Genomic DNA, 1,099,160 nt, shown 5'->3' with positions numbered 1-1,099,160 from the left:
CTCTGATAGGGCCGGAATTCGATAACGAATTCGACTGGTTGCCGGCGCTGGCCGAAGCCATTTCGGCGATGACGACGCTGCAAGAACTAGACGTCCAGTGGCGTAGCACGAGCCGTTACTGCAAGCAGTTCGCCACGGTCGTCTTGCGCAACCGCTCACTCCGATGTTTGACGCTGGGGCTTGACACGGTGGACAACATAATGGACGAGCAGCAGCGGGACGAAGACGCAGAGGCCGCCGACGATCGATCCTGGACCTCGTCGGTGAAGGAAAACGACTCGCTGCAGAAGTTGGACGTCGACGTCTTGTGGTCCACCACCGAAAACTGCTGTCTCTTACTTGAAGCCCTCGCGAACAAGCAGTGCCTTCAAAGCGTCACGCTGCGTAATCTTCCGGACGTTGACAGGCTGGAAGAAGTCTGCAGTGCGATAAGGAAGAGCGGACTGGTCCACAATGTCAGCATCGCGGACTATTACGTTGACTACGTGGATACGCCAACGCTTTCTGACTTTCCTGAGGTGACAGGTGTCCATGTATATCTGCCGCACTTCGAAGATGCAGTCCATGTGCCGCGCTTCTTCCATCGCCTTCTTCCTTGCAACGACATCTCATCACTTCGCGTGACTGTGGATTTCTTGGACGACATTGTTTACGCATCACTGGCCAGTTACATAAAAGGCGCGTCAGCGCTCAAGGAAATCTGGCTGGACATCGATGTTGACATCGTCGATGACTGGGACGATGAGCCTCTGGCTCAGTCTATCTCCGACATGTGCACGGCACTCTGTTCGAATCTAAGCCTCACCAAGATAACCTTGGAGTGGTCGGTAAATTTACGTGACGAGGACTGTCAAGCGCTCGCTGGCACTGTCTTCGGCAACCGACGCCTTCACGAGCTCGCCCTCCTAATCGCAGCAGATGACAAAGCAGCCATCCTGCGTCATCTATTGCCACGATTTCACCAAAACTACAGCCTGCTTCGCCTAGAAATTCCCTTCTGCTTGAAACCTTACCCCAACACCTTCGCAGTCCAGGACATCGTTCGACGCAACTGCAGCCTCGTTGAGCGAGCGACCAGGTTCGTGTTGGGAGACCAGAATCCCTACTGCGCATGCGCCGTGGAACTCGTTTCGGAGCACCCGAAGCTCGTGGACAACGTTCGACGCAGGGCGGCACTGAGCAACGAGGCCGCAGCCGTGGCCTCGATCCGAAAAGGCCTGCGGAGTCTACGCCTCGCCGACGTGCACGAGTTCATGCGGTTGGTCGGCGTCGTGCAGAGACGAGTCGTGTGCCACGCACGAGAGGACGGCGTCACGCAGTTCGACAAACTGAACCACGAGTGCTGGCTGCACATTCGCCGGTACCTGACTTTAGCGGATGTGGTGAAACCCTGACGCACGCGTTCATCTCCGTACCACGCATAGTACTGGTGTAATGTCATTCCATTATCATCTTCCTAGAGCGCCCTCCAGACTACCCCTACTCCGGGGAAAGCTTTTAGAATCATGAAAGTGTATGACGTTCAAGGCGTTGCATCCACTGCGGCTTGGTCTCGCGCTATGCACTAGTGCCACGCGCAATCTTCTACTTTGTTCACCGGCCGAACTCACGCGGAACCGTTATGGTACTCGCTGACCACTCTGGCCAGCGTAGCGAACAGCTGTCCTCCATGAAGCCTGAACTGAGTGATTCACGTGCGGTATATAGCGTGCAAGTGACGGCATGAAATGGTTAGTTAGGTTATATGGATAAGTCTTAACCCGTTCCATCGGGCTCTATCAGTGACTAGTGCTATATCTTGTTCAAAAAGTGCAGGTGAATCAAATGGACGTATAATCTACTGTAGGTCAGATGCATGCACGTTAGTCCACTGCTGCACGGTAAACCTATACGCGCGTGAAGAATCTGGTCTCGCGATACACTGGTGTCTTCGTGTGCGTGCTTACTCACTGACTTGAAGCAATCGACGGACGAGGTGATACATCCAGTACTTCTGTTGAATACTGAAACATGGACCTGCCTTAGCTAAACTGCACACGCTACTTCTAAGGGCGTAGGTGGCCAAGTTTCCAGTGTAGAGTGCACCTGACGATAACTAAAGCGCTTCGTCTGTACCTAGCGGTGCGGGCTCTCGTTTTTTACTTTTTATTCAGTTTTATTTCGAACGGATAGATGTAACCGACATATAGACTGCTTGCGAAGTTTGACTTGCATGGTGTAGCACTCGGTGTAATTATCACAGCTTATCCTTCACCTCTGCTGCCCGGACATTTATTCGTCCGACGATTGTAAACCGTGCGGAGCCAGAGCGACGCTGCAGCACATGCCGTGGGCATGCACCGGTAGGGACCAGCAGGAGTTCCCCGACGAACGGGGGCGACGTGGCAGTCTCGAACCGAGGGGCGCGTTGGGAGGCCGCCCTGCACGGCCACGACCTCGCCGATCAACTGTGCGCCGTCCAGCACGCCGAGGAAGCCTCCCGTGTCCAAGGACTCGAGGCCGTCACCTCGGCTGAGGTGCTTATGGTCCCACCCCACCCAAATCGCCGGATATTTAGAATAAAGTGTTCAGTCACTCGCTGCTCGACCATATCCATGGACTAGAAGGGTCGGTGGCTGTTTGTCAATCAGCGCCCGCGTCATTGCCTCTTGTCTATTTATTCCACTGTCCCTTCTCGTAGCGCAATGACTCCAGTGCTTGACGCATCACGCCTGACGTCTAGCATTGTTTTCTCATGAATTAATTCTTCGTCTTCATAAAAAATGGCTGGAGTGTTACGAGCAACGTTTTGAAAAAAGTTTCATATCTTTGTGTATGAATCTAAAAAGACTTGGCAGAGCTGCTTTTATATGGTGATGACGTTACACTCATTCAAAGGCCACCACTGCCTCAAGATAATGTTAATGCAGTTTCGCTAGTTGACAGCTTAACGAGGCTTTCGAGCTTGTCATATTTGTTGCCCAGTGCATGGCAGTGCTTTGAAAGCGTAAATAAAGACGTTTGTTGCAGCCGCAAGTTGGATTCTGTTTTACATGTCCGCATCTGTCCGCCGTCGCAGTAAGCGATCAATAAACACACTTGCCTAGCGCGCTCCAAGAGTTTGCTCTGGGCTGAACGAGCGATGTCTAGAGGGCATCTTTCGATAACGCCGATTTCGAGACACCTTAGATGCAAGCATGCACAACCACACTGTATGATAGCGCATCATTACACTCGGATTAGTCTGAGATAGCCAGCGGACCCTTACAAAAATGGTTGTTGCATTTCTGGTTACGTTTTGATATGTTTTTGATGATGCTTCAGTGTTACCATAAGCTTAGCAGTTAATGACTTTCAACAAGAAGTCGGAAGCAGTCACTCAGTACAGAATACACATCACGATTTTTTGGCAGGCAAACCTACAGAGATTTCATGATTTACTTCCGCGCGAGGCACAGCGATGCCACGCAAGAAACATTCCACTCTTTCAAGATGGAATGGCAGCGAAACCTGACGACAGCCAAAGCTCTCAAACGAAAAGCAGAGCTTTCGCTGCCATTCCATCTTTACATATTGAAATGGTTTTTCATTTTCTGCATTGCAAGTCTGGCATCGTTGCTCGTTCGGAGGTGCCTGGGCTCGCGATTGTCGCTTTCACTCTGCATCGCGGAAACTTTCTTCGTCGGTGGTTGTTTCGCGCCGGCGCCGTTTGCATTCTCGTTTCTGTTCACTCCGGCGCTCCTCGTACGCATGTTGTTCTTCTGGTGTACGAACTATACGTGTCCACCCCATCGATAGCGCAGCTGTTTTTTGTACCGATACCTCTCATGCTTAATACTGCGATAACTTAGACGTAACACTATTGTTCACGGCGTTCGTTCTAATCTGTTCCGCATATTCACATTTGCGCCGCCGCACTGCACCCGTATGAGTTTCTTAAAAATCGCTGTCCGTTTCTGTTGCCCGACGCCGAAAAAACTGCGGAAGGTAAGTCATATACAGCTTCTACTGTAAAAAAATTGCGCAACCCGTCTCAAAGAATATCGACGTTAATGTGATTAGCACAAAGCCAAAAAAAAAACCAGTAGCTTAGCTCGGCTATGCCAGGATATACGTAGCGAAAGCTAAGGCATAGCAAGGTTAGCCTTGGTTAATATTGATTGCAAGTCCAGGTTAGTCTGGTTGTCTAGCCAGTCGTTCGGCGCGCTGTTCGTTGGGCGATTCCTTTCCTTATCTCGTTCCGATGTCGATTCCAGGCCTCCTCCTGCTTATCAGAATTGTCGCCGTCCATACTGCCGTCTCAACTGTGGTTGCGTCGCACGCCACCTCTCATTTTCAATCCTCCGACATGTTATCAGGCACGCGACGCAGCTGGCGAAGCGAGCGGAGGCGAGCGCAACGACGAGGAACGCGTTATGACGTCATATGCCTCCTCGGAGCACCGCCACGGCGACATCGCAAGTTCGAGGCCAGTAAAGCTATCGCTTTAAAAATATGGAGACCGCTTAAGCTTCGCATTTAAGAGTGGAACGCGACAGTATTCAAAGATCCCTCACTGCTTCTCACGCTTTCCGGCGACTGCAGCTTATGTAACCGTAATCGCATAGCGGCCTCTTTTGCATGGGCCGCGATGCGGCGGAGGCGAGCGCCAGCTCGAAGTCTTTCAAGTAGGGTGCCTCGATGCATTTCTAGTGATAGAATGGCGTCAGCACTAACCAACTTTAATGTGTCCCAAAGTTGGTAATGAAGCATTACTGGAGGTTTTCATATAAAGTATGACACTGCTGCCACGCAAGTGCAGCAGAACAAGTGACTTTACATTATGCCCCTTTATTTTCAAGAATGTAAGATGCAGCTTAAACAAGTGTAGCAATTCAGCCTAAGCACACACTGAGTGCACATAATGCATTGCAGTCCACTCATTCTGTTCAGAAACTCACAATATTCGAGCACCATGCCTGTAAATAGTTCTACATTTTCTGAGTCGGAATGGACTATTGTTTTGTTATACTAGGGGGTCAGAATTAGCACGCCATAACATGCATGTCGGCTATAGCAGTGCACTTAAAAAGCATGTCTGTCTGACATAGTGCAACAAATGTACCATTCTATTTCCGTTGTTTCACAGGCCATGAGTAAGTTCCACTGCACGTGCATCTTATGTGCCAGTAGACTTGCACTGGTACGAAAATACATGGATCGATGTGCAGAAAATACGTATACCTTTTCCACGACCGAATACAGCCAATAGCTAGCATTATCACCTCAGGTAAGCCGCACTCTAAACGGTTGCAAATAGTATTAATGGCACCAGAACTGAGTGGAAGTGTGCGGAGAGGGCATATTAAGCAAGGTAAAGCAGCATGCAGAAACGCTGTTTCCTGTCTCCACACAGACATAACCTTGCATAACTGCTCAGATGATTAATTAAGGAAGCAGTAAAAAAATACAGCTTATTTCATAAATACAGATGTGCTTCAGTACAGTTGCTACGAATGACTTATAGAGCAGGTCTTTAGTAAGTGCAACTTATTCATAGATCATTTAGAAATCTTAATTATCAACGCACCAAAAAATTAGAAATTGTCCTTAAAGTGGTAATTAATATGTTTAGAAAATGGGTACCGGCGCAAATGAGCTTTTTTGGAGAGCATCACAAAATGTAGTAGAATTTATTGTTAAGTAAAGCAAACAGTGCAGAGAAAGAACAGGCTAATACTTGAACAGAATCCAAAATTTAAAAGGCAGCAAGAGCATGTTCACAATGCTCTCTTGAATGTATCTTTCCAGTACCCAATATGGTAAAACACTTAATTTGCCTAAATCATGGCTTCGAAAACTATACCATTGTCACATCATACACACACACACAAAACCGATTTGAGGTGCTTTCAAATGTTGCGAATTGAAATTGCAACTGCGCTGTGGCTGGCCTACCACAAAGGGCTGTTGTGGATCCTGCAGCTATGTTTCTGCTATTGCCATGTTTCTGGTTAGCCATTTCTGCGAACCGGAGAGGCTTGATTTTCCACCCTGGAATGCTTTGTTGCAATCATTTACGAACAACTGGGACTCCCGTGCAGAAAGTTGGTGGATGAGATCACAGCTACAGATGTTCCTCCTTCGTTCCACCTCACGCAAAGATGCAGCTGCTTACACAGGGATTGGCGGGCTCAATGGTGTCTAGTATTCTGCATGAGTTAAAACAAGACATAAACGTGTAAAGCAAATTGTGCACGAAAATTATTACTCAGTTTTGAAGTCAATTAATGCATCTATAGTAGGATACAACTTAAAAAAACGGCAGTTGGCAACAAACGCACACTGGCCGCGCGGGGCTGTGTTACTCCACTAGCCAATCACAGAAGCAAACAAGGTCTATGTCATATGACGTTTTCAATATGGCATCGTACTTGATAGCTCCGGTCAGTCTGCTGTTCTTGAATAGTCTTTTCATCGGCGGAAGCCATGAGGTGTGTAACAGACATGCACAAAGTGCATGTAGTCTGAGTATCTCACTCTTACAAATCCATGGTAAAGCTCATTTCACTGCTCAGTCCCTTTTACTCATGAAACTTAGACGCCAACTGAAGTGAAACTCGACAGTAAATAGTTGCAGTGAAGCAGGCGTTTTATTTCAGTTCACTAAATAATTAGGCTTTCACCGTTCCACTTAACAGACGAGTGAAAACGTATAAAATTATGCACTTATAAGGTGTACAATCAGGAAGATGTACAATCAGTGCATTTTACCAGTGCTGACGGGCAGAGACTTGGAGGCTGACAAATCAGCTTGAGAACAAGTTAAGCACTGCTGAAAGAGCGGTGGAGCGAAGATTGCTAGGCATACGTTAAGACACAGAAAGAGAGCGCTTTGGATCAGAGAGCAAACGCGTATAGCCGATATTCTAATTGACATTAAGAGAAAAGAAATGGAGCTCGGCAGGTCATTTAATGCGCCAGTTAGATAACCGGATAATCGGACTTCCTCAATTTGTCGCGCGCCCATCGACATTTCCACCGGTAATGATTCCGATGGCTGGATTGGCGTAAAAAAGGTGCAATAAATGCTCTTGTGGTTGTCCGCGCTACTATGTTGTCACTCGTGTGAGACCCCACAATCTCCATGAACTGGCTCCGATGTACGGCGGGTGCTTCTAGTGCGCTATATACCAGGTTGGGAGCCTACATACAAACGCTGGTTTAGGGTGGCGACAACACCAAAATTTAATCAGCTATTTGCCACCAAATTTGGCGAGCGGGAATTTTGGTCCACAATATCGGTAGAAGTTGCGCTATGGTTGCGGCGCATTGCTGTATTTTTTTTTTTACTGTTGCGCTGACATGTACCCATGTGGGCACGCGATTTATTAAATTTCCTTCAATTAGGTGTAGAGCAATGAGCGCAGGAAACCTTCGTACACCTTCAATATATATGTCGGTTTTCGTTTTATTTTACCACATAAGATGTATTCCTTATCAATGATATGTTGCCAGAACACATAGAAAAGCAACAATCATAGAGAACGGTGGCGTGCTCTGAGTAAACTTCTCACGTGCTGCGCTCGCATACGCTATATTTTCTCCGGCGGCTCAGGCCAAACTTTATTGAAAAAAAAATTATCTCTGATTCTGACTGTAGCGGACAACGTGGGCTCTCTAATCTTTCGTCATTTTGTGGCCAGCATTGTACATCTTCTTGTAAACATTCACCCCAAAATATGTTGACGGCTGCAACTACTCTGACAAAGGCTGATCACCATGCACCCTGAAACAAGACTTGCATGTAGGTTGCTCAATACGATGCACATGGCGATGACCTACAATGGGAGGCCACCGTCAGCAGATCCACTCGTTGAAAGGTGTCAGAACTACTCCAGACTCGTCGGACATGTTATTTCAAAGCGTTGCATCATATGGCGGGTCGGTCGAAAAAGTATACTTGTGAGGCCATAAAACTGCTTTGTGTACTTGGACAGTGTTGCCAGCACAAGTTACGGATTCTGCAGTTGCCAGTATGATGAGAGACGACTAATTGGGAGACAGTGTTGGACGCGAAACAGTCACGCCTGTCTAGACAAAAAAAAAAAAAGGACGATTCAGACAGCCCAACTTATAGCATGCATTAAGACAAGCCAGTAGAGAAGCTGTTGCGAAATCCAAAAAATGAATTTCCTAGCAAAGTAACTATAATATGTACCGTTTTCCCGCACTAGATAGTTTACCTTCCCACATTTACTGCGTCTCGCCATTATTTGATTTGGTCCCCGCCAGTCGTAAAGTGAACTACGGGAGCCCGCCGTTATATCTGCTGGAAAGAAAGTCGCCAGATCGAGAATGCGTTTTTATCTATCTTTATCTTTTTATCTATTCACCTGCATGCCATATTTAGTAGACGTTCCTCGCTCTCCTTCGCTAGGCTGTCAAGAGAGAGAGAGATAACAAAGAGAGGAAAGCCAGGGAGGTCAACCAGACGAGCGGCCGGTGTGCTACCCTACACTGGGGGAAGGGAAAGAGGGAACAGACAGAGGAAAGCGGGATAGAGGGAACACTGTCTGTGCAGTGCAGAGCGTGGCAGTATATTTTTAAGCTAAACCACAGCCTCAGTGCGAATATAATGATGCACATGAGCCATGATGCTTACTCAAGAGTTGCAAGTACTGAATTGAGAGCATCCAGCACTTGCATTGCACTTCGCGCTCACGGAGTATGCAGGTTATTTAGGTGCATTCGAAAAGTATTCATCAGAGACCGGAGCATCATAACCACTTGCCGGTCTTCTTCGGGCAATTTGTCAGGAACCCGTGCTGTGCACTCTATCCGTGCGCAGCTCTATCACTTCACGTGACTCCGGCTCCGGCTGTGGCACCGGCTGCAGCATCGCCTCCGGCTGTGGCATCGTCTCCGTCTGTGGCATCGGCTGTGCCACCGACTGTGGCATCAGCTGTGGTATCAGCTGTGGCTTCAGTTGTGAATTCCACTGTTGATCTGGCTTTGGGTGTTGCTTTAGTAATGAGGACCAAGTTGTATTCTTCTCCGCCATGACTTTGTCAGATTTAGACTGAATTGCCCCAGGCCTAGGGGGCAGAGGAGGAGGTGTTGTCGGATGGGGCGTACGCTTCACAGAGGCATCAGCGTTCTTTGAAGTCCGATGGCGTCGTGGGCGTCGCTTTCTAACGGCCACAATAGCTTCCCGACGAGACGAATGGTCTCTCGCCATCTGCTTCAAGATCGCCTTTCCCTTCTTCATTCTGGGGCAGTCCTTCGAGGAAGCATCATGGGACCCAAGGCAATTGGTGCATTTGAGAACCGCGGCTGCACAACAGTCTGCAGCGTGGGGCTCACTGCAGCGTGCGCAAACTCTCTTGTTTTCGCACACGGCGCTCACTTGTCCCAGCCTCATAAATTGCGGCATTGCAGTGGCCTTTGGATTAATGGTCGCACAGGGCGTCTAAAGTTGCCCACCTTGACGTGCGAAGGCAGATTTTCGCCCTTGAATATAATTTTCACACAGCGGGATGTGCCGAGGTGATCCACATGTGTTATGGCGACGCCATCAACGGCAGGCTTCACTAGAATCGGCAAGTCAGCGCTGGAGATGGAGACGTCCACGTCGTAGATGACACCAGTAGTGGAACCACTGTTCAGGGGGATGTACTAGCGGAGTTTAACGCCACCTAGTTCTGTAACTTGAGTCAAATTTGTCAGCGCAGTCTCATGTATGACGCCGATAGGCAGCATATTTTTCGTGTGTTGACTCTAACGTCTGTTATCTGATTTGGCGCCACCGCTTCAAGTTACAACGATACGGACTGTCTGTTGCGTCGCCTCAGGTTGTCGGCAGCGAGTGCTGGTACGAATAGAATCGTACTGACTGCGGTATTCTGAGTTGATCTTACCGTTGGCGTGCTCGAAGACATGGATGCCCTGGTGGTAAGTCTTCGTTTCGCCTTGCGGCTCCGCACAAGCTCGAAGGCGTCATCAGAGAAGTCCTCACTGCTGAGCGAGTAAACGCTGGCGTCATCGCCGTCGGTGTCGCTCTGGAGGCCGGTCCTGCTTCCTAGACGCAGCCGCCGCTGAAGTCGCCATTCCCGGCAGAGGCACGCGGACGTCAACTTGCATCCGCGCCACGAACCATGCCGGCTCTCTAAAGATGTACGCAGAAATAACGAGAGAACCGCTAGGCTGTCAACGTGACAATTTACGATGGTAGGCTTACTTCGCCGGCCGTCAGCGAGAACAAGCCCGTGCTAAAGTTGAAACGTATACGGCACCACAAAAGCCTCTGACACCCTCAGGGCGTCGATTGTTTTTGCGGTTTATTTAGGCGTGCATTGCCTGAGATGAAGACGCTAAAGGCAGATTAACTCCGCCAGACAATGATCCCGCCACCCCTCCATTGCTCAGCAACAGTGGCTAAGCAGGGCTTTTCCTTTAATGCGTAATCGCATTATTTCTCTGCCTATATACCCAACGACGAAACGCCTCCGTCCGTCACGTATGCATATATACCAAATAAGGAAACCCCTCCGTCCGTCACGTATTAGACAACCGCTTTCAAGATGGCGCCCGAAACAGCGAGCGAATCGACCTTCGTGCTGCCTCGCGTTTGAGCGCCAACTAAGCGGCGACAGAACACAGCGCACATGAAGCTATCAGCACTCTGCGAACTGTGTACCCGTCGCAGATCGCTTTCAAGACTACAGGGCCGGTACGGCGACGCCATATACGCAGCCACCGCCGGAGTATACGGTTGACAATGGTTCGCATCGAGAGGAGCAAGCGTCGTCAGCCACGTTTACGTACGAGGTGGTGAGCCGAACGTGACAATAGTACGTCGCGTACTATACAGTACGCATTGGCCAGTGCTCATCTTCCACGAACCAGCGGCCTCATCCAAGAGCACCGTCATGTCACACGAATGAACATATCGCTACTATACGCGCCTCTTATTCGTAAGTCTCCTGCTGGTCTCGGTTAGCATTTCAATTTTGCGTGCGCGATTCTCCGTTTCACGATTCTTTCGCGCTGTTCATGCCAAACACAGCAGCATACGACGAAGAAACATCAAGGGATTGGTAGCAAAATGCACCCGAATAATTTAGACAAGTGACGAGAAACAGAAGCAAGTTTCTAATGTTTATGAAAAAGAACCCAAAACAATAGATCTGTCCTTCGCCATTATTTTCGTTTTCCGGTACGTGTGTTTCGTTCACCATCAATCAGTGCAGCAACTGATTTGTAATGCATAACGTCGGTGATTATCGACAGGATATAGAGCGAAACGCTGCTACTCTTCAGACGGGTGCCACAGGTCAAACCCGGTGAATCGCACACAAACGTCACGGACCAGCTTAACCGCCCGCGTCTCAGCCTTGTGCTGCTGGAAGCAAAGGTCGAGGGTTCGAGTTGCACGTCCTGCGGCACTATTCGAACCGCTGCGGAGCACGCAGATGCTCGCGTTCCTCGCTTTTGCTACCTAGTCAAAATTGAACGGATCATAAAAATCACGCCCAAGTTTTACATAACGTGCTAACAAAAGCCCTTGCTTCATTTCGTGACGTCAAACAGGTAGACCCTGGTGAACTAACCGTCGCTGACAATCTCTCTAGAGATGTACACTGAGACTTCACAATTTCCCAGGCTATGTACCTACTCCAGCAGCGTCCTGTGCCGATGATAAAACGAAGATTCATAGTGCACTATATATATATATATATATATATATATATATATATATATATATATATATATATATATATATATATATATATATATATATATATATATATATATATAGACTTACGCAAAAAAGAAAGAAAGAAACAGTTGCAATGCTACGACGCTTCGAAGAGCCTCCCACGGTGTTCTTCTATTCCTGCGTCATGGACTCACCTCCGATAAGTCCAAGCGCTTTCGTTTCTTTTTTTTTTTCTAGCTTAATTATTCCAACAAACAAGGGACTAAAATAAATGTTCGAGAACAGCCGTTATTCCACGAGTCGTACAATCTATGGGGGTTATTCTGCAATCTAGTACTAAGGTGAAACAAATTACAAATGATCCACCAGTAAGAAAAACTATTTCTGAATAATCGCTCATTTAAATGCTTGCCATCAAGCTAAGCTGTTCCATCTTCATTACATCCTTGTTCAGGCAGCGCCACATCTACGGGACCTTCCTACTCCAAAAACTTACATAGTCAAATAAGTGCAGAGCTGCCTTCTCATCAGCAACATTACGATTCGCTTATTACGGCTCAGATTTGGTATTTCTCCATTGTTTGCCCTGCGCCGAGGCAATCGGAGACGACTTAAGCTGCAATGCAGGTGCCTATGCGCAACGATGTCAATTACGTTCCTGCGTCGGCTAGATTTAAAAACACGCTTAAAATACGACGTGCACAGGACACGCATTCTGGCGTAGATACGGCAAATCGGCAACACATATATCGCAGATTACCAGGAGCTCTCGAATAGAATGCCACGTCTGTTATCATATTAGCGGCAGGCCTCGGGACCTGCCTCCTAAATTTGGCCTCACTACAAACGTTCGCATGCATTATCGCATTTTGCGCGGTTCAGTATATCGCGATACGCGCAGACGCCTCAAGGGTCGGCAAATATAAAAAGCCACGATTTCAAGCAGCTGCACCGCATTTACTAGAAAAATACGCTCAGCAGGAGCGCACGTTGGATTTCCACATGGCGAGGACATCGGCAGTTCTCCCGCTATCCTTGCTTTCACTGAAGTGCGACAACATTGACGCCGAGACAGTTATATTTACCTGCACGCGGGGCCAGACCCGCTTCTGTCACCTACACCAGCACCTGAGAGCCTTCAACAAGGTACTGTGGAACCTGCGCCTTCAGCTCAGAGAAGATCCACGGAGCCAGCTCGGGGACGTCAGCGTCGTGACGGTGTCGGGCGTTTGCGAGGAGTACCCGCATTGCACAAAATGCCAAAGCGACCAGGAAGCAGACGTCGCCCTCCTGTGCTGCCTGTTCAGAGTGCACCGATGCATCGTCTCTGCGGAGTTGAACTACGCCGTGGCGAACGCCGGCACGCTCGCCGAAGCCTTGGAATCTTCGCCGAGTTTGGATAGCCTCACCGTTTTCGGTGTCACGAGCGATCAGCCAAAGGGATTCGAGGTAATGCCCGCCAAAGCCTGCTCTCTGAAAGGCAGAGGAGTTCTCCGCTTCCCTCAAGGCTACGTGCACTTCTTGAATAGCATGAAGGTCCCCATCCGCTTGCTGGCACAATGGGGTACCCGCCTCACGTCGCTTAACGTAGCGGAGCTGCACATGAGCCCGTTCACGTCGAGGAAGCTCGTCGAAGCTCTCATTACGAACCACACCATCACGGACCTCGCCGTCGCAGACTGCGTCTTCGCTTCCGGTCCGCTTTACGAGTCGTCGCAGTCGTTCGTGGATTATCTGCTGAAAGAAAACGCAACGCTCAGGAAGCTAACTCTGAGAGGGCTGGACACCAGTAACGAAGTCGTCTGGTTGCAGTCGCTGGCCGAAGCCATCGCTGCAATGACGACGCTGCAAGAACTAGACGCCCAGTGGCTTGGCAAGAGCCGTTACTGCAAGCGGTTCGCCACGGTCGTCTCGCGCAACCGCTTATTCCGCTGTTTGACGCTGCGGCTTGACGCGGTGGACAACATAATGGACGAGCAGCAGCGGGACGAAGACGTAGAGGCCGCCGACGATCGATCCTGGATCTCGTCGGTGAAGGAAAACGACTCGCTGCAGAAGTTGGACCTCGACGTCTCGTGGTCCACCACCGAAAACTGCTGTCTCTTACTCGAAGCTCTCGCGAACAGGCAGTGCCTTCAAAGCGTGACGCTGCGTAATCTTCCGGACGTTGACAGGCTGCAAGAAGTCTGCAGTGCGATAAGGAAGAGCGGACTGGTCCACAATGTCAGCATCGCGGACTATCACGTTGAGTACATGGATACGCCAACGCTTTCTGACTTTCCTGAGGTGACAGGTGTCACTGTATATCTACCGCACTCCGAAGACGCAGCCGCTGTGCAGCGTTTCTTCGATCGCCTTCTGGCTTCCAACAACATCTCATCACTTCGCGTGTATGCAGATTTCTTAGACGAAATCGTTTACGCATCACTGGCCACTTACATAAAAGGCGCGTCCGTGCTCAAGGAAATCTCGCTGGACATCGATGTTGACATCGACGATGACTGGGACGATGAGCCTCTGGCTCAGTCTATCTCCGACATGTGCACGGCACTCAGTTCGAATCTAAGCCTCACCAAGATATCCTTGGAGTGGTCGGTAAATTTACGTGACGAGGACTGTCAAGCGCTCGCTGGCGCCGTCTTGGGCAACCGACGCCTTCACGAGCTCACCCTCAAACTAGCAGCAGATGATAACCGAGCAGCCATCCTGCGCCATCTCTTGCCAGGATTTCACAAAAACTACAGCCTGCTTCACCTCGAAATTCCATTCTGCCTAAAACCTTACGACAGCACGTTCGCAGTCCAGGACATCGTCCGACGCAACTGCAGCCTCGTTGAGCGAGCGACCAGGTTCGTGTTGGGAGACCAGGATCCCTACTGCGCATGCGCCGTGGAACTCGTCTCGGAGCACCCGAAGCTCGTGGACAACGTTCGACGCAGGGCGGCACTGAGCGACGAGGCGGCAGCCGTGGCCTTGATCCGAAAAGGCCTGCGGAGTCTACGCCTCGCCGACGTGCACGAATTCATGCGGTTGGTCGGCGTCGTGCAGAGACGAGTCGTGTGCCACCCACGAGAAGACGGCGTCAAACAGTTCGACAAACTGAACCACGAGTGCTGGCTGCACATTCGCCGGTACCTGATTGTGGCAGATGTTGTGAAAGCCTTACGCACGCGTTAACCTCGTCCAACTAACTGACACGTACGGTACTGGTGCAACGTCATTCCACTATCTTCTTGCAAGAACGTTCTCCCAGACAACCCCTACTCCGGGGATGGCTTTTACAATGGTGAAAGTGTGTGACGAAGAACGTCCTCACAGACAACCCCTACTCTAGGGATGGCTTTTACAATGGTGAAAGTGTGTGACGAAGAACGTCCTCAGACTGAACCACGAAGACTGAACCACGAAGACTGAACCACGAAGACTGAACCACGAGTGCTGGCTGCACATTCGCCGGTACCTGATTGTGGCCGATGTGTTGAAACCCTGACGCGCCCGTTAACCTCGTCCAACTACGTGACACGTACGGTACTGGTGCAACGTCATTCCACTATCTTCTTGTACGAACGTTTTCCCAGACAACCCCTACTCTAGGGATGACTTTTACAATGGTGAAAGTGTGTGACGTTCAAGGCGATGCATCCACTGCCCCTCGATCTCGCGGTATACCACGGACGGTACGCGCAGTCTTCTAGTTTGTTCATCGACCGAACTCATGCGGAACCGGCATGCTACATGCTGCACGAACGCTGCCGTGTATTTCTGGCGAGCGCAGCGAATGACTGTGAACTCGTCCTTTGCGAAGGCTGAACTGGATGATTCACGTGCGGTAGCATGCAGGTGCCGTCGTGTTGAACTGGTGAAACGAATGGATGGATAATGATGAACCCATTAAATTGGGCGGCAGCCCGGGACAGCTAGCCGTGACTAGTGCTATATATTGTTCAGAAAGTGCATGTGAATCGGACGGACCTCTAATCTGCTGTAGGTGAAGATGCATGCACGTCAGTCCAGTGCTTCTCAGTAAACCTACATGCACTTGAAGTATGAAGTCTAACGATAAACTGGCGTCTTCTCGTGGGTGCGCCGACGACGTTACTGGCAGCAAGCGACGGACGAGCTTACACAGCCGCTTTTTCTGTTCAATGCTGGAACATGGATCTGCCTTAGCTAAACGAGACACGCTACTTCGAAAGCCATATGTGACCGTTTTTCCAGTACAGAGTTCACCTGACTATATACCTGAAGCACTTCGTACTGTACCTAGCGGTGCGGGCTTCCGCGTTTTACTTGTATCCACTTGAAGTTCGATCCTAGATGCAGCCCACATGCCTGCGTATGAGACACAGTTCGTGGAGCAGGTGAGCGCGAGGTGAAACTTTCGCCAATAATCTTTTTTTTTTTCGTCAGTCACCATCTACGTCATTGTACATCGTCTGATTTTATTCTCTCCCTTCTCTCCGTGCCACGTCTGAAGTTCTCTAGGCATCACGCCCAACGTCAAGCATTTTTTTTTTCATCGAGAATTAAGAAATTATTCGTCGTGGTGCGAAATGGCTACAGCATTATTAGCAACGTTCCGAATGCCTCACATATCTTTGAGTATCATTAAAAAACGTAGCATGGCTGCTTTTATACGGTCGTGGCTTTGCACACCTTCCTCAAAGGCCACGGCTGTCTCACACAATGTCATTGCAGAAAGTTTCGCAAGTTGGTAACGTGACGAGGCTTTAGAACTTGTCATATATGTTGCCCAGGGCATGGAGTGCTTTCAAGGCGTAAATAAAGATGTTTGTTGCTGCCGCAATTTTGGTTCTGTTTTGATTCTCTGTTCGCCATTGCAGTAGGCAGCCAATGGCGTTGGGCTGTTAAGCACGACGTCGCGGGGTCGAATCCCGGCCACGGCGCCCGTATTTTGATGGGGCCTGAATGTGAAAACACCCGTGTACTCCGATTTAGGTGCACGTTAAAGAACCCCAAGTGGTCCAAATTTCCCGAGTCCGCCACTACGGCGTACCTCATAATGAGGAAGTGGTTTTGGCAAGGAAAACCCCAAAATTTAATTTAAGCAGTCATCACACTTGCCTAGCGCGCTCCAAATATTTTCTTTGTGCTGAACGGGCGATGTCTAGAGGACAACTTTCGATAACGCCGATTTGGAGACAGTGTACAGAGGCATGAACCGACACACTGATAGGATATTGTCACATGGTAGTGAGGTTAAGGAACACAGTAGGAATACTGTGAAAGACAAAACTTACTTTTTATTGGGCGAACCTGCGACCACAAGAACAGGCTGTACTTATAGCACAACGATAGCGGCGAACACGGTCGGCGATCGTCGAAAATCTGATCAACGGGTCAAGCGCGTCAGCTTATATACATCAGTCGTCAAACGTTCCAGACTAATCGCTGGGACTAGCGTGTCTTCCACTATTCCCGTCGCGCAAACATGCAATCAGATTACACAAGGTTCGGCGACAGACCGCGGATGGAACCATCGATAACATTCCAGAAATTTCGTACACATGCAGGCGCGTCCTGCGATGCGTGATAACATTTGTTAAGCGGTGAAACCTGGTCACCCGAGAAAGATAAACATGTACAGGGGTCAATATCATTATTATGCCGAGAGTAGTCTGAGCCTGAGATAGCCGGTGGACGCTTTAAGATTGTCCTTGAATTTCTGGTTGCATGTTGATATGTTTTCGATGATGAATGACACTGTTATCATAAGCATAACATCTAATGGCTTTCAACATCAAGTCGCCAACAGCCACTAAGTACAGAATGCAAATAACTATTTTTGCAGACCAACGTATGTAGATTTTAGCTTATATACCAATTATGTAAACACTAAAGCGTCGATATTCTACCGCGACAGCGTTAATGAGCCCGCGCCGCAGAAATTCCAGCGTGAGCGACAAACGCTGCGTTGGCAAAACGATTTTCGAACGACGTGTATCCAGGCCTTCCACACGACGCAAGGAATTTACTTAAGGAATTGAATTTCTCAAACAAAAATACGTAGAAAATGGTAAACTACCACTTGCGCACAAGCTACAGACATGATAGATCTCTGATTGTAATTTGGTTATTCGAGAAAACATAATTCTGTAGCGCGAAAACTCAAGGAAAACCCTTCATACACACAAACCGGCCGCTGCGTTCACAGACCGCCTGCGGCGCCCGCCATATTGCGCGCGCCGGCGCCATCTATGTCTTGGGGGCCACGGAGCGACGCGCCCGGTTACAAGATGGCGCTCGCCTCCGCCGCATCACGGCCCACGCAAGAGGCCGTGGTTCCACCACAAAGCTCACCTTCGTGAATAGCGTTCGCGGCAAGCGTTTGCAGGTAAACATTACGGTTACATACGCTCCAGTTGCCGGGAAGCGTGATAAGCAGTCGCGGATCTTTGAATGCAATCCCGTTCCACTCTTAAAGACGAAGCTTAAGCGTCCTCCAAATTTTTTTGCTGTCTTCCCTCACTTCTCGCTGTCATCATGGTTCAACTCAGCTCAATCGTGGTTCCAACTTCACCGTGTACCTTTTGGAAATATGCTTATATGACTTGAGCTGAAGTTTGCATGGTGATAATGGTGCTTACGCCTCATCGACTGAAGCCATAAAACGTAGCTTCAAACGCCATGGAATGCTGCTAGTATGTTTTGAACACGTAAATATGTTCGAGTGACAACGGTCACTTGTGCGTTATCATAATCGAAAATCATTGGCTGCTTTTCTTCTCTCTCATGGAAGAACTGTTACTCGTTTTTACAACCAAAATGTTGTTGCGGCTCAGGGTGGCGTTGACGGCAGGGAGTCCACCAAGCCCATCTACTGCTACGTCAGGTTGTAAGAAATGAGAAGGAAAACTGTTTATCTGGCTTAGTTTCGCGGCTCCAGTGCGAAAGCCGACTTCATGCAGGAGCAAGTTAAACGTCCAAGTTGACATATGGACATTCTGTCCTGAATCTCGAAAGTCTCCGCCTTTCATCCCGTCATTTTCCCTAGGCGAGTCGACTTGGGAATCTGAAGACTGTCCAGCAGCAAATCACACTCCTCGACTTTGTGGCGGCACGTACCACGCCCATGCTCGCAATAACCCGCAGTAACTCCGTCTCCGAACAGACTGGTTTGGAATATGTGGCAAGAAAGCAACCCGCGTCTATCAGGTCGTCGACGTTGTGCCCCTCCTTTTCATCCCTCGCTCAGGCTGCCAGGTAGAGGACGGGGGGAGAGCCTTTTGTGGGACCCGTCAAGTGCTGCTGCGTTGACGTCTGGATAGGCGCTGATGGATTGGTGGTTGCTTGACTCGTAGCAAACATCCAATTAACACCTTTGTGGTTTTGGGACGTACATATACGTCGTATTTCGCCCCCCCACCCCCTCCCAAGGTGACGAAAAAGGACTCCCGGTCCAAGCAACCACAGAGACCCAGGCAGTGTCACTTTGCATTGTGATGTAGGAGAAGATGATCCCGGAAGGAGCGCCATTACACCACGTGATGTGCTTGAAGAGCTCGGGTAAATACCAGATGCCCCGACGCAGCGTGACGAAAATGAATTCTCCACACGTGAGGTAAGGGGTAGAAATTTGATTCACAATGTTTGTCTAAGTTTCGTTCTAGAGAACCTGTATAACATCGGAAACATCACACATGAGCTCAGACCTCTTTCTAAACCTATCCATTTGTTCGTTCAGACTTCAGTGCAGAAAGCTAAAACCAGTCGTGGCGTACCAGCATCGTTCGTTGTGCTAAGCTGCTCATTTGTCAGTCGTGCTTCTGTGGCATCTCTAAAGCGCCGTGACATCTCTGTCCCTCAAAGTGAGCTCTGTGACAAGGGCACCAGTACAGCAAATGTGAACAAGTTCTCCCCGAAGGCATTCTGTGGCTTCGAATCTCTCACCTGGAGAGAAAAATGGTTAAATGCTCAATGACCTGAGTGAAGTCTCAGCCACCCGCTTTTCCATTCTTCTTGGAATGCTAGCTCAGGTGTGGTCCATTCCTGCCCTGTATCATATCTGTCATGCATCTTACAGTTTGGGTCGGATCTTGTCCTTAGCAAATGTTTAGAAAGGTTGCCACGTTGACTGTTTGGTGGTGTTTAAATACAATGTACAAGTTTACAAAATCTGAGATTGCATGAGGCTCGTGTGGAAACCAGGATATTGTCAAAGCCCATCACACTTTCGAATTGAATCTACGCTTAACGCAGATGAAGGCTCCTCGAGAAAGACACATCACCTTTGGAAGCTGTCTTTTCCTTTTCCTCATGATGGGAAGCATGGCCTTCCGTTTCCTGCCATTCAAAACCATCGAAATCTTGGCCAATCGTCCTCAGTGGGCACGCGCCATGGAAGGAAATCCAATCCAATCCCATCTATTTCCCGCTCTCGGCACTCTCTTCAGTGTGCACCAAACCATTTCTTCCCGTGCGCTATAGGTGTACTTGCTACATGCCAAAACACAAGGTTGGTTTGTCCAGTTTCGGCGACAAGTCGCACAAGTAACAATGCCCCTCTCATACAGGGAAAAGTACCCCACATGCAGGGTAATTATAGATTGCACGCAGATGAGCACAGAAATGCCACCCGAAGTCGGCGACCAAGTGAACTGCTGGAGCAGTTACAAGAGCAAATTTACACTTCAGTTCCTTTCTTGCATAGCACCGTGTGGCTTCATTTCATTCGTTTCAGAGGTGTTTGGTGGTCGTGCTAGTGACGCATATTCTCGGGCAAACTATGGCCTGCTCGAACTTTTAGAAGACGACTTGGTTATCGCTGACATCGGCTTCTCCCTCATTCGCTCCGACCTTCATTCTCGCAGGTTAGCCTAGAAATGCCTCCTTTTACTCACACGAAGGAGCAATTCACCGCTTCGGCAGTGGCGCGGACACAAAAAGTAGCTTGTCACCGAATTCACGTTGAACGATGTATTCAAACAATCCAGGTCTTTAAACATCCGGACTGAAAGGCTAGCGCAAGAACTTCGAAGCGGTACTGACAAGATTGAATCACTCTTTTGCATAATTGCGGACATGCATAAGCCAATATTCAAAGGTCAAGAATTAATATTCAATGAAGAGTGTCATGGCTGCCCTAGAAACAGCCATGTTCAGTAGTGTTGATGCGATATTAAATTTTAGAGGCTGCTAAATATTTTGTTTGTATACAGATGGGCTTAAAACCATTTGTTCTGGACATTTATCTTTTTCATTCGATCATCATTTATACGTTTTGCTGGTGGAAATATTGTGTATATGTAGGTGCAAAGCATGATCTCCGTTGTCGAATGTTAGTGCCTTTCATGTGTGTCACCTGCCGGACCCGATGGATCGGACCACAACTGTTACGGACCAACTTCCCCGCCGGTGACTCAGTGTTCTGCTGCTGAAAGCAAGGACGAGGGTTCGAGCTGCACGTACGTTGGCGCCATTTGGATCGGTGCGGAGCACGGAGATGATCGTGTGCCCGGGTATATTTTGGAAGCCAAAATTATGCCCAAGTTCTACACAGCATGCTAACAGACCTCCTGCGCCACTTCGTGATGTTCAACAAGTTGGCCCTGGTCAACGAACCCTCGCTAACAATCTCTCTAAATACACTGAGGCTTCACGATTTCCCACGCTGTCTACTGCGGCAGAGTCGTGGGCCGACGATTGTACAATGCATACTACACTGTAAATGCGCTTATGTAAAAACAAATAAAAAAATCTCAGTGCCCTTCCATTCTGTGAAGGACGACCAACGAAGCTGTGTATGTGCGCCCTTTGTTGGCGAACTGCACCTTCGCAGCGGGTCGGTCTGGCATTGCATATCTTCTGGATAGACCCAGGCATGGGGAGTGCTTAACGCCTGCTTCACCTCCGCCGTGGCTCGGGCCGGTATTGCACTATCTTCGGGACCACCTACGTATGGCGTGTGATTACCACCTGCTTCACCTCCGCCGCGGGTAGAGCCGGAATCGCACTATCTTGACGATCGGTCCACGTATGGCGGAGTGCTTAACACCTACTTCACCTCCGCCGCGGGTTGCTTGGCGGAGTGCTTAAAGGGAAGCCGATGAGTTTTACAGAAAAAATGAGTGAAGAGCTGTACGTAATGGTTTTCAACCCTCCGAACTCGAATATCGCATCGAAATTGAGCGAAAGAAAGCGCAAACAGACTTTATTTCGACGAAAAGTGCAGCAGAAGACTCGGGGCAGTTCGCGCGCCTCGTTTCCGCATGCGATTGGTCGGGCGCCTCGTGACGTCAACAATGCTGTTCCTTTCGACCAACCGCTGCCGCCACACATGAAGCACGGTGCAAGGTGGTTTGGCGCTGTGGTATGGTGAGACGCTAATGGCAAATTTCGAGTGCTTGCGTTTCTCTGAGTAGTTAGGTGTTGCTCTCTACATCTACGTAGCCAGCCTCTCCAAGAAGCGAAAGATGCTATTAGAAAGCAGTGCTTTCGACGCGAACGAAAGCGAAGTGTTAGCATCTCCTCGCGTTAGAAATGTTCTTTGTGAGTGTTTTTTGCGAAGCTACATTCAGCGATCCAGTGAGTTCGTTTCCGGGCAAACAAGTGCACAGTTATGTTCCTGCATGCCTCCTCGTGGAACGTAGGCAGGGATGCGACAGTCGGCATTTGTGTGCTGCCCCAAGGCTGTCGGCAATATACAAAGACGGTTTACATGCGCAAAAAGTTTTCCGGCTCTTGTAGCACGTGTAGTGGCCTTCATCAGCGCGCCATCCGCACGCTACTCGTAACTGGAGCCGTAAAGGCGGCGAATTCCGTCGGCTACGTGAGACAGCCGGTTTCTCTCTGTGCGCGAAGGGGAGCGCAGCGTCCTAGCGTGCGCCGACTTTCAGACACATGCAAACTTTACACTTGCAGTGCGTTATGTGGTAGCTGCATGTAGGCTGTTTCACAACACACGTGCGAATGGAAAATTAACGGCGGTTTGCGACGAAACCTGCGCCAAGGGTGGCAGCATAACATGCACCTTCCGTTCAGCGTGCTAACACGAAAGAGCTAGCAGCAAATAAAAATCCAGGTTTTGACAAGTTCGTATATTCATAACGTTTCCCAAGATTGGTTACCATCCCTCCGCCAGCACCCGTCCCGCCTTGGTGCGTTCGTTGCCCCGACCTTTTCGCGCTGCTTTTAGAAAGCCTGCTAGCAGAAAGCCGTACTCTCACTCATTCACGCATTATTGATAAACTCTGGTAGTAATCGTCGTCACGGAAGTGAGAGGAAGCACGGAAGCACAGCACTGTTGTTCTTGAGCGCCTAAAATTCTTTCGATTCACAGCAGCCTCCCACTTGGCGGCAAGCTTCTTGTCTTGCGGGAAGCAATGGAACATCGTCGCGGCCGCTGGTGTTCGTGCAACCGTAGACTGCACAGAACGCCGGCATGATCGGCCCACCACTTCAATTGATGCTGCGCTCGTCAACTACCACTCTACATACGCACAAACAAAGGAGTGCAGGGTCGAGCGAGAGAGAAAAAGCTCTAGCTTCCCACACTCGTAGCATCAAGTGCTGCAAGCTCGCGTAACCAGCTTACTTGGTAGAGAAACTCCTCTTCAGCTGCCGTCGTCGTCGCTTTTCCTCTTACGTCTGATATGGGACGCCATGGAGGTTTGCACTTGGAGAATAGACTTTATGCACACCATATACACATCTACAGCTATATTTACAGTGAGTCTGACGTATCAACTCGACAATGCTGATAGTGCATAACACCGATCGTACGTCAAGGCCTTTCGGTTACACTGGGACCGGCGCCTTAACTTGGCAAAGCCGAAAGTGCAGAGCACCTTTCCTGCACCCAGAACCTCCGTGAGAGGTCTGGAGCCAGGTTTTAACCCTTCCGTTGCTCCTCCAGAATCCCGAACACGGGTCGAGCGAAGCAGATTAGGACGGCACGCACGCAGAAACGAGCGCGGTCAGGCACAGTCGCGGAGACTGCGAAGGAACGGAACACCAGTGCTGACGTCACTACGCCTCGGTATCTGGCTCTCCGCTCGCATCGTCAGCGTCAGCAACAGCGCGCGGCGCTCAACGGGGGGCGGAGCGACAGCGCAATTTTAAAAGGCGATTACGTCGCTCCTGAGTGAAAAATCCCGCCCAAAATTTTACCTGCATGGTTTATAAGGTTGCCGCAACCCTATATGGGCGTCGTATTGAATTCGACAGACCCTTCAGCTTCCCTTTAACGCCTGCTTCAGCTCCGCCGCGGGTCGGCCCGGCATTGCATTATCTTCGGGACAGGCAGAGGTATGGCGGTAACACCTGCGCCACCGCCGACGCGAGTCGAGCCGAGATTGCACAAGCTACAGGATCGGCCCACGTATCGAAAGATTTTTGCTTACCACAACGACTCGAGAATTTCCTTGGACGGTAGAGGTACACAGCTTCGCTGTCAAAGAAAGAAAGAAAAAAAGAAAGAAAATAAGAAAAAAGAGAGAAAGAAAAAGAAAGGAATAATTGCAATGCCGCGGTCCTTCACAGAGCCTCACAAGGTCTTCAGTTCGTGCATCGTGGATTCACCTCCGATAAGTCCAAGCGCTTTCGTTTCTCTTTCTCTCTAGCACAATTCACTTAAGGGACTCAAATGCTCGAAAACAGCCGTTATTCCGTGAGTCACACACTCGATGCCCGTTATTCTGCGTTCTAGTACCAAACTGAAACAACTAACAAATACTCCGTCAGTAAGAACAGCAACTATTTCTGAATAATCGTTCATTTAAACGTTTCCCATCGAACTAAACTGTTCAGTCTTCATTACATCCTTGTTTAGACAGCGCCAGATATCTACAGAACCTTCCTATACTGCTGAAAGTTATTTCGTCAAATATACCTGTAGCTGCCTCCTCCTCAACGGCATTTCGATTCGCCCACAGCTGGTCATATTCGGTTTTTTTACAATATTCGCCCTGCGCCGAGGCAATGGGAGGCAGCTTGTTGCGATAGAGGCCCGTATGCGCAGCGATGTGAATCGTGTTTCTGCGTCAGGCAGCTTTAAAAACACTTAAAATACGTCGTATACACAGAGTACGCGTGCTAGCGTAGATACGGCAAACCGGCCACACGTATTTCTCAGATTATGAAGAGGTCTAGAAAAAAATGCCACGTCTGTTATCACATTATCACTGGCCTCGTTACCCGCCTCCTAAGTTTGGCCGCACTACGAAGGTTCGCACGCATTATTGCATTAAGCGCGGTTCACTATCGCGTTACGCGCAGACGCCTCAAGGGTCGGCAAATATAAATAGCCACGATTTCAAGCAGCTGCACCGCATTTACTAGAAAAATACGCTCAGCAGGAGCGCACGTTGGATTTCCACATGGCGAGGACATCGGCAGTTCTCCCGCTATCCTTGCTTTCACTGAAGTGCGACAACATTGACGCCGAGACAGTTATATTTACCTGCACGCGGGGCCAGACCCGCTTCTGTCACCTACACCAGCACCTGAGAGCCTTCAACAAGGTACTGTGGAACCTGCGCCTTCAGCTCAGAGAAGATCCACGGAGACAGCTCGGGGACGTCAGCGTCGTGACGGTGTCGGGCGTTTGCGAGGAGTACCCGCATTGCACAAAATGCCAAAGCGACCAGGAAGCAGACGTCGCCCTCCTGTGCTGCCTGTTCAGAGTGCACCGATGCATCGTCTCTGCAGAGTTGAACTACGCCGTGGCGAACGCCGGCACGCTCGCCGAAGCCTTGGAATCTTCGCCGAGTTTGGATAGCCTCGCCGTTTTCGGTGTCACGAGCGATCAGCCAAAAGGATTCGAGGTGTTGCCCGCCGAAGCCAGCTCTCTGAAAGGCAGAAGAGTTCTCCGCTTCCCTCAAGGCTACGTGCACTTCTTGAATAGCATGAAGGTCCCCATCCGCTTGCTGGCACAGTGGGGTACCCGCCTCACGTCGCTTAACGTAGCGGAGCTGCACATGAGCCCGTTCACGTCGAGGAAGCTCGTCGAAGCTCTCATTACGAACCACACCATCACGGACCTCGCCGTCGCAGACTGCGTCTTCGCTTCCGGTCCGCTGTACGAGTCGTCGCAGTCGTTCGTGGATTATCTGCTGAAAGAAAACGCAACGCTCAGGAAGCTAACTCTGAGAGGGCTGGACACCAGTAACGAAGTCGTCTGGTTGCAGTCGCTGGCCGAAGCCATCGCTGCAATGACGACGCTGCAAGAACTAGACGCCCAGTGGCTTGGCAAGAGCCGTTACTGCAAGCGGTTCGCCACGGTCGTCTCACGCAACCGCTTACTCCGCTGTTTGACGCTGCGGCTTGACGCGGTGGACAACATAATGGACGAGCAGCAGCGGGACGAAGACGCAGAGGCCGCCGACGATCGATCCTGGATCTCGTCGGTGAAGGAAAACGACTCGCTGCAGAAGTTGGACCTCGACGTCTCGTGGTCCACCACCGAAAGTTGCTGTCTCTTACTTGAAGCTCTCGCGAACAAGCAGTGCCTTGAAAGCGTCACGCTGCGTAATCTTCCGGACGTCGACAGGCTTGAAGAAGTCTGCAGTGCGATAAGGAAGAGCGGACTGGTCCACAAGTGCAGCATTGCGGACTATCACGTTGAGCACATAGATACGCCAACGCTTTCCGACTTTCCTGAAGTGACAGCCGTCACTGTATATCTACCGCACTCCGAAGACGCAGCCGCTGTGCAGCGTTTCTTCCATCGCCTTGTGGCTTCCAACTACATCTCATCACTTCGCGTGTCTGTAGATTTCTTGGACGAAATTGTTTACGCATCACTGGCCACTTACATAAAAGGCGCGTCCGTGCTCAAGGAAATCTCGCTGGACATCGATGTTGACATCGACGATGACTGGGACGATGAGCCTCTGGCTCAGTCTATCTCCGACATGTGCACTGCACTCAGTTCGAATCTAAGCCTCACCAAGATAACCTTGGAGTGGTCGGTAAATTTACGTGACGAGGACTGTCAAGCGCTCGCTGGCGCCGTCTTCGGCAACCGACGCCTTCACGAGCTCACCCTCAAACTAGCAGCAGATGATAACAGAGCAGCCATCCTGCGCCATCTCTCGCCACGATTTCACCAAAACTACAGCCTGCTTCACCTCGAAATTCCATTCTGCCTAAAACCTTACGACAGCACGTTCGCAGTCCAGGACATCGTCCGACGCAACTGCAGCCTCATTGAGCGAGCGACCAGGTTCGTGTTGGGAGACAAGGATCCCTACTGCGCATGCGCCGTGGAACTCGTTTCGGAGCACCCGAAGCTCGTGGACAACGTTCGACGCAGGGCGGCACTGAGCGACGAGGCTACAGCCGTGGCCTCGATCCGAAAAGGCCTGCGGAGTCTACGCCTCGCCGACGTGCACGAATTCATGCGGTTGGTCGGCGTCGTGCAGAGACGAGTCGTGTGCCACGCACGAGAGGACGGCGTCACGCAGTTCGACAGACTGAACCACGAGTGCTGGCTGCACATTCGCCGATACCTGATTGTGGCAGATGTGGTGAAACCCTGACGCGCGCGTTAACCTCGTCTAACTAACTGACACGTACGGTACTGGTATAACGTCATTCCACTATCTTCTTGCAAGAACGTTCTCCCAGCCAACCCCTACTCTAGGGATGGCTTTTACAATCGTGAAAGTGTATGACGTTCAAGGCGATGCATCCACTGCCGCTCTTTCTCGCTGTATACCACGAGCGGCACGCGCAACCTTCTAGTTTGTTCATCGACCGAACTCATGCGGAACCGGCATGCTACGCGCTACATAAAGGCTGCCGTGTATTTCTTGCGGGCGGAGCGAATGACTGTGAACTCGTCCTTTGCGAAGGCTGAACTGAATGATTCACGTGCGGTAGCATGCAGGTGCCGTCGTGTTGAACTGGTGAAACGAATAGATGGATAAAGCTGAACCCATTAAATTGGGCGCCGGCTTGCGACAGCTAGCCGTGGCTAGTGCTATATTTTGTTCAGAAAGTGTATGTGAATCGGACGGACCTATAAGCTACTGTAGGTCAAGATGCATGCACGTCAACGCAGTGCTTCACTGTAAACATACGTGCACTTGAAGTATGTGGTCTGATTTACTGGCGTCTTCTCGTGGGTGCGCACCGACTAAGTTACACGCAGCAAGCGATGGACGAGCTTATACAGCCAGTGCTTCTAGTCACTGCTGAAACGTGGACTCGGCTTATAGGTAAATGACGCACGCTACTTCCAAGGCCATATGTGACCGTGTTTCCAGTACAGCCTGCAATAGCTGAAGCGCTTCGTACTGTACCTAGCTAGCGGTGCGGACTCTCGTCTTTTACTTGTATCCACATTTGTTCCGATTGTACAGTGCTCACAGAATGAAACGCGTCAATTTAGGGCTAAGTAATGCGCATACTTTCGTTTCAACCAGCTGCAGTTCGTGTCACATCGACGTAATTGTGGCACGTACACTTACATCGGAGTCCTCTTCACCTTTGGTGACCAAATTCCTAGCGACGTGACATAGTCCTCTCGCGTACTTTTCACATATGTAGGGTTCTACTAAATGCTCCGTGTCCTATTTCATTCCGTGAGCACTGTACATGTAACCGACATGCCTGCGTATAAGACAGTTCGTGAATCAGGTGTACGGGAGGTGAAACTTTCACCAATGTGTTTTTTTTTTTTTGTCGTCAGTCAGCATCGACGTCATTGTCCATCGTCTGCTTTTCGTCTGCTCTGCCTTCTCACCGTGCCATGTCTCAAGTGCTCTACGCATGACGCCCAACATGAAGCATTTTTGTCCTCGAGAATTAAGAAATTCTTCGTCTTGGTGCGAAATAGCTGGAGCATTATGGACAACGTGTTGAATATCTCTCATATTTTTGAGTATCATCATAAAAAAATTTGGCATAGCTGCTTTTATACGGTCGTGACTTTCCACACCTTCATCAAAGGCCACGGCTGTCTCACACAATGTTATTGGAGAAAGTTTCGCTAGTTGATAACGTGATCGGGCTTTCATACTTGTCATATATGTTGCCCAGGGCATGAAGTGCTTTAAAAGCGTAAATAAAGACGTTTGTTGCTGCCGCCATTTTGATTCTCTGTCAATTCATGTCCGTCTCACTCCGCCGTCGCAGTAAGCAGCCAATTGTGTTGGGCTACTAAGCACGACGTCGCGGGATCGAATCCCGTCCGCGGCGCCCGTATTTCGATGGGGCCGGAATGCGAAAACACCCGTGTACTCAGATTTAGTTGCGCGTTAAAGAAACCCAGGTGGTCCTAATTTCCGGAGTCCGCCACTACGGCGTGCCTCATAATCAGGAAGTGGTTTTTGCACCTAAAACCCCATAATTTAATTTAGGCAGTCAACATACTTGCCTAGCGCGCTCCAAGTGTTTTCTTTGTGCTGAAAGGGCGATGTCTAGAGGACAACTTTTGATAACGCCGATTTGGAGACAGCGTACAGAGGCATGAACCGACACACTAATAGGATATCATCATTATGCCGAGAGTAGTCAGAGTCTGAGATAGCCGGTGGACGCTTAAAAATTCTTGAATTTCTGGTTGTATGTTGCCATGTTTTCGATGGTGAACCAGTGTCATCATAAGCTTAACACCTAATGGCTTTTACCATCAAGTCGCCAACAGCCACTAAGTATAGAATGCAAATCACTACTTTTGCAGACAAACGTATGCAGATTTTCAGCGTGTATACCTATTATATAAGCTCTACGGCTCACGAAAACGGTTATACAGAGATTGAGAACGATGCAACGACCTATGGAAAGAAGAATGATGGGTGTAACGTTAAGGGATAAGAAAAGGCAAGATTGGGTGAGGGAACAAACGCGAATTAATGATATCTTAGTTCAAATCAAGAAAAAGAAATGAGCATGGGCAGCACATGTAATGAGGAGGGAAGATAACCGATGGTCATTATAAGGGTTACGGACTGGATTCCAAGGGAAAGGAAGCGTAGCAGTGGGCGGCAGAAAGTAAGGTGGGCGGATGAGATTAAGAAGTTTGCAGGCACGACATGGCCACAATTATTACATGACCGGGGTAGTTGGAGAAACATGGGAGAGGCCCTTGCCCTGCAGTGGGCGTAACCAGGCTGATGGTGATGATGATATAAACGCGAAAGCGTTAAGGAGGCCGCTTCGCAGAGATTCCAGCGTCGGTGTCAGACGTCATATTGGCAACATGATTTTCGCACGACATATACCCAGGCCTTCCATATGACGCAAGAAATTGACTGAACTAATTTAATTTCTCGACTAAAATACGTAGAAAATAGTAAACTACGACTTGCGCACAAGCTACAAACATGATAGATCTCTCATTGTACTTTGATTATTCGAGAAAACATAATTGCGTAACGCGAAAACTCAAGGAAAACCCTTCATACACACAGACAGGCCGCTGCGTTCACAGACCGTCTGCGGCGACCGCCATGTTGCGCGCGCCGGTGCGATGTGTCTTGGGGGCCACGGAGCGGCGCGCCCGGTTACAAGATGGCGCTCGCCTCCGCCGCATCACGGACCACGCAAGAGGCCGTGGTTCCACCACAAAGCTCGCCTTCGTGAATAGCGTTCGCGGCAAGCGTTTGGAGGTAAACATTACGGTTACGTACGCTCCAGTTGCCGGGAAGCGTGATAAGCAGTCGCGGATCTTCGAATGCAATCGCGTTCCACTCTTAAAGGCGAAGCTTAAGCGTCCTCCAAATTTTTTTGCTGTCTTCCCTCACTTCTCGCTGTCATCATGGTTCAACTCGGCTCAATCGTGGTTCCAGATTGGCCGTGTAACTTTTGGAGATATGCTTATATGACTGGTGCTGGAGTCTGCATGGTGATAATGGTGCTTACGCCCCATCGACTGAAGCCACAAAACGTAGCTTCAAACGCCATGGAATGCTGCTAGTATGATTTGAACGCGTAAATATGTTCGAGTGACAAAGGTCACTTATGCGTTATCATAATCGAGAATGATTGGCTGCTTTTCTTCTCGCTCATGCAAGAACTGCAACTCGTTTTTACAACAACCAAAATGTTGTTGCGGCTTAGGGTGGCGTTGACGGCAGGGAATCCACAAAGCCCAACTACTGCTACGTCAGGTTGTAAGAAATGAAGGAAAACTGTTTACCTGGCTTAGCTAACCTGGCTTAGTTACACCGCTCCAGTACGGAAGCCGACTTCATGCAGGAGAGAGTTAAACGTCCAAGTTGACAACAGGACATTCTGTGCTCACTCTCGAAAAGCCTCCGCCTTTAATCCCGTCATTTTCTCTAGGCGAGTCGACTTGGGAATCTAAAGACTGTCCAGCAGCAAATCACACTTCTCGAGCATGGGCGACACCACGCCCATGCTCGCAATAAACCGCAGTAACTCCGCCTCCGAAGAGACTGGTTTGGAATATGTGACAAGAAAGCAACCTGCACCTCTCAGGTCGTCGACGTTGTTCCCCTCCTTTTCATCCCTCGCTCAGGCTGCCAGGTAAAGGACGGGGGGAGAGCCTTTTGTGGGTCCCGTCAAGTGTTGCTGCGTTCACGTCTGGATAGGCGCTGATGGATTGATGGTTGCTTGACTCGTAGCAAACATCCAGTGAACGCCTTTGTGGTGTTGAGACGTAAATATGTCATATTTCTCCCCTTGCTTCCTCTCAAGGTGGAGAAAAAGGACTCCCGGTCCAAGAAACCAGACTGACCCAGGCAGTGTCAATTTGCATGGTGATGTAGGTGAAGATGATCCCGGAAGCAGCGCCATTTCACCACTTGATGAGGGTGAAGTGCTTGGGTCAATACCAGATGCCCCGACGCAGCGTGACAAAAATGAATTGCCCACGCGTGAGGTAAGGGGTAGAAATTTTATTCACACTGTGTGTCTCAATGTTTCGACCTAGAGAATGTGTATAACATCGGAAACATCACACATCAGCTCAGACCTCTTTCTAAACCTAGCCATTTGTTTTTTCTGGTTTCAGCACAGACATATAAAAGCAGTCGTGGCGTGCCAGGATCGTTCGCTGTGCTAAGCTGCTTATTTGACAGTCGCGCTTCTGTGGCATCTGTACAGTGCCCTGACATACCTGTCCCTCAAGAAGACGAGTTCTTGATCAACTGCTAGTCCTGCTTCGCTCTGGTTTTTTCGGTTAAATTTGTGCGTACCGACGCCCCCGAGGCGGGTACGATATCAGAAGCAATGACGGACGTTCCGCCTCCTCTGCCGCCAAGGTTGGGGGCTGGCCATCAAGTTGCAAGTCGGTCTGCTGCGCTCGACCACCTCAACGCGACTCTGCCAAGGTCATCGAGCTGCTCAGACATCGAGGACATGGATTCTGACGGCGGATATACCGAGGTCACAAATCGTCGGTTGAAGAGGAAACTTCGTAGGACATCAAGCGTGAGTGAGCTTAACTACAATAAGCCGCCCACACAGCAAGCGTACACAATCGCCTACATCCCCGTCGCTGCTACAGGCAACGTCAATTCCCTCAATAGGCAAACTCTCACTGCCTATCTCGAGAGACTGGCTCCAGGGAAAATCAGAGAGGTCCGAATTAATCCCAGAAGAAACATACTTACTGTTGATGTGACTACACGAACCATCCTCGACACTTTGAAAGCTGTAACTGAGCTAGGCAATATACTTGTCCGCTCATTCATCGTACATGGAGGCAGCACCACCGCCGGTGTTATCTACGATGTCGATACAGATATTGATAATGACGATCTCCAAACGCTAATCTCCTCAACTGTCCATATCATAGACATACACCGTTTTGGACGGTCGAGGTGCATAAAACTCATTTTTGAGGGAGCGATCTCACCAACACATGTAAAAGTGGGCTATGTGCGACATCCTGTCCGTCCATACATCCCTAGGACCTTGCAGTGCCGTAAATGCCAGAAAATCGGGCATGTGAGTGCTGTGTGCGTTAACAAGATGACATGTCCCCGCTGTGGTGGTGACCACGATCAGTTGACGTGTGCTGGCTCTGACTTGAAGTGCCCTAACTGCGATGGGCCGCACGAGGACAGTCGAAGGACTGTCCTAAATTAAAGACTGAAATGTCCGTGCTAAGGAAAATGGTACGAGATAGATCTACGCACAGAGAAGCGGCTACCAAGGTCCACCGCCGCCAGAGGCGCTCACGTAATCGCAGAAGGAGATCAGCATCGACAACAGGACAACCTGTACTCCAGGAAAAGTCGTCGCGCGCTCCTGCTACTCCTCAAACGTCAGAGCCACCTTTAACCACGTCTACTCTTCTGAACACCAAGGACACTACTATATGGCCTTCCCTGCCATCTCGGAGTCCAGAAGTGCAGCCGGAACGCCAGCGTGAACATGAACCTTCATCGTCGGATGGGCAAATCAAGGCAATGCTTGCACAGTTGATTCGTTCCTTGCGAATGCTGCTCATCGGAGTTAAGACGCCCGTTGCCAAGGCTGCGGTGCAAATTCTCGACGCACTAGAACCAGTGCTTGCTGCTGTATAAAAGTTAGTAAACGCCATGGCATCATCAACTTCAAGGTTGTCGCTACAGGAAAGGATAAGCGGTTCCGTAATATTCCAGTGGAACGCACGAGGTCTACGGGGTCGCCTGGAAGATTTTAAACAGAGAGTGCTCAAGCATCGGTTTCCAGTTATCGTAATATGCGAGCCGAATATGACATCGCCATTTAGACTCTCTGGATATGAACAATTCGCGTCTGGGACAAGTGGAAATACTAGTAAAGTTTTACTATGTGTGCGCTGTGACCTCACGTATTCGCTAAACCAAGTTCCGGTGCATAGCAGCAACGAGTACGTCTCTATAACACTGAAGCTAAAGCGCCGGATAATCTCGATAATCGGTGGCTATATTTCTCCCAGGGGAAGATTTGACTCTGGACATCTGAAACTTGTTCTTGACTCTTGCCAAGGACCTCATATTATTGTAGGTGATTTCAACGCGCACCACCATCTTTGGGGTAGTAGGATCACAAATCTTCGAGGAAGACAACTTCTTAACTTCACAAGCAGCAACGATCTTGACATCCTGAACGATGGCTCACCAACATTTCTTCGTGGCACAACGTACAGCAGTTGCCTCGATTTAGCTATCGCTTCACGCTGCCTTTCGTCTTCTGCTGCCTGGTGCACAGATGCTGAAACGTATGGCAGTGATCACCTACCTACGTATGTACAACTGAGATGGTTTACAAGACTTCCAAGTTCTCATACGCGACGCACTGACTGGGATGCTTTTCAGAACAAGCTAGAAGAATCCTGCAACTGTGCCATTTCACCGAAAGAGATTGAAGAGCGCATTATAGCAGCAATGCACGCAACAACACGCATCATCCAAACATCAAATTCAAGAACATCCGTTGACGTTATATATGAAGAGCTGCGGGCAGTCCGACGTCGCGCCGAGAGGAAATACAGGCGAACTAAATTGATATCAGACTTGAGAACGGCACGCCGTATGCAAAAGAAAATTCAAAGATACTTGGACAAGCTCGACAGACAACGTTGGAGGTCCTTTTGCACCAGCCTGGACCCACGAAAACCGTTGTCCACAATATGGCATGTTGTACGAGCACTACCATCTCCTCCACAACAGCTACGTCCCTTCCGAGCTTTGGCTATCATCCAGACGCGCAGTGAGAAGGAAATCGCGGAAGATTTCTGCATACACCTCTCTGGATCTACAACATCGATAGCTTCAGTTCTCAGGTGTGCTCCTCCAACAATGGACGATCGCCTCGACCTCCCGTTCACGCTGCAAGAGCTACGTGCAGCGATTTCCTCTTCAAGACACTCAAGTGCGCCTGGTCCTGATGGCATTACCTATTCTACCTTGCGCCATCTAGGCCCTCGAGCGACTGAAGAGCTCTTGGCTTTATACAATCTCTCTTGGTCCTCGGGAACTGCGCCTGCACACTGGAAGACAAGCAAAATCGTGGCATTATTGAAACCAGGCAAGACACCCCATGCTATGCTTTCCTACAGACCTGTCGCGCTTGCCAGTTGCATAGGTAAAACCATGGTACGCATGGTTTTGACGCGCCTGGAGTGGTTTTTGGAGAAACGTAATATATATCCAGACGCAATGACAGGTTTCCGAAAGGGTAGGTAGTCAATCGACAGCGTCATTGACCTAGTAACAACTGTTGAACATCAGAAACGTCGCCGTCGATTAACGGCTGCTGTCTTTCTAGATATCAAGGGTGCTTTTGACAACGTTCTACATGATGCAATTTTAAATGCCCTAGAAGAATGTGGCGTCGGGGGACGTATGCATCAGTGGATAGCCAGCTATCTTCAAGAGAGAACGATATTCATGACAACTCCAGACGGTGAAACAAAGAACCACCCCGTCTATCGTGGAGTGCCTCAAGGAGGTGTATTGAGCCCAACCTTATTTAATATCGTTCTCATTGGACTGGTCAAAGAACATGCAGGCACAGTCTCGGTCTCTGTGTACGCAGACGACATCTGTATATGGACCACGAGCTTAACGCGCTTGCAAGTGCAAACGAAGCTGCAGCGCGCGGTGTTGAAAACGTCGACATACCTAAACCGTCGCGGACTGCAGCTCTCACCGGAAAAAAGTGTGTCCATGGCATTTACACGGAAGTCAATGGCCTGATACCCCGTTATGATTGATGGAAAGATTATACCTTCAGTAACACACTACAAGTTTCTCGGAGTCATCATCGACCGTGACTTATCTTGGTCGAAGCACCTCTCCGGATTAAGGAAAAAGCTAGACAGCTTTACTCAGATCATTCGACATGTGTCTGGAAAATCATGGGGCCCATCCAAGTCATCTCTTCTGCAGCTCTACCAGGCACTTTTTGTTGGCTACTTCCGCTACAGTGCGCCTGTACTTTCTCGGATTTGTACAACTGCTGTACGCACACTTGAAAGTGCTCAGGCTCGCGCACTGAGAATTTGCCTTGGACTACCACGATGTGCGTCTACTTGGGGCACGATTGCAGAGGCACGTGCGTGCCCAGCTCGAGTTTATCTGCAACATGAGCCATTGCGAGTGCATCTAAGGCTACTGACCAGACACAGGAATCATCCACTCACGAACGTCACAAGCGTACGGTCTGTGTCTGCCTACTCAGAAGCCGTGTTGTCGCAGCAAGACTTATTGCCGTCGGACTTCCAACCATATGACATACCCCAAGTTCCACTCTGGACGATGGCAAAGCCAACGGTGAGACTCTCAATCCCTGGACTAACGAAGAAGTCGAAGATGCCGCTTGCAGGGCTCAAGCATTTCGCGCTATCATACATTGCTTACATGTATAGATATTACGAACATGTTTTTACAGATGGTTCTGTGACACAGACCTCTTCCGCGGCGGCCTACACGGTGCCAGGAATGGGAATCGCACAGCGATTCAAGATAGGACACAGGACGTCGTCTACAGCAGCTGAGTTGACCGGAGTTCGAGAAGCAGTTCGCAGCATATTGCAACAGGGTCTCGAGAATTGGACAGTGTTCTGTGACTCAAAACCAGCACTGCAACTCATCAGCAATTATATGAGTGAGAGAACGGCATATAGTCCTCTGGTTCATGACATCATGTCTCTGCTTGCTGAGGCGTCACACTCCGGGCATACCATCGTGCTGCAGTGGATTCCTGGCCATTGTGGAATAGCTGGAAACGAACAGGCTGACGCGGAAGCAAAAAAGGCGCACACTGACGGAACTATTATAAAAATTCATTTTTCCCAGTATGACATTAACGCCTTGCTCCATACCTCCCTTAAAAGTTCTACGGCACGACATTGGGAACACCCCGAACATCGACAAGAGCGCCTTCATAGACTTGACGCTGGCTTACAATTCCGGCTTCCACTTCGGTTGCGGAGAAGCCAGGAAACACTCATTCATCGACTACGGCTGGGTGTTGCATACACCCACCGATACCTTCACAAGATTGGACAAGCACGGGACCCTGAATGTAGCGTCTGCCACACTCTCGAGACAATAGCTCACGTACTTTGTGTGTGCCCTCAATATGCGATCGAACGCAGAAAACTCAAATCAATAGTTGACAGCTTGGACTCCCCTCCCTTTTCAGAAGAAAAGCTTTTGGGCGCTTGGAGGAGTGTTCACTGTGCCCAACGTGCCATAAAATCACTTTTGAATTTTTTAAGTGAAACTGGTCTAGACGATCGCCTTTAGAGGCTGTGAGAGGTGCAGTCAATACGAAATGTGTTTGCGCAATAACTTTTTGGGACAATATTACTTTTTGTATGGACAAGATTACCGTTACGTGTATGCGCGTTCACTGCGCACTCGCATATTGGATAACGTGTATATAGTATCTCATTGTACCATAACATAATCACCCGCCACCTACCTTTCCCTGTATTTCCCACTTCCCCTTTCCCCAGTGAGGAGTAGCAGGCTAGAGACACGCTCTCCAGGCCGACCTCTCCTCCTTTCTGTTCATTAAAATCTACTCCTCCTCCTCCTGTCCCTCAAAGTGAACTCTGTCACAAGGGCACCATGCAGTACAGTAAATGCGAATAGGTTCTCCCCGAAGACATTCTGTGGCTTCGAATCTCTCTCACCTGGAGAGAAAAATGGTTAAACCCTCAAGGACCTGAGTGAAGTCTGAGCCACCCGCTTTTCCATATTTCTTGGAATGCTAGCTCAGGTGTGGTCCGTTCCTGCCCTGTATCATATCTGTCGTTCACCTTGCGGTTTGGGTCGGATCTTGTCCTTAGCAAATGTTTAGAAAGGCTGCCATGTTGACTGTTTGGTGGTGTTTAAATACAATGTACAAGTTTACAAAATCTGAGATTGCATGAGGCTCGTGTGGAAACCAGGATATTGTCAAAGCCCATCACACTTTCGAATTGAATCTACGCCTAATGCAGATGAAGGCTCCTCGAGAAAGACACATGACCTTTGGAAGCTGTCTCTTCCTATTCCTCATGAAGAGGAAGCATGGCCTTACATTTCTTGTGATTCAAAACCATCGAAATCTTGGCCAATCCTCCTCAGTGGGTACGCGCCATCGAAGGAAATCCAATCCAATCCCATCTATTTCCTGCTCTCGGCACCCTCTTCAGTGTGCACCAAACCACTTCTTCCCGTGTGTTATATGTGTACTTGCTACACGCCAAAACACAAGGTTGGTTTGTCCAGTTTCCGCGACAAGTCACACAAGTAACAATGCCCCTCTCATTTAGGGAAAAGTACCCCACATGCAGGATAATTATAGATTGCAAGCAGATGAGCATAGAAATGCCATACGAAGTCGGCGACTAAGTGAACTGCTGGAGCAGTTAACGAGCGAATTTACACTTCAGTTTCTTGCATAGCACCGTGTGGCTTCATTACATTCGTTTTAGAGGTGTTTGGTGGTCCTGCTAGTGACGCATATTCTCGAGCAAACTGTGGCTTGCTCGAACTTTTAGAAGAAGACGACTTGATTATTGCTGACATAGGCTTTCCCCACATTCGCTCCGACCTTCATTCTTGGCAGGTTAGCCTAGAAATGCCTCCTTTTGCTCACACGAAGGAGCAATTCACTGCTTCGGAAGTAGCGCAGCCACAAAAGGTAGCTTCTCACAGAATTCACGTTGAACGATGTATTCAAAGAATCCAGGTCTTTAAACATCCAGACTGAAAGGCTAGCGCAAGAACCTAGAAGCGGTACTGACAAGATTGAATCACTCTTTTGCATAATTGCGGACATGCATAGGCCAATATTCAAAGGTCAAGAATTATTATTCAATGAAGAGTGTCATGGCTGACCTATAAACAGCCATGTTCAGTAGTTTTGATGCGATATTAAATTTCAGAGGCTGCTAAATATTTTGTTTGTATACAGATGGGCTTAGAACCATTTGTTCTGGACATTTACCTTTTTCATTCGATCATCATTTCTACGTTCTGCTGATGGAAATATTGTGTATGTGTAGATGCAAAGCATGATCTCTGTTGTCAAATGTTAGTGCCTTTCATGTGTGCCACCTGCCGAACCCGATGGATCGGACCACAACTGTTACGGACCAAATTCCTCGCCGGTGACTCAGTGTTCCGCTGCTCAAAGCAAGGACGAGGGTTCGAGCTGCACGTACGTTGGCGCCATTTGGAGTGGTGTGGAGCACGGAGATGATCGTGTGCCCGGGTATACTTTGGTAGCCAAAATTATGGACAAGTTCTACAAAGCATGCTAACAGACCTCCTGCGTCACTTCGTGATGTTCAACAGGTTGGCCCCTGGTCAACGAACCCTCGCTAACAATCTCTCTAAATACACTGAGGCTTCACTATTTCCCACGCTGTCTACTGCGGCAGAGTCGTGGGCCGACGATAGTACAATGCATACTACACTATAAATGCGCTTACGTAAAAAGAAATGAAAAAATCTCAGTGCCCTTCCATTCTGTGAAGGACGACCAACGAAGCTGTGTATGTGCGCCCTTTATTGGCGAACTGCACTTTCGCCGTGGGTGGGTCCGGCATTGCACTATCTTCTGGATCGACCCAGGTATGGGGAGTGCTTAACGCCTGCTTCACCTCCGCCGTGGTTCCGCCCGGTATTGCACTATCTTCAGGACCACCTACGTATGGGGTGTGATTACGACCTGCTTCACCTCCGCCGCGGGTTGAGCCGGCATTGCACCATCTTCAGGATCGGTCCACGTATGGCGGAGTGCTTAACGCCTACTTCACCTCCGCCGCGGGTTGAGCCGGCATTGCACCATCTTCAGGATCGGTCCACGTATGGCGGAGTGCTTAACGCCTACTTTACCTCCACCGCGGGTTGAGCCGGCATTGCACCATCTTCAGGATCGGTCCACGTATGGCGGAGTGCTTAACGCCTGCTTCACCTCCACCGTGGCTCGGGCCGGTATTGCACTATCTTCGGGACCACCTACGTGTGGGGTGTGATTACCACCTCCTTCATCTCCGCCGCGGGTTGAGCCGGCATTGCACCATCTTCGGGATCGGTCCACGTATGGCGGAGTGCTTGACGCCTACTTCACCTCCGCCGCGGGTTGAGCCGGCATTGCACCATCTTCAGGATCGGTCCACGTATGGCGGAGTGCTTGACGCCTACTTCACCTCCGCCGCGGGTTGAGCCGGCATTGCACCATCTTCAGGATCGGTCCACGTATGGCGGAGTGCTTAACGCCTACTTTACCTCCACCGCGGGTTGAGCCGGCATTGCACCATCTTCAGGATCGGTCCACGTATGGCGGAGTGCTTAACGCCTACTTCACCTCCGCCGCGGGTTGAGCCGGCATTGCACCATCTTCAGGATCGGTCCACGTATGGCGGAGTGCTTAACGCCTACTTCACCTCCGCCGCGGGTTGAGCCGGCATTGCACCATCTTCAGGATCGGTCCACGTATGGCGGAGTGCTTAACGCCTACTTTACCTCCACCGCGGGTTGAGCCGGCATTGCACCATCTTCAGGATCGGTCCACGTATGGCGGAGTGCTTAACGCCTACTTCACCTCCGCCGCGGGTTGAGCCGGCATTGCACCATCTTCAGGATCGGTCCACGTATGGCGGAGTGCTTAACGCCTACTTCACCTCCGCCGCGGGTTGAGCCGGCATTGCACCATCTTCAGGATCGGTCCACGTATGGCGGAGTGCTTAACGCCTACTTTACCTCCACCGCGGGTTGAGCCGGCATTGCACCATCTTCAGGATCGGTCCACGTATGGCGGAGTGCTTAACGCCTGCTTCACCTCCACCGTGGCTCGGGCCGGTATTGCACTATCTTCGGGACCACCTACGTGTGGGGTGTGATTACCACCTCCTTCATCTCCGCCGCGGGTTGAGCCGGCATTGCACCATCTTCGGGATCGGTCCACGTATGGCGGAGTGCTTGACGCCTACTTCACCTCCGCCGCGGGTTGAGCCGGCATTGCACCATCTTCAGGATCGGTCCACGTATGGCGGAGTGCTTGACGCCTACTTCACCTCCGCCGCGGGTTGAGCCGGCATTGCACCATCTTCAGGATCGGTCCACGTATGGCGGAGTGCTTAACGCCTACTTTACCTCCACCGCGGGTTGAGCCGGCATTGCACCATCTTCAGGATCGGTCCACGTATGGCGGAGTGCTTAACGCCTACTTCACCTCCGCCGCGGGTTGAGCAGGCATTGCACCATCTTCAGGATCGGTCCACGTATGGCGGAGTGCTTAACGCCTACTTCACCTCCGCCGCGGGTTGAGCCGGCATTGCACCATCTTCAGGATCGGTCCACGTATGGCGGAGTGCTTAACGCCTACTTTACCTCCACCGCGGGTTGAGCCGGCATTGCACCATCTTCAGGATCGGTCCACGTATGGCGGAGTGCTTAACGCCTACTTCACCTCCGCCGCGGGTTGAGCCGGCATTGCACCATCTTCAGGATCGGTCCACGTATGGCAGAGTGCTTAACGCCTGCTTCACCTCCACCGTGGCTCGGGCCGGTATTGCACTATCTTCGGGACCACCTACGTGTGGGGTGTGATTACCACCTCCTTCATCTCCGCCGCGGGTTGAGCCGGCATTGCACCATCTTCGGGATCGGTCCACGTATGGCGGAGTGCTTGACGCCTACTTCACCTCCGCCGCGGGTTGAGCCGGCATGGCACCATCTTCAGGATCGGTCCACGTATGGCGGAGTGCTTGACGCCTACTTCACCTCCGCCGCGGGTTGAGCCGGCATTGCACCATCTTCAGGATCGGTCCACGTATGGCGGAGTGCTTAACGCCTACTTTACCTCCACCGCGGGTTGAGCCGGCATTGCACCATCTTCAGGATCGGTCCACGTATGGCGGAGTGCTTAACGCCTACTTCACCTCCACCGCGGGTTGAGCCGGCATTGCACCATCTTCAGGATCGGTCCACGTATGGCGGAGTGCTTAACGCCTACTTTACCTCCACCGCGGGTTGAGCCGGCATTGCACCATCTTCAGGATCGGTCCACGTATGGCGGAGTGCTTAACGCCTACTTCACCTCCGCCGCGGGTTGAGCCGGCACTGCACCATCTTCAGGATCGGTCCACGTATGGCGGAGTGCTTAACGCCTACTTCACCTCCGCCGTGGGTTGAGCCGGCATTGCACCATCTTCAGGATCGGTCCACGTATGGCGGAGTGCTTAACGCCTACTTCACCTCCACCGCGGGTTGAGCCGGCATTGCACCATCTTCAGGATCGGTCCACGTATGGCGGAGTGGTTAACGCCTGCTTCACCTCCACCGTGGCTCGGGCCGGTATTGCACTATCTTCGGGACCACCTACATGTGGGGTGTGATTACCACCTCCTTCATCTCCGCCGCGGGTTGAGCCGGCATTGCACATCTTCGGGATCAGTCCACGTATGGCGGAGTGCTTGACGCCTACTTCACCTCCGCCGCGGGTTGAGCCGGGATTGCACCATCTTCAGGATCGGTCCACGTATGGCGGAGTGCTTGACGCCTACTTCACCTCCGCCGCGGGTTGAGCCGGCATTGCACCATCTTCAGGATCGGTCCACGTATGGCGGAGTGCTTAACGCCTGCTTCACCTCCACCGTGGCTCGGGCCGGTATTGCACTATCTTCGGGACCACCTACGTGTGGGGTGTGATTACCACCTCCTTCATCTCCGCCGCGGGTTGAGCCGGCATTGCACCATCTTCGGGATCGGTCCACGTATGGCGGAGTGCTTGACGCCTACTTCACCTCCGCCGCGGGTTGAGCCGGGATTGCACCATCTTTAGGATCGGTCCACGTATGGCGGAGTGCTTGACGCTTACTTCACCTCCGCCGCGGGTTGAGCCGGCATTGCACCATCTTCAGGATCGGTCCACGTATGGCGGAGTGCTTAACGCCTGCTTCACCTCCACCGTGGCTCGGGCCGGTATTGCACTATCTTCGGGACCACCTACGTGTGGGGTGTGATTACCACCTTCTTCACCTCCGCCGCGGGTTGAGCCGGCATTGCACTATCTTGAGGATCGGTCCACGTATGGCTGAGTGCTCAACGCCTGCGTCACGTCCGCCGCGGGTCGAGCTGGCACTGCACTATCTTCGTGATCGGCCCTCGTATGGGCAGTGTTTAACGCCTATTCCACATCCGCCCCGGGTTGAGCCGGCATTGCACCATCTTGAGTATCGGCCAACGTATGGCGGAGTGCTTAAAGGGAAGCCGAAGAGTTTTACAGAAAAAAAATTACCGACGATTACGTTACTTCCTAATGCGAAATTTGAGCGCAGCAAATAAGCTGTTTCACCTTTTCGATAGATTGAGGCAAAGAAATCGAGCAACACATGTATGCGCTATCACAGAATTTTTTTTTATTTTTCACACGTATTCCTTTAACAAAGACTCCACTAACAGTTCTTGACAGTCATGAAGGAAGCTTTGTGGTCGGAGAAATATACTGATATATGTTCGACTTGGTACACCAATGCTTGATTCTCAAAGACGAGATCTATACAAGTGCCTCGCGAGGTTGTCACAGCCGTGGGACGCGTTACGAGCGAGAGGAACGGGATGTTCTCCCGCATAAGTGTTAGGAAATTGCTGTTTGTCTTTATGTCAACATTAAAGTCCCCCACTACTAACATCGGTGTGGATCGATGGACGGTTAATGCGAGCTGCAGGAGGTGCACGACGTCTTTCGTGAGTGCGGTAGGGGCGAAGTAGGCAGCTACTACCAGCAAGCCGTTGGGCAACTTTGCGGCGCACAGTTCGCCAACTTCAAAGTTCGAGCCGGCGCTTTGACAACCGGAAACTCGCAGGAAGAGGTGGGAAGGGGGCGGCGTGTACACCCAGCGGCAAACGATGGGGGCAGAAGCGCGTGCAGCAAGCGGACAACACGATAAAGGGAGGAGGGAAGAGATAGCAGCGACTGACTGATGCCGCTGACGCCGATAGTGAGTCAACCCCAGCTGCGGAGTTGGTTTCAGGAACAACGCCGCCGATGCCGACACAAACAATATGATACCCTCGCTTCCGCAGCGCTAAGAACCAGGGGGGGGGACCCTTTCCTCCTCTTTCTGCATGGCGGCGACGGCGTTCTATGCAGTCACGTTATCTTCACTCTCTAGCGGCGTCAGCGGCATCCAGCGGTATAAGTCGGTCGCTGCTAGCGCTGGGGGGATGAAAGGGGGGCGGAGCTGGTTACGAGGCCGACGACGACGACGACGACGACGACGCGAAACCCAGGAACGGACGCCAAAGAGCTGCGCTCTAAAATGGGTGAAGAGCTGTACGTAATGGTTTTCAACCCTCCGAATTCGAATATCGCATCAAAATTGAGCGAAAGAAAGCGCAAACAGACTTTATTTCGACGAAAAGTGCAGCGGAAGACTCGGGGCAGTTCGCGCGCCTCGTTTCCGCGTGTGATTGGTCAGGCGCTTCGTGACGTCAACAATGCTGTTCCTTTGGACCGACCGCTGCCGCCACACATGCATCACGGTGCAAGGTGGTTTGGCGCTGTGGTATGGTGAGACGGTAATGGTTAATTTCGAGAGCTTGCGTTTCTCTGAGGAGTTCGGTGTTGCTCTCTACATCTACGTAGCCGGCCTCTCCAAGAAGCAAAAGATGCTGGTAGAAAGCAGTGCTTTCGACGCGAACGAAAGCGAAGTGTTAGCATCTCCTCGTGTTAGAAATGATCTTTGCGAGTGTTTTATTGCGAAGCTACATTCAGCGATCCAGTGAGTTCGTTTCGGGGCAAACAACTGGACAGTTATGTTCCTGCGTACCTCCTCCTGGAACGTAGGCAGAAATGCGATAGTCGGCATTTGTGTGCTGCCCCAAAGCTGTCGGCAATATACACAGACGGTTTACATGCGGGAAAAGTTTTCCAGCTCTTGTAGCACGTGTAGTGGCCTTCATCAGCGCGCCATCAGGACGCTACTCGTAACTGGAACCGTAAAGGCGGCGAATTCCGTCGGCTACGTGAGACAGCCGGTTTCTCTCTGTGCGCGAGGTGGAGCGCAGCGTCCTATAGCGTGCGCCGACTTTCAAACACATGCAAACTTTACACTTGCAGTGCGTTATGTGGTAGCTGCATGTAGGCTGTTTCACAACACACGTGCGAATGGAAAATTAACGGCGGTTTGCGACGAAACCTGCGCCAAGGGTGGCAGCATAACATGCACCTTCCCTTCAGCGTGCTAACACGAAAGAGCTAGCAGCAAATCAAAATCCATGTTTTGACGAGTTCGTATATTCATAACGTCTCCCAAGATTAGTTACCATCCCTCCGCCAGCACCCGTCCCGCCTTGGTGCGTTCGTTGCCCCTACCTTTTCGCGCTGCGTTTAGAAAGCCTGCTAGCAGAAAGCCGTACTCTCACTCACTCACGCATTATTGATAAACTCTGGTAGTAGTCGTCGTCACGGAAGTGAGAGGAAGCACGGAAGCACAGCACTGTTGTTCTTGAGCGCTTAAAATTCTTTCGATTCGCAGCAGCCTCCCACTTAGCGGCAAGCTTCTTGTCTTGCGGGAAGCAATGGAACATCGTCGCGGCCGCTGGTGTTCGTGCAACCGTAGACTGCACAGAACGCCGGCATGATCGGCCCACCACTTCAATTGATGCTGCGCTCGATCGTCAACTACCACTCTACATACGCACAAACAAAGGAATGCAGGGTCGAGCGAGAGAGAAAAAGCTCTACCTTGCTACACTTGTAGCATCAAGTGCTGCAAGCTGGCGTAACCAGCTTACTTGGTAGAGAAACTCCTCTTCAGCTGCCGTCATCGTCGCTTTTCCTCTTACGTCAGAGATGGGACGCCATAGACGTTTGCACTTGGAGAATAGACTTTATGTACACCATATACACATCTACAGATACAGTGACTCTGACGTATCAACTCGACAATGCTGATAGTGCATAACACCGATTACGTCAAGGCCTTTCGGTTACCCTGGTTCCGGCGCAAAACCGGAACCAGTGTAACTTGGCAAAGCCGAAAGTGCAGAGCACCTTTCCTGCACCCGGAACCTCCGTTAGAGGTTTGGAGCCAGGTTTTAACCCTTCCGCTGCTCCTCCAGAATCCCGAACACGGGTCGAGCGAAGCAGATTAGGACGGCACGCACGCAGAAACGAGCGCGGTCAGGCACGGTCGCGGAGACTGCGAAGGAACGGAACACCAGTGCTGACGTCACTACGCCTCGGTATCTGGCTCTCCGCTCGCATCGTCAGCAACAGCGCGCGGCGCTCAACGGGGGGCGGGGCGACAGCGCAATTTTAAAAGGCGATTACGTTGCTCCTGAATGAAAAATCCCACCCAAAATTTTACCCGCACGGTTTATAAGGTTGCCGCAACCCTATATGGGCGTCGTATTGAATTCGACAGACCCTTTAGCTTCCCTTTAACGCCTGCTTCAGCTCCGCCGCGGGTCGGCCCGGCATTGCATTATCTTCGGGACAGGCAGATGTATGGCGGAGTGCTTAACACCTGCGCCACCGCCACCGTGAGTCGAGCCGACATTGCACAAGCTACGGGATCGGCCCACGTATCGAAAGATTTTTGCTTACCACAACGACTCGAGAATTTCCTTGGACGGTAGAGGTACACAGCTTCGCTGTCAAAAAAAGAAAGAAGAAAAGAAAGAACATAAGAAAAGAGAGAGAAAGAAAAAGAAAGGAATAATTGCAATGCCGCGGTCCTTCACAGAGCCTCACAAGGTCTTCAGTTCGTGCATCGTGGACTCACCTCCGATAAGTCCAAGCGCTTTCGTTTCTTTTTCTCTCTAGCACAATTCACTTAAGGGACTCAAATGCTCGAAAACAGCCGTTATTCCGTGAGTCACACACTCGATGCCCGTTATTCTGCGTTCTAGTACCAAACTGAAACAATTAACAAATACTCCGTCAGTAAGAACAGCAACTATTTCTGAATAATCGTTCATGTAAACGTTTCCCATCAAACTAAACTGTTCAGTCTTCATTACATCCTTGTTTAGACAGCGCCAGATATCTACAGAACCTTCCTATACTGCTGAAAGTTACTTCGTCAAATATACGTGCAGCTGCCTTCTCCTCAACGGCATTTCGATTCGCCCACAGCTGGTCATATTCGGTTTTTCTACAATATTCGCCCTGCGCCGAGGCAATGGGAGGCAGCTTGTTGCGATAGAGGCGCGTATGCGCGGCGATGTGAATCATGTTTCTGCGTCGGGCAGCTTCAGAAACACTTAAAGGGACACTAAAGTGAAAAATGATTTCTTCTGCATCAGTAAATTACCTTTCTACAACACCAAAAACGCCGCTCTTACAACGATAAGACTTTTGGTAAGCCAGAAAAAGCGCAAGAACGAAATACGGGTGGCGACGCCTACTTGAGTTCCCGCACCTGGGGGCTGTGACGTCTTGGATTTTGATGGCGTCTTCTAGGGCCTACTAATTATATATAGCGGTACAGATTGACTACACTGTGTTCTAAAGGAACCAGATATTAAACATGGCAACTTTCCGGAACCTTTACTCCGCCAACGCGGCCCAAATGCGTAAACATACTTTGGAATCCCTGACGTCACGCTGACGTACCGGCGCTGGGGTTTCGGCGCGAAATTCAAATACTGATACTTGGACCTTCATTTTCTCATCTAATATTCAAACTATCGTTTTGAAATGACTGCCTGCAGAGTTCTGAAACAATGCTTCATTAATCTAAACTGATTTATCGTTTCCCTTTAGTGTCCCTTTAAAATACGTCGTAACACAGAGCACCCGTGCTAGCGTAGATACGGAAAACCGGCCACACGTATTTCGCAGATTATGAAGAGGTCTAGAAAAAAATGCCACGTCTGTTATCACATTATCAGCTGGCCTCGTGACCCGCCTCCTAAGTTTGGCCGCACTACAAAGGTTCGCACACATTATCGCATTATGCGCGGTTCACTATCGCGTTACGCGCAGACGCCTCAAGGGTCGGCAAATATAAAAAGCCACGATTTCAAGCAGCTGCACCGCATTTACTAGGAAAATACGCTCAGCAGGAGCGCACGTTGGATTTCCATATGGCGAGGACATCGGCAGTTCTCCCGCTATCCTTGCTTTCTCTGAAGTGCGACAACGTTGACGCCGAGACAGTTATATTTACCTGCACGCGGGGCCAGACCCGCTTCTGTCACCTACAGCAGCACCTCAGACTCTTCAACAAGGTACTGTGGAACCTGGGCCTCCAGCTCAGAGAAGACGCACGGAGACAGCTCGGGGACGTCAGCGTCGCGACGGTGTCGGGCGTTTGCAAGATGTTCCCGCATTGCACAAAATGCCACAGCGACCAGGAAGCAGCCATCGCCCTCTTGCGCTGCCTGTTCAGAGCGCACCGATGCATCGTCTCTGCGGAGTTGAACTACGCCGTGGCGAACGCCGGCACGCTCGCCGAAGCCTTGGAAACTTCGCCGAGTTTGGAGAGCCTTGCCGTCTTCGGTGTCGCGAGCGATCAGCCAGAATTATTCCACGAGTTCGCCGCCAAAGCCTACTCTCTGGATTGCAGCGGAGTATTCCGGTTCCCTCAAGGCTACGCGCACTCCTTGGACAGCATGAAGATCCCCTTCCACTTAATGGCACAACGGGATGCCCGACTCACGTCGCTAGACGTAGCGGAGCTGCACATGAGCCCGTTCACGTCAAAGAAGCTCGTCGAAGCTCTCATTACGAACCACAGCATCACGGACGTCGCCGTAGGACAGTGCGTCTTCGCTTCCGGTCCGTTGTACGAGTCGTCGCAGTCGTTCGTGGATTATCTGCTGAAAGAAAACGCAACGCTCAGGAAGCTAACTCTGAGAGGGCTGGACACCAGTAACGAAGTCGTCTGGTTGCAGTCGCTGGCCGAAGCCATCGCTGCAATGACGACGCTGCAAGAACTAGACGCCCAGTGGCTTGGCAAGAGCCGTTACTGCAAGCGGTTCGCCACGGTCGTCTCGCGCAACCGCTTACTCCGCTGTTTGACGCTGCGGCTTGACGCGGTGGACAACATAATGGACGAGCAGCAGCGGGACGAAGACGCAGAGGCCGCCGATGATCGATCCTGGATCTCGTCGGTGAAGGAAAACGACTCGCTGCAGAAGTTGGACCTCGACGTCTCGTGGTCCACCACCGAAAACTGCTGTCTCTTACTTGAAGCTCTCGCGGACAGGCAGTGCCTTCAAAGCGTGACGCTGCGTAATCTTCCAGATGTTGACAGGCTGGAAGAAGTCTGCACTGCGATAAGGAAGAGCGGACTGGTCCACAATGTCAGCATCGCGGACTATCACGTTGAGTACATGGATACGCCAACGTTTTCTGACTTTCCTGAGGTGACAGGTGTCACTGTATATCTGCCGCACTCCGAAGACGCAGCCGCTGTGCAGCGTTTCTTCCATCGCCTTGTGGCTTCCAACGACATCTCATCACTTCGCGTGTATGTAGATTTCTTAGACGAAATTGTTTACGCATCACTGGCCACCTACATAAAAGGCGCTTCCGTGCTCAAGGAAATCTCGCTGGACATCGATGTTGACATCGACGATGACTGGGACGATGAGCCTCTGTCTCAGTCTATCTCCGACATGTGCACGGCACTACGTTCGAATCTAAGCCTCACCAAGATATCCTTGGAGTGGTCGGTAAATTTACGTGACGAGGACTGTCAAGCGCTCGCTGGCGCCGTCTTCGGCAACCGACGCCTTCACGAGCTCACCCTCAAACTAGCATCAGATGATAACAGAGCAGCCATCCTGCGCCATCTCTCGCCACGATTTCACAAAAACTACAGCCTGCTTCACCTCGAAATTCCCTTCTGCTTGAAACCTTACCTCAACACCTTCGCAGTCCAGGACATCGTTCGACGCAACTGCAGCCTCGTTGAGCGAGCGACCAGGTTCGTGTTGGGAGACCAGGATCCCTACTGCGCATGCGCCGTGGAACTCGTCTCGGAGCACCCGAAGCTCGTGGACAACGTTCGACGCAGGGCGGCACTGAGCGACGAGGCGGCAGCCGTGGCCTTGATCCGAAAAGGCCTGCGGAGTCTACGCCTCGCCGACGTGCACGAATTCATGCGGTTGATCGGCGTCGTGCAGAGACGAGTCGTGTGCCACGCACGAGAGGACGGCGTCACGCAGTTCGACAGACTGAACCACGAGTGCTGGCTGCACATTCGCCGGTACCTGATTGTGGCAGATGTGGTGAAAGCCTGACGCACGCGTTAACCTCGTCCAACTAACTGACACGTACGGTACTGGTGCAACGTCATTCCACTATCTTCTTGCAAGAACGTTCTCCCAGACAACCCCTACTCCGGGGATGGCTTTTACAATGGTGAAAGTGTGTGACGAAGAACGTCCTCACAGACAACCCCTACTCTAGGGATGGCTTTTACAATGGTGAAAGTGTGTGACGAAGAACGTCCTCACAGACAACCCCTACTCCAGGGATGGCTTTTACAATGGTGAAAGTGTGTGACGAAGAACGTCCTCAGACTGAACCACGAAGACTGAACCACGAAGACTGAACCACGAAGACTGAACCACGAAGACTGAACCACGAAGACTGAACCACGAAGACTGAACCACGAAGACTGAACCACGAAGACTGAACCACGAAGACTGAACCACGAAGACTGAACCACGAAGACTGAACCACGAAGACTGAACCACGAAGACTGAACCACGAAGACTGAACCACGAGTTCTGGCTGCACATTCGCCGGTACCTGATTGTGGCAGATGTGTTGAAACCCTGACGCGCCCGTTAACCTCGTCCAACTACGTGACACGTACGGTACTGGTGCAATGTCATTCCACTATCTTCTTGTACGAACGTTTTCCCAGACAACCCCTACTCTAGGGATGACTTTTACAATGGTGAAAGTGTGTGAGGTTCAAGGCGATGCATCCACTGCCCCTCGATCTCGCGGTATACCACGGACGGTACGCGCAGTCTTCTAGTTTGTTCATCGACCGAACTCATTTGTCTACCCAATTCTTCTTTCTTTCACCATCATTGTAAGTTTTCTTTCCAGCCAGGACAATGCTGTTGATTTTATGCTGACTACTGTAACCGGATAACAACTCTGCTATATGTATTTTTTTTTCCTTTGTTATCTGTATTTCCTGTATTTTCTTTTCTTTTTCGTGTGTGTGAAAAAAAAAAAGGGAAAGAAAAACAACCACTGTATTGCTGTCAAAGTGGGGGCCCGTGGCCTTGTCAAGCTGTCCAACGGCAGCTTTTACTACGGGTCCCCGCCATCATCTGTACCATGGTGGCAAAATAAAATTTGAATTTGAATTGAATTGAATTGAACCGGCATGCTACACGCTGCACGAACGCTGCCGTGTATTTCTGGCGAGCGCAGCGAATGACTGTGAACTCGTCCTTTGCGAAGGCTGAACTGGATGATTCACGTGCGGTAGCATGCAGGTGCCGTCGTGTTGAACTGGTGAAACGAATGGATGGATAATGATGAAACCATTAAATTGGGCGGCAGCCCGGGACAGCTAGCCGTGACTAGTGCTATAAATTGTTCAGAAAGTGCATGTGAATCGGGCGGACCTCTAATCTGCTGTAGGTGAAGATGCATGCACGTCAGTCCAGTGCTTCTCAGTAAACCTACATGCACTTGAAGTATGAAGTCTAACGATAAACTGGCGTCTTCTCGTGGGTGCGCCGACGACGTTACTGGCAGCAAGCGACGGACGAGCTTACACAGCCGCTTTTTCTGTTCAATGCTGGAACATGGATCTGCGTTAGCTAAACGAGACACGCTACTTCGAAAGCCATATGTGACCGTGTTTCCAGTACAGAGTTCACCTGACTATATACCTGAAGCACTTCGTCCTGTACCTAGCGGTGCGGGCTTCCGCCTTTTACTTGTATCCACTTTTATTTCGATCCTAGATGCAGCCCACATGCCTGCGTATGAAACACAGTTCGTGAAGCAGGTGTACGCGAGGTGAAATTTTCGCCAATAATCTTTTTTTTTTCGTCAGTCACCATCTACGTCATTGTACATCGTCTGATTTTATTCTCTCCCTTCTCACCGTGCCACGTCTGAAGTTCTCTAGGCATCACGCCCAACGTCAAGCATTTTTTTTTCATCGAGAATTAAGAAATTATTCGTCGTGGTGCGAAATGGCTAGAGCATTATGAGCAACGTTCCGAATGCCTCTCATATCTATGAGCATCATAAAAAAACGTAGCATAGCTGCTTTTACACGGTCGTGGCTTTCCACACCTTCCTCAAAGGCCACGGCTGTCTCACACAATGTTATTGCAGAAAGTTTCGCAAGTTGGTAACGTGACGAGGCTTTAGAACTTGTCATGTATGTTTGCCCAGGGCATGGAGTACTTTAAAAGCGTAAATAAAGACGTTTGCTGCTGCCGCCATTTTGATTCTCTGTTTTACATGTCCGTCTCCATCCGCCGTCGCAGTAAGCAGCCAATGGCGTTGGGCTGCTAAGCACGACGTCGCGGGATCGAATCCCGGTCACAGCGCCCCTATTTCGATGGGGCCGGAATGCGAAAACACCCGTGTACTCAGATTTAGGTGCACGTTGAAGAACCCCAGGTGGTCCAAGTTGCTGGAGTCCGCCACTACGGCGTGCCTCACAATGAGGAAGTGGTTTTGGCACGTAAAACCCCATAATTTAATTTAAGCAGTGAACACACTTGCCTAACGCGCTCCAAGTATTTTCTTTGTGCTGAACGGGCAATGTCTAGAGGACGACATTCGATAACGCCGATGTCGAGGCAGCGTAAAGAGGCATGAACCGACACACTGCTAGGATATTGTCACGTGGAAGTGACGTTAAAGAACACAGTAGCAATACTGTGAAAGACAAAACTAACTTTTCTTGGGCGAACCTGCGACCACAAGAACAGGCTGTACTTGTAGCACAACGATAGCGGCGAACACGGTCGGCGATCGTCGAAAATCTGATCAACGGGTCAAGCGCGTCGGCTTATATACATCAGTCGTCAAACGTTCCAGACTAATCGCTGGGACCCGCGTGTCTTCCACTATTCCCGTCGCGCAAACATGCAATCAGATTACACAAGGTTCGGTGACAGACAGCGGATGGAACCATCGATAACATTCCAGAAATTTCGGACACATGCAGGCGCGTCCTGCGCTGCGTGATAACATTTGTTACGCGGTGAAACCTGGTCACCCGAGAGAGATAAAGATGTACACGTGTCAATATCATTATTATGCCGAGAGTAGTCCGAGTCTGAGATAGCCGGTGGACGCTTAAAGATTGTCCTTGAATTTCTACCCGCCGTGGTTGCTCAGCGGCTATGGTGTTGGGCTGCTGAGCACGAGGTCGCGGGATCGAATCCCGGCCACGGCGGCCGCATTTCGATGGGGGCGAAATGCGAAAACACCCGTGTGCTTAGATTTAGGTGCACGTTAAAGAACCCCAGGTGGTCGAAATTTCCGGAGTCTTCCACTACGGCGTGCCTCATAATCAGAATGTGGTTTTGGCACGTAAAACCCCAAATATTATTGTTATTATTGAATTTCTGGTTGCATGCATGTTGATATGTTTTCGATGATGAATGACACTGTTATCATAAGCATGACACCTAATGGCTTTCAACATCAAGTCGCCAACAGCCACTAAGTATAGAATGCAAATCACTATTTTTGCAGACTAAGGAATGTAGATATTAGCTTTAATACCAATTATGTAAACTCTAAAGCGTCGATATACTTTACCGCGATAGCGTTAACGAGCCCGCGTCGCAGAAATTCCAGCGTGGCCGTCAGACGTCGCATTGGCAAAATGATTTTCGAACGACGTGTATCCAGGCCTTCCACATGACGCAAGGAATTGAATTTCTCAAACTAAAATACGTACAAAATAGTAAACTACCACTTGCGCACAAGCTACAGACATGATAGATCTCTGATTGTAATTTAATTATTCGAGAAAACATAATTCTGTAGCGCGAAAACTCAAGGAAAACCCTTCATACACACAGACCGGCCGCTGCGTTCACAGACCGTCTGCGGAGCCCGCCATATTGCGCGCGCCGGCGCCATCTGTGTCTTGGGGGCCACGGAGCGACGCGCCCGGTTACAAGATGGCGCTCGCCTCCGCCGCACCACGGCCCACGCAAGAAGCCGTGGTTCCACCACAAAGCTCGCCTTCGTGAATAGCGTTCGCGGCAAGCGTTTGGAGGTAAACATTACGGTTACGTACGCTCCAGTTGCCGGGAAGCGTGATAAGCAGTCGCGGATCTTTGAATGCAATCGCTTTCCACTCTTCAAAGCGAAGCTTAAGCGTCCTCCAAATTTTTTTGCTGTCTTCTCTCACTTCTCGCTGTCATCATCGTTCAACTCAGCTCAATCGTGGTTCCAGATTCGCCGTGTCACTTTCGGAGATATGCTTATATGACTTGAGCGGAAGTTTGCATGGTGATAATGGTGCTTACGCCTCATCGACTGAAGCCTTAAACGTAGCTTCAAACACCATGGAATGCTGCTAGTATGTTTTGAACACGTAACTATGTTAGAGTGACAACAGTCACTTACGCGTTATCATAATCGAGAATGACTGGCAGCTTTTCTTCTCGCTCATGCAAGAACTGTTACTTGATTTTACAACAAGCAAAATGTTGTTGTGGCTTAGGGTGGCGTTGACGGCAGGGAATCCAACAAGCCCATCTACTGCTACGCCAGGTTGTAGGAAATGAAGGAAAACGGTTTACCTGGCTTAGTTACACGGCTCCAGTACGGAAGCCGACTTCATGTGGGAGCAAGTTCAACATCCAAGTTGACATCAGGACATTGTGTTCTCACTCTCGAAAAGTCTCCGCCTTTAATCCCGCCATTTTCCCCAGGCGAGTCGACTTGGGAATCTGAAGACTGTCCAGCAGCAAATCGCACTCCTCGACATTGTGGCGACACCACGCCCATGCTCGCAATAACCCGCACTACCTCCGCCTCCGAAGAGACTGGTTTGGAATATGTGGCAAGAAAGCAACCTGCGCCAACAGGTCATCGACGTTGTTCCCCTTCTTTTCATCCCTCGCTCAGGCTGCCAGGTAAAGGACGGGGGGAGAGCCTTTTGTGGGAACCGTCAAGTGTTGCTGCGTTGACGTCTGGATAGGCGCTGATGGATTGCTGGTTGCTTGACTCGTAGCAAACATCCAATTAACGCCTTTGTGGTGTTGAGACGTAATTATACGTCATATTTCGCCCCCTGCCCCCTCCCAAGGTGGAGAAAAAGGACTCCCGGTCCAAGCAACCACACAGACCCAGGCAGTGTCACTTTGCATGGTGATGCAGGCGAAGATGATCCCGGAAGCAGCGCCACTTCACCACGTGATGTGCTTGAAGAGCTCGGGTAAATACCAGATGCCCCGACGCAGCGTGACGAAAATGAATTCTCCACACGTGAGGTAAGGGGTAGATATTCACACTGTCTGTCTCAAAGGCTCGCCTTAAAGAATGTTTATAACATCGGAAACATCACACATCAGCTCAGACCTCTCTCTAAACCTATCCATTTGTTCCTTCTGGTTTCAGCACAGACATATAAAAGCAGTCGTGGCGTATCGTTCGTTGTGCTAAGCTGCTTATTTGACAGTCGCGCTTCTGTGGCATCTGTACAGTGCCCTGACATCCCTGTCCCTCAAAGTGAGCTCTGTGACAAGGGCACCATGCAGTACAGTAAATGCGAACAGGTTCTGCCCGAAGGCATTTTTGTGGCTTCGAATCTCTCTCACCTGGAGAGAAAAATGGTTGGTGAAAATGGTGAAAAGCGGGTCGGTCTGGTATTGCACTATATTCTGGATAGACCCAGGTACGGGGAGTGCTTAACGCCTGCTTCACCTTCGCCGTGGTTCGGACCGGTATTGCACTATCTTCGGGACCACCTACGTATGGGGTGTGATTACCACCTGCTTCACCTCCGCCGCGGGTTGAGCCGGCATTGCACCATCTTCAGGATCGGTCTACGTATGGCGGAGTGCTTAACGCCTACTTCACCTCCGTCGTGGATCGACATGGCAGTGCACTATCTTCGTGATCGGCCCATGTATGGGCAGTGCTTAACGCCTACTTTACCTTCGCCGCGGGTGGAGCCGGCATTGCATCTTCGGGATTGGCCCACGTATGGCGGAGTGCTTAAAGGGAAGTCGAAGAGTTTTAAAGAAAAAATGAGTGAAGAGCTGTACGTAATGGTTTTCAACCCTCTGAATTCGAATATCGCATCGAAATTGAGCGAAAGAAAGCGCAAACAGACTTTATTTCGACGAAAAGAGCAGCAGAAGACTCGGGGCAGTTCGCGCGCCTCGTTTCCGCATGTGATTGGTCAGACGCCTCGTGACGTCAACAATGCTGTTGCTTTGGACCGACCGCTACCGCCAACATGAAGCCACGGTGCAAGGTGGTTTGGCGCTGTGGTATGGTGAGACGGTAATGGCAAATTTTGAGAGCTTGCGTTTCTCTGAGGAGTTCGGTGTTGCTCTCTACATCTACGTAGCCGGCCTCTCCAAGAAGCAAAAGATGCTGGTAGAAAGCAGTGCTTTCGACGCGAACGAAAGCGAAGTGTTAGCATCTCATCGTGTTAGAAATGTTCTTTGTCAGTGTTTTTTGCGAAGCTATATTCAGCTGTCGGCAATATACACAAACGGTTTACATGCGGGAGACGTTTTCCGGCTCTTGTAGCACGTGTAGTGGCCTTCATCAGCGCGCCATCAGCCCGCTACTCGTAACTGGAGCCGTAAAGGCGGCGAATTCCGTCGGCTACCTGAGACAGCCGGTTTCTCTCTGTGCGCGAGGGGGAGCGCAGCGTCCTATCGTGCGCCGACTTTCAAACACATGCAAACTTTACACTTGCAGTGCGTTATATGGTAGCTGCATGTAGGCTGTTTCACAACACACGTGCGAATGGGAAATTACCGGCGGTTTGCGACGAAACCTGCGCCAAGGGTGGGAGCATAACATGCACCTTCCGTTCAGCGTGCTAACACGAACGAGCTAGCAGCAAATAAAAATCCAGGTTTTGACGAGTTCGTATATTCACAACGTCTCCCGAGATTAGTTATCATCCCTCCGCCAGCACCCGTCCCTCCTTGGTGCGTTCGTTGCCCCGACCTTTTCGCGCTGCGTTAAGAAAGCCTGCTAGCAGAAAGCCGTACTCTCACTCATTCACGCATTATTGACAAAATCTGGTAGTAGTCGTCGTCACGGAAGTGAGAGGAAGCACGGAAGCACAGCACTGTTGTTCTTGAGCGCCTAAAATTCTTTCGATTCACAGCAGCCTCCCACTTAGCGGCAAGCTTCTTGTCTTGCGGGAAGCAATGGAACATCGTCGCGGCCGCTGGTGTTCGTGCAACCGTAGACTGCACAGAACGCCGGCATGATCGGCCCACCACTTCAATTGATGCTGCGCTCGTCAACTACCACTCTACATACGCACAAACAAAGGAATGCAGGGTCGAGCGAGAGAGAAAAAGTTCTAGCTTCCTACACTCGTAGCATCAAGTGCTGCGAGCTGGTGTAACCAGCTTACTTGTTAGAGAAACTCCTCTTCAGCTGCCGTCGTCGTCGCTTTTCCTCTTAGGTCAGAGATGGGACGCCATAGACATTTGCACTTGGAGAATAGACTTTATGTACACCATATACACATCTACAGCTATATTTACAGTGAGTCTGACGTATCAACTCGACAATGCTGATAGTGCATAACACCGATCGTACGTCAAGGCCTTTCGGTTACACTGGTTCCGGCGCATTACCTCGGCAAAGCCGAAAGTGCAGAGCACTTTCCTGCACCCAGAACCTCCGTTAGAAGTCTGGAGCCAGGTTTTAACCCTTCCGCTGCTCCTCCCGAATCCCGAACACGGGTGGAGCGAAGCAGATTAGGATGGCACGCACGCAGAAACGAGCGCGGTCAGGCACGGTCGCGGAGACTGCGAAGGAACGGAACACCAGTGCTGACGTCACTACGCCTCGGTATCTGGCTCTCCGCTCGCATCGTCAGCGTCAGCAACAGCGCGCGGCCCTCGACGGGGGGCGGAGCGACAGCGCAATTTTAAAAGGCGATTACGTCGCTCCTGAGTGAAAAATCCCGCCCAAAAGTTTACCTGCATGGTTTATAAGAAGGAAGGCCAGAGCGGTGGCGCTCCTACGCCGCGCAACAGAACTCCCTGGCGGCAGCTGCTTCGTTGACGCGGCCCAGTATGGCAACAACGACAATTTCACGGTAGTGTCAATCAACCACAGGGGTTCGACCGTTAACGCGGCTTCGGTACGAAGCACGTCGTCGCGTGCGGCGGAGCAAGTGGCCATTGCCTTTGCCCTCCTGGATGACGGACATGCCAATATCTTCAGCGACTCCAGGGCAGCCATCCGCGCCTTCAGCGTTGGCGCCGTGTGTCAGGAAGCCCGTCGCATCCTCGACGGCAAAAGCATCACCACCCACACTCTTACGTGGTTCCCCGCTCACATGGGATCTATCACGGGAGGCCCCACAAACCTCAACGAGCTGGCCCACTCCAAGGAGCGAGGTCTCACTTTCCGCGACCATGGAGAACTCCAACGCCGGCCCGCAGCGGTGGAGAATAGAGATCAACCGACCACATATAACGAAATTGCGCAGCACTTTTATCTCGGCAGGAGAGAGTTTCCCCTTCCACACAAGAAGTTAAATAGAGCGCAGGCATTGACCCTCAGATTACTGCAAACAGGCTCATATCCCAGCCCGGCTTTATTCCACAAAATTTATCCCGACACCTATGCCACTAGTTCTTGCAGGCATTGCAATGACATCGCTAGCCTAGATCATATGCTCTGGCGTTGCCCCTCGTTACGAGTCACAGAAGAAATCAATGAAGACAATTGGCTCTCCGCTATCAAGAGCCCTGATGCCGGGGTGCAACTATGGGCTGTCCTGAGGGCCCACGATGCGGCGGTCGGGCAAGGCCTGACTGTCCCAACGTGGGAGCGGCCCGCAGCGCGCTGAGTCGGGTACCTCAGGACCTTATTAAAGTTTCGCATCCATCCATCCATCCATGGTTTATAAGGTTGCCGCAACCCTATATGGGCGTCGTATTGAATTCGACAGACCCTTCAGCTTCCGTTTAACGCCTGCTTCAGCTCCGCCGCGGTTCGGCCCGGCATTGCATTATCTTCGGGACAGGCAGATGTATGGCGGAGTGCTTAACACCTGCGCCACCGCCGCCGCGGGTCGAGCCGACATTGCGCAAGCTACAGGATCGGCCCACGTATCGAAAGATTTTTGCTTACCACAACGTTCCGAGAATTTCCTTGGACGGTAGAGGTACACAGCTTCGCTGTCAAAGAAAGAAAGAAAAAAGAAAGAAAATAAGAAAAGAGAGAGAAAGAAAAAGAAAGGAATAACTGCAATGCCGCGGTCCTTCACAGAGCCTCACAAGGTCTTCAGTTCGTGCATCGTGGACTCACCTCCGATAAGTCCAAGCGTTTTCGTTTCTTTTTCTTTCTAGCACAATTCACTTAAGGGACTCAAATGCTGGAAAACAGCCGTTATTCCGCGAGTCATACACTCGATGCCCGTTATTCTGCGTTCTAGTACCAAACTGAAACAACTAACAATTACTCCGTCAGTAAGAACAGCAACTATTTCTGAATAATCGTTCATTTAAACGTTTCCCATCAAACTAAACTGTTCAGTCTTCATTACATCCTTGTTTAGACGGCGCCAGATATCTACAGAACCTTCCTATATACTGCTGAAAGTTATTTCGTCAGATATACGTGTAGCTGCCTTCTCCTCAACGGCATTTCGATTCGCCCACAGCTGGTCATATTCGGTTTTTCCACAATATTCGCCCTGCGCCGAGGCAATGGGAGGCAGCTTGTTGCGATAGAGGCGCGTATGCGCAGCGATCTGAATCATGTTTCTGCGTCAGGCAGCTTCAGAAACACTTAAAGGGACACTAAAGTGAAAAATGATTTCTTCTGCATCAGTAAATTACCTTTCTACAACACCAAAAACGCCGCTCTTACAACGATAAGACTTTTGGTAAGCCAGAAAAAGCGCAAGAACGAAATACGGGTGGCGACGCCTACTTGAGTTCCCGCACCTGGGGGCTGTGACGTCTTGGATTTTGATGGCGTCTTCTAGGGCCTACTAATTATATATAGCGGTACAGATTGACTACACTGTGTTCTAAAGGAACCAGATATTAAACATGGCAAGTTTCCGGAACCTTTACTCCGCCAACGCGGCCCAAATGCGTAAACATACTTTGGAATCCCTGACGTCACACTGACGTACCGGCGCTGGGGTTTTGGCGCGAAATTCAAATACTGATACTTGGACCTTCATTTTCTCATCTAATATTCAAACTATCGTTTTGAAATGACTGCCTGCAGACTTCTGAAACAATGCTTCATTAATCTAAACTGATTTATCGTTCCCCTTTAGTGTCCCTTTAAAATACGTCGTAACACAGAGCACCCGTGCTAGCGTAGATAGGGAAAACCGGCCACAAGTATTTCGCAGATTATGAAGAGGTCTAGAAAAAAATGGCACGTCTGTTATCACATTATCAGCTGGCCTCGTGACCCGCCTCCTAAGTTTGGTCTCACTACGAAGGTTCGCACGCATTATTGCATTATGCGCGGTTCACTACCGCGTTACGCGCAGACGCCTCAAGGGTCGGCAAATATAAAAAGCCACGATTTCAAGCGGCTGCACCGCATTTACTAGTAAAATACGCTCGGCAGGAGCGCGCGTTGGATTTCCATATGGCGAGGACATCGGCAGTTCTCCCGCTATCCTTGCTTTCACTGAAGTGCGACAACGTTGGCGCCGAGACAGTTATATTTACCTGCACGCGGGGCCAGACCCGCTTCTGTCACCTACAGCAGCACCTCAGACTCTTCAACAAGGTACTGTGGAACCTGGGCCTTCAGCTCAGAGAAGATCCACGGAGACAGCTCGGGGACGTCAGCGTCGCGACGGTGTCGGGCGTTTGCAAGATGTTCCCGCATTGCAGAAAATGCCAAAGCGACCAGGAAGCAGCCATCGCCCTCTTGCGCTGCCTGTTCAGAGCGCACCGATGCATCGTCTCTGCGGAGTTGAACTACGCCGTGGCGAACGCTGGCACGCTCGCCGAAGCCTTGGAAACTTCGCCGAGTTTGGAGAGCCTTGCCGTCTTCGGTGTCGCGAGCGATCAGCCAGAATTATTCCACGAGTTCGCCGCCAAAGCCTACTCTCTGGATTGCAGCGGAGTATCCCGGTTCCCTCAAGGCTACGCGCACTCCTTGGACAGCATGAAGATCCCCTTCCACCTAATGGCACAACGGGATGCCCGACTCACGTCCCTAGACGTGGCGGGGCTGCACATGAGCCCGTTCACGTCAAGGAAGCTCGTCGAAGCTCTCATTACGAACCACACCATCACGGACGTCGCCGTAGGAAAGTGCGTATTCGCTTACGGTCCGTGCGACGGGTCGTCGCAGTCATTCGAAGATTATCTGTTGAAACAAAACGCAACGCTCAGGAAGCTCACTCTGAGAGGGCCGCAATTCAATAACGAATTCGTCTGGTTGCCGGCGCTGGCCGAAGCCATTTCGGCGATGACGACGCTGCAAGAACTAGACGCCCAGTGGCTGGGCAGGAGCCGTTACTGCAAGCGGTTCGCCACGGTTGTCTCACGCAACCGCTTACTGCGCTGTTTAACGCTGCGACTTGACGCGATGTACAACATATCAAACGAGCAGCAGCGGGACGAAGACGTAGAGGCCGCCGACGATCGATCCTGGATCTCGTGGGTGAAGGAAAACGACTCGCTGCAGAAGTTGGACCTCGACGTCTCGTGGTCCACCACTGAAAACTGCTGTCTCTTACTTGAAGCTCTCGCGAACAAGCAGTGCCTTCAAAGCGTGACGCTGCGTAATCTTCCGGATGTTGACAGGCTTGAAGAAGTCTGCAGCGCGATACGTAAGTGCGGACTGGTGCACAATGTCAGCATCGCAGACTATTACGTTGAGTACATGGATACGCCAACGCTTTCTGACTTTCCTGAGGTGACAGGTGTCACTGTATATCTGCCGCACTTCAATGACGACGCCGCTGTGCAGCGTTTCTTCCATCGCCTTGTGGCTTCCAACTACATCTCATCACTTCGCGTGACTGTAGTTTTCTTGGACAAAATGTGTTACGGAGCACTGGCCACTTACATAAAAAGTGCGTCTGCGCTCAAGAAAATCCGGCTGGACATCGATGTTGACATCGATGATTACATTGACGAGTGGGACGATGAGAATCTGGCTCAGTCAATCTCCGACATGTGCACGGCACTCTGCTCGAATCTAAGCCTTACCAAGATAACCTTGGAGTGGTCGGTAGATTTACGTGACGAGGACTGTCAAGCGCTCGCTGGCGCCGTCTTCGGCAACCGACGCCTTCAAGAGGTCACCCTCAAACTAGCAGCAGACGATAACAGAGCAGCCATCCTGCGCCATCTCTTGCCACGATTTCACCAAAACTACAGCCTGCTTCGCCTCGAAATTCCATTCTGCCTAAAACCTTACCCCAACAGCTTCGCAGTCCAGGACATCGTTCGACGCAACTGCAGCCTCGTTGAGCGAGCGACCAGGTTCGTGTTGGGGGACCAGGATCCCTACTGCGCATGCGCCGTGGAGCTCGTTTCGGAGCACCCGAAGCTCGTGGACAACGTTCGACGCAGGGCGGCACTGAGCGACGAGGCCGCAGCCGTGGCCTCGATCCGAAAAGCCCTGCGGAGTCTACGCCTCGCCGACGTGCACGAATTCATGCGGTTGGTCGGCGTCGTGCAGAGACGAGTCGTGTGCCACGCACGAGAGGACGGCGTCACGCAGTTTGACAGACTGAACCACGAGTGCTGGCTGCACATTCGCCGATACCTGATTGTGGCAGATGTGGTGAAACCCTGACGCGCGCGTTAACCTCGTCCAACTACGTGACACGTACGGTACTGGTACAACTTCATTCCACTATCTTCGTGTACGGACGTCCTCCCAGACAACCCCTACTCTAGGGATGGCTTTTACAATCGTGAAAGTGTACGACATTAGAGGCGATGCATCCACTGTCGCTCAGTCTCACGGTATACCACGAGCAGCACGCGCAACCTTCTAGTTTGTTCACCGACCGAACTCATGCGGAACCGGCAGCTGTCCTCAACGAACACTGAACTGAGCGATTCACGTGCGGTAGCGTGCGGGTGCCGGCATGTCGAAGTGGTTAATTAGGTTATATGGATAATGCTGAACCGTTCCATCGGGCTCTAGCAGTGACTAGTGCTATATCTTGTTCAAAAAGTGCAGGTGAATCAAATGGACGTATAATCTACTGTAGGTCAAGATGCATGCACGTTAGTCCACTGCTGCACGGTAAACCTATACGCGCGTGAAGAATCTGGTCTAGCGATACACTGGTGTCTTCTTGTGCGTGCGTACTCACTGACTTGAAGCAAGCGACGGACGAGCTTATACATCCAGTACTTCTGTTGAATGCTGAAACATGGACCTGCCTTAGCTAAACTGCACACGCTACTTGTAAGGGCGTAGGTGGCCGAGTTGCCACTGTAGAGTGCACCTAACGATTACTAAAGCGGTTCGTCTGCACCTAGCGGTGCGGGCTCTCGTCTTTTACTTTTTATTCACTTTTATTTCGAACGGATAGATGTAACCGACATATAGACTACTTGCGAAGTTTGACTTGCATGGTGTAGCACTCGGTGTAATTATCACAGCTTATCCTTCACCTCTGCTGCCCGGACATTTATTCGTCCGACGATTGTAAGCCGTGCGGAGCCAGAGCGACGCTGCAGCACATGCTGTGGGCATGCACCGGTAGGGACCAGCAGGAGTGCCCCACGAACGGGGGCGACGTGGCAGTCTCGAACCGAGGGGCGCGTTGGGAGGCCGCCCTGCACAGCCACGACCTCGGTGATCAACTGTGCGCCGTCCAGCACGCCGAGAAAGCCTCCCGTGTCCAAGGACTCGAGGCCGTCACCTCGGCTGAGGTGCTTATGGTCCCACCCCACCCAAATCGCCGGACATTTAGAATAAAGTGTTCGGTCACTCGCTGCTCGACCATATTCATGGACTTGAAGGGCCGGTGGCTGTTTGTCAATCAGCGTCCGCGTCATTGCCCATTGTCTGCTTTTATTCCACTGTCACTTGTCGTCGTGCAATGACTCCAGTGCTTGAAGCATCACGCCCGACGTCTAGCATTGTTTTCTCAAGAATTAATTCTTCGTCTTCATAAAAAATGGCTGGAGTGTTACGAGCAACGTTTTGAAAAAGTTTCATATCTTTGTGTATTAATCTAAAAAAAACTTGGCAGAGCTGCTTTTACGTGGTGATGACGTTACACTCATTCAAAGGCAACCACTGTCTCACGACAATGTTAATGCAGTTTCTCTAGTTCACAACTTGACGAGGCTTTCGAACTTGTCATATTTGTTGCCCAGGGCCTGGCAGTGCTTTACAAGCGTAAATAAAGACGTTTGTTGCAGCCGCAAGTTTGATTCTGTTTCACATGTCCGCGTCTTCCCGCCGTCGCAGTAAGCGTTGAACTAACACTTGCCTAGCGCGCTCCTAGAGTGCTTTGGGCTGAACGGGCGATGTTTAGAGGGCATCTTTCGATAACGCCGATTTCGAGACACCTTACACGCAAGCATGCACCACCACAATGTATGAGAGCATAACATCATACTCAGGTCAGTCTGAGATAGCCAGCGAACCCTTACAAAAATGGTTGTTGCATTTCTGGTTACGTCTTGATATGTTTTCGATGAAGCGTCAGTGTTACCATAAGATTAACAGCTAACGACTTTCAACATCAAGTCGGCAGCAGTCACTTAGTACAGAATACACATCACGATTTTTTGGCAGGGAAACCTACGCAGATTTCATAATTTACTTCCGCGCAAGGCGCAGCGATGTCACGCAAGAAACATTCCACTCTTTCAAGATAGAATGGCAGCGAAACCTGACGACAGCCAAAGCTCTCAAACGAGAAGCAGTCCTTTCGCTGCCATTCCATCTTTACATATTGGAATGCTTTTCATTTTCTGCATTGCAAGTCGGGCGTCGTTGCTCGTTCGGAGGTGCCTGGGCTCGCGATTGTCGCTTTCACTCTGCATCGCCGAAACTTTCTTCGTCGGTGGTTGTTTCGCGCCGGCGCCGTTTACATTCTCGTTTCTGTTCCGGCCCTCCGGCGCTCCTCGTACGCATGTTGTTATTCGGGTGTACAAACTATACGTGTCCACCCAATCGATAGCGCAGCTGTTTTTTGTACCGATACCTCTCATGCTTAACACTGCGACAACTTAGACGTCACACTATTGTTCACGGCGACCGTTCTAATCTGTTCCGCATATTGACATTTGCGCCACCGCACCGCACCCGTGTGGATTTCTTAAATATCGCTGTCCGTTTCTGTTGCCGGACGCCGAAAAAACTACTCAAGGTTAGTCATATACAGCTTTCACTGCAAAACAATTGCGCAACCCATCTCAAAGAATATCGACGTTGATGTGATTAGCACCAAGGCAAGAAAATTGGCAGTGTCTTAGCTCGGCCATGCCGGGATATACGTAGCGAAAGCTAAGGCACAGCAGGGTTACTATTAGTTAATATTGATTGCAAGTCCAGGTTAGTCTGGTTGTCTAGCTATGTTGCAGCGTTTAGCCAGTCGTTCGGCGCGCAGTTCCTCCGTTTTCTGGGCGATTCGTTTCCTCTTCATCTCGTTCCGATGTCGATTCCAGGCCTCCTCCTGCTTATCTGAATTGTCGCCGTCCATACTGCCGTCTCAACCATGGTTGCGTCGCACGCCACCTCTCATTTTCAATCCTCCGACATGTTATCAGGCACGCGACGCAGCTGGCGAAGCGAGCGGAGGCGAGCGCAACGACGAGGAACGCGGGGTGACGTCATATGACTCCTCGGAGCATAGCCACGGCGAAATCGCAAGTTCGAGGCCAGTAAAGCTATCGCTTTAAGAATTTGGAGAATGCTTAAGCTTCGCCTTTAAGAGTGGAACGCGATTCGCAACCTTCACGTACGGTAGCGCCGTCATGCGGCGGCGGCCGGAAATAATCGAAAGATTATACTCGCCGCTGTCTGCCGCCCGTTCGCGTAGCGTATTCGTGTTGTCTACGCTTTTCCATCACTTTGGTTGATGTTTTAACGCGTTCAAAGCTCCCGCGGGATCCTGAAGGACACTTAACATGCTCAGAATGAGCAAACATAGATGTAACCATATTTGCTGCGTTCCGCAATGGGTGCCGAGCGGTAGTTATGCGGTAGGTGATGTGAGCCTTCACTCATTCCCACCGGCTGCGTCCATGAGGAAGAAAATGATTTTATGCGAAGCATATTAAGCTGCGAATCAGCAAAGCTTGCACAGAAGCGATGAAGGTTTGTAGTGCGAACTTCATGCCGGAGGACTTTTTTTTTTGGAATACGACAGATGAGCGACGATTCCGAGCACTTGAAATCGCGAATAGACGCACCTCCATAAAGACGCAGGCACGGCACTATATTACGTGCAGGGAAAGAAATAATGCACAATCTTGACTTAAATGTGTTGTAGGATGATTGGTGCTTGCGTTCTTGCCACTAATGCCCTTGCGGCTGCGTTGGAGCGCAAACATTCTCCGTGAAGCCTTGTACCTGCTTCAAAATTTCTTGTTCTCGTGCATGCATTCGTGCTCTGCAACGCTTGCTTGACATTCCACTATTTTCGAACAGAGAGACGAGTTTCTCATTTGTGCATCGCAGCAAAGTGACGCAGGCGTAGAGGGACCTGGAATTCGTACCTCGTCTGCCATTTCGATGCGCGGTTGCAACGTGTGCACAGGCGCGCATGACTACACTCGTAAAGTAACAAATCCTAGTCCAACTAACGTTAAACTACTGTGCAATGTTTGCGTAGTGAACCCTCAGCTGATCTGCGAACATATTATTTTGTAAAGATAACTAGAAGAATGAAGCGAGCGTTACCACGGACCAGTAAATATCGGTAATGTATCGCTTGATCTGTATATAGGCAAGACGCAGTAGGACTCACGCAGGCTGTAAAGCTACCGCAAGACTGTAGCTTGCACAGCACGCATAAAGCGCAATAACTAAATTACAAGGGTGGACTGTTATCGTATTAGCTCGCAAAAGCGGTCAGATATGGTTGTCTGCTTATTTCTCGAGTTCTACATCCAGCTTTGTGAACACAAGCAGGGATAACTAGACAAGAAATTTTCGCACACAAAACGCTGCTTTAGGGCTACTTTTCACGCCGTCGATGTAAAGGACTTCGGTCGCGCAACACCAGGAAGGTTTTTTTTCTCGACACGGCGGCTTATTCAAGCGGTCAAAGCAGCAACTTGCAGAGAGCACCAAACCGTATAAAAGCTCATGGTACCCGTTCAACGAGGTAAAATTAATAGAATAGTAAATAGAAAGCGCGGTCACTTCTCTTAATAACACCGTCGCGGTAAAACTGAAACCACAGCTCGTGTAGTTTGCTTCGAAGTCGCGAAGTTTGGATGCAAAGGCCTTGAACAGTCACGGACGTCGACGTGCACGCTTTTATGCCGCAGCACACAAGATGACCAGCGTTTAGGACTTCCTCGCCTTCAAGCAGGCTTCGAATCCTGTGCTCTGCTCGCCCAATATGAGCCATTACGCAGGCTAAGGATAGCGGGCGTGTAAATTGAAGATAAATTTCAACATGATGACGCGAAACAACATGTCACTGAGGAAGACGACCGCAGCACTGCATCGACTGCTCTAGTTCTTAATCTCTCAGACAGCCATGTTGGATTTAAGGTGGCGCCCCCTATAGGCCGTGAAAGTTGCGAATAGCATTCAAAGATCCCTCACTGCTTCTCACACTTCCCGGCAACAGTTTGTGTAACCGCAATGTTTACCGGGAAACGCTCCCGGCGAACGCTATGCACGAAGGCGGGCCTGGGCGGGCTTTCTGGTCGAAACGCGGCCTCTTTTGCATGGGCCGCTATGCGGCGGAGGCGAGCGCCAGCTGGAAGTCTTTCAAGTAGGGTGTGTGTGTGTGAAAACATTTATTGGAATGAGGTCCGGAGGCTCGACTTCTTAAGTCAAGGCACCGTTCCCACGTTGGCACTGTCAGGCCAAGCCTTTCAGCGACATCATGGGCCCTCTGGACGGCCCATAGTTGGTCCTGAAACAATGTGCTTTGAATCCTTTTCTCCCACTGTTTCCATTCTTCAATGAGGTTGGGGAGAGTCGCGGGGCACCCCGCCAGCATATGTCTGATTCCAATGATGCCATTACAATCGTTGCCGTCCATCCTAATCTCCCTCTCTGGATATATTTACTCTCTGGATATGTACGGTGTGGGATATGTACACGTTTGCAATAAGCGCAGTGAGACTGCCTGAGCCCTGTTCAGTTTTGAAAGTGGCAATGGGAATTGCCTGCGTCCTAAATAGCTAGTGTTTAGTAATGTCATTGTATGTTATTAAATGATCTCTAGATTCCCTGGCTTGATGGTGAACAGCTAGGTTGTGACTGTCACGGTTAGCAAGTCCTCGTGCCAAGTCATGAGCAACCTCATTGAGGTTTATCCGAGTCTCGTCCACTTTTCCCATATGCGCAGGAAACCATCGAATTTCAGTCCTCATTCTCCATTGTAGTACTCAGGTGAAACAACTTACAAATGACCCGCCAGTAAGAACAACCATCTCCCAATAATCGCTCATTTAACTGCTTGCCATCAAGCTAAGCTGTTCAATCTTCATTACATCCTTGTTCAGACAGCGCCACATCTACGGGACCTTCCTAGTGCTAAAAGTTACTTAGTCAAATAAATGCAGAGCTGCCTTCTCATCAGCAACATTACGATTCGCATATTACGGGTCACATTTGCTTTTCCTCCAATGTTTGCCCTGCGCCGAGGCAATCGGAGACGACTTAAGCTGCAATGCAGGCGCCTATGCGCAACGATGTCAATTACGTTTCTGCGTCGGGTAGATTTAAAAACACGCTTAAAATACGACGTGCACAGGGCACGAATTCTGGCGTAGATACGGCAAATCGGCAACACATATATCGCAGATTACCAGGAGCTCTCGAATAGAATGCCACGTCTGTTATCACATTATCAGCTGGCCTCGTGACCCGCCTCCTAAGTTTGGTCGCACTACGAAGGTTCGCACGCATTATTGTATTATGCGCGGTTCACTATCGCGTTACGCGCAGGCGCCTCAAGGGTCAGCAAATATAAATAGCCACGATTTCAAGCAGCTGCACCGCATTTACTAGCAAAATACGCTCAGCAGGAGCGCACGTTGGATTTCCATATGGCGAGGACATCGGCAGTTCTCCCGCTATCCTTGCTTTCACTGAAGTGCGACAACGTTGACGCCGAGGCAGTTATATTTACCTGCACGCGGGGCCAGACCCGCTTCTGTCACCTACAGCAGCACCTCAGACTCTTCAACAAGGTACTGTGGAACCTGGGCCTCCAGCTCAGAGAAGACGCACGGAGACAGCTCGGGGACGTCAGCGTCGCGACGGTGTCGGGCGTTTGCAAGATGTTCCCGCATTGCACAAAATGCCACAGCGACCAGGAAGCAGCCATCGCCCTCTTGCGCTGCCTGTTCAGAGCGCACCGATGCATCGTCTCTGCGGAGTTGAACTACGCCGTGGCGAACGCCGGCACGCTCGCCGAAGCCTTGGAAACTTCGCCGAGTTTGGAGAGCCTTGCCGTCTTCGGTGTCGCGAGCGATCAGCCAGAATTATTCCACGAGTTCGCCGCCAAAGCCTACTCTCTGGATTGCAGCGGAGTATTCCGGTTCCCTCAAGGCTACGCGCACTCCTTGGACAGCATGAAGATCCCCTTCCACTTAATGGCACAACGGGATGCCCGACTCACGTCGCTAGACGTAGCGGAGCTGCAAATGAGCCCATTCACGTCGAGGAAGCTCGTCAAAGCTCTCATTACGAACCACACCATCACGGACGTCGCCGTAGGACAGTGCGTCTTCGCTTCCGGTCCGTGCGACGGGTCGTCGCAGTCTTTCGCAGATTATCTGTTGAAACAAAACGCTACGCTCAGGAAGCTCACTCTGAGAGGGCCGCACTTCAATAACGAATTCGTCTGGTTGCAGGCGCTAGCCGAAGCCATCGCTGCAATGACGACGCTGCAAGAACTATACGCCCAGTGGCTTGGCAAGAGCCGTTACTGCAAGCGGTTCGCCACGGTCGTCTCGCGCAACCGCTTACTCCGCTGTTTGACGCTGCGGCTTGACGCGATGTACAACATATCAAACGAGCAGCAGCGGGACGAAGACGTAGAGGCCGCCGACGATCGATCCTGGATCTCGGCGGTGAAGGAAAATCACTCGCTGCAGAAGTTGGACCTCGACGTCTCGTGGTCCACCACCGAAAACTGCTGTCTCTTACTTGAAGCTCTCGCGAACAGGCAGTGCCTTCAAAGCGTGACGCTGCGCGATCTTCCGGACGTTGACAGGCTGGAAGAAGTCTGCAGCGCGATAAGGAAGAGCGCACTGGTCCACAAGTGCAGCATCGCGGACTATTACGTTGAGCACATAGATACGCCAACGCTTTCCGACTTTCCTGAGTTGAAAGCCATCACAGTATATCTACCGCACTCCGAAGACGCGGCCGCTGTGCAGCGTTTCTTCCATCGCCTTGTGGCTTCCAACTACATCTCATCACTTCTCGTGACTGTAGATTTCTTGGACAAAATGTGTTACGGAACGCTGGCCACTTATATAAAAAGTGCGTCCGCGCTTAAGGAAATCCGGCTGGACATCGATGTTGACATCGATGATTACATTGACGACTGGGACGATGAGCCTCTGGCTCAGTCTATCTCCGACATGTGCACTGCCCTCAGTTCGAATCTAAGCCTCACCAAGATATCCTTGGAGTGGTCGGTAAATTTACGTGACGAGGACTGTCAAGCGCTCGCTGGCGCCGTCTTCGGCAACCGACGCCTTCACGAGCTCACCCTCAAACTAGCAGCAGATGATAACAGAGCAGCCATCCTGCGCCATCTCTTGCCACGATTTCACAAAAACTACAGCCTGCTTCACCTCGAAATTCCATTCTGCCTAAAACCTTACGACAGCACGTTCGCAGTCCAGGACATCGTCCGACGCAACTGCAGCCTCGTTGAGCGAGCGACCATGTTCGTGTTGCGAGACCAGGATCCCTACTGCGCATGCGCCGTGGAACTCGTTTCGGAGCACCCGAAGCTCGTGGACAACGTTCGACGCAGGGCTGCACTGAGCGACGAGGCTGCAGCCGTGGCCTTGATCCGAAAAGGCCTGCGGAGTCTACGCCTCGCCGACGTGCACGAGTTCATGCGGTTGGTCGGCGTCGTGCAGAGACGAGTCGTGTGCCACGCACGAGAGGACGGCGTCACGCAGTTCGACAGACTGAACCACGAGTGCTGGCTGCACATTCGGCGGTTCCTGATTGTAGCAGATGTGTTGAAACTCTGACGCGCGCGTTAACCTCGTCCAACTAACTGACACGTACGGTACTGGTACAACGTTATTCCACTATCTTCTTGTACGAACGTCCTCCCAGACAACCCCTACTCTAGGGTGGCCTTTACAATCGTGAAAGTGTACGACATTCAAGGCGATGCATCCACTGCCGCTCAGTCTCACGGTATACCACGAGCAGCACGCGCAACCTTCTAGTTTGTTCATCGACCGAACTCATGCGGAACCGGCATGCTACGCGCTACATAAAGGCTGCCGTGTATTTCTAGCGGGCGGAGCGAATGACTGTGAACTCGTCCTTTGCGAAGGCTGAACTGAATGATTCACGTGCGGTAGCATGCAGGTGCCGTCGTGTTGAACTCGTGAAACGAATGAATGGATGGATAAAGATGAACCCATTAAATTGGGCGGCGGCCCGGGACAGCTAGCCGTGACTAGTGCTATATATTGTTCAGAAAGTGCATGTGAATCGGACGGACCTCCAATGTACTGTAGGTGAAGATGCATGCACGTCAGTCCAGTGCTTCTCAGTAAACCTACATGCTCTTGAAGTATGAAGTCTAACGATAAACTGGCGTCTTCTCGTGGGTGCGCCGACGACGTTACTGGCAGCAAGCGACGGACGAGCTTACACAGCCGCTTTTTCTGTTCAATGCTGAAACATGGATCTGCCTTAGCTAAACGGGACCCGCTATTTCGAAGGCTATATGTGACCGTGTTTCCAGTACAGAGTTCACCTGACTATACCAGAAGCACTTCGTCCTGTACCTAGCGGTGCGGGCTTCCGCGTTTTACTTGTATCCACTTTTATTTCGATCGTCCATCTAACCGACATGCCTGCGTATGAGACACACCTCGTGAAGCAGGTGTACGCGAGGTGAAACTTTCGCCAGTAATCTTTTTTTTTTCGTCAGTCACCATCTACGTCATTGTACATCGTCTGATTTTATTCTCTCCCTTCTCACCGTGCCACGTCTGAAGTTCTCTAGGCATCACGCCCAACGTCAAGCATTTTTTTTTCATCGAGAATTAAGAAATTATTCGTCGTGGTGCGAAATGGCTAGAGCATTATGAGCAACGTTCCGAATGCCTCTCATATCTATGAGCATCATAAAAAAAACGTAGCATAGCTGCTTTTATACGGTCGTGGCTTTCCACACCTTGCTCAAAGGCCACGGCTGTCTCACACAATGTTATTGCAGAAAGTTTCGCAAGTTGGTAACGTGACGAGACTTTAGAACTTGTCATATATGTTGCCCAGGGCATGGAGTGCTTTCAAGGCGTAAATAAAGACGTTTGTTGCTGCCGCAATTTTAGTTCTGTTTTGATTCACCGTTCGCCGTTGCAGTAAGCAGCCAGTGGCGTTGGGCTGCTAAGCATGACGTCGCGGGATCGAATCCCGGCGACGGCACCCGTATTTCGATGGGGGCGAAATGCGAGAACACCCGTAGTACTCAGATTTCGGTGCACGTTGAAGAACCCCAGGTGGACCAAATTGCTGGAGTCCGCCACTACGGCGCGGCTCATAATCAGGAAGTGGTTTTGGCACGTAAAACCCCATAATTTAATTTAAGCAGTGAACACACTTGCCTAGCGCGCTCCAAGTATTTTCTTTGTGCTGAACGGGCAATGTCTAGAAGACAACTTTCGATAACGCCGATTTCGAGACAGTGTACAGAGGCATGAACCGACACACTGCTAGGATATTGTCCCGTGGTATAGTGACGTTAGCAATACTGTGAAAGACAAAACTAACCTTTATTGGGCGAACCTGTGACCACAAAAACAGGCGACACTTACAGCACAACGATAGCGGCGAACGCGGTCGGCGATCGTCGAAAATCTGATCAACGGGTCAAGCGCGTCGCGGCTTATATACATCAGTCGTCAAACGCTCCAGACTAATCGCTGGGACCCGCGTGTCTTCCACTATTCCCGTCGCGCAAACATGCAATCAGATTACACAAGGTTCGGTGACAGACAGCGGATGGAACCATCGATAACATTCCAGAAATTTCGTACACATGCAGGCGCGTCCTGCGATGCGTGATAACATTTATTAAGCGGTGAAACCTGGTCACCCGAGAAAGATAAAGATGTACACGTGTCAATATAATTATTATGCCGAGAGTAGTCCGAGTCTGAGATAGCCGGTGGACGCTTAAAAATTGTCCTTGAATTTCTCGTTGCATGTTGACAAGTTTCCGATGATGAATGACACTGTTATCATAACCTTAACACCTAATGGCTTTCAACATCAAGTCGCCAACAGCCACTAAGTACAGAATGCAAATAACTATTTTTGCAGACCAACGTATGTAGATTTTAGCTTATATACCAATTATGTAAACTCTAAAGCGTCGATATTTTACCGCGATAGCGTTAATGAGCCCGCGTCGCAGAAATTCCAGCGTGGGCGTCAGACGCTGCATTGGCAAAACGATTTTCGAACGACGTGTATCCAGGCCTTCCACATGACGCAAGGAATTTACTTAAGCAATTGAATTTCTCAAACTAAAATACGTAGAAAATAGTAAACTACCACTTGCGCACAAGCTACAGACATGATAGATCTCTCATTGTACTTTGATTATTCGAGAAAACATAATTGCGTAACGCGAAAACTCAAGGAAAACCCTTCACACACACAAACCGGCCGCTGCGTTCACAGACCGCCTGCGACACCCGCCATATTGCGCGTGCCGGCGCCATCTGTGTCTTGGGGGCCACGGAGCGGCGCGCCCGGTTACAAGATGGCGCTCGCCTCCGCCGCATCGCGGCCCACGAAAGAGGCCGTGGTTCCACCACAAAGCTCGCCTTCGTGAACAGCGTTCGCGCCAAGTGTTTGCAGGTAAACATTACGGTTACGTGCGCTCCAGTTGCCGGGAAGCGTGATAAGCAGTCGCGGATCTTTGTATGCAATCGCGTTCCACTCTTAAAGGCGAAGCTTAAGCGTCCTCCAAATTTTTTTGCTCTCTTCCCTCACTTCTCGCTGTCATCATGGTTCAACTCAGCTCAATCGTGGTTCCAGCTTCACCGTGTACCTTTTGACAATATGCTTATATGACTTGAGCTGAAGTTTGCATGGTGACAATGGTGCTTACGCCTCATCGACTGAAGCCACAAAACGTAGCTTCAAACGCCATGGAATGCTGCTTGTATGTTTTGAACGCGTAAGTATGTTCGAGTGACAACAGTCACTTATGCGTTATCATAATAGAGAATGATTGGCTGCTTTTCTTCTCGATCATGCAAGAACTGTTACTCGCTTTTAAAACAACCAAAATGTTGTTGCGGCTCAGGGTGGCGTTGACGGCAGGGAATCCACCAAGCCCATCTACTGCTACGTCAGGTTGTAAGAAATGAGAAGGAAAACTGTTTATCTGGCTTAGTTTCGCGGCTCCAGTGCGAAAGCCGACTTCATGCAGGAGCAAGTTAAACGTCCAAGTTGACATCAGGACATTCTGTCTTGAATCTCGAAAGTCTCCGCCTTTCATCCCGTCATTCTCCCTTGGCGAGTCGACTTGGGAATCTGAAGACTGTCCAGCAGCAAATCATACTCCTCGACTTTGTGGCGGCACGTACCACGCCCATGCTCGCAATAACCCGCAGTAACTCCGTCTCCGAAGAGACTGGTTTGGAATATGTGGCAAGAAAGCAACCTGCGCCTATCAGGTCGTCTACGTTGTTCCCGTCCGTTTCATCCCTCCCTCAGGCTGCCAGGTAGAGGACGGGGGGAGAGCCTTTTGTGGGACCCGTCAAGTGCTGCTGCGTTGACGTCTGGATAGGCGCTGATGGATTGGTGGTTGCTTGACTCGTAGCAAACATCCAGTTAACGCCATTGTGGTGTTGGGACGTACACATAAGTCATATTTCGCCCCCCACCCCCTCCCGAGGTGAAGAAAAAGGACTCCCAGTCCAAGCAACCACACAGACCCAGGCAGTGTCACTTTGCATGGTGATGTAGGCGAAGATGATCCCGGAAGCAGCGCCATTACACCATGTGATGTGCTTGAAGAGCTCAGGTCAATACCAGATGCCCCGACGCAGCGTGACGAAAATGAATTCTCCACACGTGAGGTAAGGGGTAGAAATTTATTCACACTGTGTGTCTCAAAGTTTCACCGTAGAGAATGTGTACATCTGAAACATCACACATCAGCTAAGACCTCTTTCTAAACCTAGCCGTTTGTTCCTTCTGGTTTCAGCACAGACTTATAAAAGCAGTCGTGGCGTACCAGGATCGTTCGTTGTGCTAAGCTGCTTATTTGACAGTCGCGCTTCTGTGGCATCTGTACAGTGCCCTGACATCCCTGTCCCTCAAAGTGAACTCTGTGACAAGGGCACCATGCAGTACAGGAAATGAGAACAGGTTCTGCCCGAAGGCATTCTGTGGCTTCGAATCTCTCTCACCTGGAGAGAAAAATGGTTTAACCCTGAAGGACCTGAGTGAAGTCTGAGCCACCCGCTTTTCCATACTTCTTGGAATGCTAGCTCAGGTGTGGTCCGTTCCTGCCCTGTATCATATCTGTCGTTCACCTTGCAGTTTGGGTCTGATCTTGTCCTTTGCAAATGTTTAGAAAGGTTGCCATGTTCACTGTTTGGTGGTGTTTAAATACAATGTACAAGTTTTCAGAATCTGAGATTGCAAGAAGCTGGTGTGGAAACTTCAAGATATTCTCAAAGCCCATCACACTTTCGAATTGAATCTACGCCTAATGCAGATGAAGGCTCCTCGACAAAGACACATCACCTTTGGAAGCTCTCTTCCTTTTCCTCATGAAGAGGAAGCATGGCCTTACATTTCCTGCCATTCAAAACCATCGAAATCTTGGCCAATCCCCCTCAGTGGGTACGCGCCATGGAAGGAAATCCAATCCAATCCCATCTATTTCCTGCTCTCGGCAACCTCTTCAGTGTGCACCAAACCACTTCTTCCCGTGTGTTATATGTGCACTTGCTACATGCCAAAACACAAGGTTGGTTTGTCCAGTTTCTGCGACAAGTCGCACAAGTAACAATGCCCCTCTCATTTAGGGAAAAGTACCCCCCATGCAGGGTAATTATAGATTGCACGCAGATGAGCACAGAAATGCCACCCGAAGTCGGCGACCAAGTGAACTGCTAGAGCAGTTACATGAGCAAATTTACACCTGTTTCTTTGTTGCATAGCACCGTGTGGCTTCATTTCATTCGTTTCAGAGGTGTTTGGTGGTCATGCTAGTGACGCATATTCTCGGGCAAACTATGGCCTGCTCGAACTTTTAGAAGAAGACGACTTCGTTATGGCTGACATAGGCTTCCCCCACATTCTTTCCGACCTTCATTCTTGGCAGGTTAGCCTGGAAATGCCTCCTTTTGCTTACACGAAGGAGCAATTCACCGCTTCGGAAGTGGCGCGAACACAATAAGTAGCTTCTCACCGAATTCACGTTGAACGATGTATTCAAAGAATCCAGGTCTTTAAACATCCGGACTGAAAGGCTAGCGCAAGAACCTAGAAGCCGTACTGACAAGATTGAATCACTGTTTTGCATAATTGCGGACATGCATAAGCCAATATACAAAGGTCAAGAATTACTCAATGAAGAGTTTCATGGCTGACCTAGAAACAGCTATGTTCAGTACTTTTGATGCGATATTGAATTGTAGAGGCTGCTAAATATTTTGTTTGTATACAGATGGGCTTAGAACCATTTGTTCTGGACATTTATCTTTTTCATTCGATCATCAATTCTACGTTCTGCTGATGGAAAAATTGTGTATGTGTAGGTGCAAAGTATGATCTCTGTTGTCAATGTTAGTGCCTTTCATGTGTGCCACCTGCCGAACCCGATGGATCGGACCACAACTGTTACGGACCAACTTCCCCGCCGGTGACTCAGTGTTCTGCTGCTCAAAGCAAGGACGAGGGTTCGAGCTTCACGTACGTTGGCCCCATATGGACCGGTGCGGAGCACGGAGATGATCGTGTGCCCGGGTATACTTTGGTAGCCAAAATTACGCCCAAGTTCTACACAGCATGCTAACAGACCTCCTGCGTCACTTCGTGATGTTCAACAGGTTGGCCCTGGTCAACGAACCCTCGCTGACAATCTCTCTAAATACACTGGGGCTTCACAATTTCCCACGCTGCCTACTGCGGCAGAGTCGTGGGCCGACGATAGTACAATGCATACTAGACTGTAAATGCGCTTACGTAAAAAGAAATAAAACGTCTCAGTGCCCTTCAATTCTGTGAAGGACGACCAACGAAGCTGTGTATGTGCGCCCTTTATTGGCGAACTGCACCTTCGCAGCGGGTCGGTCTGGCATTGCACTATCTTCTGGACAGACCCAGGTATGGGGAGTGCTTAACGCCTGCTTCGCCTCCGCCGTGGTTCGGGCCGGTATTGCACTATCTTCGGGACCACCTACGTATGGGGTGCGATTACCACCTGCTTCATCTCCGCCGCGGGTGGAGCCGGCATTGCACCATCTTCAGGTTCGGTCCACGTATGGCGGAGTGCTTAACGCCTACTTCACCTCCGCAGCGGATCGAGCTGGCACTGCACTATCTTCGTGATCGGCCCATGTATGGGCAGTGCTTAACGCCTACTTCAGATCCGCCGCGGATCGAGCTGGCACTGCACTATCTTCAGGTTCGGTCCACGTATGGGCAGTGCTTAGAGCCTACTTCACCTCCGCCGCGGATCGAGCTGGCACTGCACTATCTTCGTGATCGGCCCACATATGGGCAGTGCTTAACGCCTACTTGAGATCCGCCGCGGATCGAGCTGGCATTGCACTATCTTCAGGTTCGGTCCACGTATGGGCAGTGCTTAGCGCCTACTTCACCTCCGCCGCGGATCGAGCTGGCACTGCACTATCTTCGTGATCGGCCCACGTATGGGCAGTGCTTAACGCCTACTTCAGATCCGCCGCGGATCGAGCTGGCACTGCACTATCTTCAGGTTCGGTCCACGTATGGGCAGTGCTTAGCGCCTACTTCACCTCCGCCGCGGATCGAGCTGGCACTGCACTATCTTCGTGATCGGCCCACGTATGGGCAGTGCTTAACGCCTACTTCAGATCCGCCGCGGATCGAGCTGGCATTGCACTATCTTCAGGTTCGGTCCACGTATGGGCAGTGCTTAGCGCCTACTTCACCTCCGCCGCGGATCGAGCTGGCACTGCACTATCTTCGTGATCGGCCCATGTATGGGCAGTGCTTAACGCCTATTTCAGATCCGCCGCGGATCGAGCTGGCACTGCACTATCTTCAGGTTCGGTCCACGTATGGGCAGTGCTTAGCGCCTACTTCACCTCCGCCGCGGATCGAGCTGGCACTGCACTATCTTCGTGATCGGCCCACATATGGGCAGTGCTTAACGCCTACTTCAGATCCGCCGCGGATCGAGCTGGCACTGCACTATCTTCAGGTTCGGTCCACGTATGGGCAGTACTTAGCGCCTACTTCACCTCCGCCGCGGATCGAGCTGGCACTGCACTAACTTCGTGATCGGCCCACGTATGGGCAGTGCTTAACGCCTACTTCAGATCCGCCGCGGATCGAGCTGGCACTGCACTATCTTCAGGTTCGGTCCACGTATGGGCAGTGCTTAGCGCCTACTTCACCTCCGCCGCGGTTCGAGCTGGCACTGCACTATCTTCGTGATCGGCCCATGTATGGGCAGTGCTTAACGCCTACTTCAGATCCGCCGCGGATCGAGCTGGCACTGCACTATCTTCAGGTTCGGTCCACGTATGGGCAGTGCTTAGCGCCTACTTCACATCCGCCGCGGGTTGAGCCGGCATTGCACCATCTTCAGGATCGGCCCACGTATGGCGGAGTGCTTAACGCCTCCTTCACCTCCGCCGCGGATCGAGCTGGCACTGCACTATCTTCGTGATCGGCCCATGTATGGGCAGTGCTTAACGCCTACTTCAGATCCGCCGCGGATCGAGCTGGCACTGCACTATCTACAGGTTCGGTCCACGTATGGGCAGTGCTTAGCGCCTACTTCACATCCGCCGCGGGTTGAGCCGGCATTGCACCAACTTCAGGTTCGGTCCACGTATGGCGGAGTGCTTAACGCCTACTTCAGATCCGCCGCGGATCGAGCTGGCACTGCACTATCTACAGGTTTGGTCCACGTATGGGCAGTGCTTAGCGCCTACTTCACATCCGCCGCGGGTTGAGCCGGCATTGCACCATCTTCAGGATCGGTCCACGTATGGCGGAGTGCTTAACGCCTCCTTCACCTCCGCCGCGGATCGAGCTGGCACTGCACTATCTTCGTGATCGGCCCACGTATGAGCAGTGCTTAACGCCTACTTCACCTCCGCCGCGGGTTGAGCCGGCATTGCACCAACTTCAGGTTCGGTCCACGTATGGCGGAGTGCTTAACGCCTACTTCAGATCCGCCGCGGATCGAGCTGGCACTGCACTATCTACAGGTTTGGTCCACGTATGGGCAGTGCTTAGCGCCTACTTCACATCCGCCATCGGGTTGAGCCGGCATTGCACCATCTTCAGGATCGGTCCACGTATGGCGGAGTGCTTAACGCCTCCTTCACCTCCGCCGCGGATCGAGCTGGCACTGCACTATCTTCGTGGCCGGCCCATGTATGGGCAGTGCTTAACGCCTACTTCACCTCCGCCGCGGGTTGAGCCGGCATTGCACCATCTTCAGGTTGGGTCCACGTATGGCGGAGTGCTTAACGCCTACTTCACCTCCACCGCGGATCGAGCTGGCACTGCACTATCTTCGTGATCGGCCCATGTATGGGCAGTGCTTAACGCCTACTTCACCTCCGCCGCGGGTTGAGCCGGCATTGCACCATGTTCAGGATCGGTCCACGTATGGCGGAGTACTTAACGCCTCCTTCACCTCCGCCGCGGATCGAGCTGGCACTGCACTATCTTCGTGATCGGCCCACATATGGGCAGTGCTTAACGCCTACTTCACCTCCGCCGCGGGTGGAGCCGGCATTGCACTATCTTCGGGATAGGCCCACGTATGGCGGAGTGCTTAAAGGGAAGCCGAAGAGTTTTACAGAAAAAATGAGTGAAGAGCTGTACGTAATGGTTTTCAACCCTCTGAATTCGAATATCGCATCGAAATTGAGCGAAAGAAAGCGCAAACAGACTTTATTTCGACGAAAAGAGCAGCAGAAGACTCGGGGCAGTTCGCGCGCCTCGTTTCCGCATGTGATTGGTCAGGCGCCTCGTGACGTCAACAATGCTGTTCCTTTCGACCAACCGCTGCCGCCACACATGAAGCACGGTGGAAGGTGGTTTGGCGCTGTGGTATGGTGAGACGGTAATGGTAAATTTCGAGAGCTTGCGTTTCTCTGAGTAGTTAGGTGTTGCTCTCTACATCTACGTAGCCGGCCTCTCCAAGAAGCAAAAGATGCTATTAGAAAGCAGTGCTTCCGGCGCGAACGAAAGCTAAGTGTTAGCATCTCCTCGTGTTAGAAATGTTCTTTGTGAGTGTTTTTTGCGAAGCTCCATCCAGCGATCCAGTGAGTTCGTTTGCGGGCATACACTGGACAGTTATGTTCCTCCATGCCTCCTCGTGGAACGTAAGCAGGGATGCGATCGTCGGCATTTGTGTGCTGCCCCAAAGCTGTCGGCAATATACACAGACGGTTTACATGCGGGAAAAGTTTTCCGGCTCTTGTAGCACGTGTAGTGGACTTCATCAGCGCGCCATCCGCACGCTACTCGTAACTGGAGCCGTAAAGGCGGCGAATTCCGTCGGCTACGTGAGACAGCCGGTTTCTCTCTGTGCCCGAGGGGGAGCGCAGCGTCCTAGCGTGCGCCGACTTTCAAACACATGCAAACTTTACACTTGATGCGTTATAGGGTAGCTGCATGTAGGCTGTTTGACAACACACGGGCGAATGGAAAATTAACGGCGGTTTGCGACGAAACCTGTGCCAAGGGTGGGAGCATAACATGCACCTTCCGTTCAGCGTGCTAACACGAAAGAGCTAGCAGCAAATCAAAATCAAGGTTTTGACGAGTTCGTATATTCATAACGTCTCCCAAGATTAGTTACCATCCCTCCGCCAGCACCCGTCCCGCCTTGGTGCGTTCGTTGCCCCGACCTTTTCGCGCTGCGTTTAGAAAGCCTGCTAGCAGAAAGCCGTACTCTCACTCATTCACGCATTATTGACAAAATCTGGTAGTAGTCATCGTCACGGAAGTGAGAGGAAGCACGGAAGCACAGCACTGTTGTTCTTGAGCGCCTAAAATTCTTTCGATTCACAGCAGCCTCCCACTTAGCCGCAAGCTTCTTGTCTTGCGGGAAGCAATGGAACATCGTCGCGGCCGCTGGTGTTCGTGCAACCGTAGACTGCAGAGAACGCCGGCATGATCGGCCCACCACTTCAATTGATGCTGCGCTCGTCAACTACCACTCTACATACGCACAAACAAAGGAATGCAGGGTCGAGCGAGAGAGAAAAAGTTCTACCTTCCTACACTCGTAGCATCAAGTGCTGCAAGCTGGCGTAACCAGCTTACTTGGTAGAGAAACTCCTCTTCAGCTGCCGTTGTCGTCGCTTTTCCTCTTACGTCAGAGATGGGACGCCATATACGTTTGCACTTGGAGAATAGACTTTATGTACACCATATACACATCTACAGCTATATTTACAGTGAGTCTGACGTATCAACTCGACAATGCTGATAGTGCATAACACTGATCATACGTCAAGGCCTTTCGGTTACACTGGTTCCGGCACCTTCACTTGGCAAAGCCGAAAGTGCAGAGCACCTTTCCTGCACCCGGAACCTCCGTTAGAGCTCTGGAGCCAGGTTTTAACCCTTCCACTGCTCCTCCCGAATCCAAAACACGGGTCGAGCGAAGAAGATTAGGACGGCACGCACGCAGAAACGAGCGCGGTCAGGCACGGTCGCGGACACTGCGAAGGAACGGAACACCAGTGCTGACGTCACTACGCCTCGGTATCTGGCTCTCCGCTCGCATCGTCAGCGTCAGCAACAGCGCGCGACGCTCAACGGGGGGGCGGAGCGACAGCGCAATGTGAAAAGGCGATTACGTCGCTCCTGAGTGAAAAATCGCGCCCAAAATTTTACCTGCATAGTTTATAAGGTTGCCGCAACCCTATATGGGCGTCGTACTGAATTCGACGGACCCTTCAGCTTCCCTTTAACGCCTGCTTCAGCTCCACCGCGGTTCGGCCCGGCATTGCATTATCTTCGGGACAGGCAGATGTATGGCGGAGTGCTTAACACCTGCGCCACCGCCGACGCGAGTCGAGCCGACATTGCACAAGCTACAGGATCGGCCCACGTATCGAAAGATTTTTGCTTACCACAACGACTCGAGAATTTCCTTGGACGGTAGAGGTACACAGCTTCGCTGTCAAAGAAAGAAAGAAAAAAAGAAAGAAAATAAGAAAAGAGAGAGAAAGAAAAAGAAAGGAATAATTGCAATGCCGCGGTCCTTCACAGAGCCTCACAAGGTCTTCAGTTCGTGCATCGCGGACTCACCTCCGATAAGTCCAAGCGCTTTCGTTTCTTTTTCTCTCTAGCACAATTCACGTAAGGGAATCAGATTCTGGAAAACAGCCGTTATTCCGCGAGTCATACACTCGATGCCCGTTATTCTCCGTTGTAGTACCAAACTGAAACAATTAACAAATACTCCGTCAGTAAGAACCGCAACTATTTCAGAATAATCGTTCATGTAAACGTTTCCCATCAAACTAAACTGTTCAGTCTTCATTATATCCTTGTTTAGACAGCGCCAGATATCTACAGAACCTTCCTATACTGCTGAAAGTTGTTTCGTCAAATATACGTGTAGCTTCCTTCTCCTCAACGGCATTTCGATTCGCCCACAGCTGGTCATGTTCGGTTTTTCCACAATATTCGCCCTGCGCCGAGGCAATGTGAGGCAGCTTGTTGCGATAGAGGTGCGTATGCGCAGCGATGTGAATCATGTTTCTGCGTCAGGCAGCTTCAGAAACACTTAAAGGGACACTAAAGTGAAAAATGATTTCTTCTGCATCAGCAAATTACCTTTCTACAACACCAAAAACGCCGCTCTTACAACGATAAGACTTTTGGTAAGCCAGAAAAAGCGCAAGAACGAAATACGGGTGGCGACGCCTACTTGAGTTCCCGCACCTGGGGGCTGTGACGTCTTGGATTTTGATGGCGTCTTCTAGGGCCTACTAATTATATATAGCGGTACAGATTGACTACATTGTGTTCTAAAGGAACCAGATATTAAACATGGCAAGTTTCCGGAACCTTTACTCCGCCAACGCGGCCCAAATGCGAAAACATACTTTGGAATCCCTGACGTCACGCTGACGTACCGGCGCTGGGGTTTCGGCGCGAAATTCAAATACTGATACTTGGACCTTCATTTTCTCATCTAATATTCAAACTATCGTTTTGAAATGACTGCCTGCAGACTTCTGAAACAATGCTTCATTAATATAAACTGATTTCGCAGATTATGAAGAGGTCTAGAAAAAAATGCCACGTCTGTTATCACATTATCAGCCGGCCTCGTGACCCGCCTCCTAAGTTTGGCCGCACTACGGAGGTTCGCACGCATTATCGCATTATGCGCGGTTCAGTATCGCGTTCCGCGCAGACGCCTGAAGGGTCGGCAAATATAAAAAGCCACGATTTCAAGCAGCTGCACCGCATTTACTAGGAAAATACGCTCAGCAGGAGCGCACGTTGGATTTCCATATGGCGAGGACATCGGCAGTTCTCCCGCTATCCTTGCTTTCTCTGAAGTGCGACAACGTTGACGCCGAGACAGTTATATTTACCTGCACGCGGGGCCAGACCCGCTTCTGTCACCTACAGCAGCACCTCAGACTCTTCAACAAGGTACTGTGGAACCTGGGGCTTCAGCTCAGAGAAGATGCACGGAGCCAGCTCGGGGACGTCAGCGTCGCGACGGTGTCGGGCGTTTGCAAGATGTTCCCGCATTGCACAAAATGCCACAGCGACCAGGAAGCAGCCATCACCCTCTTGCGCTGCCTGTTCAGAGCGCACCGATGCATCGTCTCTGCGGAGTTGAACTACGCCGTGGCGAACGCTGGCACGCTCGCCGAAGCCTTGGAAACTTCGCCGAGTTTGGAGAGCCTTGCCGTCTTCGGTGTCGCGAGCGATCAGCCAGAATTATTCCACGAGTTCGCCGCCAAAGCCTACTCTCTGGATTGCAGCGGAGTATCCCGGTTCCCTCAAGGCTACGCGCACTCCTTGGACAGCATGAAGATCCCCTTCCACTTAATGGCACAACGGGATGCCCGACTCACGTCGCTAGACGTAGCGGAGCTGCAAATGAGCCCGTTTACGTCAAAGAAGCTCGTCAAAGCTCTCATTACGAACCACACCATCACGGACGTCGCCGTAGGACAGTGCGTCTTCGCTTCCGGTCCGTGCGACGGGTCGTCGCAGTCTTTCGAAGATTATCTGTTGAAACAAAACGCTACGCTCAGGAAGCTCACTCTGAGAGGGCCGCAATTCAATAACGAATACGTCTGGTTGCAGGCGCTAGCCGAAGCCATCGCTGCGATGACGACGCTGCAAGAACTATACGCCCAGTGGCTTGGCAAGGGCCGTTACTGCAAGCGGTTCGCCACGGTCGTCTCGCGCAACCGCTTACTGCGCTGTTTAACGCTGCGACTTGACGCGATGTACAACGTATTAGACGAGCAGCAGCGGGACGAAGACGTAGAGGCCGCCGACGATCGACCCTGGATCTCGGCGGTGAAGGAAAACGACTCGCTGCAGAAGTTGGACCTCGACGTCTCGTGGTCCACCACCGAAAACTGCTGTCTCTTACTTGAAGCTCTCGCGAACAAGCAGTGCCTTCAAAGCGTGACGCTGCGCGATCTTCCGGACGTTGACAGGCTGGAAGAAGTCTGCAGCGCGATAAGGAAGAGCGGACTGGTCCACAATGTCAGCATCGCGGACTATTACGTTGACCACATAGATACGCCAACGCTTTCCGACTTTCCTGAGGTGACAGCCGTCACTGTATATCTACCGCACTCCGAAGACGCAGCCGCTGTGCAGCGTTTCTTCCATCGCCTTGTGGCTTCCAACTACATCTCATCACTTCACGTGACTGTAGATTTCTTGGACAAAATATGTTACGGAACGCTGGCCACTTACATAAAAAGTGCGTCCGCGCTCAAGGAAATCCGGCTGGACATCGATGTTGACATCGATGATTACATTGACGAGTGGGACGATGAGAATCTGGCTCAGTCTATCTCCGACATGTGCACGGCACTCAGTTCGAATCTAAGCCTTACCAAGATAACCTTGGAGTGGTCGGTAGATTTACGTGACAAGGACTGTCAAGTGCTCGCTGGCACCGTCTTCGCCAACCGACGCCTTCACGAGCTCACCCTCAAACTCGATGCAGACGATTACAGAGCAGCCTTCCTGCGCCATCTCTTGCCACGATTTCACCAAAACTACAGCCTGCTTCGCCTCGAAATTCCCTTCTGCTTGAAACCTTACCCCAACAGCTTCGCAGTCCAGGACATCGTTCGACGCAACTGCAGCCTCGTTGAGCGAGCGACCAGGTTCGTGTTGGGAGACCAGGATCCCTACTGCGCATGCGCCGTGGAGCTCGTTTCGGAGCACCCGAAGCTCGTGGACAATGTTCGACGCAGGGCGGCACTGAGCGACGAGGCCGCAGCCGTGGCCTCGATCCGAAAAGGCCTGCGGAGTCTACGCCTCGCCGACGTGCACGAATTCATGCGTTTGGTCGGCGTCGTGCAGAGACGAGTCGTGTGCCACGCACGAGAGGACGGCGTCACGCAGTTCGACAGACTGAACCACGAGTGCTGGCTGCACATTCGCCGGTACCTGATTGTGGCAGATGTGTTGAAACCCTGACGCGCCCGTTAACCTCGTCCAACTACGTGACACGTACGGTACTGGTACAACGTCATTCCACTATCTTCTTGTACGAACGTCCTCCCAGACAACCCCTACTCTAGGGATGGCTTTTACAATCGTGAAAGTGTACGACATTCAAGGCGATGCATCCACTGCCGCTCAGTCTCACGGTATACCACGAGCAGCACGCGCAACCTTCTAGTTTGTTCACCGACCGAACTCATGCGGAACCGGCAGCTGTCCTCAACGAACACTGAACTGAGTGATTCACGTGCGGGTGCCGGCATGTCGAAGTGGTTAATTAGGTTATATGGATAATGTTGAACCGTTCCATCGGGCTCTAGCAGTGACTAGTGCTATATCTTGTTCAAAAAGTGCAGGTGAATCAAATGGACGTATAATCTACTGTAGGTCAAGATGCATGCACGTTAGTCCACTGCTGCACGGTAAACCTATACGCGCGTGAAGAATCTGGTCTAGCGAGACACTGGTGTCTTCGTGTGCGTGCATACTGACTGACTTGAAGCAAGCGACGGACGAGCTTATACATCCAGCACTTCTGTTGAATGCTGAAACATGGACCTGCCTTAGCTAAACTGCAAACGCTACTTCTAAGGGCGTAGGTAGCCGAGTTTTCAGTGTAGAGTGCACCTAACGACTGCTAAAGCGGTTAGTCTGTAGCTAGCGGTGCGGGCTCTCGTCTTTTACTTTTTATTCACTTTTATTTCGAACGGATAGATGTAACCGACATACAGACTACTTGCGAAGTTTGACTTGCATGGTGTAGCACTCGGTGTAATTATCACAGCTTATCCTTCACCTCTGCTGCTCGGACATTTATTCGTCCGACGATTGTAAACCGTGCGGAGCCAGAGCGACGCTGCAGCACATGCTGTGGCCGGGCATGCACCGGTAGGGAGCAGCAGGAGTTCCCCACGAACGGGGGCGACGTGGCAGTCTCGAACCGAGGGGCGCGTTGGGAGGCCGCCCTGCACAGCCACGACCTCGGTGATCAACTGTGCGCCATCCAGCACGCAGAGGAAGCCTCCCGTGTCCAAGGACTCGAGGCCGTCACCTCGGCTGAGGTGCTTATGGCCCCACCCCACCCAAATCGCCGGAAATTTAGAATGAAGTTTTCACTGACTCGCTGCTCGACCATATTCACGGACTAGAAGGGCCGGTGAATGTCAATCAGCGCCCGCGTCATTGCCCCTTGTCTATTTATTCCACTGTCCCTTCTCGTAGCGCAATGACTCCAGTGCTTGACGCATCACGCCCGACGTCTAGCATTTTTTCTCAAGAATTAATTCTTTGTCTTCATACGAAATGGCCGGAGTGTTAGGAGCAACGTTTTGAAAAAGTTTCATATCTTTGTGTATTAATCTAAAAAAACTTGGCAGAGCTGCTTTTACATGGTGATGACGTTACTCATTCAAAGGCCACCACTGTCTCACGACAATGTTAATGCAGTTTCGCTACTTTACAACTTGACGAGGCTTTCGAACTTGTCATATTTGTTGCCCAGGGCATGGAAATGCTTTAAAAGCGTAAATAAAGACGTTTGTTGCAGCCGCAAGTTTGATTCTCTGTTTTACATGTCCGCGTCTTTCCGCCGTCGCAGTAAGCGATGAACCGTAAGCTGAACGGGCGATGTCTAGAGGGCATCTTTCGATAACGCCGATTTTGAGACATCACCTTACATGCAAGCATGCACCACCACATTGTATGATAGCACAGCATAATACTCAGATTAGTCTGAGATAGCCAGCAGACCCTTACAAAAATGGTTGTTGAGTTTCTGGTTACGTCTTGATATGTTTTCGTTGAAGCGTCAGTGTTACCATAAGATTAACAGCTAACGACTTTCAACATCAAGTCGGCAGCAGTCAGTCAGTGCAGAATACACATCACGATTTTTTGGCAGGAAAACCTACGCAGATTTCATGATTTACTTCCGCGCGAGGCGCAGCGACGCCACGCAAGAAACATTCCACTCTTTCAAGATGGAATGGCAGCGAAACCTGACGACAGCCAAAGCTCTCAAACGAAAAGCAGTGCTTTCGCTGCCATTCCATCTTTACATATTGGAATGGTTTTTCATTTTCTGCATTGCAGTATAGTGGCTCAATAATTAACCGCCTGGAATAGACAACGAGCTCGTCCATCACTACACTTTTTTTTTCTTCGACTGAAAGGATCGCGAGGCGTGAAATTTCCGCGCAGCATTCGTAGAGCGTCAACACAGGCCGCACCGCAAACATCTCTCCAAGCAACTGGTCCAGAAGTTACAGCCACTAAGTCTGCGGAGACTTGCAGTGTGCTCGGCCTGATGGCCAAGAGCGGTGCCCCATAGCTGCCGTGTCTTGAATGCCTGTGCAGTGCTTAGCGATCTTTGGTGAAACTTATTTCTATGCAATTCTCAGACAATCGCGGCAAATTTTCGCCGTCGACGTGATGTCCCGCATAAAGTCAAAGTGCAATAAGAATGAGCGCACGGCGCGCCGTATTGTTGCTACGGGTGCGAGGATAAGCTTTCGAGGATGGGAAGGAAGGAAGGAAATCAACTTTATTCAGGTCCTGCAGGCCACGAGAGCTTTGGGCTCTCATGGAGTGGGCGTCTCCCACGACGGAACCGGGAGGTTGAGGTTCCTGGCGGCGTCGTGGACCTGCTGGACGGCCCAGAGTTGGAGAGCGAGTTCTTCACTCCGGATTGCCTCTTCGAACTTGCGCTTGTCCTGGTCGTAGTTTACGTGAGCTTGCGAGCACGGCCAGAGTAAATGATGTACGTTAAGGGACGTATTGCAATTGGTGCAATGAGACTTGTCGTAGAGCTCAGGCATGTAATGGTGTAATCTGCTTTGAGTGGGGTATGTGTCTGTTTGTAGCACTCTGAGTGTAACCCCTTGAGCTCGAGTGAGCGTGCGGTGTGGCGTGCTATACTGTCTGCGTTGTAGGTAGTAGTGTTTAGTGATTTCATTGTATGTAGTGGGCGCGTCCTTATTCTCCGAGTGGTTGGGTGAAGCCGCGCGGATGGGCCTAGGGCCGAGTGACGCGCGCCGAGCGTTGGAGGTCACGTGATAAAGCGCGCGCACGCTCATCTAACAGAGGCAGAGAGCCAACAGTGCATGCACGTCTCCTCCCAAGCTCGGTAACAGTTGAGCCAAAATAACACCTCCTAGACAGCACAAGGCCGGTGCACTTCAATTCGTGACGTCATGCTACCTCGCCTCTGACTGCCAGAGAATCTAATGGGGACGCTCGCGAGCAAGCCGAGGTGATTTCGACGTCACCGTTTTCGTCACGCCCGACTTGGCAGTCGTAATAGCGGAGCACGCTATGTTGATCCGGTTGTGCTAGACGCGGATTCAGTCATCTTAAGATTGCTAATTGTCCTTGGAGTGTAATAGTACGCGTAATGCTTTAAAGCGTGCGCTTTGCTTTTTGATTGAATTGCGTGAACAATGTTCATAGACCGGGCACGTGTCGAGAAATGCGCTTACCTCTGCAACCCAGATTGGGGGGGGGGGGTGGTCGAGTGTACCGATGATCCACAAGCTTAAGAAGCATCTTTGTCTCGTAGTGATGTACGCTCAACTGACACGTGTCCCCTGGTGTTACTTTCCCCACAAGGTTCCCGTGACTCCTTTCATATGGCTTCTCCGCGTAGCTAAGCACCGCCGCCGGGGGGCGGTGGCGTTGCAGGTTAGTGTAGAGAGATGGCACGACTGCTGCTCCGCTAACGCCACCGAACGGTGGGGTTATTCGGGTGCAAATGGGATGAACCTGTTCCTCTTTGGCTAGGGGTCGGCCAGTTGTGTGGTTGTTCCGCGCCCTCGCCGGCTGTTTGTGGGACCGTCCTGAGAAAGGCTCACGTGCCTTGTTTTGCTTCTTCACCTGTCTGCAATCGTCATTCCACCACGGAACGCATCGTTTACATGAACGATCATTTGTTCGAGAAACATATTTTTCTGCTGCGCCGATAATAAAAGCTGTAAAATAATGTACTGCGTCGTCTATAGTGAAATCATTGACAAAACCTAGAGTTAAGTAAGTTGATTCATTAAATTGCTCCCAATCAGCCGTTTCTAGTTTCCATCGAGGCGTTTGTGGTGAACGGTCATATTGCTCTGCTAGCTTGAGTAATATAAGAAAATGGTCACTCCATAGTGAATTTTTTGATTACCTCCCATTTCAAGTAAAGAATTAATGAAGCGGAGTCAAAAGCCAGATCAATAGATGAGTACGAGTTAGGCGTGAAGTTAAAATATGTAGGTTCTTTCTTATTAAAGACGCATGCACCAGAGCTTACCAGAAAATTTTCGATGAGTCGCCCACGAGTGTCGCACCGGGCGTCTCCCCATAGACTGCTGTGGGCATTCGAATTACTTGCGATCATGTATGGTTTAGGAAGCTGATCCACTAGGCAATACAATTCCGTTTTTTTAGCTGTTGATTAGGTGGAATGTACAACGAGCAGATTGTAACTAACTTGTTAAAAATGATTGCTTGTGCGGCGACTGCCTCAAGACGCGTCTGAAGTTCAAGTAAGCGACATGCTGCACTCTTACCAACTACGATGGCTACACCACAGGACGAAGCATCAGCATCGTCACGATCTTTCCAAAAAATGTATTGTCGGAGAAAGTTTGTTTCTGCGGGCTTCATATGCGTCGCTTGAGCACACAGCACTTTCGGATTGTAGCTATGGAGGAGCTCTCTGATATCGTCAAGGTTATGGAGAAGTCCTCTCACGTTCCATTGTAGTGTCTGTGTTTGCATTATGAGAGAAGTGTTTTTGCTGTGTGTTGTAGACACAAGATTTAGGTCACGGGGCCTTCTACAGGTGCCATGACACGGAATTTGTCTTTTCTGGAGCGGTCCACAGAATCGCGTCGCTCCTTAGGCGCTGAATGCGCCGGCACGGTCGGTGTTACGTCCATCGCTTCCAGCGAGGCGCTGGACACGCGCTCTTTCATGCCTTGCATTTGACGAGGGGGCTTAGTGTCAATGGAAGACACCCTCGAGGCCACCAGCCCGGAGGTCGATGACCCCTTCTGGCACGGCAGAGCAGCGATGGCTGCAGCCGCCCAGGGGACCGGTGGCGCCATTAGAGACATTTAGCCTGTCCGCTATTCCGGCAAACGGGATCTGTTTTGGCGGATTGCCGGATTTGCGGGGGCGTAAATGTGAGCGGCCAGAGCAGTTCAGCCGCCTAGTGGCGTAGAGTTCAACCAGGCAAACACAGAGCTAAAACTGCAGTAACCCACTATGTCCTGCTTCGCTGCTGGTGCAAATGTTTGGCAGCGGCGTAACTGTGAACACGATCACGACGCTCTCGAAAATTTGCACCAGCGGCTAAGCAGAATATAGTAATTATCTTTGTTTTGTGGTTAAGCTTTGCGCCACCAGCTGGCGCCACCAATCTGGCCGCTCAGGTTTACGCCCTAAACCAGCAAACCAACCGCGCTTGCCGGAATACCGGACGCACTAAAATTCTATACTCCCGGCTCACTCGGTGCGGCCCGGACAGGCGCCGGGAGTCGTTGTGGCGCTGCCCCCCTGACGCGCCACTTCGGCAAAGCAGACTTTAGGAAGGTAGGACACCCACCTGCGTGCTTACTTGAATGAGATGTGTTCTTTTACTTTCATTGTGAGAATTTTTTTTCCATGATGGGCACGACCGTGAGTACGCGGCGTCCTCCATGTCACAGTTCACACAGTGGAGAGAGTTTTACACGATTCAGCGGATTGCTCGTGAGCAGTGCATTTTGCGCAAGTTTGGCGGCCGCGGCATGTTCTGTGAGCTGTGGCCAAATCGCTGGACTTTAAAACATCTCAGAGGGTTTGGAACATATGGTCTGACCCGGGTCTTCGAAACATATCCTGTCTCAATACTCTCATGGAGCACACTTGAACGAAAGAAAAGAATTCGATGTTTTGTTTTAATCTCTTTTCCATCGCGCCTTAGCATAATTCTCTTAACATTGATTACGTTTTGATCGCTCCATCCGTCTAATAGATCAACGTCCGTAAGCGCCATCACATCATAATCACAAACTACACCACGGGTGGTGCTCATCGTGTGGTTCGGAGTCACTGTCACTGGGACATCTCCAAATGATACAGGCTTATGCAGCTTCTCGTGTTGGTTCTTCTCGCGGAGTTCCAAAAGGAGATTGCCGCTAGCCATCTTTGATGTTTTATAGCCTGGTCCAAGCGCCTGAGTTAGGGATTTCGAAACGACAAAAGTTGAGATTGTTCGTGCTTGTTTTTCTTGTTTTTCATAGTGGATGACATGCAATCGCGGGAAGGTTAATTTTTGGCGTCCGAAAAATTCAAAGATTTCTTCGGTGCGAACAATCTTCAGGGAGCGATCAGGTAGTAGAGGGAAGGAACTAGCCATAAGTGAGAGGGTATTTTTCGGAAACAGCACCAGCCACCCACCATGGAGCCATACAGGGGGAACGGTGAAGGGCCTGTAGAAACAGGGCCTACAAACGCCAGCTGCACGCTACCACTGTAACCAATTATGATATAACCTAGGTTGGCTACCCACACAAGGTTAACCCTTGCTGCCAGGAAGATCGGAAGTAATAAAGGAATGAGTAGGAGACAGGAAAGATGTAAAGGCTAGAGAGAAAGACAAAAATTGGAGTCCTATGAGGATAGGAAATGGCAACCACCCATTTCCCCCGGTTGGGTCAGTCCGGGCGTGCCGTCTACGTGAAGCCGAGGCCAAACAGGTGTGTTGCCTCCACCGAGGGGCCGTAAAGGTCCAAACACCCGGCATGGGCTCAACCCGCAGGATCCCCTTTTCCCCGGACACGGCTGAGCCGCCCACGGTTAGACGCGGGAGGGGCCAACCCTCACGTGCTCTGGTACCGTGGTGTTGCAAATCACCAAACGCCCGCTGAAAAGCCGAAGTAATCGGACACGATTGAAGCTGCAATGCAGGCGCGCATGCGCGTTGACGTTAATCATGTTTCTGCGCCTGGCAGCTTTAAAAACGCTCAAGATACGTCGTGTGCACAGAGCAGGCGTTCTAGCGTAGATACGGCATACCGGCAGCACATATATCGCAGATTACGAAGAGCTGTCGAGAAGAATGCCACGTCTGTTATCATACTAGCGGCTAGCCTCGTGACCCGCCTCCTAAATTTGGCCGCACAACAAAGGTTCGCACACGTTATTGCACTATCCGAGGTTCACTATATCGCGTTCCGCACGGACGTGTCAAGGGTCGGCAAATATAAAAAGGCACAATTTCAAGCAGCTGCAATACCTTTACTAAAAAAGAAGATACGCTCAGCGAGAGGACACGCTGGATTTCCATATGGCGAGGACTTCGGCAGTTCTCCCGTTATCCCTGCTTTCATTGAAGTGTGAGAACGTTGAAGCCGAGATAGTTATATTTTCCTGCACGCGGGGCCAGACACGCTTCTGTCACCTACAGCGACACCTGAGAGCCTTCAACAAGGTACTGTGGAACGTGGGCCTCCAGCTCACAGAAGATGCACGGAGCCAGCTCGGGGACGTCAGCGTCGCGACGGTGTCGGGCGTTTGCAAGGTGTTCCCGTATTGCAGAACATGCCACACCAACCAGGAAGCAGCCGTCGCCCTCTTGCGCTGCCTGTTCAGAGCGCACCGATGCATCGTCTCGGCGGAGTTGAACTACGCCGTGGCCAACGCCGGCATGCTCGCCGAAGCCATGCAGTCTTCGTCGAGTTTGGAAGGCCTCACCGTCTTCGGTGTCGCGACCGATCAGCCAGAATTATTCCCCGAGTTCGCCGCCCAAGCCCGCTCCCTGGAATGCAGGGCCGTATTCCAGTTTCCGCAAGGCTACGTGCACTACTCGGACAGCATGAAGATCCCCGTCTGCTTACTGGAACAACGGGATGCCCGACTCACGTCGCTAGACGTGGTGGGGCTGCACATGAACTCGTTCACGTCAAAGAAGCTCGTCGAAGCTCTCATTACGAACCACACCATCACGAACGTCGCCGTCGGAGACTGCGTCTTCGCTTCCGGTCTGTTGTACGGGTCGTCGCCGTCGTTCGAAGATTATCTGTTGAAACAAAACGCAACGCTCAGGAAGCTCACTCTGAGAGGGCCGGAATTCGATAACGAATTCGTCTGCTTGCAGTCGCTGGCCGAAGCCATTTCGGCGATGACGACGCTGCAAGAACTAGACGTCCAGTGGCGTAGCACGAGCCGTTACTGCAAGCAGTTCGCCACGGTCGTCTCGCGCAACCGCTTACTCCGCTGTTTGACGCTGCGGCTTGACGCGGAGGACAACATAATGGACGAGCAGCAGTGGGACGAAGACATAGAGGCCGCCGACGATCGATCCTGGATCTCGTCGGTGAAGGAAAACGACTCGCTGCAGAAGTTGGACCTCGACGTCTCGTGGTCCACAACCGAAAACTGCTGTCTCTTACTTGAAGCTCTCGCGAACAGGCAGCGCCTTCAAAGCGTGACGCTGCGTAATCTTCCGGACGTTGACAGGCTGGAAGAAGTCTGCAGCGCGATAAGGAAGAGCGGACTTGTCCATAAGGTCGGCATTGTGTACTATCACGTTGAGTACATGGATACGCCAACGCTTTCAGACTTTCCTGAGGTGACAGGTGTCACTGTATATCTGCCGCACTTCGAAGACGCAGTCCATGTGCCGCGCTTCTTCCATCGCCTTCTTCCTTGCAACGACATCTCATCACTGCGCGTGTCTGTAGATTTCATGGACGACATTGTTTACGCATCACTGGCCACTTACATAAATGGCGCGTCAGCGCTCAAGGAAATCTGGCTGGACATCGATGTTGACATCGACGATGACTGGGACGATGAGCCTCTGGCTCAGTCTATCTCCGACATGTGCACGGCACTCTGTTCGAATCTAAGCCTCACCAAGATAACCTTGGAGTGGTCGGTAAATTTACGTGACGAGGACTGTGAAGCACTCGCTGGCACTGTCTTCGGCAACCGACGCCTTCACGAGCTCACCCTCAACATTGCAGCAGATAACAAAGCAGTCATCCTGCGTCATCTATTGCCACGATTTCACCAAAACTACAGCCTGCTTCGTCTCGAAATTCCCTTCTGCTTGAAACCTTACCCCAACACCTTCGCAGTCCAGGACATCGTTCGACGCAACTGCAGCCTCGTTGAGCGAGCGACCAGGTTCGTGTTGGGAGACCAGGATCTCTACTGCGCATGCGCCGTGGAGCTCGTTTCGGAGCACCCGAAGCTCGTGGACAACGTTCGACGCAGGGCGGCACTGAGCGACGAGGCCGCAGCCGTGGCCTTGATCCGAAAACGCCTGCGGAGTCTACGCCTCGCCGACGTGCACGAGTTCATGCGTTTGGTCGGCGTCGTGCAGAGACGAGTCGTGTGCCACGCCCGAGAGGACGGCGCCAAGCAGTTCGACAAACTGAACCACGAGTGCTGGCTGCACATCCGCCGGTACCTGATTGTGGCAGATGTGGTGAAACCCTGACGCACGCGTTAACCTCCGTACCACGCATAGTACTGGTGTTATGTCATTCCATTATCTTCATCCTAGAGCGCCCTCCAGACTACCCCTATACTCCGGGGAATGACTTTCATGATTTTAAAGTGTATGACGTTCAAGGCGTTGCATCCACTGCCCCTTGGTCTCGCGCTATGCACTAGCGCCACGCGCCATCTTCTACTTTGTTCGCCGGCCGAACTCATGCGGAACCGTCATCATGGTACACGCTGCCCGCTCTGGCGAGCGCAGCGAACAGTTGTCCTCCACGAAGACTGAACAAAGCGATTCACGTGCGGTAGCGTGCAGGTGACGGCATGAAATGGTTAGTTAGGTCATATGGATAAGGCTTAACCCGTTCCATCGGGCTCTAGCCGTGACTGGTGCTGTATCTTGTTCAGAAAGTGCAGGTTAATCAAGTGGACCTACATACTACTGTAGTTCAACATGCATGCACGTCAGTCCACTGCTGCATGGTAAACCTATACGCACGTGAAGAATCTGGTCTAGCAATACACTGGTATCTTAGTGTGCGTCCGCACCGACCGTCTTGAAGCAAGCGACGGAGAAGCTTATACAGCCAGTGCTTCTGTTCAATGCTGAAACGTGGACTCCCCTTAGGTAAACGGCACACCCTACTTCGAATAGCATAGGTGGCCATGTTTCCAGTGTAGAGTGCACCTGACGATAGCTAAAGCGGTTCCTGTGTACCTAGCGGTGCGGGCTTTCGTCTTTTACTTTTTATTCAGTTTTATTTCGAACGGATAGATGTAACCGCCATATAGACTGCTTGCGAAGTTTGACTTGCATGGTGTAACACTCGGTGTAATTATCACAGCTTATCCTTCACCTCTGCTGCCCGGACATTTATTCGTCCGACGATTGTAAACCGTGCGGATCCAGAGCGACGCTGCAGCACATGCTGTGGCCGGGCATGCACCGGTAGGGAGCAGCAGGAGTTCCCCACGAACGGGGTCGACGTGGCAGTCTCGAACCGAGGGGCGCGTTGGGAGGCCGCCCTGCACAGCCACGACCTCGCTGATCAACTGTGCGCCGTCCAGCACGCCGAGGAAGCCTCCAGTGTCCAAGGACTCGAGGCCGTCACCTCGGCTGAGGTGCTTATGGCCCCACCCCACCCAAATCGCCGGACATTTAGAATAAAGTTTTCACTGACTCGCTGCTCGACCATATTCACGGACTAGAAGGGCCGGTGATTGTCAATCAGCGCCCGCGTCATTGCCCCTTGTCTATTTATTCCACAGTCTCTTCTCGTAGCGCAATGACTCCAGTGCTTGACGCATCACGCCCGACGTCTAGCATTTTTTCTCAAGAATTAATTCTTTGTCTTGATGCGAAATGGCTGGAGTGTTAGGAGCAACATTTTGAAAAAGTTTCATATCTTTGTGTATTAATCTAAAAAACAATTTGGCAGAGCTCTTTTTATACGGTCATGACGTTACACTCCGTCAAAGGCCACCACTGGCTCAAGATAATGTTAATGCAGTTTCGCTAGTTGACAGCTTGACGAGGCTTTCGAGCTTGTCATATTTGTTGCCCAGTGCATGGCAGCGCTTTGAAAGCGTAAATAAAGACGTTTGTCGCAGACGCAAGTTGGATTCTGTTTTACATGTCCGCATCTGTCCGCCGTCGCAGTAAGCGATAAATAAACACACTTGCCTCGCGCGCTCCAAGAGTTTGCTCTGGGTGAACGAGCGATGTCTAGAGGGCATCTTTCGATAACGCCGATTTCGAGACACCTTAGACGCAAGCATCCACAGCCACACTGTATGATAGCGCATCATTACACTCAGATTAGTCTGAGATGGCCAGCGAACCCTTACAAAAATGGTTGTTGCATTTCTGGTTACGTCTGGATATGTTTTTGATGAAGCGTCAGTGTTACCACAAGATTAACAGCTAATGACTTTCAACATCAAGTCGGCAGCAGTCACTTAGTACAGAATGCACATCACGATTTTTTGGCAGACAAACCTACGCATATTTCATAATGTACTTCCGCGCGAGGCGCAGCGATGCCACGCAAGAAACATTCCACTCTTTCAAGATGGAATGGCAGCGAAACCTGACGACAGCCAAAGCTCTCAAACGAAAAGCAGTGCTTTCGCTGCCATTCCATCTTTACATATTGGAATGGTTTTTCATTTTCTGCATTGCAAGTCTGGCGTCGTTGCTCGTTCGGAGGTGCCTGGGCTCGCGATTGTCGCTTTCACTCTGCATCGCGGAAACTTTCTTCGTCGGTGGTTGTTTCGCGCCGGCGCCGTTTGCATTCTCGTTTCTGTTCACTCCGGCGCTCCTCGTACGCATGTTGTTCTTCGGGTGTACAAACTATACGTGTCCGCCCCAACGATAGCGCAGCTGTTTTTTGTACCGATACCTCTCATGCTTAATACTGCGATAACTTAGACGTAACACTATTGTTCACGGCGTTCGTTCTAATCTGTTCCGCATATTGACATTTGCGCCGCCGCAATGAATCCGTATGGGTTTCTTAAAAATCTCTGTCCGTTTCTGTTGCCCGACGCCGAAAAAACTGCGGAAGGTTAGTCATATACAGCTTTCACTGTAAAAAAATTGCGCAACCCATTTCAAAGACTATCGACGTTAATTTGATTAGCACGAAGCCAAAAAAATTGGCACTAGCTTAGCTCGGCTATGCCAGGATATACGTAGCGAAAGCTAAGGCATAGCATGGTTAGCCTTGCTTAATATTGATTGCAAGTCCAGGTTAGTCTGGTTGTCTAGATATATGTTGCGGCGTTTAGCCAGTCGTTCGGCGCGCTGTTCGTTGGGCGATTCGTTTCCTCTTCATCTAGTTCCGATGTCGATTCCAGGCCTCCTCTTCTTTATCAGAATTGTCGCCGTCCATACTGCCGTCTCAACTGTGGTCGCGTCACACGCCGCCTCTCATTTTCAATCCTCCGACATGTTATCAGGCACGCGACGCAGCTGGCGAAGCGAGCGGAGGCGAGCGCAACGACGAGGAACGGGATGTGACGTCATATGACTCCCCGGAGCACAGCCAGGGCGAAATCGCAAGTTCGAGGCCAATAAAGCTATCGCTTTAGAAATTTGGAGAATGCTTAGGCTTCGCCTTTAAGAGTGGAACACGATAGCATTCAAAGATCCCTTACTGCTTCTCACGCTTTCCGGCAACTGCAGCTTGTGTAACCGTAATCGCATAGCGGCCTCTTTTGCATGGGCCGCGATGCGGCGGAGGCGAGCGCCAGCTGGAAGTCTTTCAAGTAGGGTGCCTCGATGCATTTCTAGTGATAGAATGGCGTCAGCACTAACCAACTTTAATGTGTCCCAAAGTTGGTAATGAAGCATTACTGGAGGTTTTCATAGAAAGTATGACACTGCCGCCACGCATGTGCAGCAAAACAAGCGACTTTACATTATGCCCCTTTATTTTTAAGAATGTAAGGTGCAGCCTAAACAAGTGTAGCAATTCAGCCTAAGCACACACTGAGTGCACATAATGCATTGCAGTCCACTCATTTTGTTCAGACACTCACAATATTCGAGCTTCGTGCCTGTAAATAGTTCTACATTTTCCGAGTAGGAAAGGACTATTGTTTTGCTATACTAGGGGGTCAGTATTAGCATGCCATAACATGCATGCCGGCTACAGCAGTGCACTTAAAGAGGACGTCTGTCTGACAAAGTGCAACAAATGTACCATTCTATTTCCGTTGTTTCACAGGCCATGAGTAAGTTCCACTGCACGTGCATCTTATGTGCCAGTAGACTTGCACTGGTACGAAAATACATGGATCGATGTGCAGAAAATTCGTATACCTTTTCCACGACCGAATACAGCCAATAGCTAGCATTATCACCTCAGGTAAGCCGCACTCTAAACGGTTGCAAATAGTATTAATGGCACCAGAACTGAGTGGAAGTGTGCGGAGAGGGCATATTAAGCAAGGTAAGGCAGCATGCAGAAACGCTGTTTCCTGTCTCCACACAGACATAACCTTGCATAACTGCTCAGATGATTAATTAAGGAAGCAGTAAAAAATACAGCTTATTTCATAAATACAGATGTGCTTCAGTACTGTTGCTACGAATGACTTATAGAGCAGGTCTTTAGTAAGTGCAACTTATTCATAGATCATTAAGAAATCTTAATTATCAACGCACCAAAAAATTAGAAATTGTCGTTAAAGTGGTAATTAATATGTTTAGAAAATGGGTACCGGCGCAAATGAGCTTTTTTGGAGAGCATCACAAAATGTAGTAGAATTTATTGTTAAGTAAAGCAAACAGTGCAGAGAAAGAACAGGCTAATACTTGAACAGAATCCAAAATTTAAAAGGCAGCAAGAGCATGTTCACAATGCTCTCTTGAATGTATCTTTCCAGTACCCAATATGGTAAAACACTTAATTTGCCTAAATCATGGCTTCGAAAACTATACCATTGTCACATCATACACACACACACAAAACCGATTTGAGGTGCTTTCAAATGTTGCGAATTGAAATTGCAACTGCGCTGTGGCTGGCCTACCACAAAGGGCTGTTGTGGATCCTGCAGCTATGTTTCTGCTATTGCCATGTTTCTGGTTAGCCATTTCTGCGAACCGGAGAGGCTTGATTTTCCACCCTGGAATGCTTTGTTGCAATCATTTACGAACAACTGGGACTCCCGTGCAGAAAGTTGGTGGATGAGATCACAGCTACAGATGTTCCTCCTTCGTTCCACCTCACGCAAAGATGCAGCTGCTTACACAGGGATTGGCGGGCTCAATGGTGTCTAGTATTCTGCATGAGTTAAAACAAGACATAAACGTGTAAAGGAAATTGTGCACGAAAATTATTACTCAGTTTTGAAGTCAATTAATGCATCTGTAGTAGGATACAACTTAAAAAAACGGCAGTTGGCAACAAACGCACACTGGCCGCGCGGGGTTGTGTTACTCCACTAGCCAATCACAGAAGCAAACAAGGTCTACGTCACGTGACGCTTTCAAAATGGCATCGTACTTGATACCTCCGGTGAGTATGCTGTTCTTGAAGAGTCTTTTTCATCGGCGGAAGCGATTAGGTGGGCAACAGACATGCACAAAGTGCATGGAGTCTGAGTATCTCACTCTTACAAATCCATGGTAAAGCTCATTTCACTGCTCAGTCCCTTTTACTCATGAAACTTAGACGCCAACTGAAGTGAAACTCGACAGTAAATAGTTGCAGTGAAGCAGGCGTTTTATTTCAGTTCACTAAATAATTAGGCTTTCACCGTTCCACTTAACAGACGAGTGAAAACGTATAAAATTATGCACTTATAAGGTGTACAATCAGGAAGATGTACAATCAGTGCATTTTACCAGTGCTGACATATAGGGCAGAGACTTGGAGGCTGACAAATCAGCTTGAGAACAAGTTAAGCACTGCTGAAAGAGCGGTGGAGCGAAGATTGCTAATCATTACGTTAAGACACAGAAAGAGAGCGCTTTGGATCAGAGAGCAAACGCGTATAGCCGATATTCTAATTGACATTAAGAGAAAAGAAATGGAGCTCGGCAGGTCATTTAATGCGCCAGTTAGATAATCGGACTTCCTCAATTTGTCGCGCGCCCATCGACATTTCCACCGGTAATGATTCCGATGGCTGGATTGGCGTAAAAAAGGTGCAATAAATGCTCTTGTGGTTGTCCGCGCTACTATGTTGTCACTCGTGTGAGACCCCACAATCTCCATGAACTGGCTCCGATGTACGGCGGGTGCTTCTAGTGCGCTATATACCAGGTTGGGAGCCTACATACAAACGCTGGTTTAGGGTGGCGACAACACCAAAATTTAATCAGCTATTTGCCACCAAATTTGGCGAGCGGGAATTTTGGTCCACAATATCGGTAGAAGTTGCGCTATGGTTGCGGCGCATTGCTGTATTTTTTTTTTTTACTGTTGCGCTGACATGTACCCATGTGGGCACGCGATTTATTAAATTTCCTTCAATTAGGTGTAGAGCAATGAGCGCAGGAAACCTTCGTACACCTTCAATATATATGTCGGTTTTCGTTTTATTTTACCACATAAGATGTATTCCTTATCAATGATATGTTGCCAGAACACATAGAAAAGCAACAATCATAGAGAACGGTGGCGTGCTCTGAGTAAACTTGTCACGTGCTGCGCTCGCATACGCTATATTTTCTCCGGCGGCTCAGGCCAAACTTTATTGAAAAAAAAATTATCTCTGATTCTGACTGTAGCGGACAACGTGGGCTCTCTAATCTTTCGTCATTTTGTGGCCAGCATTGTACATCTTCTTGTAAACATTCACCCCAAAATATGTTGACGGCTGCAACTACTCTGACAAAGGCTGATCACCATGCACCCTGAAACAAGACTTGCATGTAGGTTGCTCAATACGATGCACATGGCGATGACCTACAATGGGAGGCCACCGTCAGCAGATCCACTCGTTGAAAGGTGTCAGAACTACTCCAGACTCGTCGGACATGTTATTTCAAAGCGTTGCATCATGTGGCGGGTCGGTCGAAAAAGTATACTTGTGAGGCCATAAAACTGCTTTGTGTACTTGGACAGTGTTGCCAGCACAAGTTACGGATTCTGCAGTTGCCAGTATGATGAGAGACGACTAATTGGGAGACAGTGTTGGACGCGAAACAGTCACGCCTGTCTAGAGAAAAAAAAAGGAGGATTCAGACAGCCCAACTTATAGCATGCATTAAGACAAGCCTGTAGAGAAGCTGTTGCGAAATCCAAAAAATGAATTTCCTAGCAAAATAACTATAGTATGTACCGTTTTCCCGCACTAGATAGTTCGCCTTCCCACATTTACTGCGTCTCGCCACCATTTGATTTGGTCCCCGCCAGTCGTAAAGTGAACTACGGGAGCCCGCCGTTATATCTGCTGGAAAGAAAGTCGCCAGATCGAGAACCCCTTTTTATATATCTATCTTTTTATCTATTCACCTGCATGTCATATTTAATAGACGTTCCTCGCTCTCCCTCGCTAGGCTGTCAAGAGAGAGAGAGAGATAACAAAGAGAGGAAAGGCAGGGAGGTCAACCAGACGAGCGGCTGGTTTGCTACCCTACACTGGGGGAAGGGAAAGAGGGAACAGACAGAGGAAAACGGGATTGAGGTAACACTGTGGCAGTATATTTTTAAGCTAAACCACAGCCTCAGTGCGAATATAATGATGCACATGAGCCATGATGCTTACTCAAGAGTTGCAAGTACTGAATTGAGAGCATCCAGCACTTGCATCGCACTTCGCGCTCACAGAGTATGCAGGTTATTTAGGAGCATTCGAAAAGTATTCATCAGAGACCGGAGCATCATAACCACTTGCCGGTCTTCTTCGGGCAATTTGTCAGGAACCCGCGCTGTGCACTCTATCCGTGCGCAGCTGTATCACTTGACGTGACCACGGCTGTGGCACCGGCTGCAGCATCGCCTCCGGCTGTGGCATCGGCTGTGGTACCAGCTGTGGCTTCGGTTGCGACTTCCACTGTTGTTCTGGCTTTGACTGTTGCTTTAGTAATGAGGACCAGGTTGTATTCTTCTCCGCCATGACTTTGTCAGATTTAGATTGAATTGCCCCAGGCATAGGGGGCAGAGGAGGAGGTGTTGTCGGATGGGGCGTACGCTTCACAGAGGCATCAGCGTTCTTTGAAGTCCGATGGCGTCGGGGGCGCCGCTTTCTAACGGCCGCAATAGCTTCCCGACGAGATGAATGGTCTCTCGCCATCGGCTGCAAGATCAACTTTTCCTTGTTCATTGTGGGGAAGTCCTTCGAGGAAGCATCATGGGACCCAAGGCAATTGGTGCACTTGAGAACCGCGGCTGCACAAGTCTGCAGCGTGGGGCTCGCTGCAGCGTGAGCAAACTGTCTTGTTCTCGCACACGGCGCTCACTTGTCCCAGCCTCATAAATTGCGGCATTGCAGTAGCCTTTGGATGAATGGTTGCACAGGGTGTCTAAGTTGCCCACCTTGACGTGCGAAGGGATGTGCCGAGGTGATCCACATGTGTTATGGCGACGCCATCAACGGCAGGCTTCACTAGAATCGGCAAGTCAGCGCTGGAGATGGAGACGTCCACGTCGCAGATGACACCAGTAGTGGAACCACTGTTCAGGGGGATGTACTAGCGGAGTTTAACGCCACCTAGTTCCGTAACTTGAGCCAAATTTCTCAGCGCAGTCTCATGTATGACGCCGATAGTCAACACATTTTTCGTGTGTTCACTCTAACGTCTGTTATCTGATTTGGCGCCACCGCTTCAAGTTACACCGATACGGACTGTCTGTTGCGTCGCCTCAGGTTGTCGGTAGCGAGTTTTGGTACAAATAGAATCGTACTGACTGCGGTATTCTGAGTTGGTCCTACCGTTGGCGTGCTCGAAGACATGGATGCCCTGGTGGTAAGTCTTCGTTTCGCCTTGCGGCTCCGCACAAGCTCGAAGGCGTCATTAGAGAAGTCCTCACTGCTGAGCGAGTAGACGCTGATGTCATTGCCGTATGTGTCGCTCTGGAGGCCGGTCCTGCTTCCTAAACGCAGCCGCCGCTGAAGTCGCCATTCCCGGCAGAGGCACGGGGACGTCAACTTGCATGCGCGCCACGAACCATGCCTGCTCTCTAAAGATGTACGCAGAAATAAGGAGAAAACCGCTAGGCTGTCCACGTGACAATTTACGATGGTAGGCTTACTTCGCCGGCCGTCAGCGAGAACAAGCCCGTGCTAAAGTTGAAACGCATACGGCACCACAAAAGCCTCTGACGCCCTCAAGGCGTCGATTGTTTTTCCCGTTTATTTAGGCGTTCATTGCCTGAGATGAAGACGCTAAAGGCAGATTAACTCCGCCAGACAGTGGTCCCGCCACCCCTCATTGCTCAGACAGTGACTAAGCAACGCTTTTTTTTATGCGTAACTGCATTTCTATGCCTATATACCCAACGAGGAAACCCCTCCGTCCATCACGTATAAGTCCACCGCTTTCAAGACGGGGCCCGAAACAGCGAGCGAATCGACCTTCGTGCTGGCTCTCGTTTGAGCGCCAACAACGCGGCGACAGAACACAGCGCACACGAAGCTATCAGCACTCGGCCAACTGTGTACCCATCGCAGATCGCTTTCAAGACTATAGGGCCGGCGCGGCGACGTCATATACGCAGCCACCGCCGGAGTATACGGTTCACAATGGTTCGCATCGAGAGGAGGAAGCGTCGTCAGCCATGCACGTTTACGTACGAGGTGGTGCGCCGAACGTGACAATAGTACGTCGCGTACTATTAGCCCCGAGAACGAACACGAGCGGCGCTGCGAGCGCCGCTTGCGTGACGTCAGGGCACGGACTCGCGCCTGTCGTCTGCTACAGTTCGGGCGTTGTCCGGGCGTTGTCCGGGCGCTTTCTGCGGTGTTTTCGTTTGTTCGCCCTCGTTCTCTCTGTTTGTATACTTATGGTGGTCGTCTCAAATATATTTTTACGACGTCTTCCTTTGCGAACATTTATTCAAAGAGCTAATTTCTTAGACAACAATGCAGCTCTCGAAGGCAGCGCTACAGTGCCAGCCGAAGCGACGCAGACCAGCCCATTGCGGGTTTTTCATACGCGGATAGACAATCGCAAGAGCATCGCCTATAGGAATCCAGTTATGATACCATACCTGCCGCGGTGCAACAAGTATGTCACAAAGCTGGCTATATATGACTTCTACAGCAGTTACGTTGATTTTATTCCGCTAAAACAGGTTTGCTCACGACGAGTAGTTCATGGTATAATATCGAATTTTTGCATTTCCTCACAGAAACGCTCGGCAGTAGCACGGGGACTTAACTAATACTGGAGCTTAGATTCTACACGCCTCACTTGCTTCTTTAACTGCTTGTCAACATTAGGCGGTTCTTCACGGGTTTATTTTTTTTAAGCGGCGGAAATTTGAAGTAAAGTTAATGAAGGCTTACAGCTATTTACAGAGTACAAATAGGAATGTACCAATATATATTCCCTTTTCCGTGCTACACGTTCAACTCACCTCTTTAGAGCGCGTTTGTTAATGATTAATAATGTATGTTATGTTCCTCTTTTTTTGTCTATGTTACCTAGTGTATATCATTTATTTATTTCAATGCCGCGCAGTGTGTTTTGCATTGTTATTGTGGAAATATTTCACTGTTCTTTCATATATTGTATAACTGCAATGTTTTACGGCCACTATATAAATGTAATTTATATGGCGCTTGATGTGTTACCCCATGCAGCCATATTGTACCTAAGGGGGTGAGGTTACCTCAAGCCGCGTCTGTGCGACTTTTTTCCCTCATCCACCTCCACTTACCACTCCTCTGTACATGTGTGTGTGTAAATGGAAATTATTAAATCAAATCAAACTCAGTTGAGAAATTTACTGGTGCTTGCTGCTTGAGGAATATACATGACGAATCTGTTTGGCGAACTGACACAGGCTGCTCGGCCCAATTTTTTTTAGTGAAGTATGCCTGCTGGACCGCATCGCTGCATCCAGAAAGAAGTCGAAGCGTCAATGATTAGTAGTATGGGAGATATTGAAGATATCGAAATTCCCCCGGTGGAGGGTCAGAAATCAAGTGAAAGTATATGCAAGGCTTGTGGTGCTTTCTTTATGAATGTTTGCGATTGGATTGGAGCAAACTTAATTTGCCTGCAAGGTTCTCTTTTATGTACCGACAAAGCGAATAGTCATCCGTTTGTATAATTGAATAACGCTGGATCGAGACATGGTGAGACAGAAGGTGCTTGAATTTTCCTTTTGTATACAGGAAATCTAAGCTGCGGTGTAGTAGCTCGAGAATACTTTAGCCATTCCGTATATGGTTTTAATTCGTGGTTGTAGTGAACTGATGGGTTTCGCGAACATAGCATGCCTCGCCATACGGACAGTCGATTGCTACCGTTACGTGATCAGGGGTGTGCCATATTGTCGATAAAGGCTACTGACGACCACTATGAAACATTTCATCATTTTCAATTGAGTGGCTCTCGATCTTAACAACGAAACTTTTCTCTCAGGTGATTGCTACTATGGTGTTTGTGAATTAACTATGTAAATACTCTACATGACGCGCCGTCGTGTTAGCAGCCATGAGCAATTCGTTTTTTTGGAGGCCTGTTTCAGAGGGGGATGAAAGTAGCAGCAAACTTTTTCATAAGAAATGCGCGCCTATTTTTTTACGCATTAATGAATGGCCATATTTGAATAGAACAACACACCAGAGTAATAGGAATCATGATGAGAGCTTCGCTGGGCAGTGTCTTTCTAAAATCAGATAACATGTTGACGCCAATTACCAAATTTTTCTTCCACGTAAAATGCAATGCCTCTCATAGCTAAATACTAAAGGAATGTTAAATGTTTAGCGAAGCATCATACACAACTTCGCGCGTTGAATTTGCAGATATTCTTTTTTTAGTCAAAATTTACCTATAGACACGGCGCATATATGCATTGCAAAACCTAGTAGACCCCTTTAACGCTACTAATCCAAGCCGCAAAGTTTCTCGACTCACACGCTTTTGAAGAAGAAACTGTGGTCAAGGTATGGCAGCTGAAAGACGCCGACGTATTCTTCCATACGTACGGCTCGGAACGAGCGCGCGCGGCAGCCGAGCAAGCCGGAGCGAGCGGCGTCCTGGCCGTGACGTCACTCGCGAGAGGGCGCCACTCCTAATTCTCGGGGCTAATACAGCACGGATCGGCCAGTGCTCATCTTCCACGAAACAGCGGCCTCATCCAAGCGCACCGTCATGTCACACGAGTGAACATATCGCTAATATACGCGCCTCTTAATCGTCGTCTCCTGCTGGTCTCGGTTAGCATTTCGATGTTGCGTGCGCGATTCTCCGTTTGTCGACTCTTTCGCGCTGTTCGTGCCAAACACAGCAGCATACGAAGAAGAAACATCAAGGGATTGGTAGCAAAATGCACCCGAATAATTTAGATAAGTGACGAGAAACTGAAACCAGTTTCTAATGCTTATGAAAAAGCACCCAAAACAATAGATCTGTCCTTCGCGATTATTTTAGTTTTCCGATACGTTTGCTTCATTCACCATCGCTCAATGCTGCAACTGATTTGTAATGCATCATGTCGGTGATTATCGACAGGATATAGAGCGAAACGCTGCTACTCTTCAGACGGGTGCCACAGGTAGAACCCGCTGGATCGGACACAAACGTCACGGACCAGCTTAACCGCCCGCGTCTCAGCGTTCTACTGCTCGAAGCAAAGGTCGAGGGTTCGAGTTGCACGTCCTGCGGCACTATTCGAACCGCTGCGGAGCACGCAGATGCTCGCGTTCCTCGCTTTTGCTACCTAGTCAAAATTGAATGGATCATGAAAATCACGCCCAAGTTTTACGTAAGGTGCTAACAAAAGCCCTTGCTTCATTTCGTGACGTCAAACAGGTTGGCCCTGGTGAACTAACCGTCGCTGACAATCTCTCTAGAGATGTACACTGAGACTTCACGATTTCACAGGCTTTATACCCACTCCAGCAGCGTCCGGTGCCGACGTTAAAACGAAGATGCATACTGCACTGTATATATCGACTTACGTAAAAAAAAGAAAGAAAGAAAAAGTTGCAATACTACGACGCTTCAAAGAGCCTCCCAGGGTATTCTTCAATTCGTGCATCATGGTCTCACCTCCACAATGTCCAAGCGCGTTCGGTTCTTTTTTTCTCGCGTAATTAATACAACAAACAAGGGACTAAAACAAATGTTTGAAAACAGCTGTTGGGAAACAATCGATGGGGGTTATTCTGCATTGTAGTACTCAGGTGAAACAACTTACAAATGACCCGCCAGTAAGAACAACCATCTGCTAATAATCGCTCATTTAACTGCTTGCCATCAAGCTAAGCTGTTCAATCTTCATTACATCCTTGTTCAGACAGCGCCACATCTACGGGACCTTCCTAGTGCTAAAAGTTACTTAGTCAAATAAATGCAGAGCTGCCTTCTCATCAGCAACATTACGATTCGCTTATTACGGGTCACATTTGCTTTTTCTCCAATGTTTGCCCTGCGCCGAGGCAATCGGAGACGATTTAAGCTGCAATGCAGGCGCCTATGCGCAACGATGTCAATTACGTTTCTGCGTCGGGTAGATTTAAAAACACGCTTAAAATACGACGTGCACAAGGCACGCATTCTGACGTAGATACGGCAAATCGGCAACACATATATCGCAGATTACCAGGAGCTCTCGAATAGAATGCCACGTCTGTTATCATATGGCAGGCCTGGTGACCCGCCTCCTAAATTTGGCCGCACTACAAAGGTTCGCACGCATTATTGCATTATGCGCGGTTCACTATCGCGTTCCACGCCAACATCTCAACGGTCGGCAATATAAAAAGCCACAATTTCAAGCAGCAGCATTGCCTTTACTAAAAGAATACGCCCAGCAGGAGCGCACATTGGATTTCCATATGGCGAGGACTTCGGCAGTTCTCCCGTTATCCTTGCTTTCATTGAAGTGTGAGAACGTTGAAGCCGAGATAGTTATATTTTCCTGCACGCGGGGCCAGACTCGCTTCTGTCACCTACAGCGACACCTGAGAGCCTTCAACAAGGTACTGTGGAACGTGGGCCTCCAGCTCACAGAAGATGCACGGAGCCAGCTCGGGGACGTCAGCGTCGCGACGGTGTCGGGCGTTTGCAAGGTGTTCCCGTATTGCACAACATGCCAAACGAACCAGGAAGCAGCCGTCGCCCTCTGGCGCTGCCTGTTCAGAGCGCACCGATGCATCGTCTCGGCAGAGTTGAACTACGCCGTGGCGAACGCCGGCATGCTCGCCGAAGCCATGCAGTCTTCGTCGAGTTTGGAGAGCCTCACCATCTTCGGTGTCGCGACCGATCAGCCAGAATTATTCCCCGAGTTCGCCGGCCAAGCCCGCTCCCTGGAATGCAGGGCCGTATTCCAGTTTCCGCAAGGCTACGTGCACTACTCCGACAGCATGAAGATCCCCGTCTGCTTACTGGAACAACGGGATGCCCGACTGACGTCGCTAGACGTAGCGGAGCTGCAAATGAGCCCGTTCACGTCGAGGAAGCTCGTCGAAGTTCTCATTACGAACCACACCATCACGAACGTCGCCGTCGGAGAGTGCGTATTCGCTTCCGGTCCGTTCGACGGTTCGTCGCAGTCGTTCCAAGATTATCTGTTGAAACAAAACGCAACGCTCAGGAAGCTCACTCTGAGAGGGCCGCAATTCAATAACGAATTCGTCTGGTTGCCGGCGCTGGCCGAAGCCATTTCGGCGATGACGACGCTGCAAGAACTAGACGCCCGGTGGCTGGGGACGAGCCGTTACTGCAGGCGGTTCGCCAGGGTCGTCTCACGCAGCCGCTTGCTGCGCTGTCTGACGCTGCGGCTTGACGCGATGGACAACATAATAAGCGGGTTGCAGCGGGACGAAGCCGCAGAGGCCGCCGTCGATCGATCCTGGATCTCGTCGGTGAAGGAAAACGACTCGCTGCAGAAGTTGGACCTCGACGTCTCGTGGTCCACCACCGAAAACTGCTGTCTCTTACTTGAAGCTCTCGCGAACAAGCAGTGCCTTCAAAGCGTGACGCTGCGTAATCTTCCGGACGTTGACAGGCTTGAAGAAGTCTGCAGCGCGATACGTAAGAGCGGATTGGTCCACAAGTTCAGCATTGCGGACTATCATGTTGAGCACATGGATACGCCAACGCTTTCCGACTTTCCTGAGGTGACAGCCGTCACTGTATATCTACCGTACCCCGAAGAGGCAGCCGCTGTGCAGCGTTTCTTCCATCGCCTTGTGGCTTCCAACTACATCTCATCACTTCGCGTGTCTGTAGATTTCTTGGACGAAATTGTTTACGCATCACTTGCTACTTACATAAAAGGCGCGTCCGTGCTCAAGGAAATCCGGCTGGACATCGATGTTGACATCGATGATTACACTGACGACGAGTGGGACGATGAGAATCTGGCTCAGTCTATCTCCGACATGTGCACGGCGCTCTGTTCGAATCTAGGCCTAACGAAGATAAGGTTGGAGTGGTCGGTACATTTACGTGACGAGGACTGTCAAGCGCTCGCTGACGTCGTCATCGGCAACCGACGCCTTCACGAGCTCACCCTCAAACTCGCAGCCAACGATAACAGAGCAGTCTTCCTGGGCCATCTCTTGCCACGATTTCGCCAAAACTACAGCCTGCTTCGCCTAGAAATTCCCTTCTGCTTGAAACCTTACGGGAACACGTTCGCAGCCCACGACATCGTTCGACGCAACTGCAGCCTGGTTGAGCGAGCGACCAGGTTCGTGTTGGGAGACCAGGATCCCTACTGCGCATGCGCCGTGGAACTCGTTTCGGAGCACCCGAAGCTCGTGGACAACGTTCGACGCAGGGCGGCACTGAGCGACGAGGCGGCAGCCGTGGCCTCGATCCGAAAAGGCCTGCGGAGTCTACGCCTCGCCGACGTGCACGAATTCATGCGGTTGGTCGGCGTCGTGCAGAGACGAGTCGTGTGCCACGCACGAGAGGACGGCGTCAAGCAGTTCGACAAACTGAACCACGAGTGCTGGCTGCACATCCGCCGGTACCTGATTGTGGCAGATGTGGTGAAACCCTGACGCACGCGTTCACCTCCGTACCACGAATAGTACTGGTGTTATGTCATTCCATTATCTTCTTCCTAGAGCGCCCTCCAGACTACCCCTATACTCCGGGGAATGCCTTTACAATCATGAAAGTGTATGACGTTCAAGGCCTTGCATCCACTGCCGCTTTGTCTCGCGCTATGCACGAGCGCCACGCGCAATCTCCTACTTTGTTCACCGGCCGAACTCATGCGCAACCGTCATGGTACACGCTGACCTCTCTGGCCAGCGCAGCGAACAGTTGTCCTCCACGAAGACTGAACTAAGCGATTCACGTGCGGTGGCGTGCAGGTGACGGCATGAAATGGTTAGTTAGGTTATATAGGTAAGGCTTAACCCGTTCCATCGGGCTCTAGCCGTGATTGGTGCTATATCTTGTTCAGAAAGTGCAGGTTAATCAAGTGGACCTACATACTACTGTAGGTCAAGATGCATGCACGTCAGTCGACTGCTGCACGGTAAACCTATGCGCGCGTGAAGAATCTGGTCTAGCGATACACTGGTGTCTTCGTGTGCGTGCGTACTCACTGACTTGAAGCAAGCGACGGACGAGCTTATACATCCAGTACTTCTGTTGAATGCTGAAACATGGACCTGCCTTAGCTAAACTGCACACGCTACTTCTAAGGGCGTAGGTGGCCGAGTTTCCAGTGTAGAGTGCACCTGACGATAGCTAAAGCGGTTCCTGTGTACCTAGCGGTGCGGGCTCTCGTCTTTTACTTTTTATTCAGTTTTATTTCGAACGGATAGATGTAACCGACTTATAGACTACTTGCGAAGTTTGACTTGCATGGTGTAACACTCGGTGTAATTATCACAGCTTATCCTTCACCTCTGCTGCCCGGACATTTATTCGTCCGACGATTGTAAAGCGTGCGGAGCCAGAGCGACGCTGCAGCACATGCTGTGGGCATGCACCGGTAGGGAGCAGCAGGAGTTCCCCACGAACGGGGGCGACGTGGCAGTCTCGAACCGAGGGACGCGTTGGGAGGCCGCCCTGCACAGCCACGACCTCGGTGATCAACTGTGCGCCGTCCAGCACGCCGAGGAAGCCTCCCGTGTCCAAGGACTCGAGGCCGTCACCTCGGCTGAGGTGCTTATGGTCCCACCCCACCCAAATCGCCGGACATTTAGAATAAAGTGTTCGGTCACTCGCTGCTCGACCATATTCATGGACTTGAAGGGCCGGTGGCTGTTTGTCAATCAGCGTCCGCGTCATTGCCCATTGTCTGCTTTTATTCCACTGTCCCTTCTCGTCGTGCAATGACTCCAGTGCTTGAAGCATCACGCCCGACGTATAGCATTGTTTTGTCAAGAATTAATTCTTCGTCTTCATAAAGAATGGCTGGAGTGTTACGAGCAACGTTTTGAAAAAGTTTGATATCTTTGTGTATTAATCTACAAAAACTTGGCAGAGCTGCTTTTACATGGTGATGACGTTACACTCATTCAAGGGCCACCACTGTCTCACGACAATGTTAATGCAGTTTCTCTAGTTGACAAATTGACGAGGCTTTCTAACTTGTCATATTTGTTGCCCAGTGCATGGCAGTGTTTTACAAGCGTAAATAAAGATGTTTGTTGCAGCCGCAAGTTGGATTCTGTTTTACATGTCCGCATCTGTCCGCCGTCGCAGTAAGCGATCAATAAACACACTTGCCTAGCGCGATCCAAGAGTTTGCTCTGGGCTGAACGAGCGATGTCTAGAGGGCATCTTTGGATAACGCCGATTTCGAGACACCTTAGATGCGAGCATGCACAACCACACTCTATGATAGCGCATCATCATACTCAGATTAGTCTGAGATAGCCAGCGGACCCTTACAAAAATGGTTGTTGAATTTCTGGTTACGTCTTGATATGTTTTCGACGAAGCGTCAGTGTTACCATAAGATTAACAGCTAACGACTTTCAACATCAAGTCGGCAGCAGTCACTCAGTACAGAACACACATCACGATTTTTTTGGCAGGAAAACCTACGCAGATTTCATGATTTACTTCCGCGCGAGGCGCAGCGATGCCACGCAAGAAACATTCCACTCTTTCAAGATGGAATGCCAGCGAAGCCTGACGACAGCCAAAGCTCTCAAACGAAAAGCAGTGCTTTCGCTGCCATTCCATCTTTACATATTGGAATGGTTTTTCATTTTCTGCATTGCACGTCTGGCGTCGTTGCTCGTCCCGGGGTGCCTGGGCTCGCGATTGTCGCTTTCACTCTGCATCGCGGAAACTTTCTTCGTCGGTGGTTGTTTCGCGCCGGCGCCGTTTACATTCTCGTTTCTGTTCACTCCGGCGCTCCTCGTACGCATGTTGTTCTTCGGTTGTACAAACTATACGTGTCCGCCCCATCGATAGCGCAGCTGTTTTTTGTACCGATACCTCTCATGCTTAATACTGCGATAACTTGGACGTAACGCTATTGTTCACGGCGTTCGTTCTAATCTGTTCCGCATATTGACATTTGCGCCGCCGCACTGCATCCGCATGGGTTTTTTAAATATCGCTGTCCGTTTATGTTGCCCGACGCCGAAAAAACTGCGGAAGGTTAGTCATATACAGCTTTCACTGTAAAAAAATTGCGCAACGCATCTCAAAAAATATCGACGTTAATGTGATTAGCACCAAGGCAAAAAAATTAGCAGTAGCTTAGCTCGGCTATGCCAGGATATACGTGGCGAAAGCTAAGGCATAGCATGGTTAGCCTTGCTTAATATTGAATGCAAGTCCAGGTTAGTCTGGTTGTCTAGCTACGTTGCGGCGTTTTGCCAGTCGTTCGGCGCGCAGTTCGTCCGTTTCCTGGGCGATTCGTTTCCTTATCTCGTTCTGATGTCGATTCCAGGCCTCCTCCTGCTTATCAGAATTGTCGCCGTCCATACTGCCGTCTCAACCATGGTTGCGTCGCACGCCACCTCTCATTTTCAATCCTCCGACATGTTATCAGGCACGCGACGCAGCTGGCGAAGCGAGCGGAGGCGAGCGCAACGACGAGGTACGCGTTGTGACGTCATATGACACCTCGGAGCATAGCCACGGCGAAATCGCAAGTTCGAGGCCAGTAAAGCTATCGCTTTAAGAATTTGGAGAATGCTTAAGCTACGCCTTTAAGAGTGGAACGCGATAGCATTCAAAGATCCCTCACTGCTTCTCACGCTTTCCGGCAACTGCAGCTTGTGTAACCGCAATGTTTACCGGGAAACGATCCCGGCGAACGCTATGCACGAAGACGGGCCTGGGGGGGCTTTCTGGTCGAAACGCGGCCTCTTTTGCATGGGCCGCTATGCGGCGGAGGCGAGCGCCAGCTGGAAGTCTTTCAAGTAGGGTGTGTGTGTGTGAAAACATTTATTGGAATGAGGTCCGGAGGCTCGACTTCTTAAGTCAAGGCGGGCCGTTCCCACGTTGGCACTGTCAGGCCAAGCCTTTCAGCGACATCATGGGCCCTCTGGACGGCCCATAGTTGGTCCTGACACAATGGGCTTTGAATCCTTTTCTCCCACTGTGTCCATTCTTCAATGAGGTTGGGGAGAGTCGCGGGGCACCCCGCCAGCATATGTCTGATTCCAATGATGCCATTACAATCGCTGCCGTCCATCCTAATCTCCCTCTCTGGATATATTTTATTAATGGTGTACGGTGTGGGATATGTACCTGTTTGCAATAAGCGCAGTGAGACTGTCTGAGCCCTGTTCAGTTTTGAATGTGGCAATGGGAATTGCCTGCGTCCTAAATAGCTAGTGTTTGGTAATGTCATTGTATGTTATTAAATGATCTCTAGATTCCCTGGCTTGATGGTGAACGGCTCGGTTGTGACTGTCACGGTTAGCAAGTCCTCGTGCCAAGTCATGAGCAACCTCATTGAAGTTTATCCGAGTCTCGTCCACTTTTCCCATATGCGCAGGAAACCATCGAATTTCAGTCCTCATAATCCCAATGTTTTCAAAAAGTTTCGCTGCAACACCAGCTACGTAGCCTTTATCAAAACACTTTATGGCGGATTTCGAATCACTGTAAATGCAGGCCCACTTATTACTCCTGATGGCTAGAGCAGTTGCCTCTTGTTCCGCCACCATGGGGTCCTTGGTAAAAATAGTGATAGCATCTTGCACCTCTCCTTGATAATTTGAGACAATGGCCGTATATGCTTCTTTACCTTTAACCCAGGCTGCATCAACTACAGCTGCCAATTGGTTCCGCTGTTCTATTTCCTGCAAGAGTGCTTTAGCTCTTGCCTTTCTCCTTTCGACATTATATTCTGGATGCATGTTTTTGGAGAGGGTTGGTTCTGATCTTGTTCCTAACGTCAGTCCTTAATTCTACTTCAGCCTCTATTGGGCTCCTTGATGCATTCAGTTCTGCACCTATTGCCTGTAATATGTTCCTGCCAGCTCGTGATTTTGTCAATTTTTCGTGTTGCGCTAGCTGTTGCGCCTCCGCGATTTCTTCCATTGTCTTGAGCACCCCTACACTCATGAGTTTGTCAGTTGCAGCGTTACTGGGTATCACTAAGGCTACTTTAACGAGCTTCCTGAGCATCACATTAAGTTTGTTAAGTTCTGCCTGCTTCCATTTGAATAATCAAGCCAAATAAGTGAAGTGACAAAGAGCAAAGGCGTGTATTAGCCGGTGCCTCGATGCATTTCTAGTGATAGAATGGCGTCAGCACTAACCAATTTTAATGCGTCCCAAAGTTGGTAATGAAACATTACTGGAGGTTTTCATACAAAGTATGACACTGCCGCCACGCATGTGCAACAGAACAAGCGACTTTACATTTTGCCCCTTTATTTTTAAGAATGTAAGATGCAGCTTAAACAAGTGTAGCAATCCAGCCTAAGCACACACTGAGTGCACATAATGCACTGCAGTCCACTCGTTTTGTTCAGACACTCACAATATTCGAGCACCATGCCTGTAGATAGTTCCACACATTCTGAGTCGAAAAAGACTTTTGTTTTGTCATACTAGGAGGTCAGAATTAGCATGCCATAACATGCATGGCTTCTATAGCAGTGCACTTAAAAAGCATGTCTGTCTGACATAGTGCAACAAATGTACCATTATGTTTCCGTTGTTTCACAGGCCATGAGAAGGTTCCACTGCACGTGCATCTTATGTGCCAGTAGACTTGCACTGGTACGAACATGCATGGATGGTTGTGCAGGAAATACATATACCTTTTCCAAGACCGAATACAGCCAATAGCTAGCATTATCACCTCAGGTAAGCTGCACTCTAAACGGTTGCAAATAGTACTAATGGCACCAGAACTGAGTGGAAGTGTGCGGAGAGGGCATATTAAGCAAGGTAAAGGAGCATGCAGAAAGGCTGTGTCCTGTCTCCACACAGACATAACCTTGCATAACTGCTCAGATGCTTAATAAGGTAGCAGTAAAAAATAATACAGCTTATTTCATAAATACCGATGTGCTTCAGTAAGGTTGCTACGAATGACTTATAGAGCAGGTCTTTAGTAAATGCAACTTATTCATAGAGAAATTAGAAATCTTAATTATCAACGCACCAAAAATTAGAAATTGTCGTTGAAGTGGTAATTAATATGTTTAGAAAATGGGTACCGGGGCAAATGAGCTTTTTTGGAGAGCATCACAAAATGTAGTAGAATTTATTTTTAAGTAAATCAAACAGTGCAGAGAAAGAACAGGCTAATACTTGAACAGAATCCTAAATTTAAAAGGCAGCAACAGCACGTTCACAATGCTCTCTTGAATGTATCTTTCCAGTACCCAATATGGTAAAATACGTAATTTGCCTAAATCATGGCTGCGAAAACTATACCATTGTCACATCATACACACACACACAAAACCGATTTGAGGTGCTTTCAAATGTTGCGAATTGAAATTGCAACTGCGCTGTGGCTGGCCTACCACAAAGAGCTGTTGTGGATCCTGCAGCCATGTTTCTGCTATTGCCATGTTTCTGGTTAGCCATTTCTACGAACCACAGAGGCTTGATTTTCCACCCTGGAATGCTTTGTTGCAATCATTTACGAACAACTGGGACTCCCGTGCAGAAAGTTGGTGGATGAGATCACAGCTACAGATGTTCCTCCTTCGTTCCACCTCACGCAAAGATGCAGCTGCTTACACAGGGATTGGCGGGCCGAATGGTTTCTAGTATTCTGCATGAGTTAAAACAAGGCATAAACGTGTAAAGCAAATTGTGCACGAAAATTATTACTCAATTTTGAAATGAATTAATTCATCTATAGTAGTATACAACTTAAAAAAACGGCAGTTGGCAACAAAGGCACACAGGCCGCGCGGGACTGTGTTACTCCACTAGCCAATCACAGAAGCAAACAAGGTCTACGTCACGTGACGCTTTCAAAATGGCATCGTACTTGATACCTCCGGTGAGTATGCTGTTCTTGAAGAGTCTTTTTCATCGGCGGAAGCGATTAGGTGTGCAACAGACATGGACAAAGTGTATGGAGTCTGAGCATTTCACTCTTAAAAATCCATGGTAAAGTTCATTTCACTGCTGAGTCCCTTTTACTCATGAAGCTGCAATGCCAACAGAAGTGAAGCTCGACAGTAAATAGTTGCAGTGAAGCAAGCGTTTTATTTCAGTTCGCTAAATAATTAGGCTTTCACCGTGCCACTTAACAGACGAGTGAAAACGTATAAAACTATGCACTTATAAGGTGTACAATCACGAAGATGTACAATCAGTGCATTTTACCAGTCCTGACATATGGGGCAGTGACTTGGAGACTGACAAATAACCTTGAGAGCATGTAAAGATCTGCGCAAGCAACGGTGGAACGAAGATTGCCAGGCATACGTTAAGGGACAGAAAGAGAGCGGTTTGGATCAGAGAGCAAACGGGTATAGCCGATATTCTAATTTACATTAAGGGAAAAGAAATGGAGCTCAGCAGGTCATTTAGTGCGCCAGTTAGATAACCGGATAATCAGACTTCCTCAATTTGTCGCGCGCCCATCGACATTTCCACCGGTAATGATTCGGATGGCTGGATTCGTGTATAAAAGGTGCAATAAATGCTCTTGTGGTTGTCTGCGCTACTAGGTTGTTGCTCGTTTGAGACCCCACAATCTGCACGAACTGGCCACGATGTACAGCGGGTGCTTCTAGTGTTCTGTATACCATGTTGGGAGCCTACATACAAACGCGGGTTTAGGGTGGCGACAACAACAAAATTTGAACAGCTATTTGCCACCAAATTTGGCGAGCGGCCATTTTGATCCAAAATATCGGTAGAAGTTGCGGTATGGTTACGGCGCAATCCTGTATTTTTTTTTTTTACTGTTGCGCTGACATGTACCCATGTGGGCACGCGATTTATTAAATTTCCTTCAATTAGGTGTAATGCAATGCGCGCAGGAATCCTGCGTACACCTTCAATATATATATGTTGGTTTTCGTTTTATTTTACCACACAAGGTTTATTCCTTATAAACTGTATGTTGCCAGAACATATAGTAAAGCAACACTTATAGAGAACGGTGGCGTGCTCTCAGGAAACCTGTCACGTGCTGCGCTCGCATTCGCTATATTTTCTCCGGCGGCTCAGCCCAAGCTTTATTAAAAAAAATTATCTCTGATTCTGACTGTAGCGGACAACGTGGACCCTCTAATCTTTCGTCATTTTGTGGCCAGCATCGTATACCTTCTTGTAAACTTTCACCCTAAAACATGTTGACGGCTGCAACTACTCTGACAAAGGCTGATCACCATGCACCCTGATAAAAGACTTGCATGTAGGTTGCTCAATACGATGCACATGGCGATGACCTACAATGGGAGGCCACCGTCAGCAGATCCACTCGTTGAAAGGTGTCAGAACTACTTCAGACTCGTCGGGCATGTTATTTCAAAGCGTTGCATCATATGGCGGGTCGGTCGAAAAATTATACTTGTGAGGCCATAAAACTGCTTTGTTTACTTGGACAGTGTTGCAAGCACAAGTTACGGATTCTGCGGTTGCCAGTATGATAAGAGACGACTAATTGGGAGACAGTGTTGGACGCGAAACGGTCACGCCGGTCTAGACAAAAAAAAAAAAGGACGATTCAGACACCCCAACTTATAGCAAGCATTAAGACAAGCCAGTGGAGAAGCTGTTGCGAAATCCAAAAAATGAATTTCCTAGCAAAATAACTATAGTACGTACCGTTTTCCCGCACTAGATAGTTCACCTTCCCACATTTACTGCGTCTCGCAGTGGCGTAGCAACAGGGGGGGCCGGGGGGCCGTGGGCCCCGGGTGCACGGGGCCAGTAGGGGGGGGGGGGGGGGGTGTCATATACGTCTGAAGACACCCGAAAATTGTCGATATCCTCGCCTTCCTCGACTACACCCGGGGGAGGGGGGGGGGGGGGTGACAGAAGAGCTAAGGGCCCCGGGTGCCAGACGACCTAGCTACGCCACTGGCGTCTCGCCATTATTTGATTTGGTCCCCGCCAGTCGTAAAGTGAACTACGGGAGCCCTCCGTTATATCTGCTGGAAAGAAAGTCGCCAGATCGATAACCCCTTTTTATCTATCTATCTTTTTATCTATTCACCTACATGTCATATTTAATAGACGTTCCTCGCTCTCCCTCGCTAGGCTGTCAAGAGAGAGAGATAGCAAAGAGAGGAAAGGCAGGGAGGTCAACCAGACGAGCGGCCGGTTTGCTACCCTACACTGGGGGAAGGGAAAGAGGGAACAGACAGAGGAAAGCGGGATAGAGGGAAAACTGTGGCAGTATATTTTTAAGCTAAACCACAGCCTCAGTGCGAATATAATGAGGCACATGAGCCATGATGCTTACTCAAGAGTTGCAAGTACTGAATTGAGAGCATCCAGCACTTGCATTGCACTTCGCGCTCACGGAGTATGCAGGTTATTTAGGAGCATTCGAAAAGTATTCATCAGAGACCGGAGCATCATAACCACTTGCCGGTGTTCTTCGGGCAATTTGTCAGGAACCCGCGCTAGCTGTGCACTCTATCCGTGCGCAGCTGTATCACTTGACGTGACTACGGCTGTGGTACCGGCTGCAGCATCGCCTCCGGCTGTGGCATCGGCTGTGGTATCAGCTGTGGCTTCGGTTGTGACTTCCACTGTTGTTCTGGCTTTGACTGTTGCTTTAGTAATGAGGACCAGGTTGTATTCTTCTCCGCCATGACTTTGTCAGATTTAGATTGAATTGCCCCAGGCCTAGGGGGCAGAGGAGGAGGTGTTGTCGGATGGGGCGTACGCTTAATAGAGGCATCAGCGTTCTTTGAAGTCCGATGGCGTCGGGGGCGTCGCTTTCTAACGGCCGCAACAACTTCCCGACGAGACGAATGGTCTCTCGCCATCTGCTTCAAGATCGCCTTTACCTTCTTCATTTTGGGGCAGTCCTACGAGGAAGCACCATGGGACCCAAGGGAATTGGTGCATTTGAGAACCGCGGCTGCACAAGTCTGCAGCGTGGGGCTCGCTGCAGCGTGAGCAAACTCTCTTGTTCTCGCACACGGCACTCACTTGTCCCAGCCTCATAAATTGCGGCATTGCAGTAGCCTTTGGATGAATGGTCGCACAGGGTGTCTAAAGTTGCCCACCTTGACGTGCGAAGGGATGTGCCGAGGTGATCCACATGTGTTATGGCGACGCCATCAATGGTAGGCTTCACTAGAATCGGCAAGTCAGCGCTGGAGATGGAGACGTCCACGTCGTAGATGACACCAGTAGTGGAACCACTGTTCAGGGGCATGTACTAGCGGAGTTTAACGCCACCTAGTTCTGTAACTTGAGCCAAATTTCTCAGCGCAGTCTCATGTATGACGCCGATAGCCAACACATTTTTCGCGTGTTGACTCTAATGTCCGTTATCTGATTTGGCGCCACCGCTTCAAGTTACAACGATACGGACTGTCTGTTGCGTCGCCTCAGGTTGTCGGCAGCGAGTGCTGGTACAAATAGAATCCTACTGACTGCGGTATTCTGAGTTGGTCTTACCGTTGGCGTGCTCGAAGACATGGATGCCCTGGTGGCAAGTCTTCGATTCGCCTTGCGGCTCCGCACAAGCTCGAAGGCGTCATCAGAGAAATCCTCACTGCTGAGCGAGTAAACGCTGGTGTCATCGCCGTCGGTGTCGCTCTGAAGGCCGGTCCGCTTCCTAGACGCAGCCACCGCTGAAGTTGCCATTCCCGGCAGAGGCACGGGGACGTCAACTTGCATCGGCGCCACGAACCATGCCGGCTCTCTAAAGATGTACGCAGAAATAACGAGAGAACCGCTAGGCTGTCAACGTGACAATTTACGATGGTAGGCTTACTTCGCCGGCCGTCAGCGAGAACAAGCCCGTGCTAAAGTTGAAACGTATACGGCACTACAAAAGCCTCTGACACCCTCAGGGCGTCGATTGTTTTTGCGGTTTATTTAGGCGTGCATTGCCTGAGATGAAGACGCTAAAGGCAGATTAACTCCGCCAGACAATAATCCCGCCACCCCTCCATTGCTCAGCAACAGTGGCTAAGCAGGGCTTTTCCTTTAATGCGTAATCGCATTATTTCTCTGCCTATATACCCAACGACGAAACGCCTCCGTCCGTCACGTATGCATATATACCAAATAAGGAAACCCCTCCGTCCGTCACGTATAAGTCCACCGCTTTCAAGATGGCGCCCGAAACAGCGAGCGAATCGACCTTCGTGCTGCCTCGCGTTTGAGCGCCAACTAAGCGGCGACAGAACACAGCGCACATGAAGCTATCAGCACTCTGCGAACTGTGTACCCGTCGCAGATCACTTTCAAGACTACAGGGCCGGTACGGCGACGCCATATACGCAGCCACCGCCGGAGTATACGGTTGACAATGGTTCGCATCGAGAGGAGCAAGCGTCGTCAGCCACGTTTACGTACGAGGTGGTGAGCCGAACGTGACAATAGTACGTCGCGTACTATACAGTACGCATTGGCCAGTGCTCATCTTCCACGAACCAGCGGCCTCATCCAAGAGCACCGTCATGTCACACGAATGAACATATCGCTACTATACGCGCCTCTTATTCGTAAGTCTCCTGCTGGTCTCGGTTAGCATTTCAATTTTGCGTGCGCGATTCTCCGTTTCACGATTCTTTCGCGCTGTTCATGTCAAACACAGCAGCATACGACGAAGAAACATCAAGGGATTGGTAGCAAAATGCACCCGAATAATTTAGACAAGTGACGAGAAACAGAAGCAAGTTTCTAATGTTTATGAAAAAGAACCCAAAACAATAGGTCTGTCCTTCGCCATTATTTTCGTTTTCCGGTACGTGTGTTTCGTTCACCATCAATCAGTGCAGCAACTGATTTGTAATGCATAACGTCGGTGATTATCGACAGGATATAGAGCGAAACGCTGCTACTCTTCAGACGGGTGCCACAGGTCAAACCCGGTGAATCGCACACAAACGTCACGGACCAGCTTAACCGCCCGCGTCTCAGCCTTGTGCTGCTGGAAGCAAAGGTCGAGGGTTCGAGTTGCACGTCCTGCGGCACTATTCGAACCGCTGCGGAGCACGCAGATGCTCGCGTTCCTCGCTTTTGCTACCTAGTCAAAATTGAACGGATCATAAAAATCACGCCCAAGTTTTACATAACGTGCTAACAAAAGCCCTTGCTTCATTTCGTGACGTCAAACAGGTAGACCCTGGTGAACTAACCGTCGCTGACAATCTCTCTAGAGATGTACACTGAGACTTCACAATTTCCCAGGCTATTTACCTACTCCAGCAGCGTCCTGTGCCGATGATAAAACGAAAATTCATAGTGCACTATATATATATATATATATATATATATATATATATATATATATATATATATATATATATATATATATATATATATATATATATATATATATATATATATAGACTTACGCAAAAAAGAAAGAAAGAAACAGTTGCAATGCTACGACGCTTCGAAGAGTTTGCCACGGTGTTCTTCTATTCCTGCGTCAGGGACTCACCTCCGATAAGTCCAAGCGCTTTCGTTTCTTTTTTTTTCTAGCGTAATTATTCCAACAAACAAGGGACTAAAATAAATGTTCGAGAACAGCCGTTATTCCACGAGTCGTACAATCTATGGGGGTTATTCTGCAATCTAGTACTAAGGTGAAACAAATTACAAATGATCCACCAGTAAGAAAAACTATTTCTGAATAATCGCTCATTTAAATACTTGCCATCAAGCTAAGCTGTTCCATCTTCATTACATCCTTGTTCAAGCAGCGCCACATCTACGGGACCTTCCTACTCCAAAAACTTACATAGTCAAAGAAGTGCAGAGCTGCCTTCTCATCAGCAACATTACGATTCGCTTATTACGGCTCAGATTTGGTATTTCTCCAATGTTTGCCCTGCGCCGAGGCAATCGGAGACGACTTAAGCTGCAATGCAGGCGCCTATGCGCAACGATGTCAATTACGTTTCTGCGTCGGGTAGATTTAAAAACGCGCTTAAAATACGACGTGCACAGGGCACGCATTCTGGCGTAGATATGGCAAATCGGCAACACATATATCGCAGATTACCAGGAGCTCTCGAATAAAATGCCACGTCTTTTATCGTATTAGCGGCAGGCCTGGTGACCCGCCTCCTAAATTTGGCCGAACTACAAAGGTTCGCACGCATTATCGCATTTTGCGCGGTTCACTATCGCGTTACGCGCAGACGCCTCAAGGGTCGGCAAATATAAAAAGCCACGATTTCAAGCAGCTGCACCGCATTTACTAGAAAAATACGCTCAGCAGGAGCGCACGTTGGATTTCCACATGGCGAGGACATCGGCAGTTCTCCCGCTATCCTTGCTTTCGCTGAAGTGCGACAACATTGACGCCGAGACAGTTATATTTACCTGCACGCGGGGCCAGACCCGCTTCTGTCACCTACACCAGCACCTGAGAGCCTTCAACAAGGTACTGTGGAACCTGCGCCTTCAGCTCAGAGAAGATCCACGGAGCCAGCTCGGGGACGTCAGCGTCGTGACGGTGTCGGGCGTTTGCGAGGAGTACCCGCATTGCACAAAATGCCAAAGCGACCAGGAAGCAGACGTCGCCCTCCTGTGCTGCCTGTTCAGAGTGCACCGATGCATCGTCTCTGCAGAGTTGAACTACGCCGTGGCGAACGCCGGCACGCTCGCCGAAGCCTTGGAATCTTCGCCGAGTTTGGATAGCCTCGCCGTTTTCGGTGTCACGAGCGATCAGCCAAAAGGATTCGAGGTGTTGCCCGCCGAAGCCTGCTCTCTGAAAGGCAGAGGAGTTCTCCGCTTCCCTCAAGGCTACGTGCACTTCTTGAATAGCATGAAGGTCCCCATCCGCTTGCTGGCACAATGGGGTACCCGCCTCACGTCGCTTAACGTAGCGGAGCTGCACATGGGCCCGTTCACGTCGAGGAAGCTCGTCGAAGCTCTCATTACGAACCACACCATCACGGACCTCGCCGTCGCAGACTGCGTCTTCGCTTCCGGTCCGCTGTACGAGTCGTCGCAGTCGTTCGTGGATTATCTGCTGAAAGAAAACGCAACGCTCAGGAAGCTAACTCTGAGAGGGCTGGACACCAGTAACGAAGTCGTCTGGTTGCAGTCGCTGGCCGAAGCCATCGCTGCAATGACGACGCTGCAAGAACTGGACGCCCAGTGGCTTGGCAAGAGCCGTTACTGCAAGCGGTTCGCCACGGTCGTCTCGCGCAACCGCTTACTCCGCTGTTTGACGCTGCGGCTTGACGCGGTGGACAACATAATGGACGAGCAGCAGCGGGACGAAGACGCAGAGGCCGCCGACGATCGATCCTGGATCTCGTCGGTGAAGGAAAACGACTCGCTGCAGAAGTTGGACCTCGACGTCTCGTGGTCCACCACCGAAAGTTGCTGTCTCTTACTTGAAGCTCTCGCGAACAAGCAGTGCCTTGAAAGCGTCACGCTGCGTAATCTTCCGGACGTTGACAGGCTGGAAGAAGTCTGCAGTGCGATAAGGAAGAGCGGACTGGTCCACAAGTGCAGCATTGCGGACTATCACGTTGAGCACATAGATACGCCAACGCTTTCCGACTTTCCTGAAGTGACAGCCGTCACTGTATATCTACCGCACTCCGAAGACGCAGCCGCTGTGCAGCGTTTCTTCCATCGCCTTGTGGCTTCCAACTACATCTCATCACTTCGCGTGTCTGTAGATTTCTTGGACGAAATTGTTTACGCATCACTGGCCACTTACATAAAAGGCGCGTCCGTGCTCAAGGAAATCTCGCTGGACATCGATGTTGACATCGACGATGACTGGGACGATGAGCCTCTGGCTCAGTCTATCTCCGACATGTGCACGGCACTCAGTTCGAATCTAAGCCTCACCAAGATAACCTTGGAGTGGTCGGTAAATTTACGTGACGAGGACTGTCAAGCGCTCGCTGGCGCCGTCTTCGGCAACCGACGCCTTCACGAGCTCACCCTCAAACTAGCAGCAGATGATAACAGAGCAGCCATCCTGCGCCATCTCTCGCCACGATTTCACCAAAACTACAGCCTGCTTCACCTCGAAATTCCATTCTGCCTAAAACCTTACGACAGCACGTTCGCAGTCCAGGACATCGTCCGACGCAACTGCAGCCTCATTGAGCGAGCGACCAGGTTCGTGTTGGGAGACAAGGATCCCTACTGCGCATGCGCCGTGGAACTCGTTTCGGAGCACCCGAAGCTCGTGGACAACGTTCGACGCAGGGCGGCACTGAGCGACGAGGCTGCAGCCGTGGCCTCGATCCGAAAAGGCCTGCGGAGTCTACGCCTCGCCGACGTGCACGAGTTCATGCGGTTGGTCGGCGTCGTGCAGAGACGAGTCGTGTGCCACGCACGAGAGGACGGCGTCACGCAGTTCGACAGACTGAACCACGAGTGCTGGCTGCACATTCGCCGGTACCTGATTGTGGCAGATGTGGTGAAAGCCTGACGCGCGCGTTAACCTCGTCCAACTAACTGACACGTACGGTACTGGTACAACGTCATTCCACTAAATTCTTGTACGAACGTCCTCCCAGACAACCCCTACTCTACGGATGGCTTTTACAATCGTGAAAGTGTACGACGTTCAAGGCGATGCATCCACTGCCGCTCTTTCTCGCTGTATACCACGAGCGGCACGCGCAACCTTCTAGTTTGTTCATCGACCGAACTCATGCGGAACCGGCATGCTACGCGCTACATAAAGGCTGCCGTGTATTTCTTGCGGGCGGAGCGAATGACTGTGAACTCGTCCTTTGCGAAGGCTGAACTGAATGATTCACGTGCGGTAGCATGCAGGTGCCGTCGTGTTGAACTGGTGAAACGAATGGATGGATAAAGCTGAACCCATTAAATTGGGCGCCGGCTTGCGACAGCTAGCCGTGGCTAGTGCTATATTTTGTTCAGAAAGTGTATGTGAATCGGACGGACCTATAAGCTACTGTAGGTCAAGATGCATGCACGTCAACGCAGTGCTTCACTGTAAACATACGTGCACTTGAAGTATGTGGTCTGATTTACTGGCGTCTTCTCGTGGGTGCGCACCGACTAAGTTACACGCAGCAAGCGATGGACGAGCTTATACAGCCAGTGCTTCTAGTCACTGCTGAAACGTGGACTCGGCTTATAGGTAAATGACGCACGCTACTTCCAAGGCCATATGTGACCGTGTTTCCAGTACAGCCTGCAATAGCTGAAGCGCTTCGTACTGTACCTAGCTAGCGGTGCGGACTCTCGTCTTTTACTTGTATCCACATTTGTTCCGATTGTACAGTGCTCACAGAATGAAACGCGTCAATTTAGGGCTAAGTAATGCGCGTACTTTCGTTTCAACCAGCTGCAGTTCGTGTCACATCGACGTAATTGTGGCGCGTACACTTACATCGGAGTCCTCTTCACCTTTGGTGACCAAATTCCTAGCGACGTGACATAGTCCTCTCGCGTACTTTTCACATATGTAGGGTTCTACTAAATGCTCCGTGTCCTATTTCATTCCGTGAGCACTGTACATGTAACCGACATGCCTGCGTATAAGACAGTTCGTGAATCAGGTGTACGCGAGGTGAAACTTTCACCAATGTGTTTTTTTTTGTCGTCAGTCAGCATCGACGTCATTGTCCATCGTCTGCTTTTCGTCTGCTCTGCCTTCTCACCGTGCCATGTCTCAAGTGCTCTACGCATGACGCCCAACATGAAGCATTTTTGTCCTCGAGAATTAAGAAATTCTTCGTCTTGGTGCGAAATAGCTGGAGCATTATGGACAACTTGTTGAATATCTCTCATATTTTTGAGTATCATCATAAAAAAATTTGGCATAGCTGCTTTTATACGGTCGTGACTTTCCACACCTTCATCAAAGGCCACGGCTGTCTCACACAATGTTATTGGAGAAAGTTTCGCTAGTTGATTACGTGATCGGGCTTTCATACTTGTCATATATGTTGCCCAGGGCACGGAGTGCTTTCAAAGCGCAAATAAAGACGTTTGTTGCTGCCACCATTTTGATTCTCTGTTAATTCATGTCCGTCTCACTCCGCCGTCGCAGTAAGCAGCCAATTGTGTTGGGCTACTAAGCACGACGTCGCGGGATCGAATCCCATCGGCGGCGCCCGTATTTCGATGGGGCCGGAATGCGAAAACACCCGTGTACTCAGATTTAGTTGCGCGTTAAAGAAACCCAGGTGGTCCTAATTTCCGGAGTCCGCCACTACGGCGTGCCTCATAATCAGGAAGTGGTTTTTGCACCTAAAACCCCATAATTTAATTTAAGCAGTCAACATACTTGCCTAGCGCGCTCCAAGTGTTTTCTTTGTGCTGAAAGGGCGATGTCTAGAGGACAACTTTTGATAACGCCGATTTGGAGACAGCGTACAGAGGCATGAACCGACACACTAATAGGATATCATCATTATGCCGAGAGTAGTCAGAGTCTGAGATAGCCGGTGGACGCTTAAAAATTCTTGAATTTCTGGTTGTATGTTGCCATGTTTTCGATGGTGAACCAGTGTCATCATAAGCTTAACACCTAATGGCTTTTACCATCAAGTCGCCAACAGCCACTAAGTATAGAATGCAAATCACTACTTTTGCAGACAAACGTATGCAGATTTTCAGCGTGTATACCTATTATATAACCTCTACGGCTCACGAAAACGGTTATACAGAGATTGAGAACGATGCAACGAGCTATGGAAAGAAGAATGATGGGTGTAACGTTAAGGGATAAGAAAAGGCAAGATTGGGTGAGGGAACAAACGCGAATTAATGATATCTTAGTTCAAATCAAGAAAAAGAAATAAGCATGGGCAGCACATGTAATGAGGAGGGAAGATAACCGATGGTCATTATAAGGGTTACGGACTGGATTCCAAGGGAAAGGAAGCGTAGCAGGGGGCGGCAGAAAGTCAGGTGGGCGGATGAGATTAAGAAGTTTGCAGGCACGACATGGCCACAATTATTACATGACCGGGGTAGTTGGAGAAATATGGGAGAGGCCCTTGCCCTGCAGTGGGCGTAACCAGGCTGATGGTGATGATGATATAAACGCGAAAGCGTTAAGGAGGCCGCGTCGCAGAGATTCCAGCGTCGGCGTCAGACGTCATATTGGCAACAAGATTATCGCACGACATATACCCAGGCCTTCCATATGACGCAAAAAATTGACTGAACTAATTTAATTTCTCAACTAAAATACGTAGAAAATAGTAAACTACCACTTGCGCACAAGCTACAGACATGATAGATCTCTCATTGTACTTTGATTATTCGAGAAAACATAATTGCGTAACGCGAAAACTCAAGGAAAACCCTTCACACACACAAACCGGCCGCTGCGTTCACAGACCGCCTGCGACACCCGCCATATTGCGCGCGCGGGCGCCATCTGTGTCTTGGGGGCCACGGAGCGGCGCGCCCGGTTACAAGATGGCGCTCGCCTCCGCCGCATCACGGCCCACGCAAGAGGCCGTGGTTGCACCACAAAGCTCGCCTTCGTGAATAGCGTTCGTGGCAAGCGTTTGGAGGTAAACATTACGGTTACGTACGCTCCAGTTGCCGGGAAGCGTGACAAGCAGTCGCGGATCTTTGAATGCAATCCCGTTCCACTCTTAAAGGCGAAGCTTAGGCGTCCTCCAAATTTTTTTGCTCTCTTCCCTCAATTCTCGCTGTCATCATGGTTCAACTCAGCTCAATCGTGGTTCCAGATTGGCCGTGTAACTTTTGGAGATATGCTTATATGACTTGAGCTGAAGTTTGCACGGTGATAATGGTGCTTACGCCTCATCGACTGAAGCCATAAAACGTAGCTTAAAACGCCATGGAATGCTGCTAGTATGTTTTGAACACGTAAATGTGTTCGAGTGACAACAGGTACTTATGCGTTATCATAATCGAGAATGATTGGCTGCTTTTCTTCTCGCTCATGCAAGAACTGTTACTCGTTTTTACAACAAGCAAATTGTTGTTGTGGCTTAGGGTGGCATTGACGGCAGGGAAGCCAACAAGCCCATCTACTGCTACGTCAGGTTGTAAGAAATGAAGGAAAACGGTTTACTTGGTTTAGTTAACCTGGCTTAGTTACACGGCTCCAGTACGGAAGCTGACTTCATGCAGGAGCAAGTTAAACGTCCAAGTTGACATCAGCACATTCTCTCCTGACTCTCGAAAAGTCTCTGCCCTTAATTCCGTCATTTTCCCCAGGCGATTCGACTTGGGAATCTGAAGACTGTCCAGCAGCAAATCACACTCCTCGACTTTGTGGCGGCACGTACCACGCCCATGCTCGCAATAACCCGCAGTAACTCCGTCTCCGAAGAGACTGGTTTGGAATACGTGGCAAGAAAGCAACCTGCGCCAACAGGTCATCGACGTTGTTCCCCTCCTTTTCATACCTCGCTCAGGCTGCCAGGTAAAGGACGGGGGGGGGGGGGAGCCTTATGTGGGACCCGTCAAGTGTTGCTGCGTTCACGTCTGGATAGGCGCTGATGGATTCGTGGTTGCTTGACTGGTAGCAAACATCCAATTAACGCCTTTGTGGTGTTGAGACGTAAATATACGTCATATTTCGCCCCCCACGCCCTCCCAAGGTGGAGAAAAAGGACTCCCGGTCCAAGCAACCACAGAGACCCAGGCAGTGTCACTTTGCATGGTGATGTAAGTGAAGAGGATACCGGAAGCAGCGCCATTACACCACGTGATGTGGTTGGAGAGCTCAGGTAAATATCAGATGCTTCGACGCAGCGTGACGAAAATGAATTCTCCACACGTGAGGTAAGGGGTAGAAATTTTATTCACAATGTTTGTCTAAGTTTCGTCCTAGAGAATCTGTATAACATCGGAAACATCACACATCAGCTCAGACCTCTTTCTAAACCTATCCATTTGTTCCTTCAGGCTTCAGTGCAGAAAGCTAAAACCAGTCGTGGCGTACCAGCATCGTTCGTTGTGCTAAGCTGCTCATTTGACAGTCGTGCTTCTGTGGCATCTCTTAAGCGCCGTGACATCCCTGTCCCTCAAAGTGAGCTCTGTGACAAGGGCACCAGTAAAGCAAATGTGAACAAGTTCTCCCCGAAGGCATTCTGTGGCTTCGAATCCCTCACCTGGGGAGAAAAATGGTTAAATCGTCAATGACCTGAGTGAAGTCTCAGCCACCCGCTTTTCCATTCTTCTTGGAAGGCTAGCTCAGGTGTGGTCCATTCCTGCCCTGTATTATATCTGTCGTGCATCTTACAGTTTGTTTCGGATCTTATCCTTAGCAAATGTTTAGGAAGGTTGCCATGTTGACTGTTTGGTGGTGTTTAAATACAATGTACAAGTTTACAAAATCTGAGATTGCATGATACTGGTGTGGAAACCAGCATATTGTCAAAGCCCATGACACTTTAGAATTCAATCTAAGCCTAATGCAGATGAAGGCTCCTCGAGAAAGACACATCAGCTTTGGAAGCTGTTTCTTCCTTTTCCTCATGAAGAGGAAGCATGGCCTTACGTTTCCTGCCATTCAAAACCATCGAAATCTTGGCCAATCCCCCTCAGTGGGTACGCGCCATCGAAGGAAATCCAATCCAACCCCATCTATTTCCTGCTCTCGGCACCCTCTTCAGCGTGCACCAAACCACTTTTTCCCGTGTGTTGTATGTGTGCTTGCTACATGCCAAAACACAAGGTTGGTTTGTCCAGTTTCCGCGACAAGTCGCACAAGTAACAATGCCCCTCTCATTTAGGGAAAAGTACCCCACATGCAAGGCAATTATAGATTGCACGCAGATGAGCGCAGAAATGCCACCCGAAGTCGGCGACCAAGACGACTGCTGCAGCATTTACAAGAGCAAATTTACACTTCAGTTTCTTTCTTGCATAGCACCATGTGGCTTCATTTCATTCGTTTCAGAGGTGTTTGGTGGTCGTGCTAGTGACGCATAATATCGGGCAAACTATGGCCTGCTCGAACTTTTAGAAGAAGACGACTTGATTATGGCTGACATAGGCTTCCCCCACATTCGCTCCGACCTTCATTCTTGGCAGGTTAGCCGAGAAATGCCTCCTTTTGCTCACACGAAGGAGCAATTCACCGCTTCGGAAGTGGTGCAGCCACAAAAAGTAGCTTCTCACCGAATTCACGTTGAACGATGTATTCAAAGAATCCAGGTCTTTAAACATCCGGACTGAAAGGCTAGCGCAAGAACCTAGAAGCGGTAGTGACAAGACTGAATCACTCTTTTGCATAATTGCGGACATGCATAAGCCAATATTCTAAGGTCAAGAATTATTCAATGAAGAGTTTCATGGCTGACATAGAAACAGCCATGTTCAGTACTTTTGATGCGATATTAAATTTTAGAGGCTGCTAAATATTTTGTTTGTATACAGATGGGCTTAGAACCATTTGTTCTGGACATGTATCTTTTTCATTCGATCATCATTTCTACGTCCTGCTGATGGAAATATTGTGCAAAGTATCATCTCTGTTGTCAATGTTAGTGCCTTTCATGTGTGCCACCTGCCGAACCCGATGGATCGGACCACAACTGTTACGGACCAACTTCCCCGATGGTGACTCAGTGTTCTGCTGCTCAAAGCAAGGACGAGGGTTCGAGCTGCACGTACGGTGGCGCCATTTGGACCGGTGCGGAGCACAGAGATGATTGTGAGCCCGGCTTCCTCTTGGTAGCCAGAATTATGCCCAAGTTCTGCCCAACATGCTAACAGAGCTCTTGCATCCCTCTGTGACGTTCAACAGGTTGACCCTGGTCAACGAACCGTCGCTGACAATCTCTCTAACTACACTGAGGCTTCACAATTTCTTCTTTCTACTCCGGCAGCATCGTGTGCCGACAAAAATACAATGCATACTACACTGTAAATGCGCGTACGTAAAAAGAAATAAAAAATCTCAGTGCCCTTCCATTCTGTGAAGGACGACCAACGAAGCTGTGTATGTGCGCCCTTTATTGGCGAACTGCACCTTCGCCGTGGGTGGGTCCGGCATTGCACTATCTTCTGGACAGACCCAGGTATGGGGAGTGCTTAACGCCTGCTTCACCTCCACCGTGGCTCGGGCCGGTATTGCACTATCTTCGGGACCACCTACGTATGGGGTGTGATTACCACCTGCTTCACCTCCGCCGCGGGTAGAGCCCGAATTGCACTATCTTGACGATCGGTCCACGTATGGCTGAGTGCTTAACGCCTGCGTCACGACCACCGCGGGTCGAGCTGGCACTGCACTATCTTCGTGATTGGCCCAGTATGGGCATTGCTTAACGCCTACTTAACCTCCGCTGTGGGTTGAGTCGGCATTGCACTAACTTCAGTATCGGTCCACGTATGGCGGAGTGCTTGACGCCTACTTCACCTCCGCCGCGAATCTCCCTGGCACTGCACTTGTATCGGACGTGTGTACTGATTATATCAGCGCGGATGCGCATCTGTGATGCGCAGTTGTACAGCGCGCTGCATTCATGTCTTTATAAGCCATGCTCTCAATAAACCTTCGTTCTTTCCTGCACTGACCATGCTGCTGTAAGCGTCGTCTCCCTTGGCACGTTACATGGTGTCAGAAGTGGGATTGGCACGTTACATGGTGTCAGAAGTGGGATTGGCACGTTACTTGGTGTCAGAAGTTGCTGCGCTGCCTGTCGACGCCTGAGGGGAACCGTTCCCGCGAAGAACGCGTTATGGACCTGCTGAAGGCACCACAGCCATTGCGGCTGACGGGTAACGTCACGGAAAACTGGAAGCGTTTCAAGCAGAAATTTGAGTTATTTCTGCAGGCAACGGCGGCAAAGGACCAACCGAAAACGGAAACATCAAAGGCAGCCATCCTGCTGAGCATGGCGGGTGACGACGCGCTGGACGTCTTCAACAACTTCCAGTTCGCGCTGGATGAAGACAAGACCGACTACAGTACAGTGGTGAGAAAATTTGATGCCTATTGCGCCGAAGTGAGCAATGAAGTGCACGAGAGATATGTATTCCGTTCAAGAAAGCAAGCGGAGGGAGAGCCATTTGAAAAATTTTTTCGTGACCTGAAAAAGCAAGCAGCGCAGTGTAATTTTGGCGTTTTGCAAGAATCCATGATAAGGGACCAGATCGTATTTGGCACGCACGATCCTAGACTACGGGAGAAAATGCTTCGTGACAGCCAACTGACTTTGCAAAAAGCAGAGCAAATGTGTAAAGCAGCGGAGACGGCAGTACAACGAAACGAAGTATGGCGTAGCGGGGAAGACAGAGTCGATGCCGTATCGAGGCGCACGGCGCCGCCCACAAAAGAGCGGAAGCAAGGAAAAGAACAATTTCACTGTCGTAAGTGCAACCGCTGGCATAAACCGAAGCAATGCCCAGCGTTTGGCAAGAGGTGTCGTTTGTGCCACAAGCTGAACCACTTTGCAAGTAGTTGCGCGTCAGCGGTAGTCAGCGAAGTCCAAAAACAGCAAGACGAGGACTTCGACATTCTCGAAATCACATCTTGTCACGAAAGGGATTGGACGGTTAAAGCCCAAGTTCGCAATCGCGAGATAAGCTTTAAAGTGGATACGGGGTCGCAGGCAAGCCTGTTTCCCATGTCAATTTACCGCCAACTGAGGGGAGCTGCAGAGTTGAAGCCAACGAATTCGGTGCTGAGGGCGTATAACGGCGGTACCATAGCGTGCTATGGAACGTCTACGCAGGAAGTAAGGCTTCGTAATACTTCTGCTACGGTCACGTTTTTTGTTGTGAAAAATGGCCGTCAGGCCATACTCGGGCTAGAAGCTAGTGAGGCTTTAGGGCTGGTCCAGCGTAAAGTAGGCGCCGTAGACAAAATTTCCTACGACGGACTTCTCAAGAAATTCAGGCATGTCTTCGAGGGCCTCGGTTGTTTGCAGCAGGCATACAGCATGGTCCTGCAACCTGAAGCGGTGCCAGTCGTGCAACCAGCTCGACGAATTCCTGTGGCACTGGAAGAGCCTCTAAAGAAGGAACTTGAAAGAATGGTGCGTGCTGGCATAATTGTCAAAGTGAACGAGCCTACCGACTGGGCCAGTCCTTTAGTTCTGGCAAAAAAGAAAGATGGCACACTACGCGTGTGCATGGACCCCAGAGCTGTTAACAAGTACATAAAGCGGCAGCATTTCCCGCTTCCTAGGCGCGAAGATTTGGAAGCACGTTTAACCAATGCCGCGTACTTCAGCTGTCTTGACGCGAACTCCGGCTATCATCAGATACCGCTTGACGAGCGCACATCTAAGATCTGCACTTTCTCTTCACCGTTTGGGAGATACCGTTTTCTGCGTCTGCCCTTCGGCATTTCGTCCGCACCGGAGGTATTCCAACAAACCATGAGTCAAGTATTCGAGGGCCTTCCTGGGGTGCTGGTATACATTGACGACATTTTAGTTTGGGGTTCCAGTAAAAAAGAACACGACGAACGGTTGACAGAAGTGCTTAAGGCTGCCAAGAAAGCAGGATTGACTTTCAACGCGCAGAAATGCAAGTTCGGTGTGAAATCAGTCAAATTCCTTGGTGACGTCATAAGCCGAACGGGCATATCGCCTGACCCAAAGCTTATCGAAAGCCTGGCGAACATGCCGACACCAACGTCAAAGACTGACGTCCAGCGGATGCTGGGAGTGCTGAACTATTTCAGCAAATTCGTGCCACGGTTGTCCGAGCGAACGACGCTTTTACGAGAGCTTATCAAGTCCCGCGCAGAGTTCCAATGGACAGAAAACCACGCGAAAGAGTGGCAAATCTTAACGCAAGTTTTGACCACCGCCCCCCTGCTTGCAATCTTTGATCCGCACCGAGAAACTAAGATAACGTGCGACGCATCAAAGGAAGGTGTCGGTGCAGCATTATTGCAAGGCTACAATGGTGAATGGCGACCGGTAGCGTATGCATCTCGTGTATTAACCCGAGCCGAGCAAAGCTATGCACAAATTGAAAAGGAGGCACTCGGAATTTGTTTTGGCTGTGAAAGGTTTCACGAGTTTGTGTACGGAAGAAAAGTGCTTATCGAAACAGACCATAAGCCGCTTATAGCGATCGCGCAAAAGGAAATCGCCGACATGCCACCGCGAGTGCAAAGATTCTTTTTGCGGCTACTAAAATACAACTTTGTCTTGCAGTACATTCCCGAGAAACAGCTGGTTCTCGCTGACATGTTGTCACGCTCAACGGCTGACCAGGGCAAAGATCAAGTTGGCACTACTTCTGGTACCACCGACGACGTGGAGATCCATGCGGTGCAGTCCTTGGGCTACATGGTCACTTCCGAAACGCAGCGGTTACTGCAGCAAGAAACGTCTCGTGACGCATACTTACAGGCCGTGAGGAAGAGCTTAACAAGCGGGCAGTCGGTGACCGGGGAACTCAAGCCTTTTGCGAAAGAGCTGTCAGTCGTTAATGGAATAGTGTTGAAGGGCTCGAAAGTTGTAATACCGAGGAGTATGAGACAAAGCATCCTGAACAGGATACATGCTGGCCACCTCGGGTTGCAAAAGTGCAAAGAGAGGGCCCGAACTCTCGTATTTTGGCCCGGTCTGAACGGCGAAATAGCTGCGCTAGTAGAAAGCTGCGCAACCTGCCGGAAGTACGCGTACAGGCAACCACATGAACCACTTTTAATGCGGCCAGTTCCAAAATGTGCTTGGTATAGGGTCGGCGTAGATATCTTTTCTTATGCTGGAGATTCGTACGTGGTTGCTTACGACGCCTTTTCAAATTTCCCCGAGGTTGAGAAACTTGACGACACAACTGCAGCAACTACGATCGCAGCCCTTAGCGCCATGTTCGCCAGGTACGGCGTACCTGTAGAAGTTTGCACGGATAACGGACCCCAGTTTTCAAGCCATGAATTTGCCAGATTTGCCAAAACATACGATTTCAAGCATGTAACCTCCAGCCCCCGTTATCCGCAGTCGAACGGCTTGGCTGAGAAAGGTGTCCAAATCGTAAAGCGCATCCTGAAAAAGACTCGAGAGGCGAGGGAGGACTTCTGGCTGGGTTTACTAGCCTATCGCTCAACACCACTGGAAGATGGGCATTCTCCGGGTGAGCTCCTGCAAAGAAGGCGACTTCGTTCTAACCTTCCTGACTTCGGTAGGGTGTCCCGGACCCCTGTGAGGAAGCGCCACCAAGTCAAGGCCGGGAGGCCTTTGCCAATACTGCACAGAGGCACGAAAGTGAGGCTTCAGGATGCGACTGCGTGGTCCCCAAAAGCGAAGGTCGTTGGTGAAACTGCTCCACGTTCCTATTTGGTACGAACGCAAGATCGACGTGTTCTGCGGCGCAACCGCCGACATCTACTTAGGACGGGTGAACCATATAGCAGTGAAAGTGATGACGACTGCGAGGAGATTCCACCATGCGAAAGTTCTGGTGCGCCGGCGCCTGCAGCACCAGCTGAACCAACAGCGCAAGCCACCGAGACGTCATCTCTAGAAACAACCGTAGGAGCAATGCTACCAGCAAGTGACGGCGATCCTTCGCCTGGCATCCAACCGACGCATGCTACTAGAAGGTCGACTCGTGTCGTCCGGCCTCCCCAGAAGCTTCATTATGATGAACATTTTAAGCAAGTGTCATAAGTTTTGGCAAATGTGTATATGTATCTAAATCTGTTTTGTTTGTTGCCCGAGGGAGGATGTATCGGACGTGTGTACTGATTATATCAGCGCGGATGCGCATCTGTGATGCGCAGTTGTACAGCGCGCTGCATTCATGTCTTTATAAGCCATGCTCTCAATAAACCTTCGTTCTTTCCTGCACTGACCATGCTGCTGTAAGCGTCGTCTCCCTTGGCACGTTACATGGTGTCAGAAGTGGGATTGGCACGTTACAGCACTATCCTCGTGATCGGCCCACGTATGGGCATTGCTTAACGCCTACTTCACATCCGCCGCGGGTTGAGCCGGCATTGCACCATCTTCAGGATCGGTCCACGTATGGGAAGTGCTTAAAGGGAAGCCGAAGAGTTTTACAGAAAAAATGAGTGAAGAGCTGTACGTAATGGTTTTCAACCCTCCGAATTCGAATATCGCATCGAAATTGGGCGAAAGAAAGCGCAAACAGACTTTATTTTGACGAAAAGTGCAGCAGAAGACTCGGGGCAGTTTGCGCGCCACGTTTCCGCATGTGATTGGTCAGGCCCCTCATGACGTCAATAATGCTGTTCCTTTGGACCGATCCCTGCCGCCACACACGAAGAACGGTGCAAGGTGGTTTGGCGCTGTGGTATGGTGAGACGCTAATGGCAAATTTCGAGAGCTTGCGTTTCTCTGAGTAGTTTGGTGTTGCTCTCTACATCTACGTAGCCAGCCTCTCCAAGAAGCGAAAGATGCTATTAGAAAGCAGTGCTTTCGACGCGAACGAAAGCGAAGTGTTAGCATCTCCTCGTGTTAGAAATGTTCTTTGTGAGTGTTTTTTGCGAAGCTACATTCAGCGATCCAGTGAGTTCGTTTCCGGGCAAACAAGTGGACAGTTATGTTCCTGCATGCCTCCTCGTGGAACGTAGGTAGGGATGCGATCGTCGGCATTTGTGTGCTGCCACAGAGCTGTCGGCAATATACACAGACGGTTTACATGCGCGAAAAGTTTTCCGGCTCTTGTAGCACGTGTAGTGGCCTTCATCAGCGCGCCATCCGCGCGCTACTCGGAACTGGAGCTGTAAAGGAGGCGAAATCCGTCGGCTACGTGAGACAGCCGGTTTCTCTCTGTGCGCGAGGGGGAACGCAGCGTCCTATCGTGCGCCGACTTTCAAACACATGCAAACTATACACTTGCAGTGCGTTATATGGTAGCTGCATGTAGGCTGTTTCACAACACACGTGCGAATGGAAAACTAACGGCGGTTTGCGACGAAACCTGCGCCAAGGGTGGCATTATAACATGCACCTTCCGTTCAGCGTGCTAACACGAAAGAGCTGGCAGCAAATCAAAATCCAGGTTTTGACGAGTTCGTATATTCATAACGTCTCCCAAGATTACTTACCATCCCTACGTCAGCACCCGTCCCGCCTTGGTGCGTTCGTTGCCCCGACCTTTTAGCGCTGCGTTTAGAAAGCCTGCTAGCAGAAAGCCGTACTCTCACTCATTCACGCATTATTGATAAACTCTGGTAGTAATTGTCGTCACAGAAGCACAGCACTGTTGTTCTTGAGCGCCTAAAATTCTTTCGATTCACAGCAGCCTCCCACTTAGCAGCAAGCTTCTTGTCTTGCGGGAAGCAATGGAACATCGTCGCGGCCGCTGGTGTTCGTGCAACCGTAGACTGCAGCTCGTAGCTGTCCTCAACGAACACTGAACTGAGTGATTCACGTGCGGTAGCGTGCGGGTGCCGGCATGTCGAAGTGGTTAATTAGGTTATATGGATAATGCTGAACCGTTCCATCGGGCTCTAGCAGTGACTAGTGCTATATCTTGTTCAAAAAGTGCAGGTGAATCAAATGGACGTATAATCTACTGTAGGTCAAGATGCATGCACGTTAGTCCACTGCTGCACGGTAAACCTATACGCGCGTGAAGAATCTGGTCTAGCGATACACTGGTGTCTTCGTGTTCGTGCGTACTCACTGACTTGAAGCAAGCGACGGACGAGCTTATACATCCAGTACTTCTGTTGAATGCTGAAACATGGACCTGCCTTAGCTAAACTGCACACGCTACTTCTAAGGGCGTAGGTGGCCGAGTTTCCAGTGTAGAGTGCACCTAACGACTGCTAAAGCGGTTCGTCTGTACCTAGCGGTGCGGGCTCTCGTCTTTTACTTTTTATTCAGTTTTATTTCGAACGGATAGATGTAACCCACATATAGACTACTTGTGAAGTTTGACTTGCATGCTGTAACACTCGGTGTAATTATCACAGCTTATCCTTCACCTCTGCTGCCCGGACATTTATTCGTCCGACGATTGTAAGCCGTGCGGAGCCAGAGCGACGCTGCAGCACATGCTGTGGCCGGGCATGCACCGGTAGGGAGCAGCAGGAGTTCCCCACGAACGGGGGCGACGTGGCAGTCTCGAACCGAGGGGCGCGTTGGGAGGCCGCCCTGCACAGCCACGACCTCGCTGATCAACTGTGGCCCGTCCAGCACGCCGAGGAAGCCTCCCGTGTCCAAGGACTCGAGGCCGTCACCTCTGCTGAGGTGCTTATGGTCCCACCCCACCCAAATCGCCGGACATTTAGAATAAAGTGTTCGGTCACTCGCTGCTCGACCATATTCATGGACTAGAAGGGCCGGTGATTGTCAATCAGCGCCCGCGTCATTGCCCCTTGTCTATTTATTCCACTGTCCCTTCTCGTCGTGCAATGACTCCAGTGCTTGAAGCATCACGCCCGACGTCTAGCATTTTTTCTCAAGAATTAATTCTTTGTCTTGATGCGAAATGGCTGGAGTGTTAGGAGCAACATTTTGAAAAAGTTTCATATCTTTGTGTATTAATCTAAAAAACAATTTGGCAGAGCTCTTTTTATACGGTCATGACGTTACACACCGTCAAAGGCCACCACTGCCTCATGATAATGGTAATGTAGTTTCGCTAGTTGACAGCTTGACGAGGCTTTCGAGCTTGTCATATTTGTTGCCCAGTGCATGGCAGTGTTTTAAAAGGGTAAATAAGGATGTTTGTTGCAGCCGTAAGTTTGATTCTCTGTTTTACATGTCCGCGTCCGTCCGCCGTCGCAGTAAGCGATGAACTAACACTTGCTTAACGCGCTCCAAAAGTTTGCTTTGGGCTGAACGAGCGATGTCTAGAGGGCATCTTTCGATAACGCCGATTTCGGGACACCTTAGATGCAAGCAGGCACAACCACACTGTATGATAGCGCATCATTATACTCAGATTAGTCTGAGATAGCCAGCAGACCCTTACAAAAATGGTTGTTGCATTTCTGGTTACGTCTTGATATGTTTTCGATGAAGCGTCAGTGTTACCATAAGATTAACAGCTAATGACTTTCAACATCAAGTCAGCAGCAGTCACTTAGTACAGAACACACATCACGATTTCTTTGGCAGGAAAACCTACGCAGATTTCACGATTTACTTCCGCGCGAGGCGCAGCGATGCCACGCAAGAAACATTCCACTCTTTCAAGATGGAATGGCAGCGAAAGCTGACGACGGTTAAAACTAAAACTCTCAAACGAAAAGCAGTGCTTTCGCTGCCATTCCATCTTTACAGAGTGGAATGGTTTTTCATTTTCTGCATTGCAAGTCTGGCGTCGTTGCTCGTTCGGAGGTGCCTGGGCTCGCGATTGTCGCTTTCACTCTGCATCGCGGGAACTTTCTTCGTCGGGGGTTGTTTCGCGCCGGCGCCGTTCATTCTCGTTTCTGTTCCCTCCGGCGCTCCTCGTACGCATGTTGTTCTTCGGGTGTACAAACTATACGTGTCCGCCCCATCGACAGCGCAGCTGTTTTTTGTACCGATACCTCTCATGCTTAATACTGCGATAACTGAGACGTAACACTATTGTTCACGACGTTCGTTCTAATCTGTTCCGCATATTGACATTTGCGCCGCCGCACTGCACCCGTATGGGTTTCTTAAAAATCGCTGTCCGTTTCTGTTGCCCGACGCCGAAAAAACTGCGGAAGGTTAGTCATATACACACTGTAAAAAAATTGCGCAAACCATCTCAAAGAATATCGACGTTAATGTGATTAGCACCAAGGCAAAAAAATTGGCAGTAGCTTAGCTCGGCTATGCCAGGATATACGTAGCGAAAGCTAAGGCATAGGATGGTTAGCCTTGGTTAATATTGATTGCAAGTCCAGGTTAGTCTGGTTGTCTAGCTATGTTGCGGCGTTTAGCCAGTCGTTCGGTGCGCTGTTCGTTGGGCGATTCGTTTCCTTATCTCGTTCCGATGTCGATTCCAGTTCTCCTCCTGCTTATCAGAATCGTCGCCGTCCATACTGCCGCCTCAACTGTGGTTGCGGCGCACGCGAGCTCCCCTTTTCAATCCTCTGACATGTTATCAGGCATGCGACGCAGCTGGCGAAGCGAGCGGAGGCGAGCGCAACGACGAGGAACGCGTTGTGACGTCATCATATGCCTCCTCGGAGCACAGCCACGGCGAAATCGCAAGTTCGAGGCCAGTAATGCTATCGCTTTAAAAATATGGAGAACGCTTAAGCTTCGCCTTTAAGAGTGGAACGCGATAGCACTCAAAAATCCCTCACTGCTTCTCACGCTTTCCGGCAACTTCAGCTTACGTAACCGTAACGTTTACCGGGAAACGATCCCGGCGAACGCTATGCACGAAGGCGGGCCTGGGCGGGCTTTCTGGTCGAAACGCGGCCTCTTGCTTGAGCGCCAGCTGGAAGTCTTTCAAGTAGGGTGCCTCGATGCATTTCTAGTGATAGAATGGCGTCAGCACTAACCAATTTTAATGTGTACCGAAGTTGGTATTGAAACATTACTGGAGGTTTTCATACAAAGTATGACACTGCAGCCACGCAAATGCAGCAGAACAAGCGACTTTACATTATGCCACTTTATTTTTAAGAATGTGAGATGCAGCTTAAACAAGTGTAGCAATCCAGCCTAAGCGCACACTGAGTGCACATAATGCATTGCAGTCCACTCATTTTGTTCAGACACTCACAATATTCGAGCACCATGCCTGTAAATAGTTCGACATTTTCCGAGTCGGAAAGGACTATTGTTTTGTTATACTAGGGGGTCAGTATTAGCATGCCATAACGTGCATGGCGGCTACAGCAGTGCACTTAAAAAGCATGTCTGTCTGACACAATGCAAAAAATGTACCATTCTATTTCCGTTGTTTCACGGGCCATGAGAAGGTTCCACTGCATGTGCATCTTATGTGCCAGTAGACTTGCACTGGTACGAAAATGCATGGATCCGTGTGCAGAGAATACATATACCTTTTCCACGACCGAATACAGCCAATAACTACCATTATCACCTCAGGTAAACTGCACTCTAAACGGTTGCAAATAGTCCTAATGGCAGCAGAACTGAGTGGAAATATGTGGAGAGCGCATATTAAGCAAGGTAAAGCAGCATGCAGAAAGGCTGCTTCCTGTCTCCACAAAGACAAAACCTTGCATAACTGTTCAGATGCTTCATTAAGGAATTGCAGTAAAAGAATACAGCTTATTTGATAAATACAAATGTACTTCAGTAAGGTTGCTACGAATGACTTATAGAGCAGGTCTTTAGTAAATGCAGCTTCTTTATAGAGAATTTAGAAATCTTAGTTATCAATGCACCAAAAATGAAAAATTGTCGTTAAAATGGTAATTCAAATGTTTACAAAATGGGTACAAGGGCGAATGATATTTTTTTGAAAGCATCACTAAATGTAGTGGAGGTTATTTTTAAATAAAGCAAACAGTGGGGAGAATGAACAGGCTAAGACTTGAACAGAATATTAAGTTTAAAAGTCAACAAAGGCACATTCGCAATGCTCTCTTGAATGTATCTTTCCAGAAATCAATGTGCTAAAAGACTTATTTTGCCTAAATCACGGCTGCAATAACTATACCATTGCCACAGCATACACACACTGAAAACCGGTGTGCGGTGCTTTGTAAAGTTACAAATTGAAATTACACCTGAAATGTGGCTGGCCTACCACAAAGAGCATGTAGAGGGTCTTGGAGCCATGTTTTGATGAGAAGGTCTAACATTTCTGTTAACTAGAAAAGCTTGATTTTTCACCCAGGCATGCTTTCTTGCAATTTTTTACAAACAAATCGGACTCCCGTGCAGAAAATTCGTAAATGGGATCGCAGCTACGGAAGTTCCTCCTTCGTTCCACCTCAGGTAAAGATGCAGCTGCTTACACAGGGATTTGCGGGCCCAATGGTTTCTAGTATTCTGCATGAGTTAAAACAAGACATAAACGTGTAAAGCAAATTCTGCACGAAAATTATTACTCTATTTTGAAATCAAATAATTCATCTATAGTAGGATACAACATAGAAAACGGCAGTTGGCAACAAAGGCACACAGGCCACGCGGGGCTGTGTTACTCCACTAGCCAATCACAGAAGCAAACAAGGTCTTCGTCATGCGACGTCAATATGGCATCGTAATTGATACCTCCGGTGAGTCTGCTGTTCTTGAAGAGTCTTTTCATCGGCGGAAGCGATTAGGTGTGCAACAAACATGGACAAAGTGTATGGAGTCTGAGCATTTCACTCTTAAAAATCCATAGTAAAGTTCATTTCACTGCCGAGTCCCTTTTACTCATGAAACTGCAATGCGAACTGAAGTGAAACTCGACAGTAAATAGTTGCAGTGAAGCAAGCGTTTTATTTCAGTTCACTAAAAAATTAGGCTTTCATCGTTACACTTAATAGGCGAGTGAAAACGTATAAAATTATGCACTTATAAGGTGTACAATCAGGAAGGTGTACAATCAGTGTATTTTACAAGTGCTGACATATGGGGCAGAGACTTGGAGATTGACAAAGAAGCTAGAGAACAAGTTAAGGACTGCGCAAAAAGCGATGGAACGAAGATTGCCAGGCATACGTTCAGAGACAGAAAGAGAGCAGATTGGATCAGAGAGCAAACGGGTATAGCCGATATTCTAATTGACATTAAGAGAAAAAATGGAGCTGGGCAGGTCATGTAATACGCCAGTTAGATAACCGGATAATCGGACTTCCTCAATTTGTCGCGCGCCCATCGACATTTCCATCGGTAATGATTCGGATGGCTGGATTGGTGTATAAAAGGTGCAATAAATGCCCTTGTGGTTGTCTGCGCTACTAGGTTGTCGCTCGTTTGAGACCGCACAATCTGCACGAACTGGCCACGATGTACGGCGGGTGCTTCTAGTGCGCTGTATACCATGTTGGGAGCCTACATACAAACGCGGGGTTAGGGTGGCGATACAGCAAAATTTAAACAGCTATTTGCCACCGACTTTGGCGAGCGGCCATTTTGATCCACAATATAGCTACAAGCTGCGGTATGGTTGAGGCGCATTCCTTTCTTTAATTTGGGGGGGAGGGCGGGGGGGGGGGCCGCTGACATGGTACCCATGTGGGCAAGCGATTTATTAAATTTCCTGAAATTAGGTACATAGAAATGCGCGCAGGAAGCCTGCATACACCTTCGATACATATATGTTGGTTTTCGTTTAATTTTAACACACAAGATTTATTCCTTATAATCTGTATGTTGCCAGAACATATAGTAAAGCAACACTTACAGAGAACGGTGGCGTGCTCTCAGCAAACCTGTCACGTGCTGCGCTCGCATTCGCTATATTTTCTCCGGCGGCTCAGCCCAAGCTTTATAGAAAAAAAAGACTATTTCTGATTCTGACTGTAGCGGACAACGTGGGCCCTCTAATCTTTCATCATTTTGTGGCCAGCATCGTATACCTTCTTGTAAACATTCACCCCAAAATATATTGACGGCTGCAACTACTCTGACAAAGGCTGATCACCATGCACCCTGAAAAAAGACTTGCATGTAGGTTGCTCAATACGATGCACATGGCGATGACCTACAATGGGAGGCCACCGTCAGCAGATCCACTCGTTGAAAGTTGTCAGAACTACTCCAGACTCGTCGGGCATGTTATTTCAAAGCGTTGCATCATATGGCGGGTCGGTCGAAAAACTATACTTGTGAGGCCATAAAACTGCTTTGTTTACTTGGACAGTGTTGCCAGCACAAGTTACGGATTCTGCAGTTGCCAGTATGATGAGAGACGACTAATTGGAGGACAGTGTTGGACGCGAAACAGTCATGCCTGTCTAGACAAAAAAAAAGGGGAGGATTCAGACAGCCCAACTTATAGCATGTATTAAGACAAGCCAGTAGAGAAGCTGTTGCGAAATCCAAAAAATGAATTTCCTAGCAAAATAACTATAGTATGTACCGTTTTCCCGCACTATATAGTTCACCTTCCCACATTTACTGCGTCTCGCCATCATTTCATTTGGTCCCCGTCAGTTGTAAAGTGAACTACGGGAGCGCGCCGTTATATCTGCTGGAAAGAAAGTCGCCAGATCGATAACCCCTTTTTATCTATCTATCTTTTTATCAATTCACCTGCATGTCATATTTAATAGACGTTCCTCGCTCTCCCTCGCTAGGCTGTCAAGAGAGAGAGAGAGAGATAGCAAAGAGAGGAAAGGCAGGGAGGTCAACCAGACGTGCGGTCGGTTCGCTACCCTACACTGGGGGAAGGGAAAGAGGGAACAGAGGAAAGCGGGATAGTGGGAACACTGTCTGTGCAGTGCAGAGCGTGGCAGTAAATTTTTAAGCTAAACCACAGCCTCAGTGCAAATATAATGATGCACATGAGCCATGATGCTTACTCAAGAGTTGCAAGAACTGAATTGAGAGCATCCAGCACTTGCATCGCACTTCACGCTCACGGAGTATGCAGGTTATTTAAGAGCATTCGAAAAGTATTCATCAGAGACCGGAGCATCATAACCACTTGCCGGTCTTCTTCGGGCAATTTGTCAGGAACCCGCGCTGTGCACTCTTTCCGTGGGCAGCTGTATCACTTGACGTGACTCCGGCTTCGACTGTGGCACCGGCTGCAGCATCGCCTGCGGCTGCGGCATCGGCTGTGGTATCAGCTCTGGCTTCGGTTGTGACTTCCACTGCTGTTCTGGCTTTGACTGTTGCTTTAGTAATGAGGACCAGGTTGTATTCTTCTCCACCATGACTTTGTCAGATTTTGATTGAATTGCCCCAGGCCTAGGGGGCAGAGGAGGAGGTGTTGTCGGATGGGGCGTACACTTCACAGAGGCATCAGCGTTCTTTGAAGTCCGATGGCGTCGGGGGCGTCGCTTTCTAACGGCCGCAACAGCTTCCCAATTTAGGCGTTCATTGCCTGAGATGAAGACGCTAAAGGCAGATTAACTCCGCCAGACAATGGTCCTTCCACCACTCCATTGCTCAGCAACAGTGACTAAGCAGGGCTTTTTTTAAATGCGTAACTGAATTTCTCTGCCTATATACCCAATGAGGAGACGCCTCCATCCATCACGTATAAGACCACCGCTTTCAATACGGGGCCCGAAACAGCGAGCGAATCGACCTTCGTGCTGGCTCTCGTTTGAGCGCGAACTCAGCGGCGACAGAACACAGCGCACACGAAGCCATGAGCACTCGGCGAACTGTGTACCCGTCGCAGGTCGCTTTCAAGACTACAGGGCCGGCGCGGCGACGCCATATACGCAGCCACCGCCGGAGTATACGGTTGACAATGGTTCGCATCGAGAGGAGGAAGCGTCGTCAGCCATGCACGTTTACGTACGAGGTGGTGCGCCGAATGTGACAATAGTACGTCGCGTACTACACAGCACGGATCGGCCAGCGCTCATCTTCCACGAAACAGCGGCCTCATCCAAGTGCACCGTCATGTCACACGAGTGAACATATCGCTGCTATACGCGCCTCTTATTCGTGGTCTCCTGCTGGTCTCGGTTACCATTTCGATGTTGCGTGCGCGATTCTCCGTTTCTCGACTCTTCCGCGCTGTTCATGCCAAACACAGCAGCATGCGACGAAGAAACATCACGGGATTGGTAGCAAAATGCACCCGAATAATTTAAACAAGTGACGAGAAACAGAAGCAAGTTTCTAATGTTCATGAAAAAGCACCCAAAACAAAAGATCTGTCCTTCGCGATTATTTTTGTTTTCCGGTACGAGTGCTTCATTCACCATCGCTCAATGCTGCAACTGATTTGTACTGCATCATGTCGGTGATTATCGACAGGATATAGAGCGAAACGCTGCTACTCTTCAGACGGGTGCTACAGGTAGAACCCGTTGGATCGGACACAAACGTCACGGACCAGCTTAACCGCCCGCGTCTGAGCGTTCTGCTGCTCGAAGCAAAGGTCGAGGGTTCGAGTTGCACGTGGTGCGGCACTATTCGAACCGCTGCGGAGCACGCAGATGCTCGCGTCCCTCGCTTTTGCTACTTAGTCAAAATTGAACGGATCATGAAAATCACGCCCAAGTTTTACATAAGGTGCTAACAAAAGCCCTTGCTTCATTTCGTGACGTCAAACAGGTTGAGCCTGGTGAACTAACCGTCGCTGACAATCTCTCTAGAGATGTACACTGAGACTTCGCGATTTCACAGGCTATATACCCACTCCAGCAGCGTCCGGTGCCGACGATAAAACGAAGATGCATACTGCACTGTATATATAGACTTACGTAAAAAAAGAAAGAAAGAAGTAGTTGCAATGCTACGACGCTTCAAAGAGCCGCCCAGGGTATTCTTCAATTCGTGCATCATGGACTCACCTCCAAAATGTGCAAGCGCGATCGGTTCTTTTTTTCTACCGTAATGAATACAACAAACACGGGACTAAAACAAATCTTCGAAAGCAGCATTATTACACTAGTCATACAATCGATGGGGGTTATTCTGCATTCTAGTACTCAGGTGAAACAACTTACAAATGACCCGCTAGTAAGAACAACTTTTTCCCAATAATCGCTCATTTAACTGCTTGCCATCAAGCTAAGCTGTTCAATCTTCATTACATCCTTGTTCAGACAGCGCCACATCTACGGGACCTTCCTAGTGCTAAAAGTTACTTAGTCGAATAAATGCAGAGCTGCCTTCTCATCAGCAACATTACGATTCGCATATTACGGGTCACATTTGCTTTTTCTCCAATGTTTGCCCTGCGCCGAGGCAATGGGAGACGACTTAAGCTGCAATGCAGGCGCCTATGCGCAACGATGTCAATTACGTTTCTGCGTCGGGTAGATTTAAAAACACGCTTAAAATACGACGCGCACAGGGCAGGCATTCTGGCGTAGATACGGCAAATCGGCAACACATATATCGCAGATTACCAGGAGCTCTCGAATAGAATGCCACGTCTGTTATCATATTAGCGGCAGGCCTCGTGACCCGCCTCCTAAATTTGGCCGCACTACAAAGGTTCGCACGCATTATCGCATTTTGAGCGGTTCACTATCGCGTTCCACGCCAACATCTCAACGGTCGGCAATATAAAAAGCCACAATTTCAAGCAGCCGCACCGCATTTACCGGTAAAATACGCTCAGCAGGAGTGCACGTTGGATTTCCATATGGCGAGGACATCGGTAGTTCTCCCGCTATCCTTGCTTTCACTGAAGTGCGACAACGTTGACGCCGAGACAGTTATATTTACCTGCACGCGGGGGCAGACCCGCTTCTGTCACCTACAGCAGCACCTGAGAGCCTTCAACAAGGTACTGTGGAACCTGCGCCTTCAGCTCAGAGAAGATCCACGGAGCCAGCTCGGGGACCTCAGCGTCGTGACGGTGTCGGGCGTTTGCGAGGAGTACCCGCATTGCACAACATGCCAAAGCGACCAGGAAGCAGACGTCGCCCTCCTGTGCTGCCTGTTCAGAGCGCACCGATGCATCGTCTCTGCAGAGTTGAACTACGCCGTGGCAAACGCCGGCACGCTCGCCGAAGCCTTGGAATCTTCGCCGAGTTTGGATAGCCTCACCGTTTTCGGTGTCACGAGCGATCAGCCAAAGGGATTCGAGGTAATGCCCGCCAAAGCCTGCTCTCTGAAAGACAGAGGAGTTCTCCGCTACCCTCAAGGCTACGTGCACTTCTTGAATAGCATGAAGGTCCCCATCCGCTTGCTGGCACAATGGGGTACCCGCCTCACGTCGCTTAACGTAGCGGAGCTGCAAATGAGCCCGTTCACGTCGAGGAAGCTCGTCGAAGCTCTCATTACGAACCACACCATCACGGACGTCGCCGTCGCAGAGTGCGTTTTCGCTTCCGGTCCGCTGTACGAGTCGTCGCAGTCGTTCGTGGATTATCTGCTGAAAGAAAACGCAACGCTCAGGAAGCTAACTCTGAGAGGGCTGGACACCAGTAACGAAGTCGTCTGGTTGCAGTCGCTGGCCGAAGCCATCGCTGCAATGACGACACTGCAAGAACTAGACGCCCAGTGGCTTGGCAAGAGCCGTTACTGCAAGCGGTTCGCCACGGTCGTCTCGCGCAACCGCTTACTCCGCTGTTTGACGCTGCGGCTTGACGCGGTGGACAACATAATGGACGAGCAGCAGCGGGACGAAGACATAGAGGCCGCCGCCGATCGATCCTGGATCTCGTCGGTGAAGGAAAACGACTCGCTGCAGAAGTTGGACCTCGACGTCTCGTGGTCCACCACCGAAAACTGCTGTCTCTTACTTGAAGCCCTCGCGAACAAGCAGTGCCTTGAAAGCGTCACGCTGCGTAATCTTCCGGATGTTGACAGGCTTGAAGAAGTCTGCAGTGCGATAAGGAAGAGCGGACTGGTCCACAAGTGCAGCATTGCGGACTATCACGTTGAGCACATAGATACGCCAACGCTTTCCGACTTTCCTGAGGTGACAGCCGTCACTGTATATCTACCGCACTCCGAAGACGCAGCCGCTGTGCAGCGTTTCTTCCATCGCCTTGTGGCTTCCAACTACATCTCATCACTTCGCGTGTCTGTAGATTTCTTGGACGAAATTGTTTACGCATCACTGGCCACTTACATAAAAGGCGCGTCCGTGCTCAAGGAAATCTCGCTGGACATCGATGTCGACATCGACGACGACTGGGACGATGAGCCTCTGGCTCAGTCTATCTCCGACATGTGCACGGCACTCAGTTCGAATCTAAGCCTCACCAAGGTAACCTTGGAGTGGTCGGTAAATTTACGTGACGAGGACTGTCAAGCGCTCGCTGGCGCCGTCTTCGGCAACCGACGCCTTCACGAGCTCACCCTCAAACTAGCATCAGATGATAACAGAGCAGCCATCCTGCGCCATCTCTCGCCACGATTTCACAAAAACTACAGCCTGCTTCACCTCGAAATTCCATTCTGCCTAAAACCTTACGACAGCACGTTCGCAGTCCAGGACATCGTCCGACGAAACTGCAGCCTCGTTGAGCGAGCGACCAGGTTCGTGTTGGGAGACCAGGATCCCTACTGCGCATGCGCCGTGGAACTCGTCTCGGAGCACCCGAAGCTCGTGGACAACGTTCGACGCAGGGCGGCACTGAGCGACGAGGCGGCAGCCGTGGCCTTGATCCGAAAAGGCCTGCGGAGTCTACGCCTCGCCGACGTGCACGAATTCATGCGGTTGATCGGCGTCGTGCAGAGACGAGTCGTGTGCCACGCCCGAGACGACGGCGTCACGCAGTTCGACAAACTGAACCACGAGTGCTGGCTGCACATTCGCCGGTACCTGATTGTGGCAGATGTGGTGAAAGCCTGACGCACGCGTTAACCTCGTCCAACTAACTGACACGTACGGTACTGGTGCAACGTCATTCCACTATCTTCTTGCAAGAACGTTCTCCCAGACAACCCCTACTCCGGGGATGGCTTTTACAATGGTGAAAGTGTGTGACGAAGAACGTCCTCACAGACAACCCCTACTCTAGGGATGGCTTTTACAATGGTGAAAGTGTGTGACGAAGAACGTCCTCACAGACAACCCCTACTCCAGGGATGGCTTTTACAATGGTGAAAGTGTGTGACGAAGACTGAACCACGAAGACTGAACCACGAAGACTGAACCACGAAGACTGAACCACGAAGACTGAACCACGAAGACTGAACCACGAAGACTGAACCACGAAGACTGAACCACGAAGACTGAACCACGAAGACTGAACCACGAAGACTGAACCACGAAGACTGAACCACGAAGACTGAACCACGAAGACTGAACCACGAAGACTGAACCACGAAGACTGAACCACGAAGACTGAACCACGAAGACTGAACCACGAAGACTGAACCACGAGTGCTGGCTGCACATTCGCCGGTACCTGATTGTGGCAGATGTGTTGAAACCCTAACGCGCCCGTTAACCTCGTCCAACTACGTGACACGTACGGTACTGGTGCAACGTCATTCCACTATCTTCTTGTACGAACGTTTTCCCAGACAACCCCTACTCTAGGGATGACTTTTACAATGGTGAAAGTGTGTGACGTTCAAGGCGATGCATCCACTGCCCCTCGATCTCGCGGTATACCACGGACGGTACGCGCAGTCTTCTAGTTTGTTCATCGACCGAACTCATGCGGAACCGGCATGCTACACGCTGCACGAACGCTGCCGTGTATTTCTGGCGAGCGCAGCGAATGACTGTGAACTCGTCCTTTGCGAAGGCTGAACTGGATGATTCACGTGCGGTAGCATGCAGGTGCCGTCGTGTTGAACTGGTGAAACGAATGGATGGATAATGATGAACCCATTAAATTGGGCGGAAGCCCGGGACAGCTAGCCGTGACTAGTGCTATATATTGTTCAGAAAGTGCATGTGAATCGGACGGACCTCTAATCTGCTGTAGGTGAAGATGCATGCACGTCAGTCCAGTGCTTCTCAGTAAACCTACATGCACTTGAAGTATGAAGTCTAACGATAAACTGGCGTCTTCTCGTGGGTGCGCCGACGACGTTACTGGCAGCAAGCGACGGACGAGCTTACACAGCCGCTTTTTCTGTTCAATGCTGGAACATGGATCTGCCTTAGCTAAACGAGACACGCTACTTCGAAAGCCATATGTGACCGTGTTTCCAGTACAGAGTTCACCTGACTATATACCTGAAGCACTTCGTCCTGTACCTAGCGGTGCGGGCTTCCGCCTTTTACTTGTATCCACTTTTATTTCGATCCTAGATGCAGCCCACATGCCTGCGTATGAGACACAGTTCGTGAAGCAGGTGTACGCGAGGTGAAATTTTCGCCAATAATCTTTTTTTTTCGTCAGTCACCATCTACGTCATTGTACATCGTCTGATTTTATTCTCTCCCTTCTCACCGTACCGCGTCTGAAGTTCTCTAGGCATCACGCCCAACGTCAAGCATTTTTTTTTCATCGAGAATTAAGAAATTATTCGTCGTGGTGCGAAATGGCTAGAGCATTATGAGCAACGTTCCGAATGCCTCTCATATCTATGAGCATCATAAAAAAACGTTGCAATAAAATCTATCCGGATACTTACACCAACGCTACCTGCCACGATTGTGGAGATATAGCCACGTTAGACCATATGCTCTGGCGGTGTGCTCGGTCACGCTCTATCATCGCTAACAGCTCGGCCAGATGGGAGGCGGTTCTCCGCAGCCCTCTTCTGGCTGACCAACTCTGGGCTGTCCAGCAGGCCCCGATGCGGCCGAGAGGCTCGGCCTTCCGGTTCCCACGTGGGAGCGGCCCGCTTCGTGAAGACTCACGATCTGCAGGACTTTAATTATTAAAGTTTTACCATACCATACCATACCATAGCTGCTTTTATACGGTCGTGGCTTTCCACACCTTCCTCAGAGGCCACGGCTGTCTCACACAATGTTATTGCAGAAAGTTTCGCAAGTTGGTAACGTGACGAGGCTTTCGAACTCGTCACATGTGTTGCCCAGGGCATGGAGTGCTTTCAAGGCGTAAATAAAGACGTTTATTGCTTCCGCAATTTTGGTTCTGTTTTGATTCACCGTTCGCCGTTGCAGTGAGCAGCCAGTGGCGTTGGGCTGCTAAGCTTGACGTCGCGGGATCGAATCCCGGTGATGGCACCCGTATTTGGATGGGGCCTGAATGCGAAAACACCCGTGTACTCAGATTGAGGAGCATGTTAATGAACCCCAGGAGGTCCAAATTTCTTGATTCCGCCACTACCGAGTGCCTCATAATGAGGAAATGATTTTGGCACGTAAAACCCCATAATTTAATTCAAGCAGTCAACAAACTTGCCTAGCGTGCTCCAGGTATTTTCTTTGTGCTGAACGGGCAATGTGTAGAGGACAACTTTCGATAACGCCGATTTCGAGGCAGTGTACAAGAGGCATGAACCGACACACTGCTAGGATATTGTCACGTGGTAGTGACGTCAAAGAACACAGTAGCAATACTGTGAAAGACAAAACTAACTTTTCTTAGGCGAACCTGCGACCACAAGAACAGGCTGTACTTATAGCACAACGATAGCGGCGAACACGGTCGGCGATCGTCGAAAATCTGATCAACGGGTCAAGCGCGTCGGCTTATATACATCAGTCGTCAAACGTTCCAGACTAATCGCTGGGACCCGCGTGTCTTCCACTATTCCCGTCGCGCAAACATGCAATCAGATTACACGAGGTTCGGCGACAGACAGCGGATGGAACCATCGATAACATTCCAGAAATTTCGTACACATGCAGGCGCGTCCTGCGATGCGTGATAACATTTGTTAAGCGGTGAAACCTGGTCACCCGAGAAAGATAAACATGCACACCGGGTCAATATCATTATTATGCCGAGAGTAGTCTGAGCCTGAGATAGCCGGTGGACGCTAAAAGATTGTTCTTGAATTTCTGGTTGCATGTTGATATGTTTTCGATGATGAATGACACTGTTATCATAAGCTTAACACCTAATGGCTTTCAACATCAAGTCGCCAACAGCCACTAAGTATAGAATGCAAATCACTATTTTTGCAGACCAAGGAAGGTAGATTTTAGCTTTAATACCAATTATGTAAACTCTAAAGCGTCGATAAACTTTACCGCGATAGCGTTAACGAGCCCGCGTCGCAGAAATTCCAGCGTGGGCGCCAGACGCTGCATTGGCAAAATGATTTTCGAACGACGTGTATCCAGGCCGTCCACATGACGCAAGGAATTTACTTAAGGAATTGAATTTCTCAAACTAAAATACGTAGAAAATAGTAAACGACCACTTGCGCACAAGCTACAGACATGATAGATCTCTCATTGTAATTTGATTATTCGAGCAAACATAATTGTGTAACGCGAAAACTCAAGGAAAACCCTTCATACACACAAACCGGCCGCTGCGTGCACAGACCGTCTGCGGCGCCCGCCATATTGCGCGCGCGGGCGCCATCTGTGTCTTGGGGGCCACGGAGCGACGCGCCCGGTTACAAGATGGCGCTCGCCTCCGCCGCATCACGGCCCACGCAAGAGGCCGTGGTTCCACCACAAAGTTCGCCTTCGTGAATAGCGTTCGCGGCAAGCGTTTGCAGGTAAACATTACGGTTACGTACGCTCCAGTTGCCGGGAAGCGTGATACGCAGTCGCGGATCTTTGAATGCAATCCCGTTCCACCCTTAAAGGCGAAGCTTAAGCGTCCTCCAAATTTTTTTGCTGTCTTCCCTCACTTCTCGCTGTCATCATGGTTCAACTCAGCTCAATCATGGCTCCAGCTTCACCGTGTACCTTTTGGAAATATGCTTATATGACTTGAGCTGAAGCTTGCATGGTGATAATGGTGCTTACGCCTCATCGACTGAAGCCATAAAACGTAGCTTAAAACGCCATGGAATGCTGCTAGTATGATTTGAACGCGTAAATATGTTCGAGTGACAACGGTCACTTATGCGTTATCATAATCGAGAATGATTGGCTGCTTTTCTTCTCGCTCATGCAAGAACTGTTACTCCTTTTTACAACCAAAATGTTGTTGCGGCTTATGGTGGCGCTGACGGCAGGGAATCCACCAAGCCCATCTACTGCTACGTCAGGTTGTAGTAAATGAAGCAAAACAGTTTAGCTGGCTTAGTTAATATAGCTTAGATAACGGCTCCAGTACGGAAGCCGACTTCACGAAAGGAGCAACTTAAACGTCCAAGTTGACATCAGGACATTCTGTCCCCACTCTCCAAAAAGTCTCCGCCTTTAATCCCGTCATTTTCCCTAGGCGAGAGAGAGAGTAAAACTTTATTAAATGTAAATAAAATAAGGCACGATGGTTGAGCCCTCGACTTGGGAATCTGAAGACTGTCCAGCAGCAAATCACACTCCTCGACTTTGTGGCGACACCACGCCCATGCTCGCAATACCCCCAGTAACTCCGTCTCCGAAGAGACTGGTTTGGAATATGTGGCAAGAAAGCAACCTGCGCCTATCAGATCGTCGACGTTGTTCCCATTTTCATCCCTCGCTCAGGCTGCCAGGTAAAGGACGGGGAGAGAGCCTTTTGTGGGACCCGTCAAATGTTGCTGCGTTGAGATCTGGATAGGAGCTGATGGATTGGTGGTTGCTTGACTCGTAGCAAGCATCCAATTAACGCCTTTGTGGTGAGACGTAAATATACGTCAAAGTTCTCCCCCCGCCCCCTCCCAAGGTGGAGAAAAAGGACTCCGGGTCCAGGCAACCACAGACCCAGTCAGCGTCACCTTGCATGGGGAAGTAGGTGAAGATGATCCCGGAAGCAGCGCCATTTCACCAAGTGATCTGCGTGAAGAACTCGGGTCAATTCCAGATACCCTGACGCAGCGTGACGGAAATGAATTCTCCACACGTGAAGTAAGGCGTAGAAATTTTATTCACACTGTGAGTCGCAAAGTTTCGCCCTAGAAGATGTGTATAACATCGGAAACATCACAGATCAGCTCAGACCTCTTTCTAAACCAATCCATTTGTTCCTTCAGGCTTCAGTGCAGAAAGCTAGAAGCAGCCCTGACGTACCAGCATCGTTCGTTGTGCTAAGCTGCTTATTTGACAGCCGAGCTTCTGTGGCATCTGTTCAGTGCCGTGTCATCCCTGTCCCTCAAAGTGAACTCTGTGATTGGAGAACCAGTACAGTAAATGTGAGCAGGTTCTCTCCGAAGGCATTCTGTGGCTTCGAATCTCTCTCACCTAGAGAGAAAAATGGTTAGGTCCTCAATGCCCTGAGTGAAGTCTCAGCCACCAGCTTTTCCATTCTTCTTGGAATGCTAGCTCAGGTGTGGTCCGTTCCTGCCCTGTATCATATCTGTCGTTCATCTTGCAGTTTGGGTCGGATCTTGTCCTTAGCAAATGTTTAGAAAGGATGCCATGTTGACTGTTTGGTGGTGTTTAAATACAATGTACAAGTTTACAAAATCTGAGATTGCATGAGGCTCGTGTGGAAACCAGGATATTGTCAAAGCCCATCACACTTTCGAATTGAATCTAGGCCTAATGCAGATGAAGGCTCCTCGAGAAAGACACATCAGCTTTGGAAGCTGTCTCTTCCTTTTCCTCGTGAAGAGGATGCATGGCTTTACATTTGGTGCCATTCAAAACCATCGAAATCTTGGCCACTCCCCCTCAGTGGGTACGCGCCATCGAAGGAAATCCAATCCAACCCCATCTATTTCCTGCTCTCGGCACTCTCTTCAGCGTGCACCAAACCACTTCTTCCCGTGTGTTATATGTGTACTTGCTACATGCCAAAACACAATGTTGGTTTGTCCAGTTTCCGCGACAAGTCGCACAAGTAACAAGGCCCCTCTCATTTAGGGAAAAGTACCCCACATGCAGGGTAATTATAGATTGCACGCAGATGAGCACAGAAATGCCACCCGAAGTCGGCGACCAAGTGAACTGCTGGAGCAGTTACAAGAGCAAATTTACACTTCAGTTTCTTGCATAGCATCGTGTGGCTTCATTTCAATCGTTTCAGAGGTGTTTGGTGGTTGTGCTAGTGACGCATATTCTCGGGCAAACTGTGGCCTGCTCGAACTTTTAGAAGAAGGCGACTTGATTATGGCTGACATAGGCTTCCCCCACATTCGCTCCGACCTTCATTCTTGGTAGGTTAGCCTAGAAATGCCTCCTTTTGCTCACACGAAGGAGCAATTCACCGCTTCGGAAGTGGCGCAGCTACAAACAGTAGCTGCTCACCGGATTCACGTTGAACGATGTATTTAAAGAATCCAGGTCTTTAAACATCCGGACTGAAAGACTAGCGCAAGAACCTAGAAGCGTTACTGACAAGATTGAATCCATCTTTTGCATAATTGAGGACATGCATAAGCCAATATTCAAAGGTCAAGAATTATTCAATGAAGAGTTTCATGGCTGACCTAGAAACAGCCATGTTCAGTACTTTTGATGCGATATTAAATTTGAGAGGCTGCTAAGTATTTTGTTTGTATACAGATGGGCTTAGAAGCATTTGTTCTGGACATTTATGTTTTTCATTCGATCATCATGTCTACGTTCTGCTGATGGAAAAATTGTGTACATGTAGGTGCAAAGCATGATCTTTGTTGTCAAATGTTAGTGCTTTTGATGTGTGCCACCTGCCGAACCCGATGGATCGGACCACAACTGTTACGGACTAACTTCCCTGCCGGTGACTCAGTGTTCTGCTGCTCAAAGCAAGGACGAGGGTTCGAGCTTCACGTACGGTGGCGCCATTTGGACCGGTGCGGAGCACAGAGATGACGGTGAGCCCGGCTTCCGCTTGGCAGCCAGAATTATGCCCAAGTTCTGCGCAACATGCTCATCCCTCTGTGACGTTCAACAGGTTGGCCCTGGTCAACGAACCGTCGCTGACAATCTCTCTAAATACACTGAGGCTTCACAATTTCCCACGCTGTCAACAGCGGCAGAGTCGTGGGCCGACGATAGTACAATGCATACTACAGTGTAAATGCGCTTACGTAAAAAGAATTAAAAAATCTCAGTGCCCTTCTATTCTGTGAAGAACGACCAACGAAGCTGTGTATGTGCGCCCTTTATTGGCGAACGGCACCTTTGCAGCGGTAAGTATGGACAGCTGGGCTAGTTGGTTATGATTAGCATTGTGAAACATAGTTCCAGCGCACTATTGAACAATGACGAGCAGAGAAAGACAACACGAACACCGGCGTTCGTGTTGTCTTTTTCTCCTCGTCCTTGTTAAATTGTGCGCTGGAACTATGTTTCCTTTGCAACGGGTCGGTCTGGCATCGCACTATCTTCTGGATAGACCCAGGTATGGGGAGTGCTTAACGCCTGCTTCACCACCGCCGTGGCTCGGGCCGGTATTGCACCATCTTCGGAACCACCTACGTATGCGGTGTGATTACCACCTGCTTAACCTCCGCCGCGCGTTGAGCCGGCATTGCACTATCTTCGGCATCAGCCCACGTATGGGGAGTGCTTAAAGGGAAGCCGAAGAGTTTTACAGAAAAAATGAGTGAAGAGCTGCACGTAATGGTTTTCAACCCTCCGAATTCGAATATCGCATCGAAATTGAGCGAAAGAAAGCGCAAACAGACTTTATTTCGACGAAAAGAGCAGCAGAAGACTCGGGGCAGTTCGCGCGCCTCGTTTCCGCATGTGATTGGTCAGGCGCCTCGTGACGTCAACAATGCTGTTCCTTTCGACCAACCGCTGCCGCCACACATGAAGCACGGTGCAAGGTGGTTTGGCGCTGTGGTATGGTGAGACGGTAATGGGAAATTTCGAGAGCTTGCGTTTCTCTGAGGAGTTCGGTGTTGCTCTCTGCATCTACGTAGCCGGCCTCTCCAAGAAGCAAAAGATGCTGGTAGAAAGCAGTGCTTTCGACGCGAACGAAAACGAAGTGTTAGCATCTCCTCGCGTTAGAAATTTTCTTTGTGAGTGTTTTTTGCGAAGCTACATTCAGCGATCCAGTGAGTTCGTTTCCGGGCAAACAACTGGACAGTTATGTTCCTGCATGCCTCCTCGTGGAATGTAAGCAGGGATGCGATAGTCGGCATTTGTGTGCTGCCTCTAAGCTGTCGGCAATATACACAGACGGTTTACATGCGGGAAAAGTTTTCTGGCTCTTGTAGCACGTGTAGTGGCCTTCATCAGCGCGCCATCCGCACGCTACTCGGAACTGGAGCCGTAAAGGCGGCGAATTCCGTCGGCTACGTGAGACAGCCGGTTTCTCTCTGTGCGCGAGGGGGAGCGCAGCGTCCTAGCGTGCGCCGACTTTCAAACACATGCAAACTTTACACTTGCAGTGCGTTATGTGGTAGCTGCATGTAGGCTGTTTCACAACACACGTGCGAATGGAAAATTAACGGCGGGTTGCGACGAAACCTGCGCCAAGGGTGGGAGCATAACATGCACCTTCCGTTCAGCGTGCTAACACGAAAGAGCTAGCAGCAAATCAAAATCCAGGTTTTGACGAGTTCGTACATTCATAACGTCTCCCAAGATTAGTTACCATCCCTCCTCCAGCACCCGTCCCGCCTTGGTGCGTTCGTTGGCCCGACCTTTTCGCGCTGCGTTTAGAAAGCCTGCTAGCAGAAAGCCGTACTCTCACTCATTCACGCATTATTGATAAACTCTGGTAGTAATCGTCGTCACGGAAGTGAGACGAAGCACGGAAGCACAGCACTGTTGTTCTTGAGCGCCTAAAATTCTTTCGATTCACAGCAGCCTCCCACTTAGCGGCAAGCCTCTTGTCTTGCGGGAAGCAATGGAACATCGTCGCGGCCGCTGGTGTTCGTGCAACCGTAGACTGCACAGAACGCCGGCATGATCGGCCCACCACTTCAATTGATGCTGCGTTGGTCAACTACCACTCTACATACGCACAAACAAAGGAATGCAGGGTCGAGCGAGAGAGAAAAAGTTCTACCTTCCTACACTCGTAGCATCAAGTGCTCCAAGCTTGCGTAACCAGCTTACTTTGGTAGAGAAACTCCTCTTCGGCTGCCGTCGTCGTCGCTTCTCCTCTTACGTCAGAGATGGGACGCCATAGACGTTTGCACTTGGAGAATAGACTTTATGTACACCATATACACATCTACAGCTATATTTACAGTGAGTCTCACGTATCAACTCGACAATGGTGATAGTGCATAACACGGATCGTACGTCAAGGCCTTTCGGTTACACTGGTTCCGGCGCCTTAACTTGGCAAAGCCGAAAGTGCAGAGCACCTTTCCTGCACGCAGAACCTTCGTTAGAGGTCTGGAGCCAGGTTTTAACCCTTCCGTTGCTCCTCCCGAATCCCGAACACGGGTGGAGCGAAGCAGATTAGGACGGCACGCACGCAGAAACGAGCGCGGTCAGGCACGGTCGCGGAGACTGCGAAGGAACGGAACACCAGTGCTGACGTCACTACGCCTCGGTATCTGGCTCTCCGGGGGAGACGACGAAGTGACTGCGAGCCAGGACGCGTCGCGTCGAAGCCCCGCAATTTGCTCAAATTAAGTGTGATTTTTGCGAAACCAGTGCCATCGCACCGCGGCATCACGTTTATGAAGATATATGCTTCACATCAAGACCATTTTCGACCCTGTGAGTTTATTTTGTGCACTACCGCAAGGACTTTTATGCCCGAAGCGGGCGCTACGTCGGCTAACCCTAACGCTGTACCCGCCGACGATTTCGTCGCTTGGACGGACGCCGGGGCTCCCACCGGCACAGAGACATCTACCCAAGCCTTGCCAACGGCACTACAATGAATTACGAAGTGATCGGCCGAGAAATCGACCCCTCGGAGGTTTCCGTCAGGAACGGGTGGTGCGACATCGCCCCACGAAGAGCGACCAAGCCTAAGTCTAACCTCAACATGGCTGCCAACGTGGCAGCCTCCGGCGCCAGAGCGAAAGCCCCTAAACCCGTGTCGGCCCGTAAAGAAATCATCAAGGCAAGTAGAATGCCCTTACTCCCGCAAAACGAGACCAAAGTAGTAATTCGCATCCGCGGCGGACTGAACATCGCCAAAACCGGACACGTGGGAATTGTGCAAGCCATTCAAGAAGCAGCCGGACTCGAACCGATGCAGTGCGACGGGGACACGATTTGCCCCAACCTCAAACAGAACATCATGGTCGTGAGTTCCCCGCTACCCGAGAACGTCAATGGATATTTGAAAATTCAGAGCGTCACCATCGCCGGGCAGACGTACGAGGCCTTCTCCTACCAGACTGCACCGGACGACACGTGCAAGGGAGTCATTCGCAACATTCCGCTCCACCACACGCAAGAAACGATAACCAGGTCCATCGTCAACCCGAGAAACCCACTCGCACTGGCGGCGAAGCGCATTAAGGAAACCGGGACGGTGATCGTAGTTTTCGAAGGACACAAAGTTCCCAACCACGTGATGTACGGATGTGCATGGGTAGAGTGCTCGCTCTACAGGAAGCAGATCGCCATATGTCAGGCTTGCGGCAAACTAGGGCACCGAGCAGACGTATGCCCCACACCGGAGAAGCAGACTTGCAGGGATTGCGGCATTCCAGACCCCGGAGAAGATCACGCTTGTGAAGAAGTCTCTTGCGCGCTGTGCGGCGAGAAACACCCCACGGCCAGCAAGGAATGCAAGAGCAGATACCAGGTCCCGTACGTGGTACGCAAACGAAGAATCGAGAACAAGCAGGCAGCCATTGCGTCCAAGAAACTTCGAGAAAAAGCGACGAGTCTCTTAAGGCAGAACGGCGCGGGTGCGGCGCAGCATCTGGACGGACATCGCGAGCCCAGAGGACGCTCCAGATCCAGAGGGAGCTCGGGATCCCGATCGGCCAGCAGAGGTCGCAGGAGCCGCTCCCGCACACCCGGGAGCCGGGGCCGCTCCACCTCGGGCGTGCGCTTCGCACCCGCGGCCGGAGCTGACAGCTGGGCCCAGCGAGTCAAGGCGACAACGGGATGCCAGGCCTCGGCAACGGCAGGGACGCTGCCCACTAACTCCGGGCCACTGAGGGACCAATCACAGGTGAGCTTGCAAGCGCGGCCAGAGAATAATGTTCACAAAGACATCTTAGAGAGAATAAAAGCACTCGAGCACGAAAACGCTCAACTCAGACGCACAATGACAGAACTGGCTAACGAGAATAGATTGCTTAAAACGCAAATTAGCTCACCAACTGCACAGACACAGGACATGCACATGGACACTTCACCCAGTCCGAATCCCTCCAGCGTAGCGGAATCAGAAACGACTAGTCAAAGCCCACCCGCGAGCACACCAGCCACCAAGAAACGCAAGGTCAAGACCACGGAATGCGACACGCCTGCCAAGGACATAGACGGTAAATTGGACAAGATCCTTAGTACCCTAGGTCAACTACAATTCGATGTCGAGTCACTAAAGAAGGGGCACGACAGACTAGTAGAGGCGGTCGATGGCCTAACGAGCAGGGTAGAAGTGATGGAGAAGGGCTTCGGTGCCAGGATCGAGGGCCTCGAAAGGACCGTCTTTACTCACTCCACGGCACCGGTCAACTCCCCTGCCTCCCCCATGGTCAGAAGGAACACTGCAACAAGCGATGTCGTCACACCCAAAATGGCGGTAAAGTCCGCAACCATAGTAGAAAGTAAAAATGGAGAAGGCAAATAAGCGAGAACCAGCCGAAAGGCACCAAGCGCAACCGAACAATCAAGGCAAGCTTCTAATCTGGCAATGGAATTGTCGCGGGTTCCGCAACAAGAAATCGGTCTTGCAACAGCACATCAGACACACTACAGAGAAGCCGGACATCATACTCATTCAAGAGACCAACACCGACACACCAACACTTCCGGGATATGAAACAATTGCCGTTCCACCAACAAAAGCCTGCAGCGGCGTAGCGACGTTTGTCAGTAACAGGCTCGCATGGGCCGAAATTGACAGAAGTAATCCGGACAGCAAATGCGAGCACTTGTTCATCGAAGTATTTCCCAAAGGCAAGAAGGCTAAGAGCATACTAGCACTGAACATGTACAGCAGCCCGAACCACAGAACGCAAAGTTTCAGAAGACTGTTGAAGAAGGCCAGGGACAAAGCCGGGGACAACCCACTGATTATTGCCGGAGATTTCAACGCCCCAAACGTAGAATGGGGCTACGGCGTCACCAGCGCCAAAGGCAGAAATCTTGCCACCGATGCGGAAGAGATGGGCCTCAACCTTATCACGTCCGCGCTCTGCCCTACCAGGATGGGCAACTCGGTCTCGAGGGACACCACCCCAGACCTCACATTCGTTCTCAACACCGAGGGGGCCACCTGGCATAATACCGGCGACGACCTCGGCAGCGACCATTACATTGTGGAAACGTCAATAGCAATCGCCTTGAAACCACTACGAAAGTGGAGATACACGGACTGGGATGCGTTTAGACAGATAAGAAAGGAACGTACCGACAAGCCCGCTACACTAGAACAGTGGACGCAAGAACTAAAGGAGGACGCCCGCAATGCGACCAAGGAAATAGAAACCGATGTCCAGACAATCGGGATGGACGCTAAGCTCGCTCACATGCTGGAAGCGAAAAGATCCATACTGCAGAGATGGCGTACCCAGAGACTCAATAGAAGACTTAGGAAAAAGATCGCATTACTGAACAAGGACATTGAGCACCACTGTGTAGTACTCTCCAACCAACAATGGGACGAAGTATGTGCAAGGGCCGATGGCAGCGTGACATATGGAAAAACTTGGAACCTACTCAAACACCTTCTTAACAAAGGTCAAACCAGGAGCTCCCAGACCAAGGCGGCTGACAAGATAGCGAAACGTGAACTCAAAAACTACAGCGAGCAGGAATTTATGGCAAGACTTGCCGAAAGATACATGCCACTCTCGAGCAGCCACGAAAACGAGGCCGAGGCATCCGGTTCCCCGTACACGGGAGCTGACAACCCCGACCTCGATGAACCCTTCACCCTGGAAGAAATCAGGACCGTCCTTCAAAACTTGAATGGCACATCGGCCCCAGGTCCGGACGGTGTTAGTAACAAGGCCCTTCGTAACTTGGACGAAGACTCCGTCCGGTTCCTAGCGGATCAAATCAATCAGGTCTGGGCTTCCGGCAGGGTCCCACCGGAATGGAAGAACGCCACCACGGTTCTCATTCCAAAGCCCAACAAGCCCTCGGGCATCGAGAACCTCAGACCCATATCACTCACGTCGTGCGTGGGTAAGGCGGCGGAACACGCCATTCAGAACAGAATCTCCAGATTCCTCGAAACCAAGGGACTATTACCACACAGCCTAATCGGATTTAGACCCGGTCTATCAACTCAAGACACCATGATTTTAATCAAGCACCAAATCATTGATGACCCCATTAGAAACGCCAAGGCCATTCTTGGGTTGGATCTAGAGAAAGCGTTCGACAACCTCTCTCACCGATACATTGTGGACACCATTTCTAAACTCAACCTCGGAGCTAGGTTCCACTCGTACGTCAAGTCATTCTTGGATAACAGGACGGCTACGCTCCGATTTGCCGACCTCTCCACGGAGACTCTCTCGCTGGGGAGCAGGGGCACTCCCCAAGGCTCGGTCATCTCCCCTATGCTTTTCAACCTTGCCATGGCGGGACTTGCTGAGAAACTAGGGCAGATCCACGGGCTCGAGCATACCATATACGCAGATGACATCACCATGTGGGTGTCCAAAGGAACCCCGGGCATGGTGCAGGACATCTTGCAAGAAGCAGTGAACGCCATAGAAGAATTTCTAATTCCCACAGGACTCAGATGCTCGCCTACTAAGTCGGAGCTGCTCGTACGCAGACCCACGCAGAAGGGCCGCAGGCCATACTCGTCAGACTTCGATTACAATCAAGAAATTACCGTACGAACCACTTCGGGACACGCCATACCGTCCGTCGATAAAATCAGAGTCCTGGGTATGATCGTAGAGACTAAAGACGTCAATGCCTCTACGGTTCAAAAGCTCATCACCAAAACCAACAACGCTATTGGGCTGATCAGAAGAATTGGCAATAGACACAGGGGCCTCAGGGAACATAATCTCATCAAACTAATACACGCGTTCGTCACCTGTCACTTCGCATACGTTGCGGCAATGCTCAATTGGACACGATCTGAAAGAGATAGACTGAATGCCCAAATCAGAAAGGTCACCAAGCAAGCCCTCGGCATTCCAACCAGCACCAGCAACGAGAAGCTGGGGCACCTGGGCATGCACAACACCCTGGAAGAAATTGCCGAAGCCCAGCAGCGCGCCCAGCTTGCTAGGCTTTCGACGACGCCTCCGGGGCGCACGATCCTAGAGAAGCTAGGCTTTGCGCAAGGAGACATAGAAAAAGACTTTGCGGACCTCCCACGGGACATCCGCGCCAAGATCATGGTCCGCCCTATACCCAGAAACGTACACCCCGAAAACAACAGGGGCAGACGACAAGCGAGAGGACAATTCCTTCTTAACCAAGCCTTGGCGAACCGTGAACGCTCAGCTTTTGTGGACGCGGCGGCATACACGGGAAACAAAGCTTTCGCAGTGGCGGTTGTGGACGGCCGTGGATCCACAAGATATGCAGCCACGGTAATTGCAAGGAAGCCTGAGCAGGCCGAACAGGTTGCGATCGCTGTTGCGCTCACCGACGACAATCTTTCTCATATCTACAGCGACTCAATAGCCGCTATCAGAGCATTCCAAAAGGGCACGGTCTGCGCACAGGCTCTCAGGATTGTTTCAAAGAAAGAGATTAAGAACCACTTCATATACTGGTTCCCGGCACACTTAGGACCAAAGATCGGCGACGTCCCCAACCTTAACGAGGCGGCACACGAGGCTGCGCGCGCGCTTACAGACCGCGCGGCTTCACCCAACCATTCGGAGAATAAGGACGCGCCCACTACATACAATGAAATCACTAAACACTACTACCTACAACGCAGACAGTATAGCACGCCACACCGCACGCTCACTCGAGCTCAAGGGGTTACACTCAGAATGCTACAGACAGACACATACCCCACTCAAAACAGATTACACCATTACATGCCTGAGCTCTACGACAAGTCTCATTGCACCAATTGCAATACATCCCTTAACGTACATCATTTACTCTGGCCGTGCTCGCAAGCTCACGTAAACTACGACCAGGACAAGCGCAAGTTTGAAGAGGCAATCCGGAGTGAAGAACTCGCTCTCCAACTCTGGGCCGTCCAGCAGGTCCACGACGCCGCCAGGAAACTCAACCTCCCGGTTCCGTCGTGGGAGACGCCCACTCCATGAGAGCCCAAAGCTCTCGTGGCCTGCAGGACCTGAATAAAGTTGATTTCCTTCCTTCCTTCTGGCTCTCCGCTCGCATCGTCAGCGTCAGCAACAGCGCGCGGCGCTCAACGGGGGGCGGAGCGTCAGCGCCATTTTAAAAGGCGATTACGTCGCTCCTGAGTGAAAAATCCCGCCCAAAAGTTTACCTGCATGGTCTATAAGGTTGCCGCAACCCTATATGGGCGTCGTATTGAATTCGACAGACCCTTCAGCTTCCCTTTAACGCCTGCTTCAGCTCCGCCGCGGTTCGGCCCGGCATTGCATTATCTTCGGGACAGGCAGAGGTATGGCGGTAGCACCTGCGCCACCGCCGACGCGAGTCGAGCCGAGATTGCACAAGCTACAGGATCGGCCCACGTATCGAAAGATTTTTGCTTACCACAACGACTCGAGAATTTCCTTGGACGGTAGAGGTACACGGCTTCGCTGTCAAAGAAAGAAAGAAAAAAAGAAAGAAAATAAGAAAAGAGAGAGAAAGAAAAAGAAAGGAATAATTGCAATGCCGCGGTCCTTCACAGAGCCTCACAAGGTCTTCAGTTCGTGCATCGTGGATTCACCTCCGATAAGTCCAAGCGCTTTCGTTTCTCTTTCTCTCTAGCACAATTCAATAATAATATTTGGGGTTTTACGTGCCAAAACCACTTTCTGATTATGAGGCACGCCGTAGTGGAGGACTCCGGAAATTTTGACCACCTGGGGTTCTTTAACGTGCACCTAAATCTAAGCACACGGGTGTTTTCGCATTTCGCCCCCATCGAAATGCGGCTGCCGTGGCCGGGATTCGATCCCGCGACCTCGTGTCTAGCACAATTCACTTAAGGGACTCAAATGCTCGAAAACAGCCGTTATTCCGTGAGTCACACACTCGATGCCCGTTATTCTGCGTTCTAGTACCAAACTGAAACAACTAACAAATACTCCGTCAGTAAGAACAGCAACTATTTCTGAATAATCGTTCATTTAAACGTTTCCCATCGAACTAAACTGTTCAGTCTTCATTACATCCTTGTTTAGACAGCGCCAGATATCTACAGAACCTTCCTATATACTGCTGAAAGTTATTTCGTCAAATATACGTGTAGCTGCCTTCTCCTCAACGGCATTTCGATTCGCCCACAGCATGGTGATATTCGGTTTTTCTACAATATTCGCCCTGCGCCGAGGCAATGGGAGGCAGCTTGTTGCGATAGAGGCGCGTATGCGTAGCGATGTGAATCATGTTTCTGCGTCAGGCAGCTTCAGAAACACTTAAAATACATCGTAACACAGAGCACGCGTGCTAGCGTAGATACGGCAAACCGGCCACACGTATTTCGCAGATTATGAAGAGGTCTAGAAAAAAATGCCACGTCTGTTATCACATTATCACTGGCCTCGTGACCCGCCTCCTAAGTTTGGCCGCACTACGAAGGTTCGCACGCATTATTGCATTATGCGCGGTTCACTATCACGTTACGCGCAGACGCCTCAAGGGTCGCCAAATATAAAAAGCCACGATTTCAAGCAGCTGCACCGCATTTACTAGTAAAATACGCTCAGCAGGAGCGCACGTTGGATTTCCATATGGCGAGGACATCGGCAGTTCTCCCGCTATCCTTGCATTCACTGAAGTGCGACAACGTTGACGCCGAGACAGTTATATTTACCTGCACGCGGGGCCAGACCCGCTTCTGTCACCTACAGCAGCACCTCAGACTCTTCAACAAGGTACTGTGGAACCTGGGCCTTCAGCTCAGAGAAGATCCACGGAGACAGCTCGGGGACGTCAGCGTCGCGACGGTGTCGGGCGTTTGCAAGATGTTCCCGCATTGCACAAAATGCCACAGCGACCAGGAAGCAGCCATCGCCCTCTTGCGCTGCCTGTTCAGAGCGCACCGATGCATCGTCTCTGCGGAGTTGAACTACGCCGTGGCGAACGCTGGCACGCTCGCCGAAGCCTTGGAAACTTCGCCGAGTTTGGAGAGCCTTGCCGTCTTCGGTGTCGCGAGCGATCAGCCAGAATTATTCCACGAGTTCGCCGCCAAAGCCTACTCTCTGGATTGCAGCGGAGTATTCCGGTTCCCTCAAGGCTACGCGCACTCCTTGGACAGCATGAAGATCCCCTTCCACTTAATAGCACAACGGGATGCCCGACTCACGTCGCTAGACGTAGCGGAGCTGCAAATGAGCCCGTTCACGTCAAAGAAGCTCGTCAAAGCTCTCATTACGAACCGCACCATCACGGACGTCGCCGTAGGACAGTGCGTCTTCGCTTCCGGTCCGTGCGACGGGTCGTCGCAGTCTTTCGAAGATTATCTGTTGAAACAAAACGCTACGCTCAGGAAGCTCACTCTGAGAGGGCCGCAATTCAATAACGAATTCGTCTGGTTGCAGGCGCTAGCCGAAGCCATCGCTGCGATGACGACGCTGCAAGAACTATACGCCCAGTGGCTTGGCAAGGGCCGTTACTGCAAGCGGTTCGCCACGGTCGTCTCGCGCAACCGCTTACTGCGCTGTTTAACGCTGCGACTTGACGCGATGTACAACGTATTAGACGAGCAGCAGCGGGACGAAGACGTAGAGGCCGCCGACGATCGATCCTGGATCTCGGCGGTGAAGGAAAATCACTCGCTGCAGAACTTAGACCTCAACGTCTCGTGGTCCACCACCGAAAACTGCTGTCTCTTACTTGAAGCTCTCGCGAACAAGCAGTGCCTTCAAAGCGTGACGCTGCGCGATCTTCCGGACGTTGACAGGCTGGAAGAAGTCTGCAGCGCGATAAGGAAGAGCGGACTGGTCCAAAAGTGCAGCATCGCGGACTATTACGTTGACCACATAGATACGCCAACGCTTTCCGACTTTCCTGAGGTGACAGCCGTCACTGTATATCTACCGCACTCCGAAGACGCAGCCGCTGTGCAGCGTTTCTTCCATCGCCTTGTGGCTTCCAACTACATCTCATCACTTCGCGTGACTGTAGATTTCTTGGACAAAATGTGTTACGGAACGCTGGCCACTTACATAAAAAGTGCGTCCGCGCTTAAGGAAATCCGGCTGGACATCGATGTTGACATCGATGATTACATTGACGAGTGGGACGATGAGAATCTGGCTCAGTCTATCTCCGACATGTGCACGGCACTCTGCTCGAATCTAAGCCTTACCAAGATAACCTTGGAGTGGTCGGTAGATTTACGTGACAAGGACTGTCAAGTGCTCGCTGGCACCGTCTTCGCCAACCGACGCCTTCACGAGCTCACCCTCAAACTCGATGCAGACGATTACAGAGCAGCCTTCCTGCGCCATCTCTTGCCACGATTTCACCAAAACTACAGCCTGGTTCGCCTCGAAATTCCATTCTGCCTAAAACCTTACCCCAACAGCTTCGCAGTCCAGGACATCGTTCGACGCAACTGCAGCCTCGTTGAGCGAGCGACCAGGTTCGTGTTGGGAGACCAGGATCCCTACTGCGCATGCGCCGTGGAGCTCGTTTCGGAGCACCCGAAGCTCGTGGACAACGTTCGACGCAGGGCGGCACTGAGCAACGAGGCCGCAGCCGTGGCCTCGATCCGAAAAGGCCTGCGGAGTCTACGCCTCGCCGACGTGCACGAATTCATGCGTTTGGTCGGCGTCGTGCAGAGACGAGTCGTGTGCCACGCACGAGAGGACGGCGTCACGCAGTTCGACAGACTGAACCACGAGTGCTGGCTGCACATTCGCCGGTACCTGATTGTGGCAGATGTGTTGAAACACTGACGCGCCCGTTAACCTCGTCCAACTGACACGTACGGTACTGGTGCAACGTCATTCCACTATCTTCTTGCAAGAACGTTCTCCCAGACAACCCCTACTCTAGGGATGGCTTTTACAATCGTGAAAGTGTACGGCATTCAAGGCGATGCATCCACTGCCGCTCAGTCTCACGGTATACCGCCAGCAGCACGCGCAACCTTCAAGTTTGTTCACCGATCGAACTCATGCGGAACCGGCAGCTGTCCTCAACGAACACTGAACTGAGTGATTCACGTGCGGTAGCGTGCGGGTGCCGGCATGTCGAAGTGGTTAATTAGGTTATATGGATAATGCTGAACCGTTCCATCGGGCTCTAGCAGTGACTAGTGCTATATCTTGTTCAAAAAGTGCAGGTGAATCAAATGGACGTATAATCTTCTGTAGGTCAGATGCATGCACGTTAGTCCAATGCTGCACGGTAAACCTATACGCGCGTGAAGAATCTGGTCTAGCGATACACTGGTGTCTTCGTGTGCGTGCGTACTCACTGACTTGAAGCAAGCGACGGACGAGCTTATACATCCAGTACTTCTGTTGAATGCTGAAACATGGACCTGCCTTAGCTAAACTGCACACGCTACTTGTAAGGGCGTAGGTGGCCGAGTTGCCAGTGTAGAGTGCCCCTAACGATTACTAAAACGGTTCGTCTGTACCTAGCGGTGCGGGCTCTCGTCTTTTACTTTTTATTCAGTTTTATTTCGAACGGATAGATGTAACCGACATATAGACTACTTGCGAAGTTTGACTTGCATGGTGTAACACTCGGTGTAATTATCACAGCTTATCCTTCACCTCTGCTGCCCGGACATTTATTCGTCCGACGATTGTAAACCGTGCGGATCCAGAGCGACGCTGCAGCACATGCTGTGGCCGGGCATGCACCGGTAGGGAGCAGCAGGAGTTCCCCACGAACGGGGTCGACGTGGCAGTCTCGAACCGAGGGGCGCGTTGGGAGGCCGCCCTGCACAGCCACGACCTCAGTGATCAACTGTGCGCCGTACAGCACGCCGAGGAAGCCTCCCGTGTCCAAGGACTCGAGGCCGTCACCTCGGCTGAGGTGCTTATGGTCCCACCCCACCCAAATCGCCGGATATTTAGAATAAAGTGTTCGGTCACTCGCTGCTCAACCATGTTCATGGACTTGAAGGGCCGGTGATTGTCAATCAGCGTCCGCGTCATTGCCCATTGTCTGCTTTTATTCCACTGTCCCTTCTCGTCGTGCAATGACTCCAGTGCTTGAAGCATCACGCCCGACGTATAGCATTGTTTTTTCAAGAATTAATTCTTTGTCTTCATAAGAAATGGCTGGAGTGTTACGAGCAACGTTTTGAAAAAGTTTCATATGTTTGTGTATTAATCTAAAAAAACTTGGCATAAAAGCTGCTTTTACATGGTGATGACGTTACACTCATTCAAAGGCCACCACTGTCTCACGACAATGTTAATGCAGTTTCTCTAGTTGACAACTTGACGAGGCTTTCGAACTTGTCATATTTCTTGCCCAGGGCGTGGCAGTGCTTTACAAGCGTAAATAAGGACGTTTGTTGCCGCCGCAAGTTTGATTCTGTTTCACATGTCCGCGTCTTCCCGCCGTCGCAGTAAGCGTTGAACTAACACTTGCCTAGCGCACTCCTAGAGTGCTTTGGGCTGAACGGGCGATGTTTAGAGGGCATCTTTCGATAACGCCGATTTCGAGACACCTTACATGCAAGCATGCACCACCACAATGTATGATAGCACAGCATTATACTCAGATTAGTCTGAGATAGCCAGCGAACCCTTACAAAAATGGTTGTTGCATTTCTGGTTACGTCTTGATATGTTTTCGATGAAGCGTCAGTGTTACCATAGGATTAACAGCTAACGACTTTCAACATCAAGTCGGCAGCAGTCACTCAGTACAGAATACACATCAAGATTTTTTGGCAGGAAAACCTACGCAGATTTCATGATTTACTTCCGCGCGAGGCGCAGCGATGCCACGCAAGAAACATTTCACTCTTTCAAGATGGAATGGCAGCGAAACCTGACGAGAACCAAAGCTCTCAAACGAAAAGCAGTGCTTTCGCTGCCATTCCATCTTTACATAGTGGAATGGTTTTTCATTTTCTGCATTGCAAGTCTGGCGTCGTTGCTCGTTCGGAGGTGCCTGGGCTCGCGATTGTCGCTTTCACTCTGCATCGCGGAAACTTTCTTCGTCGGTGGTTGTTTCGCGCCGGCGCCGTTTGCATTCTCGTTTCTGTTCCCTCCGGCGCTCCTCGTACGCATGTTGTTCTTCGGGTGTACAAACTATACGTGTCCGCCCCATCGATAGCGCAGCTGTTTTTTGTACCGATACCTCTGATGCTTAATACTGCGATAACTTAGACGTAACACTATTGTTCACGGCGACCGTTATATTCTGTTCCGCATATTGACATTTGCGCCACCGCACCCGTGTGGGTTTCTTAAATATCGCTCTCCGTTTCTGTTGCCGGACGCCGAAAAAACTACGGAAGGTTAGTCATATACAGCTTTCACTGCAAAAAAATTGCGCAACCCATCTCAGAGTATCGACGTTGATGTGATTAGCACCAAGGCAAGAAAATTGGCAGTGGCTTAGCTCGGCTATGCCAGGATATAGGTAGCGAAAGCTATGGCATGGCAGGGTTAGTCGTAGTTAATATTGATTGCAAGTCCAGGTTAGTCTCGTTGTTTAGCTATGTTGCAGCGTTTAGCCAGTCGTTCGGCGCGCTGTTTGTCTGTTTCCTGGGCGATTCGTGTCCTCTTCATCTCGTTGTGATGTCGATTCCAGGCCTCCTCCGGCTTATCAGAATTGTCGCCGCCCATACTGCCGCCTCAACTGTGGTTGCGGCGCACGCGAGCTCCCCTTTTCAATCCTCCGACATGTTATCAGGCATGCGACGCAGCTGGCGAAGCGATGGTGAGCGCAACGACGAGGAACGCGGTGCGACGTCATGTGCCTCCTCGGAGCACCGCCACGACGAAATCGCAAGTTCGAGGCCAGTAAAGCTATCGCTTTAAAAATATGGAGAACGCTTAAAGGGACCCTGAAACGATTTTGGCGATTTTCTACAAACGTACTGAGTCGTTAGAGTAGGTTCTTCTGATCATTAATTGATGCATCTAAGTGCTCTGCGTAAAGCGTGTAATTTATTATAAGGTTTTAAAAATACCCATCGCTGCCGATCGCAGCGTACTGCTCGGCGGAATTTTAAGCCGCCCCTACCCATATGATGCAAATAACCCATATTACGTCACATGGGCGAGCTATCTGATTGGCTGACCAGGGCGCGTGGTCGATAATTTTTCCAACTTTATGGTGAACAAATGATGCTCGTAATAGTTGGAATGTTAGTTACTTTGTTTTTGTAAAAAGAAAATAACTTAAAGAGAATACACAAGAATAGTTTTTTAGTACACTTCAGCACTTCCCACACACAGCAAGTGTCGTCTGCTTGTGTTACAACGTACTCCATTTTGACGAGAGCTCCGCGGTCAGAGTCGGTCTCAGTCTTTTCGCGAGCACTATGATTCGACTTTGTTGCCTTGTGGACTGCAAACCTAGCGACCTGCAAACAGCGAGTCCAGTATTAGGGCAAACGCAAGCGCAAGGGGACAGGGTCTGGCCGCTTGACTGTGCCGGGATGAGCCACGAGAAGAGCAGAAGGACAAATGTGAACGGTCTGCACGGTGCAGCCACCTGGTGGCACAGAGCTCAACCATACACAGTAGCAGCAACGAAGTGTATTCTTTGCTGCTGGTGTGTATTTTTCGCAGGAGTGTAATCATCAACACGTTGATTTATAAATGTTCAAAATGCTTTACACTTGGTTAGAGCAATATTACCGCTTTGTTTGACTGGTTAAGCGCTGCGCCAGCAAGTGTCTGGACCGTGCAGACCGATCAGGCTGCTCACGTACGTCTACCCTAAAGTTCCTTCATTAGCTTGAGTTTATGCCTCCAGTCATTTGCCGAAATGACCAGCTTGCCTGTTTTTAGCGGAATACCGGACACGTTCGGCGCTACGATAGAATGCTCGCAACGCACGCTGCTTCGATAGCTCTCGGTCGACGGCCAAGCGGCTAGCGGAGAGGTCTCGCGCGGGAGGGGGCGTGCTCCTAAACAACCGGAAGTGAGCGATGTGACGTCGCATTGTGACGCTGAACCAGTGAAGGCGGAGCTTAGCGCCGCTTGCTCGGCGAGCGAGTTGAGGAGGAAAAGCATGGCTAGGGAGGAGGGTAACTTCTAATCGCTTGCAGCTCCATTAATACGTAACGCTTCACTTAAATTGTGGTGCGAATGTTCTACTTAAGCAACGCCTCCTATAATATACAATGCCTGGAACGTGAGCCGCAAACGCGCTGCCCTGCCCTCGACTGTACTCTCCTCCTTTTGGTACGGTGGCGAGCGCCTCTTGCGGCCAGCCCTTGTAAACACGCCGGTGGCACGGCTACCGGGAGCCAGCCGGGAGCGACGTCGGCAGCCAAGCGGCTGGCGCGTCGTGAGCTTTCGGCGGCGCGGCAGTGGTTGCCATGGGGACCGGTACGGTGGCGCGCGCCGTCCTGCGGCGCATGGTCGCAACACTCGGCAGAGAGCTCCCTATGGAAAAGAGAGCGACGTTCCAGGCATATAGTTATAGGAGGCGTTGACTTAAGCTGTACCCTACGCTCCTACAAAATTTGTCCGAACCGTTTCAGGGGCCCTTTAAGCTTCGCATTTAAGAGTGGAACGCAACAGCATTCAAAGATCCCTCACTGCTTCTCACGCTTCCCGGCAACTGCAGCGTATGCAGCCGTAACGTTTACCGGGAAACGCTCGCGGCGAACGCTATGCACGAAGGCGGGCTTTCGGGTCGAAACGCGGCCTCTTTTGCATGGGCCGCGATGCGGCGGGGACGAGCGCCAGCTGGAAGTCTTTCAAGTAGGGTGCTTCGATGCCAGCGCGCCACCGTTGGCATCGAGGCACCCTACTTTCAAGGAAGCGGGCGCGCCGCTCCGTGGGCTCCGAGATATTTAGGCGCCGCCGTGCGAAAATGGAGGACGCCGTCTCCGGTCTGTGCAATGTAGAAACGCTGAAAAAGGTGTTCGACTTCTCAGGCAACAGAATAGTTTTCTCGTATATTCAAATTACAATCGGAGAGCTGCGATGTGTGCAGGTTGTGTGTAAGGCGTAGCTTACAATTTTTGCACGTAATTTAGCTTGAGCAATTCAATTAGTTCAGTGAATTCCTTGCTTCACATGGACGGTCTTGCTATGTGAGGTTCCAAAATCTTTTTGCCGATGCGTCATCCGATGCCAGACCACAGAACACCTATATAAACTCAGAGAAGGGGAACAGTACCTTCCACAGTGCAATGAAAATAAGAGTAGTGGTGGCGTTGTGAACTTAAGTATACGACCGAGAGATGGCACTGGCAAAATCAAAACTATTATCATCATTATTACGTAATGAGCAATATGGCCGCTGCGGTAGCACCTGGTGGGGCTCATCGCACTGCTCGTTTGCTGGTTTTGGGCGTTTTGTTACAGCTTTCCAGGCAGTATTTGTGTGTACTGTACCGTAACATGACACAGGTATCTTTATTACATTGCTAGGTGACGAAAATGCCTCAACTGGCAAAATAAACACTTGAAACAAGTAAGCTTACATTGTTTATTGTGAATGGTAAATGAAGCTGTACATGCTCACAGTTTTCGTACAGGTCAGATGGACTGAATGCTGTCGGTCACTAAGCTTACAACCTACAGAAACAAAAATAGCCATCTATTTAATGGAACTAAAAGCTAAAATCGAGCAAAGCTTCCTCGCGTTTGGCATGCCGGTATGGCAGGGAGAGCGATACTTCAGACGATATTTATGCTGTGCTACCCACCCACTTGTAGTTGAGTAAAGTGCTGCTTGATGTGTTTCATACTATACGTATAGTGTCTGCGTTCAACGATTTCGGGTAGATTTTTAAAAAAACATGATCGTCAAAGATGTACTGCCAGCAAGATAAGCTCTAGCTGCAATGCCCCATTGTTTCGACAAGACATTGGTGTGAGGCACAAAGTGTAGGGGGAAAGTGACATTGTGCTAATTTTACAGGACATATTTCTGCTTGATACTTATGCTACACATTTAGTGTTCAGATCCAGCAGTAAAGTGTTTGACACAAATGGAGTACTCGTAGGAAAGCAAGGATTGTAACGGAGATAACAGTTTCTACAAGGACTTCTGCAAATATTGTGTGAATAAACAAGGAAACTAAATAAACATATAAGTATGCTCACATATCCTTGGAAAATCACACTACCCTTGGCACTTATTCAACTAGCTAACCGCCGTAATGTCACCAGTGTTTCACTATTTCGTAAAATTTTTATCACACAACACTTCACTTCATACTTTGGCCCCAGTGCATTTCAATATGTGTCAATCATCACAGTAAGGTATGATTGATTCATGTTACGTGAAGTCTTTCAATCATTATCCCACGTACATCTAGGGAATGGAACTACCTTCCCTCAAACAGTGTTGCCATCACCGATAAACTTTTTCTAAGAACATTAGATAAAATTGTACAATCAAAATTATTAAATTAAACTTGTTTGCTTTAGTACTTTGTAGCAACTCCTCTCTAATGCTATATGGCCTTAAGCGTATATTAATAAAATAAACAGTAACTGCCCGAGTTTCAGTAATCATGAAGTACAACTTCCTCAAAATTGCATTGAGCATGTTTGACCATTTTAAAATTCTCTGCATTTTTATGTAACAAATTAGTGTTGTGAGTGAGCGTGTGATACTTGGTGGTAACGCCTATGAAGCCGATTTTCAAAGAGCAGGTGACAGAGTTTGTGCATTATCAAGTAGGAGCTTGCTATAATGTTTCTGTTCTGGTCGCCATGGCTATAATGACTTGAAAAGAAACAACTGGGGACTCAACATGTTACTTCTCCATTTGTCATGAACCTCTCTTAAAAGCAGGTCAGCTGGTACACAAAATTTTAGCATGCCAGCTCGGTACAATGCAAAACTGTAGGCTACTGCTTTCCTAATAGGGCTCACACCCCTCTATCTGGTAAACTTGCAAACATTTCATGGTGAGGCACATAGTTCAAGAGAACCTGTTGTCATTATGGTGACAGTTTAACTTGTTAGGCCTTGGTGTGGGCAGCTAGCAGACGAATAATCTCTCTTTTGTCTATCTTCCTGAAAAGAGAAATGATAAAGCCATGACAAACATTCAAACAAAAAATGGTGAAGCAAGAGTTAGTTCAATAAATGAACAAATCATGGTTCTAGTTTGTGTTCAGAAACATACCTTGTGAGGACTTTGGCCCTTGATGTTACTGCCACTGGTGACACATTCAGTGTTCGATTTGTACGCCCTGAGACACTTCAATAATCCAAAGGGGTGAGCAAGCGTGAGCAGCATCTTGGAAGCTGGAGTCGCAAGAAAAAGGACTCAATAAAGCGTGAGTGAGCTTGTGATCTATGTATGACTAAGAATGGTGCAGAAAACACTCCATGACAGGAAAGCACACAAACACAAACAACACTGTTTCATGTGAGAATTTCATTCATTGGTGCCTTTGTGTGGGCTGTGCTTAGTGAAAACTCGATTAGATGACAATGTTTTCTGCCAGAAACTAGGTAGTGTGTCACCAGTCATTTTATTCTGTCTGAAATGCAATTAACCTAACTGTATCACAGGAAGTACGTTTTAATATGCAGTGCATTTATCGCAGTGTATCATTTATGCAAAAACAGTCGAAGCTCTTTATTATGTATGCTCTACAATGTGTTAGGAATTTTAGGAACGTGACAGAATAACAAGAGCATTGTCTGAATTGCCTTTATAATAATTATTATTTTCCACTTTTATGAAATGACTACAGGAATCTGCTTTATCCGCATTTCACGCAAAAGAAATTCAAACTTGAAAATGCGAAGCAATGCTTTTTTACTCACTAGTGCACCCGCCGAGAGGCTGCAGGCTTAATCCACACTGATGTGTAGTTTCCAAGCAGACTGTGCTAGGTTCCAGCAGCGAATCTTCACGCTAGCTAGCACATTTTTTTTCAAGCACGTCATTAGGCGACCAGACACGGCAGATCACAAACGACAGAAGCCGTTATGCCAGTGAAATAATTTTAATTATGGGGTTTTACTTGCCAAAATCACTTGCTGATTATGAGGCACGCCGTAGTGGAGGACTCTGGAAATTTCGACCATCTGGGGTTCTTTAACGTGCACCTTGGGGTTCTTGGGGTTCACCTTTAACGTGACCACCTGGGGTTCTTTAAAGTACACGGGTGTTTTCGCATTTCGCCCCCATCGAAATGCGGCCGCCGTGGCTGGGATTCGAACCCGCAACCTCGTGCTCAGCAGCCCAACACCATAGCCACTGAGCAACCACGGCGGGTTACGCCAGTGAAACACTGCAGCTGATGAAGTTCAGTCTTTTAACAGGTTCGCTTGGTGGCGGCTATCGAATGTTGGATGCATAAACTGGCTGAAATATTATTTCTATCTAAGGAATGCTCTTCGCATTTTAAAAAAAGGAGAGAGAAAAAAATGAGGAAAAGAAGAGAGGAAGGAAATGCAGGGAGGTTAATTAGACTTTGTCCAGTTTGCTGCTCTACACGTGGGAGGGAGAGTGAAAAAGAGGAAAAAATACGGGACAGCTACAGGTGTGTAACACGAATGTTTATAAGCGTCAGCTGTGGTGTGCACCAGGCATTTTCGCTACTGATCTCGCGCTTGCCAGAACGCTTTGAATTAAGGTCTGGCTTCTTCTATGACATTACAATGTAAAATGTTTTATAGAGTTCTCATTTAATCTCTTCGCTTCTCTCCGATGCTCGAGCACTCGCCGGCTTTCTGAACATTCAGTGGCCCAGCCGAAGGCACGCTATGACGACAGCGCACAAGATGCCGATTCTGGAACGATGAAGACAGTAAAACGATGGCAGCGTGACGTTGACGGCATGGAATGAGAAAGAGTATGATGGTGACGGCGTGGCAACTGTGCGACATCCACTGTATGACGACAGCGTGACGACGACGGTGCGAATGCGACGGCAGGACGAGAATCTGATGACGAATCTGGAATGACAGCGAGGGAACCACGACGGCATATCACTACAGTATATCAACTGCATGACGACTGTATGACGCGACGACACAATGAGGCTGATGGCACTACGACCGACACCGACACAAACACGATGGAGTGATGACAGAATGTCTATGGCACGACAACGGCATGACAATGCGATGCGACGACTCTAGTATATGGCGACCGTATCACGACCATGGCGTAACGACGACTGACGAGAATCGGATGATGACGATGGCACACACCCAGCGGCACATATTCATGGGAATAGTAGACATGCACTATGTTCGAGATCGGCGCACCACGGCAGACGGCGCAAAACCGAGCAACGAGCCAGGAAAGAAAGCTCACACTTTAAAAATGTGTCGCAGATGTGTAGCAATCTGGGCAACTGATAGACCAAGGTCAGCGAAGCTGGATAAACGAGTCCTCGCACCCTTCACAAATATACTAGGGATCTGTTTGTTGCTTGTCTGATGATTATTCGACAGCGACGCGGTGGTCATACAGCGGGCTACGGGCTCTCACACAGGCTGCGCTGCTAGACCACACCGTCCACTTTCACCATCATAGCCGAAAATGACGTACTATGCTGAAAAAAAAAGAACAATCTTAGGCTGACTCCTAACATGAAGCCGGTAAGACGAGGTAAGCTACAAAATTTATCGATAAGAATAGCTAAAGAACCATGCAAATCATTAAGTTGTATATTCTAATGACGGTGCTTATTTTATAATCACTGATAATCAGATTTTAAAGCAAAAAAAAGAACCGGACTATATATGACAGACGAAAACTGGATGAAAACCAGATGAAAATGGTGGCGTCACTCCACTCAACAGCTTATCACCAAAATACCACCTATAACACACCTCCACGCACGCTGCCCTCAGTTTCTCGAGTGCTGCTTGTGTGAGCTTCCTGTTACTACATAGGAACCGAATTCCATCGCAATGGTCGCACTCATCTTATCCATCACGCTGTTCACTTTATTCGTTGAAGTCATTTAACTACACTACAGGCGATGACAATCGGGAGATTCAACTGCCTTTAACTGGCAAATTACCGAGCACTGCAAAGCAAGCTGGGGCAAAAGTAATTTGTGTACTTATAGTGTCGATATCTTGTGGCATTATAAAGTAACATTCTGTCCAAAACAAGAAAAAGACCCAGTTGTCTAGCTTTCGCCTAAGACGGGAATGCAAAAGCCCTGTAAAGCCTACTGTAATTCACCTTAATCCACCTAATTATCCTTAATCCACTTCAATCCTCCTTACTCTACCCTAATCAACCTTAATCAAGGCACTAATCAATGATCAAGCTTTGCTAATCATTTATCATCTCTTATCATGGCTGGATAGGCTCCAGTTCGCTTCTGGCCTTCCTTGGGTCACGTGATATTTGCTGTACCTAACAATGCAACCTTGAAACATAGAGATCTAAGGCTTTCGCCTTAAAAAACCAGGCCACAATGATTGTAGGAAAGAAATATTTTAGAAGGCGCTGAGTAACACTTGTTGCGTTAAACCCCAAGCAAATTCTCGCCGTCGTCATGAGCATTATTGTGGAGCTCCGCATATATTTATGTATACGTATGTATGCCCCATATACATAAATGCTGTATATGCCAAACGCCACGTAGTTCGAAGCGGGTCTTATGTTCTCAACTAAATTATTCCACAGAATTTTCAGAATGGCAGCCTGCAAAAAGATGTCATGGAACATAATATTCATGGCACATGGCTTTCATCTGAATCTTCTCAAACTAAAATAAATATTAACAGAGTAAAGCAGTATCAGTGTAGAAAGCTGAACGTTATGTCATTTTACTGGCGCAGTTGCTTTTCTAGAAAAAAAATTTAAGAAATAGTATCTAGGGGCTTTAGGAGTTCAGGCACAATGCACTTGCTATCACAATCAGTGCTCATCACCCTTCAGGCCAAAACCGCCACATTTCACAGCGGAGCTGTATACGTCTAATTTCCCATAGATTTTTCAATGAGGCACCTTCTATGAGGAGGGAAAGCAAACCAGTTGTGATGTTGTTAGGATCGTCACGTTGCAAAGCGTGTGACGCGAGGAAGATGGAGGAGACGGTGCATGATGAGCAAACACACAATTATATTAAACGGCACGTGAACACGAAAAAAAAATCTTAACCCAGAACCACACATACAAGGCCGTTCGTAAGCAAGAAACAATGCAGTCTCACGAGGTTGTGGTCAAGTCTGGAGTGCGGTGACACGCAGAGTCCTTGACGTGAAACGCCTGTTCGTCGAGTGATGACCGGCGTGGTGTTAGAGCTGACGCAGCAGCACGGGGCAGGAAAAGGTGGACGGCCCGCAGCTCCGTGGCCGCGAACAGGCCACTCTGAAGTCTCGAGCAGGCCCCAGGCGCTCGTTCCGATGACGGACGCCCGGTCACCCGAACCTCGCGCGTAGAAGCGGGTTCGAGGCTGCAGCAGGCCGTTCCGGGGTCTCGTGCAAGGCGGCGACCTGAGGCGTTCCCAGTCCCGGAGACGGACGCCCGGTCAGGTGTACCTCGCCAGGAGATGTCGGTTCCGAAGCCCCGGTGGCCCTAGTCGCGTTGGCGTTCCGAACGATCTCCGTTGTGCGAGCTCCTTCATGCGCTGCACCGCCTCCTTCCTCTTTCTTTTTCTCTTGTTGAGGACCGCCGCAATGTCGTCTGCTCTTGCGCTCGGTCCTTTTTGTGTACTTCTTCACACCAGTAAGGCATGTGCTGACAACCGGTGTAGCAGGAGGAAAGATAGGAAATGGCCGGCGAGTAATAGCGGCGATCGTGCCCAAGAGGCTGCTAGTAAGCAGCGAACTTGACACAAAGGCGGGTGTCGCAAAGCGGCAAAGTGACACAGTTACTGCGCGAGTAAATGGGACGAGCACAAGGGTCCTTACGTGAACCCAGGAAGCACGCAGCTAGCTAGTAGACGCCTACCTTCCTGCTTGGTCTAGCTAAGGCATGGCTAGTGGCCGTCTTTTGTAAGCTGTGCTCCAGAACTAGACCTCTACAAGCCAGCTGGTAGCTCAGCTAAGGCTTCCTCTGCTTATGGCCAGCAGCCACCTTCGGAAGCACTGCAGTAGCTGTGATGTAGACATTCAATGTCCAGGCTTGTTCCAGCTTTGTAGGAGATATAATTAAGTCTGCTTACTATGTTTATGATCCCAGAAGATGGAATTCTTATTTTACATGTGACTACAAAAGTGCAATAAAGGCAACAACCACAGTACAATTATGACATAGACTGTGGTCAGTGCTTTTCTTGTGCCAAGTTAATTCCCAACCAAATGAGCTGTTATAAAGCTTTTGATTTCATGTCACTGTAATATTGCACAAATATCAAATTGATAATTATTTAAAGAAGTAATACATGCAACAAAATACTTTTTGTCAATACAAAGCACCAGTACCAAAATAATTACCCCAACGTTCACAAATAAATGTATTTGTGCTTCGTGTATTGTTCTCCCACTGCTTGTAAACTGCCCCATGTAAACTGCAAGACAGCACTTTTTGCCTAAGCTCGTGCATGTATATGCATTTCTATTGATCAAATGGTATCAGCACTAACCAACTTTAATGTGTCCCAAAGTTGGTAATGAAACATTGGAGGTTTTAATACAAAGTATGACACTGCCCCCAAGCATATCGTACAGCAGGACAAGCAACATTACACATGCCTCTTTATTTTTAAGAATTTAAGATACAGCTTAAACAAGTGTAGCAGTTCAGCCTAAGCACACACTGAGTGCACACAATGCATTGCAGTCCACTCATCTTGTTCAGCCATTCTCAATCTTCGAGCACTATACCTGCATATAGTTATATATTTTCAGTCGGTAAGGACCACTTTTGTGATACTAGTGGGTCAGTGTTAGCATGCCATAACATGCATGCCGGCTATAGCCGTACACTTAAGAAGCATGTCTGTCTGACATAGTGCAACAAATGTAACATTCTATTTACGTTGTTTCACAGGCCATGAGTAGGTTCCACTGTATGTGCATCTTATGTGCCAGCAGACTTGCACTGGTACCAAAATGCATGGATCCATGTGCAGAAAATACATGTACCTTTTCCACGACCGAATACAGCCAATAATTACCATTATCACTTCAGGTAAACTGCACTCTAAACGGTTGCAAATAGTACTAATGGCAGCAGAACTGAGTGGAAGTGTGTGGAGAATGCATATTAAGCAAGGTAAAGCAGCATGCAGAAAGGCTGTTTCCTATCTCCACACAGACAAAACCTTGCATAACTGCTCAGATGCTTAACACTGTAATGCCCAAGCACAGTTGCCCACCAAGGAAAATTACAGCAATTTGCTTGCTTATTTCTTATTTGCTTATTTCTGACCTTGGAGAATACCTTCGCACTAAAAAAAACCACTCAAATGGGTTTTGACGTAAAACATAATTCAGTAATTTCTTAATTAGTCATTTGTTTTGCTGAAATGTCAACTGAAAACTTACGTCGGCATATCAACACTGCTGTAGGCTGTGTTTGTTTGCCATGCCTAAATCAGAATTGTAAGGTATCAAATCTAGCGTAGCACATACTATACATAGGGCGTTATAGGGTTAATTAGGGAGCAGTAAAGGAATCCAGTTTAATTCATAAATACACATGTGATTCAGTAAGGTTGCTTTTAATACGAATAATAGAGCAGGTCGTTAGTAAATGCAACTTCTTTACAGAGAATTTAGAAATCTTAATTATCAATGCGCCAAGAATTAAAAATTGTCATTAAAATGGTAATTCAAATGTTTACAAAATGGGTACAGTGACAAGTGAGCTTTATTTGAGAGCATCATTAAATGTAGTAGATTTTATTTTTATATAAAGCAGCAGTGCAGAGAAAGAACAGGCTAAGACTTGAACAGAATTTTAAGCTTAAAAGCAGCAAAGGCACCTTCACAATGCTCTTTTGAATGTATCTTTCCAGTAACGAATGTGCTAAAAGACGTAGTTTGCCTAAGTCATGTCTGCAAAGACTATACTATTGTCAGATCATTCACACACACAATACTGATTTGTGGTGCTTTTAAAAGTCACCAATTGAAATTACAACTGAACTGTGGCTGGCCTACCAGTTGTGGGTCCTGGAGCCATGTTTCGATTAGGAGGTTTAACATTTCTTCTGACCGGAAAGGCTTGATTTTTACCCTGGAATGTTTTGTTGCAATCTTTTACGAACTGAGACTCCTGTGCAGAAAGTTGGTGGATGAGATCACAGCTACGGAAGTTCCTCCTTCGTTCCACCTCAGGTAAAGATGCAGCTGCTTACACGGGGATTGGCGGGCTCAATGGTTTCTAGTATTCTGCATGAGTTAAAACAAGACATCAACAGCGTAAAACAAATTGTGCAGCAAAATTATTACTCTTCTTTAAAATCAATTAATGCATGTATAGTAGGATACAACTTAAAAAAAAAAGCAGCAGTTGGACACCAAGGTACACGGAGCACACAGGGTTGTGTTACTCTGCAAGAAAATCAGAGATGCAAACAAGGTCTTCGTCATGCGATGTTTTCAAAATGGCATCGTACTTGATACCACCGGTGAGTCTGCTGTTCTTCAAGAGTCTTCTCATTGGCGGAAGCGATGAGTTGTGCAAGAGACATGGACAAATTGTTTGGAGTCTGAGCATTACACTCTTCTAAAGTCCATGGTATGGTGCATTTCACTGCCGAGTCCGTTTTACTCATAAAATTTCAATCCCAACTGAAGTGAAACTTGACCATAAATAGTTGCAGCGAAGCAAGTGTTTTATTTCACTTCAATAAAGAATTAGGCTTTCACCATTCCACTTAATAGATAAGCACGAGACAGTTGGCTCAATGGTGGGGATATAAAATGCAGGAGGATTCTCTCCCATTATTCTGTCGACTGTTGAATTATCTGTTTTCACAGCATGGTCATAGCATGTGTGTCAGTTGTGTCTGGTACCATGAGACCACCACATTAAGTACTGGTGACATGAATAGACTAGCGTTTCATGTCCAAAGCCACACTACAATTTGTGCATATTTAGAGTTGTCACATTAAACGGTAATGTATTATTACTTCTGTATTATTAAGCAAGTAATAGAGGCTCCATAGCATAATTACTGAGTTCACAGCTATCCATTCCTGGTGCAAAAACAAAACAAATATTGTGGTATACTCGTAAAAAAAAACTAAGTACTCTCTCGTCAGCACAAGCTATGACATACAACCTTATCATCGTTGTTTTGATGCGAAATTCACACTAGATATTGTAAATTTCAAAAGGGATAGGTCATCTTACTTATTGACGAATATCACAACATAAAACGCCCTCTGAAGATGACAGCACTTAAACATTGCAATTTGGAAAATTAGAGTCCAGACTTACATTTATAACTAAATTAAATAGAGGTTCCCCAACAATAAATGCAAGCATAGCTCACTTCCATATAAGCCACAAAACACAGTAAGAATTATATGCAATCAACGTTATAAAATGGATCACATTTACTTTTGAGTCGTAGATGACGCTCACGCAACAGTTTTGTCAGCCGGTCTGCCACTGTTTTGATAGTGAGTGACAGCACATTAGCTCACGTTGGGTTTTCCTAGCCACCTCTGAAATTTGCGTAATTGCCCAAACAACTAAAGTTAGAATAGGAAAATAATAGCACACTGGCTATTAACAGCATGAAGCTGCACTAGCTTATGTAAAGGACAGTTTTAAGTGTGATAGCACTCTATTCAACAAACAAAATGGACCTTGTTTTAGCCTTGTTTCTTGTCATAAATTTATTGTCATTGCTTTCTCTCTGCAGCCATATTAATCCTACATTACTTCAAGCTCATATTCCATGACAACTATATGTTGCCTCAGCCAAGGTTTTCCTCTGGCAGTGAGAAAGGGACAATGTTATATGTACGAACAGCGATAGCTTACACAGAATTTCAAATGCGACCTCCAGTGAAGACAGGCGCTCTGAAAAAAAGAAAAAAAGGAATTAACATGCTCAGAACAAAAAAAAAAGAACATGATGCAGACTACATTGACTTCACACTACTCTCTGACTTCGCTGCAAGCGACACAGGTGTCTTGACAGTCACGAGTTAGTGCAGTGCACAAACCATTCAGTGAAAACAGAATAAAGGCCAACTGACAGTTATTGACAACTGACAGTACTCACGTACGGGGCAGAAACCTGGAGGCTTACGAAAAGGGTTCTACTTAAATTGAGGACGACTCAACGAGCTATGGAAAGAATGATAGGTGCAACGTTAGGGGATAAAAAAAGAGCAGATTGGATGAGGGAACAAACGCGAGTTAATGACACCTTAGTTGAAATCAAGAAAAATAAATGGGCATGGGCAGGACATGTAATGAGGAGGGAAGATTATTTTACTCAAAGATTCTTTTGAATAAATTATACTCATTCAACCAAAACAATACATGCAAAAGTAATTTAAAGTTCACCATGAAGCACACAGGCTTTTTACATTTCACACAGGTACATTGAAATTGCAAGTTTCATTTAGCTAATGAGTAAAAACAATATTTTTTTGGCACTCAAGATAGCACGCAGTGCCCGTCAGATTTGTGAACTGCTTTAAATGCTCAATTTTCATGAAATGTTGCAAATGTATGCGTATGAGCTGCTGATCATCTTGTTTTTACTCCCTTGTGGCTTCCCTTGAAACGACATCATAATGTTCTGCTCTTTACTGGCATCAGTGTACAAAAGAGCCCTCAGCTGCAGGCGGCCGTTATCTTCGGTGACCGCACTTGCTTGGTGCCTGGCGATGGTGTTATTTGATTGCCTTCATGTAGACTAGGGAGTGGACACACTTTCATGCGCTAAATGTGGGGCCATTAGCAGTTTGTTTCCCGTTTTCGAAGGTCAACCAACGGTGTCGAGGCAACTCTCATGCGATAGTTTTGTGGTCTCGCACATTTTCGTCGGTAGTAACAGCCTACAAGCATTTTTTATACGCAATCATGTTCGATTATAGTGCATGGTGACGAATATAGTGTCGCAACCGCTTATCGAGTCGGCAACGGAATTTCCCAGTTCCCGTCGTAGCCTGAAAGCCAGTGCCATATTCAAATTGCAAAGAGGCAAGGGGGGGGGGGGGGGGGATGCTGCTAACAAACTAAACAGAACTTGCAATCCGAAAAAGGCTCCGTCAACAACTACATGGACGCGACAATCCGAAACGTTAAGTGCCGTTAAAATCGTGCAAATGATTTCCAGCAAAGTAGGAACCCTTCAATCATATAATAATATCGCTTACCGAGCCGAAATAAAGCGGTGTTGTTGCGGCCGTTCTTGCAAGCACGATTTCACGTTCTCCACTCAAAAACGCGAAGCACCTTAAGCATAAAGAACCATTTAAGCAAGCGAAAGCACGAACGAACCGCCGCCGCCGCTGCCGAAAGTTTCAAAATCGACAGAAAACAGCGCGAAGTGGCACCGTTGCATGGTGGCGTCACCTTTCGCTTCTGGCGCTGCACTTGAAAAAAAAAAAAAGATGTCTAATCCTTTCTCATGCTTACATATATTTACTTTAAAACAACTTCAGTACACAGTTATGTTTTTTTTTTCTTTTAACAGAATACATTTTATTCATTACTGGCTCTTCACGTTGAATTTAAATTGCGCGCCCCCGTTTGCGGGGTGCAAGCACAGAACACCCGCAGAATGTCGAACACCCACAGAATGTCGCGCCAGATTTGAACCAGCGAAGGTGCGCGCTTCAGAACGTGCGTGGGCAATCTACGAGGAATCGGGCTCTGCGCAGTGGCGTAGCAACAGGGGGGGCCGGGGGGGCCGTGAGCACCGGGCCAGTAGGGGGGGGGGGGGTGTCATATACGTCTGAAGACACCCGAAAATTGTAGATATTCTCCCCTTCATCGACTACAACCGGGGGGGGGGGGGGGGGGGGACAGAAGAGCTAAGGGCCCCGGGTGGCAGACGACCTAGCTACGCCACTGGCTCTGCGCGCTCCACTTGTGGTGCTGACTTTGTTACAAGGGATTTTATATATGCCTTGTCAGCGCAACTATACCCGAAACTTTTGTGAAGCATTAGTGCGTACTGCCGAAGATCCCGCTGGACACAATGATTAATACACTCTTCCACCCCCGGCCCCCTCTGGGGAAAGATACTACGTGACACAACTGCATCAACGTAGATGCTACGTGCGGCGTATTCGCCCTGGCGGAAACGCGGCGGAGAGATGAATGTTCAATCACGTTTCACCCTCACTGGTGTACTTTTTCTTACTTTCCTGTTTGTTTCCTGTTCGAACAAGAATGTGGGATTTTTTTTTTTTTTTCAGGAGCACTCTCACTTGAGCGCGTGGTTTACTTGCGTAGCTTTACCTTTATTGCCCGAAAATTTGCTTGCGGGACCGCATTAGCCAGTACCAAAAGTTATCAGTAAATTACGTCACCTATCGCTTACAAGAAAACACGAACGAAATTCTGGGGAAAATTTCTGCAACAGTGTCATAAATGTTTCATTTCTGTTTTGTCCTCCACTGCGTGCAAAAAATGTTTCCACGAGTTCACAATGGGCAGTGTCATGGTGTTCCAATAGATTCAAATCCACACCCCAGTGGTGGCGCCCTCTAGATTACACATGCAGATCTCGAAGGCCATGATTTTTCTGTCTGCATGGAGCAGAGACGATTGAGGGAGCCAGATACATGTCACGTCAGATTTTAGACATCTATTAGGAAGTACAATATGAAACCAAGGCACCACCGGGAGGCGTCGTCGTAGCTCTGCAAAGCGACAGCAGAGTTTAAGCGTCGTCGGTTTTTCTCACACCATTTCTTCAGTAAGTGGTAGAGTTTCACTCGTAGTGTCAGTCCATTTGTTTTTCCGTTGCTGTAATGGCAGCCATCAATACAACGGTAATGCCAAGCGTTCCTTTTCGGCACTGGCAAAGCTGCAGCCATCGCAAACAAGGCTTCCCACGAACAGTGCAAACGTGATCCCGCAGGGCAGCAGTGGAAACGCCCACCCACATGAAGCGGATGTGCCAGAGGAGGAATCGAGCGCTGGTGTCGGTGAAGAAACTTGAGTTACAGATGTCTATACGCTGCTTGCTCTCGCAACCCAAAGCGCAAGCAAACATTCAAAGTAGAGAGAGCAATGCACATAAATAGCAGTGTTTCCACATTTATTTTCCAAAACGTCTTAAAACTTAAAATAACTGCATATATTTTTTTGCATGAGTACCACCGCTCTAGTACTTATAGCACAAAAATGAAAACTGGACCCTGGTCAAATGGCCACCCATCTGAACATACACAATTTCGCCGTAAACTTGTTTCAATGGAATCTCCGTTTAATGCTGTCCCACCAAATGCTAATGAAAGAAAAAGAAAAAAAAAGAAAACTCACTTTTCTAGCGTGACACAGAAGTAATAATAAAGTATGTTGCATACAAACAACACAAGAGGACAGGATAGCTCGGCAGTGACAAATACCCAAGAAGTCGAACAGGCCTGTCGCCACTAATAACGCACGGCAGCAAAGAAAGAACAAATGTCAAGAGGACAAAATACATCTTTTGCTGCACGCACCAACCAGTGACCGCAATAATACTATCACTGCAGAGAGTGGACTGCCCGGGCCACCTTTCCCTGAGTGAAGCTTCCCGTGGCCTGCAGTGCCACGCCAGTGAAAGTGCACTGCTTCGAATGCTTGTCGCTGCATGCAATGGCCAGGATTGCACGCAAGCGAGAACAGTGTAACAGAGCTTAAGGCACGTGCAACTCTCATCCTCGTACGAGGTGCAGACAATTTGATCTTTTGTCTGCACCAAGACGGGACATTCTTGAAGGGTAACACGAGGCAGCCCAGTGCATCGACCGGTGCACCTCAAACCCCCTAGTTGTGAACCGGGACATGTTGTGCTCCAGTGATATTTATGTTCTTCTAATCCGACCGGACTTGCATCTAGTGCCCTTCGATGTAAGAGGACACATTCAATCTTTATAGTATCATAAGGAGACAAAAAAAGAAGGTGGTAATGTGACGTCCCGCAGAAACGCTTTTTCAAGTCTTCGCAACACATTACTGCAAGTAGCATGTCAGGCAGACCTTGAATGCACAAGTAAATACTGGCATCTTAAAGTGTGCCGCATATACAAGCTGCCGTCTAAATTTGTTCAGCTGCACATGGTCATAAAAAGGTAGGCAACTTTCGGCACAGACACAACAGGCTTTACATAAGCCTACATAGATCAAAGCTCCGTGGTCACATAAGCTCTTTATGGTGCAACACACATGCATAAAAAGAAAGAAGCGAGATGAAAAGATATATGAAGTTTTTAGGAAAACAGTTAGGTATGTTGCGTCAAGAAAAAAAATATATAATTGAACAGACCAACCACTGCTGCAAAAAATACAAAAATGTATTGGGCAACAGTCAGTTTTCGAGCGTACGCTGGCGTAGAAGGTGAAAGCCTGACTGGTCGTGCCCATGAATTTCATTGCACTTTAGGAAAACGTAGGAGTGTTTTGAAGACATCACATGCACGTAACACCAAGCACAGGGAGCTGCAAGTGGACTACCGACATGAGAAACTGCAACAGAAACACACCGTTACTACTTGCATGGTAGAAAACACTCCCTTGTTCCCACTTTCACACATTATAGTAGTAGCACTCATTTAACATTACATATAACAGGAAGGAGATAGCTGCCATCAACAGCTCACGCAGGCACATACACACTGCAAACAACGAATTGCTTCGTGGGCTAGTAGAGTCACTAACATACAACATGTGCTAATGAAACTGTGGTCACAGAAAAAAAATGGAGGCACTGGTCCCTGCTCTCTGGAGGGAACTGCGATAACTTGGCACATTAAACTGCACTTGGCAAATGGACATACAGAAAACGGTGAGGAAAGAAAACTGAGTATGAGACCACCTCTTGCATGAATCCCAAAAATGGCCACAGGCCACAATCCCATAAAATTTCCTCGGAACTCATGGCAAACTTAAAGTGAGTACTTCTTACCATTTGAAGGCTGGAAGGTTGAACACCTAATCGAAAACTCCAATCTTCCTAACAGTTTCCTTGAGTATTTTTAATTAATAAGCAATACACAATGTAAAAGCACCTGTAGACATTCAACAGACATACAGAAATGCATGTCTGCTGTAAGCTTCAGGTTCGATGTTCGCAAATCACAGCTAAGAAAGTATGTTCACGGGTATCTCAACGTGAGGTGCCACTTACTTCATAGGCAGCATGTTGCATCAGGCAGGCGTTACCACCAGGCTGTTCCCCGCATCTGGCTTCCGTCTAATTTCAAGTGCACTTGATGCCCAGCATACAAGAATGCAAAACACTAGGAAGGCTACAGGAATAGAACAGGCAAACAAAAGTAGCAACATCATCTGCACTGTCTGCAAGATGCCAGAACATAACAAGGTGCCAAAAAAACCATCACGTGTTGTTATAACTCACTTTTCATGTTCACATTCTACTAAAGTGTCTACGAAACTGGCTGCACGAGCAAAACCACGCAAGAAGTTGTAACGTGCAAGCCTTGCCGGCTTCCAAATTCCTGGAGAGGGCAAATTTCCTTTTTCAAGTTTAAATTCGCCTCCTCCCACCAGCATGAACACTTCGCACAAACCCTTTGGCAGACACGATAGCTGTGCCGCAGGGCACAGTACTGAGTCACTGGTATGCAGCACAAGTTGACTCAAGAAGGTCGAGGCACTTTGCGTGTTTATTTACAATATGTACATCGGCAATTACCATTTGTACTCCCAGACGTGCCCCCAAGAAAAAGTTCACTTAAAGCTGCACTTCAGACTAGAGCAGTGAACGCACTGCCATAAAAGTGCAGCCAGGCAGGCAGCTGCACACGTGCCACGCGAAGCACCCCCGCTGCAGCGATCTATGATGCAAGTTCTGCAAGTACATGCAAGATCAAAAGGCTTGCCAAAGTTAATTGCATTTTACAGTCACACAATCTCTTACAACTTAACTGACTGCTCCCTTTATAGTTATCCATAACATTTTTTTTTTCCTAACAGTTTAGCTTGGTTGTCACTTTTCTGCAGTTTCAACGGCAAACCGAATGCGACAAGCTCACAAGAAGCTGTGCACTGAGCGCGCACTCCCATACAGCGTATCAGAATCATACAACAGACGTTAAAGTTGTCCTAGCAAAAATTCGTGAGAAATGTACTGCCCCACCCACTTATGGTAACACTTAGCCAGATGCAAGAATAGCTGACTTTACAATCTCCAACAGAACCCGCCAATAGATCACTACAGTCGCACACACACGCGGACACATAAGAGGAGGCTGGCCGGCTGCTGTGTCACTGCAGCATGAGCTGGGTGATGTTCTTCTGCAGGATGGTGTCGCGGACCGCGTTGAACACCACCTTGATGTTCTCCGTGTCCACAGCCGTGGTGAAGTGGTGGAAGAGCGGCTTGTGCTGGCTGCGGCGAGCCTGGTAAAACCAGTTCACCAGGAAGCGTTGCACGTCGCCGAGGTTGTGCGGGTCGCCGCGGAAGCTCTCGATGTAGTCAGCGATGCTGGTGGTTCCCGAAAGGAGCTTCTCGCGGAGCAAGTCCGTCTTGTTGAAAAACAGGATGATTGACACCTCGGCGAAGCACCGATTGTTCACTATGGTCTCAAAGATGCTGCGAGACTCCACCAGTCGGTTCGTGGAGCGATCCTCCAGCAACGCCTGCATGGGCAGAAAGCAGTCATCATTTGCACTTTATTTTTTTCTGGCCACAGAACTACAGACATCCCAAACTTAGCAGTTAAAGAATATTGCAGCTGAAGCCAGAAAATGCTAATACTTAGTGAAAGACAATCATAATTGTTTTATTATTCAGCATATTGACTGTTTATTTAAGCAATTTAGAAATTGTTCTGTTGACGTTGTGAACAGGCATTCTGATCATTTGTGGCAACGAGATTGATCTGCAGCAAACAAATGTTCATCATTATTCATGAAGCATTCACGTAACGGCAGAAAATATTTTGGTTCACATTATGTCAATAAGCAGATCGTGGGTGTGTCCGAGTATTGCAGCATGTACTAAAATATTAGGCTGCGAAACTGGTAGGGGACTCTATTCTGCTTTTAACGTGAAGCTTTCCTTGCGAACCCTCCCGGACTTTCCTGACTGTGGCTGCTTGCTGGGTGCTGTAAATGATGTCTTGACAAATGGCTCCAAGTTAAAAAAAATTAATTATGGGCTCAATGCTTGGATCGAACCTTAGTACTCCGGCACAGCAGCCCAATGCTCTAGCCATTAGACCACAATCACACTTCTTTCATTACATGGAAGATCACATGCAAACAGCGGTAACAGGAAAACAGAGTGCACATAACACAAAATACTTAATAATCAGGCAAGCTTAAGCATGCACCCAGGGCCAAGATAACATTAAACTATTGCAATTGGTTTTTAAAGCGAAAGCCCTAGATCTCTACATTTCAAGGTCACATTGTGAGATACAGGAAATATCATGTGATTCAAAAAAAGCCAGAAGTGAACCAAAGCATGTCCAGCCATGTATAAGAGATGATTAACGATTAACAAAGTTAAATAATCATTTATTAGTGACTAGATTAAGGTGAACTACAGTAGGCTTTACAAGGCTTTCACCTTTGCATCTGTTAAGCAATAGCTAAGGATACCTCGGACCGTTTTTAATCGAAATACACCATTAGCCCTCCATGACAGGTAAAAACGGTTTGGGTGCCATGCCCATAAGGGCAGGGCCCGAGCTATTTGGACCTATCATGGAGTGCTAATGGCGTATTTGGTATAGAAACCAATTGGAATAGGTTTACGTGATCTCAGCCTAGCATCGGCATCCAATGTGGCATCAAGAAAAGCCTCGCAGTTGAAGAAAAATTTGTCCTGGTCCGGGACTCGAACCAAGGTTCCAGTCCTGGACTAGCACCAATTTTTCTTCAACTGCGAGGCTTCTTTTTCAGGGAACCTGTATGGATTTACTTTGTAGGAATTATTATGAAGGGTGAATGTCTCATTTTCCCTTTATTATATATGTATATATAGTCTGCTCCACGCCACCATCAGTTGCACTTCACTCCTCGAAGAGGTGGCACAGGTGTTCTAAATCATGGATCTGGAATCTGAAAGAGGTGCGACGTAGTGCTCATGCACTTCTCTCCCATTTACCGCTAAATATCCACTGACTTTCTGCAACACAGATGGGGCTGCAAAAAAAATTTGAAATCTCAGCAGAATTACTTTTAAAGAGCAACAAGAAAATGGTTGCCACAGTTGTCGGGTGGCACACTATTTTTTCTTTTTTTCAGTGTATCATCATCCTCAGTCTACTTTTTATGTCCACAGCAGCATGAAGGCCTCTCCCTGCAATCTCTAATTACCCCGTCCCACACCTTTCAGCGTATAAGATGAGGTTTTTACAAAATTTCAGTCGGCGTGTCTTACATATGCACAAAACCTAAGCGCCTTGTCACAACCAATGCAACCCGCCGTGGTTGCTCAGTGGCTATGGTGTTGGGCTGCTGAGCACGAGGTCGCGGGATCGAATCCCGGCCACGGCGGCCGCATTTCGATGGGGGCGAAATGCGAAAACACCCGTGTGCTTAGATTTAGGTGCACGTTAAAGAACCCCAGGTGGTCAAAATTTCCGGAGTCCTCCACTACGGCGTGCCTCATAATCAGAAAGTGGTTTTGGCATGTAAAACCCCAAATATTATTATATTACAACCAATGCATGCATATTTTTTTCACGAGTTTTGATGGTGGCGACAGATGCCAGCTCTAAGGGTTCTCAATGCAGGCAGCACAGGTACCATAGCCCGGCTATCATGGCCTCCAATATAGGTGGCTCCACGATTAGAGGCCACACATGCTATTTTGCTGTTGTAGCGTACTTTTTTTTTTACAGATGTGAAACCCACATGACTAACACTATAAATAAGAAGGCACCACATTTTTTTTTTTCATTGTTAGGTTGTGGCACCCAACATATAGTACTGGTTAAAGAAAAACGTTACTTCGTTATTGTCAGGATCGGTCGCCTGTGCAAGAAGTCTTGGCAGTCTAGCACTAGTCGCAGTGCTTCTAACTTCCGGTCACCATTCTGCTTTTGCAAGCGTTTAAGGTGTGACGCATTATGCAGTCGTTGTCCATGTTATGATATTCGTGTGTTCGGCCCGAGCAGGGCTGTGCTACAGAGGCAATGCATGGCGCTCCAAGGTGCTTAAAACATCGCGTAGGCTGCGGCAGTAACCCAACAATGCTGCTGGCCTAAGTGGCTGAACTTTTTGACAGTTCGTCAAAGGCTGAAACCTTCGAGTGACCTGCAACAAATGTTGGTTTCCTGTGCCAGAAATGTTCGTTCCAAGTTTTATTCTACTAAAATTTGCAGCTTGTGAAAAGTTTATGGAAATTTAGTATCCTAAAATGAGCAAGTACAACATTTTGCAATGAGTCTGCAAGTGGGCATGCCACACATTTGATCATGCCGACCAAGCCAAAATAGGTGCATCTTATACACAAGTTTTCTTTTCAAAGGTCGAGAAAGGCAAGAGGTGCACCTTATAACAAGGAACACACAGTAAGTGAGAGCACACTAAGTGAGACTTTCCTATATATATGCTTAAGTGCGATCCTGCATGACAGTCGACTAAGTTGCAACTCTCATACAACATGAATGTAATGTTTGGGACATTCAGCTTTTCTCATTCTTTTTTTTTCTTCATAGTTGCTGAAAAAGCCAATCGAGTGATGCAGTGAAACCAACTTTCAATGCACAAAAATATACATATTGTTCTGAATACATATATTTCAGCAATTCATTTAATGTGGCCACTTTATCAAGCATTTGAAAAAGATTTGTATCTTGCGAACATTTCTTTGAAACTAATTCGAAAGGTATAAAGGGTTCATGGAGCAGCATGCTTCATGCTGTCTATTCCCAAATACGCCACATGGGCAGCCAATAAGATTGCTCATGCAAATGACATCACTCAACCACCCTGTGTAGAACTCGCAGAGGGCACTGAAAATGTGGGAACACTGCTGAAATCTGAGGCAATGAAGACGTCTAAAGCCTAATAGTAAATTAAACACTTCATGCGGAATCCCTAAATATGGCCCTTGATGATCAGAAGGACCTACCTTACCAACTCGGTGCATTTCTACAAGATCATCTAAACCTTTTCAGGCTTCCTTTAAGAATATTCTGAAGTGCACAGCAGCAAGACATATTTGAGAATTTTCACCTCTTTAGTGGGTTCAGTAAAGCTTACAGAACATGGACTCCTTACAAGGACTATGTAGGAACGACAGGTATGAGAACATCCGTCTAGCACACTCGGAAAATATGCTTGAGGTAAAACGCTGTGAAATATAATAAAAGAAGTTAACACTTTACGGGACGACGCATTGAAACCTAAAGCAAACAACCAGCCGTTCACAGTGAACTCGTTCTACTAAAACATTCCCGTGAGTTTCTTGAAGTGCTCACTGACCTTGGGATTACCATGCACACAGCACGGTTTTCCGAGTCACAGATGGCAACCTGCCGACACGCGACTGAATGGCTACGCATAGCATCCAAATTAGTATCTCTCTCGCTTAAGCGTCCTGTTAGTACTTAGGAGTTCAAATCTGGTCATGTTGCAGAATCGCAACACGCTAAAAGAGGTTAAAACATGTGGCACATTCTCAGAAACATAGCAAACTGAACACAATGGCGAGCCTAATAACTGAAGTTTACATTAAATTAGCTGGTGTAAGTCACATTCAACATTATGCGGTGAAGGCATGGCTGGTCTTGCCTGCCGAGTCTTCACAGTGTTAAATACAAGGGGGATCCATTTAGTTTTGTAAACGGGTCCACATCAAAGGTTCGCACCACACCAGACTGAACAATGTAAACCCTATGCGACAGTAGGTAACAGAGTCACAGCATTTTTCCTGGAAAATGCCGTTTCAATTCACTCGATCAAATTCCCGCACTCGATTTCAGCAATGCAGTCTGCATGAACGTTACAGGAAGTCATCTCTCTAACTGGTTGCCAGTCCTTCATTCCTGGTTTGAAACAGGGCCACCATGTGGATGCAGAATGCCACAGCAATTCACCAAACCAAATAGGGCCCTTTGTTGTGCCAGTCAATGCATTACAAGAATGAAACCATAACTGCAGCTGAATGATAACTGCAAATGGAGATCTAAGATCATGTTTTGTATGAATTGTTTACTTTGGTCTTATTACTTTCTCATCTGCCATGCAAAATGGCCAATCCTGGCAGAGCAACAATGTGTGAGCAGTGATAAACGATAAAAAGGAACACAGTTATAAAATCAAAAGGTTCCGGGTGCAATCTGTTTGCACCAACTCACTATAAGTAAAGCCTGACCACAAAGCTCCAAACTGTCACACATACAGGGTAGTGTACTACTGCCGTTAAAGGACCCCTGAAATGGTTCAGACAAATTTTGTAGATGCGTAGGGTACAGCTAAAGCTGATCATTCGCAAGCGAATGATCCCAAGCGAGAGCTATCGAAGCAGCATACACTGTGAGCATTCTGTCGCAGCGCCGAACGTGTCTGGTATTCCGGTAACCACAGGTGAGCTGGGCATTTCGACAGATGGCTGGAGGCATAAATTCAAGCTGATGAAGCAACATTAGCGTAGAGGTAAGTAAGCAGCCTGATCGGACTGCACGGTCCAGGGACCTGTTGGTGCAGAGCTTAACCAGCCAAACAAAGTGCTAATATTGCTCTAACCAAGTAAAAAAGATTTTAAACATTTACAAAAATGTGTCAACGATTACACTCTTGCTAAATATTTACACCAGCAGCAAAGAAGAATACATTTCATTACTGAATGAATGCCAGTCAGGTGCCAGTCTTCCACCAACACAAAGCAGTGCCAGAGGCGCTGCTTTGTCACGCCATCTCTACAAGTCCAGCAAATGAGAATTCTGCTTAAAAGTGTTGATACATATGACTATACAGTCAAACCCGACTAAATCGAACCCATTTACATTGAATTATTCTATATACCGAACAATTTCTGGTAATGGTATAGTTACGATGAGATTGCAAAAATTACAGTTACATCGAACAAAAATAGCAGCCACTCCCGATATATCGAACGTCAGGCGGCGAAAAAGTGCCTCCAGAAGTTGGCTTTCCCCCGCGGTTACTGGGAAACCCGGCGGCACGGCTCCATCCAACCGCTCTCCCTACCGTGACCGCACTGTTTGGGCTGCTCGGGCAAGCTGTCGACACCCCCCTGCAAAAAATTATCCTGGCCCGCCCACAGCGCTTGCTCAGACAGCCAATCAGACGGTCTTGTGCTCTCGTCGTGCAAGATGGCAAAAGTGCGGGTTGTGTCGCTGCTTTTCTGGTTCATTGTGTTTGTGCCTTGTGGGCCTCCTCCCGCAGTGTTGCCATGATGAAGCGGCAGAATTCGCCTTTCGTCGTGAAGCTTGAAGTCATAAACCGGGTCGAACGCGATGAGAAGTTGGATGTCCCCGCATCGTGCAAGATTCCAAGGAGCACTCTCAGCACGATTAGGGCTAAAGTGGCCGAACTCGCGATCCCGTGCCCGTGGCGCCCAACGCGTACCGTATTTACACGATTGTAAGTCGACCCCCTTTTTTAAATTTGAAAGTCTGAAGTTGGGGGGTCGACTTACAATCGAAACCAAAACATGGCGCCGCCAAAAAAAAACGATACCAACGGGAGCTACAATGTAGTTACAATTTTATGGTTCCTCTATGGCCCTACCCGTATCTTTTCGCTATCCCGCGTGTTTGTTCGCTTTTCGGAAGGGTTTTTCAACATTTTTGAGAGTTTTACAGTGCATGCAACAATGATGGGTGAGGGGGTGTCGATAGTTGATGGAAGCGCCGCTGTTCCCATTTGCGGCGCCACCCTCAGAACGGCGGCGCTTGCGGGGAGCATCGGTAGTTCATGGAAGAGCAGACAGCGCTTGCGGGTTTCTCTTTTCTGTTAAAAGGCTAGACGCGTTCCACTTGACTGCCGGCTACGTGCTACTTCTATGCTTCCCCAGTATTCATGAGTGCTCCAGGCCCACTAATCGTTCGGGACTCGTTCACAGCAGCGTTCAAGAGGGCTGCCATCCTTTACGCCGAAGAAACAAATCGCTGCGCAGCGGGCCGCAATTTCGATGTTTCTAAACGGGTGGTGCGAGAGTGGCGACTGCAGCGAAGCGAAATTTTCACCTGTGACGGCAAGTGAGAAATTTCCCACGTGCCGAAGTCTGGACGCTTTCCGGAGCTGTATGCTAAGCTCGCGGCGTACGTCGCTGAAATGCGTGATCGGTCCCTGCCAGTGAAGTGCGACGTGGTCATGAAACAAGCCCGGACCTTCGCCTTAATTTTAAGGTTCTGCTCCGCCGTGAGTACAACGAGTGGCTGGCGGCAGAAGACTGCGAAATTACGCTAACCGGACCTGTCAAAAGAGCCTCCCTGACGGCTGCGTGTGGTTAGGTGCATTTGGCGTGGGCTGCTGTTCTGCAAGATGTTTGCCAAATTTGAAATTTCGCTGGACCACGACGCGCTGTGGGACCGCAGCAACGATGACGATGGCAGCACTAGTGAAGACGAGTAGTCCAGTGACCATGTCAGCTACTAATAAATTTTCGTTATCGAATGCGCCCTCGGGTATGCATTCTTTTTTTTTTTTTCGGTCACGCGATATGGGGGGGTCGACTTACATTCGAGTCGACTTACAATCGTGTAAATACGGTACGTACGGCCGTGTACAAGTGGTTCTTCATACGTGCCGGTTTCCGCGTGCTTGGTGATGACTGTAAATTCTGATGAATGCAACGAAGCCGTTGCCGGTGTTTGAGCAAGCTGTGAGAATTTCCAGAAGCTGTTCACGAACCAATGGTGGACAAGTTTGTGAGTGCAGATGATGGTGTCACGACCACGGGAGAGCCCGAAAACAAAGACTACATCGCCGACATCGTACCGAGCACAAATGAAAATGGGCACGAGGAAAGCAACAACGGTCCTTTGCCCACATCCTCAGAAGTGATTGGTACACTCACACTAGTCCGGTACTTCTGCGCGAATCCGGAAGGTTGCGGCCTCAGCTGCTCAGACTCATTTTTACAATGGGGGGAAGTGCGTGCGCCACAGGCAGCGAAATTGCCTAAGCAGAAGAAAATGCAGGACTAACTTAAGCGAAACTAAGCTAGTTTGATCAATAAAGTGATTTTACAAACGGTATGTGCTTTTATGACATCCAACTATTTAGCAGGATTATATCGAATTATGCTCTATATCGAAATGATAGCATTTTCTTGCGAGTTCGATATAACCGGGTTCGACTGTATGAGGAAAATCCTGCAGATTTTTTAGGGGTTTGAAAGGACATGTAGGCGTGACATTTTTTAGCACTCTATTTCATTCATTTTCTAACTGTGGCTCCAAGCAGCTGATCCTGGCATTTACGAGGACACAGCTGCATTAGAGTTTACAACGAAGAAAAAGAATAATGTGAAATGAAATGGATTTCTGCAAAGCAGAGTCCAAGGCTGCCTTCTGAATGCAACTTGCAACTGCAGGCTCTGTCGAGAGTGTTGGAATAATAACATCCTTAGGCGTTCATGAAAGTATTGTCATGAACACCCTAGAATTAGGTGATCCGAGGCAAACCCTCGAATCCCCTCACTCTCCTAACTCGCTGCATAGTGACGGTCTCGAATATGGCAGTATTGATACCACGAGGCAGCTTATAACAGGTTTATTGGCCTGTCACTTGCTCCCAAGTTCACATACTATGCAACACCTGCGGATGAAAGTGTGTTCCACATGTGCAGCGATGGTTGTGAATGGTAGTGGCTAGCACTCCCAGAGCTAATTCTGTACGCACATCAGAACACCCAAGAAAGTGTACGGGAGGATAGATACCACAGTATCCCTCTTGTTAAAGCACCGCACGCATAATGTGCAATATGTGGGTTTGGCAACTTATCTTTTGATCCACTTTTATTACCTTTTACCTCATTATTTCTACATTTCAATTAACATGTTCACCTATTTCTCGAAGTCTTGATTCTTACCCATGGTGACCCACCAATGGGTCACTCGCCATATTTCTTTTGTGCGTCCTGACCCAACAGTGAGTCCGTAGGGAGTTGTGCTTTGTCAGCTTTCTCAAGGTGCAGAGAGAACGCACCATGACACGTTGCCATGACACGCTCGAAATGGCCAGCACTAAGAAGGTTTAAGATCAATGTGGTGGTTAGCAGCCTAGATAATTTTGACAGTTTCTTTTTTCTTTTCTTTTCCTCATCCCCTAACATAACTTTCCTTCCGATTTTTTTCTATATTTTTTTGTTTTTATACCAAGCGTTTCTTCAGCACTGTTACGTTTCGCCTATGACGCGCGGTGTAGCCGGCGCGAATTCAACGGACGCCGGGGCTTCGTTCAAAGCGGCGGACATTTTGGCCCATTCGGAGCGGCCGCGACGCATCCCCGCCGAGCGCGTCCCGGCATGTTTAGTGCCACGTGTCTTTGTGTGTGCGTGTGTGTGCCCACGCTTGTCAAAGCGCGGCAGCCGGGGAGAGGAGCTCCCAAGTGTGAAGCGAGGAGGACTGACCGGCGCCGGCCCGGCTGATGCGTCACTACACTCGTCTCTACATGTCTCAGTCCGTCCGTGCCTCGCTGTCACGTGGTGTCATCTCGTGACCTTCCTTCTTGCCCGCGATGCCAAGAGTATAAGAGCAGCTGCCCCCGGACGCCAGGAGAGAGGCTCCGATTTCTTCTGTTGAGTAACGTGCTCTCCCGTCTCTCTACTTCGGTCGACCTGACCGCCCGCTCTTTGCGATGCTAGAATAAACAAGTTGTTCTGTTAGCAGTCGCCTCATGCTTTGCTGGGACCTTCGGATGCTTCCAGTGTGCCCCAGGCCGCCAGGCCAACGCTACCCTTGGGGCTTGCGACCCATTTGCAACAACGGGCGCCAACGGTCCGGTTGCAACAATGGGTGTCAGCACTGAGGTTCCAACAGCTGGTGGCAGCGGTGGGATCGCGACAACGGAGGCCAGCAGCGAAGATATGCGGTTGACTGTATGCTGAGCAGCACAACGACCATCCAGGAGCAGTGCAACGAGCCCTGTGTGATGACTGGTTGCCTGCAGCGGAACGACTGCGCTGAATTCTTGGTTGCGAGGTTTGGTGAGTGCGGGACTTTCTTCTTCTGAGTTTTGCCAGGCTTTTGTTAGTGTCAGAAACAGAGCTGGTAATTGGGGTTGTCGTTGCTGCCGGGTTAGTTGCGGCAAGACAATAGTAGGCAGTAGAGAAAGCAGCATTCAGAGCAGCCATGGATTTGAAGTCGTTGCGCAAACCGAAATTGTTGGAGCTTGCAAGAGAGTTGGGTCTGGATGTCTCAGACAAACTCAGAAAACCAGAACTGCTAAGGGCTATTCTTGAGTTAGGAGCTGAGGATGACGAGCTGTCGGAATGCCTTGAGACCATTGAGGAGAGGGAGACGGCAAAAAGACAGGAGCGCGAACTTAGAGAGCAACAAGAGAAAGATGAGCGTGAACGTAAAGAACAGATAGAACGAGAGCAACAAGAGAAAGAAAAAGAGCGAGAGCAACAAGAGAAAAAAGAAGAGCGTGACCGTCAACACGCTTTAGAAATGAAGCGTCTCGAGGTAGAGATGGAATGCGCTCGTAATGGAAATCAGGCACACGGTGCAGGAGAACGAGTATTGTTTAAAATGACTGACCTGATGCGGCCGTTTAAGCTTGGAGAGGACATTGGTTTGTTCCTGGTTAACTTTGAGCGAACGTGCGAGAAGCAGGGGTTCTCTCGGGAAACGTGGCCACAGCGCTTGCTCACTTTGTTACCCGGCGAGGCGGCCGACGTAGTCGCTCGCTTGGAGAGAGAGGAGGCAGAGGATTTCGACAAAGTGAAATCGAGTCTGCTAAAAAAGTACAGGCTGTCCGCGGAGGCGTTCCGTCGGAAGTTTCGAGAAAATGAGAAAGGCAAAAGTGAGTCATATACAGAGTTTGCCTACAGGCTAATGTCAAACATGCAGGAGTGGCTCAAAGAAGAGAAAGCGTTTGGTGACCACGAGAAAGTTCTGCAGTGTTTCGGGCTAGAACAGTTTTATAGTCGGTTACCTGAGAACGTGCGCTACTGGGTCTTGGATAGGCCAGACGTTAGTACGGTGGCTAGAGCCACTGAGCTAGCCGAAGAGTTTGTGACGCGTCGGGCTCGCGGAGCTAAGGACGGTCAAAAGGGTGAATTTGGCTCCAAGTTTGAGAGGCCGAAGTTCACGCCCATGAGAGCAAAGGGGGACACACGTAGTGCGGATGCGAGTGAAAGCAGTCCGACCGAACGTAAGGAGACGGCGGCAGCCGAAGCCGAACGCAGAAAGCGGTTCGAGGCGAGGCAAGCGCGCGTGTGTTATACGTGTCAGAAGCCGGGTCACTTTTCGGCGCAGTGTCCGGAAACAAAAACAAAAGTCGTGTTTTTGTCATTATGCAGCACTGACGAGAACATGAAGCTTCTCGAGCCTTACATGCGAGACCTCCTCGTGAACGGGAAGGAGTGCCGAGTGCTTCGCGATTCCGCAGCTACGATGGATGTAGTTCACCCCTCTTACGTAGAACCCGATATGTTCACGGGCGAGTGCGCATGGATCAAACAAGCCGTGGAAGCTCATAGCGTCTGTCTGCCCGTAGCAAAAGTGCTTATTGAAGGTCCTTTCGGAGCACTTGAGACGGAGGCGGCAGTGTCATCTATGCTGCCCCCCCAGTACCCGTACCTATTTTCGAACAGGTCCGATCAACTCCTGCGCGAGAAGGGGCTTTTGTTTGGTGAGGCTAGCGTTCAGGCCTTAACCAGATCGAAGGTTCGGGAGCTCGCTGCAAAGGCGGTAGTTGCGGGGCCGACGTTGTCGAACGATGAGAAAGGGTCAGAGGCGCAGCAAGCTGATATTCAGAGCACGCCCGAACTGAATAAAATTGAGCCTGTAGCGTTAAAGGCACCAGATACTGGAGAGGAAATGCCTGACACGGGAAAGTTAGAAGAGCTATCTGAAGATTTGCTCATCGCGCCTACGTCAGACGGACTTAATAGGTTGCTAAAAGTCAGCCGGTCGGCTTTGATAGCCGAGCAAAAGAAGGATGGCAGCCTAGAAAACATACGCTGCATTGTCAAGGAAGGTATCGCCAAGAAAAATGCTCGCTTTGTGGAAAGAGGTGGGGTCCTGTACCGGAAGTATCTAGACCGCAGGGGAGTGGAGTTCGATCAGCTGATCGTGCCTCAGTGCTACCGTCAGGATCTGTTGCGCTTGTCGCATGGGGGTTCGTGGTCCGGACACCTAGGAGTTAAGAAAACTAAGGACCGTCTCTTGCAAGAGTACTATTGGCCAGGGTGTTTTCGGGACGCAGGCCACTTTGTGAAGACATGTGACACCTGTCAGCGGGTGGGCAAACCAGGGGACAAATCGAGGGCGCCGTTGAAGTTGGTACCTATCATTACGGAGCCTTTTAGACGGCTCGTTATTGATACAGTGGGACCTCTGCCGGTAACAGCCACGGGGTACAGACACATTTTGACTGTGATCTGCCCAGCGACAAAGTTCCCTGAAGCAGTGCCGCTTAAAGAACTCAGCTCAGTTGAGATAGTCAATGCACTACTGTCCATATTTGTGCGAGTTGGTTTTCCTGCGGAAATCCAATCAGATCAGGGCACAGTGTTTACTAGCGCTTTGACGACAGCCTTTCTCGAAAGGTGTGGGGTAAAGCTGTTACACAGCTCAGTGCACCACCCCCATTCGAATTCCGTTGAGAAGCTCCACTCCGTCGTGAAGCGCGTGTGGAGAGCATTGTGGTTTGAACAGCAAACTGACTGGGAGCTATTTCTGCCTGGGGTGATGTTTGCATTGAGGACCGCGCCGCATGCGGCTACAGGGTTTTCGCCAGGTGAGCTAGTGTACGGTCGCTCGCTGCGATCTCCGCTTCGCATGCTTCGAAACGGATCACTGCCCTCTCCAATGGCTGCAGACCATCTGTTCCACAAATGGCCGCCTCCTGCACTGGAGCCTCGCTTTGCAACAACATTCTTTTGAGGTGCGTTACAAAAAGGGGAGTCTCAACGGTAACGCCGATGGCTTAAGTCGAAGCCCCTAACGTGGGAATCAGCCTCAAAATTGTTTGTTATTGATGTTTTTCTTCCTGAGGCAGGATTTTTAACATATTGCTTTTGTGTAGTGTTTCAAAGTGATGATATGCTTTCTAGTGCAATTTTCCGATTTGTGGACGCGTTCTGAGTGCTGCTAGACTACTGTAAGGAACTAGGCAGTAGTATAAAAGGGGAAAGAGCCTGGCATGGCTTAGTGAGGTTTGTGCCGTGCTTGCTGACTGAGCGGCTGAGTTTCGGCGTAGTTCTAACGCTTGCTAGGAACGAGAGAAAAATGAGAACTCTCCCGAAGTCACTTTGCAGTGTCCTGTGTGAACCTGAACATGAGAACGAGGCCTTCTCGGTGCGCTGCGCTCAAAAAACGCCGAGGGACGACCGACGTCGGTTATGAGCATCATCGAGCGACATCCCTCCGGACAGCGGATGCAGTCCCCTGACCATCGGGATCTCCTTCCCCCGGCAGGGTCTGTTACGTTTCACCTATGACGCGCGGTGTAGCCGGCGCGAATTCAACGGACGCCGGGGCTTCGTTCAAAGCGGCGGACATTTTGGCCCGTTCGGAGCGGCCGCGACGCATCCCCGCCGAGCGCGTCCCGGCATGTTTAGTGCCACGTGTCTTTGTGTGTGCGTGTGTGTGTGTGTGCCCACGCTTGTCAAAGCGCGGCAGCCGGGGAGAGGAGCTCCCAAGTGTGAAGCGAGGAGGACTGACCGGCGCCGGCCCGGCTGATGCGTCACTACACTCGTCTCTACATGTCTCAGTCCGTCCGTGCCTCGCTGTCACGTGGTGTCATCTCGTGACCTTCCTTCTTGCCCGCGACGCCAAGAGTATAAGAGCAGCTGCCCCCGGACGCCAGGAGAGAGGCTCCGATTTCTTCTGTTGAGTAACGTGCTCTCCCGTCTCTCTACTTCGGTCGACCTGACCGCCCGCTCTTTGCGATGCTAGAATAAACAAGTTGTTCTGTTAGCAGTCGCCTCATGCTTTGCTGGGACCTTCGGATGCTTCCAGTGTGCCCCAGGCCGCCAGGCCAACGCTACCCTTGGGGCTTGCGACCCATTTGCAACAACGGGCGCCAACGGTCCGGTTGCAACAACGGGTGTCAGCACTGAGGTTCCAACAGCACATATTTCATGCCATATAGAAGCTACTATCATCATTGCTTTCGTCCAAATTGCTTTTGTCCAAGTCTGTGTGCCGTGCTAACTTGGCGTGGCTTCCCTACCGAGACAAAGTGACAAAACCACCGACAGATGTGTTCCACTTGCTGTCAGAAACTCGATCTACACGTTCTAAGCATTTGGCAGATCACTCCACAGATGGCATGAAGGGTGTGCAATATTTTTGTGCCTATTCTTTCTTCGTTCATGTAAAGCTGCACTGTTTTTCTGCCATACATCTTCACCAAATCACCCATATGTCATCTCTCAAATGTCATTTCTAGTACAGTTAATTACATTTTCTATATTTTTCGAGTCATGAGTGAGCACGTGCATGTGTCTCTTCTTTCTTCATCCTTGTAAAGTTGTGCTGTTTCTCAGCCACTCAATCTTTTTTGGTCAGGTTACATTGAGAGAAACAGGGTGTGTTAAATATGCAAAATGAAATGTTATTCGCCGAATGTTAATTCATATTTGATGGGAGCCGCAAAAACATGAAACTAATCGGGAGTCCGAAATATCGAATTTGCCAGAAAATAAGCGACATTATTTCACAAGCATGCAATAAGCATGTCAGCGCATTGCTATAGGTACATTCATGTGCCTGTGACCTAATCAGTCCTTATTTTGACCACTGTCATGCTGCCGCGAAAGATAGACAATATTGCAGTCAATGAATGCACCAAATTTTTGTCCCCTGGTAACATAATGGATGTCAACCAAGCTATGTTAGCTGAATAAACATGGATGACTTCACAACAGTCATTATCTAGCACTTCTCACCACCCATCCTCCACCAATCACCACCCTTATCGATCCAGACGTCAAGGATGGAGCTCGTGCCGATGATACCGGCCAACCAAGATTCGCAAAAGCAATCAAAGAAATTGGCAAGGACCTTGTCACCATTTAAAATGTAACTAAATAAACACAAGATACGTGGAATTTGTACGACAAACCGTAGGTGCAGTCTTATTAAGAACTTAGTCGCTAGGCTTGTCTTGTGCTTCGGGTGCAGCTGACTAGGCTGTGCCAGTTTCACTTTCGAGAAGGCACCGTCAACATGGCCAACGACCATACCAGTGACACATCAAGCCAAAAATATATCTTTCTGCTCAACTCGGAGGTCCAATTAGCATGCAGTTATGTAGGCAGAGTTTAATACATCGAACGGTGTACACTCTTGAGCAAAATTACAGCCTTTTGCCAGACAATAATAATCGGCATCTGTCTTGTGCGCATTTCCTTTCTTTAACGCGGCGAGCCCGGTACAACCCAGTAACGAACGGCATGCGCGTTATCAGAATGACATAGCATTTCCAACAGGAAAGTAGCGGGCGCGGTGTTTTCAAGAACGGAAACGCAAGCAAGGCAGATGAAAATTACTGTTGTGTGGCAGAGGTACACTCCAAAGGGTGTAACTTTGCCTAAGAGTGCGTCTGAATTTTTTTTCATCTTTGAGCACTGAGGCTCAGTGGCCGCACGGCAAACCTGTTTGACTAATCGAACATGTGGGAATTATCAGTCAGCACTTGTACTCGGGAGTAGCGGGGACTATGAGGCAGTGATGACTTATCCGACTTATCTCGGGAGTGACAGTACAAGATTTGAGAGAGAAGGAAATGCCCACCTGATCAAATTCGCTGGACGACACGAGGAAGAGGATGGAGGTGACACTGTCAAAACAGCGAAACCACTTTTGGCGTTGCGACCTCTGGCCACCCACATCGACGAAACGGAACGGCACCCCGTTGACGGGCACCACGAACTCTGTGATGCTCTTGGTGGCCTTCCGCGCATGCAGAATGTCCTGGTTGGTGGGTATGTACTCCTGAACACCAGAAACACACGGGAAATTCAACAGTGTCCACTTTTACAGCAAGTACCATTACTGCCTAGCAAAAATTTTAAAGAATTATTAGTGTTGGAGGACGAGTTCATTCTTGGATGCCATGGTAGCATAGACGCATAAATCACACACAGAAGCAAAGCTATTACCACGGGAGAAACAGTGAAGCATTTTATAGCCTTTGTCAGTCATGTATCAAACCCCTTCCGACAAGCAAGAATATTGTTCCCAGTAAGATGTAAAAAAATTCTCGACATACGCATGCATCTGCTGTTCCTTTTTTCTTTGTCATTGTTACAGCCCCCTTCAAAACTCGCTCAACTAAGGATAACAGCACATTGCTGAGTCTGCACTTGAGGACAGCACTTTATTTTTAAGCGGAGCTGTCTCAAGCTAGTTTCCAGTGCTTCGTGGTGAGCGTAGGCAAAAATGATGCAGTCTATTGAGCTAAAATACCTTAAGCATAAGACAAAATCGTATCAGCACACGTGTCCCAGCTGCATTTTGAGGCCAGAAGTGTTAAAATCGCTGATGGATGATGCATTGCGATCTACGCAAACAATGACAGTGCAGTCGTTGCGCCCTATACTTTACCAACGACCGGCAAGAGCCTTGCCGTGGAATGTGCCAACACGTGCACCGTACAGACTGGGGACAGAAGCATTGTTGCCACCGCATACGTTCATCCCGGAACATCAAAGAGGGACCTTGAAGACTTTATGATTGTAACATTTGGCTGGATCCTCCCGGTGAACCCCATCCCATCATCATTGTGGGCGACTTTAACGTCGATGTGTGTCGTCTAGACAGAAAGTGGTCCTTGGCATTTCTGTTAGAAAGGCTCAGCCTTCAGTGTTACACCAAGACCAATATTTACACAGCATGCCAGTGGTTGTGCATAGTCCTAACGTTCGCTAAGAACATCTCCAGTGTGGTCACAGAGCCCATGACCATCTATGATAGCGACCATAAAGCCATAATTACTGTGGTCACAAGATAAACGTAAATAGAAACAAACATAACAATGTGCATATTTGCGTTATATTGTTTTCTGCTTTTATTTTCTTTATAGTTATATGCAGCTTCACTGGTCATTCACCTTCACAGAGTGGAATGGCTCTGAATATTGAGTGGCACACTTTTTAAGCCAGAAGCTCAGTGGAATTTCGGAACCCAAATGGGTTCCTTGTTCCAAATATATCAGTTAACTTTTAATCTGGTCAGCAACTACAACACTTTCATTTTTTAACTGCCAAGCAATGTAGCAAGAAATGAAATTTGTTTATATGGTGGTGGGTGGTTTGCTACAACCATGCATGCCAAATTTCCCAAGCTGAATCTAAGTTCAAAATGAAACCACTTGTCATCGTGCCAACTTAAAAACCACCTACAAACAAGGGATGCACCGTAGCATGTGCCAGCACTGAGAACACGAGTGTCAGCATCGCCATCAGCATGGAGGACAGAGTGTGTATGTAAACCATTATTTCAAGCTTTATGGGCATCTGACTAGCATGCTTGACAGTCACCTGAAGGAAATGGAAAAGTAATACACACAAAGTGCCATGGCAATAAACCTGCACAATAGATATCCCATGTGTTAGGCTTTCAAAACATGTCATTGGCCGTCATGGCATGGTAAAGTGCCAGTGTTTAACAGAAATCTTTACCAGAAAACCCAACTGCAAGGTGAACGACCTCTTGTCTGGTACTCTACTTGTGCATACGTTTGTGCCCAGGATGTTAATGTAAATACCAACAACTTACCTTGGTAGCAATTCGGTCCAGGTGGTCGAAAAAGTAGCGAACTCCATCGCCCTGTGAAGAAGGAAAGAGTGTGAATACAGGAATGTGACAAGCTGCACAAAAAAAGCACAGTGACAACCCACTGGCAACCGTGAGTAAATGTCCGAAATTAATCACAGAAATCCTTAGCACAATTCCACATTAAAAGAAAATTAAAATAATCATTTTCATTCTGCCCATGGCCGGAGTGGAGATTCGTACCGAAAATAACACAAAGAAATTCAATAAAATTTTATTCAAGTTAAATGTAAGGTAATTATTACTTTGCCTTGCTGAGCCATACTTAACTGAAACTTCGTTCCAGCGTATCAGAAAAGCTACAGTGGCTATTCCGTTTCCCTGCTTAAATCAGTATTTTGTGATATTAAACGTCGTGTATCGAATATGAAACGTTCGGCTTCATGGGGCCACTCAGTAGTTCTGGGGTGTGGCGAAAGTTTATCGGATGGCTCACGATAGGAAAAAGAAAACTGGACGATAAGCTTACGGCTACAACGTGTTCACCGCAAGAAAAACGGTTGGCGACTGATAATCAGCCGCTTCGCGGTGCAGATTAGTACAGCAAAGTTGGAAAGTTCTTTTGTGACCCGCGTTTACTAGCTGACAATACGCGGCTGGGCTATCAATAAGTTGAGCTAGCCCACAACGCCGATCATTTCCGCAGCCAGGCAAACGCGAACGTAGTACGATCCAATCGCGCTGATTATCTCGCCCTTCCAGTCGCCCTCCGGAGAAAAGTGCTCGATGGCCGGCGCGAAAACACCAGTGCAATAAATTACACCGGCGGGCGATAGGCTAGACGTTATTGACACAGCGCGCCGCCGGGGACACCTGTCAAAACTTCCACGAAGTCTCGCGACGTCGCAGAAGACACTATACACAGTCGCACGCCCGCATCGAGCAAGGAGGTGCGGGGGGCACTGACCAGTTGGAACTCGATACGACGCTCGAAGGCGGTCCGGATTCCGGCGTCCTGCCACAGGGCCCGCACCGAGGGCGCGTACCGGCCGAAGGTCTCGGCGTCGGCCGGCTCGAGGGCCGACTCGTAGCCCAGCAAGCGCTGCGCGTGAACTTCGTTCGCGGGCCTCTGCCACGGTATGGCCAGCTTCTGTCGGGCGTCCGCCAGCACCTTCATGCCGCGAAGCACGTTCTGGAACACGACGGCCCGGTACTCGAGTAGCTGCTCGGGCTCGAAGTTGCAGTGGTGGATGATGCGCATCTGCTTGAGGAAAGTGCTCTTGCCGCTTTCACCGGCCCCCAGCAGGAGCAGCTTGACCTGGCGCCGAATCACCTGCTTGTCCTTCTGGATCATCTTGTCGATCTTGTGGCTGCGCTGCAGCGACTCCAGCTCCTCGGGCCCGTAGCGCAGCCCGTAGAGGCAGCCGCACTGCGCTAGCAACTTATCCATGACAGCGGCGGCTGGAGCGGGGTGGGGGGGGGGGGGGGGGGGGGTAGCTGTCTTGACGTGACCACAGCTGCGGCGCTTCTCAGCAGTTCCGCTTTTTGATCTCGCCGGCCGTCTTTCTCCCTCGTCGCGGAACTAGCGGGATCCACAACATGCCACACGAGCGGCTTTAGCGGTGCTCCGATGCGCGGGGAGTTCGGTGGCCGGAGCCCCGCCGTGCCAATGACACACACACGCACACAGCCAAGCCAGCCAGCGCCTATAACCCGCGGCCCAGGGAAGCCCCACACGCCTTCCTTCCTTCAACAACACACGCTTGGGCCAACCGGAAACCACGTGACGAAAAGTTTTTTTTTTCGCGTGCGTAGTTTGCATGTAGTTTGTGTGATGGCGCTAAGATCGCGCAAGAAGTGTGAATTGAATAGTGGATCCACCTATAGTGAGCCGCAACAAAATCTGTGATGCGGTACCCTTCCACTACTTACAACTGTAGCGCTGCAGTCGACTTTTCACTAGGGAGCCTTCATACACACACGCCGGGCGGCGGCGTGGGTGTACGAAGGCCCCCTACTTTTCATGTTCGAAAATTTGACGAAAATAGGTGGTGTCCAAATCCAGCGTCCACTTCCTTGGGACAACAGAAGCTAACCTCCATGCTAATCTCGAAGGCGATCATTTGGCAAACAGGATGCCGGAAACACATCGATCATAGTCTTAAGTAGCAAAATGATTTAGCGCTTACCTCTGCTTGGTTCTTGCTCAAATTTCACAGTACGATAGCATTTTATGGTCCGTACTGTTGAATAAAACACTTGCCACAGTTACTTGCCTGATTTTCAAGTGGTGGAGGGGTATGCAGATCCATGACAAATATTGGAATCTATGTGCAGCAAATCTTTTGGTGAAGCGGTTATTGTAATGCTTTGCAACTAACTGCGATGCGTACAATTTTGTTTACTTTCATGATATGCAACGTGTATTATCACGAAAGGTTTATGACTACCAAATACAAAGGTTGCAACTTAATTGTTATGCAACTTGCATTACATATATCGCTCAACTGCTATGCCGGAAAGGCGATGTAAGCATGCATGCTTGTCGATATACAGTGGCATAGCCAGGAAGTGGCACACTGAGCACGTGACCCCCCCAAGAAAAATATTCGGTTTTAATATGTGGCTTGCCAGATCCTCATCGTCCCCCTCAAGCTCAACGTGCTCGGTCAAGCGCCTGTCATTCCACCCCCTCCGCCCAAAATTTATTCCAGCCGCTTCTTGCACCAGTCAGCGTCCCCGGTCACAGTGGCGTGCCTACCCCCCCCCCCCCCAATGAAATTTCTGTGTATGCGGCCTGCCCAGCCCGTCCTCGCCCCCTCACCGTCTCCGGTTAGTGCTTGTCCTTCTGCCCGCCCCCCCCCCTCCCCCCGAAAAAGAGAATGTCTGGCTGTTGAGATAAGAGTGGTGCCGACAGGTGTATGCACAGAAAAGTAGAACACGTAACAAGCAACATTTAGAGATTCTGTGTCGCTTGTTTAATAGCAGGACATGACCGTTCTGGAAGACTGGCCAAGATATATATATATATATATATATATATATATATATATATATATATATATATATATATATATATATATATATATATATGTATATATACTGAACCTCTAAATTAAAAAAAAATAAAGTAAATCATGAAATGTGATAAATAAAATTATTTATTGCATTAACAGATCGGTGTGCTTTAGGGATGCCTGGGAGGCGCCGTCATATGTTCAGGTTTTATCAGGAAGAAATTTTGTTAATGTTGTGACGCAGAACAGAGAAGGGCATACGTGGTCAGTACACGAGGTCTGTATGAGTCACTTCAAGGGACCCTGAAACGATTTTGGCGATTTTCTACAAACGTACTGAGTCATTAGAGTAGGTTCTTCTGATCATTAATTGATGCATCTAAGTGCTCTGCGTAAAGCGTGTAATTTATTATAAGGTTTTAAAAATACACATCGCTGCCGATCGCAGCGCACTGCTCGGCGGAATTTTAAGCCGCCCCTACCCATATGATGCAAATAACCCATATTACGTCACATGGGCGAGCTATCTGATTGGCTGACCAGGGCGCGTGGTCGATAATTTTTCCAACTTTATGGTGAACAAATGATGCTCGTAATAGTTGGAATGTTAGTTACTTTGTTTTTGTAAAAAGAAAATAACTTAAAGAGAATACACAAGAATAGTTTTTTAGTACACTTCAGCACATCCGGCACACAGCGAGTGTCGTCTGCATGTGTTACAACGTACTCCATTTTGACGAGAGCTCCGCAGTCAGAGTCGGTCTCAGTCTTTTCGCGAGCACTATGATTCGACTTTGTTGCCTTGTGGACTGCAAGCCTAGCGACCTGCAAACCGCGAGTCCAGTATTAGGGCAAACGCAAGCGCAAGGGGACAGGGTCAGGCCGCTTGACTGTGCCGGGATGAGCCACGAGATGAGCAGAAGGGCAAATGTGAACGGTCTGCACGGTGCAGCCACCTGGTGGCACAGAGCTCAACCATACACAGTAGCAGCAACGAAGTGTATTCTTTGCTGCTGGTGTGTATTTTTCGCAGGAGTGTAATAATCAACACGTTGATTTATAAATGTTTAAAATGCTTTACACTTGGTTAGAGCAATATTAGCGCTTTGTTTGACTGGTTAAGCGCTGCGCCAGCAAGTGTCTGGACCGTGCAGACCGATCAGGCTGCTCACGTACGTCTACGCTAAAGTTCCTTCATCAGCTTGAGTTTATGCCTCCAGTCATTTGCCGAAATGACCAGCTTGCCTGTTTTTAGCGGAGTACCGGACACGTTCGGCGCTACGACAGAATGCTCGCAACGCAGGCTGCTTCGATAGCTCTCGGTCGACGGCCAAGCGGCTAGCGGAAAGGTCTCGCGCGGGAGGGGGCGTGCCCCTAAACAACCGGAAGTGAGCGATGTGACGTCGCATCGTGACGCTGAACCAGTGAAGGCGGAGCTTAGCGCCGCTCGCTCGGCGAGCGAGTTGAGGAGGAAAAGCATAGCTAGGGAGGAGGGTAACTTCTAATCGCTTGCAGCTCCATTAATACGTAACGCTTCACTTAAATTGTGGTGCGAATGTTCTACTTAAGCTGTACCCTACGCGCCTACAAAATTTGTCCTAACCGTTTCAGGGGCCCTTTCAGGGCTACGTTTAGATAGCGATTGGTTGATCATCGTCGTCATGTGCATCACCATCAGCCTATGTTCAAGTGAAGCTCGTATTGGTTCACAAGTGGCATCGTCGCGGTCACGCAAAAAAAGAAACCAGTTGCTCCCAGAGCAGAGCAGCTGTGGGAAAGGGCGGTTTGATAAGTTGTCAGCTGCGCCGGCGCCAGAGCATGAGTCATTCACATGGATTCCAGCTGCGCTACAAATCACAACCGCTTCGCTTCCGCCGGGGAGAAAAAGGGCAGGAAAGGGTCCTGCGTGCTCTGCGCCGGCTTCGTTTCCGTTCAGTTCAGTCTCGAAAAACGGATGGGACGGCCACACTTTGTACGTTTCCACCGAGGAACGGGCAGCCTTCGATGAGCGGCGGCGAGAGCTCGCACGTGAAGGGGCTCGCCGTCGCCGAGCCGATCTAGCCGTTAGATCCGCCTGAGCCCAGGCGATCCGACTGCAACGAGAAGATATCGAGCTGAGGGATCGGGAGGCCGAAGCAATCCGGCACCGTTACCTGCGGGTTACCTAAAGGTCAGGTGCACGTAGGAAAAGCTTCGCTTGCCCCATTTACTGGTAGGGGAAGGGTCGGTCATTTTTTAAAAATCTCCACTGCAGGACGAAGGCCTCTCACAGCTTGATCTCCAATCACCCCTGTCTTGCGCTTGGCGCACATATCTGATTGTATACATGCCATAAATGTATACGCCGAGATAGCGGCCGACCTAACAGCAGGCACGCCAGGCCCGCGAAAGTAAACCAAGAAAGCTCTGCTTTAAAAGGCGATGAGGAGGCGATGAGGCCTTCGTCTATGAGGAAGCCGAATTGTATTGCCGAATTGAGAGCTGCCTTGAGCGCATGCAACAGCTCCGCACCAGGATCTGATAGAATCATGTATGAAATGCTCAAACACTTACACAATGACACGCAGGTTACACTACTCACACTTTTCAACACCATTTGGGATGCAGGGTACCTTCCAGCTGCATGGAAGGAAGCCATTGTGATCCCTGTTTTGAAACTAGGCAAGGACCCTTCCTCAGTGGCAAGTTACCGCCCGATAGCCCTCACAAGTTGCATTTGTAAGGTGTTCGAAAAAATGATAAATCGGCGACTCATCTTTTTCCTTGAACAGAGCAAAATTGTTGACCCTTATCAGTGCGGCTTCCGAGAAGGACGCTCCACAACTGACCACCTTGTACGTGTAGAAGCAAATATCCGGGACGCATTTGTACACAAACAATTCTTCTTATCCATATTCCTCGATATGGAGAAGGCGTACGATACGACGTGGCGTTACGGAATCTTAAGAGACTTGTCAGAAATGGGCATCCACGGTAATATGCATAATATAATAGAAAGCTATCTGTCAAATCGTACCTTCCGAGTAAAAGTCGGCAATGTACTTTCACGCCCTTTTACGCAAGAAACGGGTGTACCCCAAGGAGGCGTGCTCAGCTGCACGCTCTTTATAGTGAAGATGAACACGCTTCGTGCTTCATTACCACCCGCCATCTTTTACTCTGTCTACGTGGACGACATTCAAATAGCTTTCAAATCTTGTAACCTCGCAGTCTGCGAGAGACAGGTACAGCATGGCCTGAATAAAGTCTCAGTGTGGGCAGACAAGAATGGATTTAAGATCAATCCTAACAAAAGCTCTTGCGTTCTTTTTACAAGAAAGAGAGGCCTGGTTCCGGATCCTTCCTTAGAACTGTGTGGACAACGAATACCTATCAGCAAAGAGCACAAATTTCTAGGTGTCATACTTGACTACAGACTCACTTTCGTCCCCCACATTAAATATCTAAAAGAAAAATGTCTGAAAACAATGAACATAATCAAACTTCTATCTCAGACTACATGGGGTAGTGACAGGAAGTGCTTAATGAATCTCTATAAAAGCCTCATTCGATCGCGACTAGACTATGGCGCCGTTATTTATCACTCTGCCGCCCCGAGCGCGCTAAAGATGCTAGATCCTGTTCACCATCTAGGTATCCGGTTAGCCACTGGTGCTTTCAGAACGAGCCCGATTCAAAGCTTATACGCGGAATCAAATGAATGGTCCCTCCATCTACAGAGAACTTATATCAACCTTACATATTTCCTTAAAATACAATCCAATCAACAACATCCATGTTTTAACACTGTTAACGATATGACCTGCACTACCCTTTTCCATAATCGCCCCTCTGTAAGAAAGCCTTTCTCGCTACGAGTGAGGGAGCTTAGTGAAGAAATGCACGTTCCACTCCTTGAGCTTCGCCTAATGCATCCAGCCAAGCTGCTACCTCCTTGGGAGTGGCAGCTCATACAATGTGATATATCTTTCGTGGAAGTGACAAAGTATGCTCCAGAGATTGAAATCAAGATGCATTTCCGGGAACTCCAGCACAAATACTCCTGCACGGAGTTCTACACCGACGCATCAAAGTCACACGACGGGGTGTCCTATGCAGCCGTCGGTCCATCCTTCTCGGAATCCGACGTACTGCACCCGGAAACTAGTATCTTTACGGCTGAGGCCTACGCACTGCTCTCAGCCGTAAAGCATATAAACAAATCACAACTCCCGAAATCAGTTATATATACGGACTCCCTCAGTGTTGTGAAGGCCTTGATGTCTTTCTGTAATCACAAAAATCCAGTATTTGTTGAACTCTACTCCGCACTGTGCAAAGCATATATATCTAACCAACATGTGATGATATGCTGGGTGCCTGGACATAGGGGCATCGAGGGAAACGTTCTAGCAGACCAGATGGCCACATCAATCTCATCGCATGCAGCTAACTCTACTGCTTCGGTCCCTGTCACAGACCTGAAGCCTTTCTTAAGAAGGAAACTACGAAACCACTGGCAACGCATGTGGGACGAAGAAATAAATAATAAACTGCATGTAATAAAGCCACAATTAGGTTTCTGGCCTCCTGTAACAAAATCCCGCAGGACAGATGTCCTATTCTGCCGTCTAAGAATAGGACACACTTTTGGCACACACAACTTCTTACTCACGGGAAGCGAGCCACCAACCTGTGGTAGATGCGGGGAGAGGCTGACCGTCCTCCACGTCCTACTGGAGTGTCGGGAAGCCGAACCCGAAAGAAAAAAACACTTTCTCTTAGCATACAGGCACCACATCCCCCTTCATTCTGTTATGTTACTTGGTCCAGAACCACTCTTTGACACCAACGCCGTCTTAGGTTTTTTGGAAGATGTTGTGTTTCATGTTATTAGCCCCACACGTTCGTAGCACTTCCTCTCTTCAGAGGATGCTGCTGCGATAATTATTTTGAATAAGCACATGCCTCTAAGCCCTTGTGGTTCAAGGGCTCTGGCGAGGCTGTAGTGCTGTAAGAAATTCAACGTCTCGCATATTTTAAACAATGCATCATTCTTTTACGATGGATTTTAATCTTCACAGTCTTAGTCATTATTCATCGCCATAATCTTATAGTACATAGATTTTACGCATTTACAGCGACCATTTTTAGGCCACTTTACAGCCAAGTCACATCTTCCATAATACATCATTAACACTACCACCAGTCATGGCGCTCTTTGGCCAAACCTGGCCCTTGCGCCACAAAACAACACACATCATCATGAGGAAGCAAACTACGGCCAAGGCAGCGCTATAGCACATAAACTTGTATTGCAGCCTGTCCGCAGCTGCGTAAAGCAGCCGTTCCGGGAGGGTTGGCACTATAGAATGGCTGCCGCGTGCTGGCTGCGTTTCCTACAGAGCATTTCAGAGGGGCAGGCAACACGCGAGAACCCTCCCAGAACGGCTGCTTTCCGCAGCTGCCGACAGGCTGCGACAGAAGTTTATGCCATGGGCAACCATCGCTGAAGCTTCGCGTGCCGTCAGCAGCGCCGCAACACACAGCCTAGCGAGCGGTATAGACACATCTTCCAATATAGTACATGCGGTGATTTCGCGTCAAGAAATTCACCGATCGTCTTGAGACACACTTTTCAAGGCTCCTAACACGACAGGGAAACGGTGAGCTAGAACGTAGCAGCGCATGGCCGTGGACAGAACTTGGCTGGGCGCATCGGGCTATGCACATGTTGATACAAGCGCGCGTCTCTTCTCGTTAAATATGTCGCGCCATCCTCGTAGCCTCCCTATAGCGGACGGTGTCGGCATATTTCAGTTACGCTAGAAAACTGTCGTAGCGCCTACTGGCCAGCGCCGGTTCTCCATAGCGCTCCTTGGCCACAGTTTCAAAGTAACTTCGAATTTTTTTCCTTAAATGCGAAAGTAGTTATGTGGACACTCCTGACGAATTTTAGGCATCGCCGTCAGGCTCCGTGTAAAGTCGAAGTGCGATAAGATCCACCTCGCGCGCCGTGTATGCTGTGGGGGCGAGGGAAAGTTGCGAGCGTGAGCCGTGGCTTGATGCGCGCCCAATAGACAGTTTTAGTTACACTACGTAGAGGCTTCACGTACGCAAACGTGAAAAGCCTACGTACCTTACGTGCACGCCATCTGAAACGCTTTTAGCTACACGTACGCGACGCACGCCAAGAGGGACCCCGTAGCTCCATCTATCGGGAAATGTGAACATGGCGGTAGCCAATTCAATCCTGTCGCCGTGTTTCGATGCGAGCCGTCTGCGCGCGCGCGGCCCGCTATCGCTTGTTCGTGATCTTGCGGAACTCCCGCGCGAAGCTGTCTACGTGCGCAAGAAACGCACGCAAAGAATTGAATCTCACGTACGTCCGTGAGACGCGCGCGCGCCCGCTACGTTCTACGCATGCGCACTGTTCACACGTAGAAGCTCTACTTACGCAAAGCTTCTACGTACGTGTAACTAAAACTGTCTACTCTCTAATGTTGGACGTCACGAGATAAAAGATCGTGCAAGTGGGGAGGAAGGCAGGTGGGCGCTCGTATCCTCCGCCAGCCCGACCTTGGCTGCGCATGACAGTCCGCGCGGCTGAGCGCGCGCCCAGCCGAACCCTATCTGTATTTCACGGCCTTCTTTCGTCTGTTTATTGCTACATTCACCGCACCTTTTGCTGGTTCACTTCCCTCTACTTGTAAATGTTGAATGAGTGTACTGTCTGCATCGTGAAAATCTTTGCGTTGCATTAATTATCTACCTTGTCTGACATAACGGTGCTTCTTGTTGCCTCTGCTGCCTGTATTTTTCTTTGACTTCTATACATATTTTAATGTACTCTACTCTGTACTAAGCTTTGGATTCAATTCACTGCTAAAGCCATGGTGGAAGGAAAGAAACTATAGGAGAGGGCATGAGTCCACCGACACCTCGTATTCCCTTGGAGTAAAACAACTTCTGCCATACTCGGAAAAAAATAATTGAAGTCCTGTTCATTAGATTGCGCTGTCCATGCACCTACCTTAAGCTATCATCTGCATAAATCCGGCCTGGCGTTGTCCGCCTTGTGCTCATATCGTACGTATGATGAGACGAGTGAGCACTTCTTATCGTTCCGCCATATCTAAAATAAAAAAGAAAATTCCCCGACTATACCGTTGTAGAAGAGTTGACTGTTGGGCTAGTTGGTCGTCCATATTTGAAGTAGTAACTTAGCGCGAATAAATTTTACACAGAAAAGGAGTTGCCCAGTGTGCGAGAAATGAATTATAGAAGAGTTGACTGTTGGGCTAGTTAGTCGTCCATATTTGAAGTAGTAACCGAGCGCGAATAAATTCGAATTATTCGCGCTAAGTTACTACTTCAAATATTCTATTGTGTTGGATCTTGCCGTTCTCGATATTCTGTCTTTGGGGGGCCTCCTCTCCAGGACATCGCTATAGGGATGTTGGTGCAGCTTTTGTGAAGCTTATAACCGCGATTTTTCATGGTAATTCGATTTTCAGATCTTCGTCTTATTTTACTATTCTTTTTAATAAATTCAAATTTCTCGGTAGAATTTATTTTTAGATTCTTCTAATCATTTTCCCAGCTCGTCTGACTCTTTGCCAATCCACCACAATGGGCATGAGAGACTCATAAAGCAAGCCAACCAACCTATACAAGCTTACCCTGCCTCTCCCCCCACCCCTGCTCCATTCCCTTTAACTGCCGGCTTCTTGGCTAATCACCCGTAATGGGTAAGCACCACAAAAATCGGGAGCAAGCAAGCAAATTTGTCATCTTCCTAATACCATACAAATATTGGCCAATCCCCCGCAGTGGGTATGAGCCATCGTAGAAGTAAATCCAATCCAGTCCAATTCAAACGAGCAACCAGCCATGGAACTGAACCTTAGCTTCCTGGACGAAGGCTACCACCCGGTCTGCGTGGTGATGTCCCTCATGGTCATCGCGCAAGCAATTTTGCCATCTTCCTAATACCATCGACAGCATTGGCCTAGCCCCCGCAGTGGGTACGCGCCATCGTGGAAGTAAATCCAATCCAATCCAATTCAAACGAGCAACCAGCCATGGAACTGAACCTTAGCTTCCTGGACGAGGGCTACCACCTGGTCTGCGTGGTGATTTCCCTCGTGGTCATCGCGCACACCGTCCTCGACGTGGGCGTGAACAGCGCCGACATGGTGACCAGCCTCGTTCAGGAGTGTATCATGTTCGCTTTCCACGTGGTGCGGCTCAGGTGAGCCTGCCCGTTCACACTATAGCGATTTTGGTTTCGCACAATCATCCGCGAAAGCGACAGAGAAAGCTGGGACGTATGCCATACTTCAGCGCTGGCGGCTTACTTTGCGTCCGTGTCTGTGGCCACGTCTAGACAGGCGCGTCGAAGCGTGCTAGATTGGGATGTGGGCAGACCGCTGAAGGGTAATGCCCAAGAAAAAACTTGACCTTTGCAGAAGTAATTTTACATGCATCGCCTCGACCTTCTGAGCCGCGCCACCGCGGACTAAATGCGATCCATGACAAAGGAGACGACCTCAACGCACCCAGCACTCTCCAATGAGTGTACACTGCAGTCACATATGTGCCTCTGTTTTCCCTATACATAGTTAGCACGTGACGTCACCTCTTCGCAGGTGTTACAAGTGCACGCCTACCGTAGACATGACAGAGAAGCAGAAGTCCTGTCTAAGGTGTGCGTTTGTAAAACCTGCGAATACGAACCAACTAGCCCAGATAAATTTTCTGTCAAAGGTCACCTATAGCCTGCCGTAATTGGAGTAATTGAAGTGGGTAATTGGAGATCGCAGAGAAAGGCCTTCGTCCTGCAGTCGACATAAATAGGATGATGATGATCATGATGATGGTGGTGGTTGTGATGGGGGTGGTGTGGTGATGATGATAGCTCTGCCGTTTCACCCTTTCGGTCGCCATTACGGGCTACCCCAAGCTTGGATCGCTCGTTCGTTCTCTGTGACTTAATTATACAACGCGTCCTTGAATGGCGTGTACGACAGTTTAGACGCTGATTCCAAAGAGACAAATGTAGCGACTTCTGCCCTTCGCATTTCGATAGGTTTGTGGGCCCTGCGCAGGCAAAGTGTATACGAGAGAAAAAAAAAAGGTCGAAATCTGCGACGGCATGGACCCTTGCAGGTTACGAGACAACGCGGAAGCCATTTACAAATGCGGAGTTGCTGCCGGCCACAACGCAAGTGGATGTCATTGATCAACTGGTCTTATCACCGAGTTATACGTAACCCTGGAGCAAACAACTTTAAGCTCACAACTGTACACTTCGATCGGTCAGAGTGAGCAACATTGTAACAATGCGGCTATACAAGTCGGGGCGCGTACGTCATCGTACTCGGCGAGGCGAGTCAGAAAATCTACAGATTGTTGCACACCTGGAAATGAAAATGACGGCCATAGATTATCTCGTCTTTATATTCTACGCATCCGTACAAGGCGCAGTCGATTTTCCACGCGAGAGGGAGTAAATGGGCCCAATTAAGCCCTTGTCCTACTGAGATCGTGAACTGACCAGTAAATATATGCACGTGAAGCAACCTTTCTCATCTACCCTATTTATGGAGCTCGAAGGATATAGCTGTCGATCCACCAGGAAACCCAAATCCGAGTGAATGGACGTTACCCTTAGGTTGCACGTTCGCGCAGATAATTGCATCACTAGGCGTCACAGCCGCTTTGCACGCGGCAACATGAAACCTTGCAATGAAGTCATCAAGCCAATTAACGCAACTTTGGAAAACGTGATTCCGAGCAACATATTGATACATAACAGCCGCCACAGTGTGGCTGCATTGAGGTGGGAGAGGACGACGTGTGCCCGCTTGATATAGCGTCGCCATTTTGGCCTCCGTTAGCTCCCCTGTAAATTAACTGTAAATAGCACTGGGCATCAGCTACACGTAACATTAATTTGGTGGGGGCAGGCTTTTTCCGTACCCGTCATGGAGCTTCGCAGCGGCTGCAACGGCGACAGTGCAACTTCGGCTCCTGCTGGCGGCACTTCATCTACGCAAGCGTCTCCGCCTGCAGCCCCGACCTACGTCGCCGTTTCCCCATCCTCGGAATCCTGGTGTTTTCACCGGAGTCGGCAGTCTTGATCTTGAAGACTGGCTCCGCTTATACGAACGTGTCAGCACCAGTCACGGGTGGGATCCGACTATTATGCTTGCCAACGCTCTTTTCTACCTCGACGGAGCGCCACTGGCATGGTTCCAGACTCACGAAGAGAAGATCTCGAGCTGGGATCTCTTCAAAGAGAAGCTCCGCGACCTTTTTGGCAATCCGTTCGGTCGCCAAGTCAATGCCAATAAAGCCCATGCCGCACGTGTACAGACGTCGACTGAGTCCTACGTGTCGTACATTCTCGACGTCTTGGCCCTTTGTGCCAAGGCTGACCCGAACATGTCTGAGGGCGATAAGGTTGGTCACGTCCTCAAAGGCATTGCTGACGACGCCTTCAATTTACTGGTGTTTACGAACGTCACCAGCATCGATACCATCCTCAAGGAGTGCCACCGTCTCGAGCATGCTAAAAGCCGCCGGGTATCCCAGCACATCACGCGACTTCCCAACACAGCTGCTACGTCATCTTGTGACGACCTCTTCCACCAGTCGTCGCGATTTGACAACTTGACCCGCATCATTCGTCGTGAGGTCGAAGCAGCACAACCGGCGGCCCCTTCATTCCCGTCACCTGATCATTCGCCGCTGACAATCTCCTTGATCCAGACCGTCGTCCGTCAAGAGTTGTCCAACGTCGGCCTGCAATCCATTCGTTCCGTACGCTCAGAGCCTCTCTCTCCACGCACGTCCCCACCGCGCTCTTCTTACTATTATGGGCACCGCAACCCCTCCGAATGGCGAACCGTGGACGGCGAGCCAATCTAACTGGCGACGCATCGGACGTGTCGCTTGCCACTGCCGCAGCCGCTGGACTTCTCCGACGCGCTATTCTCCTGATTAACACCCTCATCCCTCTAGCGCGTCCTTTTCCTTCGCTCCTTCTATGCTCGCCCCATCATAGGACCCTGCGACACCTTTGACACGACTCCGCTACTCCCGCTCGCCTTCTCCCTCCCGCCGTCAATCTCGTTCGCCCCGTCACGCCATGCTCCTTGTCCGACCTACTCGCCGCACCCCCGACCGGAAAACTAGACAGTGCAGCTTCTGGAGGTGAAGCTGCAAAGACCCCCCGACATTGGCTCAAAATCCTCGCTTCACCTTACCCACGCACAAGAATCTTTTGGACGTTCTCGTCGACAATGTTCCTGTGTGCGCGTTGATTGACACTGGGGTGCATGTGTCCATTATATCATGAGTGCTGCTCTTCGCCGTCGGCTCAAGAAAGTTCTGACGCCCGCCCAGAACCGATCTGTACAAATCGCCGACGGAGGGACTGTCGCTATTGTTGGCATGTGCTCTGCCCGACTCACCATTGCTGAGAGACACACCCTCGTCCTCTTCACCATCATCGGGCATTGCCCTCACGAACTCATTCTCGGTCTGGATTTCCTTGCCAATCATTCTGCCCTTATTGACTGTTCGGCCGGCTCACTTCGCCTTTACTTGCCTCTTCTTACCGACCCTGTGGACCCGCCTCCAAGCCATTTGAGCTGCATGGATTTTATTCGCCTACCGCATCACTCTGTGACACACGTCGACCTGTTGTCCTCACCAGCTGTACCTGACGGCAACTACGTGGTCGCACCAATTCCGGCCGTTATACTTACACATGGTGTTACCGTGCCGCACACAGTGCTGACAATTATTGGCAACCGCACCTGCCTTCCTCTTGTCAATTTCGCGCTAAGCGCTAAGCGGACGTGGACCGTCTTTCTTGCCGCAGGCGTCAGACGTTCCACGTCCGCCGCCAAGGTCCACGTCCGCCGCCAAGGTCTGTGAGTGGTGGCGCTGGTTAACACTCCCAGGGTTCTACTAGTACACATAAATGCCCAAGAAAGCGGATGGTGAAACGCCGCCGCGGTAGCTCAATTGGTAGAGCATCGCACGCGACATGCGAAGGTTGTGGGTTCGGTTCCCACCTGCAGCAAGTTGTTTTTTCATCCACTTTAATTTCCATTAATTTATCGCTACATTATTTCATTTATTAAGCACATGCAATTTCCTCTATGTGCTCCTTGGTGTCAGTGTTTGTTGGCTTCTCATTATATGACTAATAAAAATCGGGTCTCTTCTCGTTTATATATATATATATATATATATATATATATATATATATATATATATATATATATATATATATATATATATATATATATATATATAAACCTTCCGCAACGCGATATCGGCCGTCCGAGAACTGCCGGTGCGTCGCGAATGGTCCCCCGTGACGTCACACGCAGGCCCGTCTCCGGCGTGTTGCTCGCGGTGGCCGTCTGGCTCCTGGACATGACGTACCACCTGTGGTTCCTCCTGGTCAACGGAACGCGAGTCGTGTCCAACGTGTACTTCAAGAGCGAATCGCTGGACGCGCTGCTCTACGCCAACTTCTTCCTCTTCCACCTGCTCATGCTCAGGTGGGCCCAGCCGTCTCGCCCGAGAACCATATCCCCCTCGATATCTTCGAGATCTCGAGGGGATATATTCATTTCATTTCTTTTAAGTTGCACGTGCACATTATTTACTGTTGTTTAACTTCCTTCGAATTATTGCTTTTAATAATGTTCATTTTTTAAAGTGTAACAGTATATATTTCCGTGGCGCTAACATTAACCACCCGAATTTCAATGCGCTCTTAATGATTATGTATGTCTAAAGATCTATGCATGCCCAGGGAAGTGGATATGTACCGCGTGTTGTACTACTGCAGCTACTTACGAAAGCTTATTGTTTGCACTGCGGATGTGTGCGATGCTGATGTTGCCTGGTGGTGGCTCCCTGGCCTCGTCAAGCTGTATGTTTACAGCTTCCTTGCCAGGGTGGCCTTCAACACTGTACCTTGTACATGTTGTAAATAAACTTGACTTGACTTGACTTGACTTCAGTAATGACTTGCAACGTAGGGGGTCGCAGAGCGGCACCATTAAATCCTCCGAACCCTTACCCCACTAACGAGCTTTGGGAGAGAGCCTTGGCCAGCTCCGACCTCGAGGATCAGCAACGGGCTGATTGCGAGGGCCCAGGATGCGGCCCGAGCTCAAGGCATCCTGGAATGAGGACGCCTCTCCAAAGCTACATTCACCCAATGAAAATGTTTATTCTCTCTTGTAACGATCGCAATTAGACCAGAAGCATTATATAGGCCTTTCCGCTTTACGCATCCCACCTAATATGTTCACAGAATGTTAACTCGGTGCCACGTATGATTAGTTATCCTATATGACGCTGTTGGAAACTGCGAATAACGGCCGGCTCACGCCTTCAAGCACTTACTGAAGAATTCTTTTTGGCTGAAGACCGTGATTCCATAACACTTATTAACACCGCAAAGCTGGCTGGCCATGCATTACGTTCCTCCCATCTTTACCAAATTCGTTCTTGGTGGAACAGTTCTCTTAACAGAACAGCGGGTAAAATTCTGCGCCATTCGCATTACACACCTACAACCAGCGCGGCGGCGGGCTTGCATGCGTAATGTACTGTAAAGACTGTAATTAACCCACACACACACACATTGTACTTCGCCTACCCCCCATCACCCATAACATTCCGCTTATTTTCACCGAATGTATAGACAAGGTAAATCGTTTAATTCACCAAACACGCCGAAAAAACTGATAGGAATATCGTATAACACACGAAACAAATCGGGAGAAAATAGAGAGAAAACGAGGGTTCTATAATTACCTAGAAATCTCGCAATTCAGCCACAAATGCTGAAGCTTTTCAGCGCACGTTGCACTTAACATGTCCCACGTGCAACGTGCGCTGAAAAACTTCAGCATTTGTGGCTGAATTGCGAGATTCGATATATATATATATATATATATATATATCTGCTCTATCTAGCTCCACCTGATGTACGTGCGCGTACCAGCTGGTTAAGTTTGGATGCAGGCTTGGAGTCTCCCAAAATAATTAGGTGTGAAATTCTATCGACGCAGGGGCCTGTCTGCGGGCATTCACGGCACGGGAGACAACGTGATCGCCGACGAATCCAGCCCGCAGCAGGAGATGTCTGGAGGATGACCGACACCGCGACGACAAACAGATTACGTCCTCACTGTGGTCTCGAAGACTCTGCGAGAACGACAAGAGGCGCCATTAAAAAATTTTTGTTTTACTATATTTCTGGTCTCCGGAAACTTTTTTTTGCGTACTTTCGAGTATACCGTATATAGACATAATAGTATACCTCCGGCGAAGTACTTTCTCCCGAGAATTCTGTCAGTGAACTGTGTATCATGAGCTACAAGTGGTTAAACGTCGTCTCAAGTCGCACCGTACCCCCCTCAGCCAGACTACACACGTACCCTTGCTGGAACGCGAAGATCGCGCAAGGCACGCCTTGCGTTTGCCGCGCCTTGCAAGGAGTGACGTTTCGAACTTGTACAGGACGTTCGTCCTCTTGGCTCCATAGAGTTTCTCACTATATTACCTACTTAACTAATTACCTAAATAACTACTTTGCGGTTAATATTACAATAAACGAATTGTAGCTATATGGTATGCAAAGCGTACCGACTTACCGACTTAGAACGAATTCTGAGGATGTCAGGATCGTTTCGAGATATGCGCCATCAAAATTGCGCTGGAAATGCGCTGTTGCATTTACTTTTTATAAGAAAACGTTATGTACCGAAGCCGTCATCATTGTCGTCCTTGACGGGTCCGGTGCCCCGGTAATATGTAAACTATAACATCCCCCCCCCCTTCCCCCGCCGTTTAGGTGGAGATAAATCTCCAATATTTATTCATATGTTGTGGCCTCAAAACATGGCTTGTACCCACTAGGGGTACTAGCCACACTAGAGGTGCTTAAACGTGCACCCAACAATAGACCAAAGAGAGCCAAAAAGCAAACAACCCAAAAAATAAAACACTGGGTAAATTGAAAGCGTTACAAAATTTTGAGAGCCATAGGGCTTATTCGTAAAAAAAAATAAAGAATAAAGTGCGCTACAGTTTGTGCCCTAGCAGCGTTATCTTCCAGGCGCTTTAGGGAATGGACCCGCGGCTTGTACCTAATTGACAGGCACCAAAAGGTTTATGTGGCGTATATACTCGATGATTTTGTTTCCCCGTATCATGCCGCTCGAGTCCGAGAACTTCGAGCCGTCACTTGAGGCCACCACATCAAGAACTGCCGGACTATTCTTTACTAAAGTTTCTTCTTCTTCTTCTTCTTCCCCGTACCAGCCAGTTCTTCGCCTGTCCATGTGATCGGCCCGCGCCACGACTGAGGATCGTCATCGCCATTTCGGGGAGCATCAGACAAGCAAGGCAGGCTGGCGTGCCCACATCTGGAGAAGGCAAAGAGGACGAGGAGGATGGAGCCATGGACCTGATCCTGAGCGTCATGGACGAGGGCTACCACCTGGGTTCCGCGGTGGCGGCCCTCGTGGTCATCGTCCACACCGTCTACCTGGGCCTGGAGAGCGTGGACGAGGTGACGAGCCTCGTCCAGAAGTGTCTCCTGCTCCACTTCCACGTGGTGCGGCTCAGGTGAGCCCGCCGTTCACACTATAGCGATTGCGGTCGCGCGATTTTTGCGGACGCGCCAAGCCTTCATCCGTAAAGGGGATGGGGATACACTTGGACGGATGCGAATTCAGCGCGAGTGGTTTATTTTAGAAGAGTTGACTCTTGGGCTAGTTGGTCGTCCATATTTGACGACCAACTTGTCCGAGCGCTTGTCCTTGTCTGTCTTCCTTGTGTCTGTGGTTTTATTTGCGCTAAGCTACTACTAGCGCTTGTCCTTGTCTGTCTTCCTTCCTTGTGTCTGTGGTTTTATTTGCGCTAAGCTACTACTAAGCGCTTGTCCTTGTCTGTCTTCCTTGTGTCTGTGGTTTTATTTGCTCTAAGCTACTACTAAGCGCTTGTCCTTGTCTATCTTCCTTGTGTCTGTGGTTTTATTTGCGCTAAGCTACTACTACAAATATGGTTTATTTTTTACGCCCACTTCTGTGGGCCTGTGTAGACAGACTCGTGGAACCACGCTAGATCACAACGTTGGCACAGTGCTGAAGGATAACGCGCACACGAAATATTTCGCTTTTTTGGTCAGATTAAACGCGGCTTTTTTGTCAAAATTTACATACAAAAATTTTGAACGTCTGCACCGTTGATACACCGCGGACTAAAAAGGAGGTCCAGGATAACGCGAAGTTATCCTTCACCGCGCCCAAAACTCGCTAACGTGTGGGCAAGCATGCACGTGTCCTTCCTGTGTACGCTGAAACAGCCTTGGACCACAGTAATCTTTGCTGCAGCTTCATGGCGGCATTGACATCTCGCGCAGTTACGTGTATAACTGTCATCTTAGTAGAGGTCTTGAGGTTGAAGGCGTTTTGAAGTGCCCGATTTACTTCAGTAAGAGCACGAAAAAAACTGGCGAATTCAAATCCTCCAATGCATCTCTTCGTGCTGCGCTTGAACTTCTAAAGAAATCGCACGCGAAATCCACGCGATGCTACGAATATCCTGCAGCGACGTGTATCTAACATCTTGTAAAACACACTGTAAAAACACACTGTAAAATAATTTACACCCTAAAAAGTGAAAAGGGGTGTAAATGTGACTATAACTCACACTCTTAGGGTGTTATCTACATCACGAACACCCTAAGGGTGTGAGTTATAGACACATTTACACCTTTTTAACTTTTAGGGTGTAAATTATTTTTACAGTGCATGCGGCCGTTTTGCAGCAGTTGAAGCACTATAGTTGTGCCTATAACCGTATACTCGTACGGAGCCGTCTACTGAATGCGTTAGCCATCATGGTACTTAGTGGTAGTGGTCATGGTAGTGGCAGTGGTAGTAGTGGTCATGGTACCTTAGTGGCTATGGCGTTGCGCTGCTAAGGTCGGGGGTTCGACTCGTGCCATTGTGACCACGTTTCTATTAGGGTTAAAAACAAAAGCTCTCGTGTACTTAGGCTTCAGAGGAAGCTTTAGTTCGAGGCCAACTTCGATGCCGCCTGTTCAAGTACACGTGCGGAAGGCAGAAGTACTTTTCTTGCAAAAAAAAATATATTTCGCAGTTTCGACGGAAGGGCGAAGCTATGAATGCGATAGCAACGTGTTAGAACGACACACAAAGTGTAAATCCAGAGAAAAGACGGGGAATGCGGGAGATGGCAATTCAAGACGATGAGCAAAATGTGAACAAGGTGAATGCAGGAGCCAGGGGCGTAGCCAGGGGGGGGGGCTTATGGGGCTTCAGCCCCCCCCGAAATTTTTTCGTGCAGTCATGTGCCGCCGACCAAAACAACTCCCGGCGCCAGAAATCATGCTCGATTTTGTCTAGAATGTTCTTAATTCACGCTCGAAAAGACATTTTAGCGCGAACATTGCTAAATCGGGCTGGATTTCGGGGCAACGCCCCATGCATAGGGAGTCACATATCGTAACGCAAGGAGCCCCACCGGGCACAAAATTTCAAGGGCGTTTTGAAGGCGAGGGGGGGTCGTCTCGGCATTTCGCGGAGGCTGCGGAATCTACGAAGCGCTTGGATTTCAATTCTGAAACGTTGTGGGTGTAAGGTTCTCATAACATTTTGATGCGAAAGGTCCATTGACATTTTCAAAGTCGTGCTTTAGATTTTCGATTCCGGAACTTTTTGGGTTTAATGCTGTTGTAAACATTTGACGCCAAAGGTGCACGACTTTTCTAAAGTCGTACATCGGGCCATACAACGAGACAAGCGAAATCAACATACTATCAGACAAGTTGACAAAGCACGCAGCGAGGTCCAATGAGACAAAGCGTTCTGGTGGTTCATTTGTGCCATCAGGTCACAGAAAAGAATATAAACATTTTTTTTTTCACCTGCGCCAAAGCATCCATGTCAAGACACTAAAGCCACCATTGTAACTAAGTTCTTATTTATTTTTCGACCTAGACTTTTATTCGCGAGGATATATTGAGCCTCTTTCTCCTTTCTTTCTCATTCTTTTTTTTTTTTTTGTTCTCGCAACCCGCGGGCTGCCGATCTAGCCAGAGCGCATGCGTTTTTCTCGTGCAGCATCGATAACCGCGCGGCGCACTTGGATGCGCGTTTGTTTTTCTCTGGCCGACTGCATTTTCGCCTGGCAGAGTTTTGGACGCTTTCTGGCTAGCAGACGAGAAAAAGAAACAATGCATAGTCGCTCGCCGCCAGCACTGCGGGGACTCGATGAATTGCAACGCGTTCGCTTGAGCGCAACCACTCCGGAAAATTTTGTCTCGCCGGTGTAGGATACCGAGCCGTACGCGTATGGTTTTCTGTGGACCAAGCTTCACACGCTTTCTTCGATAATCGTTCGGTAGCCACACTAGGTGCCCAAAGTAGGCATTCGATTGTAGCCAACATGCTTTCCTTTGCGTTATACTTTTTCGCCGCCCCCCGCCCACAAAAAAAAAAGACATTATTGCGGTGCAGCGAATTTTCGCATGGTGAAAGTTCGATTTTGTTACTTCTTTTGCGAAAAGTAATGGGCGACGGGATGCTTCAGTTGCCGGATACTATTTTATTATTGCGATAGCAGCTCTATGAAGACTCCAGGCGCATTCCTGTCGTTGCCCTCATGTTCCGTATAAATAAAGGCCAAGGGCGATAACATCGTGACCGCGCGCCGCATGCTCTATGTCCGAGTGAAAGCGTGCGGGGGGGAAGGGGAGGTGGTGAGCCGACGATGGTGGCTGAGTCTTGTGTGCGCAAGGGAGAAAAGCGGGGAGGAAGCGCGCCGCCTTCCGTCGCACGCGATACATTTTGGGAGTGGAGGGAGGAGGGGGGGTGCTGTGATCTGTGAATCTGTGGTTGCGCAACCTGCTTATTTGCCTTATTTGACGCATTATATATAGTGGCTTTTTCTTAGGTACGTAGATTTATTGGAGGCTTATGCGTATATTTAAACATCTTGTTGCGAGGTTTTGTGTATATGCGCAGTTAACTTTGTTTCCAGTGACAATTTTTTGCCTTGTATCAAACTGTATCTTCACATTTGTATATTCCATCGTATCTTCGCATTTCTAATGTACGAAGGCGAGTCAAATGAAAGTGAGACAACCCGCCCGGCGCAATAATGGTTCGGTTCATTATTTTCGAGGCATGCGCGTAGCACATACGCATCTCATTTACAAGTGACATGCAGAGGTGAGGTTAAATGTTCTTTAATGCTTTCATACACGAGGTTTAACATGGTTGCATGACATTATCGACACTTCAAAAGTTGAACAGCTTGGTGTCGTGAGGTTTTTGACAAATGAAGATGTTTCCCAAAAAGAAATTATTCGCCGTATGGCTGCCGTATGCGTTGAACATTGCGTTTCATTGGCCACTAAGAAGCGTTGTAGCAAACTGTTCAAAGAAGCACATGAAAGTTACAAAGACGATCCACGGCCGGGCTAAAGCCACCGTGCAATCCCCCCCAACACAATTGAAAAGGCCGTGGTTGCTCAGTGGTTATGGTGTTCGGCTGCTGAGCACGCGGTCGCGGGATCGAATCCTGGTCAAGGCGGCTGCATTTCGATGGAGGCGAAATGCGAAAACACCCGTGTGCTTAGATTTAAGTGCACGTCAAAGAACCCCAGATGAGGGTAACAACTTTTTGTCTGCAATTGTGACCGGGGATGACATGGTGCCGCTACTACTAGCCTGATACACTACGGCAAATCTTACAGTGGAAACATTTGAATTCACCGCTCCCAAGGAAAACAAAGGCCGTCAGTTATGCCGGAAAAGTGTTGACTTCTTTTTAGATCGTTAGGGGCCACTATTGATCGAATTTTCTAAACCTGGAGAGACTCTAAATCGTTTCAGATATTGTGAAAGATCGGATCGGCTGCGTGTCGCAATTAAGAACAAACGACGTGGAAAATTGCGCATTGGGGACATCTTCCTTCACGACATTGCCCGTTCCCACGTCGCTGATGTGGTTAATACAAAACTGGCAAAGTTCAAGTGGGAAGCGCTGCAACATCCCTCATGCAGCCCAAACCTGTTGCCTTGCGTCTTCCACATTTGGTAAAATTTGAAGAAACTGCTCAAGGGAACCAGATTCGTGTCGAAAGATGACGTGTAGTCATTTACAGATTTTTGAGGCAGCAATCCAAGGAGTTTTATGATACGGGAATTACGCGACTCGTTTGTAGAACAAGTGTCTAAATACTCATGGTGACTACTTTTAAATAAAGTACCCGGTTTGTCATATATTCGAATTGGCTCACTTTCATTTGACTCGCCCTCGTATATGTTGCAGAACTCCTGCTTTTTATATGTGCTCTCTGTTGCGACTTTAATTTCGGAGCAATTACTCGCAATGAACAACCGCTGACAGTCCTGCGCAATAGATTCTTACAAAGGAAAGTGTCGTTGAGATTTTCCCCTGTTCGTTGCATATGTACAAAAATATTAACAAGGTTGTTGAATGACATATATATATATATTGATCCCTCGACTAATTTTATAAGGAGCAGGCCGAGCTGCAAAGTGAGCCCCCCCCCCGAACGAAATTTCTGGCTACGCCACTGGCAGGAGCCAACGTTTCGACAAGTGGACTTGTATTCTTCAAGGCACCTTGAAGAAGACAATTCCACTTGTCGAAACGTTGGCTCCTGCATTCACCTTGTTCACGTTTTGCTCAACACAAAGTGTAAGGCTCTTAGCTGTATACCTGGCAGTAGGAATTCAAGTAAACATTTATTGATTTAAACATTAAAATTTCCAAACGACGACAGAGCTCAAACCTGAAAATGACGCAATTTTATTGGCACGGCTGTGCACAACCTCCAGAATGGGCCCAGGAAAGAGGTTTGAAACGTAGCCGGTATGGAATGGTGGTGGTAAAGTCGCTATAAGAAAGACGTTGGCTCTAAGTATTAAACATAAATGAAATTGTCCGATGGAAGTATTCGAAGGACCCCGAGCACGACAGCTTGTTTTTACTTAGTACGCTTACGTTTACTTCCATTCGTACTGCCAGGTATACAGCTACGAGTCTTACACTTTGTGTGTCATTCTAACACGTTGCTATCGCATTCATTGCTTCGCCCTTCCGTCGAAACCTTATATTGCTGAGTCACAGAGTTGTGCATTTCATAGATTAGTTTTCTCGATATTTTGATATTTTAAGCAATCTTTTTTTTTATATTAAAAACTCGACAATATACACGAAAAAACGAGTGGTGCGTTGTTGAGAAACACGATTTCTCCATTCTCATTTATTTCGACTGAAGCGCCCTACCTCAGACTTCCTCTTACGAGAGCGTTAAGGAAACCGGAATGGTCAAAATTAATTCGGAGACCCTCCCTACGGCGTGGCCCCTGAATGTATTGTGGTTTTGGCACGCGAAAGCTCGGACATTCCTTTTACTGAATGCCGTTGAAAGGGCAGTTATAATACTTTTATACGTTGCATCCAGCCACAATAATATCGGTTTCACACGGGGCACTTTCGATCGCGATCGGGCCCAAATCGGATCGAATTTCGATTTCGAGCTCCTTCCCTCGACCCGCGCAAATGAACCAATCGCGATGGAGAAATCCCATCCCGATCGGGCTCGTTCGGGGTCGAAAGTGTTCCGTGTGACACCGGTGTTGCACTCGTGGTTCACAGGCATGGCGTTTTCACTTGCGGTAAACTGTCGCTAACACTCGCATTTTCGTCCACCTTACTTTCTGCGAGCACTAATTTTTATGACCATTCACCGCGTGATCAGACAAACGTTCGAGAACTGCCAGAGCAAATAAAAAAAAATTCCTTCATGACGTCACAGGCCGGGCTCTGGCGTGTTGCTCGAGGTGGCCGTCTGGCTCCTGGACATGGCCTTCCACATGTGGTTCCTCCTGCTGGATTGCACGCGAGTCGTTTCCAGCTTCTATTTCAACAGCAAACCACTGCATGTTCTGCACTGCGCCATCCTCTTCCTATTCCACCTGCAGATACTCAGGTGAGCGCCCGTGTGCCCGAACCATGATCTCGGAGGCCTCCGGCGGTATGCGCGCGCTGAAGATCTTCGGAGGCCATACTCTGGCAATATACCGCGTGTCCCAGCTAACGTTAGCGAAGCTGTTCAAAGGGGAAAGAAAAGATTTTAAAAAATCACGCTGCAATTAAGACTTCGATTATAAGACCGACAGCATTTGGTCGTCAGAGATAAGACAAACGAACACCATAGGTGTCAGAATCACATCTTGCACGGTGTTTTTAAATCTTCTTTCTCTTCTGATAGCTTGATTAACGTTAGGGGGGACACCCTAAGTAATTATAGTCATCTTGCAACATTGCCTGGAAGTACATGTGGCGCTTCGGTGTTGTCGCATTGTTGTAGTGCGCAAGTGGTGCGCAAGCTATTGAGCATGTGTTCCGGTGGAACGTCACGCTATCTATTCAGTAGTAGTTGTGGAAGTAGTTAGCCTGCTCATCAGCTTTTCGCCCAGTGGCCTTGTGTTTTAAGGACAACAGGTGAAAAGTAAATTAATCTTGCCGGGTGCGTACTATAGCGAAACATGACCGGAAGAATTGGTGGCGATAAGTAAGTGAAAACTTGCAACTAGGCGAATTTTCTCATTTTGAATAATGTAGCTTAGTGTAGAAAAGGAAATCCGGCAGAATCCACCTCACGATGAATTTCGAGGTCAATGCGATTAGCATCGAAGCAATGTAACGACACACCCTGCTGTCCCCATACCGAAATGCGCCGTGTATGAAGTGTGTATGCAGCTGGGTTCCTGGCTTTCCCGTGCTTCGCACTCAGCACGCTGCGCCATCTGGCGCCGCCACCGCGAAATCCGCGCGTGGCGCTTGTGTGAGAATAAATTGAGTCAATATTGTTTCAATATTGTCTCAATATATAGGTTGGGGGTCCGATTGCGCCAAGCACCGCAGAAATAATAAAGGACCTTTTTGTGATATAGGAGCGGTATATACCCAGTGGCACATACCGATTGTCAAAGTTGGTATCGGAAGTTCATTCAGGTGCGGCATATACCCGGTTGCCTAAGCTGCCATGAAAGAGGTTCATTGAAGAGTGGCGCATACCTATAGTGATTGAAGTTAGTCCATTGGTTGGTTTCGAGCCCTGTTCCCGCAGCACAGCAGCCTGAGGTCGTATCCATTAGATCATGGACTACGCAATGATCGACTCACATTGGCAGGAAAACGGTTAAAGACCCAGACACGCAGATAGGCAGAAAGATAGGCAGATGAGCAGACAGATATACAGTCCCATCAATGTGCGTGAAGTTCCCAAAGAATTCCAATGGCATGAATGCTATCGAAATATTTTGATACGCCAGAAACGTAATAAAAATGAGCTTGGTGGAAAGTGCAATCACCTAATATCGTAGATGATTCTCACTTCATCCTCAGCATCCTCAATCGCGTGAATACCGGGGGTGATATTCGGGGGCGCGATCTAATAACAGTTTGCAAAGCAAACCGTTCGCTTTGCTCGCGTAACTGGGCGGAATGGTGCTTTCGTCACCAAAATAGCACTTTTAAGGCGACAGCGTTAAGACGCTCGTGTCGCAGAAAAGCCGGTGTCGGCGGCGTTGGCCGTGAGCGGAAAATCCCGGATGGTAACTCATAAATAAAAACAACTTGCAAGATGGGCTGGGTGGGAATTGAACTAGGGTTTCCGGAGTGTGAGACGGAGACGCTACCACTCAGCCATGAGTTCGATGGTTCAAAGCAGGACAAAAGCCCCTCTAACGAATGCGGTGTTGCCTTAGAAATGTGCCGTAAAAAGTTATATCGCGCTGTATATCGGTAATTATGAGCATGCAAATTACAGAAGTCGCAGTTAAACGCGTAGCGAGGTACGTTTCTGCTACACTTCTGCGCTTGGCGCACACGCAGAGCCATCTTGCGGCAAACACAGAAGACCCCCTCCTCGCAATGTACGGCGCTGCTCCCACAGGTGCCGCGCCACTCGCCTGCTTCTCCCCTTCGTCTCGTTTGAGCGCATTGGGGCCGTGCGGGGACCGGTGCGAGGATGCCCCAAAGTTGTGCTGTGGACTTAAAAGTGTTGTATATGAAAACTATGTCTTTGTGTGACTCAAGAGCATGCCGAGCGAATGAGTGGGTGGTGCGAACGGAGTGCGATAACGCTATCGCGTTCCACTCTTGAAGGCGAAGCTTAGGCGTCCTCCAATTTTTGACCTATCACGCGAGGCGCCATGCGTTTTATAACCCTTAATAATATCGCGCCCCTGGAGACCTACGAGTTCCGCCATATTGTCTGATACACCATGTTCTCAGTTCTGATTGACCCAGAAGGCTCTGATTGGCTAAAAATGCCGCCATTAGAGAATTTGAGAACATGGCAGGATTAACCGATGTCCGGAATAGCATCTCAGGCTGCGATTCTCAACATTTTCTCCACCTTGGCACTTTAAGTCAATCGGAAAATCCCTAAATGACCTCTCAACGAAGCACAGCTGTCAAGAAAGCAAATTAGACAATATGCGACGATATTTGACAGTGTCCCGGGGTGCTTTTCTAAATAGTTAAAATCTGCGCCATGTTGTCTGCCGAATTCGCCACCTCTTCAGTTCTGACTTTCAATACTCGCCGTAGACGGCAAAGTAGACGGCTAAGCGGACAGTGGTCATCTTAAGTCACGTTCCCATTCCCACGAGTACGTCAACGCAGACAGCTTTGCAAAGACAGCATCGAAGTAAAAAACGATACAGGCTGCTTTCCTGTCCAGACAAGATGGCGGCCGAGCACGACGCTTGGGAAATCGATGGGAAGGTCGTTTGCGCATAAGAAAACGTAGACACACTTTTCTATATAGCCTTAATGTAAGTCACATCGTGTTCTTAATGGGTTCGCAGGCCCAAAGTATTAAAATACAAAAATGATGTGGGCCTTTCTCAACTCATTTTTTGACGCTGCGAGGTGGCGTCACGTCGTAGAAGCGCCTTCCAGACGCCTCGAAACAAGTTCCATCACTTGGCTTCGAAGCTGTCTCCTTAGCTGACTAGGTATCCACTGTCTCCGATGCTGGCCAGAATTGAAACACACCCAGTGGCTCACGCAGCAGTGACTTACGGCCTCTCGGATTGGCTCGAAACGGCTGCGTGACGGGATTCGACTTTGACAGCGTCTTGACAGCGTCCCGCATAGCGCCTTCCAAGAGTGCACCCGCTTCGAAATGGTGACGATCAGTTCCATATTGCCTGTATACAACTTCATCGGACAGTATAGTATACACGTGAAGTAGTAAAGGCAAGGCGCAGAAGAGCAGGACTCAGGAAGAAGACCAGGACCCAGGACTCCTGTGGTTTGTGTTCTTCTTCCTGAGTCCTGTCGTTTTATTTATTTATTTATTTATTTATTTATTTATTTATTTACAGTACACCCTGCAGCGCCGAAGCATTATAGCAGGGGAGTGGGTACAACATGAAGTGACTAGCACGAGAATATAATCACACAAAAGGGAAGTATGACAACGGTGCAATGCATCAAGATAAAAATAAGTACATGAAAAACAGTACAAAAAACAGTGGAAGAAAAGCAGTGCAAGAAAAACAGTGCAAGAAAAAAGTTCATTCATCCTGCAGTCATTAGTTTGGAAGACGATTGCAATTACAAATCATTGATTAGTCTTAAATATGCATCCCGAGGAGCACTCACAACTTCAACTGGCAACTTATTCCATTCAGAAATACTGCGGGGAAAAAAAGAAAACTTCATATAGTTCGTTTTGCAGGAAATTTCACGTATTTTGAAACTGTGGTCTCTTCTGTTTGATATATAGTGGGGTGCTTTAAGGTATTTTAGCTTGTCAATGCCTTGTGCTCTTCTTCCTGAGGGCACCGGTCCTGCCGTTTGTGTTCTTCTTCCCGAGTCCTGGTCTTCTGCGCCTTCCCTCTACAACCTCAAGCATGAACCAACTAGCCCAAGCAACAGCTTTACTATATAGTATACACGTATCCGCGTACCAACGGCCGAGCTTGGACGCAGGCGCTACTGCACGGGCATCCACGTGACGGTGGACAACGTGATCGGCGACGACGCCAACGCACCGCAGGTGCCGGCCGACGTGGTCGCCGGGGTCGCCGAGGTCCCGGCCGTCGAGGGCGCGGCCGCCGTCGCGGCGCGACGCATCGACGTGGACGCCGGCGAGTCGTCGCTGATGCCCGGCTCGCAGTCGTCGGCCACCAAGCTGACCTCGCAGTCGGCGCCCGTCGCATGCAGCCACGACGAGCTGTCGCTGGACTTCATCAGGTGCGCGCCGCGGCCTTGCCTGTAGAACGGCGCTTGCGCGCTGCACGCCGGAGTTGTGACGCTTGTGACGTCGTGGTCACAAGCGTCGCGCTGCTGCTAGAGGTTGCTGCCGAGTTTGGAGAAATTAGACGCCCGCGTTTATTCGCGGTCGTTAAAACTATATGTTATGTCGTCCAGCAAATACAGACGCTCACTGCCAATCACATTCGTCCACACACACGCACACGCACACACGTGTACACACACACACACACACACACACACACACACACACACACACACACACACACACACTTGTCTGTAAGGGAACTTACTCGGTCGCGCGTACATTCAACGGGGGTATTCTGTAAGAGTTCACCTAGTGGAATGTCCATTTCCGCGGTTGCTGAAGCGCTGATTGGCTGGGCTGCAGTACGAGCGATAAGATGGCAGGCACGCCCCCAGCCAATCTTCTTATCGCTGCTTCATATCCAGCCAATCAGCGGCGCTGCCGAAATGGACAGTCCATTAGGACAGCCCAGTCATATATCAAGGGCTGCCACGTCGAAGGGAACAGGTGACATCCGCATCACGCACTAAGTGTGCGCTAATACTTCACCACTCTCTATAGCACGTCGTCGATCAAGCGAATTTGCGCGGTAGATGACTGCCGAGGCCATCCGAAGGCATATTCATACACCCGCGTGAGTATATTCGAAGGACGCATTCAGACATCCAACCTGACTATATAGTCACACACGACACAGTCGCACGGGAATACGCCCTTGAAGGACAAGATCCCCGCTCATATGTTCGACAAGTTCCCCCCCACATAATCTATACTTCAACTGTGAATATGTTGTCGAAGAACGTATTTACCGTCAGTTTCGGCTGGAGCAAGGCACATGGTAACTGGAGATTGGACTGGGAGATGCATTCGTCCAGCACTGTATACAGCCAGGCTTGCGGCGAACCCGTAGAGCTCAAGCGCCGCATTTCACGGTTGCTTGCATAGAATAAAGGACCAACTTGTTCTTTGCAGGGCCGAGTCCGAAAGCTCGAGCCCGGCGTGCCGCTGTTTCCGCCACCAGGGGCTAGACGGCGCCTCGTCGCAGGCGGAGGACCTGCAGGCGTGCCGCCTCGGCTGCGGCTGGTCGCTGGACCGCAGTGCGCACACCGAATCGGACGGTGGACCGACCGCCAACAAGCCGCCGCCGCTGGACGCGGCCATGTTCCTCGAGGGACCGCCGGCGTCCGCGTGCTTGAGACGGCGCAAGAGTGCCGTCATCGAGCCGCAGCCGCAGCCGCAGCAAGCCAGCTAGGTGGCGCCGCGACGACGCTTCGCAAGATGGCGCCGTTGGAGCGGAATCGCACGCGCGCCGGCGCCAGCGCCCTCTACAAAATTCGGACATCTAGCCACCGCCCCGCTGTGCAAAGTTATCGCGACCGACGGTTGCTCTTTTTTTGGCTGATTCGATAAAGGCGTGCCCAAGATTTCGGCGCGCAATCGAGCACGATTCGGAAACCCAGCTGCAACATAAAACAGCGACGCTTCGACGTCGCCTCGCGTGTTCTTATGAAACGGCCGTAAGCGATTCGCGCTTGCGCCCGAGACGCTTGCATGTTCGTGATCGGAGACCGGTATCGATGGAATGTGAAGAAGATTAAATTTTAGATAAACGCGCTTTCACTTGTGAAGCGATGATTACGGGGCAGCGAAGCGGAATCGCACGTCACTTCTGTTTTTGCTTTCACGCTGCATTTGACGGGGCGTCCTTCAGTAAACGGATGGGATATTTAATACTTCACTTTCCAATAGGCGTTGTAGGTTGTGTAAGCTGATGGCATGCCGCCTGGCGCAGTGATCACGTCGAAAGAAGAATGATAACCTAGACTGAGCGATATCCGAGTACCTTACAGTCGATTCGACTATAGACGATCGCCGCTTGTCGGAAGAGAGAATCTTGAGACACCAGCCATAGAGATTCTCACTATATTGCCTAGAGGGTAATCTGGCACCACCGTCTATGGGCGTTTTCTAAAGAGCACTGTGCCGTCATGGGAAGGACGATATCTGGGTTTGCGAGGATTGTGTTGGCTGGTGTTCTACGAGGTGTTCCGTCTGAAACTTGGATACGGCTAAACAAATAATGCACTCTTAAAATAAAATCTACATAAATGGTTTTCATTCAACCAAACTCCATCTTTCAATGAAGTTTGCTCACCTAGAACGCAGACTCAAGCGAAGAAACGCACGAACAGGCGACACTGTTGCAAAGCGAGCGCGAATCTTGTCGTCTGTTCTTCAACTTCAGCGGCCCGCTGGCACTTTGTTACGTTTCATATAATTGTACACCCAATAACAAGTCCTTAGCATTAAACAAAACACGTTTTTGTGTAATAATAAAAGCTAAAACAGCTTTTTACGTGCTGTTTCAGCGGGAAACGAATCATTGGGACAGACGGAACGGTGCTAGCCAGGCGCGCCTTCGAGGCGTCCTGTCTCTCCAAGAACGATGCCAGTCCGAAGTCACAATATACCGGCATTCCCATGCATACCAGAGTGCACCAGCGCCAGACTCCCCTCTAGTTAATATAGTTAGAAACTCTACAGTTCCAGCCATTCTCAGCACGGAAGGCTTTAAACCTTTTCATCCGCTCTTTGAGAGCATGCGAACTTTGTGATGTACTTGGGTTCGTCGCTTGCTGCGTCGCGTTGAAGTGCATATATTTTGCTAATTTATTTGGCTTATAGCTATCCTGCCATCTTAAGTTTCCTTATCGCATCATAGAGCAGCCAGCATTTCTTTACACTGGCTATCATCCCTGTATTTCCCTATCTTCTTCCTCACGGCACATCTCGATACAAGTATCAATCGGACGACGCCGTCAGTTTCCCAGTAAACGGTCACCCCCCCCCCCCCCCCCCGCTCCCCAACCAAAGCATGGGCATCTACCGCTACGGAGCAGCCTGTTCGGACAGTCAACAATGCAAAAACGACCATCGTGCTTGGTGACTCAGCCATCGACGTCCTCTGTGCTAAAAAAAAAAAAAATTCTACATTCAGTCGTGCATGTAGACTCTAGAAACAAAGGGGGCACGGTCTACTCCTTCTCCGGTAGTAACTGCTTACTCACTCCACAATCTCAAGCACGGGCTCTGCACCACTTGTGGTGCACTTTTGTCCTACAACAATGCATCAGCCTTATATATGAATTTCGAAGCAAAGCTTTGCTTGCCTATACCCTCGTTGCTTTGGCGGGACTGCTGCTGCTGACTGCTGGCGACTCTGCCGCTAGGCCGGTCGCTGCCTCGGCTGATACCTTTGTGGATAAAAAGGAGTCTGATATGCTTTTCAGAGAGAGAGAGAGACTAAACTTTATACAGAAGAGCACGCAAGCGAAATGCGAAAACACCCGTGTTACCCATATTTAGGTGCACGTTAACCCCAAGAGGTCCAAATTATTCCGGAGTCCCCTACTATATACTACGGCATGCCTCATCACCAGATCGTGGTTTTGGCACGTAAAAGCCCATATTTCAATTTGATTTTAACCTGCGTAATACTCTTAGCGTTGCGTGCCCAGCGAATTTTCCTCGCACAAGCACCACACGTGTCTCAACGTGCATTGTCGTTCCCGACAACGAGCGCATTAAGTAAAGCAAATACAAAAAAAAATGTGCAAAACGATTGACGTAAGCGTTGTAAGAAGAATTTGAACCCTATAAAGGGGTTCGAACATAAAATATCTGCACCCCCTTTCGCGCTTACAGTTTAAACTGGGGAACTTTCGTATTCCCCGGTGCTGGATATACACTCTAAAAGAAGTTTACACGCTTTGGGTTGTATTTTGTCCCCAAACAATAATCGTTAATGACATCCTAGTTGAAATCAAGAAAAAGAAATGGGCGTGGGCAGGACATGTAATGAGGAGGGAAGATAACCGATGGTCATTAAGGGTTACGGACTGGATTCCAAGGGAAGGGAAGCGTATAGCAGGGGGCGGCAGAAAGTTAGGTGGGCGGATGAGATTAAGAAGTTTGCAGGGACGACATGGCCACAATTAGTACATGACCGGAGTAGTTGGAGAAGTATGGGAGAGGCCTTTGCCTTGCAGTGGGCGTAACCAGGCTGATGATGGTGATGAATAATCCTCATCTGTCTTGCACGCATTTCCTTTCTTTAACGCTGCGAGCTCGGTACTTCCTAGTCACGAAAGGCTTGCGCGTTATCTGCTTGCCACAGCATTCTCGCCAGGAAAGTAGCGAGCGCCGAGTTTTCAAGAGAGGAAGCACAAGCAAGGCAGATGACGATTATTGTTTGGGGACAATTAAGATAAGCCCCAAAGGGTGTAAACATTTTTTTAGAATGTACGCTCTCTATAGGAGATAAATGCTTGTCCCATCTTTTGATTCCGTTGCACGAGAAATGTAATCCCCGGTAAAAGGTAACTCTATACAGCATCGGTGTAAATGCACGTCTCGTAAATGCATTTACTCCCTTAAGATGGGTGTATATCCGGTACTCGATCCCCATCAGTGCAGGCTGCGTGACACGGAGTTACTATACTAGCAAAATTACCCTGAAGGACCATGTAAATTATGCAATACCTATATCAACATCCACTAATGAGGAATAGGCAGTGGGAGGCATGGCTTGCGGACGAGGGTCGGGAGAGCCAGTTGGCTCTTCTGGACCAAGCCCAGCGAGTCGCTCGTGCCAGTGGGGCCCTAGAATAGGGGCTCCAATCATCGTGCCTTATTTTATTTATATGCCGTAAAGTTTTACTCTCTCTTCCTCTCTCTCCCTCTCTCTTTATTTTGGCGAGTTAGTTCATCTTGACAGTTTTCACAAAAACGCGCTAAAGACGAAGACGAAGGAACGGAAGACGAAGTCCTGTCGTATGTGCTCCTTCGTCTTCGTCTTTAGCGCGTTTTTGTGAAAACTGTCGCGTAAATTTTGGATAGCGCACGGGGTTGTCTAATTCTTTTTGTGCGTGGTTTCACATCTCTCGTCGCGGTATTGGTTACATCTTATTTTTCAAATAATCGTGGCTTTTGACGTGCCCGAAACTTTACACGGTGGACAACGGGGGCTCCGCGTTATGAGAAACTGCCGATTTGTTTTGAACGCATGGCGTTTCTTTATGCGTGCACCTATAATGGGCGGTGCACGTACGAGTGTATCTGCATTTTTCCCCTATCGTAATGTGGTCGCAGCGACCGGGACCGAACCCGCAACCTCACGCTCAGCAGTGCAACGCGACAGCCACTGGGATAACACGGCTAGGGTTTCCTTTTCGTTTTTTTTTTAAATTTCCAAGGAATCATGTTTACTTTCTAAACGCCATGAAGGCAAGAAAATCTCTACACACACGTACAATCATTAAGAATCGTTGCAATTATGCTCTGTCTAAAATGGTCAATTTGCGGTGCTGCTAAGTCGTTCGATTAAGCTAAGGGGAACGAAGTCAATCTATCTATACATGCTATACACGTGCATTGCCACGAATCCATCACATGCGTACTTGTTTAGCTCCCGTAGACGCAAGTTCCAGGTTTACATCTAGTGATTTTTTTTTTGTACGAAACTCGATATGCCTCGTGAAACCCGCCGCACGGGTCGCGGCTATGCAATATGTGATCGATAGCCTAAGGCGAACAGGCGCGGCGGAGTTGCATGAGAAGGCAAGAATGGACCCGCACCTCTTACGAAACCCGGCCACCATTCCACTGCAGTCAACCATCGCGCCGGCCACTTAACGTCGACATACATTCTCGACGTTGCTTTGACGAGCGCCCCACTGGATCTTTCCGACTTGACGCGTACTACCACAGAAGAATTAAAAGAAGTGCCACTCGTTTGGCACACGCGAGCGATTGCAGGATCAGTAACCACTACAGTGTCAAATAGGTGACGTCGATCGAACGACAGCGTCGCCGCATCATTGTTGCCCTTGTGTGACGCACGCCAATTCACTCGCGCTGTTTATGTAAACGACGTCGGGCCACTCCGCCGCAACTGCCTGGGGCGGCGTATCGATGTAAGCCGTTCCCGTGGCCCCGATCCGGACGCACGCCCGAGAAGCAATGTCGGCCGGTTTCGTAATCGTTGCACGGCTGTAGCGATAATATGCAAACGCTGCAAAAGCGCGATGCAATCGCGCTAATCCGCGATTGCTATCGGGGTCACGTACGAACGCTTCGCTTCGTCCCTGGTAATCGAGCGGAGAGACCTTGCTGTATACCGGCAGCTCGAGATTGTATACAGGGGCGGTATGAGGAAGAGGACGACCGATGGGAATCAATGTGTCAAGGTTATCATCATTATCATCATCGTCGTCGACAGCCGCGCGCAACACCCTCGCGCCGTGGAGACCTTGGCCGAGGCCGCCAACGCCGCAGCTCCACGAACAAGGCCGCCCCAGAACCGGTGAACGTCGGAGGCGGTCGGTAACGCGTAGCTATAGCACGCACAACGTGCCATGGAGCCCATGTTCGCGCATGCCCGCTCGCTACGGCTGTGGTGGACGGCCAGTCGCTTCCCGCTGTCGCTGCTCTGGGGAAAACGTGGCCAGCTGTGCCGCCTCGAAGACCTGCCGCCGGAGCAGCGCCACAATCCGTACATCCTGACGGGATACCGCCGATGCCTCAGCCGCAACGACTGCCTCCTGAGCGTGCTGCAGTGTCACAACGAGACGGTGAACATCTGGAGCAACCTGCTGGCTCTGGCGATCCTCTTCGCGCTCCTGGTCGAGGACCACGCCGGAGGCCGCTTCGCGCGCTTGGGCGTCGGGCTCGCGCATCGGGCGCTGCTCACCGCCATGGCGCTGTCGTACGCCGCCATGCTGCTGCTGTCGGCCGTGTACCACACGTTCAACTGCACGGCCGAGGCCCGCTCCTGGTACCGGCTCGACTTCGCCGGCGTCTGTCTCAGCGTGGCCGCCTACGTCCTCGGATTCACGGCGCTCCAGTTCCGGGGCGCCTGGCGCGTCGTCCACCTAGCGGCCGCCATCTTGGCCGCCACTCCGTCGCTGGTGCTCGCGACGGCGGCTCGCTTCCGAGACCGGCGCCACGACCCTGCCAGGGTCCGAGCCATGGGCGGGTTCGCGCTGTACAGCCTGGTGCCGCTGGCCCACCACGCGGCGTACGGGGACCCGCGGCTCGTGGGCTGCACGCTGCCGGGTCACCTGACGGTGCTGGTAATACTGGCGCTGTCGCTGTTCGTCTTCGTGACGAAGCTGCCCGAGCGCCGGTGGCCGGGCTCCGTGGACCTCCTGGGCTCGAGCCATCAGATCTGGCACGTGGGCGTCGGCGTCTGCGTGCTCTTGGCGCACGAGCTCCAGTTGGTCTACGTGACGTCACCGCCTTAGCCTACGCGCTGCTTCGACGGTGTCCTCGTTCGCGTGTGTGTGAGATCGCGAATCCATTTTGTGCTTTCGTGCGCGAACTCTGCGTATACCGACGGTGCGACCGATGAAGTTTCAATTTGCTTCGAAGGCAGTGCAGATAGAAGTGATGCCACTGCCATTTCCTTCGGCAACAAATTATGTTTAGCATCGCCGCCTACCGGCACACCCGTGTCTTTCACTTCCCTTGCAACTAAATAATTGGCTTACGGCCACTTAAGGAACTCGTTTCCAGTGGAAACGAGCCTCAGTATACGGTCACTTGGACATCTGTGAAACTGGATTCTAACTATATAAGACAGCGTGTCAGTATTCAGAGCGGCTTCAAATCCGCGATTGCTTCATATGTCTATACTGTAACTGTATAATAGAAATGCTAGTTAGCTAATATTAAACTGAGGTAAACCATTATTATTATCGATCTCTGTCGCCTCTAATGCGTCGCCGAAGGGTGTACTTTATGCCGTCTCCATCTGCACTGTCTTCAAGAAAATTGGTTCAGCGCCGCCTGAGAAGTCTGTGGTACCGATTTGTGCCATTACCGACTGGAACGGCTGCAGCACCCCGGTCTCTCGTCGCAGCTACATATTCGCTGTGATATATCCCCGGCTTCAACCTCCGCATCGGATTATAGTGCGTGACGTTTTCATCGAAGTGCGATCGCCTTGAGGAAATACACTCACGAGCAACGCCGCGTGTTCCCGGAAACGATCATTCTGGAAACGTGTGGTCAGCATGCGACAATTCACTGCATGCAAGTCTTTTGGAAGTTATAAAGGTCGGAACATGCCCAAGCACGTTGTCAGTGAGACAACGATATATAAAGACATATATACGTCGACCGTTACGAAAGCCGTGCTTCTGCGGTCTTTTTTACTGACTTCTAGTTGGCTTTTGTACACTTATTTTGAGATGCAATTGAATATCATGAATCGATTTTGCAAGTATATGCGATTCCCTTTTTTTGTTCGCGGGACCATAATGTAACTGGACATTCTGCGAAACTTAAATCTAGCCAGGTAGTCACACGAACGTTGGCACCGCATTTTATTTAATTGGCTATTTTTTCCAACCTGCTGGTCGAAGTTTAGTAGATAAAAGTCGGATTGACGTGATTGTACGCAGACGTTATCGCGATTATTGTGTATTACGATCACGTGCTTCCTGCTTTCCCGCACAATGTGGCGGTGGGGGTGGGGGGTGGGGGAGGGAGGGGGTAGGTTTGCGATATTTACTAGACTGGCCGATGGCAATCGCGATTATGACAAGACCGCGCTGCGGGTAGTCCGTGCTACCATTGCAATATATTATTTGAATAGCCTGCATAGCTTATTCCAGGTTATTTGAAGTCTGTCGGATGTCGACACAAAGGCGTAATGACGCTGTGCATTAGACTTTTTTAGCGAATACTTGCGCGAACGTCTTCTATTCGAAGAGTCTCTTGCACTTTCTCGGGCCCTTACCACTGCGAGACAGCATGGTCAAGCGACCAGAGTAGTGAGAGAACTTGCACGACATGAAGCACAAGTGCATCACGTTAAAGACACAAGCACTTCAAATACGAGAGAAAAGCACTGTGGCACGTGCACATGTTATAAGACGACAATTGAAAGTCGTTGAGCTCTGAAAGAGCAAGAATGTCATCGTTGTGGTTCTTTGGAACATCTGGCGAAAAGCCCTCACTGCAAAGCTAAGACACAGTAGTGTCGCAGATGTGAAAAGACTGGCCATCTGGAAAAGGTGTGCAAGTCTCTTCGAAAGTTTGAACAAAAAATTCAGCGTGTCACGGGAGACGGCACAGATACAGCTGACGCGGACGACCCCATAAGTGTTCGTCACATCTGGAGCCCTAAGAAGGGAATTCTTGCAGTGTTGGAAATTGCAGGCGTTTCCCTGTCGTTCCTACTTGACATTGGATCATCGATTTCAGTCCTAGCCGAAGAACTTTAACGACGTCATTTTGCTACTGTACTTCCTCTGACGTCAACATCCGTCCAGCTCCTCGATTATTCTAAGTCAGCAATTCCTATAAAAGGATGTTTCATTTCCTGGTCGATACACTTCTGTTCTTCTGTACGTTGTCTCTCGAGGACCAAGCATTCTTGGTTTAGATGGTATCGCGGCTCTGAATATGAAGATTCAAGGTGTCTGCCAATGACGTAAGAAACTCCTGTACTACCTCCTGAGCGAGTGAGTAAAGACTTTAGTTAAAAACATGGTATTGACGGATGACCTTGTTGTTAGGCAGCCACGAGCCCCAGGGGCCCGGGCGGCTTCTTCAGCTCTCTCAATGACCTTGGCCTGCAGGTCAGGGTCGTGAATTACTTTCCGAGTTCGAGAACTTGTTTGAAAAGCAGTTAGGAACTGTCAAAGGTTTCACTCACAAGGTCATAGTTCGCGCGTCTGTTCAACCGGTGGCCAGCAAACTGGGACGACAACTCCTCGACATTCGTGAGCAAGTCTAGGCAGAAGTACAAAAATCAGAAGCTCAGGACATCATTGAGCGCGCCGATTCTTCAGAATGGGTCGCACCAGTTGTCGTAGCAAAAAAAAAACTATGGCTCGATTCGCATGTGCGTAGACCTGCGAGAGTCAAACAAAGCTATAGTAGTGGACACTTTTCCCATGCCACAAATTGAGGTACTTTTGAACAGCTTGACTGGTGCACAGCGACTCTCCAAGCTAGATTTAGCTTTCGCATACCATCAGTTACCACTAAGTCCAGGGAGTCGTCATCTTACGACGTTTATAACGCACGACGGACTATTTCGCTTTAAGAGGGTTTACTTCGGACTGCCATCGGCACCGTCAGCGTTTCAGAAGATGATGCATATGATCGTCAGAGGATGCAAATGCGTTTTATTTTACATTGACGACATAATCGTGTATGGACCCTCCCGAGAGCATCACTTGGTCAATTTGCGCATTATTTTGAAGCGGCTCTCTGATAGTGGCCTCACGCCAAACTATAAATGTATTTTTGAGGTCGCAGAGTGGACTTCCTATAGGCAATGTTGTCAGCGCCAAAGGGTTATTCGCACTGATGTCATCTATCGAGGCGATAACCAAGGCACCATCACCTACAAATATTGTTGTAACTCAACTGTTATGACTGCTACTGGGCGGGAACGGCATCCGGCCGGACGGCCAGGAGCATAATAACGCTCACACAAGAACGGGAGCACTGCGCCCGTTTATTCAGTGACAGCCCTTTTCTTCAGACGTTCTGAAGTCGCACCAGCGCGTGTGATGACGTCAGTCTCGCGTCACGGCAAACGTGGTTCTTCTGTCTTCGTGGTCGTTTTCACTTTGCAGCACTCTTCCCTTCTTAAGGTGAGTCCCGCTGTACGGATTTTCTTGTACGAGTCGATCTGCGAAGCACAGCTAGTTCAGCCTGTTCTGGTAGCGTCGGCACACCAGCTGGTTGATCTTGCGAAGGTTGCGCCGGAACAGGACTGTATCGAGGACGGACTTGATCCATGTGACACTGAAGCTCACCTTCTGCCATTTCAATGGCGATCATTCGGGATCCTCTTGTTTCTTTTACTGTGGCTGGCAGCCACCTTTCTCCCTCTCCGATGTTGTGAGCCCAAACAGGAGAGCCCGGGTTCAACTTGCTTTCTTGATCTCCCTGTGGATAGACAGGAAAGGTTACGGGCGGTGGAGGGCACGTGTCCAACCGAGAACGGATCTGGTATCCCAAAAATCGTTGAGATGGTGATCGTCCATCATCCTGGGGCGTTCTACGCTATAGCTAAAGAGCTGTTTAGCCAGTCACTCAGCCAAGTCATCTGACCGAACCTACCTGAGGCCATCTTTCAGCGTCCACAGAACGCGTTCAGCAAGCCCGTTCGATTGGGGTGATACGGTGCCATACGAAAGTGCCTTATGTTATTTCCTGTCAGAAACTTCGTGAAAGTCTCGGACGTGAACTGACTTCCGTTGTCTGTCCCGATGGTTCTTGGTATGCCCAGCCTGCTGAAGATTTCACGCAAGGATGTAACTGTCGACTGTGATGTGGCATCACGCACGGGAATTGCGTCAATTCATTTCGAATGTGAAGCTATGGCCACTAGGATCATGGTGTTATTCATTGGACCAGCATAACCCAAATGCACACGTGACCAATTCTCGTGCGTTGGTGGCCAGCTTACTGGTATTTTCGCCGGTGACATTGCGCTTGCTTGTATGCATGTAGTACAAATCCTACTGATTTGTGCGATAGCTCCACCGATACTGGACCACCACACGACCGTATGGGGCAATGTATTCATCGCAGGCATTCCCTGATGCGTCTCGTGCAGGAATTGCAGCATGTCACCACGAGCAGCCTCGGGAATCACGACTCTGTGACCCCAGTAAATGAGACCTTCGTAGACGGTTAGCTCACTCTTTCGTGCAAAGTATGGGTTCAACGGTGGATCGGGTACATTGTGCTCCTTTGACCAACCATGAAGCACGTAGGACTTGACATATCTAAGTACTTGATCTTTCTAGGTCAACAGTCTCATTGCTTGCGACGAAAGAGGCGTGTCATCCAGCTGCTGTAGCAAGTGCTCGTACTCGTGTAGCTTCTCTGATGTGTCCTCGGTAGTTTCTAGAGGAAGCCGACTTTTGATGTTCTGGAGCCAATGCATGCTTTGGTCCGAGGAAATGCGCCTTTCGCTTGAACTGAGGCAGCACCAAGCAAACTTGGAACAGCTGAAAACGTTGATAACATCTTGCGAAGTTCGCCTTTTTGATCCTCAGTCACCTGTGTACAAGTGATGCCTGAGGATGTGGATTAGGTGCTGTACTGCAGCAGGATAACGGAAAATCACTGCGCACTGTCGCGTTCGTCTCACGTACCATCCAGCCGCATGAACGGAAGTACTCAGTCGGTGAACGTAAGGCCCCTGCCTGCGTCTGGGCCTGCGAGCACTGGCACGTTTAACCGTGGGGCTCACCTTTCATCTTTCAGACAGATCACGCTGCTTTGGTTGTGCTCCTTTCAGCGAAAGGCATAGGTCACCGTCCGTTAAAGATTGCGCGCTGGTCATCACTGTTGCAGTGCTACAACTGCATCATGGAATACAGGAAGGGTAGCGAAAACGTCGTGGATGACGCACTCTCCCGGCTGCCCGTATAACGTTTGATCTGCCATGCACCCGACGAAGAATTTATGTCTCTTGTCCCCAGTAGTTACCATGGACGATCTTCAAGAAGCAAGTGCCGCCGATCGGGCTATCTCTCAAGTCAACCAGTTTACCTTCTTAGCGCCTTGGCCTGACAAGAAATCTCTGTCAAAAGAGCTGCTACCTTACTTTCACGTGCGATCTGAACTCTCCGCTGTTAGCGACATTTTGTGCCAGGGTGACAGGATTGTCGTGCCTACAACTTTGACCCGCCCTCTCATGGATCTGGCTCATGAATCACGACCAGGAATTAGTCGTACCAAAGCTCGTCTTAGAAAGTCGTATTGGTGGCCATGCATGGATAATAACATTGAAGATTTTGTGCGCACATGTGTAACCTGCCAGTGATGGGACAAATCAACACGTACATCTGCAGCTCCAATGCAACCCGTCACTCTTCCCGAGAAATCCTGGGAAAAAGTCGCTGTCGACATTGTGGGACCTTTCACGCAAGCTTCAGATGACTGCCGTTTTGCCATTACAATTACTGACTATTACAGGAAGTGGCCAGAAGTGCCTTTCGTACTGGATGCGACCACGTTACAGTGGGAAAATTCCTACTTGAACTTTTTGCAAAAGAAGGATATCCACGTGGTATCGTATCTAAATCATGGGCCACAATTTTCTTCAGCGAATTTCGAAGACTTTTCTCACAGAGCGCAGAATCATGCATTGCAACTCTTCTTTGTATTACTGTCAAGCTATACTGGTTTGTTTGAAAGATCTAACAAAGTATTGAAGTGATATATTCAATTCGCCCTGTTAGAACGTCCTGGTGTAAGAACAGCCATGACTGATTACCTGCAAACATATCGCTGTACGCCTCGTGCGACTACTGGTGTTGCAGCCGCTGTTCTTCTTCGTGGGCGCAAACCTCGAGCCAGACTTGACATCGTGAGATTTCCTGACAAATTTTCAGCATGGACGATTTATAGACACTACAGCATTTGCGAGAACTCATCAAGAACAAACAAATGAAATCGAAGAGCTACACCGATGAAAAACGTGTTGCCAAGGAACCCAGCTTCGTCATTTGTGATTACGTGCGGGTTAAATTACCTGCAGTTCATCTGAAGCTATCTCCACAGTTTTCTGCGCCCAAGAAGATTATTTAAAAGCGCGGACCCGCCTCTTACCTTTCGGAAGATGTGCATGTGCGGAATGCTTCCAAATTGGCGGCTGTTCACCGTGAAGCTATCAGTAGAATGAAATTTGGTACCTCTGCTGTGATGAACTGGTCACTGGCATCCGATTATTTAGCCATTGCGGCCGCAAATCATCCATTACAACCTGACACATCAAGAGCTGATAACTGTGAAAATGCACCCCTGAACCCTGAACCATGCACCTGCTACAAAGCGCGCACGAAAGAAGCTTCATTTCATTTGCCAGAATGCCAAGCGCGCGTGAGAAGCGCCCGTAACAAGAAGATACCGAACAAGCTGCAGGACAACGTTAGCCAGTGACGGACAACCATCTTTCTTTTTCTAGAGGGGATATGTTATATAAGGCATCGCTGTCTGCAGCAGCGCCGTTAGAAGGCGCGTGCTTGGAGCCACCTGAAAAGAAGGAAAAGAGGATGGAATAAATTAACGGAGAGGGACTGAGTAATGTCTCCATTAATATCGTACTGAGTACTGTTCACGATATAACAGCTACGTCACGCTGATAACGCGCAAGCCGTTCGTGACCTGGAAGTACCGGGCTCGCGAGCAAGACAGAAGACGATTGTTGTTGTCGTCTGCCTCTCGAAGGTCATCGTCATTATCATCGTCGTCGTCGACAGCCGCGCGCAACACGCTCGCGCCGTGGGGACCTTGGCCGAGGCCGCCGCCGCCTCAGCTCCACGAACAAGCCTCCCGCCCCTATCCCCCCCACCCTACCTTCCCCCCAATATCGGTGGACGTCGAGGGCGGTCTGCAGCGCGTAGCTATAGCACGCACTACGTGCCATGGAGCCCATGTTCGCGCATGCCCGCTCGCTACGGCTGTGGTGGACGGCCAGTCGCTTCCCGCTGCTCTGGGCAAACGGCAGCCAGCTGTGCCGCCTGGAAGACGTGCCGCCGGAGCAGCCCCACAATCCGTACATCCTGACGGGATACCGCCGATGCCTCAGCCGCCATGACTGCCTCCTGAGCGTGCTGCAGTGTCACAACGAGACGGTGAACATCTGGAGCAACCTGCTGGCTCTGGCGATCCTCTTCGCGCTCCTGGTCAAGGACCACGCCGGCCGCTTCGCGCGCTTGGGCGTCGGGCTCGCGCATCGGGCTCTGCTCACCGCCATGACGCTGGCGTACGCCGCCATGCTGCTGCTGTCGGCCGTGTACCACACGTTCAACTGCACGGCCGAGGCCCGCTCCTGGTACCGGCTCGACTTCGCCGGCGTCTGCCTCAGCGTGGCCGCCTACGTCCTCGGATTCACGGCGCTCCAGTTCCGGGGCGCCTGGCGCGTCGCCCACCTGGCGGCCGCCATCTTGGCCGCCGCTCCGTCGCTGGTGCTCGCGGCGGCGGCTCGCTTCCGAGACCGGCGCCACGACGCGGCCAGGGTCAGAGCCATGGGCGGGTTCGCGCTGTACAGCCTGGTGCCGCTGGCCCACCACGCGGCGTACGGGGACCCGCGGCTCGTGGCCTGCACGGTGCCGGGTCACCTGACGGTGCTGGGACTCCTGGCGTTGTCGCTGCTCATCTACGTGAAGAAGCTGCCCGAGCGCCGGTGGCCGGGCTCCGTGGACCTCCTGGGCTCGAGCCATCAGATCTGGCACGTGGGCGTCGGCGTCTGCGTGCTCTTGTCGCACGAGCTCCAGTTGGTCTACGTGACGTCACCGCCTTAGCCGACGCGTTGCTTCGACTGTGGTTTCGTGCGCGCGAAGCCATTTTGTGCTGTCGTTCGCGAACTTTGCGTCTGCGCGGTCGAAGACGTTTCAATTTGCTTCGAAGGCAGGGCAGATAAAAGCGATGACACTGCCATGTCCTTCGGCAACAATTAATATATAACATCGCAGAGCGGCTTCAAATCCGCGATTGCTATATGTCTATAGTGTAGTTATATAATAGAAAGACTATTTAAGTAATATTACACTGAGGTAATCCATTATTATTAGCGATCTATGCCGCCTCTGATAACGTGCCGCCGAAGCATGTGCTTTATATGGTCTCCTCTGCACTGTCTTCAAGAAAACTGGTTCAACTCTGCTGGAGCACTTTCTGGCGCGGATTTGCGCCACTACCAACTGGAACGGCTGCAGCACCACGGTCTCTCGTCGCTGCTATATACTCACTGTGATGTATTCACGGCTTCAACCTCCACATCGGATTATAGTGCGGGATGTTTTCGTCGAAGTGCGATCGCCTTGAGGAAATACACTCGCGAGCAGTGATGTCGACCCTAAAAGTTCATTCTTGAAACGTGTATGGTCCGCGTGCGACAATTTATTGCGTACAAGTCCTTTGGGAGTTATAAGCACGATTGCTGCGAGACACCGATATAAAGACGCATGTAAGTCGACCCTAACGAAAGCCGTAATTTTGTGGTCTTTCTTTACTGACTTCTAGTTGGCGTTTGCATACGTACTTATTTCTAGATGCAATCGAATATCACGCATGGATTTCGCAAGTATATGCGATTTTTATGCGAAGCATACTAGTCGCACAACCACGCTCTAAAGCCCCTTGATAATTTGAAAGTAGCGCCATTCTGTGAACTTTGCCGCCGCGCCGCCAACCCTCGCACATCCTCCTCGCCCGCCTCTCCACTCGGCGCTTTTCTGACCGATGATTGGCCGCTGCGGCCGGCCCCAGCCGTCGCCTTGGAAACGCGCGCGAAAGCGTCGCTTTGCTTGTGTTGTTGTTTTTCTTCAGCGCCATGGGCAGGCCGTGTTCCTCTGTCGCGGGTCGAGCTTTATTCATCTAATTCGAACTCTGCATTTCGCACCGCGTTATGCCGGGTTGCTGCGCATTTCAGTGCACAAGCCAGCGTGAAAATGGCTTCATGCTTTTCACGATTCCTCGAGGGAAGAACGACATCAGTAGCAGAAAAAAGTGGATTCACAACATCGGACGTAAGGAGTTCACTCCGACGAATCACCCCGTCCTCTGCGAGGTGCTCTGCATTGATTGGTACATACACTAGTCTGTATACTTGAAACTTCTTGCGAGCTCGTCAAGAGGCTGACAATCTTGCTTAATTCTTGCTGTACATGAGTGTTATCGCGCGGCTTTTTGTTGTACCACCTGCCCAAAACTTTGTGAGCATACAAACCAGCTGCTTCGTCAGTTATGTTATGTTGTAAAATTTTAGTTGCATCTGGTGCGCTACTCTGAATAATATTTGTTCCTTTTTCATGCATATCGTCTGGAGGCTAACACCATGCAATGTTTCATGTTACTGGGTTCGAGCTTATGCTACTTGTAACCGGCGGTTTATATGAATATTTATATTTTCCGAAGTGTGTGCTATCCTGGATGTTTTGTGCGTTTTCCGTGTAACGTTTCAAGAGTCACCTGCAATAAAAATTGCATCTGGCCAGATATGTGCTGGTGTGTCACAGCGGCGCTGTGTATTCTATGCTCCAGACCTGCACTCTGCGTCTGAAATTTGTATTGGGGTGGCGCGATGTTTTCAGTAAGTAGCTGAAAAAACTGGCAAAACCCTGCCCCCCTCTCATATCTGTGGTAACGGCTGCGGCTGGCAGCTTTTCCAGCTCTTACGAAACAGCTTTATTGGCAAATTGCAAAAGGAATGAGATCTGGGAGAGTCATTAATGCCACAGATTGGAAGAATGATGTGCAAAGGAGGACCAAAACTTCGCGCAAATAAGCTTTGAGCATCTTCTTGCCTGCTGTGGATCTTTAGAGCGTTGAAGGCCTTGGTGTGACCGCCGCGACTGTGAAAGTCTACCGCGATACCGAGGTCTAGCGGCACGTGAGGAGCGAGTCAGCAGATATGCCTTTTAAGGCTGACTTTCATTCGCCATAGGTGCAATCTTTACAATTTATATTTAGTTATGCTATCAAAATAACGTCAGATTCTTAAGCTCTGTGTTTCTAAAATAGTACGAATTGTTTCCTTGAAACCGACCCAGCCACAGAATGGCTAAATCCTTTCTTATCGTCCTTTACAGCGCTGAATATTGCATCACCACGGGCGTCTGAAGCACTAATTGAATGCATTCCATGGGCTACACTGAATAAGTCACAAAGACAGCATCACCTTCCCATCTCTTAATCTAGTCGTCCGTTGCCGTCAGCAATCATTCATAAATTTCAAGCCAACCCTTGGCTACGCTCACTTCTACAGTAGTCAATAAAAATATATCTCTCTTGAGAGTACGAAAAACTAGAAAAAATTGTTCTCTTTCAAGCAGGAATGAAATTTCTATAGCCCAGGTATTAAATGCGCGGCATATGCATTACACCGAGGCCCCAAGCCTTTTAGGACTGAACTCCTCCCCCAATGCCCCCCCCCCCCTAAAAAAATCCATAATCACGTTAAAGCAAATTTCGCATCATTTTTGCGGCCACTGCCCTGCTTCTGAAGCTTCACGCACGCAATGACGTCCAACTAAATTACCGCAATCTCTGCCTGGCTCGACTGCAAAAAGATAGTGTCATAAAAAGTACTTCCGCGAAAATGCAGCGCTAGTTAAAATTGGATTTAACGGAGCGCAACTGCGTCGAAAAATATTAAAGAATGTACAAATTTAAATTAAATACTGTGCTAATTAAAGCTCTGCCCTGTTGAAGTGACCAGTATAAAGATATCAAAGCCAATGTGGGCTATATACAGTACGCTGCGATTGTTAATTCATGCCGCAAACGCGCACGTTTAGCGCTCTCATTGTTCAAACGAGAAGGTGATAAATGTGGGTCTATAGTAGAGTCAAGCACACTGCATCCCTTTCTAGTGCTTTCGTTCAATAATAGAGCGAGAAAAAAATCCCGAAGTTAGGTGCGATCACGGGTGCCAGCTAATGCATCGGGCCGGCGAGCGCGCGATGGCCTGCGAAGCGTGCCGTGCGCAGCGCGCACAGCCGGCGGGCGAGGAGAATCGAGGAGGAAAGCGCGGGAGTGGAGGAGAGTGTCGCTACTTTCAAATTATCAAGGGGCTTTACCACGCTCTTCCTTGCTGCGCCACGCGCGGCCGCGTGGCTACCATCTGACGTCATAACAGCTGCAAAAGCGGAGGCGCTTGCCGGCGCGTGACGATGACGTCACGCGCTGGCGCAGCGCCCCTAGCGGGAGGAGCGGGAGTCACGCGGTGGCTGCGGCCGCGCGCGACCGCGCGAGTTGGGGCCCAGCTAGGGTGGCTAGAATTCTAGCCACCCTAGCCCAGCTTTTCCTCCGGCTATCGTGACGTCACGTCACGTGGGTAAATGGTGGCTGCCCGGCCGCGCCCAAGGGCTGAACTGAGTGATTGCAATATGCAACGCATAACAACTAAAATAAAGGCTAGTATGCTTCGCATCCTGGGCTTAACCTTAGCTAAGCCACAGCCATTTTTTTTACCCCAGGACCATAAAGTAACTGGCGATTCTACGAGACGTAAATCTAGCCAGGTAGTAAGCACACGAACGTTGGCAACACGTTTTTGTTTTTATAGATTATTTTTTACAACCTGCCGGTCGAAGTTTAGTAGATAATGTCAAATGGACACGATTGCACGGGAACCATTGAAATTAAATACTTGTTCTGTTTAGATGTTAGCATCGCTCGAGTTCTATATATTGCAACAGACGGTGGTGCATACGTCTGCTCCGGATCGGAACGCCGTCAGTTGCGCTTCGTTCCTCGAAGAGGCAGGACTTCTGTTGAGCGGGCCCCTGAACAACACGTTGCCATATGTGTTGAACGCGGTATAAATCATGGATCCGGGACCTAAAAGAGGTGCGACGTAGTGCCCAACGCATTTCTCTCGCGTGTATACCGCTAAATCGCCGCTGAAACTTTTTTTTTCCTCTCAGTTTTCAGCAGGTGGTCACCCAGAGGGACAACCGTTTCGCGACGTCGAAGACGAAAACAAGATATTTCGCTAACTAGAGCAGGTACGCAGTAAAAAAGCACATTGTTCAATACATTGCATTTATTCAGTTCTTTCTTTCGCCCTTGTCATTCTAGTGACATGCGTTCACTTGCTAACGACTCAAAGACCGGTGACCTTTGAACACTTCCGAGAAGTCTGAGGCAGGGCCGACGTTTAATGCGCACGTCCTTGGAGAAAGAAATGCCCCGCGCAAGATGTGACCACGTTTACACAGCGCTCTGCAATATCCAGCCACGAACGCGGTCGTGTAGGTAGTCTGGGATGATGTCCACTGCATAGGAGATGATTTGGTGTCCTCCCATCCATAGATGCGATGATGCAACGGCACAGTCTTGCTCGTACGGCCTGTGGAAAGTTTGTTGGCAGCAAGTGCTTCCGTCCCGGGCTTTTGTAATGTAAACACCACTGCTGCCCTCTAGTGCAGGTGATGATGAGTGCTTCGGAGGACGTAGATAAAATGTTGGGGAGGGGCGGTGGTTCTGGAATCCTTGTAGAAGCACTGATGAATGTTGATTACAGTGTTATTACTTTGAGCTAGAAACGTTACTGAAACTATTGCAACGCTATTGCACCGTTATTGCAACTGCAATGTATGTACCTGATGCCCAAATTTGGGAAGACTCAAGTTAGAACACGAGCGAGCGAAACGGTCCGGGGCATATGGCTCGGAGCAGACGTGCCAGTTGTGCAGACGTCACGATGCACCACCGCTGATCGTTCCGCACGGTGTGAAGTCAGCGCCGATTCCTAAACTATAACCGTGCGCTGCAGCAGCTTGGGCGGAAGCCGCGGATACGCGGTCAATCTACGCGTTCGTGGTTTCAGTAGCTACCACAAACGAGATTGCGAATGTTCGGGTCGTCAAAGCGAGTGAACTGCTACACGTAACAGCCGCGAGAAATAACTGTCGGCCGTCTTCAGCGTGCAAGAAACCGCCGTTTTGTATAGCGCCGTCCATCGCCACCGGATTGTGGGATAAGCGCTTAACCACGTTTTCGCCCTCTAGTGCAGAAGTGCAGTGACTCCAAGATCGTTGGTGCAGTACGAGTTTTTTTCCGATCACGGAGGACATGGCAGGAAAAAAAGGCTGGTTGCAGCTGGTGTTGCTGGCGGCACAAAGAGCGCGGCGATTATAATATTGGAATTTCATTCTTCAATACTGCGCAGTTAAAAAATAAGAAAACAAGAAAGCTTATCGGACTACCGTGTAAGTTGTGCCAACACTTCGAAGTCACTATCGCGGTACGCTAAACGTACTGCCCTCGGCGAAGGACTGGCTACCTGCCAAACTCCCTTGCCTTCTGAAGCAACGCGAACGCACAGCCGTCAAGAACAGGTCTTAAAACGCCCGCAGGTATACTCTTGTTGAATCTGTAACTGGACAGGACGTTCATAACCAAACAGCGAGCTTAACGCACCCTTATCTGTTATCTCGCTTACACCTTCCGAACTACTCAAGAGACGATAAAACCGAGTCTTACACAGGGGACACTTGGCAAGGACATGTCGCCACGTCGGTCATCTATAGGGGCATCTGTATAGAGCGCTGCATCAAACAGGAGATTGACCCTGACTTCAAATTAAAGGTGTCAAGAGAACGCAGCGCATCTCTCTCTCTCTCTCTCTCTCTCTCTCTCTCTCTCTCTCTCTCTCTCTCTCTCTCTCTACCCAAATAACCCATTCTTGCGCGGCTTCGCTCCGGGGCTGCGGCTCGAACACGTGACCAAACACCGCGAAAATGCCCATCGCAAAACAGCGTGCTCATACGTCACGGTTCATCGGGAAGTTAATGAAGTTGTGCCCGATACACGGGGTGTGTACTTGAGCGAGGGGGGGGGCAGGGGGGGGAGGGGTTAATTGTAGCTATATAGTGTGTCATCGGGCGTTTCGGACTGACGTGATGCGTGCGCGCGTAGTGCTGGCTTCTTCGGGTGAGGGCGGCGTCAGGCGCTCAGCGTCGCAGCAGGCGCCGACGGAGCGTCCGGCACGTACGCATCGTCCACGTCGTCCGCCTGGGAAGGAAACGCCGACCCCACGCCGCCGTCCACCGCTGCAGACCCTGCGACGCGCGGATGACCGCATCAAAGGACGACGCCGGTTATGCGCTGATCGCCGCGCAGCTCATATCTCTCTCTCTCTCGGCACTCGTTGTAAACTACGCGCGCAAAAAGAACTAACGAGAGCACACAGCGAAGAGCGGCGGCAACCGGAAGTGCCGAAGAAAATAGGCGCAAGGGAGTTCCAACAGGGAATAATGCAGTCACGTGTCCGAGAAATGTACGGGGCACAGGCAGGACACTGGCAGGGTCATCAACACAGACACTATATAAGGCGACAAAAGTACATCGAGTTAACCGCAAGGTTACAGGTCCGTATTAGAAAAAAACAAAATGAAGTGCCTGCCGGGATTTATCGCTCACGGCCAACGCCGCCGACGCCGACGACACCGGCTTTTCTGCGACGCGAGCTCCTTAACGCTGTCGCGTTAAAATCTATTTTTTTTTCTGTCAGCCGACTCGGACGTTGGCCACCTGACTGGTGAACGGGGAACGCTTCTCCATGACTTCGCGAGTCATTCGACTCGTATTCCTCAACAGAATGTTTGTTTTCTCAAACCGCACAGTTACGCACACACTTGAGCGATCTGCCGTCTTCACCTATAGGTGGGAGTAGGCGTTGTTTGTAGCCGACAGCACGTGCCCGACTTGCAGTTGTTTCTACACTCACTTTAGGTTACATGCGCAGAACGCCTACGCTCTTGCTAAGAGCTCTGGACCACCGCGCTGGGGAGTATATAGAAAGCCATACCAAAGCAGCCATGGGTTCAGGACACCGGTACCACGCTGAACACAGAGTGGCATACGTGACCAGAGCTGGTATAATGTAACGGATTCATTTTGCTCGATTCTATTACTCGTTCCTTTCTGTTCCTGTCCACCGATACGGAACCGGCCAATCCCGACGATGATGATAATGATAAGGAAGACGATCTTTAATCCCAATCCCTTTGAAATGGAACGGTGACAAATATTAGCCTAGCTTGCTTTAGCTAATTAGCTTTCTCTGCGTCTATTGCAGTGTAGCATTTTGCACATCTGCGTTATATTCTTTCACTTCATTAAATCCTCCATACCTATAATGTAAAATTACCTACGCCTGTAACGACCTCGGTTCTTTCTCATTCTTGTCCTTTTTTTTCCCCGACAATACTCTAACCCCCGTATGCAGAGATGCAACTTAAGTCGAAGCACATGCTTGACTTGGTTTAGATGACGCCTGGCGTTAACGTGCCCAAAGACGCTCACTGCGTTTCCTTCGGCGCGTTCCCGATAGGCGTCACTCGGATCAATCATATGCTTCGACATAAGTTGCATCTCTGCATACGGGGGTAAACGTCTCTTCCTTACATTGACTGCTGAGCAGTTAACGCTAGCGTTATCTTCGAATAGCATCACTTTCGAAGGTGGACGGTCTCTAAACGGTCCTGGCTGGAGGAACATCTTGACATTCCATTATAATCAGTTTGTTGCGTCGTCTTTCTGCGTATATTTGCGCCAGTATCATTTGGTCCTCGGGCAAACCATATGAGGCCTCAAAATAGCAAGTCGACTCCCTTTCCTGATAATGTGTTATCGTACTAAATTCGTGATAAATTTGGCGGCCATTGAGAACACTGACGAAGCACGAAAAAGAATAGCAATCCAATAGAACCGTTACATTTTCCCCACCCAGACTACTTACTGTTGCTCACAGGCATATGCATAGTCTTTCAAACTCTTGAACCAAGCAGCAACACTAGAATAGCCCTTTCATCGCCTCGCAGCACCACTCAAGCGTCAAACAAGTGAAATGAAGTTCATTAATTTCAGTGAGAGAGATGCATTTCCCCGTGTGTGAAATAATAATAATAATAATAATAATAATAATAATAATAATAATAATGGACTCGCCTCTCTTCCTCCTGTTGTTACAAACTCAAATTCTTGTATCAGCTAGCAAACGTGTCATCATTTGAACTGGACGCGGTTGAAGCGTGTGACAATACTTCAGACAACAATTAATCATAAGTGATCCCGTCGAGTGAATGCCCAATTGCGTGTGAGTGGTAGTGAGAAAAAGGTTCCATCAATTTAGCACACTCCCATGATGTCACACTCCGTAATGCTCAGCACAGTTTGTGGGGAGGAATGGTCGTTGCATACTCCTGTGATGCATATAATCCTGTGATGCGTACTTCTGCTTTGCGTACTCCGTGTTAGCGTACAAACGACGTGTGCCAAAGAATTCGCCAGGGCACCCGGTACGTTTCGCAACAGCGTCCGTGGAAAAACCAGCGCTATGTAATCAGTCGCGAACGCAGCTTCACAGCGAAGCAGCTGATGGGTATACAGATCACTTACCCGGCGTGAATAACAGAGACGCCTGTTCCTCGCAGTACCGTGGTCGATTGCAGGTGTAGTAGCACTTGTGTCGGTTGCACTTGTCGAGGAAACAGAGGTAGTTGCATTCGCGACCGCTTCCGCCAGGCCGTCCGGAAGGCGGGTACTCTTGAGCAGACGACAGCGCCACCACCAGGAGAATCACCATCAACAGAGCCGCTGCGGCTAGGGACATTCTGGACGCCATGTTCTTCTGCGCGAGGGAGGGAAAACATCATGGCCATGGTAGGCGTAAGCAGGCAACGTCGAGCATACACTTAGGAGTGCACGTTAGGGCTCGTTGCAATTAATCACACCGGAGAACTTGGGCGTAGCGCACCCGAAGACAGAAGTGCTCGGTCGACGAAGAGTGCTCAATCCTATAACACTGTCTGACGGTATCGTCTGGAACCCTGTGGAATTCCGCCCTGCTTGTCGTCGAATAGTTGCCATCTTTTCGGCACTCACTGGCTCGCGGGGCTGCTATATATCGTCTTCCTGATTGGCTCGACGTGTCAAAGTGACGCGGAATTTGACAGCGTTCGGAATGGCTTTCCGGATCATTATTTGTGTGAGGCGAAAATTGTCCCTCTACCGCGAGCGCTGCAAAGCTACAAGATACAAGCGTAGAATAAGAAAGAAAAGGAGAAGCACTCTTTGAAAAAAGAAAAGAAAATCGTTCTCCCCGTCATCAGCTCGTTACGTGACCAAGCCGGTCTGGTGCACACCCCAGTAGGCTGATCGCGGAGTTCTTTGCAGCCAAACGTCCGGCAGTTTGGCCCAGCCTGCAGATCTATCTTTTGCGAGACATACCGTGTTTAGCTCACTTGAGTTCTTGCTTTCTTAAAATGGCACTGAAGAATAAGACTAATGGATTAGGCTGCATTATCAAATTGCATTTCTGCAATAGCAAAACGTCCGCTTAATTACTTTGAGAAGAGGCTTTGTAAGACACTTCATTGCTTTCTTTAAAAGCCTGTACACGTGTTCAGTCAAGTGTTTATCGGTAAATAAGGACATCATTGCGGTTTAAAGCAACCACAGACTCAACGTAACAACTTTCGAGAATATTTCCGATGCTGGAATGGCCTATACATACGATTAAATTATTTCAAATCTGTGACGTCACTCTGACGCATCGGCGCTTCAGGCTTCGGCGCGAAATTCACGAGGAAGAAATGATTGGCCTTCACTTCCTCAGCTATAGAAATCGACTTTATATTGTCCAACATGTACCCTAGAAACTAGAAAGCATATTTTACCAGTTCAGACTGATTTATAGTGTTGCTCTTTAGCGCTTCTTTAGGACTATGACACCATGTCCTTCTGCTGGAACTTCAAGTACCGCGCGAGCCAGAGTCACCAGACCAAAACACCCTTCCAACGGGAACTCCCGGGTGTCGGTAAAATGTCCTATGGTCTCTTAGTGGTTGGCACATGTGAGCAGCTGCTCGAACACGTATTCTTTGTACACACGGGCGACACAGTCCGGAGATGGGAGCCGCGATACTCGGTGGGAAGGTCTGAAGACCGAGGGTCCATACAACGTGATTATTGGGCCAGCCTAAGGACAGGAGGACAGGAACCCGAAGACACAATACTAAACTAGTGGAGCGCAATATAATTACCAACCGGCGTTTATTGACAACGCGAGGCAGGAAGAAGGGCGACATAACGAAAAAAACGGTCGTAAAGGATATCACGTGACATGGTCTTGTCGTTCAGACATTCCTCATCTTTCTTAGTGAAACTGACAGAAGATGCGCTGGCGCCCTCTCCGTTCGGTTCCAGAGAGCGCGACGCATTACGCTTCCAATATTCCCATCTTCATCCTTATCCCTTCATCTTCCTATAGCTTGAAGGTTCAAAAAAAAAGGTAACCTCACATTTGCATGTGGCATGCAGTGCTCCGCCAAGTTTCCCCTGTCCTCGTCCTTGTATCCTTAAGCTGGCGCTAGAACTACGATGGAAACTCGCCAACTATGGCCTGCAGCTTCAAGCACTGGTCCACGCAAAGTCTTTCCCTTCTCTACCGGCCGACTCTCCCGTACAAAAACTTTTTGACATACTAAAGGATTCGCATTGAGTTTCTGTAGTGCTCGATGAACATTCTCGAGAGAGAAAAAAAAAAAGAACAGAAAGCTGCTGAATTTCAGTGTCAAACTTTCGCTAGGGTCCCGCCGCGCTGAAAGGGACCGCGGCATCCAGGCATGCAAGCTCACCTGTCGTTCGCTTCCCTGCTGTTGCGCTAGCTGTGACGGCTACGAAAACTCTGATGGGCGCGGCAATAAATAGCCGGGTCCTTCTACAACCTCCTCCTCCTTCTCCTCTTCGCATCTTTCTCTCTCCCGCGCTGACCAGTTGCATCGCTCAGACGGAATTTTTTTCTAAAAACGCGATGGCCGCCGAAGATGCGGAGAGGAGACGTGACAGGTCCTCCCTGGAAACAGTCGCAACCGACGCCCTGTCGCAGCGCTGGCGGAGCTTTGACGTCCTGCGGTCAGCGGACATCGGCGTGACCCCTTCCGCTATCGGGCAGAGCTTCCGGCTCCATCTCGGGGCCAGGGAAATACCGGTTCCCTCACCACGGCCGGCTTGAAGGGGGAGTTAAGGCCGCTGCCCCTGCCGTATAAGAAGGGGTTCTGTGTACGTCACGTAATACGTTCTGTTTTTTGTTGCGAAAGCTTTCTTCGCCGACGGTGATCGACCAACAGGAGCCGCAACCCCATCCCCCCCCCCCTTTCTCGCTGACGTACTATTTACGTCGACGGACGCGCACAAATTACGTATACAAGCAGAACTTTTTATTTGGCTATAGTTGATGCATGTTACTGAAGTACCAAAGCGCCAAACAGACGACACAAGAAGAGTTCGTCCATGTCTCTTTCTTTTTGTCGTCTGTTCGGCGCCTTAGTACTTCAGTTGCTTATACGTGGGTTCCCTACATACGAGCGGAGTACAGCTTTTGGCCGCTCGGCATGTTTCGTATCTCGACGGTCACGTAGCCTCCAGAGTTAGTCCTCCGTTTTCTCTCGGGGCGCATAAAAGCGCGCAAGGCCTGTTTGTTTCGTTTTGTTTTTGGGGGGAACGCTCTGGCGCAGACGTGATGAAAGCAACGTCGCCACCTCGGACCGGATTATAACGCCGGCGGAATGGATAAGTTTATTTAACCACGTTGGGTGATAGCGTCGCCAAGGGGGCTTGTAGGCGACTTGCAGGCCTGCAGGCATGACAATACTAATAGTTTGTAAAGATATACTGATGGGCGAACGAGCGATATCGCATGTACATTAGGTTTACGCGATTCTTTGCCTATGGTAATTACAGGTTATAGCTGCCGTAAAATGGTGTCGGCGTTGTCCAGCTGTCGACTGCAAAAGTAGCGGTAGAAATTTTGTCGTTTTTGTCTTTCTGCTGACTTTTTGCTGCCTTTTGTATATACGTAAATTATCTTGAGGTGCAATAGACTATCAAGAATTATGTTTTTCTTTTTTTTTTCTTCCTTTCGAAGGGGATATCGGTGTTAGCAAAATGGCGAGATTTTCGGAGTTTGATTAACTGTGTCTTCTTGGGCTGCAGGTCACCGTGCCATGAGTTAATTGACTTGCTCCGTGCCAATGAACCCCTTTGAATCCAGTCTGTAGGTCATTGATTAACTTCTTGAAGACCAATTTTCCTTCTTTTTTACAAACTTGCCGTTTTGACGACGAAGTCTATTAAACGTACGATACAGAGAGAGAGAAATAAATTATAACAAGTTTGTTTCTTCTGATCTGCTAAAAAAAATTTAAATCATGTGGTTTTAAGTGCCAAAACTGCGATCTGATTACGAGGCACGGCGTAGTGGGCGGACTCCAGAATAATTTTGACCACCTGGGGGTTCTTTAACGTTCACCTAAATCTAAGTGCACGAGTGTACTTGCATTTCGTGTAGTATAACGTTCGCCTTGAAGTAATAGAACTACCGACGCTGTCCGTACGCGTATTGACGAGAATTAAAATTATACGTGGGCTTTGGATGTCTATATGGCGTTGCATATGCGCATACTATTACCTTGTACATCTGTTTGGAGGGCAAGAGTCCGCAACGATTGCAATGGCCAGGGTGCAGTAATATTTAAACGGCAGTTTAGTCCTCGCTTTCTCTGTTAATAATACACTTTTATTTTTGTTAACGAAATGAGAATTGTACCTTAAAAGAACAGCCTACAACTCTACAAATATTCGGGGCTTACAACGTCCCGAAGCTGCACAGTGTTTATGAGGGACCATATACTAACAGATATATCGTTTTCTTATTGTCCGTTCGAACTCTCTTTTTTTTTCTAGACTGTGCTGACATACATGTGCGTGGCCTGTCACAATAAATACGCCTCAAAGTCCCTCACTGGGACGTGTCTTCGGTTCTGATGAAGGCACGACGGTGACACGACGGCGAAAAACGGGTACCGCAGCACTGGGACGATGACGGCACGATGGCTTCCTCGTCGCAGGGTACAGCCGGAGTCAAACTTTGGCTGGGAAGGGGTAGAATATTCTTCGGAAGAGGCTCCAAGTCGCCGGCGCCCAAGAAGACGACGGAGACCTCGAGACGCTAAATCCTTGACGGAACCAAATAAAATTTCTCTCTCTCTCTCTCTTTCTCTCTCTCTCTGCAGCCACTTCCGTCATGACATGACAGACTCAACGCATGTGGACAATGAACGTGACAGTCTGTAGACATGACGATGACAATCAATAGGACGCGACGCCCGAACATTGATTTGCCCACGAGGTCCATCCACTGGAAAGAGACTGTGACGCTGTGACGTAGAAAGTGACATCACGTGACTCGCGCCTTTGCTGCAGCCAACGCAACTAACTCGCTTGACTGGCATGGGCGATTGAAGCCTCGGTTGTAGGGTTGTAGACGTAATTAACGCGTTTCACTCCCAAGGCAGCAATTTATAGTCGCCCGCTCTTACAGCGTCGTTTAATTACTGCTCGGCGCCGCATTGCCGGACGTATACTCGACCGCTTCCGGTGTAAGTTTTCGCGCTCGCCCCAAAACGATCGAAGTGGTTAGCGAGATGCTTGGCCGATAAAGTCGCTGAAAACAAAGTAAGATGGTTATCTTAAAGGGACACTAAAGTGAAAGATGATTTCTTCTGCATCAGTAAAGTAATGTTCTACAACACCAAAAACGTCACCAAAAGCCAGCAAAAGCGCAAGAACGAAATACGGGTGGCGCCTGCTCAAGTTCACGCACCTGGGGGCTGTGAGGTCCTGGATTTTTATGGCATCTTCTAGGGCCTACTAATTATATATAGCGGTACAGATTGTCTACATTGTGTTCTAAAGGAACCAAATATTAAACCCGGCAAGTTTCGGGAACCTTTATTCAGCCAACGCGGCCCAAATGCGAAAACATACTTTGGAATCACTGACGTCACGCTGGCGTACCGGCGCTGGGGTTTCGGCGCGAAATTCAAATACTGATACTTGGACCTTCATTTCCTCATCTAATTATGAAACTATTTATTTTTTTGAAATGACTGCCTGCAGGGTTCTCAAACAATGCTTCATTAGTCTAAACTGATTTCTTGTTTCGCTTTAGTGTCCATTTAAGAGTCGAACAAGCGAGGCACACGGGGCTTAATTAGGGCGTGCTCGCCCACTCGATGTGACGTCAGTCAACCATGCCCTGTGCGGAGACGCGCGCGACTTGCACGTGTTCGTACACGGTGGAAGCGCGGATTGCGGAGACAAGGAAAAACATGTAAGCGGTTCGAAATTATAACAGACCGGTGATAAGTCATCGCCCCACGATATAATTCTATAGCAACAGTGATGAAAGCTGCACTCGCCGCGGCCAATGCTGTGAACCGTGCACTGTTACTACGGCAAAACGTGCGTGTTGCTACTTTTCACGGAAGATCATGCGAAGTCAATAAACAAATATATAGTCGTCACGTTGCTCGCTGTCACGCCCGTAGCTAGACGGCTGTTTGTCACCGCCCAGCGAGCGTCCTTATCAGTTGCCACCAAGACCCCTGCACGTGCGACTTTTTCTTTTTTTTGCCTCTTTTTGACTGTTTGTCAGCTTCTTGCATGTCTGATCGTGAACTTTTTTAGACGACGGGCTTCAGCTCTTGGTTTAAAATCAATCGCTCGAATGTTTCGGTTTAAGAGCTAATTAGTCTAATCTTCATAATCAGTTGTTCATATTTGCTACCGCGAGTCATACTTATGTGTACATGCCTCCGTGACGAAAGCAACCCCGAGGAAATCGCTTTGTTATTGCGCCGTTCCCCATTTCAAAAATATTTCGAACGTGTTTCCGAAACACCCCGTAGATGGCAAATCAGTTCTCCGGAATCCCACAAGAAGGAGGAAGTGTCATGAAAGATATAAAATATTAAAAAGGAAGGAAGAGATCGATACCACCGGATCCGTTACAGCTATAGGTATTGGTACAAGGTAGATAGAGAAGTCTATAGGAAGAAGAAAAGAGATTAAGGAGGCGTATGCAAAAACGGTAGAATGAAAAGAAAAAAAAACACGTATCGCATATATACCTGTATAAATCGAGCAGGCTAGGTGATAATTGATCCCCACCCCGTCTCAAAGGGGATGCCAATGCACTGTAATCGCAAGATTGTCGTCCACCCGAATGTAGGACGGAGCTATACAAAGCAAACCGATACTCGTTCCTGAGAAAGAAAGCTTCGCAGTTGAGGGAAAAAGTTCGCCCGGGTCCCCAGGCCGGAGCCAACGCATTTGAGGGGCGGTCGCTTTACCATCTGAACTAAGTAGTTTAGAAGAACTTCTTGTTGGGCGAGTTGGTACATATTAGCGAACATTGTTTAACTGCGCCAACAAACGGACCACAGAGACAGCATGGGACAAGGACTGCGCCCGTCCTTGTCCCATGCTGTCTCTGTGGTCCGTTTGTTCGCGCAGTTAAACAATGTTCGCCATCTGAACTAACCAGGATTACGTCCTGGACTACCCGGAGAGGCGTTGGTCCCGGGTTCGAATCCTCAACTGCGAAGCTTTCCTTTCTGAAAACCAGTATGGGGTTTCCCTTCGCGTAGCTTCCGTGCCGCCACATTCGAGTGGATGAGCCCGTAGATAAGGATCGGCTGCAACGTGTGGTGGCTGCCGGCGGAGTGCGTATATAGGCTATTGGCATGCGGGACTGTCAGGCAGTTGCACAGAGCCTCCAAACGGTTCCCCCAGAGGATCCAAGGTCAACGGATAGATGTGCGGCGGCGCCGCGAGCGAGCATTTTCCCACGACAGCGATCGAGCGACCACGACGAAACAGGTGGCGGACCGCACGTGAGAGAATCGCACGCGATAGACGTGCATGCGATAACGGCGGCAGCGCGAGCACTAAGATATGCGCGTCACACGGGCGCGATGTGTGTATCTACGCGACGGGGAGATAATATGCACGTGGCCCATTTTTGCAACAGTTACTTAATTAGCGAATGTTACTGTTCGGAGCCGCGAAAAGCGAAGAAGGACGGCATTCGAAACACGAAGCGCCAACAGAGAGATCACTGAGAAGGAACAACGACAGGACAAGGCCCTGTCATTGTTCTTTCTTAGACTGCTGTCTTTGTTGGTACCTCGTCTTTTGAAAGCTATGAACCAACTAGCCCCGCAACGTGTTCTGCTGCAAGAACAGTATGGAGGGGGCTATACCTAAAAAGTAACCGAACTTTGTCGAAATAAACATTTCTTTTCACTTAGTCGCCTTCAAAGCAGTCTCCTTGAGTTGCAATGCACTTGTCAATTCGTTTTCATCACAGTTCGACGAATCCTAGAAGCTCTTCACTTGTGATGCTGCCGGCGAGGGCCACCTGCGAAGACGCTTTTATGGCCCGTACATTATCCTAACTCTGCCCCTTCACTTTTTTTTTTTTGTGCCTACTCTGCATTTCCTCAGTCAAAATTCATTGGCATGCACTCCAACTAATGTCTGTGTTCTCTGATCACTCGTCGATTGTTGTTCGGCGATCTTGGTCGACCTTTTCACGAACCAAATCATCATGCAGCCCGTCGTCTGTCCGACTGGTTCAAGGGCGACCCGGACGAGGTTCGTATTCGATGCTCAATCTGCCATCACTGAATCGACAATACCAGTCGTACACTTGAGTACAGCTCAAGGCTTGTTCCTTGAAAGCTTCTTGAAATATTCTATTAGTTTCCGTGAACGTCTTCGTAGTTGTTGATGTTTTTAAACAATCTGATGAAGGTAGGTTGCTCCTTCAGGTCGCACATGATGGTTTCACCTCCCCCCCCCCCCAGACGTGTCTTGTTTAACCTTTTCTAAATAAAGTTATGCGCAGAACGACTTGCTTCTACGATGGCTTCCGTCAAGGCACTGACAGCAGATGGCTATAGCAAGGTACAACTGCAGGCGGAACATGGAATTGTGCCCATGAGAGGCGTGAAAACAACAGTTCGGTTTCTTTTGGGTCATAACCCCCCCCCCCCCTTCGCATAGTACGTGTCAACGTGTCGTCTGCTCTTTTTGTATGTGTCATGCCGGTTTGTTTACAGGCGTGCCTATTTCTTGTTTATTCAGCAGCACCGTCTACTGTGCACGTTACGGCAAGGCTAAAAGCATTGTTCCTTTATTTAAAGCGAAGCTCTCTTAGCGTTTGCCTCTCCGTGATTCGGTGCTGCTCTGTCGCACGAGCACTGGGTTTCTCGCCGAGTGAACTATAGGTCGACCCCCAAGGCAGGGCAATCCTGATAATCTCGATAGCGCTATCGCATTACAGTCGATCGCTTACAGTCGGTGTGTAGTGTGTGCGTGTGTGCATGCGCGCTAAAAGCATTGCTCCTTTATTTAAAGCGAAGCTCTCTTAGCGTTTATCTTTCCGTGATTCGGTGCTGCTCTGTCGCACGAGCACTGGGTTTCTCGCCGAGTGAACTAGGTCGACCCCCGAGGCAGGGCAATCCTGATAATCTCGATAGCGCTATTGCATTACAGTCGATGCATTTTACAGTCGCATTGCAGTCGATGTGTGTGTGGTGTGTGTGTGCGTGTCCTTTATTTAAAGCGAAGCTCACTTAGCGTTTACCTCTCCGTGATTACAGTCATTTCACACACACACACACACACGCGCGCGCACGGCGAGAAAGCATGCATGCGAGGCAACTGGTGCTGTCGCGTGGCAGAAACAGCCCCTGTCTGGCAGCCGCTATTACAGGCGTCTCGAAACGCTGCAGCGTGACGAAGAGCGCCGCCGCGGCCGTTTCGCGGGAGCGTCGCACTGCGGTGGTGCACGAGATCACATGACGACCGAAAGAAGAATCGTGAGCCTTTCTCGGCGTCAAAAGTGCACTGCCCGTCCCGCTGCAGGCAAACTCTGTTCGAAATGCGCCGCAGTGTGGTACAAAACACACAGACGCCCAACAGGAACGTGTTTGTGCGTTCAACGATCGTGCGCGCCGGCAGGTGGCAGGCGTGAACGCTGCCCGGTTAGAGTTATATATGGCTCCCCGATGGAGTAACTCTACTGCCAGGTATAGCTGGCTCCGCTGCAGGACTGATTAGGTGTCCCTCCAACTGCGACACAATTATTTTATTTATTTATTTTATTTAACAATGTCCTTACAGGCCTCGTATGAGGCATTGGGTAAGGGGGGCGTTACAATAAGATTAACAGAGTATATAGAACATATAAAAACATAATAGACATACATTATTAATTGACAGTGAAAAACTATATGCCTATCTTATACAAGTATTAAAAGCATTGGACAACATAACAAGGTCTGGAGTGTACATATTAGAAAAAAACAAACGATACAGTTACTTTAATAAACAATGAAAAATAATGTTGCCACTCTAGTACAAATACTAAACAATACTAAAGAATACAAGAATAATAAGCGAAATGAGCTCATAAACAAGAGAGCACATAACTGGAAAAAAAAGGAAAAAAGCATCGTGCACTTTATTGGTGCACTTGTCTCTTCCTCTTCATTTTCAAAGTCACTGCACAGGACTGATTAAGCCGACTCGCGAGGGTGCGCGCCCCCTCGTTTTCGAAGCCAGACGTACGTGCGCGGTCCATTTCGCGGCGAACCCGTGGGCGCTGCCATGTTTGATCACGTGGTAACGCGTCCATTGCTTGCCTCAACTGCCTCCGCGTTTACAAGGGGGTGTGTATATACGACTCGGGTGCGCAGTGTCGTAGCCAGAAAATTTCGTTCAGGGGGGCTCACGTTGCAGCTCGGCCTCCTCCTTATAGAATCTGTCGAGAAATCGAATCGATCAATAATAACTGCATTGCCATTGCTAAAGATGCTGCAAATGAATCCCTGAACGCTACGCACTATCAAGACAAGTAAAATATGCATTTTTTTCATGAAAGAGTATACTCGTATGTCCCAAAAATTGTGCCCGAAAGAACTGATATCAATGCTTCCATATTTTTGTCTACTTAATAAGTGAAGAAAATATCACGCGAACTTTGGAACTATATCAGTTCGAAACCAGTAAAGCAGTGCATGCCGCTCATACGAAAAATGTACAGGCTGTGAAATGAAAAAGTTAAGGACAGATATGTTAATGAAACTATCATTCAAGAATCCGACATTTTTGTACATATGCAACGGCCAGGGAAAAATCTCGATGACGCTGTACTTTGTCCCAGAGTATTGCGCAGGAGCAGCTGTCGCCGGTCGTGTATTGAGTAATCGCACCGAAATTATAGTCCCAACAGAGAGCACATATAAAAAGCAGGAGTTCTGAAAGACATTTGACTCGCCGAGGGCGAGACAAATGAGAGTGAGCCAATGCGAATAAATGACAAACGGGGTACTTTATTTAAAAGTAGTATCCATCAGGATTTAGACATTTGCCCTACTGACTAACGAGTCGCGTGATTTCCGAACTCCTTGGGTTGCTGCTTCAAAAAGTATGTAACTGATTTCTTTCATGTCATCGACCGATACGAATCTGGTTCCCTTGAGCTGATTTTTTTTTTTTTTTCGGATGCTCCGAAATGTGCATGCCGGAAGGTGACAGGTCGGGGCTGTGTGGCGGATGTTGCAGCGTTTCCCACTTGAACTTTGCCAGTTTTATGTTAACCACATCAGCGGCGTGGGGACGGGCATTGTCGTGAAGCAACATGACCCAATTCGTCAATTTTCCACATCGTTTGTTCTTGATAGCGACACGCCGCCGATCCGGCGTTTCACAATATCGGAGACAATTGACAGTCCCTCCGGCTTTAGAAAATTCGATCAGTAATGGCCCCTGACGATCGAAAAAAAAAATAGTAAACAACACGTTTCCGGCGGAAATGACGGCCTTTGATTTCTTTGGGGGCGGTGAATTCGAATGTTTCCACTGTAAGCTTTGCGGTCGTGTTTCAGGCTCGTAGTAGTGGCACCATGGTTCGTACCCGATCACAATTGCAGACAAGAAGTCGTCACCCTCATAGTGATACCGGATCAGATGAATCAAGGCAGCGCAGAACCTTATTCTGGTGGTAGTTCAAAATCTTGGGCATCCATTGCGCACACAAGAGCCGATGACCGAGATGTTCATGAATTATGGTGTGAACCGAACCGCGACTGATGTTCACACGCTCTGCCAGTTCATCGATGTTTATCCTCCGTTCTTGTCTCCTCAGCTCATCAACTTTTGCACTTGTGTTGGGGGTGATTGCGCTATGGCTTTGGCCCGGTCTTGGATCGTCTTTGCGACTTTCACGTCCTTTTTCAACCGTTTGCTCCAATGCTTCACAGTGGCCAATGAAATGCAATGTTCAACGTACACGGCAGCCATACGGCGGAAAATTTTCTCTTGGGAAACACGTTCAGCTGTCAAAACATTCACGGCACCCCGCTGCTCAACTTCTGAAGTGTCCATTACGTCACGCAACCATGTTCAATCCAGTGTATAAGAGCCTTAAAGAACATTTACCCTCACATCTGCGTGTCACTTTTGTAAATGAAGGATGCCTGTGTGCTCCGCGCATGCCTCGCAGATAATGAACCGAACCATTATTGCGCAGGGTGGGTAGGCTCACTTTCATTTAACTCGCCCTCGTTCATTAGAAATGCGAAGATACAATGTAAATGCTTGATAAAGCCCCCCCCCCCCCCCAAAAAAAAAAAGAAGTGTCACTGGAAAGAAAGTTCACTGCCCGCATATACAAAACCTCGCAACAAGATATTTAAATATACGAATGAGTCTCCAATACAACTACGTATCTAAGACAAAGTCACTGTATATAATGCCTCAAGCAAGGCGAATAAACATGTAGCGCAATCACAGATTCACAGAATCCTAGATCCCGCCCCCATTCCATCCGATGTATCGCGTGCGACGGAAGGCGGCGCGCTTGCTCCCTGCTTTTCTCCTTTGTGCACGCAAGACTGAGCCACAATCGTCGGCTCACTCATGCCACCCCCTCCCCCGCTACGCTACACCCGCACATACAGCGCGCGGTTACGATGTTATCATGAGGGCGATGGCGACGGTAGGAATGCGCCTAGAGTATCCATATAATTGCAATCGCAATAATATATTAAGAGTATCCGGCGAATGAAGCGTCCCGTGGCCCATTACTCTCCGCAAAAGAAGTAACAAAATCGAGCTTTCACGACGCGACACTTCTCTGCGCCGCAACGATGTCCTTTTTTTTTGTGAAGCTGCGGCACCGAAACAAAGAAACGCAAAGGAAAGCATGTTGGGCACCTAATGTGGCTACCGAAGGAATATCGGAGAAAACGTGTGACTATGGTGAGACGCTTGGTCCACATAGAACCATACGCATGCGCTAGCGAGAAAAAAAAGATTGAAGAGGCTCAATGTGGGCTCGCGAATAAAAGTCAACGTAGCCCCCCCCCCCCCCCCTTCTGGCTACGCCCCTGCCGGGGCGGCGTAGCACGAAGCTTTTGCCACAGCTTCAGTGATCATGTAAAAGCGCATCGGAAACTGATTCAGCTATGCGCAAGCGGCGCGAGCATGCGCACATGGTGCGTGTTTTAAAAGCGAGGCTAAATGTGCATTCCAAGCTATCCAAAACATTCCACTCGTGAACTGAATCAGTATCAGTGTGTTTAGCGCTATCGTTCTTTATTTGGGAAATGCTTTGAAGCAGTAGCTTGTCACGTTTCTGACTCAGTAAAGTTCCTAGGCGGCGTCACTATCTCATTCTTTTCTACTTAATCGCTCGCGGGTGAGCTCAGTTCTGATAGACTTGTTCTTGCTACGCGCAAGGCTTCAGACGTAGCCGTTTTGTACGTTGTAATACCTTGTAGCAAATATGTATTATCGTTAGTAACTCGTTTACTCTTGTGGACCGTCACGAAACATCCAGCTTCGACCATACGTGCACTATTGGTGTAGTCCGTCACTTCTCGTGCATATATGGTGCGCATATACTCAAGTGTGCGCCCATTCACTTACTGACACGTTCGCGATAGAGTGGGTCTGGGATTCCGTGTCAGCTGAGGTATAGATGTGTGTAGATACTGTGTGCTAAACGTACTACGACAGGAAGTGGCGTCATTCCCAGTGACGAGAAGTACTCACTCTTGCTGACGTTCCAGGGTTGAAGTACTTTCTCTGGAGGTTAGCGAATACAACGCTGGCGGATAGGCAAATGTCTGTATCCTCGAAAAAATCCGTACATCTCGAAGTGCCGGTAACACGTGCATGCGGACAGTTGCAGCAACGGTCCGCGAACTTGGCTGCACAAATTCATTCCGTTCCTTAATACGCCAATCACTATTTTTGCAGCCAACTATACTGCACGCGTCTTCGATCCCCATGATTTACTCCGGCATGACTGGAGCACAGTGCGTTAGCGAAAACTTGGTTGCATTTCAGACAGCTGATCGTGCAGAAGCAAGGTGGAAGTGGTAATGGATTCGTATTCGTGCGCTGAGGCGACGTGAGGTGCGCCGCCGAAAGCGCCATCTCGTTTCTCTAGAACAAACTGCTCCGCGAAAAGGGTCAGTAAGCGTTGTTATCAACACCGGGGACGGGCTGTGCTTTCTTCTTATTCGATGCTTTGGTCATCCACTCTTTTAAACAAATGCACACCCTTCGGGTTGTGTATCTTGCCACACAACGACAATCGTCATGTGCGTTGCTTGCGTTTCCTTTGTTGAAAGCGCTGCGCTCGCTACTTTCCTGTCGACAACACTTTGTCTTGCTGATAACGCGCATGCCTTTGACTTGGAAGTACCGGGCTCGCAGCGTTAAAGAAAGCAAATGCTGATAAGACAGATGACGATTTCACTAGAATAGCACCTTGGGCTTGTTGGTTTTCCATCCTGCTAGTAACAGTGGTAACAGCGCAAAAAGTAAACAAGGGACGAGACAAGAAGACACCACAAGCGCTGACTTTCAACAACGTTTATTCCGAAGGAAACACGGCTTTTTATAAACATTGCCCACACGTGTCGCAGTCACGTGATCGCACATCATGTGAAACAAGCACTTTTTTTCTTTTTATGCACTCAAGATAGCGGTTGCACGTGCAAAAGCTCAAGTTCTTTTTTTTGTCAGTAACAAGGACGGCGTGCTAACGCATTGGTCACGAAGTCTGGTAATCTCGGCTGCCTCAATTATCTCCCGGACCAGCTGGTCATTGTGTTTCTTCAGCACTTTACAGCGTCTAAATTCTGCGGCGCAATCTTTTGAGGGGCAATCCCTGATATGTATGCCAAGATTCCTGTTAGCTTGCTCGACGCTAAGTTTGTGTTCCTTCAGTCTCTCGTTTGTGCATCTAGAAGTTTGCCCTACATACCTTTTTCCACATTTCAGAGGTATTGAATACACAACGGCTTCTGTGCACTCCACAAAACGATTCTGGTGATTAGTCGTGCACCCTTCCTGGTTTATCGGCTCTTCAGCATTGACGCGTCGGCAGATTATCGTTGTGTGGCAAAAGGGTGTAATTTTCCTTAAGAGTGTATGCCTGCAACCGATCCGGTCGCATCAATCTTTTCCCTACTTTTTTTTTTTTTCACCGATAAACTAAACGTATTTTGCTTATCTCGACGACTGCTGACCATTAATGCTTCCATACAATTTAAATTCAAGCGCTTCTGCATGGAAGGTGTTGCGCGCGCAGCGCCACTAGTGGTTGTGCTTGAGACCAAATACAAGTGTCTATTATTAGAAAAAAAAGAAGGAGCTCAACTATATAATGTAATTTTTATTCACAAAATTATGTTTTTATAGCAAGTGCTTTTTTTATATATTGCACATTTTGTTGCTCGCAGTCCCGCTCAGCGGCTGTTTGCGTAGATCGCACGTGACTCACATTTTACACCTAGCTGCGGCGCAACGAGCGTTTGAAACGTTATTTCGTTACCACTTTGGTGCTGCCTGTTGTGTGGCTCGCTTGGCTCCATTACCTGTATCTCTTTCGCTCTCGACGCCGCCAGCGTCGTGGTTGAGCCCGTTGAACGTCTCTTTTTTTATTCTTTTTTCTTTGACCTTCCAGGCTATCCGAGCTGGAGGGTTTTCGGCGCAAAGTGAGCTGAAAGTGTTCCTGGCCAGGTACGTAGTTTATTGCTCTCGTACCGCACTCAAAAACTGTCGTGGCAATTTCAAACTGACCAAGCTTTTTCTTCCAGTCATGGTACTGCTGCTTGGTGTGCGTTTTGCCTGTAAATTGCATCGCTTCCCGCGGCAGCGGCTAGGGTTAGCGTTACCGTCGGCGTCTCTGTAGGCATTGGATGGGTTTTTGTATGACAGCTGAGCGCGTGCTCGTTTCAAAACCAGAAAACTTTCAAGCTTGCTCTAGTGTTTCGCTATCGGGAACAGGCGACTCCTAAGATTAGTGCTAGGAGTGTTGGGCGCGCGGCGGTTGAAACCGGCCGCGTCCGTCGGAAGTCTTTTCCGAGGCGCCTGCACGAGTTGACCGCCATGCATGTCTAATCGCTGTGTTATTTGTAACGTTTTAGTTGACGCTGACCTGCGAGGTTGAGCGAACACCTTCAAGAGGCATGTGTGCCGTGCTTGTAAGCCCTCGAATTGGCTATTTGTGCCGCTACATGCTTTTCGGACTGCGCCTCCAACGTCGTTCGCTTATTTCGGTGCTTTATAACTCGCAGGGGAACTGCCATGTCTGGAATTGCGATCGCCCGACTCTCGGAAGAGCGGAAAGCGTGGAGAAAAGACCACCCGTTTGTAAGTAATTTCATTTTCTTAACATCCCCGAGACCTGCGCTATTGGTCGTACTTGCTCGTTTTATCTATCACTCCGCTTTCTTTTTTTGGAAGAGAAGCAGCAGGTAGGGCCGGTAAAAAAGGGACAGCGCAGCATTCGGTTGTATGAACGGCAGCGAGTTCGTGCGATTTGACTGCTCAGTCGTTTTTACCGGCAAGCTGTTGTCGGCAAGGTGGCCACGGACCTTGCTTGTGGAGCGCAGGATCGCTAGTATTAAAAAAAAAAAAATGAAAGCACACACGCTACTACGGAGTCAAGGCCAATAGATCATGGTGTGAAGAGCCGGTGTAGTCTGTAGGATTGAGCCAGCACACATTCGCTCAAACGGGCACAGCTCGGTGTGTAAGCAATGCACGCCAACGTTGCTGTGTGCGTAGAATTTTCTAGAAAGACGTATAAGTGAAGTTTGCGCTGCTTGCGGTAAGCCGGAACGGCGACCTCGATATCGATGGCGATCTACTGCCGCCGTGCCGAGCAGGCCGAGCCATGTGCCGCAGACATGCTAGTACGCGCCCGGTGCCCCTTCAACGGCGTCAACGTGAAAAGCTTTTGAGTGTACCGGAGCACGCAGGGCTTGGTTTATTTGGGCGTCAGCAGTCGACCTTCCACGCGTCCACGAATGGTGCATGTGTGTTATTTCTGTTGGAGAGGCATTTGTGGCGTGCAACTTCATTCGGTTTTTTTACCCATTCCACAGGGGTTCGTTGCCCGACCGACAAAGAACTTGGACGGAACATTAAATCTGCTCAACTGGGAGTGTGCCATCCCCGGAAAACAGGGGGTGAGTATAAGTGACCTCCTGCGTTTTTGCCACTTATGCAACAGCGGTTTGTCACGTGCAACGCCTTGCAATTGTTGGGACCAGCCTTTGCAGTAGCACGTCATTCAATGAAGATGATGCTAAGGCAAGCGAGGTAAACTGGTCGGGAATCCACAACTACGTTCTGGTACAGGCAACACATGCATGAGAAAAAAGGACAGCACCAGTGTTCATCTTGTTCATTTCTCTACCTTCTTCATGCTTCATCCTGCCTTATTAGCATACTAGGCTTGTTTGACTGACGAGTGAGGAAGTGAACCGTAATTGGACATTGCCAACCCTGTAAATTAAGGTGCATTTTCCTGGTCTTATTTCCGAACTGTAATAATGTGTGAAAGATTTGCCTGTATTGATTCTGCTGCACACATAATAAACAAAACCTGTTCTATTTATGTTACGAGGGTACTTCTGTTTCAACTCTTAATTGCATTACTGGCACTCTCCTTTGATATAATCGCTGCTTTGTGCAATTCGTGCGAGGTGCGTCAATCGTTCCACGGTAGACATATCTATGGATGGTACACTTGCAATGCAGACACCCTGGGAAGGAGGCCTCTACAAGCTGCGCATGGTCTTTAAAGATGACTACCCCTCAACACCACCCAAGTGCAAGTTTGAGCCCCCTCTGTTCCACCCAAACGTGTACCCGTCGGGTACAGTGTGTCTGTCGTTGCTGGACGAGGAGAAGGACTGGAGACCCGCCATCACCATCAAACAGATCTTGTTGGGTGTTCAAGACTTGCTCAACGAGCCCAACGTCAAGGACCCAGCGCAAGCAGAGGCATACACTATCTACTGGTGAGCACTCCCACTTAGTTTTTCCACTGTTGTATGGTTGTTCGTTGCCCAGGTATGACACTCTTAGCAATTGCCTGTGCAGTATCACTTTTGTGGATCATTCATACATTCAGGGCCGCCTGCAAAAAAATTTTACTTCGGTAATTTGGTTGAGTTGTATATGCTGTTGAAGCAATTGTGGCATGGCTCTTGTGTCTAATCTTGCTAACAGCCTTGGGAGCACCTTGGGAGATGATCCGGACACCTCGTGGTTTGTGGACATGACACAGCAAGCCACGGATGCCACCCAATTTCTGAGGCCACGCATTTCATTTTCTACACGATTTCGGCCGTGCAGTAATCGCGGCGTTAAGTTTTGGTATCGGAAACTGTCTTGTGAGCTTTTCGTGATCTGTGTCTACACTAACTGAAACTATGGTCTTTTTCACATGGTCCAAAGTTTTATTGAAGTTGGCCATTAAGCCTCCAGCTGATTTCATTGCCACCTCTATTGATTGTGGCGGTTCTCAAGCAATGTGTAATTGGTATTCTACGAGGTACACAGTGCTTGCTCGTAATTACTTGTTGATAATAAGGCTCCCGATAAAATTTGCTAAATAAGTGTCTGTGAAAAAAATTTTGGCTACACCACATACTGCCAAACTGCCATGCTTTTAATTCCCACTGTCAAAGCACTGGTTTCACTTGAACACTATCTGAGGTCCGAGACATTGTCAAAAAGGTGCAATGAGCAGAGTCATCACTGCTGCGCTCATTAACAAAGTTAACATTGAACCGCTACAAACACTGCGGTGATGATACTCTAGGGTGCCACTCACGACTGCAAATTTTGGTTAAAGGGGCACTAAAGGCACATACTTAATCAAGCTTAAGTTGCAGATTAATGCTTGAGAACATCTAACGCATCACATAAACTTTAGCAAATGCGAAATTTAGCTAAATGCTGGACTCAACTTGAGACTCCCCGGGCCATTCAAGTACTAGCCCGATGACGTACACACTCCTTATTATCATTCTGGCACTATTACGTACACAATCATTTGTAATAAATCGATAATTTAATTGTGTTAAAGGACGAAAGAAAACACTACTTGGGTAGTTCATATTCGATTTTTAAAAACGGAATGCAGTGACATTACCCTTGACAACAACATGAGCAGTCAGAAGTGTTCGTTTTTGCTTGACTCTGCGTCATCTACGTTTTCGTGCTTCATTAGTTCCATTATTGCGTGGTGCTGTGCTGGTTTTGCTCAAACTCTGTATATAGTAGAGGATGCCACGTCCGTGTGATGTTACGGGATGCCCGATCAATCCACACCACTTGACGAAAAGCCGCTGCAGTGGCAAATCGAATGTTCAGTCTTGGTTTCTGCATGGCCCTGTGTTTGCATTTTGCACAAAGAAACCATAGCACCCTCTGTTGGGCACTGTCTTACTCATCGACAGCAGCAAAGGGCGGTGGTGGTGTACACAATATCACCATTCCCCGCTCAGGGGTAGGCTATTTGAATTGCACTAAAGGTATGCGGACCCTTCATATGCAAATCTATTTTAAACTAGGTATTTGCTCGGCACGAAACAAGCACTGCAAAAGTTTCTGGAATGGTATTTAACAGTGCCCGCTGTCTCAATATTTGACTTTAGTGTCTCTTTAATTCAGTTTTTAAGCTAACTGTTGGTGCTTCTTGGAGTCGCAGGTGTCAAGGTTTTCTTTGGCTTGCATGTATTAAACACTTCACATTTCCTTGCAGCCAAAATGCCCTGGAGTACGAGAAGCGCATCAGAGCACAAGCAAAACAAATGGCATCGTCAGAGTGAAAGGGGAAAAAAAACTGTGTCCTTGCTGTTCCCAACCCCAGCAACAGCCTTGATTCCACTGGCTGTCACTCGGAGAGCTTCACGATTGGGCCATCCTGCACAACCTGACTTCGCCACTGGTTCTGACTGGCATCATTTGGCGCTCTTTGTATCTTAAGTTACTGTAAATAAAGTCATTTTTTTACTATAATCATTTAACACATTGTACATTGTAGTGTGTTGTGCCTGACTCAACAAGGTGCCATGTATGGCGGTGGTAAAGTCGAACCCGGTTGCGGCGAATAGGCACTAGAACATCTTTGATACATAATTCAATATACCCAAGCACCACCTCTGTAACAAACTTTTGCAATTCATTCCGTATGGTAAGATTTGTTATGTAGTGGAGGAAAGAAGCAAGGAGGAATCCTTTCATAAAAGTGACTCGTAAGAAGCAATAATTTTGAGCTGTGCGTTTAGCAATTTCATGCAATTTCAGCAATGTGTTCCAGGATGCTCAGACGCTCCATGGAACACATCCAGCTAACCAGTGTGTCTTGGGAATGCACAAAGAGAAACGTAATTCAGAACAGAATGTGACTAAGTGGGTTGCACCTCCGCTCTGCAGTGGGTAAATCCCTCGGCCTAGGTGTCCTTAGCTGCCTTTCGTGCTCAATCTGTTCGAGCTGGTCTGTCGAGTCGGCTAAACCACACTGCTTCCCGCTGCCACGTATGGTATGGGTGCGAGCTCTGGTACACTTGTGCAAGCCATACTACGTGGCAGAGAACACGTTATGGGGGTCCTAGGGTCTCGCAGGAGTTCTGAGCGCTGCGGGTTCGAGCGTAGCAAACCACAGGGCTGTGTCGGCCATAGCACACATGCACAATGGTGCTACCGAGTGCTATGCACACAGGAAAACTGCATTGTCCAGAGTTGGCGGAAACCGTTTATTGTCTCCGGCGACTCGTTAACACTGTACAAACACCTGGTCCCGAGGTTCGTGGAAACCAAAGGGGCCAACTTGCGAGAGCTTGGGCCTCCAATAAGTTCAGCTCTGCACAGTTTGACCTCGCACTAAGCACTGCTCTTGGGCTTAGCATCCGGACAAGATCAACACAAGGTAAGCGCTCGCCATGCTAGCAAAGGCACCATACAGGAGCTCAACACAAAGGGGCCAGCGAATGAGAGGAAAGCGAAACCAACATTCCCATCGGGAGAAGCCAACAGCGGCTATCCCCGTGACGCGAGCGACCCCACTGCAAATTTTAAGTGGATCGCCACCGCCAACAACCGTCGCAAGTGGAAAGGGGGAGAGGCATAGGGATGACAGAACAGAGGAGGCATTCTGTATGAATCCACCTTGTGGACATGCCCATTTCGTCTGCTGCTGAAATGCTGATTGGTTGTGGCATCTTGTCGCTGCTGACATGCAGCCCAGCCCGGCCAATTAGAATTTTAACAGCAGACGAAATGGACATATCCACCAGGTGGACTCTTACATAATGCCTCCGCAGGTTATTGCCCACGGAACGCCGCCAGGGCATACCACAATCCCCACAACATTCATTACAGTGGGGTGCTTATAATATAGCACGGTGCAAACTCGGTGAAGATATGCATTTGTAGTTTCCGTCGCACTACACCTTCTCGCATGAGGACGTGCAATGGTGGTAGTGTTCTTGGCGACCCACGACAGTGTTGGAGGACGCACGTGTAGGTTAATGGTATTGACTCGGTATGTAACTGCTCGTTGCAAGCCTCTCTTGGCCCCCAAGTGCATATGCCTGCCGATTGCCACACAAGCACCCGTGCCCCAGAATGCATGCAATGTGGACATTGGTGCAGTTCACCCAGAATGTGGCCCTAGAAATTGTACCCCTCGAATAATTTCTGCATGCTGCCCAAGAATTCATGAGGACTATGAGTGGCATGAAGACATGAACTTTTGTTGCGGGATGTAGTGGACCCTTCTGGAACATAGTGAATGTCGATGAACGATTAATCAATGAAATGTATCCCATAAGAGGACTAATCTTCATCGATCTGCACCTTTCATTTAACTGACGTAATCGATTAGGCCTGTTCGATTGATCGTTTTCGAGAGTTTGACAGCAGTGGCGCGAAAATTTTAAAATGATACTGTAATGGCAGCACACGAGCAGCGACTGGGCGGCTGTGGTGGAGTGACTGTCAACTGTTTTTCCGAGTCCCGAGAGATGCCAAGCCGAGTGCTTCCCCTCGCTTCCCCCGCACCGCCTGAAGCTGGAGACTTGAAATGCCCTTACAATTCAAGGCATGCCATAGCAACCCAGTCGTTGATCATCGTGCCACTCCCAGTCTGCTAAAGACGTGGCAAAACATACGCGCCGGTTTGGAGCATGCATTTGACACAGCAACAAAGTTCACGTAGATTCCAGCAAATCTATAGCGTCCGCGCATCTATTCTGGCATGCTGGTTTTGTGGCCATTCAAAGGTGTCGGTTTCACCCAAACATCCCAGCCAATTGACATTCCTTCGCTCTGTAGAAAAGTGCGTGTGGTTTAATATCTTGAACTAGTAACTTTCCTTTCCCCCGTGTATAATGCAATTTCTTGCATATTTCTGTTGGACTTCACCTTTGCCATTTTTCTTATTTCTGGTTTAACTACTGTACAGGGATTCACTAGTGCCATGCATCTTATTTAATTCTGCACTAAGTGCCATTTTATAATACACAGCTACACCTCGATATAACGAACTTCAATATAACGAAGTATTTACCTTTTCACAACCTCTTCTGCATAGAACACCATGTATTTAGAACCTCAACATAGCGAAGTGTGTTTGAGGTTTCAAGATAACGAAATTTCACTGCCTCCGCAAAGGAATGCCGAGGCAATAAATGAAAAGTTTCACCGGCGCAAACGGTCAAATGATTGCATTGCACGCAGCTGCTTGTAAACACGCCTCTCAATTCGCGCCCAAAGCAACCGCCGAAGTGGAGCCCATCGTCTTCTGCATAAAGTCTAAGTGTGATAAGATGCTATCGCGCTACATGCAGTGTGTGCTTTCGGTGCAAATGAAAGTGTGCGAGGCTGAGGCAAGAAAGATGGTGCCTTCACGAGTGCTGCCTTCCCACACTAGCAAAGGGAAAGAGGGAGATGGGAGTGAGCTTGCGGTAAAGCGATCAAATGCGCGCGAGGGGGCAGAGTGGGAAGTAAGCTGGCGCGCGTCTCAGCCGTGGCTGCGCATGGCTGTAACCGCGGCTGAGTGCATACGCAGCCGCGCATCCTGCTTTAGAAGTAACCTGCCGTGTGTTCAAAGAGCAGGCGTGCCGAGACGTTGTGGCATGTAAGCTGTCTTCCCGTGCGTTTAGTATTGCAGGTTGTGTAATCCCGAGTTTCGGTGACCCGTTGGAGCGAGAGGTGAACTATTCGCTCCTCGCTGCCGCTGCTTTTCATGATAGCGTCGTCCCAGTGCGGGCGACGCTATCAGATGCAGGGGCGGAGTGCATGCGAAAGCGTGCCTGGCTTCGCTTAATTCGTACCGCCGATGTGAAGATATCGTCGACGCGGCATGAAACCGTATCATTCGTCGCCAAATTCATCAAAATGAATTGTTTCCACATTCGAATTTGCTTTCGTTTGCTCGATAATTCTGAAAATTCTGTGGACCCTTGATCAAGAATTGAGCAAGAATTGATCGGCAACTGTACTTATTTGCATAAAAGGTCGAATTTTAATACAACGAAATTTCAATGTAATGAAGCAAATTGCACATTTTACCGACTTTGTTATATCAAGCTTTAACTGTATAGTGTTTATACACTTGCTTTCCAAACTTTGTTCTACCTCTCAAACATTAAAATAGGGTCTCACAAAAGTACGAGTAGTTAACTGTGTTTCAACTTTTTAAAGGTGCCCAGCAAAATTTTGGATTCAGTTGACGAAAAACCCTGCATCTAAAGCGATTAATCAATGAATGGCTAAAATTATGAACGATTAATTGTTAATCGAATTTAAAGAATAACCGACCATCCTTATTTTGAAAACATACATGCAGATCTTTCTTCTATAGCTTATCCAAGAGCTTCCCTGTCATCGAAATAGCTTGGCCATGAGTGTAAGAAGTATTCATTGTCTCCCATCACATTACATGAAGTAAAAAGCAGAGTACTGATACACCCCATTTTAAATAATCATGCTTGCGTATAGACAGATCCTGTCCTTATCCAATGTAACATGTCTGCTGCGTCGATGCAAGCCCATATAGTATTCACATCTCTGAAGCCATCATACCATCAATTCAGGCGCAGTCAAAAACTCACTCGACGCACATTAGTTAAAACATAATGGCTGCACCTCAGCGTTCGTTGGGAGTGTCATACTCTGCCTGCACCGCAGAAATCAAGCTGCAGAATTTCTGAACTTCCTGTGAACCACCGTTAACTTTTTCGAAGTGGTGCAGGCGAATCAAATGGACCTTATGATGGAATATGGCGGCGCACTTCAAAACTAGGACGTAACACAGTGAAGAAACAGGAGCACTGCACAGCAACCGTTCGACAATTGCAGTACAGCACTACATGTTCGTTAGCACTGTGCTATGTCCTTGTTTCGAAGTGCACTGCCATATTCCATTGCGATTAACCAACTAGCCCACTAGTTCGTGTTATGGACCTTACGAATGGCCGTGAACTTTAGGTGCACTTTTTGAAACGAACGGCACTGTGCAGAAGGTACCATGCTTGCACTGCTGAACGGTGAAGCACAGCACTACTTTAACTAGTTTGCAGGTGAATTGAACGAACCTATTGTTGCCATTCAGTTTTCAAGGACGAGGCTGTTGAACCTCTGCAGCTATGTTCCAGTGAAGGTCGAATGCAAAAAATGACACCAGAGGTATTGGCCCATATGAAAAGCCTACGAGGCTGGCCAAAAAGGCAGCAAACACAATTTGTGGTAGTAGAAATGGGACAGCTTTATAGGCGACACTGCATATCAACTTCTGGTAATGGTAGCGATGAGACAAATTCTTCATCCAGAGCACCCTCTGCAGCCACAGTGGACACACTCGACTATCTTGCCCTGAAAGCAATTGGAAAAACTTGCTGTTAAAAATGCTCTCAAATATGCATGATGTAAAAGGAGCCTTTCAAGCCCTTTTTAAAGAGACCCTGAAACAATTTTGATGACTTTGCACAAACGTATTTATTGAGTTGTTAGGTTTGGCCCTTCTGATCATTAAGCGACGCATTTTAGAGCTCGGCATAAAGCGTGCAATTTATTCTAAGCTTTTAAAAATGTAAATTGCTGCCGATTCCAGCACGGCACTTCCCCCAGTTTTCAGCTGCCCTTGACCAAGTGACCCAAGGTGAACATATGATGCCAGCAGGGCGAGCTACATGACTGGCTGCCCAGGGCTCATCGTAGATAATTTTCCCAGCTTTAAGGAGAACAAATGTTGCTTGTAATAGTTGCCATATTAGTTAAATTGTTTCTATAAAAACAAAATAACAGAAAGAGAATGCACAAGGACACTTCATCACTACACTCAAGCACTTCTGGTACACAGCAAGTGTTGTCTGCTTGCATGTGAGCGGAGTGGCTCCAGCGCTGGTTGTCGGTATCCGATCGGCACCAGCATCTACGCATTTGCAGCCGTCACTTCACACCAAAGGATTAGTATATACCACAGCAGTGTGTTGCGTGTCCGGTATCCAAGTAAATGCAAGCGCACTGAGCCTGGATGGTTTATGGGATGAGCAGAGCCGCAAACGTGAACGGTCCACACGGTGCTGCCACCTGGTGGCAGCACCGTGTGGACCGCACAGACCTGAACGAAACACAGAATATATAGCAGTAACCAGGTGTATTCTACTTTGCTGCTGGTGTAAATTTTTAGCAAGAGCATAATTGTGAACACATTTTTCTATAAGTTTAAAATGTTTTACACTTGGTTACAGCAATATTAGCTCTTTGTTTGGCTGGTTAAGCTCTGCGCCACCAGGTGGCTTGACCGTGCAGATCGATCATCCCACTCATGTACGTCTACGCTAAAGCTCCTTCATCACAGCAATAGTAGTATGGAGACGCTTTAGCTTAAACAGTAAAACACGTTGTGGGGCTAGTTGGTGCATAGCTTTCAATAGAATAAGCGCCAAAAAGTGACAGCACACAAGAAGAAAAACAGACAGGACAAGGCGCCTTGTCCTGTCTGTTTTTCTTCTTGTGTGCTGTCACTTTTTCGCGCTTATTCTATTGAAAGTTAGCTTACACCTCCACCCCTCCGTCAAAACACCAAGCTCGCCTGTGATTACCAACACGCCCGGTGCTGCAATAGAATGTGCTTGCGATGCACACTGCTTTGATAGCTCTCACTTGGGATCAACTGTCAGGCAGCTGGCAGAGAGGTTGGAGAGGCTTCACGCGCTGGCTCCAAAACGACCAAAAGTAGATGACACGATGTCCCATCATGACACAAAGCCAGAGAAGGGGGAGCCTAGTCCCAATCACTCAGCAAAAGAACTGAGGAGAAAAAGCATGTCTATGGAGGAGGGTAATTTGTAATCGTTCGTAGCTCTCTTAATGAGACACTTCACCTAAATAGTGGAGCGAATGTTTTACTGTAGCTGTACCCTATGCATCTACAAAAATTTTCTGAACCACTTCAGGGACCCTTTAATATCCTCATGAGACCAACTTCCCTGTACATAATGCCTTAGATTGCCTTAATCCATTTCAACATTTACTCAGAAGTGGTTATGCAGGGTTCGTGAAGACTTCCAAGACAGAACTTTTTAAGGGTCTTTCAAGAAATATTACAGGAGTACCATGGCACACATGTCAAATTTTTATTGTACATATATTTCGCTTGTGTGCTAACATGTGCATTACAGTTTCTTTGATAATACATGCATTACATTCATAATACAGTGTAACATGGCTTAACCCTGTGTCAAGTCTCATGAAGTGCTTTGTCTATGCACCAAGGAAGGGTGCCAGCTACCTGCAGCACTCTAGTCGTATGACAAGAGCCCCGGACACGCACTGTGTCTGACCAACAGCAAAGCAACGAGTAGCACAAAGGGAACTGAAACTAACGATGGGACAAGGCGGTGAAGAAAGCAGCGTCAAACACGAAAAGAGAAGCGTAATATCAAAGAAAGCATATGGCTTATTGGCCACTTGCCAGCTCTTAACTTCATGTACTACGCAAAGCGTGTGGTTGAAACAATGTTCACTGCCATGGTCATGAGTGGTGCTGCGTGAGTGAGAGCTTGTATGTTTCCACTTCCTTCATGTTTCATCAACCCAGTGCTCTAGTTTCCCGATGATGAAATAGAATCTAGCCAAAATTATCCAACTCAATGCTTAACACTGCCAGGGCTAGGCTCTATTACACCTACACAAAGACCCAAAGTGGACAGATGGGTAGCCACCGTTCATTATATACGAAAGTTGTGGGTTTGGTTCATACCTGCGGCCAAGTCGTCTTTTTCTCAACTTTAATTTTTATTTTCCTGATTATTTGTACATTTCAATTAGAAGCATCCAGTTAATTTGTCCAGTTCTTCGCTTGGCCTCATTGTCTGTTGGCTTCATGTGGATCTAACTGTGTATGAAGTGACTCTTGGTGGTTAGTAATTCATATAAAGTGCACACAAAGACATATGACGCAGGCAGAATGACACGGCACTTAACTGCATCAGTTTGCCTCATCTGTCACCTTTGAGTGCGCTTCTGTTTGGTCATAGTTGTAGAAATTTTGCTTTACGCTTTATATTTTTCTAAGTTTCCAAGCAATCATAGTTTTTTAAACGTAGCCAGGCAATAAATCCTTATGCACATGAATAATCATTACAAATTGTTGCACTCGCAACAGAATATTTTGCAAAGTCATAAGACCGTCTGAAGCCTAACAGAGAAAGTTTAAGCAAATCCGTGTGCAATACATGGCTCGCACTAATGTCAGCTTAGCCACCGTGTTCAAGGTCCAGCACAGCTTGTTGGTGTCTTGCACGGCAGTTCTGTCGTGGTTCTGGCACAAACTCGAGCACCGTTCTGACCACTGTTCTGACCACCGTTCTGACCACTGAAGCAGGTTGCCCACGGCAGTGAATATGATACACTGACGTCATTCTAGCTGCGATAGAGGACCAGCACGGTGAGAAGCTGCATCCGTGACGTCACGTGCAAGGCATTTACACCCATCATTCCGCCACATTTTCAACTGCCGTAGACACTAGTGCTGCCAGAATTATCGCTAGTAATTTTTGCAGCAAACTCTATGGGTGGTTCGGTCACAAGTCTGTTCCGACTCGCCCAGCTTCCAGTTCTATTGTACAAAAAGCAAGGGTGTATCAGTACCTCCTCGAGCTTTGCCTTGGGGACGCGGCAGATGCAGTTGGTGCCGAAGTTGGTGTCCCTGGTCTGGATGCATCGCAGGCAGCACAGGTTCTCGTAGCCCTGCTTCTTCCACTTGGCCATTAGGTTGCGGTCAGCGAGGCCCTCCCGGATGCAGTACTCGTAAAGCTCTGCACGTACACATAATGCATGCATCATGTGAGCACTAACAAGACATTTTTTTTTACTTTTTTATAAGAAATGAAAGTGGTAGAAAGAGAAAAAAAATCTGGACTTTTACAGAGGAGCTGTTACTGCCACTACAAAAGCCCCAAGTCAAACGCAATACGTCCCATATAAATGTCGAAAATGCGACATCTGAAAATGCCTGGATTGATTGGCATCCCAGCTGAGCTAAAACAATCTGTTGATGGGCAATGGGGAAAGTAAACATTGTGGGCTCTATATCTCAGTTATAATTAAGTCCTTTTCAAAAATTCTTAGAGAAATAGTCATTGAAAGGCGTCACACACAGTCCAGCGTATTATCAGCTAAGAAGAAAAAGTGCTGCAGGGCCTTTTTAAGGTGCACCTAAATTAAGTACACTATTTTTTTTTCCATTTTGCCCCCATCGAAATGCAGCCATCACAGCTGGGAATAGGACCTGCGACCTCGTGCTCAGGAGCAGTATGCCACAGCCACTGAGGCAGGTAAAACAAGCAAACACGCTCATTTTGTGCCCTGAGGAAAAGGAAGAAGAGAGGAGACATGCAAGAACCTATGCGGTTGAAGTTGTCCGCACCTTTGCTGATGGCCTTCCGCTTGTGGAAGAGGTCAAACACGTATCGGGACTTCTGGTGGTGGATCTTGAAGATGGGCCACAGAGACTCCACCTTGCGCTTGCCTTCGTGTGACTCTGTCTCACCTGCAACCAAATGGCTTCTTAAGGCATTGGATGACAAGGCCATTTTGCAGAAGGCATGCCACGAGGTTTCGTTCTCTCTCTAATCCCTGTGAAGCAATAACGGTCACTCTCCTCTGAACAACAGCGGCTGACCAACAGAACACCCAAACCTGACCAACATTTTAACTAGGGAACTTGTGAAGTTCTTGCTCAGACAAATGAAGTGCACTAGTATAAATGTTGCCTTTAGGCTAAGAATTCTCTTGGTCTACCACTGCTGATCACTTCAAATCTCCATGTACCTGTGAGCCCATTTACTACTCTGCGCTGAAGTCATATGCTGACAAGTACTCCTCTCCAGAATTATTTGACAAGAAACATCGATTCCGGGAAACTAACTAGGTTGTGTTTCTCCGTTTTCAGAGCTTTCACAAGCAAATTCTCTCGATGAAGACACGCAAACAATGTCTTTTTTGCACGGAGCCTCAAAACGACCAACATCTACAATCAGCAAAGAATGATGCTATGCGCACTACAGAGTGTGCCCCTGCCAGAAATGTATCGGTTGATGATGATGATGTGGTGCCTTTCCCTTTGTAAAGGGTCACCATATTTACAGCGGCTTGGCAATAAAATAGAAAAGGAACAAAAAAAGGGGGGGGGGGAGGGTAGGGCAGGGGCACATTATGGAGGAGCAGCTCACTTCACATACTTCTGTGAGCTTTACCGGGATCACGTCCCCACAGTTGCGGCTCTGCATCTTTCAAGGCGCCACTTAGTTTGCTCTACCACTCCTCTGTTAACCTACCCACGATCACCGTCAGAGCCTAGTGCAATATGTACGGGAATGTCTCCTAGACGCTGGGGTTCAATTTTCTTGCACAGCATCACAATGTTCTGCATAGTTTCGTAAACACCACCACATATGCGACACATCATATCCGGCTGCTCACTGTCAATTTTCCATTGGCGTTCCAGTGTGCGCAGTGCTCCAGCTCATGCCTCGAAGAGCAGGCAGCTCGCAAGGCTATTGTCAAAAATCGACACTGTGCCAATGGTCCTTTTGTGTCAGCCACATAGGGCCATTGTGGTTTTTTTGCTGATCGCTTGTAGCCATAGCACCTCCTCCTTTTCCTTGATGCAGTCACGCACATCCTAGATATATTGTTTAATTTAGTCTGCCTGCATGGGTGCCGCAAAGAACCCATATTTCTTCTCTATGCAGTACATGCGGTTTGTCCAGTAAGTGCGCAAACATGTAGCAGTCAAGTATTCAAAGACCTGCCTGGCCAATCGCTCCTTCCGCATAAAATTCAGGTGACCATGGTAGGTCAGTTTGATTGTCGTCTCAAGTGCTTCGAAGGTAGACTACCCGAGGTCTCCGTGGACTGCTTTGTTGGCTACCGTCCCGTGTGATCCCTAAGCAATGCAGCCGACCTCCTGTGGGTGTCGCTCCAACCATCCTCTAGTTTCATGTGACGAGCAGACAGTGGCATTGCAAAAAATCAGCGCGGGCACACGTACAAGCTTCCACATGTCATGCACCATAAGGTATCGGTTCTCCGGCTCCTGCGCCGGAGAACACATTGTGCCCTCAGAGCCGTCCGTCTTACGTTGTCCTCGTGCTGTCTATACATGCCACCACCTGAGCACAGCATCACACCCAAGTATTTGTACAAAGAGGCTACTTCTAGCGCATTTCCTGACAGTGTCAGGGTTAGTGTTCCACTACCCAGCGTCACACCCGCCAGCTGGACAACAGTCATTTTCTTGAAATTGTAGCAAAGCCCCAGCTTTGTGATTTCTGATACACATATGTTCACCAGAGCTAGCATGATTCTTGGAGTTTCTGCCATCAGAATGATGTCATACGGAAAGGCAAGACCCGATGGATGTTGTGAGCATCCCCTTTGTAACAGGGCGGTGGGTTGCGCCACCAAGCTCTCGCTATTATACTGCCTAATGTCCTATCTAGGTTAAACAATAAAAAGCGAACTGCGAACTGTGCTTTTGTACGTCTCTGTCTTGCTGTTTCCATACCTTTCTTTCACAAATCCTGCAATCGCCTCTTACTAATGCCCATTGCGGACACGTTTACTTTACCACTGCTCTCGCTGAACCCAAGGGCTTCGAGGATGCCAGTGGTGCCTAAATTGACCGCTGGGTAGACGTCTTCCCATTCTAATAAAACATGCTCCATAGTTTCCCTAGTTTTACCGCAGCAAGCACATGCTTCTTCCTTCTTACATCTCGCTTTATAGGTGCGTGTTCTAAGGCTACCCGATCTCGCTTCGAAAAGTAATGAGCTTCCCTTTGAGTTATCATAAATGGTTTCTTTCCTGATTTCGTTTTTTCCTCTCAAGTAGTCACTCATGGAAGGTTTCTTTTCCATTGCCACCACCCATGAGATTATTTCAGCCTCTCCGACTTTCCACTTTACCTTCTTTGTTGCTGTGTTGCCCACCCTACAGGCCGCATACTTGCTGGTAAGCTTCCTAGTTCTTTTCCTCCACTGTGAATCAACGTTTTTCCTGTACAGATACCTGAACACTCTCCCAGCCCATTTACTTTCTTCCATATCCCTCAGCCGTCTTTCACACTCAATTTTACTGTGAGCTTTCCTCACTTCAAAACTAGTCCAGCCCATATCACCCTGCACAGCTTCATTTGTAGTCTTCCCGCGAGCGCCCAATGCGAGGTGACCCACTGACCTCTGGTTCCCGTCGAGTCCTGAATGTACCCCTGATTTAAAGCAAACAACCGCATTTCCAAAAGTAAGTCCTGGAACTCGTGTACGACGATGCAGCGCCATCTAGGGAATGGCAATTCTCGCATTGGGGAAACTTATTTATCGTGCATGTTACCATGAAGATTAAGGTTGGTGCAAGGTTATGTTAGCTTAGGTTGGGTATAATTCGGTTAAAACAAATCATTACTGAAGCTCCCGGATTGGGTCATAAAGGTCTAAGTCAGACTCGGCATCCCCAGCGAGTGTACGTTTGTACGTAAATACGGCTGAAATGACAAGCTTTCCACGGGATGTGGCAGCATCGCCTTGCGACAACAGTGCGTCGTGCACCCAGCCATTACCGGCAGGGGCGCACTCCGTAGTGCGCATTACGCAGTATAATAGCAAGAGCTTGGTGGCGCAACCCACCGCCCCGTTCCACAGGGGACGCTCATAACATCCATCCATCCATGTATAGCACCATCCATCAGCAAAAGCGACCACTACCAATTTGTACCACTACGTTTATGCATCACGCCCAGTTCGATTTTTCCTATATACAGCGACTGCGCATTACTGAAAGCTCCGTCACATGATAGGTTAATTCGCTGCTGTATATCTCACTTTCCAAAAAGGCACGAAAGAATCTATCCTTCCTTCATCAAGCGGATGTCTGGAGCCACAAAAAGGCGCAATTTCTTGCCTCTCTAACTTACCACCGAAGAATCTAACTAAACATTTCACTTCATCACTCAGTCGATAACCAGCTATGGCAAACTTTTACACCATAGCACAACCCCCCCTCCCCGCAAAAAAAAAAAAAAAAAGTTCGCCCAAAAAAAGAACAATAACACATTAACGCTCGACAGAGAACATAAGCTGCGCCCTACTCCTGCTGCAGCCTTCACAACAAAACAATACAAACAAATATCACCGTTCGCTTACATTCGCGCATTTTTTGCTCCAGTTCGTCCAGTGTGGGCTCGATCAGCTCCCAGCCTTCGGGAGGGGGCTTCTTACTTCGTCTCACCTTACCCATGTCTCACTCAGGGCACAACAGATGCGGAGTATCACACCAACTGCTTCGTCTAATCAATCACACAAGCACAACACCACTAGCAAGGCCGACCACTACATGTTAAAACACCACCATTGAGCACTACAAACGCACCGTCAACGCACAGCCACCATAACGCAGCCAGAGCAATGACATTGGCTAGAGCATTGGCTATCGGCTAGTATCGTAGTTTGGTCACGTGACAATATTAACGCATAATCATGGATGGATAAGTGGATAAATGCTATGAGCGTCTTCATTGAAATAGGGCAATCTGTCGCGCCACCAAGCCCTTGTTATTCCTAAGTAGGACCACGGGTAGAACCGGGTAGGAAATTTTTTTTTAAACATAGGTCTATGTTAAAAAAAAAGAATTCCCATCATTAATTTTCTGAACCCCTATTGGGAAATTTTGTTTTTGTACGCCTCCGTTGTTAAGCCTCCCTATACTTTTTCTACTACCAAGCTTCCAATCGCCTATTTTACTCTTATCTTATAATCCATCTTTACTTTCCCCCTGCTATTGCAGCCCAAGGGATGCCAAGGGCTTCAAGGAGGCCGGAGGGGCCCACAGAGTTTATATGCATAGAGCATAAAGCAATGGCATAAGGCACATAGTAGTGACACGGCCGCTCAATGGAACGCACGTGCGTTTCCATTGAGCGGCCGTGGTAGTGAGAAATTCTGCATAATGTTTCATTTAATATATGGTGGAGGCTGGGCAGATATCTTCACCGGTGTTCTGTGTCTTCACATTCCAATAAAACCTGCTCTATCGTTTCCCTAGCTTTACCGCAACAAGAACCTGCTACTTCCTTGTTGTGGTGTCATCATAAGTTCTTTCTTTCCTGATTTCGCTTTCTTAAGCAGAGCTTACGCTCACAGCCATCAAAAAATATAGACGGCGCCACCTCCCTACGTAAGTTCCATGCGCTTCCGATCGTCGTACCCACGACCTACTGGAACTCCAGACCTGCACAGATATCCGGCTTCTATGGGAGCAGCTTGCGCCCACTTTCGTTCAACCGACTGCCGTAGGTGGCGCTTTTATAACCTGTTCGTCTGCTACGCGGTGGGCGGTTGTGCGGCGTTGTAAGTAGTACGGCAGCTGTTGTGTTGCGACGAACTGCTTCTCTAGTTGACGATTTTTGCTAACACAGTGACAGGGATGTCACAAGGCTTTGATCGGTCACTTGGCTCCAAAAGTTGACTCCCCGAACCTAAAAAATGTGGGAGCGTGTAGTCCGCTGCTCTCTAAAATAGCGTTAAATAGCCGCCCCCACTGCCTTTTTCAAGGAGATTATTATAAAACGCATTGTGTATAGAGTTCGCAACGTACCCAACAGTTTAATTGTACACGTTGTAAAATTCGCGTCTGCGCTCTTTAGAAACTTGAAGCCACCGTAATGTTCGACGACAGAACGATTACCACTCATTTTAACTCTTAAAAGTTGTCCGTGAATGCGTCACGAGTTCAAAAAGTGAATTACGCACACAGCTTCACTGCGTACGTATCTTCAGCACCACCGTTATGCTGCCGCCGTACTACGCGGAAAAGCTAGCTTTACAGTTTGAAAAGAGTTCCGTGACACGATTTTTAAGGCCTGCACAGCAGCACGTTTTAAAGCACTGGGATCGCTTAATTTTTTGCAAGCTTTCTACTGAGCTAGACATCCAACGATATTAAAAACAAGATATGCTCACCTTCCCTTGTAACAGAATCGATCAGACTATTGCACATATCGGGTGGAGGACTTACTAGTGAATACTTTTACTATACTTTTACCAGATCATCTTCCTTTCACTACGGCACACAGTAGTAAATCCTAATGTCATCTACGACATTAGGCTGTCTGTAATCAACTAAAGAAAGCTAGATTATCCTATGAATCTTTTTAAACAATTTTTCCAGTCTCTTAAGGAGGCTAGGAAAGGGAAACTTATGCCGTTGATCTAGCATTGCAGCGGCCACCTATGCTCGTTGTTTACATTTCTTGCACCGCTCATACTCTTCTAGTTTCACTATTCAAACGCAAAGCATTCGCAAATATGTCTTCTTTTGTATATTTGTGAATTTACTCATTTACCGCCAAAACAAGCGCTTTGTGCCTGCCGAAATGGCAAGAGAAGCGCTGAACAGATCACAGAAGCAGACGACAGCGAACAGGTTATGACTAGCGCCACTCTGCTCGTACGTTCTTTCCCTAGCGGCAAAAGGGGCGAACTAGACCAGGCGTGCTGGAGGAGGGAGCTCTGTGCAGGTCTGTAGTTCAGTAGGTCGTGGTCGTACCTATGGTCGCACCATCGGCATAGGTGTTCTGTGCCACCGGTACGCGCTGGTACCACTATGGTACGGCTGTGGACGGTACAGTTTCCCTTCTCTAATGTGCTACCACAACGCATCTGGAAAAAAAGGTGAGAGTACCTTGAGGCGTTTTATTCGTTTGTTGACACTTGAAACAACCGCGTTTGGTAATTCCGGTCGTGGCGAATTCATGCGGTATGAAGTGATCTCAAAATGCCAGCTAGCGCGAAACAGTTGCCGCGGTCTCGCAGAGATCGCAGGTCCACCCCAATTGATCCACCTATCGTGCCTTCGATGGGCACTGCGGCAGGTCGTACGCGCTGCCCTTAGTTGAAAAAACAGTAGAATGTAATGTGCGACAGGCGGGTGCTTAGTCGCGATGTGTAAAAGGTGACACCTTCCGCGTGCCCAACACATGCATATGCACAGGTAGTGACAGTCTATTTTCTTCACCTAAAGCTTAGCAGCCCTTATGCGTCAACTGTGAAGTTATGCCGTGCAATATGTGCGTGGTGAGCGAACACGTAACCACACTCACTTCCCTGCTGCTGTTGCTTGCAGTCACTTTCAAAAATATACGAGTGCGCGAATCAGCTCGTCCCTCTATTGTGCACAAGGCCGTTCCTTTCGGTGTTCATATATGACGTGCGCAACTTTGCATCCGTGATCGAAATTGTGAAAACACCAAGAAGGCAGATGGCACAGGATCTGTGTCTGCCTTAATTTTTATCTGCGCTGTTTTTAGGATATCAGTTACTAACTAACTAGACCAAGTCTATACACTCGTGATGCTTATATACAGCTAAAACTTTTTTCCCGGTTGTGTGAGGAGCATACGTTTCAATTTGTGGCAGTTACGCGGTGAAGTGCCCCAGGCTCATATCCCTGGCTGTGTGTACAGCCATTTGTCTAATGTGTTTTGCTTTGCTGCTGCTGTCTTTACAGCTTCTGCTGATGTTTGTTGTGGCCATGACGTTCTAGCTGGTCTCTGCATCGTTGACAGCAAATAGCTGCAAGTGCCGATTGCCGCTGGTTGGCTCAGTTCAGAATTTGGTATGTATATCCATTTGCTCAAGGCGTGTTGTTGCTTCTATTACATGTACAGCTCCACTAAAGGAGGAGTTCAATAATGGTGGCTTGAGTGATGTATGACACCCAATCACTACCGTGCTAGACAGGTGACAAGGCTTGTTCACATATTTGAGCTATTAAGGTTTGCCATTTAAATATTCGATTAAATAACAATTAAATTATGCATTGCACTTGATGCCTGGTGCCATCACAAAAGACACAGTAGAAGAATCCAGAAAACTTGCTTCCAGCTGTCCCAAGACGATAAATCGTAGAAGAATAAATGTGCTGCAAACTTACCACTGACCATTATTAGCTGTGAGCCATTTTTCTATGGGACCACTGTTGTTCACCAACGCCACTTGCACCAGGGGCACTATCACTTGCCAGCTGCATTCTCAGCATCTGACTTAGCCATAAGACTGTGTCTATCTGCACGATGCAATGGCTACACCATGAGCGATGCGTGTGAATGGTGCGCGAAAGTTTAGTTTAAGTTTTAGTTTAGGTCTCGTACTCGGGGAATGCCAGTCAGCCGAGACAAGGGCCTAAACTGCCCCAGCCACATCAGAAATAGCTCTGCAGGCCAGCAGGTATGCTTGAATGTCTCAGTATTTGACTGAGCTGTGATCGGCAACAGTTGGTATAGTGTTGATATGGTGGTATATTCTTGTAGCATTGTCACTTGCTCTAAGCTTTATGTGTAGCAGCGTGGTACCTTCTGTACATTGGGTTCTGGCTTGGACATGTGGCTACAATGAAATCTTTTGAAGCGGATAGCTTTTACATTTGCTCTTCCACCCATTTTCATTGTTAGTTGGAGGTCTGTCACGGTTAGTCGTCGTACTTGGGGAAGAAAAAATTCGTTCACTTTATTTGCTTACACTGACAGTCATCGTCAATGGTTTCTGCACAATTTCTTTCACACAAGATCACACCTTAATTTGCTAAAGAAGGTGCCAGCAACCTTACCAACAAGAGCTTCAGGCTTGCACTCTTGTTTGATAAGAATGTGGAAACTTAAGAGGTCAAAATGCATCTTTGATATTGTTTCATCTCTTCACCCTCTGTGTAGCAACCCATTTCTCATTCTGTGTTCAAAACATGGTGTTTTTATTAATCATTTATTACACTATCTCTCTTTTATTGTAGTTAAATGCCAGAAGTCTCCCATGACCTTCTAGAAGCAGGGATTATAACAAAATTTGTCCTGCTGATATGAACACAGCATTGGCTAATATAATGTTCCCACATCATATGTGTTTCTCCCCTCTCCTCCAACCACACCAGCCATGTCATGCAAAATTTCTCTAAATTAATGCCTCTTGTCACTGTTTGTTAGGCTAATTTTATCATGACAGTTAATCTAATTGCCTTCATGAAGGTTAAGTTTTCCTCCCGTCCCATTATCTTGTCAAACCATCTTGGCCTTCCCATTTTGTAGATGGGTTGCAATGCTTGCAATCTTGGAATTTTTAAGTGCTAGCAATCCAGGATGTCGTCATTCCAGATTCTCTCGCCCATTAATTTTACACATTCATCTCAGTGTCCTCATTCAGTGTCTTACTTCTTTTTCGAATTTTAGACTTGTTAACACTCATTTGCCATGTGTACATCATTCCTCATCTTCACTTTCGGTACCTACAAGTAAATCCTTCATGCTTTCATTGTCTCCTCTCTTCGTGTGGTTGTTACTGTGTGGGAGAGGCCTTTGCCCTGCAGTGGGCGTAACCAGGCTGATGATGATGATGATGATTGCTATGCACAATGAAACAGGTGGTACTTCAATGAAGGAGTTTGAGTGCAGATAGTGCTGCGTCTCTTTGTGAAGAGATCTCCAAGGCGACCATTGTCGTGACAAATCGCGGCGTTGTGTGACGACAGCAGCTGCAGTGACAATCAGATTGAAAATGGCCCGTCTTTGACCTCGACCCCGATGTTCACACAAAATGCGCTGTCATTGATCGAGTTCCTCATTGATTTCGTGCACTCTTATGGATGGCCACCAGTGTTCATGCAGCAGCGGGATGTGATGCACACTACAGTTGTAAACATGAAACTTCCGCAAAAGCATTTGCAGATTTCTTACGATTTCAGTGCACCTAATGCTCGACAGGCTACTTAGAGGTGTAAATAAACATTTCATTTTTTTCACAGCCTACTTTCTACAATGTGTATTTTTTATTTCAAGTGCCAAATTTGTGTTTGGAGCTACAAAGCGCTATTTGACAGCTTTATTTCTTTTTTTGCAGCAGTCTAGATATAGCAATGATCGGTTGCAATGATCGCATTGATCGAAAAAAATTAATGAAACACTTTTTTGTTCTTTTTTATATTGTTGTAAGTGGACTGCATTGTAATCCCTATGGCTGAAATGAAGCCTCACATCTGCGATCATACTTATGAGGGGTGCTGGCAAGCACTCGCATGTCTAGGTTCAATGCACATACTAGTGTCATGTAAATATTATAAAATTTTTAATAGTGGCAAATAGAAGAGAAATGCATTAGGGGGCATTACTTTACACCTCTTTCAGCTCCCAAATCCACAATTTAAATCTCCATCACATTGGAAAGTGTTGTTGAGGAGGTTACTTGACACGTCCTAATGCCACTAACGGTTCTCCAAAGTAGACCAGTCAATCGCACCAGACACACACACACGTTATCCATTAATGCAAAGTGCAAGGCATTATTAGGATCTGTGTTCGAGGTCTTTGCACATCTAGCCAGCTAGGTTCAATAATAATGTGATGTCTGATGGTGTATTTGCTGTTAGGCCTAACTAGCGCTTCCTTGCCGGGTGTTGGCGGCCAGTGTTCGGTTTCGTACCGAGTCGGCGCATATTTACTTGCAGTGATTGTATGGCTCTCAAGAAATGGAGAAACCATCTGTGAAAGTGAGAATATAGGAACAAACTTTCTTCGTGGCCGTCATTTTCAGTGGCATCGCGCTTGCATCTAATGTCCGAAAAGTTGATCCAGACAACTTAGACGTCCTAAACTTAGGTTGCCGTCATGCACTGACTGGATCAAGAGAGAAGCTAGTGGTGCTGTAAGATCAGTATTCAAATAATCGCTCCACTTGTGCCCACTTTCGTTCAACCGTTGGCCGTTCGTGTCGCTTTTGTAACCTGTTTGTCTGCTACTCTATGGTTGACTGGTGCGGCATTGTAATTAGTATGGCGGCGGTTGTGACGAACTGCTTGCATAGTTGATTTTTGCGAACACAGTGACAGTGATGTCACAAGGCTTTGCTCTAAAGGTTGACTGCCAGAACCTGAAAAATGTTGGTGCGTGTAGTTTGCTGCTCTCTAAAATAGCATTAAATAGCTGCTCCTAGTGCCTTTTTCGTGCAGTAGCGAACTACACAGATTTTGCACATTAAGTCACATTGTTTATAGAGTTCGTAAGGTTCACAACAGTTTCGCTGTTTACATTGTAAGGTTCGTTTTCTGCACTTTTTAGAAACTAGAAACCACCACCGACGACAGAACGAATTACCACTCATTTTAACCCTTAAACGTTGCTCGTGAGTTCAAGACGAGAGCTACACATACAGCTTCGAATTCACTGAGTACATATCTTTCACACCACCGTTGTGCTGCCAGCGTACCATGCAGAAAAGCTAGCTTTGCAGTTTGCAAAGAGTTGTGTGACACAAGGCCTGCAGTGCAGCACGTTGTAAAGCATTGGGATCCCTTTTGCAAGCTTTCAACTCACCTAGACAACACTTAATATTAAAAGAAAAGCTGTGCTCACTTTTCCTTGAAGCAGACGACCCATTTCTTGCACACTTCAGGCGCAGGAATTACATGTGAAATGTTTTACCAGATCTTCTGCCTTTCATTACGGCGGACAGCAGTAAATCCTAATGTTATTTCTGACATTAGGTTATTCATTAGTTTATCCTATCCCACCAATACTCATATACCTTTCTTATTCAAATACAGAACATTAGGAAATTTTGTTTTCTTTCTATATTTTTGAATTTATTCAATCACCATCAATACAAGCGCTTTGTGCCTGTCGAAGTGGCAGCATGAGCGTTGGACTAAATCACGGAAGCAGACGAAAGCGAACAGGTTATGACTAGCGCCATTCTACCTGTACGTTCTGTCCCTAGAGGAAAAACAGTTGTACTAGATCAGGGGTGCTGGGCAAGGGGCATTTGTGCAGGTCTGAAGTTCAGTAGGTCGTGGTGTTGATTGGCCATGTCTTTAAATGCATATTTGTTCATTCTGAGTGCTTGGAAAACTTCAAATTCCAAATTTGAGCCAAAGAAAATATTGAATAGCATAATATTCAATCGAATACGAAAAATATTGAATAGTCACACAAGCCTAGTAGTACAGTGAAATCCTGATAATTCGAATTGAAGGATAACTAAAAAGCCCCGTTAGTACCAGCAAATTCTTAATTATTGGAATTTAGAAAAATGAGTGAGAATCCGAACTCCCAAAACCACACTAGTAAATTAATCTCTCGCCAATCAATGCACCACTTTATGGACAAACCTGAGCCAAAGGCGAAGGTTCGATTCGTCGCTAGTACTGGAAATTGAACCTGGTGTACTGAAGCAGGCCGACCTTCCCTGCCGGTTGCCTTGTTTGGATATGCATGCTGCCTTACACATCAGATGGCGAGAAACTAGACACGGTGCTGCTAACAGCCTACAAGCAAGCCCTAGGCCTGCCCCTGTCAACCTCTACCGAGAGACTACTGCAATGCTGGCTGGCCATAGCGTAGTGCAGAATGTAGAAGTGTCAGATATGGTAAATGGTAGTGTACATAGGTCAGTGAGGTCTAGGACAGTTCTCAATTTGAAAGAGGGAAAGACCATATAAGCTAAGAGGAAACAGACCAACCTAGACACACTCAGGATAAAAGCAGATGAATTCAGCCTGGTGCTCTCAGACAAATGTGCAGCTTTAGAACAGTAATATAAAGGTAACATTAAAGGTAATAAGTGAAACCATAACTAGGATGTGAAGGAGAGGAAAATACTGTCGAGGACAGCAGAAAGTTAGATGGGATGATGAAATTAAGAGAATTTGCAGGCACAACTTGAAATGGGCCAACGCAAGACAGGGGTAAATGAAGATCACTGGGAGAAGCCGCCCAGGATCATTGAAGAGCAGCACATACCCATTGTTACATGCTTAGTGACACAAATTGGGCTGAAAGTTGGTTTTCAACTCGGTTCCTTCAGCACAGCAGCCAAATGCTCTGCCCATTTGACCATAGACTGCTCAGTGCCCCAAGTTGGCGGGAAAGAGGTTAGGAGCATGCATACATACATACACTCTAAGAGAAGTTTATACCCTTTGAGTCGTGTCTTGCCACAGAACAATAAACGTCATCTGTCTTGTCCGCATTTCCTTTCTTCAGCGCTGCGAGCCTGGTACTTCCCAGTAACGAACGGCATGTGCCTTATCAGCATTACATAGCATTGCCGACAGGAAAGTAGCGGGCGCGGCATTTTCAAAAAGGAAACGCAAGCAAGGCAGATGACAATTGTTGTATGGCAGATATACACCCCAAAGGGTGTAAAGTTTCTTTTAGAGTGTACACACACACACACACACGCACGCACACACGCACGCACACATACATACATACATACATACATACATACATACTGCTAACTGGGTGGCGTTCGTGAAGTTCTTAAAAATGCTATTGCATTAAACATAAACTTTGGCAAGCAATGCAATGTGTTTTGTAGGTAACCGACGGTCTGATGGGGCTGCTGAATGAGTACCACTAGAACTGACGTGCAATCATGGACAGCAGACAATTAAGTAGTGTGAAGAAATAGAAAATCTGCAAGCATAGGATTGTATCAACTGGCCCAAGACCTGGGGCAAGCGGGGATCCCACAGAGGACATTAAGTAAGCTGATGGCGATGACCTTAGGATGTTGCATCCACTTTGCATTATTTAGACTCCGGCAATAGCTTTAAAATGTATGAGGTGAAAAAGAGTCGGGGACGCGTGCTGTTGTCGTAAACCTTACACAGGAAAAGGTTGCCTTGCTTTCGAGTATTCACTGTGGATTGTCCCTTGTTACCCTTTAGGAATACTGAACCGAAAAGGTTATGTTGTGTTCCATGGCTGCACATTGTATAGTGGTGCCCTTGCATTTATTCTAGTGTTGGATTTGCCACTTGTTATCGATGCTGTAACAGGATTCCAATCACTCCAATTATTTTCTGCAGGCCTCACAAATGAGATGAGCCTAGCTGAAAGTATCACCACCCTAACAGCTTGCCACACCCCTTCCAAGGTCATTGGTCAGGTTGAGGTTGGCACACAGTACAGCTTGCCTCTGGCTGAGAAGTCTGTTGGTTGCTGCTTCAGAGCAGGCAGCGAGTCGAGGAGCGTGCAGACTACGGAGACTGTGGATCAGTCAAGCGCCACCTCAGGTGGGCAGTGACCGGCACTTCTCGTACATTTGCTTGTTTGTGTGAGTTTGTGGTAAATAGCGAAGTCTGCCTAGCTTCGTATAACCTGCTAACGTGTGTATTACCTCCTGTTGCTGAGTACATATTAGTTGGTTCTTCATTTTTATCTGCATTCTGAGTGAACGCACAATGCAAGAATACTGCTCTACCGAACACATTGAAGCACCTTAGGTGGTAGAGCTTAATCTAGAGCCTTCTTGCGCTGGTGTTGTAGCGCTTAAGTTGCTTTAGGATAACGTTAAACGCAGTGAGTCTTTTAGTTATGCCTAAATCAGTATATTAGTGTAAAAACGTGAATATAGATAAATTCTGAAGGTAAGTCGGCCCCTGTGTTTGAGGTGAATAAAATTCAAACAATATGCCTTAATGCAGTTAACTGCAATGCATACTTTGTGTTATCAATATGCTCATTCATTGAAAGGGGCGAAAACCACATGGGAAATGTCGGCATTCTTGTTCTTGGACAGCTTTCATTGTTGACATACCACAGCACATGACTAAGCAGGGCTAGGCGTTCACAATACTGCCGTCAGGCATTGAGCAGCATGTCCTGGGCACTCGAGGTGCACGCCAGCTATCACCTCAGCTGACCTGTAGTTGTCTTCAAGTGACTGCTGGCCATGCTCTTGTTTTGATCCTCTACTGTTGATAGCAACTTCAGGTTTTTTGCTCAGTGTTTGCAGTGGCAGACAAAACCTCTTATTTACCGCCAATTTATTCCAGCAGATAGTTGGTCTTCTGCAGCACTCTTGTTACGATGTGCTAAAACCTCATCCACCTTTGCAATGCAAAAAATCAAGCATTTTCCCTACGACAAGTGAGAGACGAGTGAGCAAATTCAATTGAATCTGCTGTTATCAGTAGAACTCGTGCGTGGTGCTCACAGTGAGATCCCTCCACAGCGTCTCCACGTTCACTGTTAACAGGGTAGCCATTGCGCAACAAATCTTAACATTCTCAATATCCTGTCCTGAACAGGGTAGCCATTGCGCAACAAAGCTTAACATTCTCAATATCCTGTCCTGAACAGGGTAGCCATTGCGCAACAAAGCTTAACATTCTCAATATCCTGTCCTAGAAGCACTGGAGCTTTGACTGCCAATGTCTTCTATGTATCTGTCGTTGCTTAGTATGCAGTAAGATAGACTCTAGCTGCATAAATTATGGCTCAGCCAGACAGTCGTACCCTCAGCAGTTAGATCCAGTTCATAATGAAGGGCTATGCCTAGCAACCAGTGCCTACAGGACATCCCCTATACCCAGTTTATACTCGGATAGTAATGAGCTGTCCTTGGAGCATAGAAGAACACAACACATGCTTGCCTCATTCTCTAAGTTCGATAACATTATCACCAGCTTCGATACAAGACTACCCTTCGCTAACAAACCACATGCAACTAGGCTTCTCATACTATGGTGCGAGGAAAAATGCTGAGAATACGACGTCCCTAATGAAGCACTTTCTGTTGCTAACAGGCCAACCAGACTACCACATTGGGATGACATTACACAGTTGCTTGATTTTTTGTTAACACACATAAAGAAGCGCGATAACCCCACATGAACACATAATACACAAGTCTCGCTCAGTACAAGAAACATGCCACACTTACACAGAATTTTGCACCAACTCGTAAGAGGTGCAATATTATGAGGGAAGCAGCGTCATCAAAGGTATGTCGGAACATACTGTTAGGCTGCCATGACTTGTCTCTGTTTTCATAGCTGAATGTTATGCTCTAAGGATGGCAATGAAAACAACAAGAGTCGTTTATTTCAAGGCCAATCCATCCACTTCTGCTCGGTCCCAAGCCACATCGCGATTCCAGGAAATGAAACGGCGGATAAGTGTGCAGCTAAGGCAAAACACCAGGCTATTTTGAAAATAACAGTATCAGTTAGCAACGGGCTTCAATCTATTCGCCAAGTGCTGACCTCCAAATGGCAAAGTGAATCTAGTTTGAGAAAAAACAACAAACTGCAACTTACTTAATCACATAATTAAATAAATATACAATTCACAAATATTGTTACAGCCCGCTTTGATTTTGGGAGCTGAACCACTTGTGCCCTTCAGAAGTCCTAAACTTTTTCGAAGAACTGGTTTTATGAACATGCTTTCGAGCAATGCAGCTTTTCCACCCTCTACCATTGTTTTGTGAATGCCTTGTGCCTGGTGCACGGCCCAAGTCGCTTTTGTGCCATTAATCTCGATTTAACTAACTTTACCTGCTAGTGTGTTGATTTGCATTGCGCTTTGCAGAGGGAGAGGTTTGTTTAGACTATTCCTTGTCCATTTCAGCAATCACTTGTCACAATCCTGTGATGGTAGAGCAGAGTGCGCATCAAATAGTTTGATTGTGCGCGGCACTCCAAAACGGTAAAACATGCTTCGCAAATGGGGAACAGTACGAGCCATGTTCACGTGCCTCATGGAAACCACTTCAATCCGTTTAGTATGCGCATCACCCGCCACAAGTATAATCTGGCCTGCTGTTGGCCCTGCAAAATCAATGTGGATCAGAGGCTACCTGCCAACAGATTCTATCGCTATTGATGCAGTTGGTGTCAAAAGGCTGATTGTCAACTTAAGTATGTCTTCGTCGGCCGGTCCAGATTGTATCTCATCAAAAATGCTGAAGTGTACACAAGTTTATTCTTCACTGATATTCTCAAAGCTTTTTCAACAGTCAATGCAGATGTCTACATTGCCCTCTGATTGGAAGATAGGGAAGGTGGTCCCTGTGCAAAAATATGGTGATGTACATTCCCCCAATAATTACCGCCCCATATCATTAGCATCCATTCCAGCAAAAATCCTAGAGCATATAATATAGTCGCACCTCATTGAATTCATTGAGTGCAATTCCTTCTTCAGCATTTATAAGCATGGATTCTGTAAAGCAGTTTCGTGCGAAACACAATTGCTGTGTTTTACTAATGACTTGTTTATTAACGCGGATCATGACTTTGGTACTGATTGCATATATTTAAATTTTGCTAAAGCATTTGACTTCGTCTCACATGATCTACTTATCTTCAACCTTAATCAACTTAACATAGACCCCCAATTCACTTGCATAGATTAAGGAATTTCTCTCTAACCGTAGTCAGTATGTGACGGCTAACGACTTCTCTTCACCTAATTGTGCCGTAACATCTGGTGTCCCGCAAGGGTTCGTTTTGGGCCCTCTGCTCTTCTTGATTTATATTAAAGATCTTCCTACTTGCCTTTCTTCCTCAACTGTCCGACTGTTTGCAGATGACTGCGTGGTTTACCAGAAAATTACTAGCCATGCCGATTATCTCAACCTGCAACATGATCTAGATAGGGTATTTGAATGGTGCAGTCAATGGCTCATGACGCTTAATACAACTAAATGTAAAAGTATGCAGGTTTCTTGCCACAGCACTAATCATCGTCCACGTACTTACTGCCTCAATAATATTCCATTACCATCTGTTGACAGCTACAAATACGTAGGTGTTCACATTTCTTCTAATCTGTTGTAGAATATGCATGCCGAATATGTAGTGAATAATGCCAATCGCACGCTTGGTTATCTGCGTCGAAACTTTTTTGATGCCCCATCATCCCTGAAGTTTACACTTTACAAAACCTTGGTACGTCCTAAATTAGAGTACACATGCGCCATATGGAATCATACTCAGACTACACTCACTCAAACTCTTGAAGCCATTCAGAATCATGGAGCATATTTCATCTTATCGAATTATTCACGTCATTCCAGTGTCACATCTATGAAGAATACTCTAAACTTGCCTGATCTTTCATCTATGAGGAAAACCCTAAACTTGCCTGATCTTTCGTTGCATCGAAAGTCATCTCACCTTAGCCTTTTTCATAAAATCTATTATTATAACAACGAGATGAAAGACGTTCTGTTTCATCCACCTCATTACTTGTCTTCAAGGACCGATCATCGCTTCAAGGTGGGTCTACCTTCTTGTCGCACAAAATTGTGTAATGACTCTTTTGTTTCTAGAACAAGTGTCGCATGGAACCACCTTCCCTCCACAATCGCCAGCATAACTGATGACCACAAGTTCAAGATCGCTTTACAAGACGCCTTGTAATGTTTTTGTTTGTTTGCTGCATGCCTTGCCATTTTTCCCCCACTCCTTTCTGTAGTGCCTTTGGGCCCTGAAAGTATGCTAATTAAATAAATGTCTTGGACCAACTTATTGGCGGGGCTGCTGCCGGCATGGGTAGATTTTGCTCACAATTTTCACACTGTGCTGACACGTCCTGTATGTCCCTGTCAGTACCTGGCCACCAGAATAATGACCGTGCAACCGATTTCATGGCCGATGCGCCCTGGTGCTTTTCGCGTAGCAGCTGTAACGTCCTTCTCTGTGCCGCAGACGGTATCGCAACCCGACTTCCCAGTAGACTAGCTTATGGACCCAAAACAGCTCCAACTTCCAGTCGAAGAATGGCAGCAACGACTTCTCCATTCCTTTAGCCGTTCGCGGCCACCCATGCAATATATAAAGCGTGCGACACGGACTAACACTGGGTCCTTGGCAGTTAGCTCTTGTAATTCGTGGGTTGTACACTACCTTCATCCAGGGCCTCAAATGACAAGACGTACTCGGCTGGGTCGTCATCCAATGCTGTATCAGTCGCCACTACTGGAAGTCTGCTGAGGGCATCTGCTGTCAGCAGCTGCTTCCCAGACACATACTGCAGCTTGTACTGGTACTACATAGTTGCCCAGGAACAGTGCCCACCGTTGAATGCGAGCAGCCACCATCATAGGTGTCTGGCGATCAGGCCTCAGTAGCCCAAGCAGGGGCTGATGGTTCATGACCAGAGTAAACTGCTGACCTAAAAGATAATCCCAGAAACGAGATACGGCAAAAATAAGTGCCAACGCTTCTCGTTCCAACTGCGAATAATTCTATTCCGCCAACCTTAGCGTTCTGGAACGGAATCCAATTGGCCTATGCTCATTTCCTTCCGAATGAAACAGCACTGCTCCCATGCTGTAAAGAAACGTGTCGCATTCTAGCTTCAGCTTTTTGTTGGGGTCGGAATGGACCAACACTTGTGCATTCTTCAGGCTTTCCTTGGCTTGCTTGAACGCAGCCTAATGCGGTGGCAGCCACACCCCATGCGATTTCTTTTCCATTAGCCGGTACAACGGACAGAGAAGCGAGGACATATTTGGCAAAAATCATGCATAATATGTGAGCATGCCCAAGAGTGAACGCAACTCTGTGATAGTTTACACTTTGAGCAAAACTGATGTTCTCATGCTTTGTTAGGTCTATAAGGACGGCACTGTGTAAAGCCCAGGTCGCCAAGCAGTTTTCTCTGATAAAGAATGGTTTGATCACCCAAAAAGAAGTTATTGTATATTTTTGATGTATAGCCTGCACCAAAAATATAACGGGAAAGTTTGGGTGCGGATCATATGCAAATTTCGATTTGAGGTGCGCATGCTACCGCTTCAGGGCAATGTTCACGATTGAATGTCATCGCCTTGTTAACCCATTCTTCCTCCCCTGCATGTTGAGGCTCCCTTCTCCCCGCCTTCATGGTCGCTCGTTGTCCTTCTCTTTATGGGTTGCCAATTTGCACTCTACTAGTTGGCTGATACTGCACACGGCGCCACCAAATTAGAACTCCGATCACGATAAGCTGTGTTCAATGGCCCAGCAGCATCGCCGAACAGGAGGTTTTACATGTTGGTGGGTTATAAGTGAAAGAATATGGTATGTTCTAGCTGGCTCTTTACAATCTAAACTTAGGAAAACTTTGCCAAAGAAGGCCTTCAACCCTCACATGCTCATTGAGGATCAGAGGGCAAGCTGGGTCGAAGCTTTTTGACACTGTCCTCCAAGGGTCGTAGAAATGTGTGACAGAATTCAAACACTCCAGATTCTCACTTCATAATTTTTTACCTTTCTGGAAAATCATTAATATGGATCAGAGTCATGAAGCATTAAGATGCAGAAATATTGAGTAAATCAAAAAGGACTACTAAGCGTCATTGTTCCATTATACCTGAAATCATCCTCAAGACCTCCCAAATCAAAAAGGAAAAGAAAGCTCATAAATTTTAGTATCTGTGTTCATTTTTCACCTTTCATAATGCTACTTTTGTTTCATTTGTGCAGCATCGAGGCCTTCTATTTCTCTATCAACAGCCAACGGTGGCAATTCATGGCAGGGATGCTTCCACCAAGATAATCTCTCTGACTGTGAGGCTGATAAACTGTTTCATCTGGAAGCCCATGTCAGGGTACATACTGACGAGCATCTGTTTAAGTGCCATTTGTGCCCTTGGAGCTTCTCAAGAAAAGATGCCCTGAAGAGGCACTTGTGCATCCACACGGGTGAGCGGCCATTTCAATGTCCTTCATGCCTTCAGAGATTCTCACAAAAGTCCCAGGTCAAGCAACACATGCGTACCCACACAGGCGAGAAACCGTTTCAGTGCCCTTCATGCCCTCGAAGGTTCTTGCATAAGTCCAGCATGGAAGTCCACCTGCGCACCCACACAGGCGAGAAGCCATTTCAATGCCCTTCATGCCACCGGAACTTCTCATGCAAGTCCAACATGGAAGGCCACCTGCGCACTCACACAGGCGAGAAGCCATTTCAGTGCCCTTCATGCCACCGGAACTTCTCACGCAAGTCCAACATGAAAGAACACATGCAAACCCACACAGATGAGAGGCCATTTCAGTGCCCTTCATGCCTTCAGAGATTCTCACAAAGGACCCGCCTAAAGATACACCTGCGCGCCCACACAGGCGAGAAGCCACTTCAGTGCCCCTCATGCCTTCGGAGCTTCTCACGAAAGAGCTACCTGAAAGTCCACTCGCGCACACACACAGGTGAAAAGTAATTTCAATGCCCTTCATCCCTTCAAAGCTTCTCGCATGAGTCCACTGTGAAAAACCACCTGTGCACTCACACAGGCGAGAAGCCATGGCAGTGCTCTTCATGCTCTCAAAGCTGCTCGCATACATCCAGCATGAAGGAATACTTGTGAAAGCACACAGACGAGAAGCTGTTTCAATGCCCTTCATGCCCTCAGAACTTCTCGTGCAAGTCCAACATGAAGGAACACCTGCACACCCGAACAGGTGAGAAGCCATTTCATTGCCCTTCATGCATACAGAAATTCTCGCTGAAGAGTGCCATGAAGCAACACCTGAGTATTCATTAATTCCTGAGTATTCAGCTGTTTTCTGTGGGAGAGAATGTTCTTGTTTGAAAACTACAGAGGACCACCGAGATTGCTTCGGGTGCTGTGGTAAGGCAAAAAGGGTTTGTTTATTGAGCGGCTATGGTGCGCATGCCGCAGGGCTTCGTAGCGTGGCATCATCACCAAGGTCAGCTTCTCCCAGGTACAGCTGGCGTCTCCAAATCCGAAAATAACAAGGACAGGTTCTGGGAGTTCTCAGACACACCTGCGGAGACGACTACGGCAGTGCACATTGCTTCAGAGGCTACACCATCTGTATGAAGATGACCTGCCCGCAATCAGCAACCACCAGATCCCTATATGCCATGTTAGTTTTGTATAACCGTACCTCCCCACAAATTAAGCGAGAATAAATGTTGCGTATGTGATAGCGCCACATGCTGTCGATATTTTCAGCAAGTCAACCTTCCAGGTAGTCGCATGAACTGACTGCGATTGCTTATAAGGCTGGCATGTACGTCTTCTGGCACTTACACTTGTACTTCTGTTCTTACACCGAAATTTACACTGACTAGCCAGAGGTGCAAAATTATGAGGAAAGCAGCGTCATCGAAGGTACGTGGGAACCTACTGTTAGGCTACCACTACTTGTCTCTGTTTTCATAGCTGAATGTTATACTCTAAGGATGGCAATGGAAAAAAACTACAAGGGTAGTCGTTTATTCCAAGGCCAATCCATCCACTTCTGCTCGGTCCTAACCTACTTCGCAATTCCAGGAAATGAAAAGGCGGATGAGTGGGCAGCTAAGGCAAAACACAAGGCTGTTTCTAAAATAACAGTAACAGTTAGCAAATGGCTTCAAGCTATTTGCCAGGGCACTGACCTTCATATGGTAAAGTTAATGGAATTTGAGAGATTACAACAAAATTCAACTTAAACCTATAAAATCTGGCGTCGGTGAATCAAAAACATGTTGCCATCAAGAACACTTCATTGAAATAATTGTATAATTCGCTTCTGCGGACTATGCAATTTACAAATACCTTTACACCCCGCTTTGATTTTAGGTGATGAACCACTTGTGCCCCTTCAGAAGTCCTGAAGTTTCACGAACAAACCGGTTTTATGAACAGACAACATAACTTTTGCATCCTCTACCATTGGTTTGTGAATGCCTCGTGTCTGGTGCAGCATGGCCCAAGTCGATTTTGTGCCATTAATCCTGATTTAACTAACTTTACCTGCTAGTGTGTTGATTTGCATGGCGCTTTACAGCGGGAGAGGTTTAGATCATGGCTTGTCCGCTTGTCACATTCTTGTGATGGCAGAGCAGAGTGTGCGTCAAATAGCTTACACTTTGAGCAAAACTGAAGATGTCATACTTATTTAGGCCTATAGGGGGACGGCAATCAGTAAAGCCCAGGTCGCCAAGTAGTTTTATCTGACAAAGAATGGTTTGATCACTCAAAAAGAAGTTATCGTATATTTTTGATGTATAGCCTGCACCAAAAATATAACAGCAAAGTTTGGGTGCGGATCATATGCAAATTTCGCTTTGAGGTGTGCCTTCACCGCAGTGTAGCGCGCGCTACCGTTGAGCCACGCTACAGGGCAATGTTCATCATTGAATGTCATCGCCTTGTTAACCCATTCTTCCTCCCCTGCGTGTTGAGGCTCCCTTCTCCCCTTCTTCATGGTCGCTCATTATCGTTCTCTTTATGGGTCATCAATTTGCACTCTACCAGCTGGCTAATAGTGCACGCACTCAACGGCCCAGCAGCATCGTCAAAAGGAGGTTTTACATGTTGTTGGGTTATAAGCAGAAGAATACGGTATGTCCTAGCTAGCTTTTTACAATCTAACCTTGCGAAAACGTTGCCAAAGAAGGCCTTCAAACCTCAAATGCTCGTTGAGGATCACAGGGCAAGCTGGGTTAAAGCTTTTTGACACTGTCCTCCAAGGGTCGTAGAAATCCGTAAAAGTCTTCAAACACTCCAGATTCTCTCACTTTGTAATTTTTCACCTTTCTGAAAAATAATTTGTATGGATAGATTTCAGAGTCATCAAGCATTAAGATGCAGAAATATTGAGTAAATCAAAAAGGGCTAATAGGCGTCATTTGTTCCATTTTACCTGAAATCACCCTCAAGACTTCCCAAATCAAAAAGGAAAAGAAAGCTCAATAATTTTAGTATCTGTGTTCATTTTTCACATTTCATAATACTACTACCTTTGTTTCATTTCTGCAGCATTGAGGCCTTCTATTTCTCCATCAACAGCCAACGGTGGGAATTCACCGCAGGGATGCCTCCACCAAGATAATCTCTGTGACTGTGAGGCTAATAAACTATTTCATGTGGAAGCCCATGTCAGGGTACATACTGACGCGCATCTGTTTATGTGCCATTTGTGCCCTTGGAGCTTCTCAAGAAAAGATGCCCTGAAGAGGCACTTGTGCATCCACACGGGTGAGCGGCCATTTCAATGTCCTTCATGCCTTCAGAGATTCTCACAAAAGTCCCAGGTCAAGCAACACATGCGTACCCACACAGGCGAGAAGCCATTTCAGTGCCCTTCATGCCCTCGGAGCTTCTCACAAACACCCCGCCTGAAAGACCACCTGCGCACCCACACCGGTGAGAAGCCATTTCAATGCCCCTCATGCCTTCAGAGCTTCTCACGAAAGAGCCACATGAAAGTGCACCTGCGTATACACACAGGTGAGAAGCCATTTCAATGCCCTTCATGCCCTCAAAGCTTCTCACATAAGTCCAGCGTGAAACACCACCTGCGCACTCACACAGGCGAGAAGCCATTTCAATGCCCTTCATGCCTTCAGAGGTTCTCACGAAAGACCCACCTGAACACCCACCTGCGCACCAACACTGGTGAAAAGCCATGACAGTGCTCTTCGTGCCCTCAAAACTGCTTGCATACGTTCATGCATTCAGAAATTCTCGCTGATGACTGCCATGAAGCAACACCTGAGTATTCATTCATTCCTGAGTGTTCAACAGTTTTCTGTGGGAGACAATGTTCTTGTTTGAAACTACAGAGGACCGCCAAGATTGCTTCTGGGTTCTGTGGTGCGGCAAAAAGGGCCTGTTTATTGTGCGGCTATGGTGCGCATGCTGCAGGGCTTCGTAGCGTGGCATCATCACCAAGATCAGCTTCTCCCGGGTACAGTTGGCGTCTCCAAATCCTAAAACAAGGACAGGTTTTGGGAGTTCTCGAACACACCTGCGGGGACGACTACGGCAGTTCACATTGCTTCAGAGGCTACACCATCTGTACGAAGATGTCCTGCCCGCAATCAACAACCACCAGATCCCAACAAGCCATCTTAGTTTTGTATAACCATAGCTCTCCACAAATTAAGCGAGAATAAATGTTGCGTATGTGATAGCACCGCATGCTGTCGATATTTTCAGCGAGTCAACCTTCCAGGTAGGTGCATGAACCGACTGCGATTGCTTATAAGGCTGGCATGTATGTCTTCTGGCACTTACACTTGTACTTCTGTTCTTGCTGCATTATGTAGCAATAAACTGTTTGGTACTGTTCTACGTTCGTCAGCAGATTCCTACAATGCAATACTGACGCCATTGCCTTTCGGCACCAAAGTGCTTGGCATGGGATGCATTATTCTCATGATAGCAACGCTCTGCGTTCCTCTAAACGGTTGTAAAATGTAATGCCTTAGATTTTGTCATAATACACCAAAGCTGTTTGGAAAAATACACTAGAATGTGCATTCTAATAGGGCAAACATACCATCTACAGTCAGTGAAACATTCAGCACACTCGAATGTAGTTTCTCGCATTGTGCAAATTGTTGCAGCACGAAACGCTGACACCTGCTGAACTGGTGGGCTCCCGAGTGCCACGAGACGCTTATTGTCTTTTTTGCTGCTTCGCATGCTCGTTTGCATTCTTCGAATTCGGCCTGGGTCAGGAGCTTTGGTTGGGGCATTATTTTGCTGACTTGGCAAGAATCATTGCAGCATCAACGTCCAAGTGCAATGAGCTAGGGGTGCTAGAGCGCACCTAGATGCATTATGTTGTTTTCCGATTGCACAGTGTTTAAAAATGGTGACGGGAAACCGAAATGAAATCGAGCTGGTGGGTGATGCCGAAATATGAGGCTGCCGGAGCGAAACATGATTCTCACTTCATGTCGACTGCAGCAACGAACATCGGTGTGTTTGGGCTATCGCGTATTAAAAGCATGCATTACGCTTCCAATGACACTATGCCACAGATGGTGTCAAACGTATAGTAGGTGAAAATGCTTATCGCAGAAGGGTTGGCTGGAGTAGCTGTGAATGCAACGTGCGAAGGCTGACGAGATTCGCTGGTATCAGAATGGCAAACTAAGGGCGTGTCATCATATTAACTTGGCACGGGCAGGTGCCAGTTGTAAGTTCAGCGCCGTGTTTGTCTCCTCCTCATTCTGGTCCCGTCGTTTATGCGCTCTTTGAATTTTTATTATTACCATGCAACGCCAACTCGCCCAATCCGCTGCCCTTCTGCAGGTGAGTACTGTGGGGAAGGCTGCTGTGGCAACTGCCTGCTACTCTGAATCGCGTGTGCCTCGCACCTTTTCTTGTTCACATAAGATCTAGCGGCAGAATGCAGTTTGGTAGTTCACAGAACGCTGGTGTTGAAAGATCTAAATTTCTGGGAACGTATGAAAGGGACCTTGGAATGATTTTGACAGCTCTGTACAAATGCACTGATTTGTTAGGGTAGGTCCTTCTAATCCCTAAGTGGTACATTTAAGTGCTCCGCATTAAGTGCATAATTGATTATAAGTAGGAGTGTGCAAATAGAAACTTTTCAGACCGCATAATATAAATTGAATAATTCCAGAATCGAAATGATTGTGAATACTTTTCTGATAGTTTTTGAATAAGCAGCCATTTTCATAATTGATGTAAAACGGTATTCAGATCGTAGTAGCCATACATGCAGCATCTTTTTGTCATGACATTGTACATTGTCAAATGTTTATCAATATGCACAAATGGAGCATTAGATACAATTAAGCAGTTTCTTCGCATATACAGAACTTTCTGAAATTGAGAATGATTCCTGTAGTGTATTGCACTACATAGCTACTCAAGTCTTATACATATATTCTGCCTAGGGGATAAAAATTAGTCATTGCCTCAATTTTATGTTTGATTGAGCAGAGTTGACATTTTAAAGTATTCGAAAACTACTAGAATAATATTCGCAGCACGCCTAAATATAAGGCCTTAAAAATGTGCATTGCTATTGATCGCAGCGGCACCGGTCCTCTGACTGCCACAGTACTGCAACGCGTTCGATAGAGTCAATGTATGACAATGACCAAAATTTTGCATGTTTCAAACTCTTCTTGTTCAATTTTCCAGACTTGCTCTCTCAATCGCAAGCTAAAAACAACCGAAAACGTAAACAGCATCACCATCATTCCATTTTTCTTCAGCCTCAAACCTGCGTTGCACGCATCTCTAGTGCCAATTCAGAGTTTCCGTTTCCTGTACAGCCTCAATAGCAGGCACTCCTTGCTGCACTTTCCCGTGAGACTTCACGTTGTCACTGTTGTCGCCGTTTGTTAGTCGCATATGGTCAGTTGTACTGTTCGTATCGCCTATAGTGTACATTGTAGTTCGCTTCAGCTGCATACTGTAACGCTAGGCTCAGCCGCTTCGACAACCAGTCCTCTGCAGTGGTTTCATCGGCAGCTGTGAGTGATTGTGCTGACACTGCCTTCATCATTTGCCTCCAACTTGACAAAGGCTTCGAAACATGGAAATTATAGCACATTGACACGATGGAACAGAAGGTCACCATTATCAGGCAAGTGCAAAGTGGCGCTTCGCAATCGGACGTCACAAAAAAGTTTGAAATCTTGAAGCAGACAATATCAGACTAGGAAACATGGCGAAGATTTTAGAAGCCGCCGAGCAATCTGCTGGATCCCGACGAAAGAATGTCAGCCAAGGTGCCCACCCAAAACTTGAGGAAGCTACTCTGATGTGGCTGAAAGCCATTATTGCCAAGCAGGTGCACGTGTCCCATGATGTTTTAAATCAAAAGGCAGCAGTCCTGGCACTTCAGATGAATATTGAGGGTTTTAAATTTAGTGATGACTGGATCCAAAATGTCAATGTCCAAGATTGACAGTGGCCCGTCTTTGACACTGACCCCGATGCTTACCCAAAGTGCTCTATCATCAACCTAGTTGCTCATTGATTTCATGCATGCTAAATATAGCTGCTACTGTTTGCGCAGCAGCTGGATGCGATGCAAACCACAAGGGCAAACCCTAAACTTCCGCGAAACCAAGTGCAGATTTCTTACTATTTCACTGCACCTAATGCTTAAGATGCTGTTTAAAGGTATAAATACACATTTTATTTTTCACAACTTACTTTCTATAATGTCTATTCTTTATCTTTATTGGCAAGTTTGTGTTTGTGCAGATTTGCGAGCGCCGTGATTAAGTCCCACATGGTCGATGCCGTATATTTACGGCACTGTCTGTATGTTTAAATAAACATGCCACTTTTTCAATTCTTTGTTACCCAGCAAGTGTTGCCACTGCTTGTACGGATACAGGGAGCTATTTCTTAATGCAAAAGCATTAAATGGCTCATGAGGTGGATAACCTGGCATTGGCGGCATGACCACATGATGGTACAAAAATGCTACGAATCCTCGACCGTTGGTGGGAGCTGAACCTACAACCTTTGGTGTTCAGGCTACAAACCCTCAATCTTTGGTTTGAGTCGAATCCACGACTTTCCACTGTGGCATAATGTCTAAGCATCGCACAGTCGTTGCAATGCATTCGCTTTCATCCACGTTGGGCTAACTAAGTGCCCTTGGTATTTTTATTTATTTTTATTTTTATTTTTTAGCTTTGCAGTCTCGGCTTTCATTCCACAGCTTCCTTAGGCTGGCGTTTCAGCGACCGCTTGCGCATCTGCTTGTTGCCAGTTGCGTGGCGGTTAGTTTTGATTTTGTATTGCAGGCTGTTTCTGTTCATTGCACTAGTCAAAACAGATTTCTATCTGGTTTATAATCTCTCAAAGGCTCACTGCTATATGTTTGCTCATTTACTGCTTACAGGTAGGCACTAGTACATACAAGCGATGTCGCAGTGTACGAACGATGCTGCCATGCCTCTGTTTTCTTTACTCGAGACTTTTGAAAACTGACTGTCCCACATTTGCGATGGGATGAAGGATTACTGCAAGTTTCTGACTCGATTGGTTTTTCTGACGGGTACACAAACATGGGGTTTTTTTGCATGCGCTCATATACACAATTCGATTACACTATGGCCGTGCACGCTGGTTGCTTTACTGCATGTGAGTCGAGCAGCGATTTCATTGATGCTGACTACTGCCCAAATGCCGAATTGCAATGTATCTATTTGTGGATTTTATTTTATTATAAGTGTTTGTGCAAGTGCATCTGAACTCATGAATAAACAATGCATGCTCACCTAAAGAACATTTTTTGTCACAGTTATCACTCTAGAAAAACAATGTGGTAACTTTTTTGTAAAGTAAGTGTAAATGTGCAATAAACAAGTTAGACACAGGGGAATCGCATTTGGCCAAAAAGAAAAGGACCCCAAAAAGGTTCAAGAGGAAGGTGACTGGTGGTACATTCATTCTTTAGTGATGATTGGTGACTTTAATGTCATTAGCAATCTTATTATTGGGCAACAGTTTATTGATTATATGTTTTATACGATGAGTAATATGAAAAGTGCACATACCCAGTGGTGCTTGCCCAGTGACCCTAGTTGGTGTCAAAGTGGTTCAGCCAAGAGCAGCACGTAAACAGTGCAGCTGCGCTGCGGAGCACCTGAACAAGGTGGCGGTCAGACCTGCAAAGCAGCAGCGGGTGCTAAGAATCTCTGGATCTGGGCAGGCTGCCACTGGAAATTGAACCTGGTGTACTGAAGCAGGCCGACCTTCCCTGCCGGTTGCCTTGTTTGGCTATGAATGCTGCCTTACACATCAGATGGCAAGAAACTAGACACGGTGCTGCTAACAGCCTACAAGCAAGCCCTAGGCCTGCCCCTGTCAACCTCTACCAAGAAACTACTTCAATGCTGGGTGCCTATAGCGTAGTGCAGAATGTAGAAGTGTGAGATATGGTAAATGGTAGTGTACATAGATTAGTTAGGTCTAGGATAGTTCTCAATTTGAAGAGGGAAAGACCAAATAAGTTAAGAGGAAACAGACCAACCTAGACACACTCGGGGTAAAAGTAGATGAATTCAGGCTGGTGCTCTTGGACAAATATGCAGCTTTAGAACAGAAAAATAAAGATAATATTAAAGGTAATGAGTGAAACCTTAACTAGGGTGTAACTTGGAGAGATGGGAACAGAGCAAACAAGTGTAGCTGACGTAGTTACATTTAGGGGAAAAAGAGCTAGCCAGGCCATGGAATGCATAGGGCAGATAATCAGTGGTTTATTAGTTATGGAATGGGTGTGAAGGAAAGGAAAATACACTCGAGGACAGTAGAAAGTTAGGTGGGATGATGAAATTAAGAAATTTGCAGGCACAACTTTAAACTGGCCAGTGAAGACGGGGGTAAATGAAGATCACTGGGAGAAGCCGTCCAGGATCATTGAAGAGCAGCACATATGAAGTGCCACACACCCAGTGACCCAACTTGATGTCAAAGAGAAGAGCAGCACATACCCACTGTTACATGCTCAGTGACCCAAATTGGGCCAACAGTTGGTTTTCAACCCAGTTCCTTCAGCACAGCAGCCAGATGCTCTGCCCATTTGACGATAGACTGCTCAGTGTCCCAAGTTGGTGGGAAAGAGGTTAGGTGCATGCATCCGTCCGTCCGTCCGTCCGTCCGTCCGTCCGTCCGTCCGTCCATCCATCCATCCATCCATCCATCCATCCATCCATCCATCCATCCATCCATCCATCCATACTGCAATGTATGTATGTATGTATGTATGTATGTATGTATACATACATACTGAATTGGGGGGGAAGTTCTTAAAGAATGCTGTTGCATTAAAATGAACTTTGGCAAACATTTTAATGGGTTGGGCAGGTAAATCACAGTCTGTTGGGGATCCTGAATGGGTAACAATGGAAGTGATGTGCAAGCGTGGACAGCAGACAATTAGGTAGTGTGATGAAATAGAAAATTAGCATGCATAGGATGGTATCAGCTGGCCAAAGACCTGGGGAAATTAAGGATCCTGCAGCGGACATTAAATAGGCTGATGGTGATGACCTTAGGATCTTCCAATCGCTTTAAAATGTATAAGATGAAAAAAAAAAGTCAGAGATACGTTCTGCTGTTGTAAACCTTGCACAAAAAAAAGCTTTCCGTGCTTTTGAGTATTTAGTCTGAGTTTTTCCTTGTAGTGTAAAGACCATAGTTTGTCTTTAGGGATACTGAACCGTAAAGGTTACATTGTTTTCCATGGCTATGCATTGTAAATGCCTCTGCATTTATTCTATTGTCAGATTTACCACTTCTTCTTGATGCTGTAACGGGACTGCAATCACTCCAATTATTTTCTGCAGGTCTCACAAATGCAATGAGCCTAGCTGAGAGTATCACTGCCACAATGGCATGCCTCGCCCCTTCCAAGGTCATCGGTGAGGTTGAGGTTGGCACACAGTGCAGCTTGCCTCTGGCTGACAAATCTGTTGGGTGCTCCTTCAAAGCAGGCAGCGAGTCAAGGAGCGTGCAGACCATAGAGACTGTGGATCAGTCAAGCTCCTCTTCAGGTGGGTAGCGACCGGCACTTCTCTTACATTTGCTTGCTTGTGTGAGTTTGTGGTAAATAGCCAAGTCTGCCTAGCTTCGTATGACCTGCCCAAGTGTGTATTACCTTTTGTTGCTGACAACATATTAGTTGGTTCATCATTCTCATCTGCATTCTGAGTGGAGGCACAATGCAAAAATACTGCTCTACTGAACACATTGAAGCACCTTAGGTGATAGAGCTTAATCCAGAGCCTTCTTGCCCTAGTGTTGTAGCGCTTAAGTTGCTTTACGATAACTATAGGCCCAGTGAGTCTCTTAGTTATGCCTAAATCAGTATATTAGTGCAAAAATGTAAATATAGATCAATGTGGAATGTATGCCCCTGTGTTTGAGGTGAATAAAATTCAAACAAAATTCTATAATGCAGTTAACTGCAACACATACTTTGTATTATCAATGTGCTCATTCATTGAAAGGGGTGAAAACCACATGGGAACTGTCGGGATTCTTGTTCAGGGACAGCTTTCAGTCATGACATCCCACAGCACATGACTAAGCAGGGCTAGGCGTGCACAACACTGCCATCAGGCATTGAGAAGGATGCACTGGACACTTGAGGCGCACACCAGCTATCACTTCAGCCAACCTGTAGTTTTCTTCAGGTGACTGCTGGCCATGCTCTTGTTTCGATCCTCTCCTGTTGAAACAACTTCACGTTTTTTGCTTAGTGTTTGCAGTGGCCAGACAAGACCTCTTATGTACCGCCAATTTATCCCAGCAGATAGTTGGTCTTCTGCAGCACTCTTGTTACAGTGTGCTAAAACCTCATCCAGATATGCGATGCGAAAAATCAAGCATTTTCACAACGAGAAGTGAGAGACTAGTGAGCGAATTCAATTGAATCTGCTGTTATCAGTAGAACTCGTGCGTGGTGCTCACAGTGAAATCCCACCACAGTGTCTCCACGTTCACTGTTAACAGGGTAGCCATTGCGCAACAAAGCTTCCAGTGAAAATCGACAGTTACACTGCTTCTATTTCTAACCACTAAAACCAGACTTTGCACTGCCACAATCGCACTGTACACTTCCACCTATGTTATCACATTGTTTGCAGAAGCAGTAACGAAGTCAAATCTGGGGATGTAATTTTTATACCCCTAGCTGCATTAACACATGATTGCACAAACTTTGTAAAGTTGGCATGTTGGCCGTAGTAAAAACAAAAATGATGACGCTTACTCCATTTTGACAACTACAAACAAGGAAACTTCCTTATTTTGGTTTACAGTATACATGGCAAACACAGGAAGATTGTGCTAAAGTTATTTTGCAACAGCTGACTGAGGTGCAGCCTCTCCTTGGTAATTCAGTCGCATGCGGTTGCAGCATAAGATTTGCAAAATGGTTTACATAACGTTTATTGGCACGAAGTGGAATTCGGATCTTTTCTTTGTCACAACGTTATAGTAATACAGTCACCGATTGATTTTATTCGGACACCCGATTTTCTGTACCTGCCAGAATATTCAGACTCTGCCATGGCACCGTAACGTGCTCCATGCAGCCAGTGTATAACAACGACCAAGATTTTGCATGTTTCAAACTCTTCTCGTTCAATTTTCCTGACTTTTTCTCTAAATCGCAAGTCAGAAGCTACCGAAAACACTAAGCACATCGCCGTCATTTTGTTTTTCTGCCACTTCAAATCTTCATTGCATGCATCTCTCATGCCCATTCAGAGCTTTCGTTTCCGGTACAGCCTTGCTAGAAGGCACCACTTGCTCTAGCCGGACCTCCTGCGAGGCTTAGCGCTGTCATGTTTGTCAGATGTCATTGCTGTCGGCACTTGTCAGACGCATATGTTCAGTTGTACTGTTCCCATCACCTCTAGTGCACATTGTGGTTCTCTTCAGCTGGATACCGCTATGCTAGGCTAAGCCGCTTCAACAACCAATCGTCTTCAGTGGTGTCATCAACAGCTGCTACCGATGGCACCAACACCACTTCCTTGTCAACCTCCAACTTGACGAAGGCTTCAAAGCGAAGAAATTATAGGAGATCAACGATGGAAAAGAAGGCCACCATTATCAGACAAATGCAAAGTCACCAGTCACAAGTGGACGTCACAAAAGAATTTGAAATCGCGAAGCAGGCAATGGCAGAGTACCTAATAAACAAGGTGAAGATTTTAGAAGCCACCGGGAAATCTGCTGGATGCCGATGTAAGAATGTCAGCCAAGGTGCCTGCCCAAAAATTGAAGAAGCTATTCTGATGTGACTGAAAACCACGATCGCCAAGCAAGTGCCAGTATACGGTGACGTTTTTAGTCAAAAGGTAGAAACCTTGGTGTTTCAGGTGACGGTTTTAAATTTAGTGCTTGATATGAAATGTCATTCTCCGAGATTTACAATGGCCCATCTTTGACACCGACCCTAACTACAGGAGTCGGACCAGATGCCATTAAAGGCACCTGGTGGTCCAAATCAATCGGGAGTCCCCCACTATGGCGTGCCTCATAATCAAATCGTGTTATTTTGCACATAAAACACCAGAATTCAGAAAAATGGCATGCCGCAGGGTCCTATTTTAAGCACAACACTGTTTGTGCTGAAAATTAACTTTAGAAACAGAATTACACCCTCTTCTGTTATGCATTCTTTATACCTTGTTGATTTGCAATTTGTGTGCTACGCATCAAACATGCTAAATTAAGGACGGCAGATTCCAATGACTTTAAACAAAGTGATACGATGAGCAAATAAAGGCGTCATCCGTTCCTCTACTAAAAAAGCTGTCACTGTGGTTCATTTGCAAGAAAGCGGTTTACAACTGGACCCTGTCATGAAACTGCATGAAGCCGTACTACCAGTCAAATAGGATCACAAGTCTTTAGAGGTCTTATTTCATAAGCAGCTGAACTTCCTAGTGCACATATATAGTCTGAAGATTGAAGCAAGCAAGGCACTTAATGTTCTCAATATCCTGTCCTGGGAGCACTGGAGCTTTGACCACCAATGTTGTCTGTGTATCTGTCGATGCTTTGTATGCAGTAAAATAGATTCTGGCTGCATAACTTATGGCTCAGCCAGACAGTCATACGTCCAGCAATTAGATCCAATTCATAATCAAGGGCCATGCCTAGCAATCAGTGCCTACAGGACATCACCTATTTTCAGTTTGCAATCGGAGACTAATGAGCTGTCCTTGGAACATAGGAGAGTGCAACACATGCTTACATACATTCTCAAAGTTCGATCATCGCCATAGCACATTTGCAATAACATTATCTCCTGCTTCGATACAAGACTACACTACACGAACAAAACACGTGCAGTTATACTTCTCATACTACAGTGCAAAAAAAAATTTTGAGAATATGATGTCCCTAATGAAGCACTTTCTGTTGCTAACAGGCCAACCGTATTACCCCATTGGGGTGACTTTACACAGTTGCTTCATTTTTCATCAACACACTTAAATAAGCACGATAACCCCACACGAATACATAATACACAAGTCTGGCACAGTACAAGAAACATGCCACACTTACACCGAATTTTACACCGACTAGTCAGAGGTGCAAGGTTATGAGGGAAGCAGCATCATCGAAGGTACGTGGGAACGTACTGTTAGGCTACCACTATGTGTCTCTCTTTTCATAGCTGAATGTTATGCTCTGAAGATGGCAGCGGAAAAAACTACAAGAGTAGTAGCTTATTTGAAGGCCAATCCATCCACTTCTGCTCGGTCCCAAGCCACATCGCGATTCCAGGAAATGAAACGGCGGATGAGTGTGCAGCTAAGGCAAAACACCAGGCTATTTCGAAAATAACAGTACCATTTAGCAATGGGCTTCAAGCTATTCGCCAAACGCTGACCTTCAAATGGCGAAGTGAATGTAGTTTGAGAGAAAACAACAAACTGCAACTTAGTTAATCACATAATGAAATAAAGAAGTATACAATGTACAAATATTGTTACACCCCGCTTTGATTTTGGGAACTGAACCACTTGTGCCCCTTCAGAAGTCCTAAACTTTCTCGAAGAAACCGATTTTATGAACATGCTTTCGAGCAATGCAGCTTTTCCACCCTCTACCATTGTTTTGTGAATGCCTTGTGCCTGGTGCATGGCCCAAGTCGCTCTTGTGCCATTAATCTCGATTTAACTAACTTTACCTGCTAGTGTGTTGATTTGCATTGCGCTTTGCAGAGGGAGAGGTTTGTTGAGACTATTCCTTGTGCATTTCAGCAATCACTTGTCACCATTTTATGATGGCAGAGCAGAGTGCGCGTCAAATAGCTTACACTTTGAGCAAAACTGAAGATGTTGTTATACATAGTTAAGCCTGTACGAACGGCACAGAGTAAAGCCCAGGTCGCCAAGTAGTTTTCTGTGATAAAGAATGGTTTGATCACTCAAAAAGAAGTTATCGTACATTTTTTATGTATAGCCTGGACAAAAAATATAACAGGAAAGCTTGGGTGTGGTTCATAGGCAAATTTCGCTTTGAGGTGTGCCTTCACCGCAGTTTAGCGCACGCTATCATGAAGCCATGCTACAGGGCAATGTTCACGATTGAATGTCATCGCCTTGTTAAACCATTCTTCCTCCCTTGCATGTTGAGGCTCCCTTCTCCCCTTCTTCATAGTCGCTCGTTATTGTTCTCTTTATGAATCGTCAAATAGCACTCTACCATTTCGTTAATAGTGCACGCACTCAACGGCCCAGCAGCATAACCGAAAAGGAGGTTTTACATGTTGGTGGGTTATAAGCGGAAGAATAGGGTATGTCCTAGCTGGCTCTTTACAATCTAAACTTGCGAAAACGTTGCCAAAGAAGGCCTTCAAACCTCAAGTGCTCGTTGAGGATCAGAGGGCAAGCTGGGTTAAAGCTTTTTCACACTGTCCTCTAAGGGTCGTAGAAATCCGTGAAAGTCTTCAAACACTCCAGATTCTCTCACTTTGTAATTTTTCACCTTTCTGAAAAATAATTTGTATGGATGGACTTCAGAGTCATGAAGCATTAAGATGCAGAAATATTGAGTAAATTAAAAAGGGCTACTAAGCGTCATTTGTTCCAGTTTACCTGAAATCACCCTCAAGACCTCCCAAATCAAAAAGGAAAAGAAAGCTCATTAATTTTAGTATCTGTGTTAATTTTTCACATTTCATAATACTACTTTTGTTTCATTTGTGCAGCATCGAGGCTTCTATTTCTCCATCAACAGCCAACAGTGGCAATTCACAGCAGGGATGCCTCCACCAAGGTAATCTCTGTGACTGTGAGGCTGATAAACTGTTTCATCTGGATGCCCACGTCGGGGTACACACTGACGAGCATCTTTTTAAGTGCCATTTGTGCCCTTGGAGCTTCTCAAGAAAAGATGCCCTGAAGAGGCACTTGTGCATCCACACGGGTGAGCGGCCATTTCAGTACCCTTCATGCCTTCAGAGATTCTCACAAAAGTCCCAGGTCAAGCAACACATGCGTACCCACACAGGCGAGAAGCCATTTCAGTGCCCTTCATGCCCTCGGAGCTTCTCACAAACACCCAGCCTGAAAGACCACCTGCGCACCCACACAGGTGAGAAGCCATTTCAATGCCCCTCATGCCTTCAGAGCTTCTCACAAAAGATCCACCTCAAAGTCCACCTGCGCACGCACACTGGTGAAAAGCCATTTCAATGCCCTTCATGCCCTCAAAGCTTCTCGCATAAGTCCACCATGAAAAGCCACCTGCGCACTCACACAGGCGAGAAGCCATTTCAATGCCCTTCATGCCTTCAGAGGTTCTCACAAAAGGCCTACCTGAAAGACCACCTGCGCATCCACACAGGGGAGAAGCCATTTCAATGCCCCTCATGCCTTCAGAGCTTCTCACAAAAGAGCCACCTCAAAGTCCACCTGCGCACGCACACTGGTGAAAAGCCATTTCAATGCCCTTCATGCCCTCAAAGCTTCTCGCATAAGTCCAGCATGAAAAGCCACCTGCGCACTCACACAGGCGAGAAGCCATTTCAATGCCCTTCATGCCTTCAGAGGTTCTCACAAAAGGCCTACCTCAAAGCCCACCAGCGCACCCACACAGGTGAAAAGCCATGACATTGCTCTTGATGCCCTCAAAGCTGCTCGCATACATCCAGCATGAGGGAACACTTGCAAACCCACACAGATGAGAAGCCATTTAAATGCCCTTCATGCCCTCGGAGCTTCTCGTGCAACTCCAACATGAAGGAACAGCTGCACACCCACACTGGTAAGAAGCCATTTCATTGCCCTTCATGCATTCAGAAATTCTCGCTGAAGAGTGGCATGAAGCAACACCTGAGTATTCATTCATTCCTGAGTATTCAACAGTTTTCTGTGGGAGACTATGTTCTTGTTTCAAACTACAGAGGACCACCGAGATTGCTTCTGGGTTCTGTGGTACGGCAAAAAGGACCTGTTTATTGTGCGGCTATGGTACGCATGCCACAGGGCTTCATAGCGTGGCATCATCAACAAGATCAGCCTTTCCCGGGTACAGTTGGCGTCTCCAAATCCGAAAACAACAAGGACAGGTTCTGGGAGTTCTCAGAAACAGCTGTGGAGACAACTACAGCAGTGCACATTGCTTCAGAAGCTACACCATCTGTATGAAGATGTCCTGCCCGCAATCAGCAACCACCAGATCCCTACATGCCATCTTAGTTTTGTATAACCGTAGCTTCCCACAAGTTAAGCGAGAATAAATGTTGCGTATGTGATAGCGCCACATGCTGTTGATAGTTTCAGCAAGTCAACCTTCCAGGCAGTCGCATGAACTGACTGCGATTGCTTATAAGGCTGGCATGTATGTCTTCTGGCACTTGCATTTGTACTTCTGTTCTTGCTGCATTATGTAGCAATAAACTGTTTGCTACTGTTCTATGTTCGTTTGCAGATTCCTAAAATGCAAAAGTGATGCCATTGCCTGTGGCACCAAAGTGCTCGGCATGGGGTGCATATTTCTCATGATTGCAACACACTGTTCGTTACCTTAAATGGTTGTAAAATGTAATGCCATAGCTTTTATCATAGCACACCAAACCTTTTTGGGAAAAAAACGCTAGAAAACACATTCTAACTAGGCAAACATACTATCTGAAGTCAGTGAAACGTTCGGCAGACTCGAATGTAGTCATCTATGCATTGTGCAAATTGTTGCAGCACGAAACGCTGACACATGCTGAACTGGTGGGACCCAAGCGACATGAGATGCTTATTGTCTTTTTTGCTGCTTCGCATGCTCGTTTGCATTCTTCGAATTCTGCCTGGGTCAGGAGCTTTGGGTGGGGCATTGTTTTGGTGGGAAGATTTAATGTGCTGACTTCGCGAGAATTGTTTTGGCCTGAGCATCCAATTGCAACAAGCAGGGGTTGCTTGAGCGGACCTAGATACAATATGTTGTTTTCCGATTGCATAGTATTTAAAAGTAGTGACAGGAAAACGAAATGAAATCGAGCTGGTGGGTGGTGCCGAAATACGAGGCTGCCGGAGCAAAACGACTCTCACTTCATGCTGCCTGCAGCAGGGAACAGTGGTGTGTTCGGGTTATCGTGTATTAAAAGCATGCATTACGCTTCCAATTACACTTTGCCACAGGTGCTGTGAAACGTATATTAGAAAATGCTTATCACAGTAGGGTTGGCTGCAGTAGCTGTGAACGCAACGTGCGAAGGCTGACGAGAGTCGCTGGTATCAGAATGGAAAACTAAGCGCGTACCATCATATTCACTTGGCACGGGCAGGTGAGTGCTGTGGGGGAGGCTGCGGTGGCGACTGCCTACTACTCTGAATCGCGTGTGCCTCGCACCTTTTCTTGTTCACACAAGATCTAGCGACGGAATGCAGTTTGTTGGTTTACCGAACGCTGGTGTCGAAAGATCTAAATTTCCGGGAACGTATGAAAGGAACCTTGGAACGATTTTGACAGCTCTATACAAATGCACTGAGTTGTTAGGGTAGGTCCTTCTAATCCGTAAGTGGTACATTTAAGTGCTCCACATAAAGCGCATAATTGATTATAAGTAGGGGTGTGCAAATAGAAACATTTTAGACCGCATGAAATACGAATAGAATAATTCCAGAATCGAAATGAATATCAACACTTTTCTAATAGTTTTCGAATAAGCAGCCATTTTCATAATTGATGTAAAACGGTATTGAGGTCGTAGTAGCCATACATGTAACATCTTTCTGTCATGACATTCTACATTACCAAGTGTTTATCAACATTATCATTCCTTACCCGTTTCAGCAATCGCTTGTCACAATCTTGTGATGGCAGAGCAGAGTGCAGGTCAAATAGTTTACACTTTGAGCAAAACTGAAAATGTTGTTATACATTGTTAAGCCTATACGGACAGCACTGAGTAAAGCCCAGTTCGCCAAGTAGTTTTCTGTGATGAAGAATGGTGTGTTCACTCAAAAAAGAGTTACCCTTTTTTTTTTTTATGTGTAGCCTGCGCCAAAAATATAACAGAGAAGTTTGGGTGTGAATTATATGAAAATTTCGCTTTGAGGTGTTCTTTCACCGCAGTGCAGCGCACGCGACCATGAAGCCACACTTCAGGGCAATGTTCGCCATTTAAAGTTATCGTCTTGTTAAGCCAGCCTTCTGTCCCTGTGTGTTGAGGCTCCCTTGTCCCTTCCTTCATGGTCGCTCATTGTCCTCTTTATGGGTCGCAAATTTGCACTCTACCAGTTGGCTGATACTGCGCACGGCGCCACCAAATGAGAACTTGGATCACGATAAGCTGTGCTCAACGGCCCAGCAGCATAACCGAAAAGGAGGTTTTACATGTTGGTGGGCTATAAGCGGAAGAATACAGTATGTCCTAGCTGGCTCTTTACAATCTAAACTTAGGAAAACGTTGCCAAAGAAAGCCTTCAAACCTCAAGTGCTAGTTGAGGATCAGAGGGCAAGCTGGGTCGAAGCTTTTTGACACTGACCTCTAAGGGTTGTAGAAATCCGTCAGTCTTCAAACACTCCAGATTCTCTCACTTTGTAATTTTTTACCTTTGTGAAAAATCATTTACATGGACGGACTTCAGAGTCATGAAACATTAAGATGCAGAAATATTGAGTAAATCAAGAAAGACTACTAGGCATCATTTGTTCCAGTTTACCTGAAATCACCCTCAAGACCTCCCAAATCAAAAAGGAAAAGGAAGCTCATTAATTTTAGTATCTGTGTTCATTTTTCACATTTCATAATACTACTTTTGTTTCATTTGTGCAGCACCAAGGCCTTCTATTTCTCCATCAACAGCCAACGGTGGCAATTCACAGCAGGGATGCCTCCCCCAAGATAATCTCTGTGACTATGAGGCTGATAAACTATTTCATCTGGAAGCCCATACCAGGGTACATAGTGACGAGCATCTGTTTAAGTGCCATTTGTGCCCTTGGAGCTTCTCAAGAAAAGATGCCCTGAAGAGGCACTTGTGCATCCACACGGGTGAGCGGCCATTTCAATGTCCTTCATGCCTTCAGAGATTCTCACAAAAGTCCCAGGTCAAGCAACACATGCGTACCCACACAGGCGAGAAACCGTTTCAGTGCCCTTCATGCCCTCGAAGCTTCTCACAAACGCCCCACCTGAAGGACCACCTGCGTGTGCATACAGGTGAAAAGCCATTTCAGTGCCCTACGTGCCTTAAGACCTTCTTGCATAAGTCTAGCCTGAAAGATCATGTGCGAAACCACACAAACGAGAAGCCATTTCAATGCCCCTTATGCCTTCGGAGTTTCTCGCGCAAGTGCAACATGCAGGAACACCTGCACACACACACAGGCCAGAAGCCATTTCAGTGCCCTTCATGCCTTCAGTGCTTCTCACGAAGGACCCACCTGAAAACCCACCTGCGCACCCATACAGGTGAGAAGCCATTACAGTGCCCTTCATGCCCTCGGAGCTTCTCACAAACGACCCATCTGAAAGACCACCTGCGCACCCATACAGGTGAGAAGCCATTTCAATGCCCCTCATGCCTTCAGAGCTTCTCACGAAAGAGCCACCTGAAAGCCCACCTGCGCACACACACAGGTGAAAAGCCATTTCAATGCCCTTCATGCCCTCAAAGCTTCTCGCATAAGTCCACCCTGAAATACCACCTGCGCACCCACACAGGTGAGAAGCCATTTCAATGCCCCTCATGCCTTCAAAGGTTCTCACGAAAGACCCACCTGAAAACCCACCTGCACACCCACACAGGTGAAGAGCCATGACATTGCTCTTCATGCCCTCAAAACTGCTTGCATACGTCTAGCATACGTTCATGCATTCAGAAATTCTCGCTTGAAAGTGCCATGAAGCAACACCTGAGTAGTCATTCATTCCTCAGTATTCAACAGTTTTCTGTGGGAGACTATGTTCTCATTTGAAACTACAGAGGGCCACCGAGATTGCTTCCGGGCACTGTGGTACGGCAAAAAGGGCCTGTTTATTGTGCCGCCATGGTACACATGCCACAGGGCTTCGTAGCGTGGCATCCTCACCAAGATCAGCTTCTCCCGGGTACAGCTGGCGTTTCCAAGTCCGAAAAGAACAAGGACAGGTTCTGGGAGTTCTCAGACACACCAGCGGAGACGACTATAGCAGTGCACGTTGCTTCAGAGGCTGCACCATCCGTTCGAAGATGTCCTGCCCACAATCAGTGATCACCAGATCCCTACATGCCATCTTAGTTTTGTATAACCATAGCTGCCTACAGATTAAGCGAGAATAAATGTTGTGTATGTGATAGCGCCACATGCTGTCAATATTTTCAGCGAGTCAACCTTGCAGGTAGGCGCATGAACTGACTGCGATTGCTTATAAGGCTGGCACGTATGTCTTCTGGCACTTGCACTTGTTCTCCTGTTCTTGCTGCATTTTGTAGCAATAAAATGTTTGCTGCTGTTCTACGTTCATCTGCAGATTCCTGCGGCGCAACAGTGACGCCATTGCCGTTCGGCACCAAAGTGCTCGGCATGGGGTGCATAATTCTCATGATTGCAACACGCTGTGCGTTACCTTAAATGGTTGTAAAATCTAATTTTGTAGCTTGTATCGTAGTACACCAAAGCTTCTTGGAAAAAAATGCTAGAAAACACATTCCAACTGGGCAAACATACCATTTGATGTCAGAGAAATGCTCAGCAGACTCAAATGTAGTTATCTACGCATTGTGCAAATTGTTGCAGCTTGAAACGCTTACACATGCTGAACTGGTGGGGCCCAGAGCGACATGAGATGCGTATTGTCTGTTTTGCTGCTTTGCAAGCTCTCGTTTGCACTCTTCGAATTCAGCCTGGGTTAGCAGCTTTGGGTGGGGCATTATTTTGGTGGGAGGTTTGACATGCTGACTTGGCGAGAATCATTACAGCGTGAACGTCCACGTGCAACAAGCTGGGGGTGCTCTAGCGGACCTAGATACATTATGTTGTTTTCCGGTTGCACAGTGTATAAAAATGGTGACAGGAAACCAAAATGAAATCGAGCTGGTGGGTGATGCCAGAATACGAGGCTGCCGGAGCAAAACGACTCTCACTTGATGCTGCCTGCAGCAGGGAACAGCGGTGTGTTTGGGTTATCGCAAAATAAAAGCGTGCATTACGCTTCCAATTAAACTATGCCACAGGTGCTATGAAACGTATGGTAGGTGAGAATGCTTATCGCATTAGGGTTGGCTGGAGTAGCTGTGAATGCAACGTGCGAAGGCTGACGAGATTTGCTGGTATCAGAATGGGAAACTAAGCGCGTGTCATCATATTCACTTGGCATGGGTAGCTGAGCGCTGTGGGGGAAGCTGCCGTGGCGAGTGCCTACTACTCTGAAACATGTGTGCCTTGCACCTTTTCTTGTTCACATAAGATCTAGTGGCAGAATGCAGTTTGGCAATTTGCTGAACACTGGTGTCATTTTTATCTAAATTTTCGGGAACGTATGAAAGGGACCTTGGAACGATTTTGACAAGTGCACTGAGTTGTTGGGGTAGGTCCTTCTAATCCATAAGTACATTTAAGTGCTGCACTTAAAGTGCATAATTGATTATAAGTAGGGATGTGCAAATAGCAATCTTTTAGACCAAATCAAATACGAATTGGATAGTGCCAGAATCGAAATGAATGTCAATACTTTTCTGATAATTTTCGAATAAGCAGCCATTTTCATAATTGATGTAAAACGGTATTCAGACTGTAGTAGCCATACATGCAGCATCTTTCTGTCATGACATTGTACATTATCAAGTGTTTATCAAAAGGCACAAAGGGAGCATTAGATACAATTAAGCAGTTTGTTCGTATATGCAGGACTTTCTGAAGTTGAGAATGATTCCTGTAGTGTAGCCTGTTGCACTACATTGGTTCTCAAGTTTTATATATATTTACTGCTTAAGAGATGAAAATTATTTTTTTTCTGCTGCAGTTTTATGTTTGATTGCGCAGAGTTGACATTTTAAAGCATTCACAAACTACTAGAAAAATATTCATATTTACGAATAGTGGCTTTTTGATTCATTATTCGAAAGTGTTTAATATTCGCACATGCCTAATTGTAAGGCTTTAAAAATATACATCGCTACTGATCGCAGCTGCACCGGTCCCCTAACTCTGCCATGGTACAGCAACGCGCTCCATGGAGTCAATGTACAGTAAAACCTTGTTAATTCGAAATCCCGGATAATTAGAAGGTTTTCTGCAGTCCCGTATTTTGCAATGTAAATTTGACAGGATAATTCGAACCAGTGACAGTAATGAAAACTAGGCCAACCCGGCTAACTAGAAGATTTGGGGTGCTGTGCGGCAATTCTCAATGCCATTTCACTGCAAACCTGACAAAACGACAGCCATTTGGAGCCACATGGCGACGCCACATAGCAATCGTGATTATTTATAGATGAAGTGCCTGACCCATAGTACTGCTAGCACAAAAATCAGTCCATGGTATTCTCCACGCACCACCGAAACGCATGCCTGCGGAGGGGAAGACGTGCTTCACTGCAATGCAGCTGGCGTACCGGTTTTGTCACATGCTCTCGTCCCCCACTCCACACGCTCCTCACAGTCGCAACAGTCACAGCGTCAGCGCGTGTACCATGCTGTTGCCCACTGGCTGCCGTTCGCCCATTCTCTCTCCGCGCCTGCAGCAACGTGTGTGCGCACAACGCTGGCCTGCGCCGTTTCTTTGTGTGCGGTGGTTAGGGGTGTTGCAGCTAGCATGGTGTTCTGTTTTTTTTTTTTTTTTTTTTTTTTGTCTCAAATGTACAGAAGTGCCAGTGAGCGAAGATGTCAAAATATAAGACTTTAACGCTGCAGTAAAAGTTCTGCTTGATCCAAGAAGCAGGTAATAGGTGTTCCAAGACCAAGTTGGCTGAAAGGTAAGCGTGCCCCTCTCAACATGGTCCACAATATTGAAGAACAAGTCGAAAGTACTGGAGGCCTACAGCAAGACATATTCTCCGAAGCGGTCGCGAGTACAGGCTCCCACGTAAGATGTGCAATCAGCTTTACTTCGCACGCTGCAGAAAGCACACGCAGCCCACCTTCCCGTCAATGGAACGATACTGTGGGAGAAGGCCAACAACTTGGCTCTACAACTTGGGCACGAAAAGTTCAAATGTAGCAATGGATGGTTCAGCCGTTTCAGCCAAGTATCTGAACTTTGAAAATTATCAACAGACGTGCTACTCAGACTTGGAGAGTAAAGCTACCGCTGATACGACCATGTGCGATGACAGCGAAGACGACAATGCTACCTAGCCCTCTCGAGCGCCCGCTCTCTGGGAATTTATCGGGTCATTGAACGTTATCTGCAGTTTTGTTGAGTGCCACGGTGGAAATCCTCAAATGCTGCACAAAGTTGGCCAACTAGAAAACATGACCCTTGGAGCCTCGAACTACAGGGTGCAGCAAACCTGATTACCTTAAGTAATAAAAAAATCGGCGAATAAAGGTAGCACATTCCTGCGGCTAAATTTTTTGCCGGGGTTGATTTTTTTCTGTTCGGTTAATTAGAAAACCGCTTAATTCGAAGATTGTTTGTGGTCCCGATGACTTCGAATTAACGAGGTTTTACTATAACAATGACCAAAATTTCACATTTTTCATACTCTTCTTGTTCGATTTTTCAGACTTTTTCTCTCGATTGCAAGTTAAAAACAACCGAAAACGCGAACAGAATCACCATCATTCCATTTTTCTGCAGCCTCAAACCCGCGTTGCATGTATCTCTCATGCGAATTCAGAGGTTTTGTTTCCGGTACAGCCTCGATAGCAGGTACGGCTTGCGTGTCTCCTGTGAGGCTTCACCCTGTCATTGCTGTTGCCTTTTGTTAGTCGCATATGGTCAGTTGTATTGTTTGTATCACCTATAGTGTGAATAAAGGGAGAATGAGACATCCACCTGAACGTAGCAATTGCTACAAAGGAAACCCATACGGGTTCCTCGAAAGAAAAGCCTCATAGTTGAAGAAAAATTCGTCCTGGTCCGGGACTCTAACCCGGGACCACCGCCTTTCCGTGGCAGCCGCTCTACCATCTGAGCTAACCAGGCGGCTAGCAGATGGCAGGGCGAAGTCGAATTTGTCGACAACACGAAGCAAAGGCAAGAGATTGACGCAAGGTGGATGTCTCATTCCACCTTGCGGGTTTCCGCAGAACTACTACGTCAATCACCTATAGTGTGCATTGTAGTTCGCTTCAGCTGCTTACTGCAACGCCAGGCTGAGCTGCTTCAACAACCAATCTCTGCAGTGGCTTCATCAGCAGCTGTTACTGATTGTGCTGACACTGCCTTCATCATTTGCCTCCAACTTGACAAAGGCTTCAAAGCAAGGAAATTATAGCACATTGACACAATGGAAAAGAAGGCCGCCATTATCAGGCAAGTGCAAAGTCGCCCTTCGCAATCGGACGTCACAAAAAAGTTTGAAATCTTGAAGTAGACAATACCAGACTAGAAAACACGGCGAAGATTTTAGAAGCCGCCGAGAAATCTGCTGGATCCTGACAAAAGAATGTCGGCCAAGGTGCCCACCCACAACTTGAGGAAGCTATTCTGGTGTGGCTGAAAACCACTATCGCCAAGCAATTGCAGGTGTCCGGTGATGTTTTAAATCAAAAGGCAGCAACCCTAGTGCTTCAGATGAACATTGAGGGTTTTAAATGTAGTGATGGCTGGATCCAAAATGTTGGTGTTCAAGATAGAGAATGGCCCGTCTTTGACACAGACCCCGATGCTTATCCAAAGTGCTCTGTCATCAGTCGAGTTGCTCATTAACTTCATGCATGCTAAATTATAGCTGCTACTGTTTGCGCAGCAGCTGGGTGCGATGCAAACCCGAGTTGCAAACCTTAAACTGTGGAAGCAAATGCAGATTTCTGACTATTTCACAGCACCTAATGCTTGACATGCTGTCTAGAGGTGTAAATATACATTTTATTTTTCACAGTGTACTTTCTAAAACATCGATTTTCTTATCGCAAGTTTGGCAGCTATGTTTGGCAGCTCTTTTTTATGGCAGTCCAGATATAGCGGTGGCGGTTTGTAAAGATTGTATTTTTTGTTCTTCTTGATATTGTTATAAGTGGACTGCACTATGCATTCCTGTTGTACAAGAACTTCGCTGAAAAATTACAAACTATCAGTGCCTTGAACGAACCGTATGATGCTCCCATGACACTGCTGAAATTAGAGTATTTCCTGCCGGTAAGAAAATGGCAGCAGACCTTGACCGCACCCACTATTCATTGCTTGCCCATTTATCACAAGCATACGTAGCGTCTCTGCTGGAAATTTTTAACATGATAGGGGAAACCTCGAAAGCATGGAAAAGCAAAATAGTAGTACCGTTATTTAAAGCCGGAAAACTCCCAAAATCCTTCATCAGCTACTGACCTATCACTCTCGCTACCTGTTTGTCGAAATCCTATGAAAGTATTCTAACACCAGGCTAACATCCACATTTGATAAATAAAACCTGTTAGACAATTATCAATGCTGGTATAAAAAGGGTTTTCAAAACTGATCCCCTTGCATGTTTGATTAGAGCGTGAAATACCCAATGCCTTTCCATACAGACAACACCATCTCATAATTTTCATTGACCTGGACAAAGCCTACTATCCTACATGGATAATTGGTACATTGCAGGATTTTGCAGGCCTAGGGATTCGTGGCAAGATGCTCAGGTGTCCAGCAGACTTAATCTGCAATCAAGCATTTCAGGTGCATCTGGGCACAGTGCTTTCATGCATCTTCATCAAAGAGAATGGCGCACCGCAAGGTCTTATTCTAAGCATAACGCTGTTTGTGGCTAAAGTGAGCTCCAGAAACAGAATTATGCGATCTCCTCTAATGCATTTTTTATACATTGATGATCTCCAAGTTGTGCGCTGCCCATCAAACATGCTAACTTGCAAATGGCAGATTCAAATCACTTTAAGTAGATTGATACTATGGGCAAATAAAAACGTCTTCCATTTCTCTGCTGAAACTGTGTTGCTGTGGTTCATTTGCAAAAAAGGGGTTTACGACGAGACCCTATCTTGAAACTGCATGAAGCCGTACTGCCAGTCAAACAAGACCACAAGATTTTAGGGGTTTTATTCTATAAGAAGTATAACTTCCTAGCGCACATAAATAGTCTGAAGAATAAAGCAAGGAAGGCACTTAACATTCTCAATATCCTGTATCGTAAACAATGGGGCTCTGACCGCCAATGTCTTCTATGTCTTTGCTTAGTACACAGTAAAATAGACTCTGGTTGCATAATTTGTGGCTCAGCCATAAAGTCGTACCTCCGGCGATTACACTTAGTTCATAATCAAGGGCTATGCCTAATATCTGGTGCCTACAGGGCATCGCCTATTCCTAGTTTACTCGGAGAGTTGTGAGCTGCCCTTGGAACATAGAAGAATGCAACACATGCTTACATACATTCTCAAAGTTCGATCTTCGCCCAAGCACATTTGCAATAACGTTATCACCCGCTGTGATACACAGCTACACTATGCAAAAAAACACATGCAATTATACCTGTCATACTATGGTGCCAAATTATGTGAGAAGCAGCGTCGTCGAAGGTACGTGGGAACATACTGATAGGCTAAGCTACCACAATTTTTCTGTTTTCACAGCCAAATTTTATGCTCTAGCTGTGGATGGCAATGGAAAGAATTGTAACAGGCAAACACTCAAAAGCAGTCGTTTATACAGCCTCTGAGTGCACTAGAGGCATTTAATTTGCAATCTGAGCATGAACCGTTCATAGGCAATATTTTAAACATGTGACAAGTATGTCGAGGCCAATCCATCTGTCTGCTGGTTTCCAAGCAACATCGGGATTCCAGGAAATGAAAAGGCAGATGAGTGTACAGCTAAGGGAGAACACCAGACTACAGTGGAATGTTGATAAATGGAAATCACTTAAACAGAATCGCATTTTAAACGGAACACCGTCCTCATGGTTGGTTGGTTTTGCATTCATGCAATTGTGTTCAGCTTTGTCTATCAGCAAATGGAGCTCCTAATAAATGAAACCAACTTCCCTGATTCCTTGAGGTTCCGTTTAAAGACAGTCCACTGTATTTAGAAAATAAAGGTACCAGTTAGGGACGGGCTTCAAGCTTTAAGTGCTGACCTTCATATGGCAAAGCGAATGGAACTTGAGAGAAAACAAACCGCAACTTACTAACTCTGTCTTTGGTGAATGGAAAACATGTTGCCATCGAGAATGCTTCATCAAAGTAATTTTCTGCGCACTTCAAATATGGCACACATCTGATGCACAATTATTTATTGAAACAGGAAGAACAACCCACATGCGATAATTGCCAGGATCCATTAACAGTGAAGCACATTCTAATCATATGTCCACATATTCAAATGAAGAAGATGCTTCTACAAATCACATATTACACATAACTTTACACCCCGCCTTGATTTTGAGAGATGAATGAGCCGTGCCTCTTACAGAAGTCCTGAACGTTCTCGGAGAAACCGGTCTTATGAACAGGCTTTAGAGCAACACAGCTTTTGCAGCCTTTACCATTGTTTCTTCAACACCTTGTGTCTGGCGCAGCATGGCCTAAGTAGCTTAATTATGTGCCATTAAACTCGATTTAACTAAGTGAGGGAAATCTTGGTTTCGACTGTACCTTGTGCATTTCAGCAATCATTTGTCAGAATCTTGTAACGGCAGAGCACAAGGAGCAGAGTGCGTGTCAAATAGTTTTCACCTTGAGCAAAACTGAAGATGTCATATTTTGTTAAGCCTATAAGGACGACACTGATCGAGTGTAGCCTAGGTCGCCAAGTAGTTTTTTCAGATAAAGAATGGTATATATTAAATCACTCAAAAAGAAGCTACCATACTTTTGGCCTTACAACCCGCACCAAAAATATAACGGGAAAGTTGCTGTGCGGATTATATGCACAAACTTCACTTTGAAATTTCGCTTTGAACTATCGTGCTGCCGTGAAGCCACTTTTCAGGGCAATATTCTCCACCACTGAAAGTATAGGTAACCCAATCCTACTTCCTCCCCTGCCTGTTGAAGCTGCCTTCTCCCCTCCTTCGTGGTCACTCGTTATCCTCCTCTTTATATGGGTCGCCATCTTGCACTCTACAAGTTAGCTAATAGTGCACACGGCACCACCATGCATATTAGAACTCGGATCACGATAAGCTGCGCTCAACGGCCCAGCAGCATCGATGAAAAGGAGGGAACAGTTGCTGGCCGAAGATGCACAACGTGGACAGGTAATTTGTACCCGAGAAGAGACTGTTTCTGTAAACATTTGAGGGTTGTATGCATTTACAATGATGGAAACGCTGCACCAAGCCGTGCCAAACGGCACCGTGAAGAAAATCCTGCTATATGCCGCGCAAAATTTTCGTTTATGGCACGTATTGCACCAGGCCTGTGCCAACCCGCACCTGCTTCGAATTGGGAATACATATTTAGCGCGCGAGAGAAGGCGCCACGCATCAAGTCTCCCTTCTTCGGGATCGACTCACGCTCGCTGGCTTTCCACGACAGCTAAGCATATATACCTAAACATGTTTGCAAACGGTAGGTACCGTCAATGTATTGTAGGCACTATAGCACTATCGCGTAGGCTCCGTCCACATTCACCGCCCCCGCTTGCATTTTCTTCCTTTGTTTTCGGGGGAGGGGGGGGGCGGTACGCGGCAGTGCGGAACTTCATATTAATTTTGACTACCTGGGCTTTTTTGACATGCACCCAATGCATGTTCTTGCATTTCGCCCCCACTAAAATACGGCCCAACGAGACGGTAAGCCTATCTCACTGACCGCCGCAGTGATGACCCACGGCGCCTGCGATGTGGCCGCAGCTCGTCATAGTGCGCTTATCTTTGACAACAACATGAACTCAAATGAACTGGTTTTCTCGGTTTTGCCGATGCGAATAGCAAACGAAATGCAGTATTTGCAAGCCACCCGAGGCTGCCTCGCTGATAGGTGTTTGCTTTTCATCCGCGAGACGAATTAAATGCCGTCGGATCATTAGCTGGCGATCACGCCAGTGGTTTAGTACTAGGCGCTGCTTTACGAAAGACTCGCACATGTACATTTGAAGTAATGTTGTTCTATTAAGTACTGCTTTATCTAAAAGAAAAAAATACACCGCCCATGCACCTCGAACAGATGGTAAACCAGCGAAGCTGAAGTATGTGGCCCCGATGTTTATTGCTGGTTTAATTCTGACGGTTTATTAAACTCTCTCCCAATTTCTGGTTCCGTCTTTGTTGCACACGTTGCACACGTTTGACTTGGGTTTATAACAGTGTTTATTTGAAATGCCGCACATTGGGCTTCGCATAATCACCATCATGGAGGGGTGCAATGAGCGGTTCATTATTTGTGTTAATCCAGAGGGTCCACCAAAGTCTTTCTGAATTATGTTACGCATTTGTGTTTCGTAATGCGTTATTTATAGTGTTTATGACTAGGCTGTGTAGTGTAGTTACCAAGTGACGCACCGGGGCCACACATTTCGTTTAATTAAAGATGGGGACACATTTTAAGACGGACAAGGAGTGCTGCACGCGTGCTCTGCTGCGAGAGAGAACAGTGTCCACTATCGACGTAACTGATGGCACATCGCATCTTCTGCCGGAACGTTAATTCTGTCCCATGGTCGGACCGCGAGTGTTTCGACTAAGCTGCTGTAAAAGTATTTCTTTAATTATGTCATCATGATATTGTCTTAATCCGTCCCCTCGAGATCTGTGTCCCTTCCCTGCAGTAATACGCAGGTTTCTATGCCTACTTAACGAGAAATATATGTCCGTCACGTTACGTAACACGAATGCGATGACTCATATCCCCTAAATAATTGGCTCATGCGCCCACAGTAGAGTTTCTGTGGTCGGACCACGAGTGCTTTGCCTGGGCATATATAGCTTCGCTGTAAAACAAACGGTAACACATTTCTATGTCGCCGTGAGCGGTGATCGAAGCGATCGCCTGGGCTGGGTGATACGGGACCGGTGAGGTACCGGCCGTACGGTGAACAGTTGGCCCGCGGCTGTCGAATCTCTCCACTATGTACCAACTGCACATTTCATTTCACGCACGAAAATTCATTGTGTAGGCGTGTTCATGGCACACACACTGCAATTTACCACCGCTACAATCCAGTAACGTTGGCAATTTACGTAGCTGTGACCGCGCCGCCCGCATACGCGAACGTGTGATAGGCCAGCTACACTGCAGGTGGCTCATCAATACCTTGAGATGAAAATAAATTTATTAAATTCTTTATTGAAATGCAGAATTAACTGTGAATTAATTAGGATTAGGTTTGCACTTATCATCTTCTTAAATAACAACAATAAAATGGAACAGCAAGTTGTAGAAAAAATATATAATTCCATCTTAGCATATACATATTGAAAAAAAGTGTTAAATTATGCGGTTTTACGTGCCAAAACCACTTTCTGATTATGAGGCACGCCGTAGTGGAGGACTCCGGAAATTTCGACCACCTCGGGTTCTTTAACGTGCACCTAAATCTAAGTACACGGGTGTTTTCGCATTTCGCCCCCATCGAAATGTGGCCGCCGTGGCCGGGATTCGATCCCGCGACCTTGTGCTCCGCAGCCTAACACCATAGCCACTCAGCAACCACGGCGGGTTATACATATTGAATGCAATGTCTAGAACTTATGCAAAGCTTCCTCTCTGCACCAGAGCAGTAAGTTACTGCTCCAAAGTATTCTTTTCTTGCTCCAAACAGCACATTTTTGTGCTCCGAAAGCTGCTCCAAAAGACCAAGTGCCACTTTCATCACTACTGTTATTTCCGTGGGTTATACGTGAGTAATTTTTATGCGACAGCATTATATATGCCCCATTGGGCGAATATCCGGTGGCAGCAGCTGCGCCACTGAGCGATTGTACCAAAAATGGCTGACGGCGCAAAGAGTAAAAACACATCAAAGATGCTCGCATTGACGTCAAATTTCTCAGGGAGGTTCCTGTAAAAGAAAATTTCGTAAATTTCGGTCTGGGTGGGAATCGAATCCAGACCTCCGAGGTGCGGGACAAGCGCGCTTGCCGGCTCCACAGTTCTGGTTGACTAAACATATGTGCCTAGTGCGTGCATCATTGGGCATATGACGGTGAAGCCAATGGGGAGGAGGTGGCGTAACGTCACGAGTGCATAAAATAGAAAACATTAATGTCCAATTGAACGCCGCTGAGCAGTCCTTTGAGTTATGAACTCCTCGCGGGCAAGCGAGTGCCTTGAGACACTTGGTGCATCTTTATTTGGCCTTACTGAGGCACAGTTAGAGCGCATGCGAGAGCTTCTGTGAACGACGAGCGTGCAGAAAAAATATTTCACCAAAGGTACTATAATGCTTTAGCATTCTCACACGTAAGTAGTCTGAAGTGTCTCTGCCAATTTTTTTTAAATCTCCAAGAGGTATTGCATAATTTTTCCGGGCTATTCTGAAAGGGGGGTGCGAGTTTTACATGTTGGTGGGTTATACCTGTTATGGGTATAACCCACCTAGCTGGCACTTTACAATCTCTACTTACGAAAACGTTGCCAAGTTCGGCGTGTGGTCAAGAAGAAACCCACTGATCAAGTGTCATGAAAAATTTGTCGTGCCAATGAATCATAGATTTTGCAAATGCCAAATGTGGCCTTCAAATGTCATCTGCTTGTTGAGGATCGGAGAGTAAGCTTTGTCGAAGCTTTTTGACACTGTGCTCTAAGGGTCGCGGAAATTCATGAGTCTTCGAACACTCCAGATTCTCTCACTTCCTGATTCTTTAGCTTTCTGAAAAATTATTTATACAGGTGGACTCCTGAAAGAGTCGTGAAGAATTGATGCAGAAATATTGCGTAAATCAAAAAGGACCACTAGGCGTCATTTGTGCTATCATACCTGAAAAATCACCCTGAAAGCTCTCAAATAAATAAAGAAAAGAAATCGCGAACTTAAGTATCTGTTCCTTTTTGCATTTCATAATACTACTTTTGTTTCATTTGTGCAGCATCGAGGCCTTCTATTTCTCCATCAACAGCCAACGGTGGAATTTCCCAGCAGGGATGCCTACACCAAGATCGTATCCGTGACTATGAGGCTGATAAACTGTTTCATCTGAAAGCACGTGCCAGGGTCCATACTGGCGAGCGTCTCTTTAAGTGTCATTTGTGCCCCCGGAGCTTCTCGAGAAGAGACACTCTGAAGAGGCACTTGTGCGTCCACACGGGTGAGCGGCCATTTCAATGCCCTTCATGCCTTCAGACATTCTCACAACGGTGCAAAGTCAAGGAACACCAGCACACCCATACAGGTGAGAAGCCATTGCAATGCCCTTCATGCCCTCGGAGCTTCTCACAAACGTCCCACCTGAAAGACCACCTGCGCATCCACACAGGCGAGAAGCCATTTCAATGCCCATCATGTCCTCGGAGCTTCTCACGCAAGTGCAACATGAAGGAACACCTGCACACCCACACAGGTGATAAGCCATTTAAATGCCCTTCATGTCTTCAGAGCTTCTCACGAAAGACCCACCTCAAAGCCCACCAGCGCACCCACACAGGTGAGAAGCCATGGCGGTGCCCTTCATGCCCTCAAAGCTTCTCACATAAGTCCAGTATGAAAGCCTACCTGCGCACCCACACAGGCGAGAAGCCATTTCAGTGCCCTTCATGCCTTCAGAGATTCTCACGAAAAACCCACCTGAAAACCCACCTGTTCAACCACACAGGTGAGAAGCCATTACAGTGCCCTTCATGCCCTCAAGCCTTCTCACGTAAGTCCAGCATGAAAGACCACCTGCGCACCCACACAGGCGAGAAGCCATTTGAATGCCCTTCATGCCTTAAGAGCTTCTCACGAAAGACCCACCTGAAAGACCACCTGCACAACCATGCAGGTGAGAAGCCATGACAGTGCCCTTTATGCCTTCAAAGCTTCTCGAATCCAGCTTGAAAGACCACTTGTGCACCCACACAGGCGAGAAGCCATTTCAATGCCGTTCATGCCTTCAGGGCTTCGCACGAGAGACCTACCTGAAAACCCTCCTGTGCACCCACACGGATGAGCAGCCATGACAGTGCACTTCATGCTCTCAAAGTTTCCTTCATAAGTCCAGCATGAAGGTACAACTGTGAACCCTCACAGACGAGAAGCCATTTCGATGCCCTTCATGCCCCCGGAGATTCTCGCTCAAGTCGAGCACGAAGAAACACCTGCGCACCCATACAGCGAGAAGCCATTTCAATGCCCTTCATGCACTCAGAAATTCTTGCTGAAGGGTGCCACGAAGCAACACCCGAGCATTCATGCAGGTGACCGACAATACCGTTGTGCCCTTACCTCCATGTCCTTTGTGCGGGCTGGTTTTTTTAGCAGGCATAAGAAAACACAGCACCATGATACTATAGAGTAGATCAACAGCTATGTAATGCATTGTAATGCTTATTAATACATTACGAATGTCTGAATGATCTGCTTTCTAAGTTCTGTTATGAAATGCCGTCTGTTTCTTTGTGTAATGTTTCTTCATATACAGTTGAACCTAGATACATGGTACATGGTAATAGCAAATTATGGGATAAAAAAGATGAAATATAAATGTTGGTTTATCATGCTTTATGTGGAGCATTCTTCTGCTATAACAAAGTCAAAAATGAGGGATCTGTCATAGTATTGACTATAACGAAGCAAATATTATTAGTACATGCCCTGAAATACATATTCTGGCAGAAAAAACATTAAATACAGCCTCGCAAACCTTGGAGCGGCCGTCATGATGAAGGCGCAGAACATTGGCAGGCACACAGCTGGTGGTATCAAGGGCAAAGCCTGCACGATCAGGTTTCGGACGAGACTCGCTATTCCAGCCTTACCAGCTCTGAAGCAATTATCGTTGTGGTGAGAGATACATCTGCATTCTATGGTGAGAGATCCATCTGGATGCTATGTGCTGTTCACTTCGAGGGCTAGGCCTACAGGATGGATGTCACTGAAGAAGTTGATAGTCCCAGCCTTGCAAGCTTCAAAGTTGTCATTGCAGCTGTCGTTCGCATTGGTAGACAGGCCACAGGCTGCCGTGAGGGCTGTGCTGACCGGTTGTCTCATTCATCTTCGGGAGCATCCTGGCGTTCTGAGATATTCTGAGAGACTTTGGGCCATCCTGATGAAGGGCAAAGTCAGACAGGAGCTGAAGGAAGCGGAAGGTGCTCCCACCTCACGAAGCTGCAGATGATGCCTGCAGCTGCAGTAGGATCCGAGTCCTGGGTATCACGGCACCAAATGTAAAAAACCGAAGCATATTCCAAGGCTACACTGATCTTCCTCTTTTATTGGAACTGTGTTGGAGGGGTCTGTGTTGAAGACGTGCTGTCCCTTTTTGGAACCGGGCAGCCAAGACTTGACTGGACCCGTGCAACCAGTCAAGGCCTGTCCAACACATCGCTACAAGAGCACACTTTGCAGCTGCACCAGGCCACAGAATTCTAATACAGGATCTGTGAGCTCCCGTTTCCATGGCCGTTTCTGTGACCATTTCTGTGGTACGAACTTGCAGACAGCTGCCGTGCCAGGACACCGTCTCCTGGCGTCCTGTTCAAGGTTCCCAATTTGCCACCCCCCCCTCCCCCATTCTTTGGCCATGTGTGGACATGACATTCATGATGTCTTGGACCCTTTGATCAAGTCCGTAGCTGCTGGACCAAGTGCATTGCTGCTTCCCTCATCGTCTCACCGTGCTGCAACGGTGGACTGTATTCTTTGGCTGAACAATGTTTTTCTCATTCGCTTTGTTTTGTACTATTTTATTTGTTGCAGTCTGTTGTTAATTCACATCAGGTCAAGATGTCTTACTCTTAGCTTCTTATATTATTTAAGTCTTTACTATTTACTTTGCCTTCCATGTGTACATTAAATGTTTTGTTGAAGATATGCAAATGGCTTTATCTTCTTTTGGGCGCTCCAAGGTTTTGCTTGAGTGACCCATTCCAAATATAAAGAATTTGCATCACAGCTACTGATTTCGGGTAACCATGTGGAAAGCAGGCAAGTGCAGTGAATACATGCGTGGTTAAAAAGTCGCTCCACATTGTTAGATAGCCAGATTCTTTGGACTGCCTACCTTAGAATTGAGAAAACACGACAGTGGAAGCGAAGAAATACTTAAATTTAGTGAAAATACTAAAAGTTATTTGATTATTTATTATGTTGACTGTTTATTAAGTAAAGACTAGAAGATCTTGTTCTGTAATAATGCTGTGAATAGCCATGCAGCTCAATATAGTAGCAGCAGCAATGGGTCTGTGCCGCAGACACGCAGAAACGTTTATAAAGCTTGGTAATGAAATATTCACATAACATCTGTCGAGGACTCAGTTGCCATAAGCAATTGGTTCTATCATTGATGTTGCAGCTATGCACGTAGCTCCGCATAATCAATGAGTCCGAAAAATCAGGCCATAAAAAACACTGAATTACTCTTGTCTTTCTTCAAATTTATTTTGCCCAAACTACACGCAATTGAAAAGTGATCAAATTAATATTTGTGTCAATATGGCAAATGTAAATGAAGGGGAAAATGGCTAGACCAAGAGGAGAGCAAAGAAAATGATTGGGCTTGGTTCAAAATCTGACAGCAGCTTCAAAGCATAACTAGAAGGTTGGTCCAGGATGCTAGACAGTAGACGTATGTTCGAAAGAGTCAGCTCCATGCTTTATCGATAATACTATCTGCAATGTGTGTGTCAATAACATATGCCTCATGAAAGATGTTTATGTAAGTAAAACTCTTGCTTGGGCTAGTTGGTTCATGCTTGAATGAAAAGAGCAAGGCGCAATAGACCAGGACAGAAGAAGAACACAAACCACAGGACCGGCGCCACTCAGGACTGCCAAGCTTAGACGGCGATGAAGTTGACACACAAAATGGCAGGATCGGTGCGAAAGCTTCGTTGAAAGAAAGCGCCCAATGTAGAAAAAATATGCTCAAGTAAAACTCTTGCTTGGGCTAGTTGGTTCATCTACATGAACCGTCTACATAGTCATTGGGCAATTTTCAGAACTAGAGTATTCAGTCCCGCTCAGTTATTCGGACTTTCTGGCAGCAGTGCCACAAGTAAAACGGCAGATGAAAATTTGGCCGACGTTAAATGAATATCTCGCAAATAAATATCATGAAGATTTATTTTTTTGTGACGCCGATTATCTTTACTGTGAATATAGAGCAGCATACCTTCTCATAGCGCCTCTACAGAGTGAATTCAGGTAAGAATCCAAGCAGCGTTGCATAATTCATTTTCCTAAAGTCAGCTTCGCTGGAATACAATCGTCTTATGCTGTGAAGCATACGCAATGTACTGCGGTGAAGCACACTTGAGAGCGGAGAGGGGCCACTGTCACGGGACATGCGGGCACCTGCTATAGTCGGTAAAAGCACCGATACGCCTATTACATGTACTAGCAGTCTTTCAGAGCTACTTAAGACATGGATGTTGCTATTCGAGCTCTTGTTCCCACCACCTTGCAAGGACGTAGCTAATATTCGAGAAATAACACTTCAAAAAACACGAGCAGCATGAACTTCGGCTTGATGAACAAAATGTTACTTTCTTACTGCTATGGCCGCACTTTTCACCACTGAACATGGAACATAAATCGCCACAGAAACAGGTTTTAATGGCTGCCAGTACAGTTATTACAGGCCTTGGTATTCATACTGTGAGAGGAGATGGCAGGCGCACGTGAATGTATGTGTAAATAAGGAACACATGTCCTGTGAAAGTGTCAAGTAGAACCCAAAAGCAAAATGACATACAAGACTGAAGAACTCAAATTTGGCCTAGTCAGCACCAACTAGCATGAATTTTAGTTCTTGTGTAAATGTATTTTGGCCATAAGTGGGAAACCCTAAAGTACTAATGTTGACAATAAAACCTATAAGAAAAAAAATATTGACATAGCTTTAAAGAATGAAAATTCACAGTGTAAGCTCATCAGAAAGTACGTGCTTTGTCTTTTAGTTTAGGTTTTTTCGCAAAAATTTAAATGTGGTTTGCAATGAGAGACAGTCCTGAATGCTGACAATCTTAACAATGCTGTCACACTATAGTCACTCAATGTGGATCTAGCTTCCTTGCTTCTTTCTCCAAGCTTGGTGTCAGTGTTTTACCAAGTAAGCGTAGCGTGGGCTCTCTCATACAGCTGTATAATGGAAAACATGGACATTTACAGGACAAAGGACTCCTACCAGATAGATTTAGCAAAACGTCTCTGCACTTGCGTGATGGGGGTATTTAATAGCATGTGATTCAGATATGTTCAAGCATTAAACATGTTTATTAGTTCTTTGTACATGCACCTCTGCTCACAATGCTTCCGTCGGAAGTCACAAAACATTGCGTTAACCTGCAAGTCATCATTGCACTCACATAATTTATTATGAGGCCTTGTGGATTTGTATTTACACAGAAGGATAAAAAAATTACACAAATTGGAAATTAAAATGAAGCAGCTCCCATGTATTGTGCGAATCAATGTTATGGGAAACATTTTGCTGTTAACTGGCTACCCAGGATTGATACATTTAATGTGAAGAGGTACTAAGCAGACCAACGTGTTTCTGTAAAATTAACAACTATGTGTGTAACTACAGCAACAAAATAGCAGTGACCACAATCATGTGACACCGACAGCAAGATTTCTACTCCGGCCATTCGACGTGAGCTTACAACATGCTGTTTGTTGGCTTCTGCATATATACTGGACGAGCATACACAAGAGAAGCATGAACTGCAAAGTCATCAGTGACTATATGTTATACAACCGTACATACCTATGGCTATGTCATGTGATGTATGTTAACACGATGATGGCTTCATGGGATTCTTGAAAAGAAAGCTTCATAGTTGGAAAAAAAAATTATCCTAATCCGGGAGATTCAACCTGCGACATTGTGCTAAAGTCACGTTGATGGATGTTTTCATTTTTGTGAACCCTCCTTCACCTTGCATACTCCCACAGAAGTGATTTGCCAATACCTGAGCTTACAAGCAGGCAATTGGCTAGCATGCATGGCTTTGACAGCCTCTATGCAGTGGGGTAGCATAAAAGAGTTTATTGGCCACTTGCCTGCTTTAATGTCACATGCAATCAAAATTAATTAAATTCTGAGGTTTTACGTGCCAAACCACAATCTGATCATGGGGCATGCCATAGACCATTTTTACATTTCACCCCCATCAAAATGCAGCTGCCGTGGCTGGGACTATCCCTGCTACTAAAAGGCTTTTTCACATTTGCCAACATGGCTGTGAGTGGTGGTGGTTAACATTCCAAGGGGTAATCTTGTACGCATGTGCAAATACTCAACAAAGTTGACAGGACGGTTGCTATGGTAGCTTAATGGTAAAGCACATGCACGCATAATGCAGAAGATGTGGGTCCATCTCCAAACTGCGGCACTTCAATTTTCCTTATTATTTGTAGATTACTAGTAAGCACAATTACATTCTCCTATGTTTTCTCTGGCTTCACTGTCCATTTCTGTCATGTGGTTGTAACAAATAAAAAGTTTAGCTTGATGGATCCCCTTATATTGTCGCTTCTTTTGACTGTGGCATTGAAACAGACATTTTACCCTACTGCTCACAATATCAAAACTGTTAAACATTGCTTTGGGGCACAAATACAAACATACAAAGGAAGGACACTTACGAAGTGTCAACTACCAACTGATTTATTGATCCGAAGGATGGAACATAGGGCGCTAATTTTGTGCACACACAAGACGCGGATATTGTGGCAGTGCTTGTTTATTTACTAATGCTACAAGCTGGCCTCAAACAAGAGCACCTCTGCGGAATATAAGGTAAGTAAAATGTTACTGACACGTGCAAGTTCTTTCTAATAAAATATGCCTCTGTGAGCTCATGCACTGCACACATGAAAGTGCGGTTCACATTAGCAGGCCTTGGAAAGTTTCCTAAGATGCACACTATCAAATTTATTTGAATGAGCCCAATTAGCCCAACTGTCATCATACCATGAGACAAGGTTGTATGAAAAATCATGCCAACCATTTTGTGCATTGCGTTGTGGGGTGGTCTATAAGATACTTCTCCGTTGTGTCAAGTTCAGTGTGGGCCAAACAGGCCACTGCTTAAATGACTATTTGACGAAGCATTCAAACAATATAAATTGGATGGTGCAGTGCAAATTGCAAGGCCTGCTCACATCAGCCATACTTTCGCACATTATGATCCCGGGCAGGAGCAGCAACAAAAGAGCATGTGAACTCGTGAAGGCATATTTTATCAGGGAGATCACACTACCAACTATAAATGCGCTGCAAGGCAAGGCATAAGGGAACGAGCTGTTCTAGGAATGCGCCCAAGTGTCGCTAGTGATTGCAAGCTCGGACACCAACTGGTTCTTCCAGCACAATTAACTAGAAGAATATTCTAGCACACAATACAGTAAGCATGCATAAAGTTATGTTTTAACGAAGCGCAAGAGTTGAAGCAGCTCCAGCAGCGGGCGCAGAACTATAAACCGGTACACGCTATACTTGTTTCACAAACATCACTATCACGTGGTCACAATTGTGAGCAGCGTTTTGGCCCAGAACTTTGCATCTACCACGCACGTGTCGCCAATTATCACCTTTTCAATACGTCGAAAGACACTGAAATGGAACAGCTCCAAAAGTAGCAGTTCGTGATCAGCTACAGCAATGTTTTCTTGAATGGCCAGTGCGGCAGCCAGGCTGCTTTTCAACAGCGGAGCTATTTACGGTTGAGCTCCAGCCGTGCCCGGCGACCGCTCAAAACTCGGCGCAGCTATGCAAAGCGAAGTGGAGAGGAGGAAAGGCTAGGCGAAACATAGAGAGGCAATAGCTAGGAGAGAAGGAGATTCTTGATGGGAAGGAAAGTTTGGGACAAAGTGCAGCGCAGTAACTGTCTCTCAGCAGAGGACACCTCAACCGCGCTGCACAGGGGGTAGGGAATGAAAGTAGGGGGAGAGAAAGAGCACCAGAAAGAGCAGAGCAACAGCTAGGAGCGCGCGTGGCGGCGCAGCTGTTTGGGTGAGGAGGCGCGCGGTGGGGGATTGCCTGCGCCTATCGATTACGCAAGCCGTGACGTGCACGTGCTCTAGTTGGCGTGCGCCGGCGGCACCAGTGTCCGATCCACCCATAATTAGCATGGGCAGACCTAAGAAGGTGCTCTCTCCCGAGGAACAAGTGGAGCGACGGCGCAGCAAGCGGGAAGCCGAGCGTGAGCGGTCCAAGCGGCGTCGGGAAGATGGGGAATTCCGGGCGAGGGCTGCCGAAGCTAAAAGGCAGAGGAGGGCCTACGATCCCGAGTTGCGGGCCAGGAGACTCGCTGCGGAACGGCAGTACGATGCAACCCATCGCGAAGAGAGAAGACGGGCAGCCCAGCAGCGAAGAGATTCCGCACCTGGCTTGCGCGTCGTGGAAAGCTTTAGGCGAACACAGAGACGAGCCACGACTGGCGCCGACGGGCGATTCAAACGCGAGTTTCTCAACGTTGAGTTTGAAAGTAGTCGTGCAGTGTGTTGTTCTAATGCATGCGATCTGCATGAGAACTTTTTTAAAAGCTAACGATGCTTGAGCGAGCAAGCAAATTTTTGTATCCAGGTCACACGGAGCACTTTCGATCGCGACCGAGCATAATCGGGGACTTTCCGCGGCTTGCGCAAACAGAAATTCGATTACGATCGAGCTAAAATTCCCGCGGCAAACGTCCTCGAAAATGACGTCTAGATGCGCTCCATCTGTGTATTGAGTTCAACCCGCATCGACCCAAACTCGCTCTAAAGCGCTTTTTACAGAAGACCAATTTGTGCGCTCGAGCAGTGGCTCGAGTCACTATGTAATCTCTATGCTATAATTTAGTTTCCTTCAATGTTTGAGTGGCGCAAACGGCGCTCTGCCGCTGAGGCGCCGCGTGTGGAAAAATTGTGCGAGGGCGCTGCGAGTGAACTGAATTGGGGTGGAGACGCGCTTTGCAGAATATTCAACGCAATTTGGCAGCGGCCGCTGAGACCGATTGCGCGCATGCGCTCTCATAACAATGCTTTATTTCAACTGAAAATTTATACTGGCACATTTTTACTATGTATAGATATTTGAAGCCTAGGTTATACAACATGGCGTCTTCAATTTTGCTGTCGTTGTCATGTGCGTCGTCTGCTAGTGAGCGCGCGTTCGTTGCGCAGACGCTGACGGTCGCCCAGTTTTTCACGCAGAAAGCCCGTGCAGTAATTTTTTTTATGGTTTTACTTGCTTTGGCGCGCCTGCGACTCTTTTCGGCCGGTACAAATTGCTGTTTTAGCCAGGTCAACTGCCATATTTAGCATTAACACGTAATTTTTGCCACAGAAGCCGCCTAACTGCAAAATGTCATTTTACGCGCGCTTCTTGTTGGTGGAACATTGATCAGGGACAACGATGAAGGAAAACAACATTGTAGTGAAATAAACCAGGTTTATTAACTGCGCGGTGCGAAGAGATGCAGATGACCAATGCACTTCTAGGTAAATCTAGGGGTAGTACACAGACATATACAATTTGTCGCACATAACTTGTGCCAAAGTATTAAAAATGAAAGGCACTCCGGACGCGAGTTGAACCGATCGCACATTTTTGGCATTGAGAGTTACTGAGGCTATCAATTTTTAAAGCAGGCGCACTCCAATCTGCGCTCAGAAAAGCGCGCGCAAGCACGTAGCGAGCCGCGCCAATCTCATGCAGAAGACAGAGGATGGATGGATGGATGTTATGAGCGTCCCCTTTGGAACGGGGCGGTGGCTTGCGCCACCAAGCTCTTGCTACTATGCTGTCTAGGAGAAGGGGGAGTGTGGCGCCACTTGTGACACTACGCTCATCGTTACCTGTAATGTGAATGATGAAAAGGTTGAATCTGCCCCCGAGATTACAGATTTAAACGGTCCGTTGCAGTTGGCTTGTGCATTGAATGCCGGTAGCCGAAGGATGGTTTACGACGATGGTGTACTAGGCAGTAAGCTAATGGACGGTCGGCACTACTTGGATGTGGCTCCAGGTGAGGGAAAAGTTCCTATATCCCTATATATGCTTTTCGATCACCATGCCGAGAAATTGTTTCCCCAGATATACTTGGGCCACCCCAAGGTAATTACACCTTTGCACCCCTCTCCGTTTGCTACATCTAGTAGTGAGATGAGGAGAACAGATCGGCGGGGAGTTGAGCCAAACCACGTTCTTGACACGGCCATGAAAGACAGCTCTGCCAAGGACATTAAGCGTCAGCAGTCAGATAGGAATCCGGTTTACAAGAAGCCATTACTATAAACACTGCCGTTAAGCGTGGCGATCCCAATACGATTCAGTACAGGTAAGATCGGAAAAAAGAGATATTTGCTATGATTACACGGCTTGGGAAACCCCATGCATTCCTAACCCTTTGAGCTTAGGGAGTTCATTGGGAGAGGCCAGTCGGAGTGCTCGAAGTTGCGTGCACGAAGTGTTGTCGAGCGGGTTAGAGAGATTTAGGAGTTGACTAGCCTGGGATAAGATCGATTTGTGCAATAACGATCCTGTGACATGCGCCATATACTGCAATCGTATATTTAGTGACATTCTAAACATTCTAGAGGATAGACGGTGTTATCCCTTTAGCGCCTACGTGGTCGTTGATTACTTTAAGCGAGTTGAGTTCCAGCAAAGGGGAAGCCCCGTGTACATATAGTGCTTTGGCTTGAAAATGCTCCCAAAGAGGAATTGTCTGGCGGCATGCCTGACACGATCAACATGATTACCGCCTTGGCTATGCTAGACAATTCGTTGCTTTGTCGAGAACGTACTCAGATGCATGCTTACACTCATACTTGCTACAAGAAGGGATAGGCCAAGTGTTGCTTTGGCGCTCCATTCATGCCTAGCATTATCACTAGAGTGGTTGTGCCCTTCCCACCTGCCGAAGATCAGAACGAAAAGAAACAAATTGAGAAGTTGAAGGACAAGTACAACGAAATGCACAAGTCACTTGAGCACACTCAGTACGACAATATACATCAGTCTGGTGTGCATTTAGTGTGCAAGACGACGACTACTACATGGAGATTTTGTGAGCTGGTGTATCTAGACCATGCATTCTGTATAAACGAACACCTGCCCAAAAGTGGGTCAATCCGTTTAATGTGTGGATAGCTTTGGTTCTCGATTCCAACATGGATTTGCAGGTGATTCTCGATCATTATGCTTGTGCTACGTACGTGGTTGACTATGTTAATAAGGCTGATAGAGGCATGCCTAGCTTGCATAAGGCTCTCCACAAGATGGTTCAAGAACAGTTAGACATGCATTATCTGCAGATATATGAGGTGCTTGGGCTTAACATACTGAAGGCTGCAGAACTGTCATCTCAAGAAGCTGCTTGGTTTCTCCCAAGACAGAAAATGTCTGAAAAGAGTCGTGAAGTTGCCTATATACCGACATGCTACCCTGAAGAGAGGGTTCGCATTCGAAAGACAAACTCTGAGTTTGCCAATCTACCTCCTACTTCTACCGACGTGAGGAAGAAGAATGTCATTGAAAAGTATAAGAAGAGACCCCATAGAAATGGGGAATGTAAGCCTGGCCGAGTTTGTGAGTTCGTACACTTACAATAACCGACAGAAAACCTACGTTATGCACAGGAAAGATTCTGTCATTTGCTACAGACATTACTTTAACAACACCTGCATACGGGTTAGATGGTGCATCGCAGATCGACAGAAAATAAGCGCACTGGAAAACACGCACAACAGCCGAAAAAGACAGGACACACGCTCGTGTGTTTTCCAGTGCGCTTATTTTCCGTTGATCTACAGACATTACATGCAAGAAGATGTCATGAATTATAAATGAGAACAAGTCATGCTCTTCGTTCCATTCAGGAATGAGGCAGTTGAGATTCTGGATGGAAATGTTTTTCTTCAGACTTGTAGTGAAAAGGTGCATTTCATTGTCACTTGCAAAAGAAGTACATTTACGGAGATTGTGACAGCATGTATGAGCTTGCAAAGAGCATTGATATACGGCAGCATGGGGAATTGGTCGACACTAAAGAAGTTCGGAAGAAAACAGTACCTTACGATAGGTAACGAGGCACTGGAAGTGGTGGGGGAATACATCTACTTAGGGCAGGTAGTGACCGCGGATCCGGATCATGAGACAGAAATAATCAGAAGAATAAGAATGGGCTGGGGTGCGTTTGGCAGGCATTCTCAGATCATGAACAGCAGGTTGCCATTATCCCTCAAAAGAAAAGTGTATAGCAGCTGTGCCTTACCAGTACTCACCTACGGGGCAAAAACCTGAAGGCTTACGAAAAGGGTTCTACTTAAATTGAGGATGATGCAACGAGCTATGAAAAGAAGAATGATGGGTGTAACGTTAAGGGATAAGAAAAGAGCAGATTGGGTGAGGGAACAAACGCGAGTTAATGACATCTTAGTTGAAATCAAGAAAAATAAATGGGCATGTGCAGGACATGTAATGAGGAGGGAAGATAACCGATGGTCATGAAGGGTTACGGACTGGATTCCAAGAGAAGGGCAGCATAGCAGGGGGCGGCAGCAAGTTAGGTGGGTGGATGAGATTAAAAAGTTTGCAGGGACAACATGGCCACAATTAGCACATGACCAGGGTAGTTGGAGAAGTATGGGAGAGGCCTTTGCCCTGCAGTGGGCATAGCCAGGCTGATGGTGATGATGATGATGATGAAAGTGAAGTTAGTTCGTGTGCAGCAGTGAAGAAACGAAAAGACATTATGGATACAGACATTTATTGAAAGCACCCATACAACATACAGAACAGAATTTGTTTAAACAAAGAAAAAGCTCAAAACAAGCATGCAAACCACCAATAAAGCATTGCATACCCCCCTCAGCAAATGTAGTGGTGCTTTTGCAACAGCTTCACAAAATTAACCTTAATTAACACGAAAGGTTGTGGGTTCAACTCCCACCAAAACCTGAGGGTCTGCATGCCTTGATTAACTATCTTAATTAGTAATGGTTATGTAACTTCACCCTAATTAACACCAATGGTCATGGGTATGAGTGCCGCAATGAACTCTATCTTACATAAACCTGCCTTATCATGTTAGCTATCAAACGCCGAGCTGTACGGAGATGAGCAAGTGGCACAACGCCCCTTACACATACTTAGACAAGTACTAGAGGAGATTTTGCGTGAATTTTTCCCAGTTGTGTGAGGAGCATATGTTTCAATTAATGGTGAAGCGCCCTTGGCCCATATCCCTGGCTGTGTGTACATCTATTTGTCTAATTGTTTTACTTTGCTGCTGCTACCTTTACAGCTTCTGCTGATGTTTGTTGTGCCTGCGAAGATATAGCCTGTCTCCACATTGCTTACAACAAAGAGCCACAAGTGCCAATTGCAGCTGGTTAGCTCAGTCCAGAATTTAGTATGTATATCCATTTGCTCAAGGCATGCTGTTGCTTCTATTACTATCATGCTGCACAGGTGGCAATGCTTGTCCACATATTTAAGCTTTTAAGGTATGCTATGTAGATGTTGGAACTTCCCAGAATGTGTTAATCACATATAAAATTGTGTGGGCCAATACACTTATATTTCATTGCACTTGATGCCTGCTGTCATCATAAAAGACACAGCAGAAGAAGAATCCAGAAAACTTGTTTCCAGCTGTCCTCAGAGAATAAATCATAGAGAAAGAATTGTGTTGCGAACTACCCATGACTGTTCTGTCTGTAAGCCATTTTTCTATGGGATCAGTGTTGTTTACCAACGTCATTTACACCAGGGCCACTGTCACTTCCCAGTTAGTCATAACACTGTGTCTACCTGCAATATGCAGTGGCTCCACCATGAGCAATGCGTGTGAATGGTGCACAAAAGTTTTAGATTAGGTTAGGTCTCGTACTCTGTGAATGCCAGTCGGCCGAGATAAAGACCTAAACTGCCCCAGCCACATCAGAAATAGGTCTGCAGGACAGCAGATATGCTTAAATGTCTCTATTTGGCTGAGCAGTGATCGGCAACAGTTGGTATATTGTTGGTATGGTGGTATATTCTTGCTGCTTTGTCATTTGCTCTGGGCTTTATGTGTAGCAGTGTGGTGTACTCTGTACATTTCATTCTGGCATGGACGTGTGGCTGCAATGAAATCTTTTGAAGTTGATAGCTTTTTACTTGGTTCCTTCGCCCATTTTCATTGTTAGTTGGAGGTCTATGATGGTTGGTGGTTCGACTCGAAAATCAGAACATTCGTTCGCTCTCATTTGTTCGTTCACCGTTTGTTCGTTTGGCCTATTCACTTACATTGACAATCATTGTCTATGGTTTCTGCACAATTTCCTTCACACAAGTTCACACCCTAATTTGCTAAAGAAGGGGCCAGCAACCTTACCAACATGAGCTTAGGGCTTGCACTCTTGCTTGCTAAAAATGTGAAAACTTCACAGGTCAAAATGCATCCTTCATATAGTTTTGTCTCTCCACCCTAATTGTAGTATCCCATTTCTCATTCATTGTTCAAACATCTTGTTTTTATTAATCATTTATTAAACTATTTCTTTTTTATTATAATTAAATGCCTGAAGTTTCTCTTCACCTTTTGTAATCGGGGATTATTGTAAAATGAGACAGGCTGATATCAACACAGCATAGGCTAACATGTTCCGATGTCATATGTGTTTCTCCCCTCTCCTCCAACCATGCCAGCCACATCCTTCAAAATTTCTCTATATTACTGTGTCTTGTCAGTGTTTGTTAAGCTAATTTTTTCATGACAGTTCATGTAATTGCCTTCGTGAAGGTGAAGTTTATCCCACTGTCTTCTCAAACCGTCTTGGTCTTCCCATTTTGTACACAGATTGCAATGCTTGCAATCTTGAATTCTTGCAGTGCTTGCAATCCAGGATGTCATCATTCCACATTCTCACTAATTTTACACATTCGCCTCAACGTCCTTATTCAGTGTTTTACATCATTTTGAATTTTAGACTTGTTAACACTTATTTCCCTTTTATACATAATTCCTCATCTTCACTTTAGGTACCTCGTTGTCTCTTCTCTTCGTGTGGTTGTTACTAACAAGTACTTGAGCCCCTTGGTTCTCCCGATTCTTCTCGCTCACTGTCTGCAAAGGTATAGACTTTGGTCGCCTTGATGCCTCAAGGTCACACAGAAGAATCTCTTGCCCACTTGCCTACTTCTAAGATTACATACTACATACAGTGCAGTCCACTTATAATAATACCACATGTAATGATATGTCAGTCATAACGATGAGTCAAGTTAGAGTATACACTTTCGTATTAGGGATTTGAGGAAAATAACCCTATATAATGATATTTTATGACTGCATGTGATACAACTATAAAAGTATTGCCTTCTGAGTAGTGTTTTCAAAGCAGACTGACCTCGACATTTGCGTTGCTAAGTTCCCTATAAACAAATGACACCGAGATAGGTCAGAAAAGTTGCTTATGCAAGTTAGTGTCTGCCACCATTGACAATAGCCTGTCTTTGACCTCGACCCCGATGGTCACGCGAAATGCGCTGTCATTGATCAAATCCCTCATTGATTTCGTGCACTCCTAAGGATTTCCACAAGTGTTCGCACAGCAGCTGGATGCGATGCACACTGTAGTTGTAAGCATGAAATACCACAAAAAGCAAGTGCATATTTCTGACTATTTCAGTGAGCTAACACTCAACAGGCTGCTTAGAAGTATATAAACAAACATTTCATTTTTCACAGCCTACTTTCTACAATGTCTATCTTTTATTGCAAATGGCAAATTTGTGTTTGGAGCTGAAAAGGTATGTTTGGCAGCTTTTCTTTCTTTGCAGCAGTCGAGGTATAGCGACAATTGGTTGTAACAAATTTTTCACTCTTTTTGATATCATAAGTGGACTGCACTGTAATCGCTATGGCTGAATCGAAGCTTCACATCTGTGATCAAACCTCTGAGGGGTGCTGGCAAGCATTCGCAACTTTAGGTTCAATGCACATACTAGTGTCATGTAAATATTAGAATTTACGAATAGTGGTTTTGAATACATTGCTATGGGATATTCAGCTTAAAAAGAAATGCAGTGGCAAGTTAATGGTAAATACGAGAGAAATGCATTATGGGGCGTTACTTTGAGCTCCAAGGTCCACAATTTACATCTCCATCACATTGCAAAGTGTTGATCAGGAGCTTACTTGACAAGTCCTGACTGACGAGCGCACCGCCACTAGTGGTGCTCCGGAGTAGACCACCGTCAGTTGCACTATATATATATACACATACTTGCTATTCTAAGCTCTCTCAGCCCCTCTCCACTTCTACCACATGATTGGCTTTCCACACTTTACACATATACACATTTTTCCACTTTGACACTGCTAATGCAAACACATTAAAAACATAATATTCAACTTTGCAAACTGCAATGGTCAGTTGTTTATATTTAGCTTCGTTGCATTACAGCTCTGCTATGCGGTGAAGCATATCTGCTGTACAGTGAAGCATGCCAAATGTGGAAAGGAGCCTAGTACTCATTCACTATGTTCACTCTTTTTGCGGTGATCCTGTGTGCGCTGCCATGTTTGATCAGGTGGTGACACGTTCATTGTTTGCCTCAACTGCCTCCATTGTCTCCGCGTTTACAATGGGTGTGTATGGCGCTGGTGCCGCTTAGCAAACCTCTGTTTTGAAGATATCTTAAATAGTGACTGGGTGGATGACATGAAGCTTTGGCCACAGCTTCAGAGAACATGCAAAAGCACTTAACCTGTTTAAGCTATGTCCGAACGGCACAAGCAGCACATCTGGTCCTTGTTTTAAAAGCGAGGCTAAATATGTATTCCAGGCTATCCAAACTTTCCGCTCATGAATGTAATCAGGATTAGTGTGTTTATTTGGCAAATATGTTGAAGCAGCAGCTTGTCACATTTCTGATTTAGTAAATTTCCTTGGTGCGGTCACTATTTTATTATTTCTGCCTCGTCACTCGCGGGTGTGCTCAGTTCTGATAGATTTGTTCTTGCTATGCACAAGGCTTGAAACTAGCCATTTTGTACATTGTAATGCCTTGTGTCAAAGATTCGTTAACGCTAGTAACTCGTTTACTCTTGTGGACCGTCACGAAACAATCAGCTTCCACCATTCGTGCGCTATTGGTGTAGTCTGTCACTTATTGTGCGTGTATGGTGCACATATATTCAAGTGTGCACCCATTCAATTATTGACACATTGGCGATAGAGTGGGCCTAAGATTCCATTCCAGTTGAGGGTAGATGTGTGTAGATACTGTGCAAAACATGCTATGACAGGAAATGGTGCTACTCTCTTTGTCATCGTTTAACAAGCGGTACTCATTCTTGCCGATATTCTGGGGCTGAAGCAGTTTCTTTGAAGGTTAGCGATACAATGCTGGTGGATGAGCAAATTTCTGTATCCTTGAAGGAAGTCTTATATCTGTAGTCGAAATTGTAGAGAGAGAGAGAAGGGAAGAAGGAAAGGCAGGGAGGTTAACCAGACTGGGTCCAGTTTGCTACCCTACACGTGGGGAAGTCGAAATTGTAGACCACACAAGAAGTGATGGAGCGAAAACTGATACGCACAATGTTAAGGCACACAAAGACAGCTTGATGATTAGGCAGCAAACAGGACTACCGGATATTCAAGTTTAGGTTAACCCTTTGAGGCTGAAAGATCTAAATATCCAGCACCACGAACAAGTCCTAAACGTTCAATGCCATATATTCGTGGTGCTGTCTGTATGTTTGAAAAATGTGCAAATTTTTTAACTCTTTGTCACCCACCAAGTGGTGACAATGTGTGTAAATACAATAAATTTTTTTTTACCTCCGTAGTCTCTTGGCTTTCGTTCCACAGCTTCTTTACACTGGCATTTCAGCGACCACTTGCATGTTCCCAGTCACGCGGCAGTTAGTTTTGTTTTTTTCTCGCAGGCTGTCACGTTCATTTCACTAGTAAACATGGATGTCTATCTGGTTTCTACTCTCTCAAAGGGTCACCGCTAAATGCTCGCACGTTTATTGCTCACAGGTAGGCGCTGCTACATACAAGAGGTGCCATTGTATACAAACTATGCCGCCATGCCTCTGTTTCTTTTCTCGAGACTCATGAAAACTGATTGCCCCATGTTTGCGATGGGATGAAGGATTACTGCAAGTTTCTGACTTGCTTGGTTTTTCTGATGACCACACACACAAACATGGGGTTTTCTTGCATGTGCTCATATTCACAATTACATTACACTATGGGTGTACACGTTAGTTGGTCTGCTGTGAGCTGAGCAGTGATTCCTTTGATGCTGACTACTACCCAAGTGCCGAGTTGGAATATATTTCAGTGTATTTTATTTTATTCTTATTAATGTTTGTGCAAGCCCACCTGTACTCATGAATGAACAAAGCATGTTCACCCATGGAAAACGTTTTGTCACTGTCGTCACTCTAAAAAAAGTTGTGGCAACCTTTCTGCAAAATAGGTCAGTTTGAAGATTATAAATGTGCAACAAACAAATTCAACCCTGCGGGGTTGCATTTGGCAAAAAAACACAAAGAAGGACCCTCAAAGGGGAAGAAAATTGGTGGTGCATCCATTCTTTAGAGGTGATTGGTGACTTTAATGTCATTCGCAATCTCATGATTGGCGCAGAGTTGTTGCTTGTGTGATTTATACAATGAATGATATAAAAAGTGCACTTGCCCAGTAGCACGTACCCTGTGACCCAAGTGGTTCAGTGAAGAGCAGCAGGTACCCAGTGCAGCTGCGGAGCACCTGACAAAGACGGCGGTGAGACCTGCAAAGCAGCAGCGGGTGCTAAGGATCTCTGGATCTGGACAGGCTGCCGTTGGAAATTGAACCTGTCAACATTTAACACATGAACCCTCTATAGTGAAGCAAGCTTAGTGGCAACCTTTAAGTAGGGCATGGCCCGAGATGTCATTGGCCGTAATGAGTTTATAAAAACGTGAAGCTTATACGGAGCAGACTAATGGCCACATCCTATGCTACAGAGGTCTAGCAGATAAGAGGTAATACTATAGGGTAGGATTTCTAATTCATAAGGACACAGCAGGCAACAGTGAATAATTCTACAGTATTGAGATGCGTGTAAATAGTTTGCTATTGGTGAACGTTTTTCACAGGCCAATCTATGTTACAATGTTGTCGTATGTTGTCACTCAGCTTAAGGCACACCTTCCAGTATAGGAAGTTCCTTGAATGTTATTGCTGGTTCTAACCATTGTCTGTTCTCATCAAACCTTGTCTAATTAGATTGTATGTGCAGCCCAAATTGCATACTACCTTCTGGTAGGCATGAAGGCACCAGCAATTACGCTGGAACATTTGACGAGTCATATATAAGCACCAATGCGCTTGACTTGCATATCAGATTTCGCCGATTGTTGAGTGTGCTTGCTGCTATCATTGGTTACTTGTTTTGCTGGGCCTGGTTTGCCCAATACGCTGTCACTGTTGTTCAACATTACTTCAATGCGACTCTATTAATAAAAGGGTAGCAGTCGTAATAAAACTACATACATACATACATACATACATACATACATACATACATACATACATACATACATACATACATACATACATACATACATACATACATACATACATACATACATACATACATACATACATACATACTGCTAACTGGGTGAAGTTCTTAAAGAATGCTATTGCATTAAAGATGAACTTTGGCAAGCAATGTAATGTGTTTAGTAGGTAACTGGCGGTCTATCGGGGCTGCTGAATGGGTACCAATTCAACTGATGTGCAATCATGGACAGCAGACAATTAGGTAGTGTGAAGAAATAGAAAATTTGTAAGCATAGGATGGTATCAGCTGGCCCAAGACCTGGGGCAAGTGGGGATCCCACAGAGGACATTAAATAGTCTGATGGCGATGAACTTAGCATTTTGCAAACACTTTGCATTATTTAGACTCCGGCAATAGCTTTAAAATGTATGAGGTGAAAAAGAGTCGGGGACACATTCTGTTGTCGTAAACCTTGCACAGAAAAAGGTTGCCCTGTTTTTGAGTATTCACTGTAGATTGTCCCTTGTTACCCTTTAGGAACACTGAACCGAAAAGGTTATGTTGTGTTCCATGGCTGCGCATTGTATAGTAGTGCCCCGGCATTTATTCTAGTGTTGGATTTGCCACTTGTTATCGATGCAATAACAGGACTGCAATCACTTCAATTATTTTCTGCAGGCCTCAAAAATGCAATGAGCCTAGCTGAAAGTATCACCGCCATGATGGCTTGCCCTGGCCCTTCCAAGGCCATCGGTCAGGTTGAGGTTGGCACTCAGTGCAGCTTCCCTCTGGCTGACAAGTCTGTTGGGTGCTGCTTCAGAACAGGCAGCGAGTCAAGGAGCGTGCAGACCACAGAGGCTGTGGATCATTCAAGCTCCTCTTCAGGTGGGCAGTGACCGGCACTTCTCTTGCATTTGCTTGCTTGTGCGAGTTTCTCGTAAATAGCCAAGTCTGCCTAGCATGGTACAACTTGCTCAGGAGTGTATGACACTCTGCTATTGAGGACATATTACCTTGTTTGTGATTCTCGTCTGCATTCTGATTGGGGGCAAAATGAAAGAATACTGCTCTACTGAGAACATTGAATCACCTTACGTGGTAGAGCTTAATCCGGAGCCTTCTTTGCCTGGTGTTGTAGCCCTTACGTTGCTTTACGATAATGTCAAACCCTGTGAGTCTCTTGGTTATGCCTAAATTAGTATGTTATTGTAAAAACGTAAATATAGATCAATGTGGAATTAAAGTTGACCCCTGTGTCTGAGATCAATAAAATTCAAGGAAAATTTGTTAATGGAGTTGACTTCAAAATATGGTTCCTTTTATCAATGTGTTCATTCATTGACAGAGGCAAAAACTGCACAGAACTGTTGGTAATGTTGTTTTGAGTCATGACATCCTGCAGCACATGACTAAGCAATACTAGGCATATGAAACACTACTATCATGCAATGAGCAATGGCGTGTACTTTAGTACCTGAGGGGCACGCCAGTTATCACTTCAGCCGACCTGTAGTTGTCTTCAGGTGACTGCTGGCCATACACCCATTTCGACCCTCTCCTGCAATACCAGCTTCGGGATTTTTGTGCAGTGTTTGCAGACTGCAGTGGCTGATGAGACCTTTCCCACGCCACCATTCTATCCTAGTGGATAGTTGTTCTTTCGCAGCACTCTTGTTGCAATGGGCTAAACCTTGTCCACCTATGCCAATGCGAAAAGTCAAGCCTTTTCACTTCGAGAAGCAAGACACCAGTGAGCAAATCGAATTGCCTTTGCAATGAATTGAGTCTGCTGTTATCAGTAGAACCCGTTCACGGTGCTCACAGAGAAATTCCACCACGGCGTCACCAAGAAGAGTTCACTGTCAACAGGGCAGCTGTTGTGCAACAAAGCTTCCAGTGAAAACCAATGTTTACTCTGTTTCTATGTATTTCTATTCATAGAAACCAGACAGTGCACTGCCACAATCCTTCTGTACGCTTCCACCTAATTTACCACATTGCTTGCAAAGGCAGTGATAAAGTCAAGCCTAGAGATGTTATTTTTTGCACATTTGCACAAAGTTTTAAAAGTTGGTGAGTTGGCCACATTAACGACAGAAATGGTGACGCTTTCGCCATTTTGACAACTACAAACAAGCGCACTGACAACTACAAACAAGCGCAATAGCAGAGATCCTTCTGAATGAAACAAAAGCAGCCCGTTCCAGATTGAACGCCGGGCTGCTAAGTAGGACTCGTCCAGAAGTGCTGCTGTATATGCATCACCTATTCCACAACCTGAAAAAGGTAGCCAGCAGGCACAACATACCGATAATTTTTTTTCTGCCCCGCGCAAGCCAGCTGGGCTTTGGCCCAGAAGCTCTTCTCAAAAAAAGAATCTGGAGGTTGCAGCCAAAAGTACGTTCGGGGGTATGTGAAATGTGCAGTCGGCATTTTCAATGAGATTTCGCTACCTAGTGGAAAGTTTTATGTTGGAAAAATCGGATGTTGCGTTAATGACCGCGCAAGGGAACATGAATTTTCAAGTAAAAATAAAGGTAATGCGCATTTGCCTGTACACTGTCAAGCTTACATGTGTGTTCCAGATTTCCGAAAGATAAAGATATTGAGTAATAGCCAAGGTACCACTGCTCGGGAGCTGATGTAAGGTTTCTATATATCTCTTAGAGGGAAGGCTTGCTTAAGCGACGCAAGTATTTCTTTAATAGTTAGCGAGAAGTATTTTTGCGCGGCTTGCTCTAATCTGGTAGTGACAATGTGATTAGATGTTTTGTACATGTGCGACTAAAGACATAATGACGAGCGACAAAGAATAAAGTTAGTTGAAAGTTAGCTCTTGTCTGTGTCTCTTACTAAGTCCTTGTCTTGAATTCTGCGCAGTCCCTTTATTTCCTCACAGTGAACCGACTTGCCTAACAATAAGTCCTAGTGAATAGTTTTCATGTGACGTCACGGACGCACCTCTCACTGTGCTAGTACCCAAAGATGGCGGCCACGATGACGTCAATGCATTCTATTATCAGGCGCACATTGCTTTGCTTATTGACGGTGGCTGTTTTTCACCGGTTTATCACTGTTATCGCTTTGTTGTTCGACATAAGTTGGGCCCATCGTGCTGTCATGCTGTCACGTTTCTTGGTTACACTCCTTCTTGGCGTCCTAGTACCTAAAGATGGCGGCCGTGATGACGTCTGTGCAAACTATCTATAAGGACGACACTGGGTAAAGACCAGGTTGAAAAGTAAGTTTATCAAATGAATAATAGTGAGATCACTCAAAAAGAAGCTATCGTATTTTTGGCAGTACAACCTGAACCAAAAATAACAGTAAAGTTGGTGCTGATTATGCGCAAATTTCGCTTTGACGCGCAGCTTCATGTCAGCACAGCACATGCTGCCGTGAAGCCACACTTCAGGACAATGTTCATCGTTCAAAGTTATCTCCTAGGTAACCCCATCCTCCTTCCCCTCTTTCACATTGACGCTCCCTTCTCCCCTCTTAATGGTAGCCTGTTATCCTCCTCTTTAAGGGTTGGCAATTTGCACTGTGCCAGTCGGCTAATAGTGCACACAGCACCGCCAAATTAGAACTTGGATCCCGATAAGGCGTGCTCAGCGGCCCAGCAGCATCGCCGAAAAGGAAGGAACAGAATCGCTGGCCGAAGATACGACATGGACGGGTCGTTCATCCCCAAGAGGAGACTGTTTCTGTAAACATTTCAGGCTTGTATGCGATTATCTCCGTGGCTTATACATGCTTAATTTTTAATGCAAAAGCATTATATGCCCCATTACATGAAAATCCAGCGGTGGCAGCACCACCGAGCGGTCGTGCCAAAAGTGGCTGACGGTGCAAAGAGGAAAAACACGGGAAAATTGCTTGTACTGGTGTCAAATTTCTCAAGGAGGTTCCTGTAAACAAGGTAAATTAAGGGCTTTGAAAATAAAATTTCGGAATGGGTGGGAATCGAATCCGGGCTTCCGAGTTGTGCGACACTTTTTCCGAGAGCATGTGGCTCCACTGTTCTGGTTGACCAAAGGGGTGTCTGGTGCACGCATCATTGTACGCCTCATGTCGTACTAAAGGTGTGGCCTAGTGCATGCATCATCGGGCACGTGACGGTGCAGCCAATGGAGAGGAGGTGGCGCAGCGCCACAAGTGTATAAAATAAAAACCATTAAAGACCATTTGAACGCCGCTGAGCAGTCCTTCGAGTTATGAACTCCTCTCGGGCAAGCAAGCGTGTTGAGACGCTTAGTTTGATTTTGCCTCACCAAGGCACAGTTAGAGTGCACACGAGAGCTTGTGTGGACAAGGAACATGAGAAAAAAACCATTTCACCAGGGCAACTGTAATGCTTTCACATTCTGACATCTAAGCAGACTTGAGTATCTCTGCCGAATTTTTTTTTATGTCTCAGAGGTATTGCATATTTCAGCTCAGGGCTATTCTAAAGGGGGTTTACGTGTTGGGGGTTGTACGTGGAAAAATAGTGTATGTCCTAGCTGGCTCTTTACAATGTCAACTTACAAAAATGTTGCCAAAGTTCGGCACGTAATCAACAAGTAACCCATTGATGAAGTCTCGTACAAGAAATTTGTTGTGCCAGCAAATCCTAAGTTTTGCAAATGCCAAATATGGCCTTCAAATCTCAAGTGCTCATTGAGAATCAGAGAGCAAGGTAGGTCGAAGCTTTCGGACACTGTCCTCTGAAGGTTGCAGAAATCCATGGAAGTCTTCAAACACTACGGATTCTCGCACTTCGCAATTCTTTAGCTTTCTGAAAAATTATTTACATGCTTGGACTTAACAAATACAGTCGTGAAGCATTCAGATGCAGAAATATTGAGTAAGTCAAAGAGGACCAGTAGGTGTCATTTGTTCCGTCATACCTGAAATCACCCTCAAGACCTTCCAAATGAAAAGATGAAAGAAAGGAAAGCTCATCATTAACTGTAGTGTGTGTGTGTTTTTTTTTCGCATTTCATAATACTACTTTTGTTTCATTTGTGCAGTATCGAGGCCTTCTATTCCTCCATCAACAGCCAACGGTGACAATTCACAGCAGGGACGCCTCTCCGAAGATCATCTCTGTCACTTTGAGGCTGATAAACTGTTTCGTCTAGAAGTACATGCCAGGGTCCAGAGAGATGAGCGTCTGTTTAAGTGCCATTTGTGCCCTCGAAGCTTCTCAAGAAGAAACCGCCTGAAAAGCCATCTGTGCACCCACACAGGTGATAAGCCATGGCAGTGCCCTTCATGCCCTCAAAGCTTCTTACAAACGTCCCACCTGAAAGACCACCTTCGCACCCACACAGGCGAGAAGCCATTCCAATGCCCTTCATGCCCTCGAAGCTTCTCACGCAAGTGCAACATGAAGGAACACCTGCGCACCCATACAGGCGAGAAGCCATTTCAGTGCCCTTCATGCCTTCAGAGTTTCATACGAAAGACCCACCTGAAAGTCCACCTGCGCACCCACACAGGTGAGAAGCCATGGCAGTGCCATTCCTGCCCTGAAAGCTTCTCAAAGAAGACCACCATGAAAAACCACCTGCGCACACACACAGGCGAGAAGCCATTCCAATGCCCTTCATGCCCTCGAAGCTTCTCACGCAAAGGCCACATGAAGGTACACCTCCACACCCATACAGGTGATAAGCCATTTCAATGCCCTTCATGCCTTCGGAGCTTCTCACGAAAGGCCCACCTCGAAGGCCACCAGCACACCCACACAAGTGAGAAGCCATGGCAGTGCCCTTCATGCCCTGAAAGCTTCTCACATAAGTCCAGCATGAAAGCCCACCTGCGCACCCACACAGGCGAGAAGCCATTCCAATGCCCTTCATGCCCTCGAAGCTTCTCACGCAAGTGCAACATGAAGGAACACCTGCGCACCCATACAGGCGAGAAGCCATTTCAGTGCCCTTCATGCCTTCAGAGTTTCATACGAAAGACCCACCTGAAAGTCCACCTGCGCACCCACACAGGTGAGAAGCCATGGCAGTGTCATTCCTGCCCTCAAAGCTTCTCAAAGAAGACCACCATGAAAAACCACCTACACACACACACAGGCGAGAAGCCATTCCAATGCCCTTCATGCCCTCGAAGCTTCTCACGCAAGTGCAACATGAAGGAACACCTGCGCACCCATACAGGCGAGAAGCCATTTCAGTGCCCTTCATGCCTTCAGAGTTTCATACGAAAGACCCACCTGAAAGTCCACCTGCGCACCCACACAGGTGAGAAGCCATGGCAGTGCCATTCCTGCCCTCAAAGCTTCTCAAACAAGACCACCATGAAAAACCACCTGCGCACACACACAGGCGAGAAGCCATTCCAATGCCCTTCATGCCCTCGAAGCTTCTCACGAAAGGCCCACCTCGAAGGCCACCAGCACACCCACACAGGTGAGAAGCCATTCCAATGCCCTTCATGCCCTGAAAGCTTCTCACATAAGTCCAGCATGAAAGCCCACCTGCGCACCCACACAGGCGAGAAGCCATTTGAATGCCCTTCATGCCTTAAGAGCTTCTCACGAACGACCCACCTGAAAGACCACCTGCGCACCCACACAGGCGAGAAGCCATTTGAATGCCCTTCATGCCTTAAGAGCTTCTCACGAAAGAGCTACCTGAAAGCCCACCTGCGCACCCACACAAGCCAAAAGACATGACAGTGCCCTTTATGCCCTCAAAGCTTCTCAAACAAGTCCAGCATGAAAGAACACCTGCAAACCCACACAGACGAGAAGTGTCCTTTACTGCTTGCACGGGTAGGACGCTTGCTCGGGATTTTACGTTAATCAATGCAGAATGTAAGTCGACCCCTGTGTTTGGGGTGAATAATGTTGAAACAAAACTTTGAATGGAGTTGACTACAAAACATGCTGTTTTATAAGTATGAGACAGGCGAAACCGCTCGGGATCTCTTAAGATCATTGTTCTGGGACAGCTTTGAGCCACGACCTCCCACAGCATGTGACTAAGCAGGGCTAGGCATGCGCAACGCTGCCATCAGGCAATGAGCAGCTTGTATTGGGCACCTGAGGTGCACGCCAGCTATCACTTCAGCGACCTTTAGGCATCTTCAGGTGACTTCTGGCCATACACTCGTACTGATCATCTCCTGTCGATAGCAGCTTCAGCTTTCTTGCGCAGTATTTGCAGACTGCTGTGGCTGACGAGACCTTTCCCGTGCCGCCAATTTATCCCAGCGGATAGTTGTTCTTCCACAACACTCTCGTTACCATGTGCTGAAACCGCATCCGCCTTTGCCAATGTGAAAAGTCTAGCCTTTTCACTTTGAGAAGCGAGAACTCGTGCACTGTGCTCACAGAGAAATTCCATCACAGCGTCTTCAAGTTGACTGCCAGCAGGGTAGCCATCGTGCAACAAAGCTTCTAGTGAAAATAGGCAGTTACGCTGTTTCTATTTCTATTCACAGAAACGAAATGGTGCCGGAAATTATAGCAGATCGACGATGGAAAAAAAGGCCGCCATTATCAAGCAAATGCGAAGTGGCGGATCGTGAGCGGACGTTACAAAAGAATTTGAAATCTCGAGGCAGGCAATATCAAACTACCTAAAAAAAGCAAGGTGAAGATTTTAGAAGCCGGCGAGAAATCTGATGGATCCCGACAGAAGAATGTCCACCAAGGTGCCCACCCACAACTTGATGATGCTATTCACATGTGGCTGAAAGCCATGATCGGCAAGCAAGTGCAGGTCTCTGGCGATGCTTTAAATCAAAAGGCACAAACCCTGGCACTTCAGATGAACATTGAGTGTTTTAAATTTAGCAATGGCTGGGTCCGAGATTTACAATGGCCCATCTTTGACACCGACCCCAATGCTAACACAAAGTGCACCGTAGTCGATCGAGTCTCTCATTGATTTCATGCACACTGAAGTATAGCTGCCAGTTGTTCACGCAGCAGTTGCATGCGATACACGCCATAATTGTGAACCTGAAATTTCTGCAAAATCAAGTGCTTAATTCTTGACATGCTGTTTAGAGGTACAAATAAACATTTTATTTTTGACATCCTACTTTCTACAATGTTGATTTCTCTATCTCATTGGCAAATTTGGTTTTGGAGCTGCAAAGGTGTGTTTGGTGGCTTTCCTTTCACAGCAGTTCAGATATAGCAATGATCGGTTATAACGATCGGATTTTTCATTCTTCTTGATATCATTAGAAGTGGACTGCACTGTACATTCCTATTGTACAAGAACTTCAATGAAAAACAGAAATTACCAGCTACCATTGCCTTAAATGAACTGCATGATGCTCCGTTGGCATTGGTGGAATTAAACGGAGTACTTCCTGCTGGCAAAAAAACGGCAGCAGGTCTTGACCGCATCCACTATTCAATGCTTGCACACTTGTCACAAGCAAACGTAGAGGCTCTGCTGTAATTTTTTCACATGATGTGGAAAACAGTAGTAATGCTGAAATCATGAGAAAAGGCAATAATGGTTGCGTTCTTAAAAGCCAGAAAACTCGCAACATCCCCTAGCAGCTACTGACCTATCGCTCTCACTAGCTGTTTTTCAAAAGTCTATGAAAGTATTCTGGACATCAGGCTAATATTTACCTTTCCTATACAAAAACTGTTGGACAATAATCAATGCAGGTATAAAAATTTGGAGCACACTTGAGCTTTGCCTTTAAGAGTGGAATGTGATAGATTTCAAAGATCCCCAACTGCTTGTCATGCCTTCCGGCAACCTCGGCTTTCTTACAGAGGCGCGGAAGCGAGCACGATGGTGTTGCTGCAAGGAACCAAGGGGGCCGCTCCACTCGAAAATAAGTTTGTGATTGTGCTGCTGCATAACAGAATTAAGTTTTCTGGTATATTCAAATTGAACTCCGACGCTATCACTTTTGAAGGTGGTGTTTAGGATGTACTTTATGATTTTTCTGCTGTATTTTACTTTGAGGAGTTCAATTAGTTCACTAATGCCTCTGCACCATTTGGAGGGCCTGCATGGTTGTGGCTTGGAATGATCATTGGCCAAGCAGCGTCTTATGCTGACATTGGATTTTTTGCGACACGGGGCGCTTAATGTTATCGTGTTGTAAGGGTTGGTGAATAACTTATCCCCTTGTTGAATTAGAACATGATATACGCAATGCTTTCTACACAAACAACTGTTTTACAATTTTCTTTGACATGGAGAAAGCCTACGGTACTACATAGATATTTGGTATCTTGCAGGATTCGGCAGACCTAGGGATTTGTGGCAAGATACTGAGGTGTCCAGCAAACTTTATGTCCAATCGAACATTTCAGGTGCATTTCTATACAGTGCTGTCATGCATATTTGTCCACAAAAACGGCATGCCACAGAGTTGTATTCTAAGCACAAGACTGTTTGTGTTGAAAATGGACTTTATAAATAGAGTTATGGCATCTTCTCTAATGCATTCTTTGTACATTGATGATCTCCAACTTGCGTGCTGCCCATCAAAAATGCTAACTTGCAAACACCAGATTCGAGCGATCTTAAATAAATTCATACCATGGGCAAATAAAAGCCTCTTCCATTTCTCTACTGAAAAAGCTTTTGCTGTGGTTCATTTGCAAAAAAGGGGTTTACAACGAGTCCCTATCTTAAAACTGCACGAAGCCGTACTGCCAGACAAAGAAGGCTTATTCAGACAAAGAAGAAGGCTTATTCAGTAAGAAGCTGAGCTTCCTAGCGCACATATACAGTCTGAAGATTAAAGCAAGCAGGGCACTTAGTGTTCTCAATGTCCTTTCCCAGAAGCATGGGGGCTGTGACTGCCAATGTCTTCAATGTATTTGTTACTCCTTTGCACGCAGTAAAATAGACTGTGGCTGCATAATTTACGGCTGAGCCAGACACTCGTACCTCCGGCGATTAGATGCAGTTCGTAATCTAGGGCTACACCTAGCAACCGGTGACTACTGGACAGCGCCTATTTCCAGTTTGTACTCAGAAAGTAATGAGCCGTCCTTGGAACATAGAAGAATGCAACACATGTTTACCTGCATTCTCAAAGTTCAATGATTGCCAGAGCAGAATTGCAATTCCTGAGCATGCGCAGATGAGTTTTGTTTCTTCTTTCATTTTTCGCCTCAGTGCTACCTTCAGTTGATAGTCGGCGTTCGTGTTGGTCCACTTCTCTACTCTTGTGTCCTGTCTGCACGCCTCACTTCTATTTTGCATAATGAATAACATTATCACCTGCTGCGATACACGGCTACACTACGCGAACAAGCCGCGTGCAGTTAAACCTCTCATACTTTAGCACGAGGAAAAATGAGGGGAATGCGATGTTTCTGTGAAGAACATTCTGTTACTAAGAGGCCAGCCAGATTGCCCCATTGGAGTGACTTCATATAGTTCCTTGATATTTCGTTAACACACTTAAAAAGCGGATCACCTTTCGTGAACACATAATACACCAGTTTTGCACAGTATAAGAAACATGCAACACTTACACGGAATTTTACATCAGCGGGCCAAAGATGCGAAATTGTGCGAGAAGCAGTGTTGTCGAAGGTATGTGGGAACATAGTATTCGGCTACCACAGTTTGTCTATGTTTTCTTGCTGAATGTTAAGCAGGGTGGATAGCAACGGGAAGAAATATAACAGGCAAACACTCCGAAGCAGTCGTTTATACCGACTTCTTGAGTGCACTAAAGGCACTTAATTTGCAATCTGAGCAGGATCCCTTCATGGACAATATTTTAAACATGTCACAAGTGTGCCAAGACCAATCCATCCGCTTCTGCTGAGTCACATGCCATGTCAGGATTCCAGGAAATGAAAAGGCGGATGATTGCGCAGCTAAGGCAAAACACGAGACTACTTCAAATAGAAAGGTACCAGTTAGGGATGAACTTCAAGCTCCATAAATACTTTGTTTAGCGCAATACAACGGACACAAGAAAGGCGACAGGACAAGGTGCTACCTTTTCCTGTCGCCTTTTTTGCATCCGTTGTATTGCGCTAGACGAAGTATTTATGGATCCGCACCAACTAGCCCACCAACGCGTTGAGTTTCAAGCTATTCGCGAAGCGCTGACCTTGAAAGGGCAAAGTGAATGTAGTTTGAGAGAAAACGACAAACTGCAACTTACGTAATCACACAACGGAATAAAGAAGAAAATGCTTCTGCAAATTACACAATTTACAAATACCACTGCACCCCACTTTGATTTTGGGAGATGAACCACTTGTGCCCCTTCAGAAGTCCTGAACTTTCTCGAAGAAACCGGTTTTATAAACAGGCTTTAGAGCAACACAGCTTTTGCAGCCTCTACCATTGTTTTGTGAACGTCTTGTGGCTGGCACAGCACGGTCCAAGTCGCTTTTGTGCCATTAAACCCGATTTAACTAATTTTACCTGCTGTTGTGTTGATTTGCATTGCGGTTTGCAGAGGGAGAGGTTTGTTTAGATCATGCATTTCAGCAATCATTTGTCACAATCTTGGGATGGCAGAGCAGAGTGCGTGCCAAATAGTTTTTTCACTTTGAGCAAAACTGAAGGTGTTGTCATACTTTGTAAAAGGAACACTAAAGGCAAATATTAAGTCAAGCTAATGTGATAGATTAGCGCTTGAGAATCTCTAAGGCGTCAGTATTATTGCCAACAGAGCCTTAATAATCAAGAAACAGAGGTAAATGCAGGACATGATTGGAGACTTCCCCTGGACATTCAAGTACTTGCCCGATGAAGAAAGCACTCCTCAGTCATTCTGTCACTAATACTCGGCCACTCGTTGCAAAAAACATCCTTGCGTTCTATTACCAGACGAAATAAAAAGCTACTTGTTCAGCTCCATTTCATCTTTAGAAAGAACTCACTGAAATTACCCTCGACAACGATGCAGGCGGTCCAAAGGTTTCGTTTTCACTCGACTCCGTGCCGCCCACACTTTCGTGCTTTACGGTACTTTCGTACTGCATAGTGCTGTATTGGTTTTGCTGGCTCGCGAAACCCGCAGAAACTGCTAGTAGCAGAAAATTCACCTTCTATGTGATGTTGCGGGATGCCCGAACGGTCTACATCACTTGACCAAAAAGCAGCTGCAGCAGCAAATCCACTGCTCTGTCTTGGCTCGGTACTGCCGTTTGTTGGGCACCGTTTTACTCGCCGACGGCAGCAAAGGGTGGTGATGGCGTATGCAACATCATTACTCCCCTGGTCGGGTGGTGGGAGATTTGAACTAAGAAAAAGGTACTCGGACTCTTGAGATGCAATTTTTTCACACACTAATTCTTTTCTTGGCTCGAAACAAGTGTTGCAAGGTTTCTGGAAGGGTATTTAAACACTTCACGTTGGCTTACTACTTGCCTTCAGTGTCCCTTTAAGCCTATAAGGATGGCACTGAGTAAAGCCCTGGTCGCGAAGTTGTTTTCTCAGATAAAGAATGGTGAGATCACTCAAAAACAAGCTTTTGGGCATATAACCCACGCCAAAAATATAAAGGTAATGTTGGGGTGCAGATCTGCAAATTTCATTTTAAGGTTATACTTGGAAAAATACAGTATCCTATCTGGCTCTCTACAATCTCAACTTATGAAAACATTGTCAAAGTTAGACATGTGGTACAAAGTCTTATATGAGAAATTTGTTGTGCCAGCGAATATGGCCTTCAACCTAGAGTGCTCGTTGAGGATGAAAGAGCAAGCTGGAACGAAGCTTTCTGACTCTGTCCTCAAGTGTCGTAGAAATCTGTGAAAGTCTTCAAACACTCCAGATTCTCTCTTCGTAATTATTTAGCTTTCTGAAAAATTATTTATACAGGTGGACTCAGAAACAATCATGAAGCATTCAGCTTCTGCAATGTTGACTAAATCAAAACGGACCACTATGTGTCATTTGTTCTATCATACCTGAAATCACCCTCTAAACCTCCCAAATCAAAAAAGCTCAGCATTAACTTTAGTATCTGTGTTTTTTTGTTGCATTTCATAATACTACTTTTGTTTCATTTGTGCAGCATCGAGGACTACTTCTTCGTCAACAGCAAGTGGCGACAATTCACAGCAGGGATGCCTCCACCAAGACCATCTCTGTGACTATGAGGCTGATAAACTGTTTCATGTTGAAGCACATGCTAGGGTCCATACTGGCGAGCGTCCATTTAAGTGCCATTTGTGCCCTCAGAGCTTCTCAAAAAAAGACACCTTGAAGAGGCACTTGTGGGTTCACACGGGTGAGCGGCCATTTCAGTGTCCTTCATGCCTTCAGAGATTCTCGCAAAGGTCCAAGGTCAAGGAACACTTGCGCACTCACACGAATGAGAAGCCATTTCAATGCCCTACATGCCTTCAGAGTTTCTCACGAAATACTTACCTGAAAATCCACCAGCGCACCCACACAGGTGAGAAGCCATTTCAGTGCCCTTCATGCTTTCAGAGCTTCTCACGAAAGACCCACCTGAAAACCCACTTGCACACCCACATAGACGAGAAGCCATTTCAATGCCCCTCATGCCCTCGGAGCTTCTCGCGCAAGTCCAACATGAAGGCACACCTGCACACCCACACAGGTGAGAAGCCCTTTCAATGCCCTTCATGCCTTCAGAGCTTCTCACGAAAGCCCCACCTGAAAGCCCACCAGCGCACCCACACAGGTGAGAAGCCATGGCAGTGCCCTTCATGCCTTCAGAGCTTCTCACATAAGTCCAGCATGAAAGACCACCTACGCACCCACACGGGCGAGAAACCATTTCAGTGCCCTTCGTGCCCTCAAACTTTCTCGCATAAGTCCAGCATGAAAGACCACCTACGCACCCACACAGGAGAGAAGCCATTTCAATGCCCTTCATGCCTTCAGAGCTTTGCACGAAAGTCCCACCTGAAAACACACCTGCGCAACCACACAGGTGAGAAGCCATGACAGTGCTATTGACGTCCTCAAAGCTTCTTGCATAAGTCCAGCATGAAGCAACACCTGCACATCCACACAGGCAAGAAGCCGTTTCAGTGCTCTTCATGCACTCAGAAATTCTCACTGAAGAGTGCCTGGCACCAACACTTGAGCATTCATACAAGTGACCGACCATACCACTGTGCTGTGTGCTGCAAGTCATTTGCACGGGCCAATCACTTGAGGAGACAAGAAAACACCGCACCATGGTACTGTGGGGTAGGTTAATAGACATGGAGCATGCTGCAAGGTGTTCTGCTTCATCAGATAGCACAAGTGTCTCCATATGCTCTCAAAGGGGCCCTGGAACACTCTTTCTGGGTCACCATATTTGCTTTAGATCTTTTCTCAGCGTGTCCTAACACAAAGAGCAATATAAATGATGAACATTGACCCATACAAACCCATGTTATCGCTCATAAGATATTCATAATACTAATAAAATGAGAGTTCGTGCTACTTTAATAGCTCTCAGTTTAAGGAATGTTCCGCAAATTTAGTTAGAAGCTTTCAGGGTCTATGTTCACATGTGAGCTTCCACTGTTCTCACCAGGGTGCATTGGTAGAAGCTTCATAGGCGTTCACAGTAGTTGCGGTGGCTGATCGCCCAAGAAACCAAACTCTGCTTACACACACTGCTGTCATTTCAGCCTGTGCACACGATTGCATGCCCAATCTCTCTCATCATCTGTGGGTACAAACATATCAAAGGCAAGCTTCCTGCGATGTATTTTGCCTTACAACCCTGCCGCCTAGGCCTAATCAGTGTGCCTCGTTGGGAGTTGGCAACCAAAGTCGTGCTGTTGTGCCGAATCACTGCAACGAGTCAGTGACTGTACGGCACTTGGAAAGTGAAGAAACCGCCTAAACAACAAACGGGAAGGCACAGGTGGGTCAGGCGACACTCGAATGACAGGAGCTTGGGGTCACAGTCACCATGTTTTCGATATTGCTTGCACTCAAATCAGTGCGAGAAATAGCACAAGCTACTGTACGGCATCCGAAATTTTGATCACAATTGTACGTTAGTTCCATGGAGTTGATGGCGGTGCTGGGGGAAATTCGAATAATCCGGCAGATCTGAAAATTTAGTCTGAGACTTACTTTCCTCCATGACTTTTTATTTTGTCTGCATCATGCAAAGACCGTGGGTCCTCGGACTTTAACCTTTCAACATTCATAAATTTAAATGGATCCAAACATCGGGGTCGCATGCTTCGATTCTAAAATGAGCGTGGCACCTTGGGCTGCATATTTTGCACTTCCGCAGCCTTAGAAAAATTTTGTTTTGGTTATAGTGCGTACATTTGCTATTCTGGTGACTTTTGCTATAAGCGGTCTGCACTGTATTGTAAGGGTATAAGAATTATTATTATTCTACTATAACTATCAGAGTAACCTATCTTAACCATCTTGTGACTAAAGGGTTCGATCCGATAAAGCATGGTGCAATCGGGCAGTACTGTCTGAACATTCCAGCGACATTTCTATCATCATGGGTAGTCTACCTGGTATTGGCTGTCAAGAAATCAATGCATCAGATGTTATCACCATTATAAGGCCCATGACATTACACAACACATCTGGGCATGGTCAATGAGTAAACATAATAAAACTAACATTTTTATGCCCATCATTAGAAAAGATTTTTCATCACAAATTTCTCCTGGACATATATCTAGAACTGCTAAACATAGGGTGATATTAGGCAACAAAATCTGATCTAGAGACATTATACATCTACCATCTTGTGACTCTCGTTATGTATCAACAAATTTTTTTGGAAAAGCACATTGTGAAATGAATCATAACATTTCTTGAGCGTTATAACATAGTAACTCTCCAAAGCAACAGGGTATTTATAAATGTGAACTCATGTAGTGGAGCCGGCCACGCTGCCAAGAGAATCTGGCTTTCTTGGCTCTTAGAGCGATCATTTGTTCTTTTCAAAGATCCCTGTGTATGTGAATAAGCTGTTTGCCTGTTTTCTAGTGCTCTGTTTATGCTGTTAACAAACAACATTTCTGATCACAACAACTGTGATCACTGTTTTATAATAATGCCTGTGTAAGTGATTGTTCAACGTTCGAAAAGTATTCAATACTTGATTCAATTTGATTCCTTTGTCGCACTGTTTGGATATAAAGAAATGACTGTCTGTACGCTTTTACAAAGTATGTATGTTCAGTGTAATGCATTGTAGTGCTTAATATGACATTACAGATGTCTAAATGATTTGCTTTCTAAGTTTTGTTATAGAATGTTGTGTGTTTCTTTGTCTTTCTTTGTGTAACATTTCTTCATAACCTGGACATAACATACATGGGTATAACAAATTATGGGAGATAGAAAATTAAATATAAATATTGGTTTATCATGCTTTTTATTTGTGTGGAGTATCCTGCCGCTATAACAAATTAAAAAATGAGTGATCCATCACAGTATTGACTATAACGAAGCAAATATTTGTTAACACATGCCTGAAAGTATATATTCTGGTAGCAAAAACATCAAATACAACCTCAGAAACCGTGGAGTGGCTGTTATGATGATGGTGCAGAACACTGACAAGTGCACAGCTGGTGGTTTTAAGGGCTAGGCATTGTTATGATCGGCTTGCAGGGGCTGGCGATCTTCAGAGAAGCGCCCTGCGAACCCTTCCCAGCCCGCTGCGATGACTTGCTTTGTAAAGACAACAATGTGCCTCCTCAACAGCCGAATGGCGTCGGCATGTCTAGGCACGTTTGGCAGACCGAGTATTGTTAGTTGATTCGCTGTCGCCTTCACGGTTTGCTTGGAGCAAGAGAACTCCTGGAACAGGGTGTTTTGCGGTGCTTTCTCACGGGCCCCAGAAGTCGTCACAGTCAATGGACAGATGCGGCGGCTAGCTGCGGGGTCAGCTCAGATCAAGAGGTGCCTGCTTGGGTCAAGACCCGTCTACGAGAATCCTCTCGCCTCAGTGTGTTCAGTGAAACCAAAGTGCGGAAGTGAGTGTGTGAACCCTCCCCCTCAAAGGCGGGTCAACTATGATGACTTTAAACACTCCAACTGGACAAAGGTTGAACGGCAGTTTGCCCTCGCCTAGGGATCTAGGGAGGACAGAGCGTTTTTAAGCAGTCGTGTATGGCTGCTGTGTGTGCTTTCTCTTTCTGTCATGCTAGACTGATGAAATGTAACATTCTTGACCCTTCACGTAGATATTGTAAATAAATTTCATATTCCTCGTTCTCGATGAGAACAAGTCCCTCCCTTCAGCAACGTCCTCAGCGTGGACGAGTTGGATGACGGCATGGGCCAGCTACCACTTATGCCCAATCCCAATGCTAACTAGCTGGCAGCGGCGAGACGGACTTTGCAACGTATTGCTGTGTCTGCGGTGAGTGTTTGGTTCGTGTTTTCCTTCTAGGCTTCATTTTGTGGGTGTTCACTTGGAGGGAAGTTGGATTGTTGATTGTTAGCTAGGTTGCGTTTAACTAGGTATGTTTAGCAAGCAGGACCAAGGCAGTAAAGCAGCAATCATGGAGTTTAGGACACTGCTGAGAGACAAATTGTTGATTGTTGGTGAGTAACTGGACCTAGAGGTACACAAAGAAATGCTAAAATGAGTATTATTGAAGCTGATTTTCGAACAGGCCAATGAGGAGGACATTGAAATTGGGTTAGAACTTCTTAAGAGAGAAACGGGACAGAGAGGAACACGAGTGGAGAAAAATGCAACTTGACCTTGAAAGAAAACGCTTGGAGTTGCCTCAAGGAAGTGAAGCTCTGGAACGATCAAGTGAGGCAGAATTGTACCGCATGGACATGCTGTTAAAGCCATTTGAGGTCGGGAATGACATAGGCTTGTTCCTGGGAAATTTTGAAAGGACTTGCGAGATGAACTTTGGTCCAAGTACATGGCCACAGCAGTTGCTGTCTGTGTTACCGTGTGAGGCTGCGGAAGTAATCGCCAGACTCGGTGCACAAGATGCATATGATTATGCGAAGGTTAAGGCTAGTCTTTTTAAGAAGTGTCGCCGTTCAGCTGAAGCTTTTCGGCAAAGGTTTAGAAGCACGGGCAAGAAGGACAGCAGAGAGTATGCGGAGTTTGCATATGGCTTAAAGGCAAATGGCTGAAAAGCGCGGAAGCATACGAGAGCAGAGGCATGATTATTGAATGCATGTGTCTAGAGCAGTTTTGCAAAAGCATCCCACCATCTGTGAAGCTGTGGGTGCAAGACAGAGGAAACGTAAACACCGTGGAAAGGGCGGCTGAATTAGCTGAAGAGTACGCAACGCATAGAAAGCTGAACACCGAGGACGGAAATTGGGACATTCGAAATGGACTGCGGAAACCATTTCCTTTCAAAAAGGGTTCGCAGACTAGATGACCGGAGCCTGTAGACGTGAAGGAAAAGACCTCATTAAAGAGCGAGAAGTCAAATGGGGCACCGTACAAAAAGAGCAGAAAAGAACATTCGAATCTTTTAGACCGATCCGCTACTATAAGTGCCACAAACTCAGACATATCACTGTAAACTTTGGGAAGCCTAGCGTAGTTTTCTCCTATGTGGATGAAAAAGACAAGAATATGGAACTTTTTAAGCCCATATCTTCATGACCTGCAAGTTAATGGGAAAGCATGCTGGGTGCTGCGAGACTGCCGCCACTATGGACATTGTCCATCCGTCTTAAGTGACGGTAGATGACTTCACTTGAGAAGTAGCATGGATCAAACAGGTTGTAGAGGAACACAGCGTGTGTCTGCCCATGGCCAAAGTCAAAATCAGCGGACCGTTCCAGGAACTCGTGACCAAGGCTGCAGTTTCCAAATTCTTGTCGCTGCAGTATTCTTACATTTTTTTAAATCGCTCGGATCAGTTACTGCATGACAAAGGGCTTAAATTGGGAGAGGGCATAGTACAGGCGTTGACGCGAGGCCAAGCTCGTGAAATCGCGTCGCTTTCGGCTGAAAATCCTAAAGCTGCTCTAGTGGAAGTAGCAAAAGAGGCTCGAGGGACGAAAAAACAGTTGAGGAAACCCTGCCAGCTGATCAGCTCAAGGACAGCGTATCACTAGGGTGTCAAAGTTCACGCCTGCAGGAAGCGCCAGCTGACGCATTCGCAAGCGAGACAGGGTCGTTACTATCACCGGCCTCAAAGAACTTTGATCAGTTCTTACGTGTGGACAGAGAGTCACTGGTAGCCGAGCAAAAGAGTGATGACAGCTTAGTTAAATTGCATCACACAGCTAAAGGCATTGCTAGGCACAATGTGACGGTACAAGAGAGAGGAGGATTGTTGTATCGGCACTAAAAAGACCGAAAGGGCAGGATTCTAGATCAGTTAGTCGTACCTACTAAGTACAGGGAGGGCCTTTTGAGTCTGTCATGGAAATGGATGGAAATAGGTGGTCTGGCCACCTAGGCATGAACAAATCAAAGGAAAGATTGCTTATGGAATACTACTGGCCTGGCTGTTTCAAAGACGTAGAAAACTTTGTAAGATCATGCGACGCCTGCCACCGTTCTGGTAAACCAGGAGAGACGTGGAAAGCTCCACTGAATGTAGTGCCCTTATTAACAGAGCCTTTCAGACGACTTGTAATAGACACGGTAGGGCCTCTACCAAAGACAAGGTCGGGTTACAGATACTTGTTTACCATGCTGTGTCCGGCTACAAAGTTTCCAGAAGCAATCCCTCTGAAAGAGCTCAGCTCCACCGAAGTAGTAGACACGCTTTTAACAGTATTCACACGAGTTGGGTTTCCAGCTGAAACTCAGGTGCATCAAGGGTCAGTATTCACCAGCTCACTGACCTCCGCATTCTTACAAAATTGCGGGGTAAAGTTGACACACAGTTCCATCTGTCACCCTCAGTAAAATAGTGTAGAGAGGTGGCATTCAGTGCTTAAGCGAGTTTTGCGAGCGCTATGTTACGAGCACAAGGAGGACTGGCCACTTTGTCATCCGGCCACTTTGTTTGCTTGCGAACTGTTCTTCATGAGGCTACAGGGTTCTTGTCAGCAGAACTAGTGTATGGGAGGAGACTCCGTCCTCCACTGAGAATATTAAGGGAGATGTGGGAGGAAAGAGGGGGGAGTCCAACAGTGGTAGAACACGTTTTAAATCTGCTAGAACGGCTAAGTGCAACCCAAGAACTAGTCGAAAAGAACATGGGAGTAGCTTAAAAGAACGCCAAGTTCTATTCCGACAAGAATGCGAGGCTTCGTACGTTTAACGCCAGTGACCTCAAACCTTCAAGAAAGAACAAGCTTGAAGTTCACTGGGACGGCCGTTAAAGTGTTGCACAAGCTTTCAGATACTAACTATGCTCTGAAAATGCCTGGTCACAGGAAAGAGGTGAGGATATACCACTGCAATTTGATGAAGCTGTACGTGGAGCAGAGCGGAGTCGTTAACTTTACCATCAAAGAGCAGGATGACACTAGCACCAAGTTTAATGAGCATAAGGCGACCTCCAACTCTGGAATCAGCCTGGAAGAAGTGGTAAAACATTCGGTAAGCTCGCACACTCTTAGACCCAAGCAGCTAGATGAGCTAAGAGGACTGTTAGGGGAATATCTCGACAGATTCAACGATCGGCCAGGTAGAACCGAACTAATAACGCATGAAATAGAACTGACATCAACCGAACCCATAAGATCAAAGCCTTACAGGGTGTCTCCACGACAGAGAGAAATTATGAAGGCAGAGATACAGCGCATGCTAGAGTTGGGAGTAATTGAGCCCGCTGAGAGTGACTACACGTCACCGCTAATACTTGTACAAACCCCTGATAAGGACCCTCATCCGTGTGTTGACTACTGGAAGTTAAATGCCATCACTAGGGATCAGCTGTACCTGATACCCAACATTGAGGAAAGAATCGAAAGAGTTAGCGCTGCTAAATACATTTCAACTATAGATCTCGTGCGGGGATACTGGCAAGTTCTCCTCTCAGGAAGTGCCAGCCGCTATACCACATTTATCTCACCTGTAGGCACTTTTCGCAAAGTGGCTTTTCAAGAGGTGAATTGATCTCATGGTTGATAATTCAGGCATATGCAAGTGAGTTTGTGAAGGAATACTCAGCAATCTATGTTCTCCATGCGACCTACAACACGACATCGACTTACTTATATTGCTGACAGCACGGTATGATAGCACAACATGTAAAAGCACAGTTTTGCTTTCAAAAAATTAGGTTGGCTAATCTGGCTCGATCACAACTGAAAGTGACATATGACATCCATATTAGACTCTTGCCCTTAATTAATTTGTACTGTTTTTCAGCCTCTATATGTGTCGACACATTGGACATGTTGATTATCGCAAGTTCTTGCTCAAATCAATTGAGAGTGTCCTTATTCTCCAGGTATCCTATCCAATGGCTGTTTCCTTTGCTTGTTTTTTAAATATTTCAGCACAATCTTCCTCGCAATGTTCGTCCGCCGAGGTTAACGATGCTCCATGCGCACGACTAGCAATGTCGCTGACATGGTTTCAACTGATCGCTGTAACTGATCGGTAGAATTTGCGTACCTATAATATGTGGAGGAGCGCTCATACAAAGGATGAATGACTGAAAACTGGACTGCCAAAGAGGACTCGACCTTTGCCAAGAGCACATCTGTGTAGAATGTGCTAAAGTCTGATAGAAACTCTTCTGGGCTGTCTCTTAATTATCTGGTTAATCTTTGCCAAACAGTTCCTTCCGAGCACATGACACAATTACTTTGCTGGCAGGTAAACCATGTCTCCTCACAACTGAGATGTCGATCAGTCTTATATTCATGCAGCCCTTGACTCGACCCTTGCCATGACGCTTTTCATACGACTAGACTTCACATATGACGAGTCACTGATCCTCCGGTCAAAAGCTATTCTGTGTTGATTTTATAAGCATCCTGGCCACTGGTATATTATATATAAAGGTATATAAAGTTATGTGCAAGTGTCCCTCTACTTCAAGATTCCTTGAGAGACCTCTGCACGTCATTAATTGGGAAGCTCGCAACAACATCCCCATAGACATGTCTGTGCACTAATTTCACAATGTACAATGCTTTAGCTGTTGCTAACGAAATAAGTAAGATGTTGGAATACTTCACAATGCATTCAATGAATTGAAAGCGCAATGAAACGATACATATATATGCCACTGTGAATTCATTTCCCCATTCTGAGCTGAAATAAAAATCCTTGTTTGCTTAGTTGGAAATGGAGATGGACACGGTACAATGAACTTGCTCCTGGCAGACCTTTCTTACGCTTTATTTTTCAATAAAACTGTGAAGTTATTGAGGTACAATAATGGTGCCATGTAAGCACAACACTTATAACCCACTGAATCTACAGTAACATCTGCCCTTGTCACTCAGTGGTTCAAGCTGATCCAATGGTTGGTCTGGAACTTTGTCACCTCAGCACAGCAGCGGTATGTGCTAACCATTCGACCACGGACTGCCCAGTGATGCAGGTAGGTGCAAAAATGGTTAGATACAAACATAGATAGGTCCCGGAAATAAGAGCGTTAAGTACCTGAAAGATGCAAATGAATTAAAATACCATAGGCTTTTGTCTGTCCGACATTTCATTTGCATGGATGTGCCATGGTGCGGTAACAGTATTGTTGGCATGCATAATGCATTACCCTGTGCGGAAACAGAATTTCTTGTCCATGTTGATGCAAGTTCCTCATCAAGAGAAGTGGCCTACGAAAGTAAAGATAACACAATGAATTGTAATTAATGGGGGCCAAATGCAGACACATGGCGACACTACTTCGGTTAGGTGAATCTAGGGCAATGCTTCCCCCCAACCCTCCATGCTTCCCCAGAGACGTGCAGACTTCTCAGTGCTCGCAGTACTGAGTGTGCAGTAAGATGCTTTTTAGCCCCCTTTCCATTTTCTGTAGAGAGAGAGAGAGAGATGCAAATGAGAGAAAGGCAGGAGGTTAACCAGAGTTAAAACCTCCGGTTTGCTACTCCATTTTCTGCAAGCATTAATGAGCCCTTAGGGTAAGTCTGTATGCAGGCAGGTTGGTGGAAAAAGGCAAAAGGGATTCTGCAGCACTATGGAAAAGCTGGTGGGGTATCCCCAGGGCCAATAATTTTTGAAAACTCCTGTGCAACTGCGCACCATTTCGTGTAAGAAAGGCCTATATGCTAGCACAAATCCCCAGTGAATCTGAAGTAATCTGTCAGGCCTTCAATAATGTCGCTTATTGACATTACAAAAATGATGTCAACATAGAACAGAAGTGGTAATGTCATTTTGCTTCTGCACAACTGTTGAGAAAAAGGTTGCTCGTGGCAGAATGAGAAGATTCTAACAAAAATAAGTAGGTTCATTCACAAATGCATTAACATTTGTACATGTTGTACCCACTCCCCTGCTATAATGCTTCGGCGCTGCAGGGTGTACTGTAAATAAATAAATAAAATAAACATTCTGATGTTCTAAACATATTAAAAATATAGCTTAGCTCCAACTAAACAAGGCATCAACATAGTGGGTCTCCTTAGCCACGCAGAACTTTCCAACAATTCAAGATGTTAAGAACTCGGAAAGACAATATGCAATTAGCTTTTCTTGTGCACCTGTAAATGTCATTTAATGCACAAGGACGTTCAATTAGGCAGCAGACTACTTGGAGAACATGTCCTAGTGAGATGTACAACATTCACAATTTATTGCTAATGAGTATTTTACTGTACACATGAGTCTTTTGTAGGCACACCGAATAAACAAGTACGTACTTGTAACTTTGTTGAGTTGTTACATAAATAAAGGAATAGGGTATCACATGATCATGGCTACTGCAATATATGCTGTAAACTGTTTAACAGAAATGCCTCTGGATCCTTTGACATTGCTGGCCTCTACTATATGTTAACATAGTAAAAACTTCTTAATTAATAATGTATTTATTTCCACAATGTGTACCTACACGACTGGTACAATACTTGACTGGCATCATGGTGTTGTCAGTGTCATGTGTCGCCTCAGATCAACATTCTCAAATTGTTTCTTTATGTCTTGAAAACACAATGAGACAACCTCTCGGATTATGCTGAAACATGGTACGAATTACCTTGGCAGCTCAACATATCAGACCATACGGAAATACTCGCGTATCAGAATGCACACATATGCAGATTGTCAGTTCAAATTTTACTTAATACACGAAGGACACCTACACGACTCAACTGTGTGGAAGGTGTTATTTTTTTTAGTTTATGGGTTATAAAGAAGCTTTCAAGACAAAACAGTCACTGAAATGGTCACTTTTGCATTTTTTGGTGCCAAAGCCTCTTGGAGTACGTGGCTGTAACATGCAGAAGTGTGAAGGTCTAAGAGGCACCAAAATGGTTGTGCGGAAGCCGTCGGTGTGAATTCCTTATCACAAATGCAAAGAACACCGCTTAATGCTCCCATGTTTATTTATTCCAAGTAGGTGCAATGTTGCCCAGTATAGACATCAAAACTAGAGGCATGCAAACAGCAGTTTAAGACTGAATCGGCTAAAAATCCAATAGTCCTAGAAGTGAGCCATATAAAGAATACATTTCAAATAGTTTTAGATAAACTTAACATCCATTTTCATATTTTATGCCACACAATGCCCACAGAGACGAAGTTTACCATATTTTTGTTCCAATTTGCTCTTTGATAGTGCACAGTTAACATTTTAAATAATAGAAGGTTATTAGGAAAATATTTGTATTGATGGAATGCCTATTCAAAAGTTTTGGATATTGCCACATCTTTAATCAAACCATCACTAATTATTGGAGTTACTTATTTCAAAGATGCGTCCTGCGCACAGATTTTGGTGTTCAAGAACTCTCCCACGAAAGATCGGTACAAGTGCAAATCGAGAAGAATATTTTGAGCGCATAAAAAAAAAAGACTGGCCCATTTTCTTGCCTTCTGTTCAATAGCAACATTTCTTAAAGTGCGGGTGCTGCTATATGCTTGAGTCAAACTGCAATTTAATAATAGCATTTCTAGAGATAAATGTCACATTAGTGCTTACAGAAATGCCAATACAGCAGTTGAAAAATCTGTAGGAATGAGGCACAGGCATGCGGCACCTGACATTTGACACAAGACTTAAATTACTCATGCGTATCTGTTGTAACAAGTGCATTCAGTATTAATAATGAACTTTCAACAGCCATCACTTAAATTCTCTTGGAGCCACTAATACAATAAAATGCAAATATCACTACACTGGATGCTGTCATGGGAGCATTAAAGTACCAACAAGAACAGACAACAAATACTCATTAAACAGAGGCATTTATTTGGTGCTCTAATGAAACAGACAGGGGCCAAGTGAACTTTTTAAACAATCAATTGCTGTAAAGTAAACAAGTACCTATTTACAACAACAAAAAAGCACGAATAGAGCAACATTAGAGTCTCCAGGACAACCCATACATAGCAGAACCTAGAGGGAATGAATACGTGAGCCTAACAGAACAAGTTCATATGCAAAAAAAAAACCAAAATACTGAAAGAATTAGTCACACAGATGTAGGAAAAATTCACAAAGGTACGGCCACTTAAAAATAACATCACACATTCTAAAGCTGCTACACATGCAACACTGCAAATATACAAACAAACCTCGAAATAATGAACCTCAATTTACACAACCTGCGATGTAACAAAATATTCTGTTACCCTATCTTAACTACACTGAAAATCACGTAGCTTTTTTGGTGATTTAACGAAGTAAATTTATCTGAAAGTTTCGACTGAACAATGCTTTCCACTGTTTCAAGCATGTATATGAAACCTCTACGGCTAGTAAATCTAGTGAAAAGCTATCAAAATGTTGGCCCAGGTAAAAGTCGTCAATTGCCTGTGTCTCTCAGCATGAAACATTCGAGCAGCAAAAGACACTGCCGCACAAATGATACAATTTGGTTTCCTGAAGCGCACGCACAGGAGAACAAATGCAGGTTAGGGTGCCTCGATGTCGATGCCCCCCTCCCACTGTTCAGGGCAGTGATGGCCTTTCCCCAGAGCTACACCGCTGCCACATTGTGTCTGGCAGCTGAAGTGGTCATCGTATATGTAGGTGCATTCGTCAGTGTGGCGCTGCCATGCTTCCTGGTGTTTGTATTTTTCATGGTGCCACGCACGTATTTACTAGGTTTACTTTTTGGGCACATAACACAAGATAAAAGGTGTGCGATAGCTTTATCGCAAAAAAAAAGAAACTCCATCATGTGCAGTAGATGCACAAGTGCAACGATTAACGATGCCTATGTATTGGATTTTGCCATGACTTGGAACATAGAAAAAATTGGGCAAGAGCCTTGTTCGTGTAAGCTTTATGTCATACATTTTTTGCCTTAGTGTCAAATGGTGTCCAAGGGATTTTCTGACAGACTAGGCATTTGCCAACTAAATCATTAATCAAGGCGATGATAAGCATGCTCAAACCCAATGTGTAATTTCCAGCAATTGCTTGCACTAAGCATTTCACTGTAATGAAAAAGTTCTTGGGGAGTTTTATCACATTGCAGCTCAACATGTATTTGCACAGATAGCACTAGCCAGATGTAACAAGGAGGATGGATATGTCAGTAAAACCATTGCAGGTGTAAACTTGCCACACATAGATACATACGATACCGATACATTTTTATGTTTGCCAGAAGAGTATGTATAAGTTTAGCTTTGTTTTGTCAATTCGCTCAAATTTATGTGTATGGATTTCTGTGGAGAATGTGTTCATAACCTGCTGATAACCACATCTCATGTATTTTCAGGCTGTCTTCCTGCAGTTTTACTCAAGTGTCAGTCATATATTCTGGCAGTAAACTTTTTCCTTTGTGTCGGCAAGATGTGTCACTATGCTGCTCTTTCTCGCGTGGTTGTGCTCATATAGCGGTAGCTGCATAATGAAATGTACACTGAACATGTTTTCCAGCAAAACATTTCAGCACTAAACTTGGCTCACACACAGAAAACATTCGCAAGCCAGACACATGGGCTTAGCCATTAAGTAATCAGCCAGGGCAAAGGACTTGGAGCAGATGGCACAACGGTAAAGTCGGTCGCCTGTATGAATGCATAGCTATTGCTTCATGGCAGCACTCTTCAGCGTGAATTTCTGAGTGTAAGAAGGGCATTGAAACGGATTCTCATCTCTGTGGGTTCACAGGTGTTCCCTTCATGCTAGATTTTTGCGAGGTTTGAGGGCATCAAGGGCGCTGACGTGGCTTCTCGCCTGTGTGGGTGCACAGGTGGTCTTTCAGGCGGGCCTTTCGTGCGAAGCTCTGAAGGCAAGACGGGCACTGAAATGGCTTCTCTCCTGTGTGAGTACGTAGGTGGTCTTTAATGCTGGACTTATACGTGAAGCTTTGAGAGCATGAAGGGCAGTGAAATGGCTTCTCGCCTGTGTGGGTGCGCTGGTGGTCTTTCAGGTTAGCCTTTCGTGAGAAGCTCTGAAGGCACAAAGGGCATTGAAATGGCTTCTCACCTGTGTGGATGTGCAGGTGTTTCTTCATGTTGGACTTCTGCGAGAAGCTTTGAGGGCATTAGGGGCCTGCCATGGCTTCTCACCTGTGTGGGTGAGCATGTGTTTCTTGACCTTGGACCTTTGTGTGAATCTCTGAAGGCATGAAGGGCACTGAAATGTCTTCTCATCTGTGTGAGTTTGCAAATGTTCTTTCATGTAGGACTTGCGCGAGAAGTTCTGGGGGCATGAAGGGCATTGAAATGGCTTCTCACCTGTGTGAGTGCGCAAAGTGGTCTTCCATGCTGGACTTGCGCGAGAAGCTCAGGGGGCATGAAGGGCATTTAAATGGCTTCTCGCCTGTGTGGGTGCACAGGTGTTCTTCCATGCTGGACTTTTGCGAGAACCTTCGAGGGCATGAAGGACACTGCCATGGCTTTTCACCCGTGTGGGTGCGCAGGTGTTCCTTGACCTTGGACCGTTGTACGAATCCCCGAAGGCATAAAGGACATTTAAATGGCCGGTCACCTGTGTGGACGCACAAGTGCCTCTTCAGGTGGTGTTTTCTAAAGAAGAACTTAGGGCACAAATGGCACGTATACAGATGCGTGCCAGTATGGACCCTGGAATGAGCTTCCAGACAAAACCGTTTATCAGCCTGATAGTCACAGAGACGATCTTGGTGGAGGCATCCCTGCTGTGAATTGTCACCAGTGGCTGTTGATGGAGAAATAGGCCTTGCTGCTGCACAAATGAAACAAAAGTAGTATTATGAAATGCGACAAAGGAACATAGATACTACAGTTAATGATGAGCTTTCTTTTATTTCTCATATGGGAGGTCTTGAGGGTGATTTCAGCTACCATGGAACAAATGAAACCTAGTGGTCCTTCTTGATTTACTCAATATTTCTGCATCTGAATGCTTATGACTGTTCGAGAAGTCCACCCGTATAAATTATGTTTCAAATAGCTAAAGAATTCATAAACGAGATAATCTGCTGTGTTTGGAGGCCATATTTAACAGTTGCAAAACTTATGATTTGCTGCCACGACAAATTTTCCATGAGACTTGATCAATGGGTTTCTTCTTCACCCGCCGTGGTTGCTTAGTGGCTATGGTATTGGGCTGCTGCGGACGAGGTTGCGGGATCGAATTCTGGCCACGGCGGCCGTATTTTGGTGGGGGCAATATGCGGAAACGCCTGTGTACTTAGATATAGGTGCGCGTTAAAGAACCCCAGTTGGTTCACATTTCTGGAGTCCTCCACTACAGCGTGCCTCATAATCAGATCGTAGGTTCGACACGTAAAACCCCATAATTAAAGAAAAGGTTTCTTTCTTGACCACTTGTCTCACTTTGGCAACGTTTTTGCAAGTTGAGATTGTAAAGATCTGGCTAGGACATACCATATCTTTCTGAATATAATGTGCCGAGATGTGAAACCAGCACCCCCTTTCAAAATAGCCCAGAAAAATGTATTCAATACCTCTGGGAGATTTTAAAAATTTGGTAGAGACACTTAACACTGCTTACATCTGGGAATGTGAAAGCATAGTCCCTTTGGTGAAATGTTTTTTTCCATGCATTCGTTGTCTGCGCAAGCTCTCATGTGCGCTCTAACTGCACCTCGCTAAGGCCAAATCAAAATAGGCCAAGCATTTCAACACGCTCGCTTGCCCGCGAAGAGTTCATGACTCGAAGAACTGCTCAGAGGCATTCAATTAAACAGTAATGCTTTTTATTTTATACACTCATGATGTTACACTATTTCTACCCCATCGGCTGCACTGTCACATGCCCAATGAAGCACACACTAGACCACACCTTTAGGATGACGTGATGTGTGCAATGACAGGTGCTAGGCACATCTTTAGCCGGCCAGAACTGTGGAGTTGTTTTGCCATCGGGGAAGCGTGTTCATCCCACACCTTAGAGGCCCGAGTTCGATATCCACCCAGACCAAAATTTACAAAATTTTCTTTTCAATGCCCTTGATTTAATTGTTTACAGGAACCTCCCCGAGAAATTTGGTCACTCTGAGCATTTTCGACATGTTTTTGCCCTTTGCACTGTCGGCCATATTTGGTACAACCACTTTGTGTCACCGCTGCTACTGCCAGATTTTTGCTTTATGGGGGATATAATGCTTTCACATTAAAAATTATGTGCATATGACTCACAGAAACAGTCTTCTCTCAGGGGTAAATGACTTGCCCATGTAGCTTCTTTTTGAGTGATCTCACCATTATCTGAGAAAACTACTTGGTCACCTGGGCTTTACTCAGTGTCGTCCTTATAGGCTTAACGAAGTATGACAACATCTTCAGTTGCAGTTTTGCTCAAAGTGAAAAACTATTTGACATGCATTAAATTTTGCTCCTTGTGCTCAGCCATGACAAACTGTGACAAATGATTGCTGAAATGGACAAGTAACGGTATAAACAAACCTGATTGGTTGGTGTATGAGGTTTTATGGCGCAAAGGCTAAATATGGGCAAAGAGCGTCATATACAAGGTGATGGGTTTTAAATGAGTTGTTTATGAAATAACGAAGTGTACTGTGAACGGTGGATGTAGCATGGCTGTAAACAGGCCTACAATCAGCCACTATAATTTGCGTAAAATTTGCAAGTATTAAAACAATGACGATGACCAGAGATGTGAGCTATGACCACACGTGTTGTTACGCAGGGATGACGTAATAAAACGTGTAGGTGAACGTAGCACTGCAGCCTCACCAGGGCCCTTGAATGCAAGGGCCTGGAGACGCGTGCTATACGAGGTGTACCTAATGCAGTGGCAGCCTCCGGTAAGAGGCTGTCCTACGTAACTTTTGGACTGATAATTTGCAATGCAAGAATGTAGTTGAAAAAATTTAGAACAGATTTGGTGTCGTCTAATGGGTTTAAAGAAACTGTGCTGGGTATAATGAGATACCTTACTGGTATGCTAAGGGTAAGTGTTTCTTCCTCTCTATTTTTGCTTCCCAACATTCAACAAGGGTGTGTGTGGATGACGGCCAGGTTTTCACCACATATGCCACATATGGGAGGTTCACCACCAGTCAACAAGTTGCTAGTCGTATGTGTGCCCTGTTCTTAGTAGACATAACAAAATCGGTTTGTCATCATTGTGTTATTAATGTGGAAGTGCTTAACTGTGGTTTAATTAGATTAAGTTTATTAGAGGTTGGCCATCCCACAAGCATTGTCAATAGTGCTTTTTTTTTTCAAATGAAAGGTTTCAAATCTATGGTGGGAATAGCTATGGATGAGTTGAAATATTTTGTTGTTGTGGATGTGGCTATTACGTCAATGAGCATATTATCCTGGATACCTCTGAGCCCCGGCACCTAGCACATTATGACATGTTGATTACATGCATAAACAGTGCACAGGAGTGTATAAAGGTCAATAATTACAGGATTTTTATGCTTTTGTAGCAATACTAAAGCCTTGACAACACTTAAAGAGTCTGTAAATATAATTGCCTTTTCTAGATTGAATTCTCTGATGTGTTTCACAGCTGACAATAGCACATAGACTTCAGCCGTAAATATACTTGTTTGGCAATGCAGAATGCTGGACTCCTAAAAGGACGGACCGACTGCTGCATAAGACAAACCAGCTTGTCACTGTGATGCATCAGTGTAAAACTCCAGGCAGCACTACTTCTATCGAAGTTCAAGGATGTTCATTTGTATGTGCATCTCAGGAACATGCTCAGCGACTTCAACAAACAACGTCGCATTCCACGAGCTGCCACTGCCGCGGCGGTGACAGCTTCGCTGGAAGTAATTCTTGGTGTTCTAGAAATGGGACGCACATTTCTTCGAGATTCCTCACACGCAGCGAGAAGGGCTCCCTCGCTGTGGGCTGATTATTAGAAAGTATGTCACAGGACACATCGTTTACAGTTGTGTAAAAGACATGTTCAGGATTCGAGTTTACTTTCAGATATGTGAAGCTGGAATATAACCTCTGTAGACAGAGTGCCCACTCATTTGATTCTACAGAGGCTCTCTACAGGGCTCGTCATGAAGGCACTAGTCACAAGGCGTGTACTTAAATGGTGCATGGGGTTTAGGATTTTTAATGCACTTGACATTGCAGAATTATAGCACCACAGTCAAGGCGAGAGCAGACAAGGCTTCTGTACAAGTTCAGGGCGCATTTTTGATTATTACCCCATGTTGTGCTTGATAAATATTTAAAGGTTCATCGTCTTCAGACAGTATGCCTTCAGATATTTAAGATGTGGGATAAAGGCAAAGTCTAGAATAATTCCCAGGAATTTGTTCACTGCTCACAGATAGTTCCTCTCAATTGACTTCGAGATTTGGCACTGGTGTTACGCCTCTTTCGTTTGGAAAGAGTATGCATGTACTTTTCTGCAATTTAATCCATTATTATTCAGCCATTTAGAGAATTTGTTTAATCCAAGTTGCACCTGTCATTTGCAGATATCAATGTTACATGATTTGAAACCTACTTGGACATCATAGACATACACAGAATAAAGCATAGTGCGTGGAATGACTCTACACAGGGAATTCATTGTTACAACAAATAGTGTTCAGCTAAGCACACCCACTTGCGGCACGCCATTTGCCCGAGTGAATGTTCTAGATAAAGTACTGCCCACTTTTACATGAAATGTGCAGTTAAACAAGTAGCTTTCAAATGTGTTTAACATATTTCAACGGACCCTCATTGCACAAAGATCTCACAGAATCCCAAAGCACCATGTCATGTTGTACGCTTTCTGTAGATCTAGAAACACCGAAAGTAAAAACTGCTTATGTATAAATGCATCTTTGATGTTTTCCTCGATGCAAACAAGGTGATCTATTGTGGACCTACCTTCTCGGAAGCCACACAGAAACGGGTCCAGTATTTTGTTATTTTCTAGGAAACACATAAAGTGCTGGTTTATCTTTTTTCATACAGTTTGCACATTGGGCACTCTCGTGCATCCCCCGATGTTGTTTTCTGACTTTGCCGCATGGCTTTACGGCGGCGGTCGGTGTGGTTGCAGCTGCAGAGTAGTACAAGAGGTGGCGCGAGTGTTGTGCTGCTAATGCCCACCTAACGGCGGGGTTAGTGGGGCAAGACAGGGTGTAGGCTTTTCCTCTTTGGCTCGGGGTCCGCAAGCAGTGCGGACATTCTGTGTTTGCGCTGATCAATGCTTCTGAAAGATCGTCTCATGAGGCATGATCGTGCGCATGTCTGTGCACATGAACGACCACGAGTTGGTGTCCAGCATGGGGCGAACACACTTGCTCGCTATTGGTTCGCGGTGAGCCGGACTTCCTAGATTTGGTGCGCCCCCATTGGCATGTTCTGTGGATAGCAATTCGGCTAGCAGACAGTGTATGAGAGGTGCAATAAACGCCCTCGTGATTGCTAGCACTACTGTGTTGTTGTTCCTTTGTCCCAAGAGCATGTGTGAGACCCCACAGACAGCTTCCTAGCCCAACTGGCCTATAGTTGGTGGCTAAGGACAGGTCCTTACGTTGTGTAAGTATCAGAATGACTATGGCTTCTTTCCACGTAGACAGACTATATCTAGCCGCCCACACTAATAATTTCATACATAATACGATCGCCACCTAGTGACAAATTGTTGCAACAAGTGAGAGATACCTAAGGTTTGGATAAGCTAAATGGCCGATTGTAAGGCTCACTCGATTAATTTTTACAATTAGGGGCTGCCGCTCTGCATTCTTTGAACATCACGAAAGCTGTATAGTACAATGCACTTGAGACATATTCAAAGCATTTGCCTAGACAATCCACCTGGTCTTCCAGGCTATCACCTTGGCTACTTACTAAGGGTAGGGAGTGTGACTCCCAGCCTATTAATTTATTTACCCTAATCCAGACTTTCATTTCATTATAACACAAATTTATACTGGAGCAGTACCTTTCCCAACCCTCACTCTTTGCACGTTGATGCGTTCTCCACCATGTGAATTTGCTTGTTAAAGTTAATCAGGTGTTCAGTTGTTGGAGAGTCACGAAGCAATTCCCAGGCTATTTGCGTTTTATGTGCTTTTTGGCATTCATTGTTTCACCAAGGCAAGCAACGCTTATTAGCCAGTCCATTAGTTGTATGCATTTTTCACCGGCGTCAATGATAAAACATGTAAAATAAGCTACAGTGTTGTCATTATCAAACGCAGCAATTTGATCTCTAAGTGCGAGCTCTGAAATGAGCTCCCGATTGGCTATGTCAAATTTTCAACTGGGAAAATGTGAGATGCATCAACCTTGTTTTCCTTAACTAAAAATTATCAGGAAGTGATCACTTCTGTAGAGATTCTTTAAAACGCTCCATTCTAGGTGGGGCATGAGCATACTTGATGCTATGCTTAAATCTATGTACGAGTATGTTTTGTGGGGCAGGTTATATTATGTTGGCTTTTTCTTATTAAGCAAAGATGCACTAGATGAAAAGAGCAAGTTTTCAAATAAGCGTCCTGTTGCATCACAGTGAGAATCTCCCCAAAGAGTGTTTATGCTGACATCTCCAACAATATACGGTTCAGGAAGTTCATCAATGAAGCTCTCAAAATTGGTTTTATTAAACTGATAACCTGGAGAAATGTATACATAGCTTACGGCAATGAGTTTAAGGAAGAGCACCACCCTCACAGCAACTGCTTCAAGGGTTGTTCAATGTTGTAACTACCCTTATCTACTATTATAGCCACACCACCTGAAGAGGCAGTGGCGTCGTTGCGCTCTTCGAGAAAAATGGCATGTTGCCTGAAGAAGTTTGTGTGCGCCAAATTGAGATGAGTCTCTTAGACACACATCCTCTGACTATATTTATGAAGGAGCTCTTTGATGTCACCAAGGTTATGGATAAGTCCGCCGACGTTCCTCTGCAATATTTACGCCTCCATATTGAAAAGAAGCTTGTGCTGTGTGTTGAGGAAGTTAAATTTAGGTTACAGAACCCTTGACAGGCCCTGCGATACAGTTTTTCTTTTTTGGAGTGATCCGAGAGATCTACACTTCTTAGGTGCTGACAGTGTTGTCTGGCTGCGAGTTGTGTCCAGCGCCTCATGCAGGCTGCTAAACACCCGCTTTTGCGAGCGGTTTGTTTGCGGGAAAGGTGACGCCTACAAATAAGAAACATGAGAGGCCACCAGACCAGATGTTGATTGGCTGTCCTTGGATTGCGGAGAAGCACTAGCTGCATCCGCCGAGTTGGCGTTGCTGCCGGCTCGCTGCGAGCGGGTAGGACAGCCACTGAAAGCCATTGCGACGTCCCTTGGTGCGCCATTTCAGCTAAGCGATTCTTCGGGAGGTATGACACCTGCCTGCATGCGTCCTTAAACTAGATGTGTGTCAGGGAACCATCGTACGGTTTATGTAAGGCACTGGTAATTGGTAATTTCTGTTTTCCAGCGAAGTTCTTGTACAAAGGGAATGTGCAGTATAGTCCACCTATAACAATATAAATTAAGAACGAAAAATTTGATCGTTATAACTGATCATGACTATATCGGGACAGCCGTAAAAAAAGAAAGCTGCCACAACGTATATTTGTAGCTCGGAAAACAATTTGCCATTTGCGAGAAAAAACCAACGTTGCAAAATGTAGGCTGTGAAAAATAGAAGGTTTATTTATACCTCTAAACAGCATGCCAGGTGTTATGTGCTCTGAAATAGTCAGACATCTGCACATGCTTTTGTAGAAGCTTCAGGTTTGCAGCTGCAGTTTACACCATGTCCAGCAGCCGCGCGCACACTGGTGGCTATAATTCAGCATGCATGAAATCAATGAACGACTCGATTGACGACAGTGCACTTTGGGTGAGCAGTGGGGTCGGTGTCAAAGACACCTTGGACTCTGTCAATCTCTGACAGTGACACATTGCACTGAGCCATCACTCAATGTTCCTCAATGTTCATCTTAAGCGCCAGGGTTTCTGCGTTTTGATCTAAAACATCACCGGGCACCGGCACTTTCTTGCCGATCATGGCTTTCAGCCACATTAGAATAGCTTGAAGTTTTGGGTGAGCACCTTGGCTGACAGTCTTCCGTCACAATCCAGCAGATTCCTTGGCGGCTCCTATAATCTTCACTTTCTTTTCTAGATAGTCTGAAGTTGTCTGCTTCGAGATTTAAAATTCCTTTGCTATGTCCGCTTGTGATCGGCCCCTTTGCACTTGCCTGATAATGGTGGCCTTCTTTTCCATCAACAATCTGCTATAATTTTGCTCCTTCGAAGAGTTTCTTAAGTTGAAGGTAGACGGCAAAGGCAGTGTTACACCATTGGTAGCAGCTGCCGATGAAACCATTGCAGACAATTGGTTGTTGAAGCGGTTGAGCCTAGCTTTGCAGTATGCAGCTGAAGCAAACCACAATGTGCACTAAAGGTGATAAAACAGTACAAATGACCATATGCAATTGACAAATGCCCACAGCAACAACAGCCAACAGCAATGACAGCCGACGGCAATGACGGCGTGAAGCCTCGCGGGAGGAGCGGTTGCAGCAAGCAGTGCTTACTATCGAGGCTGTACTAGAAACGTAAGCTCTGAATTCGCATGCGAGATGTGTGCAATGCAGGTTTGAGGCTGCAGAAAAACAATATGACGGTGGTGTTGCTTGTGTTTGTGCTAGCTTTTAAGAGAGAAATACTCCGGAAAATCAAACGAGAAGAGTTTGAAACAGGCAAAATTTTGGTTGACGTTATGCACCGACTCTATGGAGCATGCTGCGGTACCATGGCAGAGTCCGAACATTCGAGCAGGTCTGGAACATCATGTGCCCGAAAAATAAGTTGGTGATTGTATTATTATTATGCTGTGACAAAGAACATATTCGAATTCCACTTAGTCCCAGTAAATATTATGTAAACCAGCTTGCAAATCTTATGCTGCAACCAAGGAGAGGCTGGGCCTTGGTCAGCTGTTGCAAAACACCTTTAGCACAATCTTCCCGTGTTTACCACGTATGCTGTGAACCAAAATAAAGAAGTTTTCTGGTTTGTAGTTGTCAACATGGAGAAAGAATCACCATTTTGGTTGTTACTGTGGCCAACACTCCAACTTTGCAAACTTTGTGCAAACATGTGTTAATACAGCGAAGGGCTCAAAAAATATAATCTCCAGGTTTGACTTCATTATTGCATTTGCAAACAATGTGATAACATAGGTGAAAGTGTACAGCAGTATTGCGGCAGTGCACCCTCTGGTTTCTGTGAACACAATTAGAAACAGTGTAAATGTCGATTTTCACTGGAAGCTTTGTTGCGCAACGGCTGCATTTATGACAATGAACATGAAGACATTGTGGTGGGATTTCTCTGTGAGCACCATGCACGAGTTGTACTGATAAATGCAGATTCAATTAATTGCAAAGACAATTCAATTTGCTCACTAGTGCCTTGCTTCTCGAAGTGAAAAGGCTTGACTTTTTGCACTGGCAAATGTGGACGAGGTTTTAAAGCACATTGTAACAAGAGTGCTGCAAAAGAACAACTGTCTACTGTGATAAATAGGTGATAGGTGATAGGAGAAATAGGTGATAGGCCACTGCAGTTTGCAGATGATGCGCAAGAAACCTGAAGCCGCTATCGAGTGGAGTGCATCAAAACAAGTGTATGACGAGCTGTCACCTGAAGACAACTATAGGTCTAGTGATAGCTGGCGCACACCTCAGGTACATGCTGCTCATTGCCTAATGACAGTGTTGTGCATGCCTAGTCCTGCTTAGTCATGTGCTGTGGGATGTCGTGACTCAAATCTGTCCCAGAACAAGAACCCCAACAGTTCCTGTGCGGATTTCACCTCTCTCAGTGAATGAGCACATTGATAAAACAAAGTAAGTGTTGTAGTTAACTGCACAGGGGGTGAGGTGTGCAGTTAAATGCACCCCCAACCCCCCTGTCTATACCAATGGTCACCAAGATTAGTCGAAAGGCCATAACATGCTTATTTCACTAATGAGTGTTATTCTACTAATGCATGTAAAATTTTTTACCTTTTTTTCAGAGCACGCTACGCATACCACGGTTTATGGATATAGGTGAACCGGTGAGCCGTTTAAATGAAAATGAAAGAAAATGAAATGCATCTCAGATCATGCTGACCCAGTTCGAATTCGAAGAGTGCAAACGAGAACTTGCGAAGCAGCAAGAAAGACAACACATGTCTCAAGCCACCCAGGCCCCGCCAGTTCAGCATGTGTCGCTGTTTTATGCTATAACAGTTTGCGCAATGCCTAGATGTCAGCAACACTTGAGCCTGCCAAATGTTTCAGTGGATGTGCCAGAGTTGCCAGATGCTGCCGAGCAAATAAGCAAATAACCACCCCAAAACAAGCCCAAAAAAAGCGGCGCGACTTTCGCTAAGAAGCCCAAAAGAAGCGGACGTTAACAAATTTTCTGATTCTTGCAAATCGTTTAATTAAAGTATCAAAAAATCGCACAAATACGAAGGGAAGGCGCACAAATCACTTTAATTATTTTCAACAGCAACAATATCCGCAAGAATGAGCGAAAACACTCATGCAGTTTTTTAACATTGTCCCCAGGGTAGTCTGCACCCTGGTCATTGCGCGTTGGCCTGTACATGAATGAAGTTACTTGTTGACTCATCCAACCTATGGTTCATTTCACGGCTCAACTACACACAGTCATCGTCGGATGTGTTCGGCTCATCAAGAAAATCCTCGGCGTCCACTTCGGAACCATACATATTTTTAGAGTTGAATAGCTGCAACATTTTTATTGTCGGTTGAAAGTCCCGGCAGCAAACACCTCGAAACTTTAGGCCATAACGTACGTGCAGGATGCCGCTCAACATTGCATTCTTCATTCTGTTTCGGTGGCGCGACTTCACCAGGTTCATGTGCGAGAACACGCGCTCGACATCGGCATTGCTAAGGGGCATGGCCAACAACGACAGAGCGAACTCTGCTATTTCCTTGAAACAACTTTCGCCGCTTGCATCCTTGAAATCTAGCACTTCTACCCAGAAAGAAGCGCCGTCCTTGTTGTTTACATTTTCCCAAGGAAGGAGGCACAGCCGTCTATACTGTGTATCCAGGAGTCCTACATCTCCCTTGAACAGTTTGAGGAGAGGCACGTCCTGAAGGGGCAGTTTTACCTGGCTCAATACGTTCTCAGGGGAGAATGATTTCATGGAATGCCATAGCTGAATATTGGGAGGAAGCCTAAGCTGCACTTGCTTTGCAGCCTCAAAAATGAAATCCCGGCATCTCAATTTAACGTCTTTTTCTTGCTCAGCGTTAAGTTTGGATGCTGCCACTTCGATGTTGAACAGCACTCCAAAGTCCACAGCAGAAAGTGGAAGGTGGGTCGCACTGTCCTCCAGGTTGACTTCCAGAAGTCTTTCTCCTGCAACTGGGATGTACAACGGGTTGAGCACTCTGCAAATCAATGACCGGAAAAGGTTCTGAAGGCAATCAACCAGTTTCAGTGGATTTCCAGTTTCAAGTTGGAACAGCTTATTGATTCTTGAGAATTCTCGCAGCAATGGGTTCAGGAACACAAGGTACAGCTTGTTGACAGGATCCCGATACATTTCGGATAGAATCTCAGCGTCATAGCAACGGTACTTGTCCTTGCAGATGGTGAAGTGAAGCTTGAGTTCCTCCCATTGTTCCAGTATACGTTTACAGCAGCCGGAGATTGACAGCCACCGCGTTCCCGACAGCTGAACCAACTTTAATGGTTCTTTGCCGTTGTTCATCAGCCTGTAAATTTTGCCGTATTCCTGAAGCCGCAGTGAACTATGCGAAAACCAACTGTACGAACGGCCAACCAGGAATTCTAGGCTCCGGGGCAGCACTTCTACTGCCTTGCTTGCACATACTTGAATCGAGTGACACACGCACTTGACTAGCATGAGGTTCTCATTTTTTCGACGCAAGTGTGTGTACACAGAATTGTTCCTCCCAACCATAACATTGCAGCCGTCGATTCCAATTCCGATACACCTTATGAAATCCAGACCAACACTGGTCAAGAAGTCTAAGAGGCCTTGTGCAATCTGTTGGGCACTTGAACCCTCGAGCGTGAACAGTCCCAGGAACGTGGACACTACTTTTTTTAATGAGGTGCTGAATTAGCGAACCACGACAGCGACCTGCTTTTCATTTGCTACGTCAGTACTTTCGTCAATCAATAATGAGTACTGCGACGCACCTATATCCTTCACGAGATCCTCAAGCAGGCAACGGGCAAGAACTTTTGTTATTAGTGCTGCACATTTTGTTCGGTGCAGCTTTACCTCGCACGCCGTGGACGACTGTAACAGCTCGCCGAGATGATCCACAGAGTTGATAGTGGCATGACACGCCGAGTAACGTGCCAGCTTGAGCTCCAATTCTGGTGTTGTCGTTGGAGGCGATGATTTGGTGAAGCCCATGGTTGTCAAACGTGCACTGGAAAGTGGCCGGGAGTTCTTCGCGTGTTTTTCTGTTGCCATGTGCTGAACGAGGTCGGCATCATGAGCGCGGATTTCACACTTGCAATACTTGCATGCAGCTTTTTTATCGTCTCCGGTGACTGGGCGTAACCAGTCCTTGAGCTGCGCTTCCTTTTCCCACTCTTTACAATATCGTTTGCCATATTTCGACCACTTCGAAGCCATTTTGCACAAAGAACACCGCCAACACACTACTACATAGACGACCACGAGTGCTGGCAAGGCGTCAAAACATTGATGAATGGATAGGGACAGTTTCGTACTTTGTGACTCCTGCTACTATCACGTATATTTAACGACAAACGCGCGCGACGGGCATTAAAATAACAATATTTGCAGGAAAAGCGCGAGTAAGCCCAAAAAAACGCGACAAGCGACTGTAAAAATTTATAAGCGACTCGGTGAAAAAAGAAGCCCACATTCACTTATATTAAGCGGAACTGGCAACCCTGCTTCACATGGTATGTTTTCCCAGTTACATTGTGTTTTCTAGTGTTTCTTTTCTTTCCCAGAAAGGTTTGGTGTACTACTATAAAAGCTTGGCATTACATTTTACAACCATTTAGGGTAAAGCAAAGCCATGGGCAAGGTGTTGTAATCATGAGAATTATTTGTCCCATGCCGAGCACTTTGGTACCAAAAGGCCATGGCATCAGTGTTGTGTTGCAGGAATCTGCAGGCGAATGTAGAGCAGTAGCAAACAGTTTATTGCTACATGGTGCAGCAAGAATGGGTGCACAAGTGCAAGTGCCACAAGAGAAACTTGCCAGCCTTATATGGAATTGCAGTCGGGTCATGTGACTACGTGTAAGCTTGACTTGCTGATGCCATTGACGGCAGGTAGCGCTATCACATACATGAAATATCTTCCAACTTAATTTGTGTGGAGCTACCGTTGTACAAAACTAAGATTACATGTAACAATCTGGTGGTCATTGATTGTGCACAGGATATCTTTGTACAGATGGCACAGCCTCTGAAGCAATGCACACTGCCGTAGTCATCTCCGCAGGCGTGTCTGAGAACTCCCAGAAAGCGTCGTTGTTCTGCTTGCACTCGGAGCCATCAGCTGTACCCAGGAGAAGCTGATATGATAGGTCACCTGTATGTATGCTCAGGTGTTGCTTCATGGCACTTTTCAGTGAGAATTTCTGAATGCAAGAAGGGCAATGAAATGGCTTCTTGCCTGTGTGGTTGTGCAGGTGTTGTGCAGGTGCAGGTGCAGGGACTTGTGCGAGAAGCTCCGAGGGCATGGAGGGCATTGAAATGGCTTTTCGTCTATGTCGGTTCGCAAGTATTCCTTTGTGCTGGACTTATATGAGAAGCTTTGAGAGCATGAAGAGCACCATCACGGTTTCTCACTTGCGTGGGTGCGCAGGTGGGTTTTCAGGTGGGTCTTTCGTGAGAAGCTTTGAAGGCATGAAGTGCATTGAAATGGCTTCCCGTCTGTGTGGCTTCGCAAATGTTTGTTCATGCTGGACTTATGCGAGAAGCTTTGAGGGCATGAAGGGCATTGAAACGGCTTCTCACCTGTGTGGGTGCGCAGGTGGACTTTCAGGTTGCTCTTTACTGCAAAGCTCTGAAGGCATGAAGGGCACTGAAATGGCTTCTCACCTGTGTGAGTGCGCAGGTGGTCTTTCAGGTTTGTCATTTGTGAGAAGCTCCGAGGGCATGAAGGGCACTGAAATGGCTTCTCTCCTGTGTGGGTGCGCAGGTGAGTTTTCAGGTCGGTCTTTCGCGAGAAACTCTGAAGACATGAAGGGCATTGAAATGGCTTCTCGCCTGTGTGGGTGCGCAGGTGTCCCCGCATGGTGGACTTGCGCGAGAAGCTCTGAGGGCATGAAGGGCATTGAAATGGCTTTTCGTTTGTGTGGTTTCGCAGGTGATCTGTCATGCTGGACTTATGCGAGAAGCTCTGAAGGCATGAAGGACACTGCCACGGCTTTTCACCTGTGTGGGTGCGCAAGTGGCTTTTCATGCTGACCTTATGTGAGAAGCTTTGAGGGCATAAAGGGCATTGAAATGGCTTCTCGCCTGTGTGGGTGCGTACGTGGCTTTTCATACTGGACTTGTGCGAGAAGCTTTGAGGGCATGAAGGGCACTGCCAAGGCTTCTCACCTGTGTGGGTGCGCAGGTGGGCTTTTAGGTTGGCTTTTCGTGTGAACGTCTGAAGGCATGAAGGACATTGAAATGGCCGCTCGCCCGTGTGGACGCACAAGTGCCTCTTTAGGTGGTCACTTTTTAAGAAGCTCTTAGGGCACAAATTGCACTTAAATGAACGCTCGCCAGTGTGGATCCTGGAATGAGGATCCAGACGAAACAGTTTACCAGCCTCACGGTCACAGAGATGATCTTGGCGGAGGCGTCCCTGCTGTGAATTGTCACCACTGGCTGTTGATGGAGAAATAGAAGGCCTCGATGCTGCACAAATGAAACAAAAGTAACATTATATAATAAAAAAAAAGAACACAGATACTAAAGTTAATGATTATCTTTCTTTTTTTTATACCTGGGCGATTTCAGGTTTGAAGGAACAAAAGACGCCTAGTGGTCCTCTTTGATTTACTCAACATTTCTGCATCTGAATGCTTCATGACTGTTTATGAAGTCTACCCGTATAGATTATGTTTCCAAAAAGTAAAAAAGATTACAAAGTGAGTGAATCTGGAGTGTTCGAAGACATTCGCGGATTTCTACAATCCTTAGAGGACAGTGCAAAAGCTCTAACCAAGCTTGCTTTCCTATCCTCAAAGAACACTGGAGATTTGCCGCTGGCACGACAAATTTGTCATATCAGACTTCATTAGTGGGTTTCTTCTTGACCACATGCCTAACTTTGGCAATGTTTTTGTAAGTTGAGATTGTAAGGTGCCAACTAGCACATGCTGTACCTTTACAGAAATAGTACTTTTGCAGAAATAGCCCATATAAATAGCCCAGAAAAAAAATATGCAATATTTCTGGGAGATGAAAAATTCGGCAGAGACACTGAAGACTGTTGACGTGTGGGAATGCAAAAGTGTTATAGTCCCTTTGTGAAATGTTTTCTTCCAAGCACACTTGTCCGCGCAAGCTCTCAACAGCACTCTCAACTGCACCTTAAAAGGCCAAATCGAAATGCGCCAAGAGTCTCAACGCAGTCGCTTGTCCACGAGGAGTTCATAACTTGAACGACTGCTCCACAGCATTTAACTGGACATTAATGCTTCTTATTTTATGCACTTAGACAAGCAACTTTCGACTACACATATTTCCACGGGCTCCCAATGCGGAAAGATCTCACAGAACCCCTGAGTGCCATGTCATGTTGTACACTTTCTAGATATATAAATACTAAAAGTAAAAACTGCTTATGTATAGACACATCTCTGACATTTGCCTAATCTTTTCCTATTGTGGGCCTACCTTCCTGGAAGCCACACTGGAAGAGATCCAGTATTTTGTTATTTTCTAGGAAACAGATTAAGCGCTAGTATATCATTTGTTTCATACAGTTTGGACAGATAGCTCTCAGCTACTAGGCGTAAAGAATTATCGCTAGAACTGTCGATGCATTTAGTGCCTTATTGTGCACATAACAATTCCAATGGATTTGCGTTAGTACAGTACAAAACCAACAGCCAAGGAAAGCATACGAAAATGAGCTGTGTTTGAAGCTTGACGAATTTGGGCACGACTTCACTTGCTATTTTGTTAGATCCTTTTGCGCTTTCTGTGAAACTTCAACATCTTTTCCCCCCCCCCAGACTGTTAGGTTTCGGGGTTTCCGGACGCTATTGGCTGTAATGACGGGAGCTACATTCTGGTTAGGTGCCCTGCTTGTAAGGTGCGATCAGTGTATGTAAACAGCCACCACTACCCATCCTTGAGTCTGCAAGGAATATGTGATAACCCGAAGAGGTTCCTTGATGCCTGCACTGGTGCACCCAGTAAAATTCACGACTCCAGGATTTTCCTGCTTTCAACCATTCCGAAAAAACTGTCAACTCTGCACTGGAAAATACCACATTCTTGGGGATGCAGCGTACCCATCTCGAGAGTTTCCGATGACTTCCATTCGCGACGATGGAAGCCTTCAAGCCTCTGACAGGGCATTTAACACCAAACTTTCATCTTCCCAAGTGCTAATTGAAAATGCATTTGGGGAGTTAAAAGGTAGGTTTCGGCAGCTACAGCGTTTGGACCTCATGACAGTAGACAATATGACAAAATTTATTCTCGCATGTTGTGTCCTCCACAACATCTGCATTGACAACAGTGACTCGCCTGATTGTATAGTTCAGGATATGCATCAGCTCTCAGGCTAATAATGATCAGAACCCTACTGCAGCTGCAGTCCGCCGTGGAACATCTAGAGAAGAGAGCCTCTTACGGACACTTGCAGAAGTTAAATGCGAAAAACGTAAGTCCAAGATGGGGCCAAGGAGGCAGCCACAAAATCTGTCATAATGCAAGCACAGTGCCCAAACATGAAACGTAAGCTTGAACCAACGCTTAAGCAGAATCTATTTTTGGCCATGTACAGGAACATTTTTGTTGTGTATGAAATAAACAGTCACGAAAAACATGTTTATCCAAAGGGCACTTCTTTATTGCTTGAAAACCAGGGCCTCGCGGATGAGCTGAAGTTTGTCTTCGTGCATCTTACGGCACTCCTGGCATTCTTGAATGCACTTGGCTCACCACTTCGCAAGCTTCTTCTCCTTTTCTTTTTCCAGTTCTTCCCCGCGAGCCGCTTGCTTGGCACTAATAGCCCGCATTTGGTAAAAAAATACTGCATCCGCTGCATACAACTAGTACTATTGCGGACTTCCCTTTTCTTGACTTCTGCTGGCCCTTTCATGCGTTCCCCACTGTCTGAACTGCTCACCAGAGTACTGGAGCTTTCAGCTGAAGTTGAGGGTGCATCAGTTGAACTGTCTGAGCTTGATGAAGTTGCCTTGTAAGTCACTCCAAGAGAGTCTCCTCGGACTTCGGGCTCCAGGCTGTCATAAATGCTTTCGATTTTTCTCATTTCATCGTCAAATGGGACAGAGCAAGGAGGAGCACTTGATATTTGTTATTATCACACGCCTTTTTCTTCTCATTCCTTACCCTTTTCATGCTATTTTCACACTGATGTGGTGTTTTGTTGCATCCAAGCACATCAGCCAGATCCAGGTAAACCTGTCTAAAAAGCATCTTCTCGTTCTTAAACTTCTTGAACGGGCCAACCTGAGGAAAGTACTCGTAATAATAATCTAACAGCAGTTTAGTTTCTCCTGGTGTCCACTCGGGTGCAGAAATATAAATAAGGCAATAGTTTACTCAAAGTATAATATGTGTCGGGCACTGCAGCCGGTAGAAGCTCACCTCCGCCACCTCTTTTCACTTGTGGCGGTGGGTCCATTACCCTCTCGCCAGCGTTTGACGCAGTGGTGGTCCCTACAAGTGAAAAATAAGTTGCAACTGTAAAAACTCTGCCGAGGTGCCTATACTGTGGTATGTGAAATGATGAGGTTTTTTTTATTCACATAAGTAAATGGCCTGCAGTTGGGATGGATGGAGCATGCTGAATGCAAAGACAAAGAGGCTTGCTTTGCATAGTCAAACAGGCATACAAAGTAATTTCAAAGCGTCAACTGGTCGAAGTAAAGAAAAACCACACAAGAAGTTTGACAGTACAGCAAAGGAGTGCCGCACCGTGACACATACATAAATTACATGCCCTGTTCTCGTCCTCACATGCCGCGACACTCCCTTTACCTGAAATGGTCCATTCAGGACGAGAAATTAAAATAAACTGGTGAAAAGTATTGTGAAATAAGGCCCCATGCCTAGTAGTTATTGGTGCTTACCATCAGGATTCTCGTCAATGCTCTCCCGCGTGGCCAAGGTGTCAATAACAACTGCAGTAAGCATAAACAAAGTCGCGAGATTGACACTACTATTTTTCACAGCTAATTTTTCGGAGACACGATGCTTACCTAGTGTAGCGGGTAGCGGTGACCCCTTTATCATGGCTATGAACATCCACTGAGCTTCATCATTCATCATCACGCAGATGGCAGACACAAAATCACCAACATGTACTGACCAAACTGGCGTAGAATAACTGCGAGTGGACAGCGCGAGCGCGCAAAATGTTGCGCGAAGCGAGTGCTGGAAAAGATTGGCCACATCATGCGTGACATCACGCGCTCCTCCTATTTGCTCTGCTCTCGGAGCAACGTTAATGTTCCATTCGGAAGACGAGATAGAGCACACGTCCCCGCTACTCCCGTGTGCTGCTCATTCCCCTTGCTCCTGTTTGCCCAATGGAAAGCACTATTAGTGCCAGTAAACATTATGTAAACCATTTTGCGAATCTTATGCTGCAACTGCATGCGCCTGAATCACCAAGGAGAGGCTTGGTCAGGTGTTGCAAAATACCTTTCACACAATCTACCTGTGTTTGCCGTGTATACGGTGAACCAAAATGAAGAAAGTTTTTTGTTTGTAGTTGTCAAAATGGAGAAAGTGTCACCATTTCTGTCGTTCCTGTGGCCAACATGCCAACTTTGAAACCTTTGTGCAAACGTGTTAATGCAGCTAGGCGTGCAAAAATAACATCTCCGGGCTTCAGTTTCTGACTGCCTTTGCAAACAATGTGATAACATAGGTGGAAGCGTACAGCAGGATTGTGGCAGCGCACTGTCTTGTTTCTGTGAACAGAATTAGAAACAGTGTAAATGTTGGTTTTGACTGGAAGCTTTGTTGCACACCGGCTACCCTGGTGAGTGAACCAGCTAATATGTCTTCAGCAGGAGAATGCTGACTTGGTTATTTACCACAAACTCGCACAATCAAGCAAACGTAAGTGCCGGTCACTGCTCACCTGAGGGGTAGCTCGACTGATCCACAGTCTCTGTAGTCTGCACACTCCTTGACTCGCTGCCTGCTCTGAAGCAGCACCCAACAGACTTGTCAGCCAGAGGGAAGCTGCACTGCGTGCCAACCTCAACCTGACCGATGGCCTCCGAAGGGGTGTGGCATACCATTTTGGCAGCGATACTTTCAGCTAGGCTCATCGCATTAGTGAGGCCTGCAGAAAATAATTGGATTTTTTGCAGTACCATTACAGCATCGAGAACAATTGGTAATGCCAACAATAGTATAAATGCAGGGGCAGTTTACAATGCATAGCGTGGAACACAACATAACCCTCTTGGTTCAGTATTCCGAATAAAAGGTAACAAGGGACAATCCACAAGGAATACTCGAAAGCAGGACAACCTTTTTCTGCGCAAGGTTTACAACAGCAGAACGTATCTCCGACTTTTTTTCATCTCTCATATTTTAAAGCTATCGATGGAGTATAACAAATGCAAAGTGATTTCAAGATCCTAAGGTCATTGCCATCAGCCTATTTAATGTCAACTGTAGGATTCCCGATTGCCCCATGTCTTGGGCCAGCTGATACTATCTTATGCTTGCAAATTTACCGTTTCATCACAACACACCGTTGTATGCTGTTCACTATTGCGTATCAGTTCTATTGCTGAAGGGAATCATGGTCACTGACCAAGTCTGATGAATAATCTGATGTTTCGGAACCACATACAGGTTCCTTGTTCACCAAGTTGGACAGGAAATCGTCATCACTTATATAGCCAGCACGTGACGTAACGAACATGCGTAAATGGCAGGCATAGTCCCTGGTGTCCGGTTCATCGTAGCTGGTGACGATTGAATGATTAGAGATTCTAGCAGCTGTCAAGATGACACATTCTTTTCTTTGGCAACAACAGTGGCATTGTCCCAGTCAATCTTATGATTATGTTCTTGTGCATGCTCGGCAATGGTGTTCGTCGTGTGACTATTATTCCTTACGTCATGTTTATGTTCCTTGAGGCATCTGGAGAACTTCCCTGTTTCACCAATATATACTTTGTGGCAATCAGCGCATGGTATCTTATACACAACTCCTGGGAATGATTCAACAGGTATCCTGTCTTTTACGTTCATTAGCGTGTTCCGGAGCTTGCTGGTTGGGATGGGCAATTCTGGAAGAAGGAATTCATAATTCAAAGGCGATTCCTTTCCGCGAACTCTACCAACATCTCGTTCTCTACTATTTCTAGAGTTGATGCCATAGTTGCCAGTCACCCAATCTCCCACCCAATTTCCGCCCACTTTTGCATTAATGTCACCCATTAATGACACAATGTGGACAGTGCTTGTCTGATGTCATGCATTCCTGCTATGTAGATGGTGACAGGGCGGCTGAAAGCTCAGTTAACTGATGCCGTTGCAATCGGTAGCGATGCACATTTTCAAAACCTTGTAATTAGGTGTGGGCAACTATTAGAAACTTTTAAATAGTTTTCAAATGCTTTACGATGTCAACTCTGCGCAACCAAAAATAAAACTGGGGCAAAACCACAATAATTTTCATGCCCGTAGGCATAAAATATGCATAATCTTGAGAACCTACATAGAGCTACAGGCTATGTTAGCTATGTTACAGGGATCATTCTCACTTTCAAAAAGTCCTGTGTATGCAAACAAACTGCTAAATTGTTTGTAATGCTATGTTTGCGAATTTTGACAAATGCTTGATAATGCACAATGGCACGACAGAGGCTAAGCTTACGACTACTACGATCTGAATACCGTTTTACATCAATTGTGAAAATGGCTGCTTATTATTTGAAGACTATGACAAAAGTATCAATATTCAATTCGATTCTGGCACTACTCAATTCGCATTTGATACAGCCTCAAAAATTGCCATTTGCGCACCCCTACTTACAATAAATTACGTGCCTTACGTGGACCACTTAAATGTATCACTTAATGATCAGAAGTATTTCCCCTAACAACTCAGTGCGTTTGTAGAATATTGTCAAAATTATTCCAGGAACCCTTTAGTACGTTCCCGGAAATTAAGCTCTTTCGCCACCAGTGTTCAGCAAATCTACAAACTGCAAATGTTTTGCAGTTGCTAGACCTTAAGTGAACAAGAAAAGGTGTGAGGCACACACAATTGAGAGCAGTAGGTGTTTGCCACAGCAACTTCCCCGGCACTACTCACCCGTCTGTGCCAAGTGAAAATGATGGAACGCACTTTCCCCATTCTGATACAAGCAAATCTCTTCGGCCGTTGCACATTGCATTCACAGCTACCGAAACCAACCCTGTTGCAGTAAGCATCTTCACCTATACGTTTTACAGCACCTGTGGCATAGTGTCGTTGGAAGCGTAACGCATGCTTTTAATAGGCGATAACAAAACACACGGTCGGTACCTTGCTGCAGGCGGCATGAAGTGAGAAGTGAGCGTCAGGTTTCGCTCTGACGGCATCGTATTCTGGCACCACTTACCAGCTTGATTTCAGTTTGGTTTCCGGTCACTATTTTTAAGCACTGTAGGTCGTAATTTATCCTAAAAATAGCACAGATAAAAAAAATTAAGGCAGGCCATAGAGTCTATGAGGCAGGCACAGTGCCGGTGCCACCTGCCTTCTTGGGGTTTTCACAATGTCGATTACGGATGCAAAGTTACGCACATGATATATGAAGAACGAAACCAGGGGCCGTCCATATAATAGACGGATGAGCTTATTTATGCACTCATATATGTTCACCTTTGAAAGTGCTCGTAAGCGGCAGCAGCAGGGAAGGGAGCTAGTTTACGTGCTCGCTCACCATGCACACATGGCATGACAGCCATACACGGAGCTATGCACGGAGGAAGGAAACCCGCGCGCTAGGAAAAAAGTGTGGCGGAAATGACGTAGTAGGTTCTCATTTTTTGCTGCTTTTTATTTTTTTTTTTTTTTTGCTGTATGGTCACGTCTTTTGGGCCACAATGGCGGCGTTGTTCTGATTTTGAGCGCTCACACGTGTTGCTCTGCTGGTAGGTTTCGTGCCGTGACAAAGGCGCTGTGTGGGCGGGTTTGCGTTAGTCATCGTGTCTTGTTGCGCTGTGTTACCTGCACCGTGCTCTGCCGGATGTTGCGCGAGCGCGCGAAACCACGCGCAGCGCGGCGTGGTTTCGCGAAAGTTGTAAACAAGAGAGGAGGGTGGCACAAAAGGCGGAGCATCGCCATGAGCAACGCCAACTTCGGGCTTCACTTTTGCTTCACAAAGAGTGACGTCAGGGCCTCTCCTAGTTTCCTTCCTCCGTGCAGCCATAGAATAACAACTGCACAGCTTACACAAAAGGTCTGCTAAGAAGATTTAAGTAAAGGAAATGCTGTCATCTGAGTGCAACAAATGGAAAGTGCTGATGCCCCAGCTGGTGTGGTCTTTATTCTATGGTGTGGTCAGCACCATAGAGTTTTTGTAGGAAACTCTATGGTCAGCACACCTTTTAAATCGGGAGACGGCACACGCCTAGAATGCACTGGGTAGTGCGCCGTGCACCAGTTCTTCTCAATGGATGAGCGTGGCGCCGCCTGCAATGAATGCCCACGATGGCCGGCAGAGGTCGCTACCATACGGGTGCGTGCTAGAGGCGCCTGTCGTCTGCTTTGCATATCAGTTTCGCAGCGGTTGCGTCGGTTTCTGTTTGCGTTTTCAGTGTTATTACAGCGTTGCGTGTTTGTTCTTGGTGTTGTCAAACAGTGAGTGCGTGGCTGCTGTGTTCGTGTGCTTGTCATTGCGAGAACTATGCGGCGGCGGTGAAAAAATGCCGAAGCTATAGAGACAGTGCAAGGAGAGAACCTGCTTTGTGCCGTTCTGTAGAGGCGGTTACCGCTTGAACAAAGGGCGTGTATCCTTGTTCACTCCACCATCTGATGCGAAGCGGTAGCAGAATTGGCAAGGATGATCAGGAGAACGGACAGAAAGCCGGCACCAACTGCTGTAGTTTGTGAAAAAATTTCGAAAACAGCTTAGTCGAGCGCGCGTTCTCTATCACCGTGAACGGCGTTGTCCACGATATTCCCCGCTATTAACCACGCCTGAAAGCCTATGCTATACCCAGGATATTTCTTGAGTATACTAAGCAAGCACCTTACTTTTCGTGAGCACCAGGGAAAGAAAAGGGAGGGGTCGAATTGGACAGATTTTAGCTGTTAGAAACTATTTTTTTTTTTTAGCTGCACCAGCAGTGGTAGGAACCAGTGCTCCTCAGGATTTGTGCAGCATGTTTCGACTTGGGCTATAATCCATCAAAGCTCTGGTTATGTTCAAAATAAACAAAACTAAAAACACATTTGTGAAAAGTGTGCCATTCCTCTCGACTCTCCCCTGATTATAAAGGTACACTCATTACAGGGATACAAAATTGGCATAATTTCTTAGACTATGAAAGATAGCAAAATATATATGACCAGAACAATATTTATATAAAAGTACATTTTACCTAAAGAGAGTCAGCTCTGTCATACAACATAACAGCTTTCTGACCTATTGAAAAAAATAAGTAATGTAATTGTTACGTACATCGACAGCACAGCTTTAATATTTTTTCTATGCACATGGTGAGCAAGCGTAATTATCCTGTCCTTCAGTATTGTTTATAGTTGGATGCTGTAGCATAAAATGTTTTTCCATAATTTGTCCTTGATTTACGTGCGTGAAGTAAATGCCAAAATAATATCTCCGAGTGGGTGTGTGATCGTTACGACTGTAAAGCTTCTTTTCATATTTACCAGGCGTTCTTTTGTAGCTGCACCAAATTTTGAGAATTAGTAAAGGCAAGGCACAGAAGACCAGGACTCAAGAAGAACACACACGACAGGACTGGCGCCACTCACAACTAAGTTCATTTCCGCAACAAGCCTGCCTTATGTAGATTAATCAAGCCGAGTCACACATGAAACTTTAGAAGTAAAATACAGCACTCTATCGACCACTCAGGAATCATATCTGGCACGAAATATCAAATGAGCAAACAAGAACCACATGTGGAGCAGCACGGGAAACAATTCATCGAGCACAGTCTTTTCCAAGCCAACGGGGAGAAAAAACGAGACATAAAAAGTACCGTCTACGCTTCACTATCAAACTATCCACAACATAACACACTGCAAACGCCTAAGGCCCAGTCAGTGATAAAACCCGCACGACTATGGCAATAATGACCAACGAATAACATGGAAAAAAACATGAATAAAGGCGTCTAAGTACAGCGTCTGCGTCAAAACTAAAATCTCTAATAGTCACTCACCTGAAAAATTGATAAAACATGTCACTGCGCAAAAAATGGACCATGTGGCAAACAATGAAATGGACAGAACTGTTGAATGATAAAGGGTGTAAAAAAGTGTCTGCATCAAAAAAAAAAAAGAACGCAACAAAACCTTTAGAGCCACTAGAAAATCGTCAACAAAATAAAAACTATTTAAATAAAAGGAAGACAGACGGAAAAACCCTAAATGAAATCACTTTAACATGAGGCCTAAATGAAACCTAAAAAAGTAGTCTCTTTGTCAATAAGCACAATGGACGGCCTACTGACACATTTGTTTCCCTCTTTCTTGATGAAATAGGCTTCCACAATTTCCCACTCGAACCTGTCTTTTCCAAACATAAAAATTTAGTTTTGTCGAACTGAGGGCAGCAATTAGTGCAGTCTCTGCAATGCTCTGCAAGGAAACTCCCTTCATTGTTGCGCGCAGATTACGACAATGTTCCATTGCATGCTCACTGAAACATCGACCTGTTTGTCCGATATAGCTGCGACCACAGCTTAGAGGGATTCGGTAGATGACACGTGTCCTGCATTCAGTGAACGTCTGATGCTGAATTGAACCAGCCGGGCGTTTCTCTCGGTTCATGGCACAAAGCTTAGACAACTTTCAAGGCGCGAAGAAGACAACCTGAACATTATGCCTGCTCGCCACTTTCTTAATGTTGTGCGATACCTTATGAAGGTACGGAATTACCGCAACAGAATTGCGTGAAACTGGCTCCCTGATAAGAGGCGGGTGCTTGCGTTTTTGGAGCATCGTTTCACAGAGAGCTGAAGTCGGATATGGCAGGAAGCCTGCCTGTTGTAGTCGTTGCACTTGAGCGGTAAAGCTACTTGACACCAAATGGATACAAGACTTAGTTAAAGCAGTTTGCAGAGAATTGGTAGCAATTGCATGCTTTACAATCTTGGAATGGGTGCTCTCAAAGGGTAGCAGGCCTTTCAAAGAACGCGGATTGTACATCCAACAGATGCCTTCTTTTGGAAACACTAGCCTGATATCCAAAAACTGGAGTTGACCACTGTTCGAAACTTCGTTGGTAATCCTGAGACCCTGACTGTGGTTCGAGAAGATAGTCATGGTTCTCTCAACAGTAGAATCTAATTCATCATCATCAACATATCTGTAACTGGACACTACATGAGGATCACGAAGATTATTACTGATCTCAGCTCCTACAACAGATAGGAAGGTATCACAAAGGACAGGAGCTACAGAAGAACCTATGCATATCCCTTTCTTCTGCACATAAAACTTTCCTTCAAGCGAAATGGCAGTTGAGTTCAGGTAGAACTCTCATAAGGAAATGAAATTGTCCGTGCTTACACCTGCAGCATTCTGGAAGCTGACTTCACCAGTTGATTGGATCTTGTCCCTGACTGCCGCTAAGAGACCTGGTGAGGGACCGAGCAGAAGAGATCTTCAATGTCGATGGAGAATGCGTTGTATTCACGAGGCGGCAAGGTGTCCAGATCTTTCAGCACTTCCAGAGAACTACGCATCAGGAAAGAGTCGTCGCTCATCACGTTTCCCAGGTGTGTCTGAAGGTGTCGGCTTACAAGACGTTGCCATGTTCCCCTTTCTGAAACAATGGTGCGCAGCGGACATCCAGGCTTGTGCGTCTTCTCGAGTCCTGGTCTTCTGCGCCTTGCCTTTACTAATTCAAGCGTGAACCAGTTAGCCCAAGCAAGAGTTTTACTTGAGCAAATTTTGAGAACTACCCTGTGGCAGCTAGCACAATCCTAAACTAAATTACTCTAAGAGGCAGACATTACTTCTACGAGAAATCAAAACGCTTAATGAATGATTCACATAAATGCAACAATTAACTTTTAAATTAATTACTCTACAGCACATATTGCAACTTGCAAATTGCAGCAGGTAAGTTTGCAAGGTGCAAGCGCTTGGAACAAACTTTTAGGACTAGACCAGTTTCGAGAGATTTTCAGGGTCCAACAAAATACAATGGTGTTTTAGTTACTTTTGTGCTTCAAAGCACAAAACAGCACTTCCTAAAAGAGGGAAGCGAAACAACCATGCATTTTTACCCAAGTTTGGCAGTGCATATTTAGAAACCGATACCATCCTTAGAATTCATTTCCAGTTCATATGCTTTGCAAGCTCACTAGCTGAAATTAGTAGATTGCAATGTGCGCTGTAAACTAATTAGTAAAAACTGTATTACAAAGATTTTGTTAATTAGTCAATTCTGCATTTGACTGTTCATGGAAGTAATGTCCACCTCGTCGAGTAATTTACTTCCAGGGTTAGAATTACGCTATCCACCACAGGTCATTTTTAAAAATTTGTTGCAGCTAAGAAAACGCCCCATATAGTTGAATACCTTTAAATAATATACCTGATCTACAGGCAACATAACAAATGCCATGAAAAAAGGTGCAGTTGTTATTTATCGATCGACCTTTATAATTAATACACCAGGGCCGCTATCTTGTACACGTTCGAAAAGCCGACGTTCGATTTCGCCTCACCCGATTGGACTAGACTGACCTAGGCCGCGATATCGGCGCAGCTTGGACAATGGCGCGAGGCGAAATTGAACGTTGGCTTTTCGACTGTGTACAAGATAGCGGCCCTGGTAGATCATTTTTTATTCTGTAATGAAACAGTTCGTGCATAATTATACCTGCTCACTGGTCCCCATAATGTTACTTTGTAGCAAAGTTTAGAATAAAATAGCCAGTTGTAAAGCAGCATTTTTATCGAGTTTTATAAAATGCGATACCTTGTGTACGATTTCTACAACTGCAACTTGGATTTACTGCACAAGTGATTGTGGCAGTTCCAACTTCTCGCTGATCCAAACACCTAAGAATTTCTATTGTATCACCCTATTCAATATAGCTCTTCAAAACTAATGCATGGCTCTCCCCATGGGAAGTCATGTCCTTCATTGTAAAATTAACTTATTTATTCTTCTTAATTATCCAGGTAATCAGTACATAAAAGCTGTCCAGGTGGGGGAAGAGGATTGACGGCTGAGCACTGTATAGGTTTCAATTGTACAGTACTGCACCAGATTATTATCTTTTTTTTTTCTCAAAGTTAGAGCAACAATAGTTGGGACACTTGGTATTGCAGGTTCTTTTGTTACGGGCAGTTTTGTTCCTAAAGTGTACAGATTTAAAGCAAATTCTCAGACATATGTGGACCTGAGAATAAGGAATGCCTGCTCTGCAATTCAGAGAATGTATTTTCTAGAAGAGAAACTAGCTTGTATAAGTGACCTAGAGGTGCAACCAGCACTCACGGATGCTGAGGCATCAAGGAATTGTATGCTCTCTTGGAAGAAGATATGCACGACGCTAATCGATAGATACAGAGTTCTGAGCAATGGGCGTCACTATTTTTAAAAGGATTGGTGCTGCAATAAATCTACTTGTGTTCAGCTTGGCATTGATGCAAATTTTTCTTGTCTGTTTTATGACACACCTGCATCAGCCTTGGATTTATGATAAGATTTCTTATGCTTAGTTTCGAATGTACAAAAATACTGAATATATGAAACCAATTTTCAATGTTGCACACACCACACACAAGCAGACTTCAGAGTGCACAACCGCGTTCAAGGATGTACTGTGGCAATCAAGTATCTGCATGGTTAGAACAGCACCAGGACAACGGCTTTCTAGTTTTTCAACAAGATTTTCTTGTAACCGAGCCATGCTAAATGATGAAAATGCATACATTCCACAAGTAATACAAGAGAAATGCTTCCCGTAGTCAAGAGTAGTAATAAGTGCAATTTAGCTACAAATCCACAGGCAGCTGTGCTCAGAAATGGGAAAGCTCATGACACTCTGCAGACATGCATAGCACATGGCAAGGAAAAAAGGCAAGCAGCTTTATTCAGTAGGTGTGTAAATTAAGAATAGTCACTTCTCAGTACTGCACTCTTCATCGAACTTCCACAATTCATCGGCAATGTCACATGGGTCTCTGCCAGTTGTGACAATATGGTGTGGTATTAACTTGCCATCTGCTTTGTAAACTGGGAGAGAAAGAGAGAGAAATAAATGGAAATAAGCATTCAAAGAGGAATTCAAAAGCCTAAGTGTCACATGTAAACTTGGTCAAGCCATACAGTATAAGGCTACCAATGCTATTTGCTACTAGTGCTAATGCTACTAATTTCTTGCATCAATCTCTTATTTCACAACACTCAGACACATTCCAAACATCAGAAAACCAATACGTTGTTAGCGGAAAATTTTTTTGTGAGTTGCAAATAAGCATGGCAAAAGGATACACTGCTGTGTAATGCCACATGGGGAAAACACAGCAAAATTGTGAATACAAAATCATGCCGGTTTCACAATAGGTGCTTGCACAATAGCTGTGAAAGCTAAAGTATGCTATTCAACTGCAGTATGCATGCAATTCAGGGCTGGCAAAAATGCATCAAAATTTTATCTTAGATGTAGGTAAAGATGTGTGCGCTTTAAATTAGTGCCTGATAAATATGCTTAGGATTGTATCTTGTTCAGAGACACCTAAATTACACCACAACCTTCAATGCAAGCACAGCTGTAATTTGCTTACAAATTACGTAATTGAATGTCCTTTTCTGTAGAGCAAATATTTTGTCCTTTAGGCATGTAAGCTTGTAATTTTTGAGAAAATCTACACAGCTCGACTTAGCAGATTATCGGATGAGATTTGCAGCTCTTGATACCACTTTACATATGTAGGCCCTCCATCCAAGTGTGCCACCCTCTGAAATTCTTGGTGAAAACCTGGTTTATCAGCCAGACACTGCTCTTCATGCACCTCTGCACACGTGCTAGTGCGAAACAATCATTGTTTCATAATGAGGTTTCAGTGTTTTCAGTTTGATCTGAATGAAACTGAAGAGATAAGAACAAGTTTGTTCCCCCAAAATTAGCTTTCAAACGAAAAGGGTCAGTGAACGCAAACTGACCAGATAGCTAAGACGGCAATCGGCACTAAGCTGCAACCCTACTTGCGCTCAGATACAATGAACCTAGCAAGGTCAAACATCAGCTTGCCATCCATGCAACTGTTGCATTTTTTCTTTGCGTTTGTTTTGACTACTGCTGTGACAAAAATGAGAAGTGGGGAGGGAGGATCGCTGGTCTCAGTCCTGCAGTCCTTGTGCTACAGCCAGCAAGGTCAATGAACTGGCAAAGTTCCCACATGGTAACAAGCACTTGTGTACATAATTTTTTTTTCTGTGTTACTAGGAGCTCTACATACTGAGTGTGTGACGTATTTAAAGAGGCCCTCAATGCTTTTTAAGCCACGGTTATTCAGTCGTGGGTAGGGCAGATGATGGTTGGTGAGCTAAATGCAACAAGCATGGCAGCAGTAGGGGTACGCAGTCCGCAGTTACTCAACTGAGAAATTTCAAAATACAAGAAAAAAATTCATGCCCTGAATTCAAGTTTTGCGTGGTTTTCTGCACCAATTTTTCTCAACTGCTGATGTAACCCCTCATTGCCAATGGTAAGAGCTCCAAGCACCTACGTAGCGGAAGTTTGCACTCCATGGTTACCTGTATGTTCTATACTCACAGACTCCAGTTACTCCGGTGTCCTCCATTGCCAGGGCAAACAACTACCTTTGCACATTCTACCCCACTCCATGTTTGCCATTACTGATTGAGGGAACTGGGAGTGCAGCTCTTTTTTACTTCATAACTGGGAAAAAAAAAAGGAGTGGCAACAACTATGCACCATGGGAAGAAACCTGCACCACAAGTAAGAAGCAAAGCTTTTGTGCTCAGAAGCCAGAACAGCCAGCGCCCCTACAGTGTTTTGTAGTTGATATTTTTTCTTATTTTCTTTACAACTGTGTCCATTTACATTAGTACTATAAAAAGTACAGCACACAAAAATAAGTTAAAATGGTTATTTATCATATTTTTGCTGCAGTGCAGTGTTTATTTGCAACTTTGTGTTTAACCAATCACGGAGGAGCGAGTGGTAATGTCAATGATACTTCTCTGACTGCCAGTCTAAGCAACCTGCAACAGAGGGACGGTGGCTCGAAAAGTGCTTAAGGGCCCCTTTAAGAACACAACTTCAAATTGTCATAGGCAGTAATTAACATTCTATCGGTCTCAGTGTTAGTCTTCCCCAGCCTCCTGTCACCTAGACAGCATAATTATTCCAGGGTATCAGCTTTCTTGTGGAACACAGGAGGTAAAGCAGCATGCTGTTCTAGTCGCCTTACACACAGACTGCAGCAACTTCGAGATAGTCACCTTTGTGAATGCCATGAAATACTTCGTTTTTAGGGTGAGACAAGAGGCCAATTATCACCTGTGACAAAAAAATAAGGGCTGCCAATGGGCAGATGCCATGCAGGCAGAGGCATTTCTACCAGAAAATCGAGGCCATGGCGAGCGAGAACCCAGAAAAGCCAATTATGGCCATTGTCGAGCAGCTTCATAACACAGCTTCAGCTGCCAAGCTTTCTGTGCAGAATATCATTAGGTGCCACTCCTAAGTAAAAGATTTGATTGCTCCCACAAGGCCTGCACATACCAAGAGTGGCTGGCTATGAACTTCTGTAGCACTGCCACCCTCAATGTGGTGTCCTCATCCTCAATACAAACATGCTACGCTGCTATGTATGCGTAGTGTCACTGAGTAGGAGACTAACAATGAGCCACGACATGCTAAAGGCTGCTATTGTGGAACTGCTGCTAAACGTCAACATGCACTACCTCACCCGAGCACGCAGGCATTATCAAAGCTGAAATTCAGTCACTTATTGAGGCCAAAGATGGTTTTATTCATCAGACCAAGAAAACAACAGTACAAGGAACATTGTAAAAATTTTGGGACAAATATTTTGATTCTTGCTCAATAATATTGTTCCTATTTCTGAAGTCATCATCCTCAAATATAATAAGAAATATAATAATAAGAAAAGGCTCATAGGCAAGCGATTGCTGGACTCCCTCCCACACCAGGTGAATGCACTACGGGCAGGGCCTGCAGCGTAGCGTCTGCTGCTAGCAAACCACGCTCGGCATGCCAGTGAACTGGAAATGTGGAAGTGCCAACATATGCCCACTAGTTAATGGGCACTCCCAGTGCTTGCGCATTAATATGCGCAAGCATTCTTTGGCGACTAGCCCAGCAAGATCTGTCTGACACATGAAAAGTGTAATGCACAAAAATGCGTAATGTGTGAAGTTATGACATTTAATCATTATAATTGTGTAAATGCACGTGATGTTGGTAGCTTTCTAAGCGATAAGGAATAATTGAAAAAATAATTGATCAGAGAGAATACCCATTGGGATACATAGGGTCCATAGAAAATGCATGGGGAAGCCTATAATAGTAGGGGTGGGCCAACTTCAATTTGGGGGTGAGCGAACTTCAAATTTGGGGGTAGCCATAGTTTCCTACAATATACTAGAGGCTTTCCTGACGCTGCAGTGATTGTCCTACCATGGCAATGATGGGAAGTATATGGATTTGTCCGACTGTCGTGCTTGTGGATTCAAATGTCTTTGTGGCTTTGTATATTATGCTATATAAATCTTATTGTCGTAAATGTCAAAGCAATCTATACTCTTCAAAGTGCAGAAGATGCCGTGAACACACACAAATGCTACTAATTGCAACGATTGAGCTTCTCAAGGTGGCCAAATCGAAACGTGCCAAGCGTCTCGAGGCACTGGCATGCCCACGATAAACTTATCAGGGCGTTTCACATCACTTGTCGATACGTGCCTCCATGGCTTAATGGTTTCAATATCCGGCTCCTGTGCTAGAGGTCCTGTGTTCGAATCGTGCCGTCGGACAATTTTAATAATGTTTAATTACTTATTACACAGTACATTGTTGAAAATGACGAGTTCACAAAGTCACAAAGCCGTCTGAAGCCAGAAGGACGAAGTTTAGGCAAATCCACGTGCTTCCCATAATTCCCATGCTGGTACAACCGCTCCCTTTGCAGGTCCCGTAGACACTAGCACTATAGTTTTCTGTAGTAATTATTGTATGAAACTCTATGGGGGTGGCCAAATGAAATTTGGAGGTGGGCCAACTTGAAATTTGGAGGCAGGCTTATGCATACTTAGACAACTCCATGAAAGGGAAAAATTGGCACTCACCCTCCAGTAGAGTTTCTGCATGTTTTGCGGTACGCAGCTCTGGCTCCTCACTTCCCCGCATAGTGCGACTAAATCACACCCGATTAGGAGCAGTTCAGGAGAGGCAAGTGCACTCAGATCAAACTTTAGCTTAGGTAATAAAATGTAATTATTTCATTCATTATCTGTTAACGTTTCGTAAATTTTATCATGACAATTGCTTAATCAAATAATTAGCCTTAACTAAAGACATACCAGGGCCATGTGTATAATTAATTATAATTAAGGTTATTTAATTAAGCCAAGCTAATCTCAAAGTACCCTTGATTATTCTTGATAGCTCCATTGATTTAACCTTAGTAACTTGATTAGTCTAATAATTTAACAAAATTTTAATTAGCCTCATTATTCTTAAATAAGGCAACGCGAAATTGTGACCATTGATCCTCAGGAAATATCTAACATAATGAATAAATATTTCCATGCTGTGTTCACCCGCACTGACAGAGTCATGGAGGCTTTTTCTTCTCCGTGCCAAGTGTCAGACTTCATATCTTTTGAAGGCATGCTTTCCTTATTGCTTAATGTTAAAGAAAAATCTTCTGGGGGGGCGGGGGGATGGCATACCAAATTCTTTTCTTCACCGTTACGCCGAGCTTGTTGCACACATCTTAACAGCTGTCTTTTTTTTATCTATAAGCACAGCAACATTACCTGATGACTGGCGTGTGGCTCGCGTCATTACAGTCCACAAGAAGAGTGATCGCCTATGCATTGAAAACTATCGTCCCATTTCGTTGACATCCACATGCTGTAAAACACTAGAACACCTCATCGCTCATTACATAACTAATTTTCTTGAAAGTAACAACTTGCTCTCTCCATTCCAGTATGACTGTCAACAGAAACTATCGACATGTACGCAACTTTTAACAACTGTTCACGAAATCGCTCTAACGCTTGATTCTTCCGGACAAGTTGATCTTATCTTCCTTGATGTCAGTAAAGGGTATGATCGCGGCCCTCATGGTAAACTTCCTGGAAAACTTACTAAGCTCGGCCTTCCTACATTTATCATAAATTGGATAAGAGCCTACCTTTCAAACCGTAGTCGGTTCGTAGACGTTAAGGGCCATGCTTCTACTGCATTACCAGTTCCGTCCGGAGTACCTCTAGGAAGCATACTTGGCCCGATTCTTTTCCTAATCTATGTTAATGATATAACTAGCACCATTCATCCACACGTTATCAGATTGTTCGCAGATGATTGTCTTGTCTTTAAAGAGATTACTTTCCAGGAGTTCAGTTAAGCACTAGCTTAGACAGACTTAATGAATGGTGCACCATCTAAATGACCCTAAATACTGACAGCACTGTCTTACTTCGTGTCACAAACAAACAGCAACCTATGGCATTTATATATTGCATAAATAGTACACAAATAAAGGAAGTCTCCGATTATGATTATAAATAAATACCTATATAAATAGGTATTAAATACCTAGACATAACGATTACAAACACATTATCGTGGTCGAAACACATTGCGAACGTTTGTGCATCTGCCTCTCGAAAGCTTGGCTTTCTGTGTCATAAACTGAAAACAGCACCTTCAAATTTATAACTTCTAGCATACAGAACTTATATACTGCCAAAAGTAAAATACGCCTCAATAGTATGGGACCCCTTATTACATCAAGGATAAGCATAAGCTTGAAATGGTTCAGAGGCGAGCAGTACGGTTCGTTTTCAACAAGTTTAGGTCCACTGATTCGCCGTCACAACTAATGACTGAAAATCATATCCCTACCTTAGCAGCACGAAGAACTGTGGCACGACTAAAATTTATTTTCACAATGTACGACAAGTCACTTGAATTTAATGGACGAACGTACATTCAACCTTACCTGTCAAGCGCATCTCGACACCGTCACGCTCACAGCTTGCTCCCTTTCCATGCAAGCACTAACCTGTTTGAAAATTCATTCTTTCCTCGTACTGTTGTTCAGTGGAATGATCTACCCTCAGAAATTTTCTCTGCTGATAGTTTTGAGTAGGCACTACTCATGTATTTTGCCCAGTAATATGGAATTTCTTTCCCTCTTTTTTTCATGTTATTTTTACTATCGCCTATGCAAGTGCATTTTGTTCTAGTGTGAATGTCAGCAGAAACCCCAACTTGTTATTTTGATATGATATTGACTATCCCAGTGCATTTTTCTGATGGTGCGTATATCGTCCCTTACAGTACAGAAAGGCCAACTTGTTCTTTTTTTCTTTTTTTGCTCTCTTCCATTTTCTGTTCCATATGCCTAGCACAAGAGCACATATTATTCTTGTCTTAAATGAGTATTTGCAGAAATACACTAACCTGCTTGGTCTGTATAGGCTGCAGTATGCACAAATAAATAAATTACCCTCAATCAATTGTCATTACACGTAACTAATTTTATCAAAATTCCTTTTATTAGTCTTTATTAACCTTAATTACATCTATATACCTCTTCAGTACTCACTATACATAGTCACAAGTCTCAGTAGTCATGCACTCTAAAAAAAGTTTACACCCTTTGGGGCTTATCTTGTCCCCAAGCAATAATCATCATCTGCCTTGCTTGCGTTTCCTCTCTTGAAAACTTGGCGCTCGCTACTTTCCTGTCGAAAATGCTGTGTCAAGCTCATAACGTGCAAGTCGTTCGTGACTAGGAAGTACCGGGCTTGCAACATTAATGAAAGAAAATGCGGGCGGGCAAGACAGATGACGATTATCGTTTGGGGACAAAATACAACCTAAAGGGTGTAAACTTATTTTAGAGAGTAAGGCTATACTCACGGACAACTTTTCTTGGCTATGAAGCGAAGGCTACGGAAACTAAGCGCGCCTCTTTCACCGCTGCTGGAAGTAGGCCTGCAGTTTTGCTTTCGTTTTCTTATGTGGGAAATAGAAAACAACGCTTTTTTTTGTTTTTTACAGCACCTAATTTGAAATGGTACGTAACATTCACCAGCCAGCTATTGGTATCTTACTGTATTTTTAGTTTGCTCTTGCGAGTTTTCGCACACCCGAGACTGTAGCACGTTTTGCACATTCATCAAAACAAAATGCCGCCCATGTCTTCTGGCGAGTGTTCGTCACTTGCTGTCCTGCTAATCAACTCCCCTGAAAGGCTGGTGGCCAACTTTAGCAACAAAAGACTGTTGAAGCACACAAAAAAGTCCAGCATCTGCGCAGAAACCAAGCGAACCCAGACGGGAATTGCAACCATCAGCATGTACAAACGAGTGAACAAGCTGACTGCTGCGCTGGCTCTACCGATGACAGTTGTTACAGGACAGTTGTTACACAGGCTACACAGGACAGTTGTTAGTTCAATGCTTGTCCTGAGTACTTACCTGTATGTTACTGACCATTTTGCACTGCCATCATAATGAATAGCTTGCAAAGGTACAAAAACACAGACTTATGCATGGAAGAGTGATCCCAATGTTCAGCTCATAAAAATGTTCTGCCCACTCAAAAGCAGTTTTGTTTGGAGGCTGCTCAGTTTTGCTTTACTGCAGATGTTACCACATAATCCTGTACGTAAGTTAGTGATACCACAGTACCTGCAGAAAGGATCCCTGATGTCGGGCAGTGTTGAAGCTCCAGGCTTAGGATTTTTGACAGAAGCTTCTCTTCTTTCCTGAGAGTAGATTAAAACAAAGTAACTCAGTTAGCAAAGCTAGCTTTGTAATGCACATACACAATGTATTCCATAAAACACACTACAATGCTAACAAGCACAATGGCTAGTAATAAAACTGTTGTGAAAAATATCTCGTGTATGGCGATTTGTATGTGGCTGCTTGATTAGAAGGAATTTGAAACAGGGACCTTGAGCTAAGTGGCACAATGCTCAGTGGCAGAGTGCCGCTGTGTATATGACAGGTTATGTACATGCACACAACAAAGAAAAAGGGCAAATTCACTGCACTGAATGGATAGATGTTATGAGCACCCCCTTTGGAATGGGGCGGTGGGTTGCGCAACCAAGCTCTTGCTATTATACTGCCTAATGTCCTACCTAGGTCAGACAATGAAAAAAAAAAACATGATGAACTCCCACAACCAAATTTTCTGATCCCCTATTGCGCATTGAGCTTTTGTACGCCTCCATTTTTTTGTCGTTTCCCTACTTTTCTTCGACCAATCCTCCAATCGCCTCTTACTTGCTTTGCTTGCACTCAAGTGCAAGCAAAGTGACCTCCACTGTTGATTTCTAGAAACTTTGCCTGTGTGTCATCTAACGGTGTGTTTTGAATATCTGGGGTTTTTTAGTTGACTTTCTGCATGCCCTCAATCCCTTCCCTCTATATATATAGGGCGTCCCAACTAACTTTAGCCAAGCTATTCAATCAAGAAAAAGGGGGGAGGGGAAACAGTGCAATATATCATTTCAAGACCTGCTGTGTTCGGTGACCTCTAACAACCAAACACCATAGGTCTTGTAGCAATTATATTTTGCATGGTGTCCTTTAAATATATATATATATATATATATATATATATATATATATAACAACAACATAACAACATTATATATATATATATATAATGTTGAACGGCTTGGCTAACATTAGGTGGGACACGATATGCATGCTGCATAAGCATGCTAGTGTAGGTCCATCCGATTTACTCCACCACTCAGTGAGCTCATTTGCACCAGTTCAGTGTCAGTTTGAAGCTCATGCAGTATTGACGTGGCACCATAAGCCATTAACTACACCTTCTGCAAGGGCACAGGATTCTGCCACGAAGCCTCCACTACGTAAAACAAACCATAGTGGTCAGGTGTTACCATGTTGCACTCGTGAAACAAGCAGCCAAGAGCAGTACCCCCTGAGCTAGTTCATAAACTGCAGACACATCAAATGAATGAAACATGTTCTCCTGGCCTACCCTTTCTTTTGGTGCTTTGGAGATTTTCTACACAGTCTTTGAACAGCTAACATGAACTAACCAATGCTCACATGAACAATAAGCCTGCAAGGGTCTCATGCTCATTTATCTAAGCGTTCCTCTGTATCTCTTGGCTGTGGTGGACAGACTACACTGTTCAGTACTACTCGGAAAATTAGTCTCGCCCAGGAAAGAATACCTTGGCCCACACCAGGCAACATAATGACATCCAATGTGCTATGGCACTACCAACCTTCGTGCATCACTCTCTGCGGTGGCTTTATCACTAGACAAAGGCTTCAGTGCATCAACTGTCGCAACGTCCGCAATCTGGAGCGCCTTCAAGCCATGGATGTTTTTCTTCATCTCCTGCTCGGCAACCAGTTTGTACTCGCTGCTTGCAGCAGTTTCAGCCTCCATTCTCCTCTTTTCAATTTCCAAGTTCATTTGCTTGATTGCCACTTTCCTGCGTTCATCTGCCTCATCCTTGAGTGATTGTTGAAGCTCTGTAGACAGAAAGAAAATTAAAAGGAAATAATAATAACAAGATGACAAACCTTGGCAACAATGCAATAGTAGGACAGAGTAAGCAATCATTCCCAGATGATCCTCAAGTTACAGGCATATGCAGTGACCACACCTGATAAAGTGCTGCTATAAATGGTGATATGACTGTTATGTTATGTTTTTATATATTTCTGTGGCTGATTGTTGTGATACTGCACTAAATCTTTAGAGCTTATCCAGGATTGCTATTTGTCGCATCTTTTTCTTCTCTGTTAGAAATACAGTAGTGAGTTGCTGAATAAAAGACTCATTGAAAATTGTGTATGGCACATCTGAACTCTCAGGCAGGAAGAACTGTCCCACAGCATTGCACCGAAGCACCTAAAAATTTGCAACCAATAAATGCATGTTTCATGAACGAATTCAGTGAAAACCTGCATGGTGGTGGTAGATTCATGAAAGGGTCAAGCAATTGAACCAGCAATCAATCATTCTAGCAATTCAGCCAACCAGGATGCTAGAAGTTGGCAGCACATGCAGGTGAATCAATCAACTTGAACAGCAGGATCATGACTAATGACCTGGACAGACTTTCAATCCCCTGGGTTAGGGTAAATGTTTAAGCGAAGCTTTCTACCAAACCCACATGGACATTACAGACCCTGGATACTGCTGCTATCTTGTCGATTAACTCGGCAGAGGACAGCACACATGTGATGAGTTGGTGTATGCATGTAGCTATCGGCACTACCGTTAGAAAGATGCCGGTCACCGGCTCTCTTCTTTATGGAATCATACAACAATAAATGCTACATAAATATTCTCCCTGTAACAAGTACATGTCTTCAAGTGATTCCCTCCTTCAATAAAGCAAATTGATTTCTCTGGCTCTTTTGTCTGTTTTCGTGGTTGCACTTACTTCACTGACATGCTCTTGCACAGCCAAGTTGCGAGGTGCAGTCATCACTGAACATTCACTTTGGGTGTTTGAGATGTTTATGCTGTCGCTGTGTTGCATTTCTCCATTGACCTGACGGTTGCAGGGAACACATCGTTGAAGTGTGGTGCATTTCTCTTGTTGAGATGCGCTATTTTGTCTTGCTGGCTCACCACAGTTTTACTTAGACTGACTCCCACAGTGCATGGGATCTGCATAATTCTTATTCAACAGTGAAGCAGTCTTTTATTAAACTCGTATGAGATAATAGTACTGTGCTATATTAGGGCGGCTGTCTAACTTCTCTTTGTTGCATGTGTGTCTAAAAAAAAGCATATACTGCCATTTTGGGTGTGGTGCATGAGCGTTACCCGCTCTCCTTCAGAATACAGCTGACACCACTAGAAAATTAAGCTGTGACCTCAAAACTGGATGTCCGAAACATGACAGCTACATTTTCATTCATGTTTCCAGCATAATTGAGGCAGAACAAAGCCAGGATTAGGAAACGCTGGGTCTTCTTCAGGCTGGAAACATGAATGCTGTCCAAGAAGCCCAGCTGAATATAGTAACTCAGGAAGGCATCTTCAAGGGGAGTATGGTAGCGCGATTCAAAGACGGGACAAGAGAAGACACAAGGGGACACACACAGATGCATTACCAACAAGCCCACATTGCAACCCTCAGGAAGGCAGTTTGAAACATTTACTCCTGAATATCCTCTCCTTTACACATTGCACTACTTAGCATTAAAGTGTCAAATTTCTCAGAATGGGAACAGATGTGGTTATCTACAAGAACTTCAGCACGTTGGAGTCAGCAGTTGAACAGTTGCTTGTCTGACATCACTAGCCAAGTGGAAAACCAAATACTTCTGCTCACGCCGTGCAACCTCTGCCCTTTCAAGGCAGTGTGTGCATTGATTACTAATTACTAGAAGCTAAAATAATGTAGTATGTAAGACATGTCCACTGTAATACATGGCTAGTGGTTATTTTTGCATTCTTCTTTCACCTCCTGCGCGTCACACTTTCCCGCTGCGTCGCACAAACATGTACAGAGAGTAGCGGCTGCGCTATGCCTGCACTCGTAGATACAGCCTTGCGGGTTGCTCATTTTTTTTCTCTTGGTATACAAAGGATATACTAGCACTCTGCAGCGGTAATTCGCACTCCCTCCAATGCGCGGAGGTCTAGGACGTTTCACTACTCCGTGCATGACCAGCAACCAGCATAACTGCAATTTGTGAACGTTCTGCGAGGGTTTTTAATTATTCTATGCCGTTTCACGAAAACTCAGTGCAGTGCACGAGGCATGTTTTTTCTCCAAAATAAACAAGTGGCGTAAACAATCCTCACCGTTATGCAGACTTGTCCATGTTTGCCTATAATGTTCCATATCTTTTTCAAACTTTGCAAAATGCTTCTATATGTAAATGCCTGCCGCGTCGCTAGTCTTCCCATTGGTTCGGAGGTTCCCGTAGTTCGGAGTAGTCGCGGAGAGACGGCGCTCGCAGCCGACCCACTTCCTGTTGCGGAGGAAGTGACGATTACTAGGCTGGCGCGCGCTCGACCAATCTTGACGAGAGACCGCGAGTCCTGCCTCCGGGATCGCAACAGACGCCACTAAAATCTCGGAGGCAGGGCTATGTAATTTAGGTTTTCAGCGAACACAGTAGCTAGCGGTCGCAGCCATAGAGTTTCATATTAACTCTATGGTCGCAGCCAACCCGGGTTAACCCAGGTGGGGTTAACAGCCTCCATTCACCAGCCTCCAAGAGCCTCCAAGAGTAGAGGGGTAGGAACCAGCTTCTTGGCTCACGCGGCAGGCATCCAGTAAAGGAAGCATTGCCTCAAATGAACGTCTCGTCTATAACTGTCATTACCCAGCTTCACGGAGTGCCCAGTTTCAAAGCGGACGCTCCTACCTTCCTTCCTTTCATCCATCTATCCATTCATCTATCCTGTTGCGGAGGAAGTGACGATTACTAGGCTGGCACGCGCTCGACCAATGGCTTGACGAGAAACCGCGGGTCCTGCCTCCGCGATCGCAACAGACGCCGCCAAAATCTCGGAGGCAGGAGAACGTGATTGAAGTTTCAAGCAGCCGCTGCAACTAGCGCTCGCAGCCGAGGTGGAGAAGAGGAAAGAAGAGAGAAGGCGAAACCAACTTCTCAGCTCACGCGGCAGGCATCTAGTAAATGAGGCGTTGCTCTTGCCTCCATCAAACAGATAAGCGCCGTCTGGTCATTTCTACCCGCTTAAAGTCTCCTTTTCCTCCACTGTCCCTAAAGCCCAATGCTTTGAGAAAGTCCACTCCGTTGCTTTGAACTGTAGGCTGAATGCCGGTTTAAGCTATCTTCTCGTGTACTAAATTTGACTGTCCGTGTACTAGGGATGAGTACATGCGCAAAACTTCACCCCCCAATCGCAGGGCCACACCATGCTGCACATTGCCCGCGGGCTGGATAATTGTGATCTTGTGCACATTGAAGCGGAGGCCCAACTTCGACATTTCGCTGGCACAGATGTCAAGAAGAGCTTGCAAATCGGGTGGATCCTCCACCATCAGTATGAGGTCGTCTGCGTAAGCCAAGCCTGGGATGCGTCTGTTTTCAATTCCCGCTGTGCTGCACTTCAGGCCGAAGCCCCCAGCTGATTGCAAGAGTGCTTTCTCTACACCTGACACGTACAACAGATATAGGATTGGCGACAAGGGCATCCGTGACGCAGACCTCTGCATAACTTTGACGTATTTCGTTTGCACGAGGCTGAACTTTGCCGCGACCGTGTTCCCCAGGTACAATTGCTGAACGGTTGGTTGACTGCAGAGCCACTGGCAAGCCCAAGGCAGACAGCCAAAAAATATAAGCGGCGCCATCTTTCGTATTCCTACGTAAGTTTCAGCTGTGTCCCATCTGTAGTGTGCTACCAACGCATCAGGAAAAAAAAAAAAAAAGGTGAGAGTACTTCCAGTTTCGCACAATTACCTGTTCTTTGACGACACTTGTGGGAACAACCGTGTCTGCGAATTCGCGCGTTATCACGTGATCTCAAAATGCGAGATAAAAAGTCCACCTATTTTGGATTTCTTGGCCAACACCTATTTGTGCGTTCGGTGAACATTGCTGCTGTTCATTTGCGCTTCCATTAGTTTAGCGGATATTGAAAAGCTTCGCCTATAAGAATGGAACGCGATAGCATTTAAGGATCCCGGACTGCTTCTCACGCTTCCTGGCAATTGCAGTTTCCGGGAAACGCTGGCGGCAAACGCTATGCACGAAGGTGAGCCTTCTGGTAGAAACGCGGCCTCTTGCGTGGGCCGATCCCGGTGGTAGTGCACAATTGCGCCAAGAAAGTTGCGTAATTTTCAGGTTTTTGTTTCGCACCTTTAAGTCTGAGAAGGTTTAACATAAAACGCATGCGTTGTCGGCGTTTTGTTTCATGTGATTTGTTTGTGGGCTGTCATTCTCAAAATTCCGAGGAACCGCTTTGTGAAGAATGTAAGACAAGGTGTGAGCAGCTTTGGTGATAGAATGGTGTGGCAATATAACCCGCATATACCACATGTCATATAGCAAGTTATAGCGTATACATACATACTTAAGTGTACATGGAAATTCTCTCTAATGGACAAAGACACCAGATTTTCTGCGACACAGGTCCCTTGACGCTGTCACATTCAAAGAGTGCCTCTGTTGGTAATGTGTAACAGGCGTATGTTTAGTCGCTATGGAGAAAAAGGTGGCAAGGGTGGCACCTCCCACGCATATGCACTCCACCTTCATGAGATGACTATAGGTTATGCATCTCTTATGCAGAGGTCATGGGATAGTTGTACTATTGTGCTCAACAGTGGTCACACACGCGACAGCATTTGTCTCCCTTTTTCATTGCTTGTGCTGCCCACACCAGCTGGGGCATCAGCACTTTCCATTCGTTGCACTCGGATAGGGACAGTCTATTTCCTTCACTTAAATCTTCTTAGCAGCTTTTATGTTTGAGCTGTGAAGTTATGTCGTATGCGTGCGTGGTGAATGAGCACGTAAACAAACTCGCTTCTCTGCTGCTGTCGCTTACGAGCACTTTCATATGCAAACATATTGTGAGAACAATATTTGCATCTCATCTGTACATATCGCCATCAACTCATCATCATATCTGTACATATAATCATCAGAGCCATGACTTCTTTGTCACCGTAGCGTGGAATCTTGGAGAATCTTGAAGTTCCTCGGAAGTGGTGGAGGTTGCTTCTCGTTCCCCAAGTCCTCTTTCCGTTTCTCACTGGAGCTCCGCTCAGGTCGTCGCATTAACTCGCTGTGTGCTGCAATGTCAAGACCCGCCTTGTACAACTGATGCCACCATCTCTGCCCAGTCTTCTTCCGTCTGGACAATCAACAACCCACAACCAACAAGCCCCAAGTATTCGCAGGCTTATGCGGTGAGGATGTCGAAGGCTGGCTCGAGAACTACCATCAAGTTGGTGACTAGATATGACCATTCTCATAGACTTCGCAACGTCCCTTACTGCCTCTCTGGCATCGCTAGAAGTTGGTTCTGACTTCCCTGACTGGACCACTTTCACGCAGAAGTTTCCTGCTATCTTTGGCACTCCTGTTATCCGCACTGAAATCGCAAACAAGAAGCTATAGGTTAGGTCTTGTAGTCAGGGAATGCCAGTCGGCCAAAACAAATGCCTAAACTATAATAATAATAATAAACTGCCCCAGCCACACCTGAAATAGCTCTGCAGGCTAGCAGATATGCTTGAATGTCTCAGTGTTTGTCCGAGGTGTGTATCAGCAACTGTTGGTCTATTGTTAGTATGGTCATATATTCTTTCAGCTTCGCCACTGGACTTTAGGTGTAGCACAGTGTGGTGTACTCTGTACATTTCATTCTTGTGTAGACGTGTGGCTGCAATGAACTTTTTTTGAAGTGGATAGCTTTTTCTTTGTCCCTTTCGGCCGTTTTCGTTGTTAGTTAGAGGTCTGTGATAATTGATGGTTGTAATTGGCTAGGAAAACATTCATTCCCTCTCTTTTGTTCTCACGTTCGCTTGTTCTCTTGTTCATTCGTTCGGCCTATTCACTTACATTGACCATCATCGCCTATGGTTTCTGCACAATTTCTTTCACACAAGTTCGCACTCTAATTTGCTGAAGAAGGGGTCAGCGACCTTACCGACAAAAGTTTAGGGCTTGCACTCTTGTTTGCTAAGGATCATCATCATCATCATCAGCCTGGTTGTGCCCACTGCAGGGCAAAGGCCTCTCCCATGCTTCTCCAACAACCCCGGTCATGTACTAATTTTGCCCATGCCATGCCTGCAAACTTCCTAATCTCATCCGCCCACCTAACTTTCTGCCGCCCCCTGCTACGCTTCCCTTCCCTTGGGATCCAGTCCGTAACCCTTAATGACCATCGGTTATCTTCCCTCCTCATTACATGTCCTGCCCATGCCCATTTCTTTTTCTTGATTTCAACTAAGATGTCATTAACTCGCGTTTGTTCCCTCACCCAATCTGCTCTTTTCTTATCCCTTAACGTTACACCTATCATTCTTCTTTCCATAGCTCGTTGTGTCGTCCTCAATTTGAGTAGAACCCTTTTCGTAAGCCTCCAGGTTTCTGCCCCGTAGGTGAGTACTGGTAAGACACTGCTATTATATACCTTTCTCTTGAGGGATAATGGCAACCTGCTGTTCATGATTTGGGAATGCCTGCCAAACGCACCCCAGCCCATTCTTATTCTTCTGATTATTTCCGTCTCATGATCCGGATCCGCCGTCACTACCTGCCCTAAGTAGATGTATTCTAAGATGTATTGCTAAGGATGTGGAAACTTTATTCTATTGGATTTACCTCTTGTTCATGGTGCTGTAACCGGACTGCAATGATTCCAATTATTTCCTGCAGGCCTCACAAATGCGATAAGCCTAGCTGAAAGTATCACTGCCAAAATGGCATGCCACGCCCCTTCCAAGGTCATCGGTCAAGTTGAAGTTGGCACGCAGTGCAGCTTGCCTCTGGCTGACAAGTCAGTTGGGTGCTCCTTCAGGGCAGGCTGTGAGTCGAGGAGTGTGCAGACAACAGAAACTGTGGATCAGTCAAGCTACACCTCAGGTGGGTTGCGACCGGCACTTCTCTTACATTTGCTTGCTTGTGTGAGTTTGCAGTAAATAGCCGAGGCTGCCTACTTGGTATGATTTGCTCAAGTGTGTATGACATTGTGCTGCTGAGGACATGTTCAGAACTTCTCTTTCCGGTACTGCCTTGATAGTAGGCACTGCTTGCTGCATCATTCCGCGACGCTTTGCGCAGTCGTTGCTGTCGGCACGTGTCAGTCGCATATCGTCAATTGTACTTTTCTTATCGCCTGTGATTCGCATTGTGGTCCATTTCAGCTTGATACCACAATGGTAGGCTCAGCCGCTTCAACAACCGATCGTCTGCCATAGTTTCATTGGCAGCTGTTACTGATGATGCCGAAACTGCCTTCGTCGTCCACCTCAAACTCGACAATGGCTTTGAAGTGAGGAAATTATAGCAGATTGACGATGGAGAAGAAGGCCACCAGGCAAGTGTAAAGTGGCCGATCACAAGCGGACATAACAAAGGAATTTGAAATCTCGAAGCAGACAATATCACACCTAAAAACAAGGTGAAGATTTTAGAAGCTGCTGAGAAATCTGCAGGATCCCAACAGAAGAATGTCAGTCAAAAAGCCCACGTAAAGCTTGACGAAGCTATTATGATGTCACTGAAAGCCATGATTGCCAAGCGAGTGCCGGTGTTCGGTGATGTATTAAATCAAAAGGCAGAAACCCTGGCACTTGAGATTAACATTGGGCTTTTAAATTTAGTGATGGCTGAGTTCAAAATGTTAAGAAGAGAAACAATTTAAAAGGCCCCTCACCAGGCCCCATAGCAAATTTTGGTTATGCGCTGGAAGTTGTTACGTGTCCTCTAGGGAGTGTTCTGCTGCAAAAAATTTTCATATCGGCTCATTAATAGCCAAGACAGAAATATTTCAGTGCCGCGAACCCATGATTTCAGGAGGTGAGCTCCACTGCCAAGCAAGACAATGTCTTCACTCGCCCCGCCTAGCCTCTGCAAGTGAAATTCCTTCCGCGTGTTGTGCAATACCGGACCTTGAGGATCATGTGGCGCATATGTCACGGGCTCCACCTTCACTCCCCCCCCCCCCTCCACACTTTTTTTCACAGCGCTGTGCACTTTCACTGACGGCGTCACGCGCGACTTTTTCTGATTGTCGGGTTTCACGCAGCGCATGATTTTGCGCACTGTGCACAAGGACACGTGACTAGCAGTATAATTCAGTCCTACATGAATGCTGAGGCAGAACAAGCGGATTGCAGAGCATGATCATGCTCTGGAACACGGTAGAAAATAGCATCATTTCAGTACCTGCGTACGTGACTGAATGACCGTCGGAACGAGCAGACGAAGCACAAGTACATCTCTCTTGCTTCGCTGCGAAGTAAACCAAGAAACATGCAGACATTCCGTTTGTGTGTTTTATTATTTCTCTAAACTTCAATTCGTCAATTCAAGCAACAGATCACACAAATGACAGATGTTGTCTTGAATAATTCTCAAGGTCACATGTCACCACTAGTGACGTCACACTGCGGACACGAGTACGTAGGCGCAGGGGCACGAACACGTCACCGTCCGGCTTGGAGCACGGTCGCCGCGAAGGGAAAACGGTGTTCAGATAGAAATTTCAGACATTTCTGCAGCGCATAGCAATGTAATTCTTTGTAAACACGATCGTTAGCGCACATAGTATGCTCTGTGCTTGTCAGCTCGAAATGGCCAAGCCTAGTGGGGGGCCCTTTAAACTTTAGGAAGATGTGCAGTAAAGGTATCGCTGTCAACGATTTGGCTGTTGAAACTTATCGCTGTGCTAGGCTTCAGTCATTGCTCCAACACTTCACACCAGAAGACACATTTACCTGCAACAAAACTGGGCTGTTTTACGAGCTGCTGCCTGAAGAAACCCTTGTGTTCACTGGGGACCCTTGCCACGGTGGCCACCACAGCAAAGAATGGCTCACTGTCTTCGTCAGCAGCAACATGCTGGGAACCGAAAGGCTCGTTATCAGTAAATCAAGTAATCCGAGTTGGTTAAGGGAGTGCGTGTTCCAGTGCTGTGCAAAGCCAACAAGAAGGTGTGGACAACATAACATCTTTTTGAAGAATGCATTTCGAAGCTGGACAGGAAGTTCGGGCACCAAGGTTGCAAAGTTCTAATACTAGTGGACAACTGCACTATGCATGGCCTTGTCAAGGACTTCGAAGCTATGCAACTGGAATTCTTGCTGCCAAACACATCACTTTTACATGGACCAAGAGATTATCCGAACTCCCATGCAGCTCTATCGGTCATGTGTGCTTAGTCTCATGGTGCTATGCGTGGACAGTGGCAAGAGCTGCAATGTTGACTTGATCTCTGCAGTCGGCACACCTTCAGACGCGTCAAGGCAATGACCGAGAACAGAATCGGGAATTGCTTCCACCACGTGGGTTTCACAATCCGACATGAAATTCCATCATCATCCAATGATAGCAATTCTAGTAAGCCTGATTAGCCCCCTTCAGCTGCTGACCTCATCGAGTATTTGCATGTGGCAGGTGCCATTCTGGCAAAAGCGATGCTGGAGTAGTTTGCCAACGCTGACAAGATCTGTGACAAAATAGTACCCCAGGTGCTGCAAGATGACTGACTCGGGCTCCGGCAGTGAGAAGCCAGTGACTGTGCTGTCTACTAATTCTGAACTAATGCGAGCCCTCATGGTGCTTTCGGCTGTTTACAGCAAGAATGTAACCTTCGCCGACGTTCAAGTTGACCTATTGGTATGGCAGTGCAGCACTCCACAGAAACATATTGACAAGTTGTTTAAACCGCCTCGGTAAATAAAGTGACTTGTTTTTGTGTGAATTCGTTTTTTTGGACTGCCCGATCTTCCAGGCGCAGTCTTGGCCCCTTTAGGCTCCGAAAAATTGGTCGGCAACTGTAAAAAAACAAAAGTGAAATGTATTGGAACTACCACGACCACTAGAGGGCTTGAGAATGCATCAAATCACGACAACAGTGAAAGGAGCAGCAAGGACAACTTGGAACCTGCGTCTTCCTGCTCCAATGTGACGCATGTGCTTGCCCCGTACCAACACTTCTGCAGGAACATGGAAGGCTTTGGCCTCGGCATCTCCGAATACTTGAACAACATGGAAAAATGGGTGCCAACAAAGATATTTCATTAGAAGGAGGATCACGACTATTTCGCAGCACAGTAAACCAAAACTAATACGAGTGTCGCACGATGCACTTTTGATCACGATCAAGCCCCTTCCAGATCAAATTTCTCTGTTGCAATTGGCTCCTTTGCTAAACCTGCGCAAGGGAGCCAATTGTGGTCATGAAGTTCTTTGTGGATTGGGCTCGAACGTGATCGAAAGTGGCCATGTAACACCTGCATTGGCCCATTTCATGAATAAGGTGCTTCTACAAATGGTGTGTTTTTATGTGGCCCAGTTCTTTGCAACACTTATTGAATTGTGCCCTATGTCAAAGTGGTCAATGTGTTTTTGTGAGTTCAATATAATTGGTTTTGAGTGTACTAGTATTAAGGATGATACATATCTCTACAAACGAGGGTTTCTTGTAGGAGTGAGAGTGGATACAAGAGATGAAGGAGTATATTTGAACCAAGACATGCTCGTTGCACCCAAAAGGAAAAATTGTACCCAAAGGGAGAAATTTGTTCAAAAAGCTATGTTATAAACATAATTAAGAAAACAAGGGTGTTCATTCTTGAGTTGAACTGAGCAGGACAAGACTGATGACTAAGGAATGAAGCTGAAGAGTCATTTAAAGAAAGCGATTCAATAGTACTAACAGTGATGTACCAAGAGTTCACTGTGCAGAGAGGAGGCTTAATTGTCCTTTGTCTTGGCATCTTACATTAAACCAATGTGACCGAAGTGAAGTATGGTAATAGAATTTCAGTGATCTCTTCCTACCATGCATGCTTGTAGCAAAGGAATTTCCTCCATGACACTGTAAATCTTGGTTATTTGCCGTGAGTGAAGAATGAGCCCGATGTTAAGATTTTGTAGGATATTTCCTATAATTTTGTGTTGCGAACAAAATGATGTGTAATTGGCTGATCCATTTATTTTTTATGCTTCTGTCAGCAGAAAGGCATCATGACTTCTCATTAACAGTCAAGCACGAGGACTTGCAGCAGAGCCTCCTCAACCATTGCGACTGTTCTGACTATGTGACTTCCAGCCTGCCCGCTCTTGTTATCCACAACCACACGGGTGAGAAACCACATGATTAACACTTCTTTCGTCGGAGCTTTTCGCACAAGAATACCTTTAAGATGCAGCACTCAAGGTTACTCGTGTGAATTGATGCATTAGTATGTGGAATCACAACACTGCAGAGCATTGCTGATATGTTCCTCACTGACCCGCACCTAGTGTTGAATTTTAATGTGGCGATCGCATAAATATAGCCGTGTATCCAGCCAGTATGTTGTCAGAAGCAACTGGCACATTGCAATAAGTGAGCTACGTGTTTCGTGTGACCGAAATTGCGCAAGCTAGGTGCTGCACAAGCAAATTGGGAGAAAGCTTGCACAAAGCAGTTCATGAAGCATCCAAAGAAGTGTGCAACAGTAAAGACCTATAAGTACCACACATAGTGGGCCCGATACACGGAGTGAAGAGCTCCTTTTATTTTGAGGACTGCACAAGGGTCTTATATGCATTGCATACTCGCCACTCCTCTTTATTCAGCTTCTCCTTAATAGAGTTGTGTTATGCGGTGAAGCATGTGCAACGTAGTCCAGTAAAGCATATCAAGAGTTGAAAGGGGCAACTGTCGTGGAACATTGAATGTGTCTCCTAGTTATACACGTGCACACTCAGTGTCCTGTCACAATGTGAGCACTGAGATGTCTAATAACTGTACTGACAGCCATGCAGAGCTGCTTCTGACATTGCTGTGGTGATTTGCAGCTTTCCTAGAGGCTGTTATGTCCTTTCTACGCGGTCCCTCGGTCCTATATGAAATATAGGATGCAGCCCCTCTATATGAAAAATCCAAATATTCGCACACTGCAAATAAAAAAAAGAAAAGAAAACTGATCATTGACTTTAGCATTTGTGTTCTTTTTTTGCATTCTATAATACTAATTTTGTTTCATCTGTACAGCTTCGAGGCCTTCTATTTCTCCGTCAACAGCCAACGGTGATGATTCACAGCAGGGTTGCCTGCACCAAGATCATCTCAGCAACCATAAGGCTGATGAACTGTTTCATCTGGAAGAACATGCCAGGGTCCACACTAGCGAGCGTCCGTTTAAGTGCAATTTGTGCCCTCACAGCTTCTCAAAAAAAGACACCCTGCAGAGACACTTGTACGTCCATACGGGTGAGCGACCATTTCAGTGTCCTTCATGCCTTCAGAGATTCTCACAAAAGTTCAAGGTCAAGGAACACCTGCGCACCCACACAAGCGAGAAGCCATTTCAGTGCCCTTCATGCCTTCAGAGCTTCTCACGAAAGACCTACCTGAAAGCCCACCTGCGCATCCACACAGGTGAGAAGCCATTTCAATGCCCTTCGTGTCTTCAGAACTTCTCGCGTAAGTCCAGCTTGAAGGAACACCTGCGAACCCACACAGACGAGAAGCCATTTCAATGCCCTTCATGCCCTCGGAGCTTCTTGCGCAAGTTCAACATGAAGAAACACCTGCACATCCACACAGGCGAGAAGCCATTTCAATGCCCTTCATGCCTTCAGAGCTTCTCACGAAAGGCCCACCTGAAATCCCACCTGCGCACCCACACACGTGAGAAGCTATGGCAGTGCCCTTCATGCCCTCAACGCTACTCACATAGATCCAGCATGAAATACCACATGCGCACCCATACAGGCGAGAAGCCATTTCAGTGCTCTTTATGCCTTCAGAGATTCCCACGGGAGATCGACCTGAAAACCCATCTGAGCACCCACACAAGCGAGGAGCTATAACAGTGCCCTTCATGCCCTCAAAGCTTCTTGCATAAGTCCAACATAAATGAATACCTGCAAACCCACGCAGGTGAGAAGCCATTTAAATGCCCTCCATGCCCTCGGAACTTCTCTCACACATCAAACATGAAGAAATGCCTGTGCACCCATGCATGTGAGAAGCCATTTCACTGCCCTTCATAAACTTGGAAATGCTTGCTGAAGAGTGCCAGGAAGCAACACCTGAACATTCATACAGGTGACCAAGCATACTGTTGCACCGTCTGCACCAGGTTCTTTGTGTAGGCAGATTACTTGAGCAGACATTAAAAAAAAAAAATACTGCACCACGATACTGCAGAGTAGGTCAACAACTATGTTGAACTAGAGTTTCAGTTAGAAATCTATAGACATGGAGCATGATCCAGGGTGTTCTGCTGCGTCAGGTAGCACAAGCCTTCCCATATGTTCTTAAAGGAACCCTGGAACGCTTTTTCTGGTTCACCATATTTGCTCTAGATCTATTCTCAGTGTACCATAAATCAAAGAGCAAAAGAAAGGATTTAAATCGACTCGCACAAATCCATGTTATCACTCATAAAGAATTCAAAATACAAGCGAAATTAGAGTTAACCTTAACCTCCATCGGAATTTTAGCTGCTCTGAATTCCACATTTCACTTTGCCATGACTTCACGTAGCGACATCAGTAGCAGCAGGGTGTTAGCAAAAGCCCACACACCACGGTTGCTGGGCCTTCTCAGCCTGTTCATGTCGTACCCACAGCCTCCAAAATCTGGCGGCTCACTGTCTAATCTGGGTGCATAATTTTCATGATTGCAACATCTTGCCCATGGCTGTGTGTTACCTCAAACGGTACTTGTACTTGTTTAAGTGGCACTTCTTTGCAGCAATTGATTGTTTAAAGAGTTTACTTGCCCCCTCTCTGTTTCATCAAAACGCCAAATAAATGTCTGTGTTTCATGAGTACTCATTGTCTGTTCTTGTTCGTATTTTAATACTTGCATGACTGCATGCAGTGTAGCGATATTAGCATTTTATTGTATTGGGGGCTTCAAGAGAAGTTATGACCATCGAAAGTTCATTATTAGCACTGAATGCACTTGTTATAACAGATACGCACGAGTAATTTAAGTCTTGACGCAACCGTCAGGTCCCCATGCCTACTTCATTCCTACATAAGCACTAATGTGACATATCTGTAGAAATATCTGTATGAAATTACAATTTGACTCAAACATATAACAACTGCACTGTATAAAACATTATTGTACAGCAGGTAACAAAATGGGTCTATGCTTTCTTTTTCAGCACTAAAAAAATTCTTCACAATTTACGTTTGTACCAGTCTCTGATGGGAGAATTCCTGAACAACGAAATCAGTGCACGTGACATAATTTTAGGATACCTAACTCATAGAATTAGCAGTGTTTTGATTAAGGGTGTGCAAATATTTAAAACCTTCGAATAGGCATTTCACAGGTACATATATTTTTCTAATAACCTTCTTATATTTAAAATGTTGACTGTGCATAATCCAACATCAAATTAGCCCAAAAATACAATAAACTTTATCTCCACGCACATAGTATGGCATAAAATATGTGAACTTCTGTACTAGAGAAGGCTGTATAGGTTGTTTGGGGAGACGACATTCCCGTCTATACAGTGATCATTTATGCTGTGTATGCAAGAAACTTTTGTTCCTAATGCCCAATGTGTGCTTTTTATAAACAATGCTTCATACTGTGCCATGCAATGACAGAAGCTTGCTAAGTTACGAATACTAGGATGTGCACATTGTTTTATAGCAATTTTGAAAATGGCTGTTAACATTACCTAAAGGTACTCAAAATGCATTTCATGTTTGATTCCCTTCTAGGACTATTTCATTTTTGGCTGATTCAATCTCAAAAATTGCCGATTGCATACCCCCAGTTTTGATCTCTATGCTGGGCAACATTGTACCTACATGGAATAAACATGGGAGCGTTAAGCAGTGTTCTTTGCATTTGTGATACGGAATTCACACTGAAGGATTCCACACAACCATTTCGGTGCCTCTTGGGCCTTCCTACTTCTGCATGTTACAGCCACCCCCCAAGAGGCACCCGTGCCAAGAAAATTTGGAGAACGCTTAAGCTTTGCCTTTAAGGGTGGAACGCGATAGCATTAAAAGATCTCCGACTGCTTCTTGTGCTTCCTGGCAACTGCAGCGTATGTAACCGTAATGTTTACCGGGAAACACTCACAGCGAACACTGTGCATGGAGGCGGCCTTTCTGGTCGAAACGTGGCCTCTTCCAGGAGCCACAATGCGGCGGAGGCGAGCATCATCTGGAAGTCTTTTGAGAAAGCGGGCGCGCTGCTTCGTGGATTCTGAGATACTTGCGTGCCAGTGTGCGCAAATGGCAGACGCCATCTCCGGTCTGCGCATTGTAGAAATGCTGGAAAATGGGTTTGTTTGAGTTTTTGCATAACACAATTATGTTTTCTCGTATATTCAAATTACAATCCAAGAGCTATCGTTTCTAGGTTGTGTGTAAGTTGTAGTTTACAATTTTTCCACATAGTTTGAGAAATTCAATTAGTTCAGTGAATTCCTTGCGTCACATGAACAGCCTGGGTATGTGTGAGTAGAAAATCTTTTTGCTGATGCGACATCTGACGCCAGGTGCTGGATGCCGACACCGGATTTTCTGCAACATGGGCTCCTTAACGCTCTCTGGTTAAGATAGTGACCGGTTCAGTGCATGTTCTATTTTCAAAGCTTCTTTGTAACTTATAAACTCAAAGAACACTTTCCACACAGTTGAGCCATGTAGGTGTCCTTCATGTAGTCAGTACAATTTGAACTGATAATCTGCATATGTGTGCATTCTTGTACGCAAGTGTTTCCGTATGGGCTGATATGTTGAGCTGCCGACGTAATTCATACCATGTTTCAGCATAATTGGAGAGGTTGTCTCATTGATTGTTTTCAAAACATAACGAAACAATTTGCGAATGTTGATCCGAGACGACACGACACTGACAACACCATGATGCCAGTCAAGTATCATACCAATCATGTACGTACACATTGTGGAAATTGAGGAAACGGATGAAGTGGTGCTGATTCTAGATGATCATCTTTTCGCCACCCAGACTTCCTACTGATCTTTCTAGCAGAATTTTTAGCTGTAATTCTAGCCCTTCATAAGCTAAATACATCAACATGTTCCACAGTGCTTGTGAAGGATTCTCCGTCTCTGTGCTCCTGCCTCACTGCTTCTGATGACTCCTAGGTTTTGAAAGCTTTGAAATTGTTAATGCCCCCTCATTTAGCTTTGATGAGGTTGGGTTGGGTGCCAGGAGATAAGGGCCTCTTTCTGAAGGAAATGGCAGATTTGTTGGCGAAAGTGTCCCTGAATAGCCCAGTCATTGAAATCCTACCGGCATCAGCTTTCATCATAGAGGCAATATTTCAGAGGCAAATGACACTGCGCGAATTTCATCCCCCTTCTTTAACAAACTCTTCAGAATTTCGGCACTTGTCACATTATTGGTAAACTCTGTCAAATGCGAGCACTTGAACTTGCAATCACTAGACTACGCTGCTGAATTACATTTCTAAATTTTTACCAACACAGAGCTGGTCTGGCTCCCTTTACCAAACTGTCCCTGTTGTGGGGAAACAACAGATCATTTTCTCATTGATTGTCAGAGGTATTATGAATTGCAAAAAAGAACATTAGAAATGCCATCCTGCCTTCTTAGATTAGGCTTAAATGTTCAAAATTTACTATCCTTTTGGGCCTCGACTTTTGGGCACAGTGACATGAAGGTTGGCAATGCCATTCAGGATTTTATTGCAAGGTCGAGGATTTCGACTATATAAACAGAACTCAAGGTTTTGTTATATTTCTACAAAACCCATTAGCTGTATTTTTGTTTCCATTTATGCCTGCATTCTATTAAATGTATAAGCTAGAATCTATATATTACCTTCCATGTACCTATTCAGTTTTGTTTACAATACTTTATGAATCTTTTTCTTATTTTTATATGGCACTACTCGGTTCTTGACCAAATCCCCAGAGTGAGTATGTGCCACTAACGTCTAAGCTCTACATCTGCCATCTTGGTCGCATTTGGACTATTGTGTAAATGTAACTTCTACATAGCCTTCTATCTGAGGTAGGTATACATATTCTACATGCATTATTGGTGGAGATAAACGTTCCCCATAGCCGCCATGGAACTTTGAAGCTGTCACAATGCGGACATTTCCGCCGTGGCTCCTGGTGACGAAACATCATCTAGGCCAGCTTTTGCACCTGTGGCTACTGACTTTGTCACAATTTCACATCGTCATATTACTGGCATGAACATTCCTGATGATTGACTGAGCTTATATGAATGTGTCAGCACGAACGGCAGGTGGGATCCGATGGTTATATACTTGAAAATGTCCTTTCCTTCGGCGCCACTCCACTGGAGTGGTTTCAAACGCATGAAGAAGAGATCACTAACTGGGATCTTTTCAAAGAGAAGCTCCGCGAACTTTTTGGTGATCTGCTTAGGCTGCAGCTCGCTGAGCAGAAGGCCACCTGCATACGGGTGTCGCCCTAACTCTACATCTCTTATATTCTCGTTGCATTGGCACTGTCACAAATCCACCCAGCACATGTCGGAGGAAAATAAAGTTGCGCATATTTTCCAAAAGATTGCTGATAACACCTTCTAGTTACTGGTATTCAACAATGTCACCGGCACCTGATTTCTAACACACCATTTTAGTATGTCGAGTGCAGCGTTGGGGTGGTATGAAGCACAGGCTCATTGCAAGAACCCAGAGTGCGGGGGGTCACTAGCCCGTTGATGCACGAGGAAGGCTTCCCGTGACGTGCCGTGATGGGAAAAGTCTCTCCACTGCTATGCTGTGTATCTTCGTTGTGACCAATGGGCCTTGGAGCATAGGGTGGTCTCCATTAGCGTTGGCCACTAGTAAGTGGCAAAGCATATGATCACTCACAAGCACCGAGGTCCACTCGAACTTGCACATGCACTTCGAGCAAATAGGATGCGAATGAAAATGACCTGTTGAACAAGTGAAGTGACTATTTGTACACTAAAGCGAACCTGTTGTAAAATGGTCGCCAAAATAATTCTGTTTCGAGAAGCTTGAGGACGTTTTGGCAAGTACGACAACAAATATCAACATGCCACATAGCAGAACAAAATTCAGATTTAAGTGCCGCAGTTCACAAGAAAACGACTACTGTATGTGCACTGCACCTGCTGGACTTTTATTCCTTTTTCCAGCTCAAACATTCTGGACTGGTCGCTTGTGAGCAGCACAAGCTTGAACTTACGAATAGCATCATCAAGCTAACCCATTGCTCTCCTGCACTTCCTTGTAACAAGCAAGAATTTAATTGGCCCTTGAGCCTACTGAAGGAAAGTAAACAAATTGAACAGATGATTACGATACTCCCTAAAGCAAAATTTGAGCGCAGTTCTATACATGTTTTAATTTCGTGATACATTGGCTGGCACAGACCATCCGTCTATGCAGCACGTTGCAAACGGAGTGAAGTGTGGCGCGACTGCCTCGCTAATCGAGAGATCCCAAGAGGTAGCACGTCGGTGACGCGCGGGCACAATTCACAGCAGCCGCCACAGACAAACCTTCACTCATGCAGCACTTTGTTACCATACAGACGATGCATGCTACTGTTGCGCCATCTCTTAAGCACCGTTGCCACAGAGCCCGTTTTGGGCACCGCACTACGGTTTTCTTCTCATGCTTTCGCCATACCCTCCTCCTCGTGCTCTGTTCACTATCGTCTTTCATTTGCCGCTGCGCTCTGCATTCGCTCTTTCATCCTTTGTTGTACTCATTCGTTTGGTTACACCGGTGTTCGCCGCAGAAACGGGCATCTAAGAACTGCACTTTAAAAGCACCTTATGCTATGCTACATGTATTGTGAGCACTGTTATGTAGTGCTGTTTCATTTTACTGTAAAAACTATGTTGCTGGTTTATACGTGTGATCTAAGAATTGCCTTATTACATTCAAATATACGTGTAGAACCATCAAGAGTCCAGACTATTATTTTACATGCCACAAGCTGCTACTCATCATATATCATATCATCAAACAAGGTAAGAAGTAGTTTTTTTTCAGAAAGGCGAGTTTAATTTTATTGGCTACAAAGGTTGACATATATATTGCAAACGTGCATGTACAGCTCAACACAAATCGCCATACATCTTGTTTATAACACTCATATGAGCAAAGAAATAACACCATAACACCACTTATTCGATTGCATTTTACATTCCTTCAGACCAAGTTATTTTCATTATGCATTTCATGCTGCAAGGATACTCCCTACACAAATTATGTATGCATACAGCATCTACACGCTTATTCGTAAAACAAATGTCGACTCTATCTCTCCCTTTATAACTGATGAAGGGCTATAGCCAGTGAAGAAATTGTGCTGCTCTTTGTAGGCTCAAATTTAAGATGGTTGCCTAACAGCATTACACGCTCATATTTTTGCACCTCAAAGAGGGAAATGGCCTATGGGCAAGGCAGGTGCATTACCTTTGCAAGTCGCAGAGCTCTACTGCACTCAGAAATTTGTAACTGTCTGCAATCTCATTCCCAGTGAACCATTGATGTCCCATAGATGTCCATAGAACATCATGTTTGAGACATTGCACACATCCCATAGATACCTATATTTCTCTGAACAACATGATACGTACCAAGCATATAGAGTACGTCCCATCCAGATCATGTTACTGTAACATTGAAACGAGATCGCAGCTGGACATAAGTGACCTCTAATAGATGTTTACTTTAGGGATGCAGGAGGTCCCAAGAACATCTAGTCGATCCTTCCTGTTCACGCTATTATGAGCTGCATGCCTGCAAGTGCCACAGCGGATGTGCTATCAAATACAAATTAAATGCGAACAGCAGACGGTGTGGCCGAAGCATAACTGAAAGCACAGTGTGCAGCGTCGGCCCGCCATCATTGTAAACATGCACGCGTGAGGTTTCGACGCGGAGTGTGGGGCTACTTGTCATAGAGCGATTACGCGGTGTATTTCGTTTGAAGCTTGTATCCTCACCCTGCCATTACAGTGCCATTCCTATCTGCAATTACTGTTAAGATGGCTAGCACTGTTGTTGCTTCTCCAGTGCAATACATTTTTGGTGCTATTCAAATTGTTAGACAGTGACAGCGTTGATAGTATAACAAAAGCAAAGCAACGCACATTAGGGAATTGGGTGCGTGCCAGCTGTGTTGTGCTACAGATGCGTTGATGGTGCTAGCCACCATAACAGCGTACTGCCAGGTGGGCATGGTGCTGCCACGGTGGAATGAGAAAACTTTCGAAGAAAATACGGGTGACGGTTTTCACAGTAGGGCGAGCAGCACTGCACATTGCGCAAGAATCACATGCCCATGCATGTGCACAATGACTGGTCAACGAAATGCGTTGTACCTTTAGTTATGCTTTGGCCACATGCTCCGATGTCCACATTTCATGTCCTCGAGTGTACATCTGCCAACGCACACTAATGCCGCAGTTACTACCAATGTTGGTAAGTAGCCAGTGACCTTGTTCGAAATGTTTTGTTAATGTGTGAATGTCAAAATATAAATTTTAACTCGTGAGGTATCTTTGTTAAGGCGAAATCCTTTAATGGCTCGTGGGTTGGAGAAAGCTACGTCCGGAGTTATGGCACAAAAATTTAATGTCATAAAAATTGGGGGGTCGGACTCTCGACCTGTGGTGAGTGTTGGACCCACGACCTTTGGTATTAATTAGGGCAAAGCAGATTAAGGCACAGTTCATTAAGATAGCACTAATTAAGGCACTCTAACCCACTGCCTTCTGTGGGAGTTGAGCCCTCAACCTTTGGTGGGCGTCAAACCCACTTTGAGATGGATAAACCAGCCAACAATTCAAGTTGAATTCCAACTGACATTGTGAAGGTTGAGAGTGGTACCCACGACCTTTGGTGTTAAGGCGAAGGTAATTAAGGTACAGTTGTATAGTTAATGCATACTAACCTGCATCCATTGGTTTTAATCATGACAAATTAATGTACAAGTTATTAAGGTCAACCTACTTAAGGCACTCGAACCCACAACCTTTTGTAGGAGAAAAGAATAGGAAGTAACTACACATTCGAATGAGAGTGGCAAATAATTTGACGAATGTCCCACGAGTGCACAGGCTTTCGCCTTCATCCTCTTTCACGTATGCTATCATACAAAATCGTAGACCTGTATTTTTATTTTGAATTACAAGTCCTACAATGGCTACGTGAAAAAGTGTTCAGTACGTAAAACATACAAGGGAGACAATGTCATACAAACATTACTTTTTATTTATACAATTGATAAAGCTTTATTACAAAAATGATTGGACCCCAGGAAAGCATATGTATGAAAATATTTATTGCAAGTTCTATTTGTATACAAACAGGTTAAAGGTGGATGTTGAAAAAAAAAGAAAGGAAAGATAGAAAGACTGAAGACCTTCTATAAAAACAAATACACATAAGTTCAACTTCACTAAAAGTACTGAGAAAAGGGTTTTAACACTCACAAAATGACTAGCAGCCACAATGCCACAATTATATTTAAATATATTAGAAGTGATCAGTAGGAGGTTATATCACCTATTAATGAATGACCAAAAGTGCATGGCCTACGTGCCAGCACCTGCTTGTGGGCCATGAGATTGAAAATGGAAAGCCAGTACTTTCTAGCTATCTTTAAAAATATATACTAAAAGAAAATCTACACAAGCAGAACACTGAGATGAAATGTTCATCTTGATAGCTTGACAATGCCAGCTTGCTCAGGCAGCCTGTACACCACGATAGTGCCAAGCATATAACGTGGCCAGATACTTAGAAATAAGCATTGCAAATGAGACACATCCCTGACACTTGAAGAATAGTTCCAGAAACGAAGTGATACAAATATCTCTGGAAATGAACCACCAAAATGTTGCTCTCAGACATTTCTATAAGCGCTTCGCAGGGTGATCAAACGTTCCACAAATAACATTCAGAAGCAGAGCTCTGAATTTCAGTATGCAACTGCTGAACTGATATCAGTGGCTATGTGAAGTCAAACGTATTGAGAGTTCAAGCTTCTTTCTTCTTTATAATCTGTCATAATTGGTCGTAATATATCAGAAAGTTAAGGATTATATATGTTTAACAGTGTACTAATAGATCTAACTAAAAAAGAAAGTGTTTATGTATGAGAAAAAGATGAGGTAACCGAAACTGAAAGTTTTGGCTTCTGACACACGGTGTCCAGCAGTGCGTGCAGAGGTCTTGCGAAACTGCTACTCATAACCCCCTCAAATGACCGTCTTGTCTCATAACCACATTGAAAAAAAATAAATGTCATCGTAACTGAAATTCTAGGCTTTAATGCTACAGTGGGATCTTTTCAGAATGAACAGATGGATATTTCGCAATTCATGAACACATTCTCCCTCTCGTAGGATCTCGAACATGCACACCGATGATGATGGGGGAAAACAAAGCAAATGTGCCTCCGCAGGGCTGCAACAAGCATCAGCACAACCTTCCTCTCCCAGTATCCCACTGTTAGGCACTAAAGACAACTTGCTTGTATTTCTGTGACATGGTGTGTTCATATAGTCGCAATGCACAATGTACGATCAATGCGCGCAAGTTTTGACTGTGCAAGAGACGTCCAAATCACAAAGACATTCAACGTTTTTTCGATGACCCTTGACTGCCATGTACTAATGGAACATATTACAGATGTGAATTAGACGTCGTTAAATGTCTGATATTTGGTCTTTTGTGGTATGTCCACTGGATACTTGTGGTTTGTTGGGGAGTAACACTAGCCATTTTCTAAGCTAGGTCATATTTTTGTATCTTAAAGGCACAGGAAACAATCTTTAGAGCCAGAAACCTGTATTGGTAGCCGTGTTTCGCCCCAGAGACGGTTCCCTCAGTGCAAGAGGTGGAGGGCATACTTGGAGGGAGAGCATAAGCCAACCGTATCAGCTCAGCACATGAAGGTCATGTTAGAGCGCACAGAAGGCGTTAATGCTCCCACACTAAATACACAGCTACAGCAGGGCCGCCGAACAAGCGTCGTCAATAAAAAAAACTAGCAGGAACCAGCATCCCAAGCATCGGAAGTTGCATGCTGCATTGATACTGTGAGGGCAAAAAGCCACCAGAATGGCTTCACGGAAAGTTCGTGGGCAAAGGCTGGCTGCATGAATTAATGCCCTCTCTCCTAGTTAATTTTCTGCGTCCAAAGGAAGCAGGAGCAAGGTTAGCTTCTCGTCCAGCTGTGGCAGCACACAGCGGCGTGTGTGGAAGAGCTCGTATGCGAGCCACATGTCCCGTCTTGGAAGTAACACACAGTGGGTGCTAAGGTAGCCAAGGAAAAGTCGAAATGGGCTGTGCCTTGGTGCGCACTGGGTTCCCGCATGCCTAGTGCTGGAGGTTGCGTAATCTCGTTTCATAGAGGGGGTGAAGCGAGAGACAGCACAAAGCGTTTACTCCCCATTGCAGGCTCTTTACATCATGCCAGCGTTGTGGAAGCAAGATTTCGTGGTCATAGAGTGAGATCTATTCATGTTTGCTTGTGGTGCGTGACACTATGCTTGTGAATTTATTAGTGCGAGAGCATTATATATCTCGTGAGGCAGAAAATCCAGCGCGATCAAGTGACGGTACCAAAAATGGCCGCCGCCGCAAAGAGTAAAAACACAAAAAAATGTGCTCGGGTTGACATCACACTTCTCCTGTAAACAGAGTATATATTAATGGCTTCAAAAAGAAACCTTGGCACATTTCGGACTGGGTGGGAATCAAACCCAGGCCTCCGGGTGCATCACGAGTACGCTTCCCTAACACCACGATGGCTCCAAGGTTCTGGCTTACTAAAGGTGTGCCTAGTCTGTGTGCAATTATTACACGTCATGTCGCAATCATGTGGCTGACTATAGGTGTGGCCTGGCATATGCATCATTGGTCATGTGACTGCACAGAGAATGGCAAGGCCACCAAGTCCTGAGTGCCTAAAATGAATGCGCAGCTTCCTGCGCATCACTTGCTTTTCAGATTTCATCGGTGTTGTCTCTACTGCGATGGACTCTGAAGCGTCTACCTCTGCGGCAGCTGTGAAATGTGAAAATGAAGATGACATAATCACGACAGACCTACCATTATACATAGAGGATCGCACAGCTTGAAATAACATTCGTCGTTCTGCAGCAAAATGGTCCAAATGTTTCCGGTCTGCAGCTAACGCACATGCAAACACACACTGAATCATCAGAAAGGACTTTAATGTATTTCAAAAACATCAATTGAAAGCATTTCATTCACCAAAGGGACTGTAATGCTCTTGCATTCCCGCACGCAAAACATTAAGTCTCCCCTCAATTTTTTAATAAGTGAACATTTACTGAAATTTATAAGGCTGATAGCACCACGAACCTGACTTCATGTAGTTGTCTAATACTTTACAATCGTTATCAATGTTTCGTATGCCTTCGGACGAAACTGTACCTGGTCTCGCACCTGAATGCCAATAAGGTCTACGAGTGTAAACACGTTGGCAGCAGGCTTCCTGCAATGCCTTACTGCCATCCACTCCGCCAGCTGCACTGATTTGGCTGCTAGGCCAAACCGCTGCCGCTTCGTCGGCAACCAGTTGTAGTTTGCAATCGGTTGACATGACGGCACCTATATTCAAAGCTGCCATGTTTATGACATCGCAGGCCCGGTTTATGACTGAAACCACCTGCAGCATCCAAAATATCAGGTACTGTCATCACTGGTGCCAGGGGTAGGTGCTGGTGCCACAAATATTGTGCAAGTCCAAAAAATTTTGGCATTTACAAAATCGGTCCGCACCTGTATTTGGTGTTTTTGCTGCCAGAATATATATTTCCAGGCATGTGCTAACAAATATCTGCTTCATTGTAGTCAATACTGTGAGGGATCCCTCATGTTTGACTCCATTACGGCAGCAGAATACTCCACACAAATAAAGCATGATAAACAGATATTTATATTTAATTCTTCATATCCCATAATTTGTTATACCTGCACACGTTACATCCACATTCTACTGTATATGAAGAAACATTACACAAAGAAACACAGCATTTTATAACAAAGCATAGAAAGCAGATCGTTCATACATCTTTAATGTAATATTAAGCATTCCAATGCATCACATTGAACCCACATATTTTGCAGAGGCGTGCGGACAGTAATTTTTGATATCAAAAGCAATCAAATTGAATCAAATAATGACTAGTTTTCCAACAATGAACAATCACTTATGCAAGGACTATAATAAACAGTGATCAGATCCTAGTTCTCATAACGTTAACTTTCTGTCAACGTTGTTTATTAAAAGCCTAAACAGCACAAGAAACAGACAAAGAGCTTGTTCACATACACAGGGCTCTTCGGAAAGCGCAAATGATCGCTGAAAGAGCAGAGAAAGCCTGACGCACTCGGCACCATAGCCTACCACTACACAAGTTCACGTTGATAAATACCTTGTTGCTTTAGAGTTACTGTACTATAATTCTAAAAAATGCTGATTCGTTTAACAGTGCGCTTTTCAAAAAAAGTTGATACACAACAAGATAGTCATAAAACAGTAGTTATATAATGTTTTCCATATCACCGAATAGGTAAATAAATCTATCTTCAACATTTCTAGATATATGTCTACAAGAAATGTATAATAAAAATCTTTTCTAATGATAGGCATAAAAATTTCATAGTTTTATGTTTACTCATTGACCATGCCTGGACGTTTTGTGTTATGTCATTGGCCTTATAATGAATTCATAACCTCCGATGCATTCATTTCTTGATATAGAAATGTTATATTCATAAGCTAGGAGCTTGGATATGCATTCGTAATAGCCAGTACCACGTAGACTACCCATGATGATGGAAATGTCGCCAGAACAGACAGACAGTGTTGTCTGATTGCACCATGCTTTATCCAGATTGATCCCTTAACTCACAAGAAGATTAAGACAGCTTACTTTGATAGTTATCATCGAATAATAATAATAATAATCCTTCTACCCTCACAACACAGCATAGACCACTTATAGCATAAGTCACCAGAATTGCAGATGTCCACACTATAACCAAAACATTTTTCTAAGGCTGCAGAAATATATTCATAATGCACAATGTCATGACAGAAAGACACTAAGCTTACGACTACTACGATCTGAATACCGTTTTACAATTCTTAAAATGCCTGCTTATTATTCAAAAACTTTGAGAAAAGTATTGATGCTCAATTTGATTCTTGCACTGTTCAATTCCTATTTGACTGGGTCTTAAACACTTCTATTTGCCCTGCACTACTTACAATAAAATACACGCTTCATGCAGAGCAGTTAAATGTACCATTTCATGACCAGAAGGACCTACCCAAACGACTCAGTGGATTTGTACTATACTGTCAAAATAGTTCCAGGGTACCTTTCACACGTTCCCAGAAATTGAGATCTTTCGCCATTAGTGTTCAGCAAAATTGACAAACTGCAAATGTTTTTTTTTATGTGAACAAGAAAAGGTTTGAGGCACACACAACCGAGAGCAGTAGGCGCTCGGCACGGACACTTCCCCTGCAGTAGTCACCCACCTGTGCCAAATGAAGATGACGGCACGCACTTAGTTTCCTATTCTGGTACTAGGAAATGTCGTCGGCTGTCACATGTTGCATTCACAGCTATTACAGTCAACCCCATTTCAATAAGCATTTTCACGTACACATTTCACAGCAGCTGTTGCATGGTGCCGTTGGAAGCACAGTGCATGCTTTGAATATGCGATAACCCAAACATTGCTGTTCCTTGTTACAGGAAGGATGAAGTGAGCGTCATGTTTCACTCTGGCAGCAATCATATTCCAGCATTACCCACCAGCTCAATTTCATTTTGGTTTCCCATCACCATTCTTAAACACTGTGCAAGTGGAAAACAACATAACCTTTCTAGGTCTGCTCGGGCGCCCCCACCATGTTGTATGTGGATGCTCATGCTGCAATGATTCTTGCAGAGTAAGCAAGTCAAATCTTCCCACAAAAAAAATGCCCTACTCAAAGGTGCTGACCCAGGCCAAATTCGAAGAGTGCAAACGAGAGCTTGCGAAGCAGCAATAAAGACTACACTTGCCTCACTCGCTCGGGCCCCCATCACTTCAGCGCGTGCCAGTATTTCATACTGACACAATTTGCACAATGCGTAGACGTCACCTGCAGTTGATTCTGCCAAATGTTTCAGTGACTTCAGATGGCATGTTTGCCTAGTTCTAAGTTAGAAAGGAATCCGCAGATGAACACAGAACAGTAGCGAACAGTTTATTGCTACTTGTTGCAGCAAGAATGGAGGTAAAAGTGCAGGTGCCAGAAGAGAAACATGCCAGCCTTATAAGCAATCATGGTTGTGCCATGTCACTACCTAGTAGCTTCAACTTACTGATGCTATTAACAGCCTGTGGTGCTATCACATACATGACATTTCCTCCCGCTTAATTTGTGGGGTGTTTCCGTTATACAAAACTAAGATGACATGCAGTGATCTGATGGTTGATGAATGTGCGCTGAATGTCTTCGTACAGGTGGCACAGCCTCTAAAGCAATGTGCGCTCCTATAGTCTTCTCTGCAGGTTTGTCTGAGAACTCCCAGAAAGTGTCCTTATTCTCTTTGCACTTGGAGACGTCAGCTGTACTCAGGAGAAGCTGATCTTGGTAACGATGCCGCACTACGAAGGCCCATGTCGTGTGCAACGTGGCGGCATAATAACCGGGTACTTCGTGCTGTACCACGGTACCTGGAAGCCATCTAGGTGGTCCTCTGCAATTTCGAACATGCTGCATTGGCTTGACTAAATAAATTGTTGGTGCTGAACTAGTTCTACTGCTGGTTTGAGAATGTCCAGTTTGGAATGAAGATGGTGGCCGAACATTAAGATGGGCGGTACTTCCTTCGAAGCAGCAGGAGATGTATTACAACAAGCCAGTAAGAAATTGTGAGGGTTGGCCAGCAGGTTTCCCATGTTTTATTCACTCTTTATTGCTGTCGTTAAGAACTGAACAAAATGGTCTGCCAAGCGATCCAACCTTGGGCGATAAGGCGCTGTTGTGACGACGTGTGCACATCTCTTCAACAACAGTCTTGAACTCTGTTGATGTAAACTGTGGTCCCTTGTCAGATACGATTGCTTTCGGGTAACTAAAGCAGCAAAACATTTGCGCAGACGATGGATAGCTCCCTTGTTGGGTGTGTTTTTCATAATGCAGACTTCTGGCCATATAGAGCGAAACATCAACTGCAACAAAGAACATGGTCTGCCTGAAAGGCCCTGTAAAATTGATGTGCACTTGCTTCCGAAGAGTTGTTGGCTACGACCATGGGTGCAACGGGGCACTGTTAGGGGCATTATGCTGTTCTTGGCAAGGTTTGCATAGCGAGATTCAAGATAAGCATCAATAGGAGGCCAGAACGTGTAGCTGCAGGCCAATGTTTTGGATCGCACTATTCCTGGATGACCGTCATGAAGTTCCTGAAGAACCAGGGTCTTCAGATTTCAAGGCACCGCCACACGCACTCCCCAAAGAAGGCAGCCTTGATATGTGGTAAGCTGCGTCCACAAAATTAGGCCATCCTGCACTTGTGAGCTCGAGTATTCTGTAAAGAATTTGGTCTTGCTAGGTTGCGCATGCAATGTCCTTGTTTGTGATCGACATCGATTGCAAGCGTAGCGAGTCGACTGCTCCTTCTGCTTTGTCAGCGTGCACCTGATAACTGGCAAGCGCGAAAAACAGATCGCCTCTAAATTTTTGTTTGCCGATAGAAACTTCAAGGAGTACGTATAGGCAGGCAAAATAACAGCCCAACATTGAAGTCATGCTGCTGCCAAGGTAGGTATGCCAGACTGACCCCAAGATGGATTGCAGCAGTTTATGATCTGTTATCAGTGTGAAACAGCGTCTGTAAAGATAGTAGCGAAACTTCTTAATGCCTAAGATGATTGATAATGATTCTTTCTCGATCTGCCCATATTTTTCCTCTGCATCAGACGTCTCGGAAGCGCAAGTAACAGGACCGATACCATCAGCAAAAATGTGCGGAAGCACGGGGCATACCCCATAATGTGATGTGTCGCAAGCAATTTAAAGCATACTTTGTGGGTCATAATGGACCAGGACGTCTGTTGATGCCAGCGCAGCTTAGATGTCATCAAAGGATCTTTGGTGGGCACTTGTCCACGCGCATGCGTGGTTGTCCCGCAGTAGCTTGTACAAAGAATTGGCCAGCATGGCTAGCCGAGGCAGGAATTTACCTTAGTAGTTTACAGCTCTGAGCAAAGAACGAAGCTGCTGCTTGTTTGCCGGTGCTTGTGCGGCTACAATGGCATTAGTCTTTTTGGTGGTGGGATGTATGCCATCTGCACTCAGTCGCCAGCTCGTGGAGGCCATGGATGTGCCATGAATAGGCCGAGCTGGCTTGGCAACTGTGGCGAGCCGACTTTTGCTAATGCCCAGCTGCTATTTGTTGACGTCACCACATGAAGTCATGGCAAAACGAAATGTGTAATTTAGAGAAGCTAAAATCCACTCGAGGTTGAGGTTAACTCTTGTTTTCCTTGTATCTTGAATATTTTATGAGTGATAACATGGGTTTGTGTCGGTTGATTTTCATCACTTCTTTTGCTCTTTATTTAAGACACATTCAGAATAGATACTAAACAAATATGGTGACCCAGAAGTAGTGTTTCAGGACCCCTTTAAGAGCATATGGGGAGACTCGTGCTATCTGATGCAGAACTCTTTGCTGTTTTCTCCATGTCTATAGATTTCTAATTCAAACTCTAGTTTGACACGGCTGTTGACCTCCTCTACAGTATCATGGTACTGTGTTTTGTCTCTGTCTGCTCAAGTAACCGGCCTGTGCAAAGGACTTGGAGCAGACGGTGCAATGGTTTGGTCGATCGCCTGTAAGGTATTGCTCCACACCACTCTTCAACAAGAATTTTAGAGTGCATGAAGGGTATTGAAAAGGCTTCCTGTCCATGTGAGTTTGCAGGTGTTCCTTCATGCTGGACTTAAGAGGAAGCTTTAGCTCGGGCCCAACTGTGATGTGGCCTATTCAAATACATGTAAAATGCAAAAACGCCTTTCCAATATAACATCCAGACCAATTTTAATGAAATTTGTTGCATTTGAGAGAGAAAGGTAAATTCTAGTGGCTGTTAGAAGCGTAATTTTCCTTAGGGGGCTGAATGTCATGAAAAGGATTTTCAAAAATATGACAGATCGAAAAAAAAAATATATGCACAGAATTTATAAATTAATAGCTCTCCATAAAAAACAGATATCGCCGTTCTATAAACGACATCCATTAGATTAGATTCATTAGATCATTCAAAGCGGACAAATTCAATATGTAAATTTATATCTTACGTGAATGTGTTACATTGTGTACAAGAGTTCTGAAAAAGCTGTATTTCCCTATTACTAAATTTTGTTATACTCATGTGTAACATAACAATTTTGTCTGCTTGAGATGTACTTTCACATAAAATTCACAGAATTACATAATTTTTCCTTGCTGAGTTCAAGATTTGTAAACTATATAGTTTGGCTTTCTGAAAATTATCGATATTTGCCAATAGATAATAAAAAATTTACGATCTAAATCAGAAATTGGAAATGAACATTTACTAGATTTTAAGTTTTTCTTTTAAATGAAACAAACCTCGTCAAATTTGGTGCAGTGGTTGCCGCGAAAAAGGAATTTTACTCTTACATATATGTAGCCAGGAGCCTCCGAGCTAAAACGTCCTCTTAACCCTTTGAGACGCTGTCTACACAATTGTGCACAGCAGGAGAGTGCCTCAATAGCAAAAGCACTAATGAAAGTAATGGTATTTAAAATGTGTTTCATACATATTGAAATGCTTATTATTGGAACTGTGCTGCAATTTTGAATAACGTGCAGAATGTTTTAGGAAAATGAGTGGGAAGGTAGATGGCTGAGTGTTTTTACTCTGTGTCAGTATGTTGTAGGTAGCGGGTTCACATCTTTCATTGTTTTTTGCAATGCCATGCACCAGGCATAAATTTCAAGTGGCTCGATAAGTGCTCTTCAAGCTTTTCACAACACAAAATAATGCATGTACTCATATTGTGTGTTCCTGTAGCGAGCTTTCGCATGGCGTAGAAATTTTGTAAACTTGACAAAACTCGCTAAACAATTGAAAATTCTTAATCTTTTCTGCAGCTGTACATTTTCTATGATTCTGAAGATGCAAGAGATGTGGTGAAAGCCACATTTCAATCAACTGGATAAAGTGGCGTCTGAAAGGGATAAGCGAGAGTCTTTGAGGGCATGAAGAGCACTGTCATGGCTTGTCAGTTTTGCGGGTACGCAGGTGGATTTTCAGGTGGGTTGTCAGGTTGGTCTTTCGTGCGAAGCTCTGAGGGCATGAAGGGCATTGAAATGGCTTGTCGCCTGTGTGGGTGCGCAAGTGGTCTTTCATACTGGACTTGCGCGAGAAGCTCCGAGAGCATGAAGGGCATTGAAATGGTTTCTCCTCTGTGTGGGTGCGCAGGTGGCCGTTCAAGCTGGTCTTATGCGAGAAGCTCTGAAGGCACGAAGGGCACTGCCATGGTTTCTCACCTGTGTGGATGCGCAGGTGGGCTTTCAGGTGGGTCTTTCGTAAAAAGCTCTGAAGGCACGAAGGGCACTGAAATGGCCTCTCGCCTGTGTGGGTGCGCAGGTGTTCTTTGACCTTGGACCTTTGAGAGAATCTCTGATGGCATGAAGGACATTGAAATGGTCGCTCGCCTGCGTGGACGCACAAGTGCCTCTTCAGGGTGTCTTTTTTTGAGAAGCTCTGAGGGCACAAATGGCACTTAAACGGACGCTCGCCAGTATGGACACTAGCATGTGCTCCCAGACGAAACAGTTTGTCCGGCTCATTGTCACAGAGATGATCTTGGCGGAGGCATCCCTGCTGTGAACTGTCACCGTTGGCTGTTGATGGAGAAATAGAAGGCCTCGATGCTGCACAAATGAAACAAAAGTAGTATTACGAAAGGAAAAATAATATATAACAGATACTAAACTTAACGATGATCTTTTTCTTTTTTTTATTTGGGAGGTCTTGAGCTTGATTTCAGGTACGATGGAACAAATGACACCAAGTGGTTTTTTATTATTTACTGAATATTTCTGCATCTGAATGCTTCACGACTCTGTGAAGTCCACCCGTACTAGTTATTTTTTTCAGTACGGTAAAGAATTATAAAATGGGAGGATTTGGAGTGTTTGAGGACTATAACGAATTTCTACAACCCTTGGAGGACAGTGTCAAAGAGCTTCGACTCAGCATGCTCTCTAATCCTCAACGAGCATTCGAGGTTTGAAGGCCATATTTGGCATTTTCAAAACTTACGATTCATTAGCATGACAAATTTCTCACATGAGACTTCATCAACAGGTTTCTTCTTGACCACATGCCGTACTCTGGCCACACTTTCTTAAGTTGAGAGAGTAAAGAGCCAGGTGGGACATACTGCATTTTTCTGGATATAACCAACCAACACATAGAACCCGCCTCCTTTTCAGGAAAGCCCAGAAAAATATATGTAATACCTCTGCAAGATTAAAAAGATTGGCAGACAATTAAGACTGCTTACGTATGGGAATGCAAAAGCATTATAGTCCCTTTGATGAAATGTTTTTCTTCCACACGTTCCTTGTCCGCACAAGCTCTCGCATGTGCCATAACTGTGCCTCCATAAGGCTAAATCAAAACGTGCAAAGGGTCTAAATGAGTTCGCTTGTTCACGTGGAGTTCATAACTCCAAGTACCACTCAGCGGTGTTCAATTGGACATTAATGCTTTGTATTTCATACACTCGTAACGTTACCTCACCATCTCGCCATTAGCTGCACCGTCATGTGCCCAATGACTCGTGAACTAGGCCACACCTTTCGTATGGCGCGACGTGTACAATGACACATGCACTAAGCCAACTAAGCCTTTAGACAACGAGAAGCGTGGAATCACTGTGCCATTGGGGAAGTATGCTCGTCTGACATCTCGGAGGTCAGTGTTCGATTCTCACTGACCAAAAATTACAAAATTTTCGTTTTGAAGCCCTTGATTTACTTTGTATACGGGAGCCTCCCTTAGAATTCGAAGTCAATCCAAGCATTTTCTGACATTTTGTTACTCTTTGCACTGTTGGCAATGTTTCGTATGATCACGCGGTGTGGCTGCTGCCGCTGGCATATTTTAGCGTAATGGGGCATACAATGCTTTCGCATAAAAAATTACGTGCATGTAACCCATCGAAATAAGTGCATACAACACTCAAATCTTTAGAAGAACAGTTGCCTCTTGGGGATAAACGATTTGTCCATGTAGCTTCTTTTTGAAATACAGAACCTTCTTTTTGAGTGATCTCACGATTCTTTATATGAGAAAACTACTTGGTGACCTGAGCTTTACTCTGTGTCATCCTTATAGGCTTAACAAAGTATGACAACATCTTCAGTTGCAGTTTTGCTCAAAGTGAGAACAATTTGACATGCAATAAATTCTGCTCCTTGAGCTCTGTCATCACAAAATTGTGGCAAATGAATGCTGAAATGGACAACAAACAGCCTAAGCAAACCTGTTTAAGTCATTGATGTATGGGGTTTTATCGCACAAGGCTCATTACTCTCAAGAGTACAAACTGGAAATAGGCAATTCCCTATAAGCACTGCTGGGTAGGTGTAGCCCTTGATCATGAACTGGATCTGATTGCCAGAGGCATGACTGTCTGGCTGAGCCATAAATTATGCAACCAGTCCATTCTACTGTGCCCTAAGGAACGATAGGTACAGGGTGTTTCAGCGAACACTTTCAAAAAATCCCAAAGGTAGGTTTTTCAAGAAAAATAATAGGAATTCTCTTAAGGAGCAAGCTTTCAAGTTCGGCGGACAGTAAATTATGAGAAACATGTAATTACATAGTTAATTACCTAAAATGACATAACGATATTTTTAATTAGCAACTTTCGGATGCTATTGCAAATGGCAAGTTTGTAGCCATGGAGATGAGGGTGCCGTATTAGTTTTTAAAGCAAAGAAAAAGTCTCTCCGTAAAGCCTTGCAGCATGCGAAAATCAAGTTTTTTTTTTCCCGCATGAAACCGAAATGCGGCGAACATTGTGTGCCGGAAATCTAGTGCAAATGCAACATCCGCTGATGACGTGTTGCGCTGACTGCGGTGCACAATTCGAAATGTCTGTGGTGATTCCCAAGGCTAGGGAGCCTCAACGCTCAGCTTAGGCCATGGCTGGCATTTTATTTTGTTGGTAGGTGCAAGAAAGAGGCCAGCCATCGCCCACTGCACGATCACATGTTCTAGGAGTTCTGGTAGGCATTACCAGCAGGTTTGCTCTTTCTTTCTTTGTTTCGACCACATCTGACGTTACTACCTGACAAGCTAGATGTGAGGAGTCACTAGATGTTCATTTATTCGTTAGGTTCATGTGCTGTTCATTTATAATGAAGGGCACTGAAATGGCTTCTCGCCTGTGTGGGTGTGCAGGTGTTGCTTGACCTTGGACCTTTGCGAAAATCTCTGAAGGCATGAAGGACAATGAAATGGTCGCTCACCTTTGTGGATGCACAAGTGCCTCTTCAGGGTATCTCTTCTTGAGAAGCTTCGAGGGCACAAGTGGCACTTGAACAGACGCTTGCCAGTATGGACATTGGCATGTGCTTCCAGACAAAACCGTTTGTCAGTCTCATAGTCACAGGTGTGATCTTGGCGGAGGCATCCCTTCTGTGAACTGTCACCGTTGGCTGTTGATGGAGAAATAGAAGGCCTCGATGCTGCACAAATGAAACAAAAGTAGTATTATGAAAGGAAAAAGAATATATAACTGATACCAAAGTTAATGATGAGTTTTTTCTTTTCTTTATGTGGGAGGTCTTGAAGTTGATTTCAGGTATGATGGAACAAATTACGCCTGGCGTTTCTTTATGATTTACTGAATATTTCTGCATCTGAATGCTTTATGACTCTGTGAAGTCCACCCGTACAAGCTATTTCTTTAAGAACGGTTAAGAATTATAATATGGGAGGATTTGGAGTGTTTGAGGAATATCACGGATTTCTGCAACCCTAGGAGGACAGTGTCAAAGAGCTTCGGCTCAGCTTGGCATTTTCAAAACTTACGATTCACTAGCATGACAAATTTCTGACAAAGTGTCAGAAATGCTATCCATAAGTGCAGCAATCCAGGAACCTTTGCGTTGCTTTACAGCCATGTTGACATGCACAGGCGAAAAACGTCGATTCAATGACTGAAATGCAAGTCATGTCACTTGGTGTGGGCGACCGAAAAGAGGGCATCCGCGTCGGTGTGTTTACGGCCAGACCGGTAAATGACGCGTATGTCAAAGTCTTGTAACCGTAGAGCCCATCATGCAAGGCGGCCAGACAGATCTTTTAAAGTCGATAACCAGCATAGAGCATGGTTATCTGTAACGACGTCGAAGGGGTGGCCGTACAGGTAGGGTTGGAATTCTCCAACCCTACCTGACAAAGGGCACAGACATGATGATGATAATATACAAATTATGAAGAAGTGCACAATAAATGCCAACATTAACTTTCACCGCATGAGAGCGGCCATCCTGGCCGCAGGCTATGGGTACAGGGAACACCGCGTGAAGGGCTTCATATTAGAAACGTGGACACCTTGGTAGAGCGGCTATAACGGTCAGTTGAGGGAGCAACAGGGGTCACACGATAATTAATGGGAGAAGTCATTTCCAGGACCATGTATGGTTCAATAAAGCGAGACTAAAACTTCTCACACAACAGTGAATTCCTATGTGTCCCTGTATAGACCGGTGCACATTGTAATAAACCAGTTGGAAGTCAGCACTCTGTTCCTTTATCTGGCCGGCTCAGCTTGTTTCTTCCTTTGTATGTTGCGCTGCAACAGTTCTAGGATGTTGTTTGCATTTTCGATAGCCTTTGAGTCGCGATTCAGAGAGAGAGCCTGGAAAATCGAACGACAACACTATGAAACATTAAAAATTTTGGTCGTTGTTACACGTTGACCCTATAGAGCGTTGTGGTACCATGGCAGAGTTCGAAAAATCAGTCAGCGAATTTATTATTTTTACGCTGTGACAAAGAACAGATACGAATTTTACTTAGTGCTAGTAAAGATTATGTAAGCCATTTTGCAAATCTTATGCTCCAACAGCATGCAACTGATTTACCAAGGAGAGGCTGGGCCTGGGTCAGGTGTTGGAAAATGCCTTTAGCACATGCTTCCTCTGTTTGCCATCTATACTGTGAATCAAAATAAGGAAGTTTTCCTGTTTGTAGTAGTCAAAATAGAGAGTCACCATTTCTGTTGTTCCTGTGGCCAACACACCAACTTTGCAAGTTTCTTAATATAGCTACGGGTGCAAAAATATCACTTCCAGGTTTGACTTCATTATTGCATTTGCAAACAATGCGACAACATAGGTGGAAGTGTACAGCAGTATTGCGGCAGTGCACCGTCCGCACAATTAGAAACAGTGTAAATGTCGATTTTAACTGGAAACTTTGATGCTCAACGGCTACCCTGTTGACAGTGAATGTGAAGACATTGTGGCGGGATTTCTCTGTGAGCACTGTGCATGAGTTCTACTGATGAACGCAGATTGAATTCATTGTAAAGGCAGTTCAGTTTCCTCACTAGTGTCTCGCTTCTCAAAGTGAAAAAGCTTGACTTTTCACATCGGCAAAGGTGGATGAGGTTTTTAGCACATTGTAACAAGAGTACTGCAAAACAGCAAATGTCCTCTGAGATAAATTTGTGGTACAGAAGAGGCCACGTCGACCACTGCAGTCTGAAAACACTGTGCAAAGAAACTGAAGCTGCCATCGAATGCAGAGGATCAAACCGACTACGCCCAGCAGTCACCAGAAAAGACCTACAGGTCGGCTGAAGTGATAGCTGGCGTGCACATAAGATGCCCAATACTTGCTGCTCATTGCCTGATGGCAGTGTTGCGCATGCCTAGTATTGCTTAGTAATGTGCTGCGGGAATGTTGTGACTTAAAGCTGTTGTTGTAGCGGGTGGCAGAGTGACGGAGACGATCCAAGAGGACATACCGCACTGTTTTATGTCAGTGACTACTATATATATAGGCTGCTTGTCTATGATGTAACCTAAAAAGAACAAATCATGTTTGATACGTCTGGCACAGTGCTTCATATCACTTGTCCCTTTCTTTTAAAACTGCAGTCTTTGCACGGGTCTTCATTGTCGGAAGGATGCGCCAAAGAACGGGGACGTAAAAAAAGCACTCGCACGGTGACAAACTATATGGACATGAGCAGCAGTTCTGCCCGGTTCTGCAAGATAGGGTCTGTTCGATGCGCCTGCACCACTGTGAACCAGTTCACGGCGGTTCACGAGAAGTTCAGAAACTGTGCAGCTCGATTCCGGAGGTGCGCACTCAGCGAAACACTTGAAACGAATGCAAAGGTGCAGATGCGGTGTAGGTGTTATGCTATGTCAGACCAATGTGCACGGAGTGCGTAAGCTTGAGAGGCCCCGAACTGCAGGTATGATCGGTTTCTGGGGTGTAAATACACACCACAGGTCTATTCGATTCAGTCAAGTTTCTGTGTACCTTCTGCACCTATTTACGGTGCACTGCACTTAGACCCTCGATTCCCCGAGGTGCAGCGGTGCATCCTGCACACCCGTGCTCGATTGAACGGGGAGCAAGGCAAGGTGCCGCCGCGGTGCAGTGCACCCTTGAACCTTGCGGCGAGTTGGTGCAGCCCGGCGCACCATGACTGGCACCCCCCGCAGCTTTTCGTTTGTGGTGCCATGCACCTTTTTCTGAATCGAACAAACCTCACAGTTGCGTAGACACATCAGAAGTGGGTAAGCAGGGTTTTAACGGTGCTTGCGCCCGTGTGCTGTGTCGTCTGCTTCGCACCTGTGTCCCTGAACCAAGTCAGCACCGACAGTGGAGCGGGTGCAGCAAAATCATGAACCAGCCTTGCACCTTTCCTGCACCTTTTGAAACGAACGTCGTGGTTCTGCGGTCGCCATTGCTGCACCGCTGGAACGAATGGCAGGGTGCAGCACCTCGCGAACTGGTCCAAGTGGTACCCAGAGTTTTCATGTGACGTCACACCAGCCACTTCCGCCGATGTCCGCCATTGCCAGGTACTGAAGCTGGGCCGTTTCTCCCCGGCTCAGAAATGGTTAGTTAACGTGCCATACATACTCTTTAGGAGCAGGAAACTTTCGATCAGCAATGTCGCTAGCAGAACCGAGAACGTGCTCGTATACGCCGTGCCGATGCTGCAGCCTGGGGACAAGCACAGGCTCATGCAGCTGAGCGCAAGCAGAAACTGCGTACTGAGCATCCGAAAGCCCTGTCAAGCTGTCGTTTAATGAACCGTCGTGATTAACCCAGTAATAGACACCGGAGCCGCACGTTTCAGCTTTGCTTGTTACGGAGTGCATGGGCGGTGTTTTTTTTTTTTTGCTAAATTGTTGAGTTCTTAAAATATAGCTACGCCATTTGCAGTTTCCTGTGCCACTGCCTTGGTCATATGCAAATCAAGCTTTGGACATATTCAAATCAACGTGTTTTTAGCCAAGAGTACTTTTCGAATGTGAAATGATGCATTTGCACCACTAGTGTCGTCACCCATTTACAACACAGTCCATCAGTCATTTGGTCACTGGGACACCACCCAACGCAATGTACTCACTCGCACACTTGAAATTTCCTAACTATCCGTGAGATCAGCATGCCTCTCAAGAAGCTGCTTTGCATCCACCCTTCCTAGCTTCACCACAAGACATTCTGTGTGTCTAATTGCATAGCATGCTTGTACTGCGGCGAAGCTAACCTTACGAAACCAAATTTCGCTACACTTTTTAGAATCTTCCCTCTCTACCAGCCACTACCAAACTCTAGTCGGTACGTCGCTTGGCAGAGGTCTTACCAGCTAATTCTCCTCTGTTTGGAATGGGGGAGACTCACATACATGAAAACAGCCAAGGAAAGCAGTTGCCCTGATGAAGGCACGCTCCCGTGTCGAAACGTTTCCACAAGCCTATTTGACCACCATTATCACCGCAACATATTTGTTTATTGCGGTGAGGCATGCCAAGAATGAAAGGTTCACATGAATCGGGAATGTAGGGTTTCAGTCAGCGACGAACGTAATGATTTTTGCGAGAGGATGATGTTTTGACAACTTTTGTTGGTTGAAGCCATACATGCCAGTTTAGCTCGTCACTATGAATATGCATTACCGCAATACAGAAGATGCCTCACTGCAGGACGCGACAGCCATAGTTAGCCAAGACCTTAGGCGACAGGTTCACCCTTGCCGCTATTAGCATATCTCTGGAAAACACAGTGTATTGCGGTGAAACATACTAGCACATTTATCAGTTTAGAATGCGCAAAGACCTTTGCTTTTCACTTTTGTGATGCACTAGGTATAATGAGGACATATTCACTGCTAAAAACATCCACATTGAAATGAAGACATGAACATTGATGTCGGCATGTGTGATGTTTTATCCTTTTGCTTTGTTGTGTATGTCATACTGCCATTATTAAATTTTCCTCTAATTTTGAAAGGTGCCAACGTGCATAACATCACATTGCAAGGAGACTGTGTAATTAGTGTTCAAAGACCAGTGTGATGGCTTTTCTGAAGAGAGGTTGAGGTTAAGCTGCAGTTAATATTTTTTTTAGAGGGGTAGTTTTTCGTGAAGAAATCGCATATCAGAAGACAGACCTGTGGTACCCCGGGTTTGAGCATGTAACGATGGAAATGATGCAGAATACATTATATTCTTTTTTTTTTGCCTGAAACCAAGAACAAGCTGAAATATGTAACATATCTTAAATAGCACCCATGAGCAACTGCAAGCTGCGCACACCTAAACTCAAAACACACAATTCTCTTGCTTCAGTCCAAGGAGGCTTTTAGCTGCTTTGTTGAAGCCTCAAGTACCTTCTCAGTGGCACAGTAATTTCTGTCTACCTTTCGCTCAAGTGTGCTCTATACATAAGAGCGATTTACACTTGCAACTGGGCAGCAGCCTAACCTTGGCAGACCAGTGGTAGGGCATATTTTATAAAACTAGGTGACGCATAGCATTACCAGTCTGAGAAGAGACCTGTTTAAATATGAGTCACCTTATATACCCTTTAATAAAAATCTAGCACAATTAGATCCTAGATTTTAAATGCTGTATAATTTGTCTTGTTCACTGCAGCTGCAGTTGGCTCCTGTCCAAATGTGAGCGCAGTTATGCATAGCTCATCGGGGAAAATGTTTATTTACATACCTTTTTTTTATCTCGCCTACAATCAAGAGTAAATGTATATAGCAAATGAATCTGCTGTGCATGAACCTAATTTGCATTTCCACGTTCAACAGCACAGTACATGTAGCTTGTGTTGGTTCATTCAAACTATGCATTATTACAGCCTTTAACTGTATATATTATGGTGTGAGAGCAGACAAATGGATATGCAAAGACAGTTGGGCATGCTAAAACAGCATCATTTTCTATGTGAAAAGGTGACATACACAAAATGAGACAGAACACATGCGCTTTCATCTTTTCTTGCACACAAAAACGCTGGAGCAATAAGGCCTTTTTCACTGTGCCATCTTTGTTCTCAAAGGTAATTCTTATTTATTGGATTACCTCTTACGCCATGTTTATTTTCTTGAGTGATTTTTTAACATTAATGTTTAAAACTTCTTTTCATTTTCATAGACTGAACATACCATGTATTCTATTGACTTCCCTGTAGAGGATACTTCCACTTGGCATGGAGTGATAAAGCAGAACAGTGTACTTTTATTAAAAGCACAGATTTTAGCAGTATAACAGCAGTTCATCAAAAACATGTCTGCTGTAAAGAAAGTGTTCCTACCCACATTCCTTGTTTAGTTATGCTTTGTATCCCTGTATTCTGCTCAGCTAAACCACTTATATTAGGAATTTATCATGATAAGTGCTCATGAGCGTTTTAAGGAACAGCATTGAACCCTTTTGTACTGGTCCACTGGTAAAATATATACATGCAGCAAAATTGAAATAGGAGGAGAAATAGCAAACACCAATGCTTCATGCGGCACTTCTCAGACTTGTATGTCACCAATTTTCGCATAAAACAATATACTCAGAGCATAGTAGCACTAGCACATCATCCTCATTCTCACAAGCCAGCGTGCAGCCCATATCTCTCTCTCTCCCCACTGAGCTTAGCTGCTGGCCATCACTTTACTTCTCCTGGAGCCCCGAATACAATAAAATGCTAAAATCACTGCATTGCATGCTGTCATGACAGTACTAAATTAACAAGAACATACAATGAACACTAAAAAAACACAGGCATTTATTTGTGCTCTGATGCCAAGTAAACTCTTAAAATGAGTACCTATTTGTGAAAAAAAGCATGAATAGAACAATATCAGATGAGCCAACACCATACATAGCAGAACCTAGAGGCAACGAATACATGAGCCTAACAGAAAAAGTTCATATGCAAAAAAATAGAACAATGCTAAAACAATTACTCACACAGATGTAGGAAAAATTCAAAAACGTAAAGCCAATAAAGATATCACACATTCTAAAGCTGCTAGATAGCAACAATGCAAATACAGACAAATCTCACTTTACAAAACCAGCGATGTAACAAAATCTTTGTTTGATTTCACCGTGACATGGTACAGAGAAAAAATTGGACAAGAACATTGTTCATGTAGGCCTTTTTGACGCACATTTTTTGCCTTAGTGCGCAGTGGTGTTCAAGAGATTTTCTAAAAGGTGCATTTGCCAACAAAATAAATAAAGTGATAAAAAGCCTGCACAAACCCAATCTGCAATTTCCAGCAACGGCTTGCACTGAGCACACCACATTTATCAGAAAGTTCTTGGGGAGTTTTATTACACAGCGGCTCATTTACTTGCACTGATAGTAGCAGCCAGATGTAACAAGGAGGATAGATATAGCAGCAAGACCACTATAGGTATAAACTTGTATCGATCCGTTTTTATATTTGTCAGAAGAGCCATGTATAAGTTTAGCTTTGTTTCCTCCATGCGGTTAAATTTCTGTGTATGGCCTTCTGTGGTGAATTTGTTCGTGACCGGCTGATGACCAGATCTCGGGTATTTTCAAGATGCCTTCCTGTAGTTTCACTCAAGTGAAAGTCATATTTTCTGGCAATAAACATTTCCTTCTTTGGTGGCCAGATGTGTCACTATGCTGCTCTGTTGGACCTCTGTTGACGCTGGCACAGCGTTGATGCCATCAAAGGATCTTTGGTGGGCACTTGTCAACGCCCACATCCGGTTGTCACACAATAGTCTGCACAAGGGATGGGCCAGCACGGACACTAGAGGAAGGAATTTACCGCAGTAGTTTACAGCTCCAAGCAAAGAACGAAGGTGCTGCTTGTTCTCTGGTGGTGGCGTGGCTACAATGGCATCTGTCTAGTCTGTTGTGAAATGTATGCCATCTGCGTTCAGTCACCAGATCGTGGAGGCCATGGGTACGCCATGAATAGGCTGAGCAGACTTGGCAACTGTGGTGTGCCGACTTTTGCCAACGCACTGCTGCTACTTGTCCATGTCATAACATGAAGTCATGGCAAAGTGGAGGTTGAGCTAAACTTGTTTTCCTTGTAAATCTTGAAATTCTTTAAGAGCGACGTGTTTGTGTGGGTCGATTTTCATTATTTCTATTGCTCTTTGTCTTATGACATGCTGACAATAGATCTAGAGTGATTATGGTGACACAAAGAAACCATTCCAGGGCCTTTTTAAGAGCACATAGGGACACTTGTCCTATATGATGCAGCAGAACACCCTGTAGCATTCTCCATATCTATAGATTTCCAAGTTCAACCCCTGTTGTGCTGTGTCCTCTTAGGTCGGCTCAAGTAATCAGCAAGTGCAAAGGAACTGGAGCAGGTGGCAGAACAGTAAGGTCAGTCACCTATATGAATGCTCATTAGTTGCTTCACGGCACTCTTCAGCGAGAATTTCATAGTGTATGAAGGGCAACGAAATGGCTCATCGCCTGCATGGGTGTGCAGTTGTTCCTTCATGTTGGACTTGCATGAGAAGCTCCGAGAGCATGAAGTGCAATGAAATGGCTTCTAGCCTACATGGGAGTTCCTTCATGCTGGACTTATGCAAGAAGCTTTGCATGCATGAGGGATACTCAAATGGCTTCTTTGCTGTGTGGGCGTGCAGGTGGTCTTTCAGGTCTGGCTTCTGTGAGAACCTCTGATGACACAGAGGGCATTGAAATGGCTTCTCATTTGTGTGGTTTTGCAGGCAGTCTTTCATGCTGGACTTATACGAGAAGCTCCATGGCAGGATATTGCCATGGCTTCTAACCTGTGTGGGTGCACAAGTGCTTTTTCATGTTGGGCTTATGCGCGAAGCTTTGAGGTCATGAAGGGTATTGAAATGGCTTCTCGCCTGTGTGGGTGAGTAGCTGGGCTTTTATACTGGACTTTTGTGAGAAACCTTGAGGGCATCAAGGGCATTGAAATGGCCTCTCGCGTGTGTGGATGCGTAGGTGGTTTTTCATGCTGGACTTAACCGAGAAACTTTGAGGGCATAAAGTGCATTGATATGGCTTCTCGCCTGTGTGCGTGCGCAGGTGGACTTGCAGGTTGGACTTTTGTGAGAAGCTCCGAGGGCATGAAGGGCACTGAAATGGCTTTTCACCAGTGTGGGTGCGCATGTGGATTTTCATTTCGTCGCTTCGCGAGAAGCTCTGAGGGCATGAAGGGCACTGAAATGGCTTCTCACCTGTGTGTCCGCGCAAGTGCTTTTTCAAGCTGCACTTATAGGAGAAGCTTTGAGGGCATAAATGGCATTGAAATGGTTTCTTGCCTGTGTGGGTGTGCAGGTGGGCTTTCATGCTGGACTTATGTGAGAACCTTTGAGGGCATGAAGGGCACTGAAATGGCTTCTCACCAGTGTGGGTGCGCATGTGGCTTTTCACTACGCTCTTTTGCGAGAAGCTTTGAGGGCATGAAGGGCATTGAAATGGCTTCTCGCCTGTGTGCGTGCGCAGGTGGGCTGTCAGGTTGCCCTTTAATGCGAAGCTGCAAGGACACGAAGGGCACTGAAATGGCTTCTCACCGGTGTGGGTGCGCATGTGGCTTTTCAGGTAGTCTCTTGTTGAGAAGCTCTTACAGCACAAATCGCACTTAAACAGACGCTCGCCAGTAGAGACCATCCCGTGTGCTTCCAGACGAAACAGTTTACCAGCCTCATAGTCACAGAAATGGTCTTGTTGGAGGCATCCCTGCTGTGAATTTTCACTGTTGGCTGCTGATGGAGAAATAGAAGGCCTGGATGCTGTACAAATGAAACAAAAGTAGTATTACAAAATGCAAAAGAGAGAACACAGATACTAAAGCTAATGATGAGCTTTATATTTTTTTCATTTGGGAGGTCTTGAGGGTGCTTTAGGAGTGGTGGAACAAATGAAGCCGAGTGGTCCTTTTTTTTATATGCTTATTATTTGTGCACCTGAATGCTTCATGACTGTTTATGAAGTACACGCATATAAATTATTTTTCAGAAAAGTAAACAAGTACTAAGTGAGAGAAGCTGGAGTGTTTGAAGACATTCACAGCTTTCTACGATCCTTAGAGGACAGCATAAAAATGTTCCCACCCAGCTTGCTCTCCTATCTCCAACAAGCACTCGAGGTTTAAAGGCCATATTTGGCATTTGGAAAACTTATGGTTCACCGGCACGACAACTTTCTCATAAGACCTCATTAATGGGTTTCATCTTGATCACATGTGTAACTTCGGTAACATCTTTGTAAGTTGAGAATGTAAAAAGCCAGCTAGCACATGCTTTATTTTTCTGCGTATAATCCGCCAGCACGTAAAACCCAGAGCTCCTTTCAGTGTCACACAGAAAAAATATAAGCAATACCTCTGGGAGATTAATAAAATTTGGCACAGGCACCAAGACGGCTTACATGCGGGAACACGTTACAGTCCCCTTGGTGAATTTTTTTCCATGCGTTCCTTGTCTGCGCAAGCTCTTACTTGTGCTCCAACTGCGCCTCAATAAGGGCACATCAAAATGCACCAAGTGTTTCAATGCTTCCTGGCGAAGAATTCATAACTTGGACTGCTCAGCACCATTAAATTTGAGATTAATGCTTATTTTATACACTCATGACGTTACGCCACCTCCTGCCCACTGACTGCACAGTCCAGTGATGCATGCATTGGCCACAGCTTTCATACAACATGACATGTGCAATGATACACACACTAAGCACACCTTCAGCCAACCAGAACCGTAGGGCCACCAAGCTGTAGGGGAAGCGTGCTCGTGCCACATTTCACAAGCCCGGGGGGGGGGGGGGCGGGGGGTGTCAGCATTCTACTACGGTGGCTCCTGCATATCACGTGGCTAGTGTGGCGACACGCACCCTATTTTGAAGGCAATCTGTGGAGGGGACAGAGGCAAGTGCTGAGTGCTGGTAGCTTTGTGTACACTGCATTTCCACTGCTTAGTTCCAGTTGAAGCGAGGCAGCATGAAAGTCAATTCGCCCACAGCTGCTAGTGCGCTTCCTCACTGCAGCATTTCATTGAGTGTGCGTAGTGATCAAGTGACAGGTGCTCATGTTTGCTTGCGCGCGTCACTCTTTCTTAATTTAGTTAGTAAGCTAATGATTAAAATTTTATACAACTGATAAAACTATTATTCTTCATATAGCTGGTTCCTAATTTGCTATTGCAATCGATGTGTCGCCTTTCGGGCAAACATACTATTTACTTTAAAGCATTTTTACTTAATAAACCAGGGCGATTCCAAAGAACCTAATGTTCAACTTTTGGTAGACCGTAATATTATTCCAATATGTTTTTATTCCAGATCCGCCATTAGCCTTCGTGATAGGTCACAATGGCTCAGGCTCCGCCCATATGAGCATTAACAGATATTGGAATAGTTTTACGCTATACCAGCCTTGGCGAAAGAGATGCCCACCCTCTGGGCTCTCTGCAGCATGCGCCTCCCTGATATCTAGTTGGTTTTCAATACCCTCAGCCTGCTTTTCGTTCTTCTGCACCTCGGCTATAGGACGAGCCGAGCCTGCCAGATAAAGGAACAGAGCGCTGATTTCCAACAGGTTTATTAGCGAGTTGCATGAAATATATACCTAGAAGAAAGCATCAGGACAAGTCATCACAATACCTCACAAAACGTCACACCAATAGAAGGCTACACCATCATGGGTCACAGCATGCGCAATTTTGTCATGCAAGGTTAAACTAATAAACAAATCTTGTTTCCTGTGGAGATAGGCACAAAGATGGCGCGCTAACGCACATGCTGCCAGCCTTTGCTATGAGATCAGCTTCAATTGTCTCCTGTGTAAGTTGTGATCGGTGCTTGTTTAGCACTTCACACTGATTAAAATTCGGTTTACATCAACAGTCGCAACAGTGAATTCCTACGTGTCCCTGTATAGCCCGGTGCACATTGTAATAAACCAGATGGAAGTCAGCACTCTGTTTCTTTATCTGGCCGGCTCAGCTTGTTTCTTCCTTTGTATGTTGCGTTGCACCAGTTCTAGGATGTTGTTTGCATTTCTGGAAGCCTTTGAGTTGCGATTTAGAGAGAGAGTCTGGAAAATCGAACGATAACGGTATGAAACATTAAAAACTTTGGTCGTTGTTACACGATGACCCTATAGAACTGTTGTGGTACCATGGCAGAGTTCTAAAACTCTGTCAGCGAATTTATTATTTTTACGCTGTGACAAAGAACAGATACGAATTTTACTTAGTGCTAGTAAAGATTATGTAAGCCATTTCGCTAATCTTATGCTCCAACAGCATGCGACTGAATTACCAAGGAGAGGCTGGGCCTGGGTCAGTTGCTGGGGAATGCCTTTAGCACATGCTTCCTCTGTTTGCCATCTATACTGTGAATCAAAATAAGGAAGTTTTCCTGTTTGTAGTAGTCTAAATAGAGAGTCATCATTTCTGTTGTTCCTGTGGCCAACACACCAACTTTGCAAGCGTCTTAATATAGCTACGGGTGCAAAAGTATCACCTCCAGGTTTGACTTGATTATTGCATTTGCAAACAATGCGATAACATAGGTGGAAGTGTAAAGCAGTATTGCGGCAGTGCACCATCCGGGTTCTGTGAACACAATTAGAAACAGTGTAAATGTCGATTTTTAACTGGAAACTTTGATGCTCAACGGCTACCCTGTTGACAGTGAATGTGAAGACATTGTGGCGGGATTTCTCTGTGAGCACTGTGCATGAGTTCTACTGATGAACGCAGATTGAATTCATTGCAAAGGCATTTCAGTTTCCTCACTAGTGTCTCGCTTCTCAAAATAAAAAAGGTTGACTTTTCGCGTCGGTAAAGGTGGACGAGGTATTAGCACAATGTAACAAGGGCACTGCAAAAGAATAACTGTCCTCCAAGATAAATTGGTGGTACAAAAGAGGCCTCGTCGACCACTACAGTCTGAAAACACTGTGCAAAAAAAAACTGAAGCTGCCTTCAACTGGAGAGGATCAAAACTACTACGCCCAGTAGTCACCAGAAAAGACCTACAGGTCGGCTGAAATGATGGCTGGCATGCACCTCAGATGCCCAGTACTTGCTGTTCATTGCCTGATGGCAGTGTTGCGCATGCCTAGTATTGCTTAGTCATGTGCTGCGGGAATGTCGTGACTCAAAGGTATCTCAGAACGAGAATCCCAACAGTTCCAGTGCAGTTTTCACCTCTCTCAGTGAATGAGTATATTGATAAAACAAAGTATGTGTTGCAGTTAACTGCATGAAAGAATTTCGTTTTAATTTTATTCACCTCAAACACAGTGGTCGACTTACATTCTGCATTGATCTATATTCATTTTTTTACACTAATATACTGGTTTAGGCATAACTAAGAGACTCACTGGATTTAATTTTATCCTAAGGCAACGTAAGAGCTATAACAACACCAAGGCAAAAGTGCTCTGGATTAAGCTCTACCCCCTAAGGTGCTTGAATGTGCTCAATAGAGCAGTATTTTTGCACTTTGCTCCCAATCAGAATGCAGACAAGAATCATAAACCAGCTAACATGTCCTCAGCAGCAGAATGTCGCACACACCTGAGCAGGTCGTACCAAGCCAGGCAGAAGTGGTTAATTACCACAAACTCACACAAGCAAGCAAATGTAAGAGAAGTGCCGGGCATGCCCACCTGAGGTGTAGCTTGACTGATCTACAGTCTCTGTAGTCTGCACACTCCTTGACTCGCTGCCTGCTCTGAAGCAGCACCCAACAGACTTGTCAGCCAGAGGGAAGGTGCACTGCGTGCCAGCTTCAAGCTGAACGATGGCCTCTGAAGGGGAGTGGTACACCATTTTGGCAGCGATACTTTCAGCTAGGCTCATCGCATTTGTGAGGCCTGCAAAAAATAATTGGCAAGCACTAACAGTTCAGTGCCACCTTTTTTTTTACATTGCTACTTAACACAGAAGTGTTGCACATTGCTAACAGTGATACTGTTTCAACTAAAGACAGTGCAAGGGAACTGCAGCAGTGCACGAATAGGTGGATCTGCAACCTCTGCAAGACTTTGGCAACTGTTGCGTGCAAGCTCGCATTCTGAGATTATCTTACACAGCACGATTTCGCAAACTTTCCCGCAAGTGTCAGCAAAAGAACAGGTAATTGTGTAAGATCGTACAAAGCTCCTAAATGTACTTTCAGCTAAAGCATCTCCATACTGCTTTAAGGCACGTTTACACCGAAGGCGGAGCGGACAAGCGGATCCGGCCAAGCGTCTGCGGATTTTCCGGTTTGCGGAAAATAAGCGGCCGCTTGGCAGGATCGCGGCCGGCCAATTTTTTCCGCGCGGACAAGTTGGCCGCTTTGGCCGCAGCCAATCAGAACCCGACACTGAGGAAGCGCTGGTGAACGAATGTAAACGAAAGTCTTTCTCTGGGTTTTTCGCTTCTGTTCTTGCAAAGCGTCAAAACGGCAAGTTGGGCCAGTTAGTTGGGATTTATAGTAAGATTTGCTATAGCGCAACACAAGACAAGGGCAAAAGGAGCTATAAAACGACGACACGGCGCCGTGTCGTCGCTTTACGCCCTCTTTTGTCTTTGTCTTGTGTTGCGCTGTAACAAATCTTGAAAAGCGAATATACAAGTGGCGAGTAAAATGCCAACGATCTCGTCTTCTTCATCTGAGCTCATCATTTTGCAGAAGTAGATAGCGGGCAAGCAAGCGCCAACCAACGTCGAAAAAAAAATATCGAAAGTGCGCGTACAAACCCAAAGTGCCGCGAGATGGCGGCACGTCCCTGAAATTGTTAAAGATATTGCGAGATGCCCCGCCTTCCCGGCGGCGCGGACAGCGAGACAACGCGGCTGGTCTGAACAGGCGCGGGCGCTCGCCACTTTGAAGATACGCTTGTCCGCTTAGGCGCTCCGCTTTCGGTGTGAGCGGGCCTTTACTCTCACCTTTTTTCCGGATGCGTTGCGGTAGCACATTGGAGAAAGGAAACTGTGCGTTTCACAATGGTGCTGGTACGACCCGAACACTCACAACTTCAAGAAAGTGCGACACAGAGCGAAAAATTCCGACCGCACGGCGTCGCTGAAGAAACAGCCATAGTAGACCAATTAAAAAGGTTCCCTCGTGAGCACATTATCTCCCGCTAGAGGCGCCGTAGTAAGCGCAATTTTAACCTACAAACTTTCTTCAAGAGTAAACAAAGCGTTTTTATTACATAACAAAACGTAGAAAATTATAATTTCTATTTATATATTGTACTTTTTTTATTAACTTCGTTGTTTTATGCCATTTTAAAGTTGATTTAAACACAAAAGAGTGTTCAGCATCATCGATCTCCACGTGACCTTTGGCCGCAATTTCAAATTTTTACCGGTCCGCTCGCGTGCACGGCAGGTACAGATTCTTTGGTTTCCACGTCGGTTGGTTATTTTATGTTGAAACCTGTTTATTGCGCTTCTATATCTCGCTTTATTTAACTTGAGGTATAAATCCGAAAGCTACGTTTTAGTCGCGATTCATGTGGAAGAAGTCTGCATCGAAATGGGAGCTGGGTCCTGCTACAACTAGGGACAGCAATACCGGTGGGTAACGCTAAACTTACACATTACTTCCCTCCCTTCCCCTCTTTTTTGTTTCTGGATTGGCGCAGCTTGCTACGTGCTTGCGCGCGCTTTTTTGAGCGCAGATTGGTGTGCGCCTGGTTACTCCACTAGGTATTTACACAATCGCTTTTCCGAGTCGCTGCTTTCCTTTTCTCTGGTTTGATTCGGCGCGGCTACGTGCAGGCGCGCATATTTGGCGTGCGCCTGCTTTCTTGCGCTGGTCTTTGAACGCATCGCTCGCTGCTCGCGCTTATATATAAGAAAACGCTGCGCCGCTGGCGTACATGACATCCCAAGGAGTCACTGTGCAATTAGTGCTGAATAACCAATGTGATCGCTTTTCCGAAGAGACGTTAAGGTTAAAAGGAAGCTTTAGTGCTTCAGTATCTCTGGTGATTTGGCAGCGGAGCTCTGCACGGTGCACTTCTTCCTTACATTTCTAATTTAGTTAGGAAGCTAATTGGCTGAGGAGTTCTATAGAGATTTATACAGTATACCAGTGGCACCCACGACGATAATGGAAGGGAAAATAGTCTAGAGGAATTCGAAATCCCAAAGGTAACGCCGGAAGAAGTAAAGAAAGCCTTGGGAGATATGCAAAGGGGGAAGGCAGCTGGGGAGGATCAGGTAACAGCAGATTTGTTGAAGTATGGTGGACAGATTGTTCTAGAGAAACTGGCCACCCTGTATACGCAATGCCTCATGACCTCGAGCGTACCAGAATCTTGGAAGAACGCTAACATAATCCTAATTCATAAGAAAGGAGATGCCAAAGACTTGAAAAATTATAGACCTATCAGCTTACTGTCCGTTGCCTACAAACTATTTACTAAGGTAATCGCAAATAGAATTAGGAATACCTTAGACTTCTGTCAAGCAAAGGACCAGGCAGGATTCCGTAAAGGCTACTCAACAATAGATCATATCCACACTATCAATCAGGTGATGGAGAAATGTGCGGAATATAACCAACCCTTATATATAGCTTTCATTGATTACGAGAAAGCGTTTGATTCTGTCGAAACCTCAGCAGTCATGGAGGCATTACGGAATCAGGGTGTAGATGAACCATATGTGAAAATACTGGAAGATATCTATAGCGGCTCCACAGCCACCGTAGTCCTCCACAAAGAAAGCAGCAACATCCCTATAAAGAAAGGCGTCAGGCAGGGAGATACGATATCTCCAATGCTATTCACAGCATGTTTACAGGAGGTATTCAGAGGCCTGGAGTGGGAAGAATTGGGGATAAAAGTTAATGGAGAGTACCTCAGTAACTTGCGATTCGCTGATGATATTGCCTTGCTTAGTAACTCAGGGGACCAATTGCAATGCATGCTCACTGACCTGGAGAGGCAAAGCAGAAGAGTGGGTCTAAAAATTAATCTGCAGAAAACTAAAGTAATGTTTAACAGTCTCGGAAGAGAACAGCAATTTACAATAGGCAGCGAGGCACTGGAAGTCGTAAGGGAATACACCTACTTGGGGCAGGTAGTGACGGCGGATCCGGATCATGAGACGGAAATAATCAGGAGAATAAGAATGGGCTGGGGTGCGTTTGGAAGGCATTCTCAGATCATGAACAGCAGGTTGCCATTATCCCTCAAGAGAAAAGTATATAATAGCTGTGTCTTACCAGTACTCACCTATGGGGCAGAAACCTGGAGGCTTACGAAAAGAGTTCTACTCAAATTGAGGACGACACCACGAGCTATGGAAAGAACAATGGTGGGTGTAACGTTTAGGGATAAGAAGAGAGCTGATTGGGTAAGGGAACAAACACGAGTTGATGACATCTTAGTTGAAATCAAGAAAAAGAAATGGGCATGGGCAGGGCATGTAATTAGGAGGGAAGATAACCAATGGTCATTAAGGTTTACGAGTTGGATTCCAAGAGAAGGGAAGCGTAGCAGGGGGCGGCAGGAAGTTAGGTGGGCGGATGAGATTAAGAAGTTTGCAGGGACAACATGGCCACAATTAGTACATGACCGGGGTTGTTGGAGAAATATGGGAGAGGCCTTTGCCCTGCAGTGGGCGTAACCAGGCTGATGATGAATTAATGATTTACAACCTTATACAACTGATAAAACTACCATCCTCACTTCGTATAGCTGCCTACTAATTTGCCATTGCAATTGATTTGTCGCCTTTCGGGCAAACCTACTTTTTTTTAAAACCATTTTTACTTAATAAACCAGGGCAATTACAAAGAACCTAATGTTCAACTTCTGGTAGAACGTATAATTCCAATCTGTTTTTATTCCAACTCTCCCATTAGCCTTCGTGATAGGTCAAAATGGCTCAGGCTTCGCCCATATGAGCATTAACAGAGATTGCAATAGTTGTAAATTATACCAGCCCTCGAGGATATGAAGCAACGTGCGAGATTCTCCCTCGACAACATTTCCAGACAGATGCTATTATCTACTTATGACTCCATTAAAGCCTTCGTCTGTCCATCTCAATGGACAGAAACCAATTTGAGCACATCATGTAAATATTCTGTGTTGTTGTCCAAAATGATATTACTCTCGTGGAGTATCCAGTAGGCCTACAACCAAATGAAAGATTGAAATAAGCAATTTTTGTTCATTGATGTTTGTTATATCACTCAAAACTGCTAAATATTGTATGAAGTCAGCATCTCCTAATCCTAGGCCAGCACTCACAACAAATTGGACGGCAGCTGGCACCAAACAATGTCACGCTACAATGCGAAAAAGTTGTCAGCTACAGATACCTCGTTTATTTTAGCTGTCAAGCCCATACCACGTAAAAATAACTCCCGAGAGTTCTACGTCACTATACCGGCATCGCTGAAGAAAATTTCGCACTGTAAAAAAGTGTGGCTTTATTCTTTCAACAAAGCTAACCTAATTTGAATGGAAATTAAAGGACGATTTCTGGAGGTAACTGCACTGGCAGAGCACCAGGTCAGCAGCTAGCATAGCATTACCAGTCTGAGGAAAGACCAGTTTAAATATGAGTCACTTTAAATACCCTTTAATAGAAATCTCTAGCACAATTAGATCCTAGATTTTAAATGTTGTGCAAGTTGTCTACTTGTTCACTGCAGTTGCTGTCAGCTCCTGTCCAAATGTGAGTGCACTTATGCATAGCTAATCAGCAAAAATTTTTATTTACATACGTTCTTTTTTATCTCGCCTACAAGCAAAAGCGAATGAATACAACTTACATTGCCACATTCAAAAGCAGAGTACATGTAGCTCGTAATGATTCATTCAAACTATGCATTATTACAGCCTTTAACTGTATATATTATGGTGTGAGAGCAGACAAATGGATTTGCAAAGACAGTTGGGCATGTTAAAAAAGCATCATTTTCTATGTGTAAAGGTGACATGCACAAAATAAAACAGAACACATGCACTTTCATCTTTTCTTGCACACAAAAAAGCTGGAGCAATAAGGCCTTTTTCACTGTGCCATCTTTGTTCTCAAAGGGAATTCTTATTTATTGGATTACCTCTTACGTCATGTTTATTTTCTTGAGTGATTGCTCACACGTTAATGTTTCAAACTTGTTTTTATTTTCACAGACTGAACATACCATGTATTGGATTGACTTCCCAGTAGAGGATACTTCCACTTGGCCTTGAGTGATAAAGCAGAACAGTGTACTTTTATTAAAAGCACAGATTTTAGCAGTATAACAGCAGCTCATCAAAAGCATCTCTGCTGTAAATAAAGTGTTCCTACCCACATTCCTCGTTTAGTTATGCTTGTATCCCTGTATTCTCCTCAGCTAAACCACTTATATTAGGAATTTACCATGATAAGCGCTCATTAGCGTTTTAAGGAACAGCACTGAACCCTTTGCACTGGTGCACTGGTAAAATATATACCTGCAACAAAATTGAAATATAAGGCGAAATAGCAAACACCAATTCTTGATGTGGCACTACTCAGACTTGTATTTCAGCAATTTTTGCATAAAACAATATACTGAGAGCATACTAGCACTAGCACATCATCTTCACTCTCACAAGCCAGCGCGTGGCCTATATATCTCCCCCCCCCCCCCCCTCCCCAGCCCACTGAGCTTAGCTGCTGGCCATCACTTCTCCTGGAACCCTGAATACAATAAAATACTAAAATCACTGCATTGCATGCTGTCATGACAGTACTAAATTAACAAGAACAGACAATGAACACTAAAAAAACACAGGCATTTATTTGTGCTCTGATGCCAAGTAAACTCTTTAAATAAGTACCTACCTGTGAAAAAAAGCACAAATACAACAATATCAGATGAGCCAACATCACACATAGGAGAACCTAGAGGCAACGAATACATGAGCCTAACAGAAAAAGTTCATTTGCAAAAAAAAAAACAATACTAAAATAATTAGTCACACAGATGTAGGAAAAATTCACGAATGTACAGCCAATAAAGATATCACACATTCTACAGCTGCTAGATAGCAATAATGCAAATACAGACAAATCTCACTTTACGAAACCAGCGATGTAACAAAATATTTGCTTGATATCACTGTGACATGGTAGAGAGAAAAAATTGGACAAGAACATTGTTCATGTAAGCCTTTTTGTCGCACATTTTTTGCCTTAGTGTGCAGTGGTGTTCAAGAGATTTTTTTAAAGGTGCATTTGCCGACTAAATAATTAAAGTGATAAGAAGCCTGCACAAACCCAATGTGCAATTTCCAGCAATGGCTTGCACTGAGGACACCACATTTATGAAAAAATTCTTGGGGAGTTTTATCACACTGTGGCTCATTTACTTGCACTGATAGTACCAGCCAGATGTAACAAGGAGGATAGATATAGCAGTAAGATCAGTGTATGTATAAAGTACCGACCCGTTTTTACATTTGTAAGAAGAGCATGTGTAAGTTAAGCTTTGTTTTCTCCATGCGCTCAAATTTCTGTGTATGGCCTTCTGTGGTGAAATTGTTCGTGACCGCCTGATGACCAGATCTCGGGTATGTTCAGGATGCCTTCCTGTAGTTTCACTCAAGTGAAAGTCATATTTTCTGGCAATAAACATTTCCTTCTTTGGTGGCCAGATCTGTCACTATGCTGCTCTGTTGGACCTCTGTTGACGCTGGCACAGCGTTGATGCCATCAAAGGATCTTTGGTGGGCACTTGTCAATGCCCACATCCGGTTGTCACACAATAGTCTGTACAAGGGATGGGCCAGCACGGACACTAGAGGCAGGAATGGCAGAGGCAGGCGGAGGCAGAGTAAAGAACGAAGGTGCTGCTTGTTTTCTGGTGGTGGCGTGGCTACAATGGCATCTGTCTAGTCTGTTGTGAAATGTATGCCATCTGCGTTCAGTCACCAGATCATAGAGGCCATGGGTACGCCATGAATAGGCTTAGCAGACTTGACAACTGCGGTTGTCAAGTCTGCTATGTCAAGTTAAGTATTGAAATGGCTTCTCGCCTGTGTGGGTGTGTAGGTGGTTTCTCATGCTGGACTTACCCGAGAAACTTTGAGGACATAAAGTGCATTGAAATGGCTTCTCGCCTGTGTGCGTGCGCAGGTGGACTTTCAGGTTGAACTTTAATGAGAAGCTCCGAGCGCATGAAGGGCACTGAAATGGCTTCTCACCAGTGTGGGTGCGCATGTGGATTTTCACTTCGCCGCTTCGCGTGAAGCTCCGAGGGCATGAAGAGCACTGAAATGGCTTCTCACCAGTGTGGGTGCGCAAGTGGCTATTCAGATCGCTGCTTCGCAAGAAGCTCCGATGGCATGAAGGGCACTGATATGGCTTCTCACCAATGTGGGTGCGCATGTGGCTTTTCACTTCGTTCTGTTGCGAGAAGCTTTGAGGGCATGAAGGGCATTGAAATGGTTTCTTGGCTGTGTGGGTGTGCAGGTGGGCTTTCATGCTGGACTTATGTGAGAACCTTTGAGGGCATGAAGGGCACTGAAATGGTTTCTCACCAGTGTGGGTGCGCATGTGGCTTGTCACTACGCTCTTTCGCGAGAAGCTTTGAGGGCATGAAGGGCATTGAAATGGCTTCTCCCCTGTGTGCCTGCGCAGGTGGACTTTCAGGTTGCCCTTTGATGCGAAACTCCGAGGGCATGAAGGGCACTGAAATGGCTTCTCACCAGTGTGGGTGCGCATGTGGCTTTTCAGGTAGTCTCTTCTTGAGAAGCTCTTACGGCACAAATCGCACTTAAACGGACGCTCGCCAGTAGAGACCCTCCCATGTACTTCCAGACGAAACAGTTTACCAGCCTCATAGTCACAGAAATGGTCTTGTTGGAGGCCTCCCTCCTGTGAATTTTCACTGTTGGCTGTTGATGGAGAAATAGAAGGCCTGGATGCTGTACAAATGAAAGAAAAGTAGTATTACGAAATGCAAAAGAGAGAACACAGATACTAAAGCTAAAGATGAGCTTTATTTTATTTTTATTTTTTTCATTTGGGAGGTCTTTAGGGTCCTTTATGGGTGGTGGAACAAATGAAGCCGAGTGGTCCTTTTTTATATACTTAATATTTGTGCATCTCAATGCTTCATGACTGTTTATGAAGTACACGCATATAAATTATTTTTCAGAAAAGTAAACAAGTACTAAGTTAGAGAAGCTGGAGTGTTAGTAGACATTAACAGATTTCTACGATCCTTAGAGGAAAGCTTAAAAAAGTTCCCACCCAGCTTGCTCTCCTATCTCCAGCAAGCACTCGAGGTTTAAAGGCCATATTTGGCATTTGCAAAACTTATGGTTCACCGGCACGACAACTTTCTCATAAGACCTCATTAATGGGTTTCTTGATCACATGTGTAACTTCGGTAACAACTTTGTAAGTTGAGATTGTAAAGAGCCAGCTAGCACATGCTTTATTTTTCTGCATATAATCCGCTAGCACGTAAAAACCACAGCGCCTTTCAGTGTCACCCAGAAAAATATAAGCAACACCTCTGGGAGATTAAGAAAATTTGGCACAGGCACCAAGACGGCTTACGTGCCGGAATACGAAAGCATTTAGTCCCCTTGGTGAATTTTTTTCGATGCGTTCCTTGTCTGCGCAACCTCTTGTGCTCCAACTGCACCACAGTAAGGCCACATCAAAATGCACCAAGTGTTTCAATGCTTCCTCGCGAGGAATTCATACCTTGAAGGACTGCTCAGCACTATTAAACTTGAGATTAATGCTTATTTTATACACTCATGACATTACGCCACCTCCTGCCCATTGACTGCACAGTCCAGTGATGCATGCATTGGCCACAGCTTTCATACAACATGACATGTGCAATGATACACACACTCAGCATACTTTTAGCCAACCAGAACCATGGGACCACCAAGCTGTAGGGGAAGCGTGCTCGTGCCAAATTTCACAAGCCCGGGGGGATGTCGGCATTCTACTACGGTGGCTCCTGTGTATCACGTGGCTAGTGTGGCGACACGCATCCTATTTTGAATGCAATCTGTGGAGGGGACAGAGGCAAGTGCTGAGTGCTGCTTTCACTGCTTAGTTTCTCACTGCTGCTGCTTAGTTTCCGTTGAAGCGAGGCAGCATGAAAGTCAATTCACCCACAGCTGCTAGTGCGCTTCCTCACTCCAGCGTTTCAACGTGTGTGTGGTGATCAAGTGAGAGGTGTTTATGTTTGCTTGCGCACGTCACACCTTCTTAATTTAGTTAGTAAGCTAACGATTAAAATTTTATACAACTGATAAAACTACTATTCTTACTTCATATAGCTGCCTCCTAATTTGCTATTGCAATCAATGTGTTGCCTTTCGGGCAAACTTACTATTTTAAAGCATTTTTACTTAATTAACCAGAGCGGTTTCAAAGAACCTAATGTTCAACTTCTGGTAGACCGTAATATTATTCCAATGTTTTTATTCCAGATCTGGCATTAGCCTTTGTGATAGGTCACAATGTGCTCAAGGCTTCGCCCATATGAGCATTAACAGAGACTGGATTAGTTTTTCGCTATACCAGCCTTGGCGAATGAGATGCCCACCCAGTGGACTCTCTGCAGCATGCGCCTCCCTAATATCTAGTTGGTTTGCAATACCCTCAGCCTACTTTTCATTCTTCTGCACCTCGGCTATAGGAAGCAACTGCGCAGTTCAGCGCGCTCAACTGTATTCCAATGCACACTGAATACTATCACTTTGGCCATTCTGACAGCTTGCCGGAAGCACTGAAAAGTTGTATTAGAAGCATGAAAATTGCGAGAGACTGTGCAGGGAGCGGAGTCGCATGGGGTGAGGAATGTGAACAGCTGTATTCTTTTACGGAGAAAGAATTTTCGGTGTTTGGGACAGTTTGGCACAGGAATTTATGTTTTTATCAAAATGGCGCAAGTGGAGTCCCACCCCTGCACACTTGATCCAAAGGTAAGAATATGTTTGGCCTGAATTTATTTTGCATCGCGCCTCGTCTTAATTTGTTTTAAGTTAACCACATTTTGTTCTTTCAGTGCTTCCAAAAGCACTTCCTCAGTGAGCTTCATCATGTTATCGTCTCAGATTACTCATCGGATGGTGTTGATGGTATGCTGAGGGGTGACCGTAACTCGGACTTGTCCAAAACAAACTAGATTACGTAGCTTTTCATACTGAAACGGTGTGAGACCGGGCTAGTTGGTATTCCACGCTGAAGTGACAAGCGGAAAAGTGGACACCGAACACTAAAAAGGCAACAAGGAGAAGTGTTTTCATACTGCTATCGTGGAGCTTCAAAAGGAAGTTGCTGCTGGCGAACTTCATAGCCTTGTAGCTTCTGCCTATAGCTTTGGTCATGCATTTACAAATGAGAAACAGTGAGATCACCCTCACGGTCTTATCTGGTTCATCACAGTGTACTACATGGTAACGCGGGAAATTCTCTCTTTGTCGGCCAAGACACTTGAAAGCTTTTGTGCACCCCAGTATTTGGGGGTGACCTGGGAGTAGGGAGAAAGAACTTTGAGAATGCAGCTAAGCATGTGCTGCATTCTTCTGTGTTCCAAGGGTGGCGCATTACTCTCAAGAGTACAAAATGGAAATAGGCGATTTCCTGTAGGCACCGGTTGGTAGGTGTAGCCCTTGATCATGAACTGGATCTCATTGCTAGAGGCATGACTGTCTGGCTGAGCCATGAATTATGCAACCAGTCCATTTTACTGTGCACTAAGGAACGACAGGTACAGGGTGTTTCAGCGAACACTTTCAAAAAATCCTAAAGGTAGGTTTTTAAGAAAAATAGGAATTCTCTTAAGGAGCAAGCTTTCAAGTTCGGCGGACAGTAAATTAATGAGAAACATGTAATTACATAGTTACCCAAAATTACATAACGATATTTTTAATTACCGTAAAAACCGGAATATAGGTCGAACTTTTTTTCAAAAAACCATCGCGAAACGTTGACCCTTGACTTATATACCGGACATTGGCAGAAAAACTGTGGAAGTCTTGCAACAATGGGCGGATGAAGTAAACAGCCGCCATCAGCAGCAGCGCGGCGTGGCGACATTGTAGCACCGTCATTTTGCGTTTGCACTGTTGCACATTTTGTTTAAAAATGAGCGGAAGTCGACGGCAATTCACCATCGCCTTCAAGAAAAAGGCGATAGAGTACGCGGAAGCTAACGGCAACCTGGCGAAAAAAAGCATTCGGTACTGGCGGAAGCAGAACTTGCAGCAACCAAAAGCTGCTGAATCCGAACTTAGGGGGAAGGAGTGTTCTGTACCGATTCTGGCCGCTGAGTGCAGCGGATGACGTATCTTCGTCAGTTTACCCATGTGTTGAAGAGCGCCCTCTCCTGGCCTCAAGCATGTATATATTGTAGCGGTTATCAAGTTCCCGCTGTTCTGTGTTTGTTGTGACGGCAATAAAAGGTTATTGCCGATACGCCTTGTCGCAATGGTGCCTCGCGATACAACCCACGCAGCAACATAACAGGTCTCTTCTTGATTACGTGCCTTACTCTGGCCACATTTTCTTAAGTTGAGAGAGAGAGTGAAGAGCCAGGTAAAACGTACTGTATTTTTCCACATAAAACCCACCGACACATATAACTAGGCCCCTTTTCAGGAAAGCCCAGAAAAATATGTGTAATACCTCTGGGAGATTAAAAAGATTCGCAGAGACACTTAAGACTGCTTAGGTGAGGGAATGCGAAAGCATTTTAGTCCCTTTCATAAAATGTTCTTTTTTTTCCACGCATTGTGAGGCCACGCATTGAAGAGGCCACGCATTGAAGAGGCCGGCATGGGTGCATTGCGAGTCTGAATGGAGAGCGCAGCATACATCCTGTGCGCATATGGCAGGCAACGACTAATAAACATTTGCAGCCATCGGAATTGTAATTTCGACGATACAGAACACCATCCTGTAACTCAGAATGAGAAGCTTGGCGGGGGATAGCGCGTGAAGGGCGTGTTGTTGAAGTGTCAGAAATGCTATCCATAAGTGCCGCAATCTTTTAAAGTCGATAACCAGCATAGAGCATGGTGATCTGTAACGACGTCGAAGGGGCAGCCGTACAGGTAGAGTTGAAATTTTCCAACCCTACCTGAAGAAGGGCACACACATTATAATATACAGATGATGAAGAAGTGCACAATAAATGCCAACATTAACTGACGGACGTTAACGGACGCTGACGCCCTTTCTCGCTCACCGGTCTCCGCTGACTGCGCTTGCCTATCCGCCCTTGAGCCCACAGTTCCATCTCATGCACTGCGCAACATGCCGTCGGAGCAGCGCAAGGATCCCTGGATCAGTGCTCTCATCAGCATCCTTTCTGATCCATCCACCTCATCACCATCACGCGCTCTTCGCCGCCAGGCTACTCACTTCTGCATTCGCGACGGCCTTCTTTATCGTCGTAATTACCTCTCTGGCGGTCGCAAGTGGCTTCTCGTGATAGCCCGCCATCTCCGTGACCTTATCTGCGACGCTTTCCACGCAGACCCTCAGTGCGCACATGCCAGCCTCTTCAAGACCTATGCTCGACTACGCATCCGATTTTATTGGCGCGGCACGTATAACTACGTCAGAAAGTTCATTCGCTCCTGCGCTCAGTGCCAACGCCGAAAATTACCTCCCGGACAAGTCTACCCGTCACAACCCCTTCCCTGCCCTCGTCGGCCTTTTGATCGTGTTGGTATAGACATCTATGGACCGCTACCCTCCACTCCAACAGGCAACCGCTGGATTATTGTTGCAGTGAATCACTTGACCCGCTATGCTGAAACAGCTGCTCTGCCAACTGCCACCGCCCGCGACGTTGCCTGGTTTCTGTTACGACATTTCATTCTTCGCCACGGTGCCCCTCGCGAACTTCTGAGCGATAGAGGCTGCGCGTTTCTTTCCGATGCTTTGAAGGCACTACTCGACGAATGCCGAATCTTCACCGCATCAGTACAGCGTGCCATCCGCAAACTAACGGCATGACCGAGCGCTTCAACCGTACTCTTGGCGATATGCTCTCCATGTACGTCGCCTCTGATCATTCAAACTGGGACCAAGTTCTCCCTTTCGTGACGTATGCGTACAATACTGCGACCCAAACAACTACTGGTTTTTCCCCTTACTTTCTCCTATACGGACGAGAACCTTCTTCTACGCTCGATACCATTCTGTCATATACACCTGACGTGACCGAAAGTACTCCGCTATCTGAAGCTGCTCGTCATGCCGAGGAATGCCGCCAGCTTGCCCACTCTTTTTCCGCCTAGGACCAGTGGCAGCAGCAATCCCGTCAATCTGCCGGCCGTTCTGCACCAACTTTTTTGCCTGGCTCTCTCGTATGGCTTCGGGTACCCGCTACTACACCCGGCCTCTCCTCAAAACTTGTCGCAAAGTACCTAGGACCCTACCGCGTTCTCGAGCAAAAGTCCTCCATCACTTACATCGTAGAGCCCCTCACGCCATTGACGGACCTACGCCATCGCGGCCGTGAACTTGTCCACGTCTCTCGCATTAAGCCGTACTACGACCCAATAGTAGCATCTTCGCCTTAAGCCGCCAGGACGGCGCCTTTTTCTGCGGAGGGCGATTGTAACGAAGAAGAATAGCCGCCTGCGCCACAGCACCATCGCTACCGGCATGAGCTCGTGGTTGCTGTCTTTCGCCGAACGCTTGTGACAGCTACCCGTTCGCGACCGTTGCTAATAAATCTCTTAGCACAACTACAGAGAATTGGTTGTTTAAGCAGCTGAGCCTATCATTGCAGAATGCATCTAAAGCAAACCACAGTGTACATTAGAGGCAATACGAATAGTACAAATCACCATATGCAACTGACAGGCGCCGACAGAAATGACAGCGTGAAGCCTTGTGGGAGGGTGCAGCAAGTGGTGCCTGCTACAGAGGTTGTAACGGAAATGGTAGTTCTGAACTGGCATGCGAGATACATGCAACACAAGTTTGAGGTGGCAGAAAAACAAAATGATGGCGATGTTGTATGCTAGGGTTGAGGATTGGGCGAGTTCGTATTGCATTCCATAACTGGTACAGCGCAACATACAAAGGAAGAAACAAGCCGAGCCGGCCAGATAAAGGAACAGAGCGCTGACTTCCAAATGGTTTATTAGCGAGTTGCATGAAATATATACCTACAAGAAAGCATCAGGACAAGTCATCACAATACCTCACAAAACGTCACACTGATAGAAGGCTACACCATTATGGGTCACAGAATGCGTAATTTCGTCATGCAAGGTTAAACTAATCAAGAAATCTTGCTTCCTGTGAAAATAGGGACAAAAATGGCGCGCTAATGCACATGCTGCCTACCCTTGCTATGAGATCAGCTTCAATTGTCTCCCACGCACGTAAGTTGTGATCGGTGCTTTTTTAGTACTTCACACTGACAAACATTCGGTTTACATCCGCAGTCGCAACAGTGAATTCCTACGTGTCCCTGTATAGCCCGGTGCACATTGCAATAAACCAGTTGGAAGTCAGCACTCTGTTCCTTTATCTGGCCAGCTCGGCTTGTTTCTTCCTTTGTATGTTGCGTTGCACCAGTTCTAGGATGTTGTTTGCATTTCTGGAAGCCTTTGAGTTGCGATTTAGAGAGAGAGTCTGGAAAATCGAACGATAATGGTATGAAACACTAAAAACTTTGGTCGTTGTTACACGATGACCCTATGGAACTGTTGTGGTACCATGGCAGAGTTCTAAAACTCAGTCAGCGAATTTATCATTTTTACGCTGTGACAAAGAACAGATACGAATTTTACGTAGTGCTAGTAAAGATTATGTAAGCCATTTCGCAAATCTTATGCTCCAACAGCATGCAATTGAATTACCAAGGAGAGGCTGGGCCTGGGTGAGGTGTTGGAAAATGCCTTTAGCACATGCTTCCTCGGTTTGCCATCTATACTGTGAATCAAAATATGGAAGTTTTCCTGTTTGTAGTAGTCAAAATAGAGAATCATCATTTCTGTTGTTCCTGTGGCCAACACGGCAACTTTGCAAGTGCCTTAATATAGCTATGGATGCAAAAATATCACCTCCAGGTTTGACTTCATTATTGCATTTGCAAACAATGCGACAACATAGGTGGAAGTGTACAGCAGTATTGCGGCAGTGCACCGCCCGGTTTCTGTGAACACAATTAGAAACAGTGTAAATGTCGATTTTAACTGGAAACTTTGATGCTCAACGGTTACCCTGTTGACAGTGAATGTGAAGACACTGTGGCAGGATTTCTCTGTGAGCACTGTGCATGAGTTCTACTGATGAACGCAGATTGAATTCATTGCAAAGGCATTTCAGTTTCCTCACTAGTGTCTCGCTTCTCAAAGTGAAAAAGCTTCACCTTTCACATCGGCAAACGTGGATGAGGTTTTTAGCACCTTGTAACAAGAGTACTGCAAAACAACAAATGTCCTCTGAGATAAACTTGTGGTACAGAAGAGGCCACATAGACCACTGGAGTCTGAAAACACTGTTAAAAAAAACTGAAGCTGCCATCGAATGCAGAGGATCAAAACGACTATGCCCAGCAGTCACCAGAAAAGACCTACACGTCGGCTGAAGTGATAGCTGGCGTGCACCTCAGATGCCCAATACTTGCTGCTCATTGCCTGATGGCAGTGTTGCGCATGCCTAGTATTGCTTGGTAATGTGCTGCGGGAATGTTGTGACTTAAAGCTGTCTCAGAACGAGAATCCCGACAGTTCCAGTGTGGTTCTCACCTCTCTCAGTGAATGAGCATATTGATAAAACAAACTATGTAGTTAACTGCATCAAAGAATTTTGTTTGAATTTAATTTACCACAAACACAGGGGTCAACTTACATTCTGCATTGGTATATATTCCCGTTTTACACTAATACACCGGCTTAGGCATAACTAAGAGACTCACACGGTTTAACATCATCGTAAGGGCTACAGCAACACCAGGCAAAAGGGCTCTGGATTAAGCTCTACCACCTAAGGTGCTTCAGTGTGCTCAATAGAGCAGTATTTTTGCGTTTTGCCCCCAATCAGAATGCAGACAAGAATCACAAACCAACTACTAGGTCCTCGGCAGCATAATGTGATATGAAGTGCTGTGTCAAACATGATTCGTTCTTTTTATGTTACGTCATAGGCAAGCAGCCTATATATCTAGATCGCTGTCGCTGAAATAAAACAGTGCGGTACGTGCTCTTGGATCGTCTCCGTCACTCTGTCACCCGCTACAACATAATGTCATACACACTTGAGCAACTCGTACCAAGTAGGCAAACTTGGCTATTTACCACAAACTCACTCAAACAAGCAAATGCAAGAGAAGTGCCGGTCACTGCCCACCTGTGGTGGCGCTTGACTGATCCACAGTCTCCGTGGTCTGCACGCTCCTCGACTCGCTGCCTGCCCTCAAGGTGCACCCAACAGACTTGTCAGCCACAGGCGAGCAGCACTGCGTGCCAACCTCAACCTGACCGATGGCCTCTGTAGGGGAGTGGCATACCATTTTGGCAGCGATACTTTCAGCTAGGCTCACCGCGTTTGTGAGGCCTGCAAAACATAATTGGAGTTACTGCAGTCCTGTTACAGCACAGAGAACGTTAGAATAAAGGTGGATAAGAAAGAGCCACACGAAACAGCATTTGCAGCACTATCAGCGCATATGTATGTGTCAGGGGCGTAGCCAGGGGGGGGGCTTATGGGGCTTCAGCCCCCCCCGACATTTTTTCGTGCTGTCCATGCACCGCCGACCAAAGCGACCCCCGGCGCCGGAAATCACTCTGAATTTTGTCTAGAATGTCTTTTTGACGCTCGAAAAGACATTTAACCGCGAAGATTGCGAACTCGGGCTGGATTTCGTGGCAACGCCCATACACCGGCAGTCACATAACGCCAAGCAGTCCCATCCGAGCACAAAGTTTCAAGGGCGCTTTGGTGGTGAGCGGGCTCGCCGCGGCATCTCACTGAGGCCACGGAATCTATGGAGCGCATGGATATCAATTGCGAAACTTTATGGGTATAAATCTCATAAGCTCTTGACGTGAAACGTGCATTGACATTTCCAAAGTTGGGCTTTAAATTTTCAATTGTGGAACTTTGTGGGTTTAATGTTGTTATAAACATTTGACGCCAAAGGTCCACTGACTTTTCTAAAGTCTTACATGGGAACATACAACGAGACAAGCCAAATCAACACACTAGCAGACGAGTTTACAAAGCACGCAGCGAGGTCCAATGAGACGATGCGTTGGGGTGGTTCATTTGTGCCGTCATGTCACATAAAAAAATATCAACGTTTTTTTTAACCTACGCCAGAACATCCATGTCAAGACACTAAAGCCAGCCAAAGTAACTACGTTCTTATTTATTTTTTCTACTTTGACTTTTATTCGCCGAGGACACATTGAGCCCCTTCAATTTTTTTTTGTTCTCGCTACCCTACCCGCGGGCTGCCAGAGCGAGCCAGAGCGCATATGTTTTTCTTGTATGGCTCCGACCACCGCGCGGTGCACTTCGGTGGGCGTTCGGTTTGCTCAGGCCGAGTGGATTTTCACCTGACAGAGTTTTGGACGCTTTCTGGCTAGCAGACGAGAAAAAAAAAACAATGGTCGCTCACCGCCATCACTGTGGGCACTCGAAGGATTGCACCGCGTTCCTTGAGCGGAACCTTTCCGGAAAGTCTTGTTTCGCCGGTGTAGGATACTGAGCAGTATGCGTATGGTTCTCAGTGGGCCAATCGTCTCATGTTTTCTTCGGTATTAATTCCGCAGCCTAATTAGTGCCCGATGTAGGCATTCGATTCTGGCCAACATAGTTTCCTATGCGTTCTTTTTTTTCATTTCGGACGTGCCTCCGCCCCACAGAAAAAAATACATTGTTGCGGCACAGCGAATTGTCGCATGGTGAAAGTTCGATTTTGATACTTCTTTTGCGGAAAGTAACGGGCGACGGGACGCTTCAGTTTCCGGATACGTTTATTATATTATTGCGAAATCAATTATATGGACACTCCAGGCGCATTCCTGCCGTGGCCGTTGCCCTCATGTTTCGTATAAAGTCCAAGGGTGATAACATCGTCACCACGCGCTGCATTCTGTATGTGCGAGTGAAAGCGTAGGAGGGGAGGTGGAATGGGTGAGCCGACGATGGTGGCCCAGTCTTATGCGCGCAAAGGAGAAAAGCGGGGAGCAAGCGCGCCGCCTTCCGTCGCGCGCAATCCATCGGGGGGAGTGGATGGAATGGGGGCGGAATCTAGGATTCTGTGAATCTATGATTGTGCAACATGTTAATTTGCCTTGTTTGACACATTACATACAGTTACTTTTTCTTACATACATAGACTCATTGGAGACTTATACGTATACTTAAATATCTTGTTGCGAGGTTTTGTGTATACATGCCGTGAACTTTGTTTCCAGTGGCACTTTTTTGTCCTTTATCAAGCCATATTTTCGCATTTGTATACCCCATTGTATCTGCATTTTAATGTACGAAGGCGAGTCAAATGAAAGTGAGCCTACCCTAACCGCAATATAATGGTTCGGTTCATACGGTTCATGCTGCGAGGCATGCGCGTAGGAGAACGGCATGTCTCATTTACAAAAGTGACACGCAGGTGTGAAGATAACTGTTCTTTAATGCTCTCATACAATGGGTTGAATATGGTTGCGTCACATAATGTACTCTTCAAAAGTTGAACAGCTCGGTGTCGCGAAGTTTTTGACAGCTAAAGGTGTTTCCAAAACAGAAATTAATCGCCGTATGGCTGCCGTTTACGTTGAACACGGCATTTCATTGACCACTGTGAAGAGTTGGAGCAAACGGTTTAAAGGACGTTGTAAAGACATTCCAAGACCGGGCCAAAACCATCGTGCAATCACCCCCCACACAATTTCAAAGGTTGATGAACTGATGAAACAAGAACGGAGGATAAGCATCGATGAACTGGCAGACCGTCTGAACATCAGTCACGGTTTGGTTCACGCCATAATTCATGAGCTTCTCGGTTATCGGCTCTTTGGTGCGCAATGGATCCCCATGATTTTGATCCATAGCGAGAAGACGGAGAAGTTTCGCGCTGCCTTGACTCATCTGATCGGATATCACAATGAGGATGACGACTTCTTGTTTGCATTTGTGATCGGGGACGAACCTTGGTGCCACTACTACGAGCCTTAAACACGACGGCAAAGCTTACAGTGGAAACATTCGAATTCACCATGCCCAAAGAACGCAAAGGCCATCATTTCCGCTGGAAAGGTGTTGTTGACTTTTTTTCGGTCGTCAGGGTCCATTACTGATAGAATTTGCTAAATCTTGAGGGGCTATCAATTGTTTCCGATATTGTGAAACGCCAGAACGGCAGTATGTCGCAATCAAGAACGAACAACGTGGAAAATTGATGAATTGGGTCATCTTGTTCCACAACAATGCCTGTCCCCACGTCGCTTATGTGGTTAATACAAAACTGGCGAAGTTCAAGTGGGAAATGCTGCAGCATCCGCCATACAGCTCAGACCTGTCACCTTGCGACTTCTCCATTTTGGGGCAACCGAAAAAACAGCGCAAGGGAACCAGATACATACTTTTTGAAGCAGCAACCCAAGGAGTTTTATAAGACGGGAATCACGCGACTCGTTAGTCAATGGGACAAATGTCTAAATTCTCATGAAGACTACTTTTAAATAAATTACCCCGTTGTTGGCTCACATTCATTTGACTTGCCCTCGTATATCTTGCAGAATTCCTGCTTTTTATACGTTCCCTCTGTTGCGACTATGATCTCGGTGCAATTACTCACGATACACGACCGGCCAGCTGCTCCTGCGTAATACATTAAAACAAATTACAGCGTCATTGAGATTTTTCACTGGCCATTGCATATATACAAGAATGTAAGTATTGCTCTTGAATGACAAAGTTGCGTTAACATATTTGTCCTCAACTTGTTCAGTTCATTGCTTTTTAATTTTTGATATCAGTGGCATGCATTGCTTTCCTGGTTTCGAACTGATATAGTTCTAAAGTTCGTGTGATATTTTCTTTACTTAAATAGACAAAAATATGGAAGCACTGATATCAGTTATTTTGGGCAAAATGTTTGGCACATACGAGTATATTCTTTTATGAAAAAATATATATTTTATTGTTTTGACTGTGCGTAGCGTTCAAGAATTCGTTTGCAGCATCTTTGGCATTGACAATGCAGTTACTATTCATGGATTTGACCCCTTGACAAATTGTTTAAGAGGAAGCTTTAGCTCGGGCCCAGTCCGACGCGGCCTATTCAAATACTTGTAAAACGCAGAAACGCTTTTCTTAGATAATCCTTCTAATCGCTTTTGTTGAAATTCATTGCATTTGAGAGAGAAAGCTAAATCCTAGTTCTGTTGGAAACACAACTTCGATTTAGGGCCTGAATTTTGTTTAAAATATTTTGAAAAATTGGAAAGTTTGAAAAAATAGAAGCACGACTTTTACAACCTAATAGCTATGCATGAAGAACAGACATTGTGGTTCTGTAAACGGCATCTATTATAACAGTCAAAGCGGACAAGTTTGCTATGGCAATTTGTATCCTACGTGAATTGGTTACGTGGTGTAGAAGGGCTCTGCATAAGCCGTATTTCCACAATACTAAATTTTTTTTTTTAGATTCATGTGTAACATATCCATTTTGTCCGCTGTAGATTTAGTATTAGATGCAATTCACAGAATTGTGATATCATTTTTCATTGTTGAGTCACGGAGTTTTAAACTTGATAGTTTCGTTTTCTGAAAATTTTTGATTTGGCCAATTTTTAATAAACAATTGACCACCTAAATGAAAAATTCAAAACCAGTAGTCACTAGAATTAAACGTTTTCTTTTAAATGCAACAAACCTCCTCAAATTTAGTGAAGTGGTTGCAGGGAAAAACGAATTCCCCTTCTACATGTATTTAAATAGGAGCACCCGAGCTAAAGCTTCCTCGACTACGCCACTGGCCCCATATATATATATATATATATATATATATATATATATATATATATATATATATATATATATATATATATATATATATGGAGTCAGTGGCGTAGCCCCCCCCGAACCAAACTTCTGGCTACGCCACTGGTATGTGTTGGCACGTAGGAGGTGCCACCTTTTTCTACATCGCTACTTAACACACGCGTGTTGCACATTGCTAACAGTGACACTCTATTGTCTCAACTAAGGACAGCGCAAAGGAACTGCAGCAGTGCTTATTGAAGGCACGAATAGGTGGATCTGCGACTTATGCGACACGGCGGCAACTGTTGCGCGCTAGCTCGCATTTTGAGACCGTCTTATACAGCACGAATTCGCAATCTTTCTGACAAGTGTCAGCAAATGAACAGGTAATCGTACAATACCATCGTACAAAACTCGTAGAAGTACTCTCACCCAAAGCACCTCCATACTGCTTTACTCTCACCTTTCTTACAGATGCGTTGCGTTAGCACATTGGAGAAAGGAAACTGTACCTTCCACAATGGTGGTGGGATAGGTGTTCTGTGGTGGTGGTACCACAGAACACCTATGGTCTGACTATGGTCTGGTCCTATGGTCTGGTCGGACAGTGTAGTATGGTCCTATGGTCTGGTCGGACAGTGCAGCCAGCTACAACAACAACAGTAACGAAGAATAAGCATGTGCTTGCAGCGGTAAAGCTAGAGCATTTTGAATTTTGAAAGAAAAGAAATAGAAGCTAAACCGTTGATAGATAAAAGTTTAGCCCATAGAGTTTCCTACAAGAAAACTCTATGGTTCAGCCAAATAAAGGAGGCTATGGTTCAGCCATAGAGCTTCATATGAGGAAAATGTGGCGCTGCGATCGTTCAACCATCATAGAATCACGGTCGTGATGAGAATGATGGGAAGTACAGGCTTCGGATTGGCATTCTGTTGACTGGCGAACTCATAGAGTCAGTATAACCAACTCTAGAGGAAAAGCTGGCCCGAAAAAGTGGGAACCGCTACGTTCCCGCTAGGGCGCCGCCCTGTTGCTACTTGTCAAGCGCAGTTACTATTGAAATCGCTGAAAACAAGTACATGGAACCTTATGCTTTGTCATTTAAGAATACATACCTCATGGCTTTATGAAGGTGATGCGTTAAGTTTACGGAAAGCGCTTGCTAAGTCCGTGTACGCATTCGTGCAATTCGACTTCGCCCTGCCATCTGCTAGCCGCCTTGTTAGCTCAGGTACAAAGATGTATTATTGCCTGTGCCTGTCTATCGTTCTATGTACCGCGTTGAAACCAGAGGAATAAATGTGCTCAAGCGAGTGAAGCGGATGCCGATACGGTCATCCGCAAAAACATTTTTCTTACATTTACACAGTGGAACGCTTCCAGTGAAGCCATGGCTAAGAGAAAGGGGAATCTTTGTGCCGTGGTCTGTAAACTGCTCAAGATGCAAGCAACCAGAGACGATTGAGCATATCTTTCTTGATTGTTCAGATGCAATGTTCTTGTGGGACATCCTACAAAGAACGTTGAAAAAGGAATTACCGATAACACCGTACGGCATCCGCTTCATGCCAACTGAGAACGCAGATATGCCATGTGACATGTTTATGGCAAAATGTTTACATAGCCTGCGGTAAACAAGAATGGATGAGCGTCATGAGAGGCTTGTTATTCATCCTGCGAGAGAGCATTTCATTGAAAGCGTGCTATATCTGCGTGAAGCTTATAAAACAAGAGCAGAAACACCCGAATGGATGCATATATTGGATGACCTAGCGGCAATCAAGTGTTTTTAACTATTCGCAAGGGCCCAAGACGGTCATTGCTTTCACCATTATGAAGTGTATCTGTTTATGCCGTATGTGTACGTCGAAGACCGGCAATAAAGAAAAAAAAAAAGCCTGGTTAGCTTAGATGGTAGAGCGACTGCCCCGGAAAGGCGGTGGTTCCGGGTTCGTGTCCCGGACCGACCAGGACAAATTTTTCTTCAACTCTGAGGCTTTTCTTTCGAGGAACTCGTATGGGTTTACTTTGTAGCAATCGCTAGGAATGGGTGGATGTCTGATTTTCCCTTTATTAATGCAATAAAGGGTGACGCGAATTTCGGTTTCGGATCTGTTTCTTGAGATGCGTAGTAGTTTCGCACAGTTTCACATGCGATCGCGCGTCAACATCTAACGCGAGTAGACAGCTTCTGTCATGCATCAAAATCGCTTGAGAAGCGTCACAGTAGAGCATTTTTTTTAATGCGAAACGGTGTTTTTATTTGCAGGTTTCCCTACAGTAGGAAATTGCTGGGCAGGCGGACCAGCGCACCGGAATCGTACTGGCGAATTCGACAAGCAAGTTATAGAATCTGTTTAATTGTTGCACTTCGAACAACTGTGCCCAATTATGCTTCTACAAAGGCCACAGCAGAAAAACCGCCTGATGCTGAGTATTTCTGTGCCACGAAGCAATCAATTAAGAGGAGAGTGCCTAATACGGACAAAATCGAGTGCATGAACGTAAGCGTTTTATTAACTGTGCAATATTTTCAACACTTCTTTGCCTGCCATTTCATGGCGCATATTATTTCTGGTCACGCAGAGAATCTATTTGCATGATCGACTCCGGGCTTGTGGCACTGTTCACTGGCACTTGATGCTGAGTCTTTCACATATGTATCGATTAACTGCAGATATGCACATCAGATCCTTGCGAGCATTTTCAAAATTCAATTATTTTAGACACCAGGCACATATATGCAATACTGACATAATATAAAATACCCTAGCTGGGACACATTTTTGTTGAGTGTACCCGCAGGTAAAACAGGTAGATCATGTGGACAGCTCATTTTCCTTAAATCAGTGTGTACAAGGGGTATGCAAAAATAACTTTTTTTCTCGCGCACCGATTATTTTGCTGTATAAGCAAGAGAACCCACCACGTTAGTGTAACATATGTTGTACATTACACTAATATGTGCTTTGATTTACCAAGTGAGATTAGTTACACTTTTATGGCTCATTCAGTCAAATCACACTGAAAGCTGGATTCATCACTCTTCTATTGGATATTGCACATTTTTAATGAAACATGTTCCCCTGTTATGCAGATATGCAATGGCAAGCCCTTTTGTGTGCTCCAAAGGCAAAATTTAGGCTCTACATTAAAGAAGACGTTTCTAGTCAGAAATAACAAACAAGAATGGTGAATAGATAGTATCAGAAGCCCAAGGTAGAAAAATTATTAGAAGTGCTGAATGATTTTAAGGAAAGAATGGTATTTGAAAATGCAAGACTCTTTAGTGGACGTCAAGCAAGTCCATATAGGTAGAATACTCTGCAAAATTATGCGAGCGATGGGATGGCAAACAATGGGTCAGAAAATTAATTTTTCTGCAAAACAAAAGCTGATGACTGTCATTACATAAGTCACTTTAGCATCATGAGACTGCTGCTTGATAAATTCAGAAACAAACAAAAAGAGACACGAAAAAATTTAAAAACAAACAATTTATTGATGCTCTCTCCACACTGGAATACATAAAAAGAAACGGATCACATCTAACGTGGACATCTCAGACGCCTTGTGAAACACTAAAGGAAAAATTCAGTTTCGAGCTATGGCACTTGCCCCATAGATGTGCAGGGCCTTGCACCAATAGCGATAGTTACCCCTGCATTTAGAAATTGAAAGCATTCATGCAGACAAGGATGATTCTTTATATTCTTGGCTACCACTTCAAATGCTTCCACCCAGTGTTACAATGCTGCACACAGCCATACTAAGGATCTCGCAGCAACACCTACAGGTAAAAAGCAAAAGCAGTCAAAGCGCTGGTGTATTCTGGACACCCGTGTTACAAAACTTTTAGGCAGGAAGAGTGCAAGAAGCAGACATAAGAACTGCATTTATTTCCATAATTCCCCATTTGAATTACCTCTTCTTTCTGCTTAGACAATGCCTACGCCTAGCCACAGCAGCTCCTTCATGCAGACTCCGCAAGCCAAGAGGCCGTGGAGGCAAATGCAGGTAAGAGGCAGAAAGCAATAGCACCGGTATTGACATTAATCTAATTTCGTTCTTTTTTTTTTACATTTAGGACGCCAGCACACCTAGAACAGCCACCTTGACTGCAGGTGTGTCGCCCTAGCCACCAAAGAAACTTTTGAGGGAAAGTGACAGGCAATGTCAACAGCCACTTCTCCATGTAAACGATACTCTTTCTCTCAGATGACACCTACGCCTCGCCACGCCAGCTCATCTGTGCAGACTCCCCCAACAATGATGCCGCAGAGGCACGTGCATGTCAGAGGCAAGAAGCAGTGGCACTGGTGTCGATATTCACCCAATTTCTTTCTTTTTCTTACATTGAGGAAGCCAGCACACCTCGAACAGCCACCTCGACTGCGGGTGTGTCATCAGATTCCTGTTGTGCATATGTTCATAATAAACATCAGTAAACTTGAACTTGATAATAAACTTGAAGGCAAATGAGACATCGGTGCATTACCTTTTTGAACATTTAGTGTACACATACAATATATGTTATACCTTGCAATGCTACAGAGCGTATTTTGAAGCTTCCCTCTGCATTTTGCACTTTCAATACATATGTATTGTGTGGCCCTCAATGCAGTTAATGTTGTAGCAGCTGCTTTGTCTGTGTATTGCACATTGGATTAAGCTTGTGATATCCACATGTGCAACAGGCCGATACTTCTCTCACATATACCAAATAAGGCTCTGTGTAGTTCTCAGTGTTACAATAAAAAATAAAATTAAACAATCCCTTCGTGCAATTGTGTTTGTTACAGCGATTCCTATGACGTTTATTGACAAGTTGAGAACTTGAACTGGTACATCCGTCATGGGAAGGAATTGTATGTATACATATAGCGAAAAAAGGGGGTATGTGTGTGTGATGATGTTTTGACAAGTTCTGTTGGTTAAAGCAATACATGCCAGTTTAGCTCTTGTCACTATCAATATGCATTACCGCAATACAGAGGATGCCTCGCTATAGCACACGTCCTCCGTAGTTAGCCGAGACCCTAGGTGACAGGTTCACCCTTGCCGCCTTTAGCTTATCTCTGGAAAACACAGTGTATTGCGGTGAAACATACTACAGCACATTTATCAGTTTAGAATGCAAATACCTTTGCCTTCTGCTTTTGTGATACACTAGGTATAATGAGGACATATTCACTACTAAAAACATCCATACTGAAATGAAGAACACTGATGTCAGCATGTGTGATGTTTTATCCTTTTCTTTTGTTGTGTACGTCATACTGCCATTATTAAATTTTCCTCTAATTTGAAAGGTGCCGACGTGCATAACATCACATTGCAAGGAGTCTGTGTAATTAGTGTTCAAAGACCAGTGTGATGGCTTTTCTGAAGAGAGGTTGGGGTTAAGCTGCTGTTAATATTTTTTTTAGAAGGGTAGTTTTCCATGAAGAAATCGCATATCAGAAAACAGACCTGTGGTATGCTGGGTTTGAGCATGTAATGGTGGAAATGATGCAGAATACATTATTATATTTTTTTTTTGCCTGAAACCAAGAACTAGCTGAAATATGTGAAATATCTTAAATAGCATCCATGAGCAACTGCAAGCTGCGCACACCTAGACTCGAAACACAATTCTCTTGCTTCAGTCCAAGGAGGTTTTTGCTGCTTTGTTGAAACCTCAAGTACATTCTCAGTGGCACAGTAATTTCTGTCTACCTTTCGCTCAAGTGTGCCCTATACATAAGAGCGATTTATACTTGCAACTGGGCAGCAGCCTTACCTTGGCAAACCAGTGGGAGGACATATTTTCTAAAACTATGTGACGCATAGCATTACGAGTCTGAGCAGAGAAGTGTGAATACAATAAAATGCTAAAATCACTGCATTACATGCTGTCACGACAGTACTAAATTAACAAGAACAGACAATGAACACTCAAAAAACACAGGCATTTATTTGTGCTCTGATGCCAAGTAAACTCTTTAAATAAGTACTTATTTGTGAAAAAAAGCACAAATAGAACAATATCAGATGAGCCAACATCACACAAAGGAGAATCTAGAGGCAACAAATATATGAGCCTAACAGAAAAAGTTCGTTTGCAAAAAAAAAAAACAATACTAAAAGAATTAGTCGCACAGATGTAGGAAAAATTCACAAATGTACAGCCAATAAAGATATCGCACATTCTACAGCTGCTAGATAGCAACAATGCAAATACAGACAAATCTCGCTTTACAAAACCAGCGATGTAACAAAACATTTGCTTGATTTCACTGTGACATGGTAGAGAGAAAAAATTGGACAAGAACATTGTTCATGTAAGCCTTTTTGTCGCACATTTTTTGTCTTAGTGTGCAGTGGTGTTCAAGAGATTTTCTAAAAGGTGCATTTGCCGACCAAATAATTAAAGTGATAAGACAAACCCAATGTGCAATTTTCAGCAATGGCTTGCACTGAGCACACCACATTTATCAAAAAGTTCTTGGGGAGTTTTATCACACTGTGGGTGATTTACTTGCACTGATAGTACCAGCCAGATGTAGCAAGGAGGATAGATATAGCAGTAAGATCACTGTAGGTATAAACTTGTACCGATCCGTTTTTATATTTGTCAGAAGAGCATGCGTAAGTTTAGCTTTGTTTTCTCCATGCGCTCAAATTTCTGTGTATGGCCTTCTGTGGTGAATTTGTTCGTGACCAGCTGATGACCAGATCTCGGGTATTTTCAGGATGCCTTCCCGTGTTTCACTCAAGTGAAAGTCACATTTTCTGTCAATAAACATTTCCTTCTTTGGTGGCCAGATGTGTCACTATGCTGCTCTGTTGGACCTCTGTTGACACTGGCACAGCGTTGATGCCATCAAAGGATCTTTGGTGGGTACTTGTCAATGCCCACATCCGGTTGTCACACAATACGGTCTGTACAAGGGATGGGCCAGCACGTACACTAGAGGCAGGAATGGCAGAGGCAGAGTAAAGAACGAAGGTGCTGCTTGTGTTCAGGTGGTGGCGTGGTTACAATGGCATCTGTCTAGTCTGTTGTGAAATGTATGCCATCTGCGTTCAGTCACTAGATCATAGAGGCCATGGGTACGCCATGAATAGGCTGAGCAGACTTCACAACTGTGGTGTGCCGACTTTTGCCAACGCACTGCTGCTACTTGTCCATGTCATAACATGAAGTCATGGCAAAGTGGAGGTTGAGCTAAACTTGTTTTCTTTGTAAATCTTGCAATTCTTTAAGAGCGACGTGTTTGTGTGGGTCGATATTAATTATTTCTTTTGCTCTTTGTCTTATGACATGCTGACAATAGATCTAGAGCGAATATGGTGACACAAAGAAACCATTGTAGGGCCTTTTTAAGAGCACATAGGGACACTTGTCCTATATGATGCAGCAGAACACCCTGTAGCATTCTCCATATCTATAGATTCCTAAGTTCAACGCCTCTTGTGCTGTGTCCTCTTATGTCTGCTCAAGTAATCAGCAAGTGCAAAGGAACTGGAGCAGATGGCAGAACAGTAAGGTCAGTCACCTATATGAATGCTCATTTGTTGCTTCACGGCACTCTTCAGCGAGAATTTCATAGTGTATGAAGGGCAACGAAATGGCTCATCGCCTGCATGGGTGTGCAGTTGTTCCTTCATTTTGGACTTGCATGAGAAGCACCGAGAACATGAAGGGCAATGAAATGGCTTCTCGCCTGCATGGGAGTTCCTTCATGCTGGACTTATGCGAGAAGCTTTGAGGGCATGAAGGATACTCAAATGGCTTCTCTCCTGTGTGGGTGTGCAGGTGGTCTTTCAGGTCAGGCTTTTGCGAGAACCTCTGAAGACACAGAGGGCACTGAAATGGCTTCTCCTTTGTGTGGTTTTGCAGGCAGTCTTTCATGCTGGACTTATACGAGAAGCTCCATGGCAGGACACTGCCATGGCTTCTAACGTGTGTGGGTGCGCAAGTGCTTTTTCAAGTAGGGCTTAAGCGCGAAGCTCAGAGGGCATGAAGGGCATTGAAATGGCTTCTCGCCTGTGTGAATGCGCAGGTGTGATGTCATGCTGCACTTATGTGAGAAACTTTGAGGGCATGAAGGACATTGAAATGGCTTCTCACCAGTGTGGGTGCGCATGTGGATTTTCACTTCGCCGCTTCGCGTGAAGCTCCGAGGGCATGAAGTGCATTGAAATGGCTTCTCGCCCGTGTGGGTGCGTAGGTGGACTTTCATGTCATGCCTATCTGCGAATCTCCGAGGGCATGAAGTGCACTGAAATGGCTTCTCACCAGTGTGGATGCGCATGTGGCTTTTCACTTCGGTCTTTCGCGAGAAGCTGTGAAGGCATGAAGGGCACTGAAATGGCTTCTCGCCTGTGTGCGTGCGCAGGTGGACTTTCAGGTTAGGCTTTTGTGCGAAGCTCCGAGGGCATGAAGGGCATTGAAATGGCTTCTCGCCTGTGTGGGTACGTAGGTGGACTTTCATGTGACTCTTTTTTGAGAAGCTCCGAGGGCATGAAGTGCACTGAAATGGCTGCTCACCAGTGTGGGTGCGTATGTGGATTTTCACTTCGCTCCTTTGAGAGAAACTCCAAGGGCATGAAGGGCACTGAAATGGCTTCTCACCAGTGTGGGTGCGCAAGTGGTTTTTCATGCTGGACTTATGTGAGAAGCTTTGAGGGCATGAAGGGCATTGAAATGGCTTCTCGCCTGTGTGGGTGCGTAGGTGGTCTTTCATGCTGGACTTATATGAGAAGGTCCGAAGGCATACAGGGCATTGAAATGGCTTCTCGCCTGTGTGCTTGCGCAGGTGGACTTTCAGGTTGCCCTTTTGTGCGAAGCTCCGAGGGCATGAAGGGCACTGAAATGGCTTCTCACCCATGTGGATGCGCATGTGGCTTTTCAGGAGGCCTCTTTTTGAGAAGCTCTTACAGCACAAATCGCACTTAAACAGACGCTCGCCAGTAGAGACCCTCCCATGTGCTTCCAGACGAAACAGTTTACCAGCCTCATTGTCACAGAAATGGTCTTGTTGGAGGCGTCCCTGCTGTGAATTTTCACTGTTGGCTGTTGATGGAGAAATAGAAGGCCCGGATGCTGTACAAATGAAACAAAAGTAGTATTACGACAAGCAAAAGAGAGAACACAGATACCAAAGCTAATGATGAGCTTTCTTTCTTTTTTTAATTTGGGAGGTCTTGAGGGTGCTTTAGGAGTGGTGGAACAAATGAAACCTAGTGGTCCTTATTTATATACACAATATTTGTGTATCTGAATGCTTCAGGACTGTTTATGAAGTACACACATATAAATTATTTTTCAGAAAGGTAAAGAAGTATTAAGTGAGAGAAGCTGGAGTGTTTGAAGACATTCACAGATTTCTACGATCCTTAGAGGACAGCATCAAAAAGTGATAACCCAGCTTGCTCTCCTATCTCCAACAAGCACTCGAGGTTTAAAGGCCATATTTGGCATTTGCAAAACTTATGGCTCAACAACACACCTTTTTAATAAGACTTCATTAATGGGTTTCTTCTTAATCACATGTGTAACTTTGCTAACATCTTTGTAAGTTGAGATTGTAAAGAGCCAGCTAGCACATGCTTTATTTTTCTGCGTATAATCCGCCAGCACGCAAAACCCAGAGCTCCTTTCAGTGTCACCCAGAAAAAATATAAGCAATACCTCTGGGAGATTAAAAAATTTGGCAAAGCCACTCAAGACCGCTTATCTGTGGGAATACGAAAGCATTACAGTCCCCTTGGCGAATTTTTTTCCATGCATTCCTTGTCTGCGCAAGCTCTTGTGCTCTAACTGCGCTTCAGTAAGGCCACATCAAAATGCACCAAGTGTTTCAATGCTTCCTCGCGAGGAATTCATAACTTGAAGGACTGCTCAGCACCATTAAATTTGAGATTATAGCTTATTTTATACACTCATCAGATTACGCCACCTCCTGCCCACTGACTGCACAGTCCAGTGATGCATGCATTGGCCACAGCTTTCATACAACATGACATGCGCAATGATACACGCACTAAGCACACTTCTAGCCAGCCAACCAAAACTGTGGGGCCACCAAGGTGTAGGGGAAGCGTGCTCGTGCCAAAATTCGTAAGCCCGGGGGGGGGAGGCATTCTACTACTGTGGCTCCTGCGTATCACACGGCTAGTGTGGCGACACGCACCCTATTTTGAAGGCAATCTATGGTGGGGACAGAGACATGTGCTGACTGCTGATAGCTTCGTGTACACTGCATTTTCACTGCTTAGTTTCCGTTGAAGCAAGGCAGCATGAAAGTCAATTCGCCCACAGCTGCTAGTGCGCTTCCTCACTCCAGCGTTTCAATGAGTGTGCGTGGTGACCGAGTGAGAGGTGTTCATGTTTGCTTGCTCGCATCACACCTTCTTAATTTAGTTAGTACGCTAATGATTAAAATTTTATACAACTGATAAAACTACTATTCTTCATATAACTGCCTCCTAATTTGCTATTGCAATCGATGTGTCGCCTTTCGGGCAAACCTACTATGTTTTTTAAAGCATTTTTACTTAATAAACCAGCACGATTCCAAAGAACCTAATGTTCAACTTCTGGTAGACCGTAATATTATTCCAATATGTTGTTATTCCAGATCCGCCATTAGCGTTTGTGATAGGTCACAATGGCTCAGGCTCCGCCCATATGAGCATTAACAGAGATTGGAATAGTTTTACGCTATACCAGCCTTGGCGAAAGAGATGCCCACCCTCTGGACTCTCTGCAGCATGCGCCTCCCTAATATCTAGTTGATTTTCAATACCCTCAGCCTACTTCTCGTTCTTCTGCACTTTGGCTATAGGACGCACTGCGCAATTCAGCGCGCTCAACTGTATTCCAATGCACACTGAATACTATCACTTTGGCCATTCTGACAGCTTGCCGGAAGCACTGAAAAGTCGTAATAGAAGCGCGAAAATTGCGAGAAACTGTGCAGGCAGCGGAGTCGCATAGGGTGAGGAATGTGAACAGCTGTACTCTTTTAAGGAGAACGAACTTTCCGTGTTTGACACAGTTTGGCTCAGGAATTTGTTTGTATCAAAATGGTGCAAGTGGAGTCCCACCCCTGCACACTAGATTCAAAGGTAAGAATATGTTTTGTCTAAATTTATTTTGCGTCGCGCCTCGTCTTAATTTGTTTGAAGTTAACCACGTATGTTCTTTCAGTCCTTCCAAAATCACTTCCTCAGTGAGCTCCATCATGTTATCGCCTGAGATTACTCCTCGTACGATGTTGATGATATGCTGAGGGGTGACTGTAACTCGGACTTGTCCAAAAGAAACTAGACTACGTAGCTTTTCATACTGGAACAGGGTGTGAGACCGGGCTAGTTGGTATTCCACGCTGAAGTGACAAGCGGAAGAGTGGACACCGAACCCTAAAAAGGCGACAACGACAAGTGTTTTCATACTGCTATCGTGGAGCTCCAAAAGGAAGTTGCTGCTGGCCAACTTCGTAGCCTTGTAGCCTCTGCCTATAGCCTTGGTCATACATTTACAAATGAGAAACAGTGAGATCACCCTCATGGTCTTATCTGGTTCATCACAGTGTACTACATGGTAGCGCGGGAAATTCTCTTTTGTTGGCCAAGAAACTTGAATACTTTTGTGCACCCCAGTATTTGGGGGTGACCTGGGAGTAGGGAGAAAGAACTTTGAGAATGCAGCTAAGCATGTGCTGCATTCTTCTGTGTTCCAAAGGTGGCTCATTACTCTCAACAGTACAAACTGGAAATAGGCGATTCCCTATAAGCACCTGTTGGTAGGTGTAGCCCTTGATCATGAACTGGATCTGATCGCCGGAGGTATGAAAGTGTGGCTATTACGCAACCACAGTCTATTTTACTGCGTGCTAAGGAGCGACAGATTCATAGAAGACATTAGCAGTCAAAGCCCCCATGCTTCTGCGAAAGGACATTGAGAACCAGTCCATTTTACTGTGCACTAAGGAACGACAGATACAGGGTGTTTCAGCGAACACATTAAAAAAATCCTAAAGGTAAGTTCTTCAAGAAAAATAGGAATTCTCTTAAGGAGCAAGCTTTCAAGTTCAGCGGACAATAAATTATGAGAAACATGCAATTGTATAGTTAATAACCTAAAATTATATAACGATATCTTTAATTAGCGACTTTCTGCAGTTATTGCCAATGGCAAGTTTGTAGCCACGGGGACGAGGGTGCCGTATTAGCTTTTAAAGCAAAGAAAAAGTCGCTCCCTAACGCCCTGCAGCGTGCGAAAATCAAGTATTTTTTTCCCGCATGAAACCGAAACGCGGCGAACATTGTGTGTCGGAAATCTAGTGCAAATGCAACATCCGCTGATGACGTGTTACGGTGACTGCAGTGCCCAATTCGAAATGTCTGTGGTGATTCCCAAGGCTAGGGTGCCTCAACGCTCGGCTTAGACCATGGCTGTCATTTTCTTTTGTTGGTAGGTGCAAGAAAGAGGCTAGCCATCGCCCACCGCACGATCACATGTTATAGGAGTTCTGGTAGGCATTACCAGCAGGTTTGCTCTTTCTTTCTTTGTCTCGACCACATCTGACGTGGCTACCTGACAAGCTAAATGTGAGGAATCACTAACTGTTCATTTATCCGTTAGGTTCATGTGCTGTTTGTTTATAATTGCTACGTCTTAGGAAGTGCATGAGACAAAGGAAAGGTTCGTTTGCGGAGCAAGGAGGGCTTTCGCGGCAGTGGCTGCATGCTGTTAGTTCTTGTGGCTCGTAGCGCCAGTTTTACAAACGCGCTTGAGTTTCCCTTTAAAGTGCTAGTTTTCGTGGTGCGCATGCAACATAGCCATTACATTACCACTGGTTTGACCTCGTCCATTTGAGGATGCAGGTATCAACGCCGCAGTGTTAATATTGATACGGAACACTATTTGCGATCACGAAGAGGCGAGCAGTGTGAAGACTACGACGACGATTAGAGGCTAGCGCAGGCTGTTGCCTCTGGGGCAAGTGCGGCGTATTTGCTTGTAAATATACTTGTATATAGCTTCTCATCTGCATCTTCCTACGTAACATATCTGGTGGAGGTGGACGTTCCCTGTACCTCGTCACGGAGCTTCACAGTCGACGGTACGTCGAACCTTCCTTCATGGCTCCCGGCAACGACAACTCGACTCTGCCGGCTCCGACACCTGCTGCCACTTCGACGACCTACATCACTCTCCCCGTGATCCTGGCGTATTCTCGGGCAAAGATGGAGAATATGTCGAGGACTGGATCAGCCTGTACGAACACGTCAGCCACAATAACCGGTGGGACCCTATTATCATGCTCGCCAACGTAGACATTTACCTTGGTGGCACACCTCGAGTTTGATTTCGGACACACGGAGATGAGCTCACCAGTTGGGATACACTTAAGCCAAATCTCCGAGACTTGTTCGGCAACCCTTACGGTCGACAACTTGCCCCGGAGAAGACGCTTTCCGGCCATGTGCAGACGTCAACAGAGCTTTATGTCACGTACATTCAGGACGTCATGGCTCTGTGCCGCAAAGTCGACGCACACATGACTGAGTCAGACAAGGTTTCTCACATCTTGCAGCACGAACAGTGGCTGGAATAATTTATTGTGCTTAAAATAAATAAGTGGCTCGATTGAGAACAGTGCAGTTTGGGTGAACATTGGGGTCAGTGTCAAAGATGGGCCATTGTCAATCTTGGACATTGACATTTTGGATTCAGACATCACTAAATTTAAAAACCGCATTGTTTGTGTGAAGCGCCAATATTTCTGCCTTATGACTTAAAATGTCATGGACACGGGCACTTGCTTGGTGATCATGGCTTTCAGCCACATCCGAATAGCTTCCTGAAGGCTACGGTGGACCACCTTGGCCAACATTCTTCCGTCACGATGCACCAGATTACTTGACCAGCTTCTAAAATCTTCACCTTTTTTTGCTAGTCTGATATTGTCTGCTTCGACATTTCAAACTCCTATGAAGTATCCGCTTGCAATTGGCCACTTTGCACTTGCCTGATAACGGTGGCCTTTTTCATTGTCAGTCTCCTATATTTGCCTCACTTCGATGTTTTTGCCAAGCTGGAAGCGGATGACGAAGATGGTGTCAGCACCATTGGTAGTAGCTGCCAATGAAGCCACTACAGAGAATTGGTTGTTAAAGCGGCTGAGCCTAGCATTGCAGAATGCATCTAAAGCAAACCACTGTGTACATCAGAGGCAATACGAATAGTACAAGTCACCATATGCAACTGACAGGCGCTGACAGCAATGACGGCATGAAGCCTTGTGGAAAGCTGCAGCAAGTGGTGCCTGCTATAGAGATTGTAACGGAAATGGTAGTTCTGAACTGGCATGCGAGGTACGTGCAACGCAAGTTTGATGTGGCAGAAAAACAAAATGATGGCGATGTTGTTTGCTAGGGTTGAGGATTGGGTGAGTTGGTATTGCATTCCAGAACTGGTACAGCGCAGCATACAAAGGAAGAAACAAGCCGAGCCGGCCAGATAAAGGAACAGAGCGCTGACTTCCAAATGGTTTATTAGCGAGTTGCATGAAATATATACCTACAAGAAAGAATCAGGACAAGTCATCACAATACCTCACAAAACGTCACACTGATAGAAGGCTACACCATTATGGGTCACAGAAGGCGTAATTTCGTCATGCAAGGTTAAACTAATCAAGAAATCTTGCTTCCTGTGAAAATAGGGACAAAAATGGCGCGCTAATGCACATGCTGCCTACCCTTGCTATGAGATCAGCTTCAATTGTCTCCCACGTAAGTTGTGATCGGTGCTTTTTTAGTACTTCACACTGATAAAAATTCGGTTTACATCCGCAGTCGCAACAGTGAATTCCTACGTGTCCCTGTATAGCCCGGTGCACATTGCAATAAAGCAGTTGGAAGTCAGCACTCTGTTCCTTTATCTGGCCGGCTCGGCTTGTTTCTTCCTTTGTATGTTGCGCTGCAACAGTTCTAGGATGTTGTTTGCATTTTCGGTAGCCTTTGAGTTGCGATTCAGAGAGTCTGGAAAATCGAACGACAACAGTATGAAACATTAAACACTTTGGTAGTTGTTACACGTTGACCCTATAGAGCGTGTTGTGGCACCATGGCAGAGTTCGAAAAATCAGTCAGCGAATTTATTATTTTTACGCTGTGACAAAGAACAGATACGAATTTTACGTAGTGCTAGTAAAGATTATGTAAGCCATTTCGCAAATCTTATGCTCCAACAGCATGCAATTGAATAATCAAGGAGAGGCTGGGCCTGGGTTAGGTGTTGGAAAATTCCTTTAGCACATGCTTCCTCTGTTTGCCATCTATACTGTGAATCAAAATAAGGAAGTTTTCCTGTTTGTAGTAGTCAAAATAGAGAGTCATCATTTCTGTTGTCCCTGTGGCCAACACGCCAACTTTGCAAGCATCTTAATATAGCTACGAGTGCAAAAATATCACCTCCAGGTTTGACTTCATTATTGCATTTGCAAACAATGCGACAACATAGGTGGAAGTGTACAGCAGTATTGCGGCAGTGCACCGCACGGTTTCTATGAACACAATTAGAAACAGTGTAAATGTCGATTTTAACTGGAAACATTGATGCTCAACGGCTACCCTGTTGACAGTGAATGTGAAGACATTGTGGCGGGATTTCTCTGTGAGCACTGTGCATGAGTTCTACTGATGAATGCAGATTGAATTCATTGCAAAGGCATTTCAGTTTCCTCACTAGTGTCTCGCTTCTCAAAGTGAAAAAGCTTCACCTTTCACATCGACAAACGCAGATGAGGTTTTTAGCACATTGTAACAAGAGTACTGCAAAACAACAAATGTCCTCTGAGATAAACTTGTGGTACAGAAGAGGCCACATAGACCACTGCAGTCTGAAAACACTGTTAAAAAAAACTGAAGCTGCCATCGAATGCAGAGGATCAAAACGACTATGCCCAGCAGTCACCAGAAAAGACCTACAGGTCGGCTGAAGTGATAGCTGGCGTGCACCTCAGATGCCTAATACTTGCTGCTCATTACCTGATGGCAGTGCTGCGCATGCCTAGTATTGCTTGGTAATGTGCTGCGGGAATGTTGTGACTTAAAGCTGTCTCAGAACGAGAATCCCGACAGTTCCAGTGTGGTTCTCACCTCTCTCAGTGAATGAGCATATTGATAAAACAAACTATGTAGTTAACTGCATCAAAGAATTTTGTTTGAATTTAATTTACCGCAAACACAGGGGTCAACTTACATTCTGCATTGATATTTATTCCCGTTTTTACACTAATACACCGGCTTAGGCATAACTAAGAGACTCACACGGTTTAACATCATCGTAAGGGCTACAACAACACCATGCAATAGGGCTCTGGATTAAGCTCTACCACCTAAGGTGTTTCAGTGTGCTCAATAGAGCAGTATTTTTGCGTTTTGCCCCCAATCAGAATGCAGACAAGAATCACAAACCAACTAATAGGTCCTCGGCAGCATAATGTCATACACACTTGAGCAACTCGTACCAAGTAGGCAAACTTGGCTATTTACCACAAACTCACTCAAACAAGCAAATGCAAGAGAAGTGCCGGTCACTGCCCACCTGTGGTGGCGCTTGACTGATCCACAGTCTCCGTAGTCTGCACGCTCCTCGACTCACTGCCTGCCCTGAAGGAGCACCCAACAGACTTGTCAGACAGAGGGAAGCTGCACTGCGTGCCAACCTCAACCTGTCCGACGACGACGGAAGGGGAGTGGCATACCATTTTGGCAGCGATACTTCCAGCTAGGCTCACCGCGTTTGTGAGGCCTGCAAAAAATAATTGGAGTTACTGCAGTCCTGTTACAGCACAGAGAACGTTAGAATAAAGGGGGATAAGAAAGAGCCACACGAAACAGCATTTGCAGCACTATCAGCGCATATGTATGTGTTGGCACGTAGGAGGTGCCACCTTTTTCTACATCCCTACTTAACACACGCGTGTTGCACATTGCTAACAGTGACACTCTATTGTCTCAACTACGGACAGCGCAAAGGAACTGCAGCAGTGCTTATCGAAGGCACGAATAGGTGGATCTGCGGCTTATGCGACACGCCGGCAACTGTTGCGCGCTAGCTCGCATTTTGAGACCGTCTTAAACAGCACGAATTCGCAATCTTTCTGACAAGTGTCAGCAAATGAACAGGTAATCGTACAATACCATCGTACAAAACTCGTAGAAGTACTCTCACCCAAAGCATCTCCATACTGCTTTACTCTTACAGATGCGTTGCGTTAGCACATTGGAGAAAGGAAACTGTACCTTCCACAATGGTGGTGGGATAGGTGTTCTGTGGTGGTGGTACCACGACCTTGGTGGTACCACAGAACACCTATTGTCTGACTGCAGGACAGGGCCAACAGGGCAGCCAGGTACAACAACAACAGTAACGAAGAATAAGCATGTGCTTGCAGCGGTAAAGCTAGAGCATTTTGAATTTTGAACGAAAAGAAATAGAAGCTAAACCGTTGATAGATAAAAGTTTAGCCCATAGAGTTTCCTACAAGAAAACTCTATGGTTCAGCCAAATAAAGGAGGCTATGGTTCAGCCATAGAGTTTCATATGAGGAAAATGTGGCGCTGCGATCGTTCAACCATCATGGGCACATCATGGGAATCACGGTTGTCATGAGAATGATGGGAAGTACAGGCTTCGGATTGGCATTCTGTTGACTGGCGAACTCATAGAGTCAGTATCACGAGAGTTACTGATCACGACCTACTGGAACTCCAGACCATAGAGTTACTATACTACTAACTCTATGCTCCAGACCTGCACAGATATCCGGCTTCTATGGGAGCAGCTTGCGCCAACTTTCGTTCAACCGACGGCCGTAGGTGGCGCTTTCATAACCTGTTCGTCAGGGAGAGCAGGGAGAGGTAGGAGAGAGTGAAAGGGTGATCATCGCTGGCGACTCAAACATGGCTGGGTGCTCAAAAGCAATTGTGGAGAGGGTGAAAGGCGACAAAAGAGTGGCGGTAGGGACATTTCCAGGGCAGACACTGGGTTCTGTCATGGAGCGAGCAAAAGAAAAGCTCACGGAAAATGCCCACGTGCGCAACCTTGTCGTAGCAGCAGGTGGGCTAAATGACGTCCTGAACAGGAAAGGGCCAGGACTAGCCCAGCGCTTGGCGAAGGGGGTGGATGACTTGCGCGAGCTATCCCCTCAGGTGCAGATCGTGGTGTGCACGGTGCCGGAGGTCCCTGTGCGTGACAGTCACGTACAAAGAGCCGTAATGGCTGCCAATGAGGCAATATGGAAAATGAGCCGAGAGAAAGGCTTCGAGGTTGTCGAAGTAAACAGGGAAGTGAGAAGTTGTGGTGGTTTTAAACGAGATGGGATCCACTTCAATTACAGGCTAGCACGAGAAGTGGGCTGCCCACGAAACACAAAACCTCTTAAAAACTTCTTGAAATGGCTACAAACGGCTATAGACGTCTTGGTCTATGATAAGACTGAAAATAGAATTTCTTCTAAACATAACCTCAGCACTTGGAATATGCTAGCATATATTCTATCTGCGGCAAAACCCACTACGGGTGTCACTAGAGTCTGTTTTGGTAAACGCATTCAGAATGTCTAACTCAAGAACTTTTCTAGATCTTTTTGTCTAAAAGTGCATACAATGCCAAACGACGTGTTAAATGTGCGGTTACCGTCGGCCGTCGACGTTAGCGAATAAAAGACGCCTCAGACAAATCGAACTCGTTCGAAGCAACATAAGTTAATTGGCTTTAATATTAAATAATTTCACACCAGAACTTCAACAATCAAGGGCGTGTTATTGTTTTCCATACAGGGCGCGCACACAACGCCTGGAAACCATTCTATGCTCGCGCAGCAGCAGGAGCGAAATGCCGGTGTTGCACAGCGGTGTCACAGAGCCACCGCGCTGCGACCACTTCGGCGGCACAATCCAAATTTGTCGGACATCTCATTCTGTGCTGGAAACACTGGGAGGCAGGAAGTTTGAAAAAAACGGCCACTCCTGCCCGCAATGTCTCGGTCGTGGGTTCGTTATGCCAGTTGTTCAAGCCGTTCTGTACATTTATACTGGATATTAACTGGAGTCATTTAGCTGTGCTGATGCTGTTTGCCGTGTGTTTTGCATCAGTGCTTCGTGACATCGGCTGTATTGCGTGTTTTCGCCGACGGCTTACTACCACAATGGCGGGATCTGCGTTCGCCGCCTTCGTGTCTCGGTGCGTCTTTGTACGTCGCACGTTCGGATAACACTTTTTCCGGTAAGTGAAATACATTGCGCTTCGTTTTTCGTCAACAATGTGAATATATTTAGGTGTTACCCGCGGCAATTCTTGATATATGGGCTCTTCTGCCCTGCGAGCTTTCGTCATTACTTTTATACGAGGGTTCTGCTTGTGTTCAGCCGTTCAGCACTACCGCGCTCCACGACTTCCGCAACAACAGTCAGAACTTTGCCCTGCTTGTTAGCCTGTGGTTAACGTAGCACGAGCCAACCGAAAGGAGTGCATTCGAAGATGACGCGCTGGCTGCAATGCTGAACCAGACTGAACTCGCCTTATTTTGTGTCCTTTTGTACTTACGTGTGCGCGCGTGTGTCAGTGACTATGCAGTTTGTAGCTATCCCACTTTATAGCAAAACAAAAAATATAACTGCAATGTTTACTTCATCTATACAATTCCAAATTAAATCGTCTGCTGATGTACAAATTTCACTTGTTTTGTTCTAAATAAGCAGCAAAACCTTTAACCTAGTAGGTGCTTCATCTGGGAGTGAAATCACGACAGCTTGGCATTTATTTATGAATGACTGTGACTGGGTCACCTTATGTGTAATTGCAAATCTGCCTTTCAACTGACTTGATGCTATCTTATTTTGTCCCTTTCACTCTATAGACGGCTGGACATCCTTCTTGTACCTTGGCGCTAGCTGGATGGCGGGACCTCATCATGATCAGTGTAAGCCAATGTACTGTACCCTCTCTGGTCCTCCCAGTGCTTTTTATGTGGGTTAAGGCCAGGGAGCGCTTCGTGGTAAAATAGCTAGTTGGTGTCTCACCAACGGCCATCTTTTAGCTCTGGTCCATTATAAGCTGCCACTATTATAACCAATTTCTCAGTGCCAGTGTACATACACAGTTCTACTAATAATTGGTTTCCCCCTAAGCCTTACAAAATTTACCTGTAGGTAGCCATTGCTATGTAAGAACTCACAAATTAACTCTGCTGTGTCATAGAAGTATTCCATACATGATTAAAAATTTTCTACAACAGTGTACATTACACCTTGCTTCCCTAATGCACAAATGTATTCAAGCCAGTATTTGATTAGTTTGGTATTCTAAATGTTTTCTGTGTGATTTAGTTTCTTTACAGGAACTTACTGTACAGCATCAGCAAGCAGTCTTATTTAAGATTTATGTGTGCTGTAAAAGGTGTGCTTTGCCGCTAGAATTGATAAAACATGGGCCAAGGCTTCCATACAAGGACAAACTTCAATTTTGTTCTACCACCATGAGCACTTGGCTGGTGCTTGCAAAATGAATCGCATCAAGTAGCTTGTGCCAGACTGTTTTTTAACCTTATTGTGAGGAGATCACAAAGTGATCTGTGGATGCGCCTGCGTCTGAGATATAGATTGCGCTGCAACATATGTGTGTGTAGAACAGGCATGATGCTGAGGGTTCCAGCAGTTTGCAGAGGTGCTTTTAAAATTTTGTCATGACTGCAATTTTACCTGTGCTGTTTTTTATCACCTATTTCAATAATATCATTGGATGTGTTATCAGAATTTATCAATCTATTTGCCCTGGCCCATTAGCCTGCCACATTTGCCTCTTCACTAGGTGGGCAATTATTCTGCATGGACCATTACTTGAATACACCTTTTTGTGTGCAGTAGCTTCTCAGTTGCAAGTCAGCATAGATGCTCAGAATTACCTGAGAGTATAGATACACTGATAATTTGCCACCTATACGAATCACTTCGCACTTTCTCACGCAAACAGCATGTTAACACTTCCAAGTCAGCGGGCAATGTTATCGTTTGATCACATCATGAGATACTTTCAACTTTGTATGAAGCATCATCCAAGGTGTTGCATCATTTGTGTGAGGTATTGCCCGAAGCCAATTATGGTCACTTGAAAATATATCAACAAAAGTGATTGATCCAGCTAGGAGTGTTACTTTGGAACACTACTTTATCACCAGTCCTCCTTTGCATGCTACCTGCTTACTCTGTACTGTGTCATGTTTAAGTTTGAAAGAAAGGCAACAGCTAGGCAGCGCAAAATGCCAAACTTGCTTTTAGTTCAACAATATAAAACACTATTTAACTTTTTAATTAAGTTAGTGCGTCATTTACCTGCAGAGTGAATTACTGTTTTAAACTGATTATATTTTGCAGGAAGCTTCTCAGACTTGTTTGACAGGTTGATAAGTGACTTTTTAGCCACAAAACACCATACAATAATTTAAAGGCTGACCTTGACTCTGCTATGCAACTTAATGACTATATGCCAGGAACAAGGCCTCTGTGTTGGGGTGCTGGCTAACACTCCCAGTGTTCTACTAGGACACATAAATACCCAAGAAAGTGGATGGGAAAACGACGCCGCTGTAGCTCAATTGGTAGAGCATAGCACGCGAAATGCGAAGGTTGTGGGTTCAGTTCCCACCTGCGGCAAGGTGTTTTTTCATCCACTTTAATTTCCATTAATTTATCGTTTATTTAATTTATTAAGCACAAGTAATTTCCCCTATGTTGTCCTTGGTGTCAGTGTTTGTTGGCTTCTCATGATAGGAAATATACTAGTCATTTTAAACATCATCGCATACATACCTTAAGATAACCGTAATTTAAGAGAAAGGAATGCTTAAATTTATTTTTAATGTGAGCCAAACTTCTTACGTAGCACATATTGCTAATTGAAGTTCCAATTTCAACATTCCCATTTCCTCCCTTGCCCTTTTTTTCCTGTTCTGTGCAGGTATTGCTTTCCTATGTCTACAAGAACCGTCACGGGTGGCCTGTGACAGCAAGCTTTTGTGGGCAGCAAGTGCTCTCCTACGAAGGCTGGCCTACTCTGGCAGCGGCGGCAATCATCTTCAAGATTTATCCATGATCACCTTTGCTGCTATTTGTCACTCTTCTTAATTACACTTTCTGCATCTTTTCTAATCTATTAGGTAATAAAGTATGAGTATGTGACATGGTGTGAAGTTGATGCCTTGCTGCATTTTAGCTTGCAATCACCTTTTATGCATGAAAAGCTCATCATACAATTTATGAAAAAAAAAATAACACCATATTATGATTTATCTTTCAGTATCTTGTAACATGCCAACATACAAGGAATTCACTAATGGATGGTATGCCGAAGAACTGGCCATTATTTCTGCGTGATGCTGTGCAAGCATTTGGCGTTACCTTACAAGAGGCACCCGGAAAGTAAGTTACAATTTACTTTTAAATGAAGCATGGACATCAGAAAAAATATATTTATATTGCTAGTTAGAGTGGTTCGCAGGGTGTTTTTCCAGATGTGTACTATCCTTTATTTCTTAACTCATTGCAGCACAGTGTTCTGTTTCGTATACTGGTGTAAGGCTATTGTGCCCCCTGTAGCTGAAACCAGGATATAATTTTTGCCTGAACTGCAGCATCACTGACAAAATTTTTCTTTGCTAGAAACTATTTCAATTTGGTGGAGACCCAGCAGGGCGAAGTTTTGTCAATAATGGTGTGTTTTACGCAGAGATGTTCTTGTTTAGGTCAATGAGTGAACATTGGAAGTATATCAGCATACAATACAGATCTTGTTTGATTTGCAAAATAATTCTGACAGGTGGCATTCAATTGATTGGTCTAATTAAAAAGCACAAATTTACCAATGAGGCTGTACTACACTATTCCCATGTTTCACATCTGGAAAAACTACCTCTGCATCACTCTATCCGACAATATAAACTTTTTTTTTTCTGATGTCCATGCCTCGTTTAAAATAAATTGTAACTGTGGGGAAACGTCGTGTTACTGTAAGAGCTGCCGCAAAAATTTGAGGGAATGTCTAATAAAAGTCTTCAGTTGTTCTTGTCAAGCTGTCCATTAGCCAACTTTTAGCGTAACGTTAGCAGGGCTAACTGAAGTACTTCTAGACGTCCATGGCTACAAAATGTCTTGATCAAGACAGCTACTAGGCTTTTGAATTAGCCGTTGAAGACATCTTTTAGACATCAAATAGCTGCTTGCGTGTTTCGTGGGTGGCGACTTGGGGGTCGCGCTGTTGCTTTTTTAGGGGGCCCGCGGGCGCTCGGGAGGTCAGAGTAGGTAGTAATAAAGAAGGTCCCCTAGGGGAACAGCAGAAGAGCATCGCCGTCGATAAGAGGAAAAGGAGGAAAGCAAGAACAAGAGCTCGCCATGCAATAGGCTACATAAACATGCAGGGCGGCAGAAGAAAGAAAAAGTGGGCAGAGATTGAGGAGCAGTTACATAGAGAACAAATAGGGGTATATGCGGTTACAGAAACGCACCTTAGAGACTCAGAAGAGCCGCCACTTATTGAGAATTATGTATGGGAAGGGTGCAACAGAACTAAGTCGGAAAGAAAGGGAGGGGGAGTCGGAATGCTCATCCATCAGGGAGCCAAATGGAAAAGAGTAAATTCACAATGTCAAGAGCATCTTTGGTTATCAGGTACAATGAGTGGGAAAGAAACTTGGCTTGGAGTTACGTATTTGTGGACCGGAATAAATTGCACAGAGAAGAATAAAGAATTAGTAGAATGCATAAGCGCTGATATTAGGGGTTTCGGGAATGGTGCTGAGATAGTCCTATTAGGTGACATGAATGCCCACATAGAGGATTTAGACGGCTATACCGACAATAACGGGAAGTTAATGCTAGACCTTTGCGAGCAACATAACCTCGTGATCGTGAATACAGGGCCTAAGTGTGAAGGACAGATCACGTGGGAAGTGGGAAACCGGCAATCGACCATTGATTACTGTCTGATGACAGAAGGAATTCAGGATAAGTTGAGAGAAATGGTCATCGATGAGGAAGGGTTTAGCAGCATAGGGAGTGACCATAAACGCATCATTTTGAAAATGGGATATGTAGTTGGGAAAGAGAGCAACGAAAGCAAAATGGCCAGCCCAAATTTGAACGCTGAACAAATAGCAAATATAGTCACTAGAGTGGAGGAAGAAATTGGCAAGTCGCCAGGTAAGGGGTGGGAATATGGTGAGCTTCTAAGTGTAGTAACGACAGAAATACGGAAAGAGAAACAACACGTTCAATGGAAAGGAAAAAAGAAACCGAAAAGCTGGTGGAACAAGGAGATACGAGAAGCGATCGCCGAAAGACAGAAAGCATCTCGAGAGCACAGGCAGGCAAAGAAGGCGCAGTTGCCACAGGATGAAGTAACCGGTAAATGGGAAATATACCGGGAGAAAAAGTCTATGGTTCAAATACTGGTGCAAGCAAAATTAAAAGGTGAAAGTGAGAGTTGGTTGTCAGAAATACGTGAGAAAAAGAAGGCCGCACCTAGAATATTTTGGAATCACATAAAATTATTAGGCAGGAAATCAACAACAATACAACAACATATCCTAGACGAAGATGAAAACAGACTGGAAGGAGAAGCAGCAATAAATTACATCCAAAAAGTAACAGCCGAATCTTTCCAAGGCAAGGACGAGGTTGTATTTGAAGAGAAAAAGTGCATGAAAGAGACCCAAGGGGGAAAGGAGCTAGTGCTTACAAATTTAAACTGGAAGAAAGCGGAAGAGAAAATTCCTAAGCGCACAGCCACAGGGCTAGACGAGGTTCCCGTTAGGCTGATAAATGAACTGGGACCAAAAAGTAAGGAAGCTCTCATGAAAGCAGTTGAAAAAACTTTAAAAGATAGACGAATACCAGACAGTTGGCGACAAAGTAGAATGAATTTAATTTATAAAGGTAAGGGGGAGAAAGACAGAATTCACTCGTATAGACCGTTGACCATTACATCGGTAATATACAGGCTAGCAATGCAGGCAATCAAATTAAAGCTTCAAGCATGGGCAGAAAATAATGACATTTTGGGAGAGCTTCAGAATGGCTTTAGAATAGGTAGGCGTTTGGATGATAACTTGTTTGTTCTTACTCAGTGTATTGAAATATCAAAAGCAGAAAGCAGACCGTTGTATGTGGCCTTTTTGGACATTACAGGAGCATACGACAACGTAGACCGCAGCATTTTGTGGGATATTCTGGAAGGGGAAGGCTTAGGTAACGATTGTATACAGCTTTTGAGAGAGATTTACCTAGAAAATACTGTTTGCGTTGAATGGGAAGGGATGAGGAGCGCGGAGAAAGTTCATATCAACAAGGGACTGAGGCAGGGGTGCCCTTTATCCCCGCTGCTGTTTATGATGTACATGGTGAGGATGGAGAGGGCGCTAGAAGGAAGTAATATCGGGTTTAATCTCTCATACAAACAGGCAGGTACAGTAATAGAGCAGCAACTCCCAGGTTTATTTTATGCAGACGACATCGTGTTGCTCGCAAACAACCAAAGTGATTTGCAACGTCTGGCTAATATTTGTGGACAGGAAGGCAACAATTTAGGTTTGAAATTTAGTGTTAGAAAATCAGGTGTTATTGTATTCAATGAAAACAGTGAACAGACAGTGGAGATACAGGGCCAAGAAATACCTCGGGTAACAGAATATAAATACCTTGGTATATGGATAAACGAAGGCAACGGATATATGGAAACACAGGAAAAAACCATAACAGTCAAGGGGAAGAGAAATGCAGCCATAATGAAGCACAGAGCGCTATGGGGATACAATAGGTACGAAGTCCTCCGAGGTATGTGGAAAGGGGTAATGGTTCCAGGACTTACTTTTGCAAATGCGGTTGTTTGCTTTAAATCAGGGGTACAATCAGGACTCGACGGGAACCAAAGGTCAGTGGGTCGCCTCGCATTGGGCGCTCACGGGAAGACTACAAATGAAGCTGTGCAAGGGGATATGGGCTGGACTAGTTTTGAAGTGAGGGAAGCTCGCAGTAAAATTGAGTATGAAGAACGGCTGAGGAATATGGAGGAAAGTAAATGGGCTGGGAGAGTGTTCAGGTATCTGTACAGGCAAAACATTGATTCACAGTGGAGGAAAAGAACTAGGAAGCTTACCAGCAAGTATGCGGCCTGTGGGGTGGGCAACACAGCAACAAAGAAGGTCAAGCGGAAAGTCAGAGAGGCTGAATTAATCTCATGGGTGGCGGCAATGGAAAAGAAACCTGCCATGAGTAACTACTTAAGGGGAAAAAACGAAATTAGGAAAGAAACCATTTATGATAACTCAAAGGGAAGCTCATTACTTTTCGAAGCGAGATCGGGATGCCTTAGAACACGCACGTATAAAGCGAGATATAAGAAGGAAGAAGAAGCATGTGCTTGCTGCGGTAAAGCTAGGGAAACGACGGAGCATATTTTATTAGAATGTGAAGACATCTATCCAGCGGTCGATTTAGGCACCACTGGCCTCCTTGAAGCCCTTGGGTTCAGCGGAAGCAGTGGAAAAGCAAACAGGTCCGCAATAGACATCAGTAAGAGGCGATTGGAGGATTGGTGGAAGAAAAGTAGGGAAACGACAAAGGACGGAGACGTACAAAAGCACAGTTCGCAATAGGGTATCAGAAAATTTGGACGTGGTAGTTCATAGTGTTTTTTTTTTCTCATGGGTTAACCTAGGTAGGATATTAGGCAGCATAGTAGCAAGAGCTTGGTGGCGCAAGCCACCGCCCCGTTCCAAAGGGGACGCTCATAACATCCATCCATCCATCCATCGTCTGCTACGCCGTGGGCGGTTGTGCGGCGTTGTAAGTAGTACGGCAGCTGTTGTGTTGCGACGAACTGCTTCTCTAGTTGAGGATTTTTGCTAACACAGTGACAGAGATGTCACAAGGCTTTGATCGGTCACTTGGCTCCAAAAGTTGACTGCCCGAACGTAAAAAATGTCGGAGCGTGTTGTCCGCTGCTCTCTAAAATAGCGTTAAATAGCCGCTCCTATTGCCTTTTTCAAGGATATTATTATAAATCGCATTGTGTATAGAGTTCGCAACGTACCCAACAGTTTCATTGTACACGTTGTAAAATTCGCGTCTGCGCTCTTTAGAAACTTGAAGCCACCGTAATGTTCGACGACAGAACGATTACTACTAATTTTAACTCTTAAAAGTTGTCCGTGAATGCGTCACGAGTTCAAAAAGTGAATTACGCACACAGCTTCACTGCGTACTTATCTTCAGCGCCACCGTTATGCTGCCGCCGTACTACGCGGAAAAGCTAGCTTTACAGTTTGAAAAGAGTTCCGTGACACGATTTTTAAGGCCTGCACGTACTGCAGCACGTTTTAAAGCACTGGGATCGCTTAATTTTTTGCAAGCTTTCTACAGAGCTAGACATCCAACGATATTAAAAACAAGATATGCTCACCTTCCCTTGAAACAGAATCGATCAGACTATTGCACAGATCGGGTGGAGGACTTACTAGTGAATAGTTTTACGATACTTTTACCAGATCATCTTCCTTTCACTACGGCACACAGTAGTAAATCATAATGTCATCTACGACATTAGGCTGTCTGTAATCAACTAAATAAAGCTAGATTATCCTATGAATCTTTTTAAACATTTTTTCCAGTCTCTTAAGGAGGCTAGGAAAGGGAAATTTATGCCGTTGATCTTGCATTGCAGCGGCCACCTATGCTCGTTGTTTACATTTCTTGCACCGCTCATCCTCTTCTAGTTTCACTATTCAAACGCAAAGCATTCGCAAATATGCCTTCTTTTGTATATTTGTTAATTTATTCATTTACCGCCAAAACAAGCGCATTGTGCCTGCCGAAATGGCAAGACAAGCGCTGAACAGATCGCAGAAGCAGACGACAGCGAACAGGTTATGACTAGCGCCAATCTGCTCATACGTTCTTTCCCTAGCGGCAAAAGGGGCGAACTAGACCAGGCGTGCTGGAGGAGGGAGATCTGTGCGGGTCTGTAGTTCAGTAGGTCGTGGTCAGTATAACCAACTCTAGAGGAAAAGCTGGCCCGAAAAACTGGGAACCGCTACGGCCCGCTAGGGCGCCGCCGTGTTGCTACTGGTCAAGCGCAGTTACTATTGAAATCGCTGAAAACAAGTACATGGAACCTTATGCTTTGTCATTTAATGCATACCTCATGGCTTTATGAAGGTGATGCGTTAAGTTTACGGAAAGCGCTTGCTAAGTGCGTGTACGCATTCGTGCAATTCGACTTCGCCCTGCCATCTGCTAGCCGCCTGGTTAGCTCAGGTACAAAGATGTATTATTGCCTGTGCCTGTCTATCGTTCTATGTACCGCGTTGAAACCAGAGGAATAAATGTGCTCAAGCGAGTGACGCGGATGCCGATACGGTCATCCGCAAAAACATTTTTCTTACATTTACACAGTGGAACGCTTCCAGTGAAGCCATGGCTAAGAGAAAGGGGAATCTTTGTGCCGTGGTCTGTAAACTGCTCAATATGCAGACAACCAGAGACGATTGAGCATATCTTTCTTGATTGTTCAGATGCAATGTTCTTGTGGGACATCCTACAAAGAACGTTGAAAAAGGAATTACCGATAACACCGTACGGCATACGCTTCATGCCAACTGAGAACGCAGATATGCCATGTGACATGTTTATGGCAAAATGTTTACAGAGCCTGCGGTAAACAAGAATGGATGAGCGTCATGAGAGGCTTGTTATTCATCCTGCGAGAGAGCATTTCATTGAAAGCGTGCTATATCTGCGTGAAGCTTATAAAACGAGAGCAGAAACACCCGAATGGATGCATATATTGGATGAACTAGCGGCAATCAAGTGTTTTTAACTATTCGCAAGGGCCCAAGACGGTCATTGCTTTCACCATTATGAAGTGTATCTGTTTATGCCGTATGTGTACGTCGAAGACCGGCAATAAAGAAGAAAAAAAAAAGCCTGGTTAGCTCAGATGGTAGAGCGGCTGCCCCGGAAAGGCGGTGGTTCCGGGTTCGTGTCCCGGACCAAGAAGGACAAATTTTTCTTCAACTCTGAGGCTTTTCTTTCGAGGAACTCGTATGGGTTTACTTTGTAGCAATCGCTACGAATGGGTGGATGTCTGATTTTCCCTTTATTAATGCAATAAAGGGTGACGCGAATTTCGGTTTCGGATCTGTTTCTTGAGATGCGTAGTAGTTTCGCACAGTTTCAAATGCGATCGCGCGTCAACATCTGACGCGAGTAGACAGCGTCTGTCATGCATCAAAATCGCCTGAGAAGCGTCACAGTAGAGAATTTTTTTACATGCGGAACGTTGTTTTTATTTCCAGGTTTCCCTACAGTAGGAAATTGCTGGGCAGGCGGACCAGCGCACCGGAATCGTACTGGCGAATTCGACAAGCAAGTTACAGAATCTGTTTAATTGTTGCACTTTGAACAGCTGTGCCCAATTATGCTTTTACAAAGGCCACAGCAGAAAAACCGCCTGATGCTGAGTATTTCTGTGCCACGAAGCAAACAATTAAGAGGCAAGTGCCTAATACGGACGAAATCGAGTGCATGAACGTAAGCGTTTTATTAACTGTGCAATATTTTCAACACTTCTTCGCTTGCCATTTCATGGCGCATATTATTTCTGGTCACGCAGCGAATCTATTTGCATGATCGACTTCGGGCTTGTGGGACTGTTCACTTGCACTTGATGCTGAGTCTTTTACATATGTATATCGATAAACTGCAGATATGCACATCAGATCCTTGCGAGCATTTTCAAAGTTCAATTATTTTAGACACCAGGCACATATATGCAATACTGACATAATATAAAATACCCTAGCTGGGACACATTTTCGTTGAGTGTACCCGCAGGTAAAACAGGTAGATCATGTGGACAGCTCATTTTCCCTAAATCAATGTGTACAAGGGGTATGCAAAACTAACTTTTTTTTCTCGCGCACCGATTATTTTGCTGTATAAGCAAGAGAACCCACTACGTTAGTGTAACATATGTGTTACATTACACTAATATGTGCTTTGATTTACCAAGTGAGATTAGTTATACTTTTATGGCTCATTCAGTCAAATCACACTGCAAGCTGCATTCATCACTCTTCTATTGGATATTGCAAATTTTTAATGAAACATGTTTCCCTGTTATGCAGATATGCAATGGCAAGCCCTTTTGTGTGCTCCAAAGGCAAAATTTAGGTTCTACATTAAAGAAGACATTTCTAGTCAGAAATTACAAACAAGAATGGTGAATAGATAGTATCAGAAGCCCAAGGTAGAAAAATTATGAGAAGTGCTGAATGATTTTAAGGAAAGAATGGTATTTGAAAATGCAAGACTCTTTAGTGGAGGTCAAGCAAGTCTATATAGGTAGAATACTCTGCAAAATTATGCGAGCGATGAGATAGCAAACAATGGGTGAGAAAATCAATTTTTCTGCAAAACAAAAGCCGATTGTCATTACATAAGTCACTTTAGCATCATGAGACTGCTGCTTGATAAATTCAGAAACAAACAAAAAAAGACACCCAAAAATTTAAAAATAAACAATTTATTGATGCTCTCTCCACACTGGAATAAATAAAAAGAAACGGATCACATCTAACGTGGACATCTCAGACGCCTTGTGAAACACTAAAGGAAAAATTCAGTTTCGAGCTATGGCACTTGCCCCATAGATGTGCAGGGCCTTGCACCAATAGCGATAGTTACCCCTGCATTTAGAAATTGAAAGCATTCATGCAGACAAGGATGATTCTTTATATTCATGGCTACCACTTCAAATGCTTCCACCCAGTGTTACAATGCTGCACACAGCCATACTAAGGATCTCGCAGCAACACCTACAGGTAAAAAGCAAAAGCAGTCAAAGCGCTGGTGTATTCTGGACACCGTGTTACAAAACTTTTAGGCAGGAAGAGTGCAAGAAGCAGACATAAGAACTGCATTTATTTCCATAATTCCCCATTTGAATTACCTTTTCTTTTTGCTTAGGCAATGCCTACGCCTAGCCACAGCAGCTCCTTCATGCAGACTCCGCAAGCCAAGAGGCCGTGGAGGCAAATGCAGGTAAGAGGCAGAAAGCAATAGCACCGGCATTGACATTAATCTAATTTCGTTCTTTTTTTTTACATTTAGGCAGCCAGCACACCTAGAACAGCTACCTTGACTGCAGGTGTATCGCCCTAGCCGCCAAAGAAACTTTTGAGGGAAAGTGACAGGCAATGTCAACAGCCACTTCTCCATGTAAACGATACTCTTTCTCTCAGATGACACTTACGCCACGCCAGCTCATCTGTGCAGACTCCCCCAGCAATGATGTCGCAGAGGCACGTGCAGGTCAGAGGCAAGAAGCAGTGGCACTGGTGTCGATATTCACCCAATTTCTTTCTTTTTCTTACATTGAGGAAGCCAGCGCACCTCGAACAGCCACCTCGACTGCGGGTGTGTCATCAGATTCCTGTTGTGCATATGCTCATAATAAACTTTAGTAAACTTGAACTTGATAATAAACATGAAGGCAAATGGGACATCGATGCATTACCTTTTTGAACATTTAGTGTAAACATACAATATATGTTATACCTTGCAGTGCTACAGAGCGTATTTTGAAGCTTCCCGCTGCATTTTGCACTTCAAATACATGTGTATTGTGTGGCCCTCAATGCAGTTATTGTTGTAGCAGCTGCTTTGTCTGTGTATTGCACATTGGATTAAGCTTGTGATATCCACATGTGCAACAGGCCGATACTTCTCTCACATATACCAAATAAGGCTCTGTGTAGTTCTCAAGTGTTACAATAAAAATTAAATTAAACAATCCTTTCGTGCAATTGTGTTTGTTACAGCGATTCCTATGACGTTTATTGACAAGTTGAGAACTTGAACTGGTACATCCGTCATGGGAAGGAACTGTATGTATACATATAGCGAAAAAAGGGGGTATGTGTGTGTGATGATGTTTTGACAAGTTCTGTTGGTTAAAGCAATACATGCCAGTTTAGCTCTTGTCACTATCAATACGCATTACCGCAATACAGAAGATGCCTCGCTACAGCACACGTCCTCCATAGTTAGCCGAGACCCTAGGTGACAGGTTCACCCTTGCCGCTTTTAGCTTATCTCTGGAAAACACAGTGTATTACAGTGAAACATACTACAGCACATTTATCAGTTTAGAATGCAAAGACCTTTGCCTTCTGCTTTTGTGATACACTAGGTATAATGAGGACATATTCACTGCTAAAAACATCCATACTGAAATGAAGAACACTGATGTCAGCATGTGTGATGTTTTATCCTTTTCTTTTGTTGTGTACGTCATACTGCCATTATTAAATTTTCCTCTAATTTGAAAGGTGCCGACGTGCATAACATCACATTGCAAGGAGTCTGTGTAATTAGTGTTCAAAGACCAGTGTGATGGCTTTTCTGAAGAGAGGTTGGGGTTAAGCTGCTGTTAATATTTTTTTTAGAAGGGTAGTTTTCCATGAAGAAATCGCATATCAGAAAACAGACCTGTGGTAAGCTGGGTTTGAGCATGTAATGGTGGAAATGATGCAGAATACATTAATATATTTTTTTTTGCCTGAAACCAAGAACTAGCTGAAATATGTGAAATATCTTAAATAGCATCCATGAGCAACTGCAAGCTGCGCACACCTAGACTCGAAACACAATTCTCTTGCTTCAGTCCAAGGAGGTTTTTGCTGCTTTGTTGAAACCTCAAGTACATTCTCAGTGGCACAGTAATTTCTGTCTACCTTTCGCTCAAGTGTGCCCTATACATAAGAGCGATTTATACTTGCAACTGGGCAGCAGCCTTACCTTGGCAAACCAGTGGGAGGGCATATTTTCTAAAACTATGTGACGCATAGCATTACTAATCTGAGCAGAGAAGTGTTTAAATATGAGTCACCTTAAATACCCTTTAATAAATATCTCTAGCACATTAAGATCCTAGATTTTAAATGCTGTATAAGTTGTCTTCTTGTTCACGGCAGTTGCAGTCGGCTCCTGTCCAAATGTGAGCGCACTTATGCATAGCTCATAAGAGAAAATATTTATTCACATACCTTTTTTTTTAACTCGCCTACAATCAAGATGAATCTGCTGTGCATGAACGTAACTTGCATTGCCACATTCAACAGCACAGTACATGTAGCTCGTGTTGGTTCATTCAAACTATGCATTATTACAGCCTTTAACTGTATATATTATGGTGTGAGAGCAGACAAATGGATATGCAAAGGCAGTTGGGCACGCTAAAACAGCATCATTTTCTATGTGAAAAGGTGACATACACAAAATGAGACAGAACACATGCGCTTTCATCTTTTCTTGCACACAAAAAAGCTGGAGCAATAAGGCCTTTTTCACTGTGCCATCATTGTTCTCAAAGGCAATTCTTATTTATTGGATTACCTCTTACGTCATGTTTATTTTCTTGAGTGATTGTTTACACGTTAATGTTTCAAACTTGTTTTTATTTTCACAGACTGAACATACCATGTATTGGATTGACTTCCCTGTAGCGCTCGTGAGCATTTTAAGGAACAGCATTGAACCCTTTGTACTGGTGCACTGGTAAAATATATACATGCAACAAAATTGAAATATAAGGCGAAATAGCAAACACCAATGCTTGATGCAGCACTACTCAGACTCGTATTTCAGCAATTTTTGCATAAAACAATATACTGAGAGCATACTAGCACTAGCACATCATCTTCACTCTCACAAGTCGGCGCGTGGCCTATACATCCCCCCCCACTGAACTTAGCTGCTGGCCATCACTTCTCCTGGAGCCCTGAATACGATAAAATGCTAAAATCACTGCATTACATGCTGTCACGACAGTACTAAATTAACAAGAACAGACAATGAACACTCAAAAAACACAGGCATTTATTTGTGCTCTGATGCCAAGTAAACTCTTTAAATACGTACTTATTTGTGAAAAAAAGCACAAATAGAACAATATCAGATGAGCCAACATCACACAAAGGAGAATCTAGAGGCAACAAATATATGAGCCTAACAGAAAAAGTTCGTTTGCAAAAAAAAAAAAACAATACTAAAAGAATTAGTCGCACAGATGTAGGAAAAATTAACAAATGTACAGCCAATAAAGATATCGCACATTCTACAGCTGCTAGATAGCAACAATGCAAATACAGACAAATCTCACTTTACAAAACCAGCGATGTAACAAAACATTTGCTTGATTTCACTGTGACATGGTAGAGAGAAAAAATTGGACAAGAACATTGTTCATGTAAGCCTTTTTGTCGCACATTTTTTGTCTTAGTGTGCAGTGGTGTTCAAGAGATTTTCTAAAAGGTGCATTTGCCGACCAAATAATTAAAGTGATAAGACAAACCCAATGTGCAATTTCCAGCAATGGCTTGCACTGAGCACACCACATTTATCAAAAAGTTCTTGGGGAGTTTTATCACACTGTGGGTGATTTACTTGCACTGATAGTACCAGCCAGATGTAGCAAGGAGGATAGATATAGCAGTAAGATCACTGTAGGTATAAACTTGTACCGATCCGTTTTTATATTTGTCAGAAGAGCATGCGTAAGTTTAGCTTTGTTTTCTCCATGCGCTCAAATTTCTGTGTATGGCCTTCTGTGGTGAATTTGTTCGTGACCAGCTGATGACCAGATCTCGGGTATTTTCAGGATGCCTTCCCGTGTTTCACTCAAGTGAAAGTCACATTTTCTGGCAATAAACATTTCCTTCTTTGGTGGCCAGATGTGTCACTATGCTGCTCTGTTGGACCTCTGTTGACACTGGCACAGCGTTGATGCCATCAAAGGATCTTTGGTGGGCACTTGTCAATGCCCACATCCGGTTGTCACACAATACGGTCTGTACAAGGGATGGGCCAGCACGGACACTAGAGGCAGGAATGGCAGAGGCAGAGTAAAGAACGAAGGTGCTGCTTGTTTTCAGGTGGTGGCGTGGTTACAATGGCATCTGTCTAGTCTGTTGTGAAATGTATGCCATCTGCGTTCAGTCACTAGATCATAGAGGCCGTGGGTACGCCATGAATAGGCTTAGCAGACTTGGCAACTGTGGTGTGCCGACTTTTGCCAACGCCCTGCTGCTACTTGTCCATGTCATAACATGAAGTCATGGCAAAGTGGAGGTTGAGCCAAACTTGTTTTCTTTGTAAATCTTGCAATTCTTTAAGAGTGACGTGTTTGTGTGGGTCGATATTAATTATTTCTTTTGCTCTTTGTCTTATGACATGCTGACAATAGATCTAGAGCGAATATGGTGACACAAAGAAACCATTGTAGGGCCTTTTTAAGAGCACATAGGGACACTTGTCCCATATGATGCAGCAGAACACCCTGTAGCATTCTCCATATCTATAGATTCCTAAGTTCAACGCCTGTTGTGCTGTGTCCTCTTATGTCTGCTCAAGTAATCAGCAAGTGCAAAGGAACTGGAGCAGATGGCAGAACAGTAAGGTCAGTCACCTATATGAATGCTCATTTGTTGCTTCACGGCACTCTTCAGCGAGAATTTCATAGTGTATGAAGGGCAACGAAATGGCTCATCGTCTGCATGGGTGTGCAGTTGTTCCTTCACGTTGGACTTGCATGAGAAGCTCCGAGAGCATGAAGGGCAATGATATGGCTTCTTGCCTGCATGGGAGTTCCTTCATGCTGGCTTTATGCGAGAAGCTTTGAGGGCATGAAGGATACTCAAATGGCTTCTCTCCTGTGTGGGTGTGCAGGTGGTCTTTCAGGTCAGGCTTTTGCGAGAACCTCTGAAGACACAGAGGGCACTGAAATGGCTTCTAATTTGTGTGGTTTTGCAGGCAGTCTTTCATGCTGGACTTATACGAGAAGCTCCATGGCAGGATACTGCCATGGAGCTTCTAACCTGTGTGGGTGCGCAAGTGCCTTTTCAAGTGGCTCGTTACTGTGAAGCTCCGAGGGCATGAAGGGCATTGAAATGGCTTCTCGCCTGTGTGAATGCGCAGGTGTACTTTCATGGTGCACTTATATGAGAAACTTTGAGGGCATGAAGGACATTGAAATGGCTTCTCACCTGTGTGGGTGCGTAGGTGGTATTCCATCCTGGACTTAACCGGGAAACTTTTAGGGCATAAAGTGCATTGAAATGGCTTTTCGCCCTTGTGGGTACGTAGGTGGACTTTCATGTCACTCCTATCTGCGAAGCTCCGAGGGCATGAAGTGCACTGAAATGGCTTCTCACCAGTGTGGATGCGCATGTGGCTTTTCAGTTTGGTCTTTCGCGAGAAGCTGTGAAGGCATGAAGGGCACTGAAATGGCTTCTCGCCTGTGTGCGTGCGCAGGTGGACGTTCAGGTTGGCCTTTTGTGCGAAGCTCCGAGGGCATGAAGGGCATTGAAATGGCTTCTCCCCGGTGTGGGTGCGTAGGTGGACTTTCATGTGACACCTATTTGCGAAGCTCCGAGGGCATGAAGTGCACTGAAATGGCTGCTCACCAGTGTGAATGCGCAGGTGTGCTTTCATGCTGCCCTTATGTGAGAAACTTTGAGGGCATGAAGGACATTGAAATGGCTTCTCACCTGTGTGGGTGCATAGGTGGTATTCCATGCTGGACTTATACGAGAAACTTTTAGGGCATAAAGTGCATTGAAATGGCTTCTCGCCCATGTGGGTGCGCATGTGGCTTTTCATGTTGTCTCTTCTTGAGAAGCTCTTACAGCACAAATCACACTTAAACAGATGCTCGCCAGTAGAGACCCTCCCATGTGCTTCCAGACGAAACAGTTTACCAGCCTCATTGTCACAAAAATGGTCTTGTTGGAGGCGTCCCTGCTGTGAATTTTCACTGTTGGCTGTTGATGGAGAAATAGAAGGCCCGGATTCTGTACAAATGACACAAAAGTAGTATTAGGACATGCAAAAGAGAGAACACAGATACCAAAGCTAATTATGAGCTTTCTTTTTTTTCATTTGGGAGGTCTTGAGGGTGCTTTAGGAGTGGTGGAACAAATGAAACCTAGTGGTCCTTTTTTATATACACAATATTTGTGTAATTGAATGCATCAGGACTGTTTATGAAGTACACACATATAAATTATTTTTCAGAAAGGTAAAGAAGTATTAAGTGAGAGAAGCTGGAGTGTTTGAAGACATTCACAGATTTCTATGATCCTTAGAGGACAGCATCAAAAAGTGATAACCCAGCTTGCTCTCCCGTCTCCAACAAGCACTCGAGGTTTAAAGGCCATATTTGGCATTTGCAAAACTTATGGCTCAACAACACACCTTTTTTATAAGACTTCATTAATGGGTTTCATCTTGATCACATGTGTAACTTTGCTAACATCTTTGTAAGTTGAGAATGTAAAGAGCCAGCTAGCACATGCTTTATTTTTCTGCGTATAATCTGCCAGCACGCAAAACCCAGAGCTCCTTTCAGTGTCACCCAGAAAAAATATATAAGCAATACCTCTGGGAGATTAAAGAATTTGGCAAAGCCACTCAAGACCGCTTATCTGTGGAAATACGAAAGCATTACAGTCCCCTTGGCGAATTTTTTTCCATGCATTCCTTGTCTGCACAAGCTCTTGTGCTCTAACTGCGCTTCAGTAAGGCCACATCAAAATGCACCAAGTGTTTCAATGCTTCCTCGCGAGGAATTCATAACATGAAGGACTGCTCAGCACCATTAAATTTGAGATTATAGCTTATTTTATACACTCATGACATTACGCCACCTCCTGCCCACTGACTGCACAGTCCAGTGATGCATGCATTGGCCACAGCTTTCATAGAACATGACATGCGCAATGATACACACACTAAGCACACTTCTAGCCAGCCAACCAAAACTGTGGGGCCACCAAGCTGTAGGGGAAGCGTGCTCGTGCCAAAATTCGTAAGCCCGGGGGGGGGGGGGGGGGGGAGGCATTCTACTACTGTGGCTCCTGCGTATCACACGGCTAGTGTGGCGACATGCACCCTATTTTGAAGGCAATCTATGGTGGGGACAGAGACAAGTGCTGACTGCTGATAGCTTCGTGTACACTGCATTTTCACTGCTTAGTTTCTGTTGAAGCAAGGCAGCATGAAAGTCAATTCGCCCACAGCTGCTAGTGCGCTTCCTCACTCCAGCGTGTGCGTGGTGACCGAGTGAGAGGTGTTCATGTTTGCTTGCTCGCATCACACCTTCTTAATTTAGGTAGTACGCTAATGATTAAAATTTTGTACAACTGATAAAACTACTATTCTTCATATACCTGCCTCCTAATTTGCTATTGCAATTGATGTGTCGCCTTTCGGGCAAACCTACTATGTTTTTTAAAGCATTTTTACTTAATAAACCAGCGCGATTCCAAAGAACCTAATGTTCAACTTCTGGTAGACCGTAATATTATTCCAATATGTTTTTATTCCAGATCCGCCATTAGCCTTCGTGATAGGTCACAATGGCTCAGGCTCCGCCCATATGAGCATTAACACAGATTGGAATAGTTTTACGCAATACCAGCCTTGGCGAAAGAGATGCCCACCCTCTGGACTCTCTGCAGCATGCGCCTCCCTAATATCTAGTTGGTTTTCAATACCCTCAGCCTACTTCTTGTTCTTCTGCACTTTGGCTATAGGACGCACGGCGCAGTTCAGCGCGCTCAACTGTATTCCAATGCAAACTGAATACAATCACTTTGGACATTCTGACAGCTTGCCGGAAGCACTGAAAAGTCGTAATAGAAGCGCGAAAATTGCAAGAAACTGTGCAGGCAGCGGAGTCGCATAGGGTGAGGAATGCGAACAGCTGTACTCTTTTGAGGAGAACGAACTTTCTGTGTTTGACACAGTTTGGCGCAGGAATTTGTATCAAAATGGTGCAAGTGGAGTCCCACCCCTGCACACTAGATTCAAAGGTAAGAATATGCTTTGTCTGAATTTATTTTGCGTCGTGCCTCGTCTTAATTTGTTTGAAGTTAACCACGTATGTTCTTTCAGTCCTTCCAAAATCACTTCCTCAGTTAGCTCCATCATGTTATCGTCTGAGATTACTCCTCGGACGATGTTGATGGTATGCTGAGGGGTGACTGTAACTCGGACTTGTCCAAAAGAAACTAGATTACGTAGCTTTTCATACTGGAACAGGGTGTAAGACCGGGCTAGTTGGTATTCCACGCTGAAGTGACAAGCGGAAGAGTGGACAGCGAACCCTAAAAAGGCGACAAGGACAAGTGTTTTCATACTGCTATGGTGGAGCTCCAAAAGGAAGTTGCTGCTGGCCAACTTCGTAGCCTTCTAGCCTCTGCCTATAGCCTTGGTCATACATTTACAAATGAGAAACAGTGAGATCACCCTCATGGTCTTATCTGGTTCATCACAGTGTACTACATGGTAGCGTGGGTAATTCTCTCTTTGTTGGCCAAGAAACTTGAAAACTTTTGTGCACCCCAGTATTTGGGGGTGACCTGGGAGTAGGGAGAAAGAACTTTGAGAATGCAGCTAAGCATGTGCTGCATTCTTCTGTGTTCCAAGGGTGGCTCATTACTCTCAAGAGTACAAACTGGAAATAGGTGATATCCTATAGGCACCTGTTGGTAGGTGTAGCCCTTGATCATGAACTGGATCTGATCACCGGAGGTATGAAAGTGTGGCTGAGCTGTAAATTATGCAACCACAGTCTATTTTACTGCGTGCTAAGGAGCGACAGATTCATAGAAGACATTAGCAGTCAAAGCCTCCATGCTTCTGCGAAAGGACATTGAGAACCAGTCCATTTTACTGTGCACTAAGGAACGACAGATACAGGGTGTTTCAGCGAACACATTAAAAAAATCCTAAAGGTAAGTTCTTCAAGAAAAATAGGAATTCTCTTAAGGAGCAAGCATTCAAGTTCAGCGGACAATAAATTATGAGAAACATGCAATTGTATAGTTAATTACCTAAAATTATATAACGATATCTTTAATTAGCGACTTTCTGCAGTTATTGCCAATGGCAAGTTTGTAGCCACGGGGACGAGGGTGCCGTATTAGCTTTTAAAGCAAAGAAAAAGTCGCTCCCTAACGCCCTGCAGCGTGCGAAAATCAAGTATTTTTTTCCCGCATGAAACCGAAACGCGGCGAACATTGTTTGTCGGAAATCTAGTGCAAATGCAACATCTGCTGATGACGTGTTACGGTGACTGCAGTGCCCAATTCGAAATGTCTGTGGTGATTCCCAAGGCTAGGGAGCCTCAACGCTCGGCTTAGACCATGGCTGTCATTTTCTTTTGTTGGTACGTGCAAGAAAGAGGCTAGCCATCGCCCACCGCACGATCACATGTTCTAAGAGTTCTGGTAGGCATTACCAGCAGGTTTGCTCTTTCTTTCTTTGTCTCGACCACATCTGACGTGGCTACCTGACAAGCTAAATGTGAGGAATCACTAACTGTTCATTTATCCGTTAGGTTCATGTGCTGTTTGTTTATAATTGCTGCGTCTTAGGAAGTGCATGAGACAAAGGAAAGGTTCGTTTGCGGAGCAAGGAGGGCTTTCGCGGCAGTGGCTGCATGCTGTTAGTTCTTGTGGCTCGTAGCGCCAGTTTTACAAACGCGTTTGAGTTTCCCTTTAAAGTGCTAGTTTTCGTGGTGCGCATGCAACATAGCCATTACATTACCACTGGTTTGACCTCGTCCATTTGAGGATGCAGGTTTCAACGCCGCCGTGTTAATATTGATACGGAACACTATTTGCGATCACGAAGAGGCGAGCAGTGTGAATACTACGACGACGATTAGAGGCTAGCGCAGGCTGTTGCCTCTGGGCCAAGTGCGGCGTATTTGCTTGTAAATATACTTGTATATAGCTTCTAATCTGCATATTCCTACGTAACATATCTGGTGGAGGTGGACGTTCCCTGTAGCTCGTCACGGAGCTTCACAGTGGACGGTACGTCGAACCTTCCTTCATGGCTCCCGGCGACGACAACTCGACTCTGCCGGCTCCGACACCTGCTGCCACTTCGACGACCTACATCACTCTCCCCGCTCCCCGTGATCCTGGCGTATTCTCGGGCAAAGATGGAGAATATGTCGAGGACTGGATCAGGCTGTACGAACACGTCAGCCACAATACCCGATGAGACCCTATTATCATGCTTGCCAACGTAGACATTTACCTTGGTGGCACATTTCGAGTTTGATTTCGGACACACGGAGATGAGCTCACCAGTTGGGATACACTTAAGCCAAATCTCCGAGACTTGTTCGGCAACCCTTACGGTCGACAACTTGCCCCGGAGAAGACGCTTTCCGGCCATGTGCAGATGTCAACAGAGCTTTATGTCACGTACATTCAGGACGTCATGGCTCTGTGCCGCAACGTTGACGCACACATGACTGAGTCAGACAAGGTTTCCCACATCTTGCAGCACGAACAGTGGCTGGAATAATTTATTGTGCTTAAAATAAATAAGTGACTCGATTGAGAACAGTGCAGTTTGCGTGAACATTGGGGTCAGTGTCAAAGATGGGCCATTGTCAATCTTGGACATTGACATTTTGGATTCAGACATCACTAAATTTAAAAACCGCATTGTTTGTGTGAAGAGCCAATATTTCTGCCTTATGACTTAAAATGTCATGGACACCGGCACTTGCTTGGTGATCATGGCTTTCAGCCACATCCAAATAGCCTCCTGAAGGTTACGGTGGACCACCTTGGCCAACATTCTTCCGTCACGATCCACCTGATTACTTGACCAGCTTCTAAAATCTTCACCTTTTTTTGCTAGTCTGATATTGTCTGCTTCGACATTTCAAACTCCTATGAAGTATCCGCTTGCAATTGGCCACTTTGCACTTGCCTGATAACGGTGGCCTTTTTCATTGTCAGTCTCCTATATTTGCCTCACTTTGATGTTTTTGCCAAGCTGGAGGCGGATTACGAAGGTGGTGTCAGCACCATTGGTAGCAGCTGCCAATGAAACCACTACAGAGAATTGGTTGTTAAAGCGGCTGAGCCTAGCATTGCAGAATGCATCTAAAGCAAACCACTGTGTACATTAGAGGCAATACGAATAGTACAAATCACCATATGCAACTGACAGACGCCGACAGCAATGATGGCGTGAAGCCTTGTGGGAGGGTGCACCAAGTGGTGCCTGCTATAGAGATTGTAACGGAAATGGTAGTTCTGAACTGGCATGCGAGGTACGTGCAACGCAAGTTTGATGTGGCAGGAAAACAAAATGATGGTGGTGATGTTTGCTAGGGTTGAGGATTGGGCGAGTTGGTATTGCATTCTAGAACTGGTACAGCGCAACATACAAAGGAAGAAACAAGCCGAGCCGGCCAGATAAAGGAACAGAGCGCTGACTTTCAAATGGTTTATTAGCGAGTTGCATGAAATATATACCTACAAGAAAGCATCAGGACAAGTCATCACAATACCTCACAAAACGTCACACTGATAGAAGGCTACACCATTATGGGTCACAGAATGCGAAATTTTGTCATGCAAGGTTAAACTAATCAAGAAATCTTGCTTCCTGTGAAAATAGGGACAAAAATGGAGCGCTAATGCACATGCTGCCTACCCTTGCTATGAGATCAGCTTCAATTGTCTCCCACGTAAGTTGTGATCCGTGCTTTTTTAGTACCTCACACTGATAAAAATTCTGTTTACATCCGCAGTCGCAACAGTGAATTCCTACGTGTCCCTGTATAGCCCGGTGCACATTGCAATAAACCAGTTGGAAGTCAGCACTCTCTTCCTTTATTTGGCCGGCTCGGCTTGTTTCTTCCTTTGTATGTTGCGCTGCAACAGTTCTAGGATGTTGTTTGCATTTTCGGCAGCCTTGGAGTTGCGATTCAGAGAGAGAGTCTGGAAAATCGAACGACAACAGTATGAAACATTAAAAACTTTGGTCGTTGTTATACGTTGCCTATATAGAGCGTGTTGTGGTACCATGGCAGAGTTCGAAAAATCAGTCAGCGAATTTATCATTTTTATGCTGTGACAAAGAACAGATACGAATTTTACGTAGTGCTAGTAAAGATTATGTAAGCCATTTCGCAAATCTTATGCTCCAACAGCATGCAATTGAATTACCAAGGAGAGGCTGGGCCTGGGTGAGGTGTTGGAAAATGCCTTTAGCACATGCTTCCTCTGTTTGCCATCTATACTGTGAATCAAAGTATGGAAGTTTTCCTGTTTGTAGTAGTCAAACTACAAGAGAATCATCATGATGATTCTCTTGTGATTCTCTATCATCATGATTCTATCATCATGATTCTCTATCATCAAATGATGATAGAGAATCATCATTTGTGTTGTTCCTGTGGCCAACACGCCAACTTTGCAAGCGCCTTAATATAGCTATGGGTGCAAAAATATCACCTCCAGGTTTGACTTCATTATTGCATTTGCAAACAATGCGACAACATAGGTGGAAGTGTACAGCAGTATTGCGGCAGTGCACCGCCCGGTTTCTGTGAACACAATTAGAAACAGTGTAAATGTCGATTTTAACTGGAAACTTTGATGCTCAACGTTTACCCTGTTGACAGTGAATGTGAAGACACTGTGGCAGGATTTCTCTGTGAGCACGGTGCATGAGTTCTACTGATGAATGCAGATTGAATTCATTGCAAAGGCATTTCAGTTTCCTCACTAGTGTCTCCCTTCTCAAAGTGAAAAAGCTTCACCTTTCACATCAGCAAACGTGGATGAGGTTTTTAGCACATTGTAACAAGAGTACTGCAAAACAACAAATGTCCTCTGAGATAAATTTGTGGTACAGAAGAGGCCACATAGACCACTGCAGTCTGAAAACACTGTGCAAAAAAACTGAAGGTGCCATCGAATGCAGAGGATCAAAACGACTATGCCCAGGAGTCACCAGAAAAGACCTACAGGTCGGCTGAAGTGATAGCTGGCGTGCACCTCAGATGCCCAATACTTGCTGCTCATGGCCTGATGGCAGTGTTGCGCATGGGTAGTATTGCTTAGTCATGTGCTGCAGGAATGTCGTGACTCAAAGGTATCTCAGAACGAGAATCCCGACAGTTCCAGTGCAGTTTTCACCTCTCTCAGTGAATGAGTATATTGGTGAAACAAAGTATGTGTTGCAGTTAACTGCATGAAAGAACTTCGTTTTAATTTTATTCACCTCAAACACAGTGGTCGACTTACATTCTGCATTGATCTATATTCATGTTTTTACACTAATATACTGGTTTAGGCATAACTAAAGGACTCACTGGGTTTAATGTTATCCTAAGGCAACCTAAGAGCTATAACAACACCAAAGCAAAAGGGCTCTGGATTAAGCTCTACCCCTTAAGGTGCTTGAATGTGCTCAATAGAGAAGCATTTTTGCGTTTTGCCCCCAATCAGAATGCAGACAAGAATCACAGACCAGCTAACATGTCCTCAGCAGCAGAATGTCGCACACACCTGAGCAGGTCGTACCAAGCCAGGCAGAAGTGGTTAATTACCACAAACTCACACAAGCAAGCAAATGTAAGAGAAGTGCCGGGCATGCCCACCTGAGGTGTAGCTTGACTGATCTACAGTCTCTGTAGTCTGCACACTCCTTGACTCGCTGCCTGCTCTGAAGCAGCACCCAACAGACTTGTCAGCCAGAGGGAAGGTGCACTGCGTGCCAGCTTCAAGCTGAACGATGGCCTCTGAAGGGGAGTGGTACACCATTTTGGCAGCGATACTTTCAGCTAGGCTCATCGCATTTGTGAGGCCTGCAAAAAATAATTGGCAAGCACTAACAGTTCAGTGCATATGTAAGTGTTGGCGCGTAGGAGGTGCCACCTTTTTTTTTACATCGCTACTTAAAGGGACCCTGAAACGATTTTGGCGATTTTCTACAAACGTACTGAGTCGTTAGAGTAGGTTCTTCTGATCATTAATTGATGCATCTAAGTACTCTGTGTAAAGCGTGTAATTTATTATAAGGTTTTAAAAATACCCATCGCTGCCGATTTTTACCATACCCATCGAAAATACCCATCGCTGGAATTTTAAGCCGCCCCTACCCATATGATGCAAATAACCCATATTACGTCACATGGGCGAGCTATCTGATTGGCTGACCAGGGTGCATGGTCGATAATTTTTCCAACTTTATGGTGAACAAATGATGCTCGTAATAGTTGGAATGTAAGTTACATTGTTTTTGTAAAAAGAAAATAACTTAAAGAGAATACTTAAGAATAGTTTTTTGTACACTTCAGCACTTCCGGCACACAGCAAGTGTCGTCTGCTTGTGTTACAACGTACTCCATTTTGACAAGAGCTCCGCGGTCAGAGTCGGTCTCAGTCTTTTCGCGAGCACTATGATTCGACTTTGTTGCCTTGTGGACTGCAAACCTAGCGACCTGCAAACCGCGAGTCCAGTATTAGGGCAAACGCAAGCGCAAGGGGACAGGGTCTGGCCGCTTGACTGTGCCGGGATGAGCCACGAGATGAGAAGAAGGGCAAACGTGAACGGTCTGCACGGTGCAGCCACCTGGTGGAACAGAGCTCAACCATACACAGTAGCAGCAACGAAGTGTATTCCTTGCTGCTGGTGTGTATTTTTCGCAGGAGTGTAATCATCAACACCTTGATTTATAAATGTTTAAAATGCTTTACACTTGGTTAGAGCAATATTAGCGCTTTGTTTGACTGGTTAAGCGCTGCGCCAGCAAGTGTCTGGACCGTGCAGACCGATCAGGCTGCTCACGTACGTCTACGCTGAAGTCCTTCATCAGCTTGAGTTTATGCCTCCAGTCATTTGCCGAAATGACCAGCTCGCCTGTTTTTAGCGGAGTACCGGACACGTTCGGCGCTACGACAGAATGCTCGCAACGCACGCTGCTTCGATAGCTCTCGGTCGGCGGCCAAGCGGCTAGCGGAGAGTACTCGCGCGGGAGGGGGCGTGCTCCCAAACAACCGGAAGTGAGCGATGTGACGTTGCATCGTGACGCTGAACCAGTGAAGGCGGAGCTTAGCGCCGCTCGCTCGGCGAGCGAGTTGAGGAGGAGAAGCATAGCTAGGGAGGAGGGTAACTTCTAATCGCTTGCAGCTCCATTAATACGTAACGCTTCACTTAAATTGTGGTGCGAATGTTCTACTTAAGCTGTACCCTACGCACCTACAAAATTTGTCCGAACCGTTTCAGGGGCCCTTTAACACGCAAGAGTTGCACATTGCTAACAGTGATACTGTTTCAACTAAAGACAGCGCAAAGGAACTGCAGCAGTGCACTAATAGGTGCATCTGCAACCTCTGCGAGATTTCGGCAACTGTTACACGCTAGCTCGCATTTTGAGATGATCTTACACAGCACGAATTCGCAAACCTTCCCGCAAGTGTCAGCAAAAGAACAGGTAATTGTATAACATCGTACAAAGCTCCTAAATGTACTCTCACCTAAAGCATCTCCACACTGCTTTAAGGCACGTTTACACCGAAGGTGGAGCGGACAAGCGGATCCGGCCAAGCGTCTGCGGATTTTCCGCTTTGCAGAAAATACACGGTCGCTTGGCTGGATCGTGCCCGAACCAATTTTTTCCGCGTGGACAAGTTGGCCGCTTTGGCTGCAGCCAATCAGAACCCGACACTGAGGAAGCGCTGGTGAACGAATGTAAACGAATCTCTCTCTCTGGGCTTTTCGCTTCCGTTCTTGAAAAGCGTCAAAACGGCAAGTTGGGCCAGTTGGTTGGGATTTATAGTAAGGTTTGCTATAGCGCAACACAAGACAAGGACAAAAGAAGCTGTAAAACGACGACACGGCGCCGTGTCGTCGCTTTATGCCTTCTTTTGTCTTTGTCTTGTGTTGCGCTGTAACAAATCTTGAAAAGCGACTATACAAGTGGCGAGTAAAATGCCCATGATCTCGTCTTCCTCATCTGAGCTCATCATTTTGCAGAAGTAGATAGCGGACGGGTGCGCGCCAACCAACGTCGAAAAAAAGGAAATATCGGAAGTGCGCGTACAAACCCAAAGTGCCGCGAGATGGCGGCACGTCCCTGAATAGCGAAGCAGCGCACCATGCCCCGCGGGAGGCGACGCTGCAGCCACAGGGTACCAGCGAGGAGAGGAGGGGAACAAGCTAACCCCAAGGAATGAGCTCATAGTCAATGATAAGCACAACCTGGAAGTTAGGAGGGAGGGAAAGAATGCCCTAGTACTTATCGGTGGGGATTCAAATATGAGGAGGTGCAAAAGAGCTATAATGGAGCGTGCAAAGGGGTGATAAGCGGGTAGCAGTCGGGACGTTCCCAGGCAGGGCAATGGACGCAGTACTGAGAGAAAGAAAAAGCGAGCTTTCTGAGAATATTGCAGAGCGCAATTTGGTAGTGGTAGCGGCGGGCCTAAATGATGTGTTGAATGGTAAAGCTGCAAAAGTAGCGGAAAGATTAGCGGAGGGAGTTGACGATTTAAGGGCGGCGATAGCACAGCAAGTCCAGATCGTGGTATGCACAGAGCCGGAGGTGCAAGGAAGGAACGGAGCAATTGCCAAGGACGTTGTGGCTGTAAATTGTGAAATAAGAAAGCTAAGCCAGGAGAAAGGATTTGAAGTGGCAGACATAAACAGAGAAGTGCATAGAGCAGGCTTTGGCGGAGGCTTTACACGAGATGGCATCCACTTTAATGGAAGGCTAGGAGCCGAGATCGGCTGACGCCTGGCCGTAGCTTATTTAGGGGGTCCACTGCCCCTCAGGGCGTAGGGGTAGGTAGAAACAGTGTAGAAAGTGCAACAATAGAGGCTGACGCCAATAAAATGGCCACAAGGACGTCCAGGAAGAAAACTATAAATAAATTTAACACCAGGATCAGGTACATAAACATGCGAGGCGGTAGAAAGAGAGCAAGGTGGTTAGAAATAGAACAGCAGTTAAAGGACGAAGAAGTAGGTGTATACGCGCTATGCGAAACACACTTCAGGGATCTAGAAGACCCACCGCTTATTGAAGGCTATGTCTGGGAAGGGAGCAATAGAACAACAACGGAGAGGAAGGGAGGAGGAGTAGGTATGCTCATACACCAAGGAACAAATTGGCAAAGAATAAAGTTAACTCGCAAAGAACATGTCTGGGTATCAGGTACAATTGCCGGTAAAAAGGCATGGCTAGGAGTAGTTTATTTAGAGACGGGGACAAATACAGACAAGAGAACAAAGATCTAGTGAAGTGTCTCGATGACGATATAAAGCAGTTTGGAGAAGGTGCCGATATTTGTTTGCTTGGTGACATGAATGGCCACATCGAGGATCTGGATGGATACACAGATTGTAATGGGAAGTTGATGCTAGACTTCTGTGAACGACACAACCTAGTTATAGCAAATAGAGAAACTAAGTGTGAGGGACAAATAACGTGGGAGTCCCGTAACAGACAAACGACCATTGACTACTGCTTAATGTCGCAGGGATTGTATAGCAAGCTAGCAATAATGGAAATAAACGAAGAGGGGAAGTACAGCCTCGGAAGTGATCATAAATGTATTAGACTACAGTTGGGAGCCCTACTCAAAAGAGAAATGCAGGGAAGCCAAAAAGAGTACGCAAAATTAAATGACGCACAAATAGCGGCTGGCATAGAGGAAGCAATAAAGAAACATCCCATGGAAAGGTGGGATTATAATCAGAACTACTCATTAGTACAAAAATAAAAGAGGTAAAAGGAGTAAACCGCTGGAGAGGAAAGGGGAAGCCATGACGTTGGTGGAATAAGGAAATTAGAGAGGCCATCGAACAACGACGGTGGGCATCTCGGGAACACAGAGAAGCAAAGAGGGCGCAGTTATCTGAAGAAGAGATAGGCCAAAAATGGGAATATTATCGACAAAAGAAACAACAAGTGCAGGTCCTCGTCCAGGCTAAAATAAAGCAGTCCTCTGATCGCTGGCTGGCTGAAGTTCGCGATGCAACTAAAGGGGGGTCAAGAAAATTCTGGAACCATGTAAGCTGGCTGGGTAAAGCTAATCACAGAAAAGAGGAACAAATTCACGATGCCGAAGGAAATTGTTTAGAGGGAGACGACGCTGTGAACTACATTGGCTCAGTTATAGCAGAGTCATTTAGGAAAGACGATAGGGTAATCGCCCCAAGTGAGGGAGCAACACAGAATAGCATAATAGAAAACAGCTTAGAATTGACCAATCTTAACTGGAAAAAGGCGGAAGCAAATGTTCCAAAATGCACGTCCACGGGGATAGACGAAATTCCAATCAAGTTAATTAATGAACTTGGCCCAAGAAGCAAGGAAACGCCGATAAAAGCATTGGAGGCAGTCATAACAAATAAGCAAATTCCGCACAGCTGGAAACAGAGTAAAATGAATTTGATTTATAAAGGGAAAGGTGATAAGAAGAACATAAAATCTTTCCAACCAATTACGATAACATCAGTTATATATAGGCTGGCGATGCAGGCGGTGAAATTAAAAATGCAGTCATGGGTAGAAAGTAAAAGAATACTTGGAGAACTTCAGAACGGGTTCAGAAGTGGTAGGCGCTTAGATGATAGCCTGTTCGTGCTTACCCAGTGCATAGAAATAGCTAAGGCGGAAAATAGACCTCTGTATTTAGCCTTCCTGGACATAAGTGGTGCATACGACAATGGAACAGGGAACTCCTGTGGAACATATTAAAAGCTGAAGGTATCGGTAATGAGGTAATTGATTTTCTACAGGAACTATATCGAGAAAATAATGTTGAAATAACATGGGAAGGAATCAAGAGTACGACAACTGTCGAGGTTCACAAAGGATTAAGGCAAGGTTGTCCTCTATCACCGCTGCTGTTCATGCTTTATATGATAAGCATGGAAAGAAGGTTACAACAAAGCAATCTAGGGTATAATCTGTCGTAAAGATTAGGGGAAAAGGTTGTTGAGCAACGACTACCGGGTTTAATGTATGCGGACGATATTGTACTCTTAGCAGATAGCCAGGAAGATTTGCGAACTCTGGTTAATTACTGTGGGGACGAAGGAGACAGTTTAGGTTTCCGTTTTAGACATTATGGGAACAACTAGCCCCTCACCGTATGCTTCTAGACTTCCGTTTTAGTGCAGCTAAGTCCGGTGGGATGTTTTTCAACGATACAACTGATCAGGAGCTTTCAATACAAGTCCACAAAATACCCCGAGTGGCCGAATACAAGTATCTCGGGGTATGGATAAACAAAATTGCAGATGTACACGGAAAAGCACGAACAGTCTCTAATAGCAAAAGGGCGAAGAGATGCCAGGATAATGAAACATAAGGCATTGTATGGTTACAACAGGTATGAGGTACTGAGAGGCATTTGGAAGGGAGTAATGGTGCCGGGGCTTATTTTCGGGAATGCGGTCCTGTGTTTAAGGGCAGAGGTTCAGTCGAGACTAGAAGTAAATCAGAGAGCTGTGGGAAGGTTAGCACTAGGTGCCCACGGGAAAACCACAAACGAAACAGTACAGGGAGATATGGGCTGGGCATCATTCGAAGCACGGGAAGCTCAGAGTAAAATCCTATACGAAAAACGTCTGAGGAAATTGGATGATAACAGGTGGGCAGCTAAGGTGTTTAAATACCTATACAGAAAGAGCGTTGACTCACAATGGCGGAAAAGAACTAGGAAGCTAACCAGTAAGTATGCCAGACACGAGGACGAAAAAGGACAGAGCATTAAACGACAGGTTAAAAATGCGGAAGGTAAAAATTGGATAAATTCAATGGAAAAGAAGCATAGTGTAGAACTATATCGATACTGGAAACAGCAGATCAGGAAGGAAGCGTTTTATGATAACTCAAGAGGCAGTCCCCTACTCTTTGAAGCTAGATCAGGATGTCTTAGAACGCGGAGCTACAAAAAGAAATTTAACGAAGAAGACGAGACATGTACTGTGTGTGGTAAATATGTAGAAAAGATGGAACACCTCATACTAGAATGGATGGATGGATGGCGGCTATACCCTTTGTAACGGGCGGTGGCTGGCGCCACCTAGCCTTTTGCTCCCCCCTTTTATTTTATTGTTCTTTTTTTTCCTATCTTTATATCCTCTTTTTCTCAACCTAGTTTATACTCCCCTCCTCCCCCCAAGATAACTATCTAAAACAGTAGAGGAAACATTATGTCCCCGATTTATGTTATTATCTATCCCTTGACTTCCTCCACCAATCTTCTAGCCTCCCCTTCGTTACTGCCACTCTTTTCTCGTCTATTTGCCCTCGTTCCCCGGGAAAACCTAATGCCCCTTCCATATCTGCCACTGTTCCCTCTGCCCGGGTCGGGCGAAGGGCTGTGCATCTCAGCACTATATGCTGAGTGGTCTCCATTTCAGCTTCGCAAGCTGTGCACCGAAGGTCCACATCTTCAAATTTAGCCCTGTATGTTTTCGTTCTCAGAACCCCCGTCCTAGCCTCGAATAATAGTGAGCTGCCCCGCGAGTTATCAAATAAGAGCTCTCTCTTAATCTCCTGTTTTTGTGACCTATACATTGATAGCGATGGCTTTCCGAGCATTCTTTCTTCCCACATTTTTCTTTCTGTCTCCTTCACCTCCTTTCCCACACTAGAACCACTTTGGACCCCCTCCCTCGGCTGTAGGTATCTATTCCTCAGCTTCCTCGTTCTGAGTGTCCACTTTGTGTTCAAACTTTTCATGTACAGATATTTGTACACTTTTCCTGCCCACCTTTTTTCCTCCAGTGTTGGGAGTCTCTGTTCAAATTTTAGTTTACTTATTGCCTCTCTACCTTCAAATGACGTCCATCCCATGTCCCCCTGCACTGCCTCATTAGGGATGTTCCCGTGTGCTCCTAAGGCCAACCTACCTACACTTCTCTGTCTCGTTTCCATGCATGCCTGAACTTCCCATTTCATGCACAGTACTGAATACCCGAATGTGAGGCCAGGTACCATAACCCCTTTCCATACGCCCCTAACTACCTCGTACCTATTATAGTTCCAAAGTGCCTTGTGTTTCATTACAGCCGAGTTCCTTTTCACTTTTTCAATCAGCTTTTTCTTGTTCTTCCAAGTACTTTTTGCCCTCGTTTAGCCATATGCCCAAATACTTGTATTTTTCAACATGATCAATCTTAGTGCTTTGTATTTCCAATGGTTCCCCCCTTTCTTCATTGTATACTATTATCCCAGACTTCTCTCTACTGAATTGCAGTCCCAATTTTTCTCCCTCCTCTCCACATATGTTCATTAGTTCCTGTAGCCCTACTCGGGTGTCAGCAAGCAGTACAATATCATCTGCATACATCAGTCCGGCTAGTACTTGAACTACCTTCTGCCCTTCCAGCATATAGCTTATGTCGGTTCCTATTGTGCTCTGTTCTAGTCTCTTTTCCATTTGGCTCATGTAGATCATAAAAAGCAGAGGTGACAATGGACAGCCCTGCCTGAGACCTCTTCTTATTTTAGCTGGCTTTGTAGTTTCCCCCTCCCATGTTATCTCTACCTCATTATATGTATAAACTTGTAGGAACTCAATCATCTTTCTCTCTAGACCATATTCCCTCAGCTGGCTCCATAACTTTTCTCGGTTTACATTATCATAAGCTCCTCTAATGTCTAAAAAGGCTATCGATAGCGGTTTCTGCCTGGATGTTGCTATCTCTATGCACTGTGTTATAACAAATAAATTATCTAGCCTTCTGTTCCTTCTAAATCCATTCTGCAGTTCTCCCAAGATCTCCTCACGTTCTGCCCATTCCTCCATTCTCTCCTTCACCATCTGCATTGCTACTCTGTATATGACTGATGTGATAGTTATTGGCCTGTAGGATTTAATGTTGTCCTTGCTTCCCTTGCCTTTGTAAACTAATATCATTCTGCTCGATTTCCAGTCCTGTGGAACATCTCCCCCTTCTGCTATTTGTTCCATAAGTTGTCGTAATTTTAATTTACTTTTCTGGCCTAATATGCTTATCAATTTCATAGGTATGCCGTCAGGTCCTGTCGCTGTTCCCACGGGGACTTTGTGTTCAATTCTGTCCCATTCCTCACTTGTCATCCTTCTGTACTCCTCCTCTAATTCTGTCCTGCTGTTGTCATTTTTCTCCATTTCGCTACCCATTGGCTCTGCAAATGCTGCCTCTATTGTTACCCTAATATATTCCTGAGCTCCCTCTCCCTCTACCTTTGTTCCGTCTGGTGTGGTCAGTGAGTGCTGAACCACCTCTGTCTTCTTACTCTGTTGCCTAATGTGTTCCCAAAATTTCTTGGAGGCATTTCTGTCTTTCTTTCGTATCTCTAACATCCACTGTACCCCAACTTTTGCTATCATGGCTTGAATTAATGCCATTGCTTCTCTTTTCAATGCAAGGTAATCCTCCCATTTTGTCTCTCTGAATGTGATGGTATCAATCCCGATGTCGATGCGGCCACAGTCACCCTTCCTGAGGCCATAGGGTTCAGAGATAGTGATAGTGTAAAGAACGGCGGGTTGCACAACAAGATTGTCACCTTGCCACCCGATTACGACAAGGGGTGCAAGACGCGCACCTCCCGCTCTCCGCCGCTGCAGCTGCGAGGCGTTCAAAGAAGCGACCTTTGCGCTGGAATCCGCCGCCTTCCTCCAGCCCGCTTCGACATTGTGACAAGACGAGTTTGGTGGTGTGTAAACGAACAGCCGCCGCGTCGTAGGACCGGCGTCGATTTTCCGGAACGGCACCACCTTCAACGCCGTCGCTTGGGCTTCGGAATGTGTGTGCCTTTGTGTCTGAAAACTGGTCTTCAGAGCAGCTGCGAGTTGGTGGTGTGTAAACGAACAGCCGCCGCGTCGTAGGACCGGCGTCGATTTTCCGGAACGGCACCACCTTCAACGCCGTCGCTTGGGCTTCGGAATGTGTGTGCCTTTGTGTCTGAAAACTGGTCTTCAGAGCAGCTGCGAGTTGGTGGTGTGTAAACGAACAGCCGCCGCGTCGTAGGACCAGCGGATCGAGTGTATAAAAACTGTGGTTGTGCGATTGTTGGACACACTTCTCTTGAACAGTCATGTTAGACTGAGTTAATTTTCTGTAAATAAACCCCTTTTTCCTCGTTCTCGATGAGAAGCAGTTCTTCACTTCATCAACGATCTCAGCGTAAATAAGTTGGACGACGGCATGGGCCAGCTACCTTCGAATTCATGCCGTACTCCAATCTTGGCAAAGGACCACGGACGAAGGGATTGAGCCCCCAATCCTGACAACTGGCTGACAGCGGTGAGATGGACTTTGCGACATGGTGCTGTATCTGTGGTGAGTGCTTGGTTTTTGCTTTGACTCTCTAGGCTTCATTTTGTGGTTGTTCTGTTTAGAACAGTAGGGAAGCTAGATTGTTGTGTGTTAGCTAGGTTGTGTTTTCCTAGCTAGATTTAGAGAGCAGAATCAAGGCAGTAAAGCAGCAGTCATGGAGTTAAGGACACTGCTGAGAGACGAGTTGTTGATTGTTGGTGAGGAACTGGGCCTAGATGTACGCAAGGAAATGCTCAAATCGGAATTATTGGAGCTAATTTCCAATCAGGCCAGTGAGCAAGATATTGAAATGGGATTGGAACTTCTCAAAAAGAGAGAGAAACGGGAAAAAGAAAGAGAAGAACGAGACAGAGAAAAACGAGAGAGAGAGGAACGCGATAAAGATCGCGAGATAACAAAAATGCAACTTGAACTTGAAAACAGACGTTTGGAGTTGTCTCAAGGAAGTGAAGGAGCTCTGGGTCGATCAAGTGAGGCAGAATCGTACCGCATGGACAGGCTATTAAAGCCATATGAGGTCGGGACCGACATAGGCTTGTTCCTAAGCAATTTTGAAAGGACTTGCGAAAAGATGAACTTCGGTCCGAGTACATGGCCACAGCGGTTGCTGTCTATGTTGCCGTGTGAGGCGGCGGAAGTAATCGCCAGATTGAGTGTGCAGGATGCATATGATTATGCGAAAGTTAAGGCTAGTCTCCTGAAGAAATACCGCCTTTCAGCCGAAGCTTTTCGGCAAAGGTTTAGGAGCACAGGCAAGAAAGATAGCGAGGGCTATCCGGAGTTTGCATATAGCTTAAAGGCCAACCTAGTCGAGTGGCTTAAAAGCGCGGAAGCGTACGACAGCAGAGACATGATCATTGAATGCATGTGTCTAGAGCAGTTTTACAAAACCATTCCCCAAGCTGTGAAACTGTGGGTGCAAGATAGACGTAATGTAAACACTGTGGAAAGGGCGGCTGAATTAGCCGAAGAGTACGCAACCCGTAGAAAGTTGAACGCCGAGGAGGGAAACTGGGACGGTCGAAATGGACCGCGGAAACCATTTCCGTTCAAAAAGGGTGCGCAAACTAGACGATCGAAGCCTGTAGACATGGCGGAAAAGCCCGCAGAAAAGAGCGAGGAGAAACTTAACGGAGAAACCGCACAAGAACAGAAAAGAAAGTTCGGATCTTTTAGACCAATTCGCTGTTACAAATGCCACAAACGGGGACATATAGCTGTAAACTGCGAGAAGCCTAGCGTAGTTTTTTCCTACGTGGAGGAAAAGGATGAGAATATGGAACTTTTAAGTCCATATCTCCACGACCTGCAAGTTAATGGAAAACCATGCCGAGTGCTAAGAGACAGTGCCGCCACGCTGGACATTGTCCATCCGTCTTACGTGATGGTAGAGGACTTCACCGGAGAAGTAGCATGGATAAAACAGGTTGTAGAAGAACACAGCGTGTGTCTGCCCATGGCCAAAGTCAAAATCAGTGGACCATTCGGGGAGCTAGAGACTGAGGCTGCAGTTTCCAAATTTTTGTCACTGCAGTATCCCTACATCTTTTCGAATCGTTCGAATCAGTTACTGCGTGACAGAGGGCTCAAACTGGGAGAGGGCATAGTACAGGCATTGACCAGAGGCCAAGCTCGTAAGATCGCGGCGCTTTCGGCTGAAAATGCTCAAGCTCCTCCAGCTGAAGCAGAAAAGGGGATAGCTTCAATACCCGAATCCGAGCTAGGCCCGACGGACAAAAGAACAGTTGAGGAGAGCCTGCCAGTTGACCAGCTCAATGAGAGCGTAGCACTAGAGTGTCAGAGTTCTAGCCTGCAGGAAGAGCATGCAGACGCGCTCCCAAGCGAGACAGGGTCGTTATTATCACCGGCCTCAAAGAACTTTGATCAACTCTTACGCGTGGATAGAGAGTCACTGGCAGCTGAGCAAAAGAATGATGAGAGCTTAGCTAAATTACGGGACACAGCTAAAGAAGGCATTGCTAGGCGCAACGTAACGATACATGAGAAAGGAGGATTGTTGTATCGGCATTACAGAGATCGAAAGGGTAGGATTTTAGATCAGTTAGTCATACCTACTAAGTATAGGGAGGACCTTTTGAGTCTTTGTCATGGAAATGGGTGGTCCGGCCACCTAGGCATAAACAAATCAAAGGAAAGATTGCTTATGGAATACTACTGGCCTGGCTGTTTCAAAGATGTAGAAAACTTTGTAAGATCATGCGACGCCTGCCAGCGTTCTGGTAAACCAGGAGAGACTTGGAAAGCTCCACTGAAGGTAGTGCCCTTAATAACAGAGCCTTTCAGACGGCTTGTAATAGACACGGTAGGGCCTCTTCCAAAAACAAAATCAGGCTACAGGTACTTGTTTACCATGCTGTGTCCGGCCACCAAGTTTCCAGAAGCAATCCCTTTGAAAGAACTCAGCTCCACCGAAGTAGTAGACGCGCTTTTGACAGTGTTTGCACGAGTTGGGTTTCCAGCCGAAATTCAGGCAGATCAAGGGTCAGTATTCACGAGCGCACTGACTTCCACATTCTTGCAAAAGTGCGGGGTAAAGTTAATACACAGTTCTGTCTATCACCCTCAGTCAAACAGTGTAGAGAGGTGGCATTCGGTGCTTAAGCGAGTTTTGCGTGCGCTCTGTTACGAGCACAAGGAGGACTGGGAGAACTGTCTGCCGGCAACTTTGTTTGCTTTGCGAACGGTTCCACATGAAGCGACAGGGTTCTCACCAGCAGAACTAGTGTATGAGAGGACACTCCGTTCTCCACTGAGAATGTTAAGAGAGATGTGGGAAGAAAGAGGGGAGATTCCGACAGTGGTTGAATACGTGCTAAATTTACTGGAACGACTAAGCGCAACCCAGAAATTAGTCGGAAAGAACATGGCAATAGCTCAAATGAACGCCAAAGTCTATTACGACAAGAATGCGAGGCTTCGTACGTTTAAAGTTGACTTAACGATGAAAGCGGAAAAGTGTAAGTTTGGTTGTTCGCAGGTTACTTATCTGGGCCATGTTGTCGGTCAGGACATGAGACGGCCGGCTGAGCTGAAAATAGCTACGATTGGAGATTTTTCTCAGCCGCGCACGAAAACGGACGTTCGTTCATTTTTGGGACTTGTGGGGTACTATCAACGGTACATTCCGAATTACTCGCAATTAGCAAGTCCATTAACAGACGCCCTCCGAAAGGGAGCACCGAGTAGCGTACACTGGGATAAGGACAAAGAGAACGCTTTCCAAAGTTTGAAAACGCTATTGGTTTCTCGCCCTGTGCTTCGCGCGCCAGACTACACAAAGGAATTCATAGTTCAATGCGACGCAAGCGACAGAGGTATGGGCGTGGTACTTAGTCAAGTCGGCGACGATAACGAGGAGCATCCTATCCTCTACGCCAGCCGTAAACTAAATGTAAGAGAGGAAGCCTACAGCGCTTCAGAGAAGGAATGCGCTTGTTTGGTTTGGGCCGCCCAGAAGTTGTCGTGTTATTTGTACGGAGCGAAGTTCATCTTCGAGACCGACCACTGTCCTCTGATGTGGCTCAATCAAATGTCACACAAAAACGGCCGCTTGCTCCGATGGAGCCTCACTCTCCAAGAGTACAACTTCTCCGTTAGATATAAGAAGGGAAAGTTGCATAGCAATGCGGATGGTTTGAGCAGGCTAATTTGAATTCTGCGTTTGAGGGTCCCGCCTAAATTTTAGGGTTACTAGTGTTAATTTTATTAAGCGAAGAAGATCCCCTCTCATTTAGCAGGATTCCCTCCATGATTGCTGAATTTGTCAGCAGGAATTTGCTTCAGAAATTGGCATAGTGAAATGCAGCATTTTTTTTGTTTCTGCACTTATGTTGTTGTTGTTTTTTTTTGAAGCCTAGCGAGTCTAAAGTGAGAGCCAATGCACGTCATCTCGGCGCAGAGCCGTGTTGTGGGGTTCATTTTGCAGTTGCCTGTCCTTGTTGGATGTTTTGGGGCGGTGACATCAATGCACAAGTGGTCGCTGCGAGCCAAGACATCAATCCCCCCCTGACCAGCAGCCGTTCTCTTCCTGCCTAGCGGTTGTCAGCGCTAGACAGTCGAGACTTTTGGGGCCATGGAGGCGCTGTAAAGAACGGCGGGTTGCACAACAAGATTGTCACCTTGCCACCCGATTACGACAAGGGGTGCAAGACGCGCACCTCCCGCTCTCCGCCGCTGCAGCTGCGAGGCGTTCAAAGAAGCGACCTTTGCGCTGGAATCCGCCGCCTTCCTCCAGCCCGCTTCGACATTGTGACAAGACGAGTTTGGTGGTGTGTAAACGAACAGCCGCCGCGTCGTAGGACCGGCGTCGATTTTCCGGAACGGCACCACCTTCAACGCCGTCGCTTGGGCTTCGGAATGTGTGTGCCTTTGTGTCTGAAAACTGGTCTTCAGAGCAGCTGCGAGTTGGTGGTGTGTAAACGAACAGCCGCCGCGTCGTAGGACCGGCGTCGATTTTCCGGAACGGCACCACCTTCAACGCCGTCGCTTGGGCTTCGGAATGTGTGTGCCTTTGTGTCTGAAAACTGGTCTTCAGAGCAGCTGCGAGTTGGTGGTGTGTAAACGAACAGCCGCCGCGTCGTAGGACCAGCGGATCGAGTGTATAAAAACTGTGGTTGTGCGATTGTTGGACACACTTCTCTTGAGCAGTCATGTTAGACTGGTTCACTTCTCTCATGCAGTCCTGTTGGACTAATACTATTTTTCTCAAACAGTCATGTTAGACTGAGTTAATTTTCTGTAAATAAACCCCTTTTTCCTCGTTCTCGATGAGAAGCAGTTCTTCACTTCATCAACGATCTCAGCGTAAATAAGTTGGACGACGGCATGGGCCAGCTACCTTCGAATTCATGCCGTACTCCAATCTTGGCAAAGGACCACGGACGAAGGGATTGAGCCCCCAATCCTGACAATAGTCATGTAAATAAATGTGCGGTGGAAATTAGCAAAAGGCGATTGGAGGATTGGTGGCTCAAAAGCAGAGGGGTGACATAAGGTTAAAAAGGTAGGAAGACGTATTTAAAGAAAATCGAGAAATTCAATAACACACAACACAGAAAAAATAAAAGGCAAAATAAAAATCTGAGCATGGAGCATGGTGGCAACAATCTGAGCATGGCGGGCGCTCGCCGCTTTGAAAATCCGCTTGTCCGCTTAGACGCTCCGCTTTCAGTGTGAACGTGCCTTTCTCACCTTTTTTCCGGATGCGTTGCGGTAGCACATTGGAGAAAGGAAACTCTACGTTCCACAATGGTGGTGATACGACCCGAACACTCTCAACTTCAAGAAATTGCGACAGAGAACGAAAAAAAATCAACCGCGCGGCGCCGCTAAAGAAATGGCCATAGTAGACCAATTAAAAAGGTTCCCTCGTGAGCACATTATCTCCCGCTAGAGGCGCCGTAGTAAGCGCAATTTTTAACCTACAAACTTTCTTCAACAATAAACGAAGCGTTTTTATTACATGACAAAAAGTAAAAAAATATTTTTCCTATTTTTACATTGTACTTTTTTTACTAACTTTGTAGTTTTTTACCATTTTAAACACATAGTTGTGTTCAGCATCATCGACTTCCCACGTGACCTCTGGCCACAATTTCAAATTTTTACCGGTAAGTTCGCGTGCACTGCAGGTACAGATTCTTCGGTTTGTACGTCGGTTGGTTATTTTATGCTAAAACCTGTTTATTTCGTTTCGATATCTCGCGTTATTTAACTTGGGGTGTAAGCCCGAAAGCTAGGTTTCAGTCGTGAGTCATGTGGAACAAGTCTGCATGGAAATGGGAGCCGGGTCCTGCTGCAACTGGGGACAGCAATACCGGTGAGTCGTTTAACATCGCTGCTTCAATAGCTATGTAATGTATTCGTCTCGTTAACTTACAGGCGGAGGGAAGTTAACGAACCAGAGGCTGCATTACATATGGGCAGTCAGGACCCTCCGTTGCTGTTTCCTAAATAAAAAACTTTCAATTGCGATGCCATCATTATAAACATATCCACGAAAGAGAAAGCGGTATCAGAACGCGCGTCACATTTTTCATCTCATTGTCCATGGGTGACTGAGTAGCCTTATCAATATCCTTTTTTTTTTTTCGAGTCCGCCGGGAACTTTTTTTGTTCACAGCACCGAATAACCCTTTGATAAACTGAAGCTAAAGTACTGAATTTAATGTATCAAACAGTTGCACGCATGATAAATCACCCTTATTTTGTACCTGTTGGTTCTAAATGTTCTTGCTGTTCAGTTTGGTTAACCTCAGGACATTTATTTTTGCAGTAGCGAACCGGTGCATCACGTTCACGCAGAAAAAAAAATGCATCATTTCTAATAGCTTCATGTCTCATTTGCTTGTGAAACCAGCAGTGTGGTCTGTTCTAGTGTATAAACCTGCGCACAAATGTACTCATTGGTGACCTTAATAATACTTAAGCTGTTGACATGCATTGTAGTTAGGCAGACATCGATTTTACGGAGGGTAACAATTTTTATTTACCATGCTGATAAAGCACCCTAGAACAGTGTACATCTGCACGTGTTCTGTAGTCGCAAACCATTACAATGTATATGTCGCACCTTCTTGCATTTTATATTGAAAAATTGTGCTTATTCAATTTCTGATGCGGTCAAAATTTCTGTTACAGACATGCAGTAATGAAGGCGGACCCAGTATAAAGCAACACACTCCACGCACTAAACAAAAGCTGCTGCCTGCTACAAGGCCATTGTGTGGACTTTGGCTGCTACTACAAGGTAAACAACACCTGGTTCAGAAATAAATAATGCTTGATATATGCTGTATTGGCTTGCTTGTCTTGAGATACATGTCATTTGTTTGCAGCAGATATGAATGTTTCTTCAAATTTATGGTTCAGTATAATAGGTTCGAACATAAAAGAAAACACTGCATGCATTTGGCTAATCTGCTGTATCTCATGTGTCACCGTTCTGCCCGAACAGAGTCTATGCCAAGCACATCTTGGTCATCACAAAAGCTCCCATCTACACCAACAGGAAGGGTTGCAAGGCTTTTACACAATGAACAAAGAAGCACAAACAAGAATTTGGATATCAAGTCTCTAGAGGACTGTGTCAAAACTGAAAAGACCTTCAGCCACCAATCCACCAGCACAGACATTTGGCCGAGTCATCCAGGTAACTCAAAAAGGACTTTCTAGAAATTCTTCGTGATCCGATGCACCTGCAACTTCTGACCAAGCACCGACGACACTGGCCAGAAAAGTTCCGTCAGTTTGTCCATTTGTCAACTCCATTTGTGCCAAGTGTAATTTCCTTTCTATACGTGCAAGATTTTTCATTGCCCATTGTAACAGTCACTGTCTGGTAGCATACCATCTCTGTAGCAGTATCTTCTAGAGTATGTTGTCATGCACAATTCCTCTCCTGAAACAGCTGATGCAGCATTGGCATGCGTCTTGCATTAACCCACGCACCATGTGCTATGCACCATTTTACTTTTCTTGATGTTTTTAGCCTTCAATGCTTGCAGAGCAGAGTGGCTTCTTTCTTGAATGCAAGCTTTCTCATTTTCCATATTCCTTGTCTCGTTGATGATTGCTATTCTTCCTCCATAGCCTGGGTCTTTGTGCAAGCGACACTGAAGTGATTGATTGCAGAAGCTGGTCTTGCTGCCCCACGTGGTGGTGGTTGCAGTGTTACGTTTCTCTTATCTGGGTGTGAGGCATGCGTGCATCTGTGTGTGAGGCATTGAGGCATGCTGTATAGCCGGCAGGGCAAGCATAGCGCGTACCAGTGTACGCAACCAGCAAAATGTGGCCATATTGGATTTTGCTCTAAAAAAAAGTGCTCTTCCGCTAGATGGGTGGATGGATGTTATGAGCGTCCCCTTTGGAACAGGGCGGCAACTGACCAGGGCCGCAACTGACCAATCTGCCTGGTCAGTTGCGTTGGTAAGCATCTGCTCCTGCAGTCCGCACAGCAACATAGACTCCCAGCATACATGCACTGTAACTGGTGCTCTCCGTTTGTTCTTTCCTGCTGCAGCCATGGGCAAATTGTGGTTGTGGCCTACCTCGGCCATGATTAGCTCATAACGGAGACCAGTATATGTGCTTACATGGTTCCAAGTATATGAAGTTGATAGCCGCATGGGTAAAAAGGCCCGTAAAATTGACTGTCGAAGGTGATGCCCATGGAACCGATTTGTCCATATTGAGACAAAGTGGGGCACCAAGTGCGAGGCACATGTTAGTGGCCCCCCAAAAGGAAACAAACGTGCAGGTTGGAAAGGAGTTAATGCTAAAATACCGGGTGTCCATGTCGCTGTGTTGGTTGCGGCAGCAGATGCCTGCATCACGTGATGGCTTCACAATGCAACGGCAACTGTCGGTTCAAACAGGTGCGACACTCTGTCCAATCTGTTTGTGCTGCTGGTGGTTGCTCGTTACCAGACCACCACATGCGACGAAGGCAAGCATTCTGCCTGTAGCTAGGTGGCTGAACGTACCGTAAGAGACCCGTGTACGCGAATGCTCACTGTTGCCATACGATTCGTAGCCAATGTATAATGTAGTGCCTGAATCCTATGCAGTGATTGATCGCTGTTTAATTTCGCTGTTATCTCACTTGGTTATGGTCGCCGTGTTATGCTTCTCGAATGTGGTGGCCCGGTCAGTTGCATTGGGAAGCAGTCTCTCAAAGTATGCATTCGCTCCAGCAGCCTGCACAGCGACATAGACTCCCAATTTTCATGCACCCCAATTTGTGCTCCCTGTTCGCCCTTTCCTGCTGCAGCCATGGGCAAATTGTGCCTCTTGCCTTTCTCGGCCGCGATTAGGCATGAACAGACATCAACATACGTGCTTACATAGTCCGATGCGTATGAAGTTGACAGCAACATGGCTGGAAAGGCTCGCAAATGTAGCTGAAGGCGATGCCCACGAAAGCGACTTGTCTTTATTGACACAATGTGAGACACCAAGTGTGAGCTACACATTAGCGGCCCCCGAAAGAAAAGAAACGTGCAGGTTGGAAAAGAGTGAATGGCTAAAATTTGGGGTAGTCCATGTCACCGTGTACGCTGCGGCAGCAGATGCCTACGTCACCAGATTGCTTCGCAATGGAAGTTGCTCATTTTTAGCAGCAACTGTCGCTGCGAACAGGTGGGACACTCTGTCCAATCTGCAACTCGACATGCAAATTTTATTTCTGCTATTGCACGAGAATGTACACTGCTTGTCTTCTGCCAATAAAGTCGCACGTTCTGTTGACTCACTTGTGGCTTGTTTGTATGGGCATCAGTAGAGGCTCTTTGGTCTCCTGGCTACTAGAACGCACCAGCCACGCGGCAGCCAAGGCATTGAGGCATGCTGTATAGCCAGCAGGGCAAGCATAGCGCGTACCAGCGTACGCAACCAGCAAAAAGTGGCCATATTGGATTTTGCTCTAAAAAAAGTGCTCTTCCGCTAGATGGGTGGATGGATGTTATGAGCGTCCCCTTTGGAACAGGGCGGTGGGTTGCACTACCAAGCTCTTGCAATCCGCTTCCGGATTGAGCAGCATCATCTGGCGTCCACCTAGGTAAGTTTCATGTGCAGCCGCTGCTTATTTTCGTACCACTGCTACAGTGTACTAGAATACTAGTTTCATAGAGTTTACAGAGGTACAGTGAACTAGTCAGAGTTTCCTACAAAAATTTGTAGGAAACTCTGACTAGTTCACTGTACCACTGCGGAAGGTACAGTTTCTGTTCTCTAATGTTGGTTCTTTATTCTATGACATGGCTGCAGTGGCAGTCAATGGCCAGAAGCGCTGCAAAGACTCATTTCTGCGTTTGTTAGAAACCATCGCTCGGCGCTACCATGTATGAAGCCTTTCCTGTGCTTGTTAGAAGCCATCGTTCGGTGCTACTCAGTGTGAAGGTACATCACAAAGTAAAATAAAGCGTAGTTCTCTGACCCTTTGCTTTTGCATGAATGTTTTCCGGCATTGCTGTGCCACGCTTACATACACGGCACAACACTTCCCTACACGGATGGATGGATGGAGGGTAGGAGCATCCCCTTTGAAACGGGGTGATGGCAGTTGCCACCGTGCTCAACTTTTATTTTGCCTTTTATTTTTATTATCTGTGTTGTGTGTTATTGAAATTCTCAATTTTCTTTAAATACGTCTTCCTACCCTTTTAACCTTATGTCACCTCTCTGATTTTGAGCCACCAATCCTCCGTTCGCCTTCTGCTAATTTCCACCACATATTTATTTACATGACTATTATCTCTGAACCTTGTATCAGAGATAATATTGAATCGATATTTAATGAAGAAGACACACAGTACATCTGTCTTCTTCATTAAATTTCTTTTTATAGCTTCGCGTTCTGAGACGTCCTGCTTCAAAGAGTAGGGCACTGCCTCTTGAGTTATCATAAAACGCTTCCTTCCTGATCTGCTCTTTCCAGTATCGATATAGTTTCACACTATGCTTCTTTTCCATTGAATTTATCCAATTTTTACCTTCCGCATTTTTAACCTGTCGTTTAATACTCCGTTTTTCTTCGTCCTCGTGTCTGCCATACTTACTGGTTAGCTTCCTAGTTCTTTTCCACCATTGTGAGTCAATGCTCTTTCTGTATAGGTATTTAAACACCTTAGCTGCCCACCTGTTATCATCCAATTTCCTCAGACGTTTTTCGTATAGGATTTTACTCTGAGCTTCCCCTGCTTCGAACGATGCCCAGCCCATATCTCCCTGTACTGCTTCGTTTGTGGTTTTCCCGTGGGCACCTAGTGCTAACCTTCCCACAGCTCTCTGATTTACTTCTAGTCTCGACTGAACCTCTGCCCTTAAACACAGGACCGCATTCCCGAAAGTAAGCCCCGGCACCATTAGTCCCTTCCAAATACCTCTCAGTACCTCATACCTGTTGTACCCCCCACAATGCCCTATGTTTAATTATCCCGGCATCTCTTCGCCCTTTTTGCTATGAGAGACTGTTAGTGCTTTTCCGTGTACATCTGCCCTTTGTTTATCCATACCCCCGAGATATTTGTATTCGGCCACTCGGGGTATTTCATGGCCTTTTATTATAAGCTCCTGATCAGTTGTATTGTTGAAAAACATCCCACCGGAATTAGCTGTACTAAATCCGAAACCTAATTTGTCTCCATCTCCACAGTAATTAACCAGAGTTTGCAAATCTTCCTGGCTATCTGCTAACAGTACAATATCGTTCGCATACATTAAACCCGGTAGTCGTGGCTCAACAACCTTTTCGCCTAATCTGTACAACAGATTATACCCTAGAATGTTTCGTTGTAACCTTCTTTCTATGCTTATCATATACAACCTTGCCTTAATCCTTTGTGTACCTCGACAGTTGTCGTACCCCCGAGTTCCTTCCCATATTATTTTGACTTTATTTTCTCCGTATATTTCCTGTAGAAAATCTACAGTACACTTCCGCACTAACCGACGCCCTCTTGCAGCGAGCGATCTGTTGAAAGCAGGCACACACCAATCAGTGCTCGGAAAAGCACGCAGCGAGCTGCGCCAATCAAATCTAGAAGGCAAAGTTCATTCAAACTATGCATTACTACAGCCTTTAACTGTATGCATTATGGTGCGAGAGCAGAGAAATGGATATGTAAAGACAGTTGGGCACATTAAAACAGCATCTTTTTGCATTTGAAAAGGTAACACACACAAAATGAGACAGAACACATGCGCTTTCTCTTTTCTTACAAAATACCTGGAGCAATAAGGCTTTTTTCCCTGTGCCATCGAAACTGTGCCATTTTTGCTCTCAAAGATAATTCTTATTTACTGGATTAGCTCTTGTACCGTGTTTATTTTCTTGTGAGCTTTTTTCACACGTTACTGTTTCAAAATCTTTTTTTATTTTCACAGACTGAACATCCCATGTCTCGGTACAACTTCCTTGTACAGGATACTTGCACTTGGCATGGAGTGAAGAAGCAGAGCAGTGTACTTTTATTAAAAGCGCAGAGTTAGCAGTATAAGAGCAGTTCATCAAAAAAAGTCTGCTGTAAATAGAGGGTTCCCACCCACATTCCTCGTTGTTTAATTATGCTTGTATGGCCAGTATTCTCAGCAAAACCACTTATATTGGTAATTGATCATGACAAGTGCTCATGAGCATTTTAAGGAACAATGCTTAACCCTTTATACTGGTGCACTGGTAAGATGTTTACAGGCAGTAAGATTGAAATGGAAGGCGAAATAGCGCACACCAATGCTTGATGCAGCACTTCTCAGACTAGCATGTCAGCAATTTTTGCATAAAACAATATACTCGGAGCACACTAGCACTAGCACATCATCCTCACTCTCACAAATCGGTGTGCGGCTCATATCTCTTTTTCTTCCCCCCCACTGGGCTTACCTGCAGGCCATCACTTAACTTCTCTTGGAGCCCCAATACAATAAAATGCTAAAATCACTGCACTGCATGCTGTCATGAGAGTACTAAAATAGCAAAAACAGACAATGAACACTCATTAAACAAAGGCATTTATTTGGTGCTCTGATGCCAAGTAAATTCTATAAACAATCAATTGCTGTAAACAAGTACCTATTTGTGAAAAAAAAAAGAAGTATAAATACAACAATATAAGAGCCTCCGGGATAACACCATACATAGAACCTAGAGGCAATGAATACATGAGCCTAACAAAATATGTTCATATGTAAAAAAAGAAAAGAATAATCCGGAAAGAATTAGTCATATAGATGTAAGAAAAATTCACAAATGTACAGCCAATAAAAGTAACATCACACATTCTAAAGCTCTGAATAACAATGGGAATACAAACACACCTCGAAATAACAAATCTCAATTTAAAAAACCAGCAATGTAACAAAATATTTATGTTACCCTATCACAGTGCCACTGAAATTCATGTAGCTTTTTTGGTGATTTAACAAAGTACATTTATCAGAATCTTTCGATTGAGCAAAGTTTTCCACTATTTCAAGCACGTACTTCAAGCCTCTATGGCTTGTAAATCTAGTGAAAAACTAACACACTGTTGGTCGAGGTAGAAGTCATCAATTGCCCGCATCCTTCTGCATCAAACGTTCGAGCAGCAACAAACGCTGCTGCACAAGTGAGATAATTAGATTTTCTGAGGCGCATGCACGGGTGAACATAAGCACGTTTGTGTGCCTTGATGTCAGCGCCACCTCCCACCGTTCGCGGTAGCGATCGCCTTTTCGCAGTGCTACACCACCGCCACATTTTTGCTGGCAGCTGAAGTGGTCATAACTATATGTAGCTGCATTCGTCAGCGTGGGGCTGTCATATTTTCCAGCAATAAACTTTTCCTTCTTTGTTGGCAAGATGTGTCACAGTGCTGTTCTGTTGAACCTCTGTTGACACTGTGACAGCTTTGATGTCATAAAAGGATCTTTGGTGGGCATTTGTCAACGCCCATGTCTTGTAACAAGGGATGGGCCACCACAGACACTAGAGGCAGGAATTTACTGTAGTAGTTTACAGTTCCAAGCAAAGAATGAAGCTGCTGCTTGTTCTCTGGTTGTGGCGTGGCTACAATGGCATCCGTCTGTTCTATTGTGGGATGTATGCCATCTGTGTTGAGTCACCAGATCGTGGAGGCAATGGGTATGCCATGGCTGAGCAGACTTGGCAACTGTGGTGCGCCGACATTTGCTAGTGTCCTGCTGCTATTCATTGACGTCACCACATGAAGTCATAGCAAAGTGAAATGTGGAATTAAGAGCAGCTAAAATTCCAGTGGAGATTGAGCTTAACTCTTGCTTTCCTTTTATATCTTGAATTTCTTTATGAGCGATAACGCGTTTGTATGGGTCGATTTTCATTTCTGTTGCTGTTTGTCCTATGACATGCTGCGAATAAATCTAGAGCAAATATGGTGACACAAAGAAATCATTCTAGGGCCTTTTTAAGAGCACATAGGGACACTTGTGCTACTTGATGCAGCAGAACACCCTGTAGCATTCTCCATAGCTATAGATTTCTAACTTAAGTAATCAGAAAGTGCAAAGTACTTGGAGCAGGTGGCAGAACAGTAAGGTCGGTCACCTGAATGAATGGTCAGTTTTACTTCACGGCATTCTTTGGCGAGAATTTCCAAGTGTATGAAGGGCAATGAAATGGCTTCTCGCCTGCATGGGTGTGCAGTTGTTCCTTCATGTTGGACTTGCATGAGAAGCTCCGAGAGCATGAAGGGCAATGAAATGGCTTCTTGCCTGCATGGGAGCTCCTTCATGCTGGACTTATGCGAGAAGCTTTGAGGGCATTAAGGCCCCTGAAATGGCTTCTCTCCTGTGTGGTCGCGCAGGTGGTCTTTCAGGTCTGGCTTTTGTGAGAAGCTCTGAGAACATAGAGGGCATTGAAATGGCTTCTCATTTGTGTGGTTTCACAGGTGGTCTTTCATGCTGGACTTATACGAGCAGCTCCGACGGCATGAAGGATACCGCCCCAGCTTCTAACCTATGTGGGTGCGCAAGTGGTTTTTCATGCTGGACTTATGTGAGAAGCTTTGAGGGCATGAAGGGCATTGAAATGGCTTCTCGCCTGTGTGGGTGCGTAGGTGGTCTTTCAGGCTGGACTTATGCGAGAAACTTTGAGGGCATGAAGGGCATTGAAATGGCTTCTCACCTGTGTGGGTGCGTAGGTGAACTTTCATGTGGCTCTTTACTGCGAAGCTCCGAGGGCATGAAGGGCACTGAAATGGCTTCTCACCCGTGTGGGTACGCAGGTGAGTTTTCAAGTCAGTCTTTCGCGAGAAGCTGTGAAGGCATGAAGGGCACTGAAATGGCTTCTCGCCTGTGTGCGTGCGCAGGTGGACTTTCAGGTTGGTCTTTACTGCAAAGCTCTGAAGGCATGAAGGGCATTGAAATGGCTTCTCGCCTGTGTGGGTGCGCAGGTGGGCTTTCATGCTGGACCTATGTGAGAAGCTCTGAAGGCATGAAGCACACTGCCATGGTTTTTCACCTGTGTGGGTACGCAAGTGGTTTTTCATGCTGGACTTATGGGAGAAGCTTTGAGGGCATGAAGGGCATTGAAATGGCTTCTCGCCTGTGTGGGTGCGCAGGTGGTCTTTCATGCTGGACTTATGCGAGAACCTTTGAGGGCATGAAGGGCACTGCCATGGCTTATCACCTGTGTGGGTGCGCAGATGGCTTTTCAGGTGGTCTCTTTTTGAGAAGCTCTTATGGCACAAATCGCACTTAAACAGACGCTTGCCAGTACAGACCCTGGCATGTGCTTCCAGACTAATCAGTTTACGAGCCTCATAGTCACAGAAATGGTCTTGTTGGAGGCGTCCCTGCTGTGAATTGTCACTGTTGGCTGTTGATGGAGAAATAGAAGGCCTGGATGCTGCACAAATGAAACAAAGATAGTATTAAGAAATGCAAAAAAAGAACGCAGATACTAAAGCTAATGATTGGCTTTCTTTTTTGCGTTTGGGAGGTTTTGAGGGTGATTTAGGCATGGTGGAACAAATGAAGCCTAGTTGTGCTTTTTGATTTACTCAATATTTCTGCATCTGAATGCTTAATGACTGTTTATCAAGCCCACTTGTATAAATTATTTTTCAGAAAGTTATAAAAGTACTAAGTGAGAGAAGCTGAAGTGTTTGAAGACATCCACGGATTTCTATGACTTTTGGTGATTTAACAAAGTACATTTATCAGAATCTTCAGAAGCAAAGCATCTATCAGAAGCAAAGTTTTCCACTATTTCAAGCACGTACTTCAAGCCTCTATGGCTTGTAAATCTAGTGAAAAACTAACACACTGGTGCGTCAAAAAGTTCCAACCCAGCTTCCTCTCCTATCTCCAACGAGCATTTGAGGTTGAAAGGACATATTTGGCGTTTGCAAAACTGATGATTCACCGGCACAACCACTTTCTAATGAGACTAGAAGCGTGAAAATTACGAGAAACTGTGCAGGAGGCGGAGTTGCGTAGGGCGAGGAACTTAAACGGGTGTACTCTTTTAAGGATAACGAATTTTCCGTGTTTGGTGCAGTTTGCCGCAGGAATACATGTTTGCACATTTGAATATATCTCTGCTCATTACTCTCGAGAGTAGAAACTGGTAATAGGCGATGTCCTATAGGCACCGGTTGGTAGGTGTAGACCTTGATTATGAACTCCATCTGATTGCGACAGGCATGACTGTCTGGCTGAGCGATAAATTATGCAACGAGTATATTTTACTGTGTACAAAGCAAGTACAGATACAGGGTGTTTCAGTGAACATTTTCAAAAAATCGTAAAGGTAGGTTTTTCAAGAAAAATAGGAATTCTCTGAAGCAGGAAGCTTTCAGGTTCGACGGACATAAGAAATTATAAGAAACATGCGAATTACATAGTTATTTACCTAAAATTGTCTAACAAGCATTTTATTTAGCGGCGTTTAGCAGTTATTGCCAATGGCGAGTTTGTAGCCACGGACACGATGATGCCGTGTCAGTTTTTAAAGCAACGAAAAAGTCGCTCTGTAGCGCCCTGGAGCCCGCAAAAATAAAAAACTTTTTGCCGTACGAACCCGAAACGCGGTGAACGTTGTGCGCCGGAAAGCTAGTACAAACGTAATGTCCACTGATGACGCGTTGCGGTGACAGCAGCTTCAATTCAGAATGTCTGTGATGATTTCCCAGGCTAGGGAGCTTCAACGCTCAGCTTAGACAATGGCTGGCATTATCTTTTCTTTTGTTGGTAGGTGCAAGAAAGAGGCTAGCCATCGCCCACTGCACAGTCACCCGTTTTGGGAGTTCTGGCAGTCGTTGCCAACAGGTTTGCTTTTTGTTGTCTTTGTCTCAACCACATCTGACGTGGCTACCTGACAAGCTAGACGTGACGCGTCACTATCTGTTCATTTATTCGTTAGGTTCATGTGCTGTTCGTTTATAATCGCTGCATGTTAGGAACCGCATGAAACAAAGGAAAGGTTCGTTTGCGGAGCACGGAGGACTTTCGTGGCAGTGGCTACATGCGCTTAGTTCTTGCGGCTTGTAGTGCCAGCTTTACAAAAGCGTTGACGTTTCCCTTTAGAGTGCTTGTTTTTGAGGTGCGCGCGCGACATAGCTATTGCATTACCACTGGCGTGATCTCGTCCCTTTTGAGGATCAAGGTTTCAACACCGCAGCGCTAATATTGTGCAAATAGCCACGCCAGACAAATCCAGTACTCTGTTGCTGAGAAAGTGGACATTGTGCTGGCTTACGTGAGTGTGCAAAAGAACGCGCAGCTGGCATCGATGCTGTGTGCTGTCCAACATCCTGGCTGTCGTGTGCCAGCTCGCACCAGATTTGTATCGACATTTAATCAGTTTAGGACCACTGAATCAGTCCATGCACAGAAAAGGAAGCAACCAGCCAGTGCAACCGATGATATAGCTACACGCATATGGAATTTGATTGTGTGAACGAGGCGCTAGGGCGCCATCACTCAAGAAAAGAGGGGGAAGACCGCTCTCTGGCTCTCGAGCTGTCGGCTGAACTGGCCAGCACTGCATTATCTCTTGTAACTATATTGTGTATGCAGTCTCCACTTTTAATCCTTCGTTTGCATAACATTTTTGCCATTCCCCATCCTCGCCACGGAGCTCCGCAGCGGCCGCACCGTCCTGCTTTCGGTCATGGCTCCCGGTGACGACACCTTGTCTGCTTCTACTCCTGCGAGGAATACCACCGCTTTCAGCTCACGAAAAGCCACCACGTCATTCCACAGTTCTCCCGGCTCCCTAACACGGCTGCGATGTCGTCTTGCGTCGATTTTACCGCTTCACCACCTTCAAAGCAGCACGTCACGCGTATTGTTCGCCCCGAGCTCTAAGCCACAAGTCTTGCGCCGTTCCACCAACGCCCCCTTGACCCCACCATTAACCAACCAGCCCCAGCGATCTCTCTCATTCAGGCAGTTGTGCGGCAAGAATTTGCAAACCTAGATTTTCCTGCTGCCTGTTCCGTCTCCCAACCTGAAGCGCGACTGGTGCCAACTGCTATGCCTCACGGCAATCTTTATTCCCCTCCCAGATACCGTAACCCTACCGAGTAGAGAACTCCGGACGACAAGCCATTTGCTTCCGTTGCCTCCGCATTGGCCACGTCACCGTATTCGAGCACCTTTTCCCGGTCTCCTCGCCCATATGCCGACCCGCGCCATTACAGACGTATCCGTCGATGTCAGTCATCCTGCTCGCTCGCCGTCACCTCAGCGCCAGCGGTCCCTGTCGCCCCACTCATGCCGCTAATTGTCGCTGACCAATTATGGACCCTCCCGGATGAAAAACTAGGCCGTGCAGCTCTAGGAGGCAGTGCTGCATTACGTTTGTCCTGTCCAAATCCTCCGTTGATGCTCCTCACCAACACGAACCTAATTGAAGTAGACCTAGATGGTATTCCGTTGACGGCATTAATTGATACTGAAGCCCAAGTGTCCATAATGAGCGCTAACCTATGTCGTCGCCTCAAAAAAGTTCTTACGCCTGCCATCACTCGAGCAGTAGGCGTCGCCAGTGGCGCCACTGTTGCCATCAAGGGTATGTGCACTGCTCGCATAGGAATTGCTGGCTGCCAAGTTCCAGTCCTGTTCACCGTGCTGACCAGTTGCCCTCATGACCTAATCTTCGGGCCCAACTCTCTGATGATGCATTCTGCCCTCATCGACTGTGCCGCCGGTTCGCTGTGCCTTGGGCTTCCTCTTCTTTCAGATATTTGCCCCGAACAACCGAACACCTTCTGCACTACAGCGTTTGTTTGCTTACCTCCAAAAGCCCTAATGTTCATCGAATTGGCCTCAAGGGCAACCATGCCTGATGGCGACTGTGTCGTCGCACCTATTCGTGATGTCCTCCTGGCACGCGACCTCTCTGTGCCACTCTCCGTCGCAACCCTAGCCGCTAATTGGATGTGTCTCCCGCTTATCAATTTTGGCTTGACAAAGCAAATTTTACCTGAAGGTATAGCAATGGCCATGCTCCGGTCAGTGACAAACGCCCACGTCACTGCTTTTGCAGCCGACGCGTCTCCAAATCCTCCTGATTACCTGCAGAATGCCTTGAACCTCGACAGCCCATTATGTCCCATGGTCGCTCCGGACCTCGCACCTGACCAAGCAGCCGCCCTATATTGCCTTTTGCTTTCCTACCACGACATATTTGACACTGACAATCGACCACTTGGTCAGATGTCCCTTGTTACCCATCGAATAAACACTGGTGATGCTGTTTCCATTCACCACCGACCGTATCACGTGTCCATGCCAGAGCGGCAAGTTATTCAGCAGGAAGTAAACAAGATGCTCGCCAGAGGCATTGTTAAGCCCTCATAGTCCTTGGGCGTCGCCTGTCGTGCTCGTCAAAAAGAAAGATGGCACGTGGCATTTCTGCGTTGATTACCACAACCTAAACCGAATTACTAAAACGGACATTAACCCTTTACCATGAATCGACGATGCTCTTGATTGTCTTCACGGTGCCAAATACTTTTTGTCCATCGAACTTCGATCTAGTTATTGGCAGATTTCCGTCGATGAGCAAGACCAAGAAAAGAGCGCTTTCGTCTCTGCTTCAAGGTTTCAAATAGTCAACTTGCTTTTGTTACTTTGACGATGTTCTTGTATTCTCTCCTACATTTGAGACGCACCTTGACTGAATCGCAGCTATCCTTGACGTTTTCCGCAAGGATGGGCTCCAATTAAACACATCGAAGTGCCACTTCAGGCGCCAACAGATTACAGTGCTAGGCCATCTCGTCGATGCTTCCGGAGTACAATCCGACCCGGAGAAGGTTCGAGCAGTAACGGCTTTTCCTGTACTGTCAAAAACGTCCGAAGTATTGTGGGGCTCCGTTCTAATTTCCAATGGTTCATGAAAGATATCGCAGTGATCACTCAACCACTCACTGAACTTCTTAAGAAAGGCGTGCCTTTTATGTGGGATTCCCATCAGGCTGCCGCATTTTTCTAGCCAATGCCAGCGGTTATGAGATCGGCGCCGTCTTATCGCAACGCCAACATGGACACAACCACGTTATAGCCTATGCTTGCCGGCTCCTGACAACTGCAGAGAGCAACTATTAGATTACAGAGCGCGAATGTCTAGCTCTCATCTGGGCTGTTTCAATGTTCCGCCCATATTTATGTGGCAAGCCCTTCTCAGTAATCACAGACCATCATGCGCTCTGTTGGCTTTGTTCGCTCAAGGATCCTATTGGCCAGCTCAGTCAAAAGCTCAGTCAAAAGGGCTCTGGATTAAGAGGAAGCTTTAGCTCGGGCCCAACTCCAACGCGGCCTATTCAAATACATGTAAAACGCAAGAACGTTTTTCTGAGACAACCCCTGGACCTATTTTAATGTAATTTGTTGCATTTGAGAGAGAAAGTTAAGTTCTAGTGACTGTTGGAAGGGGAATTTCAATTTACGGCCTGAATTTTGTTAAATAGGTTTTCAAGTATTAGGTTTCAAGTAAATAGGTTTCAAATAGAAGCACGAACTTTACAAATTCATAGCTCTGCATCAAGAACAGATATCCCTGTTCTGTAAACGGCATCCATTCAAAGCGGACATATTCGATATGTCATTTTACATCTTACGTGAATTTGTTACGTTGGTTACAAGGGTTCTGCAAAAGCTGTATTTCCATATTACTAAAATTTTTTATATTTATGTGTAACATATCAATTTTGTCCGGTTTAGATGTATAATTAGATGCAATTCACAGAATTGTATTATCCTTCTTCGTTGTTGAGTTACAGAGTTGTAAACTTGATAGTTTCGTTTCTTGAAAATTTTCGATTTTTGTCAATATTTAATAAAAAGTTGACGAGCTAAATCGAACACTCGAAACCAACAGTCACTAGATTTTAAGCTTTTCTTTTAAATGCAACAAACCTCGTCAAATTCGGTGCAGTGGTTGCCGAGAAAAATCAATTCTCCTTTTACATGAATTTAGATAGGAGCACCCGAGCTAAAGCTAAGGTGCTTCACTGTGCTCAATAGAGCAGTATTTTTGCGTTTTGCCCCCAATCAGAATGCTGACAAGAATTACAAACCAACTAATATGTCCTCGGCAGCATAATTTCATACACACTTGAGCAACTCGTACCAAGTAGGCAAACTTGGCTATTCACCACAAACTCGCACAAACAAGCAAATGTAAGAGAAGTGCCGGTCACTGCCCACCTGCGGTGGAGCATGACTGATCCACAGTCTCCGTAGTCTGCACGCTCCTTGACTCGCTGCCTGCTCTGAAGGAGCAGCCAACAGACTTGTCAGCCACAGGCGAGCTGCACTGTGTGCCAACCTCGACCTGACCGACGACGATGGAAGGGGCGTGGCATGCCGTTCTGGCAGCGATATTTTCAACTAGGCTCATCGCATTTGTGAGGCCTGCAAAAAATAATTGCAGTGATTGCAGTCCTGTTACAGCATAGAGAACATGAGAATAATGGTGGATGAGGAACAGACACACGAAACAGCATTTGCAGCACTAACAATTCAGTGCATATATGTATGTGTTGGTGCGTGGGAGGTGCCACCCTTTTTTCACATCGCGACTTAACACACGCGCGTTGCACATTACTAACAATGACACTCTATTGTTTCAACTAAGGACAGCGCAAAGGAACTGAAGCAGTGCTTATCGAAGGCACGAATAGGTGGATCTGCGACTTCAGCGAGACGGCGGCAACTGTTGCGCGCTAGCTCGCATTTTGAGATCACCTTATACGGCACGAATTCGCAAACTTTCATACAAGTGTCAGCAAAAGAACAGGTAATCGTACAATATCATCGTATACAAAACTCGTAGAAGTACTCTCACCCAAAGCACCTCCCTACTGATTTACTCTCACCTTTTTTCCAGATGCGTTGCGGTACGTAGCACATTGGAGAAAGGAAACTGTACCTTCCACAGTGATGGTGGTACGACTGCAGGATGCCTTAGAACGTGAGGTACAAGAACAACAACGAAGAATAAGCATGTAGTACTTGCTGCGGTAAAGCTAGAGCATTTTGAAGTTTGAAGGAAGAAGAGAAGAAGAAGAAGCTAGAGCGTGGATAGATAAAAGTTCAAGCTATGGCTGCGGAGTGGCTATTATTGGCTATAATGCAATTAAGGAACATATTTCACATATCTCAGCTGTATCGCAGATGCACCTGTTTCATTTAAACAAATCACGAACGGTAGACAGAAAGCAACGGCTCTACGCTAAATAAATTTACAGAAAGTTGGGCCGTTACTGCTGCGACCAGGTCACAGTAGACAAAAAAAAAAGAGGCCCATGACGTTTCATCCGCCTATTCATACATACCGTTTGCATGCGGTGTATCTCATGAGGTCGGTCGGTCGCTCTGCGCGCTTGCCCACTTCACAGCGTGCGTTATATTTCCAATCTGTATGCGCGTAATAAAAGGTTGGGTCTGTCACCCGCTTGATGCGTTACCGTTAGGTATATTGCGCGCATATTTTGCCTCGTGGTCACGTCAATTTGCAACCTGCCTGTGGAGCTGCTCAATTGAGTGGTATGCATCCGTCAGGATCGTCAGTGCGTTCACAGAATCAGTCGGTAATCTCGTTCAGGGAAGGATGCGCGAAAAAAACGAGGACCTAAAAAAAACACTGGCATGCAGAGCCGTTCCGCCAGATCGTGTTACATCTTTTCTCGCTCTGGGGAGGTGGTCTTAGAACAGCTTTAAATTTGCTACCGCTTTTTTACAGCTTTGTTGCAGCTCATTTAATCGTCACCTGCATTTTCTTTAATAAGACAAATGGCATCACTGCGCGGAAGAGCATCTCTTGAAGTTTCCCAACAGCCAGTGGAGCCGTAGCTGCTGCATATATAAGCTTGACGCAGCTGAGAGGATTAAGACGTGGCATCACCGTGCTATTGCGTGATGCATAAACTGTGTGATATGAAAGTTAGAAAGAACAAAAGAAATTAGTGTGGTTAAACTTTGCCAAGCGGAATAAGCGGGCCTACCGCGTAAGAAACGCTGAAGAAATCGGCTTCCTAAAGTCAGCTTCGCCGCTGTAGCATTGCTTACGCGGTGAAGTATACTCAGCAGTATTGCAGTGAAGCATACCAACTGTTAAAAGGGGCCACAGATATGTGCTCCTTAATTATGTACGCGCGCACCCGCCGTCTCCTGTCACATTACGCGCGCCGAGCTCATAATAAATATATTGCAGATCTTCAGAGCCATAGGCGGAAAGCTTCTTTTTCCGGAGGTGCCTGCAGCCCGACCGACTTAATTGCCGAACCCCATGTATATGTATGTATGTATGTATGTATGTATGTATGTATGTATGTATGTATGTATGTATGTATGTATGTATGTATGTATGTATGTATGTATGTATGTATGTATGTATGTATGTATTTCTTGCACTTCAAGAAACTTCCCTCGTATATGGTTGTTCACTGAAGTGACGGCCTTATATGAGAATTTACAAGACCACATAGTACGAGACAGTTCTATTGCACAGCCCGAGTCCACTCCCACCACCACGAATCTGGCATCTTTCGGTAGTGTAACCTTCCTTCGTGTAAATGTCATATACTTCGCTAACACTAATACTGCTTCACCTTTCCGCCAAAACTGCAGCTTCTCTCTGTCTTCTTTCTTTCTGTTCGAGTACAAACGCTCCTGCACATTACTGCTGTTGATTCTGCTTTCGAATGAATACGGCTTGACCTCATTTCGGTTACGGAGTGAATTGTACAGGGTGCTCCAACTTTGCAACAATTGCAATTAATTATCAATTTGAGAAGTACTACACTAATTATCAAAGTGTCAATGATGCACTCGTATAGGCACTCGCAGGCCACCCAAATTACATCTCACTGCTGTGATTTCAGTGACGTACTGCAACGCCGTGAGCGGAACCGGGAACAAGCTCGTCGTCCTGATGCTGCCGCCTGGGCACAAGAACAGGCTCGTGCAGCCGAGCGCAAGCAGCAACTGCGTACCGAGGATCCGCGGCTACTTGCCAAGCCGTCGTTTATTGAACCGTCGGGATTAACCAAGTAACAGACACCGGGGCCGCACGTTTCAGCTTCGCTGATTTGCTTGGGCGTTTTTTTTTTTATTTCCTTCATTTGGTTCTGGCTAGCTCAGAAAAACCCTGTTCTAGGGCGCTGCTTTATGATGCAGGTGAGCGCGGTCACTTGGTATGCACCATATTTCGCAAGGTTTATGTATCAGTCGGAAAAAATTAGTGCGCAATTAGTACGTCGCTGAAAATACCGCAGTTAGATGTCCCTTGGCTGTGCCTACAAATGCCTCATTGACACTTTGATAATTATGATAGTATGTCTCGAGTTAGATATAATTAATTACAATTACCTAATTAAATATAAGTAACGAAAATATTACTGACAGCCACTGTACTGGATACAATATGCACTAGGTTTTGTATTGCTTTTTTTTCTTAAATCTTGGTGCATGATAGTTAATTGGGATATCCTGTATATATTTATGACCTCTGCATGCAAGTGACAATGCTTCCATCACTAATGAATGTTGCAAATTATTAGAAGTGTACTTTTTAATGAATCGATAGCTTTGCTTACTGGAAAGAGAAGCGATACTGAGACACATATCATTCACGTGCATTTCACACGCCATTGATAAAAGACTCTGTCGAAGGGGTCACCAAAGTCAGCAGGTTTTTTTTTTTTTTTCAGGGTCAAAAAAGCATGGAAAGCATTTGAAAGCGAGGTGAACATACGGCAACATGTTCATTTCTAGGCATAAGCTAATCCATACCTTTAGTACCAATTGTTAATTGGCGACCGACTTCTCCTTAAAAAAATAATAAACTTTGACCTGAGTATATATTGAAATATATAGTATGTTCATGGTGTTTACAGTGGACATTTAAAACAATGTTGAAATGAGAAAATACCGATGAGGCAGCTGCCACTGGTACTTAATGCGCTTGTTCTCCTTTCGCTAAGAATTTCAGAAATAAAGCAAACTATAAAATAAAAAATGTGCATGTCCGCGCCAACAATTATGCAATAAGCTATTAGCCACAACAAAATTTCAAGCAATAAGGTCAAGGCAAATAAAAAGAAACCTCAAATGATGTGAGTGACAACAGTCAGGCAGCGACACGTTACGGGGGGGGGGGGGGGGCGCTAGGCTTTGGCATCGCTGGGGGGGATGCTCAGCCCCCCCCCCCCACCGGCAAACTCCAGAGAGGGCTTGGGCCCCGGAGCTTCCCTCGGCACATATGTTCATAGCTATATTGCGGACGGGCTTGTGACGCTTTGACCTGTTGTTTCGTCCACCTCCTAAGCAAATGTTTACGCGGGTCATTTTTAAGGTGAAGCTGTATATGGCTAGACGATCGATTCATCCGTCTGTCGGTCGCCTGTACGCCGAAAACTCCTCCGGTGCAACACTATGCACATGCGCGAAAAGGAAGAGAGAGAGAGAAAAGGAGAGGGGCGCAGTTAGCTATGTTAGATTAGCTGCGCCAGTAGTTACGTCGTTACTCTCCATCGCAGCCGATCGCGCACAGTTTCTCTCCGGCTCCGAAATGGGTAGGCCACACGTCATACGTACTCCTTAAGAGCAGGCCGCTTTCGATAAGCAACGCTGCGAGCAGAACCGAGAATGATCTGTCTATGCCATGCCGATGATGCAGCCTGGGCACAAGAACAGGCTCTTGCAGCCGAGCGCAAGAGCGAGGGAGAGCGACAACTTTGTTCGTTAGAGTGGGGAGCTAATTCATATGCTCGTCGGAAAGGCCAGATGGCTGCCAGGTGATGCGTGACGGCGGCCTCTTCGGCTCGCTCCACGGCTCGGAGTTGCACGTCGGGGCAGGAGCTAAGCAGCACGTCCTCCCACGATGAAGGTGGGGGAGAGGCTAGGGGATCGGGAGGAGGAGGGTCCCCTTCGCTGTTCCTCAGGATGCGACTTAGCGAAGCCCCCCCTGATAGGTATAGCCCCATCAAGCCGTTGTTTAATGAACCGTTGGGATTAACCCAGTGATAAAACACCGGGGCCGCACATCTCAGCTTCACTGCATGCTACGGAGAGCTTGGACAGTGAATTCTTTTCCCCTGAACTGTTGAGTTCTTCAATAGCTACGTCATTTCGCAGTTTTCGGAAGCTAAACAATGCTTCTGCACCTTAGCGAAGCCCCCCCCCCCCCCTGATAGGTATAGCCCTATCAAGCCATTGTTTAATGAACCGTTGGGATTAACCCAGTGATAAAACACCGGGCCGCACATCTCAGCTTCGCCGCATGCTACGGAGAGCTTGGGCAGTGAATTTTTTTCCCCTGAACTGTTGAGTTCTTCAATAGCTACGTCATTTCGCAGTTTTCGGAAGCTAAACAATGCTTCTGCACCTTAGCGAAGCCCCCCCTGATAGGTATAGCCCTATCAAGCCGTTGTTTAATGAACCGTTGGGATTAACCCAGTGATAAAACACCGGGGCCGCACATCTCAGCTTCGCTGCATGCTACGGAGAGCTTGGGCAGTGAACTTTTTTCCCCTGAACTGTGGAGTTCTTCAATATAGCTACGTCATTTCGCAGTTTTCGGAAGCTAAACAATGCTTCTGCACCAGTAGTGTCGCCACCCATTTACATCACAATGTTATTTTGTCACTGGGGGACCATTGAACACGGGGTATACTCACTCGCACGTGTGGAAGTTCGTAATTATAACTAGCCGTAAGATCAGCGTGCCTCTAGAGGATCGCTGCTTTGCATCCACCCTTGCTATGCTTTACCGTAAAAGATTCTGTATGTCTAATCGCAAAGCATACTTGTACTTAGGCGAAGCTAACCTTACGAAACCAAATTTTGCAATGCTTCCAAGACGTTCGCCTCTCTACCAGCCACTACCAAACGCTTATCGGTGCGTCGCTTGGCAGAGGTCTTACCAGCTAATTCTCCTCTCTTCGGAATGGGGGACACTCGCATGCATGAAAACTGCCAAGGAAAGCAGTTGCCCTGATGCAGGCAAGCTCCTTTGTCGAAACGATTGCACAAGCCTCTTCGACCACCATTATCACCGCAACATATTTGTTTATTACGGTGAGGCATGCCGGTAATGGGAAGGGTTCATGCGAATCGGGAATGTAGGGTTTCAGTAAGCGACGAACGTCATGTTCTAATCTCGGCAAAGCAGGTTTTTGCGGGAGGATGATGTTTTGACAACTTTTGTTGTCTAAAGCCATATATGCCAGTTAAATTTAGCTCTTGTCACTATCAATATGCATTACTGCAGTACAGAAGATGCTTCGCTGCAGGAGACGTACGTCCTTTGAAGATAGCCAAGACCCTAGGTGACATGTTCACCCTTGCCGCTATTAACATGCTTCACTGGAAAGCACATTGGGTATTGCGGTGAAACCTACTACAGCACATTTCTCAGTTTAGAATGCAAATACCTTAGCCTTTCGCTTTTGTGATAGGACACTCGGTATAATGAAGACATATTCACTGCTAAAGACTTCTGCATTGAAATGAAGACATGAACATTAATGGCCGTTAGTGTGATGTTTTATCCTTTTGCTTTGTTGAGCATGTGATACTGCCATTGTTAAATTTTCCTCTTTGTCCATGCTGACAAGGTGCTGACGTGCATAACATCACATTGAAAGGAGTCACTGTGTAATTAGTGTTCAAAGACCAGTGTGATGGCTTTGCTGAAGAGAGATCGGGGTTAAGCTGCCGTGAAGATTTCTTTTTTCTTTTTGGTAGTAGTTTTCCGAGAAGAAATCAGGTATCAGAAAAGAGACCTGTGGTACCCTGGGTTTCAGCATGTAACGGTGGAAATGATGCAGAATACATTTTCTTTTTTTTTTTGCCTGAGACCAAGAACTAGCTGAAGTAGGTAAACTATTTTAAATAGCACCTATGAGCAACTGCAAGCTGTGTACACCTAGACTCATAACACAATTATCTTGCTTCAGTCCAAGCAGGCTTTTATCTGCTTTGTTGAAGCCTCAGGTACATTTTCAGCGGCACAGTAATTCCTGTCTACCTTTTGCTCAAGTGTGCCTTAGACATAATTGAGCGATTTGCAGTTGCAACTGGGCAGCAGCCTTACCTTGGGAGACCAGTGGTAGGGCACGCTTTATAAAACTAGGCAACGCATAGTATTACCAGTCTGAGCAGAGACAGTTTAAGTATGCATCACCTTTGATATCCTTTAATAAAAATTTCTAGCACATTTACGTCCTAGATCTTAAATACTTAGTTTTCTTGTTCACTGCATTAAATGCTGTATAAGTTTTCTTGTTCACTGCAGCTGCGCTCGGCTTCTGTCCAAATTTTAGCGCACTTATATAGGCATGGCTCATCAGGGAGCATTTTTACTTACATACCTTCTTTTTATTTATCTCACCTACAATCAAGAGTGAATGCATTTAGCACATGAATCTGCTGTGCATGAACCTAACTTACACTGCCATATGTTCAACAGCACAATATATGTAGCTGGTGTTGGTTCATTCAAGCTATGCATTACTACAGCCTTTAATGAATCATGGTGTGAGAGCAGAGAAATGGATATAAAAAAATAAGTCTGCTATAAATAAAGTATTTCTACCCATATTCCTTATTTATTTATGTTTGTGTCCCTGTATTTTCCAGCAAAACCAATCATATGGGGAATTGATCGTGATAAAGTTCTCGTGAGCATTTTAAGGAAGAGCACTGAACCCTTTCTGCTGGTGCACTGGTAAAATGTATACAAGCAGTAAAATTGAAGTAGACGGCGAAATAGCAAACATCAATGCTTTATGCAGAATTTGTTAGCGTTTTATGTCAGCAATTTTCACGTAAAACAATATGCTCAGACAGAGCATACTGGAACTACAAAGCACCCATCTTTCAGGTTAGGTATACATGAAAACAAGATATTTAGAGGTGATCACAAGAGATATGCTGGCTTTAATGAGAAACTATAGACGTTAAAGGCAGCTGTGAAAATGGAGAATTTATGCAATGTGTAGCGTTTAATCAGTTCAGAGAACTTCCGAAGCTGCCATAACACATTGATAACTGTGGATGAGGGGACAGTGGTAGCCCTATTTGGAGCATGAAAAATAAATAAGATGGAAACAAGAGTAACAACCTGTAATGCAATTAAATAATCTCGCTATACTTTTAAAAATGATGCAGTGAAATGAATTTAGTGTCACAATTCCCTTTTTTGTTTTACTTCATTTGGGTTGCATAGACTGATTGCAATAACACGAGAAAGCAGAGGGAGTGGAGCACATTAGAAAAATGCTAGTATGTCTTTATATTCTGTCTTGTTTACATTGAAAGTTCAGGAAGGCTAACTTAGAAAGCTATGGTGAAGCCATTGGTTGAACCTCTATGGTATGTAACAGTTTCAATCGCTAATGTCACTGCTTGGGTTTACAGTGCCTTATTTATAGTGTTCATACCCATTTAGGTGTTGAGCTATTGGAAGATTAAGGTGACCAACAGGCTGAAAAAGTAGTTTACTGAGTAGAATACATGGCAAAGGACGGAAGCATTGGACAGAGCACAGGGAGTGTACTCTGTAAACGTCCACCTAGTGGAAATGTCCATTTCATCTGCTGCTGAAGTTCTGATTGGCTCGGCTGGGGTATGCATGAGAATGAGACAGACACCCCCAACTAATCAGCACTTTAGCAACAGTGAAATGGACATGTCCATTAGGTGTACACTTACAGAATGCCCCCCCCCCCCCAACACCCATGTATACGCCCAGCTACCCCCAGCTCTCTAACATAGTATTTCTGTGACCAGCATGCTTACTATGCCACCCTTGCTTTCAATGTTTTTGTCAGCGAAAGTGTGAAAGAACCAAGTTTGCGCATGAAAAATTTTCCTGAGGGTGTGCGGCTTGAAGCCCATACTGGTAACCACGAGAAACCGGGTTGGATTCACAGTGCTCCAAAGGGAAAGCCTTCATCTAAACAAATATGGAGGGGGGTGACTGCATGGTCAAATTTGCTGGCTCACAAGTTTTCCAAGAACAAGTCATGCCAGAAGTTGATGCAGACTACATGTTTGGTGAATAATTGCAATGGCTAAAATTATTTAGGTAATTTTTATTAGAACTGCATGTTTACTGGAAATATCAAAATATTTATGTTAGTGCAGAGGAATACCCTCTGCTAGCGGTGATGTCCTTGAAAGAATGAAAATGCATGAGTTGAAATTGTGTGGTGCACGAAGTTAATAAAAAAAACTCGGCAATTAAAACTAAATGCAAAGAATAGTACTCCAAATATGTCACTACCTCTTCAGGACTAGATGAATGCAAATAATAAGCAGTTGAAAATTAGGCACCATCCACTAAAACAGAAAATATGAGATATTCCGGCTCACGCATGAGAGCCTTGTTCACAATGATTCTGAACAAAGCTCTATTTGAACAATCTTATTTCTCGTTTTTGAGGTTGGCATCCAATTTATATTACCATGCCATACCATGCTGTACTTTATTAGCAAATGGAAAACATCAACAAATTTAACACCCGGTTATTGTAAATATTTGGCTAGTTTTACATAATCAAAAATGCCAAATAGTTAATAATTTTAGCATACAAATACTTAGCGTGTAATATACTATTGATATGCAATACTTCAAATATTCGTCCACCCCTACAAATAATGCTTCCTTTACCAGTGTTCAAGGATTAAAACAAAACTACTTCACCATTGCTAATACAACAGAGCATTGAACATATGGCAAAAATTGCCTCTGCATGGTCCTTTTAATAAATCTGTCATGTGTAGTACTCTGCAGTCTGACTGAGTGCGAGTGAACTGAACTAACATAGGGTAAGTAGCATCAATTGACCTGAGCCCAGTTTCTGTGGTTTTTTTTTTTCGATACTGCTATACTGAATAGAATTGGCAAAAAAAACATTGCACCCATGAATGATGTGGACATTGCGATTCGAGGAGCTACTCCCCCCCCCAATAAGGTATACCCATTCAAATCTCAATCTAACAGAATTTTCTGTTCTCTACAAGAGTGACAATGTGGGCTTCTTGGTGAATCATGGAATGTAGTGTAGTGTAGCAAAAACAAGGTCACAAGCAGAAATGAAACACAGACCCAAGTGCCAAATTATGTGTGTTCCACTTCTTGTATCCTTATTTTTGTTGCACTATATTAGATGCAGTTCGATACTCTAGCTGTCACATTTATGAGCAATGAAAACTTAGAATCAACTGTCTTGCCAGATTTACAGTAATTAAAAAGCAAAATGTGGATATAGTAGGTTTAATTGAATTCTGGTGATTTTAGTATCATTGCCGTATAGCTTTTAAGAATGCTTAATTGTTTCTCCCGGGAAGGCAGAGTACGCGCTCAACTCCTACAATAAGTGTGAATGTAGGCAAAAATGACATTTCTGGCTCTTGCACAGATTTTATGGTATGTTGCTTGATCTAATCAAGTAATTTTGTTTTAACCAAGATCTCACTTTCAATAAAATATAAAACCTCATATCCTAACAAAATTTGTTAACTAGACTTGCTGTACTTTATAACCAAAGTACTGTATAGGCAAAGAAGCTACAGACGCCATGAGTGGCGAGCAAAATTAAAATAAAATTGCTTTAGTCTAAACACACTGAGCCCCGCTGTGAAAGTACACGTTACAGGCATTGGGCAAGAAAAACTTTGAGGGAACCACAATACCGCACGCATTCATTCAAAGCAGAACATGAAAGTGCCATGGACTTGCAATGGTTATGGGCATTTGGGAGCAGTCTTTCGATTACCCATTCTTACTATCAGCCGTACGCTAGCATAGCACGGCCATGTGGGAAATGCAAGTGTGTGAGCACCTTGCCGTGCGCGGATTAGCAGGTTGTAATATAGTGGCACTCTAAGGTAGCATGTTTAAAACACCGCTTTTGCTTTGCCTATCGCCTGAGCTTTGCGGCTGCTCCTGTGTTGCGTGCCTCGCACAGTACAGAATTGGCCCGGGTACCGAGAGTACATGGGTCGGGCAGACCTTGCAGACGAAGCGCGAACGTGAGCTCAACATAAACACGTCATTGTTATTCTCTAGAGATTATTTATGAGAAAGCATCAAATTGTGCATTGAGCGAAAAAGCTGGTGTCTATAGCCTCAGCGAAACGGCACCTAAAATCCCATTGGCTGCGACATGTGCCTCAAGAGCGTGCCGCGACGGAGCAGAGCAGGTCAACAGGCACACCTGCCGTCGCTACTCTAGAACACCAGGAGTTGCGTGAGGGGAAAGAGCATCGTCGTAATGCCACATCATCCTCACTCTCACAAGCCGGCGTGCGGCCCATATATATCCGTCTCCCTCCCTCCACTGGGCTTAGCAATGCTGGCCATCACTTCTCTTGGAGCCCCAAATACAATTAAATGCTAAAATAACTGCATTGCATGCTGTCATGAGGGTACTAAAATAACAACAAGAACAGACAATGAACACTCATTAAACACAGGCATTTATTTGGTCCTCCAACGCCAAGTAAACTCCTTAAAAATCAATTGCTGTAAACAAGTACTTATTTGTGGAAAGAAGAAGCATAAGTAGAACAATATCAGAGTCTCCAGGATAACACCAGACATAGCATAACCTAGAGGCAACGAATACATGAGCCTAATAAAAAAAGTTCATATGCAAAAAAAAAGAATATGGAAAGAATTAGTCACATAGATGTAAGAAAAATTCACAAATGTACAGCCAATAAAAGTAACATCACACATTCTAAAGCTGTGAATAACAATGGGAATACAGACACACCTCGAAATAGCAAATCTCAATTTACAAAATCAGTGATTTAAAAAAATATTTTTGTTACCCTATCTTAGCTTCACTGAAAATCATGTGGCTCTTTTGATGATTTAACAGAGTACATTCATCAGGAGGTTTCGACTGAAAGAAGTTTTCCACTATATAAAGTACGTACTTGAAGCTTCTATGGCTAGTAAATCCAGCAAAAAGTATCAAAATGTTGGCCCAGGTAAGTCATCGATTGGCCGTGTCCTTCAGCATCCCACCGTTCAGGGTAGTGATGGCCTTTGCCCAGTAGTACACCGCCACCACATTTTGCTAGCAGCTGAAGCGGTTATACTATATGTAGCTGCATTTGTCAGCATGGCGCTGTCATGTTTTCTGGTGCTGTCATGTTTCCTGGCATCTGTATTCTCAGTAGTGCCGCACACGAATTCACTAAGTTTACTATTCAGGCACGTGACACGGGATGAAAAGTGTGCGATAGTTTTATAGCAAAAAAACCTAAATCATGTGCAGCAGTTTTGCACGTTAATGCACAAGTGCAACAGTGAACCACAACTATGTATTGGATTTCACCGTGACCTGGTACCCTGAAAAAATTGGACAAGAACCTTGTTCACGTTAGCCCTTATGTCGTACATTTTATGCGTTAGTGTGAAGTGGTGTTCAAGAAATTTTCTGAAAGAGGCATTTCCTGACTAAGTAATTAATCAAAGTGACAAGAAGCCTGCTAAACCCAATGTGAAATTTCCAGCCATTGCTTGGACTGAGCATATCACTTCCACGAGAAAGTTCTTGGGGAGTTTTACCACATTGCAGCTCAACATTTACTTGCACTGATAGTACCAGCAGATGTAACAAGGAGGATAGATATAGTAGTAAGACCACTCTAGGTGTAAACTTGTACCAATACGTTTCTATATTTGTCAGAAGAGCATGTATAAGTTTAGCTTTGTTTTCTCCAGGCGCTCAAATTTCTGTGTATGGCCTTCTGTGGTGAATGTGTTCGTGACCAGCTGATGACCACATTTCGGGTATTTCCAGAACTCCTTCCTGTAGTTTCACTGAAGTGACAGTCATACTTTCCGGCAATAAACTCTTCCTTCTTTGTTGGCGAGAGGTGTCACTATGCTGCTCTGTTAGACCTCTGTTGCCGCTGGCACAGGTTTGATGTCATGAAAGGATCTTTCATGGGCACTTGTCAACACCCATGTCTGGTTGTAACACAGTAGTCTGTACAAGGGATGGGCCAGAGCAGACACTAGAGGCAGGAATTAACTGTAGTAGTTTACAGCTCCGAGCAAAGAATGAAGCTATTCCTGGTTTTCTGGTGGTGGTGTGGCTACAATGGCATCTGTCTGTTCAATTGTGGGATTTATCCCATCTGCGTACAGTCCCCAGATCGTGGAGGCAATGGGTATTCCATGAAAAGGCTGAGCAGACTTGGCAACTATGGCATGCCTAATTTTGCTGATGTCCTGCTGCTATTCATTGACGTCGCCACATCAAGTCATAGCAAAGTGAAATGTGGAATTTATAGCAGCTAAAATCCCAGCGGAGGTTGAGCTTAACTCGTTTTCCTTGTGCTGTATATCTTGAATTTCTTTGAGCGATAATGCGCTTGTGTGGGTCGATTTTCATCATTTCTTTTGCTCGTTGCCTTATGACATGCTGAGAATAGATCTAGAGCAAATATGGTGACACACAAAAAGCATTCCAGGGCCCTATTAAGAGCACATGGGGACACTTGTCCTACTTGATGCAGCAGAACACCCTGTAGCTTTTTCCATATCTATAGATTTCTAACTTAAGTTCAACATACCTGCTGACCCACTCCACTGCATGGTGGTGCTGTGTCCTCTTTATGTCTGCTGAAGTACTCAGCAAGTGCAAAGGACTTGGAGCAGGTGACAGAACAGTAAGGTCGGTCAACTGTATGAATGCTCAGTTGCTGCTTCATGGCACACTCCAGCGAGGATTTCTGAGTGTATGAAGGGCAATGAAATGGCTTCTCGCCTACATGGGTGTCCAGTTATTCCTTCATGTTGGCCTTGCACGAGAATCTCAGAGGGCATGAAGGGCATTGAAATAGCTTCTCTCCTATGTGGTTGCGCAGGTGGCCTTTCAGGTCTGGCTTTTGTGAGAAGCTCTGAGGACATAGAGAGCATTGAAATGGCTTCTCGTTGTGTGGTTTTGCAGGTGGTCTTTCATGCTGGACTTACACGAGCAGCTCCATGGCAGGATACTGCCATGGAGCTTCTAACCTGTGTGGGTGCGCAAGTGCCTTTTCATGTGGCTCTTTACTGTGAAGCTCCGAGGGCATGAAGGGCATTGAAATGGCTTCTCGCCTGTGTGAATGCGCAGGTGTACTTTCATGGTGCACTTATATGAGAAACTTTGAGGGCATGAAGGACATTGAAATGGCTTCTCGCCTGTGTGGGTGCGTAGGTGGTCTTTCATGCTGGACTTACGCGAGAAACTTTGAGGGCATGAAGGGCATTGAAATGGCTTCTCACCTGTGTGGGTGCGCAGGTGGACATTAAGGTTGGCCTTTAATGCAAAGCACTGAGGGCATGAAGGGCACTGAAATGGCTTTTCACCTGTGTGGGTGCGCAGGTGGACTTTCAGGTGAGCCTTTAAAGCGAAGCACTGAGGGCATGAAGGGCACTGAAATGGCTTCTCGCCTGTGTGGGTGCTTAGGTGGTCTTTCATGGTGGACTTATGAGAGAAATTTCGAGGGCATGAAGGGCATTGAAATGGCTTCTCACCTGTGTGGGTGCGCAGGTGGGTTTTCAGGTAAGCCTTTCGCAAGAAGCTTTGAGGGCATGAAGGGCACCGAAATGGCTTCTCACCCGTGTGGGTGCGGAGGTGGATTTTCAGGTCAGCCTTTTGCAAGAAGCTTTGAGGGCATGAAGCGCACCGAAATGGCTTCTCACCCGTGTGGGTGAGCAGGTGGAGTTTCATGCGGCTCTTTACTGCGAAGCTTCGAGGGCATGAAGGGCACTGAAATGGCTTCTCACCCGTGTGAACAAGCAGGTGGGTTTTCAGGCCAGGCTTTCGCAAGAAGCTTCGAGGGCATGAAGGGCATTGAAATGGCTTCTCACCCGTGTGGATGCGCAGGTGGGTTTTCAGGTCAGGCTTTCGCAAGAAGCTTTGAGGGCATGAAGGGCATTGAAATGGCTTCTCGCCTGTGTGGGTGCGTAGGTGGTCTTTCATGCTGGACTTACGCGAGAAACTTTGAGGGCATATAGGGCATTGAAATGGCTTCTCACCTGTGTGGGTGCGCAGGTGGACATTAAGGTTGGCCTTTATTGCGAAGCACTGAGGGCATGAAGGGCACTGAAATGGCTTCTCGCCTGTGTGGGTGCGCAGGTGTTCCTTGACATTGTATTTCTGCGGGAATCTTTGAAGGCATAAAGGACATTGAAATGGTCGCTTGCCCATATGCACACACAAGTGCCTCTTTAGATTGTCTTTTTTGGAGAAGCTCTTAGGGCATAAATGGCACTTAAAAGGATGCTCGCCAGTACGGACCCTGGCACGTGATTCCAGACAAAACAGTTTATCACTTTCATTGTCACAGAGATTATCTTGGCGGAGGAGTCCCTGCGGTGAATTGTGACCATTGGCTGTTGATGAAGAAATAGAAGGCCTGGATGCTGCATAAATAGAAGAAAAGTAATGTTATGAAATGCATAAAACATAGATACTAAAGCTAATGATGAGCTTAGTTTTTTTTTTCATTTGGGAGGTCTTCAGGGTGATTTCAGGTATGGTGGAACAAATGAAGCCTAGTGGTCCATTTGATTTACTCAATATTTCAGCATCTGAATGCTTCAAGACTTTGTGCTAGCTGGCTCATGCTTCATGAGCCAGCTAGCACAAGCTTTATTTTTCTTCAAATAACCCGCCAACAAATGAAGCTCGCAGCGTCTTTCAGAATAGCTCAGACAAAATATACGCAATACCTCGGGAGAAATTTGAAGAAAATTTGGCAGAGGCACTCAAGACTGCTTAGGTGTGGGAATACAAAAGCATTACAGTCCCCTTGGTGAATTTTTTTCCATGCATTCCTTGTCTGTGCAAGCTCTTGCTTGTGCTCTTACTGCACCTCAGTAAGGCCACATCAATATACACCGAATGTCTCAATGCACTCGCTTGCTCGTGAGGAGGTCGTAACTTGAAGGACAGCTCAGAAGCATTCAATTGGACATTAATTTTTTATTTTATACACTCATGACATTACGCCACCTCTTGCCCACTGACATGCACAGTCAGGTGCCCAATGACGCACACACTAGGCCGCAGCTTTCGTACGACAAAGCACACCTTTGGTGGGGCCACCATGCTGTTGGGGAAGTATGCTCGTGCCAAATTTCAGGGGCCAGAGGGGGGGGGGTGCGTGTCGGCATCCTACTATGGTGGCTCCTGTGTACGACGCGGCTAGTGCGGCCACGTGAGTCCCGTTTTGAAGGCAATCTGTGGTGTGGACACAGGCAAATGCTGAGAGCTGTTAGCTTCGTGTACACTGCATTTTCACTGCTTAGTTTCCGTTGAAGTGAGGCAGCATGAAAGTCAATTCGCCCGCTGCTGCTACTGCGCTTCCTCACTCCCGCGTTTTGACGGGTGCGCATGATGATCGAATGAGAGGTGTTCATATGTGCTTGTGCGCTAATGATTACAATTTTATACAACAAATAAAACGACTATCCTTACTTCGTATAGCTGCCTACTAATGCACCTGCCTAGTATCTAGTTGGTTCGCAATACCCTCAGCATACTTTTCTTTGTGCTGCCCCTCTGCTATAGCAAGCACTGCGCTGCTCGGTCTGCTCAAGTGTATTCCAATGAACACTGAATACAGCCACTTTGGCCATTCTGACAGCTTGCTGGAAGCACCAAAAAGTCATGTTAGAAGCATGAAAATTACGAGAAACTGTGCAGGAGGCGGAGTTGCGTGGGGCGAGGAACTTAAACGGGTGTACTCTTTTAAGGATAACGAATTTTCCGTGTTTGGTGCATGTTTGCTCATTTGAATATACCTCTGCTCATTACTTTCAAGAGTACAAACTGGTAGTAGGCGATGTCCTACAGGCACCGGTTGGTAGGTGTAGACCTTGATTATGAACTGCATCTGATTGCGACAGGCATGACTGTCTCGCCAAGCCATAAATTATGCAACGAGTACATTTTACTGTGTACTAAGCAACGACAGATACAGGGTGTTTCAGTGAACACTTTCAAAAAATCGCAAAAGTAGGTTTTTCAAGAAAAATAGGAAATCTCTTAAGCAGCAAGTTTTCAGGTTTGGCGGACATCAGAAATTGTAAGAAACATGCGAATTACATAGTTATTTACCTAAAATTGTCTAACAAACATTTTATTTAGTGGCGTTTGGCAGTTATTGCCAATGGCAAGTTTGTAGCCACGGAGACGATGATGCCGTGTAAATTTTTAATGCAAAGAAAAAGTCTCTCTGTAGCGCCCTGGAGCCAGCAAAATAAAGTACTTTTTCCCGCATGAAAACAAAATGCGGTGAACGTTGTGCGCCGGAAAGCTAGTGCAAACGTAATGTCCACTGATGACGCGTTGCGGTGACAGCAGCTTCAATTCAGAATGTCTGTGATGATTCCCCAGGCTAGGGAGCCTCAACGCTCAGCTTAGACACTGGCTGGCATTATCTTTTCTTTTGTTGGTAGGTGCAAGAAAGAGGCTAGCCATCGCCCACTGCACAGTCACCCGTTTTGGGAGTTCTGGCAGTCGTTGCCAACAGGTTTGCTTTTTGTTGTCTTTGTCTCAACCACATCTGACGTGGCTACCTGACAAGCTAGATGCGAGGCGTCACTATCCGTTCATTTATTCGTTATGTTCATGTGCTGTTTGTTTATAATCGCTGCATGTTAGGAACTGCATGAAACAAAGGAAAGGTTCGTTTGCGGAGCAAGGAGGCCTTTCGTGGCAGTGGCTGCATGTTGTTAGTTCTTGTGGCTCGTAGTGCCAGTTTTACAAACGCGTTGACGTTTCCCTTTAAAGTGCTTGTTTTTGAGGTGCGCGCGTGACATAGCTATTGCATTACCACTCCTGTGACCTCGTCCATTTGAGGATCAAGGTTTCAACACCGCAGCGGTAATATTGTGCAAATAGCCACGCCAGCACAAATCCAGTACTCTGTTGCTGAGAAAGTGGACGCGCAGCTGGCATCGATGCTGTCCAACATCCTGGCTGTCGTGTGCCAGCTCGCACCAGATTTGCATCGACATTTAGTCAGTTTAGGACCACTGGATCAGTCCATGCACAGAAAAAGAAGCAACCAGCCAGTGCAACCGATGATATAGCTACACGCGTATGGAATTTGATTGTGTGAACGAGGAGCATGGGCGCCATCACTCAAGAAAAGGGGGGAAGACCGCTCTCTGGCTTAGAGCTGTCGGCTGAACTGGCCAGCACTGCATTATCCCTTGTAACTATATTTTGTATACAGTCTCCACTTTTAATCCTTCGTTTGCGTAACATTTTGGTGGAGAGTGCCGTTTCCCATCCTCGCCACGGAGCTCTGCAGCGGCCGCACCGTCCTACTTTTGGTCATGGCTCTCAGTGATGACACCTGGTCTCCTACTCCTGCGAGGAATACCACCGCTTTCAGCTCACAAAAAGCCGGTACGTCATTCCACAGTTCTCCCGGCTCCCTAACACAGCTGCGATGTCATCTTGCGTCGACCTTACCACTTCACCACCTTCAAAGCAGCACGTCACGCGTATTGTTCGCCCCGAGCCAACCAGCCCAACCAGCCAGCGATTAACCAACCAGCCCCAGCGATCTCTCTCATTCAGGCAGTTGTGCGGCGAGAATTTGCAAACCTAGATTTTCCTGCTACCTGTTCCGTCTCCCAACCTGAAGCGCGAATGGTGCCAACTGCTATGCCTCACGGCAATCTTTATTCCCCTCCCAGATACCGTAACCCTACCGAGTAGAAAACTCCGGAGGACAAGCCATTTGCTTCCGTTGCCTCCGCATTGGCCACGTCACCGTATTCGAGCACCTTTTCCCGGTATCCTCGCCCATATGCCGACCCGCGCCATTACAGACGTATCCGTCGATGTCAGTCATCCTGCTCGCTCGCCGTCACCTCAGCGCCATCGGTCCCTGTCGCCCCACTCATGCCGCTATTTGTCGCTGACCAATTATGGACCCTCCCGGACGAAAAACTAGGCCGTGCAGCTCTAGGAGGTAGTGCTGCATCATGTTTGTCCTGTCCAAATCCTCCGTTGATGCTCCTCATCAACACGAACCTAATTGAAGGAGACCTAGATGGTATTCCGTTGACGGCATTGATTGATACTGAAGCCCAAGTGTCCATAAGGAGCGCTAACCTATGTGGTCGCCTCAAAAAAGTACTTACGACTGCCATCACTCGAGCAGTAGGCGTCGCCAATGGCGCCACTGTTGCCATCAAGGGTATGTGCACTGCTCGCATAGGAATTGCTGGCTGCCAAGTTCCAGTCCTGTTCACCGTGCTGACCAGTTGCCCTCATGACCTAATCTTCGGGCTCAACTCTCTGATGATGCATTCTGCCCTCATCGACTGTGCCACCAGTTCGCTGTGCCTTGAGCTTCCTCTTCTTTCAGACATTTGCCCCGAACAACCGAACACCTTCTGCACTACAGCGTTTGTTTGCTTACCTCCAAAAGCCCTAATGTTCATCGAATCGGCCTCGAAACCATGCCTGATGGCGACTATGTCGTCGCACCTATTCGTGATGTCCTCCGGGCACGCGACATCTCTGTGCCAACTCCGTCGCAACCCTAGCCGCTAATCGGATGTGTCTCCCACTTATTAATTTTGGCTTGACGAAGCGGAAGCAAGTTTTACCTGAAGGTATAGCAATGGCCACGCTCCGGTCAATGACAAACGCCCATGTCACTGCTTTTGCAGCCGAAGTGTCTCCAAATCCTCCTGATTACCTGCAGAATGCCTTGAACCTCGACAGCCCATTACGTTCCATGGTCGCTCCGGACCTCGCACCTGACCAAGCAGCCGCCTTATATCGCCTTTAGCTTTCCTACCGCGACATATTTGACACTGACAATCGACCACTTGGTCAGATATCCCTTGTTACCCATCGAATAAACACTGGTGATGCTGTTCCCATTCACCATCGACCGTATCACGTGTCTATGCCAGAGCAGCAAGTTATTCAGCAGGAAGTAAACAAGATGCTCGCCAGAGGCATTGTTAAGCCCTCATAGTCCTTGGGCGTCGCCTGTCGTGCTCGTCAAAAAGAAAGATGGCACATGGCATTTCTGCGTTGATTACCACAACCTAAACCGAATTACTAAAACGGACATTAACCCTTTACCATGAATCGACGATGCTTTTGATTGTCTTCACGGTGCCAAATACTTTTTGTCCATCGAACTTCGATCTAGTTATTGGCAGATTTCCGTCGATGAGCAAGACCAAGGAAAGAGCGCTTTCGTCTCTGCTTCAAGGTTTAAAATAGTCAACTTGCTTTTGTTACTTTGACGATGTTCTTGTATTCTCTCCTACATTTGAGACGCACCTTGAGTGAATCGCAGCTATCCTTGACGTCTTCTGCAAGGCTGAACTCCAATTAAACACCTCGAAGTGCCAGTTCAGGCGCCGACACATTACAGTGCTAGGCCATCTCGTCGATGCTCCCGGAGTACAATCCGACCCGAAGAAGGTTCGAGCAGTAACGGCTTTTCATGTACTGTCAAAAACGTCCGAAGCTTTGTGGGGCTCTGTTCTAATTTCCGACGGTTCGTGAAAGATATCACAGTGATCGCTCAACGACTCACTGAACTTTTTAAGAAAGACGTGCCTGCCTTTTATGTGGGGTTCCCCTCAGGCTGCCGCATTTTTTCTAACCAATGCCAGCGGTTATGAGATCAGCGCCGTCTTATCGCAACGCCAACATGGACACAACCACGTTATAGCCTATGCTTGCCGCCTCCTGACAACTGCAGACAGCAACTATTCTATTACAGAGCGCGAATGTCTAGCTCTCATCTGGGCTGTTTCAAAGTTCCGCCCATATTTATATGCCAAGCCCCTTTCAGTAATCACAGACCATCGTGCGCTCTGTTGGCTTTCTTCGTTCAAGGATCCTACTGGCCAGCTCAGTCAAAAGGGCTCTGGATTAAGAGGAAGCTTTAGCTCGGGCCCAACTCCGATGCAGTCTATCAAATACATGTAAAACGCAAGAACGTTTTTCTGAGACAACCCCTGGACCTATTTAATGTAATTTGATGCATTTAAGAGAGAAAGTTAAGTTCTAGTGACTGTTGGAAGGGGAATTTCAATTTACGGCCTGAATTTTGTTAAATAGATTTTCAAATATTTGACCGTTTGAAAAAAATAGAAGCACGAAGTTTACAAATTCATAGCTCTGCATCAAGAACAGATATCCCGGTTCTGTAAATGGCATCAATTAGACCATTCAAAGCGGACAAATTCGATACGTCATTTTACATCTTACGTGAATTTGTTTCGTTGGTTACACGGGTACTGCAAAAGCTGTATTTCCATATTACTAAAAATTTATATACTCGTGTGTAACGTTTCAATTTTGCCCGCTTTAGATGTACTATTAGATGCAATTCACAGAATTGTATTATCCTTCTTCTTTGTTGAGTTACAGAGTTGTAAACTTGGGGTAGTTTCGTTTTTCGAAAATTTTCGATTTTTGTCAATATTTAATAAAGAATTGACGACCTAAATCGAAAATACAAAACCAACAGTCACTACATTTTTAGCTTTTGTTTTAAATGCAACAAACCTCGCCAAATTCGGTGCAGTGGTCGCCGAGAAAGATCAATTCTCCTTTTACATGAATTTAGATAGGAGCACTCGAGCTAAAGCTTCTTCTTATGCTCTGCCACCTAAGGTGCTTCAGTGTGCTCAATCGAGCAGTATTTTTGCGTTTTCCCCCAATCAGAATGCAGACAATAATCACAAACCAACTAATATGTCCTCGGCAGCATAATGTCATACACACTTGGGCAACTCGCACTACGTAGGCAAACTTGGCTATTTACCACAAACTCGCACAAACAAGCAAATGTGAGAGAAGTGCCGGTCACTGCCCACCTGTAGTGGAGTGTGACTGATCCACAGTCTCCGTAGTCTGCACGCTCCTTGACTCGCTGCCTGCTCTGAAGGAGCACCCAACAGACTTGTCAGCCACAGGCGAGCTGCACTGTGTGCCAACCTCGACCTGACCGACGACGATGAGAGGGGCGTGGCATGCCGTTCTGGCAGTGATACTTTCAGCTAGGCTCATCGCATTTGTGAGGCCTGCAAAAAATAATTGCAGTGATTACAGTCCTTTTACAGCACAGAAAACGTGAGAATAATGGTGGCTGAAGAAGAGACACACGAAACAGCATTTGCAGCACTAACAGTTCAGTGCGTATGTGTTGGCGCGTGGGAGGGGCCACCTTTATGTTACATCGCGACTTAACACACGCGTGTTGCAGATTACTACAAGAGACCCTCCATTGTTTCAACTAAGGAGAGCGCAATGGAACTGCAGCAGTGCTTATCCAAGGCACGAATAGGTGGATCTGCGACTTAAGCGAGACGGTGGAAGCTGTTGCGCGAGAGCTCGCATTTTGAGACTGTCTTGTACAGCACGAATGGGGAAACTTTCCTACAAGTGTCAGCAAAATAACAGGTAATCGCACAAAACTCGTACAAGTGGTCTCACCCAAAGCACCTCCAAACTGATTTACACCTCACCTTTTTTCCAGAAGCGTTGCGGTAGCACATTGGAGAAAGGAAATTGTACCTTCCACAGTGGTGGTGATACGACTGCAGGATGCCTTAGAACGTGAGGCACAAGAACAACAACGAAGAATAATCATGTGCTTGCTGCGGTAAAGCTAGAGCATTTTGAATTTCGAAGGAAGAAGAAGCCGAAGCTACAGCGTGGATAGATAAATGTTGGAGCTATGGCTGCGGATTGGCTATTATTGGCTATAATGCAAAAAAGGGACATATTTACTATAATATCTCAGCCGTAGCGCAGATGCACCCATCTGATTTAAACAAATCACAAACGGTAGACACAATGCAACGGCTTTACGATGAACGCAGTTACAGAAAGTTGGGCCTCGACTGCTGCAACCATCTCTATGGTTGCAGACAAAAGCGGCCCAGAACGTCTGCATTACGACGTCACATCCGCCTATTTGTAAGAAATGGTTGGGGCTATAGTGTACTAGAATAATGTTCTAGTACACTAAAGTTGGGGCTGTCTCCCGCTTGATGCGTCTCCGTTAAAGGGCCCCTGAAACGGTTCGGACAAATTTTGTAGGCGCGTAGGCACCACAATTTAAGTGAAGCGTTACGTATTATTGGAGCTGCAAGCGACTAGGCAACTTTGTTCACAATGATTGTGAACAAAGCTCCACTTAAACAATCTTTTCATTTTTGTGGTTGGTGTCCAATTTATATTACCATGTCATACCATGCGATACTCTATTAGCAGACGGAAAACAGTAACAACTTTAACACCGCGTTATTGCAAGATATCTGGCTAGTTTTACATAATCGAAATTGCCAAATAGTTAATCATTTTAGCATACAAATACTTAGCGTGTAATATACCATTCATATGCAAAACTTCAAATATTCGTCCACCCCTACACATAATGCTTCCTTTACCAGTGTTCAAGGATTAAAACAAAACTACTGCACCATTGCTAACACAACAGAGCATTGAACATGTGCCGAAAATTGCCTCTGTCATGTGTAGCAGTACTAAAGTACTAAATAAAGCTGTCATGTGTAGCAGTACTCTGCAGTCTGATTGAGTCAACTGAAGTAACATTGGGTAAGTAGCATCAATTGACCTGAGCTCAGTTTCTGTGGTTTTTTTTTTTTATGCCGCTATACTAGACAGAATTGGCTAAAAAAATTTGCACCCATAAATGATGCAGACATCGTGACTCGAGGAGCTACACCTCCCCCCCCCCCCCCCTTAAGATATACACATTCAAATCTCAATCTAACGAAATTTTCTGTTCTCTACAAGGGTGGAAATGTGGGCCTCTTGGTCAATCATAGAATGTAGTGAAGTGCAGAAAAACAAGGTCACAAGCAGAAATGAGACACAGACACACAAGTGCCAAATTATGTTTGTTCAATTTCTTGTACTGTATCCTTGTTTTTGTTGCACTATATTAGACGCCGTTCGATACTCTAACTGTCACATTTATGAGCAATGAAAACCTAGAATCAACTGTCTTGCCTGAATTGCAGTAATTAAAAAGCAAAATGTGGATATAGTAGGTTTAATTGAGTTCTGGTGATTTTAGTATCATGGCCATATAGCTTTTAAGAATGCTTAATTGTTTCTCTCGGGAAGGCACAGTACATGCTCAACTGCAACAATAAGTGTGAACGTAGGCAAAAGTGACATTTTTTGCTCTTGCACATATTTTATGGTATGTTGCTTGATTTAATCAAGTAATTTCGTTTTAACCAAGCTCTCAATTATCAAAAAATATATAAAACCTCATATCCTAATAAAATTTGCTAACTAGGCTTGCTGTACTTTATAATTAAAGTAGTGTATAACCAAAGGAGCTACAGACGCCGTGAGTGGCGAGCAAAATTAAAATGACATTGCTTTAGTCTAAGCACACCGAGCCCCGCTGTGAAAGTACACGTTACGTGCATTGGGCAAGAAAAACTTTGAGGGAACCACAATACCGCACGCGTTCATTCAAAGCAGAACATGAAAGTGCCACGGACTTGAAATGATTATGGGCATTTGGGAGCAGTCTTTCGATTACCCACTCTTACTATCAGCCACACGCTAGCATAGCACGGCCATGTGGGAAATGGAACTGTGTGGGCACCTTGCCGTGCACGGATCAGCAGGTTGTAATATAGTGGCACTCTAAGGGTGCATGTTTAAAACACCGCTTTTGCTTTGCCTATCGCCTGAGCTTTGCAGCTGCTCCATCGTTGCGTGCCTCGCACAGTACAGACCTTGCACAGCACAGACCTTGCAGACGAAGCGCGAACGTGAGCTCAACATAAACATGTCATTGTTATTCTCTAGAGATTATTTATGAGAAAGCATCAAATTGTGCATTGAGCGAAAAAGCTGGTGTCTATAGCCTCAGGGAAACGGCACCTAAAATCCCATTGGCTGTGACACGTGCCTCAAGAGCGTGCCGCGACGAAGCAGAGCAGGTGAACAGGCACACCTGCTGTCACTACTCTAGAACACCAGGAGTTGCGTGAGGGGAAAGAGCATCGTCGTGACGCCACATCATCCTCACTCTCACAAAGCGGCGTGCGGCCCATACATATCTCTCTCCCTCCCTCCACTGGGCTTAGCAATGCTGGCCATCACTTCTCTTGGAGCCCCAAATGCAATTAAATGCTAAAATAACTGCATTGCATGCTGTCATGAGGGTACTAAAATAACAACAAGAACAGACAATGAACACTCATTAAACACAGGCATTTATTTTGTCCTCCAACGCCAAGTAAACTCCTTAAAAATCAATTGCTGTAAACAAGTACTTATTTGTGGAAAGAAGAAGCATAAATAGAACAATATCAGAGTCTCCAAAATAACACCAGACATAGCAGAACCTAGAGGCAACGAACACATGAGCCTAATAGGAAAAGTTCATATGAAAAAAAAATAATCATAATAATACTGAAAGAATTAGTCACGCAGATGTAGGAAATATATACAGAAGTACAGCCACCAAAGATAACATCAATTATTCTAAAGCTGCTTCATAGCAACAATGTGAATACAGACAAACCTTAAAATAGCAAATCTCAATTTACAAAACCAGCGATTTAAAAAAATATTTTTGTTACCCTATCTTAGCTTCACTGAAAATCATGTGGCTTTTTTGATGATTTAACAAAGTACATTTATCAGGAGGTTTTGACTGAAAGAAGTTTTCCACTATATAAAGTACGTACTTGAAGCTTCTATGGCTAGTAAATCTAGCAAAAAGTATCAAAATGTTGGCCCAGGTAAGTCATCGATTGGCCGTGTCCTTCAGCATCCCACCGTTCAGGGTAGTGATGGCCTTTGCCCAGTAGTACACCACCACCACATTTGCTAGCAGCTGAAGCGGTTATACTATATGTAGCTGCATTTGTCAGCATGGCGCTGTCATGTTTTCTGGTGCTGTCATGTTTCCTAGTGTCTGTATTCTCCATGGTGCCGCACACGTATTCACTAAATTTACTTTTCGGGCACGTGACACGAGATGAAAAGTGTGCCATAGTTTTATAGCAAAAAAACAAAAAATCATGTGCAGCAGTTTCGCACCTTAATGCACAAGTGCAACAGTGAACCACAACTATGTATTGGATTTCACCGTGACCTGGTACCCTGAAAAAATTGGACAAGAATTTTGTTCACGTTAGCCCTTATGTCGTACATTTTATGCCTTAGTGTGAAGTGGTGTCCAAGAAATTTTCTGAAAGAGGCATTTGCCGACTAAATAATTAATCAAAGTGACAAGAAGCCTGCTCAAACCCAATGTGAAATTTCCAGCCATTGCTTGGACCGAGCATATCACTTTCACGAGAATGTTCTTGGGGAGTTTTACCACATTGCAGCTCAACATTTACTTGCACAGATAGTACCAGCCAGATGTAACAAGGAGGATAGATATAGCAGTAAGACCACTGTAGGTGTAAACTTGTACCGATACGTTTCTATATTTGTAAGAAGAGCATGTATAAGTTTATCTTTGTTTTCTCCAGGCGCTCAAATTTCTGTGTATGGCCTTCTGTGGTGAATGTGTTCGTGACCAGCTTATGACCACATCTCGGGTATTTCCAGAACTCCTTCCTGTAGTTTCACTCAAGTGACAGTCATACTTTCCGGCAATAAACTTTTCCTTCCTTGTTGGTGAGACGTGTCACTATGCTGCTCTGTTGGACCTCTGTTGCCGCTGGCACAGGTTTGATGTCATGAAAGGATCTTTCGTGGGCACTTGCCAACACCCATGTCTGGTTGTAACACAGTAGTCTGTACAAGGGATGGGCCAGCGCAGACACTAGAGGCAGGAATTAACTGTAGTAGTTTACAGCTCCGAGCAAAGAATGAAGCTATTCCTGGTTTTCTGGTGGTGGTGCTGCTACAATGGCATCTGGCTGTTCAATTGTGGGATTTATCCCATCTGCGTACAGTCACCAGATCGTGGAGGCAATGGGTATTCCATGAAAAGGCTGAGCAGACTTGGCAACTATGGCATGCCGACTTTTCCTGATGTCCAGCTGCTATTCATTGACGTCGCCACATCAAGTCATAGCAAAGTGAAATGTGGAATTTAGAGCGGCTAAAATCCCAGCGGAGGTTGAGCTTAACTCTTGTTTTCTTTGTGCTGTATATCTTGAATTTCTTTATGAGCGATAATGCGCTTGTGTGGGTCGATTTTCATTATTTCTATTGCTCTTTGTCTTATGACATGCTGACAATAGATCTAGAGCGAATATGGTGACACAAAGAAACCATTGTAGGGCCTTTTTAAGAGCACATAGGGACACTTGTCCTATATGATGCAGCAGAACACCCTGTAGCATTCTCCATATCTATAGATTCCTAAGTTCAACGCCTGTTGTGCTGTGTCCTCTTATGTCTGCTCAAGTAATCAGCAAGTGCAAAGTACTTGGAGCAGGTGGCAGAACAGTAAGGTCGGTCACCTGTATGAATGGTCAGTTTTTACTTCACGGCATTCTTCAGCAAGAAATTCCAAGTGTATGAAGGGCAATGAAATGGCTTCTCGCCTGCATGGGTGTGCAGTTGTTCCTTCATGTTGGACTTGCACGAGAATCACAGAGGGCATGAAGGGCATTGAAACAGCTTCACGTCTGTTTGGGTTTGCAAGTGTTCCTTCATGCTGTTCTTATGCGAAAAGCTTTGAGGGCATGAAGGCCACCGACATGGCTTCTCTGCGGTGCGATTGCGCAGGTGGTCTTTCATGTCTGGCTTTTGAGAGAAGCTCTGAGGACATTGAGGGCATTGAAATGGCTTCTCGTTGTGTGGTTTCGCAGGTGGTCTTTCATGCTGGACTTATAAGAGCAGCTCCGAAGGAATGAAGGAACCGCCACGGCTTCTAACCTGTGTGGGTGCGCAAGTGGTTTTTCATGCTGGTTTTATGTGAGAAGCTTTGAGGGCATGAAGGGCATTGAAATGGCTTCTCGCCTGTGTGGGTGCGTAGGTGGTTTTTCATGCTGGACTTACGCGAGAAGCTTCGAGGGCATGAAGGGCATTGAAATGGCTTCTCACCCGTGTGGACGCGCAGGTGGGTTTTCAGGTCAGGCTTTCGCAAGAAGCTTTGAGGGCATGAAGGGCATTGAAATGGCTTCTCGCCTGTGTGGGTGCGTAGGTGGTCTTTCATGCTGGACTTACGCGAGAAACTTTGAGGGCATATAGGGCATTGAAATGGCTTCTCACCTGTGTGGGTGCGCAGGTGGACATTAAGGTTGGCCTTTAATGCGAAGCACTGAGGGCATGAAGGGCACTGAAATGGCTTCTCGCCTGTGTGCGTGCGCAGGTGTTCCTTGACCTTGGAGTTTTGCGGGAATCTTTGAAGGCATAAAGGACATTGAAATGGTCGCTTGCCCATATGGACACGCAAGTGGCTCTTTAGATTGTCTCTTTTGGAGAAGCTCTTAGGGCATAAATGGCACTTAAAAGGATGCTCGCCAGTACGGACCCTGGCATGTGCTTCCAGACAAAACAGTTTATCAGCTTCATTGTCACAGAGATTATCTTGGCGGAGGAGTCCCTGCAGTGAATTGTGACCATTGGCTGTTGATGAAGAAATAGAAGGCCTGGATGCTGCATAAATAGAAGAAAAGTAATGTTATGAAATGCAGAAAACACAGTTACTAAAACTAATGATGAGCTTAGTTTCTTTTTTTTTCATTTGGGAGGTCTTGAGGGTGATTTCAGGTATGGTGGAACAAACGAAGGCCTCCTTCCCTTTGGCTGCACCGTCTCATGCCCACTGAAGCACACATTGGGCCACACCTTTAGTAAGACTTGATATGTGCAATGACACATGCACAAGGCACACCTTCAGCCAAGCAGAACCATGGAGCCACTGTGGCATCGGGGAAGCATGCTCTTCCCATTCCTCGGAGGCCCAGGATCATTTCCCACCAAGACCGAAATTTACAAAATTTTCTTTTCATAGCCCTCGATTTACTTTGTTTGCAGCAACCTCCCTGATAAATTTGAAGTCAATCTGAGAATTTTTGACGTGTTTTTACTCTGCACCATCGGCAATATTTAGCATGACCGCTCGGTGTCACCGCTGCCGCTGGCAGATTTTCGTGTACTGGACATACTGCTTTCGCACAAAAAATTGCGTGTATATAACCCCCAGAAATAACTGCATACAACCCTCAAATGTTTGCAAAAACAGCCTCCTCTCAGTGTGAAACGAGTTGCCCATGTAGCTTCTTTTTAGTGATCTCAAAATTCTTTATCTGAGAAGACTATTTGACTTCCTGAGCTTTATTCAGTGTCGTCCTTATAGGCTTAACAATGTACGACATCTTCAGTTGCAGTTTTGCTCAAAGCGAAAACTATTTGGCATGCATTATATTCTGCTCCTTGTGCTCTGCCATCGCAACATTGTGGCAAATGATTGCTGAAACGGGCAAATAATGGTCTAAACAAACCTGACTGATTGATTGATGTATGGGGTTTTATGGCGCAAGGGCCAGATATGGCCAAAGTGCACCATACACATGGTAATGGGTTTTCAATGAATTGATTATGAAATGGAGTAATGTACTATAGAATGGTGAATGTAGCAGGCTGTATATAGGCCGAAAATCAGTCACTTTAACGCATAAAATATGTAAGTATTAAAACAACAATGACCAGAGATGCGAGCTATGATAATAAATGTTGAATGCAAGGGCCTGGAGGAACATGCTCTATAAGGTGTACCTAATGCAGCAACAGCCTCTGGTAAAGGCTGTCCTACATATTTTTTTACTGATAACTTGCAATGTAAGAATGTCATTCAAAAATTGGGTGTCGACTAATGGGTTTTTGCAAAGAAACTGTGCTGGATGTAAGGGGATATGCTGTCGGTAAGCTAAAGGAAAGTGTGTCTTCATGTGAATTTCTGCTTCCCAACATTCCACAAGAGCATAGATGATGGTCAGCATTTCACCACATCTGCCACATGTAGAAGGTTCGTCGCCAGTCAACAAGATGTTGTGTGTACAGTATATGTGCCCTATTCCTACTCGACATAACAGCACATCGGTTTGTCGTGATTTTATTATTAATAGGGAAGTGCTTAACTGTGCTTTAAATAGATTAAACTTAATTGAGGTTTGGGCATGTCACATGCATTGCCAACAGGGTTTAATTTTTTTAAGGAAAGGTTTCAAATCTATGGCGGGAACAGCTATGAATGAGTTGAAATCTTTTGTTATTGTGGATGTGGCTATTTCGTCGGCGAGCATATTACCTTTGATGCCTCTGTGCCCTGACATTCAGCATATTATGACATGTTGATGAGATGCATAAACAGAGCCCAGGAGTCTATAAAGGTCACTAATTACAGGATTTTAATGCTTTTGTAGTGATACTGAAGCCTTGTTAGCACTTAATGAGTCTGTAAGTATAGTTGGCCTCTCTAGCTTTACTTGTTTGATGTGCCTCACAGCCGACAATAGCCCATAGGCTTCAGCCATAAATATACCGGTTTGCCAATGCAATATGCCGGACTCTAAAAAGGACCGATTGCTGCATAAGACACGTCAGCCTGTGAATTTGATGCATCAGTGTAAAACTCCTGACAGCAGTTCTTCGACCAAAGTTCAAGGAAGTAGATTAAAACGTGCATCTCAAGAGCACTATTAGTGACTTCAACAAATGACGTCACGTTCCACAAGCTGCCATTGCCGCGGCGGTGACAGCTTTGCTGGAAGCATTCGATGGTGTTCTAGAAGTGGCTCACGCATTTCTTCATTGAAATTCCTCACATGCAGTAAGAAGGGGCTCCCTCGCTGTGGGCCGATTATCAAAAAGTACGGCACAGGGCTCATCGTTTACAGTTGTGTAACAAGGATGTTCAGCATTCACGTTTACCTTCAGATAATATGTGACGGTGGAATATCGCCTCTGTAGACAGAATGACAATTTGTTTGATTCTACATAGTGGCTTAATACAGGGCTTGTCCTGAAGGCACCAGTTGTGAGGTAGACACCTAAATGGTACACAGAGTATAGGATATTTAGTGCGCTTGGCATTGCAGAATGACAGACTATAGCACCACAGTCAAGGCGAGAGCAGACAAGGCTCCTGTACAAGTTCAGGAGACATTTTCCATCACTACCCTATGTTGTGCGTGACAATATGTTTAAAAGGATCATCTAAGATGGACGATAAAGGGAAACTTAGAGTGTAGAGCTATTCCCAGGAATTTGTGTTCGCTGCTCACAGATAGTTCCTCTCGATTGATTGTGAGTTTTGGTACTGGTGGTCACGACTCTTTCGTTTGAAATGAGTATGCATGTACTTTTCTACATTTTAAATCCATTTACATTCGCCCATTCAGACAATTTATTTAATACAAGCGGCACCTGTCATTCGCAGATAGAAATATTACATGATATGATACCTATCTGCGCGTCACAGACATACAATAAAATATAGTGCATGGAATGACTCTACACAGGGAATTCATTTTTACAACAAAGAGCGTTCAACTAAGCACACCCGCTTGCGGCATGCCAGCTACCTGGGTGAATGTTCTAGATAAAGCAGTGCCTACTCCTACACGAAATGTGAGGTTAGACAAGTAGCTTTCGACTGTGTCTAACATATTTCCACGGACCCCCATCGCGGAAAGATCTTGCAGAATCCCGAAGCACCATGTTGTACGCTTTCTCTAGACCTCGAAATGCCAAAAGTAAAAACTGCTTATGTATAAACACATCTCTGATTTGTGCCTCAACGTGAACAAGGTGATCTATTGCGGACCTACCATCTCAAACACTACACTGGAAGCGGTCCAGTGTTTTGTTATCTTCTAGGAAACAGATTAAGTGCTCGTTTATTTTTTTCATTCGGTTTGCACAGACAGCTTGTTAGGGTTACTGGCGTGCAGCTGGTGGCAGAGGACTGGTCCTTGCCTTAAGTCTTAGAATGACTACGGCTTCATTCCACGAAGACGGAATATATCCAGCTGTCCACGTGGCATTAAATAGACATAGGTGTGGTTTCAGTGCATCAGGATGTAGGTATCTAATCATTTTGTACATATTGCGATGACCACCCGTCTCTTCACGTTACGACTAAGCTTTTTCATCCTATTGCTTGGGGGGAGGATGGTTTAATTGTCCAAACGGCGAACTAAATAATTAACCCTTTAAAGTATAAAACCCTGTAAACTAAGTAACACTGTACACTATAAACTAAACACTATAAACTAATTAAAAAACCCTATAAAGTATAAATAAAAACCCTATAAAGTAAGGCACTACACAGGTAATCTGGAAGATGCGACAATGCCTTTGGCATATTATCTTTTTTTTCCCTTTTCCACATTATTTCTACAATCAACATAATTATTTTGCTCAATGCTATATCCGGCTTTGTTGCCTATTGCCTACATATATTTGCAACTCCAAATAGGCAGCAGTATATTTGGAGATTACCAATGCAGCTGAGTAAGTCATCTAATTATCAGAATTTATCTTGACTTGGTATATTATCACACATTCAGCTTTTGAGGGCATACCTGATGGATAAACATTTATTTGTTGTGCCTTTACAGGAATGAATATCACATGAGCACGGACACTGTAGTTGACTGCAATCTCATTGCTAAAAATGCCCCTGCAGCTGCCTAGATTACGCAGGAACATCGTGCAATTGGGCTTGTCAGTCCCACATTTAAAGAGGCCCTAAATACACACCATTAAAAGCTTGATGAGTGGCATTGGTGGCGATTTTGTGTACTTCATAAACAGAGTCATGCTATTATAATCAGCTGAAAATGTAATGTGCGATTTACATTAGCACGATACTGCAAGTACAGTAGCACCTCGTTGAAATGATTGCATTTTGTATGGTTTCCCGAAGCCAACGTTTGCGATCAAGAACATAAAAAGTGACCCGATCCATTTATGCTCCCTTTTTACCAGTTAACGGGTCCCTAGGATGGTGTGGACAAATTCTGTAGACATGTCGGGTACAGCTAGAGCAAAACGTTTTCGCCAGAATTCAAGGGAAGCACCTCATAATTAGAGAGTCACGGACAATTACAAGTTACCCTCCTCCCTACCCATGCTTTTCCTGTTCAACTCGTTTGCCGAGCAACAAGGGCTAAGCTCCGCCTTTACCGGTTCTTCGTTATGATGTGATGTACGTGAAGCCCACTTCCAGCGACTTGGAGCCAGCCTGCAATGCCTCTCCAACCTAAGCAGTAGCCACCTGGTCGTTGATACCCGCAAGAACTATCCAAGCAGCGTGTATGGTGAGCATTTTGTTGGGACGCTAAGCGGGTACAGTATTACGAAAAACACAGGGGAGCTGGGCATTTTTACGGATAGGCGGAGATGGAAACCGGAGCAACTTGCATGCAGGGCAGCCACATATTGGCGCAGAGCTCGACCAGCCAAGCACTGAGGTGATATTGCAGTAACCAAGTGCAAAACATTCTAAACATTTAAAAAAACGTGTTCACCATTATGCTGCTCCCGAGAACTTATACTAGCAGCAAATTAAAACATAACATGTCAATCTGCGACAGAATATCTCAGCTTGACATGTCGTCAATCGCCAGATTTCCAGCCAAAAACGCAATAAGGGCAATTCAGGACGGTCACGGAAAGAAACTTCAAGACCAACAGGGAGCAAGCTGTAGCACAAGTAGATTATACTTGCTGTTTCGGAAGTACGTGAGTGTTGTGATAAATTCTTGTGTACTGTCTTGTGTACTGTCTTGTCTTGTGTTACATTTTTTATAGAAATAAGTTAATCAACGTTCCAACTATTGTGAATATTCATTCACCATTAATGCTGAAACAATTATCAATGATGCAAAGTGAGTAGTCAATTGGTTAGCTTGCTTGACTGATGTCATGTGTTCCCGCTACACAGATGGAGACAGGGAGGCTGCAGGGATGCTACAGGGATGCGATCGGCAGCAATGCACATTTCCAAACCTTCTAGTTAGGCGTGTGTCAATATTAGAAACTTTCAAATAACGAATTAAATAGCCACAATTCTTGAATACCAAAATTTTTTGAATAGTTCTCAAATGCATTAAAATGTCAACTGTCAACGTTTATTTTAGCTGTCAAGCCCATACCACGTAAAAATAACTCCTGAGAGTTGCATGTCACAACATCGGCATCGCTAAAAGAAAACCCTGCACTGTAACAAAAGTGTGGCTTTATTCTTTTAACGAAGCTAGCGTAATGTGAGTGGAAATTAAATAAGGGACTGCTTCTGGAGGCAACTGCATTGGCAGAGCACCAGGCCAGCACCCAACAGCATCTTGATATCGACAGCTGCGTAGTTGTCGATGACTAGTCCACCGAATAAGTAAGCAAAAGATAATGCTGGCTACACCCTATGCTGAGCGTCGAGGCTTCCTAGCTAATGAAAATAGCACGTACATTTTGAACTGGCTGCCGCAGTCATTGCAACACGTCACCAGTGGACATTGGGTATGCTCGAAACTTCCGGCACTCCTCAAGCGCAGAGCTTCGTTTATGAGCGGAAAAAACGTCAGGTTGTCTTGTGCTGCAACGCTTTAGACGACTTTCCTTTGTTTTAAAAACTGATATGACATCGTCTTCTCCAAGGCTACAAACTCAGGATTGACGATAGCCACAAAGGGTTTGTAATTAAAAAGTTAATTAGCGAAGTTTAATTAATCAGCTGACTCATTAGCCCTCCCTTGATACCTCCTGGTGTCCGCCACAGCTAGCAGGTTCCTTCTGAAGAGGTTTTCTTTTTAAGAATATTTGAAAGTGTTCGCTGAAACACCCTGTATATATAGAAGACATTTGCAGTTGGAGCTACAGCGCTTGCAGAACAGGACCTTCAGAATGTTAAGTGTCTTGCTTGTTTTAATCTTCAGACTATCTATGTGCACTAGGAAGTTCAGCTTCTTATTGAATAAAACCCCTCAAAACTTGTGGACTTGTATGACTGGCAGTATGGCTTCATATAGTTTCAACATAACGTATGGTTGTAAGCCCCTTTTCTATTGCGAAAGAACCACAGCTACAGCTTTTCCAGTGGAGAAACAGAAGATGCTTTCAGTTGCCCAAAGTGTCAATTCATTCAAAGCGATCTGGATCAGCCGTTCGTAAGTGGACATGTTTGATGCACACCAGTGAATGAGCATATCGATAAAACGAAGCATGTGTTGTAGTTAACTGCATTAAAGAATTTTGTTTGAATCTTATTGACCTCAAGCAGAGGGGTCGACTTACATTCTGCACTGATCTATATTCACGTTTTTACTCTAATATACTGGTTTACGCATAACTAAGAGACTCACTGCGTTTAACGTTATCCTAAAGCAACATAAGAGCTATAACAACACCAGGGCAAAGGGGCTCTTGATTAAGCTCTACCACCTAAGGTGCTTCAGTGTGCTCAATAGAGCAGTATTTTGGCGTCTTCCCCCAATCAGAATGCAGACAAGAATCACAAACCAACTAATATGTCCTCGGCAGCATAATGTCATACACACTTGGGCAACTCGCACTAACTAGGCAAACTTGGCTATTTACCACAAACTCGCACAAACAAGCAAATGTGAGAGAAGTGCCGGTCACTGCCCACCTGTAGTGGAGTGTGACTGATCCACAGTCTCCGTAGTCTGCACGCTCCTTGACTCGCTGCCTGCTCTGAAGGAGCACCCAACAGACTTGTCAGCCAGAGGGAAGCTGCACTGTGTGCTAACCTCGACCTTACCGACGACGATGGGAGGGGCGTGGCATGCCGTTCTGGCAGTGATACTTTCAGCTAGGCTCATCGCATTTGTGAGGCCTGCAAAAAAGAATTGGAGTGATTACAGTCCTTTTAGCAACAGAAAACGTGAGAATAATGGTGGCTGAAGAAGAGACACACGAAACAGCATTTGCAGCACTAACAGTTCAGTGCGTATGTGTTGGCGCGTGGGAGGGGCCACCTTTATGTTACATCGCGACTTAACACACGCGTGTTGCACATTACTAAAAGAGACCCTCAATTGTTTCAACTAAGGAGAGCGCAATGGAACTGCAGCAGTGCTTATCCAAGGCACGAATAGGTGGATCTGCGACTTAAGCGAGACGGTGGAAACTGTTGCGCGAGAGCTCGCATTTTGAGACTGTCTTGTACAGCACGAATGGGGAAACTTTCCTACAAGTGTCAGCAAAATAACAGGTAATCGTACAAAACTCGTAGAAGTAGTCTCACCCAAAGCACCTCCATACTGATTTACACTCACCCTTTTTCCAGAAGCGTTGCGGTAGCACATTGGAGAAAGGAAATCGTACCTTCCACAGTGGTGGTGATACGACTGCAGGATGCCTTAGAACGTGAGGTACAAGAACAACAACGAAGAATAATCATGTGCTTGCTGCCGTAAGGCTAGAGCATTTTGAATTTCGAAGGAAGAAGCAGCTGAAGCTAGAGCGTGGATAGATAAAAGTTGGAGCTATGGCTGCGGAGTGGCTATTATTGGCTATAATGCAAAAAAGGGACATATTTACTATAATATCTCAGCCGTAGCGCAGATGCACCTATCTGATTTAAACAAATCACAAACGGCAGACACATTGCAACGGCTCTACGTTGAACGCAGTTACAGAAAGTTGGGCCTCGACTGCTGCAAGCAGTATAGTAACTCTATACTCTATACAGCAGACAAAAGCGGCCTTGAACGTCTACATTACGACGTCACATCCGCCTATTTGTGCACTGCCGGCTGCATGCCCACTTACAGCGTGCGTTATTGACATTTGCACTGTTTATGCGCGTGAGAAATGGTTGGAGCTGTCACCCGCTTGATGCGTTACAGTTAAGTATATTGCGCGCATAGTTTGCCTCGTGGCCGTCAAATTGCAACCGGCCTAGCTGTGGAGTGGGCCGTGGAGACCGTGACATTGCCTCCGTCAGGATCGCGATTGCGTTCACAGAACTATTCAGTAATCTTTTTCAGGGAAGGATGCGCTAGAGAACAAGGACGTAAAGAAACACTGGCATGAGGAGCTGTTCCGTCAGATCGTGTTATATCGCGCTTGTTTTCTCACTTTAGCAATGTGGTCATAGATCAGCTTTAAATTTGCTACTCCTTTTTTACAACTTTGTTGCAGCTCATTTAATCGTCACCAGCATTTTCTTTAATAAGACAAATGGCATCACTGCGTGGAAGAGCATCTCTTGAAGTTTCCTAACAACAGCCAGTGGCGTCGTGCCTGCTGCATACTCTTTCCTGACGCAGCTAGAAGGATTAAGACGTGGCATCACCCTGCTGCTGCGCGATGCAGGGTCTCCGTGATATGAAAGTTAATAAGAAGAAACGAAATTAGTGTGGTTAAGCTTTGCCAAGCGGAATAAGCGGGCCTACCGCGTAAGAAACGCTGAAAAAAAATCGGCTTCCTAAAGTCAGCTTCGCCGCAGTAGATATTCGTTAGCGGTGAAGCATACTCACAAGTAGTGCAGTGAAGCATGATAAAAGTGAAAAGGGGCCACTGTCACTAGACATAAGAGTATGTTTTCATTAGGTGAAGTGCCAATAGTGACGGCACACAAGAAACAATATAGACAGGACAAGGCGCACCTTGTCCTGTCTGTCCTCTTTTAATGATGTGCACGCGCATCGGCTGTCTCCTGTCACATTACGCGCGCCGAGGCGCCTAATAAATGTACTGGCAGACCGTCAGAGCTATTTCGGACGTGGTCGTGACGCTTTGACCCGTTGTTTCGTCCACCTCGTAAGCGAATGTTCACGCGGGTCATTTTTAGAGCGTGTGGTGTTCTCCTCCCGTACTCTTGGGACAAAGGAACGACAACACAGCAGTGCAAACAATCACAAGGGCATTTATTGCACCTTTCATAGATCAATGCCTGCTAGCCGAGTTGCTATACACAAAACATGCCGATGGGCGCGCGACAAATCTAGAAGTCCGACTCACCGCGACCGGATAACGAGCGAATAAGTTCACCCCATGCTGGATCCCAACGCCTGGTCGTTCGCGCGTAGGGTCACGCGAACAGTGGCGCGCTCCAAGGCGGCCACGCGAGACGGTATAGCAGAAGCATGGATCGGCGCAGCACGCGCGGGACGTCCGCCACGTTCGCCAGTCCGCCGCTCAAGAGGAAGAGCCTGTCCATAGGGCCTGTCTTTCCCGCGACTAAGTAACCCCACAGAACACCTATACGGTAACCCCGCCTATCGGCGGCGTTAGCAGCGCAACACTCGCGCCATCTCTCGCACTGCGCCTCAACCACTCCGACCGCCGCGGCCGCCAGGCCACGCGAGCCGTGCGGGAAAACTAGATCTCAGGGGAGGCGTGAGAGTCGCGCATCCCCACAAGCGAAGCTGTATATGGCTAGTCGATTCGTCCGCCTGTCGGGCGCCTGCATGTACGCCGGGAACTCCTCCGGTGCAACCCCATGCGCATGCACAAAAAAAAAAAGGTGAAAGAGAGGCGCGCGATTAGCCATGTTGGATTAGCTGCACCGGTATTGACCTCGTTACTCTCCGTCGTAGCCGAGCGCGCGCACAGCAGTTTCACTCCTGCTCCGAAATGGGTAGGCCACACGTAATACGTGCTCCTTAGGAGCAGGCAGCTTTCGATCAGCAAGGCCGCGAGGAGAACCGAGAATGAACTTGTCTATGCTGCGCCGATGCTGTAGCCCGGGCACAAGAACAGCTAGGCTCTTGCAGCCTAGCGCAAGAGCGAGAGATAACTTTGTTCGTTTCGAGTGGGAAGCGAATTCATATGCTCGTCAGGTAGGCCAGATGGCCGCCAGGTGATGCGTGACGGCAACCTCTTCGGCTCGCTCCACGGATCGAAGTTGCACGCATGGGCTGAAGCTAAGCAGCACTTGATCCCTTGATGAAGGTGAGGGAGAGGCCAGGGGATTGGATGAAGGGGGGTGGGGTCCTCCTCACAGTCCCAGAGATGCGACTTGGCGAAGCAAGCTCGCCGCACAGGTGACAGTACGGAGTTACTCTGTCCGGATAAATGTGCGAGTATACGTAGTAGTTCGGATATGAGTGTGTCTGTGCATGACCTGCGCCAGGTACGTGATCTCCTGAAGCTTGTTTAGTTTATTGTGTGGTACGTACGGACCTAGTGTGCCGTGTAACGCACAAGCAGCAACTGCGTACCGAGAATCCCTCAATCGAGCCGTCGTTTAATGAACCGTCGGGATTAACCCAGTGATAACCAATGGGGCCGCATGTCTCAGCTTCGCTGGTTACGAAGTGCTTGGGCGGTGAATTTTTTTCTCTGAACTGTTTAGTTCTTCAATAGCTACGTCATTTCGCAGTTTTCGAAAGCTAAGCGACCCTTCTGCACCAGTAGTGTCGCCACCCATTTACAACACAATCAATGTCATTTTGTCAGTGGGTGACCACCAAACACGGGGCACTCGCACGCGTGGAAGTTCGTAACTAGCCGTCAGATCAGCGTTCCTCTCGAGGAGCTGCTTTGCATCCATGCTATGTTTCACCGTAAGACAATCTGTATATCTAATCGAATAGCATACTTGTAACTTTTTACTCTTGCTTCTCTACCAGCCACTACGAAATGCTTACTAGGTCTTACTAGCTAATTCTGTTTGAAATGGGGGAGACTCACTTGCGTGAAAACTGCCAAGGAAAGCAGTTGCCCTGATGCAGGCAAACACATTGTGTATTGCGCTGAAACATATTAGAGCACATTTGTCAGTTTAGAATGTAAAGACCTTTGCCCTTCGCTTTTGTGATATGACACTCGGTATAATGAAGACATATTCACTGCTAAAGACATCTGCATTGAAATGAACACATGAGCATTGATGGCCGTATGTGTCATGCTTTATCCTTTTGCTTTGTTGTGTATCTGTCATACTGCTATTGTTAAATTTTCCTCTTTGTAAGGTGATGACGTGCATAACATCACATCGCAAGCAGTCTCTGTGTAATTAGTGTTCAAAGACTAGTGCGATGGCTTTTCTAAAGAGAGGTAGGGGTTAAGCTGCTGTGAAGATTTTTTTGAGAGGGGTAGTTGCCCGTGAAGAAATCGCGTATCAGAAATAGAACCTGTGGTACCCTGGGTTTTAGTATCTAACGGTGGAAATGATGCAGAATACAGTAAAATTCTTTTTTTGCCTAAAACCAAGAACTAGCTGAAATATGTAAAATATTTTAAATAGCACCCATGAGCAACTGCAAGCTCTGCGCACCTAGACCCAAAACACACAATTCTCTTTCTTCACTCCAAGGAGGCTTTTAGCTGCTTTGTTGAAGCCCCAAGTACATTCTCAGTGGCGCATTTATTTCAGTCTACCTTTTGCTCAAAGTGTGCCCTAGACATAATTGAGCAATATACACTTGCAACTGGGCAGCAGCCTTACATTGGGAGACCAGTGGTAGGGCACATTTTAATGCGATAGCGTTAAGGAGCTCGTGTCGCAGAAAAGCCTGTGTCGTCGACGTTGACCGTGAGCGAAACATTTCGACAGGCAATACATCAATGAAAACAACTTGCAAGATGGGCTGCGTGGCAATCGAACCAAGGTCTCCGGAGTGTGAGGCGGAGACGCTACCACTCAGCAATGAGTTTTTTTTTGTTGTTGTTTTAATTACTCAGCAATGAGTCTGATCCCTCAAAGTGGGACAAAAACGCCTCTGGTGAATGTGGTGCTGCTTTACAAACATGGCGTAGAAAGCTATACTGCTGTGTATATCAGTAATTATGAGCATGTAAATTACAGAACTCGCAGTTAAACGCGTAGCGAAGTACGTTTTCACTACATTTCTTCTGCGCTTTCCGCACACGCAGAGCCATTTTGCGGCAAACACAGAAGACCCCCTCCTCTCAATGTACGGCGCTGCCCCAACAGGTGGTGCGCCACGCGCGCATTTGCGCTGTGCGGGGACCGGTGCAAGGCTCATCGCGGCGCCGACTCCCTCTCCCCTGACGATGCTTCGCCGTCCTCCCTCACAGGTTGCAGAATGAAGCGTCCTTCCTTTCTTTAGATCACTATCCATCTATCTCTCTGCCCATGCCGATCACGACGTTTGGCTGGCATAGATCATTTCCCCCTCCGAGACACCCAGTTCTTAGGTTCGTTCCGCTTGCTCAGGCGCACGTTTCGTTGTCGCGCCGAACGCTGCGTTGCTCGACGCTCACCGCGTGATTGGTGGGTGCAAAGTTCGATGCGGGGCGCCTTGTAAGTGATCGCTGCACCGTAGCGCATTGTCTTACACCCCTTGGCGGGTCGACGGGAACGCTGTCGCGTTCCACTCTTGAAGGCGAAGCTTAAGCGTGCTCCAATTTTATATAACTAGGCAACTTTGTTCACAATGATTGTGTACAAAGCTCCACTTGAACAATCTTTTCATTTTTGTGGTTGGCGTCCAACTTTTATTACCATGTCATACCATGCGATTCTTTATTGGCAGATGAAAAACAGTAGCAACTTTAACACCGCGTTATTGCAAGATATCTGGCTAGTTTTACATAATCAAAAATGCCAAATAGTTAATCATTTTAGCATACAAATACTTAGCGGGTAATATACTATTCATATGCAAAACTTCAAATATTCGTCCACCCCTACAAAAAATGCTTCCTTTACCAGCGTTCAAGGATTAAAACAAAACAACTACTTCACCATTGCTAACACAACAGAGCATTGAACATGTGCCAAAAATTGCCTCTGTCATGTGTAGCAGTACTAAAGTATTAAATAAAGCTGTCATGTGTAGCAGTACTCTGCAGTCTGATTGAGTCAAGTGAAGTAACATTGGGTAAGTAGCATCAATTGACCTGAGCTCCGTTTCTGTGGTTTTTTTTTGATGCCGCTATACTGGACAGAATTGGCAAAAAAAAAATTTGCACCCATGAATGATGCAGACATCGTGACTCGAGGAGCTACACCTCCCCCCCCCCCGTCAGATATACACATTCAAATCTCAATCTAACGAAATTTTCTGTTCTCTACAAGGGTAGAAATGTGGGCCTCTTGGTCAATCATAGAATGTAGTGAAGTGCAGAAAAACAAGGTCACAAGCAGAAATGAAACACAGACACACAAGCGCCAAATTATGTTTGTTCAATTTCTTGTACTGTATCCTTGTTTTTGTTGCACTATATTAGACGCCGTTCGATACTCTAGCTGTGACATTTATGAGCAATGAAAACCTAGAATCAACTGTCTTGCCTGATTTGCAGTAATTAAAAAGCAAAATGTGGATATAGTAGGTTTAATTGAGTTCTGGTGATTTAAGTATCATTGCCGTATAGCTTTTAAGAATGCTTAATTGTTTCTCTCGGGAAGGCAGAGTACATGCTCAACTGCTACAATAAGTGTGAACGTAGGCAAAAGTGACATTTTTTGCTCTTGCACAGATTTTATGGTATGTTGCTTGATTTAATCAAGTAATTTCGCTTTAACCAAGCTCTCAATTATAAAAAAAATACATAAAACCTCACATCCTAATAAAATTTGCTAACTAGACTTGCTGTACTTTATAATTAAAGTACACTATATCCAAAGAAGCTACAGACGCCGTGAGTTGCGAGCAAAATTAAAATGACATTGCTTTAGTCTAAGCACACCGAGCCCCGCTGTGAAAGTACACGTTACGTGCATTGGGCAAGAAAAAGTCTGAGGGAACCACAATACCGCATGTGTTCATTCAAAGCAGAACATGAAAGTGCCACGGACTTGAAATGATTATGGGCATTCGGAAGCAGTCTTTCGATTACCCACTCTTACTATCAGCCACACGTTAGCATAACAGGACCATGTGGGAAATACAACTGTGTGGGCACCTTGCCGTGTGCGGATCAGCATGTTGTAATGTAGTGGCACTCTAAGGGTGCATGTTTAAAACACCGCTTTTGCTTTGCCTATCGCCTGAGCTTTGCAGCTGCTCCATCGTTGCGTGCCTCGCACAGTACAGACCTTGCACAGCACAGACCTTGCAGACGAAGCGCGAATGTGAGCTCAACATAAACATGTCATTGTTATTCTCTAGAGATTATTTATGAGAAAGCATCAAATTGTGCATTGAGCGAAAAAGCTGGTGTCTATAGCCTCAGGGAAACGGCACTTAAAATCCCATTGGCTGTGACACGTGCCTCAAGAGCGTGCCGCGACGAAGCAGAGCAGGTGAACAGGCACACCTGCTGTCACTACTCTAGAACACCAGGAGTTGCGTGAGGGGAAAGAGCATCGTCGTGACGCCACATCATCCTCACTCTCACAAAGCGGCGTGCGGCCCATACATATCTCTCTCCCTCCCTCCACTGGGCTTAGCAATGCTGGCCATCACTTCTCTTGGAGCCCCAAATGCAATTAAATGCTAAAATAACTGCATTGCATGCTGTCATGAGGGTACTAAAATAACAACAAGAACAGACAATGAACACTCATTAAACACAGGCATTTATTTTGTCCTCCAACGCCAAGTAAACTCCTTAAAAATCAATTGCTGTAAACAAGTACTTATTTGTGGAAAGAAGAAGCATAAATAGAACAATATCAGAGTCTCCAAGATAACACCAGACATAGCAGAACCTAGAGGCAACGAACACATGAGCCTAATAGGAAAAGTTCATATGAAAAAAAAAATAATCATAATAATACTGAAAGAATTAGTCACGCAGATGTAGGAAATATATACAGAAGTACAGCCACCAAAGATAACATCAATTATTCTAAAGCTGCTTCATAGCAACAATGTGAATACAGACAAACCTTAAAATAGCAAATCTCAATTTACAAAACCAGCGATTTAAAAAAATATTTTTGTTACCCTATCTTAGCTTCACTGAAAATCATGTGGCTTTTTTGATGATTTAACAAAGTACATTTATCAGGAGGTTTTGACTGAAAGAAGTTTTCCACTATATAAAGTACGTACTTGAAGCTTCTATGGCTAGTAAATCTAGCAAAAAGTATCAAAATGTTGGCCCAGGTAAGTCATCGATTGGCCGTGTCCTTCAGCATCCCACCGTTCAGGGTAGTGATGGCCTTTGCCCAGTAGTACACCACCACCACATTTGCTAGCAGCTGAAGCGGTTATACTATATGTAGCTGCATTTGTCAGCATGGCGCTGTCATGTTTTCTGGTGCTGTCATGTTTCCTAGTGTCTGTATTCTCCATGGTGCCGCACACGTATTCACTAAATTTACTTTTCGGGCACGTGACACGAGATGAAAAGTGTGCCATAGTTTTATAGCAAAAAAACAAAAAATCATGTGCAGCAGTTTCGCACCTTAATGCACAAGTGCAACAGTGAACCACAACTATGTATTGGATTTCACCGTGACCTGGTACCCTGAAAAAATTCGACAAGAATTTTGTTCACGTTAGCCCTTATGTCGTACATTTTATGCCTTAGTGTGAAGTGGTGTCCAAGAAATTTTCTGAAAGAGGCATTTGCCGACTAAATAATTAATCAAAGTGACAAGAAGCCTGCTCAAACCCAATGTGAAATTTCCAGCCATTGCTTGCACCGAGCATATCACTTTCACGAGAATGTTCTTGGGGAGTTTTACCACATTGCAGCTCAACATTTACTTGCACAGATAGTACCAGCCAGATGTAACAAGGAGGATAGATATAGCAGTAAGACCACTGTAGGTGTAAACTTCTACCGATACGTTTCTATATTTGTAAGAAGAGCATGTATAAGTTTATCTTTGTTTTCTCCAGGCGCTCAAATTTCTGTGTATGGCCTTCTGTGGTGAATGTGTTCGTGACCAGCTTATGACCACATCTCGGGTATTTCCAGAACTCCTTCCTGTAGTTTCACTCAAGTGACAGTCATACTTTCCGGCAATAAACTTTTCCTTCCTTGTTGGTGAGACGTGTCACTATGCTGCTCTGTTGGACCTCTGTTGCCGCTGGCACAGGTTTGATGTCATGAAAGGATCTTTCGTGGGCACTTGTCAACGCCCAAGTCTGGTTGCAACACAGTAGTCTGTACAAGGGATGGGCCAGCGCAGACACTAGAGGCAGGAATGAACTGTAGTAGTTTACAGCTCCGAGCAAAGAATGAAGCTATTCCTGGTTTTCTGGTGGTTGTGCGGCTGCAATGGCATCTGTCTGTTCAATTGTGGGATTTATTCCATCTGCGTACAGTCACCAGATCGTGGAGGCAATGGGTATTCCATGAAAAGGCTGAGCAGACTTGGCAACTATGGCATGCCGACTTTTGCTGATGTCCAGCTGCTATTCATTGACGTCGCCACATCAAGTCATAGCAAAGTGAAATGTGGAATTTAGAGCGGCTAAAATCCCAGCGGAGGTTGAGCTTAACTCTTGTTTTCTTTGTGCTGTATATCTTGAATTTCTTTATGAGCGATAATGCGCTTGTGTGGGTCGATTTTCATTATTTCTACTGCTCTTTGTCTTATGACATGCTGACAATAGATCTAGAGCGAATATGGTGACACAAAGAAACCATTGTAGGGCCTTTTTAAGAGCACATAGGGACACTTGTCCTATATGATGCAGCAGAACACCCTGTAGCATTCTCCATATCTATAGATTCCTAAGTTCAACGCCTGTTGTGCTGTGTCCTCTTATGTCTGCTCAAGTAATCAGCAAGTGCAAAGTACTTGGAGCAGGTGGCAGAACAGTAAGGTCAGTCACCTGTATGAATGGTCAGTTTTTACTTCACGGCATTCTTCAGCAAGAAATTCCAAGTGTATGAAGGGCAATGAAATGGCTTCTCGCCTGCATGGGTGTGCAGTTGTTCCTTCATGTTGGACTTGCACGAGAATCACAGAGGGCATGAAGGGCATTGAAACAGCTTCACGTCTGTTTGGGTTTGCAAGTGTTCCTTCATGCTGTTCTTATGCGAAAAGCTTTGAGGGCATGAAGGCCACTGAAATGGCTTCTTTCCTGCGTGGTTGTGCAGGTGGTCTTTCATGTCTGGCTTTTGAGAGAAGCTCTGAGGACATTGAGGGCATTGAAATGGCTTCTCGTTGTGTGGTTTCGCAGGTGGTCTTTCATGCTGGACTTATAAGAGCAGCTCCGAAGGAATGAAGGAACCGCCACGGCTTCTAACCTGTGTGGGTGCGCAAGTGGTTTTTCATGCTGGATTTATGTGAGAAGCTTTGAGGGCATGAAGGGCATTGAAATGGCTTCTCGCCTGTGTGGATGCGTAGGTGGTTTTTCATGCTGGACTTACGCGAGAAGCTTCGAGGGCATGAAGGGCATTGAAATGGCTTCTCACCCGTGTGGACGCGCAGGTGGGTTTTCAGGTCAGGCTTTCGCAAGAAGCTTTGAGGGCATGAAGGGCATTGAAATGGCTTCTCGCCTGTGTGGGTGCGTAGGTGGTCTTTCATGCTGGACTTACGCGAGAAACTTTGAGGGCATATAGGGCATTGAAATGGCTTCTCACCTGTGTGGGTGCGCAGGTGGACATTAAGGTTGGCCTTTAATGCGAAGCACTGAGGGCATGAAGGGCACTGAAATGGCTTCTCGCCTGTGTGCGTGCGCAGGTGTTCCTTGACCTTGGAGTTTTGCGGGAATCTTTGAAGGCATAAAGGACATTGAAATGGTCGCTTGCCCATATGGACACGCAAGTGGCTCTTTAGATTGTCTCTTTTGGAGAAGCTCTTAGGGCATAAATGGCACTTAAAAGGATGCTCGCCAGTACGGACCCTGGCATGTGCTTCCAGACAAAACAGTTTATCAGCTTCATTGTCACAGAGATTATCTTGGCGGAGGAGTCCCTGCAGTGAATTGTGACCATTGGCTGTTGATGAAGAAATAGAAGGCCTGGATGCTGCATAAATAGAAGAAAAGTAATGTTATGAAATGCAGAAAACACAGTTACTAAAACTAATGATGAGCTTAGTTTCTTTTTTTTTCATTTGGGAGGTCTTGAGGGTGATTTCAGGTATGGTGGAACAAACGAAGGCCTCCTTCCCTTTGGCTGCACCGTCTCATGCCCACTGAAGCACACATTGGGCCACACCTTTAGTAAGACTTGATATGTGCAATGACACATGCACAAGGCACACCTTCAGCCAAGCAGAACCATGGAGCCACTGTGGCATCGGGGAAGCATGCTCTTCCCATTCCTCGGAGGCCCAGGATCATTTCCCACCAAGACCGAAATTTACAAAATTTTCTTTTCATAGCCCTCGATTTACTTTGTTTGCAGCAACCTCCCTGATAAATTTGAAGTCAATCTGAGAATTTTTGACGTGTTTTTACTCTGCACCATCGGCAATATTTGGCATGACCGCTCGGTGTCACCGCTGCCGCTGGCAGATTTTCGTGTACTGGACATACTGCTTTCGCACAAAAAATTGCGTGTATATAACCCCCAGAAATAACTGCATACAACCCTCAAATGTTTGCAAAAACAGCCTCCTCTCAGTGTGAAACGAGTTGCCCATGTAGCTTCTTTTTAGTGATCTCAAAATTCTTTATCTGAGAAGACTATTTGACTTCCTGAGCTTTATTCAGTGTCGTCCTTATAGGCTTAACAATGTACGACATCTTCAGTTGCAGTTTTGCTCAAAGCGAAAACTATTTGGCATGCATTATATTCTGCTCCTTGTGCTCTGCCATCGCAACATTGTGGCAAATGATTGCTGAAACGGGCAAATAATGGTCTAAACAAACCTGACTGATTGATTGATGTATGGGGTTTTATGGCGCAAGGGCCAGATATGGCCAAAGTGCACCATACACATGGTAATGGGTTTTCAATGAATTGATTATGAAATGGAGTAATGTACTATAGAATGGTGAATGTAGCAGGCTGTATATAGGCCGAAAATCAGTCACTTTAACGCATAAAATATGTAAGTATTAAAACAACAATGACCAGAGATGCGAGCTATGATAATAAATGTTGAATGCAAGGGCCTGGAGGAACATGCTCTATAAGGTGTACCTAATGCAGCAACAGCCTCTGGTAAAGGCTGTCCTACATATTTTTTTACTGATAACTTGCAATGTAAGAATGTCATTCAAAAATTGGGTGTCGACTAATGGGTTTTTGCAAAGAAACTGTGCTGGATGTAAGGGGATACGCTGTCGGTAAGCTAAAGGAAAGTGTGTCTTCATGTGAATTTCTGCTTCCCAACATTCCACAAGAGCATAGATGATGGTCAGCATTTCACCACATCTGCCACATGTAGAAGGTTCGTCGCCAGTCAACAAGATGTTGTGTGTACAGTATATGTGCCCTATTCCTACTCGACATAACAGCACATCGGTTTGTCGTGATTTTATTATTAATAGGGAAGTGCTTAACTGTGCTTTAAATAGATTAAACTTAATTGAGGTTTGGGCATGTCACATGCATTGCCAACAGGGTTTAATTTTTTTAAGGAAAGGTTTCAAATCTATGGCGGGAACAGCTATGAATGAGTTGAAATCTTTTGTTATTGTGGATGTGGCTATTTCGTCGGCGAGCATATTACCTTTGATGCCTCTGTGCCCTGACATTCAGCATATTGTGACATGTTGATGAGATGCATAAACAGAGCCCAGGAGTCTATAAAGGTCACTAATTACAGGATTTTAATGCTTTTGTAGTGATACTGAAGCCTTGTTAGCACTTAATGAGTCTGTAAGTACAGTTGGCCTCTCTAGCTTTACTTGTTTGATGTGCCTCGCAGCCGACAATAGCGCATAGGCTTCAGCCATAAATATACCGGTTTGGCAATGCAATATGCCGGACTCTAAAAAGGACCGATTGCTGCATAAGACACGTCAGCCTGTGAATTTGATGCATCAGTGTAAAACTCCTGACAGCAGTTCTTCGACCAAAGTTCAAGGAAGTAGATTAAAACGTGCATCTCAAGAGCACTATTAGTGACTTCAACAAATGACGTCACGTTCCACAAGCTGCCATTGCCGCGGCGGTGACAGCTTTGCTGGAAGCATTCGATGGTGTTCTAGAAGTGGCTCACGCATTTCTTCATTGAAATTCCTCACATGCAGTAAGAAGGGGCTCCCTCGCTGTGGGCCGATTATCAAAAAGTACGGCACAGGGCTCATCGTTTACAGTTGTGTAACAAGGATGTTCAGCATTCACGTTTACCTTCAGATAATATGTGACGGTGGAATATCGCCTCTGTAGACAGAATGACAATTTGTTTGATTCTACATAGTGGCTTAATACAGGGCTTGTCCTGAAGGCACCAGTTGTGAGGTAGACACCTAAATGGTACACAGAGTATAGGATATTTAGTGCGCTTGGCATTGCAGAATGACAGACTATAGCACCACAGTCAAGGCGAGAGCAGACAAGGCTCCTGTACAAGTTCAGGAGGCATTTTCCATCATTACCCTATGTTGTGCGTGACAATATGTTTAAAAGGATCATCTAAGATGGACGATAAAGGGAAACTTAGAGTGTAGAACTATTCCCAGGAATTTGTGTTCGCTGCTCACAGATAGTTCCTCTCGATTGATTGTGAGTTTTGGTACTGGTGGTCACGACTCTTTCGTTTGAAATGAGTATGCATGTACTTTTCTACATTTTAAATCCATTTACATTCGCCCATTCAGACAATTTATTTAATACAAGCGGCACCTGTCATTCGCAGATAGAAATATTACATGATATGATACCTATCTGCACGTCACAGACATACAATAAAATATAGTGCATGGAATGACTCTACACAGGGAATTCATTTTTACAACAAAGAGCGTTCAACTAAGCACACCCGCTTGCGGCATGCCAGCTACCTGGGTGAATGTTCTAGATAAAGCAGTGCCTACTCCTACACGAAATGTGAGGTTAGACAAGTAGCTTTCGACTGTGTCTAACATATTTCCACGGACCCCCATCGCGGAAAGATCTTGCAGAATCCCGAAGCACCATGTTGTACGCTTTCTCTAGACCTCGAAATGCCAAAAGTAAAAACTGCTTATGTATAAACACATCTCTGATTTGTGCCTCAACGTGAACAAGGTGATCTATTGCGGACCTACCATCTCAAACACTACACTGGAAGCGGTCCAGTGTTTTGTTATCTTCTAGGAAACAGATTAAGTGCTCGTTTATTTTTTTCATTCGGTTTGCACAGACAGCTTGTTAGGGTTACTGGCGTGCAGCTGGTGGCTGAGCACTGGTCCTTGCCTTAAGTCTTAGAATGACTACGGCTTCATTCCACGAAGACGGAATATATCCAGCTGTCCACGTGGCATTAAATAGACATAGGTGTGGTTTCAGTGCATCAGGATGTAGGTATCTAATCATTTTGTACATATTGCGATGACCACCCGTCTCTTCACGTTACGATTAAGCTTTTTCATCCTATTGCTTGGGGGGAGGATGGTTTAATTGTCCAAACGGCGAACTAAATAATTAACCCTTTAAAGTATAAAACCCTGTAAACTAAGTAACACTATACACTATAAACTAAACACTATAAACTAATTAAAAAACCCTATAAAGTATAAATAAAAACCCTATAAAGTAAGGCACTACACAGGTAATCTGGAAGATGCGACAATGCCTTTGGCATATTATCTTTTTTTTCCCTTTTCCACATTATTTCTACAATCAACATAATTATTTTGCTCAATGCTATATCCGGCTTTGTTGCCTATTGCCTACATATATTTGCAACTCCAAATAGGCAGCAGTATATTTGGAGATTACCAATGCAGCTGAGTAAGTCATGTAATTATCAGAATTTATCTTGACTTGGTATATTATCACACATTCAGCTTTTGAGGGCATACCTGATGGATAAACATTTATTTGTTGTGCCTTTACAGGAATGAATATCACATGAGCACGGACACTGTAGTTGACTGCAATCTCATTGCTAAAAATGCCCCTGCAGCTGCCTAGATTACGCAGGAACATCGTGCAATTGGGCTTGTCAGTCCCACATTTAAAGAGGCCCTAAATACACACCATTAAAAGCTTGATGAGTGGCATTGGTGGCGATTTTGTGTACTTCATAAACAGAGTCATGCTATTATCATCAGCTGAAAATGTAATGTGCGATTTACATTAGCACGATACTGCAAGTACAGTAGCACCTCGTTGAAACGATTGCATTTTGTATGGTTTCCCGAAGCCAACGTTTGCGATCAAGAACATAAAAAGTGACCCGATCCATTTATGCTCCCTTTTTACCAGTTAACGGGTCCCTAGGATGGTGTGGACAAATTCTGTAGACATGTCGGGTACAGCTAGAGCAAAACGTTTTCGCCAGAATTCAAGGGAAGCACCTCATAATTAGAGAGTCACGGACAATTACAAGTTACCCTCCTCCCTACCCATGCTTTTCCTGTTCAACTCGTTTGCCGAGCAACAAGGGCTAAGCTCCGCCTTTACCGGTTCTTCGTTATGATGTGATGTACGTGAAGCCCACTTCCAGCGACTTGGAGCCAGCCTGCAATGCCTCTCCAACCTAAGCAGTAGCCACCTGGTCGTTGATACCCGCAAGAACTATCCAAGCAGCGTGTATGGTGAGCATTTTGTTGGGACGCTAAGCGGGTACAGTATTACGAAAAACACAGGGGAGCTGGGCATTTTTACGGATAGGCGGAGATGGAAACCGGAGCAACTTGCATGCAGGGCAGCCACATATTGGCGCAGAGCTCGATCAGCCAAGCACTGAGGTGATATTGCAGTAACCAAGTGCAAAACATTCTCAACATTTAAAAAAACGTGTTCACCATTATGCTGCTCCCGAGAACTTATACTAGCAGCAAATTAAAACATAACATGTCAATCTGCGACAGAATATCTCAGCTTGACATGTCGTCAATCGCCAGATTTCCAGCCAAAAACGCAATAAGGGCAATTCAGGACGGTCACGGAAAGAAACTTCAAGACCAACAGGGAGCAAGCTGTAGCACAAGTAGATTATACTTGCTGTTTCGGAAGTACGTGAGTGTTGTGATAAATTCTTGTGTACTGTCTTTCTGTTACATTTTTTATAGAAATAAGTTAATCAACGTTCCAACTATTGTGAATATTCATTCACCATTAATGTTGAAACAATTATCAATGATGCAAAGTGAGTAGTCAATTGGTTAGCTTGCTTGACTGATGTCATGTGTTCCCGCTACACAGATGGAGACAGGGAGGCTGCAGGGATGCTACAGGGATGCGATCGGCAGCAATGCACATTTCCAAACCTTCTAGTTAGGCGTGTGTCAATATTAGAAACTTTCAAATAACGAATTAAATAGCCACAATTCTTGAATACCAAAATTTTTTGAATAGTTCTCAAATGCATTAAAATGTCAACTGTCAACGTTTATTTTAGCTGTCAAGCCCATACCACGTAAAAATAACTCCTGAGAGTTGCATGTCACAACATCGGCATCGCTAAAAGAAAACTCTGCACTGTAACAAAAGTGTGGCTTTATTCTTTTAACGAAGCCAGCGTAATGTGAGTGGAAATTAATTAAGGGACTGCTTCTGGAGGCAACTGCATTGGCAGAGCGCCAGGCCAGCACCCAACAGCATCTTGATATCGACAGCTGCGTAGTTGTCGATGACTAGTCCACCGAATAAGTAAGCAAAAGATAACGCTGGCTGCACCCTATGCTGAGCGTCGAGGCTTCCTAGCTAATGAAAATAGCACGTACATTTTGAACTGGCTGCCGCAGTCATTGCAACACGTCACCAGTGGACATTGGGTATGCTCGGAACTTCCGGCACTCCTCAAGCGCAGAGTTTCATTTATGAGCGGAAAAAACGTCAGGTTGTCTTGTGCTGCAAAGCTTTAGACGACTTTCCTTTGTTTTAAAAACTGATATATGACATCGTCTTCTCCAAGGCTACAAACTCAGGATTGACGATAGCCACAAAGGGTTTGTAATTAAAAAGTTAATTAGCGAAGTTTAATTAATCAGCTCACTCATTAGCCCTCCCTTGATACCTCCTGGTGTCCGCCACAGCTAGCAGGTTCCTTCTGAAGAGGTTTTCTTTTTAAGAATATTTGAAAGTGTTCGCTGAAACACCCTGTATATATAGAAGACATTTGCAGTTGGAGCTACAGCGCTTGCAGAACAGGACCTTCAGAATGTTAAGTGTCTTGCTTGCTTTAATCTTCAGACTATCTATGTGCACTAGGAAGTTCAGCTTCTTATTGAATAAAACCCCTCAAAACTTGTGGACTTGTATGACTAGCAGTATGGCTTCATATAGTTTCAACATAACGTATGGTTGTAAGCCCCTTTTCTATTGCGAAAGAACCACAGCTACAGCTTTTCCAGTGGAGAAACAGAAGATGCTTTCAGTTGCCCAAAGTGTCAATTCATTCAAAGCGATCTGGATCAGCCGTTCGTAAGTGGACATGTTTGATGCACACCAGTGAATGAGCATATCGATAAAACGAAGCATGTGTTGTAGTTAACTGCATTAAAGAATTTTGTTTGAATTTTATTGACCTCAAGCAGAGGGGTCGACTTACATTCTGCACTGATCTATATTCACGTTTTTACTCTAATATACTGGTTTACGCATAACTAAGAGACTCACTGCGTTTAACGTTATCCTAAAGCAACATAAGAGCTATAACAACACCAGGGCAAAGGGGCTCTTGATTAAGCTCTACCACCTAAGGTGCTTCAGTGTGCTCAAGAGAGCAGTATTTTGGCGTCTTCCCCCAATCAGAATGCAGACAAGAATCACAAACCAACTAATATGTCCTCGGCAGCATAATGTCATACACACTTGGGCAACTCGCACTAACTAGGCAAACTTGGCTATTTACCACAAACTCGCACAAACAAGCAAATGTGAGAGAAGTGCCGGTCACTGCCCACCTGTAGTGGAGTGTGACTGATCCACAGTCTCCGTAGTCTGCACGCTCCTTGACTCGCTGCCTGCTCTGAAGGAGCACCCAACAGACTTGTCAACCAGAGGGAAGCTGCACTGTGTGCTAACCTCGACCTTACCGACGACGATGGGAGGGGCGTGGCATGCCGTTCTGGCAGTGATACTTTCAGCTAGGCTCATCGCATTTGTGAGGCCTGCAAAAAAGAATTGGAGTGATTACAGTCCTTTTAGCAACAGAAAACGTGAGAATAATGGTGGCTGAAGAAGAGACACACGAAACAGCATTTGCAGCATTAACAGTTCAGTGCGCATGTGTTGGCGCGTGGGAGGTGCCACCTTTTTGTTACATCGCGACTTAACACACGCGTGTTGCACATTACTAAAAGTGACCCTCAATTGTTTCAACTAAGGACAGCGCAATGGAACTGCAGCAGTGCTTATCCAAGGTACGAATAGGTGGATCTCCGACTTAAGCGAGACGGTGGAAACTGTTGCGCGAGAGCTCGCATTTTGAGACTGTCTTGTACAGCACGAATGGGGAAACTTTCCTACAAGTGTCAGCAAAATAACAGGTAATCGTACAAAACTCGTAGAAGTAGTCTCACCCAAAGCACCTCCATACTGATTTACACTCACCCTTTTTCCAGAAGCGTTGCGGTAGCACATTGGAGAAACGAAATTGTACCTTCCACAGTGGTGGTGATACGACTGCAGGATGCCTTAGAACGTGAGGTACAAGAACAACAACGAAGAATAATCATGTGCTTGCTGCGGTAAGGCTAGAGCATTTTGAATTTCGAAGGAAGAAGAAGCTGAAGCTAGAGCGTGGATAGATAAAAGTTGGAGCTATGGCTGCGGAGTGGCTATTATTGGCTATAATGCAAAAAAGGGACATATTTACTATAATATCTCAGCCGTAGCGCAGATGCACCCATCTGATTTAAACAAATCACAAACGGTAGACACAATGCAACGGCTCTACGTTGAACGCAGTTACAGAAAGTTGGGCCTCGACTGCTGCAACCATCTCTATGGCTGCATATAGTTCACAGCAGACAAAAGCGGCCCAGAACGTCTGCATTACGACGTCACATCCGCCTATTTGTGCACTGCCGGCTGCATGCCCACTTACAGCGTGCGTTATTGACATTTCCACTGTTTATGCGCGTAAGAAATGGTTGGGGCTGTCACCCGCTTGATGCGTTACAGTTAAGTATATTGCGCGCATAGTTTGCCTCGTGGCCGTCAAATTGCAACCGGCCTAGCTGTGGAGTGGGCCGTGGAGACCGTGACATTGCCTCCGTCAGGATCGCGATTGCGTTCACAGAACTATTCAGTAATCTTTTTCAGGGAAGGATGCGCTAGAGAACGAGGACGTAATGAAACACTGGCATGAGGAGCTGTTCCGTCAGATCGTGTTATATCGCGCTTGTTTTCTCACTTTAGCAATGTGGTCATAGATCAGCTTTAAATTTGCTACTCCTTTTTTACAACTTTGTTGCAGCTCATTTAATCGTCACCTGCATTTTTTTAATAAGACAAATGGCATCACTGCGCGGAAGAGCATCTCTTGAAGTTTCCCAACAACAGCCAGTGGCGTCGTGCCTGCTGCATACTCTTTCCTGACGCAGCTAGAAGGATTAAGACGTGGCATCACCCTGCTACTGCGCGATGCAGGGTCTCCGTGATATGAAAGTTAAAAAGAAGAAACGAAATTAATGCAGTAAGTGTGGTTAAACTTTGCCAAGCCTGGTAAGCGTTCCTACCGAGTAAGAAACGCTGAATAAATCGGCTTCCTAAAGTCAGCTTCGCCGCAGTAGATGTTCGTTAGCGGTGAAGCATACTCACAAGTAGTGCAGTGAAGCATGCTAAAAGTGAAAAGGGGCCACTGTCACTAGACATAAGAGTATGTTTTCATTAGGTGAAGTGCCAATAGTAGAGAGTTTTAGTATAGCGTAAAACGCTTGCGTTAGCGTTAGCGTGCGACGCAACGCTAACGCAAAGAAAGGCTGCACCACGCGGCACAAGGCAGTGTTTTAGAATAGCGGAACGGAGCAAAACGCTAACGCTAACGCAAACATATACGGCACCATCTAGACGTAAAAACACAAAGTACTGAAAAGCCAAATCCACACAAAATGTCGAGCTGATCCAATGCCGAATCCGCAAGTGTGTCCCTAAGTCAAGCTTTTCCAAAGCATCAATCGCTGCGAAACCTCCTTCAGGAGGTTCATGTCGTCGTCCTTGGTGAAGCGCACACGCATCGTTACCACAGCACCGACCACACTAGTTTGTTTTGCCGCGGAAAACGGGACATGCGGCTTTACACCAAGCGAACGAGCGAAATACACTTGGGCGCCATCTCGAGGCGGCTACAGCAAACATTAGAAAGCCCATAGAGTTGTTCTACTAACTCTATGAGCAAACCCTCTTGTTAAGCCTACTGCGCCGCTAATCGAGAACGTATATCGTAAACAACGCCCATTTGTCACCTGTGCACCGCTGCCGAAGCTTCATCACACAAATCTAAGGCGAACACGAGCATTAGTGGGGAAGGATAGAGCCTAGCAGTGCAGGCAGACGACTCGATAGATCCGAAGCGGGCTGCTCTCACTTCGACTGGCGCCGCCATCTTGCCGTACGTAAGGCTCCCCTTGCGTGCGTTAGCGTTCAACGCTAAATCCTGAAAATACGTACGTAAGAGCTCCAGCAGCGTTTACGTATAGCGCATGCGCAGTGTGGTGCACGCAACGCTAACGCTAACGCTAACTCTTTGCGTTTGCTGCTTTACGCTATACTAAAACTCTCTAGTGACGGCACACAAGAAACAATACAGACAGGACAAGGCGCGCCTTGTCCTGTCTGTCCTGTTTTAATGATGTGCACGCGCATCGGCTGTCTCCTGTCACATTACGCGCGCCGAGGCGCCTAATAAATGTACTGGCAGACCTTAATAATAATATTTGGGGTTTTACGTGCCAAAACCACTTTCTGATTATGAGGCACGCCGTAGTGGAGGACTCCGGAAATTTTGACCACCTGGGGTTCTTTAACGTGCACCTAAATCTAAGTACACGGGTGTTTTCGCATTTCGCCCCCATCGAAATGCGGCCGCCGTGGCCGGGATTCGATCCCGCGACCTTGTGCTCAGCAGCCCAACACCATAGCCACTGAGCAACCACGGCGGGTATGGCAGACCTTCAGAGCTATTTCGGACGTGGTCGTGACGCTTTGACCCGTTGTTTCGTCCACCTCGTAAGCGAATGTTCACGCGGGTCATTTTTAGAGTGTGTGGTGTTCTCCTCCCGTACTCTTGGGACAAAGAAACGACAACACAGCAGTGCAAACAATCACAAGGGCATTTATTGCACCTTTCATAGATCAATGCCTGCCAGCCGAGTTGCTATACACAAAACATGCCGATGGGCGCGCGATAAATCTAGAAGTCCGACTCACCGCGACCGGATAACGAGCGAATAAGTTCACCCCATGCTGGATCGATCCCAACGCCTGGTCGTTCGCGCGTAGGGTCACGCGAACGGTGGCGCGCTCGAAGGCGGCCACGCGAGACGGTATCGCAGAAGCATGGATCGCCGCAGCACGCGCGTGACGTCCGCCAAGCTCGCCAGTCCGCCGCTCAAGAGGAAGAGCCTGTCCATAGGGCCTGTCTTTCCCGCGACTAAGTAACCCCACAGAACACCTATACGGTAACCCCGCCTATCGGCGGCGTTAGCAGCGCAACACTCGCGCCATCTCTCGCACTGCGCCTCAACCACTCCGACCGCCGCGGCCGCCAGGCCACGCGAGCCGTGCGGGAAAACTAGATCTCAGGGGAGGCGTGAGAGTCGCGCATCCCCACAAGCGAAGCTGTATATGGCTAGTCGATTCGTCCGCCTGTCGGGCGCCTGCATGTACGCCGGGAACTCCTCCGGTGCAACCCCATGCGCATGCACAAAAAAAAAAAAGGTGAAAGAGAGGCGCGCGATTAGCCATGTTGGATTAGCTGCACCAGTATTGACCTCGTTACTCTCCGTCGTAGCCGAGCGCGCGCACAGCAGTTTCACTCCTGCTCCGAAATGGGTAGGCCACACGTAATACGTGCTCCTTAGGAGCAGGGAGCTTTCGATCAGCAAGGCCGCGAGGAGAACCGAGAATGAACTTGTCTATGCTGCGCCAATGCTGTAGCCCGGGCACAAGAACAGCTAGGCTCTTGCAGCCTAGCACAAGAGCGAGAGACAACTTTGTTCGTTAGAGTGGGAAGCTAATTCATATGCTCGTCAGGTAGGCCAGATGGCCGCCAGGCGATGCGTGACGGCGACTTCTTCGGCTCGCTCCACGGATCGGTGTTGCACGCATGGGCTGAAGCTAAGCAGCACTTGAGCCCACGATGAAGGTGAGGGAGAGGCCAGGGGATTGGAAGAAGGGGGGTGGGGTCCTCCTCACAGTCCCAGAGATGCGACTTGGCGAAGCTAGCTCGCCGCACAGGTGACAGTACGGAGTTACTCTGTCCAGATAAATGTGCGAGTATACGTAGGCGTTCGGATATGAGTGTGTCTGTGCATGACCTGCGCCAGGTACGTGATATCCTGAAGCTTGTTTAGTTTATTGTGTGGTACGTACGGACCTAGTGTGCCGTGTAACGCACAAGCAGCAACTGCGTACCGAGAATCCCTCAATCGAGCCGTCGTTTAATGAACCGTCGGGATTAACCCAGTGATAACCAATGGGGCCGCATGTCTCAGCTTCGCTGGTTACGGAGTGCTTGGGCGGTGAATTTTTTTCTCTGAACTGTTTAGTTCTTCAATAGCTACGTCATTTCGCAGTCTTCGAAAGCTAAGCGAGCCTTCTGCACCAGTAGTGTCGCCACCCATTTACAACACAATCAATGTCATTTTGTCAGTGGGTGACCACCAAACACGGGGCACTCGCACGCGTGGAAGTTCGTAACTAGCCGTCAGATCAGCGTTCCTCTCGAGGAGCTGCTTTGCATCCATGCTATGTTTCACCGTAAGACAATCTGTATATATCTAATCGAATAGCATACTTTTAACTTTTTACTCTTGCTTCTCTACCAGCTACTACGAAACGCTTACTAGGTCTTACTAGCTAATTCTGTTTGAAATGGGGGAGACTCACTTGCGTGAAAACTGCCAAGGAAAGCAGTTGCCCTGATGCAGGCAAACACATTGTGTATTGCGCTGAAACATATTAGAGCACATTTGTCAGTTTAGAATGCAAAGACCTTTGCCCTTCGCTTTTGTGATATGACACTCGGTATAATGAAGACATATTCACTGCTAAAGACATCTGCATTGAAATGAAGACATGAGCATTGATGGCCGTATGTGTCATGCTTTATCCTTTTGCTTTGTTGTGTATCTGTCATACTGCTATTGTTAAATTTTCCTCTTTGTATGGTGATGACGTGCATAACATCACATCGCAAGCAGTCTCTGTGTAATTAGTGTTCAAAGACTAGTGCGATGGCTTTTCTAAAGAGAGGTAGGGGTTAAGCTGCTGTGAAGATTTTTTTGAGAGGGGTAGTTGCCCGTGAAGAAATCGCGTATCAGAAATAGAACCTGTGGTACCCTGGGTTTTAGTATCTAACGGTGGAAATGATGCAGAATACATTAAAATTCTTTTTTTGCCTAAAACCAAGAACTAGCTGAAATATGTAAAATATTTTAAATAGCACCCATGAGCAACTGCAAGCTCTGCGCACCTAGACCCAAAACACACAATTCTCTTTCTTCACTCTAAGGAGGCTTTTAGCTGCTTTGTTGAAGCCCCAAGTACATTCTCAGTGGCGCATTAATTTCAGTCTACCTTTTGCTCAAGGTGTGCCCTAGACATAATTGAGGAATATACACTTGCAACTGGGCAGCAGCCTTACCTTGGGAGACCAGTGGTAGGGCACATTTTAATGCGATAGCGTTAAGGAGCTCGTGTCGCAGAAAAGCCTGTGTCGTCGACGTTGACCGTGAGCGAAACATTTCGACAGGCAATACATCAATGAAAACAACTTGCAAGATGGGCTGCGTGGCAATCGAACCAAGGTCTCCGGAGTGTGAGGCGGAGACGCTACCACTCAGCAATGAGTTTTTTTTTGTTGTTTTTATTACTCAGCAATGAGTCTGATCCCTCAAAGTGGGACAAAAACGCCTCTGGTGAATGTGGTGCTGCTTTACAAACATGGCGTAGAAAGCTAGACTGCTGTGTATATCAGTAATTATGAGCATGTAAATTACAGAACTCGCAGTTAAACGCGTAGCGAAGTACGTTTCCACTACATTTCTTCTGCGCTTTCCGCACACGCAGAGCCATTTTGCGGCAAACACAGAAGACCCCCTCCTCTCAATGTACGGCGCTGCCCCGACAGGTGGTGCGCCACGCGCGCATTGGCGCTGTGCGGGGACCGGTGCAAGGCGCATCGCGGCGCCGACTCCCTCTCCCCTGACGATGCTTCGCCGTCCTCCCTCACGGGTTGCAGAATGAAGCGTCCTTCCTTTCTTTAGATCACTATCCATCTATCTCTCTGCCCATGCCGATCACGACGTTTGGCTGGCATAGATCATTTCCCCCTCCGAGACACCCAGTTCTTAGGTTCGTACCGCTTGCCCAGGCGCACGTTTCGTTGTCGCGCCGAACGCTGCGTTGCTCGACGCTCACCGCGTGATTGGTGGGTGCAAAGTTCGATGCGGGGCGCCTTGTAAGTGATCGCTGCACCGTAGCGCATTGTCTTACACCCCTTGGCGGGTCGACGGGAACGCTGTCGCCGAAGCTTAAGCGTGCTCCAATTTTTATAAAACTAGGCAACTTTGTTCACAATGATTGTGAACAAAGCTCCACTTGAACAATCTTTTCATTTTTGTGGTTGGCGTCCAACTTTTATTACCATGTCATACCATGCAATACTTTATTAGCAGATGAAAAACAGTAACAACTTTAAAGGGCCCCTGAAACGGTTCGGACAAATTTTGTAGGCGCGTAGGGTACAGCTTAAGTAGAACATTCGCACCACAATTTAAGTGAAGCGTTACGTATTAATGGAGCTGCAAGCGATTATAAGTTACCCTCCTCCCTAGCTATGCTTTTCCTCCTCAACTCGCTCGCCGAGCGAGCGGCGCTAAGCTCCGCCTTCACTGGTTCAGCGTCACGATGCGACGTCACATCGCTCACTTCCGGTTGTTTAGGAGCACGCCCCCTCCCGCGCGAGACCTCTCCGCTAGCCGCTTGGCCGTCGACCGAGAGCTATCGAAGCAGCGTGCGTTGCGAGCATTCTGTCGTAGCGCCGAACGTGTCCGGTACTCCGCTAAAAACAGGCAAGCTGGTCATTTCGGCAAATGACTGGAGGCATAAACTCAAGCTGATGAAGGAACTTTAGCGTAGACGTACGTGAGCAGCCTGATCGGTCTGCACGGTCCAGACACTTGCTGGCGCAGCGCTTAACCAGTCAAACAAAGCGCTAATATTGCTCTAACCAAGTGTAAAGCATTTTAAACATTTATAAATCAACGTGTTGATGATTACACTCCTGCGAAAAATACACACCAGCAGCAAAGAATACACTTCGTTGCTGCTACTGTGCATGGTTGAGCTCTGTGCCACCAGGTGGCTGCACCGTGCAGAACGTTCACATTTGCCCTTCTGCTCATCTCGTGGCTCATCCCGGCACAGTCAAGCGGCCAGACCCTGTCCCCTTGCGCTTGCGTTTGCCCTAATACTGCACTCGCGGTTTGCAGGTCGCTAGGTTTGCAGTCCACAAGGCAACAAAGTCGAATCATAGTGCTCGCGAAAAGACTGAGACCGACTCTGACCGCGGAGCTCTCGTCAAAATGGAGTACGTTGTAACACAAGCAGACGACACTTGCTGTGTGCCGGAAGTGCTGAAGTGTACTAAAAAACTATTCTTGTGTATTCTCTTTAAGTCATTTTCTTTTTACAAAAACAAAGGAACTAACATCATAACTATTACGAGCATCATTTGTTCACCATAAAGTTGGAAAAATTATCGACCACGCGCCCTGGTCAGCCAATCAGATAGCTCGCCCATGTGACGTAATATGGGTTATTTGCATCATATGGGTAGGGGCGGCTTAAAATTCCGCCGAGCAGTGCGCTACGATCGGCAGCGATGGGTATTTTTAAAACCTTATAATAAATTATACGCTTTACGCAGAGCACTTAGATGCATCAATTAATGATCAGAAGAACCTACTCTAACGACTCAGTACGTTTGTAGAAAATCGCCAAAATCGTTTCAGGGTCCCTTTAACACCGCGTTATTGCAAGATATCTGGCTAGTTTTACATAATCAAAAATGCCAAATAGTTAATCATTTTAGCTTACAAATACTTAGCCCGTAATATACTATTCATATGCAAAACTTCAAATATTCGTCCATCCCTACAAAAAATGCTTCCTTTACCAGCGTTCAAGGATTAAAACAAAACAACTACTTCACCATTGCTAACACAACAGAGCATTGAACATGTGCCAAGAATTGCCTCTGTCATGTGTAGCAGTACTAAAGTACTAAATAAAGCTGTCATGTGTAGCAGTACTCTGCAGTCTGATTGAGTCAACTGAAGTAACAACGGGTAAGTAGCATCAATTGACCTGAGCTCAGTTTCTGTGGTTTTTTTTTTTTTGATGCCGCTATACTGGACAGAATTGGCAAAAAAAAATTTGCACCCATGAATGATGCAGACATCGTGACTCGAGGAGCTACACCCCCCCCCCCCCATCAGATATACACATTCAAATCTCAATATAACGAAATTTTCTGTTCTCTACAAGGGTGGAAATGTGGGCCTCTTGGTCAATCATAGAATGTAGTGAAGTGCAGAAAAACAAGGTCACAAGCAGAAATGAAACACAGACACACAAGCGCGAAATTATGTTTGTTCAATTTCTTGTACTGTATCCTTGTTTTTGTTGCACCATATTAGACGCCGTTCGATACTCTAGCTGTCACATTTACGAGCAATGAAAACCTAGAATCAACTGTCTTGCCTGATTTGCAGTAATTAAAAAGCAAAATGTGGATATAGTAGGTTTAATTAGGTTCTCGTGATTTTAGTATCATTGCCGTATAGCTTTTAATAATGCTTAATTGTTTCTCTCTGGAAGGTAGAGTACATGCTCAACTGCTACAATAAGTGTGAACGTAGGCAAAAGTGACATTTTTTGCTCTTGCACAGATTTTATGGTATGTTGCTTGATTTAATCAAGTAATTTCGTTTTAACCAAGCTCTCAATTATAAAAAAAATATATAAAACCTCATATCCTAATAAAATTTGCTAACTAGACTTGCTGTACTTTATAATTAAAGTACACTATATCCAAAGAAGCAACAGACGCCGTGAGTTGCGAGCAAAATTACAATGACATTGCTTTAATCTAAGCACACCGAGCCCCGCTGTGAAAGTACACGTTACGTGCATTGGGCAAGAAAAAGTCTGAGGGAACCATAATACCACACACATTCATTCAAAGTAGAACGTGAAAGTGCCACGGGCTTGAAATGGTTATGGGCATTCGGAAGCAGTCTTTCGATTACCCATTCTTACTATCAGCCACACGTTAGCATAACAGGACCATGTGGGAAATACAACTGTGTGGGCACCTTGCCGTGTGCGGATCAGAGGGTTGTAATATAGTGGCACTCTAAGGGTGCATGTTTAAAACACCGCTTTTGCTTTGCCTATCGCCTGAGCTTTGCAGCTGCTCCATGGTTGCGTGCCTCGCACAGTACAGACCTTGCAGACGAAGCGCGAACGTGAGCTCAACATAAACATGTCATTGTTATTCTCTAGAGATTATTTATGAGAAAGCATCAAATTGTGCATTGAGCAAAAAAGCTGGTGTCTATAGCCTCAGCGAAACGGCACCTAAAATCCCATTGGCTGCGACACGTGCCTCAAGAGCGTGCCACGACGGAGCAGAGCAGGTGGACAGGCACACCTGCCGTCACTCTAGGACACCAGGAGTTGTGTGAGGGGAAAGGGCATCGTCGTGACGCCACATCATCCTCACTCTCACAAGCCGGCGTGCGGCCCCTCTCTCTCTCTCTCCCTCCACTGGGCTTAGAAATGCTAGCCATCACTTCTCTTGGAGCCCCAAATAAAATTAAATGCTAAAATAACTGCATTGCATGCTGTCATGAGGGTACTAAAATAACAACAAGAACAGACAATGAACACTCATTAAACACAGGCATTTATTTGGTCCTCCAACGCCAAGTAAACTCCTTAAAAATCAATTGCTGTAAACAAGTACTTATTTGTGGAAAGAAGAAGCATAAATAGAACAATATCAGAGTCTCCAGGATAACACCAGACATAGCAGAACCTAGAGGCAACGAACACATGAGCCTAATAGGAAAAGTTCATATGCAAAAAAAAAAAAAAATAATAATACTGAAAGACTTAGTCACGCAGATGTAGGAAATATATACAGAAGTACAGCCACCAAAGATAACATCAATTATTCTAAAGCTGCTTCATAGCAACAATGCGAATACAGACAAACCTTAAAATAGCAAATGTCAATTTACAAAACCAGCGATTTAAAAAAATATTTTTGTTACCCTATCTTAGCTTCACTGAAAATCATGCGACTTTTTTGATGATTTAACAAAGTAAATTTATCAGGAAGTTTTGACTGAAAAAAGTTTTCCACTATATAAAGCACGTACTTGAAGCTTCTATGGCTAGTAAATCTAGCAAAAAAGTATCAAAATGTTGGCCCAGGTAAGTCATCGACTGGCCGTGTCCTTCAGCATCCCACCGTTCAGGGTAGTGATGGCCTTTGCCCACTAGTACACCACCACCACATTTGCTAGCAGCTGAAGCGGTTATACTATATGTAGCTGCATTTGTCAGCATGGCGGTGTCATGTTTTCTGGTGTTGTCATGTTTCCTGGTGTCTGTATTCTCCATGGTGCCACACACGTATTCACTAAATTTACTTTTCGGGCATGTGACACGAGATGAAAAGTGTGCGATAGTTTTATAGCAAAAAAACCTAAATCATGTGCAGCAGTTTTGCACCTTAATGCACAAGTGCAACAGTGAACCACACCTATGTATTGGATTTCACCGTGACCTGGTACCCTGAAAAAATTGGACAAGAACCTTGTTCACGTTAGCCCTTATATCGTACATTTTATGCCTTAGTGTGAAGTGGTGTTCAAGAGATTTTCTGAAAGATGCATTTGCGGACTAAATAATTAATCAAAGTGACAAGAAGCCTGCTCAAACCCAATGTGAAATTTCCAGCAATTGCTTGGACTGAGCATATCGCTTTCACGAGAAAGTTCTTGGGGAGTTTTACCACATTGTAGCTCAACATTTACTTGCACTTATAGTACCAGTCAGATGTAACAAGGAGGATAGATATAGCAGTAAGACCACTGTAGGTGTAAACTTGTACCGATACGTTTCTATAATTGTCAGAAGAGCATGTATAAGTTTAGCTTTGTTTTCTCCAGGCGCTCAAATTTCTGTGTATAGCCTTCTGTGGTGAATGTGTTCGTGACCAGCTGATGACCACATATCGGGATTTCCAGAACTCCTTCCTGTAGTTTCACTCAAGTGACAGTCATACTTTCCGGCAATAAACTCTTCCTTCTTTGTTGGTGAGACGTGTCACTATGCTGCTCTGTTGGACCTCTGTTGCCGCTGGCACAGGTTTGATGTCATCAAAGAATCTTTCGTGGGCACTTGTCAACACCCATGTCTGGTTGTAACACAGTAGTCTGTACAAGGGATGGGCCAGCGCAGACACTAGAGGCAGGAATTTACTATATTAGTTTACAGCTCCGAGCAAAGAATGAAGCTATTCCTTGTTTTCTGGTGGTGGTGCGGCTACAATGGCATCTGTCAGTTCTATTGTGGGATTTACCCCATCTGCGTACAGTCACCAGATCGTGGAGGCAATGGGTATTCCATGAAAAGGCTGAGCAGACTTGGCAACTCTGGCATGCCGACTTTTGCTGATGTCCTGCTGCTATTTATTGACATCGCCACATCAAGTCATAACAAAGTGAAATGTGGAATTTAGAGCAGCTAAAATCCCAGCAGAGATTGAGCTTAACTCTTGTTTTCCTTGTGCTGTATATCTTGAATTTCTTTATGAGCGATAATGCGCTTGTGTGGGTCGATTTTCATCATTTCTTTTGCTCGTTGCCTTATGATATGCTGAGAATAGATCTAGAGCAAATATGGTAAAACAAAAAGCATTCCAGGGCCATATTAAGAGCACATGGGGACACTTGTCCTACTTGATGCAGCAGAACACCCTGTAGCTTTCCCCACATCTATAGATTTCTAACTTTAGTTCAACATACCTGCTGACCCACTCCGCTGCATGGTGGTGCTGTGTCCTCTTTATGTCTGCTCAAGTACTCAGCAAGTGCAAAGGAATTGGAGCAGGTCGCAGAACAGTAAGGTCGGTCACCTATATGAACGCTCAGTTGCTACTTCATGGCACTCTTCAGCGAGAATTTCGGAGTGTATGAAGGGCAATGAAATGGCTTCTCGCCTACATGGGTGTCCAGTTGTTCCTTCATGTTGGCCTTGCACGAGAATCTCAAGAGGGCATGAAGGGCATTGAAATAGCTTCTCGTCTGTTTGGGTTCGCAAGTGTTACTTCATGCTGTTCTTATGCGAGAAGCTTTGAGGGCATGAAGGCCACTGACATGGCTTCTCTGCGGTGTGGTTGCGCAGGTGGTCTTTCAGGTCTGGCTTTCGTGAGAACCTCTGAGGACATAGAGGGCATTGAAATGGTTTCTCGTCGTGTGGTTTAGCAGGTGGTCTTTCATGCTGGACTTATACGAGCAGCTCCGAAAGAATGAAGGAACGGCCATGGCTTCTAACCTGTGTGGGTGCGCAAGTGGTTTTTCATGCTGGATTTATGTGAGAAGCTTTGAGGGCATGAAGGGCATTGAAATGGCTTCTCGCCTATGTGGGTGCGTAGGTGGTCTTTCATGCTGGACTTACGCGAGAAACTTTGAGGGCATGAAGGGCATTGAAATGGCTTCTCACCTGTGTGGGTGCGCAGGTGGACATTAAGGTTGGCCTTTAATGAGAAGCACTGAGGGCATGAAGGGCACTGAAATGGCTTCTCTGCGGTGTGGTTGCGCAGGTGGTCTTTCAGGTCTGGCTTTCGTGAGAACCTCTGAGGACATAGAGGGCATTGAAATGGTTTCTCGTCGTGTGGTTTAGCAGGTGGTCTTTCATGCTGGACTTATACGAGCAGCTCCGAAAGAATGAAGGAACGGCCATGGCTTCTAACCTGTGTGGGTGCGCAAGTGGTTTTTCATGCTGGATTTATGTGAGAAGCTTTGAGGGCATGAAGGGCATTGAAATGGCTTCTCGCCTATGTGGGTGCGTAGGTGGTCTTTCATGCTGGACTTACGCGAGAAACTTTGAGGGCATGAAGGGCATTGAAATGGCTTCTCACCTGTGTGGGTGCGCAGGTGGACATTAAGGTTGGCCTTTAATGAGAAGCACCGAGGGCATGAAGGGCACTGAAATGGCTTCTCTGCGGTGTGGTTGCGCAGGTGGTCTTTCAGGTCTGGCTTTCATGAGAACCTCTGAGGACATAGAGGGCATTGAAATGGTTTCTCGTCGTGTGGTTTAGCAGGTGGTCTTTCATGCTGAACTTATACGAGCAGCTCCGAAAGAATGAAGGAACGGCCACGGCTTCTAACCTGTGTGGGTGCGCAAGTGGTTTTTCATGCTGGATTTATGTGAGAAGCTTTGAGGGCATGAAGGGCATTGAAATGGCTTCTCGCCTGTGTGGGTGCGTAGGTGGTCTTTCATGCTGGACTTACGCGAGAAACTTTGAGGGCATGAAGGGCATTGAAATGGCTTCTCACCTGTGTGGGTGCGCAGGTGGACATTAAGGTTGGCCTTTAATGAGAAGCACTGAGGGCATGAAGGGCACTGAAATGGCTTCTCACCTGTGTGGGTTCGCAGGTGGACTTTCAGGTTGGCCTTTAAAGCGAAGCACTGAGGGCATGAAGGGCACTGAAATGGCTTCTCGCCTGTGTGGGTGCTTAGGTGGTCTTTCATGGTGTACTTATTTGAGAAACATCGAGGGCATGAAGGGCATTGAAATGGCTTCTCACCTGTGTGGGTGCGCAGGTGGACTTTTAAGCGGCTCTTTACTGCAAAGCACCGAGGGCATGAAGGGCACTGAAATGGCTTCTCACCCGTGTGGATGAGCAGGTGGGTTTTCAGGCCAGGCTTTCGCAAGAAGCTTTGAGGGCATGAAGGGCACTGAAATGGCTTCTCACCCGTGTGGATGAGCAGGTGGGTTTTCAGGCCAGTCTTTCGCAAGAAGCTTTGAGGGCATGAAGGGCATTGAAATGGCTTCTCACCTGTGTGCATGCGCAGGTGGACTTTCAGGGTGTCCTTTAATGCAAAGCTCTGAAGGCATGAAGGGCATTGAAATGGCTTCTCGCCTGTGTGGGTGCGCAGGTGGACTTTCATGTTGGACTTATTCGAGAAGCTCTGAAGGCATGAAGGGCACTGCCATGGCTTCTCGCCTGTGTGCGTGCGCAGGTGGACTTTCAGGTTGGACTTTAATGCGAAGCTCTGAGGGCATGAAGGGCACTGAAATGGCTTCTCGCCTGTGTGGGTGCGCAGGTGTTCCTTGACCTTGGATTTTTGCGGGAATCTTCGAAGGCATAAAGGACATTGAAATGGTCGCTTGCCCATATGGACACACAAGTGCCTCTTTAGATTGTCTCTTTTGGAGAAGCTCTTAGGGCATAAATGGCACTTAAAAGGATACTCGCCAGTACAGACCCTGGCATGTGCTTCCAGACAAAACAGTTTATCAGCTTCATTGTCACAGAGATTATCTTGGCAGAGGAGTTCCCGCGGTGAATTGTGACCATTGGCTGTTGATGAAGAAATAGAAGGCCTGGATGCTGCATAAATAGAAGAAAAGTAATGTTATGAAATGCAGAAAACAGTTACTAAAGCTAATGATGAGTTTAGTTCTTTTTTTTTTCATTTGGGAGGTCTTGAGGGTGATTTCAGGTATGGTGGAACAAATGAAGCCCAGTGGTCAATTTGATTTACTCAATATTTCAACATCTGAATGCTTCATGACTTTGTTTACGAAGTCCAACCGAACAAACTATTTTTCAGAAAGGTGAAAAATTACTAAGTGAGAGAATCTGGAGTGTTCTAAAACATCTGCAGATTTCTCCGACCCTTAGAGGGCAGCGTCAAAAAGCTTCGACCTAGCTTCCTCTCTGAGCCTTTAAAAAGAGAACTCGCGGTCTGAAGGCAATATTTGGCACATGCAAAACTTCTGGTTTGCTGGCACGAAAAATTTCTCTGGTGAGAATTCATTGATCAGTTTCTTCGTGAGCACATGCCTAACTATGGCAATGTTTTCATAAGTTAAGATAGTACAGTGCGAGCTAGGACATACAGTATTTTCCGTGTATAACCTGCTAACACATAGAACCTTGCGCTCCTTTTCAGAAGAGCCCAGAAACACAATATGCAAGACTTCTAGGAGATTAATAAATTTGGCAGAGATGCTTAAGAGAGCTCACTTGTCAGAATGCGAAAGTGTTATAATCTACCTCCTTCCCATTGGCTGCACCGTCTCATGCCTACTGAAGCACACATTGGGCCACACCTTTAGTAAGACTCGATATGTGCAATGACACATGCACAAGGCACACCTTTAGCCAACCAGAACCGTGAAGCCACTGTGGCATCGGGGAAGCATGCTCTTCCCATTCCTCGGAGGCCCAGGATCATTTCCCACCAAGACCGAAATTTACAAAATTTTCTTTTCATAGCCCTCGATTTACTTTGATTGCAGCAACCTCCCTGATAAATTTGAAGTCAATCCGAGAATTTTTGACGTGTTTTTACTCTGCACCATCGGCAATATTTGGCACGACTGCTCGGTGTCACCGCTGCTTCTGGCAGATTTTCGTGTACTGGACATACTGCTTTCACATAAAAAATTGCGTGTATATAACCCCCAGAAATAACTGCATACAACCCTCAAATGTTTGCAAAAACAGCCTCCTCTCAGTGTGAAACGAGTTGCCCATGTAGCTTCTTTTTAGTGATCTCAAAATTCTTTATCTGAGAAGACTATTTGACTTCCTGAGCTTGATTCAGTGTCGTCCTTATAAGCTTAACAATGTACGACATCTTCAGTTGCAGTTTCGCTCAAAGCGAAAACTATTTGGCATGCATTATATTCTGCTCCTTGTGCTCTGCCATCGCAACATTGTGGCAAATGATTGCTGAAACGGGCAAATAATGGTCTAAACAAACCTGACTGATTGATTGATGTATGGGGTTTTATGGCGCAAGGGCCAGATATGGCCAAAGTGCACCATACACATGGTAATGGGTTTTCAATGAATTGATTATGAAATGGAGTAATGTACTATAGAATGGTGAATGTAGCAGGGCTGCATATAGGCCGAAAATCAGTCACTTTAATTTGCATAAAATATGCAAGTATTAAAACAACAATGACCAGAGATGTGAGCTATGATAATAAATGTTGAATGCAAGGGCCTGGAGGCACATGCTATATAAGGTGTACCTAATGCAGCAACAGCCTCTGGTAAAGGCTGTCCTACATATTTTTTTACTGATAACTTGCAATGGAAGAATGTCATTCAAAAATTTGGTGTCGACTAATGGATTTTTGCAAAGAAACTGTGCTGGATGTAACGGGATACGTTGTCGGTAAGCTAAAGGAAAGTGTTTCTTCATGTGAATTTCTGCTTCCCAACATTCCACAAGAGCATAGATGATGGTCAGCATTTCACCACATCTGCCACATGTAGAAGGTTCGTCGCCAGTCAACAAGATGTTGTGTGTACAGTATGTGTGCCCTATTCCTACTCGACATAACAGCACATCGGTTTGTCGTGAGTTTATTATTAATAGGGAAGTGCTTAACTGTGCTTTAAATAGATTAAACTTAATTGAGGTTTGGGCATCTCACATGCATTGCCAACAGGGTTTAATTTTTTTTTAAGGAAAGGTTTCAAATCTATGGCGGGAACAGCTATGAATGAGTTGAAATCTTTTGTTATTGTGGATGTGGCTATTTCGTCGGCGAGCATATTACCTTTGATGCCTCTGTGCCCTGACATCCACCATATTATGACATGTTGATGAGATGCATAAACAGAGCCCAGGACTCTATAAAGGTCACTAATTACAGGATTTTAATGCTTTTGTAGTGATACGAAGCCTTGTTAGCGCTTAATGAGTCTGTAAGTATAGTTGGCCTCTCTAGCTTCAATTGTTTGATGTGCCTCACAGCCGACAATAGCGCATAGGCTTCAGCCATAAATATACCGGTTTGGCAATGCAATATGCCGGACTCCAAAAAGGACCGATTGCTGCATAAGACACGTCAGCCTGTGAATTTGATGCATCAGTGTAAAACTCCTGACAGCAGTTCTTCGACCAAAGTTCAAGGAAGAAGATTAAAACGTGCATCTCAAGAGCACTATTAGTGACTTCAACAAACGACGTCACATTCCACAAGCTGCCATTGCCGCGGCGTTGACAGCTTTGCTGGAAGCATTCGATGGTGCTCTAGAAGTGGCTCACGCATTTCTTCATTGAAATTCCTCACATGCAGTAAGAAGGGGCTCCCTCGCTGTGGGCCGATTATCAAAAAGTACGGCACAGGGCTCATCGTTTACAGTTGTGCAACAAGGATGTTCAGCATTCACGTTTACCTTCAGATAATATGTGACGGTGGAATATCGCCTCTGTAGACAGAATGACAATTTGTTTGATTCTACATTGTGGCTTAATACAGGGCTTGTCCTGAAGGTACCAGTTGTGAGGTAGACACCTAAATGGTACACGGAGTATAGGATATTTAGTGCGCTTGGCATTGCAGAATGACAGACTATAGCACCACAGTCAAGGCGAGAGCAGACAAGGCTCCTGTACAAGTTCAGGAGGCATTTTCCATCACTACCCTATGTTGTGCGTGACAATATGTTTAAAAGGATCATCTAAGATGGACGATAAAGGGAAACTTAGAGTGTAGAACTATTCCCAGGAATTTGTGTTCGCTGCTCACAGATAGTTCCTCTCGATTGATTGTGAGTTTTGGTACTGGTGGTCACGACTCTTTCGTTTGAAATGAGTATGCATGTACTTTTCTACATTTTAAATCCATTTACATTCGCCCATTCAGACAATTTATTTAATACAAGCGGCACCTGTCATTCGCAGATAGAAATATTACATGATATGATACCTATCTGCACGTCACAGACATACAATAAAATATAGTGCATGGAATGACTCTACACAGGGAATTCATTTTTACAACAAAGAGCGTTCAACTAAGCACACCCGCTTGCGGCATGCCAGCTACCTGGGTGAATGTTCTAGATAAAGCAGTGCCTACTCCTACACGAAATGTGAGGTTAGACAAGTAGCTTTCGACTGTGTCTAACATATTTCCACAGACCCCCATCGCGGAAAGATCTTGCAGAATCCCGAAGCACCATGTTGTACGCTTTCTCTAGACCTCGAAATGCCAAAAGTAAAAACTGCTTATGTATAAACACATCTCTGATTTGTGCCTCAACGTGAACAAGGTGATATATTGCGGACCTACCATCTCAAACACTACACTGGAAGCGGTCCAGTGTTTTGTTATCTTCTAGGAAACAGATTAAGTGCTCGTTTATTTTTTTCATTCGGTTTGCACAGACAGCTTGTTAGGGTTACTGGCGTGCAGCTGGTGGCTGAGGACTGGTACTTGCCTTAAGTCTTAGAATGACTACGGCTTCATTCCACGAAGACGGAATATATCCAGCTGTCCACGTGGCATTAAATAGACATAGGTGTGGTTTCAGTGCATCAGGATGTAGGTATCTAATCATTTTGTACATATTGCGATGACCACCCGTCTCTTCACGTTACGACTAAGCTTTTTCATCCTATTGCTTGGGGGGAGGATGGTTTAATTGTCCAAACGGCTAACTAAATAATTAACCCTTTAAAGTATAAAACCCTGTAAACTAAGTAACACTATACACTATAAACTAAAGACTATAAACTAATTAAAAAACCCTATAAAATATAAATAAAAACCCTATAAAGTAAGGCACTACACAGGTAATCTGGAAGATGCGACAATGCCTTTGGCATATTATCTTTTTTTTCCCCTTTTCCACATTATTTCTACAATCAACATAATTATTTTGCTCAATGCTATATCCGGCTTTGTTGCCTATTGCCTACATATATTTGCAACTCCAAATAGGCAGCAGTATATTTGGAGATTACCAATACAGCTGAGTAAGTCATCTAATTATCAGAATTTATCTTGACTTGGTATATTATCACACATTCAGCTTTTGAGGGCATACCTGATGGATAAACATTTATTTGTTGTGCCTTTACAGGAATGAATATCACATGAGCACGGACACCTCGTTGAAACGATTGCATTTTGTATGGTTTCCCGAAGCCAACGTTTGCGATCAAGAACATAAAAAGTGACCCGATCCATTTATGCTCCCTTTTTACCAGTTAACGGGTCCCTAGGATGGTGTGGACAAATTCTGTAGACATGTCGGGTACAGCTAGAGCAAAACGTTTTCGCCAGAATTCAAGGGAAGCACCTCATATTTAGAGAGTCACGGACAATTACAAGTTACCCTCCTCCCTACCCATGCTTTTCCTGTTCAACTCGTTTGCCGAGCAACAAGGGCTAAGCTCCGCCTTTACCGGTTCTTCGTTATGATGTGATGTACGTGAAGCCCACTTCCAGCGACTTGGAGCCAGCCTGCAATGCCTCTCCAACCTAAGCAGTAGCCACCTGGTCTTTGATACCCGCAAGAACTATCCAAGCAGCGTGTATGGTGAGCATTTTGTTGGGACGCTAAGCGGATACAGTATTACGAAAAACACAGGGGAGCTGGGCATTTTTACGGATAGGCGGAGATGGAAACCGGAGCAACTTGCATGCAGGGCAGCCACATATTGGCGCAGAGCTCGACCAGCCAAGCACTGAGGTGATATTGCAGTAACCAAGTGCAAAACATTCTAAACATTTAAAAAGACGTGTTCACCATTATGCTGCTCCCGAGAACTTATACTAGCAGCAAATTAAAACATACCATGTCAATCTGCGACAGAATATCTCAGATTGACATGTCGTCAATCGCCAGATTTCCAGCCAAAAACGCAATAAGGGCAATTCAGGACGGTCACGGAAAGAAACTTCAAGACCAACAGGGAGCAAGCTGTAGCACAAGTAGATTACACTTGCTGTTTCGGAAGTACGTGAGTGTTGTGATAAATTCTTGTGTACCGTCTTTCTGTTACATTTTTTATAGAAATAAGTTAATCAACGTTCCAACTATTGTGAATATTCATTCACCATTAATGTTGAAACAATTATCAATGATGCAAAGTGAGTAGTCAATTGGTTAGCTTGCTTGACTGATGTCATGTGTTCCCGCTACACAGATGGAGACAGGGAGGCTGAAAGCTCAGGGGACCAGCGCCAATGCGATCGGCAGCAATGCACATTTCCAAACCTTCTAGTTAGGCGTGTGTCAATATTAGAAACTTTCAAATAAGGAATTAAATAGCCACAATTCTTGAATACCAAAATTTTTCGTATAGTTCTCAAATGCATTAAAATGTCAACTGTGGGCAACCAAACAGAAAATTGGGGCAAAAGCACAATAATAGTCATTCCCATGAGCATAAAATACGTATAAACTTGATAGACTACATAGTGCAACAGGCTATGCTACAGGGGTCATTCTCACTTTCAGAAAGTTCTGTATATGCGAACAAACTGTTAAATGGTTTCTCATGGTGCATTCATGAATTTTGATAAAAACATGATAATGCACAATATCATGGCAGAAAGATGCTAAGCTTATGACTACTATGATCTGAATACCGTATGATCTGAAAATGGCTGCTTATTATTAGAAAACTGTTAGAATAGTATTGACATTCAATTCGATCCTGGCACTCCATTAGCACACCCCTCCTCATAATATATTACATGCCTTGCGAGGAGCGCTTAAATGTATCATTTAATGAATAAAAGGATGTGCCCTAGCCACTCGGTGTGTCTGTACAATACTGTCAAAGTCGTTCCAGGGTCTCCTTAATACGCTCCCGGAAATTAAGATCTTTCGCCACCAGTGTTGAGTAAATCACATAACTGGTAATGTCTTGTGGCCGCTAGATCTTAAGTGAACAAGAAAAGGTGTGAGGCACACGCAATTGAGAGCAGTATGCACTCGCCACAGCAGCTTCCCCCCGCAGTACTAACCCGCCCGTGCCCAGCGAAAACGATGGCACGCACTTAGGTTCCTGTTCTGATGCAAGTAAATTCACAGCTATCGCAGCCAACCTTAATGCGATGAGCATCTTTACCTATATGTTTCATGGCACCTGTGGCATAGTGCCATAGGAAGCATAATGCATGCTTTTAATAGGCAATAACCCAAATACACTGCTGTCCCCTACTGCAGGCGGCATGAAGTGAGCATCATGTTTCACTCTGGCAGCATCGTATTCTGGCATCACCCACCAGCTTGATCTCATTTCGGTTTCCCGTCCCCGTATTTAAACACTGTGCAAACAAAAAACAGCATAATGTATGTAGTTCTGCACATGCAGCCCCAGCTCTTCGCATCACGAAGTCAGCAGTCAGCAATCCTCATGAAGTCAGCATGTCAAACCATCCTACCTGCATAATGCTCCACCTTAAGCTGCTGACGAAGGCCAAATTCGAAGAGTGCAAAAGAGAGCTTACGTAGCAGCAAGAAAACACAACACGCACCTCAAGCCGCTCTGGCCCCACCAGTTCAGCATGTGTCGGTGTTTCATGCTATTACAAGTTGCGCAATGCACAGATTCCAACAAAAGTTGAGCCTGCCAAATGTTTCACTGACTTCAGATTGTATGTTTGGCCAGTTAGAATGTGTTTTCTAGCGTTTTTTTCCCCAGAAGCTTTGGTGTACCACGATAAAAGCTATGGCATTTCATTTTACAGCCATTTAATGTAACGCACAGCCATTGGAAAAATGTTGCAATCATGAGAATTTTACATCCCAGGCCGAGCACTCTGGCGCCGAAAGGCCATGGCGTCCTGTAGCGTCGTAGGAATGCGCAGGCGAACGTAGAACAGTAACAAACAGTTTATTGCTACATGGTGCAGCAAAATGGATGTACAAGTACAATTGCCACAAAAGAAACTTGCCAGCCTTCTCTGGAATCGGGGTTGGGTCATTTGACTACGTGGGATCTTGACTTGCCGAGTCTATAAACAGCATGTGGCACTATCACGTACATGACATATCTTCCCACTTAATTTGTGGGGAGCTACAGTTATACAAAACTAAGATGGTGTGTAATGATCTGGTGGTCGCCGAATGTGCGCGAGATATCTTCGTAAGATGGCGCAGCCTCTGAAGCAATGTGTGCTGCCGTAGTGATCTCTGCAGGTGTGTCTGAGAACTCCCAGAAAGTGTCCTTATTCTTTTCGCACTTGGAGACCTCAGTGGTACCCAGGAGAAGCCGACCTTGGCGACGATGCCATACTGCGAAGCCCATTGGCATGTGCACCTTGACGGCATAATAAACAGGTCGATTTTGCAGTAACACAGTACCCGGAAGCCATCTTGGTGGCCCATTGCAATTTAGAAACAAGAACACAGTCTTCCACAGAAAACTGCCGAGCCATGGAGCTGCGCTGGCTGAACTGAAAAAAATTTCTGGTGTTGAACTAGCTCTTCTACTGCCAGTTTGAGAATGTCCTGTTTGGAACGAAGAGGGTGACCGAACATTAAAGTGGCCAGGGCTTCCTTCGTAGTAGCATGAGGTGTATTACGATAAGCTAGTAAGAAATTGTGAATGCTGGCCTGCAGGTTTACCATGTTTCATTCTTTCTTTAGTGTCTGAACAAAATGCTCTGCCAAGGCATTTGAACTTTCAGAATAAGCCACTCCTGTGACTTGACGTGAGCCTATCTCTTCACCTAATTCTTGAACTCTGTTAATGTAAATTGTGGTGCGTTGTCAGATACAATTGTTCTTGGTTAACCGAAGTGGGAAAACATTTTGCAAAGAAGTGGATAACTGCCCTGCTGGTTGTGTTATTCACAATGCAGACTTCTGGCCATTTAGTATGAAACATCAACTGCAACTAAGAACAAAGTCTGCCAGAAGGGCCCTGTAAAATTGATGCGCATTCGCTTCCAAAGAGCGTTTGCCAACGACCACAGGTGCAAAGGGGCACTGTTAGGGTCATTACGCTGATTCTGACATGGTTTGCATTCATTCGTGTGAGATTCCATATCAGGGTCAATAGAAAGCCACCAAATGTAGCTGCGCGCCAATTCTTTGGATCGCACTATACCTGGATGACCGTTGTGAAGTTCTGAGCTTCATGCGTGGTCAGCCGTGTTGTCCGCAAAGTTAGGGCATTCGGTACTTGTGAGCTCGGGTGCAATGTGCTTGTGACAGTGTTTGTGATGTTGCGAGTGCAATGTGCTTGTTTGTGACCGGAATCGACCGCAAACGTAGCGAGTAGAGTGCATCGGCTTCCGTCAGCCGGTGCCTGACGAACTGGCAAATGCGAAAAATAGTAGGCCTCTACATTTTCATTTGCCAGTCGAAACTGCAAGGAATACATATAGGCAGGCAATGTAACAGCCCAACGCTGAATTCATGCTGCTGCCAAGGTTTGTATGCCAGACTTTTACCCCAAGATTGATTGCAGCGGTTGATGATCTATTATCAGCGTGAAAGGGCGTCCATAAGGATAGTATTGAAACTTCTTAACACTTAAGATGATTGATAACGCTTCTTTCTCAAACTGGCTATATTTCTGCTCTGTATCAGACCACGTCTTGGAAGCGCAAGCAACAGGACGGCTGCTACGGTCAGCGAAAATGTGTGAAAGCACGGCACATACCACATCTTTTGATGCGTCGCAAGCCATTTTAAGCATTCTTTGTGGGTCATAGTGGCTTAGGACTTCTGTAGACGCCAGCAAAATTTTGGTGTCATCAAAGAATCTTTGGCACGCACTTCTCCACGTCCATGTCTGATCGCGATGCAGTAGCTTGTACAAGGGATGGGCCAGCGTGGCCAGCCGATGCAGGAATTTACCATAGTAGTTCACAGCTCCAATCAAAGAATGAAGCTGCTGCTTGTTCTCTGGTGCTGGCATGGCTACAATGGCATCCATCTTTTATGTTGTGGGATGTATGCCACCTGCACTCAATTGCCAGGTTGTGGAGGCCATAGGTACATCATGAACAGGATAAGGAGGCTTGGCAGCGGTGGTGCAAAAACTTTTGCTAACAACCTGCTGCTGTTTGTCGGTGTCAGCACATGAAGTCATGGCAAAGTGAAATGTGGAATTTAGAACAGGTAAAATCCACCAGAAGTTGAGGTTAATTCTTGTTTTCCTTGTATCTTGAATATTTTATGAGTGATAACTAGGGTTTGTGTGGGTCGATTTTCATCATTTAGTATGCTCTTTGTTTTATGACACACTGAGAATAGATCTAGAGCAAATATGGCGACCCAGAAGAAGCATTCCAGGGGCCCTTCGAAAACATATGGGCACACTTGTGCTACCTGATGCAGCAGGACACCTTGCAGCATGCTCTACATCTATATTTCTAACTGAAAATCTAGTTCGACATAGCCGTTGACGTACCCTGAAGCTGCGTTTACTTGTCTGCTGAACTAATCAGCATGCGCAAAGAACTAAAAGCAGACAGTGCAACAGCATGGTCGGTCACTTGTATGAATGCTTAGGTGCTGTTTCCTGACACGCTCTAGCGAGAATTTCCGAGTCCATGAAGGCCACCGAAATGACTTCTCGCCGGTGTGGCTGTGCAGCTGTTTCTTCACATTGGACTTCCACGATAAGCTCCGAGAGCATGAAGGGCATTGAAATGGCTTCCGGTCTGTGTGGATTCACAAGCGTTCTCTCATGATAGACTTATGCCAGAAGCTTTGAGGGCAGGAAGTTCACGATCATGGATTCTCCTCTGAGTGGGTGCGCAGGTGGGTTTTCAGCTTCATCTTTCGTGCAAAGCTCTGTTGGCATGAAAGACACTGAAATGGCTTCTCGTGTGTGTGGGTGTGCAAGTGGTCTTTCATGCTGTACTTATGCGAGAAGCTCTGAAGACATGAAGGGCACTGCTATGCTTTCTCACCTGTGTGGGTGTGCAAGTGTTTTCTCATGGTGGATCTATGCGAGAAGCTTTGAGGGCATGAAGGGCATTGAAATGGCTTCTCGCCTGTGTGGGTGCGTAAGTGGTCTCTCATTGTGGATTTATGTGAGAAGCTCTTGAGGCATGCAGGGCACTTCCATGGCTTCTCCCCTGTGTGGATGTGCAAGTGGTTTTTCATGCTGGATCTATGCGAGAAGCTTCGAGGGCATGATGGGCAGTGAAATGGCTTCTCGCCTGTGTGGGTGCGCAGGTGGACTTTCAAAGTGGATTTATGCGTGAAGCTCTGGAGGCATGAAGGGCACTGCCATGGCTTCTCACCTGTGTGGTTGCGCAGGTGGCCATTCAATCTGGACTTACGCGAGAAGCGCTGAAGGCATAAAGGGCACTGCCATGGCTTCTCACCTGTGTGGATGCGCAAGTGGGCATTAAGGTGGGGCTTTCGTGAGAAACTCTGAAGGCATGTCGGGCAGTGAAATGGCTTCTCTTTCGTGTGAGTGCGCAAGTGTTCCTTGACCTTGGACTTTTCTGAGAATCTCTGAAGGCATGAAGGGCATTGGAATGGCCGCTCATTAGTGTGAATGCACAAGTGTCTCTTCAGGTGGTCTCTTTTTAAGAAGCTCTGAGGGCACAAATGGCACTTAAAAGGACGCTCGCCAATATGGACCCTGGCATGAGGTTCCGGAAGAAACATTTTACCAGCGTCACAGTCGGGGAGATTATCTTGGCGGAGGCATCCCTGCTGTGAATTGTCACCATTGGCTGCTGATGGAGAAACAGAAGGCCTCGATGCTGCACAAATGAAACAATAGTAGTATTACGAAATGCAAAAAAAGAACAGAAATACTAAGGCTAATGATGAGCTTTCTTTCCTTTTTTTTCATTTGGTTCATTTGGGATGCCTTAAGGATTTCAGGTATGATGGAACAAATGATGCTTAATGGTCCTTTTTGATTTGCTCAATATTTCTGCATCTGAATGCTTCATGACTCTGTTTATTAAGTCCACCCATATAAATTATTTTTTCCAGAAGTTAAGAAGTTATGAAGTGAGAGAATCTGTAGTGTTCAGACTTTCACGAATTCCTACGACCCTTATAGGTCAGTGTCAAAAAGCTTCAACCCAACTTGTTCTCTGATCCTCAACGAGCACTCGAGGTTTGAATGCCATATTTGGCCTTTGCAAAACTTACAATTCCCCACACGACAATTTTCTCATATGAGACTCGATTAATGAGTGTTTTCTTGAACACATGCCTAAGTTTGGCAACGTTTTTATACACTGTGGTTGCAAAGAGCCACCTAGGACATACTGTATTTTTCTGTATATAACCTGCCAACATGGAAAACCGACACCCCCTTTTAGAATAGCCCAGAAAAAAGAATACTATGTGATACCTCTGGGAGGTTAAAAAAATCTGGCAGACACACTTAAGACTGCTCACGTGTGGATTTGCGAAAGCGCTATAGTCCCTTTGGTGAAATGAATGTTTTTTCCGCCCGTTCCTTGTCCGTGCAGGCTCTCGCGTGTGCTCTCACTGCACCTCGCTAATGCCAAATAAAAATGCGCCAAGCATCTCAACAGGCTCGCTTGCCCTTGAGGAGTTCATAACATGAAGGACTGCTCAGTGGCGTTCAATTTAATATCTTTATTTTATACATTCATGAAATTACACCACGTCCTCCCCATTGGCTGCACTGCGGATGTAGTATGCCTATAAATAGGCCTAAAATCAGTTGCTGTAACTTGTGCAAAATATTTAAATAGTAAAACAATCACAATGACCTGACATGTGAGCTATGGCCGTAAATCTTTTGTTACGCAGGGGTGCCGTATAGGTCAACGTAGCACTGCAGCCTCATCAGGGCCCTTGAATGCAAGGGCCTGGAGACACATGCTATATGAGGTATACCTAACACAGCTGCAGCCTCTGGTAAGAGGCTCTCCTACGTAACTTTTGGACTGCTAATTTGCAATGTAAGAATGTCAGTAAAAAAATTTTAAATAGGTTTGGTATGGACTAATGGGCTTACGCCAAGAAACTGTGCTAGGTGTAATGCGATATGATGCCAGCATGTAAATGAGTGTTTTTTCCTCCCGACATTTTTAAATTTAAAGCCGTCAATGTTTATATGAAGTGTCAGGGTTTCTGTCTTTTGATTTAAAACACTACCAGACACTGGCACTTCCCTGCCAATCATGGCTTTTAGCCACATCAGAATAGCTTCCTGAAGTTTTCGGTGGGCACCTTGGCTGACATTATTCTGTCGGGATCCAGCAGATTTCTCGGCGGCTTCTAAAATCTTCACCTTGCTTTTAGATAGTCTGATATTTTCTGCTTTGAGATTTGAAATTCCTTTGTGACGTCCACTTGCGACCGGCCAGTTTGTACTTGCCTGATAATGGTGGCCTTCTTTTTTATCGCTAATCTGCTATAATTTCCTCACATTGAAGCCTTTGTCAAGTTGGAGGCGGACAATGAAGGCGGTGTCAGCACCGTCAGCAGAGCTGCCGATGAAACCACTGCAGACAACTGGTTGTTGGACCGGCTGAGCCTAGCTTTGCGATATGTAGCTGAACTGTACCGCAATGCGCACTAGAGGCAATACGAACAGTACAAATGACCATGTGCAACTGACAAGTGCCAACATTAACGACAGCTGACATCAACGACAGTGCGAAGCCTGACTGGAGGGATGGCTGCAGCAAGTGGTGCCTGCTATCGAGGCTGTACCAGATGCGAAAGCCCTGAATTAGCATGCGAGATGCATGCAATGCAGGCTTTAGGCTGCATAAAAACAAGATGACGATGATGATGTTCGCGTTTTCGGTAGCTTTTGACTTGTGATTGCGAGAAAAACTCCAGAAAATCGAATGAGAAGAGTCCGACACATGGAAAATTTTGGTCGATGTTATACATTGACTCTATGGAGCACGTTGCGGTACCGTGGTAGAGCCCGAACATTCGGGTAGGTCTGGAAAATCAAGTGTCAGAAAAATCAGTCGGCGATTGTATTATTATTATGCTGTGACAAAGAACATATTCGAATCCCACTTAGTGCCAGTAAACATTATCTAAACCATTTTGCAAATTTTATGCTGCAACCACATGCGACTGAATTACCAAGAAGCTGGACCTTGGTCAGGTGTTGCAAAACACCTTTAGCACAATCTTTCTTTGTTTGCCATGTATGCTGTGAACCAACATAAAGAAGTTTTGTTGTCCGTACTAGTTGTCAAAATGGAGAAAGCGTCATCATTTTAGTTGTTACTGTGACCAACATGCCCTGAGGGTAAAATAAATAAATAAACAAACAAACTTTGCAAACCTTGTGCAAACGTGTTAATACAGCTAGCGGTGTAAAAATAACATCTGCAGTCTTTACTTTGTTACTGCCTTTGCAAACAATCTGATAAATTAGATGGATGATGATGATGATTAATCAACGTTTATTGGGCCCGAAATAAATTGGTGGTGCAAGCAGGCACCAGACAGGTTCCCTAGTTACAGGACCCATATGTTCCCCGCAGCTCCTGGCCCCTGTCCGTTAGTGCGAGCTGAATCGTCAAGGCGGGGCTGGATAACAAAGTCACCCATCGCTCAAGGGGTTTGGGATTGGGGGTGTTGGTGGGAATGGGAGGAGGGGGGGTCTTCAGTTCTGTGCACTCTGCCAAGACGTGCGGCAGGGTACCCTTTTCTCTTTTGCAAAAAAGGACAGAGCATATCGTGTTCCGCAGGGTACATGCGGTTCATCAGTACGGGATATGCTCGAAGCAGGATCGTCTGTTGTTGCCTGGTGAGTTTGGGGTGTGCTTCTGGCAATCTGCACCTTTCCTCTCGGTACATCCGGGTAATGTCCCGAAAGCTGGTGACCGGGTGGGGTAGCTCTTCCGGCTCGTGCTCGGCCCTGATTGACATTTCTCGGGCATGGTAGTCGGCGATGGTGTTACCTGCTACCTGCGAATGAGCCGGGTCCCACATGGAGCTCTATGGCTCTTCCCGGAGGCTTGCGCTTGGATAGAATGGCTCGAGCCGTGAAGAGATTACCCTCCTGCGGAAGCTTCCGTAAGCTGTCTTTCAGTCGGCGACCACAGTGTCCACGTTCGGCTGTGCGAGTGAGAGGGCCACGGCCGCTTCTTCGGCAACTGTGGGGTCTGTTGTCTTCAGGGACACGCTGACGATCAGCCTGTCTGTCTGTGGACGTAACGACCACCGCTGCCCAGTCACTGTGTTTTCGGGGCGAGGCATCTGCGTAGAGGACCCTGGGGTCCTCTTCCAGCTTCTGGGCTATGGCTTTGGGCCGCGCGGTGCGCCTCTCGCCGTCCTTGCCCAGCGTCATGTTTCGGGGAAGGGGTTTGGTCTGAATGGTCGTCTTCCAGTATTCCGGAAGGATCGCCTTGATGGGTACTGGCTCGACCTACCATCCTACCTTGCGTAAGACGGCTCGTCTGGGTTCCGTGTGACTGAGCCGGATTCTCTGATTAAAGAGGTGGGCTTCGATGAGCTCCTGCACCATGTTGTGGGCGCTCATGTCTAGCAGTCCTTGCATGGATGAGTATATGGGCATGCCCAGTGCTTGCTTCGTTGCCTTACAAAGCATCATGTTTAGGGTGTCCCTATTCGACCTCGTGGAAGGTGGAAGCGTACAGCAAGATTATGGCAGTGCACCATCTGGTTTCTATGAATAGAAATAGAAATGGTGTAAATGTTGGTTTTAACTGGAAGCTTTGTCGGGCAACGGCTAACCCTGTTGACAGTGAACTTGAAGACACTTTGGTAGAATTTCTCTGTGAGCCGCGTGCACGAGTTGTACTGATAACAGCAGATTCAATTCATTGCAAAAACAATTGAATTTGCTCACTAGTGTATTGCTTCTAAAAGTGAAAAGACTCGCATCGGCAAAGGTGGACAATGTTTTATAACAAGAGTGCTGCGAAAGAACAACTATTCAGTGGGATAAGTTGGCGGTACGGAAGAAGTCTTGTTCACCACTGCAGTCCACAAACATAGCGCAAAAAAAAAAAACTGAAGCTGCTATCGACTGGAGCAGATCAAAATGAGTATGACCAGCAGTCACCCGAAGAGACCTACAGGTCGGCTGAAGTGACAACTGGTGTGCACCTCAGGTGCCCAGTGCATGCTGCTCATTGCCTGATGGCAGTGTTGTGCAAGCCTAGTCCTGCTCAGTCATGTGCTATGGGATGTCGTGACTTAAAGCTGTCCCAGAACAAGAATCGCAACAGTTCCGGTGTGGTTTTCACCTCTCTCAGTGAATGAGCATATTGATAAAACAAAGTGTTGTAGTTAACTGCATTGAAGAATTTTGTTGGAATTTTATTCACCTTAAACACAGGGGCCGACTTACATTCTTTATTGATCTGTATTCACGTTTTTACACTAACATACTTATTTATGCATTACTAAGAGACTCGCTAGGTTTAACATTATCGTAAAGCAACGTAAAGGCTACGACAACACCAGGGCAAGAAGGCTCTGGATTAAGCTCTACCCCCTAAGGTGCTTCAATGTGTTCAGTAGAGCAGTAGTTTTGCATTTTGCTGCCAATCAGAATGCAAACAAGGATCACAAACCAGGTAATATATCCTCAGGAGCAGAGTGTCATACACACTTGAGCAGGTCGTACCATGCTAGGCAGACTTGGCTATTTACCACAAACTCGCACAAACAAGCAAATGTAAGAGAAGTGCCGGTCACTGCCCACCTGAGGCGTAGCTTGACTGATCCACAGTCTCTGTGGTCTGCACGCTCCTCGACTCGCTGCCTGCTTTGAAGGAGCACCCAACAGACTTGTCAGCCAGAGGGAAGCTGCACTGCGTGCCAACCTCAACCTGACCGATGGCCTCGGAAGGGCCGGGGCAAGCCGTTATGGCGGTGATACTCCCATCTAGGTTCACCGCATTTGTGAGGCCTGCAGAAAACAATGGGAGTGATCGCAGTCCTGTTACAGCATCGAGAACAAGCGATAAATCCAGCAATAGAATAAATGCAGGGGCAACTTACAATGCATAGCTGTGGAACACAACATAGCCCTTTGGGTTCAGTATTCCTAAACGTCAACAAGGGCAATCCACACTGCATATTTGAAAGCAGGGCAACCTTTTTCTGTGCAAGGTTTTCGACAGCAGAACACATATTCAACTTTTTTTCATCTCATACATATTAAAGCTTACTGGTGGAGTCTAATGCAAAGTGATTGCAGGATCCTAAGCCTAAGGAGCCATCAGCCTATTTAATGCCCACTGTAGAATCCCAATCACCCCATATTTTGGGCCAGCTGACATCATCCTACACTTGTAAATTTTTTTATTTCATCACACTACCTAGTTCTCTGTCCACAATTGTACGTCAGTTCTATTGGTACCTATTCAGTAGCTTCACAGGCCATTATTTACCTGGCCAACACATCACATTTTTTGCCAAAGTTCATTTTTAATGCAACAGCATTCTTTAAGAACTTCACCCAGTTAGAAGTAGGTCTGACTTTGTGTGTGTCTCTATGTATGCTTGTACGTATGTATGTTCATACCTAAACTCCTCCCCACCAACTTGGGTCACAGAGTAGTCTATAGTCAAATGGATAGAGCACCCAGCTGCTGTGCTGATCGAACTGGGTTGAAAACCAAACATCGGCCCAACTTGGGTCATTGAGCATGTAACACTGTGTATGCGCTGCTCTTTGACGCCACGTTGGGTCTACTTTGACGCCAAGTTGGGTCACTTGGTAGGTGCCGCTCTTCAACAATCATGGGCAGCCTATCCCAATGATCTCCACTTACCCCTGTCTTGCACTAGCTGATTTCAAGTTGTGCCTGCAAATTTTTTAATTTCATCATCCCACCTAACTTTCTGCCGTCCTTGACAGTGCCTCCCTTTCCTTAGCACCCATTCCGTATCTCTGATAGACCACCGATTATCTGCCCTATGCATTACACGACCTGGCCAGCTCCATTTTTTCCTCTTAATGTCAACTAGAATATTGACTACTCTTTCTTGCTCTCAGACCAAGAACGCTTTCTTCCTGTCTCTCCAAGTTACACTTAACCTTTCTCGTTCCGTTGCTCGTTGTGCAGTTCTTAACTTGTTCCCAAGCTTCTTTGTTAACCTCTAAGTTACTGCCCCATATGCTGGTACCAGTAGAATGCAATTTTTGTCCACTTTTCTCTTGAATGATAGCAATAAGCTACTAGTCATGATTTGATGATGTCTGCAGTATGCGCACTTTCATGGTTCGTCATTCCTATATTAAGTTCTTTGTTGCTTGGGTTAGGTTACATACTTGTTGCCCTTGTGCTTTACCTCCCACTTCTATATCTGTTTCTGAAATCAGCCTAATTACAGTTTTATTCATTACCATTAATTTTATCTTCATATTTCTGTTCTAAAGCTACATATTTGTTAAGAGCACCAGGCTGAATTCATCCACTTTTACCCTGAGTGTTTCTGGGCTGGCCTGTTTCCTCTTAATTTGGTCTTTCTCTCTTCATATTGAGAACAATCCTAGACGTCACTAGCCTGTGATCACTACCAATTACCATATCCAACACTTCTACATTCTGCACTATGCTAGGGTCGGCACAGAGTATAAAATCTATCTTATTTCTTGTTTCCTCATTGGGGCTTTTCCAGGTGCGCTGTATGTTATTGCACTTCCAGAGGCAGGTATTCATCATGTGAAGGCGATTCCTTTCCGCAAACTGTACCAACATCTCTTCTCTACTATGTCTATATTCGATGCCATAGTTGCCAGTTACCTGTTCTCCCATCCAATTAACCTCCGACTTTTGCATTAAAGTTACCCATGAGTAGTGTAACTTTAGTTTGCACCTTTCTCATTGCCAATTCAACATGCTCATAAAGCTGTTCTATTTCTCTATCATCGTCACTGGAGGTTGAAGAGTAGGCTTGTACAACGTGTAATCTGTATCTCCTATTGTGTTTTATTATGACGGCTGCTACCCCTTTAGTAATACTGTCACGTTGAAATGACGGTGAACAACCACAGTGGCAAAACGCGTTATGCAAACCTGTGCCTAGCAATACAAAGAACACTCAACACAATGAAAGCAGGGAGCACACTCAACAATCGTCAAAATCTGATCCATGGGTAAAGTACAGTAGCTTTTATACATGACTCGTGGAATGTTCCAGCATAATCGCTGCTGTCTTCATGCCTTCCAGAAAGCACTACACAATTCATGTCACGCATACAATCTGATTACACAAGGTTCAGTGATAAGAGACAACAGATAGAACCAGTGATGACATTCAATGTTCAAAGAAGAAGTATATTTTTGTTTCCTAAACAGTTTGCTTTTATTCCCCTTGGCAGTGATTTTTGATTGCACTCTGTAGCTTCACAACCGTCAAAAAAGAAACCAAAGATGGCCACCTGAAGGCGGTGCATGCATGCATAAGGAACGCATACTAGGCCTCTTTCCATATTTGGCATGCTTCACTGTACAGCAGATATGCTTAATAGCCAAATATAGAGAACTGATCATTGCACTTCGCAAAGTCGAATATTACTTCTTTTAATGACTTGGCATTAGGAGTGTCAAAGTGGAAAAATGTGGAAGAGGAAGCTGTCAAACATACCTTTGTAGCTCTAAACACAAATTTGCCACTTGCGACATAAGGTACACATCGTAGAAGGTAGGCTGTGAAAAATGAAATGTTCAATTATCCCTCTAAACAGCCTGTCAAGCGTTTGGTGCACTTCAATAGTCGGAAATCTGCACTTTATTTCGAGGTGATTTAATGTGTACAACTGCAGTGTGTACCACATTCTGCTGTCGTGCAAACACTGGCGGCAAACCTTAACTCTTTCCCTGCCGAGTTTCTTGGCCAAAAATAATACAAAAATACTTATTTTTTTATTTGCCTACCATCTTTTTTTTTTACTTACCTAAATAATTCTAAGTATCTTGAAACAACCAAAAAATATCCTTAAAAGCACTTTATTTGTAAGATAAATGGAAAATATTCTTTTTGAGAATATGGAGAGAGGATTGGCTTCACTGCGCTTCACAGCGGAGAGTCTCCACCTTTCTATAGTCCTCATAGCAAAAAATGTCTCATTAGAAATTCAAAAACAATACTGCGACAGGCAGGGCTCATACTTGTGGCAAAGGATGTCAGATCCTTATATTGTAGACTTGGTGTGGTAAATTTCAAAGCACAGAATAGTGCAGAGTGCTACTCCACATTCCTCACACCAAGTACGTGTTTCATTCCTGGACGTCTTTGTGACATCTTTTCCTGAACACTTTGAACAGTGAAGCAGCATTCCATGGGCTTCTGGTTGTTGTAGGTATCTTTCTTTTTTTTCAGTGCGAGGGAGGTACCTTGGAAAGTGGTGGGTGAGGGGTCTTGGTACCAAATTGTCAGCCACCCTTCCTTTCTCGCTGCGAGTTTCACTTCGGAGGTTCCCTGAGATTAGCACCTCCAAGAGATTCAGTCGAAAATCTATGGGCATGCTTTTCCCACCTTCAGCTTTCTTGAAAATGATGAAAGCATTGAATATGGCCAACTCCAGAATGTGACGGAACACTTTCTTATAGATTAACTCTTTTTGGTGCTGCACAGACGGATAATAAGAAAGATTTTGATCGTTCTTATCTACACTTCCCATTTTATGATAGTGGTCAAGCACTACATGTGGTTTTGTGAGCATCTCTTTCCGCTTGTTTCTCGCTTCTGTGGCTGTTGCGGCATGAGCAGTGCTCAAGAGAGAGGTGCGCTTACCTTGCTATTGAAGGGACAAGCATTTCTGCCATTGACAAGCTTTGCCAGAAAAAGGTGCGCCTTTGCGTGTTGCATGCACGGTAGCACACACACCCATTTTCTTCGTGATCAGAGCATCGACCAGCTTCAACCAGCACCGAAAAACTGAGGAGAGCAGTAGACGTTATCTACTGTTAGGTAGTACCTACAATCAAGATGGTTCTCCATCAGTGAAAGGACCACCTTTTCCCCCATACACATGCTCTTATCACTCTCTATCGTTCCTTTTCTGGTCTATATAATAGCATTGGACACATACCAGGATGCCAACTCACAGAGCAAAAAAAAAAAAAAAAAAACGGCTTCCAAGCGAGGCACCCCTTGTATCTCATCAACAGAGACATTCGCATTCTGGCACGTAAACAGTGCAACAACGTTCCCTTATCATCTCTAACATAGGCCAGATCTTCCACAGTCTTGACTGAGGATGACCTTCTTTGTGAAGGCCAGCTTCATTCTCAAAAAAACGAAGGAACTTCATTATCCTCTGAAACTGGTTTCATTTGAAACTGGAGAATTGCTCTCTTCACCAAAACATAGAAATTTCCTGTTGTCTTAATTATCCCCTGAAGAATAATTATCGCCTGAAACAGACTGAGCTCTTCCGCAGTTAACTTCTTCCAAAATATGTCGCTCAAGTTGTGCAGAGCAAGAAACTGCTCAGCGTAGCAGTTGGTTTCATGGAGAATTAAATCTGTTATTTCACTCATTAGAAAAGATTCAAAATACCGCGCAATGTTCCCGTCCTTTCTCAGAGGTACTTTTATGCCAAGCACAACCGTGAAAACAAACCTTGGAGGTATCGGTGAGGGGTTCTTTACATCTATTGGCATTCAGTGCCAACCCATTGAGACGCTGTCGTCGTCTGAATCCAATGACTTGAGAAGACGATATGCTGCTCAGTATCATCGCTGCCAATCTCGGAAGAAAACTCAACGTTTTCTTGACTATCCGAGTCCAACAAAACTTCCGCAAACAAATGTTTTTTCCTTTTTTCCAGAACAGAGCCATTGCCGGCACACGCATGCACAGAGGATGATGCCATTTTTAAATCCCAGTTGCCAGCATAGAAAAGTTTCTCGACCAAAATGCAAGCTTTGAGTGTTTTTTTAAATATTTTTTTACTGTGCCATTTGTCAAAGCCAAAAATAGCTAAACAAATTGTATCAAAGTAGCTTGACTTCAGCAGTGCGCAGAGGCTTGTTTCAGCATGGACGAGCCCAGCTCATCTTCGGTCGTAGTGGTACAAACCGTGTGGATGAGCTCAGCTCTTCTACGGTAGGGAAAGGGATAAGAGTGCAGGAAATCAATGAGGGAGTTAATCAACAACAGCACATTTTGCGTGAACATCGGGGTCGAGGTAAACGATGGGCCACTGCCATTCTCACTGTCACTGCGGCTCTTGTCGTCGCACAACACCGCCATCTGCTGCAACAGTGGTCACCTCATTGGAGATCTCTTCGCAAAGAGATGCATCAATATCTGCAATCAAACTCCTATATTGAAGCGCCACCTGTTTAGAGGCTAGAAGTAATGATGCACTCTCAGAGCTCAGTAATGTCAGCGGCTTGCACCATGTTCATATTACTATCATGGGGGGTTACGTCCTGGGACTAAAGCCCGCCTTTTTAAAACAGTTGTTTATTGTGAAAAGGGGTTCCTGAACTCTCCTTCCATTGATCGGCCTGGCCACTAGGGGTAGCCTTCATGATCACTGCACTCCTGGTTTTCACAATCGTTGATATGAGCTCATACTATCTAGAGCCTTGCAACATTATCAGCTTCATCTCAAGCAACACAGCTTTGCGCTTTGTCGGCACTATCATCTACAAACTAGGCCATCCACTGCTTTGGGCCACACAGTTTCTGCGCTCGGCGAGAGAGAGAGATTGTAGAAGAGTGGGCGCCACCGTGCCTATCACATTTCACTTTTACCTTTTTTTCTTTCTCTCTCTTTCTGTCCGAATGCATATGAAGTGCCATTGGGAGTGACATGCGTGCAACGCAGCTGGCACCATTTTGTGGCATGCTGCGCCAAGTCGCAAAGCTCCCTGTAGCTTTTGTAAGCGCCATGTGGGCAGGATGCACTGCATAGGCAACCTTTCCGCTCTGTCTAGGGAGTCTGCTTTGAAAGCACCATCTAGAAGGCAAAACTTTGATCGTTGTTGTAGACACGCGGTCATAACGTATTGTTATATGTGTTTTTTATAGCCCTAATGCATAAGTGGATACTCTAGATTGACTCATAGTTGTGACTGATATATTGTTATATGTTGTGTCATTATAGGTGCACTACACTGTATGTAGCATGTAATCTTAAAAGTAGGCAAGTGACAAACAGACCCTTGTGTGTTACCTTTAGGCGTCAAGGTGACCGAAGTCGAGACCTCTGCAGTCAGTGAGCGAGAAGAACAGAGAGAACGAAGTGGCTCAAGTATTTCTTAGTGACAGCTACGCAAAGACAAGAGACAACGAAGACAAGGAAAGCATAAAACCATTTACTTGTAGGTACCTAAAGTGAAGAGGAGGAATGATGTATACAAAGCAAATGAGTGTTAACAAGTCTAAAATTTAAAAAGATGTGAAACACTGAATGAGGACACTGAGGTGAATGTGCAAAATTAAAGGGAGAGAAAATCTGTAATGACGGAATCCTAGATTGCAAACACCGTAAACATTACAAGATTGCAAGCAATGAAACCCATGTATAAAATGTGAAGACCGAGATGGTTCGACAAGGCAATGAGAAGGGAGGAAAACATCGCCTCCATGGAGACAATTCAATGAACTATTGGGATAAAATTAGCTTAACAGAAAATGACAAGACACCTTAACATAGACAAATTTTGTAGGACGTGGCTGCTGTGGTAGGAGGAGGAGGGAGAAACATGTATGACGTGGTAACATAATGTCAGCCTTTGCTGTGTTGATATCAGCCGAGCTCATTTTGTCATAATCCCTGATTACAAAAGGTGACGGAAGACTTCAGGCATTTAAGTGCAATAAAAAAGAGAGTTTAGTAAATGATTAATAAAGGCCCCATGTTTTAAACACATAATGAGAAATGCGGTGCTGCAAAAAAAGGGCAGAGGGACTAAACTATATCCAAGATGCATCTTGACCTCTGAAGTTTCCACATTCCTAGCAAACAAGAATGCAAGCCCTAAGTTCTTGTCGGTAAGGTTTCTGGCCCCTTCTTCAGCAAATTAGCGTGTAAACTTGCATGAAATAAATTGTGCAGAAACCATAGACAATGACTGTCAATGTAAGCAAATAGGCTGAACGAACGAGAGGGTGAATTAATGTTTTCCTTGCCAAGTCTGACCACCAACCATCACAGTCCTCCAACTAAGAACGAAAACTGCCGAAAGAGACAAAGAAAAAGCTATCCACCTTAAAAGATTTCGTAGCAGCTGCACATCCATGCCAGAATGAAATGTACAGATTACACCACGCTGTTATACACAAAGCCCAGAGCAAGTGGTGAAGCTGCAAGAATATACCACCCTACCAACAATATGCCAACAGTTGCCAATCCCAACTCAAACAAATATTGGGACATTTAAGAACACCTGCTGAACTGCACAGCTATTTCTGATGTGTTTGGAGCAGTTTAGGCACTTCTTTCAGCCAACTGGCATTCCCTGTGCATGAGACCTAAGCTAAACTAAAGCTTTCGTGCACCTATGCTCATGGTGCAGCCATTGCATCATCCAGATAGAGCCTTACAACTATAAGTCAGACGGTGAGAATGCCGATGGCAAGTGATAGGGCCCCTGATGCAAAGGACGTTGGTGAACAACAGTGGTCCCATAGAAAAATGGCTCACAGATGACAAAATCTGTTGGTAGTTGGCAACACTATTCTTTTTTTACAATTTATTGTTTTGGGACAGCTGAAAACAAGTTTCCTGGATTATTCTTCCACTGTGTCTTTTGTGATGGCACCAGGCATTAAGTGTAATACACGATTGTATGTGTTCTGGCCTACACAATTTTATTACGAGTTTAACACATTGTGGGAACTTCCAACCTTTAAATGGCAAACCTTAATAGCTTAAATGTGTGAACAAGCCTTGCCACTTGTCCAGCGCGCAGTGATAGCATGTCAGACATCACTCAAGCCACTATTAATTGACTCCTCCTTTACTGCAGCAACACAAGTTATAGAAGAAACAGCATGCCTTGAGCAAATGGATATACATACCAAATTGTGGACTGAGCCGACCAGCAGCAATCGGCACTTGTGGCTGTTTGTTGTCAATGGTGCAGGGACAGGCTAGATCTTCGTTGGCACAACAAACATCAGCAAAAGCTGCAAAGACAGCAGTAGCAAAGTAAAACACATTAGATAAATGGCTGTACACACAGCCAGGGATATGGGCCAAGGGCCACCACATAAGTGGTGGACCTATGGACCACTACATAACTGCCACAAATTGAAACATATCCTCCTCATGCAACTGGGAAAAACGTTATTTTACCTGCAAGCATCACAATTTTATAGAGTTGGTCTAGCTAGTTAGTGACTGACATCTTAAATAACTTGTGGGGCTGCAACATTAATTCGGGTACAGATTACCAGCCGAGCTGTTTAGGCTGCATACATGGGCTGCACACATTATGAAATCACACATTATTTTGCATACATGACACTCATACACACGTATACATTTATAAAAATTTTATTTCCAAACGATGGTGATCCCTGCTTTATGATTCCGTCTTCACATAGGACACATTCTTCACCAAGGTCAAGTCGATGCACGAACCGTGTATGGTCATTGCTTTCAATGTGTCAGTGTCACACATGAAACCAAATTTGTAGGTGCCATATTTGACAAACCACTAATTTTGCAGTTTAGAAATGTCCACGTTGAAATCGCCAAACACCACGATTGCCGTGCTCTGGTTCATCGCACGACCCGGGAAGTGGACACACAGGCACTTTTTCACGTCCGCCTTTGGCGTATTCAGCGATGTGTACACAGTGCACACGACGATTCTGTCGGATGTCCTTGTGGTGCACACTTCCACAGTAGACGGAGTTCGACCAAAGTTCATATCCTTCCATTTCGACTGCATCGTTGGCATATATCGCAACTCCTGCAGACCGATTGCCCCTTGTTTTAGCACACACAACTTAATTATGGGGTTTAACGTGCCAAACCTACTTTCAGATTATGAGGCATGCCTTAGTGGAGGACTCTGGAACTTTCGACCACCTGGGGTTCTTTAACAGGCACCTAAATCTAAGTACATGGGTGTTTTCGCATTTCGCCCCCATCGAAATGCGGCCGCCGTGGCCGGGATTCGATCCCGCGACCTCGTGCTCAGCAGCCCTACACCACAGCCACTGAGCAACCATGGCGGGTTAGCCCACACGACTCCGCCGTACCGTTTTACCTCGTGAAATGCAACATCTTTCCACGTCTCGGAGAAGCACAAGATGGGTACTTTGCGAGGACAGTCGGGCACAACATCTCTCGAATGCAGCCCCAACGAACGGACTTTAAGAGCCGCGAATGCAACGGGACGTGGTTCTTTCGCGTATGCGAGGCACATACTGGTGACAGTATGCAACCTATGGTTCTCGAGTCGCCAAACTTTGTCACTCATTTCCCTGTTAACAGTGTGTCTGTAGTTGTAGAATTAAAAGTTGTTTTTTTGCACTGGTAAGATACAGACGATCGACATCGGCACACCTACTCAAGGCAACAAACACCAATTTTTGGGGATGGGTCCTGTCATACTCGTACGTGACTTTGCTGTATGTAGATGCCTGCGATTTGTAAACAGTCAATGTGATGTCCTGCACCAACAAAAATTGTGTCCGCTTACATCACATGCCGTTTTCCACGTGGATGGTGACAGTGCTTGTCTGTACTCGATGCGCATGCCAGGTCTGTTAGCCACACCCCTTAGCGGCTTTGCCTTGAGATGGGCTAACCTACCACTGTTGTTTGCATTTAGCTTGAACCAAAGTCGACAGGGGGTGTCAGTGGAATTGTTGTTGTACTCCAGAACGCGTAGAACACCAGCGGCACCATTCACAAGTCTGTCTTTCACATCGATGTTCAGTGTTATCATGGAAGGCCTTCCGACCACAAGATTAATCGCAGGGGGCAGAGTACCCAACTCCCCAACCTTCTTCTTGACGATCTCGACCATCCGAGACTGCTGCGTGTTTGTGTGCCAATCCACATACTGATCTTTGGCTCCTGCCACAACGACACCGTCAATCTTCACTCACTACCACTTCCACATTAACCTTTTGGGCTTGTTCATTTTGGGCTTGTTCATCATTCAATCTCAGCACATTGGGAGCGAGTGCCATTGCGTGGTTGGCGGTCATGAAGCTGCTTTCTGCTCCCATCTCCGATCTTGGTCAGAATCGCAGAGAATGTAGCATCCTTCTGCTACACCACCTGGCGCAAAGGGAAGTAGCCCGGGCGATTCCACCTCACCCTGTGCAGAATGCTTTGTTTGTATCGTGTTCTCGTCTGTATATGGCGCTCGCTCTAATAGGTGGCAATTGGTGCAAATCCTCACACTTTATGACATCGAGCCCCCCAAATGGCTCGTCGTAGTTGTACATGATTTGTCTTAAATGCAATAGTTCTGCGGAAACCCGCAAGGTGGAGAGAACTAATTAATAAGGGGAAATGAGACGTCCACCCAAACACAGCTAAGTGCCTTCCTATGTAGCACTTAGCTATGTTTGGATGGACGTCTCATTTCCTCTTATTAATTAATGATTTGTCTTAATCAGTCATCTATTCTGGCGAACATGGCGGTAGATATCACACCAATTTTGTCAATAAACATGCACTTGACATTCCTGAAGGCGGCCTGATACGTGTTGAGATTGCAGTCCAACAAACCAACATCGTTCAATTCATCTTGAATGCCACATGTACCGAAGTGCCTCCATTGGCAACTGCCATTTTACTTTTACTGGCACATATGCAGTACGCGTTGGTGTTGTATTTACCGAGGGAAACCACACTGCAGTACCTGTTGTACGTGTCCATGATCAAATGAAGAACAAACGTCTTCCCCCCTCCAGCAGGCCCGGTCAGAAACATTCAATGTGAACAGGGTCCCGACATAGCAATGTAATACTACATGACTTCTCGGATAATTTCGTACTGTTCCTGATTAGTCAGTCTCACCATCGTTTATATCACTTCCTTGGTGTAGATACAAGTCCTCTTGCACACGACAGCACAAGACATGTCGCTCTTAATGAGCACTTCGTACTTGGTGTCTCCGAGGATGTCTGCGTCTTGGTCCAAGTTGATGTCCACTGATGCAACCAGTCTCTGTTGAATGCCATTGTCTCTTTGCTGATCTTGCAAGTCATGTTCTTCGGAAATGATGGTTCTCAAAATTTCCATAACCTTTCGACAATCCATTCCCATCACATACTCTCCGCTTTTTGTCACTACAGTTTCAACGTGTTGGTCGAAAATTATGTGAAACTTGTTGCCGTCGAGGACGTCCACTTTTCGTCTGACTGCAAAGAAGAGCAGAACCTGTTCTCTTTTGTAGTTTGAAACGTCTTCACTGCTGTATTGCCTCGAGAGTATGGGGCATGGCTTCTCTCTGAGTTTATAAGTGTGTGTCTTGGCATCATATGTATACCACAATATGTAATCGGCCAGGCATACATGTTCAAGGTCTGATGGGCGATCCTCATACTCTGGACCACATTAGGTTGCCAGACCTGCGTCGAGGTTCCATCAATGCCTTCCCTGGTTCGTGGCTCTTTTCGACCTTTGTTCGCTCTTTGGGAAGATATGTAGGTACGTACAGTACGGCCCGACTCTTCTCTGACATGTCTTGCTTGAACAGAGACTATGCCGCCTCCTGTGCAGACATCTCGATAGTCTTTCAGCATGGTTGCACCTAGCACCTTCAGAGCATCAGCGTACTGCATCTCCAGCTTATCTTCCATAATCTTAAGTATGACTTTATGCAGATGCAAAATGCTTCTGTCTTCTTTGTTGACGTAGTTGACCACATAGTTTGCGCAGTGATTGTGAATAATCTGGAGATCCATGTTCAAATTAAGGATCAAACCAATCCAAGGGTTAAATGCATTCATCTACTTTTCCTTTACAGTGCATTTGTGAAGAATGCAGTCTTGCAAACACAGACCTGAGGATGTCGACATACTCTTCCTTGATACGGACATTAAAATAATCAAAAAAGTCCTCGTTTGTTTCATATTCAACGTCTTGTAATTTTGCGTGCATGGCGTGATACTTTTCTCTCAACACATTTTGTCTGTCTACTTCTATGGGCAACTCCGTTGGTGGAAATAGAACAATAACCATAGTGTGGTCACTCAGCATGAACAGAGCTCCAAAACGACAGATGTTCTGGTTCTTCCTGTGCCAGGTGAATGTGTGATGGTAGATCTGACATTCCTCTCTAGGCAACACCGATGAGTCCAAAGCGATCAATCAGCCAGTGAACCATCATGTCGAGCATGTTCATACTGAATTCCTCAGCAGGAGCTCCATTCAGCCACCGCAGAACATGCATGTAGGAGCTGCCGTGGTGCTGGAATTCCACGATGTAATACGGCTTAAACTGGGACACTGTCTTGTCTTTCAGTATGCTGAGAATTATGTCGAAGATGCAACTGCAGTAAATGGCACACCTCACAGGATCATTATTGACGAGGTCTGTGACACCCATAAGATTCAACTCCTCGAGGAACCGCGATGAAAAAGGCTTGTTTCCATTCACTTGCAATTGCTCCAAAAGTATGAGCAGGCAACCCTAATGCAGTTCTGATGCAGACAATGTGAGAAATGCAGTGGGCTTTCCGGGTTGTTGAAACATCGGAAACACCTCTTTCTTCTTCGCTCTTGATCGATGGCCAACTTGACAAACTCCATTTTTCAAGCTGATTATGTGTCATGCAGTTTGTAGCGTGGTTACTCGGCGACATCACCATCTTCTCCACCATGTGATGGCGAATCACCTTTATTACCATATACACCACGTGTGTAGGGTGCATGCCCCGTCGATCCACAAGACGAATCTCGCTCGTGGACAGCAAAAACGGAGTTGTGTGGTCAATTTGGATTTTGCACGAATGCCGAAGCTATATCTGGGAAAATACAACTTCTACAGTGGAATCATACAGCAGAAAAATCGGCATCTGACCTTTGCCAGGAGCAATGACCACATGCTCACTCCCGTTTACCACATTCAACATACGCATGCTCAAAATAATGTCTGCAATCTGCTGTTGGTCATACACCACGTCTCGCCTGTTGCATTCAGTGTTTTCACACAATGGCACTAGTCGTTCCCGTCGTCCACATCTACCAGATGTTCGACTTCATCCTCGTTGATGGAGTCGGTATCTGTGGAGAGATCTTTGAATGTGTGTGGGTATGTTGTTCTATCTATAACGAGAAATTTCTATGAAATAGTCAAGCCACAGCTATATTTTACTCTTTTGCATGGTGCCAGCCACATATATCAATCTTGAGAGGCGCTGACACTTGGAATGAACATTTATTGCAATGTCGTCTATTTTGCATGGAAGTGTCTGCAGCATTTACAGAATGTCGATCTGCATCCGTGAGACAGACATGGAATTGACATGAACACAATCCGCAGAGCAACGAGGAGTTCTTCCAAGACGTTCAAGGGAGGAAGATGGGCCGATATGGGCAGGTACACATAGCCGCGAGCCGTAGACAAGAGAGGAAACTTCCTGTGTTAGAGAGAGTCCTTACACGAACTGCACACAGTAAACGCACTCACATCTAAAGATGGGTTGTTCAGGAGCGAGCCAGATCTTTTGAGCCGCTCTTTTAAAGAACAAGTGAGCCATGGTTCAGTACGAGTGAACCGCAGTTTTTTTAAGAGAAAGACGTGCCGAGCCGTTCCCTCTTAGCCAGCTCTTCTCGGTGCGATTTCGTCAGTTCTCAGTCTTTCTCCACGTTCCAAATGTGCATTTGTGTTCCAGTCAGCTCAGCTCGGACTCAGCTGCTGTTCTGTTTTTGCCCTCTGCCGTCACTCTCACCCAGTTACAGAGAGTGCAGCACCACTCAGCTTGTTGGCTCATGGCTCACAGGAGGCGAGATCGCGCAAGCATCTTGTTTTAGAAATTTTTGTCAGCGCACTAGCGTATCGCTAGCAACACACTTTCGTCTGCGAACAATTGTCAGCATGGCAAGGTACGTGGCAGTGAATGCCGCCTACTCAGTAACATACCAGTCACAGTACAATTTTATCGCCAATATCAGAAAAGAAAGGTATTATTAAATAGTTACCAACAGTGGCCTAGCCAGAAATTTATTTCGGGGTGGGGGAGGGTGTTTCTGCCAACAACTACTGCTCCTTCCCCTCTCTCTCTCTCCCTATACATGTGTGTGTGCGTGGAAGTTGTACATCATGCAAGGACAAACTCCCTAGACAAGAATGCTTTAACAAGGGTGCACGTTTTGCAGCCACTTCGAATCAATTATGCTATCATCCTTAAGCTATTAAAAAAACGAAAATTTCGTTTACGAATTGATGCATCTATACAATGTATGTCGATGACGTAACTGGTACATGACTTGGAAAAATAAACAGTGCTAGAAACGGGGCCACACAAAAACAAGACAGCACAACATCATGTGCCGTCTGATTTGCAGGCCAGACTTGCTGCAGCCCAAGTAACAGTGGAGATCACCATTGTTTTGCAGTCAGACCTTCTAGTGAGTCCTACAGCCACGGCTACGTACAGGAGAGGCCCGGCACCATTTTGCAGTTATGCAAGTCGTTGGCATGCTATATTCTTCTAGACTTAAAAATAAAGGAACAAAGCTTTGCGCTAGAACTTCGACAGTATCATATGATGCAAGTTTCATGCACTTTTGGCGACCTGCTGTCCGACTTTTTTGAAGAGATGTTTGAAAGTAAGTTGCAAACATGGTATTGTAGTCATCACACAATGCATATTGTTATTTGATCACCCTCGGGAATGGATGAGGCAGACAGTCCCAAGCAGGGCTGCTTCTTGTTTAGAAGCCTTTGTGAAAATTACGGCATCCGTTGTTCGCAGTAAAATAAGAACAGGTAGCTCCAAGGGACTTGAAAACGTCGTGTCTCCTGACACCCGCTCATTCTGAACATTGCCAAGACGTTTAGTTAGGATGGGCTCTCCACAGCAAGCAGCACATGTTACCACGTGGTAGGCGAGCCTCAGGTAGGGAACCGGCCACATCTGTCTGGGGTTGAGCAATCGGGCAGTGACGATGTGCTCTCCCTACGTCCATAATTATCTGCCAAAAGAGGCAGCTGTTGTGGCATTTGCTTAGCCTCCCTGACCCAGCACCCCCATCATTGATATATTTTGCCGTGCGCAACTCAGTATTCTTTTAAAGCAAAACTTTTTCTCAAAAGTTTGCCCGCATCGGGGGTAGTTCAGAGTGGGTATATAGATGGAAAGAGCGTGGCAGAGAGGAAAGAAGATGTGGGAAACTTGTTCGGACCTTTGCACCACGTCAAATATGCACAATGCCCTCTGAAGCTCCCTGGGCATTGATTGCCACATTAGCCTCTTGACAGCTGTAATTATTCGTGATTCCCCGCAAAACCACTGTAGAAATTACAGCGCTTACCTTTCTACTATACCCAAGTGCAGAAGGAAGCTAGATAAAATGGCAGAGGGGGGAGAGGAGGCAGAGAATGGGTAGAACCGGCGCAGTCGCGAAACGAGTGATTAACAACCTTGGCACTCTTCACTCACAACTCCCATACCGGGCGGGGAGCCGAGGGGACAGGGAAAAGGTGACGTGAGAAGGCAAGAAAATGCTACTACTATAGACGCGACAGTGGTTGTGGGCAAACTGGATAAAGTTCTAGGTACGGTGACATGACAACCCCCTCCTCCTCCTTTGGACTTTCCTTTTCATCCATGTCACTCTTTCGGAGTCCACGTCTTGAAACTTTTTGCTCCATCAGAAAATTTCGGGGGGGAAGGGTGTCTCGACAGCCCCCCCGCCTCCGCCCCTGTCCACGCCAATGGTCCCCTAGCATAGTCACAATACTACAACATGCTTATTTTACTACTGCTGCGTGTTATTCCACTAATGCATTTATAATCTTTTTTTTCGTTTTTTTTTTTCAGAGCACGCTGTGCATACACAGGTTACGGATTTAGGCGAACCGGTGAGCTGTTTAAATGAACCGGTTCATTTCAGTGAGCTGGGGCCGTATTCTGAAACAATCCACTTCGACGACACTGTCGCCGTCAGGTGCGTGCATTTGGCTGGTTGCACAAAATCGGATGACGTAATGCTTAACCGGCCAATCAGATCATCCGAGTTTCTGGATGGATGGATGGATGGATGTTATGAGCGTCCCCTTTGGAACGGGGCGGTGGCTTGCGCCACCAAGCTCTTGCTACTATGCTGCCTAATATCCTACCTAGGTTAACCCATGAGAACAAAAAAACACACTATGAACTACCACGTCCAAATTTTCTGATACCCTATTGCGAACTGTGCTTTTGTACGTCTCCGTCCTTTGTCGTTTCCCTACTTTTCTTCCACCAATCCTCCAATCGCCTCTTACTGATGTCTATTGCGGACCTGTTTGCTTTTCCACTGCTCCCGCTGAACCCAAGGGCTTCAAGGAGGCCAGTGGTGCCTAAATCGACCGCTGGATAGATGTCTTCACATTCTAATAAAATATGCTCCGTCGTTTCCCTAGCTTTACCGCAGCAAGCACATGCTTCTTCTTCCTTCTTATATCTCGCTTTATACGTGCGTGTTCTAAGGCATCCCGATCTCGCTTCGAAAAGTAATGAGCTTCCCTTTGAGTTATCATAAATGGTTTCTTTCCTAATTTCGTTTTTTCCCCTTAAGTAGTTACTCATGGCAGGTTTCTTTTCCATTGCCGCCACCCATGAGATTAATTCAGCCTCTCTGACTTTCCGCTTGACCTTTCCCTTGACAGCCAAACAGCGCGCGCTGACGGCGAACGCGTTGCCAAGTGTTGCCAAAAGTGATCGTTTCAGAATACGGCCCCTGAGTCGATCGTTCCGAGCCGCTCACAAAAGTGAGCCCTCCTTCCCATCTCTACTCACATCCACGTCTCCGCCGAACGATGCCGATAGCACTCTCGTTGCAGCTTCCCCGTCATTCTCGTCGGTCACGGTTCAAATACGTTTAAAATCATGCTTGAACCACACAGTCGATCGCAGAGCGAATGGCTATGTCCAAACTCCGCGTCCAGAAAAATTTTCTTGAATTTGGAATTTGCCCCGATAAAAGTCGGCGGAGGTCGCAACTCACGTTTCTCTCGCTTGGACACGGCCTCGGACGCCTGCGCTTGACGCTCACGAGTGGCTCCCTGTGCACGATCTTCATCGGCAAGTTGGGCACGACGTCGTCGGCTATATTCTCGCATCTGACTGAGGCGACGTTCCTCGGGGTCTTTGGGTGCATTGTCCGCCAATGTCTCCGCTTTTGCACGGTCCCGCTGTCGCTGGCTGTATTCGCGCCTCTGTTGTCGGCGCCTCTCCGCTTGTTCCTCCGGCGTGAGCGCGCTAGGACGTCTCCCCATCTCCGATTCCTCGCAAATCACAGATTGAAGAACCAGTGCTATAACGCGCGCATCCCGGTTTTTAGATATGGCGGTCACACGCGTGTGGTAGAAAAAGCCTCTGAAATGCAGCGAAGTGCCCGGCCAAAACTCTGCTGCCACGCGCGGAAGTGACGTCACAGTTGAGACGACGTAATCGTGACGTTTTATCGCACAAGTATGGCGTGTTCCGGTTTATAGTTTTGAGCGCGCTGTTTGAGGTGCTTGTATTCTTGAGCTTTATTAGAACACCATTTATTGGTTTTTTACTGTATTGTGTGCTAGAATATTCTCCTAGTTACGTTGGAAGAACCGGATAGTGTCCGGTGGTGGTGACTTTATTGAGACTGGCAGGCCCGAGTCCTAGGATGTCCCCTCACGAAGAGCGAACCAGGCAACGAGGGCTTTTTGTAGTCGCCGAGTTTGCGATCACGAGCGACACATGGGCGCAGCCATGGAGCAGCTCTTTCCTTGTGCCTTGCGGCGCGTTTATGGCTATAGTAATGTGGTCTTGTGCAGCTCCTACTCCGCATGTTGATTTTGTTTGTTGAATTTACTGTTGTGAAAGGGGCACATGTGTGCTCTCGGCTAGGCAGCACGTTTTTCTCTTACGGTGGAAATGTTTCAACTCGTTATTTATTTTGTTTATTTATGTAATTATTTGGTACAAATGAATAAACGCTTGAGATTTGTGCATCAATCGCAAAAAAGAATTTTTTTTCTTTACTCCTTCGTGGTTACTTGGACTGAGGAGGCCACCCACCTTTAGGCGCAGCTCAACAAGAAAATTTACTCACCCGTCGCGGTTGCTTAGCGGCTGTGGTGTCGGGCTGCCAAGCACGAGGTCGTGGGATCGAATCTCAGCCACGTTGGCCGCCCTAGGTGGTCCAAATTTCCGGAGTCCCACTACGCTGTACCTCATAATCAGATGGCGGTTTTGGCTCGTAAAAACCGCATAACTTTGAAGTTTATTCTCTCCTTCGTGAGACTTGCGCTGTCGCATTTTTTTCTTTTTTTCATGACACTCGATATACTGTTTCCTGCCTTGCATGTTCGAACCGTTTCCCAGTTTATCTCGGCTTTTGATGGCTACTGAATCACGACTTGCTGGAGCACCTGCTCGCCACAGTTTAAAATGCACATGTTGAGTAACCCGAATGTAAAGGATGAAGGCCAATATTGAGGAACCTGGCCCAGCCGCTGCTAGTTGTACTCAGGCTCATTTTGCTGTAAAGCTTGGCTGTCTTGAAGACCAAGAAATTTTCTTTGATTTATTCCAGCTAGATTGCAAAGTTGCTATATAGTATTGCTTCTTTTGATGGTGCTATGCGAGGTACCATGTTTGCACAAATGTTCCTCGCATCTTGTATGCAAACGCAACATACATTCATTGCAGGAACCTGCATGCACTATGTTGTATACTTAAGATGCATGCAAGTATGACCAGTGTAGGTGTGCAGGCCCATGCCACTCTCAAGCAAATGCCAAGTTTCCATTGTATGAATCTTCCTTCACCTTGCTGCGCTTGAGAGGGCTTGTTTGGGTAATACCATGATCTGTACAATGGAATTATATGAAGTCTTGATTCTTAACCTGATCCACTTGTCTAAAAAACTTTTTAGGCATTGCATTAAGAAACATATTAAGTAGCCAAAAAAATTGGCTGTGGTTGACCATGGCTTGAACTATAGTTATACAAGTGAAAGCTCTGTTAAGCGTGGTTAGACACGGTTCTTCAGTGCTTCTTCCCGACAAGCTATTGGGGATGAGCTCCACCGCTGGAAAAGCTGGTGCTGCCGTCAGCGTGACATGTTATGAGGGATTACGTGGACAAAGCGGCCACATCGGCTGCTTCGTTCGCGGAGCTACGGGGTCGAAAGTATCCCTCCCAGGCTGCACTGTCTGCTCATCGGGCTCACCGTGTGGATGCTTTCACAGACAGGGCCAAGCATGGTCATCCCCACAGGACTGATCTGTGGCCCAGTGCACTGTCGTCCGTCATCTGGATACACCTTTAATGATCAGAAGGGCCTTCCCTAAAACTCAGTGTGTTTGTACAATATTGTCGAACTAATTCCTCGGTACCTTTCACACGTTCCCAGAAATTAAGATCTTTGGCCACCAGTGTTCAGTAAATTGAAAAATTGCAGATGTTTTCTGGCTGCTAGATCTTATGTGAACAAAAGGCGTGAGGGAGAGAGATTGAGAGCAGTAGGTGCTCGTTTCCCCCGCAGTACTCCCCCGCCTGTTCCAAGTGAAAATGATGGAACATACCTAGTTCTCCATTCTGATAGAAGCAAACCTCCTTGGCAGTTGCATGTTGCATTCTCAGCTATTACAGCCAACCCTATTGTGATAAGCACCTTCACCTATACGTTTCACAACACCTGTGGCAGTGTCGGAAACGTAATGCATGCTTTTAATAGGCGATAATCCAAACACACTGCTGTTCCCTGCTGCAGTCGGTATGAAGCGAGCATCATGTTTCACTCTTGCGGTATCGTATTCTGGCATCACGCACTATCTTGATTTCATCACCATTTTTAAACACTGTGCAATCACAAAACAACATATGTAGTTCCGCTCAAGCACCCCCTGCTCTTTGCACGTAGACGCTCACACTGCAACGATTCTTGCGAAGCCAGCATGTCAAATCTCCCCACCCACATGATACCCCACCTAAATCTGCTGACCCAGGCCGATATCAAAGAGTGCACGCGAGAGCTTCCGAAGCAGCAAAAAATACAACGTGCATCTCAAGCCGCACGGGTCCCGCTAGTTCAGCATGTCTCATTGTTTCATGATGCAACCGTTTGCGCCGTGCCTAGATGTCAACAACACTCGAGTCTGCCAAATGTTTCAGTGACTTCAGATCTTGTGTTTGCCCAGTTAGGTTGTGTTTTCTAGCATTTTATTTTTTTCAGAAAGCTTTGGTGCACTACGATACAAGCTATGGCATTACATTTTACAACAATTTAGGGTAATGCACAGCCACAGGCAAGGTGTTGCAATCATGAGAATTATGCGTCCCATGCTGACCACTTTGGTGTGGCATCATAGGAATCCGCAGGCAAACATAGAATAGTAGCAAACAGTTTATTGCTACATGATGCAGCAAGAATGGATGTACAAGTGCAAGTGCCAGAGAGAGAGAAAACATTTATTTGGGCCATCGAGGTCGTTGCTCTTGAGGTCGAGTGGGTGGTGTCCTCATTCCACGACTCCACTGGCCATGGCTGCTCGACGTACTTGCTGGACGAGAGCTTCTTGTCCTGCCAGGGTATCGCCGGCCATCTGTACCTCCAACTGCTCAAATGATGTGCTAGGCGTCTTTGAGTGCTGAGGTTTGCCCCCGCACCCCCTTGCCAGTCTTACATGAAATTGCGGTCAGGTCATGTGACTACCTGGAGGCTTGACTTGCTGATGCTATTGACAGCATGTGGCACTATCATGTACATGACATATCTTCCCACTTAATTTGTGGGGAACTACCATTATACAAAACTAAGATCACGTGTAACAATCTGGTGGTTGTAGAATGTGCACAGGATATCTTTGTACACATGGCGCAGCCTCTGAAGCAATGTGCACTGCCATAGTCGTCTCTGCAGGTTTGTCTGAGAACTTCCAGAACCTGTCCTTGTTCTCTTCGCGCTTGGAGACGTCAGCTGCACCGAGAAGAAACTGATCTTGGCAACAATGCCACACTACGAAGCCCCGTGGTGTGTGCACCATGACGGCATAACAGGTCCATTTTGTGTCCGAGAACTCCCAGAAAGTGTCTTTGTTCTCTTCTGATTTGGAGACATCAACTCCCAGGAAGTGTCCTTGTTCTCTTCTGATTTGGAGACGTCAGCTCCAAGTGCGAGCCTTTTGACTGCTTGATGAGCAGTCAAAAGGCTTCATGTGGCCAAATCATTCCACCCGCGTCGTAGGTATTGCATTGTAGGGATCTGCAGATGAACGTTGAACAGTAGCAAACAGTTAATTGCTGCATGGTGCAGCAAGAATGGAAGTGCAAGTCGCTTGAAGTGTTCATTGTGGGTCATAGTGGGTTAAGACCTCTGTAGACGCCAATACAGCTTGGATGTCGTCAAAAGTTTTTTGGCAACCACTTGTCCATGCACACGTGTGGTCATGACGCAGTAGCTTGTACAAGGGATGAGCCAGCATGGCCAGCCGAGGCAGGAATTTACTGTAGTAGTTTACAGCTCCAAGCAAAGAATGAAGTTGCTGCTCGTTCTCTGGTGCTGGTGCTGCTGCAAAGGCATCCGTCCTTTCTATGATGATATGTGTGCCATCTACACTCAGTCAGCAGGTCTTGGAGGCCAATGGTACATCATGAACAGGCTAAGCAGGCTTGGCAACAGTGGCGCACCGACTTTTGCTAATGACCTGCTACTGTTTGTTGATGTCAGCACATGAAGTCATGACAAAGTGAATTGTGGAACTTAGAGCAGCTAAAATCCACCAGAAGTTGAGGTGAACTCTTGCTTTCCTTGTCTACTGAATATTTTATGAGCGATAACATGGGTTTGTGTGGGTCGATTTTCATTATTTCTTTTGCTCTTTGTTTTATGACACACTGAGAATAGATCTAGAGCAAGTATGGTAACCCAGAAGAAGCATTCCAGGGCCCCTTCAAGAACATATGGGCACACTTGTCCTACCTGATGCAGCAGAACACCCCACAGCATGCTCCATGTCTATATTTCTAATTGAAGCTGTAGTTCGACATGGCTGTTTACCTATTCTACAGTATCACGATGCTGTGTTTTCTTATGCCTGCTCAAGTAACCAGCCTGCGCAAAGGACTTAAAGCAGACAGCCCAACAGTATGGTCGGTCACTTGTATGAATGCATAGGTGCTGTTTCCTGGGACGCTTTAGCGAGAATTTCCGAGTGCAGTGCACGAAGGCCACCGAAATGACTTCACGCCAGTGTGGCTGTGCAGCTGCCTCTTCACATTGGACTTCCGCGATAAGCTCTGAGGGCATGAAGGGCATTGAAATGGCTTCTCGTCTTGTGTGGGTTTGCAGGCGTTCCTTCAAATAAGTCTTATGAGAAGAGCACTGAAGGCATGAAAAGCACCGCCATGGCTTCTCTCCTGTGTGGGTGCGCAGGTGTTCTTTGACCTTGGTCCTTCGTGAGAATCTCTGAAGGCATGAAGGAAATTGAAATGGCCACTCACACGTGTGGACACACAAGTGCCTCTTCAGGGGCTCTTCTGAGAATCTTTGAGGGCACAAATGCTTTGGTGTACTACAATAAAAGCTATGGCATTACATTTTACAACCATTTAAGGTAACGTACGGACATGGGCAAGGTGTTGCAATCATGAGAATTATACATCTCATGCCAAGAACTTTGGTACCGAAAGGCCATGGCGTCACTGTTATGTTGTAGGAATCCGAAGGCAAACGTAGAACAGTAGCAAACAGTTTATTGCTACATGGTGCAGCAAGAGCAAAAGTACAAGTGCAAGTGCCAGAAGAGAAACATGCCAGCCTTATAAGCAATTGCTGACGGTCATGTGACTGCCTGGAAGACTGACTTGCAGATGCTATCGACAGCATGTGGCATTATCACATACATGACATTTCCTCCCGCTTAACTTGTAGGGTGCTACCTTTATACAAAACTATGATGTGTAGCAATCTGGTGGTCGTCGCTCATGTGTGGGATATTTTCGTGCAGCTGGCGCAGCCTCTGAACCAAGGTGCACTGTCATAGTCGTCTCTGCTGGTGTGTCTGAGAACTCGCAAAAAGTGCCCTTGCTCTCTTCACACTTGGAGACATTGAGACACACACGCTACTCAATGCTGCAGAACACGCTGCAGCATTCTCCATATTTATACATTTCTAACCGTAACTCGAGTTCAACATAGTTGTTGACCTACTCTACAGTATCATGGTGCCGTGTTCTTTTATGTCTGCTCAAGTAATCAGCCAGTGCAAAGGACTTGGAGCAGACGGCACAACAGTATGGTCGGTCATCTTTATGAATGCTCAGGTCTTCATAGCACTCTTCAGCGAGAATTTCTAAATTCATGAAGGGCAATGAAATGGCTTCTCGCCTGTGTGCGTGTGCAGGTGTTCCTTCATGTTGGTTGTGCAAGAAGCCCCGAGGGCATGAAAGGCACTGAAATGGCTCCTCATCTGTGAGCATTCACAAGTGTTCCTTCATCCTCGACTTATACGAGCTTTGAGGGCATGAAGAGCACTGTCACAGCTCCTCACCTGTGTGGGTGCGCATGTGGGTTTTCAGGTGGATCTTTCGTGAGAAGCTCTGAAGGCATGAAGGGCACTGAAATGGCTTCTCATCTGTATGGGTTTGCAAGTGTTTCTTCATGCTGGACTTATGCGAGAAGCTTTGAGCGCATGAAGGACATTGAAATGGCTTCTCACCTGTGTGGGTACGCAAGTGGACTTTCATATGGCTTTTTACAGCAAAGCTTTGAAGGCATGAAGGGCATTGAAATGGCTTCTCGCCTGTGTGGGTGCGCAGATGGTCTTTCAGGTGGGTCGTCTGTGAGAAGCTTCGAGGGCATGAAGGGCACTGTAATGGCTTCTCACCTGTGTGAGTGCGCAGGTGGGTTTTCAGGTGGGTCTTTCGTGAGAAGCTCTGAACGCATGAAGGGCATTGAAATGGTTTCTCGCCTGTGTGGGTGCGCAGGTGTTCCCGCAGGACGTACTTGCGCGAGAAGCTCTGCGGGCATGAAGGGCATTGAAATGGCTTCTCGTTTGTGTGGTTTCGCATGTGGTCTTTCATGCTGGACTTATGTGAGAAGCTCTGAAGGCATGAAGGACACTGCCATGGCTTCTCACCTGTGTGGGTGCGCAAGTGGTTTTTCATGCTAGACTTATGCGAGAAGCTTTGAGGGCACGAAGGGCATTGAAATGGCTTCTCACCTGTGTGGGTGCGTAGGTGGTCTTTCATGCTGGACTTATGTGAGAACCTTTGAGGGCATGTAGGGCACTGCCATGGCTTCTCACCTGTGTGGGTGCGCAGATGGGTTTCCAGGTTGGCCTTTCGTGTGAAGTTCTGAAGGCATAAAGGACACTGAAATGGTCGCTCACCCGTGTGAACGCACAAGTGCCTCTTGAGGTGGTCTTTTTTAAAGAAGCTCTTAGGGCACAAAGAACACTTAAACAAACGCTCGCCAGTATGGACCCTGGCCCGAGGTTCCAGACGTAACAGTTTACCAGCCTCATAGTCACAGAGACGATCTTCAGAGAGGCGTCCCTGCTGTGAATTGTCACCATTGGCTGTTGATGGAGAAACAGAAGGCCTTGATGCTGCACAAATGAAACAAAAGTAGTATTAAGAAATGCAAAGAAATGAATACAGATACTAAAGCTAATGATGAGCTTTCTTTTCTTCTTTTTCATTTGGGAGGTCTTGAGGGTGATTTCAGGTATGATGGTACAAATGATACCTAGTGGTCCTTTTTGATTTAGTCAATATTTCTGCATCTGAATGCTTCATGACTGTTTATAAAGTCCGCCAACATAAATTCTTTTTCAGAAAGGTAAAAAAATTACTAAAGGTAAGAAATCACCAAGTGAGAGAATCTGGAGTGTTCAAAGACGGTTGCGGATTTCTTTGATCCTTAGAGGACAGCGTCAAAAAGATCCAACCCAGCTTGCTCTCCGATCCTCAATGAGCACTCGAGATCTGGAGGCCATATTTGACATTTGCAAAACTTGTGATTTGCGAGCATGACAAAATTCTCAAATAAGACTTCATGAATGGGCTTCTTCTTGACCACATGCCTAACTGTGGCAACGTTTTCATACAATGAGATTATAAAGAACCACCTAGGACATACTGTATTTTTCTGTGTATAATCTGCCAACAAAGAAAACCCACACCGTATTTCAAAATAGGACAGAAAAGAAATATGCAATACCTCTGGGAGGTTAAAAATATCGGTAGAGACTTACTTAAGACTGCTTAGGTGTGGGAATGTGAAAGCGTTATAGTTCCTTTGGTGAAATGTTGTTTTTTTCCACGTGTTCCTTGTCCACGCAAGCTCTTACTTGCACTCTTCAAAGTATTCAAAGAATATTCAAAGTATTCAAAGAATATTCAAAGTACTTATACTTTGAATATTCTTCATCACTGTGACTACTGTATTGCTGTTTTATGCCTTGTATTTTCTTTAATGTATATATTTTCTGTCAGGAGGTCCCCTTTCAGCCACATGCTCTGGGACCTCCTTCTGTATACTTATGTAAACATGTATGTCTCCTCCTTATTAAAGAAATAAACTGAACTGAACTAACTGCGCCCCTATGAGGCCAAATCAAATGCGCCAAGCGTCTCAATGCACCTGCTTGCCCATGAGGAGTTAATAACATGAAGGTCTGCTCAGGAGCGTTCAAGTGGGCATTAATGCTTTTTATTTTACACACTCATGCCATTAGTCAACAAGAAGTTGTGCATACCATATGTGTGCCCTATTCTTAGCAGACATAACAGCCCACTGGATTATCGTGATGTTGTTATTAATGAAGAAGTGCTTAACTGCGGTTTAATTAGATGAAGTTTATTCGAGGTCTTGGCGTTCCACAAGGATTGTCAATAGTCTAATTTTTTTTTAATGAAAGGTTTCAAATCTATAGTGGGAACAGCTATGGATGAGTTGAAATCTTTTGGTGTAGTGGATGTGGCTATTTCATTGGCGAGCATATTGCCCTCGATGCCTCTGTACCCAGGCACCCAGCATATTATGACAAGTTGTTTGCATGCATAAACTGTGCACAGGAGTGTATAAAGGTCAATAATTAAAAGATTATTGTGTTTTCGTAGTGACACTAAGGCCTTGACAATGCTCAAAGCATCTGTAAATATAATTGCCTTCTCTACGTTCAATTGTTTGATGTGTTTCTGAGCCGGGAATAGCGCATAGGCTTCAGCCATAGATATAGTACTTGTTTGGCAGTGCAGAATGTCAGACTCCAAAAAGGATGAACTGACTGCTGCATAAGACATGCCAGCTTGCGACTTTGATGCATTGGTGTAAAACTCTGGGCAGCAGTACTTCAACCGAAGTTCAAGGAAGTGCATTTGAATGTGCATCTCAGGAGCACGCTTAGTGACTTCAACAAATGATGTCACATTCTGGAAGCATTTGATGGTGTTTTAGAAGTTGGACATGCATTTCTTCACTGAAATTTCTCACACGCAGTAAGAAGGGCTCCCTCGTTGAGGGTCGAATATGGCACAGGACACATCGTTTACAGTTGTGTAACAAGGATGTTCAGGATTCAAATTTACTTTCGGATGAATGAATGAATGAATAGAATTTATTGATTGGAAAGACAGAGAGGTCGACCTGAGCTAGTGCGCTCTAGTCTGCTACTCTGCACTGGGGAAGAGGGAAGGGGAGTGAAAGTATTGGGATGGATGATGATGATAAGAGAAGTGGTGAGTGCTTATGTATACATGAGACAGTTGCCTCGCTAGAGCCGCTCGTCGAGCTTGGTGTCCTGCAGGAACTTCAACAATACTTTTGTTGCACGCACTGAAATTGCAGTGTCGGGCCATGGGCCGAGGGTAGCTTCCTCCGACCGTAGTTGTCTGCCAACGCTGTCTAGGAAACTGTTTAACGTCCTTCGCTCCAGCATATATGCTGGGCAGTCGCACAGTACGTGTTGCAGTGTTTCGGGCATCTGGCAGTGTACACAGTCGGGGTTGTTCGATTGGCCGATGAGGTGTGCGTAGCGACGGGTGAAAGCAACGCCGAGCCGAATCCTGTGTAGCAATGATGTTTTGCTCCGTGTAAGCTTCGGGGGCAAACAGAATTTACCGTCTGGGTCAATCGTATGTAGACGTCTGTGAATATTATCAGAGTGGGCTCTGTAAGCCTTTGTAAGGTCCTGCATGAGTGCCTTGATCATGGAGTTGGTGTCAGGTCGGGTGTAGGCAATCCGTACTTCATCAGAGGAAGAGGAGGCCGATCTTGCCTCACTGTCAGCGAGTCCATTACCAAAGACACCACAATGGCTAGGCATCCATTGAAAGGTAATCACGTGGCCACTTAACTCGGCACTGTGACAAAGTTCGACGATTTCCAGCACGAGCAGATAGTATGGTCCTTTCTTTAAAAAGTATTTTAGCGCCTGTAGCGCTGATTTGGCATCACACAATATCGTCCATTTATGGGGTGTCTGCGTTCTCATAAAACGGACAGCCTCTCGTATTCCCGCAAGTTCTGCAGCTGTAGATGTCGATTTGTGGTCTAATCGAAATCGTTGAGTAATTCCAAGTTGTGGGATGACAAATGCGGCCGTTGTGGCAGATGGCGTGACCGAACCATCGGTATATACTTGTACAGTCCCACTATATGATGTAAATATATGGGACAGGGTGAGCTGCTTCAAGCCAATGGAGGAAACGTGAGATTTCTTCCTAATTCCGGGTATCTGAAGCCTCACTAGTGGTCTTGGCAATGTCCATGGAGGTGTCACGGGGATGTCGGTGGCCTGGAATCTTGCAGGTACAATGCTTGCGTGACATGCAATAGCTTTAGAAAAAGCACAGTCAAGGTTGGTGCTTGGAAGTGTTGACAGTGGATGGTGTGAGTGTCTGGTTAGCAGGCGAAGATAGGTTCGCACAGGTTCACAAGACCTGTATATGTCGATAGGACAAGCCCGTGCTTCCGCTATTGTGCCCTTAGTTGACGTGCAGCGTGGCAAGCCAAGACTTTCGGATAATATGTGAAGCTGCAATATGACCTCTGTAGACAGAGTGACCACTTGTTTGATTCTTCATGGAGGCTTTCTACAGGCCATGTCCCGAAGGCAACAGTCACAAAGCGGACAGCTAAATGGTGCATGGGGTATAAGATTTTCAGTGCAGTTGGCATTGCAGAGTGATAGATTACAAAACCACGGTCGAGGCAAGAGCAGACAAGGCTCGTGTACAAGTTCAGAAGGCATTATTGATCACTACCCCACGTTGTGCATGACAAAATTTTTAAAAGGTTCATCATCTTCAAACATTTTGCCTTGATATAGTTAAAGGGCCCCTGAAACGGTTCGGACAAGTTTTGTAGACGCATAGGGTACAGCTAAAGTTAATAATTCGTACCATAATTTGCGTTAATAGCCTTGTATTAAGAGCGCGACTGACGATTACAGGTTATCCTCCTCCATAGCCATACTTTTCTCCTCAATTTGCTTGCTGAGTGATCGGAGCTAAGCTCCGCCTTCACTGGCTCTGCATCATAATGGCACGTTGTGTCATCTACTTCCGTTTGTTCAGGAGGGCACACATGAAGCCTTTCCAACCTCTCCGCCAGAGCTGCTTGGCTGTCGACCCCTAGCGAGAGCTATCAAGCAGCATGCGTTGCGAGCCTTTTGTCGCAGCACCGAGTGTGTCCAGTATTCTGGTAAATACAGGTGAGCTGGGCATTCATCGGATGGGTGGAGGCATAAACTCAATCTGACAAAAGAGCTTTAGCCACCTGGTGGCGCAGAGCTTAACCAGCAAAACAAAGAGCTAATATTACTCTAACCAATTGTAAAACATTTTAAACATTTACAAAAAACAATGTGTTCACGATTATGCTCCTCAGAAAATTTACACCAGCAGCATAGACAAATACACTTTGTTACTGCTACTGTGTTAGGTTGAGCTCTGCGCCACCAGGTGACTGCACCGCACACACCATTCATGTTTCTGCCTGAAATGAAACGGTACAGTGAAACGGCCAGGCCCAATCCACTTGCGTTTACCCAAATACCGGACACATGAAACTCTATTGTGGTAGTAATACTCCAGCATAAAGTGACGGTCGCAAACACGTAAATCCTGGTGCTGATTCGTTAGTGACATTCCGATGCACTGCAGCCACTCCTCGCATCTGCTGCCTACCAGAGGGATGCAATGTTGCAGCTTGACATATTGCCAGTCTTTAGGTTTGCAGCCCACAATGTAACAAGGCTGAACCATGAAGCTTGCGAAAAGATGGAGATCAACATTTTGCATGGAGTCCTCTTCAACACGGAGCACATTGTAACACAAGTAGACAACATTTGCTTTGTGCCAGAAGTGCTTAAGTGTAGTGAGGAATTGTCCTTGTGCTTTCTCTTTCTGCTACTTGCTTTTTATAGAAACAAATTAACTAACATTTCAACTATTATGAACAACATTTGTTTACCATGGAGTTGGAAAAATTATCGATGATGCACCCTGGACAGCCAATCAGATACCTCGCCCTACTAGCATCATTAAGGCAAGTTGTGTCAAATTGTCAAGTAGCTTTCGACTACACATATTTCTACGGACTCCCAACATGGAAAGATCTCGCAGAACCCTTAAGAGCTATGTTGTGTTGTGCACTTTCTCTAGATCTTGAAATACTGAAAGTAAATGTGCTAATGCACAAACGCACCCATGATGCTTGCCTTGATGCGAACAAGGTGATCTATTGTGGACCTACCTACCTATTGTGGGTGGGTCCTTGTCTTGTTTAGGTATCAGAATGACTATGGCTTCTTTTCACGAGGACGGAATATATCCAGCCGCCCACATGGCATTAAAAAGAGACAGGAGTGTTTTCAGTGCTTAAGGATGTAGGTATCTAATCAGTTCATACATAATACGATTGAAAGCCTCACTTGATTAATTTTTGCAATTAAGGGGCTGTAGCTCTTTGAACCTCAGGAAAGTTCATGTATAGTGTGATGCACTTGAGACATTCAAAGCGATTGGCTATGACAATCTGCCTGGTCTTCCAGGCTATCACCTTGGCTACTTACTCAGGATAGGGGGTGCGACTCCTGGTCTATAATTTATCACAATCGTTGAATCGGTGGCGATACCCCACCCGTGATACCCCACCCATGATATCAATTCGTTCTGCCGCAATCCACCTCCGATGCTAAAGATGACCGAGAGTAGATGGCCGTATGGGTACCTGGGAATTCAAGGTCAAAGCTGTTCCCACGGTAACATTCGACGTTGGCCCTTTTCGTCATTAGTTCTGGCTGTCAAGTACTGATAGGAGTGGGGGGGGGGGAGGAAGGGGGGGCTTTTGTTGACCCGTGAGTAGTTGGTGTCAATGCTGCATCGACTTCTGGGTAGGCATTGATGAATGGGTGGCTTTGCCTCATGGCAAACGTCTCATTAATGTCCTTGGCCCAGTTGAAACGTAACAGTGGAAATGCACTTCACCAAAAGGCCATACGGAGAAGCCAGGGTTATGAACTAATCTGGTTTATTATTGAGATGGCAATTATGCAGACACTTCAGGGACATTTATGCTGGCAGCGCCGTGATGTCCCGTACATCGCCGTAAGCTGTATGTGCAACTGAAAGCGTGCGAGGGTGAGCAGACGAAGGTGGTTCAATCGCACACGTGCAAGGGAGGAAAACTGAGAAAAAGCATTCCGTCTTCGGTAGCGCACAAGGCACCTGGTGGGAAGGGATTCTACTACGGCGGCTGCTGTGTACGACGTGGCTAGTGCAGCTGCACAGGCCCTATCTTGAAAGCAATCTGCAACGGGGACAGAGGCAGACGTTGAGTGCCGATAGCTTTGTGTATGCTGCATCTTCGCAGCTTGGTTTTCGTTGAAACGAGGCAGCACGAAAATCAATTCGCCCACTGCTGCTATCGAGATGTGTTCATGTTTGCTTGTGCGTGCGTGACACCACACTTGTTAATTTAGTTAGCAAGCTAATGATTACAATTTTACACAACCGGTAAAACTACTATCGTTACTTCGTGTAGCTGTCCTCTAGTTTGATATTGCGATTGATGCTTCGCCTTTCGGGTGAAACTACTTTTCTTGAAAGGCAGTTTTACAAAGTAAACGAGGGCGATCTTAAAGCACCTAATACTTGACTTTTTGTTATAATGTAAAATTATTCCAAGCTGTTTTTATTACAAATCTGCCATTAGCCCTTCGTGATAGGTGCCTTGCTTACTTTAATCTTCAGGCTATCTATGTGCACTAGGAAGTTCAGCTTCTTATTGCATAAAACTCAAAAAAACTTGTGGTCTTGTTTGACTGGCAGTATGGCTTCATGTAGTTTCAAGATAAGGCGTAGTTGTAAGCCCCCCCCCCCCCCCCCCCCCTTTTATTGAAAAAACCACAACAGCTTTTTCAGTGGAGAAACCGGAGACGTTTTGAGATGAATGACGAATATAACAGATGAACCCTGAATGATCATCTAAAGTGCCAGGGTTTCTGCCTTTTTAATTAATACACCACCAGGTACCGGTACTTATATGCCGATCATGGCTTTCAGCCACACCAGGATAGCTTCCTCAAGTTTTGGGTGGGCACCTTGGCTGGCATTCTTCTGCTGGGATCCAACAGATTCCTCAGTGGCTTTTAAATGTTCACCTTGTTTTTTTAGATAGTCTGACATTGTCTGCTTTGAGATTTCGATTCCCTTTGTGATGTCCACTTGTGATCGGTCACTTTTCACTTGCCTGATAATTGTGGCCCTCTTTTCCATCATCAAGGTGCTATAATTTCGCCGATTCAAGGCTTTTGTCAAGTTGAAAGCGGATGACAAAGGTGTTGTTGGCGTCATTAGTAGCAGCTGCATATGAAACTGCTGTAGACGATTGGTTGTTTAAGTGGCTGAACCTAGCATTGCGGTACGCAGCTGAAGCAAACCACAATGGACACTGCAGGTGATACAAATAGTACAACTGATGACATGCGACCGACAAGTGCCAACAGCAACGACAGCGTGAAGCCTCGCAGGAGGGTGCAGCAAGCGGTGCCTGCTATCGAGGTTGTACTGGAAACAGAAGTTGTGAATTGGCATGCGAGATGCATGCAACGCAGGAATAGTCTGCAGAAAAACAAAGTGACGGTGATGTTGTCTGTGTTTACAGTGGCTTTTGACTTTTGATCGAGAGAAAAAGTCTCAAAAATTGAACTAGAAGAGTTTGAAACATGCCAAACTTTGGTCGTTGCCATACATTGACTCTATGGAGTATGTTGCTGTACCGTGGCAGAGTCCAAATATTTATTTGGGTGTCCGAAAAAATTAGTCAGTGACTGTATTATTAATATGCTGTGACAAATAGCAGCTTCAAATTCCACTTAGTGTCAGTAAACATTATGTAAACAATTCCGCAAATCTTATGCTCCAACTGCATACAACTGAATTACCAAGGAGAGGCTGGGCCTTGGTCAGGTGTTGCAAAATACTTTCAGCACAATCTTTTTGTGTTTGCCATGTATGCTGTGAACCAAAATAAAGAAGCTTTGTTGTTTGTAGTTGTCAAAATGGAGAAAGCGTCACAATTTTGGTCATTACTGTGGCCAACATGCCAACTTTGTAACCTTTGTGCAAACATATATACACAAGGTTGGAGAAAAAAAAAAATAACATCTCCGGGCTTGACTTTATTATTGCCTTTGCAGACAATGTGATAAAAAGGGTGGAAGCGTACAGCAGGATTGTGGCAGCACCGTCTGGTTTCTGTGAACAGAATTAGAAACAGTGTAAATTTCGATTTTCACTGGAAGCTTTGCTGCACAACAGCTACCTTGTTGACAGTGCACTTGAAGACACTGTGATGGAATTTCTCTCTGAGCACCATGCAGGAGTTCTACTGATAAAAGCAGAGTCAATTCATTTCATTGCAAAGGCAATTGAATTTGCTCACTAGTGTCTCGCTTCTGAAAGTGAAAACACTTGCCTTCTCGCATCGGCAAAGGCGGACGAGGTTTTAGCACATTGTAACAAGAGTGCTGTGAAACAACAACTGTCCTCTGAGATAAATTGGTGCTATGGAAGAGGTCTCGTCGACCACTGCAGTCTGAAAACACTGTGCAAAAAAACCGAAGCTGCCATTGACTGCAGAGGTTCAAAACGAGTATACCCAGTAGTCACCAGAGGAGACCTACAGGCTGGTTGAGATGATGGCTGGCTTGCACCTCAGATGCCCAGTACTTGCTGCTCATTGTCTGATGGCAGTGTTGCGCATGCCTAGTATTGCTTAGTCATGTGCTGCGGGAATGTCGTCACTCAAAGCTCTCTCAGAACAAGAATCCCGACAGTTCCAGTGCAGTTTTCACCTCTCTCAGTGAATGAGCATATTAATAAAACAAAGTGTGTGTTGTAGTTAACTGCATTAAAGAATTTTGTTTGAATTTTATTCACCTTGAACACAACGGTCAAATTACATTCCGCATGGATATATATTCACATTTTTACACTAATTTACTGACTTAGGCATAACTAAGAGACTCACTGGGTTTAACGTTGCTGTAAAGCAACGTAAGGGCTACGACGACACCAGGGCAAGAGGGCTCTGGATTAAGCTCTACTACCTAAGGTGCTTCAATGTGTTCAGCAAAGCAGTAGTTTTGCATTTTGCCGCCAATCAGAATGCAAACAAGGATCACAAACCAGCTAATATATCCTCAGCAGCAGAAATTCATACACACATGGGCAGGTCGTACCAGGCTAGGCAGACTTGGCTATTTACCACAAACTCGCACAAACAAGCAAATGTAGGAGAAGTGCCGGTCACTGCCCACCTGAGGCGTAGCTTGACTGATCCACAGTCTCTGTGGTCTGCACGCTCCTCGACTCGCTGCCTGCTTTGAAGGAGCACCCAACAGACTTGTCAGCCAGAGGCAAGCTGCACTGTGTGCCGACCTCGACCTGACAGATGGCCTTGGAAGGGGTGTGGCGTGCCGTTTCGGCAGCGATACGTTCAGCTAGGCTCATTGCATTTGTGAGGCCTGCAGAAAATAATTGAAGTGATTGCAGTCCTGTTACAGCATCAAGAACAAGCGGTAAATCCAGCAATAGAATAAATTCAGGGGCAACTTACAATGCATAGCTGTGGAACACAACATAACCCTCTTTAAAAGGCAACAAGGGACAATCCACACTGTATACTTGAAAGTGGGGACACCTTTTTCTGTGCAAGGTTTACAACAGCAGAATGTATATCCGACTTTTTTTCACCTCGTACATTTTAACGCTATTGGTGGAGTCTAATGCAAAGTGATTGGAGGATCCTAAGATCAACACCATCAGCCCATTTAATGTCCACTGTAGGTTACCCAATCACCCCCCTTTTTGGGCCAGCTTATACCATCCTATGCTTGTAATTTTTTTTTATTTCATCACACTACCTAGTTGTCTGCTGTCCACAATTGCATGTCAGTTCTATTGGTACCCATTCAGTAGCTTCACAGACCGTTATTTACCTGGCCAACACATCACATTTCTTGCCAAAGTTCATTTTTAATGCAATAGCATTTTTAAGAACTTCACCCAGTTAGCAGCATGCATGCATGCATGCGTGTGTGTGCGTATGTATGCACCTAACGTCTTTCCCGCCAACTTGGGACACTGAGCAGTCCACGGTCAAATCATCTGGCTGTTGTGCTGATGAATGTGGGATGATAGCTTGGGTCGCTGGGTATGTGGCACTTCGTATGCGCCACCCTTCAATGAACATCTTTGACACCAACTTTGGTCACTTGGGACGTGCTGCTCTTCAACAATCTTGGGCAGCCTATCCTAATGATCTCCACTTACCTCTGTCTTGCACTAGATGATTTCAAGTTGTGCCTGCAATTTTCTTAATTTCAACATCCCACCTAACTTTCTGCCGTCCTCGTTAGTGCCTTCCTTTCCTTAGCACTCATTCCGTAACTCTAATAGACCACCGATTATCTGCCCTATGCATTATATGACCTGGCCAGCTCCATTTTTTCCTCTCAATGTCAACTAGAATGTCGGCTACGCTCGCTTGCTCTCTTCCCGTCTCTCCAAGTTACACCTTTATCGTTCCGTTGCTCGTAGTGCAGTTCTTAACTTCTTCCCAAGCTTCTTTGTTAACTTCCAAGTTACTGCTCCATATGCTGGTACCAGTAGAATGCAATTGTTGTACACTTTTCTTTTGAATGATAGCAGTAAGCTACCTTTCACGATTTGGTAATGTCTGCAGTACGCACATTTTCATGGTTTGTCATTCCTTTATTTGGTTCTTTGTTCCTTGGGATAGCTTACATACTTGTTGCCTTTGTGCCTTACCTCTCACCTACAATTTCTGCTTCTGAAATCAGCTTAATTACAGTTTCATTCATTACCTTTAACTTTATCTTCATATTTCTGTTCTAAAGCTACATACTTGTTTGAGAGCACTAGCCTGAATTCATCTACTTTTACCCTGAGTGTGTCTGGGTTGGCCTGATTCCTCTTAGTTAATTTGGTCATTCCCTCTCCATACAGAGAACTATCCTAGGCGTCACTAACCTACGTACACTACCATTTACCCTATCTAACACTTCTACATTCTGCACTATGCCAGGGTCGGCACCGAGTACAAAATGTATTTCATTTCTTTTTCTCCTCATTAGGGCGTTTTCAGGTCCACTTCCTGTTACTGCACTTCTGGAAGAAGGCATTTATAATTCGAAGGCGATTGATTACTTTACACAATCTCTACCAACATCTCTTGTCTACTATTTCTAGAGTTGATGCCATAGTTTGCCAGTTGCCCATTCTCCCACCCAATTTCCCCCCACTTTTGCATTAATGTCTCCCATGGCTACAGTAAATTGAGTTCCCACCTTTCTCACTGCTAATTCAAAATGCTCATAAACCTGTTCTATTTCTCCATCGTCATCGCTGGAGGTTGGAGAGTAGGCTTGTATAAAATGAAATCGATAGCTCCTATCGAGTTTTATTACGATTGCTACCCTTTTATTAATAAGTGGTCTGACCTAAAGGTCATAAAAGGACGTTCCACCTCCAATGCCAAGGCGTGGGCCTTGGCAGTGGACCTAAAGTCATGTAGGCCTAAAATATGTATAATATTGAAAACCTACATAGTGCTACAGGCTACGCTACATGGATCATTCTCACTTTCAGAAAGTCCTGTATATGGAAACAAACTGCTAAATTGTTTCTAATGCTACATTCGTGAATTTTGACAAACACTTAATAATGCACAATGTCATGACAGAAAGGTGCTAAGCTTATGACTACTACGATCTGAATACCGTTTTACATCAATTGTGGAAACAGCTGCTTATTATACAAAATCTATTAGAAAATTATCTATACTAAATTCAATTTTGGTACTACTCAATTGATATTTGATTCGTCTAAAAAATTGCCATTTGCCACACCCCTACTTATAATAAGTTACATGCCTTACGCGGAGCACTTAAATGTGTCACTTAATGATCAGAAGTACCTACCCTAAAAACTCAGTACGTTTGTAAAGTATTGTAAAAATCATTCCAGGGTCCCTTTAGTACTCTCGACATTGAGATCTTTCGCCACCAGTGTACCATAAATTGCCAAACTGCAAATGTTTTGCAGCCACTAGATCTTAGGTGAACAAGAAAAGGTGTGAGGCACACACAAATGAAAGCAGTAGGTGCTTGCCGTGGCAGTATTCATCCGCCTGTGCCAAGTGAAAATGATGGAACGCACTTAGTTTCCCATTCTGACACAAGCAAATCTCTTTGGCCGTTGCACATTGCATTCACAGCTATCGAAGCCAACCCTACTGCGATAAGCACCTTCACCAATACGTTTCACAGCACCTGTGGCATAGTGTCGTTAATAATAATAATAATATTTGGGGTTTTACGTGCCAAAACCACTTTCTGATTATGAGGCACGCCGTAGTGGAGGACTCCGGAAATTTTGACCACCTGGGGTTCTTTAACGTGCACTTAAATCTAAGTACACGGGTGTTTTCGCATTTCGCCCCCATCGAAATACGGCCGCCGTGGCCGGGATTCGATCCCGCGACCTCGTGCTCAGCAGCCCAACACCATAGCCACTGAGCAACCACGGCGGGTTGGCATAGTGTCGTTGGAGGTGTAATGCATGCTTTTAATAGGCGATAACGCAAACACACGGTCGTTGCCTGCTGCAGGCGGCATGAAGTGAGCGTCATGTTTCACTCTGGCGGCATCGTATACTGGCACCACCCACCAGATTGATTTCATTTCGGTTTCCCATCACCATTTTTAAACACTGTAGGTCGTAATATATCCTAAAAACAGCACAGATAAAAAATTAAGCCAGGCACAGTGCCTGTGTCATTTGTCTTCTAGGTGTTTTCACAATGTCGATCACGGATGCAAAGTTACGCACATGATGTATGAACAACGAAAGCAGCGGCTGTGTGTATAATAGACGGATGAGCTGATTCGTGCGCTCATATGTGTTTACCTTTGAAAGTGCTCGTTAGCGACGGCAGCAGGGAAGAGAGTTAGTTAACGCGCTCGTCCACCGCGCACGCGTAACATGACATAACTGAACAGCTCACAGATAACAGCTGCTAAGAAGATTTAAGCGAAGGAAATACTGTCATCATCTGAGTGCAACGAATGGAAAGTGTTGATGTCCCAGCTGGTGTGGTCGGCACAAGCAGTGAGGAAAGAAATGCTGTCACGTGTGCGACCACTACTGAGCACAATAGCACAACTACCCCGTGACCTGCGCATATCAGAATAAAGTTGTATAAAAAAAAAAAAAAGACCCACGAGGCAGCATTTGCAGCGCTAACAGTTCAGTGCACATGCATGTGTTGGCGCGTAGGAGGTGCCACCTTTTTGACATCGCGGCTAAACACAAGCACCTGTTGCACTATACTAACAGTGATACTCTATTAATAGTTTCAACTAAGGGCAGCACATAGGAAATGCAGTAGTGCTCATCAGTTTGTGTGTACGTGCGTGTGTGTGTAGTTTCCTTTTTTTTTATCCTTCTCCCTCTCACCTATCGCTTCCCCTTTCCCCTCCCCCAGTACAGGGTAGCCAACCGGAGATAATCTCTGGTTAACCTCCCTGTCTTTCCTTTGCCTTTCTCTCTCTCTCTCTCATCGAAGGCACGAACAGGTGGATCTGCGATCTCTGCGAGACTGCGGCAACTGTTTCGCGCTAGCTCGCATTTTGAGATCATTTTATACCGCACGAATTCGCTATCTTTCCTACAGGTGCCAGCAAAATAACAGGCAATCGTACAAAACTCCAAGACGTAGAACCCTCACCTTTCTTTCCAGATGAGTTGCGGCAGCACATTAGAGAAGGGAAACTGTACCTTCCACTAGAGTGACCTAGAATTGCATGTTCTAGTACACTCTACTTCCACGGTGGTGATGGTAGTACGACCATAGAGAAAGATAGGAGTGCAGGATGCCTTAGAACTTGAAGTACAACAACAACGAAGAAGCATGCGCCTGCAGCGGTAAAGCTCAAACATTGTTAGTGAACTAGAAAATACTAAAGTACATGATAGAGTATATTCTAGTTGCTAGAGCATGAGCCAAGTATGAGCTACAGAAACTACAGAAACGGAGGAGTTATGGCTGCGGACCGGCTATTATTGGCTACAATGTAATTAAGACACAGACCGAACATGTTTAAATATGATATCTCACCCGTAGCGCAGGCACACCCGTCTCATTTAAATAAATTACGACCGGTAGACACAAAGTGACGAGTCTACGTTGCTTTCAATTACTGAAAGTTGCTGTTCTTCACGCCTCAACATGCCCCAACTTTGCCGGTCTGAAACACAAACATGGCCGCGCTCATGTGGTCTTCGCGCAGAGCCGTGATCGCTGCGGCGCGGCGATTTGGCGTAGCCGGCACTCAGAAAAGACACAAGTATATTGTTCTGTAAGTGTCCGCAAGCCTTTATACAATGCGTTCTTATGTGCTGAAGCGAACCCCTAACCGGACCTTTGTGAGCGTCAGCACGCCTGAAGAAAACCAACGCAGTTTCGCCTCCACTGTGTCCGGAAAAAAGCGGAAACGAATACCGCGGCTTTCAGCAAACGCTAGAACCAATCGTTATGCTGTATTAATTACCTTGCCTCTGTGATGGGATGTGTGTGAGCAAGCCAGCGTGTTCATAGGCTCTCAGTTTAACCCGCTCAAAATATACGCGATCGCGAAGAAAGGACAATTTAATAAAACCTTGAAGGCCCACCAAAACTGCTCACTAACTCGCCTACCAGCCTTTGCTTAGCCATTGCCTATGGCTCAGCATATTGACTATATTAGTGCTGCGCGAAGAATTGTTGAACAACTCGAGTGAACGTGTTTTTCACTGGCTTAAAGGACGTAAGAATTAGCCGATGTCTGTTGGAGTGTGGACACAGTGTCGTTATTAACGATGTTATGAGGGGGAAAACAAGGTGCCAACCGTTTTTTAGGCAGATGGTAGGTAGGTGTCAACAATTTTATTAACCTCATTGTGCAATATATGACCTTTCGTCATCATTATCTCAAACCTTTAATCAAGATGCACTGCCTGACAACTGCTTCTTCCAAAGATATTTGCTATGTCTGGATAATATGCTCTTGTTTGTGTATTTGTGCATTCGCCCTTTGTCAACCACACTTGCCGATACTAGCCTGTAACATAGCTGAAAAGCCAAATGGCAAAATCAAGTGATGTTGCCACAAATCACTCTTGTGAACCTCTGTTCAGGGCATACGATTGCTTGTTGGCTTGTTGACGTCTGTGTGTCTTCAAATTAAAAAAAAAATAAAGCAGAACAGATGCAGATGTTTTATTAGGTAAGGGATGCAGCAAATGTGAGCAGTTGCATTCCAATCCCACCCACTAGAGTTGCGGCAATCAAACCCCCAACTTTGTATTCAGCAGCAGGTAGCACTACTGCCACAGAGGAGCATTTGAGCAGTGTAAAATCAAATACATACCTGGCCACTGCGCAGGGTGCCTGAGGTGCCCGAGGACACAGCCGACACCAACCCGCTGCTGCGGTTCACAGCTGCGCCGCCAGAGTATGCGCACCTCACGGGAGCCCAGTGCTACAATGCTGTCGGCAAGCTGCTCGTCGAGTTCGAGGCGGGTGTGTCCCAGCTGGAGGAACAATTGCAAGGTGCTTGTTTCATTCACTGCAGTCGCTAATCAAAGTTTGGGAGATGCAAGTGTGACCTGAAGTGATCAGTGACTGTGTGTACACTAATCGCTTTGTGCTGACTGAGTGATCACACTGTTCAGCAGGTGACATCCGTTAAGCGTTGTAGAGCTGCAATGACCTGGCGATTAGTGTACGTGCCACTCTTAAAGGGAGCACTTAATTAGTATTTGAACTAATATAACTTGAATGTATCATCGGCTTTATTGGAAATAGAAGTGCTGAATACAATGTGTTAGGCAGAACTCTAACGGTAAGGAATGGTGGTGGATGCCTCAGTGTTAAAACTGAATTATGATCACTCCAGATATGTAATAATTTGATGATCTAAAGAGATCATCACTGTAAACTCTACATGCACATTTACTTTTTTTTTTCTACGTGCACCTTGTAGAAGCATGCACACATGGGAGACAACACTGCACAGTCAGGAGGGCTTAACTAGGCTGAGGTTGTACTTGAGAAGCGCAAGTAATGGACTCCACTTCTACCCCGCTGGTGGTGCATTTTGTGATGACTGAGTGTTTGTACTGTTCAGCACCATGATCCATTAACAGGGCCGTGAACCTTGTTTTATCAAAGTGGAGAAATGCATTTGAAGTTAAAATAGGCTATTGTAAATACATTGCTGCAAAAAGTACCTCAGTTTGTTCAGCAGAAGCAGAGTTGGCAATTAAACACACCCTTCACGGAGCTTCTGCTGCTTCAACGACTTGCACTGGGAAGGCTACAGCGGAGCAGGACGTGCCCACAGCGCTCCGCCTACTGAATGTCACTGCCACGTGCAGTTCAAATTTGATTTTGCATGTTCACCTAGACGCCACTACTTCCAAATTTGGTGCCTATAACGTGCCAAATGCGCTTGTCCTCAGTGAGCCGAAGTGCGCTCAGCCAGTGGACACGGTATTTACGCTGCGTAGCAGACCGCAGGTACATGCAACTGCAGTGCGTATGCGCAGCGTTTGCTTTGTGCACGACAGGGCTTGAGTGTGTGCTCATGCTTATATGCTCCAGTCTGACCGTGCTGCGTGGTTCGGACTGGCTTTGTCCTTCACTAGCTTGACCGGCAGGTATTACCCACATCTAACTTCATTTTTGAAGCACTATCAATGAGTCTGCCAAGGCATCTAAGCAGGAGTGAGTGCACACTGGCAAGCGTGCATCTGGTCTGACTATCAGTTTCATGTAGTTCGAGGCTAGCTGAGCGTTCAAAACAAGCCGAAATCAGCGAGACCCAACGGCTGTGACACTGATAAGCAAGGTGGCCGCAGTTTACTTCCTACGCAGGCGGCTGCGGCCGAGCGTGAGTAGACAGCAGTCGGCTTCTTCTGGAAGTACGTAATTATTACTGAAATTTGAAAGCAGATTTTCACTTACTTCAGCCAGTTTATTAAACTTTGTCAGTAAATATACACAGTAACAGTAGGAAGAAGCCCACTGATTCAAGCACCCTTCACGAATGACGTCACCTATTGGCTAATAACAGCCACGTATGGGAATCCACTATATTATGAGATAAAGCATCCAGAAAAGAGTGAGTAGTAGGCTTTCGTTTAAAAGAGAACATTTGAGAGAAAGGTGGCTTCACGCTCCGTTTGCGAGCTCCACATGCAGCGCATGACTGCAAAACTTGGTTGAGATGTTTACAGCAGCATATGTTATTCACGGACCATGTTCCTTTGCACAGCCTGAGGGGTGGTTCAGGATCCCTGTAAGCGTCGTGATCAGCTGCATCTGAAGTTGCGGGAAGCAGGTCACGGGTTCGGAAAGACAGGCGATGCTGACAGATGAAGTGCTCGGGAGTACAGTTCTTTGGCACGAGCAGGAATTGGCTCTCTATGAGTAGCTGTGATATCCAGCCCATCACTGTGCAGATTTGATGTAGTGCATTGTACCAAGTCAGGATACTATGCTGGTTAATTAACCTTCCTTCTCATCTCTCCCTTTCTTTTGCCTCAGCAGCAGTTTAAAACTTGAATCCAAGTTTGCTCTGTCTGTCCGTCCACCTGTCCTTTCCAGCATCACTATTGTGTCCATTTCCTTATCAGTTAAACTGAAAGTTGGGCAAGTTGGTACGGATTCATTTTCACATGGAATGCAACGTGCAGAATAGGTGAGAGCACAAAAGGATGGAACACACTGTGTAAGCAACCCATTATCGGCACTCTTTGATAAAGAATCCTAATTTTTGAACGCCTGACTTGCTTTTACTGACTTATAATTATTGCCTCGGTACTGCATATGCTAAGATGGATTAGTTGTTTTTTGTGTACTTATCCTCAATACTGGTTGCAACGCAGCGTGCATGCTCAAAGGGGCTCTGAGACTTCACAGCAGCACTGACGTACAAAACAATCGGTGAAATAAAAAACAATTCACCGCTATTTTGTATGTCGGCGCTGATTAGTGGTATTTTTCAGGGTGGGGCATAGTACATCGATTTTGTCTACTTTAGATGCCTCGATAAGTAAAGTTTGCAGACTTGTAATTTTATTGTTTACTGCTGAATTACAAAGTTGTAAACTTGAGGCTTCAGATTTTTTTTACTTGCATTTAAAAAAAAAATTGATGGCCTAGATAAAAAAATATACTTGCTACTATCTGTAGATATTATAATTATTTCTCTTAAATTCAATAAACCTCCAATTCGGTGCACTACATGTCAAGCAAAACCGTTTCTGTGTGCCCATGTAGTTAGATAGAAGCTCCCTAGGTAAAGCTCTCTCTCTTAGGCTGTATCATTTCGGTACTACACTAGAGGTAACTAGAACACTTGTTTAAATCGAGTGTTTTTAAAGAGCAATCTTAAATGTGTAGCAAATCAACTGAATTGTGGAGATGTACCCATACAAGCTGAAGTTTACAAATAGTCTAATAATCGCAAGTCGACTGTGCTTTGCTACTCCACTCCAGATGGAGCCTACGTGAAGACCTTTGAGTCCGTCATGGAGCCCTTGGAAAGATTGGCTGCCCCCTTGGAGTCAGCTTGGAGTGCACTCCGCCTGTTGTACCTGGTGAATCAAACAGAACAGATTGTCGAGGCATATGAACGGGTTAGTTCTTTGCGCACATTTTATTCAAGTTTGTAACACAGGTCCACTGGCGGATCTGGAGGGGCCCCTAGGAGCTCAGCTAGGTGTAAGAGCTGCAGTCCACAGCTGAATATAACGAAGCTTTGTGGGTCTCTGTCTTTGCAGCTACAGGCGCGGGTGCATCGAGCACTGTCCAGACAGTACCAGAGCCTGCCCATCTACCACGCTGTCAAGGTGAGCTAGGTCTAAGCTGGTCTGCTTTCTCGGGTGTGTCTTATACCCGCATCATAAGAATGAATTTAGTACAGTCAAACCTCGTTGTAGTGAAGTCGCATCTGACAAAAAAATACTTTTATGATGTCTAATAGTCGTTATAAGCATGTATTTCTTACACAATACTAGCAATGAGAAACACTTTGCGTTGACTACATTATATCATGTTTGTTGCATAGAGATTTGGCTGTAACAACCGTATGAAGCCAAAAGAAGGCGTAATAGAAATAAGCCCAGGGGCACATCTACCTACTTTCTCTCCCAAAATTTCCTTTTCCTAAAGTTTATGAATTTGGGCTCGTTCTGAAATCTTACGAATGTTTTGCAAAGCTTTATGAAAAATAAATCCTGCTTGCAAAAAAATTTCACTAATCAGTATCTAACCTTGCCTTTAGAACTCTTTTGACCGTGAAAGCATGGGAGAGGAGCACTTTAGTACGTACCTGCTTCGAGCAACTTTATTTAGACAAGCCCCTGAAGCAGGCAAAATCAGCGACATCTAAGTCGCCAAAGTTGTACTGAGTTGCTTCTCGGTTTGTGCAGTTTCAAGTTTGCTATTGTTTGTGTGGCTTGTGTCAAATCGTTAGTATAGTGCATGTGTATCACACGAAGAGAGTGTGCTATGTGCAGTCTAAAAAAAGAATATTTTGTTGCTGCCCCCTCCTTTCCCCTCTGCCCCATTCTTGTGCAGTGTTTGCAGGATTTTTTACAAATCTTAAAGTCTACAGGTTTTGACATAGGCGTCTTTTGACAAGAGATGATCTGTGCTCAACGCACTCACCGACCTCTAAGCTCTGCCAGGTCAGATGCTGCATCTAAAGGGGTTGGGGTCACCATAGGGGTCAAGTGCATGTGTGCCAACTGATCAAATTGAAATTTCCCAGAAATGGCCAATTTTAGGATAGAAATAACAAAATCTTGGGCCCGCAGACCTGCACCTTCGGCCGGGATCGAATTAGCGAAAGTCTGCTGTGCCTGATATGTGACAACTATACAAATTGCGGATGTAAGCTTACGTCAAGTGATATATTATTTGTGCAGCTTTGTGCATCCAGTTTGCAACACACCATGTTTGTATCGCGAAAGCATTTGATGTGCTGCGGCCTGTGGTTGCAGAAATGCGTCATTGCTAAAAAAACTCAAATCTGCGGTGACTTCCTTGTAACAATTACATCATATTTTGCAACCCAAACGTATTAGACCTAACATCACATTGAATTACAATGGCCTGTACCTTGTGGAGTTCTCCTCCCGTGCTCTTGGGACAAAGGAACGACAATACAGTAGTGCAAACAATCACAAGGGCATTTATTGCACCTTTCATAGATCAATGCCTGCTAGCCGAGTTGCTATCCACAAAACATGCCGATGGGCGCGTGACAAATCTAGAAGTCCGACTCACCGTGACCGGAAGCGAGCGAATATGTTCGCCCCATGCTGGATCCCAACGCCTGGTCGTTCGCGTGTTCGGTCACGCGAATCATGGCGCGTTCGAAGGCGGCCATGTGAGGCGGTCTCGCAGAAGCATGGGTCGGCGCGCGGGACATCCTCGCTGTTAGCCGATCCGCCGGGAAAAAGCCAGCCTCTGCTCCCCTGCGCCCCCAAGTAACCCTGCCGTGAGGCGGCGTTAGCAGTGCAACACTGGCGCCATCTCTCACACTGCGCCCCAACCACATCACCCACCGCGGGCATCACGCAGGCCACGCGGCGAAGCCGGATTACAGGAGACGCGCCATGCGGGAAAAACATATCAGGGGAGACGCGCGAGAGTCGCGCATCCCCACAACCTATGTCTTTCTTTGATGTGTGATGCAACATGTTTTGGCCACAAACGTGCGCAGGAAGAGAAGTTGCTCAATCCTCTTTTGCTTTGCTATGTATGGAACGGAAAGAGCGGGCCCTGAACGCCATACCTATAGATTTTGGGTTTCTTACTCGCTGCTGAACGGCAGCGTCAGCAAGGATAGCTCCGCCTGCTGCCAATGACATCCTCCTCCATAGGTTTCTTTGATTAGCCCATGTAGATTCCTACAAATAAGATTACCAGACGGCACTGGCACTAGTGGCTATAGTAGCTGCAAAGATCGGTGGCTCAGCCAGCGTAGGAACGAGGGTCAGTACATGCAGTTGCCTGAACTTTATCCTTCTGGCTTCAAACAGCTTTCTGACATTGCAAATTCAGCACTTTCACCAAAGTGTTGCCCTCTAAATGCAACCTTTGGCAACGATACACATGTAGGCAGAGTCTGTCTCATTGCATTCTGCGTTTAGAGAAATATGACTGCCTCGAAATTTAGGCCAATAAAGACTAAACGCAGGTGAAGCATAGCAAAAAAAAGCCGCAAGACCATCTGAAGCCACAAGCCATTCCCCTGGCAGCTGAAGTTCCCTCTAGTAATTATTGTGGGAACCCTATGGATTAGTCAACCTATACTGCCCGAGGCGATGCACACGCCAACACTTGTTCGCCGAAGGCAGCAGCTCGGACGATCCTGAGCAGTTCGGGATGACAAATCAAAGACACCCACTGTGTGGAAAGCAGTTACTGACACAAGTGGACGCACTATGTCTTTATTATTTTTTTTCAGGAGCTGATCGAGGATGAGAAGCGCTATTCGGAGGAGGAGCAACGCATCGTTCAGCGCCACTGCCTTGAGGCTAGGCTCATGGGTACCGACCTCCCAGTGCCGCAGCAGAAGTCGCTGGGGCAAGCCGTAAGCCGCATCGAGAGGGAGGCGCAGACCTTCCGGTCAGTGAACGCTGCCAAATGAAAACTGGCAGAAGCCGACAATCTTGTGTGTAGGGCAACACTTTCAAAGTTTCAACTCAAGAGTCTATGACGGCAAATTTTCGAGCTTGAATTGTGCACCACAGGGTAAATTGCGTGGCATCCCCCAACAGGCTGAAAAAATTTCACCGCATCCGGTGCAGTAGAAAATTTGTATTTGAATTTCTTTGTTTTATTGTGGTTGGTGTTGTAGCGACAGTGACGACCGAGACAGTAGCAAAACGGCGAGTCACAGATGGAACGGTTTATTGGGCGAACCTGTGCCCAGTAGAGCAAGTGACACTCAAAGCACAGCAGTAGCGCTGAGCACAGTCGTCAGTTATCGAAATCTAATCTGTGCGTCAAACGAGTCGGTTATTTCTACGTGGCTCATCATATATTCCAGCCAAATCGCTGGTGCTCGTGTACGCTCTAGAATTCGTCGCACATGCAATCGGATAGAACAACATTCTTTCACGATAAAATCCGCGACAACATTAAAGAAAGTTCTTATGCACGGAGGCACATGTCGCGCCTTGCCATAACTTTGTAAAAGTACCTAGTTGGGAGGTGAAAAACAGCTACCGGGAAAAGATAAACAATGTGCGTGTGTCAATATCACAGCTATACCATACAGCATCTTGCTAACATGGGTTACAAACTGATGTGCGCTCCGCGTGGTCAGTCGTATGCGGTATACACGTGGTTCCGTTTTTGCAGCGTGTGTCTCGGTGGTCAGCCCGAGATAGTTTCTGCAGATATTCTCTGGTTTGTGCTGCTTTTATGTGCTGCCTTTATTAGTGAAATAAATGAGGGCACAGGGCAACGATGACACCCTTGCTGCTCCCTTAGGTGCGTGAGCTGGCAGAGTTCAGCACATTGCGCACATGATTTCAGAATGTTTTAGAACAGACATGGCGAGTGTGCTGGTGAGAGTGCGATAACATGATCAAGCGTGAGCTAGCTATGAGAGGGGGAGCGTAGGTGAGCACGCAGCGACGTGATCAAGCATCCGCTGGGGCCTATTTCCTGCTGCTTCTAAGCAGGATGGGAAAGGAGGGCCACGCTGCTCTGCTTGCTCCAGATCAGTATTGGCTACCCATGCATCTTTCGTCGTTTTTACTGCATGCGACATTATATTATGGTACATGACATCAAACCTTCGCCTTTGGCTTGGGTTTGTCGGAAGAGCGGCGCATGGGAGTGAGAGATCTTGTTCGAAATAACCATTGCATGGTTTTACGAGTTTGAATTCGCGGAGTTTTTCTCTATTACAATACATAGGACTTTGCCAGGACCAACAAAGCAGTTTGAATTATTTATGAATTCGAATTCAGGGATTTCAAGTCATCGGGATTCCTCTGTATGATGGTATACACTCATTGCATGGCAACCTTGGATGTCTCGATTTCACATGCAAGGGTTTATTGGCCAATTGCCTGCCCCCGAAATTCATGTACTACGTGGCCCCTGTGGTTGAACGGATGCTGCTGCCGTGGCCGTGAGTTGCACTGGGTAATACTTCCAGTGCTATGCTCACTACACACACACATCTGCCTAAGTAACTCAGAAATTGGACGGCATAGCTAAATTGGGAGAGCATCGCGTGTATCGCACAGAGGTTGCGGGTTTGAATCGTACTGGTGGCAAGGTGTCTTTTCTTACACTTTCCTTTTACTTTTCCTAATTGTTTCCACATACCAGTAACAGAACACTTCCCGTATTTACTCATTTCTAACGCGCCCTCGATTGTAACTCGCACCTGTTTGCCGTGACCTAAAAAAAAGAAGTCTTTTACAATACCGCACACCTCATTCTTTCATACTTGAATACAACTTTCATTTGTGAAGAACAAGAATTTACTCCCAATGCACTAAATTTGCAATAAATAAAGAAAAGTCACAGTTTTGCGCGAAAGGGGAAGCATCGATTACAATAGCAAATTAGTAGACAGCTATACAAAAAGTAAGGATAGTAGTTTGATTGGCCCTATAAACTTCGAAGCATTCGCTTACAAGCTAAATTACGAGCCATGGTGTCACGCACACTCAAGCAAACATGAGCATGTCTCACTCAACGACCGCGGAAACTCTTTCTAAACACGCTGGAGCGAGGAAGTGCGGTAGCAGGAGCGAGGGCATTGACCTTTGTATGGCCTCTCACTTCAACACAAACTAAGCGACAAGAACACAGTGCGATGCGCCTAGATGTGTAGACTCTTGTCTCCGTCACAGATTGCTTTCAAGATAGGGGCAACGCGGCCGTGCCTTTCGTAACAGCCGCCGGTGCAGAATGCCTCTCCTGTTTGCGCCAGTCCCGCACTCAAGTTTTCGGGAACTCCGAAAGCCCGTGATGCGGCCCGATTTCCGTCCGTCTCCGCATGCATGATCGCTTTCCTTTTAATCGCAGCATCGTGGTGGAATCGGTATGTCTTTGCAGCTGGCACTTCCAAGCTGATAGAGCAAACACAGAAAACAGGAAGACGGACAGTGTACTAACCTAGGCCAAAGGAAGCGTTGCCTAACCACACGTAATGCAGCACACGGAGGAAGCTGTGGCAGCTAGGCTCGAAGCGCATAGGAGGCGGACATTTTGAAATGCCGATGGCGATATGGTAACGCAGATTTAAGGTCGTACTCGATTCTAACGTGCAAGCAATTGCTGGACCCGTTCTATCTTAAAAAAAGTGCGCAGGTGCGCATTAGATCAGAGTAGATACGGTAATTTGCCCCATGCTTTCTTTGGCCACTGCTTCTGTTGGCCCCAAAAGGTTATTAGTTGCAAGAAACGTAGCTCCTCAGTTCCCAGATTCTTCTCATTCATCGTATAGATTGAGCAGTCCTCTGTGTTTTACACGGAATTGTTGCATGCACATAATTTTCACTTTCCCAATGACACATACAAAAATACTTCACTATGTCTATGATGGAAACTGATGGTGAGAGTGCCCTGCTTGTCTCTAAGCCCATTGCCACTGGTTTTGCATTTAATGCACTGGTTTAGCTACTTACACTAGTTGTGCACTGATCCCAGTCTGTCTGATGCAGGCAAAACATGCAAGCGGCCACCTACGATTTCAGGCACCAGGTCGACGGAGACCTGGTGAAGCACTTTCCTCAAGATCTGGTCAGGCGGATGGCAGTCGACAAGTGAGTGACGTTTATTTGTTCACAGTAAATAAACTAGTTCATTGCCCATTGCTTAAAGGCGGTATGGCGGGTACAGTTATTTTACAACAAAACTGTTAAGGGGAGTTCCACAACGGTTTGCATGTGGCCTGTGGCGTCGTCATTGGTATCAAAAGTCAAAGAAAAGTCTGCAGCGCTGCCTTCATCGAAGCCCCCCAAACCACTCGCATGACTGGAGTGTCGAATGAGAATGCACAGTCAGACGCCAGAGCCAGTGCCGAATCATTACTGGTCGAAATATCCAGCACACGGCTGATTTATTTGGCACTATTTGCCCTGACTCTTAACATGCCCCCAAATCAAATGTGCACCCACTTTTTATGGGTTTAAAAGTAGAAAACTAACATAAAGATGACATTAGAGTTCCTTGTCAAAGTAGAAACCAAATGGGCACCCAATATTTCAGCAAGAAAAACTTGCTTGTGTCTGCTACTTCTGTCTGTAAGCCAGTTCGGGTTTTGGTACCCTTGAGAAGGATGAGTCATGATGCCATGAAACAGTGGTTCGCCCCATTCCTGAAATCACTGCGGCTGCCACATGCAAGTTCAACCAGAAGAAAAACATGCACAGCACTCTTTTTTAAATTTTATTGTATCAGCAGCATCATCATACCTAAGCTCGCCTGCTATGTGAATGTCAGCTGACTTTGCTCTTTGTTATGACATTACGACAATGTCGATGATGACTGGTTCGTAATTTCAACACCAACTTTATTACTAATCGAATTGAGGTACAGGCACACCTTGATGGAACGAACACAGATATAATGAATTATAAGATATGACAAGATAAATCCAAGGTGTTTCCAGCCATGTTAGTATGTAACGAATAGTATATGCTTATAATGAATATCAGACATACTAGCGGAGGTATATTGATATGGCGTGCGACTTTGCTGTAACAGTGATGTTTTACTGGTATCCTAGAAGTGTTTTCTAACCTGTGTACTAGCACTAGCTAAGTATCATTCTTCTATGAGCAGGAAGCCTGTGATAGAGTTCCTTACAGCTTTGAGAATGTGTAGATGCTCCTCTAACTGCTGTTGCATGTCACGTCAGCGACAGCTCCGATTCTTGTCAACAGGGTCCATTTAGATAGCTTGTAGGGGTGTGTGAATAGTCATTTTCTAGAGCGAGTCGAATACGAATTGAATATCGCCAGCAGCAAACTGAATCGACTATTGAATACCTTGCGAAAACATCTCAAATAATGGATTTCGGTTCTCAGTGTAGATTTTCACATCCTAGTGTGTTCGCAACATTAGCAAGTCCCTTGTCATTACATTGCAAGCTACGAAAAGCACAGGTGGAGCATTCGGAGCAGGCAACCACTGCCCACCTGTAACCTCTCGTGTTTTACATCTGCTATGGCCGCCGGGATAAAATTTATCGCACGGTAGGCGATTTGAAGTATTCGAAAACTCTTTTGAAAAACATTCACATTTACGAATATTGATTATTCGATTCAAAGGCCCAATCTGAAAAGGGCAATTATTAGAAAGTTTCGAGTATTCACACACCCCCGTGGAGAAAACGAGTGGCAAAGTGTGGCCGCACTTTGCAGGAGTCAACCGTCTCGAGGTCCCTGGCTCGTGACCTTGGAGGAGGAGACGTACCAGGGATTCATGCAGCACTGTGGCAATCGGCTGCAGCGGTGGAACCTCTGGCAGGCGTACCACACGAGGGCCACCTCAATCAAGCGGAGCAACAGCCTCCCCATCGAGGAGATCCGCTCCCAGAGGCAGATGCAGGCCCAGGTGCTTGGGTACCCACATTTCGCCGCCCTCTCCATGGAGACCAAGATGGCGGGCTCCACGGAGCGAGTGAACGCCTTCATTGACAGGTTGGCATCACTGGCGTGTGCAGCACTACTTGACAAATCGTTTTTGGGCCTTGCACTGGCGCATTTCTCACTCCCCACAAGTTTTGTGTTTTACTCAGACAACAATCATAATGAAAGCTCGTTACTACAAGCAATTTATTCAGAATAACAAAGGTTTGAAAAATTGCCACCCAAAAGCCTATTCTTCTAATGGGGAGGTGAAAGGCAGAAACGCTTGTGTGCGTAGATTTAGGTGCACATCAAACAACCCCAGGTAGTCAAAATTAATCTGGAGTCCCCTCGTAATCTGGGTCGTGGCTCTGGCACGTAAAATTCCAGAATATAAATAATTATATCTGACCAGCCAGCGGTGACATAGTGTGTTTCGACGGTCTCTGCTCGAGTCTAGTCAATTTTTTCAATGGTAAAGATAGACTGTATTTTATTCTGAAAGAGCCAAAAACTGAACTTGGCAAGTTTGGGTAGCATTTACTGCACCATGATAACCTAAATACAAGATAACATGACGTCACTCTGATTGCAGAGTGACGACAAAAAAATTACGGGTTGGTCTTCATTTTCTGTTCTATTAAATGTAGTGCTCCTCTTCAGTGACCCTTAAGCCATGCGAATCAATCAATATCTCTCTCTCTCCCCCAGCTTAGCGGAGCAGGTGCGGCCAAAAGCGGAGAAAGAGCTCGAGACGCTCACGGGTTTCTGTCAGGAGCGGGGATTCCGAGACCAGCTGCAGCTGTGGGACGTGCCCTACTGGCGACGAAAGCAACGCCAAGCCCTGCTGGCCAGGTGGGAACTGGTTTAACATGCTGTCACTGTGCAGCTTTAGAACAGCACCTGTAACCACTCCTCGGATGTCGTAAACCGAGAGTTTTCGAAATGGTGCAGAATTTTTCGCAGAACCCACGCACGAGCTCCGGCATAACTTTATACATTGATGCAACCAGTGTGTTTCTCAGAGTTGTCCTATTATTTCCCTATCTTAGCGTGTCTTCATTTCAAAGCTTCCGGCTCATTTTGAGAGCATTCACGGTGCTGGACGCACGTCATTGAGAAACTTCTGCATTACGTATAGTAGCAGAGAGCTGCTTCAGTTCCGAGTCATTCACAGCTACTGTGCTTGCCACAGTCTTCACCACCGAGCAGGTCCCAGTTCTTTCGGATGCAAGTTCGCCCAGTAAAAGCGTTTTACTGTGTGTTTTCCTTTTTACCCAGTGAACTGTTTTTCTGTCACCTCGTTCGCACACTGCATGACAAACTGTAGCTTGCTTTTGGATGCGTGTTTTACACTTGGAATTCTTACGCAGCTGACTGTGGTGCACGCAGGTATGATGAAGCAGCGGTGCGGGAGTACTTCCCGCTGCCAGCTGTGCTGGAGAGCCTCTGGCAGGTGCTGCACGATCTGCTAGGCATTACTGTCAGGGAGTCGTCGCAGTTGGCAGCCAAGGCCTGGCACTCTGATGTGCGTGCTTATGAAATCCTGCATCCATCAGGTTGGTGTGATGTGCAAATGCTGGTACTAGTGTGCAAATGTTGCCTCCGGGTGTATGAAATCCTGCATCCATGAGGTAGGTGTGATGTGCAAATGCTGGTAGTAGTGTGCAAATGTTGCCTCTGGGTGTATGAAATCCTGCATCCATCAGGTAGGTGTTATGTGCAAATGCTGGTGCTAGTGTGCAAACGTTGCCTCCGGGTGTATGAAATCCTGCATCCATCAGGTAGGTATGATGTGCGAATGCTGGTACTAGTGTGCAAATGTTGCCTCCGGATTTGGCTTCATGGCAGCACATTCTTGTGTGGTTCCATTGAATCCTTGGGGTTATTTTTTCTTTACCTACGCTGGCTACACAAGTGCAGCTGGTGTAGGAAGTCAGCATTTTTTAAAATTGGTGTAGGCTAAGTGTAGCTACGCCAACCTTCACGAAGCCATTTTACAGCATGAGCTGTCGCATTTGATATTTGTTATAAGCATATATATTTGTTGCACGCTGACATCAGTAAGAATGTTTTAGACTTACTTCATTATATGCATGTTCGTTATATTGAGTTTTGAGTAAATTTGAGTCACCATATATACTTGTGTAATGAACACTTTTTTTCCCCAAAACATCACAGCAAAGTTGGGGGTTCATTTATTATGCGAGTGTATCCATTACACGAGTATACCTATATACAGTATCTCACTGCCCTACTGTACTGCCACCTCAGACAATGTAGGTTCCTGCATAAATAATTTTTCTAACTTGGCTGTGTTCTTTCAGGTGAGGTAGCTGGCAGCTTCTTCCTGGATCCTTATGCACGGGCAGGCAAGCACAGGGGCAGCTGGACAGAGCCAGCCAGGGGTGAGTGGAGTTTGGCACATTCAGTGAGCGTTCTGCTGCCCTTACCATGGGTGCTTGATGGCATTCGTGTGGTACGACACCTGGCTTGTTATCATTCGTGAGTGCAGTGCTTACTGTGTTACGCACGTCAACTGTTCTTGCAGGGACATTGTACTAGTTTCTTTAACGAAACCTATCTTTGCACTTGCCACCTGATCATTGTTTAAAGACAGAGAAGGTTTGATGCAAAAATCTTGGACAACTGTGCGTGCCTGCAATCCTCTCCTGGACGTAGGCAGCATTGTCATTGTGTGGAGAGACAAAGAATCCTGGCAGGATGTGCGGCAACTACTGCAGGAAGCAACATGAATGTGGTTACTATTTCAGGAAAACATGCATAAGCACACAAGCGTGTGAGAAGGATAGAAATACTTTCCTGAAAGGAACATCGTGCCCAATCACATGAAGAGGTCCTGAAACACTTTTTATCGAAGTTGAGAAATGCATTTGAAGTTGAACTAAGCTATTTCAGAAATGCATTGCAGCAAAAAGTACCTCAGTGCGTTCAGTCAAAGTGGAGTCAAAGATTGCCTTTGATCCCCTTTGCGGTGCTCCCGCTTCTTCTTCGATGCCTCGCACTGCGAAGGCTACGGTGGAGCAAAGCGACGCCCACAACGCTCTGCTTACTGAACGCCACCGTGGCACGCAGTTCAAATTTGATTTTGCATGTTCACATAGACGCTACTGCTTCCAATTTTGGCATCTACGACACACCAAAACTCAGACTAAGTAGGTGCAACAGAAACGAGAGTCAAATCCCATAGCAAAAGACCATGGAGAACTGTCTGCGTGCCAAAACTGTACCCTAAAGAGTGTAAAACATGAAACAAGAAACTACACTAAAAATGCTACACACTTTGAGGTTTATCTCGTTCTACAACAATAATCATCGATCTCATGTGCACCACCTTTATTTAACACTGTGTTCTCGACTTTAGTGTCTGCGGCATGCTTAGATGCAACTGCCGTTCCTGACTGAAAACCACCAGGTGCTGTGCATCATTGAAGACGTAACATGCAGTAAGTTAAAGGATTATTGTTGTGGGAAAAGATAAAGCCCAAAAAGTAAACCTTTTAAAGTATGCCTCAAAAGGTGTAAAGTGCAGTTTTGACGCACTGAACATTTTTTTTTACACCTCTGTGCAGGATAGAGTAGAGCCCTGGTTAGCAGCAATCTAAAAAAAAGAAAAACCTTACACCCTTAGGGGCACATCTTGTTCCCAAAGAATAATCATCACCTGTCTTGCTTGTGTTTCCTTTTTTGAAAAGTATGCGCTCTCTACTTTCCTGTCTAGAATACTACGCCATGCTGCTAACATGCCTGTCATTCAGAATCTGGAATTACGGGGCACGCAGCATTAAAGAATGGAAAGGCATGCAAGATAGACAACGATTATTGTTTGGGGGCAAGATAAGGCCCCCAAAGGGTGCAAACTTTTCTTACAGTAAGCCTGGCAGTTACATTTTTCACACTCATTTGATGCCTCTTCACGTCGCAGCACCCTTTCTGGTCAGCCTGCCACTGACACCTCTTTGACACCTCTGCAGGGTGCAGCACCTTGCTGAACACCCCGCCAGTGACACCCGTGACACTTCCTTGACATCTCTGTTGCAGGGCGCAGCGTCCTGTTGGGCAGCCTACCAGTGGCCAATGTGGTGCTGAGTGTGCCGGGACCGCCTGTGGCGGGCCTGTCATACGCGGAGCTGGGCCTCTTGGTTGGCCAGGTGGGCCATGTGCTGCAGCAGTGCCTGAGTCGGTCGGTGCACAGCCATCTGTCGGGCAGCCGGGGCCTCGAGTGGGACCGGGTGCAGGTCTGCAGCAACGTGTTGCGCCTGTTGCTGCTGGGGCAGCACCAGTTCACCACACGCCTTGCCGGCCAGCCTCTGTCCACCGAGATGCACGATGCTCTGAAGGCAGGTGCGGCACTCGAGTTACTGCAGCTGCTACACTTGGGAATTGTGTTTTTTGTGCTGAGGCATGAAGAAGAAAGAGTGCTGTAAATGTGGATGCTAAGCTAATCACCTGGTTTAGCTCCAGTGCTGCGGCGTAATGTGAACACTTAGATCAGTGGTTCCCAAGCTTTTGTCTGTGACGGACCACTTAACCGGACCACTTAACCAAGCGGCATGTCATGCATGAATTTGTTTAGGCTTTTTTTCTTCTTCTTTTCTTTTGTGCATAAAACATTTTTTTGCCAGGATTACATTTTAGGTCCCTTGTACAGTAGAACTTCGTTGATACGATCCCGTTCCATACGATTTCCCGGCGCCATCGTTCACGATCGAGAACGCAGAAAATTACCCACAACAGTTACACTCCTTTATTACCAGTTAATATGGTCCTGGAAAACACAGTCTTTTGACAGCAACATTGCGTGCATTGCCAAACTATGATTGTATGATACGTTTTTTGCACACTAAATTCTGTGTGAACAATCTTATGCCCATGTTGATATCAGTGGAGGACAATTTAATGCAAGTTTGAATTAGCATCAGCAGCCCAGTTTCTCATCTTTTGATTTCGCCAGAAACAAGCACAATACTTGTCAGTGTTGAGAACACAATTTCCTGTAAACGGGTCATTGCAAACGCGGTGCCAGACTTCTGCCACAAATCTGTCGCGCCAGACCCACTGCTTTCGGCTACCAGATTTTAGTACTCCAAATATTCTAGATGAAAACATAGTGCTTCGCTCTTTGTCGCAATGGAAGCCATTGCACAAAGACAGCAGAAGTGACACCGGTGATACTAGGACTTTCGGTTGGCTCTGCGTCTCGACGGCGGAGCGATATCCACTATGGAGCAAGTTTGTCTGACACAACTCTTGGAAAAGACGGGCTCACTCTGAGTCGGCCGTGGTAAAATAATTCTTCAGCTGTGGAGCAAGAAAGTGTGCTAGTGGTCGACAAGTGGAATTTGTCTCAAGTTGTCAAGCGAAATGTGTAATGCTCCGACTTCCGTGCCTTTTTGCTCCGCATGGCTTCCTTGGCTTTGGCAGCTGACAGGCACATGGTGGCGTGGGACCTCTGCTGGCAGCTGTACTACTCCAAGTTGGACCTTGAACTGCACTCCCGGTGAGTGCAGTCCACTGCAGTCCGATTCAGTATTGACTCAATAGAATGCAGCTCCATCATGGATATTGTTTTTTTTAATGCGAAAGCATTATATGCCCCATTATGTGAAAATCCGTCAGCGTAGTCAGTGTGACTGAAAGATGGTACCAAGAATAGCCGACGGTGCAGAGCGAAAAGGTTGACTGTATTTCACGTTGTGTATTTAATTCCATCGTGCAACGAATTCAGTGTTCAATGGATTTGCTTGGGCAGCCCATAGCGTACATGTGCATATGTAGGAGCTACTTATGATGATAAATAAACATTTACTATAACGAAGTCAAAATTAGAGCTTAAATTACTTCAATGTGACTGTTGTCCACCCTCGTGGTTAGCATTTCCTGCCTGTAAGGTGTACACTACCCCCAGATAAGGCGAATTTGACTGCCGATTAAACAAAGTTATGCACTAAACTATGTCTCCTCTGCCAAGCATCGATGATGTGGACTGCTTGCAAGGAGCCAAATTCTTTTCATCACTAGACTTAAGGTACGATTATTGGCAGGTCCCTATGGCACCATCCGATCGCCCGAAAACTGCCTTCGTGACTCCCAATGGGCTGTACGAATTCAGTGTTATGCACTTTGATGTAATGCCCCAGCAACATTCGAAAGGATGATGGGCAGTGTTTTGCATCGGTTGGAAATGGAAGACACGCCTGTGCTACCTGGAGGACGCCATCGTTTTTTCCCCCGATTTCAGCAGTCGCCTTCATCGTCTTTTCTGAATAGTTCCCGACTCTCTTCCCCACTACACCACTAGTTTGATGTAACACGGCTGCCAGTCACCGCAGTGTTCAAAGATCCAGGCCGACATTTTCTCAGATGAAGCCATTGGCTCAGACGTTTGCACGGGCTCGTTTGCTGGCTCCAGGAATGAAGAAGACTGAAAGAGTGCCCCTTCCTGATGTAAATGTTTGTTCGTGCGACTCGCAGGCGTGACTTCTGGCGGGACCTGAGTCAAAGCCTGTGGGAGAAGTTCTTGCCAGTGGCGAACGATACGGTTGCCCAGAAACGCCTCTGCTCGATGGACAGTTTCCTCACAGCCCCAGCCGCCCAGTTCTGCCCCCTGTGGGCTCAGGTCAGTTTTTTGTTTGTTTTGGTTTCACGCACAAAGTAACAGCAGCAAGCACGCAGTCCCAAGAAACTTCTGGTCACACACCTTATCGGTCTACTGTGTCGTAACAAAAAGCATGTTTTTAAGTTGTTTCGATGTGCGGAAAGTCTCTCTTTACGTTTTCTTTTAAAAGAAGGCTGCGTTATGCCTGAAGAATAACATGTATAATTTTTCATATAACTTGCACAAGCTTGACTTGCAATATTATAATTATGGACATGCTAAAAGCATGTAATATCTGTAGGCTTCCAGTTTAACACACTCCTGCTGCTCGCCCTTGTATCTATTTTGCCCCCCAAAACTTGTCAGGCTATTTCAGTGTGCAAAACCGGAAGATGTCCAGGGCCTATATTTGTAAACAGCAAAAAGGTCTACAGACAGATGCATATGACTAGCAGTAGCAGAGCATGTTGTGCGCATTCCGTGAGGGTCATCTTTGGCGAACGTTTCAGCTCTATGCACTGCAGGGAAGCCAGAAATTTAAAAAAAGAAAACATTCTGGTGCTCTTCTTCAGGATTTCTTTGTCCTTCCGTCGCACATTGTGACACCAGCAGAATCTAATGCTTGACATCACCAAGGTAAAAGTTGTCGATTGGTCAAATGACAGGAGCACCAACATGAAGAGCGCAGCTGCACATTCCGAGAAGGGAGCGGGGCTCGTCCATCGTGCTCCGCTGATCCTTCTGTGAAGCTTCCAGTCGTCGTCTTGTGGAGGACGGTGTACAATAAAAGAGCTCTTCTTTTCGTTCACTATTCTGGTTGGCCAACGTGGCGGAGAGGGCGCATGTGGGGAGGGGAGGGTAGCAAAGGTGAGCAGGAAACCACAGTGGCCACATAGCCATTCAAATGCCTGTGACTTTATTGTTATGGCATTGTTTTGAAAAAGTGTTTGCGTCTGCATATTCTCTGTAGACACAGTTGCCGAATTATAACATATTCTCGAGCTCCAGATGTTTAGGGGCTCTTTAACGGCACATCCACAGGTTACCATTCCAGCTCGGAGGCACTCTCACCTTTGAGCTGGCAGCACAGCTGAGATCCGATAAAATTCCGACCACATGGCTCCTGTGATTGCTCTGGTAGCAGCAGAATGTCTGGCTCAGGTGTGCTTTTTTTGTTGCCTGAGCCAGGTAATCTAACAATTTTAATTGAGTTTGCCTTTTCGCATTATACCAGTGATCTGAGTAGCCCTCCGCCAATGTTATCACCAGGACTGGCCGTTCTTGAACAGTGGATAAGAAAGAAACAGATTTGAGCAGAAGGAATCTTTGCGTCATAATTGCTCTGGGTTGTTACGAACAGTCCCTGCTGTGTGCCCGTCTTGTCACTTATGTTGGAAACCGCTCAGTAACACGTGTGTTGAAAATCTGATGCTGCAGATGATAGCTGCGGATGTGCTGGGGGCATTCCAGAAGGCCGAGACCTCATCCGACATCAGCAGCGTAGGAAAACGGTAAGTCTGCTTGGTGTGGCCAAAACGGTCTCACACCTTTAGCATCGAATGGTGCATCTTGAAACAGCGGCAAGACACATGTTTGGCCTTTGCCTCAAGCTGCATTGTTCAACACTAAGGAAGCTGAACTAGCAGCAACTTTAGCATTGCTTATAGTAACAGCTCTCACCGGCGGCACGTTGTCATTTCTTCCCCTTTTCATTGTTCTTTCCAACTAAAAAATGCAGTTAATTTTCCCTCTACTTTCTTTTGTTCCATTTTATTTTGGTTTATTATGCTTGTTAGTAACAAAATATTGACCCCCTTGGTTCCTTGTTCCTTTCAGTCTTCTCGCTAATAACAGGGGCAGCATCATTTTGGAGCCCAACTGTGCAAATTACTGGTATCACCGCAGTGCTAAAAAAACAGTTTGCCTGCCTTGATGGCGTGCTGAGCACTGATCTGCCACCCGCTGTGTGCAGGTTCCGGGAGACCTTCTTGGAGCTTGGAGGTAGCGTCAACGGAAGCGAGGTTTTCCGGCGGTTCCTAGGTCGTGACCCATCTTCAGACTCTCTGCTAGTCACGTATGGCTTGCAAGAGGAGCAGCAGCAGCATATGAAAGATCAATCATAGTGTAGAACAATAAATGTATATTCTAGAAAAACAGTTGTCACTCTGCGAGTCAATTGGAAAAAAAGACACACGCTCGACACAGAGACACAGCGAGAGTAAGTAGACGGTATAACTGAGAGAAAATACACTTGACTTTCACTGATTCAACCCTGAAAAAAAGGCTGCTAATACTCTGCTGCACTCTGCCTTTGGTGCACAGTGGATGGCAAGGGAAAGCACTGGCAAGCCAGTGGGAAAGAATAAGAAAATGACATCATTTTTTCCCCACTTTAACATATTGCTGTGTGACCTACGTTGCTTCCATTCTTTTCACCCTTCATCACTGGCTTGCCATTACAAGCTGCACTTTCCACTGCTATTGGGACAGGCACCATAGATCGGCACACTCACGAGTACACTCATTTCAAAGGCATGAGTGCAAGTGAGTGACAAAGGGTGTGAGTACACGCGAGTATCAACATGAGTGAGTGCAAGTTGTGGGGACACTCGACTCTCGTGTCCCCACATGGCTCGCGAATATCCTGTAATTCGGCTTCGCCGCGTAGCTAAGTGCCGGTGGCGGTCGGTGTAACTGCAGAATAGCACGAGATGGCACGAGTGTTGCGCTGCTAATGCCACTTAACAGCGAGGTTGCCTGCATCGTCGCTCCTTTCTACCAAGAACATGTTTCGGACCTCACAGAGTGGACACGGGTGCGGACGAGGATAAGCACCAATGAGTCTGAATAGATGTGTGAACGTGAGTGAGGACCCATTAGTGTGAGTCAGAACCCGTGAGTGTAAGTGAGAACCAGTGAGTGTGAGTGACTACCTGTTGGTGCGAGTAGGTTCAAGCTGTAATGTGAATGCCGGTGACTGCTAAGTGCCGGCGAGAGTAAGTGGACGGTATAAATGTGAGAAAATACACTCGACTTTCACTGATTCGACCCTGAAGAGACCGACAAAATTGATCAAATTGTCCAGTGGGTCGAATTAAACAAGACGCAGAAAGAAATGTCGGGACACACAACAGATTCTAAGGCGCCCGCCTGAGTCAAACGCCCGAACTCTCTCTGGGTGTTCAAAGTAGGAAACTAATGTAGAGATAACATTACAACTCAAAGTAGAAATCTGCTCTGCCCCAGACTTTTTAGCTAGGAAAATGGACAAGGGTCTAACATATGTTACACAATGGTGACTAGTTTTCTCAGCTTTGCCGCAGCAGTGTCATGGAGAATTACGTGCCAAAACCACGATACAATTATGACGCACGCCGTAGTTCGGGTCTCCGGATTAATTCTGACCACCTGGGGTTCTTAAACATGCACCCAATGCACGGTACACAGGTGCTTCTTGCATTTTGGCCCCATCGAAATGCAGCCGCTGTGGCCGGGATTTGATCCCACACCCTCGAGCTTGAGCAGCGCAACACTAAAGCCACTACGCTACCACGGCAAGTATGCTACTATGCTACCAGTAAAGGGGTCATTGTTGGCCGTGTACGTGCGTGCTTACTGGTCAAGTTCGAATTGCCCACCGAAGGCCAATATTATTAAAATAAAGTTTCGGCCCAATGATATGCATGGGAACCGGGAGCTTCAGTAGGAATCGAAATAAAAAATTCAATTTGTCGAGAGTTGAATTAATGAAAGCCTACTATGCCAGTTCTTGAGAGTAAACGAGAGTGTGAGAGTATGAACACAAGCGAGTACCGGTGGGTGAGTGGGTATCGTTGAGAGATGGTCAACACAAGCATGAACACTATTGGGTGCTGGCGAGTGTGAGTAGACGCGAGTGTGACTGTGGGTGAATTCAAAACCTCAGAAAGATAACGGTGAGTGAGTGAGCTTATACTGCCAATCTAAGACGCTGTTAAGAACAGCCAGCTGCAGTGCAAGTTTGCCAGCCATTTACGCCAGCGGTGGCAACCTCACCTTGGAATGCCGCCGCCAACCTCTAGCCACGGCGTGACTAAGTCGACTTTGTGTCGGGAACAATACGCACGTCCTCCACTCTCCGTCGCTTCGGCTAGGATGCGTTTGACGAAGCAGGCTTTGTGCTGAAACCGCCACCATTACGCTCTAGCCTCGTCGCCGTTGTAACGGAATGAGTTCGGCGGGCCAACTGTTGTTACTAAACTCCCCAACGCGGACCTGATCTGCTACGAGTGGGGAAGTTGCCGCGGGAACGTCGTCTTAGGCTCCTTCCCACGCGCCGACCAAGACACAAGACAATGTGCTACCCAGGCGCGCTGTCAATGGTCCGGAGCCGACGTCGGCTCCGGACCATTGCACCTGTGTGTGTGTGCGTGCGTAACTCGTCCCGGGGAGAGGCGGCCTGTTTACAATGACTGGATGAACATTTTTTCGTCCCCTTAGAATCAAGGGGGGGACCAAGTGCTTATAAGCTGCTGCAGTGCAGATGCTCGACACACTTTCTTAAGCGCTCATGTTAGATTGAGACAATCTCTCCAGCAGTCGTGTTAGACTGACGTACTTTCTATCGCAGTCATGCTAGACTGATGAACTGCATGTAAATACTGTAAATAAACCCTTATTCCTCATTCTCGATGAGAAACAGTCCGTCCCTTCATCAACGTCCTCAGTGTGGACAAGTTGGACGATGGCATGGGCCAGCTACCTTCGAATTCATGCCGGACTCCAATCTTGACAACGGATCACGAGCGATGGGATTGAGCCTCCAATCCTGACAACGCGCAGAGCAGGAATGACGTGTAATGAGGATGCGTGTGCTATCCACTCCAGTTTGCTAGCGACATCAGTACTCGAAGACTTAACGAACACATGTTGAAGTCGCTCTTACCAGCAGTAGCTGGCATTAGCTATGTTCCTAGCTTAGCATCTGCAGTGTTTATACCAAACAACTGTAGCTGCAGTGTTTGGCTACAGTTGCACAAAAGGCCGCTTCACCTATATGAGAAGCAGTATCCTTGTTTACGTGAACTTGCGTGCGTTGCACCATTTCTTAATCATCTGAAATGGATGCAACCCACTAACTCTTTTTGTCTTATTGTAAAGCATTACAGGGATCACACTTTGCATGACACAAGAAATCAAACAGTTCTGTTGTAAATGTTTATTTCCAAGCTCTTCGAACTCCCTACCCAAGGCCACTGATGTGGCCCCAGCAGTCCAGTTCATCTTTCTAAAGAAGAACCTTGTTCCGGTTCATACGCTCGAAGTGGGGAATGTTGCCAAATGCCCCATTTGGATCGTACATTTTCCGCCAGTATTCATTATTTCCGCGTTTCCGTATTCAAAACGTATTATAAGAGGGGTCTACGGTGCACACATAGCCTTCTTTGCTCAAGATGGGTGAGGAGGATGCAGCTGGCGCAGCTTTGGCCTTGCCAGGTTCGTGGCGGAAGCACAACCAGGTCGGGCTCTAGGAGGAGAATACAGAGACGAGATGGGCCTCAGACTGGCGAAGGGATCTGTAGCTTGGTGGCTAGCTCGGCATAAGGACCTTTGTTTCCAGCCCTGCTGGCTCGCTTCTTGACAAATTCCAGACAGCGCACCTGCAACAAGTGAAGGCATTGATTGGACAGTAAAGGCAAACTTAAAGTGGGCTTTCTTTCATAGTTTGTTCGCTGGGCAGTTTAGCCTGTTGCATGAACACTAAGAGCTTTGCATTATAGTACATGCTTGTAGCTGAAAGCTTCGGGCTGATATGAGTAAGCGAACACCTTAGCCTGAAAATTTTAGAAAAAAGGCCCCACCACGTTAAATAAACAAAATTAAACTGCAGGGCTTGAGGACCCAAAACTGCACAGTAGATTATGATGCACATCGTAAATAAGAAAGGGGATGGGCAGTGTCATAGCTAAGTCATCTGGCAGCTGGGGCCCATAGGTCTTCTGTCAACCCCCTCTGGTGGTCAGGAAGGTGAGGATATCAAAAATTTGCAGGGAGGGAGTGGGTGATGTTTTAGCACACAGCTGCCTTGGACATCACGGCAGACGTCACGCTATCGTTAGTGCTTGCGTCACGCACGTCACGCACGCACATCATGCTTGCGTTAGTGAAAAACTTACGCAAGCAAAGCAAACTAAGCAAAGCAAATCTTTCACCCCTGATGGGAAGCTAGCACTGACCGAGGCGCGGTGATCCAGGGCAGCATTTCGGTGGGCCAGGCTCCACAGACTGACCGCCAGGGAGAAGAGAGGCCGCCGCTCCAAGTTTGCCCCAATCACTATCCTCTGCAGAAGCTCCAGGGCCAATCGGGCTTGCCGCTCCACGTGCTGCAACAGCAAGCAAGTCCAAACTATTCCAAGCTGTATGTGTAAGGAAGACAAGATGCAGCAACTACTACACCTATCACGGGGTCGTACCTTTGATTGATCACTTTAGGAGATACTTTCACTTTTGCAAGAAGTCACGTACGGTGCAATGCCTCACTGGAGCAATAGGCATTCTATCTGATGGTTTAGCCAATCAGCAATGTCTGAAAGTGAGGTCACTAAAAGCAATCGATCAAACATGCGACCCACAGTTGACTTTTGTGCAATCTGACTCACACTGGCACCGCTTATTATCATTAATTTGTTACAGTACTTACCATTAGTGTTTCCATGTATGACAAGCTCATACCTGGTTATCGGCATATGTTACAATTATGGTTATATAAGCTCGTTTTATGTTCATCTCTGTTTGCTGCTACTATGCTGACTTTTGTACGAGTTCTGGTTTGCTTATGTACAAATAGTGAGAACCTCAGGCCTGTAACCAGTCTATGGCTGTAGCTTCAAACAGTCATGTGCATTCTTGAAAAAAGAAAAAAAGATCTTTAAACTGAACAAGTTCGAATTCAAAATTTTGAAAGGAGAATTTGTGAAGAATGGGCAAGGAGGCAATGATAACGAGATTAGGAGAAGATAAAACAATGTTGCAGAAGCAGGGCTGACAAGACACACATGCACCCAACTGTACTCCTAGCTCTTTCAAATAGGTTGCTGGCAAATACAGCAATCCAGCTAGCCTCGGCATCCAGCTGAAGGTTACCTTGATCCTAAGCACAGTGGGGAAAGTGGCAAGGACTAACATCATCATGGTGTAGCCAGGACAGGAGTACCTACACTTCGAGCATGGTAAGATTCAGTCATTCAGACAATCTCTATTCAGTCAATCCTCGAATTTTCCTTAGAAACTGGCAAAGGATTCCCCTGATGCAGTAGTCCAACAGCTTCACGTGCCGTCCTTGAAAAACTCTCAGGTGTTATGATATCTACAGGCGAAGCTTGCCATGCTTTCAACTTGTTCAACGGCTCAATGTGACAGGGTCAGGCACATTGCAAACTGATCGCCACGATGCCTACATTCTGGGTACTGCAGCTCGGAGCACCAGTGGCTGCATTCCTTCTTCTTCAATGCAAATGCCATGCATGAGTTCTGAACCTAACAAACAACACAATTTATAAGACACGTTGTAAGTTATCGAAAACTGACCTAAGGAAATCTGTGGCACTCACCCCAGATTCACCGAGGGCACGCAGGTGTGCGAGTAGCTGGTCGAGCACGCTGGTACACAGCTGCTCCAACTGTGCTCGGAACTTTGGGTCACCACCGTACAGTGCATCGTTGGAGTCCACTGTAAGGTCAAGTGCACAGGATATTCAAGACGCACCAAGGCGTCAGAGAGCTTTAGCTTGTCTGAAAACTTCTAACTGTTTGCAGTTTATCGAAGAGTTGTACGACAGGCACAACACTGGCAGTGACACTGGCAGAATTTACCAGAGAACAAGAAAAGGTAATACTGTAATGATTTACCACATTCTACTCAACTGCTAGTATAAATCAGCATAATCAACAAAGTGACATAATTGTTAGCATGCAGTCCTATTATGAGTTTCCTTCGACAAGAACACTCAAGCAACACAAATATTTTTCTAACACAGTGTAGTTAGACAAATCATCACAAGGTGTCTCTACCAGCTTTGCTACTAAGTATATATAATACCTGACTAGCTCAGGCAGACTAGGGGACTATTTGTCGTCACCTTGTTTCGAAAGGGATGCCAATAAAGATCATCATCGTCATCATTTTCTGTCCAAGACTCTGGTAAGTCAGTAATCCACAAACAGTAAGCAGACAAGCTAATGCACGCTATTAATCCACCAACCATTTCTGGTGCACACAATTACTTAACACCGGCCCTTAAGGCAGATACCCAATAGGTGTTTTGGAGTTTACTTTTGAGTGACCACGCTTTCAATGTTACAGGCTCAATGCCACAGAACAATGTTGGCTCTTCATTGTGCATTTTCGCTCCTGAACAGTGCATTCAGCTCGTCTGACAACAGAATGTGACGAACATAATTTGAAGAAAATCTGGCCTCCAAGACTGCGTCCCACCGTACAGTAGCAACAGTAGGATTCCAGGATTTCCAAGGCCCTGCAAAACTGATGCATATGCAAAGCTTTGCTACAGTAGATGGTAAAACTGCTTCACTGGCAAGAATATCTGCATTTATTATTATTTTTTGCTACAATCACAAATGATACCACTTGCAATTTGCCCTCAATTAAACAGGGAAGCACTCCATCCAAACACGATGTCAAACAAACTTCCTATGTTTCCAGCACAAGGCACTCGGAATCGTTGCAACAGATAACTGCCCCACATGCAAAACGCGAACTTCAGTATGAGCCTGTCATATTCTGTGAGACTGATTGTGCGGCCGCCACTCAGCGAAAGCATAAGCTCCTCAAGACCCCTGCCTTTGAGATAACAGACAGCTTCCATCAGTGGTGTCCCCCCAGTATCTGCCGGACGAGGCCAAGGTTGTCCTGGACACGTCACTAGTCTTCATTGACCACGCAAGACACCAAGACATCATCTGAATGCTTTGCCCCAATTCCTATGGACCCACCTAACCCTACCCTCTGTCTGTGGATGAGGCCAGTCAAGAGTGGATGTCATAACCTACAAATATTCAAGACCCTCCTAAAACCTCTTGTACAATAAATTGCACATTGCTGTTGGTCTTTTTTAGAATTAACTCAGACATGATTACTCAAAATATTCATCCTGGATATGAAGTCTGGAGCATGGGAAACTGTACGGAAGTGATTTGCTCATACCCACTTTCGAGAAATGTCACATTACATACTTTGATCTAGACCTCTGTGCTGTCACAGATAGAGGAAATCAACCTTGAAGTGTGTTTTGAATTCCTCGAGATTGCATGAAAATCCAGGATGCAGCAGCAACATGGCAGTGCACTATGCTTACTAGTTCCATCTTCATCTCTGTGTCTAGGCAATGAAATGCTGTTTTTTAATCATACCAAACATGGCAAAATGGTTACTTCTTGGACATTCACAGAGGTGCAGCTTTTGGCATCTAACCATGGCACAGGAGAATCTTGCTAATTCAAATTCCAAGGGAACTGAAAATGTGTTAGAATAAAATAGAGTTTAAACTTAAGAGAGTCCCTTTAAATTTAGCATTCGATCAATTGCACCTTGCAGCGCACAAAACCAAAGCTGTCACTGGGCTCACATTGAAAGTCTTTCCTCCATCAGTGCACGACGACATGTGCCGGAGGAAGCCCAAGTTCCATATAATTCCAATTGCAAAATTTGCTGTGGGTGTGAAACGTATGATGGCGAGCCGAGAAGGATGGTGGCTTGATGTGCACCATCCTTGTCCTTCTGCGTGCCCTATGTTGGAGATGACGTTATCGTACGTGCAGTAACATGATCAAGCATGCACTAAGATCCCCTTTCTGGTCTTCTTAAGCCGGACGGGAAAGGAGGACGGACATCACTCTGCTTGCTCCGTTTCAGTCTCGGCTTCCTACGCATCTTTTTTTACCTCATCATTTTCACGGCACGTGACATTACGATACCTGACGACGCATCGAACCTTCGCCTTTGGCTCGGGGTTTTCCAAAAAGAGGTCCATGGGAGTGTGAAATTTTGTTCGAAATAACCATCGCACAGTTTTTAGAATTGTAATTCGCACGTGTGTTTCTCTATTCAAGTACATAGGACTTTGCCAGGACTAACAGAGCAGTTCAAATTATCTATCAATTCGAATTAAGAGATTTCAAATTACAGAGATTTCACTATATATAAAAACAAAACAAAACAAAAAATGCTTTTCACGTGGTTATGTCCCATAACTGCATTCAGGCCTCTAGAGAATAAATATGTCTGTCCCTCTTTCTCAATGCAAAATGGCCCCGTCTGCGAGAAATCTGAATGCAAACGGGATGTCAGTTTAGATGGAAGAGCTATGTTTACTTGGCGCTGTTATTTGTGCAGCATTTGGTGGGTAGCTCACTCAATTATGTAGCAGTGGCATCATGTTGTTGGAAACAAAGCGCACTACATGAACCGCAACACACCTTTGTCCAAGTGGTAGAGGTAGTGTTCCTGCCCCAGCGCCACGAGAAGGTTGAGCGCGTTGAGGAAGATGCGGGCCCGGCCGTCGCCCCCCGAGCTGGTCCACGTGGAGGCCGGCCGCTCGTGCAGCACCTGGAGCAGGCCCCGCAGCAGCCGCACCGGCTCGTGGTCCGGATGGTCCGGCACAATCAGCAGCGTCGACAGCAGGCTGCTTGCATAAGACACCAGGAAGGGCTCGGTGCTCGTTCGCTGTGCCGCCGTGCCACCCCCTTCGGGCTCCACAAAGGGCGGCAGCTCTGGAAGGAGCTCGATGGCTGCTTGCAAGAAGGCATCACCTACAAAGTTATTCGTGTCATGGTCAGACTGTCTCGTATCCACTGCAGGACGAAGGCATCTCCCAGCAATCTTCAACATTGTCCATACTTTATCTCGTGTTAAAAGCCAACTGCAACAAAATTTGACTTTGGCGTAAAATTGGTCCATAAAGGAGAAGCCCACACTATTGCAGCGATCTCACCAAAGCTGCAGGTTTGATAATAGTTAAGTTGGCCCTTCTTGCCCCCTCTTCCTCAGAAAAAAATTTTTCAAGTTTGCTCATAAAAAATGAATTGGTGGTCACCTTGCGAGAGGCATTGGTTGAGATACGCCGTCTGTCCCGATAGAAGGTAGAGCTCCAGCCGTGACTGTACGCTGCTCAGGGACGGGATCGTGATGAAGCAGTAGGCTGCACATGCCTGCAAGTGTGCATGGCAGTGAAGGCAAATGTGGAGTCGGTCAGCGAGACTAAACCCTCTCACAAGGACAGGCACGGTTTACCGACTCATTTTCCTGAAGATATACCACTCACAAGTGATGTTTACTGCAGGTAGCGCTTACCACCAGCTCTTATTTCGTAAGCGACATATTCTGTGCATGCTTGTTTGCCAGTTGTAAATAACAAGCCCACATGTAATGAACGTGTCACATAAGTTCATGATATCTTTCTTCAACTATACTATTTACTTGATGCATCGAACTATTCTTATCACATGAACCAGTCGGTTATGACCAGGCTTGACCATGCTTTATTGTAACACACAAATATTCTCTGACTGTCTCCATCTGTTCTTTCGTCTTGTCCCTTGCCCCAATACGCCACGCCTTACCATTCAAGTTGTTAGCAAGAGTAAACATGCCTTGTGAGCCATGCATGCAAAAAGGAAAAGAGGACCAAAAAAGAGCGTCATACCCGAACAAAGGCAGCCGTCTTGCGGGTGTGGTGGCCCTTGACCACCTGACGAGTGCGCATGGCCAGCAGGTTTACATCCTGCACAATTCAAGTCGATTCCAACACTGAGACTTTACGTGCCAAAGCCACAATCCGATAAGGAGGTGCGCTGTAGTGGGGGGGACTCCAGTATAATTTTGACCACCCAGGGTTCTTTAATGTGCACCCAAATCTTAAGTACGCAAATGTTTTTTTGCATTTTGCCCCCATCGAAGTGTGGCTGCCAAGACCGGGACTGAACCAGCGACCCCAAGCTTAGTGCCGTAACACCATAGTCACTAAGCTACCATGATGGGTGCATAAAGTGGGTGGTGGGACACAATAAAAGTTCTGTCACATGCGTGCAGACCTTTCTGTACAAGCTCAGAGGTAGACACATCTAAACACACGGAAGACACAAACACTGCAGCATCTTCTCTGTACGGTACCTTTCGGAGAAAAATCAGTAATCGTGACCTTAATCTAACACCGTGGCAAAGCACACCCAACACAAACATGCATACCGTAGCACACACGTACACTGGCCATCGTACAAATGAAGACAGAGCACTAGCTGATTGTCTCTTGTGCATGATTTCGTCACGAGAGCCCTGCCTGCATTATCCATGTCATAACACAAGCAAACTGTGCTTGCACGCACCGTTTGGGAACAATGACCATGGCGCCACTGGTTGGGCCAACTGCCTTGCTGGAAAGCCAGCTTATGAAAAGGGTGCATCCTACAAATGAAAGAAGCGAGCCTAATCAGACTGCAGATGTGGCACAAATGGTGTTGCACATACATGAATGTACATGAGTACCGGCAATTACTCAGGAATGTATAGTGATACGCATATAGACAGAGGACAGATTTGACTTGCAAATTAGGTTCAATGACCATGCTCACCACTAGTACCACTGCAGGTGGAGTGTCGCTTGACTTCTGGGGCACAAGTTTGAGCCCGATGAAGAGTTAGATTCTTAACTCGCACACTTTCTTAAGTATCTCAATTTTTTCAGCACCATTACAATGCGACAGTGTCGCAAGATTTTTGGTCGATGCCACATGCCATTTCGCAGAAGGCCGTCGACTCTAGCTGAAAGTCTCCAAGATGAGAAAAACAAGCACCTGCACCAGCTGCACGAGCACGGGGTCGAGCGCACTGAACGCAGCCCGAGCGTCCACATAGAAGGCCAGCTGCTGCTCGAAGTCGCGGCCGAAGCCCACCCGCTGCAGGAAGCCGCACAACAGCTGTCCGATGTGACGACGCTCGTCTTCCAGAGCAAGCGCGTTTAGCGAAGCATGCAGGGCCTGCCCTACGTGCATCAGTGCATGCAGGACCAGGGGGTCGCGGGTGGGCTCCCGCTGCTGGGCGAGGAAGGCGGCCATGACGGCCTTGCAGCCCCGGACCCGGGCGTCTCCCTCGCGAGGCAGCAGGTCCAACAGGGGCAGGAAGTGCTCCATGGCGCAGAGCCGGCCGAAGTCTGTGACGTGCTGCAGCAGCCGCTCGACGATGCGCGCCAGCTGCTGAGGGTGCTGCTCGTACGCTCGGTCGGGCATCAGGTGACGCACCAGGGCACCCAGCAGGATATCCACCTCGCGCACCTGAGTGCACGGCAGGGTGTTGACTGTCAGAGGGAGTTCACGAGTATAGGGACGGTATTCTCAGTCGTTCATTTTCGGTGATCCGGTCACTTTCGCATGGCCAGGTTCAGACATGTCACCCACAGGTGTCAACACAACCGATGCTAGTCACACTTTGTTATATCGAGGATTTTGTTATGTTGAAATTCGTTATATCAAGGTTTGACTTCAGCTGCTTCTCTCCGTCATACTTGTGACTGACTGCAAACAGTGCCAGAGAACACGAAGGACAAACAAGAAGACCTAGACAATTACAAGACACCTTGTCACCACAAGGCACCCAGTCAGGCAGTAGTGAGATTTCAGAACACTGAACTCGCACATATACAGACTTCATTATGCTGAGCTAAACATGAAGTTACGAAAAGTTATGTGCTGCGTTACATTGATGATTTCATTATACTAAAGTTTATTACATCGAGATTCAACTGTATTCCAATCTACTCCGTTGATTCTACTTTACGTAACAGTGCCAAGAGGCACCCAAGCTTTTCTAAACCGAATGACCAGCAAGAGCACCAAGTAACAAGCAAAACAGAATTTAAAAAGACTGTGCGCTCTCACCGTGAAGTGCTTGCAAGGGAACTCGATCCACACCTCGACGCAGCTCAGATAATCCTGCAACGAAACACCCCTGTTGTCAACACACAGCAGCAATAGCACAGATGGCTGCCAGTTCAAGGAGCTATGCCACCTCACTGCAGTTCCAATCAACACTTCTAGGTTACTGTCAGTTTCTCAATTACTGCGCCATGAGTGACCTTTTCTTGCCTTTCATGCCCACCAGGAAACTCAATGTGGACTTCGTTTCCCGGTTGGCCCATACAGACAATTTAAAGGGGTGTGGCAATGCCTCCAAGATCACAGCATAGAATTTGCTACAAGCCAATGAGAATATTTGTGGTGCCACCTTTGCTGATGATTCATGCAAACTAAATCATGCTCAGAACGAGTCATCTTCAAATGTGATATCCTGTTGAAAAATAAAATATTGGTGAGGCATTTTACAATGAAATGTAGGTAATCTTTGTCCAATCTCAAAGCTACTCTGCGAGGGGTTACAAGCTTGAATGCTGGGCTCAAGGCAGTGTTCCAGTAACACAGCTAGCACTCTGAAGCTTAGTACATACATAACGCCCATCCTGTTACGGGCATCTATTTCTGATAGCAGAACTTGTTTTCAGTGCAAAACTTTGGCATACCCAATGTATTCTTTGGCATGAAGTCATCACTCGCATCCACTGGCACCACCGACTACACAAGTTAGCTTTGAGCAATGATGGACGCCATCGTTCCGCCAGCTCTTCGCTCAACTTGTCGGAACACGTCTGTCAGCCCGCACCTTAGTGACTGCACGCACGTCTTCTTACACCACAACGCAGCTTGTCCTACGCTACAACTGCCCTACTCCGACCAGTTCAAGGTCCTAAGCCATACACCCAAGCACTTCATTTTGATTAACAGACAGGAAGACACCATGTCCGCTGACCATCCTAAAACGGTTCATCTGGGCAATGGCTCGGAAACCCCTACACCACCACTGACCCCTTCCAAACCGTGCCTTAGCATCGTAGAGTGTGCTTCACCAGGGAAGAAGCCTACATTTTCTCAGCTGTGACTACTCAGCAGCCTCACAACTTCCTCATTAGGTGCAGGGTGCCTATTTTCTAGACGCGTTGGCTTCAGTGACAAATACAACGCAGACAGCACGCACACTTGGTGTGTGCCTTCTCTTGAGTGCCATGTTTGACAGTGATGGTCCACGATTTGCGAGTAACTGGAGTTTTCGTGAAGCTATGTACAGTTGCGGCCACTGCTAGCTGGAACATGGGAGCCCGTGGCATCGCTCTGCGGAGTGCCCCACCACTGGCGCCTTATGAAGTCTTCTGGCAAGTCGTCTACTATGTTGAGTTGTCTGCCAATACTTCAGGAGGCGCTAATAGCAGCACTCCGCAGACTGCTGCCATGGGTTCTTGTGTTCCCGCTAGCAGTGGCCATGCGTGTACATACTCCGAATAATTCAACTACTTATGTATTGTGATCGGATGCACCGTTCAACTTCGTACAATCAGCCTATCTGTATGTCTAGCTAGCTGACTAATGTAAACTAGCTATCTTTGCAGAAAGGAAAGCTCCGTACCGCTGTCAGTACAGGCCCTACAACAGTGGCTTTCAATCTTTTGACAGGGACAGTACACGTTAGTTAGTCCACATCAATAATCAAGTGATGATGGCAGGCAGTGATGCCGGTGAAAGCTGTAGAAAAACCTCGGCACAGGACTGGCAGCAGTAGGTTCAGTCATGCACCCCATGGCTTCAGAACTTCTGACAAAAACCGTGCATGGACGGTTGGTTTTCTGACAATAATGGAATGACGATGGGCATTGTCGCACAGGCCAGTGCCTGCGATGGGACTCACGGCAGGGCTGCGAAGCTTGGCGATGGCCTTCCATGCCTGGTTGAGCACTTGTACGCGCTGGTCCTCGGGTGGGTCGGCCAACACCAGGCACAGCCCCAGCGTGCGCAGCAGCACATGCTGGCAACATGAAAAGAGGGCACAGTTAAAAGACAAGATGGGACCAAATTACACATTGGCTGAATTAGTCACAAATCAACAGTATATACTATTCAAACAGTCTTGGCAAAGCTGCAGGGCTGGTAAAAAATCTTATTTTCTTATCGGCAACCTTTAAATAGCACCTAGGCAGGCGTCGCTAGTCCTAGTGGTCGGCGCTCCACGAGCAGCTGTGGGTGCTGTTTAAGGGCAAGTTACGCTCGAACGTAACACATGCACACATCAAACTCAGCGACATCACAGTGGTGAACAACTGACTTCTATACTCCAGAGATATGACGCAGTTGACGTAACTGGCACTGTGAGGCAGGCTCTAAGGTCGCTGACGCGTGGATAGCTCTTCCCTTATTTTTCATTTGGCTGCGCCGGGCGACATCAGCCAGGCAACTCGGCATTCCTTGTGCGGAGCTGGTAGGAGTGGCCCAGCGAAAGCGCAGGCCCGGAGGTGTGGCTCTCTGCGTATGCATGACAGTTTCTGTGGCAAAATGTGCAGCCGGTGCAGTTGCGGCTGTTTGTAAAGCAGAATTTTCACACCATCGCTGCCGCTATGTAGCCAGCTTTGCTCGTTGTAGTTCAGAGTGCTGAAAATGCTGAAGAATAACTTGCCCATTAATCTCGTACGTTATCCTAAGGAGCCATGCCGGTTCTCAACGTGCTTGGTCATGCATCACTTTTATCGAGTGGTAATGGCGGTGTTTTGTTCAGTTTCGGAATCAAAAGTGTATATTTTTGCTAGCTTTCCGTAACACATTCAACACATCCGTAACACATCCACCTATATTTAAAACATAAAATTTTGCATGGAGGCTCTTCGATATCTACACTATTTAAATAAAGCTTGGCTTTTTACACAGTCCAATTTTCTTTACAGTTGGCCTTTAAGGATCATTCAGACAAGTGATTCACTGAGGTCGCAGGACCACGTTTGACGCAATGTGATCGTTCCCAAGCAGTTGCCTTGGTTGAAAAAAAAAACTGTTATGGGTCAGTCCCTCGCTTCTCAATTTTTCAGTCACGCAACTGCAGTCGCAAACCCTCTCAACCAATCAACGATGCAAGAGCAGGACTTATGTATATGCGGATGCTTATTTTGCTTGGGGATGGTGGTGCTAGTGAACGGCATCAATTGCAAGACATTTCAGTGCGGCAACAGTAAAAACATAGGTCATCATGAGTTGCTCCAAGGTCGCCAGTCACGGTCGGTCACACAACCTTTGTCAATCGCCAGTGTGAATGTGCCCCAAGTCACTCACTAGTGCACGACCCCGAGACCGGGATTAGTACACATTCACAATAAACATCCTAACCCAAAAGCAAATGTCAAAGGATGCTAGCTCTTTCATCACAGATCACCTTCGAATAACCTAACTTGTTCTTTCTGTATGTCGTAGACACATATTGCGAGCATCCAGTGACAGTTTGAAGCAAAGCCAAATCAAATCAAATTATGGGGTTTAACATTGCAAAGCAACATACTGGCTATGAAAGATATTGTAGCAGAATTTATTTTAATTTCGACTGCCTGGGGTCTATTAAAGTGCATAAAGTCTGAGTACACCAGTGTTATTGCATCTCACCTCAATAATAATGCAGCTCCTACTGTGCTAATCCTGACCTGCTGCTGTGCTACTGAGGTAATCATAGCAGGTCTAGATATTTCACCACAGATCTCTTCTAAATAACCAAGCATTTTTTTTTCATTCTTCCCGAATGTCATAGACACAACATGCGAGCACTCAATCACAGTTTGAGCAAAGCCAAGCTGCTGCTAATTGTTGATCTACAGATATGCATGTCCAGCTTACATGCTTTGGTCATCGCCTTGCTGGCACAGTCAGACGCTCTTGAGCACTGCGCACGTAATCCTGCTTTGGCAGGAGCATGCAGAATGCGTGGTCATGTAGAACAGGCCTCAACACACTACTACGGACAATGAGAACAAGCCCCTCTCTCATTCTCAGAAAAGAGAAGCGGTGCACACACGAACCTTGGGGAACGAGGCGTCATCGCAGTCCCTCATGAGGCTGACGAACTCGAGGGCCCGATTGGCCACGAACTCGGGCCGGAAGGCAGTCATGATGGAGTTGAGCAGCAGGGCACTGTTGCACTGCGCCTTGCAGCGTGCCAGCACCTGGTCCAGCAGGTCCTCGGAGGCCCCGTGGGCAACGCACTGCAGGATCCAGTCCAACGCTGGGCAGTACAGCGTCAGGTAGGTGGAGAGGTCCAGCTTCTGCTGCCTCAGCAGCTGCTGCACCACCGGGCGCTCGAGCTGTGCAGGGAAGCACAAGGAAGCAGTGTCTTGCATATATGGTGGTGCAGAGAGCGAAAGCTGGACAAGGCGCACAATGGAGTGAAGGACTATTTGACATGATGACAGATGAAATATGCCTAATGGCAAAGCTTGTGGAACACAACAGGTCTCATGACAGCTCCCGAAACTGGTACTATCAGAGCTGTACATCCCTTCGGGGTACAGTTTAGTGAATGGGCGGAGCCAATTAACAATACAGAAAGCACCAAGGGGTGGGACTGCCCAAAGTCATTTTGGAGCAATTTTTGAAGCAAGTAAAATTTCGTTTTGGAGCAGTTCAGAGCAATTTGGAGCAGGCTAGTATGAATTTCGGTGGAGTAATGGCAGATGAAATATGGCAGTACACTTCAAAACCACAACGAAACACAGAACAAACCAACACGAAGCAGGTAGCAAAAGCGCGCTTTGTATCTACAGTAAACTAGAGTATAGTAGAGTGGGTCGAGTGGCAGCACGGCACATGCTTTCCTGTAAAGCCGAAAAGGTTGGTGCACCACGATTTAAACATATGCCCGCACCGACGCTCATGATTATAGCAGAAAATGTTCTCAAATTGTGCAGTCCAATCGACGCGGCACCGTAATTTCAGGGTCACTATATGTCACCGCAGACCCACAGAGCCGCAATCAACCCTGGGCTCGTTTAACATAAAACTACTGCAATCTGTTTTTATTGCGATAGCAATTATATGGACACTCCATGCGCACTTCTGTCGCTGTCGTTGCTGTCACCATGTCGTTCCGTATAAATTCCAGGGCTGATACCATTGTCAACGCACACCGTATGCTTTATGTGCGAGTGAAAGTCTGTGTGGGTGAGCCGACGATGGCTGCTCAATCTGGCGCACTCGAGGGAGGAAAGCGGGGAGGAAGCACGCCACCTTCCGTCCCGCGCAAGCCACCGGGGAAGGGGAGAAGGGAGGGGTTCTACTGCAGCAGCTGCTGCGTGTGGCGTGGCCTATTAAGAATGTGACCTACGGATGGGGACAGAGTGCGAGTGCCGAGAGCTTTGTGTGGGCTGTGTTTGCGCCACTTAGTTTGCATTGAAGCGAGGACGCACGAAGGTCAATTCACTCGCTGCTGCTGACGTGCTTCCTCATTCCAGCGTTTTAACAGTGAGCTTTTGCAGACATCGAGTGAGACTTGTTCGTGTTTGCTTGCGCACGCGTCGCACCATATTTGTTAATTTAGGCGCCCGTCCTCTGAACCCTCTGCAGCGTGCGTCTTCCTAATACCTAGGTCACTCACAGCACCTTCTGTCTACTTTTCTTTGTTTTGCACCTCAGCTATATTGCCACGCCGCTCGGTTTGCTCAACCGTATTATAGTACACTCTAAATACAGTTGCCCTGGCCGTGCCGCCAACAGCGACAACAGCCGAGCGTGGCAGCGAAGCGTGCCGGCCACTTCCCAGAAGCACGGAAAAGTCTAGTGCTACAAGCACGCAAATTATCAGAAACTGTGCAGGAGGCTCCGTCGCGCGGTGTGCAGAATGTGAATGGCTACACTTTTTTTTTTGGAGAACAAATCCGCTCGCTGTTCGAGGCCGCTGCCGGAGCACACGTGCTGAAGCCGTTCTGGTGCAGTGTGGTGCAATCTCAATCAATTTTCTGTGTTTGCGACAGTTTGACTCAGGAATGTGGGCTTGTATCAAAATGGCACAACTGGTGCAATTGTGCCAATCGTGACTAAGCACTCTAAGTGCAGGGAAGCACTACTTTATTTTAAGCAGATGCACAGGTTGCGATGGGTTGTTCACTTAGCCCTTTGTAAATGTCTTAAGTAAACTGTTTGTTTCTATTTAGAAACTTCTTTTTTTTTCAGAAGTCTGCTTTTTGAGAAGTCTGATGAACTGAGTGCATAGCACCGTTTCATAGCTACCACTGCATGGACCAGAAGGTGGCATGGGTACTGGTGAGCTACACGTCAAACTTGGACTGCCAGCTTGTTTTAACTGTCTGGCACGGCCTTGTTTGGGTAATCTCGTGTACTATGGTTAAACAGTCCTTGTCGTGTTTCTTAAGCTTTGGGAGGCTTAGCTTATAGCTTTGAGCCACATGGACTTGTGGACTATTATGGCACTGTTTTTCCGTCAAAAGTGTTGGCTGCGAACGGGTTAAGATGCCTTCCTGCTTGTGTGATGCCCACACATAATGGCATCCGCTGGCACTGAAGCTGCAAGTTTGGCTGAATGCAGCTGTCACAGAGTTAAATTCAATTCCATTTAATATTGCCTTCACATACACACATCAGATTTTTGTTGTTGTTAGCCAAACCACAAGGCATTTGGTGTGGCAGTGAACTTTCAGTGAACTACTGAACTTTTTGTGTCAGCGAGCATCATAGCAGAGAACAGAAAGGTCCAGCCCAGCAAAGCGCCTTCAGCCTGTCTACGGTGTGCACCATTTTCACTGTCGGGGTTGTACTAAAGGAGCACGGTAACACTGCATAACTGTGGGCAAGGGATGAGCACTACCACTATTGCCTATAGGCCCACTCATCTCCTTATCAACAACGATAAACACCTGTTGGCAGCAGCTAGCCAAGGCAACTTCAAATCATGGCCTTCCGGGCAATGCAGCTCAGTACCGTCAATCTTGTTTTGTTTTTTTCATTCTGTACGCTCTTACAGCAAAGAATGCATAGCCTGAGATTTCACATTGCCTCGTGTTTTAAACACGATGCCTCAGTGGAGCAGGTGCATTTGGAAAACTGCTTCTCAACCTCTCACCTGAGGATAGGTGAGAAGGAACTGCCAGAAATTCTCGAGGACGTGCTCATGGACCTCCGGGGCAACCGACATGCCAACCTAAGCAAAACAATAAGAGGCACTCAGTAGAGTCTGGCTAAAGCCAGAGACGAAGCCGCAGACGAGGCTACCTACCCTGCAGAGATAGCACCGCGCGTAAGCAGCTACCAGGGGATCACCAATACCACAGATTGTGCCTGTCAGCCGAAGCAGCACCCCCGAATATTCCCTGGAATAAAGAAAAAAAAAAAGAGTGAAGCTATAGTACTTACTGCACGAAACTCTTACACTTAAACCACGATATGGTGAAGACGGCAGAATCGGCAATTTGCTTCGTTTTATTGAAATTTCGTTAGACTGAAATTCAATCTTTTATGAAAATAAGTGCAGTTGTCGACGTATTTTTGTTACACGGAAGGTGCCGCAAAATTTTCAGACTTATTGGGCAATCAGTAAAAGCAAATTTCAATGGGAAAAAAGATCATTTTGTTGAATTTGAGAGTCGGCAACAAGCTTGCTCTAAGCGGATGCCTTTTGTGGGATACATGCGGACTTCATTAAAAATAATTTAGCTTAGGATACAGCACATTAGCTGTTCCTGAAGTAAGTAATTCTCTCGCGGACTTTCTCCATCACAAGTATTCCAAATGAGGATTCGGAGACTGACAAGCAAAAGTTTCTCATGACAAGAATTAAGTTTTTGTAAAACTTGACGCAACACCATTTGTAAAATCAGAAAACGAGCGAATTGGTACAGTTTGTAAAAATTTTGGGAGAGTTTAAAGGCATGGCAAACCCAATCAAGCGTTCTGCCTCCGCCCACCACCCCCTCCATCGCGGTGTGTGTCAAGCTCTGCGCCGATGTGCCTCTAAGGTTGGTACTTCAAGAGTACCTGCACATGGGTACACTTGTTCTGTAGCACCTGTGCGGCCTAAATAAGAAGCTAGACTGAGTAGGACTTACACAGTAAGTTTGGGCTGGTTGCTGCAAGAGAACTTCTATGAAACAGACCTAAGGCAGAACACAGTCAACAGGGAACCGACTAAAAGAAGTGACGATTAACTACAACAACTACAACATGGAAATGCAAAGCACAAGTAATCGGGACTGTGATTACAAACAACTGCTGTGAAACGATAAAACGGCCAACAGACAGGCAAGGAAGAGCAGAAAGAACTAACATAAATAAGTTACAGAACAGTTAGGCTTAATCTCAAAGCTGCGTTTGAGAAAACTTTTTGCAACCATACATTATGATTACTCCACTCATCTTAGTCATTGTCTGAGCATACACCAAACCAAATTAACTAGAAAACTGTTTTGCCTTAGAATGTTGAGAAAATTAGTAGGTTACGCAACTCTAACATAAAAAAATACAACTTTGACACACGAGTACACAGGAGTACATGCACTTTGTCAGCAGCGACAGGTTAGGCTACCAATGACAAGGCGTTGAAGCATAAGAACTTCAGTGCCAAAACGACAATATTATTATTACATCTCCTCCCCCATTGTTCGCCACACTGGGTTTTTTTCCCTACGAAAACACATTTTAGGTGCCCTCATACCCTCGCTTGGTGGCACCTGCGCATACACCTGTGAATTCGTGGCATTTAAAATTTTTTAATAAAGTAATCTACAATCACCGACAAAATTAGAAATTTCGATTTGCGACAAAGCCACCTGCGTGTGGCAGAGCTGACCTGCGGGTGAGGAAGCTGCAGCAGCGAAGGATGGCCGTCTCAACGTAGAAGCGGGGGATGAGCTCTCGCACTGAGGCTATCTTGAAGAACCAGTTGCGACAGGTCTCCTTGGCAGACTCGGGCACCTGGTCCGGCGTGAAGTCCGCTGCACACAAGCACCACTCCCAAATAAACACGCCGTCGTGCACGGAAACAAAACTGTACGAAGCACACCACACCACACAAAGCGCTTCGTGTGGTGCGTGCTTCAGCTCTTCTTAAACGGGAGATGCATGGTATGATGTGGCATTCAGTACGATGTGCAATAACGATTTATAATAGAGAAAAAGGTAGAAGGGCGTCAGAAAGTGCCACTGCACCATGGAGCATGCAATTTTCTGCTAACACAATGCCGCCATTTTGGAACCATCGTAAAGAGGAGAGACCTGACCTTCAAATAGCCATAATGCCATATTTCGCGATGCAGAAATAAAGCAGAAGAAGAATGGTCATATTGGGGAAAAAAGAGAGAGAGGCTTAGTCACATGTATGGCACAGTGGTTTTGATAATGTGAGCATTTACAAGTTAGTCAAAGAAGAATGGCACAAACGAAAACACGGACGAGCGCAGACTAGCAGCAATGGTTTATCTTGAAAAACACGCAAAATATATGCCCTGGCATAAACTTGTTTAGCACCTTAAATATTAGTGATTAAATAGTCAATTTCTAGTTCGTACAGACTCACTGATGGCCTTGCCACACACTTGTCACCAGACTTACGAATAAAGAATGCTTCCGCAATCTCCCTGGCTATCTTTGCGTCTTGACGGCACCTTAGTTTCTTTTATCAGCGGTTTGCACTTAAATTCTTTGCAATGTATTATACTCAATACTAATTCATATCCATAATCCATATCCATTATGGATATCCATTATCCATAATCCATAATCCATATCCATAATCCATCCATAATCCATCCATAATCCATACTTCTAAATTACAAGTTGGCCTAGGTATCTGTACCTAACAATACTGTGCCAGCTTACTTCTTAGTTTTCCTCAATTGAATTTTTAGACTTATTTTCAAGAGCCACGTCAGAGTTGAGTACAGAATGGCTCAACGGCGTCAGCGCCACGAGCAAGACGCGGTGTGACTAACCGGGCAGGGGGACGGGCACCTTGCTTCCAGGCTTGAGGTACTCGGCCTTGGAGTGGATCCGCTGATACACCAACTGGCCTGCATATGAGGTACCAGACAAAGACAAGATTTTACAGGTCTTTCAACATACTCTTGCTTTGAGAGCAAACGGCACCACCTGGCGAAAGTGCAGTGGACATTTGTCAAGAGAACAAGAACACTGCACTGCTATTTCGACCCTTATCTGAACTCCCTCACCACTGTACATTTGTTGCCAAGTGCAGTTGTTCGAGTGCACGGATGGCTTCCCCTGATTTGACCTCAGTTAATTCTACATGCCTTCCGATTCGGCAGTGCTTGAAAGTTCCAAAAGGAGAGCCCACACATGTTAAACACACCCCTTGATGCGAGTGCCAAGGAATTTAGACCAATTTTTTTCATGCGCCATCACGGCTGCACTAACAGAAGTCAAATGCACCATTGTGTCAGAAGAACTTCACATTGGCCTAGTTGGTGTTTACTGCATATCATATTGACCGCAAATAAAGATGGGGACAGAGGGAGAGAACACATAAACAGCATGGGTGGTATGTACTATCGTACATATCAATATGCGATATGTAGCGTTGTGTACCTAAAGATCTCAGCTCGGTGGCCTCAAATAATCAGGTGCTCACAGCATAGGCACTGCTCATCATGTGCTATGGTGCTGCACCACCAGGGCTCACCAAAGTTGTCCAGGATGTCGGTGATGAGGACAAACTTGCTCGGGTAGAACTGCACCACCGACGTGTCCACCAGAAGTTTTGAGCACTGCATCAGTATGCACACGTGTCACCACATCACTGTTTGTTTTTGAGAACATGGTGGATCTACACCGTCGCCCACAGGCATGTTAGCACAATACAAAATACACAATGTCAAACTAGCATCTTGAATCAGCTCCGTGCAGCGTATCCCAGAATGAGCAGATTCGCAAAAATCTCAACTTCAATATTGTCATGCTTTCACACTAAAACCCTTCCTAACAACGTGATGATTCAATCCTAAGGCCTCTGCAAGGAGCTGCAAAGGACCTGAGCTCATGTTCACAAACGTTCTTTCACATAAGTATCGTCTGCAAACTGGCCATTGTAGCGGCGATTTTCACACTGCAACAATGTCTGTAATTTTTTTTTTCTGCAAATAAAGCAATTCCTATTTCCATCATGAGTCTTGGGCATGCAAACATTGGCCAATCAGGAAACACTTTAACGCACGAAAAGTCTTGTTATGGAATGTTCCCGACTTTTGAAATGTTAAAAGAACTCTAACATGTTCAGGTGCAAACGCCTTCCTGGATCCAGGTCTTTCACTACACTTATATGTAGGTGCATCATAGTCACTGATACAACAGCTATAAAGAAATATTTTTTTCCTGCAATGCTTGTCATTTCTCAGGCACATCACCGTAAAATGTACCATGCCAAAACGTCAAGTTCACCAAAGGCACCAAGGGGAGATGCACCTCAGAGATCCCTTTTTGCTAATAATTAAACTAATTGGATGGAATTTACGTAATCTACTATAGGATTTATTCTCCCATTTTCAAACATAATTTTAGTTACTGAATACCTCATTTAGTTATTTTTCTGCGCTCCTTGGAATATGGTAAAGTAGGGTTTTTGAGAGCAGCATTCCGGGCTAGTTGGTAATCCATTGCTTAAATGATGTTGCGCGACATAAAAACGACACGGACGTGAAAGAAGACGACACACCAAGCTTGGTGTGTCGTCTTCTCAGGTTGTCTTCTATTTCTCAGGTTAACATGACCAAAATTTCCGCAAGTTACAATAAAACCTAGACATACTTGCATTCAGACACCCTTGTGCATATGCAAGCAAAATTTGGCTGAGGTTGAGGGACATTACACGCAATAGTTTTTGAGCAGAAATTTTAAATATAGCATAAGAATGAAAAAGAGAGAAAAGAAAACAGAAAAACTAAGTTGGAAGTTTCTAAACATGCTTATTACCTATTGCAGACGCTCAATTTTCATGAAATTTGGATGGGATGCAGACTACAGCCTTTCCAGAAAAAGGATAAGACTTCAAAATTCTCCTGCTGTGTAGGGTAGGTAGCAGAAGTGGTGGCGTGGCAGCGGTGATGCGACAGGAACTATGTGGCAGTTGCGGTAGTGGTGCTTCGCTGCACATCTAAGCAGTGGCGTAGCAACAAGGGGGCCCGGGGGGCGTGGGCCCCGGGTGCAAGGGGCCAGTGGTGGGGGGGTGTCATATACGCCTGAAGACACCCTTTCCGCCAGCCACACCCGGGGGGGGGGGGGGGGGAGGGGGTGACAGAACACCTATGGGCCCCGGGTGCCAGACGACCTAGCTACACCACTGCATCTAAGTATGCATCATCAGCACAACATTGCATGGAGAGGCGGGTACCTGAATGGCAATCTTCAGTGCGCGCACACGCTGGTCCTGGTCCCACGCTTGGCGTAGGGCCTGATGCAGCTCCTCGATGCGTGTGGTGTACTCCTGCTGAGACAGGTTCAACATCTCCCGCACCGAACCCTGCACCGAGCAAGGGGGCAGAGGACCCTCAGGGCAAGACAATGCTTTGAAGCTTCCGTGCACTTAATCACGTCTGCGATGCATCGATGGCTCACTACAAGGCCTTGAATCAACCAAAAAAGATACGAATCAGAGGGAACATTTGCAGCTTTGTCTATTGTTTTCTTTCCACAAAAAGAGAAATTGCATCAGGACTGCATGACACAATTTGAGGACAAAGGATCGACTTGGAGCGGACATTGAGACCATGCCCGTTTTACACATTTACAAGACAAGAGACTCACCTCTTCGAAGTCATCCAACTGCTCGAGACGATTCTTGACCTTGTCCGTGACGGAACTCTGCGTCTTCACCACCACTGCGCAGACACCATCATACATGGAGCGCAGGGCTCGGAGAGGGAGTGACCACAAAAAATGAAAGACAGTGAGGTTTTTAAACAGGGGATATCTCCAGTTGGCAACCCAATACCAGGGAAAGAGAATAGGAGTACGAAAAATTTGAAAAAAGAAAAGAAGAAACTAAGACTGTCTGCGCGTGACTATCACAAACAGTCCATCAATGTTCCACAGTGACAGTGAAACAGTCCACAGTGACAGTGTCACACATAGATATACAGCATTAGACAGTACACAGCGTCGCACAGTCACAGTCCACCGTACAATCCAGTCTCCTTTAGGGTGCAGTAACACCGGCGATCCACAGCGGAAATGCGACCAACCACAAGTGGCAACCAAAGAGCGACACGCTGTGGCTGATCCACTGGCAAGCGCGACCTACCTGTTGCCCCCTGTTGCCCCACTGAAATGTCTTGCAACTGGTGCCATTTGCATCTGCTCAAACTGCCATACCTACAGCATCATCGTTTTCCCATGCTGTTCCAACACTCTACTCCTGTGCTGCTGATTGGTTTAGCACCTGTGCGAGTCCAATCACAGAGCAGAAAAATCAGGCAGTGAGCGACTGACCTAAAACAGTCACTTTTCGACCGACGTGAGCATTTGCGACAAACTTGGTCACACGATCGCCATGACCTGCCTGTGTGAATTTACCCCTATGTGATGCAGAGCAACACACACATACATATACCGATTCACGCATGTCATGAATCACAATGCTCACTAGAAGGGGCATTACCTTTCTCGCCACCCGAGAGGAAGCTTGTGGCTATGGAAAGCTTCTCGGCAGTGGAGTACTTGGCCAGTATGGCGGCCTTCTTGTTCTCCCAGGGTTCGAAACGCGGCGAGACCACCTGCCTACGACCCTCCTCGGCTGCAGAAGAACTTGGCACGTCCAGGTCCTGCATGTAGCCACGAAAGCAGCATTTGCCTAAGGAAATTGTACGAACAAGTCAGACTCATCTCCGGGCCGGTTGACAACCGCACAAGAGCGAGATTCTCCATTTTCTCGGTGATAAAGAAAAGAGAATCTTTGGTAAGGCAGGTTTGTCTTGTCAAAGATAGGTACTCCTAGCATTCTCACCTATTGCCCTAAGGCCGATGGTTAAATCCACATAAGTAACTTCAAGGGACACTAAAGGGAACAATTATTTGAGCTCTATTAGTAAATTACCTTTCTACAGTGCCAAAAGGTCACTCTTACTGTGCGAACAGGTTTGGCAGGCCTGAAAGGACAAAAACAAAAGGTGGGTGTGCCACCACTTTGGAAGTTCTCGCACCAGCTTGCCGTGACGTCAAGAAATTTACCTGTGTCTGCTTGTACCTAGTAATTTTTTTATCAGTAAACAAGCACTACATTTTATTTTGAAGAAGCCGAAGAGTGAACTTGGCGAATTTCTAAAACCCTTACTGAGCAAAAATGGCCTAAAATATTTTAAAATAATTTAAATTCGCGATTTCACACTGATGTACCAGGGCTGAAATTTTGGCATGCAATTAAAGAAAAAAAGAACCGTGGCGTTCATTTTCACTTCTGATAATTATATCTTACCATGAAATTATTGTAAAAAGAATTTCGGAAGAATGCTTTATCAGTCTAAGTTGAGTAAACGCTTCTAATTAGTGTCCCTTTAACAGATTTTTCAATTGTTCCGTCAAACAACGAAGAAACTTTGTATGCCTTGCCACTTTAAGAGAATGCAGGAGGCCACAACCAGGAACAGTGCTTTAATGCCAATGCCTCATGATAAACAAGGCTTCCAAAGCACAAATTGAGGCTATTTTTTGTATGTTCTAGTGTCCTTTGCTTCTCTTGGCACCAGCATGAACAAATTGCAAGCTCACCTGTACTTACAACTTGTGGGACTTCGAACTTCAGTGGTCCTTGGTTGTTCAGCATATGGAGCAAATCGTGACAGCGCAAGGACATTACATAAAATTATGTGCATGTAAGATGCAGAGAGCCCAAGAATGGAACCCGTGTGTCCATGCAATTGCGTATTACACAGTCTCCAGGATCGACCCAGTTTACTATTGCACTGTTTCAAGGATCAGCCTAATTCACGTGGTGGGAAACTGACTGCACAGACAGGCCAAACCTCGGGAAAGGAGGTATCGAAAGATTCCCTTTAATAAAATAATTATGTGCCTGAAGCCATATATTTGTTTCATTGAGGATATTTAAGTACCCTTGTCATGCCACAGCACCCCTACTCATCACGGTAACTCGTGGCGAGCACAGTATGCTACACTACGCAACACGCCGCTGCTATCTCGGAGGCCGCACAGACCAGACGCATCTATGCGCAAATGTTGTGTGTAGACTGGAAGTGCAATGATTAAATTATTCTTCTCTCTTTTTGAGATTGCAGAGGTATACATTTTTCATTTATTTCACTCAATATTAGCAATAGTAGCGTCACTGAGAACATTCTCGCGATAACAAAATAAGCCAATAGCAGTTGACGGGCATCGCTGCTTGTGATGACGCTGCATGACGACATTGCGGCGGCAAGAGAAAACAGCCTTTCCCGCCGTTTTTGACACTAGATGGTTAATTCCCTGCTGCATGCATTGCAATAACATTTGGCTCACATGTTCACAGGAGCCTCTTCTACAGGTCGGGAATGTTTTCTTACTATGTTCAAAAAAGTGCTTCAGGGCCCCTTTGAAATAGGTTGGTTATGGCTATGCCACACCTTTCCTTCCCACCAATAAGGAAAGGCATCACACAACAAACCCCAGTCGCAAACTCTTGCTATTACCAATTGCTGGAAGAAAGGCCACTCTACCCACGTACCGGCTGCTCACTGGCCATGGCAGACAAGGGGTCAGCTCCATCACTGATGGACAGTGGGTCGGGACCGCCCCACGATGTGGTGGACGGACGCAACCGCTCCACCGGAGTCAGCCGCCGCTGCTCCTGCAGACACAGCATGGCATATGCTTCACTGGACAAGTTGTTGCTGGCTTATAGTTGACAACAGTGCACTTTGCGAAAATGAAGGAACGTGTACCTTGTTTCTGTCGTCCTAACAACGCTGCTGTTAATTATAATAATTACTTTATTTTCCATAAAATTTTTTCCAAAACGGTGATGGCAGAGAGAGAGAGAGCTCAAAGTGGCTTGACTAATTCTCCTCTGCCTAGGAAACAAAAACATTTTTTTTTTCCTTTGGCTGACAGACAGCGTTAAGTACAGCTCATGCTGGATATTGAAAATAGAATTACAAGAGGGGTTAATGCTTCGATGATGTTCAATATGGGCGCCAGAATAATACAAAACACAAAACAAGTTGTAAATGCATGCTGTATCATGTAAATTTGCTACTTACACATTTAATGATTTGTTTCTTTTTCATTAATTCAACCTCAACTTGTGCATTTTTGTCAACCTTCCCCCTTACTGTAATGAAATCATTTGTAGCTGTGGGTATGCAATAAAACAATTAATTAGTTATACACTAGAGACATTACAAAAATAAGTACAAAGGAGCTCGCAGTAAACATAGCTGTCAGTGCAATCAAGGCAAGAATATCCTATAATATTAGCCACATATGCAAGGGTAACTAACTAATATTCTAGAACACTGTGAACTCCTATCGAATACTGCAGTGCAAATGAGCTGGTAATTTACCTGGAACTGTAACTTCCTGCAACGACGCCTGCAATTCCTGTTCATACAAGACTCTGTACAAGCAGTTGTTGAACTGTATACACTTGCTATTACGAGTGGTGCAGGGTCGTCGTGACTTCAAGTTCACTGAGGGAAGGTGTGTTCTTACCGTGACGACATTGGACCTGAGCGGGTGGTCCGAAACTTCCTCGAGAATACCTCGGCGTTCCTTGCGCTCTGCCTCATAGTTGATTACTCTGCTCTCCCTAAGGAAGAAGAGCATACAATGTTACAGAATTTGTACTGATACCTTCCTATTATTGTTATGTTTAGGTGTGTGTGGACATTTGAAACTTTCTAATAACGAATTGAATGGGGTCTGATTCGATTCGAGAATCGAATATACTGTTTGTAAATACAAATATATCTTTTAATAGCTGTGTAACATTTTGTAATGTCAATTGTGTGCAATGAAACATAAAAATGGAGCAAAAGTACAACAAATTTCATCCTTGCAAGCATAAAGTTTGATAACTTTGGTAGTGGAGTGGGCTACATCACTCAGGGAGCTAGACCTCACAGGCTATTCAGTGATTGTTAGCACTCTCCAAAAAGTCATGTTGTAAGCAAGCAAACTGCCTAACTGTTCCCCAATTGCTCCATTTATGCTTTTGGTAAACAACGCTTCATAATGTGCAATGCAATGAACGGAACTCATTAATGTTACAAATATTAAGACGTGAACACTGTTTTACATTAACTGTGAAAACTGCTGTTCATCATTCGAAAGCTACACAAAAAAGCATTTAATATTCGATTCCATTCGCTTCTGGCTCTATACGATTCATATTTGATTCAGCCTCAAAATTTTTCATTCGCACACCCATAACTATTATCATTTGCACACCCCTATATTGCACTGCTTATCTTTCAGTGCAAACATTTTGGCTTGTCCTATGACAAGTTTTTTCTCACTGATTTCATGCTGCGTCCATTTATGACTGCTTCCTCAGTCTTTCTTGCGTTATTATTTCAAGTATCCTTTATTTTCTCGTTGTTGATCAGTTTTGACAATTCCACAAATTCTATCTGATCTCTCGACTTGGACTGTTTCATTCTTTGTTGTTTCTGTATGAGGTCCTTTGTTGCTTGGTAAAGCGCACCTACTGGTCAATTGCCTTGGTGCGTTGCCTCCTACTTCAAGTGGCTTCTGAAGCCAGCCTAGTTACAGCTTCATTCATTACCTGTATGTCATCTACATCTCGCTGTTCTAAGGCTGCATATTTGTTTGCAAGTACCAGCCTGAATTGGTCTGCTTTTATCCTTACTGCATCTAGGTTCGCGTGTTTCTTCTTGACATATTTTACTCTTTCTCTCTTCAAATTCAGGTGAATCCTAGACCTCACTAACCTTTGATCACTGCACTTTACCCCACCTAACACTTCTACATCCTGTACTACGCTGGAATTGGCAGAAAGTATGAAATCAATTTCTTTCCTTGTTTGACCATTAGGCCTTTCCAGGTCCACTTTTTGGTGCTACACTTTCTGAAGAAGGTGCTCATTATTCGTAGCTTATTCCTTTCCACAAATTCTACCAACATCTCTCCTGTAGTGCTTCTAGAGCCGGCACCGTAGTTGCCAATTGCTTGTTCACCAGCCTGCTTTTTCCCTACTGTTGCACTGAAGTCGCCCATTACCACAGTATACTGAGCTTGCGCTTTTCTCATGGCTAATTCCACGTCTTCATAAAAGTCATCTACTTCATCATCATCATCATGACTGGAGGTTGGAGCATAGGCTTTTTAATCTATACCTCTTATTAAGTTTTATTACGACTACTGCTACCTCCTGATTAATGCTGTAGAATTCGTCAATGTTGCCCGCTATGTCCTTATGCATTATGAATCCTACCCCGTATAACTTCCTATCTGGGAGTCCTCTATAGCAGAGGACATGGCCATTAGTCAGCACTGTATAAGCCTCACCAGTTCTTCTAACCTCACTAAGGCCAATGATATCCCAAACAATGCCTCATAGTTCTTCAAAGAGTCCTGCTAAGTTAGCCTCACTCGGAAGAGTTAGGGTGTTAAGGTTTGCAAGGGTCAGTTTCCATTGGCAGCCTGTCCGAGTCCAGAGATTCTTAGCACCCTCTGCTGCGTTACAGGTCTGACCGCTGCTTGTCCGTAATAGGCCACAATATAGCTTGCTGCGCCACCAATCAAATGTTATTAAAATTCTACCCAGCACCAATTACTTACCATGTGTTACTAACATTAGCTTCACACAGAGGACTTCCTGCAAACACTTAAACCCAACATAAGTGCTGGGTATGCATGGTCAGCAAAGTGCGGTGTGGTGAAGTATATATAATTTTGGCATAAGGGCAAAGCAATCAATACAATAACAAAATGTTACAATATTACACACAAAGTAAGACTCGTAGGTGTAGTGGCAGTATGAATTGAAGTGAACATAATTTAGCTGACTAAGTAAAAACAAGCTGTTGTGCTAGAGGTGCTTTGTTTAGATCTTGCCACTGAACATTTCATTTATGTTTACTAATTAAAGCCAATGTCTTTCTTAGTGACTTTACCATCACTTTCCCGTATTGGATATGTTTCAAACCTCTTTCTTGGACTGATCACGGACCGCGCCAATAAAATCACATCAATCATTTTCTGGTTTGAGCTCTGTTATTGTTTTGCACTTTTATTATCCAAGTTTGATAACATTTTAGATAAAAGACATGCACACTGTCGGTGCTTTGCTTCATGACATTTGTTAGTGGGCTGCCATTATAAAAATTCTGAGGAACATGATTTTGTCAAGAATTTAAGACCTGGTATGAGCAACTTTAGCGAAAGAATGGTGTGCGGCAACATAACCCGCACACACTGCGTCATTGCTTACATATAACTAAACATATAGAGGCTCTCACGGCGACGCCGACGACAAAAGTGCGTTTGGTGAGTCTATATAATTGCTATCAATAAAACAGTAAATGTCGTCTCGACGTATCTCTGCCCCATTACAGAGGCGCCGGCAAAGATTTTCCGACACCGCTTTCATATTTTTTATCTTTTTCGTTTATTATACCCTCAAGACCACAAGGTATTACCGAGGGGAGTGGGGTAAAAAAAGATTAGAAAACATATAGAAAACTAAGAAGGCAGCAAGTGACGTAGTCACAGACATGTGAAGCCCCCCGATGCGATGGTTCGATTATGGCCGTACGAAATTGTGCGTGGTCTTCAATAGCAATCAACGCGCCGGGAAGGTGGTTCCATTCTTGACACGTCCTCGGAAGAAAAGGCTCATGACAAGCTCTATAGTGCGACACCGCAAAACTCCACTTTGAAGGCACAAACTAGTGCATGGCTGACAGCAACAGCTGGTTGTTTGCAAGAAGTGATGCATGAAACGATGCAGGTTTTTTTTTTTTCAGAAAAGTAACCAATGGTTGATAAACACGTCTTGAAGTTGCCGCCAGTTCCACTTATGCCGCAAATCATCTTGGTAGACTTGCCGGTAGATAGACTGCACGCAGTCGATCGAATGAAACTTCGGCTGCTACATTAGCATGTACTGGAGATACGTAGAAAGCAGAGCCACGTTGCTGAAGAAGACGCAAAAGGACTTACCAAGTTATTGTCATAGCCGTGCGAAAAACCGATGAAGCGCTGAGCACATCGACACTTCTCAGGGCAGCGCCGGATGACTGCTAGGAGGGATCGCCTTCGCCTAAAATTAACGCTCTCTATATCAGAAACTGCACGCCACTGAATAGTTTAATCAAAGCCAAATTGCCTAACCATGCGCCCACCACATAATTCGAATCTAGGAAAGAAATTACCCGCTTCAAACGTTGCACGGAAACAGAAACCACTTCACACGGAATGCGCACCTCCCCTCCTAGACGCGCTTAAAGCGAAGGAAGCGCCTCCTGAAGCTTAGCATTAGTCTTGAAATGAACTCATCAACAAATACAATGACAATAAACGTGAAAAAAATACAGCTTGTGCAATGTATTGTTTTCATGTTACGTTTCTGGCTTTATACGTTCACTTTTTACACTCGCAACGTGCTGTGACGTGCTGCTGTTGACGATCGACTAGCCATCATCGACATCGTGCGAAAGTGTGCAAAATGGCGACGATCGAAGAAGTGAGCAGCGAAATCTTGCACCTTATTTACGACGTTATCAGAAGGTATGATTTCGGTGCATCTTATTTTACAGCGAAGCTGTTATGGGGAGTTCTGCAACGGTTTTCGTGCAGTAGTGAAGGCCAGCGTGATACGCCGTTGTCGATGTCAAACGTAAATGCAACGCAACGTGTGTCGGAGCCATCGTTGGTCGGAGCCCCGATGTTTGCTTTGAAGCGTCGCAAGTTGGCGGCTCGGCGAGCCGGTGTATCGCTGCCTGGTCTGCTTTTATTTCTTCGCTCGCTTTTTTTTTATTTAACACGTTGTAGCAACATCTCATTATTAAGTGTACAGTGCTCAGCGATTGATACACAGGGCGCGTGGCTGCCGGCTCTTTTTCGCCGCCGGTGGGCCCTGGGGATACCACGCTGATGCATTTTTGTCAATACATGAAAGCGAGAGCGTTTGCGATGCATTGTGACTGTATTCGGCCCCTCAGCGATCACGTAGCGCTCACACCAGTGGCGAAAAAAAAAAAAGAGAAAGTGCCGGCCGCCATGCCGTCCGTGTATCGCGTTTCAGTCGCCGAGCACTGTACTTTGGCAGCGCTTCCAGGACGCCGAAGGGCAACGAGGATACCAGAGTTGAAGCTCGGGCTGGTCCTTGGGTTGCTGGATCGCAGAGATCTGCTGTCCGTTATGGCGAAAAGCTGGTCTTGTATACGAAAAAAAAAAAATGCCGCCCGATTTACCGAGCGATGTTCCCGATGGCGCTGCAGATCAATTTTCTTTTACTAGGGTATCATTGTTTCGTACAGTTGACGGCGCCTCCAGGACACCAAAGTGGCAACGGGGACACCAAAGCTGGAGCCAGGATCGGCCTGCTTTGATCCCCCCGCTGCCCCTAGGGCCGCCTCTGCTTTATTACAATCCCAGGTGTTCTCCTGAGGCCTCTGTTTCCCAATTACATGTGCCCTCCTGAAGCAGTAGCTAAAAAAAATTAAATCTATCGTAGCAATGAAAAAAAAACAAAGCACCCTGCAACTTCTGTAACGCAAGTCAGAACATTGTCGAATATCATTCACTATCAATACTGTTCCGTGACGTGAGAAACTAAGCTTCATACTGTGTGTGTGAAGAGAATTTTTCTGTGTATTACACATCTCGGCCCTTACCGGCGTTCAAATTGCCTCACTTCGACGATTAACCAAACTGCTGTCCATTCATATAAAGTGCACAGAGGCTAACTGTTGGGCGAATTGTTGTGTGACCAACTGTGATGAATAACCACACTGAAGCATGTTTCCAGGACCGCGATATTGTGTCGATGCCTTTTTCCCAATGCTACCTTGGCATTGCGTTGCTTTAACCACTAACCAACTCGAATACAGTCAAAAGGCATTGGCGATCAGGAAAAGGGACGGCTGTGAAATCGTGGTGTGGCAGTCGTCCTAGCTGTATGCTACATGTTTCTTGTGTGTGCATTTCTTTCCCTGGTTTTAGTCGTGATCGACGTGCACAGAGACATCACTAGGGTTTGCTGCACCTGGAGGGGTATTCTGTAAGCGCCCACCTAGCGTACATGTCCATTTTATCTGCCGCTGTAGTGCTGATTGACTGGGGGCGCCTTTCTTCTTGTCAAATGTACGCCAGCCCAGAACTTCAGCAGAAGACAAAACGAACATGTCCTCTAGGTGGACACGTACAGATTATCCCCACTGGTTTGTCGCCTGCCATCCTCGACATGCTTCACTTACTTTCTTGAAGACAATTTTTAGAAGCCACTAGAAATGTTACTCCCTCAGATTGGCAAGTTATTGACCCGATGTCTCTCTAGTGACGTCTCTGACAGTGCGGTCTGCATGCTACATGTCTGAAAGCATTGTGTTTCTATTTCTCTTGCCTTCACAGTATCGAGAAGGACTCGCACGACCCAACACAAAAGCGGGATAGCTACGACAGCGCTGCCAAGATCCAGGAGCTGCGCGGCAAGCTGCAGCTGTGCCGCGACCTGATCAACAAGCTGCCGGGCATCGAGCTCACGCGCGAGGAGCAGCTGCGTCGTGTAGATGCACTGCGGCGCCAACTGGCGCGAAAGCGCGAGCTGCTGGTCAAATACAAAAGTATGTGCCACTTCGACATGAAGTAGCATTTACCATGACGTGGCTGTTTCTGCGCCGCTTGCTACAACTGCGCCCTGTGGTGTTGGGCATTACAGTCACCGGCTGCCGCTACTGCCGCAGCTACGTCAGAGACCACTACTTCGGCTTCTTTCGGGAAAGTGGTGTCTATCACCGGACCGTAGCGACGACCAATGCTCAGCTGGAACCTACAGCACTGGAGGTGTCTGCTCTCTCAGCCCTTGATGACGACCATTTAGTCGGTGCTGTGCTGTCCTGTGCCTCTTCAGCAGGAGGAGGGCGCGCGCATGCCTTGGAAAGGGAGTGCTGCCGTAGAGTAGGTCACCTTGCACCTGAACTTGCGATTCGTGTTATGGATGCCTGGGCGACTGCTTCACCTCATTGCGGAGGCACCTATGTACGGCAGCTGTTGTGCACTGTTGACTTAAGGCAGCTGCCCCGGCCACATCTGGTTCATTTGATTTACCTTTTGGCTCTCAAGAAATGCAGTGTTCCACCTGACTTTTCGAGTGCTGTTGAACATCGGCTGCCAGAGTTCAAGCTGGAAGATTTCAGAGAATTGGCTGTGCTGTGTAGTAGTCTGTTCAAGTTAAAGATCAGGGTCTCCAATGATGCCTTTCTCCATGTCGTGTCTCAGCATACAGCCAATGCATTGGCACTGCACAAGGACAGGTTTGACATTCTAGCCGCGCTGAAATTCTTGAGACTTTGTGAGCATTACAGTGCCGACGTTCTCAAGAACCTGGCAAGTTACGTCGCTGGTCACAGCCAAGAACTAGTGGTCACGGAATGTGCTCACATGTTGGCTGCCTTCTCCAGCGTTGCTGCGTATGACAGAGGCATGTTTGACCGTCTTGAGGACAGTGTGGTTTCCTTACTTCGCGTATGTCCATCAATAAAACGCGACTCTATGCTGCACCCTTCCTTGCGTCCAAGAGTGAAAGATGTGGCTAAGGTGCTGTGGGCATTTGCGGCTGTAAACCATCGCGCCAAGAGCGAGAGTTTGCAAACGGCAGTCCAGTTTCTCGAGCAGAACCTTACGTTGAACAGAGATCTCTACCATGTGCTTGACGCCCTGCAATCGCTCATTTGTCTCGACTGCTACCCGTGGGGCCTTATTGACAGAGTGACTTCGCCCAGCGCAGAGCGCGCGGTCTCTCTCGATGGCAAGAAGAAAACGACTCTGCGGCTGGCATTCGTTGCAGCATCCGCACAGTTGATGAGGGGCGCTCCACTAACCGCGATGCTGCCCAGTAGCAGAGAGCAACCCCCGAGGCGTGATAGCTTTGGAGACCTAGTGGCCGTGTTTGGAGAACGTCGGCTGCGCACCAGCTGCCTCTTGCCACACATCCGCATCGCCGGCGTGGCTTTTGCCGTGTGTCCACAGTCGCTGCGCGTCAGCCCCGTGCTGGACGTGGCAGACGTGAAGCGACAGACGACGCCTGCCAGCAACCACGAGCCTCGCATCGTCAGCGTAGAGCTACTGGACGACAGCGTGTTGGTGCGAAACGGTGGGGAGCGCCTTCGTGGTATCATGGCAGCCAAAGTGCGCCAGCTTCGTGCGTTGGGTATGTTTGTGATTGGGGTGTCGCCAGAGGAGATCGTGCGTCTCGCTGCACTCCCAGACAGGCGGCAGTGGTGGGATGCCTTTGTGCGTGCGTGTGCTCTCTATGAACCTCCCCCTGTGGGCTTTAAAACCATGCTAGTGAGTGAACCTGCTTGACAGCATCATTGGTGTCTAGCAGTCTTACAAATATTCCTCCACCTCAAGTCAAGAGTAGGATGACAGCTCTGCATAGACTCTACAGTCGAACCTTTTTGTAACGAGCACGGATACAATTATTTGTTGGGCGTACTGGGATAAATATAAATTTTGGTTGACCATGCTTTTCTTTAATGAGTATTGTACTATTTCTTATGAAAGCAAGATCCGAGATAACCATTAGGCGGAGGAACATTAAAGGGCCCCTGAAACGGTTCGGACAAATTTTGTAGGCGCGTAGGGTACAGCTTAAGTAGAACATTCGCACCACAATTTAAGTGAAGCGTTACGTATTAATGGAGCTGCAAGCGATTAGAAGTTACCCTCCTCCCTAGCTATGCTTTTCCTCCTCAACTCGCTCGCCGAGCGAGCGGCGCTAAGCTCCGCCTTCACTGGTTCAGCGTCACGATGCGACGTCACATCGCTCACTTCCGGTTGTTTAGGAGCACGCCCCCTCCCACGCGAGACCTCTCCGCTGGCTGCTTGGCCGTCGACCGAGAGCTATCGAAGCAGCGTGCGTTGCGAGCATTCTGTCGTAGCGCCGAACGTGTCCGGTACTCCGCTAAAAACAGGCAAGCTGGTCATTTCGGCAAATGACTGGAGGCATAAACTCAAGCTGATGAAGGAACTTTAGCGTAGACGTACGTGAGCAGCCTGATCGGTCTGCACGGTCCAGACACTTGCTGGCGCAGCGCTTAACCAGTCAAACAAAGCGCTAATATTGCTCTAACCAAGTGTAAAGCATTTTAAACATTTATAAATCAACGTGTTGATGATTACACTCCTGCGAAAAATACACACCAGCAGCAAAGAATACACTTCGTTGCTGCTACTGTGTATGGTTGAGCTCTGTGCCACCAGGTGGCTGCACCGTACAGACCATTCACATTTGCCCTTCTGCTCATCTCGTGGCTCATCCCGGCACAGTCAAGCGGCCAGACCCTGTCCCCTTGCGCTTGCGTTTGCCCTAATACTGGACTCGCGAAACGGTATTGCGTTAAAAATCTTCCGGTGTAAAGTGACGGCCACAAACGCTCAAATCCTGGCGCCGATCGGATGGATACCGGCAGTCCCATGCGCAGCAGCCAGTTCGCTTGTATACTGCCTTGCAGAGGGACACGATGTCGCAGCTTGACATATTGCCAGTCGCTAGGTTTGCAGTCCACAAGGCAACAAAGTCGAATCATAGTGCTCGCGAAAAGACTGAGACCGACTCTGACCGCGGAGCTCTCGTCAAAATGGAGTACGTTGTAACACAAGCAGACGACACTTGCTGTGTGCCGGAAGTGCTGAAGTGTACTGAAAAATTGTTCTTGTGCATTCTCTTTATGTTACTTTCTTTTTATAAAAACAAATGAACTAACATTCCAACTATTACGAAGATTATTTGTTTACCATACAGTTGGAAAAATTATCGACCACGCACACTGGTCAGCCAATCAGATAGCTCGCCCACGTGACGTCATATGGGTTATTTGCATCATATGGGTAGGGGCGGCTTAAAATTCCGCCGAGCAGTGCGCTACGATCGGCAGCGATGTGTATTTTTAAAACCTTATAATAAATTACACGCTTTACGCAGAGCACTTAGATGCATCAATTAATGATCAGAAGGACCTACTCTAACGACTCAGTACGTTTGTAGAAAATCGCCAAAATCGTTTCAGGGTCCCTTTAACAAATACAGGAGCGTGTCTGAGGGACGGAATTTAGCACGAGCACCTGTCCTTTTTGAGCAATTGTTGCACACCTCTTGTGGAGGCTACATGTTTCATGCCGTTGAAACACCAGCGTTTTTTTTTTTTTTTCTTATCAAGGTCCACAAAATTGGTGCACATCTCCAAAGAATGAAATAAAAAAGGTTGTACCAGTGCCTTCTGACGTTTACTGATGTACAACGTCCTTCACGCCACAATACAGAGAATTCTGGACAGAGCACCATGGGAAAAGGAAATGCTTTAACACACTGCATCGTAATTGCAGGAGATGCCACTTAAAGAGTCGGTTTGCCAAGAGGCTTCAGTTAATCAGACAGTCTCCCAAGCTCGCCATGTACAAGCCGGAGCAACAGTCATGGCTAGTTTTTGGCAAACTACTGCTCTTCAGTAAAAACTGCACACTAGCAATCAAAAGTGAAATAATTGCATGACTAACCATCAATACCAGCAATAAAGGTTTTGCAATTCCCCTCAGTCCACACAATGTCGACATAGCTACAGTAAAAGAAGTTCCATAGCAATTGCAAAAACACGACCCTTCTTACGAAAAAAAGAACCTTTACATTAAAAAACTTCACGGGCAATCAAAAACTAGGTCGCTTAACACAGCATTTCGCACATGGTCCAGCATTATCACCTCACTAAATCATTGCATATTCCAAATTTGGTCAGAAACGCCATCGGAAGACAAAAAATTTGCTGGTCACGCAGGTTACCCACGAGCGGCTGCAGCACAAAACAGAGCTCTTGGCAGCCTGCACAGTTTGTAGACTGCAGCGTACTGTCGCTATGCAACAGCTCAAGTGGCGCCATCTGCCATGAGCACTGTGAAGTTGCAGAGGAACCTCGGGATGCTGCTACATGTAACAGGATCACCGCTGCACAATCTTAAATTGTCACAACAATCGTACCTCAAGGAACGATTGAACCCCCAACTGCGCAGTCTGGTCTAGTCTACTTGTGGCACTTCGCCAAAGCTTCTCGCGCTTTTCTATTGGTGCCACCCCATATAATCACAGTGCCTTGGTCCTTAGTCTGTTGGCAAGGTGTATTTCGACGGTTTGAATTTCAGAAAACGTAAGTGAGCAGACCCTTTGTCCATTGAAATACGGGTCCTTTTCCCAGTCTGATAAGGAAAGGATTCCTTCCTCATTCCGTCACATAGCCAACAAGTTCAAAAGAACAATGAATGCCGCCTGTAAACATGCTACCGCACTTCAAATCTACAATTATAATTCGCGATTTGTATTACTTTAGTGTGCGATGCAAAATAAGCAATTAATATAATTTTTAAAGGCAGGCTTTAGAAGCCACAAGAGTTGCACTCTGCCTAGCTGTTACAAATGGCTGTAAACACCATCTTTGAGTTAATGACAGCCCAAAATTATCAAGGTAAATTCTACAAGTGTAGCTAATGAGAAGCCTCGCCTAATGACCAAATTCTCCAAGAGCTTGGCTCACTTACGATTCATTTCGCGGAGTTAATCTGACCTCTTGCAGAACTCGTCTGCAAAATGTCTTGCAGGGTTGGTCTGTGAGACGTCTTGTACACCAAAACCACTCACTAGCCACACTTGCTCTCGTTGGATCAATTATGTTGCGTAAGCCTTCTGCCGAATTTTGACGGCTGTCAAATTGCCACTCTCAGCGGGAAAACTGAAAAATGCGCGCTGGCTTAAGCAGCCTTATTCTTGTTTTTCTACATTTTCATGCAAAAAGTTCCCCACAAGTTTTACCCCCGCTGGTCACATATGCACGCCTATCTTCAGCTTCCTCTATATAAAAATGAGCCATGCTATCAAAGATGATGACAGTCCATGCTTCTACACTGGCCTCGCTAACGGCGAGTGCACTGTATCTAATTATCAACGCGTGATTGGTAGATGGCGCCTCACACAAAAAAGACTCTTGGGAACAAAATGTCTTGCACACTCTACCCACTTCTAGTTGCACCTTGACGTAGCAAACACACTGTTCACCTTTTCACAGGACAATTGCACAAATGCGTCATGGGGGCAACACACACATGCACAGCAAGCAGCAACTTTTCGCAAAGCCACCCTTATCCGATGCCGTGCCTCGCCCAATCTGCGTCCCTTTCATTTCACAGGTGTCGGGGGAGAGGGGGGGAGTCCACGCGTCCTCTAGCCAGCATCCACCACAATCACTCTTTGCAACCAGCGGCAGACAACGAGACCGTTTTCTTCATACCGATGCCACGGAGCTGGTCTGCTAGCGTTTTCGGCGCCACTTGGCGCACCCTTTCCCGTACCAGCCGACGAGCCTAGGTTGTTTCTTGGGGTTTTCGACCTCCTCCTCCTCCTCCTCCCTCTCTTGCACTGTGTCCACTTCTCTTTCCTGCTCGACAATCCCCTGCTTGTCGTCGTCTTCCTCCTCGTCACCGTCCTCGGCTTCCTTTTTGATTGTCATAGCGTAACAGTGGTCCTGATGTGGGGGCTCCCCAACCACCACCAGGGGCAACCTGGTGAATGTCCGCAGCTCCTTGGGTCGCACAGGCGTGTGCAGCTTCCACAGCGGGTCGTTGTGCCTGCGCGGAAGCGTTGCGTAAATACAATCAAACCCAGTTACGACGAGCGGGCACTCTAACCAGTTTGATACACGAGGCATTTTCATCACACCGAAGCTTGCCTTACACAGTTGCACCCAACGCAAAGGTAGCTTTGTTATATCCGACATTCGTTATAAGCATATACTACGTGTTGGCCACTGGTGTCAGTCAAACTATCTTGGAGCTACTTTATTATAAACGATAATTCGTTACATCCATGTTTGTTATACACTTGAACCTCGATATAACGAACACTGATGTAGCGAAGTATCGGATATGACGAAGTAAACAAAAACACCTTACTGCTATTCCAGTGTAACAAATGTGTGTTTATAACGATTATCAGATATAACGAGGTTATTTTTGTGTCAGGTGCAACTGTTGTATCTAGGGTCGACTAACGAATTTGAACAAACTTTCATAATGTGGTCATTATATGCGGTTTCATCATAGGACGGCACACTTCATACATATTCGCTCCACCCTCGATTCACGGGCCTGAGACAGAGCGTTAGCGAGCGTCGAAGAGCACAAGGAGACATGAGTATGGGAACGCAAGTGTGTGCCTCTACTCGAGCAAGCTTGAGTGTACGCAAGTACAAGGAGCAGAATGTACCAGTTGATGCAATTATGAACGAGTCAGTGACGGTGAGTTTGAGAAGATATCAGTGTGAAATTTTGTCACTGTCGGCGAGTGTGGGTGGATGCATGTATTTACGTATGCGAGTGGGAGTAAGCGCGTGAGTGAGAGTAAGCGCGAGTGAATGCCGAAAAGCATGGGTGAGTACTTGCAAAAATATTGGTGAGCAAGTACAAGGGAGGGCCCACTTATTCTGCCAGCCTACAAGAACTCTAGTGAACTATAAAGCAAGGAAGGAATCCATTCATTGAGAAAAATGCAACGCACAGTAAGTAGTACTTTTTGATCGCTGTGCCTTGGCGCAGTTTCTCATGGCGACTAAGAAAGGCATTCCCGATGAACAAGATTGTGCAGACCTGCTCCAGCCAACCTCGCGTATTGTTGGCAGAGTACCAGTACACTGCATCCACTACCGAAGGTGCGTCCTTAAATGTTGGGCTATGCGCCAAGCGGACACCTCGAGAGTTCACTTTATCTTTCCGATTCATTATAAGGGACTTACATTAGTATCAGTCAGCAAGTTTCATGTTCAATATAGAAGATAATTCACTTCCGGGTTTGTTAGAATTGGATTCGACTATGGTCACTGCCGATTCCTTCTGTAAAAGGGGCTAAAAAATCTGAGCGTGACAATTTGAGAAAATTTTACAGCGAACAGCTGCCAACACTTAAACACAGCTCGCTAAGCTCAGCACAAATGACTAGGGCATTGAGCCATACCTGAACCGGAATTCTAGCCGAAACTGAACCTGAACCAATGTTCTTAGAACATGCGTGAACCGGAACCAAACCTGAACGAAAAATAAGAACGGTTACCAGTTCGGCACGAAATGGTTCAAGCATACAGGGTACAAACAAGTACTCAATAGATAAATAGATTCTTTAATATACTTGATTCTTCAGTCAGTGCACCCCACGAGCAGATTGTTGCGACTCGTGCGTTGCATTATGTGCGAGAATGGGGATAAACGATTGGTGTGTGTTGGTAAATATACGGCCACATAGGAAGAGATGCTGGCGCTTCTGAACTCAGCCATGCCAGGTGTGTTCCGCAGCCCGAAGGTTGTTTCAGCAGCCCTGCAGCATCACCATTTCTGCTGAAGCGCCCATTTCTGTCGTTAGGCCAGCTCGCTGCTATCACTAGGTTAACCGTAAAATGCACACCCCAGCATACACGGTTAGCAAAAAAAATGGTGTCCTTGAGAACGGAAAGTAGGAAAACCAGCTAGTTCAACAGCACGGCTTCTTGTAACCGTAACACTGGTCACTAATGAATGCCGTCGCCTTCCTGGTGTGCGGTAACAATGGCTGCAAACGGCACAGGAAACATACTTTTGTTGCATGCCATGGTTCAACGCACGTTTCGCACCTTCAAGCAGAGTAAAATGCTATTCGGTTTCTACAAATCTTTCCGGGACACAATATGCGAGATTTCTATGTTTTTTGTCCACACCTAGTCGGTGCAAGACTCGGGGCCGTCGTGAAAGATAGGTCGCTGCAATGTTTACCAAGAACTGCCCTTGTTCATGGTTCAGAAACAAACGTCCTTACCTGCAAGATGGAAAAGTGAGCAGAATCTCACTTGCTTTTTTTTCTTTGCTACACAGTAGAAGTTTGGAGTTGTAATTTATGTAATACAATATGAATCCTCGCTGTGTCGTATGCCACAATTAGCTCACCACCAGGTGGTAGTTAGCTAAAACGAAAAAAGTCAACTATGCTGCCGTCAAAGGCATGGAAGTTAAGCCCGCTGCACACACACACAGGCATTCACACTAATCAACCCCGCCTTTGTTAGGTAAAAGAAAATTTATATCTGTGCAATCCCTTCATATACTGCATGCTCTAGAGAACATCATTACTCATTCTTATCAAGGTGCCTCGGTAATGCAAAAAGTTTACCCAAGAGATGTGCATCTTGCTTCAAATGAGTGTACAAAAAAAAAATGACCCAGGACAGTATCGTGCGGCTGCTGTTCGCGTTATCGGCATCTCGACGGCCTGATCTACACAATGCATCTTCAAGGCCAATGCAAGCCTCTGTTGTCGACTGTTCCGTATGACAGATATGAGGGACAGCACCAGCTCTTGCAGTCTACAGGGATGAACGACTGACACAAATGGAGGCTCATCTGAATGGTTGTGGTTTAGCAGGAACGCAGCTGTAGCACAGGCCGAGTTCCTGAACAAACACGTGGAGCACGCCACTTATGCACAATAGCTACCAGTCTTTGCGCAAGCATGCCTCAACTTAGGCAGCCTATGAATTCGGTGCTTCGATTTGGAGAAATCAATTTATTATTTCACCAATCTTGCCATGTTCGGATTCTTAGAGAACGATGCGTGGCATTGTAGTATTGCTCTTCCCTCGTTCAAATAGCACAATACGCTCTAGTACACGCATTTGGGGCGTCCTGTTTGTTCTTGAAGACAAGGTCTTCTTAGCTGACTTCGGAGGGATTTGGCGTATCTGGGTATCTTGTATCCGCTTCTAGAAAGAAACAGTTGCTTAAGTGACTTGTAGATGTTATATGAACATGACAATTGTGTTCAATAATATCTCATCATGCCAAGAAAACGTAGCAATGGTCAACAACTGGGGATATACAAAAAAAAATATGAGTGTCGGTAGCCATAGATGGGGTGGTATGCGAGTTTCTCTGCTGCTGCTGCTGCCCTCGGCCACGTCATCGCCAAGTGCCATCTAGATTAGCTGCCAAAGGCGCAAGGCATGCATGATCGAGAACAGTAGCCTCCCACTGCAGCAACTTGGCCGCAATACTCGCTCGCCAGTCCCATGTGAAAACATCGGCGTGCACTAAGTTTCCCATTCTGATACCAACAAATATCCTCCTAAGTCCCGTCGTGGCAGGCCGCACTCACAGCTATCGCCACCAGCCCTCTCGCGATAAGCATATCCACCTATCTGTCTCATGGTGCGTGTTTCATGGTGCCGTTGGAAGCATACGGCACTTTTCATAGGAGATAACCTAAGCGTGCTGCCGTTACCTGCTGCAGGCTGCATGAAGTGAGCATCATGTTTCACTCTGGTGGCATCATAGGCAACATATTCCATTGCCACATACCAGTTTTATGTAATTTTGGTTTCTCGTGGCTATGCAATAAAGAAATGACAAGGTGTGTCTTGTGTCTGCTGCAATGATTAGTACAACACTTTGACTTTGCCAGATCTTTTAGTGACTGTGGATTAAACATTTCCCTGTTTAGCATATATTTTCTTTGCTCTTTCTCAAAACGTATAAACGATGTTCTACTGTGTATGTGCTTCAGTGTCTCGGGTACATAGAACATGCACCACAGTCCGACAAGTTCATGTGGCAGATGTTATTCAAGTATTGTTGCATTAACAAAACACCTAGTCTGCCCTCTGACACAATACGCTGAAAACTGTACCAAGTGTGCTGCTACATTTAAAATCACCAGAAGGTGATGTGTTTGTAAATGAGTTAGCACAGCTGGGCCACAAATACAGGCAATGCATGGCTGAAAAACTCCAGAAAAGGTGGCCAACCTGAACTGAAAACTTATTGTTTCCCTTCGGTTTCACTGCGGAGCGGAAAAAATCGTAATTTTATGGTTCAGTCACAGTTCGAGCAAACGTAACATACTTTTTACTGTTTTCGGTTCAGTTTCGGTTCAAAACAAGAAAGGCAGTTAGGTCGGCAACAGAAAATTGAATAACTTAGCTACAAAGTAAGGAAGTCAGCATCAAAAGTAGCCAAGTGTGGAGAAAGAGGTGAAATGAACAAAATGCCTATTTTCCAACTGTCCCGAGTTGTCCGGGAGAGTGCCGAATTTCAACCAATCCGCCCAACTGTACAGACACGGCCATAATAAACCTTCATAAACACGGAGGCAAGCGGAGAGAGTGTCTATGTTGGCAGAGACGCTCGCATCCTGAATTAAGGGTTCGTGGTGCTGAAATATCTCTATCTTGGCTATTAATGAACCCATTTGCAAAAATTATTACGATAGAGCACTCCCTAGAAGGCATGTAACAATTTCCAGCGTATAATGAAAATTTGCTATGTGGCCTGCTGTGCTATGTGACCTGCTGAGGGGCCCATTAAGTCAGCTTCATTCCAATACATTGTTGTTATGAATGTGTCATGCGGTGAAGCATATTAAAGGAGGAAAGGGGGCAGCCGCTCGCTGAAATTCTGCTGGAATTTTTCAATCTACAAGATTCCTTCACAGCTACACATACAGGTATTTACACCATTACGGTACAGTCATGCTGATGACATGTGCTTTCAGGAATGTAGCACTGCTTGGCAGATTTTTTGCAGAAATCGCATGCCTAATTACTCACGCTGATTAACAAGTTGCCACGCAATCAATGGCCAGCGTTAAGACAAAAGCACTTGTCTTTGTCATGAAGACAAGCTCCTTTGTTGAAACACTGGCCTCAGCCCGAGTCCCAAGTTTTCATCAACCTCTGTGCAGTTCAAGTTACTTGCACCCCATATCGGTATGCTCAAGAAGGCCTGCACCTTCGTTGTGAGGAATGTGCCCTGAACGTGGCACGCAAGCCTCACCGCTCGTATTCGGGGACGCAGATCTTCAGGTGCTCCATGACAGCTCGCATGACGTCGTCGCAGCGGCCGTTGATCTTGAGTGCCGCTGAGTCGTCCTTTGGTGTCCACTGCAGGTTCACAATGTACAGCTTTGGCCTCTCACGCACGGGCCGGTCGAGCCCCCATAAGCACCGGTATCTCCGAAGCACCTGCACATAATGAAGAGCAATAATGGAGAGCATATAATGAAGAATAATGCATTTGTGCTTTCTATTCTTTATTGGTGATGCCAATATAGGTGACATTCATGCAACAATTTAGAGGGATGGAGCACGGGAAGCCCAGGTACTACAGTTGCCGCCTTTGCAGAGAAAAGAAGTTAACAGCAGCGAAAAAGGGGTGGGGGAACCATGACGAGGACGCACCAAATTGCACAGAGAAAGGCAAAGAAAGCTTTGCTTTAAAAATGAATGGAATGGTTCAGTCCAGAAACTTCTGATAACAAAAGGTGAAAGTTTAAGGACCTAGGAAGGAGTTCACTTGTGCAGTAACACTGAAAGCAATGCTGCTTACAATGCACCAATTTAGGGTAACTAGAAAACTGGTAAATCGCAGGCCCTTGTGTGGTCGAGCAAGCAGCCAGCATGTGAGACCAAAAATGGCTGTGCCTGCGGTAAGCCAGCCAGGTGGTGACCCTACCAATTCAGAACAAGTCTTCATTTTTTGCTGGTAACTTCTGACCAATTTACTCTTGCTGCAACCGTTGAGACAGGGATTCCACTGGAAGTTTGACAAAGCATCTAGCATCCCTGACATCTGGTGGCCACGTGCAACAATTTCTGCTGTGATCCAGCAAGGAGCATCGCCTTTCAGTCTGAGAGGATTGGATCTGTGAAATACGAGTATTCAGATGCCTCACTCGAGCACTCACATAGTTCCCAGGAAGCAATCTGGTAGAACTCCCTATAAAATAATTTTTGTCACATTTGCTACCCTTGGCTGTAGCATCGACAGATCAGAAACTAAACAAATCACTGGGACGTGCTTAACCTGCCTCTGGCTGATAAAATGTACCCACGAAATGAATACACAAACATAGTTTATGCACAGTTCATAAAGTGCCGAGGAACAGAAATACCTTGAGGCTGGTGCCTAGACAGAGGATGGCATCGCACTTGTCGGCCGCGCGTCCCGCGCCCTGCCAGTTGAGCGGCCAGCGCAACCGACCCTTCTCGCCAAAGTGCACAATGGTGTCAACCAGGTCGGCAGAGCAGACATGGCACTGGCGGCCCGTGCGGTGCCGTCGCAGGGCCGTCCGCTCGGTGACGTCAAAGAGGCGGAAGTACTGCCGCAGTGGCTTGCAGCGCGGGCACACCTCAAGGAACATGTTGCCGTGCACCTCTGAGAGGCACTTCCGGGACAGGCCGCTGCGAACGTGGAGGCCGTCACAGTTCTGTGACACGACGTGCTTGACATGTCTCATGTGTTGCAGCTGTGCCAGTGCCATGTGAGTGAAGGTCGGGCAAGCCTGACTCAGGTCCTGGACTCTGCAATGGAAAATCAGTTTTTTTTAGTGAAAGGAACACTGGCGCCATCTGTCCCAGAGGAGAGCAAACTGCATGTTGTAAAGGAGAGGCGGAGTGGTTCTACATTTTAGTCAGCAGACAATACCACCATTCCACGCACTGAGAAAATAAAAAATTTTTACGGCACCACTGCAGGCGACAAGTAGGGTACTTCTGCTTTATCCTGTGTGCAACAGGCATGTAATGCATCCAAGCACGGTGCTGACCAAATGCACTACACAGAGTCATTTGCTTTCTGCAGTGAATTTCACACAGAGAAAGCCACTTGGTTTCTCCAAGTGTAATTCGGGTACAAACAAACCACAAGTTGAGCATGAACGGCTGGTTATACTGGGCTGCCGTATCAATGCAACATGCTGTAGTTTCGAATATGGCAGAGGCATGCTGTGATCGGAATCCAGTGCAAGAGACAAGCGAGCGAGGTGGCACGTACTCAGGAAGTCGCAGGCCCTTGTTCAGCAAAGTCCAGACGCCTGCTGGGCCCCTGTAGTCGGGGATGCGTGCTGCCGTGCTGATGCCGGCACCCGTGTACACCACAAGGTGGCGCGCCTCGGCAATAGCCGTCGCCAGTGCCTGGCACTTTTCGGCCAGCACAGCTGGTGGATCTTGCACCTGCGTGGGTCAAGGGATCACATTCACATACTGTTGCCTGTCAGTATCTGTTGAGGCTTTGGAGCAATTGGTGGCAACGAACATTACATACCTGTTATTCATCAACAGGATCAACCAGACATTTCTACACAAGAATGGCCCATAAAAACAGTTTATAACACCTGGGCTCATATTACGTGACGATTAATTTCAGTTTCCATTATTTTTGGCCACTTGTTAGCACAACACTTTGCTTTCTCATCACTGGTATTGGCCACTTACTTTGACAGGTGTAAAGAAAATAGAATGGGCCACTGCTGCTCACAGAATCCTCACAATATATGGCCCCAGATTCCGATAAATTTTTACAACAAAGAATCCAACAGCAGAGGTGTTGGTCAGTGATCAACAGTTATAGTGAAAAAAAGAAAAAAAGCTCTGTATCTTCCCCTTATGTTCAGAATAATGTGAATGCATCAACACATCCGATAAGATGACATAAACTCCATATGTATCAGACATGCCATTTCACAGTCCATATACAATACATATAAGCTTACGGAGAAGGCTGCCTTGAAAACCCCAGCCACAAAACTGCTCATAACACAGTGACCCCAATGTCAAGCAATGTTTTGACAAGCAATTCACTTGAAATAACACCAAGCTAGATAACTGCAAATTCCTTCCTCAATTAGCAGCTATTTTGAACTGATACTACAAAGCTTGAGCCATCAATATGAACCTAAAGCACCAAAGGAGCTCGTGAGTACATACGCATGTACAAGCAATTTCTCTTGGCTCTGTGTGGCGTCACTAAAGCCCCTTCACTTTTTACATCACAGAGCCAGAAAGCAGGGTTTATGGACTTCTACAACCTGGTACCGAAGGTAGGTGCTGTGGACTTCCTAGAGCTTTCAAAAGCACACACGTTTGCAACAGTAAAGGTACGACTAGTTGGTTCAGGAATGAATTTTTCAAATGGAACAGTCAAAACTTGCAGACAGGGATGGTTGTTGTGTCCCTTCTGATCAAGTCCGCACGTTCGCTCACAACAGTCCAACGCAGATCATGGCAGCATCCAGACAGCTCCAGTACGAAATGTCCATACAAATATGATCATATTCCGTGGAGCTTTCTCACTAGCTCAATATATTTCCCCAATACATCATGACTGCATCAATATAACTGATCAAGGATGATGCAGGAACTTACAATAACATTTAAAAAAAGGGGCGTGTTTCAGAGAGTCGGTACGTTCGGCAAATGAGCAATCACAAACATTCAATAGACACTTTGCAAAAAAGTGAGCGGCCCCTGCCGGAGGTCTGAGGAAGCGTTCGGGGTGCTGGGTGCGAGAATATTTGTGTGGAAAACATTCCCTGTCATCGCGTTGTTGCTACCTGTGCCATCGAGTGTCATGGCGAGAAATTTAGCTTGCGTTGTTTGTTTAATCTCCTTACATCATGTCAGAATTACGGAGGAAGACTGAATTCCATTTTCTTTTTTGGATACGGGATGTACTTACGACTTTTCGCGATGCTCGATCACCAGCGACAATGTGTGGAGCTCCCTGCACTCAACAACCACAACCGTGCGTCAGGCCCGTGGTGGTTGGGCATTTAAAAAAGAGGGTTATGTGAAGAATGATATGCTCAATCTGAGCATCAGTGACCCACAAGCACTCCTTGTTCAGGCAGCTTGCACCTACCCCATTGGATTTGACAGCTGTAGATTCACTCTTGGTTTTCTCTTCCTACAGTGTTGTAGAAGCTAAACTATGTGCATTACAATGTACATTTAGTGCCGTGCAAACTGTTACATGTATGCATTAAAACAAAGCTAAAATGAAGTCCATGGATAACTGGATCGAGTCGCTTGGGTAGACACTAACGCATACAACCTGTCGCATCGTCAGCAGTCGAAGCTGGCTACATTCCGTCGGCTAGCCTTTGCTTCATATCACTCACTTACCTCGCACTTCGATTGGCAGCATAGAATGATCATGGACTTTGCACCTTATTTTCCAACAGACTGTGTTTATGTCATATAACTCGTTGCATCAAGTAGCCAATCTATGTGCTATCGTATGTGTGGTGACATGCGAGACGGTATGACAATGATTTTCAAAATAATCGTTAGCAAGTACAGCCCTTGATTTTCATTTCATCTCACAATAAAAATGTGTGCGTTAGCTGGCACACGCACGCACAGCTTAAGCCGGCAATGCTCAGGTGGAGCGAGCCCGCACGCTGAAAGCTATGACCATACACCGAGCACGAAAGCGCGATCTGAACCCACTAGCCAACGCCGAAGCATACATGCCACCCTGAAATTCTACTTCACTGTCATTAACGCGCTCTTACATGCCTCTCTATCCATGCAACGACCGTGCCGTTGCACTGCAGCCGGACCGGAAGTTCGGGTGTATGTGAAAACAATTGGCACGTAGTCAGCGTGGCTAGAAAAGTTCGACGGCTGGCCTAAAATTTAAGAAGGGCTAATACAAAGGGCTCATTACAGACCAACATTCATGACGTATGACATTTCTAAAGCGTTCACTGTAAATCCAAATCCCTGAGTTACCAAAATAAGCCGTCCGCATTCAACTGCTTTACGGCGTTCACCCACGATGCTCTTTTTAGTGGGTACTGCTACTCGGGTGGAAACAATAACAAAAATGATGTTATTATTGCCGCAATAATTCATACATCCCTACACGACGCAGTGCGCAGGCATGGCATTCAGAAACGTGGACATGGAAGCTTGCCTGAGCCAACATCTCCTAACCAGGCGGGGAGTCGTATGCTAGCTTTGCAACCGCATAGGGGGCGCTCGCGAGCGGCGCACTCGCGCATGCGCAGCAGCTTTTTTTGCAAAGCGTCCATTGTGGTAGGGCCGACTCGGGCTGGCTAGCAGCAGCTGGCACTTCATCCACATCGACATAATCGCGCCGGCAAAACAGCTGTCCAGGGTGAACAACTGAGCGAAAGCTGCCATGTTCCTCCCAAACGCTAGAACGCGCTGCGGAAGGTTCTGCCTTGTCGCCAGAGAAACACAACACGCTGAAGTCCACTTAGTTTCGACGCCAAAGCTACAGCAGCAAGATCGAGTCATCAGTAAATACTGAGCTGGCTGCAAACATTTCCCGCACGAATCACCACAAGTAGCAACGCGAACGCACAGCGTCGGTCAGCGACCATTGTACGGCATCCCTCCTAAACGCAGCACATAAGTTGTTGCACACGTACGGAAATACCGACAAGTACAGGATGCGTACCTGAACTGCTATTACCAACTGGTTGCAGATGTTCGCTGCTAACACTATTACGCTGCGTAACCCAATGCGAATACTGGTTGTTCAGTTCGACTTGACGCCCCAAACCAGCTCACGCGCCGCATACGCACCTCTTGAAGACGCTGCTCGTTGCACTGGCGTTTCCGCGACCTCTCCTGCAGAATTTGGACCAGGTCACGCGATTTCTCCAGAATGCACTCTTCGTCGGCACTGCGCTCCCAGGCTGGCTTGTTCATCAGCTTCCGAATCTGCGAACGCAAAGCAATGCATATGCGTGGCCCTTCGCCTCCAAAGCTTCTCTCCACACATTAGCGCCAAAGCAATAAAGCAACCTACGTGTCTCGTTTTAGCCTGCTCCTCTTCTTTGAAAAGTATCCTTCTAAGGTCCGCCGACTTGCGCAGCTCGCGGCGAGAAGATTCCAGGTCCGCCATGCTGCTCCTCCGGCGAAAAAAACTCGGCCGGAGAATGTTTTCCAAAACCGATCCCCCCTAAGACCGACAAGTCAACAACCAGACCTGCCTGGCAGACGCCATTGCCGGACGGGTTTTGTTTATATACATAAGGCGTCACACTGGCCGCTTGTATTGAAATGGCAGTCAGCGCCACGGCGGGCTTTTCACACCGCGCTTCACACTCGTGGAGACATGCTCGTAAAGCATGCTGGCTCTATGCATCAGCTGACAGCTGCGAAGATATTGCTCAGCTGTTCGAGATGGTAAAAGCTCTCCTTGAAACGCGAGCCCGATGAAGCTATTCGCGTTGCATTTGCCTCTCATTTTAGCCTCAATTCGATGCTTTGGGCAACCTCCCCAACCCGGCGGTTCGTATCAAGTGATAGTGATCTAAAGAAAGCAAAGACGAATCAAGTTCGCAATTATTCGGCCACGTTCTTTACCTTTCTCTCTGCAACTTATCATTATTGCTCTTCAAAGAGGCGCTAATTCTTCCTACAGCGGCGTACCTAATTTACACGTGTACCACACGGCGCACTTTCAATCGCGATTGAATTTTTCAATTGCGATTGGCCTCTCTGCGCAAGCTGCGGGGATAAGGTTCGATCACGATCGAAAGTGAACGCGTGTGAAACCGCAGAAACACGTGCTCGCGCGCATCACTTGATTGACTTTCAGAGAAGGGGACGCATGTTGAATTACGTGCGTTCAGGTTGTAGATTCAGGTAGATCCTCGGTTCGATGTAGATCCTTGTGATCTACTAGGCACGTACCCACTCTGGGAGATTGGCCAATAATCTGGTAGGTTATAGTAAAGTGTAAAATAAGACAAAATTTTATAATAGGCAAACTATAATCGAATGATAGAGATTGTAGAGCCTGCACGATTTTATAGAACCAAAGTTCTACCGTGACCATAAAGTAAAAACAATTTTGCTGAAAGAAAAGCTTGCTTGGAAGTTCTTTGCATGTCTTCGTTTTTGGGTATTGCGAGCCGCAAGGTATGGACCTTGGTCAAGGAGGCGTTGCCTTGGTATGGGGCTTAAATGCGGTCACAATCGCCGAACTGTTCTGAAGAGTGATGAAACATACCATCCGCGGAGCTTTGTTACTAGCTCAATACATTTCCCCAATACTTTATCATTGCATCATAACTGATCAAGGATGATGCAGGAACTTGCAATAACATTTAAAGAAGGGGCGAGTTTCAGAGAGTCGGCATAGAATAAAGAACCAACTCGGCGGATGCACGATCACGAACATTCCACCGCCGTGTATACCATACCAACCAAAGCTTATTCAGAGTTTATTCACGAAGATAAAACAGTGTAGACAAGTACCACAAACATTAACAATCTTTCTCTTTTTATTTCTTCAAGGCAGCACTACTTTTTCATTTGCAAGCGTGAATACCAGTAGGAGTTGGTTATATTAACTTTATGACCAGTAGTACAGCGAGTTAGAACTGTACCATTATAAAGCCCCTTATACCATTAGCGTTGGTCACGCCATCTGTGATTGACTATCATCATCATCACCACAGAGCTGCCGACGAGAGAGTTGTCTGCTGGCGGAGGCGTTGCCTGTAGGCAGTGCGGTACGCGCTTTCCTCGATTCTGCACGGTGACCGACTGCCCTGACCTCGGGGCGACGACGTTTGCGGGAAGGTGAGTTCAAAGTGTCGCGAGCGCGGACCCTCCATCACCGTCACCTCACGGCGAACGCTGCAGTTGAGCACCGCTAACCGTGCCACCCGCGCGGGTGTACTTGATTTGGCTCTCTAATGGTCATATACACGTTTATGCGCCCCCTCCGATGGTAAGCTGCTTACCGCAGTCAAACACCAGCCGAGAGCAACTTCCTCGTGAGATAGGAGAAGCGATTGTTCTCTTTGCGCTACATCATGCGTCGACCTGTCACCCGAGCGCGGAGTTGCGCGTCAAGGTCTGGGGACTGTCGGACAAAGGCTGCGCAAAAAAAAATAAAGAAGGCAGCGGCGCTGTTGCGCGTGTGTATGCGTTTGCACGCGAAACAATGGGCTCGCGTTGCGCGATCCGCGAAGTCATTCGTGCACAATTTGCTCCACTCCGCTCGTAATTGTGCACCCGTCGAGCTAATCGATTGGCGTGATCGCGACCAGCTGATCGAGCCAAAGAAAGAAGCGATCGTGGCACTGGTTTCAAGTTTACGTATGTGCACATCACGTCAGAAAAAGAAAGCGTGAAAGGTCGTAAACGCTTCGAATGCTGTACCCATAGAGTTTCCTACAAAAATTTTTGTAGGAAACTCTATGGCTGTACATTGGAAACTGGAACAATTCGGCCTGTATACACATATATAACTACACCTGTTGCGCATCTCCTAGAAGTACGCAAGAAAGCGTCTGCGCTTTTTTTTTTTTCTCCGTTCTCTTTCTTCTACCTTTTTTTTTTTAGCTCCTCAGCACGATCAAGACTCAGTGCATCGTGCACGTTGAAACGGCTTTGATTGACGGGAGTGATTCAAAGGCACGTGACAATTAAGGAGCGCCAGGCATCCCGACAGGGTGCTCATGTTGATTATTGTAATTAAAAACATAGTTCTGCATGCATTGCTCTTTTCCAGATCTTGTTTTAGCATTAAGGCAGCAAATGTGGAGATTTGCTATCTCCACATTTGCTGTTCTGTTATCGCCGTGCACCCCCTTGCTCGACCCCTCCTCCCCCCCCACCCCCCCTCGGGAAGTTCACGAAGTCACTGAACTATGCGTCATAAAATTGCATTTCCTAACAGATGCATGGGGTCAGCTGTGTTCACACAGAACAGTTGTGTAGGAAAATGCTTCCGCCTGGAAGACTGATCACTTTGTGCTGTAAGAAGCATACAAACTGGAACTGCTGTAGAAGTGCATACAAATTCAGCATATGACCCTTGGCATTGCAAGGCTTAATTGGTGGCACGTCTTTCCTATGCGGCCATTATCGCAGATCTCTCTCTGCACTTTCCAAACATCAAAGTTTGTCAGTAAATATGCAGCTTGCATTTGTATTATTAGGCAGCATTTTTATCATTCGATCTGCCCTTGAAATGCATATTGGCTTGTAGACGCCAAAAATGAAGCTGTGCTTGGATCACTGGTGCACTTCCGTGAAAGACATCGGAGTGTGAGCATTCTTTTGAGCTCGTTTAATGCACTACGATGTGCAGCCTACCTTATCTTTCAGCAGCCCAAGATATCAGAACTTATCAGGCATGTGCGATTATATGCAGCCTGTAACCTTATCTTTCAGCAGCCCAAGATATCAGAACTTATCAGGCATTTTTGTTGCAATATTGGTAGACAATCTGATGCCAACCTACCTTGTTCATGCACACTTACGACCCATCCCGCATTGACAAGATTTTTTTTTAAGAGGAGCTTGCGAAAGAATTTTGAACATCTTCTATGGAGGACCTAATTTTTTTAGATATACCGCAAAATATTCTTTTTGCTCGTGAGCTCGTTTTTATGAATGTCACTTCACTGATTGCAACTTCATGTAAATAGTTCAAGGACACCCAATTTTCCAAGCTGACCTTGCTTCTACAGTGTCTACTACAAGAACAATTGGGCACATGAATTGTTGAGGGACTGATCAAGTCATTTAAGCATCTGTCTGCTTAGCAGCAACATACCAGAAGCCCTTTCATTTACAAGCATTCTCTCACACTCTAGTGCATGTTTCCAGTAGTATGGACTAAAACACCAGCCTAGGTTAGCTTTAGTACGCTAATTAATTTCTGATTTGTAGCTGTTGTACTAATGTGTATGCACACACATGCACACACACAGAGATATATATACTATCGCAAGTGGGTGCATGTCAGTAATGAAATATAAAAGGGCCATTTTTGCAGCGTCCTCATAACTTCTGCTCGTTTTTTTCCTAATTTCATGTCTGATAACTTACATATGGGGGCAAATGCTAATCCCTGCAGCAGAGGTTGATGTGACACCTTCTGAATTCAGGCCTCATAATTGTGCGCACATTAGAGGGTTTGAGCGTGTCTGGTCCTCTGGCGGTATGCAATGGCATTTGCATAATACCGGATGAGCGAAAGGCATAAACTCGCGAGCAATCGGGTTTTGTGGCGCAGAGCTCAACCAAACAAACACGGAGTTATTATTGCAGAAACAAAGTGCATTTTACTTCCCAGTTGTTGGAATTTTTTTTGTAGCAGCATAATCGTGAACGTGGTGCCTTTCTAAGTGTTCCCTCGACAAGAACACTCGAGGAACACAAGAACTTGTCTACGAGGCATTGTGGTTAGACAAAGCGTCACGAGATGTCGCTACCAGCATCTGGCAAATGCCACTGCATGTACCAGAATACCGGAGAGAACAGAGAGGACAGCCTTTGTCAGTCTGAACAATGCATGCCCAGCATGATCGGGAACTTCCTGCATTTGTTGGAAACTCATGCATAAGCATCAGGGTGCCTTCTGAAATATGAATGTGCAATTGCACAAAAAATAATGCAAATCGAAACAAGACGCCAGAATGAACTTAAATACATCTTTGCACTTCTCTGTGTGCATGTGTATGTGTGCGACTATTCCATGTTTTGGAACAGCATGCTCAAAAACCGACCATGCAGTGATCCTGCATTCACAGCACTTTCACAGTGTCGTGCTTGCTATACATGGTCATTCATTGCTGTCCCTCGACATTTCCATTTGAAGATGTCAACAGCATCCTGACATTGTACAGGTGCTGCGATGAGTAATGTCCAATACATGAGGAATCTCATCAATTTTCAGATGCTGCAATGTTCACTATGTAACATGCAGTACCTAAGGCACAGTGCGTAAGGCATCATGACAATGTGCAGATACTGTGATTTTCACTGTGTAATGTGCACTACATAAGGAATTATAAAACTATGAAGATTCCGTAACCTTCACTGCATGATGTGCTGTGCTTATGGTATTCTGACACTATGAACGAAAAATCCCAACAAAGTGAAGATGCTGCAATATTCGGTGTATAGTATACACTCCAAAATCTGACGGTGTGGAGATGTTGCAATCTCTAATACGCAGCACATAAAGAATCCTGACAGTGTGAGCATGCTGGTATGTTCCATGCGTGATGTGCACTACACAAGTAATTCCTGACATTATGCAGCTAGAATGTTGCAGTGTGTTGTGTTCAGTACATGAGGAATCCTGACAATGTGCAGACACTGCACTTTTCCCTGTGCAGTGTACAAAAGGAACTGTGACGCTGTGAAGGTGCCGCAGCACTCAATGTGTTATGTGCACTGCATAAGGAGTCCCAACAATGTGTAATATGTGATGTGTAATGTACATAATCTCGGTAATATGTAGGTACTGCAATTTTCACTGCGTAACATGCAGTACATTAGGAATCCCAACACTGCGCAGATGGCTATGATGTGCAGTGCACAGTGTGTAAAGAATCCTGATAAATGTGCCGTTCGTAAGGAATCCCGGCTATGTGCAGATGCTGCGCTGGCGCGGCTCCACCACGTCGACTGTGGCCGGAGCGCCACAGGGGGCACCGCAGGAGGACCAGAGTCCCACACGCGTGTCCCCGAAACGGAAGCAGAGAAGTACCCTGTCCGTGCTTCTGCTGCTGCTGGTGTCGCTAGCTATTGGTGTGCTGGTGATAGCACCTGCAGTCTTCTACGCATCGCCCTGGATTCGACGCCACACGGTCTTTCTCACCTTCGTCAATCTGCCACCCTTCCCCCGGCTGAGCGACCCACGATCGTACGACCTCAGGTCTGGCATCTGTCATCAGCTCATCCAACCATATTTTCGTTTCTCTTAGCCTTGTGTGACAAGCAGTGTGCGATCCGGCTTCACTGAAGATGTAAGCTGCCTGTTTAAAGGACACGTTTACTCGGCCACACATGTTTTACATAGACTAGTCACCATATTACATATTGCATAGTTTTTCTGCCATGCTTGATCTTGATGTTTTACTTGCAGTATGTTCACTGCGAAGCATGGTTTGCATTATACCGTCTCTCTAGGTTCCTTTGCAGTTTCTTCTCAACCCTTCTCTCTAGCTTTCCTCATTTTTATTAAACCCTCATTAAACTTACTGTTTTGGGGTTCCCTGTTCTGGCCAAGGTTCCACGATGACATCACTCTTGCCATCTACATCTTCTCACTATGTTCCTACCTCTGTTCTTTCCATCCTGCTTCTTTTTAAATTTTGCTTCTTTTCTCCTAAATAATTTTTGAGTTGCTTTAAATCCTGCATTTCTTTTATTTTCAAATTAATTTAACCCTGCTATAGCTAAGTGAAGCTGGCACTCTCTTGAGTATTTATTTTGCTTAAATAACTTCAATGGAGGTCTGGCAACGCACTGCAGTATGGTAACTTATAGTGGCTACGGCATGTCGCGGCCGAACTCAGTCACAGGTTGCATCCCAGCCACGGCGGCCAAATTTTGATGAGGGTGAATGAAAAAAACACTTATGTACCGAGGTTTGGGTGGCACATTAAAAACCCCTCGGTGGTCAAAATGAATCTAGAGTTCTCCACTACAGTGTGCTTCATGATCAGATTGTGGTCTTGGCACGTAAGACCCCAGGATTAAATTTTTTTTAGAGGTCTGGTCTGGCATGGGGGGGGGGGGGGGGGTAAGGAGGCAACAGACTTGTGATTAAACATTGCGGTCGCATTACCTAGCGAAGGGTTTATACAAAAGTAAGCTGTAGATGCCTGCTCTAAGTAACCTAGAATTTGCGGCTTAGTTGCAGAGCTAGAAAAAGTAGGTGGGCAGACACGATCACGAATAGAGGGAAACAGACTACACACGCACCATGCTGTGCTGGGCCCTGTTCAGTCACTTGTCACATTTTCTTATCAGTTGTTGTGTACGTCTTGCCAAACATACCCCAGCGTTTGTGTTGCCCGTATCCCTCTGCTTGTGTTCTTGTCTGCACGCCTACCTTTCTTTTTCTTTTTTGCTAGCATGAATACCTGCCAACTAGCTGAACTTTTTGTCGTTCTAGAAAAAAAATGCGCGTGGACACCTCCGCACAACATAGTGAACAGTTTAGCAGGATGCGTTGTTGGGCAAGTTGGTTCATTGTATTTGGAAAGACTGGAAGCGCTTTGTAGACGATCACAAGGGTGAAGACGGGACAGGTGCAAACTAACAACTGAGGTTTATTTGAGGGAAACACTTAAATATCATATCATATTATAGTGTATTTAAGTGTTTTAAGTCATTCCAAATAGTGAACCGTGCTTGAAGTTGGACTCATTGGCTCGAGGTTCTGTCTTCTTGGACTAGCGTAAAAATAGAGTAACGATACAGAACGCAGGTGAAGCACAAATGGTAAACTAATAAGACATGCAATAACACAAGACGTGTACCGGACAAAAGTTCAGGTATGTCCCGATAAGACATATGGGACGACTGATAAGACAAATGTGACGAGGAAATACACAGGATGCAGCGCATCTGTACTATTTCGTTCAGTTGTCCCCTGAGCTGCGTTGTTCGCCATGTCGAATGTAACCTGACTAGCCAAGCTTAGAACCCTCGCGCTCCAGCAAGCCATGGCTGCAAACACTTTGGCTGCCAGTCGTGGGCACCAGACCGCTTGGCAAGTTTTTGCTGGAAGTTGCAACTTATAGTTCAGTGCAATCATTAATTAATGCACTCGCTCGCATATTCACTCACACTCGTTTCACAGTATTGAGTGTGAGTTTGCGTGACAGAGAGCCAACGTTAGTTTGAACATGACACTGATTACGTGTGAGTAGATGCAAGCGAGTATGATAAACTCACTCACTGTGACAACCACGAGTAACTGTCTTTTGCCTTTGTTAATTGACCAGTGCTCAGTTTGGGCTAAGTACATGTGTATGCTCTCCAGCACATGCGTGCCTCTGTTGTTCCTTGGGAAGGTTTCACTAACACTACTATTCCTAGTGGACGCCTGTCCTGTCCAACCTGCAGCTCTTCTTTTTTGTACAAATTGATCTGTCATTGCAGTGTTCAATGCATTGTTGGTGAACGTGAGTGAGTGCATATCACAAAAAAAAGAATTATTTGTGTGTGAGTAAGTGACCACTTATTCCGCCAACCTAGGTTGCATCTAGTGCATCTACTGCGGTGGCCAACTGGCCACCGCAGTAGTGGCCTGGAGGATTTCTCTTGTATCTGCATGACCAAGAATGATATGACATCAAGTCTGACATTAACCACTTGACAGTCTTCGTTGCTGAAGTTCTTTTTGAGTGCGGCAGTTCCCTACCTATGCATGGTGTGCAACAGCGTTTGTAAAAAATGTGGCCCACTGACATCAAGGAGTCCTCGAGAGGCGGTGGCTCAAAAAACGCATAATTGCAAGCATAATCCATCAAAAGATCACACTGAAACGTCTAGCGAAGCGTTTGGAATAAGCTCCGTGTTCCGTGCCGTGGACAAGCTGGGTTCTTCCGCGTATTTCTGGTAAAAACAGCCAAGGACGAGCTCAGCTCGTCGACAGCACTTTCAATTTTTCAGCAATGCCATGGACAAGCTGGGTTCATCTCGGTGCTTCGTTGTGCTTCTGGTAGATGGCAGCACAAGATCCGTGGGGCAGTGCCAGCAGGAGCAAGATTATTCTGGCAGTGGAAGTAACAACGTGTTGCCAGCTGGGGTCCGTAAAAATAACTAATATATAACGTATATTATATATTAGGATAATAGCCTGACACGGAAGGGGTTAATAGGGTGTGTAACGTGCGAGTGCCCTATTTTTTTTGCAACACATTCTTTTTTACAGATTTCGGACAGCAAGTTCCTGAAATGAAACAGTGTCAGGTTGAAGCATAACATGTTTCGGAGTTCTGATGTCCCCAGTGGGACATAACTTTCTGCGCACGACTTATTCTAACACAAATGATCATCCTTCAGCATCTTTAAAGAGTACATGAAGGCTAGAAGTCTGTCAATCACTGGCGTAGAGTCTGTTTAAGCACAGAGTAAGGCGCAGAGGACAGCTCTAAGTAATTGGGGACATTGTGACTGCACGGGTGGCATTGCAAAGGGCACGCAAGATTCATCGGGCAAGCCATGGCTGCCACTCTCCAGGCTTTGACTGCCGGTCAGGAGCACCAGATAGCATAGCATTTCTTGCTCGCTGTTGCAAGCTAGTGAGCCAAGACCTGACATGACATTGCATGCCATAGAGGTTTTAGTGGTGCTTTTGTTGGCCATGTTCTATGCATCACCTTGGATCCAGCACGTTTTTCTCACTTGGGTACCAGACTTTGTCTCACTGATATTTCTAGCTAGTGAGCCAGGGTTGATGTTGTCATGGTGTATAGTGATGGTGACAAAGCAGAAAGACTACCAGAAGAAACTAATGAAGAATCAGATATTTTGTTGGGTGCACAGAAAGAAAAGCAACACTCAAATGACAATAGTAGCGACGAGCAGGGTAGTCATTTGTCGAGTTCAATTTCGCAGCTAAAGTCGATCCGGCCTTTCAGCATGCGTCACTGCACATTCCATAACAATCACTAGTGCTTGCATAGATTTGGGAAGTTAGAACACTATCCACATTGCATTTGCAATCTGATTAGACATGCCTGCGTCGTCAATTTGGCAACAAGATAACAGGACTTGCTGAAGGTCTAGTTGCACTTGTCCCCAGTTCATTTATTTCCTTCGTGTTCTTTGTGTGTGTGTGTTTTCAATTGCTGTGTCAAGTTGGTGACAACGTTCACGAAATTTTGGATACACCGAGTGCATCTGGCACGAGATCAATAACTTGTGTAACAGTGGCAATCTGGTGAAAGCAGTCATCGGGAGATAGTCACATTGTATTCATGGCAATATGCTACCAAATTCTTGTTATTCACCTATACTCTTATCCATTAATTGTGCGATTCTGGTGGTAAGATAGACATGACACTTCTGCAGGCGAATAAAAGCGACAAAAAACACCATTCTTTAACAAAATTATAATGGAATCTTGTTGCCTGCACAGAAGTTGGTCCTAGTATTATGAGAACCTGTTTGAAAAAAGTTTCAGGCTGAGATATGCAACCCTGAATGGATCCATTGTGTCATTGATAGAGCTGTGACGGGGCTGTGCCTGCTTGCAGGTGTGCACACAACTTCTACATAGACTCCGAGGAGGCGGGTCTGCGCCTCGGAGCCTGGCACATTCCACCGGCTTCCTCCGTGGATCGGCTTGGCTGCCAGCAGCTAGACCAGGACTGGTTCGCACATGACAAGCGGCCTGCAGTGCTGTACCTGCATGGAAATGGTGGTTCTCGTGCTGGTGGGCACCGTGTTAGCCTCTACAAGGTATGAACTGGTGCACAGATGAAAAGCCTGTTGATGCTCAATGAATCTGTGGTAAACGACTGGTGCTTAAAAGATGGTACAAGTGTGTGACCATCTACCCCATATTCCTAAGTAGGCCACTCTTTGTAGAATGGTGGTATTAGGTAACTGTCATTTCCTTCTTTGTCTCTATTGGTGCTTATCTGCAATCTGAGCAAAAATCCATGCACATACATAATCAGTGGCAAATTGCTCATCAGTCGCCGAAAGTATGTGAGAAACCTTCTTCTCGTGAAATCTAAACATGTTCTGAGGCCAATAAACAAGCCCATGAAAAACATGCTCCTTACAGTCCTTTCTACCGCTCCAAAGAAAGGTGCAGCTTTAGTCGAAAACAGATTCTGACCCGCTTGACCTAAAGCAACCAGAGATCACTTACATCTTCAGTCGGAATTCTTGAGGAAATTAGGTCATCTTGTGAAGGAGTCCTCATGAGTCACTTTGGCATTGCTGCAAGTGCAGGGAACATTGATGCACTTGGTCACATGCAGGTGCTGACCGGTTCTCTGGACGCACATGTGCTGGCGCTGGACTATCGGGGCTACGGTGATTCCGGCTCGGGCCCCATGGGACCATCGGCAGAGGCGCTGGCACAAGACTCCCGCACCGCATTGCGCTGGCTCCAGGCACGCACGACAGGCCGGCCATTGATCGTGTGGGGCCACTCGCTGGGCACAGGCGTCGCCATACGCCTTATGGAAGACCTGCAGCGCCGTGGAGAGGCACCACCAGCGGGTCTTGTGCTTGAAGCCCCGTTCGACGCCCTACACCGTGTCGCCGCCACGCACCCGCTATCACTGCCCTACCGTTGGCTGCCCTACTTTGAGCTCACCTTCGTCGCGAGCCTCAAAAACGACCCCGTCGTCGAGTTCAACAGCACCACCCGTGCCCGCTCCGTCTCGCCCAAGCTGCCCGTGCTGGTGTTGCATGCTCGTGATGATGCGACGGTGCCGTTCGCATTGGGTGAGAAGCTGCATGAGGCCTTCCGCGAGGCACGCCAGGGCAACCCGAGCGCGGGACCACTGCTACTGCACGCCTATGATGGCCGGTTAGGGTACGGCCACAAGCACTTGTACCGCGACCCGGAATTGACTGCCATAGTGGCCAAGTTCTTTGCCCTCGACCGCACCGATATACGGCCCTAGGGTGCCGACCTGCCGGCGGTAGCATTACGCGATGCCTTGATGCCACGGGCATTTTGGGGACGCCGGAGCAATGGCCAATTCGGGACCAACGTGCTTTCACTGACTCATCTTGGTAATGCGTGATGGGCGAAACGCATACAGTATTCCCGGTTTCTCAGTGTCACGAGCTTGCATGGTTGCCACGTCTGTGCCCACGAGCAGTTTCATGAATTTGCAAAGCGGTGGCGACTTAACGTTGTGTGCAGAGGCAGATTGCTTTATTTTACTAGTGCCATTCATATCAGCTCCAGGGTGACGAGTCTAGAGCAGGGCATTCTTTGCGAGTGTTTCCGATTGCAGGTGCAATGCGTGCTGAAGTGAGTGCCCAAGTCCAAAGAGAGAGTAAGTCGGGGGCCTACTGTTCATAACTTGTACGTAGGCATGTTACAGGGCTTAAGCTAGATGTCATGTGAAAACTTCTGAATGACATATGCATTGCCGTCCCAAGTCCAAGAAGGCGAAGAATAGTTTTTGGCATAAGTTAAAAGGTCCGCCGTTCTTAACTTAGACGTGGACTGTTTAGAGGCTTGAAGCCAATGCAACAGTGTTTGACTGCGAGTTTGACTTCATGAAGATCAGCTGTTCTGTTTGTTGTACCAGATGTAGCATTGTTGTACCAGTGCCTTTGTGGTCCCGTTCACTTTTTGAAGCTTCCCCTTGTCATGCAGTCTGCGTATCTTGCAACAGACAGTCTGTGCGCAGCTGTATTGGATGTAGCAGTGGACTGGCGTGTCTTTTACCTTTTTGTTCATGAAACTGAAGAGCGCTTGTGTGGGTTGTGTTTGTTGGCATCCCTGTGCAGCTGTGGTTGTGTGAGGAGTATGGGTTACTCAGATCACTAGTCTTTTGCAAGAATGACATGGTGTTGTGGTTTTGCGTAACTCTGCCACCACCACTGGTGGCAGTGTCAAGCAGAATATAGAGTAGCTCATGGAAATCTTCAGGTGTGTTGATATTCATATGGGCGGCCGACACATGCGTTAAAGGAGTACTGACAGAAAGTTTTGAAGCGTAGATAATGCGCGAGAATGATTTGTGTGGGCACACGCATCGTCTGCAAAATGTCAACGCCGGATATTGCTTGGAACATATTTCAAATCAATTTTAAAGAACGTGTGCGCAGCCAACTGCACAACGCAGCGCCTCGCAACATTGACATCAAGGAAGGATTGTAAACAATGAGAAAACGCCACGTCACGAATTTTCATTGGCTGCCATGCTGCTTGCATGTGCTCTTAGTTGTTGGTTGTAGTGGGACGCTTTCTGTGTCGCTGCAACTGCAGCATTAAGCAGCAGTTTTTGTTGTGTCCGCAGATTTTCCGCACTATCAGCTTGACTCGTTGCACTGACCATTGAATGTGGCCAATGCGAGGGTCTTGAGGTTCGTCCTCGCTGTCGCTGGCTGCAATATCAGAGCTACTGCTTTCTAGTGGGTCGAATTGAAAGTGATTGGCCACGTCTAATACGGCAGCAACTCCCACCTGCAGCAAATCGTCACTGCTGGACAACAACAATGAGGACGTCAGTGGTGGCAAGGATATCGCAAAGCAAGGGCAGGCATAGTAGACAAACTAGCAACACAAAGCTTGCACACCAGCTTGCGCATTCGCATTCGCGTTGAAACATAAGTCAGAGGTTTTTGCGATCACGTGCCCATCTGTGTTTACATTCCTTCTCTGGCCCATCTCATAGCTCTCTGAACCTGAAACTTGGACTGGTTGTTACGAGAAAACCTCCAAATAATTACCTGTCGTGCTCTGAAGTAAATGAGGTTTCGTGGCGTGATTACTTGGTGATTAGCTTGTTGTTGTTAGCTACTTATTAAAGCAGGAAAAAATTTTTTGTCAGTACTCCTTTTAGCTAACGGGCAAAGAAAGATATTAAGTCCACAGATGGGCTTTAGGCAAGTTGTTTGAGTGTTGGGTTAGCACCCAAATGCATTGTACGTTGAGCTCTCTGCAGTGGTTAGCAACCATTATTTGTGACTGGTTTGTGCACCGTTTTACGTTATATGAGCCTTGGCAGGTTACTGGCAGAATACATGGCATGTACAAGTCTACATTAAAGGGAACATGTAAGTGAGCATTGTGGATCTGATTACCACCGAGATAGGGCATAAAAGCTCACAGACTAGCTTTTTGTGTATAAATGTATGTCCAGTAAATTATATCGGCTGCTTTTTTTAAATGAAGGCAAAGAAAAGTTCCAGTTATATTGGCTTTATTAATGAATAAGCGTTCCCCTTAACAATGGACCATACTGCACAGACTCCCAGATTATTTTAATTGTGCAAGCGTCAACCACGTTGCATGTTAGCGTGTTAAAATGGCTAGAAACAACGAGATCGGTAATAATATGCTTACGCACGCAGAGCACACTCTGATGTAAGCGTCGTCTGCTACGCTGGACACACCCCCTTCCTGAGTTATCAGTGCAGTCATGTTCACACAAAAAAGCCGTTGTGAAGCAGAAAACGTGTGCGACTAAGGTGTGCATCTGCGACACGATTTTCATATTTCTTTCATATAACTGGGCCAATACATGTGCCATAGAATTGCAATGGGAAGGGGGGGGGGGGTTGTCAGCACGTATGAGGAATTGTCTGTGAACTATGGGTCTTCAGAGATAACAAAGGTAGAACGTATGCACTCCTGGAATGAATAGCATAGCAGACATCTTGAAGGGGCAGCGCAACAAGATGAAGACAGAAGGCAGGAATACAGGACAACACACAGGTGTGTGTTCTTGCCTTCTGTCTTCGTCTTATTGCGCTGCCCCTTCAAGATGTTCAACCAGTACCAACTCGCCCAAATGGCGATCCTTCTGCATAGCAGATGTTCGCACTAGTAGGGCAGAATGTATGTACGTGCCCCTGGAATAAATAGCATAGCAGACAACGTTCACCCTAGAAGTTGCTTTGTGCACTTGCACATACCATTGCCGATCTCACTACTACTCACCGATATAAGGCACTAGGAGGCTGTACATTCAGTCACCATAACATTGTCCAGTTTGTGTGTTCTTTAAGCTAACTTTATGTAAGCCTTTTGTGTATAATCAAAGGTAACAAAATTTAATTCTGGAAGAGAAAATTGTCATCCACCAGAATGTAGCATGAGGCTACAAGGGATACCCGCATGGGTTTCCCCGAAAGCTCCACGATTGAGGACAAATTTGCCCTGGTACGGGATTCGAACCCGGGACCCAACGCGTTTCCGGGGCAGTTGCTCTACCATCTGAGCTAACCTTGCCGAGAAACCCTTATGGGTGCTACATTCGGGGGGATGACAATTTTACCTTTCGTGACACTTCCTTCACCTTGCGGGATTCCGCAGAACTGATTTGCCAAATTTAGATTTTTATTTCTCTCGCAAGTTGCAGTCAGTTCACGGTGCTGTGATCAGAACACAATAGCACTGTACTGTGTGTAGGATCTGGCATAATCTCATCTGAACTGTACCAAAGCTTTCAGAAAAGTAGGGTACCAATATTTCTGCTGTCTTTTTATTTACCTAGCAGAGCTTAGCTCACGCTGTTGTGTAAGCCCTATGATAAATGATGGAGTGCTAACTGCATGGGTGGAATGTCAACTTGGTGATAATATTGAAACTCAGAGTGGTGGTAGCTATAGGCGTTAATCAAATTATTTGAGGAGTGCCTTATAGGAGAGTGTGCCAAGCATAATGCCCGTTTACTCCGCGAGTGAAATGAATATGTTTACACTTCCTGTATGTAATAAAAAAAACATATTTTTGCAATGTGCTGGTAAAAGTTAATAAAAGAACACTGCAATGTTGTGTATTGGCAGTGTTCACATGTGATGCTTCGTGCCTTTCTCAGATGCAGAGCATTTTATTTCCCTGCTTTATCATAACTGGGTCACACTTCTATTGCAGTCAAGCCCTGATCGTGATTGGCTCCTCTGTGCAAGCTGTGGAAGGTAGCCAATCGCAGCCAAGAAATTTGATCGCGATCAAAAGTGCCCCATGTAACCAGGCTACTGGTATGGCTAATAGGGAAAAAAGAATTGAGGATTACTTGAGACAGTGCCTCAAGTAACAAGTCACATTAGCTGACCTAATGGTGTTAACTATAGCATAAGCATGAAAGGAGTCGCAACATCATGACTTTTATGATGCAGAAATGCTGGGTGGGGAAAAATTGAGCTTTTCCGGTGACTTCCACTGTGGAGCAAACATGGTGACGGCTATGAGAAAAAATAAAGAAAGGGACAAATGAAAGGACAGTATTTGCACTGCATTTTTTTGTCACTTGCCAACTAGCTTGCTTTTGTATTCTGCTATGGTGATGACACCACCAACAGGTGCTATGGAAGTTGGACAGTGTTGGTGATGTTGGGACAGATGGACTTAGCCTGCTACAGTTGATGCTGGCAACTGTTCTGCCTGCGGCACTTTTTTCAGGGTGCAAATGGTTTACCATGCAACTGAAAGTCCGCTGTCTCAAAGAAACTCAAGGAGGCACAGTACTTCTCTTTGGACGATCTGGTGGCCTTCTGGAAACATTAGTTGTACACAATTACTCTGGTATGTACCACAACACAGTCGTACAGAAATCCTATTCTCATGACGCCAAGCAGTACATTTTGCTCCACAGTGTAACGCCCGAAGGGCCCTCGTCACTCGCTCGCCACAGTCTGCGCAGGACGGGCAAGGCATGCTACCAGTCTTCAATGACAAAGCTGACAGTTACACTGAGCCTGTTCTGTAAGTGCCTTTGACAGGTGCTGTTGTTGAAGTTTGTGCATAAAGATTTCTGCAGGTTTCACGATTTCAAGTAGCAAAAACTCTGTGACAGCAGGGCTGATGTGGGCACTAAGAAAACTACGATGTAATCTCGTTGCTGCGATCTTCACGGGAACCGGAAAACAAAACGTATCATCCGAAATTTGTAATATCCAAAACAAGCTCCAAAAAGTATGAAAATAGGCATACTCGATAACAAATGCAATAGCAAAGGTTCATGTGGTGTCTAGCGATACCGCATGACGTGTTGCATGAAACGGTGCCACTCGATGGCACACAAATTGCAGCCGATGCACTTTTATTTAGCAACAACGAAATAGCTCTTCTATTGGTGCTGAACTTTCTTTGCAATGTCGTTGAAAAAAGTTATTTTGGAAGTTAAGAAAGAAACTGCCATTTCCTCTCTTTACTGAGCAGTGGTGCGCTGCCAGTCTGTATTGCCGCACTGCGACAGCAGCATTTCACCACTGCCTCCATTTTAACTCCAGTGTGGCTAGGGATCAACACATCGTTTGTGGGTCATTGGAATGTTATTCGAGTGAATACGGTGGAATACAAAGCTACAAGTTTTATGAATACCAGTAATAGCCCACTTCTGCAGTCGTATTATCAAATTCCAGGTAAAAATGCCATCGCAGTAATTGTACAGAGGAAGAGTGGGAGAGGAAAGGCAGGGAATAACCGTATAAAAATACATTGCTCCTATGGGATGTTGGCTGGGAGAAGGAGGAAAGAAGCGTATCCCCAAAATATGTATTATGCAGAGTCATATCAGCGGGATTCCACTGTATAACTACCTGAAGTGCACCAAAGGACATAGTTTGTACAATCCAATCAGTACAGAGAGCCAGCTGCGTGTTCCAGAAAGTGAAGGAGGAGGGATTTCCCATTGTGGGACACTGATCTTTCCTTCACGCTTCCGTACAGTCAGAGTTGCACAAAGGGTGATTCAGCGGCAGACAATGTAATGGCACACTTCTGGTTCTCTCCTCCGGTTGGCTGAAATGACCCATTCTTTTTTTATTGCTCTACATGGTGTTACATAGTGCTATGGATTACAGGTCACGTTCAAGACCTTGGCACTAACTGGAGGATGGCCACCACCGATGACAATGATTATCCTTGGGCAGTCATCATTTAACCTTATATAAACAGCTGAAGTTTGTGTGGTTGCCCGAATATGGTGACACAGATGAATAAATTCAGTAAATATATCAACATTTCTGTGTTCCCACGATTTGTTAATACTACGAACACTTCATTCAGTCAATGAAGAAATCTGAGCCTTTGGTGCAACTCTATTGGTGAAAAGTGTACAATTATCTGCGTTACAATTCCTTTGCTGTACTTGATTTCTATAATTCAATGTAAATTTTAAAACAACTGTTGTGGGAAATTAGATGGCACTTTCTTTTAAAGGACATGCTGTGATTGCTGTAATTATTTTCCATGCTGTGAGAGAGGGAGCAATAACTGAAGAAGAAAAGACGTGGAGGTTAACTAAACTTTTTTCCAGTTTTCCAGAGAGAAGGAGGGAGAAGGCACTAGTTTTGATCACACTTTCACATGCACTAAGCCAGACGCAGCATATTTATAGTCGGACACACGAGTCTGTTGCCTTCAGGCATTGTTGAAGAGCTTGAGTGGCAAATTTTTCTTCAACTGCGAAGCTTTTCTTTCGAGCAACCCATATGGGTTTCCTTTGTAGCACTTAGCTACGTTTGGGTGGATGTCTCATTTTCCCTTTATTAATTACTTCTCTCCACCTTGCGGGTTTTCCGTAGAACTATTAGGTCCAACTTCTGCCTTTGCTTCTGGGTTGTTGATAGATTCGACTTCGCCTGCCATCTGCTAGCCGCCTGGTTAGCTCAGATGGTAGAGTGGCTGCCCCATAAAGGCGGTGGTCCCAGGTTTGAGTCCTGGACCAGGACGAATTTTTCTTCAACTGCGAAGCTTTTCTTTTGAGGAACCTGTATGGGTTTCCTTTGTAGCACTTGTCTACGTTTGGGTGGATGTCTCATTTTCCCTTTATTGATTACTTCTCTCCACCTTGCGGGTTTTCCACAGAACTATTACGTCATGCAAGTATGTTGGACTGCCATCGTTCATGACTGGAAGCAAATTCCACCTGTTTCCAGCCCCTGGAATTAATTCTGGAGCTTTCCCGACGCAAATATTGAGCGTTGGAGTCGCCAGTTGTAATCCAGGGTCCATGAAGTCACCATCAGGATGTCTTGTAGTCTGTTGCCGTTGAAGAGACTAAATGGGGAGTTATAGGTGCCAATAAGGGTGAAGGCCACTTTATTTTTTTTAATGCGGAGATACACGTAAATTGGTTTCGTCATGAGGTATGCACCAAATGGGAAATTAAGTTATAAGTTCTGTTCTGTGGATTCCCTGCACGGTGATGACATAAAGGCTTCATACCCAGACAGCCTTATTGCTTTCGACACGTTGGGTTCCCCTATTACCAATATAGGAAATCGGTGAAAACTTATTGACGAAAACACGAGATCAACACTGTGAGCATCGTCCTATATTACTGACCTGAATTTGATTCACATATGTTATCACAACTCGGCTCTCAGTGCAAAAAATCTGTTCTTGCCGCATTTATGTGAAATTGGCTGTAAACACACTTTAAAAATTTCAACTGAATATCAAGCTGGCTGAATTCAGTTAAATTCCCAGTTAGTATAATAGTGTTCCGTTTCTCTTCTAATTTAATGCGAGCTATCGTTATTTCTTTTTTTGTAAAAATACAATGGCTACTATAATCAGTGTGTTGCAGAAATTTGTGACGTCGTTGAGAGGAGGTTTTGGAATTTGAATGTGGCGTCACCACCTGTCAATGGCGTGGCCAGGGCTGGCACGCCGAGCACGTAGCCTGACCCCTTCCCCCGAATTTTTTTGTTAGTATGCGGCCTTCCTAGACCTTCTCATTTTTGGTCAAGTTGGTGCCTCCCAATTTCTGGCTACGCCACTGCCACCTGTCCCTCGCATATAGGATGTCAGTAAAAGAGTAACCCATTAGCCGTCACACTAGACGATCCAGCGTAATTGATGGCCAAATTAATGTCACTTTACCGTTTATTGCAAGCGCGAAGTACTCGTCAGTAAACTCGGACCAAAACAGCGGCAAACACGGAATATATCTGTGGATGTACAGACACTTTTATGACCGGCACAGCAATAAAGTACTCGCCATATGGCGAAGATCGTAAAATAGCGTGCGAATCACAGAGCCGCTTGACAGCAAATGGCACGCTTGACGTCTTCCCACAGCGGTGCCCAACGTAGCGATAATCTACTGCGAGCTCGTCCAGTGAATGCACAATTGAAATAAAATGCAAGCGCGTACGTCATTTTGGACGTAACTGATAGTGGCTAAGATTAAGAAATTAACTGATAATGCTACAAACAACCTACAACAAAGAATTTCATCGCTCCAAGGGTTTCATCAACTTGGCTGGCTCGCCGTAGGCAATACGACGACAGCGCCACCTGACTACATTTTTGGCAAATGCTCTGCAGAGTTTTGACGGACGATAAGGCTTGTTGATGCACTCGTCTTGCACTCGACCGTGAATTTTGATTGTTGCGGTCACGTGCACTTTTGACTTTTGTCACGTGCAAACAAACGCATATGATAGAGCAATCGGATGCTGTGGTGGTGGGCTGCTGCAGCCGCATGCCCTGCGAAGCCCCAACTATGCGGCAACATCTGTGCGCTTATTGCTGTTCTCGCGTAAAATTCGCCAGCGCAGAAGCATCCTGAGCGCTGTGCGGCATCGCTGAAGGAAGCGGCAACGCCTTCAAATCTGAAACCTACGGCGAAGAGGACCCCTGTGCGATTCTTTCGTTTTTCCATGCCGTGCATAGGGTCCCTCCAGTGAAGGATGGCCGCAGTAAATGACGGAGGCGACGGCGATCACGCCGCCAAGTCGGCGGTGAGTTCACTTGGCCGCAAACTAGATGCCTACATAGGTGCGGCACGTCAGCATGTTGGTTAGAACTACAGTGGCAAGAAAATGGTTGTCGTCTAGAAGCATTTCTCGGCAACATTTCTTGTCGGCGGGCAGCAAGTTGTCCCGCTTTTTATTTTTTTTAATACATGAACGTTGCTTTTTTTTATAATCATTTCATGAAAGCTTGTGGTGCACACTGCACTATCCATAGCAGTCATTGGGCAATCAGGTTAGCGAGCATAGAAAAAAGATATCTGATGTCTCTGTGGTCTTAAATATAACATTATTAATAAGCCGGTCCAAGACCACTGCGATCGGATAAATGGGGCAGGAAAGTGATAATAAGTGAACACCGCGTGTTTGTAAAATGCCCAGTGATAAGTGAAGCAGCAAAAATGACGTTGCAGAAAGTATGCATGTTTACAGTGTGAATCAATGAACTTCCTGTTCCGGGCAACACATGCTTGACACCCTCACCCCTTCTTTCCCCCGATCTATACTAAACATTTAAAGAATTCGTGAAAATTTGCGAGGCATCCTCAATTCCCATATGTTACTGATAGCATAATTCTCCAGGAACACATCACCTGGTATATTCTGCTTCGCTGTATTTTTGTGCAAGCACACTTGTATCTGCGACCATTTATAGTATATCTTCAAATTACCTTTGCTTGAATATGCATCTTCATCAGTGACAGCATGGGTATTCGAGCTGTTTTGACATTTTAATTACGGGAATTCCTCGGCTACATTAAAATTCATGGTCAGGATATCTTGCCCAGAAACAGATTCTGCAATGTGAGCAGACCATCCTGTGGTGGATTCTTTAAACATTTTTTATCTGACAGTGGTTGTCAACTGGTCTGCAAGATGCCATTCTGATAGCCTCACTATGTATCTTATTGGGTCCCTTGGCGATTTGCCCTGGGCCCCGGCATTTTTAACGGTAAGAGTGACATCCCTCATCTTACCACTGTCCTCGCCATGAAATATGCAGACGAGACTGTGCTTACCATAAGCACAGTTATCTGATAACCACAGTTTGTGACAGCTGCATCTTTATGAAGTGTCTTTGTTATCTGTTACAACTACCATGTCAACATTGACCTAGGTGAGCTTACTGTCATGTGCTTCACTTCATGGGGGCCAGCCACAGTTCTACACAAAACACAATGTCATATCCCGGAGGGGAAATGGTGGTGCCATCAGTTTGAGCGTTGCTAAAACATTGATATTGAAAGACACGAAGCAACTGAAACGTTGCTGTCATTGATATTGGAAGACGCGTCCAAACACGCTTGTTGGCACACTGGTGCAGTCACGGCAAACTCGAATGAGGAGTCTTTTTTGTTGTTACCCAAGGATAAATTCTGAAAAATCTGTGCTGTAGGTTATTCTTCAGATTAGTGGAAGTTGAAAAAGAAATTGAAAGTCTTCTCCCCTTGCCTAGAAGCCACCTTTCCACACGTGCAGCTTGTTCATAGCATTGTGGCATCCTTTACTCCAACTCTTAACCACACGCCCAGGTTTGCAGACGGCCATAAGCTGCTGTATTTTTCAGTGCCTGCTTAGTGAAGCCAAAACTAAAGATCACTTCGCCTATTTTGAAGCAGTTTATCACAGTTTATGGGCATATTAGGGTCACATCAACTTACTTTTATCTCATCGTTCCAAATCAAAGGAGTGGTAGAAGACCATGACAAAAGTTGTCCATGCTCAAGCAACAACAGGTATCGAATGTCTGGGAACATGGGCTTGCTGCAGGAGACTGCCGGCTCCCCTGCCTTGCGGAGTGACTGGGTGGACAGGGTAAAGCATTTAGGAGGCTGTTGCAGGGCTTATAGCAAGCAGAACCTTGTGTCCGTGCCACCTTCTTTGTTGCAGGCAGGAGACCCGGAGCTGAAATACCCCGCTCAAGGTCTCATCCATCAAGAATAATGCTCCTCTATAAGTGCAAATAATTTTCATCTGCCCTACTGTAGCATGAAGCTAGACAGGTTCCTCAGAAAGAAAACTTCATGGTTGAAGAATTCTTTCTGGTCTGGGGATTGAACCCGTGGCAAACGCCTTCTCAGGACAGATGTTGTACTGTCTGAGCTAACCAGAAGGCTAGCAGATTGGCAGAACAAATGAATTAAATGACAACTTGAAGCACAGGGATGTTGAATATGGAAAATCAGTTCTGCGAAAACCTGCAAGGTGGCGAAAGGTTCATGAGAGCGGAAAAAAAAAAAAAATTGTCCTCCGCCGAACTGTAGCACCAAGCTGCAAAAGATGACACTGGATGACAATTTTCTCTTTCTTGACCATTCCTCCAACTTGCAGGCTTGATTTGCCGAATGCTTCTCTATGTCTGTCGTCAATTCGATCAGTCATCAATTAGTCTGTTTAGGTACCACACCATTTTGAGCAATGCTTTGTCACCACCCTCTTGTGGAGTCCTATGCATGCCTGTTGCATAACTTGCACACTAATGTAAAGCTTAAATTTATAGGTGCCTATGGGCGAAGACACAGGCTTGATCTATGATGAACGCATGGCAGAGCATCGGAGCCTGTGGGACAGCCGGCACCCGGAGCGGCCCGAACGGCTGACGGCCAGCTACCAGCGCTGCGTCGACTATGGCTTGGTCGACCGCTGCTTCCGTATACCTGTGAGTGTTGGTGGCAATTCGACAGTGCATCATATCTTGCATGAATGTGTGCCACAGTATCATGCACATTCGGCATCAAACGTTTACGAACCATTGGAGCAGAGAAAATATTGAATTTCCAGGAAGTTTGTGAGCATAGCCAGCGAAGCTATGTCATACCATCTTTTCCATGCGTAGCAGTAAAGACTGGAAATTCGAATACCAGACTGTGGAAGTAGCTTTTTCTCTAATCCTGTGCTCTGTAGACATTTGATGCCAACTTTGCTTCCTGTGTTTACAAAAAACAGAAGACCTCACCTCTGTTTTGACTTACATTTCTGCATGAACTAGCGAAGGACTGGTAATCAGTTCTAGTTGAGAATGTTCTTCAGGCATACGACCGTGCTGAACTGTGACTGTTCTGTAATGTCCAGTCGCAGTTTAAAAAATGCTGGGAAGTTTCTTACTTTTGCTCACAAAAGTACATGTCCTTGAATTCTTAGCCTGCAGCTTTACACGTAACTTCAGGGTGTGTTAAAGAGCAGTGTTACACCAATTGAACTGGTAGTGTGTTCCTTCAAAACTCTGCGCCCACTTGTTTGGTGGGGAAGAGTTCTTTTAGTTGTTAGCAGAAAAATTCTGCACCTACCAAACTGCAGCACATTATTGGGAAGTTGTCTTTTCTTTCACTTTTATTTTCCCTTTGTGTTATTGTTTCTACATTTCAATGAACCCTTTAGCTCCCAAGTTTTTTTTTTGTAAGAAATGAGTAAAATTTACCTTTCTTTTCCCAGAACGAATTCTTCCACAATATATCCAGGGTTAGTGAATATGGTACATGTGTGGCTTATATCTTCTATTGACCCGAAATATTAATGTTAGTACAAGACATCTATCTACTCTGAAAAGGAGGCCTTCCTTTTACACACGTGAGGTTGGGCTGTCATCTGAGCATGTGGCTGTGAAAGGAATCAAAAGCATTGAAGAATAGGTTCAAGCATCGAAACTGAAATGCGATACAGGAACTGAGCCGACAAGTGGCTCGACAAGTACGGCTCGTCTTTGGTGACACTGCTAAAAAATAGCAGAGACATGCACAGTTCAATTTTGAGAGTTGAAGGGTCTAGAAACACAATTATTTTTCACTATGCTTTCTTTGGCTTCATTATCTGTTGGTTTAATTTGATTGCTATGATAAATCGAGCCGTTTGGTTCCCCTGATTGCTTCATTTCAATATAAAATAGTGCTCATAAATACAAGAACAGATCGCTAGAATGACACATAGCGCTGGTGGTGTGTGTCGTTCTGTATGTCTGTCCTGGTGTCTGTGTGTGCACTTTTATATCAAAATGAGACACTATTGTCACATCGATGACTGTGTGCTGCAGTTGATGTAAGTGTGCTTTGTTTACTTTGCAGGCCCGCATGGCCGAGGAAGCTGAGATTCTGCCTGTGCACGAGTGAGTGTCTGCCCTGCTTACGCTGGCTTGTTTGGGATTTCTAAAGTACGAAAACGACAAAAGAGTACAATTAAGGCTGTGCAAATGTGTTTGAAGTGATTTGAACTGAATTCTTTTTCTTTCTCTAATGGGTGAGTAACCTGATTTGGTGTTTGGTGTGTGGTTTTTGAAAATATTTGATTAAGGAAAACTCGGTTTCCTATAAGCATTAGTTGCAGTCGGCTGCACACATGAGAGTTGAAAACACAGCTAATGTAGGGTTTTCATCCAACGTGGTGAATGGCACGTATTCCGAGGCAGGAAACCTACAGTAGAACCTCGTTCAAACATTTTAGAAAAAGAAAGACACGGAAATAAACAGAAACGAGAAAAGCATGGGATCCAAAGTGACTAAAAAATTCAGGAGACTCAACTGTAGCTGTCATCTACATAATACAAAGTATTACGCAAAGTGTTGCAGCACGATACACCATTGCGTGCCGAGCTGGTGGGGCTGGAGAGACGCTTACGCATCGTCATATTTGTCACTTTGGCAAGCTTTTGTTTGCACTCCTCAAATTTAGCTAAAGTCAGCAGCTTCTTCACGCTAAGCAATTTTGGTGGGAAGTTTTGATGCTCCTACTCGGTGAGAATTCTTGCAGCATGAGACGCCTGTGTGCCTCTAGCTGCGGGGGCTCGAGGAACCTGAGATGTGCGTTGTTGTTTTGCTATTGCACGTTGGTGACAGGAACGAAATGGAGCTGGCTGGTGAAGGAATAGGATGCTGCCAGAGTGAAACATGCCATTCTCACTTCGGGCCGCCGTGTGTCTGCGTTATCGCCTATTAAAAGTGTGCAGCAGGCTTCCGACGGCTCTACGTGACACTCACTGTGGGACAGATAGCTGAAAGTGCTTATCGCAATAGGGTTGGGGTTGCAATAGCTCTGAATGTAACATGCGATGACTCGCGAGGAGATTTGCTCGCGAGGAGTTGTGGGATGACTCGCGAGGAGATTTCCTGGTAATGAAAAGCAAAACTGAGTTTGTGCGGGCATTTTTCACTTCACATGGGGGGGCGAGCACTGTGAGGAAGCTACCGTAGCGGCCATCTGTTGCTGTCCATCGTGCATGTCTCATGCCTTTTCTTGTTCACGGGATCTGGCAGCCGGAAAACATTATGCAATTGCAGTTTGGCGATGTAGAAAGATTGTGTTTTCCAGGAATGTATTAATCAGTAACAAAGAAGCGCAATGTAGTACAGTAGCATCTCAATGAGCCGAATCCGAGGACAGCACAAGAATTCTTACCACCCAAAATTCGTATCACCCAAGAACATTTTAAAAAATTGGGAAATTAAGGGGGGACGCTGCAATGAATTGACTTACTCAATTTCTTATTTTAAATTTTTTTTACACAATCCAATGATATTCCTTTATCTCGTGGCAAAATATTTGAAACACGGGCGTAGCAGAATTTCAGAAAACTGCACTTTTTTAGTGTGTTGTCTTCGAAATCGGGAAGAAAATCTGGTTCTGGAAGTGCTATCGCACTGTTGATTGGGTGACCGCAACTTTCTGTTGACGCAGCACTGCCATCTTGATATCACCGTCAACACGAGAGATCGAACATTCAGTTAGATGCAGAGCTGTATTTCTCCTTGCAGAAATGAAAGCAACAAAAGCGAATGCAAAAAGGGAAAACTAGCTTTGTGATTCGTTACTGCAGTTACTTGGCGCCTACAGAGCACTCCTATTGGCCGACTCGAATTTGAATCACTGGCATGCTTGTTTCGCACACATTTTGGCAGCAGTGAGCTATGCACTTTGCATGTTCCGAAGCCGGCATTTCAAGATCTGCCTGGTTACCTCGAGATACTTTCATTGCTGCGTCCTACCTACTGCCTGATGGTGACGAGCAGATGATTTGCACAAGATAAGGGAATTTGTTCACTTTCCTTTGTGAGTTGTTCGTAACATTTGAAATTTAGCACATTGTAAGCTAATGGGCTTAGGCTGGAACTTTGGAAAAATTTGTATGATCTCGAAATTTGTATCAGGCGGGATCGTATCACCAAGATTCTACGGTACTGGATCTTTTTTTGTGTTCTTGCTCGCAAATGTTGGTACCAGAAAATTGTGAGAAAAGGCATTGTGTCAATGAGGTTCTACTGTATGTACAAGGAAGACAGGCACGTTGAATAACATTCTTTGTATAGCTGTATGTTTGTATATTTCTCATCCTGTCATCTGTGCACTCAGTGCATTTTTCATATTTTCTATTAGAACTTCTATTAGAACTCACTTGTCCTGGGTGTCATTGGCTTCATGCTGGATATGTCAAGGATTGTCCCGCATGTGCGTGCAATTGTTTGCTTTGTGCTAAACCTCACGTAATTCAGAAGTACTGAATGCTAAAAGAGTAGGTATTCTATATTGACGAAGAATAGTGTTTTTTTTTTAGTTTTCTTCATCTAAAGGCTTAAGGATTAGCGGCTAAGTTACCAATGTCTAGCTTATGCATTGTCACACGGGTTTGTGCTATGTTACAGTATATTCATGTTTCTGACAATAAACCGCAGTTACCAGTCTGCACTAGCATAATGTTTCTTTCAATTTTTCTTTTTTTTCATTTTTCGCGCTGTTCTTCGTCGGTACCTCATGTAAGCAGCCCTACTCACATCTTGTTTCCTGTCATCCGCACTCGGCAAATCTGTCCTGTTCACTCCTCTAGTTGCCGCATTTTAGTGTGTCCTTCATCCCGTCGTGTGTGTGGTCCATCATGCTGCACATGCCGCGCCAATATGAAAGGAAGCACCGGCTTTGTGTTCAAAGCCGTTAATTTTCTTGCGTGTGTGCTTGTAATGAGGAGAAGTTTCGCGAGTGAGATGCCTCAACAGGTGAACAACATAAATCACTCGCTGCGAACGAGCTTCTGACTTGCATGTTTGTCAGAATTATTGTTTGAAGACAGACGAAGTGTTTTCTTTTTGTATTGGCAGAGAACGTTCTCGTAAGCTTAAAGCGATGCATAACCGGTCAAGTTCGTGGTTCCAGGCTCAGGAGCTCGCCATAGTTGCTAAGTACAATGACACACTACAGCGTGGTCATTGCCACCCTCATTTCCTTTTATTGGTGGTGTGAACGATGAACTGTAAGTGCAGTCTTTTGTTGAAGTTGGCATGGTTGTCTGTGAGGTTGCGAAGCAATGCCTATGACAGTCAGCACAGCGTTTGATGCAGGGCAGCACACTTGGAGCAGCTGAAGGATACACACGGAGAAACGGATGCCGATGCTCTGGAGGCCCTGTGTGCACGCTTTGACTCGATCTACATTCACCCGGTATCGTACTTTGTCAGTCCTTCACGATTTTTTGTCACGTTAGCCTGGTGGCTATGGCGTTGTGCTGCCGGGCACGGGGTCGCAGTTCAGTCAAGGTGAAATGCGAGAACACCTGTGTACTTGGATTTAGGTGCACATTAAAGAACCCCCAGCTAGTCAAAATTGACTTGGTATCCTCCCACGATGTAATCATAATCATAAGCCTCATAATCGGATTGTGCTTTTTGGCACGCAAAACCCCAGAATTTATTTTATGAATCCTTCATGATTAAGAGAAAGCTTTACCTCATGCACTACTGTCTAACTACATGGGAACAAAAAAAAATGTTTCTTTTTCGTCATTTGTGGCACTGAATTTACTGAGGTTTGTTGCATATAAAGGAATTAAATTAAAATCTGTCGACTGTTAGGAGAATATTCTTTTTATTTTGCAATTGTTCTTTTTGTTTACAAATGTTGTTAAAAATTTAATAAATAACTGAAACATCAAGCTTACACCTCTGTAACTTCGAAAAAAAAAATTGATATCACAGTTCTGTGAACTGTGTGTATTGACACATCTAAAGTATACAAAATTTATGTATCCTAACCTCCTGGAATACACAACAATTTGAGATTAGGACTTTTGTGACTCCCCCATAAGTATTGCAAGTTTCTTGTAAGTTGTAAACTTGTACATCAGCCTTGTCCACTTCAGATGCTCTAGCAGTTGCAGTTTACGGAACTGTGATATCTGCTTTTGATGCAGAGTTATGAGTCTGTGAACATTCTGCTTCAGCTGGTTTGAAACTTACCAATTCTTGGTGATTTTTGTAAAAAAAACTGTGAGTCCTTAAATCAATATGGCACTTCCAACAAGTGATGCAATTTAGCTCTCTCACCCGCCGTGGTTGTTCAGTGGCTATGGTGTTAGGCTGCTGAGCACGAGGTCGCGGGATCGAATCCCGGCCACGGCGGCCGCATTTCGATGGGGGCGAAATGCGAAAACACCCGTGTGCTTAGATTTAGGTGCACGTTAAAGAACCCCAGGTGGTCAAAATTTCCGGAGTCCTCCACTACGGCGTGCCTCATAATCAGAAAGCGGTCTTGGCACGTAAAACCCCATTAAAAAAGAAAAAAAAAAGCTCTCTCATAATTGCCACAAATTTCTTTCAGATTGTTTCGATGGCTGTTTATTGAGAACATTTCTGGCATTGCACATCTCTTTAAATAGTGAAATTATATTTGGTCTCAAAGTTAAGCCTTTTAAAGACAGCACGAACAAGGAGGACAAGGAAGTGATCACATGTGATGAGAGCTGAACTTCAACCAAACATAACTGCAGAAAAAAATGCTCAGTTATAGACTCATGCCACTCACATGCTAAACTACCATTGCATCTTGTCGTTTGCTTTGCGCAGAGACGGTGTCGTACCCTATGAAGTGTCATTTGCGAAGGAGTCCTTGCCTTCACTTGTCTTTTGCACTGTTTATTATAAAGGATGTTGAGCACATTTAGTTGGCTTCGAATCTTTCTTCTTTGGAAAAAAAGTTCCCCTTTTGCTGCAAGCCTATTAAAGCTTGATGTTGCATTCTAGCGTAAACATCAGTTTTAGCAGTCACAGTGGCTCGGTTTTCCTTGTTTAGCAGAGGTAAGGTTGTGGACGAGAATTGTTTCTTCAAGTGACGCTTCCAAGACAGACCCTGTCAGCTTTGCTGTTGGTGGATGCTGCTGCTGCCACCAGACGCGTCTTCATATAAGCAGTTTTCTGATTCGTTATGAGCGCTGTCCTGTGTGCAAGCTACTTGGCAAGATGACACATATGATAACAGTGGCGGTGACATACCCTGAATTGTATATTGAACTCGTGTAATGAATTGGGAACTGGCTTATATGTAGCCCAATCTGTGCCAGTGGCTACTTCTCTTCTTTATGGAATTACACAGTGAAACAACAAATGGTACCTTAAGGTCCTGTGTGCAGCGAATGTACACATATGAGCTCATAATTCCATCGTTAAAGTGAAGGTTTCTATGCCTTATTTAAAAACAATGTGCTTTAAAAAGCCACACACAGTGAAAAAAGAAAAAAAATAAGCCTGGCCAAATAGTTCCTGAATAACTCCGATAGATGGCGCTAGCTGTCCGAGAGCACCTGGAAAGTGGCAAAATACGAATTGGCAACCGTTGGTAGTGTGCTATCAATGGGAATAGGTGCAGACAGGAAGGTGTTAATTAATTGCTTCAGGAAAGCTTCATATCACACAGATTTGAAGATATGTGTTAGATCTGCATGTATATATATGTATTGTCACATGCCTGACTTTCAACTTCATCTCCACATATCGCCATCCACTGTACATCTTCTTCATCTGTATATATCATCACCAGCAGCACAGCTTGGTCCTCGTGGTAGTAGCATGAGCTCGGCTGGAGTAAAGCAGTTCCTTACAAGTGATGGAGGAGCGGGGTATTTGACCTCAAGATGAATTCATTGGAAAGGAAGTGACCACTCAGAAAGGTCACGTGGGTCGACAAACAAGTGGCCTGCAGGCCACTTGTTTGAGACTCTTGCTGTACTGTATGCATATATTTCACCTAATCTTCTACGGCCTACTCGAGCAGCTGCTGTGTAAGGAGATGTGTTTGGTGGAATCAAGCCAACCAACTTTGCCAAGACTAGTTTTTTTACTTTTGTTGCCAGCGGACGTACGAACTGGCATTGCTCGCGGCGGGCTGCACCAAGGACCTTGTGACAGCTGTCGTCCAGGGAAAGGTAGGTGTCTTTTTCTTTTCTTGGCTGTCATTTTCGCTTCTGTTTCTTGCTTGTCTCAGAAGTGCAGAAATATCTCTGGAAGAAGCATAGGCTACAGAACTTTACAACATGGCAGAGAAAGGTCACTGTTCTTGCTTTGTTTTGGACTCGAATGTTTTCACGATGTGTGCCAATCGGAGTAATGCTTTGCAGATGGGACAGTCAGTGCTTGATCATGTACGCATCATGCTTGCCTGTCTGCAATACCCAAACCTGGTGGGAAGGACATTTGGTATATTAGAACCTCAATACGGTAGAACCCCATTGATACGTTTGTCAAGGGACTGCAGAAATTAAAAAATGTAACAGCTGGGAATACGTAACAGTAAGGAAGAGCTCAAATCACAACAGCAACATCAGAAACAGCTCTGAATGGCTGCCAGGCAGTTATAATATATCTCGGTGCTTGTACTGTGACTGGAGATGGCACGTGTGTAATTAAGGGACAGGTATAATGTTCTGTGACAGTGACCCTTCTTTACTCTTGGCATGCTTCGCCACAACATTTTGCTTTGCCAACTGCTCTGTGCACGTTTTCTCCCACTGCTTGTCCAGCACCTGACTTATGCAACTTTGGTCGCTTGTTGCAACGTGCGAGAGCAAATTTCCCTCTCCGCCACTAAATCTTAGTGATTACTGCATTCAAATGCAGTGTAAAGTGCAGGACCATTACAGAATGGCAACATATAAAAATGGGAATGTTTTGAAAAAAATATTTTGTGCACAAAACAAACAGGGACGAAGAAAAGGATCAACACAAGGATGAGCGCTTGTCCTTGCGTTGATCCTTTTCTTCAGCCCTGTCTGTTTTGTGCACAAAGGGTTTTTTCAGAAATGAATCTGTTCCATCTAGGCTGACTCTAGCCTGACTGTGCTTCGTAATACATGGTAGTCAGTTGACTTTAGGTTGGGACCGTGCAAAATGCCACATACCAGCTGGGAATATGCATCAGTGAGGAATGTATCAACGGCGTTCCACTGTAGTACATTCTCCCCACTTATAATGTCAGTGATGCGTGGTGCCCGAGACATGAAAAATGTTCAGCACAATAGTGCGTATGTTTGCACAGTTACTGCATTCAAGTCCTATGATCCCATGAAAAATTTAGCATATAGGCTTCATTGTTGTTTCATTTAATGGAAAATTTAGCGTATAGGCTTCATTGTTGTTTCATTTAATGGCGCTCGCACAAGAAGCTGCACATGAAATTGATGCACGAAACACACAAAAAATTGTACATTCCCGGAGAGAAGGAGCTTCTCTTGGCCATTGTACGAGACTGCGTCTTGCGTGCAGGTGCGAAATGGTATGGCACTGGTCCGTCCACCTGGCCACCATGCCATGCGCAATGAGTACTGCGGCTACTGTTTCTTCAACAATGTGGCCCTGGCGGCAAAGCATGCAGTCGACGACCTCCACCTGAAAAGGTGTGGCCTAGGATTATTCTATTTCTTTTTTTTTCTTCTGTGAATAATCATTGGTGCTGTAAAATTTAGCGCAAGATGGTTCAGAGAAGTACGAGTGTTGATAACCATAATCTGTTACATTATAATTTGCCCTGGTTAATCATGATCAGGTTCAACAACCTCCGTTTGATGATCTTTGGGCACATCTGGGCCCATAAAGCAGTAAGCAAACGCCAAATCAATTTAGCGACTTATGGCATCACCACTCAGCATGCATTGCAATGTACAGTCGCGGACAGAATAAAATGGACCACGGGATCTCCGAAAACGTTCAATTCTCGAGCAGCCTGTAGCAGTAACCAGTAAAACTGCCCACGACAAAGTTGTTAGCATATTCTAGTCGAGGTCCAAAATGCAAATACCAGATTGCGTTGTGAGGTTGCGGAGATATTCAGCTTTTTCTTAGATTTCATGGTCCATAATATTCTGTCCGCGACTGTACATTACCCCTGTTTTGAAGTGACTATACCTTTTAGGCACCTGTACAGCTAGGGAATTTAGGTGTCTTTAATGCCATGGTATACTGACTGGTCTCTTACACGTGCGCCACTGTTACAGTTAAAAAAAAAAAACTTCTTGTGGCACTCTTTGGTTATACCTGTACCACAAAAATTTATGCATCATCATGGACAAATAGAGAAGAAGGAAATTACAGATTATGGTGCAAAGTCACATGTCTCCCATGCTGCTTATGTCTACGTTCAATTGTCTACTTCTGTGCCATGGTCACTCAGTGACTGTGGCATTTTCTCTGCCATTTCTGCATTCTGGTGCTAGAAGGTTGATGTGGCCTAACCGTGCCTGTAATCTGTGAATAAATTCATTAGACTTCCATTAATTCGACTCCAGTTAATCCAATTTTTTGGTTAATTTGAACTCGGAACAAAGGTCCTGGCCAGTGCCCCACGGGTGCAGTTTTGTGTTATTTCGATCTTCAAATTGTCCTTTGCCGCATGTTTTGAACTTCACTAGTGAGCATGCATGTGCCTGACCCTAATATTCACCTTAATAGCTGCAACGTCTGTCTTGGCAGCACTTAAAGGGGTTGGGACACCAAATTTTGAGGCTATAAAAAGCATGTTGTAGGCTGCTTCCGTATGCAAGGACACCCAGAACGAGGTATCGGACGCTGCAAACATTTCAAAATAATTTTAATTCAGCTCCAAAAAGTCATTAAAAACTCCTTCTCGTAGTCGAGACCCATCGCTAGCGCGGCAGCTACTACGTCACAGAGGAGGAACAAAAATATTGACGTCATAGCACACCAGCACAAAAACGTGACGTATGATGAGTAGCGATGAAATGCCGATTACGGAGCCTGCTGAGCCTAAAGCCCCTCCATCCACGCGCCACCGCCGGCGGTGGCGCGTGGATGTAGGGGCTTTAGCTGCGGTGGCGCGTGGATGGAGGGGCTTTAGCTGAGCCGAGCGACCGACCATAGCCTCCACTATGACCGAGCTACAGGCATATAGAAATCCTTTCTTAATGCAAAGAAGGGGTAAGACGTGCAGACACGGACACAGGAGGAGAGAAGTGGACAACACGAACGCCGCACGGCGGCCCGCGAATGGCAAACTGAGTGCGGCGAGTTGCCGTGCCGACGGGCCTTTGCACGTTTGAGTGTAAAACAGTAGCCGGCCGACTCCCAAAGGGGACCAGGATATGCGGCGCTCGTGTTGTCCGCTTCTCTCCTCGCATAGTCGCATAGTTCGGCAGCTCCGAGCGGTCTCTCCTTCGCTTGGCCTTTCTCAATGGGAAGGCCCGTCCACGTTACCGGCACGGAAACTCGCCGCACGCCGTTTGCTGTTCGCGGGCCCCCGTGCGATGGCGGTTTTGCTCGCGAACGGCGAGATTTCCTAGCCGTAGAGAGCACGGGCCCGGGACCCATTTGTGCGGCAGCGTTACGGCGAAGCGGCCAATCAGCGTCCGAGGAGTGGTCACTCTGTGCACCGACGCCAGCTTCACCGCCTCTGATCGTTCGGCGCCGCCGATATCGTGGCTAGGCCTTTTACGGTTCACTTCGAAGCTAAAGCTTACGGCGCTTCGGAATGAATCACCGACTCTCACAAGCCGCAATATTTTCTTACCATTGTTGTCGCTCTTCGCAATAATTATAATAATCGCGACATGCACTTCGAATCGCCAGTTGACCTCTGCTGGCAGAGCACGCGTATGCGCGAGCAGACGACGCAGCATAGTTTTACGTCACTGTTTTTTGTGGCCCACGTGACCAAGCCATGTTGCGTTTCCTCGTCTGTGACGTCATAGCATCCCCCGGAGCCCAGAAACTGAAACCGAAATCGCTCGGTATAATAATGCTATTATTAAATTATTTATCGGATATACATGAATCCCGCTGTGTGTATCGTGCTCCCTGAAGCATGACGGAATGTTTGAATCAACAAACGCATGAACGAAAATTTTGATGTTTCCACCCCTTTAAGGTGCATTCACCGTATGATAGTTGGCGATGAAATGCATGTTGCCGCCTGCCAACTTTCACGACATGTGCTGAAGGTCATCGGGTCGCTTCTCGCAGATTTGTTACAAATTAATGGGTAATGCAAGAGCATTTTGTATGTGTCTATAAAAAAGAAATATAAAATACACTGCACACACAACAATCACAGACATTATATTGCTTGGGCAAATACCGTAACGCGCTTCCATAAATATCGCGAATTGCACTTGCATCTTGTTTCGCTTCTTGCCACCTTAACATCGCAAACAATCGCACTGTACCCTCCATAGCTACGATAGCAGTGCTAGCCAACAGCGCCGTGTTGATTGGGCTCACAGCTCGAGTTTGTGCATGACTGTACGGCCAGTCTCGACTATTCGCTACGTAAAGCAAGACGTCGTTAGCGCTCACCGCTTGCATTGCACTGCACTTATATATACACAGGGCAGGATATTGTCACGTGGAGTGACGTATGAAGAACACAGTAGCAATACTGTGAAAGACAAAACTTTTATTGGGCGAACCTGTGCCCACAAAACAGGCTACACTTATAGCGCAACGATAGCGGCGAACACGGTCGGCGATCGTCGAAAATCTGATCTGCTGGTCAAGCGCATCGGCTTTTATAGATCAGTTGTCAAATGTTCCAGAGTAACGGCTGGGACCCGTGTATCTTCCACAAAGTTCTACACTATTCGCGTCGCGCATACACGCAATCAGATTACACAAGTTGCGGGGGAAGACAGCGGATGGAACCATCGATAACATTCCAGAAACTTCTTTTACATGCAGGCGCGGCCTGCGCTGTGCGATAACATTTGTTAGGTGGTGAGAAGTGGTCGCCCCATAAAGATAAAGAAGTACACGTGTCAATATAAACCACGTTCTTACTTTGCAGACCAGTGAATCTTGCAGCGGGCCAGAATGACCACATTAACTTTCTCCGATACAACAGTGAAGAGAAGAAAAGAATGCTCCGTACTCACAGTGAAAGCTGGATTTGGCTCGTACCAACACTGCAAACACACTTGCACGCTTAATCCGCAGCTATTGTAATGCACATAACATCCATGTACTGTAAAATAAACTTGACCTGAAGGCTTCTCTCCGCATGAAACACGGCAGAAATGCACAAAATGCCAGCAAACTACTTGCAAACATTGGTGTGACTGGCCGTGCCTGTGCCATTTGCAATATGGCTCACCGGATGTTTACAATGCAAGCAGCTTCCGCCTGTGTTCCCTCCATTCTCTCCTAATCCCACATTCTGATTGGCTTGAGAGAAGCGATGTGTTTTTTTTTAATGCTGACGAGAATCAGTCTCGGACTGATTGGTGTGACGAGGGCTTTTTTCTTTCGTGCGGCGAGGGCTGTTTTCTTTCGTGTGACGTAGCTTTTTTGGTCACCGACTGGAAATTTCTCTTTGTAAATGGGGCATTAGGGTGTGGTTAAAGCGTCGGAAGACACACAATTTCCCGCCGAAAATGCGGATTTTTCGCCTGGAATCGAGCTAACACTGCCAAATGAAGCAGGGGTATGTTTGGATGCTTTTGATGTCTTTTCTTTTTGATTTGGCCCTCTGGATAATTTGGTCAATATTGTTGGACCTGTCAGATTGAATTAACGCAAGTCAACTATACTGGGAAAGTGGCGCTAGCTAAGTGACCCCAAGTATTGGCATCTCCGAACATTGAAAAATATACAGGAGGCTGGGGTTAAGCTAAGCAATTGACCAAGTAGTTCGAAGATGTGTAACGATCGCTGAAGTGCTTGTTTTCGAAGCCCGTGTGCATTCTTGCTTTCTTTTTCTTTTTTCTTTTTAGATTTTGAAAACATTCTTGTACTGCCTTCATCTATTTTTTCCTGCTGCGTTCTGTTATAGATATCCTCTGTGAGATAGTTTTGTTTTGCACTGTGTGAAATAACACTCATTAAGCTGATGTGACGTGGAAGAGCGACGAAAGTACCTGTTTATTTTCACCAGCAGCACATGACCTGTTTTTGCACATGTGCTGTACAGGGTTCTGATTGTGGACTGGGATGTGCATCATGGCCAAGCCACTCAGTATGCCTTCTACGAGGACCCCCGGTGAGCCTGTCTTAGTGTCGCCTTTGTTTCTTTGCAGACTTACCAAAGAAAATAATTCCCTGCAGTCTGTAAGAGAACTGCAATAATAAGTCTTCTCAAAAAAGAAAGCACAAGATTTTCAATTTTTCAAATCTCCCATAAATTTTTTTTTTTGCAATTTGAATTAGGTATTATATCTATCATTTGTATTTCCATTATTTCAGAGTGCCGAAGCAGGCAGGTAGTTCTAAAAAAGATATTTTCCTGGAACTATGTGCAAGTTTCAAGTGTAAGTGCCTGAACTCTAAATGGCCAAGTAAAAATGCACAACTATTTCAGCTCTGTTGCATTACCCAAGATGAGTTGGCAAATTTTGTTGTGTTTCCAGGCAAAGTCCATGGTCTGTCATGCGTTATTCATTCACCTTGTGCAGGTCCTTTTCAACATGGCGCTTTTTTTATGTTAACAAATTTATGTGTTCACCATAAGGCGAAGAAGAACAAAGCTTTGCATACCGGCATCGCGGTGCATTGCATGCAGACTGGTGCATCCAGCTGCAGCTGGTAGCGTGACATGCTAACCACTGAGCTACCATCGTTCAAATTATTGGCTTTGCTGCTCGTGCTATGTGCAAAACGTGTGCGTGGTGGCATCAGAGATTTGCAATGTGTTTGTACGTATTAGGAAGCCAATAGCAAACAGTACACTTGCGCAGACACTTATGGCATTGCCCTAACCTTGCTAAAAGCAGAGTGGCAGGTGTCCATAGCTAAGGCGCCCACTTAACTGTGAAGACACATACGAAGCTGAATATTTTGCAAGCAGAACACCATTATACAAGTATTGCTGACAAGGTGGGTTATCTCTCACTTCTCTGCAATGTAGTAATGGAGAGTTTTAGCACAGTCCGGTAAACACAAGTGGACTGGGTGTTTTGCCGAATGAGCAGAGGCGCAAACTTAAAAGGCTTACATAGTGCAGCCACCTGGTGGTGCAGAGCTCAACCAAACGTAGAGCCGATATTGCAGAAAACAAGCCTATCTTACTTTACTGTTGGCGTAAATTTTCAGCAGCAGTACATTTACACTACTGCCGAAAAGTTACACCAGCAGCAAGGCAGAATACACTTGATTACTGCAATATTAGTTTTGTATTTGTCTGGTTGACCTCTGTGCCACCAGGTGGCTGCACCGTGCAGGTCATTCACATTTGTGCCTCCACTCATCTGGTAAAACGCCCAGTCCGCTTGCATTTACTGGAATACTGGGTGCGCTAAAACTCTCTAATGACTCTAGTAGAGACTTAGCTTTAAATTTGACTGCCTGTGACTGCATAACTTGCTTGGCCTACCATGCCTAGCGTGCTGTGTGCCATAGCATACATGACGCCACAGCTGCAGCCTTGGCTGTTTCCCACGTTACCACTGTGTTATGCAGACACCCTGGTGTGCGCAGATCTGCAATCTACCATGTAATTCAAGGACTGAGATAAGATATGTTCACGCGAAGGAGCATTTCATGCACACACCCTAACCATTGTATACAGGGCAGGCTAACTTTCTTGTGTCAGTGTTTTGGAGTTGTGAAGGTTTTGTGTTAGACCCTGAGGCCTAGATCGTTTGCAGGTGCAGTCAAAGCGCGTACAAGTGATGGTGTGCATCAGTGCTGGTGCCATGCTTTGAAGCCAAATGGGAAGCCCTTTATGGGACACTCCCATAAAGTGCACCAATGACTGCGCAGTCTGTCTGCATGTGGTAGCATTTCCAACGCAAAGAGGTGGAAGTAACTTCCTCTTGCGCTTTCCATCTGAGCTAACCACGCCATCAGGTGGCGCCGGCAGTGGAGTACTTGCACCATCTCTCATCGCAGCCACACAACTACAATACTGACCCTTGCCATTGCATGCACTATGGCATGCGGGAAAGTCAAACCTCCAGAGATGAGAGCGTTGTGCGGGGAAGACTAACATTGAGGAACACGTAGAAAGCCAAGTGACTCCAAGTGTGTGTGAATGTTGTTGCCAATGCTCGTCTCTTGTTTCTGCGTGTTCTTCATGTGCCAACATGTTTTGTGAGTTTTTAATGTAATAATGATCAACAGAAGGCAATTTCCTAAGCTTTCCCCGTGCATCTTGTACAGGGTTCTGTACTTCTCCGTGCACCGCTACGAGCATGGCGAGTTCTGGCCCGAGCTGCGAGAGTCTGACTTTCCTTATGTGGGCAGGGGTGCTGGTGCGGGCTACAACATTAACGTGCCTCTCAACCAGGTAGGTCTTTTGTAAAAGAATCTCAGTTAATCCCTCAAGTCTTATGGCGCATTCACACCGAAGGCGGGGCGGGCAAAGCGGGCAGGCGGAAAGCGGAAAGCGGCGAAAACCTCCTCGCCGAGCGGGCAAAGCAGGCGGAAAACGCGGCGGGCAGCCCGATCGCTCTCGGACCGATTTTTTCCGCCCCGCCGGAGCTTCCCGCTTTCCCGCAGCCAACCAGGGCTCGAGGAGACAAGCCGACTCAAATGGCATCCACCGAGACAGCTGGATTTTGCGCTGCACTTTAGATCGACACCATTAAATGTTGCGCGATGCTATGTGACAAGAGACACGACGTACTCAAGGACACTGAATACAAGCATCAAAGCACTGGCATGACCAATTCGCTCTCGTTCTTGCAAGGCGGGGCGGACCCACCAGCGGTGTTGGCGGGCGGTCTTCGAGCTTTCTGCTGCTCGTCTGGAAAAGCTCCTGAAGTGGCGGCGAGTAGAATGCCAACTATTTCGTGTTCTTCATCCGAGCTGCTTCACAAGTGGTTAGCAAGCGCGAGCGGCCGTCCAGACGACGGTGGCAGGGTGGCGCGGTGACGACGCGCGCGTGCGCGTGCGTTGAGGACGGGCGAGTGGTGCCAAGAGATGGCGACACATGTGCCATGAAAACGCCGGATGCTCCGCCCTCGCTGCCACGCGGGCCGCCAGGCAAGCCGTCCGGTCTGAACAGGCGCGCGCGCTCACCGCCTCGCCGCGTTGAAAATCCGCTTGGCCGCTTAGACGCTCCGCTTTCGGTGTGAATGCGCCATTAGGGTCGAGTGTACATGTCTATGCACTGTTGAACCTCATTCTAATGAAGTTGTGTCCAACACAAAATTAGCTTCATCACATCTCAAGTAGCACTGCTGTCTTCCTTGTTCTTCAGCTCCAATTGGACGGGCTTCTGTGCCATGCTTGGGTAGCATGCAGCCACACGCTGTTACAGATAATTCAGTGGCCTCTGGTTGCTGCTCTGATCGGGTGCCTGTGTATCTGCCTTCCCTATGGCATGCCCTTTAGCTGTAGGACTTCGCTTTGATCCCTATAGGCTGTTGACCTGAACGTGACTTGAACGTGCAACGTATAAATTTATACGGACTTCAAGATCTCTATATATCCAGTATTTGTTATAAGCATATAATTGTTTCACACTTGTATTGTTGAGAAAATTTTAAATTTTCTTTTCCAGTAATTCATTACATCGAGGTTCAACAGTATTCTGCTAGTACTAAAAATATATGGAGCTGAAATTTGAAGGTTAACAAAGAAATGCGGATAGACACTAAGGACTGCACAATGGACAATGAAACGAGATGTGATATGCATAACATTTAGAGGTGGAAAGACAGTCATGTGCACTATGGATGGAATGAAGGTGGGCAATAGTATAGTTGAGATTGAGAGGCAGAAGTAGGGTTGGGGCAGGTTGTTTATTGCATCGAACAGTTGGTTAACTGGTGTAGGTGCCGATGGAAGGGACTTTCAATTGCGTGCATGCAGTATAGGATGGAGGAAGTGATGAGATTGGGGAATTCTCTGGCATAGGGTAGTTTCATTTTAGCCTTTTAGCACGGAAAAAAACAGGAGACAGTATAAAGGACGTCGACATGTCTCTGTCTTTTTGTTTGCTAAAGGACTCATGTGGAACACCAATGTGCCCAAACTTACATTCCTTTAAGGATAACATCAGTTAACGCTGGAGAGGGTTAACAGTTGATCTCTGGTATCTTCATGCCCTTGTCCAGAAGTTGACTGAAAAGTATATACTGCTTGTGCTGCTGATTGTGCGGATGTGTAAATTAGCCCAGCTTCGACAGGAGCTTTGTCACTAAAAGTAGCCTAGTAAGTACTATGACCGTGAACAACTGTAGTCTTGATTATGGCTTGTGCTGGCAGGTGGGCCTTGGGGACGCGGACTATCTGGCCATCTGGCACCAGTTGCTGCTTCCGGTGGCTTACGAGGTCAGTTATGGCATTTCTGGCATTCGCCACCTAGAGCATCGGCCTCCAAACCGATGCCCAATCTCTTGCAGTTCCAGCCAGAGCTGGTGCTGGTATCGGCGGGCTACGATGCCGCTCTTGGATGCCCTGAGGTGAGCAAAAATAGATTATGGTGCTTCATGTCCCAAAGCATGCACAAGCAGTGAGAGATGCCGCACAAGTTGGGGTGGTGTCAGGTTAAGTTCCACCGTCTGGGTTTGTTTAAAGGGGCCGTGACACGAAATTTTCAAATTTTGAAGTATGCATTGCATGTTAACCCGTGCACGCATCCAACAAGCTGGCAGGATTTTAGCACATATTTTGGTGTGATACAAAATTTGTATTTAAAATTTTTCTTTTATATCTTGGTTGAGAAATGTGCAACAGTATAGCAACAGGTGATAGGTATAGCAGGTGATAGCTGTCGATGGGAAAGGCTTAGGGGCAGCAATGTGAAATCAATATTTCAGGTTAGCAGGTGCGCTGAGAACCCCCCCTTTTTTTTTGCACATAATCATTTTGCCTGCTCTACACTCGGTGATGAACCGAGAATAGTTTGACGACCATGTCATGGTCCCTTTAATGCGCCGCCGAAGTGCAGTACACGAGCATTTTTGCATTCTGACCCCATTGGAAAGGCACTGCTAAGGTGAGCTAGTCAGGCGATGCGGGCAACGGAAGCGGCGAGCAAGACTAAAATAAAGCTTCACAGTCGGTCGTTGCGTTATTCTGCATAGCAGTCCGAGTGTAGTTCGAGGCTTCGGTGATTAGCCAGAAATGTGCCTCGTGTAAGGCCCCGCACCTTGTAAAAAATTTCTTTAAAGAAGTTCGGAGCTTACGCGAGGTAATACAACATGTGCAATTAGCACAGAATGTCCAATGAAGAGTACATTGTATCATCAAGTTGCTTTTGGAGCTACATGTGAAAGCCTGAACATTTGGAGTTTGCTGCTGCTTGTGCAGGGTCTCATGCGATTGTCACCAGCCACCTATGCTCACCTAGTCTACCCACTGATGGCCTTGGCAGGAGGACGCATTTGTGTTGTGCTTGAGGTAGGTGCTCGTCTTTTTCATTGATTTATTGATTAAGGTTCGGTATCCCAAAACAGCACAGTAGCTACGAGGGGCGCCGTGGATTAGTCTTGACCACTTGGGGCTCTCTAATGGGCACCTAAATCTAAGCACGAGTGGTTTTGGATGCTGTTTTCATCTGCACTCTTAAGGCACCAGCTGTACTTTGTTTCACGCGCAGCATGCAACACTATCAAAGCTAGAGAGTTTTCTTTTGCTGCTCACATTGAAACAAAAATATAGTGCGTTGCATATGAAATGAATGTGTTGGAAGGCAACATATACTTTGACGTAACATTAAGTCTCATGTACTGTCATGTTGCAAAATACGATGTAGTTATTACGACGTAGTGAGAGGCGCCACAGGCTTAGTGACACAATTCTGCGGCTAGTGGTCACTGCGCACTGCTTGCACTCGCAACCAGACAATACCGTATAAGCCGTAACATAAGTCGAGGTATTTTCTTGAAAAAAGCAAGCTTAAGTCACTCCTTGTCTCATACAATGGTCTTTAGCAGAAAATGAGTTGTGTGGCAGCCTATGGCGGGATGGACGCGCATGTTGGAAAATGCATAGCCAAAGCGGTATCCATATCCAGATGTGATTGCTGGAATTTTTTTTTCCTTATACACTCTCCCGATCGGCCTCGTGTGCGATTCCTTTCCCTTCTTTCTTTTTCTTCTGGTTAGCGATGCGTAGCGGTAAGTGGGAACAGTTTTCAGCAGCACTCGAAATAAATGTTGTAGACTTCACTAAAGTGAATGTCAACATGGCTGGTGGGCGCCAGTTTGGCATTCCTGGGGGCAAAAATAGAAAAAAGAAAGTGTGATATTAGTGGCACGCAAAAGAAAAACTGTCGCTGTGCAACTCGCAGAAAATGTCACTTCGTTGGCATCATTCAGTGCGTCTACGGCGTCGTGCAGCACGCTTGCTACTTGTGCCGGTGCAGTCAATTCGCCACAAAGCTGCAGCACTGTTGTGAAAATAAATATGTTTTGGCAATTTTTCTTTTGTTGTTTCATCTTTCTTTTTCTCTCTTCTCTTTTTGTACTTCTGGTTTAAGGGGTTGACATATATTACCATTTGACCTATATTCTGGTTTATACGATAGTATGTTACATACTAGAAGCACAGAGGTGCACTAGTGATATGTCGTTTGGTATCACCTTGTGTCCGCGAGTTGTAACTTGAATATAGTCCGTAATAGTCCGTAAAAAGCTTCACAGGTCCAAGTCAACTGCATCGCGAAACATGCAGAGGGAGACTTCCTTGACCGCACTACTTGCGTATAGCTTCCGCAGAGCTGCCTGCTATGTATATGGAAAGAGAGTATCTTCTGCTTACATCTGTCGATAGGGGATAAGCACCACCAGCGCAAGCTCAGTCCATTTTTCAAGAGCGAAGATGTTAGACACAGTTCTGCACTGTTGTGTCTGTGCAGGGCGGTTACTGCGTACCATCCCTTGCGGAAGGCGTGGCGTTGACCCTGCGTGCATTGTTGGGGGACCCCTGCCCAAGCCTGCCGCAACCGCTCGGTCACGTCAGTGACAGGTGGAAATCTTGTTTTTTTTTTATCTCTGTCTGGCCACAGTGTGAATGTGTAGGCATGGTTTAGGATTGGAACAAAACAAAACGTCAACTTTCTGCTACCCGGTATGTTGTTTGTTGCTCCCCTGTGTCGTGCTGTACATTTACAACCATGCAAAGCCAACAGTGAAGCTAAGAAAAAGTAATTTGGAGAAATTAGCCGTGTTTATTATTTAATTGCAGTGCAGAAAGGAAGAGGAAGAGGGAAGTGAAAGTACTATAAGATAAAGACAACTTCCTGCCAGTGGGGCGAGCCGGATCTGTAAACTTCGTGTGGTGGATGCGATGACATCTGCCCCCATGACTGTGTGTGGTGCTGCCTAAAGGCAAAACTACATGTACACTTGCTGGCGTGCGAAAGCTCGCGCCTGCGCGCCTACGCATGTGCAGACGGTGCAGGACAGATCGTACGCATCGAGGCGCGATGCGGGCACAGGTGTCTTCTCCGGACAAATAACGGTGCTCTGCCTGTGTTGCGAAAATACGAAACAATCTCTACCACGGTGAACATAATGAGCTGGCGTGCATCTTGTAGATTCACACCACCGTTCCTCGCAAGGCACAGCAAATGCAAGGCAAATGGGCACGAGCTTTCACACTGGCAAGCGTACACGTTGCTTGGCCTTAACACTCCCAGGGCTAGGTTTAGTAAGGCCCCCGGCTGTTTGTAGCACAGGAGTGGTGTGATTCTGGGAGTTGTGTGTTTCTGTACCTGAGGACGAGGCATTTCACACATTTTCCATTGTTTGCGCCTCTTCAACTTCAAAACTGCTCGCCCATTTACTTCAGTAGTTTTTGGGCACACTTACTACCAGCTGTCTAGCCACATGATGCAGTTGTATTATGACTGTAAAGCATGGAGAATTTTGTATAGAGTCAAGATTGGTGCAGAATCACCACATTGCTTTACCACGAAACACATTGTGAGATGAAGTAGGAGACGCCAATGAGAGGGAATAAGAAAGCACAATTCTTTTTCGAGCAACCAGCAGATAGTTAAGTCGCTCAGTGTAGTATTGTATTTTTGCGGGTGTCTTTTTCGCAACCTAGGTTTCGCCCCCCATGACAACATTCAAATCGCTGTAAGAGAGAGAAAAAAGTTTTTTTCTCGCAAAGGTTGTAGTGAGGGCAAACAGTGCATCAAAATGATCGACCGCAATTTCCTGGAATGGAATCAAAGAGGGTCGAGTGCAACGTCTGGGGCGTTTGCCATGGAACGACCCACAAGTAATGTGCATAACATTTTCACATCCCATGCACTGAGAGCACTGCTCTTAGCATAGTGGAGAATGACACCCTTGACGCTTGACCTGCGAGATTGGGGGGTGCACACTGGTGCTTGAAAATCTCGGGAACCATTCCTACATACGTTCCACTGGTCTTAGAGGCTATGCTCACAAGTGCTGCTCGTTCCAAATGGCGAGGTTGACGCCTTGCAAGGTTTAGCATCTCGGAAAACATTTTGAACTGGAGAGCTCAGATATATCTGACAATGTTGTGGTGGCCTTGAATGATTTTTCTCATGCAGTTAAGCTATTTCGCAATTTTTTCACTTTTCTTTATAACGAGGTTTAACTGTACCACCCCACCGGAAGCTCGGTTGGTTTTTCACTTTCTCGATTGTGACCATTCCTCTTCCTGCTTTGCTAAAACTCAGGAGCGTCTGCATGTAGCTCCCCTGAATCCTTTTAAAGCTCAGCATTCCTCTCTTCTTTGTGCCTTTGTTTCCTGGCTTTAAAGCCTTTTTTCGGTCTATTTGACCATTTATTGACAAATGTTGCCGACAGGCAACACAACAGAAAAATGTGTTTTCTTGATGAGCTTGGGTTTCTTGACGAAGTTTCTGACTTAATGTCTTCAACCAACACTGAGTCAGCGCCATTTGTTGGTTTAGAGCAACGAGGTAGGAGAAGTTCAGCACGCAACCACTGCTTGATCTCCAGCTACAGTGGTGTCACACACGTGATGTAAAGCAGACGAAATGTGCAGCTGTGGCTCACATATGTTGAGGACTGTACAAATTCCAAGCGAAGCCATAGGTGGCTTAGAGTGAAGCCCACTTCCAGTGTTCTGAGTGGGTGCTTTTTTTCCAACCCTATTGCTAAAATGTTCCCGTAACATAGTTTTAAAATTTGCATTGATTATGGTGTTTATTAGAGTAGTGATTGTGGTTTCTAGTGATTTCTCGTTTCTTGCACATTTAGATGGCGGATAAACATTTTGTTCTGGTGTTTATATGTCCTGTCATTAAAGGGGTTAATGGGGGCGGTGATCCGAGTGCAGCGTGACGGAAACCCTGCTGAACTGCGTGTCAGTGCTGAGACCCCACTGGAAGAGCCTCCGCATCCAGCGCACCAGCGGCACGAAAGGAGCCGTCGCCGGGTCATCGCATCTGCCACGATCCGAGTACCGGGGGCAGCTGGGCGTGCACCGACCCGAGAAGTTCCCCACGCGCAGCGGCTACTACGAGCACCCACCCGAGGACAAGGAACGGCTGGAGAGGGAGGTGGAAGCGCTGAGATCCAACACCAACCTGGAAGTGCCACCTAACCGAACCGCCCTGGCGTACGACGAGCGTATGGCAAAACACCGTTGCCTCGACGAGAGGTGTGTGGCCCTCTTGACACTTTGTGTTGTTGCCAGTGGCCACAAACTGCCTCCCACAAGCTTATTTGCTGTCTTGCACTCGCAAGAGCTCATTGAGATGAGACAATGAGTGGCTTGCCGGCAGTGCCTGTGCACACTGGTTGCTGTTAGTGGTAGTGCTGCTGCATAGGAATGCAATGCAGTCTTTTGCATCCCTGTTTTGATTGGGCATGCTTCTAAATCTGGTGCCAAGTGGTGCAGGCTGTACTGGGCCCATGTGCTCTGTCGTCTGCATTTCTTAATTTATGCCGATGATTGCCATAATGCGAGGATGGAATGGCAGCGCCAAATTGTGCCGAGGCTGTGCGTTTTACAGCCTCCTGCTCCGAAATGGCATTTTAGCAGAAGTTTACAATGAACCTGAGCCAAGTAGAGCTTCAAAGTGAAAGATTTGTTCCATTAGCACTGCCTCATTAGTAAAACTGAAAGCAAAACTTTAAGGATGCTGTAATCCTCGTGGAAGCCAGTGGAGCGGCCGTAGCCACAGATAGAGCTGACACCGCCAGTGTTTCATTAGCTGTTTTCGCACTTTTGGGGTTGCTTTGCATTGCTCTCCAGCAGACGACGTTCAGAGAAGGGAAGGTGCCAGTTTGGTTTAGAGAGCAAACACGGTCGTTAGAACTTCCTTTTTTCTCGCACTTTGCTCATCATCATGTAATTTGCTCCTCACGAGCTGCTAGCTTGCGACATTGCAGATGCGGCTCGCCGGTTTGTTAGATCTGTTCTGTGCCGTTCTGCTGTGCAGTGTCTTTTACCTCTGACGACAGTGCAGTAGCCAGCAAACCCAGAGATCCTCCCCAACGGGTAGCTGATATTCTAGTTGAGATTAAGAGGAAGTAATAGAGTTGGGCAGGTCATGTGACACACAGGGTAGTTAACCAGTGGTCTGTTTGAGTGACAGAATGGAGTACGCACCAAGGAAAAAGAAACACTGTTCATGGTGGCAGAGGACGAGATGGAATAACTAGCTTAGGAAATCTCACAGCCAGCCTAGGGTGGAATTGACTGACATAATGGAACATTTGGAGATCGCTGGTGGGGAAGCGTCTGTCCTGCATTAGTCCAGTATATAGGCTGGTGATCATGACATGTTTGTTGTCGTTGTTGTTGTCCATAAATTACACGATGGGTTTGACTTCAGAGATGCTGGAAAAGGTAAAGGCACTGTCTGCCATAGAGGCCGTGTAGTGTGTGACATTGAGCTCAGAAAGTCACTCTGCCTGTGCAGGGGCCACCCAGAGCGACCCGAGCGCATACTCAAGCCCTGGCAGGTGTTGGAGAGGCGTGGACTGCTCAACCTTTGCCTCTTGCTTGACGTAAGCCCTGCCTTTCTTCTGAAGTAGAGAATTGGCCTTGTTGGTGTGACATATTGCAAGGAATAGTGCGGATGAAGACACCGACGAAACCAGTGCATCCTGTCCGATGCATGTCTTCATGCGCGATTCCTTGTAATATCCCTCTTTTCCTTGCAGCACCTAGTTTTGGACTCCTAATTGAGTGTTGCTTAAATACGAATGCCATGTGCCTGTGATCAATCCAGCTAGAACACTGGCTGATTTCCGCTCAAGTTTTGCACGGAGGTAGCATTCTGCAGTGGGTTCAGTTTGATGCAGTCTCTGACGGATAATTCGGACATGCTTAATTATTCGTAGAGCTCCATCACACTACCACTGGCCCCATAGAGCTAATCTGTGAGGGCACTTGGCCGGACACCTGACAGTGCGCCGTGCGATAATTTGGGCTCCAACTGCGTGACCGTGTGCTGATTTGGCCATTGCATCGAATAGAGATAGTGATATTTTTGCGTTGATATGTTGCCAGCAATCTCATTGGCCATGTCACTGGCGCCTCCTTGAAACCGAAGCTTCCGAAGCCTAGTCAGTCTAGTAGTCGCCAGTGAAGATTCGTAGGCATGCATTGACGGTACGTTGGCCTTCTGTAGCAACAGCATAACAGTGATCGAGATATGGGTCGAGATTTTGTAGCGAACGATGCCTTTCGCTTGATTCTATGCCATTCTTACCATCCATCGTTGGTGGCCAGCTGATCCCGTTGATAACGCATGCAGAACATCACTCTGGCCACTGCCAAAGCATGTAAAGCATGGCAAGGAGTAGCATCAATACATTGCTAGAAAATGCAGCCATGAGATGTCTAGGCTAAAGAAAAGCGCATGTGCACTCAGCAGCGCGTTGACAAACTTGGGTCGTGTTCTTGGATGATCGTTTTTTATGATGGTTGCATTTTTCGCGATATTTCATGTGACTAGCACTGGCCACGTCGACGAGTGGCAGCGTTTCTGCACTGTGATAAGATAGGTAGTGTGCTTGGCACTGTACCAAGAATGCCGTCGCTCATAGATGTGGATGCGCCTCGCACTAGTCATGCGAAATGTAAGGTATCCCCGAAAGTGACGATCAGAGAATATGAGACATCTTTTTTGGCCACTTGTGCAACAGAGTCGCTTATTTTCGGGCGAATCCAGTATTTCGGACTTCTAATCACTCTTGACTTTCTTGCGGTCCCCGTCGAGTTCGAATTATCCGTTGTCTACTCTGCTATGTTTCGAAGCATTACAAGCATGTTTTGTGAACAATAAAGCTCCAGGGCATGTAATCTGTGCCAATGCCACTAAAAAGAATGTTGTCTTTGGTGCAATGGATAAGTGATGCCTTCTGTCACTGCTATGGTGAAAGGTGTACTCCACTTTAGCAGTGAGAGGTTGTGCCACAATTCCATTGCAGCAGAATAAACTTTCTTTTTTAGTAGTGTCCTCACAGACGACATGCACTTTGGCTTTATTGTGAGCGAAACAGGAAAGTAATGTTTTGTCTGATCACTTAACAAATTTTCGTTGTAAGAGAGAAAGTGATCACAATTTGTTCCCACTTGGAAAAAATAATGATTACATCCGAGCAACAGTAGACTAAGCAACACTTGTTGCCGTCAGAGGCTTCTGTACCGCTACGTCAACAGCCCATAGCATCTCCTCTTTCTCATTTGAAATGACAGCATTTCCTAAATGCCTTGCAGACTATGGCAGCCTAGCAAACTTACAAAGTGTGCACAAACAATGTTGCAGCTGCTAAAGCTGCAGCCAATGTTTTGATTGCTTTAAATTACAGCCATCTTGAATGCCAACAACGACAGCTTGTACCAATTGCAGTTTTGTTTCTTACTAGATTTTAAAGTGAGTGTCATATTTCATTAAATCTTCCAGAAAAAGAAAAGTGCCATTAGGATCAAGTAAATACGGTATTGCATGCTTGAGTTTGGAAAAGTTGGCTTGCTGAGGTCTAAATCTCAGAACAGTTAGAAACCAAGGAGAAGGAGAGATTTCGGGTGGACCCTTATGAATCAAAATGTAATGCAGTTCCATGCTCTTCTTTTGCAGTCCCGGTCGGCCACCGTGGATGAGTTGCTGTTGGTTCACGAGTAAGTGAGCTCACCATCCCCTGTGGGCTGGAGTGCTTCCACATGCTAATTCACCCGAACCTAACCTGATTTGTTTGCCTCATTTTGTTGAAGTCCTAGTGAACCATTGCACCTGAATTAAACAATGGTGCGGGCCCTGCATGCCTATTAGATTAATGCCTGACTACTGATATTTGCTGTTGGCAGAATTGTGACCGGTTTTTATTATGGAGCTGCTCTGATAGAAACTTGATGCTACGCATTTTCGAAAGTTTCAGATTGTCAATAGTGCATTTTCTCAACAACAAAAAGAAAGACAAAGATGGAAGGGCCTAGATTGGGAATCTTCTTGTGATGGTATAACGAACTGGCAAAAAAAAGTTCGAGTTGGTTTATCAGCAACCAGAGGACATTTTTTCTGAGCGTCACATCCATCCAAGCTGCAGGAGTCTTGTAGGTAAAGCTACTTCTTAATGAGGCAGTCGTTAAAATATTTAATAGAGTGTTTTATCACAGTGGCAGTCTTCTGCTGTTACCATTACCGCTACCATTCCCCCTGAACTACATATGCGCAGTAAATTCCATGCATGCGCAGTTGGCAACAGACAGCATTGGTAACAGTAGAATGGTAATGCTGTGTTAAATATTGTTACCTACTCATTTAATGATACCACTCTTTTCAGTAATGCCCTTGACCTTTGAAGGCATTGAATTAAATAATAAATGATTAAAGTATAACTTTTAATTTGTCTCTGATTAATTTGAACCGAAGGCCTTTGCCAATGTACATTTCTTTCTGTGGGCCAAGGCTTTCGTTATTTCAGTTGTCAAATTGGCCCATGTTGAATAATTTGAACTTGACTGGTCAGCGTGCACGCACCTGAACCCATTGGTGAACTTGATGACGTCAGTCTTAGCAGTGTTGGAGGAAAGCAAAGGCATTAACGAACGCCACGCCTATCTCCCACTGAAAACGCTGGTTTTTGGCCTGCCCTTGGCAGAGCATCAAGGGAAAACAGCTCACTGTGAAGGATTATATCTACCCAACTTTAATGCAGACCTTTTTTCCTGAAATATGGGTCAGAAAATCGCCTGCACATTACAGTAGGGATACCTATATGTAACCCATGTTCGCTGAGTTGGAGAACCTAATAGGAAGTTCAAGAGCAGCATGTAGTTCCTTAAGTACGTTAAACGGAAGCTCTTTTGCAGGACACTACTGTCTGCGTCTGTTAAAGCTTTAGTGTACGGGAATGGCAAAAAAAAAAAAAATGTTCTTGCAAAGCAAGTCCAAGCCAAGACAATCTACGAGCAACTATCCTATCGTTTCTAAGTCTACTTGTCTCATCAGGCTTACCGATGCCGCAATTGCCACAAGGTCTCAGAAATCGGATGCACTACGAACTCAAAAGTAGCCTTCCAGGTGAAGAAGAGAAAGCTGATTTCGCCATTTGTTGACGGTGACCAGAGCGTAGCCACCATGACAACTTAAGCTGTAGCCACAGATGCTGCCACGTTTGAAAACGCTTACCACATGTAAACATTATTTATGTTAAGCTCCCCAAAGAATGTTCATTAATGTAGCGTATGTAAACCACAGAGACCCAATAACATACGGAACATGCACAGCGCGAACAAGGCTATATCTTTGCGTACATAATGAGTTTACGTTTGCATGCAAATGTCATTCCAAAACTGCCTGCTGTTGACAACGATGCACTGAAGACCCTGCATGCCGTCTTGGCTGCATATGTAAATGTTGTCCCGCCCGTTTGTCGTAGACCTCTTATCAACCAGGGGGCCTCGCAATCTCCCTCAGCTGATTCTCTCTGCGCAGCAAGAAGCATGTGCAGAAGATGCGCAGCTGCCAAGAGATGGAGAGTGCCAATCTGATCAAGCTGCAGGAGAAGTACCCTTCAGTCTACCTCTGCCGTGTGAGTGCTCGAGCCGGCCAGCTGGCGCGTTAACGCCTTGATTACCGTTGACGCGATCACCATCACGGCAAGCATCCTCTGGTCTTGATGACGAGTTAACTTATCACGAATTTTTTTGCAATTCTTGCACTTGTGTATGTGTTCAGTTTCTTCCAATTTTGACAAGAAAGCAATACACAATTAGTTTTTCATTCTTTTTTCTTTTGCTCCTGAAAATTTATTAAAAATTTGCCGTGGCAATTAGGGGACCTTAGAGGGGGACACTAAATCAGTTTAGATAGTATAAAGAGTACTTTCAAAACTGCATCTTCATTAACTTCACAGTTATAGGTTATTTACTGGAAGAGAAAATGGAGGCAAAATTTTCATTTTCTTGTACTTTTATGCCGAAGCTCTAGCACCGGTGCGTCAGTGTGATGTCATGGATTTCAACGTTAACTATTTTTACTTGGGCCGTTGTTGCGAAGTAAAATCTCTTGAAACTTGTCACATACGTTCTGTGGCTCTTTTAGAATACAGTGCAACTCATATTTACTAAATAAATAAATAATCAATTGGGTCGTACAAATAGCTCTAAAATCAATGACATCATGGTGAGCTGGTGCAGAGACTGGTGCTGGTGCAGGGACTGGGGCAGTGACTGGTGCAGATGTGGGTTCACCAACCATCTTTTGTTTTGCGTCTTTCTTTTTTTTGCTTAGCCTCTTCTCATAGCAAGAGCAGCATTTTTGGTATTGTAGAAGCACAATTTTACATCTATACCCATGTTTTTTATCTTTGCGTAGTCTTTTGCATGTCTTTTGCACAGTCGGGGAAATATGCAAATTCTGCAAGTTCCTGCAAATCGCTGCGATTGCCTTTTCTTTTCGGCTGACTAGTCTCGCTTCTTTCATTAATTGTTTGCTGTTTTTTACTGCTCTGTTAACTTCTTTCTCCATTAACTTCTTGTTTTGTGGCTCCTCTACCTCCATTCATATCTTGTATAGAAGTAAATGAGTTTGTGATTGTGATTTGTGCAGGAAACCTTCTCCAGTGCTCTCCTAGCAGCTGGTTCTTTGCTCCAGCTAGTCGATGCTGTCTGTACAAATAAGGTCTGTGTTTTATCTCCACAGTAATTGTACCCATGTGCCTTGTAGACCTCGTCATCACTAAGATATCAAAACTTGCAAAACAGTTTGGCGTAGCTGAAATTTGTCACATAAAATTATGCTGGAAAATCATGTATGACCATCATAATTTCATCGCATACGTCAGAGCTCTCCACTTCTTAGTATTTTCCACCTAGCCGAATTATGCGTGACGACACCAACTTAGCCACACACAGCACCCACAGCACTTATGAAGCGCCGCACATTGCCTCTGAGATTGGTGACACACAGGTGTTTGTCCTCTGGGATTTTCAATGTGCCAGTGCCTGCTGCCTAATCTTGGAGGCCATGTACTGATGCATGGCCTCGGACTGTGCCGTCTTGTGTTTGCACTGCTATGCTCGCACCTGTGTCTGAGGAAAGCATGTTCAAGCACTGAAATTTGGTAAATCCATAAGACGCTCGTGTAGGTTCACTACATTGAGTCTCAATAAAACGCATATGAATCTGGTAAAATTTGAGCGAAACTTCAATGTAGCCATAAATTTAGTATGTCCATGTTTAGTATAACAACGTTCAGCTGTATTCTCTATGGGCGCTGTTGGGCTGTGATGAAAACAGTTATGTCATTTCTTCATGGGGGCAGGCATGTGGTGAAGAACTGTGTATTAATCAGAAATAAGGAATTGTACAGAGTCACTGCACCTGCGAAGTTTAGCTTACCAGCTCCTGTAGAGCCGACAGTGGTCGTGTTAAACTAGGAGGTCAAGCTGCTTTGGCCCAACGCATAAAGAGAGCGCTTTGTCATGGCATACACATATGAGACTACACCTGGTTTCCAGCTGGCATTTGAAACAAAGTACCGTGCGCATTTAGACAACAATATGGATGAGCAAATTCAGGTTACTGATATCCTAGCCGAAATTAAGTGCAAGATGTGGAGCTGAACAGGTGCTGTAACGCATTGCGCAGACATTTCAGCAGTCCATTAGGGCTCGTGTACACTGGCAACCCACAGGGATTGCGGGACCAAGTTGGTCACTTTGTGACCAGTCTCAAATGGTTGCTTTGATTGAAAAGTGACTCATTTGGGTCAATCACACACGGCTCAATCTACAAGTCTCAAACCAACTGAACCAAGCAGGGATACAGAAGCAGGACATCGGTGTATGCTGATGCTTATTTTATGTGGCAGCAAAGGTGTGAGCAGACGTGAACGGCATCAGTCACGAGGCATGGAGGCCAGTAGGTTGCGCTTGCTGGTGGAAACATCAATGGCTGCAAACCGCTCCTTAGTCACTAATCATGGTCGGTCGTCTGACCTCTGTCAGTGTGTCAGTGTGAATGCACCTTTAGAGTAACAGAATGGACGCACGAATCGTGGTCAAGCACAGTAGAGGGAGGCCAAGGATTGAGTCAAATTAGTGATAGCGGGGAATTGGAAGGCAGGGCATGGAGTCACCTGACGCGGGACGTGGGTGACTGGAGATTGCTGAGAGAGGCCTTTATGCTGCAGTGAACAGAAGTAGGCAGAGGGTGATGATGATGACTTGCTATCCTGGCTCGGACGCAGTGCCAAAATGGCATGGCCCTCATACGGCCTCCCGGGCACCATGCGGAGCGGGCCGAGGCCGGTGGCTTCTGCATCTTCAACAATGTGGCCATTGCCGCGAAGCATGCCATCGAGACACATGGACTGCAGCGGTGAGTACAGCCTGCCACACAGGCAGGAAAACATGGCTATCAGTACAACTGGGAGACGGGTTGAAGGTGCAAGCAGACGAGGTGCAAAAACTGTGATGTTTTGACACAGTCCCCCAGATTGCACCTTGCTCTCCATTGGCAGAAGTATCGAAATCACATTTTGTTTTCAAGTTCGAGTTTTTATTGATTTGTTATTGGGAATGGTTACATTCAGGGGTCCCAGAGGGGAACCATCAGGGGACCTCCTAAAACAAAACACAATTACCATACAATGTGCAAGTTGCAGTGTAGCGGCAAAATCCAATAGAGTGTTAATGTTACAGAATAAATGGGCAAAGTGCAAGAATACGAAAAGCAAACACTACAAAAAATTTTAAGAACAAAATGAACAAAAGCTTTTGGTGGAATCTTCATTTAGTGTATGTGTAACACTTGTGCAGTTGCATATTTACAACAATGCAAACAATGCAAATTGTTGTGCAGTGCAAGTTCAACAATGCAAGTCATCGTACAAAAATGCAATATAATCAAAAAAGCAAGCTAGTATACACCAGGTATGGTTATCCATTGTACAGCTGCGAACTCAGTTCTGTGCTTGTAACATTTTGCTTCACCTTTTTTTTGGGGGGGGGGGGGGGGGCAGACAACATTATCTGTTCCCAGTGCAGGACACACTCGTGTTATCAGTAGTAGGTTTCCCTCTTTCTTTTTTCGTTTTGCTTTTTTTTTCTCACTGCATGTGTATGGATGCAACTTCGTACAAGATAAATGCTATCCAGGAATATGACTTTCAGGTCAGAGAAAGGAGACGTATACATTGCTAGCAAGTTTCATTGTCATGGCTCTAATAGCCCGTGAGAGGGACGGATGCAAATTTACACAACATTGCTAAATTTGTCAAACTTAAGATGTTTTGGACGAAAACTAAAATATGTGCAGAAAATAATACCTCCTAGAAGCTTTGCAGTAAACATATAAAATATAAAACAGGTTGGGCCGAGACAGAAAACTTTTGAGCAGGCATGATGTGTAGTGATAGAAGGTAAAACTTGTGCTTGGCAGCAGGTGAAACAAAATTTTTTTCTTCACAAGATAATCTTTTTTTTTTAACTAAGCAGTAATTCAATGTTCTGGCAGGATAAAGGCCAACATATATTATCTTCACGAAAATTAAAAATGTCGACCGGACGTGCTTGTTCGATCTAATGTGGAATCGCCCATCTGCCATGAAAATACTTCCATTGTATCTGATATTCGTTATAAGCTTATACAGTGGAGCCCTGTTAATATTTTCCTCATTGTTGTGTCTTCCCAGCTGCTGCGTCACATTTTCGCGGTCCCGACCTAAAGCCCGTTGACTAATGTGTTGGGTTCCCGTTGCATAAGTCGCCATTCTGTAACCTTCGCGCATCCTGCATCGTATTCAAATGCAGCGGCGACGTAAATTTAGTGCTGCAGAGGCAAGTTCAAAAGTACAACAAATATGCGATTGTCAGTTCCGATAAGCGTGTCACAACAAAAGTGCAGTTTTTGCCAGCTCTTAAAGACGGCTTCGCCGCAATACAGTTGTGTTATGCGGTGAAACATATTAAGAGTAGATTGGGGTTACTGTCACAGAGCATTGTTCGTCTCCCTTAATTATGTGTGCGCACAGAGCAGGTTCTGACCTTGCTGTGGTGATTTGGGGCCTTCCTTGCTGTTAAGTTTCCCGGCTGTTAAGTCATTGTCTTTTGCTGTTCCTTGGAAAATGTACCATGGAGTGAAAGATCGGGCCAGTTAGTTATGCATTCTAAACTCAAAGCAGCGTGAACTAAAACATATGCACAAAGAAAGAGCCACACGGGGACAAGCTCTATCATAGGGGTTCTGTATTCATTGCATGCTAATATTGACTGGAAGATTTTTATATTTACTTCATTACATCTCGTAGTTCTTTCTACCCATCTTCGTTATATCGGTGTTTGACTGTGTCTGGTTCATTGTGTCGTTGTCCACTGTCTGGTGTAGAAGCTTTATGTGCATCTCCTAAGCGTATGTTTTCTTCAGAATACTGCTGCTGGACTGGGACGTGCACCATGGCAACGGAACGCAGCACGCCTTCTACGATGACCCCCGGTAGGTTCTTGCTCAACAGCGGACACCATTGTTGAGTGCAAATATTCAGCCTTGTCTCATGTCTGCGTGAAGTTAAAGTTGTCTTGGTGAAGTTGACCTTCGCTAGAATCCCGGTGACAGGTGTTTTAGCAGACTGCGGGTTCTCAAAGAGCAGTGTGGTTGGTGCAGGGTGCTGTACCTGTCGATCCACCGGTACGACAACGGCACATTTTTCCCGTGCCTCCCAGAAGGAGACTGTGGAGCCGTTGGCGAAGGTGCTGGCCAAGGTTTCAACATCAATGTGGCCTGGAATGAAGTGAGTCACTTTCTTCCTTGTGCACTTGGACTTGCAATGCAGCACAGTTTGCTTGTTGATTCGATCTCAGCCTAAAGCAAGGTTACTGAAAGTTTGTGAGGCCTCTCTTTGATAAAGCATGGAGCAGCAGAGTGATAACAGAAACTTTATCACTTCAGTTTTACTGTTTGTATGCATGCTTTATGACCTTGGCTTGATAAGATGGTGTTCTTGAGGTCATTGCGTACTTTGTTGGCTGTGGTAACTTGCGGCATTCCATTTGTCTTGGTGAAACGTCTGCTGGCTTTCTGCTAGAAACGCTGCACTCATTTTTTCAGCCCGGCACTAACAACAGTTTAGTGCATAACAAAACACCATTGGCAGCATTTCGTTGCCATGGACTGTGAGGGTGTTATTCTCAGCTAAATGCTTCTGGCAATAATTCTGTTCACTTTGTCATAATTGACTACCAGCATGGCGCTCCATTGTAGCATTTAGAGACTGCGATATCCATTTTTGGTACAGGGTTACGGAAGTTATGAGTTCCTAATACTTTGGTATTATTATTATTATTATTATTATTATTATTATTATTATTATTATTATTATTATTATTATTATTATTATTATTATTATAAGTTGTCGATCTTTGTTAATGTGTGTATGTTCTAAATCAACACTCTGCTTTCTAGAGTGGATAGAATTTACATTTCTCTCTCAAAATCAACAAACTTAATTTAAATCGGCCTGGTGGTTGTTTCATAAAAGCGCTTCTGCATTTTACCATATTTACTCGCATAATGATTGCACTCACGTAGTGATCGCACCCCTGAATTTTGTCGTCAAAATTCAATTTCTTTAGTTTCCCATGTAATGATCACACCCCGAACTTGTTGCAGCGATATGTCGTGTGCCAAGTCCAGCTAATAATGATCACGCTTACCATCTGTCGAATGCTACGTGAACGACTCTTCAAGACAAACCAAGCGGACTGCACGCAGCAAACATTCTTAAGTAGATGCCCCATTTCATTCCCTTGATCACTTTTCCGCACTTATGACAAAAAGAGGTACAACCAAACTTGTCTTTATTATGTGTAGGCTTTATGATGGTTGTGGCCAACAACAACAACAAAGGCGTCTTTCGACTCTTCTTTTCTGCACTCATGGTCACGCAACAAATCGCGAGCGGCAACGATAGTAGCTACATTTACACTGATATGTTAGAAGTGTACCCTTTTCATATGCCAATGCTTGTAAGACAGCTAAAATATTCGCCCACCCTTAGCCACAGTTTCCGCAGCATGCCGGCGTAGAAACTGCGGCAGCATGGCGCAGTTTCTATGTCACTGGCAGCTAAGTGCGCCCATCTGTTTCTGTCCCCTCAAAGTGGACGTGGCTACGTTATTGCCGCAAACTTTCCGATAATAACGATATTATTCATAACTGATACGGAAGAAACTGTTTCAATGCACGTAATGTACTCACGAGAAGAAAAAGAAATCACGTTCGGTGCGTTCGGCTTGCTCCGCCGGCCGCCATTCTTGTTTTGTGTCTCGCACTACACACAGCGGCAGCGGGCTATTTGTTGACCTGTTGTCATCCCGCAGCAAATGCGGGATGAAAAAAGATTTTTTTCCCTTTCGCGGGAAATTTAACCCGCGTAATGATCGCACCCCTGAATTTGCGTCATTTTTTTTTTACAAGGAAGTGCGATTATTATGCGAGTGGATGCGGTACATGTATTTGAATAGGGAAATTGAAGTTGGCTAAAGCATCCTCTCAAACCCCCCCAATTTAATTCAAATTTAACAGCCCCAAGTTTGACTAGCAAGCCAGCATGCTCTAAGCAGCACTGCACTTCACTGACTGAAGCCTCGCTAACGCGCAGGAGGGAATGTCAGACGGTGACTACCTGACGGCCTTCTTCCAGCTGGTGCTGCCCGTTGCCTATGCGGTGAGTTGCCGGGGGTAACATTGCAGTGTGACCCTGCTGCACACACTTCACTGCGTCTCTTGCAGTACAATCCCGAGCTAGTCCTGGTGTCCTGTGGCTTCGACAGTTGCGTCGGGGACCCGCTGGTGAGTGGAGCACATTTCGCTCATCGTTGAATGTAAGGTTGCCGCACGAATTGACAGTTGACCCTTCCCTTGCCAAGCACGAGTCTCGCTCAACCAGGCATTCTCTCCAAAATATGTCAGTGATGAGTCTAGCTTGTCTAGGGATTTCCTTTTGTCTACTGAGTACCACGGATGTGTGGATGTTGTTTCATTATATTGGTGTGAATGGCTGTCCTACTATATGGCACGAGCTTCCCAGAAAATGTGACTTTTTGAGGGTGTAGTTGGCGGCATTGAAGCAAAAGTGATAAAAAAAAGATGAATGGTAAACATTAGGCAAGCAAGATAAACAGTAAGTCTTTGCGAGTTACAGGGTGGGTACACACACAAAAATGGACGCACTTGGGATTTGCTCAGGATCTGAGGGATTTGCTGTAATTAGTAGTTCGACAGCACATAGGGGGCGCCGAATGTTAATGCTGCACCAAAGTACAGAAGAGCGTTTGGGAGGGGGCATTGTCCGGCTGGTGATCACTACGGTGACGGGGTGCAGGGATACTGTCGGGTGACGGCCGAGGCATACGCCCAGCTGACACATCTGCTGCTGCCCTTGGCTCGAGGCCGTGTCATCCTCGCGCTCGAGGTGAGTTAAGGAGCGGCCATGATGCTTGTAGGCAACCTTGTTTTCGTGGCAGCTTTTCTTTTTGCTTTCTTCTTTTCTTTCTTTACTTTTCTTTCTTTTATGCCAGTTTTGGAACATACACTATCATGAGCAACAAGACCAAAAGCTGGGCGTATTGGTATGGATCCATGCTCGAAAACGAAACAGCATAATAAACAAATGGATGCAGAAAAAAAGTAGAGGTTCCAGATGCTGAATGTCATTTTGTGGGACTGAAATAAAAGACCAGCTCGGTAGAAATTCGATTCATATGAAGCATATCTATTATTAAAAGAGTACCAACACATATATATTAAGTTATATAGGGCATTTTAACGCTATCCAGTATTTTTTCTAGCGTTTTGAGGGTTTTGATTTTTATGTAGCGCAAAAAAAAATGACAAGTCCAAATGATAAGATTTGGGTGGAACACTGAATTATTATCTGAGTTCTGACTACAACTGAGATATTAACTTGCTGTGATAGGTAACTAGATATTGTGCAATACTGGTCGCTTTCTATACATTCACATGAAAGGTAGGAGCACATTGTGCTATTAATTAATATAAATTGGGCACACCAACTCTGTGTTTCCTGTTTATATGCAGTCTTTTGCTTGTTGCCAAAAGGCTGTTAATGACTTTCTTAGTCAGCTAAGAGAAAGAGGACCTTTAAGGCTTTAATTAGGCACAGCAGAACCTTAACATGAAAAATCCGGGAAAATACATAAATTAATTCAAATTTTTATGACTTCAATTCAGCATTTCCTGCCTAGTACATAACAGACAAATAAGGTGGACTATGAGCACACTAAAAATGAGCTAGCTTTTTCATTAAGAAGTAATCAATCAGGAAATGTGGTTCACTGCCCACAACAAGAAACGTTATGACTTTTGCTTGTCCTAAATGGCTATATCCGGCTCAGGGCGGCTACAACCTGTCCAAGCTTCCTTCTGCTGTCTGCCACTGCGTCAGCGCCCTCCTGGGACAACGTCCGCCTCAGCTGCGATCCTCTGCCCCTTGTCCAAGGCAAGCGGTGTCCTAGGGCTCCGCACTGGAGTTGCACTGGGTTCGCACAGCGTGCACTAGGTGCAGGCAATGCCACTTCGTAACAGAAGCATGCAAGTGTCTGGATTGCAAGCCTTTGCTTAGACCACTGCACAGATTTATGTAGAGTTGCTCGTCATAGAAGGCTAGCTTCGTAAACGAGTTTCTCGCACAGTTGACCTCGGTGTAACAAGCACGGACATGAAGAATTAGCGGCTGCAACTGGACATTATCTTTCGTCCTGTCAATTTCCCGTTTTTCTTGCCTAGCCCACGCTGCAATTGTGTTTTCTGCAAGCCAGCTGTCATTTACATAGAAAAGAAAGCTTTCCTCAGGAGTTAACAAAGGCTTTGGTTTAAAGTGCCGTAATTCCATTGGCCATTGACACTTAACGAATTGCTATGATAATTTGACGTAATAGTATCAGGAAAGCACTTTCACACAGCTGGGCTGTTTGGTGCACATAGGAACAATTACGTTAAATGCTAAAATATGTGCCTGTGTGAAGGTCTTCATTCTGAACACTCTTCTCAGTTGTGTAATGCGTTAGATCCACGTAATGTGCTTTTGCACACGTATTGGAGGCAGTTGATGTTTTGCACGTGTTTGGCGCAAGCGCTCCGAACGGCCACCTTTTCATGCTGCAGATTTAAAACGTCGAGAGATTGCGTTTACAGCTTACGACTACCGTGCGCATACTGAAAGAGTGCTTCGTATTGATTAGTAACAAGGGGCTTTCTTGCTTAATGGTTTGAACGAGCAAAATCAGGTCCGATTGCTGTTAAGACACAATGAGAAAACAAAGATGCATGTTGAGCCTGTGCCATGTTCTTTCCAGTGCAGTGCAGTCCATTAGGCGAACCCTGGCCGCCCACCGGAGCTACTGGCCCTGTCTCCGCTACTCTGGTCAGTCGGTGTGCCCTCTGCTTGCTTGCGGAAATGAGAAAGCGCGAGGAAAAACACCCGGGCTGATATAAGACGGCTAGATGGGACAAGTGTTTCTAACTCGTTCTATTTATCCTCTGTCCTGTATTATTACGGCAAAGCCTTCTCTGTAGAATTGGTCGTGTTTTGATGCTGCGATTGGTGGTTCGATTGGGTTACTGCAGCGGTCACCTTTTTTTTTTTTACGGTCACCTATTTCGAGTTAGAGTGCATGGGACAGGACAAATGGAAGGAAACGGGCGAGTTGCATACTTTCAACTAAATTTTATTCCAGATGTGACCATATATAAATGTCTTTTTTTAATCTAATCATTAGTTTTAAAAAGTTATTGATGCTATGAAATTTTGGACAGATTTGTATCACCAGTTTGATCACCAGGCGAGGATTAATTTGCCATTCATTGAAGGCAAAAGGTGTAGGCCCAAACTGGAGCTTGAACACATCTGGTGAGCTTGTTTCACTCCTGAAAACAAGAAAAATGGCAGAAAGAAGTTATTACTTTTTTGCTGGTTGTTTTCCCGACGAAGAGCGTCTTAAGTAAGGCTTCATCCTCCATTTGCTGAACAGGCATAGCGGGACTACACTCGCTTGTCTGCACGTATAGTCATAGTCACTAGCCGTGGTGACAGTCATAGTCTCATAGTTGGTGTTGCATTACAGGTTATGACCTGCCATCAGAGGAGTGGCTGGCATCCAATGGGTGAGCATGCTACTATCTTTTAAGTCTTCCTTAAGAAAGATGATGTCCAACCAGCATGCAGAAAGTAAAAATAGACAGGACAGATGGCAGTATGCAGTCTTTTTCTACTTTCCATGTTGCCACTTTTCGTGTTCTTGCACTGTGTTCCTTCCGTGTTTCTGTCTTAAAGCGAACAGCTTTCTTTGTCTATTTTTCATCCACTGCTGCAGCCCAGTGGCTATAGTGTTGCACTGCCGAGAGAGCTCATGGCTTCAATACCGCTGGCTACATTGCGATGGGGCAGAATGCAAGAATGCTTGCGTACTTAGGTTTAGGTACACGTTAAGAGAACCCTGGGTAGTTGAAATTGATCTGGACTCCCCCACTACAGCATGCTTCATAATCAGATGGTGGTCTAAGTGTGGAAAACCAGTAAAACTCCAGGATTTAATGCATTTTGGTCGTTGCCCCCGTTCTCGGGGTTGGTGGCCGCACTTTCTCCACTGATAGGACGAGGAAAGGGCAGCCACAGAGGTGGATGGACAGAAAGTGGGTCATCGAAGGAGAGACGCAACTCTCTTCTGACAGTGTTAGTTGTTAGTTAGTTGTAGGTGTTAGTTGCTAGACCTACCAGGGAGGCACTGGCATCAACGGCCAGAGTTTTGTAAACTTTGCGGTTCGGCGACTCGGCAAGAGCTGTTGCAATCAGTGTGACAGAAAAGGAACAAAAGTTGGAAAAGTTGCCGAATGCTCAACGTCAGCAGAAGGCTGCCATGACATATTTTGGAAAAAAAAAAAAATTAAAAGAGCAGAATTTTTTTACACCTACATATTTTGCGCCACTTTTTTTTCTACGAAACGTGATACTAGGGATGCCTGTCGCATTTTATTTTACTGTTCTTGACGAAAAAAACAAATGGCAGAAGTAGTCGCGTATAATTTAGTTGTCGGAATTACAAGAAACGACGCATACTACACCCACGTGCGAAAATTTCAGAAAGGTCACGACGAGTCATCACGTCATCGGCAGTTAAGGGGTTAAAAGACAATTATTGTAATTGTCTGTAATTGTCTGTAATTATTGTATTGTAATTATTGACTGTAATTCAATCATTTTACCTTCTGCATTCGCAGAAGCTTCCATTTATTGTCTCATCATTCCTTTGCTGCAGGACTGAAATTTCGATGTATTGAAATTGCATACAAACACACTTTGTTGTATTGAGGTTCTAATTACATGGTGTTCTATGAACAAGAGGTTATGAAAAGTTCAATACTTTGTTATATGGAGAAGTTCGTTACTCTGGAATTCGTTATATGAATGCTTAACTGTATAGTGCGAGCTATCATGTTACTGCTCCACATTTTGAGTGAAACTGCAACTTTTTTTAAAGTCTTCTCTCTTTCCATCTCCCTATGTTTCTGTCCCTTCCTTACTGAAAAAGCTTGGAAGGCATTGCGATCCTTCTCGTAGCAGTTGTCAGCTTGCTCCTTTCTTTCTTTTCCTTTCCGTTTATTGTTCGTATGTTTTGAAACAAACAAAAATCCATCCTGTAACACCAGCAACACAGTGGGACACTATTCTTGGAAGCCAGCAATGCTGACCTTGCGGTGCTTGTCCTGTGTACGTCTGTTCATGTTGTCATCATTTTCCAGCATTGATTACAAGTGCGCATTCACTCGTACTATCCCAACGTTCTACATTACCTCAGCTTCATTAATGCTTCCTTTGTGTGCGTGTGTTTGCATCCTCTCCAGCCTCGTACCTGATGGCGAGCCAACGTTGAACCTGGAAGGTCTGAGCCTCGAGGACAACGAGGTGAGACTGCATGGTCGTGATAGCGCTGTTGGTGAACTTTCATACCAACGAAAAGTTCAAACTGGATCAAGCTTTTAATGGCGTGCATTGCACCAGATACTGGCGATACTGGTGGAGGGGGGGAAGGAGTGCTGAGAACGTCTACGAGAAAATCTAGATACATACTAACATTTCATCTAGTGATCCGGATTTTATACTCTGCTAATCCATTGATCCAGATTCAGAATAAATAAGTAGAATGAAAGTGCAGGAAACGTTAAGGACAAAGTCTAGATATTGTATTCATTTAGTGATTCAGATGATTTGCTAGTCTAGTCACCTGTGCACATGGCTAACCAAAATTTTTATTCACTTCGTTTATAACGGATAACTTGCGGTGTCGGCTTACTGTCTGGCTTCATTATAGCAATGTGCTACTCTTTTGAAATAAAACATGGCCAACCAAACTCTACATACGTCAAATTTGATGATTCATTATAGTACCACCCACATTCACTGTTTGGAAATTTCACAGCACTACACTTATCAATGTGGTGAACAGGAGGCGCCATTCTGCATCCAACCAGAGACATGGTGCCCACACCTGGAAGGCCTGCCCCCTCTGCCACCGGCGGGCCTGTGCGACCCCCGCAGCCCTTGCATGACGTGCGGGGTGCGCCGTGAGGCCTGGACCTGCCTCCACTGTTTCAAGGTGCGTTTGACCGATGCCTTTGGCCCACAGAGCAGGCGTTTCATCCTTTTTTGAAGTTTGGGAGGTTTCTCCGGAAGCCCGTGTTATAAGAACGAAATGGGGCACTACCAGTACCTGTGGCATGCAGGCATAAAAAAAAACAAAAAAACGCACCACTGCCTTTGGCATATAAGTCACCGGAAGCGCTGCTAACAGTTTTGTTCTTTCACTCTCGGACGACGAGCTGAGTGCATCAAGAAACTTGGGTGTCTTCTTCGCTGAAGTAGCTGAACACTTGATCTTCAAAATAGCTCACTTCATTGCTGAAGTCGTCTCTTCTCTTCAGCGACAAAGCCAACAAAACTTGAGCTGCTGGTGGCACCATATTTAAAGACCCTTGTTGCCAAGCCATTTTACTTTGTTTGCGAAAATAAGCTTGCTCCTGCCTGCACTGCTCCATGGAATGAGTGCTATTATCTACTAGAGGCTCAACAAAGCACTCAAACAATGTCAGCCCGCCCATGGTATTAAAAGAAAATTGAAAGTACTGTCAACAAGCTTCGCTCGTCATTGCCCATTTTTACCAGAAACCTATGGACGAACTGAGCTCGTCTATGGCACAGAATGGGTTAAACTCGGGTCAATCAGTCGGCTTTCTGTATCAGGACTTCCAGATATTTTTGTCATTTTTGTTACATATATGCGATGATCATGCTAGGTATCAGTCGTGCTGCATTGTATTCCAGCATGTGCACTTCGGGATAATTATTTTTACCATGGAAGAAGTAGCCCTCACTCCTGTGTATTCAACCCAAGGAGTTCCCAAATTTCTCTTCCGTCAGGCAACTTCCTCGTTTGTCAAAGGAAGCGCGCTTCTTTCAGGCTGAGCTTGCAATATTGGACAGAGATGCATAGGACCTTAGGAGTGGTTGCGCTACGTTTGTTATTCAGATCACAAAATTCGAGGGTATCTATAAAGTGGTACTGACAGGAAAATCTTGTCCTTCTTTCTTTTTGTGCTGTTCTTTCATGTGGCCTTCGGCTCCTTAATTACAATACAGAGCCCCAATACCACGAGCTCGCTACAAATAATTACAGCAAATTTTCTGCGACCAGCTCATAATGTGTGCCAAGCACAGCATATATAGTCTTAATTTTTTTGCCCAAAGCCATGCTGCACTCCTCACACATTCTCAATGTGTCACATAAAAGGTGCTGTAATTAATTATTTGTGGCACTCGAGAAATTTAGGCTTTGTGCCTTAATTATGGAGTCAGCAGGTACCTATAAAAGCAAAGAAATATACAAAATAAACATGCAGGATACAATATTTTCTTCTCAATACTCAGTCCTTTGGGAGGGTAAAAAGTTATCTTGAACCTTCCACAAGGAGGTCCCTTTAGCCTAACTGTACTTCAAGACATTTAGCTTAAGGTATACAGACACAAGAAAAATGACGGGATGTAAGCTGTGGACTTTCTTGTGTCTGTCTGTCTCTTACGATACGTTTTTTTCTTGGAACTGTGAACTGACTGGCCTAATAAGGAACTGCTAAATTCAGGTGCGGCTTTAGGACATGAATATCCCATGAATGTGACAGAGGGGTCACGGGAACTACAAAAAAGCTGCAACATGGTGCTATTTGGTATTGCATCTTGTAGTGGGAAAAGAGCGTGAGAAACAAGGACTGACTGAGGCGGCACAAAACATGAGCATTGTGTTGGAGATGATCAGCAGTACCTAAACAAGGGAAGCCTCAGTGTGGAACTACTGTTTTGGCACAGGAATATGTTGTCTTCACCGCTTATAAAGCAAAAAAATGATAATAAAAGCGATGACATAAGGAAGTGCTAGAACAGAGATGCAAATGTGCGTCATCACCTTTCGTGCAGGTGTTCTGTAGTCGCTACGTGAATGGCCACATGGTGACTCATCATGACGAAACGCAGCACCCTCTGGTGCTGAGCTACTCGGACCTGTCTGTCTGGTGCTATGGCTGCAACTTCTACATTACGAATCCGGTACGTGTTCCCACACATGCCCGACACCGCGATGTCAGCTGCTTCAGTCGATCACTGGATTTTCTCACTTACCAGATTTCTTGAGCTGCTCGCACCATAAATTCGAGAAGGTTGAGAAGCAAAGTGGAGGTTCGAGTTGTTTGCAGATGTAGCCTTCGGGTCTGACTTCACGGCAGTAAGGAGTGCATTTCCACGATATTGGACCTGAAAGCAAGCTCTGCAAATAGCTCACATTAATGAAGGTGCTGATGGCAGGGCACACAAAACATGATTGTCTTTTGGGCTCTCCTCTGTGCTAACAATGTTACCAGGTTACTCGTTTAAAGATTTGAAGACGGTTATATGCAGTTATATGTGCAATCGAAACATGCAATGTTTTTATTCTTTTCTCGGTGGTAGTATGAAGTGCAATTGGGTTGTATACACAGAAATACGGTGAATATTTGCTGTTGCACCACGACTCCACTGTACATGTGTGCAGAGCTGTCAACAGTGTGCATGCCCATGTTGTTTTGGGGTGTCTAGCCTGAAACCAGCAGTATGGGTGCCAGGTCTTGCTAGTGAAATGTATCAATGGACAAATCGGCAATATTAAGTTACTCTTGGTAGGCAAGCCCCACATCTCCCAGTTAGTTTTCTGCCATTGCTCTAATAATAATTCAAGTGCAGACTATGCAGCCATATCTAAACTGACTTGGGAGTAAATGTTAAGACTGCGCCGTCTTTTTTGGTGCAGTCAGCTCCTATGATTCGACCCTTGCGGGGCCCACCAGATTTGGTTGAATTATACGAAAGGTTGAATGAACAAATGGTGGCAAAACTAACCAATCCAAATCTTTTTTATTGCTTGGAGTGGTCTGTTCAACGCGGTATTGATATAACTACACATCTCATCGGTCAGTGGCCCGTAGACCTCAACGTTATCGTTGACGCTGCCAAAATGCTCAAAAGACACGTCACCCAAGGCGTAGTGCATGTCGTCATCGAAGTTGCAGGACAGGTTGCTGCCATCACCGTCGTCGCCTAGGGAAGCAGTAGCACCGTCTACTATATATCTTGTTTCCAAACTTTTTTTGTGACTGCCACGCGAATGAATAAGGTGCTGGTTTGGGTTGAAGCACCATGTTTTCACATTCGAAGTAAAAGTCTTCCTTCCATACCAATCTATGGTTTCTCGTCAGGGCTTTCTAGTGCATTCAAATTAAGCGAAAAGCTGAAATAACCGAGGTTTAATTAATGGGAGTCAACTGTACTAATGTTTGAACTGTTCCAAAGGTCAGTTGTGATGTTTTGGTGTAGGCGAAATTTTTCCGTTTTTCCCGTGGGGTCACTTCATGGTGTGTTTGCATTGCACGTGTGGGAAATGAGGGGCCTGACTGTTCGCACTGTCCTATCGTTTGCAGGTCCTACAGGCCGCCAAAGAAGATGCCTACCTGAAGAAGTTCGGCACTGTTGAATTTGTTGTGTGATTGCAGAGATTGTTGTGTGCAGTAAATATTTCTACTACTAAGCAAGACCTTGTGCTCCAATTGTCCGTGTTAAGCACCGGCGTGTCATGTGCCCCTGCCTTTTGCAAATGTACTTTCTTTGAGGGGCATATTTAGAAAGTCGACTACTGTATTTACTCAGTTGTAATGCAGACCAGACGAATCCAATGAATACCCGCCATGTGGAGTAGTGGCTTTGGCATTGCTTTGCTAAGCCCGAGTGCACGAGATCAAATTCTGGCCCTGGTGAGCCACATTTTTAATGGGGGGGGGGGGGCAAAATGCAGAAACACACGTATACGATGCATCGAGTGCACATTTTTAAGAACCCCGGGCATTCAAAATGAATTCGGAGTCCTCGACTACAACATGCCTCATAATCATATTGTTGTATTGGCACGTAAAAGCCCGGAATTTAATTTTTTCATTTATGGGGATGAAAAATTAGATGCCCTCAACTTTGACGTGCAACCCGATTTTCATACTTGAAAAAAATTACAAATGCAATGCCCTTCATTGTTCACTCACTGATTCTTTAATGTGAGAATGGTTTGTTCTAACTTGGATGAAGAAATTTTATTGCATCCGATCTACAGTGGACTGGGCATGATACACCTGTCACTGTCGGAGGAGTCTTCTTATCACCATCAATGACCTACCCAGAGCATCTCATCTTTGGTGCTGTCTATAGCGTTTGACTATGGAATGTGTTTACAGCCAAGGGATGAGGGCAGCAGGAAATTAGGTGGGGCGATGAAATTCAGAAATTGGCATGCACTAGTTGAAATCGGCCAGCACAAGACAGGAGGGTAATTGGAGATCGCTGGGAGAGGCCTTCCTCCTGCAGTGGACGTAAACATAGGCTGATGATGTTGATGATATTTGAGATACCGCACTTCTTAAATGCCTTGCAGACCATAGAAGCCTGACGGAACTTATGGAGCAGTCACAAAGCTTCCACAGCTGCGGTAATGTCAATTGGATTACAGAAATTTCTAATGCCAACGACGACAGCTTGTCGCCATTGTAGTTTTGGTTTCGTACTCAGATCTAACACTCTTGCCTTTATTCTTACTCCCCTCTCCGAAGGAAGTGCATGACAATCGAGTGACTATGGCTATGGTAGCTTACTCTAGTGCGGAGGAAGTTGGGGCAAGGGGGTGGGAAGGGGGGGTGAGTGGAGGCAACTGCTGACGACCAACTCTGTTGGTGGCTGAAGCCGCCAGTCTGTACGTACACAAAATCTGTTGTTGTTGTTGTACGTACACAAAATCTGTACACAAAATCTGTACACAAAATATACAATAAGAAAGGTACAATAGTTGCCTGGCTAACACAGCTACCAACATAAATGCATAGATGTGCTGAAAATGGTTTGGGCCTGCAACAGAACTAGAACCATAACAAAAAGCGAAAACTCTTTTGTGTTTATGACAATGCAACAGAAAAAGACAAAAGAGAAGAATGCACAGCCAAGCCATCAGGCATTATAAAAATTAAATCTGGTTTATTCGTTGTTCTTCAACGAGCTTTATACACTCAAAAGGCCGGGACTGGTCCCGCCAAATTCGGCATGGTTGGCAACCCTAGCTGTGTGGCTCTGTTGTAGTTGTGGCTGACCAGCTTTACACCAAAGGTGGAAACAAACACCACAGCTGCAGCAGCAGCATTGGTTTCACAAACTTGACATTTTGTTTGCCTCATGTTTTTCATTTCGCTGCGAGGTTTGTGCCACCATTTACTGTGTGGCGCGGCCTGTTGGCAGTAGTATGCCTGCTTGGCCCCTGTTTGTGTTCCACAGGTAATAAATAAGGCACGCATTTAGCAATAATGGAGGTACAAGGGACTTTTTTTTTTTTAAATATGTACAAGGTGTTTCTGCTTCTGTTAAGTAATTTTTTGTAAGCACATTTTACTGAGAAAGTGGCAGTGACTCTTGAGAGAGTGCTGGAGTGGTATTCTCAAGCGATCACTTTCAGGGATACAATCACCTTTGCGAGATATTGCGTGACTTGGCACTAGACGTGTCGGCTATCTTCATCTCGCTAACTCGTTATCTTCGTCTGGTGCCAGGAACGCTGTCGGCTGTGTATGCATCCAGTGCGGAGTTGTGTGAAATCTTGCGAAAGTGATCGTATCCCCAAAAGTGATGGCTCGAGAATATCGCCTCTGGCATTGACTGCCACGTTAACAGAGGCGTAAAAAAATAAAAACATTAGCAAAGAAGCCAGGAAAATGCAAGAACACAACAATGTTCTGCTCGGGCAGCTTGTGGTTAATTGGTTGCTCCTAATCTGGTAACGCTGCGTAATTTGTGGCACAGCCGTCACTCCCGGAGGGTGTCGTGCCGCCACAGCGCCAGGTGCTTGTCGTAGAAGGAACATGACGCCAGAGTGTCCTCGCTTGCCCAGTCGATGCCATACACCATGGACTGGTGGCCACCATAGGCGCACACAATCTTCAGGGCATCTGCATGGCCATAATTGTTCGGGACTGAAACTCTGCAAGTGGACTTGAAAACCAGCTTAAGAGCAAACATTAACTGGCACATCACTGATGCTACCTTTAAGGTTTATGGTACATAAACGAATCAATCAAAGTTTAGAGACGCAATGTCGGAGCATCAGCTGTTGTATAAATGTCATATTTTACCATTGAAGGGACTAATACACAGTTAAGAACAAAGCAAAGACACAGGCAGTCATCATTTATGCCTCTATCATTATGTTCTTTATTGTGTATTCACCTTTCCTGCAGAAATTGTGTCCTTCGTCAAATACCAACTAGGCCAAGGACAAGACCTGTTTGAAGATTATCTGTCATGTCACAGGTGACACTAGTGTATTGCCTTGAAAATGTACGTTGGCAATGCGCCTTTGAAACGCCTGTTATTGCACTCACTGAGCCATCACAGTTTCCCTGACATTGCGTAATGATTACCTCTTGGCAGATGCTGCCTCGATAGCAAGTAGAGGCACCACTTACTCCGTGTCTGTATCCTAAAAGGAGATGCAAACTTAGAGAACAGGTTGTTTGCTGTCTTTCGACCGAAGCTGAGACCTGCTGCTTTCATTGCATTCTGTGAGAGAACAGTGACAATGAAGTGTGATGCTAACTACAAAGTGGCTACCTGGGCTAGTTGGTGATACATGTTGACAGTAAATGGCATGAAAAGAAAAAAAAAACATAGGGACAAAAAGCAATCGGACTGGACAAGTGCTAACTTCCAACTTACGAAATTTGCCGAATGCAAATTTGGCAAATGCAAATACATACACATGCGTGGGGCGATCTACATGAAACCTATTTGCAACGAGAAAGAAAAAACAAGAAAAAGAGCCAACAAAAAGCAAAAGAGTGAAAACTTAGACAATCGCAGACGCCAGCTGCGCAAGGTGGAGGCATGCACAGCGGGCATTTGATTGTCTAAACTGCTGCTTTTTGGTTTTTGTTGGCTCTTATTCTTTTTCATTTTCTTTCTCGTTGCAAGTTGGTTTCTTGTAAATATTTCCGCGCATGTGTATATATTCGCATTACTGTCAATAAATTTCGCCAGTTGGAAGTCGGTGCTTGTCCTGTCTGGTTGCTTTTCGATACTGATTTCTTTTTTTGTACCATTTACTATCTGCTAACTACACCCAGCTGTGGCCTGAATTAGGCTAGCTGACCATAGGCACAGCCCTAGGCGAGTGCAAGAGAGTTTTAAAACTGCACCTATGACTCACCTGGATCACATAGCTTTTACCACTCAACTAGTTTAAAAGGGGAAAGACAACATTTGAACTGAGGGAATGATAGGGCAGTTCATCAGTCATCATCAGTCTGTTATCCTGTGTGTTAGATGAAGGCCTTGTAGCGAAAATACTGGCATCAGGCAGACACCCAGGCCTCTGACTGAATCTTCATCTTGCAGCTATTGAGTGAGCCAGCACCTATGGCCACTGTTCATGCTTGGCGCACCTTCCCTTTTGTTATTTGCAACAGGCCTCTCCCAGCGACATCCAAAATTACCTTGGTCTTTGCATCAACCAACTCCATCCTATGGCTGTGAATTTCCTAATCTCATCACATCATCTTATTTTCTGCAGTTTTTGAAACTAGCACTGTCACATGCACCTTCCCTTTCCCTCACGCCCATTCTGTTTTACTCTAATAGACTGCTCAGCAATCTGTCCTACGTGTTACATGGCTTGCCCAAATACCTGCCCATATATATATATATATATACACACACACTGTCCTCGGCCTTCTCTCAGGTTTCCTTTGTTGTCCTCCAAGTTTTGGACTTGCAGGTTAGCAGCAGTTACATATCTCTTCAATGATATCTGTAAGCTGCCGGCCATAGCTTGGTAGAGCCTGCCATATGAACCACCCAGTTCACTCGCTCAATGGCCCAGTCCTAATCACAAGATATAGTTCAAACTGCGGTGGGAGTCCTACCTGCAGTGCTGTGAGCGAGCACGCACGCTCCTCCATGCATTGCAGCAACAGCCAGCAACTGCTGCTGATGCGCAAGGCCCGTTCTCCAGCGAAGCCGCCAGACACCGCCCCCTGCTTGGCCCTCGGCCAAAGGCTTGGAGAAGTTCCGTGTGTCCCACAGCAGCACTTGCTCATCATAGCTGCACGTGACGTGGCCACACATTTGGTTATGCCAATGCTCAATATTGTCGTGGTGGCATTTTCATTACGTGAATAACTTCCAATGCGCGCGGCCGACATTGTGTAAAACAAAGGAGAATCGCTGCAGTGGTAAAGAGAAAAATAGGGTGGACTGTATCAGTACATTAAGCTTCTACAATACCAAGAAATGTCACTTTTACCATGATGGAAAGCTTTATAAAGCCAGAAAAGATGCAATAACGAAAGACTGGTGGAAACAACCCCTTGCAGTTTCTGCCTTGAAATCGTGGATTTTGATGGCGTCTGTTCAAGCCTAGCTACCCCTTGATAAGTGAAGGTGAACTACATTGTGCAGTCAAACCACAATATAAATAACATGGATATAACGAACTATTGGGTATAACAAAGTAAAAAATCGCCTGGTTATTAGTGTAACAGGTACGTGCTTATAACGAATAAAGCACATAACGAATCCGTTTTTGTGTTGGATGGGACTTCGTTATAAGGAGGTTCGACTGTATTGTAAAGGTAATGAAGACTGAACACCAAGTTTTGACAATGTTAACTGCCTCGCGATGGCCCAAACTTAAAAAAATACTTTGAAATTCGTTGTGTCGCACTGACATGCTGACGCTGAAGTTCCGGCGTGAAATTCAAGAAATAGGAGTCTGGCCTTCATTTACTCTTCTCATAATAAACCTCTTGCCTGTGCAAGAAAATAATTTGTAGGTCTAAATTGATATAGTGTCCCTCTAAAGTGTCCACTGCAGCAGCACTTTTTGAAGTCTCAATTCCTGTGTGCCATGACCTGCCGGTGGGTCACTTGTCACATTCCTCAGGTGTGTCTTGCTTGACCCACCGGTGATTTGCCAGGGAGGTGTGCTCCTTTGAAATTTTCTCGAGCTGGAGGGAGATGGAGTCGCGATGCACTGGATCAAAAGGAACAAGAATTTTTCCTCCTTGTGGATTTCTCGCTAAGATGTTGCTTACACACTGCGGGAAAACCCTGCAGAGCTACACAGCGGGAATAAATGCTGTGGCCTACACTGCAGCAAAAGGTTGAAGGGATATGGACATAACATTTCTGACTTTGTCATTTTATGTGAAGGAGTCAAAGCCTCTGAACCTTGGAAAAAAATATTGGAAAGTGTTCGAGTGGTCTAAATAATTTACTATAATAATTGTTTCTAGAACAAGTTTCGCATTCAGTATCCAGGAGGTGAATGCATCATGGCGTCGTGACACACTGGTTTGCTTCACTCCTGTGATCGCTTCAGCTGCCACACACAAGCGCAGCTAGAAGCCAACAAATTTCTGCCATTTGTCATGATGTCATAATGCGAATGGTGCCAGGTCCAGCATTTGAAGGCCAGCTCTAGCATCAAATCAAAACATCTCAAAGGTGTTTCTGAACCTTCGTACTTCCGTGAACTGCATGGTAGAGTTTCAAAAAGTTTTGAAGATCAGCACTTTATTAAGGCCCCTTATAGTGGGGATGCCAGATTTTTGGAGATACCAGAACCATTTAGCTGGTTTGCTGGTACGCATGAATGCAACACTCGTGCAAGTTGCAGAATGTAGACTGTTTCCTTCACTGAACGTAGAATGCTTCCCTCGCTGAGGGAAGCATCCTACATTAGCACAGTGTGAGGGTGCGTCCACATTACTTTATCGTCTTGCAACCAATTTGCTTGTGACCTGGCAAGGCGTGCTTATCAAAAATATTAAATGTACGCTTCTTTTTAGTGCCTCAGTGCGTGAAATCTGAGCGGAGCATAAGGAGACACTCTGCTAAAGCTTTCCCGCAACTTGCACCTGCGCGAAGGCTTCACGGACATGCTCGGATTTGGTGGGAGAAGCTTACCTGCCCGACGCCAGCACGTGACCCTGGTTGGGATGTGGCGCGATGGCTGTCACTCCCATGGTGTGCCTGCAACCAGGTTGAGCCTCAATGTGACCGTATTTCGCATGTTTAGGCTCTCCCTGCACCGGTGTCTTAAGTGGAGAGAGGAGGTTTGGGGTTGCCACAGAGATTTGTACAAAATTTACTAGAGGGAACTAGTAAATTTACTAACAGTATTTAGAGCAAGCAATGCTGTGGACGTGTTATGTGGCACAACAGCGTCATGTGCGCAGCAAAACCTGTTTTGTTTTGTTGCTCATTAGATTTGTTATAATTTAGCTAAGCAATCGACGATCTGCACCAATGTGAAAACATATGACAATGTGATTACAGAAGCCAAGGTAACGTATGAGTTGGTGACAAGCTATCTATGAAATTAATTGTGCATTCGTGAACAGCCGCAGACTAGCAACGGATGACAGACTGGCTGCCTGATCCACTACAATAACCTGCACACTAGTGCGCGAGGCTTGTTTCGGCTACCTGCGCAACGTGCGGACAGCCTGCACAGGGCTTCGCTCGTCCCAGCAGCAGAATCGGCAGTCATCACCTCCTGCATCACAACGAAAGCAAAAAAAAAGGGCCCACTGTTATAAGGATAACTTCGAAGCTCCCTCTCCTCTCTAAGTACATGTGAACAGAGAAATCATTTTTCTCTGAAACCACTGCACCACTTTTGATGAGGTTTACTGCATTTGAAAGAAAAAGTTAAAATCTAGTGACTGTAGCTAGTATGTCTTTTTCTTTGGGCCATCAACTGTTGCGCAAACATTTTTGAAGAATTGCTTAAGGACTCAAGCACCAATTTTTCAACTCTAACTCGACGATAAATAATATCACAATTCTGTAAACTGCAGCTAATAAGCCATTTAAAGCGGACAAAATTGATGTAATATACACCGCTCCAAAATATAGCTGTAATCTGCGAGTAGTGAGCAGAACCTTTGCAGAACACTTGTAAATAATTTAACTTTTTCACATAAGTTGTAAACTCTCATCAAATTTGTTCACTTCAGATGCTATATAAGAAGCAGTTCACAGAACTGTGCTATCTGTTCTGTGCAGAGCTATGAATTTGTAAACATTGTTTTTTGTTTTTTACTTGCCAAATTTAGGCAATTTTTGTCAAAAATTCAAGGCCTTAACTCAAAAATCTGCTTCCTACATACGGTCGGGTTCAGCTTTCTCTCAAGTGCAATGAGTTTCATTCTAATCGGTTCAGCACTTGTCTGATGAGATCCTTTCGGCATTTGATGTGTATACGAATAGGGGACCTGAAGTTGGCCCCGAGCTAAGCTTCCTCTTAAGCCTACAACATAGGCCAAGTAATTGCAGAGTCTGCCAACGTCTCGAGAGGCCTGTGCAACATGCGTACCGGTGTAGAAGACGTGCGGCTGTGCGGCATCCCAGGCAACGCTCCAAGCTTCAAAGTTGTGGCACTGGATCTCCGCCATGGACTCCAAGGAAGCCGAGCCACAGCTCAGTATCGAGACAGACCCGTTGGAGCAGCTTGCAGCCAATTTGTCTCCCCTGCGTTGGACGACGCCAACTTAGAAGGGCTGTTGCCATCGTTGCAATCAACACAAAGTCTATGCTCTCTGTGGTTTGGCTGCCAGCTGAATAATACAGGATACAAAGTTGTTAAAGTGATCTGCCACTGCAAGGCAGGCAGATCGGAAGCAAATGAAATTGGGAGGCACAAACACAAAGACGGCGTTCTTTGTTTTGTACAATTACAATCGCCAGCATCAGTTTACAGACTTTGGTATTGCAAAATCTGACAGTTGATACTCTATTTGTCTACTTCTAAGAGTGTGCATTGTTTCTAAACTTTCCCTCTTTCTTTTAGATACAATTGAAAATATGAATCAGGCGACATTGTTTGAATCCTTTCGGATTGTGCAACCTATTGCTTTCTGTTTCAAACGAAATAGACTTGCTCATAAGACGTCCAGTCACACAAGCCAACATTTGGCTTGTGGATAGATAAACATAATTATTTTTTCGCACACACATAATGACCACAGAAGTAAAGAGCTGGCTGGCTCCTTGAAAGTATTCCTGAAAGTATCTATCAAAAGTGCAGCTTGTAGCCACTGTGGCATGTTTCTAAGCACAGTTGTCTGTGGTTGTTCAACCTGTTCCTTCAGTATAGTAGGGCTAGCCAAGATTTCCAGCGGACTAGTTGCCTCCAGTGTTTTTCCAATTGCACCAGTTCTGAAACTTCCACTTCAAAATCCTAGCACCCTCCGAGCATCAATCTGCAGGGACAACTGGTGCAGTAATACAGTAACAGTAACAGTAAGCTATACAGTAACAGTAAGCTAACTTGACGTGCCACCAGTGGGTGATAAAACAAAACTCTACTTCTATGTGCCATTGCTAATTACCTGCTAAAATGCACTTGAAATGGCAAATCTGGCTGAAAAAGAAAAGCAGCTGATTGGAAATGCTGTTTACATTGTTGTTCTTGCTATGTGTTCATAGACCTGCTTCATTTTCTTCATTCTATGGTGCCCGAGAAAGCGGTGCATTATAAGGTCCATATTCCAATTTGCCTGCTCTTCATGAAGTCGCATACCATTTTTCTCATCCAATGCAGAAGCCATGCATTTCGCTATCTATTTTTCCAGTGCAACATAGCACTGTATGCAAGTCGCCATTTGTTTGGCCTGGGGCTGTGTTCTGAAACGATCGCTTTCGGCAACACTATCGCCTTGGCTACGATTGCGCCATTGGCGTGCACTGATTGGCTGTTTTAGCAACATTAGAGGAGCTGATTGGCTGATTTAGCACTACGTAATCCGATTTTGCCCAACCAGCCAATCACCGTGCACCTGATGACGATACCATCACCAAGGCGATATTGCGAGTGCATCATTTCAGAATACGTCCCCTGGTGCAGTCATAGTGCAAAATGACTTCGTGGCACTCCTCGTGGGAAAGGTTGAGGGCAGGGTTTATGCCAAGTGACGGGCCAACTCGGTGCAAATGCAGAACTGGCACCAAACTGCAGTGAAACTGTTCACAAAGTTCTGGATGAGTCAAATGGTCCTTTGGGTATTTTCATCGTCCATAGGTGAGGCAACAATGAACATACACCCACTCTTTTTCACCTATCACGCTGCTTGGATTATGAAATGTGAAGTCCATGGGGACTTCTAAAGCTGGTGACTGAAGAGCTCTCTCTGGTTGCCTCGTGAGTGGATGAGCGGGAAAGGACTGACCCCGGTGCCCAAGCCACAGCCAGTGCCAGGCAGTCTGCGGCCTGACAAGAAGCCTCTGGTTCCAGCCGTTCCTTGCGCAGCTGGCATAGCCGCACTGAGCCATCGGAGAAGGCGCCTGCCAGTATGTTGTCCTTCCACTTGACATCGAGCGCTCCTGGCAGAGAGCCAGAATGGCACAACAGCTGCACGTCTGCTCCTCCATGCCACTGGAAGGTAGTCAAGGCGCCGTGGCGCTCGCCTGCCTCCTGTAAAACAAATGACGCAAGCTATTTGTAGCTGGAACCAGTGGGATGGAATATCTATCTTTGCAAAAGGTATATCGACCAGAAAAAGAGACACAAGGACAGACTTGTGACTTGGCATTCCAACGTTTGCCAAGACACGCAATATAGCAGAACTTACGATAGTGGAAAGACATTTCGCCAGTGTCTCGGCATGTCGTGCCCATAATTCCACTTCTAACGTGGCGGCCCTGAGCAGGCTTTCTGCCAACAAATGTTTTTGAATGTGAAACTATCTCTGACACAGATGGGTCTCATCCAACATACCCTTGCCTAAAATTTTGTCACTCGCGTCATGCCATTTGCTCAACCGTCGAAGGTGAATTAGCGTATGACGAAGAAAACGAGTATGCAAACCGCTTCCGTTATCTACGCCACACCATGTATTCTCTGAAAACTGCTCGGCTAAAGTGGCAACTGGTACTGGACAGAGTGGAGTGAAGGGGTACGTGATTATCTAGAATGTCTCGTTACTCAAAACCATTAATGGGTCACTGTATGCAATTAAAACAGAAACATTTTCCTCTACTTTTTTTCCTTGGCGACTTCAATGTTGGTACTAAACGTCCATTTCATTCTCTTCTGTCGCACATCTTTTTTGTGCTCCCTTATCAGGTATTGACCAATCCGCAACGCAGCACACTTGTAAATTGGGCCTTGCTGGCACAATTTTTCATGGGAATCCGATTCATAGGAAACAGTCAAAGCCTGCCGTGAAAACATAATGGAAGTGTGTAGTTGAGAATATGCAGGAAAAAAAAACTGCAAAATTGGATTGAAGCACCAGAAATTGTAGAACACGGACACAGAAAGAAACAAACAGACGTGGACGTAAATGCAGCTACGTCCACATCTGTTCGTTCCTCTCGGTGTCTGTGTTCTACAATTTCTGCTGCTACAATCCTCAAAGAATGAACGAACTAGCTCAGTTCAACACCCCTTTCATCAAAATGAAATAGCCATAAATTGTCAGGTTTAACGACTCAAAACTGCACTGCGAGTTATAAAGGTGGAAGGCTCTGGATTAATTTTAAGTTTCTGGGTGGGCTTTAATCTAGGTACACAAGCGTTTTCGCAATTCACCCCCATGGAAATCGAACTCGCGATCTAGATCTCGAGCTCAGCAGCAGCCACTGAGCCATGGACTGCTGCATACGTACATGCCGTGAGCCAATCAAAGAAAGGCCACTGCAGTGTGAAAATTACTCGTGATTTGCCCGCGCCATCCAATCGCATGGCGTCCTTGTTCTGTCGGGCGGCCAATCACAAACCACTTCTGCGCGCGACATTTTAAATTTGACTCCCGGTAAGGTGACGGTGTTCTGGCTGTGATCTACGGAGATATCCGTCAAAAACACCAGCAGAAAACGTGCACTGTGAGGCGTATGTGACTTACTTCATCCAACTTGTACATCCCAACGACGAACAATTCGGGTCTAACTGGGCAGAACTCGACGCAGTCAGCCGGCAGACCGAGGTCCGTGGACCACAGCTTAGCCGGTTTCACCATGACCGCAGAGACGGCAGTTTTAGATGTTTACGATGATTGCGAAAATCGGAAGTGTCCACTGTAAACAACTTCAAACGACCACATAAACGCGCAGGTGGAAACCAAACAAGGGGGCAAAACCACGTGCACCATGTGTATCCATGTGGTCCGTGCAGCTGTCTTGGTAAGCCGTCTACTGATTGGTCAAATTAAAAAGACCTACCGCACAATGAAAAAAAAGTGCTTTTTACTGCTTGTCGCGTTATCTGTGAGTAAAGGAGTAAACTAAAATACTGAAGTTTTACCTTGCTTTAACATTCTTTATGTATACATTCTTATAAGTAGGTGACGCTTATGTCTGGAAACTCCAAAAGTAAAACACAGGGAATTGGCTCTGTTAAAAGTAAAATTTAACTACTAGTGCGATTTAAAAACTACATTGCCATCGTCTGCTCGCTCCGCATAGTTTTCCATACTATTGAGAAACTCTATGGCATCGAAGACCGATGTAATGGAGAATCTATGAACTCTACGTGCGTTGAACAGACTAGTGCAATCGAGTTGTTGGGTGTCAGAAAGCGCAAACACAAACTAATGCCCCACATTTTACCTTCACTTGTGTAAAACGGCACTTTTGAGAATATTGCCAAACGACTGTGAGTCATCAGGTCTACTTGTAGTGTCGCGTGCCTACATATAATTATTGTATTTTCGCTCTCATGTTCAGCGAAATCATTTGCAAGCCCTTCGAAAATGTCGGTGAGTCATGGAGTTTCCTTCCTCCATGCGGCGCGCGCACGCGCTTTTTTGCCTAGTTTTCCTTATTCTGGTAAAGTGTACGAATGTTTGTATGCGTGCACTGTACTGCGTATGCTCAAACGAACTTCTGATTAATCCACGTCGCCCGCAAATTCTACAATTCTCGAGTTACGAATTCTCGTTCGGCCTCGATTGAGGGCACGCGAGAAGACTCATTAGCGGGAGGAGCGCGCGCGCGTCTTCGGCGTCTGGCCACCGTGGCGGCCGCCTGCCGTGCTGCTGTCATGGCGGCCGTGCGATCGGGGTGGAGTACTGTCGCTGGTGAAATCGTCGCGAGACGCGATTGCCGTCGGGCGGGGATGCAGCGGGGCCGCCGCGGCTATGGCGGCCACTAAGCAAGCACTGCCATGGGCTCGGCGATGGGCAAGGGCGCCGCCTCGCTGCTGGACAGCCTGCCGCCCAACCAGTCGCTTCACGTCGTGATGCTGGGCCTCGACTCTGCGGGCAAGACCACCGCTCTGTACAGGCTGAAGTTCGACCAGTATCTCAACACGGTGCCCACGATCGGCTTCAACTGCGAGAAGATCAAGGGCACCTCGGGACGCGCCAAGGGCACCAGCTTCCTCATCTGGGACGTGGGAGGTCAGGACAAACTGCGCCCGCTCTGGCGCTCCTACACCCGCTGCACCGACGGCGTCGTGTTCGTGCTCGACTCGGTCGACGAGGAGCGCATGGAAGAAGCACGCCTCGAGCTGCAGCGCGTGGCGCGCGAGAACCCGGGCGTGCCTGTCCTTGTGCTAGCCAACAAGCAGGACCTGCCCGGCGCCAAGGAGCCTCGCGTCATCGAGCGATTGCTCGGCCTGCACGAACTGTCAGCCAGTCACCTGTGGCACGTTCAGCCGGCCTGCGCCATCATCGGCGAAGGGCTGGACGACGGCCTCGAACGGCTCTACGACATGATCGTGCGTCGGCGGCGCCTTGCCAAGCAGGCAAAGCGCAAGCCGCGGTCCTAAAAAAGAAAAATTGAGCCCTGTGGACTCGCCGAGGTTGAATGTGCGTGTGTGTGTGCGTATGTCTATTTTACGGCCTCCGCTGCTGCTGCCCTCCAGTGACGCTGCGTACTGTTGCGTGCATGCCGCAGCGGCGCGGCCTCGCTTGATCCGTCGTTAATATTTACCTCGCAGGGTGGCGCCACCCGACCAGAGTGCGCATAGCGACGGCAGGCTTGCCCGACAAAGAAAAGAACAAGAAAGAAAGACGCCGCGTCCCGTCACCGTGCTCTAGTTTTTTTGTCTTCGTGATGGTGTGCGCGCGTTCCAAAAGTGTTCCTGTTTCTTTTATTGTTTTTTGTTCTCCCCTCCCGACCCCGTGGTAGTAGTCATGTTCATCGTTTCCCGGGGCGGGCGACGAGCTTCTTCCGCTGCCGGTCGGCGATCGCTGCTCGAATTCGACGCGTGTGTATGTGTTGTACGCACAATTAACGCCACGCCGCCGCAATAAAGAAAAAAACGAAAACGGAAACCTCGGTGGCCATTGATTTCTCACTCTCTTCCGCACCGAGCTCTCAGAAATGTCTTGGGATCACGTGCTGTGCCAGCCTGTGGTCGGTCGTTATGGTGATAGGGGGGGACAACAGAAACTCCGTAACCCCCCCTCCTCCGTAACGGCCGCATGTCTCGGTCCATTCCACGCTGCCTGCGGCGCATACCGTGTTGTGTGGTGCCTATCAACAGGTTCGGGCGCGGGCTTCGCCTCTGCTTGCATCGCCGGTGAGGATGCGCAGCGGTTGATTGCGACACACACTCTCGCTAATCGCGTGCACCCAACTGCAGCGCGCTTTTACTTGCTCGACCGCGCTTTGCACGTGCCTTCTGCCTCTACAGATTGCGGTAGTTGTGTGCACACTTCGAAGCAGACGTGCGTTTAGTGCAACCGAATGTGAGTGGCCGTGGGCGGATGCTCGCCTAGCTGACATGGCACAGCGCGCGCATATATGTGTATGGGGGGTGGGGGTGGGGGGGGGCATTTGGAAAGAAGTTTATGCGGATGTCACACGGCGCACGTTCGATCGCGATCGAACCCGATCCGGATCGGGCTCGATTGCGATCGGCAGCCGTTGTGTGACACCGGCATTATATACGTGTGCGACCCATTGTGCGTTATACAGTCAAGCGCCTCTATACGACGAAATTACCGGTATAGCGAATGATTTCGCAAGCCCCAAGTACTTCGTTATATAGGAGTTCGCCTGTAATGGTGCATTGACTTAAGACCTTTTCAACGTTAATTCGGAAGACATTACGCAATATATCCATCCCGAATGGAAAATCGGATGCATGCAGAACTGTATATAGGTAAGCATATGCAGCATATATCGAAGTGCCAACCTTCCACGCGACGTTGCACCACGCAAAGCGGTTTCAGCGGCAAGGGACATCGTGAGGTATCGGTTACTTTCCCCAGATACATGGATAATGCTGCCTTCGCAAGCAGGCAATTTAAGGAACGACTATAAGCCTGAGCTATGTGTGAGGAAAATATACGGCCAGCTTTTAGGCCAAACAAACTAGTAAAAAAAAAAAGCTTATGTGCCGTGCCTCCTGCATGTAAGTTGAATCCCGGTCGCAGAGCGAGGTAATGTATACCTGCGCGCTTTTTCGAGTGAAAGTAACAATTACAAGCGGCTTGTCATCAAGTCTTTCTGGTCTCTGTCCACCTAGCGGCAGCCGGATTTCTTTTACGTACGCACTTCAGCTCTGAAGTCTACTTAATTCATAGCGTACATCAGATGCAGGTGACTCATATCCACGCAGCTACCGCGTGGAACACGACGTCTGCACCACTTTTGAAGTTTGAAGTTTGAAGTTTGAAGTTTATTTCCTTTCTTCATTACATAAAGAAAGAGGAAACAAGAGCTAAAGGCCATACGGCCTGACAGGGGCTCTTGCTCCTAAGTGCGTTCGGGTTACATGATGATACGATGTACAAACAAAAAAGCAAATATAACAGGAAAACAAGCAAGTACGATGTACAAAAGACAAGTAAACAAGATAATGTGTACATTATACAATGACTATGTGTAAAAGACATTTATGCTACAGTTTTTGTTTGTGCAATCACATTTACCGCGCAGGTTAAGCAATACATATATAGTGCATTATTAAAAAAAATTAGTATGATAGCAATTTATGTGTAATTAATTTGATAGTGTATGAGTAGGTTTTTTATATATTGCTTAAAATTAGGCGCACAGAAATCAATTTTTTGCTCAACAATGTTTAGTAGCCTAGGTATTTGATATCTTATATCCTGACGTCCGTAGTTAGTACGCGTGAATGGCATTTTCTTGATTTGATAACGTAATGGGTATCGAAAAGAAGTGGGTATGCTGACAACATGGAGCTTGTGTTTTTTTATATGTAAGAGTAATCTATAGTAAAATACTTGATTTGCTCGGATCATTAAATGTTTGTCGAAGAGATTGTGTGTGGGTAAGTCACGCGGCCTACCATGGTAGTTTTCAAAAATTCGGACTACTCGTTTTTGCAAGCCTAATAACTTATCATAGTTTTTTGTTGTAATTGTTCCCCAGATCAAGACACAATAAGATAGCTTCGAGAAAAAAAGGGCGAAGTATATTGATCTCTTTAGCCATAAAGGAATTAAATCACCTATTTTATACATACAGCCTACTACTTTGCTAAGATCATTGCAGAGCTTATTGACATGATTATCCCAGGAGAGGTTTTCTTGGAACCATACCCCCAAAAACTTTTGCGTTGTTACTTGTTCTAGCCTCTTTGCTTGAAATAGAACAGTTATATTAACAGGCAATGGCTTGTTTATCGGTCTAAATATTATATATTTGGTTTTATTGACATTCAATAATCAGGACTATCGCGGTTTATCTTTTGCATCGGGGATGCGAAATCACGTATCCTTACCGAAATCTCTTGCACCGCTTTAAAGTCCATGTGTTGCCACGTAGTTGCAGGTGCTTTTGAGTAATGCTCACACGGGCGCAGGCTCGGTAGTCCAGACGGCGTCATCCGAATGGGTACTGCAGATCTCGTTCGATAGCTCTAGCTTCGGGGGGGGGGGGGGGGGGGTATTCTGTAAGTGTTCACCTAGTGGACATGTACATTTCGTCTGCTGCTGAAGTTGTGATTGGCTAGACTGGGGTACGCGTCAGGAGGCAGGCACTCCCGCCAAAGCAGAAGTTTAGCAGAAGACAAAATGGGCACGTCCACTTGCAGAATGCCCTAGCTCCCCTCTTCCCCCGGTCGGTTCATTGCCGCTCGCTTTCACCGTCCGAGCTTTCAGCATCCGTGAAAAGAAAAAAAACAAACAAACAAACACGTCCCAAGGTATATCGCACAGGTTTCGACAGACAAAAAAGACAGAGCCTAACTGAGGGAGGTGACCAAGAATGAGCAGGCGCGTAGAATTGGTGTGGGCGTAGCAAAACGCGATTGAGAAATCGCTGCACGATCAACCTATCGATTGTGAATGGGATATGAAGCCATCGGATACAGAACGATGGATGTTGCCATGTGGCCGCCATCTGACTGTAGCCAGGCGATGACACACCGGTCACCTGACCCTCCCCCCCCCCGTCCCCTTCCCTGAATTTCCTGTGTTAGCATGCGGCCTGTCCAGCACACCCTCGGCCCCCTCGCGGTCTGCGGTCAAGTGCGCCCCCCCCCCCCGAAAAAAAATTTCGCGCTACGCCACTGGCTTTTGCCGTCTATTTGCAGGTGGTTGTAGGGGAACTAATGCTCCTCCAAGGAACTTGCGGTTGAGCGAGCTGGCTTGCTAAAGAGTACTTAAAAGAAAGAGGACATACGAGCGCCTCTACAGTTTACTGTGGGTCAGATCAAAAGCGCATTCTTCGGAAATTACTTTTCTTTTATCAGTACACTTACACGCTCAAGAAAGAAAGAAAAAAGAACTCGGTGCCCTTCCACTCTGTGAGGAAGGATGACCAGCGAAGCTGTGTATGTGGGCCCCTTTTAGTGGCGAACTGCACCTCCGCCGCGGGTCGGCCCGGCATTGCACTATCTTCGGGATCGGCTCCCGCACGGTTTTCGTCTGTCCCAATACAGTGGGTCTACGGGGTAGCATCAAGGAGGGCAATCCCGTCGAAGTAAATTGACAACAGAAGTGGAGCGGGGGGGCGGGGGGGGGGGGGGTGGACTCGCATGCACGCTCAATTTTGGTTTCTAAAGGTGAACGTTCCAAGCCATGGCCATGTGTCAGATGAAGCGTCGAAACCTGAAGCTACACGAAGTAGCAAAGGTGCAGCGAAAATTTTGCAGAAAGCTAGAACAGTTTCACACGGCCGCTTCTGCTGGGCTAAAAAAAGAACCACTGAAAGATGTGAGTGCCCGAACAGACCATATAGGACAGAGGCGCATCGTAATCACGAAGCGGTGGTCAGCTCAAATGACTATACATGCAGACTTTAATCTTCGCTGGATAAAGCTAAGCATACTTGTCTTTAATTTAGGACATTTAAATAGGGGCGTTAGTTGACATTAAGAGGGGAAAAAAATATGGAGCTGGGCAGGCCAATGTAATGCGTAGGGCGGATAACCGGTGGACCATTAGAGTTGCAGAATGGGTTCCAAGGGGAGGGAAGCGCAGTCGTGGACGGCAGAAAATTAGGTTGGGTGACGAAATTGGAAAATTTGCTCGCGGAGGCTGGAATCACCGTTCCACCGAAGTCGTGGCGTATAGTGGTTAGGGCGCCGGCCTTGACTTCGGGAGGTGGCTGGTTCGAATCCCACCACCGGCGGAAACCCACCGCTTAAACGGGTACAAGTGTCTCCCCTGCCCGAAAGCATGGCTCCAATTCGTGGGATGTGCACTTGGGAGGCGCTGCTAACTCCGCTGCGTTATTCTTCAAACCAGCTCAAAGTGGCTAGAAGCAGAACGCTCTGTGGTTGCTGGCATAACTAATTCGGTCGTAGACCTGAGTGGTATGTATGGCAATTCACGCATAAATTATATCAGCTAACGCAAGACAGGGGTAACCGGAGATCACCGCTGGGAGGGAAGCGTCCTGCAGTGGACACAATTAAAAAATAGGCTGATGATGGTGACACTAGGGGCAGAATTGCCTGAATGTGTAGTCTCTCCGGGGGCTGTCTTGAGTAAAATTCAGAACAGCAGAGTAGTGTGTTGCTTTTTCGCATTTTGTTTGCAGAACCCTCGTCGTAGCCAAATGGAACCTGTAACTCCAGACGGGGGTTTCCCTTACTTGCCCCTCTTTTAGATCCGCCCTTCTGCACGCCTGACCTATTGCCGCACGTCGGCGTATTAGAGGAGGTCAACACCACGATGCGGGAGTCAAGAAAACAACAGGAAGTCTTAGACATCATCAGCAGCAGTTGCCCAGTTTACATCCACTGCAGGACCAATGCCCCGAAAGTTTCACCAGATGGTGGCGGGGGAGTGGGGTGGGGGTGGGGGTGGAGGGGAGCGGAGGCAGCCTACATTCTTCTTCTCGTTCGTACAGTTTCAGCCAATCAGCGGTGGCCGAAATGGACAGTTCACTAGATAGATACTTACGGAATACCGCCCCCCCCCCCCCCACAAGCCCCATGCCTGCAGATTCATTCAACATCATCGCACCATCTAATCCTCCGCAGCAGACCTTGCTTACGAGTCCTTACACTTAGCTTGGCAACTGGCCACCCTGTCACTCTCAAAAACCACCGGTTATCTACGGCACAACATGCCCTGCCCAACTGCATTTCTTCCGTCTTAGATCTCAATCACAATACCGGCTATTTCTGTTTACTCTCTAACCCACACCGCTGGCTTCCTGGTGTCAAGTGACGTTGCGCCTATTATTTTTCGTTCCATCGCTCGTTGCGCAATCCTCAGTTTCTGCTCGAGCTTCTTTGTTCGAGTTTCTGCCCCACATATAGGTTAATACCGGTGTATCGTACGCAATGGCTATACACTTTTGAGTTGGCGAGGGCAACGGTAACCTGCGGCAGTCAAGCCTTGGTATATAGTCAGTGGCGTATACGCCACTGACTATATAGCCTCGGGTGACAGACGACCTAGCTAGCTAGGTCGTCTGTCACCCAGGGCCCATAGGTCTTCTGTCACGCCATGCAAAGTGCGTCGTCGTGAACTTCTCGATATCACACTTGGGTGTGCCTGGTGATGTACGCACAGCAGATATATCACAATTCCGTCTTTTGTTTGTACGGCGCAGACGTCCCCACGGTCGGTCGCATTGTCCTCTCGCGAGCCAAGGATGTGTGTTTGTACATACATTTTGTCCTTTACGTACATGGCAATAATGCCTCCTGCTCGTGAGTCCGTGTGCTGTTCGGAAACGATTCCAGTAACCCATCGATCGACTTGAATACCCATCGACTTGAAGCAATGCACCTTGATTTATTTATTTCAAATATTATTATTATTGTTGTTGTTGATGTTGTTGAGTGCTTGAAGCCTGCTTTATCTTATCGGCCAACGCTCGCTTTTGTTGGTGGTGTTGAAGCACGGACACGAAAATTACATAGAACGTTATAACCATATACAGCTTCGCTGTAAAAACCCAAGATCCCTTGCACATGTGCCTTTTGTCCTTCGACTCGCATCGACTCCACCTATATAAGCAGCACAGGCCGGCGCCGGGCCCATTTCCAGCCGCGGCCTGGCATAATAAAAACGAAACGTCCTTCAAGATAGGCATCTACATGGTCCAGGAGCCCGGCGTGTTTACGCCGTTGGGTGCGCCATCGACGTTATACCGCGTGGTTACCAGCAGTTTTCGTCATCGTCCAACTCGCGAACGAGACAGCTATGTCCACGCAAGCGGTGTGGTGGGGTGGGGTGGGGTGACGGGAGTGGTGGAGTGGGGTGGCGCGCGCGCGTACGCGTTCGACCTGGGTCGCGGCCCCGTTGAGTGCATATACACATGCGCGCGCCCCTCGACTCATCGAGCGGCCGGTAAAAAGGTCGTCCCTCTCTCAACGTTCCTGCCCAACGCGATTCACCCAGCGTATAGAATTGCACCCGATATGAATGCCTTATTCATTAAAAAAAAAAAAACAAGAAAACGCGTCAGCAGTCGTGTCACGGCACTGGCATGTTCTTTTCTTTCTTTTTTTCGTCTGCTCCCTCCCTGCCTTCTGCTTTTCTCCTTCCTCCTTTTCGTCTGCTTCTTTTGCAGAGCAGACGAAGCAGTGAAACGAGCACGTCGATGGTCATCAAGGACCGCGTAATCGCGGTTGAGTGGACGCGAACTGTGTTTTTTTTCTTTTCTTTTTTTCTTCCTGGTAACGACGCCTGGCACGCTTCGTAGAACTGTGGCTGCTGCGAATGGTGCCGACGGAACGTAGTACGTCGATCGCGCGTCGATGTCCCGGCAGCTAGCTCATATGTAGAAGCACGCTGGATCTGGCGCACCGCCGACCCGTCCGTCTGCTTGCATATACATGCATGCAAGGCTTGATGCACATTTAATGCACTCGTTTAGCTATAATTACCTGTAAGCACGCGTGCTTTATAAATGTAACAATTACCTGGTTGACGGATAAATTGTGTGGCTTCTTTCTATATTGTCAAATCACACGTCAAGTGCAACGTCGGGATGGCTGGTCGTTCGGGCATAGCTCTTCGAACTACATACAGTCGAATATACCCTTTTGTGAAATCACTAGCGAATTCTTTTTTTTTTCTGCACACTTCGTCTGACAGAACGTGCAACAGCGTGCAACCTTAATTATTGCATCGATGTTCAACTGTATATAGCTCCACGGTGAAAGGCAGAAGGCGCGCAAAGTGAAGCCGCAGATTCGTCGAATGCCGCTATCGCCTCAATTTGCTTTCAAACTTCTTGGTTCGTTTACTCGATATCTTAGTCACTGTTGCCTTCGTCGAGGCACCCTATTTACTCTTTGAAATGCGGTTGTTTGCTTAAAACATGGCTTGAAATCAGGGGGTATACAATCAGGACTTGATAGCAACCAAAGGTCAGTGGGACGTCTCGCATTGAGCGCTCACGGGAAGACTACAAACGAAGCTGTGCAGGGTGATATGGGCTGGTGTTGCGACTCGGGGTTCGAAGACGTGGGATCCTCTTTCCTCGTGGAGGAGTGAGTGAACGCGAGGCTGGGTGTGACATTGAGGACGTTGGACAAACACGTACATATTTACTTATGCACAAGAAAATGCAAAGACATACAGAAAAGTAGATGATAAAGTGGTAGTCGCTGATCTCCCGCCGTCCGTATAGCTCCTTTTATGCCGTGTGTGATCTTTCTTTAGTCACTTGCCCCAATTCGGTGCCAGGGGGTCGATGACATCAGGTCCCACCAATCCGGTGTCAGGAGGCCGCTGACGTCAGGTCCCACCAATCTGGAGGTAGGTCGCCCCTTTTCGCCGACGCCGATCGTACTCTGAGGGGTGGTGGCCGGGTCATAGTACTGAGAGCATTCCAGCAGAACTTTTTGTTGGGCTAGTTGGTGCATGTTACTGAAGTACTATAGCGCCAAACAGACGACACAAGAAGAAGAGACACGGACATAAGCGCTCGACCGCGTCTCTTCTTCTTGTGTCGTCTGTTTGGCGCTATAGTACTTCACTGAGACCATCTCTGGCTTGGACACGCCAGTTTGTGCTGCTGAAAGGTGACAGCTGTATCATTGCTAATCTCTGAAACCTCTCGTGAACGAGGTATTCCCGCGCTGGTCACAATTCATCCGTGTCGAGAAACATCCCACGAGGCCGTCGGCAGTTACCCACGTGGAATCGTGCGAACCGTGACCGAAGGGTGTCGCGGGGTGAACGGCCGATCACGACATTAGAGAAGTTTTGAAGTGAGGGAAGCTCGCCGTAAAATTGATTATGAAGAATGGCTGAGGAATATGGAAGAAAGTAAATGGGCTGGCAGAGTGTCGAGGTATTTGTACAGAAAAAAAAAACATTAATTCACAGTGGAGGAGGTGGATGGGGAAACAGCGCCGCGGTAGCTCAATTGGTAGAGAATCGCAGGCGAAATGCGAAGGTTGTGGTTTCGGTTCCCACCTGCGGCAAGTTGTTTTTTTCATCCACTTTAATTTCTATTAATTTATCGTTTCCTTATTTCATTTATTAAGCACAAGTAATTTCCCCTATGTTGTCCTTGGTGTCAGTGTTTGTTGGCTTCTCATGATATGACTAATAAAAAATCGGGCCCCTCGGTCAACCCCCTTTCTTCTCGTTCATGTTCTCATAAGCTAATACGAGATTATTGGATGTGTCGTACGAGATTTTTTTTTTGGTAAGGTATCATCATCATCATCAGCCTGGTTACGCTACAGTTCACTATATATATATATAGTTACGCCCACTGCAGGGCAAAGGCCTCTCCCATACTTCTCCAACAACCCCGGTCATGTACTAATTGTGGCCATGCCGTCCCTGCAAACTTCTTTATCTCATCCGCCCACCTAACTTTCTGCCGCCCCCTGCTACGCTTCCCTTCCCTTGGGATCCAGTCCGTAACCCTTAATGACCATCGGTTATCCTCCCTCCTCAGTACATGTCCTGCCCATGCCCATTTCTTTTTCTTGATTTCAACTAAGATGTCATTAACTCGCGTTTGTTCCCTCACCCAATCTGCTCTTTTCTTATCCCTTAACGTAACACCTATCATTCTTCTTTCCATAGCTCGTTGCGTCGTCCTCAATTTGAGTAGAACCCTTTTCGTAACCCTCCAGGTTTCTGCCCCGTAGGTGAGTACTGGTAAGACGCAGCTACGGGGGTAAGACGTAAGGTAAGACGTAAGGTATATAGACATCAAAATACAAAGGAAGCCATCTTTGAGTGCAAAGGTCATATGTTAATGCTCATACAATGCATAGTAGATTATTGGATACGTGCCATAAGTGTCGTACGAGACTTTTTGATAGGGTGTACACAGAAAGAATAAAAAGATAAAGGAAGCCATCTTTGTGTGCCATGTCAGCGCGAACAATTAGCAGCGGTATAAGCACGAAACTGCTCCTTAAAGCTAAAAAAAAAGAAAAACCGAGTAAGCTTGGCCTGCAGTGAAGCAGTGTTTCAAGAACCTGCCTTTACTACATGCGAAAAATGAGCTGAGAAAGTTTAGGGAAATATTTTTCAATTTGTTGAATTTCGCGCCAAGCAGCAGTGGGCGGCACATAAGCGTGGCGTCACGAATTCCGAAGGACTTTCACGGTTTTGCCTGCTCCCCCCCCCCTCCAATCTCTCTGTGTTCTGGAAACGTTTACAGTGTTAAAATCTGACGTCACGGAAGCTAGCTAGCGCGGAAGCTTCAAGGTGGTGTAGCCTCCAGTCTTTACTTCTAACATGTTTAAACACCCGGGAAGGGAACAAGTTTAGCTGAAACTAAGCGAGCTTTCTTTCCATAGCGATGTATGTTCTTTTTTCTTCCGCAGATATAAGTTTCCGGTGCGTTCGAATCAAGCGAAAAGTCGAATTAACCGAATTCGACAGTCCACTGTACGACAGGCCTTCTGCTATCCGAGAAGTGTAATATGTACCGATACCCTTTCACTGTCTATTGTGCAGATAAAGCTTCCGGTGCGTTCGAATCAAGCGAAATGTCGAATTAACCGGATTCGACAGTCCACTGTACGACAGGCCTTCTGGTATCCGAGAAATCTAATATACACCGATACATTTTCACTGTCTATTGCGCAGATATAAGCTTACAGTGCGTTCGAATCAAGCGAAATGTCGAATTAACCGAATTCGACAGTCCACTGTACGGCAGGCCTTCCGGTACCCGAGAAGTGTAATTTGTACCGATGCCCTTTTCACTGTCTATTCGAACGCACTACGCGTAACCGATCATTTTCGCCTCATTCGGAAACAAAACTGTAATTTCAAATCGTTCGGCTTTTCTTTCTTTGAGCTTCTTTGTTGTTTTCTTTTTGTACTGGCATCTTAGACGACACCATTTCGATGCTCCTCACACGCTCTCAAAAGACGCCGGTCAGGTCAAGCCGCCCACTGCAGCGAAGGAGGCAAAGAGCGCGTTATTACGCTCCCTTTGTCGACTCGGCATTTCGAAACGTCTCTCGCCTGACTATGTACAGCCAACCGCAAAAGTTTACGGGACGCAGGATCTGCCAAGAAGCTGAATTCTCGCAAAGCGTGGTCACACACTGCAGCCTCGATTTAAATGTTCCAGCACGTAGTAGCCTTCGCAACGTACACAGTTATTCATTAAATGCGAAGTGTCATGCCCCAACAGTGCGGGAATTAACATTTGAAGAGGAAACCGCATCCCGTAAACTTTTGCTGTTGACTGTACGCATCGGCTCGACCACGATCGCTCGATTGGGAAATGCTCGCTTCAATCAAGCAAGCTATTCAGCAGCGCCCGTGAAGCCCATTCTAATTGTGCCCACTCTCTCGACAATTGTGCAATACGCCCTTTCCTTCTAAAAAAAAAAGTAAAGAAAAACTACACTGTTCGAGCTTACAGTACGCCCAGATTTGAGTGATGAAATTACCTGTCTTTTATTTTTTCCGGACTCCGTGCCGTATTCGTCGAGCAATAAAAAAAAAAAAATAAGAAAGGCGTCAAATTGAAAAGACGTCGTCGCGGACTTATACAATAGCCGCGAGTTCTGCAGTTTTGCGATGGTTTCGCAAGATTGTCATTAATACCCCCCCCCCCCCGCCCCCTATGAAAAAGCTGGCACGTACAGACGGCATGATGTGGAGCGATCGATTTCATATTACGTATACATGCGAATGCACGAAGGCGTGCCAACGCGAAAGTGCATATCTGTCTGCACGCGCAATCCGGCTATACGTTCGACTGATTTATTGAGTGGATGATCAAGAAAAAAAAAAAACATGCACAACCCGTGCCGTGTTGGGCGCCGCTTGTACGGTGGAGGTATTCCGATTTCCATGCCGTATAGGTCCGCTTAGTCATGCATCAAATTGTGCGAGGAATATTAAACTATACGTTGTATTACAAAGTACACATCCTCATCGTATCACCACGCTATTTTTTATGCCTACTGCAGGACGATCTCAATTACCCCTGTCTTGCACCAGCTGACACCATTCTTGGGCCCACAAATTCCCTAATTTCATCCCACCGCAACACCCGCCGTGGTTGCTCAGTGGCTGTGGTGTTAGGCTGCTGAGCACGAAGTCGCGGGATCGAATCCCGGCCACGGCCGCCGCATTTCGATGGGGGCGAAATGCGAAAACACCCGAGGTACTTAGATTTAGGTGCACGTTAAAGAACCCGAGGTGGTCGGAATTTCCGGAGAGTCCTCCACTACGGCGTGCCTCATAATCAGAAAGTGGTTTCCGCACGTAAAACCCCATAATATAATTTCTTTTAAATCACACCGCAAGTATATATAGTAGGTAGATATACGCAAGTAGGTGTGTATATATATATCTACCGTCCTCGACAGCGCTCCACTTTTCGGTTATCTATACTACGCATCACATGGCCGCATTACATGGACTGTCCACGCAACGCCCGTTGTCGTGTTACGCTTCTGCAAAGTGTTCACGCTTACTGTGAAACGAGGCTTGAAAAGGCGAGTGTTGCTTCCCCACTCCCTTTTTTCCCCTTCAAACTGCAGCATAGTCAGCTCCCACAAAGATAAATGTGCGCGAGAAATTACATAGGCAAAAGCTACAATCAGCGAAGGTTCCAAGTGCACCAGCATACGCCATATTATTATTGTAAGTCAGAAAAATAAATACCTTTTTAAAACTCAGCAGGTAACATAAATAGGGCATATCACGTGGCTTTACGATTACGGGTATACGAACACGTGGAATTTTCAGCAAACGTCAGTTGCTATAGGGCGCTTCCGTGTGTGTCTTAGCGTGCCTCATCCTGCCGTTGTTTTCCAAGCGCAGCCCACCAGCACGAAAACCAGGGGGCGCTTTCAATGCCGGCGCGGTCACGTGTTCAAAAGATGGCAGCGCCCACGCGGCGACGCTGTAACTGCGCCAGCTCGCAGTGACGTCTTTGATTTTGACGGAGTCTATTCGTGTTACGTGTATACCGGCAAAGAAGAACGACGTGGCAATTTAAAGCGACCAAAGGCTCAATCAAGTGAGTTTTGAGACAGTTATCGAGGGGCAAAATGACCCAAAATAAAAGAAAATACTTTGAAATTCGTGATGGCACACGCGTATAAAGACGCCAAGGTTTTGGCGTCTTTATACGATTAGTTTGTACCATGCAGCGCTGGTTTTATCTTCATTTGATCCACGTTCGCAAACAGTTTTTCAACAAATCAATGAATATTGAGTTTTCAAAGACAACTTTACCAGTATAACATAATCTTGTTTTGCCGTTTGGTGGTGCATTTAAGCTAGACAGGTTAGACTTATATTTTTGGAGCACTAAACGTCGCAGTATGTCATGACGAAATTTGAGGCTTATCCGGGACGCCTCCAAGTATACATGGCAAATGGCCACGGCGATACGCGGTGATGGCATAGATAGACCCAACCAATCGATCATTTAATTAATCAATCAATTAATCAATCAGCCGGTCGGTCAAATCATATAACTATCATTGCGGTTGGCAGGTTTCCCACAGCACGCGTAGGAAAGCTGCCGAAATACAATGAGAAAAAAACTGCAGTTGGCAACCAAGGCACACGGACCTCGCGGGGTTGAGTTCCTCCGCTAACCAATCACAGAAGCAGACAAAATCGTCGTCATGCGACCATTTCAAAATGGCGTCGTACCTGATACCATAGACTCTATGCCTGATACCTCGGGAGCATCTGCTGTTCTCGAAGTCTTTTCATCGGCGGAAGCGATGAGGTGTGAAACAGACATGGACTAAGTTTACGGAGTCTGAGCATTTCCCTCTTCAAAAGTCCGCAGTACAGTTCATTTCACTGCTGATCCCATTTTACTGATGAAACTCCACTGCCAACTGAAGTGAAACTTGACACTAAATAGCTGCTGCGGAGCAAGCGCTTTATTTCAGTTAAATAACGAATTAGGCTTTCACAGTTTCGCTATAATATGCGAGTGAAAACGTATAAAATTACGCTCTTGTAATTTTATTTTTGTGGTTACCGCCCTATTTAGGCAACAGGGAATGTTTGAAGTACGAACTACTTGCAGCCTCGCAGAGCAACAGTGGCTGGCGGTTATGAGGGCGTGGGCGGGGCTTCACTGCAGACTTCAGTTGTATTCAATCTCGCACGTTTTCCGCAGGCGAACCAGCCTCCCTCTTCCACCAGATGCATGCCGCGAGTGGCAAGATCTCGCGCCAGCGTTTACCGACCTCCTTTTACACTTTTGATCAGTTTAATTATACGCATGCCGTATACGGTGGCACGTTAATTCACTCACTCCGTCGCAATCGACGGCCATTTAACCTATTCTGTTTTTGTTTTTTTACACTATTCCGAATATACAGACTTCGCGTATTGATTGATTGATTAAAAACATCTTTATTTGCAGGATATTCGTAGAACTCGTGGGTGGGCCGCCTATTCCGGTAGCCCACTGGTTACTGCTGCTGCGCTGGCCCTTCCCACCAGCCAGTGCTGACGGTCAGGATCATCGCTGAGCAGAATAGGCTCCCACTGCTCTTTTGAGGGATTTGGAATGGGGTCAACTACGGGATTAAATAGGCAAGCCCACACCATGTGGTAGAGGTTAGCTATACCTCTCCACAGTGTGGGCATTGCGGGGAGTATAGTGTAGGGTACCACTGGTGTAACTTAGCTGGCGTTGGGTATGTATTAGTATGTAGTCTCCAAAGAGTGTTCTCTTCCAACTTATTGAGGGATTTATGTGGTGTTGGGTACTCCTTCCTGGCTGTTCTGTATGGTGCGAGATTGTCAGCATACACTGCTAAAGCAGTTAGGTCCCAGCACTCTTCACGTATATGCCAGTGCACTCTTTCCGCGCGCTGTCGTCGCAATCCCTTGTCGCAGATTGCGTGCCACCGTGCAGGTAGCGGGTCGAACTCTACGGAGGAGCGTGCACGCGAAGCAGTCGATCGATAAACGCCAGAACTGCGCCGTAACCCGTATACACACGCACACAATGCAGTCGCAAGAGTATAAGGTCACAGAATAAAGAACCGACTTTCGGTAAGGTCAGAAGGCGCCCCATGTAACCCGGCAAAGCAAAACAAAAAGAAGCGCAGGAGCCATCTTCGAAACCAGGTGGCAGCACTATGACTGAAGGCTAAAAGAAGAGCTCGATTCCCGTACCCATGCCGACTGTATAGCTTATGCACTAATTGCGCCATGTCGACAGCCAGTAAACCCCACAGACTAAAAACGCGAAATCCGTGCCGATATATCGAGCTCCGCTGCGCGACCTACACGGCGGCGATCGCCGAGTCGAGTATATGCGGGAAGAAGTTTCATTCCTGAATCTAGACTAGATCCAGCAGTACGAGTCACATTTACTCCCTTTAGTTTCGCCTCGCACAGCACCTGGCCACTGATCTTGCGGTTCCAGGGGCGCGGTATACTCTCGAACTATCACGTTCGCGGAGATACGGTCATTGCGCGAAACTTCGGGGAGGGGAGAGGCACGTGCCCCCCCTCCCCTCCTGGCCCACTACGCCCCTGACTATAAAAAAAAATGCGTTTGGACAGCCAATACATAGGCCTCTTGCAGACCAATCTGCCCTGCCCAATTTGGCCCAAATAATTCGTAGCGAATTGTTTGCGTATGTATCATGCAAAAAAGAAAATTGACCGCCCTTCTTCTACTATGACGAGGGGTACAAGCGGAGCTCGGGATCCGCGTTTCTTCGTTGTCGCAACACCTAGGCTTCGCGCGGGGGCGTTCCCGGGGGCGTTCATCAAACGCCGCCTGTTCTTCGGCCGAACGCGGGACCCCCTCCCACTCCTTCGACGCAGCCTGCTCTTCGGCAGAACTGCCGGGTCTGAACTGGCGGGAGACGGTGGGCACAAGGCGAGCGAACACGTGCTAACACTCTTTCCCTTCTCCGGAGGGAGGAGACGCCTGTGATTGGCTCGCACCTTGCGCTGCGTCTACTTCTTCACGCATATAAAACCCCGCCTTAAAGGGCGCCTATTACGAACCGACAGTGACTGAATGTAACTACTCATAATTCCATGCAATAAAGAAAACCGACGGTGACTGAATAGGTTAGCGGTGGTAGTCTCGTAACACGGAGGGCATTGTATCGAATCCGCAGCCCGACAAGCCAATTTTATTTTCGCGCTCCTTGGGTTTTTTTTCGTACGGCAACACCGACATGAGTGAGGCAATGCAAGATTTGCTTTAAAAAAATTTAGTGTGAACTGCTTGTTGCTTAGTTTGGCAAGACATTTTATAGATGAAATACTTAGCCGCGTTGAGCGCCTGTAGCAGGAAAAAAAAAAACGCGAATCAAAGTGTGCGATCACACAGAATTAGCACAAGTTATGCGCTTCATGCTGGAACGCATTGATTTGCTTTCCCTGTATGACAACAGCTGGAATTCTAGAATATTCTGGGCCCGGTTTGGCACGAATTTCTATTCTCCACGCACCGCGAAAATAGACTGCGAATGGAGACGAGGACAATTGCTAAAAAAAATATATATATAGCGCCTCTTCATTACGACACAATTAACAACCTTCCAAATTGCTCTGGCAGTAGGGGCAGTTTATTACAAAATATTTTAAGAACGGAACAATGTTTCTTAACCACAATGAACAGTCATCAAAAGCTTTGTACTCGACTACATCATTTTAATCTAATGTATTTTACAAGACAGAAAAAATTAAAGTGCCAACCAAGTGTCGACGCTGAGGAGGGTAAGGTCGACGTGCATAGCTGCTCAAATGATTCGATGAAAAAATTGGAGCACGCTTAAGCTTCGCCTTCAAGAGTGGAACGCGACAGCGTTCCCGTCGACCCGCCAAGGGGTGTAACAGTGGGCTACGGCGCAGCGACTACGCGCCCCACATCGGACGCGGTGAGCGTCGAGCAGTGCCGCGTTCGGCGCGGCAACGAAATGTGCGCCTGAGCAAGCGACGCACGCCTGAGCCTTAAACAGCTCGTTTCTAAGGCAACACCGCATTCACTAGAGACGCTTTTGTACCACTTTGAAGCATCGAACTCGTGGCTGAGTGACAGCGCCTCCGTCTCACACTCCGGAGACCATGGTTCGATTCCCACCCAACCCATCTTGCAAGTTGTTTTTTATTCATGAAGTGCCTGCTGGGATTTATCGCTCACGGCCAACGCCGACGACACCGGCTTTTCTGCGACACGAGCTCCTTAACGCTGTCGCGTTAAAATTGCCGTAGTTGAACGCGGCCAAACCAAGTTTGTCGAGCGATAGCACGGTTTTGCTTGCTTTGGTAGAGGACACAGAAGGTGCTCGGCGCCGTCAGCAACTACTGCATCTACAATTGCATCACAACACACAGACGCTGCTCGGTGCGGCAGCAGCAGCGAGCGAATTGGCCTTCAGGCTGCGTCTCGCTTCAACTCGAACTAAGCGTCGAAAGCACAGCACGTACGGAGCTCCCTGCACTCGGCTCACTTTGTACAGTCAGCCGCAAAAGTTTGGGGGATGCAATGCGTTGGGGTGCGACGCAAAACTAAGGTCTCCGTATAACGCAAAACTGCACTGCTGCGCCGTCTACCGTCACACAGCGTGGTGTCGAGGCTCCTGGCACTTCCGCGCCCGGCGCGCTTTGTGCAGCCTCGACACCACGCTGTGTGACGGTAGACGGCGCAGCAATGCAGGTTTGCGTCGCTTCGCCACGCATTGCAGATCCCGCAAACTTTTGCGGCTGACTGTACACATCGCAGATCACCTAGAAGGGGGGCCCGAGCGACCGCGAACTTTGCCCACATCGCAGATCGCTTTCAAGATATGGGCGCTCACGCGGCGAACGCAGTAGCAGCCGGGATAGCGGCAAGCTCAGATTGACCTTGGCTGAGTTTGAAGGTCAGGTTTACGGAACCAGGGCGTTTTCTGGGTTTGCACCTGTAACAGTATAGCTATCGCTCTAAAATTAGCAGACAGACGCGACAAGTCCTGTCTGCGCGCAAGGCTTTGCTCAAAAGACAGTCCCATTCACAATTTAGGTCATCTCAATCCGCAGGCGCAGCCGTGGCGTCCCTGGCGCCGGGCGGTCTACCGCCGCCGTCGTCTCCTCCGCCGGCGCCGCTGGACCCCAGCGACCCGCTCCTCACCAACCCGACGGTGGCGTTGGCCGTCAAGTCGTTCCGCAACATGCGCAGCGCCGCGTTGACGCCCGTCGCCCGGCGGCTCCGAGACATCATGATCAAGCGCCAGCAGCTGAGACAACAGCAGCAGCAGCAGATGGCGCTGCAGCCGCAAGTGAGCCCGGGCGGCGGCGGCGGCGTCCAGGACTGGACCGAGGTCAGCATCGCCTGCCCGCCGCCCGGCACCAACCTGGCCGGCCGGAGGCCCGTCAAGGGCCGCAGGCCGCTCATACCTCCGGGCCAGCTGCTTCGGGAAACCCTCGGAGCAGACGTGCTGCTCCTGCTGGGCGCTCTGCTCGCGTTCCTCGGCTCGGCGGTCACGCTGCTCGCGACGTACGGCCGGTTCGGCAACCCGGAGTCCCGGCCGACCGTGCTCGGGCTTGGGCCGCCCCTGGTGGGCATCGGGTTCGTGTTCTGCATGCTGAGACTGTTCTTCTGCAAGCCGCAGAAGATCAAGAACGCCTGCTGCGGTTGGCTGCTGGCCGCGCGCGTGCATCCGAGTCGCGGGGGAAGCCGGACGCCGGTCAACGTGGCCACCGCCGCGGCGCCTCGGGTGGCCGACCACGCCGTCTCGTTCGACGCGACGCGCTTCAGCCAGACTTGGACTATCACGTGACAGTCGGCTTCCGTGCCGTGTGTGCCCTTTCCTTCCGGATGATGGTAGTGTCTACGACGCGTCAGTTTTGTGTGCCAACTTTTAGTATGTATACTTACTTGCCTCGGCTCGAGGACCGTGCGATGTGCTTGGACCGCTTTGGGGAAGAGCAAAGCTGAAGCAAAACACGGAAATAATCGGCGTTTTTCACAAGGAGCGTGGATCTTCCTGGCGAAACGTATCTCCCTATACTGCACCACTGTTTCTTAACGGGTGCTGTCGGCAACTGTTTTCGAGGCAGTTTGTTGGGCCCGCGTCGCTGGTCGGCAGGGACGAGGAGAAGCAATGGACGAAACATCGCGAAGCATTACTGTCCGCCACACACATTTAGTTAAATGTCGTCGCTTGTGCTCTTGTCTTTCTATGGAAGATATTCTCGGTGCTGTTAATGAAACTCCCAACAGTAGATTGCAGGAGCCATGTTTTATAACGAGTACCATCCAACTGCCTAACTGGGATACCACGCAAGTATGTAACGTTGACTTAAATCAGTCTAGTCCGTCGTCATATTTTAACCGCCATGTTGAGTGATATATGCTGGCACTTGATGTCCATGTGGATGTAGGAGAGTTTTAGGCCTTTGTAATGCTTTTAAAATCTCTCCCCCGCCCCCTTTTTTTTATTTGTAAAGAAAATGAACGAGATTCGAGCAGTCCAGGCATGAAAGAAACCTGATATTGCTGCATTTTAAGCACCACTAGCTGGCTACTACAATGGCGGAGTGGTTAATGGTGTTCATGACTTTTTACCGTGCCACCAGACTCCATTGAGCTAGGAGATGCACAATACGGTTGGAGCAACTTGTCATTACCAAGGCGCTTTCCGATCGAGTTGTCCACTATATTGCTGCTTCTACAATACTACAACATACAGGGCTCTGCAGATTGTTTTTCTTGAGCACTTTGATTGGAGCGTGAAGCTACTACAGTCGATACCGGATATATCGAATTACTGTCTATATCGAACAACTGGGGATCTAATGCAAAGTACAGCGCTGTACCACGCGTGCACCACGTACACATACACCACACCACCGCCACATACAAAACACATCGAACATATCTCGCGCCATCGGAAATATTGACGATTTCGAAACAGCACTGTTTTGGCACATACTGTCAGACGAGACGTCGAACTGAAGGGCAATACATGTCAATGAGTAAAAAAAAAAATGAACAGGGTGCGCACGTGTCTGCATATGCGGATGGCCCGTTCAAACTGCGGTCGTTCGTTATCGACAAGGGCAGGTCGCCGCGTTACTTGTTTCGAGAACGAGAAAGGCACGTGGCGAAAAGCCTCCCGGTTCGATACGCGTTCCACGAGAAGGCGCGGATACAATTCCGTATCCACACTGAGTGGCTCCGTGCATATATAGGATGTCGAACTGGAGACGTCTGCACCACCGGGTACCCAGGAACATTTTTTAACAGGGTTCCGCGGAACGCCAAGACGAATCCTACTCGACTCGACTTAAAAATCCGTCCACGGTATTTTACGTCACCAATGCGGATTTACGAAAACCTATACGCACGCCTGTCCGCACTTCGCGGAAATCCCACCACGCGGCAGCACCGCCGCGATGGACTCAATTCGCCGTGCGATATCGAAGGCCCATCGTACGCGCTGAACGCGTTTCATTCCGTCTCCGCAGGGTTGTATACGTGAGTGGGAATGGGCTCGGATGTTCTGCAAGCCGAACGTCACTTTCGAATCTACGAAACAGCGTCTGTGTCGCCGAAACGGCGGCCGGAGGGAAAGGGCGAAGTCACGTGACCGCGAGGCGTCGACGCAGAGCCCGCCGAGCGGCGCACGCGAGATGGGCGGACTCGGTAGGGCGGACGAGATGGCGAGGCCGCCGCCGCCTGGTTACAACAGGAAGCCGGTTCCAAAACCCGACACTATACAGTCTGGCTGGAATACTCGTCGCCTTATCGACGTACGACGATAGGCCGCTTAAACGGACACACGCGGCCGGATGCAGACATGTTAGCGTATGCGATTCTCAGCACAAGCTTTGCGCTGCATGGCGGCACGGCGCAAATCCACACAAAGACATGACGGTTCGCTCCCGCACTGCCTCCATTTCTACATTATCCTGAACGAACAACGCGCAACAAGAATCAATTTGACGCGCGAGAGGCGCACGGCGGCCGGTTTCGCGTCCGGCGACGCGGACATTTAGGGTTAGCGTTGCGGTCCAAAAGACGTATCCGCAGTGTGGGAGACATTCGTGCGCAAAAAGGAGCAAGTATAAAGTTCTGCGCCTTCGACGCGGTCTTTGCAGAAGCGAATCGGTAAATTTGCGATATCCGAAATCTCGCGAAACTGTCGATTCGAGACGTGCGGAGGTTTATTCAGATGCGATTCAGAGGCGTATGTTTGGCATTTCGAATTATCGGTATATCGAACTATTTCGCGACCCCTTCGAGTTCGATATATCCGGGATGGACTACTGCATAATTTTGACATGGCCATTTGAGGCCGTTTCGACTTGCTTCAGCTAGTTGACATTAAATTATGGGGTCCTACGTGCCAAAACCATGATCTGCTTATGAGGCACGCTGTAGTGGGGGACTCCGGAAAATTGGACCACCTGGGGTTCTTTAACGTGCACCTAAATCTAAGTACACGGGTGGTTTCGCATTTTGCCCCCATTGAAATGCGGCCGCCATCGCCTGGATTCGATACCGCGACCTCGTGCTTAGCAGCCCAGCACCACGGCCACTAAGCAACCACGGCGGGTAGCTAGTTAACAACTCCTTTTTATTTTTAAATCTTACTAAAACATGTACGTAAAAGCCCTTATGTGGTTGAATTCAGTTAATGTTTGCATGCAGTTATTAGCTACATGTTGGCTTTGAGGGATGCACAAGTTCTTAAAAGGTTAATTTACATGTTGTGCGGTTTGTGTGGCATCATGCATTTGGGAAAAATTGGTGTGGTTATCGCATTTATTGTTGTAGAGCAGAATGACAGTGACTACAGCATTACTTCTAATGGCACGTATAATGTGCATTATATTCCAGCATACAGACAGAGTTGCTGAGAATGTTCTTAAATAATAGGGATATCTCACAATTACATGAAGCCACCTGTAATTAATGTGATCAACACAATGAAGTTATGACTAGCACCTCCCACAGAAACTGTGCATTTAAGGTTAGTTGCTTCACCAAACTATCATCAGGTCGAGTTGAAGTTAAAAGCAAAATAACAGATGCCTTTCCTTTTATGTAAATTGAGTCAAGAAAGGCATGAAGCAAGCGTGCAGTCATTACAGATTAAATGAAAGAACTTGTGAAAACTACTGCAGCATAGTCGGTGTTCAGCAATAAGTGCTATCTTGCTTTAGTTTCTTTCAATTTTAGTTGGCTTTAAAGTATAACTCAGTCCTGTGACAAGTTTGTAACAGCTGGCAGATATATGTGCATGGTCTAAGAAAACTGATAATATGGCAATAGAAGCACTGACAATTAATGGCTCTTAGTAGCGTATCTGCCTGCCAATATGAGACATGGCAATCAACATGCCTGAAAATTCTGGGCCAGTCAGCATTTCATGTTTTGAAGGTATAATCTAGTGTGATCAAAAGAGCATGTGCTTGTCATAACAAGTAATCACCGACGTTAATGTGTCTTTTTTAATAATGCATTCAATATCCCTTGACAGTGTCGTCTTCTTCAGTCGGCGACAGCCGCAAGCTAATCAGTGAAATGAGGGCGTTTTCATATTCATGTGCAAGTACCTCAGTTGTGATGTGAAATTAGTACAGAAAACATAACATCTACAGTTGTATTACATGTTTGTGTCAATCTAAATAATGACATGTTGTTATATCATTATCTAAATGATTCATTGTTATATCATCCATCGTCATATCATATTGTTATATTGAGACTGGTTATCAATTTCTTTTTGAAAATTAGCAAAGGTTTGAATATTGTTGATAGTACACAAAGCAAGCACTTTTAATGTTTTCAAAAACCGCTGTGCCATACTGTACTGTGACCAATCACGATTGTTTCGTTGCACTACCTCTATGTTGTGACCAATCATTGCATAAGCGCAGCACTATTTGTACTAGTCTCACTGCAATAATCAGCATCTATAGCAGAAAGAACAAAATTTCTTGCTAGTGATATGTGCCATTGAGAACTACCGTAGTTGAGCAAGTTCTGTTACATGTCTTGTAAAACACATTACAGATAAAGTCAAAGTTGATGTTCTGCATGCTGTCCTTGTAGCTTACATAAAAGGTGATGATGATGTTATTTCATCTCTTCAATGAAAGAGAAGTAAAAAAAAGGAAGGCAACTCTGCAAGTAGAAATCTGGCCAACTTTCAGATGCACTGCGAACTATCCAGCACTCCAGGCACACTACAAATTTAGACCAACCATTTCGGCAGAGTTCATGTTGGATCAAATTTTGCCAGCAGGACCTGCATTTCTTCAATTCTGGTCCCAAAGACAACTCCAAACACCAAGCAATGATCACTGAAACATGCCTGTCCCATTGCGACAAAAAGTATCAATGGGCTGAACAGAAAGAATAGGTGCAGTCTGCATTTCCATGACTCCCAAGCTAAGCTTTTTATGCCTTGCACATGAACACAAATGTGCTACAACAAAGTGTGAGCCCCAACAGTTGCAGAGCAGCTACAGCTGCAGAAATAAGCTGTACAAGCTTTTGTTTTGTTTGTTCAAGAGTAGAAGATACTTGCAGAAGTAATTTTGATAACAAGAGTTTTATCCATTTCGGCCTGCATCAACCAGCTATGCAAACTTCTGTTTTTTTCTCCAACTTAACTACAATTAACACACCTTCAGGGCCCATATATTGTACAAATGGGTTTCATTTTCCCTTCATTTGACCCTTCACCAATGACCTGGGTGCCACCAATCTTATTCACCATGATCAGCTACTCAGTGTGATAGGTAATAAGAAACAGAAAATTAAAATCAAGTAGATTGCAATTAAATAGATAATGCTTAACTTCAGATAAAGAACAGCACAAATAGAGAGAACAAGATGGACAGACACAGACTTGCAGTGAAAAGGCAGACAGCGTTAGCCGAACTTCAATTGATTTTCAAAGCAAAGGAATTATGTTTCTGCAGAAGACAATTTTAAAAGCTTGTACAAATCAGACAGTTGTGGCAACTCATGTCACATGTATATTTGTGCTTGCATAAACAAGCACAAATGCATAAATGATCTAATAAACTGGTCAGTTGTGAGTCAGCACTGATGGTGTGTGTTGTTCTATCAGTCCACCCTAGTTTTCCATAAGTGCTGCATTATACAAGACATTAAATGGATCATTACAAAATATGGGCCCAACAAGCATAACTGAAGTGACAGTGCAGTTAAAAGAGATAAATTCAAGGATTAAGCAAATAATTATTATGCCGCAGCATGAAGTTGCTGGAAGGCACAAGAAGTATGCAACATGCTTGTGTAATGTAACAATCGCAGTGACCACTCAGCAGGTTCAGAATGAACAGGAGCATAAGGGAACCACTTAAATTCAGTTTGGGAGCTCTGCACATTAAGTGTGCATACACCTTTATTCAAAGCCTTTAAAATAGCGGCACAGGGGCCTGTCTTTGTCAAAAGCTTCGATGTCACTCTGCAAGTGATACACTGCCGTGTGACTATCTGGAGAGTGAGGGCAACACTCTCTCAACCTTCGAGGCATTACAGTGGTACAAGCTCTGCAACGGCTGTAGCGCTTTATTTGGCCAGACAACAGGTTTGGCTGCACATTCAGCAGCTCTGAAGCAGCAGTCAGGTAACATGCTACAACAAAAGTAGGCTATTGTGCCACGGAACTATATTTCCATGCAAACTTCTGCGCGTTAAAGCTGCACGTTGAAACACATGCAAACGTGACTAGTGGCAGCAGGCAAACTGCCCAACAGAGGCAGTTTTACACACAATTCGATTGTCTCCTCAGATGAGCGATTTGCAGTGTCGATCCATTGGCCTAGAGGATGCGAGATGGCTCCTTGAAACGCCGCCACTGAGACCTGGCCCGCTTCTCCTCCACTCTTCGGGCTGAGGCTCGAGCCCGCCTGCAATACAGGGCCACCCTTGTGAGAGCTGGTTCCATGGCCGAAGCAGTCAACTACCATTAATTATGCCTTAAGGTGCTGATTTAGTCTGGCGTTACAGGGCGCGTGGCATGCACGGGGCAGTTACGCTGCGCTGCCACGAAGTGGACGCCTGTACAGTTTAGCATCGTTTAGTTCGCATTTTTGCAGGTTGCAATTTAGCATCGTTTAGCATTGTTTAGTTTAACATGGCTGGCAGCGTTCGCCGTGCTTTGGTGTGGCCAGCGCGGCAATAAAGCATGTTTTATCTCGTGCAGGAGCCACTAGACCAGTGTATTGCGCACTATCTCGACTGGCCGGCAGCATGCTGGCCTACATACATTTCGGGTGCACTGAAAGGAGAGCAGTGAGCTTGCGCAGTTGCCAAACGAAAAAAGCACATCCTCGTGGTGTACTTGTGCGCATGTGCTGTGGCAACAGCTGATTGCTGTCCTGTTACTGGCCACGTTCAACACATCGAACTATACAGGGCAAAAATTTTCCCCGGTCCTGGTGTCGCCGGCATAACGTATCCGATTTCAGTGGCTGCTGCATGGCACGCTGGAAAGGCCGTACTATATTTGCGCCTTTAGCTAGGCCTGGAGAAATTGCTAGACTGATGGAGTTTATCGTGCCAAGGCAGAACTTGGGCCATAAGCAACACTGTAGCCGAGCTTGGCGGAAAAATTTTGACAACCTGAGATTCTGTGACATGCACGTGAATGTGCAAAGTTTAGAAGCATCTGTATTTCAGACCATCAGGACGCTACAACAGTGGCTGGGAAAGCCGGCCTGCATGCACAATTTGCACACCGTGGCACTAAAAATTCGAAACCATAGTCCGGAAGCTTGCCTTCCAATCTACCTGGCAGCTCCCAATGATGTTCCCGCTCCCTGCCCCTTATATCTGTGCTTCTCGTTCTGTAAAACTGTCCGGCCGCCAGCTTGTGCCGGTGCTCAGGGGCAGAGACAGACAGGTGAAGAAAAGGCAGGGAGGTCAACCAGAAGTGTGTTTAGTTTGCTACCCTATGCAATGGAAAGGGAATTGGGGGATGAAAAGAAAGATGGTAGAGAAAACACCCAGAGCACCATTGTTTTCGTATCTGCACATTGAAACAACAATAGCACTCTTAGGTCGGCCAACCTTTGGAACTGTGGTAATGCATGTATTGCTTGCTGGACTTGCAAGGCATGTATCCATGGTCAACCATGGCGAAACACATACTTCTTAGGTCATGGGTTCAACTCCTGGCTGTGTCGGCCACTTTATAACGGAGGAAGTTTACCAATATGCTTGTGTTCCGAGCTTTGGGAGCCCAGATGGTCAAAATTAATCCAGAGCCCTTCTGGTAGGGCATCTCTCATGGCCACATTGTGGCTTTTAGGTGTAAATCCCTGTAATTTATCATCACATTTTGACTGCACAGTCAAAGCACACAAATGCCAACCTCTTCTCGTGCAAGTGTTGGGTGGCCTCGTCGGGACCGGAGGGCGGCGAGCGGCAGGCCTCGGTCACCAGGGATCGCAACCGATCGAGGCAGATGCGTGTGTTGGCCAGTTGGCTGCGCTGCTCGTCGCAGTTGAGCACAAGCTGCCCGCGACGGTTCACTAGGTGGCCCCACTGAAACGGCAAGCAGAGCGTGGCCATGGTACAGAATGCCACATGGGCAGGCACAAGACTTGCTGGAACACCGCCACATTATCGTTTGCTTCTAAATGGGTTCAGACAATTTTTTTTTATTTGATCTCGGATCAACATCAGAGGGTGCCTTTCAAAGTTTGCCTTCGGAGACAAATTCTGAGCTACCCATAGCTCAGCAACAAAGAGAAATTTAGAGTTCCTAAGCTCCTTTATCACCCATTGGGCAGAAAGAAAAGTTGTTTTGAGTAGAGAAATAATGGTATGATGGCGGCTTGGGCATTTTTACCATGCAGCCAATGGATGTTACAAGTTACTGCTACATACAAACAATATAAAATCCTTCCAGTAAACTTTTCACGGGACTACGTGCCTGGTGCGCGTGTACCATGGAAATGCCGCTCGTATGTGCGCAGTTACCTGGGTCTTTAGTCGCTCCCGACCCTCAGCAGGTATCCAGGTGGCCGTCTCAAGATGGAAGCGAATCTCGACCTTGCTGTTCACTGCACGCAGGGCAGTCAAAGAAGAGAGAATTCCCACAGGCCACAATAACCTTTAAATATTCAACGAATAGCATTTCTCAAGAAAAGGGAGGGCACCAAAATTTTCAGTGTTTTTTTTGTTTGCTGCTACAAACTGCACGTAACTTCTGCATCAAACTACAGCTTACACTTTCCAACACAGAAAACATGTAAAAAAATCCTTTAACACAAGAACATAATTTTTAATGATATTTTCATGACAACGATCATTAATTTCATGGTAATTGAGTCAAGATTACAGGCAGCACAACACCCCAAGGACCAAGAGAAGAATGATCTCAAGATGAACAAGTGCTGAACTTCAGCAAAATTTTATTGACAGAATTTTCTGTCAATAAAATTTAGTTGAAGTTCAGTGCCTGTCATGTTTGAACTCTTTCTTCTCTCGGCCTTTGAGCTTTCGCACTGCCCGTAATCATGAACCGGCATCAACTTGTTCATTAACAAAGCACTGAAAATAGGAGGGCCTAAAAGAGCTCTAGCATTTCTGGAGGTCATAGCAGAGGAGAGCTGTCGTCAAGCTAACCCTAGGTGTAAATAAACAAATATAAATACCTGCACATTCCTACTCATAAAATAACAAAATGTCCGAACGCTGCTGCCTATCACTGTGAGCGGGACCCACGTCAGACCAACATTGTTCTAGGCATGTCTGGTGTATACCAATGTTGGTCAGATATAGATCAATGTTGAGCATATCTTAGCACTGCTTCGCATGCTACTACTCTCGCAAACATGTTTCTGTGGAAATGGAGGGAAAGGTACCGGGGCAGAGCTGCTTCTGCCTGTGTTGCCATGCCAGGTAATCTGGAAGAGTTTGAGAGTGCTTGCTTTTTCAGTATGTCGGAGCAGATACTGAATCAGTGTAAATTGCTACTCGCAAAGATTTCGGATTCGCCAAAATGCAAAAGAATAAAGAAGCAGAATAAAAGAATCCTAACATAACGAGTGGTGCAATTTGTTTTATTTTAATGTAGGTGAATATTTAAGTTAGCTTATCAAGTAAGACATTCGCATGTTCTGCTCTCGAGCTTTAAACAAGCACGAATCAGGCTGTGGGACTGTATTCAGGAACAATGTCACACATGCGCTGCATGCCTGTAGCTTTCCCTTAATTGCCACAGAAAGTTGTCTACCATTATATAACAGGTGCCCTTTTACTGTTAATTGGGTGCTGTTTCATATTCCTTCATTATTTATGTACATAACACCCGTTTTCTATGTGATTTACACCTTGCACATTTCTCAATATAGTTTGCCACGTGAGATATCGTTCAATAGGTCTGTGAGCTAATGCTGATCCCTGTTCAGGCTACACGAGGTGAGAGCTTTGTCAACCTTTTTCTAACAATCCTCATGTTCTGTATTGTAAATGAAACAGTAAAGTTCCACTTCTAGATGTCCTTTGCAAGATCCCTTGTACAAGCAGTGTCACTTATCGAGTTGACATAACTTTATTTAACTTGCTTGGGCATGGATGCATTGTAAAGTGCATACGGTCAACTATTCTTACAGTTAAACAGCTAGAGGGCCAGGTTTTAGGGTGAGGAAATGTTGCAGATTTCGCACAGAATACGGCACATTTGAAAAATGGCTGCCTAATAGTTGGAAACCTGCCTGGTACAGTTACTGGTACAACTAGTTATAAGATTCCACATGTAATCTTATCACCTATCTTATGTTTAATCTGTTCACCTGTTTAAGTTGTTCAGGTTTAAAAAATCGTCGTGACTTGATCATTGTCAAGAATGCCAATCCATGCAAGTTGAGCTAGTATTCGTCATACAAATGAACATTTCTGGCTCCTGCAATTGGACCTTTACTAGATTGCCCATCTACTTTAGGTTTACACTTTAACAGCCAATGTGCTTTTAAGCAATGGAAAGTTACTAAAAGTGTTCGCACATTTTTTAGGTACATAGTTGCCTGTGCCATTTCCCATATAAGCCATGTGTGGGGCATTTGAAAACATATGCTTGGCTAACTTCATTGTGTGCGCATATTTTCACCTATTAGTCAGTCAGGTGTACCTCACACTAAATTTGCTCCAGAATTCTACCTCACCTCACTGAATGTCACTTACCTTTGTTGACATTCTGACCACCTGGTCCACTGCTTCGGCTATAGGAGATCTCCAGTTCTCCTAGGAGGAATACCCAGAATGAGGTGGAATTCAGTTTTGACATAGGGACACAAAGTTTTTCAGTCACAAGTCCTGTGCTCTAGCCAAATGCTAGAGCACAGGACTGTCTCTTCAGCTATTTATTTCAGAGTGCTGTCTTCACCGAGTAGATGAACAAGACAAAGTGCGCACCTCAATGGCATAGAAAAGCCTTGAAATGGGCTTGCTATCCAAATTATGAAATTGTTATAGTGAACCTATAAACACTTTTATTGACTTTAGACAAAGTAAGACATAACAATGGCAACAATGAAGCCTTCATAATATAGACGAAGTGGTGCATACAAGGGGACGTATTCTTGGACGATCACTTTCGAGGATACTACCACTTTCGCATTAGATAGTACACGGAGCGTTGTATGATTCAAGTGGATTTGCCCAACCAGCCAATCAGCACAGACCGAAAGTGATATCTTCAAAAGTGACCATCCGAGAATATGTTTCCTGGTGTACATGTTCTCACAATCTTAAAAAATATGCAATGCAAGGCAATGTTTACGAACCAGCAATGTTTCAACAAATATTGCGTGAAAGCACAGTAAGCTTGACATTCTGCTGTCAACAGCAGTTATTAGCAAAGAAAAGCCCATTTCCTTGCTACGTCAAAAAAATGTCCGGAATGAGCAAAATTAGCCTCTTCAGGCACTGTGTGCAGGCTAAAATAGCGCATTGAAAGTAAGAACACTGATGAAAATAACATTGAAAACATGTTGCATACATCTTCAAACACTTCATTTTGGATCGGTGCTGCAAGTTTGAATAACATGATTAAAGTGTTTCAGTAAAACAAGTTGGAAGGCAGAGAGCCGGGTGTATAATTTCGGTGTAGTATGCCATAGTGCAGTGGGTTGCTTCACTTCTTTCATTATTTTTTGGTGTTTTACATCATGCACATTTCTTAAGTGGCTGGACAGGTGTCCAGCCACTTACTGAAACTGACAAAACTTACCGATACTGAAAACTTGACGGAACTCACTGAAGAAGTGAAAAATATTTACACATTGTGCAGCTGTGCATGTTTCATGATTTTTAATATGCATGGAAATGTGGTGAAACTAAATTTTCAATGGACAGAATTACCTGTCGCCAGAAGGGGTTAGGCATCATAAAATATGTCTTGCGTATACTTGTGTGAAGTGAAGAGAGGGCGTGGGATATGGATAAAGATCATGATTAGGCCTAGCAAAAAAAGTTGCCGAGCCCAAGAGTCAGAGTGAACCTGCCAAAGTCTTATTTTTGCGAGTTTGAGTTCGGCAGGGTCTGACTTTGGCGCATGATCAATAAGCTTGGTCGTGTCCTACTTTGATGACACGAGTCTCAGTAAGCCCCAAGCCAAAATATATTTAATGAGCAAGTTGACCTTTCTTTAACAAAATGTGTTGCTGGGCTAGTCAAATGGTTCATTACGATGGAATAAAGGAAAGCTCAAACTTCAAAAGGGATGGAAAGAAACACTGCCTGTCCTGTGTCTCTGTCTTCCTTTCCATCCCACTTGAAGTTTGCGCTCTCGTTTATTCCATTCACAAGTTGATCTTTGTTTCCTTTGCCAACCTGTGCATATATATATAGCTCACTGACCTATGCGGATGGGTGGGAACTGTCACCTTCTCACTCGCATTGGATATAATGTAGGCTTGAAACGTCACTTTGCAAATGAAGGGAAAAGAGGGCAGAAAGATAATTTTGAGTGTCTTGTGTTCAACAGCTGCTTGCAGTAATCTTAATTAGGGGTGCTAGAGTCTGTTTAGTTATTGGCATGTTAGTAAGCAAGCACAGCACAATACAGTGTGAAATAGGTCAGAGTGCATAAATACTGACATGGCTAGGTAGAATGTCTAGTGTCCTTGGCAATTTCCACCGATTCCTCAAGGCAAGCAGCATCAAACTTTTCCAGCTTGTGGTACATCCATAAAAGTGGATACCAACAGTTTATAAGAAACATTGTAGTCTGCAGTAGTAATGAAGATACATGGTAATTATATGCTTAATCTAAACAGGCTAATTAATCTAAACAAGCTGGCCATATGACCAAAATAGAGTTTTTTGAAAGTAGAAATCTATGAATGACAGTTCAATGAATTCATCTGAATATTTGTTGTCTGTTGCCTTTCAGCATTCTTGTGCGAATCACGGGACTCTTAAAGACACCCAGCAGACACCCAGCTGTACCTAACGGTCTACGTACCTATGTTCCGAGGGCATGGTAGATACACACAATCACTATATATATAGTGATCATCCACTGTTCACCATTTTACAACCTACGTTTGCCCACTGGTGTCACGTACACAATGTGTAACTTATTGAACTTCTATGAGGAGCAAACGACGCACTGAAAGTCCTCAAAAGAAAGAAAACAAGCATTCAAGTAAATTCTACGCAATAAATTTTGTGATAAGGCTGCAGAACGGAATAATGATGGACAGTTAATATTCAAAGGAAATGTTATTTATTGCGCAGAATACGCCAAGACACACTAGAACAACGTTCAGCGCTTAAGGATCTGGCCTGGAGACGAGCAAAACAGACTTTGCGATCGTACACCATGTCAGTGCCTCCTCTAGACTGGTCGTGTTCAATTGTTGCACGAACGTATCGGAATGAAAATGAAGCCTAGCGTCATAAAACTTCTTGCAGTTCTAAGAAATCTGCGGGTGCTTTCCCGCACAGTTATAGCCGACTCCCGGCAGAACGCGACCATTCTAGAACGCACTATAATGCACTTTCCTAGTCTTAAAAGTTTCTTGTGGCATCTCACCTTCAGGAATGTGCCCCTGGAACGTGCTTTCATCGCCGCACACCTGTTGAGGGAATAGTCGCACACCACATAAAATCCGAGTCAAGTTAACGACTACCACTAGTTACCTGCCGGTCGTTGGCCGTCGGTTCATCCGTATGCCGGTCACTTGATAGCCATCGCGCGCGACACATCAAGGCGCCGACGGCACGATCACACGAAACCAGTCGTCGAGCCACATAAGCGCACGCTAACATCGCACGTCAATGACGGAGTGTTCATTCACAGCACGAATAAAGTGACAAGCAACATTTGCGCGACAAGAAAACGCAAACCCGCGCTCAAGTTCAATGACCATGCACATGCCACGGCTAGCTGCAACGTCTCCGGCAACTGCCCAACTGCCTCGGAATCTTCCGCGGTCTATGCATTAAATAGCAGTCAATGCTAGGAGAGGCTGTCATGTGTCCACATTTTTCTTAAGCATGATCGTTGTCATCGAAAAGAACGAAGGCAAAAAAAGGAGCACAGCGAGCAAGATCACTAGGCGGCATGCACCTGCAGATCACATGACACGTCCGTGCCGCCGCCGCTTCTGCGTGTAGCATAGAGTTTCTAAATAAATACCCTAGAGGGAAATGTGGCGCTAGTGTCTATGGGGGCGTTGCCTCAACCCAAGAACGTCGACTCTAAGTGCGTGCACGCTTAGAGTGGCGCCATCTGGATTTTCAATAAATAAACGCCTCAGCGCGGAGCCTTCGTTGCACCCACTCTCCCAATCTAGTACAGTCTAGCAGGTGCTTCGCGCGCGTCCGCAAGCGTACGTGTGGACTCGGCTTAAAAGCACAAATATACGAACTTAAGTTTACGTTGAGCTTATCCCCTCCGATTGCCCGCAGTTACTTTCATGCACCCTTTAACGTCACTTTCCACTTCATGTCACAGCGCAATCCACTGTTGGCGCCTACAGGCAACACCACTGATGTATTCTAAATAGTGTTACAATACTCCGCACGTAAAATCCTGTCGTTGTGCTCAAGAAAGGAACACAGCTTTATTGCAATAGCAATCATATGGACACTCCAGACACATGTTTGTCGTCGTCGTTGGCGTCGCCGTGATGTTCTGTATAAATTCGAGTGCGCTCCCGCACGCCGTATGCTCCGAGTGCGAGCCGAGAAGGTTTGTGGCTTGAGAGAAAAAGTGACTGTGAAGTGAAAGAGGTGCTATTTTCTGCAAACTGTACACTGTCTTTTACGCACGCAAGGAAGAGTGGTGTGGGGAGGAGGTGAGCACACGTCTCCTCTGGCCGTGCGCTCTACCTAAGAGACAATCTCCGGCGGAGGCAAAGGTTTGGGGAGCCAAGATAGCTGGAGGCTTCATGTGCGCTGTCCTCGCGCACACCTTGTGCACGACCTTGCGTAATCTCAAGTTTCGGAGGTGCACGCTTTGAAGGTAGAATCAGCAGAACCGTTCACGTCCCTCAGTTTGGGGTCATCATGCCAACATTGTGACGTGTTCGCGGTCATAGAGTGGAATCAGTTCATGTCTGCCTGTGCGTGCGTGGCACCATGCTTGCCAATTTAATTAGTAAGCGAATGTTTGCTGCAATTATACGGCTGATAGAACTATGAATGTGCTGCAAAGTGAAAACGACAACGAAGAGAAAAAAACATGTTCGCCGTGCGCATGTGCACAGCAGCTTCAGAACGTCTAGAAAAAGGATGTCACTGAATAAACGGGTGCAGTGTTCCCGTTCTTGTGTGAGTGTTATTATTCTCCTGGCCGTCCGGCCAGATGCCGTTCCTGCCCGGTAGCAGTCGTAACAGAAAGTTACTTTATGCAGTTGTGTGATACCTTGCTAATGCTTCGTCTTTCAGATGAACTGCAACTTTTTTCTTCCATTTTCTTTTTTTTTTCTTATTTACATTTCCACCTTGGGCTGTGCGGTACCACGAGGTAAAATTTTATTTCTACAGGCAAGACAACTTTCAGGGTTACTGCTATGGGGTGGGGCCATTGCATAGCCTTGCTAATGGTACATTCGACTGGTTCCTGCCACACTCCAACTCGGTTTGTAGCGAAAAGTAGCCCTCTAGAGATTGGAGCCAAAGAAAGCCAGCCAAATGTGCTAGGTGCTCCCAGAGCAATCGGAATAGCCACGTGACCAGGAATCTGTCGAATCTCAGTCACACTCTCAGCTCAAAGGTGAGAGTGCCTCTGAGCACTCAATTTTGATTAGCCGAATGTAAACCACTCTGCGAGAGCATTCTATAGTGCTTGAAAGCGGCCAGTCAAATGCACTGTTAATGATTCTGCCATTTGACTCAACTTGCAACTTACCAAGCCGATGCAAGTTTTACAAGCACATCACCATATAATTCATAATGTGTCCTCGCTCTGGTACAGATGTTCCTGATCAGCAAGTACACTGTGAGAAAGAGACTGTGTCATTTCAGCATAGTTGCTGCATTTAGGACACATTGCTTGTGTCTAGAGGCTGCCACTACGACATGCAAGCCACAAAGTTCTAAGCCCAATATTTAGAACTTTACAGCTGCTGGCAAATGTAGACTATGGCTTGCGGCACACCGCTCAAGCGTTCTAGACCGTAAGTGTGGGTGTCTGTACATACAATGAGACACAGCACACCCTTCAGCCACTGCAATGCTGTCACAGTAATGGACTGTCTAATTGATATAGCTGCACCGCATATAACATCAGCATGTCTCAAGGTAAAAAAAAAAAGAAAGCAAAAGAATCTGGTTCTATGGCTTATGACTAATGAGTCCATGTTACCAAAAGCAGGAAAGTTTGCAGGGAAGCCAGCCAATGGACATACCTTTTGGCTGGCCAGTAAAACCGTAAAACACCAATTCAGACTGTGTCAAGTGGTAAAAGAACACTAATTAAACAAGTGTTGTCTGTACAATATGTGTTTACTCTGTTGCTTTCAGTCCCGCAAGCGAACATTCAACTGCAGGGTTTTTGTCCATGATCTTTTCCTCCTGGGACTGATTTGATACCGCTTCATCTGCTGCTTCATCTTCTGAACTGCAAGGACACAAAGTGCAAATTTTAAGGGCGCCTGAAAGTGAAATGTCCCATAACACATTTTGCATTCATAGTTTTAACGCACTAAACTCAAATGACATTGTTCATGGCCTAGCCAGCATGCACACCGTCATCAGAGAGATTGCTCTGTCCTACAGAACAAAATTGCAGGCATCGGCAATGGCCCTGGTTATATTGTTATGAGAAGACATATGTTTATTGATATTCATAAATAATAGGCGGTCACAATAAGGGGAAAACAAGACGTCTTCGAAGTCCATACCCAACTCGTATTTCACTTCATCTGGGACAGCAATCTTCTTCAACCACATGAGACCATATAAGAAGGCCCATTTGGCAAGTTTTGTTCTCAAATGCAAGCTTTATGCGCTAAGCAAAGTTTTAGTGTACACAAATATTGTATAACTGTTGCACAGTTAGGAAGTGAGAAGAACTTGGGGAACCGAGGGGCCCAATTTTTGTTAGTTACACTCGTACAAAGCGATAGACAATGACACTAGAGAAAGTATAGTGGAAGTAAATTTTATGTTTAATTGAAATGTAGAAATAATAAGGTAAAAAAAATAAAAGTGGATGAAGAGATAATATGCTGCAGGCAGGAAGGAACCTGCAGAAACTGGTAGGAACCAGAACCCACATTTCTGCATTACAGGTGCATTACTATGCCAATTAAGCTAGCTCAGTTCCATCCCTCCGAGCATTTTCGTGGGTGTTTGTGTACAATATTGGCCTTGGGAGTGTTAGCCAATACTCATGGCCAAGGCAGTAGATGTAGAATGCCCTTTCAGCCACAGGTGCCAAGGCTTTGTAGCTGAACAGGTAGAGCGCAGCATGCATAACCATCAACCTTTCGTTCCCTTTCATTTTCCTTTTTGTTATTATTTCTACGTTTCAATTCAACAATACAGTTAATTTCCCGTGTGCTTCCTTTCGCATCATTTGTCTGTTATTTTGTATGATTCTTACAGTAAATGGCATTAAAAAAATAGTTTTTTTTTTTCTTCAGACGCATCACTTTGGTTGTATTGAAAAGAACCCAAAAGGATAATTTAGCTGCCAAATCAATTTCTTTTCATGCTCTCAAGGCCGTGAAAGCATTTCAAAAAGGAGTAGGTAATCGCACAATATCAATGACAGCATTTTTCAAGGCAACCGTCAATGATGGCAGTGGCAGAAGGTAGTTACAATCACTGCTAGTTTAGGGGCACAAAAGACTCTTAGCATGCATCAGTACGACACGTGGCAATACCAACTTTGAAGTGAGAATCACTGAGGGATGATGTTTAACCACTCGGGTGGAAGCTAGCCTTTCAAAACTAGGTTAGTGTGATAAAGGTTCATTAAACAGATACAGCTTGTGGCGCAACATACACAAACTTATGGTGTAACGACAGGGTAGGGTAGCATGTACATTATCATAGGATGTGCAATGTGTGACCACAAGCCAATTAGCTTTGCGAAGCTCGATATAAAAAACTGGACAGTCGCTCAAAGCCAGAAGGACGAAGTTGAAGCAAATCCACGCATGACCCATCGATCTCGCACTCGTTGAAGCACCATAGTGCATGCACTAGCATCAGGTTTTCCTCTAGTGTGTCACTCTATACCTTGAACAAAGGGTCTCCTGAACATGGATGGCATTTGCGTTCACGTTCTTACCTGTCAGTGCTGCTGCTGTCAGTTGGTGGCAGCTCCATGTCACCTGCACAAGAGGAGTGCAGCCAGTACAAGTTAGTCACCTGTGGCCAAGCCTGTTTCGAAATGTACAGAAGGTACCTTCAATACGTCATGGGCATTCACCTCTCTCCCCAGAACACACAGGCAGAAAAATTTGTGTCGTAGAGGTATGTACACCAAATGCACATCATGAGATACGTTAGTGCTTGTAGTGAAGCGGTCCCGTGAGCAAGTCCCTCTTGCCCGTACCATCACTATCCTCTGGCCCGATGAAGGATAAACACAACTGTCAGCACATGCCTTGCCCATTTTAACATGTGCAGAGCACGGCAGTATACTAGCACATAACACAATGAATTAAACACAATGTGATGAGTTCAAAAGAAGGCACTTGACAATGTGTTTCCAGATGCGTCTTAACACATTTTTTGAAAAGTACTTCCTACAACGAGAATTTCCAGTCATTTCCAGTCAATGACACAGGATGGCCCCCTTTGGCTTTGACAGGATGTGAGAAAGTCACTCTGCGAATAGCCTTTCTCTAACGGAGATTTGAAAGAACATAAAACAGGAATAATAACTTAAGTTAGCTTGGTAGATTATACTTTTTTAACTGCAAACAGGTCAGTTATACTTTGATCAGAGGATCACTAAGTGAAAAAGGAGAAAAAAAATGTGCTGTTTTGCGTGCCAAAACTACAACCTCATTATGAGGCACCCCATAGTGGGGGCTCCGCATTAATTTTGGCTACTTGGGGTTCTTTAATTGTGCGCCTAAATGTAAGCACCACTTATGGATTTTGGCAGTGTGTTCTCAAAGCTTGATAACTGTTCAGTAATAAAAAGATAGATTACATGATATTAAACAGTAAGCAAGGAGTCAAGCTAACAACTTTTGTCAATTTCTTGAGCTTAGAAAGAGGGTCCAGAATGACAAAGATACCCCAAAGTTTGCAATGTTCCGCCGACATCACCGGCATCAGTTCAAAATTTAAAAGGGAAAGTTTCATGTTGTCCGTTTTTTTTTTCTCTTCTGTAACGATCGCCATTTCTTTCCAAAGAAGTGCACACAACAGTTTTCAAAGAATGGTGGCCTAATCTGAACTAATTCTACTTCCGCTATGGAGGACAAGAGAGCTCGAAGGGATAATCTGAGTGAGGAACAACACGAGCTTCGATAGAGCATTTGATCAAATTATAAGGAGTGTTATTTGAAGAGAATGTTGGACGCAGAAGTCGCCAAGAAGCAATCAAAGATATTTAGTAAAATATGTTGCTGCCTCTCATGTTCCTCTTGTTCTTACAAAAAATTTTTGCCCGCTTTTGATATAAACGGTCGCCCTTGCACAATAAGTTGCAAGGATGTTGCATGCTTTTCTTGAGTGTATGATTATACCAGTCTTTTCTTTTTTTCTTCTCTTGTTATTCCCTGAACAATAGTGCTGAGTCCTTTGCCAGAGTAAGTTCTGGTTAACCTCCAGTACTTATTTTAGTGTTCCGTGAAAGGAAAGAAGCTTGCCTCGGTTTTGTCTGTCCCAGCGAGCCTGGTCCAAATGTCGTTGCTGTATCTCCAGGACAGCCGCACCATTAGCAGCTGTACTGTAGGCTTCCAGAAGCTCCTCGTTAAGCTCCAGGAAGGCATGTCCCCACTTGAAGGTCCTCAGACTCTCTCTCGCTAGTTGCTCAAAGCCTGCATGTCCGCAAGAGGTAGGTTCCTGAGTCAGATCAGTAAGACAGCAGCTCTGGCATGGTTACACTTGCTCAATGTAAAGAAAAAATAGAATAACAATACAGTCGCACACACCTATAACAATATTCAAGTGCCAAGAAAATCCCATTGTTATAACCGTTAACTGTTACAACAGGGTTGCATGAAAAAAAGCAGAGGAGCCAAACAGTCAAATACTTTAATTAAACAGAAGGGAGTACAGTTGAAGCTCCTTATAACATCACTGGTTTAAACATTACTCAGATCTAACAATGAGCAGCTGCGGCATTGTGAATGCATGTTTGGGTTCTATGGTTACCACTTACTACAATGTTCCCGTGTCGCATTATCAGCTACAATTAAATCTGGCTACTGGGTGTCTGTGCAAAAAAAAAGGAAAGAAAGAAAGGAATGCGAAATCAAGGGAAAGAAAATGCGAGCCACTTTGCCACACGTGCCTTTGTGCCACACAGCCCGCCTTCGTCGCGCCTCTCCCTTGCACCCCTCCAGCGTCGGTGAGAGGGTGTAAGGGAGACAGGAGAGGGTCGTGTGGGTTAGGCAATGAGAAATTAGGTGCTGTAGAAAAAAAGAAACAGTAACATTCCCCATTTCCCAAGTAGGAAAATATGAACGAAACTGTGGCACTACTTCCAGCAGTAATGCATCAGGCCTGCTTTGATTTCGTAGCCTTTGCTTCATAGTCGAGAAACGTCCACAAGTATAGCCTCACTGGGCATCAGCAAATCTTGTCCTGTGTCACCAGGCCCAGCTTTTCGAGACCAACTTTAGTACCACATTATCTCATAAGCATTGCTCAACTGTCATACTCGCTAAGCACCACCCTTTCACGAGCAAGAAGCGTGTGGTAAAGCTTCTAAAACTTTGAAAATATGCATCAGTATTCCTTTAAGGCACAGCTTTTTCACTGTGCTAGTGGACCACCAATATGGCAGCCATGACAATTAGTGCAAGCCATCATACATAGCATAAAAGTAAGATGCAGGAAAGTCTACAAGCTCCTTTCATTGTGCCCCTCCCCTTAACACTTTATGGTTGACAGCTGCCTACAGGCAGCAACAACACCTCCCGAAAAAGTAACTTTTCTTTTGTATGAGTTTTGGTTTTGTGTACGAGGTATCCGGCTAAATGTCTGGCCAAAATTGAATTATAGGCAGCAAGTGCTATTTTGTTGTTTAGAGCAGGCACAGAGGACGGGGAAGAACAAGTTTGGTACACAGCTCCCTTTCCTTTGAAAACACGGTCAAACAAGAAAGACCAATGCAAAATCCCCCGCCACAGTGCTATCATACAGGTAATGCAGTCGAAATGCAATGTATGCCTCTGTTTCCTGTCCAACGACAACTGTCTGTACAAGTTCCAAACGAAGCCATGGAGGGCTTGGAGTGAAGCTCGCTTCCAGTGTTCTACCTGGTGTTGCCCACAGGCGTCAAACCTATAGCTGAAGTTTCCACAAAGTGATATCTTGTTTTCACTGAATATTCCTATTATCCGTGTATTTTCCACATTACGATGAAAAATAAACATTTGGTGCAGATATTATGTCTCGTCCTTAAAGGGTTAACTTAGTCAATTGCAAAATGCTCAAAGTGCATGATAAATCGAAAACAATGCTGCTGTCCCATCATGCACTGCACCGATCGATAAGCAACCACAAAGTATGCACACCTGTGATGTAGCAGGCAGCAGCCAATGCCTCGACGCACGACAACTGTAGGGGTCGGCCGTAGTTGACGGGGTTTGCAGCCACCAGATGGGGCAGCAGTCGTGGATGGCCTCCACGCATCTGGCCGAACGGCACCTCATCGAGCCGTGCCCATGAGCAGTCGACAAGTGCCACGCCATGCTGTGACACCACTTCCCTGAAGAATTTTTTCTTGTTAGTTTCTTTGCCAAGGGCGCACAGCTCTTACGCCAGCTCTGAATATGACCTGCTCTGCTAGTCTACCTAACATAGCTAATAAATAAGGCAGTGCTTGTTCTCTTGGCAGCCGGGAGAATTTCTGAAACGAGTTTCTTTCGCCAATCGACTTCAATCGGCGCTCAGAAGTCACGTGACAAACTTCCGGGGAAAAACTGCTTGCAGGTGTGCCCTACTCTAACCTAACCTAACTTCTTAAGCCAATATAGGAGGTACGTGAATTCGCTTCAGAAATTCATCCAGCTGCCAGGGGAATAGACATTGCCAATAAATATCTGCCTTCAAGTCAACGTTTTTCATCACGTCACCACGTGGAATGATAACTAGCAGCAGGTCGTCATGACTTATTTGACGGCGTTTACAAAACGCCTTAAGGAACCCGCGATAGCCACGAATTCCGGGGACATTTCAAACAATTGATACGCGCACTTTTTCAGCGATGATCTCAACTTCCTGAGTTCGATTTGAAAAAGTTCGCTAAACCGGGACTGAAGCTGCGCAGAACTCGTTATTTCGAGCTCGTTACAATACCCCTGAGCGGCAAGAATACGCGAACATGACGACGACTCGGAAAATCCCCGCTCCTCTACGTACACCGCTAGGCAGCCCGGCTTCTGTGCGTCTGCATACTTCTTCAGTCTCACCTGTCCTCAGGTGACAAGCAGCGGGTAGCCGACGGCGTGAGTACGACTCCGGGAAATCGCTGCCCCAGTCGCAGCAGCCGCACAAGACCCTTGCGCGCTAGCTTGCGTCCGGTGCATCGTTTGGGATCGCAGTGGCCCAACTCCCACATAGCCGCCGAGAAGGGCCACCTCACTCTCTCCTCGCCCTTGTCGTCATCTGCAACGTGCATAAAGACTCCTATCATTCATAATTCACGTAACGCGAGGCCACCGCTTTGATTCAACTTCGCGCCTACCGTCTCACCGTCGGAGTCCCTCTCCGGTCTCGGGTCCGAGGTGTCATCGCAGCTCAGCCGCTCTTGCTTGTTTACGCGGTCCGCCGAATATTTGCCTCCTCTACTCTTGCCGTGAAAGCGCTTCTTCATGACGACTCGTGGTAAGGATCACGACCACACGAGATGGAAAAACCACAAGCGACAAGCCGCAACGACCGCAACCCACAGCAGACAGAAAACGGAACATGTGTTGACGATGGTTCAAGACCGGAAGCTCATCAGGCTCAGTATCATCGGCAACAGCCTCAGTTTCTCGAAAACTGCGGAAATTAACTAGGGCGTGTGGTGAAGAAACAAGCAGCGGTATCAGCACAAAAATTTTTGTCGTCGTGGCCTCAAATACACAAGTTTCTGCAGCGTACGTGTGATAGCAATTCTAGCCGTTGCGTGTCAACACGCGTTAGATCATTCATCATCATCATGAAATAACGAAAGCGGGAAGTTTGAACATGCGATAGACAGCTGCTTCCATAAGAGAGAGAGAGAGAGCGAGGAGAGGAAAGGCAAGGAGGTCAACCAGACGAGCGCCCGGTTTGTTACCCTACACCAGCGGTAAGGGAAAGGGGAATGAGTGAGCACTGAGTGCACGTGGGTGAGGCACAGGGACACTATGAGCGGTCTCTTAAACCGATGCACTTCAAGTAGTGTACTAGTGCACGAATCGCTTTTTGTGCCAGTGGCGTCTGTAGCCACGGTTCGAGTATCTTTGACTCGGGGAACGATATCGACTCCAGTTGGTTTAAAGTTTTCCTGCGAGAGCGACGTACGTCATAGCGAGGACAGGTACACAATAGGTGCTTGATGGTTTCCTCGCACCTACAAGAGAAAGCTGTAGTCTATGTTGTAGGCTACATGATGATGCAGCTGAGGATGCAATAGACAGCTACTTTGATGGATGGAAAATTAGGCTTTGTTGCAGGCTATCCAACAATACAGCTAGTGCAACAGAACACGTGGCAAGTTCCTGATTCTCTTGACGGCCGGTGCTTTGGGCTGCTGCAACAACTGCGAAATTTTACTTCTTCTATGCCTTTTTTCTGCTCCGTTGTTCACATTAGGCTGTTGCGTGTCCATTGTAATTTTGTGCTCACACAAAAACAGCGTATTAATATGCAAAATTTCAGGTATACGCGGGTTTTCATACTATACAGTGTATTGTGTGGCTTAGAATCGAGCATAACTTCCTGTACACTAACCATCAAAGCAAACGTTATCGAAGCACAGGCATTCGTTTATTTCTTATAAATGTAATCATCCATTCATCTGGTTCATCTGCCCAGCAAGACAATACATTGTTCCCAGTTTTACCATTTCCAATTCTTCACTCTTTCTTGCACGTCTGTGCGTACAAACACCCAATTCATGGCCCATCTCCAATTGTGGATATGTACCATATGCTTCAGAAGCTCATCATAATCTTAGCATTAGCCCTTAATGACTGGCCAACATTATCGTAGCAGTCCTACACCATAGCAAGACATAGCATCGCTGCACAAAATTATTCTGCAGAACAATGTGCTGCACAGTTTAGCTATCTCAACACTACAAGTCTCCAATTCCATCAAACATGTTTTGCTGGCTTTTGAAATTACTGGCATCATTATCAGCCTTCCTTCAGGATCAGCAAGGAACTAGAAAAATGACCTTCTCAAGCCTCAAGCCATTGCTTCTTTTCTGCTTTGCAGGAAAAGTTGTTTCATACACTGTTCTGGAACTATTCCTTGACATTTCTGATCTTTTTCTGCCATTTGTTTATAGTGAATTGCTTGAATGCCTACAAATGTTTTGTTATGTGCAGCATTATGTGCATAACTATTATATAACAGCAAGCTACAAGCTCCTGATAACATGCCATCTTTTTCAACTGTTTGCCACTTATGTTAAACCACCCTTTTGACAAACTGTCGCTGAAGACTAGACAAATGCTTTGCTGTACGATTTTGCTCGAATTCAACTGCACACCTGTTTAGGCTAAACAATTACGTATCCATGCGAACAGTTTGGAATAGTTCTAGGCGCCAAAGCAGGAAAACATAAACAATACCTTTCAACTCATGCATGTAGAGGCAAAATGACTGAAAAGGTATGATCGCAACTCTATCTAGGCTTGCAAACCTATACCAGATGCTGCAAACCCGAAACTGGGCTGCTCACTGCAAGGCACTGCCCTTTATTTGTTGTCATCTACAGCAAATCCTCATTGTGAACAGATTCACAATGCAGTCTGACTTAACATAAATAAAATTTGCCTAAATTCAGTTTAGAAACCTGCAAAATAATTTAGCAAGAATGACGGTAATAAAGCTGAACACATCCTGCCAACCAGATATTTTACTGATTGAACAGCGACAATATTTTGGTTTTCGTGCAGTGATGGCGTGCTCGGTATCAAGTGTCAATCAAAGAACAGTCAGCAGCGCAACCTGCATCGGAGTCCTACACTTTTGCTTTGACGCGTAACTGTCAATGATAAAATAAAAGTTGCCTTGCGTTCACCTCACTCAGAAAGACAACAAATTCATAGCAAGTTTTTTTTTAGCCAGTGATATGAAAATTTTGTTTCCCATGTCACGTCTTACTGGCTCCACATCGGAGGTCAGCTAGTAGTTTGTGTGGCTGTGGCGGCGAAAGCCCACAGTCTAGTTCAGCACTGCAGCCTGCGTGGGTGCCTCAATGCGGTTGCATGACCAGGGTGTCGTTAGTGATGAATCATCACTAAGAACTGTCAGTAAGCACACCCCTAGCACTTCCAACTAAGGGTGCGAAAACTCACTCACGATACATTAAACACAGCTTTACTGCCTTTGATGTATCAATTGCTTAGGTTGGCATACATTTGCGAAGGCTCTTTCCAGTTTTTTTTTTTTTTAAAGAAGATGCAGGCATACACAGTGCAAAAAGTAAAAGCATCATGATAAACATCTCACTTTCACACTTTATTCTTCCAAGAGACCACAACTCTCATTTTGCGTACCTTCATATGAAAATTATCACAAAAGCAGTAGGTATATACTCTCAAGATGTGTTAATTAGTTATGCAGTTTGGCATGGGTAAAGATAGGAAAGGACAACACAACCTATACAGCAGAAGAATTGATAGGACTAGTTCAAAGATAATATACATTCAGCAGTTTAAGATCCTAAGGAAGTGGCTCGCATTACATCGAAGAACATAACAAAGGGATAGATAAAAGCTCTTAAAGTTGGTACGCTTGTATGGCTGCTGTCAGACGGCATGTACAACTGAATGGCTCCACTGCAAACATTAAAATGGTTTATGTAGCTGTGAAAGGCATCCACAATACAAACTGCTGCTCACAAACACAGTGCTTATAAAATATTTGCACATCAACAGATAAATACTATTTTACTCAAACAACACAAATATTTTGGTCAAGTGCCAACATCATCAGTTCTGCTGTGCAATTTGTGTTTGCTGAGAAACAAGTGGCTCAGACCAGCACATAGAAACCAGCAAAACCCTGGATTGCCTTGACTTGATCTCCACATATTGGAAAGCAAAATGCTCCTAGTGACATCTCATGGAGCAGTTGCACAAGCAAAACTCAGCAGGGCAGACATGCTTTACATAGCGCAATTCAGGCCTGGTCAATCCCCATGGTGAAAAAGCATCTCTAAAGGCAACATAGTCACTTATGTAGATTTCCCACCAAGCTGCAGCTGTCTAAAAGAGAGTCTAATACAGGCGTCACACAGGCACTTTCAAGTGCGATCAAGCCCTATCGGAATTGAATTTCGTTGCGATTGGCTCCCTTCTGGAGCTTGCACAAAGGAGCCAATTGGGCTTGATTCCGATTGAAAGTGGCCAGCATGACTGGCATACACTCTTAAGCAAAATTACACCCTTTTGCCAAACAACAATAATTGTCATCTGTCTTGTAAGCATTTCCTTTCTTTAACGCGACGAGCCTAGTACTTCTAAGTCACGAACGACATACCCGTTATCAACATGACAGAGCATTCTCCACAGGAAAGTAGCGAGCGCAGTGTTTTCAAGTAAGGAAACGCAAGCAAGACAGATGAAGATTATTGTTGCGTGGCAAATATACACCCCAAAGGGTGTATATTTGTTTAAGAGTGTATAACCCCCAAAACGTACCCATTTCAGCTGTACAAATAGCATGGTAATCACATGCCTTGCAGCTGCTGCATTCAAACGTACAGAAATGTCTGCTAATTGTCAGACAATTTTCTGCACGGTAATACACCACGAATGAAACTGCACTGAAACAGTAGTCCTGCAACAATTTGGTCGGGCCATGGCCTCCGAGATGTGCGTGTACTGGCTGAGAAACCTGCCGGTGCACGAAAATCTCGGAGGCCATGGCTTAGCACTTTTGCTTTAGCGCATATCCACAGGATGTCTCTCTATTGGCAGTGTACGACTAAAGCATGGTGTTGTAATGACACTGCAGCAACAGCTCAATTCAGAATATTTGGTATAGAACATTTTGGTTCAGCAGTTCTCCACCAGATGCCTCCACGTGCAGTGCAACTTCATATCTACACAGGAACACATTAACAGTAGTATGTCTGTGTTGTACTAACGCTCTTCACTACAGTGACCATGTAGTACACAACCTCTAGAGTTCTGGACACAAAGTTCACAAAAACCCTAGTGAATCGTGCCACAAACATTATTGAAGAACTGACGCTGATACACAACTGCAGAGAAGGAATTTGTGAAAGTAGCCACTGCTGGTTCACTAATAGTCTAGAAATTTCCATTCTGGCTCTTGAGGGCAGTTGGCTAGCCTTCCTGACAACTATGGTCAATTTCCTAAGCTTGTGCAAAGGCTATTGTGATAACAAACACGTACACATATTGAAAGGTTGTGTGAAGTCTATTTGACTATTCATCATGAATTTGAAGTTGCGCTGCACGAACCTGAGTCTACGATCTGTGTTTCTCCGTTGGTGTCTTGTTACACCTATGCACCACAACTTCACATCCATGATCAAACACACAGCACTTCCCAGATCATTTCAAATGTGTGCGTGCAATTCCCAAATAAAGTTTCGCGTTTCTACAAGTGTTCGCTGACATATCTCGTCAAACATGACACATTTAGGATGCTTCAGACATGCACGTGCACATTCAGGCATGCACACACTTCAGAAATGCAAGAACCTTTGACTCAATATAATGTAAAGAACCATGCGTAATCCACACTTCCACCTTTAAAGAAAAGCTAGAGCCACACTAGTACATTAGCAAGTTAAAGCCATCCACTTGCAAGGGAAAAAAAGCAACAAATAAAAATTAGGATCAGTTCATGTTGAATTCATGGCGGAAGAACAGTACAAAAATTAGGACAACGACATCAGAGACAGTACACCAAAGCACGAGCTCACTTAGCTGTCAATGTTAAAACGTTACTTTGAGCATAGCTGGTGCATTTTGTAGCCAACAAAGTTATGCTTTTAAACATATACATGGTTGTGCGGTGGTTTAACTGCTTGAAAACAAAAAGGCCAATTATTTATAAAATTGTCGTAATAAATAAAAGAAAGGAGAGAGAAGAAATTGATGCTTTACCAATTGATATCTTGATAAAAGAGGTGCAGATGCTGAATGAATCTATAGAGTAATCAATATGAAGTATAGTTGCAAGAAGTTTCCGAAGTTTTGTGAGCACATCAAACAATTTCGTCTCAAATCACAACAGCATATGTAGCGCCAATCAACTTGCATTCCACCAGCTGTAGCACAGTGACAAAAAAACAAACATGAGGCAGGCTGCTGATGGTGAAATATGGTTAAGCTAGCATTTCCACATCCTGAGAAAATGTAACTGGCACCAGTTAAACCTCGATATAACAAAGTCGGTAAAATCGGCAATTTGCTTTGTTATATCGAAATTTCTTTCTATTGAAAATCAACCTTAAACGCAAAGTACAGTCACCGATGGATTTTCCTTACATGGAAGGGGCTGCAAATTTTTCCGACTAGTAATCGGTCAATCGTAAAAAAGCAAAGTTGAGTGAGAAAAAAAATTCCGTTCGTTGAATTTGACAGTCGGTGACAAAGTGTGCGGCTTCATGCACTGTTGACAATATGTTCACATCGGCGATACAAAGCAAAGCCAGCGACGCTTTCGCATCCATTCCGCCTCTGTGGTTGACAGTGTCACCCGCAGCGGGACGACGCTATCAGGAAAAGTGCAGGCAGCGGAGAGCGAATGCTTCGTCTGCTTGTCGCTTCAACGCACCTCCGAAACTCGAGATTACGGAACCTCCAGAACTAAACGTGTGGGAAGACAGCGCACATGATGCCACGCCATCTCACCACGCCCACTCTTTGCACACGTCGCAGGTTATCTCTATAGGAGGGTGCGTGGGCTATGTATGCCCTCAGCCGTGCTGACAGCCGTGCGCATAAACGGCTGTGCGACTGGCCCAACTCCCTCCCTCCCATCTGCGCGCACATTTGATGGTGTTACTGCAAGTGAACTCCCACCCCCTCAGCCCCTTTTCCCCTTACTCACACGGGAAGGCTGCACTCATCAAGCCACCATCCTTCTCGGCTCATGCTCATATGCTTTCACTCGCAACCAAAGCATAGAGCGCAAAGGGTGCAATATGATCTTATCACACTTTTACTTTATACAGAATATGATGCTGCTCCGCTTCGGCGGTTGCTTTTGGTCGCTCGGCACACGATATGAGAGGTGCGTTAGCCGCTTTTAATTAAACTATTTGACCATCTTCATCGGCGGTAGTTTCCATTTATTGTCTCGGCATTTCTTCGCGGCAGCAGTGAAATTTTTTTATATTGAAATTATGCATAAACACACTCCGTTATATAGAGGTTTCCAATAGATGGCATTCTATGGACAAGAAGCTACAAAATATTAAATACTTCGTTATATCAAGAATTTCGTTGCACTGAAGTTTGTTATATCGAGGTTTAACTGTATGTGATATGATATATCATATATACTTGCAATATATGATATGGCGTGCACTTTGAAGAACTTGCAATAACTTCAAGTTTTGCTGACATAAAAAGGTTGGCACAATGGCAAATCTTCACCGTGACCACACGTGCATGAAGTAAAGCCTCTTACTGCCGCTCAAAATACAAATATTGTAGCCACTTTTGCTTTTGAACACGTGCAGCAGGTCTCGAAATCACAAATCAACAAGTTTACTACTCAACAATAATAATAACATTAATAATAATAATCAAACAACACAATGGCTAAGAAACAAGATCAACGACACGGGCGGTAACCATGTTCTTCAGCAAATACAAATGGTAGCTCAAGAACGAGTGCTTCAAACCAACTTGCATGACTCGTTACGAAACACGCCATAATGAATTTTATAACCAGAAGGCACGTAATACGCTGCACGGCAGGCCAGGCACACTCGGGTTCTTAAAACTGTGTCACTGGTACTGTTCATCTGTACTCCAGATATATAGAAGTTCTTCATTCACGTGGCAGTGAACTCACTGGCATACTTTGCAGTACACTAAGTCAGATTTACACACAGCTCGGAGGTATCACCGAAATTTGAGGGGTTGATCAGGAAAAAGCCAGCAATGCAACGCTGATCTTCACGTGACACTAAGCACAGGCTGAGAAGCGTCGCAGTGTACTGCTGCACCCGATTTGGCCACAGACAACATCAAAGTGCCGTGATCACTTGGTCAGTTGCCTGGACCGACTCCATCGACGTTGGAGCCGTTGACGTGGGAAGTCGCTCGACCATGGAACGCTGCAAAGCAAGAAACACGACTCTTGCTTCAGAAGCGAGAAGCATGGTAACAACCACTTCATATGCTAGTCAATGTTGCACATTTAGCAGTGTTCATTTATTCACATCAAAGAAAACTGTTTACCTAACCTAATGCTCTTCAATGAGCAGCATTTGTAGTGCTCTTTGTAGTGCACTTTTCCACAGCGTGGAAACATTAACCGTAACAGCAATGCATTTTGTGGCACACTTTGGGTGCGTATTTCCCGCAACTAGTGCCAGGCATAAAGTTCAGACTCAGACAAAATAAATTCAATACATAAATTCAACTCAGACAAGCGCTGTAACTAACAGGCGAGGATTTATTAGCACGCGAGGGTTTCAGTTACATAGGGTTAGAGCTCAATTGCAAGCAGTGTAGAAACAAGCCAAGTGATTCTTTGGTCTCTTGCACGAAGTGATTTTGTGAACGATGAACACAAAAGAAGGTGGCACCGGAGACCATGCTAACGATGTGGGAGCGAGAGACTAAAACAACCATGCGTTCGTAAACAGAAGATGGATCATCAACACTGTACAAAAGTGAGTGTGTACTCCCATCTCTTCACTGTGTTTCTAGTCACTGTATCTGTAAGAATCTGCCACTGGGAGGAAGATCTGCTGTTACGATGTACCAATAAATCAGAGTGTAGGCAACCCCGCTCATAGCGTATGTGTTAGTTCTTCAAAAAGCGGTTGTTATGCCAGTACTAATTGATTATATCTGACTCTACAGCAGTGTAATACTCCAGTCAGACAAGCAAGATTTAGTGACGCGAGAGCACCTCGCCTTGCACTTTAGTGTCACTTCAGCAGCGTGGTGCTAGGCACCAAAACGAAGTGTCATTCGGGATTGATGACGATGACAATCTTCGAAGCCACAGGGTTCATATGAGTCATGGAATTTTGAGTTTTATAAATGGTTACTGCTTTGCTACAAAAGAAATGCTTATGTACAAGAGCCTCCGCAACCAAAAACAGAAATGCTGTAATCCCATTAACACGTCTATTTGTTTTGAGCCAATACAAGCAAGGAACATATCCAAATTACACAGGGTCAAAATGGCACAGTCCACCACAAATGAATTTTTCAAGCCTTTTCTGGCTTCACTGAACACTTGTAGCATTTGAAATGACGAAAAAGTAGTTTTAGAATTAGTGCCAACTCTGCTGTGAGCCTTTATTTATTTATTCTTGAAGCACTGCTATCAAGGCTACACACTTCAACGCAACGAAATGAGTTCCTCGAACAAGTGCACTCCACGACAAGTGTCACAAAACCTTTCTGTCTGACAGCCTGCGAATGGCACCAGCGGCGAAGTGCACTCGTTCAAAGTGTCACTAAAATTACCTGGCTGACTGGGGTATAACTGATTCATACCGCAACTCAAACCTGGTCCTCCAACTTCACATTTCATTACATACGGGGATGTTACAAGTAGGCTACAAGTGGACTGAGCCTTGCTGAACCCACCCTTTATCAGCCAGCGGCACGCCGCAAGTCACCGATGAGGCGCTCCATCTGTCGAGAGAAAGAAGGAAGGTCCCGCTCCCAGGCGAGTCCCGCCAGTGGCTCGGGCGGGATCAGGGCCGGCAGCAGGCGGCCGTAGAAGGCCTCGAAATCCACGGCAGCCAGCTCGAACAGCAGCTGCTGAAACTCGTCCCTGAGCAGATCGCGCACAGGTGATGACACCAGGCAGTTAAGCAGAGCCTCCACGAACTGCGCCAGAAGGCATTCCCGGAAGGCCAGCTGCATGGAAAGGATGATGGCTGTGAAACACCAGTGCGTCCTCCGCCATCCATCTTCAAACGCCTAACAGAACTCCTTCAAAGCTGAAGAAAACTATACTGGCAACTGGCAGCTTATAATACTGGCAGCTCATTACGCCATCAGTGATCACTACTACTTACAAATTGAAAACAGTAGCTAGATCACCAAAGGTTCCTCATAAAACTTTTGTCATAAATTGCAGTGAATCAGTAGTGACGCTTCTTTTCGAAGGCCCAGCATGAACTTCTGCACAGTGAGCGTCTAATGTGTATCGAGGTTGCTTGAACCCAATAATGCACCTTACCCGGTGCATGTGTTGGAAGCGGCTGCAAAGTGCATTGAGGGCTCGTAAGGAAGCACAAGAGTTGAAACGAGACGCATTTCTTGTTAGAAGTTTTTACGTCCTGCGCAGCTGCTGTGACAAGGCACACCCACACTGGGATTCTGCTCTTGTGGATAAATGTCCCCCAGGCTGACCTTGTGAAAGAGCCGACACCGGCGGTTGAGTGCCGATAGGGCCAACAAGTTCTGGCGCATGAGACCAGGTTCGCCCATCCGCAGGGACCAGCCGTAGGCGGACAGCAGGCGGCCGAACTCGGGCCCATTGTGCAGATCCTCGGGGGCTGCCACGCCGCCGGGAAAGAACCGGCGCCAGTGGCACACCAGGCACTGCTCCAGCAGCTCAAACAGGGGTGGCCCCAGCACGGGCACAAGTTCGGGGCACTGCGTGTTGGCAAGTGCACAATTTAAACTCAAAGTAGCGAGTGGAAGAGTGATTGAAGAAAGTGAGTCAGTAGGTGGGTGAATGAGGGAGGGATAGCGAGTGTGTAGGTGGTAGGATGAGTGAGCAACAGTGAATGGGTGCATGGGTGAATAAGTCAGGGAAAGTGAGTGGGTAGGCTGGTGAGTGAGGGATTGCAAATAAGTATATGTGGGAGTGACTGAGTCATAGGGGGTGGATAGATGTGCGAGTGAATGAACGTGTGAGTGAGTGAAACTTCAAGCAAACTCGGCAGAGATGGCTGACAGAGTTTATGGGAGATCAGTGCCAGGAGCCACATCAAAGGGCAGCTCCACTGACATTACCCTATTAGTACCCTTATATTGCCCTAGCTGATTTCAAGTTATGCCGGCAAGTTTTGTAATTTCATCAAATTACGTGATTCTCTGCTGTCCTCGGCTACACTATCTTTCCCTTGGCGCCCATTCTGTAACTCTAATGGTCCGCCGGTTATCTGTCCTATGCATTACATGGCCTGCCCAGTTCCATTCTTTCCCTCTTAATGTCAAGTAGAATATCGGCTACACTTGTTCGCTCTCTAATCCACACCGCTGTCTTCCAGTCTGTTAATGTTACGCCTAAAATTTTTCATTCCATCACTCGTTGCGCAGTCCTTATCTCTTTCTTGAGTTTCTTTGTTAACCTCGGAGTTTGTGCCCAATAATATGTTAGTATTGGTAGAATGTAATGGTTGTGCACTTGTCTTTTCAAGGATAACGGTAAGCAGCTGGCCATGATTTGATAATGCCTGCCGCATGTGCTCAAACTCGCTTTTATTCTCTAAATTTCCTTTTCAGGATCCAGGTGCCCTGTGAGCAACTGACCTAGATAAATGCACTCATGCACAGATTCTAGGGGCTGACTACCAATCATGAACTCTTGTTTTCTCGCCAGGGTATTGAACGTTACACTGAACACTTGTGCGGTGACAATCACAATCCCACAAAATAAGGTACATTTGGGTTTCTATTTGATGCAAACCTGGGCAAGTCGTGGCTGGACCTGGTCCAGGCAGAGCCTCAGAATGGCCGGCAGGAACTCGCCCAGGCTCGGCTCCCGGACCAGGGGCAGCAGGAGTGCCAGCAGCCACTCCAGCCCGCTGGCAGCCTTCGCGTCCTCGGACTCTTGGGACACCCGCTGCTCCAGGGCGGAGAGCAGGGGACCTACCCGGCTTGTTCCAAGCTGTGCTGCCATCACTCGCACGAGGCATGCCAGCGTGCCCAACACCGGGTCCTCCCCACCGCCTGCAGAACATCCAGCCTCTTATGAAGAGTAGGCGGGCGTCGTAACCCCTACCGAAGGAAGTTGACAGCCTGCTTCTTGTTTTCCCTTTCTTCTGTTTCAAGTGCGTGTGTGAGTTTTCCCACAAAATAATGACAATAATGACACACACACAGATGCATGTGAACACAAACCGAATACGAAGAAGTTGAGTTGGACTACTGTGAGATGGCCCAACAGGCAAAGTTGCGCAGACAAGCTATTTTGGCCAACCTACTTCCAGAGACCCGCAGCAGCAGCCCTGCTGCTATGGCGTTGCACTGCCGAGCTCAAGGTTGATGGTGCGATCCTGGCTGTGACGGCCACATTTTGAAGGGGCCGGAATGCAAAAACGGTCGTGCACTCATATTTACGTGCATGGTAAAGAACCCCGGGTGGTCAGAATTACTTAGGAGTTCCCCACTATGGCGTGCCTCATAATCAGGTCATTGTTTTAACATGCGAAAACCCAGAATTTAATTAACTTAATTACTTCCACAGAATGATAATTCCATCCTGAAAGGCTACGGTCGAGCGGCTAGTGTGATTCTATGCTGCCTTTGAACTGGAGCGTCACACCTGCAGTAGTGGAGTGCTTCATAATAACAGCAGATGCAGCCGCTGAACATTACAGGGACACAACTGCTGCCAAGTGCGACAACCCACTGCTGGACGAAACTTGCCCAAGATGTGACCTGGTCACCATTCAGCCCCTTTTGTGAAACTGCCCAGTCAATTCACGTCACCGGGACTGCTCTTTCGGGTCTTCTGTCAAATATCACACCAATCGTCCTGCGGTGCTCAACTACGCTTCCCTTTCCTTGGCACCCCTCTGTAACTCTAATACGCCACCCGTTATCTTCCCTATGCATTACATGGCCTGCCCAGCTCCATTTTTACTTCTTTTAATCTCAACTAGAGTATCGGCTGACCCCATTTGCTCTCTTAACCGACACCGCTGTCTTTCTGTTTCATAAGCTTTGTAATTAAGAGGCATGCATCCACCCTGACACATGTGACAACATCGGATTCGCTTCTCTAGTTCGTCCATGAAGTGCAGCAGATGAAATACATAGAATACAGTCAGTTACAGCTGCAAGTTCACTCCATTTGGTTATAAGCAATAGAAAGAACCTTGTTGATACCATCCCATTTTGCACGATTTCTGCGCATCACGTTTCACTCTGGTGGCACTGCACTTCGCCGTTGCCTGCCAGCTTGATTTCGTTTCAGTTTCCTGTCGCCGCCTTAAAACACTACGCAACAGGAAAATGACAACGCACTTGTTGGGCCGATCAGGCCCCACCAGCTCAATGCGCATCGGCGTCTCGCAACAATTCTCGCCGAGTGGGCACGCCAAAGCTTCCTGCCAAAATGCCTCACCCATAGAAGCTGCTGTACCGGCAGGATTTGAGGAGTGCAATGGTAACTTTTCTGAAGCCACAAAAGCAAAAATGTGCATTCCTGCCCTCTCTAGCAACAGTGGCTTGGGGGGCGTCAGCGCCTCATGCTGCAGCGATTCGCACGTGTGCTTCGCACTACGTAGATGTCAACTGCGATTGAGTCTGCCAAATCTTTTAGTGGTTTTGGATCGTATGCTTTTCTGGTTAGTACGTTTTTTCTCGCGTTCCTTTTTTTCCTTTCTTTCTTTTCTCTCTTTCTTTTTCTTTCTCTCCCCCACCCCAGAAAGGTAGGTAGGTAGTGTGCAACAACTACCATACAACAGCAGTTCTGCTTGTGTTCAATCCTAGTCTTCTATCCTAGTGGTGTCCTTTCCCAAACCGTTCCCAAATGGCAGCATGTAAAAAATGAAGCTCGAGGAAGCGGCATTCCATTTTCCCAGATGCTGGCGCCAAACCGCCAAACCGCCTCAAGCTTTATACCTCGTGGCAGAGTGTGTTGCACAAGCTCGCTTGCCTGCAGGCACTGTGGCCCAACGGCATTATACTCAAATACACAGCATGCCGGCAGGCAGTCCTGCCAAGGATGGCCACGTACTGTGCAGGGTGGGCGGCAGGCGCTCTAGAAGCAAGGGCCATACTGGAGCCAGACCTGTGCTCGCGACCTGCTTCGATCGGCTTCCCGCACCTTCCAGCACCTCCACCAGGGCTCGCAGCAACCTTAGGCTATGTTCCACTGCCTCCCCTGTGGTAGTGAGGAACATAAGCATGGTAAAAAAGAAATGCAACAAGGATGCTTTTTGCTAGACTTGACCTCTTGTTCACACATGTGTGTACAGTGCAACTGCTTCCTCAACTCCAAGCGACCCTCAACGAAAGTTGTCACACCTTTTAACCCCTTAACTGCCCTGAGAAATTTAAAAAACATTTTTTAAAGTAGGAAATTTGTTTTTTTTAGACCTGCACATTTCGTGCTAATTTCTTTCTAAAAGAATGTGACACCAAGAATGCCTATTGCATTTTTACTGCTCTTGTTGAAAAAAATAATAACAAAAGTCATTGTGAATTACCTATTTGTCAACATTACAAGAAACTGCACATATACAGATATGCAAAAATTGCAGAAAGTTCATGACGATGCGACGGCACTGGAAGACGCTTGTTGCGATGACGAGTTACATCATCATCGGCAGTTAAAGGGTTAAACAACGTTGTACAGTGATTCAGCACCAATTTATTAGTAACTAAGCACTCTCACTGCTTACTGAGAGCAACTGCATAGGAGGGGTGTTTTTTGAGCAACCATTCATCGCGCAGCATCGTAGTCTCTGAGGAGCATAACCGAAGAGCAGCGCCCGCCTCTGCAACTGGCACAGCTGCCCTCTTCTCAGCGGAGTCAAGGTAGAGGTTCAGGTTGAGGAGCATTCGTCATCACTTTGCAGTGCCAGTGCCAGATGGCACTACTTGTGCACTTTAAAGGGGTAACTAAAGATAACATTTATTTGAGCTGTGTTGGTAAATTACCCTTTTACAGTAATAAACACACCACTCTTACCCCGAGAAAAGACTTGGCAAAGGTAAGCCCGAAAAGATGCAATCACCTAAAGACAGGTGGAGACTCTGTCTTGAATTTCCTGCACCAGCTCATAGTGATGTCACAGGTTTCGACGGCGCCTGCTCGGCCCTATTAAATTTTTGTCGACAAAGATGCACTACATTGTATTCTAAAATACCCAGAGACTGAACTCGGCAAAGTTCAACGACATTTATCAAGTGACAGTGGCACAAATATCATCATCAGCAGCAGCAGCAGCATCAGCATCATAATCATCATTATCATCAGCCTATTCATGTCCACTGCAGGACGAAGGCCTCTCCCTGCGATCTCCAATTACCCCTGTCCTCCACCAAGCGACTCCAAATAGCACCAGCAAATTTCCTAATTTCGTCACTCCATCTAGTCTTCTGCCGTCCTCTACTGCACTTCCCTTCTCTTGGTACCCATTCTGTTACCCTAATGGTCCAACGGTTATCTAGTCTGCACATTACATGACCTGCCCAGCGTCGTTTTTTTCTCTTAATGTATATTAGAATATCGTCTATGCCTGTTTGCTCTCTGATCCAAACTGCTCTCTTTCTTTCTCTTAAAGTTATGCCTAGCATTCTTTGTTCCAACGCTCTTTGCGCGGTCCTTAACTTGTTCTCAAGCTTCTTTGTCAGCCTCCAAGTCTCTGCGCCGTATGTCAGCACCGGTAAAATGCCCTGATTGTACACTTTCCTTTTCAATGATAACGGTAAGCTCCCATTCAGGAGCTCACGATGTGGAAAAAATATATTTAAAGTTCGTGACATCACAATGACGTACCAACGGTGTGGTTTTGTTGCACAACATTTTAAAAAAGAACTGACCTTTGACCTTCATTCTTTCCTCTTATCGTGAAATAAATGAAAACTGAGTTCCGTAATAAATAACTGAAAACTTGCATAATCTTGCTTCTGCACATGACTCGTGACATTTCAAATGAAAAAACAAAACAAAAAAGAAACATACGATGCCCAGACAAGGAAGGTAACGAAGCGCATAAACATCCATTATAATCAGCCCTCTACTTCAGCTTACCTTCTACTCCAGCTTTAACAATGTACATTGTATTGAGTAGTGCAGGGGCAAACCTCGACACATGAAGTAAATGCGACAACACAAGGAGCTTGTGTTGTCTTAGTACCTTGCGCTGTTATATTTCCTTCTGGTGAGGTTCACCCTAAGCAACTCAATATAAAGCTCATGTAACGACAAGCCCAAAATTCCTACCATTTTGACAATATACCATATTTTCTTGACTACTGTCCTACAAACCCTACCCAACTTAGACCTGAAGGCAGCTGAAGGGCATAATCACTTTTCCAGGTCTGCTCTTATTACAGACTATAGTGTGGGCTATAGTCCAGAAAATACATTGCAGAAGGGTTGAAATACAGCCAGTTGGTACCTAGTTGAAGGGAAAAAAAAAACTGTCACAAAAGACAAGAAAAGAGGTTCACACCACAATGACTGGACTATCAACTGTCTTCTTGTCTTTTGTGACTGGTTTTTTCCTTCAATCACAAAATACAGCACACTGGAGACTTTGTCCTGGTCAAAACTCGGAGTACCCTGCAGTGTTGGTACCTGGTGGCTGGTTCTGCAGCAAGGGTCGTGCCAGGGAATTCACCAGGCTGCTCTGCGCAATGGCCCTCTGGTCCCAGCACTGGGCTGCAGCAGGTACTCGTGACCAAGGCAGGCATAAGGCCGCATGCGCTGCCTGTACCACCAGCTGCTCACACTGCACGCAACACACGAAAGAGGCAGTTTTTTTTTCTTAGCCAGTTATTGCCTGTGTGGAAACTCATCACATCAAGAGGTGGTGGGTCTCAGTGAAGTGTCAGGTATAACCGTTAAGCCTTTACAGAGTGCAGGTCACTTGTCAAATGCACAGCCGTTTGTGCGCTGTGTCAAGTACAGCCGTGCTGTGTGCCCGTCTGTGATACAACGCCCGCCTGGCCGCTCTCTTGTGCCATGCATACGCCGTGGACTAATGGGCAGAGAATCGCGCTGTGGGACCTCAGTTCAAAACCCTCCATCGGACACGCTGAAAAAGCCCCGCACGAGGCTGGAACCTATCGACCAACTGTCCGCAAAGCGCCTGGCAAGAGGCAAAGAACGCTTTGCAATAAAGGGGCCCTGAAACACTTTTCTATCTAATCACAGAATGGCCTCACCACTAAAGAATGTCGACTCGTGAATCTCATGGTGTAAAAAATTTTTGGAATCCTTCAACTATGTATAAGTGAAGTTACCACACCCGATACCCGGCTTTCTCTCTCTTTTCATCTCTGCTAGCACACTGGGAGCTACACACTGGAGAGGCTAAGCCTGGGCAAAAGTTGAGTATCGCAGGGGCAAAAGAGATCATTGCAGCAAGCCGCTGCCATTTCGGATGCCGTGCGCAGCTGACATAGCTACATGCTGTACAAAGAGGAAATGACTTTCCCAACACTTTTGATATCGCCAACACACATATTTTTCATTTATTTAACTCAAAATTAACAGTTAAGTATTACTGAGAATGCTCTCGCAATCACGAAATCCGCCAATGGCGTTGGTAGGTCCAGCTGCTTTTGATGGCGCTGCATGACGGCCTTGCAGAAGCGAGAGCAAGCAATTTTTATGCCATGTTTCACAGTAGATTGGAAATTCCCTGCTGCATAATAGTTCAGTAATATTTGGCTCACATGTTCACAGCAGCCACTGCGACAGATCGGCAATGTTTCTTACTGTGTTCAAAAAAGTGTTTCCCCCTGATACATTTTCTGGAATCAGTCTCGTTAACTTCCGGAAATGTACTGCAACGGGAACACGCAGAGAATGGAAGGATGGAAACGTGTGGTCTCACACCTGGGGGCTCAGCGGTCGAAGGCTCCCCTGGCACAGCTGCTCACACAGTCGCTGCATCGGTGCCAGCGACAGAAGCTGCGCTGGCCGCACACTCGAGCTCAGGGTGAGCAGCAGGCCACACGCAGCTTGACACACACTCTCGAGACTCTGCAGAATGAAGACAAAATGTCAACTTGTCAGATTCGTGTGGGACTAGACTAGCATGAGCATTGTTATACAGTTGAACCCGGATATACCAAATCTGAAGGGGATCGCAAAATAGTCTGATATATATAGCTAATTCGACATATAAAATAAAAATTTGCATATGAACATTTTAAGGGGATTTTGCAGCTGTTCGATATACACAATAATTCCTGACATGTGGTTTTGATATGTCCGGGTTCGACTGTACTTATAAGCAACAAGGGCCAGCACTATCAAATGAACGATTGGTTGATATACCAACTGTTTGGCTCACTGACTGACTGATTGATTGCTAGCTTCTCTGACTGACTGGTTGGTTGATCTGCTAGTTGTTTAACTGGTCTACCAATTAGTAGTTTTACTGGTTTATCATTTGACTGATTGACCGATAGATTCTTTGGTTTATCACTCAAATGACTGATTGGTTGATCAGGTTTAATGTCCCAAAGCAACATACTTGCTATGGGAAATGAGGGCTGCGGTAGCAGTACAATTAAATTTTGAACACCTGGGATTCTTCAACATGTACCCAAATGCTTGGTGCATGAGTGCTTTTTTTGGATTATGCCCTAACTAGGATGCCTGGTATCGCACCTGCGACCTTGGGGCTTAGGAGTGAAAGGCTGCGGTCACTGAGCTATGATGGTGTGTATGCAGTGGTGTTTTGAAAGCAAACTTTAGCGCGAGGCCAATCACGAATTGTCCTATTTCAAATACAGTAAAATGTTAATTCAGATTTCGCGGGGACAACAAAATGTTTCCAAATTACAAGAATGTCAAATTACTATATAATCTATATAAAAATAAAAATGGGAACAAATGCTTACTACATTAACGTGTATTTTTACTGAAGAAATATGCAACTGTAATTTCTTTCCACCGAAGATCAGCACGGAAGATACGGTTTTCGTCGTCTTGTGACTGACTAGCACTTGCAGCGGTGAGGCGCTCGCAACTTCTTTCGCAGTGCGGCACCAGCGGCGCAAGACATGTCAGACAATCTACATATACACGCTTTTTGCCACTGCACACATACACCCTTGTTATATTTGTCACCAGAAAGTCCGGGTGCCACTCAGGACCACATTAGGCTCTGCCATGTTGTCACTTTTGCCTTCTTGACAGTTCTGCTCGGCCCAAAACACCGACTTAGCGGAATTCGACAAAGTTAAGGATAGTGCCCCTGGCAGAACATCGCGATGGATGATCATCCATTGCAACGTAGTGTAGTAGAGTCACTTTTCATCGTCTATGGCTCTCGCCATGTTTTTGACAACCCGGATGCCATGCCTTGCACTGAATCAAAAACGACACCACCGCTTGCCACAACCGCTCTGAATGAATCCGCGGTTGCTGCTGATGCGATCATCAATGATCACTGTACAGTTTTGAAGAGATGCAGTGGTAAACACAAAAATAAAAAGGCGTGAAGCGTTTTCGTGTCGTTTCCAAACGGTTCCTGTTGATGAATACGGCGATGTGGACTCCACTGCCACATTTCAATTGGATGCTAGCTAGCACTGCCTCTTGCTCTTCTATGTCGCACATTCACTATGCCCTGCACTTGGCATGCCCCAAGGGCTGTCAAAGTTAACCGGTTCGCGGCCAGGTATGTCCAACTTAACGAGTTTGACATGATTAAATACTACATACACTTGCCGGTACCAGAAAGCGAGTCTACACTACCAGATTTCTTTTTCATTATTGACAGTCGAATTAACGAGATCTTACGGTACAGCTGAAGCATGGAACAGGTGCTAGCCAATCAAAGAGGGAAAGGCAAGTGATGCTTGTATGAAAGCACATGCTTCAACAAGCTAAATACGTCAACCCACCTGTTCAAGGATCGGAGGCAAAGTGGCCTCCACCAGGAGTTCTGTGGGTGGGGCCTTGCTTCCCAAATAAGCGCACAGCAATCGCAGGGAAGCCAACAACTGTGCCTGCCTGAGCAGCACGAAACGGGGAAGGACTCATGTAGTAGCTCAACTTTACATTTGAACTGCGCTCAATAACAACTCTGCTTCGTGTCGTGCAAAGCAATCGCCACAGCCAAGCTAACAAGGACACTAAAGGCTAAATATTTTGTCACACTTAAGTTACAGAAATAGCACTCAAAAATGTTCGCCGTGTCCCTTTTAGTGAGGACAGAGCTACTGTAAGTGAGAATGTGGTGTAAACGTGACACACTACCGAAGCTGCCACTGCAAGAACACAGTACCTACGACTGACAATTTCTTGGGTCACTCAAATGTGACAAATAGTGGTCAACCACTCACAGTCACAAGACACTAATTACATGGTGTTTTAGCATGAAAGATGATGCAGATTTATCCCTAAATTTAATGCATTTCCCTGCGAGATAACTCGCTGGTTTAACCTTTCCACGGGTCTGTAGGCACTATCTGCAGGGATGAAGCACCCTCTACGTGAGGCCATTTGACTCAAAGCAGGCAACGGCACCCTGATTGTGGGCTCAGCATGGGATTGGCTGTGGGAGCTGTGGGAGCATGAATGAGGTCCACTGTGATGAGTCTTTGGAGATGAGCATTTCAAATGAGTCTTTGGAGATTAGCACTAAGTGGGCGCTTAGATGGTGCACTTAGTGGTTTACTAGATGGTCTATTTGAGCTTGTCACCATGTCACTGTCTCTGTTTCCTGCCACAATTTTGCTCTTTCCTTTTTGTGAAAGCTGTAGTGCCCTCATCGTTGGTATCACCAACGTGGCAATTGTGGGAGATGGCAGAGGGTTATGCGTGCTGACATGCGGCACTCTATTTGTCACAAGCGAAGTTAAATGCAGAAGAAGAGTGCAGCTTCTTCACTTACGACCTCCTTTCTGACTAAGTCATTCCCTGGCACAAGATGAAGGCCGTGAGGTTTCTAGAGGGGCACTTTAATAGCCTAGCTTCACATTCAATGCTTGGCTTTGGTGACCCTTCTAAAAGAAGGGAGTTGCTACAAACTCGCAACTCATAAGCAAGGTTTCACGGTCAGCACTGCGATTGCATAAGATAGGTACTCGGTACCCATCAACAACACACTCACACATTTGCAATGTCAGCCACTCGCACAGCGTCTGCATTCGCAAGCAGCTGGCGTCCATAGATGGCAGCCTGGCACAACCTGAAAGTAAAAGACGTCTTCAGTGGAAGCTTCAAGCTGCGAGTGAAATGTTTCACTACTTAGTCATCTCTAAAAGCGGAGACATTTTTCATATCAGTGGTTCAGGAAAAATGTGCAAGACACAGTAGGGCTTAGTGTACCATTCTGATTCCCAGACCATAACTGTTGGGCAACACAGTTTGGTACCACTGTGCGTGAGAAGGCTTTTTTTTTTTAATGATGCATAGTGACATTTTACATTGAAAGGAATATGCAGCTAAGTTGAAGAAAGCAAGAATAGTCCATGCTGATACAAGCTGCACTTTAAGGCTACACTGTTTAAGATGACACCAGGTAACAAACAAACTGTTTGCAGTCGAGTTCCGTTCATTCGACCCTGACGAGACTGACAAAATTGATTGTATTACCCGGCGAGTCGAATTAAACAAGATGCAGAAAAAGCGCCAAAAGACACGGCTGGTTCATTTGGCAGGGTTTGCCCACATTTAACACGTCCCAGAATCAAATGTGGGCCTGTTTTCTGTGTATCCAAAGCAGAAAACTAATCCAGAGATAACATTAAAGCTCCTAAACAAAGTAGAAATCTAATGTGTACCCAATTTTTTAGCAAATAAAATGAGCAAGGGTCTAAATCAGTTGAACAGCGACAGCCAGTTTTCTAAATTCAGCTTTGCAGCAGTACATTTGTGTGAAAATGTATGAACGCTGCGAACGTGGTTTTGGTTGCATATCCGATTGCACAATTTTCTTGAAAAAAAAAAAAAGGGGGGGGGTCGTACCTTAGAGTCGGGTAAGTCCCGTAACCAGCCATTATGAGCTGTGGTTTTTGCTTGAATATCTACTTAGGGCAGGCTGAAAATAGGCGTTTTCAACAAGACATGACGTGCGTTCAAAACATTCACTGTCCCATAATCTCTGCAGAGACAGATGCTGCCACTAATGAGGTCACTACTGGGGTCACCACAGGGGTGAGGCGTATGCATGCTGACTAGTCAAGTTCAAATTATCTGGCCAATGCCAATTTAGGGATCAAAATAATGAAAGTCTGGGACCATAGAAATGCATGAGCATCAGCCGGGACCACTGGTGGGGATCGAATTGACAGAGGAATTGAATTAACCGAAGCCAAGTTAACGGGAGTCTACTGTATTTTTAACCAGCATTCAATAAGCGTCATCCACAGTAGAGCTGTGCACGGGCCGCATTTATGGGCCTGGGCACGACCCAGACCTGTTGCTTGCATCAAGAGCCTGACCGAGCACAACACTAGTGAAGAACAAGCTTGCCTAGCCTGACATAAAAAACTTGAAGCCCAAGCCAGTCTGGAGCCTGGCCCAGTTAGGGCTTCGTTGAGGCGATATTTCTTTTGATTAAATGAAATTTCATTTACCACTTCAAATAAAATCTAATTAAACATATCAAGTCTACTAAACTTTTAGAACACACTGAACCACATCATAAGTTATCACACAACAAGTTGTCCAGTGCAAACAAATTCAAAGTCTTCAAACAAATCATGCATCTGCTTTGCTGTGTGGCGCCCATGGACAGTATCCATCATCTGTTGTCCATGTCCATTGCCTGCTGCATTGCATGGCCCCCATGAACAGTATCCCTTGTCTGTTGTCAACGTCCACTGTCTGCTACACCACATTGTTACTTTGAACATCTACCGTCTGTTGTCAATGTTGATTCACCGTTGCACTTCGTCACCACCCTGAAGACAGCAAGCAAAGTGTCAGCTTTATCAGAAGGAACAGGAGCACATCCAAGAACTGACCGTGTGGTGGTCATGTGCACCAGGTTGGTGTCTAGATGAGGAGCCAATCGCCCCAGAGCTTGCAGCAGGGCGGATAGGTTGTGCAATCGTTCAACCGCAGCGGCACCATGTGGTGACTGGTAATGGCTGAGCTCTGGATCCAGCAGCTCCATCTGTGCAAACAGGCACAGCACCAGTTTTGAGCACTACAAGCTAAGCTGTGTGCGCCAAGTGCGCACAATTATGAGTTCTCGTTTTTTAATACATGCATGCTTGGCGTAGGGTTGAAGCTACCTTTAGTTTTTGCTTCATACTAGATAAGATGCATGCCTTGCACACAGTCTGGGAAGGTATAATATAAGTATCCACCTAGTGGACATGTCCATTTCGTCTGCAGCTTAAGTGCTGATTGGCTGGGGGGCGCCTGTCTCCTTCTTATGCATACCCCAGCCCAGCCAATCAGAGCTTCAGCAACAGATGAAATGGACGTCTCCGCCAGATGAACACTTACGGAATAACCCCCCCTCCCCCTCAGCTGTCAGGAAATGGAAACAAAGGTCATTTGATTCCTGTTTCACATACACTAGGCCGAACACCATTTAGAACACCATTCCTAGATCAATGGCATTAATGTCCAGACTTCTGGTCCTCGAGATTATCATCATCGTTGCATCACAACCACCATCATTGGGAACCACAGCAGAGCGCACCATCACACAGATGTTGCTGCTCCGATGCACACAATGCATGCTCGCGATGATGATCTCTACTGGGCATGCCCTCTGAAATGTGGCGGTGACAAATAGTGACATAGCCTTCTTCAGCTAATCTGGTATATTATATACACGAATAGCAGTTTAGCATTTCGCCTATCTCTCCTTGTTCTCTTCACTAAAACTTCTATCTCTACATTGTGCAGTTACTGATGCCTGTAACGACTACAGTTCTATCTATCTCTTCCCTGAATTTTTTTTCCTACCAACAATATAAACGTCTCTTTAATGCTTCCATCCACTTTGAATCCCAGCACTTCTGGAAGGTACATGTTTCCTATTGGTCTTGCTGGTTGAATATATTGGGATTCCATTACGATGTGCCGAGTCATTTCTGGACTTGTTCTGCAGCAGGCACGTGTCTAATCCCGTGGCGAATATCTGCTCCGGTACGTTTTTGTCCTCGGGGCAGGACCAGCTTGGGTCTCCAATACATCAGGCAACATTGTGGCGCCATCTATGGGGCTGTAGTACCACACCAAGGCCAAAAAAGCCCAGATTCATCAAAGTGGGTATAGGGCAGGCAAATAAAGGCTCCTGCAAAAAAAAGAAAAAAATTTTAAAAAAATTGAAAGGCAGCTCTCACCACTTGTGTGCAAATGTCCTGGGGCGACAGTTCAGCTGCCTTCGAGACCAACGCCAGCTGGGGTTCCACCAAAGACTCAGCTGCGCTGCCCTTTCCTTGGCAGCAGCGGGCCAACAACCGGGCCACCAGCGTCTGCAGCAGCGGCCGGTAATTGTCGGCCGACCGGTGCGCCGCCAGCCTTGCCAGCAAGGTGCCCCACATCTCCAGGCACACACAGTACCGCTCTGCACTTGACTGCAGTCACAGGGCAGCGTTTCTTGTGCACGGTGAACCCAGCGAGTAACATTTTATTCGAGGCTCGGAAGCAGCGGGTCACTCACCTCTCGGAAGGTGTAGTCAAACAAGAGAGACAGCAGCTGGAGAAGTGCAGGACTGTTGTCTTCGAAACAGGGCAGGCTTGCCCCAACGAAGAGGCGCAGGAACTCGATCAGCTTGTCAAGGTAGCTGCACACCACAGCTCGTCAAAACAGGGAAGCCGACTCGGGTAGTACTAAGCTGTTGCACACAGAACGCTTAGTTAAAATTGTCATAGCTTGGGTTCTTCTGAAGAACACTTGAATTGTGCATAAGGGGAAGATCTACCTCGGAAGCTCCAATGTATCCTTCTATACTATGCATGAGAATGGAGACATCGCATTGTTCGGCGTGCATTGCACTGTGCGATGAGATCCATTGCATTTAAAAGAAAGGAGTTAAGATCTATCAACTGTATGGAACAAATTTTTTAATCAGGCCATGATTTCCTTTTTATTATAGAAACTGTTGAAAGTAGCAAATGTTAAGAATACCCAAGCCTCAAGCTTACAACTCTAACTGTTCAGTAAAAAAAAAACAATATTGCACTTCTCTAAACAGCACCTGTCCAAACATCCCAAGTGGACATAATTGATGTACTATTATGTACCACTCTGAAATACAGCTCTAATTTGTGAGCAGGACTTTTGGAAAAAACCTCGTAAACATCGTGAAAATTTCATGTAAATCGCAAATTAATATGTTGCATTTGTCCACTTTTGATGCTCTAACAGGTGCAATTTACAGAACTACAACATCTATTCTTGGTGCAGGGTTAGACATGTACAAACTTTGTGCTTCAGCTTTTACTAAGCTTACTGATTTTCCACATTTCTTATAAAGAGCTATGGAACCCTAAATAAAGCTCTGCTTCCTACAGCCAGTAGAATTAATCTTTCTCTCTTAAGTGCAACAAATTTAATTAAAATTGGTTAAGCAGTTGCCTAGTGAGAGTATTTCTGCATTTCACACATATTTGAATAAGGAAGTTGGAGTAGACAACAAGGTAAAGCTTCATCACAGGGGGATCCACATTTATATAGGAAGTACAAATGTAATACAGTGTAACTTCATTACAACAAAGTTGCATCGGACACAAAAATACCCTCATTATATCCCATATTCGTTATCATCATCATCATCATCATCCTGGTTACGCCCACTGCAGGGCAAAGGCCTCTCCCATACTTCTCCAACTGCCCTGGTCATGTACTAATTGTGGCCATGTTGTCCCTGCAAACTTCTTAATCTCATCCGCCCACCTAACTTTCTGCCGCCCTCTGCTACGCTTCCCTTCCCTTGGAATCCAGTCCGTAACCCTTAATGACCATCGGTTATCATCCCTCCTCATTAAATGTCCTGCCCATACCCATTTCTTTTACTTGATTTCAACTAAGATGTCATTACCTCGCATTTGTTCCCTCACTCAATCTGCTCTTTTCTTATCCCTTAATGTTACACCCATCATTCTTCTTTCCATAGCTTGTTGCGTCGTCCTCAATTTAAGTAAAACCCTTTTCGTAAGCCTCCATGTTTCTGCCCCGTAAGTGAGTACTGGAGTGAGTGAGTGGCTACTATTCGTTATATGCATGCATTATTTATATGCCACTATCGGCTAGAGACAATTTGTATTTGCTTCGTTATCTCCGACGATTCACTGTATACATGTTCTAATATCAAGTTATCAAGTTACCAGTGTAACTTGAAAAGTGCAAACTGTAACAACATGCGGTAGCAGAAAAAAAGAAAGAGGGTACATTTAAAAAAAAATTTTTTAATGTTGTAGCCAGAGTAGTTCCATTTGTCACCAAGAGGTGGCACTGCTGCGGCAACTGAAGCGCCACCTATAAACTGTAACGTGCCATACACTGCTATGCCTGAATGCTCCCGACCTGTTCTGCGCTGAGACAGCAAAGGTGGGAGAAGTGACAGTCTGCAGGGCGCCGACGGCAAACTGCTGAAGCAGTTGAAGGCAGTCAGATCCTAGGTCAGCTGCCGTAGCCCGTGCCAGGGCCTCGCACAGGCAGCTTAGAGATAAGACACCCAGCTCCTCGGCATCAATCTGTCATGGAAGAACACCACCAACAGTAAATGAGGTTCAAGAATGTTTATTAAGCATGCATGTTAAAGTTAGAAACAAACATAACAAGCAATGCTGCAGACGAACTTTTTGTTGGGCTAGTTGGTCCATGTTAATGAAGTACTAAAGCGCCAAACAGACGACACAAAAAGAGACACAGACGAGACATGTCCATGTCTCTTCTTGTGTCGTCTGTTTGGCGCTTTAGTACTTCAGTAAAATGCTGCAGACCTCATTTCTGATTACTGTTTTTGAGAACGCAATAGCACATCATCGTGGCTGTGTGTTATGACAATTCTTAAGCTTGTATATAGCTTATTTTGACTCGATCTGGCAACACCTGTGATGATTCTGGTGCTCTGTGCCAGAAGATTCAATGCTTATGACACAAAGTAAGGAACGGTGCGTGCTAAGATATGCAACATACCTTCCCTAGCAAAATTTGGGCTTGAAATACAGTCTACGCTCGTTACAATGAACCCACGTGCAACAGACTTTCCGATATAACAGACCATATTTCAGCCTTAGTTTGTTCCACCTATTTTATTAATGCAATGAAGATTGCTTTTAACGGACTACACTACAGCAAATTATCGGCTACAGTGGACGAAATTAGCAGCAATTTTTCCTGTGTCATACTTTTGCCGTGTCGACATGACACGAGCTGACATGACATGACACGAGCGCGAGGCATGGGAGGGGGCGGAGGTGGGAGAGAGAGGAGGTTTCTAATCAGGTGGCTGCTGCTTACGGCATATCTTGAAAGCAATCTGCAATGTGGACAAAGTGTGCCCAGTGCCAATAGTTTCGTATGCGCTGCACTTTCAACGTTTAGTTCACATTGAAGTGAGAGACAGCATGAAGGTCAATTCGCTTGCTGCTGCTACTGCACTTATCTTGCTTAATTTGCTACTGCAATCAATGCTTAATCTTTCGGGCGAAACTGCGACTTTTTCATCTGTTTTTTACTTTGGCCGTTTGTCACTCACTCTCCGCAGTAAAGGTGTTAGACATTGCGACGAAACTTTCAGAAGTGAGCCGTTTCGGATATTACGGACTTCCGATAAAATCGACGTTATTGTCAAATTATCACAGTCCGTTGTAAGAGTCGGCTGTAGTTGGTTGTTCATGTTGAAGAAAAATGAGTGGCGCAAAATGAAGCAGACAAGAACACAAACAGAGGGGGCGCACGCTTATGTTTTTGTCCCTGTACTATGGCATCAGCTTTCACTGCGACAGCCGTACAAACTCATAGCTGACCTCAAACATAGAGCCAGCATAATGCGACGTGAGAAACACAAATGAAGGATTACTGGAAAAAGTACATGCGTACAGGTTGCCGTCTGTTTGAATGAGATATACAGAAGGCAATGTTTATTTTATGATAGTTGGTAATCGTTTGTTAAAAAGCAAGAATCAGGGACTGTGAGACTAGTTTCACTGCTCGCGAATTCCAAGCATGCTGCTACATGCCAACCTTCACCACACAAAAACGACTGTGAAACTTTTCCTAACAGCATAAGAGCTTCGCTGTAAAAAAGAAACAGTTTGAAACCTTTACAGTCGAACCTCATTACAGTGAAGTCTTATTTGACACGAACATACCTTCACTATATCCAATATTCGTTATAACCATATGTACAATATGTATTCATACTGGTGAGAAAGCTTTTATATTGTGGTGTTATGTTCGTTATATCCATGTTCGTTATATCGAGGTTTGACTTACCTGTACTTGGCCCTCCAGTGAAGACGAGGCTGCAGCGGCAGCACAGCAGCAACAGAGGGCATCCATGAGCTTGGGGTCCACAGCTGACAGGGGCAACCAGCTCAACAGGTGCTCGGTGCAGCGAAGAGCCTGGTGCGCGTTCCCGCTGTCACCAGAGCTGCTCTTCAGCACACCTGGGTTCGCATAATGTGGGGAAAGAAAAAAGTGGCAGTGGAGCAGCTTTCCGTCTTTTCATTGACGCTAGCTCCACTAGTGCAGGTGTCCTCTTCTGCCTCTTTCCTGTGCACCACACAGCTTGCACCATACAGTTCGTGAAAGTCCAGCACACGCGCTGGTACTATGCGACAGGAAACAGCAGATATGCATTTTACGGCACTCAGTAGCAGCCCATTCTTTAGGTCCCCCCGCAGGACAAAGGCCTCTGCCAGAGAATTCCAGTACAGATTAGTAGCTTGACCAGTTGGTTAATGACAGTGTTTGACAGTGTTAATGACAGATGACAGTGTTTAATTAAACGAGGACAGAAGAATAGAATGATGAGAGACACACACACAGTGCTTGTGTTGTTTATTAAGTGCTCCGTACATCTCATCCCCAACTACTCCTGCCGTGCATCAGCTAAAACCATCTTACCCCCGCAAATGTCCTAGTCTACTCACACTGTCTAAACTTCTGCATCCCAGATCACGTTTCTCTCCGGCATAAATCATTATATTTATCAGTGGTCTATCAAACTTTACCATTTATATATAGGACTTGTTAGGTCATGGGGCTTGGTAATGTGTATTTAAGAGTGGCCAAACTAATCCTTGGCCCGTATTTTGTAACGTTTCACTTCACTTCCCATTCTTTTCTTACTATGCAGCATGCTGAGTGACCAATGCCAGCGATAAAGATGGCTGAGCCAATAACAAAGAGCCAAAAGAATAAAAATGAAATGAGACATAAAAAATACAGCCCCTGACCATGATTAAGAGGAGGCCTTAGCTAGTGGCTGACTCTAACTTCTCTATTCAAATACATGTGAAATTGGTTGCAACATTTGAAAATAGAGTCCTTGTCCAAATTTTATGGTATTTTCTTCTCACTCATGAAAACTCGATTCTCAGTGAAAGCGACATTTCAGAAACCTCAAAGCACCACAGCCAAACCTTGTTATACCAAAATGGGACCTAGCAAAATAATAGACAGTATAAGAAAGTGTGTGAAATTTCCCTTGAAATCCCCATAGAGATCCATGTATTTGAAACCTCGTTCTAACGAATAAAGATTGTCCTGCCAATGGATGTAACGAACTAGATTTCTTTCCGAAAACAAAAAATACCCGACCCTTGCAAGCCGAATGTGTATATAATTTTTCGTGGGGTTCAGTGCATATCCGAGGCAGATGTTCAAAACTCCCATGTTTCCCACATCGCATACACCATTGAGAAACACTGGTCCTTCTTGCTACAGTGTGTAGCAGCACATAAACTGCACCTCATTATCGCCAGTCTTTCACTGCGGCACTGTACCGGCTGGTGCAGCTCGGCATAGCCTTCGAGATTGCACTGATGCAATCTCCAAGTCCATGCCGAGCTGCGCCTTTCCCGCGCAAGCCTGCTCGACGCACCACATTGAGAAAGAGAAGTGCAATGGCCTTCCTCCATGGCGATGGTGAGCCATAGTTTGCGCGTGGCAGTGCGAATGACCAGTGCCGTGCATACACTTCTCTCCCTCACCGCAACATGCCGCGCAATCTGGTGCGGCTAGGCGTGACCACCAAGATTGCAGTGGTGCCGGTGCAATCGTAGAGGCCACAAGTCGGCCAAGCCAAGCTGGCACGGCGAGGTTCATTGTCTTCCTCATTCATACAACAAAGATGTGAGAACAGGGAACCAGCCTGAATCAGCCGCGTAGTAAGCACACCATGTTGTGTGCTATGCGGTGCTTGACTATGACAGATTTGTGTCATAGCGTCCAAGCTGTTTTCTTCTACTGTGTTGCCATTTCACAAGTTTGATGGCGCTATAGACAAGTAGAAAGCAGGAATGAAAGACCATCAAATTAGAACGGAAGGCAGCTATTGTAGAGGCAGTCCCGTCAGCCACTAAGAAATTGCCCGTTGCTGTTTTATTAAAGTTTCATTGCATACATGGCTGTGTAGCGGGTTCCACAGGCCACAAGGTTGTTTTCTTCAATGCATGCTTAATGTTGTACGCCCCATCGGGCATATATTGAAGTAAAGGGCTATAATAGATGTAGCAAAGTAATGGATATAACAAAGTAATGGATATAATAATGTAATTCTGGCTCTCCCTTCAACTTTGTTATAAACGAGGTTTTCAATTAGTTGGGTGCATCCTACCGATTTAAAACCAGCCTTTAGTGTCACTTTGAGATAAGAGCAGGATCCCGTGTACCTCACCCAACCTCTTCTGTAACCACACCTGTAATCAATGCCCAGGTGCGAGGCATCTGCTGTATGACTAAGTGACGCAGCTCGTCGAGGCGGGCAGCGGTCAAGTTCCCGCGAGGTGCAGTCGCCACTTCCTCCGATGTCATCTGCAGCAGCAGTAGCCCCAGTGGCCGTGACTCTTCAGACTGGCACAGCTGCAAATTGAGCACAAGAATACTATTTTTGTTCTGCCTCCTTCACTCTATCGGTAATACGCCATAAAGGGATGTGCATATTTGCTCTGTTCTTGCTCAAATTTCACAGAAAGATTGAGCGTTTTACAATCCGTGTCGTTCAATGTAACACACACAAAACACACTAGAACACACACAAAAAAACATTTTTTGAAGTTGCATTCATATATACGGGGAAGCTTAGTTGCTGGCGAAGGCGGCAGTCGCAGAAACTTGTGTTGCTACCTGTCGGCACCTGAGATATGCAGCTGTTCTGGGATGGTTACCACGTGTTTCAGAGGAGCGGGAAGTACGCGGAAACTCTCCCAGAACGGCTGCCTTCCTCAGCTGTTGACAGGTAGTGATACAAGCTTATGCCAGCGCCATCTTCGTAACCAGTAGGATTCCCCATAGACAAATGCCGACTTCGCACGTTTTTCTTAAAAACCATGCAATTAAGTGTGCTAGGCGTCACACTGAATGCTCCAGGCCATAAAATGCTATTTTCCTGTGAAATGTGAGCAAGAGTAGAGCAGCAGTAAGCGTCAAATATTTTTTTCTAGGATTTGAAGCGAAATATGCACATGCTGTAATTGGGCTTGCAAAGCATGCATCATGCTGAGGTGCACTGATGCTAACATGACATACTGCATCATTAATCACAAATTACACATGCAGGCATGGATGTGGGGAGGTAATCCTGGCCATTAACTTTCAGGGATACAACCACTTTTGCGAGATGCCACGAGACTAGCACCCCGTTCGTCACCATCTATGGGCAACAGAACAATATAGCATAGCGACAGGAATGCTGTCGCTCGTAAATGTTGACGAGTACAGTGCTAGTCATGCAATATCAGCTGGCACAAGACAAGCAATTGCCGATTGTTGGGAGAGGCCTTCGCCCTGCAGTGGACATACATATAGGCTGATGATTATGATAATTTTTATCCTTTTAAGTGCAAGAAGCTTGTGGTAATGCTTCTGCAACTTTGAAAGCATGTAATATATACTCCTTTTAAATGAGTTTATGACATGACATTTTTAACTTTTCGTTTTTATGCTTTAAATGTAAGCATTCGACCTTGAAACCACACAAAAAGATACTGGGCTGATACTTGCTATAAGAAGACTGTGACAATAAATTATTTATGGTGCTCCGAGGTTAGCCAGTATTTCCGTTAGGGTTTTCAGTTCCAGGTCCACCATTTCAAGCACAAAAACAAAAAGTAAAAAATGCCATGTCAGTACTCCTTTACAGTGCGGTCATTAGACAAAGTAATCGAGGCCGCAAATGCAAAATTTCAGCTCCAAGCAAACTGAGTCATATGAAAGACATCATACGGCTATTAATACTCATAACAAAACAGTACGACTCAACTTGCCATTGTGACGGAAAGCTCCAAGCACAGATGCTTGCAGGTGCATACACAGATCCATGCCCGGTCACACACACACACAATGAGTTAGACGTGCATGAACATGAAATCACCTGCACAATGTCATCGAAGAAACTTGGCTCATTGTGTGGCCAGTCGACGCAAGCAAGGTCCACGAGCAGCTTTGACAACTTGTTACGCACGAACGCCGGCTGCTGCTGTGAGGACAGCAGCAGGTGCTGCAGGCTGCTGCGGAGTTGCCTACGAGCGGACAGGTCCAGGCCGTGCCCTGAAATGGCATCCTGACCGGGACACACAGCGTTTTGAGAACACAATGACCCTGCTCTAGTTCTCTGCACATTACTGCTCGCAAGACTTCCTGGAGAAATTGTGAGTAAAAAGCACAAGTTCAAGGATGTGCCGAGCAGGAAGCTTAGCAATGCAAGGACAAGTGGGTCACAATATGCCAGAAAGACAAAATGATGTGGTGGCAGAACCTAACCACGCAGGAATCTAAATATCTGCGGACGCTTTGTACAATACAGTCCAATCTAAAAGGCAAATCCGGGTTAGTAGTTACTTTGCTACTGATTACAGCCAAGGCCCGACACAAAGCCCTTTAGGCAACCGATAGCTGTAGTACTACTTGGCGGAGTAACCCGATAAGCTCCCCCTCCCCCCCCCCCCCTCCCAAAGCCTTCGCTTCACTGCCAAAATAAGTTGTTCCATAGTATAGGCCCCAAGCAGACACCATCAAAATCCATGAAGCCGTGGCAAGCTAACATGGCCACAGCAAACCAGTGAGGCTGCCCATTTTTCGTTTTTGTGTCTTTTCTGGCTCACCCAGCCTCCTCCCATGGTAAATGGCATTTTCTTGGTATTGCAGAAGCATATTTTATTACCAAACCTATTTTTCTGCTCAGTGCCCCTTTAATGATCTGAGACATTCGTGGTAGGAACATGCCATACACCCTACAAGTGCCATCACTTTTATTTTATTACTTGAAAAAAGAAAAAGAAACAAGAAAAAAAAGTGGTGCACTGAAAGACATGCCGAAACATGTCGAGATTGTGGCGCACCCTGTCGCCTTTGTGCTGAAGAATAGGAAAACACCCACACAAAGGCGACAGAGCCCGCCACAATCCCCATAAACCGAGCGCCCTTTCATTTGGTGCAGAGTACTCACCTGGAGGGCAGAGAAGGCAAAGGCCAGCAGTCCAGGCTCCTTGCGGCAGCAGACCAGCTGCAGCCACTGTCGCCAGCTGCCCTCCCGCCGACTGAGCTCAGACAGACGACACTCTGCAAAAGAAGTTTAGGAGCTGCTGATACACGAGGACGTGGGACACTTGTTCCGCACATCCAAGGACATCGGAGTGATGGTACTCCTTGTACAGAAACACTTCAGCCCTACAACGAAGCACGCCAATGCATAAGAAGGATAACCTGCTGAAATTCACTGTGGGTGCCTTTTGTAGAGAGCACTAGACACATGCACCTAAGTGGCTGCATGGCGACACCCTCTGAACGTATATATAGGTGCAGTGAAGATAAAGTGCGAGTCTTTGAGTAACGGCAACGATGTAGTGCTGCTGTTTCCAGCTGGCGAGCTTAGGTTAGTTTGACCATGCCACTAACACCACACCCCTTCAATTTTCAGCAGAGCCAAAGGGACGAAGCTGCCTTCATTGTGTGGCCAATCTATGCAAGCAATATTCACAAGCAGCTTATGAAGAACGAAGTGCTTGTCCTGCGTTTCCAGGGAGCCTTGCTGCATTTGTTGAGCTAAAAAGCCCACCATACAATGGAATCTTTCATCACAAAGGAAGACTGGTGTAAACAGCTCTTCAAGTTACATTTCTGACTTCTTTGTGCTCGAATTTCACCCAGAGGCGGCACATTGCAAAGCAGTGTGCTTGATCCCACGCTTAGATGCACTACACTATTTTCCTGTTTTGTTCAACATAAGTGAGAAGTACACGTTGTCTGCAACGGTAATGAAAAAAAAAAATTGGATTTTCTTCGCTAAAGAGATGCTGGTGTCATCTTCTGCCCAGGGAGCAAAGCGGCTCCGCGTCCCGCTGTCACTGCAACAGGCATTTCCTGTATGTGCAGTCGGCCTGGCCGTAAAACGACAACGAAATCAAGAAGACACACACTCGCGCTCCGCTCAATCGGCTTCGCAGCAAATCAACAGTGGGGTTCTGCGTTCCGGTGGCAGTAAGAGCGCTGTGCCCACGTGCCCTGTCGTCCCCGTTGAGCGACTGTGTGCAAATTGTTGGGCTACATTGGTCTGAGCAGAACGCGAATGCTCTGCCAAAAATATCCATTAGTACTGCAAGCTGCAAGCTTGCAGAAAAGCTAGCTTTACAATTACGAAAAGGGTCTATTACATTAACTACACAGATTTGACACTCCCCGGTGAGTGAAACATGTCCTCCTAAGGGCATATTTACGAGAAAGATGCACCTATTTCATGTTTTCGCTGGTTGCTGGTGCCGTCACGGAAGAACTCGTTCACCAGGGATTCCACTTCCTGGCACAGAGCTCCCTGGAGTGCATCACAGGCCATGGTTGCTTCGACTCTGCACACGAGTAGTACAACATAAAATGTGACATTTCAAAAAACAGCCTCAGGCAGAGGGAAAGGAAGTGCCACATTTCTCTGCAGAGTTTTCAAGCAATAAACTCAATGCAATAGCAACGCTGCCAGCCAAACGAGAAGTCTACATCTTTTGGTTGTTTGTCATTAGTCAACTACTTTTATAGCAATTGATATAACAACTCCATGTAACAGACCTTGCAATAGTTTACTGTGAGAGAGAGAAAGAGTTTATTGGAAACTGAGGATGTCCGTATCGGTATATGCAGAGCTAGCTATTTCAGATGAGGTGTTTGAATTGACATGTAGAAGAGAAGAGTAGAAAGAAACGTAAAAGATAAAAACCAAGATTAAACAACACTCAAGCCCAGATGACCAACAAGAGGTCAAAGAATGTCTATAAGTCTTGACTAGAGTAAATAGTAACAGTAGGGCCTTTGCAGTGCGTATTGTGTCTTCACGTCTGTCTTGAGCCTTAGGAAATCAGTAGTCTGCATATTCATCTACCGTTTATCTGCTAGCCACATGGTGGCATGGAAGCAGCAGTGACACGGGATGTTCAATATCACCAGGTGGCTTGCAGTCAGAGCGAAGCGACAAACTGATTTGCCCACGCCTCGTGTAGCCTACACCAAAATGCTACTGTGAAAGCACAATAACACGTCGTGCTGTAATAAGTAAGTGGTGTACTATTGTGGTCAATATGCATTGCAACATGGTATACACCTGCCATTTTTCCATCAAGAAAAGTCGTGCAAACCTGCCACTATTCCTGTGAACAGGGGTGCTACCAGCAATCGAAATGGTGTTCAGTTCGGCAATTTTTTGTGCGTTGGCAACGTCATCCAGTCCCAGAGCTCCTTGGGCTCCTGTGTTACAACGGATAGTGCATGATAGTGATAGTGCACGAGTGCGATAGTGCAGTCACTTTCATACTTAAACCAGACATACATGGTGATTTATGGTGTGGGTACCTTGAATATGCTAACTTAATGAGTCTTCCTTCAAAAGCATTCTATGTTTGCCCTTTTAAGCCAGTGTATGCTGAAGTTAAGCCACTATAGATGTGCCTTTATCGTATGGATCAAGTCTGACGGCGGCTGTACTCAGAATGTGCTTAGTCGTTCTTAGTTGTGTATAAATGTTTCCTACATGTGAACTCTGCATTACTCAAGTGTGCCAAGCATATACGTATTTCCGAGGAACTCCTCTAGTGGATAAAAACACAAAACAATGTAGGTGCATGATTGCTCCAGTGCGATTTTACTATGCTGAAGTCAGCAAGTTGGTCTATACATTTGTCATTGAAATAACAGCATGGTCAGAAATGAAGATTAAAGCGAGTAACACACCACTGTATGACACAGTGCTCACAATGTGTTACACAACTTCATCCTTATCACTTCGTTTGTTCCGCGATTATGTATGGTGTCGTGGAGCTACATATTGGTAGCGGGTACAAGTTCGGTGAGTAGGTGCCAGACTTCTAAGTAAAATGTTGTTGAAGACACTTGGCAGCAACATAGTGTTCATGTCAGATTCCAGCATATACAAGTACAAAATTTTTCAGTGGCCACAGCTTGAAATTAAATTAATATTCATGTAGAGGCTCGTGTGCCTAGCATGCTACAATTCAGCGTACAAGTGCATTCATTCGCTATAAACTACAAGTTTAGTGCCCACTTCGAACATGGTCTTATTACACGCCTCACAAAGTGAGTGTGCTTCTGTGTCAACCAAAATGTGCTTTTGCAAGTCTCTGAGGGATATGTTTCAGTTCTTTAGGAGATAATTCGCACCACCCTGAATGCACAAGTTCGGCCATTTATCTTCTCCCTAGTGATAAATTTAACTACGTCTCACATTTAAATGATCCGTTATCGTTATCAAGGAGCACACAAAGTTCACTTTGCACACTAATCGGTTTATCTTGCACGCAATCTGGACTCCGCGGTGAAAGCTGGCCGTGAATGCGTCCTGCTTTCAAAGGCCTTGTATATCATATAATTTTGAGACCTTCAAATATGTGTCGCACAATTAACGCTGCGAACGAAGGCGCACAAGCAATACATGGAGTACACGGAGAATGCGCTTTCGCGTAGTGGTTCCTTCCGTGGCGGTGACTTCATACACCTTCGTAAAACCATCTGTGGTCGATCGCAGTTCGATAGCCACTAGCTCGATCAAGCTGCACGCCCACGTCACAGGTGTTACGAAACGTTTACCTATGCTTCCTGTCCAGGCATGGTGACAGTTGTCGATGGTGTCGCGCCCACAACTTCGACGAACAAGCGCGGTCCCGGGCCCATCAGCAGTCCAAATGTACCGCCGCGCCGACTGCCGCAAGAACAAGTTTCACTCATAACACAGCCGTGCTTCTCTGTTCTGTACAGAGCGACGTTGGCCGGTAAACCAACCGTACTGCACAATGCCACACCTTCGCTGGCACCACGCACAGACACGGCCTGCTCGTAGACGCAACACTGCGTTCCACTGAAGCGAGCATAAACAATGACGCTAAACACGCACTAACGAGATGAATGAATTACAAATACGAATTACAAACGCCGATTATGTGTGTCCGGCACCCGCCGATTCATTTCAGCCGACACACACGCCCGGCGAGCAAGTTCCGATGTTGCCCAAGGAGGGTTTTGAAACTTGGCCATGCTTGGCCCATTGACCACGAAAAATAAAACGGTCGCTCCACTGGGACGCTGCAGTCGGTCGACCGCGTCGCGCTAATGAACGTGTTCCGCATCATTGCCGGCAAATGGCAGCACCGATTGTATAGAGGCGCAAAGGCGGGAAATTTGAACAGGTGAGTATGCGGCAACGAAACCTTGCTAAGACCGTGACCACGTTTCGGTAGAAAATAACGGCGCTCAAACATCTGTAATACCTCTAATCTGTGAGAAAAAAAATTGCAGCGATTTTCAATTTGTGGAAAATAAGTCATGCTCAATAAGCAGGTTCAATAGATTTAACATCCAGTTTGGATGTATTGTGCGAATCATGCCAGTTCCACGAGGTACGATTTTCAACGTATACCTGAACATATATTCTGCAAACTTTATCAATGCGGGGGATGTGGAGGTTATCTGGACATGAAACTACATTTTCGTTGCTTACTGATCTCTCATATGGCAATAAAAATGCAACCTTTCAGACATACCAACCAAGCAGCGTAAAACGAAATGTAAATTTGTACCATGATGTACGTTAATAAATGTGCCCCGATCATGACACTGGCAAGTAGTACGGGCTTCTGCTTCCACGTGAAATGCATTTAATGCGATGCCGAAATGAAGGATGCTACTTGTGGCAATTGAAACATTACCTGAAATGCGTGCCTAACCAATAGTGCACGCAGCATGTGAATGATCCCAGGGCAAGTAGCCTCGCATCTTCAGCCTGGTGAAGCTGGGCACCTCGGCAGCTAAGAGCACAGCAGTACAACTGTGACCAACTTCAAACCTCGACATGTTCAATTCGGGAAAGGAGAAGGCGGTGCCAGATGTGGTGTGCCCTGGGCTGCACCCACTCATTTCAAGGTTCAAGGGCACACTGCACCACAGATGTACCTTGCCTAGGAACCCATGAAATCAAGCACAAGGGTGCAAGGCACACTGCTGTAGCTTGGAGAATCTAGGGATTAGGTGCAGCTGCAGAGGAACTTGGTGGAATCGAATAGACCTCCCGAGAGAATCGAGAAACCTTGAAGTGTTGAGACAGCTTTTGCTACAACAGCAATAATTAACAAGCTTGAAACGGGGTATGCTGTGTGCATGAGTTTTTTTTTCCAGTTCTCTGTTCTTGTTGCATACCGTCTTCGGCCCACCTCCTCAGCGTCACTCTTGCCACGTGGTGAAGAAGAATGAAAGCTCACACACATAAATGCCACTGGGAATTGAACTCGCCACTCCTGTGCCAATGTGAAGTTGGGAGCCAGAAGTGTAAACCACTGGTTGCAATGTAGCAAACAATGTGCAGGGTTTTTTGTGCCACTGACTCTCACAAAGTGGCGATGCCTGTGTACGCATTTTGGAGGCTACGGTGGGCAGTAGTGTAGCAGACAGACATGCACATCACAAGAGTACTTGAGAAGATAGCATCAGTCGCCGCTGGCAGAACAGCCAGCTGCCGTCACATTAAATGAATGCAGAAATAAAGTAACTGCAGATTTTTTTGTTTTTCTGACCGAGAAGCACGTACAACTTCACGGTTATTGTTGGTTTATGTATGCAATACTTTCAGTCGGTAGACCGACCTGAAGTAGAAAGATGCTGGTTGAAGCAGTTCATGTACAGTGCTCACGGAATGAAACGCGACAGCGAGTATTTGGTAGAACCCAGCATATGTGGAGAGAACTCGAGAGTATACCATGTCATGTCGCTATGAATCTGGTCACTAAAGGTGACTCTGACTCAGCTCCAAGTGTACACACAAAAGTTACATCGATGTGACACGAACTGCAGCCGGTGGAAACGAAAGTATCGGCGTTAGTTAGCCCTAAATTGACGCGTTTCATTCCGTGAGCGCTGTACAAGGGCAAGCCAGAAGATGCCAATACTCCTGTTATCTTGGCCATGCTGCCTTGCACGTGCCTTCAGTACAAGGCTTTTCCTGTCATGGCTGCGTGGCTCTGAAACATGTAGTACATTAGTACAGCTGCAAATGTAGAGAGAAAAACAATGGCTGCCCCGATTGCAATTTGTACGAAAGTGACAGCAGCATGGAGTAGTCCAGTTTTCCAGTCCGACGCGCGGGTCTGGAGGTGATGCAGAGCCCAGCAGTTATGTTTCTTACACAACAGGCAACACTGTGGGAGGTGTGCAAATACTAGTGTAGTCATCAAAATACCACATTGCACGTTTCACAGTGCAGTTCTTATTTTGTGACCCCTTCTTAAATATTTTGTATACTATTACAACTTGTGCACGTAAAGTTAAGTCAAACCTCTTATTTGTGCACCGTTGCGTGTTCGGTAGTAGGCAACATACTGCATTTTGGTCAATAGCACTGTGGTTACCGAAACGCGACACTCCACTTGCTCGGTGATAGAGGTTCAGATTTGCAACACCTCCCATGTAATAATTACGGCATATTTTGAAACAAAACTACAGGACACAATATATAGAATCGCATGATGCATACCTATATTTTTCTATCACGAGTTTTTTTTTCGGGGAGGTGGGGGGGGGGGGGGGGTTGTCCGTGAAAGTGCTCCGTGAGAAGTGCCTCTTCAACTTTCATAGCCTTACCTGCTATGCGTGAAACAGAATATAATCAATGCAATTTCCTCGTCCTCTTTCTCGGAGACAGTTTCAAAGTTTGCTAGATACCGTACATACTCGCTTAAAACCTGCAACCCCACACTGTAGGGCAAATTTTTAACGCGACAGCGTTAAGGAGCTCGTGTCGCAGAAAAGCCGGTGTCGTCGGCGTCGGTGGCGTTGGCCGTGAGCGATAAATCCCAGCAGGCACTTCATGAATAAAAAACAACTTGCAAGATGGGCTGGGTGGGAATCGAACCAGGGTCTCCAGAGTGTGAGACAGAGACACTACCACTGAGCCACGAGTACGATGCTTCAAAGCGGTACAAAAGTGCCTCTAGTGAATGCGGTGTTGCCTTAGAAACGAGCTGTTTCTAAGGCTCAGGCGTGCGTCGCTTGCTCAGGCGCACATTTCGTTGCCGCGCCGAACGCTGCGTTGCTCGACGCTCACCGCGTCCGATGCGGGGCGCGTAGTCGCTGCGCCGTAGCCAATTGTCTTACACCCCTTGGCGGGTCGACGGGAACGCTGTCGCGTTTCACTCTTGAAGGCGAAGCTTAAGCGTCCTCCAATTTTTTTCTTTAGAGAGGTTTAAGCATCATGGGCATTCTTGGGTGCATCGCCACCAGGATTGCTGCACTGGAATGCCGTTGCCATCTCGGGGGCCACACCCACATGCCAATAAAATTTTTGCAAGCTGCTATCGGAAGTGCTGGTTAATGTCCTGCCGATGACGGCATCGTCACCCTATCCAGCCAAATCGTAGCAACACAGATTAGATCCGGCGTGCTTCAACATCGACTGTGTTGAGGCGCGTTCAGAGGTTTATCTGCATCATGCTTTCGGAATCGCTGCAAGGGTGCGTATGGATTTGGAACACGTGGTGCATTGTTTTTGTTTGAGACTGCCGTCAAGAGCGTCAAGGTGCGGGATGACCAGCTTGAGGAGGGCTCTGATGAGGCGAGCTCATCAAACGACAAGGGCAACTAAATCATATTCAGCCAATAGTTGTTGCATCATTCTGCATAGCACTCTGGGTCCTGTCGGAGGCTTCCGTTAGTAGCCGTGAGCCTGCCTTATACAAGGCCAGCACCCCATAAAAAATTCCGATAGCAAAAGTGCAGGCCTTACGCGATGAAATACGGTATGTCACGTAATCGTCAACGAGTGTCAGCGATGTCGAAGAGACTCGTAAAGAAAGTGACAAAAACACCGGGGTATCTCAATGAAAACAGTTCATTTGTCAATGAATAAATAGTTTGTACCCTGCATGATATGTGTGAAAGGACAGTTGGACATGCGTCCTGTCTTTGTTTTAATAACACGTTTCCAACTTTGGCAGCAAGTGTGTTGCGAAAGGAGCTTAAGATTGGAGGGGTCTCTCACTTTCATGCACCCGTTTCAGGACAAACTGGTCCAAAACATTCCTGGTACAAGAGCTTCGCAGTTCACCGGGTAGTACGCACAAATCTGCGCACAACGCTTCCCGCTTTTGGGACAACAGTAACTCTACACAAAAATAATTATATAAAAAAAATGACTCAGATGAACACATGCTCACGCTTTAGGGGCAACGGGACCTCTACACAAAAACAATTTAAAAGAAAATGACTTAGATGAACACGTGATGAGCACGAGAGGAGAGTGAATGCAAGAATCTTCTCGAAAAGTGCGAGCTCTCCTGGACGACGCTTTCTTTTGGTAACAGATTGTGTGACTAGCATGATGCAATATTTAAAAAAAAGCACCATTGTGCGGCAAAATTTGGTTCAGCTTCCAACTTGTTCCCGCTGAGGTCATGACCTGCAATTAGGGAAAAAAAAAAGATAAAAAAAGTGAATTAACAATCATTGAACAGGCAAAACGACATTCAGGCATTGTAAGCTGACCACTGTTCCACAAATATAATACATCCCCTTCAGCTGTCGATCAAAAATGTCTATTGAAGATCGAGTTCCGAGAGAGTTGTACCTTCAGCATCAATAAAGAGATGCAGCAGTGCAAGCTATGGGGAACCTTGAATTTTTCAGCGAGTTTTGCATTATCTACAAATATAACTCCACAACACCTACACTGCTAAAAGTATTCGAGGTGCGGGAACATCATTCCTTTTCAAGCATAACTGTGCGTGAAATGTGCAGCCATGCCAGAGATCACGCCAGTAGATATCGGTGCTGTAAGAAGCAGAAGAGAACAACCCGCATGCTGGCAAACTGTTACCATAGCAAATTCACATCTCGCTGATTTTCTCAGACTTCCTTGGCACATATGAGCAATTTTTGGGGGAACACTTCTTATCCGAACTGTCTTTGGAAAGCTTTGCATTAAATGCCCCCGCCCCTGCTCTGCATAATCTCTTCATTCACCACGTGGCAAAGGTAGCTTAACTCTGCGCCAAAAGAACTGAAAGATATGCCACACAAGATTTGCAAAAGGGTGTAGTAGTGGCTGAAACAGAAGTACGCGCAAACATCTTTGCAAAGGCATGTGATGAGACCACATTCAAAGCGAGTGCCAAACTAAGTTTAGCGAATGAGTGCACTTGCTTATGCTGGATATTAGGCCTACGGAAGCTGTACACGAATATTTGAGGAACGGTGGCCGCTGAGAACGACTAAGCCTGTTGTAGCCAGTGGCATTTGGCATAGGCGCTTACTCATTGCCAAGTCTCTTCAACCCCATTTTCCTTAAAGTCTGGCACCTAGCCACTGTACTGGTGCCGAATGCAGCTCTATCATTTCAGCTCCATGACAGCATAGATGATTTTGGAACAAACAGCATGGCAAGGACCGAGCTATGTAAGACACCACAAGCACTGTGCTGTTTTTACAACAAAGCTGTTTATGGCTAGGTTCTGGTGGATCTCGTCTCCGTGGACATCGGCCAACAATTTTTCACACGTGAGCCGATCCCGAAGATAGTGCAATGCCAGGCCGACCCGTGGCAGAGGTGAAGCTGGCGTTAAGCACTCGTCATACGCGGGCCGATCCCAAAGATAGTACCACCCACGACGGAAGTGCAGTTCGCCATCGGGGGGGGCCATATTTACAGCTTCACTGGCCATCCTTCATCACAGAGTGGCAGGGCGCTGAATTTTATCTCTCACCTTTTTTTTTTTTCATGCTGTTATTTCAGTCATGAATCCATACTAAGCTGCTTGCTTCATCATAGTGAAAGCACTGGATGCACTTGTGCAAATCCCAAACCCCGGGGAAGGTGCAAATAAAGCTTCGCCTCAAGGCGATGCACTGTTCCTCACTCAGTTCCAGTTGGTGTCGTTGCCAGCCCCCCACTCGGCGCCAGTCCCACTGGCCGGAGCAGGTGGCGCAGCAGACCAGTCTTCAATTGCAGCTGCCGACCAGTCTTCGGTTACCACGGGTGGCGGAGGCACGACCACGGGTGTTGCCGTCACGGTGGCTGGGAAGGTTGGAACGTCGGCAGCGGCAGACCACTGGACCATGGGGAGACAAATGGAGCCTTACGAGAGCGCAGCAAGCAATCAACCAATAGGCCACAAAACGCTTTTTAGTGTCCCCGCTGCATAATAGACAGTTTTAGTTTAGCGTACGCAACTATAGCGTATGCTATACGCTATAATATAGCGTGCGCTAAGCAGCACACGTTTTATACAATTTTAGTTGGCCAACAATATCTTTGGATTTTTGAGGCCATATGCCGTCGTTGCGGCTATTTCGCGCCTGTAGCGATAGGTGGCGCTGACATCTCGAACGTTTCTTTCATTAGGCTTCGACTCGTTCGAAACGAGAAGCGATCTCCAAAACACCACGAAGTTATCCATAATACTCTGTCGTCGAAGCGGCCTGAGACTAAGCGAAAGCCGTTTACACAGTCATTTGCTACGAACGAAGCGCATTTTACAAAAGCAACGCCAAATTCAATTCGAAGCGGGCGGCTGGGACCGCCGCCATGTTTCCGCAAACCACGAAAAAAAAGCTAACGCTAACTCGTTTGCGTTGCGTACGCCCGCTATACCCGCTATTTCGTTTAGCGTTCAGCGCATGCGCAGTGACGACCCGCTATTTTTTAGCGTACGCTATACTAAAACTGTCTAATGTCACATCGCAGTGATTGTGCAGGACACATACGCTACCACGAGCGGGAGCCAAGAACCTAGCTCTCTTTATTGAGCAAACTTATGCCCAGAAAAGCAAGAACCACTAAAATCACAACGGTAGGGAGGGGGGGAGAGCACAGTCTGAACCTGCAAGTCGAATCCATTCGCTTTACGTGTACAGTGTAATCTTGATAAACGGAAATCGTTTAAACGGAACTGCCTCTTGAACGGAACAGCATCCTCATGGTTGGTGGGTTTTGTATTAGTGCAATTGGATTCAGCTTCGTCTCTCAGTAAATGGAACTCCCGATAAACAGAACCAATTTCCCTGATCCCTTGAGGTTCTGTTTAAAGAGAGTCCAGTGTAAGTCCCACCGTACATTCCAGAGTAACCACTAATGCTCAAGATACTTAAATAGGCGGGTGAGTGGTAACGGTAGCCAGTGACGCATCGAACCTTTGCTCTTGGCTCGGGTTTGTCGGAAAACAAAGCGGTCGACTGGAGTAACAAATTTTGTTCAAAATATCGATTGCACACATAGTATTGGAGTTCGAATTCGCGAGAATTTTTTTTCCATTGAAGCACATATGACTTTGCCACGACAAACAGAGCAGTCCGGATTACCAGTTCACTCGAATTACAACATTTCGAATTATCGAGATTTGACTAGTTCTTATCGCAACAAAAACAAAAGGCTAAACATCACAGCCGGCACCACTCGCCATGACCACTTGTAGTGAGCGCTCTTTTGTTGGTTAATATTTGTAGAGGAAAGAATTGTGAATGCAAAGATAAGAACAACACGTATGACAGTAGTAAGGATGACTACTGTTCACTTGTTTCATTTCTGCATCAGTAGCCTAATGGAAAATGGATGCGCACATACTCGATGCGACGCACATGCCATTGGGTCAAAACGTTACTCTACCCTGGCACGACGGATGCCTGCGCAAAATTATGGCTGGATGGTTAGAGCGTCGGGCCGACTCGCTAGAAGACCAATGCTCGATCCCACCAGTGAACATTTACAGGCGCCAACAAAAGTGGTACACTCCACGCAGCAGGAGCCGGAGCAACGGCAAACTGTATTCTGTGATCTGTGATCTGTGATCGAGAAGCCAATAGGTGCCCTTTATTTCTGTAGGCATGTCGATCCCAGATGCCGCCTGTAGATGGCGTCGCAATGCAGTGTGTCGCTGCTCCGGCTCCCGCTGCATGGAGTGTACCACTTGTGTCAGTGCGTGTACATCTTTTCGTTTTCTGTGTGTAGAACCTATTCGGCAAGACTGTAGCAACAGCAGCCACGGTCAGTGAAGTCCTTGTGGGCTTGCAAAGAATGTTTCAATTGAAGAGGAAGAAACCCCGCATTGTATAGGGGGAAATGCTTAGAATCACAAAGGGGAGCCACCCACATCTGCGACATCAGGCTGCGCTCCGGTGATGTCTCCTCCGCCCCACTGCTCGGTCGGGTACTCGACCGTCTCCTTGAGGCCGCGCTCGGGCAAAGCTTGCTGGGCCTGCTCTTCTTTCTCGGCCTGGAGAGAGACAACGCCAGACGTTGCAGGGGCCATCAGAGAAGCAGGTAATAACAAAGTGCGCACGGTGCTGACAAGCTTGCACTGCACACAGTGTAATAAAGCTGCACCCACTAAACTACACTGCACCAGCCCTCTGTACTCTCATGCTCCGGAACAAGATTCCCGAGAGGAGTTCACCTCCAGCTAATGTCATAGAAGTGAGGGAACTTGGTCGACTGATGCATCAATAGCAATGGACAGCGGCATATTTGTCACTGTATTCTTAGGTTGTTACCAACCATGGGCAACCAACACTGAAACTTTGCATGCCAACAGCAACGCCATAACACACAGCCTAGCAGTCAGAAGGAAACAGTCTTTTTTGTAGGACATGCTGCGGTCTCACCGCTCATGTTGAGCCATGCATGTCCAGCGTCTGACCTGACTGGGCACTGGCGCGCTAGAATGTAGAGTAGCACACATGCTGCTCGGAATGTGCATGCCCTTGGACAGACCACAGCTGCAGTTTGTCTGGCGGCACTTAGCATTAAAAAAAATTTTTTTTTAATACCCCACAACGAAATTGCCGGCCATTCATTAATAAAGTTTCTTCTCTCTCTTTTAATACCCTTGGGAACATCTCGACAGTAGAGAGGCTGGGAGACCTGGCCAAACCAACTTGCCTCAACGAACACACACAAAGCACCTGTGAACAAACACTTGCCTCCTCAGGATCGCGGTAGAAGAACAGGTCAACCATGATCTCCCAGGGGATGTCGCGCAGGATGGATCCGCGCATGCGGAGCACCTCTCGCGTCAGCATCCACCAGAGCAGTCCGATGGAGTGCTGGCTCTTGTTGTTGCATGGGATGGCGATGTCCACGTAGCGCAGGCTGGCATCCGTGTTGCAGAAGGCTATCACCGGCAGGTTGACGTACGACGCCTCCGTGACGGGCTGGTGGTCCGCCCGCGGGTCGCACACGACCAGCAGCCGCGGCTCGCGGAATGCAGCTTGGATCTGTGTGCACCAGGAAGAGGTTTTGGCGATCAGACTTTGGAAAACATGTGCCAGTAACTTGCCATAGCATGACTGCAGCACACATCACGACAACTTGAAGTGAACACAATGCGGTGCCGATATCTAATGGCACTTTCTGGTGAGAGTACATGGCACAGCTAGTAAACGGCTCTTAACTAGCTTGCACCAGTCCATGCGGCAACACAGAGGCCAGTGCCATCTCTGAAGAGAGGACGTCTGGAGCCGTTGCCAAGTATTGCTGTTCACAGTGGAAAGCACCTATGTACACTGCTGCTTGGTGGCATGGGAATTGAAGAAACATGTCTATCAAATGCGAATAGCATTATAAGTGCTTATGCCCATTACAAATGACCACTTTTGACTCAACTAGTGCACTGTCAGACACTTGGAATGAATGTTTGTCCATCAGACAGTTCACTCACAAGATCCTGTCAGCCAACACAACTTCGCTAACCCTGCATTGTGTCACTTCAAGCACATCATTACCAGTGTTACCTGAAGCAAAAGCAGTGTGAAGTCTATCTGGAATGCAGCGGGGACCTCAGGGCACGTCAATCACAGTGGACAACCATCGCGAACTAGAGCGGCCTACCGATTATGAACTCTGCAAAAGCTGTATTCAACAATGGAGCAAATTGTGATTTGAGCTTGTGGATTGCTCTATCACGGGGTCATACATCACCCATTCCTGCAGAGCTCATTCGGTCACTGTGAAGCTTTTCACAATACAGCTCAAAGCCAAATCACCATTGGAATTTTCAGCAGGAAATACCAAGACATTAATGGCAAAGTGTCTGGCAGTAACCATCTTCAATCCACACCACTTTACTCATTAAATTAAAACGTGCGTAACGAACAAGTAGCTCGGGCCGTTAGCTCCATAGTTGCGAGATGAAGCGCGCACAGTGTTCCAGTAGGTTTGCACCACTGTCCATTCATGTAGGAGTCAAAGTAGGATTAGGTTGTATGCGTCGTCTGCTGTCTTCCGCTTCCGTGTGAATGACGGCGTTGCTGGCTGCGAAGTGGTTCAATGTATGTCATATGTCACGTGATTGGCTTGTCCATGATGAAGTCCACTGCGTGAATCCAGCTGAACCAGCACTGCAAACTACCTTTGCTACTGCAACGCGGGAAACAAAGCCACCAAAGGCTCTCCCCTAAGGTCGCCACCCGGAGTTGGACATACCTGGTTAGTGAAGGTTCCAGGCGTGAAGCGGCCAGCAATGGGCGTGGCACCTGTGAAGCTCGCAAACTTGAGCACCGCCCGCTGTCCATATGGACGCGACGAGATGGCGCACACCTCGGCAGGATTCTCAATGGCCACGATGGCGCGGGCAGCCAGTAGCAATTTCTCCCAAGTCTTCTTTATGTTTATTAGATGTATGCCTGAAAATGCCACATGACCATGCGCAACTGCAACGACATGACACTTCGGCTATATTGGTAATAAACAAGCACCATCTGCTAATAAAGCAATCTTGGCAATCACTACAGGGCTGGTGATTGCCTCATTTCTATTGACTAATAATGGTGCTCCTCTTGACACCTTTGCAAGAGCCCTTCTCCCACCAAGCTTCACTCTCGTGTGACGCAACCCTCAGCATGGTTTTATTTCATGTTTATTTTCTCCCAACAAAAGTTTACTTTTAGTACTCAAAACATTGTTGGACCATATAGCCGTCAAAGCCAGTGCCAGGCCCATGGAACAAAACGCACATTTCAATTACACCTTGGCTACAGGAATAAGAATTGTGATAATCACATCATAATTATTCCACAATAAGTGTCGTAGGACATCGCCGGAGATAAGCTGGCAATGGTTGAACTAAAGCGGGCCCCATTTTCACCGTACTATTGCTGCGTCAAAACAGTGGCAATGTGCATCCTTACTGCAATGTTGTGCATCCTTACTATGGTCACTGCGATAAGAAAGCCTTATAGTAGCCTGTCGAAGGCACCATAGCTTCGATTGAAAGCGACAGCACCTCACCGTCGGAACGTCGTTTGAAGCAGTACTCCTTCATTTGGAAATCTAGGTTCGTAGTGCCAAGATGAGTCTTGGCCGCCAGGAATCGCCTCACATCGTCCTCCTTGAGGGACAGCACACTGGTACCTCCAGACATTGTGCCAAATGGCGGGCAGCAGTGACGACACGCTGAAATGCAAGAAGTCATGCCATGCTACTCAGCATAGAGACACGCACGGCTCCCGAATATATGCGCAAACGCAATCGTCACACCACTCTATATCAATCGCCTTTGCCCGCTGTTCCTAATGAATATCCTGGAGTGCCAAGGCCCTGACAAAAAAATGCCCTTCCCTAATCAACGGCTAAGTACAACGCTTGGCGTTACTACATAAGGGTCAAACCACTTTCAAGCGTCAGTACGGCCGCACGTGGACACAAATGTAGCAGCTATCAAAGGCAAAAACCCTGCACTGCGTCGCGAAGAGACTGACAACTGTGAAGTTCCAAACGATCCCAGGTGGCGGACATACGAAATGCCCAGGCGATACACATTAAATATAACTTCCCGATTAACGATACCGCCGAGAGTGAGGTACTCGGCAATAAACACCTCGAGACAATGAAGCCACTCAACACCCACGCGCGACGCTGCAATGTGTGGAAGTCGCTTACGGTTATCGCTGCTTTCGCTTTCTCAATTTCACTATGCGAAGCTCGTGTACAGAAGGCCGAGTTAATTCAGTTAGATATATTTACCGTCTTTGTCTCTCGTTAAGCGATAAGGTTGATGGCTCAGGAGCGGCGAGCTACAAGGACAAGGTAGTTCCACAAGACGCCACAGCAACCACGCGCGCGCGTTCGAACACTCAAGTCACCACGACGCACTTCGTTTAATGTCACTTTTAGAAGCGTTCGGACGCTACGTGCTTTTGACAGCTTAAAACCGAAGGGGCCGCTGGGGATACTTGTAGGCCGTAAACGACAAACGTTACGAGGTCTCTATGCAGAAGACGCCGTCGATAGAAGATCGTTCTCATTTGCACGGCGCGAGCTCCGACGACTTGCATGTCACGTAACGAGTTCTGCTGGTCCAACGAGCCAGGCGGCTTCTCAACGACGATCGCTCAGACAACTACGTCAATTATCGTTTCGCAAGTGAATGTGGAAAAAGGCAGAACGTGAACAGGTAAATGAGCAACAAAACACAAGTACGTCGCCTGCGTCTTGTTTACAAGCGTAGAACGCCGGCAAGCTGTCAAAAGTTCCATCGCGATATATTAATCTCGGTATACAGCGCGCACACACACTTACTGGGTACAAGCTGATTATTTCTGGCGTAACGAAGACCCATTCGCACGCCGGCGAGACACACAGCTGTATTAATTATAGAAATTCTCCGGACACTTACGAGACACTTCAACTTGGGACAGGATCACGACGATCACGTTGATGTAAAAATCGCTAGCGCTCTGGCGCCGTCTGGTAAGAAGTTACCAACCCACCAACAAAGCCAAAGACTTCTACACTGCAGCCATTGGCCTGCCGCGGCTTATATTCGCATTGCAATTTCTTACGGATCGTCAAAAATTCTTTTAGAGCCTGCATGCAGTTAGGATGGATAGTTGGGCGCGTTGGTTAAGCATGATTTCTGAAGTGAAGGCGCTAAAATGACGGTGGACAAAGAAGAAACACACACACACACACAGGGCGCCCTATGTGTGTGTTTCTTCTTTGCCCTCCGTCATTCTAGCGCCTTCACTTCAGAAATACTGCATGCAGATGGCAGATGAAGCCTGCATACGATGTACTAAAAAGAAGCACGACTATCCTAGGCGCATGTAGCGTTAAACTTTAACCGAGCAACAGGTGTCCTCTACCCTAAAGCAAAAAATATCTAGGGACCATGCGCGTGCTTACCCATCACAAAATACTGTGAATGCGAACCAATATCACGATAGACCGAGCAAAATAAAACGTGAGCACATTACTCGTGAAGCGATGTAAGTCATGAATTGTCTTGCTGACAACTAAATAAGCAGGTGTGGTACCGCAGGTTGCGCAAAGGAACCAATCGCAACGGAGCCCGATCGAAAGTGCGCCGTGCGTCACCCGAATGTGCTTCCACTGACTGATTTAATTTTCTGCAACTGCGTGTTTTACCAGCTTTCACGGCAGGATTCTCACAATTTACGAGCACAAAACACGGATTTGCAGAAAAACGAGCCCTATTTGTATACGTACATACAATATGGCATTATGTAATGTGGCAAGATTCGATGCTCCCTAATGCGAAATTTGAGCGCAGCTCTATACGTGTTTTCATTTCCCGATATACTGTCTGGCGCGGACACTCTTGTCTCGTGCAGAATGTTGCAAACGGAGCGTAGTGTGGGTGCGATTCACAGCAGCCGCCGCCGCAGGCGGGCCTCCTAGAGAACATGCGCTACTCTGGCGCCATCTCGTAGTTATCGTCGCTACACTACGCTTTTCTTCTCATACTTTCGCCACACCCTCCTCCCGCTCTAAAAGCAGCAGGATGATTTAGTAGTACTCACGAAGAGGTCGTAATACAACCAAGAGAAACTAGTTATATTGAAAACCATGCCACCGCAATGGAATGTGCCAACTTGTTTCGATCTCTCGACAATTTCTGGTGCAGCATATGAAACTCATTCCAAGTGTTTACATACATTCACACGTTATAGGAAATCATATGGTGGCTAACATTCTGGTCAACTGTGCATACCTGAACATGACAACCCAACACAACTTTCCACCAGCCAATTCTGGTCAACTGTGCAGTGTGCTTCAGCTAAGTGCAAAAATTTGGAACGAACCTTAACTAGGCCCTGAACATCTTTTTCATCAGGGTCGGTATTTTGTAGCGATGCCTTTTCCCATTCTATGCTTTTCGCGCTTGACCAGTGGTCAGAGCGACGGTCTGCCCACATTATCAACGGGATCAGGCGGCCCTGTGTGGTCAATGATAAGAATAGCATAGAATAAGGCATCGCTACAAAATAGCAGCCCAGCAGCTGATGGATTGGCTGCCCCGCACCTAACTGACGTGTTGCAATTGTGCACTGCTGTTATAGCTTCCCACGTAACAAGTCGCTTAATTAATGGTGAGACTTCATGCACAGAACTTAATAGATTCAGTTAGATATACATATTGCAAGAAATTGAAGATCACATTGCCAATTTTAACACTGGCATTTAATTTGTATTAGAAGCATAAAATATTTACATCTCCTTGGGCAGCTTTAGCAAAGAGCTTGCACATTAATAACCCAGGGCTCTCAAGTACACAATAATTTCTCATCACATGCAATACCCTCAGCCCCCACTGCCCCCTCAAGAAAAATAACTTTGCCAGAGTTATTTTTTAAAATGCACACAGTTGCACAGCGACATTTTGCAGCAAAGTGCCAACGTAGTAGCAAGCTCCAGACACAACGTAAGCGAAGCCAATAGCATTAAAGAGTGAACTGAAACGTGATCAGTAGTGCCGAACATTGAATAAAAAAGTTTATTGTGTGGCCAAAGTACGCATTATTTGTTGGTGGTTTTAGCCAGTCACATGTCAAAATGGTAAAAAATGCATTCTATTGTTCTAAAATGAAAAAGTGCAGGCTTTACACAATTTAAGTACAGTAGTGGTGCATAATGAAGAAGAAAGAAAGTGCCAACGCAACTGTACAACCACATGGGAATCTTTATTGCCCCCGTGATGACAGCAGAGGAACAACTTAGGCCCAGTTGGTGTCAGTCCCGGCACCCCATTCGGTAGTGGTGGTCGTGCCCGGTGTTGCTGCAGCCGGTGGTGCAGACCAGTCCTCAACTGCTGGGGCAGCGGACCAGTCCTCTGTCGGAGCTGGCACACCCAAGGCAGCGGGTGCTGGCGCAGCCGCGGCGGCGAAGGGAGTCGCTTCGGGAGGCGCGGACCACTGCAGAGAACACCCACACAGGCACCAGAGTCAAGCTTAATTAAACAAGCCTACATTTGAGGCGCACGAAACAAGTGCTGCAAGGTTTCCGAAATGGCATTTTAATAGTCCACGTTGACTTAATTAGTATCCCATTAAGAAATAGCAGCAGCCCATGCACAGTTGGCCACACAGTCTCAAATTATCTGTATGTAGCAGCCTTTGTGATCTACACAGTGATCCATTAAATACAGTGAGCCGTGCTCATACAGGACCAGATAAAGACACATTTCCTGTGTTTCTAATTTACAAGCTTTTCAGTCGAGCCAAAGTGCCGTTGATAAAGGCATTGTTATTAAATAACGTAAATAGGCCTCTTGCTGGCAAACAGGCTCGACAGGACTTTGTATTCTGACACAATAATTGGAGCTAGTTTTTCTTGAGTACAGTCCACGCTCGTTATAACGAACCCGTGTACAATAGACTTTCGGATATAACGAACCATATGTCAACCTTAGTTTGGTCTGACAATTTTATCAATGCAACAAAGTTCGCTTTTAACAGACCACGCTACAATGGACTACTGGCTACAGCGGACGAAATTACCATCAATTTTTGTCAAAATTGGGCATATAAGACGGACTTTTGCTGTGTCGATATGGACTGGCAACTGACTTGTGATGGTCAGCATGCAGTCTTATGCGCACAAGGGGGGGGGGGAAAGACGTAGGTGGGGTTCTACTCCGGCGGCTGCTATTAGCAGAGCGATCTACGATGTGGACAAAGTGTGCCCAATGCCGATAGCTTCGTTGTGTGCTGTGCTTTTTTACGTTTAGTTCGCGTTAAAGCAAATGACAGCAAGAAGGTCAATTCGCTCGCTGCCGCAGCCACCCTTACCTTGCTTAATTTGCTATCGCAATTGATGCTTTGCCTTTCAGGCAAAACTGCGACTGTTTGTTTTTTATTTTGCACATTCGTCACTCACTCTTTGCAATAAGGTTGTTAGACATCGCAATGAAAGTTTTGGAAGTGAGGCGTCGGATTATCAGGGTCTGCTTAACGAGTTGACTGTATTTGTATCCAGTTAAATGTTTTGGCTGCTCGAACACTCCTATATGTGACGTCCAGTCATGGACAATTGAATACTAAGAAGAATGCATTTCTTTTTCACTTCTGCCTTCGCCAACACATGCAGTACCAGCATGATTTTGTCTTGCACACTTGGTGCTAGGCCTCGATTATCTCTGGCGACTGACTGGACATGAAGTGGCACGAGATCACGATCTCAAATATTGCTTGTGAAAGGTGGTTAAGTTTGCAGTTTCTTGTTTGCGTCTTGCTTGTCCACGACTGTACATGCATATTACAACTAGAGCAAATGGATGGGAAGACAGCTGCTGCCATAGTTCAACTGACAGTGTTGCACACATCATACCGGGGTTGTGTGATCGGCTTCCACCGGAGCAGCATGTTGTCTTCCGGCCACACTTTCACTTCCATATTTCATTTTAGGAAGAATATCACATTTGTTGTAAATCTGGTGACATGATGCGGCCCTGTTCCATTACTGTCGTTGCAATAGCACACCAGATAACCAAAAGCACTTACTTCTCACCTCAAAGCTGCTCATCTATACGGACCATCTAGTATTAAACAATACTAAATGCAGGCATCATATAACGTCAACGAGCCTTTTATTACCATGCTGACTTCACATACTTTATATTTCATGTTGTTTAGAAATCAGATAATATACCGAGTTCAATATCTGAAAATAGCCTTTTGGAACTTGGCTGGAAATTGAACTCAAATAGCGAGGTAAAAAGAAAATGAAGGTGGCTGAAAAGGAAACTTGCTGCAAGCGGGAGACGAACCCGCACTTTCTTTGTTACGCATGTGCTGCTCTGTCGAAAGACCCTCTTCCCGATTTGCAACAGCACTTCCCTGCATTGCACATTGACTCAATTAATCAGCTAATGACAGCGCCGGTTATCTTCTATACGAAGACCAAGTGCTAGCCGCACACATGCTGGGGCTTGTCTCTTGTGCACCGTTTCATCACGAGCCACACCTACGCTTTCCCATGTCAGAACACAAGGAAACTGTGCTTGTATGCGCCATTTGGCAGGGGGTACTACGGCGCCCTTATTTGGGCAAACTGCCTTGCAGGAAAGCCAGCTCCACAATTATGAAGGTGCCTATTGAGCTGCTGCAGCGGCGGTCTTCGGGCGCCCCGGCCTCTTCTTGGGGGGTTCGCGCACTAGGTCAAGCCACAGGAATAGTGTTAGCCACAGCCCTGGCGGTCACGGCGGCAGATGCGGCGGCAGAAACACTTTGCAACAGCAGGTGTCATGTAATAAATGAACTTAGGACCAGGTGAGTGGTTCATATGGGAGGAGGAAAAAGGGGGAGAGAGTCACTCACGTCGGTGACCTCGGCAGGGGCTGCAGTCACGTCGCCACCGCCCCACTGCTCGGTCGAGTACTCGGCGGTCTCCTTGACAGCCCGCTCGGGTACAACTTGCTGGGCCTGCTCCTCCTTTTCGGTCTGCAACGACAACGGCGCAGGTGAGAACTACTCTCGGCCACAGGCACACAAGTTGGAACACTTCAGAGCAGACATCACAGATTCTTTTGCATCCACTATGGAGTACTCCACTGTACAATCGGATGTAGCAAATCATGCCTTGCCTAGAACTGCACGTCACAAGCACTAACAATGCAAAATAAGCCATTCATACCAAACTAAGCACTGCATACACACTGAGCTTGAACCTCAAACTTAATTGAACACTGACAATTCGAACGGATGCTTGGGCCTCTCCAATGTTGTATGCATTTGCCTAGCCTAAATGACAGAAACAGTCTTGAACTTTTTTTTTGTCTAGTTGCAAATGGTATAACTGTAAGGCGGGTGTTAGCAGCACCTGAGTGTATTCTGTTTATTGATCATTTTGCGCCTTAACATTGTTCAACTTTGTATTTCTTTACGTTTCCCATCCTGCTTGGGCCTAAACATGAGGCTGCAGTACTTGTAAATAAATGGTGCACAGTGAGGTGCGTCCAACGAAAAAGCCACACTCACCTCTTCAGGATCACGGTAGAAGAACAGGTCAACCATGATCTCCCAGGGGATGTCGCGCAGGATGGATCCACGCATGCGGAGCACCTCCCGGGTCAGCATCCACCAGAGCAGTCCGATGGAGTGCTGGCTCTTGTTGTTGCACGGGATGGCGATGTCCACGTAGCGCAGGGTGGCATCCGTGTTGCAGAAGGCGATCACTGGCAGGTTGACGTACGAGGCCTCCGTGACGGGCTGGTGGTCCGCCCGCGGGTCGCACACGACGAGCAACCGCGGCTCGCGGAATGCAGCTTGGATCTGCACATGATCCGGAAGATGTGCTCAGAGTTCTTCCACACAACATAAACACGCAAGACAACATTTAGAGTGCCGGCGAAGCATTCGGGCTAGTGTGTAAATGAGTGGACCAGGAGGCCTGCGCAGGCCCAGAATGCCCTGTACTGACGACCACAGGTCAGTAAACTCTAGAGACGAATTACTCTGGCTCACACCACCTAGTTAGTGAGCAAATCTAACTGTCTGATTTCGAGCATGAGTGAGCCCTAATTTACATATGTATTTTGTGAGTGATTTCAGCTGTTTGCTGAGAGGGGAAGAAAGTAGAGGCAAACTTCTGAAACTTCTAATCAATTTAGAGGTCAGTATTTGCCTGCTTCACAATACAATTAGTGTATCTTTACTAATAAAAATCAACCATGCTGGAGATAATGCTGTCAAAAGCCATAGAGTCTTCACCTATTTTGTCCCCCCCCCCACCCACTTTTTACTAAACTCGTGGCAAGGGTGGCTGTTTTTGGGATTGTAGAAGGATACTTTACAAATACATATAAAATAACTTTTCTTTTTAGTGTTTCTTGCAGAACATGCTGCTCTGGTGAAAAGAGCCCGAAAGGCATTACCACCCAAGCCAGTGATACATAAGTTGTTTTTTGACTGATTTGGTCAAAGTGTATTCAGTTCCGCTCACATCTATTTCAACAGTATCATCATATACAATGGCGAGCAATGCCTTCGGAATTAAAGTATGCTCTATAATGAGTGAGACACTATACACAGTTCTATGAAAATGCCAGTACATGTACTGATGGCAAACTACAGCGACTTTTTCGGCTTTGACCTCATTTACTGTGACAGCAATGAGTCTCTCAACACCCGACAACATCCCACAACCTCGTGCGAGTTTCCACAATTGTATACGAGAACAAAGCAGGACGACACGAAGACACCTAAGTGACAACTATGACAGCTGCATGGTGGTGATGATGGCTGTCGCGGTAGAATTTGCTTGCGGTATGTACAATTCATGCAAAATAAACAATCCATGAATTGTGGTATATCAACATATGCTGCAGTATGACAGAATAGACAAGCAGTTTAGAAAACCCTGTTTAGAGCTCCTTGACTGCTGCGTTCTTTAAGATATGGGTGCCTCCAGCAGCAAGAAAATGTCTATGGTATGGGCCCACACTGCGCAATACAGAGCAAAGCTATCCCCACAATCCAAGCAAGCTTCAAATAAGCACTCCGCTGGTTCACTGCCTTTAACGAGTCTCTCTCTACCTACCTGGTTAGTGAAGGTTCCGGGCGTGAAGCGGCCAGCAATCGGAGTTGCTCCAGTGAAGCTGGCAAACTTGAGCACGGCCCGCTGTCCGTACGGGCGCGACGAGATGGCGCACACCTCGGCTGGGTTCTCGATGGCCACAATGGCGCGGGCAGCCAGCAGCAGCTTCTCCCACGTCTTCTTGAGGTTGATCAGGTGGATGCCTGCGCAGATAGCGGCCAAACGCAACAAGCGTGAAAGTTATTTGCAACAGTCTTTATTTCTATGCGATGTAAAACACGTGTGCTTTCCTTTGGTCGGAACGTCTTCTGTGGGTTGACTAGGCAGTTGCCTGAAAGGAATCGCGCAACAGAGGGCACCGAATATGCAGTGAGCGTTTTAATGAAGTAATCATACAAGATTTTTAGCTCACACACACATTCTCCTAGTGCAACTATTGGTAGCTCCAAAGACAGGTTAGAATAACTACTACGTCGACTTCTGCCAACTTCAACAGCAGACGACGGGCACAATTATAATGCTCATGCATCCACGAAGTGAGCCATCCCGCCCGGCGATCTTGCGTAGCTAAGCGCCTCCCGTAAGTAAAGTCATTGGATAACGACGACGTGCCCCAACTACAGCGGCAGCAAATCGCACCAACAGCTTGCGACCAGACGTGCACGAAAACGTCCAATTCGACATCCGCGTCTCCGACCGCGTTAACCACAGTCCTCTATTAGCGTTAGGAGTCTGCGCTGCTACATGCACTCACCATCGGGCCGGCGCTTGAAGCAGTATTCCTTCATCTGGAAGTCCAAGTTGTTAGTTCCCAGGTGGGTTTTTGCAGTCAGCATACGTCTGACGTCATCCTCCTTCAATGCCAAAACGCTGCTGCCTCCCGACATCGTGGTAGGTACCAATAAGCAACGGCGGTCTCCTACAGTGCGGGGGAAAAAAATGACACGTGCGGGACGATTGAAGGAGTTAGGCCTAAAGCACCCGGCCAAACACGTGGACTTCTAACAGGAGATAGGACACTAATATTCGCATGACCTCGTTAGCGCTTCTACTTCGTCGTGCGAAACTTACGAGATCGCAGGCGGCGGATCGGACTGAGAACGCTACGTCAAAATAGAATCTTGACGACGACAAATCATGCTAGCACAAAGTTCACGCCGGCGCAAATGCCGACAAGAACGACACAATTTGTTTTTACTATCAGCATATAGCGCGCACGCGCTATTATTAGATAGCAGATACATTGATCTAAGTTTATAGCTGCCCTACAAGATGAAATTATGTGTCAAAACAAACGAAAATTTGCAAAACAGTGGGACTACGTACTGAACAGATGCCACTTGGGAGGCGATTGCGCGTGAAAGGACTCCAGCGGAAGTGGAAAGCCGACTTCTCGCTTTTTCGGTCGAGTCCTAATACCTACCACGATACCGTTGTTTGCGTGGCGAATTTGGTCCCAGATAAATGCAAGAACAAGTCCTGCATCTTTTAATCTATTATTTCTATTTTTTCTCAAATCATCTTTATCAACTTTTTAAATTTTTATAACTTTTAAGTTTATAAAAAGCACACAACAAGTATAGGTATTAGTGTCAGCCTTACAAGAGAGAGTGAGGGATCCAACAGCACCAACAGGTTGAAGGGGGGTGGGGGAGAGAACCGGAAGTGGGTTCAGACAGCGTGGTGTATGTCAATCTCGCTGGTTGCGAACTTCGGTGGGAATTTGTTTACATCGAGCTGCGAGGACTTCGACGAGACTCTGCACATTCCGAGTAATGAAGACAGCGTAATACAAGCAACAGGTGCGTAGTTCAACTTCTGACAACTTAGGTCCCTCGTTCTTTTCGATCCAAGTATCGGAAGCGTCACCCAAGCCGAGAGTCTCGAGGGACGCTTGACACGATCCCGTGGAGGCGTGACCGCCGTGGTCGCGGCGTCGTGATCCAAGCAATCTCGGTCTGTTATCACTCTTGTCTATGCCGCTTCATTCAAGCGTGCTTTTATTCGATGCTCGTTCTTTTCGATCGTCGTGTTTTGGACCCCGCAGTCTGTTGCGCTGTGTACGTCATAGGGGGGTCGAGCTGCTGAACGAAAGAAACCATCTCGTCCCGAGTCAACTGGCGCATCTTCGCTTCTCTTGAAATCGGGCGCTGGCACATCATCTGATGGATCAGCGGCTGAATTTGAAACGTCGTTTCGATTGCGCTGCCAGCTTCGACAGTTTTCCGTCTTGCCGAAGAGTTGCGCGGCTTTACTGTGTTGAAAGCGGGCACTGGCTGTCTCATCCCGCCGCCTCCTTTCTTTTAACCGTCGGCCAAAACAAAGAACCGTATCGGCCGCGCGTCCGTCCTGCCTAGGCCTAATTAAGGTGCTTAATTATCGCTGAGCGCGACGTGACAGCAGCATCGCGCTTCGGTATCCGTATCAAGAACCACTTCGAATCCCGGAGACACAGAAATATTGAATAAACTATCGTTCTTTTTGACAGAGCTTTTCTCAGTTCCGTTACCTCGGAACTTCCTTTGCCAGCAAGTGGCGACTGTCTTGGTGGGTTGAGTGTTTCGACTGCGACTCATCTACAAATTATACCGTGCTTTTTGCACGCTCGCATCAGGATGGTAGGTAACTTAACAAAAAAAGTATCTGAGGCACCGTAGCGGCAGCGCCTCCGCTATACTAAATTAATTCGGATGCATTCGAAGTGGTGCTGCTAGTCGGTGAATGCAAATTGTTACATCTAGACACGCACGGCTTCCGCGCACAAAATTCTAAGTTTAAAACGGGTGTCCGCTGAAGCTTAAAAAAAAAAAGTTAAAAAAGGGTCGATTTGACTTCTGCTCTTCGCAGAAGCCCGATCGGTAGTGTAGCGAAGGGGCGTTCGACGATGGGATACTTCCTCGTACCACCAGCTGATCCTGCGCGACCTGGTTCCTCGGCGGGCACCTGTTGACCCTCGGATAATAAACGTCGGCGCATTGTTTCTTCTTTTCATTTTATGCGTAGCCGAGCCCGTCTGCTGGTCTCTTCCTCGTTAACTCTCCCGTTGTTTTCTGGCCGCCGACTCGCGCAGCTCGGTGTTCGGAGCGGTTCTCGAATGGGGTCGCCGCTTCGCGTGATGAAGGATGTGACATTACGCGTTGGGGCGCGTTTCATCGCTGCTTGTTTTAGCAGGACTGGTTTTTTTTTGGAAAGCCTGGCACTGGTGCCCCCCAAGTGGTCGCCTGCACTTGCCCTGTGCTGCCGTCAGCATCTCTCTCGTGCTGCACTCAAAGGAAGGTGCCCTTTGAATCAAAATTTAATTGAAACCCACATGCAACATTAAAAAGAAATATATGTTAATGCTCCGAAGCAACACGTAACGAAGCTATCAGGGACGTCGTCAGGCCACCTTGGGTTCATTAACGTGCACCTAGTGTGGGAAAGGAGGTGAAGGAGACGGAAAGAAAAATGTGGGAAGAAAGAATGCTCGGAAAGCCATCGCTATCAATGTATAGGTCACAAAAACAGGAGATTAAGAGAGAGCTCTTATTTGATAACTCGCGGGGCAGCTCACTATTATTCGAGGCTAGGACGGGGGTTTTGAGGACGAAAACATACAGGGATAAATTTGAAGACGTGGACCTTCGGTGCGCAGCTTGCGGAGCAGAAATGGAGACCACTGAACATATAGTGCTGAGATGCACAGCCCTTCGCCCGACCCAGGCAGAGGGAACAGAGGCAGATATGGAAGGGGCATTAGGTTTTCCCGGGGAACGAGGGCAAATAGATGAGAAAAGAGTGGCAGTAACGAAGGGGAGGCTAGAGGATTGGTGGAGGAAGTCAAGGGATAGATAATAACATAAATCGGGGACAAAATGTTTCCTCTACTGTTTTAGATAGTTATCTTGGGGGGAGGGAGGGGAGTAAAAACTAGGTTAGAAAAAAAAAGAATAATAGTAAAATAGGAGGGGGGAGCAAAAGGCTAGGTGGCGCCAGCCGCCGCCCGTTACAAAGGGTATAGCCGCCATCCATCCATCCATCCAACCTAAATATAAAGTACGCGGACATTTTTGCATTCCGTCCCCTCCGTCACCTTGTGATCAACAGCAGAATGCCATAGCCAATGAACTGTGCCGGATGTCAGTTCTTGCCACATATAGCTTGTGTCCCGACTAACGTTAGGCAGGCTGCTTAAATAGAAAGAGATGAAGAAATTACGGTGTTCGATCGTCAGACTTCTGACAACCGAGCACCATAGGTCATAAAATCGCATCTTGCACCGTGTCTTTTGAATCCTTTTTTTTTTCAGCAGCTTGGCTAAAGTTGGGACACTCTTATTATTGTTACGTTGTACGATTATAATATATAATGAAATTGGGCAGAAGCCACTGGAGGCTAATTGTTAGAGTTCAGCGTTGGCTTCCCTGTAGGCCTCTTGAAACATACTGTTACTTAGACGTACTGACACATTGGTTGGCTGTGTTGGTTATTGCAATGAGGCATGTGGGTGCTGCGACATTAGAAACTGCGTTAGGATACGAGGACACTTATCGTGCACAGGTACCATTGGCCCACCAAGCCTCTGATTACACTGTCCCTGGGATTGGCCCAGTTTACGGGGTCAGACAACTGCCCACGCAAAGCTGGAGAAAAAGCTGAAGAAAGCTTCAATTTAAAAAAAGAAATCTGCAGCTCTGGCCTTTAGTCTAGTACTGACCTCTAACATATCCATTTGCTGCATGCACCTCCTGCACAAATGTAATGAAATGCGAGAGTGAAAGTCGCCGTGTAATGAAGAAGACGCTACTCTGACTGACACTGCCAAACGCTCCATTATGGCTGATAATGTGCTTAATGCCTCCTATACACGCATACATATCGTAAAAAAAAAAAATTTAAAATCTGAACCAGAAATCTTTGGGAACAAGGTTCAGGCTCAATTCACTTTGCCACTGCATCATTGTTATTATTAGGGGGTGTGCGAATATTAGAAATTTCAAATACGAATCGAATAGCCCCGGCTATTTGAATCGTATTCGATTTGAAAATTCATTATTCTAAGTTGGCAAATATTCATCTCTTTCGAATGTATAAAGGATGGAAACACCTGTTATAGTCTCAATGAAGACAGAATAATAGATGAGAGCACTGTTCTGAATGATTCTGCTGCAGGATAGCTGCACTTGTTGCACAGGGGCACAAATTTCGTGAGTGAATGTACTGGGCAGATAACTCCACTTTTAGGCAACCTATAAGGAACGTGTTCCAATTAATTATCTGGCCAGTCTCATCATTCTTTTATTCCTTTAAAACCATGTGCGGTGTTGTAGTGCAACACTTCTGCTCTGCTAACACAACACTGTTTGCTTATTTCATCACTGTTATTGCTATGGTACACCAGATAATGGAAAACAGTTGTTTATCCTTCAAGTTATTCAGCCGTCCATAAGGCTAATTATGAATGGTATTACATTCTTGTGTCAATGCATATAAGCCTGATTGCTATTTTTTGCCAAACTGACTCCGTGCAAACTTCGGAATTTGATATTGCTCTAGAAATGAGAACATATTCGTATTTGGTTTGACCTGGAAACTTAATATTTAAAAATCCCTAATTGGTTATGTATTTTTCTGCTGTGTGTTGGAGTTATGGGCTTGTGTAAAAACATCAGGAATACCAAGAGAAAGTAATGCTTGAATGTCGCCAGCAATACCATTAAGACGTTACTAAAAATGTCAGTGACAAAGGGTTCAGCTTCGATTGACTTCACACTCCTTTTTTTTTTTAATTATCAAATGCGGGCTGAAGCCAATTTGACTGGTGTATTGAAATGACTGCTTGAAGTGCATTAGAACTTTAAATGAAAAGAACACTAATGGTTTGTTTCCAACAACACCATTTCGTTGTTCTGTGTCGCATTTTCTTTTCAGGACAGTGTTAGAAGCAGGAATGGCAAATTGCTTAGATCTTGGAGCATTTGGCTGACACATACACTATCATGTTGTACACATAATTGCTTTGCATTTTGCTGGCGTTAATTTTTCACCAGCTTATCGCTGTTGTCAAGTTATCGCTTGGCACAATACTGTCGCATTGTCGTGATGGTGAAGAACGAGACAGTGCCTGAGACCTGACTTAAAGGAAGTTAACTTTTCATTGGGCAAACTGGTGCTCAGAAAAACAAGGAACACTCGGAGCACAATGAAGTGGCGAGCACTATTATCGACCATGGAACCTGATCTGTGGGTCAAATGTGTCGGCTATGTGTGCATGATTTGTCACACATTTGCATGTGAGCACATGCATTAAAACACGTTGTGGGGCTAGTTGGTGCATAGCTTTCAAAAAATGAAGCGGCAACAGTAACAGCACACAAAGAAGGAACAAAAGACAGGACAAGCTTGTCCTGTCTTTTGTTCCTTCTTTGTGTGCCGTTACCATTGGCGCTTCACTTTTTGAAAAAAATGAAATCGCATGCATTCCAGAATGTACACTACTATTCGCTTCACACACGCAATCTGATTAGACAAAGATGCTGTAGAATTTGCAACAACATTCAAGAAAGTTTTGATACAGGAAGGTGCATATTTCACTGAGCAGTATAATAACTTTGTAACATTTGTTAGACGGAGAAAAATTATATGAAAAACATAAACAGTGTACAGATTCCTCGTGTTTATTGTATGCACATTTTTAAAAATGTTGCAGTTTTGTAGCGAGAAAGACTTGTCTAGCCAGATTGTGCATGCGATACGAATAGTGCACATGAGCACCAGTGGTAACACTGGAATGTATGGTGAGATGTATAAATAGTAACAGATGGACTTGACCTGTGAGTTTGAATTTGACAACCGATGACTGTGGTAATTGCTGTCATTGTAGTTTGATGTTGGTTGACATACTGCACACAAGTTGGCCCAATAAAGCGTTAAATTCCCAAATAACACTTTTTTGCAGTGTTTGGTTCATCGCTGTCGCTATAATGTGACAGTAACAGCATGCTAGCATGAGGATTCAAAAACGAAGAAGATGCCAACACATTGCGCTTATTTTCAAAGTTTGCACTCTGTGTAGTGTTCTTATAATGTTGTTGTCTCATGCTATCTTGTCTTTGTGCTGCTGTGATCGCTGTGTCACACCAACTGTCCGAGCAACTTCCAGTCTTTCTGTTCTAGCAGGATGCCTCTCGTGATCAACGGGGCTGTGGTAGACCAGCTTCCACCCGACACACGGACGCTGTTCGAAACATACCCACACTTCAAGGTGGGCATTTATATTCCCGTTGGCTTCATACGAAGCCAATGAATTCATAGGGAAAATAAAAATTTAAGTGTATGCAGATAAGAGTGAAATTTAGAAACTTGATACCCTTAATAAAGGAAAAATGCGCTATGTGTACATCAGACAAACAGGGCAATGTTGTAATGGTAGAGCGAGCCAGCATAAAAACAACGTAAAAAACAGGTACTGTAGCCGTTTAGCTGCGCATTGCTCATATACCCCAATATTCAGTGACACCAGGTTTCTGAAGCATGCAAAGAGCAAAAAAGAAAGAAATTGTAGAAGCTTACTACATTACCAAAGGAGGAGGTAAATGTGTTAGCACAGAGCCACTCAGTTTAACAAAACTTGAGATAAATTTTCTAGATAAGCGCCTCTACTTGTAGGCAGTATGCATGCCTTTCTACCTTTTTGGTTATTGTTGGTGTTTTTTTTGACATGTCATAAAAGCTGTTTGGTCTTTCAATAAATTTTCCAGTTGGCAGCACAGCGCTCGTCCTGTTGTGTTTGTTGCCGATCGCTGTTCTCATCTTCTTTGCGCTGCTTCCTGTTTTACTTCGTATGATGGTCCTTAATTGCAAACTTACTTATTTAGCAAATAATGCTGGTGTGTATTACAGGCCTTAGGCAGGAGTGGGGTACAGAAATAATAAAAACAGAGAAAACGTACATTGCTACAGAAGAAGGCAAATGACGAGACTCGACCAGAGTCCAAAACGCAGTAAAATCAAGTACAAAAGCAAAACACTTGGCTCCGAACAGATTACATGTGTGCCCTATTCTTCACTCAAGGCTTGTAGAAACAAGTTCATCGTTTTGGAACTGACCACGTTTCCAGGCACACCATTCCGTTGAGCAATGATACAGGGAAAAAATGAGTATTTGAAAACATTTGTTTTACATGAAAATGAGCCGACGTGTTTAGATTGATAGGAATGCGTTGGGCGGTGGGTAACGGGCTGAACTAAAATGCCTTCCTCTAGTTTTATTTTATTATGATAATATAAGTAAAATTTTCTTTGGAAACACATGACTTTGAGTGTGACACATACAGTTGGCAACAATAGATTTTGGGTTGAGGGACCTAAAAAAAGCAATACATTCCCCAAGCTCGGATTTCAGATTTATACTTTAGTGTACATGACCAACATTGTGTGCTGTTTTACTGCCTGCAAGACAACGAAATTCCCGCTTTTTTACGAACCTGCATCCCACAAATTTTTGGCCCCTACTGCATATGCTCATAGCAAGTGGAAACAGCATTTGACCTAAAGTCTCGTAGAGGTGATTTATAAACCCAATTTTTACTCGAGCAAAGTGGGATAGAAGCTAATGCGGACTTTTTTTTTGTTATCATAGCATCTGTGCTGTTCTGATGTATCCGTGCAATTTTTTTCCAAAGGAAATTGCGGCAGCTCTGATTTCCCAAGTACCCAAGGTCATTGGCCCACTAGGACTGCTGTACATCCACCAGCGCGAGTTTGCAGTGACTGTGCCTCAAGACAGTGAGTTCTTACTTTTGTGTTTCTTTTGTGTAGAGAGAGAGATGAGGAAAGGCAGGGAAGGTAAGCAGACATTAGTCTCTGGTTTGCTACCCTACACTGAGGTTGGGAGATAGAGGTTAGAAAGAGGACAGAGGAAAGGGTAAAAAAAGAAAAGAAAAAGCAGAAGTGACACACTTGAAATGTGATCAACAAGCCATTTGTTGATGTTAGTGCGTCTGTCCTTTCTGTCCATATGTACGGCCTTGCACTGCTGACCTCTGGAACATTTCGCATGCACTGCATGAGAACTTTTTTCCCCCACAGGTTCCCCACACTCTCTAACAGTCCATAATTTTGTACTTAACTTTTTGTATAGACCTTTCCAGTGAGGGCTTAAACATAGTCATAATGCTGGAACGGCATTATAGCGACGTAAGTTGTGCGAAATGGACATTAAAGCGGTAGCCTGTGCACTTCTTACTCATGTGCAAAAGTCCAAAGAGCAGGTGGCCCATTCGGATTCCATGTTTCGACTGTTGCGTGCTTTAAAAATTTTTTTCTTCTTTTTAGCCATCACAATGGATGTTATGTTTTCATCGTTCTCTCTATGCTACACTTGGCAAGGAAATATGAGCCGTGCAGATTTCTCATCACTGCAGGCCTTGTAAAGGATAGGTGGCTAGCACCGGGCTCTAATGCATGAGATTTAAAAAGACACCAAATCATAGCACTAATTCAGTTTAGACCGATAAAACATTATTTGAGATTGCTGTTGTCGTTAATTTTGATATAATAGGTTGATTATTAAGAGAGAAAATAAAGGTCGAAGTTTAAATTTTGGAATTTCGCGCCGAAACTCCAACACTGGTATGTCAGTGTGACGTCACGGATTTAAAACTATTCTTATGTGCAAGCGTACATGTCTCGTCTGTAAAATCACCGTGATTAAGTCTGAGGCCACTGAGCTGGGAGAGGGAAGCGAGTGCTGGAGGAGGAGGAGGACAATTGGAGGTAGAGAGGAGGAGCGCTCGGAGGGTAGGCGGAGGTGCGCTGGGATCACCGCCTGTGGCAGTTGCTGCAGACTTTGTGTGTGCTATGGATGTATCGGGTTTGTGTGGTGCTTGAGAGGCCAAGTGCCAATTGAGAAGGAGGAAGCAGCAACACAAGTGGCGAGCAGGCCGAGTGCGAGTCGACTGACCCCGAAGTCGTTGGCGAGCACTGAATACAAGCTGAACAAGAGCAGCAAAAGGTGCAGGCTAGGCGTGCCCAGGACACATTTAAATAATGTGCTAGGCAGCATGCAACAATGGGGGTGTGTCAGGCAAGACGGCATAGCTTGGAAACTCCATAACAGAACCCATACGCTTGCACGTAACCCTCGTACGCAAGATGAAATGTCACTGTAATTTTTTGTATTTGGGCTGCATTGGCACAGTAAAGTCCCTGAGACTTGCTGTATTCAGTCTTTGACTCTTTTAAAACACAATGTAGTCTGTCTTGACCGCAAAAGAATAGACTGGGCCCTAGCAGACAGCTTCAAAATTCAGGATGTCGTGGCGCGCTGATGCAGGAACTTAAGGCGGCATCGCCAGCCGTCTTTTGTTTTTGCACTTCTTTTCTGACTTACCCAACATCTTCTCACATTAATAGTGGTGTTCTTGGTATTGTAGAAGGGAAATTTTCCAATACAGAAGAAATCATTTTTCTCTTCAGTGTACCTTTAACTAGACATTGAAGCAAATTGTTAAGTCAAGCTAGATTAAAAGATAAGGCTTCTGTAATAAGAATTCATAATTCGTAGTGAGAACAGGGCTTTTGTATGCAAGAAAACGGAAAAAATGCAAAAATGAGAGCGGCAGCACCTGTTGCGGACTGCTATTGTACCTCTCAGTGACATCAGCGCTGGCTGGTTCACAGAGTGGCAGAGAGGAGAGAAGTCCCGCGGGGATTATGGCAACTTGTTTATCTTGGTGGACGCGGTCAAATTGGAGGAGCACCAGTGGCAATTTCCTTATGCAACAAAGTCGCACATTGGCACATGCAAAACGATGATAGACTTCCAGATGAATAATCTATCAACCTAACTCGGTTTAATATTTTGCTAATAATATTTCGTCCCTAGAAAAAACTTGCAACCAGTGCTTGTTGGTCCAGTGAATGTGTGAGTATGACCAGTAGACTAGAAACCGAGGCAACAAAGGATGAAGTGAATGAGGGTGGTGCTGGCCCTCGTTTGCTCAGTCTGTGATCCCCATTCACTTCGAACATCTTCTGCCCGTTTCTGTCCACTTGCTATGCACCTGTAAATTACGTGACACTGATAAGACTTGATCAACATCTCGTGTATGCATAATCCGTTTCATACATAGCAGACGATGCTACATGGGCTGTAGAGAGGCTTCTCTCTCAGCCTGCATTCTCAAGCAAAAAAAGTAGTGTGTCACTTGTGAACGAGAATTGTAGGTGTCATGCAATTGAATGTGACATCAAGTCTCGGACCATTATGTTGTGTAATGTGCCCTAATTGTTACATAGAAGGCATCGCAGACCTGAAACTATTTATCAATGAATGAGTCAAATGGCGCGTTTCTGCTAACACAGGCCACAGCGCAACGCTTGCACTCATGACCTAAACATGGCACCTCATGTGCTTGAAGCACGAAGGTGCACAAATTCGTAAGTTGACATAACCTTACGTCAACAACTTGTAGGTGTAATATGTAAAGTAGTTATTCTGTAGAAAGTGTTGCAGATCAAAAGCAACTGCTCTGCAAAATACAGGACGTCAGACTTCTGCGGGTGGTACTTGTGTAACTTTAGTGGCATTGCCTGCTGAGTATAAAATGGAATATATAGGTTGCCAACAAGCCATCTAGACACCATAATATTTTCCCTGTTTTTCAACGAGAGAGAGGCTTCTAGATTTGTAGGTTAGATACATATGTAGATTAGTCTTGTATTTCTCGTGTTTAAGGTGATTTCTGTTGCAGTTTGTTCTTGTGGGGATTATTATTATTTTTTTTGTCATAGCTGATTTCGTTTTTTGTGCACTGCAGAAAATGTCAGCGTCCTTGGAACAGATGAAGCCACTACATGCATCATGGCTATCATCCGGCACACAGGTAGCAAAGTACTGCTTGGAGATGTTGATTTTTTTTCCTTCACATTTTCTGGGGCCTGAGAATACCTGTGCATGTACTTTTCTTGGTGTGCTCAAAATAAATCTAATCTGGCATCCTTGTTCTTAGAATCGTCACTAAAACAAAATTCATTTTTGTGCTTGGATTATTCATTGCATGTTTGCTTCATAAAAAGCTTAAGCTCAAGTTTCCTGTAAAAAACATTTTGTAAATTTTGCTTCAAAAGTACTGTTCCTTTGTTGTAAGTTGTACAGGGTAAAATGTGCGTACAGCTAGATCAGGAGACAAGCTCCAGTTCTAGCAACTCAGTTGCTCTGTAAAGCATTCCTAACCTGTAGACCAAGTAAATTGCAATGGGAGGATGCATTTTTCATGCCTGTATTGCTTTGCTTCCATAAGAGGATCGTTCTGTTAATGGAGGGATGGATTTCCTTTTTTTCCCTTTCTAGTCTGCTTCATGGAAGTGCGGTTAGATGACGGGAGGAATGGGGCTTTGTGCATTTTCGTGTGCTGGCACAGTACACTGGAGGAAATGGGCATGCATGATCCTTACAGTGTTGTAGTGAGAACTAGCATATATCATTTGTCAAGAAGGGAGTACTGTAAATTCTCACGAAGACGTCATTTTATGATCTTTGGATAATCTGTTTACAGTCAAGCTGCATACGTGTCAACATGCACATCTGATATTTCTATTTTACACAATTAGAGCCTTCAAGTTGTTTCAAAATTTATGTCGAGCCAGGAAAACAGAAAAATATTAGGCTCACGAATAAAAAGTCATTTGCAGCATTTGCAACGTTAGAAAACTGTGTTTTTTTTTTTTACTGCTTAGTTGTTGCATTAGCTGATTTCATATGCACATTTAGCCACATTTCTCGATTTCGATTGATTTCCCAGGGACATTATGTAACCTTGAATCTCTGTGGTACATGTAACTGGTCACCTTAGAGTGCTCTGGTGGCACGTTTCACATTCAGGCTGGTTTAAATCGACCTCTCGAGAAACATTTGTGTGTTGCAATCAATGTGCTGTGCTCCAGCTCGGAGCATTCACACTTTTGAGAGTGCAACCAAGATCCAGGAGAATGCTAGGCATGTGGCTCCTCCAATCTCCCCACGAGCGCTGAAGGTGTGGTTTAAGCTGACTTTCTCTGGCTTCAATCTCCAAGAAGCTCTGCATTGCTGCAGACAGAGCCACAGTGCAATAGAAACCAGTGAAACTTACCACGAGCTTCATCTTTTGCCAATTATTATTATTATTATTTTTTTGTACTGGAAACTTTTAACACCCTGAAGGTGGTCACAGTGATAGAGAGTATTGTGTTCCAGGTTCCGGGGCTGTGTCGCTAGCACACTTCGATGGCTCGGGCCTTGAGCAAGGTGTGGCATCCACTGTGCGCAGAGTGCAGGAGCTTTCGCTTCCCATTCCAGAAGGAAGGTGGGCATGTTTTAATTTTTTCTTTAAATAAGTGTTAGCCATCTGCAGCCTCCATTCTTCACATCTTTATCTGCACTGATGTAACACCCTGTAACACTCTCAAAGGTACCTCAATGGTGCAGTAAATGCGCTTGTAGAAATGGCAACGTACTAAAGAGAATAATGAACTTGCAAATGTGAATTTGTAGTGTGCGTTGTTCACATGTTCCTTGTATCACAGCTAACAGCTTTACTTTTAACTAGTGAAGTGCCTTAGCTGTGCTTCAATGCTTCTGGCAATTGCTGTGATGACTTATGCCTGAGGAACATCCTTCGTTAGTGCTTGGTGACTCCTGTGCTGAGGAATATCCTGAGAAACTATTGTCATTAACACTTCGTGATTCCTGGTATTAGGAGCAGCTTGAGAGATACCCTCACTTGCACTTTTTGATGGCTCCTGCCCTGAGGGGTATCCTGAGAAATGCTCCTCATTAATATTTCTTAGTAATTATTGCTATTAGGAGCAGCTTGAGAGACACTCCTCAGTAGCACTTTTTGGTGACTGCTGTGCTGAGGAGTAGGTTGAGAAACACTTCTCATTAACATTTCTTGGTGATTCCTGCTATTAGGAGTAGCTTGAGGGACACCCCTCAAAGACACTTTTTGATGACTCCTGTGCTGAGGAGTATGCTGAGAAACACTCCTCATTAACACTTTTTGATGACTCCTGTGCTCAGGCGTATTCTGAGAAACACTTCTCATTAACACTTTTTGATGACTCCTGTGCTGAGGAGTATTCTGAGAAACACTCCTCATTAACACTTTTTGATGACTCCTGTGCTGAGGAGTATGCTGAGAAACACTCCTCATTAATATTTTTTGCTGATTATTGCTATTAGGAGAAACTTGAGAGACACCCCTCAACAACCCTTTTTGATGACTCCTGTGATGAGTAGTAGCTTGAGACAATGTCCTCAATAATGCTCAAAAGTTCTGTGACCACGGCTGCTGCATTGCGCCCCCATCGAAACGCGCAAAAACCTGTGTACTTTGATTTAGGCGCACATTAAAGAGCCTCTGGTGGTTCAAATTATTCCAGAGTCCCTCACTATGGCATCCCTCATACTTGGATTGTGATTTTTCACAAAAACCATGTGATTTAAATGACGTTGGTTTATGTGACGATGAGCAAGCTTGAAAAATGCCCCTAAATAACACTTTTGTTGACTTGGAATTAGGAGTAGTTTCAGAAGCAGACTTCAGTATCACTTTGTGGCTTCTGTAATGAGCAGCTTGAGAAATATACCACTTCCGGTGTTGAATTGTAGCTTGAGAAATGTTCCTCAGTAGTTCTCGGTGATTCCTGTAGTAAAGAATTGCTCGAGCAAGCACCTTACTCTGAGTGGACAGGTCTGTCAGCGAATTGAAGCTGCAAAATGTCAGACACAAAACTATAGCCAAGGAATCACCGACGAGCATTGTTGAACTAAATGTTGAGCTAAGGAGGCAGGGTGCTGTCCTCTGCTTCCAGAAGACCAGGTGGCACATTAGTTAGAGGTGCATTTATGAATGCAGGGGTAATGCTCTCTAAGAGTTTCAGGGTTATTAAGCAGTCAAAAAGCAAGTTTAGAGCGTTTAGTGACACTAGTAAGCTTGAAGTGCTAATGAAAAGAAAAGGGATGAAAGGACAGACATGGACAAGCATGCGGAAGAGTTGAAATCCGGGCCATTTGGTACATAGTTGAAGGAAAAGGCCAGTAAAAAAAACACACAGGGCAAGAGGAGATGTTCACACCACAATGACTGGACTATCAACTGAGCTTTATCAATAAAGCTCAGTTATTAATAAAGCTCAGTTGATAGTCCAGTCGTTGTGGTGTGAACCTCTCCTCTTGTCCTGTGTGTTTTTTTACTGGTCTTTTCCTTCAGCTATGGACAAGCACTAACTTCTAGCTAAACATTATTTTAAAATGGCACAATTGTATACATGAAAAAAGAAAAAAGGAAAAGCAGGGAACAGGGAAAAACACAGCATCCACTACAGCACAAGCACATCCAGGGCTAAAATTCAGGAAAGCTAGTTCCTTTCAAAAAAGACTGATGGATGTCATGCTGATGCACCGATCCTGTGCACCACGAATTCCTGTAGTCTCTGCTATCTCCCGCATTCTCTGGCACGTGTATTTGTGCATGATAGCGCACTCCTTGAATTGTGGTTTGCATCCGTACATGCGACAGTGGCCCACCAAGTTTCCTTCATGTGCTTTACTTCACGTGCTAGCCCACTGCTAAGCCTTGTTCAGTGACAGCTCTCATTGCTGTTTCGTGTACGGAGTGTCTCCATTGTCTCATGTGTATGTGCTTGCAATGAGACAGTGTTGAGGCAGAATGTGTGCATGGCATGCAGGTTTGAGGTCTACCTCGTTGGCGGTTTCCTGGACCGTAGGGGTTACTCGGAAAGTCTGGCCAATCAGCTTCTCTGTGAGTGGTCTCATAGTTGGCTTGGCGCTTGTGTAACCTTTCTTCTTGTTCTGTGTCATGCTGGTCGCAGTTAATGTTAATGATGGCCTTCTTTACTTTTTGGCAAGGAAACGCTGTCATAAAGTAAAGAAATAAAGAAATGCAAACATATTTTTAAAAGATGAAAAGATAGCTTTGTGAATTAGGGCACACACGGGAGTAACTGATATTCCTGTTATGATTTAAGAGGGAGAGTTGGAGTTGGGCAAGCTATGTAACACATAGAACAGATCGATAACTCGTTGAGTTACAGAATGGGTGCCAAGGGAAAGGAAGCACACTCGAGGATGGGAGAGTATTAGCTGGTTTGATGAAATTAGGGAATTTGCAAGCATAGAATGGAATCTGCTGATGCAAGACAGGGCTTGGTAATTCACTGAAACAGGTTTTTGTTTTGCAGCAGACTTAAACTGTTGATTTTTGCAGCTAACATCAGGACTTGGCCGGTTTCTACAAGCCCAGAATGTGGCTGAGCGTAAAGACACCTTTTTTTTTTTTTTTTTTTGCAGATGCCTTGCACAAGCAGCCTGTCAACCTCCACTTGGTGACTGCCTGTGTTTGTGGTAAGGATTCTGGCAGCTTGTTTGCTGGGCCAGCAACCTGGCTGATGTTTCGTTGCAGAAGTGAAGACATTATCACTGTTTTGTACAGCGACATACTGATTTTTTGCTTGCTCGTGCAGCACCAAGGGCATCTGTATGCAACTTTCAGTTCTCTTGACTTGACTGTGACAATGGAGCATTGGAGCAGTTACAGCAAATGTCCATGGTTAAGCTTAAGGTTAACAATGCGTCGCAGTTTCTCTAAAATTGTAGACATGCCTCATTGAGTAGCTTGATGTATGCTGCACACACTGTTTTAGCATATGTGTTGCATGCTATTTAATGCTTTGATTACTCAAGGTTGCATGACAATTGCGAATGAGCGTGATTCTGAAAAGTGGTAGGAAAGGTGAATTCATAAGTGAGAGTGATCAGTATTTACTAGCATTGAGAAAAATATTGACAATAATAGTGCACAAAGTGTGCATTTGAATAGTTTGCCACATTGGAGCTAAGTGTGTAGAAATATCACCATTAGTGTATCAAAGACAAAAGTGGGCCCGCATTTTTTGGCTCTGAAACTCTGATTAAACTATTTCTTTAAAACTGTAAGATTGCCGAGGCAGCATTTGTGGAAGGCTATGTCAGAATTTTCTTACCCCTGTGGCTGTAAATTGATACTTGCCTGTGTGTTCACTTAAAATAGCCTTGGCATTTTGCTGAGGTTTCTTGAAGTCATCTTCTTAGCAAGCCCTTTTCATTGCAGAGCTGAACAACGTTCTTCGCGGGAATCTCAATTGGCCAACCATCTACGGCATCGGTGAGGAGATGTCCTTGTCTCGAACGTTTACTCGCGCTGCATTGTCGCAAACCATGTTGACAAGCTCATTAGTGCCATATTTTGCTGAGTGCACCATTTCTTGGCGCCTACTGTTACATATGTGCCCCGGGAACCCCTGTTTTATTACAGACAGCTGTCCATGCCTGAAAAGCCCTTCTGCCTTGCTTCATGCCTCACTCGAGGCTGTTAATCGTGAGGCAGTGGACAAGGCAAATGTAAATCAACGATGAAGTGAAAGATGTTAAGCAGTGTACTGACTAGGGCTGCCAACTCTTGAGTAGACAAAGTCGGGACAGGGCTGGGGATGGGGAGAGGGGCAGGTGTTTTTGAGCAGCTGGCGACGATTGGCCCTGTTAATGCCAGGTGCCTCCGGTATGTACTTGCACCAAAGCTAAACAATTCTTTTTTAGTCCTGCTGTGTTGTAATTTGCATCAAGAAAGGTGCAGTGTAGTTGCCTAATTAATGTGAGTACCAATATGGATATAGGTACTGTGAATGGTTAGAGCCTGCAACTGCACTAGAACCACGACAAAAATGAAACCGCCTTTATGCTTATGACAATACAACAGAACACAAAAAAGAAGAATCTGCGAACAAGCTGTCAGGTATCGCAAGAAGGAAAGCTGGTCTATTTGTTGTTGTCTATTAGGAAAAAGAAAAGCTCGAGTTGGGACATTCGGCCGTTCCAAATGGGTCAAGTCGGAACACGGTACATTTATGCGAAGGCTGGGACTGCCCCACTAAGTTCGGGATGGTTGGAAACCCCAGTACTGGTGGCTATATTGCTGTCTATGATGAGTCCTTGCAGAAGGCTTATATCAGTGCATCCACATTTTCAAGAATAAGTTGCATACGCTTTACTCATAGGAATGTTTTGTAGCTTTGATCATAATTATAAAATATTCCGCAATTTTTTTTCTTGAAGTAAGCTGCCCTGGAAGTTTTCAATTGCGGTACAAAAATCGACACTAGGGGTTATGGAAGAAAGCTGGGCTAGTTGGATTTCTGACGACTGATGCATTTCCTGCGCTTCGGAAGAAACAGAAGTCAGAGAGTAAAAGAGAACAGGATTAGGAGAATGCTGGTTCTCCCTTTCATGTTCTCCTTTATTTTCTCATTTTTTCATTTATTCACCACACTAGGGGGTCCCATTTGTCTGAAAAAAATTTCGGCCCTCGAAGGATTAAGCAACAGGCACCTTCATGGCATGCAAAGCATGGACACAAGGAGAATGAGGAGTGCAGCACGAGCACCTTCCTTTGAAGCATGCCAGATAGTTTTCTTTTTTTGGATCTTCCTTCATTTTTGCCATTGCGTGACCTTTCAATTGATTAGTCAATGTTTGCACTGTCCTTCTTGTTCCTTATGTGTCCATGGTTTGTGCTCTTTCTTGTCTTTTTGCATTATGAATCCCTACCATCTCGCTCGGCTTTCTGTAACTCTGAGCTTCAACAGACACCTGTTTTCATTTTCTATGCTTCAATTGGCTGGAGGTGAGTGTTATGCCACATTTGACTGGTTGCTTTTGAGCACTCGAGAGCACTCTCACGGTGAGGTTTGCATTCATCGGGTCAAAGTCAAGCATTCAAAACACGTTCGCTAGGTTCATTCAGAGCACTGTGCTCCAGCTCAAGATGCTTGGAGGCACCCTCACCTTTGAACTGGGAGCACGACTATGATCAAGCATAATGCCGACCACATGGCTCCTCCGATTACAATGAGAGCAAATGAAAGTTTGGCTGGCCAGGCTTTCTCTAGCTCCAATCTTAAAAGGGCTCCGCACCTCTGCAAACTGGATTGAGTTGGAGCGCAGTTGGAACCAGTCAAATGTACCATTAGAAGCAAGTGGGGGTTGTTAAGGCATGGATGCCAGTTTCTTGGTCTCACGATGACCACAATCGCCTAACCTGCATTTCGTGGCTCATCAAGTGAATCTTGCTTTCTTCTTTAAAATCAGGTGTGAACATCAAGAGTGGTGAGATATTTCCAGCCACATTTCCCGACAAAGGTCCCGAGCTTCCCCTTCGTTCGGCGAGACACTTCACCGGCTGCCATGAGGCAAGTGGTTGCAAAAGTCCTTTTTTGTTACGATTTTGGCTCTCGCAAGGTGCCAATAGGACCACCTTCGACTCTTCTTTTACTGCAGCGTAGTTATAAGCTCAAAATTGGATTTGATGTTTCTGTTTGTCTGTGTTTTATCCGTTGTGCTTTAATTGTCATGTTGTTTTTGTTGTCAGGCTGTCTCCACATTCTCATCTTCACCCTTGGCATGTCACCTCTCTTGACCTTGACTACCACTGGGTAGTGAAACTCGTGCCCCTGCAGCTGGGATCCGAACACACTAACAACATTAATGCGCAACTTTGGTACCTTTGGCTATGGTGGTCGTGTTGTGATGAGGACGAAATGCAAAAACGCTCGTCAACCGTGCATTGGGTGCACGTTAGAGAATCCCAGGTGTTCAAAATTAACTCGAAGTCCCCCAGTACGGCGTGCCTCGAAATCATGTTGTAGTTCTGGCCCGTAAAACTCCAAAATTTAATTAATTTAATTTTAGCTTTTGAGCTTGTAAATCTTGTGCGCGATTTTGTGTGCTACTTAGACCGAGAGCAGCGGTGTTGTTGCATGTATTTCGGAGGCCAAAGTGGGCGAAACTTCAGTTGCCGAAGGCAGTGTTGTGCGCATTGCAGGAAAGTTGTTCACAAGAAGATGTAGTAGGAATTAGTTGTTTGTCAAAATAAAATAAAGGAAAAGGAAGGAAGGAAAATTACTGCCGACCCCACTGTAATGGCGCATTCACACCGGCGGTTGATAGAGGCTTGCGCAATGGACTGCGAGTGGCGACCAAGGTTTTAACTCACGGTGACCAATGTTCACACCAGCAATAATAAAGTTGACACTCACTCACTCACACCAGCAAGTGTGACCTGCCATTGCTGCACCGAAAGGTCTTGCGACTAATGCCGTTCATGTCTGCTCGCACCGCCGTCGCTACGGAAAATAAGTGCCAACACGTGCAGATGTCCTCCTCCTGCGCTGCTGATTGGTTCAGCAGCAGACGCACGACTGAAAAATCTAACCGAGAGCAACTGACTGGAAACAGTCGTGTTTCAAACAAAGCAACCGTTGGTGTTCGGTCGCATTGTAACCGACTTATTCACATGATTTCAGGGATTCGTACATGTGATTGAGCCTTATTTAGCATAGGCTGCGTACACCTAAATGGCGATCAGCAGTAGGACAGTAAACGGACAGGTGCAGATGAATGCTTGCTGGCCTCACAGTAAGTAACTTTACAACCATAGGAATCGCTGAAATCTGCTGATACCCGACTTCTGCATAGGAATTTCGCTACTTCCTTTGACCATGGAAGCAGCACTGGAATGACTTGGAGTCAGTGGTGCAACTCTGGTAGTGTCACGGGCTTGTTGGTGTCCTGTCTTGGAATTGTGGTGCACTATAAGCAGAATATCAACACAAGAGGAGGACGCGTACTCAAATGCGCACAGTGCCTACTCCATTGTTCTTTGAATACTGAATGAACATTTTTTCATTTTTTTATTCATTCTAAAAGGTGCCGCTGCTATTCTAAAGGGCCCTCGGTCCAGGGCTCCACTGGTGAACTTTTCCAGGTAATTCTGGATGCAGTCATCAGGATAGCATTAGTTGTTCCAGGTTTTAGCCAGGATGAGTCAGTTTTGTTTGGGCTGCACAAGCCTTTTAAGCTGGGATTTTGCAAGCTTTTGAGATTTGACATGTGAACGGACTGCTTTGGCTTCAAGTCGTAGTGTTCCCTTCGTAACCATGGTTTCGGGACGTGCAGAGAAACCTTACCGAGCCGAATGGCATTGCAGATGTGCGACATCTACGACTGCTCATTAGGAATGATGCGCATCGGCCCCTTCAACTATGAGCCAATGCGAGGAGTCGACCTGTGGCTGTCACAAAATGACGACTTCATTCTGCAGGTACGATTCGTCTTTCTTGCACCATCTTTTAATGCCCGTGAGAACAGCTTGTCGCCACTGCCGCTTTGTTAAAGAGAGAAAAAACTGTCATCCACCCATCAGTACTAGCATAATGATACAAAGGAAAACCAATGGGTTTTTCAGAAAGCTTCACACTGGGAGAGAAGTTCGTTTTAGTGAAGGAATTGATCTTAGTACCAGTGCCTTTCTGGTGTGGTCGCTCCACCGTCTGACCCAGCCAGGATGCTTGCAGATCACAGAGCGAGGGCGAAATACCTTATTTATTTGAATCTAGGCCGGCTACCGAAATCTGGAAGGTAAAAAAAAAGAGAAAAGGTTGCCTTCATTCCACTCTATGACAGTGTATATGCAACGAAGCTGTTGCTGGCATTAGGCAAGCACATCCGATGTTAGGTGACGTTACACAAGAACCACCACCACAAGCTACGTGTGTCACGTGCACACACACACACACTTGTGTGGAAGTGCAGCATACACCTTCATTCTTTTAGGCCCTCTACCGTGCGCAATTACATTATTTAACTAAATGAATGTTTAAAAGTAAATTGTGTCAGAAAATGCGTAAAGTACGACTTACACACAAGCTGCAGACGTGATAGATTTGGATTGTTTTTCGAATATATGAGATAACTTATATCTGTTAAGTGGAAGCTGAAAGAACAAGTACTTTTCCGGCTACTTAAAGCTCGTCTGAGTGGTCGCAGCCGTTAGCGGGCAGTACCGTTAGCACCGCATACATCCTCATTAACACAGCATACTTCCTCGGGCCTTCTGCCTAGCGCAAGTGCGTTATTCAACTAATTGAATTTCTCAAAGTAAAATGCAGCAGAACATTTATTAAGTACGACTTGCACACAGCCTGCAGACATGGCAGCATTGGATTGTAATTTGAATATACAAGAAAACGTAATTTTGTTACGCGAAATCAGACACAAAGCCTTCCACCTCTCATTTGTTTTTGTGTGAGCGCACGCAGACATGAAAAATCACTACCAACTAGACGCTAAAAGCTTTGCTGTAAAAGAAATCTTTCCTTGAATGGAACGAAGAAAGCCATTTGGCTGTGAAAAGAACATGCCGCATCGTCAAGCTGTTGCACTTTTGGCATGGTTGCATTATTGGATTGGCTGGAATTTCACCCCATGCCGCATGACCCAGTTCACTATATACTGGAAAACCCCGTTAATTTGGATTTCACGGGACCCCAAAAAAATGTCTGAATTAACCGAATGTCATTATCGAGGGTATCAAGAAAACAGTAAGCAAATGCATACTACGTCAACACGCTTTTATTTACTGAATGAATAAGAAAATCCTGTTTCTATTTTGCACAAAAGCAGTGCAGAAGTTTCAGTTCTCATCTCGTCATCTCGTGGCTGATTAGCGCTCGCAGCAGCCAAGGCCTCGCGACTTCCTTCACAGCGCAGCCGCGGTGTGCGTCTTAATCTGAGATGCTTTTCACTACAGTGCGCACATCCTAATGATTTTTTCGCCAGTGTCACCAGGTCGCCACCCATCGCGATGTAGATGTTGCTCTTCATCCTCGGTAGCTTCACACTGAGTAAAAATGAAACTACTGTTTGCCGCAACTGCCGCGGATGAAACCGCAGCCGCTATCAATGCGATCACGTATGGCAACTAGGCAGTCGTGAAGGCACGTGGCCCAATGTGGTGCTAAGCATGGCAGTAAATGTAAGAAGAAAGGCTTTAAAGGCACAAATAGGCACGGCGCAGTCTGGTGTTGCTATCATTCACATACTATTTTTACTGACGACTACGGCGATGCGAACTTTGCCACTTCGTTTCTGTGGATGCTGACGCCGTTTTTGCTCTTTTGCATCGCAAGTTTGTGGCTCGCCGAGCTCTGAGAGTTGTCCGAATTCACTGATGTACGGCCGAATGCGTCTGAATTAACGGGAGTTTCATTGCATTTAATAATGCATACGCCTGGCGGGGCCAGAAAACGAGTCCGAATTATCCAATTTTCTGTATTAACGAGGCTCGAGTTAATGAGGTTTGACTGTATATCTGACTAAAGTGAAGAAAAGTAGCGGCCTAGATTCAAGTAAATGTGGTTATCGATGACCCCAAGCATGGGGAAACTTAGTTAGCATATTGGTTTCCTTTTCTGGTTTCACGCTCCATTCTGAAGCACGTGAAATTTCGTAAAATCCTTGTCTAGAGGAAAATGCATGTTTGAATCGAGCAACTGTGGTATATATGGCTGCACCTGCTTGCGCTGTTGATGCAGCACCTGTCAACGTCGCCCGAGGTGGAGTCACCCATGTTTGTGATGCAAGTGCGAGCTGCCCTGAAGTACATCCAGCAGCACCCGTTCCCGGGCGTCACCGTGTTCCCTGACAATCGACCACACTACTTCCGCAAGGACGAGGGCGGCGCCTGGATCCCATTCTGCTATTGAACGGCGTTTTGGCGCAGTGTTGGCTGTTGTAGAAAATGCACCTCGCTTTTTTATGTGCACTTTCACCCGGTTGTTGCTGGACGTCTTTCGTTGCAAGCATCGATTAGTATTACGGTGGAGTGGTTCGTGCTTCCACGGCCGAGTGTGGTTGGCCTCGAGAGATCTTGTTTCCAGTGCTCAAATTTTAAGTGGTGTTGTGCGGTGAGAGTGGCGGCCAAATTAGCGCTCCAGATTTGAATACTCCATTTAGAATGGTGTAAGTTCATGCCTTGAATCTCTTGTTGTGCTGCACTGATGGTATGACTGTCACAGTAGCATTTTAGATGGGACCCAGGAATCTCTGTTCACGGTTGTTCCGAGAAGTTTGGTTCTGCTTGTTGAGAGCCCAAATGGTTTAATACTATTTCCCGCAAAGGAGGGTTAGTGAGTGCAATGAGCTGCTGCGTGCTTAGTTTCTTTAATCACGTTGCACGCATTAGCTGAAGGTCATGTGAAAGCCCACCATGTGGAAATGGCATTACTTGCCTGACCACGTCATTCTTGCCGTCAGGTGGCTGTGGTGGTGCAGGTTATAGCCCCCCCCCCCCCCCGTCCTGGTGGCAAATGCTGCAATTTTGTCAGAAGTGGCTAACGCTTCCGCACGATTCTGTGGGGAAGGGAAACCTCGGCAAAGGCGACAGTGTTGCCGGTGACCCAATGGGTGGTGCCATATTTACATGAGAGAGAGAGAGAGAAAAAAATGGCTGCCTTTTACGAAATTACGAGTTGGAGAGCGAGTCAAGTTGTATGCGAGGCAGCTTATGAGTGCAGTTACAGTTGGCGATCTTATTATTCTGAGCTTTTTAGTTACGCAGGGATGTTAACCCGTGCGCTTGTAAGCTTATGTTAACACTGAAGCCAATTCATTTGGTCTAATGGTTTTAATTTGAGTACAATGTTGTGTCTGTATATCACAGTGTTCAAGGTTCAGTATTTTTAAAAGCACAACTTTAAGGGCATGTATAGCCCTCAGACCTAAGTCCTTGTTCCCTTAAGGTCTTGATTTGGTTTTCATTGAGCAGCAAATTGTTGTGTGGTAAGCGTGTACTGCACATTAGAGTGTAAGCCTCTTTTTTTTATTGTTATTATTTCTTTTTCTCTGGAATGGTTGCTGTTAACATCACATTTTGAATGTTGTGTCAATTAGATATTATCATTCCATAATATGCTTGTGTGTTTCGATGCTTCTCAAGCCACGGACAGAGAGATTGTTAATGCAAGAAGTATGCAACTCGCAACAACGCATGCAGTGAAGCACACCCTCTGCAGCAGTGTTCACTTCCCAGAAGCAAAGTGACAACACAGGAGCCAGTGTGAACTTAAATTATATTTGAGTAGTGATGGTGTCTGAGCTATGTATTTTTGCTAGTAGGTGGCTGGCATGATTGATCTTGTTTGTATGACTCGAGAGTACGGGACCTTGAGGCCACAAGTTCAAAACCCGGCCACAGAAGCCAAGTTATGATGGGGTCTGGTGCAATACTTTTGATGCGCTACCCCTACAGTTAGTTTTTAAGAATGGGATCAAAGAGGAAACTTTTTTTTCTTTTTGAGCCAATGCCACCTTCAATTTGAAAGGCACGGTAAATATTTCCCTGCAACCTCCACATTGTTCACATAAATTTTGGCCTGTGTGGCGAAGGTCTAGGAAAAATATCTTTGTCACGGATTCCATGCTCTTGAAATTCTTACAGCCCACTGTGCTTCTGTGTATTTGCATGTTGTAAAAGTCCAGGTGATCAAAATTAGTTCATAGACCTCCACTATGGTGTCTCTCGTAGCCTACCCTGCTTCCTTTGGAAGGTTGAACTCGACAATTGAGGTGGGGTATCTGTGTGTTCGTGTTTCAATAGGGATATGCTAAATTCTGCAAGCAGGCTTTCCCACACACCTAGTTTGACCTGACCATGATGGTCGATATCGGGTCAGAATTGTAAGGTGCCAACATGCGGGCTGCTGACACGATTTCTGCTGCGTTCCCTCCCTTGCACCATCCAGGCTTTGCAAAATGTGTGTCTCAGGTTTAGCAGTGCTGCTAGCTGGAAATGGCCATCTTGGTTAGGGCAATTTAGCTGTGTTGAAAAGCCTGCTTACGAAATTTCACATATAACCCTATTGGGAATGGCAGCAAGTTATCTTGGGCCAGAATGTGAGGTCAGGGCCCATATTCTGAAACGTTCGCCTTCCGCGAAACTATCGCCTTGGCCACGCCTCCACCAACGGCGTGCCTTGATTGGCTGTTTTAACGAAACCGGATGATAAGCAATGCCATCAAGTAGTTCCGGCGTACGTCACTTTAACGTCATGGTGTCGATGGGTGCTCTCGCCATAAATTGAATAAACGAACACGTCCTTTGGCGTCTTTTGGCGTTTGGTTGGTGGTTGAGTGTACTAGAGATACGATAGGTGGTAAGTTATAGTAGTCTTCTTGGTGGTGTCTTGCACGCGTTTTGCGGCGATATTTGTTGATTCATTTAAAATAAAACATTTTACACTTCTTTATTCAACTTATTTTACCTAAAGCGACCATAACCGACCGTAGTCAGTGCGCAGAACCCGTACTGCGGCCACTGCACTCGAAAACAACACACCTGAACTGCTCTGCACTCGCACGGTGCACCCTCTCATGCTATGTGAAGCGTTTGACGGCGCGTGTGGGTAGTGCACGTTGTCGTCACGGGTAAGCAGTCGCTTGATTTATTGAACGTGAGTTTCGTGGTGGAGAAACTTTTGCGGAAGGCGAATGTTTCAGAATTCGGCCCCAGAGTAAAAGGTGGAAAGAAAATGTTGGGCTACCTAGTAGGAGCCATCTTGGTAAGCGGTGCTGCAAACTATGGAGAAGAAAAAAAGAAAGGCAGTGACGCGTTAGTTGTTGATTCTTCTAAGTGTATTATTTGATTGCGATAACACTTATATGGACACTCCAGGTGCACTTCTGCCGTCGGCATTGCTGTGATGTTCCGTGTGAAGTCCAAGGGTGATAAAATCGTCACCCTATGCCATATGCCGCATGTGTGAGCGAATGTGTGCGTGGGTAAGCCGGCGATTGTGGCTCAATCTTGCACTCACAAAGAAGGAATGCTGAGAAGAAGCACGCCGGCTTCTGTCGTGCGCAAGGCTCCATGGGGAGGGTAGGAAGTGGCGGAGTGTTCTACTTCAGGCAGCCCAGGCTGCTGTATCTTGAAAGCTATCTGTGATGCGTGCAGAGTCCGTGCTACGCTGTGTTTTCGTGTCTTAGTTCGCCTCGATGCGAGCAGCAGCATGGAGGTCATTTCGCTCGCTGCTGCTGTGCTTGCTCCCTGCAGCATTTGACAGCGAGCTTCCGCAGTCGTCGAGTGAGATGTGTTCATGTTTGCTTGTGCACCTGCGACACTATGCTTGTTAATTTAGTTAGCATGCCTTCATTTACAAGTTTATGTGGCCGATAAAACTACTATCCTTATTTTGTGTAGCTGTCCACTAATTTGCTATCACAATAGATACTTTGCCTTTTGAACGAAACTGCATCTTTTAAAAAATGTTTGTTATTTCTCTACGTCAGCTGTCGTTGATATTTAAGAAATAACAAGAGCCAGCTCAGCATTAGTCGACAAATGGCTGTTCTGAGAGCTATGGGAAATTGAGAAAGAGGCGTTGTGTCTTGTTCAGCCGAACCTTTGGTCTTGTCCGTGACACATAAAAAGTTTGTCTTGTTGTTATGTCAGGAAAAAATTGCAGTTTCGCCCAAAAGGCAGAGCATTGGTTGGGATGGCTAATATTAGACAGCTAAAGAAAGCGAAGGAAGCGTACAATGTAAACTGCTGTAAACATTCGCTTACTAACTAAATTAAGAGGCATGGTGTCACGTGCGTACAGGCAAACATGGACACATCTCACTTGATGACGATGGATTCTCGCCGCCACAACACTGGTGCGTTGAAGAGTGGCAGCAGTGGCAAATTAATTCCCTTTTGTGCTGCGTCAATGCGAGCTAGGCGTGTGAAAACACAGCGCACATTAAGGCCCACAGATTACCTCCAATGTAGGGCGCATGCGGCCATGCTTAGCAGAACCATCCGTAGCTGTGGACAAAGTTAAAGATGAGATGCACGCTAAGCAGAATTCTTTATTGGGCTTGTTGAACAAACGTGACAGAAGTAGCTCAAAGAAATTTGGGGAAAACAATGGGAGAGAGGTGACAGGACAGAGCGCACTGCCCTGTCACCTCACTTGGAATTTGTTTTTTTTTTTTTCGATACTTCCATCATATCTGTACTTTCGTGTATCGTCTCCATTTCCATGGGCAGTTTCTTTCTGCATTAGAACAGACACCTGAAGTACCAACTCGCATAGTTGTTGGTGCGACTCCTTTTGTGTTGCTTTAGTTAATAGGGGGGATAGCAGTGACATACTGTAAAATGTAGACATGTGCACTGGGGCTGGTGGTGCCGCCCAGCAGAGCTACACCTATTAACTAGGGTTGCGCAGAACTTTTACCACAGTGACCCAACTATATTCCATTTATGTGCTGGGGTGAATGTATTGGCAGCCACATAATAATGGCATCTTTGTACGTTTGCTCTTTCCAAAGAAAACAGTAAAGTGACGCACTTGAGTTTTCAGCATGTTAAGGTTGACATGGCGCTGTTGCCACCAGTACTTCTGTTCCCAGGTACTTCGTCTGCTCTTGCAGCATAGCTCTATAGTAAGAACGTTTTCATTGCATTTAAGCCTCTCGCTGGTTTCATGAGCTGCTATGCATTGGTGACTGTCTTTATGCTTACCAAAGCTCTTTTCCGTGGCCTGTCTGCATCCAAATGTGGCGAAGTATCATGTTTGCTCATGACCATTCCCATTGTTTAGTGCAGTTTGGTGTCGTGCTTCTGTTTTATGAATATTTGTGTTCATGACTTCATAGAGTCATGAAAATCACCCATCACCAGTGGATCAAATTACCTTTTTTTAAACGTCATTGTTTCACATACTTGTAGTGTAGTTTATGTTCGGTGAGCTTTCTTTTGTGTGTGGTGGAAGAGATGTGTCGGTGGATCATTGTCTTATATATAGTTGTGCTGCTCATTTTCATCTGGAATGGTGGGTCTATAGTGCTTCCGTGTTAAACAGTATTCTTGCCTCAGTGTCCTCTTGCATTGGTCATAATGAAATCAACAGTTTGCGCACTTCCCAGTGAAAAACTTGACTGAAACCTGTAATGAGCACTGTAGTGGTCTAAAATTTTTGTATGCCAAGTTGTTAACTGCGAACTGATCATTTCTTTCTTTGCATACCCTTAGCTTCCCAAGTTTAACACTGGCCAGCTAGCTTGGTGTTCTGCATCTTGTTTTAAGTTTGTAAGTCTCATAACTTGAGCGACTATTCTTCGAGTATTTACACAAAATATTTAACCATCAATTTGAAGCAGCGGTGCCTACGGTTTGACCCATTTTGCATTATACATTTATTTTTGTTGTGTTCAGGCACATAAGACACCTGTGACTATTCTCGTATTGTATTAATTCTGAGAGTGATCATTGCCGTAATTATGACATGACGAGCAGGTCTGATGATGTAATGTCAGTACTTTACTTTCTGCTAGTGCTTACGCTCAACGATGTCAACATTTACACGTTGTACATGAACTTTAAATGTGTCACTATGCACTCGTGCTGCTGCGTTACATACTCGCCGTGACTGTTGTGCTTTAAACATTCACCTCATATATGTGCCTTAGCTGCGGCAAATTATGTTATACTTGTACTGTAGCGCACATTAAGGGAAGTGGCGTCTCTATAACTGTGTCTCTGTTTTAGTCTTATATTTAGACGAGTTACACAGAGCTCGATTGAAGCCGGTGGGTTTGTCGGGGCCTGCAATCGTTTTCGCTCTCATCTGTGTTGGTGCTTTTTGGTGCAATGATGAAATCACATGCAAGATGTTACTATAACATTACTTTTTTTTTTTTACACAATAAAGTTCCTTTACATTTTTCTGACCTCCGTGCCTGTAGCATTGCCTTCATTTGGATGTTTACACACACTGTGTTCGCTTTCGGACATCTTGCTCTGTGGTGGTCCAATTGGGCCTTTTGCTAACTGTACTTGCCCATGCCTCGCTGCGCCCACCCAAATGCCACCTGAACCAACTGTGCCGAAGTGTGCGATTTCCACCTGCTACACAATAGGACATTTTTAGCATAAATTGTCTTTGGTCTGGCAACTAGCACCAGCTGAAGCCAATTCAATGCAGTTCTGTTGGTCGACTTGCCAGCCTTGTTTTACAGAAAAGTTAGGTGTGCAGAAACGAGCACAAGAAGAGGGAAACGAACAACTCAAACATCAGTTTCCTTGTGTCTGTGTTTGCGCACCTAACCTTTTTCCGATGCAAGCCTCTACCAGCTATGTTCTGTTTCGGTAGTTCCGTGCAGCACTGTGGAAGCTACGGGCTTCTTTGACCAATCAGAGGGGCGAACATGTCTCAAAGGTGCCCCTCCCTGCCCTGTTGGCATCTAACACCGAAACTGTGCAGCGAGATCATCTATTGTGACAGCATCAGTAGAAAGTTCGTTCCGCATTCGCTCTGACACTAAAAAGGCGTGTGTCATCAAGATATTCCGAGATACGGTTGCAGAGATGGCAGAAGTGGAGGGTTCAGAAGGGGCACTTGGCCGGCGTGTGTGTTGCACTGCATGGTGCCGCCACCTCTTGTCCCTCTCGTCACATCCTCTTGTACACGATGCGCTCACTGACATTCGTAAGTGCAGCCGTTTTCCCAATTAGAATTCATGCACGTTTACCACACTCCCTCCGGACTGTTCCAAGCACGTTCAACACTGACTTTTTGTTCCTTTTGCATCAAAGAGCAGCTTGAAACGATACCGCACAATCAAGTCTGTGTGTACCATTTTTGCAAAGGACGAAATGCTGCCCAGAAGGGGGAGTCCTCCGCGGTGTGGTTGTGCTGACTACACGTATGAATTTAGTTACTGTCAAAGTAATTGTTTGTACTTTTAAATACAAATTATTCTCTATATGGCTGCATTGCATTAATTTCATTTGTTCTTGGCACATTTTCGTTCGAATAAGTGGAGAACTCTATTTTCTGTAACATAGAGCCTCAATGAATGTTTAATTAAAAAGCAAAGCAACATTCTGAAGTAAACTGCCCAGCGACCTGCAGAGAAGTTTTAAACACTTGCCGACAAGGCCACTTGTCAAGGCCATTTAGTCGTCCAACGGGTTTCAAACTGAAGCGCTACATCTTGCTGCTTGAGAATCTGTGCTCGTGGGTCGCGTAGCCTTGGCTCTGTGGCATGGAAATGCCGAAATGAAGTACAACGCAACTTTCTGTCGTTCTTGTTTTGTAGTCTTCCTGCATATTTCTAGGCAGCAGCACATCCGTTAAGCGTTGTTGCAGTCTTCTAACGATGTAGCTGGAGAAATGAACAAATGTTGGTAGTCTTATTACTACACATGTGCCTAAACAAACTGTAAGCGTTGGATTCGCGCGATGTTGCATGCGGCCCAGATCTAGCTTTATTAGCACCGTGGATTCAGGACTGTCATTGAATAATGTTTTCGTAGCAATGTGCTCTTCACTGGTACATATTACAGGGGTCCGTCCGCGTGCACACCTCTGTCAAACTTGAGCCGTGTGATTAGACCAATGAAAGCCGGGCCCCGGTCACATATTTTGAATTCTGCTATCAGCGCGCATGTGGTCACTTCACCGGACCGCCGCCGGCCATTCCTCTTGCGCTTGTCAGTGTCGGGGGAGCACGCACCCGTTGCAGTGAAGGGCCACACCCTTTGCTTTCGGCATGGCGTGTGTTCAAGGCGAGTCGACGACAGGCGTTTCTTTTCAACTATTTTCAGCTTTTATCCTGAGGAACCTTTAAGACTTCGGCTGTTTGTATAATTATTATTCCCTTCCTGGCAGATTAGTGCTGAGTACACGTCTCGTTACTTTAGGCAAGTGTCTTATAGGCGTTTCAATGTGGCAGATGGGCTTTAATCCCTTCAAAGCAATGCACAAGAGGTGTATTGCGGTGAAGCATACCAGTAGTGGCGTTGGAGGTCTACCGCACCTTCTCGTATAGGTTTATTATTTGCTTGCGCCAATGGTGCTGTCATCTGATATATTTCTGACTTTCCAACCATGCTAGACATGAAATAGTTGACGATCTCATATGTGAGGTGTTTGTAGAAAGTTCTTGCATGGAGTCAACATTCTGCAAACTTAATGAAACTCACGAAGAGATTGAAATTTCTGAATTCCTCTCGCAGCTGTGTGGTTTTCATGATTTTGAATATGCAAGATGTGTGGTGAAACTAAATTTTCGATGGATGCATTTAAGGAATCAAACTGGCAACTCTGTGCTGAGAAGTGGGATGATTATTCTAGCTTTGTCACTGTGAAATGTTGCTCTTGTTATTGACTTTGCCAACTTTTTATGTAGCCACAGCACACCAATTTCGTCAGTAACGTAGGCAGATCAATACAAAACAATGCAAATGGTCTGGATCAGATTCTGAAAACACGTTTCAGGATGTCAACAGGCGTCAGTCACAGCTGATATGACAAGTGCTCGTTCAATTAGGGCGATAAAGCTGTGTTCACACACTAAAGCAAATTGTGATCGCAGCTTGCAGATTGTGTATCAAGAGATAATATGTGCGTTGCCTGTTCCTGCTGTGTTCACAAGGACCCTGTGAAATGATTCACGATATGACCAAAAGCCAAATCATTGCTGGGCTCATCAGCGAGAAATACTGAGGTACTGCTGGCAAAATGCCTTAGTCTGGCGGCAGCCATGTTCAGTCTAGTTCAATTTGTTCATTGTCTGTGTGCACTGCAAACGCTGGTAGCTCAGTGGCTCCCAATGACCATGTGAAGTCTTCAGCTGCATTGAAGAGCAAGGGTTATGTCCTACTCCATTCTTGCCTGATTTTCTCGAGATTCCGTAACGCTAGCTGTGAAATGATGTCCAATATGCGTAATCCTTCACCAGACTGATTTGTCCGTGGTCGCGTTTTCTGTGTGAACCTAGCTTTTCTTACATGACTGTCTGTGGGAGCTGTTACATGACATCCCACCTGTCACACATGTTCGTCAAAATCAATGACGGTGCATTTGTAATGTGGGCAAGCTTTATCGGATGTGTCTGTGACCCGGAGAAAAAGTGAAGAAGCAGTACAGACAGTGAGCTTGTGGAATTTGTTATTTTAATAACGACATAACAAAAAGAAAAAGAAAAGGCTTGTTCCCCCAGCGACACATTTCTCGTTTGAATTAACAGGATCACAGCTTACTCGCTTCGGCCACAGAGCGAGTCACACCTTCAGCCACACGCATTTTCCACATTCGGCCACCAACTATTAAGGCCAGCAATAGCATCATGTCAACAATTTCCGGCATGCTTGAAGTTTCTCTTCACTACAACTCCCACGTAACGAGCTTGAGACAGAAGGTGCCGTTTTCAACTTTAGCAAGCGCGTGTCTTCGTGAAGGTCGGAATCTGCGTGCAGTAATTTTCGTACCTAGCCGTGTCATCTGTCGGTGTGCAACTGAACATCTTGGCTGACAAGCAGGGAGCACTGAGAGAATTCTGGAACAGGGCTCGCAAACATCGTCCCGACTTTGCAAGATGCACGTGACAAACAGGTCAAAGGCAGTAAGGCAAGTCGACAGCGGGTGACCCTATCCAGTATCTGTATTGAGAGAAGCTAGCCGAGTGACACTTGTGTGGAGCAAAGCAAAAGCACTGGGAACAGTACGTGAAGATATGAATACCTGTACAGAACTCTGTATTTCACACACCCAGTCATGCTGACTAGAGAATATGTTACAGGTGCACTCTCTGAAAATTGTAATATTGAAGACCTCATTTTTTTTAGGTGGGTGGGTGGGAGAGGAGGGAAAGGTTTTGGCTGTTCTTAAGAAGAATTGCACTTTGCCTTATGTGCTGGAACGCAAATGTGGAAGCAAAACATTACATGCAATCATTCTGTGATCTGCTAACGCAGTTTTGTTTTCAACTGCACTTCAAGCACGTGTTTTACCGCACTTTGGGTCAGGGTGATGCAAAGATAATCTGTGCTGATGCTTCTGTACAGATTCCAGGGAACGGCATTCTGATCGCCACCTTCGGGAGGCAACGAAAGAGGTCTGATTGGCTTAAGCACTGGAATTAGACGGGTTCAGACGTAACAATAAGTGTTGGCTCAGTGGCCGTTGATGGCATTGATACGTCCTACAAACTATGGGATCTGTTAATGAACTAGGGCCTCAGATGCAATATTTCCACAACTTCTATCGGAGTGTCTGCTAGAAACTTCTGCAACAAAATATGTCGTTAGAAAGTAATCAAGAGCAGTCAAACAAGGGATGTTCCTGGAGGCAATGCTTTAACAAGTGGGCTTGACTTTATCAGGGGCCCTGACAAAGACAAGCCCCTTTGTCGAAACGTTGACTGCAGCAGCATCTCTTGTTCAACACCGTTGATCACTTCATCTCCATTGTCCTGCGAAGCTCAGTCTTGTCATTAGAAAGTAGGCTCACTACATCTGTGTAGGAGCTGCAGCTGTAAGAGTTATGCTAGAAGTGTTTTTCCTAACTCGTTCTATTCCCCTATGAATAGTTGCTTGGCATTAATTGAACATATATTCATGCATTTGTCAGCAGAACGAATGTATTACAGAGAGATGGTAACGAAAAGCGTGGTGTGCATATTTATAGTTTTCGCTATACATTGGGAATGAGCTCTATTGCCTCTGCTGTGTCAGCCAATCGGAATACACTTCTGAAGGATCGTCTCTGCGGAGATGGAAATCAGACTACAGCCCCCGAGTTGTACATAGCGAGTGCACGGTTCATCTGATGAACAATTTGGCTAGTCACACAAAAAGTCAAGTATCATAACAAAAATGCATTGTCTGTAGACACAAATGGGCTTGGCCACAACAAGCCAATGTAGATCAAAACAACAAACAAGGCATTCAAGAAACACGTTTTGCTGAAATGGTGATGTCGTGTCACAGCTGGTTTCAAAGTGAAAGTGCAATAAGTCTAGATGGTTCCGCGGCGTTCACTACACCCTTGCTAGAGAAGCGAACCCTGAAAAGTTTGTGATTTTCTACTAGTGCTTGGGGTCAAACATAAGAATACAGTGAAAAGCAAGCAACGGCTATCAATTTACAACTTTTGCTAGGCAGCTGTGCTTGCAAGATAAGTCTGCTTCATTATAAGTGACGACACACAAGAGTCATTGAACAATTTTTAGTTGCAGCAAGACTGCACACATATTGAACATCACAGTTGGGGGGGGGGGGGGGTAGGCAGTGAACGAATGCAAACAACAGGGTGGTGTGACAGTATAGTTCTGACGAGTTATTACAATATTTCAGGGAGGTTGAGGTCTGGCTACAGTGGATTGCAACATATAAAATGCAATTCAAGCACCTGTAACACTCCCGGAGGTGTGCGTGTGATGCACATAACTTGTGACAATCTGCACACCCGCGTTGCATAGCAGCGAGCTGTGTGAAAAGTGGCAGCTCACTGTCTCTTGCAGGAAAGTGCCCTGCATTGCACTCAGCAACTCTGTTTCCTTGCACAGCATTCTTTGTCCCATAGGGAAAAAACAACAACGCCAGAATTATAGAAAAAACAACCCCATCCACATGTCATCTTTGTTAGATGAAATCAGCGTACCTTTTATGTGTCTTATTTACAGCCCTCTAGTGACGATTTAAATACTGGTTAACTTGAACGATTATCAAAATACTGGTTGGCCTTTTGTGTGTTCAGTGCATATTGAGGTTGCTTAATTCCAACAATGATTTCGTTTCATGCATTTTTTTATTCCCGGGTTGCAACAATGCTGCTCAAAATGGCGGAATAGAGGAAGGCATTCGTAAGGCATGAATAGTAACGTGCCCACACTTGATATTCAGGTTGTGTACATTGGTGGGCGCAACTACAGGAGGGCGCCACCGATCCAGCCTAATGCCAAATATTAAATGCTGTGTGCCCTAAGGAATCACTCAGCTGTACATCCACATCTGTTTCTATTTAAGGTAACGATGGCAAGGGACAAACTTGTACTGCATGTCTATTTGTATTGTAGCTTGAAATTTTGTTTCAAGGCGCACTAAGTTCAATTAGTTCTAACAGAAATCTGTGGCCCCTAGGAGTTTGAATGAACATGAGTCGACCACACTTAAGTTCAATGCCTTCGTCTTCGTAAGGTGCTCAAGTGAACTGGTAAGAATTAACTTGACACTGAACAGTACATAGCTGGAGACAATTTAACAGCTGGGACATTACAATGAAGTGGTTTGTAGAAATGGTGATGGCCTGAAAGAAAATAAAAAAGAACTTTGCATGCAGCACTGCTGTGACTTGACAGGTCAATGAAAACATGGCAGCTCGTGGCAGAAAACATGTTCGAGCTATGAAAATTGTGTGAGGCACGTGGGAATTCTAGCATCACATATCAAAGCCTGAAAAAGTGGCTATGTGGTGTTCTTGGAGGCTTATGGTTTTTAAGCTCTCCAAGGACACCAACTAAAACCTGTGAAAAGTGATGGAGTGGTCCCAAGGAGATGTGTCATTGGTGCCAACAAAGAGAGGCTACGTTGGCCCGAGGCATGTCTTTACACACTTAGAGAGGTCGGGTTGTTTTGACGATGGAAAACAAGATGCATCAGAGAATTTATGCAGACAACAAGAGGCAATGCTTTACAAACAAAAGGCTTGGCTTAAGTCTGAATAGAGCTAGATCACACTTACGAACCTTAACCTGCTTTAGCACACAGGCCTGAAAGAATGTACTGTCGGCACGAATTCAAACACGAACAAGTCAAGAACAACTAGCACGCATTGTTGCTTTTTCGGTCTTGGCTGTGTTTTATAACTGACTTAATTGTGGCTCCGAAATGTGAATTTGCCACTACGCCATGCTTCGAAATTGTCTGCAGAGTGATTCTATGTTGCACTTCCATGTAACCATGGATAGCTGAAGTTCTGAAAAGTTTTTTTTTATTGTTCGTGTTTCAATTTATGCAGATGGTACTTTGGTGTTGCAGTAAACATTTCAGCTGTGTTTCAATGTCCATTTCTCTTCTTGCTCAAAGTTCCAACGTATTGTTTTAAGATGACACGCACAAGCATCATGGAAGGGGCTTATGAGAGCGCACAACCTCTGTGCCTCCAGTGGTCTTTTTTGCCCCTCCGTGTGCTTTGTGGGCACCGACCGTTCAGTTCATATAGCACAAAGCATAAACCACACTTCTACACCACTTTTAACAACTGACAAAGATGGACCTCGCACAAGGATCGGTTCGTAACGTGCCATATAGAGGTGTCGAGACAGACTACAATCGTGTCGACACACACATAGAACAACGTACTGTAGTCGGCCAGTGAAGCAAACTGTGCCGTAGAAAGCACCGCCATTGTACTTGCCACGTTAAACAATCCTTGCTCACGAGTACCCTTTGAAGGACATGCATACTCGCACAGTAGGAGAGGAAAAGAAAGAATGCTTGTAAGAAAGCTAGGTGGGGTGGTGCGCGCTTCGTTTGCGTTGGAAATTCAGGAAGCCGCTTTCCTTCGCAATGCTTTGCAGGGGTCAAGCCTGGTTGATAACCCCGAACGCACACGTTTGCGATTTCAGGATATGCGGTGAAAAGCGTAGCGTCGGCGCCGTCTGGTGGCGGCGGCAGCGACAACTGAGGAAGGCAACAACACGCAAGCGACGACAGCGCGAAAGTGCATGACGCACGTGGTTTTTGCTGAGCCCAGCAGGAGAAGGGGGAAAACAACAACAACAGCCCTGCCCCCCCAAAAAAGAAAGGATGTCCTTTCCAGGAATCCCTCCACACTTTAGAAAGCGACTGCGCTCTGTGGCCTTGGCTTGCATATCTTCTTCTGCGTTTCGAGTCACCCAACACAGCACTGTGGGATGCAGCGAATGCTTGTTATAACAACAACAGCACAAATGGAACTAGAAGATGCGTCGTTCTTTCTCTCTTTCCATAATCGCTACGGAGACACATATAAGCCTTTGCAAGAGGAGGGGGGTTTCACAATGTTTCGTTTACAGCAATCAAAAGACTTCCTTGCGTTTGCAGTTTTTTTTTTGTAGCATACTCAGCATTTTATATCAAACTTCTAGAGACTCTACATGCACCTTTGCTCCGATGAGGTGGGGGAGAGTTCCTCTCTCATTTCTTACAGAATTTACACGATAAGAAGAGCTAGCGTTCGACTCATTTTAAGTCTGTGGCTGGATGTTGCTTTCACTTGCCTGCGTGTGCGGTTACACGGTGAAGATTACGAAAGTGTCGGTGTGGCATCCGGACTGAGTGTGTGCATGTGGGTGCGCATGAGGCGGATTTATACAAAGTGTGCAGCGTATCTTTTTTTTTTTTCCATCATGACACAGCCAACTTGGGTTAGGAGTTGGAAAGAATGCTGCTATGGAGCCTAGAAACGGAGGGACCCAGAGAATGGCACCTTGGTTTCACGAAGATATGACGGTGGCTGGTCTTCTAAGCTAATTTTGTTTGACGTCGCTGAACTCGCTAAATTATTGTTCTTCGTAAAGAAGGAAAGAATGAAATTGGCACAGTCATTTGTGAAATTTTTGTGCATTTCTTTCCTGCTGTTTCTTTTTTTTTTTTGAACGGCAAACGGAAACATGATGCAGTGTGAGTTTTGTCGAACCAATATATTTAACAGGAATTCCTTCCAGTTAGAAAATAACGATTTTTGGAAATTCCTGTATCAAATGTGTTCATTACAAGCAAACTACAACTCCCAGACGTTTCTACGCTGAAAGAAAAAGAATAATAAACACTGAAAATTTGCGAGTTATGAGGGCGTTTGCAAGATCGCGTGATCGGGGACTCAGCATTTTGTCTCACAGCTGCTCTTGCATGCCCGACTTTGAGCCTTGGAGAAGTTGCCGAACCGAGCGATGTCGAGATTCTGCGGGCAAAGTTCAGTGCTGAGAGACAGCTCACCATTAGGTCGATTGTTGAGTGCACGACTGAACACCGTTAAACACCAACATGTTAAAATAATGTACAACGTCGTTAGAGCCAGCAGAGCTTTTTTTTTCTTCTTTTTTTCGATCTGCGGCGCTCAAAAGAGCTACATCACTCGACAGAGGTGTCAAGGTTTTGTAAAAGATATCTTTTGAAGACCTGCTGCTGCTGCAATTCTGTTTTGCATACATGTTAAACAACGTGGCGACTCCTGCTAGGCAAACCACGACCTAACCAAAGCTTTTCTAGCCGTTTGTGGAACCATGCCATTTTAGTCGGACCCAAACGCTCGAGCATCATGGGCGGTACTCAAAACGTGGCCAGCAGATTATTTGAAACGAGATACCGCTTGTCTACTGTACACGGGGCATTCTACCATTTGCGTTGCAGGCAGGCTACCAACATGAGTGCTCTGCACCGTTTGCTACCGGGGCAAACGAATGGCAAGATTTATAAAACTGCCTAGTGTTTTTGTATCCTTGATTAATGTACTTAATTCAGCATCTCACTAAAAACATTAAAGTACGAGTTGATTCCACGCTATTAAAAAAAAACACGATAGATACTATATATATATATATATATATATATATTTATAAATGATTGCTGGTGAGTATGATGCAAAGGCAAGGTCAGCACCATTCTCGGGACTAGCCTTACCTTAGATTGGCAGAAACAGATATTTTTGACCCAGTGAGTCGTATCTCACTTTAACTAACATGGCACATATGGGCTGGTTCAACAACTCGGGTTGTGAAAAAATACGAGCGGCTCCAACACGCAGGGTTTAATCTAAGCACACCTGCTTCTCCTCCTCCTGGTGGCTCTACAATGTCGTCGTTCACTTTTCCTTTTGCTTCTCCTCTATGGAAAGGAGCACAGAAACCAGAATGACTAACAATATTTCTTCAGGCTTTGTTCTAAGGAGCTAGACACCGTCCAGCTTACCACAAGATCGACTGAAGGCCTATTATGTACCATTGATATTTGAGCAGATGAAACACATAGCAGTTGATAGAACAGTTCCTAAAATGTGAAGCTGAGTAGTGCGACAAGAGTTGACAACAGAGTTATGAACCCAATGCAACGTAAGATGCAACATGAATTTCGTTTCTAAGAGACAGTTAACCCTTCAATGATGCAACAGAAATGAGGTGTTGGTCAGTTCTAAAACGAGCGAATGAAACATTGCGCTTTGGCGTTTCTTGTACGAAAACTGCTGCAATAGTTGGGCCTTCTGGCAAATGCATCTTGATGCAAGTCAGGTGGCTGCAAAAAAAAGAAATATCTTGTGGCACGAAACAAGCGGGGCTCCGAACGTGCGACTACGACATACGAGCTCAAAGGTCATAACTGGAGAAAAAAAAATGCTATCGATCATCTGGACAGAAATTTCCATGTCATCACAGCTCACAATAAACAACAGTCAAACGAACAAACAAACAAAACAGTAGAAACGAGGTTAACATTGGCAGGCACCACGCGTGGCTCATTCATTCGCCTCTCACATGCAGCTTGGTCAGCAAACGGTTCTGAAGGAAAAAAACACTATGGAAACAAAGTATGTTGACAGTGGGACACGAGCTCGGCTTAAGAGTCTGTCTCTCTCTGTTTTTGCGTGGAGCAGCAGGCCGCGCTTGTCGCATGGCCCGACAGTGACGTGCCCCCACTTTCACCCGCACAGAGGAGCAAGCGTCGTAGTTGACAAACCAAACAGTACCGAGAGCGCTGTGCTGGGGACAGTAAGTGTGCTGTGAAGGCGTCCTCCTGCAGAAATCCCGCCGCATGCGGCGGCCTCCTCGGACACATCCCTTTGCTACTCGAGCAGATGGCGTAGCAGGGACTTCTCTTCACACGGCACGAGAGAATTACAACTGGTTCTAAGAGGTGAAGCTGTGCCACGGTCACGACACGGAGTCACTTCGGGGCTGGACTCCAACGAGGTCACCATTGTTCTCCTCGGCGACAACAACAACAGGTGCCACAGTCGTCGCGTCGCTGGCAGCAGTCGCTGTGGTCGTTGGCGTTCGGGCGTCGTCGCCGTCGTCCTCATCGTCGGTTGCGTCGGCACCCACTGTCGTTCGCAAGGACGACGGAAACTCGGCTGAAAACGTCCAAGACGTCGACTCACTCGAGTCGGGGTCGACGGCCTTGCTCAGTTCGGGATAATTTGGGAGCAGGTAGCGAAGCTTGGATGTCGATGTGCTTGTCGTGTCCGACTCTTCGTCGGACCCGGAAGGCGATGTGCTTCCACTAGTCAAGGTGGACCTCGATGCCTGTGGAGGCTCCGCAGCAAACTGTTCAGAGTCGATGGGGTCGATGGACCCCGGCTCTGCAGTCCCCTCTGCCTCATAAGGACCTTCCTCTTTGGTAGGCGAGGTCATTTGCAGGTTTTCAGGCTCTAGGGCACATGATCGCAAGTCTGCAACGGCCACTTTTTCGATTGATCCGCTGTCGGGCGACGCGCGTCGAAGGTTGATGTCAGGCGGAGGAGCCATTGGTTCAACACAGGCAAGCGCAACGTCGGTGACATCGATGTCTTCAGGTCCGACTCCTGAGGATGATGATGATGAAAAGCTCTTTTCTCTGGACATAATGTCCGGTTGGTCTGGAATGCAGATGTTGATTACCGGTAGCGTTGATGATGTGGACTCGCCACCTGAAATAGTGATGACAGTCAAGCTCTCCTCCATGTATAGTAGGTTGCTGATTATCGAAACAATGAAACTGAACTCGACACGAGTGCTTTCAGGTCTCCTACATTTGACTTTTGAAGAAAGGACGACAGATTTAAATTAATGTTTATTCATCAGAATCTCTAAACTGAAGAATTAGCACAGGCATGCAGGAGTCAACAATGATGACTCCCGATAGAAGCCAAAAGCAAATTGTATATGCAATCAATGCTTTGTGTCCCTAAAGCATAGCTGAAAGCTGCCAAATAACGCTAAGTTAGAAACAAAATTGTATGTACAAGTCGATACTTCCATCGCAAGTGTGCTGCTGTGCGATTATGAGTGATCATTGGCATGACGTCCACCTGTGTAAACGCCACAAAAAGATATTTTATACTAACATTACTTCGAATAATCAATGGCATATTTTACAAACTGGGAGACAATGTCATAGCCGCTTGTCAGTGTTCTAAGTTGAGCAAGGACTCCCTCAACTTAGTCTACGAAATAAGAAACTTTGTACTGTGGTGCAGCTACCAAGAAGCAGATGTGCGGCTACAGATTTGAAATCAACCAGCAGAATCTAACTGCAAGGAGACAAGATCCGCTAACACGCCCTTGAAACAAGCCCGTGAAACACGCCGATTCTAATCAATGGCATTAAAAGCATTCGGACCTTTGCTTGACTGCAATCGAACAGCAACAACTGTGGTACCTGCACTACAGAACTGTGGATTGTAAATAGGCGATGCTCTGTACCAATTGGGGTTCTATTCATAACAGTTCTGTGCTCAGCACGAGGTGGGGTACTGTCCGTCATGAATTCTGTCATTTCGCGTGTTCAGCACCAGTTCAATGCGTTTTGTAAAGCACAGGCATAACCAGAATATGAACACACTGCCTCTTCTCGGAATGGAAAGCTACAAAGAAAAGAATAAAGAGCAGAAACTTGCTGGAATGTGATCACCCCCGCCGCCATTTTTCTACATATGCTATCAGTGTTTGTGCCGGTGTTGCGGCAATATGACCTAGATGTGTGGAATTACCAGGGAGCTCAGTGGACGGAAAAGTATGCTATGCTCAGTAGTTAACTTGGTGTGAGTGATTACACTGGCATACTTGCATGATGGCTAGTAAAGACTCATTTAGCGCACCATAAGCTTATTCTTGAGTTTGAGATTATTTTCACTTTCATATAAAATTGATACATTTTGCTTGGACAGTGCAATATAATTTCATTCACTTTGAATCTAGGCACCCTTTCTTGCTTTGGTCGTCATGAGCACCGTGAAAAAGAAGAAATGCTTACATATAAATAAATAAGGTAATATGGAAATGCTGCCTAATCTAAAATGGCATAGTGTGCAATTTGACATGCAGCCAATGCAATGTACCCTGTAATTCAGAGTCACGCGTGCAAGTGGCCAACAAGTTTTGCTTCTCTGACATCCACTTCTTGCGAGTCTCATGTGGTAGTGCGTGAGACAATGTAACATGTAAAACATGTAAAAAGTCGATGTTTTAATAGCGTTTGCCATAAGTGCCACCCTGTAGCACTACCTGGCAGGCCCAATGCTGTGCTTATCATGAACACAGCTAGCATTCCCATTTCCTGACATTCACGACAATTATGGTGCTAAGAAGCAGTGTGCCCTGTATAAACATACCTGACCACCAAATTTATTCACTCACGAGGAAATAAATCTCGACTCCCTTCCACAAAACAACCCGTAGCTGCACGTGATACAGCAGTTACAGTTGAAACCACTTATAAAAATACTGGTTTTAACAATATATTGGATATAACAATGAGCAGTAGTTGTATCGTTAATTTTTGTGTCTGCTCTATGGTACAAACCGCTTACTGCAATGTTCACATACCGTTACTGGCTATAACGAAAAAACGCAGCAGATCCAGCGGGTTGGAATCTACATACAGCGAAGCTTTGTGTGAGTGCATAAAGAATCAAAACATGAGTACATGCACGCACCCCCCCTCCCCCCCACATGCACACATGCACACAAGTGTGGGTGCGCACAGATTATACAGAGCCTTCTGTTAAGCGGTGTTGCTGATTACTAGCGAGTACGACGGATGCTTTGAATACATCATGGTTTCATAGGGAGCATGCGCGTACATACATAGTGCAATTCGAATCTATACAATCTGCAAGAAGCGTTTGTTTCCTCATTACCGCGCATCTGCAGATGCGTGGAAGCGAGCTTTCTGCATTTTTTTTCCACCTGCACGAGAGGCGTCGCCGAGACCAGAACCATTTGGTGGAGATGCAAGGAACTCGGCGGAGGTGACGCGTACATCCTCCGCTGTGATTGATTGGCTCATTCGGCCACAGAACTGCCCCAGGGCTTCCACAATCACAAAAACCCGACAATGTTTGCAAAGAACAGCTTCGCTTTTAAAATCTGCCTACTGGTTGTCCGTGCCAAAAGAAAAAGAAAGCGAAATCCTCCCCCCCTCCCCGCCCCCAAAAGAGAAGAAACTTCAGTGGCGATTTTGCAGTAAATGTGAGAGAGATAAGTTAACATTACGTTGTGCCTCTTTGAGGTCCCAGATCCATGATTTAAACAGCATTCACCACAGTGCAAAGCGTTATTCAGGAGCTCACTCGACACGCCAACCTGCCTCTTCCAGATGCGAAGCACAACTCATGGTGGTCTGGGGTAGACCCATAGTTGTACTGCGCTTCTGGTATTTACTGATGTTTTTTTTTTCTGATATCGTGAATTGATATTTATTTCCTCACGACAGATTAAACTAGGTGGTGCTGTTACAGGCCCATTATTTCTTAAACCATTATTGTCATGAATGTGCAAGAAAGTGTGAATGCTAGCAACGTTAGCATTGAGCCTGCCTTGTTCCAAGAGCTGATGACAACAGCAACGAAGGACTCATGGCAGAAGTGCATTTTTCTCCCTTGCATCAGTCTTCTAAGACTGTGTAAAACCGACGTTCACCGAAAAGCAAGCACTCTAAAGGTTCTGGCCTAGATTTTGGAGCTGGAAATTAGCCAGTCAAGGATAATATCAACAAATTTTAAAAACTTGTACTAGGTGGAGCTGCGAGAAATACGCTCCATTTTTTACAGAAAAGTTTCAGGGTTTTCTAATGGGGGAGACATTTTTTGCAGGTTTTCTGCAATTCCAGTGCCTTTCCGCGTGGTCACAAAATGTGCCTGTAACAGCATGGTGTATCGTATATAACATGCGACTTTTGCTCATAAAATCACAACTACGCATTCTTTTAGTTGAGGTTTGTTTAGGCATAGCTGGGCCTAACAAAAGCTTGCCTAATATTTTCACAAGAAAACAAAAATTCATGCAGTAAGGAAGGTGTCAGAAGGACGAGTATGAAACCAGTAACAAAAGTATTACTCATTCCTTCACGATTGGACTTACCAGCATCATCACACTGGAAATAGAATGTGAAATTGGCTGGCAATGATGACATCTTGACAATGGGCCTGTGGAACTCTAACTTGGCTTCCATTGCCAGTTTGTTCTGGAAATAAACCCACCATTTCATTAGCACATCTCCTATTACATTCCCCAAGTTGGCGAGACAATAGCGTAAGTTCTTATACAAAGCTACCAGACACCGATGGCAAAGAAAAAAGCAAACTGGAAGTGAACATATCTTGTTCCAATTAAAGTGTTCAGTTGTCGTTGGGGAGAGCTAATTTAGGATTACTTTTATATTCCTAATAATGCAAAAAAAAGTGGAAGAAGATACAAGTCACTGCTGGTAGGATATGAATGTGCATTCTGGACACGCTGTAATTTTGCTCTATTTGAATATCGCGGTCTGCGAAATTAAGGTTGTAAAGTTGAGAGACGATACCTTTGCATTTATACTGCATCAAACACTACAAATTTAGCAGCAAACATTGCCTCAAAGGGTGTACACATTAGCTAGCTGTATGCTGAATATTGCGTATATAGGAGCAGCACCGAATGCGCAACTCTTCCGGCTAAACTGTTTGCCTATTCACGCTCAAATGGCCAAGAGGTGCTGTTTAGCGGTGTGTTCAGCATGATACCTTATTAGGGTGCTATATTGGTGCGCATTACTTGCTTGCTTTGTCCTGAATAATTAATCATATTATGTTCTCTGCGACGACGCCACACGCACAAAAAAAAGTTCACTTTAATTTACCTTTTCACCGCTTTATTCACCATTTCATTTCTCTGGATTCCGGATTTTATTGTATGGTGTTGACACAGGTGACAGGTGCTTGTGATTTCATTTAGGTGAAGTGGGTAGGTAATGCTCTCAAACGTGATGTTTAACTACCTGCGCCGGGAAATGACACAGACTGCGTGAAAAATTTGAGCGTGAAAAAGCCAGCGGTTTAGCCAGTAGACTCGTGTGTACTTAGTGCTGTTGTTTATGCAACACTTCAATACAGTCTTGTGTTTTTCTAACAGGTGCACTGAATCTTCCCTTGCTGACTGAGTGAATTGCCTTGGCTGATCGACTGATTTTTTGAGGTTTACCATCCCAATGCAACACCAGGGGCATGAGTGAGGCGCCGTAGTGGAGTACCTTCGGATTAATTTTGACCACCTGGAGTTCTTTAACGCATATGTAAGTCCAAGTGCACAAGTGTTTCTGTATCTCGTCCCTCCTTCCCTGGAAATGTGGCCGCTGGGCTAGGGAGTCGAACCCTCGACGTCACGCAGAGCAGCAGACTGCTGCAGCCACTTGTTGTGGTGTAACATTACACAAAACAAAGTAAGACCAGAACAGAAAAGAACGGCAGTTCCAGAAAGCAGGGCCCACATAGAAGATATGCAATGTGTCACTACTTGTTGCTGAGCTAGTTGGTTCATGCTTATTATGGTGCAGTAGGACGTGAAACAAAGTGAAGCAACACCAGGAGCATTGTTGCGGTGTAATGAAACATGCAACAAAGGAAAATAACACCAGGACAGGAGAAGAGAGAGTCATTGCGGTGTAATGGGACATGAAACAACACTGAAGCAAGACCAGGACAGGAAAGAGCATCATTGCGGTGTTCTAGAACGCAAAACAAAGATGAAGTGAGACAAGGACAGGAAAGAGTGTCACTGCGGCATAGTAGGACGCGGAACAAAGTGAAGTAAGGGAGGGACAGAAAAGAGTGTTGTTGCAGTGTGACAGGACACGAAACAAATTAATGTATGACCAGGAAAGGAAAGAGTGTCGTTAAGGTGTAATAGGATGCAAAACAAATTGAAGTAGGACCAGGACAGGAAAGAGTGTCGTTACAGTGTGATAAGATGCAAAACAAAATGCAGTATAAGACCGGTACAGGAAAAGGCGTCCATTGCGTTGTAATAGGGTGCGAAACAATATACTTAAGGCCAGAACAGAAAAAAGCATCCTACTTCTCTCTGGTCTTATCTCACTTTGTTTCGCCTCCTAGTACACTGTAATAAGTATCAACCAACTATGACAGCAACAAGTAGTGATGTGTGCCATAGGCACTGCAGCGGCTGGACACTTGCCTTGGCCTCGAGGAGCTCCCTCTCCTCCTGTTCGATCTCCTCCTGGAGTTCAGCTTCCATGTCCAGCTCGTCGTCGGCTTGCTTGTGCGACTCTTCCAGGTGCTTCATGAGCACCGCCACCACCACGTTCACCAGCACAAACTGTGCCATCAGCACAAACACCACAAAGTACAGCGGTGCAATCACTGCCGAGACGCAGCAGTTGCGCACGCAGTCGCTCCTCGAGTCACACTCGTCGCGCAACGTGTCCTGCGCAGTGGGGGGGGGGGGGGAGAGATTGCGTAACAGTTTGTGCCAGTGCTTGTCCGGAGCAAGTGTACTTGCTAATGACAGCTCTAACAGTTGAACTATCTACATTGCAAGGATTGAAAGACGACACTTTTGAGGAGTGAGCACAGACAAAACCATTGTATTCTCAATATCATGAATTCTGAGCCCAGACAAACCATTATATACTCATTCTCATCGACTCCGTGAAATGGAACGAAGCCTATGAGCGGTCGTTCTGTTATGTGTGTTCTTTTCATCCTCCTCTTTAGCATTGTTTTATGAACACTGTCAAGATGAACCACCTCGCCCAAAATAAGTACTGCACAATGGACGAGCAATCCTCCCTTTCGTGAAACGCACAGCTGGCTCTCGATACTAACCGACTGACATAAGCCCTAGCCTTTGCTGCACCGCGAAGAGTTGGCGAGCCGGAGTATGATCATGAAACGCGATAAAACAGAAGTTCTGCAAAACAAAATTAGTTCTGCGGAATCTCGCAAGATAGAGGAGAATCCATGAAAGGGAGAAGTGTCATCCACCCGATTGTAGCAGGAAGCTATGAAGGAAGCCCATATACATGTTTTTCAGCGGAAAGAAAGTGCTGCAGTTGAATAAAAAATTGTGCTGGTCCAGGGACAAAAACCTGGGCCAAAGCCTTTTTGGGGCAGTTGCTCGACCATCTGAACTAACCTGTAGGCGAGCATATTGCAGCGTGAGGCCAAATCAATCGACAACTCAGAGCACAGGTTTCTCTTCCTCAAAAAAAGAAACTGATATGGGTCTCTGTCTGAGAAACACGTATAGGATATCACTATGAGAAATCTATACGGGTTTTCTTTGTAGCTTAGTGCTACATTCAGGTGGATGACAATTGGCTGTTTCACAGAGAAGTCATGAAGGTACTAGTGTTGCCATTTTTATCCATGTTGCTGTTGTTGCCCAATATGTCTGCTTTACTTTTGTTTTCATATCACCGCTGATGCGTGGTCTTATCATTTTATATATCGAAGCTGGAGTTGAAGCCTGATGCAGCTGGTGTGTTCTCGTGCCTGTGCTCTAATCGCCCTATTTGAGTGAGTCTTCTACTCGGTGCTTTCAGCTCCTTCGTGAACACTTGTGAGCAGCACCACTGCTCCGTGATAATGTAACAAACCGAAATATATGAGGTGAGCATGGCAAATTCTGTCGTGTCTATGTTAGTCTAAACGTCGCACAGCGACCACACGCACCTTCATGATGCCATTCCAGTTGTCTCCTGTAGCGACTCTGAACAAGGTGAGGAAGGCCATTCCAAAGTTGTGGAAGTGGGCGTGCTCTCCAAGGCCCTGACATGGGTGGCTTTCGTCGCACTCTGTAAACAAAGCCGTACACAGAAATGCTTAGGCAAACGGAGAGTGGCGGTGAGCATGCTGTCGAGATAAAGAGAGCAAGAAGCTCGTATACTGACCGAGCCTGCCAAAGAGCTCAACGCCTAGTGCAGCGAAGATGAAGAATAGTAGGAAGAAGAGTAGGCCGAGGTTTCCGACCTGCGGAAGCGCTTGCATCACGGTATCCAGCAAAGCACGGATTCCCTTGGCCATCTTCAGCAGTTTCAGCACTGCAACAGAAGTCAACACGTGGCAGTGGTTGGTCAAGGATCTCGGGAGCTCAGAGAAATCTGTTTCTGCAACTGCTACTTGTCTAGTCTACTCCTACTAGTGTGCGCTTTACTATTCTACTCTACCGCATCACATAATCCTATCTTCGATTGTGACAGCGCGCAGTATGTAGTTCGGATAATTTCAAAACTTGGCAGCTCAAAGACCATGACACAGAGTTCACAGAGAGATGCAGACGAAGTGATCAACTGTGCAAAGACAAGAGAAGCGCCAAGGTGGAGGCAAGAATTCTTTTGCTTAAAGAGAACTTTTTTGTCCCGATGAGGACAAGTTCCCTTGTTGGAACGTTCTCTCCCGAGGCTTCTCTCGTTTGCCTGTTGTCTATCACGATACGAAGAGAAAATGCAACAGACGACACAACCGTTGTTGTTCTGTTGCTGCTTGTCTGCTTTGCGTTCTTTTTCTGTTGTGTCGCGATTGCTGTTGACAACCCGGCCCACTGAAGTTCACTAAAGCCGATAATTTGATTCCTACACTGAGACATTTGTTAAATAAAGAGAGGGCTTCAACTTATGGCTAGCTGCATGGGAGTTCAGGGTAGAGAATTAGTTTGCTGGTGTTTCGTAACTTACTTAACAGACTTACAGACGGAACAACACAAAAGTGCTGTTGTCATCCCCTATGCCTGTTTGTCCTGTTTTAGAATACATGTACAGTAATTATGTGCAGGAGCTATCTAATAATCTGCTTTCTAAACTGGGAAGTTAGAGCAGTCAGGTTTTATGAAATTGCGACCACATTTCCTGCTAAATTTGAATCGTATTCAAATTTAGCAGGAAATGTGGTCATGCATGTGACTTCGTGCATGCATGTCACTATACCTAGGAAATACAGTTATGTACTTATGTGTGATTAACTAGGTAATGGCTGCTGGGTACGGCATAAAATAATTTGCGCTTCCGTGAGCTTGCAAGACTGTAGCTATAAATGAGGTGTGATAATGTTACGATGATGATGATGCAGTTTGACCGTAGTGATGAAGATTAACTGGCATGACTGGAAAACTGCGAGCAACCACAGTTAGTCAACTTGCCTCGGGCGATGCGAAGCACACGCATGACACGTATTATGGTCGGGTTGATGGGAATCAGGTCTGATTTCATCTCCTCCAGGACAATCCCCATGATGGACAGGATGACGATCAAAATGTCCAGTTGGTTCCACCTGGGTCACCAGAGCAGCACATGTGAAATCGTGAACATGGGACGCAGCATGCCGATGTGCTAACATTATGTACAGTTGTGAGGACTTTCGGAACGGGCACAAAAGTCAGTAAGATTAGGTCAGTGGAGGCAGCTGAAAACCATAAGACAATGTGCAGGTGATGTTATGTTCACACAGCGAACCTGCAACTTTTTTGAAGTACAAAGAGGCGAAATCCACCTATACAGTATCTTGCAAAACGGGAATGTACATGGGACTGCCAATCTGTTGGTCGTAAGTTGGAATCCTTGTGGGACAATTTGAATTTTTCTTGGCATAATTCTGACAAATGATGTTCGGACTCTAGCGACGAATGGTGGCGGACACTGGCGGGCATCAAAACAACTAGGGAAGTCAGCCCATAACAGCTGTTGCTGTAAAAGGTCAATGTCGGCACCGTGACACGGTTGTACAAGAACACAAATGCCAACCATATAAAAAACAGGAGTGTTAATACAAGTAGCAAGTGACGTTTTCGGCCATTTGGTTGGCAACAACCACACTGTCATACTTGACAAAAATTGAATTACAACTAACACTGCATCAAATTTATCGCGTTACCTCTTAGTAGAGTAAAAATTAAATCTGGCTGCCTAGCTCTGCATTTTGACATTAGAATTAACAATGTCTTCTGTGCTGTCAATGACCTCTGACAGCTACTGAAAGAAAATTGACTGGCAGGCTGTAATGGGTTGTTGGATTATTGCTAACATTCCTAAGAATAATACTGAACTCAGGGTGTAAATTTTTTTGCAATAAAATGTTCCTTTGGACATTTTGCCAAACACTTCGTGCCAGGTACTTTCCTAGCTGTAGGAAATACATGTGCTCATATGCCCTGACTGAAAAGCACTGGGCATCCAGCATCACAGAAAGGAGGAAGTGTCCAAACTATAGATAATGATGACTGATGATGAACGTATGAAAATTTTGCTTCAAACAATATTTGTCATCTATCTTGCATGCCTTTTCTTTCGTTATTGCTGCCTGTCTGGCACTTCCAGGTCATGAGTGGCATGCATGTTACGAATGTGGCATAGCAATCATGACAGGACAGTAGCAAGCACGAAGTTTCAAGAAAGGAGAAGCACGACAATTGACTGATATTGTTATGGGACCAGATACACCTCAAAGGGTGTAACAGTTTGAAGAGTAAACTTAAGGTTTACCAGGAATGGGTTTCTTAAAAGTGGTATTACATAACACTGGAGGCCTTACTACAGCACATCAGTCACATTACAACATAAAGGCACTCACATTACAACATGAAGGCTTATGTCTTCAGCTCCAATACCAGAATGTGCACAGCTTTACTTTTCCCAGACAAGAGTCACATATAGTATCGCCTTCCACACCATGCTTCAATCGTTAATAAGTCTTCCGACTTTAAGACAGTACCAACTAACCTGCTTAGATCTGACCACTGGCAGATCCAGAAGGGGGTGGGGGCTCTGGGGCTTTGGCACCTCAGACCCCTTCTGACACATGCCAGCTGACAGTATTTAGCATGCAGCAAGCCAACCTCTTCCCCCATTCCTGCAGTCTAAGAACAAGTTCATTTGGCAACTACTAGAACACAATCTATTGGAATGTTTAAGAATGTTCCGATTGTGCCCCACTGCCCCTTCTCTATACGAGTCACTGCAACTGCTTGTTTGACAAACTGTGTGTTACTCTATATGTATGTGCAAGAATCATTACCTTATCATTACCCTTCACTTTATTATTTATACATTTAGATTAATCATAACACTATCCCCTATGCTTCATCTGGCTTAATTGTCTTTTCCTTTGCCTGGTTGTGTCTGTGTATGTGTGGTGTTACACACGAAAGCATTCAGTGATGATACATTCTTGCAAGGCTAATGGCACCATAGTTATTGGCATGTTGCAAACATGAACCGTGAATCACTGTTGCAGGCAATACCATGGGATGATACTGAAGACCATAAGGATGCTTTTTTTCTTAACAGATGACCGCTGGAGTAGTCCCACCAACCCGCTAGCACTGGTAACGTGAAATTACAGGGTGTAAAGTTCTCGTTGTTGAGTATGTAGTCGCGCTACGCATTTCTCAGATTTGAGGCCGCCAGTGGAGCAGCTACTGTGCACTCACTTGTCGGTGAGGTACCGAGGGATGCCAAGTGCAACCACTTTCATAGAAAGTTCCAGCAGGAAAACGGCGGTGAAAAAATAGTTGAAGATCTTCAAGGCATACTCCAGTTCCTGCGTTTAATGGGAAGAGCAGTAAAGATTAACAAGCAATTGCAATCCCTTCGTGAGAATTAGAATGTGCATACGCAGCGTCCCTTGCAGTAAAAGTACGTGACCAGATGGACATTGTTCGAATAGCTGGCTATAGCTGTTTACATTGTGCGTTTTTTTTACATTTCAAACTATTTACTGTATCCCACATACACACACATATGCACACACATGTGCATGTAGAAAACAATGGTTGTAATGATGACAGTCAGCAATAGGGATTAGAAGTTAAGTATAGGCATATGATTTTCCGTTTGACATTACGAGAAATAATTGGAATTGGGCAAACCAAGTTGTGTAGAGTGGATGATCGGTGGTCTTTTGTCGAAACAAAATAGGTGCCAGGGAAAGGAGACACAGTCTAGGCTGGCAGAAGTTACAGAGGGAGTGGCGAGGTTAAGAAATTTGCAGGTGTAGGATGGGTTCAAATTCATAGATGCATATAGCTTTACACAGCAAGGACATTGTGAACATGCTGCTGGATGCCTTGCCAGCTCCCGCGCTTAACATGTTCACTGCAACATGGGCGTCGTTGGAGAAGACATATTCAGGCTACAAGGAGAGAGCAGAGGTTGAAGGAAGACTGTTGGATGAAGAATGAGAGTGATTACCTCATCAGCTGTAATACTGCCACATTGTGGTCACAGTGAAGAACAAGGCAGGGCCAGAACTGGGAGTCGCGAACCTAACTCTTTATTGAGCAAGCTTGTGCCCAGGAAAAAAATTAAAATAAACAGAACTCAAAGCACAACGACAGTGGCAAGTGCAGTCATTGTTCGTTAAAATTTCATCTACGGGTAAAGCATGTAGGCTATGTATACACAACTTATACATTCCACCACCGAATAAAGCGTTAGATTTGTGACTCTGAGTGTTACTGTCTTGCTCTTAAATGTCACTACATTGTGACAATATTATAGCGGTCGTGAGCGTGCCCCTGAATGCTAAGTTGCGACATGCCTGTCTTGTCCTCGTTTTATACCTTGGCCCAGAAAATGAGTCACAGAATGAGAGACAAGAAAGGAGTGGAACAAGGAAGGGGTGGAGCAGTGTACAGGTTTGGGTTATTTGGTTGGACATAACTAAATTTAACAGTGCGAAAGTGATAAAACTTGAACACCTAAGAACACACCGGACGAAACAAGATGCTAACTTCCAATTAGTTCATTTCTTTTTGAATAAGTGTAACAAGTGCATCAGCGTAGGCCTTCTATTGCTCTATCTCAGAAAGAACTGAAGTTTCTGAACTGGGTACTTGGAAGCTACATAACGTAGCATGCGTATAATAATTTTTTGACATGTTATTATCTTTCATTTCCTTAAGACTCGTAAAGGTACATGTTTTTCTATGTTCCTTTTTTAACTTTATCTTTTTAAGTATCGTGTTGGTTAATTGTCATGTGTAAACATACATTTGTATTCCTAAACTGAGCGTCTAACTAGTTTATATTACCGTCCTTGTCCTTGAACAATTGTTGTTTCTTTTTCATTTAGCTTTTTCTGTTAAACGTTCTTACTAGATGTTCTTCGACTGCATGCTGACGCATATATGAGCATAAACTGTATTGCCCAAATGCTACGCTCTCGAATGAGAGCAGGAGTATTGTGAATTAATAGAAAAATGTATGGTTGTCTTGCTGTATTTTTGTGCCTTTCATGCTGATTTTGTTCATGTCGCTTTCAGTCTTTTATTTTTATTAGTATTTTAATTCGTTACACATATTCTTGTAGTCTGCAAATCGTATAAAACGTCTATTTACAACAAACGAACGAACAAACAAACAAACAAACCAGTCGGCAGTCAGCGCCGTGTATTGTTCCTTATTCTCTCTTCGGGTGCCCACGTTTTACTGCTTTCGTGCTGTTAATTTAAAATTAAGGGGTGGAGAGAGAGAGAGAGAGAGAGAGAGAGAGAGAGAGAGAGGACGTGCTCACCAGGGGCATGCGGTAGAACTCCATGGCCATTGTGACCACGTTGAGTCCGATGACGGCGGCGATGGCGAGGTCGAAGTACTTGCTGGTGACGATATTGTGGGTGAAGAGGCGAGGGCGCGAGTAGCCCGCGTAGTAGGGCGTCTCGCGCATGCGTCGTCGCTTCTTCTCCAGCTTGCGAGCCCTCTTTGCGGCGCGCTGGGCCCGTTCCTCCCGCTCTTGTTCCTCGCGGCAGCGGTGGAAGTTCTCCACCACGACGCCGACAAACATGTTCAGCACAAAGAAGGCAACCAGGAGAAGGAACGAGATGAAGTACAGCAGCCGCCATTCGTTGTAGTTCTCGACGGGCTGCGATCGAGAGATCCGCCACACACACACACGGTTGACGCCTTGCACAGTTTTTGAGGCGTTGCAGCGCCCGTGCACAGAAGCTGTGTACTCCAAACTTTTCGAGCGAGCGACCTCGTATTGGCCGGTGCTTTATATTATTCTCTTTTCTCTCACTGAGCAACCTTCTCTGTAACAACTGTAACTCCGGCGGGAACCGTAGTACATATAGTGCTTCCCACAAAACTTACTGCAGGGAACTCTGGCGCTGGCATCTGTGGGAGCTGCCACAGTGCACCTCGTGGTTGAGTGTGTGCCTCGGCTGCAGGAAGACGTGGGTTCAAAACCACGCAGCTCAGCCAGTGTGGCAACAGAGAGGTTTAGCGTGTCCGGTATTCCGGTAAACGCAAGTGGACGGGTGATTGGGGTGTTCGGGCGCAGGTGTAAACGGTAGCAACATGCATGGTGCAGCCATATGGTGGCGCAGATATCAAACAGACAAAAAAATGGCTGTGGCTTAGCTAAGGTTAAGCCCAGGATGCGAAGCATACTAGCCTTTATTTTAGTTGTTGAACCACTGTTTAGCCTGGTGAACTGCTGTTGCTTGGCTATATTTGGTTCGGCTAGACGAAGAAACAACTCATGCAGGCGAACGCACGAGCTGAGACCCGGCTATGTAGCTACGCGGCCGCAAGCGAGCGCACGAGTTGAGCCTCCGCTTTTGCAGCTGTTATGACGTCATATGGTAGCTACGCGGCCGCGCGCGGCGCAGCAAGGAAGAGCGTGGTTGTGCGGCTAGTATGCTTCGCATAAAACAGCTAATATTGCAGTAACCGAGTGTATTTTACTTTGCTGCGGGTGTAGATTTCTGGCAGCGACACGATTACGCAAGTGCCGAAAATTTACACCACAGCGAAATAGAATATACTTGGTTAAGGCAATATTAGCTGTTTTTGTCTCTTTAGCTCTGCGCCATCAGGTGGCTGCACCATGCAGGACGCTCACATTTACGCCTCCACCCCAACGCCTCGTCAACTTGCGTTTTCCCGAATACCGGACAAGCTACATCTCTCTAATGATAGCTAGTACACGATCATTTGCCTAAACTCAGTGGTTCTGACTTCAGACGCTTTAATGACTTGGCAGGTCGATCATTTTGAAAAAAAATAGTCACAGTTTCACCCGAAAGGTGAATCATTGATTGCATGCAAATCAATGCAATGATAGCAATCAACAACAGCTATACACGAAGTAAGATTAGTCCTTTTATAAGCTACATAAGTTGCTTTAAACAGTTGCTTACTAACTGAATTAACAAGCATGTCGCGCGCGCAGACAAACACGAACACCTCTCATTCGATGACCGCGGACACTCGCTGTCAGGGCGCTGGCGTGATGAACAAAGGCAGTTGCGGCGAGTGAATTCCCCTTCGTGCTGCCTCTCGCTTCAGCGCGAACCAGGCGCGCGAGAACACAGCTATCAGCTATCTCTGGTCGGCTAGCCTTCGAACCCAGCGCAGATTGCCTTCAAGAAGGGCGCGCGCGGCCACGCTCAGCCGCTGCAACTTGTCGAAGAGAAGATGTGCACTAACCTAAAGCCCCTTAAACTTCGTAAAGTAGTGCCACGCTTTGAAGAATGCCGCCTCCTCCTCGCGCGCTCTGGCCGAGGCCGCCGCCGCGTCACTATTGGCCTAATAGCGTCACGTGGGCCATCGCGCCTTGCTTCAGCGCCATTTTCGCTCGAGAAGCGTCTACGGAGTGCCGAGGAGCGCACGTTGGCGCCGTTGCTATACGGTCGAACAGTGCAGGTGGCGCCACGGTCTAGGAAGGAGCGTGAAAGAGGGGAGAAACGAGGAGGAGTGAAGGCGGAGGAGGAGAGTGTCGGTACTTTACGAAGTTTAAGGGGCTTTACACTAACCTGCTCTCCCCAACGGCCCTCCGCGGGCGTGCACTCTCCTCAACTTCCTCCCTTGCGAACATGAGAACACATTACCGTATCCAGCCATCATCATTCTCGGCTTACCCTCACAAGCGTTCGATCCCACCTACAGCACATGGCACGGACACGATGTTATCGCACTCGGACTTTATACGGAACAGCACGGCGATGCCGACGCCAACGGCAGAAATTTGCCCAGAGTGTCGATACGATTGCTATTGCAATAAAATATTGTTACGTGGCATCGCGTATATAAGCACGCCATCAAAAGACCGCTTCGCTCAGCGAAGAGAAAGAAGGCGGGACATGCTGCGTCAGATGCTGTCAGTCGTTGTGCGGTGGCAGCAGACCGTAAATATTGTATTATACGATTTCGTCTCTTTCCCGTGTACTCGTGAATCCCAGTGACAATATTGCGCTATAAATGCCACAATTCGCAATGATTATGCAAGTGCTAAGAGTTCTATTTATCTTGCGCGTCTGAAAAAGGCTGTTGGTTGAAAATTTAGAGCAGTAAGGGCAGATAAGGCGTAGTGAAAAATGTTTGCAAGTCCAACGCACATGCTGGAATGTTTGTGAAGTGAAGCTTCCTTGAAGCAGTCAGTTAAAAGTTAAATGTTATAAAACATAAAACTCTGTGCATTGCAGTTGTCCTTATTGTCCTCTATGCAACATGTAACATCCTGCAATTTTTTTATGTTTATGCACTGCCACCGCTCACAGTTTTATAGTGATGCAACATTTCGTGCTTGTGCACTGTACTCGTCCCAACTTTATTGTGATGCAATGTTTATGCGCTACACCGTTTACAATGTGAGCCGAGATGCGGACAGCAGTTCACATGAGTGCACAGTGTGAGATGTCGACGCAGTGATGCTGCGAGGACAAATATGTGATCTTTGTCGAAGGAAAGAATGGTGAGGACAGATGTGTGCAAAGAGAAGTATGACGCAAAAGACAGGGGTGGACCAATATTGTTTTCCATTTTCATTCCTGCGTCCATGGCCTGATGGAAGGTGCTGCACGTGTCCTCGCGAAAACGTGGTCACGTGCGCGCGTGTTATGCGACGTGAGGCTGCTGCTGCCTGTCTTGCCAGTTCGGCATGACAGCGGCTGCCACGGTTAGGAAATTATGGGAGACTAAGACAGCTTCGCTTTAGTAACACCGCAAGAACGTCTGAAACCACAAGCACGAAGTTAATAAATATTAGTGTACTAACCAACGTTCTCATGTTCCCTCCAGGGTTCCCTCTAGTAATTTTACTAGGAAAATACTGCACTTTCGTGAACACGAGAAGTATGCACACACTGACCTGTATGCCTTCTCCGACGGCATCCAATCCTGAATACATGATGTTTACCCATCCGTCTTTTGAGGACAGGACAAACAGGGCCATGAGTGCCTGTGGCAAGGAAAAGACACAGAGCAGTACTGAGACCCTCTTCGCAAAACGTTTGTGACACTGTAGATTGGCCTACTTTGCAGAGGCACGCTTAACTCCTGCTTTCAAACTCTTAAGTGATTCGCCATCTGAAGGATTGCTTGTTTCTTGATGCTAAGTTTTAATGGCTCCTTCTGTGTCACCTGTCAGTGATGGTAACTTTACAAGGGGGCAGAAAAGGACAACAATCAAGTTCGTGCGAGACCTGCATTCACAAACTATGCATTCAACATAGCCTCATTGTGCTTTGATTTCCTTTATGGATATACAAGATAAACTAAAGTTTGAATACAAAGACAAGCACAGTACTTCTAATTGCTTCAATACAGGCTACTTAGGGCCTATGCTTTCCCAGACTAACCTTTGTGTTTAACGGAATGAAACGTTACATATACGCAAATTTATAATACCACGAACGAGCAAGGCATGTTAGCAAAGATGTTCAATGTTTTTTAAAATTCCAGAACAGCTCAATCCTGCTGCAAAATTTTAGCAGAAGCAAAGCAGTTGTGAGCGCAAAGTCGATTGAGGTTGTCAAGACACACACACAAAAAAGTGCGTGTTTGTATTGACAATGCAGCATTTTCTTCTGTAAACCTTAGTCATGAGCGAACCGTGCTCTACTCTCGGTCTTCCTTTCACACGTGTTACTTTTGCACTTCGGGACTTCGCCATGTGCAACACAACTATGCACAATAGATAAAAAATTTTTTGCAAAAGGAAGGTGTGGCCTGTGCTGACATGCTATACTCTACAAGTGCTTTGGGGATGTTGGAGATGAAAGGGAAAGAAGCAATGAATGATACTGATGAGGATGACAGAGACAAAGTACGAGTTTACATAGGTGACATGCTTGTCTACAAGCACACAGGTCAAGTCAGGTCCACCTCTACGAACCTGGCCCAGATGGTCAAAGTTGTATTTTCTGTTTGTCCAGACCATGCCCCTCTCCAGGCAGTCTTCTTTTGTGCGTACGCCTTTCACATCTGGCCCTTCGCAGAAGTAAAAAGAGCCCTTGAACAGCTGCAACGAAGGAAGAACCCCACAGCCAGGGGAACGCGAATGAGCATGTATTTTCATATGTCTGGCGTCAACGTGATGGCCAGCTTTCGTTCCCAACCAATACACTGCCTGTTCAAAAGATATATCTCTGGAGCCATACTTCCTAGCAATTTACTTTTCATTTTCTATTCTTTTCATACTACGTCATTGGCTCAGACATGCGTCGTTTGCTGGTCTGTCACTGTTATCGCTGGTATCAGCTACTTGATCAGCGTGATGCATGACAGGAAAATAATTAAAAAATGAAATGGAACATTTAAAATTACGAGCCCTGTGTAGCCTCACAAGACGCAATCCAGCACATGAGAAGCTATGTCTGCACATTAAGGTTGGCATACCTTAACAGTGAAGTGAAAAATTTAGCAAATAATTCTAGCTTTGTACATAGAGAAAACAACAACAAATTACTCTTTCATTACAGGTGTCCCCAGTTACAAATAAATGCTGGCATGATCAAAACCAAATTGATACTTTCATGATGTTCCCATTTTCCCTATATCCCACTTTCCTCGATTCAATTACATTACTTTCAGAAACATGAGGATGAAATAGTTTTCAACACGTCAAATGTATGCATATACCAGGTGTTATTATTTAGCTGAAGTGAAGTTTTACATATTGTATCTGGCAGATAGCACATTTCAGACCTTTGACAAAGCTTATAAATTACACGATGAGGTGGCCCGTTACTTCTACGAGAAATGAAAATGTTTAATTAAATAATTAACATAATTGCACTAGTTAATGTTTTAAATAATGACTTCATGGCACATATTTCACTCTGCGAATTATAACCAGTAAGTTCACAAAGCGTATCAACTTGGAACGAATTCTCAGGACTACACCAGTTTGGAGATAATTTTCCATGTCTCAAGAAACGCATTGGTGTTCTAGTTACTCCTGTGCTGCAATGCATAAAACAGCATTTTTATAAAGAAGTAAGTTGAACAACAGGGCATTTTTGTCGCAAGTTTGACGGCATATATCTTGAAACTGGTGCCATCCTCATAATTTGTGCTAAGTCGATATGCCTTGCTAACTTACTACTATTGGCAGATCTAAACGTGTGCTGCAAAATAATTAACACGTTCATTAGTGTAATCATTTTCATTATTCTAGTAAGCTTTTTTATTTCTCGTAGTAATAATTATGGCATTAATAATTAACCAATTCTTTAAAATTTGGTGCAACAAGAAAGCACCCTGTATATGTATGCATTAAAAATTTTCATCTCTATGAAAATGTTTTTTCAACCAATATGGTCTTTCTTCAACAGGGAACCTGCATAGGTCTCCACTGTGGCTACATGGTACTTTATTGTGAATACTGAATTTCACTTTCACTATGATGACTCTCCACTTCGTAAATTCCTGCAGAAATCATTTAAGTTCATTGCATTAGTGAGTCTACGAGAGTAAAAATAACAAAAGTGTGTGAAGTTAGGAAAGTTATCATGGTGCAAATGAGGTGGACACAGAGACCAAAAGAGACAGGGTGGCATGGGTGCACCAGTGTTCTTTCTGGTACTTGTACACTTCTGTCTTTTGCATCCATCTTATTTGCACTATGACAACTTCCCCAAGTATGAAACAACTTGCTTGATGACTCATTTTGTCGGCAAAATCGCGCAGCCCCCACCGGGCAGCTCGGCGGTTTGTTGCGCACCTGTACTCCAAGGATTCCAAAGATGATGAAGAAGGTGCAGCAGATAAGGACAATGTTCCCGATAGGCCTCAGGGAAGACATAAGGGTCTGGACGACTAGCTTGAGTCCTGGTGCACGGTTGATAACCCTGTGCAGTAAAATCGGAAGCAGTAGCACAGGTAAGCGCCGGCTACAAATGTTTTTCCCAGTGTTTATGAGGCCAGAGGACTTAGGCCTAGTGCGCTTTGACACACGACACAAGAGTGATACATGCACACAGTGCAATTTTAAGCGCCTTTACTTTCAAATCAAAGCTATACATATATATATATATATATACCGTTCACCAGACGCCATTTTGATGTCACGGTGCTTCACTGCACATAGTCATCACTTCCTTCCTCTTTTCTTCTTTCTAGTTCCCCTTTCCCTCATCCCCAGTTAGGGTAGCAAACCGGACGCTCGTCTGGTTGATCTCCCTGCGTTTCTTCTGGTTGCAATCTCTCTTTCATGAGAGACAGAGAGAGAGAGAGAGAGAGAGAGAGAGAGAGAGAGAGAGCAGTGCGGGCGACGCTATCAGCCGCGGGAACGGAGTGCACGCGAAAGCGTGGTTGGCTTCGCTTAATTCTTTCCGCCGAGATGATATCGTCCACGTGCGTGACATGAAAGCGTATCACTCATCGCCGCTTCCCAAATTTATCAAAATGAATTGTTTTCTCGTTCAAATTTGCTGTTGTCGATTTCCCAATAATTCGGAAAATTGTCCGGTCCCTTTCCATGTAATAAAATCGGTCGGCGACATGTACTTATATGCAAAGAAGTCGAATTTCAATACAACGAAATAGTGATATGACGAAGCAAATTGCCGACTTTACCGACTTCGTTATATCGAGGTTTAACCGTAGTATTATTGATTACTGAGTTACAGAGTTGTAAACTGGATGTTTGAGTTCCTGAAATTTCACAATTTCTAGAATTTTTCAAGAATATTTGTCCGCTTCCTACAGTCAATAGATTCTAGATTCTTACATTAAAAAGTCGCAGGTTCTCAAGAAAGGCGGAACATCGATTGCGGTAGGAAATTATTAGGCAGCTATACGAAGTAAGCAGAGTGGTTTTACCGGCCGTTTAAACTTGGAAACATTTTCCTTATTACTAAATTAACACGCATGGTGTCACGCGCGCACAGGCAAACATGAACGCATCTCGCTCGATGAGCGCGGGCGCTCCCTGTCAAAACGCTGGCGCGAGGAATCGCGGCAGCAGCAGCGAGCGAATTGACCTTCGTGCTACCTCACGCTTCAGCGCTACTAAGTGGCGAGAACACAACGCACATGTAGCTGTCAGCTCTAGCTGCTCCTAGATTCCGTCCCCATTTTCAAGATAGGACCCGCACGGTCGTGCCATACACAGCCGTTGCCGGAGTTGCATCTCTCCGCTACGGTGCCGTGCATCGACGGAAGATGGTGTGCGCTTCCTCCCCGCCTTTCTTCCTTCCGCGCGTGAGATGGAACCACCATGCTCCGCCAACGCCACCTAGACAGCGGGCTTGTGCACATGTGCTTCAGGGCATTATGCTACTTGGACCGGAATTTCTTGTGCCCAGCGCGGCATGACGAAAGCGGTGACGTCAAAATCACTGCGGCTTACTCGGGAGCATCCCCTTTAGATTCTGTGGCAGACGGACTATGTAACATGACGTCGTGGATCGAAGTTCACCGGCCTTCTGCTGTATAGGAGGCGTTGGCTTGGCTCACCCTCGCAAGCCTTCACTCGTTCGCACAGCGTACGGCGCACGGCCATGATGTTATTGAGCTTGAACTGTACGTGGCACAACACGGCGACGCCGACGGCGGGAATGCGTCAGGAGTGTCCGTGTATTTGCCATGGCAATAAACAAATGCAACAAACCTCACCAAATTGGCGCAATGGTTGCTGAAAAAAAAATACGATTTCTCTGTTCCCGTGCATTTAGATAACGGCTCCGGAGCCATAGACCGTTTCATCGGGCGAGGAGGATAGGGCGCGCCGAGAGCCTTTCCTCCTCTCTGGCTTGGGCGATCCGGCGCGGCACTGCTTGAAAGTATTGCTGTCGCATGCTGCGAAACGATTTCGAGATGTTTTAGATGGTACTCTGTGAAATTTACGCCATGTCCGTTCATATAAGGTCGTCAGGGAGGCCTTTCGGTGCATAGGCAACTACAGTAGGCGGAAATATCTCTTGGGGGCGCAAAAATGTGACGCGTTTTATCAGTCGCGGTGTGTGTATGTGTTGCGAACTATTTTGCTTATATCGGTTTTAATTCAACAAAGAAAGCCGGTGTCTCTGTATTAGCAGCATGAAATGGTAAATCTGCTCACTGTCTGATCGCTTTGCGTAGGGAGTAAAGCATAAATCATAAGAGCGCATGCTCGTGCATGGCCAACCTAAGCAACCATGAAACATCTAAGCGGCAGGCGCTATCAAATATTTGTGATGCACCGGCATCGTTCTCGCGCATTTCAAGTCTAGTAGGCTTCAAATTACCATATGTCTACGCTAGCCTTCCTGCACGAGGCCGATGGCGCTGCTCAACACAGCGATCACTGCGGTTGGTGAAACAGCACGATTCATATGTAAGCTGTGCGCTTCGGCATTGCCTTTTTGGCCTGCATACAGCCATAATATATGAGGGATCGCATAGAAAGAATACGATGCCTATTTCTGAGGACAAAATTTCCGTAATGCGTGTGAGTGCGTCGTGGAGAACGGAACGATCACAACCGAAAAAAAAAATTCGGTTATCATCTTTCTTGAAAAAGCAAGAGAACGGGCAAGAGAACGGGCTAACGCTGCAATGCGACCTCACATAGCCACGCCGCACAACGTTTATAAATATATAGCCTCTGATGCCGTATGCTTGGACCATGCGGTAGAGAGAACAAAGATATCTACAATCCAGCGCCTACGGCTGCTGAGGACGCTCGCGCAGTTCGTTAACGGTCGCTTTGCTGGACAAGCTTAATTCAGCCTTTAAGGTATGCTGCTATTACTAGTCAAAACTATTTTATTCATGAGTGGAAACTTCATCCATCGAACCTAGTAGTCACGCAATGTTACCTGCAGCGAACAGTTTGAACGCTTGTCAAAGTATAACAGCACAGCTCCTGTCGTAGCAGAACGCTACCCACGCTGTTACGGTTGTCGCGTATGTTTCATCGCTCCTAAATCGCAGATTGGAACTAGGGGATAATGCTGCAATAAGGTCATATTAATGATTGGAACATTCAGAAATACAAAATTGATCTCCGAGGCTGATTGTAGGCTCAAATATGCGCGCACACTCCCGCTGCGTGTTCCGTCCACCTCAACGCCAGCAGAAAATCCGGCCATGACGCCTTAAACCACTTCAGCACGTCTCACAGAACCGTTTACCACGTAGAAGACGCACGTCGTACTAAACAGACCGCACGACCGCGAAAACAAACGCCAGAACCTGCCGCCGAGCGTATAACTGCCATGCAAAAGACCGCTTTCACCCAAGCCAGTATGGCGCTGCTCATAGGCGGCGCCACTGCGTTCACAATATGGCGGCGCCTACGAAAAAATGGTCTATAGCTTCCTCGTAACCAGTATGAAAATGTACGCTACAGATTAGTGCCAATGACCATACTAGTTCGGACACAAGAGAAGCCGGCAGTAATTGAAGGCGATGTCACGTCCGCCAACTCACCTGAGGGGTCTGAGTGAGCGGAGCAGCCTGAAGACGCGAAGGATGCCAAATATGCGGGGGCTTCCGTCGGCAACAAAGGTGAGGAGGAAGTCGACGAGGGAGATGGTGACTAGCACTCCGTCCATCTTGTTCCAGCCGCTCTTGAAGTACGCCTTGTCCCCGTACCAGAGGCCCTTGGCAATCACCTAATCAGAGAACACAGGTCAAAATTATAGAGTCTAGTATCCCCCAAAACGCACAAACAAAGAGGGATACCATAGCGGAGTTTTCAGATTTAGACCACCTGGGAATATTTAAGTATTTATATTTTTACTTAACAGACCTTACAGGTCCATTCCGGGCATTGAGTAAGGGATGTTACAATGCTACCACGAGAACCAGAAGCAAAATTAAATGTGTGATTCATAACTGAAAAGAAACGACGTCATATAATATGTACTTTGTAAATGGTAACACATGCCTTCAAGTTTTATACAAAATATGAGGGCAGGTGGTATTGTTAGACATCACAAAATGGTTAGACATTTAGGACGCACAGAAGGAACTTTACAAGCAGAAGAAATACCTGAATTCTCTGCCGAAATCTGAGTACAATAACATTTTAGGATTCTGCCGTCGCACTCATTTGCATTCTTACTGTACCATTGTTGCCATCTTCTGCTGCGTTTCGTTCTTTGAAGCTCATTAAGATGTTTGCTCTTGGTCTGAAAAAAATTCCGTCTGCGTCTTTTCTGTGCTGGTGGCCTTATTTCGCGTTGTCTTCAACTGTATTAATCAATAATTTCCTTTCCATTGAAGCAACAGCATGCATGACGTGGCCCCTAAACCAACCTGACCTTATCTAATCAAATCAAATCCAACCTAACAATCGCTTGAAGAGACATTCGGGTTTAATCTCGTTTCAGACTAAGGGGTTGGTCTGCATTTAGCCGTTCACGGAACTCTCAGAACTCTATGCCGGTACCGTAGCTTCAATGCCACCAGTTCTCGTTCTCTTGCCTTTCCACATCTTCGATGATTCACACCCATACATCGGCACAGGAAAAAAAGAGAGAGAAAAAAAAACGAGCATACAAGTTTTATATATTTTTTTCTTCAGACTAGTATACAGTGGCGTAGCTAGGTCATCTTGCACCCTGGGCCCATAGGCCTTCTGCCCCCCCCCCCCCCTCCGCCGGGCGTAGTCGAGGAAGGCGAGGATGTCGAGAATTTCTGGGTGTCTTCAGACGTATGTGACCCCCCCCCCCCCCCCACTGGCCCCGTGCACCCGGGGCCCACGGCCCCCCGACCACCCCACGTTGCTACGCCACTGCTAGTATCATCATCATCAGCCTGGTTACGCCCACTGCAGGGCGAAGGCCTCTCCCATATTTCCCCAACAACCCCGGTCATGTACTAATTGTGGCCATGCCGTCCCTGCAAACTTTTTAATCTAATCCGCCCACCTAACTTTCTGCCGCCCCCTACTACGCTTCCCTTCCCTTGGGATCCAGTCCGTAACCCTTAATGACCATCGGTTATCTTCCCTCCTCATTACATGTCCTGCCCATGCCCATTTCTTTTTCTTGATTTCAACTAAGACGTCATTAACTCGCGTTTGTTCCCTCACCCAATCTGCTCTTTTCTTATCCCTTAACGTTACACCTATCATTCTTCTTTCCATAGCTCGTTGCGTCGTCCTCAATTTGAGTAGAACCCTTTTCGTAAGCCTCCACGTTTCTGCCCCGTAGGTATAGCGGGTCAGAACTGCTAGTATAGCGCTTCTGTATTTCATATTGTTACTCTGCTAGCCTAAGCTTTTTTTGCGATTCCAGGAAGACTACGCGGCTTTATGTTTGGCAAACAGTGACACGAAGGAAGAGCGAAGCACTTACCTTGACGAGCATCTCGAAGGCAAATACAACAGTGAAGGTATAATTTGCAGCTATGAGCAGCTCCCTCTCAAGGCTCCGTGGGGGAATGTTTGGCCGCTCCATGGCTAGTGTGATGCAGTTCAGTGCGATAAAAACCAGCACCGTGTAGTCGAACCACCGGCCGTCTGTCATCCGGTTGCAGTACATTCGAACCCTGAAAGAATGCCGTATGTGCATTACACGTAGGTAGTGAATCAAGAAATACTATAGCTTCGTTATAAAGTTCGTAAACAGGGATAAGGTGCCTCAGAAAGGCTGGCCAACCTTTCTGAGGCACCTTATCCCTGTTTACGAACTTCATACCATAGTGTGCTATTCCATCTGTCAGCCCCTTTCTTGTTTTTGGACTTCTATTGCTTCGTTATGGTATGTATCTATACTGGGAGTGTGCGAACAGTGATTTTTGAGACCGAATCGAATACGAATCGAACAGTGCCAGAAGCGAATCGAATGGAATACTTCTCGAATAGTTTTCGAATAACGAACAGCGGTTGTCACAATTAATATAAAACGATGTTCACATCCCAGTATTCTTAATGTTAGCAAGTTTCTGTCATGACGTGTGTACGCTATGAAGCGTTGTTTATTAAAAGCACAAACGGAGCGTCAGAAGCAAAGGAGTAGTTTCTTCGCACGCAGAGGACTCTTCAGAGAATGCGAATTATCGCTGTGAAGCCTGTAAATTGTGGCTACCTATGCGACGTAGCCTGCTCCACTACGCAAGTTCTCAGGTTTTATGGCGTGGAGGCAGAATTTACCGCACTTTTGCTCCAATTTTATGCTTACTGAGGCGCAGTTGACGTTTTTGAAATATTCGCAAGGCATTTGAAAAATACTCGCATTCACGAATAGTGACTATTCGATTCGAAGACCGAATCGAATAGGACGCTATTCGATTCGTTATTCGAAAGTTTCGAATATTCGCACACCCCTAATTATACAAAACTTCCGCTGCATGGTCACAAATTACATTATTCTATTACTTAGAGTTAAACTTGTTGATTGATTGATCGATTGTTTACTATTTGAGCCGGGAAGTCCCAAAGCAACACATTGGTCACGAGATATTCTCTAATGGCCGATCGAATGACTTATTAATTTATTTGGGATTTTTGAGACAGCACCTATAGACTATGTGTGGTGCCAGAGTGGATGTCTGTGGATTAATTGTGTCTATCGGGTGGGTTCTTTGACTGTAACCTAGGTCAATGTCAATGTGGGTGAGAATTTTCGCATTCTGATTCCGTTGAACGTAGCTACCACGATCGGGAACCGAACCTGCGACTTCGCGCTCAGCACCAGAATGCCATGTTACTAAGCCGCTACAGTAAGTGGGAATTACCTTCCTCTACTTATTTCTAGGTTGCTGAAGTTTGCTGGGCTGTGTGGCAGATACAAAAAAAAAGTCGCAGTTTCGCCCGGAAGGCGAAGCATCGATTGCGATAGTAAATTGGTACATAGCTATGCGAAGTAAGAATTGGAGTTCTCGCCGCCGTATAAACTTGGAGACTTTCGCTTACTAACTGAATTAACAAGCACGGTGTCAGCGCGCACAAGTAAACATGAACACGTCACACTCGACGAGCGCTGACACTCGCCGTCAAAGCGCTGGACGCTGGTGTGTTCAAGTGCGGCGGCAGCAGCAGCGAGCGAAGTGACCTTCGTGCTGTCTATCGCTTCAACGCGAGAGCGGCGGGAACACAGCACACACAAAGGCATAGGGGCCGTCTGCAAGATCCCTTTCAAGATACGGCGCGTGCCAACGTGCAAAGCACGCGCTTGTTGGCCGAGTCGAAGCCACCTTCCCTCCCTCCCGCGCTGTCTCCCCACGTTCCTCCGTATTAACGCGATAGCGTTAAGGAGCTCGTGTCGCAGAAAAGCCGGTGTCGTCGGCGTCGGTGTCGGCGTCGGCGTTTGCGGCGTTGACCGTGAGCGATAAATCACGGCAGGCACTCCATAAATAAAAAGCAACTTCCAAGATCGGCTGGGTGGGAATCGAACCAGGGTCTCCGGAGTGTGAGACGGAGACGCTACCACTCAGCCACGAGTTCGATGCTTTTTATTTATTTATTTACTTATTCAAAATACCTTACAGGCCCGAAGAATGGGCATTGGGTAAGGGAAAAAATATTTTACACAGCATAAAGAGCACACAATTATACAAAATTATACAATGCTCTGTTACTAATAATACAACAAAGAGTCAAGTTTACAACACTCTAAAATTCTAAGATAAAAAGAAAAGAAAATCATGCAAGAAGCATATGGTGCGCCAGATTGAGCCGCGATCGCCAGTTCCCCTTGGAGTACTGTAAGGGCCGGGCCGGGCCGTCCTAAGCGTTTTCCGGCGGACCCGGGCCGGATACGGGCTCGCTCATTAAAGGGCCTAAGTCGTGCCTTGGAGTACACGCGAACATCGTGCATTGCATGGTCCAAGGCATTCTGCGCCAATCTGAAGCGACACGTGCAAGGAGCTGGCTCTTAGTACGCCTTAGCAAAGAAAACAGAAAAAAAACAGACGAGATTCTAATTTTATTGCGATATCAATTATGTGGACACTCCAGGCCCATTTTCGCCGTTTTTGCGCATTTTTTGCTAGGCGCATTTTCGCCATTTTTCCCGGACTGTCCGAGAAGCTGTACACACCAATGCTCATTGGCTGACAGCAGCACCTCGAGTAGTCCTGGGTAGTCCGGGACGACATATTGAAGGTAACAGCGGTCTAGTCAGAAACATGCGCAATTTTAGCCATGCCTTCCTAGACCTTAGACTACAGTAGAACCTCGTTTATACGTTCTGTTTCTTTTTAAACGTTTTCACAATCCTTGCACTATAAATCTCTGGTTCCATTTAGTTTCCATAAGGACGTGTGTGTTAGCTTCCCGTTTGTTAGATTCCCTTTTCCAGTTGTTACGTCCCAAAATTGCGGAAGTGAAGCACCAAAGCGGCGTCACCCGTTGACGGCGCCCATGTCGACCACAGCATGTTGCGGACTTCGATACATTGCGCGGTTATTTGCATACACACGGCTGCACAGAAACCAAATAAGAGCTGTGATTATACAGCATTCGACACAAGCGCCAAATGGAAATCGTAATCTTTATTTGGGGTGATTCACGCCTACGATCACCAAAATAATATGTTCAACGTCCTATCTAACGTCTAATTTAGCCGACAAACAGCGATAGCGAGCATTAGTTAGAAAATTTTATATACATTTTCTTGGCTTTTTATTCAACTTAAGTACAGTTTTCTCTGAGCACAGATTCTTGCCTCGTCTGTAGTGCTGCCGCAATCATTATCGGCTGTTACGTTTTTCAGCATCATGAGTTTAGTTACTGTGGTTCCCTAAGAAAACAGAAACATATCAGCGAGATTCTACTGTACTAATACTACTATCTAAGACTAAAGGAATCCAAGAAACCTAGGACTACTACTCACTTGCTGTCCGGTGGGAATAGAAATAGTGCATAGTCCTGGCGATGTTCAAAGCACCACCTCCACCACGGAGGCTCAAAATACCAGCACAGCTGCAAGAGCACAGGAAGGTCAAATAAGCTCGTTACCATGCGCTGGGTGTGCAATTTCAGTGGAATAATATTACTTTTGTGGCCGCAACACCGTGTATCACAAACAGTGACATAGAAATGATTTTTGTAGCCTTGGCAAGAACTCTAGATTATTGCAGCTGCAAAAATCAAGGGAGCTCTCGGGGAGGTAATAACGCCAGGTTTGGCATGTAGTATCAAATTGTGCACAATATAGTGATCAATAATATAGTAAAAACTGAATTCATGTCAAGCAAGGATTGCTTAAGAGATGTGTGCATTCACCTCTAGCATGTTACTATACATCAAGTAACTTTCCCATTCAAGATTTAGTTTCATTGAAAGCTTTTTGGGTGCCATGTGTGTTTGTAGTCCGCACATAGTGTTCCTTTTCATATTGCACGAGGAGCAGGTACAGTATTTCAGGGTTCACAAACAGTAGTGACCTCATTGTTTAGCGGTGGCTGCAAGAATCATGTTGAATCAGAAGCTGAAAAATATCGCGCGAGTTTTCAGGAAGGTGTCGGATTGCATTCCTGGTTTTACTCTTGAATTAGGTGACATAACTTGCATTCTGCTCTTCATGTCTGTGCACATGATGTGGCACTACGGCCACTCCCTTTGCAGTGCTACACTTGAGTGTAGAATTTTGTGGTAATTCAGTGAAAGTTAACATCATTTAACTTCGCTTTTCAATCAATATATTATGTCAGTGCAGACTATTAACGATATATTTGTAATTGTTGAGTGAGCGGCTGCTATTCAGTTTATTATTACTTTCCAATAATCACGCACTATAGACAACTAATAAAAAAACTCCACACGCATGTATGCGCTATAAAGGGAAACATAATATTGAGTCACTGTATGGGCCACATGCAACACTGACCTTGGGCACATTGACCGCACGCTCGCCGTAGACAAGAGTTGCCGCAGCTGCAGCAGCGTTGTCCACTTTGACGTGAAGCACTGCGCCACTTTCAGTGCTTATTTTCTTGCCGCTGGGTTTGACAAGGAGCGAGTTGTGCCTCGTCTCGGCATAGGAGATTCCCGAGCCGCTTAGCGAGTTGTGGCGACTGGCCAAGACACTGGCACTGCCTCCTCCTGGAATGATGTTTCATATACAAATGACTTGCATGCCTGCTCATCTTACCTTGCAATCTCAGAGAGGTCACAAAATTCATGTTGATTCGCCATATTTTAAGTGCCCTTAAGGATGCTTACTTATTTATTACTTATATATTCAACACTGCCAGCAGCACTTTGGCAGCCAAAGCAGGGGTGGTACAGGTTCATGAACAAGTACAGGAAGTGACACTAGTAATCAAGGACTGTTATAATAAACTAACTATAGCAGACTAATAAGTAGAAAGCATAACAAGAGTTTCAAACAAAGTTGCCAGTTTGGTGGTGGGAAATCCTTGGAACCTCAGCAGGGTGACGTAATGAATTACACAAAATAATATACAACACAATGCGCCGCCAATGTTTCATTGATGTTTCCTTTTTTTTCTTATTGCACTGCAAACGTGCTTCATAGTGATTACCAACAAATTGATGTCACTATATAGCTCAAAGCGCAAGAACACCTGTCCTGCTGGCACTACTATGCCTGTGGTACTTGCTGGCTTTCCAGTGTAATTACTTCAGCTGGATGTCGAAGCTGAACTGCGTTTTCATTTCATCCCTTAGTTATTTGTAGATATGTTGGAGGAGAAGGGGTCATTATTTTGGTGCAGATGCTTTTCTTTAGTCGTACAGGCCTCTCCTATCAATCTCATTATCATTTTCACCCTCTGCACCCTTCACTGCAAGGGTTGAGTCAGTTTGCAAAAAAAAAGAAGAAAAAGGAAATGTCAAAGCACTTGCAACGATTCGGCCTCCATTCAGTTCACTATAGAGACTGCCACCACCGGCATCGACTTCAATGGCCTTCAAACGAAGCCTTCAAGGCATCGACTTCAAAGGCCCTTAAAACGAAGGGCCTTTTTCCAAATGCAATACTGTGAGACTGGGTCTGGCGGTTACGTCACCAAACACTTTCACTCACCTCCATGTTGGCTTTGTATGGAGTTCTGGCGACTCAGCGGCATGTACGTTGGCCTCCCACCGGAGTCGCTGGTGATGACGGTGGGTGGTTGGGCCAGATAAGCCGCCGCCTCTGCCCGCTCGTCGACAGCGTCGTGGTTTCGAGGTGACGCGCTCGTGCAGCCCGTGGCTGCCATGTTGTTCTGCTTGGTGAGGACGTTGGGGCGCTTGGGTAGGCTAGTTGGTCGGTGGGCGCTGTTGTTGCTGTGGTGGTTGTTGCTGCTGTTGTTGTTGCTGTTGACTGAGGCTCCGCCTGCGCCGTTATTGAGGCCGGGGAGCACACCGCCGTTGCAGTGACTGTGGTCAGAGGCCGATGCACTTCCGCCACCGCTGTACCGGATGAAAAAAAAAATGCGAGTTTGAATTACGCGGGCGTCTTGGTGATGGAGGACGTGGCACGAACAGTATTTTGGATGATTGATCTTGGTATCTGTAAGCCATGGGTGTGCGAATAATACGAATCAAATATCACCAGAAGGCAATTGAATAAAACTGAATATCGAATACTTTCGGATAGTTTTTTTTGAGAAATGAACAGCCGTATTTCACAATAATTATAAAATGATGTTCACACCCGAGTACAGTATAACCTCGTTATGCTGAAGTCGTTGGGATTGGGTAAAATATTCAGTATATTAGTATTTTCGCTATAGACGTAGTTCATGATTTTACCTTTCTGCAAATACAACACAATTTTGCTATGCACAGTTTGTTGATTCTCGTTCGAGAGAGTGCATTGTTGCTCCGTGTTGAAACGCAAATTACACGTTTGGATCTGAAGTGTTGAACTGATATCATTTGTACAACGCTTTTTTCTAGTTATGTCAGAATACCCTGGAGCTCCGCAAACAGTTTATAATAATCACCGTTATTCTCTTATGCGCTGAATTTGCCTCTAATCTCACGAAAAGCTGACCACCAGCGGCAGCACGACGCTTTTGTTACCGAATGGGACGCAAACCAAATGAAGCAAGGGCTGCTAGCATTACATGTACTTATGCTGCGGCAGTTTAACAAGCACACCATGATAGTAAAGCACGGTGACCACCCTGAAAATGATTCAAGCAGCCAGTTTACGCAAGAATTGTCGCAGGTATTGAAAGTCTTCTGATACTCCATTGAGTGCAATCGTTGTTTATTCCATCATCATCATCATGAAGTAATAGCTCATCGTGCCTTGTTTTGTTTCTTTTTATCATCTTGATTTTTCTGGATACGCCTTTCTGGATATAGCAAATAAATGCGTTTCTTGGACATCTGTTTCCTCACTACAACTGTTTTCACAATATCAAAGATGAAATACATGTATGCCTAAGGGAGTGTCACATGGTCCGGCGTTTCTTTTCCCTACACCTTTTAGTATGCAATATGTGGATACACTATAATGAGGTTCTGATGTACTTATAACGTTAGGAAGTTTCTGTCATCGCATTGTACATTATGAAGCACGTTGTTTATAGGAAACACGAATGCAGCACTGGCAACAGATAAGCGGTCTGTATGCATGCACAAGACTTTTCGGAGAGTGTGAATCATCGCAGTATAGCCGAAAAGTTTCACTCTCTAAACAATGCAGCCTGCTTTACTACGTAAGTTACGAAGTTTTATGCCTATGTTGAGGTGCCCACGGCAATTAAATATATCTTAATTTTGCTCCAATTTTATGTTCACTTGCCCACAATGTACGTGTTGAAATACTCTAGAACTATAAAAACATATTCGTATTTACCCATGGTGACTATCGGATCCCAAAATCGAATCTAATATGACATTGTTTGATTCATTATTCAATAGTTCCGAATATTCGCACACCCCTAGTGCCAGCAGTAAAACTTAAATTGTCTTTGGAAGTAATATGAAGGCCCAGCAAGGCGGACTTATTGCAAATCTAGCAACACTGCTTTGGCTTTAAATGCTTGTTCATTTTTTGTTATTATCCATGGGATTTATAGGTATGACTATTTTTTCACGCCCAAATATATTAAATGTAGCATTTTGTTGCAAGAGCATTATCTTGTAGTGTGAAATAAAAGAAATGGTTTAATGTATCAAATAGCATTTTTGTCATATTAAGAAAAAAAACTTATCGCAATCACTGCTGTTCTTTTTCTTCACTGCAGCATATTATTCTTACAAGCATAGTACACGGAAAAGTCAAATCTTCGTGCATTTTGAAATGTAGCGATACAATCCTGTGCTAGTGGTTTAAGTACAGTACACACACTACACGTCAACTCGAGGTCCGCAACAATGTCTGCTTGTCTGGGTTGCTAGTGCCTAGTACAAAATTATCAGGTATAAATCTACTGCCACTAAAAAAATATAAGGTTTGCGGATGTCCTCAATGCCCTGATGAATGTTTCTAATTGCTATCTTCCACTGAGTACACCTTTCTAGTTAGTAGGACATCTATCAGGGTTGATGCCAAACTAGCATGGTGTGGTTTATATCAATGCAACAAGCATGTGGCAGTCTTAGGTTTAGTTGATCTGCTGCGTTGCTATTTTCGGTGTTGCATTTTCTGGATCTTCTCTTTTGGAAGGGCAAAGATGGCTACATCCCATACTCGACAGATGAATGAGAAGGGGGTGTGTGAGAATGCAATGCATGGTGAGTTGGGCAAGGACGCGAGAGACAAGAGCTTCTCAGCAGTGCAAAAGTTTATGGGGTTTCCCTTATGTGTTCGGGGAATCGTAAAGTAAATGTTAGCGCAGGCAACAAATTCATGCGTTTTCCCCGATGGTTTTGGGGAATTCCTGTGATAAAAGTTAGTACAAAAAGCAAGTTGATAGAATTTCCCAGTCTTTGGGGAATATTTGTGGTAAACATTTGCACAAGCAACAAGTTGATGTGTTTGTTCTGATGTCTCTAAGAATTCGTCTGGGTAAACGTTAGTACAGGCAGCAAGGGACGGACTTGTTTGGTACATATTTGGACATTCCTGCAGTAAGCATCAAGCTGATGGGTATTTCCTGGTCTCTTTAGGAAATTTTTGAGGGAAACGTTAGTACAGGCAGCAAGGTGATGAATTTTCCCCGATGTCCTTGAGTAATTTCTGCGATGAAAGTTAGTACAAGCAGCAAGTTGATGGGCTTTCTCTGCTGTTTGGGGAGAATTCCTGTGGTAAATGTTAGTACAAGCAATACAACTGCGACTTGGGCAAATCGGCAATGCTTCATTCTGATACTAAAGAGCGCATATGAAACCAGGACGAACAGATAAAATGGCATACATTACCAGCGCTGAACGCGCAATTTAATAGTTGATTGACGCATTCACATAATCACAAATGTACACGTTATATAAGTTGTCGCATCCATTTTATTCGGTTGAAGTTAAGAAATTATCTTCTGCAGAAACAGCATTTCTTTGTCATGCATACCAGTTCGTGTTTGGCTAACACAGTTTTCCCTTCATTAGCAAATGTGATGTGCTTCGAGCACTTCTCGGAAAGTCTGTTATTTATGTCTGAATACTATCTTCATATTCGCTTAAGTACACTATCTTCATGTCCGTTCTGGTTTTTATGTGCGCTCTTACATATCAAAATTAGTACAAGCAGCAAATCGACGAGATTTCCCTGATGTCTTTGCGAATGTACTGTGGTAAACGTCACCACAAGCGTAAATTTAGGGGGGGGGGTTGTTTGATGTCAATGTGGAATTGGCATGGTAAACAATAGCACAAGCATCATGTTGATGGGCTTTCCCTGATGTCTGTAGAAATCCAGGGAAAACACGGGGAAGGCGGGAGAGATGGAAATTCAAGACGATGAGCAAAACGAGAACAAGGTGAGAGCAGTAGCCGACGTTTCGACAAGTGGACTTGTCTTCTTCAAGGCGGAAGAAGACAAATCCACTTTGAAGAAGACAAGTCCACTTGCCAAAACGTTGGCTTCTCGCTTTGACCTTGTTTTCGTTTTGCTCATCGTCCTGATGTCTGTACGGAATTCCTGTTGTACAGTTAGTACAGGCAGTGTGTTGACTCACTTCTGACTGACGATCACATTGTTGAGCGGTGGTGGGACCACCAGCAGACAGGATGAGTCCTGAAAACCGGGCAGTTCAGCGTCCAGCAGGGAGTCCGTGTCAGAGTCGACCGAGGACCGACGCCGACCACCGTTCGCTGCCCCGCTTCCCTGGCGGTGGAGTTTGATTAGGGGGCTGCCGGGAGGCGACGGTGGAGGGGAACCCTACGGGTGGGGAGGACCAGGAGGGATGCGTGCACACAACGCCAGTGGCGCCGCTCAGTCGTCCGCACTCTTCTTCCAACATGGACGCTTTTCTTTCTGTTTTTTTTGCGCGGGCCTTGCCTCGTCTGTCGCACCTTAGCAGAACCGGTGGTTGGGCTAGCGGGCGCACGGTTCAAGCGGTCATATGTAGCGCAAACCAGATGCTCAGAGACGCAGCCCTCAGATGAACACCGGACCTTAGGATCGGTGACCAAAATGCTTACTCGTACTTTAAGCACCCACCCATAATCGTCAACGTTCGTTGACAAGTTCGAATGCAGTTGCGCTCATTCATTGAACTGCAACCTCTGAATTGAGTGATGCATTTTGTTCAGCTCTGTACATTTTAACGGCAGCCGTCTCAGAATATAGTTTTGCCGTATGTCTATTGTGTATGGGGTTGCACGTGGACTATCCAGTAGAACAGAGTGATGCAAAATGGCCTGGATGGTGCTTTCATGAACATTCCTTATTCGGGGTCGTAAGTATTCACACTATATAGCATTTTGCTGTTAACTTCCAACTTCTTATCCTGGGACTTTGTTGTCACCTTCACCATTGTTCAGAGCACCTAGCTGTTCATGGTTAAGGATCAGTGACTCAGAAAAAAGGTGACATCACCAGTGAATGCAATTTCTCTGACTTCATCTGGTTTGTGCTAAAGTGGTGACATGCTGCATGTTTAATGTTTACCATATTCGTGGTACCAAGAAAGCCTTGATGACAGATGAACAGGGATGATATGGCTTTCAGTGCTGTCATGTATTGCTCTATTTGAACACACTAAAGGGGTATAAGCGAACTGACTCAGGCATGGATTGTTTGCAAGCATCTACTTGACTACCAAGTGCCATTTCTTGTTGTGTTGGTTCTAGTCTAACAAACGGCCAAGCTACATAAAAATGAGTAATATTTGCACTGTCTATGTATGTCACTTGTACGTGCCGTAGTTGCATAATTGGTGCTATATGCAATAAATGCAGAATGCATTTAGGATAACGCTAGTAAGGTGTGTTGACACTTCGTGCATGCAGTAAGATTAGGTTAACACTTAACACGTTTAGTGGGTTAAGTTTTCTTATACACACAATACCCCCTAAAATAAATGTCATTCTGAAGCTCTTGGAGTCAGCTTTGCTGCCTAGTGGCATGTATGCTAGCTGTATATATAATGATTTTCTCTTAATGGCTGTTTTGCTTTGAAAGATTACAATATTACTTCATTCTGGCTACGACTTCGGCACCTTGTCATTGAACATGACAGTCAAGTTGTAACAACTGCAAGCGAGCCTGGCAAATACCATACTCTAGCAAAGTAAAAAAAAACGTAATATCAAACGCATACTGTACTTCCATATTCACCTACTAAACTACCCCAGCACATAAAAGATATGCAGAAACACATTAAGCGATGGTGCCATCCCACTTTCGTGGGTTGAACTTAAGTCGTCTCATCACAAGTTCATCCTGGTGACAGTATGCTTATTTAGGCGACACTAAATGGAAGCCGACACAGTGTTCAGCTTATCAGAAAATTTAGCCTGAGAGATTGCTTATAGAAAGCATTTTTACAATGAAAGTAATCAACTGTACTTTTACAATGGAAGTGAAAGAGTTCACATCTTTCATGGGCAGTGTCCCATGAAACACAAAGACTTGCACGAATCAACAAATGAACAAAAGAAACTGATTACGCAAGACTAGCAAAGCCGGACGGAGTGGAAGTGCTTGTGTCACAGCTTCTGCAACTAAAAAATGTCACTTGGTAGCCAGTGCATGTTGAGTCACAGAAATCTGGTCTTATTCTCAACCCATAAGCATCACATCTACTTTGGGAAGGTTTTTCTACTAAGTTACGATTTATGTTGCAGTATGTTATTTAAATATTGAAATTATAACACTGTTACTTCATCATTATTACTGTGTTAAATTTTAAGCCAGAATAATTTGTACATCGCTTGCTGTCTTTATTTACTCAAATGTATTTGTATGCCTAGTTATGCTAATTTTGACACATTAACAAGCAGTTTTTGTTTCTGTGAATCTGTCACGCCCAACTCCGGACGCCGATGAACAATAACAAGCACCATTTACATCTGCACAAAACATCTTATTGAATTTTTATCAGTTGATCGCTACCTGCACGTAGTGTCTGAGCATCAGTGCAATTGCAGCCTTGTGCCTAATACATTACAGCACCCTAGAGGCACCAAAATGCTTGTAAGCCACATCAAAAACACAGTGCAGAGGTTCTTCTGAGACAACTTAAGCCACAAACAGACAATGCCAAAGCCGAAAAGTTCAGCTCTCGAACTGACAGCCCAGCTTGAAAAAAAAAGAGCAAAAGGAAAAATATGCAGGAAAGAGAGAAAAGCTGTAGCAAAAAAGGCAATGCGTAGAAGAGATGGACAATGCCATGCACATGACAATAGGGTTAAGCTGCCTGTCTTGATGAAGTCGCAGCTTTACAGAGCTTGGAGTGCGAATTTATCTCCAAGCAAACATCCAAAAAAGGAGATAGAGACAAGAGAGAAAACACACGACATTTGAAAATGCAGACAGCAAAAAGGACAAGCAAAAAATGATAGCAGCAGACCAAATGCAAAATTCATGTAAACATGTTGATGGACAATGTAAGCTCTAAGGTGTTCTCGCGAGCGAAGTACAGGTAAAGCGTGTGTGAAGAATGTGCAAAGCACGTGAGAAGCCTGGCGGCATTGGGACAAATAACGTGCGCAGTTGCAGTGCTTAATCCAAACTAGTTTATGCACATACGTTAGCAGGCTCATGATGATGGACAGAGTGATATGAATTCTGCAGCCAAGAAGCTCTCCAATATCTGTTAGAGCACTGTCATACTCGGCAGTGAATAGATTGACACCGCCCTCAAATGCAGCATCTTTGGATGTTCTGTCGCACTGAAGCAACAAAAAGTGTCAATGTATGTCTTCATATGTATTGAGAGCATCATATTCATCAGCTACTGTTGCTTCAGCTTGACAAGACTTCCAGCAACATGTTGTGAAAGTTGCAGACGCTGATGGCCAACCTGTTGCACGATGTGACTGACTCCTAGTATAGCAGAACTGTACTGTGCATTTTAGTTTCGGCTTAGAGTATAACGGCAGGTATGCAGCAGCTAAAGAAATCTTCGAGCACAAACATGTGATCTAAAAGCGCTCTATGAAACTACACAGCTGTTTACACTCAAGGATGAAAAGGTGATGTTACAAAAAAGGGTGCTTGAGAGAAGCAACGAAACAACAAAGATAAGAATAAGAAATGATTCATGAAGTGCTTGATAAGGTGAATAATTTCTGTTAAATGTAAAATTTGAAGATTAAAAGGCTATATTCAGTCTAAAGTCTGGAGCAAGACTACTTTAACTGAAGAACGCAAAGTAAAAGGAGTTTCAGGAGTGGGGTATAGAGATTTGGCCCCACATTTCTTTCAGATTGCTTCCTTTGGAAATAAAAGTATGTAGGTGCTTCAAGTGGCAGTTGTAAATGAACTATCTCTGTGCGGGAAAAGTGGCGCCACTAGCGTTGTGCTTGTGTCCATAGCTAATGAAGAGCTCGAAAGGAAAGAAGGCGATGGTAAAAAAAGGGCACACGAGGCACACATGCAAGGCATACAAATATGAACTTGAGAGTTGCATCACGAGACATTTCAGAAACTCCTGTGGCACTGCTGTAGTAACCATGCTGGCTGTGTGCCTCTCTTGTGGATGCTGGACCATCCCACTGGCATCAAGCAGCTGTTCCTTGCCTAACATTGCCTGTAACTGATTGATTGAGGAAGTTTAGTGCCCCAAACGAAGGTTGGGCTATGAGCAAGGCTGTTGAGGGGGGGCTCCAAAATTATTTTCACTATTTATTGATTCCTTAGTGAGTGCTTAAACACATTGCACCAAAAGTGTTGCCACCTTTGTGCTTATACTGTTCAATATTCTGCAGTGTCAACTTTACTGCCTAACTTTCAGAGCCTTTGATTGACCGTGCAGTCGCAGAGCTAGGTGAGGCACCTCATCAGGCCCTTATGTCCATTTATGTATTTTCTTGTAAGCCTGTCATAACAGGCATTAATTCGCATCTTGTGACACCAATGCATCTATTAAGAAACCTGGGTTGCTCATTTCAGTTACAGCTATCACTGTAACTACTTCAACTGTGATATCTGTAGCAGCTCTCACTGTGGAAAACACTTATCCTGTAATGGGAGTTTATGATTCTATTTACTGTTATCATTGTAACTACTGTAGCAGTAATAGCTCTAGCAGCTATTGCACCTGAAGTGCACATGTGTATAACAACCTGGGTTGCTGATTTATATTACTGCTATCGCTGTAACTCTTGTAACAGTGATAGTTGTACCAGCTGTCACTGTCGTAAACGCTGCACCTGCTCATAAGAACCTGGGCTGCAGATTTATGTGACGTGCTATTACTGTAACTCCTGTAAAAGTGGTAGCTTTAGCAACAGTCGCTGTAGAAAATCTTGCACTTGTTCATAGCAGCCTGTTTATGACTTATGTGACTGCTATCACTGTAACTCTTGTAACAATGACATCTATCAAAAACCCTGCACCTGGGCATAACAATGTGAGGTGTTGATTTCAGTTCCTACTGTTACTGTAACTGTGGTAACAGTGATAGCTGCAACCGCTGTCGCTGCAGAAAACACGTGTTCAGAACTATGCTGCAGGTCCTGAAATTATACGTTATAGTTTCCAAGTAGAGCCTTTTTTGCTTTACTTAAGAGAATAAACATTGCAAGATAATATATATCCACTTTAGACTGATGATAACAGCTTTCTGCCCCAAGAGAACGCGTTCCAACCAGCATGTCACTTTCATTTGGCCACAACAACAGTGCAGCTCCACTTGGTGTCAAAAGAACTGTGCAGGCATGGTGTAGCCACGCGCGCCCATGCAAGCATCTGCACAGGTTGACACCAGAGGGTTTCAATTCAAAGTTAACTGTCACCACTGCAGAAAGAAATCAGCAAAGTAAGAGAACACTTGCATTTCATACAGCCACTCAAAATCATGCAGCAGCAGAAAATAGACACAAAGAAAACCAAAGGCACACAGCCAAGAAGAACCAAATGCCTTTGCGAATAGGCAATGCAGATTCAAATGGCAAGAGGCTGTACTCACATTGGTGTTGTAATGCCAACCACCTAAGTTATACCTACTACTTTTTAGAAGGTTTCATTATTGCATTTGTCCCTAGAGAGCTCGTTTACTGCAAAGCAGAATTGTTTTAATAGCCTACATTTAAGACTTCTACGAATGCATCAACTTAACCAGAATGTAACCAACTCTCCGATGTTGCAAAACCTGCAAGTGTAAAAGTGCAGTGACCTCCACATGTAGCAAAGCCATTTAAAATTAACAATCTTCTATAGTTGCAACTAGCTGAAACATACAGCATTTCAAGATCGTTATTAACTATGCTTTCTTAACCATTTAACCAGCATATTATTAATTATTTCGATAATGTACATACTTGGAATGTTTGTCCAGAAATTGCAAATCTTTAAGTGTTAAGCTGTGGTTCTGCAAGTAGTTTCTCTTAAGACATGTGTTTTCAGTTTTAGTGGTCTGAATTTGCAATGAGACTAACGTGAATGCGATGTGCTGTGAAAGAATACGCTGCATTCGTTACTGTTTTCTACTTACGGAAGTTACTGAAAAATGTACCTTATGTAGAATGCTTTGGAATTGTTTCTAAATGCAGGTGTGTTTCACGAGTTCCCTGTGTGGTGCCATCACTACACATCCTAACGTTCACGGTTTTAACAACACAATTTTTTACGTTTTTGTTTTCTTTTATGTGAGCAGTCAACAAATTAATTGATCTCTCTTCATTGAACATCACCTTGAGAAATCGCAAACAAAAAGTCGAAGCATTGTTGATGTATAATTTCTTCAGGGTTTGCATTTGGTGTTTTTGTGCGGATTAATGACACATTCTCTGGTGATAGATCGTCTAATGACATCGTTCTGATTGGTATTTGTTTGGTTGGGTCTAGTGAAAGCCATTATATTGGCCTAACCATTATAGTGTGCAAGCAGCTGTTTGCTGTATAGTGTGCCAGAATAAATAAATAAATAAATAAATAAATAAATAAATAAATAAATAAATAAATAAGCAAATAACTTTAGAAATACAACATTTACTAAGTTAATGTCATACTGCAACTGTGCACTATCATTATCACTGTTGCATTTCCTTTGATGATACCACACTGTAAAAGAGCATAACAGCCATCCTATATTGAAGTGCAAGTGATGCCCTTGTTTTTAAGCACTGCAATGCAGCAGTGTTGGAATGTCACATCACATAACGCAGTTTTAGCCATCTTAGGTGCTGATTATAACTGAATGCTGCAAAGCGTTTACTGAAGACTGGATCACAGGCCCTGTGTTTTCGGTTTTGTTCGACTGCATTGAGCGTCGAGCCAGAGACACTGCTCTGTGTTACTAGAAACAGATGGCAGCGATAGTGCTGCTACCTATGGTGGTGCTCTGTCTGTAACGTGAACTACAAAACGACTCCGGTCCACTACACCCGTTAGGCTAGAATATTTCGAAGGCCCTTTATGCGGTTCTGTTGCCAGTGACCAGTGTTGCCAATTGGAGGGCTTAGGTACAACATGGAAAAGCGAACCAAATAATCATAAAAAACATCACACTGAGAATTTAGGACCGTACAGGTGTAGAAGCTCGCAACTTCAGCTTCAACTGTCTCAAGCAGAACTACTTGGGAGTACAGCGCCCACAGCAAAAAAAGAACACAGTCTTTGCCAACAGTTTGTTCTCAAGCCTGTTCGTGGCTTACCCTGCGTGTCAAGGCTGGGGCTGGACTAACGCAGCTGCGCCTCCGACGACGCCCATTGCTCGGGCTGGGTACGTCGTTGCGGATGAAGCCGCTGGCTGGTCGTGGCACGGGCAACAGAGCTGCCCCGGCCCCTGTGGCGGCCGCCCCACTGGATGAGCTTCGGTTGCTCGGGGAGCGGGAAAGCCTCGGTGTCGGAATCGGAGATGGCTGGGAACAGAGCAACACATACAGTACACTACACTGTAAAGGGGAACACGAAAGTAACATTCAAACCAGCATAACTTTAATGGAACCGCATCACAAACACTGTTTCTGCAAAGTTTGCACTGTGCCCCTTAACCAAGGGATGTCAACCTGTGCCACGAGTGCCACTGGTGGCGCTTAGTTCGCCACTATCAAGTATCATGATGTAAGTGGCCAACATTCTGGGCTAGACATTTACTAATAAGTGTATTTCTTCTAACTGGTAACACATGCTTGATGTTATGTGTAAGGTACACCTCTGGCTATAATTGTAAAAAAAATGTTGTTGAAGCTTTTTTGTATGAACTGAGCTGTAATCAGTCCCTAAATCAGTCCCTTTAGCGGTGGACTATCCTGTATACTGTGTCTACAATGCGGTGCTTTCTTAATGCCTTCTTGCAGCTTGAAAGAAAAAAAAGACTAGCTCAGGGACACACACACAACGGACGTGTCCTTTGTGTAGTGCGTTTTTCGCGATGTCAGAGTGCATCAGTCTGAATCACCAACGTGCCTGCATTTATGCGTTAACAGCAGCGCTTATTAGAAGAAAATGGTGTAAGAGCTTGTTGGCGTGAAATACCCTATATAATTCTTTCGAGATATCCATTGATAAGCAAATAAATATAGTGTGCGAGGTTACTGGTGTGCCTCTCATACATTCGCGAGGCAACTGTCACATATTACTGAAATGGCATCAAAGTGACCGTGAAAAAGGCAGTGCAAGCTCAAGCACTTTGGCAGAACATCACTCATAAATGTGCTAACTTCTGTGCACTAGGATTTTGCTGCTGTAACAATGATAGAAAAGCACCCGCTTGTGCGTTTACATTTAGACTGCTTATATGTCCAGCACAAAAGATGAAAATTTGTACCGTGATTCGTCCAGTTGTTTCAGATGAGTGAGATGACGATGAAGGCAGCACATGCAACGCTGTCAGTGGCGACAGTCTGTTGCCAAACTCCCGCAAAGGCATCTCCAGAGTTGCACATGGGGAGCCCTGGTTGATGCGATGAGTGGAGAGAACACATATGTCGAAAACGTTTCCTTGAACATATTGAATATGTACAAAAAAAGAGTAACCTTTTTAGTAACTTTTTGTCATTCTAGTTCCATGTAGCTGCAATGGCCCAGATAAGGTATTATTATAATATAGGAATTAGTGCATAAAAAGCAAGAAATAAAGAACAAGGCCTATTTGACCACTGCCAAAGAATTACTTCGCAGGATAGCACTATACCTATTAATAGTTTGGCTTTGATTGACGATACACTTAATGATGCCTTCAGTTATGCCCTGCTAGGCCATTGAAGAGTAAACTAGCCTCCCACTTGAGAGATACACGGAAAACCCAGTTTTCTGGAAACAGTTCCTCCAGTGAGTAATTATATACGATCTTGAAGCTGAATGAATGCGCATGCTCCTAGAAGATCCACGTCATGCCACAGAGCACATTACTGGCTTCAAGACATGCATTCATAATGACTCCTGAACTGGTACAAGCTTTTGTAGTCATCTGACATTGTACACACATTACAGCACTTTATTTGTGTTGCGTACTTTCTGACAAGTTCCTGCTAATGGCTAGATGTTCAAGTGCATTCATTTTCTTGTAAAATTCAGCGCCCGTCACTTGTGCGTGCGGAATTCTACAAGGAAATGAGTCTGTATCAACTCGCCCAACTTTACGTTCTACTGCAGTTCAAGTGCATCAGTAGTTTGTCTAATGCTCTATTCACCAAGCAGTTCATGAACAAAATGGTTTCGCGTTTGCTTGAAGACAGGCATTGACAGTTCAATCCCGTCTCACGGGCATGCTGAAAGGTTCGAGGCAAAGTTCTCGTGAGCTTATAAAGAAGTTGAGACACACTGAAGTTTGTAAGTAAGTGCTGTCGACTATTTACTCGCAGATAGAAACGTAATGTCCCTTTGAATGCTTTTTGTACCTGGGGAGTGGCTGCCGTTCTTGTGATGATGGGTGGCACGTATGGCAAGGGTCCCGGCTCGTCATTTCCATCTGTCTTACAACCGCACGCTGCCGGCTGGGACAACATTCGCGTCTCTGAAATGCACAAAACCAGTCAGTTCGAAGCCGTGTCCGTGCCAAACTGAAGACTGTTATCCTGCCGAAACGGACATATTGTTTCTGTGCATCAACAGCTTGGCCAATCTGTCCATGTCGCTATTGATGCTTTCAAAATAATACTGCGACTCAACTTTCCTTCACGTTTCTTTGGGCTGGTCCGTGCGACATTGCAAGTGCGTAAATGTGCGAGCAGGCGGAGACAGAGCAAGGAACCAGGCATGACGGTGCGTTGACTAACAGCTAATAATTTATTTGGATGCGTTCCTGGCTAAATATTGAAAGCGAAATGACATAACCAGAGGGAAACAACCAACGAAATAGGAAACTATGCACACACAAAGAAGCGAGCAGCTTATTCCCCGCTTATTTTCTCATATGTCGGTTTGATTTTGGCTCAATATTACACATTTTAAGAAAGAAAAGAAATTGCGGCGTGTCCAACTTTTGGAGATGATGGGTGCGTGATTCACGATGATATGTTTTATATTTGTGATGGCTTTTATGATTTTCGCTCATTTCGGTGGTGCGGCGTTGGTTCGCGTGGGACGCGCATGCACTCAGCCGCGCGGACAGCGATGCACAGCCACGATCGGGCTATAGAAGGGCACGCGCGCTCTCCTCCCCTAGAGCATGCTTGATCACGTGACTTTCAACACTAGGGCACGCGAAAAGACTGCGCGCACCAAGCCACCATCTTTCTCGGCTCACCTTCGCGCACTTTCCCTCACATCTAATGCCGAGCGCGGACGCATGAAATCTTATCGCTGTTATTAGACTTTTTACGGGATATCACAGGAACGGCGACGGCGAAAATTCGCCTGGAGTGGCTATATAATTGCTATAGTAGTTAAAAGGAAGCTGTGGCTACATACTATTGCAGTTCTGGCACAGTAATGAATTGGAGGTTTGTCTTTGAGTGAAGTCTGTACAATACTGTAGCATATTTGACATGGTGAAAACACTACCAGTCGAAAACGCATACCATTATAGATATACCTACATGCATGCATGATCTTGTGGTTTTAACACTTCTTCTGCAAATTGTATTGCAGCTGCTTGATACTATTCTTAACACCCTCGTGAGCCAAAATCCAAAAATGAAAGACACCTATTTTCGTGTGAAAATCTAAAAAAAAGCAATATTGTGCAGGAACCATCGAAGCTGATTGTCAATGTAAGTGATTTGCCGAACACTTCTAGAAATCAATTTGCTTTAGTAAAGGAATGATGTGCTCGAAGGCCCATATTTGTTGCAGCGAATATATGGCGGTAGCGCTTGTCGTTTCATCGCGTACTTCTGTAGAGAACAGAGCCGTAAAACAGCACATGTGTAGCGATCGTATTAGGTGGCTATGCGCATCAGCCGATTCATATCATGTGTGTCGTGGTGCCACCTCTAAACCTTGAGATGCCCCAAAGATTTTGCACAGCAGCACGGGCATTTAAAAAAAAACTATAATGATTGGCGGTCAACGGCGAACGCGCCCTGCAACTCCGTTGCATGCGAGCATGTGCGCGCTCTTTGTGTCGACGCCCCTGGATGGGCGGTGAATTCTAACCACCGGCTACGAATGACGGAATGCAAAAACGAGCTAAAGAAAGCCCTTCAATTAAAAAATATGGAAAGGGTTAATGCAGTACCTTTCATGATGTTGTCCTTTGGGTCATCTTCAGCGTCCTGTGAGGCGCACTTTTTATCACCGTCTGCCTCTGTGTCAGCAGTGTCCTTTAAAGCCTCCGTGCTCTTCTTGCGGTCACCCTGCGGCCCATCATACCCAAAAGTTGAGGTGGACAACGTAGGTGGCGCCACCGGTACAATATGCGCCCGTCAAGTTTGCACTCCAAGCGGCCTAACAAACTTCAAAGGGGCACTAAAAAACTTCTTGGGCGTGGCAAGAAAATGTTCTCAATCTGTGGAAAATGTTGCCACGAACATGCAGGCATTCCGCTGTATGCAGCAGCAGATCTACAGTCTGGTGCGGCAGATAACTTGCACTCTAAATCACTCGAGGCTTGCCTCGTTCCCAAGCAATATTCGTCATCTGTCTTGCCTACGTTTCCTTTCTTGAAAATTCTGCGCTCGCTACTTTCCCGTCAAGATTGCTGTGTCACGCTGATGATGCGCATGTTTTATTTGAAAATTATAACAGCTCTAACACATGCATCCGCAAAGGAACAAGGACGAGACACAAGCAGCGCTTGTGTCTCATCCTTGTTCTTTTGTGGATGCATGTGTTAGAGCTGTTATAATTTTCAAATCAAGTATGTACCAACTCGCTCAGAAAAATGTTTTAATGGTGATGCGCATACCGCTCGTGACCTGGAAGTACACTCTAAAGTAACTTACACCCTTAAAAGTGAATAACGGTGTAAATCGGTCTATAATTGACACCCTTACACACTTTTGGCGTAATGGTGTGAGCTTTACACCGATTAACGCCTTCATTTACTTATGAGGGTGCAAATTATTTTTCAATGTACCGGAAGCTCAGTGTCAAAGAAGCCAAAGGCACGCAAACAGACGATTATTGTTTGGGGACAAGATGAGTCCCAAAGGGGGCTAAGTTTTCTTACAGTGTGTTCTCTCCTGCGGCTTTTGAAGCGCCTACTTTTTGTATTCTCTTCTCCAACGTTCACAATGATGTTACAGCAGGTGCAGTGGCGCAAGGACACCAGCCATTGAGCAATCGGGACCTCGAATTACTTGCGAGCTCAAGCTTGTGCATGCATGCATGCCCATCCACATTTTCTAGAAAACAGCGAAGCAACCGTATGTTAATTAATGCATTCCGCTATTCCTGTCAACAGCCCCTTGTTTGTCATCTTTGTCAAACGGGAGGCTCAAACGGTCATTTTAAGTGCACCGCAGAAAGAAGAAAGAAGCGATATGTTGGGGGATTGCCATCAGCACCACCACAGCTGAGAGAAACCGATTAGTTGATGGTGGGATAATCAAAATAAACAACGTGCTCTTTATATTATTGTTCATACTAAAGTTTCTTTCCAAAAAGTTATGCTGCAATAAATTTTTCCAGAGGCATCGCACCATTCCAGCATGCTGCTCAGTTTTCACGAAAAGGCGCTTTACTGCCCATTTAATGCACAGCAGAAAAGTATGTTCTCTCAATTCCAACTAGCCATAAGAATTGTAACTAGGTTCTGTGTTCAATGTCTGTACTAATACCATTAAAATACCAATGCCAACGGGTATTGCAAATTGTGACTTAGCTCTTATTCTGAAGATCACGATATAGGAGCGCATATTTGCTTAGTCCTGTGATGAATGTGTTCCGCTTATCTAGGATAGAGTGCATTTAGGAAAGCTTTCAGTGTCGTAGCATATGATGTGTACACAACAAGCATCACTATATGCCAGTGTTGCACTACTGGCTCACGAACAATCATGGTAGGCTAGTCGGTTCATTTCTTGAATACTGTTGCCTTTGCATCAAACTGGACACGCACAGAAATGTCAGGCAGGACAGGAGGCTGTCCTATTCACGTTTCTTTTGTGCGCTTACGATTTGTGCCACAGGCGACGACAGCATTACTTAGCACCCAAATTTCAACAGGGGAAGAACTTTGTGGCTGGTTTCGTTTAGTGATAACATTCACCAGCTTTGTTGACAAAGAAGCATGTGGTATCTTATGGTCTTGCCTCTGAAAAAATGAATTCTGCTGCCCAACTAGCGTATGTGTGAGCTAAGGGTGTTGGTTGGTGCATATACATATATATGTGTGTGCGTGCGTGCGTGCGTGTGTGTGTGGGGGGGGAAGACCAGCAAGCTATGATGTTATCAGTTTTGGTAATTCAACAAAACCAACCACCAAGTACCAGGTTTGTGTTGAACCTGAGCACAACTGAGCCTATAAAGATTGCCTTTCGTGGTGGTACCACGCTTAGTGCATACCTTAGCACAAATGCGTTGACTCAGGCAAAATTATGTCGATTTACACCCAAGCGATAAAGTTTCCAAGGCACTGTAGTTACGAAAAACTGGGAACATTTACGTAGCCTGGCCGCTTAGTCCAGAACTCAAGGTTCCATACAAATCCCTTGTTCAGATTCTTGATGAAAAGGGATCGTAATATTGTCAAATTATGTTGTGAAATGACGCTATTAACGTTTAAAGTGCTTTGTCGGAGCGTTATGAAAAACAACTGCTCATCATGTAAACCTTGACTCGGCATTGGCATTCGCTGAAAAAAAAAAGCCTACCAAAGCATCTGTTGCTAGTGTCCTTTCATGTATAGTTCGCACTACAGGCAATAACGAAGATACGAGGAAATACTCCTCAGTGAAAAGAATGCGCTTGCTATAGAGATGGTAAGAAATAAATGACCGCACATCACCTTCACTCCATCCAGTCTGATTTACACTGTTTGCTCTATGGCGCCTTACCTGCTCAAAGTGACCATCCTGCAATATGTCTGACGTGTTTACGCATAACATTCCACCATTGCATTTAGCCGAGGCTATGAACAAAGGTGCTAGCACGGGCCACGAGAAGTCAAAGCTTGGATTTTCCATTAATTTCTTTCTGTATTGATTGGATGCTTCGCTTCAAGTTTGCTTTGATAGTGGTAAAACAAGCATCTCGGGACGGGTGTGCACCTCGGCTGAGAATCCTTCGACGAGGATAGCAACGAGAAGATTGAACAGGACATAGTTCCCGAACGTCATGAGCGCCACAAAGTACAGGGCCGCCCATGGAGAGGTCTTCTCCATGCCGTTGAACAGCACAACGTTCCAGTCCTCCTGAGTCAGGATCTGGCCAGAAGCAAAAGAAAGGCTTTTACAAAATGCTCACGCGATTATCGGCAACACAAACTGCTCACTAGCTGTGCCACATTCAGGCCTTTCGCAACGCCAGCCACGTGACATGGCATTCCACCTGCACTATAACTTGTGCGCAACTTGATGCAGCTACGGTAGTAAAACAGTGCTCTTTCACACAATAAAAGCAGTTATGAGAACTAGTGTTTTAGTTAGAGAAATCTTTGGTGCGCATTTGTGTGGTTAGTGTGATTTGGTCGTGATCAAGATTTTTTTCTGAGACAAAGTCAATAAAGAGCTGCTAAGAGGTTTCAAATATTTGGCATCTCTCTTATTTGAAATTAAAAGAATAATAGAACAGTCCTAATACATTCCTATAACTGTCGAACCTCACTATAAAAATGTCACCCGACAGGAAGGTAGCATTGTTATATCCAATATTTGTTATAAGCGTATTCATTACTTACCTATATTGTAGAAATGTTTTATATTTGCTCTGTTATATCAAATAATTCGTTATATCAGTGTTCATTATATAGAGGTGTGCCTTGCATTTTTGTAATTATAAGGTTGATGAGAACGAGCCTTATATGATGTAACAATATGTTTGTCTTGACTTTGCAATCTGGTTTCCCAGCTATTATGTTCTGTTTCTGTGGACCCGTGAAAATATGTTATTAGAGGTTTGCTGAACAGTATATATGCGGAAAACACTAATTCAATTAATTACGGGCAAGACAGAGCCCTATTAATTAGTCACGTTTTTTGGACATTCAAATCTGAGTACTAGCTAGCAGCATGTGAGATGGTAGCTCAAGTAGAATTTGTCACGTTATTATGATGTTTATTTTAAAGCTGCATCAAGCGCACGAATAATAAAGCGCAAGTAGTCAAAGTATAAAAACATCTGTCGCAACATGAGCACAAGGAATGCAGACTGAACTATAAAACCAATGTTCTCTCACAGGCTACATCAAATAATAGTCTTTTAATGGAATGTGATTCAAGGTTTATAAGTTGTAGGAATGTAAAACTGTCGCGCACATTTGCAAGATTTGCAAATGTGCAAATCATATGCAAATGCAAATGCAAATCATTTGCAAATGTGCAACACATATGTGCAGACTTGCATTTGCAAGTCTCACATATGTGTTGTACAGTAATAACTACATAACTAGCTAAATACACAATTAAAACACATTCCCTATTTATCGACTCTAACATCAGCTACACAAGAGGAGACAAATCGGTGCTTACTAGATCTGATTACATCAATTTGTTGACACAAATCAATCTGAGACGTGTGGTTATGAACTTTTCAGGAATCGGCAGCGATCGAAAATTTGCGTAGAGAACTCAACTTGAGAAAAGCGTGCACTTCAAACAGGGAAGTGCGTTGTACTTCTGAAGTTATGTCACTGCATCTGACCAGGTGAACTACAACACTTGTTAATCTGTGCACTGTTTGGCTATGATGAAAGGAATACAAACACGGAATACCTAAATGCGTACAGTATGGTACACTCTTAAAGGGAACGCATATTAATTATAAGGGAGACATACCAGCAGCAATTCTTCAAACTTTATTGAAAAAAGAAGGGTCTCATAAACTGCAGGCTTTCATGTCATATTATCACCCTAAATGAGCGCAGAGTATTGGTATTGTGTTACCTTTAAGCGGGCATCATACTGTACAAGTAAATGTTAAACTAAAGAAATTTGTTAAGTATCTTCCGCCTCATTCATGCAGTTATTAGCAACCAAAGCTAAAAACACATACAAGATATTCTTTACCATAGCACAAGGATGTAATGAATGTTTGGGGTCATACAGGTTTGCTCACGTAGTGATCTTCCAGGTTATGATGAGAAGGGACCACATCTGGTGTTCAAAATGAATCTTTCTAGTCAAAGTACTAACATTTAGTATTATAATTTGGATATTACTTAACATGAAATATGTTACAGTAGCTTCAAGAACACAAAAGTGGAGACATTTAAATAAATGCTACTTAAGATGATTCGTAAGTAATTTTTCCAATAGCATCACTAGAAGGCTTCTACATATAGAGGAGCTTTTGTACGAGGATAGTGATGAATATAAAGGCTGATCCTGCTGAACTTGCGGTGAACGTTTCAGTGCTTTTTTTTTCGGCATGATGTCGCTCGTCGTCGGCGTGTCCACTGAACACCACGTGATAAACATGGTTTAATGAAGGCCAAATTGTGTACTACAAATTTCTGTTTCAGTTAATTACCACATGGAAATCTTTTTGCGTGGCCTTACAGCATGGCCACCGCTGCGGTGTGAAACGGAAGCTGCAACGTCGGGCAACACCACGCTACCGAAAAAATGCATGCATAGGCCTTATGGTAACCGATTAAAGCTACTGCTTTTTTGACCTGCACGACAATGTCCAGGAAAGAAAATTGATGTCTTGCATGCAAACCGGTTTCAGTAACGCTATCTCGGTGATCGTCATTGTACGCGGGAACCAGTGTGAGTATAAAACTAGACAGAGCTGGGCAATAGCATGGTCCTTGACCAGCCACCTGGTGTTAGTTAGCGCCTGCGATATCATGCTTCCACTTATAGCTGGTCTCTCTAGTCTCTGCGTTGCGTTCTCCGCCTACTGATATTGCCCCCCCAAATGTGGGCCTCACCTGGAACACAGTGACCGTGGCCCAGAGGAAAGTGTTGAAATGCTTCCGGTCGCAGAAGCACTTGACCGCTGGGTTGTACAGGTCGGAGCACGTGCAAAGCGTCGCCTCGTCCATCCGCACGCAAAACTTACCGCCGAACAAATGCATCCCCAAGCAGCTGCGTGTACACATGGGGCGCTCAGACCTCCCCTGGGAACTACTGCCAAAGAGCAGCAGAGTTCCTTCCTTGCCAAAGCCGCTGTATGCGTGTGTCTGCTCAGACACTCGCATATGTGGCATATAGGCTACACCTGCGTTTCTTAAGCAGCTATTGAAAATCCAACAAGCTGAGCTACAAAGAGCGTCCCCACCTAGGGACCAATCAGTGCCCGTGTGCGTGTAAAATTAAAAAAAAACAAGAACATGAGCTTACTGAGAACTACCCAGCATTTGCTTCCCCTGTTGGCTATTTGACACTTTGCAGTTGTTGATGTTTTGCTGGAGCTCTTATTAGGGTCATAAACTCTGATGGCTGACTCGGAGATCGCAATCAACAAAGTGCCCTGTCACGAAGTCAGTGATCCTTCGAACCCTGTGTGCTGTGAATGATCTGTGTTTGATGCAAACGTGCTTTCTGCCCTGCAAGAGCTGTCATGGCTTTCAACTTGGTTGTATGCTAAATATGGTCTTAGGTGATGGCTTAGCGAAATTTGAATAGCTTTAAGATTCACTTTTGTTGCGCTGCAAAAATAAAGGTTCTCATGAGTAAAAACGACAACTTGCCTCGTTGTGCGCGAAACCTCGACAAGCGGGTCCTTTGTTGTTTTATTTTATCGTTTGATGACTTGGGTCCATCAGCGATTCGTTTAGTGACATGGAATCAACACGAGTAGAAAGCCATGACACGCCATTGTAAGCCACTCACACAAGACAAAAAAGTCATTGGTTGCACACGAAACACAGAGAAAGAGAGAGAGAGAGTGAAAAGAAAAGTCCTGGCTGGCGCCTCCACAAGAGACCACAAGCGGACACACGTCACGAAACCCACCACAGACACGGACCACGAAACGATGCCTCTGCCTTTCTTGATAAGGCGTAGAAGAACAGAAAAGTGACTGACCAGTGCTGCAACGTGCACGCATTCTCCATCAACTCTACTTTAGTAATAGAAAAGAACACTTTCTAGAATGTAGGCTCTTACTTAAAAATGCGTTGCGTCAAAAATAAACAGCCTAGGCTGTCGGTGACCACGTTATCTAAGGTGGTATCACGCCACTGACATTGCTCATGGAATCAGTGTAGTAGTTTGCACGAGTATGCATTTCTAAGGCGAAATTGAATGTTTTTACACCTGTCAGCACTATAACGTGACAGATCGAAGCTGTGTTTGGAAACTTATACAGGAAAAATACTTCTCCAACTTCGGCCTCATCCGTCTGAACTTCTTTTATGAGATGCAAACAATACTTTGTCACCCACCTTACCAAGATTACTTTAATGTTTAAGATGACTCACAGATGTTGACTTCTCCCTGAAGGCGAGATTCATACAAGGTTATTGTGTTTGCTCCTGCATGTTACTTTTCTAGGTAAACCATCAGCACATTACTGGCTAACGTAACACTAAGCTGTGAGTGTTTCCAAGTCTCGGGTTCTTAAGATACTGAAATGTACAAATTTTAATGATGTTGAGCTTTTCCGTATCCTTTAGTATTTCAATTGACAAGAAACTGTTTCGAGTCTGTTACTATTTACTAAGTGGTAGAGTTGATGAAGAAATACTGCTGGCTTCTTATTTTTTGTAGCACAATACATCACGTCAATAGACCAATATTTGCACCTTTCACAACAAGAAGCTGCTGGCTTCAGATTTGAACGCAATAAAGAAAATGACAACGCAAAAGCGAGTAATGCCAATAATTTCCACCAATCATAAAGATGAGAAAAGAGAAGCAAAGGAAGAGAAAGAAGTAGCGCCAAAGAAATTAAAAGAAGTGCCAACTGAAATGACAAAAGGGTGTTGCAGACAAAGCCAAGGCCAGGCCGGCAGCAAGGTCATGAGGCAGACGACAGCAAACAGGCAGACACGTCTCCAAAGCAGCGGGTGGCTTGCAGGCAAGCTAGCACGTTGCCAAGGAAAACAGCCCAACAAACAGGCAACAGACAGGATGGCGTAAGCCAAGGCACATACAAGAACACATATGGCAGCACATATAGAGCACACACACATTCATCCGTGTGAAAAAAACATGGCCGTGGCTAGGCTTCAGATAGCAGTAGGGAAACCTACAACCTGCGCTTCAGCGCCTGAACTAAAGGAGGCCACAAATTTATCCCGTTATTTAACCAAATTATCCTGGACAGGTGAACTTGACGTTAACCTACAGGAAGAAAATTACTGTTTTTATCTTTTCCTTAAATTTTTACAGCCTTCCAGTGATGTTTTTTCTCATAATGCTCTATATTCGGCTACATATCTCCAATCCCAGAAAAGTAATCTCAACTTAAAGATGTTTGCCCAGAAAATCGCTTGATTTAGAGTGCCGGTTTTTAGATGACCTAATGAAAAATCATGAATGCCCGCAGTAATGGTGCATGACACAGACTGTAGGCAAAGCAACTGTGCTCAAGACATAATTTAAAACAGTTATTAGCTAGTCAGTTTTGTTGTTTTCAGATTTACTATATAATGCAGAGTACATTTAACACCAAAGTACACCAAGCACCCATTTAGAATAAAAAGTAGCTTCTAGTTTGCCCCCTGGTTCACCAGTTCCAATTTGCACAAGAAGTAACTGGTGCAGACCACATCTCACTAAAAGCCAGGATAGTGGCATTCACACGCGGATGTAAATGAAGTGGCAAAACTACTATTGCGGCCAAATATTGTGGCATTGTGGTCTTAGTAGCAGCATTTGTATCTGAATAGAGAGCTTCAGATTAAGCAACGCAAGCGGATTGCGTATCCTAACCTAAACCTCTCTAATATCTCACCATCTTATACTTCCGTGCATTGCTCTAGCACATGAAAACTCTGCAACCTGAAGCTTGAAAACGACTATTCGGTGGTCCCTTGAGGCAACCTTTTGCACATTTTTGCTAACAGACAAATACTCTTTGAACATAAGACAGGCTGTCCTTTTGAAGCTTCTTGCCACAGTCACTCATTGTTCGTGGTTGCATCTCCGACACTTTGTGTATGTTGTGGCGGAATCAATAATTTATCATTTAATTATGAAGTTCGTGATCCTGTGCATGAAACCCAGCTATTTACGTTGTGATAAATCTTTCTTTCGTTTTTAATATTGTGAATGTACTTCCTGTTAACATATTGGCAGCTCAGCATACACTCTGATAAACCACTCAACTATTTTAACAACTTTGACACAGGTTTGCTTCTGAAGAGATTAGGTTCCATTCATAGCAGGCTGCAACACAGTGAAAACCCAAATGATTGAACCTTACTTGAAAGAATTGTTTAGGCCAGTGAAGAGCATGTGGTAATATTTCACTTGAATGAACCGTCATGGATTAAATAAAGAGTTTTGTGAGGTCCCTTGAAGTTTGTTGAAACAATCAAATCTTATTGGGGGGCATCACACTGAACAGAAGATGCAAATAAATGCAGAATACTGGAGCGTGCCCAGGCATAAGTTCCACTGCCAAGGGTTACAGTCAAGTTGAAGAACACCTCTTAAAGCATGTCTTCCTAATCATACGTGCAACAACACTCGAAGGCTTCTGAAAACCGTACTCAACATTTGGGGGGGGGGGGGGGGTCTGCGGCAAAATGATTGAAAGTTTCGTTTGCTAATGGTACAACTACGATGTTAGGAATGCGATATTGTGACTCTATGCATAAGTGATGCTTTGAGCTCCACGTGCTATAGGAACTTAATTTTTCGAACGTTTCGTCAGATTTTCTGGGCTTTTTGTGTATCACCACTCGTGTGAATAACTCACTTTCCTGGCGAAGTGGAAGTATGCTTCAGTATAACGAACATGATTGCAATGAATTATCAAGTATACCGATCTAACCCAAAATGTTTTCTCGCTGATATTTGCATGTGGCAAATATATGCTTATAACGAATATTATGTATAACGAAGGCACTTCCATGTCGGATGAGACTTCCTTGCAAGAAGGTTCAACTGCATTTCTGAATGCTTGCCACATATGAATGCATTTTCATAAATGAGTGTATGCTCTTTCTAGTGCTATCACTGCGTTGGGCCTCTTGGTCAAGTGCGGCTAACAAAGCGATGAACACAGAACAGGCATCCATGATGACACATAGACACACACATACATACAGCAGCCAGAGACAGCCAAGACACAGAGAGAGAAAGAGAGTGTGACCACAGGCCTGGAGTAATGCACTCGTAGCTGCAAGGGGTCTGCATTTGGTCTGGCTCGGAACGAGGGCATCATCATCGCTTTCTTCTACAGGGTAACGGGACCAACAGGTCGCTGGGGTAGTCGCACGCCTACACTGTGCAGTTTCACACAACACCGGTGCGGGTTTCGCCACAGAGGGAACAGTGACCCGTCTGAATCTGGGACGACTGCAGTGCTCCAGCACTCACGTCTGGCGTGCATTCGAAATTTGGTGATGAACTCAACTGGAGCGGGTTTTGTTGTGATCTTGTGTTTCGCCTGTATAGTTGAGTGTGACATTCCCGACACGATGAATGCAGTGTAAGTGTAATGGCTTAGCTACATTGTGATCTGTGCTCCTTTTACTTATTTTTTGGTGTTGACACACAGTTTGTAAAACGGATGTTACCGCAATGTGGCACTGTAGGATGCTATGCCAATTTCATACATGTTCTGCCAATTAGATACGTGACAATTCCTGGCAGATCTTGTGCATGGTGCAAGATTTGAGATCTGGATTTCACGTTATTAATGTTGCAGAGTTGAAAAGCCCGGAAGCTGTGGCATCCTGACTGCTAATTATTAAAAAAAATCCAGGGGAAATTGAGGATACATACTGCACTTTAAGAATACCAGACTGTGAGTGTTATGGTGCTAAATTTTCAGCGGACTAATCGTAACTCTTGTAAATGTTGATCTTGCGGGGTATTGTGCCAATCTCGGCAGCGTTGCCGAGTCTGTCGCGAGCCCTCGTGAGTGCGCTTCCAGGGCAGTTCTCTACGGTGAATTTCGTACGCACTTTGAAGTGTTCCGTGTACTTTAGTGTGTCAGCTACTGGAGTGAACCACCCGAATAATAATAACAAGCTAACCACGAGTACCGGGAACACCGTGATCCATAGCATCGCCAGATGGATGCAGCGCGAGAGCACTGCAGTTGTGCCCACCTACTGGGAAGGCTGGTCAAGGTACGTATAGCGGGTGTCCCACCCCACGCATGACTATGGCTCTGACACTCTGGGCGACGGCTTTCACCGCAGCAACCTCTCTGGGCTCTCACCACCTGATTGTCTCCTCTTGGGTGGCTTGCCGACCTCCTCTCCCAATGGCAATTGAGATAGTTTAGACAGACAAGAACAAAAAAAGAAAAAAAAGATAAAAAGGAGGAGAAGATGCTTTACAGGTGTACCTGGAAAACGGTAACTAGTGCCCAGAGGAGGGAGTCAAAGTTCTTGCGATCGCACTGCACGGTCCCATCAGGTTCCTTGACACAGAATTTGCAGCCGAAAAGGTTCATGCCCAGAACGCTGCAAGGAGGTACAGTGTTGCGCGCGGGGCGCGCACAACACGCGACGTCACACTTTTGGCCACCTACATGGCCTTTGTTTATTGTGAGTGGGAAATGGACTGTATCTTCAACATTGATGCACACTAGTGAGTTGGCGATACTGTGCTATATATGTACGCATAGTATGTGCAATAGGCACTCGACACGGCTGCCACATGTACCTAGGAATAGCTATGCATAAAAGGAAGTTGTATACGTATGTAGAATTGAACTGAGCTCTGTGGGACATGGTTATGGTGGTATAAGTATAATGTAAAACAGTGAAGTATAATATATGTCTGAGCAAATCATGTATCATCTACTAGGCAAATGTATTTAATGTAATGATTTTACACTGATCCACGAATTTGGATTGCTCAAAGACATCATAAGCATTGGCTGGTATCTCAAATATCCATTTAAAGGTCTTTGTTAAAATTATCTGAGGATATGTGTCACCACAAAGAGCCAAAATATGAAAAAAAGAGCACTTAGACTGACGCTTAGCGCTGCAGAAACGTATTTGACTTTGTCTTTGTAGTTAAGTTCTTTTTTGCGTTTCTTTACAAACTACAGAAGCGAGACACATTTCTTGCAGCTACATTAGAATTGGGGACACATTTCAAGCCATATCATAAGGCAGCCTCATATCAATGGGCAATAACTCCTAACACGATTCTTAGCTTATAGCATGCAAGAAAATGTGTTGAAGCATGTGGTGCTTTTAAATACCAAGCAAACAATTTGGTAGCAAAGTGTACTTGCTTATATTGCCAGTTTAACGGCGGGATGACCATCCTATACAGTTTCTCTTTAAACAAGGGAAGCAGCCTCAATGACACTGCTTAACATGATGAGCACCCCGATATTGGAGAGTGTAGTAAACGCAGAATAAACAGGGCAAATGCGCAGCCTGTCAACAAAAGAAGTATAGGGCTGCTCGCATCAAAACTCTGCGTGAAGATGTGCGATATGAAACGCTTTGAAAGGCAATCGAATGAGGCCCAGGATTCAGCTATATGTTGAGTTGCGCTACGTTGAGAATTACGGGCAGCCGCAGAGAAGTGATAGGAGCAGGAATGGCGTGAGTGGCGAAAGCGCGCGGCCCAGCGAGGCCCACCCTTAGGAGTGAAAAAGCGTAGTGGGAAGGTCTGTATACAGCCAAGGAGATAGGTGGGTTCAACATCAACGTGCAGTGGAGTGGTTCAGAAAGATAAAGCAGCCCTCATGCTCACACATATCGTCAGTTGTTCGAATGATGTGTCTACAGCAGCATAATTTCCACACATAAATATTTTGGCAATCTATAGGTAGCGCGTGTGCCGTTATGCCAAGAAAACATCAGTAAGGATGACCTAAAACATGTCCAGTGCGAGGTTTAAAAATGTGGAACTAACTAAAGACTACGAACGACCAACATACGTGCTTCCAAAATGCTTCTGATGCCTCTAAGGTAACCATGAACGTTTGAATAAGGTGCTGATACAACAAGCGTATAACATAACGATGCTAGTCCAAATATTTGGTTACCCGCCGTGGTTGCTCAGTGGCTATGGTGTTGGGCTGCTGAGCACGAGGTCGCGGGATCGAATCCCGGCCACGGCGGCCGCATTTCGATGGGGGCGAAATGCGAAAACACCCGTGTGCTTAGATTTAGGTGCACGTTAAAGAACCCCAGGTGGTCAAAATTTCCGGAGTCCTCCACTACCGCGTGCCTCATAATCAGAAAGTGGTTTTGGCACGTAAAACCCCAAATATTATTATTATTAAATATTTGGTAAATTTTTTTGGGAGCAACTGTTTACTTCTTAACCAGCCAAACAAATACCACTTGAAATTTCACTCTGAGCGCTATAAGTACCTGAGAACTTGTGTAATCTCACATATCGTGTTGCATATTCGTTTACGTAAATGCTATCCTTGATAAATGGAATTTGCATGCCTATTATAGACACACCAAGCGAACGATGGAAAAACCAAATCTCCCTGAAGTGTGTGCGCATGAGTGTGCTTTTCGAAGCCATGTACATTGAGGCACCTAGGTTTGTGTCTCGTGAATGCAGGCAGCAAGGATTTGTACACTGTGGTGAGAGTGTGAGGTGAAATAAGGAAAAAGAAACAAAGAAAGCAGAGATAATCTGTCTGTTCCATGGGTCCCGAGTCGTGCTTGCAAGTCTGTTGTGCACGTGACGTCAGTTGGTTGTGGTCTGCTGCTGCTGCGCCGAGTGACCGTGTCGGGTGAACCCACCCGTGCCAATACAGTTGACTCCCTTCAGGGCAAACACACTTTTTCTTGTTCATTTTACAACAAGCTGAGCTCAACTGCAATGCTCCGGATCTATGACAATTCTAAATGTGCAGCTTATCAGAGGTGTAGCCTTAACAAAGGGAGTCCATTAAGAAGAGTTTCCTAAATGGACTCGGTACAGGGTGTAAAAAGGGAGTCTACAGTATGCGGCCCACATCACACGTGGCGCAAACACTTCTAATTTGGGAGTCCATTAAGAAAAGCCCTTAAAGGAAGTACTCTCTCTGCAGGGTGTAAAATGGGAGTCTACAGTATATGGCTCACATCACACGTGGCGCAAACACTTCTAATTTAGGAGTCCATTAAGAAAAGCCCTCAAAGGAAGTACTCTCTCTGCAGGGTGTAAAACGGGAGTCTACAGTATATGGCTCACATCACACGTGGCGCAAACACTTCTAATTTGGGAGTCCATTAAGAAGAGCCCCTAAAGGAAGTACTCTCTCTGCAGGGTGTAAAAAGGGAGTCTACAGTATATGGCCCACATAACACGTGGCGCAAACACTTCTATTGCACAAATTTTTTCATCTATGAATAAATGCTTGAGTGCATAAAATGCGGGTGGCAGACTGAAGCGTATCAGAAGCGATAAATGCATGAGCTGTTAAGTAAATGCACTGATGTGAAATAACACGAAGAACTACAGGATTTGTGATGGCATCAAATGTGATGCAGGGTGTGCACTGTTTCTGCAAGAAAGCAACAGGCCATGCTCCTAGCTATGATGAAAAGTCAGTTTTGTTCCGGCAAGGTTTCAACTAATATGTACGTTGAACTCAGCTAATAAAATCTGGAATGGTGTGTCATGTGTAACTTTGAATTATATGTTTTTCACTCTATTTGTAATGTAATTTAATTGTGGCAACTAGAATGTATGACACTATAGTTATCATGGTTAGCCCTAAAAACAAAAAGTCTAGCCATCATGTCTAACAGTACTCAGGAACAATAACATTGCACTACCACTTGTCCGAAGCACAGTTGCAATCATCGAAAATTAGACACAAACCACTAACCTATGCATCACACTTCTGCATCGAAATTAAGAGGTTTCCAAATCAGAAAGACAAGCGACACAGATCAAGTGACCTACTAAAAGGACAGAGGTACAAAGCTTGATTTTTTTCACATGGGAAATCCGTCTATGTGTTGAACTACACCTCTCCGTACGTGCTATTACCCAACACCATAGTTTCTCAGGGATGCTCATACACTTGCCATTGTGGGTGTTGGTGCAGAAGGGCAGTACGCTAAATTTTGAGATATCATATGGCGAGCATTGAGCGCAATAGTATTTGTGGGGTTCGAAATGGTGGGCAGTATGTTGTGTTGTTTGCATGCAATGAAGACTGGATGTAGCTTGGCCTGAAACGTTGTCAGAAAATTTGGATGTAAAGTTTACAGCGATCAAGGGTGTGCTCATAAAGATTGCGTATCACTCCAGGTCGTACGCCTTTATGTTTACCCGAATCGTGGTACAATATTGGGCCATGCTACGATCAAGTTGACTTACACGACTGTTTGTGTCTCAACGTAGTGTTGTACGGTTTTAATGGTTATGGTCATAAATGCTTGGAAATGTTTGAGATACCGTACACGGTTTGTGAACTTTTGACGCTGACTGTATGTGCTGTGTGTGGATCTTGTTGGACGTTAGAATGGTGCGCAAAAGTTGTGGCTGAGTAAAGGTGCGCACATTCCGGAGCTGCTAATTTGCACAGTGCAAAATAAACATGCATATGCATGTTAACAGTGACGAAGCTGCTGCACTAGCCTGGTGCTCCCTGGCGCACTGACGAAGGCAGTGATACTCAGGCTACTCTGGTTGAATCTGCATGCGTAGCTATTTCTTTGGGATTAATGTTGCTACTACAAAAAGGCACACTATGTCTGGGGTGAACTGCTAACAATAAGACTCAGGACTCACAATGAAGATACAAAATAAGATCCCACATTTTCCAGCATATAAGTCGGCACCAGTTTAACCTGCTCTTCGCATTACATTCCTCGAAACGACGAGAAAGCAAGAAGTCTGCACCTATGACTTCTAAAACGACGTTCAACTTTTCTAAAAGCGACCCTTTACAATTGTCAATACCAAATGAAGCAACGGCAGGAATTTTGTTTCCTAAATCAAGTCAGCATCATCGTTTTCGCGGCTGCCGTCTATCAATGTTCGATGCGGCTTCACGGCAGGCATCTTACATTGCCGCAATGTCGCATTTTAAGACTAAATTCGCGTATAAGTTGCACGCCAACCAGCTTTGTAGCAAAATTTCTTGAATTTTCGAGGTATGTTACCCACGCGAAAATACGGCAGCATCAATTGTTCTGCGCAGTTTTCACCTGTTTCCACTGTTGAAGTCACGTTAACTGCAACGACACGGCCCGCACGCTAATAGTAAAGATTTCAAAGTTTATCCGGGACCTCATTATTTGTCTATTGGTCACTTTAAGGAGTCATATGTGACATCTAGCGCGACGTCTTAGTTAAGTGATGGGCATGCTGCCCTCTCACTCAGAGAACCACCGCGCGCTGAAATGTGATCGATCGAGAATTCGGCCTCAACTAGCTGTGTACCGCACTAACGCATTACGTGAGCTGTTCGGTTCAAGTGTGGTGTTACGAAATCAGTTGAATAAAGACACAATTCTACGAGAGTAGTAATGACAAAGTGAAGTTCTTGCCTTACCTAAAGATGAAAATAAACAATATCAGAAGAGCGAAGAACACGGCCACGTTGTCCATTGTCCGCAGCATGATGAAGAGTTGTCGTCGCAGCGCCGGCATAAACCGGACAAGCTTGAGGATCCGCAAAAGTCGAAACGTCCGCAGCACCGAGAGACCACTCCCACTGCTCTGGCAGAGCTCCACTATGCTGCCGTCGGACAGGAGAAAAGAGAGCGGGGAGGGGGCGTAATTGGAATCTGCACCATAGCTGTGCAGCTGCGCTTATCGTCGGTAATGAGCACACACTTTGTACTCACATTCATCGTCCCCTTACCGCCTTGCTTTCTTTCTTTTTTTCCAAGTCGATTCTTTTTCTAAGTGCGATCAAAACTCGTATCTTCTCTCTCCATTGCTTTCTCTCCCCATGCCCCTATCCACGTGTAGGGTAGCAGACCGGACAAAGTCTAGTCAACCTCACTGCCCTTTCAGTCCTCACTATCTTTCCCTCTCCCTTTTTCTACCTTTCACTCTATGTGAAATACGAAGCCTCTGATTTACCCTAGTATTACAGAAAGTTACTCCACTGGACTGTTCTACCTCAAGTCAGAAACGTGGATGGTAGTGCCGCCCTTCGTCTCAAGTGGTCGCGACTCTGCTATGACTGCGGCCTCTGAGATCTGCTGCGATCTCGGAGGTCATGCAGTGACACTTCGTGGCGATTTCCTTGTAGCCATGCATTTCAGCGCGAACCCGAATGCGTTGGAGATGAGTCGTGCTTGTCCGGAAACTCGTAGTTGTAAGGAGTCACTGTTGATTGAGTGTTGCCTAAATGCAGTTGTGCCCGCCATCCGAGGGGCGGCACTGAGTTCCACTCGTCGAGGAAGTGCTTTCTTTCTTTCTTTCTTTCTTTCTTTCTTTCTTTCTTTCTTTCTTTCTTTCTTTCTTTCTTTCTTTCTTTCTTTCTTTCTTTCTTTCTTTCTTTCTTTCTTTCTTTCTTTCCATTGCTAAAATACAATGACTTCGAGTCGACGGCCCGCTTGTGAGTTGCAAGATTTCTCGGCTGACATCTCCGCCTTTCGTCCATCGCGAAATCTTTCTCTCCCTCTTTCTGATGTAACACATGCCACTTGTGTCAGAAGACAAAGCATACTTCGCTGCTGGACAATTAAGAAAAATTATCATTACCATCGTTACTCACCACGGGGGCGCATCTAACGGACAGAGCGTCGCAAGCTATTATATGATCTACACACGAGGAAGCACTCCATGTCCTAATGGTGCAATAGCACGCAAGGCTAAGGGCCGACTTATGCTCAAATCGCACACCGCACAACGCGCCTGCCGCAGGCATGCGGCCAAGCAAAAAAACTTGCCGCACATAGGCCGCACACAGGTGCACACAGGTGCATAAATTCCAGTTTACACTGCTTGTTCGGACTCACTGTAAACCGAAATTTGCGCAAATATGTCGCACGACAAGCGCGCGGCAGGTGTGCGGTGCGGTGTGTGGTTTGAGCGCTGATCGGCCCTGTGCGAATACCAGAAGCAGGTTTCCGCTCAAGAAAGCTATTATTGCGGAGAAACCAGCTTCTAGGCATACAGAGTGCAGCGCGCGCGCACGCGCGCACGCACGCACGCACGCACGCACGGCAAATTAATTGTAGCGAGTTATGCAGGCGAAGATGCTTTCGCATCTGTGTTAACACATTTTTAATAAGGTTGCAAGTGCCAGACACGGACTATTACCTTAAAGGGACACTAAAGGCAAATATTAAGTCGATATAAAGTGATAGATTAGTGCTCGATAAGCTATAAGACGTCAAGATTATGGCGAGTACAGCCCTGACCGTCAAGAAATTGAGGTGAATGCAGGACATGATTAGAGACTCCCCTGGGACATTCAAGTACTTGCCCGATGACGAAAGCACTCCTCAGTTAAATTATGTCACTAGTACTCAACCACTCGTTGCGCAAAACATTCTTATGTTATAAGAGGAAATGAAATCCTATTTGTCCATTTATATTTCATTTTTAGAAAAAAGAACTCATTGAAATTACCCTTGATAAGGACGCGGGCGGTCGGAAGGTTTCGTTATCGCTCGACTCCGCACCGCCCACGTTTTCGCGTTTGAGTTTTTTCGTTATGGTGTGGTGCTGCGCTGGTTTTTCTGGCTCGCGAAACTCGCACAAACTGTAAGTAGCAGAGAAGTGCACTTCCATGTGATGTCGTGGGATGCCCGGATGGGCTATGCCACTTCACCAAAAAGTAGCTGCAGCGGTGAATTCACCGCTATGTCTTGGCTCGGTACTGCCGTCTGTCGGATGCCGTTTTACTCACCGACGGCAGCAAAGGGCGGTGGTGGCCTATGCAACGTCACCGCTCCCTCGGTTTGGTGGCGGGACATTTGAATTTCGGAGAAGGTATTTGGACCCTTTTCTCGTAAACCAAGTCTTTTCTTGGCACGAGACAAGCGTTGCGAGGTTTCTGGAATGGTACTTAAAGAGTCCGCGTCGACTTAGTATATGCCTTTAGTGTTTCCTATAAGGGCCATAGTCCAATGGGAGCAACGCAATGAAATGTCCAGCAGCCAAGCGTATATAGCGGCAGTAGAGAACAATATGCACTCACCTAAGGATGACAATGACACCATCGAAGAGGTTGAACCCGCTGCTGATGTAAGAGAGGAATCCCTCAGCAAGAATTTTGAGCAACATTTCCAGGCCAAAGATGCCTGTGAAGATGAGGTTGCTGATTTCCACAGCCAGGGTCAATTCTTGTGGCTGCAAGAAAGACGGCGCCCACCGTTACCATTGTTGACGGATGGGGGCCTTTTGGTTATCATCTCAAATGTCACACGCAGTTATTAAAATACTTCGTTGGTCGACAAAACAGAGAGAAAAGAAAAATGAAGAGCACACTCTAGTGACTCCTTCATTCTCTTAATTCAGTTGCTGCGAACACAAGTCTGAAACGTGCAGTAAGTAGACTATAAGAACACAATTATGTGCACGTACTTGTAAAACCAAGCCACGCAACTACCCGAGCTGCCCAAGCTGCAAAGGTTGTTCCTACAAATCTTCTTAAGTTCCTTACTATTGTTATTGTTATTATTATTTTTATCATTATCATAATGGACGGTCTCTTTTCGAGTTTCCGAGACTGCGCTGTTTTCTCATTGACGTTTTCAACGAGCTCACATACGTTCCCACACTTCTGCTCGTCAGTACCTCACACCGACTGTGACGGGGCTCTTTCCATCTTTTGGTCACTGCGCATCGTTCTGCGCAGCTACCCTTCTGTGGGGCGCGCCTCTGACGTCACGACTCAGCATTTGCGGCCCAGATGCGATTGTTGCGAACGGACTCTCTTAGTCCGTTTTTAACTCTAGTATGCCGCTCGCAGTAAAAGAAAAAGTACTTTGACAAAAGTATAAAGAGAAGAAACTGGTACATACAAGGTAAATGCGAAGACATATTAACCAAAGCCACCACCTGACTACTCTATTCCTGCAACATGCCTTGAATTATAATTGAAATCGCATTATATAATGTAGCAGCTACATATTAGACACATCTCCATAGCTTAATTCTCATGGTATTTCGTCGGTTAAGAAACAAAAAAAAAAAAAACGTTCGCGTGGAATACTTGGACATAAGTTTGTCAACGGACGGCTCCAATACTTTATAATGACTAACAAAGTTTTTCCCCACATTTCCACCCCATTTCCTTGTAGATACTACTAAAGACCCACAACAAATTATGGCACATTTGCGACCAATTTCTCAGGCACGTTAGTACAATATTTATTACCATCTAATCGTAAGGTACCACCTTACTTATATGTGTTTAAATCTTATCTTCGTAAGTTTTCTTTACCCGATGTAACGCATTCCACCGTTTACCGTATGCGACAGCAATAGTTTTATGTTATTAGAATAAAATCTTTCGCGCTAGCTATACTGACTCCAGAAATACACTGTCTTTCGTAATTACGCACAGTTGCTCCGTAATGAGGCTTTCTCGACATTAATACCAACGAGATGTCCACTGTACAGTATGCTGACTCTGGGACCTCCCTTTGTACGTACGCAAAATCCTCGATTCGTAACGTTATCATATGTGCGAAATTCCAGACGGTTATACTTTGTACATTGTTCTTATTAGACTCTTGCGCGCACAATGACAGGACAGGAATGAAAGCCAGTTGAAGTTTGCGCATTTTGTGTGTCCCTTCTTCGTTCGGCGTCCTGTCTTTGTGCGCGCAAAAGCCCAATAAGAACCATGTACAATCAACTTGCAACCAAAACGTAACGCGTTTGAGTACCTTGTAGGCCTGCACGCGTGCTGGGGACAACCCACCCACCTGGTCATGGTATTCGATGCCCATGCTCAGCGTGTTGACCAGGATGGCCGTGAGGATGCCCCTCTGGAAGTACTGGTGCCCCACCAGGCGCCTGAGCTGGGCCTGGCGCGCCTTCCAGAAGCGGCAGCAGGGGCCCTGGTAGCGAACCCGGGCCGTGCCGCTGCCGGAGAGCTCGTCCTCGTACTCGGAGTACCACGACTCTTCCTCGTCCTCCGTCCCGCTGGAGGACGTGTACGACGCGTTCTCGTCGTCGTGCTGGTGGTGACGGTGGCGGTGGTGATGGTGCCGCGAGCACGAGGACGAGGAGGAGGATGCGGACGATGAACCCGACGACGGGGGCGGGGAGTCGTTGGCGCGCCGGTGACGCGATGGCCCGTGGGAATGGAAGGTCAGCTGCGGTGCTGAGTAATGCTTCGTACCTGCGGCGAGAAATTGGATCACATTCGGTGGCGGAACAGCTGCGCCAATTGCGCCAAACTGCGGCGAGGGCGGGCATCTGAGTCAGCCTGCGCCATAACGGCAATTTAGTGGGAAATTGCGCCGGCCCTTCGCCAAAGGATGCTTAAAAATGAATACTTCCTCCCATCGATGCTTCGCAGTTAATACAACTTGAATCAAAATCAACAGTATGCTATTATTATCATAAAAGGAAGCAGAGTCCCGTTCATAGAGTTTCGCACTATAGCGACAAACTGTATGCGTGGTACCACGCAGTTTGCCGAAGTAAGATGTCACATTCTAGGATTAAAGTTAAGCTTTTTCGGTGTTTATGGGTGATAGCGGGGCTTTGCAAAATAGCCGCTGTGATCCTAATCACACGTGGTGCATATTTGAAATGGTATTAGTCAATTAGGTCGAATGTGGTACACGGCGAGATGGGTGACGCCATGCTTTGCTGGGACAAATGTTTTGCCTCGACCTTGGGTCGCTGCATTATTTCCGTGAAATTGTCGTGGACGCAAACGCGAAACCCAGTTTGCGTATCGCGCATGCACAGTGGTGCTGACGCTATTTATTTTTTTTCTTGCGGCTGCAAAACCTTTGCGGCCCCCATTCGAAAACTACCTAATGTACATAGCATGAAATGAGCATATTGCTTTAAGTGATGTTCAGCATGCAGGCGCACGTGCTGATCGGTTTTGCGCTGAGCCTTTGCGCACAAGCCGTGACTGCCGCATTGTTTTGCATCCTGGGTTAATAAACACGCGTTTGTTGTGGTGTCTTCACTGCGCCATATTGACAAACCCGGCCGTTGCGCCCTTTCTGCGTCACGGTGTCGAGGAGCGTCACGTCCTTTCGTGACCGCGCTTGCAGGGTAAGCCTCGCGCAGACCCGTCTCTCTCCACAACACATCGACTATATCAGTTAAAATTTGCATGTTACATAATAAGCACACGTGCATTGTACTCTGCGCCAAAAGTGCTTGCTGCTGTGCCAGATCGGATTTTTGGCCTGCGCCAGGACCTGCGCCGATAGGTGAGATGGCTGTTCCCCCACTGGAGCAGATTACTTTTACTCTAGCTCACAGGGTGTGTCGCGGCGATCCTGTATGCTATTAGAACCACGGAGTATTACAACCATGGAGGAAAGAACTAAACCGGGAGGAGAGCATTGCGTCACTGAGCCAGCCTTGGCAAGTCAACTCTCTGTGAAGCCATTCCCTTCGCTTTTTTTTCCCTCGAGGAGTCCGCCCGACACGTGTCCTCTGAGAGTCAGCGCACTGGTGGTGAATTCTTTGGTTCCAAGTAGTTTTGAATCAACGTGCCCTCGTTCGGCTGCTCTGCCGGGGCTCTGCCGGCAGAGCGAAAGCCCTAAAACCTACCACGTGCTCTGACGTGAAGGTGACCTGTTGGGCCGACTCACTTGGCTTCATTCGTGTTGCGCATGCGCGGCTCTGCATCGCTTGGATTCATCTTGGCTGGTTGGATGTCTTCCCGTTAACCTCCCTGCCTTTCGCCTCTCATTGTCGTTAAAGAGTTGCTTATGAAGGTGTCGCGTTGACACGCAAGTGCAGCCTGAAATGAAACTGTATTACCAGGAGACCATCACTGACGCGCGCCTTCAAGCTTGTTTTGGTTTACACGTTCGCGACGGAAAGCGTTAAAACCCCCTCGCTCTGGTTACGGATCACACGTTTCCCGGATAATACGTTTTCGGCCGCAGCTTAGGAGGCAGGAAAAAATGTGTTTCAGGACGCGTCAGCAAGGCGAAACCGCGCAAAACGTTGAGACGAACTGCGCGTGCGTCACCGTCCCACCTTTACTGAGCGTAGAGTAGAACCGGTGCATGGCAAAGTTGCTGGCAAAGCTCGCGGCCAGCGCGGCGCTCTGGGCCCCGCTGAAGGCGAGCAGCTCGGCGCAAGTCAGCGTGGCGCCCCCGCTGGTCGTCGGCAGGTGGTGGGACGACGAAGAACCGCTGGCGACCGAACCGAGCGGTCTCAGCTCGGTGCTGCCTTCGGGCGTCACCGGCGCTTGGAGGGAGACGCTCTTCCCCGAGCAGGCCCTCGTGGAGCCGGGCTGTTCGATCAGCACCGGTGGTGTTGTGCACGGCCCTGCGCGTACGGTCGCGATCGTTGAGCAGGATGAGCTCAAGACCGCAACTTTTCTTGTTGGGCAGCGTTGGTGATCTGTTGCCCTTTGTGCCAATATATATATTTTTTTGCGGAGGCAGGAGCGTGGCCGGTGCGTGAGGGCGCGTACCAATTCTCTTTAGACGCAGAAATGACACGGGCAAATTTACTGTGCTGTTCACTGACCGCTTCACATAGATTGCAACATGTGTGTTCGATCTGCCTAAATTTTCCTGGCCGGGTTGTGTGTATCTGTGTATTTGTCATAGACAAATGACAAATACACAGATGTGCCCGAAAGGCTGCGTACCTGGCGCGCTGTTGCCGGAGTTGCCGGCGTTGACCCTGAGGCAGGAGGGCCTCCTGGGCGACGAGGCCAGGTCGACGTCCGAGACCTCGGGACTGGCGTGAGGAGGAACGGCCAGCATGTGGCAGCACTCGGTCGCCGCTGCCTCGTCGCACGCCTCCTCGAACAACGCCGGCAGCGCCGCCGCCGACGAAGCGGGAGACGACGAACACGAGGTGCCAGACTCTGCGCCGGCGCAGAGAGAGAGAGTAAACATTTATTTCGCAAAGCAAGTAGAAAAACTGGAGGGCGCTTAAGCTTCGCCTTCAAGAGTGGAACGCGACAGCGTTCCCGTCGACCCGCCAAGGGATGTAAGACAATGGGCTACGGCGCAGTGACTACGCGCCCCGCATCGGACGCGGTGAGCGTCGAGCAACGCAGCGTTCGGCGCGGCAACGAAATGTGCGCCTGAGAAAGCGACGCACGCCTGAGCCTTAGAAACAGCTCGTTTCTAAGGCAACACCGCATTCATTAGAGGCGCGTTTGTACCGCTTTGAAGCATCGAACTCGTGGCTCAGTGGTAGCGCCTCCGTCTCACACTCCGGAGACCCTGGTTCGATTCCCACCCAGCCCATCTTGCAAGTTGTTTTTTATTCATCAAGTGCCTGCTGGGATTTATCGCTCACTGCCAACGCCGCCGACGCCGACACCGACGCCGACGACACCGGCTTTTCTGCGACACGCGCTCCTTAACGCTATCGCGTTAAAATTTCCTCGATGAGTGGGGCCCTCAGTCCAGGGCTCCATTGCCATGCGCGACTTCGCGAGCCCGCTGGATCAGCCGTTGCTGTTCCTGCTGGCTTGTGCTGAGTAGCGCAGACTCCCAAGAGGAAAGGGTAGGGTTGGGTATACGAGGAACACCTGAAGGGTTAGGGCATTCCCATATGGAGTGATACACCGTGGGTTTGGCCCCACAGTGGGGACGATAGGACCAATTCCTTTCCTTGTCTCCGGCGCAGAAGTTCGCGGAGTTCCGGTAAAGAAATCTGCGCGCTCCGCGGAAACCGGCGTTCAGTGGGTGCGTTCCAATTCCGGCAAGCATCCGAGACAGTCTACGTAGACAGCTAAGGAACAGCCGAGACATCTTCGAGGCTATGTAATGGAACGCGTTTCTAGCCGTCTGGAAGATGTCTGGAAGACGTATAGAAGACGGTTCTGCGACGTGACGCCACATCGCGGTGACACGAAAGAGTTGAGAAAAGCACACATTGTTTCCGTATTTTAAGCCTTTGCGCCTGCAAACCTATGAAAAAAAAAACGATGTAGCTTACATTAAGGGTGGAGGACAGCGTGCCTACGTTTTCTTGTGCGCAGACAACCTTTCTGTCGGCTTTCCAAGCGTCCTATCAGCCGCCATATTGTTTGGACCGGAAAGTAGCCTGCACCGTTTTTGACTTCGATGCTGTCTTCGCGAAGCTGTCTACTTTGACGTCTTCGTGAAAATTTGAACGAGACTTAAGATGGCCACTGTCCTCTTAGCCGTCTACTTTGCCGTCTGCGGCAAGTATGGGAACAAAGCCAGTGTGATCGACTCCTCGACACCTCAACAGTATTTACTTTGGGATAATTTCAACATTCAAGGAAGTACGTGTCAGGTCAGTGCTAAATCAGATGCGGTGCACGGAAACCCCTCTGTGTGCACGGTGATATAAACCTAGGGAAGCGAAGGCCCCATTAGTAGGTACTCCGACACAATTTCGATATTTGTTATTTTCGGTGGGTGAAGAATGGCTGGTATGGCGCCTAGTGCAAATATCCATTAGACCTTCAGTTTAAATTCGAGTTGGCCTGACCGCTTAAATGCGGATCGAGTTTTACTCTAGGACGTGGACGATCCTGTCAACCGGCGCTCGAAATGTGGGAGGACGTGAAAGTCGTTAAGTTCTAGTGACTCTGTCCTGACTTGTATGTATACAAGGCCCAGGGCAAATTAACAATGGCTGGGTTTCTGAATGAGCATGACGGGTAATGCAAAATTTATATTCTCCACACCTTTAGTTTTGCACGGTGGCGTATAGAACATTTAGATCGGACTGCAGAAGCAGAAGGACTTTGCGCTCATACACTACGATGAGCACACATGATTCGAATTCGGGGGCGTCGGTTCTTTTTCTCGCATGCTATAAAACGAACAGAATGGTTTACTTTTCGTTTCTGCAGAAAGGAACAAAGATTAGACAAATAATAACAAAATTTATGTTGGTGTGTTTCTCACATTTCTTTGAGGCAATGGCTATGTCAAAAGGAAGAGGGTGGGAGAAAAACGCGGAAACGTACCGGTATGTCAGTGGCACCGAAAGGTTTAGGAAAGCGGCCTCGGGCTGATTCTTCAGAGGGCACACGCTAGCTTGTGAGACATCGGAAAATAGACTAAAAGATTTCCCTAGGGACGAGGGCGATCGGCTCGTTAAAACTGGTTCATTTCGACCAGAAATTAGCGTCACTTGGTCGTTGTTAGGTTGCAGGGCACGAGCGACGTACCAGACGAGCAGTGGCTGCGGCATTCGTCCAGAGGGCAGCCGTCGTCTGCACGGTGTCGAGACGAGTGGGTGCGGACCCGCATGGCGGATACCGGAGAGATGGTGCCATCCAGCCCCGCTAGCTGCGCTTCCGGATGGCTGCGTGGGAGGGCCCGGCGACGCTTCCGCCTCCTGTACCATCGTAGGAACCTGCGGATGGACAATCGCGAAGAGTAAGCAAAAGAAAAAATATTTATGAAGTGCCTTCTGGGATTTATCGTTCACGGCCAACGCCGCTGACGCCGACACCGACGCCGACGACACCGGCTTTTCTGCGACACGAGCTCCTTAACGCTGTCGCGTTAAAAAGGAGACAGGTGTAAGGTAACCTGCGTGTTCAGCGCCGCGGCACCTCGGAACCGCGCTGCGCTTTGAGAGGCAGGGCGACAGTTCGACATCGCGCGTGCAGATTTGTGAGGATTCGTTCGAACTCTCCACGCGCGTATTGAGTGGTTTGCCGTTCTCTTTTGTCAAAATTGGTGCCGCTATGCTGTTCAACGCGCGACGGGTCCTGCGGTGTGATCACGTGGGTTAGCGACGCGCACAAGCCCGTCACCGTGAATGGTCTCGTGGGTGAATCGCGTTCTGACCAGTTCTCCGGGGAAGGAGAGCGTTCCCATCTCGTTGTGCAAGGTTGTTCCCACTGTGGCATTCGCGTTCGCAACGCATGCAGGTGCAGACGGCACTGGGATATCGCGTTCCCGAGCAAAACCGAAGCACGCCTATAGGCGCTCTTGGGTTACTCGAAAATCGGCCGACCGCTCCCGGCAACTACGCGCTCGCGTACACGTCCACGCTGTCTTGTTTCCCTTCGATAACATTTAGTGCGTGCAGATCGTGGTAGACCCGCGGATTCGAATGCGACGAAATGACCGTGACCCAACTTTCATCGGCATATGCAGTTGCCGAGCGCAGTGACGCAGGCGCGCGTCGTTCCAGTGTTAGAGTTTCACACTAACACCGCCAGGGGGAAATCTGGCGCCACAGTCGCTGAACCGTATACCGTATAGACTCGTGTAAGGGCCGCACCACCAACTTGGCAGCCCAAAATTTGGAGCAAGAAATTTTAATCGGAGAACCAATCGCGTTCAACACCCCGATGCCAGGCGCGCGCGTCAGTGAATTTTCGTGCGTTGCGTACTTCCGCGTGCCGCTACTAGATGGCGAAAGCTGCGCGTTTAACTCTGATGCAGTGGTACACCCGGGGAGCGCAGTAGCCGCCAGCTGCGCCGGCACCATTTTGACCAAACGGTTCGGTCCCATGTAACGGCCGCACTTCGTCAAAATTGTGAAATAAAGTGTGGCCGTTACACGAGTCTGCACGGCAAGTTACATGTAAGGCTAGTTGTTGCTATGCAACGAAACTGCGACAAAAAATTCGCGTTAAAAACGTTAGTCATCAGAATCCACAGAGCCGCTTGATGAAAAAGGACGAAGTTTAGGTGATTTTCATGTACAGGACCCTGCGTATATTGCTTAAGGTTTGCAAAATAAAATTTACGCTTACCGCTGTACTGTTCTTGCTGAAGTTTTGTAGGAAGATCTAATTTCGGAGTCTACGTCGTTCAGTGAAACAGTTCTCACGGTTAGTTTCCTATTCTTCTAACGAAAAGAAATGCAACTTTGCCTTCGTTTATAGGGACGCGAGGTGCTGCCGAGACGGCGCAAGAAAAAATTTGTGTCGCCGCAAACCGGCAGCTACAGAAAGCAAGGGAGGGCTCCATGTTGTCCGCTTTTCTCGAACACGCGGCAGCCTTCCCTAAAACGATGCTTCCTGCAGTCGTCTTTTTCTTAAAAACCAGAAAATTAACTGTGGCAAGTGTTACACCCAAGGACGTAGACTCCAAAATGCGATCTTTTTGCAAGACCTTAGTAACAACAGCGCAATGGTAAGCGCAACATCTTTTTTTTTCGAACACGTTCAGCGAAAAGTGCATGACCCTGTACTGCATCGTTCCCATACTGACCAGCTGCACTAGCGCGCGGATGCATGCACTAGGCGCCAGACTTCCCTCTAGTAGTATTAGAATGTGGCTATTGTTCCAGCACGCACTCTGATATTGCCAAATCGCACGCCGCGTCACGCGCCTCCGGATCTCGGAGGCCATGGTTTCATGAAGGCATCCCGCTGACCATTTTTTTTACGCCGTGCGAAAGCGAAAGTTATCCCCGAAGGTTGTCGACGGAGGATGCAGCTTCCAGCCGAATCGGCGAAGAATTAGTTGGGGGGAAGGGGAGGAGGGGACAGGGCGCACCTCCGCTTGGCCCTCCTTCCGAGATGCGTGATGTACTTGATGATCTGCGTGTAGCAGCCGGAATCGGAGACGGACGTCGAGGCCAGCGTCGAGCTCGAGTGGTAGCGGGCCCGCTCCAGGCGCATGCGCTCCATCTCGCGTTTCTTGGTCTCCGAGAACTGCGTCGCGATGACGACCAGGCACAGGTTGATCATGAAGAAGGATCCGATCTGCGCACGCCGGAGGAGAAAAAAAAATTGGCTTAAGGCTTAGCTTGGTTAAGCCTGGAAGATTGCGAAAGCAATACCCTTGGCTGCGCCTTGGTTCGGCTGATGGTGTGGACGTGGTTGCCCTTTGTTAAACTTATGGCTATGCATCATCCGACACAGCGCAAGGCAGCGCGCCGACCACTGCGAGGAGCCGAGCTGTAGCCCCATTTATCCTCCTAGCGTGACGTCACACCAGCGAGCGCCCTCTCTTGGTAGCGCCGCAGCAGTGGCGCGCAAGGCTTCGCCTCCACCATCGATGCCGCGAGCTGGGGCCCCGTCTCTCGGTCTGGCGTGACGTCACATGGTCACGTGACGCGCAGCTGCGTAAGGAGGCGCCACGACCAGCGATGGGCCGAAAGTGCGAGCAGTATTGCTTTCGCAATAAAAGGTAGTGCGGAGTGGTGAGTATTCGGTTCGAGGCAGAGAGCGGAAGCGCGCGAGTTGGAAGTGAACGAACGTGCTTATAACGTGAGTATAGGGGAGGCATTCTGTGGGAGTCCACCTAGTAGACTGTCCATTTCGGCAGCTGCTGGTTGGCTGCGGCCGCTCGTTTCCTCCTCGCCTGTACAGCTGCATCCAATCAGCAGCGGCCGAAATGGACAGTCCACTAGGTGGACTCTTACAGAATACCCCCCTCCCCAGGCACGACGACGGGGCTTAGCCGAGCACTCACCACAATGAGCAGCACAAAGTAGATCCAGTCCCAGAAGGAATGTGCGTCCTGTACATAGTACATGATGTCGGACCAGCCCTCCAGGCTGATCACCTGCGGGGAAGACATTGAGAGAAAAGTTGCAGTGGTGCCATCTCTTGCTACCAATAAATACTTATATGCGCTATAGAGATGCGAAATTCCCGGAATTCTTGAATGGCCTAAAAAAAAAAGCCGTTCTTGTTAACTTTTTTCAGGGAAGAATTGGAAAGAAAACTGGGTTTCACACTGTCCAGTAGATATATTTGTAGCAGGGCGATTCTGTATGCATATACAAGTAAACGATGTGAAGAAACTGTCAATTATTTCACTCGCTTGACTATGAATACTAGAATAAACGGATCTGCCACAGTCAAGGCAACAACATAAGTTTTCTACCAACACTCGTGCAAATGTCTCGAAACACAAAACACGTAAAATAAGAACACAAACACGTAAACCTAACCGTAAAGATCAACTGTACGTTTTTGGCTCCACCTTTTCGATTTTTATTTCCTCGCGAAATTTTGTTCAAGTTTTGAGTTGTCGCTTTTGGGTGCTTGAATTTTTTGGTCAATTTTGGGGTGATCAAGAATAAAGAAAAGAAAAATGCGTTTTTTCACGCAGAATTTCATTTCATTCTTTTTCGGCCATTCGCTTCTTTATTCACACCTTCGACTTCTGTTTCTATGCCTTTCTTCCTAAAGAGTACGCATGCGTAGTGACCCTCTGGGTGGCAGCTGCCAGCCTTTCTCACTCCTTGTTTCCCTCTTTGTCCATTGTAAAGTTTCAAGAATGGTAGCTATCTAATATTGCACCTGGTGGTCAGCGGATGTGACGCAAATGCTAGCACACTGCCTCCGAGATCTGAAGCGCACCGCGGCTGGCGCCCGATCTCGGAGACCATGCCTAGAAGCCACACTGGGCCTCTTCGATCATCCGTCCCAGAGAGTCCCGGAACGCCCGAGATGCTGCACATGCAACGCTCATTGGCTCAAATCAGCGCCTCGGGCATTCCGGGACTGTCAGGGACGGATAATGAAAGAAGCTCACTGGTTCTCAACATTCTAGGTTCTACGTCATTTCCGGAGAGTGACGTTTTTTTTTGTTTCGGTATCAAAAACGTCTGTCCTTGCGAGCTTTTCCTTAAGCGTCCACTCGTATTTCAGTCGTAACCTATTGCTCGAAACTCCAGCGTGAAATCGGACAATGCGAAAAGAAAGTCGGGGCAGCACACAGAGCGTCCTGTCTCTCTGGCCGCATTGTGCAATCCCGCGCCGTAGCTTCAAGCATGGATTGCCAACAGGGCCCAGCATACGCATTTTTTTGTATACTTTTGCGCGGAGGCTCCTATAGATCTACGCTATCTGAGTCTAGGCTTTGCGTGCGGTCCAGAAATTTCGCCACAGTTGGCGTTACACGAGTGCGCTCCGGACCGAGGTGCAATAGACCAATGAGGAGACGTGCTTACCAACACACACACACACACAAAAATGGCCAGCCTTAGCTTGGTTAAGCCAAGAATGCGTTGCATATTGCGCGAGTTGGGGCCCAGCTTTTCCTCCGGCTGTCGTGACGTCACGTCACGTGGTTGCGCTAAAGGTCAATGGCGGCTGCCCGGCCGCGCCTAAGGGCTGAACTGAGTGATTGCAATATGCGACGCATAAGAGGTAAAGGTACTGACAAGCAAAGAGAACAGCGAGCGTGACCTCACCAAGAAGATGGCGACCCAGGCTAGGCCGATATTGTCGAAGGAGATGGACCCCTGGAAGGGGTTCTTGTCTCCCGCCGTGCAATTGGTGTAGTACTGGTTCCAGTTGACGCAGGACACGTTGGTGGGTGCGTTGGCGCTGTGCGGCTGAGCCGTCGCGTTGCACGTCAGCCCCGAGGGCAGAACGAGCTGGGGCAGGCCGCTGCACCGGTGCATTCCGTTGTCCTTTTCCGTGCTGCAGATGAAGTCCTTCTCGGCGTCCAGCCCCTGGTAGTACGACGAGATTGGACTGGCCGGCGGGGAAAGGAAGGGAGAAACGGACAGGAAGGGGCGGCCGTTAGAAGGACTCGTCAAGGACTTTAAGACCTCGGCGGACGAGGGGAGTTTCGGGAAATTGTGACTCCCTTTTTGATTACACCATGTACCCCTGTGTCCTCCCTCGTGAAACGGCTTCGGCAAACGTTTCTCCCGTGTGCCTGAAAGCTCGCCTACTTCTGAAAGCTAAATACTCAGTTACACAGTAAAAAAAAAGAAGTACTGGTAATACGGATTTCCGGGAATGACTCTACTTGTTACATGTTTGACTTCGGTTTCAGTAGTTCTTTTGCACTCTCTGACGGACCACAAGGATAGTTATGCCTAGGCAAATGTCGAGTGAAGCTACTGCGACGGACGAGACAGAGGTGTCACAGTTGAACTTCCAAACGCGGAGGAAACGACTTGCGCGTCACTACATTTGTTTCACTACGTGGCTTGCCTTTAGATATGTCATCTTCATGTCTTAGCTTACTGAAAAGCCTGATCCAGCAGGCCTGGTTGCTGGCGTCTCGTCTCACTGCACAGCTCCAGCTTACGCGGCACGCTCTTGGACGTTCGTTAAATTTACTTGCTGGATCGGTTAGTAGATTGTGATTAGCAAAATAACCTGCGCAGAAGACGCCGACCACGCAAAAGATACGCTCACAGGTGTAACTCTGTCGCTCCAACGTTTGTCCGTGTGTTTGGGTAGTCTTGTGCGCTGGTTCTTTTCAGAAAATTTTCAGTAAGAGAGAGCGTGCCTTCGTTTTGTCTCAACATAACGGTACATATGCGGCTGAGGCTGAACCCGCCGTTCATGTGAATAAAAAAAATTCGACAATTCTTTTTAGAAAGGGCATAAGCGTACATGTAATGATAGAGGGAGAACACAGAGGAACAGAGGTTGTGTTCATTAATATATACAGTTATCTCGAAGCGAATGTTGCAAAATTTGGGTTGGTTAGTAGGGTTAACCTTGACGCCAAGGAAAGACGGCGAAAAGCGTCTCGAACAGGTCAGTAAGCAGGCACCACTCAAAGCACAAGTTTCATCTTTATGCAGCTGGACTGGCATTGTTAGTTTCAGCGTCACGCTTCGGCAAACAACAGTGCTTTATAAACGGTGACGCCAAGCAAATATAACAAGACGAGGACGATTCCCGTTAGAGTTTCCGCGAGACTTCTTGTGTACCGCTCGGTAGCAATATCATATATCTAGTTAGAAATATGGTAGTACATTCACTAGCTCGCGTAGAGACGTTTGTTACAAGACAGCGCATTGTTTATAGTTAGTCAATTAAAAAAAAGTAGAGAGAGAGAGAAAAAATGAACGACACGCCATACGCATATAACAGAGAGCACAGCAAGGCTGTACAGGCATTTCATTGTGATTCGACAACAACGCTCGCCATTCAACAACTTCCTTTATAACTCTAGGTCTTATCGTCACGTGACTTGACATCGCCCACGGTGGTGACAAGTGACGTCATTTTACCTCCCTAGGTGAGGCCGCCAATCCGTCCTAGGCGATCGCTTGGGGCGTGCGCCTCCCTTTTTCTTGCGAAGCGTAACTTGTAATCGTAGAGTCGGTCTTCCGATGGAAGACCTCATATCGCATGTCTTGCGGCTAGGCGTACTCATCAAGTGACCTGGCGTCACTCACATAGGTGATGTCATCCCCCTCTCCCGTATTCCTATAGGTCAAGTCACTAATCGGTCCTAGGCAAGCGCTTGGTGCGTTCGCGCCGTCTTTTTTAAAGCGAAAGCTTTACTAACCGTGTCGAGCCGAGTTTCGCCGTCGCCTGCAATTCGAGCTTCATTTGACCGCAGTTGCACCGTAGCCTTGGCAACGCATAACGTGACTCGCCGCGCCGAGCTCCGCTGCCGTTGGCTTGGCGCATGCGCTCTCCGCAGCTGGGTCGCCGCCTGACCACGTGACTCGCCGCGCGCCTGGCTGAGGAGCGCCGCGCTGGCCTAGTCAGTGCGAGTTTGGCCATGGATGAGAGCGAGACCGGGCCCTCTTCTGTGAGCGCGGCGTGTGAGCGGGAGGCTTCGAGCCGTCGTCGCCAAGCGGCGTCTGACCACCCCGCGGATATCGGCCGGCGAACTGCCTCACTGGAGAGGGTCCGGAATGCAACAGGCGTCGCACCGTCGACATTAATGTAGCGACCGCGTTCGCGCCCTGTCCGTTTGCGCTTCGACGGTGCGCATGTTCGCGGCGTCTCTTTGCACGTGTGGCACTTGCGCTTTCCCTGTGGCACAACAGGCGTTGCACGATCGAACGATGCGTGTCTACCCAAGCCTAATCACAGTCATGTCCTGCCACCGACCTAGGCACAGCCGTCATACCTGGCTTAACGATGATTCTGTACCTAATTATATTAATTACAGCTAAAGCAAAGGTTAACCAAGTGAAACGAAGAATGAACCAATCTTTCGCTTTGCATATCCAGGGTTAGCTGAGCTAAGCCGCAGCCAATTTTTTTTTTCTTGCGAAGCGTGCCTCACAATCGGAGCGTCGGCCATTCCTGCAGATGACGTCGTGTCACGTGACTCGCAGGCCTGGAAGCTACTTGGAAGCTGCGATGCTCACAGTGGCACGTCGCGCGAACCGCGCAACACAATTTCAGCCTCCGGAAAAAAAAGCGGTCTTAAAAAACAAACAAAGGAAACTCCGGTGTTAAGCGAAGAGACGGGCGGAGCAGTGAGTCATGACGAGTCACATGCAGTGAGTCACATGACGACGGCTTGGAACGACGTACAGCCTGGATGATACAGACAAACGGATCGAGCGAAGCGCATCACTCACAAACATACACGAGCCGGCAGCGGAAAGGGCTTTGACGAAGAACGCTGCTTACTTAAACGCCCTGACCCTCTCCGCGTAATACGGGCTGACACTCCTGCAAAGAGGCAGAATCAGAAGACGCACTGCGAGCAAATGCACATTGAATCAGCGGCATCACACGCACCCGCGCACACAAAACACTCTTTATGCAGCTGGCGCGCGAACTTCATATCCAAGCTATGCAAACCGCAAGCAACTTCAGAAACTAGTCTGCTAAAGATGCTGAGTTAGCGCTCGCAGAACCTCTCTTACTTAACAGCTTTTCCTTACTGGCCTGCTTTTCGTGCAGTCGCCACACATGACGACAACACGTGACGACGGGCGTGAAGAAAAAAAAAACCCTTACATCTGTCTCCCGAACGACTTGCGGCAGCAGAATTGACGGACGCTACGCAACTACACACGGCGCTACGCCAAATACATACACTGCAAGTTAACTTGCACACCTAAAAAATCAATAAGGGTGTAAATCTGTCTATTATTCACGCTCTTGCACTACACTCTTAAATGTGACTAAGGATATGAATCGGTCTGTAACTAATGCCCTTAGTCCGAAAAGGTTGTAAGAGTGCGAGTTATAGACCGATTTACACCCTCATGCACATTTAAGGGCGTAAATAATTTTCAGAGTGTCCAACGTTATGCGTTAATAACTGGCATGTAAAGAACAACACGCAAGGAACCAAATCACCATGCTAGTCGTTGAAGCGAGACAGCAAGCCCAGAGAAGCTGTCTATATTTAATCTCTTCCGTGTTGTGAAGCCCCTTAACCTTCGTAATGTAGCGGCACGCTTTACGAATGCCGCCTCCACCTCGCGCGCTCTGGCCGAGTCCAAACGCCGCGTCACTATAGGCCTAATAGCATTACGTGGGTCCTCGCGCCGTGCATCAGCGCCATTTTTGCTCGAGAAGCGTCTACGGAGTGGCGAGGAGCGCATGTTGGCGCCGTTGCTACGCTCGAGCGGTGTAGGCGGCGCCACGGTCGAGGAGGGAGCGTGAAAGAGAGGAGAAACGAGGAGGAGTGAAGGCGGAGGAGGAGAGTGTCGCTACCTTACGAAGTTTAAGGGGCTTTACCGGATGGATGGATGGATGTTATGAGCGTCCCTTTTGGAACGGGGCGGTGGGTTGCGCCACCAAGCTGTTGCTATTATACTGCCTAATGTCCTACCTAGGTTAAAAAAAAGAAATAGAGATAAAAACCGATCTGAACTCCCACAACCAAATTTTCTGGCCACCTATTGAGAGCTTTGCTTTTGTACGTCTCCGTTTTCTGTCGTCTCGCTACTTTTCTTGAACCAATCTTCCAATCACCTCTTACTAATCTCTATTGCGGACATGTTTACTTTTCCCCTGCTCTCGCTAAACCCAAGGGCTTCAAGGAGGCCAGTGGTGCCTAAATCGTGTTGGCCTCTCCCACGCCCTCTATATATATACACGCGCGAAACCTGAGCGCGGCGCGGTCACCTAACGCCCACTCAATGCAACGATGTGTAACGGCCGCAGGCAGATGCAGCTGTCTCAAGTGCACCGCTCCGAAGATTCAGAGCGCAATCCTGGAGCCAGTGCAATACCGAGCCAACCAGCAGCCATTTACGAGGTGCTTAATTACGACACAGACTATTTCTTCGTGATGCTGTTGACGCGTTTAAAACGTCTTGCGATGCTTCAGAATTCGTGTTGACCTTTTTTTTTACCTTTTCTGCCTCACGAAACATGCTCACTTCTCTGTGGCTTTCTTTTTTTTTGTTGTTGTTATGTGTAACGTATAACTACTCTACCTATATCACGATCTTTCCACGAACTTCACGCATGGTGGGTCTACAAATACGTAGCGATTGTGCAGGCTGGTGACGTCAGGCCGATCCCGGACGGCGCTTACATACGAGAGGATTTGTGAACACGGTCTCCGGTCCAATCTGGGCACAGCTCTATATGTACCGGATGAACTCCGTGTTCCTATCTGATGGATTGGGCTCAACGAAGGCCGCCTCTCTGTGAGTAGTTGCTGCTCTTACAATATTTATTACTACTAAAAAAAGAAACAGAGGTCGCTCTGGTAAACGCATGCGAGAGGCATCAGCACAGGGTTTCAGATAAACTGATACCACTTCGGGGCTCCTTAATTGTACTTAAGTTCAAGCACGCGACGATTCTTTTCTTTCTTTCTTTCTTTCTTTCTTTCTTTCTTTCTTTCTTTCTTTCTTTCTTTCTTTCTTTCTTTCTTTCTTTCTTTCTCATTCCGACCTCCCCCACCGGAACGCGGCCTACTCGTACGGGGATCGAACCCACCAGCTCGTATTCGGCCACTCAGCCATACCACCGCGGGCGATTTACGATCCATCTCGTCCGTCATACTTTCCGCAGGGCTTCGATGTTCGCAGGGACGATTTCCAAAAGAAGATGAAGACGCGGGCGATCCGAAATGTCCGTAGGACGGCAGCAGTGCGGACAGAATGGCGCTAACGTCGCGTCGTACACGAACCATGCATACAAAAGCGCCACCTGTAGGTACTCGTAAGAAACGCCCCACAAGACGGGAAGAGTCGCAACGGTCGCACCCATCCGCCAACTACCCGCTGTTAATCGTTACCCGGAAACCCGCGCGAGCGACATCGCACCCTCTCGCTACATGTTTTATCCTGCCATGCCGTTAGCACTAATACCCTCCGCGGGTCTTCCAAGAACAACGCGCGAGGCGACGCCTGTTTAGTAGCAGTGCCGAAACGGGCAGCAGCTGCTGCCGCCGCGCGCAAGTTGCAGATCCGTACGGGAATCCCGGCCTCGCTTTCCTTGCGGCGAAACCGCAGCGCCCTACACTTCAGCGTGCCGCAGCAGTGGCCTCCGAGCCATCGCGCGGTGGTGAGGCAATCTGCACCCCGGGCCGGATTACTATAGCAACCGCGGGCGGCTGCAGCGCGCCGAAAAAGGGACGTAGGGAAAAGAGGGAGGGCAAGTAAGGCTGCCGTAAGAGAAAGAAATCAGCGCCGCGCGGAGCTTGATGTAACGAGTGGCCACGTCGCCGCAATATGAGCTCCGCGCTCCGCGAAATTATGACAGCAATGGAGCCCGCCCTGCGTCTCCTACTGCACGCACGCGCAATCTGCCCCCCCCCCGTCCCCCGTCCCCCTCTTACCCTCCACACACTTCTCGTACTACCGCCACTACCACCGTCGTTTCGCCACTTCCGCACCGAGTCTCTGTTCTGCCGCATACCGCCCACAACGGTGGGCTGTTGCAAGTCTAAGGCGGTGCGCCTTGCTCATCTCCTAGAGGGCGCTTTTCTTCGCGGCAACCTATCGCAAGCCCCCCTCCTCCACGCGCGCGTAATGTCTCGTCCAAACGACGGTCACTTTTTGGTTGGCAGTAGAGGCGTTTGCGCCGCCCTGGTGGCCGTTTCGAGCATTTGCCTCATCGTTGGTATCAGATGCACGATACTTTCAGTGTGCATGTGTTTTTGCGGGGAGGGAGGAGGAGGGGAGGGTCGCGCGAGTGGCCGAGCTCTCCAGACTGATGTTGCACGACCGCTGTGTAGTACGGTGAAAGCTGCCGTAAGGATTACGTTAGATGGGTTGCATTGTTTTGGTTCTGACCCCTACTTCCGGCTCCCCACGCTCCCCCCGTGCTTTTTGTCATAAATGGAAGTCCTTACAAAATACGGCATAAAAATTCGGTTGTCTATCAATTGACTTTTTATTGTTTTCTGTACAGTTGCCGTTGAGATGAAAGTGATCATAGAGCCTGATTTGCACAAAATAAGTGCTCGCTCCAGTTTACTGCGCTAATGCCTGCATGAGCCTTTCATTTACATGACCACCGGTGAATTTTGTCTTAAAAGTATTTAGTTAGAAAAGACGGTACATAAATATTGTTGTCGTTCGATTGAGTGTTTTGCCTTCTGTATACTTGCCGTTGAGCTGCAATTGAATATCAAGCATAAGTTTCCGGAGGGGAAAGTGCTCGCTGCATTTTAACCTGCAATCCTACCGTGATCCTCTTGTGACCATTTTGTTCGCGGAAGGATTAGCGATTGACTCTTAACTGACTGGTACACTTTTTTCTTAGGTCGGAACGGGAAAAAGCAATGGTATCATTGACTCGGTTACGCGTTTTCGCTTACCACACATACCTCATTACTGAGTAAAGACAGTTTACGTGCATTTAGTATAGCGGGTTCCAGTTCCAAGTTGATTGACCTGAGCCCCCTGTCAAAAGTAATACAAGTTCTGTTGAGTTTTCACCGAATTTGTGTTGAGTTCGACAAACTTTTCGTAGAGAGAGATAGATAGATATATATACACAGAGAGAGAGAGAGAGAAACAGAGAGAGATTGTGAAGAGGAAGGGCTCTATTTTATGCATCCTTTTAAGGAGCAAGGGTCAGCGAATACAATTGAATGTCATGCGTGCATAGGAGAAAAGAGATGAATGACAGATAGGTGAGCCAGATTAACTGCCCTGTCGGCTACACTGTACTAGGTGAAAGGGTAACTAGTAGAAAATATGATAACAAAAAAGGTGCGGAAGGAATCTGTCCGCACAAACATCATCGATACTCCTGACGGCGATTGTAGTCATTCGTGCAATCTATACAATCTATATGGGTAAAAAAACGCGCATCATTTCTTGTAATGTAACTGACTTAGACCGATATAAGGGCACGATTTTTAATTCTGTCGTACGCAGCGGAGAACATTGTTCTTTGTGCGTTGAAGCGACGCTGACTTCCCTAACAAAAGTCATACCTTTTCTTTATGTTTTCATTGACTTTCCGCATAACTACACTGAAATGACGAGCAATATTTTTTCAAAAAGGGCGCCGGCAGATGGAGTGCACACTGCGCTATAGAAGTTGGATAAACAGGGATAAAAGCGTGTCAGAAAGGGAACGGCTGGCCAACGTTTCGATAAATGGAGCCACCTTTGTGAAACGCGTTTGACAAAGGTGGTTCCACCTCTCGAAACGTTGTCCAGCCCCTTTCTGAGGCATTTTATCCCTGTTTGTCTAACTTCTACACCTCGATACGCCATATTTCTTTCGCAACGGTTGCGCGATGTTTGCAAGGGCCGTAACTTCCGGCGTGTTGCGTAGAATACTACGTAGAGAGAACGGAACGCGAAGAAGGTGTGCACCGCCCGGCGACGGTGACGGAAGGGCCAGTTCTGGGGAGGAACGTGTGGTTTCCCTCTGGTCTACGCGGCGAGGAAAGTGAAGAACGGAGATGCGTGCGGCAGTAGCAGCGTTAGCGAGAGTGCGCGGTGCCTGGGGCTCTCCAGATGAACGCTGGGATGCCGTCGCCCGTGGGGCGACGACGATCTGCGTAAATCAGGGCCGCGCTTACGACGCTCCTCTCATGAGCACAGCCTCGAGCTCATTGCCGTTGGCTCAAAAGAAAAAAAAAGCGTAACGAGGAGAAGAAGTATACTTCTTTGGTCTTCTAGAATTCTTGCTTATACGTTTAAAGGAGGAGGAGATTACAACGGAAAAAACGAAGAGAAAAGAAATAGATGCGAACGTTGTAGTTTGGTTATTGTTTCTCTTCATTTTACTTTATGAGATTATAGCGAGGTCTGTTACGAGCGACTCGAATGAAAAAAAGAAATTAAGTGCAGTGGCTACGACGACCTAACGGCATTAACGCAGGTGTGCGAGCCCTCGTTTCCCGCTTACGAACGACAGAAAAAGAAAGGAAGAGGGTTAGCGAATCTCCCGACTAATTTTATTTACGAGCTAATTCTATTTAGAGTTACGTTTTCCTCAAGTAGACAGCGGTGTTTCCGAGGCCTTCGAGAGCGCAGGCCCGAAGTTAGTGTTTCACTGCTTTTTAAAGGACGTTACGCTCTCGACGCTCCAGGCGTCCCGAACAGGTGTTGTGGCAAAGTGTGATGAGTGCGGTTGCTTATGTGCCGTCGGTTCTTCGAGTCGGTATAAACAACCTTTCGTGGTTTGTGTTCCAGTCTCCGCGGTTCTCTGTAACGGCCTTCCGTCCATCTATGAGCAGCCTACGATATGTCCCCTGCAGAGCGATGATGTTTTTTAGTCATATCTATTTAAGTTTCTCCTCCAATTACCCGCCTCCCTCGTCCTCGATTGCGCGTCTCAACCATTGGCAGCCATTCCATTACTCTAATAGACCATTAGTTATCGGTTATACATACTGCCGAAATTGCCCCCTCCCTCTCCCCTTTCCTATCTCAACTAGGATATCAACTAGCAGCGTTTACTCTCTAATCTATAGAGACCCGTTGCTGTTCCTTAACGTTACGTCTATAATTGCTTATTGGATGCATCGCTGTTAGCGTTGGTACCCTAACAGTTTTTTTATAGCGATAACAATTGCAAGGTTACTCCAAGCAAATTTTTACCGTCGCTGTCGGCGTCGCTGTGAGGTTCCGTATATATTTCTTGTCCTCAGGGTTTTAGTCATAAAGGTTTGCACTTGCCAAATGCACTTATACGGCTTTCACATCGAGGATATTGGTAAGCTGCCCGCCAAGACTTCGTAGTTCACTTCTTACTAATTCCGCTGCACTTGCCCGTTTGCCAAAAAACAAAAGAAAGGACGAGGAGGTCTCCGCACCGCAGCCACGAACAGAAAAGCGTAGCCTGCCCTACCTTGATTGATTGGTTGGTTGATAGCTTGACTAAGAGAACTGACTGATTGATCGATCGATCGATCGATTGATTGATTGATTGATTGATTGACGAGATTTAAGTCTCAAAGAAACGCGACGAGCTGTAAGAGACGCCACAGTGTCTGGGTTCTGGAATAACGTTGAACGCATATACGCATAATAACGTTGAACGCATATACAAACGATGGTAATCCGTTGGGGGCCATAATGCTGCCGTCGCGGTAGGGATTCGCACTCATGACTTCGTACTCGGCAACATAACGTCATAGACGCGAAGCCACCGTGGCGGGTACGTCTCAAAACAAGACGCAGGCGTTGAGGACATGCCGTAATGGGCGGGGGGGGGGGGAGGGGAGGGGATGTGTGAGTGTGATCAAAGAATTGCTCAATAAATTTTTGAGCAAATCGTGCTTAATAAACCTGCACCCAAAGCTCGGTACGCGAGTGGCTTTCGCGGCAAATTGCTTACAAATGTTAAGATGGACGGCGGTTTGATGCTTCGATGTTTTCATTGGTTGTGTTTATCTCCACTCGTTAAGCGTGTATATGTGAATTACCTAAGAAGAGATGGGTACCATTTCTGATAATTTTCTTTTACGTATAACCGGTTATTGCTTGTAAAGTGCAATTGACGTGTGCATTTATGCGGACTATTTACTTCTGGCACGTAGTGATTTGCTCTAACCATACTTTACGTTGTGTGTGCACCAGCATTTGCCTGACCGTTATTCCTCCAGTGGAGCAGCGACTACGGCGTTCAGCCACAGGTCCAACCAGTTTTGAAAACATCGTACCATTTGCTTCCGTAAAAAAAAATTGGAGGACGCTTAAGCTTCGCCTTCAAGAGTGGAACGCGACAGCGTTCCCGTCGACCCGCCACGGGGTGTAAGACAATGCGCTACGGGGCAGCAATCACTTACGAGGCGCCCCGCATCGGACTTTGCGCCCACCTATCCCGTGGTGAGCGTCTAGCAAAGCAGCGTTCAAGCAGCGAACTCGTGGCTGAGTGGTAGCGTCTCCGTCTCACACTCCGGACACCCTGGTTCGATTCCCACCCAGCCCATCTTGGAAGTTGCTTTTTATGTATGAAGTGCCTGCCGTGAATTATCGCTCACGGCCAACGCCGCGGACGCCGATGCCTACGACACCGGCTTTTCTGCGGTACGATCTCCTTAACGCTATCGCGTTAAAAAACACAAACAAACGTTGAAGTTGAATTTCGCATCAAGTAGGAGAAACGCGATCGCCAATCGAACCCCTGACCCCGTGCCCCGAAGCGGAACGCTGTTTCATTTCGAGCCATTCGCAGCACTTGAGGGGAAGGGGGGGAAGGTGCGTCGTTACCTACCTCGGTATGGAGATGTTGTCGTCCGGCAGCACGAGGTAGCATCGCTGCCGCAGCAGGCCCGCCCACAGCTGGACCCCGACGATGCCGAAGATGAAGAAGACGAAGAAGCACAGCAGCAGCACGTTGCCCAACATGGGCAGCGTGTCCAGCAGCAGCATCACCAGTATGCGCATGCTCGGAATGCGGTTGATGGCTCGCAGGGGTCGCAGCACGCGGATGGTGCGGATCGCCGACAGGTTGATGTTACCTACGTCCAACACGTACTCCAGGGCACTGCGTGCGGTTTAAACGCCACGACGTCATCACTTCCCGCCATCTTTTTTTGTTTTTGTCGTCTCGAAGTCGCGTGCATCGTTAGCATCGTCACCATTCTCTCCTTTCGTCGTCAGCATCGTCATTTCTTTTCCTGCCTTTCGTTTTGCCGTGCCCTCCATCCTTTAAGTTCAAATGCCCGTGCGGGCGATTTCGCGCGTGACGGCGACGAGCGACGGCTTCGAGCGACCGGGGCACGTATTCTGGGACGGAGGTATTCGGGGATAGTCTCGGCGCGCGCTTATTGGCTGGTTGAGCGAAACCGGATGCGCTGATTGGCTGGTCGAGCACTACACGTCACGCGAAAGCTGTAGTAATCGCCTGAAGTGATCGTCCGAGAATGCGTCCGCAGGTCGCTCGTTCTTGTCGCTCGATCGCTCGGTTTTTGAAAAAATCTAGCAATTCGTCGCACATCGGCCGGAAGTGCTACGAGCGACTAGGCAAAAGCGCGAAGCCGGAACAGATGTACACCAATAACGTACTACCGGTTGTCGCGCGAAAAGAGACAAACGACCGATTTTGATACGCGCAAAGATAAAAACACTTACTGCAAGACCCTCAAACATATTTTATGCTGTTCTGTACAGCGAAACAAAGTGACTTAAATTACCAGAGCAATGCGTAGCGTCAGTTTCGGTGCGTACTTGCTGCCCTCATACCGGCAACATCGCGGAGACCTCGCTCAAGGTCGTCGCTCGCGCGGGGTACGACTTATAGGCGACGAGTGGACGCGACGACTATCTCCATCGCGTCGCTTGTCGCGCGCAGGATTGCTTGCGTGGGGTTTGTTATTCACTACAACGCTGAGCAGCTTAATGGAAGACGGTGTGTCAGTCTGACCCTCTCAGTTTTTCCCTTATTATAGAAACTGGGGGTGGGGGGGTGCGAACAGTAATTTTTGATACCGAATCGAATACGAATGGAACAGTACCAGAAGCGAATCGAGTCGAATGTTGAACGCGTTTTCTATAGTTTTCGAATAATGAGCAGGCAGTTTTTCACAAATAACATGAAGCTACGTTCACATCCTACTACGCGTAACACTTGGCAAGTCTCCGTCACTAAATTGCACGTTATGAAGAGTTGTCTAATAAAAGCCCAAGTTGAGCAATAGGATGGAGTGCGCAGCGGTTTCTTCGCATGCACAGGACTCTCCAGGACAGTGCGAGTGATCGCTGTATAGCCAGTAGAGTATGGATTCCTGAGTGGCGCAGCCTGCCCCACTACGTGAGTTTTCGTGTTTTATGCCTAGACATTCTGCACGTGCGGTTGAAATTTATCGTGCTTTTGCTCCAATATTACGTTTATTTACACACAGTTGACATTACGAAATATCCTAAAACTATTACAAAATATTTGGATTGACGATTAGTGATTATTCGATACCAAGACAGAATCAAATAGGATACTATTCGATTCGTAATTCGAAGGTTTAAAAGAAATCGCACGCTCCTAATAGAACCTTTCTCAGTTTTTCGGAAGTGTCAAAGGTGGCTTTCCCGCAAAGCGAAAATGCGACAAATATGGCGGCCAGAGTGCGCATTGTTAAAATGGTGGCTTCCGGTCAATTCACACATTGTTATTGCTGTGCATTAAGTACGATGAGTAGAAATGCCTAAAAAATAAATAAAGAAAACAACAAAAACGTAATTATCGTTCTATCAATGTTTTGGCAGCCTTGTTTTAAACGATTGAGGGATGGAAAGCCTGACACTTCATTGGTTGAATACGCAACAAGCAGACTGTCGTCAAATTTTCTTTCATAGAAATTAGTTGATTGAATCTCGAGCTACATTGATTGAAAGGCTTGTTATGTGTCTCGGTAACTTCGCCAATTGGCGCGGCCTTTTCTTGTTTAATACGTTTCGCTTTTCTCTCTCGCTGTTCTTACGTTGAACTGGAATCTGCATTTTGCAGACCTTCAAAACGCATTCTTGTTTTTCTCCTGTAAAGGGTGCACCGCCACACGCGTCATACTATTGTGGCAAAGCTACTGCAGCATTTTGTAGAAGATCGCAGATTGTGCGTTTTTTTTTGTTTACGCGAGTACCTCATTTACGAAAAAAAAGGTGGTAATTGCTGCGTACACGGAAGTAAGTGCAGTATTCTTTAATTTTAGCACGCAGCTCACAGCTGACTGTTCGACCGGCTAACTGACTGACCGATTGATTGTAGATAGATCGAGTCAGTAAGTGCATTAGCAATTCATTGAATGATCGATCAGTCCCTCGGTCGATTGATTGAGAGAGTTAATGAGCGAATGACCGATTTAGATATTTAGTTATTGGTAGGCTGACTTGGCAATTGATTATTTAGTCAATTGACTGACACATCGATTGAATGAGCGAGTGATCGGCGGAGTGATTGCCGGATCAGTCGCGGTAACACCGGCCCGTTCCCTCACCCGGCGACGACGATGAAGAAGTCCAGGCGGTTCCAGGCCTCGGACAGGTACGCGTTGCGTCCCAGCAGGCCCATGGCGAGTACCTTGATGGTCATCTCGATGGCGAAGAAGGCGAATATCAGGTCGTCGAACACCTGCAGCAGGCGGCACCGCGCCGAGAGGCAGCCGTCGTCCGCGCACGGCTGGTACATGCCGAGGGTGACGCAGTTGAGCAGGATCACCAGCATGCTCACCCGCTCGAACCATGTGATCGGCGGAAGCGTCGTCGTCAAGGAAGTGTACGCAGGCGCCACGAATACACAAACGCGCAGACACACACACACACACACGCACTCACACACAATCCCGCACGGGATTGTGTGTGACTCTGCTCGGCAGTGTGTGAGCATAATGCTAGAAATGAACTTTGTTAAAACACGTTGGCGGGCTAGTTGGTCAGAACACATGATAGATTATGTAAGCGCGACTGAACGAGGACGTAGAAAGAAACAGATACACAGAGACATCGCTTACAGATAGACAGAGACACAGAGGCTAGAGCAATAGTATATAAGTTTGTGTGTCTGCGCGTGCGTGTCTATGGCGACTATGTGCACTTTATTGACCTCACCGCTCTGATCAGAGCGGTAAGGTCAAGAAAGTGCACATAGTCGCCATTGACACGCACGAGCAGACACACGCACACTCCCATACACACGCGCAGCCGCTAAACAATGCGCTAGCAAGATGCTAGAGCATACAGCGACTTGTGTTTTTGAGTGCAGTTCTTAGGCTCCCGTTCCTGCGTTGAGCGTCGGCGTCCCTCGGCGTAACCGAGAGAACGAGCGCAGCGAAGGATGAAAGAGCGAGCGCGGAACGCAGCGGGGGACGAAAGATGGCGATAGCGAAGGGTGTGCGAGGAGGAAAGCCGAGGAGGAGGAGGACATAGCGAAAGCGTGAAAGGAAGGGAGTAATGGCGCGCAAGACGGGCTCCGCGGCGACAACCGCTACGAGAGGGCGCCAGAGCAGCGCGCGCGTCCACCGATACCATATGTGGAAACAAAGCTCCGCATGAGCGGAGGTCCGTCTGCGGCGGCTGCTGGGAATGGCGCCCGCGCGTCATCCACGCGCTGCCTTTCGCGATCCTCCCGATTAGCCGGGGCAGTCGCGCCGCACCTCGCGCCGTTTGCAACTTGCCGCACGAGACAGATTGTCCGCGCCAGCGAATATACCGCGAAATGGAGACACGCATAGAGCTGGGCTCACATTTCGCATTAGGGAGTATCCTAATCGTCGGCAAATTTTCTCAAAGCGAATTCGCCTGCCCTCTCAACCTTGGTTTGGCTGCTGGTTGATGGGTTGGTGAGCATCTCGACGGATGTATCTGTGGCTATATACACGAAGGTTACAAGTGCGTTGAATGAAGTTACCAGCCAACAGGCTTATATAACCGTCGTACGCTGACCGACAAAGTAGCGCAAGCAAGCGCATCTCCTGTTCGCCGTAACAACAGAAAATTATTCAACCGAGCTTGGATATATACGTCGACTCGCACTTATCTGTAAGCACACCGACCTGTTAATGAAATATTGAATTGCAACTAGCAGATTCCTTGCTTTATGTCCTTTGATTTAGAGATTGGGGGCGTACGCCATTAGGTGAGTGCTCGTTCTTGGCCAGTTCTCCAGAGAGAGAGAGAGAGAGAGAGAGAGAGAGAGAGAAAGGCAAAGGAAAGACAGGGAGGTTAACCAGAGATTATCTCCGGTTGGCTACCCTGTACTGGGAGAGGGGCAAGGGGATGCAATAGGTGAGAAAGAAAGAAGGATAAAAGAAGGAAAAAAAGAACCTAAGCACACACACGCACGTACACACGAACTATTTCTCTGGGCACTGTCACGCAGCCCGCAGAGGCAGAATGGGCGTGTGGCACTGTGACGAAAGAACCGCCGAATCCCTAAACGTTGTTCGATACGCGTCTTGCTTCTATGTGCGCACACCTGCCGATCATCATTCTTCCCCGAACAAGCGTGATGCGCAGAATTCGTCCTCGTGACGTCACTGCGTGTGCCTTTCACTCTTTGCATCCGCCCGATTTTCATTTTTGCAAAGCCTGCGAACGGTGCAGTGCACAAACATAAAAAAAAATGAATGACGAGTAAAATTGTGACCTTCGCGGTGGAATAACGTCAAACAATGCGTGAGAGTAAACGCCGCGTAGTATGGACGTAAACGAAATGGTGGCATCGCCGTAAGGTTATAGTATAATTTACGGCTTCATTAAAAGCGTCGCTTCACGTAGATTAAAATACATGCGCCGGAGCTGCATAATTCCCTTTTTTCTAAATAACATTTGAATAAAAAAGTACTGAGTTTATTCCTGCTCCGTTCTTGCTCAATATTTGCGGTTGGACTGCATATTATAGTCCGAACTGTTCAGTAACACTTGGCGCTATTACTTGCAAGGTTTGCGAAAAAAAAAAGAAAATTACGAATTTGCTTTTCTTCTGCACTCCTCTTGGTGTCACAGCACACCAGCCAGCGATTTGTGGAATCCAACCACGACGACCGTGCTTCGACTTACTGCAGCCGCTGGAAGCGAGGAGCCGCCATTTTCTGTACCCCTCGCAATATGAAGGCCGCAGCCCAAAAAAGAGAGAGAAGAAAGCTCTTTTCCACACTCTGAATAGTTCCTGTTGAATTTATATTGACTTAAGTACGCAAACTGAAGCATTTAAAAAAAAAGGAAAACGCTCCTGAACTTTTACCTCTTGTGAGGGGGCTCGATCGGTGCTCAAGTTAGGTGAGGTTAATAGAGCGTACCTCTCGACACCAGCACTCGGATAATTGGGCTGAATTTCAATGTAAATATCGAACATCATCTCGTTGCTTTTGAAAGTTTGCGCGTGTTTTGTGCCGTGTTGCGTTACAAAACGCACCTGGGACGCGGTTTCTGTGGCTGTCGATGTCTGTCGGCAGGCCCTCGTGCCCGCCGGATTTCGCAAGCCGGGAAAGGCGAACGAAGCATTAACACCGTCGTGCCATGGCAACGGACGCTGTCGCAATCGCGATTGTTTAAACCCCGGCGGGAAGCAAAGAAGAAAAGAACCCAGACAGGTATTGACCGTCTCTTCCTTTTTTTTTTGCCGGTAGAGCCGGCAGTGATACGGTTAAACGACGGCGCATCTTTGTTACACTGTATCGCGAGGCTGGGCGACGCTTACACAGGTGCGAAAATAAGCCGCGAACTAAAGAGACGAAAGTTATTTGCGCAGCCGTTCTTCAACGGTGAGCGCATTCGCCTTACAAAAGTCGGTATGTAAATTCTTCTGTGTTTCTATTGAGTATTTGTTGCCTCTAATGTACTTTTTTTGTTGTTGACACACAATCGCAGCACCATGCAGGACTTCTGCAAAGGATTCACAACAAAGTATTTCGCTCCCTATAGTGGTTCGTGTTAGCGGGCGCCGGCTAATCGTTAATTGTGGGAATGTAAATTGAGTAATGTAAATTCTGCTGTGTTTCTATTGAGTATTTGTTGCCTCTAATCTACTTTTTTTGTTGTTGACATACAATCGCAGCACCATGCAGGACTTCTGCAAAGGATTCACAACAAAGTATTTCGCTCCCTATAGTGGTTCGTGTTAGCGGGCGCCGGCTAATCGTTAATTGTGGGAATGTAAATTGAGTAATGTAAATTCTGCTGTGTTTCTATTGAGTATTTGTTGCCTCTAATCTACTTTTTTTGTTGTTGACATACAATCGCAGCACCATGCAGGACTTCTGCAAAGGATTCACAACAAAGTATTTCGCTCCCTATAGTGGTTCGTGTTAGCGGGCGCCGGCTAATCGTTAATTGTGGGAATGTAAATTGAGTAATGTAAATTCTGCTGTGTTTCTATTGAGTATTTGTTGCCTCTAATCTACTTTTTTTGTTGTTGACATACAATCGCAGCACCATGCAGGACTTCTGCAAAGGATTCACAACAAAGTATTTCGCTCCCTATAGTGGTTCGTGTTAGCGGGCGCCGGCTAATCGTTAATTGTGGGAATGTAAATTGAGTAATGTAAATTCTGCTGTGTTTCTATTGAGTATTTGTTGCCTCTAATCTACTTTTTTTGTTGTTGACATACAATCGCAGCACCATGCAGGACTTCTGCAAAGGATTCACAACAAAGTATTTCGCTCCCTATAGTGGTTCATATTAGTGGGCGCCGGCTAATCGTTAATTGTGAAGGCAGTGCGAACGCCTCCTGCTAGTCGACCACATTTTTTTGCAAGTGTTAAGCTTAGCATATTCGGCCGAAGAGCTGTTTACAAAACAAAGCGATAGGAAAGGGCGGAAGGACGTCACTGAAAACACAGTGTGCTTTTAAGCGTCTTCCGGCATTCGCCAAGTCTGCTAGCAGCTGTGCGCACAATATTTGCGATGTGGTGGGCCAGATTTTAATGCTTCGGGTCAACGTAGTCGTGTACGTAGGCTTTCTTCTGAACGAACTCTTTTCGTTCTCTTGCCGGTCAGTGTGACGAATCAGAATCAACTGGGCAGCTATATCTCCCGACGCTAGTATTTATGTATTACGTTCCGTGGACATGAAGCATTTGAGCTGATTCCATCAAGTCAGCCAGTGTGAATTATCTTGCGCGTCCTATGCTACCACGCCGGCTTCCAGGACTTATCATGCGCATGGTGTGTGCATTTACATCTGTTTGTTGCTGCATTCATTTAAAATATTCCCCTTATCGTATTCTTTGTATCCTCATGCGAACAGAACTAGCCGTCACCACTCTTCGCTGGTTGTTCCTTTCGGTAATTTCTTTTCATACAAAGTAAAGTCGATGGACCAGTTTCTGAGGCGTGACGCGGTAGCGGCACTACGTAGGAACGTCGGCGCAATGACGACAGACGCTGTGGTGCACTGATAGCATAGTCGCGGAGCATGCATCGCCCAAAGTTCGCGACACGGCCCTGTCAAAACAGCGGTCGTCTGGCGGGGGTGAAGCAGTGATCTAAGTCGGCGCCACGACGATCCGGTGCTAGTCGTTAGCTAGTGCGCTAGTCACTTCAGCATGGAATACCAACTAGCCCGGTCTCACACCCTGCTTCGGTTCACTTCTACTTCGTCGGGCTTCGTTGATTGTGTCAGCCTTCATCCTGCGCTCGTCCTTGTCGCCCTTTTGTGCCGCGTGTGTACCCTTGTGCTAGTCACTTCAGCTAGAGACAAGGTCGGCCTGGCAGCAGCTCCCGCCAGAAGCCATCGTTCACAGAGATCGAAGGCAGCGTAGCCTTTTCGATTGGAGGTGCCGACTCGTAGCTCATGAAGCAGCGTGGCTAGGCGAGGCAGCGCTGGATGCAGGACACGACGAAGGACATTGGTTGCGAGTTGACCGGAAAAGGAGAGGAGGGGAAGGAAAGAGGTAGGTGAAACCGTCAAGCTTCTGTCGTAGCTAGACCCGAGGCGTGATGCTGCCTCGCTTTGATAAAAGTAATGTGGAAGTTTAAGAAAACGCATTCACACTCAATAGAAAGTGGACAACAACGCATTGAAAAGTCATTAGGAATGGTTCCCAATGAGTTGATTTCCTTTCTTTTGTTATCACGATAGACGAGCGCCCGAGTTTCGGTTACTACGGGTAAGTGAGTCGCCGGCGAGTAGTAGGGCCAAATATTCTTAACAAAGTACGATGTTAGACTATGGTGCATAGCTGTCGATGTATGTGGCAGAATAGCTTAATGGAAGAAAGAACAAATGGACAGAAACAACGCTTTTCTTCTCTGTTTCTTGTTTTTTCCCGCTAATCTCTTGCGCTGCAAATACTGACCCAAGTGTTCTTATTCGCGAAGCAGCGTACCCTCAATGCCGAGAGAGAAAAATAACATTGTTATTTCCGAAGGAATTAAGGCCGCAGTACGGGCCTCCTGCTAGGCTCATGCCTCCTGGCCCAGCACGTTGTTGACCTGCGCAGTACTTCTGAATGCGTGATCCCATAACCATTTTCTGGAACGGTACGTCGTTTCAGTGTTCCATAATGCAGTTCTTAGAGGAACGGATCACAATCCTGTACGTACCCGTTGACATTTGTTTTTTTTTCATTTCTTTGAGAATAAGAAGTTAAAGCTCTTCCTTTTTTCAGCCGACCTGTCGTTAGATAAATGACTCGCAGTTGAAAGGGATTGCACACTTATCAGTATTAATTTTGCGCTGTGAATATTCGCAGAACCTAGCTGCCAGGCTGATTCCTGGGCTCTTTTAGATTGCGGCGTAATCTTACATTATCGATAACCAATAGCCTCGAGCAAACGCTATCAAAGCTTGTTATGTCACGGAGAACAAGTAGTGCGTGAACTTAAACGTGGCGTCGCCACCTGTGATTACATTTTACCTATTTATAAAGCTGACCTTTCTAGCATTCCTGAAGCGTAGTTTGCCAATCCCGGTTATCTTCTAGTTGCTCTATATCCTCCATTTATCTTCAACTACGTGATAGTCGACGGACGATTCATTCATCCCTCAGAAAAGTAAGAAAAAAAAACATTGTATTTCTGTTGACTGTTGGTTGCTTCCGATAAATAGTACTTTGAGACGTAATTGAATATCATTGCTTATTTTTTTTTCAAGGAACGAGCATGCGGGATGGTGCACTTCTTTCCCTATATGGGCCGATGAATAGGCGGGAGGAAGGGGGAGGGAAGGTTGTGTGACTCTCCCTGCATTCACCGTGTCCTCCTGCAAAATACAAGAGCAAAGAAGTTGAGGGTTAGGAACTTGTAGCGAAAGGCGTCGACACAGAACGAACACTCAATACCGTAGCGAAGTTTTATACCCCCCCCCCCGCCCCACTATTAAAAAAAATGATCTTAACCCGACAACCTCACTGCTTCTCCAAACTTCACGTTTGCAGCGAGAGAACCAATGCATCCTGCCAAGCGGAAAGTTTGGAAAATGACGAACAGCGGTATAGAAACCGGTATAGAAACCTAAGTGTCAGGTTAGAGCCAACGGTTTGAGAAAAAGACTTGTCTTCATCAGTGTCTGCCGACGAAGACAAATCCTTTGTCTAAACGTTGATTTCAGCGTAAGGCATCTCTTGTTCAAGCACAGCTATTCTCTTCAAGCTCCCATCTTTATGCGGACCTGCCATACGTTAGTATGTCCGAAAGAACAGCAAAAAATAACCGTAAGTATAGTCACCACTCGCACAGGCCTGTGCCTGTGCCTTAAATTGATCTTAACCCGACAACTTCACTGCTTCTCCAAACTTCACGTTTGCAGCGAGAGAACCAATGCATCCTGCCAAGCGGAAAGTTTGGAAAATGACGAACAGCGGTATAGAAACCGGTATAGAAACCTAAGTGTCAGGTTTCTATACCGGTGCCTGTGCCTGTGCACAGGCACAGGCACAGGCAAATACGCCTGTGCGAGTGGTCAGGCACAGGCATTTAAAAGAAGGCGTTTACCAGCGCCTTCCTTTAAATGTGTAACCTACTCATTGACGAAAAGGAACTGACAGTCGATGCCTCCCATAGCAATGCTTTGCTTTTATCTCTGTCGGTTTGGTCTCTTCTCCATACAAGAGAGAAAGAGAGATGCGTTAATTATAATGAAAAAAAAACCCTGAGAGAGTCGGCTTTACTCAAAGTTCTGACATAAGAATGTGTACCGATAACTACCGCTAGTTAGTCAATGTTATTTTTCGTCCATGCGTGGTGCGTAGACTCCCTGAGGATGCTCATCGGCGTGAATTGGTAAGATGACATGGATCGATCGCGTCGCAAACTTCCTTTAGTCCTTATCTCGTACACCCTTTTCTCCACGGTGGAGACTTCCAAGTGTCCGATAGTGAACGATCGAGAGACTGTAGGCACCAAGGAGCAACGGTAACTAAGCTTTTACTGAAGTATTAGGTCTAGTCTTATACGCTTGCATTTTTGTGAAGATAATGTACTAATCAATTCCAGAGGAGAAAACGAAGGCTCAAAATTACTTTTAATGTGGCGCTGAAACTATACAGTGCGCCGGCAAGTAAGTGTGACGTCATCAATTTTCAGATCACGTTGCCCAGTCCGCACGAATTTCGCATTATATCTCAGAAGTGGCATCTCTGAATCGTTTGCAGACCGTCTAAACAAATTCCATGTGGGGTGAGCCAGCTATATTGACGTCATGGTTCTAAGTTGCCAGGCCTCACGTTATGCGGGAGGCGTTGTAGGAGACGTTGGTGAAGCAATGCGACCTCGTCACGCTTGCCATAATGATATACACGGAGATATAGAGAGAAAGAAAGAGAGAGAGAGAACTTAGACGCGCGCTTGGTCAACTACGCGTGCTGTTTTCCTCCGGGCGCTTGACCCCTAATGATTGCTTTGACGAAGCGGCAGGCTCCCCGGGGCCGGCAAGAGGGGTGTAGGAGAAGGGGAGAGGGAGGCGTCATGCGAAAATTCGCACGGATGACCGCTGTCCCGCAAACGCTGGTGCTTTGCGGCCTGGGCTATTTTATTGCCGAGCTTGCTGGCTGCCGAGGAATCAAGAGTGGAGAGCCGCAGTGTTTCTCGACACACGCACACGCACGCACGCACGCACGCACGCACGCACGCACGCACGCACGCACGCACGCACGCACGCACGCACACACACTATATATATATATATATATATATATATATATATATATATATATATATATATATATATAAACTTGTACGTATCAACCTTACAGGAGGTAGTAGTTACTATGATGCGTTAGGTTACCTATAGCGCTAAACTACAAAAAGTTATTGCACAGGCCCTTAGCGTCAAAACTGAGCATTAATGAAATGCTAAACAGTGATTTGGCATTCACAGATGCAGCACGCTACTATAATCGAAAATGGCGCGCGCCGACTTGACTTATCGTACCGAGCTGAATTTTATGAGCGTGGCTGTATGTGTACTTGCACCACTCGTTGTGTTTTTTTACGGTATTTGCATTAGCATACCGCTGCACGTTGTACAGCACCTTGTCTGCATTGCCATACTGTGCTCGCATTAAAGCACGCTATTGTGTATGCGCATGGGCGCATCGCATCTTACTGTAGTGCATCTGCATTGATGCGCTGCATTGCACTGCACTTAATTTTGCGCCGCATTATCGCCTCGCACTTATGTGCGTCAGCGTAACTGTAATAGTGAAGCGTGCAAACCAAATAGCCAAACACAGACTTCTTTCCCTGCGCACTCACTCAGCAAACACAGCAGCGAGATTCGGGGAGAGCAGTAGGAAAGCAAACAGATAGATAAAAAAAATAAAAAACGTGAATGGCGGCCTCCTTAGGGCGAATCGCGAAAAAGTGCTTCTCGCCCTCAAGAAAGGAATGCATGTTTATCCTCTTCATTTGGTGAAACATTGGTTGTAGTGTAGGTACGTATTAAAAGAAGCTCGACCTTTGTAGCTATGCCCGTAAAGCGGGAAGAAGTCTTGCGTTTTATCGAAGAAGGGAGTGTGGTTCTTGAACAGAGCATCTTAAAAAAAAAGGCTGTGCTGGTGGCTGTCTGCAGCACTACCGAAATGCTTGCCCTAATTTTTGATCCCTTTATGTTAGTGTTGTCAGAAAAGGAGTGGCGGTGACTCCTTTTATAGTGAGAGTTTGCGGGTCGGCTTAAATTAACTCCTTTTTACCGAGTGTTATCAGAATGGCGGTGCCGGTGACTACCTTTGCAGCGGGAGTAGTGTTTGTCTCATATTCCGTTGTTCTTTTTGGCGTTGAGAAAAAAATTGCAACAAGCCTTACTAAAATTTCTTTAGTGCATGCCCAACGAAACGATTTCTCCCTTCCTATGTATTTACATAGGAGTTCGAGTTTTTTTTTAAATGATAGAACTAGCGATAATCGAATAAGCTCAGCTTCAATGTAAACAAATGTTGGGACCAGCATGAACGAAAAAAATGGCGGCAAAAAGACTAGTCGCTCTCCGGCCGGAATTTTCTCGGTAGATTGAAATCTAAGCGACCTTTCCACACGCTTTGCCAGCGCGTACAGATGCGTTATCTGCCCGGAGTGTGTTTGCACTGTGCACAGTTTTCGGGAGCTGTGTTTGCACAGAGCTTTGTTTGTGGTGACTCCTGCCCAAAGGAATTGCCCGCGTAGTGAACTTCTGCGCTGCGAGAAAAAAAAAAGCCAATGGGTGTGTATCTTAGGGGAGGAGGGCGTCTTCGTTTAGTTAATGTTTTGGTGCTTGTTGCAGTCGTCCCATAAATACATACATGTCTTAAGTTTTCTTCTATCGTCTTCCCCCTTCTTTTTTTTCGGTTGGCGACAGAAGATAGACAAATGAAGCAGACGATACGTATAACGCCGTGGCCTCGCCATAGCAAACCATTACAGAATACAGAAGATCAATATGACAAAAGTTCACTAGCAGACGGCGCTAAGGAAACCGAAGGGACCAGAAAGAAAATACAGGACCACACGGTGAAGGGCTTGATAAAACAGACAAATAGAAGACAACAGAGGGAGAATAAAGGAGCATAGGGCGCGTGGCTATTCTGTCGCTTACGACTACAAGTCTACCCTCTTCTGCCATTGTTTTCTCACTTGGTGGCACAAGACAAAAAAAAAAACGGAGCAGACGATACGTGTAACGCTGTGGCCTCGCCATAGCAAACCATTACAGAATACGGATGAGTAGTTGAACAAACGGCTGACATAGGGCTCGTGGCTGCTGCCCTCTGTACATACACAGTACACATAGGAGCGTAGGACGCGTGGCTGCTGTCTCGCATGAGGCTGCGAGTCGGTTGACCTTTCGGCATGGACGACGTTGTCCCTGCGTCCGTATTAACGTTTGTCTTTCCGGCCTGCGCAGTACTGCACAGGTCGGTCCCTCGGTGCCCTTTCACCTCGTTCTTTATTCGCGCCCACTCCTCGGCCCATTTTCCCAAGACACGCGACAGAGAACTTGGGTTAGCTTTCTTCCGTCCTGCGGTTTGGCGTGCTGTGTTTCTACGAGCATACGTCGACTAGACCTAAGGTACCTGCACTGTTTCTCGCCGCGTTTCCTCCGCTCTGTCACGTCTGTCTGTCTGTCTGTCTGTCTGTCTGTCTGTCTGTCTGTCTGTCTGTCTGTCTGTCTGTCTGTCTGTCTGTCTGTCTGTCTGTCTGTCTGTCTGTCTGTCTGTCTGTCTGTCTGTCTGTCTGTCTGTCTGTCTGTCTGTCTGTCTGTCTGTCCTTCCGTCTGTCTGTCTGTCTGTCTGTCTGTCTGTCTGTCTGTCTGTCTGTCTGTCTGTCTGTCTGTCTGTCTGTCTGTCTGTCTGTCTGTCTGTCTGTCTGTCTGTCTGTCTGTCTGTCTGTCTGTCTGTCTGTCTGTCTGTCTGTCTGTCTGTCTGTCTGTCTGTCTGTCTGTCCTTCCGTCTGTCTGTCTGTCTGTCTGTCCTTCCGTCTGTCTGTCCTGTCTGAGCGGCCTGCTCTCTGTTTATATACATGCGCCGCAAACAACCTGCTCGCAGGGATTAAACTCGTGGAAAGGCGGCACAAGCATCCGATTTCTTTTTGTTTTTCCACGGGCCAGCTTGCAGACGACTATAGCTATATAGTGGTGTTTGCCGATTCGCGTCACGCTCGGCATGTGTGCGTGCGATTCAGGAAGGCATGTGGTGGCGCCTGGCGGACGCGGCATGAATTACGTGACTGTTGCTCCTCCTGCTGCTGCTGCCTGGAGGGCGTTTTCTCCCGGACAAGTTTCACAATGACGAGAGGTTGGGGGCAGGGGGTGGTGGTTGTTATAGAGCACCGTGTTCTCGTCCCATCGTAGTAATTTCCATACCACGTATGCCGGTCCTCTTGCTCCGGTGCAAAGGCATGTCGGCGCATCGGAATGAGTGCGACCCGCTGTTGCTTGGTGAGCGCCCAAAGAGAACAGCGGATGGGGACAATCACGTCATCGCTTCTCGCTGCTCGCTAAAGTGGTGTCGAAACCAAAAAAACATAAAAGAACTGCAGGTCCTCATGGCTTCATTCGGGAGACTGTAACGTGCCAGCGTTATGGTATTCTATCATCCGATGGTGATACACTGTATACAATAAGCAGTGCTGTAGCGAACAGGCTTCTGCACAAAGGATTGCTGAGTACATCAGTGAATCAACTCAACATACCGAAGTTCGCCCATAAGAAACTTAAGTGATTTGTTTCTTTGATGGGCGTCCGTTACATGTGGATTTGTTATCCCCAGAGAGGAAAATAATCAAGCAAATAATCTCTTTATTGAAAACAAAACTACGCGTATAGAAGGCTGTCATTTTTGCTTTTCTGTGAACTGTTTCTTAGCGTCTCTAAGAATGGCTTGTCGATGCCACGTCTAAAATTTTCCCCAGCACTCGAGACGTTGAATGACGAAGGTGTTTTCGGCGAGGGAGAAGCGGATGCCACGAACTCAAAACATCCAATGTCGAGTTAGTTATGAAGGAATTACTTTATGTGAGTTTCGTTAAGTCCTCCCTGTTCGATATAAATAATACTTTGCTTTAACCGGGTTACTTACATCTATGTTCGACTGCATCGACATACGCAGGATTTGTTTTCCAACCTCACGATCGTCTGCCAGTTATTGCGACCTTTTTGCTTACCACCGCTGTCGACGAGTCTACAGCTGGCGGAAAGCATTGCACATTCAAGCGCACCCGGTTTTCGACCAGGCGATCTCTGGCGCTCCTTATGTCACGTGACTCTCTCGGTCACACCACTCCGCTGCTGCGCCATCTGTTGCGTTTCGATTGAGCTTTTATCGCCGTCAACGCAGTTTCAGCTTAAACGCCATTGAATGTTACGCACGACGTTTGCTAAGGAAAGCTAACTTGCGCTTCCGGTATATTGCTTTTCTTTCGCCTTTACGCAAGCAATCGCTTGTTTTTCTATCGAAATGTTACATTCAACAGAGGTTCCATTGAAATTCCATTGAAACGCGATTGAAGGTATCGCAGGATTTCTCTGCAAGGGCAAGCTGGGCCTGCTCCGCTGCAATTTTCTTACTTTCCTCGTCTTTCCAGACGCCTCTAAACACACCTCTCAGCTAGGCCTTCCACTTTGCTGCGACCCCTAATACTACTACATCCTCTCGGCGGCCGGCAGCCTCGATAAGACAGTGCTGTCACTTTGGAGAGAACGGCAAGTTCTCCTAACCGCAGAAGCGGCGGCTCGCTTCAAGGACAAACCCGCAAATCCGCGGCGGCGATTCTGGGGGGGGGGCTCAAGTCAACAGGCTGCCGCCGAAATCTGCGCTCAGCTCACGTCGCCGGTGGCTTGAGGGACCGGCGGGCGGGCGTTCGTGCAAAGTGTTCCGAACAGGAAGAAACAGAAAGAAAGAAAGGAAGGACCAAAACGAACTGAAAAGAAAGAAGTACACGTTCGAGCGATTCCTTCCGGCCGAGTTTTTATTTTTTTTTCACCGAAGTTGGAGGGTGAGAACTCGAATCTCGGTGTAGTTCCTTTTTGTTTTATCTGTTTTTTTTTCTCTCTCTCGAGGATCGTCGCCTTCGCCCGCGGGCTCGCAAGCCGATGGACGAACGACCAAACTGTGCGAAACAGGAGAGGAGGACGGCAAGCATTTTGAGGCGCCACGCACGGACGCATTCGTTGCCATGACAACAGCGGATTTCGGTCGGCCGCGCCGATCCAGCTTAGGAAGTGCGGCCGCTTCGCCCAACTCCGTGCAGCGGGGCGAAATGCATATACCGCTTTGCTGTGCGTGAGCTGACAGGGGTCGAGAATTCAAGGTATGTTGTTCGCTGAGCGTTCCTTGCGCGAACGCGGCGAGTAGTTTAGACGCACCGCGCTGCGTTGATAGATAAAAAAAAAGAGGCAGTAGTGAACGTCGGCTGGTGAATGACTTAGCGATTCTTGCGAACGGAATTGTTTGTGAATCTTGGGCCGGTTACGTTGTCTCCGAGAAAGATGAGAGACACTTGCGTGTTCGCAACATACACATACAGCCTCCCATTAAAAAAAATGATGCGTGATAATTATACTGCATTTAAGCAGAAAGCCTACTTCAAACAACAACAAAAAATAAACAATATAAACACGATATTTCTGTATTAACTTCTGGTGAGGTATGGAATTGCGATTAAGACACAAAGGGCGTAGACTACAAATGGCCGCTTAGATTGCAACAAGACTGATTGACCGATTGAATTTAACACCCCGCCGAGACCAATGCAGCGGCTATGAGACATGCTACAGCGGAGCGCTGATAAGTAATTTGTACCACCCGGAGTTTCCATGACGCGCACCCAAAATTCAATACACCATACTCTTCGCCCTTTCGCCTTCGTGGCAATGCGACCACCAGCGACCGGTAGTCGAACCGGCAACCTAACGCTGAGCAGCAGAAATGCCATAACCACTGCGTCGAGCGGGTCGGTAGACTACACTTAGCCTGCAACCGCGCTTGCATTTTTTTGTGTCTCGTTCACGACCCAAGGCCGTGGGCTGCAATAGTCCTGCGGCAGCTACAGCTCTGAAGGAAGCACCCTGATGTTGAACAGCGCATGTGTCAGTGAATCTAATACACTACGGGTGCATGCGTACACTGACTTTCTGTTTCTTCTTTCTGTTTTTTTTTGTTTTTTCTCTCCTCCATTTCCTCCTTTCCTTTCCTCGAAGTGTAGGGGTAGGCAACCGTAGGCGGGCTTCGTTAACGCTCCTGCCTATTTCTGCTTTTATCTCTCTCTATCTCTCTATCTCTCTTTCTCTCTCTCCCCTGCTGAAGAATAGATGTAATCATTTTATCAACAGGGGGTTAGCGCCGCTAATCCTTCGCGGTCCCGACATTAAAACGGGGAGAATAAAGGCGGACAATGGACGACGCCCTGTTCTTTTTTATTTAGTTTCTCGCTCCCAAATCTCTGGCAGCGCGACCGGCAACTTTCACCGCACTGCGCGGTGTCGGAGGGACCAGAGTACTACGAGGCTCGCCGTTTCCCGCCTAAAGTAAGACGAGGAAGACAGGAAAGGCGAGCGGCC

General features: G+C 46.3%; 37 protein-coding genes and 6 long non-coding RNA genes across 101 annotated transcripts; 21 read left to right on the top strand and 22 right to left on the bottom strand.

Moving 5' to 3' along the window:
- Positions 1-83,740: 83,740 nt before the first annotated feature.
- On the top strand, positions 83,741-86,119 carry LOC135913729 (uncharacterized). Its single transcript, XM_065446342.2, has one exon. It carries the CDS (start codon positions 83,822-83,824, stop codon positions 85,991-85,993), a length of 2,172 nt encoding a protein of 723 aa, XP_065302414.1. The 5' UTR covers positions 83,741-83,821; the 3' UTR covers positions 85,994-86,119.
- Positions 86,120-174,917: 88,798 nt separating this feature from the next.
- Positions 174,918-444,686, top strand: LOC135913740 (zinc finger protein OZF-like). Of its 5 annotated transcripts, none has more exons than XM_070523869.1 (4): positions 174,918-174,931; positions 437,566-437,772; positions 441,871-441,999; positions 442,898-444,686. In XM_070523869.1, the coding sequence occupies exons 1-4, from the start codon at positions 174,922-174,924 to the stop codon at positions 443,716-443,718; spliced, it is 1,167 nt and encodes a 388-aa protein (XP_070379970.1). In that variant the 5' UTR covers positions 174,918-174,921; the 3' UTR covers positions 443,719-444,686. The 5 variants fall into 5 exon arrangements, with proteins under 5 accessions (XP_070379970.1, XP_065302447.1, XP_065302446.1 ...); XM_065446375.2 differs by lacking the exon at positions 174,918-174,931 and adding an exon at positions 433,827-434,540; XM_065446374.2 differs by lacking the exon at positions 174,918-174,931 and adding an exon at positions 433,827-434,604.
- LOC135913730 (uncharacterized) lies at positions 175,732-187,704 on the bottom strand. The gene is made up of 5 exons (XR_010568098.1): positions 187,494-187,704; positions 186,145-186,183; positions 184,308-184,538; positions 177,400-177,521; positions 175,732-177,287 (listed from the first exon to the last, which is right to left on the bottom strand). It is a non-coding gene; the product is annotated as an uncharacterized lncRNA (long non-coding RNA).
- cta (Guanine nucleotide-binding protein subunit alpha cta) lies at positions 189,372-212,021 on the bottom strand. Its single transcript, XM_065446343.2, has 4 exons — positions 211,147-212,021; positions 210,183-210,233; positions 208,197-208,397; positions 189,372-192,936 (listed from the first exon to the last, which is right to left on the bottom strand). The coding sequence occupies exons 1-4, from the start codon at positions 211,627-211,629 to the stop codon at positions 192,562-192,564; spliced, it is 1,110 nt and encodes a 369-aa protein (XP_065302415.1). The 5' UTR covers positions 211,630-212,021; the 3' UTR covers positions 189,372-192,561.
- Positions 221,085-227,470, top strand: LOC135913699 (uncharacterized). The gene is made up of 3 exons (XM_065446282.2): positions 221,085-221,429; positions 225,586-225,759; positions 227,287-227,470. Exons 1-3 carry the CDS (start codon positions 221,260-221,262, stop codon positions 227,369-227,371), a joined length of 429 nt encoding a protein of 142 aa, XP_065302354.1. The 5' UTR covers positions 221,085-221,259; the 3' UTR covers positions 227,372-227,470.
- On the top strand, positions 228,431-241,229 carry LOC135913705 (uncharacterized). Its single transcript, XM_065446287.1, has 5 exons — positions 228,431-228,459; positions 228,542-228,847; positions 235,101-235,274; positions 239,297-239,560; positions 240,582-241,229. Exons 1-5 carry the CDS (start codon positions 228,431-228,433, stop codon positions 240,859-240,861), a joined length of 1,053 nt encoding a protein of 350 aa, XP_065302359.1. The 3' UTR covers positions 240,862-241,229.
- LOC135913733 (progestin and adipoQ receptor family member 3-like) lies at positions 248,182-256,671 on the top strand. Its single transcript, XM_065446345.1, has one exon. It carries the CDS (start codon positions 254,075-254,077, stop codon positions 254,951-254,953), a length of 879 nt encoding a protein of 292 aa, XP_065302417.1. The 5' UTR covers positions 248,182-254,074; the 3' UTR covers positions 254,954-256,671.
- On the bottom strand, positions 259,183-277,534 carry LOC135913700 (uncharacterized). 2 transcript variants are annotated; one of them, XM_065446283.2, is made up of 3 exons: positions 277,134-277,534; positions 263,562-263,793; positions 259,183-261,220 (listed from the first exon to the last, which is right to left on the bottom strand). In XM_065446283.2, the coding sequence occupies exons 2-3, from the start codon at positions 263,785-263,787 to the stop codon at positions 261,105-261,107; spliced, it is 342 nt and encodes a 113-aa protein (XP_065302355.1). In that variant the 5' UTR covers positions 263,788-263,793; positions 277,134-277,534; the 3' UTR covers positions 259,183-261,104. The 2 variants fall into 2 exon arrangements, with proteins under 2 accessions (XP_065302355.1, XP_065302356.1); XM_065446284.2 differs by lacking the exon at positions 277,134-277,534 and adding an exon at positions 265,802-265,904.
- lwr (ubiquitin conjugating enzyme lesswright) lies at positions 278,925-283,420 on the top strand. Of its 2 annotated transcripts, none has more exons than XM_065446346.2 (5): positions 278,925-279,113; positions 279,671-279,746; positions 280,484-280,567; positions 281,142-281,404; positions 283,156-283,420. In XM_065446346.2, exons 2-5 carry the CDS (start codon positions 279,681-279,683, stop codon positions 283,220-283,222), a joined length of 480 nt encoding a protein of 159 aa, XP_065302418.1. In that variant the 5' UTR covers positions 278,925-279,113; positions 279,671-279,680; the 3' UTR covers positions 283,223-283,420. The 2 variants fall into 2 exon arrangements, with proteins under 2 accessions (XP_065302418.1, XP_070379966.1); XM_070523865.1 differs by lacking the exon at positions 278,925-279,113 and adding an exon at positions 279,435-279,577.
- l(1)10Bb (BUD31-like protein) lies at positions 288,138-296,369 on the bottom strand. Its single transcript, XM_065446377.2, has 4 exons — positions 296,105-296,369; positions 292,330-292,452; positions 291,552-291,718; positions 288,138-288,269 (listed from the first exon to the last, which is right to left on the bottom strand). The coding sequence occupies exons 1-4, from the start codon at positions 296,196-296,198 to the stop codon at positions 288,219-288,221; spliced, it is 435 nt and encodes a 144-aa protein (XP_065302449.1). The 5' UTR covers positions 296,199-296,369; the 3' UTR covers positions 288,138-288,218.
- LOC135913739 (zinc finger protein OZF-like) lies at positions 298,473-346,904 on the top strand. Of its 5 annotated transcripts, none has more exons than XM_065446368.1 (5): positions 298,473-298,631; positions 299,467-299,574; positions 305,812-306,018; positions 322,817-323,023; positions 345,551-346,904. In XM_065446368.1, exons 3-5 carry the CDS (start codon positions 305,826-305,828, stop codon positions 346,453-346,455), a joined length of 1,305 nt encoding a protein of 434 aa, XP_065302440.1. In that variant the 5' UTR covers positions 298,473-298,631; positions 299,467-299,574; positions 305,812-305,825; the 3' UTR covers positions 346,456-346,904. The 5 variants fall into 5 exon arrangements, with proteins under 5 accessions (XP_065302440.1, XP_065302439.1, XP_065302443.1 ...); XM_065446367.1 differs by lacking the exon at positions 345,551-346,904 and adding an exon at positions 332,272-333,942; XM_065446371.2 differs by lacking the exon at positions 345,551-346,904 and adding an exon at positions 324,918-326,281.
- LOC135913737 (zinc finger protein 84-like) lies at positions 312,208-417,181 on the bottom strand. 18 transcript variants are annotated; one of them, XM_065446365.2, is made up of 8 exons: positions 414,060-414,266; positions 411,861-412,067; positions 410,842-410,892; positions 410,357-410,428; positions 407,333-407,425; positions 364,300-364,393; positions 321,023-321,133; positions 312,208-313,518 (listed from the first exon to the last, which is right to left on the bottom strand). In XM_065446365.2, the coding sequence occupies exons 1-7, from the start codon at positions 414,139-414,141 to the stop codon at positions 321,046-321,048; spliced, it is 687 nt and encodes a 228-aa protein (XP_065302437.1). In that variant the 5' UTR covers positions 414,142-414,266; the 3' UTR covers positions 312,208-313,518; positions 321,023-321,045. The 18 variants fall into 18 exon arrangements, 16 of the variants coding, with proteins under 16 accessions (XP_065302437.1, XP_065302436.1, XP_070379969.1 ...); XM_065446364.2 differs by lacking the exon at positions 312,208-313,518 and adding an exon at positions 316,142-316,444; XM_070523868.1 differs by lacking the exon at positions 312,208-313,518 and adding an exon at positions 316,142-316,444 and having other exon boundaries at positions 364,314-364,393.
- Positions 326,593-329,917, top strand: LOC135913693 (oocyte zinc finger protein XlCOF6-like). Its single transcript, XM_065446273.1, has 3 exons — positions 326,593-326,616; positions 327,218-327,225; positions 328,207-329,917. The coding sequence occupies exons 1-3, from the start codon at positions 326,593-326,595 to the stop codon at positions 329,108-329,110; spliced, it is 936 nt and encodes a 311-aa protein (XP_065302345.1). The 3' UTR covers positions 329,111-329,917.
- On the top strand, positions 353,679-373,203 carry LOC135913736 (zinc finger protein 84-like). Of its 3 annotated transcripts, none has more exons than XM_065446348.2 (3): positions 353,679-354,068; positions 365,831-366,037; positions 370,168-373,203. In XM_065446348.2, exons 1-3 carry the CDS (start codon positions 353,738-353,740, stop codon positions 371,826-371,828), a joined length of 2,199 nt encoding a protein of 732 aa, XP_065302420.1. In that variant the 5' UTR covers positions 353,679-353,737; the 3' UTR covers positions 371,829-373,203. The 3 variants fall into 3 exon arrangements, with proteins under 3 accessions (XP_065302420.1, XP_065302421.1, XP_065302422.1); XM_065446349.1 differs by lacking the exon at positions 353,679-354,068 and adding an exon at positions 355,416-355,619; XM_065446350.1 differs by lacking the exon at positions 353,679-354,068 and adding an exon at positions 355,811-355,931.
- On the bottom strand, positions 421,011-433,154 carry LOC135913741 (uncharacterized). Its single transcript, XM_065446376.1, has 4 exons — positions 433,004-433,154; positions 430,455-430,707; positions 428,869-428,945; positions 421,011-421,179 (listed from the first exon to the last, which is right to left on the bottom strand). Exons 1-4 carry the CDS (start codon positions 433,041-433,043, stop codon positions 421,064-421,066), a joined length of 486 nt encoding a protein of 161 aa, XP_065302448.1. The 5' UTR covers positions 433,044-433,154; the 3' UTR covers positions 421,011-421,063.
- Positions 444,687-461,574: 16,888 nt separating the features above from the next.
- Positions 461,575-526,813, bottom strand: LOC139046743 (gastrula zinc finger protein XlCGF57.1-like). 4 transcript variants are annotated; one of them, XM_070523859.1, is made up of 7 exons: positions 526,684-526,813; positions 517,078-517,284; positions 495,818-496,024; positions 479,143-479,349; positions 475,040-475,258; positions 465,470-465,688; positions 461,575-462,859 (listed from the first exon to the last, which is right to left on the bottom strand). In XM_070523859.1, exons 2-7 carry the CDS (start codon positions 517,238-517,240, stop codon positions 462,195-462,197), a joined length of 1,680 nt encoding a protein of 559 aa, XP_070379960.1. In that variant the 5' UTR covers positions 517,241-517,284; positions 526,684-526,813; the 3' UTR covers positions 461,575-462,194. The 4 variants fall into 4 exon arrangements, with proteins under 4 accessions (XP_070379960.1, XP_070379959.1, XP_070379957.1 ...); XM_070523858.1 differs by lacking the exon at positions 526,684-526,813 and adding an exon at positions 517,708-518,248; XM_070523856.1 differs by lacking the exon at positions 526,684-526,813 and adding an exon at positions 517,779-518,248.
- Positions 465,147-506,269, top strand: LOC135913747 (uncharacterized). Of its 3 annotated transcripts, XR_010568104.2 has the most exons (4): positions 501,502-501,699; positions 502,738-502,972; positions 504,411-504,485; positions 504,556-506,269. It is a non-coding gene; the product is annotated as an uncharacterized lncRNA (long non-coding RNA). The 3 variants fall into 3 exon arrangements; XR_010568103.1 differs by lacking the exon at positions 501,502-501,699 and adding an exon at positions 465,147-465,226 and having other exon boundaries at positions 504,411-506,269; XR_010568102.2 differs by having other exon boundaries at positions 501,504-501,699; positions 504,411-506,269.
- Positions 485,236-560,140, bottom strand: LOC139048914 (gastrula zinc finger protein XlCGF57.1-like). 3 transcript variants are annotated; one of them, XM_070523864.1, is made up of 3 exons: positions 559,971-560,140; positions 545,074-545,280; positions 485,236-487,389 (listed from the first exon to the last, which is right to left on the bottom strand). In XM_070523864.1, exons 2-3 carry the CDS (start codon positions 545,264-545,266, stop codon positions 486,470-486,472), a joined length of 1,113 nt encoding a protein of 370 aa, XP_070379965.1. In that variant the 5' UTR covers positions 545,267-545,280; positions 559,971-560,140; the 3' UTR covers positions 485,236-486,469. The 3 variants fall into 3 exon arrangements, with proteins under 3 accessions (XP_070379965.1, XP_070379962.1, XP_070379964.1); XM_070523861.1 differs by lacking the exon at positions 485,236-487,389 and adding an exon at positions 506,399-509,559 and having other exon boundaries at positions 559,971-560,139; XM_070523863.1 differs by lacking the exon at positions 485,236-487,389 and adding an exon at positions 534,444-537,439 and having other exon boundaries at positions 559,971-560,136.
- Positions 519,519-522,783, top strand: LOC135913701 (uncharacterized). Its single transcript, XR_010568096.2, has 3 exons — positions 519,519-519,762; positions 520,397-520,459; positions 522,493-522,783. It is a non-coding gene; the product is annotated as an uncharacterized lncRNA (long non-coding RNA).
- LOC135913746 (uncharacterized) lies at positions 528,394-534,295 on the top strand. The gene is made up of 4 exons (XR_010568101.2): positions 528,394-528,842; positions 529,883-530,117; positions 531,555-531,629; positions 531,699-534,295. It is a non-coding gene; the product is annotated as an uncharacterized lncRNA (long non-coding RNA).
- Positions 560,141-560,393: 253 nt separating the features above from the next.
- On the top strand, positions 560,394-564,026 carry LOC135913745 (uncharacterized). The gene is made up of 3 exons (XR_010568100.1): positions 560,394-560,598; positions 561,420-561,528; positions 561,736-564,026. It is a non-coding gene; the product is annotated as an uncharacterized lncRNA (long non-coding RNA).
- Positions 564,027-567,268: 3,242 nt separating this feature from the next.
- On the bottom strand, positions 567,269-630,607 carry LOC135913743 (oocyte zinc finger protein XlCOF6-like). Of its 14 annotated transcripts, XM_070523848.1 has the most exons (9): positions 630,188-630,607; positions 629,539-629,745; positions 612,037-612,132; positions 611,388-611,594; positions 598,294-598,389; positions 597,643-597,849; positions 576,626-576,712; positions 575,955-576,161; positions 567,269-570,141 (listed from the first exon to the last, which is right to left on the bottom strand). In XM_070523848.1, the coding sequence occupies exons 2-9, from the start codon at positions 629,729-629,731 to the stop codon at positions 569,246-569,248; spliced, it is 1,989 nt and encodes a 662-aa protein (XP_070379949.1). In that variant the 5' UTR covers positions 629,732-629,745; positions 630,188-630,607; the 3' UTR covers positions 567,269-569,245. The 14 variants fall into 14 exon arrangements, with proteins under 14 accessions (XP_070379949.1, XP_070379950.1, XP_070379954.1 ...); XM_070523849.1 differs by lacking the exon at positions 576,626-576,712; XM_070523846.1 differs by lacking the exons at positions 567,269-570,141; positions 575,955-576,161; positions 576,626-576,712 and adding an exon at positions 587,215-591,189 and having other exon boundaries at positions 629,539-629,603; positions 629,671-629,745.
- A 9,143-nt stretch (positions 630,608-639,750) lies between these two features.
- On the bottom strand, positions 639,751-643,140 carry LOC139049295 (zinc finger protein 782-like; the record flags this gene model as incomplete). The annotated part of the gene is made up of 2 exons (XM_070524673.1): positions 639,751-642,802; positions 642,852-643,140. Coding segments are annotated over 2 exons (663 nt in total), but the record flags the coding sequence as incomplete, so codon positions are not given.
- LOC135913749 (oocyte zinc finger protein XlCOF6-like) lies at positions 643,138-678,359 on the bottom strand. 2 transcript variants are annotated; one of them, XM_065446385.2, is made up of 5 exons: positions 677,939-678,358; positions 668,830-668,937; positions 660,542-660,748; positions 655,518-655,610; positions 643,138-644,496 (listed from the first exon to the last, which is right to left on the bottom strand). In XM_065446385.2, the coding sequence occupies exons 1-5, from the start codon at positions 678,207-678,209 to the stop codon at positions 643,265-643,267; spliced, it is 1,911 nt and encodes a 636-aa protein (XP_065302457.1). In that variant the 5' UTR covers positions 678,210-678,358; the 3' UTR covers positions 643,138-643,264. The 2 variants fall into 2 exon arrangements, with proteins under 2 accessions (XP_065302457.1, XP_065302458.1); XM_065446386.2 differs by lacking the exon at positions 655,518-655,610 and having other exon boundaries at positions 677,939-678,359.
- A 3,007-nt stretch (positions 678,360-681,366) lies between these two features.
- On the bottom strand, positions 681,367-699,611 carry LOC135913751 (gastrula zinc finger protein XlCGF57.1-like). Of its 2 annotated transcripts, none has more exons than XM_065446390.2 (3): positions 699,242-699,611; positions 694,749-694,955; positions 681,367-685,526 (listed from the first exon to the last, which is right to left on the bottom strand). In XM_065446390.2, the coding sequence occupies exons 1-3, from the start codon at positions 699,270-699,272 to the stop codon at positions 684,454-684,456; spliced, it is 1,311 nt and encodes a 436-aa protein (XP_065302462.1). In that variant the 5' UTR covers positions 699,273-699,611; the 3' UTR covers positions 681,367-684,453. The 2 variants fall into 2 exon arrangements, 1 of the variants encoding a protein (XP_065302462.1); XR_011508031.1 differs by lacking the exon at positions 681,367-685,526 and adding an exon at positions 693,596-693,684 and having other exon boundaries at positions 699,242-699,587.
- Positions 699,612-699,731: 120 nt separating this feature from the next.
- LOC135913750 (uncharacterized) lies at positions 699,732-720,948 on the top strand. The gene is made up of 15 exons (XM_065446388.1): positions 699,732-699,872; positions 700,938-701,104; positions 704,057-704,196; positions 704,341-704,409; positions 707,037-707,197; positions 710,263-710,364; positions 711,967-712,245; positions 712,885-713,028; positions 713,566-713,732; positions 714,501-714,581; positions 716,236-716,538; positions 717,619-717,694; positions 718,669-718,813; positions 720,230-720,303; positions 720,765-720,948. The coding sequence occupies exons 1-15, from the start codon at positions 699,775-699,777 to the stop codon at positions 720,913-720,915; spliced, it is 2,157 nt and encodes a 718-aa protein (XP_065302460.1). The 5' UTR covers positions 699,732-699,774; the 3' UTR covers positions 720,916-720,948.
- A 3,026-nt stretch (positions 720,949-723,974) lies between these two features.
- LOC135913752 (VPS35 endosomal protein-sorting factor-like) lies at positions 723,975-753,109 on the bottom strand. Its single transcript, XM_065446391.1, has 21 exons — positions 752,831-753,109; positions 749,357-749,453; positions 748,371-748,493; positions 746,310-746,472; positions 745,457-745,530; positions 745,044-745,172; positions 743,340-743,424; positions 742,633-742,710; positions 741,492-741,636; positions 739,923-740,016; positions 739,770-739,847; positions 736,717-736,998; positions 734,574-734,690; positions 732,719-732,772; positions 731,639-732,115; positions 730,492-730,569; positions 729,883-729,997; positions 729,266-729,598; positions 726,382-726,500; positions 725,008-725,154; positions 723,975-724,431 (listed from the first exon to the last, which is right to left on the bottom strand). Exons 1-21 carry the CDS (start codon positions 752,842-752,844, stop codon positions 724,330-724,332), a joined length of 2,904 nt encoding a protein of 967 aa, XP_065302463.1. The 5' UTR covers positions 752,845-753,109; the 3' UTR covers positions 723,975-724,329.
- A 137-nt stretch (positions 753,110-753,246) lies between these two features.
- Positions 753,247-755,480, top strand: MED9 (mediator complex subunit 9). Its single transcript, XM_065446395.1, has 2 exons — positions 753,247-753,397; positions 755,243-755,480. Exons 1-2 carry the CDS (start codon positions 753,336-753,338, stop codon positions 755,478-755,480), a joined length of 300 nt encoding a protein of 99 aa, XP_065302467.1. The 5' UTR covers positions 753,247-753,335.
- Positions 755,481-755,488: 8 nt separating this feature from the next.
- Positions 755,489-757,364, top strand: LOC135913753 (FAST kinase domain-containing protein 5, mitochondrial-like). Its single transcript, XM_065446392.1, has one exon. The coding sequence runs from the start codon at positions 755,489-755,491 to the stop codon at positions 757,193-757,195; it is 1,707 nt and encodes a 568-aa protein (XP_065302464.1). The 3' UTR covers positions 757,196-757,364.
- Positions 757,365-759,171: 1,807 nt separating this feature from the next.
- On the bottom strand, positions 759,172-772,996 carry Sirt7 (sirtuin 7). Its single transcript, XM_065446393.2, has 6 exons — positions 772,508-772,996; positions 772,282-772,419; positions 768,719-768,897; positions 767,838-768,246; positions 766,721-766,908; positions 759,172-761,500 (listed from the first exon to the last, which is right to left on the bottom strand). Exons 1-6 carry the CDS (start codon positions 772,601-772,603, stop codon positions 761,185-761,187), a joined length of 1,326 nt encoding a protein of 441 aa, XP_065302465.1. The 5' UTR covers positions 772,604-772,996; the 3' UTR covers positions 759,172-761,184.
- Positions 772,997-774,167: 1,171 nt separating this feature from the next.
- On the top strand, positions 774,168-787,978 carry LOC135913755 (lysophosphatidylserine lipase ABHD12-like). Its single transcript, XM_065446394.1, has 4 exons — positions 774,168-774,291; positions 778,110-778,390; positions 782,730-782,934; positions 783,465-787,978. Exons 2-4 carry the CDS (start codon positions 778,110-778,112, stop codon positions 784,116-784,118), a joined length of 1,140 nt encoding a protein of 379 aa, XP_065302466.1. The 5' UTR covers positions 774,168-774,291; the 3' UTR covers positions 784,119-787,978.
- Positions 787,979-792,455: 4,477 nt separating this feature from the next.
- HDAC6 (histone deacetylase 6) lies at positions 792,456-840,611 on the top strand. Its single transcript, XM_065446396.2, has 30 exons — positions 792,456-792,873; positions 795,386-795,544; positions 796,944-796,984; positions 800,202-800,301; positions 802,985-803,056; positions 804,393-804,523; positions 809,044-809,112; positions 811,230-811,356; positions 813,282-813,347; positions 813,419-813,478; positions 814,329-814,418; positions 815,878-815,987; positions 818,307-818,630; positions 819,898-819,985; positions 822,064-822,104; positions 823,921-824,017; positions 825,037-825,108; positions 826,679-826,809; positions 828,856-828,924; positions 829,093-829,219; positions 831,089-831,154; positions 831,220-831,279; positions 831,812-831,901; positions 832,845-832,948; positions 833,805-833,872; positions 834,573-834,612; positions 836,350-836,410; positions 836,952-837,101; positions 838,973-839,101; positions 840,505-840,611. Exons 1-30 carry the CDS (start codon positions 792,823-792,825, stop codon positions 840,568-840,570), a joined length of 2,859 nt encoding a protein of 952 aa, XP_065302468.1. The 5' UTR covers positions 792,456-792,822; the 3' UTR covers positions 840,571-840,611.
- A 1,485-nt stretch (positions 840,612-842,096) lies between these two features.
- On the bottom strand, positions 842,097-856,929 carry LOC135913759 (diphthine methyltransferase). Of its 2 annotated transcripts, none has more exons than XM_065446398.2 (7): positions 856,812-856,929; positions 850,339-850,583; positions 848,487-848,641; positions 847,595-847,664; positions 847,073-847,138; positions 845,029-845,207; positions 842,097-843,057 (listed from the first exon to the last, which is right to left on the bottom strand). In XM_065446398.2, exons 1-7 carry the CDS (start codon positions 856,914-856,916, stop codon positions 842,915-842,917), a joined length of 963 nt encoding a protein of 320 aa, XP_065302470.1. In that variant the 5' UTR covers positions 856,917-856,929; the 3' UTR covers positions 842,097-842,914. The 2 variants fall into 2 exon arrangements, with proteins under 2 accessions (XP_065302470.1, XP_065302469.1); XM_065446397.2 differs by lacking the exon at positions 856,812-856,929 and adding an exon at positions 852,016-852,270.
- On the top strand, positions 852,458-875,120 carry LOC135913760 (uncharacterized). Of its 2 annotated transcripts, none has more exons than XM_065446399.2 (2): positions 852,458-852,867; positions 871,966-875,120. In XM_065446399.2, exons 1-2 carry the CDS (start codon positions 852,828-852,830, stop codon positions 872,703-872,705), a joined length of 780 nt encoding a protein of 259 aa, XP_065302471.1. In that variant the 5' UTR covers positions 852,458-852,827; the 3' UTR covers positions 872,706-875,120. The 2 variants fall into 2 exon arrangements, with proteins under 2 accessions (XP_065302471.1, XP_070379942.1); XM_070523841.1 differs by lacking the exon at positions 852,458-852,867 and adding an exon at positions 854,414-854,636.
- LOC135913761 (ADP-ribosylation factor-like protein 4C) lies at positions 853,136-854,388 on the top strand. Its single transcript, XM_065446401.2, has one exon. It carries the CDS (start codon positions 853,275-853,277, stop codon positions 853,878-853,880), a length of 606 nt encoding a protein of 201 aa, XP_065302473.1. The 5' UTR covers positions 853,136-853,274; the 3' UTR covers positions 853,881-854,388.
- A 3,178-nt stretch (positions 875,121-878,298) lies between the features above and the next one.
- On the bottom strand, positions 878,299-886,537 carry LOC135913762 (large ribosomal subunit protein mL62-like). Its single transcript, XM_065446402.1, has 6 exons — positions 886,067-886,537; positions 885,960-886,002; positions 883,103-883,162; positions 880,898-880,980; positions 880,287-880,459; positions 878,299-878,820 (listed from the first exon to the last, which is right to left on the bottom strand). Exons 1-6 carry the CDS (start codon positions 886,193-886,195, stop codon positions 878,733-878,735), a joined length of 576 nt encoding a protein of 191 aa, XP_065302474.1. The 5' UTR covers positions 886,196-886,537; the 3' UTR covers positions 878,299-878,732.
- A 1,351-nt stretch (positions 886,538-887,888) lies between these two features.
- Positions 887,889-891,455, bottom strand: LOC139048528 (uncharacterized). The gene is made up of 2 exons (XR_011507751.1): positions 890,673-891,455; positions 887,889-888,992 (listed from the first exon to the last, which is right to left on the bottom strand). It is a non-coding gene; the product is annotated as an uncharacterized lncRNA (long non-coding RNA).
- Positions 891,456-892,159: 704 nt separating this feature from the next.
- Positions 892,160-895,547, bottom strand: LOC135913703 (18S rRNA aminocarboxypropyltransferase). The gene is made up of 4 exons (XM_065446285.2): positions 895,265-895,547; positions 894,982-895,177; positions 894,085-894,278; positions 892,160-892,380 (listed from the first exon to the last, which is right to left on the bottom strand). The coding sequence occupies exons 1-4, from the start codon at positions 895,383-895,385 to the stop codon at positions 892,175-892,177; spliced, it is 717 nt and encodes a 238-aa protein (XP_065302357.2). The 5' UTR covers positions 895,386-895,547; the 3' UTR covers positions 892,160-892,174.
- A 3,005-nt stretch (positions 895,548-898,552) lies between these two features.
- On the bottom strand, positions 898,553-932,593 carry ebo (ellipsoid body open). Its single transcript, XM_065446403.1, has 19 exons — positions 932,052-932,593; positions 929,694-929,809; positions 928,414-928,526; positions 927,340-927,528; positions 925,667-925,829; positions 923,238-923,410; positions 921,321-921,490; positions 919,455-919,578; positions 919,135-919,368; positions 917,797-917,948; positions 915,939-916,016; positions 914,728-914,836; positions 912,707-912,853; positions 911,441-911,594; positions 908,870-909,016; positions 906,593-906,855; positions 905,308-905,553; positions 904,534-904,809; positions 898,553-903,041 (listed from the first exon to the last, which is right to left on the bottom strand). The coding sequence occupies exons 2-18, from the start codon at positions 929,794-929,796 to the stop codon at positions 904,540-904,542; spliced, it is 2,835 nt and encodes a 944-aa protein (XP_065302475.1). The 5' UTR covers positions 929,797-929,809; positions 932,052-932,593; the 3' UTR covers positions 898,553-903,041; positions 904,534-904,539.
- Positions 932,594-936,318: 3,725 nt separating this feature from the next.
- LOC135913764 (small ribosomal subunit protein uS2-like) lies at positions 936,319-945,772 on the bottom strand. Of its 4 annotated transcripts, none has more exons than XM_065446405.1 (7): positions 945,619-945,772; positions 943,723-943,887; positions 942,919-943,118; positions 941,418-941,711; positions 940,589-940,711; positions 938,360-938,551; positions 936,319-936,903 (listed from the first exon to the last, which is right to left on the bottom strand). In XM_065446405.1, exons 1-6 carry the CDS (start codon positions 945,620-945,622, stop codon positions 938,360-938,362), a joined length of 978 nt encoding a protein of 325 aa, XP_065302477.1. In that variant the 5' UTR covers positions 945,623-945,772; the 3' UTR covers positions 936,319-936,903. The 4 variants fall into 4 exon arrangements, with proteins under 4 accessions (XP_065302477.1, XP_065302478.1, XP_065302476.1 ...); XM_065446406.2 differs by lacking the exon at positions 945,619-945,772 and adding an exon at positions 945,110-945,255; XM_065446404.1 differs by lacking the exon at positions 945,619-945,772 and adding an exon at positions 945,013-945,149.
- Positions 945,773-947,396: 1,624 nt separating this feature from the next.
- Positions 947,397-953,741, bottom strand: LOC135913765 (small ribosomal subunit protein uS2-like). The gene is made up of 6 exons (XM_065446408.2): positions 953,596-953,741; positions 953,024-953,188; positions 952,273-952,472; positions 950,712-951,005; positions 950,052-950,174; positions 947,397-947,648 (listed from the first exon to the last, which is right to left on the bottom strand). Exons 2-6 carry the CDS (start codon positions 953,154-953,156, stop codon positions 947,451-947,453), a joined length of 948 nt encoding a protein of 315 aa, XP_065302480.1. The 5' UTR covers positions 953,157-953,188; positions 953,596-953,741; the 3' UTR covers positions 947,397-947,450.
- A 156-nt stretch (positions 953,742-953,897) lies between these two features.
- Ntan1 (N-terminal amidohydrolase 1) lies at positions 953,898-981,898 on the top strand. Of its 2 annotated transcripts, none has more exons than XM_065446410.2 (11): positions 953,898-954,071; positions 959,425-959,512; positions 960,933-961,035; positions 964,071-964,136; positions 965,486-965,594; positions 967,981-968,054; positions 968,603-968,656; positions 969,402-969,455; positions 971,435-971,535; positions 973,332-973,445; positions 975,718-981,898. In XM_065446410.2, the coding sequence occupies exons 2-11, from the start codon at positions 959,429-959,431 to the stop codon at positions 975,886-975,888; spliced, it is 930 nt and encodes a 309-aa protein (XP_065302482.1). In that variant the 5' UTR covers positions 953,898-954,071; positions 959,425-959,428; the 3' UTR covers positions 975,889-981,898. The 2 variants fall into 2 exon arrangements, with proteins under 2 accessions (XP_065302482.1, XP_065302481.1); XM_065446409.2 differs by having other exon boundaries at positions 953,899-954,071; positions 959,428-959,512.
- A 3,213-nt stretch (positions 981,899-985,111) lies between these two features.
- Ca-alpha1T (Ca[2+]-channel protein alpha[[1]] subunit T) lies at positions 985,112-1,086,170 on the bottom strand. 2 transcript variants are annotated; one of them, XM_065446411.2, is made up of 36 exons: positions 1,086,139-1,086,170; positions 1,084,188-1,084,423; positions 1,081,472-1,081,744; positions 1,073,504-1,073,545; positions 1,070,350-1,070,635; positions 1,068,618-1,068,710; positions 1,067,697-1,067,905; positions 1,065,404-1,065,591; positions 1,062,887-1,063,108; positions 1,062,265-1,062,558; positions 1,060,008-1,060,426; positions 1,058,273-1,058,424; positions 1,055,666-1,055,851; positions 1,050,530-1,050,647; positions 1,042,162-1,042,317; positions 1,039,188-1,039,305; positions 1,037,407-1,037,522; positions 1,036,335-1,036,460; positions 1,035,220-1,035,426; positions 1,028,133-1,028,335; positions 1,024,106-1,024,473; positions 1,022,945-1,023,159; positions 1,021,949-1,022,037; positions 1,018,469-1,018,661; positions 1,016,595-1,016,779; positions 1,012,903-1,013,029; positions 1,011,073-1,011,198; positions 1,010,047-1,010,136; positions 1,006,471-1,006,815; positions 1,004,387-1,004,496; positions 1,002,101-1,002,231; positions 1,000,857-1,001,006; positions 1,000,639-1,000,760; positions 999,140-999,388; positions 997,049-997,151; positions 985,112-993,615 (listed from the first exon to the last, which is right to left on the bottom strand). In XM_065446411.2, exons 2-36 carry the CDS (start codon positions 1,084,412-1,084,414, stop codon positions 992,861-992,863), a joined length of 6,993 nt encoding a protein of 2,330 aa, XP_065302483.1. In that variant the 5' UTR covers positions 1,084,415-1,084,423; positions 1,086,139-1,086,170; the 3' UTR covers positions 985,112-992,860. The 2 variants fall into 2 exon arrangements, with proteins under 2 accessions (XP_065302483.1, XP_065302486.1); XM_065446414.2 differs by lacking the exons at positions 1,073,504-1,073,545; positions 1,086,139-1,086,170 and having other exon boundaries at positions 1,084,188-1,084,428.
- Between the last annotated feature and the right edge of the window lie 12,990 nt (positions 1,086,171-1,099,160).

The sequence above is a fragment of the Dermacentor albipictus genome, chromosome 8 (genome assembly GCF_038994185.2).
Source record: "Dermacentor albipictus isolate Rhodes 1998 colony chromosome 8, USDA_Dalb.pri_finalv2, whole genome shotgun sequence".
Taxonomy (NCBI): Eukaryota; Metazoa; Arthropoda; class Arachnida; order Ixodida; family Ixodidae; genus Dermacentor; species Dermacentor albipictus.
This window is presented reverse-complemented; position numbering and strand designations above follow the sequence as displayed.

What these genes read in the sequence shown, in the direction of transcription:
- lwr (XM_065446346.2), top strand. Translation starts at nt 279,681, where the DNA reads ATGTCTGGAATTGCGATCGCCCGACTCTCGGAAGAGCGGAAAGCGTGG. An exon ending in CCATCCCCGGAAAACAGGGG is followed by an intron (nt 280,568 to 281,141) that starts GTGAGTATAAGT and finishes CTTGCAATGCAG; the next exon opens with ACACCCTGGGAAGGAGGCCT. An exon ending in GAGGCATACACTATCTACTG is followed by an intron (nt 281,405 to 283,155) that starts GTGAGCACTCCC and finishes ATTTCCTTGCAG; the next exon opens with CCAAAATGCCCTGGAGTACG.
- LOC135913700 (XM_065446283.2), bottom strand. Translation starts at nt 263,787, where the DNA reads ATGGCGTCCAGAATGTCCCTAGCCGCAGCGGCTCTGTTGATGGTGATT. An exon ending in GTCTCTGTTATTCACGCCGG is followed by an intron (nt 261,221 to 263,561) that starts GTAAGTGATCTG and finishes CGCGCGTCGCAG; the next exon opens with GGTCTGCAGCGGTGGACGGC.
- LOC135913750 (XM_065446388.1), top strand. Translation starts at nt 699,775, where the DNA reads ATGGCCGCGCTCATGTGGTCTTCGCGCAGAGCCGTGATCGCTGCGGCG. An exon ending in TGAAATCCTGCATCCATCAG is followed by an intron (nt 713,733 to 714,500) that starts GTTGGTGTGATG and finishes GTGTTCTTTCAG; the next exon opens with GTGAGGTAGCTGGCAGCTTC. An exon ending in CTGGACAGAGCCAGCCAGGG is followed by an intron (nt 714,582 to 716,235) that starts GTGAGTGGAGTT and finishes TCTCTGTTGCAG; the next exon opens with GGCGCAGCGTCCTGTTGGGC.
- LOC135913705 (XM_065446287.1), top strand. Translation starts at nt 228,431, where the DNA reads ATGCCGCTCGAGTCCGAGAACTTCGAGCC. An exon ending in GAGTCCGAGAACTTCGAGCC is followed by an intron (nt 228,460 to 228,541) that starts GTCACTTGAGGC and finishes TCCCCGTACCAG; the next exon opens with CCAGTTCTTCGCCTGTCCAT. An exon ending in CTGTCGCTGGACTTCATCAG is followed by an intron (nt 239,561 to 240,581) that starts GTGCGCGCCGCG and finishes TGTTCTTTGCAG; the next exon opens with GGCCGAGTCCGAAAGCTCGA.
- LOC139046743 (XM_070523859.1), bottom strand. Translation starts at nt 517,240, where the DNA reads ATGGTATGCCACTCCCCTTCCGTCGTCGTCGGACAGGTTGAGGTTGGC. An exon ending in TCAGTCAAGCGCCACCACAG is followed by an intron (nt 496,025 to 517,077) that starts GTGGGCAGTGAC and finishes TATGTTTTGCAG; the next exon opens with GCCTCACAAACGCGGTGAGC. An exon ending in TCAGTCAAGCTACACCTCAG is followed by an intron (nt 475,259 to 479,142) that starts GTGGGCATGCCC and finishes TCATTTGTACAG; the next exon opens with CATCCAGGCCTTCTATTTCT.
- LOC135913755 (XM_065446394.1), top strand. Translation starts at nt 778,110, where the DNA reads ATGCTGCGCTGGCGCGGCTCCACCACGTCGACTGTGGCCGGAGCGCCA. An exon ending in CCACGATCGTACGACCTCAG is followed by an intron (nt 778,391 to 782,729) that starts GTCTGGCATCTG and finishes GCCTGCTTGCAG; the next exon opens with GTGTGCACACAACTTCTACA. An exon ending in ACCGTGTTAGCCTCTACAAG is followed by an intron (nt 782,935 to 783,464) that starts GTATGAACTGGT and finishes GGTCACATGCAG; the next exon opens with GTGCTGACCGGTTCTCTGGA.
- LOC135913762 (XM_065446402.1), bottom strand. Translation starts at nt 886,195, where the DNA reads ATGTTAGCGTGCGCTTATGTGGCTCGACGACTGGTTTCGTGTGATCGT. An exon ending in CGACGGCCAACGACCGGCAG is followed by an intron (nt 886,003 to 886,066) that starts GTAACTAGTGGT and finishes TTCCCTCAACAG; the next exon opens with GTGTGCGGCGATGAAAGCAC. An exon ending in GGGAGCGACTAAAGACCCAG is followed by an intron (nt 880,460 to 880,897) that starts GTAACTGCGCAC and finishes TTGCCGTTTCAG; the next exon opens with TGGGGCCACCTAGTGAACCG.
- LOC135913760 (XM_070523841.1), top strand. Translation starts at nt 854,438, where the DNA reads ATGTCTTGGGATCACGTGCTGTGCCAGCCTGTGGTCGGTCGTTATGGT. An exon ending in CGCCTCTGCTTGCATCGCCG is followed by an intron (nt 854,637 to 871,965) that starts GTGAGGATGCGC and finishes CTCAATCCGCAG; the next exon opens with GCGCAGCCGTGGCGTCCCTG.
- HDAC6 (XM_065446396.2), top strand. Translation starts at nt 792,823, where the DNA reads ATGGCCGCAGTAAATGACGGAGGCGACGGCGATCACGCCGCCAAGTCG. An exon ending in CCGCTCTTGGATGCCCTGAG is followed by an intron (nt 813,479 to 814,328) that starts GTGAGCAAAAAT and finishes CTGCTTGTGCAG; the next exon opens with GGTCTCATGCGATTGTCACC. An exon ending in CTCGGTCACGTCAGTGACAG is followed by an intron (nt 815,988 to 818,306) that starts GTGGAAATCTTG and finishes ATCCGAGTGCAG; the next exon opens with CGTGACGGAAACCCTGCTGA.
- LOC135913761 (XM_065446401.2), top strand. Translation starts at nt 853,275, where the DNA reads ATGGGCTCGGCGATGGGCAAGGGCGCCGCCTCGCTGCTGGACAGCCTG.
- LOC135913753 (XM_065446392.1), top strand. Translation starts at nt 755,489, where the DNA reads ATGACGTGGCTGTTTCTGCGCCGCTTGCTACAACTGCGCCCTGTGGTG.
- LOC135913729 (XM_065446342.2), top strand. Translation starts at nt 83,822, where the DNA reads ATGGCGAGGACATCGGCAGTTCTCCCGCTATCCTTGCTTTCTCTGAAG.
- LOC135913752 (XM_065446391.1), bottom strand. An exon ending in CACTGAAGATTGCCATTCAG is followed by an intron (nt 743,425 to 745,043) that starts GTACCCGCCTCT and finishes ATACTGATGCAG; the next exon opens with TGCTCAAAACTTCTGGTGGA. An exon ending in TCCCTTGCAAGCACTTCACG is followed by an intron (nt 732,116 to 732,718) that starts GTGAGAGCGCAC and finishes CCGTGCACTCAG; the next exon opens with GTGCGCGAGGTGGATATCCT.
- Ntan1 (XM_065446410.2), top strand. Translation starts at nt 959,429, where the DNA reads ATGCCTCTCGTGATCAACGGGGCTGTGGTAGACCAGCTTCCACCCGAC. An exon ending in CTTCCCATTCCAGAAGGAAG is followed by an intron (nt 965,595 to 967,980) that starts GTGGGCATGTTT and finishes CATGGCATGCAG; the next exon opens with GTTTGAGGTCTACCTCGTTG. An exon ending in TCTGGCCAATCAGCTTCTCT is followed by an intron (nt 968,055 to 968,602) that starts GTGAGTGGTCTC and finishes TTTTTTTTGCAG; the next exon opens with ATGCCTTGCACAAGCAGCCT.
- LOC135913733 (XM_065446345.1), top strand. Translation starts at nt 254,075, where the DNA reads ATGGAGCCCATGTTCGCGCATGCCCGCTCGCTACGGCTGTGGTGGACG.
- LOC135913739 (XM_065446367.1), top strand. Translation starts at nt 305,826, where the DNA reads ATGAGCCTAGCTGAAAGTATCACCACCCTAACAGCTTGCCACACCCCT. An exon ending in TCAGTCAAGCGCCACCTCAG is followed by an intron (nt 306,019 to 322,816) that starts GTGGGCAGTGAC and finishes TATTTTCTGCAG; the next exon opens with GTCTCACAAATGCAATGAGC. An exon ending in TCAGTCAAGCTCCTCTTCAG is followed by an intron (nt 323,024 to 332,271) that starts GTGGGTAGCGAC and finishes TCATTTGTGCAG; the next exon opens with CACCAAGGCCTTCTATTTCT.
- LOC135913764 (XM_065446404.1), bottom strand. Translation starts at nt 945,052, where the DNA reads ATGGGTCTTCGTTACGCCAGAAATAATCAGCTTGTACCCA. An exon ending in CTGGAACCTTCACTAACCAG is followed by an intron (nt 941,712 to 942,918) that starts GTATGTCCAACT and finishes TGGTGCACACAG; the next exon opens with ATCCAAGCTGCATTCCGCGA. An exon ending in TCTACCGCGATCCTGAGGAG is followed by an intron (nt 940,712 to 941,417) that starts GCAAGTGTTTGT and finishes GTCTCTCTCCAG; the next exon opens with GCCGAGAAAGAAGAGCAGGC.
- LOC135913741 (XM_065446376.1), bottom strand. Translation starts at nt 433,043, where the DNA reads ATGGAACATTATAGGCAAACATGGACAAGTCTGCATAACG. An exon ending in GCAGAGAGTGATGCACGAAG is followed by an intron (nt 428,946 to 430,454) that starts GTTGGTAGTGCC and finishes ATCTACTCTCAG; the next exon opens with GAAAGAAGAGAAGCTTCTGT. An exon ending in ATCAGGGATCCTTTCTGCAG is followed by an intron (nt 421,180 to 428,868) that starts GTACTGTGGTAT and finishes TTTCTCTCCCAG; the next exon opens with TTTACAAAGCAGATGGCAAG.
- LOC135913693 (XM_065446273.1), top strand. Translation starts at nt 326,593, where the DNA reads ATGAGGGAAGCAGCATCATCGAAG.
- Sirt7 (XM_065446393.2), bottom strand. Translation starts at nt 772,603, where the DNA reads ATGGCGGACCTGGAATCTTCTCGCCGCGAGCTGCGCAAGTCGGCGGAC. An exon ending in AGCAGGCTAAAACGAGACAC is followed by an intron (nt 772,420 to 772,507) that starts GTAGGTTGCTTT and finishes TTGCGTTCGCAG; the next exon opens with ATTCGGAAGCTGATGAACAA. An exon ending in GTCTAGGCACCAGCCTCAAG is followed by an intron (nt 766,909 to 767,837) that starts GTATTTCTGTTC and finishes CATTATGTGCAG; the next exon opens with GTGCTTCGGAGATACCGGTG.
- LOC135913751 (XM_065446390.2), bottom strand. Translation starts at nt 699,272, where the DNA reads ATGTGCTGCCGCAACTCATCTGGAAAGAAAG. An exon ending in CAACTCATCTGGAAAGAAAG is followed by an intron (nt 694,956 to 699,241) that starts GTGAGGGTTCTA and finishes TATTTTCTGCAG; the next exon opens with GCCTCACAAATGCAATGAGC. An exon ending in TCAGTCAAGCTACGCCTCAG is followed by an intron (nt 685,527 to 694,748) that starts GTGGGCAGTGAC and finishes TCATTTGTGCAG; the next exon opens with CATCAAGGCCTTCTGTTTCT.
- MED9 (XM_065446395.1), top strand. Translation starts at nt 753,336, where the DNA reads ATGGCGACGATCGAAGAAGTGAGCAGCGAAATCTTGCACCTTATTTAC. An exon ending in ATTTACGACGTTATCAGAAG is followed by an intron (nt 753,398 to 755,242) that starts GTATGATTTCGG and finishes TTGCCTTCACAG; the next exon opens with TATCGAGAAGGACTCGCACG.
- ebo (XM_065446403.1), bottom strand. Translation starts at nt 929,796, where the DNA reads ATGGCCTGTGATGCACTCCAGGGAGCTCTGTGCCAGGAAGTGGAATCC. An exon ending in TGCCTCCGATCCTTGAACAG is followed by an intron (nt 912,854 to 914,727) that starts GTGGGTTGACGT and finishes TTCATTCTGCAG; the next exon opens with AGTCTCGAGAGTGTGTGTCA. An exon ending in GGTGTCGGCTCTTTCACAAG is followed by an intron (nt 904,810 to 905,307) that starts GTCAGCCTGGGG and finishes CTTTCCATGCAG; the next exon opens with CTGGCCTTCCGGGAATGCCT.
- LOC135913743 (XM_070523842.1), bottom strand. Translation starts at nt 629,731, where the DNA reads ATGAGCCTAGCTGAAAGTATCACTGCCAGAACGGCATGCCACGCCCCT. An exon ending in TCAGTCACACTCCACTACAG is followed by an intron (nt 598,390 to 611,387) that starts GTGGGCAGTGAC and finishes TTGTTCTTGTGC; the next exon opens with CTCACGTTCTAAGGCATCCT. An exon ending in TCAGTCACACTCCACTACAG is followed by an intron (nt 591,190 to 597,642) that starts GTGGGCAGTGAC and finishes CTATTTATGCAG; the next exon opens with CATCCAGGCCTTCTATTTCT.
- LOC135913765 (XM_065446408.2), bottom strand. Translation starts at nt 953,156, where the DNA reads ATGTCGGGAGGCAGCAGCGTTTTGGCATTGAAGGAGGATGACGTCAGA. An exon ending in CTTCAAGCGCCGGCCCGATG is followed by an intron (nt 952,473 to 953,023) that starts GTGAGTGCATGT and finishes CTATCTGCGCAG; the next exon opens with GCATCCACCTGATCAACCTC. An exon ending in CCCCTGCCGAGGTCACCGAC is followed by an intron (nt 947,649 to 950,051) that starts GTGAGTGACTCT and finishes TGTTCTCTGCAG; the next exon opens with TGGTCCGCGCCTCCCGAAGC.
- Ca-alpha1T (XM_065446411.2), bottom strand. Translation starts at nt 1,084,414, where the DNA reads ATGCTGGTGATCCTGCTCAACTGCGTCACCCTCGGCATGTACCAGCCG. An exon ending in CTATTCCCACCGGACAGCAA is followed by an intron (nt 1,018,662 to 1,021,948) that starts GTGAGTAGTAGT and finishes GCATTCTTTCAG; the next exon opens with GGTTCGAATGTACTGCAACC. An exon ending in TTTCCAGTGTGATGATGCTG is followed by an intron (nt 993,616 to 997,048) that starts GTAAGTCCAATC and finishes TCACTATTTCAG; the next exon opens with GTGGCGAGTCCACATCATCA.
- LOC139048914 (XM_070523861.1), bottom strand. Translation starts at nt 545,266, where the DNA reads ATGAGCCTAGCTGAAAGTATCGCTGCCAAAATGGTGTACCACTCCCCT. An exon ending in TCAGTCAAGCTACACCTCAG is followed by an intron (nt 509,560 to 545,073) that starts GTGGGCATGCCC and finishes TCATTTGTACAG; the next exon opens with CATCCGGGCCTTCTATTTCT.
- LOC135913759 (XM_065446397.2), bottom strand. Translation starts at nt 852,129, where the DNA reads ATGGTGAAACCGGCTAAGCTGTGGTCCACGGACCTCGGTCTGCCGGCT. An exon ending in GCCGCACGTCTTCTACACCG is followed by an intron (nt 847,665 to 848,486) that starts GTACGCATGTTG and finishes GTTGTGATGCAG; the next exon opens with GAGGTGATGACTGCCGATTC. An exon ending in GCTCGCTCACAGCACTGCAG is followed by an intron (nt 843,058 to 845,028) that starts GTAGGACTCCCA and finishes ATGGCCATGCAG; the next exon opens with ATGCCCTGAAGATTGTGTGC.
- LOC135913740 (XM_070523869.1), top strand. An exon ending in TCAGTCAAGCTACACCTCAG is followed by an intron (nt 437,773 to 441,870) that starts GTGGGTTGCGAC and finishes TGCTTCTGTCAG; the next exon opens with CAGAAAGGCATCATGACTTC. An exon ending in TGTTATCCACAACCACACGG is followed by an intron (nt 442,000 to 442,897) that starts GTGAGAAACCAC and finishes TCATCTGTACAG; the next exon opens with CTTCGAGGCCTTCTATTTCT.
- LOC135913736 (XM_065446348.2), top strand. Translation starts at nt 353,738, where the DNA reads ATGGGCAGACCTAAGAAGGTGCTCTCTCCCGAGGAACAAGTGGAGCGA. An exon ending in CGCCGACGGGCGATTCAAAC is followed by an intron (nt 354,069 to 365,830) that starts GCGAGTTTCTCA and finishes TATTTTCTGCAG; the next exon opens with GCCTCAAAAATGCAATGAGC. An exon ending in TCATTCAAGCTCCTCTTCAG is followed by an intron (nt 366,038 to 370,167) that starts GTGGGCAGTGAC and finishes TCATTTGTGCAG; the next exon opens with TATCGAGGCCTTCTATTCCT.
- cta (XM_065446343.2), bottom strand. Translation starts at nt 211,629, where the DNA reads ATGGATAAGTTGCTAGCGCAGTGCGGCTGCCTCTACGGGCTGCGCTAC. An exon ending in GTCGTATCGAGTTCCAACTG is followed by an intron (nt 210,234 to 211,146) that starts GTCAGTGCCCCC and finishes CCTTCTTCACAG; the next exon opens with GGCGATGGAGTTCGCTACTT. An exon ending in TGGACCGAATTGCTACCAAG is followed by an intron (nt 208,398 to 210,182) that starts GTAAGTTGTTGG and finishes TCTGGTGTTCAG; the next exon opens with GAGTACATACCCACCAACCA.
- LOC135913749 (XM_065446385.2), bottom strand. Translation starts at nt 678,209, where the DNA reads ATGGGGAGACGTCCTAGCGCGCTCACGCCGGAGGAACAAGCGGAGAGG. An exon ending in TCAGTCAAGCTACGCCTCAG is followed by an intron (nt 655,611 to 660,541) that starts GTGGGCAGTGAC and finishes TCATTTGTGCAG; the next exon opens with CATCGAGGCCTTCTGTTTCT. An exon ending in TCTCCCCGACTGTGACGCTG is followed by an intron (nt 644,497 to 655,517) that starts GTAAAATGTTTC and finishes CTATTTATGCAG; the next exon opens with CATCCAGGCCTTCTATTTCT.
- LOC135913737 (XM_065446352.1), bottom strand. Translation starts at nt 414,141, where the DNA reads ATGCAATGTGCAACGGCCGAAGAGATTTGCTTGTATCAGAATGGGGAA. An exon ending in TTTTCACTTGGCACAGACGG is followed by an intron (nt 412,068 to 414,059) that starts GTGAGTAGTGCC and finishes TATTTTCTGCAG; the next exon opens with GCCTCACTAATGCGATGAGC. An exon ending in AGTGAAAAGAGGTGGCGGAG is followed by an intron (nt 407,426 to 410,356) that starts GTGAGCTTCTAC and finishes TCATTTGTGCAG; the next exon opens with CATCGAGGCCTTCTATTTCT.
- LOC135913699 (XM_065446282.2), top strand. Translation starts at nt 221,260, where the DNA reads ATGGAACTGAACCTTAGCTTCCTGGACGAGGGCTACCACCTGGTCTGC. An exon ending in TTCCACGTGGTGCGGCTCAG is followed by an intron (nt 221,430 to 225,585) that starts GTGAGCCTGCCC and finishes CGTCACACGCAG; the next exon opens with GCCCGTCTCCGGCGTGTTGC. An exon ending in TTCCACCTGCTCATGCTCAG is followed by an intron (nt 225,760 to 227,286) that starts GTGGGCCCAGCC and finishes CTATCGACGCAG; the next exon opens with GGGCCTGTCTGCGGGCATTC.
- LOC135913703 (XM_065446285.2), bottom strand. Translation starts at nt 895,385, where the DNA reads ATGAAGAAGCGCTTTCACGGCAAGAGTAGAGGAGGCAAATATTCGGCG. An exon ending in TGCTTGTCACCTGAGGACAG is followed by an intron (nt 894,279 to 894,981) that starts GTGAGACTGAAG and finishes AAAATTCTTCAG; the next exon opens with GGAAGTGGTGTCACAGCATG. An exon ending in TGCTGCCTGCTACATCACAG is followed by an intron (nt 892,381 to 894,084) that starts GTGTGCATACTT and finishes GCGGACATGCAG; the next exon opens with GCTTTGAGCAACTAGCGAGA.